General features: G+C 36.7%; 121 protein-coding genes, 21 long non-coding RNA genes and 2 other non-coding genes across 264 annotated transcripts; 80 read left to right on the plus strand and 64 right to left on the minus strand.

Annotated features, from left to right (window-relative positions):
- Positions 1-3,089: 3,089 nt before the first annotated feature.
- On the minus strand, positions 3,090-4,502 carry LOC136782269 (uncharacterized). The gene is made up of 3 exons (XR_010824103.1): positions 4,389-4,502; positions 3,840-3,966; positions 3,090-3,323 (listed from the first exon to the last, which is right to left on the minus strand). It is a non-coding gene; the product is annotated as an uncharacterized lncRNA (long non-coding RNA).
- Positions 4,503-7,430: 2,928 nt separating this feature from the next.
- Rrp5 (Ribosomal RNA Processing 5) lies at positions 7,431-12,493 on the plus strand. 2 transcript variants are annotated; one of them, XM_066741090.1, is made up of 5 exons: positions 7,431-7,568; positions 7,640-8,207; positions 8,723-11,974; positions 12,070-12,235; positions 12,300-12,493. In XM_066741090.1, exons 1-5 carry the CDS (start codon positions 7,506-7,508, stop codon positions 12,460-12,462), a joined length of 4,212 nt encoding a protein of 1,403 aa, XP_066597187.1. In that variant the 5' UTR covers positions 7,431-7,505; the 3' UTR covers positions 12,463-12,493. The 2 variants fall into 2 exon arrangements, with proteins under 2 accessions (XP_066597187.1, XP_066597188.1); XM_066741091.1 differs by lacking the exons at positions 7,431-7,568; positions 7,640-8,207 and adding an exon at positions 8,354-8,506.
- Positions 12,494-13,163: 670 nt separating this feature from the next.
- LOC136781988 (ubiquitin carboxyl-terminal hydrolase Usp2-like) lies at positions 13,164-20,005 on the plus strand. Of its 12 annotated transcripts, XM_066741062.1 has the most exons (10): positions 13,165-13,381; positions 14,605-14,921; positions 15,011-15,088; positions 15,188-15,695; positions 15,957-16,196; positions 16,272-16,625; positions 17,721-17,825; positions 17,930-18,282; positions 18,348-18,673; positions 18,975-20,005. In XM_066741062.1, the coding sequence occupies exons 2-10, from the start codon at positions 14,620-14,622 to the stop codon at positions 19,289-19,291; spliced, it is 2,583 nt and encodes an 860-aa protein (XP_066597159.1). In that variant the 5' UTR covers positions 13,165-13,381; positions 14,605-14,619; the 3' UTR covers positions 19,292-20,005. The 12 variants fall into 12 exon arrangements, with proteins under 12 accessions (XP_066597157.1, XP_066597158.1, XP_066597159.1 ...); XM_066741060.1 differs by having other exon boundaries at positions 13,164-13,381; positions 15,191-16,196; XM_066741061.1 differs by having other exon boundaries at positions 13,164-13,381; positions 15,014-15,088; positions 15,191-16,196.
- Positions 20,006-26,835: 6,830 nt separating this feature from the next.
- Positions 26,836-28,862, minus strand: Ets97D (DNA-binding protein Ets97D). Its single transcript, XM_066741064.1, has 5 exons — positions 28,631-28,862; positions 28,283-28,433; positions 28,111-28,187; positions 27,781-28,015; positions 26,836-27,705 (listed from the first exon to the last, which is right to left on the minus strand). The coding sequence occupies exons 1-5, from the start codon at positions 28,829-28,831 to the stop codon at positions 27,155-27,157; spliced, it is 1,215 nt and encodes a 404-aa protein (XP_066597161.1). The 5' UTR covers positions 28,832-28,862; the 3' UTR covers positions 26,836-27,154.
- A 3,415-nt stretch (positions 28,863-32,277) lies between these two features.
- LOC136782132 (hypodermin-A-like) lies at positions 32,278-33,592 on the plus strand. The gene is made up of 4 exons (XM_066741326.1): positions 32,278-32,385; positions 32,523-32,854; positions 33,055-33,300; positions 33,392-33,592. Exons 1-4 carry the CDS (start codon positions 32,331-32,333, stop codon positions 33,551-33,553), a joined length of 795 nt encoding a protein of 264 aa, XP_066597423.1. The 5' UTR covers positions 32,278-32,330; the 3' UTR covers positions 33,554-33,592.
- A 545-nt stretch (positions 33,593-34,137) lies between these two features.
- Positions 34,138-35,058, plus strand: LOC136782169 (uncharacterized). Its single transcript, XR_010824078.1, has 2 exons — positions 34,138-34,769; positions 34,830-35,058. It is a non-coding gene; the product is annotated as an uncharacterized lncRNA (long non-coding RNA).
- A 73-nt stretch (positions 35,059-35,131) lies between these two features.
- On the minus strand, positions 35,132-35,900 carry LOC136782170 (uncharacterized). Its single transcript, XR_010824079.1, has 3 exons — positions 35,688-35,900; positions 35,331-35,442; positions 35,132-35,264 (listed from the first exon to the last, which is right to left on the minus strand). It is a non-coding gene; the product is annotated as an uncharacterized lncRNA (long non-coding RNA).
- A 240-nt stretch (positions 35,901-36,140) lies between these two features.
- l(1)G0007 (ATP-dependent RNA helicase l(1)G0007) lies at positions 36,141-40,968 on the plus strand. Of its 3 annotated transcripts, none has more exons than XM_066741632.1 (6): positions 36,141-36,267; positions 36,475-36,988; positions 37,089-38,204; positions 38,273-38,416; positions 38,515-40,103; positions 40,314-40,968. In XM_066741632.1, exons 2-6 carry the CDS (start codon positions 36,506-36,508, stop codon positions 40,393-40,395), a joined length of 3,414 nt encoding a protein of 1,137 aa, XP_066597729.1. In that variant the 5' UTR covers positions 36,141-36,267; positions 36,475-36,505; the 3' UTR covers positions 40,396-40,968. The 3 variants fall into 3 exon arrangements, with proteins under 3 accessions (XP_066597729.1, XP_066597730.1, XP_066597731.1); XM_066741633.1 differs by having other exon boundaries at positions 36,503-36,988; XM_066741634.1 differs by having other exon boundaries at positions 36,175-36,267; positions 36,506-36,988.
- A 3,182-nt stretch (positions 40,969-44,150) lies between these two features.
- Pgant5 (polypeptide N-acetylgalactosaminyltransferase 5) lies at positions 44,151-60,090 on the minus strand. Of its 5 annotated transcripts, XM_066741637.1 has the most exons (10): positions 59,882-60,088; positions 59,507-59,771; positions 51,149-51,487; positions 49,997-50,459; positions 49,606-49,924; positions 49,275-49,452; positions 48,712-48,892; positions 46,052-46,290; positions 45,729-45,863; positions 44,151-45,659 (listed from the first exon to the last, which is right to left on the minus strand). In XM_066741637.1, the coding sequence occupies exons 3-10, from the start codon at positions 51,290-51,292 to the stop codon at positions 45,510-45,512; spliced, it is 1,809 nt and encodes a 602-aa protein (XP_066597734.1). In that variant the 5' UTR covers positions 51,293-51,487; positions 59,507-59,771; positions 59,882-60,088; the 3' UTR covers positions 44,151-45,509. The 5 variants fall into 5 exon arrangements, with proteins under 5 accessions (XP_066597734.1, XP_066597738.1, XP_066597733.1 ...); XM_066741641.1 differs by lacking the exons at positions 48,712-48,892; positions 59,507-59,771 and adding an exon at positions 47,126-47,306 and having other exon boundaries at positions 59,882-60,090; XM_066741636.1 differs by lacking the exon at positions 59,507-59,771.
- A 5,228-nt stretch (positions 60,091-65,318) lies between these two features.
- Positions 65,319-124,207, minus strand: LOC136782299 (monocarboxylate transporter 4-like). Its single transcript, XM_066741635.1, has 11 exons — positions 124,076-124,207; positions 101,669-101,928; positions 99,787-99,967; positions 85,961-86,077; positions 85,376-85,549; positions 72,624-72,792; positions 71,761-71,925; positions 70,737-71,034; positions 69,015-69,189; positions 65,918-66,124; positions 65,319-65,826 (listed from the first exon to the last, which is right to left on the minus strand). The coding sequence occupies exons 2-11, from the start codon at positions 101,825-101,827 to the stop codon at positions 65,342-65,344; spliced, it is 2,130 nt and encodes a 709-aa protein (XP_066597732.1). The 5' UTR covers positions 101,828-101,928; positions 124,076-124,207; the 3' UTR covers positions 65,319-65,341.
- Positions 124,208-126,158: 1,951 nt separating this feature from the next.
- LOC136781997 (cytochrome b5 reductase 4) lies at positions 126,159-136,295 on the minus strand. Of its 12 annotated transcripts, XM_066741084.1 has the most exons (12): positions 133,731-134,801; positions 132,251-132,296; positions 131,776-132,040; positions 130,477-130,647; positions 130,293-130,393; positions 129,845-130,007; positions 129,513-129,769; positions 129,186-129,408; positions 128,809-129,103; positions 128,649-128,735; positions 128,423-128,581; positions 126,159-128,352 (listed from the first exon to the last, which is right to left on the minus strand). In XM_066741084.1, the coding sequence occupies exons 3-12, from the start codon at positions 131,858-131,860 to the stop codon at positions 128,298-128,300; spliced, it is 1,596 nt and encodes a 531-aa protein (XP_066597181.1). In that variant the 5' UTR covers positions 131,861-132,040; positions 132,251-132,296; positions 133,731-134,801; the 3' UTR covers positions 126,159-128,297. The 12 variants fall into 12 exon arrangements, with proteins under 12 accessions (XP_066597181.1, XP_066597169.1, XP_066597180.1 ...); XM_066741072.1 differs by lacking the exons at positions 131,776-132,040; positions 132,251-132,296; positions 133,731-134,801 and adding exons at positions 135,116-135,457; positions 136,086-136,295; XM_066741083.1 differs by having other exon boundaries at positions 131,776-132,611.
- An 843-nt stretch (positions 136,296-137,138) lies between these two features.
- On the plus strand, positions 137,139-142,610 carry LOC136781999 (fatty-acid amide hydrolase 2-like). 2 transcript variants are annotated; one of them, XM_066741085.1, is made up of 8 exons: positions 137,139-137,607; positions 138,627-138,835; positions 139,075-139,278; positions 139,342-139,547; positions 139,629-139,950; positions 140,022-140,411; positions 141,237-141,419; positions 141,526-142,610. In XM_066741085.1, exons 2-8 carry the CDS (start codon positions 138,629-138,631, stop codon positions 141,622-141,624), a joined length of 1,611 nt encoding a protein of 536 aa, XP_066597182.1. In that variant the 5' UTR covers positions 137,139-137,607; positions 138,627-138,628; the 3' UTR covers positions 141,625-142,610. The 2 variants fall into 2 exon arrangements, with proteins under 2 accessions (XP_066597182.1, XP_066597183.1); XM_066741086.1 differs by lacking the exon at positions 137,139-137,607 and adding an exon at positions 137,790-138,011.
- Positions 142,611-142,668: 58 nt separating this feature from the next.
- Positions 142,669-157,509, minus strand: LOC136782000 (clavesin-2-like). 2 transcript variants are annotated; one of them, XM_066741087.1, is made up of 6 exons: positions 157,257-157,509; positions 146,679-146,855; positions 145,763-145,967; positions 145,212-145,335; positions 144,819-145,031; positions 142,669-144,599 (listed from the first exon to the last, which is right to left on the minus strand). In XM_066741087.1, the coding sequence occupies exons 2-6, from the start codon at positions 146,836-146,838 to the stop codon at positions 143,892-143,894; spliced, it is 1,410 nt and encodes a 469-aa protein (XP_066597184.1). In that variant the 5' UTR covers positions 146,839-146,855; positions 157,257-157,509; the 3' UTR covers positions 142,669-143,891. The 2 variants fall into 2 exon arrangements, with proteins under 2 accessions (XP_066597184.1, XP_066597186.1); XM_066741089.1 differs by lacking the exon at positions 157,257-157,509 and adding an exon at positions 147,132-147,647.
- On the minus strand, positions 149,185-150,480 carry LOC136782133 (uncharacterized). Its single transcript, XR_010824075.1, has 2 exons — positions 149,966-150,480; positions 149,185-149,393 (listed from the first exon to the last, which is right to left on the minus strand). It is a non-coding gene; the product is annotated as an uncharacterized lncRNA (long non-coding RNA).
- On the plus strand, positions 151,367-153,310 carry LOC136782107 (uncharacterized). Its single transcript, XR_010824071.1, has 3 exons — positions 151,367-151,457; positions 151,530-152,746; positions 153,129-153,310. It is a non-coding gene; the product is annotated as an uncharacterized lncRNA (long non-coding RNA).
- A 4,092-nt stretch (positions 157,510-161,601) lies between the features above and the next one.
- Positions 161,602-180,944, plus strand: LOC136782250 (androgen-induced gene 1 protein-like). 5 transcript variants are annotated; one of them, XM_066741555.1, is made up of 6 exons: positions 161,602-161,712; positions 167,785-167,950; positions 176,778-176,915; positions 177,365-177,582; positions 178,298-178,449; positions 179,290-180,944. In XM_066741555.1, exons 2-6 carry the CDS (start codon positions 167,795-167,797, stop codon positions 179,343-179,345), a joined length of 720 nt encoding a protein of 239 aa, XP_066597652.1. In that variant the 5' UTR covers positions 161,602-161,712; positions 167,785-167,794; the 3' UTR covers positions 179,346-180,944. The 5 variants fall into 5 exon arrangements, with proteins under 5 accessions (XP_066597652.1, XP_066597651.1, XP_066597650.1 ...); XM_066741554.1 differs by lacking the exon at positions 161,602-161,712 and adding an exon at positions 163,557-163,940; XM_066741553.1 differs by lacking the exons at positions 161,602-161,712; positions 167,785-167,950 and adding exons at positions 171,754-172,054; positions 174,212-174,395 and having other exon boundaries at positions 179,290-180,738.
- A 70-nt stretch (positions 180,945-181,014) lies between these two features.
- smo (smoothened) lies at positions 181,015-185,462 on the minus strand. Its single transcript, XM_066741545.1, has 7 exons — positions 184,767-185,462; positions 184,307-184,621; positions 183,571-184,011; positions 183,330-183,499; positions 182,927-183,267; positions 182,546-182,747; positions 181,015-182,453 (listed from the first exon to the last, which is right to left on the minus strand). Exons 1-7 carry the CDS (start codon positions 184,824-184,826, stop codon positions 181,028-181,030), a joined length of 2,955 nt encoding a protein of 984 aa, XP_066597642.1. The 5' UTR covers positions 184,827-185,462; the 3' UTR covers positions 181,015-181,027.
- A 421-nt stretch (positions 185,463-185,883) lies between these two features.
- LOC136782246 (dyslexia-associated protein KIAA0319-like protein) lies at positions 185,884-191,393 on the plus strand. 2 transcript variants are annotated; one of them, XM_066741547.1, is made up of 15 exons: positions 185,884-186,276; positions 186,485-186,914; positions 186,988-187,154; positions 187,231-187,620; positions 187,709-187,934; positions 188,003-188,376; positions 188,466-188,577; positions 188,636-188,784; positions 188,872-189,062; positions 189,131-189,230; positions 189,303-189,623; positions 189,691-189,792; positions 189,884-190,069; positions 190,147-190,296; positions 190,375-190,875. In XM_066741547.1, exons 2-14 carry the CDS (start codon positions 186,490-186,492, stop codon positions 190,293-190,295), a joined length of 2,892 nt encoding a protein of 963 aa, XP_066597644.1. In that variant the 5' UTR covers positions 185,884-186,276; positions 186,485-186,489; the 3' UTR covers position 190,296; positions 190,375-190,875. The 2 variants fall into 2 exon arrangements, with proteins under 2 accessions (XP_066597644.1, XP_066597643.1); XM_066741546.1 differs by lacking the exon at positions 190,375-190,875 and adding an exon at positions 190,910-191,393 and having other exon boundaries at positions 185,886-186,276.
- Positions 191,394-191,445: 52 nt separating this feature from the next.
- On the plus strand, positions 191,446-193,373 carry LOC136782249 (tripartite motif-containing protein 42-like). Its single transcript, XM_066741549.1, has 5 exons — positions 191,446-191,744; positions 191,803-191,976; positions 192,240-192,684; positions 192,744-192,926; positions 192,987-193,373. Exons 2-5 carry the CDS (start codon positions 191,804-191,806, stop codon positions 193,248-193,250), a joined length of 1,065 nt encoding a protein of 354 aa, XP_066597646.1. The 5' UTR covers positions 191,446-191,744; position 191,803; the 3' UTR covers positions 193,251-193,373.
- A 203-nt stretch (positions 193,374-193,576) lies between these two features.
- Positions 193,577-195,751, minus strand: Pef (Peflin). Of its 2 annotated transcripts, none has more exons than XM_066741557.1 (6): positions 195,629-195,751; positions 195,065-195,236; positions 194,724-195,002; positions 194,019-194,655; positions 193,821-193,943; positions 193,577-193,723 (listed from the first exon to the last, which is right to left on the minus strand). In XM_066741557.1, exons 2-4 carry the CDS (start codon positions 195,228-195,230, stop codon positions 194,564-194,566), a joined length of 537 nt encoding a protein of 178 aa, XP_066597654.1. In that variant the 5' UTR covers positions 195,231-195,236; positions 195,629-195,751; the 3' UTR covers positions 193,577-193,723; positions 193,821-193,943; positions 194,019-194,563. The 2 variants fall into 2 exon arrangements, with proteins under 2 accessions (XP_066597654.1, XP_066597653.1); XM_066741556.1 differs by lacking the exon at positions 195,629-195,751 and adding an exon at positions 195,365-195,503 and having other exon boundaries at positions 193,578-193,723.
- Positions 195,599-198,093, plus strand: LOC136782247 (uncharacterized). The gene is made up of 5 exons (XM_066741548.1): positions 195,599-195,735; positions 195,801-196,012; positions 196,079-196,228; positions 197,146-197,310; positions 197,389-198,093. Exons 2-5 carry the CDS (start codon positions 195,878-195,880, stop codon positions 198,091-198,093), a joined length of 1,155 nt encoding a protein of 384 aa, XP_066597645.1. The 5' UTR covers positions 195,599-195,735; positions 195,801-195,877.
- A 1,258-nt stretch (positions 198,094-199,351) lies between these two features.
- LOC136782244 (uncharacterized) lies at positions 199,352-206,592 on the minus strand. Of its 6 annotated transcripts, none has more exons than XM_066741544.1 (12): positions 206,146-206,592; positions 205,202-205,421; positions 205,062-205,120; positions 204,808-204,991; positions 204,573-204,745; positions 204,403-204,492; positions 200,807-204,325; positions 200,421-200,684; positions 200,285-200,337; positions 199,979-200,179; positions 199,652-199,898; positions 199,352-199,581 (listed from the first exon to the last, which is right to left on the minus strand). In XM_066741544.1, exons 2-12 carry the CDS (start codon positions 205,349-205,351, stop codon positions 199,356-199,358), a joined length of 5,166 nt encoding a protein of 1,721 aa, XP_066597641.1. In that variant the 5' UTR covers positions 205,352-205,421; positions 206,146-206,592; the 3' UTR covers positions 199,352-199,355. The 6 variants fall into 6 exon arrangements, with proteins under 6 accessions (XP_066597641.1, XP_066597640.1, XP_066597639.1 ...); XM_066741543.1 differs by having other exon boundaries at positions 199,979-200,337; positions 200,807-203,751; positions 203,830-204,325; positions 206,146-206,587; XM_066741542.1 differs by having other exon boundaries at positions 199,979-200,337; positions 206,368-206,588.
- Positions 206,593-206,794: 202 nt separating this feature from the next.
- Positions 206,795-209,589, minus strand: CcnQ (cyclin-Q). 3 transcript variants are annotated; one of them, XM_066741726.1, is made up of 9 exons: positions 209,475-209,589; positions 208,973-209,230; positions 208,833-208,882; positions 208,570-208,637; positions 208,369-208,502; positions 208,197-208,294; positions 207,903-208,121; positions 207,588-207,818; positions 206,795-207,515 (listed from the first exon to the last, which is right to left on the minus strand). In XM_066741726.1, the coding sequence occupies exons 5-9, from the start codon at positions 208,493-208,495 to the stop codon at positions 207,420-207,422; spliced, it is 771 nt and encodes a 256-aa protein (XP_066597823.1). In that variant the 5' UTR covers positions 208,496-208,502; positions 208,570-208,637; positions 208,833-208,882; positions 208,973-209,230; positions 209,475-209,589; the 3' UTR covers positions 206,795-207,419. The 3 variants fall into 3 exon arrangements, with proteins under 3 accessions (XP_066597823.1, XP_066597822.1, XP_066597824.1); XM_066741725.1 differs by lacking the exon at positions 208,570-208,637; XM_066741727.1 differs by lacking the exons at positions 208,570-208,637; positions 208,833-208,882; positions 208,973-209,230 and having other exon boundaries at positions 209,475-209,585.
- On the plus strand, positions 209,527-212,065 carry Thor (eukaryotic translation initiation factor 4E binding protein thor). Its single transcript, XM_066741728.1, has 4 exons — positions 209,527-209,666; positions 209,943-210,179; positions 211,466-211,612; positions 211,708-212,065. The coding sequence occupies exons 2-4, from the start codon at positions 210,038-210,040 to the stop codon at positions 211,755-211,757; spliced, it is 339 nt and encodes a 112-aa protein (XP_066597825.1). The 5' UTR covers positions 209,527-209,666; positions 209,943-210,037; the 3' UTR covers positions 211,758-212,065.
- Positions 212,066-212,265: 200 nt separating this feature from the next.
- On the minus strand, positions 212,266-213,653 carry Sting (sting). The gene is made up of 2 exons (XM_066741724.1): positions 213,512-213,653; positions 212,266-213,435 (listed from the first exon to the last, which is right to left on the minus strand). Exon 2 carries the CDS (start codon positions 213,328-213,330, stop codon positions 212,329-212,331), a length of 1,002 nt encoding a protein of 333 aa, XP_066597821.1. The 5' UTR covers positions 213,331-213,435; positions 213,512-213,653; the 3' UTR covers positions 212,266-212,328.
- Dcps (Decapping enzyme, scavenger) lies at positions 213,538-215,629 on the plus strand. Of its 2 annotated transcripts, none has more exons than XM_066741722.1 (5): positions 213,538-213,925; positions 214,130-214,509; positions 214,586-214,734; positions 214,799-215,135; positions 215,203-215,629. In XM_066741722.1, exons 1-5 carry the CDS (start codon positions 213,921-213,923, stop codon positions 215,391-215,393), a joined length of 1,062 nt encoding a protein of 353 aa, XP_066597819.1. In that variant the 5' UTR covers positions 213,538-213,920; the 3' UTR covers positions 215,394-215,629. The 2 variants fall into 2 exon arrangements, with proteins under 2 accessions (XP_066597819.1, XP_066597820.1); XM_066741723.1 differs by having other exon boundaries at positions 213,539-213,983.
- A 136-nt stretch (positions 215,630-215,765) lies between these two features.
- Positions 215,766-224,249, minus strand: LOC136782341 (macoilin-1). The gene is made up of 12 exons (XM_066741720.1): positions 223,980-224,249; positions 223,450-223,591; positions 223,235-223,361; positions 223,047-223,176; positions 222,905-222,971; positions 222,623-222,830; positions 222,282-222,543; positions 221,954-222,196; positions 221,637-221,813; positions 221,112-221,393; positions 220,847-221,040; positions 215,766-220,767 (listed from the first exon to the last, which is right to left on the minus strand). The coding sequence occupies exons 1-12, from the start codon at positions 224,057-224,059 to the stop codon at positions 220,505-220,507; spliced, it is 2,175 nt and encodes a 724-aa protein (XP_066597817.1). The 5' UTR covers positions 224,060-224,249; the 3' UTR covers positions 215,766-220,504.
- Positions 224,250-224,791: 542 nt separating this feature from the next.
- LOC136782083 (uncharacterized) lies at positions 224,792-225,695 on the plus strand. The gene is made up of 3 exons (XR_010824064.1): positions 224,792-225,001; positions 225,183-225,296; positions 225,353-225,695. It is a non-coding gene; the product is annotated as an uncharacterized lncRNA (long non-coding RNA).
- On the minus strand, positions 225,683-227,907 carry LOC136782079 (BRISC and BRCA1-A complex member 2-like). The gene is made up of 4 exons (XM_066741237.1): positions 227,659-227,907; positions 227,256-227,557; positions 226,800-227,177; positions 225,683-226,083 (listed from the first exon to the last, which is right to left on the minus strand). Exons 1-4 carry the CDS (start codon positions 227,744-227,746, stop codon positions 225,691-225,693), a joined length of 1,161 nt encoding a protein of 386 aa, XP_066597334.1. The 5' UTR covers positions 227,747-227,907; the 3' UTR covers positions 225,683-225,690.
- Positions 227,908-228,014: 107 nt separating this feature from the next.
- Positions 228,015-231,921, plus strand: LOC136782082 (uncharacterized). Of its 5 annotated transcripts, none has more exons than XM_066741240.1 (6): positions 228,015-228,251; positions 228,703-228,807; positions 228,978-229,496; positions 230,206-230,289; positions 230,754-230,834; positions 231,348-231,921. In XM_066741240.1, exons 2-3 carry the CDS (start codon positions 228,706-228,708, stop codon positions 229,446-229,448), a joined length of 573 nt encoding a protein of 190 aa, XP_066597337.1. In that variant the 5' UTR covers positions 228,015-228,251; positions 228,703-228,705; the 3' UTR covers positions 229,449-229,496; positions 230,206-230,289; positions 230,754-230,834; positions 231,348-231,921. The 5 variants fall into 5 exon arrangements, with proteins under 5 accessions (XP_066597337.1, XP_066597336.1, XP_066597338.1 ...); XM_066741239.1 differs by having other exon boundaries at positions 228,017-228,251; positions 228,978-230,137; XM_066741241.1 differs by lacking the exon at positions 228,978-229,496 and having other exon boundaries at positions 228,112-228,251.
- Positions 231,922-231,996: 75 nt separating this feature from the next.
- Positions 231,997-233,813, minus strand: LOC136782078 (sodium channel protein Nach-like). Its single transcript, XM_066741236.1, has 5 exons — positions 233,639-233,813; positions 233,354-233,549; positions 233,123-233,280; positions 232,875-233,015; positions 231,997-232,760 (listed from the first exon to the last, which is right to left on the minus strand). The coding sequence occupies exons 1-5, from the start codon at positions 233,770-233,772 to the stop codon at positions 232,049-232,051; spliced, it is 1,341 nt and encodes a 446-aa protein (XP_066597333.1). The 5' UTR covers positions 233,773-233,813; the 3' UTR covers positions 231,997-232,048.
- Positions 233,814-238,094: 4,281 nt separating this feature from the next.
- LOC136782077 (tyrosine-protein kinase transmembrane receptor Ror-like) lies at positions 238,095-245,961 on the plus strand. 2 transcript variants are annotated; one of them, XM_066741235.1, is made up of 9 exons: positions 238,095-239,306; positions 239,409-239,478; positions 243,236-243,522; positions 243,594-243,731; positions 243,828-243,969; positions 244,040-244,320; positions 244,418-244,591; positions 244,766-244,924; positions 245,240-245,961. In XM_066741235.1, the coding sequence occupies exons 1-9, from the start codon at positions 239,292-239,294 to the stop codon at positions 245,573-245,575; spliced, it is 1,602 nt and encodes a 533-aa protein (XP_066597332.1). In that variant the 5' UTR covers positions 238,095-239,291; the 3' UTR covers positions 245,576-245,961. The 2 variants fall into 2 exon arrangements, with proteins under 2 accessions (XP_066597332.1, XP_066597331.1); XM_066741234.1 differs by having other exon boundaries at positions 238,096-239,306; positions 243,807-243,969; positions 245,240-245,958.
- A 222-nt stretch (positions 245,962-246,183) lies between these two features.
- LOC136782081 (heat shock transcription factor, X-linked member 4-like) lies at positions 246,184-247,355 on the plus strand. The gene is made up of 2 exons (XM_066741238.1): positions 246,184-247,018; positions 247,163-247,355. Exons 1-2 carry the CDS (start codon positions 246,557-246,559, stop codon positions 247,343-247,345), a joined length of 645 nt encoding a protein of 214 aa, XP_066597335.1. The 5' UTR covers positions 246,184-246,556; the 3' UTR covers positions 247,346-247,355.
- LOC136782084 (uncharacterized) lies at positions 246,878-247,441 on the minus strand. The gene is made up of 3 exons (XR_010824065.1): positions 247,322-247,441; positions 247,123-247,259; positions 246,878-247,003 (listed from the first exon to the last, which is right to left on the minus strand). It is a non-coding gene; the product is annotated as an uncharacterized lncRNA (long non-coding RNA).
- A 251-nt stretch (positions 247,442-247,692) lies between these two features.
- On the minus strand, positions 247,693-251,992 carry psidin (phagocyte signaling impaired). Its single transcript, XM_066741209.1, has 10 exons — positions 251,566-251,992; positions 251,220-251,444; positions 250,897-251,150; positions 250,571-250,794; positions 250,202-250,505; positions 249,833-250,137; positions 249,483-249,741; positions 249,175-249,420; positions 248,511-249,116; positions 247,693-248,425 (listed from the first exon to the last, which is right to left on the minus strand). Exons 1-10 carry the CDS (start codon positions 251,624-251,626, stop codon positions 248,201-248,203), a joined length of 2,709 nt encoding a protein of 902 aa, XP_066597306.1. The 5' UTR covers positions 251,627-251,992; the 3' UTR covers positions 247,693-248,200.
- Positions 251,993-265,418: 13,426 nt separating this feature from the next.
- On the plus strand, positions 265,419-266,441 carry RPA2 (Replication protein A2). The gene is made up of 2 exons (XM_066741277.1): positions 265,419-265,881; positions 265,960-266,441. Exons 1-2 carry the CDS (start codon positions 265,617-265,619, stop codon positions 266,436-266,438), a joined length of 744 nt encoding a protein of 247 aa, XP_066597374.1. The 5' UTR covers positions 265,419-265,616; the 3' UTR covers positions 266,439-266,441.
- Positions 266,442-267,478: 1,037 nt separating this feature from the next.
- On the minus strand, positions 267,479-270,348 carry LOC136782100 (PHD finger protein 12). Of its 3 annotated transcripts, XM_066741276.1 has the most exons (7): positions 270,294-270,348; positions 269,867-270,038; positions 269,647-269,791; positions 269,343-269,542; positions 269,001-269,275; positions 267,962-268,929; positions 267,479-267,864 (listed from the first exon to the last, which is right to left on the minus strand). In XM_066741276.1, the coding sequence occupies exons 3-7, from the start codon at positions 269,692-269,694 to the stop codon at positions 267,487-267,489; spliced, it is 1,869 nt and encodes a 622-aa protein (XP_066597373.1). In that variant the 5' UTR covers positions 269,695-269,791; positions 269,867-270,038; positions 270,294-270,348; the 3' UTR covers positions 267,479-267,486. The 3 variants fall into 3 exon arrangements, with proteins under 3 accessions (XP_066597373.1, XP_066597371.1, XP_066597372.1); XM_066741274.1 differs by having other exon boundaries at positions 269,647-270,038; XM_066741275.1 differs by lacking the exon at positions 270,294-270,348 and adding an exon at positions 270,134-270,240 and having other exon boundaries at positions 269,647-270,038.
- A 55-nt stretch (positions 270,349-270,403) lies between these two features.
- Positions 270,404-271,981, plus strand: mRpL18 (mitochondrial ribosomal protein L18). Its single transcript, XM_066741323.1, has 5 exons — positions 270,404-270,699; positions 270,782-270,895; positions 270,974-271,324; positions 271,387-271,774; positions 271,852-271,981. The coding sequence occupies exons 1-3, from the start codon at positions 270,509-270,511 to the stop codon at positions 271,209-271,211; spliced, it is 543 nt and encodes a 180-aa protein (XP_066597420.1). The 5' UTR covers positions 270,404-270,508; the 3' UTR covers positions 271,212-271,324; positions 271,387-271,774; positions 271,852-271,981.
- On the minus strand, positions 271,768-288,794 carry LOC136782126 (protein Wnt-5b-like). 2 transcript variants are annotated; one of them, XM_066741322.1, is made up of 9 exons: positions 288,604-288,794; positions 287,600-287,981; positions 280,088-280,170; positions 273,617-273,882; positions 273,324-273,504; positions 272,732-272,843; positions 272,545-272,647; positions 272,271-272,438; positions 271,768-272,076 (listed from the first exon to the last, which is right to left on the minus strand). In XM_066741322.1, exons 3-9 carry the CDS (start codon positions 280,162-280,164, stop codon positions 271,889-271,891), a joined length of 1,095 nt encoding a protein of 364 aa, XP_066597419.1. In that variant the 5' UTR covers positions 280,165-280,170; positions 287,600-287,981; positions 288,604-288,794; the 3' UTR covers positions 271,768-271,888. The 2 variants fall into 2 exon arrangements, with proteins under 2 accessions (XP_066597419.1, XP_066597418.1); XM_066741321.1 differs by having other exon boundaries at positions 287,596-287,981.
- A 4,945-nt stretch (positions 288,795-293,739) lies between these two features.
- Positions 293,740-294,923, minus strand: LOC136782006 (transmembrane emp24 domain-containing protein 2-like). Its single transcript, XM_066741102.1, has 3 exons — positions 294,583-294,923; positions 294,045-294,394; positions 293,740-293,975 (listed from the first exon to the last, which is right to left on the minus strand). The coding sequence occupies exons 1-3, from the start codon at positions 294,707-294,709 to the stop codon at positions 293,826-293,828; spliced, it is 627 nt and encodes a 208-aa protein (XP_066597199.1). The 5' UTR covers positions 294,710-294,923; the 3' UTR covers positions 293,740-293,825.
- A 325-nt stretch (positions 294,924-295,248) lies between these two features.
- On the plus strand, positions 295,249-297,020 carry LOC136782068 (sn-1-specific diacylglycerol lipase ABHD11). 2 transcript variants are annotated; one of them, XM_066741222.1, is made up of 6 exons: positions 295,249-295,558; positions 295,620-295,776; positions 295,861-296,226; positions 296,303-296,606; positions 296,672-296,777; positions 296,880-297,020. In XM_066741222.1, the coding sequence occupies exons 1-5, from the start codon at positions 295,455-295,457 to the stop codon at positions 296,704-296,706; spliced, it is 966 nt and encodes a 321-aa protein (XP_066597319.1). In that variant the 5' UTR covers positions 295,249-295,454; the 3' UTR covers positions 296,707-296,777; positions 296,880-297,020. The 2 variants fall into 2 exon arrangements, with proteins under 2 accessions (XP_066597319.1, XP_066597320.1); XM_066741223.1 differs by lacking the exon at positions 296,880-297,020 and having other exon boundaries at positions 295,625-295,776.
- Positions 297,021-297,243: 223 nt separating this feature from the next.
- Positions 297,244-299,325, minus strand: unc-119 (unc-119 lipid binding chaperone). Of its 2 annotated transcripts, none has more exons than XM_066741224.1 (4): positions 298,885-299,321; positions 298,683-298,796; positions 297,473-297,772; positions 297,244-297,383 (listed from the first exon to the last, which is right to left on the minus strand). In XM_066741224.1, the coding sequence occupies exons 1-4, from the start codon at positions 299,027-299,029 to the stop codon at positions 297,256-297,258; spliced, it is 687 nt and encodes a 228-aa protein (XP_066597321.1). In that variant the 5' UTR covers positions 299,030-299,321; the 3' UTR covers positions 297,244-297,255. The 2 variants fall into 2 exon arrangements, with proteins under 2 accessions (XP_066597321.1, XP_066597322.1); XM_066741225.1 differs by having other exon boundaries at positions 297,256-297,383; positions 297,469-297,772; positions 298,885-299,325.
- Positions 299,326-299,500: 175 nt separating this feature from the next.
- Positions 299,501-306,066, plus strand: LOC136782067 (uncharacterized). Its single transcript, XM_066741221.1, has 8 exons — positions 299,501-299,754; positions 299,957-300,256; positions 300,340-300,549; positions 300,620-301,381; positions 301,460-303,008; positions 303,063-303,676; positions 303,757-303,878; positions 305,005-306,066. The coding sequence occupies exons 1-8, from the start codon at positions 299,629-299,631 to the stop codon at positions 305,849-305,851; spliced, it is 4,530 nt and encodes a 1,509-aa protein (XP_066597318.1). The 5' UTR covers positions 299,501-299,628; the 3' UTR covers positions 305,852-306,066.
- A 348-nt stretch (positions 306,067-306,414) lies between these two features.
- Positions 306,415-318,053, plus strand: LOC136782329 (wee1-like protein kinase 1-A). Its single transcript, XM_066741686.1, has 4 exons — positions 306,415-306,709; positions 309,076-309,400; positions 309,935-310,817; positions 312,468-318,053. Exons 1-4 carry the CDS (start codon positions 306,445-306,447, stop codon positions 312,777-312,779), a joined length of 1,785 nt encoding a protein of 594 aa, XP_066597783.1. The 5' UTR covers positions 306,415-306,444; the 3' UTR covers positions 312,780-318,053.
- Positions 318,054-318,197: 144 nt separating this feature from the next.
- Positions 318,198-321,353, minus strand: LOC136782330 (replication protein A 70 kDa DNA-binding subunit-like). 3 transcript variants are annotated; one of them, XM_066741689.1, is made up of 11 exons: positions 321,214-321,353; positions 320,960-321,103; positions 320,782-320,869; positions 320,539-320,701; positions 320,256-320,460; positions 320,041-320,153; positions 319,789-319,955; positions 319,474-319,699; positions 319,294-319,377; positions 319,009-319,203; positions 318,198-318,922 (listed from the first exon to the last, which is right to left on the minus strand). In XM_066741689.1, exons 2-11 carry the CDS (start codon positions 321,048-321,050, stop codon positions 318,809-318,811), a joined length of 1,446 nt encoding a protein of 481 aa, XP_066597786.1. In that variant the 5' UTR covers positions 321,051-321,103; positions 321,214-321,353; the 3' UTR covers positions 318,198-318,808. The 3 variants fall into 3 exon arrangements, with proteins under 3 accessions (XP_066597786.1, XP_066597784.1, XP_066597787.1); XM_066741687.1 differs by having other exon boundaries at positions 320,782-320,872; XM_066741690.1 differs by lacking the exons at positions 320,960-321,103; positions 321,214-321,353 and having other exon boundaries at positions 320,831-320,872.
- Positions 321,354-321,828: 475 nt separating this feature from the next.
- On the plus strand, positions 321,829-323,754 carry Taf7 (TATA-box binding protein associated factor 7). 2 transcript variants are annotated; one of them, XM_066741692.1, is made up of 6 exons: positions 321,829-321,946; positions 322,112-322,240; positions 322,312-322,759; positions 322,840-323,214; positions 323,280-323,449; positions 323,532-323,754. In XM_066741692.1, the coding sequence occupies exons 1-6, from the start codon at positions 321,944-321,946 to the stop codon at positions 323,553-323,555; spliced, it is 1,149 nt and encodes a 382-aa protein (XP_066597789.1). In that variant the 5' UTR covers positions 321,829-321,943; the 3' UTR covers positions 323,556-323,754. The 2 variants fall into 2 exon arrangements, with proteins under 2 accessions (XP_066597789.1, XP_066597788.1); XM_066741691.1 differs by having other exon boundaries at positions 321,912-322,046.
- Positions 323,493-325,666, minus strand: LOC136782333 (serine/threonine-protein phosphatase 2A activator-like). Of its 3 annotated transcripts, none has more exons than XM_066741698.1 (8): positions 325,247-325,666; positions 325,101-325,186; positions 324,831-325,034; positions 324,535-324,752; positions 324,325-324,449; positions 324,158-324,258; positions 323,969-324,076; positions 323,493-323,893 (listed from the first exon to the last, which is right to left on the minus strand). In XM_066741698.1, exons 1-8 carry the CDS (start codon positions 325,281-325,283, stop codon positions 323,768-323,770), a joined length of 1,005 nt encoding a protein of 334 aa, XP_066597795.1. In that variant the 5' UTR covers positions 325,284-325,666; the 3' UTR covers positions 323,493-323,767. The 3 variants fall into 3 exon arrangements, with proteins under 3 accessions (XP_066597795.1, XP_066597793.1, XP_066597792.1); XM_066741696.1 differs by having other exon boundaries at positions 323,493-323,908; XM_066741695.1 differs by having other exon boundaries at positions 324,158-324,449.
- Positions 325,667-325,842: 176 nt separating this feature from the next.
- On the minus strand, positions 325,843-327,566 carry LOC136782334 (GPN-loop GTPase 3). Its single transcript, XM_066741699.1, has 4 exons — positions 327,292-327,566; positions 327,026-327,222; positions 326,365-326,934; positions 325,843-326,286 (listed from the first exon to the last, which is right to left on the minus strand). The coding sequence occupies exons 1-4, from the start codon at positions 327,334-327,336 to the stop codon at positions 326,253-326,255; spliced, it is 846 nt and encodes a 281-aa protein (XP_066597796.1). The 5' UTR covers positions 327,337-327,566; the 3' UTR covers positions 325,843-326,252.
- Positions 327,567-327,589: 23 nt separating this feature from the next.
- Positions 327,590-332,212, plus strand: LOC136782332 (uncharacterized). 2 transcript variants are annotated; one of them, XM_066741693.1, is made up of 7 exons: positions 327,590-327,647; positions 328,000-328,171; positions 328,258-328,495; positions 330,290-330,416; positions 330,844-331,010; positions 331,173-331,755; positions 331,836-332,212. In XM_066741693.1, exons 3-7 carry the CDS (start codon positions 328,491-328,493, stop codon positions 332,112-332,114), a joined length of 1,161 nt encoding a protein of 386 aa, XP_066597790.1. In that variant the 5' UTR covers positions 327,590-327,647; positions 328,000-328,171; positions 328,258-328,490; the 3' UTR covers positions 332,115-332,212. The 2 variants fall into 2 exon arrangements, with proteins under 2 accessions (XP_066597790.1, XP_066597791.1); XM_066741694.1 differs by lacking the exon at positions 327,590-327,647 and having other exon boundaries at positions 328,136-328,495.
- Positions 332,213-332,974: 762 nt separating this feature from the next.
- On the plus strand, positions 332,975-336,912 carry LOC136782217 (uncharacterized). Its single transcript, XR_010824088.1, has 3 exons — positions 332,975-333,542; positions 333,626-333,815; positions 333,886-336,912. It is a non-coding gene; the product is annotated as an uncharacterized lncRNA (long non-coding RNA).
- On the minus strand, positions 336,908-343,456 carry LOC136782216 (F-box only protein 21-like). Of its 5 annotated transcripts, none has more exons than XR_010824087.1 (6): positions 342,969-343,257; positions 342,425-342,566; positions 341,946-342,085; positions 341,037-341,751; positions 339,090-340,963; positions 336,908-338,920 (listed from the first exon to the last, which is right to left on the minus strand). XR_010824087.1 is itself a non-coding variant. In XM_066741483.1 (6 exons), exons 2-6 carry the CDS (start codon positions 343,037-343,039, stop codon positions 340,634-340,636), a joined length of 1,398 nt encoding a protein of 465 aa, XP_066597580.1. In that variant the 5' UTR covers positions 343,040-343,080; positions 343,309-343,456; the 3' UTR covers positions 336,908-340,633. The 5 variants fall into 5 exon arrangements, 3 of the variants coding, with proteins under 3 accessions (XP_066597580.1, XP_066597582.1, XP_066597579.1); XR_010824086.1 differs by having other exon boundaries at positions 336,908-338,638; positions 338,781-340,963; XM_066741483.1 differs by adding an exon at positions 343,309-343,456 and having other exon boundaries at positions 336,908-340,963; positions 342,969-343,080.
- A 642-nt stretch (positions 343,457-344,098) lies between these two features.
- Positions 344,099-346,273, minus strand: LOC136782195 (uncharacterized). Of its 2 annotated transcripts, none has more exons than XM_066741443.1 (4): positions 346,183-346,273; positions 345,705-345,780; positions 344,616-345,334; positions 344,099-344,539 (listed from the first exon to the last, which is right to left on the minus strand). In XM_066741443.1, exons 1-4 carry the CDS (start codon positions 346,267-346,269, stop codon positions 344,216-344,218), a joined length of 1,206 nt encoding a protein of 401 aa, XP_066597540.1. In that variant the 5' UTR covers positions 346,270-346,273; the 3' UTR covers positions 344,099-344,215. The 2 variants fall into 2 exon arrangements, with proteins under 2 accessions (XP_066597540.1, XP_066597539.1); XM_066741442.1 differs by having other exon boundaries at positions 344,616-345,363; positions 345,629-345,780.
- Positions 346,274-346,748: 475 nt separating this feature from the next.
- LOC136782171 (transmembrane protease serine 9-like) lies at positions 346,749-352,195 on the minus strand. 2 transcript variants are annotated; one of them, XM_066741391.1, is made up of 13 exons: positions 351,993-352,195; positions 351,573-351,916; positions 351,239-351,505; positions 351,018-351,164; positions 350,335-350,422; positions 349,909-350,252; positions 349,586-349,846; positions 349,357-349,503; positions 349,102-349,192; positions 348,915-349,024; positions 348,675-348,803; positions 348,313-348,606; positions 346,749-348,230 (listed from the first exon to the last, which is right to left on the minus strand). In XM_066741391.1, exons 1-13 carry the CDS (start codon positions 352,048-352,050, stop codon positions 348,072-348,074), a joined length of 2,439 nt encoding a protein of 812 aa, XP_066597488.1. In that variant the 5' UTR covers positions 352,051-352,195; the 3' UTR covers positions 346,749-348,071. The 2 variants fall into 2 exon arrangements, with proteins under 2 accessions (XP_066597488.1, XP_066597487.1); XM_066741390.1 differs by having other exon boundaries at positions 348,675-349,024.
- Positions 352,196-352,787: 592 nt separating this feature from the next.
- On the minus strand, positions 352,788-356,172 carry LOC136782173 (uncharacterized). Of its 2 annotated transcripts, none has more exons than XM_066741396.1 (4): positions 356,058-356,172; positions 355,119-355,238; positions 354,766-354,858; positions 352,788-354,416 (listed from the first exon to the last, which is right to left on the minus strand). In XM_066741396.1, the coding sequence occupies exons 2-4, from the start codon at positions 355,183-355,185 to the stop codon at positions 353,587-353,589; spliced, it is 990 nt and encodes a 329-aa protein (XP_066597493.1). In that variant the 5' UTR covers positions 355,186-355,238; positions 356,058-356,172; the 3' UTR covers positions 352,788-353,586. The 2 variants fall into 2 exon arrangements, with proteins under 2 accessions (XP_066597493.1, XP_066597492.1); XM_066741395.1 differs by lacking the exon at positions 356,058-356,172 and adding an exon at positions 355,634-355,773 and having other exon boundaries at positions 352,790-354,416.
- A 318-nt stretch (positions 356,173-356,490) lies between these two features.
- Marcal1 (SWI/SNF-related matrix-associated actin-dependent regulator of chromatin subfamily A-like protein 1) lies at positions 356,491-359,245 on the plus strand. 2 transcript variants are annotated; one of them, XM_066741392.1, is made up of 7 exons: positions 356,491-356,631; positions 356,704-357,141; positions 357,212-357,437; positions 357,506-357,640; positions 357,722-357,899; positions 357,959-358,729; positions 358,799-359,245. In XM_066741392.1, exons 1-7 carry the CDS (start codon positions 356,625-356,627, stop codon positions 359,174-359,176), a joined length of 2,133 nt encoding a protein of 710 aa, XP_066597489.1. In that variant the 5' UTR covers positions 356,491-356,624; the 3' UTR covers positions 359,177-359,245. The 2 variants fall into 2 exon arrangements, with proteins under 2 accessions (XP_066597489.1, XP_066597490.1); XM_066741393.1 differs by lacking the exon at positions 356,491-356,631 and having other exon boundaries at positions 356,736-356,819; positions 356,923-357,141.
- Positions 359,246-359,828: 583 nt separating this feature from the next.
- EMC4 (ER membrane protein complex subunit 4) lies at positions 359,829-360,817 on the plus strand. The gene is made up of 3 exons (XM_066741324.1): positions 359,829-360,058; positions 360,138-360,409; positions 360,474-360,817. Exons 1-3 carry the CDS (start codon positions 360,006-360,008, stop codon positions 360,668-360,670), a joined length of 522 nt encoding a protein of 173 aa, XP_066597421.1. The 5' UTR covers positions 359,829-360,005; the 3' UTR covers positions 360,671-360,817.
- Positions 360,817-361,381, minus strand: LOC136782130 (uncharacterized). The gene is made up of 3 exons (XR_010824074.1): positions 361,166-361,381; positions 361,041-361,094; positions 360,817-360,956 (listed from the first exon to the last, which is right to left on the minus strand). It is a non-coding gene; the product is annotated as an uncharacterized lncRNA (long non-coding RNA).
- Positions 361,382-361,727: 346 nt separating this feature from the next.
- On the plus strand, positions 361,728-375,850 carry Evi5 (ecotropic viral integration site 5). 6 transcript variants are annotated; one of them, XM_066741448.1, is made up of 10 exons: positions 364,757-366,224; positions 367,006-367,245; positions 367,484-367,744; positions 368,021-368,285; positions 368,481-368,843; positions 368,936-369,613; positions 369,682-370,164; positions 370,241-370,339; positions 371,507-371,556; positions 372,826-372,973. In XM_066741448.1, the coding sequence occupies exons 1-10, from the start codon at positions 366,160-366,162 to the stop codon at positions 372,836-372,838; spliced, it is 2,517 nt and encodes an 838-aa protein (XP_066597545.1). In that variant the 5' UTR covers positions 364,757-366,159; the 3' UTR covers positions 372,839-372,973. The 6 variants fall into 6 exon arrangements, with proteins under 6 accessions (XP_066597546.1, XP_066597547.1, XP_066597545.1 ...); XM_066741446.1 differs by lacking the exon at positions 371,507-371,556 and having other exon boundaries at positions 364,758-365,924; positions 366,036-366,224; positions 372,826-375,850; XM_066741445.1 differs by lacking the exon at positions 371,507-371,556 and having other exon boundaries at positions 364,758-365,594; positions 365,974-366,224; positions 372,826-375,850.
- Positions 375,851-377,652: 1,802 nt separating this feature from the next.
- On the plus strand, positions 377,653-406,511 carry fax (failed axon connections). 2 transcript variants are annotated; one of them, XM_066741682.1, is made up of 4 exons: positions 377,653-378,107; positions 401,963-402,301; positions 402,729-402,881; positions 403,241-406,511. In XM_066741682.1, exons 1-4 carry the CDS (start codon positions 377,781-377,783, stop codon positions 403,592-403,594), a joined length of 1,173 nt encoding a protein of 390 aa, XP_066597779.1. In that variant the 5' UTR covers positions 377,653-377,780; the 3' UTR covers positions 403,595-406,511. The 2 variants fall into 2 exon arrangements, with proteins under 2 accessions (XP_066597779.1, XP_066597780.1); XM_066741683.1 differs by having other exon boundaries at positions 402,744-402,881.
- Positions 406,512-406,646: 135 nt separating this feature from the next.
- Positions 406,647-410,306, minus strand: LOC136782325 (uncharacterized). The gene is made up of 5 exons (XM_066741684.1): positions 410,112-410,306; positions 409,850-410,011; positions 409,403-409,610; positions 408,679-408,874; positions 406,647-408,570 (listed from the first exon to the last, which is right to left on the minus strand). Exons 1-5 carry the CDS (start codon positions 410,304-410,306, stop codon positions 408,378-408,380), a joined length of 954 nt encoding a protein of 317 aa, XP_066597781.1. The 3' UTR covers positions 406,647-408,377.
- On the plus strand, positions 408,792-410,225 carry LOC136782328 (uncharacterized). Its single transcript, XR_010824113.1, has 4 exons — positions 408,792-409,214; positions 409,304-409,654; positions 409,841-410,005; positions 410,088-410,225. It is a non-coding gene; the product is annotated as an uncharacterized lncRNA (long non-coding RNA).
- Positions 410,307-413,644: 3,338 nt separating the features above from the next.
- On the minus strand, positions 413,645-414,760 carry LOC136782327 (tax1-binding protein 3 homolog). Its single transcript, XM_066741685.1, has 3 exons — positions 414,333-414,760; positions 414,115-414,243; positions 413,645-414,049 (listed from the first exon to the last, which is right to left on the minus strand). The coding sequence occupies exons 1-3, from the start codon at positions 414,387-414,389 to the stop codon at positions 413,861-413,863; spliced, it is 375 nt and encodes a 124-aa protein (XP_066597782.1). The 5' UTR covers positions 414,390-414,760; the 3' UTR covers positions 413,645-413,860.
- Positions 414,761-415,455: 695 nt separating this feature from the next.
- On the plus strand, positions 415,456-417,458 carry Gint3 (GDI interacting protein 3). Its single transcript, XM_066741681.1, has 5 exons — positions 415,456-415,597; positions 415,824-415,992; positions 416,070-416,216; positions 416,283-416,694; positions 416,767-417,458. Exons 2-5 carry the CDS (start codon positions 415,916-415,918, stop codon positions 417,448-417,450), a joined length of 1,320 nt encoding a protein of 439 aa, XP_066597778.1. The 5' UTR covers positions 415,456-415,597; positions 415,824-415,915; the 3' UTR covers positions 417,451-417,458.
- A 455-nt stretch (positions 417,459-417,913) lies between these two features.
- On the minus strand, positions 417,914-420,343 carry LOC136782322 (synaptic vesicle 2-related protein). Of its 2 annotated transcripts, XM_066741680.1 has the most exons (8): positions 419,983-420,343; positions 419,724-419,908; positions 419,466-419,662; positions 419,313-419,376; positions 419,115-419,240; positions 418,841-419,049; positions 418,114-418,531; positions 417,914-418,053 (listed from the first exon to the last, which is right to left on the minus strand). In XM_066741680.1, the coding sequence occupies exons 1-8, from the start codon at positions 420,143-420,145 to the stop codon at positions 417,925-417,927; spliced, it is 1,491 nt and encodes a 496-aa protein (XP_066597777.1). In that variant the 5' UTR covers positions 420,146-420,343; the 3' UTR covers positions 417,914-417,924. The 2 variants fall into 2 exon arrangements, with proteins under 2 accessions (XP_066597777.1, XP_066597776.1); XM_066741679.1 differs by having other exon boundaries at positions 417,925-418,531.
- Positions 420,344-420,565: 222 nt separating this feature from the next.
- LOC136782212 (DNA-directed RNA polymerases I, II, and III subunit RPABC2-like) lies at positions 420,566-421,331 on the minus strand. Its single transcript, XM_066741475.1, has 3 exons — positions 421,174-421,331; positions 420,943-421,095; positions 420,566-420,866 (listed from the first exon to the last, which is right to left on the minus strand). Exons 1-3 carry the CDS (start codon positions 421,200-421,202, stop codon positions 420,656-420,658), a joined length of 393 nt encoding a protein of 130 aa, XP_066597572.1. The 5' UTR covers positions 421,203-421,331; the 3' UTR covers positions 420,566-420,655.
- Positions 421,332-421,430: 99 nt separating this feature from the next.
- Positions 421,431-425,545, plus strand: Lon (Lon protease). 2 transcript variants are annotated; one of them, XM_066741812.1, is made up of 10 exons: positions 421,431-421,767; positions 421,839-422,063; positions 422,147-422,322; positions 422,443-422,768; positions 422,847-423,038; positions 423,121-423,425; positions 423,496-423,635; positions 423,718-424,000; positions 424,072-424,978; positions 425,068-425,545. In XM_066741812.1, the coding sequence occupies exons 1-10, from the start codon at positions 421,508-421,510 to the stop codon at positions 425,305-425,307; spliced, it is 3,054 nt and encodes a 1,017-aa protein (XP_066597909.1). In that variant the 5' UTR covers positions 421,431-421,507; the 3' UTR covers positions 425,308-425,545. The 2 variants fall into 2 exon arrangements, with proteins under 2 accessions (XP_066597909.1, XP_066597910.1); XM_066741813.1 differs by having other exon boundaries at positions 422,494-422,768.
- Positions 425,546-425,824: 279 nt separating this feature from the next.
- gdl (gonadal protein gdl) lies at positions 425,825-426,633 on the minus strand. Its single transcript, XM_066741814.1, has one exon. It carries the CDS (start codon positions 426,529-426,531, stop codon positions 426,007-426,009), a length of 525 nt encoding a protein of 174 aa, XP_066597911.1. The 5' UTR covers positions 426,532-426,633; the 3' UTR covers positions 425,825-426,006.
- Positions 426,634-427,114: 481 nt separating this feature from the next.
- LOC136781983 (odorant receptor 13a-like) lies at positions 427,115-429,574 on the plus strand. Its single transcript, XM_066741043.1, has 9 exons — positions 427,115-427,424; positions 427,503-427,655; positions 428,112-428,292; positions 428,383-428,538; positions 428,699-428,802; positions 428,864-428,963; positions 429,048-429,152; positions 429,217-429,372; positions 429,434-429,574. Exons 1-9 carry the CDS (start codon positions 427,249-427,251, stop codon positions 429,485-429,487), a joined length of 1,185 nt encoding a protein of 394 aa, XP_066597140.1. The 5' UTR covers positions 427,115-427,248; the 3' UTR covers positions 429,488-429,574.
- Positions 429,575-429,754: 180 nt separating this feature from the next.
- Positions 429,755-431,901, plus strand: LOC136781981 (uncharacterized). The gene is made up of 5 exons (XM_066741040.1): positions 429,755-429,920; positions 430,270-430,997; positions 431,073-431,195; positions 431,271-431,435; positions 431,527-431,901. The coding sequence occupies exons 1-5, from the start codon at positions 429,881-429,883 to the stop codon at positions 431,755-431,757; spliced, it is 1,287 nt and encodes a 428-aa protein (XP_066597137.1). The 5' UTR covers positions 429,755-429,880; the 3' UTR covers positions 431,758-431,901.
- A 383-nt stretch (positions 431,902-432,284) lies between these two features.
- On the plus strand, positions 432,285-435,006 carry MFS18 (major facilitator superfamily transporter 18). 2 transcript variants are annotated; one of them, XM_066741042.1, is made up of 10 exons: positions 432,285-432,924; positions 433,000-433,122; positions 433,208-433,554; positions 433,626-433,640; positions 433,725-433,799; positions 433,903-434,035; positions 434,137-434,233; positions 434,313-434,478; positions 434,562-434,720; positions 434,793-435,006. In XM_066741042.1, the coding sequence occupies exons 2-10, from the start codon at positions 433,061-433,063 to the stop codon at positions 434,930-434,932; spliced, it is 1,194 nt and encodes a 397-aa protein (XP_066597139.1). In that variant the 5' UTR covers positions 432,285-432,924; positions 433,000-433,060; the 3' UTR covers positions 434,933-435,006. The 2 variants fall into 2 exon arrangements, with proteins under 2 accessions (XP_066597139.1, XP_066597138.1); XM_066741041.1 differs by having other exon boundaries at positions 433,626-433,799; positions 434,793-435,004.
- A 273-nt stretch (positions 435,007-435,279) lies between these two features.
- LOC136781980 (uncharacterized) lies at positions 435,280-445,530 on the plus strand. Of its 3 annotated transcripts, XM_066741037.1 has the most exons (10): positions 435,280-435,619; positions 436,162-436,278; positions 436,938-437,439; positions 437,520-437,616; positions 437,693-438,402; positions 438,479-438,646; positions 438,757-439,016; positions 439,318-439,795; positions 439,865-440,264; positions 440,331-445,530. In XM_066741037.1, the coding sequence occupies exons 2-10, from the start codon at positions 436,232-436,234 to the stop codon at positions 440,396-440,398; spliced, it is 2,730 nt and encodes a 909-aa protein (XP_066597134.1). In that variant the 5' UTR covers positions 435,280-435,619; positions 436,162-436,231; the 3' UTR covers positions 440,399-445,530. The 3 variants fall into 3 exon arrangements, with proteins under 3 accessions (XP_066597134.1, XP_066597133.1, XP_066597135.1); XM_066741036.1 differs by having other exon boundaries at positions 435,280-436,278; XM_066741038.1 differs by having other exon boundaries at positions 435,280-436,278; positions 439,330-439,795.
- Positions 445,531-448,062: 2,532 nt separating this feature from the next.
- LOC136782015 (sodium/potassium-transporting ATPase subunit beta-2-like) lies at positions 448,063-462,705 on the plus strand. The gene is made up of 5 exons (XM_066741119.1): positions 448,063-448,465; positions 454,142-454,402; positions 454,709-454,890; positions 455,146-455,419; positions 455,496-462,705. The coding sequence occupies exons 1-5, from the start codon at positions 448,339-448,341 to the stop codon at positions 455,597-455,599; spliced, it is 948 nt and encodes a 315-aa protein (XP_066597216.1). The 5' UTR covers positions 448,063-448,338; the 3' UTR covers positions 455,600-462,705.
- LOC136782016 (uncharacterized) lies at positions 454,286-455,135 on the minus strand. Its single transcript, XR_010824052.1, has 3 exons — positions 454,984-455,135; positions 454,714-454,881; positions 454,286-454,424 (listed from the first exon to the last, which is right to left on the minus strand). It is a non-coding gene; the product is annotated as an uncharacterized lncRNA (long non-coding RNA).
- Positions 462,706-463,194: 489 nt separating the features above from the next.
- Positions 463,195-471,686, plus strand: LOC136782391 (sodium/potassium-transporting ATPase subunit beta-2-like). Of its 2 annotated transcripts, XM_066741811.1 has the most exons (7): positions 463,343-463,480; positions 464,800-464,998; positions 467,820-467,960; positions 468,030-468,149; positions 468,589-468,770; positions 468,842-469,121; positions 469,224-471,686. In XM_066741811.1, the coding sequence occupies exons 2-7, from the start codon at positions 464,914-464,916 to the stop codon at positions 469,325-469,327; spliced, it is 912 nt and encodes a 303-aa protein (XP_066597908.1). In that variant the 5' UTR covers positions 463,343-463,480; positions 464,800-464,913; the 3' UTR covers positions 469,328-471,686. The 2 variants fall into 2 exon arrangements, with proteins under 2 accessions (XP_066597907.1, XP_066597908.1); XM_066741810.1 differs by lacking the exon at positions 464,800-464,998 and having other exon boundaries at positions 463,195-463,480.
- A 1,917-nt stretch (positions 471,687-473,603) lies between these two features.
- LOC136782390 (sodium/potassium-transporting ATPase subunit beta-2-like) lies at positions 473,604-482,087 on the minus strand. Its single transcript, XM_066741809.1, has 7 exons — positions 481,524-482,087; positions 475,246-475,386; positions 474,760-474,876; positions 474,465-474,646; positions 474,289-474,390; positions 473,926-474,097; positions 473,604-473,851 (listed from the first exon to the last, which is right to left on the minus strand). The coding sequence occupies exons 1-7, from the start codon at positions 481,675-481,677 to the stop codon at positions 473,739-473,741; spliced, it is 981 nt and encodes a 326-aa protein (XP_066597906.1). The 5' UTR covers positions 481,678-482,087; the 3' UTR covers positions 473,604-473,738.
- Positions 482,088-484,233: 2,146 nt separating this feature from the next.
- Positions 484,234-489,736, plus strand: stc (nuclear transcription factor, X-box binding stc). The gene is made up of 7 exons (XM_066741154.1): positions 484,234-485,991; positions 486,070-486,243; positions 486,304-486,693; positions 486,767-487,048; positions 487,140-488,425; positions 488,505-488,611; positions 488,698-489,736. Exons 1-7 carry the CDS (start codon positions 484,698-484,700, stop codon positions 488,810-488,812), a joined length of 3,648 nt encoding a protein of 1,215 aa, XP_066597251.1. The 5' UTR covers positions 484,234-484,697; the 3' UTR covers positions 488,813-489,736.
- A 139-nt stretch (positions 489,737-489,875) lies between these two features.
- Positions 489,876-497,307, minus strand: LOC136782031 (uncharacterized). The gene is made up of 9 exons (XM_066741155.1): positions 496,429-497,307; positions 495,951-496,164; positions 495,655-495,865; positions 495,315-495,579; positions 495,087-495,239; positions 494,415-495,005; positions 493,616-494,013; positions 492,564-492,765; positions 489,876-492,497 (listed from the first exon to the last, which is right to left on the minus strand). The coding sequence occupies exons 1-9, from the start codon at positions 496,454-496,456 to the stop codon at positions 492,268-492,270; spliced, it is 2,292 nt and encodes a 763-aa protein (XP_066597252.1). The 5' UTR covers positions 496,457-497,307; the 3' UTR covers positions 489,876-492,267.
- Positions 497,308-497,619: 312 nt separating this feature from the next.
- Positions 497,620-498,507, minus strand: Rpp20 (ribonuclease P protein subunit p20). The gene is made up of 3 exons (XM_066741156.1): positions 498,374-498,507; positions 497,972-498,140; positions 497,620-497,885 (listed from the first exon to the last, which is right to left on the minus strand). The coding sequence occupies exons 1-3, from the start codon at positions 498,482-498,484 to the stop codon at positions 497,767-497,769; spliced, it is 399 nt and encodes a 132-aa protein (XP_066597253.1). The 5' UTR covers positions 498,485-498,507; the 3' UTR covers positions 497,620-497,766.
- A 70-nt stretch (positions 498,508-498,577) lies between these two features.
- CstF50 (cleavage stimulation factor subunit 1 Cst50) lies at positions 498,578-501,002 on the plus strand. Of its 3 annotated transcripts, none has more exons than XM_066741284.1 (5): positions 498,578-498,680; positions 498,929-499,041; positions 499,235-500,135; positions 500,215-500,308; positions 500,404-501,002. In XM_066741284.1, the coding sequence occupies exons 1-5, from the start codon at positions 498,654-498,656 to the stop codon at positions 500,646-500,648; spliced, it is 1,380 nt and encodes a 459-aa protein (XP_066597381.1). In that variant the 5' UTR covers positions 498,578-498,653; the 3' UTR covers positions 500,649-501,002. The 3 variants fall into 3 exon arrangements, with proteins under 3 accessions (XP_066597381.1, XP_066597383.1, XP_066597382.1); XM_066741286.1 differs by having other exon boundaries at positions 498,591-498,680; positions 498,939-499,041; XM_066741285.1 differs by having other exon boundaries at positions 498,618-498,684; positions 498,939-499,041.
- A 479-nt stretch (positions 501,003-501,481) lies between these two features.
- Positions 501,482-507,373, plus strand: LOC136782224 (uncharacterized). 2 transcript variants are annotated; one of them, XM_066741499.1, is made up of 4 exons: positions 501,482-501,656; positions 502,496-502,603; positions 503,012-503,628; positions 503,997-507,373. In XM_066741499.1, the coding sequence occupies exons 1-3, from the start codon at positions 501,600-501,602 to the stop codon at positions 503,594-503,596; spliced, it is 750 nt and encodes a 249-aa protein (XP_066597596.1). In that variant the 5' UTR covers positions 501,482-501,599; the 3' UTR covers positions 503,597-503,628; positions 503,997-507,373. The 2 variants fall into 2 exon arrangements, with proteins under 2 accessions (XP_066597596.1, XP_066597595.1); XM_066741498.1 differs by having other exon boundaries at positions 501,485-501,656; positions 503,994-507,373.
- A 3,102-nt stretch (positions 507,374-510,475) lies between these two features.
- Positions 510,476-512,024, plus strand: LOC136782040 (uncharacterized). Its single transcript, XM_066741188.1, has 7 exons — positions 510,476-510,625; positions 510,727-510,846; positions 510,928-511,045; positions 511,135-511,396; positions 511,458-511,580; positions 511,727-511,832; positions 511,908-512,024. Exons 1-7 carry the CDS (start codon positions 510,476-510,478, stop codon positions 512,022-512,024), a joined length of 996 nt encoding a protein of 331 aa, XP_066597285.1.
- A 1,004-nt stretch (positions 512,025-513,028) lies between these two features.
- LOC136782041 (uncharacterized) lies at positions 513,029-513,825 on the plus strand. The gene is made up of 5 exons (XM_066741190.1): positions 513,029-513,205; positions 513,275-513,394; positions 513,466-513,583; positions 513,646-513,758; positions 513,814-513,825. The coding sequence occupies exons 1-5, from the start codon at positions 513,029-513,031 to the stop codon at positions 513,823-513,825; spliced, it is 540 nt and encodes a 179-aa protein (XP_066597287.1).
- Positions 513,826-513,873: 48 nt separating this feature from the next.
- LOC136782268 (odorant receptor 22c-like) lies at positions 513,874-514,870 on the plus strand. Its single transcript, XM_066741583.1, has 6 exons — positions 513,874-513,910; positions 514,029-514,157; positions 514,233-514,338; positions 514,413-514,525; positions 514,586-514,718; positions 514,786-514,870. Exons 1-6 carry the CDS (start codon positions 513,876-513,878, stop codon positions 514,834-514,836), a joined length of 567 nt encoding a protein of 188 aa, XP_066597680.1. The 5' UTR covers positions 513,874-513,875; the 3' UTR covers positions 514,837-514,870.
- A 1,619-nt stretch (positions 514,871-516,489) lies between these two features.
- LOC136782260 (uncharacterized) lies at positions 516,490-517,053 on the plus strand. Its single transcript, XR_010824100.1, has 3 exons — positions 516,490-516,698; positions 516,770-516,889; positions 516,963-517,053. It is a non-coding gene; the product is annotated as an uncharacterized lncRNA (long non-coding RNA).
- Positions 517,054-521,830: 4,777 nt separating this feature from the next.
- On the plus strand, positions 521,831-522,994 carry LOC136782042 (uncharacterized). The gene is made up of 5 exons (XM_066741191.1): positions 521,831-522,007; positions 522,078-522,197; positions 522,330-522,447; positions 522,515-522,779; positions 522,838-522,994. The coding sequence occupies exons 1-5, from the start codon at positions 521,831-521,833 to the stop codon at positions 522,992-522,994; spliced, it is 837 nt and encodes a 278-aa protein (XP_066597288.1).
- Positions 522,995-524,509: 1,515 nt separating this feature from the next.
- On the plus strand, positions 524,510-527,041 carry LOC136782043 (uncharacterized). Its single transcript, XM_066741192.1, has 9 exons — positions 524,510-524,572; positions 524,635-524,754; positions 524,816-524,933; positions 525,153-525,417; positions 525,672-525,791; positions 525,862-525,967; positions 526,057-526,166; positions 526,237-526,369; positions 526,850-527,041. Exons 1-9 carry the CDS (start codon positions 524,531-524,533, stop codon positions 527,039-527,041), a joined length of 1,206 nt encoding a protein of 401 aa, XP_066597289.1. The 5' UTR covers positions 524,510-524,530.
- Positions 527,042-528,134: 1,093 nt separating this feature from the next.
- Positions 528,135-529,552, plus strand: LOC136782259 (odorant receptor coreceptor-like). Its single transcript, XM_066741567.1, has 6 exons — positions 528,135-528,299; positions 528,369-528,494; positions 528,565-528,670; positions 528,986-529,098; positions 529,169-529,301; positions 529,384-529,552. The coding sequence occupies exons 1-6, from the start codon at positions 528,250-528,252 to the stop codon at positions 529,429-529,431; spliced, it is 576 nt and encodes a 191-aa protein (XP_066597664.1). The 5' UTR covers positions 528,135-528,249; the 3' UTR covers positions 529,432-529,552.
- A 3,301-nt stretch (positions 529,553-532,853) lies between these two features.
- Positions 532,854-534,883, plus strand: LOC136782234 (odorant receptor 13a-like). Its single transcript, XM_066741512.1, has 9 exons — positions 532,854-532,940; positions 533,041-533,160; positions 533,222-533,339; positions 533,433-533,703; positions 533,955-534,080; positions 534,148-534,253; positions 534,326-534,438; positions 534,499-534,631; positions 534,726-534,883. Exons 1-9 carry the CDS (start codon positions 532,905-532,907, stop codon positions 534,774-534,776), a joined length of 1,074 nt encoding a protein of 357 aa, XP_066597609.1. The 5' UTR covers positions 532,854-532,904; the 3' UTR covers positions 534,777-534,883.
- A 1,112-nt stretch (positions 534,884-535,995) lies between these two features.
- On the plus strand, positions 535,996-536,812 carry LOC136781995 (uncharacterized). The gene is made up of 4 exons (XR_010824045.1): positions 535,996-536,164; positions 536,260-536,379; positions 536,470-536,587; positions 536,686-536,812. It is a non-coding gene; the product is annotated as an uncharacterized lncRNA (long non-coding RNA).
- On the plus strand, positions 536,811-537,851 carry LOC136781994 (uncharacterized). Its single transcript, XR_010824044.1, has 5 exons — positions 536,811-536,956; positions 537,037-537,162; positions 537,312-537,417; positions 537,493-537,605; positions 537,718-537,851. It is a non-coding gene; the product is annotated as an uncharacterized lncRNA (long non-coding RNA).
- A 980-nt stretch (positions 537,852-538,831) lies between these two features.
- Positions 538,832-541,042, plus strand: LOC136781991 (odorant receptor 4-like). The gene is made up of 9 exons (XM_066741068.1): positions 538,832-538,965; positions 539,052-539,171; positions 539,253-539,370; positions 539,469-539,739; positions 539,811-539,936; positions 540,293-540,398; positions 540,467-540,579; positions 540,697-540,829; positions 540,909-541,042. The coding sequence occupies exons 1-9, from the start codon at positions 538,942-538,944 to the stop codon at positions 540,954-540,956; spliced, it is 1,059 nt and encodes a 352-aa protein (XP_066597165.1). The 5' UTR covers positions 538,832-538,941; the 3' UTR covers positions 540,957-541,042.
- A 3,596-nt stretch (positions 541,043-544,638) lies between these two features.
- LOC136782044 (uncharacterized) lies at positions 544,639-546,186 on the plus strand. The gene is made up of 7 exons (XM_066741193.1): positions 544,639-544,782; positions 544,843-544,962; positions 545,083-545,200; positions 545,269-545,536; positions 545,618-545,743; positions 545,909-546,014; positions 546,079-546,186. The coding sequence occupies exons 1-7, from the start codon at positions 544,639-544,641 to the stop codon at positions 546,184-546,186; spliced, it is 990 nt and encodes a 329-aa protein (XP_066597290.1).
- Positions 546,187-547,169: 983 nt separating this feature from the next.
- LOC136782045 (uncharacterized) lies at positions 547,170-548,836 on the plus strand. Its single transcript, XM_066741194.1, has 6 exons — positions 547,170-547,313; positions 547,388-547,507; positions 547,582-547,699; positions 547,776-548,040; positions 548,509-548,631; positions 548,689-548,836. The coding sequence occupies exons 1-6, from the start codon at positions 547,170-547,172 to the stop codon at positions 548,834-548,836; spliced, it is 918 nt and encodes a 305-aa protein (XP_066597291.1).
- Positions 548,837-549,060: 224 nt separating this feature from the next.
- LOC136781996 (uncharacterized) lies at positions 549,061-549,642 on the plus strand. Its single transcript, XR_010824046.1, has 3 exons — positions 549,061-549,201; positions 549,275-549,407; positions 549,491-549,642. It is a non-coding gene; the product is annotated as an uncharacterized lncRNA (long non-coding RNA).
- Positions 549,643-550,396: 754 nt separating this feature from the next.
- LOC136781993 (uncharacterized) lies at positions 550,397-552,233 on the plus strand. 2 transcript variants are annotated; one of them, XM_066741070.1, is made up of 6 exons: positions 550,397-550,492; positions 550,568-550,685; positions 550,762-551,026; positions 551,120-551,230; positions 551,691-551,823; positions 552,103-552,233. In XM_066741070.1, the coding sequence occupies exons 1-6, from the start codon at positions 550,460-550,462 to the stop codon at positions 552,151-552,153; spliced, it is 711 nt and encodes a 236-aa protein (XP_066597167.1). In that variant the 5' UTR covers positions 550,397-550,459; the 3' UTR covers positions 552,154-552,233. The 2 variants fall into 2 exon arrangements, with proteins under 2 accessions (XP_066597167.1, XP_066597168.1); XM_066741071.1 differs by lacking the exon at positions 551,120-551,230.
- A 770-nt stretch (positions 552,234-553,003) lies between these two features.
- LOC136782046 (uncharacterized) lies at positions 553,004-555,055 on the plus strand. The gene is made up of 7 exons (XM_066741195.1): positions 553,004-553,147; positions 553,481-553,600; positions 553,666-553,797; positions 553,839-554,119; positions 554,199-554,321; positions 554,384-554,489; positions 555,005-555,055. The coding sequence occupies exons 1-7, from the start codon at positions 553,004-553,006 to the stop codon at positions 555,053-555,055; spliced, it is 957 nt and encodes a 318-aa protein (XP_066597292.1).
- LOC136781992 (adhesion G protein-coupled receptor E3-like) lies at positions 554,922-614,498 on the plus strand. The gene is made up of 8 exons (XM_066741069.1): positions 554,922-554,939; positions 556,125-556,318; positions 598,360-598,465; positions 608,452-608,711; positions 610,917-611,018; positions 611,094-611,280; positions 612,841-612,924; positions 612,996-614,498. The coding sequence occupies exons 2-8, from the start codon at positions 556,152-556,154 to the stop codon at positions 613,050-613,052; spliced, it is 963 nt and encodes a 320-aa protein (XP_066597166.1). The 5' UTR covers positions 554,922-554,939; positions 556,125-556,151; the 3' UTR covers positions 613,053-614,498.
- Positions 560,655-562,159, plus strand: LOC136782286 (uncharacterized). The gene is made up of 6 exons (XM_066741608.1): positions 560,655-560,883; positions 560,970-561,089; positions 561,152-561,269; positions 561,350-561,617; positions 561,705-561,833; positions 562,045-562,159. The coding sequence occupies exons 1-6, from the start codon at positions 560,740-560,742 to the stop codon at positions 562,157-562,159; spliced, it is 894 nt and encodes a 297-aa protein (XP_066597705.1). The 5' UTR covers positions 560,655-560,739.
- Positions 564,854-565,852, plus strand: LOC136782287 (odorant receptor coreceptor-like). The gene is made up of 6 exons (XM_066741609.1): positions 564,854-564,870; positions 564,943-565,071; positions 565,140-565,245; positions 565,312-565,424; positions 565,489-565,621; positions 565,684-565,852. The coding sequence occupies exons 1-6, from the start codon at positions 564,854-564,856 to the stop codon at positions 565,732-565,734; spliced, it is 549 nt and encodes a 182-aa protein (XP_066597706.1). The 3' UTR covers positions 565,735-565,852.
- Positions 573,452-573,934, plus strand: LOC136782285 (uncharacterized). The gene is made up of 3 exons (XR_010824107.1): positions 573,452-573,568; positions 573,649-573,768; positions 573,835-573,934. It is a non-coding gene; the product is annotated as an uncharacterized lncRNA (long non-coding RNA).
- LOC136782258 (odorant receptor coreceptor-like) lies at positions 574,390-575,295 on the plus strand. The gene is made up of 5 exons (XM_066741566.1): positions 574,390-574,514; positions 574,596-574,701; positions 574,770-574,885; positions 574,963-575,095; positions 575,159-575,295. Exons 1-5 carry the CDS (start codon positions 574,432-574,434, stop codon positions 575,204-575,206), a joined length of 486 nt encoding a protein of 161 aa, XP_066597663.1. The 5' UTR covers positions 574,390-574,431; the 3' UTR covers positions 575,207-575,295.
- On the plus strand, positions 576,652-578,619 carry LOC136782288 (odorant receptor 4-like). Its single transcript, XM_066741610.1, has 9 exons — positions 576,652-576,795; positions 576,878-576,997; positions 577,066-577,183; positions 577,255-577,522; positions 577,593-577,721; positions 577,802-577,907; positions 577,978-578,090; positions 578,177-578,309; positions 578,372-578,619. Exons 1-9 carry the CDS (start codon positions 576,652-576,654, stop codon positions 578,426-578,428), a joined length of 1,188 nt encoding a protein of 395 aa, XP_066597707.1. The 3' UTR covers positions 578,429-578,619.
- LOC136782289 (odorant receptor 13a-like) lies at positions 579,607-581,575 on the plus strand. Its single transcript, XM_066741611.1, has 9 exons — positions 579,607-579,771; positions 579,923-580,031; positions 580,074-580,241; positions 580,353-580,617; positions 580,690-580,815; positions 580,884-580,989; positions 581,086-581,195; positions 581,284-581,416; positions 581,485-581,575. The coding sequence occupies exons 1-9, from the start codon at positions 579,607-579,609 to the stop codon at positions 581,533-581,535; spliced, it is 1,233 nt and encodes a 410-aa protein (XP_066597708.1). The 3' UTR covers positions 581,536-581,575.
- On the minus strand, positions 589,238-589,697 carry LOC136782296 (uncharacterized). Its single transcript, XR_010824110.1, has 3 exons — positions 589,628-589,697; positions 589,418-589,550; positions 589,238-589,334 (listed from the first exon to the last, which is right to left on the minus strand). It is a non-coding gene; the product is annotated as an uncharacterized lncRNA (long non-coding RNA).
- Positions 614,499-622,625: 8,127 nt separating the features above from the next.
- chb (chromosome bows) lies at positions 622,626-652,333 on the minus strand. Of its 5 annotated transcripts, none has more exons than XM_066741146.1 (27): positions 652,067-652,333; positions 645,854-645,959; positions 645,108-645,279; positions 644,841-645,017; positions 644,556-644,632; positions 631,129-631,160; positions 630,961-631,045; positions 630,379-630,462; positions 629,961-630,118; positions 629,658-629,894; positions 629,319-629,572; positions 629,043-629,227; positions 628,572-628,697; positions 627,771-627,884; positions 627,584-627,679; positions 627,317-627,497; positions 627,010-627,235; positions 626,568-626,633; positions 625,912-626,243; positions 625,531-625,834; positions 625,273-625,445; positions 624,999-625,137; positions 624,791-624,917; positions 624,317-624,464; positions 624,026-624,233; positions 623,744-623,950; positions 622,626-623,652 (listed from the first exon to the last, which is right to left on the minus strand). In XM_066741146.1, the coding sequence occupies exons 1-27, from the start codon at positions 652,253-652,255 to the stop codon at positions 623,470-623,472; spliced, it is 4,386 nt and encodes a 1,461-aa protein (XP_066597243.1). In that variant the 5' UTR covers positions 652,256-652,333; the 3' UTR covers positions 622,626-623,469. The 5 variants fall into 5 exon arrangements, with proteins under 5 accessions (XP_066597243.1, XP_066597242.1, XP_066597244.1 ...); XM_066741145.1 differs by having other exon boundaries at positions 624,317-624,479; XM_066741147.1 differs by having other exon boundaries at positions 624,317-624,473; positions 624,788-624,917.
- A 284-nt stretch (positions 652,334-652,617) lies between these two features.
- On the minus strand, positions 652,618-660,625 carry LOC136782008 (uncharacterized). 3 transcript variants are annotated; one of them, XM_066741107.1, is made up of 11 exons: positions 660,615-660,625; positions 658,062-658,124; positions 657,513-657,641; positions 657,309-657,443; positions 657,094-657,251; positions 656,712-656,777; positions 656,374-656,524; positions 656,101-656,301; positions 655,383-656,025; positions 655,044-655,311; positions 652,618-654,954 (listed from the first exon to the last, which is right to left on the minus strand). In XM_066741107.1, the coding sequence occupies exons 1-11, from the start codon at positions 660,621-660,623 to the stop codon at positions 654,822-654,824; spliced, it is 1,956 nt and encodes a 651-aa protein (XP_066597204.1). In that variant the 5' UTR covers positions 660,624-660,625; the 3' UTR covers positions 652,618-654,821. The 3 variants fall into 3 exon arrangements, with proteins under 3 accessions (XP_066597204.1, XP_066597202.1, XP_066597203.1); XM_066741105.1 differs by lacking the exon at positions 660,615-660,625 and adding an exon at positions 658,465-658,963; XM_066741106.1 differs by lacking the exons at positions 656,712-656,777; positions 660,615-660,625 and adding an exon at positions 658,465-658,963.
- Positions 659,119-677,341, plus strand: LOC136782009 (PTB domain-containing engulfment adapter protein 1-like). 2 transcript variants are annotated; one of them, XM_066741108.1, is made up of 9 exons: positions 659,119-659,240; positions 671,830-671,938; positions 672,046-672,113; positions 673,427-673,609; positions 673,943-674,269; positions 674,345-674,556; positions 674,628-674,839; positions 674,923-675,143; positions 675,568-677,341. In XM_066741108.1, the coding sequence occupies exons 2-9, from the start codon at positions 671,869-671,871 to the stop codon at positions 675,640-675,642; spliced, it is 1,368 nt and encodes a 455-aa protein (XP_066597205.1). In that variant the 5' UTR covers positions 659,119-659,240; positions 671,830-671,868; the 3' UTR covers positions 675,643-677,341. The 2 variants fall into 2 exon arrangements, with proteins under 2 accessions (XP_066597205.1, XP_066597206.1); XM_066741109.1 differs by lacking the exon at positions 659,119-659,240 and adding an exon at positions 665,943-666,111.
- Positions 677,342-677,854: 513 nt separating this feature from the next.
- On the plus strand, positions 677,855-689,091 carry Clic (chloride intracellular channel protein 5). The gene is made up of 4 exons (XM_066741260.1): positions 677,855-678,139; positions 687,011-687,316; positions 687,409-687,735; positions 688,167-689,091. The coding sequence occupies exons 1-4, from the start codon at positions 678,071-678,073 to the stop codon at positions 688,245-688,247; spliced, it is 783 nt and encodes a 260-aa protein (XP_066597357.1). The 5' UTR covers positions 677,855-678,070; the 3' UTR covers positions 688,248-689,091.
- Positions 689,072-689,689, minus strand: LOC136782094 (uncharacterized). Its single transcript, XR_010824066.1, has 3 exons — positions 689,585-689,689; positions 689,313-689,509; positions 689,072-689,172 (listed from the first exon to the last, which is right to left on the minus strand). It is a non-coding gene; the product is annotated as an uncharacterized lncRNA (long non-coding RNA).
- Tab2 (TAK1-associated binding protein 2) lies at positions 689,655-697,618 on the plus strand. Of its 6 annotated transcripts, XM_066741259.1 has the most exons (10): positions 689,656-689,855; positions 692,802-692,940; positions 693,434-693,944; positions 694,098-694,481; positions 694,825-695,049; positions 695,633-695,784; positions 695,876-695,969; positions 696,075-696,326; positions 697,350-697,406; positions 697,477-697,618. In XM_066741259.1, the coding sequence occupies exons 2-10, from the start codon at positions 692,833-692,835 to the stop codon at positions 697,500-697,502; spliced, it is 1,809 nt and encodes a 602-aa protein (XP_066597356.1). In that variant the 5' UTR covers positions 689,656-689,855; positions 692,802-692,832; the 3' UTR covers positions 697,503-697,618. The 6 variants fall into 6 exon arrangements, with proteins under 6 accessions (XP_066597354.1, XP_066597352.1, XP_066597351.1 ...); XM_066741257.1 differs by lacking the exons at positions 697,350-697,406; positions 697,477-697,618 and adding an exon at positions 689,911-690,105 and having other exon boundaries at positions 689,655-689,855; positions 696,075-697,296; XM_066741255.1 differs by lacking the exons at positions 697,350-697,406; positions 697,477-697,618 and adding an exon at positions 689,914-690,105 and having other exon boundaries at positions 689,655-689,855; positions 696,075-697,296.
- On the minus strand, positions 690,112-692,387 carry LOC136782095 (uncharacterized). The gene is made up of 3 exons (XR_010824067.1): positions 692,253-692,387; positions 691,081-692,178; positions 690,112-691,002 (listed from the first exon to the last, which is right to left on the minus strand). It is a non-coding gene; the product is annotated as an uncharacterized lncRNA (long non-coding RNA).
- Positions 697,619-697,671: 53 nt separating the features above from the next.
- On the minus strand, positions 697,672-698,994 carry LOC136782093 (pre-mRNA-splicing factor Syf2). The gene is made up of 4 exons (XM_066741261.1): positions 698,801-698,994; positions 698,505-698,645; positions 698,136-698,428; positions 697,672-698,062 (listed from the first exon to the last, which is right to left on the minus strand). The coding sequence occupies exons 1-4, from the start codon at positions 698,897-698,899 to the stop codon at positions 697,897-697,899; spliced, it is 699 nt and encodes a 232-aa protein (XP_066597358.1). The 5' UTR covers positions 698,900-698,994; the 3' UTR covers positions 697,672-697,896.
- Positions 698,995-699,450: 456 nt separating this feature from the next.
- Positions 699,451-704,204, plus strand: LOC136782007 (homeobox-like protein HDP1). 2 transcript variants are annotated; one of them, XM_066741103.1, is made up of 3 exons: positions 699,451-699,516; positions 699,666-700,179; positions 701,709-704,204. In XM_066741103.1, the coding sequence occupies exons 2-3, from the start codon at positions 700,057-700,059 to the stop codon at positions 703,431-703,433; spliced, it is 1,848 nt and encodes a 615-aa protein (XP_066597200.1). In that variant the 5' UTR covers positions 699,451-699,516; positions 699,666-700,056; the 3' UTR covers positions 703,434-704,204. The 2 variants fall into 2 exon arrangements, with proteins under 2 accessions (XP_066597200.1, XP_066597201.1); XM_066741104.1 differs by having other exon boundaries at positions 699,492-699,516; positions 699,671-700,179.
- Positions 704,205-705,115: 911 nt separating this feature from the next.
- LOC136782181 (centrosomal protein of 162 kDa) lies at positions 705,116-712,232 on the plus strand. Its single transcript, XM_066741414.1, has 6 exons — positions 705,116-705,245; positions 705,388-705,669; positions 705,751-705,847; positions 705,928-709,460; positions 709,532-709,693; positions 709,766-712,232. The coding sequence occupies exons 1-6, from the start codon at positions 705,207-705,209 to the stop codon at positions 709,979-709,981; spliced, it is 4,329 nt and encodes a 1,442-aa protein (XP_066597511.1). The 5' UTR covers positions 705,116-705,206; the 3' UTR covers positions 709,982-712,232.
- A 170-nt stretch (positions 712,233-712,402) lies between these two features.
- LOC136782182 (trichohyalin) lies at positions 712,403-715,101 on the minus strand. The gene is made up of 4 exons (XM_066741415.1): positions 715,032-715,101; positions 714,782-714,946; positions 712,835-714,715; positions 712,403-712,755 (listed from the first exon to the last, which is right to left on the minus strand). Exons 2-4 carry the CDS (start codon positions 714,943-714,945, stop codon positions 712,716-712,718), a joined length of 2,085 nt encoding a protein of 694 aa, XP_066597512.1. The 5' UTR covers position 714,946; positions 715,032-715,101; the 3' UTR covers positions 712,403-712,715.
- A 288-nt stretch (positions 715,102-715,389) lies between these two features.
- LOC136782063 (MOXD1 homolog 1-like) lies at positions 715,390-724,596 on the minus strand. The gene is made up of 10 exons (XM_066741213.1): positions 723,161-724,596; positions 719,074-719,226; positions 718,136-718,309; positions 717,976-718,068; positions 717,658-717,847; positions 717,306-717,571; positions 716,816-717,234; positions 716,531-716,730; positions 716,289-716,419; positions 715,390-716,215 (listed from the first exon to the last, which is right to left on the minus strand). The coding sequence occupies exons 1-10, from the start codon at positions 724,247-724,249 to the stop codon at positions 716,060-716,062; spliced, it is 2,871 nt and encodes a 956-aa protein (XP_066597310.1). The 5' UTR covers positions 724,250-724,596; the 3' UTR covers positions 715,390-716,059.
- A 3,197-nt stretch (positions 724,597-727,793) lies between these two features.
- On the minus strand, positions 727,794-733,020 carry LOC136782319 (uncharacterized). The gene is made up of 5 exons (XM_066741674.1): positions 730,324-733,020; positions 730,060-730,186; positions 729,245-729,411; positions 728,453-729,023; positions 727,794-728,371 (listed from the first exon to the last, which is right to left on the minus strand). The coding sequence occupies exons 1-5, from the start codon at positions 730,500-730,502 to the stop codon at positions 728,069-728,071; spliced, it is 1,347 nt and encodes a 448-aa protein (XP_066597771.1). The 5' UTR covers positions 730,503-733,020; the 3' UTR covers positions 727,794-728,068.
- Positions 733,021-733,325: 305 nt separating this feature from the next.
- LOC136782317 (glycerophosphocholine phosphodiesterase GPCPD1) lies at positions 733,326-744,757 on the minus strand. 4 transcript variants are annotated; one of them, XM_066741673.1, is made up of 15 exons: positions 744,621-744,757; positions 739,955-740,076; positions 739,681-739,874; positions 739,353-739,522; positions 739,101-739,279; positions 738,888-739,022; positions 738,709-738,819; positions 736,847-737,000; positions 736,633-736,786; positions 735,986-736,211; positions 735,482-735,559; positions 734,660-734,815; positions 734,150-734,577; positions 733,927-734,077; positions 733,326-733,859 (listed from the first exon to the last, which is right to left on the minus strand). In XM_066741673.1, exons 2-15 carry the CDS (start codon positions 739,991-739,993, stop codon positions 733,554-733,556), a joined length of 2,481 nt encoding a protein of 826 aa, XP_066597770.1. In that variant the 5' UTR covers positions 739,994-740,076; positions 744,621-744,757; the 3' UTR covers positions 733,326-733,553. The 4 variants fall into 4 exon arrangements, with proteins under 4 accessions (XP_066597770.1, XP_066597767.1, XP_066597769.1 ...); XM_066741670.1 differs by lacking the exon at positions 744,621-744,757 and adding an exon at positions 741,029-741,592 and having other exon boundaries at positions 739,955-740,179; XM_066741672.1 differs by lacking the exon at positions 744,621-744,757 and adding an exon at positions 741,029-741,590.
- Phlpp (PH domain leucine-rich repeat protein phosphatase) lies at positions 743,577-753,882 on the minus strand. Of its 3 annotated transcripts, XM_066741667.1 has the most exons (16): positions 753,864-753,882; positions 752,688-752,890; positions 752,419-752,576; positions 752,156-752,302; positions 750,590-750,737; positions 749,930-750,055; positions 749,617-749,770; positions 749,477-749,537; positions 749,155-749,409; positions 748,735-748,944; positions 748,481-748,643; positions 748,100-748,386; positions 746,943-748,029; positions 744,317-746,861; positions 744,161-744,212; positions 743,577-744,094 (listed from the first exon to the last, which is right to left on the minus strand). In XM_066741667.1, exons 2-14 carry the CDS (start codon positions 752,772-752,774, stop codon positions 746,394-746,396), a joined length of 3,351 nt encoding a protein of 1,116 aa, XP_066597764.1. In that variant the 5' UTR covers positions 752,775-752,890; positions 753,864-753,882; the 3' UTR covers positions 743,577-744,094; positions 744,161-744,212; positions 744,317-746,393. The 3 variants fall into 3 exon arrangements, with proteins under 3 accessions (XP_066597764.1, XP_066597766.1, XP_066597765.1); XM_066741668.1 differs by lacking the exons at positions 743,577-744,094; positions 744,161-744,212 and having other exon boundaries at positions 746,417-746,583; positions 746,696-746,861; XM_066741669.1 differs by lacking the exons at positions 752,156-752,302; positions 752,419-752,576; positions 752,688-752,890; positions 753,864-753,882 and adding an exon at positions 751,157-751,407.
- LOC136782405 (U5 spliceosomal RNA) lies at positions 750,336-750,457 on the plus strand. The gene has a single exon (XR_010824122.1). It is a non-coding gene; the product is annotated as a U5 spliceosomal RNA (small nuclear RNA).
- A 248-nt stretch (positions 753,883-754,130) lies between the features above and the next one.
- Positions 754,131-758,167, minus strand: LOC136782047 (uncharacterized). The gene is made up of 5 exons (XM_066741196.1): positions 755,780-758,167; positions 755,375-755,528; positions 755,178-755,312; positions 754,770-754,910; positions 754,131-754,691 (listed from the first exon to the last, which is right to left on the minus strand). Exons 1-5 carry the CDS (start codon positions 757,382-757,384, stop codon positions 754,594-754,596), a joined length of 2,133 nt encoding a protein of 710 aa, XP_066597293.1. The 5' UTR covers positions 757,385-758,167; the 3' UTR covers positions 754,131-754,593.
- Positions 758,168-758,335: 168 nt separating this feature from the next.
- Positions 758,336-760,381, minus strand: LOC136782176 (cysteine-rich secretory protein 3-like). Its single transcript, XM_066741398.1, has 6 exons — positions 760,018-760,381; positions 759,792-759,937; positions 759,584-759,720; positions 759,366-759,511; positions 759,088-759,294; positions 758,336-759,002 (listed from the first exon to the last, which is right to left on the minus strand). Exons 2-6 carry the CDS (start codon positions 759,871-759,873, stop codon positions 758,759-758,761), a joined length of 816 nt encoding a protein of 271 aa, XP_066597495.1. The 5' UTR covers positions 759,874-759,937; positions 760,018-760,381; the 3' UTR covers positions 758,336-758,758.
- Positions 760,382-761,773: 1,392 nt separating this feature from the next.
- Positions 761,774-761,846, plus strand: TRNAT-UGU (transfer RNA threonine (anticodon UGU)). The gene has a single exon. It is a non-coding gene; the product is annotated as a tRNA-Thr (tRNA).
- Positions 761,847-762,286: 440 nt separating this feature from the next.
- Dnaaf6 (Dynein axonemal assembly factor 6) lies at positions 762,287-763,534 on the minus strand. 3 transcript variants are annotated; one of them, XM_066741474.1, is made up of 5 exons: positions 763,380-763,534; positions 763,141-763,266; positions 762,809-763,011; positions 762,610-762,737; positions 762,287-762,471 (listed from the first exon to the last, which is right to left on the minus strand). In XM_066741474.1, the coding sequence occupies exons 2-5, from the start codon at positions 763,253-763,255 to the stop codon at positions 762,342-762,344; spliced, it is 576 nt and encodes a 191-aa protein (XP_066597571.1). In that variant the 5' UTR covers positions 763,256-763,266; positions 763,380-763,534; the 3' UTR covers positions 762,287-762,341. The 3 variants fall into 3 exon arrangements, with proteins under 3 accessions (XP_066597571.1, XP_066597570.1, XP_066597569.1); XM_066741473.1 differs by having other exon boundaries at positions 763,141-763,311; XM_066741472.1 differs by having other exon boundaries at positions 763,141-763,384.
- Positions 763,535-763,778: 244 nt separating this feature from the next.
- On the plus strand, positions 763,779-766,565 carry LysRS (Lysyl-tRNA synthetase). Of its 3 annotated transcripts, XM_066741140.1 has the most exons (9): positions 763,849-763,863; positions 764,211-764,272; positions 764,350-764,479; positions 764,559-765,008; positions 765,081-765,326; positions 765,412-765,834; positions 765,900-766,093; positions 766,171-766,333; positions 766,406-766,565. In XM_066741140.1, exons 3-9 carry the CDS (start codon positions 764,366-764,368, stop codon positions 766,508-766,510), a joined length of 1,695 nt encoding a protein of 564 aa, XP_066597237.1. In that variant the 5' UTR covers positions 763,849-763,863; positions 764,211-764,272; positions 764,350-764,365; the 3' UTR covers positions 766,511-766,565. The 3 variants fall into 3 exon arrangements, with proteins under 3 accessions (XP_066597235.1, XP_066597237.1, XP_066597234.1); XM_066741138.1 differs by lacking the exon at positions 764,211-764,272 and having other exon boundaries at positions 763,779-763,863; XM_066741137.1 differs by lacking the exon at positions 763,849-763,863 and having other exon boundaries at positions 763,893-764,272.
- Positions 766,566-766,700: 135 nt separating this feature from the next.
- LOC136782025 (deubiquitinase OTUD6B) lies at positions 766,701-768,671 on the minus strand. 2 transcript variants are annotated; one of them, XM_066741143.1, is made up of 4 exons: positions 768,289-768,671; positions 767,749-768,188; positions 767,445-767,664; positions 766,701-767,378 (listed from the first exon to the last, which is right to left on the minus strand). In XM_066741143.1, exons 1-4 carry the CDS (start codon positions 768,382-768,384, stop codon positions 767,193-767,195), a joined length of 942 nt encoding a protein of 313 aa, XP_066597240.1. In that variant the 5' UTR covers positions 768,385-768,671; the 3' UTR covers positions 766,701-767,192. The 2 variants fall into 2 exon arrangements, with proteins under 2 accessions (XP_066597240.1, XP_066597241.1); XM_066741144.1 differs by having other exon boundaries at positions 767,749-768,157; positions 768,315-768,669.
- A 209-nt stretch (positions 768,672-768,880) lies between these two features.
- bor (ATPase family AAA domain containing bor) lies at positions 768,881-771,520 on the plus strand. 2 transcript variants are annotated; one of them, XM_066741136.1, is made up of 5 exons: positions 768,881-769,022; positions 769,152-769,345; positions 769,598-770,072; positions 770,138-771,161; positions 771,227-771,520. In XM_066741136.1, the coding sequence occupies exons 1-5, from the start codon at positions 769,015-769,017 to the stop codon at positions 771,356-771,358; spliced, it is 1,833 nt and encodes a 610-aa protein (XP_066597233.1). In that variant the 5' UTR covers positions 768,881-769,014; the 3' UTR covers positions 771,359-771,520. The 2 variants fall into 2 exon arrangements, with proteins under 2 accessions (XP_066597233.1, XP_066597232.1); XM_066741135.1 differs by lacking the exon at positions 768,881-769,022 and having other exon boundaries at positions 769,029-769,345.
- A 119-nt stretch (positions 771,521-771,639) lies between these two features.
- Skp2 (S-phase kinase-associated protein 2) lies at positions 771,640-776,953 on the minus strand. 2 transcript variants are annotated; one of them, XM_066741142.1, is made up of 7 exons: positions 776,657-776,693; positions 775,842-776,040; positions 775,415-775,729; positions 775,033-775,303; positions 774,061-774,506; positions 773,840-773,967; positions 771,640-773,758 (listed from the first exon to the last, which is right to left on the minus strand). In XM_066741142.1, the coding sequence occupies exons 2-7, from the start codon at positions 775,883-775,885 to the stop codon at positions 773,412-773,414; spliced, it is 1,551 nt and encodes a 516-aa protein (XP_066597239.1). In that variant the 5' UTR covers positions 775,886-776,040; positions 776,657-776,693; the 3' UTR covers positions 771,640-773,411. The 2 variants fall into 2 exon arrangements, with proteins under 2 accessions (XP_066597239.1, XP_066597238.1); XM_066741141.1 differs by lacking the exons at positions 775,842-776,040; positions 776,657-776,693 and adding an exon at positions 776,793-776,953.
- An 833-nt stretch (positions 776,954-777,786) lies between these two features.
- On the minus strand, positions 777,787-778,646 carry LOC136782072 (uncharacterized). The gene is made up of 3 exons (XM_066741227.1): positions 778,414-778,646; positions 778,186-778,330; positions 777,787-778,112 (listed from the first exon to the last, which is right to left on the minus strand). The coding sequence occupies exons 1-3, from the start codon at positions 778,553-778,555 to the stop codon at positions 777,980-777,982; spliced, it is 420 nt and encodes a 139-aa protein (XP_066597324.1). The 5' UTR covers positions 778,556-778,646; the 3' UTR covers positions 777,787-777,979.
- Positions 778,647-778,663: 17 nt separating this feature from the next.
- On the plus strand, positions 778,664-780,921 carry LOC136782073 (uncharacterized). The gene is made up of 2 exons (XR_010824063.1): positions 778,664-778,786; positions 778,900-780,921. It is a non-coding gene; the product is annotated as an uncharacterized lncRNA (long non-coding RNA).
- On the minus strand, positions 779,776-788,162 carry Lk6 (Lk6 kinase). Its single transcript, XM_066741226.1, has 4 exons — positions 787,147-788,162; positions 785,905-786,039; positions 785,152-785,508; positions 779,776-785,081 (listed from the first exon to the last, which is right to left on the minus strand). Exons 1-4 carry the CDS (start codon positions 787,202-787,204, stop codon positions 784,117-784,119), a joined length of 1,515 nt encoding a protein of 504 aa, XP_066597323.1. The 5' UTR covers positions 787,205-788,162; the 3' UTR covers positions 779,776-784,116.
- A 207-nt stretch (positions 788,163-788,369) lies between these two features.
- On the plus strand, positions 788,370-793,002 carry LOC136782033 (uncharacterized). Of its 3 annotated transcripts, none has more exons than XR_010824054.1 (4): positions 788,370-788,601; positions 788,661-789,923; positions 790,039-790,994; positions 791,097-793,002. It is a non-coding gene; the product is annotated as an uncharacterized lncRNA (long non-coding RNA). The 3 variants fall into 3 exon arrangements; XR_010824055.1 differs by having other exon boundaries at positions 790,039-790,983; XR_010824053.1 differs by having other exon boundaries at positions 790,039-793,002.
- A 202-nt stretch (positions 793,003-793,204) lies between these two features.
- On the plus strand, positions 793,205-795,845 carry LOC136781977 (nitric oxide-associated protein 1). The gene is made up of 4 exons (XM_066741034.1): positions 793,205-794,613; positions 794,709-795,291; positions 795,376-795,593; positions 795,661-795,845. Exons 1-4 carry the CDS (start codon positions 793,338-793,340, stop codon positions 795,843-795,845), a joined length of 2,262 nt encoding a protein of 753 aa, XP_066597131.1. The 5' UTR covers positions 793,205-793,337.
- Positions 795,846-795,954: 109 nt separating this feature from the next.
- LOC136781979 (spermatogenesis-associated protein 6) lies at positions 795,955-798,075 on the minus strand. Its single transcript, XM_066741035.1, has 5 exons — positions 797,348-798,075; positions 796,798-797,157; positions 796,609-796,728; positions 796,447-796,541; positions 795,955-796,378 (listed from the first exon to the last, which is right to left on the minus strand). The coding sequence occupies exons 1-5, from the start codon at positions 797,393-797,395 to the stop codon at positions 795,955-795,957; spliced, it is 1,047 nt and encodes a 348-aa protein (XP_066597132.1). The 5' UTR covers positions 797,396-798,075.
- Positions 798,076-798,669: 594 nt separating this feature from the next.
- Nuak1 (Nuak family kinase 1) lies at positions 798,670-810,772 on the plus strand. The gene is given in 10 exon segments (XM_066741033.1): positions 798,670-798,816; positions 799,012-799,373; positions 799,793-800,126; positions 800,192-800,639; positions 800,711-802,119; positions 802,191-803,224; positions 803,294-803,330; positions 803,526-803,703; positions 807,013-810,136; positions 810,210-810,772. Coding segments are annotated over 8 exon segments (6,606 nt in total). The 5' UTR covers positions 798,670-798,816; positions 799,012-799,373; positions 799,793-799,805; the 3' UTR covers positions 810,265-810,772.
- A 60-nt stretch (positions 810,773-810,832) lies between these two features.
- Positions 810,833-811,320, plus strand: LOC136782012 (uncharacterized). Its single transcript, XM_066741113.1, has 2 exons — positions 810,833-811,074; positions 811,139-811,320. Exons 1-2 carry the CDS (start codon positions 810,833-810,835, stop codon positions 811,296-811,298), a joined length of 402 nt encoding a protein of 133 aa, XP_066597210.1. The 3' UTR covers positions 811,299-811,320.
- Positions 811,321-811,324: 4 nt separating this feature from the next.
- On the minus strand, positions 811,325-813,793 carry LOC136782011 (carboxypeptidase N subunit 2-like). The gene is made up of 3 exons (XM_066741112.1): positions 813,305-813,793; positions 812,897-813,229; positions 811,325-812,838 (listed from the first exon to the last, which is right to left on the minus strand). The coding sequence occupies exons 1-3, from the start codon at positions 813,791-813,793 to the stop codon at positions 811,519-811,521; spliced, it is 2,142 nt and encodes a 713-aa protein (XP_066597209.1). The 3' UTR covers positions 811,325-811,518.
- A 96-nt stretch (positions 813,794-813,889) lies between these two features.
- On the plus strand, positions 813,890-816,939 carry LOC136782048 (IQ and AAA domain-containing protein 1-like). The gene is made up of 7 exons (XM_066741198.1): positions 813,890-814,188; positions 814,253-814,509; positions 814,564-814,858; positions 814,911-815,488; positions 815,606-816,024; positions 816,139-816,333; positions 816,407-816,939. Exons 1-7 carry the CDS (start codon positions 813,890-813,892, stop codon positions 816,845-816,847), a joined length of 2,484 nt encoding a protein of 827 aa, XP_066597295.1. The 3' UTR covers positions 816,848-816,939.
- Positions 816,940-818,435: 1,496 nt separating this feature from the next.
- On the minus strand, positions 818,436-825,357 carry LOC136782002 (uncharacterized). Of its 7 annotated transcripts, none has more exons than XM_066741096.1 (11): positions 825,234-825,298; positions 824,983-825,025; positions 824,792-824,919; positions 824,642-824,720; positions 823,271-823,390; positions 823,058-823,204; positions 819,459-822,970; positions 819,234-819,391; positions 818,961-819,159; positions 818,774-818,896; positions 818,436-818,695 (listed from the first exon to the last, which is right to left on the minus strand). In XM_066741096.1, coding segments are annotated over exons 1-11 (4,635 nt in total). In that variant the 5' UTR covers positions 825,236-825,298; the 3' UTR covers positions 818,436-818,571. The 7 variants fall into 7 exon arrangements, with proteins under 7 accessions (XP_066597193.1, XP_066597191.1, XP_066597192.1 ...); XM_066741094.1 differs by having other exon boundaries at positions 819,459-821,566; positions 821,633-823,204; XM_066741095.1 differs by having other exon boundaries at positions 819,459-821,332; positions 821,417-823,204.
- Positions 825,358-825,967: 610 nt separating this feature from the next.
- Positions 825,968-866,431, minus strand: LOC136782111 (homeotic protein spalt-major-like). Of its 2 annotated transcripts, none has more exons than XM_066741294.1 (8): positions 864,981-866,431; positions 833,430-836,876; positions 832,468-832,601; positions 831,990-832,235; positions 831,405-831,702; positions 830,877-831,025; positions 830,363-830,536; positions 825,968-830,169 (listed from the first exon to the last, which is right to left on the minus strand). In XM_066741294.1, the coding sequence occupies exons 1-8, from the start codon at positions 865,084-865,086 to the stop codon at positions 829,765-829,767; spliced, it is 4,959 nt and encodes a 1,652-aa protein (XP_066597391.1). In that variant the 5' UTR covers positions 865,087-866,431; the 3' UTR covers positions 825,968-829,764. The 2 variants fall into 2 exon arrangements, with proteins under 2 accessions (XP_066597391.1, XP_066597392.1); XM_066741295.1 differs by lacking the exon at positions 864,981-866,431 and adding an exon at positions 838,678-839,393.
- A 71,365-nt stretch (positions 866,432-937,796) lies between these two features.
- On the minus strand, positions 937,797-939,268 carry LOC136782049 (trypsin-like). Its single transcript, XM_066741199.1, has 6 exons — positions 939,190-939,268; positions 938,779-939,110; positions 938,452-938,712; positions 938,164-938,366; positions 937,961-938,090; positions 937,797-937,901 (listed from the first exon to the last, which is right to left on the minus strand). The coding sequence occupies exons 1-6, from the start codon at positions 939,254-939,256 to the stop codon at positions 937,797-937,799; spliced, it is 1,098 nt and encodes a 365-aa protein (XP_066597296.1). The 5' UTR covers positions 939,257-939,268.
- A 273-nt stretch (positions 939,269-939,541) lies between these two features.
- LOC136782050 (trypsin-like) lies at positions 939,542-940,679 on the minus strand. Its single transcript, XM_066741200.1, has 5 exons — positions 940,625-940,679; positions 940,232-940,548; positions 939,921-940,169; positions 939,730-939,860; positions 939,542-939,644 (listed from the first exon to the last, which is right to left on the minus strand). Exons 1-5 carry the CDS (start codon positions 940,677-940,679, stop codon positions 939,542-939,544), a joined length of 855 nt encoding a protein of 284 aa, XP_066597297.1.
- Positions 940,680-941,352: 673 nt separating this feature from the next.
- On the minus strand, positions 941,353-942,640 carry LOC136782183 (kallikrein-6-like). Its single transcript, XM_066741416.1, has 4 exons — positions 942,519-942,640; positions 942,116-942,435; positions 941,788-942,051; positions 941,353-941,700 (listed from the first exon to the last, which is right to left on the minus strand). Exons 1-4 carry the CDS (start codon positions 942,580-942,582, stop codon positions 941,506-941,508), a joined length of 843 nt encoding a protein of 280 aa, XP_066597513.1. The 5' UTR covers positions 942,583-942,640; the 3' UTR covers positions 941,353-941,505.
- A 57,677-nt stretch (positions 942,641-1,000,317) lies between these two features.
- On the plus strand, positions 1,000,318-1,001,457 carry LOC136782215 (prothrombin-like). Of its 2 annotated transcripts, XM_066741481.1 has the most exons (5): positions 1,000,318-1,000,345; positions 1,000,423-1,000,760; positions 1,000,831-1,000,977; positions 1,001,046-1,001,082; positions 1,001,147-1,001,284. In XM_066741481.1, the coding sequence occupies exons 1-5, from the start codon at positions 1,000,321-1,000,323 to the stop codon at positions 1,001,149-1,001,151; spliced, it is 552 nt and encodes a 183-aa protein (XP_066597578.1). In that variant the 5' UTR covers positions 1,000,318-1,000,320; the 3' UTR covers positions 1,001,152-1,001,284. The 2 variants fall into 2 exon arrangements, with proteins under 2 accessions (XP_066597578.1, XP_066597577.1); XM_066741480.1 differs by having other exon boundaries at positions 1,000,831-1,001,082; positions 1,001,147-1,001,457.
- The last annotated feature ends 31,635 nt before the right edge of the window (positions 1,001,458-1,033,092 follow it).

Consider the following 1,033,092-nt stretch of genomic DNA (forward strand, 5'->3'; position numbering starts at 1 on the left):
TAGCAACGATGATCGAAGGGGTTGCAAGAAGACTGGGAGTTCGCTGCTCAGTTGTTAAAGCTGGTTATGGTGATTTAAATATTCTTTGGAGGTCCGACTACGACCCAAATGTAGGAATCGAGAGCTTTTGTCTACAGTTCAATTGCAGCAAACGTAAAATTGTTATGCAAGATTTATGGGAAATTTTTTCAATCAATAATAAATATGAATATAATATAGAGGTGGGTTTAGATGATAATTAATTTGTACACACAAGTTTTCGAGCAAATATTCATTTATTTAATTTCTTTTTAGAATTTACCTGAGGTCAGAGCTGATTTATTGAAGGAAATTCAACAAGTTCCGATCTTCAATGCTGACCACGAAACGAAGCAAAAATTGTGCCTTGAACATCTTAACCGCGTAAGAATCCCTGATAATTTAGATGACTTTCTAGTATTATCAGCTTTATACGTAGATTTGAGAACGATTGAATGGTGCGTACAACCTTTCCTGTTGAAAATGAAGTATTTTGGAAACTTTTGTGCTATAACTAAACGAATTGAATCATGGTTGGATACTTGGCATCGGAGTTATGGTTTAGAATAAGTTTTAATTCTTTTGGTTTACAGCTATTAAGACGAAGATCATTACACAGAGAACAATAATTACTTAATTCTAATTAATCGTGCCTTGAGTATAGTCTTATTGAAATTGTTTTCTTTTTATTAATGAACTTTAATTTAAATTGATTAATTTTTAATGAAGTAATTTTATTTTCTATGCGTAAGATTTTATTGAAGATTTAATGTAGATAAGTTGACTTTAATTAAGATACAGTGTTAACCTTTGGTTATAATTGTGAATACAGTGATTACATTTGTGTGAAAGTCGTTTGACATAAAAATGTATTTATTTGAATTAATCAAAATGTGATCAAATGAAATGAGTGGTATTTAAATGAAAAATAATTTAATTTATATTTACAGGAATTATATTTTCTTATCATAATTATTTGACTCAAGTATAAATATTAGTTTTACTCCTAAATATTGAATATTATAATCAAACAAACTGTATATTATAATTGATTGTTGCAGTTTTTATAAATTTTATTTTGATTGTTAAGTAAATTTATTGTTTTTTCGTTAATTTAAAAAAAATTGTATGACATTCAAACAAATATTTATTGAATAAATATACCTTTAAAATAAATAGATATATTCATTTAATCTCTAAACCTTTCCGTTCCTTACAAGAAATAATAAGTAATAACATATACATGATATAAAAGCGAAGTATCTGAAAATTAGTAATACATAATTATACCGATATAGGAATCATTAACTAAATATTTTATATTGATTAATAAACGATATAGATTAGCCGCGGGGGGTAGATGTTATCCCTTCCCTTATACGTATTATATTAGGCTGAATTACCTCGAGCGCGAGTTGCCTTATGCTTTCCGCGGGCCTCATTAATTTATAATACAATTATTCTTATAACAACTATACATTCACGGTACCATGGCACATTGAATAGAATATGTACATTTGATTAAAAAATTCTTAATATAAATATTCGATTTATAGTACAACTATTCTTAACGACTGTACAATTACTCAGCATTTATACGTTTATACTATATGTATATATACAAGATTTAATAAAAATAGCGTAAAATGTCAAAATAATTCATTAGTACTTGCATATACTAAGAACACAATCATCCAAATAGCAAAGAAGGCTCTGTTTGAATTGCATATCAAGACACCAAACACGAGTTGCAGTTAAAATATGAGAAAACCGTAAAAAGTCACAAACTAAAAATAGAGTTTTTCTGAAATGTTAAACATTTGAATCCCAAATCTCTTTAAAAAGATTTTTTCGTGCTTCCTGAGTGGACACAATTAAAGTTTTCAGATGACTGTAACAACAACGACTATTCGATTCCAAATTCGCCACTATAGCTTTCGCGGACCATTCGACCATCGTTAAATCTAAATATAATTTGGAAAACATTAACAAATCTTCCATATCACGATGCTCCTCTATACGTTTAAGATGCTCCAACAAAAATTTCAATTGTATCTGGTCATGATCCTTGAGGCTAGAAATATATCGAATTTCTCCCATCAATGAACTGGTGCACCGTGTCACAGTCTTGAAAATAAACAAAAGAAAACAAAGTAAAAATGAATTTCAAGTAGAGAAAGAGAGGAGAATTTAATTCTTGTCAATAGAAACTCACCTGTATGCGTTTGATCAATGAACCATAAAATGCCCAATCTTCATCAGTATGGAAAAATCTTCTATTGAAGAAATTCAAACACAAAGTATCGGAGCCCCTGGCATTTGCATGGTTCTCCTTCCACTTGATGAATAAATTATTGGAGCATTTAATTTTGGTGCAGCAAATTCCTAATCTTCTCGCGACAGCTTCGAATATTATTGCCAATTCCAAAGGCGTTTTATAAATTTCTTTCGAGTTGCGCGACTCGGGTTCATTCTCGAAGACCCTCTCGAAGAAGGTGTCGCTCAGTGCATTTAAGATTCTTCTGCTGTTGAGAGCATCCCACTGGTTTTCAGTAATATTATTTTTTGTCCAAAATTGGAATTTCTGCTCGGACGTGAAGAATATTGGGTGTGCCGGCCATGCTTCTCTCAACCTGGATTTTGTCTCTTCCGCGAGTACGTCGAAATACTTTGGGAATTTGTAGTACCATGTTAGCTCTTTCCCCCTGATTGCTTGCAGTACCAACATGCCGCATTCCTCCATCACGTGCTGACCTGGTGCTCGCTCGATAAAGTTCCTCCATGCTTTTGTCACGTGGGTCCTCGTGATGTGCGACAGGACTTGGTTGATGCGTCTCGATAAATCCTCGCTTGGGCCACTCTTCGACTTTGATCTGTTAATTGATGGATAAGTTGATCTATTATTGGTACAGGGATCTATATATGTGTAGAGATGCTCTCTATAGTGTTTTACGACAATATATGTAGAGAGAAGTGTAATACACGTGTAGAAAAATTTAGCACGCGCATAACAATGATATAATGCACGTATATATATAATACAGAAATGTAATAGGAATGTGTCGAGATGCCACACATTTTTATGTAGAAAATTGTCGTGGATAATAATTTTTAATACATGACGATTAAAATGTTCAATCAGTGAATTGATCAACTTACTTTTCGGCATAATAGTGATTGTACTTTAACAGAAGCTCTATTTTCGTCAACTGGAATGCCAAAGGCGATGCACCGCTATTGATATCGATCAAATCGTCGAATTTCTTCAACTCCAAGTAGGAAAGTGGCCTTTTTGGGTCGTCACGCTGAAAGAAAAAATAGAAATTCTTATTATTTTGCATTTACTGTTTTTTTTTATAACCCGGCCTTTAAGAACAGGACATTTTTTTCAGTGAAATCGATTTTTTTCCTTTTGCAGAATTTTACTGTTTGTATTGAAAACGTTGCAGTCTGTAGAAGCACTATACTTTTACTATTGAACGATATATCGATCAATCCCGACCGTAAAACCTTTCGTGGATAATTATAGTTTTTAATGTAAAAAAAAATTAAATATATTTACCACGAAGGTTCTAAATTTTTAATTGACTGTTTAAACGAAAAATTTACCCTTGCGTTACTAAAATATGGTTTAAAACATACGATAGGTTAGTGATAAAGATCATACATGACTCTCGCGTGATCTTCAAACGATAATTTAATACGAAACTAATATATATACACCATTATGAAATTTTAATTCCAAAGGATTTTATTTAATTTTCATTCTTTCCTGAGATTTTGTATAATTAAGTGAAATTTATTATTTAATTAAACTATACCTGTAAGATAAGGTCGAGGATCAGGTTATCGAAAGAGACAATGCACTCTGTGAGCTTCTTCCAGAATACATTCAGGTCATTAGCATTCGCGCAATCAAGCTCGTAAATCTCTTTGATCCAGGGCCACCTATATAAAAAATCCAATTTTACTTAATATCGTAATCAAATTAGAGGATTTCAAAATTACGCATAAACCAAAATAAATTTGCATTGTGCCATTGAATGACTAATCAGAAAATTATCATTTTAAATAAATTTTTAGATTTTTGCCTAATTATTTGTGCGTGCATGAGCAATTTTTAAAAAAATCAATAAAACTGATGATATTTTTTCTTTTATATACTAAAACTAGCAAATACACCAAGTAACAAATTCAATGTTTATTCATGAAATGTATATATTGATAAATCATTAGAAAAATATAAATAGAAAATTATGTATTTCATTAATATAGAATAAAATGGTATTTTTAGTTATATCAATTTTAAATTACTATGTTTTATTGTATCAATAAGTACAACGATTCTCTAAATATATCTCAAGACTTACCTCAAAAGACATTTTTTCTTCCATAGATTATTTTCTCCATTGATAATGGTGTTGAGTTTTTTGCACGTCTTTGAGAGATGCAACAAATCGTAAATCGAAATATTTTCATCCTCCATTATATAATAAATAATTTCATTAGGCAAATCAGTTATCGTCCTCCCAGATGCCACTTTATTTTCCACTTTGTTGTTTGCACGAGGTTTCATGCACATCATCGAACTGTTTACCATTGATACAAAATGCTTTACACCGGACACAAATGGTTCCATGACTCTGAGTTAAAACTTTTAATAATTGAAAATAAAAAAAATACTATCGTTTTACACCAATATAGCACACTGGATTCTTAAAGACACTGTTTCACTCGACGGACGTTAATTATAAACACGCACCTACGTGGGGTCACGATATTTGAAGATTCGACTTGGAGATCGGAGATGAAAATGTAAAGTACAGCGAGACGTTTCGGATCAATCAATGTTAATGACCGAAAGCATTAATGAGGAAAGCATCCACAGTAATCGTCTATATATGCATCGGATCGCCTCTATTTAGTAGGTGTTACGGTAGAATAATGCTGTGCTCTCATTAGCCAATGAGACGATTAACAAATTTTTAGCAAACCAATCAGGTAATTTCAAGCTATCCAGGGGTTTCCCGAAGAAAGGGAATACAGAGTTGGGGGTGGATTCAAGGGGCATGCATGCTTTGCCAGGTAAACTGGTAATAGCCTTATTGTCTTTGGCCGCGGCGTCGGACTCAACAACAAGCTTAATATGGTCATAAAAGTTTCCGGCTGCTCCTTTAACCAGTCGTCGATTCCATTGTATTAGTCAAAGAATTTATAGAGGTTTGTGTGCTAATTACTAAATGTGATAATTTTGTAGTACTATACCTATATGTATTCTTGGAAAAATTTCTTCGGAAAGCCCAAGTCAATAAGGTGTGTTTTGAAAGTCCTTATACTTCATTGGTAGAGGCTTCCTTATTATCGTAAAAATAAGACTTAGTTTAGCACGGAGTCTTGAGAAAATAAAAGAGTGACGTTTAAAAGAACGAAATCAAAGATTCATTCAACATGTCGTTTGCGTTAATCTATAAACAATATACTTTTGTTTCCTCGTCTTTAATCACAGTCCTAATTTAAAATTAAATATATGTACCTGGATGACAAGTGTACGTGAACCATTCGACAAATACACTACATGCAGTCAACTATACCACTGCCTGTGCATAGGACTATTGAATTTTTCGCGCGCACAAGTTTTCGCTGGACCAATCTCACGGAAACTGCGTAGAAATAGTCTTGAGATAGGTCAGATTCATGGCTGAACTGGAAACTATTGAGATTCCATCGATTTATTGGGTTTTTGGGCGATTCTTGGTAATATGAAAGATAGGCCTCTCGTGAACCCTCGATAACCAGAGGTCACAGCTTTGTTCCCGATGTTCGTGTTTAATTGTCATGTTATGATCTAAGCCGCATTGGTAGGGGTTCGGAAGATAGAGGGTGCAGACTCTGGTTTTGGTCAATTTTAATGAAAAAGGTCGATTTTGCGGGCTCGGAGGCTGATCGGCCAGTCACATATAGTAGCTGGAATGTATTGTGACAACAATAAATCTATTTGGGACCCAAAGCCAAAGACAATATGGATCTTACCTCACTTTATTTGTCAATACATTCAATTCCTCGAATCCGTTCCTAGTTTCGATAACCCCCCCCCCCCCCTTCCTCGGCCCTATTCTGAAAAATCTTGAAAAGCTAGAGCTAACTTGATTGGGCCTCATAAATATTACTATCGTGTTAATGGCTAATAAGGCTTAAGTATTTTCTTCCTTAATATCTTCTAAAAATGCACAGACTCAAAAGGATCCTACTGTGTACAAAGGACAATACATGGTAAATCCAGACTGATACAGTTTTTTATTGTTTATCACACGTTGCAACGAATCTCAATTATTTGTACCTATTTTACCGTATGTCATATTTTTTCATAAAGGATTGAAATAAAATTTTCAAATATCACATTCAAAAAAAGAGTTATAATCATTAACCCTAAATGGGAGAAAACGTCCTCGAGATGAATCAGGTCTGGTATAATATAAATGCTGTGATACAATATATATTTCTTTTTCGAATAATTATTCAGATTTTCGAAAATTCTAATTCAGAGACATTGAATTTTTATCTAATTAAAAATATTATAGATTTTTCTCTATTATAAATGTAAATGTTTACCGAGTCTTCGTTTATCTTCGAATTTGAAAATAATATGACAATGATTGATTTACCTATAGTAATGTAATTTATTATATTTTTAAGACTGAAAATATTTTAATACATATTGTGTTAAATCACTCACCACAAACATCAAAATCAACGGAGAAAAATTTCTGGAAGTACGAAACCTGCGTGAAATTGTAAAAGGAACTTGTCACTGTCTATAAAGCTGCGGACACACGGTGCGTGAATTCAAATTACGCGCGGCGTAGGTAGACACTTTTGCGCGCCAAAAAATGTTGGCGCGGCATTCAAAGCGGACGCGCAAAGTGGACGTAATGCATGTGAAGCGCGTACGCGTCGCCTGTCCACTCCGTGGTTTCGTATGCCGTGCGTTCTCTCCACCGGTTGTGCATTCGCCCCCATACGCAGCGCGTCCACTCCACGATTCCATAAGCCGCGCGTTCGTTCTTAATCTGCTATTTTAATTGATAATTAATAATCGTGGCTATACTATAGGTCAAACCTAATTATTACAGTACATTCGTTTTCCTTCCTTCCAAAATATTCTACAATAAGCAATTTTTTTTCTCATTTACAATTTATCTTATGTTTCTAAAATTCTATCATTGCAACCCGTGTATTACCAATTACCATATTAAACAAAAGTAACGATCTCAGTGATCTCACCCCAAATCGAGAAAGTTTCTAAATTTATGCGGCTACGTGCGCACTGTACGCATGCGCAATCATCTTTGTTTTCAGCGTGCTGCGTCTGCGTACGAGCAAGTACGAGCACATGGCTGCATCTTGGCCATCTTGCTAATCCTCCTGTATGCTGTATGGTGTTAGCCGAATGCCATTTTTGATGTTTTTTTTTGTCTCATTCAGACACGATGACATTGAATTCATTTCCTCGAGGTGGTAAGAAATATCCCTCTTTGATCACTACAGAATCGGTAAGAATAAGCAAACTTAAGATAATTACTTCTGATGAGGTACTTCATGTATTTTTATTTTCATATATTAGCAACTGTCTATAAGAGAGGTTAGACATGATGGAAAAAAACATAAAATCAAAGGAAAAAGATGGGAAAGTATATCTATCAAGGAGAATTCTCTTGCTTCAAATACAGCTGAACGCTTATCTAAAGCTACGATATGTGAAGGATTAATAGTATTAGCTCGAATATCTGAAATATCGAAATATGAATTAATAGTAACTTTACCTGGTGGAGCAATAGGACGAGTTCAAGTTACTGATATAAGCAAAACCTATACAAGTTTGCTCCAAAGTATAGTGGAGTCAGAAGGCAGAGTAGCAGATGATTTTAAAACACTGCCAGAATTGTACAATACTGGTGATTACGTTGTTTGTATAGTAAAGCCATTGAATGAAAACAAATATGGAAAGGTGGAGCTTTCAATGGAGTTGGAAATGATTAACAAAAATGTAGACATTAATATGTTATCTAAATATGACAGATTAGTGTGTACAGTAAACAGTATAGAGGATCATGGCTACATTGTTGATACTGGCTTAGAAAATGTGAGAGCATTTTTATCCAAAAAATATGTCAGCGATGAGAACCATTATTGTAAGTCATGCATTTTGTTAATACTCACATTTAGTTTAGATGTTCTTTCTGTGCTTTTCTCATTTTTACTTTTATGTAGAACAAAAGTTAAGTAAGATCATGTTCTAGAAGTGCTAGTACTATAAATGCTGAAATTTACATATTTTATATAATACACATTATAAGAATGACAGTAGTGACGTTACTGCTAATTAATTCTGGAGTATGGTTTATTTAGAAAATATAAATAACATAGGATGTACAGCCAAAATAAATGATCTTATTTATAGAATTATGCTGTTCAAGCAATGCAGAGTTTTGTAAGTGATCATTGTGTGATTACTCTTTCCTATTAATCATATCTATTTTACCAAAAAAAATAGAGGTGCTTTACGCATTCCACTTTAATAGAAAATGTTGAGATAGTCTGTTACTTTAAAGTTAATCGTTCTCTTAATAAATGCTGCTTTAGCTGAATGCTGTCAAAGCATTCAGATACTTAACAATTGCTTTTTATTTATGGTATTGTTTAACAGTTCCAGGTAAACAGGTTTTAGGAGTAATAAAGAATATTGAGACAAAGGAGGCTACTTCAATTATTAAAGTATCATGCAAGAAATCAATAATTGATAAGCCATTAATAAATGTCAAATCGATAGATACTTTAATGCCAGGCTCAAAAATCACACTTACAGTAAAAAGTGTCCTTTTTAATGGACTTCAAGTTTCTTTTAGTAACAACAACTTGGGATACATCAATCAAATCTATCTGAAGAAACCTTTGAGTTACTATAGTACGGATATGGAGGTAATTGGTATACTCTTGTATACAATGCCTACTGTGAAGTTTGCATATTTTTCTTTGTTGCACGATCATGAAGAAAAAAGTAAATTGAATATTGGTGATATTATATCAAAAGCAATAGTACTTTATCGAGAATCTTATGGAATTGTACTAAAGTTATCAAAAAATGCTAGAGGATTAGTTTCATCAAAGCATACAGGAGTCGAATTTTCAAAGATACCTTCAAAATTCATGTCCGGATCTACACATAAATGCAGAATATTGTCATATAACCCAATGGATAATATATATATTTGCACTATGGACAGAAAGTTATTAGAAGAGAAATATTTCTCTTGTTATGACTTGAATCCAGGGTCTCTTGTTGATGGAATTATTAAAGGTGTAAATACAAAATCAGGATTTGTAACAATTACTGTAGGACGAATTGTTGGAGTAGTTACACCATGGCATGTGTCTGATTCTGGCTCTAATAACTCACACAAACTCAAGGCCGGTGAAAAAGTAAAGGCACGAGTTTTAAGCATAGATGTTAATCGACGTAAGGTAGATTTTACATTAAAGCCGTCATTAGTGAAAAGCGATTTGGCCGTTTTGAGCAAACTTGATGATGCGAAAATTGGCTCGACTTATCATTGTTTCATCAGTAAAGTAATGACTCAAGGTCTAGCTGTGAAATTCTTTGGAAACGTGAGAGGGTTCGTCCCAAAGATTAATTTAGGTGAAAAAAAGTTTAATGCGAAATTGAACTATGTTGTTGGTCAAGTAATAGCTGTAAAAGTTGTGGAAATTGACAAAGATAAGGAGAAGTTGACACTAAGTATAACAGGAATCAATGAGGACAAACTTGAAGCGTTTTCGGTAGGTGAAGAAGTCGAAGGACGCGTGATGGAAGCTTCGCTGAATGGAGTTTATATACAAATCACAAAAGGAGACGATAAAGTGGCGGTGGGGTTCCTGCCTGCTGGACATATCGCGCCTTGCATGGAAGTAGCTAATTTATTGGCATCGAAATACATTCCTGGGAAGACTATTTCCACCATTATATTTGCAACAACGCCCGACTTATTATTGACCAAAACATTTTGTCCACAAGAAGAATGTACAAATTTTTATCGCTTAAAAGCTGGTGACTGCATTCTCTGTTCCATTAAAGAAATAACCAATAATGGCGTACGAGTGGTTTTACCCATTAATAATTACTCAACATCTGCGTTCATACCATATTGTCGTATTAGCAACTTTGAACAACTGCAAGTTCATCAGATACTCTTTGTTAAGATCAAGTCAATTAGCAAAAAGCACCATGAACTTGAATTGACAATGAGATTGGAGGAGTTGTGGATTGATGAAGATATTGAAACGAATAAGCTTACAACGGCCATTGATGTGACCTGTCTTCATTTTAACAAATTGACAGAGTTAGCAAGCCAGGCGTTTCTCAAAAGTAAACCATTATTAAAGGTTACCTTAGGTCAACGAGTATCTGGTAAAATTATCAACATTACCGAGCATGGTCTTGTTTTGGAGATAAATCATGGAATTAAAGCAACTGTACAGAAAGAACACTACTTAGGAGATCCACGAATGGGTGACAAAGTGTCTGGAACAGTCTTGTGGATAAATTATGTGAACGAACTGGTAGACGTGACTTTACTATCAAAGCTAATAAATGATATTGACCCTAATCAGAAGAACTTGGCTGAGCTTCCTTTAAAGACTCAGTTACGCGGTGAGATTGTTTTAATAACAAGCTGGTTCGTTTTAGTGGTATTGAAGGGTCGAGGAAAAGGTTGCCTGGTCGCATTACCAGCTCGACGTCATGTAAATGACATCTCACCTGATCTGACTCCTTATGCTTATAAATCTCAAATTCGTTGCTATGTTGTACTAAATAAAAGTGAGTCGGATATAGTACCTGTATGTATGTTAAAATCTGCTTTTGAAATAAAGAAGATAACGCCTTTGTTGCAGAGTGATCAATCTAAGGTTCAAGAGCAAAAACGTCTTAAACGAAAAAAAACAAAAGCAGAAAATGCTGAAGAGACGCCATCACCTAAACGTATTAAGAAGCAAATGCTTAGCACATTGGAAGAGAAAAATACTGGACATAAGCTGAATGGCAAAATGAAAAAGAAAAGCAAGAAGGACAATGACTTGGTCGCAGAGGAGGAAATAAAAGATCAAAATGACGATAATGATAACGACTCAGGTGAACAGAGCGAAAATGAAAACGAAAATGAAATTAGAGATGTTGTTGGCGTTAATAAAAATGCTGGTTTGTCAAATATATCCTCGTGTGGATTCTATTGGGACGCTAAGCCTGAGTCATCGTATACCATTGATAATTCGGAATGCTCTAGTGACGAAAGTGAAGAAGATGAAAAGCTTTCTAAAGGAGAGAAGGTTATAAAAAAAAAATTAAATGCGATTGAGCGCAGAGAAGAAGAGCGGCAAAAGGAGCGTGAGATTCGTCAGCGTGAGGAAGCACTTGCAAGTAGCCAAATTCCTAGCAGCGTAGATGACTTTGACCGGTTAGTATTGTCAAGTCCGGATAATTCTTTAATTTGGTTACAATATATGGCGTATCACCTTCAAGCAACAGAAATAGAAAAAGCTCGTGCGGTAGCTCGTAAAGCAATTCGCACAATTAGTTTTAGAGATGAAAATGAAAGATTAAATGTATGGAATGCATGGTTGAACTTAGAATCGAAATTTGGAAGCACCGAATCGCTCAACAATGTTCTCCAAGAAGCTTTGAAAGCAAATGACCCTTTTAAAATATATTTACATATGCTGACAATGCACGTAGAAGCATGCAGGCACGACGAATTGGATAAGCTTATCCGCATCATCATTGCAAAATTTAAACAGCTACCCGAGACATGGACGGAGTGTGGTAAAGCCTATCTGGAAGCAGGGTTGACTAATAAATCTAGGAATTTGATGCAACGAGCATTACAATCTCTTGCACCGACGCATCGTAAGTATTGGTTTTTGTGTTTATACTAAAGCTCCTTTATTCAAAAACATTAATCAAAGTATATATTATATATATGTTGTATGTTTCATTGACAGATATAAATGTTATTGTACGCTATGCTCTAATGGAAAACAAATTTGGAAACAAGGAGAGGTCACAAACCCTGTTCGAGCAAGTACTAAACTCATATGCAAAGAGGGTTGATGTATGGTCTTGTTACATTGATTGCCTGATCAAATCTAAAGATTTTGAACTTGCAAGGTAAAGTAGTTTTCATTGTAATGATATTGATTTAAAATACAATTGTTTTCTTTTTTTTTCACAGAAAAGTGTTGGAGAGGGCCTGTGCTCAATCACTTCCACCAAGAAAAATGAAAACTCTTCTGAAAAAGTTTGTTGCTTTTGAAGAAAAATATGGGTCACCAGAAAATGTTACGCGTGTTCAAAAAATAGCATCAGAATATATAGAAAATCAATGTAAAAAATAATCAAATAGAAAATAAATCTTCATTACTATTATTATGCAAAATTAAAATTAATATCTCAAAGTTAAAATCTATTATACCGTTGAATTCCTATACTATTCGAAAACCGGATATGATTCTAGTCATATCGATTTAAAACTTCTCGTATATGTGGATTATTTGTCGTTTCAAACGAGAGATATGACAACGTCGCATTTAGGGTCGTTCCATACATAACTCGCGTTTTCCGCAAGTTACTGGGCTGGATCTGGAATTCGTTTAGTGGAAGGGAGCTGTTAATTGAAGTGGTTGAAGGGTATAACAGGGTAGAGAATTGAAATAAATAGGGATACAGGTACATACAAGATCTGTTCACGTGTACACATGACAATATTCAAGATAACGATAATAAGAATACATAGAGGTTAGATTTCTATGGAATTGAACATCATACTCGAGACATGCATGTATCAGAATTTTGTTCTAAACGTGTGAAAATTTGGAGTTTAAACATCACTGGCAATCCTGTGTAGGTCAGTGTAATTTGGTATCGCAGGATAAATCCGTTTTTAGGGTAACGGAGCACCGGCTGCCGGCACACAAACCGCTGGGTGCATGCACAGTAGTATAGCCTGGTATAGCCAGTATAGCTACAGCCGATTCAAATCTACCCGAATCCGGGAGAGAAATGAGAGGGATGGAGAGGGAGACAAGAGCGTGCGCGCGCGTCATACGGTGCTACCGTGCCACTGTGGTCGAGCCGGTCGAGGTGAGACGAGACCGTGAGCGTGAGAGTGAGAAAATATAGAAAGGGTGGTGGTGAACGGGTGAATAGGCTAGCCACCACTAGGTCGAGATCTGGGATACACGGGATCGTGGCCAACAGTGTGGAACGGTGTGTGGAGAGAGTGCTGGAGAGGCTCTCTAGGTTCATCCATTCAACGTACGTCTCGAAAAAGTCTAATAATATACACCTGTCTTCTCTATTTTCTTCTGCGCTAGCGCAGAATGTGGTAGATGCGGAAACAATGACTGTCAACGAGGAAATCGGCAACCTTGCAATTTGCAGTAGTCGCCATACTGTTTCTGTTTGCATCCACGTTGTTGGCGACTAAACTCAATTTAATTCGACTTGACTATCTTGGCTTGAAGATTGTCGCGCAATAGTGCTTATATTTATCTTGATTACAATTTGGTGATCTCAAAAGTTTACGTTGTACCAACGGTTGGTCGTATGACGGAGTGTCAGAACATTGTCGTTCAAGGTAATTAGAGAAGCACGGATAGGAATGGTCTGCCTACAAAAGGAACTTACGGAAAAAGAGGAGTGAGTGAGTGAGACAGACCAAGCAAAAGGGAGAGAGAGAAAGAGGTAGAGAGAGCGAGTGCTGTGCGTACAGGAAAGAGAGAGAGGTCCAATAACGTTATATTAAAATAAATAATTGAAGATATTAATTGATCAATAAAAAAATTAAAACTGTAACCAAGAAAAGTAGCGAAAGGTGATGTCGTTGATGGTCTTGTACGAGGGAAAAGCAGGAACTATATCATATCTCTAATTTTTAAAGGAAATATTCTTTACTAAAATTTCTCAATTCGTGACCTTTAAAAGAATCCCTATTAGTGCTAAATACATTATGTATAGTCGAAGAAGTGAAGGAAGTACAACTAAAATGAACAAACTCAATGTATATTCCGTGTATTCTGTCCTTTATTCTCTCTCTCTCTCTCTCTCTCTCTCTCTTTCTCTTTCTCGGTCTTCCCCTCTCTTGACCCATCTGTTCCACTCTGGTCTGCTCTGCTTCTCTTCCTTTTTCACATCCACTTCCACATGTTTATGCTCACATTTGTGTGCGTACATGTCGTTAGTTTGATTTGGTGTAAAGTTGTATAGGTAGAAATTGCCGAATAAGAATAGGACACGAAAGCTTTGGATCTGGTTGGTATTATAGACGCACACGACTCATCATCGATGAAAATATAACAAAATCGTTCGCTGGCTTGGTATTTGGGATGGTATAGAGAGTCAAGATATGTAATAAGATACCGGTATTAAAAATAGTTAAAAAGAAAAAAGTTGACGCGAGACCTAAATATATGTTTGTAAAGACAAGCGACGCATATCGTTGAGAAGAATGGCTAAAATATGGACTGCATTCCTTTTAGATATTGAAACGTGCAATGTCATTCCATCGGGGTAATCAGTCAGGAGGGGCCGTGGCAGTATCGTCGTATAGCAGCGGTAGTTCAATTGTGGCACATACGCCTGGTAGACGTTACTCCAGTGGCACGAGTAACGTAAGCAGCGCTGCTGCCTCTTCTGGAAGTTCTAGCACGTCTTACAACGCTTATCGCTCAGCTGCAGCTTCCTCCATCCTCGACCGGCCAACCAGTTCTTACTATTCTTTTTCAACCTCAAATAATTCCCGCAACAGTATCTCTTCCGAATCGTACAGGAGGTCCTATTGCAGTCCTTCGCTTGGGTATGTAAACTTACCATTCTCTAATAAATCTATTCTAATATGTACTACGCAGTATGTACGTGTATACTATAGTTTATTGATTGATTTAGCAGCTCCTACTCGATACCTTCAGGCGCCAATAACTACCGCTGCAACTTCAGATTGGATTATGGCCGTTCGCCGGCAAGGTTAGTACCAGTGGCATATCTACCTTTCATTCTTTGTACGTACTGTTATTAACATGGTAGAATAATGCTTCGATTCTAATTGAATTCTATTCAACACAGCAGGACTGTTTCGTCAACCACATACAGGGAGTCTGCTAGCAACATAACAAGCAATCCTAACAGTGCCAGTACTAGGTATGGATCCTCCACTTCACCATCCTCATCTTCCTCCTCTTCTTCTCCCTCCTCCACTTCATCGTCAGCATCATTGGCAAGGTACTCACCATCCAGCTATACACCTAACATTCATCAACGAAGAAAAAGTCCAGAGAGATTGAATGACTCGTCAAGCAATGATGAGTACCATCATGCAGATCGTAGGGATAGAACAAACTCTTCCTGCTCGACTCTGTCCACAAGCAATTCGAGCAATTCTTTTTGGCCACGAACCAAGAGGAGAGGTACAACTACTACTGGGATTGATACTGAAGGGGGAGGTGGAAGTGGAAGCATAGATGCTGAAAGAAAAGAAGTATCTTCCACTACAGCAACGACTCCTTCAGCTGCTAGAACCGATGCATTGCGAAATATTGTCAGTCACCGAGTCTCTGCTGCGTCGGATCACGAGGTAACTTCCATTGGCACTTTTATCACGCTCACAGGGAACCAACTCGACTCCCCAAATGATTCAGACCAATTTCACACATCTAATCGTAACAGCAACGATAACAGCAGCAGCAATAATAATAATAATATTAATAGCAGCAACAGCAAAAACAACAATAATAGTAGTAGTAGCAATAGTAGTAGCAATAGTAGTAGTAGTAGCAATAGTAGCGGTAATAGTACTGACAACGGTGCTACTGGGAGATGTACTAATAATCACAAGGACCACGATGACGATAATGACCGTAACGCCGACGTGAATGATACGAGCGACCTTGGTGGCGATGACGACGAGGATGATGATGAGGAGGAGCAGGAGGAAAGTGAGAATTTGAAGGAGGATGAGAACAATGACGACGACAGAGACGAAAACGGTGACGATAACGATAGTGAGAGTCACCGCCACCACCGGCACGATCACCGAGTCAGGACTACAAGTTCACCTGTTGGAATCGGCGCCAGAGTAAGTGGCGGTGGCTTTTTTGCTGTGAGCCTTAATTTGCCAATTAACCTAGCAACTAATACAAATAATCCAAAGGCGAACAACGAAGCGGATTTAATTTTAAAATGGGCCGAATCTAAATGCCGGCTAAACGAAATGATCGATATGGGAGAGGATAGAATTCATAATAAACACTATCAGCAGCATTGGCAACAGCAGACTGATGAGAACAATGAATCCCTTGACAGTACTTATGAAGGAACTTTCACTAATATACTACTAAATGGAATTACCGAGAAATCAGCGTTAATGCACGGGGATGAGAACTCTATTAGCTCGAAATCTAGCAGCAATGATGCTGAAATATCTGAGACCGGCTCATTTGGACATTTGGCCAGTTCTTCAACACGGCACCAGACCCATTATCGACTAAACATCGATGAGCAACTTGTGAGTTTTCAGAGTTTTTCTTAGAGCAAACAAATATCGCGCTCGATACGGTTTTCGTATTTATTATATGATATCATAGTGTACATATACATTGTAACTTTTCTGTCGGTATTATTTCCATTTTGTAAGCCTTTTTTTCTGTATTTATTTATTTATTGTACATTTTAACTATGTCGAACAATTTACACAGTTAATTTCTAGTGATATCTCTCTGTCTGACTTGTAATCAAAGCGCGCGTGCGTTCTTGAGCGTCCGTGTAGAGCCAATAGAAACGAAGGCGCGTAATCTTTATTAATAGACCGAGCTTCCGATGTACATTTTACCCTGGGACACGGGAAGGAGACTCTTTTGAACGTGTGGATTTTTTCTTCAATCAATTGATAGAGCTTAAGTCGATAATTATATTGTAGCATGTGGAATAGTTGGCATAGGTGACACATACATTGTAGAATGGAAGATAAAACTAGGATCGATAAGAATAGGTCGCCAAAATTTTCTTTTTCTTCGTTCCTTAAATGTTAACGTATACGTAGGAAAAAGTTGTATGAAGCTGGCTTGTATCATTCGAATAATCAGCTGCTGGGGCCTTTGGTGTATGTGGAGTGTAATAGCTCTGTTATCGTCGCTTACGCCTTTTCTCTCGGTATTGTAACGCCATTTCTATTTATTAAAAATACTACGCATAAAACTATGCCTCGCTTCTCTATCAAACTAGTATAATTCTATTATTATAAAATTCTAAATTGAGCAAGAAATAACGTAAACATTTTTCTCAGGTAGGTATATGAAATACACATGACACTGCACTGTATAACAATTACAAAACATGTGTACGCGCGTGAAATCTGGTGGAAAAAAAGCAAAGGCAAAAAAGAAAAAAGATAGAAACAAACTAACAAGCGAGAATAGACACGATATAGTATTAACATATGATACTAACCAACAAGAATCTTCTCTCATATCGTTCTTGTTCTTTTTGCATGGCGTGTAAAATTGTTTTCTCTTTTTTCTCGTTTAATAATTGTGTAAAAAATCCAAATATAAAAAATAGATACAAATTAAACCGTGAATATAATAAAAATCATCATTTTTAGGAGGCTGGATCATCCGAGCACGGTAGAGGAGGGCGCAGTCGTTGCTTACAAATACAGCGAAGTGAGCGATGTGGTTTAAATGGCTTGAGAAACATTGGAAATACGGTATGTTGCAGTTGCTTGTTTGTTTGTCCATAATTCTTTTGCAAACGGGGGGGTTTTTTGATTCTTATAAATTTGTAACAATTCCTTTTTCTTTTTCTTTCCAGTGTTTCATGAACAGCGTCATTCAATGTTTGAGTAATACGAGACCTCTATTAGAATATTTATTGAACGATCAATATACGGCTGACATAAATGTCACCACATCAAGCATGAAAGGTGCTCTGATTAAAGCGTTTGGCGAAGTCATTCATGAGCTTTGGGAGGCCGGCAGCGATCATGTAGTGAATACCATTGCTTTAAAGTCACAGATACAACGGTTCACGCCACGCTTTATGGGATACAATCAGCAAGATGCGCAAGAATTTCTTAGGTACCTGTTGGAAGGCCTGCACGAAGACGTAAACAGAGTCACTGTAAAGCCGCAACCAATACTCACCGATATACCGGACACATACACGTAAGAAAAATGCAAAAAGAATAATGTGTAATTTTATTGATAGCTTCTTATTATTTTATTTCTAGGGATAGTCAGAAAGCATCGGAAAGCTGGAAGCGATATTTACGCAACGAAGATAGTATGATAGTGGATGTCTTTGTTGGTCAATTGCGCTCTTCTTTAAGATGCACCTCGTGTGATCACGTCTCTGTGACGCTTGATCCTTTTTGGGACCTGAGCTTACCAATACCTTCTAGAAGCGGTAATGTGAAGCTAAGTCAGTGCCTGGAACACTTTACAAGAGAGGAAGTACTTGATGGCGACGAGAAACCAACTTGTTCAAAATGCCAATTGAGGCGAAAGTGTACTAAAAGCTTTAGTATACAGAAGTTTCCAAAAATTTTAGTAATTCGTATCCTTTTTTAACATTATACTATTGCTGGAAGACCCAACGAGAAGGTAACAGGACATTTTTCTGGAAAGACGAAATTCGTAAGAAAAATTCTGAAACATTTAGTCATTATTTCTAAGAGGGAACACAATTTTATATTACTATCAACTTAATCATATAAATGATAATCTTAAAACAGATCCTGAAAAAGATTTGGTTTCTTTTTCGAAGGGCCATCTCCTATATATGTATGATTAATGACCTTGAGTGTTAAAATTCAACGTAGAATATATAGTCTCCTTAATAAGGTTTCAATGAAAAGATCTCAAACGATTCTCGCCAATGGAACGGTTTCGTGGCAAACTAAACGTATTGGTAGACTTTCCATTGACTGGTTTGGACCTCAGTGCCTTCGCCGCCCCAAGAGTACCAGGCTGTACATATAACCTTTACGGTGTAGCAAATCATTCGGGCACTACATACTCCGGCCATTACACAGCGTACTGCAAACATCCGTTTTCTGGTGACTGGCATGAATACAACGATAGCAGAGTGTCGATAGTACCAGGACGATCAGTCGTTTCCAGCGAAGCCTACGTTTTATTCTATGAGCAGCAGCCACATAGCTCTCATTTGTAGCCCAACTCTGCTATTCGGCCTAAAAGCCTTGCGCATTATTATATACTGATCAGAGTAACGAGTACGCCCGGATATCGAATTTATTTCTTGCAGATCGTTATTGCCAAGTAAATCAGTTGAGTAAACGGCTAAACTGAGCTAATCCCAGCAATGTCAGCGACAAACGTTAATGAGCCTTAGCAGCTTAGCAGTGTGTCCAGACACTTCTCTCAACATTTCCTTTCTTCATTCTTTGACAGTCCTTTACTATTGAAACATTATTCTTGTGTCACCCCTTCCCCCTCTTTCATTCTCTTTCTCTTTATTTATTTTTTCTCAGTATCCCCTTTTATTTCGTACTTGCTGCTTCTACCTTTTATCTCTGCTTCTGCCTTGCCACTATCTTCTTCCACTCAAATATTTCTCTATTAACGCATTAATAATAAAACATAACTAAACGTAAATAGAAAGAAAGGGCAACTGGACAAGAGTAGAAGCGCATTTAGAGCAGATTTCCGTCTTATTAAACATCTTTTACCTTATACGAGCCAATTTGTCGACAAAAAATTTTTATGCGCGTGGAGGAGTATTACTGAGCTCACTGTTAAATATCCCGAAGACTTACCACATATTTACTTTGTAAATTATTTTGTTTCATAATTTCATTTAATATTTATTTATTTAACTTATGTGAAAAGATAAAAATGAAATATTAATATATTCTATAACAGTAAATACATATTATTATTATTGATATATTTATGTATATAAATAGAAACTGCATATGACAATTGCATAAACGTATAAAGAACATTGAAGGGCATGCAAAATGGATGCGGAGTGAGCGATTTAGCATAAATGAAGTATAAAAATGATTGAGCAGATTTTAGGAAAATAAGTGTAAAGGAAATACATTCAATAAGGATAAAGAAAAATTACGCCTGATTGTAAGATTCTCAAAATGTTACTACTTTAAAGAAAATAAAAGATTGCTGTTCAGATATTTTTAAAGACGGTAAACATATTTTTATTTTTTATCGTTTGTCAAATTCGTTAACACGTAATGGCTATAAATCGCAAGCAAGCGCGTTCGATACTTTTTGTTTTGACGATAAAAAGATGAAGCTGGGAAGTATAGGACCGAGAGTAAAATTCTTAACTCCAGTACCAGTGCTCGCCACTAGGGAGTGTGTCGTGCGAGAAACGAGTACTGCTGAGACAACAGCCCGGACTGGAAGCCGCCCGAAGGAGGGCCGACTGCTAACTGCCAAGGGCCTGGAGTCTGGAGAGACAACAGCAGCGGGTGGATATGTGTATACTACATGTGGACTGGTAAATGGTAATTGGGATGAGAAGCAATGGAAAGATGAGAGATTGAAATAGATAGTGTAAACGGGGAGCGGGTCTAAGCTGGTTCAGCTGGCCTCTCGGCTCTCTGGGTGCCGGCCCGGGATGCCGGTCGTCGAAGAAAAGCATTCTTACGTGCACGCGATGTGCAGTTTTCGTTCGGCAGACGCTTTCGCGTACGCTTTTACTCACCACTCTCTGATAAATTCTGCATTCTTAAGTGTGTAATACCCTTTTTTATCTTTTTCATCGCATTTTCGCATTGCTAATGTCATTATAGCATTGATTTTGGTTTCGGCGTTGTTGTCGTCATCATCATTATCATCCTTATCACCGTTGTCATGCATAGTTGTCGTTATTTATTATCTTATTTGAATTTAACAATGCCAAATATTGTTTTCCGAATAATTAACTATTAATTTCATAAATTTTAATTCAATTTTGCATACATCTATTTTATCAAAATTCTTTTTCTTTTAGTGATGTACACGGTTAAATATTTTTTTTCAAAAATTGTTCCAACATACAAATTATATTTGGCCCAGCTAGTTAGAAATCTAGTGAAGGGACAGTGGGTGCTTCATTGAAAACAAGAGTAACGAAAGTATATTTGATAAGGGAGGAAGGAGCACATACGTAAATACAATCCACGCATTTACATAAACGTACATTGTTTACTCCCTCCCTCTCTCTTTCCCTATCTATTTCTCTCTCTCTCTTTCTCTCTCTCTCTCTCTCTCTTTCTCAAATATGTATCTAGCTTTATAGGAGTAGTTGCTTTTGCTTCAAGAAACTAAGGAATGAATCTCTGACAGATTGAATGTTCAGGAGCAGGCTCGAAGACTCGACAATACGTTACTGAGTTGGTCGCGCGCGACGGGCATATCGTCTGGCTGAAAGAATGAGAGGAGGCCTCGCCGAGTATGCGTGAGGGCAGTGATCTCTTGGGGAGCGCCGACCTGGCACACGTACACATATATCTATATATATATATATACATGCGCACAATACATACTATTCTCCTAACACATTAACACCATACCGTCATCACACCTCGCGCAAATTTTTGGTTAAATGGAAATTGTATGCAGCATCAATCACTTTATGACTGTAGCAAGGTTTGAAAAATCGAATAAATGAAACTATTAGTGCAAGTGGCAAGCTAATGAAGATGAGGCTGTGTCAGGATGTGCGCGTCTATCCGTATACGTATAGAGTGTGAGAAATCGCGATGTGAGGACGCAAAGAGTGCAGCGGCCTCAAAGTCGGATCATTATGGTAGTGGTAGTGAATTAGTAGTAGTCGTAGTAGGGACACACAGCAACACATGGCATAGCAGCACACTACCTCTTCTGTGAGCTAGACTAGAATGTCCCAGTCCCACCACTACGTATATAATATATTCTCGAATAACGTACACTCTCTCGTGATCAATATGAGCTCCGAGCTTATCCGGAGATACACGAAGACCCTTCCTTACTTTTCTCGGTAAATACAACCGTGCTTTTTCTACCCATCAAGTGCAATGCACGCTGGATCTCAATAATTGCATTGCTGCATTTTTTTCTTGCCTCTGTCATAATTTAATCCTCGCTTAAACCGAGCTTTACTCCACTAGCCTTATCCATTATAACCTAAAATAAAGAAAGGTTTAAGGGGGAATCGCGATACAGTAACCATAGAAGAAAAGTAATTTTATACAAAGGAAACAAAACGATATTCGAATAGGAAATAATAATAATTAGAGTGAAAATTCATGTGCTGGAGGCCATAGTCCATACATGGCAGATGCAGTTGTAGCCAAATCCCAATCTGGGATCGAAGCCGAGGCCGAAGCTCGAAGCTAAAGCCGAAGCAACAGCCGAAGGTGAAGAGTTATGGTAAAGCTAAAGGAGGCGGGGGAAGGGGCGGGATTCAGGCCATTTCCCGACTTCCTCCTTCAAACTTTTCTTCTTTATCTCCCTTCACCGCCACCGCCTCCATGCCACCATCTACACTTCTCTACAGTCTACCGCCATACCGTCCGTCTGCCATAGCTTATTTACACGCACTGTGCCTCTGTGTGTACGCTTCGTGTTATTCTCTCTCGCTATTGGATCGTAGCGGTTGGTCAGAATATGGCGTAAACATGTATTTGCTGAAAATGAACTATCAAGCTTTACAACAGTTAGCAATGCCTCCCCTAGCCCCTCTCTATTCTTTATACTATACGATTACTTTCCGTGCTACCAACAGCAGACTGTATTCCGAGCTGAGGTTCTTGTTCTTCTTCCCAACCCCCAGCTTCTCTGATTCTCGGCCATTCCTTCCTTCCCGTTTCGTCCCCTCTCTACCTCCTTCTTTTCTTTGCCCTGGCTCGTAGTGCATACATACACACGTACTTCGACCCTGACTTGGACTCTTCAATTCCAAGCTAGCTTCGGTTTGTGCCAATTGCTCTCGCTCAGCTTTCAGTTGGCCCACACCCCCACTTTGACTTTAATTCCATTGCTAAAATGAAGAAGATCGGTATCGGCATTAAGGTCGTCCGTCAGTGCAGTGTGCCTATGTGCGTCGGCGTCGACCGTCGGCGTCGGTCTCAGCGTCGGCGTCGGTAGCGGTAGAGTGGGTAGAGAGCGGTAGCGAAACGTTGCTTGCTCGTTTCTTCGTTCCTTCGTTCCCCCTATTCGTTTCGTTTCATCCTGGTCCTCTATACTCTCTATCTCTCTGTGTGCTGTATACGTCCATTTCAGTCCATTTCGTTCCTGGCAGTTTGCACTTGGCTACGTCGCTCGTTGCTGTCCGCTCACCAGCTCACCGCTGTCCGCTGTTGCCCGGGCGCCTCACGTTTCACGTTTACTCTCTTTAAGGTTTAACGTATATAAATTGCTATAATACATAGTTACCATTTATCAGTCGACATCTATCGTTGTTACAAAGCTATTAATTTTTTTGTTTGTGTCAAATTTCATAAGATCCGTTCGACTATCAACATGGATCATTGCGAGAGCAACGTAATTTTAACGTGTTTCTAAACAGCAGATATAATCATAAACAATAGTGGTCTCATCTTGTGCTTCTCGTCCCTATAACTACTTTTTCATTCACTACCTTTTTCAATCCACCTTTCATCCATCCATCCTTCATTTCCACCTTCTTTCATCTTTCCTACAGTGTATTTTTCATCCAAATATTTCCTTTGAACAAATAGAAAACGAAACAGTAATAACAGTGACAATATTCATGTTGTAATTTCATCCTTTCCTGGCTCTTACCTTTTATTATTAATTCGTTTCTGCGAATCAAGCGGTGTCACCTTCCGCGAGATAACATCTTCTGTTGACAAAACAAAGTTTTAATTATATTTCAAAATCATTGAGAGACGGATACCACCAATCTTTGTACTATATTTGTCTACCGTAGTGTTTTATAACTTATCTTTCTCGAATTTTCGTAATCGTTTAAACTCTTTCATTCTATGTTTGTGTTGAATAAATAATCGTGAAAAACATGTTACAACCATCAATCGGTACACGTGTAAAGGGTGTAACGATTAAAGCCAGTGACCAGCGCCATTAACTTTAGCACAAGTGCAAGTGCAAGTGCAAGTGCAAGTATAAGCATCAGTTCCACTTCCAGTGCCAGTGCCAGTGCCAGTACCAGTCTCAATACAAGTGTTAGACGTATCATAGATATATAATGCGTAGGTGCAACTCTTCTTTACTACAAGCATCCTCCTATAAAATCCAAACTTGATTATCTGCCTCGTATGTTTTTTTTCTATCTTCCAACAGTCTAATGACACCAGTTCATCCTAAAAGCATTTCTCGCATGTACTTCGCGTTTCATCCTATTGTCTCATACTCATAGTTACTTGACATGTTTCTAAGATCAAAACATTATCAAGTCAGCAATAATTATCCCTCTAACTATATCATCAGGTATGAATCAAATTGAAGACAAAGAAACGAAATGAAATTAAAGTGAAAGAATAATTATGAGCAATTTGGTGAAGCGCGAAATTGAAGCTGGATTATGGTTATATCGAATGGATTTTATCCAATGATAATGTTGTAATTTTTAATTGTGAGAACTACCCTTAACCTTATCGTCGAATCCATTCCGAGTCCAGGGGTCAGCAACCTTCCTCGTTGTTTCATTTTCCTCGAGCGCAGGCGCACATTACGACGATACTCCTTCCTTCCCTCCATTGCACACCCACCTTATCCCCTCTCCCTCCACCATCTTTCTTTTTCTCTCTCTAACGCACTCTGTACGTGTACAATGTGTACTATCTCATCCCTGTCCCGGGCATGTAGCCGTATTAACGTATGTAGTTTTGCACATACTACGTAGGTCGTGGTAAAGTACATGATGTATAAACGCATGAGAGAAAGAAGAAAGTCAAAGATTCTCTGGGTTTTCAGTCGATAAAATTAAAATGACGATTAATCATTTTAATAAGGTAAAATAGGGACTGACAAAAATAACAGTACTAGTCAAATCACCAAACCAAACGTAATAATGTGTATAAACAAAGAATAACATATCTGTACTCTTCTAGCTTTATTTTTTTCTATTGTTTCGTAGGTAGCAATTCAAAATGGAAGGTGAAAAATCAACGATGAGCGATCAGTAAGAGGTGGTGGCAGCAGTCATTGGCAAGAAGAGGAATAGGCAAAAGAAAATAGAAGGGAAGGGGAGATGGAGCTAGGGCTAGGCCATGCCTACGTTGGTCTAGGGGAACGCATAGCAGTCATTGGCCAATTCAACAGTTACTTTGTCGGTAATGGGCGGGGATAGATAGAGCTCTTTCCTAGTCCCTTATTAACGCTCTTCGTCATATATCTGCCATGTATCAACAACTATCGTCGTAAATGTCTCTACATTGGTGGTTACCTTCTCTCTCTCTCTCTCTCTCTCTCTCTCTGTCCCTACACTCCCCTACCCTCCTCTTCCCAAAACATGATTAAACGTAAACATGCTTCAGCAACATTTTTAATTTTTTGTTTCATTTCAGCTGCTTATGATACATATGTTTCTTTATAGTCTTTTCTTTTCAGATTGGAGCTGTGTACTTCGGTTGCTTTCTCTCTCGATATTCGCAACAATATCGGCTCTCGACTGTTAGAGGATCGAAGGAAACTGAAGCTAGAAAAGTTTTAACCGAAGAGGCAATTGCATACCCCTCCACGATAATCATAATCCGAGCCATACTTGATGACACTAACCCGTAGATCCGAACTTGTGGGCTTTTTTATATGCATACCGCAAGCTCCTATCTACCGGTACATGTAGTCAGGCCGACGTGAAGTTTTTTCCGCCCGACAACTCCACGATTTCATTTCAGTTCTTGAATGGCCATGTGACAATTATCTCATATTGATATCCGTTAATTTAGTATTGTATAGAGCTATAAGTAATGATCGATGTATAGGAGAGCATATATGTTAATATTTTTGTATATCTATACTTACTTAATACTGTAAGAAGCAAGGAAAATAATTATTGAAGAGAAACGCAAACTATGGATAACTAAGAATAGAGGACCAGAAATTTAAGAAGATAGGAAAGCCATCCTTAATAGGATCCAATTATGATTCTACGCTAAAGAAAGAAGATATTTAATATATTCGAGGAACGATAAGTAGCGGCGATGCCTGGGTGAGGTAGTAGGTTGTATAGTAGGGAATAGAAATTCGCTAATATACGAAGTCCACTGTACAACTTGCTAACTTTCCCGGTTGTCGGCGCCACAACATAATTTTTACACCTGTACACGAGTTAAATCGAGAGACGAACACGCAAGATTGGATTCAGAAAAAGCAACAGACTAATAGATATTATGATAGATAATAAATGGGTGTAGTGACAGATGTATGCTGTATGATTGATCAAGTGCTGGTAACGAAATGGGAAAGAGATATATATTTATTATTATTACTATATTGTTATTATCTATACAGATTTATACGGACTAATAATAGCAAGTAACTGTGATATCTGTAGAGTGAAAAGGGACAAGGGAAGTATGGAAATGGATATGATAATAATAAAAGCATTGGCGGGCGGGCTGATTGTAAAGCCTGCCGCGTCGCCGGTTCCCTGAGACCCTAACTTGTGACGTCGCATCCGATATCTCACAGGCTAGATTCTCTGGTATTGGCGATGAGTGCTGCCTTTTGCCGGTCAAAAGTCAGTCCTAACTACAGAATTCGATCTTGAAATACGTCAGTCTCCTCGAATTCGCGAAGCCTAATATACGCGTTTATCCACTCCTCATTCTCGATTGGACCAGGAACCTTGAAATATTTAAATTTTACCTTCGATCCAGGCACAGATAGCAATGTAGTTTTTGTATTGTTTTTTTCTTTAATTAACTTTCCTCGTTTTCTTTCGTATCTGACTACCATACTACATAACGTAAAATTACAAATAAAATAATTGGTATACAAGGGATTGTTTCTCAAGTGCCTTCTTAAACTTTTTATTTTCCCCATTATTTACATTAGATAAAAAATGATAAATTGGTCATTCTTAAATAAAAATAGAATTTCATCAAAAATATCTTCTTCCTTCCTCCACTAATCGACTTAACTCGCCAGCCGAGTAACCTAATAATTGTTTTAGATCACATACGAATTTATAAACAAATCTCTTCCCGTGAACTTTAGATATCATATCTCCATCATAATAATACCGCAATGCTCTGCTAAGTTTTTCATAGTTCATTGACGGCTTGTTTTTTCGTGCACCCCATAACTGAGCCACTGCTTCGGGCTGATTAAGCTTAAATTCGCCGTCAGTACCTACCCATTGAATGGCATTTCTATGTTCTCGATCCGTTAAAAGCTCTAATAAAAATTGCCATAATTGAATTTGACCGCTATTCACAGAACGGGATGGTGTACCGATACTCGTTATTGGTGATGATTCAATTTTTGTTATTGGTACACCAATCAAATGAGCTTGTTGCTGATTTTGTTGTTGCTGTTGTTGATTATGATGATTGATCGCTCCTCGAGCTTTTGGACTCTTTTGACTTCGTTTTATCGACTTCTCTTTTAAACCCTCGTTTGCTGCAATCGATGTATCTTTCTGCACCACGGCTTAAGAAAAACATTATACTATAATTGCGAATTGCATTAGATTTAAAATTTATTTTAATTTATTTAAATACTTACCAACAAATTTACATTTTCTTAAAAGTTCTAAGTGAGTCCAAAAAACATCGCCTGGATCAAGAGGTACTTTAGTTTGAAACTCTTCTAAGGTTAGATTACAAAGTTGGGCACCAGTTATGTTCCAGTCTGCTAATCTCAGAGATACCAGATTAAATTGTCTAACAGCCCATTGCAACCAATGTTTGACATGTGTTTGTGACCAATCTTTAGGATCTGAAGGTATTTTTAAACGTTCCTGCAATGTTTAAAACTATAATTATTAAATATGTAAAACTGAATACTGAAGAAAAAAATTGGCTGTTCTTAATTCCAATGAATTGTCACGCATACCTGCTCCTTTTTATATTGGGAATCCACCATCCACCTTATAACGTTTTGTTTGCTTTCTTCATTAAAAGCAATATTAGCTGAAATGGATAGACAATGTAAATCAATTCTTTGTACTTTCCTTTCTGTCATACATAATGTGAAGGTTATATCTTGTACACTATTCTCTACATACATGAATTTTCGGCAAGTTCAATATAATCTTCTGCTGGTTTTAAAACATCCACAATATTTATTCTTCTTTGCATAGCTTTTATTTGCACATTGACTTGTACAAGCCCTTCCCCTTGAACACATTGGTCAACTAAGTTTTTGTGACTTTCTAACTGTAAATAACAAAGAAAAAAAGAGGGAAAGAGAGAAAAAAGAAGAATCAATATTTAAAATAATTAATCTAAAATAATTAACATAGCATTTGATTAATTTAAGGTATACAACCATGATCGCTCAGGTAAGTAAAATGATAATTCTTAATAAAATTATATGCAAGATCAAATGAGATGTAAAAAAATTATATATATACCACTTGTGCATCTTGCAGCCAAAAAGTATAATCAGTAAATTCGACTCCAAGTCTTTGTTCCAATAGATTCCTTAAAGTAGATAATGGCTCTCTAATATCCATGTGCTGCATCAATATTCCTTCATTGGAATCTTCACCATTTGCTACATCTTCTAAGGCAAAGCTTGGTTCTACTTCCAACAGTGTTGCAAACTCCGCCATTTTGAATTATGCTACGCTGTATTGCGCTGTATAGTAAGTGACTATCTTCTTCTTCCTGGCGAGCAGCATTCATTATGCCCGTGGGTGGGATGGGACTGGTGGGAGAAAATGGCTGGCCGCCATATTGAATGTATAGGAAGAGGCTGTGTTCCAGAATTCACATGCCAGTAGTGCCAATACTGCGATACAATATCATACAATTCCGGGAAATGATTCGCGGTTACATTTTAGCTAGCTTAGCTCGAGATTTTTAGGTTGGTATACATGTCGGCAAAAAATTGGTTAAATTTGACAGTTGGCATTCAACTATTTTGGAAAAATCTTGTCAAAGCTATTCAAGTATACGATTTAAAAGAACAAAATATTACAAATTAATGGTGGAAATGGTATACTTTTCTAATGTAGGCGATGTAAGCGAATGCCAGGCGCCAGCTGTCAAAATTAACTAATTTGCTATAGTTTGCCGAAATGTAACCAACCTAAAAATTTCTATACATACATAGGATATGTAGTGGGATTCTGTAACTCTTAGCGACAACTTTCGGTATCGTTAAGTCCAGTTACCGACAGAAATCGCTAAGTGCGATTCTGTAACTCAGAGTCAGCGATGATTGTCGCTTGTAATGTCGGTACTGTCGGTAACCTACCGAATCCTACCGAATAAACGTACCTTTCCTTTGTAAGAAAACTCTCAGTTCAATCTTAGTTAAGCGACGGAGTTACGAACAATTGAAGTTAATATAAATTGTACTAAACCGAATCATTTAGCTGAGAATTGATATTTCACTGAGTTTTTTATTGAAAGGAAAACTAATAATATCGTTGTAACTTAACAACGACCGAGATAGATGTCGCTAGAGGTTCAGCGGTACTAATATAAAATTTATCCGACGAATAACTTTAATAAACCTTTGCATTTCCTTGCACGCATTCCACCAAAAACTCACAATGCTTGTAATAAATAATATATACCACATCAACTATTATATTGTGAGTGTTTTTGGCCTCAAGTGGGTCAAACCCCTTAACGACAGCTGTCGGTATCGCTAACTACCGACAGTTATCGCTTGCGCTAACGAATGAGCGATTCTGTAACTTTAGCTTTACGACAATAGTCGGTGCAACTCATATTTGTACGATAACGATAAAATTCGTTAAGGTTCTAGGGAAGCTGGTAATATTGGTGTATTAATACCAACCGAAATAGGAATTTTTGTGTTACTTGACTATATCATTTTTGACTATAGCAATTCTTACTATAGCAAAATTATCATATTTTATTTAAAAGAAGTATTAAAACGTAAGTATATTTTAATTAAAATAAGTATTAAAAATTAATGTTTTAACATTTTTTTGAGTTAGACAATGTACAGTTAGTGCCTGTGTGCTATAGTTAAATAATACAATTAATTCTATATTTTAGAGAAAACCTCCGCATATATATATATATATTTATTTTTAAATATAAAAATTGGAAAAATATTAAATTTTATTTCCTAAGATTTTTACTGTAAGCCTTAATTTATAAAGAAAATTTATTGTAAGTACTTTTTTGTGATTTCTAAATATTAATTTAAGAAATATTTGTGACATTTATTATATTTACTTTCTCGGTAAACATCTACCGACGCCTATCACGGTCGTCGTTAAGTTAACGATAGAATTCGGTAGCGACCGCCATTTTTAACACCAATTATCGAAAACTTTGTGTTACAGAATCGCTCTTAGCGATATCTCTCGGTAACTCGATTCAATTACCGAAAGTTGTCGATAACTAGTTACTGAATCCATATAGACGGAAGTTACAGAATCGCTCTTTTCGTTACTGCAAGCGACAACTATCGGTAGTTAGCGATACCGACAATCATCGCTGGGAAGTTACAGAATCCCAGCAATGGTATACATAGTTATGTAACAATCTGAAGCTAGCTGAAATTTAATCATACATGATTAAACACGTATATCTATTATTTATGATATCTTCAAAATTTGAGTGATGTCTCAGGAATATATTACATTTTATATTTTAATTTTAAGTTTTGCCCTGTTACGATACATAGTCACACATTTGATAATGGTAAGGGGTTCCTTTCGCAAAATTTGGTTTCCTTTTCCAATTATAAGCGAATTTACTACAGAAGCATATTTTCTCTGCATTCATTACAATACCACCCACCAAATATCTATTTTACCTAGTTGGACGAGGAAACATCGAGAACCTAAAATTTTCCACGTGCCGATTTTATTATACAGATAAAAGTATACCGTATAACATGGCAATATTAAAGAAGTAAATATAATGGCATATCGGTCATTTTTTATTGTTAGCTAATTTATGCTAGATATCATACGATGCAAAATTATGTATTATATTGAGTGGTCGATTAACTATCGCCATGATCTTATAAATTCAGATAGATGAATATATATATATATATATAGATAAAATTATATAAAAGTAAAACAAGATTCCTATACCAGTTTTATGACTAGTAGTATTTAGCGATATTTTATGGAAGAAGCTATTGAGAATTAAACATTGCTGAATTCGAAAATTCATATAAGATGATCTAAGGATCATTCTGATTGGCCAAGTCGATGAACTAATATATCGATAAAGGTCGAATCAGTGGAATACTTTACAGGTAATAAAGGCCAAATTAAGCATTATGAATCTCCGGTAATTTCTTCGTATATATATCTTTAGGGCTTTCTAAAACTTTTTACTATATACATACTAATTAATACATAATATATATATATATAGTATATACATTACATTTCGTGTGCAGGGAAACACGAGACAGGGTTGGTTTCTGAAGTAACGTGCACGACCGCTATGCACTCTCACTAGCATATTCACTCACATATGTACATCTAATTACAAATTGAAATATCTCAAAAGTCTTTAGAAAAAGTTAGAAAAAAATGTCACAAAAAAATGGCGACGGCATTATAAAATCAGCGTGATCTTCGGTTAAACTTCAAATGACCTTTCAAGATCGTTTAGATCCATGACAGCAACTTACAATATCCCTTTTCAAATCAAACAACTTTTAAATTAATTAACCATATTAATTTCACAAAATGTTATTTTAAACAAATCTTCCTTCAAGTAGTTATCTAGTAACTATCTAAAACATATCTATAATGAATCTAAAATAGCGAATCTAAAGAACTCTGCAATTTAACAAATTTTAAAACATTGTTTTTCGCGAATGCATATGCGAAAGACTCTTTACTTTTCTAATTACTATAATTACGATACAAGGGAAGTGATCAGCTTGTAGTAAAATTTGGAGAAATCTGATCAAGAAAATAATCGAGAGGTAATAAAGCAATAAGTAGCATTATCGATCTCACGTTTCTCTAACTATATGGCCTACTATTAAAAATATTGATGAATCGTGAGTGGTAAAAAATGATAAATGATATTAGTAATATATAAAAAGTCTAGCAGAGCCAAGTATTTGAAGGAAGCTCAGAAGCAGGAGAGATCATGGCACACAATATTTTTCGATCGATTTTTATCACTCTGACTTTGGCGGTAATTGGTATGAGACTTAAATTAATTTATTCGTACATGTATATATAATTATAATAAATTGCATATACATAATAATATATAGAAATAAGTTAAAATTAAGAATCATCAGAGATTTAGTGATACAAGAGATATGATAATTTTTAGGTACTCTGGCCGCGAGGGATTCGAAATTAATAAAGGGTAACTATGCTATGATGCATGAGTTTCCCTCAGTGGTAGCTATTTACAAAAATGATATATTTCACTGTGGCGGAAGTCTCGTAAGCAAGGACACTGTGATTACCGCGGCGCACTGCATTCATTCAATTCTCGAGGATGAAAATAATTATGCCACGGTTGTCACCGGAGCAAACGACTTTCTGCAGGGTGGGGAAGTCCACACAGTAAGCAGATATTATTACCATTACGAATGGAACAAACAAATCACCGACAACAAGGAGAATCTACCATGGAACTATGACATTGGTGCAATAAAGGTACACTTTGATAATTTATGGAATTATAATTATCATTTGCAAAAGCTATACGTACAGTGAGTGATAAATATGTGTGACACATGAATTTAGTTATATTGGATAACTTAAAACAATAATTAGAATTGATTGAGAAAAAAAAAGTGATTTTATCTTAGTTCATTCTTTGGTAAATATATACTATAACATGCTCTCTTCCACAGCTTGCAGATCCCGTTGAATTCAGTTCTGTGCAAAGACCCATCCTCTTGCCAGACGAGCCACCATCTCCAAACACAAAGGCAACTGTAGTCGGTTGGGGTATCACCGAAGACAAAACGCTCTCGCGATTCCTTAGAAAGTTAGAAATAGATTTGTTACCCCCTGAGAAATGCCAAGGCGAGTTAGAGCAAACCATCCAAGAGCATCATATTTGCGGTTTCAAAGAAGTAGGAGCAGGAACTTGTTTGGTGAGCCCTCCAACACCTGATGCAATTACAATTTATCCTCTTTGTTCTCTTCGATGCGCGATTGCTCATCCCAGTGATTTCTGCATTTCAGGGCGACAGTGGCAGTCCTTTGTTTGCTGGAAACGTTCAGATCGGTACGGTTTCCGGTGGCCTTGGATGTGCAGGTGTTAAACCTGACATCTACGTCAGCACCTACTATACAAGAAAATTCATCGATTTTGTGATACAGGAACCAGTTTATACTTATGTATAAATAATATCAATGTTAATAAACCTTGATTATATCTGCAAACTCACATTAATTTCTTTACAATCTTTTGGGTTTTAAAATTAATTTAAAATATAATTCTATGTACATATATATATATTACAATCGTACGAACGAATTCATATAACTAAAATAGCGCATAAGAATAAAGCTATTTTTTCAATTATATGTTTAAAGAATATATGTTTCTCTTAATAAGAAGAGAATTGACAAAAGATTTATTGAGAAATATACTTTTACCTCATATAGATTTTATATATTTTTTAATTCTCGTAAACGTATAGTTTTAAGTTTAAAAAATCTGCTATATAATATGCCTCATAGAAGCTGCGTAAAGTAATAATTATATATATATATATAAAGTGTATAGTTTGCCAAAATTATTGGCATATATTTATGCAATAAACGCGCGGTCATTTTCACGTGTCGCATTAGTTTATTACATTCGCTTCAACTCAATTGTTTATATTAGCTTAAAAATTTGAAATGCACGAAAAACTGTTAAACCATGCGAAATATCTATGAAACAGCTGAAAACATAAAACTGGAATTAGAAAACCTATAAAGATTGCGTTAACCAATAAATCTTCCAGGAGGATATATATTATATCATACAATAATACGATGACAAGCCTATATAATACCTATACGTGTGGAAAATTGTAAATTCAGCTTTCCAGAGCATCTATATACGTATATAATATAGAAACATACGTCACATCCGAAATAATACAAATAAATGTAAGAAAATCAAATATGCTTTTGAATCAAACATAAAAAATTGTATACAATACTAACGTGAACCTGCAGGTACTTTATACTCTTTGCAAAATTTAACATAGACTCGTATTCAAGAATATACTTATATAAGTGTGTGTTTAACAATAATTATAATATTATTACTTGGGACTCGAAGTATCTGGTTGACATAAAAAATTTATGATTTTATTATCGGCCTCGGAAATACATAAGCTCCGCGTATAAATATGGGCTAACGTGAAAACAGCAGGCCTCTTTAAAACTATCATTTTACAATTATAAACCTATCAGGATGGTGAAAGTAAACTTCGTCATTATTTTTGCACTATGTGTTATATTTTCCATATCTTGCGGTACCGCTGCTCCCACCCCACTTCGTTTTAATCTTCCACCTCAATTTCTTTTAGCGGCAGGAATTGTGGGACCAATACTGATGGATCAGGTAAGATTAAAAAAAAATAATTTTGTATTGTAATATTTATTTCTTATTATTTACATTTAGACCGGTAGAGGTTTATTGCAATATTACCATAGCAGTTTACCAGGAAAATAAATTGTGTTATCCAACGGATCCTCCTGATGACTTATATTGTACTAAGGATTGTTCTTCATTTTTTTAATATTTTTAATGCGTCAATGTTTTAAAAATAACGAAAAGCATTTAATCGCTCGTGACAGTTTGTATTATACATTAAGTGATGCACAAATATAGATATAAATTGTGACAATAATGAAGACATTTTTTATTTGAATTAATAATCTTATAAATGTTATGGCCTTCTCCTGATGGATTTATTGTCTTATTGTATGATGCTTAGTTTTTAAAACTATGGCTAAAGTAAACAACCTTGAAAAATTATTAATTAACTCATATTTTATAACTTATTATTTTATGATGCCAAATTTTATTATATATTATGTTGCAACATTTGCACACCTAAAACCAATAAACGAAATTTAGTTAAAATGGATAAGGGATATAATGGAGAGCCTTCTCATTTACCTTCCAATTAACGCGTGTGAAAGAATGTTAGTATAAAGAGTTTGAAAACAAAGTAAAATTGAGCGAAGAATCTGAAAAGTTTCTGTAAGCTAGAGAGCAATCATTCAAGGCCCTAGAAAAACAGTATATGCAAAAAAGAATAGAATTAGATGATGAGAAGAAAATTTTGTACACAGTGGGAAATTGAATCGTGTGTGGTTCGGCGCATCACTCTGTAATTTAGCATGGAAAACGATATACTACACTATAAACATATAGTTGAAACCACACACGATTCAATTTCCCACTGTGTACATTGTACATAAAAATTTAACTGCGGCAGAGGACCGATTGAAAGAAATTGTCAACGAGACATACGAACTGAAGCATCCACTTGAAAAACAGGTTTATGCTGAAAAGGTTTTGTTATATCAAACAAAAATCCTTTTAAGCGTTGCCCACGATCCGACTTCAGATATTCGCCAGCTACAATATCAAATCGATCGCAATTCTCAAGTTCAAACTTAAGACTGGTAAAATTTTATGTGACACTGAACACTGTTCTTTCTTATGCTACAACAATTGTCTCTTTAAAACATTTTTTATATAACCGTTAAACCAGCGAAACGGTCCGATAAATTTTTGAATTTTAATGCAAACTTTTGCCGATAGGAGTGGGTATCCCGTTCGCCCTTGATGTTGGTACGATTGCTTAAGTATAGTTTGATAAGCGTCGGAGGGAGAGGGAAAGGCGCGCGCACGTTACTACATACATACATATGTATATATGTATATACAATCCTTTACATTACTTTACAATGACAGCAATGACTTTAAGTCAGAACTCAGAAGTCCCAGAAGTCCCTCCATCCTGCTCCATCCAGTGATCCAGCCTGACTCTGATTGTAATGGTTACAGTATGATTTGACAACCCATAATACGTAGTAGTACATGAAAGGTGAGTTGTTTATAAACATTAAGACTATAAAGTGGTAAGTAAATGGATATGATTGCATTCTGAATTTTCAATTGTATTAAGAGACACGGTAATGTCTCGATGGTACGTACATACATACTGTCGAACTCTACTGTGTAACTATAAAATAATTTTGGCTGTTTCGACCTTAAAATAAATTTCAATTTAGTTTATCTTGATGAATTCTAGGTTCCGTGATCTAATATATCTCTTCCAGAAGATGTCGGAGGATGCAGGTTTATATAGGTTAGAAGGATCTGATGATAACCAAACGGGTGGTTTAATCATTAGAAAAAAAACTTCTGATCACACTTTTAAGAAACCTCAAGCATCGCTATTAGGTTTAGATAAATTGGCTGAAAGAAAGCGGCGGGAAAATTCTCAAGAGCTTCCGAAAGGATCAAATTCATCAAACTCGGGAATAAAGGATCGAAAGTACCGTACCTATGAGGAGGAAACTCCAACCCACACTGGAGGTGTTAATAACGAGGCTCAAAGTAGGATCAAGGCACGATTAAAATATCAGAGGCTTAGTGCTCAAGACAAAAATGAGAGGTCATACAAGGATAGAGAGAAAGAAGAGGACAGAAACAGAAGAAGAAAAAGAGATAGTCATAGAAGTGTGCGAAGTCAATGTAGAGACAGTTATAGGAATACACCAAGATTTAAGGATGAACCACAAACACCTAAATTTTATACAAAGGTAAGCATAATTTTGCTTTTTATTCTATTTCATACTACATTATAACTGTCTGTACCAATATCATAATAATTAACAAACTTTATTATTATATCATAATTAGGATCCTTCAAAAAGCAACTGGGATGATGATGAAGACGAAGAGCCAAAAAGATCATCCTGGGATCACCCTACTCCCAATTTATATAGTTCTAGGGATGGTAAAGATAGTGTCCGGAGTGAATTTACACCATCATATAAATATAATGTATGGCATAGGGATGCTAAGCGTTCTGGGGCTACGCCTATGATAGATGGAGATGAGAAAGAAATGTGGGAAGAAGAGCAGAAAAGACTTGATCGTGAATGGTATGAATTAGATGATGGCGAAAATCGTGCATTTGCTGATGTTTCAGAAGAGTATACACATAAAAAAGAAATGGAGCTTGAAGCTAGAAGGCAAAAACGAGTATCTGCACAGCAAAGGCAAATTAACAAGGATAATGAGCTTTGGGAGAGAAACAGAATGTTAACGTCAGGCGTGGTAAGCTCTCTTGACCATGATGATGATCCAGATGATGAAGGAGAAGCTAGAGTGCATTTGCTAGTTCACAATGTAGTACCACCATTTTTAGATGGTAGAATTGTTTTCACAAAGCAACCAGAGCCTGTAGTTCCTGTACGTGATCCTACTTCCGATATGGCGCTAGTAGCAAGAAAAGGTTCAGCATTAGTACGAATATACAGAGAGCAAAAGGAGCGACGTAAAGCTCAGAAAAAGCATTGGGAGCTAGCTGGAACTAATATTGGAAATATTATGGGAGTCCATGATAAGAGGAAAGACGATAAGGAGAAACCAGATGAGGAAACTGATTTTAAAGCTGGCCAAAAATATGCACGTCATATTGGCGCTGGAGAAATAGCAGGCAAATCTAAGCAAAGATCCATACAGCAGCAAAGGAGGAGCCTCCCTGTATTCGCAGTTAAACAGGAGTTGCTCAATGTTATTAGAGAAAACAGTGTAGTAATCATTGTTGGAGAAACTGGTAGTGGAAAAACGACGCAATTAACACAATATCTTCATGAGGATGGCTACAGTAAATATGGTATGATTGGCTGTACCCAGCCAAGACGAATTGCTTGTATGTCTGTTGCAAAAAGAGTGTCTGATGAAATGGGTTTGGCTCTGGGTGACAAAGTAGGCTATGCAATTCGTTTTGAAGATTGTACTTCAAAGGATGTAAGTTTATTTTTCTTCATTTGTTGATTGAATTTATGGTGCTAATATTAAACTATTAATTCATTTAGACTGTTATTAAATATATGACGGATGGTATACTGTTAAGAGAGAGCCTGAGAGAAGGAGATCTGGACAGATACAGTGTTATAATAATGGATGAAGCGCATGAAAGATCCCTTTCTACTGATGTTTTATTTGGTTTACTTAGAGAGGTAATTTATTAATCTTGTTCTACAAACAAAGCTTTGAGCAATTTCAATGCTTCTTTAGAGATTAACATTATTTGATAGTTGCTTTTGCATTATTACAGGTTGTTTCGCGAAGGTACGATTTAAAATTGATCGTCACTTCTGCTACAATGGATTCGAGCAAATTTTCGGCATTTTTTGGAAATGCAGCTACTTTTCAGATTCCAGGGCGCACATTTCCAGTAGAAATATTACATGCAAAAAATGCTGTCGAAGATTACGTTGATGCTGCTGTAAAGCAAGTACTTCAAATACATTTACAACCAAAAAGTGGTGATATTTTGGTTTTTATGCCTGGGCAAGAGGATATTGAAGTTACTTGTGAATCTTTGAAAGACCGCTTAGCAGAAATAGATTCTGCTCCACCGCTTTTGATTTTGCCTATCTATTCTCAGCTGCCTTCTGATTTACAAGCTAAAATTTTTCAACGCTCTGAGGAAGGACTTAGAAAGTGCGTTGTTGCAACAAACATAGCAGAGACATCTCTGACAGTAGATGGAATTGTTTTTGTCGTTGATTCAGGATACTGCAAATTAAAAGTATATAATCCGCGTATTGGTATGGATGCACTTCAAGTTTATCCTGTGTCACGTGCAAACGCTGACCAGCGTTCAGGTCGAGCGGGGCGTGTCGGTCCAGGTCATTGTTATAGATTATACACGCGAAGACAATACATGGATGAGCTTTTACTCACCGGTGTACCTGAAATTCAGCGAACAAATTTGGCTAATACAGTTCTATTATTGAAATCGTTGGGTGTTCAGGATTTGCTAGCCTTTCATTTTATGGACCCGCCACCGCAAGATAATATTCTAAATTCATTGTATCAATTATGGATTTTAGGCGCTCTTGACCATACAGGGCGCTTAACTTCTTTAGGAAGACAAATGGCAGAATTTCCTTTGGATCCTCCCCAGTGCCAAATGCTGATAGTTGCTTCTCAGCTAGGCTGTACAGCAGACATTCTCATCATAGTTTCGATGCTGTCAGTACCCTCGATATTTTATAGGCCAAAGGGCCGTGAGGAAGACTCAGATTCTGCGAGAGAAAAGTTTCAAGTACCAGAGTCAGATCATCTTACGTACCTTAATGTATATAATCAATGGAAAACAAATGGATATTCTAGCTCATGGTGTAACGATCACTTTATTCATGCTAAGGCAATGCGTAAAGTAAGAGAAGTTCGTCAGCAGCTCGAAGAAATACTTAAGCAGCAGAAAATGGAAGTGGTTAGCTGTGGAACTGATTGGGATATAGTTCGAAAGTGTATTTGTTCGGCTTACTTTCATCAAGCAGCTCGCTTGAAGGGTATTGGCGAGTACGTTAATTGCAGAACTGGTATGCCTTGCCACCTTCATCCAACATCGGCGTTATTTGGAATGGGTTTTACACCCGATTATGTTGTTTATCATGAACTGGTAATGACAGGAAAAGAATATATGCAGTGCGTTACCGCTGTCGATGGTCACTGGCTAGCTGAGCTTGGTCCAATGTTCTTCAGTGTTAAAGAAACAGGCCGAAGTGGGCGGGCAAAGAGGCGTCAAGCTATGCAGCATCTTCACGAGATGGAAGTACAAATGAAGGAAGCTGAGGAAGAAATGCGTGCTCGTGCACAACAACAATTAGAACGTGAACAAGCTTCTGTCAGAAAGTAATATATTATTAAAGTACATTGAAACTTGTCGTCAATTCAGTGACCTGCGCTAGTGCACGTTGAGTGTATCTCTATCATATTTTTATCAATGTGAGATCGGAAGATAGAGATACGCTTAGTGCACGCTAGTGCAGGTACCCGAATTCGCGATTAATAATGACGTGAATTATAGTTATATAATTTTATATATCATTTTTTGTTTTCTAGAAAGGAGATTTTAACACCAGGCATCCGGGAGCCAGGAACACCAGCACCATATCGTAAAACTGCAGGAAGACTAGGGCTTTAGTTTATATTCAATCGTTGCTGACAGGGAAATTATTAAAATAATATAAATCTCCATGCAACTAAACTGTATTATAGTTGTAAATATTAAAAAAGGAAAAACAGTTTTAATCATGTAACATTTTTATTTATTGAACTTCAATTTATTAGTATTATTAGTATAATTGGTATATAGTTTTTACAAAAATAAATATTCATTGTTTTTGTCAACATTTATATTTATATTAAATATGTTGCCATTTCATTATTAGGGGTTTTGCCAATTTCTCGTTCTCATATAAAGCTGATCCTTATTCCATGGTATTTATGAATATTCTCTGAACAGAGAGATAAATTCTATTCGACTATATTATAAATATTTCGTTAAAATTAATTTGCAAATTTATTTTCTCCCTATTACATCTTGTATTTAGATGTTTATTTTCGCGCATTACTCTGAGGAATATATATTTGTTGTATCCTGATTTCTGTTATTCTGTATGGGAATCATGCGACGATTCTTCAAGTGTCGTGCCTTCGTGCATTGCGGACTCGTGGGTAACCGGTAACGGTGGGTGACGGTGGGTAGCAGGCTTGTGTGCGTGGAACATGGGGAATACGGAATATTACGGAATCTGATAGGTAAACACAGGTAAACATATTGTACACAGCGGGAAATTGATTCCTTTATAATTTGGCTAATTTTACTGTGTTCTTTTGCATGGAAAATGATATACTACACTATAGCTAAACTACACACGATTCAATATTTCCTACTGCTACTGTGTATGCACATACATATGTATGTACATATGTACGGCCCTGACTCGGGTTCACTCGGGTTACTCTACCCTGGTGCTAGAGGGCCTGAGAATTTACCCATTTCCGTTTTCTCCTGCTTGTAAATCGTCGCTTGATCTACGTTAGCCTTTTTCCGGTTCCTTTGCTGAGTGGATTCTTTATAATTAAAAATGGTATGTTTAGTAATCGAGAATTTTGTAGTGAATCTTATACAAATTGATCACAGCCTTATTGTTTCTGTTTTGTAGAAGTATTTTCTACATTTTCTGATGGATATTTTAAAAATCGTGTTTACTTATACATGTTTTTCGTTTTGTTATGCTTACTGTGAGGTTATGATTCCTGTGACATAAATTAAAAACAGTTTTTTCGTCTTGTTTGGACATTCGTTATGAAAAATCATTTAAAGTGCAGCAATAATTGAGGGAAACCTGTAATTTAACAATTTTTTTCACTTCAATGAGCAATTTTCATTTATTAAATGACATCGGTGTTTCTTTGTACTGTTTTTGTTGTTGAGCTACTAAATATTTTTTACATATTTATACCAAGAAGGATAAGTGAGTGTGTAAAATTAATAATTATCATTTCTTTTAGGCCAAACGTACAAAGAAGGTAGGAATCACAGGGAAATATGGCACCCGTTATGGTGCTTCCCTCAGGAAAATGGTTAAAAAAATGGAAATCACTCAGCACAGTAAATACACATGTACTTTCTGTGGAAAAGTAAGTATAAAATTTTACTTATTTATTTGTCTTTACATAACAGGATATAAAATCTGCAATTCATTTTAAAGGATGCCATGAAGCGTAGTGTTGTTGGTATCTGGTCCTGTAAAAGATGCAAAAGAACTGTAGCAGGAGGTGCCTGGGTTTACTCTACAACAGCTGCAGCTTCAGTAAGGTCAGCAGTTAGAAGGTTACGTGAAGTTAAGGAGCAGTAATTGTAAACAATAAATATCTTCTTAATTAATTAAAAGCATTTGTCTTTTCTTAGCCTAAAACTTTTAAGGTTGGGTAAAATTATCATTTAACAACACAATAACTTTGATCTATTTTACTAGTGATATTTGCTTTTGCTGATATAGTACATTATATATTGTATAATAACTAATAACATTAGAAATCAAAATAAGCATTTTGATTTTAAATAAGACTGAAGTCTGGGAAATGCATTACTCAAGTGCATTAGTATACAGGCACATAGGAAAAGCCAACAATTTTAATTTTAGGATAAAAGTATATTAAATATGATGAGATATTAATACTATTGGTTTCACCTCTTTCAATTTATCTGTTTTTTTATCTTAATAAAAATAATTAAGAGTCGGAAAAATAGAGAAGTGACACATCAGTAAGAGTTATTCATATTTCAAGATTTTGTATACAATGTGCCTGGTTATCTCATGCTAGACTGACAAATTTACATACAACAAATGATTTTAAGGATAAACTTCCAGCATTTTTTTTCAACCAGTCTTATTTTAGAAAGTCATCAAGGGTAAAAGTTTTACATTGACAAATTTTCAGTAGTCCTTGCATTTCTCAAGCAATACATGACCAATGGGAGAAGGGTACCAGGTAGTCATATCAATAAGAAATCTTGAATCGAAGGATTTTTAATCTATAATATCCTTTTAATAGAAAAAAAGTAGTATAGCAGCTTTATATTAAAATCATTCAGGCTTTATGAAATCTCCAGTTTGGCATGGTTAATCATAAACATTGTATATTTAGATTTTAAAAATGATAATATGTGTAAGCATAATATAATTATTTGATAATAACACTTTCACTTTGCTTTTTAATTTGGAGAATATATTATTTTTAGCTATCATAACATTTTGAAATTAGTATGTTTGATTGATAGGCAGAAATGGTTATAAATAAATGTTAATGAAACATTTTAAACAAAATTCACCTGTACTACGTTGTTTGTTGTTGAAGTTAGGATTTGTAGCTTCTCTTATATATGGAACCAACAATATCACTCTTTTATAGACAGAAATTGTTTGTAAAAATTAATTTAAATGATTTTTACGATCGTTTTGACTTAATAGAAGACTCTAAATACTTTGAAAAATTCAGAACTGATTACTTTATTGTCTTTGAGATTGAAATTTCGTCATGATTCTTTATAATCCTGGCCTTTTTGGAACAACTAAAAATATATAGCATTAAAAATGTCTATTGCATAATTTAAATCGTTATAATGCATTATTTTATGCACGTTAGTTTATTTTAGCGCAAATGATTTCTTTAATTAATAGAAAACACTGTGATAAATGTAATTTCAAGAACATGCGCTAAAATAAAATGAATTATATTCATGAATATCAACAATGTAGCTTATATAAATAAATTACAAACTAATTGATATATCCAACTATTTAAAACAAGTCTTTGCTTTGAGTTAACAGCATTAGTGTATGACTTAAAATAAAAAGGCTCGATAGAAAAAATAAATTACATCTTATGTAAAATCTCTAATACTCGTATTATTAAAGTGGACAGAATCATAGCTGAAAACCTCAGTGGCAAAGATTTCATCCTTGCTGAAGTGTTTTACTCAGAAATTAAGCTGCATTTGTTTATACTCTTATAACATAACTAAAGTCCTGTACAAAAATAAATACTGTACTTTTAAAGATAATCATCAAATATAAAGAAGCTAGATACACTGCTACACCATCACCAACACGATTCTTCTCTTTTCATAATATATTAATATGTAAGATCATTAATTAGTCAGCTCTAATATGAAAGTCAGATTGTTTAGAATTGCAACATGGTTTCTAAGGTCTAAAAATATATTGGACTTATAAAATCGTTTAAGAGACTTTAGCGATTATGAATCTAGTTTTACATCGAAAATAATAAGTTTGTCAAAAATGTAACAAACTTTTCCAAAAATCTAAGGGAAGGTCGCCAGAATCTGGAAATTTGAGATCATTTCCTAGAAATCTGTACAAAATGGGGTTTTGTTCAAACTGGTATTTTATAATTATAAAATATTACATTATAAAAAAATGCCAAGCCCACTTATGCACGGAAGACTTAAAAATTTCGAAATATCTTAGAATACAATGAAATATTTCTCTAAGAATTAAAATTTGTGTCGACAAAAATTGCCTTTAAAAAAGCCGAGATATGAATCTTGATCATCTGGAATGGTTTGAAGTAATCTTAATTGAAATTAATTTAATAATGGAACGTTATTATATAAAAAGATTCAGTGCTCTTCTTTAAATCATTTGATTGTACAGCGAAAAACAAGGAAAATTTCATCGCTAATTTCCTTAAATTTATTGAAATTCGTAAATTGGTTTCACTTCCACGGTATCAGTGGTCGTTAATGAAACGAATTTAATTTATTTTATGAGTGTCCTCATTGCTGATCGCTGTACAATTTTAGGTCTATGTTAGAACTATACTTAACAATGTTACATAAACGTTCACTCTTAAAATCCTCTTACACACGAAATCAATATTATCCTTCAGCGCCCTTCAAATTGCACTCACCCGAAATTATCAAATATGTCTCTTTCTTTCTATTTTATCAACAATTATTTATGTATAACAGTGGTCTGATATGCTTTCTCTTCCAATCGCATGAAAACAATGAAAGGAAACGGTAGTTTCTTCGTTTCAGTCAAAAAATTCTGTTTATCATCATAAGCAATCTTCGATATCGCAGAGACTCTCTTCCTGTCTCTTCGTGGATAAGGAATTGATGATACTTGATGATGTTTGATCATTTTTGAGGATAGACTTTTGATACAGTACGCGATTTTGTTTTCTTCAATTGTGCACGAAGGCTTAAATGGCAGTAAAATCTCGTACTGCGGGAACACTAAAGAAACCCTAAGAAATAATAAACTAATACAACTAGTGGAAACTCTGTAGACGAGACGAGAGTCGAGAATTCTTCTCTTACACGTACAATTCCATTGACGTGCGATAAATTAAAAATTTCTGCCAATGCATAGCTCATTACTAATTCTCAATATGCTTCAGGTGGATTGTTGAACTACGAGTATTTGAAACTCGATCCTCCTACCTTAATTAACTTATTACAAATGAGTTGATCCTACATCCAAATGTTTCAACATAATCTCCATATTTTAGTATTCGATTGAACATTGTTGGCTTAAGCTGACTTCAACACTTTTCAAATCATTCTCACATTGCAAAGTTTTTCATCCTTCGAAAGAAACGTTCTTTCACAACACTCAAACTCAAATGAGATTCACCAAATGTTAGTTTGTGAATCTCGAAAAACTAGTTGGCAATATTTTTGCCATCTTGTCTTTTCATGCTTTTATATATGTACGAGTATTAGCTAGCTTGCCACTTGAACTTGCTACGCATTATCCACTTCTGCCCCAAATTGCGTGAATCGCAAATTGACAAGACTGGCTGCATAGGATCGCCATTCCGAGGATTCGATAAACAATGACCAGTGTTTGTATGCCTGATCATTTTTGTCTAAAAATATGAAGAAGATATTTCCATCAAAATTTCGGTAAAAATTAATTCAATTCATCAATAGCTTACCTCCGCATTGTAAACCCAAACTTGATTACCACCCATACCGTGGCATCTAACAATTTTTACAGGACCTTGGGGACCAGCTGCATCAAGGCACATATCATCTGACATTATTTGCTGTCGTTTAGTGTACGCAAATACCTACAAAGTACAATAAAAGTTGTTATTTATCCAGTTCAAGCCATGCAGCATACAGTATCAGGAAACTAGTAGTCTCATGTCAAGTTGTAAAATTTAAATTCATGTGAGCAAGGCACTGAGTGTACTTTGTGCCTCTAAGGTAGCTAACTTCTAAATCCATTTAAACATACATTTTTTTAAATGTTTACCTGATTTCCCCCTAATCCATGACAATAACTGACCCCGACTACCTCTCCAGTTCTTCTACCCATTGTGTCTAGGCAGTTATTAGTCTCAACGTTCTTAACGTCGCCTAAATAATAATAATCCAGTGGCATTGGTGATTCCGGATAAATATTTTCCAGATACCACCTGAAGCTCTTGCATTTTAGTCTTTCCCTCAACCTTTTCCTCTCGCTCACGTCGCCAACCGACACACTCCTTGCACCTATAAAATATATAAGATTTTTAACAAAGAAGTCCAGAGAAACGAAGCTTTAAAAACCATTCTTTCTTCATTTCTTACATATCATTTACGTAAATTATCATATTTTCGGCGTGCACATTGAGAATTGTGACGAGTGTACGTGCCAAAAATAAGAAACCACAATTTGTCCATAGAGCGAATTGGTGTCAAAAACATCGCAAAACACGTAAAATTGATTCCGGAAACGTTGCTGACACCATATACGCGCTATGTGGATAAACGTGAATAAATTTGGTGAATTTTATTGCCTAATTAAGCTTTTTGTGCTTCATCTGCTATATTTATTTTTTGCGAAGTGCTGTGCTTCTCATCAAAGGTAACATTGCTGTAATGTCTATAGGTCATTATATAGTCGTTATCTCACCAAAACTTTTTCTTCGAATCAAGCTTGTACAACTGATAAATAAACATCCCCAGACCGCGTTCCTAATCAACGGGTATCTGATGCATTTTAAACAAAATACGTATCGAGACCCTAATACTCATGCAAACAAAGTATATTACAGAAAGAATTGTTGGTGATTTGTAGCCAATAAAAGTGCGGAATTAGCAGCATTGGCGAATTTAAAAATTCGTGGTATTGCTTATTTAAATAATAATGGTAGAACGGTAATGCAAGACTGATTCGTTTATGAAGAATGACAATTAAGTGTAAGTGGAGACCACTGGCTTGCAAGGACAACAAGAAATTTGAAGAGGCATGCAAAGGTTGAAATAGTGCAAAAAAAAAAGAAGAAATAAGTATTTATAAGTAGATGCAGGTACTTCGATTTGGTGGCTTCGGTGTTAGTGCTACCTGGATTAATGTTGTAATAGAAGTATTTCCATTGGTCCAGCCAGACCTCAGCCAACCTGGCGTTGTTGTGGTTCACGATCTTGCTCGTGCCACCCGGGAACGTATATGGGGTCGATTTACGGAACACGTGCCCCACGTGTGAACACGTTGCAATCTCCAAAGTACCGCCACACATCCATATCTAGCATACTCAAGTCTGTTAGTGTGTTAGACAAAACGACTCTGGTCAGCAACATTCCACTTATCAAGCTGGCCAATATTTCAATCCCATTCCTGCTGCTTATCTAATTCTAAAACTCCATTTTAATGTTCAAAAATTTAAAAAGATTCCAAATGATGATTTGATCTAGAAAATTTATGTCACCCTTGGAGACTCTGACCTTAAAATTACTTTGTCCAATCAGACCATTTAGTATCTTTTATCAAATATTAATTGATTCATTATTTTCTATCGTATTATGACTTGCACATGCTTTGACACTCTAAGGTTGAGGAAATGTTGGCTAACTTGAATTGGCAAAACTCAACAAGAAAATCAGCTTGGCTTTGTAGCTCCTAGAAACTCTTCAGAAATTCAGTTAAATGCAAGCATACTGTTAGTCAGCTGGATGGATGAGTAATTAAGACTTTACTATTGAAATTTCAATAGATATGCAATCAAAAAGTCGCGCCTGAAAAATAAATCTGAGTCACTTAAGACAATATCTGGGTGGACACCTACAAATCATGAGAATTCTTATTAGCCGATGAGAGATTTTTTCTGTGTTAGTGCTAAACCAAAAGAAAAGGAATAAAAATTTGAGTTATATTCTAAAATGCTTCGCTTGCAAAAAATCAGACAATACAAGCTAGCATCGTACACAAAGTTTTTGAAGGTGTTAATAGAGAGATTCAATCCATGTTAGAAAATGATAGACGATGTTAAATAATAGCTTTCATTATTAGAAGGAAAAGATAGGAACCACGGCCCTTGCTGGATTTTAATTCGACTACTTTCAAGGAGGGAAAAGATTTCTAAATATATGATAATAAAAACCAAGTATAAATGATTAGATACAAGGAGGAACAAAACCTGGTTGCTTAACAACATGCTACTTTGTCAATTGTGTGAGGGAAACGGCAAGAATAAAATTATCCCTCCTTATATATAGATGAGTGAAATAAAAGAATTCTTCAAAACTACAAAATAGCCACTAGGCGAGATACAAGAACTAAGGTAGTATAATAGAGAGATAACAAATTTATCAGATACCCGTTTAACGTAACGAATAAAAACCACTTGCAACAGAACAGTAGTCTTTATCAACTTCTGTTGACACTCACGTGTTTTCGGATAATAGACCATACACACGTTTGTAGATAATACATATACGTAAAATATTGAATGAGCTGTTTGTCAGTTTAATGAGATGGAAATGAATGAAAATTCGACGAACTTCAATCTCATTCGTTTCTTGCTTAGTTTCAATGACTTTTTATACTCGTCGAATACGAGCAGGACGAAGTTGATGGATTTGATTGTTATTTGCTGTATTTTGTGAATTTGAACAGTCAGCGTAGCAGAATGCAAACGATTATTATCTAACCTGGGTTCATGGCATAGTAAAAGTCTCGCCACTCATCCATCCAGACTTCCGCCACCCTTGCTGCGTTGTGCAGAACGATCTTGCTGACTCCACCAGGAAATGTATACGGGCTCTTGTCACGGAACACGTGACCCACGTGTGAACACGGGCTGATCTCTAAAATTCCCCCACACTGCCACACCTACAAAACTTGCTATTTTAATCAATTATCCCAAAACTCGATTCTCTCACGACTCCTAGATGAAATGCTGATTAAATTGTATAATGATGACTAGGATAGAGTTATTGAACAGGGAACCAACATCGAAATAAGTAATTCCAAATGATTTAGAATTTTTAAGACGCAGCTTTAAAAATTGGATAATCCACGTGATTCAGTAGTTAGTTTCTTGTGTTTGATGATAACATTATCCTAAATTTAAGACAATGTGCGGTTTTAGGCGTAGGAAATTTTAATTTTATGGACGAGTGAATAAAATTTGTTTTGAAAGAAAGTTGTTGAGCTTTCAATGGAAAGAAAAATATTATACTTGTGGTAAATGAAAATATATTTCCTCGCTTACCCGGAAACTCATTTCCAGATTTTCACCTCCCCAAATATCCATGCCTTCGTCGTAAGCACCAAGCTCATAAAAATATTCCTTATCGATGGAAAATAATCCACCTGCCATTGTTGGTGTTCGAAGAGGAGCAGTTCTGTCACCGTTTCTCCTATCCATTTCTCGTTGAGCTACTCTATACCTAAAATTCGTTAAAAGATATTAACGAACCCCTGTTTAAATAATTCCATAACACAATAATAAAAAAATAAAATTACTACAAAATATTATCTGATTCAAGAAACTGTAATTATATATGAATGCTAAAAAAGAATCGATGGGGTTTTAAAATTACCATCTAAAGTTAAGTTTCCAGTTAAAGCCACCCCACGTAAGGTCGCTTGCAGGAATATATTCAAAACTATCATCGCTGATGACGTCGATGATGGGACAGACTACGGTGGTCCTGTCATCGGCAATCCTGGACAACAAAGGTTCCAGCCAGCCTTTCGTGCATTCACAATGAGCATCCAAGAACGTGATAACTTGTCCCTTTACATGTTTGGCACCCAACAGTCTGGCCCTTATCAATCCTGACCTTTTTTTTGTTCGGTAAACATAAGTCGGGACTGGAAGTGTCTTCACGTAATCTTCCAAATCTCGCTTCAAGTGTTCTTTAAGGAAACAGGTGTAACGTTATTTTAACAAATAATTATTTAAAGAGTTGTTATCGAAACAAATATTACCTCGTTCGCTGGCATCATCTACCAAGATAACTTCTTTCAGTAAGGCTCTGGGCGAACGATTTATAACGGACCAGACGGTCCTTAACAAGGTGCTCCATGCCTCATTGTGAAACACAATAACGATACTAGTATCTGGAAGATACTTGTTGTACTTTTTGTTTTTACAGCCCTCGAGCCTGACGTCTTTCAGGGAACGATTCAAAGATATCATGTCGCTCGCCATCAAGTTAAACTGATTTAGTTTGAAGAGTTCTTGTTGTTTGGCTTCCTGATCAGCCGGAATCTGAACCGGAGACCCCATTTCACCTGGACTTCCCTTGTTTTCCCTCACGGTTCTTGCAGGTCGCCACAAGTGTATTTCCGATTGCTTATATTTTCTCCTCGTAGAATTAACGTCTTCGAATTCTACCATTAATGCCTGGGCGTGCGGAAGACTATGGCTCACTTGCTGATCCTCCGTCACCTGTATAGGAGAACAAAAACTAGTTGTAGCGTAAAAAATTGTTAATTCAGATGACAACGCTACAAGCGCGTTAAGGATGCTGTTTCTCTACAATCGTTAAGCTAGATTTATTTTGACAAACAAAAGTACTTTGATTATTTAACCAACACAGAGAATAAAAGCAGCTTGATTTACGGGAAATTTCTATTTTTTGCAAGAAAAAGTTCTTTTTGCCTGTGCTACAGGGTGCTGCAAAATTTTTTGCCAAAATGAGGAATCGGGCTCCTGAGACCGTTTGAAGAAAATAATCCCTTTATCACACTTTGCACGCAAATGAGTAGTTTTTGTTAATTATTAATGTTTTCAATTTGTGTTAAGTACACAGCGTAAAATGACGCATTTTGCGTCATCCTTCGGCGGATAGCGCGTCGTTCTACGCAACACGCAAGGTGGTGTGTGAAGGGATTATATTTCTCAGGTTCACGAGAAGCGACCCTACACTGTAGAACGAGAATATCGTAACGCCCTGTACATGTTCCTACAGAGCGTTAGTCCAGATTCTACCGAAATAAGTACACATGTTCACCCTATGTGCGTGTATTGTTCCCTGAAAAATTGATGAAAAAATATTAAAAAAAAAAAGTTTAAATATTCTAAATTCAGCTATTACAGTATAATGACGATGAAGTATCAAGTTGATTCAATTATACCATATTTTTCTCTGTGCAGCCCCAGCCAGAACCTCCGATGCAATCCGAGTAGAGCATGAGGACCATCACGTCGACTAGGAACCATACCAGTGACGTAAGCAGGATCACTTGGCACGTGTGAATGCGAATTTTTGAACGGAACATCGTGTACTGTGCTTCGAGCTAGTTAGCCTTGGCCCCGAGCTCATTACCCGGACTTTTCCTAAGGTTTCCTCTGGATTTTCTTCCCTCGTACTCTCTCGCCTTCCACCAACACACACCTTACTAATTCCCCTTTCGTTCTTCAACTATTTTCTGCCCTGACCTTGATTCTCCTCACATGTCTGGGTACCTCTCTCCCTGGAAAAATCAAACATTTTAGCTCCTGTCATTGTCCAAAGGTCTGCCTCAACCACGTTGCATACACATAATATACACGTAACTTTGCGTTCCCTCGATTTTAAACGCTCTTCGAATTTTCCACCCATCCAATCTAATTTTCTTTCGAGATCTTTGATCGAGTGGAAAATCGAACGACAGCGATGTTTCGCCGATTCGATCATTTTTGTTAGCTGGACGTAACGAGATTAGTTACGCCGGTTAGTTATACCGATGAGAAACTGCCGGAATGAAAATGTAAAACGCAAGAGGAAAGAATTTCCTTTAAGATTGCTTCTCTTGTCGAGCGTGACGAGACAAAGATTGCTTCCTGTTGCTGTTTCTCAGAATCTTCTTTAATTGTGAAACATAAATATTTGAGAGTCGAAAAATTCTACCAGTTGTTTACTAGCACACTTGGGCTATCGAAGAAAAAGATTCTCTCTCGTTATGCCGTCGCGAGGCTCGTGTTTGTCCGAACGTAAACAGCGTGTATGTTTATTGTGTTTGCTTTGTTCGTTCGAGGACCGAGAGTTTTTTTTTCTGCAAAATCGTAATTCGATATTTAAGGGTACTCGGAAGTTTACAAACATAAACTGGAGTGGTTCGACGACACGTTGAGTCAAAGTATTCGTGGAATGGGTCATTGTTATACAAACATCCTTTGTTACAACGGAATTTATGGCACTTAACGATGGATTGGACAACGATTATTCTCCATTGGAGCTCGAACACGATTGTTTACGACCGATGACACTCTTCTTTTGAACAATTCTTTCGCTTGGAGATAAAAATGATTGCTGGATCGATATGCGATTGTTTAATTTGTTTCTCGTGGTTCGACTCTCTGCCATTTCTTACAGAATTATATTATTATATCGATGAAAATTGTCATTAACAGTGAAAGTTGTTGAACTTGAGAAATGCAATAATTGTGGAATTAAAAATACTGTAGAATTGGAGAAGACAGGTTTTACACTGTGTTATTATTTACCTTTTGGTTTTAATTGTCGTAGGCACTTGGAAGAAGAGATGTTGAAGTGACGAGAGGGGGTGTCGCGCATAAATCGAGTTGGAAGTAGCAATCTCGATATCGGAAATGCAGAGATTGGGCGGAAAAACTGGAGGAAGAAAAGCAGGAATAATCATTGATATTGGCTCGAAGCGGAAATTGTACGAGCTGCGACGATAGGAATTAATTAGCAACCGCAAAACAAACGTTGCTGCACTTTCATTGCTGTATATAATGATAGGCTTGAAAACGTCAATGGAAGAATGGCCCGCTACCATGGAAATAGTTGGGGAAAACAACAAAAGCATCTGCTCTTCACGGAACACATTCACGCTAACCAGATATCCGTTCCGTTTTCCATTTGCACAATTATATTCTCATAATTTTATCTCTAAAAAGCTTCAATTTATACACGTAACAGGCATATGAACCGAGGAGGAAGTGGGAAACCGAAGAGCATTGCACGGTCTAAATGTGAGATGTAACAACAATATAGAAAATTTCGCAGCAGATATCACGAAAATTGTAGAGAAATAATTGCAAGAACAATATTTTCTTCCACGCAATGTTTAATAATAACGAAACGTGTCGATTTAAACATGCGAGAAACAGGGGCAGGTATATTCGAGTTTACACGCATGAGAAGCTGGGTGTGTTTGTAATTAAGAGTTGCAAGTGTCGAGTGCGATTGATAAAAAAATGATTCTCCAGATTAAATTCTCGGTTGGCATGCCAGACAATTTTCTGTGTAACACGAACTTTGGTAAATGACGGAATTGGAAGGTTATTGTTAAAATTCGGTAAAACTACAACGTCGTACGTGAGAAAAATTTTCGCAACTCGCGACGATGATCGGGCAGATGCGTGCGTGGAAAGGTCAAAGGAAATTTTCGTGATTGATATTGCGAAATTGCGTTTTCGTAGCTCGATTTAAAGATGGGATAACGAGAGTGGTGAATTATGTACAGAGTGGCAGGTTTTTATCGAAATTATTGTCGGGCGATAGGCGCGCGCAAGGTCGATTTTATCGAGCTCGGCGATCCCTCGGGCAATTAGCGTCCACTGATTCACGCAAGATTTATAAGAGCTGGCCATTCTGGGAGAACAATGCAGCAACCTTTTCCGCAACACTTTCGTCTCGAAAATTCCTACATGTTGCATCATTTCGCCGAGCGGATCTTCGAAAGTTGGAATTTATTAGAGGAGATTGAAAGTTACGGCACGATTGTTTTCCGTGAAAACTCTTTCTCCCTCCCCCACTCCTCCTCCTCGACCTTTCTCACCGAAGCAAAAGCAAATTTACCAACGCCGAAGGACTTGGCCGAATTTATTTACAAAACTTTTCATTGCTTCACAATTATCCTTCGCATTTAACATGGACACTATTATATTCGATCATCTTTGACAAATTACTTTTACATAATTATTCGTTCCATCTCTCGACTTTTCTCCGATAAACAATTATCCTACACATATCACCGGTAAAATTGCTATTTTTGCTATCCCCCGATGAAAAATTCGCAGCAAGAGCCGGGTGTAAAAATACACCGGGTCGCCCCTGTGATTCGATGCGACCAAACAAAAACTCACTCGCACGAATAGTTAAAATCGCTTATCGACACCTGCACGTGTCCTCGTACGAGTTATGCCTTTTTTATTCAAGCTACAGTTGGAGTAATTTTTAACAGCAAAGTCTATTGGATCACGCTGAATTTTTCATGAAAATTAACGACCCACGTTATTTTTGTACCAGCTACATATATATATATATATATATATATATAGGCAATAACTCATAGAGGTAGGAATACGAAGCGACGCGCAGTGTCCTTCGAGTTTTGCTGGAAGATTTTTTCTTAATCGATTGGCGTGTCAGTGGACGAAGAAGCGAGGGGCTTGCAATTTTCGGGCTGATTTTCCTTGGACGAGGCAGAGCAACGGGGATTCCGTCGGGTTGTGGTATTCCCAAATGCCGGTCTTCTTCCTTTCGTCTTATCGAGAGAGAATTTCAAGGAGTTATCTATATATACTAGCCAGGCCCGCGACTACCCCTTTTCCCACTGGGACCAGCGTTCCTGAAAAAGCTAGCAGCAAATTTTAGTGAGATTAATATTGCAACGTCCTGCTAGCACGTACATCAAATAAAGCAGTTTTTCCAACAGCGATCGTTTTTAACGATCGACGAACTTTAGCAAATAAACATATATATGTATACTTGAGACGAAGAACGCGTACGAGAGTTTCTTTGCAAATCGTGATCGATGAATTATTTCTAACGCAAACGGGGATGATTTTCCACAAAACGGTAAATAACGAATAAACGGTCATCGAGAGACGAAGAAAGGAGAAGAGAAATTCTGTGTCTGTATACAAATAGAAAATTGTCTCGGGGAAGTTTTTGAAATATCGATCGTTTAACGAGAATCGAAGGAACGGTGTGAATATATCCATATAACGAACGATGATCGATTTGAGGAGGTGTTATTTAAAAAAATGAGCAAGTACCAAGCTGTCCATGGAAGATGAAGAAGAAACAATAGAAAGGTGCGAAGCGATGGTCGCGGAATAAGAAAGAAGCGTTGGGCTATGCAAAGCAAGATAACGATTGATTCGGATCGCTCGTGATCGACATGTGCCCGAAGCGTGAAGAAGATTCCGTCAAATGGTTAACGTATCGGGGTTAATGCACTGAATTCGAGAGGCGAAGTCTGCGTTAAAATGCATTCCACAGCAGTTTTCGAGCGTCGTCAATGCGAGACGAGCGAGCACGGAGCGAGACTAAAAACTATATTTGACAAAGATTCCTCGAGCTGAACAATTATGCCATTGCTCTTTATTAACGAGGATCCATCCTTTTTCCCTATAGCTTCTTCCTCCTCTCCTTTGCCATTTCACTGAAATTATCGTAGCTCGATTGGCACATTTTTGCACAATTTCTATTATGTACAATGATTAAAAGTCTGTTGGCCTTTGCGAGGAAGGATCTTCATGCTCGTCTTACTCTCTCCCCTTTTTACCTTCTCATTGAAATCATTGCGGATTCATTCGTCCGTGTCAACCAGCGGATTGGCACATTTTTGCAACTTTTTATCAGGACCATTGAAAGGAGCATTATTTGTGTTTTTTAGGAGGGATTCGTGCCCGCCTCTCCCGCACCTTTCCTCCTTTGCCTCCTCATCGAAATTGTCACAGCTTCGTCCGCACGTTAATCGCAATTGGCACATTTTTGCAATTTAAATGACGATAACGAAAAGTCAACACTGTTTCTAATTATCCCTTATCGGAAAGTCAAAAGATAATACTCTTTTACGACGAGAAATAATATAGATACGTGTCAGTTGTAAAGAAATTTCCCTGCAAAAAAACTCGCGTGTGCGGCACACGAGAAGATAATTCTCTTCTCTCCACCTGCAATTTTTGCTAATTTGCTCGACTATTTTGTCATTTGTAAAACGGAATTTAATAGTCGTTCAATTCCATTTAATTAGCATATACCGCTCCTTCCATTGATTAGCAGTCAAGTTCAAGAAAAGAGCTTATCAAAGCGAAATGTATAGACTTTGATAAAGTTTCCTTAATTGAATCGTGCGAAAACTGCAGTGCGCGTAGGCGGATTATACTGCATGGAAGAATAACATTTTAAAAAGTATTATACCATTTGTTTTTTCTCACTCGAGAGAAAAGTTGAGTGGCGAGACAAAATGTTGAGCTATAAATTCCAAGAACTTTGTAAAATAAAAATTGTCCACTTTGACGTTTTATTCGAAACGTTTGCAAAATTCACTCCTCGATAATGAGGAAGGATTCCCAATAAGCTTTGCATCGTTATTTTCTGCACATACAAAAATCCTGTCGCGTTCTCCCAGAACTCTCCGATTCAACATTGAAGTTTGTTATTACAGGAATATCGTTGCATCGGCATATAAAATTCTTAGAATTTTGCAAGCAACACAATTACAATCCTCAAGGATCACAAATGAACGCTCTTGGAACATCGCGAAAGATTCTCTCGTTATATAAATTTCGAAAAATGGTGGATTATCGTTGAGGAACGATCCAGTTGTAAAAACGACGATTGTGTTTCGTGGGGATTTGGACGCACAGCACGCGTGTGTGAGAAATGGCGGCACGAACGAGCGAACAGCACGAGGATCGCGATGGACAGGATTATGCTTCCGAAGGATCGTAAAGCAACGTTCCTGCCGTTACGAGTCGTTAATTATCGTCGAGGAGCGATTAATTTCGAAGGATCGCGAGCGATTGGCGCGTATTGGGATGCATACGTTGCGAGAAATCGTGGCACACGTGAACGGGTCAACAATACGGCGCGGCGGCGTCACAGCCGAGGATCTCGGCGTATCACGGAAATCCCGTTAGTAGGTGCCGTTTCATACGGGCAACAAACCGGCATAAAGTTTTCCCGGATAACGTCCGATGGATTAACGCGAAACACTCGATCGCTAAAAAGTTGTTTTCGAAACCCTGCAAATCCCTGGCTGTGCGCTCTTTTGCCATAGAAATCTGCAAGGCCAATGTCCATAAAATATCGACAAAATTCATTTCGCATTTCAGGATCATGAAAATAAACTTTAACACTCTGTAAATATCCTCCACTGTTATTCTCTATTTCTTCTTTTTCTAAACGTTCCATCCATTTTCGAACAAAGATTTTAAGAGAATTCTCATTCGTCGCCTCGAATAATTCTTATTTTTTTCATAGTAATAATAAGGTTGGCGAACAATTTTTATCACGCCCATTTGGAAGAATAACGAATATACCGAGTTTATATTTTTCTTACAATTTCTAATCAATGTTATTCGTGAGAATAACAATGTTTACGAATGATAAAATTTTCATGTGTGTGGGTGTGTGTTGTATCGTGGTGTTTTTAACAACTGCTACCTTTTCTTTCTCGGTCGATTGTTTTATCGAAAGTGACATAACCGTGGAGAAGCCAAGCCAAGTGTTCCAAAGGAGAAGGTTTCTAGTTTACATAAGTGAATTTGCGCCAAGTTTAGCAGCGCATTGTTCAACGTAGAACCGTTTGTCCGAGAAAAAACTGTAAAAAAAATAGCCGAAGAGAGTATTGTGCCGAGCACGTGCTCCGCCCTTTTGCACAACCAACCTCGCGAGAACGACTCTAACGTAACGTTAATGCTATTTTTATTGCTCGCAAAAATGCACTAATTTAATATTTTCCATCCATCGAGAAAATGGCGATATAATTTTGCAAATTGATGGAATATTAATTTGATTGGTAAGAAGAAAAACAGTGGCGTAACAAGTTTCTGAGAAACACACGCGATAGCAAACCTGTCTATATATATATATATATATATATATATATATATATAGTATTTTGATGTTTAATTTAAAAAATAACACGATTGATTTGTCGAGCTCGATACACGATAAGGCGAAGATATTAAAAATAATTGTTTGAATCGATGCGTGAAAATTTGACGAGAAGCTGCAATGTTGAAAAGTGTAGAGCGAAAAGTTGTGCGCGGTAACTGTAGCGAGTTCTTCGTGTGACACGTTGTCTTATTCAGCGATTATATTCAGCACCTTTGGCGAACCGAAACCTTTCACTCGTTTCATGAATCACTATTTCACTATGTTGTGCGCAAGCACCCGATTATTGCGCCTTCTTCGAAAAAGAATCGACCTCTTTTCTCTTACCTCTGCTTGATTTATGGTCTACAAACCATCCGAACGCATCCGGATGTACACCTCAACAACTTGCTCCAGCGTGTTAAGCCGAAACTTTCCACATTTCTAGCCTCGCCGCGATGTTTCCTGTCGCGATTCACACGCGCATCTGCCGAATAATCTCATGCCACTCGCTCCTCGTGAGAGAAGAGAATCCTTTAGAAAACCATTTTTTTTATGTACCCTAATTATTCAACTGGAGCTCGGACACGTCTGAGACTGATTTCACTCTGAACGAAACTCGACAAGATATTTTGGAAATAAAACATTTCCCGCACAACCATGTGGCAAAGTTTTGCAGAGGCCTCTTTTGGGAAAATCTTTGTCGCACTTTTAATGTGTTTTATATATGTTTGATGAAGATTTTGATGTATCACTTGCTTGATAAATTTATACGAGAATGACGTAGGATCGATGTTTCAATTTAGAAAAGAATATTCCGAAGGGAACTGCAAAATGTAGTAATAGCGAGGAAGAAAAATAACAACGTTTACCAAACGAGTAATTGTCGTATTTATAATGGCTTGGAGAGAATTCATCTGCATTGAAAAATGCGGTTCTCAAGATCGATTGTATCATTTATGTTAAGCAGCTGAAGATGCAGGATATCCACGCTTGAAATGTCAGCGAATGTTGTTACTTATGCTCCACCGTAACTTTCAGAAGCAACAAACAGCCTTGAAATACTTAAAACAATTAAAAGAAACGAAACTCGTCTTGTGTCATATAACACAATGATAGTTTTTGAAAGTGTTGGAAGAACGAGCACCAGATGCGTCTGGAATTTGTGTCGGTATTTTGATCCTTTCCCTCCTGGCGCGGCGACGGTACTTTTAACAAATTCCGATACACAAATGTTCGTACTTAAATACCGTTATTCGCCACATGATCGTTGAACGTTAAAAATCATTACCTAGTTTGCAAGTGGTTTCAATTGCGGAGTGCGCCGGCTCAGACAAGTACTGGTCTGAGATTTCGGTTTTCCACTCTAAAAACGCGCTGAAAACCGCACATGACACTCTCAAAGGGATTTCACACGGTTCGAATAACCCAATCTCGTTCGATTGACCAATGACACGAAGACACCAGTGTCCCATTCAAGCCTCGTGAACTTGTTCAGGTATCGTGAACAATTCGTTCGCTTCGCCTCAACGTGAACTCGTTCGAGTAACTTGAACAAGCGCTGGGTTAATTGTCCAAACACGAACTAGCTCAAATTTCCTAAACTCGGACCCGGTAAAACTGTAATGACAAGTGGACCTGAATACGATCGTACTCTATAGTAGATTTTTTTCTTTCCTCGAGTCCTTGAATCCTGAGGTTAATTGCCTCTACTGTCCATATGTCCGTAGTGGGTATATCGATCAGGCCCACCAAGTATCGATCCTTGTCCAAAATTTGCTCCGGGCTTTCAATCGCCAGTCCACTTTACGAAGAGTGCTTGTGCAGTTTTGTCTTTGGAGGTTATCGCATTCACCACTGTTAAGCTAGGTCTGCTTTTTCATTCATGATCACGTTTTTCCGAAATATCCTTCGGCAAGCTAGAGGGGGTAAGGTTGATTTTATGATAGGTTATGGTACATTGCTGGGGATCGGCTTAGCGCGTTTGGACCTTTGACACAATAACCAATGGAATTCCAACTATACGAACCTCTCGTGACCTAGTAGAAGAGGGTACAGCCTACACGTCACACACGTTGCACGTACGTTTGCAGCCCGCACTGGCTCGACACTGCACGATGAACGCAGCAGGCGACAGCCACCGTGGAGGTTAGGACGTCGAAGAAGTGGGGACACCTGTTCGTCATTCGCAGCAACACTTTCCAACTGGAGACTATCCTTATGATCAGTATCAGCGGCACAGATGCCCGAATGCCCGATATGCTTTCTCAAAATCATACGACTTGCGCTGTGCGCCAATATTAACTGCGCATGCGTGCCTCTCCTTGGTGAATTCGACCCGGTTGATGATGATGAGGTGCGGTGGTGGGTCGTTGTTCATCCGTTTCAACTTGCGAGAGAGGTAAACCAGATTCGCCGACTTTATCGGCGAAGGTCGACTGGAGAAGTTGCCAGTTTTACTTACCATTCACTTTTATATCGGTTTTATTATTATTTCTCTGTAGCCTTTCATCTCCCTGCAAAGTGTCAGCTATCCCAAATTCATGTTTCGTTGAATTCAAAATGGCGCCTTACTTTAGGTTCCAACGTTTTCTCTGAGATGGCGCCACGGTGTACCCGCTCTATTCAAATCTCTCTTTTAAAGATTCGTACGATAAACTTTATAGCTTTACATTTAAAATAGTTAATTTGTGTGAAAAATAATTTTTTACACATGGTAAATCGAATAAGTAGTTTATTGGTCCAGGTGTTAAACTACACACACAGAACTATTTATAAAACTTTACAAAACGCTTTAGTGTTCTGTACTGTGGGACCTTGAATATTTACAAGGCGAGAGTGAAGTACGAGTTTTCTAAATCTTAATTCGTATTAGTTTTTCATTTATGGGTTTTTAATAGAAATAGTAATACTCTGAAATAGCTTATATCTTTATAATATTGATAAAACCGATGATTTATAAGATTCTTTTAAATCAAGCAATGACTCATGTTAACATTTGTGAAAAACAATATCCTTTTTTTCTTGAAAGATATCGTTTATTTATTATATACACTCAAAAGTAGTGTAGTAGTATAAAACAAAACTTTCGAAACACAATGAATTTCCTGTGTGAATATTTTGAGTTCAACAAATATGTTAACACCTCTCAAAATAATTTATATTTTATAAACATGAAGTATTTTTGAACATAAACATTCAAATGAGAGACATGACTGGACTCGATTGCTTGAGATGAAATTTAGAAAACTCGTTTACAAATCGAAAGTTGTAATAATTGCAGAAAATTACAGGCAGTAACATAAATGCTTCGGTGAGTTTTCTTAATTAACAAAGCAATACTTTCGTGAAAAAGATTTTGGGTCTCCTACCATATTTGAAGTTCTTATGCTGAAATTCATCGTAAATTCCGTACACAGAGAATCGCTTAAATTTAAATATTTATAGTCCTAAGTGAGACAGAGGGCTTTCGTGTGCGTGAATGTGCTAAAGGGGACAAGAGTTAAAATGCAGATCCGCTTGGAAAGTGTAACGCGAGATTCCAAATTCTTTAGGAGAATCAGAATGGGAAGATTTATCATGAGGGGAGAATGCAATTTGCCTAACCTAATCTACTCTGTCTTTCCTAAAATCGTGTAATAATACTACAAACGGGTCGTTCCTCGTACTCAGTTCCCTACTATCGCTTAGCTTTAATCTTATCATCACCAACCTCCATTTCACATGGTAACATTTTTCACTATTTTATCAACGAGATTCCTACATACCAACGGATTCGTATTATTTCCAGAGACCAGCTCTGCTATTTTTTATTTTTCTCTTGACATTATTTACCGTCCTCTTGTATAATCTTCTTTATTCAAGAGAAAACAAAACGTTGCCTTGTCGTATTCAATTTTCCAATGCTCTTGCAAACAAATACGAACGAAAGTAACCGTCATTGGCTCCACCGGCTGTTTGTCTTGCATGTGCTGCTGCTACGACTGACTGCGGCAACAAAAGGAACTAGCAGATACGTAGTACGACATTCTCCGATGGTAACAATCATAGAAAAATTAAAAATCAACGTTATCATCGTTGCTTTTGCTCCATCGTTGATCGAATGTTCTCCTTGGCAGTATTATCGCACCTAAGAAATTCATAAGGCGAATTAATTACTTATTAATATAGACTTTGCGTATATATAAATTCCATTTACATATATAATACGTCGTTCCTACGGTGCATATAGCGTCTTACAATAAAATTTTTAACACTTTGTTCAATATTTTTCTCGGGAGATTTCTACTAACAGTGTAATAAACGAAACGAAGCAGTCTCTTTGTAGTTTTCATCTCCATTTTAGTTTCTAGTACACTACTAATGGTCTTTGTTTCGGTTACTGTAAATGGATATATTCCTAACCTTCCCCATTTGGACGCTGCTGATCTTGAGTTATCTCTTCAGTATTTATGGCAATAATAGCAATAATATTAATAACAATGAAAAGAACGAACCATGCCATTTTCAAGACTGGTTTCTGTAGAATTTCCTTTTCGACTTTTTATTCAAACAATTATGAAGCGTTGCTGCGTCTAAAGAAGATTAATCTTGAACTATTACAATACTCTTTTCCTTCATTCTTACATCCTGTGTGTCTGGATATTCAATCTGACAAGTTTGTTCACAAAAGCGATAAGAATGTTGCGAACATATTCTATGATAACAAAAATGAAATATCGATGTTGAATAATCTTAAATTACATATCATGTATCATATGATATTTTATTAAAAATTTCAATCGCGTTAGTTGAATCAATAACTCAGTTAAATTACATTTACCAATTACTCTATAAAGTACAAACAGTTGCAACATTAGTCAATAATTTAATTCAATATGTGATTGGCCAAATGGCATTCAAACGCATCGTCATACTCGCGTTTGCCAACATTCAATTTTTGCAACAGAAATAATGGATGGGAATTATTAACTTGCAACATATAACGAACATTTATCTATAGGAATTGATTGATAGTAACATTGTTAATATATTATATATTTACTAGTAATCCCTTTGTTTTTTTTTTTCACTCTTTCATCTCTCGCTGCGCGTATATTTATTCGACTATATCCAATTTTTTGCACGAAAGAATTCTAAAAATCTGCGCCCCTCGTGAAATGATAACGGTGCTGTACGCAAAACACAAATTGATTCTTGTCACACGTGGTTTCATGACCGTGCAAACAGATCGACTCGTCAAGCGTATAATACGTACATACAGTCCCCGGCCCGAAGACACTCGAAAGCCAATTCACGTTGGATTTAAATGATAGAATACTTGTATCTTTTCAATCAAGAGACTTTCTTTCAAAAACTAACCACAACTTAACAGAATTTAAAACTTGAATGAGAATTAACCTTAAAAATAGATTATTCACGAGTACCGGCGACCCCGATATGATGAATTATAGGTTAGGAATTGGACACAGCTGCTACAATATAACCATTTATCGAGATTGCTTGGAAAGCTTTTGAAACTCCGTTGAACTCTTAAACCGGTTTGTAGAAATTTTAATTGAGAAAATCGATGATAGTCGAATCGATGAGAAGAAGGTTGGTTCGCATGGCAATTATTCCGATTCACGTGAGAGCTGAGTCAAATGGAGGAGGGAATCGGGAAAGATGGAGAGGGGTAGAACGAAGCGAAAGCCGTCACTCGAAATTCTAGTCACGCGTTCGAGAACTCAATTGACGATTCTGCGGAACAGTGATTTGTCATTGTAACGAAATAAAGTCAAGCGACCGTGTATCGCGCGTTTCTTCCTGTGCCCACTGCCCGGCTCTCCGTGACAAGTGTGTAAGGTATACATACATACATATACTCAACGCCCAGTCGCGCGCATCAATCCGCCATTCAAACTTTTTCTATCCACTCCGTCAATATTGACTCTCTTTAGAAAATCTCCCACTTAACGTTACGTTCCTCACAGAGCGACCGTTGAAAATACAGATTTTTATTGTTTTGTCACTTGTCGCGACAAACTCGTGCAAAAAGTTTGTCCGCGGTCCAAAGTCTTCCAATGCATTTTACTTATTTGCTTAATCGAACAAAGTCACTCAAAAAGGAAACATAAACTTTTTGATCTATTTTCGCGTGCCATTTAGGAAAAACTGAAAAATTTAACGCCCGGAGGATTCTGTGAAAAACAGATAATAGAAGACTATTGAAGCAACATAAATTTGCAAGAAAAATATTGCTTCTTCCTTATCGCACGAAGAAACTTATACGAATAAGATAAACGCTCTCGTTATATTCTTGACTCGAGTAGTTTTAAACGGTGCAAATACGTTTCAGCGCTGTCAGTCCTGCGTGTAAATTCTCAGATGCAGTTTGAGCCTGTGTTTTCTTAATACGAAATTGCGTGGATCTTCGTCTTTATAAACGGGAAGCTATAGATTTTCTCACACTAAAAACGGACATGGGCAGCGTGGTGTCTTCATTGCTCGTATCTCTGCTTGCTCGATAGCTTGCCAATTCGTGGCGTGATCAGCAGAACTTGGTTCTCCATCAGTCTATCTATATGATTATCAGTCTGGACACTTGGATATATTCTCGAGGGGTTTAACAGTCGACCCTCGTCAACATTAAAAATTCGCAGAATTTTAAGGCCCGAGAAAGGACTCGCGAAAGATTTCCATCGATCCAACTATCGACGGATTCTTTTTAATTACGGAATGGAACCAAAGAGACGATCAGCAGGGTCAAACCAATGGGAAAGATTCGCAGAGAAAATAATATTGGAAAAGCTTCGACATCGGACGTGGTTCTTGGTGAATCGTAATTGGCCAAAGTTTATACGGAACGAACGAATGATGAAGGAAAGTCTATGCTGAAGTTTATCTTTATTCAGGATCTCGTGGATGGCCGTTTCCAGCCAATTACATGTTCCCATACCTCGTCCGAAGGAAAGTTAAGACGCCATTAACGGTGTGGCCAAGTGCTGCTGGCAGTTACAAATAGGCCAGATTCACCAAGATTACCACCACCGCATCACTGGACTTTTCCCGATTGCTTTATCTCTCATCTTCGACAATGGAAGCTAGAGTGCAATGTTTGTCATTTCTCTAATAGATCAATTACTCATCGGTTCGATAACAGCGATGGCTTATTTCGTCCTTTGTCTTTTGCAGCTACCGACAAAAGTGTGTGGAAAGGGTCGTCGCATTCCAGAGCGTCGTAGAGAGTTTTCCAATGAACTGGACACTGGTGTTCGATGACAGTAATGTCCTTGCGTCTTTCTCGTCCGGTCCTGAAGACCCGATGGTGCAGGATCCAAGAGGCGCGTGTCCACGACTGCGGCGAACACGGATGAGAGTATAGACACGTGGCAACGGTGCGATATCGATAACAATAGGACTCGATGCTGGACACTGTGGAATCTCTCGAGGTCTGCGAGAATCGGTGAACCACCGGAAATGAGGAAATTCGCGGAAGAAAGAAGATAAACTAGACGCTGGTAGTCATTTGCTCGATGACGGTGATATCCCGGTGTCTCTTCGGTCTTGTCCTGAAGCTCTCGCGATGACCGAGTCCTTCCGGAACGCTCTTGCTGGGTCTTAGGGGTGTACTGAATTGCGAACACTGGTGAGGGTGTATATGGGCGTGTTGGTGGTAACAGGACTCTGCGGTAGGGATCCTTGGATCCCTCGAAGGCTGCTGGTTGAAATCTAATTCTATATCCACATCACGGTCCAATGGGATGTGCAGAGATTGGGATTTTGGTAGTCGTGGCCTTGGGGGCGGACAGGAGCAGCTGGAGTTTCCTATCGGGGTTCCCAAAAGTCCCATATTGGATAACCTTGAACCGGCGAGCAAAGGGGATCCTGCTGGCTGTCGACCCCACCCCACCAGAAACAACAAAGCAGCACCGCACAAGGAACTCAGAGTGCACGCGTAGTAACCCACGCGAGGACTGCTCGCGTTCATGTAACCTGGACAAATGTTTTTGTGCTTTTAATGTGCAAAATTGTATATGTGGAGATAATGATGAAAAGTGGGCAGTGGGTGGTGGTACACATATACCTGTGAGGGGAACTCCGAGTAATATTGGCAGAGCTTCGGCAGCTTGCACGAGTGCCCAGGACTTGGCGAAGTGTCTCGCCCGGAGCCTCTCGAGCGCGAGCATCTTCAGGGAGTAAAGAGCACCACCTAACGATGCGCCGTATAAACCGGAGGCCAGAACCAAGCCGTGATAATCTTGTACACTACCCAGGGCCACCTGAGCTACCGCTATCAACAGAAATCCGTCCGATCCATCTTGAAAAATCCCTCGGATTGCGTATAGTCAAATTATATAAATATTTCATCAATTTTCTTCAATATTTATATCAATTCTCTTAAGTAGACCAAGGACTCTATTGCTCTACGATTATTTATTTTACATTAAAAATTTACAGCCATCTGCTAAGAGAGAAATACTTTGTATAGCGTAAATATTCAATGTGACAAAGCCAAGTTAAAATTGCACTATATATATAAATGGATTAAAAGTAGAACCATCGTTATACGCGCTTTATTCCGTTTAAAAATTTAAGATCAGTATGACAAAATTTGTCAGACATTTCGTGCTAAATACTAATTTAACATAATTTGCCTTTTTACATTTTAACTCGATTGCGATTCCTATTATAAAGTTGTATGCATTCGTAAATTTAGTATCAGCCATTAAACGAGGGCAGAGCTTTTAAATTCCAAACCTCCCTGGAGTAATAAAACAGTTTACAAGAGGAACCAACTAAAAACGATTGTGCTAAACTATATGATAATGAGGAATAAATAATAATTGCTTGGAAGGAATAAGATTAAGTAAAAAGATTCGAAATTAGGCCAGCGTTAAATCATAAGAGGCCTTTCAAGTTCCTCTATTATTGCGATTGAAAAGGATTTGACAAAGCACCGAAGCACGAGCAGTTCTAATATGAGGTTGGTTGTCTCCTAATAGCTATTGTCTCGTTAATGAGTTCTCGTAACACAATTACGAAACAGTTGCAATCTCTTTTTATATATTTTCCTCGGTACCAAAAATAGCACGTTGCACACGCCAGTAATTCCTCCTCAGAAATCTCTTTGAAACAATAATCTGTTCATTCTTGCAAATCAACGTCTCATCTCCTTATAAATAAATAATTAAATTCAAGAAACATTTTGCTTATTTTATCGTCTTCCTTCCGCAATAAAAACTCTTCTGTTCCTCACCAATGAATTCCTTCTGAGAAATGTTACAACTGTAAGAAAGAGTAATGAGATAAAAAAATTGTAAGCAGTTATTTATTTATTTTTATTCACTCGCTCGGCTCTGTTAACTTCTTTGTACTCCATTGAGAATCAAGGATTAGTATGTGCATTTATACCTGGTTTTTTACGCCTTAATTATCCCAGTCCATTATCCTTGAAAGGATAATGGACATCATTTTTACTGTAGCTGTATCAACTTTTTAAGTGTCTATGCTTGTACAATACATATACAAAAGGTGTACGTTCCTTTTACCTTCCACCCTTACCCCCAGCTTGTTTCTTCCTTTTCAACTCTTCTTTGTTACATACTTTTTTATATCAAGAGGACTCGTCTTTGAAATAAGGACTTTAATGCACCACATGAATCTTGCTCGCTGAGTTTTTGCCAGCTCTCCTACGCTCCAGCTTCCTACTTACTTTTTTTTTTTTATTTTTTCTTGTTGTTTTCGTTTCTTCCCCTACTTTATATGTATACATATATACAGTATTCCCAGAGACACACATTCTTACAGCAAACTGCAGGTTTTGTGCTTGAGAGCGAGCATCGTTTGCCTGGAGTAGTTGGCTCAAAAACTTACTCGCTCAAATTAACGGCCTCCTGGCGTAGATCAGTAGCAAATATCTTCAAAACTAATGCTGGAATTTTGTGAAACAAACCACAATCGTCATACTCGAGCTATATATATATATATATATATTTCTGTTTTTTTTTCCTCACTCAAATATTCCTCTACAGCGAATCTGTCGACGATACTTTTATCACTTACACAGTTTTACATCAGCGATTCTATCATTTTAGTTAAATAATAATTTTACACTAATTTACAAGCATCGATCAATTGAAATGAATAAAAAATTGTTTTGTTTATTAATATAGGGTGTTTTTTTATCCTTACAACTTTTAACGATTGTAATTAAAATTTATCTCGTGTATTCTGTTCATTGAAATTTGGTAAATGGTGATTATTGCTGTTAACGATGATCGTACCGACTGTTTTCGAGGGCAATACAGCACTTTGATCAATGTTTGATGCTCGGTTGCAATATGGTAAACACAGAATATAAGATCACAGGTTTCTTAGTCTTTAAACGATACTCGAAAGCTGGGCTTTTTAGCTCGCAGCAAGTGCATTCTTTCGCACCTTCGTACATTTTGCTTTTATCCCCAGGAATAGTATTTTCCATTTCACACTTTTTTTTTCTTCCCACACATGAGAATATCGCTGTGGCTCCGCTCTCGTTACTCAAGTGCCTTGAGCGAAAAAGCGTTAAAAAAAAAAACAAAAAAAAAAAAAAAACAAAACGACCGATGCATTTTCTACTTAACGATTGTTTCTTCTCTACCAAACGCATCGTGTCTTTATAATTTTTTTGCAAGTCTAAAAGGAAAGCTAAAAATCTATACATTTAAGCGGGTTTTCACTTTCGAGGAAATCCTCCCTCTCGACGAAGCCAGCTTGGTATAAGTAGATTTTTTTATTAATTAGAAAAGGGCAGCTCCTTTTACAGATATTTTTATAGCTGCGGGAGAGGGTTCAAAGGGTAAAAGGAAAATAAAACTCTCTGGAAATAACAGGTGGGCTGGTGTCACGTGGTTGTTGACTAGTCGTTTGAAAACTGACCAGCTCCGATAAGGGTAGCTCGAAATTAGAAACATTTAAGTAGCTATATTGCTCGAAAACAATAAGACACTCCACGTGTTTGATAAAAAAAAACTATCGCAAAAGCACAAAAAGATGAGGAATTTTATGAAAATAATATGAAAAGTTGGAAATATTTAAGCAAATGTATATACTGTTCGAAGAAACGAGTCACCGTGTATACGTTCAATGGAGAAAAGTATAATAATTGCGAAAAGAGGAAATGTGTTTGTTTGAAAACTGACCGACTCCGATGAGGGCAGCCTGGCATAAATATTGCCTGGAGACGAGGCACTGTGCGGAAGGTCTGGCGGTGACCACCCCCCAGGCTGCGCAGCCCAGCGCCGCCGCCAGCCCCAGGCAAGTCTGCAGCAGCACCAGCGCCGATGCCTCCAGCCCCGCCTGCGAGCCCTGCGACGCCTGAAACATATGTTTTCAACCCCTTCTCGCTTCACTTCTTCCTTATTCAACATTCCCACGCAAACGCCTCCATCGAAAAATTACACTCTCATTTTATCTCAGCCTCTTCCTGCCCTCCAATCAAAATCAACTATTAAAATGTAATTTTTTCTTTTTCAACGAATCATGAAAAATTTGCATTTATCGTACATTTCAAAAGAGCGAAACATTTGTTTTTATTTTATTTTCTTCATTTACTTTCACCCGCGCAGTTTTATCGAAAAATCATTTTCGTTGAAAATCTCTCCTTAATTAGTCGACTGTGGATATTTTCTTCATTTTTCACGTCGACTCGACTCAATTATTAACAAACGGATCTTTCGTACACTCAAACCTATACGCGTGTATTTAATCCATCCAAGGTACTATTATATTTTCTCGCGAATGGTCGTTACAACGATTTTATCGTTCACGCTTGTCACTTCTTCTCGCATTCCACTTGGATAACTTTACTATATATATATATATATATATATAGGAAACGTTGAGAATTCTTTATAATCAATTTCATAGTTTTCTCGCATGCTTGCAGTCGACGACGAATTGTTTTTCCCTCGTTTCTCCATCACTGACACTTACACAATTGCTGGAAATATATCGCTTCGCCTCGATTTCACTTTGATTTCAATGCTTGGCACAGTTTTTCACTTGCTCGATCATTCCATCTGAGATTCAACACCTGCCAGCTTCCAGGGGACCCACACTTGTGTCGCCAAATGTCTCTTGCAGTATTATTCAAGCCATCGTGGGACGTGGTACGCGATTAATTATGACCAACAAGACTTTGATATTCGACAAATATTTAAAATGAATTTTCTATCGTAAATTCATAATAATTTTTATCTCGTAAAACGTGTAATATGAATTTTCTTATAACAATGATTTGTATAAATATTGCGATTACAGAGTTTACATGTAAATCTTAAATATTTATTATCAGAAGTAGAAACAAATTAATATATGTTAAATTTCTTATTTCTTAACAAAAGAAAAAAGTTCATTTTGTACCAACATATGAATCTTGTAGAATTTCCTGTAGAATATAGTATTCGAAAGGAATAAATACTGACGTACCGAAATAAATAAGCACATTTGGTTATGGTACGAGAATAATAACGCAGGTACTATTTGGATTGCCGGTAGGAAGAGCGAGACGTAAAAAGAGGAAAATATGATTTAGTGTTTAACGATACGCAAGATAAAATACGTCTTTGCTTCCTACATATTATGATCGATGACCTATACCATATAAAAGGCAAGAGCGTGCAAGTCGGAGCATTCGTATACATATAGCATACGCGCGGATACATGGTGTCAGGAACGTTCCGGACACCACATGGATTATAAAATGCAGAGCTGTTACTTCGGTCTTCGAGACAATTAAGACACGAGAGAGAGAGAGAGAGAGAGAGAGAGAAATAAAATAATGATTTGACGAGTGACAGGATCGAAGCTGTAACGAGTGTGTTTGTTTGTTCGGAAAATGTTGCACGAGCAATATGACTCACGATATAAAACGCAGGAGTGTACAAGCCAAAGCCAGAAGCACCGGCAGCCAGCATGAGCATTCTGACTGGTCTGGATCCCAGAGGGCTGAGATCAACAAGCGGCTGTCGCGGCAACTGCGTACCACCACCGCCACTTCCGCTTTTGTTCTCCTTCAGTTTGCTCCGCTGGTTCTTCAGATGCAGAATTGCTCGGCGTTGCGGGTGGTACAGCGATGCGCTCTTGTAAACCAAACCCAGAAACACGGACAGCGACAGAATCCCTGTAACAGATTGCAATCCCAGTCGCCAACCGAGCTTCCTGAAATTCATTTCAAATCGTTCGTTAAAAAAACCAGCATAAGCTGCCGGACGCAGTGCGCAAGGTGCACTGCTGCAATTTCACCCGGAACACGCAAATTCACCCTATACCTTCGTAATTACGCCGCGGGAAACAACAAATTTCGGCATGGTATCTCTTTGAATCCGAGTGTAGAAAAACCTTTCGAAATGGCCTTTTGTAAAAAGTTATTGTCTCTGGTAGTGTTACGGAGGTAAATCAATCGCTCAAACACGCTCTGGGGCGAATTAAACGAAACACCCTGTATATACAGGGTCCAGCAGTGAGAATGTATATAGGAACGTTGATCCACGTGCGGTACGTGAGATCAATCTTTGCCGAACAATTTTTTTCTTTATATTCGGAAAGTTTAATTAGCGTCGAGTTGTTGGTATGGTATTAAATGTTGTTCGGTGGTTTTGAATATTTACGCCATTAGTTCATTCGCGTTAATGGAACGTTTTAAAATTCCAATTTAGAGCGTGTCTAAATGTATATAATACGAAATGTCTAGCATAAGCCACTTTTATGATTCCTAAATGAAAAAGAAGAAAAAATCAATTTTCTCCGTTGACAGCTTTTCATGAAGTTTCTGGGACGACTTAATAAGATTTCCGGATGGGCATGGCAGGTGCTCGAAGCGGAGGGGTCCAAGGGGAAAGGGTTAATTTGGGATTCCTCGGGATCGCGTGTCGGATCAGAACTCACCCGACGGCCTCCTTGTAGAATACGCTGAAGAGTGCCACTCCGACTCCCGCACCGGCCTGCACGACCATCTCCACGAATTCCCGTCGTTTCCGGAAGTAGTGGCCTAGCATTAATCCTGCTGTCTCTCGCACTAATCCCGCTCCTGCACCCAGCACCAGTCCGTAACTGAAAGTCACGTAAGAACCTTCATCGACACCTACCACTTGACTAAATTATACAGGGTGTAACAAAATTACTCTACCAATTTCAGCCAAGTGCTTCCCGGGGACTCTGATTAAAGCCTTTGAATCTCGCCAAGTCGCTATGGCGTTTGTGTTTCACGTCACGGTCATAAGGCGCCGACTCGGTACAGTGGCTCGAGATATCAAAAACGCAAATGTTCAAACTTCGATAACTTGATAAATACACCACTTTTTTCAGTAGGACTTTCAAGGCTATTATCAGGGAGCCCTGGAGAACGTACTCACTGAAAGTTGCGGGAAATTTAGTTGCACCCTGTATATATACAGGGTCCGAGTTCGATTCGTGCCGGAAAGAAAATCCTGATGGGCAGGGGGATTCCGAAGAGGAAAATTTTCTTTGGAACAATTGTAAATGTTTAGTTTATGGTAAAAAGCTAATCAAACTTTTAAGCACTTTGCTTCAAAGCATCGAGATCGATCTGTATAAATTTTCTACCAATAGGAAGCTTCGAATAATATAATTTCTAATCGTTTCCTAAGATTCTTCGTTAAAAATTCTATTCTTTATCTATATACAAATGTTTAATCGACATAAATAAATTCTCTTAGAAATTTTCTTTTTCAGCCATAATGTCGAATTATTAATAAAAAGCTTGGGAAAGAGGATTCGTATAACTATACCTGAGGAGGACTTGGTGCATCTGAAGGGCGAAGGAGGTGAAGAGAGATGCTAATGCGAGAACGAGTCCACCGATAACAGCTGTGAGCCTTGTGCTGCCCCTTCGACAAGCTCCAACGACCAGTGGGGCAGATCCACGTGAGACTGCAGCACTCAGTGCACCAGCCCACGCTGCAACATTACGATGCACATTAAAATTAAAATTACGCTATAAATTATAATGGCGATTTGCAATTACATAGTGATAAAACAATCGTGCATGTATTCTTCCCGCTGGAAAATTCCTGGCTTGCTTGATATAACACAGTGAGACTGTTTGTCATCATTTTTCTTTAATTAAAACACCCACGCACAGCTAATCGCGACTGTTACATCCGTGACATTGTCGTATAACGCGCGAGTCTCAACGCCAGTAATTCCTTTTTATTGCTCGTTAAGGGTAAACAGTCCCCCCCCCCCCCCCCCTCCCTACTCGATTCATACAAGAATCGATTCATCTCTCCCAGGATAAATCCTATATATTATCCATGATAAGAATGACACTCGATCCGATCTACAGAATCATTCTTATTTTTACAAAGGTACGGATAAATTTGCTCTGTTTTTTATATAAATTTTTTCTATAGTTTTTCATCGCTAGAATTCATTGCTCCAAGCATAATTCATCCATTTGGTGGATTTTTTTATTTCACTTGGTCGACTCAGTTCTCTTTGCTTTTTGCTCCATGGAGTTTTGCGAGAAACGAACCAAAGAACTCACTTTTACGATACATTCGAGGCGTAACCAGTCGGATGCATCTGATTATCAGTGAGCCGATGCGAGGCTGAAAGTGCAATCCGGGATTCCGCAGGTATTCGTATAATAAAAAGAGCACATCGTGCATTGGAAACTGCTTATCGAACTCCCATTAGGACGCGCCGTTAAACACAGCGTGTGTGTCTCTTTTTTGCCTACTCCCCCCCCCCCCCCCCTCCAGTCCCATTTCTCTCCTACACCTCGATCATTTGTGACTAAACTTTTATTAATATTCCACAAGCAAAATAAAAACTTTATTGATTATGATATAAAATTTTCATCGCTCCATATAATAGCAAAGGTAAAATTGATAATTAAACAAATTAATGTTGCGTGACGAATATACAGTTTCTCCTCATTGCTAAATTTTCATATTTTCTCAGAGCAATGTTGCTATTTTTCGCTACTTCTCCTTTTGCCACATTTACCAAATCGAAATGGTAGAAAATATTTGTCTTATTTGAGAAACTTGTATCAATATTATTACAACGAATATATAAAATGTTCATGCATCAATCGTTTTAAATATCGCCATGCAATTGTACGCAGTTTCGTAGTTGAATCGCAAAGTTTTCTTCGGTCTCGCGCGTTCACTGGTACAAATAGTTGCTTCTTTTAGGGAGAGAGATATCTCCATAGTGTAGCAACAAGTGTGCGCATAGAAATTGTAAGTTGCCAGCCAAACTACCTGGACATCGACGAATTTGCAATGCAAATTCATCGAAGCGATCTTAAATGTACAAGTTGCCTGCCTTACCAACATTGTAGTCCAGCCATTTCGAGGCTTATCAATGGCCAAGCCTCGGGCATATTTCATGATACAACCATATCGGTCTTACCAATAATATCGATTTAGCCACATTCACTTTATAACAAGATTAAAATATATAACCACTGTATTCTCTTTTCACAAAAATTAAAATAATCTCTAATTTTATGAAACTAATTCCTCGGATAATTTATTATTTTTATCTCGATACCAAGTCCGAGAGGCTGATTCACGTTTAAACAGTTTCATTCAACGACTAACATTATTTTCTTGAATAAAAAAATTAACACGATTCCAACAATTGTCATTATTATTATTTGACTCTTGTCGAAGGAGCAAATGACGAATAGGAGAGCGACTTTAGGGGCTCGCTCGTCATTACGTATACGATTGTCCGTTAAGTGAATCGAGCATGTAACCATTTGCAGCGAAGCTTCTGGGAGAAATGTTGATCTCGTGGGTTAGGAGTGAGGGAAGAATAGAGTGCACTATATATATATATATATACTCTCTCGTACGTACAGAGGTAGCAAGGCTGGATTCAAAGTTGGAAATGAATATTGGCGGATGTTTGCTATACTGTTGCTACTTGTACTTCCGCTTCTGTTCCGCTCTCCGATACTTTGTATATTGCATCACACGAGTTTCCATCCGAACGTTACTCTGTTGTGACAAAGCAATATTGCATATTCAACGCAGAAACTTCCCAAGCGGCTCTCAAAAATCTTTCCGCCTTCCTGCCTTCCCCACCTCGTTCAGTTACCATTAATAATTTTGCCAACTTACAGAGCGATATATACACCGCAAAACAATTGTCACGAGAGGCACTTGATAAATTACCAACATAATTCTACATTTTTTATATGTATATATATATATATATATTCAACATTTTCCGTAGATTTTTAGATCGATGCGTGGCTCTCGTTTAGATTTGTTACCGATTAAAAATACCAACGTATATAGTGACGAAATTCCAAGAATTCTCCTAATTTCAAACGCACGTGTGAGGCGTTGCTGGAGAATTCGATGGTGAGATAGAAATTTGCACCGAAGGACTAGGGGCTTGCACATATGGTAGCTTTTATGAAAAAAGAATTGCTTGGAAAGAAAAAAAAATTTGTAGACAAGTTATTTTTGTATTAGCTCTTTGCTATGAAAAAGTAGGATTGTGTAGTTGCACCCTGTACATCGATTTAAAGTAGGGGCTGCCACTTATATGGATCTATAATTATGAAAACATAATATTTCTATGATATTATACCGATTATACAGTCTCCTTTCGTTCGAAGGAACAAAACTGTAACTCTATCTTTATAAAGATTTGAATATAACATGAGCTTAATGAATAAGTATACCGCACCCTTCAAATTTTCGAGATGTTTCCTTTATGCATTAATGAATTTCGTATTCACTAACAAGTTTGAAGAGTGACGTTGGTCTTAAGGACGTTTTAACTATGCAGCGAGACCCAAAATACGTAAGACAAAATGGATTTTCAAGGTATTTCCTGTAAAGCGAGGAAAACCTTGCACCTAATTACTACTACTAGCTTCCTAATCCTGCAGCTATCTTCGTTATGCCCAGTATCCAATTTACCAAGTTTCGAGTATGAACATTTTTTGTCAATTATAATTTTCATTGCTGATTGCAATTAAGCAGACGACTATAAAAAAGTGTAATTATATTAAAGTTTTCATAATGTTTAATAAAATAATCTTCTTGATAAATTAATCATTTTCTCATTCCTGATTGTTCATCAATTCAATTTTCAACTTGCTTCATAAAAGAATATAAAGGTAAATGTACCAGAGGTGATGGACTTTACTGAAAAAGTGCAAAGAACAGAATTATCATTTTTATGGTTGGTTATTATTGTATAATGCGCGACCAAAACAATCTTCCTCTTAAAGAAGGACTACTATAATCGATAATCTTTAATTGCAAATAACTTTTTAACCAAGGGTGCTATAGCAAAAAAGTTTTTACAACTTTTTTACTTAGATTTTTCTCCCCTATCCGATGGTACTGGCATGACCGTCTTTCGTGGGACACCCCGTATACAATATATATAGACATATTAATTAAAAAATTTGACATTAATGTATACTTTTTTGCTACCAAAGCAAGCACCGTTGACACCAATGATCAATACAGAGGCTCGAATGTACTCTAACAATTTTTAACGTTCCACGATCCGTGACTGATCAAGATTCTTCGTCAGCCATTACTATGCCACTATCGAATACCTCTTTATTACAAATATTTGCACGTTTTTGTAAAGTCGTGCGGCTGATAATATACAAAATAACAGTATTCGAAGATATTGTTGAATTAATTCGATAGATCAAGAAGACTTTGATAAGAAGAGTGCAAAATAAAAGGCGATCGAACGTCCAAGAAATATTGAAGAATAAAATTAAAATCGAAAGAAATGATTTACACGAGGAGGGAAAGTTTTTAGCACGATGTAATTTTTATTCCTATGCAGGAACATTTTCAAATAAAAAAGAATAGACGTGGAATATTCATTCTTATATTACAAATTTTCACACGTTTTTATGAAGTCGATCGATGAATAATGTAAAATAAAATTATTCCAAGGGTATTATTGGATCAATTTGATAGATAAAAAAAAAAAAGGAGATTAATAAAAAAAGGTCAAAGAAATGTGACGGGGAATAAAATTAGAAGGGAAAGAACTGATTTACACGAATAGGGCAAGTTTTAGCATGATGTAATCTTTATTCTCGTAGAGGAAAAATGTTCAAATAAAAAAGAATAAACTTGGAGTATTCGTTTGTGCATCTCTCAGCTGTCGTTGCTTCGACGTTTCGCCATTTTCCTTTGTGAGAGTCTACGGTAAAACAACCCCCTCCCCCTCCCTCTGGGCTTTGATATCTATATGTTACTTTCTGACATTTTCACTTTGACGTTCCTGAAATTCCAGTCCGAACGAAAAGTGTCGTGATATCTGCCAGATAATTCGTCAAATATCTCTTGGATTAAAACCAGCTTTCCGGCGTCCCAAGATGCATTGTCAAATCTTCTAATTTATCTTCAAAGCTTTGTTTAAAGAATAAAACGAGAATGAATGCTGTACTTTTGCAGCTTTGCAAGTTGTGAGAAGGTAAGAGGGAAGAAAAGGGGTGTTCAGGGCTTGAAAAAAGGACATGGTGGAAACTTTGACCTTCGAATGTCAAGGACAGCTGTTTTTCTCATCTCGAAGCATCGTGAAAGTGCAATGGGTCACGTGTCAACGTGGGAAGCTGGCAGTCATTAAAGTATAATATACACACCTCTCTCTCTCTTTTCCTATACACAAGCCTGTCATTAATATCATCCTGGCTTTAATTAATCCTCCTCTCAGAAATCAATTAACTAATATTGCATTGAAACTCTTCCACATTTATTTTATTCGAGAAATCTTTGATCAAATAATTCTACACTTTTTATCATTTTAAAGAGTTTTCAATAAAAACCATACATCAATGCTTCATCGACAATATTTAATTTGTTAAAAATATCAAACGACTCTATCCTCATAATTTGCACGACACGCGAGCTTATATCTAATAAACCTTCGCGAACGTAAAAATAAAAAACTCCTGATTATCTATAATAATAAGAGAATTATCGAGCAATTTGCTGAGTACACGTATTCCAGTTTCGAGTAATAAAATTGTACAGATTGACCCTCCTCGCACGAATCAATACACCGTGTATATGAAAACTCTTGCACATTTATTTTACCGAAAAATCTTTCGTTAAATAATTCCACATTGATAATTGTTGTATAATTTCAGGAATTTTTCATTAAAACCACATATTAACGCCTGATTTGCAATATTTAATTTTTTAGAACATCAAACCCGGCCCCAACTCCTAATTTACATAACATGCGAGCTTGTCCAATAAATCATTGCATAGAAAAAAAAATCTTGACTATCCCTCTATGACAATAAGCGAATTATCGAGCAATTTACCGGGCACACGTATTCCAGTCTCGAGTAATAAAATTGTACACGACATTCCTGGGAAGTTGAAAAAAGGAAAACGTGTCCCAGGCACCTGGGAAATCTTTCTGTAGTAGTAATCTTTTGGGAAAAGTTGTGGCAAAAATAGAGTAAAAGGTAATAAAAACGTAATGGAAGTTAGTCGAAAGTGTCTGAGGAATTTCATTTTTTTCTCACCCGAACACGATTATTAAACGGGGCTTTCGCGCATATAAGAAACGTACAAGCTCGAGGTGGGAATTTACACGCGAACGTTTTTGCTGGTGCAAGCACAAACGAGTGATCTTCTTTAACCAGAAAAATATATCAAAGTGGATCGATGAGAATACAGGATTTCCTCCCGAGCTACATGTCAAGTTAGATGGGCTTTAAACCTTAAGCCGATGTGTGAGTTTTTTGGTTGAATTCACTAAACTCGACGGCTGGAATGTGCGAGCAGACGTTAGCCTGTATATCAGGTCAGAGAAATCCCTGAAAGCCAGTGAAGCTTCTTCTCCCTCTTCCCCCTTATCGTGGCTCTTTGATCCTCAGCGGTGGTGTGCCAGCGAATATCAGCTGTCGTGTTTTGGTATCTCGAGAACACCCTGTATATCGAGCAACAACAAGCACGGTCGAATTTTATATACGCTGGCAAGGGAATATATAGGGCTGTTGGCCTGTGTAATGGAAAAAAGCTAGAATGCGCCCAGGACTCACCAGATAACGCCCGATTGATTTACAATTCTTTGTATATAGAAATTTATAGCGAAAACTTTTGCTACGATAAATACTTATCTCAGAATTCCTCGGAAATATCGTGCGATGAGATATTTTTTCATAGAGAGTCCCTCTGGTGCACCATGCACGCGCGCAGAGGAGAGAATTTTCGCGAGAGAATGATTTTGATCTCGATAGATCGGTCGGTAAAATCGCATCGGCGTGCTCGGCCGGTAAAACAGAGACGCGGATGGAATATATAATTCTCGTACGATTTCAACAAACGGGTCGTTTCGAGCCTGTTTCTCGATGCATTCGACAACGATTCACAGTTTTCTCAACGAAGATACACACATATATATATATATATAGGTACAGAGCGAAGAGTTCGTTGGAAAGTGATCGACTTAAGAATCAGAGAGCTGCCAAACACGAAAGAGTAAATTTGCGGTTAATGGGACAACAGGACTCGGTTCACAACGGTGTTATCTCTTGTCACGGACCCATCGAACCACTGTGCCGCAACTGAGAAATGAATCGGTCACCGACGCACCCGCGAAACAACGATTCTATTACCTCCCATTAAAGCTGTTAAGAAGCACACTGGAACAATCAAGTACCAGTGCTATCCAAAACCTTATCGGCAAATATTTTTTACACAGATAACTCAAAGGTTCCCAGAATATTTTAAGCATACTCGTGGAATATACAATATGCGATTCATAATTAATTCTACCCCGTTTTACGATCTACAACGTTCAGTCCGATCTGCTTTACCGACCGAATTTCACCGATCACTCCACACCGTTTCAGTCAAGTTTCGTCACTATTTATACGCGATAGTCGAAGAGGCGTGTTTCGCAAGAGAGCTCGAGTGTTTGTTGGGAAAGCTTTAGAGTTATTGTATACGATACGAGTAGCAGTGTGGATAGAATTGGACTCCTCGTTAAGAAGGACGAATGAGAGGAGGAATGGTATACGTATAGGAAGAGCAGGAAAAGAGGCTGCACACGAGTGACTTGGCCTAGGTGGGATTAAGACCAGCTTGTGCTTGACCACTATCCGCTAACGATTCTCTTTCATCCAGGATATATCTCCCTTTGTCCTTTCACCCTGTGATAACGATGATTCTCCGTAGCAAATTTCGTTACCTTGCTCGCAGTAGAAACTTCCATTATAGTCAGACCAAACTCTTTCCACTGCTATATGGCTATACCTCGCAACGAAAACGATTTAATCCACTTTGAAAATAAATGTATGACAATACTTCCTCTGCCAGTCACACGCACTGCACCATTGGTATTTCGAGCTCTCTTTGTTAAACTGCAAATAGAAATGGCAAATGTTCCCTTTCTCCTGTGCACTCTTGGAACAGGCAATTTCTTCGGGAAAAATAGCTTTGCTTAAAATTGCAAAATAAGCAGACCTTCCTGACAGTTGAAATCTCGATGCAGTCGCGAAAAATCCACCTTTGGAACAAGTCTCTTTCTCTCCTCGAGTGCAGCAAGGGGAAAGAGAAAGAAACTAGTAGTTATATCAGAAAATGAGACAACCTTGCTATTTCCTCGGAATAAAGTTGCAAGTCTGCCTCGCCACTGCACCCTACCCTCAACTTTTCCCATTTCAGGGTCAGTGAATTTTTGTCACCCTTTTCAAACACACATGCACGTACACCCTCGAGTTCCCTCTCGATGCAAAATCAGCCAAATCGACGCCCTTAAGTTATTTGCTCTTGGAAAAATGAATTCGGTATTCATAGCTGTGGGGGTGGACAAGTTTTCAGGACGTTTATAAAGTTTTCTCCACGGGAAACACCGGTGCGCTGCTGCGTTCGAGCTATCCAGCCAGGGTACGTCGGGAAGTCGCGAAATTTTCTTACGTTGCCTCCTTCTCGCACTGGATTCCCCACGAGTGTCTGCGCGAACATCGGCTCGATTGACGAACGTCGGGGAAAATTTTTCACAGCTTTCGCAATGTCTCGGCGTGTCATTTTTGTGCAAAGCGGAGCTTATTTTTCAACCGATCATTCGTATTCTCGTATCAAAATTACCCATTTTGATTTCCATCCTTGATTATACAGTTTATTCTCGTTCTTGCTATTTTTCTTTTATCAATGCAACGCACAAGAAGGTTGTAAAAAAATTTTCCTCCCTTCATTTCTAAAACATTCAACCCTTGGTTCCTAAAAATCACTAGTTTCAACCCCCATTCCCCATTCAACACTTTTCTATTTTCTGTCTTTATCACGTACGAATTTTTTATGTCCCTCGTCATGGTAAAAAGAGCGTAAAAAATGTTTGCTCTTGCAATGCTGAGCCCTTATTTCTAAAAATCACTAATTTCAAGCCCCATTGATCAACCCCACTCCATTATTTACAATTGGCTCGACAGATTTTCGGTTTCTATCACGTAAGAATTTTTTTCTTTCCATTCACCATAATAAAAAGAGGGTAAAAATAATGTTTCTTCCACGAGAGATCTGTATGGAAAACATCTATTTTGGGTACCAAGCGATTTTTTTATTATCAACCGCGACCGGGCAGCGCTTTGTTTCACGTAACCTTTTACGAGACCGAGTCGACCGAGGTTCGTCATGAAACGTCTTTAACCTTGTCGACTGAGTTTCTTTACCGGCTGAGCCGTGAAGCTGTGCATAAATAGAAGGTCAAATGGCACGTATAAGGCGCGACCAAGACACGCGTGTGGAGAAAATAAAAAAGTTTCAATCAATTCGCGCGATGCATGTGACAATTTTTCACTCTATTTTCTCTTCTGTTTTCTCTGCTTTTAAGTAGAACAAATTTTATTAAGCTGCGGCAAACTAGTTCATTTTTGCCCTCGACTAAATAAGCGTTAACTCGTGGATGGAATTTTCGATCGAAAACAGATTATTCGAGTGTCTTGTGATAGTATTCCCCTCCCCCATTCTCTCTCTTTACAAAAGAAGCGCTAATGCCTACCTGATATTTAATGTCCGACCCAAAAGCCGCTTTACTACTTTTTAACTCCCCTCTTAATATTTATTAATGACACCCAGCATTAACCCAAATTAAAATTAGGTCCATGAATAAAAAGAAGAATCCACTTAACCCCCCCCCCCCTCCCCCCTCTATCCCTGTTTTTACCCTCCATTCCTTTTTTACTTTACACCTACGCTAGTATATATATATATTTGAAAATATTGACTGCTGTACTTCCCAGAGTGTAAATTCTACATTTATTTTAAAGCTATTCTTATTATAACTATTCAATATCCCCACTCCTCCTTTCCCCATGTTAAACAATACGAATGAAATATATGTAGAATTTAAACTGCTCTGTACAATAAAAAATATAAGGAAAGGAGCAATAAATATAACAATATAATTCGTAATAATAATTATTTCCTACGATATTTTGTTCATTTTTAATACACCATTCCTTATATTTGTTATCATGCAGAGTCCTTAAGGACGAGGCGAGGAATTGCCACATCATTCGAAATGGAAATTCTACCGTGCGAGATTGAGAATTTGTTTCGTGTGCTACTACTTGGTAGGGATGAAGGAGATGTTCGGATGATAAGAGTGGGGTGTGGGTGGGGGGAGGAGGGGTGGAAATTGGATATTGACAAGAGTTGCAAGTTCGAGCCCCGCCACAAAGGAGCGTAACGTGTCGCAAGGAGTGCAACTTTAATGCGCTTGTTAAAGTTTGAAAGCCCGTCAAGAAAGTGTGCCGCCGGCATAAAACTCTCCCTATGTGCCCCCTTTCACATTTCTCCTTTTTTTTTACCCTATCTTCTTCTAGCAAGATAGCACGCATTGCACGCAGACCTCGTGCTTGTAAATTACCTTTTTTCACAAACCAGTGTCTGTCACATGTTTTTCCTTCTGTACCTCCCCCCCCCCCCTTTGTCCACTCATTTTTTAGAAATATATAATTTGTTAATCTAGTAATTACGCATCTCCGATGATTTCACTGAATTGTTTTATCAAATTTTTATTTTATTAATTAACCCGCCAATAGGCGCGTGCTTTTTTTTTACGTAGATAGGCGCGTGGGGTGCCACGGACACCCCATTTGTTTTTCGTTATTAGACGTAAAATATTTACAAATACAGATTTATTTTTCAATAAATATCATCTATGCGAAGTTCCCTTTGGTATACAATAACAATTGCATTTCTTTACATTATTTGTATTAATTAAACGCTAATATTTTTAAGTGACTGCACAAATTTTTCGCTACGTTACCAATAGATTTCTATTCTTGGGGTGTTCTGAACACCCCGCGCGCCCATTGCCGGGTTAAAACAAGTTAATTTGACGATTCAGTGATTATGCAATTCTGATGAATTTATTGATTTCTCTCGTAACACTTTATAGAGAGTTCTTCTTACAATAATATTTGTATCTTATTTCACCCCTCTCCCCCCCTACTTTCTCTTCCTCTATGCTAATTACAAGTTAGTCGCAGTTTAACTTTCAAATTTGAACGAAAGTTGAGATGTTTTAGGGTTGTATGTACAACAGTTGTCTCTCAGAACTCGTTCTTAACTTGTTAGCAACGTAATTCTCAAGACTTTACCTCCAAGTTTTTTGTAGATTCAATTGTTTCATTGTTTATCGTTCGTAGTACTTTCCGAGCTGCAGTGGAGTGTTCTGCGGGAAATTTTATATCTGCTTATTGTACAAATAGGTTATTACTTCGTGTAAGTTTATTGCTAAGGGAGAGAACTATGTCAACACTCAGGTTTCTTTCATTTTCTTTCTGAGATTAAGGAATATTACGTCACATTGCAGTAGAAAAAAATCTGTCCTGCAGTTGTTTTTTTACAAATCCCACCTTTTTCTATCAAGTGTAAATAATGCTTCAATATTAAACGATTGAGCAGCTGGATAAAAATTAAGTCTTGCACGTCTCTCATAAACTATATTATTTTTTTAAAATTCGTGTATTGCATACGAAAGAAATTATACTGATCAGTTTTGTAAATTTAGTACAATGTATTATAATTTTAATGCAAATAGGAAATATTTTGGTGTCAAATTTACTTTCTTGTTAAGTAAATAATTTTATTTAAACTCTTATTTAGTTCTCTATTCCTTTCTCTCTCTTTTCCTCCACATATATTAATCTACATTTCATCTCTCAATTCTAAATTAGCAAATTTTTCATCGCAAACATCCCGAACTGATCAACGTGCTTAACATAAATTATCATCAATCTTTGTGATTAATCGAATTGTGCGATTAAATCCGTTAAACGGATGAGTCACTGTTCATTCTGGTGCTTCCGAACGTATTTTGCACAATTCACATTCTTTATTGACAGATTATTTAAGGCAAATTAATGAACCTTCGATATGAATCTCGAAATTGTTTACATTGTAAAGTTCGTTGATCAGTTATCGCAATCGTTTTAGGTGAATTCGAATCTGTTTGATAAAGTCGAGAAATAAATCAGTTTAGAATCGAGTTGTGCTGTATGAAAAAAAAAGAAAAAAAATGAAACGATAAAATGAAGTACGGAAAGAGACGAATAAACATTTGGAAAATAATTAATAAACGGTAAAAGAAAGAGGGGATACAATTTTGTTATCAGTGATCCACCGGTAAAAAAGTTTATGATAAAAGGGTTGAAAAACAATAATCGTCATAGTATAGCAGTGAGTTACTATGTGAGGACAAGAGGGGGGATTGTGTGCTTGAACTTTTATCGTTAAATGAAAGTCGATGGAAAATCTATTTTTCAGCTGTTCGATCGCGAGAAAGTAAGGAGACTATGGTGGAGCTCTCACTCTTGAATCGAAGAGCCCTTTAACTATGGATTGGCCATCCGCTTGAAATTTTTAACGTCCTGTTGACTTGCTTTCATTCATCAACATCTTCACTCTCCTTCTCTGCAGTGATAAAAGCTTTCTGTGATCGGACTCTCCCTCGACGATTTTGCAAATTTCACTTCTATTTTCCATTTACCCCCTCTACTTTACCCTGTGCTTTATCGATCAGTTTTGATCTGTTATATACCACTGCTTTGGTATATAGAAATATTATACGATAATTTTATAATAATATTAATAGAAAAAAGAAAAATATATACATATATATATATATATAAATTTGCATTTACATAGCTTTAATTAATTTTGCAAGCAGTTTCCTCACATTGTAATATGATAATTTTCTTGTACAACGGAATAAAAAAAAGCTGATAAAATGTTATTCATAATGATTTATCATATATGATCAATTTTTTTTAGCATGCATTTGTATGCTAAAAAATTAATTTAATTCCCAACATTTACAATAAAAGCAATAATGATATAAAAACTCCTTCGTTTGCTGTTCAAGACTTTAAAATGCATAGATTTTAAATAATAATAATAATAATGCAAACAAACGATTGCCCTTTGTTTCGAATCAAACAATTCAACTTGACTCGTGGCTTAAAAATATTGTAAAATTATTACGACGATTTATACACAAAAGGACTAACCAATATCCATAAAATGGCTCTCGCCGAGGTGTCTGGCAGCGTAAAGATGCAGGAGACCAAAAGCCAGTTGCATACCAGCAGTTAGGAGTAGCGCGAGGAAACCTGCCGCGCAGACCAGCCAGCCCCAGCCTCCCTCGGGATAAAAATGCGTGCGCATTCCCGTCACGTCTATCCCTGCGACAAAACAATCCATGTGGAAACTGACCTACGAATTTTTTACGATCCCTCTAAAATTCAGTCGAATCGAATTCGATCGAAGACCCAAGCAAGTAGGGGGTCGATTGAATCGGTCGTTTTAAAAGCGGCATGAGTCACGAACAACAAATTTTACAGGAAACATGAAATCGTTGATTACTTCTGGATTTTATACGCTTTTTACGAACCCATAACTGTTTCTTTACATATATATTAAAATATTATTTTTACATACATTCATGGTTGAAATTTATAATTGGATATAGTGTTTTGTTCAATAGAATATTTATTATATCTTTTTATAACAATTATTTTGTTGCTGCATGAATGGAGGGAATTTCAGGAGGAAAAATGGGGTGTGAAAGAAAGAAGAAATTGTTTTTTCTTTACCTGTACGTCTTGTGGCAGGAACGCACCTGTGGAGACTCCTGAGGTCACCAAGGACCCAATTGGAATTGGTCGCTGTTGGCAGATTTTCCTCCATGTCCGCGTACCGCATGCGGCTATCTGAAAGTAAACAGACAGCTACAACACAACACATTAGTAAGCTCTCCTGGTAACAGTTGCCTTCCGCGCTTTTCAAGCTTTTTCACGGCCCTCCGAAAGCCTGGCTATCTGCCCGTCCACGACTCATCCATCGCCTTAATTAAAAAACTTCCTTTATAACCTTCACCTGTCAAGCTAATGTTTTACTTCGGACTGTTTAGACCGGAATAATTGAATCCGCTAACGAACAATGCCTTGTGGTAAGCTCATTCAGGAAATGACGTATCGTGTTTGCGATCCTTACAATCATCACTTTTTAATTTATAAATACTCGTTTTTCTGATGAATTTTCATTCCTCTATTCCAATCACTGTTTCCAATACTTTTTCTTGATGAAAGTACACAGGGATGACCAATGCTAGATATAACTACTTGCAATGGTTTTCTTGTTATTGATGGTACACAGAAAAATTCAATACACGTGCTCGACAGTTACATAGGAGTTATTAAAAATTCCCTTTACGAGTTTTATCTGTCACCACAATGTTTCATTTCAGTTTGTTCAACATGGAATAACTGAATCTTCTCTTTGAATCACCGACCAACGAATTATATTCTGCCTGCAGTCTCATTCAAAAAGCTACATGTCACTCGTACGATCTTTGGAATCCGTGCTTTTCTCTCAAGTTTTCGTTTTCTTTATTACCTTTAATCCCACTACTTCAATATGCATTTTCTGCATCTTTCCTTGATTAATTGATGACTCGTCTGACTGCTAAGTAGTACAAGCTCAAAATTGTAATTATTCAAGTGAACAAATTTAAAATTCACATATTAATACACAAATATTTCAGGGGTGGATTAACTGCAATTGTTCTTATGAATAAACCATTAAAAATCCAGAGCTACAACAGATAAATAAATTCTTTTCAATATTAATATTTAAATAGTAATATTCTAATGTCAAAAATATTTACTTTTACATGACTGACTAATGCTACTTATCACCACTGGCAATGTCATTCTTATTCTAATGCAGTCGAAAGAAATGGCTCGTAGGAGAGTTTTAAAAGGATAAATAATAAACAGTAAAAATGTTGTAGCTAAAGATAATACTTATAGTTAAATGGAAGTCCTTTTGATTTTTTTTTTTTTTAATAGAGAGGCTCTTCTCTGTATTGTTTATGCTTTACGTTTCAAGAGTTATTCGAAGCCCTGTATAACTGAGGTATTTAAAAGATTTAAGGCTTTAAAATCCAGCATGAGTGTTTTATCGTCTTTGCAGTGCATCCCTGACTGTTAAAAACACAAATATATATTAGTCCGTATTTCAATTATTTCCATTTCAAATATTTCCTGTAGCCTTAGGTTCAATAATACGATAATATTGTTTTTAGCAGCTTTATTCTCAATATCATTCGCCCTATATAAATTTATAAGCTTTGGTCTAAGATCATATACTCTGCATCAAAAGGAACGAATCCTGCAGCAGAAAAAGATATAAAATTTATTGTTCATTTTTTTACCCTCCCTGTAATTATATTGTTAATGGACAGTGTCAAAGCGAGCTTGGTGTAACGTAGGATTTGTCGGTTGAATAAAAGCGAGGCGAAGCAATTCTTCTTTATCTTATCGAGACTCCGTAGAGTTTTAAGAAAATTTATCGTGTGGCTTGAAAATCTTATCCCCCCCCCCCCCCCACCTTCCCCATCTCTATCTCAACCAAGATTCAAGGCCTGATGGGGGTGAAAGCCCATTTTACAAAAGAGGCGCTAATGCCTGCCAGATATTTAATGTCCGACCCAAAAGCAGCTTTACTACTGTTTAACTCTGCTCTTAATATTTATTAATGACACCCAGAGCATTAACCCAAATTAAAATTAGGCCCACGAATAAAAAAAGTAATCCACCCATTTCTCTCCTCTCTCACCCCCTCCCCTCTACCTTAATTTATCTACCTTCCACTCCTCTTCATATTTTACATATATTTGTATTCTCAGGGAAATATCAACTGCTCCATTTCCCACAGTGTACTTTTTACTTTCATATTAAAGCTATTCTTACTTTATTCAATATTCCTTACCAGATAGCTTGTAATCATGCTGTAACGGAGAAGAGAATTTTCTCTTACTTTCTATATTACACTTATACATGAAGTACTAGCTTGAAACGATAAAAGAATCATACACCCTGCTTCCCTACTTGTCTTTTTTACCTTTTATATCAACCAAATATTCTGAATAAATAATATACTTTTTCTCCTCTCGTGTAAATTCTCAAATAGAAAAAGATATATATATATATATATATTTATATACAGCTCTTTCCTTGTAACATTTTATCATGAAAATTCTTCTAGAGAATAATTTCTGCTGAAATCTCAGGTCTTGAGTCTTGCGCATTTATCTCCATTGGCTATTGCTATTGAAAATAGTTGTGGGTAAACTTATCATGCTGTAGTTGGTCCAGTAAATGGACAGATTTCCTTAAGATATTTATCGATCCATGTATCTTTGAAGAGGAATTCTATTGGACAGTGGAAGTATCGAGGTACATGAAATATTATGCAACAGCACGCGATGCAACCTGAGACGTAACGTAACGGTCCAACTTTCAATGAATAATTTCTGGAATATTGAAACATCGGAAGGAAAGCAGATCCAAGTTGAAAGATCCTGAAAGTCCTGAGCCAGGATCTGCGTTATGCAAATTAAGATGTATCCCTCTTTACTCTGCAGAGGCGAGTGACCTTTAAAGGGACCCAATAGCCTTTAAAATTTTATGAAATTTCCCTCCTAAGCATAAACTCTGATTCTGTGCAATTCTGCGAAATAAATAAAATATTTTTATCATATGGAAAAATGTTATTCTTCAAAAAAAAGCTTTGTACCATTGTTAACTCTCTGGCACTCGATTAAAAAGTATTTAAAGATTTAAAAGCCATTTGTTCGAGGCTTTAATCAAGGACGAGAATTTTTGTTCGACAATCTTTGTTATTTGCAATTTTTATGTTAGCAGTAACTGCAGAATGGCCAATGAGCATTTTTATAATATCCAGGATTTATTAGGCAAGAAAGTAAATTTCTCGAATTCATTAAAAGTAGAAACGAAGCTTATTGGACGGGCTGATTTGTTTTATTCATTATTCCTGGGGACGAGAAAGTATTGATTCAATAAATTGGCGTTGGAATGCAAATCAGAGTGGAGGTGGAGCTTGGTGCGCGTGAGCTTTAAAAAGAGCAGATGGAAGGATCACGAAGGAATTGCGAGTCCTGACGAGGCAGACACTCGTGTTTGCTGAGATGGGATGAGACGAGGGCTAAAACTACCCCATGAAAGTCCAACGACTCCTCGAAACCCAGCCTCGAGCCTTCAAATAGAAATTTCTTGCCTCAAAAACAACAAACTAGCTACCTTTTTTCGAAAATCAACGAGTCAACGCCTCTACGCCCATAAATATACCCCTCCTCTCTTCTTTAGGATTTATTATTTTTCCTCTGAGCTCCTTCAATCTTATTTCGAATTTATGAGATTCTTTACAAACATTTACATATTCCAGACAAATTCTTTCGAACTTTATCAAAATATCATTAATTTCTCAAGATTATAGAACAATATCGAATCATCAATTAATTTAACGTGTTAGAAATTTTTTTCTTGAACATTATCAACAGAAAATTAATGTGACAAATAATTTGTATAAAATCTTGCATTACAAATAGATTTTAATTAAAAAGCTCATCAATCTTTGTAATGTTTTTATTTTATTAAAAGCCAAATTGAACAAAAATAATTTGACATTTCTTTCAGTAGTGCTAGTTTTAAATGTAGCTTCCGTGCGCTCTATATATATATATATATATATATATATTTCTCTATAGAAAGAGAATTATAAGAAGGAGCACAGCGAATGACTGTAAATCAGATGTATTGAAATTTAGGGGGGCGTGAAAGGTTTGAGCGTTTACGAGGGGAACGTCTATAAACGCGAGAGAGATACCTCATCTCAAAATCCCGTGAAATTAATGGCATCGTTATACGCGTACCGAACGACAAAATGTTTCTTCCAAGCGATCGTTAGAAGCGAGATTGAAAATCGAACCGAGGCATTGAAAACTTTTCATTTATATCGTAGTATAGCTTATACAGGGTGTAAGAAAATAATCGAAGCTGCTCAAACGCAAACGTTCCTTTAATATTTGTCTCAATAAAACTTTTCAAGTCCCATGAAAATCTCTTTGGTGGTTGTCGAGTTAAAGGCTATTAAAAACTAGCACTATTTTTTACTAAATATATATATACAGTTGCAAGGTCATGTAAGTATCATAACCACAACTCGGTTGAGCTAAAAATCTCCGTACTTTGATTAAATTTAAACATTGTTGAACAGGCAGATCTGAAAGAACAATCTTGTAATAATATATAATTGCAATAATTGTTGAATTAAATAAATTTTTATATCCATGCACACATTGTTGATTTAAAATTTACACCCTGTATATCACTGCTCCCTCCACTATTTCCCATTAATTCCACACCAAAATCCACCTATCCGTGCCACATCGATTCTCCATTCGTCAAATTTACGCTGGTCTCTGGAAAAAATCTGCAGTTTGGCAAAGTAGAATAAAAAAGAGAACATTGGGTCGATTAAGATTTAATAATGAGAGTGCGTTGGGTATGAATGAGAAAATAGCGAGTAGGACGATAAAAATCGGTCGGGAAATCACTCTGGGGAATTCCAACTCGTACAAGGAGAGGTTTCCATTTCGCAATCATTGACCTCTTTTTCCACTGCTAGTCCCAGGGAGCCATCGTCTTGTCTTCCCTATCCCTTCCTTTTCCACTGCTTTTCAATTCTTTCCAATACACTACCTCTACCCCCCATCTCCCTTTCATGAGCCTTCCACCACTACTAACCTAGCTGCATCTGTTTTCAAACGAAAGAAAACTTTCAACGATCGCCAAGTTTTTCTCTCTTAACGTTTTAGCTACGATTAATCCGAAATATTCTAAAATTGAAACGACATTCTTGACCTCACCCATGTCCAAACAATCTCGAGGGATCCTCCTGCAAACAAGTAAGGTACAGCTTGGAATATTCTCGAAAACCAATCAAATCCAAGAACCCTTGAAATAAGGGATAATTTTCTCCCAAAGTATTCCTCTACCTCTTATATTAGCCAATTGGGAAACAGATTTTACTTGGATCATTTCAGTAACGAAATAATGTAGCTCTTGAGCTTATCCTACTGGACGAATGAATGAATTTTTTTTTTTTTTAATGTTTTTATGTTACATACGAATGTAATTATAGAGAGTTTTAGAAGATGTATATAATCTTTTTATATATTAAAATACAAATATAAATGAACTAAATTAATTTCTAGAACTCTTGTTTACTGTGTGTTGAGGGGCTAATTGTGTGGGGGGATACTTAATGCTTGAGTTGTACTACTTGAAGGGGAGAAAGAAACACGTGGTCAGTCACAATCTCCGAGTAACAGCGGGAAATCGAACAAAGGCAGACTTTCTACACACATACACATCACTATCGTGACCAAAGCAACTCTCACTATGAACAAGACAAACAGATGGACTTTAAAGTTGCCAACTCAAAGTGGTATAGTCTCGGAAAAATCCTCCAAAGAAAACTGACCGTGGAGAACTTTTGTTCCTCAGTGCCTCTTATTTCCTACTTGTTTGGCCTGCAGTTTGCATTGAGTATAAAAAAAGATACTTTTCTCATCAACTAATTTAATTATTCCCTTCAGAGTTTCTATTTATCAAGATTTTTACTCAAACATTTACCCTTTTTGAAATTAATTCACTTAATTATTATGTATATTTGACTGAAAAAAATTCTTGTATACAGACTACCATCTCCAAACATGTCGAATAAACAAATTTATAAGTAATAAAAATACAGAATTTTTCTCTAAATTCCTTTGACGTCTTTTTACCAGTTCCACGTGTTTCAGAAGAAGGACTGTTTTTAACGCAATTTTCTCGAGTAGTCAGAAACTTTCTGTCAGCAGTGTAAACATAGCCAAAACCCAAAAACAAACTTCCCCTTTCATTAACCACTTTAATTACTATTTCATTGGCGTGCATAAAAAGTTCGCAAAGCTAATTATGAATCCGTTTATGCAATTATCATGATAATATTTAAATTCATAGTTTTTGTGAAATTTAAAGTGGTTCAATTAAATGGTTGGAAGAAAGTTTTGTAGTTGGAGTTGAGCATTTGTTCGCACCAAGTGGCGAATCACGAATTCAATCATGAATTAAAGGGGAACTCATTGTGATAGCTTGGAGAACTGCAAGGAGGAATGCAGAGTGGTTATTGGCTAAGCGATAGGGCTTGTTTCTGTGTCATTAGGGCTGTTAAGAAAACGAGGAGAGATAAGTAGAGGAGAAATAGAAGAAAAATTAGAATTTGGCTCTTCTCGTCTCATTAGAACCTCGTTCAACGTCATTTAGGGCAACGTTTGTTCAACGAGATAATTAAGAGCATTGTATTTCATCTTAAGTGGCACAGAGACGAAAAGTCCTTTTACCTAGTTTTACCTAAACCTGCATAGATTTTTCAGTGGTTTTCATTAGGAACGATGAATGAATTACTTTCTCATCGATTTATGGCCATTATTATTTTTATTATTATAATAATTTTAGTTATTCGTTTCAACTGAACGAATAAAATTTCTGAACACCAGTTTTGCCTTTCACAATAATTTTAGAGAAATGACAAGTTTTGGTAATGAATTATAATGATATTAAAATGAAATATCGTTAAAATGTTCGTTGTGTCGATCATCAAAGTCTTTATTAAAAAAACCTCACCGTATAATCAATGACCAATTCATTATTCCTCGAATGCACAACGCAAAAGACTTTTGATTAAAAAATAGTTGTTGAAAGACTATAGCATTGATAATTGTCAGTGGAGATTTTTCTTTTATTTCGAGGAATAATGAAATTAGTTAAGGGATTGTGCTTTTATTAACACAGTCGTTGATAAAGGGTTGTGGAGGGTTTCCAGTGAAACTTTCATTCATCGTTGAATTGGATCAAGAGAGGCAAAGAAGATGGGATTAGAGTTGTGTATTGTTTTTTGTGGGTGCATAAAGTCATTGAAACAGGGGTGTAAAAAAAGGGGGCGTGGAGGACTCCCAGTGAGATTTTCATTCATCGTTAAGTTGGGCAGAGAGAGTAAAAAGAGAATGGTATTAGTCGTGCTGTCTTTATTTTGGTAAATAAGGCCATTGAAACTGGGATGTAGAAAAAAGAATGTGTAGCACAGCAAATTAGTCGTACAGCCATTAATTTGGCAAATAAAGTATTCGAAACAGGGGTGTAGAATAAAGGGGGTGTGGGGGGGCTCCCTGTGAGCTTTTCATTCATCGTTAAATTGGGTTAAGAGGAAAAGGGGATGGTATTATAGTCGTACTGTCGTTATGTTGGCGAATAATGTCTTCCAACCAGGGGTGTAAAAAACGGGAGCTTTTAGGGCTATCAGTGAAAATTTCACTCATCCTTAAATTTCCTATAGATTATAGAATAAAAATAAAGTAATATTCGTTTTATACGTGCAAGAGTTGGAATTCTTGTACTCTTTTTATTGTGTTAATTTTTATAAAAACTTATTCAATACTACATACATTGTTGCATGGAAATTAGCCTATGAGCTCGTGCATTCTTTATAAAAAAATCCAACTGCTTGTATCAGAACATTTAAAAAGAAATAAACAATTATCTAGAAGTATTTATATAGCTATATTTATTGATCTTTGGTACTCCATGATGAAGATATTACTACTCATCTCTCGTATATATATATATCATTTGCTTGTATAATAAATTTATTAAATCAGGGGCATATAAAATGGACACCATACGTCGTATTATAATTATGTCGACGAATAAAGTTATTGAAAAAATCGGATTTTTTTTCATGTATATGGGAGATGTCTGAGACGGTGCAATAAACGATAGAAAATCACGAGTGGAGCGTAAACACACTCGACAAAAGAAGCTCTGTGGGTAACAATTAACGAATGGACGAAGCGAAACGAAATGGCCAGGAATGCCTAGGGAATTTTCCAGCCTGGCTAAAAATTTCGCCAACTGTGCAGCATTTGCTCCAAACTAGGCTTCTCACTGTTGTCCAACTTTGTCCTCGGAAAAAATAGGCAAAAGTAAAGGAAAGAACACACAGAGTTATTACACCGAGACACGATGATATTTCGAGGGAAAATTCCTACTTAGAACGAGAAATTTCATCAATTTTTTCCAGTTATGCTCTTCTCTGGAAAACTATTTTTCTTCTTCAATAATTAATGAAAACCACTATAACCATTTAGATTTACCATCCCTATCATATTAATTTTTATTTTATAGCTTCCCTTATTTTATCGTAAACACAATTTTTATAATAATAAAATAAAAGAGCATATTTATAACCACATGAATACTAATTTTAATTGCATTGCAAGTAATTATTAATTTTAAATCATATGCAATTATAAATTTATATACGAGGAAAAAATATCATTTTATTTAAATAATTTTTCCCCATGTACGAAAAAGATTTTCAATTACACAAATATAATATTTATATTTCACCTTCTATTTTTTATTTAACTATATATATATATATATATATTTTCTCTCATTAATTAAAAAAAAAAACTTTTGTCTCCATTAGTTTAAGCTCATTTAAAAGTTCCAGCCTCCCTTCAACATCATCCCTTGTACCATTGAAAGAATTCACTGTTGATTCGTTCCTCGGCCTCACCACTTTTGCACGAGGAAAGAATCGTGTAAATCTCGAGGTTGAAGAGTCGATTGAGCAAATGCTTGCCGCGCCAATCAAATCGTGTACCGGATATGGCTTCATTATTGGAATATCGATCAGGAAAACTCACAACTGAAAACTTTATTTGGCCTCGAGCGTCGAATTTAACGCAACCACAGATTTATTATAAAAAAAAGGAACACATCATCCCCCCTCCCCCCACTAGCTCTTTCCCCTTTCTCTCACCTCATCTTTTTCCACCTCACGATTCTCCAGTAGCCCTTTTTTACACGAATCCCCCCTTTGTACTCTGGCCCTTTACATAATAACGAGACTTTTTGCCGGAAACCACCGGCAGAATGCGTAAAGCACGCAAGAAACATAACCTCAATAATGTACCATGAGAGAAGAAAACACAATATATTCCATCATAGAGCATCAAATATTTGCAGAAATTTCAACAATGTAAACATTCTGTACATTGTACTATTAAAATATTCTTAAATATAATGTGTTTATTATTTTTTCAATCGGTACATGCATATATCCTAATTAAACTACAAGAAATTAAATAGAGTCTTGACCTCTGCAATCAACGTTACAGCGTTACATTACAGTTGTTTCGAAACTGTGTTAATTTTAAACAAACATTGCGGTAATTTTCCAATCAATGTTACCAGTTAAAACTTGTTCATTCCAAAAGGGAATTGTTTGTCCTCCCTTTCGATAATTCGCTTAGAAATTTCACGCGAATTTGTCAGATTGAAACGATTAATTAATTTGGATATTCGATTAATTAACGTGGGTGGGTCCAATCTATTAATTTACTGGATGAAGTTTTTAGAGAGGTGGGGGTCGTGGATATGGTTTGCAGGATAGCTGTACTCTACCCATATATGTATATATTACACATGTATAGGGTGGATAATATAGCCTGGAGACATAAAGTGTGGTGGTGGTGGTGGGGGTAAGGTGAATACTGATGCAAAACTGCTGATGAATTAATGTGCTTGGCCGAGCAGCCATCATTAGTATTATATTCATAGGACAGTTTTTTCTTCGAAACTTGTCGCAACAACAGAGATGCACCTTTCCGCAAGACCTACCGAATACTCGTTCCAAATCTGCAATTAATTTCAGGCAGCCTCCATTATTCTCAATTTTACGTGCACGAAGTTAGCAGAGTATTCATTTTACAACCATCGTCGTCGGATTCGTGGCATTGTCCGCCATTTTAGTGAATTCCTCGACTCCATTTTGAGCATAGTTTACTACAGCACACTGCGGCCAACTTCAGGCGACCGCCATTGTTCTCAGCCTCTTGGAAATTTCATTAATTTCAATGGATCTAATTCTTTTTTCCTCTCGCCTCTCAAACATCTGCTTTATTGCAACGTAGTTTTATTGATTTTATTATCGATCTCATTCTCGTTAACTACTAGAAAGCTAGGTTTTTTTGATTTAGATTAGGTTAGGACAACTGACATATAGCGCCATCTAGTCGTTCCAGTGCCAGCTTGTTGCAACTAAAATTGTTCGACTATTTAAAGAATTTTTCTGGACTCGAATTTGCATATGTATCTGGTTTTTATTTCTATTTAAACTTTTTGCATCACTTATATAATTATAGTTATAATTGTTAGATTAGTTTAGAAGGCATTTTTTCATTTTGTTTTTATATAGTTCAGAAAAATTCCAGTTAAAATCAATTCCTATAGCTTTTAGGAGCAGCGATGGAAAGCTGAAAATTTGCTGTGACACTTTCTCCAAATTAAATTTTTCAATCACACGAACAACTAAATCTGTTGGCTGGGTCGTTCTGGAAGATGTTGAGTGAAGAAACTATCGAATTTCCAGCATCTATCTTTCTGCAGCAACAAGTATATAATGCTATATGTATACATATATACTATTAGCCAATAGAAAGAGATGAATTCAAGAATTTTTAATCGTAATAACTTTTCAACTAAGGATTATACATAAAATTTTCATACAAGTTTAATCCTTGGAATTTCTTTCTCTACCCAAAGTTTCAAGATTGTTAAAATTAATTACACGTCCTGTATATATACACAGGGTGCAACAGAATTATCGTCAAGTCCCAAAATGATGCAAATATGAGGTGTAAAACTGAGTGGAAAAATTTGTATTCAAATGAGGTTCGCATGTATAATAATAAAAAAAGGTTAAAAATGGAAATTTTGAATATCTTATTGTTAGATTAAAAAAATAACAAAAATCACACATAGCTTCACCATTATTTATTTCTAAATTAATATATAGGCAGACCACAAGAAATCTGTCAAGTACCAAAAAACTTTTTTACATTTTTTCCATCGTTTGCTCATGAAATTCTTTTTAAATAAAAAATTCTTCGACTTTAATTTTAATCCATAATACACTTTTTTTTAAACGATAGGAATTACGTTTCATCTTATATAATATAGTATCGAGATCCAGCCACAGTAATGCGATTTCGCAACGGGGTAATACGAGTGTCGATGCAAAGTCGGCTAAAAGTCGTTGTTGCCCAGGTTGAATTCAGCAATTTGCAAGCCAGATGGAAACCGAGCTTCCTTTTTCACCGATACGCATCGATATATAAATACAAATATCCCCCTCACTCCTCCCCCACAGCCAGCCCAGTTTTCTCCAACGTCAAACAATTCCAAACATTCGATCCTGCCTACTCTCCCCTTCCATTTCACACTATATTGCCAATATCCGGATAAATCGACTTGCTAACTTTTATCCCCAAACTTTGCCCCCCCCCCCCTCCCACCTGCCATATTATTATTCAATAAAAATCAATTTTCAAATATGTTTATCGCGAAATAATACTTTTGAAGAAATTAATTTCAATCTGTGGTCCTTCTCGATTGATTATATATATATATATATAAAGTTTTGAAGTAACGTCTCTCATGTTTTTATTAAAGATAAAGAATGATTGTTGGAATAATTAAAAATTGTTTAGTTCGTAAAAGCTAATGAATACTTTGGTTTGAATTAATTGGAATAGTCTGGATTGAAACATTTTATGTTTGTTTGGTTCGATGAGCACTTTTTGCATCGTAGATATTAACGAGAAGTGGATAAGTTTGGTGGATGAATTTTTATATATTTATCACGAGATAAAGTAAAGTTATCCTATAGTATGGCAGTATTATCCGATGAGGCCGGGTAAAGCTAGGTCAGCCTCGTAACAAGGCAAGGCCGAGCTAATATTTGCTTTTATAAATAAGCGTAATTGCTACCACCGCCATTGCAATTATTAACCAACCATCTACCCACCCCTTCTATAATTCCCTATATATTCATATCCCAATTAACAATCGGTCAGAGCTACTCTCGCTTTTTAGCCAAAAATCGGACATTTTACCCTATCCCACTTGTTGCCCCTGACTATCAATCTCGGGAAAAATTTCAAGCTTTAGATCAATTACTTGTAATTCATATTATCGTATAGATATAGTCAAATTACTTTGATTAAAGATATAAGCATCCATTAAAATTTGCAGAATTCTTTTTCAAAGTTTATAGATTTACTTCTGCTAAAGAAACTCTATATTTATATTAAAGTAAGTTTCGAGCACCCCCTTATGAGGCCCCCGCTTGATACGACATTAAACGCTGAAGTAACCTGACGATAGTTTTATCATAAGACGAAAGTTTTGAAAAAAACGACGAATTTTTTGCACAAGATACTTCAAACAAGAATTCGCTTCAAAGTAGAAAAGTAGTAAAATGGGAAGTAAGCTCTATTGATCGTTTCTTCGACACAAAAAATACAAGTAGTTTCTTATACAAGGACGTATATGAAAGGAAGACTGAAGAATTTCAAGTACCAAATTTCTTTAAACACATTTTTCTTAAAATGAATGTTTAAATCCTCAGAACTGTCGAAAAAGTAAATAATGCAATAATACAATAGATTACCAAGCGTACATATATAGAATCAAAAATATAATTTATATTTTTCAATTTCATAAAAATTTATTTAAAAACGATTGTTTACTTAATCACGCGTTTTACCGTTAATTAATTTTAGTTTATATCAAATCATTGAATAAATAGTAACACCTCCACACTATGCCCCCTTTGTAGCACACAGCATACACTCTCCTGGAAGATAGAACTGCTTTATTGTCGAAAATATTACAAGTTTGAGCGACACTTAGCAATGCTCTTAAAATAATTTATGGATCGTCTTAAATTTCCGCCTCTCCAAAGATTTAATTATCGACGACAAAAGGATAACACGTGATCTATTAGAACCGAACTTTTCATTGTGGCCGAACTTTCCTCGATAGCAAAGTTTTCATTAAAGAGAATCGAGAAATATTGATGGCAATATTTTTGACAGCGAGTCCAAGTTCTGGGCGAGCATTTAAGATACCAAACTCTTTGAAAGTCGCATGAATCTCCCTCGAAAGCCATTCGTCCTGGACGAAATTGGATCGTCCCTTCAAAGGACAAATATCGTTAAAAGCTTTAAAACATATCACTAAAATTAAAAAGAAAAAGTCTCCCAACAATACACCCGCAAGACTTTAATTAATATTCGTCTTTATATAATTATAAACAATCCAATTTAGCATGATTCATTAATTCTCCTTATCTCGGAGAGTGCATCGCACATGGTTTTTCTCGTTAGCCCCCCGTAAAGGGTAGGAAGTTGGAATTGTGTGGGTAGAGTGGTGGGGGGGGGGGGGGGTGAAGCAGCAGTGGTTAGGGGTAGAATTTTTTGCGGCGTCATTGATCAATTTTTTGTGTCTCCGAGTGAGATAGGGGGTGGTGGATCGAGGGTGGTAGATATAGGGGTGGGTTATTGGTGTTTTACGAGGGTAGGGGCTGCCATGGGGGTGGGATGTGGGGTTAGGGGTGGTTTGTGATTTATGTTAATTGAAGAAACGCGAATTATACCACTCACCTCCGTGGTAGGAGCTTCGTTGCAGTGGGGGAGGAGGGGGTGGTACGTAGGTACCGTTCTCCATGCAGTGGCCAGTGGTGTAGTAGTGAACCGGGGGTGGTACCACGTAATTACTCGGCGTGCTCGGCACGTGGTGCACCGGGTGGCAGTGCATGCAGCGTCGCGGCGTCTCCAGCGGAGCCTGAAATTCACCAACCCCATGATAAAAACCAACTTGTACAAAAAGCAAAACTCTCCACTTACAAAATCATATAATTTTTTACTAATTTTCCATGAGACAAATGGGTAACGTTCTTCTTCTACGATGAAACTAAGCAAACCTTATTTTCCCCTTTTTATTTGATAATCTTAAATCAAACACATTTTTTTCATACACATAATCTTCTTTAAAAAATTTCCTTTATAAATATTAAAACAGGATATTGTTAATCGTGTAATTCGTTAAACGATTTGAATTTTTCATTCTATTTTTTTAACTCACGAAGGATGAATCCAGCTTTTTATAAAGATTTAACGTTACATGAATTCTGTGGAAGTAAAGTGAACGAGTATAGACTGCATATATTAAAATATATAATTACAAATGTAAATAAAGTTATCAGAATAAGAACGTATATGAAATAAAATTTAAAACGCACTGAAGAATTTGCAATAAAATTAATTTTTCTTTCTGTTTCTCAAGCAATAAAGCCTCTTTCAGATATAAAGATTATAATAATTTTACTTTAAACAGCAAAAAGCTTGTTTCCATTTGTTTGCTGAACTATGATAAATTTCACGAAGAACTGTACAGTGGAAGGAGATAAGAAAAAAGGCATTAGGATTTTTTTTCTCGTTAGTCAGTGTTCACGTGGCTCGAATTAATACTCTGATAATTAATTATGTTCGTTATCTCGTGCAATTTGGTGTATCTGCAGAAACTTTAACAGTGACCATACGAGTCTCATTGCGAAACTTTGTTCAGTTCTTGCGAAGTCGCGAGGATTTTAAAAGCTGCGATAAAAATATTTTAATTGGCTCCACAATTCCACTAAAACACCATTGAAGCTCGATTGCAGAATTCTCTCAATTAAGGCCTATCCTCTTCCGTTTTATCAATGAATAATTTCAAGGAACATCTCGCAGGAAAACACCGTGGAGTAAAATTACCTCCTTTGATAAAACAAAATTGTGCAAATTGCTATATGAATCAAAATTTGTAAGCCAGCTAAAATCAAATTTCCCCCGTTGATGCTTTAACGAGCTTTTTCAAATAGCATCCTGAAGCTATTCGGTTAATTCAGTGAGCGACTGATTAAAGTAATGAATTATTAAGTTTCGATAATGACGCTTTGCAAACGCTACACAACTGAGTGTGGAATCCAGTGAAACTGGAATATCGTGCTCACCAGTTATGATATCCTGTGCTTTACTGTCGAATAATCTCCGAGCACTAATTTCGCCAGATAGGCTTATGTATATCAAATCGAAATGCTTGCTTATTAAAGTTTGCCTGGGTTAAATACTGCAATTTAAGATAATAAGCATGGTTTTGATATTAAGCAGAAAGAATATATTAAACTTTTGGGGTTTACTGTAATATATCATTTTGAAATTTATTCACTGCGGAATGCTCAATTTTGTTTGTAAAACATAGGAAATTTTACGAATTTCATTTGAGTGAATTGAAAAATTATAGTGAGTATAAGGTTGATTTAAACATAGGATATTATATTTATAAAAAAAAGATTATTCAAACAATTTGATAGAGCTTTTGAAAAACATTTCTGTCTGAAGAGGTTCATAATAGCGATAAGAGGGTTGAATAAATTAATTTAATGGTTCGATCAGGGTATGATAATTTAATTTATTAATTATATTGGAAGAAAATTAATATTTTTACCATTGAGTGTTGAGACCTGAGGGATCTGATGGATCCAGCCTGGTGTAGGGATGGAACGCTGCCGCCAAAACCGACGGTTGATCCTCTGCAGGGGGTGGCCCACCCCCCGCGGACGCTCGACGTCGTCCACCCCCCAGCCCTGCACTCGTCCACCAGCATATTTAGTTTTTACCACTTGTCAATCGACTCCTTTCCATCGGGGAACCACCTTCCACCCTCAATTTACCATCGAGCACCCTTGACAACAACTCGCAGATCATCTGAAAACATGAACAACAACAACCCCCATTAGATTAATCTATTATTACTAAGTCTATATTTCGAATCACCTAAAAATATATTGTTAAGATACCAAATTTAAAGATATATTTTTTATTGTTTTTAACTAATTTATGTGTATAAAAAAAGCATTCGCGCGCGGTTGTAATTAGCAAGAGTTTTGATCAAACGGATAAAGGGACTTTGGAATTTTTTTAAGTAGTCGCTCGAGATAGCCGAGAAGGTGAGCTCGATTTTCAGCCGGAATTTTAGCGTTGCAGGAGACAAACGGCAGATTTGTATTCGGCGCTGGCGCGGCGCGTATATTTCAACCCTTAATACCACATGGGCGGAAGGAACACGCTCGTAAATCGTGCAGAAAATACTTTTTAATCGTCGCTCATATTCGTGACCTAATTACCACTGCGCACTATAAATATAGTCTTTATCCTCATAAACAAATCTTACCCTTTTCTTCCACCATTAAATTTCTCATCGATCATGTTAAATATTGTTTTCTTAAAAAGAGTTTCGATTGGACAGAAAAAAAATTCAAATTAAAATGCAAATATGCCACGTGTTCGAATTTAGCGTGGATCCCATGCAGTGTAAAAAATTTCGAATAACAAAAATCCTAGGGGACAAGGAAACTAGAAAGAGAAAGAGAGAAGAGCAAATAAATTCAGGATTAAAGCACGTAGCATTCAGCTATACGTACGAGATTGTGCAGCTGCCATACATGTCCCGTTGCAAGACGTTTAAATTTAATACAGCACCGGACTACTGACAAAAACAGCATTGAAAGTAAAAAGCTGTAGGAGTTTCCAAAGCTCCTAATCCTTCGTTAAAATTCATCGATCGCGTAAATTCTAATTAGCAAAAACATCAAGGGAATGATCGAAATTGAGACATTCGATGGAATTGGTTGTTTGCCTCGCCATACATTGACCATTTCTACTCGCCATTCACGAAATTTACTTATACTACTTGTCTCGATACCCGCTTTGTCGCTTACCCGCTCTGATCAAAGCGGTATACGACCGACTATACGTAGTCCGTTACTACTGCCGTCCGATTTATCATGGAGCTATTCCACTTTAAAATTTTCGCTCGTCCGAGTTATCGCTTAGTTGTACCACTGAATTTCACGAAAATCTTTCCCCAGACGCTACGTCAGACGTTCCAACAGCCCTATTCGGTTTAATCGACTGCGTTCTTAGGGGTGGGATCGGAGGTGGAGTAGCATGCACAATAATATACGCGGCTTAATGCAAAATTTATTTCCGCATTCGCGCTCCGGAGCTCTCTGCAACGTAGCTGGATCTTTTTGCCACTTGCTGAGATATTAAAGGTGCTTCGGGGGACGGTGCAGGGTGTCGGATGGGGCGGGGGTGGCTCGGCGGAGGGTGGCTGGGAGTGCGAAGGGTGTAATCCGGGTAGATTGAACTCGGGTCCCAGACGTCGAAGGGGCAGAGCGAGCGTGATCCCTATCAACACCGGAGAAACTATTGAAAACAAACGGTTTGACTTCCCTCCAATCTTGAAATCCATATATACCACCCTTAAGAATGTACCCTTGAATTTTTCATGGAAATCACACGAGGAACTCCATTCTTTGCTGGATACCACAATGGATCTATCGATCGTTCGTTCGATCGTAGATCTTAGGTAGAGGGGGTGTGTTTTTAGAGGGCGAGGATTTAGGATGAGAGGGGAGGAGATTGATGGAGTAATTACAGACTTGTCAGAGGTGTGACACTGGTGACAAAAAAATGTATTGAGATAAGTTTTCTATTCGGGGTGGGTATATGTTGATATTTGGGACGAGCTTGGGGTCTGTAAGAGGGTGAGACAACGGACGTGAGTGAAGCGTGTATGTTAAAGAGGGAGGGACGGATAGAGGGTGGAAAAAATGAAGATGCTGCATTCTAGAATAGTCGTGAGTGATAGCTTTACGATGAAATACGAGCTTTTTGCGAAAGCAGCCGGCAATGTACTATAGTATATTTGCATATATAGCATACTATATACAGGGTGCGACGCAGAAAACACCCCCGAGCATAGAAGTAAGAAAACGTTTATCTCCGTAACTATAATGGCTATCAATTTTTTCCATAAAACCTCTCCTCATGCAAATAAAAAGGACCTTCGAAGAAGTCTAATACAAAAAATTGATGTCTTTAATAATTGCGAAGATAAACGTTATTTTATATTGTTATTCCAAGTGACGCATTTCTTGTAATATGAGGCCATAAAAAGACAAATGGCAATTTTTCATGCTATCGTTATTGCTTATGAAAATCCCTATTTATTTCATTACGACCTACTGCAACAACAAACTATAGAGGGGAGGGGGAGCTTGTGTATCATATACACACAACCCATCATGCAAATGGAAGGAACTTTCGAAATGCCCTAACATAAAAAATTAATAACCCTAATAATTAGGTCGTTAAATGTTTTCTTATAACCTCATTTCAGGCTTTTCAAACGGCCTACCTTGTATATATTTTATACGTATATTGTGCAAATCGTGGAGGAAGTTCGAGCCTTTCAAAGTTTCTGCCACCGACAGTGAAAAGTTCCGTCAAAAAAAAAAATAAATATGCGCTTTAACGTCGGCGACTGGAAATTTCTTCTCCGGGCAAAATTGGCTCAGGCAATGAATGTCTGGGAAATGTATGGGCCAACATAAAAAAAAAACACCGAGTTTAGAGAAAAGCCCTTTCGGGAACGAGACGCGTTAACTCCTCAAAATTACCGTGTGCAAATTTATCTGTCCGACCCTTGGTATACTATAACCACTAGCACGACCAAAATATCAAATAAACGAGTGTGGTCATAAGACAAATCACGATTTTGCCACAAATTCATTTTTTGTTTGTTTGTTTATTGCTACGATAATCTTATAGTGGTATTTGTGTCGTTAAAAAATGCTTGGGTGATTACAAATTTAGTATCGCAATTTTTTATTATAACAATTAAGAACGAGATTTTAACCCTTTCATTGGGAAAATCTGTTAAAGATAGAAATAGGAAAGTGTATAACGACGATGAAGGATTGAAGTGTGCTACTTTGGAGGAAACAAGCTCATTGCAAAGTTTATATCTGGGAAGTGGACGTGGGAATACACCATAGCAACACGCTATGAACACCGTGGAGACAGCAGAAGAGAGTGAATGGAGGTGTATTATTGATTTCATCTCGCACACATAGCTCTTCCTGCCTACGCATCCACATGAAATACACATGCACGTATGTAAAGCCCGCAGCTTTCGCACACAGCAAGAGCATCAAAAGCTCAAAAACTGCCAGCTAGATTAGCATTTCCAAATAGCCGGCGGCAACTTCATTACTGGCTTGTCGATATTTCAGTGATATTACACTGTAATAACTCCCCCACGTTCCAGACATTCCTCTTCCTATCTCCTATTAATATTATCACTCTTTCGTGCGTTCTCCCTTCGTTTCTGCGATTCTCCTATATGATGCTCATAAAATAAATAAATTTAAGTAAAACACACACACACAAAATAATAATTAAACAATACAATCGTAAATTTTTCTTCTATAATTAGTATTGATTTAACTATTGCTATTTGTAGTAATGAATTATTAAAAAATTATAGGAAGATTTATGTTTAATTAGTATAATTAAATATTAATTAAATGACAAGTCTTTGATAGCAATAATCAATTATTTTCTTATATATCTTTTGAACGATTTTTATTTCGACAGTGACAATGAATTTGCGAGTCTCCGCGTGCTCGATTAAAAATTAATAAAATTTTTTTACTAGCATTTGGGGAGGCTACGGGAGCAATCTAGGGGAAGAATGTGTAAGAGAGAGCCGGTGTTGTCACATTTTTTGTTATCCGCAGTTTTTGCCAACGTCGCCCGAGGAAAACGTAGCTTAATCCCGTTGGTGCAGTATTTCTCCATTTTCCACGAGCATCAACGTGTCGCGTGAATTATCGATTATTTCACTGGCTAAAAACAGTTGCCCCTTTCACAATCGCCACCTGCAATTCTACTTTTTTATTACCTCTTTTTCTCTTTCTCTGTCTATTTCTTAGACAGGTAATTAATAAATAATAGACTTCTCCTTTATCTCAAAGCTCACACACACACACACACACACACACACACACACATACATCCCACTACTTTTCAGTGAAGTTTTAGAAGGTAGATATCCATTTAATAAAATAATATCTGCCTTGTAATAAATAATGATAAAAGCAAACAACGGCAATATTAAATTGAATTAGTGGGCTGCTTTGCTTAATAAAAGGAGACCGTTAATTGAGAATTTTATTGCAATTTTTGATTAACGATTAATACAGGGTGCTGGCAGGAAAATTAATAGCTATTATGCTTCAGGTCTTGCGACTGGTGAAAGATGGCATCTGCCATGTTAAGGAACAATGTGGAGATTGAATTACACGACCCTTTGTCTCAGCAGAGAGCACTAGCCTTTTGCTGAAACATCCATGAATTGTGAAACACTCTGTAGTATATAGAGGATATCTGAAAATTCCAACAAAATTTTTCAAGATTAAGAAGGAACACTCTTTAAATTTTATATAAATACTCCGACAATTGAATTTCATTATACAACCTAATGAGATTGTCAAACCAATTTCCTAAAATCCACATGTAAATTAGTCACTGGCAAAATTTCAAGAGAATCATTTTTTGCCCATACAGATGCTTCTTTCCACTTATTCAATTCAGTGGTTGCAAACGTTCCAGAGAGACGAAGACTGAGCTGGGCAATATTTCATTTATATAATAATAATGATATTCAGCTGGACAGCAAAAATTTGATTAATGTGAGATATCGATCGAGCTGTTTCGTGCCAAATTTCTTAATATTTGGTTTAGTTCCAGCATCGAAATTCCGTTTGAGTAAAATGGCCGATGTCGGTAAGGGGATCAGGGCTTTCCTGAAGGAATATGTATGTATCTATCCCGCCATGAGTTGCTTCCTGTACGCCTGGGATCGTGGCAATTAGGTGACGACCGTCGAACTGGAGCCCGCTTGCCTGGGAATTAATCCTTTGGGATAATAACCCACCCTTTCCCTCTCAACCCTCTCCACTCGGAAGTTAACACTCCCATCTTCGCCACTGTGCATTTCCCACCACGATCTTTCCAGTTAACACGGAGGATAATGGCGAATCGTCCATTAGCGTTATAATATTCGAGGTCACGATGCTCATGCGCTTATCGATAAAACAATTGGATCTGTCAAACCGAATTTCACATCTCCGACACATCTCTGTCGGACATTTAAAAAAACCGGAAGTGTCCGCCAAAAATCGTCAAAACAGTTTAAAGTTCTTCCTACTAGGCTGTCCGATTTATGATTGACGTTCATCACTTAAAATCATCCAAACTCGGAGCAACGCGCTCAATTTTTGGCGCTACGAGAACTGACTGATTTATGATTGGCCCGTGTCACTTGATTTTAGTGCCAGGAACATCCACGAGATGTCGCCTACCATATGTATTCGGCGCTAAGTCACGCAGAGAAATCGAGAAAGGTGCTTGATTATTCGGGACAGATATATCCTCCATCCGCAGAGTTATAATATTCGGGATCACACGCCGAAATGTTTCGATCTGTCAAATGGAATTTCAAATCCCCAATATCTCTGTCGGATATTCGGAAAATCGGAGGGATCCGTTAAAATTTCTCAAAGCACTTTAAAGTTTCTCTAACGAGACTGCCTGATTTATGATTGACTTTTATCACTGAACATCAACCAAACTCCGAGGGGCGCGCGCTCAATTTTTGGCGCTGCGAGAGTTGGCTGATTTATGATTGACCCGCGTGTCACTTGATTTTAGTCCCAGGAACATCCACGGGATGTCGTTCGTTCGCATCCGCGGCGCTAATAATGCAGAAACCGACGAAAGGGCTTCGATCGGGATATACACCGACGCAATTACAGGCTTAATTCGAACTCGTCAATCACGCCGATGGCAATCAATTTCTTCCATTTCCACCGCTGACGGGATGAGAGATGAGTGAGGAAAATTGGAAGTAAAGAGTCGTTGCGCCAAGTGTTAATAAACGTCTACCAAACGGCTTTTCACATGCACGGTTAAACAAAGCGCCCTTTTCCTCAGGAAGGGAACTACCTTAAGGTTTTTTTTTTTATCAAAATATCTCGCGTCGAAAAAAATTCACCGTAATATGAGTAAGGGTCCCTAGCAGCGACAGCTGTAGGTCGATTTCCGACGACTTTGGCATTTTTTGCGAGCAACCTTTGGTGATTTTTGGGGACGTTTGCAAAGCTCGTTTATTAACTCTTATTGATATTGTTACAGAGCAGCTTCAGAATACCATATATATATATTTTAATTTATTTACACACAGAAATGAATATTAAACTCTCTCATTTGATTATTCATCTTTCCTGATGCAAAAAGAATAATGGATTTACGCAAGCTCGTTAAATATTATTTAAAAAAATCGAATACAATGAATTTACCGATGATATTTTAACGATTAAAATAGCACTATAAATTAAATAAAAAAGAACAAATTTCTTATCAAAATTATTAAGGTTAATAATACAAAAGAACAAGATTTGTCTATTTTTTTCTCAACTATCTTTTTGTAAAATTTGAATAATTCTTTATAATCACAAAATCAGATTTTTTGCTTAAAATTTAAAACACAAGTCAGACTAACACAGTATGTAACTACTCAGACAACACTCTTATAAAATTACGACTGATTTTGTTCGTCCCTGTTTTCTTTGAATTCTCGTTTGTTGCTAATTGAAATTGTAGTTGTTGCTCGTTTTCGTTATTAAAATTGGAATTTTGTTGTTTGCAGCCGCGAATCGTAATACAATATTATACTCTCGATAATATAGAGACTCCTCCTGATTGGCTAACTTATTGCGGTGCCTTAATGAGCTCGTTTACTCACCCGAGAGGCTTTTTAATAACGACGAGTGGCCCTGGCAAACGCTTGAATTTACTCATACGCGTTTTACGGGAGGCGGATAATGAAACGCCAATCACAGGCAGGCAGAACTGAAATCTGCCCAGTGCTATTAGTTTCGTTTTGCGAACGCCCCATCTGCATATTCATCCACCCTGGCGGATATTAATTCTTCATGCATATGTAGAATTACGAAGAGAGATGGAATCTTGCGAGGAAGATTGCTTATATTGGCCTACATGCATTATTTATCCTCTGATTATGTTTGTTAGTGGATTTATCCTGCAACTACGCTTACCAGCTTGCTCGACTAAATTAATTACAACGCTGCACGAGTTGAATCATTGGCCCTCCTTGAGGATTCTCCTGGAGATACTAAATCACCCCTAATGATAGCCAAAAAACTTTTCTGCATAATATTAAACCAACATAAATATCTGTTTTAGAGCCAACGCTCGAGGCTCCAAACTGGAGTCTTTGTAATAACAACTTTATTTCAAAATTATACCGAAATTCATGTATTATTCTTAGTAATTGTGTCCTACGAAATTTATGATATGGTTCTAGCAAAAATGTTGAAAATTAATCACCGAAGGAAGGAATATTTTTAGAAATTTCTCGCTAGATCAGCAATTTTCTTGCGAACTGCTTAAAGCTCAAGATTCACTGTAGATCTTCTTTAAATTATGCTTCGCTAAAGCTGCTGAAATTGTAGGAATCTCCCGTATAATGGTAGCTTTATCTTATTGAAAATTGGATTGTCGGATTAATAATAGGATTTTCTACTGTATTTTTTCTTTTTTCTTGCCCCGAGAGTACCGAGGATTTTAAATCACTGCATGTGAGGGACAGGAAAATAAATGTTCTGAGGTAAAGTCGACAGGGGGGGGGGGGGAGGTATCCCAATAGGTTTTAAGGTAATCTAGTTCGTTCATTGTAGCATTGTCGTAGGACTGGAGCTAATAACAGGCGTGTCCTTTGACTTTGATAACACGATTTCACCTCGGTTTCTGTTACCAGCCACCAATGCAATCTATCACCTAGATCAACCTATCCATTCTCTCGCCGATTAGACCAATTACTCGCTGAAAACCAACTCTCGGATAACATTGTCATATTTTCATATCCTGTTCATTGTTTACCCAAAACATCAACCCCATTTGCAAAACGTCAATGCGGTGCGCTTACATCAACCCTGTGGTATTCGATTAAAACGCCACAATAGCACATAGACGAACAAACCTCCTATATTTCTATCAATTAACCCCATTTAAGCTTTGCTTCGTATACAAGTAAAAAATCATTCATATTTATGAAAAACAACGATTTTACATTTAACAATTTTTTACACAGAATTTTCATAGACGTGAAAGTATAAGTTGCGAGAAAAAGTCACTACCGTTACTAATCGTGCAGTGATATGTTATGTAAATAGTGAATTAAGCTGCCGATAAATCGGTAGCCAGAGATCGATGTGATTGGTGCTAAAGAGTAGATCCTGGTATGCAAAATTTGCTCGTTGCACTTAGGTGGAAGCTGCGGCAGGGGCGTGGCTTGTCCTTCCGGTACCGGAAGTGCACGAACGAGATCGCATAAATCATCGCAACGAAGAAACGTCACGCCGGATTTGTCGACGATCGAGATATTGTCAATTTGCATCTCGCGTAAAGAAAGAATTAAAGTTTTTATCCGATCCCCGTCTAGTTGTATGTACCAAACTGTTGATTAAAATTTATCACGGAAACTAATTAGAAAAGTGGCACAAATTTCCGTTATTAAGGCGGGGAAAAACGCCGATACTTGGATAGAGTTTATTGGGAAAAGGTGGTGGAGTCAATTATGAGCTAAGCATGCAAGCTACGGGACTTTTAAGTAATGGCGTAGTTAAGTCAGCCATAAAGTAGACGAGCAAAGCGAAATAAGTGGAACGAGTCGGTCCTAAATCGGCCATGGCGACGCAAACGATAAACCAAAGAAAATATTTTTAAATTAATAATGCTTTTTGCATACAACGCAGAAATTTTTGAAGCGAAAAGGAAATTAACTGTAGAAAATACCGAGTGTTAGAATTTCACGTGTATTTCCAGAAATATTATTATGGAAAATTTAAAATAATAATACAAAATTTATACAAAGTGAAACTCACCAACTACTAAGATTCATTCTCTGTTATATTCTTATAGGAGTCATCGTTTAATAAGTTATATCTACTATAACTCGAGATTAAACAATGTATATATAATACATTATACCAAACTATATAAACATACACATATTTTATATATACACCAAGCATACACTATAGAAATTGATTAGATTTAATACAGTACCCTTAGAACTGATTAATACGAATGAGTGATGGTAATCAGCCATAAAGCAGACGAGCACGGTGCTTCACTCTTAAGTGGAGTGTGTCAACCATAAATCAGTCGCCTCAAGCTCGAGTGGTACAACTCAATTAAAAGTAGAGTATGTGCAAGATCCAACATTGCATTATTAATAAAGAAGCTAAACACCAGCGCTTTTTTGAACATTCGTGTATCGGCTCTGGACAAAATCGGTAGAGCGTAAATATTTCAATTATGCATCTCGGTTGTAACATAAGAGCTAGCTGGTTCACGGTTCTTCGAGCCTGCACAATCGAACGAGGATGATGAAAACTGAATAGTTTTTGGACGAATTTTGGCCTGAAACTACCAAATGCTACTTTGTCATGTTAATAATGGTCGTCTATCTGGTGCAGGTCGCTGAGTCGGCACTTTTATTGACTCGTACCACTGACAGGAAAAACTATTGTAAAAATGTGTATGTATGGCACACATAGGAGGGGGAGTACAAGTGTTATGCACTTTTTATCTTGACGAAAATAGCAGATCGACCGGCCAGCTGTTGGCTTTTCAGACCGGTAAATTCGATTATCGAATTTTCGCTCTAAAGTGGAACGTTCAACCACAAGTTACAGTCCTAATCGGTCAGTTACAATCTGGCAACGTGTTTTATTAACGAGAAACATAACTCTCTACTGATAATTCCTCTCTGCTCTCTATAGCAATACCATCAGAGATATTGGACGATCCTGCAGGATATCCAGATACATATTCAAGATGTCCAGGATGGTGAAACGTTCCAGGAGTAGCCACAATTGAACTTGGAGAGAAGTTGCTTGTATTTTAATTGTTCAGCCAACCAGGTGTGTGAAATTGGTCCGGCTGATGAATTCTGGCTTCCTGCACAACGATTGTTTCGATAAGAGAGTCCTCGATGCTGTGAGCACCACCGTCTCCTGAAGGATCAAAAGGTGCCTAAACTTGAATAGACTAAATCATAACATCAGGAACATTTATGGCCTGTAATAAAACTTACTTGTAATTTCCACCTCAATTTTATGTGAAATTGTCTGAACTCGTAAAACTCGAATTAACTTTTTTCCCCCAGAAAAGTCTAAGTTGTAACAAAATTTTCTGGTTGAAAGTTAATGTGGTGAAACAAGTAGAATTTAGTTTTTTGATGGGAGAGAAGAGAGGGGTATGTTGTGTATTTTAAAGTCGGGGTGTAAATAATGAGTCAGGATTCCTCGTCCACGTCAGAATTTATTGAATAATAATAAACAAAGTCAACTGATTGTGTGTTCCCTTGTGAACATCGAGATGCTTCGAAACGATATATCAATGGCCATAAAGTCTCTCGGCTTTTTCTTTATTTTTACCTTTTTTTTTTTAGTCGCGTCCCTGAGGCACCATCGGCCAAAAAATCCAACGTACGAAATGAATCACTGCCAAAAGTAACGGAAATATATTCGAAACCAAGTAGAACCAATCAGAAGATTTATTCGGTCACTGAACGTTTCAGTTACGTGCAGACCACCACTCAAAAATCGAAATTCGAAAGAGGAAAATTCCTGCTGCTGCTGGAAAACCAAAAAACCATAATATCAACCTTTGTTCATTGATTTTTCAGCAGAGTTGTCGAATCGTTACCACTCGTTGCTCGAGAATTGTCTTTAATAGCGATTTTTACTAATTTTAAGTAGCAAAGCTCAAGCATTTTCGCGACCAGGGAAATAAACGCGTTTTATTCGCATTAACGGGGCTTATTCGCGCAACTAACCGTGCGTGAACAAGAATTAGTCGGTAATAGACGTATATTTCAGTTAGTGGGACCATTAAAGCAGCATAAATGTGTGTTACGAGACGAAGGTTTCTCTTTTCACTGTCGATGCTCTTTAAAACGGTCCAGTTAGCATCGGAGACTATCGAGAGCGATCGAAAAAACTCGATTAAACTTCGCAGTTCTTTCAAGAAAAAACCTGCACCAAAGTGAGTGAATTTCGCCAAGAAAAAAATTGTTCCGAGAAAGAAAATTTTATTGACATGTGAACTATTTTTAAGTAGTACGAGTCAGCGCTCGAGTGTTATAACGGTCGATTCTTGATCCAACCAACCACCCTGTCTCTCTGCTGGGGTTTGGGGTTTAATGTAAATGTGCCTTAGGGCGAATTGGCACGGAGAATTATTATTCTACGAACGTCGGTGGCTTCCAGGGCTCTGACGCTCGTTTACTCTCTCCTCACCAAAAACACATCTAACAGCTAGTGACACCGTGAAGACTGCCTCCAGCGAGCTACGTTCTTGCCTCTCCACAAATTTACGAGCGCGAGAAATGAGAATTCAATTTTGTTTCTCCTTCGTTCCTCTTTTATTCCCCGCTGCTATCTTCCAATTTCCTTCAAATCTTTACTTTTTCTTTTTTCGCGCGACTGCTAATTGCATCCTTCCTCCCCTTCTTTAATTTTCCTACGTATATTCTTATCTCTCTCGCTCATTCATCGATTCCTAACCCGTTCCCCCGTCCCCAAAAATGCTGAATAAAAGACTAGTCGGCCTAAATTTCTGTTTACTCCACTAGCAAATGAAGTCCCATTGGCGTAGAATGGCAAACTTGGCTTTTTTTTCGATTCCCTATAGTCAGTCGTGATATCCGACATTGAGGGTAAGTAAACAATAGCGAGTAATAGGTGCGAGAGTGAAATTCAGGCTATTATCGGGTGGTAGCATGTGTATAGCATAAAGGCTGTGATCCTGATACGTGCAATTTACCACCTTCCGTTTATAGCCAGTGAAACGACATTCAGTTTTAACTCGCTTTTGCCCAAGGACACCTTAATTCTCGCTCGCTTCATCCAGGAGATTCTACGTGCCTACAATCGCGAGTTTCTATGTTTCATCGATTTTCCAAATAGAAAAGGGCAATGGGAACTTTATCACCACAGAAATAATCCTCGCTTTATAATTCAAGACCCTTGACGAACCTGCAATATTTCCATCGAGCTTTAGGGATTGATTCGAATATTTGATGATGCATTTTCTTAACCATCAGACACAGTACAGTATTCGAGGTACGATTTAAAAAAACATTGGTTATCCTAATCCATAATTTTCAATTGTACATCTCTCTCAGTACAATGTATAAATTTTTAAATCTTTTGATTTAACTTGTATACGCAGGATTATAATGAAAATGAAGGGATGAGTTGGAAATCCTTAATTAAACGAGTACCTGAGGTATCTTAAAAATATAACTAAACCAACCCCCAGATTACAAACTTGAAATTCTATATAAATATTCTAGATTACACAATCTAGTAGTATAGCCAAAAGGGTTAATTGTACTTGCAGTGTTTGAAAGTATTCAGCACAAATAGCAATTATGCTTATCGTAAGAAAAGAAAATAATGAGACAATATAATGAGAAAAGAAAGTATGGAATGATGTATAAACCAATTGGAAAAGAATAAAGTACTAAAATTGTAGTTAAAAGTGAGTTCTAAGGAAAAGTATATTTTGTAACGAGTGTGGAGAATTGGATTTCACGCACATGTAGTGATGTATAAGGTAAGAGTACCTTACGTTATATCACACGAGTGCAGATATTCTTCGTGCGAGTAACAAACGGTTCTTTTTGCGATAGTACGAGAAAAGTGGTTGTTTCCCCCGCACACAGTTTTTATTGCGGGAAATTACTCATTTGAGAACAATGCACTGAAATAAAACTGAAAATTATTTCAGGACAATGTACCGGAATATTTGCCGGAGTAAAAACAATGTGGGAAACAGGCAATTTTCGTAAACTATTGCAAAAAGATGTACCAGACGAATCGATCGAATCTATATTGATGGGATGCAAAGCTATCGTTGAATGGCGAGGAGAAGGAGCTAAAAAAAAGAGATAGAGAGGGGGAGTGGTTCGGTAAGAGTGAAAGAGAGAGAGAGAGAGAGAGAGAGAGAGCTATGCAGGTGGTAAGCAGAGATAAAAGCGGACAAGAGGCACGGTGCAATCCATTTATTGGATTAGTCAGCTCGGACCGTTGAAAACTTAGCTAACTCGGAGTCTACCGGGCCCCCGGACACTTTTGTTCATCCCGCGTACTCCGAGGAGCCATTGTTTAATTCATAAAACTCTCTCCTTCCGACCCTTTCCACCCACCATACTCCGTACCACCATCAACTCTTCTCTCCCCTTACGCAATCCTTACCAATGTCCACAGCATAAACTTCACACCGGAAGACCAACCTCGAAATAATTAGCAAAGCAGCTACTCGGAAATGAACTTTATTCATATTTACTGAGTCATTTCAAACCTCTTACCTGTAAACTAGTATTTTTCTCAATACTGCAGAGACTCGACAGCTTTTCGAAAGTTTAATAAAGTAAATATGAAGATTTATGCAAAATCAAAAAGTATACAGTGAATAAATGAATTACCACCATTATGCTTCATGAATTTTTCGCAAAATAAATGCGATATTTCGTGTTTAATATTCAAAAATTAGAAAGTATACTTGCCCCGAATGACGTAAAATAGTTTATTATAAACTATACGAATGTCAGTTGCAATATTAGGTACGAAACATTTTTCAGTTCCCAACGTCGCTGCTTTTTCCTCGTTTCGTCGAATTATTACCCCGCGTCTGACCCAATCGCTTATTCGTATCACTTAATTTAACGGAATGCTGCACTCTCACACAGGCCAGCACTTTTTTAAAGTCTGGAGGTGGGTGAAAGCTCCAACTCTGCCCGAATTACGTAGTTTTGTGAAAAGGTGTGAAAAACTAGCCAGCTTTCCACACCGCTTTGTTATCATCTCGTCGAAATATTGGCTCAAGTCTGACCCAATCGCTTATTCGTATCACTTAATTTAACGGAATGCTGCACTCTCACACAGGCCAGCACTTTTTTCAAGTCCAGAGGTAGGTGAAAGCTCTAACTCCACCGAATTACGTATTTCGTAAAAAGTTGAGAAAAATTAGCCAGCTTTCCACACCGCTTTATTATCATTCCGTCGAAATATTTGCCCATGCCTCATCAAATCGCTTATTCGTATCACTTATTTTAAAGGAATGCTACACCTTCACTCGAGCCAGGGCTTTTTTTAAAACTAGAGGTAAGAGAAAGCTCCAACTCCACCAAATTACAAAGCATTATAAATTTTACCGTGGGAAAAATAAACATTAGTAAAAAAATCTATATATAATGTTCTTTTCTATATACTAAATTCAACCGTTTGTCAAAGATTTTTCTAAAAAAAGAATTCAACTGCATCAAAGTAAGAACTGCTAAAAATTCGTTTGGCGTTCTAACAAAATAAGTACACGTTTTTCCTTTGTCGCGAGGCACTTTTTAAGTCCGGTTCGACCCTTATTCGTATCACTTAGTCAGCGTTTCTTATGGAACCGAAATAAAAAGATATCGAGGCTTCTCACCACGCTTTATTTCTGCTTCATTGAAATATTTATCGAGTCTGACCCTATCACTTACTCGTATCACTTAATTCGACCTAAAACTCGTCTCAACCTCAGTCTCGCGTTGCAAAAATAAGAAAACTCATTCGCGCAATCTCGAAACTGATGCAGAGACTCCTATTTTACGATATCAGTAAATTTACTGCTCAATCACGAGTTTAAATTATCGCGTGATTTTAATTAACGATTCGCCATCATTTATCGTTCGAGTTGCGATAAAATGCACGGTTCGAAGTGGATAGAAAATTAAAAAAGATTTCAGGGAGAGAAGCTGGTGGAAACGGGTCGACCAATCGAAAACATCCGCTTTCGAAACTAAAGCCACCTGTCACGGGTCCGCTTTATCCAGGAATAAAAAAACTGTTCAATATACAAAAGCCTGCAAGAACTGAAAATATTGGTTGAAACTCGCAAGGGATATTATTCTCACCACTCTCCTTTCTCGATTTTGTTATTTAAATTTTCCAAGCATTCATCGAAGCAAATAAATAAATTGAGTCATAAATAAACAATGATTTAGTGTTTCAGTGATATAAAGTTTATAAGAGCAGACATAGAAAATTAAATTTTCAGTCGGCTTTAAACGCTTCTTAATATTTTTTTAAAATTAAAATGTAAATATCTCGCTACAAAATTTAATTGTTTAATTTTTGAATTAGTAAAGAAAAGTGATCAAGATAAAGGGAGGGAGGGTGGAGGGGGGGGGTGAGAATTGGCACGAGTGGACGTTGATGAACCGATCGGGTAAAGCATCTGCAGGGCCAGGCAGATCCATCGATCACCCAAATGTGTTAAGTGTTGGCTGCACGCTCAACTATAAAATGTAATTGACTTTGGCAATCGATCGTGAAAACGCATTCCAGCTGGGGTAATTAGCGTAATGCAGCCTTTGCCATTTCGCAGAATCTGCGCAGGTATTCTCTATTGCACTCTCGAATGCGTAAAATAAGGCGATAATTATACACATGTTCCGAGACCGTTTTTGCTAATGCGTTACAGGTTGAAAAAGCAATCCTCGTTTAATAACTATATTTGGCATAAAAATAGTCACAGCTGGCATTTACTCAAACAGTTTTAATTGGAATAAAAATATACAATAATATTAAAAAGAGATTCCAACTCTTGGTTAAAGGAATTAAAAAATCAGGTGTCTCTGAAGAAAAGTATACTCTGTACCTCATTCACGTGTAACTTAACTTTTACTACTTAGTGTGCAAGACTCTGCAGAGTCTCCTGATTGAATTTGTTCCAGCTTTGGGAAACTGTTTATTGAAATTTCAATCTTAGATTCTTATGAAGAAAATTTGAAATTATTAACTACATTATCGTTACGGTTTGTAAAATATTTTTTACATACCGTTTAATATAGACAAAGGTGTCAAGAATGTCTCTAAAACGTTCCAACGCGTGTCAAATAGGTTCCGGAAACATTTCAATATAACGTTTCTGTCATTATTCGCATAAGGCACATTTTAAACTTATGGAAAAATATCATAAATAACGATTCGAGTTGTAATATAAATATAAAGATTGTTAGAAAAAACAAAAGTGTTTTTATATAATATTACAAAAGAAAATAAGAATTTAATTTTTAATATAACTATATAACGATATTTCAATACTTTGTTCACTAATTTATTTTGCATTTATTTATTTCCAACTTGACAGCAAACATTGCCTGATGTATGGGGATTGCCATCTCTATAGAAATAATTTTTGAGCTTAAATATTATTACGTGCGAAGATAGCAATGACAAATGAGTTGAACTTGTAATACGCTTTTAAAAGTAATACATTATGCATTGGTGATCCATAATTTTAGAACGATAATGACGAATGAGCCATTAGCAAGATGACATAATTCTCGACCGAAATCCAGGCTTCCGATTGGCTGGTTATTATAATGAGATCACGAAAGTTATCGTAAGTAGTCGAGATCAATCTAATACGATACAGTTGCAATGAACTAGTTCATCCGTAGTGGATTGGCCTTCTTTAGCATATTTTTATATCTGTCAGTTAGTTAAATTACGAGAAAGCTGACATAGATCCATTGCCTAAAAATAAGCTTCTGATCTGAATAAACACACACACACACATGATGAATTAATTTATTTGGATTTACTATTATTGTTTATAGTGAAAATAATTGCTTACCATCAGTTCCGATGGAAACGTATTGAAAAAGAAAATTAACCTCTATTGTAATTTTTCAATTATACAATGGTTACACCAAATAAAATCAATTTATTTCGCACAATAATTGGACAGGTAACAATTAATGCAAATTAAAATTAAAAAACACTTTCTTCCACTCTTTCTCTGACTAAAATGCCTGAAAAATATCTTCCTTTCATTTGGAAGGATGAAAAGTCGAGCAGTTGAGAGAACGAAGAAAAAATTAGACTCTTATTGAAAAATAGCAAGCTCCTCTATATTCAAATAATTATAATCCAGTAATTAGAAATATTCCGTGTTCATAAAGTTGCGAGGTTGTGTTACGAGGCAATTAATGATTTAATGAATGGCATGCGGATAAAGTAAATGGTGCCCCATTGCTGGGCATAAATTTATGAGTCAGTTTTATTGTTGGTTTGACAACGGTCGAAAATGGCGTGTATCACTGGAACGGAATATATACAGCATATTGGCTATAAATCGTGATAGTACACGCAGAAACGAATGGCCAAGTAGAAAAGCTTCATTAGTCGTTGTTCCCCTGATTAATCCAAGCTCCATTTCTCTTGGAACGAAGCTCCCCTCGAGCATAGTGCGTTTTATCTAACTTCATCTCGTTAATCGGACTTTTCCCTGCCCGACTGTTTTCTTTGCTCAGATTTCTGCACCAAGTCACTTAAAGCCAGACTTTCGTGAGTAATTTTCCAAGAATTTAAATTCCAATCCCTTGCCTCAAATCGTCTGGATACTTTCTCAAAATTCATTAAACTCCTTATAGGCTGTCCCGAGATTGATCTAAATTGGACAATTATCGTCATTCAACTTGTTTGGTAACCAAATCATTTTAGCTTCATCAATTTCTCCTTTTCGATTCAAATCACATGGTACAAGAATAAGCTGAACGACCAGTGACGTCATTTAGGGTTGCCACCTGTGCTATATAATAAAGTATTTTACATAATTTGGCAGTAGTATATACTTTATGCTTTTTCGAAATATCACTTTGACAGTTCACGATATTCAGGGGACATTTTCGATGTGTCCAGTGAACTTTTGCATGGATATTCTACGGATAATTGTGCCAGCACGTATAAAATTCATTATTTCTGTGTAAAGTAAATCTATAATGGATACTCCCTCTCTCTCTTAATTTACATTCACCATACGCAATACTTCTCGTTTCTCAGTAAATCTTCATAATCGCTTGATTTCATTTCCTATATTTAAAGAGTAGCATCCTTATCAAGCTCTTCTTCGGCCATCTCTATAACGATTTCGTTCAGCGTTTCGATCAATTTTCCAACCATTCGTACACTGTTGAAAAATTAATAATGTATACACGTATACAGTTTCTGCTTCCCTACTATCCTGCAGCAAAAATGCATCTCGCAAAATTGATTCGTGTCCATCTCAAAGAGAAGCAGGGACTGCACATGTATAGATGATTCAATGTCGAGCAGTGTACAGTCTTCGCGTCTTGGACTGCTCGATAGTTCACTCCTCGGTAACTTGGACACTCGCGAGAATATTTCCGTGCGATCACTCACCTTTGTGTGAAATTCATCCGTGTGTATTGAGAACGTATACTATAGTTTTTATTGGTGTGTGAGGCATGCCTGTGTCGAGGCAGAATACGTGAGTTTACGTTTGTGAAATCGTGCGAGCACACCGGCTCTATTCAAGCAAGCCGGTGCTCGTTCGTGTGTGTTCGTGCATGCTCGGCTTTTTGTTCGTGTCTAATCGCGCCATCTCTCACTGTATACATCTCCATTCCATCTTTGACTCGCAGAGTCCGGGAAATTCCAACAAAAAGCATATTGAACTTTATCAAAGTAAACTCTATATAGCTAACAGCCACATGAATAGCGATGAGTCTTAACAAATACACTTGACTAAAAGAAATCCATTATAGAAGGTATGATTTTCGAGAAAATTCAATTATTTATTTCGTTGGTACGATTGCAAGATAAGCAAAGGTCTAATGGTACTGGAATATTCTTTGGATGACACTTGTTTCTCTTTTGTCTTGAATATTCTCTTAGTGGAAATTTTTGCAACAACCAAACTACTCTGTTTAGCAAATTGAATTTTGAGGACTCCATCGTGAAGTGGTGCACGTGCCAGGACTTGAAAGTCTGTGAATTTTTCAGCCACGACTGGGTAATAGCTTTTGTGAAGGTTTTATGTCTAAGGAGCTTTATAAATTAATATATGAAAATGACGATACACGCTTTTGTAGTACAGCTCGTAATTCCCATTTTATTTAAAAATATATGCTACGTACGACGTGAAATTGGTCAACGAGTACACGAATCAATTTTCCGTATTACAATACTTTATTTTTTAACTCCTATTACTCTGTATCATCCCTCTTAATAGTTGTTTACTCTTATCATTGTAATACCCTCTCCTCTCTCCCCTTAACTTTGCTTCGCTAATTTTATAATCATGAACCCCTCCACACAGTTTTTATATTTTTCAGATCCCTTCCATTCTTAGAATGTTTCAAAAATTTTCGTTTATCCTACTTAAGCTTATTTGGTAAACAAATTTTTGCTGAAACAAACGAATCAAGCTTCATCAAGCATTAAACTTTTATTTTCATCCTCTATAATAGCCACAGATTAGCTTTGGAAACATCACCAATCTATTTAATGCTCTTAATAATGGTTCTTATGTTATTTAAACATACATGGTACTCGCTAAATATTCCCCTTTTATTTCCCCTTCCCTTAACTCTCAATTTATACCGATGCAACAGTTATAAATATTTCCCACCATAGACTCTTTCCACTGTAAAAGCTTATAAAAAACTCTCTTATCCTCTCCTGTCGCAGATTTGATCACCAAAATTTTCCCAAAACAAACGAGACAACGTTAATCCAACGTTAAACACGATTTTTATTCCTTCGAAGAATCACAGATTAATTTTACCACCATTACTCTTGCCCACGTTGATTCTAACCTCTGTTTACATCTATACATCCCTCTTCACTCGATGCTTATATCTTTGTTACCCAAACTGTGCAATTACAAATCCTTTCCATTTACCTTTTGTTTGCTCAATATGTTTATTTATTTTGATTTTAGCGTCACGGAGGGTCGACGAAACGCGTTAATTTTCATTGGATATTGAACGTGACCAATTAAAAGGTGGTTGCTGTCTGGAACAATGACCTTCAAAGGAGGAATGATGGAGAAGTGGGGTTAGGGAGAGAAGGGAGTGTATAGGAGGGGGAGGCTATCGTTTGTTATCGGTTCAATTGCAGCGTGACGCGATACGGTTGGATCTGCAGAGCCCGTTGGTACACACACACGTACGTATTATATATCGCACACAGCAGGACATACTCAAACAAAGAGAAAGAACGTACGGAAAGCCAATAGCGGAAACCTGCAAACGAACCGACGAGCGAACGATGTCCCTTTTGATTTCTAGTGACAAACGGAACCTCGCCCCCCGATCGTTCCGTCGTCCCATCCCCTCCACTTTTTTTTCTACCGCTTCGCTCAATGTCATCATCCGAGTCTCACTCAGCCAATTCCAAGAACAAGAAGAAAAGCCTTCCCAAAGCTATTAAACTACCAACGGGGAATTCTGCGAAAACCAAAGCCAGTTGAGCGACGCTTTTGTCAACGTTCCACTTAAGTGTGTTTGCTCGAAAGAAATCTTGGATCGAGTTTCGAATGTAATATACTGATATTAAAATTACTTTTTTTACTTGTTCATTTTTCTTCATTTGTTTTTTTTTTTTTTTTTTGGTGAACTGCAATTAATCTCGAGCATAGTGTAACGAACGTTTAGTGTAAAATGTGGATACTATTCACTCGGTGTAACAAAGAGAACTCAGGATGTATTTAAAGAATGATGATTAAACGTAAGACCTGGTCGTTTTTTATTCTCCCACGCACATGCAAGGTATTATTATTGAAATTTTGTTTTTTACCTCGAACGTCCATAATGTTTTTACAAAGATGAGTGAGTATTTCTTGAAAAAGCTTTTATGCAACTTCCTAAGTGCGATAACATTTGTTTTACAAGAGGAATGCACGTGTATTTAAAGTAAAGTAGCTGTGGGCACAGGTGGTTGGAAAATGATTTGCTCGGTTAAAGAGGTACTATTACTGCGAAAAGCTGGAGTTTTCAATATGAACGCGACGCGTGAAAAATAATAAAGCTCCCTTACGCATTGTGTCGTTGAGGAGAAGCTTCTCTGACACAGTTATATCCATTAAATTTAATATATTTTTTTAATCGTGTTTTTGTCTTTGTTTAAGTTACCAAAGTTGGTAAAAAAAGATTTTCTCGTGCCTCGTTTAGAGTTTGCATAATGCATTTTCAAGGTAAAGTCGTATATTTTGGTATGAAAAACCACAGGTGGTTTGAAAAGCAATCTTTCGCACTAAAATGTATAAGCATAAATAAATATGTGGTATTAATAAAATTGGCTATTTTGGGAATATTGAAAATTGCGCTTCAAATTTAACGCTCATATTGGCCGACACGTTAATTCGAAAACCCCGGCTGATCGCATAAACGTGTTTCTCCTTAAAGAGGCTGTATTACTCTGGGCCTAAAAAAATCGTTATTTGCGGTACTAGCGCCGCTGAAGACGACAAACAGCTTTGAATACATATATCCTGCAGTAATAAGATTTTTTTGCAATATTCACACAAATAAAGCTCATCAAAGCGTATAAAAACTATCATATTGCATCTTTCTCTCGTTCAACAAAAAAATATCTAAAATCACCGTGTGCTACGATACATTTTTCATAAAATCAATTATAAATAATTTAACTCATTGAAAATAAATAATCGGCTCGATAAAATAGTTATATATAAATATGAAACTCCTCCACATTAAAAAAAAAACGTCGGTTGAAAGATAAAATAAATAAATATGAGGTTGCAGATAAATGTAGCATAAGATAAATTAAAATAAAATATAAAAATTAGTAACCCTCTGGCTCGAGAGACGCAACAGTTGATCTCCGGATCTATATTCCAAAAGAATTAAATTTAAACTCACAAAATTCTCTTTTCACTCCTCCAAGTGCCTGCAGTGGCCACGAACCCAAATTGCAATGTTTATTAAAAAATTGTTAGAATGAACAATTCCATAAATTAAGCGACATTTTAAAATAAATAGATTAGGGGAAAGGGGAGGGAGAATTGTGCGAAAAGTGGAACGTAATTAGTGTACCTCGCAATTTTCGATGAGTAGATCGGAGTAACTTCCGGTTGGATCGGATCAGCGGATTTACCGGCTGGCATTTGCGAGAAAAATCGCGTCTTTCTTATCGCTCGATCGACTGGCCGAGACGAGAGCCGTCGCGCTACTGACCGAACCGAAGCGAAGTCTGAACACTCGGAACTGTTTCTCCTCTCTCCGTGCTTTTCCAGTGCCCACGCAGCATCCCCATTGCACGCCAGCCATCTACTCCCACCCCGATCACCTTTATAACCCCCCTCCCCCCTCCATCACCATGAGTCTTCTACCTCAGGCTTGTTCAGTGCTCGTAAGATTGTACAAGGCGCATCCTTAAATGTCAGTATTTTTCCTTTTTACCCTCCCCCTTCCCCTTTCCCCGTACCTGTATCCTTTGCCCACCCACCCACCCCCCCCCCCCCCCCATTCGCATTTAAATAACTAAACGCTTTCATATATCTGACCTATTTATTCCCCGAGTGCTTCTCTCTATTCTTATATAAGATTCCTCCGAGACTCGGTAGAATTAATTTATTTAAAAAAAGAGAGTGTCAAGAGATCCCTGCAGTTCTACCCAATTAAGATTTTTTCCTTTCTATTATTACTCGTCCTTGACTGTGTCGCGCGAGAAAAGTATTCTTGGACCAGAATAATGCGAGTAATGAAATTTCAGTAGTGATTCTTTAAATTCGGTAGACAGCTAATTATTGACCTTTACTACTTTGATTCTCCTAACTCATTTGCATGATCATCTCCTGATTCGATCGAATCGTTTCGTTTGGGGATAACTCGATTACGATTTCCTGGATTTTAGCAAGTACAATGGATTGCATCGAGGGAAACTGGCTGATCTTTCCTTGACCCTCACTACTTGATTTTCATTGGTAACGATTTTTTAAAGATCTCCCTGGTACATTTTCAATTGTGGTCCGATCGTTTCTTTCGCGAATAATTCGATTACAATTTTCTGGATTTCAGCAAGTAGAGTGAATTGATTCGGGGGAAACTGGCTGATCCTTTTCTTATCCTTACTACTTCGATTCTCATAATAATCACTTTTTTATAACATTTGCACGATACTTTGTTCACACTTTCTGATCGTTTCCTTTATGAATGATTCGACCAGGATTTACCAGATTTCAGCAAGTAGAATCAATTGATTTCTGGGGAAACCGGCGGGTCCCTTTGTGACCATTACTACTTGGCGACGAGCATTTAACGAGCTATACTCTGCCGAACACCAAAATTACACTCGCGCAAAGCCGACTCAAGTTTGACCAACTTGCTACTAAACTCTCATTTTACTTAATCACTATTTCTCAGCTTTTAAACAGCTTCCCTAATTATCCCTTCCTTTCTAATTTCATCCCATACTTTTAAAGCTCATCTTTTATTCCATATTTAAAAGCACTGGGTTATTTTCAGACTTTTAGCTCGTCTTGCAGTTCAAAATCAAATGTGATTGCGTTAGGATTTTCAAATGGATGTTTCAAGAAAATTAATAAGAAGGTTCCAGAAGAAATTTAGAATTCTTAGGAGGGTATATATAGCTTGGGAGATTTTGGTAATGCATTATTCTTCAGTGCAATCAAGTCGAAAAATGTACGTCCAAAAGTCCAGAGAATTGTTACGTCACGTTCCAGCAAAGTTAATTCCGCCTACGATCGATAACAGGCTAAGAATGCCGGAAAATTAACTACGTCAAGTTTTTCGGGCAAAAACTTTTCGTACTACGAGGGGATGACATTGTTTCCCCTTCCCGCAAGATTCCAACTTTTCCCATCCCTTTTACTTCAGGCAGAATTCTGTTCTTCCTCTTTATACTTTTATTGAAAATTTTGTACCTCACAACAGCCTTCATCAACCTTCTCACAACATTTTCTTCTAATTAAAAACCTAAACTGAATGTTAATTATACCCTTTATACTTCCTCTCTTCTCTTTGTATGAAAAAATTAATTATTTGGTCCGAGTCTTAAAAACTCCAAGACCAAAAAATTGTTAATTATTATGAGATAGATTACTGAATTGTTAAAATAATTTTTTCATTTCAACAAGTAAGATATTTTATCTAATAACCATAAATTTATTTTTAACAGTTTTATACACAGAAATACACGCATAACATGTATACAATTTGCTCATATAAGCATTTTAAAGTATTTTAGAAGAAAGCTTTGGTCTCTTGCCAAATTAATTAATAAATTAATTAGGCCATTATTTGCGGATGTGGTTTTCCCCTAGTGTACAATATACTTTCTGCCCTAATTATACAATGGATATCTTCACAGATTTTTTACTTTCAGTTATTATATATTTATGTATCAGCACCAATCTCTTGTTAAGATGTTTATATTTCGCATACGCCAAGAATATTCAAATTTTCTATACAATTCTCATTTATTACAATCAAATAAATACAGCAAGGGATGGAAACTTTTTTAGAAGGCCGAAAAATACTACAATCGTAACATTTTTTAAAAGAACTAATCGAAGCTCGTGTATTGATGAATAACTTAGATACGTGTCATTTACATATTTAATTGTATATTTTTTACAAAAAACCAATAAACATAAGTTGTTTATTACTTGAAAATTTACTTTTTATGTAATTTTATAAAAACAAGAATTGTATACAATTAAATTCCACAAACTCACACTATCACTGTATAACAAAAACGTGTTCTGATGTATTCTACATCTCATAGCTTTGATGAACCTTACGCGAGAAATTCTTATTGTTAAAAAGTCATTTTTTTAAGTAGACGGAAATATATTGGAAAATATAATTTTACTGTTGTTATTTATACAAGATCAAATTGTATTCACAAAAAATCGAATTGAAAAGTGCAAATGAATTTTTTTCTGAAGTTTTAAAAAAAATCTGGAATGTGGCATATCCTACAATGGAGCTTTACAATTAATATAAAATAACATGCATATCTAAACTGTTCATAAACAAAGTTTCACAACAGCTTTTAAAAAAAATTAAAAATTTTTACTATTGCTTTTAACTTTTTAAATTGGTTCCCCTTAATATTAGTCTAATAACTAAATTTGCCCAAGTTGTTTTCTATGTAAAAGTGATATAAAAAAAATGTTAATAATAAATAGAAACTATCATTTGTGGTATAAGACAAATAGCCCTACAGAAACATTAAAAATCTTTAAGAGACTTTAACATTGATGGCTTCATCACAGATAGTATCAGGTTTGTTATTTCTTTATTCGTTTTTTTTTTATTGATTTCTTTTAAAAACTTTCTGGACGCTTTTTTTATTTGGAAGAAGTTAATAAGCATGTATGCTGTAATACTTATCGCAAATATTGCGTACCATCACTTGATCCTAATATGACTAGAACACTAAAAATATTTTTTAATTTAAAATAAGACTAATATCCTATAATTTATATACACAATAATATGAGCGATCTTTTACAAATTATTTCTATTTGAATATTTATATTATTTTAAAAATGTATATATATATATATATACATATATAGAATGTAGCTATTTTAAAAAATGGTTTTTTAAAATATACAACACAGTTCTTAATTTTTTATATTTCTTCACCTAAAAGACAAATCGGTTTTACGTGAAAAAATATTGATGGCTGCACGTAAAATAAATCTTTATTTTAATCTTCAAATTAAGAACTGTGGTAGATACGACTTATTCTTGTATAAAACTCTGTGGGGTACTCTGGTATGGAAATGACGGAGAGATTAAATTGTACAATTTTCTGTGCTGCCTTCAAGTATGAAATACTTTCTAACAAATACTATTCTATACTTTGCCCTTATGCCCATATAAGAATGCTTCTTATATTAAATAATGCGCAAAATTCGCGCTATTTTAGGTCCAAACACAGATATGTTATGTTGCAATAAACAATGAAAGTATTTTTATAAAATTATGAAAATAAAATCGAAGTTTAAAAAGATTGATACATTTTTTAACCAATTAAATTATCTTTTATAATTTACGGTAATTGTTAATCATGCTGAATTCTGCATTCTAATTTGTATATACTATTAGCCTCTACCTTCTCCAAAATATGAATAACAATACTAAAACATTTCTATAAGATGAACATATACACATTGCATTCGTATTTTGCTGATATTAAACTATAAGCATAGAAGTTTCTTTCATATTTTCTATTCCCCTTCCCCTTATTTAAGGTAATGATGGTTACTTTCACTGGCGACAGTTACTCATCAAACTCGTACATTTGTTCAGATTTCCAGTTAAGATTTTGAAGACATCTTAAACGTAAAATTCATATATGATAAAACTATTGAAGACAATACAAATAAAAAAAAATAGAATATTTACTTTTTTGCCGTTTCCATAAATCCTTTAGGACCACAGGTAAACACGCAACCATCCGAAGTACTTGTTCCAATCAGATCCTTCAGCAAATCATCGGAAATCTTTCCTGTCTTGCCAGTCCAACTTTCCAGTGGCTGAGACAGAATGTGTGTAACTTTTAATCTACAATATTTAAATGTTAATAACAAAAACCATTATTCTTAAAAATATCAATAAACCAATAGCTTACTTATTCTCAGTGGCAATTTTATCTAATTCCTTAGAGTAGAATATGTTATCTTGATCTTTATTGAAATTGACGAGATTTATCGTTTTTCTGAAAATAAAATGCAGATTTAGGAAAATATTCGAATAAGTAATATTCTGTTGATAGCAGTCAGAGTACTTACATGTTAAATTTGGCTAAAGCTCGTTGGATAATTGCTAGAAACGCAGTTAAACCTGTGCCTGCTGCTAGCAGATGAATAACGGTATAACGATCAAAGGATTCCACAACAAAGGCACCTAATGCATTACTCAATGTGACTGTTTGACCTGGTTGTAGTGCAGTTATGGACGGACTAAGGGCACCATCTGGATATTTTTTGATCATCAAACAAATGCAATCATCAGCATAATTAGGGACCATATCTTCAGGGTGAAGGCACGGTGGGACAGGTGTGTACGACCTCGAAACTTCCATTCCTGCAATGATATTTTAGATATGTAATTAAGTACAAAAATAGAACTGTAATAAATTTTGCTTTTATATCATTAATCAATATACCCATCACATTCATTTTTGCTTCTAGGTGTCTACCAGCAGGAATAATTCCCAAGAAACCTTGTGACCGCAGGACCAGAAAATTGACTAATTTACAAAGATTTAAATTCGTTACTACTTCGTATTCCCTGTACGTTCTACTTTCTGTACTTGATTCTTTGGACAAGGTATGACTTCCATGACACTTCCAAAGATTTTTTTCTTTCTTTGAAAAGGTAAACTCCACCTAGTAACAAATAGATTTGCAAAAATAATGTAAATATTCAGGATATTCAATCAGTAATAATTCAAAACAAGTGCTTTTCTCTTCCTTATATTATAACAACTTACCTCCATTGTAGTGAAATCCCTTTTCAATGTTGGAGGCCACTCAACATCAGCTGCCAGTTCCAAGTCATAAGAAATGATGTCCTTATCAATTGTCAGCTTAAAATTTAATTTCGAGTCGTTTATCCTGATTAAATCGTAGATTACACCAGTGTAACCATTAATGTTTTGGAAAAATATCGTCAAAGAGTTGGTGGTTTGGCGCCAATTCAAACTCACGTTTGGCAAACTATCAGTTTTATTCTCCTGATCATTTTGCTCTGAAAGATAAACATTTTTATTGTTACAGGCTTAAGGTAAGTAATAGCAGTTTGGTTATAAGAAATGGCACAAACTTGTACAACTCGAGATAAGACCCAGGGTGCTTGGTGAACAACTGTTGGCAGTTGCAGTCTCTTTTCCCACAGAGGAAGATGATGAGGAAATGGAAGAGGTACGATTCAATCTTCCCACAACACATTTCTGTAAAATGCTCTGGTAATTCACCCATGCATGGACCTAAAATAAACCACCAATAGCATATCACTATAGTAGCATTCTCTACATCAGTAATCAGTTAAATCTGTTTGGTGAAATCACTAATAAAGTTAAAAATATTCAAATAACTATTACTCAAACATATATACAAATAGAGAGCAACTATATAATGACTATTTACATGATACAAGTATAAAAGTAGAGTAATAATAGTGGTAACTATAATATTACAAATCAGGTATGACTGAGATTTGATGGAATTATGCAATTAAATAATTTATCAAACAAAAATAATTAGAATCTTACATTTTCAAATAATTTTGTAGCATCTTTGCCAACTCCTTTCATCAATTCATCCACCCCTCCTGGGTGGAAATCCATATAACGTGTTACATTAAAAACTATTCCTGCAAACAAATTTTATTTATCAAATTTAAAAAATAAATCAATAAAAGTGAAAGAAGAGTTTGCATTGACATTTGATGAATACCTCTGATAGCTATCCAAGCATCAGTTCTCTTGTTATGTTCAGCCAGTTCAGTCATAGAGACAATACGTGGTACACCACCAACACCTGTTAGATCCACTCCAGAATTTCCCAATCTAATCCAATCCATGAGACTGTGACCAGGTGCTAGGGCAGTTTTATTTCTTGGATTGCCTGTAATGATAACTTTATTAAATTAACAACCAATAATTTCGATGTCAAGGTATTTTCTCCTACTTTTCATCCTGTTATTCCCATACTCCTTTAATTCAGCTGCTTAGTTCAACTTTTGCCTACCCAGACAATCTTTATGAAACATCACCCTTATGATATCTCAGATTTCTTACAAAATTTAATTAATATTTCTAGTAATATCTGAATTCCTCTAGCAATCCTTTTAACACTATTTTACTTTTCATTCATTATTGTCCATTTTTATACTCTGATTATTTATACATTAAAAAGGTACTCTTATCTAGTAATTTTAATCTCATTTATTTATTAATTATAGTTATTAACAAAAATGATTAATTGGTCAATTAGTCTGTGATATGATTTAAATATTTTACTAGAATGGAAAAGTATTGTTGAACTATTAGCTTTTTAATTTTCTATTATACTTTTGACCAGCCACTGTTTTATAGACTCTTCTTCCTATTTTTAATTTGTTCATGGGAGCAAGGAAAGTTTACATAAAAAAATAACATAGACCCTTGGCTAGTGATATTAAAGGCCTTCAGGATACTATCCTAACAAGGTTGTATAAAAGTTTACCTTTGATTATAAAACTTTTATGCAGCCTGTATATTTGTTAGAAACCTTTAGATTTAAGAATGCTAAAAGTATACGCTAAATTTCTAAAAAATTCTAACAAAAGTCCTAAAATTTTTCATTATTTATCGAAAATATAGAAAAATGCACAACAAATAATAACAAAATTGCTATTTCCATTTCTGATTATAAAAGTTTGATTTAGTCCTTTTTCAAAAAAGTTATTCATATTTATTCCAGGATACTAAAACCATACGCCAAGTTTATAATGCGATCACAAAAACTCAATTTAAAAAAGAAAACTAATTGTGAATAATTTTTAGCTCTCAAGCACTTCGTTTTAGTCGTGCATTAAACTACAGATTGTTTCAAAAAGAAGTATTCAAAATGAACAAAAGTTTAAATGTTTTCCATGTAGAAAGCTTAGTAATTGAGGAGCAACGAGATGGATTGTCCAAGTTTAATAGTTACGGACTCTCAAGGACAATGAGTAATTTAGTGATTAATTGATGAATGACTGTAATTACAAACCGTCGTGGATTTGCAAGCCGAGACTTTGCGGAGAACCATCGCCGTCCATGGCGGAGACCAATGAGGCACCGCAGCAACGCGGCATTTTCTCATTCGATCAGAAATCTCTTCCAGTTAGATCCTAAATCACTAGATCGCTCCACCATAGAGTCCATACCGTAAACTTCCCGAGCTGAGCAAAACTTCCATCGCAGGTCAGCTTATAATAGCTTTATAGGTATAACTGATTTGTGAAAACCTAACTCATTCGTAAAACAAATTCACTCTGAGAACCGTTAAAAAATTCTGAGTAATAGAAAACAACTCGTTTATTTATTCCACTGCTCGAATTTCTTTCTTTCCATTTTTATAATAGTGAAAGCAAAAAATGCAATGGTTTTCTATCGAATCAACAAAAATTCTATTCAACGATTTGAACGCATTTCCATTTCATTGTGAGTTTACGATAAAAACCTGACGATAAAATCGTGTGTACTTTAGTCTCGAGTTCAGAAACACTGCTCGATCCAGTCCTATACTCTCTGTAAAATGAATAAGAAAATATTTTTATGAATATTTTTCAAGCTGATTCTTCGGAATGAAAAAAGCGATTGGATTTATTCGTCGTAATTCGCATAAAACGGTGGAAGCGGGCGATTTGTATTTACAGAAGAATTTTTTTTTCTTTTTTACGATGTTTTTATCAGGTTTTCCAGGTCAATAGATTCTCCGACCTTCGTATAGCAACGGCTGTGATGGAAAAATTGCCTGGAGTTGGGAGCTTTTTCGCTATGTGGCTTGTGACCCACTTGGAACTTATTTCCCATCCTCCTCGACTTGTCCTTGCCCATTCAAAACTAGTGACACAAAATATCTTGGTTGATAGCCCGACCAGCCACCACTGCAATTGACTTTAAGCACCGTTTTTCTCGTCCAATTAACGCACCAACACCAATCAAATCGCTCACCATTCCCTTTTCTCCAACCATGACCAATCCATCAAAATAAAAATAGCAAATACACGACGGAAGCTTGAAAAGAATCAAGAGAAACTGCAAGAATATGATCCTACAAGCTGATAAACCCCACTTTTATATAATACTACACAACTAACGATAAAAAAACTTATCGGTATAACATTTCAAAACAGAACGCAGAGAATCATGAGAAGTATATACAGAACTCGATATTGTGTAAATAATACTAAGAAATTCTCGAGCGCAGCCCACGTGATTCCGAGAAAATTTCAATAGAGGAATGCAGAGAAGACAAACAAAAAGTTAACTCGAACAAAACGTGTAAACGACGCGGCTAGAGTGAGAGATCCCACAACAAAAACACTGTACTTCTCGGTTATCATTGCTCGAGGTTTTCAATAGGACGAAAAACGTTAAATATACGAGCAGAAATACTGTGTGTTTTGCTTTCTTGCTTCAGTTTGCTTCTCCGACTCGCTGAAACCACCAGAAAGTTGAGCAATTAAATTTGTAAGGAAGAATAATATGTGATTGAAATTCAAATGGTGTGGTTTGAATGAAAATAAGAGATATAAAATTAAAGAGGATCAACAGGTCGCTTAAGATTAATTTATAGGCAGGAATAAAACTTAGGATTCAGACTGCGGACGGTCGAGTGTGCGAGTAGGACCACTAAAAAATAATAATTCAACGTGAATACAACAGAGAGGATTTGGAGAGGAATATCTTGAAGCAAATTAGCCAACGTGTTGTATCAAAATGGTTGTTCGTCCCATCGCTTATATCTCGACTGGGAAATGGTGATTGTTTGGACTAGATTGAATTAACGACGAGGAATGTGATGGTTAAGCGTGGAAGAGCTCGGGTTTATCGATCATCGACAAGGCATCGACTGGCGTTTAATGGGAATTTCTGCAGGTGCAATATTCAGAGGGGTGTCGTGACAAAGATTTCGAGAGAGGGACAGGATTGAACTCTCTGGTCGAACGCGTAACGCACGATGGACTCTACGATGCAAATGAAGGAGAGAATTCGCGCGCACGATGAACTTGTCGACACGGATTGCTGGATACTGCGCTGAAACACGCGGCCCCTTTAACCCTGAGAGAGAGAGAGGACAGCTTTTAGATCAATATAGTGCGCTTGCCCCATCTGTTTCCTTCCTCTTCCTCTCTCTCTAACTCTATATCTGTCTCTCTTCCACTGTCTTTGTTTAGCTTTCACCTTCCCCCTCTCTGTATCACTCGCTATTTTTCTCTTTCCAAAACACTAAATTCCTCCAGTCTATTTGTTTTGATTTCTCTTATATCCTTTCTTAATCTTTATCCACCCCACATCTCCTTTTCTCACCCTCTAAAATCCTCCATCCCTCATCCTGACCCATCCTAAAGAAACAATTCAGCCTCCTAATATAGGGACCCTTAGACCTCACTTTATTCAGAAGAACACCTTGCTTAAATTAGAATATCTCTCTAGTTGAAGTAGTTGTGTAATTACTTTATCATTTTACATTATTTTTTATGGTGTAGGTGTGTAAGTCTTGTATAGTGTCATAACAATGGAGGTGTGGAATTGTAAAATTTGCTATTTCAGTTTTTATACTGATTTAATGTAGAAAGTAAACAAAGTACTGTGTGTGTGTGGGTTAATTATATTAAGTAAACAAATATGAAAATGTTTAAAATTTTTCGAGTTGTTTACCATAATCTCGGAGCTGATAGTGAAGTTTTATTAAAATGTTATTTTTTATCATGTGATAAATTTTCTGAAATTTTATTTTAAAGTAATTTTTCTGAAAGTAACAAGTCTCGCAAATGGACGCTTAATTTGTAAAAAATTTTCTGAAATGACTGCATATAATACTTATAGCCCGTATGTGGAGCAATTTAACAATTCATCTCGCTCCTCCATTAGTAATCAGGCGGAAGAGCTGAATGAAAGAAGCTCGTCAATTATTAACAATTAGAGTTGTCTTGTTTTATTAAACTAGCTGAACTCGTTTTAAAGGCAATACTTTCTGTGCACTAAATGAGTTTTATTCTCATCCAATGTCTTTTCACTGTAAGCCAATAAATTAGTGCCAGTGATTGGCATACAAGAAATTCGTTTTATTTCTTCTTTCACTTCTTTTGAATTACTGGCTAACATAAAAATGCTACTCAGCTGTTGCAATAACTTTTGATTTCTTATCTTATACACATACCAATTACACAGATAAATTCCTTCTGCTATATATTATGTTTACTTTATTTGAAAGTAGATATTTATTTAATTAAAAGACTTAAAAAATTATTGTCTCTGACTCCAATTCCAATTGTGCTATGAGCTCTGATAACAAAATTGTAACTTTGACGATAGGGATCAGTCTAGAATAGCTCAATTACCTGTAGCAGAGCCGGAAGAAGTTGTACCACCAGGAATCGGTGCATTTGCAGTTTGCTTCACCCTTAAAACTCCGCTCGGTAACAAAATTGTGTTTTTGGCTAAGAGACCAGTCGGGGAAGCACTTTTCACTTCAACATTTTTCATTTTTTCACCCAAATCCATCGTGCTTCTCCTTGACGAAGCCTCCTCCTTGGATTCGTTTTTCCTCATTTTCCAATTCTCAGCTTTTCCAACTATGCACTATTTGAAATTTGGCGCCAGTTTTAATTTTACCGCACGAGGCCAGCACTTTCTCCGAGAGAGCATCAGCTTATCACTCGAGTTGGATTGTAAAACGCCACCTGTTAAAAATTATATTCAATTAGGGCAAAATGTAAATAAACTCGATAATGAAGGTAACAAACACGTAGGATAAACACAAAACTTAACTAATTCATTACTGTGCTCTATATCCTCGTTTTTGAGGTTAATTTCTGCTCTCCATGCATATTTCCATACAGCAACGACATACTGTGACAATAATATTTCCCTCGATGTACAAATTAATGACAGAGTATCATAATTTATATTAACATAATAGTTAACGTTAAATTCCTCAAGTATTTTTTTATTCAACTTGGAAAATTGAGATTTGTGATGGAAACGTGATTCCACTATGATCGAATCATATTTTCTTGATTGAATCTCAATAGAAACTTTTTTAATTTCATCTGACGTAAGTTTTAGAAAGCGAATTGTAAGGAAATGATGGAAATTAAACGTTTAATACTTTCTCTCGGTGAATTTGTATCTATCGTGGCACAGTGGTTGAAACTAACCTCAAAAACGTGTGTACCTTCGTTTTCAATAGTTTTATCAAGCTATCATTTTTCATGAATCATCATTATCAATTATATACGTATAAAGAAGATTATTTCATTACTATATGGAATTTTCTTTTGCTTTACAAAAATGGTATTTCAAACTAACCTCAAAAGCGTGGGTGAGCAAAGTGTTTTGCATTCCGTCGGTACTTATTATGCCGTGGATAGAATTTTCATATCATTCGCGCATGCCTTAACGATAAAATTGCGATGAAAATTAAGTCTTTGTCAAGTTATCAAATGAAGACTACGTAACCGACACCACTGACGTTCACTCGATCTCTCGGTCTAGGTTCCAGTCTACTCCATTTGAGAATTCAATACCTTGTCCGCACATAAAGTTCAGTTGTCCGGAAGAATTTTAAAATTTATGATGAATAAGAAGAAATTTCTTACCAAATTTACACACTCAATTAAAAAATTAACTAAATAAACTGGATGAGAGGTTAATTTGTTCCATTTTAAAAACCAAGTATAGTCAAGAATAAGGATAAAATTATAGAATCATTGAGTTTGTTCCTTATACAAAAAATTAATTATAGATTAAATATTCTTTTATCGATGTCTATGCTGCTGATCGGCTATAGGTAGACTACCACACAATTAGCTCGAAGTATTTTTTTAAAACAGCTTTGGAATTCCATATATTTTATGACAGTTAATAAGAGTTCTAAGAAATTAGGAGTTCCAAAAAGAACTCATTTTTGCTGTTATAAAATAGAACTCAAAAAGAATTCTTTGTGTCAACTAATGAATTTCGTGACCATGAGTAACTTCGACGAAGGATATGACTCGAATGTTCGTTCGAATTAAAGATTTTCTGCTTATTTTTATTATTACAACATAAGAATATCCTTTTTAGAATATATTTCCGAAGCTTCTGCATTGACACGAATAAATCTTACACCCGGTATAATTTATTTTAAGTTTATCAGAGCCGGCACTAATAAAATGGATAAAGTTTTAAGGCGTTTAAAGATAAAATAGAAATAAATGCTCAAAATATAGCGAAAACATTAAAAATTTCATAGAATGAATCGTGTGTTAAAAAAATCATCTACTAATTATTCGTAAACGTAATACGACTGAACTTTGGAATTGGTTTCCGTTTATTTTCGCTCTCACCTCACTCAACCAATGCATTTTTATCTGCAAACTTTATTACGTAAAGTCTAAAAAAAACACGAGTATATTATTAATGTTAACTTTTTTTGCATTTGTCTGGACTAGTCTGAAGGTAAAAGGTCGAGTTATCGAAATTAGTAATTTTTTTCAGCGGAAGATTGGGAAGCGGCTAATTTTGATAACCTCGGAGGTTGATTTAAATTTGTTATCCACACCAATCCACACAGTCTCATGCATTTTACGTGTAATGTGTATCTCTTGCAACGAGCAAAAGGAATGGCCATGCACGGAATGGAAGGTATGGAATATTCAACGATGGCAGGGCAGAAGAGGCAGAGTAGTGGCAGAATCCGAAGCGAAGCGAAGCCAGTCAACTTCGGGCCGTTGATGTGGAAAGTTCCGGTGTATCCAATTTGCAAGAAAAACCGGAAAGACGGGTCAACAAATTTCGGCAAAGTTCACAAGACTCGTCATTGGCGTCCTAGCTGCCAAAGAGCGGTCTCGTAAGCGTCTCTATTATATATATCAAACGCGTAATTAAACATAAGGCATACCATAATTTTAATCGTCGACATTACCTCAGTAATTTTAGACATAATTATGTCACCAAGCATGTATGTAGAGTAGAATCAATCTCTGATCAGATAGCGAAACATCGTAATTATTACCAGATTTAATTGAAGCAACAATTACTGTCGCATAGAAAAATTATTTAAACAATTGCGATTCCTAAGAACATTCTTTTCAAATGTTTCACTATTGTAGGAAAAGTGTGTTATAAACGTTAAGTGAAAGGGAATGGAAAAAGTTTAACGGTGCTTGACGAACGTCAAACTCACATGCTTTTCGCTGGCCTTGAAATTAATTTCATCGCTTGCATTATTATCAGAATCAGCATGAGCGTTCTGTGAGTAGCATTATCGGGTTCTCACTAGTGTAAACACTTTTAGATTTGATACTAAATTATTCAACAACTCGGTGCCATATCCAAGTGTGATGAAATAATTTTTTTTTTCTCTAATTTATACACCGCGCTCGTTGTGTATTTATTAAAGATTATCTCTCGCTGCCGGCATTTCAAATGCCAACAATGTATTATTAATTATTTAACTGATCAAGAATAAAATATAAAGATGACACACAAAAATTGATGATGCATTGTTGGATTTATTTTTGTAGTTTGAATCCTAATGTGTATATATTTAAAACTGATTAAAATTAATGGATGGGTGCATTGATCAAACAGATTTTAAGCACTAAATAGTGAGTAAACTAATAAGACTATTTTTTAAATAGTTTTATTACTTTATTACAAAAGTAAAATCATAAAGAGAAGTAAAAATACTTGAGACACATCTATATGTTTCTACGTAATTTGCTTTTCAATGCAGAACATTTAAGAGCTTTTTGAAACCTGTTTATCATGTAGTCTAGCTGATACTTAAATTTATGCGTAGTTTTTTCTACATGCTTGTATTTTATGCTTTGAATAATAGATGTAGAATCTTTATACAAATTTCAGAAATGTCTGGTAAAGCTAAGAGCCAAAGCAAGATGAAGACAATAGTCCAGATTGTTGGTATCTTCCATAGGCTGGTAGAGTTAATAGCTAGACGTCTTTTTCTACTTGTTGCCTATTTCTCTGGTCCAGCAGAGTCTCAGCCCCCTATCAAGGATTTAACTCTTTTGCACAGTGCCTCTGCCCTTGCCACAAAAATAAGGAATAAACAGGTAATTTCTCAAACTTATTCTTGACAAAAAACATCAAAGTATACTTAAAGTATTTAATGATAGACATCTTAAGAGTTTGAAGTTTTTAATCCATATAAACTGCTAAAGATATGACAATAATCGATATCTATACTGATAGAGTGAACCTTTGCTGATTAACATCTAATGACTGGCATGTTTCTTTGTCAGATAGAAAACCAAATGCTGTTAGTTATTAACAAACCATATATTATTTTTAGCTATCATCTAAAAGCGTGGTACAATCATATATCGATAGGATTAATGAAATCCAGCCAATTCTTAATTGCATGGTAGAGAATCGATTTGAAGAAGCTTTAAAAGATGCAGAAAAAGTTGATGAATTTTTAAAGTCCCCTAACTGCCCTTCAGCTGAAGTTTTAGCTAAGCAAAAACCATTCCTAGGAGTACCTTTTACTACAAAAGTAAGTTAAAGAAGAAAATATTAATATTTTACAATAAAATAATCCACTCTGAATTTATTATAGGACTGCATTGGAATTAAAGGTATGAAACATACAGCAGGTTTAGTTCTTCGAAAGGACATTGTCTGTGAAAAAGATGCAGATACTATAAGGCTAATGCGAGAGGCTGGTGCTATTCCTTTAGCTACAACAAATGTTCCAGAGTTAGCTATGTGGTGGGATTGTTCAAACTGTTTATATGGAACTACTAAAAACCCATACAATACTAGGTGAGAAAATATAGAGCATTATTAAATCTTTGATTTGATTAAGAAAACATTATTGAAGAATATACATGATTATTTTATTAGGCATATAGTAGGGGGCTCATCAGGTGGTGAAGGATGCATTCAAGCTGCAGCTGGCTCACCAATGGGTATTGGATCTGATATTGGAGGCTCTATTAGAATACCAAGTTTTTTTAATGGTATTTTTGGACATAAACCTTCAGAAGGAATGGTTTCCAATGATGGTCAATATCCAAGTACACATAGTAAAATTCAAAATCGATTACTTGGTCTGGGTCCAATGTGTAGGTATGCACAAGATTTGGCACCAATATTAAAAATATTAGCTGATAAGAATGCTGACCGTTTGAAATTGGATAGCAAAGTCGACGTTTCTAAACTCAAGGTACGTTTGCTAGATTATAGAAATAAGTTAAATTATATCAAATTGTTCTAATTCTAAAATAATAATTTTAGTATTACTACATGGAAGACGATGGTGGTCAGCTTTTAGTATCCAAAGTAGATCCAGAAATCAAAGAAGCAATGAGAAAAATTATACATTATTTAGAAAAAGCTTATAAGGTGAAACCTGTGAAATTAAATATAAAAAAAATGAAGAAAAGCGCTGCTCTCTGGCTTGCTAATATGACGTCACACGATGACAAAGATTTCTCCTACGAGTTGACTAATAGAAATGGTCGTGTTAAGATTTGGTGGGAATTCATTAAATGGTTCCTTTTCATGAGCGATCACACTTTTATCGCACTCATTACTGCTGCTTTTGAAAAGCTAGGATTACAATATGGTACTCCAAAGCACACAAAACTTATGGAACAAAGTCGAGAACTGATTCAGGAGATTAGGGTAAGAATTTAAAAACAAAACATTGAACTGTAATTTGTGACTAACTCACTCATTTTTACAATAACATTTTTGAATTTGTAACCAGTGATAAACTAATCAGGATTGGACATGGCACTTTAAACTTCACGCGATGTGATCTAGATTGTCGAAATATTCTAAAAATCATTATGTGTGTTTGGAGGAATCATTGTTAAATGGTGTCGATGTTTTATCACATGTGGTATAAATGTATAATTCATTGTTTTGATACACAGCATATCGTTTTTGCATGAGGCACGTTTCTGCTACTTCATCAATGAAATAAAAATCAATATGTAGAATTTAGTAACAAAACATTTTACTAATAACTGCACAAAAATCAAAATCGATTTCATAATTAACTTATCAAGATTTTATTTCTTTCAAAGATTGATAAAATCACAATAAGAAAAGCATGTACTTCATGAATGTATAAGGTGTTTGGTTAACTCTTGCTAAATTCATATACAGTAAATACTTTTAAGAATAAAATTCTTGTATCAATTTTTAAACTAGTCCTTAATTATAGAAAGCTATTAAGGATCAAATTGCTCTTTATTAAAAGTTTATTGGTTTTTTCGTTGCTCAAATGAGGTCTGATCAATAGAAACTTTCAAATATGAGAATTTCTAGTTTCTAATAGCTTTTAAATTAAGAGCTGAACAATAAAGGTCAGTGCCATACTAAAAGCATTAACTTTGAATGAAATCTTAGAATTTGTACGCGTTATTCAGGCACCTCGTATAAAGAATTTGTCGGTTACGAGTAGTTAGAGTCTGAGATTTAACGACAATTTTCGCATTTCAGGATATTTTGGGAGAAGACGGGGTATTTTTGTATCCCACACATCCAACTGCCGCGCCGCTCCATCACGAGACTCTCGTAAAGCCTTTCAATTTCACCTACACGTCGATTATCAATCTACTGGGATTGCCAGCAACTGCTTGTCCTCTAGGATTAAATAAACAAGGGCTTCCAATAGGCATACAAGTAATGAAATATGGTTTTACTGATAAAAAAAATGTTCACGATCAATTTCATTATCTTGATTATTCTTAATTCAATGAAATTCTATATCTCCTGATAAATATTTCAGGTCGTTGGTGGTCTGTATCAAGATAGGCTAACGTTGGCTGTTGCTGAAGAATTGGAGCGTGGATTTGGTGGCTGGGTGCCTCCTCCGATAGAAGCCTGATTAGCCAAACGAATTCTAATAGACAATAAGAATATGTAACTTGTGTGGTGAGTGGTTTGTCTTTTTGTACTTGAAGATTCGTCCGAGAGAACAGCCATCAATATTCGATCGATAAAAAGTATACATAGTGGAATCCATTAGTTATAATGAATGGTACAGAGAAAGAGAAAGAAAACGAGAGAATCATTAAAATATTGATTATCCACCATTGGAAGGTTTGTGCCACTTCTACTATGCATTGACTTTTAATGAGCTCAAGTTGGACTTAGTATGAGAAAAATATCAGATGGGGTATTGTAATGTTGAAACAATTACTCAGTATTTTTCATCAATTTTAAAGCTGATTGCTAACTCAGTATATCAGCATACAATCAGTGTAACTTTAGAAACATCGCGTTAAATAACAGTCTATAGAGCAAATGCATCAACGGTATTCCAAGCTATTAAATCTATGTCCATTACCTTCATGAATACAAACACATACTCTTTAGATTAAGCATGCGACCTATAATTCTCATGGACTACAAGATATCCTTCGCAAAGCGTGTAATCTCATCAACTTGATTCATGTATGTGACTTCTGTCTGCTTAAAGCAGTTGTTATGTGAACTTTAAATACAAGCAGAAGATTACTTGTTTAGGAAATTAATTTATATTTGAAGAATTTTTGTCTCAATTTTCTATTGAGAAGTGGAGACTAATGGTTGTTTTATATATTTTTGTATATATGTCATATATAGCTTAGCTGGAAACTGATGAATGCAATGTTCATTTTGTGATTTAACGTTTAGCTGCATGGTGGAATGTTATTTATTAGATTGTTCAGAAAGTTATTGCAGTTTTAAATCTTTTTTGGAGTAGCAACAGCTGCAATAACTTTCTGACCAACCTGATACAACGTATACGAAAATATTCATATATTATATACATAATACATATTTTATGTAACAAAATAAATTTTTTGAATATTTTACGAGAGAACTGTTTATCATTTTTCTTCCTGATTATTTTTAGGTGTGAAGAAAGTATGTATACAGCTTAAAAAAAAGCGATTTATTGTTAAAATGTTCTTACAGAGTTCTTTTCTGATTTCAAATACTGTCTCTTCGTACATCTAACATAATAAAGTAAATTTATACCATTTTATCATTTGTTGATTTTAATAAATAATTGAAGGAAGTATATACAACGCGGTAGATTCCCTTACGAACTATGCTTTATAAACTAGAAGTATTTTTTTTTTTGTTGGATCACAAATGTTAAGGCGCTTTCATTTAAGTACGCTTAATTTTAGAATAAATTGAAAAATGTAAGACTAACGTAAATATTTCTCTTATACGCTATACGAATTATAAAGTGTATCTCAAAAGTCTCGAACAAGTTAAATATCTGGAAAGCAATTAAATTAACAAAAAGATTGTAGATTACTTTTTTCTGCTCAAAAAAAATCTAATAACGATATTAATTCGACCTTGAGAATAACATTGAAGGTCTAATTTTTTTAAAAGGAAACTCTTATTTTGTGTTACATATTCTTATAACTACTTCTGTAAGCCTTCAAAGTGACCATATGAATAAATCATTTTATCCAGTCGTTCACTAGACACTTTAATTTAAAATTCTAAATAGGTGAATGATTTTATGCGTTTATATGAATAGAGCAGTCGTGCACACTATTTCAGCCAAACCCACACCCACGTACAATTTCAAATAGAAATATGTAGTAAACGAGTGAATGAAATGAAAAATTCGTATATTGTTTTGAAAAACTCTTGAGATAAACTAAGAAAACTTGGAGTAAAAAATAGATAACTCGATTAAAATGTTAAAGGTCACCTATGTGTGACCTAGAATATTTTGCTCAAGGTCAAATTATTTAACAGTTCCATACGTTTTTTAACCAGGAAAAGAAAGTACTTTACAATTTTTGTAAAAATTAAATTATCTTTTAGATATTTAAGTGACTCATCACTTTTGGGAAGCACCATATAGAATAATTAGGTAGTTAAGTTTACTATTTAAATACCTAAGGACGAGTAAAACCAACTCCTGTCAACTTAAAAATGCTATATTCTATTTGACGTACAATATAGCAAATTAATTTAATGTCGATGGTTTTACTCGCCCTGAGAGTAAAAAATTATAAGGATATACCATTTGACAATCATCACCTATGAGGATTCAAATGTCAAAGGGTATAAAATAAGATCAGTCAACATTTAAAAATACTCAATTTTCTCAAAATGCGAAATATATCCTAGATTAATTCATGCAATTAAGTTGGTTTTTTCCGACAGAATTTCGCTATTGTCTAAATTAATACTTTTTTTCTCAGATGTATTATCATCCACCAAACAACGATCCTTGCTGTCACTATTATCAGGCTTATTGGAGATTACATCAAAATCATTGGAATTTGAATCCTGATAATCAAGGAAGGTCGAATCTTCATCCTGACATTTGGACTCGTCATCTTTTTGGAGTATATTGCCTTCTTTGTCCAGATTGTTATCAGGCTCGTTTGAATTTTCCTCGATGAGCCTTATCTCCGAGCCAGTATCATCTTTATAATCTCCAAAATTTTTCTCTTTGCTGGAGACATTGGAACTACTGGTTTTTGAGATCAAATTCATCTCCACGTCCTTCACAGTTTTCTTAACGTTTCTTCCATTGCCAAAAACGTTAAATCCTTTTTTTCCATTTTCCTGAAGCCTTTCCAATTGATTTTCCTGATTCCTACAGTTCTGATTAAATGTGTGCTGAATCTCACTATTCTGAACGTTATTTATCCTATCCGGATCTTCCTTGTCCTTTTGCGTAGCTGCTATTTCTGCCTCCTTCATTGCAGAGTGGATAACTGGCTCTGCCCACAGGCCAGGATTAAAGGCTGGACCTGTACCTCCAAGCTCAGCTGGAAGAATATCCGTAGGCAGGTGTTGATGCAACGTGCTCAGATTGTTTCCATGTAAATATATCTAAAAAGAAATTTCACCTTTTAATCCATCAGGTATAAATACCACTGAAATATAAATCTTATTTTATTTTACACAAAATTACATTGTATGACCAAAAACTAAATGATATATGGAATAACAGTAATTTTATACAGTAATCCATCTTGAGGTATATAAATAACATTTTATATGAATTTTACTCTATTCTGAATTTATAACAGTTTATTTTTTTCAGCTCACTTTGCCACGAGTCTTTTCATCGAGGAAGGGCTTCACCAGAGCGAGTGTCGCCTGGACGTAAAGTGGCGCAGACAGGAAATGAATGGCTTTGAAACGAGCCGGAAATCGTCCACGTAGTGCAGCTATCAAATTCCTGAGAGCAGCTGCACCCAAAGCTCCTCCCTGTCGAAGTGAAAATCCACTCCAGTCCACAACTGCCACGAATCCTGATTGCTAAAAATCATATAAAATTTAGTAATATTATCAATATTCCATCTTATCAATGTAATCAACCGAATGCTCCGTTAATTTATTTTAAATTATCAGGCAGCAATTTTTAACAATGGTTCAAGAGAAATGGATTATTGAATAAAGTATGCTTTCGGGTAAAATTTGTATACGTGGAAAACATACTTGGTTCCTGGGGTCTTGAATAAGAATTTCCAGGACCAAGAAGATGGCTCTCTGCACTGATAAGGCTGGCACTGCTATGGGGTCCCATTGAGAAGCGAGGATCACTAAAACGCACCGTCCTCTTCTGAAAACCCAAGGTAAACGTGACAACTTGCACATTTGTCTAACAAAACAATTTACAGTATAATGTAAACACAATGATAAGCAGGCAAATAAAACTGGTTTGTCTCTCAGGCAATGATAATAAACCAACAAAGAGGCAGAACTGGATGGGAATATTTCAAGAGTGCAGAGAAACAAAAATTTGGTGGTTTTGCCAAGCAAAGCGAAAGGAGCAACGTAGAAGAATGAGGGACGAGAACTGGTCGAAGTTGAAAATATCTAATAATATGGAAACTAGGAATAAAATGGGAGACCTGTGGAGAGTGGAATGAAGGATGAATGACCAGTGGATTAACAGAATAAGAACAAATGGATGAACAAGGATGGGATAAGAGAGAAAAATTAAACGAGGGAGTGAGAGTGATGGTAAAAGAGAGAAAGAAAAGTACCTGTCTCTTGCTGGAAGGACACCGGGTATTCCTGCTCGTAACGCACGCTGCAGAGCCGGATCGCGCGCCGTTAAATTTCCAAAAATGTCTTGCCGGTGGGCAATCTGTGCCTGATAAGCTGCGATCAAGGCTGCGGTTTGCTCGATTCGGTATTTCCGTGCCAATAAAAATCGCGTTATGTACTCATCGGTACAATCCTTCAGATCTAAATTTAACAAGCGAAAACACTGTTATTATATAAATTTATTCAGTTTTTGTTCAACGATTTAATAATTCCAAGATTGTACAATTACAATATAACTTGAACATGGGGTGTTTTTAATGCAAATAAGGCAGTGGGATTTTTAGTCCAAAGTTTATTGGATGGAATGATATGAACAGAAATATTCTATTGGAATTATTAGATCATTGAATGGGTTGTTAAGTTTTATACAAGATTTCAAAGGGTTTATGAGCTTTGTAGTGGAGCACTTGTTGATTTTCCTGTGTCGAAGACCTTTCGATTTCCGGCAGCGAGCGCAAAACACATTCGGCACGCACGCAATCGTGCTTCCTGTTAAGGGGGATGCACGTGCGGAGCATCACAATGCCATACTTGTTTCATTATCTATGCTAGCTGCTTCCCATTGCTCAGAATTACCTTCGAAAAAGCTTATTTAGCATCTCATGCTCGACTCCCCTCGAATCAACTCTCGTGCTACATTACAGTGGCTCTCACAAAAAATAATCAATTTGAAATTCTACCATAAGATTCTTTATTTTTTGCATAAATTTAAATAGGACCAAAAATTTGTTCGTAAGAGATTGAAACTGAGAGTAGGACAACTTTTAATTTTGTCATTTTGCTATTTTTGTTTCATCAGATCAGTGTGGTGATTTGGGAGAGAATTTGAAAGGGGGACCTTGATATCCTTACCTACATCTGGCATTTCCCGTAGAACGGCCCTCACAGTTTTAATGGCCAGTTTCTTGTCCTGCTTGTTATATTTGACCTCACCCTGGTAAATGCTGCGAGCCAGGGCCGAACTTTCGTGTCCCCTCATGGGATCCCACATGTACTCACAGTACTCCGACATGTCTCACGAATCTCACTCTGCAATACAGAGAAAAAGAACTTTAGGAAAGAAACCCAAATACCACACAAACAATTTAGATATAATCTTTAAGGGTAAAATGACCAATTACAATTTTTAAATACAAAAACATGTATTTCAAAAATTTATCAGTATGTTGATTCTTCAATACTGTACTTAATACTACATTTTAAAAATTATTCATATTAATGAAGAGCTATAGTTAATATACGATTGTAACAATTTTAACTTGTATTGACAAAAATAATTGTTTTTAGGTGTATAAGAGTAAAGACCACTGATCACAGCTGTAACACTGAAGTAAAAACATCGCTGTTGAAAAATTTGAAATGCCTGGCATTTTGAAGGACTGGCAACAGCAACTGGATGAGAGGAATTGGAAACGACGATTTGTCGTGCACGATATATGAGGGACAATGGGAAAAATCATCGGAGCACAACGAACGTCTGCTAAATGCAAGATGCACCTGCAAACACTGACGCATATACCTAAACAAATGCCATGCAAATAGTGATAATGATAATGACTTGCTCTAAACGGCGCTGCTCAATCAGCAGACGGATGGCCAACTCAATTTACTCAACTCCTTGAACGACTAATTATTAATATTACACCTATTCGTTTGCCTTATCTCTCTCGACGTTGGCCATTTTCTTGGAAGAGTCAACATTAATACTGTCATCCAATTATCACTATTGTTCTTCTAGCCACAAATAACATTAATTCTCAAGTAAAGTAGATCTTATAAATTCTCTTATATTTTTTAAATTTATATAAAATACTCAAATTCAATTTGTGTTAATATCAAAATTTGTTACTCGAGACTCAACGTTATTCCTCCTTATAAATGCCATTCTCTAAAACTAGTATACACTTATATTACAAAAGAGTTATTTACTGATTTTATGAAACTTTGATCAAACGTATGAAAGCTATGATTATTGTAAATTATAATACAGCAATTATCTCTAATAATTTTTTAAAAATAAGTTTTGGCTGATATTATTGTTTAACCAATATTTTGTCAAGTTAGGTAAGATCTATTAGGGTCGTGGTTAATTGGTTGAATTAGAATAAATGAGGAGGGCATAAAAGGAGTCGAGAGAGAAAGGCTGGTGTGCGATCGAACAAAGGAAGCGAGTTGTGTCATTATATATTAGCTGCTGGTGAGCTGAGCAATCAGCTGGATTCTGGCGTCCATGAAAAAGAAAGAAACGCGTCGGGACTGCCTCTGAATGACTCACGTAGAAAGGTGAAGCACCGTTTCAGCGTTAGACTCTAGAGAGGTATACGAGCAACAACTCGGCTTAGCCACTTACGACAGTTGTATACATTGTAAACTTTCCTCTCCTCTTCTTTCTCTCTCTTTAATAGCTGTCTGTCTTTCTCTTATTGTTTACTACACTGTTACCACCCCCCCCCCCCTATATTCGCGCGATTCACTCTACATTTACCTCTCTTTCCCTTATTCCATATTAAACTATCATTCGTCCTCTCTCTATTTTAAAATTCTTTATCTGCCCGCATGTGTCCCTATCTCACACACACACTCATTTTCTATACATATAAAAACCTACCTACTTCTATTTTGTTTTTATTTTCTGCATCTCTTTTTCTCATTCTCCATCACACTGCATTCCCTCTCTCTTTGGTCTATTATTTTCCTGTTCGTTCATCTATTAGTCTTTTTCTCCTTTTTTTCTTTTTCTTCTTCAAAACCCCATTTCTACTCCACCGAGCCGTTCGATTCCAAGAAAATTCACACCAGACACGCTCTCCCAGTCCATATCAAAACCGATCCCATTTACGGTGAATTTTACGGTTTGCTACGATCAAGGCTCACGTCGAACCATCGTTCCTTATTAGAACCATTTTTTGTTCACCATTCTTCTACGAACTTCGCCACGATGGAAGATTCAACGAGTTTCCTCGATAAACTACAGACGTTACAGACGTATTGCTAAAATCGAGCTGGTTCTGTACTTGTTCATCGTTCGAGGGAACCGTGCGGCTTAACTTAACGTAATGCGTCAGAATTGCATTTATGTATATACTAAATCGTAGTTTAATGAAATGAAACAAATCATTTTAGAAGCAGAATTTCCTATAAAGGAGTTAGTTAGAATTATATAAAATATTACGAAATTTGTTAAACATATAGTTATAACACTATAAAATTTGAGTCGTCGATAAATCAATTTAAAAATTGAATATCCACCTAACAGTGAAATTTTTTTTAATGGACAAGTATATTTTATTTCACAAAAGTAGCGTAGATGTGCGAGAGTGAAAAAGGAAGGATAAAAATCTTAGAATTTCCTTCATAATTAAAATAATCTGTGATTCAAAAACACATTTATTAGCCCTTTATATTACACACTATTGCCATTTTATTTAAATATACAAATTATCAATTATTTTATTTGAAATTGGATAAAATGTAAGCACACAAAATATACAATAAGTCTTTTTTTACATATGTAAGAAGATCCTCTAGATATTAACCTCATGAAACATGACCCGGTACGTGATTAGGCTGTGGATATCATCAAATATGAGTATAATTTTTACAAACTTGAATACTTCAGATAGATAATGAAATATTAAGAAGAAAACTCTTTTAAACTTGTGAAAGTATACAGGGCTCGTCAGATAAAATGACTCAGACCATGGATATAAAATACTCTTTAACTTTGTAATTATAGAAGAGAAAGCAATTGTTGCTATAAGACCTTTCTTAATGCAAGTTAAAAGACGCTCTTCAAAAAGGTCTTATATTAAAAATTGCCATCTCTTCTAGTTACGAAATTAAACAGCATTTTATGTCCATGGTCTGAGTCATAATCGAAATGTATCTAAAGTTTAAGATTTTATTAATTCTCATTGTATCAAATATTATTACATTTGTTCTTCACGATTCTAATTTTTAAACAACTCTATATAGAATTTAGCATATATATATATATATATATATATATACCAGTTCACCTTAGATTACCTCACTTTATACTAGGCAAATGGTAATCCCACAAATTAAAAGAACGTTTTATAAAAGTTTCTTCTTAAATATTATCATTTCTTATTTGTGTTCGTACTAATTATACTCACGTCAGCATTCTGCATAAAAAAAGTATAAATTATGATTTTGTTTAAAAAAGAGGAAATGAAATAATATTATATTCTTACCGCATTCGGCATTGGATTTGCAGTAGACACGTGTACTGTCATAATGGCTGCGAATACAGTAACGAGTAAAAGAAAGACTGAGTTCTTCATGATTGTATTTGTTTTTTCTGAGGTCTGAATGCTCCAATTGGTTATTTATAGTAAGAAAAACTATTAAAGGTGTTTAAATGTTTAGTAAGGGGAATCAGGGCAAATCGTGACATTTTGAACCTTGGTAATTTTTCTAGATCCAGAGTAATAAAGTCTGTTTACAGTAATTATTAGATATTTTTAGTTGTACATGCATTTGAATTATTCGTGTAAATATTTTTTTATTATGTCACGTATTGTGCTCTGGTTTACTCTAACTTATCAAACACAGGAAAACTTTAAGTGCCTAGTATTTTTTTATAATCATCTTAGGTTATAATTTGAATTATAATACTTTGTATGTTTAATTGCAATGTAATGCACTGAAAATTATAATAATTCTAATGTTTTTTATCGGTTATCAGGAATATCAAATTTTGGCAATTTTTTATAACTATTCGGTAACACTTAATTAGCGATAAATTATTTTATTCTATATGGAATATAATTTATACAATTTTAGCCATATTCTTTATTTTTGCGCGTATAAGCACAATCTCATTATGTATAAAATTTTATAAGCCGACTTGTTAAGATATAATTTTTTGAAACCATTTTTTCAATAATTTTAATCATTACTATATATTTTTAATATATTGTTTGATTCGTAAAAGCTTTAAGTATTTCTTTGAAATTTTGAGATCAGTTTATATTATTATAAAAAATAAAATAAATGCTGGACTATCCTGAAATGTAATAACAATAGCAGTAAAGTTTTAGTTCTCTTATCTTTTATATTATTAGTCTGTTTCGCAGAAAAAGAAAAATATGTTTTTTTTATTAGTCACGTCCAACCCAAGTACTTTTTTTTTTTATCAAAACGTTGAAAACTTTAAAGATACCATAAGAAAAGTTTGAAGATATTCGAAAAATCTCGCTGTGCTACGCTTTTTTTTATTACTACGTTTTAAAATTATAGAATACTCATAAATAATTACATTACAAAATTCCCCTAAATTATGTTATATTGCAATTTTTTAATGTTCAGAAATTGTATACACTTTGTTTGAAAGTCTTTTTACAATAAACGTCAATCTTACCACAATTGCATACGTCAACAATAAAAAAAATTATTTGCTTGTACCCAATAGGTCTAAAAAAGATAAATAGAAATTATAACCAATATGAATAGTCATTTTAATGGGTTTTTCTATTATAAGTAACCAATAGAAATGCTCAAGTCTTAGACAAAATTTCTACTATGAAGCAGTCAGTCGTCCTTTTGTTTTTTGCTGTCACTGCTGCTATAATGACGGTACAGCATTCAGTTACTGCTGCACCAGGAGTAAGAATTTAAGATTATTTCATTTAAATGTTTATATTTTGCCAGAAATCTGACATTTTTTTTATTTCACAGATACGTGACATGGTGAGTTTAATTCGTGTGGACCCAAACCTTACATAGCACGCATAGGGTGAATGTTCATTTAGATCTTGATGTGATATAGCATTGTAGTTAAAAGTCTCAAATTAAATTCAGGAATATTTTTGACACTATGTGTGCTGGAGAAAAAAATTAGAATTTTAATTAATTCTATTAGTCTAAAGTTTGACAAAGGCATCTGGTCAATAAAGCAGAGTCAATGAACTCTTCGACCAATAGAATGTCCTAGATCAAAGAATTTAAGGGTTAAACATTATCCACAGATACAACCTAATAGCAAAGGACAACCACAGATAAGACTGAGGTTTGGATAGACTATCCTGTGTATCTGTCCAGTGAAATTAATAATACTACAAGGAAAACCCCATAGTTTTTATATTTTTATTTATTTCCTAAAGAATTGATTATACTCGTGAATTAAATAAAATTATATCAGAGCATAATAACTCTTTATTGTTAATTAATTTATTAAATCTTAATGTAATTATAAAAGGACGTTCGAGAATTCTTAAATGGAATGGCGATTGCACAGATAAATTTTATTTTTCTTATCTGTAATTTATTAGATTGTATAAAAGAATCAGAAATGTTTTTTTTTATTATTAGGGCCATAAGACTGAAGCAGATTTTTCATAGAAATATTGAAATCTTTAAGTGATTAATCAAAAATTCTCACGTATTTACAAAATCGCTTTTTTTAGATGCTTTTGCTATTATGTTTTAATATTGTAAAAAACTATATGCCAAATATGTAAAGGACTCATAAATGAGTTCATTACAGAGCTCTATTACGTCATGTTACATTAATATCACTTCAAATGGAAAGAAAATTAAGCTGAAGATAAAGTTATAGTTCAAATATATAAGAATATTTAATATTATATTTTCACACGATTTGATAAAATTATTTTTCAAAGTAGATTTATAGGATACACCGATGATGCCTGAGCTTCGCGCTGACAAAAAGAAAAAACAAATTTTATTATTCAGTAGGGTAATAATAAAAGATAAGAGAAGTAAAAATTAACTGCTTGATTATTCCATTTAATGGTTTTTTTGTGTTATAAATAACCGATAGGAATGTTCAGAGCTTACAAAAAAATACAGCCATGAAGAAATTAGTCTTGCTTTTGTTTGTTGCTGTTGTAGCTGCTATTATGACTGCACACGTTTCTGTTGCTGTGCCAGAAGTAAGGATATAAGATTATTTATAATTAATTATTATTATATTTCATTGGAATTATTAAAATTTATTCTCATTCTTTTTTAATTTATATAACTGTGCGACGTAAATTTAATTCGTGTTAATTGGAAAACCAAATAGCAAACTACTTTTCTATTATATTAAATATTTGAGCCAAGTATGCCAGGTCCAAAAAATAAAGTAGATTTAGAAATTTTTATATTCAATCAGCCATTTAATTAATCAACAATTTGCCTAAAGATTAAGAAGAAATTAGTGGTTCAAAAACCTACCTGTGATTGTGGTAATTTTCCAAAAAATATTTACAATGTATATAGGACATTTTCTTGTTTGCACAAAATTATACTTATATTCTATGGTGTCCACAGGAGGAGCACGGAAATAAATCTACGTCAACGACGATAAGATTTGGATAAGCATCCTGCATTCAACCTCTGAACTTGTAATAAAATTACAATGAAACTATTTATAATTCTTATAATTTGGTCAACTTAAAAGAAAAAGCAATGATACTTGAGAATTATAAATAAAATAATATAAATGATAATAATTCCATATGTTCCTGATTTATTTACTGAATTATAAATTAAAGAATCGAACGATACATCTTATTGAAAATCGGACATGGAAAAAAATACTGAAAAATCTGCTCTACTGACACATTTGTAAATTTATTACTGAGTCTGAATAAATCTTGCGACCCATTTCGTGGCACAGGTAAATCAAAGTGGAACAGATAAATTTAAAGGGGTCGATGTTTCAAATGCAAATATTATCAAGAGAAGCATTTGCTTACCTAACAATGTCTCGGATACTTCGAGGCTCGATACCAAATCCCCCCAGCACACTTTGAAACCAGGAAAAATCCATCAATCTCAAACGTTCTACGCTCTATTGCTTGGAAACTTTCAATTTTCAACGCCAGAGTCATTTGCTTAAAACGCCATTTAAATTATTTATAAAATAGCGTATCATTGTTAAAATTAACAATAAACGATCACTCCGAGCGAGAGGAAATAAATATTTTCCTGGAAAAACTTTTCTTTCCCGTGATCGATTCCGTAGATTTCTGTTTTCTTTTCATTGTTGGTTGGCAAGAAAAAAAACAACCGTGAAAATTAGACGTCACGCTAGGGAGGAGAGGGAAAAACTGGAGCGAAGCTAACGGAATCCCGAAGGATCGAGAGACCTGGTGCTTTCTCGACGCCAGGTACACACATACATATATATATCTTTTTTGATAGGAATAAGGTGGTACCATATGGGATGAATGGGCACTCTCTCAAGATGTGCAAAATTTTAATACACAGACTCAATAAGTAGAAAATGAATGTTGAGTCAGCCATGGCTCTCTGTGCGATCTCACCTCATTTCTTCGCTCCTAGTCTTTCTCTTTCCAGTCTACTATTTAACACCTCTACTTATACCTACATATCCTCTCTCTCTCTCTCTCTCTCTCTCTCTCCCACTCTTAAACCACACATTTTTCTCATTCAATTCTCTGTCCCCTCGATTTTTCCAAATAAATGGCAATACTCATACGTCGACTTTTCATCGACACGTACAATTTTATTACAAAACTCGTTACAACTGTTTTGAAAATTATCTAATTAAAACTGTAAGTACATAACCGATTGCATAATATTATTAATTATATAAAACCCGTAAGAGTAAAATGTTAGAAATTATATAACTTTTGTATTTACAATTTAAATGAGGAAATTTAATTTATTATAATTGAAACAGCTATTTATAATGCTTCAATTTCAGTCGATCTTTCTGCATGCAATAATAAATTTAGCAAAGCGAATAGCTGATTTTTGTGATTATATTTTGTTGTTTTATGCGAATTATCCTTTATTTGGCTCCCCTTCACTCCGTAATAATTCTATCCATTACTCTGGACAAACCAGTCCCTTGAAACCTTTCCCTTTACCCACAGACCACCCGGTTTATATTCAGCTCTCGTATTTCTCAATCACTCGCTCGGACACTTTCGAGCGAACCGCAAAACGCTGAGTTTTACAGACGAACCTTCCTCCTCTTCCTTTCCCACTGGATATCTCCTCTCGCGGTTTTAGTTTTGAATTTCTAGACCCCGTATAAGCTTAGTCTCGTATCCCATATGCTGCATTCTCCTAGCTCTATTTGATCATGATTCACCCCACCCCATTCATCAGCATTTCCTAAACTCTTGATTATATAGGTCGCAAACGCTTCAAACCTTTAATTTGCAGTGATCCAATCGAATTGCTTCGCTTTTGGATCAATTTTAAATTCTTTTAAGTAGTTACGTAAGAGCTGAGTCAGACGAGCCAAACAAAGCTCTGATCGAATGATACGCACCAGAGACTTTTATCGTTTCCGTTCAATTTGCACAATTTTTTTTTCTTATTTAGCTTCGTGCACTCCCTTAAGGATTTCGGAGCGACCAGGAACCACTTTTTCCACTTTTCACCAGCGTTTTCCTCATGTACAGAGCGTAAAATTGCTCGATTACACATTTATATGCATTATTCGCAATTTTGGTGTATATTATATATTTGAATGTAGTAGAAAAAGCTGATAATTCGAGGGAATCGAGGAACGCAAGGAGAAAAAGTGTTTTATCGTTATCATTTAATTTTCTAATCCATCTCCATCCGTTCTTTCCTATATATACATATATAAGTTAAGTCTGACCAAGAAACGCAGGTTCCACTTCAAAGTCCGGCCCATACTTACTTTTTCCACTGACAGAAAAATTGCTGAATAACTTATGCATTATTCGCAATGGTACGAGGCACTATATTTAAATGCACAGAGAGTGGAAAAAGGTATAATGATTCGAGTGGGTTAAGGGAAGGAATGCTTTATCGCGTGTAAATTATGACGATATTGGCCAAGAATTTATCGAGTCTGCCCGCACATTTATACACCCCGTTACTTCCTGTTAAAAAAACTTGGACATATTCATTAAGGCGATCCGTTAGAAGGGGAACTGCCTGTGATTCCAGTTCGCCCAGATTTTCCTCGCTAGACCAGCACGTCGCGTTGCGTCACGTCACGTCGCATCGCGTCGCGTCACGTCACGTCTTACGGCTTTCCAGTACAGAAGGTACTTTTTTCCTTCCCTCCGGCACACGATTGTTACTGGTAATTGTTTAGGAACCCAGCAACCAGAACCAGGGCAACGATTAAATATTGAACGCCACGCGCGCCGGTACGTGGACGGCTTTACCTACTGATTCTCCAAGCGGCAGAAAAAGACAAATTTAATCCTTATGCACTTTCGATAAGAAGGCGAGTTTTAAACGCGTTGTTATTTTATTTAGCGTACTTAAGGAAATTGAGGAAAATCGTAATTATGATAAATTCTCTCAGGGTTAATCGACTTGTTGTATATAAATTTCAGAGCAATTATTGTTAATCGATTTCTTGTATTTTTAAACGTATGGAAATAGGGTTGAAGTAAAGTTCATCGAGTTTCATGCTTGACTTTAATGCTATTTTACGCGGTAGTTAAGATGAAAATTCCGAATAAATTTATAATAGTTTGACAGATGCGTCGATAAGGAAATGCAATTGTGCTTAATAATAAAGGGCTGATAAACTTACTTATCAATGTGTGAAATATGTGCTAGCGTTGATTCGGAATGATCTAGTGGCGATAAATCTACTTTTACGGGGCTTGTGTATATATATATATATATATATATATATAGATATGAATCGATTGGAACACATTGAAATTCCACGAAACTTTAAGTGATACCACCGCAGTACCATACAAAGCCTTTGCTAATCAATCGATTTTCCACACTCACACAAAGAGGATCGCCGAATATCAAATTTCAATACTCGACAATTTTTTCCACTGTTCGTTAAATGAGATTTCAATGCTGACGTGTAATTGATCGAAAATTTGCGATATTTTTACGAGCCTCGACACTGAACAACACACAATTAAACTCTAAAAAATTCTTTAACGTTTATTCTTAATCCTACTATATATATATATATATATATATATATATATATATATATGAAACTACTGTGAAAAGTTATTGCAAAGAAGAAATGCGGAAGATATAATCGTAAAATAATTTTTGCGAAATTCTACTGGCGTAAGTGCTGGATATTTTAACGTCAGAACTGTGAAAGTTTTTATTCGCTTTATTTTGCTCTAGTTGCACGTCTAGTGGTACCAGTATTCTTTGTATCGGTGTAGATATAGATAGAAAAATCGCTAATAGTTTAAGTAGCAGCAGCAAGCATTAAAATTCAGAGAGATTTGCGTGTAAAAACGTTTAGATAGTCTAGGGATCGTTGTCGTGCTCGAAGCGTGAAGGAAAGATAAAAATTTTAGTCCCGCGAAGGAAACAAAATTACTGAGAAATCTTATCCTTCCAGACAGGAAGTGATTTCGTAACAAAAAAAATTTTCACATATCGTAGCAGGAAATCGAGCCAGTCATCGCAAGGCCCGATGCGAGACTCGCGAGTCATTAAATTTACCTGAGAAAACAATAATTTCCACATGCAGGTCTGGATCGAACGTTCGATATTGTTTTTCGACGAAGGAACCAAGTTCTGTTACGCCCCTGGTATTCTCCGAAGATACGCTGAATTTTTCGGAAGACTTTTGGGACCTGAACGACCGCACAGGCGATCACCAAAGTGTCCGGCACGGAACTGTCAAGAGTACAAGGCGAACGGCGATTCAGCCTCTATGGATTCCAGGGCCGCTTCAGGGACGTAGCGCCCTCCACCGGGAGCCCGCGCCACGCTTGACCTTGCACGCTATTCACTGGCTAACCTAAAAAAAATTTCATAATAATTTCAATTCGCGTCTTTGCAATGTTATCCACGGTGCTTCGTGTAGGAAAATATAGGAATGAACGTGGAGAGAGTGGAAAATTTTCTCAAACGTTTTCGTGGCTTTCGGATGAAAAGGGGAGGATCTTCCTCGGAATTCGAGCGTAGAATTTGGTGGATCGATCGTTCGAGCGTCGATATCGACCGATCTTGTCGAGGGGCCCCGTTCTCCCGACGACTACCAATTTTGAGCCGTCCCTGCGATCGACGTCGGTAAGGAAGATCGCCCGTTACCGACCGAGCCTCGCGCGACGGCGCCCCCCGCTCGGCCGGTAACGCAGATTCCGCTCTTGCCAACGGAGCACGAGGATCGCTTTAAAAAATATAACCCTCCTGCTCTTTGGCGCCTCCTACGCTCCTCCTGTGAAAGAATCGTTCGAACAACGCGTTGAGATTTCGCGTTGCTTTTCTCCTTTTCGTCAACGATAAGAAAAGATTGTTTTTTATTCGGCAAGAAACTTTGAACGCCGAACGGGGCATCGAAGCGACGACGACCGAATTATAAAAGGAGGATAAAATTAATTAAGGCAGATTAGTTAATCGGCAACGAATAGCTTCTTTTTTTCTTCGCTTCTTTTCGCCACTCTTCGCAATGATTAATCTTTAACGATAACGGCTACAAATGGTGCAAATGAAAGCAGCGATAAGTTTATTTTCATGTACGAGCTGTTTTTATCAATTTAACTTTATCATTTGACAATTTCTCGTGGAATTATCATTACATCCGGGACACTCTGGATCCGGGAGTGGCTCTCGGTCATTTTGCAGCTTCGACTCACCCTCGAGCTCAATTAGCCTAAAAAGCTAATTAAGAGGAAAGAGTCCTATTATCCCATAATTGATTAATTCACGCCTTTTTCGTACCATGCTTGAAATTCCTGCGACAAAGCAAGCTGATTATTGCGTTATCCTCCATGTAAGGATCTGCGAGGAACCTTGGCTCACATTTATCGTATCGTTAAAAAAAAGTGACGTGCGTCGAAAATTAATTTTTATTAATTTTCTTGGAAAATTAATAAAAAATTAATACACCGCGCATGAGAATAATGAAAATTAAATCTACGAAGGTTTTAATGAAAAATTATTGTTCCACCGTTTCATTAACATAATAATAATGACGAGAATGCGTGTACAGGCGTTTGAATACTTAAAGTTCTTTCAAGATTACAAAATGGGCATTCCGGACAACGGCATTCAAGCTATTGGCGATAATACTCGTTGCATAAGAATTCATACAAAAGCCAATGCTCTTTGAGAATAATAGAATTTAAATTTCCTGATGCTCTCAGCATGACAAAAGTTTGTTTTTTTCATTCTTTTCTTTCTCTCCTCCTTTAATTTTTTTCTTTCTACACCCTTATCCCTTTTTGTTTCTCATTTCCACATTCCTTCCTTTCTCATCCGAACGATTATTTATTTTTGTATAAGTTTTTCTTAAAACCAACAATAAAACGTGTAAAAATTATACTATCATTTCTAATCGTCATCTCTCTTATAATTTTAAATTATACTCCTTAGGTAACCAGCGCTGCCAGGTAAACAAGAGAACAAAAAAGGAAGCTAGTAAAAAAAAGAACATTAATATTTGCAAAAACCCTTTCTAAATTCAAATCTATAGTCAAATCTGATAATTAAATAAAGAAAATTAATACCTTCCGCAATTATACGAATAAAAGAATTTTAACATCAATGCTTCGAGCTAAATAAATTGCTACACTCTATATACAAGACATTATCAATTTTTTAATCCATCATTTTCCATGTAATCGAGTATCTTTCTACTTATGACGTCACCATTGCGTATAATCAACTCGTTGAATAAGTTTTTAGATGCAGAGACTTTTTGTGCCAGCGAACGATTGGTGCAATTATATGAACTTTGACCCTTCGTAGACACAACAAAAGATTATCTGTCGAACGATGAGTCAATCTTCTGGATGATTGTCGAAGATTTTGGGCGGTGTAATTTTTCGCAATATTATCACAGCTGAACGAGAGAGTGCATCAATCATAAGGACAGAAAAAAAAATTTAGAAGAAATATATATCTATCTTATCAACAATAGAAACCTTGACCCATCGATCTTACGCAATTCTCCAGTGGATATTGTATTCTGTAAATAATTGCATGAATATGCATAAAATTTGCCTGAAAATCAAGCGACTCGTTTCGAAACTCGCTTTCGACTACGTGCTTCCGTCGATATAGCGAGTGAATTTTAGAATCTCTTCTTGGGTCCCTTTTTTTTTGCTTTCTCTAATCCACAGCAGCGATCGAGGCGACGTCCCTCGATCGTTGTACTGGATCCATTGGAATATGTCAGAAATCGTCACTGAAAAAATATGATGGGGAACGTCGTTATCGTGGAAAAAAATTGATCTTTCGAAATATTTGATTCATCGAAGGTGGAACAAGGTTGAACGAAATCGATTGATCTGTGTGTGTATGGTATAAATTATTATCTCGTTTACCATTCAGATTTTTGCCAAGAGTGGTTCGCTCGTTCGAGAGTTTATTCATTTAAAGGGGAGAAAGAGGGAAGATAAAATTTAAAGGTACTATTGTATAAAAGGGTGGAGAAGCCCATATTGAAAAGGAATTATAGTTTTTTGCAAAAATTATTTTACCTGTAGATATAGACTGAATTTTTAATGCTAATTTATTAACTCAAGTTCTTAATTGCTTCTCTTCAATATTTAATCTGTCTTTCGTATTTGCATCTTCACCAATTATTTTTGCAATAAAGACATAAAATACGATTTAAGTTTATCGACGATGAATGATTAAAATCGCAAGTCATTTTTAAAATTGCTGCACTTGTACAGGATACACGAGCTGTGTTGTTGTTAATTTATTCCCCTTTGAAAAAATGGGTCAATTCGGGGAGAAAGCGACAGTTTTCAAGGGTGGAAAAATAGTCTTAATGAATTGCAGACATCAACGTTGAAGAGCATAATTATTACTGAATGCCACGTTTCAATAAATAAAAATCGATTTCTTTTGAATGAATCGTCTGATTGTTCAAAGCAAAGAGCACGTTTTCTCGAGTTACTGATAAGAATATAATATTATACACGAAGACAGCTAAATATGAAAAGTTTAAATATTGATTTAGAGAAATTTTTATTCCTCTGAATTAATATTCTTATATACATATACAACTGATGAAATGAATTTTTTGTATTTATTTAATTTTATTGATCAATCCTACACGAATTAATATTTTTTCTTATTGGATCGTACGAGAATTAGTGTTGGATTGTCCAAATTAAATAGGATATTTTCTCGTTATATCAATAAACGAATATGATGCAAGTAACTGCTTCGATGAAAAGAGAGCAGTTTTTAGGTCGCATTAGATCTATCGTGGCCCAACCCACAAAATTCTCTATTGCTCTCACCAATAAAAAAATAAACTACCAGTTTCTTCCTGTCAATTCACTAAAAATAACATGCTCCTAATAAAACGGATCATAGCTGAATTAAGATATTTTCTATGAAAACGAAAACAGTGCAAATTGCATCATAAATATTGCTTATGGGTTGGGCTTCTGTAATTTTCAATGCCCTCCAGTGTGTATATATATATATATAAAATTAGTTAGAAATCACAAAGAAATGAAAATAAAAAATATACACCTTATAAGAAAGAGGAGCGGGATGTATGAAAGATTTCAAATTAATAATCACAATTTTGAACAAAAAAACGATAAGAATTTTTATATTGGAAGAGTACAAAATGTACTGTTTATAAAAAAACGGGGAGGAGGTAATGTCGATGGTAAACAAGGGGTGGTCGAGAGGTTTCTCTCTCTCTCTCGAGAGAGAGAGAGAGAGAGAGAGAGAGAGAGAGAGCGAGAGAGAAGGAGAGCACCGATAAGAAAAAGCTGACGCGTTTGATACTTAGTTGACAGTGGCAGGAGGGAGGGGGGCGCACCTCGATAAATCTGTCGAGCATTCACATCCAGTCAAACCCAACTCATCAGTTCTCGCCGGGACTCGCTGACTCCTCGTTCATACAGTGTCATTGTATCTGTGACTTGTCTCGGCGACTTCGGACAATCCAAACGGATATTTACCTTTTTCAATAAAATCGGTGAGTAGAAATATTTTAATAGACGGTTCAATTTTTTTTTGTCTCGATTTATATTTAATAAATTATACTATTAATGACGCGTGCATTTTTAGTGGCAATTTAATTAAATAATACTGTTTTTGCTAGAATATTTTGTCGTGGACTAAATTAGTTGCGTGCTTCTATACAAATATTTCTAAATTTAAATGGTTGTTTTTAATTGTAAACAAATTTGAATATTAAAAAATAAGATTTGTTTAGTATTATATCATAGTTCAATGTTGTTCCTTTAAATGCTTTTATAGATTTGCATGTGGTAATTCGTAATTGGTTCTGTTATTATTAATATAATAAATTATCTACTCTATAAAAAAATAGAATTGTTTGTCTCTTGTATTTTGTTTAAATATATTTATAGTACAAAGCCATTCCATGAAATCTGATTGTTGACTGACTCACGTGCAATAAGTTTTCCGCAAATATTAATTAAGAATAACCAGAATATTCTTAATAACCCCTAGTATCTACCTATAGTAAATTCATTAATGCTCGATCGTACACAAATAAATTGCTAAAATAAAAAGTAACCGCAAGAGTCGAAAGACAAAACTAAATTGATTTTTAATAATTGCTGTATCGTAACAATTCTTTTACTGTCAGGAAAATGCACCCCGCCCCTCGACCACAATTTTCCTATTTCACCCACTATAATTAAACGAGCTATTTAAATACAGCAAAAAAATTGATATCTAGAAAAATGTTGAAATGTTCATACACTATGTGTGTAAAACACTTACTGTGTGCAATCCACTGAACAATAATGAGAAGAAAAAAAGAATAGTCACGAAATTGACCAAAAGGTAACATAAGCATTGTTTGGAAATATTCGCTAAGAATTAATAATCGTCGTACAAGCCAAGAATTATTTATTTTCCAAACGCCAGCGAGTACGAGTTATAAAAACAAACGAGAGACATACTTAGAAAAGAATAAGAAGACATTTAGAAACGATCCAAAGTCGTTCGCAAAATAGAGTTGCTGAATAATGCAGTGTTTTTCTGAATACACATTCTAATAGTGCGTTGCTTTAGAGTTAAGGTCGATGTTTACTATAGAGTATAAGAGCCTGGCACATCACCGACAAACACATTGCTCGAAAGAGTGTAAGAGAGCTGAGTCGATGTTACTTCAACCAATAGCTATTCGGTGGTGTGCCGGGCTGGTGGTGCTGCATCGTATAAATCCGGCTTAAATCGACCCTTATTCATAGCGAAGCCGGTTTTTCGAAGGTAGAATTATATTGCGGCGTTCCAACCTAGTTCCAGGGAGCTAGAACCCTGGTATTAAGAAGCGAGTTAGGTTAGATACACGATACAACTCGAGTAGCCCTGATTGGCTCACCATTGACCATAAAAAACACACATAACAGATATAAGAAAAGCGCGAGAAACATGAATAAAAAGCTTGAGGAACCAATTTGACACGTTGAAACGTTCCAGGAACGTTCCTGACACGTTTCTGCCACATAGATGGCGCCCCGCTCACTGAAAATTACAGCGTTCCTTTGCAGTACGAATTACTAGAGTTATTCACAGCGAATCCGGTTTTACAAAGGTGAAACTATTAGCCAGGTGTTCTCCAACCTAATTCCGGGGCGTTAGCAAGTTCGTTTTGAAGAGCGAGATAGAATTGTGTACGTGTACGAAACAACTCGAGCTACCCTGGCTGCTCGTCTGTGTCAGCTGTACAGCACAGAACGTGGTTTAACTCTGCAGAATATATCACGTTTCCGCTCCCCCCACCAATTGCTGCGTTCGAAACTGAAGCACATCGAGGCGATGGAGGATTCTTCGTGGTTTTCCGTCGGTCATTGTGTTTCTAGCCTCTCGACCGTTCTCGTGCTTCTCTCTTTCTTTCGTTCACATTTTGCACTTGCAGCCATTCCTCGTCCTATCCAAGTCCCCTCCCCCTTTCCCTCGAAGCCCCTCCGAATTCTTCCAGCCTGACAACCCTCCAAGGTCCTTCAAGGTCACCCTCGATGCACCGACTCCCCTGACATCCCAATTTTCAAGGCAAACCTCTACTACCTGCCTTCGATCGCGTTCCTCTCGAAAAATATTGTGCAACAGTGATTCTTCAAGATATTGTGCGCGAATCTATTTCTGGATTAGGATTATCTTCCATCGAGCAATTCCAATACGAATATTATCCAGCCTTCGAAGCTGATTCGCGTAATTGTGCAATTTTTGGTAAATAGTTTGTACATTCATTTTAAGGATAATGTATTAACAATATTTTATAATTACGTAGGGTGTATAATAATATGGGGTATGAAGAGATAAACAATGCTAATGGAAATATCAATGTTTGAAGAAAGTATTTATTCAAAAGATGCATTTGCTTGGAACGTTTTCATTTTATTTGAATTTGGTAAATATTCGTATGAGAAATTTAGCAGTTCGAAAAAGATATTTTTTATTGCCTTTTTTAAATTTCTTTTATGTCAGAATCGTCCAAAATCGTTTAGAATTAACTTTTTAATTGAATAGCCATGCATTTCATTGTAATAGTTTAAACAAATAAACATGTTAGTAGTGGTTCGTTTAATGTGGAAACGAGTTTTCAGGTGACTTTTTGCATTTTTATTAAACAAGATTTATTAAAAACGAGGCTGATGTAAATCGAAACGTTAAAACTGAAATGAAATCTTAATTTTCCCTAAAAGAAAAAACGTTGTGCAATCGTGATTCATCAAATGTTGTGAAGTTATATCTAAATTACTGTAACTCCTCATTTAGTAATTTCCTCACGAAATTTATTGGGAATCTTTAAAATTGATCACTGAAATTTTGTGAGTTTAGGTAAATAATTTTAAAAAACTTTTAATTTTGACAACTAGTAGTGGTTAATAGTAAGAAATTTACGTACACACAACAATTTGTATAAAATACTTACAGTTTTCGAGTTATTCGACCATTCCGAGACTTATCGAACACCTTGTATAGAAATTTCATTCAAGACTTAATTTTACAGCGTATCGACTTCAAGGCGAAGTAAATAATTATCAAGATAGTAATTTCGTGATAATGATCACCACTATTTTTATAAGTGTGCGATTACAGCTGTCTTACGTTATGACTAATCGTATCTTCATTCCAGTTAATTTTCTTATCGATGAACATAGAACTTGTAGTATCGAAACGTTTTATATTAACAAAAAGCTGATGAACTCTTGGAGAAACTAATTAATAATCGATGAAGTTTCTTGAAAGAAATTAACAATTTGTGTATGCATTGAATTTAATATTTTTTAATTGTTAATTAAATTTATTGTGAATATTTGTAAATAAAGATATGTAGGGTTGTGTAAAAACCAAGTAATAAATAGTTTGAGTTTATAAGAGTTTTAGTTTCGGTTGGATTTTCGATGAGCAAAATAATTGGAAATCGTAGGTAAAGTGGAATCGCGTGCATGCAAAGTTGAAGAACAATATTATTTGTACAATGGATGCGAATGAAGGTCGTGGCTAAAAGTCACGCTCGAGATCAAATTATTAGAATGTAGGATTGCAAGTTGTGTTGCTATGAATTCTAATCTGAAGAGCAAAATTTCTTTTTAACATTTAATTGCTCGCAGTAAAAATTAATGAGAGCGAAGATTCGTTTGAGTCTTGAGTTGCGTTATTCTCGCATTATAAAGAAATGAGAATTACAAACGATTTTAATAAGCTTTGTACCTCGCGATAAAAATTCAAGCGAAGGCCAAACTCGAAGTTAAATCATTCCAAGTATAAATCATTGCTAGATTCGCAATTAAAATAATTTTCCAACCAGTGTTGTGCTCATCGTGTAATTTAAAAAATATAAATGATTTTGAAAAATTTAATATCTTAGGAATAAAATTACAGTAAATTGAAGTGGGACATCAAGACCAATTCGTTAGAATTAAAAATCACGACTAGATTAACAATGCAAATAATTTGTAAAAATTGTCGGTAATAACTAAATAATCGAGAAAAAAATACAAATGCTTCTATAAATGTTATTTCCTACGTTAAAAAAGAATGAGTGAATTTTACGTTACTCGCATTGCAATCCAAATGAGAATTACAAACGATTTTAATAAGCTTTGTCTCTCTCACGATGAAAATTAAAGCGAAGGTCGAACTGGAGATCAAATCGTTAGAAATGTAAGTCATGCTAGTCGACTTACAATACAAATGAGAAACGCAGACGATTTTTAAACAGTACTGCTCGAATTAAAGTAAGTGAAGGTCGAGCTGGAGATCAAACCGTTAGAATTGTAAGTCACGCTGCTCGGTTTAGAATCTAAACTGCAGAGACACAAATAATTTTTAAAAACAAAAATAACTCGTGATAAAAATTAAAAACTGGCTACTAAAGATAAAATAATTCATTTGGAATTATGTGTGTGTGTTTGCGTGTGTAAATCCAAAGAAGAGTGCATAAAACTTTCACAAAATTTATCTCACAATAAAAAAATATTCGTTGAACGAAAATAGTTTGTACGTTAATTCAATTGTTTATTCAGAGGAAAGAAAAAGAGATGGAAAGTTTGAGATAACAAAATAAAAAATGCGAAACACGTGACTCTTTGAATACGTAGTACAAATTTATATAAAATTAAGTTGACGATAGGACTGCAAATTTTGTCGAAAGGAAGAATTCACGTGTAATTTTTAATAAAGTGTGACATGGAAAATTTCAGCTACGAAAATTTAAATTTTGCACACGTGGAATTTTTTATTTATTTTCTTTTTTATCTTTTTAAAGAGTTAACAACGTTGATACAAGATTATAGAGTAATAAATTCTAGTGAATAAATGAGTAACCAATATTTCTTGTTTATTATCATAAATAATTGCTCGGTAGCTTTCATTTTTATACGAATGCATCATGATGGATCTGGGTGTATACAGTGACACAACAGATTTTCATTGATAACGTTATTTTCTGTCTGGCTGTGCTATAACGTACGTGCATGCTGGTATTTAAATTGACATTTAAGTAGATTCAAGTGGCTATAATTAAGTGTGCTGATAAATTCGAACAACGGATCATCAGGGTTCGATGATTTTCACGACAAATTGATTTGTCACTAATACATACAAAATATCGTCAATTGAACATCATCATCAATTTCACTGTAATCCCTTGCAATTGAACCACTTAAAACTCCAATAAAAGCATAAAATTCTAACTAACTTAAACAATTATTGTACAGCAGATTATTATTTGTAACGATTGAAAAGTAATAACAAAAAATTAATAATATTGAATATAAATAAATTCCTATCCATGTTCAACTTATTGCAACAATTTTATTAATTTATTCGGAAAATCTCATTCCACGATTCAAAAATTTGAAGAAGAGAGACTAATGGTTTAAAAAATGATGAAATGTGAAAGTGGAAGAATAGAATTTTTAGAGTGAACAGTGATTTTTATTTGTGATGTTTCTGGAGAGGAAAGAAAGGTGTGTATGTATTGCAGGAAAAAGGAATGTATAGAGGAATCCTATAGATAAATCTGAAGTAGTAACGCAACGTTTGCATAATAAATAAAAGTAGGTATTTCAGTCGGTGAAAGAACGAGGTTTAGAGCGTATGGTCAAGGTCGCTGGAAGGCTCTGGCCGGTCTGTTATACAGTTGGTACTATGTATACCATTCGCGTAATCGAAGGTTGCCAGGTTTAGCTAGCTCACGGATACTCTCGCTGGCTTTGACACACACACACACACACACTAAAAGAAATACGCACCCACGCACACTGCAAAAGCCACACGCACCCACCCAATTGTACTGACCACGCAATTCTCTATTGACAATGACTGGATAACGTTGAACAATACCTCTTTACAATTGTGAAATTGCCTATTTAAGATTTCGACTGGTTGGAGCCTCCTAATTGTATCCCCACCCCCTCGCCCCTAAACTATTGTTTGCAAAATTTCCTGAACGCTCCAGGAATAACATTATGATCCAAGGTCATAGCTCGACAGTCATATTTTTTTCTTATATCAAAATTGTTTTAAAAATAAAAATTTTATATAATTTATTTTTCATTTGCAGTTATTGAAACATGGACTCGTTGAACAAAGTAATCCACGTTGCAACATTTGCAACGTATCTGTACACGTGCTACTATGCACACTTTGTTCTATACATTCCAATGCTGACAGATGTTTTTAAAAAGTTCGACCCAGGCCAGCTGAAATACCTGACTATTTGGTGTTTGGTAAGTGAACAAGCATTGCTCAATTTCAATCATACTCGAGCTAAGAATTTCTTCCCCAACGAAATTCATGCCACATTGTCCTTCGAGCACGATTATAGCTTCTATGCATACGTTTAAATTTCACACACTCTCAATATTTAACTTGTCAGATTATTCCTGTTCACGTACGTTTTTTAACGTTCTTTTGCATAATTTATTTAATATTTTATTCCTGCTAATTTACAACAATCTGTGTCCCCTTATCGTGCCAGTGATAATGAGCATGGCAACTTACAGTCTGGGTAGACGATAATTTTTGTCTCGTTTATCGAGTCATGATAGATTTATCGTTAAAAATTGTGACGATGATTCGTTTAATTGAATAATATGTGTGGGAATATACTATCATTTGAATCAGCTGATTCTCTAGTTTTAATTGTCATTTGGAGCAAGTATTCCGTGTAAATGTTAACATTTTGTTTAATCTCTTGGTTATTCCATTAAAATCCTAGTTCAATTTAATTGTAACTTGTTACACTCTTTGCTTGAACTGTGGTTATTTGTAAACGAGAATTTTTAATTTACAACGTTAACATTGTATCCAGAAGAATTAAATCTACAACTACTGATGAGATAAATGTCTAATTGCTATAATAAATTAAATCTGACATTGAACAAAATAAAGTTAATGCACAAATTTAATTATCCATTTAATTAGCATTCATTTAAGATAAGAATTCAATTTATAAAATTCTGCTGCAGTGTCTTTAAAGTTAGTAATTCAAGAACAAGAAACCTATAAACTAGTGCCATTAAATAGTTCTACAGTTCAAGTGTTAATGATCATAAACAAAGTAATTAATTACAAAATTACTGTAAATCGTAAGTTACTCCAGTATTAAAAGAAGAAATTAATTTCTATTGCTTGCAAAATATTTTGAAAGATGCACAATTAATAATTACAAGTCGTTGCCATTAAATTGATCTAAAAGTATTGCTAAATGAGTCTTATGGAGTAGAAACGTTATAATCTTTATAAAAAATAATTAGTGCTGAAATGAACACGAGAAATATTCCTCGAGTTTCTTGATTGCATTTTGGAGGTGTTATCAGGGCTAGAGCAAAGCCTATTGATATCAGCACTTTATCAAGAATTGTCCAGAGCATTAGAGGCGACCCTATTCACTTATTGATTCGCGCTGGTCGATGAGAAGAACAACTCGTCTCGAGTGATTTCTGTGTGCACTAAATGGGTCAGTGGGCCCTTCAAGCAATTCCAATTCGTCTGGTGCTTGAAATTTCAAATTTAACGATGATCCTCTCCCCCAAACGCTCATCTGTCATTTTCCACTCGCGAAGCCATCTAAAATCCTTCTGAAATACTCGTTATCATTCTCCTTTCCTGAAATTAGAATAAAAGCAAACTGTAATAATAACGTTTGTAACTTGTAATGGGAATCGAGTAAAAAAAACTGCTTCTTTCTACCTTTAATATCTCATTCGATCCAAACTCTTTTTTAATTTTAATCTCTGTGTCGGTCTTATTAAAAATGAAGCATCATTCTGTCTCTCTTTCTCCCACATACTTTTTCTACATTATTTGTACAAAGGAGCATTGCTCTTGTATGAAAAATAAAAATTATATTCTCTCTCAGAGGAAAATGAATGAAATTTAATAATTGATAAATAAAATTTCAAAGCAAAAAGAAAATAGGAATTTCCTGCTGGTTATATTGAAATATTGCAATAAAAAAATCAGTGGATCACAATCAGCAATAATTCAGTTGACAAATTGAATACAAGAGTTACTGTTCTTTTATCATTATATATAAATACTGCGGTTTTCAATGATCCCTGCAATTACTCGACAAAAAACAGAGCGAAAGACAGATCCTGACAGTCAATTATCATCGGAAATCACGCAATAGAAATTCATAAACCAGATCTTAGGTATTTGTGATTTGGTAAGAATTAGCAAATACGAGTCTGTGTTAATGTCAGTTTCGTGTCATTTTTTTAAAGACTCTCGGTATAATCTTATTTAAACGAGAAAAGTACAAATTCATTAAGCGACTGTGAACATTTTTATATTTCTTTTCTACGATTAATCTATTCCAGTAAAATTAAAAAAAACATTTAAATTATTTTAAATTTAGAGATTTGAAAATTATTCTGCAATTTTTGTTTTCAATCGCTCTAGCTTATTAAAATTGTAAAGTCGACTTGAAAATTTAATATTATGTGCAAAATTAATCATTGATAATATTAGATTTGCAAGAAAATTTTTTTCAGAGAAACCCAAAACAATAAATAGAGATCGTTAGCTTCCAGGTTGGAAGCTGAGCGTTGCAAAGCTGGAAACTCAATACGTTGTTACAGCTATATCGCGCGATGCAGCAATTTCGATTTGCAGGTCCGCGCCAAAATAAAAACACACCGGAAATCCGGCAACACTGCCGTCCAAAAGCTTCCGAGCAATTTCCGTAGCTAACGTCATTTGCAAAACTGTTTCCAGCTATCCTCATTAAATCGCAATTTGCGCGATGACCAAAAATGAGAAGGAATTATTTTGCAACTCCAATTTTAAAATTTCTTACGACCCTGATCACCTTGCGCAATTTTCTCAAACTTGTCGATAATAATCTTTAACTTGCAGAGGAATTAACTTTTTCGACAGATTTTTTTGGTACTGATATTAAAGCCTTTTGTTTTTGTGAAAGAATTGTATCACATCGCGCTGGTACCTAAAAATAACAAAATTTCTAGTTTAGAATACAAACGTAATAATTTTTCGCTATTCATGTAAGCCAGTGTTGCTTTCCAACTTTTGATACAGACTGTAGCATAATTACCGAAAAATAAAAAGGAATTTAACTTAAAACCGTGATTGCACACTATATTGCGTACTGTCATTAAACTTGACTGCAATAATACCGGTACCACGCCATTTTTCATTGTTTTCATACAGTTTTTCTCTCCGATACGGAGGTTAGACTCGTTCGTCGTGCAGCTTGGCTCTCGGTTAGGTTAGAATGGCCATAGAAGAGGGGGATACCGTGGAGCAGAGGCCTTACCGTCGATTCGCGGTCGTTAAACTTGACTGCGTATCCCCATTTCCACAATTTCCTATTCGTGAATCTTTAATAGTAAGACGTGGTACGGGGACTAGGACGAGGCGTTTGCGCAATTCCCGAACTTCCCAAAACAATGATGATTCGTCGACCGGTAGTTGCAGCAATTCAGCTAGAAAGAGTTTCGAGGAATGCAGAAATTGTGCAAAGAATGGCAAGCAAAATTGCAAAAGTTTAGAAAGACCACTGGTGAGAAATAACATTACACGGAGCTTAGCAACTTTGTTAGTGGATAAACGAGCGATAATTGCGTGGTGAATCAAAAATGAGTGAGGTTAGAAATACAGGAAAAAGTCTTGATAGGCTGCAATTTGACGAAGAGTGATAATAATTGGCCGAGTGATAGAAAGACGAACCGAAGAACGTCGTGGGTAAGAATGGGTGAAATCCCGGTAGCACAAGTTTATTTTATGTGTTTTGCTTTACAAGTAAAAATCATCAAATTCTCCCGGGTATTCCGAGCCCCTTCGCGTTCTTCGTTTCCGCAAAGCAAGCGGGAAATTACTGACGATAATTATTGACAGTTGTGTTGGCTCGAAGCTAGGGTTATTTGTAAAAAGATATAATATATAGGGGGAGTTTGAAACGCGTGGAATAATCCCATCTCTCTCTGGCAGTGTGGCCCCTTTTACCTTTCTCCCCCTTCCAGGAATCCCGTCAACTTTGCATAATGCGCAACTGCTTGTCTGTGTTTACATAAATGGCACACAGCGGCTGGTGGTCACGTGCGTATAGAACAGCAGCGGCGAGTGTATGTTCGTATATGTGGGTTCACCAACACTAGTGCAGAGGTTCTCAGCAAAGAGCGGCTTTTCGCTCATCCGTGATCCGTCAGCAGAGTCAGTTTGCCTTGCCACTGTGCCACCAGTCTTCAGTAGGCTGCAGACCAGCGACACGGCCGGTGCAATCCGAAGAATCGCGTTTCGCCATTGGCGAATAAACCCTCCAACCACGAGGCTCTATCTTTCGCTACCCGAAATCCTCCAGTTTACAAGTAAGGCCACCAGGTGTTCCGATCGCGCGCTAAAACCACCCGAAAACCATGTGCAGCGTTCGATTCATCAATTCAATTCTGTTTTCTACACTCTTCGATTAACGTATATACAGAGAACTAGAGTCTTTGGAGGGAAACTAATCAGAGTACGACCTTCGCCGTCACGCTTCGGTGGCAATAAAACGTGCCGAATGCATAAACATCGAAGTAAAACTGAGAAGATCGGATGTGACCTCTCGCACAGTGTTTACGTACAACTGGAAGTTAAAGTTTTGACAATTAGTATAGCTAGTAGAGAATCTGGTAAATTTGGAAGGACGACTTGTGCGAAATAGGTTATGTTTTGCGTGGTTTCTTGCCAAATATAGGGAGCGGAATGGCTACCGGCTCGGATAAAAATAACAATAACACGTGGTCATTTTCACTGACGATGATAGACGCGATAAAAGTAGTTTACATTCGCCCTGACATTTACTCTGTGAATATACTCGTGATATCTTTCCGAGGTTATGTTTTTCTTACCAGTAAACGACGCTTTTTTCTCAATTTATGACAAATCTATGATCTTATCCGATCAAAATAATCACTATTCTTCGCACTAGAGTTCAATTAGATCTTATCGCTTAGAAAAAGAGGTCTCTAGCTTTATTCAGTTTTTTCAATCTCTATTTTTAAGTGTGGGAGTTTTCCATTGAAAAACTTGGTATATTAGTGTTAAAAATTGACTTTTGATCGGTTTGAATCTAAAACAGTTCTCAAGAGGGTCTTATTGATATGTTTATGTTATTGTTTCATAACAGATCTGATTATTTGTAATGGATGAGAGCAACAGAGAGTATTCTTATAATGTCAATATACCACAATGAGATTCTAATTGCCTTGCTCAAACTAACCGTTACATTAGCCATATACTACAAAACCACAAGATTCCTATCCGAATCCAGTTCGTCAAAACTTCCTCTGCTTTTTTTCACCGAAGAACAACTTTCTTTGTCAAATGAAAGTGAAATTAAGAAAAGATTTATGATTTTCTAAGCGGAAATAGGGAACGGCTAGATTCAATTTTCTATAATACGTATTTAACTGATCGGTGATTTTCGTAATTGGGGGGATGAATAAAAGTACGTGTGGATATGCAGTGAAGAATTGAAAATTTATCTGTAAATTTAGCTCTTTCCTAAAGGTAAAGTTAAAAGTTGTCTAGGAACCTCTTAACGATTTATATATACCCTGTTCGTTAATTAATATGTATTAAGGGCGTTCCATATTTTTTCTTGCGATAATTGCAAATAATGACAGTTCGAGGTTTCGTAAAAGTTGTTGATTCAATAATTGCCGCGACTCCTTGTTCCATCTTCTATTTATTACTGTAAGAATATACGCAAATTTTGTTACACCTTGTATATAGTTAATCCAGGCGGAAGTTAACCCTTGATCTATCTTTTTATGATTTAACCGGTTTCTTAGCTTTAAAGAGAAAGAAAGAGAGAGAATATCTGTCGAAAGTGAAATTATCCGCGAATAGAATGAGAGAAGTATATACACACGTCCAAACAATTTGCATTATATAAGAAGACGAGGCTCTTATATAATTTTCCAATAGTTTTAAGTCGATCTTCAATTCTCCTAGCGTAATTATGATAATAATTAAGAACTCGTACGTATTAAGAAGCCACTGGAACATTTTACTCCCATCGTTCAACGGGATAAAAAATACCGTTAGATAACGCTGCACGTATAATTGGCCTGTTTAATGCCACTGATTGAACTTGTTAGCTTTTCTAGTCTCGCTTCCACTGCCAAACTCTGCATACTTTCTCGTACATCGTACGGCGTGTTTCGAGTATTCACAGAACGAAGTAACAAATATACACATAACGCTGGAAATTTTCCATCGTGAAAATTGTTTTTACGATACCGTCTGGCAATTTTTAGAATCGAGGAGCTCGAATCGAAGGTCAGCTTCCGGCGACTCTCCGGGTGAATAGCGAATCGAGAGATTCCACAGTGCATGCATGTATAGTAGTAGTGGTATAAGAGTAAGTAGGATGGATCTTACGCGATCAGGGAAATTAGCTAATGGTTTTCAGTGAGTTTTGCGCGAGTTTACTGCGTGGGCGAAAGTTTTTCCTGGGTTCTGAGCAATTGAAATTTCAGACGGAAAGGTGAGAGGATTTGCGAAATGCGAGGAGGCCTACTGATCGGATTCCACGTGGTTGCGTGCTTGCAGTTCGCATTTTCGGTTTACTACGATTACTACTTTACCATCGTTCCGCAAAATGTCACCAAGATGCACAGCGGCTTCGGGGGAAAATTCAAGTTCCTCACTTTCTGGGACGCGGTTAGTATAACTTACATCGCCAACGTACTTTCCTTCGAACTATCCAAATTCTTCCCTTTCCGAATTGTGCTCTCATCAAAGAAATTTTGCTTGATATTTTTTACTACAAGTACCACGTTTCTTTCCAAAGCTTCTCGACACTTTTCAATTTTCAAATTACTCAAGAAACTTTTAGACAGGTCAAATATTATCTCGGATGCTCGTAATATTTTATAGATACGTTTCATCAGATCTAGTAAATTTTGTGAAATAAAGAAACACCTTTCAATAATTATATAAGTAGTATATTTTTCTTCTCACCTCCTCGAATCAAATTTTATCAAGTCAAAAAAATTGTATCAGTGAATGAAGTTGCTAGAAACATGCTATAGTTATATAAATGTGCGTGTGCACTATAAATAAAAATATAATAAAAACATTTGCATAAATTAGTTTTCATCAGTCTCGTTTGGTCACGCACATTTGGAATATTTAAATGAAGTTTATTTTCAAGAAACAGCTAATGAAGCTAAAACATTTTTTAGTTTCATTTTAATCAATTTAACGGTTAAATTTATATATCTATGTGGCACGCTAACAAGGGGCTAAGTGCAGTTATGTAAAGTAGAGTTACTAACCAAAACTACAGCAAAATCTTTATATAAAAATGTCAAAAAATGTACTATTAAAGTTTATACATAAGTAGATTAAAATACAGTATATTTTTGTCCTAAATCATATGAAGGTTTTATTTTTTTTTCTGTTTTAATTACTCAACTTCACAAAATTATACTTAGCTCATTATTCAGCGATTCCACGGATAAAAAATTGTTGGTAATTAAAAGTGTTCGTCTTATTAAAGAGAGAGAAAAGCAGAGGGGAAAGAGAGCGTTAAATGTATTTACTCAACCTTTTAAGTCTGCAGTATCTGCCAAAAAGATATTTACATTCCCGACGTAATCAAATTTTCATCGAGCAAAGTTGACACTTGTAAATCACCCTTTTGCACTCCAGCTCACGCACTTGTCGTGTTCGATTTTTAAGTTGCACCTGCATTTGTAACCATACACGCACAAGCAAATACGCAGAGTGACGTAGAGAAGTGGACAAGAGAGGATTGACGAAACTTTTGGCACGCTCGGCATAATAATTTAGCCGTAAGTCGCATTTGAGGAAGTGCATTATAAACTCTGGACAAAAACCTCTTGTAGGGGTCCACAAGTCGTTGCACCATGTTCTTATTACAGTGTTTGCGTAACAGAGAAAACTGCCATAGAGATATATATTATAAGATCAAGAAAATAAGGACAGTTGAAATTACTCTGACATAACCACCTGTCAATTTTCGTACTTCGCAGTTGAAATATTCCATTACAATTTTGATTCTTCGATAATTAACCCCCCTAATCATCCTATTGCTGCTTGACAAAATAAAAGAAAACAATCTTGATCAAAATTTGATTTATTGTTATTTTAGTAGTTCGCTCAACTCTCGCTAATGCACTGTTTACAGATTTATTTATTTCCATGGAATTATTACACCAGAAATTTTCTTTTTTAAATAAATATAAATTTTTCATTCCTTTGTTCTATTTGTGTGGGATAGCAGTTGTTTTTCATCGAAACTTCTCCTTCCTTCCATCAAATTTTGAGGTTAGGTTGGAAAGATTGGACTTACCCCTTTGACAGCTTTGCGTTTCTATTGATAAGTGCTTCGAAGATCTCGGGGATGATTGACTCGACCGATAATGCTTATCTTCATTGTGAATGAAAACTTCTGAAGCGGAAAACGCGATTATATAAAAGCTGTTTCGCTTAGTTCACGGGACACCTGCCACCATTGTTGATGTGCCTCCTCCCACTCCCCCTATAAACCGAATAGCACTTACCAACTTCTCAAAACAGTTCCCACTTTAAAATTGTATCCTCTAGAAACTTCCTAATCCCCTGCTTTTAGTATGAATTAGAAATACAACAAATAAGTATTTGTAATATGAATACCCATGTCTTAGGGACGTGAAAGTGTTTGAGTGATTTTTGGTCATTTTCAGAAAAAAACTAGGTTAACATTATACAGTGAGAGTTTGATCAAATTACCAGTTTAATGCGGTGTTTTTAATAAAATTGTAATGTGAAAATATAATAATTTGAAATACTCTATTAAACTTCGGAAATAAAATTTTATCCTTGATATTTTAGAATTGCTTAAATTGATTCAGTCGTTTTTTGGCTTATTTAACTTTTTAAGGCCTTAACGTTTAGTGATATAAAGTTGACTAACATCTTATTTATAATTACGTGTTATTTGAAGATTTGCAGCACATAGTCTATATATATTATGCTATCGATTATTTAATCAGATCTCTAGATATGTGTATTAAAGAATATTTTTATATTTTTAAGATCGCACAGGCATTATTCTTCCTAATATGCATATTAAACGACTGGGTTGGAACGAATGCAGTGAGTCCAAAGAAAAGGCCCGTGATGCGCAAAGTAAAGGACTATTTTCATGCTGCCATCAGTTATCCAGTGGCCATGGTAAGATACTGCTCTTATGTGAAATAGTGTATGTTAATATAATGTTACTAAGAAATAATAACAATCAATTTTTAGATATATATATCTTCACCACTTGTCCTAATTATCCCATTTAACTAGGTCTGATTTTCTTTCGTTGTGGATGCATGAGATAATTTAAAATGTGGTAGGGGTATTTATTTAAGATGCGCAGACTTGCACCCCACTGTTTATAGGAAAAAGCATTATCTTGTACGAGTTTGAATACTTAAGCCAATTTAAAATCATATTATTTTTATGATTCGTATATATCTTAATTAATTGGTAATATAAATTAATCATGAATAAAAAATATGTATTATCTAAATATTTACGTAAGAAAACTTATTTTACAAAGCAATATAAATTGATAATAAAATGTTAGAATTAAAGATAAAATTGCAAATTACAGTGAAGCGTGAAATTTACAGTTTGTAGGCGTGACTTTCTGGGGGTTAATGTTCGTGGACCGTGAACTGGTTTTACCAAAAGCCTTGGACCCGTACTTCCCGTGGTGGCTGAATCACTTAATGCACACGATGATAATGGTCTCCACTATATTGGAGATGATCGTCGCACCTCGTGAATATCCTAAACGAAAAAATGGCCTCGGTGGTTTAATTACATTTATGCTTATTTACTTAATCTGGTGAGTAAAAAATTCCGTATACTTTACGCTAAACTTGCATCCTGTACTCTGTATGAAACAGTGAACTTTGACATTAACAATAAAAACTTTATAAAAATAGAATTTAAGCAACACAACTTTTGGACCACTGCAACTTGTACTTTTCTCCCAGAAATTCCCAAAAATTTGATACTCTTTTTTGGTTGTGACCTCAGTAAAGGTCAAATAATGTTTCATACAAGATTTTTCAGTGGTCTAAAAATTAAGGAGGGTTCTGTTACATTAATATTTTAAATTTAACTTTTATTTTTAATGACATGGTTAAAAAATTATAAAAATCCAGAAATATTTTGTTCATTAATGATCTCCAGTAATTAACACCTTTTCTTCTACATTATCTATATTAAATCATATTTAAGCTCATTACAATTAAAAGATTTCTAAAAAGTCAGATATTCTACGTTATACAAAATTCTATACATTTGTTCTGAATTTTTATCGACATGTTTACAAAAAAATAATAGAAGAGCTGGATTAGGTGTTAAAAACTTGAAGGCACTCGTTAATTTCCAATGATTCTCCTGAGCACATTGTTGACCAATCACAAGATTGTTTCACTCGTGTCCAAACGTAGAATTGCTGGCAATCAAAAATGTATTAATTGTTGCAAGAAAGGATCAGGATTGGTATATAATTGTATATATGTATATGTACATATACATTTGTTTTTGTGCAGGCTCCACGTGATTTACGTTAAGAGTGGAGTTTGGGTGTACCCAGTGATGGAGGTGCTGTCGTGGCCATTACGCGTGGTCTTCTTCGTGGTGCTGTTGTGCTTCTCAGTGGTTTTGTACATCAGCGGGGAGCAACTGGACAATCTCGTCTGGGGTAACAAACAAACTAAACGCCACAAATCTCATTCCAAGTCCAAGTAGCCTCTGCCAGCCGGCGAACGGGCACCTACGGTGGTGGTGGTGGTGAATGAAAATCAAAAAAACTTTGTTCAATCTTATCCGCTGCACGCAATATCTGAAACAGTGCATGCAAACGCGAGTTCAAAACGCTCAGGATAACGCAGCCAGGTTAACTCGCCAAAATTCCCGGATAAGTAAAGTCACTCCAGCATGTAAATAGCGGCTTGGATTAAACGCAAAAATTCGCTACGATCAAGTATACACAAGTACCATTGTCTAAAAACACTGTCTCACTAGTAGCGTTCCTGTTACACCGAAGTGAGAGAGTGACTCGGTTAAGCCGTCAAATTCTAAGGAATATTACTAGATTCAAATTATCCCCTCTCTAATTTCACCAACTGATTGAGGCGATCAACCGAGATTATCTTTAAACAGAGAACTATTGCGAAATTTAATACACGAACACGATTCTCGCTTCTGAGACTCGTGGATGGCTTGAAAAAACAATAACACGACAAGCTGACACTCTGCTTCTCTTTTCACCCGGTGTAACTTTTTTTGTACTTTCTTAGAATCTTCTTTGACTGTCGTTGACTGTAGCGAATTCATGCTTGGCATTCCAATAAATGTATGTGGAACGTGAGTTCGAATTTATAGAAAAAGATAGCAACAACAAAATCATAAAAAAAGATGTATCAGAGATCTAGTTATTATTAACCCAATGCACGTGATAAAATGGTGCGAAAATAGATGTTAGATAGAGTATTTAAGATTGTTGAGAGCAGCGGACTAAAGGTATTTGTACCGGGTGTAGGAAAAAGATACCTCGCCGAGAGCGCTGACAGATACAGCCCAGAATTGAAAACGTAAAGAAGCACTGGTCAACGCAGGAGGACCGTATCTCTCTGAGACTGATCGACAATGAATTCAAAGAGTTTGCGATGAACTTTTACTAATCCATCCAACACAACTTCGTGGGGATGCCAAAAATCTTGCATCTGCTGGATGAAATTTGTGTCTCGTCGCCGGACTTGTAACGACCTCTGTGTGCAGTGAGTTTGAAAAATTAAAGCGGGAAATACGTTTTAACAGATGAATTCGCGTTTCATCCTGTCGCTGTTGCAAACACAACTCCAACCAGACTTTTGGCAAAATCCGATCAGGGTAAGCTGATTAACAACCGGAGATGTGTTTACACATTTTAACACGAAAATTCTCTCCTGCGTGTTTCATTTTAGGCATATTTTTATTTGACAAAAATTATTAATTGTGAGAAGAAAAGATATTTTGTTGTATATTTTAACGCGTCTCTCAATAATGACGAAAAAAGCATTAAAGAGTGTAAAGATCAAAATTCTGTTAACAATACAACAACAGGTATGTTACAACAAAGTTATCGCGAACGGCTTGCCAAAAATTTACACCTGAATTATTTTATCCAAAGGATTCAAAAATAAATAACACATTAGATTTTTTATACATCAATTTTTTATTATTGCCATAAACAATATTTGCATAAGTGTTCTGTGCAATTTTTTAAGGCACTTTTTTATAGCATTTTCAGTTTGGTGCGATCACAAGTTTTAAGTAGTAAAACCTTCCACGTCTCGTATATTTTACAAATTTTGCACAGAGAAGAAAAATATTTATTAAGCACTGAAAAGTAAATGAATTGATCTGGAAGACGATACCAATCAATTTGTTTATTTTGCCGATTGTTTTTGTGTAAAATCTACGAGTCAGATTGCGTAGTTAGGTACAAAATATATACTATATACAAATTACGAGAGATGTTTATTCTACATCGCTTTAAAAAAGAATCTGTAAAATACGTAGTAAGTACCGAGATAGTCTTATTCTTGTGTAAAAATACTTATTTTCTACTGTATACGTATATAAAAATGGTATAAATGTATAGAATTCCTAATAGAGCATAAATGCATTAAATTATTTTGCTACCAAATTAAGGCTTATCATCGTTGTAGCAATAAATGGTTTAAAAAAATTATCATTACTTCATGAACATGGGATAAAGCAAATATATGTACTATTAAGAAAATTTCTTCACAAAAATATTGTATCGCTGCATAACAACAAACGTCAGTCTTGTAAAATTTCACAGATATTGCATAGAAAATTGGAAGACTTTATTATAAGATAAGATAAATTTTAGATTCAGTTTTTTCCTTTTATAAATATACCGGATGTGATAGTAATCGATACTTATTAAAATGTGAGGCTTAGACCTCAATTAAAAAATTATCAAATATTAAAAGTTCATTAATTTTATGTATCCATCGGCTAGACATCTGTAGATCAGAATTGTAGCCATGTTCTAGTAACTAAATATCGGTAGTTCATTAACTAACAGGTCTTCTTGAATTTAAGAATCTTCCGTTTTTGATCATTTTTCTGGATTGCTCAAAGAAAAACGATATTCAACATAATCAAACGTTCTATAAGATTTCTCCTTAAGACAATCTCCTATCTGCGACATATATGTAGGTACAAATTAACCTCAAATCTGGTACATGAATCACACATTCGTTTTATCAAATAATATTTTTGCTTTTTAACTGAGGAGAAATCTGTGTCCCCTTGGAACTACAATGTCTACTGTTAATAATCTCATCAATGCTCTGCTTGAGCTCTTCCATTTCCAAAATATCAAGTGGTAGGGAAGTTTGCGTGGCCATTTCTCTTGCATTGCTCTGGCAATCTGACTGCATCAACCTTGTGAGTTCGGGACAACAGGAAGTTAAACTTTCAGCTAAATCCCCAACAGCAACCTTCCTGTAATCCTTTGACTCCAATCCTTCGTTCTTTAATTTAATATCGCTCGATTCTTGTAATAGATGTTTTAGAATTGTTTCATCCTGTAGCAAATATTTGCTTTTCCTACTCCCATCATGATTGTAGCTCTTATTACTAGATTTGCTTTTGCTTCTTTCAACAGGCTCTTCCGGTTCCAACATCTTAGTTTCTTCGTCAGGTTGGCTGTCATCACTATCGCTCAATCTGTCGTCATCCTTATCAACATTTCCAGCCTCAACGTCGACGTTATTATCGATCTCCTGTCTTTTTTCCTCACTCGTCAGATTTTCATCACTTACGCTTTGACCAGGAAACAAAAAAGGTAACATCATCCCAGTATTCCTGTCGAAATTCTTCAAATTTAATGTCCTCTCGTCCAGTCCTGCACTTGCCGACCTTCGCTTCATATTTGGAACTTGAATTGGCGGTGCTTTAGGACCCCCAATCGTTAATGCGGATAAAATTTGTGCCCCTAATTGACTTTCCTGGGAAGTCGTGCTTCCTCTTCTAAAGAGTGGTCCAACTTTACCAGACCTTGACTTTCCAAAGTCCCTCCTTCTTTTCGCTCGTCTTGCCCTTGAGCCAGGCATGGTAGACGAAGCGACTTTTCTTGTGGTTTTCAGCTCCGCGATCTGTACGGAAATCTGCGAGTCCAAAGAATTTCTGCGGGATTCCACAGATACTCTGCGAACGCTGAAACTGATCTCAGAATCCACGGAATTTCGTCGATTGCTAGAAACGGAACCTGTCGTGCCAACTAGGGCACCTCGACGGGTTACCAGTTTTGGTAGAGCAGCTGCCCAGGTGGAACTGAAATCCTGAGAAGCTACAGAGTTCAAGTCGAAGTTCAAACCAACCGGGTCCTCATGGGTATTGTGAAAGCTTATCGATAAACGACCTGCGTTATTAAAGGTTTTGCGCTTTGCAAACGCTTGAGCGATCACCTTGTGCTTTTTTAATCTGATAGGCTCCTCGGAATCTCGATTCAAAGTTCGTTTGAAAAATCTGACCCACGTGTCTATCGTAGATCCTGTCCAGACCCATGATGACATCAAAATCCCTGCGAAGAATGGAGACAATAAATGCAGCTGTAATTTCGCTGCACTTGGTCTTGCCTCCATTTTACATTCTGAGGAGTCCGAGTATTTCGTTGTTATTGCACATCTTTAAATGGTTAAACATATATATTAGTTAACAAAAAATACGAATATTGGTTTAATATATTCATTAATATTTTACATTGATTTTCTCCTTACATCATGTAATCTCGAAAACTCTGCTTCCATTCCCAAGAATGTTGAAATTCATAAATATGGCAATAGAACGTGACCACTACCGCAGCAAACGTAAAAATAGAAAAAAGTCCCATTCTCACAATAGTCTCACGTATTTTAGAGCTTGCTCTTTCAGAAATAATCTCTTGACTAGTAATTTTCAATCGAATCAGCGTGATGAGGCCTATTGTGAATATAATAATTTTTATACCTACTCATATATACTATTTATTATGTTAATCCTTATTTTACAATATACTCACTTAATTTGGAAGCATTAACATAATATTTAAATAGCTTTATTTTTTGTGAGCAATGTCAAAAAGGAAAACATTTTAAGTAAATTTTTTACAATTGTCTTACCTCTTGATAAAAAATATCCTCCGACCAGCAATACAACTAGAACAGGACCAAGTAAAAATGAAGTTCTTACTATATGATTGGCATAGCCAACAAAACAAATTCCAGTGACACTATTCCCATCTATTTCTCCAAGGGCCATTATAGTCACTGTCAGAACCAGTGGAAAACACCAGGCTATGAGATGAAAGTAGGCACCTTTCTTGTCAATTCTATCCTGGATTTTCCCAAGTGCTTGAAAACTCATGTGCCAAGCATAAGTCAATATCACAAACCAAACCATAGCTGCCATTAGAGAGTAATATACAAGAACAAATACCACTACACAGGATAAATTTTCTCCACTAAAAAAAATATAAAAAATTAGATTAAATAAAATTAATTTAAACCTTTATAATTAACACACCTTGGTTCACTAAGTCTACGTGTACCATCTTTACGACAAACTATCACCTCCCTATTTCCAATAAATTGTACAAGCCATCCAATACATGATACCATAAAACAACAATTTATATAAAATATAACTAATGCTGGATATTTGTTGGCACTTCTCCAGTCAATTAAAAAAGTGACCTGTCAATCAATAAAGGTATTAACAAGTTTAAATTTTAATTTGATAATTAGAATGAACTATTAAAATTTACCACAGTGAAGAAGTTAAATAAACAACAAATTCCTGCTGCCCATGCAATGAATGAGTGAATCTGCTTGTGTTCATCAGGGGTAAACAATGGATCTTCACATTGAGTACCACAGCCTTCCACTCCTTCAAATATCGAAAGAGCATTGTCCGTAGGCACTAAAGGCTTCAGGCACTTTCCTGCTGTATTAAATTTCAGCTCTCTAATGTCATTCTTGCATAATCTTGGAAATAATTCTGTATTATCACACTTTATAAAACTTGGCCAAATGGTGTGATTAAATAATATTCTGCAGGGCCCAGAGACCAGCTTACATATTTCTTCGGATGGTAAATATACTGTATTGTTTATACATTTTGGCATAAATAGGGAACACAAAAATGGCTGAACCACTGTCCAACACTTTGGTATATGCCTTAGCCCTTGCAATAAATACAATTTTTCCTAAAAATAACAACATAGTTTATTTTAATTAGAAGCAATAAAATTCAACAAATAAAAGCTGATAAATTAGAACTGAAATTTAATTAGTATTGAATTTTTTTTTCTGATCAGGATGTTGCAAGTTCTTAGAATCAACTTTCACTGGAAAAGTACCTGTGTTGAATAATAAAACCCTGTATACCTGCTGCAGGTATAAAGGATCTTTTTAAATAACATGTTTTAAGCTCAGGCTCTTCTTCCAAGTTAGCTTCTTAATTTTTAATATTATATTGTTTAGAAAATATAATTCAGTTACCTCCACACTTTCCTGTGTAGTATATTCAGGAATAAGATCTAAAGTAGTAGTAGAATAAGGTAATTTGGTACCCATGCATGTATTTTTCTGCATCTGAATGCATCTGGCTGGTCTCCTGCAATTCACAGAATCCGTTGGTAATTCTCCCACAGGATACCTGTCCAGCAGGTAACTGGAGTCTTTGATACTGTGCCGCGGAGACAAGTCAATATCTTTCCAAGTTGTATTTTCAACATTGGCATTTGCTGAAAATCCATGCTCTAGCTCTGCTCTTACCTCGCTAAGTAAAAGGAAGCAAAATACTGCAAGGAACATCTGCAAAAACACTTGTTATATTCAAACAAACTCATTCCACTCAAGTAAGGCCAACTTGGTACTCATTTTTTAAATCTGTATTATTTTTTTTGTTTCTAATGTGAATTAATGAAGAGAGTTATTAGTAGAAATTAATATTGCATACCTTGAGAAGTTTATAACTTGATAAAAAGAGTCTGACAATGAAATATTGTTGGAGAAACATCTCCGTTTCGCTTGGACAAGGCGTCCTGCATCTTCTACAATTACGATAGCTTCACGCAGGCAGGAAACGAACGACGGGACTGGTCGAGACGGACCACACACGAAATACACCCCGAAGACCACCCACAACGTCGGAGCGGTCAGAGCTATACTCCAACTCCGTCCATTTCACTTTGTTCTCCTTCTCTCTGTCTCTTCACTGTCGCTTCTAGCCCTACACTCCCTTTTCTTCTCTTCATCTCTTTCTTCTCTTCGTTCACAGACAGATCAGGCAGTCCAGCACCCTCCTTCTGTCCCTCACTACCCCTCACGGCGTGGCGCAGCGTGGCGGGCGAACGCCGTTTGAATTGAATGAAACGAACCACCATTAAAATTTAAAATGTATATTGTAAATATATATCTAAAACTTCCTACATTCTCCACAGGTACCGCCACCGTACAGGAAAACATTTCACCATTTTTTCACCCGCCAAATTCAAATCTAAACAATCAATTTCAATAAAAATCCAAATACTCTGATACTAAATTTTAACGACACGTCAAGCTTATTTATCGTGTTATCTTTGTTCCTCTTTTATCAAATCAATCTAGCAAATTAGATATACCACCATGATTTTTTAATAAATAGAAAACCAAGGTTTGGAGCAGAATTTATTACCTTATTTTAGTGCTTACAATTAAAATTTCTACTTATAAAGTATTGATAAAAATAAAACACATGGCTTGAGTGTGCTTATAGTGGCCAAGAAACAGACTTTTAGCTTAATGAAGCAATTAAAATTCACCGTACTTCTCGGTAAAAACTTACTATTAGCATAATCAATAGGAATCGTATGCTATACATATTAATACTTGGTTAAAAGAATAAAAAGGGCGATTGCAACCGTAATACAAACTCTTCTTCTTAAAATTGAATTTTAAATAAAAAAAACGCGGATTTTCTATCGTTCTTTTTTACTTTCATTTTCCACTTCTCGTTTTTACAACGACATCTGCAAAACGTTATCGGCATTTTGACGTTTCCTGTCACTTTTCCTGTTTTACGTCACAAGATAAGAAAGGTTTTTGGCAACAGGAAGAACACAGAAACATTTACTTCGCATTTCATTTCGATTAAAAAAATTCTTAAAATATCCACAACTACCTGAAGATGTATTGGCGAGTGTGAAACAGCTTATCAGTTATACAGGGCCTCTTGTCACTATAGCAGGAAATACATATGATAATTGCCCCTATGGTTGATTAACTGCTGCTCTGATAATAACATGTCGCTAATATATGATAATTCTGTGCCTGTAGACTATTCTAAAGAGCTATTAGTAAATTCTATTGTCGACAGTTCGACACTTTGTCGCAATCCACGAGTATAAGCAGTTATACATGTGTCACCAGATAACCTAATCTTTTCCTCTTTTACATCTTGGATTTTTCCATTTTGATAAACAAACAAGGTAAGCTTAATACTCAACTCAATTTTGTTACTTCATAGACTTTACGTAAACTCTGAAACTTTAATTGCAAACCATTACAAACATGCTAAATAGCACAATTATTGCTGTTATTTTAATAATGTTATCAAGAATTAGTACAAATAATTCACGATAGCAATGAGAATTCTTTGGACTATCGGTCTTATCTAACATTTTATTTTTGTTTTAGTTACAATGTTTGGACTGTATTACTTTTTTTGTGTATTCTTCATTGGAACTTGTATGTGCGATTATCTTGAATCAAAATGGGACACAAAATCGGACTCTGATTGGCAAATACTTTGTCCATATCTACATCCACATGTATTTATAAGCTATACTCCACTTGGTAATTTATCCATGGGACTTATTACAAGACAACCAGAAATTACGACCATAAAGCATTGTGTAGCTGCCTGCTGTAGTCACCCTGAATGTAACATAGCTTTAATGTACAATGCTTCTTGTTATCATGTTCAATGTACCAGCTCCAAAATCTGTATGCCCTTATACAGACCTGATTTAGTCAATTTAAATCCACCTAGTATGGTACTTATAAAACCTGTTGAAGAGGATGAAACATGGAAGGAATTATTAAATCAAGTAAATAATGACAGTGGGTGAGTATCTTAAGTCAAATGTCTGATATATAAATTTAAATGCAAATATCTAATAAAAACTTTACAATTTCAGAAATCTATTAGGAGATGGCCCAGAACAATCAACATTGTTAGGAATAAATACTATAAGTTGTACGTGGATAACAGATTGTGCTGTGAATGCAATATGTGTAAAAAATGAAAAATCCAGTGATGTAGGCTATTGCAAATGTTTTGATGGATATGAAATGACAGCAACTGGTATAAAATTTGACTTAAGATCTTTTATAATATTCTACCTTAATTTGATCATTTCTAAACACTTGAATCTTTATAGGCACATGTTTCCCTGTTGATGATACAATAGACCACGTAGAGCACAATGTAACACCACGTTTAAAGGAGCAAGGTTTTAAAGATACTACTACATCTAGCAAACCTACGTTGAAGCAATTGACAGTCTCTGCACTATCGAAGGAAGTGAGATTACCTGAAAATGAAGCAACTCTATCTGCCTATCCTGTACCTGCTGAGCAAGAAAACGAGCATTATAATTATGCATGGAGCCTACTAAGTGAGCCAGAAGGCCACACTGGTACCATGATCGATCAAAATCGAATGACAATGAAATTAAGCAATTTATCAGAAGGTTTATATACTTTTAAAGTAACAGTCAGCAGCCCTACAGCTTATGGAGAAGCCTATGCAAACGTCAGTGTATTACCGCGTAAGTTATATCCTTATAATAGTTGTTATTTAGTAATGTTAAAAATAAGAAACTAGTGATTTATTTGATTAAAATTATTGTTCTCCAGCTAAGCGAATAAATCAGGCACCAATAGCAGTTATTTCACCAGTTTCACAAGTTGTAAAACTACCAAATACAGGAGCTGTATTGGATGGTTCTGCCAGCAAAGATGATGATAAAGTGATCTCTTATCATTGGGAACTGCAGCAAGGGCCAATCGGATATCAGCCTAATCTCGTAGATACTCCGACCCTTCAGCTAGATAATTTGATTCCTGGAAATTATACATTCAAGTAATTGTAAACTTTTCTATTATAATAATTAAAGATATAAACAATATTTTGTTTTTTTCTGTTTTTAGATTAACAGTGGAAGATTCGTACCATAAAACAAACTCTACGAGCGCTAATATAACAGTGCTAAAAATTACGGATTATCCGCCGAGCGCAAATGCAGGACAAGATATCATTGTGTATCTGCCACAAAATACTTTAACTTTGAATGGAAATCTAAGCACGGACGATCGAGGAATCGCAACTTGGGAGTGGACTAAGAGCCCATCAGATCAAAATAAGGCAGTTGATATGCAGTACACGAGAACACCGTATTTACAGCTGTCCAATTTGGAAGAAGGAATGTACACGTTTGTACTTAAAGTTACCGATGACTCCGAGCAAACATCTACTTCCGAAGTGCATGTATTCGTTAAGCCCCCTACGAATAAACCTCCCAAGGGTAATTCTAACTATCAAGAATTAATTTCTATGTGTTAAAATAAACATAGTATTTGTAGTTGTAATTGCTTAAATAATATTGGTTTTTAGCTGATGCTGGTGATGATATTAGTATAGCATTGCCCGAAACAAGAACAGTATTAGATGGCAGAAAGAGCAAAGATGATGTAAAAATCGTTTCCTATCATTGGGAACAAGTTAGGTAAATTAAATTATGTCTTTATACTTCATGGAATTTTCATTCAATTATTTGATTTTAGCGGGCCTAATAATGTGATATTTTCTGCTGCCAATGAATCGGTTACTAATATTACCAAATTAACAAAAGGTGACTATGTATTTAAGTTATCTGTAATTGATGATAACGGTAATAAGGATGCAGACACTGTTAAGGTGAAAGTTACACAAAGTGAGTTTTGCATAATTGTTCATTCGAAAAAAGAAATACTATGTGCCTTAAATGAAAGAAGTTTAACTTAATATTCGATAATTGCAGATAAAAATGCACCACCAAAAGCAAACGCTGGTGGAGATCAGGTTATTGTTGCTCCTGTAAGCGTTTTAGTTATTAACGGCTCCCAGTCAACTGATGACTTAGGAATAAAACAGTGGCTCTGGACACGGGATCCTACCAGCTTAGCAATTGGTAACATAATTAAAGATTCGGATAAATCATCAATACTTATGGTAAAATAAACATATAAAATAATTATTATTTGATGTGTACTTTTTCTACCATTAACTTATAATTCTAGCTAACCGACATCGCACAAGGTAGATACGTTTTTACTTTAAAAGTTATAGACGATCAAGGCCTCAGTAGTGAAGATACCGTGTCAGTCATTGTTAAACAAGGTAAAAAAGTTAATAATGAATTGATGACAAATTAAATCCTGATTATAAATGCTAAACTTTTTAATATTATAGATCCCCAATTATTGCACTTAGTAGAATTGACTTTGAATATCGGAGCCAATGTATTGACGGAGTCGCAGAAAAATTCCTTGGCTATTAAATTACAAATGTTACTTAGAGACGAAGCCGAAATTGTTATTCGAGACGTAAAGTCCGAGCCGCATACCGGAAGAGTTATAATTGTTTTTTATGTAGAGAAGAAGGGGGCTAAAACAACAATACCTGGATCGGAAGTAGTGAAGAAGCTCAGGGAAAAATTTCGTCAAGATTCTGGCCTCTTACAATTATCAGTGGTTAATGTTGACACAGTGGTTTGTCAAAATGATTGCTCGGGTAATTTAATTCATTATTTGCTATATTTTTGTTAGATCGCAATGATTAAGAATTATTTTTTATTTAGGACACGGTGTTTGTGATCAAGAAACAAGATTATGTTTATGTGAAGCATTCTGGATGCAGAATTTAATACAAAAATATTTTGGTAATGGAGACTCAAATTGTGGTACGTTTCTAGATAATAAACATTCTAAAGTAACTCTATTATGGTAATCTGATAAAAAATATGGAGAGTTATTACTAACAAATTTATTTAGATTGGAGCATTTTATACGTGATAATAGCATTATTATCATTGATCGTATGCTGGGTTGGTTTTGTGTGGGGCCTTTTTTGTGTGTGCCATAGGATATGCGCAGGAAAAAGGAGATCCCTTCGAAACAAAAAAAAACCAGCGCGTTATTCCCTCTTACAGCCTGACGCTGAAGACGATAGCAGTGCATGTAGGTCTTAGTTTTCATATTATTTTCGGAATGATGTAATTTTTAGTGCATATAATAATTCAATGATTTTCTTTTAGTTTCAACCCAACACAAAATGGTTTTATCAGATTCAGACACGGATTCTGACGATGTTTTATTTGAACATAAAAAAGGAAAAAATTGCTATGAGAGAAATGGGAAATCCAGAAATGGATTTATAAAGAGTGGCTCAAGAATAAAAACATAAGGTAATCGAAATACATATAAGCCATTTACTTCAAGGTCATACAACAAAATAGTTCAGATAAAGGTTTTATGTCTTACAGGAGCACATAAGATGATTCCATTAGCTCAGCCTTTAACAGTGATTTGACAAAAAAGTATTTAGTTTTTGCACAGCTATAATTTATTTTAAGTTTCCTAAAATATTAAATAAAAATATATTATATAATTTGACCAAAGTATTTACAAAATATTTTAATTTTAAATAATATACACATGAACAAATACGTACGGGTATGTGTAGAAATATCGCTCACTACTTCAGAAATGCACACATGTACAATTTTTAAATCATTTAATCTTGAAAATGTTTGATGTTAAATATTAAGATTAATATATTGTTTTAAAAATATCTAAAAAATAACTACAAAAATATTTAATAAAAAATAAATACAAGGTGACATTAATACGAATTAAAGTTACCTTCATGTATAAACATTAGACTTGAATGAAGTATTATGTTGTATGATTTTACTAATTCTTGATAAAGTGGACACTACGTTTTCAGCTTTCTACCCTATATACATATATATACCTTGTGTAATTTTCTAATTTAATTCTAAATTTTCTAAACTATAGATGAATACAGAAAGCTCCGGAGCACGTTACACACACTCGGATCTTTGGCTGAAGATAAAATACTAGTCACTCACTTGGCTGTAATTGTAATCTTTTATGAAAAAACGAGTGGATTCTTAAATAATATTTGTAAAAAAGTATTGACGGAGTAAAATATGACGGGATTTTATCATATTATCCTACAGTTCTATTCCATTACATATTTAATTATTTATTAATTGTATAATATAATTAATGTAAGCAGCAAATTTGATGATGTTTCATTCTACAATCTATGATGCGCATCTCTAAAAATTTACACAAATTTTAAATGATTTTAAGATTGATGGATAATATTTGATTTTATTCAGCAAGTGAAACTGAAAGAAAATCAGAACTGTTCTTTTTAAAGACTTACAAATGATTTTTAAGGATTATAATTTTAATGATAATATGTACAATCTTATTTTTACACTGTATGCTAAATAAAATCGTTATCAATAAAAGTTTAATCTAATTCTAAATTTTCTATTTACATAAAAGCCAAATTTGCTCCTCTTCTTGTAAATAAATAATCTAACTTAAAAATTAGTATACACAGTATTTATATTGTAATTGACTAATATAGACTTGAAATGATGTCTTGAATTCTCTTTAATTTTTCTGCTTTAGAGAGGATAATTTTTATGATTTATTTGTATCACAAATCAAATGTAGACGATGGAATTCTGATTCTCCAATGTAATTCTCTTCAGCGTTATTTTTAACTTACTCTGGCAAACTGTAAACGAACCAGGTATTTTTGCAATCAGGCTCGGACTTTCTGCATTTATCGAACGACAGCCGACGCGAATCGGTGAGTAAAAGCAGCTGCCATTCATTTAGTTTTATTAATCAAACATATTATATTTTAGAATGGAGTTGATTGATATTTTAAAACACTCGAAGTGCCATGGAAAATGCTGTAGCAGGGAGACTATTACGAGTGAAACTTCAAAGAATAACGAAAGTTTTTATTTCGATGGCTGGCAAGTTAACGAACAACCAAATTTTTCGGCTAGAACGTCAAAGATCATCGATAACGTACGGTAATAATTTTTTTAATTTTTCCTTTTTAATATATACTAGTGTACCAAGATAGAATGAAAATAGAGCAGCATTGGAAATATGTGTTATGCTTGGATAAAAACAGAAATGATCTACATAGATCTTTGGATCCTGAATACTTAGAAACTGGGCCAGATAATAATAGTACAGTACTCAAAAGATCTATGAGAGAGAGAGATGTCATAATAATTTGTGCAGTTTATCGATTTATAAATTTAAACATAACTTTCAAATTTTATTTCAGAGATGAAAATTCCACAAAAATCCTTAATCCATTAAACTTGATAAGGAGGGATTGTAAGAAACGAACACTAGCTGCTGATATCACATATTCAAAGTATGAACAAGTCGACGATTATGTACAAGAAGAGGCTGAACCATCGCAAATTTATATAAAACACGCAAAAGATGAATTTAGGTGCCCTAGATGTGGCAGAAGGATGCACGAACCAAAACTTTTACCTTGTCTGCATCCAATTTGCTCCTCCTGCATACACGAATTGACTCATCAGACAGAAGCAGGGCAAGCTCTAAAGGAACGCTGTCCTTTATGCGATTTTCCTCTGCCCAAAGAGAAATTAGATGGTTTACCACCACACTATCCACTTCAGCATAAATTAGTGATGAATGCATTAAAATGCAGGCTGGTGCGACAAATTCTATGTGATACTTGCTATGCTGAAGTATTGGTAAGATCTTTACTTTTATCCTTTTTAACAGATGAGTTGAAAGATTGTATTAATTTCAGGCTTCTGTACAGTGTTCAGTTTGTTTAAAGAACTTTTGTCAAGATTGTGGTATGAAACATCAGGATTTGAGTTTTTCAAAACATATTGTGAAACCACTCTGGAAAGCCACTAGAATTCGTAGAACTGTGCTATGCCCTTTACACAATCATGTTTTAAGATTTTATTGCATTGCCTGCCAACAGGTTTGATATTTTTCTGTCATGCTTCAATTAGTTATATAGTGAAACATATTTATTTTTTAGATTACCTGCAAAGAATGCATATGGAGTTTAAAGCACCGGGGACATGCAACCGAAAGCGCGACCAGCGTAAGTAAACGAGTGTCTCTGTATTTGAAGACAATGCTACAAAGAGCAAAAGAAATTTTAAACTCTCTGTTAATACAATACGACCGTGAAGTATTTGATGAAACACCTGGAAGCCTTAGAAGTGGATTAAATTCTATGGCATTTCGGTATTTCTTTTACTTATTACATATTTTTAAAAAACAAAAAGTTGTCATGTGATTGAAAATCATTCCAATATATGCTTATTGCAATTTAAAAGTTGCAAGTCTCTTTTCATTTGAGGTACAAAATGTCAATTGCATTGTTTTATATCGTTTAGAATTATATATAATTTTTGTAAGATTAAACGTGTATGTATAAAATAAATCATTTTAAAAAATAATAGTTTAAATATGTATAGATCAAAGCATGAATACTAAAAGGTAAGTGAGAATATTAAGATTTATTATTCTTTAGTTATTGTTTAAAGTAAAGAGGAAATGTTAAGCTTCATGAATATAATTTATTTTAGAGGAATGAAAGCTTGTGTACAGATTAAATTATCGGTAGAGTACTTGTTTGCTAAAGTTGGACGCGAATACTGCGTTTCTTTGATTCTTTACAACGGTCATAAAATCTTACAGACCCACAGCAAGACCAATGATAAGTACCTGGGTGACCATGGTGACCATGACCACAGCCTTGATATCCCCCTTTCATCATGTAATGAATTTAATTAATATTACAATACTTTAATTATATAGTTTTTATATAATAACTTATAGTATTTTAGTTTTTACAAAAGCTCACCAGGCATTTTCCCTTCACAGCCACATGTTACATCTTTTTTCCCACCACTAGAGCAAAAGGAGCAACAATGGTAAATACCAGTATGCAATAGCTTCGTTCTTGATAATTTTAACTCATCATAATCTAAAATATTTATTATAGACTATTTGTTGTATTGTATAACATTTAGCCAATATAATTTATTATACTGATTCTTACCAATTTTTCCAGCCACTGGTACTTGCAAAGTTCTTATTCTTTCTAATAAAATTTTTGCTAAACTTAAAATTTCTGTTTCTGAGCCTTCAGCAAGTAATTCATTACCAAAAATTATAGCATCTAACAGATATCTTGCCCTTCGTAATCTAAAGAACTCTTGTATCCTTTCTTTAGCTTGCTGTGTGTGAAATAAAATTGCTACATAATCCAGAATATCAGAGTTACCTAAATCATCTCCCAAATGGCTATGAATAATAAAAACAAAATATTGTGCTATCAAAAATAAAAGATGAACATATAGAGTTTATTTGTAAGTTGTCATGTGATTTAAAAAAATATTTCCACTTTATCTTAAAAATTATGCTTTTCATTTGAGGTAATTTTTTAAGTGTTCGCAAAGCAGTAGCATAATTAATGTCACTTGTTAACAATGACTATATCTATAATACTTTGTGCCATAATTATTATATAAAAAACATGCAAAAATATATTTCTTTAAATATTATCATTCGTTCAATATATAAAAATAACTCATTGAAATTAAGCTAAACACTGCAATTAAGAGCTACAGTTAGAAAATCTTCGAAACAAATAGTAATGGTTCCTGTTCTGCTTGTGTCCTTGTCACGGAATGCCTCTGTAATGAAAAATAAGGAATAATAGAAAAATGTTTTTACATAAAAGAAATTACAATTTTTAACTTACCTGTAAACCTTTGTATCTGTACACATAGAACAATGAACTGATCTATAGTAATTGATTGATGTCCTTGCAGATCACTTTTTTTTATTAAAAATTTAATAAACTCAGGACTTAGTCTAAAGCCCATTTGCATCAATGCTGCATTAAGTTCACTTTCCTGTATAGTACCAGAGTTATCATGATCATATCCTCTAAATACACCAAGCCATGCATTGATGTAATTGAAGAGTGCTTGGAATTCTTCTAAATTTATAGTACCATTCTTTTCTTTATCAAACATGCCTGAATTATCAGAATAAAAGAATTATTTCTTTTGCTTGTGTGAAGTTTCTCATGATTCTTACCAATCATTAAGTTACAAGCTGTATCTGAGAAAGTGCCACCTTGACCATTAGCTAATGCTACTTTTAATTCCGCTGCAGTAATTTTTCCACTCCGATCTTTGTCTACTACTGAGAACCATTGTTGAACTTCTGGACTTATTTGATTATTTGTAGATGCTCCAAACATAGTTCCCTAGGTAGAAGGAAAATATTACGGTAATATATGATGTAATTACGTAAGAAATATTTCATTTGTTCATAGGTAGAGATTCATGTATATTTATTAATCTATATAGTAATATTTTTTTTTAACTATTTTACCGGATATGCCATTGTATTATTCCCTCAATTACTAAATTAAAATGTATTTTTACTGTAAATCACTATAACTCGTTACTGACATGAGATTCTGACAGAAATTAGGTTATCTTACATTTTTTTGTGTCAAATGTAAAAAAAGACTAGTGCGCAAACGCAGTCTTACTTATCTTGACATCTTGCGCGTTCACGCAAATTGAAATAATTTTTATTATCTATTCTGTTTGTAGTTAATTTACAAGAAAATCAATAAGGCACGTATATTACCTGTAAATCTAATTTCAATCCTACGATACTTTTCAATACCAATTACCAAGCGTTGCGATCGTGAAACGTATAGTTGGACCACCTATTTTTAAATCGAGCCAATCGAGGTATCTACAATTTTTTTATATTGCTTCTAACCTAACTTAACCCGACTTATTTATTATTTTGACAGGTATGTCAAACAATGCACCAATCAGTGTAATGTCCAATAACTGTAAATTGTGAGAAGATAAAAAAATAGCTAATAAAATGATGCTTCATAAGATAAACTCAAAAGTTTGTCGTTTATGTGGAAAGGAAAAACAGCAAGGGACAGATGTCTTTAAGGATAAAGTGAAGGGTGCTGTTTTAATTTCAATTATTAATAAATATTTTCCTAAAGAGGTAAGAAAATACGCGCTTTTTTATTGAGCAATATATAAGTTGTACTTATATTCAAATTTTCTGCAGGTTATTAACATATCAAATTCAGATGTATTTTCAAAATATGTCTGTATTGATTGCGAACAAAGAATTTGCATCTTTGATGAATTTTGTCTAATGGTAGCAAATGTGCAAAAACAGCTGACAGCACCTTCTCTTGAAATTGACTTTGCAGAGGTATCTATTTGCTATATATACTCAAGTGAGGCATTTATGATGCTCTTAAGCTAGGTGTAATAATTCATTTACCTGAGTAACTCTAGAAAATTATAACTTTTTATGTAAGACCCCTCTAAATGAAAGTAAAAAGAAGTTTCAAAAAGGTCCGATACAAAAAAGATATCTTTTATAACAGATTGTCTCATTTAATTTTTGTTGTACAGTATGTGAAGAATTAAAAATTCTTTAAATAAAATTTTAAGTTTTTATATTTTGAGTTGGAAATAATATGATATCATTAATTTGACGTTTGAAGGCGTGCTGGAAGAAACGTGACGGTTACTTTGAATTTTTTAAATTGCACCCCCACTTTTTATTACTTTCTGACTAATCTCAAGTTTCTTAAGACCCTCTTTTCATTTTTTTATTTCATCTAGTTTTTTACGCTATATTTCGTTTTGTAAATTTATAAGGAGTCGATGTAGTTCATTCAGTGCTTACGATCACTACTTGTACATTACAAATAGTTGCTTATGTACATACTCTTTCAAATCGAATTATCTCAAAAACACTAGAATAAATGAAAAATTGAAAAGAGGATTTTGGAAAGTTCATAAGTTCAGCGTTAAAAATATGCAATAAAAATGGAGGTGCAATTTAAAAAAATGCAAGGTGACTTTCGTGTTTCCTTCTGTTATGTCTCTCAAGATCAAATCAATTATACCATCTTATATCCCTCTCAAAGGGGAACTACTTTTATTTGAAATATTTTGTTATATATTAATTAATCTTCAAGAAACTTGAAAGAGTAAATTCAAATGTAACACCTTGTGTATAAATAGGTAACATTTTTTTACTGATATGCCTCTAAGTCTTGAGGCGTGTTAAATGACTCACCTGTATACACAGAATTATTTCACTTAATTTTTGTGTAGGACATGCTTTGTCATTTGAAAGAAAATGATTTGATGAGTAGGACTCTGCCTTTCAAAACTCAAAGAAAATGTATGTGTCCAATATGTGCTAAGACATTCAGATGCCAAGCTCATCTTGACAGGCACAAACGTATCCACACAGGGCAACGCCCTTTCGTTTGCAATGTAAGTTCATTATTGTTAAATTGAAAGAAAGAAGAAACTAACTGTTGAGAGTTATATTCAAATACAATATGATTACAGATTTGTAGAATGTCTTTTAACCAACAAGAGATATTAATGAAACATGTGGAAAGTCACGAGGGAAAAAAACCATTCCAGTGTGCAGAATGCCATCAGTCTTTTCGCTATAAAATTTCCCTAAAGTCTCACATGGCTAACTTCCATATGGATACGGATCAGAGCAGCATGAACAATCAAATAGTGTCCTCAGAAAATAATAATTTTATGTGCACAGAGTGTGGAAAACAGTTTGTAACTAAATACAAATTGCAGCGTCATTCAAGATGCCATACAGGAGAGAGACCTTATCATTGCGAATTTTGTTCAAAATCTTTTTCGCAAACAGGAAATTTAAAAGTTCATCAAGCTAAGTGCCATCAAATGCCTAGTTTAACAGAAATTAACACGCAAAACCATAATAATTCAGCGATAGGGCACGACGTGATTACGCCTTTAAATACTTTCGATCCTGTGTATATTTCCGAAAGTGAAATTCAGAAAACTATAGATGAAACGATAAATTCAAGTGGACCAAGCAATCCATATGTGAATAAGATGTATGAGAAGCCCCTTTACATCGACGATGAGATTGAAACTATGTTGGATCATGACCTTAGCGAATTAGAACAAGATAAATTTCCTATGAATTCACAGGATAAAGTCTTATTGTGTATGAAACAGCCGGAAATGCCAGAATTATTACACAGCTTGCTTTACGACGATTAGTTTAATTTTACATGAAAAATAATCATATTTTATAAAAACAATAAACTATATATGTATAACATTACAAATATGAAAGCTGTAAAAAAATTTGACGATTAGAATAAATGTAATTAATATATAAGGTGTGACTGGGTTAGCTCCTGCCAAAATGATAAATTCATATACATTGAATGTTTTTAAAAATACGATTCATATACAAATTTATTTAGTCCTAAGCTAAAACATCATTCAAAAATAAAATTCTTTTCTTTAAAACTTCCTGTTAGTGCTATTAGAAAATAAATTGCCTTAGCGATGTAAAAAAAATGAAATACGCCAGACAACTCTACCGATGGGAAGTTCTGAATCAAATATAATTTTTGATCTATAAGGGATGTATCACATCGAAACAGCAGCATGTATGTGAGGTTTGCGACGACGTTCGGTTCACTGTGCGGTTACAAGGTTTAAATGCACCCTAATAAATTTTTAATTAATGTCTAGACTAAAAAACGGTATGGGAATTTTATTCTTAAAATCATGCACTGTATATGAAATCTTTGGTTTGCAATAAGTTAACCAGACATATCGTATATTAATTCATACCAGCCCGAAAATCGTATATACAAAAGGGTACTCTAAGAAATCTTAAAAAAAAAATAGGTCTCGCCCTAAATTAAAAACTCATTAGCATCTAAAAAGTTTGTATTTAAGTTTTCTCCTTAGAATTCTATTTTTTATTTGAATATTTTGGGCTGACACGAATTAATTTTTCATAGCATTATTTTCATTATATTGAAAGCATATGCCGTAGATACTTAATTTAGCACTTTTAGATTATAATGATCATTAATATTCACAAAGTATTCTATAATTAACAAGGATGATTAGAGTTCGTTAAATATAAATAACGCAAATCGTGTAGGATAGCTTTTTACAGCGCCTATTATCCTTTATAGTATATGCTTCATCTAAATTCTCACACTTTTGTCAATATTATTAGTCAGCTTTTCAAGTATCGAAACTTTAGGAAGCATCTACTATAATAGTTTCGATCCCTGAAGAATTGATTTAGAAAATGGGAACTTAATTATATTTATATATATGTATCTATATATATAAATGTATTTATTTAAATATTATCACACCAGTTTCTATTATTCTTCTTTTTATCAGTATGGCAACTTGATCGTGACGAACAATATTATTATAGTCATTTCGTTATAATGTTTAGAAGATTCGTAATTGATAAAAGAGGGCAGCTTCGTGGAATTTTTGAATGTTTAGTATAAAACTTTGAGTAGACCAGTATCCGTACCATAAACTATTCCCTGGCCAGGTTGAGGGCACCACCTGATGCAATTCAAGCTAACATTACCCATTTCGTCATTATAGCGCTTTACTAGACGAATGTAACTCAAACGGCCTGTATTTTCCTTAAAAGTCCTGTCATTTTTAAGGGTAAGACTGATTGATTCTTGAATTCTTGACCTTTCATCAGGATTATCCCTAAAAAAAATACGAAAAGATTAAAATTTAACGTTAGATTTAAAAGATTCCTTTTTTAAATTACGAATACTTTTTGTTTGATGCAAGATCCGATAGCCTGTAACTCGTATCTCTTTTTGCATTTATAAGCTTGTATATTATACCCAATGGTCTATAAAGCTTACAGAAAACGCGTGTATCATTCCTGTTTCGTTCAGTAGCTAAGCCTACTACAATGTGTTGCTGCGTTGGAGAAAAGGATACTGAGATGACATTGCTTCGCACAATTTCTGTACATATTATTTTTCCAATACTTTCCCAGTTCAGACTATGCACACCTAAAACGGTAATTAATTTTTATATCTCAAAAATTTATTATGATTGTTAGTTAAAAGAAAAAAATAGAATTATTATTTACTTAATCGAGTAGCGGGGAGAATAGAATCTTCGGAGGCGACAGAATCTTCGGGGGAATACGTAACCAGAAGGCTTCCATCAGAAGAAATATCAACACTGGCATCATTGTGAATTGTGCAAGCCTCTACGACAATATTTTTGTGGGAAGCCGAAATATCGGGAATCAAACTATTGGAATAATCCCAAGCTTGTATCCTATAGGCTGGTGGTACATAAGCCCGATTTAAAACATTAATTGAATGACCGGAAGGCCAGAGTTCGTCGGGATGAAATTCATTGCTGTTATAACTGTGATGATAATTATTACCTATGTGAAACATATTTCTCGTACTTGTTCTTTCAGGATTCCTAGCGAAGAATCTGTGTAATTTACAACATAATATTTTAATCGCTCATAAAAATTACAAATAATTAGTAGTGATTTAAAAACAAAAAAGTATAACCTTCTACGGTATAGCGTCCTGTCAAATACATGAGAATCGATTGTTTCAAGAGGCATGAAAACATTGTTTCTATTTTGATCTGGTACGTCATCTGGTCTTATAGTAGGTCGCCTAACACCTCTAATTAAAGCAGGAACAGCTCCTAAATTACCATTTCTTTGCCCTTGATGATTTCCTTCATTTTCCTGTCTCTGCGCTTCCGTTGATTGAGGTGGAAACAGAGGTGGTGAAATACTCCACCTACGTGAGTACTGCGGATAAAACCTGTAAAATTAACATCTATCAATACTAGAATCTAAATGATTTGTTAAATGAAAAATGTTTTTCTTTTTTTTTAATGAAACCACATAAGCAAAGCGTACAAACTATACATTTATTTTAAGTACCATTTGGCATAATTCTGAAGGTAAAATGTCCATGATGCATTATAATCAGCATGAATAAGGCTTCTATTCTGCATATTCTCAAAAATCCTCCGCAATTCTGTAGAGATAGCATCCATTGATAAAACTCTTGGCGTTACATCTGTCACTAAAACGCCAGGGCGTGAATTTACAGCCCCATTATGTCTATTAGCTCTTGCATGATAAAAATGTCCAACTAACTCGCGCTCCAAATTATCAACATTTAGTACTTCGCCCTTACACCCCCACAAGTTCCGCCTTTCAGAAAGTGCATAATCTTCGGGAAAAATATAACGAGTTATGAGATGCCTCGGTTGATACAGACCCATGAAGGTTGTTGAATTTCTTATACGTATCCCTTCAAAAGGATTCATGAATTTTTGTAGAAATAAATCTGTTAGCCCTACAGCTTTACAAAGTAAAATAAAAATCTTGTTTACGTATTCAATGGCATTCTGTCTCATGTGTTTTTTGGCTGATTTTAAAAACATTGTTACATATGTCAAAATGTGATGAACTCTCTTCTGCGACTGCTCCCAATATGGATCGGATCGTATGACGTTAATAATATTCATATCCAAGATGCCACGTTCGTTACTCATAATTTGTCTGAGTTTTTTATATCTACCTTCAGCTAACTTAATCATTATGTTAACCATATCAAAACCACAATTGGAGTTCGTATGATCGATTGCTGGTACTTTGTAGATTTTCTTTGTTTCATCATTAGAAGACAATTTGGGCTGTTTAGGAGTTTTACAATCCATTGTATTGTTTTCCATCGATTGTGTAATACCTACTGACGTCGATGGCTGATTTGGATCAAATTGTATTTCGTCAGTTTTGGTATTAATAATCGTCGATCCGCACGAAGAATTGGTTGTCCCACTCGTCGACATGCTCGGAGGATCGGAAGTTAATGAAACATTAGAATTATCAGTCTTCAACTGGATTTTTGCATAGATATGTAGATATTTCAGTACGCTCTTTAGATATCTCTCAATGTCATCCCATTTTCGGCTACACATACGGAAAAGCTCCATTTGTCCTCTTAAAGGAACTACTCCTGGAGGTAAAATTTCACTATTGCGAGCAGGACCAGTGTTTGAACTAGTTTCCTCATTTCTGATTGTTACGTTATTTCTAGTACTTCCACTTAAAGGTTCCTCGTTATCATCCATATCAAGTATCCTGTTCGACTGCTCCTCTATCAACGAATTTCTTTGCTCCACCTGTTCCATCGAAGAAGAGTTTCCATTAGCCAGGGTAGAACTAATCCGATCCAGAACCCCCCACCTGGAAGTAGGTATGCTATTCCTACCTGGTCTCAGTCGATATCGACGTCTCATTCTGTTATACAATGTTTCAATTTGATCGTTCTCATTCTCAAGTACCGAATTTTGAGCCAAACGTTCGTTAACTCGTTCAGCCGTATCTGTTCTTACAAGTGTATTCCTCAATATTATGGTTGTATCGTTGTTGTTGTAAGAGATAGGTGATAACCTGTTGGAAGTTCTGGCTCCATGGTGTACTTGATCATTTCTAGAAGTTTGCTCGTCTATGTCGCTAGTATCATCAGCGTTACTATTAGTGGGGTCTAAGGAAATCCATCGACTCGTTCGCCTTCGAGCATTTGCTTCGTTGGTTAAATCTTCATTGGAATCTGGATTGCTATTCTCCTCTAATAGCCAGTAACCATGTTCGGATTGCTCATTATCCGATGAATTTACCAGGTGTCCAGAGTTTTGCAAAGGATTCTCATTTTCAGCTCTGGACGAACTGCTTCCTGTGTCCTGAGTTTCCTGACTCTCCGGAGTTCCCTGACTCTCTGGAGTTCTTTGACTCTCCAGAGTTTCTTGACTCTCCGGAGTTTCTTGACTCTCCGGAGTTTCTTGACTTTCCGGAGTTTCTTGACTCTCCGGAGTTCCTTGACTCTCCGGAGTCTCCTGAGTATCGATAGATGTATCCCTCAAAGTATAGTCATTCGTACTTAAAGTATTACTCTGCCCAGGAATTTCTCCAGTAATGTTACTGAGCTCCCCATTGGTTTCAGGAGTTGAGCTAGAAGGGCCTGCACCTTTATCTTGATGCAATCTTGGTACATTAGGCTGAAATGCGGAATAACAAGAAACCGTAAAATTAGATTTAGTGGGTGAGGGTTTTGGAAATCCTTTGTTATAAGATGAATTATTGTATGACGTGATTAAATTTTCCGTCTTGGCACGCCTTTTACATCTACTGCTACTCTCATCTTCGGAATTCGTTTCGTCTATGATTTCCCTACTATCATTCTCCTCTCTCTCTCTCCGTCGGTTAAAGCAATTTTCAGATGTATCACTGATTTCCCCGTTATTCCTCACTATGGCACGTCTTTTCCGTCTATTGCTGGTACTGTCTTCAGGATCACTTTCAACTATTATTCTCCAATTATTACCTCCTTCTCGCTCTTTCCGTCGATTAGAATTATTTTCAGATCTATCACTATTTTCCCCTCTATTTCTATTACCATCGACGCAATTAACATAAAAGCTACGAGCTTCCTTAGCCCAAGGTTTGAAAACACTATTTATTGCAGGTTTGTAAGTTTGTCTATTTGTCTGTCGTAAATCCGAATGTTCATCGTCCAAATGACTCCATGGCTCGGTGGATGTAGTGGAGTTTGTGGACTGAGTTTCGCAAGAGTTAATTTCTGAAGATAATGATGTGCCACAGGAAGGTCGACTAACATTAGATGGTCCAGGCTGACTATCATCCATGAGCTGACTATTACTTTGATCTCCTCTAACATTCGGAACAGATCCATTGGCCCTGATTGTTGAATCTTGCATATTTCCAATAGGCCAGGGGTGAGACAGTCCAGTTCCAAAACTAATACTGGGTGATGGAGTATGTTCAAGTTCACTTTCATCAATAGCGTTTTTTCTATTCTGCATTTTTTGTTTCATTATACAGTTAACTATTGTATCAATTAATCTTGTCTTATTCCAATTATTAGATTTACTTACATCATTGGAACTGGATGGTCTATCGATTAATCTGAAGTTATTAATTGATTCTGATGTATTACGATCACATGAATTCTCTGTATCAGAAACTTGAGGCCTGAATGTTTGGGATGCTCTAGAAGTACTTGGAATCTGTACATCATCAGATACGTTACTTCTATTACCTTGAGGGCTATATCTTTTTCTACATAAATCTTTTAATTCTTCTTTTGGTACTTTATCATAAGATTGAACTACAGAAATTCTTTCCAATGTAGATGACTGATCACTGTTGGAAGGCCCTGGGTGATTCTGATCAGACGATTGTGGAGGCACATGACTCAGTTCTCCTACTGTAGGTCTGCATGGTCGATTAGAAATGCTTGTTGCTAAAAGACTTTGATGATATCTATCAAACCATATGTGTAGTTGTCCAGGTGTAACTACCAGTCTGTCCCGATAGTTCATTAAAGGATGAGTCATGGTTCTATTAAATCCTTGCAAATGTTGTAGATTTCTAAAAATATATACTCTTTAGAGATATCTGATAAAACATTAACAAATAATATACTATTCATTTTGCTGCATTTTTACCTGGTTACATTTCTAGTCAGATCTTGTTTAGTAGGTATATTTTCAATACCAGTTATTAATTTTCTACCTAAATTATCAAAAGCAACATATCTAGAAAAATTAAATCATTATTATATAAACGAGTAGTTGAGTAAATATGCAATTTATTATAAACTTTATAATAAATTTACCTCACTTTTTCTTCTACTGTCTTCGTATGAGCTACAGCATATGGCTCAGAGTTTCTCCAATCCCAAAAGTGAATTTCATTATGTGTTGCTATTACTAAAAGCTTTTGACAGGGATGAAATGCAAGTGATGCTATCACACTTTCATGATTTACAGTCCATATTTCACAATCTCCCTAAATATCAAGTGTTTATTTGATAATTTAAAATTTTTTAATTTTGAGAAGATAATACATACATTTAAGTCCCAAACACGAACTTGTCCACCCAAACAGCCAGAAGCTAAAATTTCAACAAAGGATGGATGAAAGGCAATGCACCAAGGAGTACGAGGATGACCCGAAAGTATTTTTATATTTTTTCCTGTAGCTACATCTGTTATGTATACTTTATGGTTTCCATGAGTTGATGCTATTTTAGTTCTGTAGTTATTCATTTTTGTTTTAATAGAAAAATCATTAATTTAAATAGTGAATTATTAGAGTTACATACCCATCTGGACTAAAAACCATTAAAATTGTTCCTTTTGGAGCACCTGGCAAATTGAATTTCTGGAATAAATTAATTTATATAATTATGTAAAAATTATGGACTAAGAAATAAAATAAAATATCTAGTTATTATATCCTCACAAAATCTTGATGATCCTTTCTGATAAAAATACTTTCTGCTATTAAATCTAGAATACGCTGGGACTTGAGATTTCCTACATGTTTTTCATAGTTTCGTCTAATCAAATTTTGCACTACATTGAAATCTGGCTTCTTCTTTACTTTTCCCATTTTTAATCGATGTCTCTTCTAAGAATACACCTCGACAAATCTTTAGAAGAAATTCAAGAAATTCATATTGCTGCAAAATAAGTTGATAATTAAGTAAAACTAACAAAGCATAATTAAATAAACATAGAAAAAACGAAAAAGAAAGGGGTATAAAGCAGAAGAGATATATACATATATATGTACATAAATTCCTAAGCTGATATGGTGCTAATGAATATAGGTACATTCACAATAAAATAACAACATTAGAAAGATTTAACAGAGAAGTTTCACATAATTTGAGAGAGGAAGTAGAGGAAATGACTCAATTAACAATTCACAATAAAGAAATTAAAATACGATAAGCTTTCTAATAGTTCTTATCGATAAAAGTCGAGACAATGTGAGACATGAGTCATTCTTCGGGCGTTTTTCGCCAATTGGCAAACGTCTTGATAAATTTGTGTTTGGTAAAGCTTGAAATTGAGTAGAATTTATTAGTTTCTAATCTTTACCAAACAGATAAATTTTACTAATAGGTGGAAAAATTGGCCCTTAACGACTTAATTGAAACGCGATTTAAGCGATTGGATAAAAAAAATTGCTTAATCACAGGCTGTGCGCATGTAAACAAATAATTATTAAGTTTGACACAATTTACTAACAATGAACCAGAAACAGCTGTAAACAAAGTGTAATAAGGTTTGACAATAGTACAGTATTATGGTTGATAAAAGGAATAGACAAATTTAATATAGCCAGTAGTTAGGCCTGGAAGTACGAATTTTTTGAAGAATTGACCTAGCTTAACTTGCCTAATGTTGACGTTGAATAACAGAAATTGAAAATATTAAAAAGATAAAAATCTTGTAATAAAACCTTTCACTTTAGATACTTGATTACTTGAATGATAGGTGATTAATAAAACTAGAAGAAGGTAGAAGGCAGAAATGACTTGAAAGCGGATCGATCAGCGCAGCTGCGAAAGCTGACACTTGCCACTTTTGCCAGCTTTGCGCCTTACAGTATTCACTCACACGCTGGCTACTACGGACTATATCCCACACTCAACTCAGCTTTAAGTACTACAGTATATGTTACGTAAACTGTAAAATTAATGCTTCAACTCAAGTCGAGTGACGGTTCTTTTTGAAATACCATCGTTAGACCGCAAGATTTCATTTTTGCCAATCAAAATTCAAGTTACCCTCCTCAGTCCACGTCACAGTACTTTGCACAAGCACTACACTTTTATTTCTAATATAATATCTAAATAAACAGCCAAACGGGCCCAGGCGGCTGCTCAGGCGCACCGTCGATTGACCCCCTCCCCAAATAAAGGCACATGACCGTCATGACTGGTCATGACTGACCATCATCATGAAGGGCTAAGAAAAAGGTACCATGGTGGTAATATGTGTGGTCACTTAGCAATTTCAAATTTTTAGATATTCAAAAAATAATTTTTATTACACTAGATAATAACTGAACATCACCAAATTTGGCAAATGTTCCTACAAAAAATAAGAATTGTTTAGTATTATAGATTAAGGATTTCGGATTCATTACATTAGTTGGGATACATTTTAATTATCATATGCTGATTATTAAAATTTAGTTTCTATTTGAAACAGCGTAAGAATATTATATTTAATTTATACATGGTAGCATTCAAAATGATAAGTCTTGAATACAGTAGGATAAATGGAAGGAAGCAGATTTATACATTTAAACTTTCTATAATATATACGTATATTGTTTCACTTTTAGACACTCGGCGATCAGTCAATATTCGATTAATGTAGATTCCTTGTATAAATTTACATTTAATGAATTTTTTGCAGTTAAGGAAAAAGTAATTAATAACTCTCCTAATTATCGCTTTAATAAACTGCACCTTTCTAAATTAAACAAAAAAATTATGATTGAAAATAAAAATTACAAACTAAATAATTATATAATTCATAATTAAAATTTTCAACTTTCTAAATCATGGTTTATAATAAATATGTTTGGAATTAATAGGTTTATGGGAATACATGCATCTGTAAGGAATGAATGTCTGTTAAGGTAGATATTTTTGTATACATCAATTGTCCCTTGTTTCTGGCTCATCATCATATGTGGCCATTACTTTTTCCATTATTTCCCATAGCTTATCCCTTGTCAAGTCTTTACAAAAAACCTATAAAATAAATTATTTATTAACAAAAAAACGTACATATTTTTGAAAAAAATAATAAAATAAAAAGCTTACATTAAACCATGGCTGTTGATCACATTCATCCATTAGTGGAACCACAACTCCATAAATTTGTAATGACAGATTAATGCAAGCGATGGCGATTAAATTTGGCGGATAATCAAGAATAGCTGGTGAATGATGAAAATCTTGCAAAAGAGCCATACTAGTTGTCGCGACTGGATATTTTGACCATTCTTCTTCTCCAAACCATGCTTGTAAGGATCTCAGATAGTGAAGTAAATACTTAACAGAAATACAAGAAAAATTGGACAATATTTTATCATGTGTAATACATTATACTATACAAAAATACATATAGATGTATACCTTGTGTGGGTGAACAGTTGTAACTTGAAACTTTAACATCCTCATGATTAAAAGTTCTGCTTGCACAATTGCATCCCGCATACTCCAGTATTGGTCTCCTAATTCCAACAACTGCGATCCTCTATGAAGTGTGCTATAAGATACATTCATTATATCTCTTATTTTTATAGCATCATCTTTTGCTTTGCCAGCAAGATAAAGACATGTTGATGCTATTAGCTGCAATATTAAGAAAAAATTAGTAACTACTACATAAATGTTTGAACAAAGAAATTTATTTATAAAGCATCATACATAATTATCATATCCTTGCGGGGTAGCTTCTTTGGTAAATCTGTGATATAGAGTAGCTGAAGTGGCAATTGTTAGCGGATGTACATTCAGCTTTAATCCTGTGTTGAGTAAATATAAATAAGACATACTTTTCAAGGTAGTGAGAAATTCATTTTATAAATATTAAACATACCACATTCAAAAATAAATCTTGATACTGTGAAGTGATCACTGGCCTTTGTATAATCAATTATAATACTTTTCTGAAACGTGTTCCTTTTTTCTCTCTGCAATGCTAATACATCAATGACATCTTTCATTTTGGAGCTAAAAAAAATACTTTTTATAAGATCTTAAAGTAATTTGAAAAATAGAAAGACAATATTCTGAGTACCGTTTGACCAGAAAAGAATGTGATGTGAAATGCGAATAAGACGATGTTAAAGTTGTAACGTCAATGACCTAAAGACATCGATTACAATATATGTACCAATATCAAAAAGCCAATCAAAGAAAATTGCTTATTTTTCTCTCAAATTTGTATTTGCAGAAAAGACAATAATAATTATTTCAAGTAATTATAAGAAGCCGGTAAATTAAGACGTATAACCTTAACATTCCTAACCTCTACAAAACAATTTAATACTGAAATTTTACCTCAGTGTTTCCGTGTTGTTAGGTTCAGTAGGATTCATCACAAGCATTTGCTATCACGATTTCAAAATATATTACTCGAAGCTTTTAAGCCAAGGACTTAATGTCTTGAATAACAAAAATTGTGGGTCTTGAATACGAACCTATGATACAAACTGCATTGAATTAAATTGCGTGTATAAACAAGTGGCCATATTCGTTAGTAGCGTTAGTAGTATAGAAATCCATAGAAAGTTACAGCATGGATCTACTCTACCTCCCCCCACTCTCTTAATCTCTACCAATGAATTCAATTCGAAAGATGTTCGATCACGTGACTCGACGAATCAACGAATGAGAGCATATAAACATTAGCTGTATAGAGATGAAAACGGGCAAATAAGAACAGTTCGCTCCTGAACCTACACAAAAAGAACAAAAAAATAGAGATGAACATGATTGGCGGGTAGGGTCGGTAGGAATACTAAGGATCGATTTTTATTATAGAATTTATAATTGAAATAAAGGAAAATATAATGGTATGGCAGTATTATGAGGAAGTTATTTGGAGGTTATGTTGAAATGATTTTGGCGTATGTAAATGATATAAATTGTTCGATTAAACACGCTTATCGACGGTGAGAAATGCGAGCTACGAGAACTGACCTTATCGCCCGATTCAATTTCCCCTTCTGCTATCAGCAACTTCTCTGCGTCTGTCTGTTTCTGCTCTATTCCGTCGCGATGCCACGCGCTTGAGTGGTTTGTTGCTTTTTTCCTCTCCTTTCCAGTTTTATAACAGATAGCAGTTTAGTCGGGTCGTCTCGTGGGTCTTGTGCTTTTACTAAGGTTACTAAGGTTAGTCATGATGAGAGCCAGCAACTCTTTGTTCGTGAGAGACAGTGTTTGGCCATCAAAATAATAATTAAAAACATTTCTATCGTAAATGAGCAAGCCAATATTTATCTTTATTACGTAAAGAATATTTCATACATTCGCAATCAATAAATAATGATAATTTTAATCATTGGCAAAGGGAGAAATGAAATTCGCTCACACTCATGAGGGCGAATTTCTTTATTATTAGCCTAAAGACTCGTGCTAACAGTGGTTTGTTCTCTTCGATTTTCGCAGGACGACTAGACAAAGGGAAAGCAAAGCTGAATAGTCCATTGTTGTGGATTTCATTTGTTTAAAATCGTGTATATATATTCTGTATATTGGTAAAAATGTCGGCGTCACCAATTGCAAGGCAGGCTACCCAGAGCCAAAGTATACCTTCCAAGAGGGTCGTTATCAGTGACCCTAATCAGATGCCGGTAGATTACTCTTCCACTCCGGGTGGAACTTTGTATTCCACAACACCGGGAGGTTAGTTAGTCCTCCTTCATTATTTATTCATATATTCTCAGTATTAAAATGTAGCTTATACCTTTTATCCTACGCGTCATTGTCCAGAACAATATTATCCCGAAAGCCTATATTAATGTAATCAACGACAAAGAAACCAATAACTGTTTGAAAAAACTTTTTTATGTACCATCGATAGTACAACAAACAATAACAATATTATTAGGATAGTGACGGATGAACAAAAGTATTTTTATTTTTATCTTAAAGGTGGTTTCTTAAAATTAGTAATGTTTGATTGAAAAAAAAGTATGATTTTTCATTTGTTGCGCATAAGCCGAATGACCTTGAAGTTGTACACAAACCTAGTATTATGCTTAACATTTATTCAGATGCACGTGTATATATATATGTCATATATAAACACGCGCGGGCACATGTTTGTTGTTTATCAGAAAGTGTGCAAGCCTATTGCGACGTTGAAAGAAAAATATATACCGGGTGAGAGATTAATTCGTGGCATTCCAAAAATCTTAAACAAAGATGAAGGGGTTAAAAAATGTTATAAGTTTTACTTAGCTATACTTAATCAATGAGAAGGCGGAATAGGAAGAATTTTATTCCATAGTAACATTTTATTTACTGTAAATACTCAAAAATTTTGTAGTTTTTTAATTACTTAAGCTTTTTTTCCTATATATTTCCTGTAAATAGAATTGGCGCAGAACTATGTCACACAAAGAGTTTATAACAGCAATCAAGGAACCTTCGATATCTCAACGCGTGGCTAATGAGTCCTGAGTCTTTCGACTCATACTGATCTGTCATGCCATATAATACTCTAGTAGGGGGTTTTACTTCTACGTATCAGTAGTACATATGTAGTTTTGTATATATAACGTATATAAAAATTTATAATAAAAATATCAGATTACAAGCTAATATCTATGCTCCACTAACCAAAACACATAAGATCATAGATGTATAAATTAGTTTATCGTCGTTTTAAAATTTGTTGCATGGACTTTTTCCGAAGTCCTTTTCCTTCTCATTCAGGGAGGTCTTGTGCAAAAAATTGAGAACTTTTATAGTTACAGAAATAAAATATTTTTATGTTCATGTTTTGGGACGTTTTAAGTGGCAAATCCTATATTTATATTACTTCTAAGGAGTAGAAAACAAAAAACATAGATAATCTTAAAAGAAAATACTTCTTCCTATAAGAGAATATCAACTAATCAATGAATTATTTATAAATTATATAATACAGCCTTCCGTTATTAAATAGTTTGATTTCTGTTGTACAGGAACACGAATTGTATACGAGCGAGCGTTCTTGATGAATCTACGAAATTCTCCAATTTCGCAAACTCCTCCTCGAAATATGCCGTCCATCCCAACGGATCTTCTTAGAGCAACATCAGATATATCAGGAGCCAAAAGTCCTAATAAAGGTTTGTACAAAATGAATCAGTATCTTATGAATAATTTGCGTGCTAAGTGCTTTTACTACATTATTTTATATTTTATTTCCATGATTTTCTTTTAGATGGTTTAATTATTGAGGAGACCCCTGAACAGTTTGAAATGGATATGTGATAAAATACTCAATGGTATTTGTGATTGAAATGTGTTCATTTCTCATTAAATTAAATAAGATTTCTTACTATACGTGTAGTTGGTGCTATACGAGTGAGTCAATTGAATACAGATCATTGTGTCAAATAGGTAGTCTAAATCTTTTTTCATGTAATTTTACGGCTAAAATGCGTGCGAATTAATGTTGTATAAATCTATAAATAACTATTCTAGACTCAGTATCTATAACGAAAATAAAAATCTGTGAAAATAATGTATAATTGTAAACTGAAAAGTATATAAAATATTTTATATATTTTGTAATTTGATACACGAGAATATTAAAACAAAACCATATCTTTTCCTGTTATCATGGTTCTAAGTGCCATTTATATTATTTTTTAATACAGAATAATAAATACTTATTAATATAACAGTATTTTATTTTTTTATTTGTATAAAATTACACAGCAAACTTTATAGTAATATAAGATAAATGGTTAAAAAATATAAACTCTTTAATAAAACATTGTAAAAATGTCACAAATGTCATGAGCTGTTGGAAGATCACAAGTTCTTATGGTACTTTAGACTAGAGCTGTTCATCATCCTTAATGGCTTTAATTCTTTGAAGTATAATCTCTGCCACATTTATTCTTCTTTTATTAGAATTATAATCATCGTAATATATTAATTCACAGATTTCCCTGCATTCAAGATCATTAAACAATAAGTTTTTAAGTGTTTTGTAAAATATATCAACAAATTCTGCTTTATGTTTTTCATAAATAGGTGAATGTGGATTAACATTTCTCATAATTTCATAAAAAGTCATTAGTGGCTGTGCTCCTTCTGCTACAACAAAAACTGGTGCACTGACACTATTATCCAATCCTCCTTCTTGAATTTTATAAACAGTATTATGGTAAACTCTATTTTTAACACCGCTTCTATCCTGTGTTTTTGGTTCTAAAGTAGAAGTAGCTTCCATCCACTCATATGACACCTCTTTCAAATCTGGTGGTATGTAGGATGACTTTGGAATCAATATGAATAGTTTTTTTACAGGTATTTGGATATTGTGAAAGCTTTCATATGCATTTATAGCTTCCACTAGTCCTTTACTTTTAGTTCCAGTAGAGGGCAACATTATTCTTAAGTACCCATAGTAATAGCTATATGCAAGGCCAGTTCCTATGTCTAATCCATTCATATTTTCTAATGTATTAAAAGACATATTTTTAAAAATGTTTACTAATTTTAATATGGTTATAGCTAATATTAAAGATATTATCCATATCATTGGTTTTACTTCCCAAAATTCTTTGTTTAAACACACAGTTCCAGTTACCTTTATGGCTATTGCACTTAAAATAGCAACTGTAATAACTAGAATTTGCGAGGCTCTATTAATATTTAGTAGATCTTCCAAACTTAAGGTAATATCTTGTTGTATAATTTGTGAGTTACAAAAAATAACCCCAAAATATAATAATCTAAACAATACTTCAGTAATAATGATAACTCCAGTAACTGAGAAAAATATTAATACTACCTGTTTCGTACTTAAAAAATTACTACAAGTATCAGGCATTTTAAATGTAACTTCTGCAATTATGATAATTTTATATTGTACAAACTTTTAAGTCACCTATTAATTGTTAGGCACTCTAAAACAATATCATATTTATACAAGAGGCTGAAAAAAAAAATGTTGTAAATATTTTGAATAAATTGTACAAATTAAAATTGTTAGAATTTATATATACTGTTACCTTCTTTGGACATAATAAAATTGAATATTCTTACTATCAACCCTATCAAGAGTCCCGTCAGTCCCGGTAGTGTCTCGACAGCAATTACTTATTGTGTCGATGATATTTCCATTTCAATAAGTACATTGATTATTGACTGTCTAATATAAAAACCCAGACTTTAAAGTATAGAAAGAATTTGTATTTTGGAACCTTTCTTTTAAATTCTTTTGTTAGTTTAATTGTCGATTTTGACAGATATTGTTGTTGTATAATTAAAAACACGGTTAAAGGTTAAACCAGACTGATTAGCGCAACATCAGTCAACATTACATAAATTACATTACTGCGTACTCGGACACCATCGGGATCGGACACTAAAGGGCCAAGCCAAACATAACCAACTAAGCATAACCCAACATAAAACGTAATGGCGTATGTGTGATGCTGATGTACCGAACGCGAGCGACTAAACTAGTTGAACTTTCGTGGTGTCAGTACTTATAAGTGCAATAAAAATAAAATATCTTTTAGAGACATTATATAGCACATACGTTTAAGCGCTGCTCCGACATTAATAATTGAGGACAATCAATAGTAATCGGTAAACAATTAACAATTTAACCCTTTTCTTTGCAGCCTTACAATTTTTCTAGAAGGTATGGCGGAAAAAGTATTAGATATTGAAGAAAAAGTGGAGTGTCCACCGGCGAAAAAAGCAAAATTAGACGAAAGTTCATCGGAAAATAATGATAGCATTCATGAAAAAGAAGTGAATTTATCAACTTTCGAGATGAAACGAATTTTGCAAAACAATACATACAGAAAGCAGATCTGTATTGAAGGGATTTTTAAAGGCCATGAATGTCCAGCAGTTGTTGTGCTGGAAAAAAAGAATTTTCCTATGGAAGAGTTATTTTTAAAAAGAGGCTTTTTTAATGAAAGTACAATTTTAAGAAAATTGTATACAAATGATGTTTATGGAAATTATGAATGCTTTCCAACAAGGGAATATAATGGTAAGTTTAAATCTTCATGATTTCTCCTCCAATCCACTAGAAACTTTATTATAATAGTTTAAATATTTTCCTCCAGGTTTAAACACTATAGTTATACATCCAGCAACTCCAAAACATATTGACAAATTCATAAAAAAGGAGCTGCATATAATCAACGAAACTTATGAACTTTATGAGAAAGTGGTTTCACCATACATTAAATCAATGGATACATTTTCATTAAAGGTACAAGGATTGAAAAACTTTCACATAAACAATATACTTGAAATAAAAAAATTTTTATTTATAGTGGATAGATAATATTTTGGAGGGTAAGGCAGAACAAGAGAATATAATTTATCAGGATAAAGACAAAGATGTTGGATTTGTATTATTAACTGACTTAAAATGGGACAAAACATTAAGCACCTTAAAATTGATAGCTTTGCCCTATCAAAATATTACATGCATAAGAGAATTGAACGAGACTCACTTACCTTTATTAAAAAATATACAAAAAGCAGGCACTGAAGCTATCACAGAAAAATTTGGAATTCCTGCATCACAACTCAGACTTTATCTTCATTACCAGCCATCTTATTATTACTTACATGTTCATTTTAGCTATTTAATGTTTGATACTCCAGGTTAGTATTCATTATAAACCAATTATTTTATAGTATAATATAGTAATAATTTCAAATCTTTTTTCAGGTATATTTGTGGAGAAAGCGCACCTATTAAGCTCAGTTATATCAAATATAGAATTAATACCAGATTATTATAAAAAAGCAGTTCTTTCTTTCGTTGTATTCAAAGGAGATTTGTTATTTAAAAAGTTCCAGGAAATTGGTATTTTAGAAAAAGACAATGAGCAAACAGAAACAACAGAAGCAGAATCGTAAAAAATAGGAATCATTGCATTACTGATATAAACAATATTTTTCTAAATCCAAATTTTATACTTTAACATTAATATTGAGTAAGAAACAGTAGTGAGACTTCGATATTAATTTAAATATACCCTTATTTTGTTCTTTAAGGTAAATTGCAAAAGCTAATCAAGAACATTAAACTTTGTAAATAACTTATTTAGACAAGGAAAAATAAATTCATTTTTTTGCAATGCTCGTAAATGGTATGTCGCTGTTTTTTCTTTACTCCTTTATTATTTTACAGCAATTGTTTAAACTTGACACACACAGGAGCAAAATTCTTGCAAACTACCAAAATTGTTTACTTTTTACAGACCTTTAATGATACTTATGTAAAGCTACATTCATTATAACGCATTCATGAAAATTAATAAGTTTGTGTCTGAATGTATCAATGAGAAAAGTTTAAGCGAAAATGAACGTTATTCTTTAAATTAAAAAAAGAAGGTGCGAAATAAATAATTATAGATTAAATGAAAGGAAACTAACTTATCAAAGAGGGATGATGCATGAAAATACAGAAAAAATTTCAATACAGCTTGTCTCGTATAAAAAATGTGTTTTTAGATTTTAAAAGAAAAGAAAAAATATCTTGCATAATTTTACTCGTAAAAAAATTAATTATGCACGCTGCAACTATCAAGTTAAAGCTTCAGTCTATCAGAAATTGTGTAAAACAAAGAAAAATCCTTAATGTAATAAAGAAAAAATAAATTAATAGTAAAAGGCGGTTATATAGTTCTTGTGATATACAGCTGTTAAGCTTAATGCAATTTGTGTGAAATCGGTAAATGTGTGTTTTACTTTTTTGTGATGTATTTTTCGCTTTATTTCGATTTATTCAAAGTTTTATAAAAACGCTTTGCGAATCTCACATAAAGATGACAAACGAATTCGCAAGAGTTCATATTGCATACTCGAGATGCATGAACCATAAGAGATAGTACAGTTTAGGAATTTTAGTTTTTAATAAATACTTCTATCGCAGATACGGTGGTACATGGTACAAACACAATATTAGCTGTCGTTTATTAGTTTTATCATGTTTAGTGTTTTGCTTAACAAGATCTTGGAAACACATGATAGCTTGAAATTATACCGATTACTATTAGAAAATATACCAATGAAATAGTTGTTTTTTATTTATTAATTTGTAATGAGGTATTATATTGTATTATAAACTCGAGAAACATTTTTGTGCATTTGAATTTTCTATTATCTCATTATCTGCAGGTAATCCAATTACAAAAACTTTCAAATTACATACAAATTTGGCAATAAAATAAAACAATATATCAAGACTAATGTAAGGGAGCTACTCCCTCTTTCTTTCTCTCTCTCTCTCTTTTAAACACACACGCGCACACACATACTCTCTAAAAATGACAAGGAAGATTCTTGGCTAATTCTATACATACGAAATTGAATTAAATATCCCAAAGTATAGAAAATTGTTAGAAAAAGAAAAATATATATGTATTTATATATATATTCATATGTATGTTTATTAGCTATCATTAACGTATAGCTACTCGGATAAAATTGTTCAATGAATTCATTAAAGAAAATAAAAACTAACGAAAGATTCGGTTATTTAACTGTTATCAGAAATATTAGTATTTTTTCAACAAGTAAAATTTAATTTTAAAATGGAGCAGTGATGATTATTTCGCATGTTTATACCAAGATTATTGAATATTTTTTTGAGTAAAAATCTCTTTGCTCCAGAAATTAGAAGGGCATCTGTTCGCATGGTCATTAAAAAATTGTGAGATCAATTGTTTGAACATATACTGTTAATTGTTATATACAGCATGTCTATCCTTCAATAATCGCTAAGCAAGCCAAAATAAATAAGTACATAAATGTTGGAAGCACGTAAGAATAAAATGATGATGGCAAAGAAGAAGAATGATCATTCGGATTATCCGAAGATCTGAATTATAACGCTTACGCGTTAAAAAGATTTATTGTCTCTTTAGGACCAAAATGAACAATAACAATAAATTAGAGTTAGATAAGGGTATCAAAAATATTGTGCTTGACTTAATAAATCTTGTACGCGTTGTGAATTAAGTACGTGCCTCGAAACAAAATTATCTCTCATAAACCTACCTCCTTATAGTGGATTAATCAAACGATTAATAATAAAATACATAGGAATATTACATTATTACTAATTTATACACTTCGTAGGCACCCATTTGCAATAGATTTTAAACTCTTGCAGTTAATGAGAGCATACTCATGTGTATTTATCACAAAAAATCAGTTAATATCATTATGCCATTAAATAGTAAGAGTAATCGCTTATGAATGCAGCCTTTTAATTAACTTCAACATAAATATATAGTTTTTCATATCAGGTACTCCAAATAGTTGACAATGCGTTCATTTATGAATGAGCAATGCCACTTTAGTAAATGTACCTAGTGAAAACCAGCTTATCGTAAAGTATAGTTTTATTCTTAACAAGTTAAAAAAAAGTAATCTGCTTTTTGACCATGCGTGACAAATGCCCAACAACCTTGGAAAACAAAAACCGAAGACTCGTTTTGTGGATCACTAGTTTACTATAATGGAGCAAGAACAATAAAACGTCATAGTAAATTGAACAAATATAAACAAAAGCTACGAATAAATAAAAGTTGATGAATTTTTGGCTCCTTAAATATATTTTGCAATGTCACGTGAACAACTTGTGCAATTTAGCTGTAAAATTTATCAAATTAATTTCCTAAATAATTTCCCTAATTCCAAGATCTTTCGCTCAACGCTAAAAGTTTGTGACAAAGTCACGATGCCAGCACACAGGGAAATCGATAAGAATGAAATATGTATGCTAAAGAAAAAATGTATCTATAAAAAAAAACATCGAATTTGAATCCCTGTGTCCAGAGTATTAATCCTAAATTTTTTAATCGAGGGATTTATATTTTAGCAATTAGCTGGATCTGTGTGTGCGTATGGATCTTGCACTAAATCATGACGTATAATTATTATCACAAACGGATCATTAGATTTCAGACAGTATTCGTACAATTTCCAAACAGAAAAGGAAAGACAGAGAAAATGAAACAAAAATTAGTACTGAAATGACGTAAATCTTAAGTTTGATTAAAGGTATAAATAAATGGATTTTTTAAAATCAGTTGAAGTTTGTAGTAAATTTTAATTCGTATTTAACAGATTCGATCAATTATTAAATTCATTGGTGCATTGGAATTATTGATGAATCAAATATAAATCTGATAAATACAAATTCAAATTTAATTGATCTATTGGCAAAATTGAACGGTTTTTCGCACCAACAATGACCAAGACGTATTCCGTATCACTGTTCCAATATTGAAAACATTAAACGAATATTTTCTTCAATAAATAAATTTATGTTTGCAATTTTGTTTGATTACTTGGTCATGATCCACTAAAGCAACTATTAATAAGTAAATTGTCATGACAGTGCTTAAATTTATATAATATTCATATTATATGAAGAGGTGATGAAATAGAGAGTTTATGTGAAAATGTGTATGTATATATACTACATATATAAATATATATATGTACTATATATTAATGATATGAATCACTGGCTTTCACGCGGATTGAACATATAAAAGTAAAAAGAAACGACACTTAAGATATCAATGTAAACATTTTCTTGCTGGGATATGAATAGTCATTAACCATAAATCAACTCTTAAAACCTATTTTATCATTTCTGTGCAAAAAAGAAAACTCGCATTAAGGATATTTTATACTAATAAAACTTAGAAAAGTTGGTAAATCTAAATTAATTTCACAAAATCGATTAAATTCTCTATACTAAACAAATTTATAAAATCTGATAAGTTAAGTTATTCGTAATTTCACTATTTCCGTTCGAAAACCAGTAGTTGATTTTGTAATAAAAAAAAGAAAGACTCGACAATTGGAAGCAGATATGCAAATCAGAGTATAAATTAGACAATGTCATGTGAATGAAGCTTGGTTGTTTTTGACGATTTCCATAATCCATTAAGGATGTACGTGACTTAGCAGTCGCTTCAATGTCTTTCTAAAAGTGATGACATATAATATAATAACGGCTCACTTTGCCAATGTTAAATACGTTTTGTGGTGGACTAGCTTCGGAATACGACTTGAGCGTAATTTTCTTTTTATCGCTGGTAGCCTGGAGGTTTCGATTAAAGCGCAGATCGATTGTTTTCAGCAGGCATCACGTTACTTTGTCGCACCAATCAAACGATAACAAGAATTTAACTCCAAATCAACAAATGTCCTAAATTTACCAAGGACTTTTAATTTTAATTTAACCAACTAAAAAGTCATTAATAATCTCAATTTAACGTAATAAATAATATTTTTAAACTAATATTTAAGCGTTAATTTGTACGAATAATGCAATGAATCTATGAAAAAGATCTTTCTTCCAATAAAAAATTAAAAGAAGTAGGCAAATATAGTCGTTAGTAATAACTTAATTTTAGGTACTTTTTGGCAAATAAATAACAGTATCATAATACCTGCTTGATTAACGCATTACAGGTGAATGGATCATATTCGCACCCAGTGTATCATTAGTAGTTAACAAAGTCATATTTTTAGATGACAGGCATGATTTAAAACATGTTTCTCAAAGTTCCTTATGGAAGACAATAAAATTAGAAATTTATCGTAATTTTAACATTTCTGTCCCTGACATTTTAACAATAAACTTATACGCTAATTTTCAAAAGGTGAAATTTTTCAACCTTTCTAGGGTTAAAGAACAAAAAATCTTCTATTCGAAGCTATACAAATTGATAAGATACATTTTATCACTGAATGATGAGATAATTTTTTAGAATAAGCTTGGATAGGATTGAACAAAGATTATGTGAAAACGTTCAGGGGAGAATTTAAAGTGCGGAAAGATAAAGGAGGTTAATCATTTTTGAGAGAATGATAAAAGTACAACGACGAGCGAAGGGACATAAATGTAAAAAGTGGATAAATATCAGACTTCCACAAAGAAACACACTTGAAACATGCTAAAATAAGTTTTAGCCTATTTTTCTGAAGGGGTCATGGATGATTTAAGCTTCGGTGGAGGCAACGAGAGAGCCTTTTGGCGTATAAGCTGTTGCATTTGGGTCCAGATTGGACACCGTGCAACCAGGGCAAGGGCTCTCATTTGTCCGAATTTTCGATGTCGCCACTCGCACCTCACTGTTCAGCCGAAGCTTCGATGTCGCGCAAGTTGGTGCTGGACCAAATGTATCCTGGGGCATTACTGCCAGATCTTGTGCGATCTTTGCCTTCAATATCTCGATTTCCTTTTCCTGAGATCTCATTACACCTTAAAGATACGAAACACACTCGACGTTAGCCTTACTTCTAGATTTAATCAATACAAATTTGTTTAAAAGAAAACTTACTCTCTCTAATTTCCAGCTGACGTTTTACTTCGCCAAGTGCCGAAAACAAATCAAGTTTAATTCGCGTTTCCGCACTCAGGCTGTTCTCCAAATGAGAATTCTTATCCTGAAGAGCATTTAACGCAGCAAGTAGAATCTCCGATTCTCTATGATTTTCTTTGCAACGAGCTGCGTCTTTCTCCAATGCGCTGCATCTGGACAGAAATTGTTTTGATTTACTTTGTTGTTAAATGCCTAACTGCTTAATTCTAATGGTTATAAATACCTGTCGTCCTTAGTCTTTAATTCGCGCTGCAGGCTTTTAATATCTTGTTCCAGTTGAGTACGGCGATTCTTGCATTGATCAGTGCATTCTTGCCGAATAAGTGGCTGTGGTGGCTGCTGGGCAATGGCAGAGCGAGCTTCCTCTGCTGCTCTTCGCGCTCGTCTTTCAGACGCCAATGAAGCTTCGCATGCCGTTAGCTGCTTATGCTCCTCAGCAATTCGTTTTTCCAGCATAAATATCGTCTGCTTTTCCAACTGCCGCGCAGTGACCAATCCATGTACTCTGTAATTCATCAATATGTCATTTTTTTATATTAGTTACGCGCTCAGGCACTGATTGTGTTTTTCCAATTCTTTTTCACTACATTATTTTCAGTCACACTAGAAGTACTAGAACTAATAAATCAGTTTAATTGACAGGTTACATATTTAATTACTAATTATCATAACAGTTATACTACAATAATGTATTCTCTCAAGTAGATGCTAATTTAACACGGATTTCATTAATTTCTGAAACACTCACTTGCTCTGCAATTGATCATTGTCGTGCTGGAGCTGTTGAATATCGCCCTTTGCCTGACGCTCACCATTCATTAAAGTATTGACCTGCGATCTTAACTCTTGTTCAACTTGCCTGCTCGACTGTAGATCTGACTTCAAGCGCTTGATGTCCGCCTCGAGCCTGCGACACACCAGTAGCCTATTTCAATGATATTAAAATATGTCTAAGACTCAGGTATATGATTTGAGATGATTTAATTAATTTAAATCTTGTTCAATCCAATTAACTTTCCTTTGATTAAAATTGTATGGGATAACCAACCTCCAAGAATTTTATACCTTTGACAATATTCATCTTGCTGTTTTTGCTGTTCTGTCGTGATTTCTGTTGTGTTTTTTACTTGTCGCGGCTTCCTTTCACGTTGCGTGGTATTCGTGTTCGACGAATCTCGATTTTCTTTTACATTATTCCATTTGGAAACGGTCGAGCCATTCAATTGAGACTTTACTGATGAATGGCAACCACCACCTTTTACTGATTTGTCTTTTTCTATTTCATTAGCGTCAAAATCATTGACAGATCTAAATAATTTGATGCGGAATTTATTATATACATAGAGATCAAAGCATAATCTCATTTTATCAATTTAGATTACATTTCACTTACCCAACTCTTTCGATAAGCTGAACATCACTGTGTTGTACCGATGATCCATTACTATGTATGAATTTCTTTTCACTCTTTTCAGAATGTGAAATATTTACTACATTATGTTTATTATGCTGATCCTCCTGCTTCTCACTTTTTTCTAAAGATTTTCTATGATTGCTTTTGCTGGTGGCATTTTGTGCTTGTACTGTGATTTGAGTACCATTATGCTGTATACTGCCATTTTGTACAGCTGTTTCTATGGAAGGATTACTACCTCCTAAATAAAAAATAAACATTAAATAATTAGTTAAATTTAGTCACAATAGAAAATTTAATCAAATTTCTTTCTAATATACCTCTGCTTTTTTCAAGGCTTGGATTGTACTGCGAGTTAGACTTATTTGACTGTGCTTTTGTGTGTTGTTCTATAGACGATGCAACATGTGCTTGCAATTGAACCTGCTGCATTTGCTGTATTGTGTTAGTCTGTTGCTCCATAGGCAATGCCTGCTGAAGCAGTTGCAGATAAAATTCATTTTCTTTTGCTACATCTTTCTGTTTTCTCTATGAAAATCAATAAAAATTATTCCTCAGCTTTCATTTTTTTACAATTTGGTTCCATTAATTAATAAACCAACCTGTCTTATTCTGTAGCCAACATAACTCTTAAAGCCAAACCCTAATGTTACTACAGGATAACCAATGCTGTAAATGAATAAATATCATAAAGTTGATGTAGAAGCTAATTATCAAGTTATCAATTTCAAATGATTTTATTACCAATGAGCAGCAAATGGTCGACAAAGATCCAAATGGAAAGGCATGTGGCGCAAATCTCGCAACCGAACCCCTGCCTCTATATATAGAAATAATATCCAAAGCATCAGAGTTGGGAGGCATACTCCTTTGTCTATGAATAAAAAACATAATTATTTTTGCTAAACTTTTGATTCATGATTGTAATTTACCTGTATGCCAAACGTATTGCACCCAAACATAAGTGCTGGCCGCAAAAAAAAGCCAATGTACTGGGATAAAAAAGAAACAGATCATATCTGATGTGAGGGCGATACAAATGAAAAATACAGAGAAGGCCTGAAATCATGAATCAATAATTATTAATCCTGTATATATTCAACAGCAGAAAAATAATTAACAGAATAATTAATAATTTGTTACATACCAAGCCTTGATATTTGAATGAATCGTAGACACTTCTTAGAAGCAGCCAAAATGGCCATAAAAATTCAAAACGGAATTCTAAAATGAAATCTGCCAAAATCACCAGGGCCCATAATAGAAGAAACTTCAAATAAAGCAAGGTACTGAAAATAAAAGTTTCACGATAACATAAGTGTTGACAAAGAATCTATCATTGTTATTTGAACATTTATAATTCTTTAGTTTTCTATGATAAAATAGTTTACCAAACTGGTAATAAAGGAAGTCTAAAGCATATAGATATTGCTAGGAGAATAAACTACTGAATAGTTTTGGAAAATGTCAAAACATGTCATCAGATAAGCAAAGTCAACAGGAAGGTAGAAAACAGAAGGCACGAGATGGTGTGGGTGGTTGTGATGGAGTGGGAGTGGAAAACAGTAAAGGAGAACAAATATGTTCATTGTATCCATATAAATGTGAAAATTCGTGCTTTGAATATTTTAATGAATTGCTATTTAACTGCTAACGCATATGGCGGACAAAATTTACCTTCCGTAGATCCCCTCGGTTAGCTTGTTGCGTTTCAAGGGCCTCCGAAGCTTACCGCACTCGACATTTCTTCTCTTCATATTCCCCCGACACTTTCACCCCAATTGATAAAATGTGATTTACGACCCGCAACAGAACGAAGAAAATCTCAATCTCCGCGAATTTCCTTAAAAAATGCACCTCTCTGAATTTCTATAGTCTCTTTTGTTGTCATTCGTCTGTGAACACATATGTATGTCGAGATACCACGGAGCTTTATCGAGCAGCTGATTGGTCCAGGATGGAAATGGCGCTAATCAGCAGGAAAACGAGCGCCTTTATCCAAATCCACCCAAACTAACAAACTGCTTCCACATGTAACGACTGCAAAATCCAAAACTTGTAAATGCCTTCCTAATATTTTCCAAACTGAAACCTCTGAAACAATCAATATATGTTTCTTATTTAATTGATTGTAGGTTATTCGAAAGATTTTTCAGTTTCCTAATATTCTATATCAACCATTATATTACTGAAATATTTGTTTCTCCAATCCATTTCCATATTTATTAAAATTGTAGTACTCTACATATTTTGCATTTTTAATATAATTTTGATTTTCTGCCAGATTAACATATCAAATATAAGTTATGGAGATGCTTTTTTGTAATATCCTGTGTTTATTAGATATTTGTAATATTCAGCAGAGAAAATTGTTGAGGGAAAGGTCTATGTTATTGGCTGTTACCTTTAGATCCCAAAATTTTATCCAATGGTAGAATTGTTTTAAAAAGAATCACTAAACTGTTGAACAGTTGTTGTCTTGTCTTTGCTCAAGCGAGCAGCAATCCAGGTATGTATGTACTTCGTTCGTATGTATGTACATACCGTTTGTACCTTCTGCTGCCTTTTGCTCTGATTTAACATTAAGTTGGAGTAGAAAGAAGGTGTACACTTTGCTACTGCAATACAAATCTCTTATTTTCATTATTTAATTCTACACTGCAACCTTATAATACAGATTCATTGAGTAATTTTAAATCGTAAGTGTTATTTTTTAAAAAGTTGTCTGGATTATTTGAAATATCATTGTCTAATTTATGATCGCTTTCTTCAAATCGTCTTCGAACCTCCATGGACTCCATGTCTCTGCTGAATGATACTATTGTTTTTGAATTTTTACATCGTTGCTTCCTTTGGTGTTAAATATTTATCAATTCTTAGTTTAATATGGCATCCAATACATCTCTTTCTGAAGCGTCTTCGTCCTTTTATGAGCAAAGGTCACCAAAATATAGTGACGAAGATACTAAAATATTATACGAAAACATAAAAATGGTGAGGTTAAGGTGTTTTAAATTTTTTACAGACATTATTATTCTTGTTATTTACAGAATTTGCAAGAAATTAACAAAGCCTTGGGTATTCTCGACAAAAATATGGGATCTATCAAAGAACTTGTTAAAACTACAAATATTTTTATAACTGAAATTGAGCTAAATGATGTAGTTATAGATTCAGATCTCGAAGAATGAGAAAATAAATCAATAGGTTTCTTTTTATACGAGATTTTGTCGTCTTTTGTACACATATACATATTAAAAAATAAGTATTCTCTTAGTGCTTGTGTGATTAATAGTAAAGTGTATTCAAATTTATAACTAAGTTATGTCAATTAAAGAAATGTAAATATAAAGTGAATGTGTAAAAAATTCCATTAAAAAATTGCTAATTATACTTTTTCCATTAAGAATGATTTTCCCACTTTGATAGAATTTGTTTTAAACTCTGGTGCCACATTTTTCATTATACATGTTAATAATTTTGTAACCATTAAAAATGGTTCCCACCTCGGACTATAGGGAAAATCATCACAAGAATAACTATATAATTTACCCTGAGCACACATATGATAGATAGACTGCAGTGTTATTATAGGCTTATCTTTGGGAAATCCTACAGGAAGATGACAATAAACTAGGAAATGGAAATCTCTGTACTCTAATAATACTACAATCTGACTAAATTTTAGAGCGTCATATTCTATAATGCTTCCTCTTTGTAAAGCAATGAAAGCTGCTACAAAGTTTTTCTTCTTCTCATAAGTTGAGACCACATTATTAATCTAAAACAAAAAATGAAAACTATATTAAAGTTTCTACTAAAATTATATATAAAGTGCCTAAAAAAACATAATTATTAAATATCTTGAAAATTATTTCTAGTATGTTTAAAAATCTTATTAGACAGCTATATTGGTTCAACTTTGGGTAGTATGTTAAAGGATGTATGAAGGTTATCTTGTTTTTTAATTGACAGCTTATATATTTTTGTCTATATTCTTGTAGCCTATATCAAAAATTTTCCAAAACACTATGAGAATATTCTACTTTTGATCTAAAGAAGATATTACAATTATTAATCATAAGTGGATGAACAAATACTATGTTTTTGGGTAGCGGTTGGACTCACCACATCAGGTAAATCCAAACCAATGTACGATTACAAATACAAATATCTTGTAAGCATTTGGATTAAATGATACATTAACATTAAGTTTCAAAAGTTTGTTAAAATAAGCTATAAAAAGTGTAATGAAAGATAAATTGTTGTATTTAAGAAATACACAAAATAATGATACACACTAATATTCAACATTGTACCCAAGGTTGAATCAACATCAATATAATCTATTATATGATAGATGTTTAAAATTACTAAAAATACAAGTAAATAAATTTTTGTCTGCAATGTTTAATTTTCTAAATATTCAGGTATTCTGTTTTGTTTGGCTTGCTCTATATGGATTATATTGTTTAATGATTATAGGAGAATTCATACCTTTTCATTTAAGTATTTTTTGATTTCTGGTACATAATTCATTAAATATTTATTTGGAGGGAAAGGTGGAATGTGTAAACTGTTGGATCCACCAAGAACTTCTTCTAAAGTTTTAGATAAATAAAGTTGAGGAACAATACGATCCCATTCTGGGCCATAATATGTAACAATAAGCATTACTGCATTACTATCAGCATTATTATCATAAATAGGTAATTGAGAGAAATCCATAGCTATTCTAATTACAAATTTGACTTCCATTGGTTTTCCGCCAATTGGCAAAATGATCACCTCTACATCCTCCTCACATATTTTAGCCTTGTCTATAAGTGTAGTATATTCAACTGGTAATTCAGCTTTTTGCTCCAATAGCTGAATCTTGTGATAACAGATAAATTGGCATTAAAAAAAATTAATTATATTCAAATAATAATAAAGAAAATAATTAATGTTTACCTGATATCTTTTATAACACAACAGTAATTCTATAAGAACTTTAAAAAGTGAATTTTCATCTGTAGGATTCCAAAAAAATAAACTCTTCACTTCATTCAGTATCATTTCATTAGTAGGGTTAGGTAAAAAGGTTTCATCGTCAAATATAAAATCTGGAGAAGATGTTTGGGATTGAGAATCAAACAAAACTTGCCAAACCAATTTTTGTCCTGCATATGGTATAGAAAGTTTCAATCGATCTCCCTTAAGTTTACCACAGCTAGATGTTACAGAGCGTAACTCTATTGAGTCTCGACTTATACCTAAAATAAAAAAAATTATTAAAAATGGTTCATGCATCCATATTTTATGGATGTTAGCCTTTATTAGTTTATTATTAGTAATTTAAAAATTAAAGAGTCACCTATTCTCTCCTCTTGTAAAACTTGTTTTAATAAAGGCCTTATAAAGTTATCTACTCCTTTTAAAGCAGAATTATGGTGATTTAACATTTTTCCTGAAATTTTGTTATTAATCAAACATTTAGGTTACGGTTTAGATGGATTCGTAAGGATGCGCTTATATGCCTTAGATGTTGACAAGACAGACTAGCAGAATGGCAATTTGAGAGAAATCTGAGAAATTACTTCTACTACTATATTCACAAAACTATAGTTATAAGTAGGCATGGTGGGGAGTGCGATTTCTTTGGAATTACTACACAGGTCACAGCCACACAGGCGCACACAAGCACCTCAAAACGGACGTCGTCTGTGGCACCATTGGGTACTCTGTGGTCACCCCCCGTTTATCATTTGCCAATTCAAACATTTCAAACAGTTCTGTTCTAGTCCTTACTCTACGCTTGCAACTTGCATGAGTTGCATCCTGTTCTATTTCTCACAACTGGAAGTAGTACTGGAACCTATAATTTTTGCAGCTTGTAAATCTTGTAAACTCGTAACATAATAAAAACAAGTGAAGAATTAATCATATTTTCGAAGATTCATAACAAATGTAAGCAAAATATTTATAATTCTTATGATTCCTTTGTTTTTAATATACCTTATAGACAACAATATGTATGTTGTGTGGGGGGGGACTGTGAAATAGTTTTAATGCCATTGTTTTAATATAAATTTGTGTTATACAGTACATATATACATACATATAACTATCGAATCGTTAAAAATACATATATGTATACATTTCTCGGAGATGTTTCTCTTTCATACACATAGTACACGTAAACTGTTGTCAGCTTTTTATACTTTTACTGAAAGCTTTAGCATATTTAAAACAATAGTGATTTATGGTTTATAAGTAATTGTATTTTATTTTTTTTTAATTTCTTTCCTTATAGTATACTGTGCAATATGGCTAGCAACAATAAAAAATAACGAGGTTATATATTTAGATGAATTATCAAATGGAATTTATTTCTCCTATTTTTATGTATGAATTACAGATTATGGAAGTTCTTGAATTAATTGCATTACTTAACCGTCGTGGACTATCTCGACTACCAAAAATGGCTCAGATCGCCGTGGAAGCGCTCTTGAAAATTATGAAGGTAAACAGTGTAAAATTTATATTGTCTTATATGATAAAATTTTATGTCAAATCCATTCGATCTGAAAGTATCACTTTATATTTATATTTTCTAATTTATCGTAAATGCTGAAATATTGAATTATATTTTTCGAAAATTCAATAAATATGAAATAAATTATTTCTCTTCAGATGTCGACAGAATTAAAACGCTTGAAAAATAAGAGACGCCGTCTCAGAAGACAGCAAAAGAAAAAATATGCGTATACACAACCATACACACACGTTGATTCGTTTACACCATCAAACTCCACGAATCAAAACATACCGCCACCACCGCCACAAACGTATGCTGAAGCTCATCCAAATTCAGCACCAAATTCGATAATCAACCCTTCTTACTCTCAGCCTCCTCAAACTTTTACCTCTCATCAGTCACCTCAAACTTTTGCCCCTTCTCAACCTCCTCAACCTCCTCAGACTTATGCTCCTCCTCAGACTTATGCTCCTCCTCAAACTTATGCTCCTCCTCAAACTTATGCTCCTCCTCAAACTTCTCAGCCTCCTCCTGCCACTATACAACCAGGATACACAACAGGGTATACTGGGTATATTTACCCTGGAAACATGTGGCAAGCGCCAAGAACGTCATATTATTATTAACAGGGTGGCTTAGATTAGTCATCTACCTACAATAAGTTTTTTGTCAAGGTTTTTGTTTTTTAAAGTTTATAACATTTGTAAAGTATATCTTTAAGAATTACCATTATAAACCCCTATTTAAGTTTAAAATTTTATATTATATATCTTTCCGCATAATTTAGAGAAGTCTGTTCTGTTATCAAAATGTTATTCATACTTAAAGTTACTGTTGATCAAAGTGCAACCATACAATTGTTTTAGAATGTACCAACTATTTTTTTTTGTAATTCATGTTTCTCATATGCCACGTTTATTTTGTTATAAAATTTAATATTTATATGATTATATATAAAAAAATTACATATTAAATTTTTTGTTATATATTTTATTAAAATGCATATAGTTTATCTGAAAAATTATAAACGCATCAACAATCTTTCGCCTTTACGTAGCACTCTTTGAGGATAGGTGAATATATATCAGATGACATATTTCTTAAAGTTATGAACGTAATTCAAAATACGAGAAAGCGTACGTGTATTAATTCCATAAGTATTACTTACGCATCCGTTTTCATGTGTCTTGAATTACATCAATGTGTACGTTTCCTACATCTCTTTAATTGCCATCATCGTTACAAAAGATAATACAAATTAGTAGCGATAAACAACTGTATTTTGAGTGCAATTATAATATATACAAATAATGTAGTACGTTTCTAGTTTCTTTAAACTGGCCATTATTTTGATTCGCTCACCTTGTATTCTCTGTATTGTAGCAGATGTCAGGATTATAGCAGTAATTTCCAGATAGCGTTTGGCCAATTACGCCATTTATAAGAAAGTCACAGATCATAACAGACGTAAGTAAAATTTATCAATCGACTAAGATATATAGCTTCCATTGTTATTTTATTTTATAGTAACACAATTATATGCAGTTTCCAGCAAACACTGCTTAGTACTATATATTGTTCTAATTTCTCTGATAATTTAATTGACATCAAGTTAAAGAAATGTTAAAACTGTAACAATTTCCTGGTGTAAAATATTTTTCTTTGTAACTTCTATTAAGGGCGAACATTTCTCAGATATTTTTATACCTTTATTAGAAATTCTGTAATACTTTATAAATAATCCAAACTGTATAATGATTTATCATTAAAGTAATTGTAGTTTCCTTTAAACTTTTATTTTTAATTAAACTTACAGCTAAGAATATTGTGGTTAATACTGTGAAAATTCTCTCATAATTATTTAAAGTATTTTGCATTTAATTAAAATTATTTTTCACAATCATTCTAATATGTTTATATATGGATTACAGACTATGGCATGTAATTACCCTGTGGGTCCCCAATGTTGTGCATATCATCAGACAATCCAACTTGCTGTTGATTTTAGCATGGTAAGGAATGTTATGTTTATATATTGAATCTTTGTTTTTACAAAATTCTGCCTAAAGGTATTCAGTCTGAAGTTTCACAATATATTTGTACCCAATGAACACACACAGAGTATATAACCATATTACATTACAGAAATAATATATTAATATATTGATTGTTTTATGTTATTTATGTTATATGGTAGTATATAAATTTTGCATAATTAATGTGTAACTGTACTTTATTATTTATTAATATTTATCAATTCATTATTGCTATTGTCATTAATTGTTATTGAAAATAATCACGGGTGAAACGCGGCAAAGTACTTAAATTTATTTTGAATAAAATGTTTTGCAGTAGGTAGCTTATTTTAATTACTCAATTCAAATATAAAAAAATATTAAAAACTTATTAAAATTTAAGTTAAAAGTTTGTTGGCTACTTTTTCCTTTGCCACACACAAATATATGTAAAGAATATAGAATTATATTTTTGAAAGTTCAATAAATATTAACTCTTCTACTTTTCAGGCGATGTTGGCAAAAAAGGACTTAAAAATTGGGAAGAGTAATAAAAAACGTCGCAATGGGCGATCCGGACAAGGGGGACGAAAGCAACCCCAAAAGAAAGGAATTATGTATACCGCTGAAACAGCTGTAACATCGTATTCTGCAAATCAAGCTGCTCCACTGCCTGTGCAGAATAATCATCAACACAATCGTCATTCGCAGCAACGTTTTGCAGACCAGAAGATTAAACGTGAAGAACTGAAAAGAGAGAAGAATAGGATTCGTCGTCAAAGACGAAAGCAAAGTCAAAACCAACTTCAGACATGTACTCAAACGACTGTAACATCATATTGTGCGAATGTGGCTACGCCACCACCTCCAGCATTAATGTATGGTCAGGTTCAGGCTAATTCAACAGGACACTGGCCAGTACAGTCTTGTTCCACATATCCAAGACCCACAAGTGCTCGTGTCCCTGCACCATTTTTATCGTTATCACCATGTCAAACACAATGATGCATAGATTCTTTGTACAGTTGTTTATGGTACGCATAACAAAAATAGCTAATAAAGTTGATAATTTATTGGTGAATAATTTATTTTCTTTTCTTGGATGCATCATTTTGTTACATAAAAATACAAAGCTTAGCTGAGCTATATTCACTGTAAGTGCATAGACATTTGACTAAAAATAACGATAAATTCTGTAATTAATTTCAACATTAATCCAGATATTCGAAAATCATATTTTTTACATAAGGTTTACTCTCGATATAAGACTTCTGTTTTTTATCTCGAGGGGTAATCACGTGAACTGTGATGATATTAGATTCTTTGTTGGTCGCAGAATTCATCACAGCTCCACAATAGGTCCTTAGAGTAAAATAGTAAAATAGCTCGACTGTAGTGACCAAAGAATATCCCAGAAACAGTCCGGCTATGCCACCAAACGAAGTCAACAAATCTATAGCTCCAAATTTCACATCCCTGTTGAATAAATTTTTTGGCCATTTTGGAATATTCAAACTAGAAATGTCGACAGGAGTTCTATTAGTGTCGTAAATTTTCAATTGTCTCTCTCTGATACTGTAAGCCGTAAAATCGCACGGTAGCAAACACTTGCAATCAGTTAGGTCTACAGGCCGATTAACGCAATTGTAAAAAGAAAAATGGCATTCTTCGTCCTTTTGAGGTGAAAGAAACCAAGGTAAACACTTGCAGCGATTCCATATTTTTTTAGAAAAGCACTTTATCTCGCAATTGTTTATAGACGTGTTATAATTACACTTGCGCTGCGATCTTGACAAACTTCGAACCGCGTCTGTCGAAATTGTTATATCTAAATTAATCGATGTTCTCGTGGAAAACTGCAAATACGAGGAAGCTTCCTCACCCGGAAGAGGGCCAGAATCTATTTTTCCTAGAGTGTAAAGTCTGCAAAGATAATTTTAAACGTTTTTAAAATAATTATTATTACATTTTTCTCAGAAACTCAAAAAACCATTGGAGAACGGTGTTTATATTGGTCTAGAATTCATATAGTATTACTTGATAGGATAAACAGCTGGTTGAAATTTAAAAACTGCAGGAATTGCACTCTTTGTGATTGATACAGACCGGAATCTACAACATGCACCTGCAGGTGTAATTATTGCCTCCAAAAACTCATTGCAAGGTCTGTTTACATTCCTAAGAATCAAAAGCGTCAAATCAAACTTTTATCCAGCTGAATTTTCCTCTAAATATATTCGCTAATCAAATTATCTATTTTGCTACTCTCCCAGATTAATTCTTACAAAAATGAGCAATTGCTGTATAAAGCCCCGCAGTCTGGCGCCAAAGTTTGTACAAGTCGGAGAAGACTGTCATGAAAATTATTATTCCTGTTTCTAAATTTGTCGAAATTATCTGGATGAAAATTATATGTGGCGGATAAAGTTTGTTTGTAAAATTCCTAAAAAACAAAATCATTAGAATTAAGTTTAGCCTGGGTGGCTTCAGAAATGAATTATTCTGTATTAATTAACATCGTCCTTGACTCTGCTGTAATTAAGATTGGGCCAATCGACACAGAGCTGTATTTGTGGAAAATCAATTGTTATATCGTCTATATAGCTGATCAAACCAGTGAAAGTAGGGGCATTTTGAAATTTTCCCCAGATAGTAATGATGGTACCAATGGTTGCACCCAGTGACGTCATAAATAGAATCAACCAAATAATCCTGAAAAGGAAATATGATAAAATTGGAATAGAAATTTGTATTTGTATATAAAATGTGATCAGAAATATTTGCTTGCAATGTGTACTAGCCTTTCCCAAATGGGTCTTGTGCTATCGACGAAGTACGGTACACCATGCAATGGATTCTCTAGCAGATACTCTTTGGATCTGCACTTGAGACTTGTATGTAGGTCCTTGCAGGTCGGACAGTAGTCGTATTTCATGGTGCTTTGAAAACGTCAAAATAAGAAGGTCTCGATTACAAGAGCACTGTGGTCTCTGTTAGCCTCGGGCTGCCTTTGTAACTTGCGCATTTTCAAGTGCCGTTCGTGATTGTTCAGGGAAAAAACGCTCCGTCTCTCTTCCTCTCTCTTGGTTGGAGAAGGGGAATTTCTTCTCCGTCCTTTTTCTACGTATTGGGCTCAGGGGCCCCCCTGTCCTAGCTCATAAATAAACTGTTGTTCTTGCTCTTTTATTCTCTCTCTCTCTCTCTCTCTCTCTCTCTCTAGCTTCCCCTCGCATGTTATGATTTAATCTGTCCTCAAAACAGTCGGTTATCTGCCGTGTCGACTGCCACGCCAGCTTACGTTTCCAGTTCAACATTCAGATACATTTTTGCAATTTTAATAAATTTACCGCTGTATAGCAATTTCGATCGAATATCGTTCAAGTTTAATGAGACGATGGAAAGAAACGTTCAAGTGGAAAGGGGGGGGGGGGATATCTTTTGTCGAGAAGTCGAGAGAGAATAAGCGAGGAAAGACTGTTTGGAAGACGCTGCTCACTCTATTCTTACGTCCAGGTGTGAGACTGTAACGCCAGTGTAAATATACAACACTTACGCCATTTCGTAGCAAGAGCCTCTTCGAAAACTATTAACGTATCCCTCCCCGACACTCTTCTCTTTCGACCCATTTCCCTCGCTTGTTTTAGTTCTCCTCAAGCTAAAAGAAAACGAGGATCGATTTCGTAAAGCCATAAATCTTCTCGTTGAGCAAACGACCAATACACTGGATAAATCTCACACTTTGCATTTGCAACGATACGTGCATTCTCCTATATATTTTAATAAAGTTACTTAATTTTTTTTAATTTGCAAAATTTTGTACTATGCCATTTTTTCCTGTAGGGTAGAATTTTCTAATTAACATTTTCATTGTTATTTGAGTTTTACGATTAACGAGTGTAGTGTATTTCACAGTTGTTTCCATCACTATATTGTTACTAATTCATTAAGATTACATCGTGTTTCGTTATTGTTTATTCTATCATTATTATATTTTCGAAAATCTGAAATGTCAAATAGACCGAGAAGTATTCTTGGTCATAGTTGCTTTTGTATGGGATTATTGACGTTTCATAAAAAGTCGAGTGAACTCGGTGTTCTATTTCCGGAGTGATCGGACGTTTGAGAGGTTGAAGAGGCGGGGTGGAGGGAGGCGAGGGCGCCGGAACCAAAATGAAAAAAATCATTTGGAGGAGGGATTTGTATTTATCATGACCAAATGCTGAAATCGAAGATGAGGAATGGGAAGATGTCGAGGGGGTGCAGGAAAAAAGAATGCAAACAATGTGGAAATTTTGGGTAAAGGGAAGGGTGTAGGGGGGGGGGGGAGGGGTAAAGGGTAGATATAAATTTTAAAGATACAACCAATTAAACTGTTCGCTGCAAAACGAGAAAGCGAGGAATACGAAAGGGTGGCCGAGGAGGATGTGCGGTGAGATAAAGAAAAGAGGAATAGGATAATGATGTCTGTAGTGGGGGGAGGGGGGGGGGGGGGGTGTGTGGAGAAAAGTGGATAAACGAGGGCTGCTCGCACCCGTCGCGGAAGAGTCGAGGATCGCAAAGGCCGAAAAAGTTCGGGTGGGCGCAGATGGTGGTCGTAGGGCTGCTCTAAAATAATAAAGGAACACGATGACTGTTTGTGTTTCCACTAGCTTACAATGATGAGCCACAACTGTCGCGGAAACAAATCGAATCTTCCTCTTAAGGATTGTGCAGGGTGTCTGGCTAGCTCGTGTCAAACCGATACACTCGTTCGTATATATAGCGAGTATGATTTTAAGAATAAAATTGTTTTATCGTATTTTAATGTAATTCTTCGTTGAAGAATTATTAGAAATCTTTAAAACATTATTTTCAATAAATATAACTCGGAGATTTATCTGCATGTATATTTTTAAAACTTGCCAAAAGGAGTAATAATGACCCACTTTAAAAAACATAAATGCGATAATGGTGGTTCGTAACGATCCAAAATTAGTGAAATCTCACGGTTTATCTCTGCGTATCTTTTTATAGCGATAATTAAATGTGAAATATGATGTAGTCAAAGAAAGATAATTAAAGGTCCATGCACACTAAGTGGAATAAGGCTTGCATTATTTTTACAAGGTTTTTCTGGACTTTTTTCATTTTGCATATTTTAATTTTGCTATTAAATTTAAGTATGCGATTAATTAATATTTTTCATCTCGAGTTTCATTGCTTTCTAATTTATTTTGCAAAAGTTGTACCATTCTTTCATTCTTCAAAATTAATTATCACTATAAAAATATTTTCCTAGAGAGTTAAACTATTTGTTTTTGTTTATTTACGATCATAGTACGTTACTGCGTTAGAAAAGTTATTTTTGTTAAAAAATCGTCAATTGTTTTAAAAAATTTGAAAATCTTCCCGCCCATTTATTGTTTATAACGTTCTACGCTGATAACAGTAACGCATCGTAGAGAGAGAGAGAGAGAGAGAGAGAGAGAGAATCTCGTAGAGTTTGCGATTGATAAATGTATAGTGCACGATTTATCAATGATTGGCATTCATCGAAATGAAAAAATTCCTTTACTACGAAAGATAGCTGTTTGCTTAATTATTTTGGTCAATATGCAAACTACGTAGAATGTGCTGAAAGTGGTGCAAAATTATAAGAAAAATCTTGGCCTAACAAAGATTAATCGAACACGAGTACCAATGAAAAGACGATTTTTTTCAAAGGCTGTTATAATTCTCCACTCGATTTAATTTTAAGCTAATTACTTATGCTGATTAAAAAAGTGGAATAAAAACGGAGGCATGATAGTGGAAAAAATGATACAATGAGTCCTTGTAGCAAATATAGCGTCAAAAATGTGTGTTTGTAAATCGTTTCAGGAACCAATTTGACACGTTGGAATGTTCCAGACACGTTCTAGGAACGTTCGAGGAAAGTCCTTTACTATCGAGGCACGTACGATGCGTCAAATATGAAGCAAAATTAATTGGAAAATCTTAGCTGGACTAAAATGAATTGGATGTTATTAGTAAGATGAAATTGATGATTATTGATTGGTTACAGTGGTGTAATTCTCCAAACGATAGCATTTAACGATAATTAGTCTTACTGATTACTGGCAGAGTTTACCAGAGTCGAGGGAAAAGGGTCCCAAGATAGTCAAAACGATTTAACCATAAGTAGGAAGATTTCCTCCTGAGTCAGGAGAGAAACCGAAATTTCATCCCTGATAAGGGGTTCGAAGGTCAGGATAGGCCATAAAGATTTGTAACTATTATCTCGTAAGTTTTTTTTCCCTTCTTTCTCTTACGTCAACAATCTCTAATTTGAATTAACCGTGGAAACTATCGTAAATCGTCTAATCAGTGTATAAACGTTTTCAACAAATTCATCCTGTATTATTTTGTTCTTATTTTTGTCTATAATTTTGTGAGTGCTGTAACAGGTTAACCTTTTAAAGTATATTTTCAATTTTATGATTATTCCACTGAGGGGTAGGGGTCCACATAATTATACAATATAATAAATCAATCATTCTTCATTATTTATTATTAATATTAATTGTTTACAATCACAATTATCGATATAGAGAGAGAGAGAGAGAGAGAGAGAGAGAGAGAGAGAGAGAGAAGGGTGTAATCGAGGCAGCAAGAGGATGCTAGGACACAGAAAATAAACAATTCTGAATATTTTTATCACTAATGTTTCCTTCCATAATTTCAATGTAACAAACCAACGTTGTAAGTTCCAATATTTACAATTTGATGATTATTATAAATAAATAAAATAGGAGAAGCAATGCGCAGGGATCCCTCGCAAGATCCAAGAGTCCGGAGAACAACTCCAGCTTTTCAGCTCTCATCCTCATCGAGATAAACAAGTGTGCTCTGGTTGCAAGTAAAAAAATTGAGATATTACGAATTTTTAATTCGTCTATCTTCCATTTTACTTTCTTACGTAATTCAGCGTAGCTTAATCTCCCCTAGCCCAGTTCATTTACCACTATATATAATTATTTTGATGATACAAAATAAAGCAAAAACAATTTTAACATTCTCCTATGAATGACTTGTAACGAGCCTCGAGAGGATTTGATGATTTTTGACATTTTATCGAGTTACATCTAAACATACACACATACACACACACAAATATAGGATTATTGTAAATTAAAAATTCGAGGTTATCGAAAGCTCGTAGATGCTGCAGAATTACAAGAAAAGATTTGGTACTTTAAACGAGTAGGTCGACCAAATCTCATGTAAATCTTTCATTGTGTGTGCCTATGGCGCGTGGGTGTGTGTGCTACGAGCAACCGGGGAGGCTGCGAGACTCTTGAGCCGATCTTTCAGTCCGGACTGGGCATTCCCGCGGGATACTCGCATCTTCTTCCGGCTTAACTCAACGTCAACAACCTCTACTAATTCTTCCTATTGAAAAACAGTGAAATTCTAGTTTTCATAACATTTTATTTACTTTCTTTATTCAATTGTTTAGTGATCAAAATGTGCACTGATATTCTTCAGTTTATGTTATTATCAATGTAAATATTGTTGAAATGATTCAGACAATTTTTAGTAATTTTTATAAGAAAAGAGTTTTTTGTGTTCTCCACGAGGATCCATCAACATTTTTTAGCAAAGGATTAGTGTGAGTGATTTGTGATGATACAGATAAAAACAAATAAGTGCTTTTTATCAGTGGATGAGTGACTTTTAGAGGGACAATCAGGGGACAAGGTTTCCCTTCCGGCTTAGTCGTAGGGCCTCTCTCACTGTATTCCTCCTGATCCTCAATCCCAATCGACTTCCGTTCTCCAAGCGACAAACTTTGCAGACTTCGAACGTTTCATCACAAATTAATGATTTTTATTTAATACTTGCTCTAGAATGTGATTATTATTATTTAATGGAACTCATTTTGTTCTCCATTAACAAAGTGGAGAATGTAAAGGATTTTTTGTTCAATTTTGAAATTCATATATTAAAAATTTCTTTTGAAGAAAATATTGGTTGTTTCCAAAGAAGTGAGAAAGTGAAATCTGTGGATAATTCAAGATTTAAAGAAAGTTTCACAAGTAGGAGCCTCGTAGAATTAAAAGAGATTACAATTTTCAATGCAATTTGCAAATTTCTACTAATTTACTAAAAAAAATGAACATCAATGAGTTGCCACAAAAACAAATTAACTCAAGAATTTTTTACACAACTAAAAACCTCATACTTTAAACATTCTCTCTGTGATAAAAATTTATTATTCATAGAGTGACGAGGAATAATCGCAAAAAAAAAAAATATTAAATCTGATCCAATTATTAATGAGGTTTTTTAACAAACAAAAAAACTGCAAAATCTAAGGAAACGAATCAACCTTGATAATTGGTTTTAATTCGGAGTCGCCTTAACCTGGCTCCTCCTGGGAAGTTATCGTTAATTATTGGAAGGTCGAAAAATAAAATTGTGGCAAATTTGCACATGGTGGAAGTTGAAGTGAGCGAATGTATTAATTATCACTGAGATGTTAATTATCGAGGAACGAGCGAGAGCAGAGAAGAATCAATTTCGAGGGTAACGATCCCATTTCTTTCACAGCGCAATTTGAAAATGGATCGACCAAGGTTACACAGGAGAAGAGGTGCTTCCTTTGCAGAGACCCAAACAGGTGAGACATTATAAAATAAAATGAAAACTGAGAAGAAAACTTGATTGAAAAACAGAATAATTTCTATTTATAAAACAATAAGAAACTTGCGTCCCATAGAAAATCCTTGTAATTAAACATTTTAAAATTTATAAATATTTCTGAACATTTACAGTAATAGAAAATTATAGAAACGAATAAAAATAAAATCTATCCACAATGATCATTCTTTGTTTTTAACACACAGAGACTCCCTCAATCCTATATACAGTTAACAACAATAATAATTTTGTATACATTACGTACCCCCACCCCTTTTTTATGCTCGTGGTTACAATATCTTCTCTCGTGTAAAAACAATGATTCATGAAATCACTCGTCATCCCGATTGGCAATAATCTTGTATACAGTCATTATCTTTAACGGTAGCGAAATTACATGGAAGAAATAACAGAGGAGTTTGTGTGTTTGTTTGGGACGTTCTTATGAATCTCTGTATAACCACAGGCTTGTTCCCTGGATCATTAGATTAATGGGCAAGATTCAAGGAACGACCATGTCTAATATCATTTATATAACATTTTCCCTCCAATCTTCTCCCTCCCCTACATAAAGCTGTAAAAAGTCACAACGATTTTCAAACTTTGAATCAACCACCACCAAAACATCTTGTCACGATCATGGCCCAATGAATAACTTCTATTGATCATTTCGTTATTATCGCAGCTTTATGCTCGTCCTATCTTAATACTCAGCAGAAACAATTAAATTTCATAAAAACTTCATTCCATTCCTATTTGCCATTTTTTCACTCTCAATAACCACCATTAATAATATTGTCAATGAATAAACACCTTTGTCCCACTTATTACTTTGACTCACTTATTTTCAATGTTGAGCAGAAGCAATAAATTATTTTATCAATATTTATCTCCAATTGCCAATTAGAATTTTTTTTTTTGCCCAAAAGATTTTTATTGATAATTACAATTTTTTGTTGGCAATTTAGAAATTCCATTGTTTCTATCTAGATAATTATTTATCATCCATAGCTCCTTCTCCTCGTATACAGATTAAAATGTCATCGAGGAACAAATTTTACCTTATCTTAGGATTTTCTCGAGGAGCAAAAAAATCTGTCTTTTTAAGACTGGGTCGTCGTATCTTCAATATCAATGAATTTGACCCTCTGATAACGTTGACCCAGAGGAATAGATAACCAAGTTTTACACAGTGGTCTTCGAAGTGCGTAGTTCCAACTTGGAATTGTTAACGAGCAAAAAATGTACAATGTGAATATTTATAAACAAATATTAATTACGAGTTACACACTGGTTTAAAATTAATATAATTACACTAGATTGCCTCGTTATCTCACCTTATCTGCTGAGAGAAAGAGTACACGACTCGTCTGTTAAAAATTGTCATTAATTTAATAAAAATGAGTAAAAAATTATTATTCGTGAAAGTTGGTGGTATGTATCGTTACGCAATGAGAATATCGAGAAATCTGCAGTTTGGCGCGTCATCGAGAACAGAAAATGGGTTGTCCCTACTTATGCTAATAACTAATTGCATTGCAATCCCCTATTGCAGAATGGCATATCATATTCCATTCTTTCGCAACTAGATATTGTTGCTGCTATTACAATGTGCATTATCATTTCTTATATAGTTTAAACGAGACACATTTTGATACATATAATTTTTAAAAGTTAACTAAAATGATTGTTATTCACTAAGATATTGTTTAAAGGATAAATTTTATAATTTAATAATAAATATTAGTATATAAAGAAAGAACAGTGATATATTCAGTCCTGGAGGAATCAGTGAAAAAATTGTCTAATTTTGTACGTAGTCGAGCAAATGAAATAAATATTGCAAAAAAGGCAAGGAAACCTTCGCTCAAGATTTTCTGATTAATACATCAAGGAGGGTTACGAGTCGTGGTGGTATCAGTTAAGGATCTCCCTTTTTTGGTTCCGCTAAAAAGAATCAGCAGTCTTGCTATGTGTTACGAGCCAACCAACTCGTATAATGGTCCTATTGTGGCCTCTGGCCTAAACCTCGTCTCCTGCAAATAAGCTCGTCGCTAAAATTTCAATGGTCACTTTCCAAAATTATCCAGCAAAGAAATCTCGATTGTTTTACGAATTTATTCATCCGTAAAGCTATCGATCAATTTCTACAATGTTGGTTATTTTTGCATCAGTCAACTCTCTAATTAAATGAAATTAATTAAGGTAAATTAATAATAAAAGCATGCATGTTGTCTTTATACCCCTTTTGCAAATTTTATGTATTATTTACAACAAAAGCTGAGAATAATAACAGAGTAATCAGAGGGCATTCAGTCAGGTTCAAAGTACCAGGTCTAATCAATCTTCAGTAAAGCAATGAGCAAAAATTACGAATCGTTATTTGTTAATAAACCACCACCTAAAACATTGATGACCTTTTGCCACAGTTCCGACGTCCTAATGTCAACAAAGTCATTCAGAAATTATTGAATTATTGTTGTTACTCCACTTTGATTTTTACTAACACATCGTAAACCATGATATACAATTAAATACCTTCAAAAATTAGTGTTATAATTAAAATTTCTACGTTACAATAATCTCTATTAAATTAATCACATATTACAAATTATTAAGCTTTATTTAATACAAAATTACACAAAAAAAAAAAATAATTAACATCCTTAAAAACATTTAAAAATTCTTCCTTATCAATAAAATTATTTAGTACCTGACGATGTTATTATTTATTTCAAAATTAAGTATAGTTTTATACATTTTTTTAATTAGTGGGTTAAAAGTGGAGAATCGAGGATTAGGTATGATTTGAAACTTAGGTGGGATTTATGGGGGGTGTTGGGGATTCCGAGGGTTATGCGTTGGTTTCTGGACGAAAGACGTTGGAGATTCTGTGGAGTCGAGGGCGATAATAGGTACATATAGCGAGAGTCGTTGTCGGGGAGCGCTGACCGCTGAGATAACGCTATGACCCGTTACAAGCTGGAAGCATCAAATGAATGCTGCTACTGTCTCTTTTCAAGCTGGCCAGATTCAAATCGACTCTTTTCAGCCCTTCGTTCTCGTCCTACGCGATTTCCGATCTCCTCTTGACCCAATAATTCACTTACAAAACAGAAACTTCACCAAAATCCTTTTGATTTAAAAACGTATATTCACTTATATGGCTAACATTTGAATGAACTCCACCAACTATACTATCTCGACACATTTACATTAATTATTCGATAAATAATACTTTTCTGCAAATTTTATTATCACCATTAGATTCTTTCTTAACCTTTTCAGTGCCCCAAACTATACTTTAATCGTGCAATTTATTCTGTGTTAATTAATTATCTGTAATGCGTAAATGAAGATATTGCTAATTTTAGAGTCCATTCTGAAAACAGAGAAGGTATGTGAGAAAACAATGTTTATCTTTGAAAATATCAGGAATATCAAATTTTTGCACATGACCTTTATGAATGGACATTAAACGATGTTTCCAAAAGGTTCTTTGCAAAATTTTCGTGTCTCTTATAGTTACAGAGATAAATATAGATTTGTGTACATTTGCACGCTGTGGGATATTTCGATTGGAGAACCCTGTACAACTTTACTATATATCGACTTGTACAGCGTAATTACAGTGTCAAGGATTTACATAAATTTTATATATTTAAATCTTAAAGATATAACTCGGTCAATATTCACTTATTGTAATTATTAAACCGAAGCAATAAATTTTTTAACAGCGTCCAATGATCTCGAAGAGAAATCCAATTTGGTAGGATTTGGCGACGTTGCTGATATCAGGGGCTGCAAAGACAATCCTCAGATATGTGGCAAGGAAGCTGCCTGCAAAAGCGTTGACGCACATTTATCCAAATGCGTCTGTCCACACGACTTATCACCGCCCACGATAGACCTGAAGTGTCCCAACAGGTTAACAGTACCATTAACGCCTCGACCAATTCACAACATAATACTTCCTAGTGGCAATATCGTCAATACCACTAGAACCCTATCGGTAGCCGAGCAAGTTAGTCATCTAGATCCTCATCAGCACAAATCCAAGAATAAATTTTAATTCGGTAAAAATTTCTTCTTCAGGCTGGACGCTCCAGGCAGAAAGTACCTGAAATCATTGGAATATCAGTAGCAGTCGTCGCAGCTATAGCTATATTTTTAGGACTCTTATATTGCATAAGAAGACGAAACTATGGGACCAAACAGAAGAATACGTTGGATGTAGGTCAAAGTCATTTTTTTAATTTTTAATAAACCATAAATATCACCTTTTACGGTCTCCCTGCAATATTCCAGCAAATCCCGATAAATCTGAAGAAAGGACTACTGATGGCCAACAAGTACACGCCTAATCGACAATATTTCGCTTGTAACTCGCCGGAAGTACCAATTCTTGCACGCGATAGTCTTTTGTTCTTGAACGATATAGGCGAAGGTTGCTTTGGGAAGGTCTACAAAGGTGAGAACAATATTTTACGTTAATTTTGATAATTGTAGAATGATAGTAATCATTCTACAATTTTTTTTAGGCGAGTGGAATCATGAGAATGGTACCGAAACGGTAGCCATAAAGGTCCTCAAGGACTCAGCGTCCAAAGAGGCTGAAGAGGACTTCATGAGGGAAGTGGAAATAATGTCGACTTTCAGGCATGAGAATATTCTCTCGTTGAAGGGAGTAGTTTTACGGGATTCCAACGATTTTCCTTGGATGGTCTTCGAGTACATGCCTTACGGGGACCTCGCCGAGGTCCTCAGGGCCAACTCTAGGACCCTCAGATCACCGATTCCTGGATTGCAACCCCTTACGAAGGTCTGCCATTTTCTCCAAACAGACGAATTTGCACGACTGCTATTTTATGCTTTTAAATTATTTATTGTTAATGTTCACAACTGTTCACTCTCTTCAGGAATCCTTGCTTTGGATATCCATGCAAGTTACAGCTGGCATGTCCTATTTGTCGGCTCAGAGATTCGTCCATCGAGATTTGGCGTGCAGGAATTGTCTCGTTGGCTCGGGTCTGGTGGTAAAAATCGCTGATTTTGGAATGTCACGCGATATTTACACCTGCGACTATTATAAAGTAAGAAACAATCATTCGGTTTTAATAAGTAATTTATTGAATTTCAATAAAATTATTTTAATCGTATAAAATTTGATCTATTTAATTAAAGGTTTATTTAAATTAAAAGAGTTTTTTCTCTGTGTAGCATTTTGCTTGCATCGAGCAATTCGTTTGAATTTTCTCAAATTCCAGGTTGGCGGATCTCGCTTATTGCCCGTGAGATGGATGTCACCGGAAAGCGTGATGTACGGTAGATTCACGCTGGAAAGCGATATCTGGAGTTTCGGCGTGGTCCTGTGGGAGATTTTCTCCTTCGGGAGACAGCCTTATTATGGCCACAACAATGAGGAGGTGAGCGCGATTCTAAATACAGGCTGTTTCGATTTCTAGGCAAAAAATGTCGTACTACAAAATGTTATATAGTCAACCAAATCGAATGTACATCCCGACATTAGAGAAAAACTCTGTACACTACCAACTGTAAAATCACCGCTATAAATTGAAACACTCTGCCTTTGAGAATATAAAATTAACAAATGGTAGTACTAATATTGCTTGCCTCGTGTTGATAGTGGTTTAAAAAAAAAAAACAAAGTGAAACTTGACATAAAATTTTATTAAAAAAAAAAAAAAAGTATAATACAGTTGAACTTTTTTTTTCTTCAGGTGGTGAAATTGATTCTTCAAGGGATTATGTTGATTCCACCGGATGAGTGTCCTCCGACTGTTTGTCAAATCATGCGAGAGTGTTGGAAAACCGATCCGAGGGATCGGATTAAGTTTCCTGATGTTTTGGAAAGGCTGGAAAAACTGAAAGAGAAGCAGATTTCGCAAGGTTCCTTGCCAAGGCCACCCCAGAGTCTAGTGACCATCAGGAGTTCTGACAATGTAGACGATGATGGATATCTGTTACCAGCCCCTGCAATTCCCCGCAATTATATACAACCTTTACCAACTCCGATAGACTGTCCAACGAAAGCCCACCCAAGTGATCTTGTATAGCCAAACGTGACCCGGATAACTTACAGGAAAACCCGGAAAGGTCAACTTTGACCACCATGTATTGCGCAGACAAATAGTATTAACCTTATTTTAAAACGTTGACCTTATTTATTCGATAATTCCTAGGCACACGTAGTAATATAATATTGTTTAGTTATGTATATTCCCGCCGTATATTTGTTTTATATTTGATATTAATATATAACGCGAATGTATGTGTTAATGTATATTTTTTATTGTACAGATAATTAACTGTATCCGTGCGAGCAAGTATTTTAGTTTGTTAAAACAAAACAACAATAATATTCTTATCATCAAAAATGTTAACATTAAGCTGTTATTTATCAGTCGACGAAGCCTCATTAACAATTATTTTTAAAAATCTCCTATGTTTAATTTCCCTAATGAATATTGTTTGAATGTTGAATAGGGAATAATGCAGGTTTTCCTTTAGAAAAGGAATTTGTTTACACATGTACGTACATCAGCAACTTAAGTGGTAATGAAAAATTAGTAGCTGATTTCATCGAAATAATAATATTTATCCAAGAGAATTAACGATTATAATTCAACGGTACTATTGATTGATTGACAATTAAAAGAACAAAATATACCACAGGTTACATCTCTTATAATAGCTTCTACTTTTATAGGATTAGCGACCAGGAAACTCAGGGACTCTTAACCGAGAAAGAAAAAGAATGTACATTGTGCATGAAAAAATGTCAGCTTGAGACGGGCGAAGCCTATCATGTAGTTGTTTGGTACACACAACTGAAAATGAATGTTAAGTGCGTGTGTGTGCGTGCGTGTGTGTGTGTGTGTGTGTGTGTGGTGCATCGTTAACCGATCGTATTTTGTCTAATAACTCGGTTCTATTTTGTTTCTAAAAAGTGTTTGTTCGAGAGAACTTTTTTGACCTGCCACTCTCGGAACATTTTTCGCAGTGCAACGTACGAGAAGAATAAATAATCGGAAAGCATGCAGGACGTGACTTTATTATCAATGAAATTTCCACGTAAATTATGGAAAATCATAAACGAGTGTGAAACCGGAGCTATCAGATGGAGCAACTCTGGCCTGTCGATTTTACTTCACTATAAAAAATTTCAAGAAGAGTTCCTCGATCCAGGAAATTCCGTTTTTAAGACAAGCAACATAACCAGTTTTATTAGACAGCTGAATCTTTACGGATTTAGAAAAGTAACCTCGCACAATCGTGATCCAATTTGTAATGCTTACAATCCAGACGTTCACGAGTTTTTGCATGAAAATTTTCGTTCTGGTCGATTTGATCTTCTTTACAAGGTATGTCGGAAAACCAATGCGAAAAAGTCGAAGAACCTCGTCAATCGTTTACCCCAGAAGAATTCGACACTCCGACGCTCTCCGAATCAACAAAGGTCCACCACCAGTCCAATTTCTCGTCTGAAAAAGTGTCAGGTATGTGAAATAAAATCAATAACAAAGAACATTCAAATTCGAAACTTCGATTCATAATGGTTTCAACGTTGACCACACGGGCGATAAAAAATCAGCTGAATTACCTCATTAGAATTGTTTTTCTTATGTAAAACCCCCCCACAGTTAGCCCTGACCGAAACTTTGGAGCAGATAATCCAGAAATCTCGTGAAGAAAAACAAGAAAAGTTTGTAGAAACCCCAAAAGAGCACATGAACTTCCCTAGTACAGGTAGATTAGAAAACAACATTATATTTTACATTCGTGATATAAATTATACCTACGTGAATCTTTCAATAATATTTTAGCCGAGTATTTCCGGCCAAATTTATTGTTAAACGATGAATTTGGCAATTGGTTCGATGCACAGGTGATAACAGTTGATGAAAGTAACTCTAAATGCCGCCCCTGGTACGATAATGTTTTAAGAAAATATGTGGAATGTACTTGCTCCCAAAACGTTACCAGATCCGATTTTACCACAATTCCACTGAATCTTCCTTACCGACAAGAATAAAGGATAAGATTATTTTTACTCAATGGTAACAATTATTCACAATTCTTTTGTCATTACCTAAATATAGTTGTAAATAAATAAACTACTTTTAATAGAAATCCTAATTTTTAATTAAATATAGAAGTTGTCAATGTTTGTACAAACATAATTTATTAAGGAATAGCCTCATTTAGAGGAAAATAACACAGGCTAATTTTTATAGTTCGTATATTCATATGTATTAATTTTCTATAATTTTGTGATGATCAGCTGCTAGTGAAGATTTGAGCAATAATAATTTTACCATTACCAGTCAATACTTGGTATTTCTCGCACATAGACGGATGATGCTCGAATTGAACAAATTATAGTAGCTTCTTTTAAATCAATAAAATCGGAGATATATAATTTAAATAAAAGATTTTGAACTTTAAATCTGTAATACGGATAGTAAATATTTATTAGGACAGAGGATAAATTTCAATAAAAAAAAAGAAAAACAGTTGCTTGTGTCACTTCGTTGGACTAACGGTCATTAAGTATATTCATAGGAAAGTGTTCAATTAATTACTCATCACATTTATGTACATAATTAATGAAACGTGCTGAAAAATAAGTTTCTCGATAAAAACGATGCACAATTTTTTACAGTGACTTATGTACACTTTCAGCTTTTCAACAGACTGCTCAAAAGTTTATGAGTAACTTCTGCTCTAAATTTAATTGATCTACAACTGTAAGCAAGACTCTCCTGAGCTTGCGAAATAATCGTTGCTGATACAGGATCTACAGAATCCAATCCAGTTTGTATTTTATGTTTCTTAAATTCCGTTAACACTTCTAACAATTTTTGCAGTCTTTCTTCAAGTACTGTGGCTACACCCACCCAAGCCTAGAAATATATAGAAATCGGATTCAATTTACGTTTATTACTCGATTCGATTTATTTTATAATTAATTATTTATGAATTAATTACTTGTTGGCTGTCGTTTATAGAAATAGATTCTATTTGAGCAGTTAGTTTCTTTTTATTTTTCTTCTTTGTGGATTGCGGTTCAAATTTAGTCGCGAAAGCAGTACACATAGCAGTGATGATAGCAAGAGTCTCGCTACACGTAGCTACCCTCAACAAAAACCTTTTGTAGGACGTAGCATTTTCCTTATCAGGGATATTCGGAGTTTGTAGACACTGAGTCGTTTTCAGCATTTCTACACATTCGGGCTCGGACTGCTGGGACTTGGCTAAAAATTCAGTGAAACGCGCTATGGTAATTAATTGCTGAGAGTAATAAGACTCTTTTAATCTTTCCACAGCATCCAAAGGAACTAAAAGATTGCAAGATTTTAAAGGATTTCCTTCAACCTCAAATGTTTTTAAAACAGGTGGGATTTGTTCGGATTCTACTTGTTTCAACTGATAGGAAAGATCTAAAAGTAAATCAGAGCTTTCCTCTGCAGTAGCTGCTAAAATTCTCAATATGAAACTCTTTGTTAGTAACAATTTCATCATACACTGTCTCGTCTCCTCTTGCATAGTTTGATTTTTTGCATTTTCTGTCAAGGGCTCCCAGCCCATTATTACCTATAAAGAAAGATTCGATGTATTCTAGTAGCTGAAGACACCCATTGTTAATAATTACCTCCAAATCACGATTGTCCCTCAACAAATTCCATCTAACAGAATCTTGACTAGGCTGGATATGCATATTTGATAAAGTCAGAAAAAGACTTGTTGAGCTATTGCATAAAGTTAATTCTAAGATCATCTTATCGACTGTCGTCATTGCAAAATGTAAGGAATTTTCTAGTCGTTCTCTCAGTTCCACGAATTCCTGAATTTTTATGAAACTTCCGTATTTGTATGCAAACGTTAGATGATCGGAGCTCTGGAAATAATTGGAATGATTAGTCATAATTAAATAGAAATGTACCGAATTATTTTACTTACATCTTTATAATTGGATATGAAAAACTGTGTAGTGTCATCTAACATATCAGAGGCCAATGTTAAATGACCTAAAGGTGCAAGGAGTGGAGTATGCAAATGACCCATAGAATCCAATTGGATATATTTAATATCCAGTAGTGAATAGGCATGCTGAGCTGCACCAACTAGTCCAGCTTCTAAATATAATCGAACTAACAATAATTTAATATGAAAATTACATGGACTCGACAATAACGCACGTTCCAATAGTGCCATTCCCCTGTAAAGCATAATTATATGTCTTATTTACATCGATTATTATAGTTTGAAGGAAATAATTTGAAACATAGGTCAGAAACATATTTTTCTACCCATAAAGAAATTTAGCTTCATCCGTTTCAACCCACAGCTGATGTAAAATATGTGCAGCTAAAATCACGTAAGTATCGGCAGGACAAAAATCTGTAGGCAATCTACTTTCTACTGGAAATAGTTCATTTCCTTTTTCATAAAGAGAACACAATCTTTTTATTATTTCCTCCTGCTGCTGTAAATCAGCCATTGGAGGATGATGATATCCTAAAATACGTTTAATTTTTTCTAAATTTATATGCTTTTGCATCTGTTTTGCATCTGCAGGATGATCATCTGGTGTTACGCCCACTTCCTCTTCTAACTAAAATTTTGTAAGGTTAAATTCTACTCTTCAATAATTCACTCAAATACAGTAAATTTTATACCTTTCTAATTAATTCATCTTTACCATTAGTAGACAATAGGTTTAAGTATACTTTTAAATCTCCAACAGCACAGCCTTTATCTCCAAAATTGGAAAAATATTTTACCATTAAGTTAACAGGCTTGAACATGTCATTCTCCTCTATACCAGTTCTTCTCAATAATTCTAATTTTGCAAGATATAAAGCTCTATTTTCCTTTTCGGAAATTTTGGTCATTTCATCAAAGAAATTTAAGCACTCTGCCGGATCTTGGATTTTTAATGCAGCTGAGAGATAATGATTATAGTATTCCCAATTTTTTACACTGTAAAAAAACAATAAGTACTAAGAAAAAACTGAAAACAAACATAAATAGAATCAAATTATTACTTTTCTTTGATTAATTGTTTTAAAGCATCAGCTGCTTCTGTAAAGCGTTCCAGGCTTAAGAACACTGCAGCTTTTCTTTGTACAACAGAAGATAAATGTACCGCTAGGGGACTGGACAAAACTTTCAGAATTTCCTCATTTTTTCCTTGCATTTCAAGGATCATCAGGTAAAGTTGAACTTCTTGCTCAGCTTCTATTTTACCTTCATTAACCAATTTCAAGACCTATTTTTCAATTGATCAATAACCCTTATAAATAATCATTGACTAAGCAAAGAAATTTTTGATTTTAACAAAAATATTTTTGCAATGTAAAGCAACATTTACCATTCTTTCAGCCAGAGGTAAAATAACTCCCTTAGCCAATTTTTCTTCTGCATAAATAGCTTGCATAACTACACTCATCACAGCCCAGAAGTAATATGGATTTTTAGGTTTCAATTTGTACAAAGAAAGTGCAGCTTGTTGCTGCTTTTTGTAATCTCCAAGGCGGACATAGGACATAAATAAGTGAGTGAGAACTTCTTCGTTGTTTGGATCAGCTTTTGCTGCAGCTTCATAAACCTCACTGATTTTATCAGCTAAAATAAATAAGAAGAATCCTGAAGTACCCAAATATGATTAGTCCTAATTTTTAGCAATAGGCTTACGCTGGTGAATTTCCCTATAGCAAATACTCATTGCTTGTAATGTAGAGTCTTCACAGGGCACTTCGGCTTGTACCTTATCCATAATCTCCAGGCACTCATCCTCCTTTCCTAGGCGGAATAAAGCTAAAGCTTTTAATACTCTGGCACATTGGTTGGTCGGCTGTTTCTTCAAAACTTTATTAGCTTCCTGCAGGGCCTTCTTATTTTTCCCAATATCCAACCAATCTAAAATCAGACCGTCACATTACATAACCTCCTAGCCGGCTCCCCCATAACTTCCTTAATCATCAAAGATCTGATTAAATAAAACATTCATAAAAATGGCCAAGTATCTTGTAGTACTTGCCGTATATTGGCCGAAGACGGCGTTCGTTAACTGTGTTATCCACATGGACCTTAGAAGCCATAGTTATTTTTTTAAAGAATTTTAAATCAACAACCGACTGTCCCACACATTCCAATTACACACATCCAAAAACCCACCACCAATAGCAAGTCTAGGCCCTTCAGTTCATTTGTTTGAATTCTTAAGGCAGATTTGCGCAAGTTTAAATTTCAATAAATTATAAAGTATTAGTATAAGAAATATCTTAAAACCCATGTATAGTTTTTCCCCTGATATATGATTAATTTTTTTTAGAGGATGGAAAAGGGGTGAAGGATAATTTTAAAACACGCTGATATTTTATCTAGGCGATGACGGCGACAACACAATTGTGATCGCCGTATCTGCCACAAATTTAAAAAACCCGATTCGCGAATTGCGTCCAATCGGTCCAACAATCATGGTCCGTTGCCCTCTGGTGAGTACTAAACAGATTAAAAACTCGGAATGATTTCTCGGATCGTGCCCGTGGACAGGACAGACCAGCGTTGCCAAGTGTAGTATAATTATACTACCGTAGTATAATTTTCCTATAGCGTACTACGCTACAGTTTCTGCTCCCTGCGGGATCCTACGCTATAGTTTCTGTTCACTGCGGGATCCTACGCTACAGTTTCTGTCCTTGCGGGATACAACCAATGCCAGGTATGGCTTTTTCTAATGTTTCGATGCATTTAGGAACTGCTTTAAAAAGACACCAGCGCTCTTACTATGTAGTACTAATACGCGCGCCTATGTATAACTCATCCTCGCTTATCTCGTATATACACAATGGGAAATTAAATCATATGTAGCTCAGGCATCAGATAGTGTAGTAATGAATTAAATAATATAATTCAACCAGGGAAAGAAAACTATAGTATAATTAACGGGAATCCATATACCGACATTACAGGGCGAAAACTATTTCGCATGCAGCGTCGTCATTTGTTGACGGATTGTAAAGTTATTACAGGTTTTTGGGAATGCCAGAAGCTTATCTACTAAGTTACGTTAGGAAAATTAACAAAAAATGAAAAAAAATTTTTGTTTAAATAAATATATTAACATTATTGAGAAACAACAATTAAATCGCAAAATCCCCCAACGTACTTTACTAGATAATGTTCATACGTTTCCAAAAAGTCCACAAAAATGCAAATCTGTCAAGAAATGACGATGCTGCATGCAAAATAAATAATGGAAGAATTTCGTGTTCGGGAAGTCGCCAACACGAAATTCTTCAATTATTTATTTTGCATGCAGCATCGTCATTTCTTGACAGATTTGCATTTTTGTGGACTTTTTGGAAACGTATGAACATTATCTAGTAAAGTACGTTGGGGGATTTTGCGATTTAATTGTTGTTTCTCAATAATGTTAATATATTTATTTAAACAAAAATTTTTTTTCATTTTTTGTTAATTTTCCTAACGTAACTTAGTAGATAAGCTTCTGGCATTCCCAAAAACCTGTAATAACTTTACAATCCGTCAACAAATGACGACGCTGCATGCGAAATAGTTTTCGCCCTGTAATGTTGGTATATGGATTCCCGTTAAGGTGTGGTGTGCTCTTGGCACTTCTACAAGATTCCCAAAGATCAGAAAATTAATTCGAATCATTTACTAATCGGAAGGGATCTTGTAGAAGTGAGCCCCCCCACCACGACAAGGTGGCACACCGTCGGGGAGGGAGGCGGCGCCGCCTCACCTGAAACAAAAAGAAAACAAAAATATACTTGAAAAAACGAGTATTGAACCCGAAATGTGGAAGGATTTTCAAAGAAAATATTTCCACATTTCAGATTCTAATTAGGAATTTCAAAGACAGACAAAGATATAAATTAATAAAGCATGCTAAAAAAAGTGAATGAATAGAGAAACTAACTAAATTGTTACTTCTTTCCAGCGGTTAGTTGAGAAGCTTCCTCCTCTCGAGCGTGAATGTTAATTCACACAAAGGTCAACCAGATCTTGACTGATACTCTCCTCAGTGACTAATTACCCTTACATTCTTTGTCCCTTGGTGTGGATCCGAGTTGTCACACGAAGAACTACTACGTCGAGGAAACGATTTACACATCAATAAAGATGGACCCCTATTAGGTGAACTTAATGAGCCAACGTCGAGAGTCCACAAGGACAAAGTAAGTAAGGGTTGATAGTCGCTGAAGGAGGATCAGCCCGAGCCAGTTGACACTCGAGAGTCCACTTCTCAATAAACACCTGTACTTGAATTAACAATGAATGAAAATAATAAGATTAAATTTATCTATCCTTGAAATTATTTAAATAAATGTGGACTTAAGTAAACGGACTGGTAATTAAGCCCTACTCGTTGACAGCCTTGTCCTACAAGAGTCCTTCCTAAAACATAAAATAAATTAAACAAGTATGAGAAATAAAAAAATAAATTATTTGCCAGTACGTCCTCTCCCGATGATGTCCCGATTCCAAGTGAGGGTTTGACTTGGTCCAACCCAGGATGGCAATGGCGCATGATTAGTGTTGGATTTATGTCGATATTGGGAAAATGCGGTCACTATCCATGGCTCTCTCCCGCTCCAACTGAAACAGAAAGAAAACAAAAATAAAATTGAAAAAACGAGTATTCAACCCGAAATGTGGAAGGATTTTCAAGGAAAATATTTCCACATTTCAGATTCTAATTGGGAATTTCAAGGACAGACAAAGATATAAATTAATGAAGCATGCTACAAAAAGTGAATGAACAGAGAAGCTAACGAAATTGTTACATCTTTCCAGCGGTTAGTTGAGAAGCTTCCTCCTCTCGAGCGTGAATGTTAATTCACACAAAGGTCGACCAGATCACGGCTGATACTCTCCTCAGTGACTAATAACCCTTACTTTCTTTGTCCCTTGGTGTGGATCCGAGTTGTCACACGAAGAACTACTACGTCGAGGAAACGATTTACACATCAATAAAGATGGACCCCTATTAGGTGAACTTAATGAGCCAACATCGAGAGTCCACAAGGACAAAGTAAGTAAGAGTTGATAGTCACTGAAGGAGGATCAGCCCGAGCCAGTTGACACTCGAGAGTCCACTTCTCAATAAACACCTGTACTTGAATTAACAATGAATGAAAGTAATAAAAGTAAATTTGCCTATCCTTGAAATTATTTAAATAAATGTGGACTTAAGTAAACGGAGAGTGTTTACTTCCTACTCCTTGGTAGCCTTGTCCTATAAGCGTCCTTCCTAAAACATAAAATAAATTAAACAAGTATGAGAAATAAGAAAAGAATGCCTGTACGTCTTCCTCCAACGACGGCTCGATTCCGAATGATGGTTTGACTCACTCCAACCCAGGATGGCAATGGCGCATGATTGGTGTCGATTCGTTATAGGGTTTATATCGTTATTGGATACGGGGTCACTATCCATGGTCCTCTAGCGCTCGACCTGAAACAAACAAAAAAATTAGAATAAATTTGGAAAAAAACGAGAATTCAACCCGAAATGTGGAAGTATTTTCAAGGAAAATATTCCCACATTTCAGATTCTAATTAGGAATTTCAAAGACAGACAAAGATATAAATTAATAAAGCATGCTACAAAAAGTGAATGAAAACAGAAGCTAACGAAATTGTTACTTCTTTCCAGCGGTTAATTGAAAAGCTTCCTCCTCTCGAGCGTGAATGTTAATTCACACAAAGGTCAACCAGATCATGACTGATACTCTCCTCAGTGACTAATTACCCTTACTTTCTTTGTCCCTTGGTGTGGATCCGAGTTGTCACACGAAGAACTACTACGTCGAGGAAACGATTTACACATCAATAAAGATGGACCCCTATTAGGTGAACTTAATGAGCCAACATCGAGAGTCCACAAGGACAAAGTAAGTAAGAGTTGATAGTCACTGAAGGAGGATCAGCCCGAGCCAGTTGACACTCGAGAGTCCACTTCTCAATAAACACCTGTACTTGAATTAACAATGAATGAAAGTAATAAAAGTAAATTTGCCTATCCTTGAAATTATTTAAATAAATGTGGACTTAAGTAAACGGAGAGTGTTTACTTCCTACTCCTTGGTAGCCTTGTCCTATAAGCGTCCTTCCTAAAACATAAAATAAATTAAAGAAGTATGTGAAATAAGAAAAGAATGTATTTGCCTGTACGTCTTCCTCCAACGACGGCTCGATTCCGAATGATGGTTTGACTCACTCCAACCCAGGATGGCAATGGCGCATGATTGGTGTCGATTCGTTATAGGGTTTATATCGTTATTGGATACGGAGTCACTATCCATGGTCCTCTAGCGCTCGACCTGAAACAAACAAAAAAATTAGAATAAATTTGGAAAAAAACAAGAATTCAACCCGAAATGTGGAAGTATTTTCAAGGAAAATATTCCCACATTTCAGATTCTAATTAGGAATTTCAAAGACAGACAAAGATATAAATTAATAAAGCATGCTACAAAAAGTGAATGAACAGAGAAGCTAACGAAATTGTTACATCTTTCCAGCGGTTAGTTGAGAAGCTTCCTCCTCTCGAGCGTGAATGTTAATTCACACAAAGGTCGACCAGATCACGGCTGATACTCTCCTCAGTGACTAATAACCCTTACTTTCTTTGTCCCTTGGTGTGGATCCGAGTTGTCACACGAAGAACTACTACGTCGAGGAAACGATTTACACATCAATAAAGATGGACCCCTATTAGGTGAACTTAATGAGCCAACATCGAGAGTCCACAAGGACAAAGTAAGTAAGAGTTGATAGTCATTGAAGGAGGATCAGCCCGAGCCAGTTGACACTCGAGAGTCCACTTCTCAATAAACACCTGTACTTGAATTAACAATGAATGAAAGTAATAAAAGTAAATTTGCCTATCCTTGAAATTAATTAAATAAATGTGGACTTAAGTAAACGGAGAGTGTTTACTTCCTACTCCTTGGTAGCCTTGTCCTATAAGCGTCCTTCCTAAAACATAAAATAAATTAAACAAGTATGAGAAATAAGAAAAGAATGTATTTGCCTGTACGTCTTCCTCCAACGACGGCTCGATTCCGAATGATGGTTTGACTCACTCCAACCCAGGATGGCAATGGCGCATGATTGGTGTCGATTCGTTATAGGGTTTATATCGTTATTGGATACGGGGTCACTATCCATGGTCCTCTAGTGCTCGACCTGAAACAAACAAAAAAATTAGAATAAATTTGGAAAAAAACGAGAATTCAACCCGAAATGTGGAAGTATTTTCAAGGAAAATATTCCCACATTTCAGATTCTAATTAGGAATTTCAAAGACAGACAAAGATATAAATTAATAAAGCATGCTACAAAAAGTGAATGAACAGAGAAGCTAACGAAATTGTTACATCTTTCCAGCGGTTAGTTGAGAAGCTTCCTCCTCTCGAGCGTGAATGTTAATTCACACAAAGGTCGACCAGATCACGGCTGATACTCTCCTCAGTGACTAATAACCCTTACTTTCTTTGTCCCTTGGTGTGGATCCGAGTTGTCACACGAAGAACTACTACGTCGAGGAAACGATTTACACATCAATAAAGATGGACCCCTATTAGGTGAACTTAATGAGCCAACATCGAGAGTCCACAAGGACAAAGTAAGTAAGAGTTGATAGTCATTGAAGGAGGATCAGCCCGAGCCAGTTGACACTCGAGAGTCCACTTCTCAATAAACACCTGTACTTGAATTAACAATGAATGAAAATAATAAGATTAAATTTATCTATCCTTGAAATTATTTAAATAAATGTGGACTTAAGTAAACGGACAGGTAATTAAGCCTTACTCGTTGACAGCCTTGCCCTATACTTGTCCCTCTTAAAACTTAAAAAAATTAAGCAAGTATGAAAAGTAGAAAAATAATTAGGATATTTGTCAGTACGTCCTCCTCTGATGACGGTTTGACTCCAAATAATGGTTTGTCTTTCTCCAACTGATGGAGAAAAGGGTACAGGGTTGGTATGAATTCCATATCGAATATATATCGATATTAGACTGTTTTGCCACTAGGAATAGTCCGCTTCCACTCCACCTGAAAATAAGAAATGTTAATAAAATTTGAAAAAACGAGTATTTAACCTGAAATATGGAAGGTTTTTCAAACAAAATATTTCCATATTTCATTTTATAATTTGGAATTTCAAGAACTGGCAAAAATGGTATTTAATACGAAGATTCTACCAAAAACATACGATTTTAAAAAAAAAGGGAAAATGGTATTTGATTCTAGTTATTAATTGAGATGCATCTTTCTCTCGAGAGAGTGAACGTTAATTCAATTAAGATGTGCCTTTATTAGTTGAACTGGACGTGTGGGAAGATAGAATCTCCGTGGAAAATGAAGTTGAGGTGATTCCCTTTATTTTAAAAGGAATTAAGAAACCTGAAAATGATACCCTACCTAATACCGAAAACTATAATGACTATCTAATTCACAAAGCTAAAGAGCCTACATATAACGCCAATCTAAACCTAATGAAAAACAGAAAATAAGCGCAAAATAGAAATAGACGATACGGAGGATCTGAAAAACATTAAAAACAAAACAAGAAATGATTTTAACCGAAGAATGGCCAACTGTAACCTACTGATAGGTTTTTGGTCATTCTTTAGTTAATAAAAAAAATTTCCACGGTTTTACCCGTGGGACTCACTCATTCAGCGAATTCCCAGCCATAATTCATACATATTCTGCGATAATACCGAAGATGGGAATGGTGATGTTGATGGCGATGATAATGGCGTTTATGATGACGATGGAGATGAGGACGCTGACGTTATGGACTCGCGAAAAAATGATTTTTAAACGGCACTGCGCGAATTCTTTTTAAGGTACACTTCTCGCGACAACCGCACTACGCGACGAGCAGCTCACGACTGACACTACGAGACTCGGATTATTCAAAAGGCACTACGCGACGCGATTTCTTTTTAACGTACACTACCGGGATAGCCGCACTACGCGACGAGCAGTTCACGACTGTCACTACAAATTCTAATTTATAAAACAGCAGTGCGCTACGTGATTTCTTTTTAACGTACACTACGCAGAAGAACCGCACTACGCGACGAGCACTTCACAACTGACACTACAGACTCGGATTTTTAAATCAGCAGTGCGCTACGCGATTTCTTTTTAACGAACACTACCGGGACAACCGCACTACGCGATGAACAGTTCACGACTGACACTACAGACTCGGATTTTTGAAGTAGCAGTGCGCTACGCGATTTCTTTTTAACGAACACTACGCGGAAGAACCGCACTACGCGACGAGCAGTTCACGACTATCACTACAGATTCTGATTTTTAAATCAGCAGTGCGCGACGCGATTTTTTTTAACGTGTCCTATGCGGGACAACCGCACTCCGCGACAAACACTTATCGACTGACACTACGAAACTCGGATTATTCAAAAGGCACTACGCGACGCGATTTCTTTTTAACGTACACTACCGGGACAACCGCACTACGCGACGAGCAGTTCACGACTGACACTACAGACTCGGATTTTTAAAGTAGCATTGCGCTACGCGATTTGTTTTTAACGAACACAACGCGAGAGAACCGCACTACGCGAGAGAACCGCACTACGCGACGAGCACTACACAACTGACACATCGAGACTTGGATTTTTAAAGTAGCAGTGCGCTACGCGATTTCTTTTTAACGTACACTACCGGGACAACCGCACTACGCGACGAGCAGTTCACGACTGACACTACAGACTCGGATTTTTGAAGCAGCTGTGCGCTACGCGATTTCTTTTTAACGAACACTACGCAGGAGAACCGCACTACGCGACGAGCACTTCACAACTGACACTTCGAGACTCGGATTTTTAAATCAGCAGTGCGCTACGCGATTTCTTTTTAACGAACACTACCGGGACAACCGCACTACGCGATGAACAGTTCACGACTGACACTACAGACTCGGATTTTTAAATCAGCAGTGCGCTACGCGATTTCTTTTTAACGAACACTACGCGGAAGAACCGCACTACGCGACGAGCAGTTCACGACTATCACTACAGATTCGGATTTTTAAATCAGCAGTGCGCGACGCGATTTCTTTTAAACGTACACTACCGGGACAACCGCACTCCGCGACAAACACTTATCGACTGACACTACGAAACTCGGATTATTCAAAAGGCACTACGCGACGCGATTTCTTTTTAACGTACACTACCGGGACAACCGCACTACGCGACGAGCAGTTCACGACTGACACTACAGACTCGGATTTTTAAAGTAGCATTGCGCTACGCGATTTGTTTTTAACGAACACAACGCGAGAGAACCGCACTACGCGAGAGAACCGCACTACGCGACGAGCACTACACAACTGACACATCGAGACTTGGATTTTTAAAGTAGCAGTGCGCTACGCGATTTCTTTTTAACGTACACTACCGGGACAACCGCACTACGCGACGAGCAGTTCACGACTGACACTACAGACTCGGATTTTTGAAGCAGCTGTGCGCTACGCGATTTCTTTTTAACGAACACTACGCAGGAGAACCGCACTACGCGACGAGCACTTCACAACTGACACTTCGAGACTTGGATTTTTAAAGTAGCAGTGCGCTACGCGATTACTTTTTAACGTACACTACCGGGACAACCGCACTACGCGACGGGCAGTTCACGACTGACACTACAGACTCGGATTTTTAAATCAGCAGTGCGCTACGCGATTTCTTTTTAACGTACACTACGCAGGAAAACCGCACTACGCGACGAGCAGTTCACGACTGACACTACAGACTCGGATTTTTAAAGTAGCAGTGCGCTACGCGATTTCTTTTAAACGTACACTACCGGGACAACCGCAATACGCGACGAGCAGTTCACGACTGACACTACAGACTCGGATTTTTGAAGCAGCTGTGCGCTACGCGATTTCTTTTTAACGAACACTACGCAGAAGAACCGCACTACGCGACGAGCACTTCACAACTGACACTACAGACTCGGATTTTTAAATCAGCAGTGCGCTACGCGATTTCTTTTTAACGAACACTACCGGGACAACCGCACTACGCGACGAGCAGTTCACGACTATCACTACAGATTCTGATTTTTAAATCAGCAGTGCGCGACGCGATTTTTTTTAACGTGTCCTATGCGGGACAACCGCACTCCGCGACAAACACTTATCGACTGACACTACGAAACTCGGATTATTCAAAAGGCACTACGCGACGCGATTTCTTTTTAACGTACACTACCGGGACAACCGCACTACACGACGAGCAGTTCACGACTGACACTACAGACTCGGATTTTTAAAGTAACAGTGCGCTACGCGATTTCTTTTTAACGTACACTACCGGGACAACCGCACTACGCGACGAGCAGTTCACGACTGACACTACAGACTCGGATTTTTGAAGCAGCTGTGCGCTACGCGATTTCTTTTTAACGAACACTACGCAGAAGAACCGCACTACGCGACGAGCACTTCACAACTGACACTACAGACTCGGATTTTTAAATCAGCAGTGCGCTACGCGATTTCTTTTTAACGAACACTACCGGGACAACCGCACTACGCGACGAGCAGTTCACGACTATCACTACAGATTCTGATTTTTAAATCAGCAGTGCGCGACGCGATTTTTTTTAACGTGTCCTATGCGGGACAACCGCATTCCGCGACAAACACTTATCTACTGACACTACGAAACTCGGATTATTCAAAAGGCACTACGCGACGCGATTTCTTTTTAACGTACACTACCGGGACAACCGCACTACGCGACGAGCAGTTCACGACTGACACTACAGACTCGGATTTTTAAAGTAGCAGTGCGCTACGCGATTTCTTTTAAACGTACACTACGCGGGAGAACCGCACTACGCGACGAGCAGTTCACGACTGACACTACAGACTCGGATTTTTAAAGTAGCATTGCGCTACGCGATTTCTTTTTAACGAACACTACGCGAGAGAACCGCACTACGCGACGGGCACTACACAACTGACACATCGAGACTTGGATTTTTAAAGTAGCAGTGCGCTACGCGATTTCTTTTTAACGTACACTACCGGGACAACCGCACTACGCGACGAGCAGTTCACGACTGACACTACAGACTCGGATTTTTGAAGCAGCTGTGCGCTACGCGATTTCTTTTTAACGAACACTACGCGAGAGAACCGCACTACGCGACGAGCACTACACAACTGACACATCGAGACTTGGATTTTTAAAGTAGCAGTGCGCTACGCGATTTCTTTTTAACGTACACTACCGGGACAACCGCACTACGCGACGAGCAGTTCACGACTGACACTACAGACTCGGATTTTTGAAGCAGCTGTGCGCTACGCGATTTCTTTTTAACGAACACTACGCAGGAGAACCGCACTACGCGACGAGCAGTTCACGACTGACACTACAGACTCGGATTTTTAAAGTAGCATTGCGCTACGCGATTTCTTTTTAACGAACACTACGCGAGAGAACCGCATCACGCGACGAGCACTACACAACTGACACTTCGAGACTTGGATTTTTAAAGTAGCAGTGCGCTACGCGATTTCTTTTTAACGTACACTACCGGGATAGCCGCACTACGCGACGAGCAGTTCACGACTGTCACTACAAATTCTAATTTATAAAACAGCAGTGCGCTACGTGATTTCTTTTTAACATACACTACGCAGAAGAACCGCACTACGCGACGAGCACTACACAACTGACACTTCGAGACTTGGATTTTTAAAGTAGCATTGCGCTACGCGATTTCTTTTTAACGAACACTACGCGAGAGAACCGCATTACGCGACGAGCACTACACAACTGACACTTCGAGACTTGGATTTTTAAAGTAGCAGTGCGCTACGCGATTTCTTTTTAACGTACACTACCGGGACAACCGCACTACGCGACGAGCAGTTCACGACTGACACTACAGACTCGGATTTTTGAAGCAGCTGTGCGCTACGCGATTTCTTTTTAACGAACACTACGCGAGAGAACCGCACTACGCGACGAGCACTTCACAACTGACACTTCGAGACTTGGATTTTTAAAGTAGCAGTGCGCTACGCGATTACTTTTTAACGTACACTACTGGGACAACCGCACTACGCGACGAGCAGTTCACGACTGACACTACAGACTCGGATTTTTAAATCAGCAGTGGGCTACGCGATTTCTTTTTAACGTACACTACGCAGGAAAACCGCACTACGCGACGAGCAGTTCACGACTGACACTATAGACTCGGATTTTTAAAGTAGCAGTGCGCTACGCGATTACTTTTTAACGTACACTACTGGGACAACCGCACTACGCGACGAGCACTACACAACTGACACATCGAGACTTGGATTTTTAAAGTAGCAGTGCGCTACGCGATTTCTTTTTAACGTACACTACCGGGACAACCGCACTACGCGACGAGCAGTTCACGACTGACACTACAGACTCGGATTTTTGAAGCAGCTGTGCGCTACGCGATTTCTTTTTAACGAACACTACGCAGGAGAACCGCACTACGCGACGAGCAGTTCACGACTGACACTACAGACTCGGATTTTTAAAGTAGCATTGCGCTACGCGATTTCTTTTTAACGAACACTACGCGAGAGAACCGCATCACGCGACGAGCACTACACAACTGACACTTCGAGACTTGGATTTTTAAAGTAGCAGTGCGCTACGCGATTTCTTTTTAACGTACACTACCGGGATAGCCGCACTACGCGACGAGCAGTTCACGACTGTCACTACAAATTCTAATTTATAAAACAGCAGTGCGCTACGTGATTTCTTTTTAACATACACTACGCAGAAGAACCGCACTACGCGACGAGCACTACACAACTGACACTTCGAGACTTGGATTTTTAAAGTAGCATTGCGCTACGCGATTTCTTTTTAACGAACACTACGCGAGAGAACCGCATTACGCGACGAGCACTACACAACTGACACTTCGAGACTTGGATTTTTAAAGTAGCAGTGCGCTACGCGATTTCTTTTTAACGTACACTACCGGGACAACCGCACTACGCGACGAGCAGTTCACGACTGACACTACAGACTCGGATTTTTGAAGCAGCTGTGCGCTACGCGATTTCTTTTTAACGAACACTACGCGAGAGAACCGCACTACGCGACGAGCACTTCACAACTGACACTTCGAGACTTGGATTTTTAAAGTAGCAGTGCGCTACGCGATTACTTTTTAACGTACACTACTGGGACAACCGCACTACGCGACGAGCAGTTCACGACTGACACTACAGACTCGGATTTTTAAATCAGCAGTGGGCTACGCGATTTCTTTTTAACGTACACTACGCAGGAAAACCGCACTACGCGACGAGCAGTTCACGACTGACACTATAGACTCGGATTTTTAAAGTAGCAGTGCGCTACGCGATTACTTTTTAACGTACACTACTGGGACAACCGCACTACGCGACGAGCAGTTCACGACTGACACTAAAAGACTCGGATTTTTCAAACTGCACTACACTAGCGACAGAATATGCAGTTTATCTCTCCTATGTTTTCACTTGTCGCTTGTCGCTCGTCGCTAGCAGCGACATATTCTGAGGCGGGTTCTGAATGTAGGAACGAAGGAAACGGGTAATCGCTAGCAGCAATCGCATAATGGTTTCTTAGGGGTAGTGACTGTGGTGTCGTGTTATGGTGTATGACATTTGAATTTAATTTGCATGTATAAAAAAATTGTGAATATTCAAATAATAATCAAAAGTTATGAGGTATGCACATATATTGAATGAGGAATTAATAAAGGTTTCATATATATTTGAAATGAATGTGTTTTCTTAAATCCTTGTTATGAAAATATTTCCTTCATTTTCCTGTATAGCATGAGAGGATGAAAATTATATAGTTCATATGTCAGAAAATAATAATTTACATTAGTAAAGTTATAATTATCCTTAGTTTGATAATTTTATTAGTAAAATTCATTGTTGCTACATGTTACTCATAATAAAACTTAATTGAATTTATTTTGTAATAAAAATGTTACAATTTAAGATTCTGTTTTTAGTAAGAAATCAGTACAGGGTGAGGAACTTAAACCGCCCCAAAACATTAGTAGAAAAAGATGCATATCTTTTTAACTATAAGAGATATTCAATTTTTTTATATGACCTTTGCGAAAGCAAATAACAAGAGGATTCGAGAATGTCCTATGCACAAATTGAATATCTTTTATAATTAAAGAGATACTCGTCTTTCCGCATCTATATTCTAGGGCGGTATAACAGCTTCACTCTGTATATATGCCGTATTATTTTACAAGCAAAGCCTGTTTTTTGGGTTAATTATATTCAACGTTTTTTATATATTAATTACAATAATTATTCATTATATTATTTTAGCTTCATATGTATCGGCTTGCTATAATTGTGACAAATGTATTTTCAATTTGAATTTCCATCCATTTTTCAAATTTAAAATTCACACGATTCGCCTGTTCCGTTCCGTTGAATACATAGTATACAGAGCAGCGATACAGGCGATACGGGCGATACTAGCGATGTCGCTGAAAAGTTGGATAAATTCAACTTTATTTCAGTGTCGCAGAAAGTGTATACTTTATCCCACGTGACCATTTGTCGCTAGCGACGAGCGACAAGTGAAATCGTACCTTTAATGGCCAAAACACGTCCGAAAGCACTGAGAGCTTATTATACCTAAAACACTATACTTCGTTTCTTCTCTGTGAATCACACTTACTATACATTTTGCGTGGTATATTCAATTCTCGCCAACAAACTATACAGCGTAGTATCTTCCAACATGGCGGACTTGGCAACGCTGGTCCAGACCGACGTAAGACCGCTTGAAAGATTCGATCGATTTGCTGTGCTAGAATTTTTTGTTCAATGCAAATTGCAAAGGAGTACAAACAAGTAGCAGAAAAATTGGCGCGATATTTCTGCAGAAACAACTTAGCTAGTTTGCTACAATAAAATAATTTTATTTTTGGATATAAAAAGGTGTATTTTTTAAACGAATCATGTGGTCTAATGTGAATGAATCTATAAATGTTGAGGAGGGTGGATATATGGATGATATGATTGCCGGCGAAAAATCAGACTCTAATAAAAAGAGCGGTCCAGAGTCAGCACAACATATCGTACCGGTAATGATAGGTCATTTGCAGGATGAAAGTGAATTACAATGGTATAATTCCCCGTTGAAAGTTGTTACGCTGGTTGCACTGGTGACAAAAATCGAAAAAAGTACGACTAAAATTACTTACACCATACAGGATGATACAGGTACAGCAGCATAGATTAATAATGAATTTCAGTTGGTTTTATTTGGTTATTTATAATGATAATGTTTGTAATAATTAGGAACCATGGAAGCTTTAAAATGGCTGGAAGCTGATCCAAAAAATGTTGAATATGAAATACAGGAATGTACATATGTAAGGTTGTTTGGATCAATCAGATCATCCGATAAGAAAAAGAATATTCTTCTTTTGAGAATACGTCCTATTATGGATCTGAACGAGCTAACTACCCATATGTTAGAAATATTGGTTAATAATGTACAAGCAGAAAATGCTTGGAAGCATGATGAGACTTCTGTAACCTCAGCTAACCAAATAGAGATGGTATCATCTTCTCACTATGGAATGACAAAAGAGCAGGCTCAGGTTTATGATATAATCAAAACTAAGAATGAGACAGAATGTGGAATGGAAATATCAGAGTTAAAATCACAATTACCAGGCTATGTATTGACAAAATTAGATAATATACTGGAATTTCTTACTGGTGAAGGTCATGTGTATACAACCACTACAGAGAATTACTTTAAAACTACCTAAATTAAATAGAAACAAAGTTTTTTTAATTACTTTTTTGGTTACAGCCAAGATGACTCTCAAGTATAATAAAGTAGAAAAATTAATTTCTTTTAATCATTTAAATTATATAAGTAAAAATTATTTTTGTATAGTTAAATTTTTTTCCCTTCAAGATAATGAATAAGGTATTTTCTTTTTATTTTGTTTTATGTTTAAATTAATTGAGGGATAACTCAGTTCAGGGTATGTATATAATAACATTAAATTGAACAAATAAAGAATAAGAAATGTACAATTTGTTGTAAAAAAAAACTGCTGATATTAGGAAACCAAGTATTTTTGCACGTTTATATAAATTATCAAATTAAATCTAGCAACTGATCTTTCCAACTATTAGGTCATTAGTTAATAAAAGAGAATTAATTCAATCAAATCACAGAACAGAGTAAATGTGCGAAAATGTCTTACAAGACCAGATGTCAATCTTATATTTTGCATGAAGTAAACAAGTAGAAAAAAATATTTAGAGAGATTTATTGGTAGGTATTCAGGTGTTTTAAGTCTTAGAGAAAAAATTTGTATGGCGACGACGACGATTTTCAATTGATCATGCATGGAAGCGAATAGACAGTTATACATAGCCTAGCTTACACACTTTATTAACTGCAAACAATAGCAAAGATTCTTAGAAAGTGAAGTTTTGCAATTTGTTCGAACTTGTAAGTTACTAAATGGCTACAGCTTTGTTAACTTTCATTCACTAAATACTACAAATACAAGAAAATTACATAGCAGATACTAAATTAATAGAAGCTCATTACACAGTACAGAGAAGATAGGACTCCAAACTGATATAAATGGAGATGATATTAAACTAATAATTATATGGCAATAACAAATAACATGACAAGAGTAATTTTATAAGACATTTGTTTATGATATCGAAATGTGTTGAACCTTTAGATTGTGATTTACATAATGCCAAGCATTAAAAAGATACAAGTTCTACTAAATTTAACAAGCCCAATTTATACAAATCCAACCCTTATTGTATTTACAAAAATTTTTATTACTCTAAGTATGAGTTTATTGTACTAAAAACAAAAACAATACATCCAAAAGTTAGAATTGAACCATGTGCAATTATTGCACTTCCTTCCCATCCCTCTTCGAGGTAATCAATTTCTTTTCTTTTTCCAGATTTCTCCAAGCATTTACAGGCAATTTCGCGTATCGTTTGCTTTTGCTTACAAAAACTCTTTTCTCTATGTACAATATGTTTTATCGCCTGTACAGTCTCCTGTTCCTTGGTTACCGAAATGAGTTTTTCATTGAAATCCTCCCTGCTCTCCTGGCCCAGGGCTTGAGTATAATTACAGGAATAAATTACATTATCTACTATCGTTCCATATTCACTGTAATTTAGCAGTTCATAATGTTTACTTGTCTAGATAATAAATAGAAAGAAAGAACAGTAAATTAGAACAATCTGTCAACAGATAAATATAGGTTTATAAAATGATTAGTTACTGCTTGCATCTCACCTCATCATAGAATATAATAGCGTGCTTAGAAGATGTAAAATTACAACTACCATACTTGGATAAAACTAGATCACAGTTAGGGCCATTCCCAATAGTCAAAGTTTTATGAACCATAAAAATTGGCGATCTGGGCTTTTGGCATAAGGAAAATAAAGCAGCCATTGCCTTATTTTTACGATTAATAATAGTATAATCCTCCCCATCTGGATTTAAAATTTGCTGCAGTCTTTGTTCAGCTAAAGCTTCCAGCACTGGCCTCTCTAATAATTGAATTCCTTCTCTTATGTCGTATCCATAACGTTCCGCATAAATTTCTCTATAATTCTCATATTCTCCTCTTTCTTCCAATTTCTTATTTCTGCTTTCCTCATGATCTTCCTTCACTTCTTTTTCTTCGTATTTTTCAATTTCTATGGGGATACTTTCAAATTTTTTGCTATCCTCATTATCATCTAATTTTTCTACACCCATAGTCGCTTCCTGCGTGGAATTCATAGCTTTATAGGTTCTTAATACAGTGTCGCGATAAAATTGCATTGAATCCAAACTTGGAGGATTCTCATAATGAAACTTCACAGCAGTAGGAACTTTAACCCTGGTGCGACCCTCCAATTTGACTTTAGTACGAAATAATGGATTAACAGTACGGGCTTTTCGTAGAAAATCTAACTTTACAGCATGCTGATCTATCCGTTGATTAGCATACCTGTCCCAAAGCTTTATGCGTTCTGTCACTCTACAAGAAGTTAGGAGATTCTGATCTATAAAGTGGTTGGGATGATTAGGACACATCCATCTTCCAATTGGAAAAGCAGTCAGTGGAGGATCCAAGCAATCCTGATGGAAAAACAGAGGACAATAGTCACATGCTATCAATGGAGCCTTCCTGCAGCTACGTCCACATTCGAAACATAAACGTGCTGGCAATGGAACCATTAAGTTACTGTCTAAACAATGGTTTTTACCCGCTGAAAATGATTAATTCTGTAGTTAAAACTATTAAAAATTGAGCAAACCATACTTTGCATGCATTTGTTACCATTGTTAGAGGAACAATGTTGTTTCCCTCTTCTTCCTGATACATAGTCCATTTTATTACTACCAGGAAACATTATTGGTAGCTGTAATTCTTTGGGTAACTCAAATTCTCTCGGATTGACTAAGGATGCTGCCAATGCAAGTACCTCTAATGCAGATTTTCTTTTCTTCTTATCATTGCCCTTGCTCTCTAAAAGATCTCTTTTGGCTGCACAGCGGCAAGTATAGCACAACCATTCGCCATTAGGAATATCAGTTGGGTCCACAGGGGGATAACTTAAAATAATTAGTTACATTAATCGGTCATTGAAACGTAATGGGTAATGTAATTTTTGATACTCACTGGCATTGTAAGTGATACGATGCTGGACATTTATCGCAGCAAATAAGCTCGCCTCCATCTCTACAGGCATCACAATAATCTCGATTATGACCGCGTCCACGCCTTTTAAAATACGGATGTTTCTTTTCTTCCTTCTCTTTCTTCCCCTTTATAGCTTTAGAGTCTTCAGAAACTGGTGGTGCTATCAGTGCTTGAATTTGCTTAAAAATTAAATACTTTATAGCAGTATTGTTTTGCCAAATTAATTATATATTGCATTCAGTTTTTAAAAATGCTTGTGAAAAACTTTTGAAAATTCACTTACTGGCATTAATCCACCGATCATTGGAAAACCGTATTCTACCGTCCCCATTTTGTAGAAATGAAAACCGTTCTTTGAAAATCAATAATTATAAATTTCCAGAGAAAATATTGTGTTCTTTAGTTCATTATTTGTCAATAGCTTTTTTCTGAGATATTAGAATTATTTTAATGTTAATCTGTGCTGATCATTGATTTCTCTACTTGTTTCTATTCTACCGTACCTATGTATATAACTTGTTCCTGCTGCTTGCTACCACTATTACCATAGAACATTTGGTTAAGTTAAATATGGTTGTATGGTTCAAAGCCATAGTTTAAAGTAAATTTGAATCAATTCGAACTCGATTGAATCATGAGTGTGAAAAACGATAACATTTTTTTAGAAGATCCTAGCTGTAAATGAAATAAATCATTTAAAAAATGTTAATATGACTGTTATTGTTAATTAAAAACAATTAAAATTTAAAGTAAAATATAGCACGTTTTACGATTATTATATAAGAAATCCAAATTTTTATATTCTTCCCATATACTATTCTGTCAAGAATTATGTTCTTATCAACATTTTTAATATGAATATATGTATAAAATGTTCTACACATGGTATTTTTAAAACTTTTTTTAAACAAATACCAAAGAAAATACTACCTTTTATCGGCACTTTCCTTAACCACTTTAACGACATATGATAAATTAACATCTGATTCCTGCCGTTCCTTGGACAGAAGTCTCATCTATATTAATTGTATTGTTAGTGCATATTTAAAGAATTTTAGGTTAAATTGGGTGAGCGCCGAGCGGTTATTGAGTGGATTAGATAAATAGGGTTGTGCTATTATTGCCGTTTAAGAAAACAGAAAAGAATGTTTAGAGCACAACGAAATGTATCTGTTTTCAACTCGGTTTTAAAAAGGCAGATACATGAAAATGCAAAATTATTGGAAAATATCACGCATGTCCAAAACAGGAATCCCAGAAACTTGGAGTTACTGAGAATAGCCAGAAAACCTGCTGGATATTGGTTGGATAAACGAAACCGTGAATACTGGCATAAGTAAGAACAATCTCAAGAAGCTTTGTTAAGTATTACGTAAATAAGAATTAGTATAGTATAAAAATGAATAACTTTTTATTAGGTTGGAGGTAGTCAGAAATAAAATGTTTGTTAATGCTGACATAATACATTTTGAAAATGGTAAAGTGGTATCTGCTTCCAGTAACGAATGGTCAATAAAGAAACATCTCTATAAGTAATTACATATATTTTGATTAAATTATTCAATGTTAAAAAGACATCATAATCATTAGATTGTTTATTGTTTTATCAGGACCTCTGATATAAGTGCGTACATAAATATTGGTCGTATATTGGGACAACGTTGTTTGGAAAGTGGAATATATTGCTTTTCATGTTTTCTTGAGCCAGTAAAAGGAGGGAAATTGGAAGCTCTAATAGAAGAATTAATAAAATGTGGCTTAACACTTGAAGAACCTCCTAGATATTTCCATCCGAATCCATGGGATTCAGAACGTCCAGAAAAACCATGGGAGGTCAATGAATCATAATTAGTGGATAATTGTAAATAATTAATTTCTTGTAAATAAATTTTATGTACAATAATTAAGAAAATGTTCCATAATTCAAATGATAGATGACAGGAGAATTGGAGGGATATGAGGTAATTCTCTTAAAAATGAGATTTATTTATGTAGATGATTGCATACTAATTATTTTTTACAGTCTATGTGATTTAAGAGACAACATTTCATCAAATAAAACAATACAGTACAGTGGACTAATATGGATCCATTTATATAGAGTAATATTAGAAGAAAATAAATAGTCATAATAATTTACACCTTATCCATATAAAAGCTTAAATTAGAGAAGGACTTGTCGTTCATGAACACAGTGCCATGATTATAAATATTATTTTACTCTTACTCTTATGTAAATAAAATTCAGGACGTTCAAAACTTCATAGTTTCATCATAGGCCTGGTAAAGCGAAGATCAAAAATCCAAGATTCATGATTTTGTCTCACTTTAGATTTTCCTTCATAAATATACATGGAAAATAATTATTTATATTTTTGAAAATTGATGGAGATTGCAGATACATTTCGCACGTTTGTATAACGCAGAATTAATTGGTATGTTTATACACAATACACCTATTCTACATTGGTTTCTTTTCCAATTGTAGATAGAAAAATATTCGCTTCCACACGAGTGTCGGAGATTTATTTGCAGGTGTGGATATCGATGCTTTTTACGCAAGTTTTGCATTCAACAAAACAGCACCAATGAAATTTACATTCGCATCTTTCTCTCAGCGTGGACTTTTGCGTGTTGTAGCCCCGACCGCAACACAGCAAATTACAGCCATCCATTCCAGAGGAAGTTCGATTGCAAACTCGGCCTTGAGTACCTGCAAAAATGTGAATTATTCAATAGAAACATATCAGTATTGGAAGATTGTTTCACAAAGAAACAATTTGTTTTTTTTTCTTAATTATCATCGAAGAAACATTCTATCAACTTTATCTACAGAATCGCCTGATAGTTATGCATCTATCAGTCAATATTGAAATTTCAAGTACAAAAAAATCAAGCTCATTGTACCCAGCGATCCTAGAGTTTTATTGGGCAGGCAGTAATTTGGAGAATCATCAAGGTAGATCAAGTCATTCGGGGTAGGTGCAGAAAAAGTTGGATCTTTGATGGACAAACGTCCTCTTCTTGTTATTTTAACTTCAATGGCACCGTCATATTTGTCCAGAAGGAAATCCCCTGTGAATATTGAATTGTCTCGTTAATCTGTTTAAGCTACAAGGATTCGATGGAGGAAACCCTTGAACGGTAAAAAAGCCTTTATGAATGAAAAGCAGGTACAAACCAATTTCTCGAAACGGTGCAAGTTGTTCCCAGCAAGTAATCAAGCTGCAGCTTCCAGAAACTCCATGACACTTGCAGTTTACCTTCGACCTTCTCATGACAGCCTGTCAAAAATATTACAATTATTCATTATTAATGTTGATTGTACTGGCTCACACATTTGTTGTAATTATTGTTAGTATTGTTACCCTTCGTCCAGCCTCGTTGTTTCTAAGGTTCATTAGATTTCTCCCAAGCTCTCTGGTATGTTTTTTGTATTTTTTCTCTCTTTCCTTCGCATCCACGAAGGCCTGCGTAAATCTGGAATAAAGATATGATTCTTTTTCAGTCTTACAGTGAGTCGATTATAAAAGACTATTGCACTTGAGTGCCGGACGAGTATAAATAGAATAACAAAGGAAAGAAAAGATTTATAAGACTGAAGTTGAGTAAAAGACACAGGAGTGGAATGCAAGGTGGAATTTTTATTATCAAATTGCTGGAGCAAATGACTCGATACAAAAGATGTGGTGCTCTCCCTAGGAAACATAAACAATAAAACAGAATATTTTAACATATTTATAAACATATATCGGAACAACGAAAACTAAGATATCATCCAGATTTGATACGCGATACAACAACATCGCACCGTTTAGTTGCATATCAGTAAACAACTTTACAGTATAAACATTGCAATATCGAACAATACAGAATGTAATTAGGAGAAAGAGAGAGAGAGAGAGAGAGAGAGAGAGAGAGAGAGAGAGAAATAATTTAAAAAGCTAGAAGAGAACTGACTTGTATCCATATTCTAAATTATCACCGCAACCACCCCATATCCAGTCTCGATTGAGTTCTTTAGGTCTGCTTCCCCTGGAGCATCCACAGGATGAAAGTTGACCATCTCGACAAGATCTGCTGATAGAGTACATAACTCCAGCAGCAGTGATAGCATGAACGAAAGCAGTTTCTCTACTTGCTGAAACAGATAATAATCCACTATATAATATCTGGCTCTGTACTAAAAATTTATCAACCACATATATTTTACAATTTTTTAGCATTATATACAGCAGAAAAAATGTCCACACCTATTTTGAGCACTGGTCCAAAAACACTCTCATCTTTAACAGTGGAGCAGTTCCATCTTCTGTCATGAAACTGATGTTGGCACTCCATCACACCAATTTTGGCGCCTTTTGCGACACTGGGCATGTGATCCACCGATAATTGACAGAGCTTCCCTTGGCCTTGAGTAAGACCTTTGAGGCCCGTGCAAATCGTCGACGCACCAACCTCGTACGCCTCCATCAGCTGAGCCGTCTCCAATTGTGGAACATGCTGCAAGCCCACATTTCTGCAACAAAACAAGCGCGAATACATCATTATTACAGCCAACGTGAACATTCTCACGAGCAACAAAAATCATCATCCCACTTGGCTACTCGCAGCAGAGCATAATTATTTACCTCGAGGCAGGATAAATCGAGGAGGCAAAAATTGTCAAACTCCATTCTCTTTCTCGATGTACTCGAGGAATCGATTGGAATTATTGGAAGAATGTGGCGAACGGTAATTGAGAAAAATTACGGTGAATCTCATTGAATTTCGAGATGCGTTCAATTGTACACAAGTAGAAGCGAATATGCGATGTACTTTAGTTTTGTATTACGAGATGCAGCGATGTAAATTTCAATAATGTATATACCTGTGTGAAATGTTCTATTCACGCGTAAAATCGACGTTTCCTCTAATCGTTTAGGGGACTTTGATTTGTAATTTTGTGCGAGTTTCGCCCATTCACATCCGAGTGATATCTGTCCTCTTGCACTTATGCTATAGTGTTATTTACGGTTAAAACGAGAATTCCATGATATTCCACTCCGACCAGCCTCGAAACACGCTCGAATCCATGATATTAAACAAATCCCACGATTTACGAAGTAGACTCAAGTTTACAAATGAAATGGAAGTTAATTCCACGAATTTATTGAAAGATTTTGCGAGCGAATAAGCGAAGGGGATTATTTTAGAGAAAATGGGAGGTAGGATTGGTGAAAGGTGTTGCGAATCTATCGGGGATGTGGGGTATGGAGCAGTACGATATTTATGAAAATTGGCCATTAAGAGAGACTCGAGGGTTAATTTGTTGGGCATTGTGCATGGTTTGCTTTGGACGTGCACGCATCTCCCTCCACGCAGAGATCTCAACGACGAACGTGCTGGACGCTGCTCCCCCCCCCCCATCCAACGCGGTCCCCGTTGCTGGAGATTCGCCACGCCGATTACAGAAATTCGCCTCGACGAATCGTGGGCGACTCCCACCCCTCAATTTACTTCTTACGCACGTTCGCTCTCTATATTTCAACCGTTTTTCACACCAATCATCCCCTTCTTCTCATTTCGCTTCGATTACTTTGAATTTCTTTGTATTTTCCACACGAAATAAGCTAATGATTTATTTTTGTCCTGGACTGTGCGCGACGACTAAAGGGCTCCACGTTGATCACCAGTTTTTGCGTTACAACAATTTTCCATTACATTCGACCAGACGATCGGATAACAGTTCGCAGACGCGAGTAGCCGATTCATCAGTGGCCCTCGTGAGGGAAAAGGGCAACTGGCTGCGCCCTGCGAGATTCGTGGATGAAACACGGGCGTCCCAGCAGCAGGAGAGGCTACACCACCGCGGTGGCTGCTCGAGAGTGTCCGAGATTGGTCACGGCGATTTGGTTAAATTTAGCAGGAGCCGTGGCCGAGAATCGAGATCCTTTTAACGACGATCGTTTTGGGGATCAACGGAGTGCGATGATCGAGCACAGAAAATGCCACAACGGCATCAAATTCCACGCGCGGCGATCTCGACTGCCAGCGCGTATTATCCTCGTGCACCTCGTCGCTTCTCAGTCGGACCACCGAAGAAACTCGATACGCCTGAATCCGCCGCGCCGCTGAGCGTTCTAGCTGCGAATCGATGCAAAAATTGCCTCGATTCGAGCAGCTTGGAAAAATGCTGCGCGCGTACGTCGCGATATCAGCGATGAAAAATTTGACCGATGGAGATCGCTCGGAGCGATCGCGAAACGTCGATTGAGAAACGAAAGGAATTCTCGTCTGCCTCGATAAATTTTAAGAGTTTTTACAGGTTTTTTCTTGTCCGCGCTCGGGCAAAATTAGGGAACACCAAAGGAGTGACCAGTTGATGAAAAGTTATAGCCAAAGGCCCCACGGAGCAAGAATGAGGAAAGTATTAATGGGATTCTCTTGGAATGGGGATAGATTGAGATAGGTTGATAGATAAATAGAGAGGGCACACAGTTTGTATATATATATATATATATATATATTTCACCTGTTACATCGAGGCATTTTAAATCTAACGAAAAATTGTATTGTTATAAATTGTTGCACGAATTTAATTCTTCTAATTTTCAAATGTAATTTATAGAACATATTGTTTTAATTCATGACACCTCGTTTAATAGTACTATATATGTATACACGTGGTCACCGAGAATCCCACAATTTTTTCTCATCTCCAACTTTATCTTCATCTTATCGACTTTTTTTTACTCAGCTTTTGCACAAAAGTGGGGATTTTGTTATTTCAGAAAATTTATCGATTTAATTAAAAGCTGAATTTTTCGCAGCGAGATTAGATAGCGGGGAGGCCGAGGGTTTTTACAAGTCGACGGGAAATATCGGGCTGGCAGATTAAAAGGGACTCGGGCAATTTTTTTGCTGCCCACGCGGAAAGAGAGAAAGTGGTGGTTGCTGTGGCGCGTTATTTTCTATACAGGATGTTGTGCCATTATAATCCTCTCCTCGAACCGTCCAAAGATAAGCCAAACACTTTTTTGCCAGGCTGCATTTAATTCTCGAGCATAAAATCAATCTCAAGCTCTTCCTGTATAGAGGAACGTCCCAGTGTGGAAACTCGTATTTTCATCTTCATTTGGCATAAACAAATTAAATTACAATTTACGCGTCAACGATTCATTTTATTCAAAGGAAATTAATGTAACGTGTGTATCGTTTTTTAAAAGTTTGGAGCATAAGAATTTTTTAATTATTCTTCGCGAGAAAATTATTAAAAATAAGAGTGGAAAGGAGCGAAGTTTGGGGGTTTGAAAAAAGAGGGAATTTGTGTGATGGTATTGAGACCCACGAATGTATTAAGAGAGAGGAGGAGAGAGAAGGGAGGTACAGAGATGACAAGGATAAAAGGTTGTTGCGATGAAGATATAGCTTTGCGTTATTACATTATACAGCGCATAATAAATTATAAATTCGCCTTTGGTAAAATTATCAACCTGGCCGAAAAGAGCTAAATTACACGTTGTAATCACGCCAAATATAACGACATCATTCGTTAAGCTAGAACGTATATCTTCCAATAATTGCTTCGATTTTTTGTCCTCGGGTGAATCTCTCGCTTCATCTTCGCGATAAATTCTCAAATCTTCTCATCTTTTCACACAAAATCAGCATTATTGTCTTTATTAAAATTATATCTATATCAAAAACGATTTGTTTATATAACTTTTAATATAAAATCTTGTAAACAAATTTCGTTACAATTGCAATTAACTCGATCATAAAATTTAATAATATTAATTGATCAAAGAAAAGCATCAACGTTAATTCATTTTCAAGATTTTCATCTCCAAAATTCTATAAAATTATCATCAGGATACATTTTCGAGTTCTTTAAAATTCTTATACACGAAATCTCATCCTATCTCTCTCTATCTCTGGCATTTCATGACAAAGACGCTTGATAAGCTCCAGGAGGAAGATTGATGGTCCGGATTGGACTTTGCGTTCCAAAGAAGCAGTTTTTCTAAAGTGTACTCTGTATATATATATACGTATATAGAGTGGAAAACCTGGTTGAGTTCGATATACGAATGCTCGGATAGATTTTGAGTTATCAGAGAAAATTTTCTCGAGTCCGGTTAAAGGGTTGATTGATGGTTTTTGTGGGAGGGGTTGGGAATAAGGTTAGGAGGGGGTTAATCCTCTTTAAATCGGCTTAAGATCGCACGTCACAATGGGCCTTAAAGTCGGATGTGGACGATCCCCCAGGCGGTTATGTTCCGTCGTTCCTATCGCTCGCTAATTGGTCCAGAATTAATTTAGCTCCGCGTGTGGTCCGCCACGAAACGAAAAAATATCTTCACGTGTGTGTCTCGTCGAGCCTTCCTCCGTTTACGGGCCTTCTTCCTCCGTCCAAGCGCCGATCGTTTAGCTCGCTCGTATATTATCGTATTGGTTGGGTCATGTAGGTGAAAAATTATGATGGACGTTGGATCCCTGCCACTCTCTCCCTCTTCTTCAGGGTCTACGCTCGTGCGTACATTTCGTATCTCCTGTCGTTGCACGATTCTCAATTTTGGTGCCAGTTTTCCCGATAAACTACGAGGAGAAAACTGTAGAAACTTATTTTACTGGAGAAATAAAAAAGGTGGACGGGAGAGAGAGAGAGAGAGAGAGAGAGAGAGGGAATTCTTGAAAATAAACCAATATAGTGGCTGGAACGTTGCAGGAACGTTGCAGGAACGTTGCAGGAACGTTCCTGGCACTAAGCGCGCCACGCGAGAGATAAAACAGAACACGAGCGACAGAATCGAGTGTCCGCGTTAAGGATAAACGAAATTGTACGAATAGAAAATTTTCTCTAATACGGAAAATAAAGAATCTTCGAGTCGGAGGGAGTGTCCGCGTTTGTTCGAGTGTTTATAATAGGCCCGAGTCGAAGCGTACGTTCACGGAATGTTCCGGGGATATTTATGGGATATAATACTGTTTAGAGTAGGTGTAAGCTGGGATTTGGTGGTTTTTGTACTCTTCGTTGGGTCTTGGGAGAGAATAATTTTGTCGAAACACGTGTCGAGACACGATTCGAGGGTAGACGAGGAGAAAACCGGTCAAGTCCGAGAAAAGGGTGACACTGCGAGCCTGTAATATTTGCAATACAAACAATTACAAGTTTTCGAGTGGTTCTCGAAGAACGTCGTTGCGCAGCCTACAACCACTCGAGCGCTCCTCCCTTGGCTGCTCATCATCTTCATCGCCCACCTTCTATTTTTATCCCTGGTAAATCCATTCGGTTTATTAAATCATCGATTCGTCTCGTCTCATTAAATCCAACTCTCGCTCCTTTCTCACTCGCCACTGACCAAAAGGTCGCTAACCTCTCCCTCTTGCTATACTTACATATTTTATACTCTCCACCTACTTTCTCACCTTTTTTTCAATTATGTTTATCGCAGGTCGGTCATCGATAAATTTATAAGCAATTTTAGGATAATTATGCAAATATTGATTAAACATCGTGCAATATTATGGTATTTTTTTATATAGCGACTGTTTTTATCGATTCTTCTTCAATTTTATGCCGTTTTATAATTATCGGTGAAATTTTGATGATCGATTGTTAAACGTGCCCCATGGTTGGACTAAATTGTAAGATTTATTATCCTTCTTCAAGGTCGAAAACTTAATACAGTTTCTGCGGAGGGGTGAGATAGCGCGAGGAACGATCTCGCAGCGAAGGTCCGATCGATCAGAGAATTTATGCATGAACGGAAGAGGGGGTCCGAGGCGTACGACAGTTCACGAAACGAAACTCGTTGTTCCGATTCACTTGGCCCTCGCGAATATCGGGGAATCCCCCCCCCCCCCCCCCCGACACACGATTTATGCTTTATAACTACAACGTCGCGAGAAACCTTTTCACGCATCGTTATTCGATCATTAAGTGGATGTGTGGAGGGTGGAGACTTTTATTTGACAAATATCTTCTACGCAATTATAGTATTTGTACGTGCTTCTTTCTCACGCACGCTGTTTCAGTAACGCTGGCAATGTTATTGTTTACCCACGGTGTCAATAATACTATTCAAAGTGCGTCGTATCCTCTTCTCGGGACAAAGAGGTTAAACTTTCAGCATTCTCTTCATTTGTATACACAAAAAAATGTTACCTCCACAAAAAACCCGTCGGATAGAAATCTTCCTCACGAAAGTTAGGATTCTTTGAAAGAAAATTTATATACTTTCTCGTAAAAGAACAGTTGAAAAAGTTCGCCCGAGTGTCAGTGTTTGATTTTTTGAGGTTAGGTTTGCTTTGGAAGTGTTCTCGGGCACCCGGGGATTTTGCGAGGGAATCCAATTGGGGTTGCAGAAGGGGCATTTCGTGCGTTGAGAATCGAGTCCTGAAAGCAAAAATTCAGATCGTCGTGGGATTACAAAGGTTTGGGAGTTGGGCGATTATTCACGGGCTTTCTGTGAACCGTGAAACGGTCGTGAGTCGGGGAAGACTGATTCAAAAATTGGACACACTCTCGCCAACCCACGGATTTGTACGTCCCTGGCCACGTACCACGAAACGGATACAAATGTTATAATTGTCTACGAAAATTTCCAAGGAAATTCCTGCGGGACGCTGCGAAGAATAAAAATGATCATTGACGCTGGATAAACGAGAATAGTTAAAAACGCGGAACAAGAAAATTGAAAACTGTGTGCGTGAGGGAGAAAAAAATAAGAAAAACTTACATCCAAGTTGCAGCGGTTGTTGCGAATGCAATTAACAGCAAGCGGAGCAGCAGGAATAGCGAACTGTTCAGCATCATTTTTTCCTGCAACAAAACATGATAACTGATGATAAGAAAAGGACAAAGAGCGATAATGGGGTGGTTCCGAAGGAGAAAAAGACTCGTAGGGACAAAAAGAACACAATTTACTTTATATAATTACTAGACTTTCCAGATAGGTGGCAATCTTTTAAAATCCACCGGCGAACAGGAATTTATCCTCGCTGGATAAATCGCCAAATGCTACGTGACAGCGGATTCTGATTTTTCTCCATGGAAAACTCGTATCCCAACATGGCGAAACTTACCGGCCTTGCTGCTCGTGTAAGAGCGCGAGAGAGTAATCCCAGATTAAAATTGCTCCCCGCGGAGGAGTTGGCTATAATTAAGGACCATTTCTCTCGGATTAATTAAACGCGTGCTCCTAATCGGCAAATTAATTTCAGGAAATCGACCCCTTTGTGCGATAAAGCAACTCCCTCTTATTTTCCACACTGCAGGACTTCCTCCTAATTAATTTCCTCTTAAATATTGCCGAGTTCAACCTTATATCCATAACATATATGGTATATTACATCAGTTTTAATCGATCTTCCTATTGGACGTTCGTGCACCATAAGGATGATAATTCTTCGATACTTCGTTTCTTCTTTAGTTTTTTTTTTCTGTGCTACCAACTTGCAAAAGACGAATTATTATTTTCTCCTTCCAATTTTCTTGCACCAATTTCTAGCAAGAAATTTATTTGATCTTGATATTGAGATTTAATATTGTCGATAGCAGTGGAAAACTATCTTTCCATTGGGAACGCATTCGGGCGACGAAAAAGAATAAATTCTAGTGTATAAATATAAGCGAAATATCATTAAGAAAGAAAGGGAAGAAACGCGTGGACACCAGAAATTGGAAAAACCACGTTATGGGCACAAAAGAGAAATAATAGCACAGAATTGATTGGCGTCGGCTGAGATATAGATCCTTTGTTCCAGAGGCTCGAAATGATCTCGCAGGATCCTCATAAATGACTCGGAGCTTCCTCGTAGCTCCCCCTCCCGCACCCCGCGCCATCCTCTTTTATGCTCCTGTGGCGGAAGACATTCATCATCTCTGACGAACCATCATCATTTGCCCCTCTACCCACCATCGTTCCTTCTTCAAATACGCCAACTCGTCCTGTAAAATCAACCCTGCACCCTCGTAAACAGCTAATTATATCCATACGATCCGATAAAGATCCTTGGAATACTCGATGCGTCGACGAAACAAAATCTTCTCTTTAAAACAAAATATTCCAAAAGCAAACAAAAAACAAGAATCACCACTTGGACACAAATCTCCGATAATCGCGACAAAAAACTGTCCAACGACGACAGAAATTAGAACATTTATTATTCCAAACTATATACGATCCCTGCTGTAAGATTTTCCAGAAATTCCCTTCAAAAATCTCATTGGTTGATTTTTGTCGTGGCGAGAGATAATTGGGAAAAATTGTTGCTTAATTGGGAATCCTGTGGGACTCCTATATTGCTTTCTGGATAATTTTAGCGATCTCCTGGTTTCGATAAGGTCGCGAGGTGGAGTACGCGGTAGGGGAGGGGGAGGGGGAGGTGAGAAGGGGCGAAGCTAATGGGGGCTACGGGGCCGGCGGCGCTCGCCAGTTTTGCCGCCGAGGATAATGAAAAAAGAGGTGAAAAATGATAAAGCTGCGGCTGTGAACAGTGGAGGAGGGGGTGGTTGGTAAACGTAGCGGTGCTGCTTAAACTACCGCGACCGGCGGCGGCGGTCATGTCTTGTTCAACACGCCAGCAAGATAGTTTATTGCTGATAATTCGAGCCCGCTCCGCGCCATTTACATTCCTACCGCGATCACAGACCCATTTTATACACACCGGCTGATATTCCAGGCGATCGCGTGGGCTAGATAGGACTGCAACACGCATTTACACGTTTTTACCTAGGTCCCCGCAACCCCCACTTACACAATACAACTATACGATAACTCATCTTTAAATTACCCACCATGGATAGACTGGGTGATCGACACACTCAACCTTATTCTTCAATGTCTCAACGTCCAGACCCTTCAACTATGTCCCACACATATGGTACTACGATTCGCTGATTTTAGAATTTTTTCAAGCTGGGATGAAGTTGCATCTTAGGGAGGTGGGAAAAATGTTGTCAGGGCATATTGTTTTGGTACGATTTTAATTATTATACACGAACGATGTGTCTTGGTCTATAATCTTTCTTATTTATATTTAAAATTTCCCTTCGTCACCTTTATTCACCTCAGATTTTCCACTTTAACGTCCTCGTAATCCTTGCAGCACTGCTATGCAATAACTCGTGCTAAAATTACTCACTCTAGACACACTCTGAACATACACAAATATTCTCTCATTTTTCAACTCTTTTCCCAGCCATAATCATAATTTTCATTCGTCGCCTCCACTAATCTCAATTTTTCCACTTTAAAATCTCCATAATCCTTCGGTATAACTATACAATAACTCATTCTTCAATTATCCACCACAGACACACTCTAAAAATAGAAAATTAAATTCTCACTTTTCAACATTTTTCGCAATTTTCTCATTTCGTCAACTCCATTCATCCAAATTTGCTGTCATATTCCATTCGACGATTTACACCACGTTATCTTAATCTGATCCCAAAAGTCATGGATCAGTGTTCTTTCCTATAATCTTCCTTGATTTATATTTCATTGTCCAATAATTGCATGTATATTTATTAAATATTTTATCAAGTTTAATTATTACTTCGGTGAAAAGTTGGACTGATATCCCTTATTAGCACTGTCATTAATTAATTGCTGATCGAGCGTGATTAGGTTGATTAAAATATTATAACGATATAGTCGGGTTTTAAAAGTTTAATTGAAATTAAGTGGATGGGGCCAATATTTATACCGAGTGGTTTGTGTTAAATGTAAATAGGCATAGGGGAGCTAATTAATTAAGGCCATTATCGTGGAGATCCTGGAAGCTCAAGGCCGATAAATATCCACTATTATCGCATTCCCAGGAATACGTGGGTGCATTTTAATACTAGTAGTAAAATTCCAAAACTGGTCCAATGGCAAGACTCGTAAACCACTAAACGAGCCCTCGTAGGTTTTTCTTTCTTGCATTCGTCCTCTTTTTTACCATTCATTCCACTTTCGCCACATTCAGGCCATTCGAAACCCCCCGAAACTTGGATAATCTCTCCTCATTTTTCTGTAGCAATGCAAAGGGATCTACGAAAAATTTCTCTGTGCCCTTTCTCTTTTTTCTAGAAATTTCCTTCAAATTTTCATGAATACAGAAAACTCGTCGGATATTCTCTTATATATTATTTTTTATCTAGGTAAAAAAACTAATAATGCTTTAAAAGTGATGGAGTTTAATTACCATTTTATTGAGAATAAAATTAATCTTATTAATCAAAATCAATGAAAGAGAGTTAATTCTGTATAATTGTAGAAAATTTCGTACTACGAATAATTAAGGCGTCGCGAGGACTGTTGAAATATAATCGGAGCTTAAATTTTCGTTTCGATTCGTGGGTTGTCGAAAAGGTCCTTGGAGTCCTGCGAACCGGACTCGATTAGTCCCTCATTTCGTATCCTTGGACTCGTACCACGTGCTAAAGCACCACGATTAAAACTAATCGTCGTTGTGAATTTTCAAGAAATATTAGCAACGACTGGTATAAAATGTTCTGATTGGCTGAATGTATATATATATATATATATATATATTTCTCTTATATTGTGCTAATTTTTAGCATTCTCCATTTTTCAACAGACTTTTCTTTATTTTGGACTCTTAGCAATAGCGACGCATTTCTTTTGGACACCCTGTATATCTTTCTATTATGCATGTTGGATTAGCATTAATTTTAAGTCGCTGCTAACGAGCTTGGCTAGCTGGAAACTAACACTAGTGTGTCTTGTGAGCTCGGCGCTGTTAAACTTATACTATGATCACTTAGGATTAACTCAATGTGTGAGTTTTGATAAAATAATGTTCTATCTGTTATCGTTATAATTGAATCAGAGTGAAGTCTTAAGATATATAATAATAATAAAGCTTGTGAAAATGTTGAAATTCTTTCATGTGGGAATTACATGATGTCGTGGATGTAGTATATAGACGGAGATTTCAATGCTTGGGTAGAGCAAATAGGGTTGTAGAATGCTTATACTACAGGGAGGAGGTAAAAGAAAAGAGGTTTGTGTCTGTGAGCTGGTCAGTGAGAGCGTGTATAGTAGAGTTGGTTGGTTTCAGTTGGAGTAACTATGGGAAGGAAAGCTCAGGTAAAGTGTGGATGGTCGTTGATTGCAAACAACAAAATTGTCGATGCTATTGTGGGGCATTTGTGAGTCTTTTAATACTCGGAATCAAACGTGTCGTTAAAGATAATAATCCACATTGATATTCCTAAAAGCAGGATTCATCGAATTATCGGTGGAAATCCTTGAACAACGATCTGCAGTTTTTGAGATAACATATAATACTTTCATGTATTATTTTTAGAATAGGAACTATATATAAATATTAACAAAGAATCACTGGCATTTGGCAAAAGTTTGGTCCGAAGAAAATGAAAAAAGGTAAATAACGAATTGAACAATGAATATGAAAGACAAGGTTTTAACTTTGTAATGATCGCTTCTTACATGTAATGCACGTGAGTAGTGGAAGTCCACAGCTAAGCCATAACTCATAACTTTTACGACTCTTTCGTGAAGATACCCTATTAACATTCAGCCGCACTAATTTATCCAGTAACCGCTAATTTTTAATTAAAAAATTCCAGCAACGACCATTAATTTACCAAAAAACTATTTTCAATTTTCTATTTCGCGTTAGAAATATTTTATTTATTTACTTCTAATTATTTCCTACAATTATCATGCTTTAGGATGAGATTCTAATAAATGACTGAAAAATAATTTCTCGTTATACTAAATAAAAAGCTATATCTATACAATCACTGATACGTAAAACATTAAAGTAAGATATGATTGGAATAAAATAGATTTTGCGAGAAGTAAAAGTTTGAAATTTTTTTTCCTCATTAAAGCAATAATCAATACTTCGGGCTACTTTTTTATTTATAGCCTATTTTGAGAAAGGTAATAACGATATTACAATGGAACAGATTTTGGGTCAATTGATATTTTTGATGCTGTGTCGTTTTCTTTATTCCTTTCTTCCCTTTTATTAAGCTGTCGCCTGTTCGCTCTTGGTCGGGCATCGAGGTCTCCGGAGACTGAAAATTCTGGCTCAATTGCCGGTCCCCGAGCATCTCGATTTCTGTTCTCCTCGCTCATCTTGGTGTTTGCCCTGTAGACCCTCCAGATTACCTGACTGCCACCATCCGTGACCAGCCAGTTCAAACTTCGCGAGGGTAAACTTGAATTTCCGGTCAGACTCGACAAAAATATCAAATAAATAAACATTTGAAAGAATTTCTATGATGGATTTTATACCATCCTCCACTTTATTTCCAAATATTTTATAAACTGATATTTGTACACCTCATTTGTAAAGTATTATTGACAAATGCACTCTATCCTCTCGTTATTTTAGAGTATATTAGTAAAAAATAGTTTCTTACTTAAAAATAGCAATGAATCCTTAAAATGATCCACAAAGTGCGGGTGTATTTCCTGGATTAATTCATGAAATAATGATTAATCTTTAATGATTGGATGCAATATCGTAGGTGGAAGAAAAGGGAAGAAAATGGAGCGTGCGTAAATAAGAAAGCAAGCTGGTAGTGTTCATAAATTAAACCAGGTGACATTAAAGTTGAACAGTGCATTAGTTGGCAAATGGAGCAGATACGCGTGTGTTCCTAATAGTAATTATTGCTTGATCAACAAAGTGAAATAATAATCCAAACGATTTGCAATTATGAAATCGTTAATCTTGGAAAGAAAGGTCCAATTAGCCTTGTCGGGAAACTTGCTGAATTTGAGAAGCTTATCTCGGACTGTTTCCTGCATGATAACTGATCCTCTCTCGTATCAGTCGTCATGGTTAACAAATTGCTCTGATAATATTATCAGGCATTTCGCTATATAATTAACGAGCGTGGATTCTTTTTTCTTCTTATTCAAGAATTCCTCAAGGAATATAGCCAGTTTTGCGTTAAAAGGCCGTTATAGAAGGTCTTTTATATTGCAAAGCAGTGCAAGGTGGTATAAACTAAGAAAGACAAAACAAGTGAATTTGATAAAAACTACGCTTTTCTTCCTATGAAATTTATTTGTACGAAATCATTGCGAATAGCAAGTGGAGGATGAAAATCTCTCAAACGGTATACAAACATTACAGTATAATACATTGAGAAAACTGATCGATGATATTCACGAATGTATCAACACTTAATTGGAACAATTACTTACCAAAACGAGCTAAGTACTGTTGGTTAACAGCCAGCAGATTAAATCGCAAAAAACACCAAGCAAAAGTTACATCCCTTATTACATGACTTATAAGGATATCGCAAAAGGATCAGTGTTACTCGCTTCATCTTTTTTCATTGGGCAACCACGAGCAGCTGACATTTTTAATCACCAAAAACACACCTCGCTTCATTGTTCACCACTGCTTTATTAACACTGATTTCATTTTCTTCCTCACTTAAATATTATAACACTTTTAAGCAACTTTCACTACAATATTGTAATTTCACTTTTCTTTTGTTTTCATCCTTGCATGTTTGATCAGTTTTAACTGCATTATCCAACACTACACATTCCATTGCAATGCTATTCTTAAAAAGCAAAGATAAGCATTTGATCTTGGCTCGGCTTTGGCAAAGAAACTAATGGTAGATTTGAACAATGCTGAGCTTCCGGCAAGCCAGACCACAGAATAGCGAAAAGTCAACCGCGAAAATCCAAGGAATGCTCAGAGTCGGTCGCGATTCGTAAAAAAGACCCTTTGAAGCTTGAACGAGGATCTCTGTGTTCTTTCATCCTTCTTTTTCTCATTCCCTTTCGATATCTCTCTCCTGTTCAGGGTATACTGCCACCATGAGAATGCCAATTTGCAGACTCGCTCTCTTGAAATCCGGTCGATCACCGTCGGCTCCTATCTCATCTCATCTCATCAGATATTATGTATATTCGCACCTAGTTAGCTCCATCCCTAAATAAAAATCTCCACTCTTTTAAATCTCTCCAAATCTTTGATTAAACCGATGAGTCGAACAACGTTGTAGAATAATTACAATTATATCAGTTTCTATCTTAATAATTAAATTCCTTCAAAGTCTTAAACTTTGAAATGGATCAAATAATAAGTCTAACTGATGCACATGTATATAATTATAGTTAAAAATCATTTCTCAAATGCTACATTTAAGAAATAATTAAACTAAATTGATATTAACGACATTAATGATAAAAAATATTGATAAATATCTTTGATCAAATTCACTTACTTACTGTTTCGAAGCCATTGATGGATTTTTTGTTTAACACTCGTTACCAGTTTTATTCCTAAGAATGTCACAATTGTTGGGTCACTTTATCACTCACTCATTGAAACTGTAGTTTTTTCACTGGGTAACTTTTTTGAACAATCAGAGATTAGAAGAAATATGGTCGGGTAGTGCTGAGATAATAGATCAGAGAGAATGCGGAGAGGCTCAGCTACAAACTGGCGAAGGTTGCGGGTGCAGGGTAGCTATATAACCTGCGGGACACCTGAACAGGTGCGACACCAAAGAGCCCCCTGGCCCCAAGCTCAGATACTCTTCCACTCATTGCAATCCCTCGCTGGTTTTTCCTCCCCACATCAGACTCGTTCTGTCCCTCCTCCTTCGACCTAAAAAAAAGCAATTATTCGTCATTCCGAGATCCCAAAAATCCAATTATATTGATTATTATTTTATTAGATGTTCTCCCTTTTCTTCAAATTTGTATCAATGACAAGAACATAAACAGAAAATTAATTTAATCAAGAATTATTATAACGTAGCAACGTTTTTAAAACATTCTAAAAACATAGTTAACTCTTATGCAACATAATGGTGATCGCTCAATAAAAAAAATGCAGCCAAACTTTTATGATTGTACATAAAAAATTGTTTGCAAATTTCTCAATAGCTTGGTATTTTTTAAAATAAATTTCTCGGCCAAACCAGCGATGTCGTGACTGAAGCATTCGAAGTTTACGATTTACCAGGGAGGGCAAAATTACACCAAGTGAGAAACCCGCGGTGTTTTTAGTACAGCTTCATCTTTTATTGCTGCTAACCCACCATAAATATTTATCAAAATCGTACCTCTCCATTCTCAATATTTTCTACGTGAAAATTCCCATTTTGAAAATCACAAGGCAATAATTAAAAGTACAATTAAATTTCGTGAAAGGAATCTTGTAAATTTCGTACTGTCAACTGTATTTTGTAAGAAATGCAGAAAAGGGCGAAAGGAGAAATCTTCACCTGTTCAATGCGATTTCCACCAGCGAAATTTTTTTTCGTTACCCAGCTGAAATCGCGATGAAAAACTAACGAGTCGTTCAGTCACAATTTAATAAATAAAACTGAAAGATAGGACGCTTTATACGATATCGGCGGATAAATGTTTATATAATTTGTTAGCTAGCAAAGGTAGCCGAGCGTTATTAAGAAGCATTCGCGCTGAAGAACAGTGAGAGACTGGCGTGGACTGGCGGGACTCGTGTGGTATGGTATCTGGCCGGAGGCTGGGTTCGCAGCAGCAGCAGCACCAATGCTGAAAGGGAGTCGGCGCGCTCTGGTTCCCCGGGGCACCACCGGTTCCCCATTACTCCCTCTCCTGATTCCGTTCCTCCTCATTCTCCAACTCCACCTCCTTACCCTCCCTCGTCTCCCCCGACTCCTCGTGGGAGGACCAAGGGCACGCGAAACCCCACGTTCCTACGCTAGAACAGATTTTTCTATGTCGCATTCCGACTGGACCACATCAATTTTTTGCTTCATTCCCCGCAAGCCCCACCCTACCTCCTGTCTCCTTTGAAGCCTTCCTCCCTTTAATTAGCCCCACGAACGCGAAAGAATCCACTCAAATATCTCTACCTTCCGATCAAATCGATTTTATCGCAGTAATCTCTTTGAAAATATCAATTTTCCGATTTTCATGTGTTATTCAACGGTTCGTATACATTATTAGCCTTTTTGTTTCAATCTTTCTGTTCTGTGGATGTATTTTGTAATTCTTCAGTCGTTGGTTTACCGAGAATCCGTCATGTTTTTGTTCAAGAACAAAGCACTTATTAGTACACAACAATGTAACTTTGAATACATTGTTTGGAACTTTTTTAACCAATTCATTTTAGATTGTTTGTCCGGCAGATTACTGTGTATCGTAATAATGTGCTGTTTCAGTAATCTTGCATTTCTTATCTTAAATAGACGTTAATTAAACGAGTGAACAGTTTTAGGTATTTACATTCAGACTTAGTTCAGTTTCAAAAAATCAGAATTTTATCGTCAATGTTTCTGGCGTTAAAATGGTTCTAATGGATGATTGAAATATTTTACCCATTTTTCTCTTCTCAACGTTAGTATCGACCCTTCGACAGGTTTTTTCTCACACTTTCAGGTACTTATTATTTCTGCAGTTGCGTCTTGTTGGGCTGTTTAAATAGGTAGCTTATATACCTCCAGGACTTATCCCGTAGTATACTTTAAGTAGTTTTATCCTTCAGCAAGATTTCCCTGGTTGGTTGGCTTGGCATGGCCGAGCAGATGCCCAGGTTGCCACTTCCCCTTTAAGACTTCAGCGCTCCAGGTGCCCTCCTCCAGTAATATTTCCCCAGGATGCCCAGTCGGTAGATCCCCCTCCATATTTCCCCCGAGCTCGCCTCGCACCATCTCTCTGAAAACCCCTGCTCGAGGCTCGAGCTCCCTGACCCCCCCCCCCCCCCCTGTACATCTAACCTCTTGGGCTGGAGTGGGTTGAGTTGAACGTTTGGACGGTTCATTGGTTCCTGAACTGCACCGGTGCCGACTGCCAGCTAGCCGACTTCACGTTCACGTATTCTTCTCTCTAATTATACCGTTACGTGCAATCGCTCGTGCGTCAATTAGCAGCTCCTTTCTTTCGGTCCCTACGTACTTTTTCCCGCCTGAGCCCCCTCCCTACTCATCTTTCTTCCCCTCCTTCCTTGCCTCCCATCATTCACCACTCACCAGTAATAAGCCCGATATTTCACGGACACGACTGATAAACCGGTGATTTGACAGATAAAAAGCCTATTATATCAATAGAATGCTATATTGACGTATTCTTTCCAATTCAAATAATAAAAAGTTTTATATACAAGAAATAATTCTCACGTATTCGTGAGATATCAACATTATGATTCGCTAACCTCTAATGATAATCATCGCTATCCCTAAGTATGACGATGAATATTTATTTATGTAAGCAATTCGAGATATACCCCAAGTCATTTATCTCATCGAATGTAAAAGATATCAATTTTTCAGTTCGACCTTTTCGAGACTACTTTTTATCTGCATCAAGAAAGATCCTTTGTGATTTGTTTACATCTCTTATAATTGGGAAGGTAAACGTAGTTTACGTCCATGTTCTAGAACGATTATATATGACGATAATTATTGCTAAGAAATTAAGAATCTCGATGCAAATTTTTTACAGATATTGTTTTCACTCGTGAAGTAACTGTGTTGTAACAACCATAGTAAATAGAAGGTGATAACAGCTATGTTTAAAAATAATAATGTGAACAATTGATATGGCTTCCAGTATAAAACGTATCTTTTATGTTGTGAGAAGAATGTTAGGTGATGACAGAAAAGAATGATGATCGCTTAAAATTTGAATGAGACGAGAACCAGTGCAGGTCTGCACACCGTAATAAAACGCTGCTGGGCTGTTAAGTGAGAAAAGGGAAACAGCTCAAATAGCATCCCCCGCAATTATTCTTCCGCACTGGTAGTACAGGTTTTTCCATGTTGGGGCTTATGTTAGCCTTAAAGAGGATATGGTAATGATTTAGTGTGAGCAACGACACGTAAGACTTTAATTACGTTCAAGAAGGAAAAGAAAGAGTGCTCATCACGCGGAAGAAATCTTTTATGCCTAATCTACCTATTTTGCCTCTTTCTTTACCGTTTCACCTTTATTTCATCCTCATCTCCTAATAATCCTATTCTCCGTTATCGTATCCTATCTCTTCCACCCATCCACTGCTGAAGCTAATGCCTGAAGGAAATGCACGCCCCTCTTTCCTAACCTTTTTTCTCGCGATTTATAACCAACTAATTCACTGAAAAAGCCGATCATTTTAAGAAAAGCAGTTTTCGACCCTTTTCAATTCCGCTTACTAAATTTTCCATTCATTATTTCCTCCAATGCATACATAGTGTCAGAAATCTTCATAAAACTTTTTAGGACTTAATTTAAAAAGTTAGAACGTTTTAGAATCGTTTTGACACATTTATTCTATATGAGGATTATAAATAGTTGAACATCATTACTTATTGTTAAATTGTATTATGTATATATATGTAAAGTTAAACCTAAAATTAATCATTCATAACACAAAAATGAATAAATATTTCTGTAGTTAGTTTTGGTTTGTACAATGCTTACTCCGGTTACAAAATTGGTCGTATTTATGTTATCGGGACAATTATATTATGAGTATATTTGTTGCAATTCTATTTTAAACTTAATTGTAATAAATATATGCTCGTTAAATAAAAAAATCGATTATTGGAATATATATTTATTACAAGAGATTTATTATCGTTACGTCTGACGATAAATTTTCAGAATAACTTTATGTATATTTACATAGAATATATAAGTTGCAAATAGTGTATCATTTTTCAAACAAAGTTTTGTAATTCATTGAATTGGAGACAGAGGGAGGGAGCAGTAGTGTTGAGAAAAATCAGTGATCCAGAATGGGTAGACTGAAAGGATTTTCTGCAGTATCGGTTTCCTGTGCAATTTGTATTATGCCGAGTCGACAATGGCCCTGGTGAGAGTTGTGAGGGACTGAGGGCCATTCAGTGATTCAGCAAAGCTGCCTCCCTCCCCATCCCCATCCATATCATCGTAGAAAAAATGCAGTACAAGCTGAGCTCCTACATGGGACCCTTTCAAGTTGCATTTTTCATTCGTAGTTCACAGTTGGCCTTCTAATAATTAGCACTACCACATGCATAATGTTAGCCCCCTTTTCATCACTTTTTACTACTCGTATAATATAATATCACCATATCTACATCAGCTATAATTCTAATTATCTTTGCTCCCTCTTTACCCTTTTCTTTACCAAAACAATCATTCCTGCACCATAAATATTAGGTAACAAAAGTTTATAAAATATTTTAAGAATATTTGTAGAATATATACAATTATAGTAATTTTAATTATGTGCTCTGTGCCATATATTTTTTAACCTTCTATCATAAATATTAAAAAATAGAATGTTTACAAATAAAAATTTACTATATTTTGATCTGTTTATGTTGTGTTGACACATTTAGATATAGGATTAGTTTATGTTACGCAGTTTAATAGATAAATTTCTAAGAGGTTTAACGAAGATTGTTAGAGCCAATACTAAATATGGGCAGGATCGATACGTCAATTGGCGTTGTTTGAAGTGGACGATGATGAATTTAATTATTGCAACATCAAGTATAGACGTATATAATTGGCTCCTTAGATTAAATAAACAATGACGAGAGGACAACCAGTTGATTCAGCTTTCAATACATGAGACATCTTTTTTTTACAAAACAGATTATGATAAGCAGCTATCTATATAGGCTTCAGATTTCTTATATATATATAGTATCATTTTACCTTTACCACTACATACGAAATTCGATGAAAGCTTTAATATTTAGAGGTTCTTGTTATACCAACAGCAGTTTTCCTTTCTTCACTTAATTATAGAAACATTGTTTTCTCTTTGTTTTTATTTTGCATTTTTTAACACTTAACTCACATTATACAAAAATGTCTGCAACTTAACTTTAAAAGAAAGGAAAAATTAGTAATCATAAAGAGTTGTAACATGGAATTAATGAGAAAAGCACACGGTGAAAACTGTAAATGCATATTTGCCCCTGCTCTTGTTCCATTCAACATTTACAAATTACATGTCGGACACGTTACGAGACCAGAAACAGTTTCAAATGTTGAGGCTCTTTTTCTTACTCTCTTTCTCAATAGTAAATTGTTGATCCATTCCTGCATTAAATTTTATATTGAATAATTAAAAAATATTGCCTTTTCAGTAGAAAAAGAATAGATACTGCAACTAGTATGAGATAAAAAAAGAAACTGGTCTGTGAAAATGTAATTAAAAATATAGATATTTTATTAGAGAAATCGGCCGGGCATACAATGATTAACCATTAATATCCCCATATATAAAGTATAGTACTATAGGGAATGTGTGTATGTGAATGGGGGGACAGTACAAAATATAATTGTAACACAACATATATATATTACACAAGTCTCATGATATGGGAAGTGTACTGATTGTACGAATTAACAAGTTTTGCAATGTCATTAACAACGGCACGTTAAAAAAGAAACAGTCATTCAAAGGATGATGCTTTATAATTCGACATAACTTAGCTACATAGAAAATGTACAATGAGTGACTTTATAATTATAATATCCTACATTATACGACTCGTCGAACCTCAAAAAATCGTTTCAGGTAGAAGATTTGTCCTATTGTCATACAGACTAAAATCATGGCTTCAAAGAAAGACCACATTACAACTCTGGAATTTGTGCTTTCATTGATCGCTCTATGATTTCTATCTCGAACCTAATGAAATATTTTAATTATTGTAACTGTGCTGTTTACATGAACAAGTCTCAATGAAGTTATACATACCTGCATGTATTCTTGCTCATTTTTTACACTTGTTAAACCTAAACTTAATTCTTTAATCATGTCATCTAATTTTTCATGATTAGTTTCTCCTTCTTTACCATCTCCAGTTCCACCAGTTTCATCAGTTTTCGGAGCTTTACCAAGGTCCATAAAATCAAATTTGACTACTTTTGGCGTCATTGAACTCTTTTGATTGCTGAAGCAATACGTGTAAGCTCCAGCAGTATGTGCAGCAAAAATGTATTTGCCACTACTCTCCTGCTCCCCTTGATAAATTGTTTTACCATCCGGACCTACTAACTTTACATCTATGTCCAAGAAGCCTCCCTCTGCTATTTCAAATGTGAGACCTGAAATTTCCCATTGAATTTGTTTAAAAAATGCTTATCTGTCATGACTATGAGAAATAGTCCTTTGAGTGTTAAAATTGTTTGATTTGTGTTAAAAATATACTGATTTTTCTGTAATTATTAGAATGAAATACGTTTCCAAGAATAAGATGAGAGATTTTTGGAGTAATTTTTAAAGCGAAACTAACCCATTTTTGTGCCGAATTCAACTCTTTCGAAAAAGCATTCTTCGGCGTGAGCGTCCACCGTAATAAAATAAGCTTTTATATGTGTACTTGAAATGATTAACATTAAAGAAGGAAAGAGCCACCTCATTTTGACAATTTATACTTTATCATAAGAACAACATATGCCTTATTCTTCTTTTGCTGCAGGGACGGCGATTATCTTCTCTACCTGCTGCTTCTGCTTTTTCTTGATCTGCCACTTTTCGTTCTTAGACGTAGCAGATTTCGTGTTGGATCCACTTGCTGAATTTATTAGAGGACCAATGAGGATGCAGCCTGCGTTGTGCGATAGTTAGCGCCACGTATACATACAATCAAAGCGAAAGAGTAAAAACCGTGAAAACACTACGGTTTTCTTAGTTCTTTTTCCTCCTAAAACTATGCCAGTAGATATAGCCTGAAAAACTTAAAACTTTTCATATAAAATGTACTGTAAATGTATTTTCATTGGTTCTCATAAATCCAGAAAGTCGATCCAGGTGATGCAGCTGTACACTATACATACACGGATCCAGCTCCGTGTGATTTCAGCTTAACTATTTTTAGGAAAATTTTCTTTACGAACAAACTGACATTTCTAGTGCTCCTAATTTTTGAACATACCGACTGGTCTCCTTTCAAGTTGTGTTGCTTCTTTCTCTGTTTTATTTACCTATTTGTTTCGTCTTTCTTCGCAGTCTTTCGTCTGCTACAGTTGCATAAGCATGATAACATATTTATAAAAATTTTCTGTATTAAATACAAAAAAAAAGGTTACACAGAGATGATGTTGAAATCATAGACTTTATGTATCAAAATTATTACTACCTGAGATTCTATAAAATTAAGTAAAAATGATTACAATTTCAAACCTCTTTATTTGTCAAAAAATTCGCTTATCGACAAGGATATTGCCATATTTACGATACTACTCCAAAAATTTAAATGAAACACAGATGTAAGGAAATAATACATCAGTATTAAACTTATTTTTTAATGATGAATCTTTTCTAAATTAGAGCAGGATCTGTAAAACTGTCATATGCATCTTATGAATCCATGCACTGGGCAGATCAGGCTGGGAAGGAACCAATTATAATTATGCATGGACTATTTGGCTCTAAAAATAATTGGAACTCTTTAGCAAAAGCCATTCAACAAAAAACTGATCGTAAGGTAACATTGATTAAAAATAATACTGTATGTTACTATAAAAATTATTTAAAAATTGAAATTATTACATGTGATATACAAATATAGGTAATAACAATTGATGCAAGAAATCATGGAGATTCCCCTCATTCTTCTGAGCATACTTATCAACATATGGCATTAGATATAGTTCAACTTGTGTTAGATCTAAACTTTAAGAAAACTATACTGGTTGGCCATAGCATGGGGGGCTCCACTATGATGTATGTAGCTTTAAATTTTCCAGACATGGTAAAGAAATTAATAGTAGTAGATATGTCCCCAGTAAGGGCTAGCCCCAATTTACATGAAATGAGTAAGATATTTGGAGCAATGAGATCTGTTACCATAAATGGTATAGTACCATTATCAAAAGCAAGAAAAGTGGCTGATGAGCAACTTTCTGCAACTATTCAGCCACTGGCTTTACGCCAGGTAATTAGTATAAATTATAATTATCTTATTGAAAATATGAAATATTTTTCTACTAATCATTAAAATTTTTATCTAGTTTTTAATAACAAACATAGTTGAAGAAGGACCAGGACAATATAAATGGAGAATAAATATACCAGCACTGGAAAAAAGCTTTTCAACTCAAATTGCTGTGTTCCCAAATGTAGGAGAAAAAAAATATTTAGGGCCTACATTGTTTATAGGTGGTTCAAAAAGTGATTTTATAAGGACTACTGATCATGAGGCTATAAAAAATTTATTTCCATCAGCACAGTTTACCTACATTCAAGATGCCCATCACTGGGTTCATGCGGACAAGCCTGCAGAATTTTTAGATACTCTTATAAATTTTACCAATAGTAAGAATTCATGATTTTTGTAAATATATATACATTTATTTCTTATGAAATTTAAAATAATACAGAGAGAAATTTGTTGACACATATTGAGAAAAAGTGAGAGGAATAGAAAACTTTGTTAGCATTGTGCCCATCTGTCTGTTTGAAAATTCAACCTGACATTGACATTGAGTGAGTCATACACATAATAATATTTAATATATAATGCACTTATAAAATCACATAGGCTTTGATACTTTTTATAAACAAAGAATTTTCTAAATACAATTTTAGTGCCAGTAAAGGTCATCTATGACTACTTAAAATCTATTATGGACCAGATGACAATAGAGATTATTGCACTTGATTATTTCTCCAAAAGCAACAAGCTCAACACGAGTACCTGGAGATAACTTTTCACATTGATTACAAAACTGGGTGGAATGCATATATTAATATACAAATCGCTTATAATTATAGGCAAAAAAGTGCTAAATGAAACTTAGTTAATAAATTAAATAGTTGATAAAACTTTGTGAGTATAAAAAAAGCAGAAGAGAAATGAAATTGTTGAAGTGTGTGATTTACTTTGTTACCACAGTTATCTTTTGCAGTGTTTGAAGCTGAACAGTCATTCTACACTTTCCATCGACTCTCGGCGTATCATTTGCTAAAATATATTACGCGTGTTGCCTCCATTGTATGCATAATCCGCTTTGTTATGCATAATCAGCTGATTATCCACAAAGTAAAAAGAATCCGAACGAGTTTCAAATGGATTCGCTATCATCTCTGAAACTGAATGATAGTTCGTTTCTTTTTATTAATCAAAAGAATTTCTACTAAAAATTATATAAGGATTAAACAAATTTAAGATTTTCACTTGCTTAAATCTTGAGGTAGCGTAGGGAACTCGTAGATATGTTCACAAGTATTCTTACTGTTTGGTATGCAAAATCCAAATTGAAAGTCAAAAGTTTTTAATAATTTATCACGAAAAAAATGTCGCTCAATCATTCTAAAATTATTGACTGGTCTGGCACCAACTAGAAACTCTACAGTTGCACCAACAGTTTTTAATTTAAGAAACTGAGGAGTAAATTGATATCGAACAAAGCGGCCTGTATTTGTATCCTCACATTCTGATTCATCATAGTCTGCATCTGCATCTTGTTTATTATCACATTCTAACAAATATCATTTACATGTTAATACATCAAAAAATTTATTTTTGCCATTAATGTTTTACCCATTATTGTTCTCAACATATACTTAAGGAATTAGTTAGGAGTAGCAGGCTGAAAACATATTAAGTTTCAATATTTTTGCTCAGCAGTTTTATTCTATAATTATAAATGATTTTTATAACTATAAATTTTTTGTAATAAAGAATAATTTTTGTTTTGGTTGTTTATTGCAGGAAATGCTAAAGTCAAGTTTTTAAAAAATCTGGTGGATAAATTATCTCAGTCCTTGTAAGTGTAAATTGGGAAAAGCAAGCGGCACCTTAAAGTAAACATTACAATGGGGCAACTCACTACAATTAGTCAGAAATCCTGAAACCCTCCAGAAAAAAATAAAATGGAAAGATAGTTTTATTAGCTTATCTTATGTCATAAATTTTTCTTAAATTATAGATCTACTTTAAAATGCTATTCCACTTTTATGTTTTAGACTTATCAAAACTAACATAACTTAAGCTTACGGTACACTATGCTGAATTTCGTGCTAGAATGCTTGCTAGAATTGTGAAGACCAATGATGATTCAGTTGTGAATTAAATATAATAATCTCATTGGTCTTCACAAATCTAGCAAGCATTCTAGTACGAAATCCAGCATAGTGTGCCATAGGCTTTATTTCAGAATTTTTTGGAAAACTGAACTTAAGTGCTTCCTATAAAGGATGCCTAAAACAAGTTTTTAATTTTCTTGTTGTTAAAGAATTTACCACTATATAAATATATTTTAAAAAACTTTATAATTATATATATATAACAAATCAGCTGAGAACAAATTTATTGAAATTAAATGTTATTTGAGTCTTCTGTTCCTAATTAGTAACTTAAAATAATACATATAATTTATCTCAAACTACCTGGAGCTGGTGGCTTGGTTATTTCAAATAGCACAGACCCAGTTTCAAGATCACGTATTTGAAATCTAGTGAAATCTATGTCGTATACATTAGCATCTGGAGAACACAGATATTCTGAAAAAATATAGGTAGAATAGATATTGTAGTTAAAGATCTTTCTTACTGGAAATAACAAGATGCAAAGTGTATAATTAACACTGACTATCTGTTATAGTAGGTAAGTGTAGCACCATTTCTGGAGTCACAGATATCTCCTTAACATTACCATTACCAGCATTTTCTTGGTCAATATTGGGAGAGAAATTTGTAATGGGCTCATTAGACTTATTTTCACTCTCAATGCTCATTGTTAAAATTTGAATAAATCATCTAAAGGAAATGAATTTTGGATGTACTTTAACGAGTAATCAATATTTTACACTATAGACACAAAGTTAAACCCCGATTTCTGTAAAAGTAAGGTAGCCTTATAACTTTTAAAAACCTATATAAACAGTGTAAACAACTACTGTTCATTCCATGACGCTTCAAGATTCAAGTTTGACATTTCTATATACGTCATCATCTGTCAAACAGTATCGCTGCGATCGCTACTTGATAAAGAAACTAAAGAACTCGTTGGGGGTTTGTTTGGATTGGATGTTTAGAATAGTGATATGTGCGGTGCGAACTGCGACTGCGACGATGGTAATGCCCCCTACCGTACGGCCTCCCCTTCTGTCTTTCTTTTTCCCATTTCAACCAATCCAACCTATTTTCCAACCTTTTCCATCTTTTGTGATTGAGTGAACTTTGTGTGTAAGTAAGTTGTTGTGTAAGTGTGTAACTGTGTGTAACGCTTTTTTAGCTGATTGTAACGTACGCTGGATGATATATGGGTATCACTAGAAACTGTATTTTGTAATAAATTAGCTAAAATCGCTAAAAGCAGCTCTAGCCAGCAGCTATGTCGATAAATGTAACCATAACTGCAAATCCAAATAATTTTTGTCGAAAAAGAATGGTGTTAACAGATTTAGATCAAATTAAGAAAAATGAACGAGATCGTCGTAGAAGGCTACGTTTGGAGCAGGTGGGTGTTGAACCAATCAAAATAATTCATCATGTAGTAAACAAATGTGTATAACCTTTAAAATTTTGTTCAGTCAAACATAATCTTTCTTTAATGTAAACAATTATTTTACTTTCAATATGAATGCCTGCAGAAAATTATTTTTGTACTTTAGTAATATTCTATTTTTATTGCAATATTAATTCAAACTGCTTATCTATAGGTTCGACAACAATCCAAAGAAATATCAAATAGGTTACTAGAGCGTGTAAAAAATGTTGCTAAAGATGAACTCAGCAAATTGGAAAGAGATGCAATCATGGAGCTTAAGAAAACACGCAGGAAGAAAATAATGGAAGCAAGTCAAAAATACCAAGAAGATTTAGAAGAACTTGATGAGGAGGAGGATAGTTTAAAAACTCGGATGGACTTAAATTCATTGTTGGAAGAACAGAATGCAAGGAACAGAATAGTTGCTATAAAACGAGGAAAAGATGCATTAGAAAAATTTAAAGCCAGCAAAGTATCACATTTTATTTTTCAGACTGAAAATATGCTCTTAAGGTTATATATAATGAGAAGAATAATTGTTTAAATTCATTTCAGAATGAAAGTGAACAAGCATCTCGTCAGGAAAAATTACGCCAAGTGAGACATATTGAAAATTTAAGATCTTCTATGATTGCTGAGCTAGCAAAAAAATCTAGCAAGATGCCATCTGGCTCTACTCCTTTAGAAAATCAAAATAATACCAACAAAATTAAGAATAATAAACTTATCGATAGATCCCCTCTGAAATTTCAAAAGACTATTAAAGTATGATAATAAGTTATTTTAATATATAAAAAATTTCTCCTTATTTTGTCATATAAACAATAATTTTTAGGTGGTGAAATTGCCTCAAAAGGAAACATCACCTCTGAGGAAAACAGGTGAGCAGAGGAAACAAAAAGTTGAATCACCACAGCCAGGAGTTTCTGGACTTCAAGAAAAATGGCAAGACTCTGTAACAGTTTCACCTACATCACCACAGCCAGGAGTTTCTGGACTACAAGGAAACTGCCATGACTCTGCAAGAGTTTCACTCACATCACCACAGCCAGGGGTTTCGGGACTACAAGGAAATTGTCAGGACTCTGAAAGAGTTCCACCTATATTACCTAAGGACGTCTTACATGCTATAGCGTCAATGAGCGAAGATGATTCAGAATATGAGCCACGCCAGACAATGCCAGCTTTAGCTCTTTCTCCTGATAAAATAGTAAAAACCATCTTGTACAATCCAGAAGATTATACACATGATACTTCTACCACTATAAGTAAAGATTCTATTAGTGATGACTCTTATTCTTCTGACACTACTGATGAATGCTGTAGGTGCTCAAAAATAGGAGAAAAGTTACATCATATAAATCAATTCCTAAATACAAAACATTATGAGAAAAATATAGGTATTTTAAATTGTAAGGAGGTTGAAAATATAGAGAGTAGATTGAGAAAACAGCGAGATATATGTGCCCAGCGTAGAGGTAAAGATGCTATACTAAGAGAAAGAGTAAGAAAGGATTATAATGAGCTGCTGCAGAATTTAGATCGTTTAGCCAATGATGAAAGGAAATTGAAAGCTAGCCAAATTCATCATTGTATGGTAAATTTATTTATTTTTACTATCGTCTTATGACCTTTTAAGATATATAAAATATGTGTTGTTTTTTTTTTCTGATAGGATAACGTTCATTTACGACCAAACAGAAGACAGGTTCTTCAAGAACAACAGCAAATGAAATTAGATCGTGTTGTAAAATCAGCATTACGTACAAGCTGCGAAAAACCTTGTACTATTCCAGCAAAAACAATTACTTTACCTCTGAGAGAGAAAAAGGAAGATCCCATATCTGATTCCATGTGGGAACAACCTCCTTTTATTAACGGTCAACTGGATTCTGATAATATTAACGAAAACGAGGAGTCTCAAAAGGAGCAAATTTTGAAACTACTGCAAAAAATAGAGAAAAGCAAGAAAACTCTATTAGAGGAATTTGGTGATCAACTGCCTAGTAATATTCGTAATGCTAGTTTAAAGTCACTTTTAGATCCAGAAAAAAAACCATTATCCCCAGAATTAAAAGTTATAGATATGTCAAGTACTGAAAATAAGCCAAAACCTGTGAAGAAAAGAAAATGTCCATCTATAAAGAAAGTTGAAACAGCAGTGCAAACTTTACAACATAAAGGCGTCCAAGTTGAAATACCTCAAGAAAATCGAGAGACCAATCTCCCTATAACAAATGTATCCGAGACGGAGAAAAAACAGCCTATAGAACCAATTGTAACTGTAATTAGACCTGAAGAAGAGAGCAGTAGTTCACAGACTTCAATAATTACAGGAGTCACAATAGATATCAATCAGAATAAACTTAAAGTTACTCCAAAAAAGAAAAGGAGCTCCTTAAACATATCAAAAAAAGTTTCACCAATGTGTCAGAAACAACGTTCTCTCTTAAATAGTAAGATTTCACCACATAAAAAACTATCAAAATCTATGCAAAAAGCAAAAACAACTCATTTTAAAAAGCCCATTGATTCAGTGAGTAACTCTAGTAATAAAATAGACTTTGAATTAAATAAGAGTAAGATGGGCAATAAGATAAATCCAGAGAAACAAATCAAGCAAGTTAGTATTACAGATTCAAAGACACAAACTATTTTAGAAACATCTGTTACAAGTCAAGAAAAAATGACTCAAACTAAAAGGATCACCAGAATACAAGAAACTTCGGATACATCAACTTCCTTTGCCAGTCCTCCATCAGTTAAGCCAGGAGCAATGATAGTTGAATCTGGAATAACTCCGATATTGGAAATGTTAGATTCTTCAATTAATACAGATTTAAGGCTATCCAGGAGGGATATCAGTCCAGTTTCTACCCCAGAAACTCCCTCTCCCAGAACTATGAGGATTCCTTCAAATATTCCCCATCCAGGAAGAATTAGTAAACTTTTGAAATTTGCCAGTAGCGATTCTCAATCCGATGATACTATATTATCTTCGTCCTCTCAATACGATCCGTCTCTCAATACAGATGAATCTCGAGAAATTTGCAGCTGCATCAATCCTGAGTGCAAATTGATTCACAGACAGCTAGAAAGTATCTGTAAATATGCTGAGAATAATCCGGAAATTCAGAGAAAGTATGAGGACCTTAAAAACATGTGCTCAGAGCGAATTGCTTCTTTAACCGAGCTCATTGATCAGCTCCGAAATGAACAAAATGGTAAATTTTTAAAAAGATTAATTTTTTACTCAATTATAATTGTTTTATTTATAGTTTCAGGTCTGGATTTTTCATTAGTAACCGATGAAACGAAGTTTATGGAATTGCCTGCACCAAGACCTGTTAATGAAATGCAAACTGTTCGCAAGCTTCTTGAAAACATGGAGGCTATTCACAGACAGTTGGCTGAAACTTTCATTAAATCTGAGAAAATAATTACTAATAATGCTCGAGAAAATACTGGATTTAGCAGCAGCACGATAATAAATATCGATGCTACAAAAAAATACACTGAAACTATTGAAGAAGACACGGAAAATTATCCTAATGAAGTAATAAAATCCAGAAAACCTCAAATAATTAGTGATGAAAGAGTCAATATAAAATTGGATATACAAAGGCCCCAAGCTATTCCACCCAATAAAAATTCTTGGTCATCATCTAAACGTCCTGGACAAGATCAAAAAGAGATAGAAAAAATTTCCAATGAAATTCTGGAGCAAAGTAAAGGTTTAAACGAGTCTCTAGATTCTTTAATCCTTTCTGAATCTTCGAAAGATTCTAATCATGCTTTCAGAAAATATCAGGGATCATCAGTGAATGGCTTGCTGTACAACAACATATCTGCAACAAGAAAAGTTAATTTACTTGAAGAGAACAATTTAGAAGTAATATCTGTTTTTACCTTTACTACACATCGAAACTAATCAAACCTTCACTTTAACAATCTTGGAATTTTTAATTTCAGAGTAATAAGGAGAATCAGAACACACGCATTCTCGTTGGAATCCCAAAAATTAATAGATCATTAAGAAACTTCGAAATTGGAAGACCTAAACCTCCTGCTACAATTTTAAGTGGGCCTTACAGGTAAATAACTTGCTAATAAAATTAATACAAATACATATTCAATGTTAAACTTTTGCTTAAAAACAATATTATACTTTAAATTGAGTTTTTCAGAAAGTTGGTGCATTTTTTCGAGATATTACAGTAATTTTAATTTTAATCTAATATCCACAATTTTATCATAATAACGACAAAGTTAAAAAACAACATAAATTTAACGTAATTTTCGAATATTAATGAAGTATAACACCGAAATGTAGACATTAACTGCCTATTTTTAAAGTATGGTAGAAAAATAATTTTTCTACAATTTTTTAAAACATTCTAATACTTAATTGTTTAATCGATTGAAGTCGACTTTTTATGTTATTAATATCCTTCTTACTACTTTTAACATTTTTGTAACAAAATTTTTTTCTAGTTTAATACGTTAGTCTACTAGAGTATCATTTTTATATGCAAGATCGTGACAAAGTTCTACGACGTTTGAATTTTTAAAAAACTATACAGTTTAGAAAAAAGTAAATAGTTAACATGACAAAAATACTTCAATAAATTTATCAGATAGTATTTCTGAATTAACTCTGGGTAGAATGTTGAAGATTGTATAATGCTCATTTGTGGAATTATGAAATAGTACTCCTTTTGATCAAACTTATTTATTAAGCATAACTACCAAGATCTAATAATTTTTTTTATTTCTCGGCATCGCTTGAAAATAAGCTTAGCATAGAACTGACAAATTTGTATGCAATTGGCCACCGTTAAATATATACGTAGATATGCTATCATTGCTAACAAGAAACTTTCTCGAGAAAATTAGCGTGGTCTTCGCTTATGTACCATTAAAATTTTTATGGATTATGCATGAAGCTGACGGAATTAAAATGGATGCTTTTTTCCTCTATGAACAACGCTATCATCCTTACGGAAGCATTGCTTAAGAATCCCATTGACGAATCCCTATTAGACTAACTACCTATAAAATTTATTGCATGGACAGAAGCTCTTTGATCAACAATTGCCCGCATGGTGGTGGTGTTCTTGTTGCCGTTCAGTTAGTTTATTACAGTCACTGTTTGTCGTTCCTCATACTATGAATGATTAATACTGGTTCATAAATAAATATATAAATATTTTATTTTAGGCCTGAAGTGATGTCACCTGTTCATGAATTATCAACCATCGTAGAGTTTGATACGCCAGATACTGCGAGTAATGTTCGGCCTTCAAAAAGTACAGAATCCGCCAAGCCTGAATCAATTTACTCTAGGTTACAAAATGCATCGCAGATTCATGACGTTAAAAGTCAACAGGAAGTTAAACCATCTATTCACGTTGCTCCATTACTCTCACAAAACAAGGTAGCAACGACTTCAGATTTACAAAATAGTAAGGAAGATATTTCAAAAATTAAGGAAGATATTATTGAAAAATCGACGAAAGGACCAAGTTTTTCTTCGCTGAATAAAGATAAAATTCCGTCCACCAGCTCGCAAAGCTTTTCTAGTCTATCTGGAATATCCGAAATCACCAGCACAACGTCTTCTGAAATGTTTAGGCCTATATCTTCACCTGAAGAAATAGAAACTGCTTTAATGAAGTTTAATCTTGGCTGGGCACTGGCGACTTTGAAAAAAACCCGAGAAGCGAGTGCTCTGAGCTCTTCATCGAATTCTGATATTACTCCTATGAACACAGCTAGAAGGATGATTTCACCAACAAAGAAGCTTCAGATTGGTTGTTTATCTGATCTCAGTGATGTATCTTTAATTCCTTTCAAAGAAGCAAGCAAATCTACCGAGCAAGCTGTTCTCTTGAGAGCTAGAACTTCAACTCCAAACATTCAGAATTCAAAATCTAACAGTAGAACATCAAATTGCACAATAAATTCATCAGCTACTCTTTATGAAGTCAGTGATAGTTTAATTGCGCATACAGAAGTATGCACAGCATACATGCATAGTAAGGATGTTTCCTTACCGATATTTTAATCATATTGATTTAAGACATGGCAAGAAAAAATGAAATAATTTTTGCTTATAATTTAAAAATAATATTTTTTATACAAAAATAATCTATGTGATCAAGACAATGACGTGTAGGCAGACTTTACTCCAGAAATAACTACAATTATTGTTTAATCATTGTACATATATGTCAATTTATTTGCATGTTTCATCAATTTTTAATCTCCCAGCAAATATATTTTTTTGACATTAACATTGTTACCGTTTTTTTTTGTTGATATTGTTATCGTGTTAATTGTTGTAATTTACAATTAAAGTAATTTTAACGGCACCCCTCTCAGACCCAAGACCCACTACCCAGTACCCCCAGTACCCACCAGTAGTACCAGTACCCACTCGTTCAGACTTCAGATTAGGAATCCAGTGAATCCACTCGCGAAAACAGTTCTTCACTAGATCCGGATTCATCTAGGGTTTTTCCGAAAATTGCATCACTGCGACTGATCCACCCTACTAACCCGAGTGAGATCACTGAACGTATTGAACGTAAGCACCCAATAATGGAACATGACCTCCCAGGACTTTGCCCCGTTACGTTACACCACCGCCCAGTCCTAATGGCGGAACCAATTAGCAAGAGAAACATACATTGGCTACGTTCTCCTTCTACTTACTCTATGCGACACCAAACAACAATGAAGTTTGTAGCCTCCGAATGTGATGTTGACGATATTTTAGATTCTTCTACAGAAGATTTTGGGTGCTCACCATTTCCTCAACCAAGAAAATTATCTTTTAATAACTCTATGGATTGCAGTGACAGTGAAACTAATGAGACTGTTGTAGATAATAATAATCAAACGCCAGCCCATAACATGACAGGTTAGGTTTTTAACTATTTTTCTTTTATAATTTGTACTTTATTATGTGTCTCATTCTGTTTTATCTGCTGTTTTATAAAATCTATGTTCAATTTACAGACTAATCTCTAATTTATGAGTCTACATGTCTATTATTTAATTTTATTTTAAGTAAGCATTATGATTTGTGTTGATTTTCTTTACTCAATAATTTATATATTTTTAATTTAAACTTTCAGTAAATGTGATTATTGTTGTTAAAATTTATATTGTAGCTTTTTTCATGGGATGATTTAATTAAAAGTAACTTATACAAAGTGTTCCGTTTAAGGAATTACCTAACGAAATCTGTTGACAAATACTTTTTGTACAATTTTTAAAATAACAGTGGATGAACATAAAGGAGAACAAAGAGTGCATTCCGGTTAGCATTTACAATGTAAATACCTATACATTGTGTAATTTCTAAAATGAAATATACTATATACTTTTAGATACACTTATAAATCAATTTAAAATCTTTAAGAATTACTAAATTTATGTATCATTCAGCTTGAGTGTTTACAACGTATAAGGTTTTACAGTTATAAAAAAGCATGTCTTTTGTTTGAGTGTAGTGCATGACTTTTGTACAACATATAGAACTGTACATGTACAAGGTGTCAAAATTAAGGGTGCCAAGCTGAAAATCATAGATGAAAAAGATAATTTTGAAAATTAGAGTTTTACAAATTTTTTAATTGAAAGATTGTCAATTTTATTGAAGTTACATAACAATATGTTAAGGTCAAGAGCCTAAATAAATTGCTATGTTGCTTCATAAATATTAATAATATAAAGATTTATGTGAGTTTTTGTAAAAATAATTTTAATTCTGAGAAACCTAATAACCTTTTTTCACATTGTCCAATATTTTTCAAACTCCACATGCAAAAGACAGTATAATTTTGCATATTTTTTTTTTGATATCCTATAAAATTCATTATTAAGCTGTTTGATATAAATGATATAATACAAAATGTAAAATAACTATATATAGATATGGTAGCTGGGGCAGTAAAATGTTCTAATTAATTTTTCTGTTGTTATTAAAATTTATTGAGTTACACAGTAATATGTGTATCCTAAACATATTGTTATGTAACTCTAAAAGTTTATCAATATTAAGAAACTCTCTAAGGATTTTTCTTCTAGGAATCGATCCTTTATATATAGGCTTTATAGTTTGGCATGTGTAAATTAGACACTTATTCCAAAATCAAATATACCAAATGTTAAGATTAAAGAGGCAAAATAATCTATTAAATAGTATTTTTATGTATAGTTGCTTCATATGTGAGATTTAGTATAATTTGACTATGGAATGCAATATTATCAAATTTTATATAATTTAGTATCAAATGTAGTGAGTAATATGAATTTAGAAAAAATGACATTTGTAATGAATGTTGAAAGCTTTTAAACTAAGAGAAATGAGAGAAAATCAGATTTTTTACTGGAATGCATGTATTACAATATTACGAGGCAAATTTTCACATCATTTCCAAGTCTTACTTCTTGACAAGTTTTTAACTCATCATAGTACTTTGGAAATTTCAGTAGATTATCTAGGAATGTACGCGGCACAATTTATGAAAAACAAATCATTTAAAGAAATTTTTTAAACAATCTCGTTTCCGTTTCTTAAGGAATTTTCCAATATATATTTCAAAATATTCTTCTTGCCTTACCAAAACACTACAATGAGTTGAAAATTTGTCGAGAAATAAGGCTGGAAAATGCCGTTGAATTTTGCTCCGTAATATCGATATACCCACGCGCAGATTCCCGTTATGATCTGATTAAAAAATATAATATTATGTTATAATAAAAGTCCTTTTGGAGGAGTAGTATGAAAGAGCAATTTTGAGAAAATATTATGAAAGCAATTATATATTCAGATATTAAAACATTGCCAATTAATATTTTTGTTTCAGTTCATTACGACAAATAATTGAGTATAAATACAAATATTAGTTATATCATTGGTATTTTATTTGATTGTGGAAATGATAAGAATGTATATTGTATAGGGAATGAATGAGCAGGGTATATATAGTGGCAATGAAATAAAAGCTTGTAGTGGTGCATATATATGCACTCTATCAACTATATGTATCATAAGTCAGATAATTCGTATTAAAAACTTTGTGTGATTGATGTTTATATTTGCAGCTTAAAGTCCACTGTGTGTGTAGGTTGAATTGATTTATTTTTATTAAAAATTCAAATAATTTTTTGTGATTGTACATTGATTTATTACTATTAATAAAATTAATTTACAGTACAAGTTTAATTCTATTGTCAAAATTATAATATGTTAAAATAAATTGATAAATTTTTGTTTAGACCCAACTGGGATCAGGATTCCTACTCGCGATAACGGGATTCTGGAAAAGATGACGATGACTTGCAGCCCGCCATATAAACGAGTCAGAGCTCTCCGTTTATTTGACTCCCCTGCAACTCCAAAAACATTAATGGAAAAAAGTACAATGCATACACCTCTTCCTTCTAAATGCACGAGATTATTTGCAATGGACAAGCCCAGAGCAATACCATCTAATTACCCAAATAAGTCTGATAAGCCAGCAGCAAATGTCAATCCATTTACCCCAAATGGAATGTTATTAACCGCACGGAAAAGGTCCAGGTCTAAGCGAAGTCTAATTGGGTAAATATTTTCTAATTTATTCAAAAGGAACAGATTAATTAACACTTTGACTGTTCTGAGCATGTATGTATCAGGAAATCCCTGAATTAAGCCCAAAAAATTTTATAACACAGTAACAGATATCTAAACCAGAAACATGATAAAAATGATGTAGGGAAGCAATGTCCAAAATCTTCCATTCTCCGAGTTATGACTCTTTGAGATATTTCGGAGTTTAACGTGCTTATATAACGCAACACCAACTAGATTGTAAAAATGCAGGCTTTTAGTTAAAAATATTTAAATCTATCTTATTATCCCTGAGGCATAGCGCTGCCTCTATAGAATATATAATCCTTCTAGGTTTTTGTCCTTTTGAAATGATACAACAATGTTCTCATACCGCGAAAAATAATTGAAATATTTCATCCGATAAAAATTACTGCCTACCACCCTTATAGTATTATGCAATATAAAATATTGGCCTCTAACTCCAATTTATTTATATTATTTAATAATTTGGTTCAGTAGTAATTGTTGTTTTACTGTTTCTAGCTCTCCAAATATTCAAATACCAAAGTTCGATCTTGGGGAATCAGAAGAATCTGATAACGAAATAGAACAACCGACCAAACGTGTAGCTTTACAAGAATCCAATATACCTAGATATCATAAAGAATTTCATGAACTAGGATTAATTGGTACAGGTGAGTTCGGATCCGTGTACAAATGCATAAATCGATTGGATGGTTGCGTATATGCTATCAAGAAAAGTATTAAGCCTGTAGCTGGGAGTACCAATGAAAAAAATGCATTGAATGAAGTATATGCACATGCGGTTCTTGGAAAGCATCAGCATGTGGTGAGATATTATTCTGCCTGGTCAGAGGAAAATCATATGATAATTCAAAATGAATATTGCAATGGTGGCAGCTTGGCAGACGTGATAGTCAATTTGCAAAAAGAAAAAAAGCAATTTTCAGAAGCAGAAATGAGGCAGTTGTTGCTGCACGTGGCAGAAGGCTTGAGATACATTCATAGTATGCAATTAGTTCATATGGATATCAAACCAGGAAATATATTCATCTCTAAGGAGAAAAGGCTATTAGCTGTTAATTATGACTCTGCTGATGATGGTTTTGACGAGGAAGAAACAGTCGAAGAAGAGATAACATATAAAATTGGAGATCTAGGGCATGTAACGTCAATTAATAATCCTACAGTTGAAGAGGGTGATTGTAGATATTTACCCACTGAAATACTGCATGAAGATTTTACCCATTTGTCAAAGGCTGATATATTCGCTTTAGGATTGACAGTATATGAAGCAGGTGGCGGTGGCCCGTTACCTAAAAACGGTCCAGAATGGCATGACATTAGGAATGGAAATTTGAAAGTATTAACTCACTACAGCCATGACATTAATGATTTACTTAAGGTATATATGATATTTAATTTTTTTAATTGTAAGATAATTTACAGTTTTTAAAACGTGGACTTGATTCGCTGTTTCGTACTAAAAATATATGTTGACGTATTATTAAAAAATATTTGTGGAATGCAAATTCTTTAAACGTTCCAAATACCAGTTTTCTTAAAAAATACAGTTTTTTCTTAAATGAATACTACATGTAACGTAAAATAGCAATGAAATCGTTGTAAATGCTGAATTTGTTTAAACTCATTTAAAGACTTTCTACAAATTCCCAAATGTATGACGTTACTATATTTGACAACACAGTTTTATTATTTTTCTGAAAAAGTAGCAAAAGGGACAAAGAAAAAGTTTGGAGCTTCTACTCTTTGTATATCACAATAGTTGCCCCTTACATTGACTTAATGCTATTACAGTAATAAAATTGATAAGACATTCTAATAATAAGCTAGATATCTTACAAAAGGATTTTAGCACAACGGTACATATTTTTAAAATAAGTTAAAATAGTTTTTACACTAATATATACTATTACAAATATTATATGTTTAATTAGTAGCGGATTAATGACATTTTTTTCACTATACGGGGTGTCCGGGAATTGATAGTCATACCGCATACCCTAAATACAAGAGTCTATTTTAAGAAAAAAATTGTTATACCATTTTTTAATATTATTAATATTGTCAGAGTTACATTACAATATGTTTAGACTAGGAATACACAAATTGTTATGCAGGTAGGAAAAATTAGTAAAATTAAAAAGTTATATAAAAGACATGTAAATACGAAAATGTAGATAAAAATCACTACAGTAACTTTTTATATCAGTAATGCTTTTCAAGTAATACAAAAAAATTTACTAAAGTATTAATTTATTAGATCGAAAGCACGCGCCTACAAATACCTTATCATGTAACTCGCTACGTATGTGAACATCATTAAAAATATCGTAAAAATACTTTTTACCAACATGATTAACAGCCAATAGAAGAATTTATACATTTTTTTAATGCGGTTTTTTATGAAAACCACTTGGCAAATTAAAAACCTAGATAAGTAAAAAATTACTCATCGGTAGAAAAAGTGTCCGAGGAATGATAGTCTTAAAATAGTTTCAAAAGCCACCCCCTTGGAGTAACGAGATGCGAGTATTTATAGGCCTAGTATTATTAGCAATATTAAAAAAGGCTGTTGTTTTTTTTGTCTTACTACAATGAATTTTTAAAAAAGTTTGTAAGATTATTATTATTTACGAAGCTATATAATGGTTTATGCAAAATCTTGGGCTAAATATATTGTTAAGTTATTATGATAATATTAACACATTTTATAAGAGTTTTCTTCTAAAAATCAGATATCCTATCTAGAGTCTTCGGTTTAACTATCAGTTCCCAAATAGCCTGTACATAGGGTGTGCCACTTAATTCATCTTATAGTATGAATATAAAATTTTATTTATCTTTTTGAATATAAGAGATATTATTTTTTCATGAAACCTTTTTGAAAGTGCTTTCTTTTGAAATCCAAAAAGGTAATATGCCAAAAATTGATATCTCACATAGTTAGGATGATTGATGAAGTTTTATGTCCACCCTGTTAGGTGAATTAAGTGACATACCCTGTATAATTCATGATGGTGCTCTGTTTTAGTTAATGATCCATCCAAACCCTGAAATGAGACCATCGGCAGTATCTTTGATTCAACACAGAGTACTATGCCCATTTGGTAACAAAACTAAGGCTCAGCTAAGAAGGGAATTGAATGCTGAGAAATTGAAAAATGAGATACTATCAAAACAACTTCAAGAAGCTGCAAAGTGTCTTAAAACTATAGCACCAAATGTGGCAGCTATGAATTCACTAACTACTGGAGGTTACAAATTAAGGCCAACTCCAACGAGAACATCCTCCCGCGTTATAGGAAAGAAGGTCAATCGAAGCAATAGTACTACAAATTTTTAGTCTATGCTTATCAGCAGCTTATGTTAAGAAGAAAACAGAGGAATCCGTCAGAGATAAATTAAAGGGAGAGGAGAAGGGCATATTTGGAATATCTAGTTCCTTGCAGTGCCTTGATATTGTGATATCCAAGTAACTTTAGTTTTTAAGTAAAGTAGGAGTATAATAATATAATATGCAGAGTGGAATTGCACATGTCTAGAGCACATATTGTTGCATCAAACATATTCTAGGAAAATAAAGCTGACAAAACAGTTTTGCTTGCATATATCTTCAAAAGAGAAAATCCTCAAAAAAAGAGTACAACCGAGCATTAGGAAAAATCTGGATTTTGCCTTTGCCCTTTTTGCAAAATTTATTTCCTATATTTTGAATTTGCACGAAATGATCTTAATGATTTTAATCAGTCAAATGTTTTGAATTAGTGAATCTTAGACATTTTTTATAATCAAATTGGATATCTCATAAAAATTATTGCGAAATATTTAGATTTATGAACATACTTGGTTTATCTGAAATAACACAAAGAATCAATCTTTTCCAACAATCTATATTTTCTGCATTTTCCTTAGATATTTTTTGCTTTTTTATGAAGAAAAGTAATTAAATCGCATTAACTGAATAATTTAATGTGACTAGGACTTAGAGACTTTTATTACGCTTAATCAATTATAACAATAAATATAAAGACTATGACATAATAATTCTTGAATTATTTCTAAATACCAGAGCTAAATTACGAGATATCAACACAATACTTGCTGTTTATAAAATTTGAAACGACCATGAAAACATTATCATCGTACTTTTCTTTTAACTTAAAAATAAATTTGTTAGTGAAAAAGGAATATAACTTTTATATTACATTAATCGTCAAACTTTTATTGCACGCTATTGATTTATTGTCGTCGTGTAGCAAAGTAAGCTCAGAAAATGTCATTTGGTTTTAATTTTGACAAACCATGGACAGTAGGAGTGAATCATATGGCATTGATTAGCATGGAACTTGTTTAATCAGTTTTATTTAAATTATCATTCAGTACCTTTTTCTTTAGATATGCTTCCAAATGTTTAATTTGCGCGTAATATTTATTTGCTTCTGAAAGGTTAAAATGAGCCTATGCTACAGTGATTAGCGCACATTATATCACTGTATAGTCATTTATGAATAATCAATGCTATAAGATATACATTTATGAAAAACATATGTGTATTTATTATCCATTTATTATCCATTTATTACCTTGTACTACGCTTCGTCTGCCTGTAGTATGTCTTCATTTTTAATAGATTGATTTTATTAAAACTGGGATACATTTAGAAATTATTAGTATTACCGTTTTGTTTTAAATAGCATTATTTTTTCTAACAATAGAACATCAGATTCTACTTGAGGGAAATTTTGAATGGTCATGTGCCTTTGTAGCATTGGATAAGCCCACATCCATCCATTTTCAATATCAGTAAATCAAAATTGCCTGCAATTTGACTCTGCATATTGCACAGTCAGTAAAAAGAAAGCGTTAATATAGAATAAAAAGATACAAATTTTGATAAAAAAAAAAAATAATTTAAATTATTTTTATAATTTTTTTAGCGGTATTATCTCAAGATTTATCGAATTTAATGGACTAAACAATAATTATGATTATTTTTTATGTAATACTTTCATGTGTGTACGGTGTATGGACATGGTGCCTAATTTAAAGGGATAAACATGGAAACTCTAGATATAGAGAAAAAAATCGGTTCTAGGGAAAAATTCTATATAAAGTTTTTCACGTAGCCTTTAATAATTTAAAAATAACAAAGATTCGTGTTACAGAAATGTCCTTGAACAAATGCGAGTAATAATAAATATGAAAATTCGATCAGAGTTGCCAGATCCGCAATGTTTCATTGCGGTCGTTATCCACGTTACTTAGAGTGACAGGGTTGAAATTGCCTACATTCCTGACCATAACACCCAAACTTTGGTACAAGCGGTGATCATACGGCTTTTATAATTGTAAAACTTAAGTAAATCATAATTGTACAGAAAATAGTAAATTATTTTAATTATACTATTATAAAAACGCCATCAACGCCGTGCGATACATAGTTCGTATAAAGGACTGGATGCTGCGCTCAGCAATTGTAGACAATTTCGACTCTTTCACTAGAAGTAGTGCGAATCTGTCAACTGTGAATTCAATAGGGTGATAATTGACGATCATATTGCAGAAAAAGAGATATCATGTTATTATGTGGGTCAATAAGAGAGCTTTCCATCCTAGTGTAAAAGATAGAGAGACCGAATAAATAATCTAAAATAATTTAAGCATATACGGCGTTAATAAGCAGAATCAATAAGCCAAAGAAACGATATGTAAACAATATTGATTTATTAATGATAATGAAAATTTGTTTAATTTAATTTAAACTTATTGAAAATTATTGTTATGATTGAATCGCAAATGACTCAAATATGAAAATGAGTTTAAATATGGCAAAATATGACAATTTCTAGTTAAATTGTATAATTAGCTCTAATTGTCAAAACTAAAAATTGTTGTTTATCTACCGCGTTTAGACTCACTTTCATCGCCTAGGTAATAACGCGCGGGCGATTAGCAAATAATAATTTTAACTTTATTTTACGAATATTATTCAAATTTTCATTAATGCATCAACCAGTTACGTTTCGCTTTTTGCGACCCATTTTACCCATTACTCGACGCTAACCGATTTTAATTATTTAAGATCATTTATTTACCTTTCTCTCTCTCTTTCTCTTTTACGCGCGCGCACACACACACGTTCATACTGATTCTCATTTATAAGCTTACTACGCACTTGACACTCATACGCGTGAAGGAAACCGAGGCAAATTGATCGTATGTGTCCGTTAGTTCCTAAATGTATGTGACGGAGTCGAAATCAACGACTACACACGTTCAATCGCCCCATGCCTTGCCTCATGTGTGTGTGCATTCATGCTCAACAAGTGTGTGCTTCTGGCTTCACTCTCATTGTATTATACCTCTTTTTCTAGAATCTGAATGTCAATCGTCACCCTATTGGATTGGCATATTTATTGTAACTAATACCTAGCCAACAACATATCTGCGACTTAAATTCTTAAGAATTTTTTCAATAAGGACACATGAAGAAACTGCGTAAAAATTTTCTATCTAGAATTAGTCGTTCTGCATAAGGTTTAAGCTCGATTCCTTTGAACCGAAAATCCTATAGACATTAGAACTCGTGAAAATTTCAATTTTCGTTGCCACCTTTTAAATAGCTACAATTTTGTGAAGAATTAGAGCTGACATAATCTAATTCCAAATAAATAAAAGCAGTACGACCACATTGCGTTTAGCGTGAGTTTCTGGAAGAATTTTCAAAGTATTTTGTAGGTAGTTCCTTAAATTTATATATACTTCAGAAAAAATGCATACAACCTTTTCTTTAGAGTATAAAACTTAACATAAATTACGCCTTGTGTATTTATTTTGAATAACACATAATTACAGTAATACTATTAAAGAAGATCAATAATATTTATTTCTCATACATTCAATAAGCTTAAAAAGTAAAATGGTTTTCTAACATTTATCTAAAAATAGTTTGCATGGGTAAGAATTATTGAATTGAACTGTTTTTAAAAATAATTTTTTACATATTTAACTTACCAAATACATTTTAAATAATTGTTTTATCTCTTATATCAATCAATTGGCATTATTCAAAATAAATACACAAAACCTTTTTTATACAGAGTTTGATTATTTGATTCCCTACAAAAAATATACCATGTATTTTTTATCCAAATAACAAATTTCATAAAACATCTCCATAAAACAGTGACATTTTTTCTAAAAGTTTACTTTATATTTAATGAAGCACATGTTCCAATCATTTGTCCATCCTCAAACTGCAACATACTTTTGATGTATCACAAAACAACAGCTTTTTAGAAAGTAGTTATAAAAATTAAATTTTGTACCATCATTCTAATAACATACAAACATACTATATAAATGCAGGTGTAATTTTTAAATTTAAGTGTATTTTTAAATTAAGTATTTCATTCCGTATACTCTTGATGCTTCACCTCATAAGAAAAAATAGAGCAATAATTAACCTGATAATATAATATTCAGCTTTACACAAAAAATAATTTTTCCTATTATATTGCTTCCTATTTTGTAAAATATTATTAATAATATGTTGGAAAAGAGGCTATGTTATAATATCAACCACACATGTCTCTTTATATATAATTTACACTTTTGTATACGTACAAATGATATATTTGGTTTTTTAATGTTAATATTAAGGATAATAATGTATTAGAGCTTAATACTTGCATTATTTTTTAATAATGAAATTTTAAACCATTCATTAAAGTATACACAATTATAATTTACAATTGTTAGAAGGAGTGTAGTCTGTAATATTGAATTTATTATATAAGTATTTTCAGTTTAAAAGCAAACAATACAAGATGACAAATAACTTTAAAATAAAACAGAAGATATGCATATACTTTTTAAAATTTCAGAAAATAAATAATTTGAAACGTGCTATATAGAGGGTAGATCCCAGCATATAGAAATGAAACCACTTGGTTGTGCTGTATTTATTATATGATAAATACTATTATTTCTAATTAATTTAAATCATATTATAAACCCTTCCTAATAAATAATTTTTTACGTTTAGTTAATTATAATTTCAATATACCTTAAAATTCATAAAAAATTGTATAGTATTATTCTAATTTAGGACCTCTCAAATCGGTATTACAGAGCGAAAAGGTGTGCCAAAAATATAACAATATTTGAAGACCAATGTCAGACTTATTAATTACTTTACTGACATCGCTAAGTATCCCTTTTCTAGTGACACAGACAGATTTTCTAAAAAAGAAACAGAACAAATAGGTTTAAATATAATTTTTTTTTTTAATCTGACAATTGTATCAAAATGAGTACATAACTTTAGTAAAATGGTAAAATAAATTTTAAAACGGTCGTCGAGTTGTGCCCTATCGATGGTACATGTTTTACTTTGTTCTGTTGATATACATGATCCCATTAATAGTCCTATAATTCCCGATAGCCAGTGAGTCGACCTAAATCTATTTTAAATGGGATATCTTTATATATTTTATGAAGTAACCGTGATAATTGCACGTAGTTAAAGTGCTATAGTCGCATAACACAATTCCATATGCTGCCGTTATAGGAAAAAAACACGGGCCCGCTCGCTCCTCCTTTTACGCAGACTACGGCCTACGCAGTTACGCTACCGTGCGCTACCGGATACCCCCCCCCCAACCCCTCCTCCTTCCCCTCCTCCATTTAACACTACTGCGCACATACATATAATGACAATTTTCTGTGCTGTGCAGTAGCGCCAGCGCCAGTAGCTTCAATTGCTTCAAAAGTTCAAATAGCGCTAATAGCGTCTGGGGACGCACCTTTTGGTGTAGAGTCCAGCGCGTGGAAAAATAGAAAAATGCTATCAGTTCAATATAGTTTATGTAATTTAATCTGTACATATATAAGTCGACCATACTGATTCATTTAAATGCAAAAGGAAAGCATCTATTGTTACGTAGAACATAGCAAATGCATAATAGATACCAGTAAGAACGGATCTTTAACAACGCGAAATTTTACGGAAAACCTGACTTTTTCTTAAACGTATTGTTTGATGGTATTTACATAAAAAGTATGCCGAGGACTGATCATTTATTGTGTACCTCTATCATAAAGTTTACTGCAACTATAATTTTATTTTTGAATATTAATTTATACAAGGTAATTTTATAAAATTACATAACATTTTTTAATAATAAATTTATCACTGTATATAATCTTTGTTAAATAACTTCACTGTTCTTGTTTAATTTGATAATTCGTTTTTGCAATAATGTGATGAAAATATTATAAATCAAATTTAAAATTTAACATATTTATAACAATTAAGGAAATAATTTTCCTATAAAGATTTGTATTGTAATGAAATATACCTAATAATTTTTATACATTACTGATGTCTAGAGATTTTTTAAGTTTGTTTAACAAGTACCTGTTATATTGAACAAAATTTACTGGGGAAACAGACATAATAGTTGTCTTTAATTGTACCTCATCCTGGAAATAATTGATTAAATTAGAGAAAATTAAAAAAATTAAAAATTTTAAAAATAGATTAAAATATGCCAGCAATGTAAGCATACATTAAATCGTTCCGCTCTCACTCGTAATTTAAAAATATAAGTGTTAAGTACGATTTTCTTCAGGCTTTCAACATAATTGGTGTTATCAGTTTCTTGAAGTTGTCCTAAGACATCTGCCGATAAACCTATTAATTTTTCAGCCACTTCATCAAATGCTATAGCCCACTCATTTCTTGTTGAATCTGCTAAACTCATCTGAATTGTTTTATTTTCAACAAAAAATTTCACTTGTATTAAATGATCATGTAAATTTAAATTAATAGTAAATTGGACAACCATACTCACATTTAACATTAACCTATACTGAAAATTAGGAAACTCTTTGTCACACTTCTCACATCTAAACATATTATTAGGTTGGTCAATCACCTAAAATATAAACATTAATTGAAATATCATAAGCAACTTTTAATAGCTATAGCAAAGGCTACTTTAAAATAAAAAAATATTGTATTATTAACCTACCTTTTTCATGCAATTTTTTACCGGGCATGATTTATATAAAGATTTTTTTGTCTCTACCATTTCAATAGTAGCTTTGACAAAGTAGCAGTCAGACTGGCTATAACCTAATTTTAAGTCTTTTGCCTCTTGAAGTGTGACATATTGCATATATGTATCCATATTTAATACACTGGAGATGTACCTCATCTCCTCTCCACTGCCAATGGTAGTGAACCACTTCCGTAACCTAATAAAAAAAGTGATTCTTAAAGATACTAAAATGATAAAATTATATAAATTGATTTAGTAATTTAAGCTTTACAACACTTAACATACTTATGAGCTTCTGGTATATCAGGATTTATTTTAATTATGGAGGAACCGAAAAGTGTCAAGCATTTTCCTCCATTAAACTCCCTAATAGAAGCTCCTTTAACAGCTACTACAGGAAAATTCGAACCATCAAATTCCCTTGCTTCAGATTTCCATAAGGTCAATGAAACCTATGGTAGATTAGTTAACTTTGAATAGTATAATTCTTTGGAAAGTATTTTATTTTCATTTTTTATATATTTCGTTAAAACTTACCACTGAATGACTTTCATCAACTATCTGGATATCTCTTTTCTCTAAAATTACTGAAGTGGTTTTATGTAATATCTTTTGCATCTTACCAACAAATTTTACAACCCCTAATACATCTATAATTAAAAAAAAAAATAAAACCAACTTTATCAATCACGTTTTCATATACTACTCTGTTTATTCATACCAAATAATGTATTTCCATACTTTAAACATACCAATTGTGGCTTTGTCACTTTTCTCAGACACAGCACTTAAAGGCTCAAAATTGAATTTTATTGTGGGAACATCCCCACTTTCGTCTTGGCATAGTTTAATCTCTGTGTCTTCAGTCAAGGTCATTTCATAATCATTGTTCAGGTTACAATATTGTTTCCTTGCATGTTTTATATTACAGTTAGAAATATAATAAACTTTTCCCACCTAATTTATTGATGCAAGAAATTGTTAATCATCAGAGCATCCTATTAATACTTATTTAGGTATTCATAAAGTTTTTACCTCTATCATATCATAAAATTGGTCACATTGAGATTTAAATCCAGTACATTGTATTTCACCACTCTCATCTAATAAATCCATGCTGAACAATTTACCATCTCCTCTTGGATTTGACCATTTTCTAATATCTGTTTTATTAGTCACCCTTGCTTTAATTAAGCATCTAAAAAGATTTGAATACTCAAGTTATTAAATTTATAAAATACTGCTGTAAATATATACAAGTTATAAAGTATTACTAACTTATTTATATAAGGGTTTAATGCAACGATTGGTAATATATTTATATTACCTAGTATTGGATGATTATAAAAAACCATCTTATCATCATCTGCTATCAGAAAAGGAAGTATTATTTAAGTACATTTAAATGCATATCACAATTAAATTTATTTATAAATAGATTTGTTATATATATTACTTTTGGGTTTCTTAACAGGTGAAGTAGTATTAGAACTTCCTTCTAAAACTCTTTTTTCACCTCTATTTTCTGAAGAAAGATCATTATCCATATTTGCAGGACTAGCTGTGTTGTAAATAACTTGTGACCCTCAGGAATTGGTTACTAACATTTGAAAAATTGGATGTTCAATATATACTATTCATTATTTAGTAAAGATACAATATAATTACTATTTTACAAAAACAAAAGTATTAAGACACTAACAGACTTACATTTATAGTGCTCCTTCTGTCAAACAATATATTTTAAAATTTCACAAAAGTAATCAATATTTTTTTGTAAATTTATTACTTTGACAAACTGTGAAACTCAGCAGTGGTTAAACGTTTCACAATTACATGTCTTGTCGTTGTGGCCGTTGTGGCTTGTGCTTGTAACTTGTAAATTGTTGTAAGTTGTACAATTGTACTGCTTGTATAGAATTGAAACAACGGAAAAATCAAGGATTTTTTTTTCTTTCTATTTATTTGGTTCAGGCAAACACCTATTGACCCACGTTAAATAGTCAGAATTAAAGATTTCGCGCCAAGAACTGCAGAAAAGGGAGAGGGAGCCAGGGGAACAAGGGGTTAGGGGCTGAAAGGAAGACTGCTCCGCCATTGCTACTTGTTCATTGTGTATAGTATGTGTATGGAAATTGGTATATTTAGTTCAATTGGTTTACCGCAAACGAAGATAAAAATTAACATGGAAATATAAAAGCGATATCCCGACATCTAAAACTTCATTAATAAGCTACAAACATTTAAAAAATACATGATTTAAAAGTTTAGGCTATACATTCATGGTGCATAAAAAAGCATAACATATGTATAAACATATGCAGTCACAAATCACAACACAATGAATAGAGTAAAGATGGCTGGCCGCCCGGTCATCCTTTTTATCCCCACCCCTTGGCCTTAATAATACTTATGCTTCCTCCAAGAACTTCGTACCTCCATGGTATGTACAAAAAATTAAAATCATGAAAAGTCAAAGTGTTGACAAAAGTCGATCGGAACCAGTTGAATTAGAAAGTCAATTTGTTTTGCGATTACCACCAGTGAGTTCAAAAACATTTTGTTTATTTCTAATCTAAAAGTTTTATTCGTAATTTCATTTTTTCAGGAACCTTCAAGAATACTTAAAGAAACTTTACGTAGTGGGTTACCACTTAAGGACAGATTAACCATTAAATTAGAAAATGATTTGCGTTATGGCGAAGTTAGATTTGATCATTGGTTGCTGCATGCGAAGGTATAGTTCACTTCTCACTTCAATTTGCTTGCTTTGAGACCCATATTAATGTTATATTGAGATACATTCAGGTAGTTGATTTACCTACTGTGGTGGAATCATTGAAAACAATTGATAATAAAAGCTTTTATAAAACTGCTGACATTTGTCAAATGGTTATTTGTAAAGAAGAAGATGACCATACAACTACAGACGAGGAATCTCCTATAAGATTGAAAAAAAAAGATCCCAATAAGGTGGATAAAAAGTTTTTATGGCCACATGGCATCACTCCCCCGACTAAAAATGTGAGACGCAGGAGATTCAGAAAGACTCTAAAAAAGAAATATGTAGAAGCACCAGAAATAGAGAAAGAAGTTAAGCGGTTGTTAAGAGGAGATAATGATGCTGTTAATGTTAAATGGGAAGTAATCTGTGAGGATGAAGATCAGACTAAACCTAGCAAGGTATCATCATCAGGAATCGTAAAAAATAAGAGAGAAATCATTAATAATAGCGCAACTCTAAATCTTGATGTTGGTAAGTTGAATAAAATAAGTTGTTTTGATTATTTTTATTTTATTTTCTATAAAAATTTTCTTGTATATTCTTATTTTTAGCTGAGCATGATATATTTGGCGAGGCAGTAAGTGATAGCGAGGACGAAGATGAGGATCCAAATATAAACGTCATGGAACTTGATGATAACAGCAGATTATCTGCTGACAGTAGAATTTCAGATTCAAATTCTATGCCAGCTATGTATTCAGAAAGGTCTAATACAAACGCAACTACTAGTGGTGGGTTAGTTACAGAATTTAGCAAAGAGATGTTTGATAATGAAAATACCACTGAATGTGATGGAGAAAAACCTATAGTATCTCCCAAAAAAGAGCCAAAACTGGAGCAGTTTCACTCGGAATACATAATACCTGAAGATAGTTATACAGAGCCATCAAATATTCCTGTTATAAAAGAGAAACATGAATGGAAAGGTAATTAAAGATGATTGAGACATAATATTTAAAAATAAGTATATCATCTTTATTTTCATTATTAGATACAATGCAAACGCGTCTTGCAACATTGCACACCGAACTGGCAGAATTAAGACAACGTAGACAACAGCAAGAAATTGAAATAGCAAATATTGAAAATGTAAAACTTCGTCAAAGATTTCAGGAGATCTTAGACAATTTGGTCACCCAGGAAATGCAAAAGCTTCAAGAGGTATGAACGTTAAATTAACAATGAAAAAGTAAACATGAAGAAATAGAAATTTTACTAATCTGTCTTATATTTTTCATCTTAGATTCAAGAACTGGAGATGGAATAAATTTTTTTAATCATCCTATAATAGCAATATTTTTTATCACATTGAACAATGCACTTAATTATAGATATAAATACTAAGCATTACTATGCAAACAATTTGTTTAATAAATAAAATCTTTTTGAAAGATTTCTAGATTTCTGTATAATTAATGCATGAAATTTACTTTGAATTTTTGTGAAATAAACACAAATCAATTGAAGTATTATTGTTGTTTATTCCACTGATGTGAGTCTCGGCGGATTAGGGCGAGATCCTTTGCTTGGAGGGTTTGATGCAGGTTTCATAGGCAATAACGTTCCAAATAACACATGCTGAATAACAGGAAACTTAGATAACACCTGTAAAAAATAATGCTTCAAAGTATAAATGAATGGATTGAAGTTCTTCTGTAATTAAAAGCAAATAAAATTTACCTCAACTTTGTACATTCTAATCAAACCACTATTTACTTTTGACCATGAGCTTACTGCACTGACATTCCATAATTGATTTGAATGTTCAGCAAATGGTCCGGTTTTCACCTGGAATTTAATTGAATACAGTACATGTGATTAGAGGGAATAATCATTTGCTATATTCAAACATATTTTTGTATATTATACCTGCAAAATAAAATTGATGCTGCCAAGAAACATATATTGCTTTGAGTAATTCTCGACAACTCCATGATCAACAAAATGGCTTGGCTCTAATCTTGGATGACCTATAAAAGATTTAGTGTTACTATGAATATTTCTGCATTTAATCTGGTGATATAAATCCTTTTTACCAATTAGTTGAGAGCTTCCCCAAATGAAAGGTACAAACTGATAATCATCCAAGCTCCAAACTCCATGACTTCCAGCAGGCTCCATACGATATGTTAATTGGAGCCTTCTTACTACTTCTAAATACCTTGAAAAAATTAATAAATAATAAGGTTAACTAAATTCAATGCCCAATTTTATAATTATAGTAACAAAATATGATTATACTATACCTATTAAATACTTTAGTAACAGTAGCAGTTTTATCATCACCTTTATATGCTCCGATTTTAAACATACAACAAAGAAACATTATGAAAGCCATTTCATGGCCTGTTCCATAATCTATACGGGTAGGATTTCCAAATCCTTCATACAAATATTCAATAACCTCAGGAACCGCTTTATGAAGATTCTCTGGTAAAACTTTTTTTAATTCTTGGATTCCTTCCTGAATTAATTTTAGAATAATTTGTTTTCTGTATTATCATCTAAACTTTTATTCTGTTATGATTAATTTATAACTGACCTCCTGCAGTTTAGCATGCCAAACTCTGAATGATTGATTACCAAAGCGTTGAGGCTGTTCTGTAGGAGGGATTTCTGTTATCCATTCATTGAACTTATTTAACATTTCTACTGTATTGTCTATAACCTTTGATGGTGGGCACTCTACAAGTAAACTCTTTCCTTGTACTGCTTCGTTTAAAGCAAATATAAAGCCTAGATATTCCTGTGATATTTTAATAATTAGTTGCTTATCTTATTTTTTTTACTTACTTTAAAAAATAAAACTTACAAAATAAGCTTCAGATTTCTCCCAATTTGCCATATCCATTGGAGTTTTGACAGCCTTCTTTGGAACGATGAACTCATGATCATCAGCTAAAAAACAAACAATTATCAGCTCTAGTTTAATTAACATTTAAAAACTGTTTTACTTGCCTAATACGATTTCTTCAGCTGCTGTGATTGCTGACATTGTAAGTTTTAATATTTACACATCAAAAAAACTTGCTCCCTCCTCTTTTTATTGAATAAATTTGCATATATGTAATGTTATTGATTTTCTCGTTTGAGATTATCCAAAGTTTGCATGTACCCAAGGCGAAATAGATTAATTCTGTTTTAATACTTTTATGTATGGGAGTAACGATAACTGCGTAAATTCGTATGCAGCCACACACTGCAGACAGTGCAGACTGTAAGTCTGTAAATGCTCTCTTTGGTCTGGTTACTGGTAACTCTAGTTCTCTCTTTCATTTACAAACTTCGGCGACTGATTACAAATTTTCGCTGGTTCAACATAAAGGCGTTCATAAGCCTGATAAATCGTACATAAACTAGACACCTTTGTTTATAAATTATTCTGAATCATTCAAACGACTAGGTAGTACTTAATTCAAAAAGATAAAAATTCCCAGAATTATAAATTTATTAGCAATACATGGAGATAACAATAGCACATTATGGGCCTGTATGCCGCGAACTGTTTTACCGATAATTTTGCTGGGCAGTAGCCCGCAGTGGGTAACAGCTGCTGTGCAGTTATATGGGGAGATCTTTATTTCTTATGCATATAGTTAAGAGAAATTTATAATTTTTATCAATCTTCATAATGAATGGCCATTTTAGATACACTTAAAAGGTTTTCTGCTAATACGCATGAAGCTTTATATATTTAGTTTTGCTACAAACAGCGACTCGTACTCGTAGTCGTTCTATTCGTTGTAGTTCCTAAATCTCAAAGTTAACAAATTTTGTTATAAGAATTTCATATTTAACTATATAGCTCAATGCAATTTTAATATATAAAATATATTTCTGTGAGAGATTAATTGGATAAATAAATTGACAATTTTTTTTATGATGCAAGAGATAAGTTTGTGTAAAAATAAATTTGCAGAATTTGTCATGAGAGCTTTTATCAATTTTAAGCTTACTATTTACATCACGTAGCTTCAGTCTCAAAGTTTACATTTTGTCTAAATAATATAAAAAATTATGTAATTAAACTGTTTGCGGTATGTTACACATATTAATTCTATAATTTGTACTATCACTCATTGTCCTCTGGTTCATCAAAGTCTTGTGTTTTCACATCTGCATCTTCTCCATACTGTATGATGTTATCAATTGTAAGCTTAATATCTGCTATGCTTTCTTCATCTTTTATATTCAATGGATAAAAGCGAACTAGGCTGTAATCCTCAATTAGCCTACCAAGAGCTTCTGTCAATTTGCAATATCTTGCATTCCAAGGATCATTGCTCATATCTGCCAGTAGACTATGCGGATCAGGCTCTAAGTAATTATCAATTTGTTTTCTTGCACTCGTTGATAATAAATCTACTTTACTTAAAATATTTACATGAGATATTTCAAGATTTATCATCACACTAAGTGCAGCCATGGTGCCAGATAAAAACTTAGGTCCATCTACCATAAATTGGCTATCTACTAAAAATACACCACATATATGAAAGTTCAGATTTTGAAGCATGTTAATGAGTTGGCGCATGACTGTCATATGTGTGTAGAGTTCAATTTGACCTGGACAATCAAAAATTATGTAGTCATCATCTACATCTCCTAATTTTTCCTCCAACCAAATGGAATTCTCCACCAAATATCTGAAATTAATGCAACAAAATATATCTCTATAAACTTAAATATGTATGTATAAATTTTAATATCTTTGTCTCTCAATTTTATAGATCTTACTCCATGCAAAATATAAGTCCTCCATTTGGACCAAACCTCAATTCGTCATCTTCCATAGCATCGTCTAATTGTATTAGTTCTCTGATATCAACAAATGGTTCATAATCAAAATGTTCAGCTGCTGGATCCAAATTAATAACTTCTATTACTTTTTTTTCATCCGATGCTCGCTGCTGCATGATTGAACAATACGTTGACTGCAATCATTTTATAAAAATATAATGATAATACGAGAGGTTATTAGCAGAAAATGTGATAATATTTACTTTTCCACTGCCAGCAGGTCCCATTACTAATTGAGCGTACCTCATTTTTATTTCATCAGAGCACAATAATAGGTACTTATGTATCACTATGTATGAAATACAAAGTTAATTGCGAATGTGATTCTGTATATGAAAACGGAAAAATATATTAAACACAATACAGCGCTACTGAGAGGCACTTAAAGAAGGAGCAGTGAGCACTGGTGAGCACTCAGAAGTATCAGCAGCACCAGCAGTGAGTGAGCCTCAATGAGCCTGCTGCGGCTGCTGCCAGACCTGAGCCGCTGAGCTGAGGAGCGGGAGGAGCCCGCCGCCGCCGGAGCCCGCCAAGCTGCGCTATAAGCTAGGCTTACTGCGTTAGTCACCTATCGTATCACCCTAGTCAAATTAATAGTCATTATTGTTAATATAAATTCAAATTAACGTAATTATGGTTATCATAAAAATACTTCTCTTTTAATTCCAATAACAGAAACAATCTCACGAAGCACATGTACAAAAAAACGAATATTTTAATATATTTGAAACAGCCCTGACGAAACAAGTTAAATAAAATACTGAAATTTGATGATACATTTGATAAGCGTGCTATTCCTCTTGCTTTCCGAATGTAACATATACAAGAAATATTTCAGATATATTCAAATGTCCGATTTTTCGTAAATGTGCTGTGCAGCAGGAACGAATATTATATTTGGCAATTTTTAGTTTTTTCCGAGGTGTGGATATTGGACTGGAAAAAATATAAACATCCGCAAAAAATCTGTCCATATTACAGTATTAGAGATAAGAAGTGTTCCTTTTACACTAAAATTCCTATTGAAGAAAAGAGAACAATAAAAAGTCTGGTGCCTCTAGATCGCAGTGTAAAAACGAATAGGTATGGTACAAAAAACAAATCCTTATAATAGATTCAAATTAGAGGAAACTTCAGTGGAATTCAGCAATTATTATCAACAACAATAGAGATCCTACGAAACATTTGATTAATTTCGACGTCTTGGAGCCATACTGTTTTCAAAAGCCCATAAAATTGTCGACCTATATAGTGCCTATGTAGTAGGTGGGAAAAATCGTTTATGGATTGGGCCTAGGTAGCCGAGTTGGAGGATAAATAGAGAATGGATGACTTATTGTGAGAACGAGACGAAAAACTGTCACCAAGAAGAAACCTTAACCTTGAATCAAAGTCTAGGAAAATGTGGTAAAAGCCTATTGTAAATATTTACACTGCTTACTTCCTTGAAAATATCACAAAATCTTAATAGTCTATAGGAGGATATTAATAAAAAGAAAAATCTTCACAGATTTTTATTAGTATAGCTTTAACCCTTTAATCAATAATTTTAGAGAAATATGGAATAAAATTATGCTTTCTTTAAAACCTGTTATTTTGATATATATGTATAAGTAAAAATAATATAATCTAATCTAGAAATTTCTAAGTAGTACAGTTAAAACAATAAACAACGAAGTAACTTAAAAATTAAAAAAGTGGTATATTTTTAAGGTAAAAAATATTATTTGATTCTTTTTTCTATTTCTTTTAGAAGCTTATAGCTTTCTAACTTATAAAATACAAGTTTTGTAAAATATTTCAATTTGAATGCTGAAGAAGCTGGCTGTATACCTGCAGTGATCAGTGTCATACCGGAAGATCAATATTTCACCCCAAGTAACGGGATTTTAACACGGTCCCTTATACCGAAAGTACAGAGCAAATCGCGGGTCAATGATATAGCGTTATTTGTAGACCTATTGAAACTTATTAAAGGGTTTCACAACGATTTGGGGAAATAGGTCGTTAAATAATAATGCTATATCGCTGAAACGCGTTTTTGGGTTTTCCTTTGTAGTATCGGAATAAGGGATTGTACAATTAATTAGGGTAAGGAGTATCTGCATATAAAGGCGTTTATAATATCATTTACAAAGGCAATAGTTTTATGGCCTATAGAGTGAAGCTGGGACCTTTTCGACGACAGCAATAAATCAGACTAGGGTCCGAAGACAAAGACAATACGATTCTTACCGATTTGTAGGTGGGCAAACAACAACCATTCTTGGAATTCAACCCCTGTTAGGAGTTCCCCTTCTATCGTAGCATTTTAGGAAGGTAGAATCAACGTGATTGGTTCCCCAATAACTGAATAATTCTATTATTGGCCAATAAGACCAGAAAATCTCCCTCTCCAATACGTCCCAAAATAGGGGCCTACTATATATACAAGATTATAGGGGTGCTCTCGTCATTAGTATTTTCTCTCGTGTAGCTGTGGCAAGTTTCTTTGTCAACGTGCGTTATATCTTCTTGTAAAGTATTAAAGGAAAGTTTCAAGTGTGATATCCGTAGAATCGAGTTAAATTCAACATATATCTAGTGGGACTACTTCATTGAAAATCGAGTGTATTGTAATTGTGTAGAGCGATATACTCAGTTTGTTTGAGTTAAAGCTACAATTTCTAAAATTATTAATACAGAGTCATGGAGTTCTTGTCGTATTTAAAATGTAAAATTCCTTTCTTCAAGTTTTGTTGTTATATCGAACCTCAACCAGAAGCTGTCGAGGCTGTCGAGGCTGTCAAGCCTGTCGAAGCTGAAGTAACGAGTAATGTGAAAATAACAGATTTACCAGTTGAAATTATTCATTATATTTTGGGGAAAAAATGCATTTCGTTGGACACTATGTTGGGGGTTGCACAAACGTGCAAGAGATTGAATAGGATTGTCAACGAAGGGAATTTTCTGTGTCAGATGAAGTGTTTCCAGAGGTAAGCTTTGAGATATAATAGTATAGAATTGTTGCAATGAATAATATAATTGAAGATACTTCAAAATTGAAACAAAAGACACATTGCATTCGATATTAATGAATTTCTAGATTTCTAATTTCAATGATTTCCGAATGATCGAACTGTTCCTTAGAAATTGAATTTTGTTAAATTAGAAAAATTTGTATCTCTTTTTTCGGCTACAACCGAATCTTATTTTTTACAGGTGGCGTACGATGAAAAGGAATTACGAGCTGTATTGTAAGAATGGTGGTGATCCGTTTCTGTGTTGGGGTAAAAATGTGTATCACTATGATAAAGCTCATAATGCTATTCAGCTGTATACGTGGAGTGTAAGTATAATAATCGTTTGACTTATTAATTTTACTGGCGAAGGGCGCTTTAGATTCTGAACAAAAACCTATTATCTTCTATTCCACACTCTGATAACATTGGATGAGAACGAGTAAACGATTTATCTAGCCAGCTCCAGTTTTTGCAATAGTGTTTAAAACAATACAGAAATTTCTACAATATTTATAATTTCAAAATCAACACAAATTTTAATACATAGCTAATTTTCACTCGAGCAACTGGCGAATGGAAAAATGTACTTGTGGGCTCCAGTGTTCTTGAAATATTAAGATAAAACTATTTTCTACTTAGAATTCAAATTACTTTTTTTTACATACTTTGTTGTACTTTCAATAGTACACCATATATACTCCTCTTCGTACATTTACTGAATTTTTAATTACAGAAACTCTTTTTTTTATTTAGTCGAAATTCGTTGTTGGATTTGACATGACGCCCTTAAAAAGAATGTGGTTTGTGGAGGAATTAACGAATTTCGAAGATTTATTGGACGCTAAGAACAATTCACCGCCTCTGACATACGAAATTATGAGGGATGAACTTTCAAGTTACATGGACTTTCGTCAGCCTACGTAAGTTAAATAATTATTAAGTAATATAAACTTAATTTTTATATTTTAGAGAAATATTAGCGTACAATAATTTCTTATAAAGAATTGGAGCTGCATATTTTTTTATGCATTTTGCCCGTCCAAGCACTGTCCACTGACTAATTTTCTGTTTTATTTCTTCAGGAATAAAAGGGAAGCTGAACACTCCGCCGCGTATTGGCCACGTTTGAAAGAAGCTTTGAGACATTTGACGGAAACCTACGTGGCAGCCGAGTGGAAAAAGTTTCTACAACTACCACCAACAGAGCAAACTATGGAAGAATATGGATTACTGGCACTGCAATTGACGCAAGACAGCATAACTGTACCGTTTCATTTATTCCGAACGAATTACAACGTACTTGCAGACAAGGTAAAATTGAAATTGAAAGAGTCGTATCCGGATCATCCAATATTTTCGACACCCGAAGAAAATGTTGAAGTTTGGAAGAAAAATATTATTGTCAGTGATCAGTGGGATGATCGCGATACTGCGAGAGTTGTGGATGCAGTGTGCAGTATTTTGTACGAAGAAGCCGAAGAAAATAAGGATGCTGAACTTTATAGAACCCCTTTAAGATTGGCAATAATGTTAGAAGGTACTACAAAAAGACTGGGAGTACGTTGTCCCGAAGCATTAAATAGCTACGTTACTGAAAGGAGGAGAAGGATCGTCCCAACTGATTACCTGCAGCTTTGGAGTAATAATTTCTCTATTCATGTAGAGGTGAGTTTCAATGATAAAATAAAATAATTACTGAATTTACTCTGATTAAGCTAAACATTAATTTATATATTTTATTTCAGGAATTATCCAGGTGCAAGACTGCTATGTTGGAAGAAATTCAACATGTTTCGATTATAAACGGCTATGAAGATAAATATCAATTTTTACTCGAACATATTAATCGTATAGAAATACCGTGTAACATGCATGATTTCTTAGAATTAGCTAAGCTATATATAGTTTTAAAAATGATTCGTTGGTCTGGAAAACGATATGCACCAGAAATGAAATCCCTTGAGCTTTGCGATAGTATAACTACAGAAGTTCATGATTGGTTATGTTTTTGGGAATGGAAATAATAAATTGTTATTAACATTTACTTTAAAATTATTTACAAGAAATGTTGTATATTTGTATATATAAACTTTTAAAAATTATGCATAAAGTTATTGGGAGTAATTATTAAGAATTTTATGACAAAGTATATCTTGTATATCGTTGTGTAGAAATAGTATGAAAATTGTATAAAATTAAAATATAAATAACAGTTCTAGTCTAGCTCTGACGTGTTTTTTATTACACTACCTTTTGCAAAGCTATTCCTGCATTTTTTACTCAAAAAATACAAAATATAAATTTATGCTGTCAACTTAATTTTTTATTATAATAAATTTTCAATAGCTTTTGAATCATAAGTCGTATCGAAAACAACGTTATTAGGTAAACCAATATAGAGAAAATCAGATAGTTCCACAACTTGAGAATTTTTAAAAATATTTCCTTATTAATTACATATTTTAAAACGTGTCCATGTAAAATACAAAGAGAAAAATTGGAATGTTAGAAAATTATGACAGCATCTACTCTCTTAATATTTCACTGAGTTGATATATATAATTCAAGTATAGTGATATCAGATCAAGCCATCGATACTCCTCGGTGCCTATATAGTTGCGTGACTTTCTTATGCATGACAAAGCTCTTTCTGAAACATATAACTGCAAGTGGGAAATCAATTAAGTGTTTTCTGAATAATTATTAGCTGCAAGAAAACTTAGCTTATTTCCACTTTTTGCCTCTTCCACGTGTATCGTGCACAGTTCCTTGTTGATAAAGCTAGTACACACACACACGAACACACACACACAGCCGCTCCTCCCCCATTCTCCTTTCCTTATTCGCCTCGCTCTACTCAACCACTTCACTCGACTCACTCGATTCATTCACTCTCGTTCAGTCTATTACAGTGGCTCTTGTGTTTCTTCGTGATTTTTAGCTTACAATCTCTTATTTGGTAATCTATAAGAAATTAACAGAGAAAAAAAGGACTCTCTCCTTTTATTCTTGTTGTGTGTAAGTGAAACACAAAAGATCAGTAGTAACAGTGGGAATAAAAGTGTATTAATTGTATAAAACATACGAAGTTTAACATTTTTATTTAATTTTCCAAAATATTCTGCAGCCAGTCTCTTTAATTAGTGACTTTTAGCATTTGAATCTCGATAGACTTGGTTAATAAAATTTATACACTGATTTTTCACGTGACAAATTGTTAATTTTAATAATTTTCAAAAGGGAAAAAGATAGAAGAAATCAACTAATAGTCTAGCGCCTATTTTTTCTACTTTACTGAACCATTTTAAATCTATGATGGAGTGCCCTACAGCATTTTTATTAATTAGAACGTTTAGTAAAATTAATGGCAAAAAATTTATATCTGAGGCAAGACAACATCGACAAAATACTGACTGCAGCATTTCAGTGAAATTTAATTTTTTTCCTGTAAGGTAAGAAAACAAAGATAAATTATTTTAATCGTATTCTAGATTGTTTAAATAAATTATTAACGTAAGGTGTTCAATAAAATTAGGAACTTGAGTATTTTACCAGAAAACGAAGAAATTTTCAGAAATTTCGTTTTTGTCGAGAATAAATTGATTTGATGAAGAATCATCTTCCAAAAAGCTACAAAATGATCAGGAAATTGCTAATTGCTTCACGTGAGAAAATATTTCGTAAATTCTCGAAGCAGCTGTAATCTCGTCCATCATGTGAAAATCGTGAGTATAAAAATGAAATTATTTTAATCTGCCAATGATTAATCTGGTAATTTGTGAATCGACCAATTAGAGACGACCTTTGTATCGAGAGACAACAACTCGTTGAAAATGCTTATTTTCAAAGGGGACTCAAGTTTTTCGCAATCAAATTTCAGTCTTCGTAGAGGCCTAGCTTCGTGAGAAGTTTATTAGATTAAAATGAAAAAAATTGTTTTCTTAAAGTTTGAAAATAAATTTTAAAGTCATATAATGGTCGTATTCAGAAAAGTCACTCGAAGTAAAGTGATCCTTGAGATTTATTAGCTTACGTAAGGTATACTGTAGCATTCGAGACTCTTTTGAGCTTCGAGTGGCGTCTCTGAATATTATTCTTATAGATAAATAATTTAACTCGCGTTATAATTTATAAAATTTCTATACATTCATAAAAATATTATAAATTTAGATATTTATAAGTAAGGGGATATAGTTTCAGCTATTTATTTATACAAAATTGGTTTAGAAATTAGATTACAAAATATTTTCAAAATACTTATTTCTATTTCTTCTATAAAAAAATAGTTGAATTGTCGAATAAGTTTTTCCTGCACTTTTACAACATCTTAAAAATTCAGCTCATAATATTCGCGTATCAGAACTATATGCTTCGTGTAGTAAGGGAGTTTTTATCAATAAAATTAATCTTACACGTATCAAATTGGACTCTTCCTGTGAAGAATGATAATAACTCCCACTGTAACTCAGTAATAAGAATACGAAGGCTCTCTCTCTCTCTCTCTCTCTCTCTCTCTCTCTCTGTCTCTCTCTCATATAGGCAGCAGTGTCAAAAATGCAGACGAGCATTAAAATGTTTATCATTATTAGGAATCCGTGATATTTAATACCTTTTCATTTACAATCGTTTAGCAGAGGCATAAGCAAATTAAATAAAGGGTCTTCTGGTTTCAAGTGTTAAAACTCAGCAGCATTTACTTATCGCCCAAACAAATCGTGTTGGAAAATGATCGATAAGAAACTAACACTGCCAAAGATTTATTATAAATAAGAATTTCTTACTACTACTTTATCGAGACTCGTTATATGATTTCAGTGACGTCACAAGCTGCTCTCTCTAAAAGAAACTCACACGTTATAGAAAAGCAAGAAAACTTTTATTATATTTTTTTTAATTCGATTGACTTTATCATAAATGACCTTTCATGACGTCACTAAGAAATATAACGGGTAGAAAATCAGTTTCGAACAACGTTGTAATCCAAAATTCTAAGAAATCTATATAATTGCCTCACGACCTTGAACCTTCATCAATATACCGTTCATGTTCACTCATAAGACTCGAAAGGATCTCACGACGATTAATAAAAATTAAATTGCACGTGAACGAGACCAAGTTTGCTTTTCTCCAGAACAAGAGTGTTCTATCTCTCTAAGCATACATTTTATCGAGACTATCTTTTCGATAAGAGTTTGCAATATTTTTGGTCCAAACTCTGGACATATTTCTACAAAATCTTTTATAGATTCAAGCCCTTCTATTGTCCAATTCCTGGGCTTATGGTCCATGATACACTGTCTTTATTTGTGTATCTTAAATGCACTGCACGTTATTTATAATAACGTAAATATATAGACTATTTAATCCAGAAATTTACGAGATATTTGGATTTGAAATTATAACACGTTTCCTTCTAAACAAATGCAATTTCCAATCATTCCCGAATGAAAAATTCTCTACATCCCACAAAATTAGTGGATGATCTACTTTTATTCTCAAACGAACCTTGAGGATGAAGATATAGAATTACGAGTATGACATTGGAAGAAGAAGCAATGTTATCATTCTTCTTTGGACAGTGTGAAATCTACAAATTATTTGTGGATCTCCACCTCCCACTAGGAGGTGGGACGATAATCTTGTCTCTCGATTGGTGATGTTCTCCATTGGATGTGCGAATGTCCGCCCTATTCTACAAGTGGGAAAATGGTCTCGCTTCTCTCTATTGACGATGTTCTGAGTTAGGGGCAGAGATATTCACCTCTTCAGCTCTCTGGCTCATCATATCAGATATGTTCACCACTATTCTTCTTGTCCTTTCTTTGATCTCCTTCCTCCCCCACCCCTATATCTCTATGGACCAAGGTCACCTCTAGTGAACTATACCCTTGTATCTCGTGGGTACCCAGACAACCATTTCTCTGTGTATTCAGAAGCCTCGTACATTTTGTACGAGAGTAAAATGTATTTCCAATTGATGACAGAGTTTGTGTGTAAAATTCTGCTGGATATTTTGATAAGAAACCATGCCTTTGTGTTTTTGGGTTGAATTTGATGTGAAATTGTGTGGACAGATTCGCAGCGGATTCTGCTTTAATTTCAATGCATGCTATAAGTCATTCTGCAGTCAATTTGCCATCTATCTGCACGTTATTAGATTGTGCTAAGTTTTCTTCACACATATCTGCTAGCACAAGATTATATTCAGACTCTGTCATTATAAAAGTGCACGAAAATGAATAAATGACTTCTTTTCTGTATTAATATTTCAACAACCAAAATTCGTGTGAAATAACAATGTTACTTTACGATTATCAAAACTGTACCATTCAAGCAACAAAGAATTTAATTAAACAACTTTGTAAGGCTATTTTCTCACTTCCCATACAGTGCACACTTGACAAAAGGACATGAAAAAGATGTCTTTGAGTCACTTAAAGTTGTATGAGCTATTAGGGAATTCTCTTGTATAATTAATTTTGACATTGGAAGTTAGAAAATAAATAGAATGTACACTAAACTGTAATTTTTACTTTGGAAAATAAATTGTAGTAAATAGAACAGTTTTTTAATTGATATGGAGGTAATGTTTGTATGTGTGTTTGTATGATTATAAATTTGTAACCTTAATAAAAACTGACTGTATGATAATAATAAAATTCTATATGAAAACAAAATATTTATATTATTAAGTTTTATGTAATAATTTTTCTGTCAAATAAATACAATCATTTGAAAAATAAATTGAATAGTGTAAATTCAATGATGGACAATCAGCATGTGATTGATTGTTAATAGACAGGGGAAGACGAACAGGTGAATCACTGTGTCCCTCTGCCTTCGTCGCTCCCCACCTCCTCCTCTCCATGAAATTATTTTGTCCATTAAAGAGCTGATCAAGTAGGAGTGAGAAAAGTGCACTGCTTCTCTGTCTCTCACTCTCTCTCTCTCTCATCACCAGTTGTTTAATATATAAATGAATTCGAGGTGTGGGTGTGGTGGTGTGGCAGAGGCAAAGAAACACTGACTTACTTATTCATCTACCTCTGTCTATTTTAAAACCAATCACATGCTGATCACCCATTATCGCATTTTTAGACGCTTTTCGGTCTGATCCATTTTATCTCGTGGTCTCTGTATATGCGTATAGGACAAAATGCATTGGACAAAAACGCAATGCTAATAAAGTACATTGACACTCGATAAATATTCTTTTATTTAAATGACATAGAACATTATAACGCAATATTATACGCCAAGTAAAATATGTGTACGATAGGTGATCTCGGTTCATTGATGAAGCTTCTCGTTAAAAAGTCAGGTGACCAGCACCTGTTATAAATATTTTTATCTCGATACATTTAAATTAATACAATTGTGTATCTAATAAAGATATAAAAAAATATATATACACATTTAATAAATAATGAGTAAAATTTTAAAATTCAAAAATTCCCGAATCTTTAAAATTCACTAAATATCTTTCACAAAATTCCATTTCTAACGCAAACTCCTCACACATTTCACTAAATTTCTCGTTCTCCTTGTTAATCGTAGCTTGTATTATCAAGGTCTCTAAAGACCAATGAATCATCGTAGCGTTCAGATAAAATTTTGCAACTTCTGAAATATTTTCGTCGTCCTGAAGCACTTCTATTCTGAAGAGACTCTTCAGCAACGACTTGACCTCCTTCGCGTTGCAATTTAAACTGGAAAGTTCCTCCTTGCAAAATTTCTCCGTCGACGCAACTCCCTTGAGAAAAAGAAAATAGAAAATTCCATATACATATCAAAACATATTTTCAATTGTAATGAACGAAAACTCACAATGAAGTAACGTTTGACAAAGTCCTGTTTTTTCCTGATTGGATATTCACCTATCCTCGATTCATCCGAAGGGACGTTGATCTTCTTCAAGAAACGTCCGCCTTTGAAAAAATCCACATAAAAAATATCGCAATCTTTGTTACGTTTGTAGCACTCGTTCCACTTGAGAAAAAAGCTGCCAAAGTAGCAAACTCCGCAACAACGAACTCCCAGTCTTCTTCCGACACCCTCGAATATGATGGATAAATAGAGAGGGGACTTGTAACAATATTTCAAATCTCTCTCTGTCAGTGAGAGTTGGTACGTGTACTCCATTCTGCTAATTCCTTTCTTGCAAACTTCCTTAAAAACTGTATGGCACATTGCACTCAATATTCTTCTACTGTCTTCAGCATCCCACTGATTATCACTGATGGTGCACATTCTCCACGTGTCAAATGTTTCCTTAGGGGTGGAGAAAAGTGGGTGACTCGGCCACGATTCCTTCAATTTCTTTTTGGTCTTATCCGTGAGTCTGTCCAAAAACTTGGATACTCTGTAGTCAGGCATGTCCGTGTCTTGTTTCATCATTTGAAACGTCCATATGCTGTACTTTTCCACAATTTGTTTTTCCGCAGGTAACTTGATAAATTTCTTCCATGCTTTGGCCACGTGAATCTTGACGATGTGTTTCAAAATTTGGGAAGCTGGGTTCCGGTAGTATCGATATCGTCCAAACATACTGTTTAGAGGGAATTGTAGAATTAATTAGCAATCCAGTTGAAAATTCATCGAGACTACTTTTGTGTTTTTAACAAATTTTCATTTTGTAAGATAGAATGTTTATAATCTAATTTAAATTGATTGATAATCGTTAAACTAACTAGTGATGAGAATGTTTTTCCATCAGTTCGTGTTTGATCAATTCGAATGCCATGTGTGGTGCACCTTTATCAGTGTCGAAAAGGTCATCAATTTTTTTTAGTTCCAAGTAGTTAAGCTTTCGCCATTCCATGAATAAATCCTATGGGAAAAATAGTGTTTTGTATTAGAATCGTATTTATTTTATTCGGTCTGAGCGTGCATTAGGAATAGTAAAATATTCTTCAAGTTAGTCCTCTTTCGATTGACTATTCACGAGATTCTGTAATTAAAAGTAATTTTATTCGTTCTCTCTGGTTCACGGTATATACCTCTGATGAGTCATTATTCTTGATTAATTTGTTCAATTCTGTGATGATTTTTATACTCTGCCGCCATATTACTCTCCAGCACAAAATTTTGAAATAGCAATGCAAAATTCGTTTGTAACTGTATTTCATCCAGGGCCAACTAGGAGAAATTTAACTTTTTATTTATATCCAGTTAAAAAGCGTCGTTCGAAAATAAAATAACGCCATAAATTAGCTGTGCATCACAGCTTCTTTAACATACATTACAAGGAGTTGTTAGGATTTGCTATTATAAAAATGCATAAACTTTAAAAGAATTTTATTCACGATAAAATATTAAGCAGTTAATTAATTTCTCACGCCTCTTAAAAAACCCTCTTCAAACACTCACCTTTGAAAGAACTTCTTCTTCCAAAGAGTATTTTCTTCGTTTATAATTTTATACAGTTTTTTGCATGTCATCGATAGGTGAATGACATCAGATATCTTGATATTTGAAAACTCTAAAATATAAGCTATGATTTCGCTTGGTAAATCAGTTATTTGACAATTGCTTGACATTTTTGGTGAATAACTAATATCTATTAGAAACAATTTTTTTATCGATAAATAATAATATAATTGATCTAATGATTATCTTAATGAATCAGTATTCAAACTTCCATATCAAATGTTATACTTATTAAGACTTTAAAATACATTAATAGAAAGTTAAGCATAAATTGTAAACTCGATTCGTACTAATTCGTAGGCATAAGTACTCTGAACACAGACAAAAACAGAAGCATAACGTGGCCTGCGTCGAATCAGTCCGAATTACTCAATTCTGCTCCCAAAATATTGACAATCGATAAATTTGAACTGTTCAAAAGTTTGTTAATTTATAATTTCTTTTCTGGGAGCAAAATTTACAATATATAGTATAGTTAACACATAAGTAAGTTTTCTCTTAAGGCACTAAACACTTGTAATTAAAACTGTGATGAGAGAAAAACATCCTTTGCAAATAATTATCTTCTACGAATATTTTGTAAATATTAATATTGTATTGTCAAATAAAAACAATTATTTTAACTAAACCAGATTGGTACTCATTTATATAATTCATATAACTATATATATAATATATCCCTAAATTCCTACTGAAAAATTGATTATTATGTCTATTATTAAGTAGTTTATAAAATTTAAACTTTTATACTATGAAAAATAGTACTTGCAGAATAATAAACAAAAATATAAGGCAAGAATCACTGAACACTTAAAAAAAATTACTTGTTTATAAGATGAATTGCATTATGCGCAAATACTATATATCAATGCATAAGCTGGATTCGACAATACTCGTTTATTGAAACATCATAGAATATTATTACGCAAAAGTACATTAAATAAAATATATTTGTAGGACACTCAGTGTCTGTTTCTTGGTTCGCTTTTCGCAAAATATATATTAAGAAATTGCTACTGTAGATACTCGATTTTTTATATGACTTTAAAGTTAGCAATTACATATTGGATACTTTAAAGAAAATATATATATATATTTTAAGTACAGAAAAAAATTAAAGCAAAAATTTACGAGTGTCCGTAAAATCTACTAAATATCTTTTAAAAATTTCTATCTCCGATGAAAACATTTCCAGTACATCATACATTTCGCTCTGTCTCGTGTTCTGTTTTTCACTCGTGGCTTCTGTTATTAAGGTCATCAACGACCAAAAAACCATTTTATTTTTTAAATACAATTTAGCTATTTCTAAAATATCCTCGTCGTCTCGAGGCAATTCTATTTGTGTGAGCATCTCAAGTAAGGAGGTTAACTTGGCAATGGTGCTATTAAAATTTGAAAAGTCTACTTCATTCACCCAGAAACTCTTGAGCTGAGTTGCTCCCTGAAAGAAACAAAGGTAAACGAATTTAATGTCAAGATTTTTATTACTTTTAACATTTTAAATATAAGCTCACGATTAAATAACGTTCGAAATGGTCTTCTTTACTGTGAATCGAATATTCACCAATTTTCGTTCCTTCCAGAGGACTGTAAGTTTTTCTCAAAAATCGGCCACCCTTGAAGAAATCCACGTAATAAATATTAGAATCCGATTTATCTTTATAAGAGTCCTTCCATTTAATAAAAAAATGCCAGGAGCAGCTAACTCCACTGCAACGAATGCCTAATCTCCTTCCAACACCTTCAAATAAAATAGCTAAGTGTAAAGGAGACTTGTAACAATTTTTTAAATCCTCCTCTATCAGTATGATTTCCTGTGTATAATTTAATTTGTTAACAGATCTTTTGCAGACTTCATTAAAAATTGTACAGCACAATGCATTGAGAATTTGTCTACTGTCCCGTACATCCCATTGGTTATCATCAATTTTATGATACGCCCAATAAGCAAAGTTCTTGCCAGGCGTAGAAAAAATTGGATGACTCGGCCACGATTCTTTCAATTTTTTTTTTGTCTTCCGTGCTAGGATTTTCATCTGATAAGAAAGTGATTCAACCGATATTACTCTATTTCGGTTAACAAATTGAAGGGTCAGTGCACCATATTTATCCATAGTCTGCATCTTTGCTGGTAATTTTTCAATTTTTCTCCAAATTTTGGCCACGTGGGATTTTACAATGAATCTTAAAATTTGTGCCACGTGAATTTCGTAGTCGTGGCCATAAAAACTGCAAAAATCATTGAATAACTGTTTGGTTGATAAATTGACGAAGATAGAGGGATATGGTAGGGTCTGGATGACTAATAAAAAAATGTTATATAGAGACGTGGTCGCGCCGAGGAACAAATTTTTTTTCGAAAATTGTTCTACTTCGTAAAATAATGAAATTATATTTTAATGATTGGAGATTATTGAACTCACTAGTAAATTGCTTGCATTTCCATAAGTTCTCTTCTCACTAAATCGAATGCCATGAATGGTGCTCCTTTTTGTGGGTCCAATAAATCATAAAATTTCTGCAGCTCCATATGGGAAAACGGTCGACCATAAATAAGATCAAGCTGGAAAAAAATGATTACTATAATCACGCGAGCTACATTAAATCTTACAGGGTGTAAATCTAAGCATGCCAATTTAACAAATTTGGACAGGGAGAGGAAAAATGGAACGAAAATTCCACATGAAATTGTTAGTTAGAGTCATTAATCAAAAAGTTACTAAGAATTTAAATTCTTCAATTTAAGGTCTTTTTTTGTTTCACTAATAAAAAAAAAAGACTAAAAATTAAAAGGCATCAATCGATAATCACGATTAAAACCACCACAATATACAAAAATCCTTCAAATTAATCTACAGAATTTTGTAATTATGTAATATTGATTTAATTCGCGAGTATTTACTTGCGACGTTTCCTTATTGTTGATTAATTCCTTCAGTGCCCTGACAGGCTTCATACTCTGTTGCCATATTTTCTTCCAGCCCAAGGTTGATTTTTTGTTAAGTTTACATTTTATCTTAGGACATGTTTTCATCCAGGGCCATCTGTGAAAAATATTCTTCATAGATCATGAGTTTGAAAATATCATTAAACAAATAAAAACAAAATAGAAGGTATCTAGAAATAATTCATTTGCAATCCACATAGATATATAATAAAAAATTGTTGTATCCTATTGTTAATTTATATATATCTAAGAATTTCTAATCATTAATACTTCAATCATACGCCACAATTAATTTTACATTTTTAGATTAAAAAATATTCTAACCTTTAATTATTAATCGATCGTGATTAATTTGTTTTTATAATACCTTAAAGGGATGCTATCGCGCGTCGAGAGGCATGGAAAATACATCAACATTAGTTATTTTTTTGGTTATTCACATTTACCAAACTTAACGCATTTTTTATAACCTAGTCATAACCTTCCCTCATACACTCACCTTTGAAAATACTTCTTCTTCCAGATAATGTAGTCTCGATTTATAATCTTGTACAATGTCCTGCAAGTCATTGACAGATGAGAAACGTCGGAAATCTTAACATCGACGAATCCTAAAATATAGGATATGATTTCACTGGGCAGATCAGTTATTTGCAAATTCCTTAACATTTTTAACGACTGGCTAAGATGCACTGACAAACAAAGTTGCCAGAAACAAGATTTTTGCAACAAACAATTGAACAGGGAGGGCAACGGGCAAGCACGCAAAACCGTAAGCCCCTGTCGCCCCCGTCTGCGCCAGTCAACTGGGGAAGGTAGGGGCGGTAGGGGCTACTCACACTACTGCAGGCCATCCATATCGGTGTGATCGACATCTGTGAGGAGTCTCGTCTCGTCTAGACTACGTCGAGACCCTAGACAGACTCTGCTCTCTAGTTTACGCTTTGGAGTGCAACAACACTGGTAGTATTCAGCAGAGACAACAGTTGCGGAACTGTTGAGTGATTCTTCTTAAACTTCTACTTCTATTGAATAGCAATGTAGGATTCAAGAGTAATACCCAATGACATACATCGCCCCCTCAACTGTTGTCTTTGCTGAATGCTACCACTGTGTGTCATTTCCTCTATAACCTATCTGCGTACACCACTCTGGTTACGCAGTCTACATCCCATCCTTTTTTTCAAACTTTCTAGACTCTCGTTTGGAAGTCATACCGGGTCAAATCTCTCACAGTCACATATTTTACATGATAGACGGTATCAACAAACTGCACTAAACTCGAATTTCAGCTTAGCAATTACTTAAGGCAAAGACCGAACTAAACATTGTATTGAAGGTTAAAGTGAGATAGTTGATCTTAAATAAGACAGTGCTTAGCTTAAATTCGATCAGTTTATATTGACACCGCTCAATGACATTTTTTTTATTCTCCGTTTTTCTGCTAAAAGTGAACTTATATATCAACTATTCAACTCTCTGTAACAGCCAAATTATAATTATGGTGCAAGTTACTTCTTGAAAAGTCATCTTATACAAATATTTTGTTTTTGATGCAATCAAAGTTTTGATAGATATTATCTTCAGTCTTTTAAAATAAATATATGAAATGTTAGGTAACCTGGTAGCAAATATTTTTAATATAATCTGCTGAACATTCTCCACTATACATCTTGAAACATCAAAAATTCCAGAATGTAAATTAAGGCGTATAAACTCTGATATTCTAGTGTACTTTTCATATTCTTAATAATTATACATATCAAAATTAAACAACGGTTCTTCGACCAAATAAACCGATTGTCTGAAATTGTCCAGGGATTCGTACAAATAACCTAATTTCTTATCGTCCGCATCATTCGTTGCTTCTTTGATTAATCTCTCTATCAAACAATAAATTATTCTAGCATTCACGTAAAATTTGGCTAATTCCAAAATGTTTTCTGCTGCTTGAGGCATTTCTAGATAATTGAGATCTTCGAGTATCGGCTTCAGCTGCGCTGCATTACAATTTATTATTGTAAAACATTGAATTTCGTTTGTCAAGTCCATTCTCATTTTAGCTGCTGCCTTAAATGTGAAAGAAGTAAATAAATAATTCGTCTAGAGATTGTGATTCAATGCATGTTTGTTGATTGAAACTCACTCGTAAGCAGCGGGCGATTCGTTCCTGTTCGCTTATGACTGGATATTCTCCTATCGTTATCTCGTTTGTGGAGCTGTTATTTTTTCTCAAGAAGCGACCTCCATTGAAGAAGTCGACATAAAAAATATCGGAGTCTGATTTGCTTTCATAGCACTCCTTCCATTTAAGAAAAAAGCGTTTACCACACATAATACCACAGCACCGAATGCCTACTCTTCTTGAGACACCTTCGAACAATATGGCTAAACATAAAGGATCAGAATATTCGTCTTTCAAATCGTACCCTGTGAAGTCGACACCGACTTTGTAATCCATTTTGCTAACTCCGCTTACGCAAAGACTTTTGAACATAGTGTAGCATAGTGCATTCAACATTTTCCTACTATTATCACTGTCCCATTGATTATTACTAATGATATTCTTCCTCCAAAGCTTCAATTTCTCTTTGGATGTAGCAAAAATTGGATGGTTTGGCCATAACTCTTGCAACCTATTTTTCGTCTCTTCAGCAAGATAGTCGAGATGCTTCCAGTACTCGTACCATAACGCATATTCCAATTCAGTATTCACTTGGAATACCAGTAGGCCATACCTTTCCATGGTCTGCTCTTTCTCTGGTAGCTCCACTAATTTTCTCCATGTGTTTAATACGTTGGTATCTATGGTATACTCAAAAACTTCCCAGGCATGGTGTTCATCGTAACATTTAGGGGTATAATCTGTATTTCGTTCATTATGATTACTTAAACTGTAAAATTATATTTATATATATATACACATATATAGTAATAATGATACATTTTATGTAATAAATAATCAATTAAATCATTTATATAACTTGAAGAAAGTAGTGTAAAGATACATATAGTACCTTTAACTAAATTGTTTTATTTTTAGCGAATATTTATACTTATGTAAAAGAATAATAATGTACCAAAACATAAGTTTGCACATAATAAATTGAAAAAAAAAAAATTATACAAGAACAATATCCTGATAATGTTCAAACTCACATGATATCATGTGAATAATCTGCAAACTTTTGCATAATTTCTTTTCTAAAAATTTCAAATAACGTGGGAGATGCACCTTGATCAGTGTCGATTAAATTGCTATACTTCTGTAATTCCATAAACGATAATGGTACTTCAAAACCAGGAGAATCCTGAAAGAAGTGGTTGATCCTAGTATCTCTTATCAGATAATTTAATTTAAATTAATTCATTTAATGAATAGAGTTAGTTACTTTTGAAAAAATGAGAATACTAATTTATTTTAGAAGTCTGTAGTTGAGAGTTATAGCTTTAAACAATTAAAAATGTAATAAAAATATAGACAATAAAATTGGATTGAATGGCAAACACACAATAACTACTACATATTTCTAAAATAAATTATTTCCCTTTCTTTTATTTTAGACAGATTAAATTTAGATCAACTGAAGAAGAATGGGAAATCTATGAGTAGTCCTTTAAAATAAAAAATTGATGAAACTCGCGCACTTTGGAGGTTTTTTAAATGTAAATCCCCCCTTTTAGTGATATATTTATATTTGCTTGACATATACTTTTGATGGTTTCTTGTAGAACAATTCTTTCAATGCTTTGATAGTTTTTAAGCTTTCCTGCCACATATCCATCCAACACAAATTCATGATATTACTGTTCACATAGAAATCATAAACATCAATCATCCAGGACCACCTGTGTATATTAAAAATATTCAAAAGTTTCAAGCTTCACTTCAAAATTAGTTAATATAATAATAGAAAGGTAGTAGTATTGAAAAATAAATCTTTTTTCTAAATATAAAAGTTGTGATTTGATTAAAAATACTGTAAAAAGTACAGAAAATATTGAAAGTTTAATTAAGAAAAGCAACTATATTTTTAATTCCTTGCACATGATTTCGAATTGTAAAAAAAACAGTAATATTGTACTGCAACAAATATGTAATTCTATTTTAACTCTAAAAAATTTTTTTATCAACCAACAAACTACACAATTTGGCTACCGTATATAGATCGAAAAAATTTGAATAGTTCTGGAATGATTTTTAGACAATACATGTAGTAAATTGAAAGAAATGTAGGTAATTAAAAAAAAATCAAGCAAAACATGAACAATTATAAATTTATTTAAAAATTCTGTATAAATATTTGGAACATGTTAACGCAAATAAATATTGTCAATTAAATAATCTATAATTTAAATAACAATAAAACAGAATTTGTCTGATACCGAATGCATTTCGTTTGTCGTTCCTATTTGGAAATAATCTCGCTGTTTCGTGTGTGACCACTTTCTTAAAATAAAATACCATACAAATACTCGCCTCTGGAAATATTTTTTCCTCCAAAGATTATTTTCATTGCTGATAATGTGGTTTAGCTTCTTGCAGCTCATTGAAAGGTGTAACACGTCGGATATTGAAATAACTTTGTCCTCCAAGATATAAGAAATTATTTCTATAGGTAAGTTTGTAATTGTCTTTGACATGGCTATTAGCGGAAATCCATTGGTAACCAAAAATTATAGTAATAAAACACTACATTTTCGACTGGACCAAAAATCAATGCTTTATGTTCAAAACATTAAAACGTTTTGGTAAAATACGACATTTCTAAGTTAATCTATATGCTCATATTCTCTTAATAAAGGAATATATACGCTTTTCATTTAAACAATGTTAACCAATGTTGGAGGAATTTACAAAATGCTAGCAACAGAAGCAACTCGTTACAAATGATGCAATCCACGTGTAAAGTATGTATACATAAATATATACAAGTATTTGTTTCTCTTTCTTCTAGCTATGTTCACGCTATAGTTGTTGCTAAGCACCAATCGGTAACAGTTTGAACGCAATTTTGGTTTTTGAATTTGACATCCCGGCAGCCCGCTGCTGTGCTCCGCACTTTAAATAATAATTACAGCGGCGCTGTGCGTTGTAAATCACAATTACTTCGATTATATCGATCGTTAGCGCAGTTAATCAATTGCTTATGGTAGCCTATAATTTATACTACACACAGTCTGAGCATGAATAAGATTTTAAAGCATTATAACACTTTTGGAAAGCACTTAAAATGGATATGGAATAAAAAATAGGTGTATAGTTACATTTAAAAAATTGAAAGTAACCTTTACATGACTTTCAAGACTAGTTAAAGTTATAGTTAAATGAATGCATATTATGACCATAAACTGAAATCATGAATTTGCAAAACATGACATCTTGGTTGTACACAAATGCAGAATAATATTCATGCTCAGATTGCATTTATTATATTATGATATCACGAAGTATAAATACATATTGAAAAATAATATGTTTATTAATTTTTAAAAATAATATTGTTTTTTCACTTTGAATTTAATCTAACTTGCTCTTTCTTTATTAATGTATACTAATAACTTGACATGTGCATGCTTCCACTGAAGTAGCGATTCTGCTTTAATTTTTTTGATCTGTTTCGAGATCAATTACTTCATTGATAAAATCATTGAAGTAATAAACTAGAGTAAAGATGTCTGGTCCATTAAAGTTGCATGGAACACCAGTAGCAAAAGCGATAAGAATTTCATTATAAATCAAAGGACTGCCATTGCCACCCTACAATATAGTTAATTAATAATGCATGTTAAAATTAAATGAATCCACATGCGAATAGTATATTTTTTATCAGTGTACTTACTGCACACATTTCTTCTTGTATATAAACTCCATGAATTCGCCTCTTGAAGCAGATATGATAATCTTCGATTATAAACGGTGCTACTTTATTACAATCGTTTATAACATCAGACATACTTAAGTTTAAATAGTGAAGACTATCTGAAAATACAATGTTGTAAGCGTCGTTAAAATTGCGCCAGCCAGAGTATCCCCAGCCTACAACTCTTGCAGATTTCTCTTCTAATGATCTTTGAAGAGTTTGAGGTAAGCCAATAGGTTTTTGCCTTGAATTTATTGAAATAGGAGCTGTGAGCTAAAAAAATCAAGCAACAATTGTTAATTTAAATAAAAATCATATTAATCAATAAAAACGACACATACCTTGAGGATTGCAATGTCATACTTTCGTTCTCGATCATTGGGTTTCCAATTTGCATGGAAATAGTATTTTTCTATTTTGGATATCGTCTTGGGAAAATGGGATGGAAAGTATTTGCCACTGGCATAATTCTGTGTGCCAGTAATTACAGTCATGTTGTGTTCAGGACGATTGGCATATGGAGCAATGCAGTGAGCCGCGGTAAGTACAAGTTGATCGGTAATAAGGACACCGTTACATACCAATTCTAAAGATTTATTTGTGATTGCTGCCATAAAGGGATAGAGGTTTTCACGTGAATGAATCGGCCAGCCATTACTCATCCCTGGAGGACCTCTGTCCTTGTCATTGACTGGAAATTATTTCTTTTTCATGCCATAAATCTACTTTTTAATTACATTAAATTAATAATTAATTTTTGTTCCTTACTAGTAACATTAATTGCAGTCAAAATAGGAACAGCTGAACCAAATTTAAATGAAATAGATTCTTCCAATATTATGTTTTTTTTCTGCTGTATCTAAAAAATTTCAAATAGAGTTATAATCCATTTATAATTAAACTATTTTAATATTATTAGTAGCCTTATTTCAATATATTTAATATATCCAGAATTATAAATAGGATAACCCTATATATATGTTCTCTTAAGGAATGTTGTCTACACTTTCAAAATTACTATACCATAGATTTCAGGTCTAGTACTTCATGGATAAAATTTATAAAATAATTGACTTTAGTAAAGATGTCTATGCCATATTTGTTGCAAGGAACGCCAGTAGCCAAAGCGAGAAGAACTCCATTATAAACGAGAGGACTTCCACTACCACCCTAAAATATATATAATTAATAACAATCCCTATGCTAATTGTATCAATCCATGCATAATGAATTTCTCTATGTCTATACTTACAGCACAGGCTTCTTTTCCATTAATAATAATTCTCTTCATACAAAACTGATAATCTTCAATTTTAAATGGAGCAACTTTACTGCAATCACCAATTAAATTATCAGAGAAACTTAAGACTAAAAACTGGAGACTATATGAAATTTTAAAGTCATTGTCAAAGGTTCCCCAGCCAGAACTTAGTCCGTATAAACCAAAGTCCAGCAGACTCAGAGGTAAACGAATGGGCCTCTGATTCAAATTGACTTTAATAGGATTTAAAAGCTAAAAATAGTTCCAATTATTGATCTGAATGACGATTAATTAAATACTAAATTTAAGGCTACCTTGAGCACAGTAATGTCATATTTTCGTTCTCGGCTATCGGGCCTCCATTTTACATGGAAATAATATTTGCTTATTTTGGACTTTGTAAAGGGCAATTTAGTATTGTTATATTGTTCTGCGTTGTATATTGGTGTGCCAGTAATAACAGACGTTTCGTATTTAGGACGATTAACGTATGGAGCAATGCAGTGTGCCGCGGTAAGCACAAGTTGATTCGTAATGAGAACGCCGTTGCAAACTAACTTAGAATCATATATTGTGATAGCTGCCATATATGGAAATTTAATTGATTTTGCCATTAAATTGTTATGTAGACCCTCAGGACCCTTGTCATCTTCATCACCTGAAAATGATTTACTTTTTAAATTGCAAAACTTCTTTTTAATTAAATTAAATATATAATTATAATTTCTGTTCCTTCATACCTGTAATTTTAAATGCAGTCAACCTGGGAACTGCTAATCTTATTTTAAATGAAATTGACTCTTCCACTAATTTAGCTTCTGGATGTAACTAAAAATTAAGAGTTTATAGTGTAGACCTTTGTTCTAGATTTATTATAATTTTTATGAATGCTAAGATTGTTAAAAAATTAAAACACATACACCACTTAGAAGAGTAATAGAATAATAGGATTAACCACAAAATAGTCTTTACCACTTTTAAATAATAGTAATAGTACAAATTTTTGTTTCCATTTGGATTTAAATACACTATGATGAGATTTAAATATATTTTTAAAAAATTTGACATTTTTGTCATAAATTATTTCAATTTTCTTTACAGAAATTGAAAGTTTAAATTTAAAAATGCTCTTTTATGCTGCAAACCTCTTTAGAATGAAATGAATTAATTTTGTTTCTTACTCCCAGAGCCTATTCTACTTAAACAAAAATTAAATATGTTAAACTTTATTGCTTCTGAAACCCATTTAAGATATAGATTGTAAATATTACTGTTTAAAAAATTCTGATGTGGCAAATTTTATAAGAAACCATCTTCAATATTAAATAGCTTACTCATAATCTCTCCTAAATTATAATTTATTGTACAGTATATTTTCTCTTAATGAGAGAGAAAAGTCACATCCTTTTAAAAATTACCATACCATATTTTCCAGTTTGAGCACTTCTTCTATAAAATTTCTGAAATGGTTGATTTTAGTGTAAACATCTGGTCCCTTAAAGTTGCATGGAATACCAGTAGCCAAAGCGACAAGAGTTCCATCATGAACCAGAGGACTGCCATTTCCACCCTAGAGTATAGTTGGTTATTATAATGACTTATTGAAAAATAATATAAATCCATGTTAACTAATAGTTTCCTTACAATGCATATTTCTTTGCCCTCAAAAGTTTGTCTCTCGAAGCAGATATGGTATTCTTCAATTTTAAACGGGCCTATTTTATCACATTCTTTTATAATACCATGAATCCTTAGTTCCACATAACTGAGGTCAACTGAATCTTTAAAATTCTCACCAAAGGTTCCCCACCCACTAACTATGGCATTTTCATCTGGTAGGCTTTGAGAAAATTGAGATAAACGTAAACCAATAGGTTTCTGTCTAGAATTGATTGAAATAGAAGCTGCTAGCTAAAAAGAAAGGTACTAATTATTAACATTAGAGCAAGAATTAATTATAAAAATAACTAAGAGATACCTTGAGTATAGCAATGTCATTCTTCCTTTCTTGGTCATTGGGTCTCCAATTTGCATGGAAATAATATTTTTCTATCTTGGACTCTGTGAAAGGTAATTTAGTAGTGTTATATTTTTCAGCTGTATATATTGGTGTTCCAGTAATAACACGCGTGCTGTATTCAGGTCGATTAGCGTATGGAGCAACGCAGTGCGCTGCGGTAAGGACAATTTGATTAGTAATAAGGACACCATTACATGCCAGCTTTAAATCATTAATGATAATAGCTGCCATATAGGGGAATTGATTTGATTGGATCGGCCAACCATTATGCAGCCCCTCAGGACCACTATCATCTTTATTGCCTGAAAATAATAATATTTATGAAGCAAAAAACTCCTAAGAATTAAATTAAATTTATAAGTAATTTTTGTATTTTACCAGTAATAAGAAAAGCAGTCAACCTGAGGACTGCTAAACCAATTGTTTTATTAAACATAGTTTTTTATTATCGAATATAACTATAATAGTTCAGTGCATTTACAGGTCTTTATATTTTGCTATTTATCATGCGATAAAGTAAAGTACGTGATTTTTCTGTCGTTATTGTTACATTTTGTCACGAATTCTAATAAAGAACCAGATGTTATTACTTCCAATAAAATCAATTTATGTAAAAGAAATATTAAGTTATAAATTAAACCATAGCTTATTATTTCTGCAGTAGAGACAAAGTGAAGCGCAGTATAAACTGTTACATAACAATAATTAACTAAGTAACTAGAAACAATAATACAAAATTTTTCAGGCTAAAATTGCATGTTCCGATGAGTACTTGACTAATTTTAATTTGTTAGATTTAGTTATATATACTGAAACTGTGTGAAGATTATCTTCATCTTCTTAAATATTATCGTATATTGTTGTAACCGATTGAGAGTAAGTTGTACAACATAATAAGAATTTATTATTTAATTCAAACGATTATAAGATGTGTAAATTTGAAATTTTAGGATTAGAGGTAAGAAAACGATAACGTCTACGAATGTGCGTGTAACAATAGTGCCGCTTCACTAAGTCACTAGAGAGCTTCAACTAAACTCACACCTAAGCATAATTAGCTATTTCCTCCAATCGCTAGCTTGTTTTTAAATGACTAACACATTTTCATTTATAAATAAACTTAATTTTTTCATTTATAAAATGATTATACATGGTAAGAATAATCACACACAAACATATCCTTATAACATTTTTACTATTTATTTCACAATTACAATCATTTATTAGCATGATCTACGGCTAAAATTAGCGACGATTTTATACAAACTGGATATTTTTTTAATATTATAGAATTTAAATAATTCATTAGGGAGGAATATTAGAAATGAATGCTATACCCCTATGGACTATAAGAAAAAAATGTTTACTAAGTATTTAGATCTTAACAGAGTCCAAAAGCTTCAATCTGTTGCTTATAGAGTTGCTATGTTAAGAACTATCTTAAAAGAACAGATGAAATGTTTAATAGTACTTAAATAAAGAACCTATGGAAAATGAAAAAGTAGGTAAAAGTAAATAGGAATATTAGATAGTATCTGTAGACAAGACAGATTCTTGTAAAGCCTATTACAATTTGGGTTTTCCACCTTTCATCTTGAGTTTTCTTAATATTATATACTATGATCTTATTTTCAGTAATATTTTATGTATAACCAAAAAGATTTCTAGCTTTTGTAAAGTGAAAAAATGAATTCAGTTTTGTATAAATGGTTTAATTTTAAGTAAAACCATTCAGCATTTTAAATAGTAATGTAAAACTTTAATGAAGTATATGAAATTGCTTTATGAAACAGAGAACAGTATTCGGTTGAAATTGTTTGCCACTCTTTACTATTTCCATATCTTGAAAAAGCCATCTATACTTTAAGAGCACATTCTCAATCAGCTGCTGATATTTTTGCTTCTTTAGAATAAAAAAGAATTTAAAAAAAAATAAAGCATGCTTGACAACAAAACAATAAAATGTGACATACTATGATTTCTTTTTAAATGTTAAAAACTCAATTAAGATTTCATTTTGTTTACTCAATAAATCATTATTTCTTTTCAAAATTTCATTCCTCTTCTCCATAGCTTTAATTCTTCTATTTTGTAATTCAATAAATTTATTGAAATTTTCTTCAATTTTATTTTGATTTTCTATATATTTAATTTCTATATTTTTGAGAATATCTATTTGTTTTTCTTTCAAATTAATGGCTCTCGCCCTTTGATTATAAAATTTTCTTCTTTTGTAACTTTCGGACCTTGAAAGTGAGGCTTCTTCAAATGAGGCTTCGTCTGAACTTTCTTCTATACCAAGATTTTTTCTTGAAGTTGAAGGACCTTCTGGTATACTTTCTACATCACTGTATGAAAGTTCATCACAAGAACAGGAATCAAGACAATTACAAAAAAATTGTAAATGATTAACATCAATATTATTAGATAATATTGATGAAAACTTGCGCTTCCTATAATTAAGAGGATTTAAAGAATCATCCACAGAAGAAATACTTTCGTCGAAATTGACTGATTTATCTGAAGTAAAAATTTCATCCATAGCACAGTACCACTCCCATTTCATAGGACCTCGTCCATTCCTTTTATTTTTTATTGTTTTATAAGTACATTTCAGATTTCTTAGTTTCCTATCAAGTGCTTTGCCAGTAATGTTAAGATAACCCATTTTTTGAAACTCTATTTCTATTTCCCGCCATAAAGATAAATTTTTTATTTTTGGATTTCTGAACTTTTCTATCCTCTCATGATAATTTTTAAGCAAAAATTTTATTTTATCTGAATCCCAAACAATTTTTGAATCTGAAACAAACACAAAGGTAACATAAAAATTATTAAAGTAAATTATATATTATACTAATTGATGATATATCTCTAAATAAATATTTGAAGGAACTTAAGGCTATAGCACATGTATGTTTTTATAATTAAGTGACAGAGTCACAAACTATGAATAAGTTTATATTAGAATAGTAATACTGTGTCAAGTTTTTAAAGTACATTAATGTATTCAATACCTACAATAATTTGTATACATTCAGAAAGTATATACACATTTGAAAAAGTAAGAAGGTCACTTTACTAAAATTTAACTTTAACCCAAATCAGCTGCAACAGCCCTAAATTAATTTAAAATTACAAATTTAATTACCAATTTTTTTGTGTTCATCAGTATTGTTTATTATGATTTCACTTTCAGATTCCATTTCTTCTTGATTAGAATATTCATTATGGTAAATAACCTCTGAAATAAAAATAGTATTTTTTAATAAAAAGCTCTACTTATCTTTTTATTATTTCAAATTTTTTACTATTCATTATTTTTAACTAGGGATCAACCAATATAGGCAAATATATCAACTTATCATATATTCTAATGTTTAATGAGATAATTTTTATCATATTGGCTTAAATATCAAATATTAGTTGATCACTAATTTTAAATTTGAGTTTGATTGAGGTTTTTTGCCTTAGCCCTAAATTAGACTGAAATAAGAACTGTACCATATACACCATTTTCTTTATTTTCATCCGAGTTATTTGCTGTGTTTTCTGTCTCCAAATCCACCATTTGATCATTAGAATATTCAGTGTGGTTGCCATGTTCAGTGTGGCATATAATATCTGAAATACAAAAATTTTAATTTCATTTACTAAAACCTAATTACTTTTGTTACTAATTCACAAATCATAATTAAGTAAAGTTATATATTTTTAAAATCTATCATGGATTTGTGTGCAAAAGTAATCTAAAATGTATCCCTTTTCTCATTTAAGGTCTGGACAACAAAACTTAGGTAGGGTTAAATGTAATAAATTTTATAATTAAGTGGTACTACCAAACTTCAAAGCTGAATGCTGAATGTATGTACTTCTGTACATACAAAATACAAACGACTGTATATACACATGAAATAGATGCAAGTATTTTTGCAATCATGGACCACTACTTAATTTTGACTTTAACAAAAATTGGTTGGCTTGAAGTTAAGTTAAATTAAAATTAAAGCTTTATTTACCACTTCTTCTGATGTTTTCGTCCATGTTGTTTGTTTTATACTTTCTAATCTCAACTTACTGAAGGCTATTAAAGTTCGTTGTTGAATATTACTTCATTTAAAATAAAATAATTTTTGCACACTTCGATCGACACTAGTTTAGTGTTACTAATAATAAGTAATAAATGAATAATGAATTGACAGTGCAGAGTATGGATTTAGGTTAGTTTGGCCTCTGGTACGATTGGACTAATCAGTCAGCGCTTTTCCAATTTGACCAATCATACAGATATTTTTCGCAACCAAATCACTAACAAGTGATGCCAGAGACTTAACAACTTAACACAAAATCAGAATTCCATGTAATGTGCATTTGTGTTAATAATCTAACCCCCTCTACTCGACTTTCCTATTTTGACGTCTGGCATTTAGTGGCATCACTGACCACTGTTCAGGTTCAGGCTGCCCGCTGCGAAGCTGTAATGTCTGTAATAACAATTCGTATGTATGTATGTAGCCAGTAGTGATGCCAAAATAAGTGTTTTTTTTTTGGAGGCAAAATACAATCACATAACTTAGTGGTATGTACGTGTATGTTCTTCCTCTCCTCTGCAGCGTTTTGTCTGTGTAAGTAGTACTGGTAGTACTATGTAGCAGACTCATAAGAAGCGCTGTTTCATCAGTCAAGTAAGCTAACCAACTGCCAAGTGCCAATTGCCACTTGCCAGTCATTGGCCGCATTGGCGATGAGTGGCATCACTGCTTTTATTTGTGTTATGTTTCGACTCTATCGATATCGAAGTTGATCCGCTCGGAATCTTTGAAAATATAACCTTTAAATAAACTTAAATTGCTTTAATCTATATATGAATTGATGAGTTTAAGAAACTTTATCAAAACATTAATAATTAATTTATGTACAAAATATTAAATGCAATTGACAAATTGGACGCATAAAATCATTACTTAAAATGTGAAAATATTTGAAGAAGTGTAAAAAAATATTTAAAAGATGTCTGGTAATTAATTCAATACTAGTTTGGTATACATATATATATAAAACTGTGAATTAATTAGTTGTATTTTTTTAGAAATCTGTTCTTCAGAGGAAATTGAAAGAAAACGCCAACTAGCTTTACAAAAGAAAAAGGAAGCACTACTTAAATCACAAAATGCAACCAATTCTCAAAGAAAAGTTTTGCCATTGGTACAAAATAATGTTAAAAATACTCATGCATTGCAAAATATACAAAAACCTCAAAATAATATATGTTACAACCAAAAGAATAATTTTAGCAAAATGTCCATAGGACAACCAATACTAAATAAAAATAATTTGAAGATGAAGAGCGATAGTAAAAATCAAAATAGGTTTAGTCCAATCTCTACAGAAAGCTTCTTTAATAACAAAACTACTGGACCAATCTGTTCTTTTCACATGGTTAGCAAAACCATGTTCTCTGTAGATATGTCAAGATTTTGTCAAAAAACTATTGATGTGTTTAAAACCATTCCCAGTAGAAGTTATGGTTGGAAAAGAATTTTCTTGAATTTTATGTATTCAATCATTTCCTGTATTTAGAATTTTTTCCATTACAGATCCCAAAATTAGACAGTGGTCTTTTCATTTGAAAGATTATGACCTTTTGATATCAAGTTTAAGGACTAGTAATCCTGAAAATACTATATTAGGAATACCCACATCTTTTTTAACCATATTTAAAAAGCATATGAATGAGGTTAATGAAAATCTGGACATTGATTTATCATCAATAGATCCACAACTGCTCAAATCTTTAATGCCTTTTCAAAGAGAAGGAGTTTGGTAATTTTTATTAAAATTGTTGGCTTAACAATGACTATATTGTTGTAATCTTAAACAAATTTTTATAGTTATGGTATATCAAAGAAAGGCCGTTGTATAATAGCAGATGATATGGGTTTAGGAAAAACCATACAGGCATTAGGAATAGCACATTACTACAAAAATACTTGGCCCCTTTTAATTGTTTCTCCAGCTTCTGTTAGGTAATAAGAATAAATAGAAAGCAAGAAATTTTAATTTTATAATTATATCCATTTTAATTTGTATTGTTAATTGTTTCACAGGTATCAATGGTCAGATGCAATTTTCAAGTTTCTTCCATCAGTTTCAACTCATTACGTGCTGCAATTTTCAAGCTCTAATGATTACTTTGCAGATGCAAAAATTGTTATAACAACTTATGAAAATTTAATAAGACACTGTGATAAATTTAGAAATCATCTGTTTGGTTTTATTATTTTGGTATGTTTAGACAACTTTAAAATTATATAATAATGACTGTAATAGAACAATATTTTCAGGATGAATCCCATGTACTAAAAAATGAAAAAACTGCTAGATTTAAAGCAACAAAAGATATTGTCTCTGCAGCGAAACACGTTATTTTATTGAGTGGAACACCCGCTTTATCCCGACCGATAGAGCTTTTTCCACAAATCTCCTTGGTAACCAAATTCATTGGACTTCGTGAGTATGGATCCCGTTATTGTGCTGGGTGTAAACGACCGTTCGGATATGATTATTCTGGTCACTCAAATATGGAAGAGTTGCAAATTTTATTGAAAGCCTTGTGCATGATCAGAAGATTAAAAGGGGACACACTGATTGAGCTTTTACCCAAAAAAAGACAGATTGTATTGTTAAATCCTGACCTGATCAAAGCAGGAACCGAAAAAATGAAGGATTGTTTGAAACAGCTTAATAAAACCTCTTTGAAACCTTTAGAAAAACAACGTCAAATTTTAGAATATTATAATGAATCTAGCGGATGCAGATTAAAAGCTGTTTGCGTTCATGTTGCAAATTTATTAGAAGAAGGAAAGAAATTTTTGGTCTTTGCACATCATCAATTGGTGTTGAATGAAATATGCAATTTGGCCACTAAAATGAAAATCAAATTTATTAGAATAGATGGAAAAACTAATTCCGATCAAAGAAAGCAAATGGTTGATAATTTTCAAGAGCAGGAGTCTATTCAATTAGCTGTTTTATCGATTACTGCTGCAAACAGTGGAATTACTTTAACAGCAGCTCAACTTGTAGTTTTTGCTGAGCTTTTTTGGAATCCTGGAGTAAGCATTTTTATTAACTGTAATAATAATATTGTATTTCAATTATTACTATGGTCATTCAATTTTTAGATCTTGTGCCAAGCAGAGGACAGAGTACACAGAATAGGACAAAACAACTTTGTTTTAATCCAGTATTTAGTTGCAAAAGGAACTGCAGATGATTACATTTGGCCATTAATAAAAAAGAAAATGAATGTACTGAATGGGGTTGGACTCGATTCGAATTTTTCTTTTAAAGAAATAAGTACTACAACTCAGTCCATTAAGGAACAATCAAATCTAGATGCTTTTTTGAGCCAGACATTTACAGAAGCAAAAGGCTCTGAATCCCCAATAAAATTAGATGATGAAATGGCTGAAACCAATGATATGGATGAATTAATTTTGAATATATGTGAAGAAGACTTTAATAGTAATGATTGGGATGACTTAATAATTATGGAATAAAGTTTATTGTTATATTAAAGTTACATCATTTTTAGATAAGTATTTAATAAATATATTGTACACACAGCGATGCCCATATTCATGCTTTATATATTTTCAAAAATTTTTGAAGTTCAAAAATTCCCGCTGATATAGAAAGTCCTAGTCCTTATTATAGGTCTGTTTTTGTTGCCTACACTTTCTGCACTTTTCGTTAAACGTGTATACTTCATGTGACGTATAATATACATTTTTAATGAAAAGTGTAAAAAGTACAAGCAACAAAAACAGACCTTATAGGTCTGTTCTTTTTAACTGCACTATCGAACTGGTGCAATTAGTTAAAATAAGACAAACATATTGTTGTCTCACTCTAACTCATTGAACTAGTGCAGCAGTGCAGGGCAAAAAAACAAACCTAAACATATGGATGTACATATGTAACATATGTTTTCTCACTCTAACTCATTACACTAGTGCAGCAGTGCAACAATGCAACGAAAAAAACAGATCTTTATATTTTTTCATGAAAATACGCCTTTATACTACGCTATGGGTTTGTGTACTACATACATATATATGTGCGTATTGTAATAACTTATCTGTGGTAGTAAAGAGAGTAAACTAGTAAATGGAGCATTGGATTTGGAAGTAAGTGTATATACATATGTATGTTTGGTATGGTAGTGAGCTGTGAGTGCCTGTGAGGGTAGTAAACGAATGATGATTCGAAGTTAACCTATGTACTACTACAAACTTCAAGAAAATTTAATAATCATTTGTTACTACTCGTTTATAAATACAATATTATTATTACAAAAATATTAAGTTTCTAATAAGCTTTATAAATATGACATCAAAGCAAGTTAAAAGAAACAAATGGTCATTAGATTTTGCCCATAAGTAAGTATTGAATAAAATAATTGCTTTTTATTATTTACATTTTCTCAGAAATATGTTAATTATTATTTTTTAATTGCAGAAGTAAACAGGATAAAGGAATAGATGTTCCCTCCCCACCTGGTTATGCACCAGCTGTTTCTTTACTTCATACAGTTGAATATCTCAGAGAAACAGATTCTAATCATTTAATTCTGAAAAAATCATGGGATCTGGCTCTAGGACCTCTCAAACAAGTACCAATGAATTTATTTATAATGTATATGGCAGGAAACTCTATATCAATATTTCCTATAATGATGGTTGGAATGTTAATTATACGTCCAGTTAAGGCTTTATTCACACTTCAGCAGAGTATGTATTTTATAATTTTAGTTTATGTCTGAAAGAGAAATTAATCAAAGTTTATACATTTTAGCCTTCAAAGTGGCAGAAGGGACACAGGCGGTTGGTCAAAAATTTGTGTATCTTCTGGGACAATTGGTTAATATAGCTCTAGCTTTATATAAATGTCAGTCTATGGGGCTATTGCCAACGCATGCTTCTGACTGGCTAGCATTTGTAGAACCACAGGCTAGGCTAGAATATTCTGGTGGAGGATTTGTATATATTTAGTTTTAATAGTCAAATTACTATGTACTATATCATTTTATTTATGGCACAATATCATATGCACCCAAATCCAATTTTCAATTATTTTATTCAAATTAAAATAATTGTTCTATGTACACATGTGTTGGAAATTATATAATATGTATAATACAGACTTTAAAAATAATTGGATAAAAAAATTAATTTTAAGAAAATTTAATTTGAACTCTAACTACTATTTTTTTTTATACTCTTCGGCAATTTCTTTTAAACGTTCTATCATTGCCATAGGGTCATCCACTCTTGGTATCTGAAATACGTAAAGTAAAGTTATCAGCATATCATTTGATGAAACCTTAAAATAGTTTGGATTAAATTATAAGTATCATTATACTTTGTAATTTTGATCTATATAAACTCCTAAATATATGCCTATAGCTAAATTTCCCTGAAATAAAGAAACAAAAATTAGAAATTTTTTAATTTACATAAATTTAATGCAAAATGATAGTAACATACGAGAAATCTGAGGACCATTGTGTAACTCTAGCCTGCTAGTGCGCAGTGTTTCTTGGTTAAGAGCTTCAAGTTTCCGCAGTAATGTTACTCGGTGAATAAATTAAAAGAATACAATAATTCTACATATATTAATAATTAAACTTCGAAATAAACATTAACGATCAAAGTATATATTTGACAAGATTAATCCAGGTTTTCTCTAGTTACCTTCAAGCATTTTCCTATATCAAAAACTTACTAGACACTTTCGAATATGCAGTATAATAGTATTTTCATCTTGTGTTCTCGCTATTATTCCATACATTCAATAATTAAAAATAGTGCAGAAAAATCGATTAATCATTAGTTACGTTTATTTTTTAATACAAACAGGAGGAAAAAGTTTAAATTTGTTTAATAAAAAAATTTTTAAATAAATTGTGGTTTAAACTAGTTTAAAGACTGATTGGACGGTAGGCTTTGAGTGTACCAATAGCAGTGTTTTGCCAAGAGCCAATAAGAGAAGATATAAAGTTGGCAATATTGCTCAAGACTGTCCTAAAATCCATTGCGTTGACCGTAATGACAGTTTCAACTTCAAGTAGTGACAGCTGTGCTCCTACTTGCCGTATAAGGCTCTGCTTTATCAATCCTCGATTTACACGGACTAGTTAAAGCCAGATCTCTTCAAATTTTTTAGTTTTAATGAGAAGAAAGCTGAGTAGAAAAACAGCCAGCAAGGGTAAGCTTAGCCAAATTATATTTACTCGAATAGATTTCGTTTGCCAACTGGTCATCTACCTGACAGATTTTTGTAAATATGGGTATGTCAACATCCACGTTTTGTATATAAAAAGTCTGCTACCAACAAATTTTCAACATAATTTTATTGATTAAACCTAATATCACGGGAAAATGCAACTTGAAGCATCCTGTATATTTTTATTTTTCACTGGCTTTTCAATTTTTGGTTATGTTTCTCACTTTATCGTATATACTCTAGTCAACAATTACCTTAACTGCTCCGTAGCCATAAATATGAAACATCATGCATACTGTAGAATAATAAATATTTAAAATTTCAATTTGTGTTGATTCTTTTTGTAGGAACTTATACGAACAAAATTTCTTTTCGCGAGAAAACTATTCAAAATTTAGATTTTTTGCTTTAAAGCAAAATATAAAAGTAGTTACAACCATTAAAGTGTAGGGCATTGTAAGTTTAACAATACTATTCGAAGAACGAAAAAACAAAATTTGTTGTGATTGTTAAAAAAAAGGAACAATCGAAATATAGTGATAAATTTAAAAACTGGTGGGATTGGGTGGCGTTTCGTATGAATCACTGATCAGGTTTGCTAATGAAAGAAGCATGGAGTAAGAAGATTTGAAATGTGTATAGCGAAAGATCAAAGAGTATAATTGTTAAAATAGAGTTCATAGTAATGAAAAAGCAGTAATAATGATTGGGAAATAATGGATAGTCAGATAAGTCAGAAAATAGCAAAAGAATTGTTAAAAGTAAATGAAAACGAATGAACATGGAGTAAAGGCGTTGTTCGAAGTAATAGCTGTAAGGATTTCGATTTGACCAATGGGAACTTTAGGGTGATGGGGATAAGTTGTGAATGGAATTCAGGTGTGGAAAAATCGAAGCTGGAATAGGATCGTTATGTCAGGATTGAGTAAAACAGTGATTGGATCGTTGAATCTCTTTATGAACGAACGAGCGACGAGTTGGCATATGAGGATATATGCATAGTGTGTAGAGCTTGGCGCTAATGATACATTAGTATAAGTGGATGAAATAAAGGAATAACGCGCAAAGCCACCGACCGGAAAGAGGTCAAACGCGTTCTAGCCTAACCATCAAAAAACCGGATCTACGAAATCTGAAAAGTCTTCACAATGGAGTCTCTCTCTCTCTCTCTCTCTCTCTCTCTCTCTCTCTGTTCAATTAAACAAGACAAGAAATAAACAAAAGTTAGAAATAAGATTAATTAAATAGAAATCGTAATGAAAGAAATACATTTATAAAAAGGAGAAAGGTTTGTTGGAATGTTAGTTCGGAGGGGGAAATTTATTGGTCAGATTGCTCAGATTCATTTGTAAATTGAATTATATAGGTTTGTGTCAGCATTGAGATAGGATTTCTTTTTTACTATTAGGTTAAGAAAGATGTACATGCTTCCTAAAAATTGATTGTTGCTTCTTAATTAGCAAGAGAAATTTGCCACGACTGCAAAAATGAAGCTGAATGTAACCGTCACGCGTCAGCTCTTCCAAGCATTTCCTGACAGCGTATGTGAGAACCTACTGAATATGTGTGAGGACGCGTTATTTCACGCTTATGGTAATAGTGGTAACAATGCACTCACACTATTTCTTTCTTCTTGTGGCTATGTCAATAATAATAATCTGTCCAACACAACTGTGTTATCTCATTTCATTATTTCTTATGTTTGATCCTTTCTAATTTGTTTTTCGTTTGTTTTCAGCCGTAGCCAATACACAGTAGAACTAATCTACCTTATATTCTTGATAAGAGTGATATTTGCCAGAGGTTAAAACATGCAAGGTACACAATGCAGGCTTGCGTGTTTGTGAATGAGTCTACGAATCCACGAAACAAGAACATTTTGCACGTGTGCTAGGAGACATTTGCTGTGGAATTGTGTGAGTGTGGTTCGCATGTTTAGTATGTGTAATACAAGCTACTCTTTACACACGTGTGCTACGCGACGAATACAATCTTGCGCTCACACACACAGCATTCAATGTGCTTTAGCACTCGTTCTGGATGCCAATTGTACAATTTGTGGTAATCGCAAGAATTCGTGGAATCTCTTGAACACCGTAGATCGGCAAAAAATTTGTATCTTCGTCGCCCAAAGCATCGTTAGCACGGCTCACTGCACTTGAAAGGAAAACTCCAAGAATCATTGGTTCGAATATTCAACTTTTGCTTTATATACACCCTTTTATATCTTCTTCTATATTGTATTCCAAACAATTCTTATAATCGTCTCTCACTCAATTTCTAGTATTCTTCATTTATTCTACTTGTATAAACATTATTTTTTTTTCAACAATTAATAGTTTTGTTTTAAATTATTAAGTTTTCACGTAGCAAACATGTTTTTGCAGTTTTATACGAGTCCCAGAGTTCTTTTTAGTGAAATATCCAAGGGTTTGAATAAGAAAAAGGGTAAAATTTGGGAGTTCCAGTCACGAATCGAGATCGAGTTTTGGCAAGTTTATGTTTTTGAAGTCGAGAGACCCTGACCAGCGCAAAATTTGCCGAGTCTCCTTATTAAAAATTTAATTATTGTTTAATAAATAAATAGAGACTGTGTGCAGTTCTGACCTGCGCATCTGCACAAGCATCATCCCCTCATCGACCCTCAAAAGCTCCAAGCACATCTCAACTCTTCACCACGAAAATTTTTCAGTTACTTTCCAACTGCCCGTAAAGCTACTTCCGGCTCCTCGCGTCGGTCAAAGTATTTTTCGAATAAACAAATACATCTTTTAAATTAAGAAATTAGAGTAAATATAAACAAAAAATAAATTTAACAGAAAATTAATATATTAGCTCTGTTATTTTTGTGTTTCAATTTTGAGCGTGGTTGACGAGGACAATAATAATTGGTCCAAACGCGTTTATTTTCCTTTTACGGAATTCCAGCAAAGGAGAAACGCGTGATTAAAGAAATTTCCTAGAATTCTAAAACGCACTGAAACTCGTAAACAAAACCAGTAACTTTTTTATTAAGAAATAACCAAGAAATAAGAGTAATAAAAAGCGAATTTACCAGAAATATTATATCAAATATATTATTTTTTTTATAAATTCGTGTGAGATTGATGAGGACCAGATTAATATATCCAAATACATTTCACTTTGTTTTCATAGAGTTCTAGCGAAGGCGGGACGGAATTAAATGTATTTCTTAGGATTTTAAAACGTACCGTAGCTCTTATACAATAAACCTGCAACGACTCGTTACTCGATTTATATTCTAGTCAGCTGTTGCAATAACCGAATATTTCTTGAGCTTCCATCGGATGTTCCATTTTTTCAAATTTATTTATTTATTTTTTCCTCAGTAGTTAGTTTTTTATTATCATTATTTTGTTATTAGTGTCACAGGTAAAATTGTTCATTATAATCTCTTTTATAATCGTTTTATTATTACAATTATTTTAAATTTATAATATTTATAGCAAAGAATACAGTGATTGTTTATAATTGTTTAATAATAATGTTTCGTCAATAGAAAGGTTAGAAGAAGAAGAAGCGATTTTGAGAAAATTCTCGCGCGAGTAAAATTATTGGGGAGATGCGATTTCATGCAGAACGCATCTAGGAAACGGGAACGAAGGAAGAACCAGATTACAATAACAGCATATCATTAGAGTCATTGATAACCCGTTTCTGAATAGAATGGTAACGAAGTCATTACAGCAGATAAATAATATAATTTAAACATAAGCACATGGTTCGCGCGACAGGTAGAAATTATGTAATCCCCTTAGGATCCAGAAAATCTACTATATTTCCCATAACAAAATTACCTATCCCTTAATCGATTCACCTTGAAACATTCCAACTGGATAATTTATAGTGATTTTGTGTTTTTACCATTGAACAATTTGAGAGAAAAATAATTTTCTATTAAAATGTTTAATGTTTAGAGAAATAAAACTATGGACTTTCCATGCACGACGTTGAATGTTTACAAGCGAATAGAAGCTGCACAGAGGGATTCCTAGTAAAGTAGGTCAAAGAAAAATAAACAAGAGTAAATTGAAGGATCGAATTTCAGAAAGCCGATTCGCTTGGAAATAAAGGGGTTTGGAAATTATTTTGTTGGGTTCATACCTACAGTAATGCGTCGAGGGAACAAGGTTTATTTGTGTAGATTATCACAATGAATCGTGGCTGATAAGAAAAACGTGAAGGACAGTGAATATAAAAGATTGAAGAGAAAGAGAGAGAGAATAGAACTTTGATGGTTCTCCATGGATTTTTGGTACCGACTGCTGCTCGGTGGACCAGAAAAAAAACTTGGAAAAGGTATAACAGACAATTTTAAAAATTTGTATAAGACTTAAAGTAAGAATTAAGTCAGAGCTTAAAAAAATGTTTGAAAAATTAGAGAGGAAATGAAATAATTCCATATGCGGAGTCTGAAATAAAATCCAATCTCGATAGTAGCAAATTCAGAGAATTTAAATTTGGATGAGAGGTCGGAGAAAATTGACGTTCCATTTACAGCTTTCTCATTTATAAATGGGATGGCATCTGGAGTCGAATGGGCCACTACTCTACCCAGCTCTATTTTTATCACCCGTACTTTTATCTAATAAACAAACAAACTCATGATCGCCGACTTTCTCTATCAAATAATAAAAATGAATTTTTTTATTACATATATGTGTATAAGAAACTGCGGTAAAAAAGGTATTTTATTACAAAAATAAATGAAATTAAATTTAAAATTATTTTTAAATTAAAAATTGTTTAATATAAGATGCTCAGTTAACTTGTGCCAAAGTGTTAATTTTATATGGACCTTATATGATTAAAAGAATAACATTCATAAACTAACTTTAAAATGATATAGGACTTTTATTCCTATAATTTTACTCTATATATAAAATGTTCAGTTTGGCAAAAAGTTAACCGAGTACCCTGTAGATCCATTTCCCTTATCATATGGTGACAAAAATTTGTCATAATGTATCAAATTTAATTTGTATGTAGAAAGGAGATTATTTTTTATTGGATTACTTTTTGAGAGGGATAGCTGAATGAATTTAATTGAGAATGTATACAAATACTGATAATGTTCCAGGAAGCTCGCGGTTGAAAGAGAAGCACAAGCCGACCAATTAGGACTATCGCGTTATGGGCCCCAGGTGATGAGTGTGCTGTGTCTATGCACTTCCAGTGTACACCAGAAGACCATAGATAGCGTACAGCAGCCAGACAAAATAATTCAAGCCTCGCCCAGCAACGGAAAAGAGAACATCAACCGCCAAGACATTCCCACCGACGAGCTGGCTTTACTAGCTAAACTGGAAGAAGCCAACAGGTATTTTTAAATTTTAATTTTCCGAAATTTACCTACAAATTTTTAATTCTGCAATTTTCAAACATCTTAATCATCTTTACAGATTTTAATATTTAATTCTTTGGTCACAGTTTTATAAATTAAAATTTATATTAATTTAACCAAGTACATGGTTTTAGTTTTAGTTTTTTTCTTTAACTAAAAATATTCAATGTATGGATTAGAGAAAAAAATTGTGTACATTAAGGATAATTTGCAGGCTTATTGAATCGGATGCAAAATCATTAAACTCTCTGCAGAGTAACCATAGTCGAAAGGGGTCTGATACTTCTCAGGTTTCTGTGACGTCGGGGGGCAGCAGTGGGGCTGATGCTGCCCCCCGACGTCAAACTGGAACTGATGGAGAGGAGAACAGATGGATACTATGGGGTCACATTGTAAATGATTGGGAATCACATTGGAAAAAACGAAAAGACTTTGTCAAGGAGCTTGTTCGACAAGGAATTCCACATCATTTTAGGTATAAAATATTTTTATCACTTTCTTACAAAAAGTCTTTAAAAAAGAGTACTCTATTATGCTCCCTAAATATTAACTGGATTTAAACATTCAATAAGTTTCTTTATGTTTGTTCTAAAAATGTATGGTATATGTTTATTTCCATATAATTTCTTCATTTTATTGATTAATGAAATTATTAATCAATAAAGAAGAGTTCTTGTGATGCATTGTCAATCTTTTACAGCAATGATGATGAATTGAATTAGTCTGTAATAAAGTGATTTAATTTTTTTAGAGGTATCGTGTGGCAGTTGTTAAGTGGTGCTCATGATTCACCTGTTAAAAAGCAATTCGCTGAATATATTAAAGCTACATCCGCTTGTGAGAGGATAATCAGGAGGGATATTGCTAGAACTTATCCAGAACATGATTTTTTTAAAGAGAAAGATGGACTTGGCCAAGAAAGTTTATTCAATGTTATGAAAGCATATAGTCTTCATGACAGGGAAGTTGGATATTGCCAGGGTTCTGGTTTTATTGTTGGCCTGCTCCTCATGCAGGTAATAAATCAATTATAAGGTCTTGCTCCCTCAATAAAAACCATGCAAACCCTTTCAATTCAATTATTGAAATAACTTGCTCTTCTCTTTGAATTATAGCAATTAAGTTATCTCATTTGCTTAATTTGATCATGCTCACAATTTATTTAATTAAGATTAATGCTTAGTAATAATAGTTAATGTTAATAATTTCAGCAAATGCCAGAAGAGGAGGCTTTTGCAGTATTAGTGGCGCTAATGCAAGAATACCGTCTACGTGATATGTTTAAGCCAAGCATGGCTGAACTTGGAGTATGCATGTATCAATTGGAGCATTTAGTAGCTGACACTCATCCTGAACTCCATGCTCATTTCACTGCTCAAGGATTTCATACATCAATGTATGCTTCCTCATGGTTTCTCACTCTGTTCACGACAGCTCTGAGCTTACCTCTAGCCTGTAGAATCTTTGACGTGTTTCTTTCTGACGGCATGGAAATCATCTTCAAGGTAGCATTGGCTATGCTTCATTTGGGAAAGGAGGATCTTCTCAGTTTGGACATGGAAGGAATGCTCAAGGTTCTTATTTAATTATTAAAATTCTCTCCTTTATTAATATACCTAGTTATTTTCTACAATTGCATTGCAATTTTGAATAATTTTTCTTTCAGTTCTTTCAAAAAGAACTTCCAGGGAGGGCAGAAAAGGATCCTGGGGGTCTGATGAATCTTGCATACGGTATGAAAATAAATCCGAAGAGAATGAAAAAATTGGAGAAGGATTATACTGTTTTAAAAATGAAGGAACAGGAAGAGATGGTGGAACTTCGAAGGCTGAGAGCAGAAAACAAATTGCTTAGGCAGAGAACTGAATTGCTTGAGGCAGAATCTGCAGAATTGGCTAATAGATTAGTAAAAGGACAGGTCTCAAGAGCTGAAGAAGAAGAAACCACGTTTGTGGTACAGAGGGAGCTTGCTGCTCTGAGACACACACATTTAGAGACCAGTCATCAACTGGAGCAGGCACACGAAGAATTAAGATCTATGGCCTTGCTGCTAGAAGAAAATGTGAACTCACGGCAATCATCTTTGGATGAGATGTTGCTGAAAGAGGAGGCTCTCTCACAGAGAGAAGAGATGGTGCAATGTCTTCAAGAAGAATTGGTCAGAGTGAGACTGCATGAGGCTGAGAATGATGCAACGATCAGAGAGCTCAGAGCTAGGATACAAGAACTAGAACAGGATAAAAAGACCTTGAGGGAGTCCACGCCTGATAACTCGGTTGCTCATCTACAAGAAGAGCTAATTGCAGTGAAACTCAGGGAAGCTGAGGCAAACCTTTCCTTGAAGGTATTTCAAATTTATTTTCTAGTGATATAGGTAAATGAAATTAAAATTAATAGTTTTTTATGTCTTAGGATCTTCGTCAGAGAGTAAGTGAGCTTAGTACGGCCTGGCAGAGACATTTGCAAGAACACAGGTCAGCACACGCAACCCAGCCAGCAGACTCCACGCCAAAGAAACTGCTGTTTTGGGAAAATCGTGGCCACGAAGTACAAAAATTTGAGGAGGATCTGATGACAACGCGAATTAGAGAAATGGAAGCTTTAACGGAGGTCAAGGAGCTCAGGTTAAAAGTTATGGAATTGGAGACTCAAGTACAAGTGGCGACGAATCAGTTGAGGAGGCAAGACGAAAATGGAAAGGTACTTAAGGAGGATCTCGAATCTGCGCTTACACGAGAAAAGGATCTTGCTGCGAAATTGAGAGAACAGCAGCACAAATACACTGATCTTGAGTCCAAAATGAAGGACGAATCATTGATGGCCAGGATCAGGGATGCCGAACATGCACAGCAGGTTGCTGAGCTCACACAAAAAATTTCTAGACTTGAACTTAAGGTATTCTATCAACAGTTTCCACTTATTCTTCTCGTTTGAAAGTCACTTTATTAATAAGAAATTATTAATTTTTCAGAATGAAGAAATGCACGCAGAGGGTGAACTTAGGAATAATTTAGACGATAGTGAGAGAGTCAGAGAACTTCAAGATAAAGTTGCAGAACTAAAGGCAGAGGTGAGTGAAAGTAATTTTGAAAAACTGGGGAATTTATGAGAAGCTTCGTAATATTGCAGTAAGGGGTGAACTTTTAACTGTATTGAGAAATGGAGACTTTGCTACTTAGCGTTGTCTTGTTTGATTTCGATAAATTATTAAAACTTCTATTTAATTATTTTTTAATATTGGTGTAGAAGCCCTTTAATAATTGAACTTCTAAGATTTAATAGTAGAATTTTGCTAAAAGCTTGTAGACTAATATTTGTTGGTAGTATTCCTAAAGTGAGCTTCTTAAACTAAAAATAATAATTTCAATAAAATTTTCTGAATCTTTTTACAAATAAATCACTTATTTTAAGGCTAATTATATGTAAGGGTACATAAAACTGTACATTTGTAATTATATTATGTGTGTTTCTCACTTATACTTATATTTTTATTCAGTGTCCATTTATTTTCACACATTGTTTGTTATTTATCTGTACATACATTTATTGGAAAGACAGCTGTTGACATGAGAAGAAGTTGAAGGATATGTAAGAGAAGCGATCTTTTGTTGAAAAGCAAATGGATAAATTTTGCAAAGGAAGGAAGACTATCATTATACACACCTCTTACTGCAATGCAATGCTATTTATCACGCTTAGTAAAGTTTTCATTGCTTTGTCTTGGAAGAAATCACGAGCTAAGGATTCTCTGCAATTAATATTATTAACAAATTTGCTTTTCATCTTCGCGTGAGACTGGAATTGTCTATAACACACAGCCGACATACGCTTTAAAAAAAACACAGCTATTATTTGATTAAAATATGACAAGGTACCTGTATACATTAAGGATACTAAGATTAATTAAATACATAAATTTACAGTGTTTTTAATTCATTCATCATAAATGAAGCTTATTACTAATTCATGAAAACTAAGCATTACAGAACGAGGATTAAAATAACAGAATGTATTAAATAAATGAAAGAAGAATACAATAGCCATAAGGATTGGAGTGCAAGTTGTAAACTGTGTTAATCGTTGGTTGAATTTACTATGAGAAAGCTGGATTAAAAGAAACGTCTTTATTGTGTTAGGGTACCTACAATCCGTACTGACAAGAGGATTATAAAAAGACTAATGATTTTATTTCTCATAAAACTAACCCTCTTTTGCTGTGTTATATCTGTCTCCCTAGTTCCCTTCACCAATCACCATTCCGGAGACTGACCCTTGGCGCTGGCCCGAGTAAGTCTTATTCATTTGGAATTTTTTCATTCTGCCTGTTTCTTTGTGGCACACTGATATCTATTTTTTCATCTTTAACCATGTAAATAATGCGGCTTTTTAATTTTTGTAATATCAACTGGGCATCAATACTTTCTTTTGTTGCAAAATGAATCATTTTTACGTCATTGGAACCAATTTGGCCACTGGGATTGGGACTGATTTACTCAATACTCATTTTTTTACATTTATATTTTCACTCTAATGGAACAATAATATTACAGTAATTTAATATAAATAAGCTTTAATTGCGAGAAATTAAGTATGAATGTTGTGTACCTGGAGGATCATTTTTTGGATCTGATCATTTTGAAAATTTTGTAAAATATAAAAGCGATGCTTAACTGTTGATTAAACGGTTTGTACAAATGTACATATACTTACATAATTGTATGTTATGTATCTTTAAGTGTGATTTAGAAATCTTTTATTGAACCTAATTATTGCTTACATCAGCATGAGTCAAATTGACCGGAAACTTGTAGTCCGAGGCCATACATAACTGTCGAATGTTATCGACGATTAAGGTGGATAATTACGCATCCTGTAGTCTCTATAATTGTGTTTAATTATGAATACATACTTGCATGTTATTTAGAGAAAACTGTAGATAGCTTTTATTATCTTATGCGTTTATTTAAGTTAAAAGGAATATTTATTATATTTAGTATCTTAAATATTTATACATTTCTAAATTTTGTTCTTCATAAAGCAAAGGTACAAGTTTGTGTTATTAGCATATGCAGAATAGTGTTTCCTGTTTGTAATATTATTATTGTTTCATTTTATAACTTATGAAAATATGAAATTTACTACTGTCTTGCTCAAGATGGAATGGATTTTCGACAAATTTTAATACCTTTATAAAAATAAAATCCTGGCGTACAAAGTACTTTTCCTATATTTCATTAGTTTTATTATTATTCCTTTCAAATATAGAATGAAACCTTTTAATTTGTTTTGGTAAGACAAGTATTTTAAAAATATTTTTAAAATACTCAAAATAAACTAACATTATTGAAGAACATTTTATGTCATTTGGAGGCCAGAATAATTAGATCTTATCCTGTAATATTTATATTCTATGAGAGTGTCGATAAGTACTCTTTTAGTGATGAAATAATAGTAAGGAGAATTTTAAAAATTCTTGAAAATTGATATTGAAGACATTGTTTGATATTAGTTGAAAGGAAATTAATTAATGAAACTAATCAATACGAACTTTCGCAGGTCATCAGACTAGATCATTCGAAGCAACGATGGACGGGCTTATCAGATCAGGCACGAAGTTTTAGCGTTGAAGCTGAAAGTGAGTTGGACGATCGTGATCTACGAATTTGCCTGCAGGATCATATCAATTCGGCCACGTCAAACACACCCGAAGCATAAATTTCATATAGTATTTGTATGTATGTCAGATTAGGCAGCTATTTGAGTAACACTGACCCATTGTCGTTTTGAATGATGGCATTGTAAAAACGGCAGAGCTTTCCCCACTTAAAGCGAGAAGCCTTCGAGAACAGTAACGGTCCCTCTAATGATTTTCACTATTAGGATTAGTATTAATTGCGTAGTAATTAGCTTGTTATTAACACTGCTATGTACAACTAACCAGAATTAGTAATCTGGTTGATTTTGATTGTCATCAGGTTTTGAACTGACTCAGTTTCCTCCAAATATTTATTTCAAGCGCAATTATTACTTTAGTAGTGTAATTTTAGTGGTGCAATACTTATTCCAATAGCAATACTATACATACAAGCATATAAATACATAGATCCTATTTATTTTATCTATTAGAAAAAAAATGAGTCTATCCAGATGTTTATTATATGGAAAAGAGTATTTTTGTTATTTTATAGATATTGCAGCGAGCTTGCAAATTTTAGAATTATTATTTACATCTTGACTTTTATCATATAATATTTTATTTATTGCTACACGTTTAAAATATTTATACATTGATATTTTTAAAATTAATGATATATAGTAATCTTCATTTGCAAAAATGCATTTAATTTTAATCAATATTTTATCAACTTGTTTTCATTTGTAATTTCTATATAAATTTCCAATATTTTACATTCCAATAGGAAATACATTTTATGGTAGATTAGAATTTTTATCTTTACTGAGTCGACTGCCAAAGTAGTAGTTAATAGTTCTTCCTTCAAAGCCTGGTAACAATAAACTCGACAGATTCTAGAAAATTAGTATCTAATACAAACTTAAAAAGGAATTGTTTTTATGCTAAAAGATTTCATGGACTTGTATTGGTACAAGTAAAAGATATAAATCTGTATGTGACTAGATGTTACAGAAATTTAATGTTAGGGACTGTATAAGATAATTTCAAATTAATTGGGTGATTCAACAATTGGATATTAGTAGACTATTATGTTGGACTATCTTCTTGAATATATCATTGTTTCTGTATTTGTAAAATACACAAAGCCTGACGCGAATGGTAATCAATGCGGATCGGACATGTGAGAAAAATTCTTCAAATCGTAAAAACCTATTGGAATGTGATAATTACTTTCAATGTAACTAGATAATTTCCTGCATTGTCTCATGATGAGTTATGTCAAGAATTTTCAGTATCTTTGTAACTTTGGCCTAAAATCTCTAATATTTAAAAACAATAAGAGACAAAGTTCGTTATACAAAACTAATTTTGAAATTGGCAAGGACATGTTAAGATTAACTTAACTAGTAATATAGAATTTGTACAGGAAGAAAATTATATTCTTGGGTATTAACAAGAAAATTTTGTTGAAAAAAAATATCATGTTCGAAGGTGAAAACTATTGTACTTTGCAAATTTTTCGCATATCCGATATTAGGGGCTTAAAGAGATATATTCTAGATCACATTTATAATCGTATACAAAATAGATGATTATAAAATTACAAAAAAAAAGGTAATAAAATAGCTGATTAGAATTTTCGTCAGTGTATTGTTAGAAAAAATGTAGAAGATAGGAAAGAATTATTTATACTCACCTAATATGAGTATTTTTTTCATCTGGACTTTTAAAATTTTAACTTATACTTCAATCACAATCTTAGACAAGCCAATATTAATATGTAAAAAATGTGGAAGTATTGTTCGATACACTGCAGTAATGTTTTTAAATATTCGACAACGATGAATCTGTGCGCTTATTTTTTAGGCTGCGTCCAAACGCATAAACTATACAATGAAAAATAAGAAATTATAATTTAATTAATTTTGTCCAAGCAAAACTTAATGCAATGATATAACAAACCTTGATTAATGAAATTATATGCAAAACGGAATTATTTTGATCATTGTCATCCTTTAAAAGGTGCTTATAAATTTTATTCATATGATGTATGATATTTTGCATTGAATCGCTTTTTGCAATAATCTTGTTCAGTATTATTTAAAAAAAATATATTTAGAACATATACAATCATCACACTATTTAAATGCTTAGCGTTAATATTTTCATTGCATTAATATTTTTATTGGTAAGCTCCAGTGTGATTTTTATTGCAAATGAATGAGAGACAAGAGAAGAAAAAATGTGTCAAATTGTACTTAAGCTCGTATCAATATTAACCATTAATGTCAATTTTACATATTTTTAATGTTGATATAAATAACAGCAAAAGAGAAAATCATTATTTCATTAGTTTTATATGTACTAACTTAACAAAAATAATATCAGCTTTTTTTTTATATTTGAAACTAGAAAATACTCTTATTTTTAATATCCCTTGATAGATAGAATCTTTGGAAGTTTTGATCGTAAAAGCGTTTCAAGTGCATACGTTAATTTCTTGCTTTTTCTGAAAGAATGCGAGAAGCATCTGAGTGGTGTGAATGGTAGCGTTTGTATATTTATAAGAAAAAATTTGATATATTAATATTGTTAGAGGAACGTGAGAAAATGGGAACATGAAACAAGCGTAATCAATGGCGAACCATCAATTGTTAACTCGTTTTTTAATCTCTAAGAGAAGCAATTAATATAATTAATTGTTTTTTTCGAAATCTACGATTTTTTATCAGCTCTCAGTATTTTTAAAGAATCTACGATATATTTATCGTGTATTTTTATTTTATCTTTACCGCCAGATAACATTTAATTATTCCATATATTATAGATATTATAGTATTTGCTCTATGAGAATTGTATTAATTTCATTAATCCAGCAGAAAAGCTAAGTTATGTTTTTATGAAAACAGAAACGTTACTATTTTATAACGTGACATATGCAGAATCAATAAAATGTATTGCACACTTATAGTGTTTTTACATTCCTCAACAATTCATCTAATTATTTCATCGACAGCATCGTTTTAAGAGGATTCAACTTGAAATTATTGGAACTCTTGACCTTCTTAACGAAGGAAGAGGGGAGAGAGTGCAATGAGTAAGAAAGGGGGAGGGGGTCTAATTTAGAAAATTAAGGGATTTTAACAATTGCAAATTATCAATGCGCGATGCTAAAATTTCTCGATTAATTTTCTAAACAAAGGCGATGATTGAAAAACAGTAAATCATGAAAAAAGGGGGTTCTCTTCTCTTATGGTTAGTGCAGCGTTGCCAGTTTTATGCTGTTCGGATTTAGCAGCTGCTGGGATGTCGCGTCCCCCCTTTTTTCCCCTATTCCCTTTCGTCCCCTCTCCCTAAAGCGCCCTTCACACCGTGAGAGAGCTACCACCAAAGCTAACAATTTTTACCATTTATTTGCAATGGTTTTTAATATACTAAAAATGTCTTTATATAAAACACAAACCATACATTATTAAACGTTCTTTTATTTTTGTTTAAGGTACGTTGATAGTTCATCTTTACTTTGAAAAATATAAAACAGAATTTATTAGACGAGAAATAATCATAATTATTAAGATTTGCTGCTTTAATTTTATTTGTAGTAACGTGTAAAAACGTCTTATTATTTTTAAAGGAGATAATTCTCTCTCGAGTTAAAGATAATTCGATGTAATTTGATGCTGAATTTGGCCAGGTCCTATTTATGTAAATCAGCGTATCGAATTATTCCAAAAGTATGTCGGTCAGATAAAAATCAAGACTGAAGGGTGTAATTACACAGATCGGGATAGTGAAATTATATAGGTTTATTGATCTTTGGACGGTTTAATTTATTAATTAAGGGATGAGTAATACTGGATGGGGGCGCCCTTGTGGTTACCGACCGAGGTCAGCAGGGCTTGGGAAAATGGCGGGCCGATGGAATGTATTCAAAAACGTTATAAGATTATTTCTGGCATATTATATTTGATTAAAAGGTTTATTAATAGTCTTTTACCAATTTAGTTTTAACCTAATTTCCTATAGATCGTGATATCATAATGACTATCGAATTGAAATTAAATAAACCTAAATAATAATATACAGTAAAAAAAACTTATAAAATCTTCTAAATTCGACAAAAATTAAATAACATATACAATATTTCCTCTAAGAAAACTCTACGCTAACCATTTACTTTTCTTTTTCAGGAATTAATTGAAGCTCTAGTATCATAGAGAATAAACCGAAAATTTCTATAGTTGAGGTGCATAAGTTGATTCTGAATAATGTTCGAATTTTGTGGGGTCCAGGACAAATAGATTGAGATTGAGACGTATGTTGCGGCTATTTGAGGTCAGGGGTAGTAGGTTTGCGAAATTGTCAAAGATTCTTCAATGGTAAATAAAGGAACGAATCGGCTATGTGAGACGGGATGGACATGGGACTATGGGACCGGTATGTGCGTGACTTTATGGGGGTCCTGGCGCTGTTGCCATTTGTCATATATCGAAGGGGTCTAGCTAGTGTGGCGGCGGTGGAGGTGGTGGTGATTATGGTGGGGTTGTGGAACTCAGTTGTTCATTCGCTCGTATATACGCTTTTGGTGATTGAGGGGGTGAGGGTGAGGGGAATCAGCGATACAGGGGACGCCAGGGGTGGCGGGCCAATTAAAGATGGCGGCTTGGTGGGGTGTGGCGCTGGCGCATGCGCACGAATCCTTTTGGTGGGGGGAAACCGGCCGGCTAGAGAATCCGTGGAACCGCGAACCGTTCGAGTTGCTCGTTGTCAGGCAGTTTTGCGTGTCGTGAGTCCAGGACGCTCCTGCTCTTAGCTCCCCGATATATTAACAAAAAGTTGAAGCAAGTGAGGGAGAGAGAGATAGAGTTCGGTGAAAATGACGATGGCCACGGAGACGGAGAATAACGGGCCCGAGAGCAAGGAGATCAAGGACGTTAAGGAGATGAAGGATGCGTTGAAGGACGAGACGCCGCCGGACAATAAGCAGGAAGAAGCGAAAAAGGATGAAGCGAAGAAGGACGAGCAGCCGGCTGACGCCAATGCCCAACCAGCACCCACCAAGGCCATTACCGTCCACAAAACCAACTACGAGAAGGATGTTGTGTATCTTTTCCAGTTCTCCAGGACCCCGTTGCTACCATCGGCCTCGCCGTATTGCCTCAAGGTGGAAACGTGGCTTCGGCTCAACAACATCAAATACGAGGTTTGTACATATCAGCTTTGCAGCATCCTCCGCGCCATCTTCGACTGCACCCCCACAAAAAGAGCAAAATATCCCTTGAAAAACGCTAGGAAAAGCCACGATTGGCCCAGGGATTCGTAGCGTTCCGATGATCAAAAGGGAATATTAAACTTGTCAACGAAATTATACATCCCCATTTTATCGATTTGAAGGATGGCCAAATGGACCGAGAATTCTATTCTCCACCTAGTTCGAGAGTTTTGTGAGATTTTACTCAAATCAACTAATCGAGGAATAGTGAAAAAAGTAGCCGGTTACTTTTGATCGATTCATGGGCGTCGGATCTTGAGCGACGCTCCAATGAAATTTTTTCCAAGCGTCAAACCGCTCATTCTTGTACGGATTTTCACAATCTTCTGTAGGTAATAAACACTACAGGTTTTTTCTCGTTCGCTGTAAACGTCAAGTTACGACCACCACTAGAATTCGAAGTTTCGAGTTCTCTGAAATCTGTCGATGACTGTACCTGTTTATTTTGACTAGTGAAATCGAATTTCCAATTGACTTTTCTTGAATTTTGGAATGCGAGATCGGATCTCGAAAGCTTTATCGAATTCTGTGATGGGGAAGATGTTTGAATAGGATTTTGAGAGGGAAATATGATGGATGTGCACTTTTAGGTTAACTCGATTCTTCGGAATGTTTGAAAATCGAGATAGGAGGCGGAAAATTGGAACTTTCGTTTTGATTTATGGGCGTCAGACCATAGGCGTCGGTTTTGCGTTCGACGGTCTCTGGATCGATATACTCTTGTGAGAAAGGGCAAAAATGATCAAAAATTATAGAAATTTAATGCCAGAGGTTAACGTATTTTGCCCATAGGCGTAGACTTTTTTTTAACAAGGTTTTAATTTAACAGAGAGTGAATCGCGAATCGTGTTTCAAAATGGCGACCCTCTTCTGTCACTTTAGGAACACGCAAGGCTGTGTTTTCCGATTCATCCGTAATTCTCACAGATAACAATTTTATCTAAATACCAACGTAAATATAATATCCGGTTGATTATTTATACAACAAAAAAAATATTAAATTACAAACCTTGAACGTTGAAGAGAAGTGATTATCTCGTTGGCCATGATATTTTTAAATACACAGAATATTAATGAAAATTTTCGTTTGCAAAAAATTCTATCTGCTTCGATTTTAGTACGTTCGAGTCAAACTTTTGGAAAAAGATGTCGTATTTGTGACTCTTCTCGATCTTTTCAGACTTGCGCAGTGTAGATTTGTTGCTGGGAGAATCCAACATAATCCTTGATCGAGATCTCACCATATTTCATCTTAATGAATTTAATTATGATTTTCCTGGTTAATTAATACAGACTATATTTTTTTCCTCTAGAATTCCCCAATAACGGTCCGTTTCCCGTTACCCCTGCAAACTGGGTGAGGTGCTCCTCTTTACTGTTTCCTATGGAAATGTTTATATAGACACGAGTATGCGTGTGTACGTGTATGTTTACGTCCAGGAACCCTTGAGAGCAAGCCAAGCCTTGATCGAAAAATTCCAAATTGTTCTAAGAATTTCCATAATTAAGGAAGAACTATTGTAAATTTTCCTGAATTGTTTTGAGAAGCTGTACATTTTCAGAAAGCAGAACTGCTTTCTTCGACGAAGAGAGAAATAATGGATAACAGTGAATAATATCATTTTCCAAGATCTTGTGAAAGGGAGTTAATCCTTGATCGTAAAAAAGAAATAATATTGCGATAAAATCTGACCGGATAATTTCATAAGTCGATTTTATCGATTAGTCAGTGTCGGTAAGAAAAAGTGTTTAAAACTGGCTCAGCAACTCTTATCACTTTTACAGATTGCGGTACATTCGGCGACGTATAAAGTGTATCACTGCTACATTTAAAAGTTCCGTGGCTGATTAATATATAAGAACATTCTACCTTGGGTCAAACAAGTGCTTTTACTTGAAACTTCTGGGATCAAAAACTGGTTAATTTTGAATTCTTATTCTTAATTAAATAAACGAATTAAATTTAATAGTGTAATAAATTGCCATCTTTTACACTGTTAACAAGATGCAAAGTATACTTGTTAAAAAAAAATTGAAGCCTGAAAAAAGTGAATATAAACGTAGATTTAATTAAGAGTGAGGGTTTTTGGTTTAGTTACTTGGGATTTTCTCGGTAGTCCAAGTAAACAAAAGGGGTGTATATAATCAAATAAGTGGCGTAAGAAGCAGGGAGAGAAGGCGGATGGGATTTACGGTGTATAGTTACAAATCCGTCTGTTTGAGTGTTCGCGTATCCTTGTGGGTGCTGCAAGATGCCAAACACACATGGGACAGGCAGGATCAAGGCTCATGAGGGCATTCGGCTGTGTTCAAGTTGGAAACCCTCCAATGGACCTTCCCCCACCAATTCACCCGCGCGCGTCTCCGCTACCTTCGCCCTCCCCTCCAAACTCGTTTTAAAAGTCCGCAGGAATGCATGCAGACGGGCCTTTCACCTCTTTCGCGAGAAAATACACTTTCATGCTTTTCAATCCACGCGCCGCCAATCGCGCACCAATCAGCTTTAGCCTCTTTCTTATTCGCGCATCCGACCAATCGTATGCCCCTACATTTCGCGCCAAAACTAAATGCACCAATCGCGTTACTGGACCCCCTCTTAAAGAATTGCCAATATTTTCGAACTACAAACAATTAATAACTCTTAGTTTCTACGCTATAAAACCATCCTAAAACATTGAATCAACGTTCTTTCTCTGTTTTTCGTTATGCATTAAGATTCTTTAACGCGGAAAATATAATAAAAGGTTGCGAGTAGTGCGTGACAGGAAAAATAATTTAATGGCTGCTAATGCCTGATGTAAAACCGCGCAAGATATTGTATTTTATTGTCTTGTAGAGTTCTTCCTCTCGCACAATAAATCCATTATCCATAACGCGTTTGCTGATTGCGAGACAAAGCAATTTTCTATAGCCCGATGACTCGGTCGATGCTTCCAGAGAATTCTAGCTTACTCCTGCGTTGTTGCTCGTGAAATACACAATCTTGGTAAAACATAAACATGGAATTATTTTTCTATATTTTGATTTTTCTTTTTATATTTTAGTTTTCTCCGTATGTCCAATGTGCTCTGCGGTTGTGTATATTTACGTTTGTTTTTCGTTGCTTACAGTTTATCTTGTTTATTTACGCGCCTGCGCAGAAATCCTCGGTTTACTAGGTGCAAGAGGAGGGGAACTCAGCATTTGCTTTAGTTTCTTCCATGTCGTTGTGTCATTCGACATCTGTTGAACATAACGCTTCCTAGAATGAGCTGACTTACCAGAATCTCCACTCGAATGTGAAGATCATAACAAAATATTCTAGTATCTGCCCTGTATACAATGAGTTCGCCGAATTTTTATTAACGACAGGATTAACCGTATCCAAACACAATTTGATACAAACTTTCAGATCTTGCGAGAAGAATGGTTGTTGACGCTGTAAGTTCACAGAAATAAATGGTCAAATTTACGACCTTATACGCTGAGAAGGTACATAGTCTTCGTGAGATGCGGTATTGTCTCGACGGCAAGTACTCATAAAAAACCATACAGCGGTGAGACTCAACTTCTTACATCGCAAGTTCTTATACCATAACCTCAAAACCAATTTCGAATTGAATTATCTTAATAAATTAAACAATGTCTTTGTTTAAATTTAATTATAGGCATAACACGATACTATCTTCTTAAATAATTTTTAAGAAGACCAAAGATGGGAAATTCCTTTTTATTCAGAATCAAAAGAGTCTTTGCAAAAAATTGATATCTCTTATTGTTATGAAATAAATGTTTACGTCCATACTCTGTAGTGAGTTTAAGTATACACCTTGGACATTATAACATTTTTCTGCAGAAACCAATTATAGAAGAGAAAGTAATAATTAAAAAAAACAAAATATCTATTTTTCATTCTGCTTTTGTTTCCCAATAAGATACAAACTACCTCGGTGAAGACAATATTTATTCAGCTTGCTTTTTCTCTTGTTTTTCGAGGCTGGACTAATAAACACATCATCCCCCTTACCCACCTAGCCTTAAAAAAGAAATCACCAGTAATCTGCACGTTTCTCTGTTATTTTTAACCCTTGAACTATAATATCTGATATGAGACATACATAACGCACTGTCAATTTGACTCGATTCACTTTTAATCCACTCTGAATAAACGATGACCCATCGATGCTTCTTGGTAAAATGTTTAATTCAAAGTCAAAACTACGACTTTAACCCGAATTTCTTAAATTATATTAAACAAAAAAAAAACATTTAAAAAGTTTATAATTTTTTGTTTACCAAATTCTATATTTTTACAATTTTCAATATTTTCCTTCAATGATTAACGATTGATATTTTTTGTCTTGCTCTATCACTCCAACCTTTAAATATGTTAATTTATACAATAAAGAATACTTGCGAACAGCATATTTGTCTTTTTTTATATAACTTTTATAAATCTATCATTGTTTTTTTTCGCATTCCCCGGCGTTCCCCACTTGGAGATGGATGCAAATAATATTTAATTGCAAGCCGGGGCTCGCATTCCTGGGCTATTTGTGTCGCGGAAAACGCGCGTTTTGCATGCACAACAACCGATCGCAATGGCGACTCATTGAATTTAGATTGAAGCTACTAACCATGCTGAACTGTCACACATTGACGGCCACTTAACTCATAATAGAAGATGTTCAAGAGAGAGGGCCAATGCAAGCCTGTCTGCCTGCCTGCCTGCTTTCCAGTCTTCCTTTTAATGGAATCGATCCGTTAACAAACGCTTCTCGAATCTTCTTGTATAATTTTGTATGTAAAATTTCTTAATTTCTAGTTAAACATTGAAAAAATGATCAAAAACATTACTAGGACTGAATTTATTTAATTTTTGCATAAAAATAATAATTTATTGAGCAGTTCTGCAAGAAGAAGGCCGATGTAAGATTCAGGAGCGCTTTCCTGTTTTCTTTTTATTTAAATCGATCCACTAACAGAAGCTTTTCGATTCTTTACATGTATTTCTATACGTGAAAATCATTAATCCCTAATTAAATGTTGAAAAATTATTGATTTTCTGTGTAAACTTATATTCGTAGGACAAAATCTATTTCATTTTCGTATAAACTGATTTATTTATCGATCGACAGTTTAATATTAAAATTATTAATTTTTATGTTTTTATCAATAGAATTTTGGTCGTTTTGTCGTGATTGTAACCAATTTTGCTATGATAGTATTAATTTTTATGTATATGGGTCAGCACGGTGAAAAAATAGGTCGCGACTGATGGGGAGGATGTACCCATTGAACTAATCATTATACGAGCAAAGGTATAAATAACGCACGGTGAGACCTGGTTCACACTGGTCAATTTCGTTCAACTATAAATAATCTACACCTTTTCAATAAACTCTCATTATTGCCAAGCTTCGCGTGTGAACTTTGACTCCAATTGTTTCTCTTCAGAGGTATCCTGTATTTTCAATTAATCGCAATCTTAGATTTTTTTATTATTTTACAAAATGTACATCTTTATAAATACTCGGTAGCTTGTGTTTTATTAAAATAGATAAAAATGAAAATTTAGTTCAACTTTATAATTAATTCTTCAATAAATGCTAATTATTACTAATTTTCACGTGTGAACTTTCCTCTGCGTTTCTTTCTCTCCAGAATAATCCATGTAATTTCATTCGATCACTAAGTTTACATTCCCATTTAGTACTGAGTAACTTAAAGACATCTTTTAGATGTATTTTAGTCAATTGGATGACTTAAAGATGTCTATAAGAGAACTTTTAGTCAAGTGTGCTGTATGGGTTGCTTTATTAAACCAGCAATTGCAGATATTTTTAAATACTCGATATTTCACGTTTTATTTAACTTCAACGACTTATTAAATCCGTTGAACGCATCCCAATAGACGCTTTAATCAATTATCGAAAGGATAAATCGCAATTACACCGACGCTCGATGTAGTTAAATTGTCGATTGTTGTTACTTGCTCGCATTCCAGATATGATAATGAGTTTTTTTTCTCGAGAATTGTAATTAGCAGGTGATTTAGTAGAGCGATTAGAAATATTTCTAGGCGCGGCTCGTAAAGTTGACAGAAGGATGCACGTGCCAGGTGCTACCAGTACTTAAAAAAAACATTAATGAGAAAACTGCATACCGAGATTATTACGAAACAGAATCGGCGGCACGTCTCCCCTGAAGCGTGCTTTATGGTGTTGCGGTCGCTCGCAAATCTAGGTTATGAGTTATTCGACGCGCCACTTTACAATTTTTCCCTTTTTTTCCTACTAGCCCTTTGCTGAAAGGTCTTAAATTTATGCATTTTTAATACCGTGCAAAATCTTCCACTTTTCGTTACTGCTAAATTAAACGTTAAAACGATTGCTGGAAAAAATAATAAACATTTTGATGCGAACATGGCTTCTCAATAAATTGCACAAATTCGATCTTCACCCTCTTGTTGGTCTACTGAGAAAGCTGAATCAAGTGACGCGATGAAATCTCGATAGTAATTAATGAGAAAGGTTATAAAACTTATCCATAAACAGATTCTAGTTATTTTGTACTGTAAGCCAATGTGAAGACTCTCCAGAACCTGGTTAACTCAAAAAAGAAGCAAATTATTATTATTTATTCACTTTAAGACATTTGGCACGTTTATTCTATATCCTAGTCATATTTGTCCAACGTTTCTGATAGAACACCTAATATTTAGTATTTCTTTCTCAGAATCTTAGGTTAGAATTTTTATAGGAAAATATCGTAAAGTTCGATGATCCCCCCTCCTATTTCCCTAATGAGATAGTTTTATGGTGTTGCGTTAATGGGCAGATCTGGGTTATGAAAAATCAGCAGCACAGGAGGTTCTTTGTTTGCGTTTACCACCTCACACGCTCTCTTGGTATAACGGGTCCTTCGTTCCAAGACAGTTTGCACTATTTGCAGAAACGAAGCATCAATTAACGGCTCTCTTACAATCGTTTCTTTGCTCCTTGCTCTATGTTTATAATACATCTATATATAGATACTATATAGCTTCTCTTTCACTCGAGCCAGCTGGATTTTCGCGCCTATAAAATTCGAGGGCTAGAAAAAGTGGCGAGTAGAAAGCGGAAAATTGGTAATTTCGTAGAATGAAGTAGTCGGGAACGAGTGTTAATACTGCTGTATTCTTTTCCATCCTTAACGATTTCCCTCGAAAAATTATTTATATGACACGTGGATGGAAAATCTACTCCCAGACGATTATCGTCTTGGTGGAAAACCAATTGTGCATCGTGGTATGGCTGATGCGTGGTGTGACTGCGCGGAATAGCCAGTGCGCAAGCGCGGTGCAAGCGCGAACTCGTCGACCGAGCCATTTGCGTCCAGACAATCGATTGTTTCCGACGTTTCTCCGGCGCGTTAAACTCGTTTCCGGTCCGATTTATTCAAAGCCGGGCGGACGACTCTTTGCACGTTCGTTCGAAGCACGTACGAATCTCAAAAGTCGTGCGATTCTCACTCCCGATTAGCCGTTACTATCTCTTAATGCCACCTTAACGTTCCACGACCATCCCTAACAGCAGAATACCACCCAGAAACGATCCTAACCGAGTAACGTTATCTTCTTTATCACCAGAACCATAAAGCATCTCTCTCTCTCTCTCTCTCTCTCTCTCTCTTCCTCTTTCTGTCTTTCTACGAGACACATTTTCCTCCTCGATGCCTCTTCCACGAAAAACTCTGATAAAATCTTCATTACTAGCCTTGAAAATCCTGCCTCTGGTAGCCATGTTTTGTTTACAGTTAGTAAAATTGCGCGGGAACGTTCGGACAATAACCAGGCTCGAATAAATTTTTAATATTTTCACGGACTTCCCAATTCGATTTTCTCATAAATAATTCAAGTAAATTAGATCGTGTAATGAGAAACATGTTGATTATACTGCATTAAATGTGATTGAAGGATGTTTTCAATGGAATAAAAAATTGTGGATCAAGATAGCCAAATTATTTCATAATTTATAAAATCAATTTTTATCTTATATTCTTACATAAGATTTCTCTAAATTCGATTGCACGTGCGTTTTAGAGGTATTTAATAACTTTCGGGATGGAATTTTAGGTTTGGGTCGAAGTTTAATTGAATGTTAATGATTTACGAAATCCCCTGGTACCCACGCCTGTGAGAAATCTGCGAAGGTCAGAGATGCGTGCAGCTGCACCGGTTGCAATGGCTGCAACTTCACCCCACCTCTTTGCACATACGCTATCTCTCTCACCCCCCCCCCCTTTCACCAGGCATCGACGACAGTCGGAAGCCCCACCACTCCCCATAAAATCCATGGGTGTGCGTGTTTGTCTCTCGTCCCCAAGCATATAAGCTGAAAATCTTTCTCAAACAATACTATCCTCATAATTATATTAAAAGAATATATGTTTTCCTGCAAAGGACCCTCAAAAATTCAGTCCCTTCGCAATGCAAGATTTTCCAGTTTATCTCTGCACATATAATCATTCATGTTTCGCTAATTACATTATTGCACTAATTAACGGAATACCTATGAAAGTTTGCATATACGAGACTAGAGAATGTTATGATGTGTGGTATAATTTAACTAATAGCTGGGTAATTCAACGCGAAAAATTGACTTTGTTAAAAGCATGTTGATTGACAGAGTTTAGCATGGGAATAAGAACGCACGAACGATGATTAATCGTAAATTGAGAATACGACGCGGCTAATTAATGAGAATATTTGCTTGGAGAAGAATTAAGTGACGAGACGTGGAAAATGTGAAGTGAGAAAGACGAGAAAGGGAGTAGAAGTCTGGCAACAGTGGAGAGGCGTGGGACGCCTGGGGCCAGACTAGACAGCCGAGTGGGAAACACATGTGGGGTTCCCGGAGGGATTAAAACGAATACCTGGCCGATGTCAAGCATCGGTTTCGAGGCTTTTCACCCTTCGAACAACCAAACGCACAACGCGGAAATCAGAGTTTCACGCCTTCCTCATTTACATTTGACTGTAGCGGCCCTAAAATGAATTCCTGAAACCTTGAAAAATCTCTTTAAACGTTTATCGTCCTAATTAATTTTTAGAATATTTTAGTTTCAATTTGTATAAAAAAAACAATGTTTTTTTTACGATTTTTATTGTTTAATTTTATAAATGCATTGGACAGATTTTCCATGAATTCGCTCGAATAAATTCATAAATGTCTGTGGTATTATTTATTTAATTGTTATTATTATATTCTTATTAATTTGCTGTACAGCTGATTCCACTCGGACTAAGCATTGTGCTCGTATGATACTTTCATAATTTTATAATGAGAGAAAGCAGATCTCGCTGCAGAAATCTGGCAAAGCCAATCGAGGTCGAGCATCTCGCTTTTCTGCCTTAGGATGGCAGCTTAAACACCTGTGCATTATGCAGGTGCGCGTGGAAATTCCACAGATTCCACACTATGAAAATCTAATCCATCAGCAAGTCTTGACGAGTTCATTTTCCACATTGAGAAATTATTGTTGTCGCGACACAAGTGTATTAATCGTCGCAAACTAATGTTCGTGACAATGCTGCTTCTCACAATTATTCTCAAAAAATGTAACATGATTTGTTACATTCTTAACACTGCAGTACCAACTACAAAAATAAATGTAGAATATTTCTGTTGTTATTTCAAGTGTTTCGAGACAGAAATAATATATTCGTTCAAATTACGGTAGAGCCAAATATTTGGAAGGTTTCCCTAGAAAAAAGTGAAACGTGTATTAATGGTCGGATAGGTTTCTTAAGAATGGTCAAGCTTCCCTCAAAGAATATCCAGAGATTATTTCAAGTGGATAACGAGAGCCGTAGCATCACAAAAGAACGGTACAATTCCGACCTAAATAGTGCCTCGTTTTACGACTTGAAATGCATTTAAATCCTGACTCAGCTAATTCCATGCCTCATTTACTACCAGTCTGGACCCAGCCCACACCATAACTCAAGAGTTTTGGTTATATTTTTCCTGTCCCCCACCACATAAAATACCTTTGACATTTGCCACCACACCGTTTTCCCATGAAGCATCAACCTACCAAACGCATTGCAATAACTCGGCGTTATCGTAAAGCACCGATAATCGAATATTATCACGTGCCGATTGAAATTTTCTTTCGATGCAATCCTATTTTCGCCACTTTCGTGCATTCGTTTATACTTCTGTACGCTTCGGGAATGTTTCCTCGTAAAGGTGCCGGTACACAGCGCGTGAAAACACGCGCGGCGCGTCGACTGCACAGTTCCATATACGACGCACGTTTCTTTCACGTGCGGTGCGTCGATCCACGCGCACCGTTTGCCCGCACTTTAACGATTTATAAGATTCACAAAGGAGTTTCTGCAACCTCTTCACAGCCGAGAGTCATAAAAGTCTCTTGGAAATGCTAGACAAAAGCGCAGGGCGAACTGTGTTGAGAAAAAACCAAAACAAACAATCAGAGGACGAAATTCCAAGATAATCCCTATAACACTGTCCCCAAGTGCTTCGAATACGTGCATAAAAGAATTTTAGTCGGATATAACGAAAATGGTATACGCAGAAAATTATCGCTTGAAATATAAATACTGAGAACGTGTCGTGTTTGATGTTGGTCAGTTAGCAGAGATATGAATTCTTTGTTTTCCTGACATTTAGTGTTTGCTCGAGGGAGATGTTTGGGGGGAATAGGATTAAATAGAAGAAGAAGAAGAAATTGTTTACCAATTCCTTGACCCATTTATGCTCGGCGTTTTCCGATCGTGCAAGAGGTTTTGAAAGGCAGAAATATGCGAACGTAGGTAAATGGAGGGGGGAGGGGGGTACCTACATCTCTACCTGCACATTTCCGGTGATTTAAAGAGCCCGACCTGCCTCAACCGTAAAGTAGGCATCCCCTCTCTCTTTCTTCTCTCCCCCCTCGCCCCTGCAGCACCTACTTCAACCTGTACTACAGCGCGCGAGCGCGATCACATTTTTGGCCCAATGATAAACTTTAAAATTATTTGACGTAACAATCTATTTTATTGTTTATTTAAACTAAATTATTTCTCTCCATTTGTTGCGAATTTATTTTGAGTAGAAATGGTCGATAGAACAATAACAGAGAGTTTGATGGGAATATTAAACAAAAATGAATATTTACGAATTGTTTATGTTAATTCTGAGAGGGGGGGGGGGATGCAAAATTTATCTCGACAATTAATTGACGATCGTACGTGGCTCGGTAATTATAGGTTTATTGCGAGGCACACCAAGTATCCGTGTGTGGGTTCTGCAAAAAGAAAGGTAAAAAGAGAGAGGAAAGAATGAGAGAGAAAGATATATACACACAAACAAATAGAGAGAGATAGAGACCAGCTTCTCCGACTGCATATTTCTGGCCGTTTAAAGACGCGACCTGTCTCAAGCATTAAGCAACCGGCTTTTTGCAATAGCCTAGCTAGAGTTGAATGTTCACATGACGTATTACTTAATTGTTAAGAATTACAAGCGAAGATTGAGTATCTCCTTACCATTATTTAATACAGAATTTCAATAGTATCTGTTTTTCCATTGATTTCTAATTAAATTTCACCAAATTGCACAATTGGTTTGAAGTTTTTTTGGTTGATTTTTTTTAAATTCTCTTAAAAAAACAAAACATTTAATTCATATATATCTTTTTTGCTTATGGAATAATAACAATAAAATAATTACTCGATATTGATAAAGCTTTATTAAATAAATGAAATTCCATTTGATTAAAATATTTTTATTATCAGTCTATAAAATTGCTTTTCGTTGCAAAAAGCGGTTCCGAATAATCGTTTCGCTCGTCGATTAAAAAACGTGAGAGATAAATTAGTGTTGTGTATATATATCTATATATGCAGGTATAAGAAGTTTTTGTTTCAATAGCGGAGAACGTCATGCAAATAGGATTTTTCGCGCGTGCCTATGGAATGCGAAAGTGAAGTGGCTGTTCAGGGATTTTGCATTCAACGAACGTTCAGGCAGCTTCGGACACTTTATATAGAGTCGTGTGTGTGTCAATTGCGACTTCCAATGGCCTCCCCCGGAAACGTCAAGTCGAGAAAGCAACTTCCACTTGGCAAATCCGCACCGCGCGTCCAACACACATTGATCCACCTGTATCGATCGTTACGGTTTTATCTCACCTGCGTTCCACTTTAAGACCTTCCGAGATCCCCATATAACGAATTTTTTTTTTATAAACTATACAGCATTTTTTCTCCACTGTAAAATGTAAATTAACCTTTGCATTATACATCTACATTCCTGAATGATTAATGTATCAAAGAAAATCTTAAGTATCTCCTTGTGCATCGATAAGAAAGTAGAAAAATTTAGGACGAGGAATTTTTGAAACTCTGTCGGTAAGTTAGAGAAACTAAGGAGATAAATGTAACACGACTGTTTTTTTAATATTATTTTCTCATAAATTGTTGGATTCTTTTGTAATTTTCTATATGGTATCGTCGATTATTGTTTAATAAAAATATAAACTCTGCATAAATTTAAAAAACTGTCGTGGGTAAATTTTTTCCAGCGTTGGAATAACATTGTACAGAATTTTACAATTGCCAATTGATCGAAAAAAGTTCTCTAAAAATTTGGGTAAAATCGATCGAGTATATCTCGAATCATATTTTGTTCGTGCTCGAAATTTTGTATTTTGTGAAAAACGCGTTTGAAGTTTCTAGTAGCTTCCCAATTGAATTCACGCTAGAGTTACATGCATAGTCTGTAACTTCAAAAGTGGCCAAATTGCACAAAAAAATTTAAAACGCATTTAAAATGAAAAAGAAAGGAAGTTTTTTTTTCGATTTACATATATTTCCCCTTTAAGCAATCATTAAGAGGTTCTTCTCGAGTTTTAGGGAGATTCACTTCGGGGTGGAACGCTGGATGAGTCATTCTCGTGACCAATTATGGTGTTGGCGATCTCCTAGTCAGATAAGCCACGCCTAGTTTTCCCGCGGCTCCCTCTTGCCCTCGGCTCGCTTACCAAAGGCCCTGCTAACAAACTGGACCCGCTCAATCGCAATTGGCCGTTTGAACTTGACTAATCTTCCTGCCGGATGTTGCTTTCGAAAGCCTACTGCATACTCTAGCCGACCGACGCGGGAATGCTCGCTGGGATTTCAACATTCCTCACTGGGATACGAGCTATATATATATATATACATCGAAATTTACCGTACCATCGAAAAATTTCATTGGTCCAGCCGTTTCCAAAACCAATTCCAAAATTTATCAACCCTTCCAATGATCAAACATCGAAATTCGATGAAAAAACTGATTAAAATAGTAATTTTTCTAAAATTCCCTGTTTTACCGACCGAGTTGAAGTTGAAGATCCCCTTAAGAGTCGCATTTTAGCGATTTTTTCGACTCCAGCACGTGGTTTGTTTATCCAGGAATCGGAAGACTGCTTATCTAGGTAAGAGGGAGTACCGAGAGATCGCCTTAAGACTCGTCAGGTGCAAAATTTCTCTGGCGTCTCGCGAGACAGTGAGTCATCCGGCTTTTACCGTCTCACCACAAGCGACACTGACGTGTAACGGGATCGATAATAAGATATCGTCTTGCACACGTTTTGCACGCGTGCTTTGCTGGATCGGTAGCCTCTCCAACGCATGATTGCACCCTGAATTATTCAATGCTCGAGATTAAACGTATGTTACCGATCTTCGCCATTGCAAGAAAATCTTTTGCAATCTATCCCGACCAACTCTCTCGTTAGTATCGTTGGCGAATGAAAAGTTGACAAGACTCGAGATAAATAACATCGGAATGCGAAAAGTTATCACTGCTCTATTAAGCGTACTTCATCTCTCTAAGAAAATGTTTGCATCGCTTATTTTCGAGCTTATCCAACGCTTTGCATAATAATTTAGCGATAGGGTATTTATGGGCAGGCTGGAATGCGTGCGATATCTGTTCTTGGATGAGATACTTCGAACATTTGAGTCGAGGATCAAATTAATGTTTTTGGTAAGTAACCCGGATCGATATTCGTTAAACTAAACGGAAATTGATAATTGGACATTTTCGTTCATCTTCCTTTGCGATTCAACCAAGATAATCACTTTGTAATTAAATATAGAACAAACAGTTGATCGCAGTCATGATAATTCCACTCTTATATCGATGCTTATTAATTCAATCGAATTTGTGCGTTTTTACCGACCGAAATAGATTGGTCGGTAAAATAGATTTGCTTCGATATCCACTTAATAGTTTTTTTTTAGTTTATATCCATTGATATCGTTTAATAAACTCGTTTGTTGCGTTTAAGTTTGATTATTATTAAGAGGTTTCTCATTTTTATTGTTTTTTATGGTTTTTGCGAAAAAAGTGAGAGTTAAGAGTGGAGTTTTATACTTTTAATTGGTTATCGACTGAGAATGTACTCGAGGCTTTAGTTTTATGGTTAAAATGCAAAGAGAGACTACGTGGAATTGATTGTTTATCTTTATGAAAGCTTGTGGAGAACTCAGTGGTAATATATTCCGGTACCGTGAAACAATCGATACTTATCGAACCTCCAACCGGAAGCCCAATCTACCAGCTTTTGTTACGTCAAGTTTATGGACGATCCTTGTACCATTATTTCACAATTAGTCTGCTTTTACGTCTCGACTAATTATCTCAAACGTTTGGCTTCTTCCATCATCGTCTCGAATGATTATAAATATTTTATACAAATAAGATTTTTTTATTTATCAACTTACATAAGAAAGGTGAAATCTTTTAAAGATCAATTTAAAATAATAAGCTTTACAAATCTATGGATTACGATGAATTTCCTACCTTACAAGAAGTTTATGCATTATTACTCAACCAACAAACCACCTGAAGTGTTTCACCTCCATCGTCTCATTTCTACTGATTCTAAATAATTTATAAAAAATAAATAAATAATTGTACTCGTATACCTAATAGCTATGAGAAAGTTAAACCAAAAGGGCAAATTTTATAAATCAATTTAAAATAATGATTTCTTGGTTATAGCAAGGTTATACATTATTACTCGACTCAATAATCACACCATAAGATTCACCCTTCCAAAATCCTCACGATTAATTCACAATAATTCCTATAAAAACTATTTTTATTTACAAGATAATTACACCACGAGGGTGAATTTTACAGATTCATGGGAAATGATGAATTTTCATGATATATTATTGCATCGAAGGGTCACATTGTTCATGTAAATTAGATCAGGGAACATGAACGGTGTTGAAGTAGCGATATCGCGAATTCGAAAGTAATTTTCTCGCGTGGGCAGAGAGCTGGAAATAAAATGGTGAAGGGTGCAACGAGCTAGGGCGTATGGGGGTGCGAGAGGGCGGCAGAGTACCGAAATAGTCTTGGAACGCTGGAGTTAGCGTGCGTTGTACGAGTACCGACTCTCGAAACAAAGGAAACAGAAGGATTATTTCGATAAATCCAGAAATATCCTGAAACTCGATAAATCTCTCCAAGACTGTGCATCAAGCCAACGAGTGAGTAAGAACGATTTGCCAGAGCCAATAAAACCAGGGAATGCTATCGAGAGACGTTTTTCAGTTTCTGCAACAATAAATTCATTCAGCAAAGATAATTTTATGAGAATTTTTTTTATCACCCATACTTTATAGCTCCAAAGTAATACAGTGGAAAACAGATTACTCAAGCAAGGGAATTCATACTCTTGAATATAGCTGCACTAGTATTTTATATACTTGAATGAACACCATTCACTTCTTCTCTCTTTTACAAAATTTTCATTCAGTGTAAACAGTGTTATACAGGGTGTACAAGTTTTTCTCTCTCAATTTTCTCGCTACATTAGGCTACAAATTCATTAATCTTGCTAAATACGAGAGACACACATTTTTGCATATGACCTTTTGCAAACGCGTATGAATAATATATTCTGTGCAAGGTCTTATGCAAAAAATTCTTTTTTCTTATCTTATTGAGGAGAAATGATAAAATACTGAATTTTGTTGATTATTTCTAACGTCCTTGAGCTGTTATATCCTGTATCGTGTGCCTTCTATATATATTGAGTAAAAAATGTGAAAATTAGTGTTGGAAAATTTAATTAGAATGCAATATATAGAAATAACTCCAAAATGGTTTGGTAAATAATAGTGAGTGCAGGAAGAAAATGAAACTAGGAACTTTTCAAGCTCTTGAGTTTTTGCAGAGTTTAATGGCAGAGTTGAATCTGGTTAAGATGAGGGAAAATAACGGTGAGAGATGATTTCTTGTAGGGAGAGTGATGAAAGGGGAGGAGGGGGCAATTGGCTGTATTGGCTGGAACGCGACAAATCGGCGTGTTTAACTTATCCATTTATCAACGTGGCTTGTGCTGCGAAGGAAAAGAGAACGAGTGGCGAACAGGCTTGGCTCGTTCGTCGAGGAAGGAGAGCAGAAAAATAGGGAGAGAAGGAAGAGTAAAGCGAAGAAGAAGAGGCTGCTCAGTTTTGATTGGCCAAGTTCAGCCTTCTAGTTTCGTATTTAACCCCTCAAACTCCTCGTTTCCCATCTTGCTTCTGTTGGACTTCTCTCTCTCTCTCTCTCTCTCTCTCTATCTTTGTGTGTGTTTACTTTATTTATCCCCACCCAGTTGCTCTTAAAACATCCCTCCCATTTATCCCCTTAACACCCTTGTACATCCAATCTAGCTTCTCTTTATTTCTATTCTTGTATTTAGCAAGAATTTCGCCTTTTAATTTTAATTAAGGAAAAAGAGTCTGGAATACCTTTAATTGGTCAAACAGAATTATTCAGGCTTCTAGTTTCTGTACTTAACCCTTCATTTCCATCCATTTCCCATCGAGCTACTCTTCCAATACTCCCCCCCCCCCCCCTGGTACCACTTTGCTCTATGCTTTATTTACCCCCTCCAGTTCTCCTTTAATCCCTTCTGCCCTTTACCATCTTCATAATCTCTCCCCTCTCCTTCTTTTTATCTCAATAATAATAACACCTGATTAATTTTAATCAGTCGCAAGAAGAATAAAAAAAGACTCGTTCGTTTCTAAAAAAAACTTACTGTGTAATCCCTCACTCTCCTTACTTCCCACCTTTTTTTCTTAGCATTCTCTTACCCCCTATAAATCCCTGTTTCACCCTTTCCCTTTATCTTCCTCGTATCTTTATACTCCCCCCTCCATCTCGCCTTCTATTTTTATCTCAACACGACCATCCTTCAACACACTCAACATTCGAACATAATAATTCCACTCTATTAATGTTAATTAGTCTAGACCTCCGTCCAGAAACACACTTTCAATCGTACAAAATTTCCTGTTTCCTCCTCCACTAAAAAAATATTTTCAAAATCCTCGTCAAATTTGTCCTCGATAAAATTGCTCACCCAACCTGTGCAATTTTTCTCTGAATTATTTCACGCAGAATGAATCATGCTAAAATTCTTGAATTTATTACTATAGCATACACGAGACCTCTATATTTGCTAAAAAATTTATCACGAGGAGAATCTTTGTAGTTTCGATTATTGACTTTTTGGTTCAATGAATCAAACGCGAGAAATTTCAAAATGTTTTTACTCGAGCCAGAGTAAAACGGGACGATGTGATTTATGACCACGCAATATTAACGTTGGCCACTGTGTATAGCAGCTTCGAGATGCATACCGGTGGAATGTGTTCAATTTATCCATGGTCAACGCCGATCTTAATTAATTAATCTAGCAATTGAAGCTCATTACCTCTTATCTTATCGCGACGGGACGCTGATATTTCTCAGACGAGAAATTCGGTGAGCCAGTACCGAGAGTTCGTTGCACTTCGTGGAATCAAAGAATGGGAAAACTTTGCTTCTTGCATTTCTTCAGCCCCCCCCCCCCTCCCCCCACTCTTTCAATCTCGTTCTATGCCCCCCTCCCCCCTTCTACCGTGCTGTTTGTAATCGTCGCACTCGCTGATTTATGGCTAAGTCGATCCAGCAACGTCACTAAAAAGAGAAATGCCAAGTTTCAAATCATTCGCCAGATGTATCTCCGATATATTTTGCACTCTTTGATTTTTTCCTTCATTTAGAAAATTGCCAAGGTCTAGTTGTAAAATTGAAGAAAGTTTCTCTCCCATGCTTTGTTACTGTAAAATTTATTTAGAGGCTTTCTTTTCGACCAGCCACAAATGAGATTTGTATAGGAGAATGTCTAATCTCGAGAATCTGCTATTCACGTTGAATAATTATCTCAGTTGTGTTCACATTCATACTTTAGATTGAATCATCAGGTATTTTGTAAAATATAATTTTGTATATTCGGCACAAATGATTTTTTTCTTTTTATATTTATCTCTAATAATGCTTTGACTATACCAAGAATTTCCGAATAAACGCAACAAGCTCGTGTTTACCGGAGATATTAATACGAGTAAACCCACAGAATTCGTGTGTCCTCGATGACCTTTGGCTCGAGTCTTTCACTCTTCTGTTCTCGACTTCGTTTTCTTCTCTTTTTTTACTCATCCCTGCTCAGTTTTTTCTCTCCCCATTTCGTTTCGCTTCGGTTTCATCGCGACGACGACGCTATAGGCTTTACTTTATTTACGTTTTTTCCAACCAGCGAGCTGTGGACAATAATGTGCCGTTCACCGTACCGAACCAGATAACCCGCTGACCCAAAGTAACAGGCAGAATAAATCACCAGGGATCGCTTTTATTTTCATCCAGATATACTATTGCTTTACTTTATATTTATTTCCAAGATTTTTATTCATAAACGAGAAAACCCTTTTTCTTAAGTTTCTTCCTTAAGAAATAATTGAAAACACTAATGGATGAATTTTTTATCGCAACGTGTTAATTATGTGATATAACATTGATTTATTTATTAAACTATTACAACTGTTACTCGCCCTGAATTTTGTTATCAACAATTATGTTACAAAATAGAATAAAACTAAATTTAATTAACTTATAGCTAAAAAATGATAATAGAGAGCGAAGAAATATCTTTTGAATTTGTTTAAAAATTAATTAGTTTTATTTTCTCGTATTTTAGGTTAATTGCAGAAATTGAGATAACAAAAATATTATTAATGATAATAAAAATTCAAAATTGTTTGAATGGAAGGGTTTTGTGTTCATTCAGGGATTAATTGGGATATCGAAAATGCTAGGAAAGCTTCTGAGAAAAGCCAGCGATAATTTTCGTTAGGCCTCCTGATAAGGGGTGGGGTCTATTTCTCAAGAGCATTCAAAGGGTCATCGAGACTCGAGTGTCTCATGAAATACGATAACCAAGGATGATGGAAAGCAAGAAAACTAAATAAGAAAGTGGCATGGAAATTGTGTAAGAAAAATTCCGCTTAAACGTGAAATTCCTTCGTTAATATAATATTACTTCATAAAGTTTTGTCGTAAAATAAATTGGTTCTTGCGATGAAAATAAATAAAATAAGTTGAAATTGACTCGTGAGAATGGAGTTTTTCAGTAAGTTTTATTTGTTGGATAAAAATTAACTTTAAGTATATATTTTTAAAGGTTCGGTGAGTTTGAGAAATTGATTGGAATTGGTCGCGGTGATTGGCCTACCTCAACGTGAACTTTCACGACGTGTATGGATGCTCGATGATTCACATTGGGTCCTCGCTCGTCGTGCAAGAAGACGCTTGCCTACGGCTCGGCTCTTATGCGAGAATTCTTGGTAGCAACTATAAACACGAGTCTCAAGAGAGGATTTCTTATTTCTGCTTTTTTCATTGTAATTTTAAGGACCTACAGTGATGTTTATATAAACACAATATTATCAATAAGCAAATTCCCATAATCGTTCATAAACATCAAATAGACTCTTTTAAACCTTAGCTTTTTTGTATTCAAACATTGTTCTTTATTTCTTCTTTGTTTGGTGGTATTTACAGAGGTTCGCAACTAAAATAAACAAATCAATTCCCAGTAACCTCAATAAGCTTTGAGAGGATTCCAATGAAACTTACACACTTTCTCTATTCGATAACTTATTATTTTCGAGATTTGTTTTGAATGAACAATTTAATTTTTTTCGTCATTCGATCGATCGTGTTTACAATGATTTTTATTGTGTTTACATTTCGTACAATGATTTCACTGCTAACAGGCTTATAGATGAATCGTCTGTCAGGCAGCAGTCTGTACTGTCTTTGAGTTTGGCGAAAGGCCAAATTTTTATTTGTACGCTTTAACGTGTCGATCCTCGCTAGCCTCTCACCAAAACATAATGGGACCACAGCGAAGTGGCTATTAATCAAAGAAACCCTGTTCTCTTTCTTGTACTCCGGTACGTGGTGCCTCAACTATCAACGAATACAAAATAATTTTCCAATCATTTTTTTCCTATCTTATAACTATTTCTTCAAATAAATCTCCAGTAGCAAAATTTGTCGTGTGACGTCACTGGTACCAGTTTTGCCACTTCAGGATACATTTATTTAAGACTCAGAATTTTACCTTATAAATTCTAATGATAAGAAGCAAGCATAATTTTCAAACACAATAAAAATACCGAAGAAGTTTTTGCAAATTAAAGAAGTCAAGATTAATGATAAGAAAAGCTATTATTACTATTATTATCCTTCTTGGACTCGAGGTGGGGGTATGCAGAGTTAGACGGTGCAAAAACGTGTTAATTGCTTATCTTATTAAGCAGTGTACAGCAAAATACGAGACAAAGGAGTGTCGGATAACGCGTATACAGAATAGACTCAGCGTTTATTTTGCTATCTCGAAAATCCAGCGAGAACAATGGAGCACCTACGTCCTACTGTGTAAAATCAAATTCCTAAAACTCTCGATTATACCTGAAAGATTCCACGTTTCTTCCTCGCCATGCATGTACAGTCCACGCGAAAAAATACGTCTCGTGGGAGCTATATTGTATCGCAAGAAGAAAAAACTATTCAAACAAACGAACAACGACTCACGATTAAACTCACGTATGCATAGTGACATTTTCAATAACTTTGAATACCAGAAATAAAAAATATTTTAAAAAATCAATAAGTAATTACTTAAATGTATCAATGACGTAAGAACTATTAAGAGATTAAGAGGATATAAATGCGAGGTCAAAAATGAGGAATAAGTAAGATTACTCCAGAATCATAGTTGGTATTTAAGGGTAGAGTTGGGGAAATAGAGCATAAGAGTGAATAATAGAGGAAAAAGGGAGAAATAAAGAAAAAGAAGAAGAGACACCAACATTTGGAGCGAGAGAGACAGAGGAGAGTTCATGTGCAAAGTAAGATACAGAAATAGGAGGGGGAGGGGGTCGTAGCTAATAACTAGAGCAAACTAAAGAGTAAGGGAGACCAACGTATAGAGTAAGAAATATATATATATATGTAAAGAGAGAGAGAGAGAGAGAGTAGGGAAGGTCTGCCGTGATTTTGGGGTTGCTGTGGTGGTCGTTGGCTCGTAGGCGACTCGACGGTGCCGGGTATTGATCGCCGGGATGCTGCCGAAGTCGCTGGCTGCTGGCTGCCGGCACACGGCACCTCGTGTAAACCAACTGGCACCGGCCGGCTTTCTTTCTGCCCAAGCGCCAAATCCCCTCCCCGACTCATTTTCTTCCTCACTCTTTTCGCCTCTCTCCCCCTTACAACCATTTCCACCCTTGTTTTACAATTCACCTATACTCCCCTATTTGCAATAGGAAAACCGATTTTTTTCTCTGTGACTTATCAGCATTCTTAAGGATTTTCACAAATTTTCCTGAATTTTACGGTACTTTTCATTGGTTTTTGTTGGCAGAATTTTTTACTCTCTTGTCTTTTATTCTCTGCCACTCTCATCCTCTTTTTGCTAATCGTTGATTTTCATCGGGTTACTAGGGATCTTGTGGTTCTTTTGTTTATTATACTGATTTTGCCCTTTTGAAAAATTGTTAAAATTTGTACAGATATTAAAGGATTTCTTCGTTGTCGGTTTTTATGTTTCAGAGATTTTTTGTAGAATATTTTTCGCTAATTTTACTAACATTTTTCAAATTGGTATTACAGTCCATCCCCTTTAAATAGCGAAAAAAAAGATCACCACTCTGAACCTCGTTATTCATAAAGATATTCAAAGACTTGGCTATTTTTTGTCTCTCTACGAATTTTTACAACTGCAGAGAATACGGTGGCACCGATACCAAGAGCTAAAGTGCTTATGCCTAGCCAGTAGTAGGAAAAAGGGGTGCAGGGGGTTGGGGAGCGGTTGCTACGCGACAAAATCTGCTACACAATCTCGCACAAAATTTTCCCTGTTTGCACATGGTAGAAACATGAATGTGATAGTGTATAAACACAAAAGCTGTAAATTTTAGCGATAATTTGCAAAGATCAATATTTTATCTCGATGTATGTGTGTGTGTGTCTGGAAATTAACACGTTGAAACGAAGAAAATACATTAGGTTGATCCAATGGAATATATTTTATTCGCAATTAATGCGTTGAATTAGCTGGAATATTATTAATTTTCTATTTTACTGTTGTTAATGTAGGTGTCTGTGTGTGCGTACGTGTAGGTGTGGCAGTGTGGGGGAAGAGGGAGGAGGCGGTTGCCAAGCGACGGAAGCTGCCAGAGTTCATCGGCCTCGGTACTTTCCCCTCCCCCATTTCACCCACCCCTCACCAACCCCTCACTCGCCATCCAGCCAGGCCAGTCAACCAACCAAGCCCCCCTCCTCCCCCCCCTCCCCCCCCCCCCGCCTTAAACCAGCTCACCGATACTCCATTACATCAATTGTGTTACATACACTCCTCTATCTATCCTTCCTTCAATAAACTCTTCTTCTTTATATCGCACAAACACTAACATCCATCTGAAATTGTATTCTATACATAAAAACGTTAATACATTTAATTATTCCCTTTTGATGCTGTCCACTTGGGTATTCCAATGATACTTTCACATTTTTCTACAGTCTTTTCACAAGGAAAAGATTTAAATTTAATTCAAATATATTTTCTAAGGGTGCAATGTTATTAGAGGGTCGCTCGTCTGTTAAATGGAAAATTCCATGTTATTTTTATGTCGGAATATGGCTCATTCGTGGGATGGTTCATTAGTTAGTGTGGCACATTGAAACCGTTGGAGAGTGGCCCCTCGGTCATTTACTTGGCTGGAAGGGATGGTGGTGGTAGGGGGAGACCCGGTGTATGTTACGTCATCGGTAATCGGTGATACGATGCACTAGATTTTGCTCGGATAATGTGGGTTTGCAGGATGGGGTATTTAAAGCTTCAACCTTAATTCGACTACTCTGGTAGAAAGGATCACTCCACTTATCAAACTTGCACCGCAAATTATCTACTCGCCGTTCTCTTTATATCAGACTCTTAATTTCACTTTAAATTTCCTGTCCCTCCCTTACGAAAAATTATTCTCGATTCTTGAAAAAAAATATTCAATAACTGCAGGAGGCAATAAACTGTACGCAAGTGTTTCTCCATATTTTTCACGAGCAGTATACAGGAAAGATTAAAAACCTATCAAAGAATGGAATAAACTCTTAATTTCGCATTAAATGCTCTGTTTGTGCCTTGGCAAAAATTATTCTCAGCTCTCGAAGAAGAAAATTAATTATTAGATTGTAACATAAATCTTATAAATAGGACGCTTCGTAGTTTATTGGTCGATAGCCAAGAGCAACTATAAATTATATTCTTCCTGATGCACTTTTCAATATTCTTGGCGAAAAGTACAGGAGGAGTAAGAAAGTGTAAAAAAAATTATGAGAAGCTTGTGGAGAAGCAATTTTAATAAGAGAAAATTGTCTTTGCAGAATGTGGACCACAAGATGAAGTTTCGTTCGAAGAAGGGTCAGCTTCCGTTTGTAGAGCTGAACGGCGAGGAGATTGCTGATAGCACGATCATTCTGCGAGAACTTAGTCAGAAGTTCAACAAAAATCTAGACGCAGGACTTACGCCAGAACAGCGCAGCATTTCTCATGCGATGATATCGATGATCGAGAATCATCTAGTGTGGGTCGTAGCGTGCTGGCGCACGAAAAACCTTGACCTCGTCCTGAAGGGCTACAAGCTCAATCTGCAACACGCACTGGGAACTCGAATCCCCAACGGTATCCTCAACTTCTTCTTCAAGTTTACCTATGGGCGCAAGGTAAGCCTGGGACTTCTATTATTAAACCATCATCTTCTTACATTGGTGTAGCATGCAACATTGATCAATGTTAATTCCATCTCGAAGCTCACTTTGATCGTGTCATTTCTTCCATTTTACTCTGTAAACGTAAGCCAAATATTTGTAAAACTTTAATAAATTCATTGAGAATCACTGAATCAATTTCATTCGTCTCATTGGTTGAGCATTAAGTGCAAGAAATTCATTCGTGTGAAGTAATCATGTTGAGAAAGGGGGGTTTGATTTGACTAATAAATATTAACACGGCTTGAAGCTGCACGTATTGAATTGAATTAATGGCATTAGAGCTTTAAGGGATAAATGTGCATAGCAGAAACACTATTATGGTATAAAAGGAATTAGAATTGTAGAATGAAACGTGGTGGTCATCTGTAGTGAGATCTAGTTGGATTGGTTACAGGGTGCGAGAAAGGTCAAGGCTCAAGGTATGGGAGTCCACACTCCGGAGGAAGTTGCCCAGTTTGGTTACACTGACCTCAAAGTTCTCTCTGATATGCTAGCTGACAAACCATTCTTCTTTGGGGATGAACCAACTCAGGTAAGATTGTTTCAATAATATAAATAAGCTTTGGTAGAAAAGCATTCTTGATATTTTGCAGTTTTGGGTAATAAAAGAGATAACAATTTATTTATTATTGTATATTTTCCTTAATTATATTGAATTAAAAGGTAAATGTAACACAGGGCCTTTGAAACATTCCATTTCCAAATGTGAAGAGTATTTGTATCTTTTTTCTCTGTTGAATCCAAATTGAAATTAAAAAATATATATATTAGTTATGTATTCTTTTAAATACATGATATGTTTCTTTGGTCAAAGGTAAATATTATAGATTGTAAATTTAAGAAGGGAAAAAAGAGCAAGGGTGTAAATTAACAGCGTTATGACATTTACAGTTGGACGTGGTAGCATTTGCTCATCTGGCTCAGATCCTGTACATCGACAAGGAGACTCCTTACAGCCTTAGGGACTACATGCAAGAGAACTGTAAAAACCTGGTTGGACACTGTTCACGAGTGAAGGAACGTTGCTTCCCTGACTGGGATGAAATCTGCTCGACTTTGGACATGAACACGCATCTTCCCAAGCCTGAGAAGCAAGAGGAGAAAGAGGGTAAGGAAGAGAACAAGGAATCAAAGGAGTCGAAGGAGGAGAAGGAAGGCGACAAGGAGAAAGCAGACAAGGAGGAAAAGGAAGTGGAGAAAGACAAGGAAGACGAGAATAAAGAAAAAGAGAAAGAAGGAAAATAAACTGCTCCTTCATAGTAGCTGGAAGTAAAAAGTCGTCATAACAACAAAAACAAAAGGAAAGGATTTAACAGGAATATTAATGGTGTGTTTGATCGAGAGACAAGTTAATGCGTGCGTGCGTGCGTCCGTGTGTGCATGGAGATAGACAAAGAAGAGAGAGAGAGAGAGAGAGAGAGAAATGATCCGTAGAGAGCACTAGATGCTGAAGGCTAAAGGGACGCGAGATAAATAGACAAGATTCTTTCAATATGACCAAGTAACTACAGAAATTTTCAGTCCATGCCAAATTCACTGCCATGACAATTTTTAATCTCCTGTTTGTAACTTTCCTTATTGCCAATGCAATTCGAAGAAACTCCATTTAGAAGAACATCAATTAGAACCCCATTGGTTGCCATTGCAATTTGAGAGGTGGTATGGGCTGAAAATCGACTGTGTCAAAAAGTTACTGAATTTTATTTCCTTGGACTAGAGCTCTCTACTTACGCATATAGATATTAAATAGAATCATGTATAATGTATAATGTTAATACTTCGTTTATATACAATTCAAACACGTTTACGCCATCTCTCATTGACTCACTGGATTGACGAATGAATTGTTTGAAAACTTACGACGAGGTTCTCCCTTCCTCTCTCCTTTCTTTCTCCTTCTCTGCCACGGGAGAAGAGAGAGAGAGAGAGAGAGAGAGAGAGAGAGAGAGGGAGAAAGAGAGAGAAAGGAAATTTTCGTGTCTCAACACAAAGTCATTAGGAACGTAGGTCCGCAATATATCAAATGCAATAGCCTGACCAGCGCAAAAGATGGGAGCTTGTCGTTGGTAGTGGCCCAAATCGATAAATCCTGCTGAAGCAAGTAGCAACCCGCGTCTGCTTTTCAAAAACCGGAAGTACCCAAGAAAGAGAGAGTCGAGAAATGTCTTTTCCTTGACCACCGCAAAGGTACTCAATGATCCTTTGGCAGTCCAGTAATTTCGTTTCCATCCATTTGTAACTTTCACGGAGCGTGAAACTTCATAAAGACCTATCGCTCGGCTTCGCGACGGCACGATAACCTGGCTGCTTTGTTTCCACCAAGATCATTCAAGATCATCCGTATGAGAGAATTTTCTTACCGGTTTGTACCTTCGAGCCACCGGATCTCCATGGAAAGACGTCTTAAATGGAGATTCGTTCAATCATGTTGAGAGATTTGCGTGGAAATTTCATTTGTTCTTTCTTGGGGTGTATCACGGGATAGTTTTAATTGAGAGACAGGTCACTATTGAAACGTCAACATCAGTTCTGCCATGCGGACGATGATTTTTACGTCATACTACACTCATTGAGAAACTCATTCCCATATATACATAGATATATGAATACATAGTTAATGGTAGTTTGCTTTTATAATTTTTTTAACGGAACTTCCCTCCTCCCCCCCCCCCCCTTTTCCAACCCCTCCCTCCCCGTTACCTTTGACGAGCGAATTTCTATATATTTTTTACCATTTAATATCGACGGCACTCTATTATTATTAATATTTTTATTATTATTACAGCATTTTATTTGTATATTGTAGATGTGTTTTATGTTTACGCGCGAAACGGGCCCATGCAGGGGACCTGATGAAAAAGAAGCTGCATTTTTAACCCACGTTAAGCACAGGAATTTTGATCCCCCTTTCTCTTATATTTTTTTTTTTTCGGTAAACTGTGCTTTTATATAGTATAAATAGGCAATTCGATTCGTGTGAAAAGCTCATCGCGTGATTTTCAGAGTTGTGCGACGATCATCGCGAATCCCGGGACAGTGAATGATTCTCGGGGACATTGTCGTGTAAGGAATTAACCACTGTCTTGAGGATGCACGAGAGCAAACGAGCGTATCTCCGGAACAACGAGAATCGGTCATCTTAAAATATGGAAAATTGAACATTTAGCTTGTAAATGGGGAGTCCCCTCACAGTAGTCGGTAGTACAAAAGAAAATCACGCATGAGCTAGAAAATTACGATTAATTCTGTAATACAAAGTGTCTTTCACGCATCGAAACTTAACATTTCATGTAACAATGTTATCGATAATGGGAATTGAACGGTTTTTCTACGAGGCAGCCATGGGAAATGGCCGGCCGATTATTCCATGAAGACACGCACGAGATGCACTATTATATATAAATATATATAAATAAATATATATATATATTTAAGTAGCTTATTATTATTAAACACGAAGATTATTACATGGATTAATTAAATACAATAGAAAAACGAAATGCAAGCAACAGAAAATTTTTAGCGTTTGGAGCTGTTTATACTTAGCATACGTTTACCCCTTTCCCTCCTCCCACCCTCCCACTTCCCATCCAAGATTGCATTATGAATTAAGATAAAAGGTAAACTGACATTGCGAGGGATAAGCGAAAGATAAAAAAACATTAGCGAAAATAAAGAAATATGTGAAACAGTTTGACAAGACCACAATGACGCAAGCACCGTAGGTAGGCACACCCAATACAGTAAGTTTTATTGTAAGAGAAATATTAATAATAATTATATAATATGACTGCTCGTTTTACGCTCGGCGCTATACATTTCATTGTCATTATATCACCATTTATTAACGATATACATACGAACAAATAAAATGTGTTTATAAATATAATCTTGGCTTTGATCAATTCAACCAAGCGTTCTTTTTATGTTCAATCTGAATTTTAAACTGAAAAAAATGTTTTGTTTATAAGTGTATCAGAGGAATGAGAAATGATTAACGAGGCGATAGGATCAATTTTCTGTTGTTTTTTTTTTGGTTTTTATTAATTAAACTTTAATAATTTACAGAACAACGAAGCATCCAATTCAAGATACTCCCTAATTATCCTTGATAGCTTAGTTTTTGGCGTTTGTTATATTGTTTTTCTTATAATTTGTAAAACACTAGAAACAATTAATTTTGATAATGATTTTCCTTCTATTAAGATATGTTTAATATTGCTATAATTAATCATAGACTTGTGTATTGTATTAAACGTGGCGCACTAGTCTCTCTAGTCGCTATGAGCAAGTTACTTTTCATGTTATATTATTTAATAAGGATTCAAAGCTATATTTTAAATCTATATAATCTCCTCCAAATTTTTATCATTAATTCCTTTATACCTGGAGTGAGTTTGCTCATAGCTGGATTAATTTATCAAAGTAATGGTAGTTTTTTGTTTGGCTGCTATTTCTTATATGAACGGAGATATGAGCGAGGCTGTATTGCGTATCTATTTTGTATATTTGCACGTTTTGCTTCAAGCAAAATTTCTTTAAACGAATCAAAATCATTTTTTCAATTCAACGTACAAAACGATAACGTAAACTGATTGCTATACGTTAATGCAATTGTTTAACGTGAATCGATCAAAGCGATTTAACAGTTGTAGAAGTAAATTGATTAAGGGGATTGTTGACAAATATTATTAACAGATGGTCCCCAGCGATTCGCCATCCTTAATTGTTTAAAGCGAAAATTTGTTATACCATTTATCTCATAAGGACATATTTTGCCTGTTTGTGCTAAAAGACGATCAACGCCTTGAAAAGGATAAAAACATGCAGAAGTTTCTATTAAATTTAATTAAGTAAAATGTATAGATAAGGATTATTCGATAAGCTTCGTGTCTCCTATTAGATATTACAATGAAACCTCTATAACCTCGAATCTGGTACAGTATTAATTCTAAAGTAATGCTATTCATCTCTTGTAGCTTAATTGTTGTTTGATTAATTGGAGGTAGCTTAGACTTTTTATGATAAGAACCTATGTGAGCTCTTTAAATGTTTACGCGCTAATAATCAGCGGTGAGTTTAGTTTTTTTTTTCTTTTATAATTTTTGGCAAGCTTGAATTTGTTACAGCGAGCTAGCTTTTGTTAACTGTTTAATTAGTTCTTTTAGATAGTCTTACACCTATTGCTTGCTTAACCAGAGGAAACCCTGGCACTTGGATCACTTGGCCCCGATAGCATCGATCAAGTGCATCATTGAAAGAATCTGACATATTTCATTCATTAGCTGAGCAAGAGCTTGTTATCTTCGTCGTGTTGTTCGAAGAAATTGATTACCGTAAGGCTTGATTGAGTAGCCACTCTCATTGTTCATTTCCGGTACGAGTCGCTCCATAGAGTTGTAACCTGTGTATCCGGTAATTCATGTAAAGTGAGGGCATTGAGAAAAACGTTGTCATATAAGCCGTAGACGTAGCCTCATAGATTTAACCCGTTTACATTACATTTTTTCTATTCGTTGCATTACGTCTCCGTCCACGGCTATTATACCCCATTTCGCTACCAGATATGTAATCAGGTAAGTATGTCGTCCACATAGTATCAGAAATTTTTCTAGAACGTCCACGAACTGTACTTGGCACGTTGGAACGTCTCAAACACGTGTGTACAATGTGGACGGACATAATTATCAATGGCATGAATTTCAGAGAAATTTTGCATATTTCCATTATCAATTATAAGAAAGGTAAAGAAAAGTTCGTCATCTCTGTTTTAGAGATATAAAACTGATCACCGTGAGGCTCGTTTCAGTGGCCACCATGATTGTTAGGTTAGTTTCCGGCAAGACGTTTTCTAAACGGCCGTATCCGGTAATTCCTGAAGGGTGGCGAGGAGACTCGTGGAGATGACGCTGGACGGTGATCAGGTAGGGTCGTATCAGAAAGCCGTTGCACTGGCTGCTGTGACAATAGTCGATTTGGAAGACTGCACGCCGGACTCCGAGCTTGGACGTCCGACGTGAGGCTACAGCTACGTGGACGCAGCGAGGCTAATCGACGTGGATTCAGTTACGGCAGATCTCGGCTTCACGTCCAACGAATCGTATAATGGGAATTCGCAACAAAATATTATTTTCAAGAAACGTGGTACTTCCATATAAATCGCCGGTGGTATCGGTATCAACGGGGACGTTGATTGTTTGTAAAAACGATACTCGGCATTACTGAAACAAATTGAAAAATATCATACTTATAACCTGATACTCTAAGTGTAAATAGTACAACGAGAATTTACAGCTGAACATAATCGCAGTCGGTATTTATATACTTACTCTCGATAACGTTCGTCAGATGCCTTCTCCAACAAGGGCATTCCAGACAAGAACAGAATGATTATAGTGGTGAAAATTGGCGAGGCTATCGCGACCCATTCAGGGCCCTCTATAACGTTTAGGGATATCACAAATATTCCCCACCAGACAACAATTTCTCCGAAATAATTCGGATGCCTTGACAGCCTCCATAATCCTACAAATAGCAACAAAAATATGTTGATTCGATTGTTGTTTGATTTTCAAACTCTAAGCTGCGCATCCAAGTGTAGTCAGATCAAAATGTTCTTAAAAACGTTCTAATGTATCAAGCTGAGTACCGGGAACGTATTAAGAACGTTTCTAAGACATGTATGCTATGTGCTGGCGTTTACCAGTTTATGAATTCTAGATATTTCCCTTGCACTTATACTATTATTATTTCGATCAAAGTCCCACATAGCACACCTGACATCAAGTACGTTCTTAGAGTACTCTAACATGAATATTGAGTTTGCGAAAACGTTGAAACGTTTTAAGAGCGTTTCTGATATTATGTATGTATTTACAAACGCTAATTTATTACGAATTTGTGTGAAATAGATAAAAGAAATATAAAAATATATTTAACTCTTATTTGTTGTAGTCTATGAATCGAACGATTATAGATGCATAGTGGCAAGGATTTAAGTTTGGTTATTGTAAGGTTAAAAAAATTCAAATTAATATATATATGTATATATACCGTCATTGCACCATTTGCCATTATTGACTGGATCTTGCCTGAAGGCAAACTTCTGCAGATCTGCAAAAGTTTCAGCTACTAAACCAGTGACAAACATTCCTAAGCCAGCACTGTCAAGGGTCGTCATAGTTTTTGGTGCCGGTGGAATTTTGTTCCTTGGAGAATTTATTATAATAACTGGCAAGCTTACAACGTACACCCATACAGCCTAAAATCAAGATTTCTTCTCTTCAATTTCTGGATACCTGCCAGGTTCTGCCTCTTGCTCTCACTTAGCCGTAACTCGTAAATTCAATAAAACACCACTCGTACCAAGCACAATATTTTTCTCCTTGATCTATTTATTTTCTAAGCCGTGTATCGTTACTCACACCAATATATTCAAGACTCTCTTTGTTTATCTACTTAAGCTTTAGTCAGAAATGTTTTTATCCACAGATATCTTACCTGGAAAGTCCAGAAAACCGCGAAACGAATTACGTTGCTTCTACGATCCTCGAATCGTTTGTCCCGACCTATTTTGATGATTCTGTACAAGAGATAGCCAGATAATCTGGCCCCCCATAGGCACACAAGTGAAGTCACCAATAATTGACGACTGTCGTAAGTCTGCAATTATTATTTCAATTGATAAATTGTGATAAAATTCGTTTTTATAAATAATATAATTTTTAATAATTTTCAGATATAATTTATACATGTATATTACCTTGCCTGCCTGACCGAGGAAAAAAGTGAGTAGGGCGAGAATAATGAAATTCGTGCCTCCTGCGAAATCGGTCAATTTATCCAATTGGAAAGTGGCAGCAATTGTAAAAAAAATTAACTGCATGCCAACAGTAACGATGGCACTCACTGCCAGATGGTCCTCATCCAAAATATCCACTGCCATTTTTCTCCCCATTGATTTCTCTCTTTTCTCGCACCTTCCTTTTTAACTCAAAATCTGAAAAATTTTCCAGTATCTCAAAATTGATCGAATTTCATTTATCGTTTCTCTAGATTGACTTTTCAGCAACTTATATAATTTTCCTTGAGATTTTCGATCTTTTAACTTGACGCATTGCAGGAGAAACCTCGCTTCTATTATCTATTTATTTTTAGCACTTCAATTTCCACACTACCATACTCAATATACTCTTTTACGTTTCACTCCAATTTGTTATTCTATATTTTCACTCTCTCATTCACCATATATTCTAACACGGTACAAATTTAATTCCCTATTTCTTCGTTTATTCGTTCTCACAACAGTGTATATATACAAACTTCTTTAATTTTAGTTTTTAAATATTCGCACGAGGAAACCATTAATTAATAATTTTATCAAATTTTTCATGTTTTTCCAATTTTTATTTTTCAGATTCAAAAGTTAATATTTTATTTACATCGATGAGGCAAAGTTATTTTTTGTCAGTGGACTGTGAGGTTTTTTTTGAAGATGAATTTAACTGAGAAACAACTAAAGCTTCATTATTTGGGCATTTTGTTTATGGAAAACAGACTGTTTGATTTTTAGGATATGAATATTTGAGACCAACTTGTGATGGGAAATTTGAATTAGAAGTTGATAAGAGGAGAAAAAATCACGTGTTGAGATTTTTTGATAAAACTCGGCGCACATCATTTGCAATGTCAATTCATAGCAACTGGTCATTTCTTATTTTCGAATCTTTTGGTTGATAATTCTTGCGGTAAACATTTACTATCTCCTACTATCGGTCATGCGTTCTTTTTCCATTTTTTTTTTTTTGAGTTGACAAAGGGAGGACTGAGACAGAGCCTACTTTTCTTCCATCCTTCACTACACACACTTTATGCTTTACTCTTGCTCCAAACTTTAACGTTCTTGACTATATTCTTTTGCCTTTTTCCAGCGCCGCACTGCAATCTGCGCCAGCCGCACGAATCAATACATGCGCTGCGCGTCAGCGCCTCTAATAATTCCAGCCAAATTTAAATTCTCCCTCCTCTGAGCTGTTTCAACCTTCTCCACGTTTCAAAATAATAAACATCTTATGCACTTAGCAATTTTATAATTATAAATTTTTTTCTAAAGAGACATCTCTTTTCTCTATTGTTTATATATTAGAAATTATCTGGCTAAAATGTTTACCTTCTCATGTTTTTAAGGAGATCAACCCTTTTACAATTACGCATAATAAATGGAAATTAACAATTTGTAGATTACTTCAATACGACTTTTTGTTTATTTTCTTTAAACAGCAACTGTACTCGAATTTTCTTATTTTAATAGTGATAAGTTTTTCCTGCTGCTCACATGTTTCCTATTTGTTTTATTTCAAAATATAAGATAAGTTTTAGGAGTTATCAGAAATAACAATCTTGAAAGAAATTTTAGTAAACATATGTAGAATTTACTGGAATATTTTATTAAATTAAGAATAACTTATATAAACCTTAATAACATATAATTCAGTAAATCTTACTTATCAATAGATTTCTAAATACTTTAATACAAAATGCATCCCAAGATTCGTATTAAGTTGATAGGGATTAACGTTTTTTCTCTTTTATTATTGACAATATTTAGAATTGTCAACACACTTGAAAAGAGATCTGTGTCTTGCGGGTTGTAAGACACTAATTTTTGTGGCAATTAAAAATTGCTTCATTTGTCCACCGAACACTGCAGTCTTAAGGGCTAAATTACTTCTTCTGATTTTTAAGATCTTGTATATTTGCCCCAGATGTGGAGCATGAAGACTGATGCAATGAATAGGAGAGACATAACAAGCACAGGGACTGGACCTCTGTAATTAAGAAAAAAGTGAGTAAACTTCAATTGTTTAAAAAAAGTGATCAAGTTAAATTACTATTAAAAGTTATTAAGAAATAAATTTTAATAGTTTACAATAAGTATATTAAATAAATTTGTATATCTACTCAATATGTTTGGGTATTTTACTAACACTTTAATTCCAGGAGAGTCATCTGTATAAAATCTCCACATTACACCAGAACCAGTGCCAGTATTTCTACTTCTTGTAGAAGCAGCAGGAGCTGTTTTTCTCTGTCTGATAGTTCCACCAGCGCTAGCTCTAGGGGCAATTGCTTTACTAGGAGAACGACCTCCACTTCCAACTGCAGTACTACTAGGAGCAGCAGGCTGAAAAAATATATGAATTTACGTCCATTAACTTAGGAATAGCTCTTAAACAAGGTTACACATTGTTTAAAGGAAATTCATTTAATTCTGTCAAATAATAGTCATCAACTTACCATTTTGCTGTATGTTTTGTATATAACTAGGAGAAAGCTGCACACTAACCTATTAAACTAAAGATAAAATTGATGAATAAAATCAGAAAATATGTTTAGTTACCTTTTAAATATATTTTTAAATAATTTAACGTATAGAGACAAATTACAGAGGAAGAATTACCGTAACGTAGCACGACGCAGTGACGAGTGTAACTGTTTAGCATTCACGTCTTCATAAATGCTTTTGGATGGACGTTAGCACTCTGTTGGAAATGAGTGAAGTAAGCCGAATAGCTACGTGTCAGACTGTAAATACACGTGGTAACCGTGAACGTCGAACCTGCAAATCGTAGACACGTCATCACCCACCACCAATTACTGCTAGTTTCACTTCAAGCTATCGAAATACTCAACAATATAATTGAAAATGCCGCGAAAATTCAAATGTACTATTCAATTTATTTTATAGCTGCGTCAATTGATAATTATACTTTTAAGCAGTTTAAAAACTAAGAACCCTTAATTTGTTATTGAATAAAGTGAAACTTGAAAATTTTTCTTTGGTATATGTCCACCATGTGTTATATATTTATACTCTCCTTACAATCTCTTTATAGATATTTTTTATATGTATATAAATATACATATAATATAATAGAAGACACATACACAGAAATTCTCGAATCTTTACAGAGCAATGCATATACATCATTATTAATGACTACTATAAACTTCGATGGTTTTATAATATAAAATATTTGTTGAGTATCCTTATCAATTAATAAATGCATGCAAAACTTTTTCGTTTTGAAAATTGAAGTTATCATAGCAATTCTTCATTGTATACTTCTTTTTCAATACCTAGCTTACTGATAATATTAGAAATGGATATGAAAATGTACAAATTCTAATGGATGGCTTTTGGCACCCAGTCATTTCATTATAATCAATATCTTAAAATTAAGTTCATCCTATCAATTTTGTCATATTCATTGATCCTTTGCAGTTTTTAGATGCATGTATTAGCTTTTGCATCGCAATACTGCATTATTCAAGGGTTTTCCTAACAATCAGCTTTTTGCTAACATATTTTATAAAATGGGAACATGTAAAACATAATGAGTTACACTACTGGTTAAACTATAACAAGATATTTGGCAAATGAGTAGCTTGACCTCTGGAGGTTTGAAATAAATATACTTTGAACAAGTGCAGACTCTGTTCTTAATTGCTTTAGGTACTGGTGACTCCTTTACGAGCTACTAATAAATTTAATACTGGATGTTTCCTAATGTAGGATACTGCTTTCTTATGGGTAACCATTGTAAAATCATAGCCATTGCACTGAAGAATTTTATCGTGCATTCTAAGACCACTCTTTGCTGCAGGTGATCCTTCGTGCACCTCTGTCACATATATACCCTAAAATAAGATTAATAAAATCAATTATAACAAATTCTATTTTCTAGCTCATTGGTTTATATTACATTGTCTGTATAACCCTGCGGACTTTTCCTAAAATCTTGATCTATGCCTCCTCCAATTTTGAATCCGCATTTCATTACTTTCTCCCCACTCTCATTCATTTCTGTCTCTTTTTCTAATGTTATAGGTATCTAAAACAAAGTTGTTAAACATCAGTATATTTAATTGCTAATGCTAAAGAACTTCATATTGGTGAAATACTTTGTTCTATAATACTTACACTGAGACACTTCATTGCTGTGCCAGCTTGATGCTGGAAAGCCATTTTAGCACACATTTTGAAGCTTTTGTTTATATACTAACTGCAAAGCTATAAACAAATTATCACACGTGATTATATGGAGGAACAAATAATTTAAGTCTCTGAATTGAATTTTTTCAGAGTGGAAGAATAGGTCTCCTCAGTAATTATATATTTGACACTTGTTAGGAAAACTGGAAGTTTAAGTGTTTTGCTTTGGTCAGAGTTAAGCAAATTGTCAAAAATTGAACTAGCAGTTTTGTATCTCGTGTTCGTCAGGAATTCACATCTCACAACAGAAATTTTCACATAGATAGTGGAGTTGCTATTAAATGTGTGAAATGTACCTTGGGCGAGGTCAGAAAATTGTTCATTGGGGAATTCCTAGTGGCGAATCCTCATCAGATATTTCCCCTGTAACCCTATAAAGCTAAACAGTGATTGGCTAAGCTGATAAACGGTATAAACAATAAACACATGGAAACAAACCTCACAAAAGTAAACAAATCCTCTTGCTTTAACGTTAAATATATCAAAAATCAGCTGGTCTTCCACAGCTGGTTCAGCTGGTTGGTGGGTTCTCTCACTTCTCTCGGTGTTATCAGCCAATAGTAAAGGTTTTTTATGTGATTAAAAACAATACGCAGAAGGTGAATTTAAAGATTAGTACGTACGTTTAATACTGCACACGGCTAAATATCAACGGAAAAAAAGAGATCGAAAAGTAAAGGAGAAAAAGACAGTGGATGAAGATTTAGGTGTGTAGTTGGAAGCCTTGTATAGTAAGTCAGTAGGTGAAAAAAGAGAGTGGGATAGGAACAAGTAAAAAAAAATTTGTTGAGGTTGAGAATATGTTAATGTTGGTTAATTTGATCGAATGGCATATCGGAAGACGTGCGATTAATTATTATTAATTTCATGTGATATGAGCAGCATATGTGAAAATCCTTGTCCTTGGACAGACTTTCTTCTAGAAACGATCGATAAATTCAAAGGAGACGTGATAAATCTATTGTCAACGACATTTGGTCTAACCTATAATTCTACCAATTCATCTGTAGATGATGAATACTTACGAAAGGTCACTACGGTTTTTTACTATCTTCTAGATTGGCTATCATTTGATGATTTTCAGCTTCAGCTATTAAGAATTTTTCTTCTCACTTTCATAAGCATTATTGCTCTTATTTATATTGCCTGGCATATTTATGGACCCAGAATATCTGAGCAATTCATGGAACCAAGTAAGAACATTTATTATTTTCAGTATTATAGTATGACAATACCATCATTATTAGTTTTATTAATTTTTACACTAATAAATTCACACAAATTTTTCATATTCATCTGTGTTTGCTGGAATCTTATCAAAATATATTAGTTTAATACTTTTATTAATCATTTTATTATGTTATAAATTATTGAAAAACCTAATAACATTATTAAAAAATATATCTTACAAATTTTCAGACTCTGTTACCGAGTATTGTGATATAAAGAAAGATAAATAGAAAAGTATACAAAACTCTTCCCCTTTGATATAATAAATAGAATCTAAAACTATGGCAGATAAAATAAAGAGCTTTTTTCAAAAGAAGAAAACCAATGCTAAGTTCATGAATGCAGGAAAAGGATACAAGTATGAATTTTCAATTTGCAGTCTAATTAAATGAATTGGTTGAATTAAAGTTTGACTTTTTTTTCTTTGAACATTAGATTAACAGATAATACAAGTTCCACTTCTAAGGGTAAGCCCAAAGAACCAATAAAAAGAGCAGAGCCAACAGAGGAAGCTAAAGTTGCTGGACAGGCTGCACTAGCAAGATTAGAGGCTAAGCAAAAAGATATCACAAAAATTAATACGTATGAAAATTTAAGAATTTAAATTCTTAAAAATTAAGAAATATCTTAATTCAAATTACATTACAGATCCTATGCTGCTATACAAGCTCGAGTGAAAAAAGAGTTAGAGCAAGAAAGAAAAGCTCGTGAATTACTGGAAAAAGAACATTCAGAGAGCAAGGAAAATATTAAGGAAATTTCCAAAGTTGAAGATAATTCAACTTTGGCTGTAGCTGGTGTTTTCTTTCGTTGTCCAACTATATCTGATGAAGTGCTAACATGGGATGAATGGAAAAAGAAAATCAAAGAATTCCTATATGAGCAATTGACTCAGGAGGAAGCTGGCTTAACTTCTTGTTTGATTATTCATAATTGTAATTCAGGTAAAGAAAAAATTGAGAATTGTGTGGAAACTCTTGGAAAATATTTAGACAACATTTTGAGCAATCCTGATATAGAAAAGTATTGGAAAATTAGAATGTCTAATAAGATATTCCAGGTAGGAGATACCAGATCACTTATATTAACAGTCAGTTGTTATTAGATATTTTTAATATTTTTTTTAAAACAGGAGAAAGTGCTTCCCCTTGAAGGGTCATTGGATTTCCTGCAAGCTGCAGGTTTTGAAAAAACAAAATTAATGCACAATGAGAGTGAAGAAGACTTTTTAGTGTGGAACAAGGAAAAGTGCGATGTTGAGAATTTAACGATGCTAGCGGATGCATTAAGATCGGCGGAGCCAATTCCTATCGATTTAGATCGAGCCCTGCAAATTCTCTTGCCCAGTCAAGCGAATGAAAAGTCTAAATTACCAGCAAGTTTTTTCACAATGACTCCAGAAGAAATAAAAAAGGAGCAGCAATTGAGAACGGAGGCACTAGAGAAAAGCCAAATGCTTCGTACAAAAGCCATGAGGGAAAAGGATGAACAACGTGAAATGAAAAAATACAGGTTTACCTTGATCAGAATAAAATTTCCAGATAGTATCATACTACAAGGAACGTTCTCTGTTCACGAAAAGTTAGAAAATGTTTTAACATTCGTGAAAGAAAATCTAATAGATAGCCAAAGCCCTTTTTATTTATTAACCCCGACGAGACAGAAGCTTACTAAAGATTGCGAGGATAAAACTTTGCTGGATCTTAAATTAGTGCCAGCTGTCCATCTCTCTTTTTTTTGGGATGGGGACACGGTAAAAAATCCTATCCAAGGATATTTAAAGGAAGAAGTGTTATGCTTTATACAAAATTCTTAGTAGCTTTATAACATGTAATATCATTTGAATTATTTTTTTTGATTTCAAGCTTTTTATAGATTTGCAAATCTGATAACAATCAATAAGTACTGTTTATAATCATGTTCTTAAGTCATTCCGACTCTTTTTCTTCAACTACATCTTCTTTTTTTTCAAATATTATTATTGTTAAGTTTTAAAGTTTTACACGTCAAAATCACAAGCTATATGTAAATATATATAAACTGATAGAAGTTCAGTTTTTATTAATACAAATTATTACAATAAGCATTCAGCGTGATTATTCAAAGAATATTATGTATATCTGTATTTAAAGAAAATATATGTACTAGTTCTCCTCGGGTTATTATGTCATATAAATACATAATACTTGCACTATAAACCTATGCGACAAAAAATTTGGCACTTTACTCCATTGAAAAAATTTCAGTCTTGAAAATAAAAAAGAGCTCTATGTCATGGTTGAAATTAAAATTATTTAGCCTCGTGAGTATCTGGTTGATCTCTGTTTTCAACGGGTAAAGCAATGGTAGCTATTGCGGCTGATAAGGCAGCAACGGCATAAATAGACATTGTGGCAGTGATGGACCATTGCAAAAGTACCTGTGCGATGTAAGGAGTGATCATAGCCCCGATTCTTGCCATGGCACTGCAGGTACTTACACCTACGCTGCGCAAATGCGTTGGGTACAATTCTGGCGTATAAACATAAGCAGCCTGGAAAACCCCGGCTATCAGGCCTCTTGCCAGGAAAATGCCAATCGTCAAGGCTGTTCTGCTTAGTAAACAAGATCTGCCCAAATAGGAGATGATTATAGCGAACATCACCAATTGGCAAGCCATTGTCTTTCGCCGGCCGATTTTTTCAATCGCATAAACCGTAGAAAATATACCCGGGAACTCTGCCAAGGTTGTCCACAGAAGGTCTATATAATCACTGCGTTTTAACCCACAGTCCAGCTGGCATCTTTCCTCTTCCTTTACTTCTGCAGTGTCCCATGCGCTGCATTGCTCAGATGATGTATGGAACACCTCAGTAGTCATCAATACTATTCCATAGTAGCAGAATGCAGTTGTCATCCTAAAAGTTTCCCATTATTAAAATTTCTCTCTAAGCATCCATTTATAATTAATTAGGTAAGTTGATGAAGAAGATTCTTGAAATATTATCTAAAATTTATAATTAATGTTATAGCTTAGACTGGCGTTTATAGTATTATATTTCAATTCGTTTTTAAAACACTTATGTTAAATAAAAACATATAATATGAGCAATTGATTGAGAAAAAAGGTGCATACATTTGTACATTTTGTGAGGTGGAATTAGTAGGCTATTCCAGCTGTTATTCAACCACCACCAAGTTGAGAAAGGTGTTCAATTTTATTTTACCATATGAGCCAAAGCAATGTTGAAGTCTTGAACATTTCCTTACTTAATACGTCTCGAAATTTACCGTGATTTATACGATAAAATCTATCCATTACCAATCTACCCATTGGTAATGATTTCTTATTTTCTTGAGCAATTCTTTCTAAGGTGCAGACAGCCTTATCCATCTTTCCTGTAGTTAAATTAAATACTGCTGACTCTGGAAGCCACTGAAAGAACAACCACCTTTTATCTGCAAACCTCCTCAAGGTAAATTTTAGAGAAATTTTCTTACAGGAGTAATAATAGCAAACATAAATAATGGAATGGTAGATAAAATAAGTAGCCATCTCCATCCAAAATTGGGCATCACCACTAATGCTATAGCTACTTCAAAACATGCTCCAAGTGCCCAGAAACACTAAAATAGAATTATTATTTATTAATAAAATAATTGCAATTCAAGCAGTAAAACTTTGTAACAAATTCTTACATCTAGCAAAATAACACATTTTCCTCTTTGCTTTGCTGGAAGAAATTCTGCATAAAGAGTAACTCTGGAAGCAAAATGTACCAATTACTAACTAAGTATGAAGGAGGAGAGTCTTCCTTATATGTAATATTATTAAAATTAGTAGTTACTTACGATTGTGGTACACAACCAATAGCAAAGCCTACTAAACCTCTTAGCAGTAAAATCCAGAGAAAATTTGGAGCAAAAGAACTAAGAAATGCATAATAAAAAAGTAATACTGCGCACAATGTTAATGCTTGCTTTCTCCCATATCTTTCACTTAAATTATTCCAAAATGTAGAGCTTAGCATCATTCCAAGAAAAACTACCTACAAAAAAGGATTTGTTATTCTAGTTTAAATAATTTATTAATTCATGAATCTGTTTTACTGTTGTAGTAAGCGCTTGTTGATATCTTGTAATCCCCCATTCACAATGCAAGGATGGACTTAGAATACTCAAAATTGTGATCTCCATACTATCTACCATCCAACAAAGCCCAGTAAATAATGAAAGCTTCACTTGAAATTTCCCAAAACCTAATGCATTTATAGCTTGCATTACTGTAAAGGTGTCTAAAAGAAAGATGTAAAACTATCATTAGGCTCATTTTCTTTTTATAATTAAGATTTTTAAAATCTTAGTATACCATCTGGAACAACAACAACTGAGGACAGCTCCAAAGATCTGTCAATCGAATTATCAAAGCCAGTGTTGTTTCCTATTGACGTTCGTGTATTTACATTAAGCTCAGAGCCACGAAATTCGTCCAATTCTTGATAAGGCTCACTGGACTCTTCATCTTTAGGCATTTTTAATGACTTTAATTAAACGAATTCACAAAATTTCATGTCTCTTTTTACTTAGTAAGGCAAAACTGAGAAGATACGTTCATCAATATGTAAAGAATAACATATCGTAAAGCCTTGGAACAGCTGGGTATGCGGCAGTTTGCTAGAAACAGTGAAATTGGTCGCGTTCAGAAGATATAGCAGCCTGCACCCTGCAGGTTGCTGCAGCTCCAAAAATAATGGTTCACTGGGTCCAGGATTTCCTATTGGCCCACGTGAATTCCATAAATTATACATTCCATAGATAGAACTTTGAACATGCAATGCGATAACAGCGCTAGAGGAGTGTAATGAAAGTTGAGAACTGCCGTATATAATAGTTGTATCCAACTTATTGTTACAATTTACTCAGTAATTTTTATTTAAACAAATGCTCTATAATATATTTTAATAAAAAATGACTTTATTTAATTTAAATATCTTAAAAACATTTCTCATTTTATACAGTTAAAATTAAATGCACAACTATATTTAGTGATCGATTATAATTAATTCATCTATGCCCCAATCTTCATAGCTGCTATCTGGTAGATATCTCCTGATGACAATTGGAATTTTCCTCTGCTTTAATTCTTTCATAGCAATCTGTAGAGGATCTGTTTCACCTTCAAGCTCTACCATAACTGGAGCACACATTGCTATTTGCAATGCTCTTGTCCCTAAAACCCTCGCCCGTTCATATCTACATCAAAATTGAATTTTAAGTTGCAATTTTTAAGCAGTTTTATTAATAACAATTCTAATTCTTTCATGCTTACTTCGTCATGTATCTTGTAGTAATTCTTTTTGATTTTTCTACACCTCCACCAGCTTCTCCAGATGAAATTAATTTTATATTCTCTCCATCCTCTTCCGGAGGCTCCAATTCAATATTATCATCATCGTCAACGTCGTCATAATCGTCGGCTACCCTGAAATTTTATGGTTATGTTAAAAATCTTTCGGTATTATAAGTGTAACGATTACTTATGTATTAATGATATATTCACTCGTCTCCGTCAAAATCGTCGTCTGCCATTTTATTAGAACTTTATCTGCCGCTTCAAATTATTAAAGCAGATCAGCTGTTGAGTTGATTTCTTTTCCGGTAAGACAACAATAAAAATAAACTTTCTACGCTGTTCTCTGTTTTCTACTACGAAATTCGAATCAGTTCGATGATTGTCCGAGGCGACTCCGAGCGTGGTGTAATCATGCGCATGCGTACAGTACTGTATTGCACCATAAAAAATCGCACTTCCTTTTAAAAAGGCCTATTACTTATAGGTTAGGTGAATCTCACTCTTACAACGGATCCTACAGTATCAAACAATCGAAAGAAAGATGAGTCTATTCATGACAATTATTAATAATAAGCTATTAGCAGCTTCTTGGCATCGAAGTTTAAGTCGGGCAATCTGTAAAAGTCATTATTCAAATGCATATAATGGGTTACCGGCTCATGCTCGTCCAAAACTTTTACGGGTAAAAGTATCTAATAATGGCTCAGGATTGTTTAATATAACTCGTATCCAACGACAAACTTCATCAATTTCTATAAGATCATTTACAACACGAAAGCTAGGGGACAATGAGCCTCCAAAGTAAGTAAATTTTTCGTTATTATTTTATTAATAATTATGTTCATTTTTTCATTTGAAATGTATAACTTTAGTGAAGGAAATGGTGAGCAAGGAGACTATTCAGCTACACTGCCAGCTACTGTTGTGGTACCAGAAGTATGGCCTCATGTCCCAGTCATTGCAATTAATAGGAATCCAGTATTTCCAAGATTTATCAAATTGATTGAACTTAGTAATCCAGTTCTTATGGATTTAATAAGAAGAAAAGTTAAACTAAACCAACCCTATGTTGGTATATTTTTAAAGAAAAGTGAAGAGTGAGTATTTCTTATATATGTATATGATTACTACAAAAGTTGAAGAATAAACAAAGGAATAATTATAATATATATGTCAATAGAAATGAAGATGAGATTGTAAAAAATTTAGATGATATCTACTCTATAGGCACATTTGCACAAATACATGAAATTCAAGATTTAGGTGATAGATTGCGTTTAGTTATAATGGCACACAGGAGAATTAAAATAGTTGGCCAGATTTTAGAAGATGTGTCAGAAAAAGCTACTCCTCAAGGTAAAACTACAAATCATTTTTCATTAAAAACTTTAATATATTTATTTTAAAAAAATTGAATAAATCATTTCTTTTTTCATTAATTCAATTGGTATAAGTATTAATATTCATCTTATACAGAAATGAAGCTGACGTTTCCATTATTTAACACTACTGTTAACGTCCCTTTAGACAATGCGGTAGTTGGTGGCAAAAAAAGTCGTAGAGCTTTTGTCCGTAAAAGAGTTGAAAGTAAGGTTGAAGAGCAAGTAGAACCAGTAGAGACAGTTTATGTTCCAACTGAAGCTGAAACAAAACCAGTAGATAATCAGACTGAAGCACAGGATAACGAAAAAGCTAGTACAAAGCCAGAAACTGCCTCCTCAGTCAACCCTCAGGAACACTTGTTAATGGTAGAAGTTGTTAATATTACACATGAAAAATTTAGACAGACTGAAGAAATTAAGGTAACTATTTATTTTATTTCAAGCTAGGCTATTTTTAAAATAAGGTTTTATAATTTCATAATAATTAATAATATATAGGCTTTGACACAAGAATTGATCAAAACAATTCGCGATATTATTAGTATGAATCCTTTGTATCGTGAATCTTTACAACAAATGTTACATCAAGGACAAAGGGTTGTAGACAATCCAGTTTATCTTAGTGATCTGGGAGCAGCTTTAACAGGTGCAGATGCTCAAGAATTGCAACAAGTTTTAGAAGAAATGGATGTATGTGTGAAACAAAATTGTGTTTTGTTATCTTACTCATATCTATGTTACTAAATGCTTTATGAATCCATTTTTCTTATAGATCCTGAAACGATTAAGACTTTCCTTGGCCCTTTTGAAGAAAGAATATGAATTGAGCAAACTTCAACAGAAAATTGGGCGAGAGGTTGAAGAAAAAGTTAAACAACAGCACAGGAAGTATATACTTCATGAACAGTTAAAAGTAATTAAGAAAGAATTGGGTTTAGAAAAAGATGATAAGGATGCAATAGAAGAAAAGTACAGGGAAAGGATAAGACAAAAAATCGTACCTAAAGCAGTTATGGACGTAATAGATGAAGAATTAAACAAGTTAAGCTTTTTGGAAAGCCATAGTAGTGAATTCAAGTAAGTAAAATCTTTTGACTAAACACAATTTTGTTTTATCTAAAAATATTCTCTCGCAATTGCATTTTAGCGTAACGCGAAATTATTTGGACTGGTTAACCACGCTACCTTGGGGAGTAACTAGTCCGGAAAACTTAAATCTTGAAGAGGCTATTCATATTTTAGACGAGGATCATTATGGAATGGAAGACATAAAAAAACGAATTCTTGGTAAGATAGATATTAAAACAAATTATAGAAGTAAGGTCGTAGAATGATTGTCGAACTGTCATATTACTTCTGTGCTTTACAGAGTTTATTGCTGTAAGTCAATTAAAAGGATCGACGCAAGGAAAGATTCTGTGCTTCCACGGCCCGCCGGGTGTTGGAAAAACTTCTATAGCTAAATCCATATCCAGAGCTCTAAACAGAGAATATTTCAGATTTAGTGTTGGTGGAATGACCGATGTTGCTGAAATTAAAGGTCATAGAAGAACTTATGTCGGTGCTATGCCTGGGAAAGTAATTCAGTGTTTAAAAAAGACGAAGACCGAAAATCCTTTAATCCTGATAGATGAAGTTGATAAAATTGGAAAGTACGTAATAGATTTACTGATTATTATTTTTTTAAATAGCTAATTGACTAAAATAAAACTTTCGGTTTAAGGGGTCATCAAGGAGATCCAGCATCGGCACTTCTTGAAATGTTAGATCCTGAACAAAACGCTAATTTTTTGGATCACTATTTGGATGTTCCCGTTGATTTGTCGAAAGTTTTATTCATCTGCACGGCAAATGTAGTTGATACAATTCCGGAGCCTTTGAGAGATCGTATGGAAATGATAGATATGTCGGGCTATGTTGCTGAAGAAAAATTGGCAATAGCAAAACAATATTTAGTTCCGCAAGCTATGAAGGATTCAGGCTTAACTAATGAACAAGTCATAATCCAGGATAATGCACTTAATACATTGATTAAGTCATACTGTCGTGAATCAGGAGTGAGAAACCTTCAAAAACACATAGAGAAAGTTCATCGAAAAGTTGCATTTAAGGTAGTGAAGAAAGAACTAGATAAAGTCAATATTACACCAGATAATTTACACGAATTTGTGGGTAAACCAATCTTTACACATGATAGAATGTATGAATTCACTCCTCCCGGAGTAGTGATGGGCTTGGCGTGGACGGCTATGGGGGGTTCTACACTTTTCATTGAAACTGCTTTACGTAAGCCGACAAATGATACAAAAAAATTAGAGGGCAGTTTAGAGGTAACTGGTCATTTGGGTGACGTGATGAAAGAGTCTGTACGAATAGCTTTAACCGTAGCAAGAAGTTTTTGTAGTAAAGAAGATCCATCTAATACATTTTTGTATGATTCGCACATACATTTGCATGTACCGGAAGGTGCAACGCCAAAAGATGGACCAAGTGCGGGTGTAACTATTGCTACAGCATTGTTGTCCCTTGCCAAAAATCAGCCTATTAAGCAGAATGTTGCAATGACAGGTGAACTAACCCTAATAGGTAAAATTCTTCCAGTTGGTGGTATCAAAGAAAAAACAATCGCGGTAAGTGTACATATTTTTAAGTGAAAGATTGATATCATTGAAGAAATATTTACTTATTAAATAATTCGTAAAATTATTTTTACTTATAGGCGAAGCGTGTAGGTGTGACTTGTATATTACTGCCAGAAGAGAATAAAAAAGACTTCAATGATCTCCCTCAGTACATCACTAGCGGCCTCGAAGTTCATTTTGTTTCTACCTTTGATGATGTTTGTCAGATTTGCTTCTTGAAAAATGAGGATGAGCCACTTTACTCTTCTACTTCAAACAAAGCAAGCGGTTCTGCGGCAAAACCAATATCACTACACGGTAAAGGAAGCTCGTTATAATTCTTAAACTTAAATAACCACTCTTATGTTATATTTTTGCCTATTGACCGTTTAATAAAAACGTTTTTCCAACAAATTATATATAACAAAACATATTATTATATCATTCAACAAATTCGTTTTTCATATATTGCATTCCTAATTTTTTTTAAGAACAAAAATTTAATTAGTATAAACAATAACTATATTTTATTAAAATAAGAAAGAAAATATTAATTGTTTTCTTCACCAAATAGGATTTATGCATTTGATTGCATGAGATTAAGAAATGTATATTTCATTGTTATTAATAGAAAAATGTGATTTTTCATATTTTTTATATATTTTTATTAAACATAATAATATAAATATTTCTCATATTTGAAAAAATATGAAATTTGTAAAGAAAATAAGTGAACTACCTTACATTAAAAAATTTATTTAATTTAAAGAATTGAATTGTAATATTATAAAATATTTGTTAAGATATGAAAATGATATGAACATTTGTAAATATGTAGAAAATGTTATGAACTCTATATACATATATCCATGTGTTAATAATTATGTTGAAATAAATGTACAATGCTCTATCATGTAAAGATTCAATACTTTTTTAACACATGTATATAGAAAAAGATTGTACTTTAAAAATTAAATTAAATAAATGTATAAAAAAGATTATACATCACTTGAATCTTCAAGTTTATTTTAACTAAATTAAACAGGTATTTCCATTTTGCTTAATCTAATTATAAAATCGCATAATCTCATTTGAACTTGGATATCTACAGGATTATTAGTTATATAAAATCCAGGTACACCAGCTTTTTCCAATATACCTTGTTGATCTGATACTTTCTGATCCAATTGCAAAACTAGTTTCATGTCAGTTTCTTTCAATTCTTCTTTATGCCTTTGATGTAGCATTGCTGTTATCTGTGATTTTTCCATATCAGTAGAAACTGCAGATAATGCCTCTTGCAATACAATTTTTTGTTGATTTTCAAGTTGTAAACGTTGATGAAAGAGCTGCTTCTCCGTAACGTGTTGAATTTCCATTAACCCTTTAACTATCTCAAATATCGTGTCGTTTAACAAAGAATTGGCTAAGCCTGACAGTAATTCGTAGGGTAATCGCATTTGATATTTTGGAGGTAATTCGCTAGCCATATGCTGCAACTGCTCTACCAAAAAATATAATTTTCTTTGAATAGCTTGTGAGTTTGGATCACCAACCTCCATTGTTTATTGTAATATTGAATCAGTATTAATAACAATAAATGTATCTTTCTTAAATAAATATTAAATGCGGCTTCTTAGAGGTTAGAACTTTGTTGATGCATGAGCTAGCCTAACCTAGCAAAGAAGTGATGCTGAGGGGTCGGTGGGGCCTAAGGGGTAATCACCTGATAATCCGGTAATGGCGCGGAACATTATATTCAAAGAACCAACTAATGTCTTCAACACTGCAACTGCTTGCCTTCATTTTGTAACAAACGCACTTAACAAAAAAAAAATTGTTTTACATACACGCTTATATTTCTCCTTTCAATGAATACTTTTGTGGAACTGCTCTCTCACCGTTCTTTCCCCTGTAGACGTTTAAGAATCGTGATAAAAAATAAAGAAGAAAATTATAGGCTACATAATGAGCTCAGGGAAATGAAGAAATGTGTTGAAAGGGAATAGGCGTCATTTTATGAATTTAATGGTTTTTTTATCGATCAGGTAAATGATCCCTTTATAATGATGGGTTACACGCTTTTCAAAGAAGAAAGAAAAGAAAAAGGTAATTTAAAAATACAAAACGACCAAAGAATTTTTCCGGCCTCTTATTAGCTCTTAATATCTATTAATTCTACATCTCTAAATGCTCAATTGGCATAAATAATTGAAATAGAAAATGGATAAAGTCACCCACAAGTCAGTTCATCTCTTGGTTTTGCATATAGTGGCAAAATGAATGTGAATGATTATGTGCTTATCAATAGAAAAATTTTAGGTCTGGTTGGGCTTTATCCATTTAATATGCCAAAATATATCCTATGTGTCGCGTGTATGTTTTTAATAATTATTCCACAAGTTGTACAAATTTATCAAGCATGGCAAAATTTATCCGTCGTTCTGGAGACCAGGTATGTTTATAATCTTGTTTTAAAAAAATCCCACTCTCTCTTTAAAGAAAAAATTAAGAAACAATTATTTGCCAACAGCTCGGTTCTATTAACAATTATACTCGCTGTATTGAAATCATTTATTTGGATGTTAAAACGGAAAACTCTGGGACCATTTATTACTTTCATGCTAGAGGATTATTGGAAAATTGTTCAGACTAATTTCACTAGGAAAACCGAAGCTTATGCTACGTAAATATATACATATATATACGGAGTGTTTGCTCTAAAGGTGCTAACCTGAAAAATATTGTGCGAGGAAAGGGCGGAGGGGGATGGTAGAAAAACTTCCATGGAACTTTTAGTTTCAGGCCTTATTAAAAAAGTTAGTCAGGATTAAATATTCTTTCGATTCAAGACTTTCTACTTATCGAACATTTCGATGATTCTGTTGGAGTGGCCAAGTATAACGCTACGGCATAAATTATTTTTTAATAGAATACTTCGCGAATTAATGAATCTTTAAGGATTAATAACTTTTTCATTTTAAGTTAAATTTAAAAAGGGATTAAATTATTTTTTCTTAAAATTCCCTTCCCTAACTAAAGTTTTCAGATTGTCATTCTTAGATCAGATTGCTTGTAATATTCATATAGAATATAATAGTATAATATAAAGATTATCTTAGCATAAAATTATTTTATACAGAATGGCACGAAAGATTACTAAAGGATATTTATTCTTAATATGCAATGCATTGCTATTTTTTTTCACCCTCCCATTGGGTATAATGGTAACTGATTCCTTAAATGGAAAAGAAACAATCACAAAGCATTTTCCTTTTCTAGCCACGTATCCTTTATCTTGGTACCAAACTCCTATGTACGAGGTATTTCCATGTACAAATTTTTTGTTCAAGAATTAAATACTCAATAAATAGTTTTCTCTTTGTATTATATTACAATGTTTGTTATTGCAGCTTGTTTATTTATCGCAAATTTTTGCAACGTGTACATGTGGTTTAATTATTCTCGGAACTGATACTTTAATTGCTACTGCAATGTTTCATACTTGTGGACATTTTCAAATTTTGCAAAATAAAATTCTTGGTTTAGACGAAATTAACCTTAAAACGGTTTGTACTGTGTACGCAATCGTAAATTTATTAAATTATAGAAATAAACTTATACTGAATGTGTGTGTGTGTGTGTGTATGATTCTTTATTAATTATATTAGTTTATTGTGTGGAACAATATATAATAAGATTTTAATTTTTTTAAATGACGATGTTTAGGAAAGAATTTCAAACAGATATGAAAGCTTTATCAAACAGGACTCTAAGGACAAAATTAAGCAAGAAATTATAAGAATAATAAAACACCATCAAGTAGTGTTATGGTAAAGCATTATTTTAGTGCATACGAGAAAAAGGATTATGACTTACGACCGATAATTATAGGTTTTACGAAAAAATGGAGGAACAATTTAGTCCAATGATGTTTTTGCAAACTTTGGCCAGTAGTCTAATAATTTGTTTAGTTGGTGTCCAAGTGAGCACGGTAAGCAAAAGTGGTCTGCATTAAAGATTTAAGTAAATTTTATATTCTTACATAGAAAATTTAATAATGTCAATTAATTTACAGACTTTGACATATCGATCTAAAATAATGGAATATGCCTCCTACTTGTGCATGGCACTTTTTCAACTATTGCTTTTTTGTTTTCCTGGAGACGAATTGATGAATCAGGTATTATTTATGCTTTTTATTACATATGTAGACAATAATACTTTTATAAATTTTTTATAATCAGAGCTTCTCTCTCAATAAAAGAATTTATTCTATAAAATGGTACGATCATTCGGCGGAAATTAAGTTTATCATTTGTATATTAATGCTTCGTAATCAAAAGCCGTGCAATTTGACCGCAGCAAAATTTTACGTTATGCATCTGAAAAGCTTCGGTTCGGTAAGAAATTGCTTTCATTCGTTTATTTCCAATGAATATATTTCAAATTTAGTAATTTCAGATACTCAGTACTTCGCTTTCATACTTTATGGTTCTGAGAAGTTTCAATTCTTAACAATAAAACAGGAAAGCTGTTATCTTACCACTTAACAATATTTGGAATTCTATAAAGTATAGTATAAATTATTGCGCGTGTAAATTCTATATATACTGTACTATATATTATTTAGTTAAAGAAAAATATATAAAAGTAATTTGTATACCATAATATTCTAGTTTTTCTTTGAATATTGAATAATAGATTAATCAATCTGTTATGTTTACATTGTTTTACGTCCCGGAAAAAGAACTTTAATTTAAGAAAATAAAATAAACATGGCGCAGCTCGATCAGCTGTATACCCCCTTCCTATTTTATTGTATTTTTAGAAGTATTTCATATAACCATTTTATCATGCAAAAAGAATCACTTTTGTGCAGTATCCTTTAAATATTGGATTAAATTCAAAATGAATAATGGCTGCTGGAAATTTGACGAAGAAGATAAAGGTAAGTTAACCAAACATTTATAATAGAGTGTCACTTCAGTGTGACAATTTACGTTTTATTAACGTTTACTGTTTTATTAATAAGTACTCAATACTTAGCACAAATATTTCGGTTATTTTTAGGAAAATGGACAAGTGCACTTTTTCGAAATTTTTATTTTAATGATAAGTCATTTCTATCATTGGAACTCACAAATATGTAGTATCCTAACCGTTTTAATTCCCGGCTTTTTATGAAACGATGATATTAAAGAAAATATGTGCTTATTAATAAATATATACTATATTTAACAATGAATATTTGTTGTACTACAATAATTTGCCTATTTAAAGACTGGTTTTGTTTACAGCTCTATACATAGACATTGAAGAGGATAGCGAAGAGGATAGAAAATCTAAAATATATAGTTGTTGGGATCAAATTCCTGACATTATTTTGGAAGAAATATTTACCTATTTGACTATTAGGGAACGTTATTATGCATCCCTTGTATGCAGATCTTGGTATCGTGCATTTAAGTTACAAAATGTATGGTCAACGTTTACTCTGGAGGACACCACACTTACAAGAGGAAAGTTTAATTACTATAGTGGTTGGCAATACGTTTTGGATCATATGAGAACTTCTGCTTGTTTAAACAAAATTGGAAAAAATATTCGATCCATTATATTTGAACCAATGTTTAATTTTTATAATCTTTACGAGTTCATGAATATGATATCATGGTATACAGAAAAACAAGGATCTGACAATACATCAGTAGCTGGTGTAGGAACATTCATTAGAAGATTGAAATTTACATTTCCTTGTAATATGGCTAATAGAGATGACCCAGATCGTCTTAGATTATTTGGCACAGGTGGAAAATTACTAGAAGCTTTGAAAAGGTTGATGGGAAATTTACCAAATTTGAGATGCTTAGAACTAATTGACTTGCTACTAGACAGTAAAGAAGCACTACATTTAATGGATGATATTTGTGTCAATTGCACAAATACTTTATCAAAGCTTGTCTTAATAAATACCACCAGATTCCATTGTCCACTATTACATGTTGGGGTGTTTATTAATTTACAAGTATGTACTTATAAAATCTGAATGTATTTATTATTAATTGATTAATTTTTTTTAATTGTGCTTTTATTTTAATAGGTTTTGGTAATAAGTCCACAAAATTTGCATGAAGATATACTGGACCTTATTGGCTATACAAGTCTTAAGCACCTTCACATTTTACAAAATCGATATAGTCCTAAAGATACTACAGTGAGAATGGTAATTTTTCATTAATTCTTAGAGAAATATGCAGATTTGTAGTAGTACATTAACTTTTAATCGATATTTTTACAGCCAAAACGGTCTGCATGGATAAAAATGAAAAAAAATAATCCATATGTAAAAGTTCATTTTGAAGTAGAAAATCAAAAACCTACAGATGCCCTTCTACCCATCGAAATCTTAGAGCATGGAGATATTCCGTGTCATAGCATTGTTATCGATAGTCCGAATACACCGGTTAGATAAAATACATTAATTTATATAAATATACAAAATTAATTTTAAATCATTAAATCGACGTGTTAAATGTCTCATTTTTAATTTCTAGATATTTGGATCAACAGTAATTGCTCATGGAACTATCTTCGATTCGACTTTAAGAGTTTATGCATTCAAGGGATTAACAAGATTTTACATGGATAAAAATTTTGTCAATCGCTTGGACGAGGCGTTTGTCCAATTATGTAAAATGTGCCACAATCTTCATACTCTGGTAGAATCTTATTTTTTGGAAGGCTTTTGGCTTTCGCTGTTTTCAACTATGGTGGCTTTCTTATAAATTGTATAATATTGACGCTAACCTTGTGTGACGGCATGCGTTTCAAATTTCCCATATAAAATTCTCTCACTGTGTTTAGAGCTATAACTTTTGTAACTTTATATTTCGGATGTGAGTAATACGCATTCAAGCATAAAAGTTGCTCTGTAAGTAGTATAAAATCTATTAACGCTTTGCTTACCGTGTACATTTTCAATTGATGAAATATTTTTTACAATGAGTTTTTTAATTTGCCTTATTATTACAGATGATACGAGATAAAATTTCAACGTCGACAATCTTAGAAATTGCATCTACAGCTAAATCTCTACGATTTCTGTACGTTAGACGAAATTCGGTTTTGAAAAGATGCGACAGCGGCTGGCTGAAATTAACTAACTGGTCATCTGAACATATTCACTGGATAAAGAGAAACTGTAAAAGTTACGAAGATACTGAAAGAGAAGTAGCAAAACTTCTGGGTTACAGGTGGCATATGCTATCAGAAAAAGAGTTTAAGAACCAAATTATAAATTTGCATCTGTAGGTTTCTCATTTGACAAAGTAAAAAGCTTTAACTTATTTTTTATATACCTTATGTACTGTTAGTTTAATTATAGCTTCAGTGTAATAATTCTTGCCTTTTAAGTATTTTGTTTGCATCTCCTTTAATTTATTATCAAACAGTGTATGATTCAAACGTGAATATTATAATAATGTTATAAACTTATAGAGTTAGACCTGTTTTTGACGATTATTTATTATATAACTGAAAAAAGTTTAATAAAAATAAACAATTTAAGGCCTAGTAATTATTTTAATTACTTTAAGCAATCCTGAAAAATAGGAAAAAGGATTTTTTTTTATACCCAAAAGGCAAGGGCAACAGAAATACTTTACACGTGCCTGAATGCATTCAGACTCCCCCAACAGTAATACACTCGCGCGCACCATTCGTGTTTGTTAGTATTTCTATTACCGTATGCGAAACTATTAAAGAAAAATACATAATATATTCAAAAAATTAATAACATTATGAAACTACGCTATTATCCATTTAGATGTCCTCTCTTATCTCGTTAAGTACGAGATATATTTTCTAATCTATTCATCTTTTCTAACTAGAGAACTAAGAGCAATAGTAATACCAGCTGTTCCTAGCACATACATCAACTCCTAACAATGAATGTGAGTAATTGAAAATCTTTGTATAATCTATCTTAACTTTTTATTATAACTAACACAGCTTTACTTTACATATAGCATTATTTTATTTTGGCAACTTAAATGTATTTGGAAATTATTCTTTCTAAAATATCCAAATATGAAACTAGATATTTCTTTGAGCTATATGTCAGGTGACAAAATGATTTCTTACTGGACAAGGTAATTTTTTATTTTCTTATAGGTAATTAATCAGTTTATATTAGTATAGGTTTTCACCAAAATTAGAAGATTTTTTTTGTTTCAGAAAAGGGAGGCAGAAATGGTTTCTATCTTTATTATGTGGCACTTGTCTAGTATATGCTACAAGAACCTCAATCCCATTACTAATGCCTGTAATAAGTAAAGAGAAGCATTGGTCAAAGACAGATTCTGGCATAATATTGTCTAGCTTTTTCTGGGGTTATACCTTGACTCAAGTCATCAGTGGTTATATTAGTGATAAAATTGGAGGACAGAAAGTGTTATTGTTCTCTGCCCTTGGATGGTCAACCACAGCATTTTTCATGACAAAAATTATAGAATCTTTTTCTAAAGATAGTTCATCAGTATTTTTAATAGGAACAGCAAGAGTAGTTAATGGAGCATTTCAAGGTAATTAATAGGAAAACAATTAAAATGTATGACATCTTTAGAAATATTTAAAAAATAATTTTGGTTCTTAGGAATGCATTTTCCCAGTATGATCAGTTTAATAAGCCAAAGGTTGCATGAGACTGAAAGAGCATCTTTTTTTAGTTTATTAACTACAGGATCTGCTTTAGGAACAATATTGACTGGATCTTTAGGCTCCTATTTATTAGAGAGCTATGGTTGGATAGTGGTACTTCAAACATTAGGTAATCACAGAAAATTAATATTTAATGAAATTTCTAATTTAAATAAGGAGATATTTTGTTATAATATTAATCTATCATGTCTTATTTTCTTGCTTGTTATTAGGGGCTTTAAGTATAGCATGGACAATCCTATTAAGCTACCAGAGTTTGCCATTTGAGGGAAAAACAATTCCTATTCAATCAGCTACTAAATATGCTTTACCTTGGCGCAAGCTCCTTTCAAAATCTCCATTTTGGTAACCTTAATTCGTTAAATTGATTTTAATGTTTATGCTAGATGCATCAAAATTTACTTTGCCAAACAGTTTGCAACTTATGCTGCTACTATATTTTTTAGGGCTTGTGTAATTGGACATGCATGTCAAAATAATTGTTTCTTTGTGCTACTCTCTTGGATGCCAACTTACTTCCATGATACTTTTCCTGATGCTAAGGTTCAACCAAATTATTAATTTTTAATTGCATTGATTGAAAAATGAATTAACTGATTCACAATTGTATATTATTTTTCAGGGATGGATAGTCAACATGGTACCTTGGCTAACCATACTACCTTGTACGTTACTAGGAAAAGCACTTTCAGAAAGGATGATTAAAGCAGGGTATTCAATTACAATTACGCGCAAATTCGTTCAAACGATTTGTTTTGCTGTTGAAATTTTAAGTTTGCTGTTTCTTGGTAATTATCTTAAAGAAATGAATCAGTACTAGAAGGATACTCCATACTTAATTTAATGTAAATTAATTAATCTTTTTTTATAGCTACCGCTGATAGTTTTAAAAGTGCAATATTTTTTCTTGCACTGGTGGCAGGTGGCTCTAGTTTCCATTGTAATGCCATAGCTGTAAATCCATCGGATCTTGCTCCAAAGCACTCTGGTAGTGTATTTGGTTTAATGAATACAGTTGGAGCAATACCTGGTAAGTGTAAACAAAAAACATGGAAAATTATATTTAACTGCATATGCATATAATAAAAAAAAAATTGTTTAGGTTTTGTTGGAGTATACTGTGCTGGACATATTTTACATGTCACACGTAGCTGGCCTATTGTTTTTATTTTCATTGCTATAATTGATGCAGTAGGATGTGCAATATATTTATTATTTGGCTCAGGCCAAGCAATTATATAAAAAAAAGAAACAACCTGATTAAAAACTAATTTTTCTTACTCCCTCTATTTCTTGAAAAGTATTATTAAAAAATATTTCCTTAACCTCAACAGGTAAAAACAGTTCAATTATAAACCACATATTCTATAATTCTTTTCTCACTACACACATCAACTGCATTAAGATCATTTCCATAATTCTAATTTTTACTGTAAAGGAAATAATAAATAAAAGAAAAACAAAAGAGTCCAATTTTGAAGGAATATGGTTGCAAGTGGTTGCATTACAAGAGAAGTTGAAGGATCCAAGAGTATAAACGCAGTTAACCAATCGGCACAAAGAGCATGCCTGTTAAGTTTCCACGAGGGCCAATCGGGTCTCGGAGCAGAAGTGACCTTAGGCGCGATTTAGCGAACGCGAGAAGCGGAAAGTGTTTGGTGCTGCGCGTAGAGGAAGAGGAAGGAACGGAAAGGTATAGAACTTGATGCCTTTTTTAACACGAGCATGTGAACGGATCTCTCTCGGGAGACTTGACTGAACTTTTCGACTCGACTCGGTTTATCAAGGATTGTTGTAAGAAGGAGAGTAGATCGCGCGATTCGGTTTCGGTTAGGTTGTAGAAAGAGAATTGTGCGAAGGCGGTGTGAGATCTGTCGTGAAACGGAGAAGAAAGCGCGAGTAGACGAGATCAGGCTGAGCTTTTCTCTGGTCGGCGGTGTGGAGATAGAGAGAGAGGGAGAAAGAGAGAGGATAGGAAGAGTAGGATTTATTGGGGATACCCAGTGTGATATCTGTTTGACTAGCGCGAATGTGCGTTGGCTTCTTAACAGTGTGTGAAGAATCAGCGATTATTGTTTTCGCTGCTACGTATTCATCTTCACTATTGCTGTTGTCGTGGTCGTTGGTGCTCTCTGTTGCCTTATATTCACCGTAACTACAGGGGGGCGTTCTGCATGTCCGCGACCACCGTCAACATAATTTTCCTAAATCCTCTATAAGGATTTAAAGATTATCGTCAAAGTGTGATTGTCATTCGCAACTCTTCGATTCCCTCTCATCTTCTCTCTTTCCCTCTTGGTTTTTCTCTCTCGTTTTAGCTTTCTCGCTTTCTCTCTCTCTGTCTCTCTTTCTATCGGGTTCTACCTTCCCCTTCTCTCTTTCTCTCTCACTCTCTCGCGCTCTCTCCCTCTTTCTCTTCTTTCTCTCTCTCTCTCTTTCTCAAATACAATCTCTAACTGCTACTCTAAAAGCATCCGAGGCGCCAAAAGCTCTCCGCATCGGTGCTTTCCTTAGCCCAAGTGGTATCAATGTTGTCTGGCAATGCTGTGTAAGGAGAACGTGGTATCATGGTTTGGGAATCTGTCCAGGTAAACGCACTATTTCAATTTACTTAACATCTGCTCCGTTCCATCTTGTCCCTTTGTTGACAACTCTAGATGAATCCCTCCTTCTGTCACGTTTTTCCGATTAAATCATCGTTCTCTTCTTTCTCTCTCTCCCTCTCTCTCTCTCTCCCCTAGACACATTCTCTCTTTGTCTCTCCTTCTCTCAAACATCTAATACTCTCACCCTCTCTTTTCTCCCCCCTCCAGCTTCCCCTCTCACTCTACTCCTTTTTCTTTAATAGCTCCAGTTAACCAACAGCCTCGGTTTTTCCCCTTTTTTTCACTTTTCCTTTTTCCTTTCCTTTTCTCCTTTTTAGATTTCTACCCATTAGAAAGATCACCGCGCGAACATTTTCCATCTCTGACCATTCCATTTTCACTTACCTATCCACCTGCAGTCTATTACCTTATGCCATAATTTTTTCACCATCTTTTTTGGATAATATCAGGTTTCTCAATATTATATAAAATTTTATGAACATTAAACATTGCTAATTGTGCTACTACTTAGTAACTAGTATTTTTTTTTTCCTTTAAATTATTTTTTCTTTTTAATTTAATGCCTAGTTTTTAAAACTTTTTTGCACAGCCTAAACTATAGATTTTTATTAAAATTGAGATGTAATTTTGTTTTTGTGCAGTTATAAACGTATCGATGTCATGTGCACATTGTTAAATATGTGCTTGCCGTTTGAAGTAAGATACCTTGGCACCTGTGTCGAGGACATAGGGAAACGAGATTACAATGACCTGCGTGACACAGAGCATCATGCTAACAATGCCACTGACCTGACAGAGCTGACAACCTTGGGTGTGACAGACAAGCGCACTCGAAGGAAACTTGCTCTATATGTGGCACTGCTGCACTCTTGCAATTATACTTGTGCAGTGATCCTATATAAGAATTTGTCCAACTTTGACTGTCAGGAGATAACAAATCTTCTGAATGGGACCACCTTAGCTTCAGATGATCAGCCATTGGAAGAGCTCTTGCTGCTTTATACGATGGCTCTGAATCATCCAGCCTTTACTTATGAACAGAAAAGCGTATTTGGCAATATCTTTATCAAGCTTCAGGAAGAAGAAGCACGTTTAAATTCTTCCAAAGCAAACTCTTCCTTCAAACCACCACCACCGCCACAGGTAACAAACACCTGAGTAATGTCTCATTTGACTAATTATTCTGTATTTACATAATCTAAGTGTATTCAACACTGTTACAGGGCTGTACACCATGTATGAATACAAATGACAGATTGGTGGATTCAGAAGCGCAAAGTGGCTGCTTAATGCCACCAAACCCAATGCCACCTTACCCTGGTACGTTACAATTAATGAACTTCATAGATTTGCATATTAATTGTACAGTACATAAAATTAATTGACATATATTAAGGTGACATGAGCATGAGGAGTAACTCCATGGTTGGTGGAGTACCGCCTGGTTTAACGATGCCGCCTCCTGGTTTGTGCATACCGGGTCCGGAGCAGATGTCAATGGGCGCCACAGGAACTGCACAGTACGTTCACGTAGGATTTCCATCGATGAATCCTATGCCACCGTGGACGGGACAGATGATAATGGGAAACCAAATGATGTACCATACCGGGGATATGTTGGCCTATCCTCATTCGCCATTGGTCAGTCGGCAGTCCTCACCATCCCAATCGCGGTCGCCAAGTAGAAACAATTCGCCAATGGGTCGTAGGAACAACAATATGCCGCGAACTTCCTCGCAAGTCACGCAATCCACGTCAAATACAATGACAACCTCGACAAGTGGATCCAATAGCCAGACCAGTATGTCCAGCTCGAATACCAGTTCCGGGTCCCTCCTACCTGTGATTAACACCAACAGAAATCTTCCTAGTCAATCCCCGTTGCTCCCTTCACGTTCCGTGCCACCGCCCTCTACTGGTTCTGCCACTTTCTCCAGGCACAACAGTACAGACTCACCGTCCACGATACCTCCTCCCAATCCCTCCCAAACCAAATCCTCTTCTTCGAGAGTTCGAAATTCCGTCTCTAGTGACTCTTTGCGAGAGACCCTCGGCAAAGAGATGCCAAACTTCAAAGGAAATTTACAAAACTATTCTCTTGACGAGGTGAGACTCGAAAGAAGGATTACTCCTTCTGATCTCTGACCATGCGTTTAAATGTTGTCATTCCTTATGACTACAGATTAGAAGAATGAGCGATGAAGACTTAAGGGACATTGGTCTTACGGGTAACGCAGTGGCCCAGCTGAGGAGTATAGTTAAAAGTCAAACTACTAATGGTTTGAATCAAAATGCGAGTGACAAAAAGTTGGAAAATTCCAACTCGTCCGCAGACCCTGTAGAAAATGAGGTATTATTCATGTTTAAGTTGTAAATGGGTGGAAAGGAGGAGAGAAGGAAGCTCTAATTTTGTAATTCTCTTCATTTTTTCTTTGTTTAAAAAATTTTGTCACTTCACAGACTACACAGGGAATGGATATGATGAATGATACGAGTAACAAAACAATGCCGATGCAAGAGCAACAACATCAAACTATGCATCATCAGCAGCATAATCATGCGGCTACTCAAAATCTTCGTCGTTATCCTGGTATTCAGCCGCTGGATCCAGCACAGATACAAATGTATCCTCCACCTCCACCAGTCTACACTCCACAAAACGCACCATGTTACGCGTGCTTAACAGTTCCGGTGGCTGGCATGCAAAATCGTTATCCAAGGTCAGATGTCTCATTTTTTCCTCGAAGAAATGTTTAATTTTACTGAAACTGTAGCCGGGAGATGAAAAAATCATTTCAAGATAAACGCACATTCATCGTGTAACAGGGGGGATATTGCGTAACACATAATATGCTTCTACCGGTGAATAGCACCACTTCTTTTTTTTCGAATCATAATAAAAGCATAGATACAGATATTACGTAAAATAACGTATCGTTGAAACGAGAAAAAGAGTTGAATACGAGTGAATTTTAATATAATAAGGGAGGATTTTTTGAGATGAAATAATGTTTAATTTAGTGAAAATTACAGATGCAATGCTCAGCACGTGTACTGCCTAACCCAGTTGCAAGCCCTGAGGCTGGATCACGAGAGTAGTCGACACTGTTCGCAAAGTAGTAGCTCGGACAGTACAGGCAGCAGATCACCACCGGAGACCCCACCAGCTGCCCCTTGGGTAGGTGGTAACGAGAATAGTGCAGCACAACCGCCAGTTTCGGACCACCTTGGGGCTGCTTCGCTTCATTCCGGTGCACCTTCTCATCCTCCGCCTCAGCAACAGCCGCCACCACCGCAGCAACAACCTCCACCTCCGCAGCAGCAGCAACAGCAGCAGCAACAACAGCCACCGCCCATGCAACCAGTGCCGGATCGACCGCGTAACAGGAAGCATCAGTCGCACAATGTCCTAAGACACAAAAACCAAATGGTAAACGGAGGTGGCCCTCCAAACTTGCCACATTGCGTTTCTTTCCCGGTACCACCGACACCTTCGCAGGCAAGTTTATTTTTGAAATTCAAACTCGTGGAATCTTCTTTAATTGATGAAAATTTGCCTCAATTACAGGCTTATTCCCAGGTTGCGTATATGCCGGCTCATGGTCACTTTACATTGAGACCAAACGCAGGAATTTATTCCAATTTCTCACATGCACCTTTTGCACGACCGGCCTATCCCACGACGTATCAGCCGAACGGCGAGATCATGTATCCGTACCCTTCGCATCCGGGCTCTGGGGGAACGCCACCTCCACCTCCTCCAAACGCTGCCGCAGCTGCTGCTGCCGCCGCCGCTGCTGCAGCTGCTGTAACGCCCGTGCAATCCCCGTACATGCCTCCCACGCCTATCGTTACGTATGCGCCTGTGGTTGGTCCTGCCGCAAAAATATCCTGTTACAATTGCGGCAGTAGTAGTCACCTTGCCGTCGACTGTAAAGATCAGACAATGGAGGATCTTACGAAAAAAGGTATATTTGCGTTTAATGCTCCTCTCTTGTAACTCAGAATAATGGGTACTCATCCTGTTCTTACAGCCCAATATAGGTTAGATTTTTCGATAATGAAGCAACCAGGCAGTGATTGCCCAAGCACCGATAAGTGATCCCCTGCCATGAAGCATTTGGTTGGCGTACAGCGTCGTTGCTGCAACGGTTGTTATCGTCTGAAGAATCGTCGTTGTCCACATCAGTACCAGAGTCAGAATCAATACCAGTGCCAGTACCAGTATCAATACCAGTACCAATACCAATATCAGTACCAGCACCAGTATCAGAATGAAAATCCTGCGGCAGGACCCAAAGGAAGGACGAAATACGACGACTGTTACCGCTCCTCGTGTGAGCTTTCCGTGATTCTTCTAGACATCCCGTACTTTCAGGACGACGATATTTTAATTAAGGACGTTTCGCGGTTTATGGTACCAGGTATACTTTTTACAAGTTCTTATTTATGATAGAGTTTATTATCCACAGTCGCGGCTGTAAGGACGACGTAGCGTCTCATGTACAATAAACAAAGGCAAACGCGGAATAAAGCAAAGCAAAGCATCGAGAAGAATGCAACGTGTCTCTGTCAATGTTTTCTCTTTTTTAGAATACTGTTTTTCTTTACTTTCTTTTATCGAAAGGTTTGCGTTAGCTACTTTTAAGAGTCTCTCCGGTGATATCTATTGTCTACTTACTCCCCTCTGTCCATCCTGACCCTCGAATTCCAGTTCCTCTTACTAGAAATACTAGTGGAAAGAAACAAGTAAGGAAAGAACGGATAAGTAAAGACCACAATAGTGCTCTGATCAAATGGAGATTTTAAACAAAACAAGCTACCACCTTTGGCTATATTTACTATTGATACTTCAACTACTGTGTCTACTCTACCACTATTAATACTATTACTATTAAATACTACTATAATTAATTCTATTACTATCGCTACTACGCCACGACATTTTTTTGTAAATATATATATATATATAATATATATACATATATATTTTTTTTCTCGACTCTAGCGTGTGTAAAGAGTGAGCGAAAATGTATGAAGTATCAGAAGAGATGACCATTGGGTAGGAAAAAGATTAAAAATGTGACAAAACCACAAGTGTTCGATTGTCTGACTGCCGTTGCGCTCCTGTGTGCGTGTATGTGTGGGGATATGCGAGGGGATATGCCGGTGTGTGTGTGTGTGTAGAAACCACTGTAAGAACACGTACTGCTCGACTCTCATTTATTAAACTATCGTCTCTTAGCTAAGCAACGATAATTCTCATCCCATTTATATACAGAGTAGTCAGTAAATCTCGCGTGCAACTTAAACAATTTGGCATGAATTTCATCGACGATCGCAACGCTTAATAATTCAATGTAGGCTAGTCAAAGGTGAAAACGATTATTTACCAATTCATCGTGCCGTAACTAACAATGAGTAGATCGTTTAAATTGTGCACGGATTGTTACCCAATAAGCGTATACCAGAATCTAACTCTTTATTTTTCTTCTTTTCTGCATTATTTATAAAAGAGAATTTCTTTGTTTCGTCTGGCAGCTTAATGGTTTTTATTACACTCTAACTAAATTATTTTAGCATAGTTCCAAGCATCAAGTGGTATTACTTGAGATTATTGAGATTACTGAGATTATTTGGATGTTTTCGAATGTTTTAGAATTAATCGTTAAGCACTAAGATGTAATTATTAAAAAACCAATTATTTAATATTAATAGATATTAATCGCGAGATGGATGGAAATTGACGAGCCGTCGCGTTATTCAGAAATCGTATAACTGATCATTTTGTTGCAAAGTTGGATGATGAAGTAAAGTCGAGTGGTGCTCGGTAATAAATTTATTATTACTTGTATTTACCGAACACAGCAATGAGAATTTCTCTCAGTTTGTCGTACGACGAAATGCTTTTAATTTTCATTGATGAAACAATCAACGTGATATATTTAGTTAACTAAAGTGCCATTCGCGAAACTTCTTTGTACAAGCTTCTCGATAAATCAGTCTCGATACTTGTCGTACCGTTACCATTAGTTAATAAACCTTTCTTTTTCTCGAAATCCGTCTATGGAATTCTTCGGAGCGGCTGTGACAAGATGCGTACAAAGAAAAAGGTTGCATAAGTACATTATTAGGTTTTTTCCGGAAACTTCCTGCTTTGCAAATTTTATATCTCGTCATTTACCAAATCTTTTTTAGCTTCCAAGTTCGTGTATCAATTTACTATTGAGAGGTGTATCGCTTAAATCGCAAATCGATAATGTCAAGTAAACTTGGAAAGCACCAAACAAAGGAGTCTTTTTATCATGAAATTTTCTTTTAGTTTAGCGTGCGTATTTATTGTAGAAAAATTTATTCTTGGCTATATACATAATTACCTTGGAAAGGATTGAATAAATATTTACTTTACGCGCTTAAATTCAATTTTGATACATATAGTTAAATCAAATTTTATTTTTTTATCTTACAGGTAGAAATTTCTTATCCTAGTGTACGTTAATTAATTAATTTAGATTTTACTAATTCTAAATCTATTTGAGAATATCGCGCGTTATTGATGGAAATAGAAATTCTAATAATTATTGTAACAGTAATTGTATGAACAATATTAAGCAAAAATCAACGTAACGATTACCTAACGTTAATTTAGATTGCTGCAAGCACAATCGGACAAATATTAAAGCAACGATGATTAACGTTTAAAACTCATTGTAAATAATATCAAAGCTATATGTAATACAATTGAATCTTATTTAAAGTTGATCTTTTTTTTTCACTTTTTGAGAACAATATTTTTTTAATACTATCAATGACCTAATATATAATATACATATATGTAAATGTAAATCAATTTTATAGTAGTTTTAACAGAGCTTCTAAAAATATTGTGGAAACCTTCTTCGGGTTTTAATTATGCTACTAATTGTTGTGGGTGCTGTCATTATTTCTTTAATTATTTTTTACTTTCTCCTTCATATTTTGCTCTCGATGCTTCAACAAGAATCTTTTTATTCGTACTATGTTTAATGCAATAGACAAATAAACACATGTTGAATGTTAAGGAGACTCCTTTGTTTCTTGCTCATGTTGATCCGTCTTGATGGACGTAAAAAGAGAAATATGAAAAAGTCTCCATAAAATAAACTTATCATTGTAACTGGTAGCAGCTGACCAGTATTGAGAGTTCAAATGCTCTTGATCAAATCAGTATTTCTCACACCGAAAGAATCAAAACACTTGTAAATCATATCATTCGTAGAGGAAGCTACAAAGGGAGGGAAGGACAAGGGAATGTAGAGTGGAAGAGAGATTAACGATAGCTATGTTATAATATTAGTCGAAATATAAGATTAATAATAATATTGGTAATTATTATACGACGTAAATATAAATAAATATATATATGTACACATACTATATATATATGTATATATATTTGATCTTTGAAGAAATCAGAGATGTAAAATTTCAAGAAAGGTCGAGGCGTGCGTTTTGAAAAAAAAGAAAAGTACAAAAAAAGAGAAAAAATCAAGAAAGTAATATAAAAAATATATAAGCAGATAAAAAACTCGTCAATATTTATTGAGAATAATCTGACAAAGATCTTAAAGATTCGCAGCTCTGAGTTCGCGTTACTCTTTATTAGTTACCACCGACAATTAACCGTTCCCTCAATCATAATTAACGTCATCAGGGAGTGATAATCAAGCTAGTAAGATAACAGCTGTAACAGTGCTCCAGTTTTACAGTACAAAGTCTTTTTCTACTCCCGAAAATTCATTATTCCAAGAGCGTAATGAAATGCCAATGATAAACGCGATTTTCCCCACCAAAAGCCAATTCCCGCGCAATTCTTACCAATTCTCTATATTAATTTTTCAATAATAAAAAGAAAAAAAGAAAAAAAAGAATCATAAAATATAAAGATAAAAGTCAAAGCAACTGAAAACTGCCTTTTTCGCAATTAGGAGAAGAGATTTTTTACGCGATTTTCGAATGAAATCGAACTTTCTCGGCGCTTTACATCTCTATGAATTGATAAGGAAAACAAAATTTGATAACAGCGGTTGATCGATCGGGCTTATGTGCGAGCGTTGATCGAGAAGCGCGTTTATCGATTTGCGAGGTGTTTGACACGCAGGAGTGTAATTAGGCAGCGGTGATAACGGCACGCTATACAGACGAACTCACACATACACAGATATGCAAAAATACATTCATACGATTATGCATAAGCGTTTACAAGTTAAAATAAATAAAGAAATGTATAACACTTAGCAACGTGTAGCTATCGCGAGCTTGATGGAAAGTCGAGCTTTCGCGGTAGGTACCGTCGGCTGGCATAGCGACTTAAATTGAGCTCGAGATGCAGGATAAGAATTTAGTTAGAAGGAGAGTAAGGTGCGAGGTGATAAAGACGCAAATGAGAAAAAAACCACTGGCTATCGATAAATACAGCGTTTGGTTTGTGATTGTAAAAGAAACACTACTGAGAGAGATGTGTGCAAAGCGTGCGATGAGTGTTATAGAGCGTGAAAAAGGGGAGACGTGTTGAAGAAAAAAGAAAAAAAATGCGTGCTTAAGGAAAAGTGGCGTAGAATGCGATACGCGGTTTCAGTATGCGAAGAGAAGAGCGAGAAATAGATTGGATAAACGCTCTTCTTTTCCTCGTTAACGAGGTGACGAAGCGCACAACAACGTCGCGATGAGTGTGAGAGGTTGCGTGTGGTCGATATTGCCAATAACGATTAATAAAAAAATTGTAAACCGAATGCGATAGTGTTGAGCCACTGCGAACTTGAAAACTCATTGCGAGGAGTCATTGGTGTTTGAGAAAGTCGTAAAAAATTGAAAATGTAAACGAAAAAAAATCTTTGCGAGGGTCTGTGCCACTCTATGTCATGTACATATAAAATTGATGTGTGTGAGAGATAGAGAGAGAATGAGTGAGACAGAACAGAGTAAATGAGTATGTACGTTATGTATGATTAGTATGGCAGGGTATGCGTGGACGTGTGCTGTGAGCGAAAAGAAAAAGATTTACATACAAATATGTGATGTGTATATACACACTATGTGTACTATATATATATACACACATTATAATAAATGTTTGTATATATATATACGTGTATGAGAATATTGAGATATATTTGTAAATTCTGTTATCTGAATGCATTATAAATATTTTAACCTCCTGTAATGAAATATTTAATAAAAAACGTTACCAGCCAATCAGTTCTTGTCATTTATTTAAATATTAATTCTACATGCACGATTTTGTAAATTCAACTTTGGATGCAAATAAATTATTTCTGGTTCAAACTGGTTGGAGACTCGATTGGCTAACATTTTCATTTATTTAATAAATGTCAGGACTATTGTATCCAGCATTCTTATGTATTTGACATCGAGCGATGCTTATCAGCTAGCATCATTAAGGAAAAAGTCACGTAGGGAGATTTCTTTTTATCATGAATGAAAAATCTGCTAGATGCGTGGTCGATAATCAACCACAATGATCCGTTGCAACTGCGAGATTTAACATGTACCTTCTTGAAGGCTTTGTACGTCATTTATGATAATTGTTTCATGGTCAATTGCTGCGCAAACGTTCAGACTTTTAGACAAAAGTGGCTGTTCCAACGGGAAGCGAGGTCGATTGGAGCCACACTACCCTTGTAGAATATAAAGAGAGTGGACACTGGACAAATAAGAGATGAGTGATAATGGCGATTTCAAGTAGTGCCCTCTATAAGTTTGCACCGGAATATCCTGGCAACTCTCATCGGGAAACAAGCGCTAGATATGATATGACCTCAAAAAAATACTCTTTATCTATTTTTACTGGTTATATAGGGTGTTTTAACTTATCCTAGAACTTGAACGTAAAAATCCACATTCGTGTATATAACTCTTATAGATATTAATTTTTTGCACGAGGCTTTTTGGAAAGTCCTTTTTTAAGATTCAAAAAGGTAAAATATAAAAATTGGTGCCTGTATATAGTTACACAGCTATAAAAATGTTTTTACATTTAAGTTCTGTGGCATGAGTTAAGGCACATATCATTTAAATATACTTCAATATTATACTCCTAATACTTATGAATTAAAAAAATATTAAGTTTTAGTATGATATCATTTCCTCATCTAGTCTGAAGTTCATAACTGCTATGTCCTTCTAACTCTATTTTGATATCTAAAAGATCCCTGAGATTAATAATTACTCTATTTCTAGTATATAGGTTAAGTGATGACTTTGCGCAGCTCAATTTTCCCACAGTGTTATCATGTAACGGATAACCTTTTTCAATCGTATATCTGAAATAGACATTGAATTTTAAAGAAACGGATCACCGATTCAATGCGTGGCTGTTATATCAGATGAAAGAATTGAATCTAGCGGCGTTCCGGAACGCGACGTCATCGGAGTAGATAAATCCTGTTATACATATAAAGCCAGGCAAAGTATCCTTTGGAAGAATTGGAAGAAAAACGATTTACTGAAAAAATTAAAAGCACTTCCGGTACAGAAGTGATAAATTAATACGCTGTGTAACAGGCTCTATGGACAGCGACTTTCGGTTCTGATTGAATAGAACATTTCTTTGGAGAAAGAAGCGTAAGAAGGCTTCGTTGAGCTTCGGTGTTACTGTCGCTAGCTGGCGCTGTTGCTATTGTACCGTTGATAGAGAGACTCGTGTGTTTTTGAACGAAGAACCGTTGGAGGAAGGCGAATAGAAAACAGTAAAGGGAGGAAATAAAAAGGCGAAGGGTGGAAAGTGGTTTATACAGGGAGACTGAGCTAAGCGCATGCGCTGTCATTGCTATACCCTTTAGGAGTTTTGTGCATTTTTGAACGAAGAACCTTTGAAAGATACGTGAGAGAAGGAAGACGAATAACAGGAAAAGAGAAGAAAAAAAGAAGGGTAGCAGATGCGGTTTATACAAGGGGGACATTGTTGGGCGCATGCGCTATTGCTGTTATTGCGTCAAGAAGATTCGTATATTTTCAAACCAAGAATCTGGAAAGGAATACGAATAAAAATTGCAAAAAGAGGAAGGTTGACAAGTATTTTATAAAGAGGAAATCTCATAGGGCGCCAGTACTATAGGTATTGCTCGAGTAATTTGTATGTTTCAGAACGAATAATTACTGCAAGAAACGTGAGTATAGGAAAACGAATAAAAAGCGGAAAAGGGACATGAAAAGTATTTTATAGGGGGAGTACGCTGTGCGCATGCACCGTTCAGGCTACATCGTCCAGAAAACTCGTAGTTTTTCGAACGAAGAAACAAAGGACGAAGAGGAATAAAAATCCAAGAAAGTAAAACGTACAAACAACAATACCATAGAACAATTCAGTAACAAATTTAATTTTTTCCAAAACCAGGGAGCTTTTAATATAATCATAAGAACAAAAGACAAACGTTCGAAAAAATTAAAGAAGGGTACAAAGCACGATAAAAATTAAAAAATTAAATACCAAATAAAGAAAAAAAATTAATTTGTATAATATTTTCAAATTTAACAATTCTATCTACAGCATAAATGTTACCAAAGATGGACAATGTTTGAAAAGACTGTAAGGTGTAGGAGACAAATATAAAAATAAGAAACCAAATTGCAGAAAACTAATTTACATGTACATGTATAGGTACACAGTAGCTAGTTGGATTGCGCAGGCGCGTTATCGAGCCTGGAGCGTGCGCGTAGACAGGAGGGGGCGCAGTTGGCAGCTCGGGCAGGCTGGGTTCGATCGCTCAATATTCATCCCCTGGACGGACGAGAGCGGCGCCGAGAAGCTCAGCTCCCTCCAGTCGGGGGCACCAATCGACCCTTCCTTCCTTTGCGTCCTCGCCCGCGGAGCTGTTCGATCGCGGCGGCGGCGGCGTCTATCTCTGCACGTTTTTTGTCGCGCTAGAAACCTTTTTTCACGAGCCAATCACGGATAAACGAGAGTGCGACGAGGGCAGACGTCAGCAGGGGGCAACGGTGAGACTCGAGAGATAATAAGATTATCGTGCAAACTCCATCGGCATGGAGGGCAAGAAAGTTGAGCAGTATTACAGCCCGCCGCCGAAACTCGGCAAATGGGAGGGCGTCAGGCTCTTTCTTTATAATTCGGAAACTGGACAGGTCCTCGGACGCACCGGCGCCAGTTGGGGTAAGTGGAAAAAGCGTAGCCCTTTTTCTTCCATCAGCCAACGCGCGACTGCTGCCCCTATTCGTATTTTATTATGCAACATGGCTGAACCCTTCGCTACCTTTTCTACTTGAATTTATAGCGAGATATTCCAAGTAGAAAAAGCCTTGCTTTTTTCCTTCCAACTGTGGACGCTATTGTTCTTGAGGCACTTTTTTTTCTTAAACATGGCTGAGCTATTTGGTACCTTTTCTACTTGAGTTTCCGCAGACGGAGTTTCTGTAAATCGGAAGAGCCTCATATTCCTTCTTGGTTTAGCGAGTGCTAACTGCTATTTTGTATATTTTATTTTGAGACGTGGCTGGCCACCTCCTTACACTTTCTACTTGATTCTACGCTGGGTATTTTTTTGTAAGTAGAAACAGCTTTGCCCTTCCTCCTCGACCAGTAAACGCGATTGCTCTTGCCCGTATTTATTATGCAACATGGCTGATCCCTTTCTTACCTTTTCTACTTGAGCTTATCCAGAAAGATCGTACGTATATAAGTAGAAAAAGCTTTGCCCTTTTCTTCGATCACCAAACGCGACTGTTTCTACTGGTATTTCATTATGCAATATGGCTGAATCCTTCGTTACATTTACTACTTGAGTTTATCCGGAAAGATTTGCTTGAGTAGAAAAAGCTTTACCCCGTTTCTTCGATCACCAATCACGACTACCCCTGCACGTATTATATTATGCAACATGGCTGAACCCTTCTATGCCTTTTCTACTTGAACTTACTCAGGAAAATTGTATGTATATGTTTGTATACAAATTTTGCTCTTTACTCTCCAAATTCCTCCATTACTCTATTTTTTTCGCCAATCCACCCTTCGTGGTTCCCTCCCCCCTTCAGCACCGACGTTTCTCGGTTCTCCATGCTATAATTCTATCGATCCCCCACAGACAGCCTTTGCTCCAGTTCTCAACGTCAGAAGTGTGTACGTAGCTTTGTTCTCCACACGATGATTTTTCGCAACCGTCGATATCGATTATTCCTTTATTGACGAGGCTGCTTACGTAACGCGATTTTAGGTTGAATTCTGTACTTCCGGTTAACTATTTCATTCAATAGTTCATCGATGAACGCACAGATGGCTTGCTCAAATTATGCCAAGGATGGATCCAAAGAGGTACCATGGGAAACGCGAGAGAGTGCGAATTGAATGCAAGATGGAAGTAAGATTACCTCCTATGAGTGGGACAAGCTAGTCAGACGGGTGTTGCCTGTGGTGGATCGTTAAACTACCAGCTTTCGTTTTCGAGCTTCTCCAGTGTGTTTGGTAGTATTTTGTGGAAATAATTGTGGGGATTTTAAAGTTTTTCTTTTTTTGGGGGGGGGGGGGGGGGAGAGTGTAATCCTTGACTCGATGCTCCAATGCACCTTGGGTAAAGATCATGCCACGTACGAGGGGCAGAATAATCATTGTTAAATCGATCCCTTTTTGCCTCGTATCTGTGCTATAGCTGCAGTCTTTCGCTTTTAGCTCACCTTACCATTCGAGAAATGCACAGGGCTGACCTTTCTCGTGGCAACTTTCGAGTTTTATCTGCCCTAGAAATTGCCACCGAGATTCTCATCTTTTTCACTGCCCTCTGTCCTCTTCTTCTGCCCCCCCCCCTCCTCTCTTCCTCACCGACACAGAACTCTGTCTCTTTCTCTCTCTGCCCCCTGACGACGAGCCCTCACCGCTCCCTCTACTGGAATTTTTATTCATCCATCTCTCTATTTATAATCTCTGTACTCTCTTCTTCCTTCTTTACCCCCTCCCAAAGTCCTATGATTATTTATAAGGAGAGCATCGGTCGATAATTAAAAATAAGCCATTAAACGTCTCCATAGCGTGAAAAGTACGAGAGAAACGAGGTTTGTTAAGGTACACTGGTATTACGTAAGTGGGAAAATTTACACAGCTACCGACTCACTGGTGAAAAGCGAAAGGGCAAAAATAAAGCTAGCCTTGGCGGTATCAGGAGCGACGGAAGTGACGCGTTTCCATGAAAGATAGGAGATTGCATGATCGAGAATGAATTGCTATAGCGAAATAGTGGTGTTTCGTTCGTTTCGAGGTTCTCCGTGAGCATTTGCCCTTTTGCCCTCGAAAGAGCAACTTTCTTTTCTCGATATTATCTTGTTAGTAGTAGGTGGAATATTATTTGCACGTTTCACAAATACGATGTACGACTCACGGTGAAATTTAACATTGAATTTGAGATTATGATTTTGTCTTTTTGAGATATGGCGAGGACAAAAAGGCCTTTATTTGGTAATGGCTATGAATGACGCATACTTTTTCCGCGGCATCTTCCAAAGGGAGATTGTCACGAAAAGGGTCCAATGGAAAAAGGGCGGCAACTCCAATCAACCCCCTCGTGACCAACCCACCCCCCACTTACAATTTTATGCGAGGGTCAACAATACGTAAACGTTGTCACTTACCTCAATTAACAAAATATGCTAGTTTTACCTTTACCAACTAGCTTCTCTTCATATTTACAGACACCGGTCTCTGCCAAGAAGACCCAATTAAGAATCTCATTCATTAAAGCAATTAATTCCTATTTAAATTATTCACCTCCATCCATTCCCGGATCCAGCGGGCGCCCCTCGCCTGGCAATCGAACTTTTGCAGCAAATTACGCTCCACTCGTTTAATCAGACGCATTACAATTATCAGAGTGGACAGAATTGGTAACACAAATACAATTTATTACTAATTTTAATCAGCTCGATAAATTTCATAGGGCAACCGGAAGTGGCATGATTCGTTCCTGTGAGAGCTTGCGGTCATTGGATTTTTTAAATGGAATTTCTATTGGCCCATAATTAAAAAACCAATGTATCACAAGAATAGCCATTAGATTAAAGTAAATAAAAACGCTGGAGGTTTGCTCGACGCTCAGAGTCAGATTGCTCGAAAAGTAATTGGAATTCAACCCTTTTATCCAACGCCGCGCTAAAGTTTTCGGGGATTAAAATTGCTCTTATCCATTGGGATGTTGTGTTCTATATTTAGTGAGGGGCGTTGCGTTTGCTAATTAACAATCGATATGGGGTAACCCGAATTTTCCTGGCAAGAGGTATTTGGTTATTTCTGTAATAAACAATTATTTCCTAGAAAAATTTTCGCGTGCTAAAAATATTCCAGTTTAATTACACTACAGAATGTTAAGCGGGGAGGGTAGTGGTGTAGCTTCGCAGGGCTACGTTTCGTATACAGTTGAATCAAATTATTGTTAAACACGCAATGCCACGATGCTACAGCAGAGTCACGTAATTCTGATTGAAACGTGCTAATAATCAATGATCGCCAATAGTTTGCGGGTTAATAGGCGCAAGGTCTAAAAATCATACATTGGCATCTACAATCAGTCGCTTTGAAAATCATCGACAATAAATTAAGCGTATTGGTACTGAGCTTAAAATACATATAACTTTTGATTTTGCACTTGTTTTGTAGAAGTCACCCTTCATTAGTTTTGAGCTAGATCAATGGTAATATTGTTATACGATAAAACGCTTAGAATGGTTTCGAGCACTATCTCAAAATCGATTTCCAGACAGATCAATATACCGCGACGGCGTTGAATCCAGTATATACCTTTCTGTCAAGAATATAAGAAACTTTTCCTCCAATATTCCTATTGTCTCGATTTTCTATTCCAGTAACAGTATCTACTCGTTAATTGTTAAAATCTGTTCATTAATGAAATTGTTCAAAAAACAACAATCGATAAAAAATTGTATATAAAAATTTTCCATTATAGTAATTTGCTCACAATTTTCTCTCTTTCTCTCACTCCCTTTTTACAAATATTTCCATTCGCTCGAGTTTCCATTTCAATATTAGTTCTTATTTGTTGATGTTTAAAATCTCTCCATTAACGAAAATTCTGACAAAATCAACAGTTTATAAAACTCTTACGTGATAAATTTCTATTAGTGCATTTTTTCTCTTTCTCTCTCGTCCTCTCCATCCTTGTCTCTCCCCCTTTTTTTCAAATATTGATCAGGGTCGCGCAGAATTCAGTGGCGCCACAAACCCCGAAGGCTTCGGAACTCTTACTCCGTGCTGAAGTAGGTCATTGATATGGTTGCAAACACGTTTCGCACGTAGAGACTTCCGGAAAAGAAATATCGTGATTTCTTAGCACCATCAACGGATCGTTTACACGTTTCGTTTTAACCAAGGCCACTCTGTATTGATTCGCTTCAGCTATTCGAATACTTCTTTATTGATGAAATATTAACTTATTCACCCCCAGTTTTATTTTCCAATCTCTTAGACGACTTCTATAATAAAAAAAAACTCATGAACATTTTGGCTTTGCAAGAAAATTCGATTATAATAAACAATTATTTTATAAAATCTCCCCCCTCCTCATCTCCATGCACATATTTAATATTTCGATTATGAGGGAGGAACGAAAGTCGAGTTTGAACGAGGCTAAGACAGCGGTAGGCTTTGTGCGTGTGCGAGTATACGTGATTCGTAATCTAACAATGCGGATATTTGTGCAGCACGGGGTGCCACACGTAGAGGGATCAATAACCTACTCCGAGCTACTGCCGTTGGGGTCGTAGCTCCGTTACCACTCTCGTTCTTTCCACGAGAATTCTAAACCCCTTTCGAACGTTATTCAAACATTTAATTCCCCACAGTTTTTCCTTCCATAAATATGATATATTTTCATCGTTAAAACCACTAATTAATCTTGATGGAATTTAACGCTGTAACTTGACAATTATAATGGTAAAAATCGGGTAACATAATCGTTTATAATTTATAATTGGAATCACGTGTAGAATCGCGGTAAACTCTGACAGATTTAATGATCAAATTTGATCTGAATTAATTTTCCTAACGAGGATATTTTTAAGCTAGGGTTTTGAAGGTGCGCGCGCATGATGAATGATCGGAAGCTGTCAGAATGATCCGCTTATCAGAGCGCAACAACGTCTGGCATCGCTTAGCCAATAGCAATTCAGGCCAATTAGGCGTCGCGTCATAATTGTTTCTCGCTGCATCCATTCTAGATTCGAACATCACGTGAACAATTAAACGAGCCGAAACTCGTCCAACGAAAGCACCCCTGACAGTTTCCACCTTAACGGCTAATGATCTGTGTTAATTAACCCTTAAACAAGCGGGTTATTATAAATGATAAGAATTAGTAGGGCACTGTCAAAAATGCTTCAAAATATAACTACAATCCTGGGCTAGGTTGTAAAACACAATTGTCATTGTAAATTAAATTGCACTGCAAAAGAACAGTTTAACAGTTATTACCACAGAATTGTTGTAAAATTAAAGATGTAAATTTATAACAATTATGAATTACAAAGCTGCCCATGACTGCCGTCGTAATTTTACAAGAAATGTTGTATATTATATCCATGCGAATGATTTACGTTTATCAGACAGACTTAAATAACGATAGACGTATAAATATCTAGGTTTGACGACATATAGGGTCATACCGGTTGTCTGAGGGTTAATATAATTTAGACATCAATATGAAAGAAAATAAAGAATGGTCAGAAGCTCGTTTTAAAATTTGCACGATACGTTCGTTGAATATTGGAATCAGACAGACTGTCTAGTCTTCTCATTGCGTAATAATTAATGGCAGCGTTGAACCTTTTGTTTCAGCCAAGATCTTGCTGTTCTACATTATTTTTTATGCGGTACTATGCTTTTTCTTCGGTGCGATGCTGGCCGTGTTCTACCAGACGCTGGATCCAAAGCAGCCGAAATGGCAACTGGAAAAATCGCTGATCGGTAGCAATCCAGGTCTCGGTTTCAGGCCGATGCCACCTGAGAGCAACGTCGACAGCACATTAATCTGGTACAAAGCCAGCAACGAGGGTAACTATCTCCACTGGGTTAAGGAGATCGACAAATTCCTCGCAGGTAAATTATCACGAAACTTCACCTGCGAAATTCAATAATCTTATAATAACTTGGCTAGACCAGTGTGTTGGTATATACACTGGTTTGATAATATTGACCTATATGTACTATATAGCTTGAGGAAAGCTTTTAACAAGTTGTGTAACGAGTTTCTTAAAGGTGTTTGTAACAAATAATACTTATCTAAAACTTGAAGATTAATAACAAAAAAAAACGTATAAAGATAATTTTATATATACGAATTTAGAATGGAAAAATAGTTAAGTAAAAATAAAAAATTGAAAAATACAAATCTGATTGTTTCAGAGTACCACAAGCCGAATCCGTCGTACAACAGTGGCGACCAGAGGATGTTTTGCGATTATGGGAGACCACCGCCACCCGGAAGAGTTTGCAATGTGGATATGAGTGGATGGGGCCAGTGCACGAAAGAGAATAAATATGGATACGGGAAATCAGCCCCCTGCATTTTCCTAAAACTGAACAAGGTTTATTATTAAATAAACATATATATCCAGTTGTTTTATATCAAACGAATAAACTCATATAACGCAATTGATTTAAAGAATAAAATTCTTTACCATTGTTTCTTAAGCAACGCTTAATTAAAAAGTTATTAAGAATGAAAAATTCCTTAATTCTAAACTTTCCATCGGCCCTCGAATAGCCTTAGCGATTGCCTTGTATATAGTACAATTTGAATGTTATTGTAGTTCGACTAAGGAACTTTTTTGTTTCATCAGATTTTTGGCTGGGAGCCCCAGTACTACAACAATACAAAAAAACTGCCGGAAGGGATGCCGGCTGATTTGCAAGAGCACATAAAACAGGAGGAGGGTGCCAACAGGCTAAACACCGTTTGGGTTTCCTGTTCCGGGGAGAATCCAGCCGACGTCGAGAATATGGGGGCTATTCAGTACATTCCACGACGTGGCTTCCCTGGCTATTATTTTCCGTTCACAAATACCCCCGGCTACCTCAGTCCGCTCGTCGCCGTCTTTTTCGAGAAGCCTAAGTGTTAGTATTCCACCCCAACGATCTAAAAAAAAAGAAAACATTTTTAAATTAATCTTAAATCTGTGAAAACTTACAGACGGAGTTCTGATCAACATCGAGTGCAAAGCCTGGGCGCATAACATAATTCACGACAGATTCGAGAGACGCGGTTCAGTTCACTTCGAGTTGATGGTGGATTAAACTCGTCCTTGGAGGATCTCTGCAAGACCATCGCCAATCGCGTCCGCAAAGCAAAAGAATACGTAGCAGCGGCTGCAGTCAACCAACCACCGAGAAACAGAGAGAGAATGAGATATAAATAAATAAATAAATCAATATATATTTATTTATTTATATAGTTATAAATATATATAGACAGAGAGAGAGAGAGAGAGAAAGAGAGAGAGACAGAGACAGAGTGCGTGTGAGAGAGTGAAAGAGTGCAAAAGCTAAAGCTAAAGCTCGAGCAGGCGAGAATGGATAAATACATATGGAAAAGAGAACAATCGGTATAAACCTCAAAGAAATACAAAAATATAGATTAACAAAAAACTCTTTTCTATAATTGATCCATAAACGCCTGCCAATAATGACCACACCCCCCGTTCCACCTAGATTACCAGCCTTACTTCTCACCGATCGTCTCACAATCACTCTCAGAGGGCGTCGTCACAATCGACGAAAAAACTTCTTTCAACGGACCAGCTTTTTGAAAACCGGCCAATCGAGTATCGTGTGCGCTCGCACGTCTGCCACAGAAAAAATCTGACGCACTTTGGCCGGTAAAACTGCCTACTGTCAGCCCGTCGAGAAAGTACGACGTCAGGATGGATCAGGTCCTGCACAAAAAATAAAGAAAATTAATGAGGAACGGGGGTGGTCGCGGTGTACAAGGCTCAGTATTTGGCTCAGGAACTAAGTTTCTGGATCGTTCCTTCGTTTCTTTCTTTTATTATTATTACTTCTGGAATGGCCAGTGCGCGCGAGAGTCGATATAGAATTAGGTTATGTTGCGAAACTGCGGAAAAGTGCTTTGAAGAACGGTACAACGCGGCTAATCGATACTCTCTCTTAGTTCGTGCCACGTAGACGTATTATAATTAGTGTGTTTCGCCCGTCGAACGGGAAAACCACACGACGGAGGAGCTTTTGATTTATTAACGTGAAGAGGCTCTCGGGCGGAAATAAATCTGCGCGTTTATCAATCGACAGCTCCGCCATCTGTGGGGACCGGAAGCTACGAAAACGAGCAGCGGGATCGTTCTTCTTTCCCCCCTTCCACGAGATTCATCAACGATCTTCGCAAAATCACCGCTTTATTACGTTTTTTACGGTATACTTTTTATTTACTTTGCCACTGACACACACACACACACACACGCGCGCGCAAATACATAGAAATATACACAAATACACTGAGTCTTTCTCAACGAATCGAATCTTTTCGTAGACTGATACTGCTGAATTCTCCTGCCCGACTGGTCGATTTCGAGTCACCAATAAAAGATTTTCCTACTCGATAACGTCCCGACCCTTCCAATTCTTCGACCATTTCGAAAATCCACTGCATTTGCCGAATTAATACTCGCTTTCATCGTAATTTGAAACTGCACGTGAATTTATTAAATATACAGCTGAATATCCATAAAAGACTGCAATGTTTATTCAAAAACTATACACTCTACTGGTAAAATTGGGTCTTTTAATTTCACGCTCAGCCTGATTGATACCGGTGAGATAAGGGTGTAATTTATTTTCAACAATTGGCTACATAAGGTAATTTTAAACGATATATAAGTGATATAAGATCGAGTGCTGTGTATTTTGTAAATAGATTCGTCAGTTTCGCTCTTCACTTGGTGGCAAATTCAGGCAAATGCTGTGGATAGGGGAGGGGGGAGGGTCACTCGTTGATTGGATGCTATACGATTAAGAAGAGGAAGTAGACGAATCAGCTGCAAAAGCAGCAAAACACAGCGAGCATTTTGCGGAGCGATCGAATCAAGGAAAGTAGAAGTTGAGGGAGAAGAACCTGGCCAAAAAACGATCTCGAATCTGATTGGATATTCCACACTGCGAAAGATTGCACGGGAAAAAATTTAATCAGCGTAGTGATAACCATACGAGTCTGTATGGGATACGTATTTACGATTATATTGTACCGCATAATAATATCTAGAACTAGTCCACGCAATCGTATAGTCGATAGGTTGTATCATGGGGATTGAAGGTTAAAGGAAACATCTCGCAACTCTCCTTTCATTAATTATTATATATAATTATTGAGAGAGTATGAAAAGTGATACAAGAAAAATTGAACTCACCGGCATAGGAAAGGCGATGTGTTCAATTTTCAGCTGAATCTTCGAAAAAATCTGTCGTAATAATTAGAGAATATTGAAATTTTAATTATTAATTGATTAATTATATCGAGTGATCTGTATACTTAACGAGTGATTCTGTGATTTTGTGAGATAATTTTAGCAAGATTTCGGCCCTTTGTCCTGCACTCCCTGTGGCTTGTACTTACATTAGTAAAAAATCTGATCGTCCCGAGAGCTTGTTCGTTTTACTTAAGGTAGTGTTTGCAAACAAGGACCGTCCTCCTCCCGCTGCTTCTTAAATTCTCTGTTTTTGTCTTTTTATTATTCTTTATTGTAGCACTATGCATAGCCAAACTAGTTTGAGAGCGCCATTCCTGTAATGTTTATTCGATAGCTATCGATTCGGTCGAATTTGCGAGTAAAAAATCAAGGAAATATCGAGCGAGAGAAATACCTGTGCAATGATGAATAATTAATTAGGAGAGAACAGTTAAGGCGGGAGGATGTCGGTCGTGAGAAAAGATTACAAATAATACGTCGCCAAAAGAGGTACCGTTGATTTAATTGCTACTTATTGATCGACGTTCGAACGTTAATATAATTATTCTTTTACCCGGGCCCTCGCCCGGGCCTCATGTTGAAATAAGAGAATTCTTAAAATAGATTAATCGTCGACACTAATGAATAAATGAAAAAAAGGGATACTGACAAAAAAAAAATAATACACGCAAAAAAGTTACAAAAAAAAGAGAAGACGAAGATGAGAGGATTACGCAGAAAAGAGAGAGAGGAAAGGAGAGAGGGCGCTAGTAGCACGAGAAGTTAGAAGCGAACACGCGTTGGCGGCATAATGTATTATTAGGAATTATTACACTTGTAACCAGTACACCGATTGAGAGCGACTATATAAAAAATATATATATTCATCGTTGTGGATGAGCTGTTTCTAATAATGAACATCTAATATTGTTGAAGGGTAATGAGGGATGTGGAGCGAATAGATGGCTTCAGAATGATAGGGCCAATGATAGCTGTCCTGCTGGAGAATAATAATTAAACAAATAAGTTGGTTCAATTGTCAGTTGATCATGCTTAAAGTTAAGAAAACCCTATCAGAAACGAGACGAACCTCTGGCACACATCGAGTGTTATTATTATAGCTTTGTCCTAACCACAGCAACAAAAAGAAAATCTTAAAATCTTTTCGGATTGCAATAATGAAGAGCAAAACTCTAGTCCGATAGCTCACACTTTTAGTATTACACTCACGATACATCTAAATATAGCTATGTGTAGGTATACTATTACAGCATTTAAAATCTTTTATTTTAAATGGTACCATCTTTCTTTCGTAAATAAACATATTTATACACATATTGTACCGTATCAGCAATAAGCGATATGTAAATCATTTGATCAATGGCACTTTTAAAGAAAAATGACTGTAGCGTGTGAGAAAAGGCTGGAAGACGATAAGCGTAAATTTATTCAAATATTCTAGCAATAAGTTGAATATCTTCTTTGTTTCCCGTGATAACCAAGCGTCACGAGTATATATATATAGTATATATATAAATATTAATATAAGTTTCTTTTCATATTACTATATATATAAGGCTCATTTTTAATTACATAGGATATAAGCATTACAGAGAAAAGATCCGCGCTATAATTCTAGATACAGTGTTAAGGAAAAAGTTAAAAAGCAAAAAAATAGGTTAAGATACTCAAGTAAGGTCCTTACCGTATAGTCAAATAATGAATTAACTTATTATTAGCTTATTTATTCGATATTTAATCAAGCTATAACCAAAAATAGTTTTAAGGCAGGCATTATAAGTAGCAGCATTGCGATCGTTTCTTACGATGAGAAATGAATTGGAACTATGATCACTCATACAGTCATACCTAACCTAACGAGAGGAAACAGTAACGGGTTGAAGGCGTTGAAGCTCGTTGCTCGATAACGGGTTCAGCAGGCTTCTTCAGTATCGATCGCGCTCAGCGAATCAACGTGGATTGGAGGGAGGAGATTCGAAATTGGAAAAGAAAACGAAACAAACAATTTTTCAAGCTCATCCAATCCTCGTTCTCTCGCGACCAATAGAATTAGCTTGCGACGACGAATGGTCCGCAGTGGGGGAAAAAAGAACCCACTTGCTCAACGACGCGCAAGAAATGTAATCGTGAAATTCATCAATACTCCGCAACTCGCATTCATGAAATAAGATTATCGATCGAACCGATATAAAATTGAAGAAAATAAGATTTTTTGCTTTTCATCCCTTCCGTTTCGCGCACGCGAAATAACACGGCTAAAAAAGAGGGAAAGCCCCGTGCTCCCTGTGCCGATAAGGAAGGATATTGTAAGATATTTTAACTCTTGCTTTTTTTAATTCAATAAGCATAAATACGTCTACTAAAATTCTTGTAAAATAGACTAAATGTATGCTGCCCTAGAGAAGTTAGATATACCTCTTGCTGGGTATTAAGCGTTGCGTACTCGGGGTGAAAATGCTGATTAACGATTAACATATACGTATTAGCGATTCAATATTGATAAACGGGGCGGATGCGATTGATAAATGATACTAATTATGTTGAATAAACGAAAAATGTTAATGCCGTCGAAAGCCTCGCGGTTGAGGATCTCTGAATTGTTTAATCGATTGGAAGATACCGACATTACCAACAGTAGGTAAGCTGCGATCAGACAGAATCACACAAAGATCATCTTGTTGAATTATAATATTATTGAAAAAAAGAAGATGTTTAACAAGAATGCGGAATATTTCGTTGCTATCGGTGTTAAATTTATTACACGGGTAAAGAATTTTAAAGAATCTTGTGTATTGGTATTGCTTGGCTGGATCATTGCCTCTGTTATTATTGCCGAATTGGCAGCGATTATCGGGACACGACGGTATACCTTTAAGCATGACCAATTGACTGCGAACCAAACGATACGGCATGGCTGTTGACACCATTATGCTTGTGATGTGTTACGAAAATAAAGGAAAATGTACAAAAATCCTTCTCGCCTTCATTATTACGTACTACACACAAGCTTCTATATTTAATAGGGAAAATGTTTATAATCAAAAGCATAAACCTAATTAAGGACAGCGATAATTGAAAATTTTATTGTATCAACTTGGTAGCTTTTGTTCCCGTAGCTGGAGCTTTAATCGGAATAAAAAACAACTACTTTCGAAAAATTCAAGAAATACATTTTTTTCATTGCTATATCTGCAATACTATAAGTGACAAAAATCGTATATTATTGAAATGAGAAAAAGGCTTGGATTGGGAAAGCGCGATTTGAGGACGTGGAAAAAATGTCGTGATTGTGACAAAGCAATTAAGGACGTCTGTTTGTACGGTGGATCCTCGTGAGGCGTGCGTGCACACGGCAATGACATTAATGTCACGCGCGGCGTGGACTCTGAACAGGAAGTGGTCAATTCAATTCGGAGCGGTCTGACTCACGAAACGCGCCATTGACGGAGGAGAGCTCTACTGGTGGGAAGCTCGCTAGCTCGCTCTGGACCAATCGTCAGCATCAAAGGCCATGGGGCCTTTAAGGTCGCTCCGAGACGCGACCTTAGCCCCCGCAATTTGCCACTGGACGATCTCTCCTCCTTCGCTATGGCAAATCAGTTTCTCAAACCCTGAGCGCCCTCTGTGTCGCTTACCACGTGACTCAACGACCCACTCTTCCCCCTCTGTTTTAGGTTAGGTTTCATCTCCCTCGTCTCTCGACGATCTTTCATTCGCATCACAAATTGTTAGTTTTTGCACCTGTAACACAGTTATCTCTTTATCCTTCGCAATTCAGAATATCAAACATCTTTTCAAGCAGGAAACTTTAACAGAAACTGCTTGCGACCGGACTCTACGAGATAATCGCCCACGGTGGACTATTATCCTTATAAAATAGCTTGCGTCATGCGATATGCTTCATTCTACCAATGAATCAGTTTTCAACGGAATCAAATCTAATAATCCAATAACTTCCCAGCTAAGAAAAACTCTCGAAATACTTCAAACAAATTTTATGTTTACAAACAAATCGAAGTTTTTCGTTTGTAGCTAATGTAATAATTATATACAAAAAGATTTTACAATTGTTTCATCGATTGTTGATACAGCGCGAATGATCGATACGATGGCGCGCCGATTGTTTTTAAAACAAGCCAGCAGATAGAGCCACCAATTTCTCATGAGATTAATCAAAGGCACGCTGTATGGTAACACAATGTAAGTATAAAATAAGGCTTCTACCACAAACTGTCCGATGTCTCAGTATTAGAAATTAAGATTGAATCAACTGAGTTAACAATCTGATAAATAATTGCAATTTATATTGTGTTGAGAGGGATTCATAAAGCATTGAGTCCAGTCTACCAAACATGTATGTAGCTCCTTCATTACCTGAGTCGAGACGAAACCAGTTTGGTCAAGTGCAGGAGGCATATTCAGGCCATTCAGGCATTCTGAAGCAACGCCAAGCGAGTAAGCTTGTAAGCGAGCGTCGTATTGTAAGGCGTGGTTGTTATATAGGCTGGTAGCACGCACGCTACCAACCACTATTTGATTCGAAGCTTGGAAGCGTGTATTCCAGAAAGCGTTGCGGGCTTGCACAATGATCTCCCCCACTCGTGTATTCAGCGACAATGCCACCTGTTAATACGAGGCGCTCTATTCACGAGCTAAATTGCAAATTCCATGCATACCTCACGATAAGCTTTGGCGTTGGCAGAGGCAACCAACACTAGGTAAGGATATTTATTCACGAACATGGTAGCGCGGCACACAACTGGAAAATAGTGAGGATTTCACTATAGGAAGGACAACTGGACAGTAAGAGAGTTCTTCTACCTGCTCGAAAGACGAAAGCAGTTATTCCAGCCTATCCCTCCTGCACATTTTACGTGTTTGAACTGGATTGTATAATGTAATAAAGTCTAAATAATACAATAACCTTTCTTATCGAGTCATTAAGTTTGTTCTCCAAAAGACAACGCCCTTTTTGTAACGATATTTCCATCAATATGTGATATTTCAATAACTAGAAATTTATATATCAATATCCACTTTATATTATTTGATTCATTACACCAATGGGAACTTGAAAAATCTGAAAAATAAAAATGCTATTAATATTTTGGAAAAATTCTTCAAGTTTGTGTAAAAACTAAAACTTATCAACAGTTTGGTGCTTTTGTTCAATGTATGTGGTTAGTGTCTACACAGGTGCACCGACATTTCAGGCCTAAACATTGCTGGTCGCAGTGGTTGCGGGGAGAGAGGGCAGGAAGAAGCTGCAAAAGAAGAAGAAGAAATATCATAGCATACCGTTTGCACGTGCAGGAGCGACACGTCATGGCTGGGACGATTGGTGGGGGTCGGGTGGGGACTGGGGGCTATTCAGGCTTTCAGAGCCATTAGTGTGAAAGAGAGAGAAAGAGAGGGAGCACGCCAAGAGAGCGAACAGCAGGCAACGCTTAGTCAACCTGGTGGCGCCGTACGTTTAACTTTCACGCGTCCTTATAACTGCCATCGAGTGTTTTTCATAAGATTTCTGTGCAAGTTTGTGTTTGTGGCACAATGGTGGCCAAAGACACAAAAACCATGACGACGGAGCTGATGAATCCTTACGAGAAGCCGCCGAGCATGACCATCGGCCAATCTCTCAAAAGTTTTGTGTACACTCGAGAAACCGGTGCCTTTATGGGCAGGACCGCCAGTAGCTGGGGTACGAAAAAAACATGTTTTCTTTCAAAGATCCCCGCCAATACCGCTCTCTAGAGTCAATCGCAAGAAGATAACTCACCTTAAAAACCTAGTACATCCGACACTCGATATTTCCTCACTTTTTCAAAACAAATTTTCAGTCCCACAAACTTTCGTTTAAGTGACTGATCGTGCAAAGCGCTGCGTTCCGCAAGTACAGTGTCATTGTCGAATGGATTATGGGATGGGCAGGTTCATAGGACTCCACGGTGGAATTATCTAGTGAAAGGTTATTTTCTCCACCACAAACTCGTTCTTTATCTGCGCTTTGCAAACTTCGAGCAAAATATTCGATCGAATGAACGTTGGTATCTATACTGTTTTATAATAATACTTACATACACTCTGCAAGAAATAGGTGAGGCATAGACTCAGCATACTGTAGATCGGTAGAATATGTATGCTATATGCGCCGATTTTGTATCTTTACCGGTTTCTCGCGCACAACACCATACTATTGTAGTGTTCGCGAACGCTTTTGACCATCGAAACTGGTTGTTCGCAAAATTATTTTTACGTGTGTATGACCCTAATGACAGTATTTCAAATATGGAACATAAGTATATAGACGCACTAATCTCTAATTCTTCTCGTGCAGTACTGAATTTCATTGCAAAATGTGTTCTACAAGAAGTATAATGTTTACAATTTGTATCTGGTTGGAAATATTAAGGAAAAACTCTAATAGTAGAGTTAATCGATGCAGAGACACGCTGATCGAATGATTTCAATGGAAAGTCAATGCTTAAACACGAAAAGGATATAAAATGTTTTAATGAGATAATTATGCTGCTAATTTTCTTAGTTAGAACAATGGGAAAATCTGAGCACGTAATAAATATTAATTAGGATATAATGAGAAGAACTGTATTATTGCAACGAGGGCATTTTAAGTCGATTGAGTAAGTGTCAGGGCACGTCTAGAAAACGCATCGAGGGAGGCATCAGAGATCCCGGGACTAATGACCGTTACAATAACCGAATGACTGACGTAAGTCCAGCGATACTCCATAACTCTACATCGACGTCCGTTTTACTACGGTTTGCTCTAAAACATCAAATAACAACCATAACCTACAAATTATTACTTTTTAATCTTTTTATTTGGCCATTTTGAATCGTGTTGACGTTCTCAGGCCAATATTGAAAAAATACGTTTGCCTAGTATGTTTACCTCCAGGGACGGTCTCCGAGTAAACAAACGCGCCTTGGAAATCTCATTAATCTAACCTGTAATACTAGGGGTTTTTTCTGCCTTTGATGCTAAAATTTAATTTTCAGGGGTATAAATCATAATAATCGGAGTATTGGAGGTATTTTGCGTTACGATGAGAGCGAAGGTCAAACGGCCGGATAGTATTTATCCTGGAAGTTATAAAAGACGTTTGCGTTGCTATGACGACACCTGGCCACGCACCCTACAACCAAGGAGGGCTGACTTTTTCGTGCCAACTGCCCTTATCAATGATAATTGAAGACGGTATAAAAAGAGTCTGCCTGTTTACATGTTCACAGCTCGAAATTGCTTTCATTCCGTCCAATCACACTGAACCTGCTCGTCACAGACTCCAGTACGTGGGTGGAATTTTTTCTGGCGCCCAAGTACAATACCCTTAATTCGGTCTTCTACAAATATCAATCTTACAACGTCATTGTTTTTATTCTAAGAAAACCTCGTTAAGGAAGAAAAGTATTTTCTCCCGTGGAATATAATTAATTACTTAATGTATTATTTTCTGTCATCGACACTCTTGGCTCTCCTCCAGATGGTCCTTTTGCTAATTTTAGTCGGTTTTGCTTCAAAATAACAATTTCTCTTAACGACTTTTTTTAGGATAGTAACGAACAGCTCCCTTATATCTATTTTCTTGGTCAAATAGCTAATCGAGTTTTGCAATACTATATGGAACCATAGTGTCCACTCTTGAAATTTTCTGCGATTAGATAAATTCGTATGATTAACTGGAAAGCCTGTTGCTTTTCCGTGCAGGTTTACTAGATTTAACCTAGACACGCGATTCGTCAGTAAAAAGATCCATGATTTCCTATTGAAAACAAGAAAATGATATATTTGATCAACAACATTTTATTCACTATTTGTTTATGACAACAGTAATATGATATTTATTTGTTTATGAATAGAAAAATTGGAGTTTTAAACTGGAGGAGGAAACTGATCGTCCTCGTAATCAGTTTCAGATTCTGCCTCGTCAGCTGTGATCAATGATGAATCATGGATTTCCGATCTATTGAAATACAATATATTTTGCTCGATTTAAAGAGGACTCTATTAACATTAACTGTCATTTTAAGAAAATTCTACTTACTCGTACTCATTTGCTTCTTCGTAGTCGAGTATTTTATTCTCGGGTATATCTCTTTTATTCCTACTTTAATGGTATGTTTATCAAATTTATATCCATTAAAATGCATGAAAATTGTAATAACGCTCTAATTTTTTTAAAGTAAACTATAAGCCATCTGGACTAAACACTGAAGCATAAATAGAGATTTACTTACACAAACAATTTTTTAGGGACGTTTTCTTTCAAATTAATTCTGAAAAGAAATATAATAATGTATACTGAAAAAGGCAGAAGGTTTTTTATAAAAGCATCACGAAGAAATTGCTTACCCATTTATTGGCCAATCTTTCTCGGTCTTTCTCGTAGAGTATCTAAAAATGATTGAGCATGATCAGACAGTAAATTCAGCTATTAAACACATCTCTTACCCATTGATAAAGGAAAGGGCCAGCAAGAGTATCGTTACTGTAATGAATGTGGAACGAGTCATGGTTTGACTGCAATCTTAAACCAGCCAAAAAACCAAAGTCGATCGCACAGAAACTGAAGCATCAGTCACACGATGCTTGACTTTTTATACTGATGCGAACCATTGAAAATTGCTTAATTAGAAACAATTGATACATATTTTAATACTGATTAATCATTTTAAGATAAGCTACAAAGCGTATATCAAATATACTCGACCCAATTAGGTTGTTTCGCGTGCAACAAAGTGGGCAGGATGCAAAAAATCGGTATACAGGGTGTGACAAGTCGATTTGACCTTTTGCATGGAGATTGTTTCTGAAACCTCTCCGAGTACAACAGTCCAAGTCCCACTCAAATCGGTGCAGTAAATACCGAGTTACAGACTTTTTAAAATTATCACTTTTCGGCAACTTTGAACAGCTGAGCCGTCCGACGCGATGACGTCACGCAAGTATTACACGAGGCATATCTCAATCAGCATGTGCAATAACAATTTCCATAAAATCTGAAGATTGCAAATTCTTAAAAAACAGTCTGTTAAAAATATTACAATTATTTTGTGATACCCTGTACATACAAAGAAAATGTTTAGAAAAGTGCAGAAAGAGGGTGGGGGTTGAGAGAGAGAGAGAGAGAGAGAGAGAGTCTGGATGGCCATTTGAGATTTAAATGGCGTTAAGTATAATGCGATAAGTGGATTAGTGGTGAAAAGAATGAGGTGGGGCGAATGAAGGGAGGGGAGAGGTGAAAAAAGACGGAAGCGCGCGCTACGCCACGGCAGATTCGCGGCGCACACAACGCTTGGACCGGCGTGGCAGCTGAATGGCAATTGTTAAACTTCCTTTAGCGCAAACGTGTACAACGAGGTCAATTGGCGCTAAATGGAGGTATTACGGCGTTACGTAACTTAGGGCCAATCCGAAGGGTACACCCACCCACGCACGCGTTCCTTCCATCTAGATCTCTGCCACCTGAAATCCAGACGGATTTATGGGACTTTCCGAAGTTCAGCTTCGTTCTCCTCCAGCCAAAACAATCCCATCAAAAAAATCTAGCTGTTAAAAATGATTAATCAGTGCTCCAACGAGGCTGTTGCCGAATTTTAGGATTATACAGGTCGTACCTTCGAGATTAGTTTTTCTTAGCGGTGGGTCGATAAAACGGTGCGATAAAAACACTGATTGCTTCCTTCCCACAGGGTTTCGTTTCTTGGATGACGTAATCGGCTGGAAGACGACAATCCCCGAGACTACATGCTGGCGACGGCCTTGCGGGACATTGAATCGGTCCCTAATTGAATTGCTCCACTTGACCAGACGCTTTGATCCTCCTTCAAATTGTACGCGCGATTAATGCAATTAGCCTACATCACCCGACGCGACGCGCCGCGACGTCTCCGACTACTCGGTCCACTTCCGCTTTCCCAATAGCTCTAACATTCACCTTCAACTCTATTAAGACTCTTCCATTATAGCTCTGCTTCCTTCTTCCAATATATCTCTAATTCTTCTCTACTGTTTACAGGAAAAATAGGTCTATTCTACCTGATATTCTATGGAGTTTTAGCGGCACTGGTGGCTATCTGCTTCTGGGGATTCTTTCAAACGCTGGACCCAAGAATACCAAGATGGAAATTGGAACGGTCCATAATAGGAACGAATCCTGGTATGATTATTGTTTTTTATCATCAAGGGTGGATCATGATACATTAGCTAATTTCTGTTGCTTTTGCAGGTTTAGGATTTAGGCCACTGCCTCCACCGGAAAATGTGGAGAGCACGCTGATCTGGTACAGGGGTTCCGATGACAAGAACTTCAAGCACTGGGTGGTCTCCCTGCAGACCTTCCTTAAAGGTAAAAACCATCCTCGAGCTGGGAGAGACGATTAATCGAGAAAATAGAATAGCGAGGCGATTGATGGACATGAAAATTAGGCGCGAATGTCAAACGAGTAATAATGACGAGGCTTGACCGGAAGTGTTCCATTTTACCATTACAAACGGAGTTGGTTAATACGCGCAAGGTTGCAACTTGCACTATTCAGTCAAACGACTTTACCAGCAAAACGAGCTGATGATGCCGCTATTTAAAATCAATTCTCACGTATTCGTATGTGTGACGTAATTAAACGTCGAAGCTCCTTTTTTCATCTAAACCGTCTCCTCCCTTTTTGAATTAAAACTTTGAATAACGAGGAAATAAGAGGGAGAGGTATATAGAACAGTGTTGCGGTGGAAATTAGCTCAACGATTGTATTCGCGGAGCATAATCTAAATCTGATTTGACGTTACAGATTATATTACACCCGGTAATGTTCCTGGGCTTGGTGCTAATATCAACAAGTGCGACTACAATCAACCCCCACCACCAGGAAAAGTTTGCGATGTCGACGTTCAGAACTGGCATCCGTGCACCAAAGAGAATAAATTCAATTACCACAAATCTGCTCCATGCGTTTTCCTGAAACTTAATAGGGTAAATTAAAATCCTGGTTTGATTTTTCTATTTAAACTTACTGGATTTAACAATGTGTATGTTTTTTGCAGATTTATGGATGGAGACCAGAATTTTATAATGACACGAACACTTTGCCAAGTGAAATGCCGTTGGATCTCAGACAGCACATTGCGAACTTGAAATCGAACAATTCCTTGCAATTGAACACGATTTGGGTGTCCTGCGAAGGAGAGAATCCTGCAGATCAGGAAAATATTGGGCCGATAGATTATTATCCTCGCAGAGGCTTCCCTGGTTATTTCTATCCCTATTTAAATTCAGAAGGTTATCTTAGCCCTCTCGTCGCCATTCACTTTGTCAGACCAAGACGTAAGTGTTATTTTTAATTTAATTCATAAGTCATTTATCTAAGTAGGATAAGGAACTGGAAAGCGTTTACACCTATTTCACTACGGATATTATTACTTACAGCTGGAATATTGATAAACGTGGAATGCAAAGCCTGGGCCAGAAACATAAAGCACAGTCGTAACGATAAAATAGGAGCAGTTCATTTTGAGCTGATGATAGACTAATGATTATACTTTCACGACAAGCATGGCATCGCCGATCTTGCAACATTTGCATGGTTCAACGAGCCAAATTCGAGTGTTCACTTTGGAGAAATACTGCTACAGAAACACTAATTTTTGGATTTTCGCAATAAGCTAAAATTTCCAATGAAAGTGCCACGTTGTAATGGCTAAACAATTTTTATGCAAACAGCGAATCCGTTCATTATACCAACGTAGCTTGTTATAAGGTTCGCAAAAGCAAAAAAGCGTCACTAATATAGAATACTATGTTTGATCGTCGAACGACCAAACGTCCAATGGTTCAAGAAGAATGGAGAGTCGGGCAATCTTTATTTATACTCCGATTTCTCATGCGATAGAAATTGACATTTTTTGCAAATGGCATGAGAATTATATAAATTTTCAGTAACTCGATATTATTTATGTATTTAAAATTAATACCTAATGTTGTATCTTTTGTTGAAGAATCGAGAGCGAAGCCCCAATAATATTTGCCTACTGGGACGTCGAGTACAAATTAATTGACTGAGCTTTCATTAGCCATTCCATCGCGAACATTCATTATGAACGCGAGAGAAACAGAATATTTCAAGAAATATTTTTATGCTCAGAACGAATCTCAATTATTTTTCTTGTCACAGATTTAGCATTTGTTTGATTCAATACACTCATATATATGTATATGATATATTTGTCTAAGCAGTAGAATCAAGATAATGCTTATCGAGTGCACTGAAATACAATGATCGTTAGATAAGTTTTTTTAATTTTTGCACTTACAAGGCATACTACAAACAAATCACCGAGGCATTCTTGAGATTAATCTATCGTTAAATTCAGAACGGTCTTGCTTGCACTGCCAAGTTGAAATTCTAGAGAAGAAAACAGAAAACATTTTACAATACTCAACAATAGTTTAGGTCTCGATATTGAAATGAGGCTTTGCATACTGAACTAAATAAGCAATTGCATAAACTAATTTTGCAATTTCATAAAAAAAAGCTTTATAATTTTTTCTCAGTGCATCCTCTTTTTTTAAGATAAAGCATCCGTTTTTAATTGGATTAAGTATCGTACTTTTTACACAAGCTAAATACGCTAAAACTTTATTTTATTTCTGGAAATATTATAGTCATTATACTTCTCTTTTATCATCGAAAATCGGCAGCATGCTTGTTAAATTTCTTTATTGGTTTAAACAACTTTTATAAAACTGTAGAAAATTATGTGAACAAATCTATATTCTTTCAATATTGAAAGCTTTGCCTGTTAATACTTTTAAGATCGGCATTATCAATGACAATCTTTTTAACATTTTACAAGAATTATATCAATTATTTGCGGAAGGTATGATCTTCGATTGCAAATGCCACTATGATAGCACTGAAAAGAATCTCGCTGATAATACGTATTGATGAAATATGCAATCACAAACTATGAAAGTATTTATAATGTCTCGTAAAGAAAAAATATCGTCAATTTGTTACACGCTTAAATGTAATATTATTTCCATGGCATTTTAATTATATATGTTAGAATTGTAATATTTTATTTAGAATGTGCTGTATTTTTATGCATTACTTTTATCGAATTTTTTGTATTATAGTTTGTGTGGATTCCTCTTATAAATTAATGTCTACGTCGTAATGTAATAGGCAGGAATAAAATTATCTATCATTTTTATTAATTAATTACCTGAATTAGGAGAAGGCATTTCTCAGAGAGAATCGACCTTATTGATATTGAAAATAGATCTCTAACAATTGACAAAGTTAATATATATTATATCTAAACTTTGTAAGCATATCATGTACAATGCATATATTTTTTTAGATAAGAATTTTCGTGTCCCGTTAGAACGATTATATTATATTTCTAATGGTAGAGTTTTGTAAACACTTTGTTTTTCTCGACTCTTACCGTAAATTCAAGATCAAGATATGGAATAACATATAATATAAATTTTTAATCGCTGGTGTCTTATAATTGCTGATGAGTGGCTGTAAAAAATAATCGGTGTTAAGCTTCGGCGTCTCATTATATTTACTATAATCTGTATAAACCAGGCATTTTTGAAAAAAACTTACAAAGGAGAAAACAAATATTTTGCCAATATTAAAAAAGAACTGAATATGATAAATCTGTTCTTCGCAGGATTACCGATTTTCTACAAATTTTCAATAATTACCGTGGTGCCTTGAAGATGAATTATTAAATTTGTTGAAAGCGTGTATCCTCGTAATTTAGAAATGTTTATACAAACGCATTTGTGCATATTTTTAAAATATCCGACTAAGAATATTGCCTGGAGACTTTTATGTATTCGTAAACAAGTGTCTAAATAAATGTTGAAATGCTACAGATGCTTTACTTATTGTTTATTATAGCTCATAATAATTTTACTAAATTACAAATACTAATAGATTTTATTATCTATAATATTTTATATTTACAGAAAATTAATATACTTACAAATTGAAACACAACGAGAGGTAATTCTAACGGATCACTAAATGATCACAAGCACGGTGAATAACATCCTTACATATTTTTCACAATATCGATTGTTCATTAATGTTATAGCAATTGCAATGAAATAATAGCTCTTGATCTGATTTAATGTCTTATGAGCAGTGATAAAACACATACATATAGCCCAAAAGCCTCATAACTACTCAAGTATAGTTTTCAACTCCTTCCTTGATATCCATACTAGAGTTTCCCAATTAATTTGTCTAACTTACTAATCAAAAAATTTGGACACTATGATTGTATTGACCAATCAATGTCTATAAATTAAAGATAACTAAATTTTCCATGATTTTCTTATTCAAAATTAAAATAGTATTTAAAAATATAAGTATTTTAATAATAAAAAAACTGTGTGCGTTATCAATGTTAAAATAGAATAAACATTTGTCTTAAACAATTATTATTGAACCATTCATCTCTGCTACTTAGAAAAAAAAGGATATATAGCATTTTGCCCTCACATAAGGCAGACTGGCAGAAATAACTATAGTATCATTATCTATAAGTACAATCAATAAGTATTTATATCTAATTAAAACTTACGTCATAATTTATGAATATTGGCTCAGGATTATACCTGGAGATTTCCAAATATATTCCCTATAATGGCGAGTAATCAACTTCAATTTAGGTTCTTGGTACATTTTAAGTTCGAAACATCTGCGTTTGCAAAAAAATGCAATTTTTTTTATTGAAATCTCTTTCGTTCTGCGATTTTTCTTGTTCATTTCATTAGTAAATATACATTATATAAAAGTTAATAACGAATCTACCAAGTATAACCAAAGACGCTAATACACGTATCTACTTAAGAATCACATTTGATGCTGAGAGATATGAGGAAAATAGCACTCATAGCCTGGATAAATAAGGACATTAGCTACTGATAGATGGCATAAAAATATATACTTAACTATTTCTCTACTGTCATTGACCTGATACAAAAATATCAAATAGTTCCATTTTTCTGTTTCTTCTGCCTCTTAAGATATGATATGCAATAAGAAACTTTAATATAGAAATCGATCATAAGAAACTTAGAGCAACGTTCAATAAATGTAATGTGTTGAGATACTTTCGCTGAAACATTCGAGCACACGTTGTGTATATTTGTAAATAATTATCTCGAGTAATCAACTCTCCAGTTTTGCATGGCTAGTGTCAATTAAAAATAATGATGGAATTCGCGAAAATACATCAGTATCGTAACTAAAGTTTATTGCGTGAAACGAGCCGTGTCTGCGCAGCATCGAGTATCGCCAACCACAATAAAAAATGTATTTAATTATTAAGGACGAGGCTTTGATTTACCGATGAGGTTTTTTCGAATCAGAATAATATAATTGACAAGCCTTTTAATTCTATACTGTTGTAGTTTCTCTCCCAATTATTCTTTTATGATTATACAATTACATCCTATTACATGTAATATTAGCCTAATTAGCGATCCTAGTTTATGCTGAACCTTCTTCCACAATTTACATTTTTTAAAAAGAGAAAATACGAGAGAATACAACGATAATAACGGAACATTTTCTTTGAATAATTTAAACTACTCGACACACGAAATTAAAATAATAAAAAGGTCAAGTGACGAACAACAAAATGATTCGTTTATATGAAAATTACTATATATAATTTTACTAATGATCGATATGAACAGCGTTGCTCTTGATAAATTTTCTAAAAATTTAAAGCAACTGTCACGCTTTATGATTATGATAGGGAGTACAGTCGCGTGATCTTTTATAAAAAAAAAAACAAACCAACAAGAAATATAAAGTTTCAACAAATTAATTTTATGTCGTATTCTAATTTGTCGTAACTTTTGGCAGGAAAACTTTCTTGTTTTTTTTTGTCGGCCAACTCTTTTCTATTTTTAATCGTCCACCATAAGCTCGAAATGAGTAGCTCCCTTTTTTTCAGATTTCACCGAGCTGTATTGCACGTTTTTCGCCCAAGCTCGGCATTCCACATTGATGATTCGGTTTCCTGAAATAATAAAACAAATAGAACAGATGGTCTTGAAAAAGATAGAGGGGAAAAATGAGATTTTTTTAATTTACTCGCTGGCCTGAGAAATCGTACGGCGACAACTGGACTAAGGTAGCCTGGAGTATTTCGGTAAGGATAATAATATCCAGGGAATCCATGATATTTCGGATAATATTCTAGCTCACCGATAGCTTCTTTATCGTGTGGATTCTCGCCTTTGCAGGAGACCCAAACTGTGTTCAACTGCAATAGAGCAAATTATTATTCAAATATTTTTACACAAAATCCAGCCTAGATTAGGCTATACTATATTAATATTCATTGCTAGTTATTATTTTTATTACAATTAATGCAATAATTTGGAAAAAATAGAAAAACGAATTGGCTGATTTAATATGACGTTTGCTGATGCAATAACTGACCCATTAACTAACCCATGAACTGTTGGTATTTTTTATATAATTCACCAGCTCCTCTGGCATATCTTTGTGCAAATTTTGAGGATCATTGTAGTAATCCGGAACCCAATCAAATATCTAAAAAAATAAATTACCATAATTAACTTTTTCTATAAAGAATTTTCTTTTGTGATCATGACGATTTTGCTTACCCTATTTAATTTGATGAATATACAAGGTGAGGAATTGTTATAGCCATATCTTTCCTCTGGTGAGCACGGTCCCCAATTATTTACATCGACGGCACAAGCGTTTCCTTCCTTTAACGGCTGAGCTGAACTGCAAATTTGCTGATTTCTACCACCGTTTGGTAATAACGACGAATTCTTATACTCTATAAAGAACGTTAAATTGAATTAATAGTATCACGTTGTTTATGTGGTCGATTCCGTTTTCGTAAATTTCAATTTCAGTTAGATGATTCAATGCTTAAAAACGTGGACTTACGTTCTAAAAATTTATCCAAACGATTGGCCCAAATTTCCACTTGCGTAGCATTCGAGGCGCTGTACCAAATCAATGATCTTTCCGCCGTATTTTCGGAGATCGGCCGGAATCCTAGACCTGTTGGCATATATAATTCAAATCACATATCTATCTTGCTGTTAGATACCAACAATATTCTATACACACTATTCTGGACATCATATGCTAATCGTGTATAATTTATCCATGTGCTAAACTATACAGTTATTAATATTAATGACGTGGGTCAAAGTTTATTTATGCCACGCTCCGTTCTATTCCTCGAAACTAGCATTCCATAATACAAATAAATATGAAAAATCGTGCTTGTCAAAGCGTGACAAATATTATACTGTGTATCACGTATACTTATTACTTACCACAGTTTCTATGAGCAGCATTTAAAAATATATCGAATTTAATGTAGCTGCTTTTGTTTAATATACATAAATAAATAAGAAGCGTCACCTGGTGTCGTTCCAATTAAACTACTATCCAGCGTCCATCTTGGTCTCTCTGTGGGTAATGACGCCATTAGGCCCTTCATGCAAATTGCGAAAAAAACTGCTAATACTGAGAAGAAGATCAGATAAAACAGCCCAGTGACTCCTGTCAAGAAAATAAATTAAATTAATAAAATAAAAGTTACTGGAAAGATATCAATTTAATCATTTTTGTTCTAAATGAATTTTAGGTTATGATCCGGTTTATTCAAGCGTATAAGTCAGCTTTAAAAGTTCAGTGGATCAATGTTAATGATTATATGGGAAACCCACTTCTTTTCGAGGATAGACTGAAAAATATTTACAGTAGTAGGCATCGTGCCAACCATCTTCTAATAATAGATTACTGGTGCAGGAGAACGTTCTAATGGAAAACGTTCCGCCATTCGCTCTAGTAGCATTCTACACCTTTATACACTGTATGTAACTATATTAATTCAAATGTTTAGTAATTGAATATTATTAATCGTCTATCCATTGATTCTCTATCTATTTACTGAATTCATTTAATATTTTCTTACTATTTTCGTGTGGAACAACCTTTATGCAACCGAATCGTTCTCATATGAAGACTATCAATCGCACCATCCATAAAGCTGGCACATTTTTGTAGAGAAAAAAACATTGAAAAACTATGGGCAATGTCGTTAATTCTTTCTGGAAAGAATTTACTCATGCTATGTTTCATGTAATACGATTTATTAGCTCTAATATTTACAAATTCTTGTCAAAAATATTGACGATTCAGAAATTCTAAATTAACTTTCACACGCAATACAGATAAAGTCATACAAGGTCTACATTGAACCAAGTTTAATTCGTTAAATAGAGTTTAAGTTTACCAACGATTGTTGGATAACAATGCAATAACATTGAATATTCTGACGAAGTAGCTGCTTTTTTTGCACATAGCTGATTTGGTTAATAAAACACATGTTGCAGGAATGTTACAGAATCCTCGTGTGAGCCTCGATTCGTTCCCATGATGTCAATGGAGAAACATATATGAGTTCTCATGGAACAAGAGCTTTTTGCACGTTAAGCGTATTTTGTGGCAGGTACAGCAAGGTCAAAACACATATAAACCGTCATTGTTACTTTTTAATAAGAGAATAAAAAATGCAATAAGGACTTTTTTCAAATTTGAAAAATACCTCACTTTTGTTTACCTGTTTAGACAAAGAGGTAAGTTTTTTGTGCGAGGTATTAGAGTATCGTGCTAGATTATAATGAGGTCACAGATAAGGAGTTAAATTTCGATAAATGTGTTCATCTGTACCATACTATATACACTATATAGGGTGAGGCAATTAATACACCTCAAAGGATAAAGGCATTCACATAAGAAATTTTGTTTTTCGTTAACCATAAGTAATGCGAATTTTTTGCATAGAATCTTTTTGAAGTTCTGTTGTCTTTGCATTTTAAGAAGACCTCAGCAAATATTGATATCTCTTATAATTACGGAGATACACGTCCTTTTCAACTGCCTTCTATATAAGACTTTAAGTAACGGACTCTGTATAATATAACGTACGTAACAATCGAACTGCTACAGTTCCGCGCATACTCTTAAGTAAGATTATGATATATATGTATATCTATGCGTTGTTTCTTATCGTAGTTGGTCGGGCTTTGCACGTGTGTGCGCAGCATATGCTTGGAGGCTTTTCTTAAGACCAGGAAACAGGCGACAGACATTTCTGCGCCTATCAGCAAACAACGCCATTCTGATGCAGTAGTAATTATATCATTAATATAACATCAACGCATTGCAGTGCTAGAAAATCATATTTTATAAAGCACCATGGTATTGCAAGCTGTGAATGTAACACACCTAGTGTTAGAAACATTCCTAACACGTTCTAGGAATTAATTTGACACCTTGGAATAATTTTGATACTGTGTGTGCTGTGACATTTCTAATCATACATTTCCATACTTTTCGATAAACATATTTGGTTTCATTCATTCTGGGTCTCGACAAATATTAATTAGTGTACGCTTGTATCAAATTTTTACTGACAAACACCGAGGTACAGAAAGAAATCGACCGTGCTTCTACCTTGGTACGTGCTTAGAATCGGCGAGTAAGAAAGGGGTTGTTGCTAAACACTGGTTGCATACAAAGCACCAGCTTCACGTGTAATTCTGAGTTAAGTTATCGATTGACAAAGAAATATAATTACATTTGAAATTTATTCTTTCGTCTAAAACAAGTTTTTTCATCAAACGAGTCTATGTATAATGAAGCTCGCTTCTAACAAACGAATTGTTTTTTTGGGAAGCTGTCATTTAATAGTAAACGGATGGGGAGGGGGGTCCGTTTTATATTTTGATACATTTCAGTGATATTGAAAGATAATCACTGAACCACATAAGAAGCTGCAAACTGTAAACGTAAGTATTATACGACATGTCATAATGCGCTTGAGGTTATGCGTATACATATATTCATTGTCCATTCATTTCAGACGCTCGCATAAGTAAACACGTGTTGCTTTCATGAACAACCGGTGCTGTGCCTTCTTTCACTGGAAAAATTGTGTCGCTCAAGACTCTCCGGACTCTCCTATAGTAAACTTTAATTACAATATAGTAAATCGGTAATTCTTTATCGAGTTAAAAAATAGATTTAATCTTTAGTGTTAAAGTAAGCAAAGTTTCATCGCAGACAGTAACATAAACAATGTGATTTTTTCGTGAAACGAATTTTCCAGAAAATCGTAGTATACAAATGAACGAACAAGATGGATGATTACATAATGGGAGGGACCGTTTCACATTTCAGTATTTATAAATTTACACGCGTCCCAGAAGAGTTGGTTTTTTCCGGCAACCATAAGGTACACGCGTTGGACTTGCGCAATTTCAACGTGGCTAGAATGGGGACTGGAAAGTTTCCACTTCGGTCAAATCTCCTCCACTTGGTTTTTTCTACCATCGCCCAATGCCATGAAAGAAGAAGAAAGCAAAAACTGCTCTGAAACGAAAACTGAGATCTTTCACGAGAGTGCACTCGTTATTGGATTGAATTCTAACGTGGATTCCAGTGATAAGCCTGCGTTTATTTCTACGTTTTCTCAACTATTTACTCACGTGTTAAATAAAAGCAATTAAGTAGTTTTATCAATACACACAAAGGAATCCGATACTATCTCGAAGCATGAATCATCCTTCACGTCAATTTTGTTTATAAATGCCATACAGATCTATTTTTCTGAAAAAAATTATGTTTCTTATCATTTGTTCTAATTTTTATGCGAGATATTCATGGGAAACTTGCAATTTAATTCGACGAAAAAAGTAAATGAAAGAAATGTTGAAGCTCGTTGCAAGTATATAAATATAAGTAGGTTAGGTTATCGTGAGGATACAAATGTCAGAAACCTGATCGCCTACCATAGCAAGTTTACGGCTTGAAGTAACTTTCAGACGCCCAGAGGTATCTCTTTCTTGAAAACAAATGATTCTTAAAACTTCTGAACTGACTTTTCCAATTGTTATATTTGATTATTGCAAACCGTCATTCTTACAAGGATTTCCAATTTAACAATGAGCTAAGAGTGAGGTTAGGTGCCGATCACGTGACTTTTCAAACATGTTAAAAAGTAAAAATTTATAGCTGAGTGAACTTCAAAACTATTTAACTGCAGATAGAGTAATAATATAAATAGAAATTGGAAAATCTGGAAAGATGTTCGCTAAAATCAAGAAGCTGCCAAATATTAGAAAGAACAAAATTTCGAAAGATGGAAGGCTGTTAGTTGTGATTGAAAGTAATGCTCGTTAGTGTCGCTGCTGTTTGAATGAAAAAAAAATGGAGGGATGTTTCTTTTTCAGAGTTACATTGATAATATCTATGAATAAAAATCGTTTTCTCAAAATTCGCGACGAAATCGTAGAAATTCTTACAGTATAGAACAGAGTTTTAACTCGTGCCGATAAATCTGTCTGTTTATCGCATTATCAACAGCACGTGCATAGCATTATCAATTGATATCATAAGGGAACCGGTGCTGAACCAAGTAATAGTTCCACAAAACCACAGTAACTATCCTATCTTTATTATATTCAACAATTTACTTTCCTTTTTATAAAATTATTATTTTTATTATAATCACAATTTTCTATATTAATTAAGCTTTCTATTTTTTGATAGTGTTATTTTCTTTCGTGAATTATGCAAAGTTTTCTGCATTTGTAGCAAGTAAGTTAATAACCGCTTATCACTTGGCAAAGTTACCAAAGAAAAGGAATCTTGGATGAACTGTACAAATCCGGACAAATCCGGATATGCCGAGGAAAAGTCAATACCCACTGGCTATAGACATAGACTAGTTTTATTTATCCTCAGGTAACTTTCAAAAGCCGAATGTTATTATAAGTTGGTACATCTCAAGATTTTGAGCTCATCTTGATTCAACAATACAACCATCAAACGTTATAATCTTCAAATGCTCTATCTTTAAACACATTAAAACTTCTTTTTTTAGGCGAAAACTAACAAGTCAGAAGGTATAGTGAGCGCTGCAGTTACAATAGAAAAATACCGTTTGTCACAGATTTATTTTGACTCTGTGAAAAATAGATGAAGACACGCTGCACTTAGATGAACATTCAGTAAAGCTTAGTAGATAAAATTAAGCTTTATAGCTTTTTTTTATCAAATTAATCTAAAATACTTTATTCAGCGATTCTTGAAACTAGAACTTCGGTGCAGACGGCGTGCAACAATCACTCACACTATTATCAGTGATCCTGTTTTTCCTCGCGAATGAATCTTGGATTCTTTCCAATACCCTTATGAGTTTCAACACATACACAGAAGGTCCACGGGGCAAGATTGTTTTTCTTTTCTACAGAAAAAAACTGGAATTCCTAAACTACAACTATTTACATAGCGTGTAGCTTTTGTTTCTTTGTTGTTGATTGGTTTACGTAGCTGGACGATTTCCCAGTCAATTTTCAATGTGTTTAAACCATTAATATTCTTTTATTTAGAATTTGTTTTACAATATTATTCAATAAATATTTATTTAACTCATGGTCAGTATAATTAAACCTTAAAATAGCGTAAGTTTAATTAAACACGTTCTATGCGTAATGATAGCTATTTTGCGACAAAATTTAACTTACAAAAGAAAGAGTATAGTAATAAAAAATATATAATTTAATTTAAAAATAAATGTACAATCAAGATTTAAATGAAAATTTTCGAGACTCTATTGGAATAGAGCAGTGGATTATCGCGGAAATTTGTCTAGTGGAAAATATTATTAGGCCTCCTCGATATTTTGGGAAGTTTTCCAAGTTTCTCGCGCGTCATTGCTGGAGGAGTTTTTGGGATACACCACTTTGTCAAACGATTTAAACGCGTAGCACATCAAAAACATTTTTTACAATACCAATTCCGTTTTGGCAATAGCTTATTTCTTGCATAATCTCATTACAGCTTTCTTATCATGATCGATTTCACGCTAATCCTGCACAATTCGACGAGTCACCGTGAAGATAATCAAAAGAATTTGCAAACGACATAATACAAATGATATAAAGTCTAAGCTACATGAAGTCACTTATGTGTGATATTCTATTCCCCAACAATTCAGAGATTATTCCATAATCAATAATATGTCAACAAGCCAAGTTTAAAATAGCATTAATATACACATACACTTTGCAATTTGTTTATATTTCAAGGTACCCATTATTTCTGTGTGTACAAAAGAATGCTATATTAAAATATTGAAAACTACCAAAAGTACAAATTTCATTGAATCTATGCAATCAAGTATTCAATGTTATTTTCAAGCTCATTCTCAAGCTTAAATTGGCCTATTAAATTAAATATACATGAAGAATATAATGCAGTCCTCAGGATTCATTAAGGAGCCCTTTCAAGGCTTAACATCTTCCTTTCAAAATTCATCGCTGTATTCAATTCTTCATTGCTATTCGTAAGAGCTCTATTCTTCCAGATTTTTCTTCTCATTACTCTTAAAAAATCAATTAGCTCACAAAGGTAGTATTGTGCTTTTCTGTGTATTTATAACAGCAGCATTGGAATCATTACCACTGGATCATTTGTCTCAAACCCTTTGAAAGGGACAATTCATGAGTCAAATTGCTGTTATCTATGATCTATCCAATTATCTATGAAAAGATTATACTCTTATAGTTCCTTTGAATCGACATTTATGTGAAAAAGAAAGATTGAGACAAAATGTAGAGACTATTTACCCCACTGCTTTGGTGTTTTGTCCAAATAAGTTCCTTTAGCAGGATTGTAAATACCGTCGCAAATCACCTTCCAGCGAGTCCTGGTATCAGCTACTCTCATATAATCATCGAAGTCATAGGTACCGTTCTGCACTCTTTTTCCTGGCACACTCATCGTATCGTTGGTACGGAAAGCACACAATTACGTAAGGAATGAAAAATTGCAAAATTTATGAAAGATCAGGGGAGTGGAAAATCAACGAGTTTAGGGGATGAGAAATTGAACAAGGGAGAGGAAGAGTGTTTGGGTGTTGGAGAATAAATGAAAGTAAAAACGAGGGTGATAAGGTAAATAAATAAAAAGAGAAAGAAAAAAGAGAGAGAAAGAGTTTAGAGAAAAAGGAAAGACGGAGCGGGCGCACTCTGCCCGAGCTGGGAGAGCGAACTGCCTACTGCCTTCTTGTTGCCACACTGTCACACTGTCAGTCCACTACTGCCACTTCACTTCGGAGTTCGGTTAAGTTTACTTCCTCCGTGTTCCTGCCTGCTGCTTCGCTTCAGTTCGGCCCCCGGCCCGACTCTACCGAGCCTAATATCCCGGAGAGCCCCGAGACAACTTCGTTCGGGCCCACCACCACCTATCACTCCCCCCACCCTCTTCACTCCCTCTTTCTCTCTCTCTCTCTCTCTCTCTCTCTCTCTCTCTCTCTCATTCTTATCATTACCAACATCACTACTTTATTTTCACCCAACTCTCTACAGTGCTGCAGAATATTGCATTTCGATTCGGATTCACTACCACAATTAAATTCATTCTTATCTCTACGGATGCTCGACTTCCTCCTATCTTTCTTATTTTCCGTCCCACGCGGTCTCCTCTACTGCTGTACTTTGCTAGATCTTCCATGTATCTGAAGTTTGTTCTTTTGAAAATTATAATATAATTTTTCTCCTAATGATTGATATAGTACATGAAAGCTCTGGTAATGGTAACTCCCAGGTAATTGTAGAAAAGAATTTCCAATATTTCAGTCCTGCTAAAACCGGATATTGTCAGTTTCGACTGGTCCATGATGAAAATGTAATAGTATCAGGGATTAATATTGCTCGTTTTGTTTTCTGCACCTTTCCAAGGTGGACTTATTAAATTGATGAGTAGGGTATATATATGTACCATCTGATGTATTTCGAATATTGTGATTTGTAATGATAATGAGATAGTTTAAGTGTAATTTTGCAACTTCCATATTATATAATAAAACTCGAGGTCCATTACACTAACACGTGTATAAACTTCAATGATCAGTTGCAATGGTTAGCACCTTCTGGAAGGTCTCTGTAGTCCACCTAGACTTTGGTTTCCGAAGGTGACGACATTGTGCATAAACTTCTCTCCGACTTTAAAAAAAAAATTTGGATCTCGCTAATAAGTCATGCGTAATATTCGTGATAAATAAATAACAACCATTTATTCAAGTCATTTTCGCATAGACTTAAAATCTATTCAACAGAATTGTAATGATATTATTGAAAATAATAATCTGAGAAACATCTTATTTAAACAATGTGAAAGGATTCAGCCGGCAGCTGTCAAGGTTGTATAACATTAGGCGCCAGATGTAATTGAGGTTATTATTATTATACATAGCTCTATGCGTTTTTCTTTTACCCTGTAATAACAAATATTATGAATCTAAATAGAAAAAGGGTTTTGTAAACAAATAAATAAAACATTACCTCTGTAAGATTTCTTCCATGGTACTAATTTACCATTTTACTCAAAATCCTGTACTATTTTCATTCAACTGTGCAAAAGGATCAATGTTTGATAATAACATTTTCGTTTTTACGTCGATACCTTTTTTAAGTCATTCTAATGTATTTTTAATTTAGATGTTATATCATAGGGTTTATAGAGATAAACAGGGTTTTCTATTAGTTAGAGAGAGAGAGAGAGAGAGAGAGAGAGAGAGAGAGAGGTAATTCCTTATCTAACCTGTATTTGTAGGGTAATGAGAAGAGTGAAATTTAGGATTATATTGCTTCGAGACTCTTCTGCTATGAGCATTAGAGTTATAAGGTATCATCGGTTTATCCAAATTTGAAACATAACGAATGCTAAACCACATATGCAAGAAAAATATTGTTCCCAAAACAGAGTAGAAGCAAAAATAAAATATAAACACATCACCTAAATGATAATACATTAAATTAGATAAATTGTATGAATAATACAGGAAATTGATTAATACCCCATTCTTTGCGAGTTTTTCCTAAAAATTGTTTCTTCTCTGAATTCCAGAAAAAACGTAGCAGACTTTTCCATAAGCTCAATTCAGCTTCAGGCTTTCGACTTTCATAAAAATTATCATTGTGAACGATAAACATTTTTATTATACTTTTTGTGTTCAATTTTAAAATCGGAAACATACAATACAGAAATTAAGACGGCACAGCACTATTTTGTTTTTCAATTTCATAAGTGCCTATATTCTTTATATCAAATTGGAACATTTAATAATTGATAGATTTGTAAAATTGGCGGGTAGACTAATTGTACTTAATCGACATTATCTATTGGGTAGAATTACCTTTTGAGTAATTTCACATATTATTATAGTTGTACCCGTTTTCTCCTCCTTGCTTCGCCACCATCGCCATCCCCACACTTCTCTTAACGGATAACTGATTATCGAAGCCGAAGCAGCAGCGCCAGCAGCACCAAGCAACACTGAGCAGCAGTAGCACTAGCATCAGCATCATCAGAGCCATCATCACTATTCATCACGACTCAGACTCAGACCTCAGTCCCCTCAGTCACTCAGTTAGTACATTCACCAACACCGACATATTTTTGTTTGACAAGGAAAGGCTTGGTAAAAATCTTTTGTTCCTCAGACTTTTATAAACAATAATCATTTTAACTTGGTAGTAATTTTCTCCATATTCTGTTAAGAAAATTGCTAAAAATTAGCGAAACATGTAGCTTTTGGACGATTATAAAGCTGAGCACATTTTTTTGGTTAGAAATGAACTAGCTAACCGTAAAATAATCTCGTGCAAGCTGATGTAACATATTGCAATAGAAATAAGATTTTTAAAAGTTAAAGAGAGTTCTCTGGAACGGGGGAGAGCTCCTGTGGTGTCGTAAACGCGAAGAGTGCAAAATTTCAAAGAAAGCTCGTTAACATCATCATGGCTACTTGGAACGGATCTTACCTTGGGTCTGATGATCCTAATTATTTTTTATATGCTGATCAAAATGCATCAACATCCAATGTTCAGGATACCTGGACTTATTTTCCCAGTAGATCAAATACTGAATTTTTACAAAATAGTCATGAATTCTATTCACAAACTAAACCTTTGGCACTTAACCAAAACTTACCTACAAATTTCTATCAACCAAATCAAAAAGCTCCTTCCATAGCCTCAAATTTAGCATCTTTAGAAAATGCATATCAAAATCAACTAGTTCCAGGGGCAGTGAGCAATAAGAATGCCACTAATAATCATTTTTATCATCAAGAAGAGTCTGAAACATTAATGCGAAATTTGCTTCCATATGACTCTAGTAATATTAGTTATCATAATGTACCTGGAACTAATGGAAATGCCTGTGTATTTCCACAGAGCTTACAAAACATTGAGCAGTCAAATTTACATGTAACAGCTCATGAATTTGTGCCAAATATAACAAAAACTAATCAAGAAGATATGCCATTGGCAAAGAATATGCCTGAAGTTAAACCTTTTAATAATGTACAAAATGTACCTTCAGGGAGACACCAAAATTCAATGGCCAGCTTTAAACCTGGCCCATCGGAAGCTTTCTTTCCAGATAATAGAAAAAGATACGAAAATAATAGATATGACAAGAGAAATTCCAGTAAAAATAAAACATATTATAATTACAAAGAAGAACTAGATTCTCAATCACAGTCAAATAACCCATTTAAAAAATTTAATAAAACTCAAGGTTCAAAATATTATGAAAAATATCAAAATGATAAATATTTTGGTAACAGAAGAATGGAGAAATCATATAATTATTCTCAAGAAAACGACACAAGAAGAAAATTCACTGCAGAGGATAATCAATTTAACTTACCTAATCTTGGTGAAAATGGTTCAGCTTTGAAGTCAAAGCATGTAAGTGGACTAAATATTAGTTTTAAGTCTGATTTAAACAAAATCAGAAAACATTCCCAAGAAAATGACCAAACAGTTATGCCTAGTATGCAACACCAAAATAGAAATAGGAAATTTGATGGAAGTGACAAAGGCTTTGAATATGGAGAACATAATAAAAATTTCAAAAAATCTCCAAATAATAAAAATGGCAGATATTCTGAAAGCAAGAAATTTAATAAAAATTTAGATACTAATTTATCTACTCAAGGAAAGGAAATTGGAAATTGGAAACAAAAAAGTGATGTTAATACTAAAGAATTACAAAAGCGGGAATTTAAAAAAAAATATGAGCCAGGTAATTTAAGATTATAAATTTTACCATTAATTAAATTTAGTCAAATTACTGCCAACACCTCAATCTAATATTTCTTAGATGATGATGCTAGCCAAAGGGAGCGTTTAACTGAGCTGCTAAATAGAGGAAAGTTGGAGTGTTTAGTGTGTTGTGAGTATATAAGGCAAATGGACTTTACTTGGTCTTGTTCCAACTGCTATCATGTACTGCACTTAAAGTGTATTAAAAAATGGGCCCAATCTTCTACTGGAGGTAATGCACTTAATTAGTCTATTTTTTTCAATATAAAGATAATTTTTATTTAAATTACAGAGAATGGTTGGAGATGCCCAGCATGTCAAAATGTAAACTTGGCTATCCCACAGGAGTACTTTTGTTTCTGTGGAAAAATGAAAGAGCCTGAATGGGATCGTAGAGATACTGCTCATTCCTGTGGTGAAATATGTGGCCGCTCAAGGGCTAAAAATAATTGCACACACAAATGCACCCTATTGTGTCATCCTGGTTCTTGCCCAGAGTGTATAGCAATGGTCACAAAATATTGTGGTTGCCACAAATCCTCCCAAGCCCTAAAATGCAGTACTGTAACTCTACTTCTTTGTGAAGAAACATGTGGAAAGATTTTAAATTGTGGAAAACATTCGTGTGAAAAAAAATGTCATCATGGGGAATGTGAGCCATGTGATAAAAAATTTGAGCAAGGTAATTGTCATTTGTATCAATTTTTAATTCATTTCTCTTATTATATTATTCTAATTTCATTTTTTTTTTACAGAATGCTATTGTAATCAAAATAAGCGACAAGTAGCTTGCGAGGCTGATGTTACAGTATCATATTCATGTAAAAGTATATGCAATAAGGTATTGGATTGTGGAAATCACAAATGCAAACGGCTTTGCCATTCGGAACCATGCGAGCCTTGCTCTCTGGTACCGGAAAAAATTACTACTTGCTGCTGCGGTCAAACTCTACTAACAGAGAAACGAGAAAGCTGTTTAGATCCCATTTTAACTTGCGACAAAATATGCTCAAAACGTCTAAGATGTGGTCAGCCTAGTAAGTTCATCAGCAAGCTTTTATGCTTCTTCCTTAATAATGATAATAATGAAAAAAAATTGACAAATGAATCTTGTTATTGAAATTAAAGGTAATCTGCACACTTGTCAAGCAAAATGTCACGAAGGAGATTGTCCAGAATGTGACTTAACGACGGATGTAAAATGTCGTTGTGGCAACATGGATAGAGAGATACCGTGTAAAGATTTGACAACTAAAGCCGATGATGCTCGCTGCGAGAAACGATGCACGAAAAAGCGTTCTTGCGGAAAGCACAAGTGCAACCAATTCTGTTGCATAGACATCGAGCATATCTGTCCATTGCCTTGTTCAAAGACATTAAGCTGCGGCAGGCACAAGTGTGAACAAACTTGTCACAAAGGTAGATGCCAGCCGTGTTGGCGAAGCAGTTTCGACGAATTATATTGCGAATGCGGTGCTGCTGTAATATATCCGCCTGTACCTTGCGGCACGAGAAGACCTTTTTGTGAAAGGCCCTGCTCACGGGAACATCCCTGCGGCCATCAAGTTCTGCACAATTGCCATAGCGATCCAACCTGTCCTCCCTGTACAGTTCTCACGCAGAAATGGTGTTACGGCAAGCATGAACTGCGTAAAGCAGTGCCATGTCACGTTAACGAGATCTCTTGCGGACTCTCGTGCAACAAACCGATCTCCTGTGGCCGGCACAAATGTATAAATACCTGCCATCCTGGACCTTGCGAGAAACCTGGTCAACAATGCGTTCAACCTTGCACAAATCCACGAGAGATATGCGGTCACATATGTGGAGCTCCTTGCCACGAGGGACCTTGCCCAGATATTCCTTGTAAAGAAATGGTTAAAGTTACGTGTCAGTGTGGCCATAGAAGTACAACAAGAATGTGTGCTGTTAACGCGAAGGAATATCAGAAGATAGCCAGTAGTATTTTAGCTAGTAAAATGGCAGACATGCAGTTGGGCCATACCATCAATCTTGAAGAAGTTTTTGATCAGGGAGCACGAAAGCAGAATCAACTAAAGACTCTTGAGTGCAATGAGGAATGCAAAACTATCGAACGTAATAGAAAATTGGCTCTAGGATTGCAAATAGCTAACCCTGATTTGAGTGGAAAGTTAATGCCTAGATACAGCGAAAATATGAAGCAATGGGCTAAGAAAGACCCTCATTTCTGCCAAATGGTCCACGAAAAATTAACGGACTTGGTACAATTAGCCAAATGTTCAAAACACAAATCGCGAAGCTATTCGTTTGAAAGTATGAATAGAAATAAACGTCAGTTCGTACACGAGTATTGCGAGCATTTTGGATGCGAGAGTCAAGCCTATGATCAGGAGCCGAAAAGAAACGTTGTTGCCACTGCCGTTAAAGACAAAGTTTGTATTTGCTATTTATGTTATTAAACTATTTTTAATTATAGAACGCGATGATACATCTACTTTTTTTAAATTTTAGTGTTGGATGCCCAGCTACAGTTTAATAGAAATCATGCAGAAAGAAAGCAGACAGAAAAAAGTTCCTGGGCCAATGCTCAATAATATAACCGGTAGCAGTTCTGTGAAGTAAGTCCTTAATATTATTATTTTTTTTGTCTTTACAAATTAAACTCTTCACTATTTAAAAGAAAAATAAACTATTATGTTTTCAGAACTATTCTCTCCTTGCCTGTAAAAAAAGTTCAGAAGCCACCCACACCAATGTCAAAGTCTCCTGAACCAGAAATAGATTATTTTAATTACCCAGGTTTTGATTGTAAATATTGAATATGTTAATGCAGCAGTAATTATGTGATAATTTATTACAATTATCTTGATTATCCGAATATAACTCGCAGCTTTGTTTCTAAAATTAATAATCGGGTAATATCGAAAATTACGAATGAAAGACATACATTTGGACGTCAGTTATGTTTAAGCAATTTGCATGGATAGTTCATTAGAATAAAGTCGGTACTTGCATAAACGGAGCCCTTTTTATTTAGCAGATTGTAGAGCCAGCTGCTTTAAAAGATAACGTTTGCTGATAATAATGATAATTTTTGGGCGTTTGTGATTAATAAATCATTTTCATTTCGGATACTTTTTTCTTTTAGAAAAATTTAGACTTTTGTCGATAAAAAAGATATTGCAGCCGTGCAGCTGCCCGAAAAGCATTAATTTTGCTCTATATTGCTCTATCCTTTTAAGGCTCTTGATGTATGTACTAATTTAAACTTAAGCCACCTTAAAGGTATTAAAGGAAAATAGCATTAGGATTGAATTTTAAATGTAATCGGTTTGATGGAAATATGGGACATAATTAGTTATAAATAATCAATATTTTCATCATTATGAGCTCGATTATATTCATTAGGAATCAACTTAAAATTTTTTTGTCGAAACTATGTTTCGAGTTTTCCTATAGCCTGTAATATATACATTATTGATATATGCTTTAGCATATTAGCGTATTTGTTATAATTGTTGCAAATCAAGTTTCAAGAATGGTACAAAGGATGAACAAGTATGTAAGAAATACTATGAACAATCTAAACAATGAAACACTTATTTCAGCTATACTTCATTGTTTAAGATTCTTTCAAAGTTTTTGACGTTCTATGTATTATACTCAAAATAATCTATCAAAATCATGTATGAAAATTATGATTAAAATATGTGGGCATTACATATGCTTGTATTTAATCTTAATAAAAAATAAACTAATTATTCAGAAGTAAAAAAATTAAAACGTATTCTAGCAGAGTTGAGCTTTAAGAAAATCATAAAATTACTTATTTAATATTAATTACAAATAATAACGACCTTATCAATTATTTCAATTGTTTATTTTCTTATTACTGTTGAAATTCTAACAATTCTTTTACATTTGTCCAGTAAATTATTAATTAATTAGATATACGACCAATTTTGAGAGCACAAAACGTTCTGTCTATGCCGCGTATACAAACTTTAATCAAGAAACTAGTTTAAAATCAGAGCTCCTAAAACATTTAATCAGCCTAACAATAATATAGATAATTTTGATTGACTTAAAAATCTAATAAAGGTTACACAAAGTCAATATATAAATTATCACATTTTATAACGAAATCCCTGATTGCAAAATTCTACTAATACTGATTGTTTCGATAATAATTTTTGTTAAATAAATATCAGATGACCACCAGACCGACATTAAGTACAGAAATTTGATGATGGTATTCTGAACATTGGCCATGATTTTTATGTCAATAAAAATATTTATTTATGTGATATGATCTGGCTTAGTCCTCTTTGGTTGATAGGATATCGCCACATTATTGTACCATCAAATCCTACATAAATAATCATCTACATAGATGATTTTAGAGAAGAATTCTCTTATAATCTTATATATTTTTTTTGTATTTTCATAAACATTTAAATTAGGTAACACGAGCATTTGGCACATTGAACATCAATGATATATTTAAATTACTAAATCCTAATATAAACTCCAAATAGTTTTGACGAGATTTGTTATGCTTGTGTAAGTACTTGTTTTTACCATACCATTGATTGTACATATTAAATATTTTTTACAGGAAAATTAATATTTTCCCACTTATCAACAACCTTATTTAATATAGCGTACTTCAGTATCATTTCAATGTGAGTGGTCTTAATACTAGATAAAAATTATAGTTTAAAAAATATAATTAGTTCTTTTTAAATGCAGCCAACGAAATTGGTACGCCGAGGTTTAGTATAAACTAATCATATTGTATGCATGTTTTATAAAAATTATAGTAGAAGCTGTTGATTCAGATAACGAATCATTGGTCATCATTTTTTATAGTATTATTTAAATATAAAGACAAAAACATGTATTTGATTATCACGGCTCTTACATTAATATTGAAATCTAATTGTAATGTGAAAATAGTTTATCATGTTTGCTATCATAGAATAGTATCAGGTACAATAAGTTTTCAAAGCAATACTCTTTTTCCAGAAAAGCTAATTTGTGCTTATGAAATATATATTATTTCTTTTTCAGATAATATAATATTTCGATTACAAGTAGAAGAATAAGAAAGAAAAGAAACAATTTCATACGATTTCTATATAGATTAATAAATTTTAAGTATTAGAAATATTTAGAACTTTCACAAGCATAAATTCTCATTCTACATAGATAACTGTGTATCACATTTAGGATCACAACACTGTTACAAGTTTTATAGTAATAAGTTAAAACATCAAATCTTAATTTATTGTTTGTAACATTTAGTTATAGGGCACTTTGAACTTGGATTTATAATTTTAAGTCTAATGGTGCAACTGCCATATGGTAAAAATTCAATTCACTTGTTCTTATAGTGGTTTATATACTATACTAACAATCATGACTTATATACAGTCTATACGTTTTGAATCGCTGGGATGATGAAAAAATAATTGAGTGATTTAGTATTATTTAATAGGCTATCGTATCATTAAGGTGTAATAGGATATAAACTGAATTACAAATAATATTTATAAGTATAAGAAATCGAATATAACTTTCTCCAAAAACGTATTTAACAACATTCAATACAGATTTGTGGATAAAGTCTCTGTGAATTTACATTAAAAATGTGGTGCCAAGTATATTTAGTTGAACACACTTTTCTCATATCATGAATATAATGCTAGTGATCTATTGCTCCTTATTTATATACAGTACACCTTCAGTATTTTATATTTGACACTAAAATCTTTTTTAAAGCAATCTGTTACTTTTAAATTTATTTCAATATTATTTCAACATTATTTTGACAAAACTATTGATAAGATGTTAATATCACAAAGAGTTACAGGATTATCTAATTTTGCAGTTTTTCAGGCTCTAATGTAATGACCTAGTAATATTATTAATTCATAAATGTGAAATAATATTTGTATACGAATATTGTTCACTACAGCTGCAGAGCTATGATTTTTCACTTATACGATAATAAATATTTATAAACAATGTTTTTTGATAAAATTACCAAAATTTGCTCTTTGAGAATGTAACAAGTAAAAAATAGTTTCAATACTGTTTGAAAATATTCCAACTGTTTAAACATATTTGATTATAAACATTAGAACCTTATCATCTGTCTTATAAAGATACCCCTTAAAACCGATCTAATTAAACGGTAAAGTTTAAAAAATATCAATTTTGGCATCTCATCCCTTCAGTCTGTTTCCTATCTAAATTGAATAGTATTGCCTCACATGTAAAGATTATTACCTTGTTTAATACGAAAACTATAATTAGGATAACTGTTGAAGTATTGATGTCGAGGACTCACAGACGGTTGTTTTGTTATACTTGCCATAGCATAGCCCATTACAAGTTCCAGGATTCTGCAAACTGTTTGATATAAAAGCCAAGGCCATGGCTTGGGAAATTGTGATACTGTTGGAGTAGTACCGTACCTTACAGTGTCGGCAAGAAGCCCTAAATTAATTTATCGCATTATATAGTGCTACATGAAAAATTGTATCATAAATGTACAAATATTACCATATGGTCCAAAAATACGTGCAATATCAGTAATGCATAATACTATTCCCAAAATAGCAGTAGCGTAGGTGATATTCAGTACTTTACGTATCTGTGACTTCCTAGCAGCAGCCGTACTTGCTTCCGATATATGTAGAGGTGCGTCAGGTTTACCTCTGTTTACGTAAGCGTTAAGTATTGCATGCAGTCTGAAATCACCAATCTGTAAAAATCAATATTCTCTTTATATTTCACTGCAACCTCAATTCACTCTTCTACAATGCGACATAAAAATCAATTGGTATTATGAATTTATTTTTGTCAAATAAATAACTTCTATAATTAGATTAAAAATAAGCAATGCAAATGTTTTTATAGTGCTAATTAATAAAGTATCTCGGCAAGTACTTATACCCATCTAAAATATATATTGTTCTTATTAACAAAAAAGTAAGATATAGGAGAAATTTGTACATCTCGAAAAACCATTTATAGTTCTTAGTCAAATAAAAATCATATTTGAATTCACTGATTTTTAAATTTCAAGGTCATTCATGTTTTGAGAAATGTAATTCTGATTTTTATTGCATATTCTTGTAGTTTTTTCAAGAAGTTTCTGAAACTGTATATAAATATACCTTTTGATCCATGCGTTTACGAGATATTTTTATTAAAATGTGCAAATAGGTGAAGGTTTACCTAAAGTATTGTGTGCGCGACTGATACACATTCTCACGCGTATTCGCTTACAACCTATAATTTCAAGCTAATTATCTCGTAAAAGCTTAAATAAAGGGCAAATCAATATAGTATTTTGGAAAGCTTTCGAGATAAATTACAAAAATATGCAATTGAAAATAAAGAGTTCAATTTAAAAAATATCAATGACCTTGAAATTTAAGGAACGATGACCTTGAGCACATATTTTACGCTTCTATAAACGCCTCTTCGAGTTGAGTATATTTGTCTTGTATCATGTTTCTTCATCATTAATAACACAATAAAGATACTTTAGGCAGTCATACTTGTTGGAACGCCCTGTATATACATATTGAATTGCCTGTTTCATTTACCGTTACTCTTCCTTCAATATCCGCCGTTTCCGGAAGTAAGCTAACTTCCGCCGTAATATCTTCAACGTCGTCCTTATTCTTTTCATTTTTCCATGATAAACTCTTCTTTCTCGTCTTATTTTCATCATCTTTGTCCTTTGGCTTATCGGTCATAAGAGCCGCTTTTTCGCTGCAGTCAGGTTGGTCGGAATCGGATTCCGATTTCTCATGTATTTCTGTCTTCTCAGGAACTATGCTTTGATAGTGAGTAGGACTTTTGTCTAATGTTTTGATACTAATGTCACTACTACGACGATTCATCATTAATGAATTGCGTTGATAGGAAGTATCGGAATTTCTGCGAGAATCTGGCGTTTTAGGTGATATAAAGCCTCCAATATCAGAATTCCGTCTCGAGCCTACGGGTACAAAAGATTATTTATTCATTTTTAATTAAAATATTATCATGAAAATATTACAAAGATTTATAAGAAGCATTTTAAAACTCATTGTTAATATGTAAATAAAGAATAATATAACACTGAGAAAGAAGGTTTGTGCTAACACAGACCCTTGAGACTCAGAGTGTCCTCACTTTGACTAAATTGCTGTATTGATTTTGAAACACTTGGCGCATTATAGCCCCGACATATCTACCAAGTCATATTCGATCAGTAATGCATTGATAAAAGTTCTATTTATACTTTTTTGAATCATTTATCCATTTAGTCCTCGATTCGTGACTTTGCACATTTGTGCTTGTTTGTGAAAAATGTTTTGAGTAACCATACAAACAATGAAATAAATAGACGAAATTTACCAGTCGGGCTGACATCCAAGACTTTTGGTAAACGAGACTGCTCCTGCGTCGGTAACATCCTTCTAGGAGTTCTATTTCCAAAATCACTATTTCTCCTAAGTTTTGTGGCAAATTGGGAGCTCCTGTTTTTCTCATGTGAAAAATCTGAGCACCTTCTTAATTCTTTCGTACTGCCGGATGGTGTAATATTCTCGGAATGTCGTCTAAGACTTCCATCAGGAGACCGTGCACGTTCTACTTCTGGTGAATGTCGCGGGCTGAACTCTGAATTACGTCGATTCTCTAAACTGAAGGATGTACTACTGTCTTGATTAAATCTCACACTGCATTCTGAATTTCTGCGAGAACCCCTGGAAGTATCACTACCACGCCTACTGGCTAATGAGCTTCTACGGCTTGGGCTTGACACTGTTATTAATGGAAGATTCACTGTCGATGGGGTTGGCGTTGGTGGTCTAACATATACTTCCGGTACGGTTGACATTGGCTGTTCAATTTCTTTACGTTCTAAAATTGGTGATGGGAAATTTGGAGACGGCGATGGAGCAACCGGTAATGGTTTCTGCTCTAAATTCTTCTTTAATGATTGCGCTAATAACAAATATATGATTTATGTGAATTTTATCATTTATGGATACGGTTTTTTTTGTTATCAAATATTCCAAATATTACCTCGAGTATTTTTTTCCACTTCTTTGCTAATACTAGCAGGCTCACTTTCCTCAAAGTTTCGAATCTTAGGACTAAGTAAAGTAGGTACAAGAGCAGTAGCAACTGATGTTGCTAAATTACTATAAGGAGCTAGCATTGCAAGTTGCATAATACCTAGAACAAACAGTTATAACATTATTGCTGAAAAAATACTTTATAAATTATTTTCAGAAAAGACTTGTTACAAACCCTTTTGATTTGCAGTTGAATTATCCCTAGTTAGCATAGTACTTGGTATAGTTCTTAGTAAATGCATAACTTTATATCCCGCATGTAGAAATGTCAGGTACAAAAAAATACTCCATATAAGAAATATTGTTTGAACTACATATTTAACTATATAGAGATTATGAAAGGCAAGGGTAATGTCACTTGATATGATAAAGAAAAAATGACCTATGATTACAAGACTTAGACGAGACTCGCTTTGTATTTTTTCTGGTCCAAACTTTAGCTGAAATTTAAAAGGTTTAAATAGTATTTTTCAACTTAATAAAAAGAATAAGAGGTTTGCTTTTATCATTTTTACCTGTGTCAATTGTGAAAATGCCAATTGTATAAGACAAAAGGCTGATGTAATGCAAGGAAATCCTATATCCCATATAATTGATCCTATTACCCGGGGCATTATTTCTTTGAGATTATAAGGATCTATGAAAAGACACGCAGCTCTCGATGCACCCAGTAAGCATAAAAATATATTAATTGTTGACATAAATGGTCTGCTTGAGATAAGGGATCTGTAATTGGTTATTTAATACAAAGTGCAACTATGGATGAAAATATATAGAATGTTGGTTTGTGGTAAATATTCACTAGACACACCTTAAATTTAGAATGGAGAAAAATGTGTAAAAACCAAGCACAAAGAAAAAGCATGCCAGTCCGTATGTATGTAAAAGAAAGGTCCATTTTAAATCTTCGTCTACAGATTTCCATGATGGTGTGGTAATTAATAGTTTAGCATGTAATGTAGATGTTGCAGAATTTGTTACACAGTTTTGTCCTGCTACAGAAACTGGTGTTGTCTCATTTGCTTCTACAAACAAAAAAAAATAATTAGAGAAATTATAATAGCTATATATATACATAGTTCATCATTTTTGTTAAATTATTCCTATAAATAGAATTGTTTTGCTTCATTAATAGTTTATGTAAATACATTACAAAAATCTTTATAAATTTGAATAAACCTTATTATTTGTAATACTTTTAAAACCTAAGATGTGTCATACAATTAGCACAAGTTATATACTTATTTGTATCACCAAAGATAAATATGCATAATAGGAGTTAAACTGACCACTAGTCCAGTTACTGAGCCTATCCATAATCTTTTGAACGTAGACCACAGCACATCACTGGCTTTTATTTATACCTAATTTTGTAGGGTGAATAATTGAGTTATTTGACCCTGATGAAGAACTTGAGGCAAAAGCTAGTTTTATAATGTGGTTGTAGCAACAGGCTTTGCCTATAGAGTGACAAGATTCACATCTCTTTCCCAGTGTGTAAAGGCTCTCTGTCTCCCTTTAGTTAGGAATATTGATCTCCCATGGAGAGAATTGGTGGGGAGGATTTGTGTGTGCTGCTGCCTACCCTTATAGGTCTTTCAATTGTTTATCTTTACAGTTCAATTAGAGCATTATTAATTTTACACACTGATGCTTTTTCTTTAAACATATTCTTATTTATTAACGATTTTTACATTAGTACTGATTTTACAGCCCAAATATTAAAAAAAAGATATAAAATCAAATACTAGCATGATTTAATAGAGTTAACAAATATGTGGGATATTTACATAGGTACAATTTAATCTAGATTTGTCCTTAGTCTGTTTCAATAAAATTTGTTTGTTAAAAAAAATAATAATTGTCTGTTCAAGAAAAATATAAATCTGTTTTAATTATACACATAATCATAGATTGCTATTCAACATATTATCTTAGATATTCTTGTTGTAAGATAATTCAATCTTCTTTAACTTAAATGCTTTAAAAATCTATTGCATAATAAAATCAAAATTATAATTAGAATGTAGATTTTATTATATTGATAATTAGAAAATTAAAATCCTAATGACTATACAAACTATGTATTTAAAATATCTTGAATAATCATGTTGATCCTTTTTCCTGTATATCTGCTCTTTAATGAATTCAGTTTTACTTTTTCTTGGTTAATCAAGCTGACATGCTCTGGCTGCAATTAATTGTAAAAGAATAAATACAGGACTTAATACCTCAGAATATTCTAGAGTACTCTGTCCAGAAAGTTTTTTGCATAATAAATATTTAAATATAAACACTGATAGCAATAATATTAAACTCCATAGTGCTCTTAAAATAGCTACTTTAATCATACCCTCCATATGCATTCTTATAAATATTATTGCACAGAAATATGTATTCAGTCCATCAGCAACAAATAGAGGAGAGAAGACTACCCACCATCCTGATGGCCCAAAAAAATAGGTTTCATCTATTTTTAATGCCAATAAAATTGTAAAAATTGTTAAAGAAACTAAATTTATCCATATTTCAAAAATTGTCAGGCCAAGCCAATGGACTAATTCATTTAATGAGAAAATCATTGTGCATTAATTATAATTAGAAAATTATCTATATTCCATTAGAAATCAATTTGAAAATGTTAATGGTCCAATTGGTACTTTACGGTAAACCCGGATATGAATAGCTGAATTTTGCCTTTGATTTACTTTATACTCTGCTTCATCACTTAATGGTTCAAAATCATCTAAGGGATAAAGCAATATATTAATTTGTTAAATACTTAAATCAAGTTTCTACCTATTGTGATTTATTGTTTTTATGATATTATACCAATAAGATCAACTGTAGATGTTCTAATATCTAATTCAAGTGTTCCAGAATGGGTTTCTTGCAATTGAAGAGCTAACCTACAGGCTGAATTTATAGCTGCGCCAAGGGCATGAATTACTACTTCTTGGGCTCCAATCTCTAAAAGCTTCTCACACTTTTGTAATTGTGGCTAAAACAGAAAAAATATAAATCTGAACAATATTATAATAGCATTTTTAGATATTAGCAAGACTTAATAAAATCAATTACCTACTAAAATATAAACAAAAAATTAATGAATACTCTTAATAATTAGCAAAAGGTATAATTTTGTAAGTAAACTTTTTAGCATTGTTTTCCCAACAAAAATTGTTGTTATTAAATAGTAAAATTATACAGATTTTAAAAACAAAAGAAACATACCTTAAAATTCGATTTATTTGTTATGTAAATATCATTTTGTTTATTTCTTCGTGGTCCAAACGGTAATCGTTTTTTCATAACATAGTTCTGATCAGAACCTGCAAGCTCCATTGTTGCTTGTGGTATAGGGTAGTGCCGGCCCAACTTGGTAGGATGCTGTTCCTAAACTCATCAAAATAAATCTGGTAGCCATGAATTTACTGTTGAGTCTGCTGAACGCAACCAAAAGAAGAGGATTTGGAAATTTGGAATATGGAATCCATTTGGGCCAATAGCACAAATGCTTCCTGAATCAACCAATACATATGTATGTATGTATATAGTTAACATAAAAAAATAAAAATTAAATCCTTTGAATCACAACAATACAAATTATAATATAACCTTAAAATAAGAAGATAAAGAGCTGTATTAAAGGGTGCGTTCCGAGTCATGCATATGCGCGCAGTAAGCACTTAAATTCTATAATAAATGTGACATAAACTGTACATTCTATGCGCTTCATGCGTAATTTGGAATGCACCAAAAATAAACGGATAATCTGACAAAATTCAGTCTCCTACAGTAAATACCGGGACAACAGGATTACGTCCCACGATGAAGGAATCAGAAGTGGATCCGAAGAATTTTATAAAAAGTAGAGAGTTGCTGTATAGACTAATGATCAGGTCAATAATTTATCTAATATAACTTATCTATTTATGTATCTATTTGTTTAATTACTTCACCAAATTTTTTATGATTATAAGTCACATGGTTTATCATATAATATATTTCTTTAATTTAATATGGTTTAGCATTATAAACAATGGATTGTTAGATTTGTATGAGTTAATAAAATAATGTTCAATAAAATTTCAGTCAATTATTTTATGATGGTCATCAAACACTTGCTGTGCAACTGTCTAATCTGGTACAAGCAGAGCCACCATGTCCACCATCGGATCGTTTAATGCACCTGATGTTAATTGGCTTGACACATGAGCCAGATCGTGCTAAAAAGGAAAACAATCATTTGTCTACATTTACCACAACTTTTGAAAATACATTAGGGCCAGGATTAGATTTGGAATTTGAAACTGAAGCCCAAACTCAAGCACCAGAGCCAGCACAATATGAAACAGCATATGTGACATCTCACAAAGGGAATTGTAGAGCTGGTGCATTTTCTGCTGATGGTCAACTTATTGCCACAGGCTCAGTAGATGCTTCCATTAAAATTTTGGATGTAGAAAGAATGCTGGCTAAATCTGCTCCAGATGAGATGACTCCAGGGGATCAAACTGGTGGTCATCCAGTAATTAGAACTTTATACGATCATTTGGAAGAAGTTACATGTTTAGAGTTTCATCCCAGAGAGCCTATTCTTGTATCAGGCAGTCGAGACTTTTCTGTAAAGCTATTTGATTATAGTAAAGCTAGTGTTAAAAAAGCATTCAGAACTATCACTGATGCGGATCAAATACGATGTTTATCTTTTCATCCCACTGGTGACTTTTTAGTGGTTGGAACTAATCATCCAGTTATAAGGTTGTATGATGTAAATACTGCTCAATGTTTTGTATGTAGTATACCAAGTCATCAACATACTGCTGGAGTAACTAGTATTAAATATTCCACTGATGCAAAAACTTATGCTTCGGCTGGTAAAGATGGTAGTATTAAGCTATGGGATGCAGTCTCCAGTAGATGTATAAATACTTTTGTAAAAGCACACGATGGTTACGAGGTTTGCTCTGTAACGTTTACGAGAAATGGAAAGGTAAGACGTAATTATTATATTAATTAAATTAACAAAAAATTGATATTAATTGATACATTTGCATTAATTACACTTTCAGTATTTACTATCATCTGGTAAAGATTCTTTAATAAAACTATGGGAGCTGTCCACAAGTAGGTGTTTGATAGCATATACTGGTGCTGGAACAACAGGTAAACTATAATAAACTCAGATGGAATATTTAAAATATAGTTTTGATTTTATTATTTTATAAGGGAAAAAGGTTTTTAACATATTTTAATTATAGGCAAACAGGAACATAAAGCTCAAGCTATTTTTAATCACACTGAAGATTATGTCATGTTTCCGGATGAAGCTACCACATCTTTATGCGCTTGGAACTCGCGGAATGCATCGAGGAAACAATTATTATCCTTAGGGCACAATGGTCCTGTAAGATTAATAGTCCATTCCCCAACTGCACCAGCATTTCTGACATGCAGCGACGATTTCAGAGCAAGATTTTGGTTTAGAAGAATGCCTACTCATTAAACTAATATTTTTAAAAGCAAGCTTTTGCACAACTGAACGTAACTATTTATATATATTCAAACGTTTCCAAATGTCAGTATAATTAATTTTATTAGTGAAAAGTTAAAGTTATTATTTTGTAATATATTATCCATTTGACTTTGGATAAGCAACAAGCATTAAAATACAGTTAAAAAAAGTGCAGTATTTAAGTGTGTAAATGAATTACGATGGACGGACTTGCATAAGTTGTAACGATGGATTGTAAGTTTTTTTAAATATTAATGATAATTTTAAAGCAATGAAAAAAGTGGAATTGTATAAAACTATACTGTAGCTTTACTATTTTTGCCGTAACGTCATAAATAAAAATTATTAAATAACAGTAAAGTTTAAGTAGGTAAGTAAAGTGTAACGAGCCTCTTCTATATTATTTAAAGATATATACACCGTGAGTAAAAGTTGAAAAAGCGATAAATAAGAAAATAGACCATTTGATTTTCTAGTACTATTTCTCTTTGAGCTAATTAAACAGAATTCGTTAAAAATAAGTTAAATTTTAACGGTGTTTGAAAGAAGAAACAAGATGAAACTATGAACTAGGATACAGAGTGAGATTCTTTTATAAAGCGTAGATGATTTAAGGGATGATTATATCGGCAGATGCAGAATTCGGAATGAATTGAAATGGAAATGGTGCGTAGTCAGCACGATTTTGGGGTAGAAAAGAAAGGTGAGGGCAATAAAAGAGGGAAGAGGGAAGTGGTTGTTGCGTCGGGTCGCTACGCGTGCAGTTCTTCGAAACGGCGTAAGACGGCGCATTGAACTCCCGCTCTGAGTTTGACGACGTCACGTGACCCACGCTAACCGCCATCTTTGCTTATCGTATAAACAGTGCGACCGGGCTAAGCGTGAATTTTCGTGGCGAAACAGTGGTTTTCCAGTGTTTTTGAGTGATTCGAGTGGGAAGACATGTCGGACATAAAGACAGAGACCAAGAACGACAACAGTGTCGATGATGTAGCCAAGGTAAGAAGGCTGGAAAGCCAAGAAAGATCCTCGTCAAGCCGAGTTTTCATGCTGAGGCGGCGTGCGGTTGCTGAAATACGGGCCGACGCTGTGTGCCTCGTTAATTTTACCGCTTGTTGTTCGCATCGTTCACCTTCGACGATTCGTACCCCCTAATTAATGGACACATCACCATCCGATTACGACAGAGGCAATACTTATCGCCCCTATCTGCCCATTCAGTGATTTTTCAAAGCTACGCCGTTTGTCCTTCATTGGCAAAGATGGTGGATGTTTTTTATTTGCGACTCTCGTGACGATGGAGCCGCACGCCGCCGGCACTAGCTCAAAAAGGCGGGAAATCCCTGACCGGTTCGTCTTAATTGTGAAAAATGTCTCGTTTAAAATCACCCTCGACACTTGACTGACTCGTTTAATTCTCAAAATAGTCGTACCTGGCTCAAAATGGCGGGAAACTCAAATAAAAACAGAATTCCCCGAGGTTCAACGGTCCTTCATAATCTTATCGCGCGAGAAATTATCACAATCCGGCTTATATTTTTCCCCAGTCGCATTACGCTATTCTTTTCGCCAATTTCATTCTATATGATGGATCTTTATTCTCCCCTCTACTTGTTCCCCTAATTTTTACATTTTACTTATTTTTACGCGCCAAGCTACGACCTTATGGCGAGTATGGCGTTCGATTGATTGTTGTTGCTACTACTACTACTACTACTACTACTATTATCGCTACTACTACCATACTATCACACCATTACTACACTACCACTATTACAGCTGTTACTACCATACTATTTCCATATCCTCAAGGTATTCATTTTAATGCATTTTTTTAGGACCAATCAGTAGAGGAGAAACCTACACCGACGAAAAACAAACGTGGCGGTACCAAAAGACTTTCTACCTTGGAGAAAACAGCCAAGGAAGGAGAAGCCATAATAAAGGTGATTCTTTAAAAGAAAAATATCCATGTATCATTGTACTGTTCGTATGGTCTGTTTGGGGCACACTCTTATGTTCCAGGAACTCCCTCCCTCCTTTTCTCTCTTACTCTCATATATACGCACACATACTTTTCCCCAATTTCCCTCCGTTTCCCCTTTCCAGCCACTGTTCTTTGGCTTCTCCCCACCACACCTTTCTTCAATGCTTCGGCACAGCGGGGGCGGTAGTGGGGAAATCAGCTACTGGATGAAGTGCAAGAAGAATTAGCTTGGTGGGGGTTATCCCCACCACACTATCCTTTTCCGCGCCAAATTTAAAACTGATTTTTACTAACCACAATTCTTCCACAGCGCACGTAAAAACAGACATAAATTTCAAGTGAATTATAGCTCATTAATGTTCGACAGGGTTTGAACGCTGGTGAGGAGGTTGAAGGAAGAAGACGCACACGCAGTTCAGCCAGAGGTTTGACCTTGTCGACGCCGGTACCCTCACCCCCGAAGAAGGAAAAGAGGGACACCACCGCTGCCAGGCGCACCGGTGGTGGTGGTCGTGGACGAGGACGTCCAAAAAGGCAAGGAAAAGGCAGTGAAAATAATACAGACGAAGAGGTGGCGGCAAACAACAAAAATGAGAAGAACTCTGAGGAGGGTACAACAAAGATGGAGGTTGATGAAAATAAGGACGAGAAGGAGCACAAACCAGCAGAGAATGAGGAGAAAAATGCAGAAGTAACCGATGGTAAGGACACGAGTGAGAAAGCGCCTGAAGCCAATTCCAAAGAGGAAAAATCGACGGAAGAGTCAGAAAATTCTACGGATGAACCCAGTAAGCTGGCTGGTGTAAATGAGGAAAAGAAAGAGGAGGAAATTAAGGATAGTTCGGATTCGAGTCAGGATGCGACAGATGCAAACGAAGAAGCACCTCCGGCGACCTCTTCGGAGTCCCAAAATCCCTCCAACGCTACCACTGCTGAGGAAAATAAGGAATAACCTCCTTCTGCCTGTTTTACCACAACTCTCATGTAAGTGTACCAATAAATCGGTTAGAAAAAGTGGTGAATATTTCTGTATATCTACGGTGAAAGTACAATAAGTCGTGAGTCCAATTTTTTATCTAAATGACAATTGTACGCTTATTTATTGAGATTATTTCACTGCGTATGTGCCTAAAAATCTTAAACGTTAAAATAGCGTCTGAAAATCTTTAAAATACGTGTAACACTTTAGTAATTATTTTTTGTTGAATAGTGAGAAGGTTTTTTTAGTTTCTTAGAAGGAAAAAATTTTTGAGATACAACGTGTTGTACTTACAATGTGGATATATGTAAAATGTAGTATATCTTTCATTGCTATAATAATGAAATACTTGATTTTCTGTTTACTTCAGCAGGTATCAAGGCGGCGCACACATCGGGGTTCACAAATCAAATCCCCTTGTCTATTTTAACTAATTGACACCTACTTTGTACATCATTTGTCTAATCGACGAAATTCGGGTGCTCGGATTAACTTTTGTTCCATACGTGGTAAATAGCACGAGAGCTTACTGTCACCATGAGCTAAACTTTAAATTTCTTTATAAGAGAATATTTCTTTTTTTTATACCGTGCATGTTTTCATTTTGAGTTGTACTTTGTAATCTTTTTTAACTCGTCGCGTTGATTAGCCGATGATCGCAAGGTAAGGTGTAGAGCATACGTTGTTCATGTACAATAATAATATTATTGTAAAATATATTTAATATGGACTTATATAGAGAAAAGTTGTTTTCAAATCAGAACTGAAGCAAAGAGTACGAAAGTATTCGTATCTGATTTCAGATCTGATGTGGAAGTAGCTGAAATTAATTCGTACATAGCAAATTACTGTAATACCTTACTTATATATATAAATAACGACTGAATGAAGTGGAATTTATGAGAATGATGGTGAATTAAATTCTCTTTCCATGGAGTGCAGAAATAAAATTTCTAAATAACGCGTTTCTAGATATTCTATTACACGTCCTTCCTACTAACTTTAATAAAACGCTTTATAATTATTTTTGTTTTTATTCTTTTCTTGCTCAGTTGGTCAAATTGAAATTAAAGCTTAACGTACGATCATTCGTAAAATTAGGTAAATACTTTAAAGTTTGCAAAATACGATGCTTGAGTATCGTCGCGTTTTCTACTCTTATTTTATACGAGTTTATTTCTCTCACTTTTTCAGGCTATTTTTTATGCAATATTTTAAAAAGAAGAGAGTTATAGCGCGTGTGAGAGATAAAGAGGTTGTTTGAGAGAGAAAGAGAAAGAGAGGAGTTTTTTTATTTTACTTTAACTGGTCCAATATTAAATATGTTAATATTATTGTGTATTTGAACGGTTGTGAGTGTACAGATAGATTATATGATTGATGCACTATATTTAGAGTACCCACACTTAATGAGACACCGATCGAACAAGTTCAAGAGAACACAGACATCGCTTTAACATGTATAAGTGTGTGCAATTAAGACAAGATTTCGACAAAGTCGCGAGAGCATGTGATTTAATCATATATATGTGGAAGTCAAGCGAACGAAGTCTGACATTTTCTATTAATATAGACCCGTGAGATTATCTCTGGTCTTTATGCCAAATAAGTTTACCTACGATTGCATCGTGGCATATGTATAATGACTATTAAAGCATTTGATTTAAGTTTTGTATTTTGTAACGAATACCGAGCAGTCGAGCAGAGATTCTACTTCGAAAATCTGCTTCTGCCGACCAAACGACGAATACAACAATTATCGTTCGGAAAGAATATTTTTACACCTCGACAAAATGATGTAATCTGATTCGACTCGATATTATCAGTTCCAAAGCTCCAAAAAAATTGTTATTGGCATTGATTATTTTGCTTATATAGAATTATAGTAATATGCGAGAGAGAAACAGATTTGCCATTTCAAACGTTTTTTTTTTATGTAAGCTTGTCTCGACTTGCACGGATGTGGTTTTTGGCTGTGTGCGAAGCTAACAATAAGCTGAATTGAGGATTCATGTGTAAATAGTTGTGGATGGGGCTTCGTGTATGATATAAAATTCATTGTACCAGCTCCACTCGTTCTATCAGCCAATGGGCGAAAACCGCAGTTGTACATTTGTCGACGATAAAGAACACTTTGTTGTATATTACTAATAATAGAGAATAGCATAATACGAGTTTTACTTAAACAGAGAAATAAAATTTTATAACGATGCTTCGAGGAGGGCGTTATTAAGTTCGCTTCCAAGGACGCATATTGTATAATTTAATCGCTTTTATTTGTCTTGGTGTGGAAATGATTGTAAGGTTCGATATTAGATTTTGTATGAAGTATTTATGGGATTTGTAAGAATACCTGTTCTCGTTATTGTCTCTAGTGGCTAAGTGTTTTTACTTTAAATCGAGTGCTTCGACCGTCTATATGACCATGTTAAAAAACGAAAGAAAGCTAAGGATCGCACGCAACATTTGCGAGAATAACAAAATTATTGATTAATAATGATGATAATGGCGGAAAACTGTCACCGAGACTCCCTCGACTTCTCGTAATTTCCTATGGCCGAACGATCTTCCCAACCATCGATTTGTAGTTTAATCGTATATTTGTCGGTTATCAGATTGGTGTCTTTTCCAAGACTCGACACTCAATCGAGCATCACTTTTAAGCGTTTGGCAAATGATAATTTAAATAGCGTATAATCATGAAATCAGAATATGCAATTTGAACATCAATTCTGACTGCGACGACGAATTATGATTCAGATAGAAATGTAATAACTCATAAGAAATTTATGTTTCGTTTTGCTACCAATTATTTTATCTATACGAATCTTGCGCTTTTATTTCTTGAGATATTGTATATTTGGGTTTCTTTTAAGTATAAATGCAAATATACTGTAGTCATTCATAATTTGTTGTATCGATAGTGTATAATGAGCAGTTTTGAATTATATTAAAGCGAGATGATTTGCACAACTGACGAGTTGCCTTTATTCCTATACATTCTAGCGAGAAATGGAGGAAACACGATAGGAAGAAGGGAAGAAAAAACAAGCATTTTTTCTACCAGTCATTTTCCAAGTATTTTTTAGTCTACACGAATGAAAAACTGCATAAGGCTTGAATGTGACCTACGATGTGTAGATATACAGGAGGAGATTTTAAGACCTATGTAAGAGAGCGTTGGTAGCGTAACGTAGGCATGCAAAAGTGTTTTAGTGTCTCGTTGAGTGCGGCTTAGCTATAGTACGTTAGATTACATATTAGTTAAACGATTATTATGTCACCTACAAGAATTTTACATACTCGTTTTGCAACGGACCACCGAATCCTTGCAGAACGAGTATTTAAAGAGAACGAAACAATTATATTAGCGTTTTATCTTATTATTAACAAAAATATAAAATTATTAAGGAGTGACTTGCGAATGTAAGGCAGCCAATAGTTTTTATACATTCTATACTTTTCTTGGTTCGGGTCAAATTTTCCTTTTCTACTGAATTTATCCCTAGTATTTATGGCAGCGTAAGATCCGCGTCTTATACAAATTAGGTATATGTACTTAGCGATATATACCTACCAATAATCAATGATTCTGTTACACTTAATGACTGCTACATTTATTACAAATAATCGTGAGCAGAATGAGCATGAAAACGAAACTGACGAGTGTCGTCCATGGATAATTCTTAATCGAACTTTTGTAACAAAATTGCTTCGATCAATAAATAAAATCAATAAAATCTGTCTTAATCAAGCCTATTTCACTCAAGACCCGTTCTTCGTTTAAATCCAAATTGCTTCTCGCTGGTCAAACCGATTAAGACACATTTGTTGTTTTTTTTTTATTTTCATTTTGATTATGTAAAACAATTGTAGAAAATTTAAGAGCGTTGTTTTTAAGTTTCTCTGTACACGCAGTATGGTTCGTCGAGTCGTGCGCAGAATCGAGCGAAAAGGGAAGCGCGAACGAGAAATTCTGTTGTAGTTGCGGGCCGAGGCTCAAAGAGAAAGCACGCGTGTGCTCGTTTCTCCAATCGTTAGCTCGATCTGCGAACGCCGATGAAGTTTTTAATTTTAAGCTTCTCATCGAATTTTTATTTTTCATAAAAAATTATGTCATCCGGAGTGTGGACCATCGATCAACGATCTATGGATCCTGATCCAGTAGCGGGGAATTTGTTCACCATCTACCAGCCCCGTTTCGTCGATCCACCAATCGAATCCACGACGTTCCATCTTTATTACGAACGCTGCATCGAAGGAGCTGAAAAAATGCACTGAAAACGTGCCTGATCATCGAGGATATCAGCAGCGAACACGTGGAGCAAGAATCGTGTTTGGAATTAAAAGTGCATCGCTGGATACCGAAAATTCCATCGATGGAGTGCGTCGAGTCGAATTCTTCGGGAAAAAATTATTAACGTTGGGACTTTGAGGAATCTCGCAGGGAATAAAGTCACGTAGTGTTCTGAAATTGATTAGAGAACAGCTTTTATAATTGGATTGTTGTAAAATTATATATAAGGAACTCTGTGGTTTTCTTCAGCCTCTCGTGGCTCCTGGTAGCAATTGTAGTTTAGTGTGCAAACTTTTGTAAAATAGGGAGAGTGATAGGACAGAGTTTGCTGGATGTACCAGGGATGCCCTGAGAAGGTACAAAGGGATGAGACCAGGAAGGACAAAGGGACGATTGTTTGTACGAATGGGTGGATGGTTACAGTGACCTTGAAAGTTGTAGGGAAGAGCGACTAATATGTTGATGTTGGTGGTAGGATCGATTGTGTTTGGCCTAGAGCTTCGGTAGGACTTGGCACGCGAGAAATGCTTAAGCTGCGAACTGCAAAAGAGTCCTTCTAACGAAATTTACTTGGAGAACGAATCAGGGGCAGCACGCGAGGCCTCTGAAAGTCTGCTGCACGTGTCAATCTGCCGCACGTGTTTTTTCAATTTGCAAGTGAGTTATAAATTGTAAGATCGTAATTTAATTTTTAATTAGATTTAATTTGGTGACACTTGTGTTAAATGTTCACTATATATGTTTCTTAAAAATATAGTCGTAGAAGTTAAGAAAAATTTGTGTTACTTCAATAGACGTTTCGAGCATTATCCTAGATTTAACCAGCGTATATAAGTTTTAGCGTGACGTTGGAAAATTTTTCTTAAAAATATGCAATTCTTTATCGTCTTATCATGTATTGATAAATCACTCTTGTTATAATTAACAAACTGCGTACAGGAAGTTTGGTCCTGTGTAATTTTCAGGATCTTCTGTTACTTTTTTATACTTTTTCATAATTATACAATCTGTCATTTATGAAAGCTGTCGTGTGTCACTCCTGAAACATTAAATTAATTTGTTTAATAAGCGAATAATTTTATTATTGTTATATATTTTGTTATAAGCTGTTTATAATACTTACTGATCAGAGCTGTATTACACAGACTGCCTTGTAAAAGTAATTCAGAATGTTTTTGGTATTTTATACTTCATTTATCAAAATATCGTTCATTTGAAGAGTTAAATCAGATTAAGAGTAAATGTACACTATATTATATACAGGGTGGAGTTATAATTCAGTTTACCTTGAAAATCTTCATTTGTAAAGATACGAAGGAATGTTCTCATGGGTAGAGGCATACCAGAAGATTTCAAGGTCATCACTGGCAGAACATTTTTTAAATATTTTTATAAATAGCAGAGATATTAAAGGAACACAAAATTATTACTCCACCCTATGTAACACGAGTATTTGTTAGTTGGTTGCATTTAGTACTGGAGTAGCTTCAAATGAAAGGTAACAAATTGCAAATGCTTACCACTCTGCCAACTTATGGCTTAATTTGAAAGTGATGCATGTAGATAGTACGTCGGTCTGCACTCTCTTGGCTCGAGTGCTCATAAATTTCGATTAGAGGCAGCAGCAATTAACTCGTTTCCTGTAACTTCTTCTATAAACTGCACAAAGAGCCTTCCAATCACTCAATGACGCTCTACGAATTTCTCTCAGATAATCGCATATATACTCCGTTACATACACTCCCCCCCCTTTACACGACACCCTGTATATTTTTAAGTGCAATAACAACTATAAAATCGAACAGGTATGCAAAGAAAATTCTTGAAACTAAAATACTCACAAAGAGAGCATTTAAAAAAAGTTATATCAAGTTTAGAAAATTTTTAATTGCCTCGTCCAGTTGATAGCTTTAAAAAGTACTGCTAAATTACTAAAAAAAAGCTTTCGAGCGTCAAAAAGGGGACTGCTGCAGAAACTTGCACTGTTATACACAAAATGTATATTTGTCAGCTTAACATAGCTCCAGGGAACAATAGAATCTCTATGATTGTTTGGGTCACTCCCTAATAATTACAAAACTCGATGCTAAAACGTCAAATCTGTATTCAGTACGATAAAGAAAACTTGGAGCCATCGAAGAGTGCGAAGCGAGTATAAGAGAAAACTGTTCGTAGACATGCGCAAAAAGCGGTGGATTAAAATTTATATCCAGCGAGGAGAAAACTAGGGGGATAAATCTTTATTTATTAAAAAGTTTTAAAAGGAAGGAGAGAAAATTGGCGAAAAATTATGTTATTGCAGGCCTTCGGTACTTACAGGTGATTTAAAGAGCTATTTTTTCTCCTGAATTTATCATAAAAACTTTTCTCCCCTTTTTATTACGCTCCAAAATAGAAAGGCGAGGGTAATTACACTTGGAGGAAAAATACAATGTCAGAATTGCCAAGTTCAAAGCGATGCATTAATAATTTAATGTTCGGAGGTTTATAGTTGATGGAAGTGTGATAAAATTGCTGAGAAATTGCTGAGAAATTGCTGATATATCAGTACAGCAATGGATTCAGTGCCAATGCAATACTACAATTTAAATAAAATACTCCTACAAATGATTGGACTTTGGCCAGATCAGAGTGGATGTCGATTCACCAAATGGTCACTCAGGATTGGATACAATTGCTTCTTTCTGTTTGGTTTAATTTCAGTGGTATATCTCGTCTCTCTATTATTCATTATCTTATATAATTTGATGAAAAAACAATTCTCCTATAATTTTATTTTAATATGAACGTGAATTGTGTGTTTTAGTTAGAATTTTTTATTCACCATAATTTTAAATTTGAAAGACTGATCGAGATGCTACCAGTCTCCGTGGCACTGTTTGTATTAATCTTCACGAATGTAGTATTTTATATGAAAGAGGATTGTGTAAGTACAGAATATATTTTTAAAATTAAATAATCGATTAAACGATGCACAAGATTAATGATTTATCACTGTTTCGATCAGTTTATGTTGTTGTGGCAACAAATGATGGACGATTGGTCCTTGGAAAGGAGTGAGGAAGAGTTAAAGATTAAAATGTACTTTGCCTCGGTTTCTCACACAGTTATCAAAATAATTTCGTGTAAGGATTTATATATATACATATATTATAGTAATAAATTAAGAAGTTAAAATAATCTTGCTGAGAAATAATAAATTTTTTTATTTCAGCTCTGATGACATTTGGTGTAATTTGCTTTATAGCAATTACAACGAACATGTCGAAAATTCTTGATTTTCTATCACCCCTCAATGAAACTCGTAGTCCATTGCTACCTTTCCCAGTTATGTTCATTTTTGACGAGAATTCTTATTATATCATTCTCTTTCTTCAGCATTTCATTGTAGTTTTAAGCTTTTTTTACGGTGTGATTTTACTCATCACTTTTATTACTTACGTGGTTAATGTTTATGGAATGTTCACTGAGATTGGGTAAGCTATTGATAAGTGATATATAAAAAATTGTTTTTTTTCATTAAAATTAATTTTTTAGCTATAAACTGCGAAGTGCTTTGCCAAATAACATGGAATTTTCGAGGGAGACGATTGGGAGCAACGATGAAATGTACTACAAGTCCATGTGTTTGTGCATCGAGCAACATAATAAAGCTATACAGTTAGTATCGAATATTAACAATTAATTTTGCAATAGAAATCTTGCGTTTTGTCAACAAATTAATTCTAGGATTTTTTTATATCTTTCAAAAGTTTAAATTTTTTACTCTGATTTCTTTAATGAGTAATTCAATATTTTCTGTAAAGATTTGCAAAAATTATAGACGAGTACTATGGAATAGCCTTTGCTACTGTGTTGATATCACTGATTTTCATGGCTAGTCCAACCCTTTTTACTCTGGGGGATGTTGAAGTGAGTTTGTTTTTTTCTTCTAATTACTGCAATTAAAAGAGAACATTTTATTAATTAATTAAATTCCTTGTTCAGCTGGTGGATTACAAATCATCAGCAGAGATAGTCTGCATAGTATGTTTCTTTTTCGTGATCAGTTATATTGGTCAAAAATTGATTGATTTGAGTGTGGAGGTTGGGGACAGAGCGTGAGTGCCATTAAAATTAATTATTATGAAAAAATTGAAAAATATATATCTCAAGCAAATAATAATCTTTTACATTCATTCTTCGATCAGGTACGAGAGTCGATGGTACCTTTGCTCGCCAAAATTACAAATGCTCATTGTAATTGTAATAAGAAGATCAGACATACCTTGCCAAATTTCTGCTTTCAATTTGTACATTCTATCTTTTCCATGTTTTCGTATGGTACGTGTTATACCATTTTTTCTATAATTCTTAATTGCATCCCTCTGTTACTCGATAAATATTACACTAATTACAGGTACTGCAAACTGCTGTCTCCATTGGTATGACCCTCAAACAATTTCGATAAACATTTAACAATTAAGAATAATTAAAAAACTTGAAACAAAAAATTATAATTAATTCATCCTTGATATAATCTTAGGAAGAGAATTTCTTTTTAATCATAAACTGTATTAAACACGTGTATAACTCCTGTAAGTGTCTGAATAAATTTGGTCTGAATATAATAGTACAGAAGGACAAAGTTAGGAGGATGGAAAAGGGAGGTGAGTTCTCGTCGAAGGTCGTAGGAAAAGTGAGAAGACGTAAAGTTATACGCATGTGCACAATTTACATTTAAAATGGGAAATACGATAGAACGATATTCCATCTAAGACTCTTTAATAATTCATTGTGGAATCAGAGAAACGCTGTAAGAAAATAGAATTTATTTCATTGTAACTATAGAGGTAAAAGTTTTTGGATGCGGTATAAATATGATTATGAGAGAATTTTCAATTTCTATTATTATTATTATATCGTGGATTATCGTGGCCAGAGGGGGTCGATTACCTCTCATGGACGAAGAATTAATTAATTATATCGAGCAATGTCAGCTCTGCCAAGTTTAAACAGAGGCACGACGCTCTTTCGGAGTAACCGAGTAATTTTCTCGGTAGTGCAACGTGGAAGGTCTTTGCGACGAGTTCGAAAGGTCTGGGCAATTGAGAAAAAATAGACAGAAGATGATCGTGGATAAAAAACCTACCAATCTCATATTGGATCGCATTCCAATGCAATTTTATAAAGTAAATCAGATTCTTGGTACTTTGGCAGGTCAATGGCCTTTCCAAGGAAGAGTCTTTAAATGGTTTGTTTTTTCTCTTATCACTGGACTTACGGTTTTTTGCTGTTGTATGCAGGTACTTTGGATGTTTGACGAATCTGCTGAGAGTGAGATTGAGGTAATTCATGTGACCTTGAATTTTTAGACGGTCTATGTGTTTGAAATTAATTTCGAATTGCAACTACTTATTCAAATAATACCAATTCTGGCTTGTTTGCTCTTCTTACTGTTGATCAATCTTGTATTGTTTTGGAAACGCAACGAAGTTCGTATTTTGGAAATAATTATAAAAATTTATTTAATGTTGAGGGTTTTGCAATTAAAATTTAATTATAGTGCAAACATTTGTGGGAGATTATAGCTGATGATTGGGCTTCTGAGAGAACAACGGAAGAGACGAGGATCAAGGAGAGTTTAGCCAGATTGAGTCATCTTATATCTAAAGCTTTGACACGTGAGAGGTTTCTTATTAGAGTTTAATTTTTAGCTTTAACAATTATCTGCAATTTCTTACAGTTACAGTGGGAGTAGGAACTGTGCTATTCATAATAGTATCTTCGTGCATGTCACAAATTTACGATATTATCCAACCTATAAATGGGACTCGTCCAATCATGCTACCATTCCCAGTTAGCTCTTATTTCGACCACGAAGAGTTTTATTTAGGGTTTCTTATTTTTCAAGAAATTGTTATAATTTTTTCTGTGATATGTGGTTTGGCGTGTCAGACCAATCTGTGCATGTATATGATGCATAATTATGGAATGATTTACGTGTTAGGGTAAGCTTTGCATAATCCTAGACAAAGGTTGGCAGATTTTATTCTATTTTTTATTAAAGCTATTAGAATCCTTATAACAGGATTATTTGGGAAGAGAATTTTATTTAAAATTTCTTAGATATCGTCTGGAAAATGCCATACCAAAATCAAAACTTCAGGATTTGTCATGGATTCCTTGCGAAGAAGTTGACAAAGATTTTCGTGAGTCCCTCTTCATCTGTATTCAACGACATACTACTATGTACAAGTTGGTATAGTTATATAGATGTACTCCCAATATTCCTCTGGTTCATTATAATTTAGAGGATTTTATTTTTTGGAGGTTCAATGCTACTATGATGGCTTGTTATGGACCTATATTTGCTGCACTTCTTTTGGTGATACTTATTTTTTTAAGCCCAACTCTTGTGCAAATTATGACTGTGGAAGTGAGCATTGAAACTAGAAATTTAATGGCTTATCAAGTGTAAAAAATTAATTCAGATTTTTAACTTTTATTTAGCTGTTGGATTATAAAGCAGTAGTTGCAGTCATTCTGGTAATTTCCTTTTTATTCATTAATTGTTTTATCGGACAAACCTTGATAGATCTGAGCTCGAGTATTTTTGAAAAAGCGTGAGTAAAATAATTGAAATGTTTAAGGGATGACTATATATTGACTTATATCACTTGCAGATACGATAGCTCGTGGTATCACTGCTCGCCGCATTTGCAAAAGCTTTTACTACTTATCATGCGTCGTTCTGATAAGCCTTGTCATATTGGATTCTACGACATATACGTAGTGTCCTTTTTATTTTTTCGATCGGTAAGAGAGTGTTAAATAACAAAATTATTGTTTTAATTAAATTTTAATTATCGTCTACTTTTTTAAGGTTTTGCAGACTAGCATTTCTTACTGCATGGTTCTGAAACAATTTCAATAGCAATATTGTAGAATATGCTTACATATATTTATGATGCATTATACAACCAACTTTCGTTATTATATAATGTAAATTCGATTAACAATTACGAATATTAATAAGGTTACTCGTGTATTGATAGTCACTGCATATTTGACTTCTAATCACCTATATTTTTTCTAATGTTAAATTAGTTCACTAGTTTTGCATTGTTTCAATGTTTTTTAATTTAATTATTGTATATACCACTATGATTTTTCTTATAAAAAATTAATAGTTTCAAATTGTTTAACTAAGGCAACAATATGTACGTAAATTTTGATTTATTTATTAGCTATTAGTTTGATAAATTTGCGAGTATATTCAGTGGCTTATGTTGAACATTCAAATATATGTAATATTATACCTCCACTTTTTTATAACTGTTTTTTATGTTATGACTTTATCCATCATCTTTATCACTTGTTCAACATTTATGGAATTTTTTTGAGATAGGGTAAGTTATCACTCGCTGTAAAAAATTCAATCTTCATTTCATTAAAATTAATTTCTTAATTGTTATTACCCTGTGTCCTTTATGAGTCATCGTGGTACTTTCTAAGGAGACAAAGGGGATTTATTAATAAAATATAATAAATGCCCAGTTTTTTATATGTGTTAAAGAACAAAAAAAGCAATATAAATAGTATAAGTAATAATAATTAATATTTTTCATAAAATTCTATGATTTAGTCATAAACTATATTTTGAATATACTCCACGAATTTTACCATTTCAATATTAATTAAATTTCTAATCAATTAAATTTTTTCTCCAAAATTTTTGTAAATGATTGAGGAGTACTGTAGACTACTCGTGGCTGCTCTGTTAATATCTGCATTGAGTTGCAAACAAGCCCAACGCTTTTTACATTGAAGGACGTAGAAATAAATTTCATTGCTTTTTCTATATTTAAAAATATTATTAGATGATAATATTTTGTTAATTAATAAAAATTCTTTACTCAGCTGATATATTATAAATCAGTAGTAGAGGTATATGTATATGTATAGCTTATTATAAAATTCTTTTATCACTCCACAAATATTTCACTATTTTCAGAAACTGTAAACAGTGGTTTTTTGGCACGACATTTAAACAATTTTGATAAATATTTAACAACAGATAATGCAAAACTAAATATTTATGAACAAATTTATTCTCCATGTAATGGAAGAAAATACGAACTTACCTGTGTATCAAGAAAATAGTAGAGCTCTCGTTGGAGGTAGTAGAAAAAGTGAGAGTATGTAGAGATATACGCATGTGCAAACTTGACGTTTAAATGAAAAATACGACAAAACGATACTCCACCGTAACTCTTTAAAAATTCATTGGAATAAGAGAAGAGCTATATATGAAAATAAAATTTATTTCATTTTAACCATAGACAAAAGTTTCTCCAGTATATAAGATTACATATATGATTTTAAGAGAAGTTAAAAATTGTACAATTATTAAAGTAGATTATTATAGTATGGACGATCGATAATCTCTCATGGACGAAGAATTAATTAATTATATCGAGCAATGCGAGACTTTTCAAGTTTAAATAGAGACTCGATACTCTTTTGGTGTGACCGAGTAATTCTCTCAATAGTACAACGCGGAAGGTCTTTGCGACAGGTTGAAAGGTCTGGGGAATAAAGAAAAAAGAGGCAGAAGAGATGATTGGAGATGAAGAACCTATCCATCTTAAATTGGGTCGAATCCCAATGCGATTTTACAAATTAAATGAGATTCTTTGCACTTTGGCTGGCCAATGGCCTTTTCAAAGAAAAGAGATTAATTTTCTTATTGTGCTTATTATTACAATTTTTGCATTCCTGGCCTGTTGTATGCAGGTATGTTGGATATTTTTCATATATTCACTGCGAGTGAAAGTGATTAAGTTTTTTAACCTTTTTATTTCAAGACCCTCTATCTGATTGAAATTAAATTTGCAATTAAAAAAGTTATTCAATTTCTACCAGTTGCGATTGCTCTTTATGGTATATTTGTCACCAATATATTATTTTTCTGGAAACGTAAAGAAGTTGGTATATTTATAAATAGCACTACTAAAATGTTCTTAATATTTAATTATATCTAATCAAACTTGATTATAGAACAAAAACTTATGGGAAATCATATTGGATGATTGGGCTTCTGAGAGAACAATGGAAGAAACTATGATCAAAGAAAGTTTAGCTAAATTGGGGGATCTTATAACTAAAGCAATAACATGTAAGAGCTGTTTTTTTTTAAACATAATCAATAGATTTAAGAGTTATTTGAAATTTCTTGCAGTTATATTAGGAGTAGGAACTGTGATATTCGCAATCGTAACTTCGTTCTTGTCACAAATTTACGATATTATCGCACCTATAAATGGAACCCACCCACCAATGTTACCCTTTCCAGTTATTGCTATGTTTGACCATGAAGAATATTTTTTAACGTGTCTTCTTTTTCAAGAAATTTGTGTGATATTGGTTATGATATGTGCTATAGCTGGTCAGACATCTATATGCATGTTTTCAATGCATCTTTTTGGAATGATTTATGTGTTAAGGTAAGCTTTGAATAATCCCCTAGCAAAGATCAGTTGATTTTACTTTTTAATAAAGCTCTTAGAATCTTTATACGAGGATTATTTGGGAGGAAGATTTCATTTAAAATTTCTTAGATATCGTCTGGAAAATGCCATACCTAAATCGAAACTTCATAATTTGTCGTGGATTCCTTGTGAAGAAGTTGACAAAGATTTTCGTGAATCCCTTCTCATTTGTATTCAACGACATCGTGAAGTTTTAAAGTTGGTATAATTGTAGAAAAAAATCCCATCACTCATCACTCTACTTTTTCATTATAATTAAGAGGGGTTTTATTTTTTCGAGGTTCACCGATATTGCGCAGGCTTATTATGGGCCTGTGTTTATTGTAATTATTATGGCGGTGCTTTTTGTAGTAAGCCCATCGCTTGCGCAATTTATGACTATCGAAGTGAGTATTGAATGCTGAAATTGAGTGGTTTGGCAAGAGTTAAAAAATAATTTAGTTTATCAACTTTGATTTAGCTGATGGACTATAAAGTGGTACTTCAGGTCATTTTGACAATTGCACTTTTGTTCGTCAATTGTTATCTTGGACAAATCATGATAGATCTGAGTTCTGGTATTTTGGATAAAGCGTGAGTTAAATTATTAAAATCTTCAAGGGATGACTTAATATTGACTTATATCACTTGTAGATACAATAGCTCGTGGTATCACTGCTCGCCGCATTTGCAAAAGCTTTTACTATTTGTCATGCGTCGTTGTGATAAAACTTGTCATATTGGATACTATGATATGTATATAGTGTCCTTTACATTTTTTCGAACAGTAAGACAGTTTTAAATAACAAAATTACTTTTTTATATAATTAAATTTTAATTATTATATAACTACTTTCAAGATGCTGCAGACTGGCATTTCCTACTGCATGGTCCTGAGAGAATTTCAATAGCGACATTGTTGTGTCTGACTACGTATATTCGTAATGCTTTACATAACAATGTTTCTTTATTATTATGTATATTTAATCAACAATTACAATTATTAATAATATTACACGTGCATTGATAGTCAGTATATCTTTGATTCCAATACACCTTTATACTTTCTACTGCTAAATTGGAACAGTTCACTTTTTTGTCATGACGTTTAAACAATTTTAATAAATGTTTAATTAGAGATGATGCAAAAGTTAAAGAAAATACATATGCCATTTTAGCCTTTAATAATCTCAGCAATAAAGTTTCTTTCTAATTAACAATTATATTAGCCATGTGTAACTCTCGCATTTGCCTGGATAAATTAAGTCTTAACGTAATTGAAGAGATACGAACATAGAAAGATGAAGAATATAGCAGAGCTCTCGTTGGAGATCGCAGAAAAAGTGAGAATTTGCAGAGCTATACGCATGTGCAAAATTGACATTTAAATGAAAAATATGACAAAGAATTCCACCGTAACTTTTTAAAAACTCATAGGAATAAGAGAACTGCTATATATAAAAATAGAATTTATTTCATTTTAACCATAGACAAAAGTTTCTCTAGTATAAAAGATTGCATATGATTTTAAGAGAAGTTAAAAATTGTACAATTTTTAAAGTAGATTACTATAGTATGGACGATTGATTATCTCTCATGGACGAAGAATTAATTAATTATTTCGAGCAATGCGAGACTTTTAAAGTTTAAATAGAGATTCGATACCCATTTAGTGTGACCGAGTAATTCTCTCAATAGTACAACGCGGAAGGTCTTTGCGACAGGTTAAAAAGTCTGGGGAATAGAGAAAAAAGAGTCAGAAGATGATTGGAGATGAAGAATCTACCCATCTTAAATTGGGTCGCATCCCAATGCGATTTTACAAATTAAATGAGATTCTTTGCACTTTGGCTGGCCAATGGCCTTTTCAAAGAAAAGAGATTCAATTTCTTATTATGTGTACTATTACTGTTTTTTCATTCCTGGCCTGTTGTATGCAGGTATGTTGGATATTTTTCATATATTCACTGCGAGTGAAAGTGTGATTAAGTTTTTTAACCTTTTTATTTCAAGACCCTCTATCTGATTGAAATTAAATTTGCAATTAAACAAGTTATGCAATATCTACCAATTGTGATTTCTCTTTATGCTATATTGACTGTGAATTTGTTATTATACTGGAAACGTAATGAAGTTGGTATATTGTAGATGGTACTGTTAAAATGTTTATTATTTAATTATTTATAATAATTATTGATTGTAGTGCAAAATTTTGTGGAAACTCGTATTGGACGATTGGGCTTCTGAGAGAACAATGGAAGAAACAATGATCAAAGAAAGTTTAGCTAAATTGGGTGATCTTATAACTAAAGCTTTAACAAGTAAGAGCTTTTTTCTTAATTTAATTCAAAGATTTAAAAGTTAATTGAAATTTTTTACAGTTACATTAGGAGTAGGAACTGTGATATTCGCAATCGTAACTTCGTTCTTGTCACAAATTTACGATATTATCGCACCTATAAATGGAACCCACCCACCAATGTTACCCTTTCCAGTTATTGCTATGTTTGACCATGAAGAATATTTTTTAATGTGTCTTATTTTTCAAGAAGTTTGTCTGATATTCGTTATGATATGTGCTATAGCTGCTCAGACATCTTTATGCATGTTTTCAATGCATCTTTTTGGAATGATTTATGTGTTAAGGTAAGCTTTGAATAATCCCCTAGCAAAGATCAGTTGATTTTACTTTTTAATAAAGCTCTTAGAATCTTTATACGAGGATTATTTGGGAGGAAGATTTCATTTAAAATTTCTTAGATATCGGCTGGAAAATGCCATACCTAAATCAAAACTTCATAATTTGTCGTGGATTCCTTGTGAAGAAGTTGATGAATATTTTCGTGAATCCCTTCTCATTTGTATTCAACGACATCGCGATGTTTTTAAGTTGGTATAGTCATGGAAATAATCCTATCACTCTACTTTTTTATCATAATTTAGAGGGTTTTATTTTTTCGAGGTTCACTGATAATCTGCAGGCATATTTCGGACCTGTGTTTATTGTAATAATTATGGCGGTGCTTTTTGTAGTAAGCCCATCTCTTGCGCAATTTATGACTGTAGAAGTGAGTATTGAACGTTGAAATCGAGTGGTTTGGCATGAATTAAAAATTAATTTAGTTTGTCTACTTTGATGTAGCTGATGGACTATAAAGTGGTACTCCAGGTTGTTTTGACAATTTCGTTTTTGTTCGTCAATTGTTACCTCGGACAAACTTTGATAGATCTGAGTTCTGGTATTTTGGAAAAAGCGTGAGTTAAATTATTAACATATTCAAGGTCTGACTGAATCTTGACTTATATCACTTGTAGGTACAATAGCTCGTGGTATCACTGTTCGCCGCATTTGCAAAAGCTTTTACTACTTATCATGCGTCGTTCTGATAAACCTTGTCACATTGGATACTATGATATATATATAGTGTCCTTTATATTTTTTCGAACGGTAAGACAGTAGTGTTAGATAAAAAAATTACTTTTTTATATAATTAAATTTTAATTATTAACTACTTTCAAGATGCTGCAGACTGGCATTTCGTACTGCATGTTCCTCAGAGAATTTCAATAGCAACATTGTTGAGTTTGCTTGCGTATATGTTTAATGTATTACACATAACAAATTTTCTTTATTATTATGTATATTTAATCAACAATTACAATTATTAATAATAATGCACGTGCATTGATAATCGGTATATATTTGATTTCAACTCACCTTTATATTTTCTACTGCTAAATTAGAACAGTTCACTTTTGTGTCATGATGTTTAAACAATTTTAATAAATATTTTATTAGAGACGATGCAAAAGTTAAAAAAATGTATATACCAATTTAGCCTTTAGTAATCTCACCAATAAAGTTCTTTTTTAATTAACAATTATATTAGCCGTGTGTAACTCTCGTATGTGCCAGGATAAATTTGGTCTTAACGTAATTGAAGAAATACGAACATATAGGAAGACGAAGAATATAGCAGAGCTCTCGTTGGAGGTCGTAGAAAAAGTGAGAATTTGCAGAGATATACGCATGTGTCAAATTGACATTTAAATGAAAAATACGCCAGAACGATATTCTACCGTAACTCTTTAAATATTCATTGGAATAAGAGAAAAGCTACATATGAAAGTATGGTTTATTTCATTTTAAAGAGAGACAAAAGTTTTTTTGCTAGGAAAAATAGGATTTTAAGAGAATTTTACATTTGTACAATTATTATACTGGATTATTATGGTAGAGGCGATCGATTGTTTCTCATGGACAAAGAATTAATTAATTATCCAGCAGGAGTTTGATTCCCAAGTTTAAATGGAGAAGCAAAAGTCTCCTGGTGGAATCGAATGTTTTTCTCAGTAGTACAACTTTGCTGATCCGACACTGAAGATTAGAGCCTAAAAATGGTTTTTGATGAAAAACCTGTGCATCTTAAATTTGGTATCGTCCCAAAACATTTTTACAAATTAAATGAGATCCTCTGTTGTTTGGCTGGTAAATGGCCTTACCAAAGAACATCCACTAGATTCCTTATTAATGCGTTAACTAACATTATGTTATTCCTTGCCTCAATAATGCAGGTATGTTAAATATTTGTAAAATTAGTTCCGAGTGAAAATAAAACAGCTTTTTTATTGACGTAATTTACAGATCATTTATTTGTTTGAAACCAATTTTTCAATCGAAGAACTGTTTCAAGGGATACCAGTTCTGGTTGTTTTAGTTTTACTTTTTTTTATCAACATCTTATTTTTCGTGAATGCAAATGAAGTTAGTATATTGTGAATATTCTAATAAAATATCTTTAATAAGCTTAATAATTATCAAAGTGTTTACTGTCGATTTATAACATTATTTTTTCAAGTTTTTTTTTAAGAGTTTAAGAATTAAACTGATTTATAGGCCAGGGTTTTGTGGGAGATCATAGCAGATGATTGGGCTTCTGAGAGAACAATAGAAGAAACGAGGATCAAGGAAAGTTTAGCCAGATTGAGTCATCTCATAACTAAAGCTTTGACATGTGAGAGAATTTTTTTCTTCTTTCCATTTCATTTCTAGGTTTAACAATAACTTGAAATTAATTGTAGTTTCGTTGGGAATAGGAACTGTGCTATTCTTAATGGCCTCTTCGTTTTTGTCACAAATTTACGACATTATTCAACCTATAAATGGAACCCACCCACTTATGTTACCTTTTCCAGTTATTTCTTTGTTTGACCATGAAGAATATTTTTTAGTCAGTCTTATTTTTCAAGAATCTACTTTAATATTGAGTATGATAAGTGCTATGGCTGGTCAGACATCTCTATGCATACACATATTACATCTTTATGGAATGTTCTATGTCATTGGGTAATTATGCTTTGAATTGTACTAGATTTAACAAAATTTTAATTGTTTATTCATATAGATATCGTTTGGAAAATGCAATACCAAAATCGAAACTTCACAATTTATCATGGATTCCTTGCCAAGAGGTTGATAAAGATTTTCGTGAATCCATTTTTCTCTGTATTCATCGACACCGTGCTGCTTTCAAGTTGGTGCTATTATATAGAAATCTATGATTTACCTCATTCATTCATCAGAATTTAGAGAATTTAATTTTTTTGAGGTTCACCGATGCTTTGCAAGCTTATTATGGACCTGTATTTATTTTAATTATTTTGGGGATTCTTCTTGTATTAAGTCCATTGCTCGTATTGTCTATGAATAAAGAAGTGAGTTATAAAATTGGTAATTTATTGGTTTCTGACAAGAGGAAAATATCAATTAATATTAATATTAATTATTTAGCTTTTAGACTATAAAGTCGTGGTGTCGATCTTTCTGGTATTTTCATTTTTATTCATTAATTGTTACTTGGGACAAATTTTAATAGATCTTAGTTCGAATATTTTGGAAAAAGCGTGAGTTAAATGATTGACATCTTCAAGGGATGACCGAATATTGACTTATATCACTTACAGATACGACAGTTCGTGGTATCACTGCTCGCCGCACTTGCAAAAGCTTTTACTACTTATTATGCGACGTTGTGATAAACCTTGTCACATTGGGTACTACGACATGTATATAGTGTCCTTGTTGTTTTTTAGATCGGTAAGAGAATTTTAATTAAAAATTCTTCTTTAATTGTTTTTAATTTTAATTCTCGTCTATTTTCAAGATACTACAAACTGGCATTTCTTACTGCATGTTCCTCAGAAAATTCCAATAGCAACTTTGCTTAACATGTTCAAAACGCAGACTGCATCATATAAAATAAGTTTTATTATTATTGTATAAATTTAATCAACAATTATGAATACTAACAATACTACACGTGCATCATACCAATCACTTCATTTTCAACTTCGACAAACCCTTATACCTTCTCTCCAATACCAAGTTAGTATTCAACATTTCATTGTTTCATCCCATTTAATTCACTCATCTTTATGCAACACAATTATATTATTCTTATGAAAATTCGAGATAAGTCTAGTTAACCGAGCAGTCGAGCTGGTACTGCTAATATCGAGAAAGTTGAGCTACGCTTGCGCAGTGAAATAATTAAAAATTAATTCACCAAGGTAAAACGATGCACGTGAAATTTCACTTATTCATCAGCTATTAGTCTGATAAATTCGAGAAAATATTGTGTTGCGAGGCCAAACATATACGGATCTACATAATATTTCCTTCTCTCATTCATAGTTTTAAGAATAAAAAAAAAAAAAAAAATAAGAAAAACCATCGTCAAGTATAGCAATTGAATATTCAGTTTATTCTCCTCGAGATCAATTATCTTATGAAAAGTTTTTCCAGCCAATTTTCTATCAACAGGAATTCCTGGAAAACTTTGTAGTGACACTCCCAGAGGCTTTCAGGTTCAAGTTAAATAGGCTTCGAAGGTTCAAATGGATCATTAATAATTGATCCTTCAAAGTTTTAGTGGAGGGGATGATACCTTGGTAAGAATATTCGCGATAGTTGCTGTCCATCAATCGAACGCCATGGATACGTTCCCTATACATTTCTATAAACTGAATATATATCTTTTGGCTTCTGTTGGTCATTGGCCATTCACAGACTGGGTCTACACACAATTTTTTCTCAAAATGATCGTTGCCATTCTGTTTCTCACTTCTATGTTAGTAGAGGTACTTATATCTCGTCGTTTAAAAAATTTTTAACAAAATTTTACTCCAGTAATTTTTTCCAGTTTGGTTTTTATATCGAGAATAAATTTAAAATTAATGTTTTGGTCGAATCACTGCCAGTTTTCATGTCCATGTCGTGTCTTTTCTTCATGGGTATCACCTTTAATATTCAATCTGATTTGGTAAGCAAACACTACAATTTTTTCAACTCACATATATATACAAAATTTCATCTGAATTCAGTTTGAAGATTTGTGGCAAATGATGCAAGATGATTGGGCTGAAGAGAGACGTGAGGAGGAGACGAAAATAAAAAATGATTATGCAGAGACTGGTTTACTAATGGCTAAGAGTTTAGCTGGTGACTATTAATTATCTATAAATAATTAGTTTAATCCTTATTCTCTTCAGGATCAATTTAGTGCAATTAAAAAAATATGTTTTATATCGAAAAGTGAATTTTCTATAAATTTTAATCGAAATCCAAATTGAACATTCGAATAAAAAATTAAGAATTATAGACAAATTCAGTTTATAATATGGAGTTTAATAAATTCTAATAATTAATTATAATTATCAGGGCTCGCCCTATCAGGTGTGGTGATATTTGTAACAGTGACACCATTTTTGGCGGAAATTCTGGACTATTTTAAACCACTCAACGAGTCTCGTTCACCACTACTGCCATTTCCAGCAATCGAGGTTTTCCAAATGGATGGAGTGTTTTATCAAACTTTAATCGTCGAAGAGATAACGACGTTCGTGTGCATAACGTACGGTGTAGCTTTCACTTGTATAGCCAGCACTCATTGCATGCATGCTAATGGAATGTTTGCTGTCATTGGGTAAGAAAAATTAACGTTTGAATTAACACAACGTAGACTGGTCACGAGTAAACTCGTATTTTCATGGTCACACGTTCTAAACTTGCTGGTAGAAGCGAGAAAATTTTTTGACAATTATTTTCCAGACAATAAATAATTTTTCATTGCAAAAATTCTTCGTTTGCTGAAAATAATTGTTGATACAATTTTCCAAAGTGTTAATGAAGATAATAATAAAAATAACAAAGCAAATAAAAAATAAGACAATTTCGTAGGTATAGATTGGAAAATTTGTTACCTGAAAATTTGCGTTACTCAACGGATTATAATTTGGTCAGTGAAAATTGTCGAAAATCATTGGTGGTTTGCATCAAACGTCATCAACTTGCTTTGCAGTTGGTATATCTATACTATGATTTTAAAAAATTCTGCAACTTAAGAGACTCAATTAATTTTCCTTTCAAGATTTATGTCTCTGGTGGATGAATATTACGGACCAGCTGTTGCTATATACGTTATAGGTTCTATTTTTATGGTCAGTCCAACACTCACCATGCTTGCTGATACCAAGGTACCTCGTAGAATCACCTAATTATTTCGACATTAAACTTTATGAATTTAATTAATTAATCCCCACTTCTTTATTTCATTACTGTACAGTTTCATTATATGGCAGTTGTGCAGATTCTAATTATCGTTGGTTTCTTGTACATGATTAGCTATCTCGGGCAGAAGGTCATAGATATGAGCAGCGAGCTCTCACAAAAAGCGTGAGTTACGTGAAATCTGTAAAAAAAATTGTAATTAATAAAAAATACTTTTTAAATGACAAAATTTCAGATATTTGGGTGATTGGAGCCGTGGTGCTCCACACGTGCAAAGATTAATAATGCATATTTTAAGACGAAGCGAGAAATATTCTTCGATTAATGCTTTAAGCTTGTTTACTTTATCTTTTGATTTTTTTCGGATGGTAAGTGAGCGTTTCTGCACGATATCGAAAGAGGAGAACGATGGATGCATTTTTTTCTGCTCAATTTTTTCCTAATTTATCGCTCCAGCGTCCGTATCCGGTAATCCCCTACCCCCTCCCTCCCACCCCTTTTATGCTATAAAAACCTTAAGTTTACAATGGCTCGTTTATGAGTTTTTTTTATTCAAGATTATGCAGACTGGCTTCTCGTATTTTATGGTACTCCGTGAGTTCCGATAAGAGATAAAAGTCGTTCCTGTAACTCGTAGTAAGTACCGAGCCTCGATGGCTTTTTTCTCGCGCACTCTCGTAAATATTAATAATTGTTAGGTATTTTTTATGTGTTCTGATCAATAAACACTGTAGACTTAGCTGTTGATGGATTATTAAAAAAATTGTGCCTCGTACATATTATATGATAATTCTGATTAATTTACATAGTGATTTAAATAATTTGGAAATGAAGAAACTTCTTTTTAGCTTTTGCTCATGCTCGAATACCGACTGATCCACAGTGATTGGAATAATTTGGGTCTGACGAAACACTCGAGCTTACGTTCGTACTGGACATGTACACTGATCAATAAACACTGTATAGACTCAGATATTACTCGAAGATTAAAGGATTCTTGCTTCGTCCATTTTAAGACAATTTTAATATTCAGTGATTGAAATAATTCAGTCATGAAGAGAATCGTTGAATCTTTGCTCATGTTCTGGCTATTAAATATTAATCCCTCGAATAGAGACTAGAAACGTGCGTGTTTTTTAATTTATACAATCACGAGAGGGAAAAAGCTTTATTGTATTCCTCGAACACTGTCAGCCCAATTTTAAGCTTCGCTACTTTATTTTCTATCTACTGCAAGGTGAGAGGAAAATAAAGAAAAATAGTTCATTAATATGCGTCCAATTATTAATGGGGAGGGTGGGGTTGGGGGGGGGGGGTGTAATTTTTCACTCTTAAAAGAATATTGTACAAGGAAAAGCTTCGTGCAAAATGAATGAGAGAAATGCAGAAGGGGTATAAGTCACGAGTGAGAAAACTCACAGTCTTTCTTGGTCATCGAAGCAGGATGGATCAGAATTACTTTCCTATGAAATACTACAGACTAAACATTTTTCTTTTCATACTGGTCGGTCAGTGGCCCTACAGTGGCATCAGTGAAATTAAAATTTTAACCAAATCAGCATATATCGTCAACTTTATACTCGTAGCCCTCTACAACGTGTGTTGAAATATTCCTCGAGATATCATTAAAAATTGCAAAAAATTTTAACTACTCATTCCTGCAGGGGTATCTCGTTATCGAAAAGAAATTTGAAATGAAAGCATTCTGCGAAGGAATGCCAGTATTTGTCATTGGTTTGGCTCTCCTGTTAATGGCCATCTCTTTTCATTCGAAAATTAATCAAGTATGTGATAGTTTGTTGAGAATAAAATTAGATTAATTAATAATTTTAAATTAATTATATGTTATTTACAGTTTGAGGATCTGTGGAATCGAATGGCACAGGATTGGGCTTTGGAAATGTTGAAAGAGGAACATGATATTAGGGAGGACAGTGCAAAAAGTGGTTGTTTTGTAACTAAAGTTATGATAGGTGTGAACATTTTTCTTTAAAGCTCAGAACGAACAGTATTGTAATGGAGAATTTTTGTAGCTGTATTGGGAACTGGAGCAATATTATTCGTAATTGGTACTTCGAATTCGCCATGGATTCTCGATTTAATAATGCCAGGAAACGAAAGTCATTTGCCAATTATCCCTTTTCCTGTTAGTTCTCTCATCGACACAGAACATTATTTTTATCACTTATTGGTCTTTCAAGAAGCCTCTGTATTGGTGTGTGGCCTTTTCTCGTTAGCCAATCATAGTATGTTGTTTGTATTCATGCATCATTCCTATGGAATGTTTAGAGCATTGAGGTAATTAATTTTGTTATTTATGTATTTTTTTGATGTTAAAAATTTTTTAATTGTTACTATTTCTCTTAGCTATCATTTACAGCATTTAATGCCAATCCATTTATTGAATTCTGAGGATGTTTCTTGGAGTACTATGGAGAAAATTTCGTATGACTCGATTGTTATGTGTGTCAAACGTCATAATAGTGCAATCGAGTAAGATGGAAAATTTTTAATTATTAGCATAGTGAGCTTTTTTTTCGTAATTAAAAAATATTTTTTGAAGATTCGCCACTTTGATAGAATCGTATTATCAGCCTGCTTTCACTGTGAGTCTTGTAACAGCGGTTTTGGTTTTGAGTCCTTCGCTATATCAGCTTGTTACTGCGAATGTGAGTAATTATCAGTTGTATTAAATGTGTAATCATTAAATTGGTGAATTAAATTAGGGAGGAAAGCTGCTCCCTTCCATAGTCGTACATTCCTGTAATTACTTTAAGAAGCCCCTATTTTTTGGTTCAACTAGGAAACAAAAATTGTTACAATACTTGACAAAAAACTAACAATACCCTCCAATTCAAATGTAAAATAAATGATTAATTTCAACCCAAAATTCATAAGGTTAGAATTATTTTTCTGTTTCAAAATTATAACGCCCCCTTAATTAAAAATTATAAATTTAACTAATTAAAACCACTGTTATCCAGTTTTCGGATTACATAGCATGTGTGCAGCTTCTGGTAGTAGTGATTTATTTTTTTATAATCAGTTATTACGGCCAAAAACTAATAAATTACAGTGGAGAAATTTTGAAAATAGCGTGAGTCGCATTCTGCAAAGATTTCTCATAAAATTAATATTGCTTATTGAGAAACTATACATATTTTCAGATATTGCACAGATTGGTACTGTTATAGTCCACGTGTAAGAAGGGTACTTATTTTAATAATAAGAAGGTGCGATAAACCGTCTTACATAAGTGCCTACAAATTGTACACTTTATCCTTCGATTGTTTTCGTATGGTGAGTAAGCCACAAAGTAATGAAAAACTGCAAAATTTGGCTATATATTTCTTTAGTAGATAAAACACCATTATTATTTAAGGTAATGCAGGCTGGGTTATCATTTTCCATGCTACTTCGAGAAATTTAATAATTCTACAATACAAAATTTTCCATTATTCTTTTATCACGACTCTTTACAATTCAAATAATTAAACACTCGAGAATTTCAGTCTATCGATATCAGTGATTTTTAACGAAACTTACCTCGATTTTCCAGCAATTCGAGCAACAACTAATTAAGAAATATTATTATAAAATTTCTTCAAGTATATACTGTATATATAGAGTGCACACTTAAATTTGCTTTCATATCTGATCCGAACGAAAGCTGAGAGAGAAATGAGAGTGTCGCATGCGCAAAAAAGCACGAGGAGCTCGAGTGATACTTTAATAATTCAGTGGAAAAACGTAGCATTAAGGAGACTCGGTTGTCAAATAATAAGAAAATAATTGTGAAGAAAAATAAAACATTTAGCAGCCTAGAAATTCTCTATTTTTTTTTGAATTACATTACCATGAATCAGCTGCTTTCCCTCTCAATTTTACACTGTTATTTTTCAGTATCAATATTAGAATTTTTAGAATGGTGGAGAGAATTTGTTAGATAAATAAATGATAAGGGGAAAACTGATAGAAGGGCACGAGCTGAATTTAGTTGGAGAGTGGAGAAGGTCGAGTTTCAATAAGCATCTTCCTCGATACTTCGTGCTAAATGGATTTTCCACAGAACAAATACTATAAATCTACTCAAGTTTTATTTTCTTTCTTGGGTTTATGGCCTTATAACGAACCACGCTCCAATTTAAAACGTAAATATGTCATAATTTTCATGATGATGTATGGACTTCCTATACAGGTATTCTTCTTGTTTATAAATAAAATAATTTTTGTTAAAGTATATACATATATATATATATACAAGTATTTAGCATATTTTTGAAATATCAACAGTCTGATAATCGTAACGACATTGACAACAATACTAGTGTGTTTGAAATCACTGATTAAACAATTTTGGTTTTGGCAAAAATTAAATATTTTTCATTAAAGATTGCAGCAATTATATTATCGAACTTTGACCCGGTTCTTAGTTTTGAAATTTTGCCCGTTTTAATTGGAAGTTGTTCAATGGCAATAGTGGGTGTTAATCTTTATCGTCAGGTGCCTTTGGTAATTTATCATTTATTAATTTGCTGAGAAATTTTGTTATATACATTTTTAAGTGTTCGATATTTAGTTTGATCAGTTGTGGAGATTACTCGTGTCAGACTGGTTGTCGGAGAGAACGAAGGAGGAAACCAAATTAAAAGAAGGATTTGCAAGAATTTTTATGTTAATAGCAAATATTCTTGTTGGTAAATATTGAATATAAAGATTTTAATATTAAAATTTGATCTTACAAAATTTCTTTCCATTTTTTCAGTCTTATTTATAGTGGGATTATTAATTGCCTTTCTCATATTTACATTTCTATCACAAATTTTGGACTTTGTTGATCCTAAAAACGAAACTCGATTGAGTTTTTATCCAACTGCAGAAACGGATTTTTTGGATACCGAAGATCACAAATATTATTATCCACATATGATTCGTCTTTTTGCAACAGTATCAGTTTTTTTTTTTTTTGGTTTAGCCACTTTTCTTGGAGTGTTTCTCATTAGCATCCATGTATTCGGAATGTTTGAAGTTTTGAAGTAAGGTTTATAAGAAGTGAAAGTTTAAAGTTATAAAAATTGATTTAAATTTGAGTCTGAAAAATAAATTATTTTTGCCATTCATAGTTGTGGTTTGGAGAATTCAATACCTAGTGATAAATTGAATTTGGATATTAATAAAATTAAAGAAATGGATGCTATATACAAACGATCTCTTCTTCTAAGTTTTCAACGACATCAAAATGCTATACAGTTAGTTCAATAATTAATTAAAATTAATTATTTAAGAAAACAAAAATCTAATAAATTAAATACTTATTATATTTTTTTAAGGTTTGCTAATCTCTTGCAAGAATATTATTCTTCTACTTTTACAATTTTCTTGACTGGAGTGCTGTTTACTGTAATTTTTACTTTTTATCAGTTAACTGATTCTGCAGTAAGTAAAATAACGTTTTGATATTTTTTTAAGAAAATATCGAATGATTCTACTGAATATATATATATATATACATATTATAGCTTATACAATACAAAACGATCATACAATTTGTTTTTTCGATATCATTGCTACTAGTAGCTAGCCTAATTGGACAGAGGATTACAGATCTGAGCTCTGAAGTGGGACAAAAAGCGTGAGCAAATGAATTATTGTATAAAATGGATAATCTCAAGCTGTTTTAATCACCAGTGAAAATCATTTCCAGTTACAATGGTCATTGGTATTACAGCTCACCAAAAATTCAAAACTTACTGATAATGATGATTCGAAGGTGCGACTCACCATGTAAAATAGCAGCTTATAATTTTTTTTCTGCTTCCTTGGATTGTTTTCGATTAGTAAGTATTAAAAATGGGTGAATTGAAAAATTTGCAGCATACATTTTCTTATAAGAAATATACTACTGCTTCGAGATTTTATAAAATTACTTTTCGAGATACTATACAGAATTTCTCTCTCTCTCTCTCTCTCTCTCTCTCTCTCTCTCTCTCTTGATAATTATCCCTTATCTCACTGTAACAAAATAAAACACACATACACATCACTTTATTTAGGTGTTGCAGACAGGATTTTCTTATTGCATGGCCATGAAAAATATGCATTAATTCTTCGATTGGATTTAGTAAAATATTGTAGAAATTATCACCAGATCGTAAAGTAGGACTCTATAAAAAATCATGATCCAAAAAATATTGTGCAAGTATCACAGATTATTGTACCTTTTTTAAAACACTTTTTATCGCTTGATTAATTTCTAGCACGATATTTCAGAATTAACATTATTGCTTGATTCAAAAAATATTATATATATACACAAATAAATCAATGCACCTGTGTTACATTAAAAGAAGCAAACTCCAAGCAATAAAGTATACAAGCGTGGATTTTCATGATTGACGGTCGAAAGTCCAAAGAGAAATGACTCTGAATGTGAAAAAGCCAGGGGGTGATTTGCGCATGTGCGAACAAAACGTGAGAGAACCTCGTGTTATGGTAATTTAATTAATTATGAAGTCCGTGCAATTTGTAAAAGGTCTTAAATTGTCAAGTATTAAAAATAATAAAGTATCTATTTCTTTGAAACTGCTCTGCTATCTTCTCTTTTCTTAAGAGAAAAAATGTGAAAATTCTCTCTATGAAAATTTTACCAGCATTTTATGTTTCATGTGTGATAAATGAATAATGACCAGGGGTGGTTGGGGATGAATTCAATTAGTGCTATACATATATATGTATATAAAAGTTGTAAAAATATTCTAAAGGAAGTCATAGCTTTTCAAAGGTTCACGAGGAATGGATCTTCTAGAAAATCATTATTTCAAGCCTATGAAAATTTTACTCTCTTATTTTGCATTGTGGCCTCACGATGGACAAAATTACAATTACACACGTAAATATTTCATAATGTTCATGTTAGTGCAAGGATTACCCCTTCAGGTGGTAGTTTTTATTAAATTAATTTTTTTGTGCTAATTATTATATATTCTAGTAAATAATATTTTTTAATTTCTATTTACACTAAACACGTTTTATTGTCAAGCTTATAACTATCGTAAAGGCAGATTTTGAAAGAAATGTGACTTTTGAAACTTTGCCAGTTTTTGTTGCCACTTTAACTACGACTGGTATCAGTTTTATTGCTTATAGCAAAATGCCTTTGGTAAATTTTACTTCGTTGTTGATAAAATGTTGTTAAATGTTTATAATAATTGGAAATATAGTTTAAACAGATATGGAGACATGTACTCTTAGATTGGGCTACTGAGAGAACCGAAGAGGAAAATAAAATCAAAGAGGACTATGCTCGAAAATCATTGGTGTTCGTATATTTTATACTTGGTAATATATTTTGGAAAGTTTTATTTTTTATTTCAATTATTTTACTAAACAAGAGTATTAATCGTGGTTTATATTATTTTAATATTTTTCAAGTGGCAATGATGATTGTCCTGTGTATTGTTTGCATCGTATTAATATTTCTCTCGCAAATATTGGACGTTTTGCATCCTTTAAACGAAACACGATCACATATTTATCCAACTCCAGATATGAAAATGTTGGATAACGAGGATCAGAAATATTTTTATCCAAACATGTTCAGGCTCATTGTAACATGTGTTATTTATATGTTTCTTGGTGAAACCATTTTTATATCATTCATCTGTTTGGTTACTCAAACTTATGGAATGTTTGAAATTTTAAAGTAAGTTCTACTGATAAAATCTTAATCTATAATTATTTGAATATACCTTAGTGTATTCAGTACTTTTTTTATTGATTATTATACGAACACCGCTACTCACAAAACTTTACTATATATTAAACATAAATTAATAAATATATTGGAAAAAAACAAATGTTTAAATTTTTATTTCAAGAATTCTATTGATTTCTGCATTATGTATATCATTTTTGTCAGCAACTTTACATGTATACAAATTATATCATTGATAGCTATCGATTGGAAAATGCAATATCGAGCAACAGATTGACTCTGGATATTTCCAAGACTAAATATATGGATGCAATTTATAAACGATCACTTTCTATTTGTTTACAACGTCATCATAATGTTTTAGAGTTAGTATAAAAAAATTGCATTAATTTGATCGAGTAATAGTACTAATTTCATGAATATTTTCCAAAGGTTTGCAGATTTAATGCATAAATATTATTCCCCTATTTTTACATTAACTTTAACAGGAGTACTCTTCACTTTTGTTCTTACTTTTTATCAGCTGGCTAATCAAAAAGTAAGCATAATACTCGTTTCACTTATGACACAGACAATTCTTGGAAAATAAAAAAAAAATTGTCTTTTTTAGCTCCTACAGTTCAAAACAATAATTCAATTTCTTCTTACGATCTTTCTCTTATTTTTCGCCTGTTTGAGTGGCCAGAAGCTTGTAGATCTGAGCAGCGAAGTGGGAGAAAAAGCGTGAGCATCCAAAATGTAACAATTAAAATATTTCAAGAAATGTAACATAAAAATATTCAGATACAACGGGCAATGGTATTACTGTTCTCCAAAGGTTCGAAAATTGATAATATTAATAATGAGAAGAGGCAATATACCATGCAGAATCGATGGTTACAATTTGTTTGTTGCATCCTTGGATTGTTTTCTCAGAGTGAGTAATTATTTATCAATTCATTTTGTATATATTAAAAATCAAGAAAATCTATAAACAAGCAAGAGGAAAAAATTGTTATTTAATTCTTCAGGTTTTGCAGACAAGCTTTTCGTACTGCATGGCAATGAAAAATATTTCCTAGATAAAATTTTATTTCATTTAAAAATGTAATATTATAAAAATCGTCACGACACTCGAGAGCATTTAGCACTAAGCTGTAGCTCTATTTTTGTTTAAGCATATATAACGTTATTACTATTCGAATAATATAAAAGTAATTTTCGCCTTACGTAAGTACATCATTGAGATCATTCTAAAAACATTTTGCTTTTTAAATAAATTTCAGTGATCCAATTTGTGTTTTCTATGAAATTGGTACGAGTAATGACAAACCTTTAAAATAAAGCTTGATATTTTATTTATCATGCAAAAAAATATTTAATTTATATTAATATGACATTACTTAAAAATAGAAAAAGCTGACTTTTCAAAGTTTTAATTAAGTTTTCTTAATAGAATAAGTACGCTGCTTTTCACTAATTAGTGTGCTCCAAGTATAACAAACGATCGAAAAATAACTTTGCTGCTGTGATTTACACACAGGAAATGAGCCACATTAAAAAACACCCAATACAATTTTTTATTCCAAAAAGTGAATAATTTTTAATAAATTAAAAAACAACTTACCGATTTATTACCATTTTGACTCTTTATCGAGTTTAACGTTACATTCTCCTCGAGATACAATGTAAACACTAATTTAATTAATTTATTAAATTAAATAATGCATCGTGGATATATTAGCTCCATTAATTATAAATTTTTGATTGCATTATTATTGCTCAATGATTATTGATCGATATAGTTTCAGCGCCCACTGATTAATTGAATAATCGTTGATAACAAACTGATAGTTTCTTTGACCATTAAAGTAAAAATGTATAGCTATACATCAGCATGGACTGAAGGTCCAAAGAGAAATGACTGGGAATGAAAAAGTTGGGGTAATTTTCGCATGCGCGAGGAAAAAGAGGGAAAAATTCGTGTTGTAGTGTTTTAATGATTTATAAAGTCTCTAAAATATTAACGCTTTTAAATAGTCAGTAAACGAAGAAAAAATAGTCCTCTATTTTACATACAAAAGAGGTTTGTTTCTCTGAACAATCACTCTGTATTTTTTCCATTTAATCTGTAATGCTTCTCTTGGTGTTTTTACAATTTTTATCAGCCTTGTACATTCCATGCGAAAATGGCATAATGTTTCATATTAGATAAATAATTAATGACGAAGGGGTGGAAAATAAGAAAAAGTTAGAGGAACGAGACTGATTCAGTCAAGGATGTAAAGATTCGATGGACACTAAAGTTTTTCATGATTAGTTCAACATGGATTTTCCACAAAGTAAATATTTCAGGTCTACTAAAACTGTTCTCTCTTTATTTGGATTGTGGCCTTATGATGAAACACGTTCAAAAATTATTCGTAAATATATCGTAATGTTCATTATGATACAAGCATTACCTCTTCAGGTGGTAGTTTTTTATATTTACTACTATATTACACATATATTCATGTAATTCATTTTTTGTGTGTGTCAATAATATTATAGTGTTTTATGATTAAGATTGCAGCTATTGTATTGACAGATTTCGATGCAAATGTAACCTTTGACATTTTGCCAGTTTTTTGCGTTTGTTTCTGGTTGGTGTGTATTGGTTTTTATGTTTATAACAATACAACTATGGTGAGTCATTACCTACTTCATTAATAATTAAAAAAAAGAAGATATTGATCCTAATTATCTTTGGTATTTCACTTATTGAAAAAAAAATAGTTTCAAAAAATTTGGAATCAACTTGTATTAGATTGGCTAACAGAGAGAATGGATGAAGAGACAAAAATCAAGGAGAGGAATGCTCGATTAGCAATGCTATTTATAAATTTTGTACTTGGTAAACAATTATAATACACTGATTTTAATTTATTTTAAAAATCAGTTGTACACTAAAATCATTAACACTCGTTGTAAATCGATGATTTGCATTTTCAGCTGTAATGATAGTGGGGATATTTTTGTATATCGTTTCATCTACATTTCTATCACAAATTCTGGACTTTGTCAATCCTTTAAACGAAACTCGTTTACATATTTATCCACTCGCAGAGGCAGCCTTGCTGGATACCAAGGATCAGAAATATTTTTATTTAAATATATTTCGCTTTCATTTAACGTTGATCGTTACTTTTATGTTTGGACTTACGAATTGTATAAGTCTGATTACCATTGCTTCGCATACCTTTGGTATGTTTCAAGTTTTGAAGTAAGTTTCACATCAAAGTTTATTAAAATAAATGAAGTTTAAGCTATAGTGTAATGGATTATAATTATTTTATCGACAAGTTACCGTTTGGAGAATGCAATACCACGTGAGAAATTGAGCCTTGATATTTCGAAATCGAAAGAAATGGATGCAATATATAAACAGTCACTTTATTTGAGTCTTCTACGTCACAGGAGTGCTATAGAGTTAGTAATTGAATTTAAAAACAATTAGCCCCTATATCAATTATAAATCTACATACAGCATAAGATTTCATATTTTGATTGCACTTAAAATAACGTAGCTTTATTTCTCTTCCAATTATAAATGAATCATTCCAATATTGATTTTGTAGTTTTGCAAATCGTTTTCGAAAGTATTTCTCACCTCTATTTACAATCAGTTTGACTGGAATACTCTTCACCATTATTCTATCTTTTTACCAATTGGCAGATTCTCGAGTAAGTGATATGTTTTCTTTTCTACTCTATAAGAATTAAACAATTTGACAATATTTTTGCATTTTGAATTTTTAGTATCTTAGGGTCAATACAATATTCCAGATTGTAATTTCCATATGTTTTCTATTTATGACCAGTTTGCTTGGGCAAAGACTCATAGATTTGAGCAGTCAAGTGGGGCAAAAAGCGTGAGTTGTAAATATTTCATAATAAAAATAAAAAAGAATTATGAAACAATCATGCTCATACACCACCAGCGATAAATAATACGTATTTGTAAAGAGAAAAAATAAAATTCAGTTACAGTGGTGAATGGTATTATTCTTCGTCAAGAATTCAAAAAATGATCATTTTGATAATGAGAAGATGTGACTCACCGTGTAAAGTTGACGCTTACAATTTATTTGTTGCATCTTTGGAGTGTTTTGTCTCGGTGAATAAATATTCTTTGCTTAATAATTTTCAGATGAAAAGACACAAATAATTAAAACAGTCTACAATTAATTGTTTAGGTGATACAATTGAGCTTTTCATACTGCATGGGTATGAAAAATATTTCTTAGATAAAAATTACAGCATTTTATTTTATTCGGACCAAAGAATATTGAAAAATGGCGTCAGAATACTTGCATATGCAGTGAAAATAGTAATTTTTCCAAGATCACACATTACTCGACTGGTTTTATTATCACAGGTGTTTTTTCAAATTTATTATTAGTGTATACAATTGTTCTCAGATGTAGCGCACACGAATAATTATATTTCTTTCAATTAATTATTTATTCAGGTTATAAAATTGTTATTGCATTCACTGATCAGTAGTATATATAGCAACATTTGAAAATGAAAATATGTATATATATCTATCAATATAAAAAATAATGAATATATCGTACTTTGAAAAAATTATTTGACACCAGTATAAAATTGTAGATCTCGATGAGTGATGATCGAAAGTCTGAAGAGAAATGACTGTAAGTGTAAATATAGAGAAGAGGATTTTCGCATGCGCGAAGAAAAAACAGTAAAATTCGAGTCGTGTCTTTTCACTTAACACAAAACTGTGAAATATTAATGCTTATAAATTATCAGATAAAACGAAAGAGAAAATTCTCAATGTTCTGCAGTAGGATGCTTATATATCTTTGGAACAATAATGTATTTCTCTTTAAATAGTGAAATGATTGATACAGAGTATAAGAGCCCACTGTAATACTTTTCTCTAGATGTTTTAAAATTTGTATGAGTTTTATGTACCTTCGATGAGAGATGGTATAATGTTTGGAATTAAACTAATGATTAATGAGGAAGGGGATGTGGATATCAAAGGGGGAAATAAAGAAGAGTGATTCACTTGAAAAACCAAGTGATTCGATGTAGATAAACGTTTCCTATGATTTGTGCAAGATGGATTTTCCACAAAGTAAATATTTCAGGTCTAATAAAATTTTACTCTCTCTCTTTGGATTGTGGCCTTATGATAAACGTTTCACTGTGATACGTAAATACATCGTAGTTTTTATTATGATACAAGCATTACCTCTTCAGGTAGTAGCCTTTAATATTCACTATTATATACTACACATATTCCTATAATTTGTGTGTCAATAATATCACAGTGTTTTATAATTAAGATTGCAGCTATTGTATTGGCAGATTTCGATGCAAATGTGTGCTTTAACATTTTGCCAGTTTTGTTTTGTTGTCTCACAACGATTTTAGGTTCCTTCTACCTCTACAACAATATAAATTTGGTAAAATATTGCCATGTTTGTTAATTATATTTAGAGAAATTAATATTAATTTTGGTATTCATTTGTAACCCAAAAACACAGTTTCAAGAGATTTGGAGTCGACTTGTGTCAGATTGGCTTACAGAGAGAAACGTAGAAGAGACGAAAATTAAGGAGAAAAATGCTCGATTCGTTATGCGTTTTATAAATTTAATAATTGGTAAATTAATTGTCATATACTGATTGTTTTCATTTGTGTTTCCAAAGAGTTACACTAATCATTCAGGCTCGATGTAAAATATTGATTTTTATTTGCAGCTGTAATGATAGTGGGCATAATTATGTATGTCATTACATTTACCTTTCTATCGCAAATTCTGGACTTTGTCATTCCGTTAAACGAAACTCGTTTACATATTTATCCGCTCGCAGAGGTAGCCTTGTTGGATACCAAGGATCAGAAATATTTTTATCTAAATATATTCCAATTTCATATAACCATGATAGTATATATTTTGTTTGGTCTTACCAACTTTTTAAACAGTTTCACCATTTCTACACAAATTTCTGGAATGTTTGAAGTTTTGAAGTAAGATTCATTAAATTTTATTGAATTGAATTTTAAGCTAGTCTAATGGATTATAATTGTTTTATCGACAGTTATCGTTTGGAGAATACAATACCATGTGAAAAATTGAGCTTTGACATTTCGAGAAGAAAGGAAATGGACGCGTTGTACGAAAAGTCCCTTCGTTTGAGCTTTCGACGTCACCAAAGTGTTATAGAGTTAGTATTGAACTAAGGAGTATATTTTCAAACTTATTTAAATCCAAAATTGTGTGTAGTCTTAGAAATTTATATTTTTTATATCTAAACGTTTGAAAAAAAATGTTTTAGCGAACAGAATTGATGATATTTTGTGTAATGATGTTTTTTTTAGTAGTATCGTACATGGGGGAAATCTTTGAAAATTTTATAAAGAGTGAAATAAAATAAATTATTATGGATATATGAGTGATATGGTATAGATAAGACATTTTGGAAACAAGGTCTTCAATTAAAAAATTTATGTGTACCATATGCAAAATTTCGCATCTGCTTCTTTCAATTAAAAATTACTAATTTAAATATTAATTTTTGAGGTTTGGAAATCTCGCACGACAATATATGATTCCTCTTTTTACAATGAGTTTGACTGCAATACTCTTAACTACTATTCTATCATTGTACCAGCTGACAGATTCTAAAGTAAGTAAAAATTCTTTTCGTTCTGAACGTCGAAATCTTTAAGAAAATTGTTACGTTTAATTTTTTAGTTATCAAAAATAAATCCGATAGTCCAGTTGGTTATCTCAATTTCTTTTATATTCATCATCTGTTCGATTGGCCAAAAAATAATAGACCTCAGCAGCCTAGTAGGACAAAAAGTGTGAGCAATAATGGCATTACATAATTATAACAAAAATAAACAGTTATGAAACTAATAACCAGCAGTATATACGTACGTTAAACTTCTCTAAAAAAAATAAACAATATTAAAATATAGTTACAGCGGTGAGTGGTATTATTGTTCTCCAAGGATTCAGAAAATGATCATCTTAATCATGAGAAGGTGTGACTCACCCTGTAAATTTGATGCTTACAACATATTTGTCGCATCTTTGGAATGTTTTCTCACAGTAAATAACATTTTTTTGCATAATTGATTTCAATTAAAAAAACACAAATAATTAAAACAGTTTTCAATTACCTGTTTAGGTGATGCAGGCGAGCTTCTCATACTGTATGGCCATGAAAAATTTTTGATAGACGAAAATAATAATTAGTAATTGGTAGATTAATTAGAAGTATTGTAGTTTAGCATGGAGCAAATATAGAATTCTCAAAGATCACTTTTCTCAACTGATTTAAAATTCATAATTTGTATGATTCCTCTAATAAATGAAAAGACGAAGTTAATAATAATTTATCGAATGAATGGATTTTCGAAATATTTTTAGCACCTAATAGAATAATTACTGCATTCACTGATTAAGCAAAAAAAGTTTGAAAATAAAGAGGACAATATCAATACAGCCAACTATAATTTCATTGCACTATAACAAGAAAATTTAAATTGAATGATAGTTTAGGTCCCCATCAGTGACAGTCGAAAGTTCAAAGAGAAATGACGGCGAATGAAAATTGTCGGGATGATTTTCGCATGCGCGAATAAAAATAGAGAGAGCCTAGAGATTTCTCATTTTAATAGTTCGTGTCGAGTCATGAAATATTAAAAGGAAAAATAAGCACGTATGACAAAACGTCTTGGTGTCTTTCTTTTTATTAAAAATAAATTCTATGGATTATCTCTGTTTGATTTTTTTTTAATTTTGATGTGAAAGCGTCATATTTCGTGTTAAATAAATTAATTGTATTGAAATGGGGGGAATGACGTAAGTCCTGAAGAAGGCTGATTCGTCTGGAGACATAAGATGATCCTGCGTATAGAAGAAGCTTTCCAATGGTTCGCACGAAATGGGATATATACAAAGTAAATACTTTTGGTCTACTAGAACTTTACTCTCACTTTCTGGATTGTGGCCTGGTAACAAAGGACGTTCCAGTTTAATAATTGAATATATCATAATGTTCGTTATGATGTCTGGATTACCTATAGAGGTATCATTATGTTATTGTTTCAACTACATTCGTGTGTAATTAATTTCTATGACAATCATATTATATTAATTTTAAAATTAAGATTGCAGCTATTGTTTTGTCAGATTTTGATGTGTCTGTGTGCTTTGACGTTACGCCAATGTTGCTAGTATCCCTGGCCTTGACTATCATTGGTTTTATAGTTTATAGCAAGAGGCCCTTGGTAAGCTCTTCATTTGAAGATTATTTTTAAAGAAATATTATAGCTTTATGGAGAGACAATGATTTCTTGAAAATATAGTTTAATGAGATTTGGAGACAAGTAGAAATAGATTGGGCTTTGGAAAGAACCGAAGAAGAGACGAAAATTAAAATTAAACATGCTCGTGTTGCAATGGTAACAACGAATTCTATTTTAGGTAAAAAAATTGGAAATATTAAAGTTAAAAAGGAGTCACTTGAAAATAGTTTTTCAGTGTACAATTACACAGATAATTATAGAAATTTTTGAAGTTTATAAAAAAGTAATTTCACACATTATGAAACACTGTTCTGAAAATAATGTTTTTTTTTCAGGTATGATTATAATTGGAGCAATAATTTATTTTTTAGTATTTACATTTCTATCGGAAATCTTGGACTTTATTGCTCCTTTGAACGAAACTCGAATGCATATTTATCCATTTGTAGAAGCCAAATTGCTGGATACAAAGGATCAGAAATATTTTTACTTAAATATAATTCGACTTAATGTAACGATAACCATTTATGCCTTGTTCAGTCTTTCCAACTCATTTGCAGTCATCTCCATTATTTCACAAATTTATGGAATGTTTGACGTTTTGAAGTAAGTTTTTGAACAATTAAAAATAATTCTTTTTCCTTAAATTTTTAAAATTAAATATTATGTTTCTTTTTTATTAACGATGAGGTCGTTAAATAAATCTAGAAAAATCTATTACATGTATAACTGATTAGAATTTATTTCATCAACAGTCATCGTTTGGAGAATGCGATACCACGTGACAAATTAAAATTGGATATTTCAAAAATTAAAGAAATGGATGCAATATATAAACAATCTCTTTTTCTGAGTTTTCGACGTCACAACAATGCTTTGGAGTTAGTATAATGCATAATTTCAATCAAAAATTTTTATTGAACGAGATTACTAATAACAATATTATTTCCAAGGTTTGCAAATCTTTTTCAACAATATTATTCTACCCTTTTTGCAATATGGTTGTGTGCCACACTGTTCATCATAGCTCTTACTTTTTACCAATTGACAGATTCTAAAGCAAGTAAAAGGTTCTTTTCATTTCGAGCATCGAATTTTTTAATAATATTGTTGCATTTTTAGTTGCAAAAATTTAATCCTATATTTCAATTGGTTTTATCGATCTCATTGTTATATATAATTAGTTGGTTTGGTCAAAGACTTATAGACGTTAGCAGCCAAGTGGGACTGAAAGCGTGAGCATATAATAGGAAGATAATAAGAATAGAATAATTAAAAAAAAATAAATAAATTTCATATGAACTCTGATAAAAAAATTCAGATACAACAGCCACTGGTATTATTGTTCACCAAGTGTTCAGAAATTTGTATTATTAATAATCAGGAGAAGCGAGACCCCCTGTAAAGTTAACGCTTATAACATATACGTTGCATCTCTGGAATGTTTCCTCACAGTGAGTAAGCACTAATTCTAATTAACTAGAATCTACTAAATTAATTAAACAATCCTCGATTATCTATTTAGGTTCTGCAGGCAAGCTTCTCGTACTGCATGGCTTGGAAAAATATTTCATAAAAACTCGAGCACACGATTTAGTCAGAAATATTGTAGAAACAATCACCACATTCTTCAGTTTGCAGCAAACAATTTTACACTTTTTTTAATGCTTTTTATCTCGATAAAACTTTATATATACGATTGCTTAAATTTGCAAATATAATAAGAATCTACCATGTGTTTCTGGCAGAAATTTTAGATGGTTTTAATTTACAGTTTTACACGAGTGAAAGAGTTCATCGATCGTCCCCTATCAGCTGTCCACTTTATTCCACTTCTGCCATTATTGATTTCTCTTAACCAGGTTTAACTCATTAAATTGGCTTTTCTTTGGAATAATTATTGAATTGTGTAAATTATTTTCACAAAACAGTGATTAGCAAAGGGAGAAATTATCACAAGAAAAATTAACTATATTCTAAGAAAATTCTAATAGAAGATTACTTACTTTTATTTGCTCCATTTTGATGAATCATTTGATAGATCATTGATAATTATTCTCATTTATAATCCTGTAATTATTTAACTATAGGTATCTTTTTTTTCATTTGATTTTAAATCGATTTGAAAATAATCGATTTCACTCTCGTTTTATTTTATTTCATAGCCAAATTGTAATAGACGTTCGTTTGTTCGTACCCTTGTAGCTAAAGACATCTGCACGTAAAGAAAGTAAAAGGTAAAATAAGTGTGCACATCTACGATAAAGAAACAAAATTAAAATTTTATTCAACGCATTATTATGGAGCATACCGAAGTGAAATTTTATCGTTACGCTATTAAATTTTATATTGGCAGTCTTACCTGTTGCCTCGTGGTTTTTCTTGATTTTTTAAGAGTCTGCAAAACTCAGCATCGATTATTCCCACGCTGTTTCTATAATAGATAATATTCTGAAAGAATTACCTTCGCGATAGTTCCTGAAAGAGGAAATAAAGAATTATTCGCTATTAATGAAGCTGAAAAATCCAGCAGAAATTCTGCTCGTGGTTTTTAAACGAAGTAGAGAAATCAAGCTATAGTCAGACATCTGTCAATCGTGGAGGAATATGGATTTTCCACAAAGCTCCTATTACAAATACAATAAAACTTTGTTGTGCTTGATTGGCCTGTGGCCTTATCAAGGTAGCTTCAAAAAAGCCATTCGTTATCACACTCTGAATATCATTTTGTTCACATCAATCTTGGTTCAGGTAAAGTATCTAAAACATTTTCAATATTTGACATTCTTAAAATCTCTAATCTTTTATCAGTCAAAAAAGATATTTAGAAGAGATGTTACTGTTCAAATAATATGTAAAGTACTGCCTTTTCTTGTTATTATCATTACACTGCTACTTTTCAAAACTTTAATGAACAATCAGAATGATAAAGTAAGTGGTACATTATTATAATGTTAAGCTTTATACCCGTGAAAAATTCTACTAGTAAACTTTATTTTCTAACAATTTTTGTTATTTATTAAATACATAATTGAATTACCAAATAAATAGTTTGAAGATTTGTGGCTAAGAATAAAAAAAGACTGGGCTATGGAAAGAATGGAGGAAGAAGTTAAAATTAAAAAAGCTTATGCAGAAGAAGGTCAATATTACACAAAAATTTTAATATGTAAGTATATTTCACAAAACTATAGATATATTAAATAAATATAGTTGATTATAATTATTAAAATTTAGACCTTGCTATCGTGGGACAAATATCACTTGCATCTGTCACCCCATTTGCATCGAATATTTTTGATCTACTCAAACCCCTGAATGAAAGTCGTGAGAGAATGCATTTGTTTGATGGTGATTATATCTTTATCGATGAAAAACAACATTTTAAAATTGTCACTTTTTATGGACAATTTGTATGCAGCTGTGGAGTACTTATTGGAATTTCCTTGCAATCAACTTTTATTCTGTTTTTGCAACATATTTATGGCATGTTTGCAGCCCTTGGGTAAAGAATTAGTATCATATTATATTAATTCGTGACCAACAATTTTATTTCAAGAAAATGATTGAAAATATTTTTACACAGATTTCGTTTGAAAAATGCACTATCTGAGGTCGTGACTGATACGTCAAATTCTGGCAAGATGTCTCGTGAGGAAAAACACTATCGTTCTATATTAGGCTGCATTAAATATCATCACTATGCTCTAGAGTTAGTACAGAAAAACACTTAGTTACTTAATTATTTTAATGTTAATTAAGTAATCAATGGACCGTAAACTTTCAAAAGAAAATTATCAAAATTTTTAGAGCTAACAGTAACTACAGAATTATTTATTCTTTTTTCATAACGTTCAATTACATTTCTCTGATCAAGATTCGCAGATATTATCGAGGATTACTACTCGTGGCCTTTCGTTGTAACACTAGGAGTTTCTCTGCTTATAATAATTCCCAATCTTATTCAATTGTCAAATTTTAAAGTAAGCTTAAATAATTAAAAAATATATTTGTAATTATAAGATTAAAATCAAAATTTTTATTTAGATATTGGCATTACTGGCTCTGGTAGTAGTTAGTATATTTTTGTTTCTAGTCAATTGTATGGGACAAAAATTGATAGATATGAGTGTAATAATTGCTGAAGAAACGTGAGTACGTCAAAAATTAATTTCAAGATGAAAATATTAAAATTTTTAATTTATCCAAAGATATTTCTCCGAATGGTACAACGCAACACCACGCATACAAAGATTATTATTGCATATCATTAGACGTTGTGATAAGCCATGCGTCATAAGTGCTTGCAAGCTTTTCATTTTATCCCTCGATTGTTTTCGCATGGTAAGGTAATTTACATAAAAAATTTTATTTTAAAAATATCAACATTTCTCTTTCTCTCTCTCTCTCTCTCTTAATCTCTTGCTTTCTCTGCACTGTAAAAAATCTTGTAAAATTACAACAAAAACCATGGGTAGTTTTACAACCCACGTTGTAGTTTTACAAATTTTTTTACAACTTATTTTTTCTATTCTTTCAAGATAATGCAATCTGGCTTCTCGTATTTCATGGTACTGAAACAAATCTCATAATCACACCATACTTACATAACAAGCTGTATTAATTTCATTAATACCAAAGATACGATTTATGCACCAATAAACTAATAAAAACTCAGACGAATCTCTTAATTAATCATCGTCGTAACGCGTTGAGCGAAGACTGAGCAAAACTTTCTCGAAATGCGCATGTGTTGCGAGACGATGGAGAGTTTTTAAATATTAATTTCCTCCTTGCTTATAGGAAGAAAAATAAAAGAATAGGAAATTTATACATCTAAGATGTTTATTTTTTATTTTAATATTTTCCCATCTATCTTGGCATTTATTCTTGTGAATATCTACCAGCGTCGCGATGGTTTCCACGAATTTCAGAGGAATAAACGTTGTGGAAAGTTTCTTTAATTATGGCCAATGTCAGGTTGAAGGGAGCTCATAAACGATGGAAGATAAATGAAATATGAAGATTGATTCGCGTTGTGTAAGAACAGAGGGGGTGGAGGGGGGAGGGGGGGGGGGGGGTGGACGATCAAGCAGAATCTTCAGGGAGCGTCAGTCGTTCGTGTGCCTTCGTGAAAAATGGATTTTCCTCAGGATCCTTACTACGCCCTTAATTTCAAACTTCTGTCATTGGTTGGTCAAGGCCTGTCTGGGAACGAGTCCCTTAATAAGTTTAGAAGAGCATTCGTAATATTCACCTTACTGTCATCCCTCTGGGCTCAGGTCTGTTTACATGACACAAATGATTTCATTTTAATTGATCTTTTAAAACATCGTAGCCTCTTAATTATTGGTAGTCTAGCGCTGTTATCAGAGAGGGCTTTGCCAAAGAAGCTATAATTGATATCATGCCACCCTTGACGGCTATAGCTGTAGAACTGATCATGGCCATCATCCTCTATCGCAAAGAGGATAAAGTGATTAATTTTTTTTTTTATTTGGTTTGGAAAAAATTATTATTATTTTTTATATTCGATTCTCGATCACACAGATTAATTATCTTTGGAGGAAAATAAAAGAGGACTGGGCTGGCGAGAGGGTTGACGAAGAAACGAGGATCAAGGAATCTTATGCTGAAATAGGAAAATTTTTGACCACTTTTATGACGGGTAATTATTATTTTTTTTTTAATTAGTAGTTTGTTTTTGGGAATAGTTATAAATAGTTTATATTTTTGCTCTTCAGTTGGCTTAGTGGCATTGTTGCCATTATTTATAGTACTGAGTACTTTTCTACCTAGTTTTCTTGATCTGGTGGCTCCGAAGGATCAGCCTCATGCCCGACAAATGCCATTTTTAGTGTATTATATATTGGACAATCAGGAACATTTTTATTACGTCATGCTGATCATTCACAGCTCTCTCATCGTTTGTTTTGTCTTTGGAATTGCAAATCAGGCTATGTTCTGCGTACATTTTATACATTCACTTGGAATGTTCGCTGTGTTGGGGTAAAGTCTCGTTTTTTTAATTATAGTAGGGCAGAAAATATTTTCTAGACTGATTTTACAGTGTTGATTCTGATTTAATTTGGGTCGTATATATAATTCTAATTTGTTGGTTAATATTGGCTATGCATTAATGAACAATTAAAAATTATAACTATATACTTTTGCTGATTTTAAGTAATTTTAATTAACGAAGGTAGGAGTTTGAATATAATTTTTTTACTGTGTTAGTATTTTACAATAGAATGAAAAACTAAATAGCTCCAGATACACTTTAATTTTCAGTGGTTTTTTAATTATTTTAAGTACATGGTCTGGTATATTTATACTTTAGAAGTTCTATAAGTGCTATTTGCAGCTGTGGACCAAATTACGTCAGAAATGAGAATATTCGTGATTCTTGAATTTGTCTATTAGTGTTATTAATTCAACAATTTAGTATTATATCTATTTTTTTAATTCCTCGTGAAGGTATCGCCTGCAGCATGCAATACCCTCGACTTTTGCCAAACCTAGAGACGAATCAAAGTCGATAAATGATATGTGCTACGATTCTATAGCTTCGTGCATCACTTTCCACAGAAAAAGTATAGAGTAAGTGATCCTGCGAATTTTCTGTACAAAAATATAAAAGATCCTTTTTTTTCGCAGATTCGTAGACACTCTGCAGAATGTTTATGCACCCTGCTTCGCGTTATCCTTAGCCTCGTCTATTTTATTATTAAGCCCAACGCTGGTTATGTTCAAGAACCTCAGGGTAATACAATTTAATCAATTGTTTTCCAAGTGCTGCAGCTGATCATGACAATTAAACGTTTATTAATAAAATTCAACCCCAATGAAGCATCAACGTAAAAACTGATTTATCTCGATAACTATAAAAAATATTAAATTCTTACCGAGGACCCATTAAAATGAAAATAAGAAAATGTTTCAAAATGTTTATAAGAAAAAAATTGATATATCTTATAATTATTGAGTTAAACGAGTTTTTACGTCTTATTATATCGCAGTGCAGATTTTAACACAAATCTCTGCTTATATTCATCAGGATCTGGACCTGAAAAGCCTTTATCAAGTGTTTGGACTAATTTTTTATTTATTTATGTTCAATTTTCTGGGCCAACAATTAATAGACATGAGCTCGTCTATAGCAGAAAAAGCGTGAGGAATTTTTTTAGAATTTTCTATTGAATAAAAAAAATAAGAGATTAAAAAAAAATCACGTGGTTTACAGATATTTCGGTGAGTGGTACAGGTGCTCGGCACGTGTGCAGAAGCTTTTTGTGCTAATTTTAAGACGCTGCGACAAGGCGTGCTCGATAAACGCTTTCAATTTCTACGACATGTCCCTTGATTGCTTCCGAATGGTAACTAACACCTTTCAAGCTTCAAAACTAACTTTTCAACTATTTTACGCGAGCTTACACCAAAAAATTCTGCCTCTTACAAGGTCTTACACGCTGGGATATCCTACTTCATGGTACTCAACGAAATCCGATAAAAATAATTTTCTTCTATTTTTATTTTAATTTTGTAGTCCAATCATATTGTATTACGAGAGGTCCTATATATATATATATATATATATTTATACATAATTAATCAAAAAATGCACAAAGAAATTATACTTATATATATAAATACATATATACAAAATATGAAAAACTTGACAGATTGGTGACAGTTTTTTAACTGGAAGAATATGTGCGAGTGCTCGGAGCTGTCTGATCAAACCTGGGTATTTTCCCTTGAACAGAGCATGCGCCAGATATATTACCTCAGGGTTTAATAATGGCAGGAAAATACAGCTGTCTTAATAATTAATTTATTTACACTCGTCTTTTCAGACAAGCAAAAATACTTTATTATAGCTATAGATGAGCTAGTTCAACGACAATTTACTAGGAAATTTATTTATCTCGATTTTTCTGAATTTTCTTCGCACACAGCAAAATATTTTATTTATTCACTTTCTCTGGCTTAATTGAAAACTCAGACATGCAAAATGATATTTTCACCGAGTAAGCGGAATTGTGGATAAATAATACATAAGGAGTCAAAGGGAGCGTGAAAATATTGAGCTTTGGTTAAACACTCGAAGCGTGAACGAGATTCCATCGAGAAAATGGATTTCCCTCAGAGCTCTTATTACAAGTGGAATAAAATTCTTCTATTCTTGGTTGGCCAATGGCCTTATCAGGGCCGAAACACGCGATTACTCGCTAGATTCGTGGTATTGTTTTATCTCACCGTTTCTATTACAACGCAGGTATTTCATATTTTTTTGAAAATTCTCATTCATACTATTTTATATATAATAATATTTGTTTAGACTGCTGGATTGATCAGGGAAAATTTCAACGTTGATATCTTGTTCGAAATTTTGCCAATTTTCTTGACAGTCGTGCTTGCTTTCGTCATGACATTCCTTATTTATAAACAGAACGACAAAGTGAGTGATTTATTTTATTTTTCTTATTAAAATAATTTAAAATTGTTTATAGTAAATTGATCCAACTTTACGTAGTTCGAAGAAATGTTCAGAAGAATTCGCGAGGATTGGGCAAGTGAAAAATATGACGAGGAGATGAAAATTAAAGAGTCTTATGCTCAAACAGGGACCGTGATCACTAAATATATTACACGTGAGATATTTACCATTTTTAAAATATTTTTTTAAATGGAAATTTTTTACTGGTAAAATAGAGATTTTTTTTTTAGTGACTGGCTGTGTATCTGGTTTTTTTTTCGTGTTTACCACGTGTTTTTTAACGAAGATTCTTGATTTGATTATACCACTGAACCAGAGTCGACCCTTAATTCTTCCCTTCAATGACGATTATTTTATAGACCAGGAAAAATATTATTATCTTATTTTGATTCATGCCAATTTGACAGTTTTAGTCATTATTACTTTTTTCGTGGCCAACGAGACAATCTTTTGTGTACACATTCATCACATATATGGAATGCTTGCTGTATTGGGGTAAGTTCCTGGAAGCTTATCTTTTTTTAACTCTTGCAATATAAATTAAAGATTAATTTAAAGCCACTGAGTTGGACCAACTTTAAATAACAGATATCGTCTTGAATTTATCATACCAAATCTAAAGCTAGACTCGAAAAACCAAACTAATCCCTATTACGATTCCATCAGTTGGTGCATTCAGTGTCATCAAGAAACTTTGGAGTTAGTATACGAAAATAAGTCTTAATCATTCTTATCAGATATAACTAACACAAAATTTAAAAGGTTTGGCGTAATGTTGAAAGCTTACTATTCGGCAAGTTTTTTCGTAGTAACTATCATTTTTTTACTTATTGCGAGCCCAACTATGGTACAGATTAGCAATGTGGACGTGAGTAATGAAATTGTAGTAAAAATAATAAAGTATAAAATTTGTATACAACAGGAGAATTTTGTTAAATTTGCAGTTAATACAAAGCAAAGACATTCTGCAATTTATATTGTATTTCACATCTCTGTTTTTGCATTCTTATTTGGGCCAAAAATTGTTGGATATGAGTACTGAGTTGGCTGAAAAAATGTGTGTCAATCGAATGGCATGAATTTTGTTTTATTAATATTTTTAGTAATAATAATAATTATATGCTAAAAATAATAAGTTTAATAATCGTGTTGCTTACAGTTATTTCAGCAATTGGCAAAACTTCTCTCCACGAACTCAAAGACTGTTGCTCCTCTTCATCAAACGTTGTGAAAGACCATGCTCCATTTCAGCGTTCAGTTTATATTTAATGTCTTTAAATAGCTTTCGTACGGTATGATTACAAGTTTCATGAATTTTACACATTTTTACCAAAACTTTAACTCGTGCATAGATGGAAATCTGTAGTTGATGTAGCAATTTATATTAAAGAAAGTACAAGCAAATCTTTATCTCATAACTTTCTGAAAAAAGGATAATAATTTTTTGTCCATTTATAATAATTTTGCTGCAATATAGTTTTATTCTATTTAGTTTTTATAAAATTAATTTTTATACAAATCTACACACATTTAATTATTTATATTCTTGTTTATTAATTTATTTTTTTAAGGTCACCCAAACGGGATTCTCCTACTTTATGGTTCTGAAACAATTGCGATAATATTTAACGTGTATAGTGAAACGTACTAAAGAGTGTACCAGAAGACACATTGCACAAGATTAATGAATTTTGCATTAATTACATGTACGTATGAAAATATCCAAATAAAACAAAATATCTTACAAATTTCATCACACTTTTCTGTAATTTAATTATAAGGATATATATAGGTTGTATTAATAATTTTATTGATTATTGAAGTAATTTTATTTTTTATATTGTTCAAGCGAATCCAAACATGTAAAAGAATAACGTTAACGTTTAATTTCATAGAATATTACATCTGGATTGCACTTCGCGAGCACTCTGTAACACACACACACACATACACGTATAATGAGAAAAAAATTGAAACTCAATTAGCAGCCAGAAAATTTCATTACTCATTCTGTTGCATGTCTGGATCTACCTTGGGATGTAATACCCATCGTTGTTAACACTCGACTTGCAACTGACTTTGCGCATGCCTGATTCAGCACACCACTGGTAAATTTCGTTCCATTAGCATTTCTCCAGCTGTGCATTATTTATCGAGTTACATGGCTGAGTGAGGAAAAATGAGGAGGAAAAATACACTTTTCTCCATCATTATTTTCAATTTCACAGAGAGGGCGTCAAGTCCAATTGTTATTTCACACAATTATTAAGCAGAGCTATATACCTACACCTTCCTATATTTTATAAAAAAAAATACTTGTACATTTAATTTATGACCCAGCGAGAGAAAGCACCAGAGACTTTGATAAAGCTTTGTGAAAATAATAAGAAACCATCGGACCTGATCATTTTTATTTTTCACTTGACAAGCGAAGCAATTATTTCGTTTCATGCCTCGCACATACTCGAGAGGATGGATTTTAAAGAGAGCTCTTATTACAAATTGAATAAAACTTTGCTGTGTTTGATTGGTCAATGGCCCTATCAGAAACGTAAGACCTATTTAACTCGTAGATTCGTCGTGATCCTTTATTGTTCTGTTTCCACTCTGATGCAGGTATAATAATTTTATAACTATGTATTGTTTACTTTAATTCGTTTCAGAGCATGAACGTTAAAATTTTTATTCATTTTAATAAATATATAAAAATATCGATTTATTTAATAGGATTTTTTTAAAAGTACTTGTTTGCTATTAATATTAAAAACTATTTTATGCACGAAATTGATGTATTTTACAGAGAACAATTTTTCTGTGTTTATATAGTTAGGAAGATAAATGAATTTATAAGTCCATGCTCTGGATGGAATCAAGGGAAACCGCCTGTGTATATGCTATTTATCATAGCACAATTTTATTAAAAATGAAATGAAAAATCCTTTTTCACAGTTATACGTATTGATCAAGAAAAATTTCGATTGGTTACTGATCTTTGCCATTTACCCACTTTTTATGATTGTCCTGAATTGTTTGACCTTGGCTATTATATTTTATAGAAGCATCGATAAGGTGAGCAATTAATGTCACTCACACGATTTATTTAGAGAATTTTATTTTATATAATTTGTGTTAAGTTAGAAGAATTATGGTTGTCGATAAAAGAGGACTGGGCACAGAATCGTGTCGAGGAAGAAAATAGGATTAAAGTATCTTATGCTGAATCTGGGGAAGCTGTGACTAGATATATGACTGGTTCGAATTTCTCAGTATTCTAATAATTTTTACTTAATCTAATATATTTTTATAGTTTTTGTTCCTTTCAGTTGCAATAACAATAATAGGGATGACTTTTGTAATACTTACATTTTTTATATCCAATATATTAGACATAGTAATGCCTACAAACGAAACACGAAAACGAGTGCATCCCTTCAGTGAGGAATATTTTTTCATCGATGAGAAATATTTCAATATTATTCTCATTCACAGCTATGCATCTGTGGCTATAATTTTAACTTTCGTTCTAGCCAATATCTCATTATTTTATATTCTCATGCAGCATATTTGTGGAATGTTTGCTGTATTAGGGTGAATTAATTTATTGCAAATTGAAGAATTAACAATTTATCTTAAAATAATTAAAATTTGGTTTATATTATATAAATAGATATCGTTTTCAACGTATGATAACCAGAAAGATTTCTAGGCAGGATTGTGATTTAAAATCGTTAGAAGAGATGTACAGCAGGTCCATCGTATCTTCAATCTTGTATCATCAAAGAGTAATCAAGTTAGTTAAAATACAGAAAGCTTAATTAATCATAATTTTTACTCGTTAAATTTTTATTAAAGGTTTGCTAAATTATTAGAGGCTTATTATTCCCCAGCATCTATGATGAATACAGCTGTATTTTTATTAACGATGAGTCCTTTGTTTGTTCAACTAAGCAATACAGAGGTACATATATATACATATAGTATTACGATGATCGTGTGTGATCTTAAGCTTCAATTATTTTTAACGAGATCGTTTTGAATCTGTCAAGAAATTTTAAAGCAAATTCGAAATGAGCTTTCAAGCGAGCTACTTTCTATTTTGTTCAGAATTTGCGAAGCAAGGATGCCCTCATTGCAGTAACTTTTACAGTCATTTTCTTCATACTGAATTACATGGGCCAAAGATTAATTGACATAAGTTCCAATTTGTGTGAAAAGGTGTAAGTATATTTTTCTTACCACTTAACAGTTACCTCTTACAGTAAAAAAATATTCCAGATATTCCAGTGATTGGTACAAACTATCTCCAACTTCTCGAAGACTCTTGTTACTAATTATCAGACGTTGCAACACGCCAGCAAGGATCTCAATTTTCAACATATATTCTTTCTCGTTCCAGTTTTTTCGAAGGGTAATTAAATATTATTATATAATTATCATAGTCGATTAAAAAATTAATTAAAAATTGTTCCAAAGATGATTCAAGCTGGATTCTCCTATTTTATGGTACTGAAACAAGCGAAATAATGTTAAAATATTTTTGTTGATAGTTTGAACGAAAATAAATAAATAAATCTTTATAATAGTAAGTATAAGAGACAATAAATGTACGATACGACGATGATAAGAATATTGGTTTAGTTTTACATTATTAATAAATCCTCGTCACGAATCGTCCATTAAGAATATTTGCAGAGAGTCAATAATCTGATTCTGGAGTGTATCGATATTTCATAAATTATTAACAGAGCGAATAATAGGATTAAGCATCTGCGCAAGCTGAATAATGAGATAATTTTCTGGGGTGGCTGAATTCCTACTGGAGAATCACTAATCCATTCACAGCAGGTACGCTGCTGCATATAATACATCCAACCATAAATCTCAATGGGTATTTTCATCTAAGCTGTTATGGCACCATGGCAGCAATCGTAAATCAAACTGTCAGAGTTCATTCCAGCCAATCGTTCGTTACTTCGTTTTGGGAAAACATCAGATTTTTGCAAGTAAGAAAATCCCTTACGAGACTCAAAGAAATTGTTTTCTTTTTTTTGCAAAGTGCAGCTATTCAGCGCATTATTATTATTTTGTATAAATAACACGATTGTGTTATTGTGCATTCGTGTAAATGGAAAATACACAATCACCCTGAGGATTAATGTACTTATCACGCATCTCTCGCACGATTTCAAAATTGCCTCGGGATACAATTAAGCAGGGCTCAAAGACCGATGGCACACCAAGTGTGCTTTATGTTGGGGACTTAACTATACGATGAGATATGACGAAGAGTTAATATATTGTATATAGTAGTGTGCAATTGTTCCATACTGTGGTCCAATATCAACGTGTATTGATTTAATTTAAAATGTTTGGGTGTGTTTAATAAAATATATCGATTACTGCGAGTATGGAATATATATTTTTTGGTTCGCTATATGCAAGATATAACGAAGAGTTAATTATTTGTTGTCAGATAACAATTTAATATTAACGTTTAGATCAATCACGTTTATTTGCTTAATTTTTATGATCGTTCTAACAAATTTCAGATTATTTAAACCTGTTCTTGACGAATGTTAATTATTTATTGCAGAAGGTGAAATTTTGCAAGATTGCAACGATGGAAACACTTTACAGTGGAGTGATTCACGGATTCGCACAGTCGAGCAAGGGAATTTCGACAGGATTTTCTGGATCCTTGGATCAGGATGGAGTTTTGAGCCTTATCGTTGTCCTTGGTGGAAGTCTCTCCCTGGTCGCACTGGTATTCGCCTTCATCACCTACAGGTAAACACACTGGTGCAACTTCATTAGCACGCGTCTGTTCGCTCCAATTAACCCTCACCCATACGAACCAAGAATTTGGAAATAGAATTTTCCTTTGTCAATTTTCACCAAAATTCCACTTCAATCTTTCTTCAAATTCTCCTCTACTGATTCGTTATACTCAACTTTCGAAATTTGTTTCTCTTTACTTAGTGTTAACTTGCAAGATGCAAGGCAAGTTTTCATTTGTGACAAACTTGTGTTACTGAAAATATGACAAATGAGTTACACGTGATTCTCACCTATAGTTTACGTTCTGAATTATTGCCTTCAGCTTGAATTGAAATTTGTAGAATTCCAGAAAGTCTGAAATTCTGGAGAACAGATGCTGGTAATTCGTGGTAAGAAAGTCGATGTCTGATATATAGGAAATAACTTTCTGATTTGTGCTTGGAAATTGGATGGAAATGGGAATCTGAGTGTAAAGATAGATTTCTTGAGAGTAATTAGGGATTTTGGTCAAGGATTAGAGAAACCGAGTTTGTAGTGGACTGAAAATTGATATTTAATTGGTTCTGAAGGAGAGAGAGAGAGAGAGAGAGAGAAAGAGTGAAACAGAAGATTTTTTAAGGTGAATAATAAATTCATTGGGTCTTTTTACTGAAGAATATTTATTAGTGTAAATTATTCACAGGAAATTTATGCAATGGAAAATTTCGTTTGGATGTTCTCACAATTATCTTATTCAATAGAGACAATATTTGAGCGAACCATGTTTTTATGCAGCACTTTTATCACTCATTACTCTTAAATATCTCCATTTAAATTAATGACAATAAAATTTTAATAAAAATTAAAATCTTGGTAAACGTCGACTTATTGCAAATAATAATTATAAATTTTTGCTAAAAATAAAAAATTCAATTACATTGAGGTAAAAATAGGGATTTTATCGATTATATAAAAATCTTAAGATTGTATAGAATTTTTCACGAAAGAGTGTGAGTGGAATTGCAGCTATATTAAAGTGAAGTGTAATTTTGGTGAGTCTTTCAGTGACATACGTAGTATAAGCTGTCCACAGGAAATCGATGTGATAGGAAACAACTTTATGATCCAACTGTCAGGAAATTGAATGGAAATGAAAATCCTGATGTGACTATCGATTTCTTGTAAATAATTTGAAAATTTTATCAAGAATAAAAAATAAATTGTTGTATAATAAAAATTAAAGTTTCTTTAAATTTAAATATTTAAGACATTCTGTATGAAAGAGAAAGTAAAATGGCAGGCATATTGGGTGAAGGGTAATTTTTTTGGGTCTTTCAGTGGGATACGTATACAGTGTAAGCAGTTCATAGTAAAATCCAGTCTAGTCACGTTACACGAGAGCTGCTCTGGGAGAGCTTAAAAGCTTGACCTTCGTCTCACGTGTGAACCCATAACCGTCAGTCTCTTTTGGCTCGTAGCGAGGGTCCCATAGGTCTTTCTCCATCCAATAATGAATAACCATCGATAAAGTATAATATGCTGTGCGGTTTGCCATGCAAAGAAGTTACTAAAAAAACTATAAAAATTAAATAAAGACATTACACATTATTTTTATGATACATGAAAAATATCCTCTTTATAAACTTATATACGTAGTTATAAGAAATGACAAATCACAGTAAATTTTTAATACAAAATTATTTTCCATTCACAAACACCCATAGCTTCTCGATTAAACCTTTCAACAAAGTCTATAAGTTATAATTCATAAAATACCTATAGCTACTATAAAGCTACACTTACACGTAAGCTCAGCTTTATACTTATTAGAAATTTATGAGAACAATTTCTGATAAGAGCATATGTATATGGTATATGCAGGAAGGATTTCGTAGGATCGTAAAGGGAATATCATTATTGAATAAATTCTCTCCTCGTTGAATTTTAATAAGAATTTTTGTTCTCGAAGGAGCAATTAGCACGGTTTACAAGTTGAACCAAATTGAACGAGCTCGTTGGGAGAATCCAGAAAATGTGGATGGGTTTCGTTGGTTAAACACAACTTTAAGCATGGGCATTTTCACTGCCAGTGATCAACGTTAACGCAGCGTGCCAATTATGACAATCGATACTGTCGAGCGTGAATAGAAAGCTTTCCAGAGAGGCAAATGACATTGGTTATTCTATGAACAATTTCGTGGCTAATTCCTATCAAAGCCACAACGTTTCCATTTAAATGTCCATCGATGTTTACGTGATCAATGAACACTCGTTAAAAGAAACTAATTAAATTTTTAATATAAACAAAAATAATTGTTTATACGTTAAAAATATTTTTATAATTTTATGATGCATGTTGTTTTATAATTACTGTACAATTGTTGAGGGAAAATTTTGGAAAAATTGGTTGAGACATTGTTTGTTGTTATATATACAAATAAGGATGAGCTTGTTTATAAAGATGCAAGTTTCAGGGTTTACAGGTGTTCAGCTTTGAGTTAGGTAGCCGCAATGCGACCCCTCGTTAACGACTATAGTATACGCAGTTGCCACGTTCAATACATTCGTCGCAAGCATCAGCATCGTAACATGTCGTTATAACGAACATTACGTTGAACTATCCAAGCACTAACGAGCCATTCTGTCACCAATAAAGGTTTCTGCCACTCAATGTTCGATATAACGATCCCCCACGTGACCACAAGTGCAAAAAACCAAAGGTATTGTATCGACAAAAATAAAATGTTCTAAATTATTGATTCGTTCTACTTGCATCTTTCTTATTAAATTCAAAGAAAAAGGGTTTAAATTTTGTAAAAATATTCATTGAGACAATTAATTTTGTTAGTATAATCTCATTCTATTAATCAGTTTATGGAACCAATAAATTTAAATTTATCACTCAATTATTTAATTAATTAATCAATGCACATTGTTTGTGCAGTATATAAACAAGTGTGTTTACAAATTTATACTAGGATAATATTTGTTACTTCTATACTAATGTATGAATAAATTCATTAATATTGATCAATGCAACACGTGTAATTTGCACAAAAATCCTGCTTTATTGAGATTAAACAATTATTAAATAATTATACAAATCATTCATAATATTAGCAAACAAATTTAACGTTACAATTAAATCTTTTCCCATACCAAACCCTATTAATCAATATCATAAAATAAATTTTTTGAGTGTGTTATCATTATAATACAAATGTAAAAAAAAATCCTACTCGAATTAAGAATTTCTTTGGAGTATGATGAGGGTCAATTAAGCTATAATGGTACAGGAGGCCAAAGTTATAACAAGCTATTCTGCCCCAATAGTTAACTTTCGTGACTTTATCAACCTACTTGTATTAAACTTTATAATGCGATAATTATTATAGGACTCTGGATATTATGGTATACTTCTAGCAACTAATTTTCAGATATTGAACATTTTACTTTTCCAGCAAGATTAGATTTGGGAGGGAAGTTATTATCTTCGAAGCTGATGCATGCTTTGGCATATTAATACCTGTTGAGCTATGCATACAATCTATATATATATATATATACATACTACTTCTAAATCTCTTTGGTACTCACGTGAATAATTTATTTTGGATCTGTACTCGTCACAGAGTGCAGCAACATAAGGATGGTAAATCCTGAAGAGATTCATCGAACCTTATGAATCCAGTGGAAGAAACACACCTTTTGCTTCCAGCTGCTGTCACACGAGTACTTTACAGTTTTATCACTGGGACGAAGCAACATATTTGCGCATGCTCGTGGCTGCTTGGAAACCATTAAAAAATACAAATAAATAGCATTCAAAGATTGAATTAAATATTCATGGATACCAAGAAACAATATCCACTTTCGATTATCAATAAAACTAGAGACTCTACGTAATTTCTACAATTTTTTCTCATTCTTGAAAAAACTCTCTCATATTTTCTTTGTTCAATAATTATTTCTACCAGGCAATACCGAGTTATAATTAAAAAATTGAAACTTGTGCGTATATACTGGAGGGCATAAAAAAACCATGTCTAAACTGTAGAATATTCCTGATGATTTCAGACAACTCTGTGCTAAATTAGTGATCGTTCAGTGCTTACTCAGCTCTGCTTTTAATTTTAAATACTTTTGTTTATAATTTTTTCATTGATATTATAGCTGGAAATAAACTTAAACATTTTAGTAAAATAATTTAATTCTGTATTATTAGATAGATTTTATTATTCATACTCTGTCAATGTATTAGAGTAAAAATTAAGTGAAATTAGTCAGTGTTCGGTCAGCCAACAGCATAAGCTTTAATCATTTAACAGTTCCAAAGTTGTTAAGTAGAAGTTTATCGTTAATTTAGCACTGAGTTTTCCGAATCCAAATATTAGGTGATAATAAATGTAAACGTGTGTTAAATAGTCTTATGTTACATTTTGCACGGAGCAATGGATTTTCAGTATATCGTTTTTACAAAAATGGCCAGAAGCTTTCTCAAAATAGCAGGCTACTTTCCATCCCAACCACGTCGATTCCAGAGGTTACTCAGAAATATTACTAAAATCGCTTTGGCTGCTGCCAGTATTGGAATGGTTTCCTTATTGAAAAATTGATTTTTTCATTATTCAATCATCGATCAATTAAAAAATTCTCGTTAATCGACAATTAAATTTTCTAGATTTCAAAGACAATCATTTCTAAGCCAGATTTTATAACTTTATTGGGCAAACTTCCAAATATAGCTATTTTCATGGCTATTGCTATATTAACCTTCGTAATAGACGCTTTATCAGATATAGTGAGTAGTATTTATATTTTAATAAACATACGATAGATTTTATATCAGAAAATATAATTTAGAATATAAAAGTATTTGAACAAATAAACGACGATTGGAGATTCAGTGATATGAACAAAGAGCTTAAAATCAGAGAAAATTATGCTGCTCTGGGAAGACGTCTAATGGATTATTATTTGAGTACATAAAGTTTTATTTTTATTGTGTATGTGAACTAATTTTTGTGTTAATATATTTATTAAATATATTGTTGCTTGCAGCATCCTTTAACTGGTTTGCAATATTATACGTAGCTGGGATTGATTTATCAAATGTTTTTGTCAGTATAACGTCTTCTTTCAACGAATCTCGTCCAATTCAACAATTATTCGAAATGGATTTCGTGTTTATCGATCATGAAAAACATTGGTTTCTAACTATGATTTATGTGCATTTCTGCTTTTGCGCCTTCCATATATTTTCATTGAGCGTTCAATCTATATTCGTGGTAGATGTTTGTCATCTCTTTGGAATGTTCGAAATACTCAGGTAAAAATTTATAAACAATTACAGAAATTCTCTCTTTATACTTGCAATTGTAAAGTTTTCGTAATTTACTGATTATTTTTGTACAAGCTATCGTTTGGAAACAGTGGTACTGACGTACAACATTGATAACCCGATGAGTGACGAGAAAACTCAGCCAAAAAAAGTAAATTGCAATGCAGTTACTCGCTGCATTCAACAGCATCAAAGATTATTGAAGTTAGTATCGAATAAAGTACATTTATCAGAACTTTCTTAATTTAAAGTTAGTAAATTAGATTTTTTGAGGTTTCTCAATAATTTGGAAGACTTAAGCTCACCAGCTTTTCTTCTGGGACTCTTCTTCAGTATTGTATGCTTGAGCTCGTCAATTTACGTGATAAGCAATACTTCGGTAATTTATTTCTAAAATTTTATAATTATTCTTCAGATCAATATATGACAATATTTATTCTGTCACAGAATTCCCACCAAGCAATCATTCAAGCTTTGGTCGTGATAGTACTTCAGCTTTGTCTCAATATTCTAGGTCAAACTATAACTAATTTTGGCGTTGAGCTTTACGATAAAGTGTAGAGAAAATATTAAATATTAAAAAATTGATCACACTTGATATTTAGCATTTCTAAAAATTCTTTATTTTTTTCTAGTTATTTCGTCGAATGGTACAATTTGCATCCCCAGGCGCAAAAATTATTCATTATAATTTTAAGGCAATGTTTAACACCGTGCAAAATCACTGCCTTCAAATTTTTCACCATATCGATGGATCATTATCGTGCGGTGAGAAAAAAAATGATAAAACAAATGAATTTTTCTACTTAAATAATTATTTGCAATTTTTAAGGTGATGCAAACTGCTGTCTCGTATTGCATGTTATTCTATTACGTGAAATAATTTATGGAGAATCAGAGATGAAATAGTGAAGGAAAAGAGAGTTATTCAACACTTTTATTTACTTTTTAAAAATCAAATCAATTTAGTGTAGCTAGTACTAGTTGAAAATAACTCAGCTTTTCCAGTGTTAATGTCAAGCTTCTCAAATGCAGAAGTTGAATTAATATATATATATATATACATATATACGTAAAAAGTAGCGAGCAATAAAGAGAGATATATCATCAAATTGTAGCTTGTTTAATGTAAACCGATACGATAGTTATCAATATTGTGGTATACATTTTTCTGGAAACTTTACACGTTTTTGTTTTACAGTAACAATCGATCCATAGTACTCGCGTAACTCAGCTCGTTACACAGGATAAAATCTGTAGTTTCCCGATAAAACCAGTTGCAACGTTTCCACGTATTTTCTTTTTATGTCTGCTGTTTCTATTGGATTGCAATACTTTACTATTCATGTTACTTGGCTATATATATGTTCAATTTCATCGTTGTGTATAAGAAACACAAATAGCTTTCTCTTCGAATGGCTTCCCACTAAAATTTCCAACCATTTACAATCAGTTGAAATTATACATATCGAGGTAATAACGTGCAAAATTTCTAGTTGAATTTACGAGAGACATATTGTGCCTCCAAAATCTGCACACATGGATGCTGTCGTGTAACAAATCATGCGAAGTTGTCTACCTGTTGAGCTATTCTGAATTAATTACTAAATCTCTCGAGTACTCACACACGTGTGTCCTTAAATGCACCAACACCAGAATTGCATATTTCATAATATACACCATGTAATATATGTGGTACAAGTGATGTAATTTCTTCATACTGGCCACATCGAGCTTGATGCTCAAATTAGTCTATAAAGCAATAAACAACACTTGAAGTTTCCAGCTGCTATTCACGACTGAACGAATACCTCTGACAATTTTATCTCTCGAAACGAAGAACACATTTGCGCATGCTCGATTAAATTAAAGAAACTAAAGAATACGAGAAAAAAGCCTGTGGAAATATTATTAATTATTAATGAATTACCTAGAAAACATAGCTCAGCTGCCAATCAATCTATAGTCCTCTCACGATTTTTATTGTACGTTCTTAAGAAAACTCTCATATTTTTTTTTTTGCCAATTAATATTATTTACCAAGCAGTCCTGAGTACTGATAAAATATTGAAGAAACGTAACCTCGATAGAATCAAAGAATACTGACTGAGTTGTAAAGTTTGCTCGACGTAATGTGAGATGGAAAAATAATAAAGTGTGCTGGAGTTAAATCGAACGTTAGTGTACGATATTTTATATGGAGCAATGGATTTCTGGTATGTCGCATATTCAGGCATCTGTAGAATTTTGATTCGTTCCACTGGATACGCACCTTTTCAAAAAACCTGGCTCAGGAGACTAATTAGATCGGTTACACAGATTACTCTGTTCAGTTGCAGTGTTGGAATGGTATTTCTAAATTCCAATTGTTTAAACAATTCTGTCCATGAAAATGGAGGGATCGACGTTAATGAAGGAATTAAAATTTATAGATTTCAAAATTAATCACTTCTAATACAGAATTTGTAGTTTTGTTGGAACAAATTCCCAGTGTGGCTATTATGACAGCATTGGCCATGTTAAGCTTGATATTTGATATTACATCAGACGTCGTGAGTATTGTATATATACATTTTAATAAAAATAATACTGTGTGAGAGATTTTAATCAAAGGAGCATAATTTAGTATTTCGAATTGTGTGGACAAATCAAGACAGATTGGAACTTCAGTGATACGAAGGATGAAATTAAGATCAGAGAAAAGTATGCTACTTTTGGAAGACGTATCATGGATATTAATTTCTGTAATAACTACACTTAATTTTTGTCATTATAAACCTTTAGAGGGCCGGGATTCGAGGTGATGTATGATCCTTAAAAAATGGGTTGAAACAATACTTAATACCATGGATCGATTGCATAGAAAGGCGGATTAAAAAAGTTGATCCAACATACTATATTGGCTTTCCGACCCTCTACAAGTTAAACAACACTCTTCTAGATTTTTTCCATTATTTTGATTATCGTCCACAGGGTATTTAAGCTGGCTTGCAGTAATGTATATACTTGGGATTGATTTCTCTTCAGTCATTTTCAACAAAACTTCTCCTTTGAACGAATCTCGTCCATTTGCTCAAATAATCGATGTGGATTTCCTATTTTTCGACCAAGAAGAACACTGGATTTTAACCACACTTTATTTACATTTTGGTTTCTTCATCTTTCATATATTTTCCTTGTGTTTTCAATCAATATTTCTCTCTTTTGTATTTCATCTCTTTGGTATGTTTGCAATACTGAGGCAAGTGTTATAAATAGAATTGAAGGAATAATATTTTCTAATAGAGTATGATATAATCATTAATTTTTCTAGTCATCGTTTGGACATAGCAGTGTATCAGTATATGCTTGACAATTCAACGAACCAGGATAAAAATCAGTCAAAACCAATTATTTGCAATGCCATAATTCGTTGCATCGAGCAACACCAAAGATTACTGAAGTTAGTATGGATAGAATAATTTTACCAGAGTATTCGAGATTTAAAGCTAATAAATAAGGTTTTTTGAGGTTCTTGAATGTTTTCGACGACTTGTACTCGCCAGCCTTACTTTTGGGACTATTTTTTAGCATTTTATCATTGAGCACCTCTTTATATATAGCAAGCAACTCTGTGGTAATTTATTGATAAAAATTGCCAGATTATACTCGGTACGTCGATATAGTTTTTATTTTCCAACAGGGATTGCAGTATCGTTCGATAATTCAAACTGCAACTATAATGGCATTGCAGCTTACTCTCAATATTTTAGGACAGGTTATAACGAATTTTGGCTTTGACCTTCCTGATAAAGTGTAAGGAAATGAATTTTAATATACATTGAAAGATTTTGCTAAAAATAGTTGAATTTTTCTACAGTTACTGCACCGATTGGTATATCTTGCATCCCAGAGCACAGAAATTGTTGATTCTGATTTTGAGGCAATGTTTAACCCCATGTAAAATTACTGCTTTCAAGTTTTTTACTATATCGATGGATCTTTATCGTGCGGTAAGAAAATCGTTATAAAATATATTAAAGTTCTTTGGTTATGATTAAATTCATTTTTTAAGATGATACAAACGGCTATCTCATATTGCATGCTATTCTACTACTTGAAATAATGCTTCGTGGAGAATTAAGGATATAATAGCAGTTGATTACAGTAGGGAGTTACTCACCACTTTATTTGTAATCAAATTAATTGTCATAATAACATTGGCATGTTTCTATCTCTTTTATTTAAAAAGCAGTGAATAAAATAAAGTATCTAAGATATAAAGCAGTTTTATTTATTCATATTTGTGTGTCAAGAGGTTTTCTTCTACAGTAATCATCGATTTATTGTACACACCTAATTTGGCAGAATAAAAATTGCAGTTATTTCAATGAAAAAAACCATGCATATCAATAAGCAAGTAGTGATATTACAAATTTTAATATAATTAGTGGACAGGAAATTAATGTAGTTTCCATAGTATAAATATTGTGTAATTAAAAACAAAATTAATTTCTGGTCGACCCAATGGCTATACCATTACTTTTTTTTTTATTTGATCTAATCTATATTTGTACTAGTTCTTCACATTTATATATGTATATTAACGTTTTGAACAGCTATATAAACTAAAGTTAGTAACATACAAGTAGTATGCCAAATTGATGCACATGAATACATTATAAAAATTAATTATTTATAGCTATCATGCATTAATTTATTAAATTCATAAATATACTTACTTGTTAACTTAAAAAATGTTGTACACGATTGTACTGCATGCAATATAAGAGAAACTACTGCATGACTGGTGAGATTTAGCTTGGTGGAAAGTTTAAAAGAGAAAATTCAAATTTGGTTTCCTTCTACCATCACGACTCAACTGAGTAATGCTTCTAATAATTTTATCGATGGAACGGAACAACCTTTTTACGCATGCTCATTGCAATAGAAGGACTTTAGAAAAAATGAAGAAAAGGCATTGGGAGGTATATAATTAGTTATACATGAATGATTTAGAAAACATAGCTGCACTGTCAATCAATCTATAGACTTGGAGCAATTTTTTTTTTATATATTCTTATGGAAAGTCTCGCGTCTTTTCTTTTGTCAATTAATAGTACTTATTTACCAGACAGTCTCGAGTACTGATAAAATATTTAAGAAGCGTAAAACTCGAAGAGGCTTCAAGAAACGTGGATAAATTGTAAAATTTATCAGATGCAGTGTGAGATGGAAATAATATGAACGTGGTGTTATAAGAGTAAATAATATTATCTGATACTGTATTTTACTTGGAGCAATGGATTTATGGTCTATCACGTATTCAAAAATGTGTCGTAAAGTAATTCATATAACTGGTTACTCACCTTTTCTAAAAAGCTGGCAGCAGAGAGTTCTTAGATCTATCACACAGTTTACCATGGTCACTTTCAGTGGTGGAATGGTAGCCTCGTTCCGATTGTTCGAATAATCCTGTAATTGAAAAAAGAAGGATTCACGTTAATTAATATATTAATTTTTTAGATTTCTAAATTATTTACTTCTAAATTCGAATTTATTGATTATTTTGAACATCTTCCAAATATAGCAGTTGTTACAGTAGTAGCCATATTAAGTATTAGATTTGACTTTGCATCACAGGGTGTAAGTACTGTTCATTTTTTTATTTGGATAATTTTGAAATGAATTTTAAATAAGAGGCAAAATTTAGTACGTCAATTTGTGGCGACAAATAAAGGAGGAATGGGCTTTGAGTGATACAGAAGAAGAACTTGAGATCAGAAGAAAATATGCCACTCTAGGAAGACGTATAATGAATTTTAATTTAGGTATATAACGTGTACATTTTTTTCTAGAGACTTTTTTTTGTCAAAATATTTAGTAAATTGAGGAATATTTTTTTCAGTAATGTTTAACTGGGTTCTTATATTTTACGTAGCTGGGATTGACGCGGCATCTGTTTATCTCGATATCACATCACCTTTCAACGAATCTCGTCCAATTTTACAAATATTCAACGTAGATTTTGTGTTCATCGACCATGAAAATCATTGGCTCCTAACTATGATTTATTTGCATTATTGTGTTATAATTTTTCATATATTTATACATAGCGTTGACTCCTTTTTTGTGTCTTATGCTTTTCATCTATTTGGTATGTTCGAAATACTTAGGCAAGTATTTACACAATTTACTCAGTTCTGCTCGTATGATTAATTTAAAGGTCGTACTACTGATTTACTACTCATTTTTGTAGCTATCGTTTGGAAAGCTCAGTATCGAGATTCAGGATTGACAATTCAATGAGAATCGAGGGAATTCGAGGGAAAAAAATTAATTGCGATGCTGTTATTCGCTGCATTCAACAGCACCAAAGATTATTGAAGTTAGTATCGATTAAAGCAGTGAAATATATTTGACTATATTTTCTCAACTTAATGCTAATAAAGAAGGATTTTTTGAGGTTTTTGAATGATTTTGAGGGTTTGTACTCACCAGCTTTGCTTGTGGGACTGTTTTTTTGCATTTTATCATTGAGCTCCTCCTTTTACATAGCAACTAACTCGTCGGTACATAATTTATTGATAAAATTTCTAAATTAATCATTGAATGAATATATGAGAATTTTTATTCTGTCTCAGGGGTCACACTACAGAGCATTCATTCAAACTTTTGTCATATTGGTATTTCAGCTTCTTCTCAATGTTTTGGGACAAATTATTACTGATTTTGGTGTTGACCTTCCCAACAAGGTGTAAGCAAATGATCGAAAGCACCCTGTTTTGGACAAATTGATAAAATTATAATATTTTCTAGCTATTGCATCGATTGGTATTACTTGCATCCTCAGGCACAAAAATTGTTAATTCTCATTTTAAGGCAATGTCTGACACCATGCAAACTAACTGCATTCAAGTTTTTTACATTGTCGATGGATCTTTATCGCGCTGTGAGATAAAACAATTAATGATAAAATTAAAATTTCTTTTTTTATAATTAATTCTTTTTTTCAAGATGACACAAACTGCCATCTCATATTGCATGCTATTCTACTATATGAAATAGTACCTTGTGGATAATCGAAGATATTTGTTTCAATTAACGGAGACGGATATTCAGCACTAGATTTTGCAAGTTAAATTAATTGCCTAATTTTAAGTTGTATCAATTAATATTGATTGATCTTTTTTACATAACAAAAACATAATCAAGGGGAAAAAATAATATCTGATCAAAAGTACGATTGTACAGTCAAATTTTTGCAGATAAAAGCAATTGAATAAATGGTTGTATGAATATATAAGTTATGCAACGTGTGTAAAACAATTTAGTATTTATTTAACTATTGTGTATTAATTTCTCAATATGTCATGATCGCTCACTTGTGTACTTAAATTTTATATATGATATAGTAGAACATGCAAAAAAAGAGATCTATTATAATGCCTGACTAGTCTAGCCAAGTCCAGCTGAGCTAATTTACGAAGAAATAGACACTTGAAGTTTTCAACCACTATTCACGACCAAGTAAACGTTTCGATTGAATTTTTATCGTCCGAACTAAGCAATGTATTTGCGCATGCTCAGTGAAATAAGAGAGCCTGTAAAAATACGAACAAAAGGCGTATTAAAATATAATCAGTTTTTAATAAATTTACTAAGAAAACACAGCTCGACTGTCAATCAATCGATTGCTATCGTATAGTCTGGAGAAAATAGTGTGGTATGTTCTTTTGACATAGTAATAAAGGAACCTGTGTGAGAAATAATAAATTATTTAAGAAACACGAGCTGTAATGTTTTCACTAAAAATTTCCCCTTACACTGTGAGATGGGAAAATAGGAATATACAGTGCTATAGAAGTAACCACTTTAATCAAATAAGATATTTTTCTTGGATTAATGGATTTCTGGTATATAATGTTTTCAAGAAGGTGTAGCAAATTGATCAGTGTAACTGGTTATGCACCTTTCCAAAAAGGCTGGCACCAGAGAATTCTTAGATCTATCACTCAGTTCGTGCTGCTCACTTTCAGTGTTGGAACGGTATACTTGTTTCTATATATTGATCGAATAATTATTTAAATTGAAATAGAAAATTCTAGATTAATTAAAAATTGAATTTTCTAGATTTTAAATTTATTCACTTCTAAACCTGATTTCATAAGTTTGTTCGAACAACTTCCAATTGTGGCAATGGTAACAGCAATGACCACATTAAGCTTCATCTTTGACATGACCTCGTACATCGCAAGTATAATTTCTAGTTTTATTTTAATAAATGTCAAATGGATTTTAATTAAGGGAGTGAAATTTAGTACTTGGACTTGTGGAGGCAAATGAAGGAAGACTGGTGCTTGAGTAATTCAAGACAGGAACTTGAAATCAGAAATAAATATGCTACTTTGGGAAGACGCCTGATGGATTATAATTTTTGTATGTAACCAGTGAAGAGTCAGACTGGGTGTAAATGGATCCCCCACTCCGACCTCCCAGCTCATACAACTGCATGGGCTTGGATGTCAAAGTCGGGGGACTGTTGAGACCTAAATTGGCTTCATTATGTGCAAAATGTTATTATTATCAACCAAGCTTCTTTCTATTGAAAAAATTGATAATTTCGTATTCTTTTCAGTAACCTTTAATTTCATTGTAATAGCTTATATGGCTGGTATTGATGTGGCATCTATATTTCTCGATGTAATATCCCCCTTGAACGAATCTCGTTCAGTTTTACCATTATTCGAAGTGAACTTTCTAATCATGGACTACGAAAATCAATGGTTTCTAACTACGGTTTATCTACATTTTTGTCTTGTCACCTTCCATGTGTTTACGCATTGTATTGTAGTTATATTTCTAGCTTATGCTTTCCACATCTTCGGTATGTTCGAGATACTGGGGCAAGTTTTATACGAATTTACTGAATTTTTTCAGCATGTATATATATTATATATGATTTCCTCATATACTGTTAATTTATGTAGCTACCGCTTACAAATAATAGTATTGCAATTTAGAATTGATAATTTATGGAGCAGCAAGGGATATCAAGTAAAAAGAATTAATTGCAATGCTCTTATTCAGTTCATTCAACAACATCAAAGATTATTGAAGTTAGTAACGATTGAAATTTTGCAATATTATATTAGCCAATCTTTCTCAATTTGATGTTGATAAATTGGATTTTTTAAGGTTTTTAAAGGACTTTGAACATTTTTACTCGACAGCTTTGCTTTTGGGATTGTTTTTTAGTATATTATCATTGAGCTCCTCTCTTTACATAACGAGCAACTCTTCGGTAATTTGTTGCTAAATTTTCTTAATTAATCATCAGATAAATGTATGACAATTTTTTTATTCCATCTCAGGGATCGCACTACCGAGCAATCATTCAAACTATAGTCATAATGACATTTCAGCTTTTTCTCAATATTTTAGGACAGTTTATAACTGATTTGGGTGTTAGCCTTCCCAATAAAGTGTAAGTAAATGATTGAAAGCACAGTTATGAAAAAAATTTATGAAATTATCATTTTCTCCAGCTATTGCATCGATTGGTATTATTTGCATCCCCAGGCACAAAAATTGTTAATTCTGATTTTGAGGCAATGCCTGATACCATGTCAATTGACAGCATTCAAGATTTTCACAATATCGATGGATCTTTATCGTGCGGTGAGATAAAACAATGATAAAACTAAAATTTCTTTGTTTCTATAATCAACTCTATTCTTCAAGATGACACAAACTGCCATCTCATATTGCATGCTATTCTACTACCTGAAGTAGGACTTGATGAGAAATTGAAGACATTCAGGCTAATTAGTGGAGTTAGTTTTTCAACATTTCATTGATAGAGTAAATTAGATGGACAATATTATATAGTATTGATCAGCATTCACTTGTCTCTTTGATGTAAATAGGTAGCTGCTATGGAAAAAATATAGAGTCATTTGGTCTAAATGTGCGCAGTCGTTAAGTGTGCGTGCTCACTGTTTCTTAAGATGAGGCGGGGAAGGGATGCATTGAACAAGTGCGAATCGAAGGTCCTTGACTAAAAAGTTAGTTTAGATGAAAAAAAAAGTAATACTCTGCATGGCGATTTTATTTGTTACAATATAATCGAATTTATACGTTTCCAAAATAGTTTTTTCTATAACGGCAAGTAGTGTCATGCTTAAGCCGAGATCAAAATCAAGATAAGATATTTTTTTCCATGTCAAGAATTTATTTAAGAATAATATCATCTATCAGTTTTGCTGTTATACTTAGTACCGGTGTATAGTTATTAATTTTTATTCCCAATCTGTAATGTGGGGATATGCGTGCGCATGTAAGTGTGCACGTGTATACACGTGTTCATATATTTTAATTTCATTCCCTCTTAGTTTTATTAAAGTTATTCTATGCGATTTGTTAATAAATTGATTTCGAGGATTCGTTGTTTGTGATTGCATATAGATTTAGCTTTAAATATACAATTATTTGACCTTTTCCAAGGAAAGTAAATTATTACGAAGATCTGTGAGTTCTATTGAAATAAATAATATACATATTTTGTAGAAATGAATCGTTAGGGCTAATGTGGTCATCTTCTCAAAGTGCCCTCACTAGCCCTATAGGATTGCGCACACTTACCCGACATACGGGTCAAATGTACAGGTTCCGTCTTCTTCTAAATAAAAATGTTTATTTTTTTAATGAGACGGTTTATTACAAAATTTCTTTTTGCATTCAATAGTCTAATAAATGCACTATTTAACCTATATCTGTTTTTTTTCTAACCCGTATCTGTTAAATCTGACAATCCTCTAACGGGCAAAGTGCTCACACTTGAACCAAATGACTCTATATATTTGATCAAGGAAAATAATTTTTAATAAACGTATGCTCTTTTCTTCAGTATAGTAATTAATAAATCCTTTATTGTACAGATTTATCATTTCTGCGTATAATTTCTAATTTTTCTTTAAAGTTACTTTCAATAGTTATTGTGCTTACACGTATCTCTGTTTATTTTAGCTCACCTCCCTTGTTAATTGTGCTATAATTGATTTATTATTTATGTCTGATGTGGTAAATTTCATAATTTTCCTTCTAATATTTCGAACCATTCAATTAGTTGAAATTATATATGCATAAATATATTGTGCCAAGTCAGTGCACATAAATGCATTAATTGTAACGTATAAAAAATGATCTATTAACTATTTAGCTATCTTACAGTAATTTTTTAATCTCATGAGTACTTACATGTGTTCTTGAATCCTACAATTCATAATAGAACATGTATATATGTAACGTTAAGGATACTACTGCTAAACTGTAGTCGCAGATCGAGCTTAGGCCAAATAAGGTATGAAGAAATGCACACTTTACGTTTACAGCTACTATCACGACTGAGGTGATCTTTGAGACAATTTATCACTAAGTAAACGCAACGTATTGCGCATGAGCACTGTAATAGGAGGGTTTAAAAAATACGAGTAAAAGCCGTATGGAATTATAATGGATTATTAATGAATTACTAGAAAAACTTAACCCAACTGTCTATCAATCCATAGTCTCCTCAAGATTTTATTGTATATTCCCTAGGAAAATCTAGTATTTTTTTCATACCAATTGATGGTATTCAGCAGGGAGCCTTGAGAACTATAATAAAATATTCAAGCAATAAAAACTCGGAGGCAGCATAAAACAAAAGGCTAAATTGTAAAATTTGTCAGATGTAGTGTGAGATGGAAATAATATGAACGTAGAGTGCTATAAGAGAAAATAATATAATTCTATAGAGTATTTTACTTGCAACAATGGATTTCTGGTATATTATACATGCACAGAGATGTAGTAAATTGATTAGTGTAAACGGCTACTCACCTTTTCAAAAAAGTTGGCACCAGAGAATTCTTAGATCCATCGTCCAAATAACAATGCTCACATTCAGTGGAGGATTGGTACACATATTGCTATTGATTTTACAATTTCGTCAATAGAAATAGTAAAATCAATAATAATTAAAAATTTAATTTTCTAGATTTCAAATTTATTCAATTCTAAGAATGATCTCTTAAGTTTGTTTGAACAAATATCGGCTATAATGATTATGCTGGGACTTGGTATATTAACTATCACTTTTGACGTAACATCAAATACAGTAAGTACCATTTGTATGCATTTAAATGAACGTAAAGTGGATTGTAAATAAATTAGTGCAATTTAGTTTATCGATTTGTGACAACAAATGAAGGAAGATTGGGACTTGAGTGATACGAAAGAGGAGCTCGAGATCAGAAATAAATATGCCACTATGGGAAGACGTCTAATGGATTATAATCTTAGTGTGTAAAATATCTTTATAATCGAGCCAGCATTTTTCTCTATAAAAATTTTTGAAAATTCTGTGTTTTATTTTCAGCAATATTTACATGGGTTGCAATATTTTATGCACTTGGAAATGACTTGAAACCTTTTTTCCTAGATATAATGTCTCCCTTGAACGAATCTCGTCCAATTCCACATTTATTCGAAGTGAACTTCGTGTTCATCGACCATGAAAGCCATTGGCTTATAACTATGGTTTATTTACATTTTTGTCTTTTAATATTTCATGTTTATGGACAATTCATGGAAATCATATTTTTTGCTTATACTTTTCATATTTTTGGTATGTTTGAGATACTAAGGTTAGTCTTAGACACAATTGACGACATTCTACTTATTCATATATAGCATAAATTTAATATTTTATAAATTCACTGCTAATTATTATAGTTATCGATTAGAAAAACTAGTTTCGAGATTTAGAATTGACAATTCAATGATAATCGAGAGAAATGAGGTAAAAAATATTAATTGCAATGCCATTATCATCTGCATTCAACAGCATCAAAGATTATTGAAGTTAGTATGGATTAAAGTATTAGAATATATTTGCCAAAATTTTTCCAAAAATTTAATACTAATAAATAAAGATTTTTTTAGGTTTTTAAATGATTATGAGACCTTGTACTCGCCTGCTTTGCTTTTGGGACTGGTTATTTGCATCATATCATTAAGCTGCTCCCTTTACACAACGAGCAACTTCTCGGTAATCAGTTATTAAAATTTCTAAATTGATCTTCGTGTTCATATAAAATCATTTTTATTTTGTTACAGGGGGAATCAAATTTTCAATCATTCTTTCAAATAGGACTTATATTGATATTTCAGCTTCTTTTCAATTCTTTAGGACAGATTATAACTAATTTTGGCATTGATCTTCCCAATAAAGTGTAAGCAGACGATTAGAGTCACAGTTGGACAATCCACAAAGTATCTCATATATTTTTTCAAATAAATATTTTTCTAGCTATTGCATCGATTGGTATTATTTGCATCCCCAGGCACAAAAATTGTTAGTTCTCATTTTAAGGCAATGTCTGATACCATGCAAATTGACAGCATTCAAGTTTTTTACATTATCATTGGATCTTTATCGTGCGGTGAGAAAATAACGATAAAGTTAAAGTTTTGTTGTATTAGTAGTATTAACTGAATTTTTCAAGATGACGCAAACCGCAATCTCATACTGCATGCTATTCTATTACCTGTAACAATACTTCGCGCTGACAACTAAAAAGGTGTAGTAATTAATTAGCGCAGGCAATTATTCACCGTACGACTAAAGGATGTCACATCGATAGAAAATTTTATTCAGACAATTAATGTCAATGTTAAACTCCAACCAATAATCAATTTCTTTAGTTATTAATCAATGTACACTATTTATGCAAGTTGTGAATAAGCTTTTAAAACTACTACAATAATGTTTACTATTCCTACTAATAAACTTGTTGAGCCAAAATGAAAATGTAGATTTTCAGAAATATTTTAAAGGTATATATAAATAATTCGTTAACAGTAAACATAAAATGATCCCATTAATTAATTTCTATTAATTACAGTTAAAATAATAATTTCTTTAAACAAAACTTTTGATCAGAAGGTATGAACATATTTATGTAAAATATCAAATCATTAATAGTATCAATAGTTGTTCATACATTTATCAACGCAACTTGTTCACTTACACGGTATGAACATTGCTTTATTATGTATAATAATTAGGCATATCATTAAATAACCATAAAATTTTCACAATATTGATGACAATGTCTAAAGTCGTTAGAAAATATTCTCAATAAATACTATTGATTAATATATCATGAACTTTATTTTAATTTTGTCGTAATTTTCATCGTTCATTCTTACATCAATTTGCAAAAGTCTATTTATTGTTGCACATATGTATGTATACATGTTAAATTTTATTAATTTCCTTGTAATATTTCAAAGTATTCAATCTATTAAAAATATATACATATATATAAAGATTGTATGCTAATTAGATATATGCATGGATGTGTCTCTTGTAAAGTTGATAAAATTATTTATTACTTAATGAATTATCATACCGTCGTTTCTCAATTTCATAACTGCTCACATTTATATTTTTTAATCCTGCTCTTGATAATACAGCATACACAAAAAAATACTTTTACCAAACTGATGTCTGATTAAGCTTTGTCACACTAGTCTATAAAGAAATACACACTTTGAGTTTCCAGCTGCGATCACGACTGAGTTGATGCTTGGAATAATTTTTTCACTGGAGCAAAACAAACAAATTGCGCATGCTCATTGTACTAGGAGGGCTTTTGAAAAGCAGAAATACAAGACGTATGGAAATATAGTTAATTATTAATGAATTATCTAGAAACCATAGCTCAACTGTCAATCAATCTATAGCTTCAGCACAAATTCTTGTTTTATTCCTACGAAAAGAATAACGTATATAATGGCTTGACATTAAAGAAAAATAAATATTTACCAAGGAATCCTGAGTATTGATGCAATATTTAAGAAGCATGAACTTTGATGCATGAAAGATTTATATCAACGTTATAAAATTTACCTGGTATTATACGAAATGGAAAAATATGAATACAGAGCGATAAAGGTAAATAGAATAATCGTATACGATATTTTGAGAGGAGCAATGGATTTCTGGTGTGTCATGTATTCAAGCATGTGTAGGAAATTGATTAGTTTAAGTGGTTACTCGCCTTATCAAAAAACTTGGCACCAAAGAGTTCTTAGATCTATCACCCAGTTTACCATGGTCATTTTTAGTGTTGGAATGGTAGCCGTGTTTCTATTGGTCGAATAATTCTATCCCTCAATTTTTTGATGGATCAACATCAATTAATATTTGAACTTTTTAGATTATAAAATTATTCACTGCTAAGATGGATTTCATAAGTTTGTTCGAATTTCTTCCCAATGTAGCAGTAATGACAGCACTGGCTATATTAAGTTTCACGTTTGACATTCAATCAAATCTTGTAAGTATCGTTTGCATGAATTTTAATAAATGTAAATATGGGTTTTATATTAGGAAGCTTAATTTTAGTACGTCAACTTGTGGCAACAAATGGAGGAAGATTGGGGCCATAGTGATATGAAAGATGAACTTGAGATCAGAAATAAATATGCCACTCTGGGAAGACGTCTGATGGATCTTAATTTTAGTATATAATTTTTTATTCTTTCCACTTAATTTTGTTCTATTTGTTGAATTTTTTATTTGTTTTACTCGCAGCATCCTTCAACTGGGTTGCAGTATTTTACGTAGCTGGGGTTGATTTAAGGTCTTTTTGTCTTGACATAATATCTCCTTTGAACGAATCTCGCCCAATGTCACAATTATTCGAAGTGGACTATCTTTTTATCGACAATGAGAGATACTGGATTTTAATTATGATTTATTTACATTTTTGTTTTTACACCTTTCACACATTTTCCATGGGTTGCCAATCTATTTTTTTGGCTTATGCTTTTCATCTTTTCGGTATGTTCCAGATACTGAGGCAAGTATTATTAAAAATTTGCTAATTTGCAATATTTAAAGTTTTCATGATTCACTGCTAATTTTTGTAGCTATCGTTTAAAAACAGCAGTGTCCAGATTTATGATTGATAATTCCACGAGCACTAAGACAAATAATCCAAACAAAATTAATTGCAATGCTGTTATTCGCTGCATCAAACAGCACCAAAGATTATTGAAGTTAGTATATCGATTGAAGTTTTAAAATATATCTGCCAAAAATTTCTCAATTTATTGCTAATAAATTAAGCTTTTTTGAGGTTTATCGATCATTTTGAGGGTTTGTACTCGCCAGCTTTGCTTCTGGGACTGTTTTTTAGCATGTTATCATTGAGCTCCTCCCTTTACATAACGAGCAACTCTTCGGTAATTTGTTGCTAAATTTTCTTAATTAATCGTCAGATGAATATATGAAAATTCTTTTATTCCATCTCAGGGATCGCACTACCGAGCAATCATTCAAACTATAGTCATAATGACATTTCAGCTTTTTCTCAATATTTTAGGACAGTTTATAACTGATTTGGGTGTTAGCCTTCCCAATAAAGTGTAAGAAAATATTATTAAAAATATTTAAATAAAATAATCTAGAGATAATATTAAAATTATTTCTAAAAATAAACAATTTTTTCCAGTTATTGTATCGATTGGTATTACTTGCATCCACAGGCTCAAAAATTGTTGATTCTAATTTTAAGACAGTGTCTCACACCATGCAAAATCACTGCCTTCAAATTTTTCACAATATCGATGGACCTTTATCGTGCGGTGAGAAAAAAATGGAAACATCAAAAGTCTTTATTTTTATCTTCTATATCATTTTTCTTTAGATTATACAAACATCTGTCTCGTATTGCATGCTATTCTACTATATAAAATCTGCTTAATAAAAAAGTTCCTTATGAAGAATTAAAGATATTCCATACAGCATAATATATGACGAAAAATTCAAATGAAAAATGTAGCTTAGAGATCTTACTGAAAATAGTTCAGTGCTTTATTTACTGATCAAATGAATAATATACAGTTAACGTTAATTTTATTAGCTGTTATCCTGTTTTAAGGCGTGGAAGGTAAATTACTAGTGATACATAGAGAAAATAGTGAGCAATAAAGAAAAAAATAAACAAGTTGCAGAATTCTTTTATAACATAAATCCAGTTTCCTAGCACTCGTGTAGAGTTAGATCTACCACTAAATTATTTTTTATCGATACGTACCAGTACTGGTTAACCAGAATAACATAAATTTATACCATGTATAATCTACCATTGGTGAACATGAAACGAATCACCTATACAACATATTTGCAACTCGTGTTGCCCTAGTTTACTGTTACACCCTACACTCCAAATTGCAAAATTTCATTTCCACCTAAAGAAAAGGAAATCTTTAGAAACCCATACAAATTTCATATTTTCCAATAAAATCTCCAAAGAAAACTGCAGAAAGACCCAAATATGTACCCCAGTGATAAAAACAGCGAGACAGAACATGACACCTTCGACGTTTTTCCTTGACTGAGAGAAAAGAAACTTGTAGAGTCACTACAGCTATAGTCTTGCTCCAATATAGAGTGATATTGGAGAACAGTGCACTGAGTTATTTACGAAGTAGTAATGAGAATAACTGGAAAACAATTTATGAAGAAAAACATGGAAACTGGGAAATAATTACACGACCTGGACGAATCACGAGAGAAACATTGGATCGAAATAAAAAATTCAGCATTCGATTAAAGAATGAACGAGTGTTTGAGATAGAAAATTAAATTTATTACGAAAGAAGGAATAAAGCTATCGTTTATTTTTTATACTGCATACCTCCAGGGAGTATTTTATTTTTTTTACAACTCGAGAAATAATGAGATAACGTTCAGTGGTGTTAAGGGAGGGAATAAAATAGGTAAAGGTGACTGGTTTGATAAAAATTTCATGGCTTATCAATAAATAGTGTCGAGTGTCAGGGTTGTAAGGGGAAACAGGCTATTATTGCACAGACCAAGTTCAAGATTGGGGATGAGGATAAATTTATTGTTTACTCTATTCCCTTTCATTAATCGAGAATGGATGGAGCAGGGTCGATAACAGAATTCCCCCAGATGTCTTACTATAATCCCAATCGTTTTCTCCTTACTCTGGTTGGACAATGGCCAAATTCAAAGGGTTTTACAAATTTCCTAAAAAGAGCTTACGTCAATTTCATTGTGTCATCTTTTATAGTGCCAGAGGTACACACTTTTATTCACTCCTTCCCTCCGAGTAATTCACCATCGTTCGTACAAAATTTTGCCATTGAAAAAAAAAAATCCATTCAACCCTCCCCTTTCCAAGCTACAATGCTCATAATTTATTGGCTTCGAATTTTACGTCTGCTTTTAGGCAGCTAAGCTCGTTTCGTCCGGATACGACTTGAACGTAACTTTAGATTTATTACCAATGACTTTAATGACGATTCTAGTTCCCATTAATGCTTCTTTCATTTATACGAGTACTAAAAGAGTAAGTAAATAGTGGTATTGTAATTTTATAGTTTATTTGAGTGTAGACAATAAAACATCTTCGCTCACACACGTTGCACAGCTTGAAAGATTGTTGAAGTGCATAAAGGAAGATTGGATGATGGAAAGGACAGAGGAGGAAACGAGGATCAAGGAAAGCTTTGCATCCTTGAGTTACAAATTTACAACAATCGTCATACGTGAGTAATTTATTTCTCTCATTTTCGAGAAAAATCTTGATTATTTTTCAGTTTAAATTCCTATCAACACACACTCCACTGGAAACTTTGACTTTTCCCACGTTTTCAAAGTTTTCAGTAGTGCAGCCATAGCTGCTTATCTTCCAGTGGCATTTTTCCTCTCGCAAATACTGGATTTCTTCATCCCCTTGAACGAAACCCGTCCAAGGATGTTCGCGATAGATCTCGAATTTTTCATCGATAAGCAAGAAAACTTTTATATTATTTCTTGTTATTGCTTTTTGGGATTTACAACTGGTGTTATATTTTTTATTGCAAATCAGACAATGTTTCTGTGCTTTATGCTTCATATTTATGGAATGTTTGCTGTGCTTGGGTAAGAGTTCCATTACTTTTTATAAAGTTTAATTGATACTGGACAATTTTACTTGGATTAATTTATATTCAGATATCGTTTGGAAAATTCCATGTCCAGAGGGATGAATATAACCAGATCGAATGATCCAGATCTTGCTAGTATGGATCATTACAAATCCATCGTGTTGTGTATAAAACGACATCAAAGAGCAATCAAGTTAGATTCAGCTATAATTTTTAATTTTACCCTCTCGTTAACACAATAATTAATTGTTCGATTTAAAGATTCGCCAAGGAAATGGAATATTTTTATGCACCCTTCTCACTCACTTTTCTAATTACATCTGTTTTGATGCTGAGTCCTACGTTGGTATTGATAGCTGATAAAAATGTACATATGCATTTATATCTATATAAAATTTCACCAGTGTGTGTACACATGTACAATAATTTAAAAGTGTTGATTATTATAATTATATTTTTATAGCTACAGTACAGAGTAGTTCTGCAAGCATTTTACATAATAATCTTTTTATTTGGATTTAGTTATATGGGCCAATTGTTGATAAATATGAGCACCAGTGTGCACGACAAAGCGTGAGTATTTCTTGTTTATCTTTCTGTTATTAACAATGCTAGGGAATCCAATGAATAATGAATGTAATTTCGACCATAATTTTGGCAGATATTGCAGTAATTGGGAGTATTGTTCGCCTGCAGTTCGCAAATTATTGCTATTAATGATAAAGCAAAGTGAAAGGCCTTGCACAATTAGTGCTTATAAATTATACGTTGCTTCGTTGGATTGTTTTCGAATGGTACGATACAACTTTCTTGCTATATTTAATAGACACAGTTAAATCCTTTTTCTTCGTATTATCCAAAGGTAATGCAAACTGTTTTGTCGTATTTCATGGTGCTACAGCAATTTCACTGAATTTCGAGTCTGGGAAATTAATTATTCTTATAGAGGAAAATTATTTTTGCAAAAGAAACAAATTTTAACTTTGTGAATATTTACAGGTTCTTAGGTAATATTTATTTTTGTTTTCTTTTTTATTATCTGCTTTTTTCGTATAAATTATTTGCAGTCACGTGGTTTTATTGGTTTATAACTATTCTTTTTTTTACAGCTGTCAAATACATAAAAATTATTCTCTCCACTGTGGGAACGAGATGAATTGTCATCCTCACGTAAAAGTTCGGTTTTATCAACTGTTGTTTGTTATTTGCACTGAGTCAATCCCAAAAGTAATAAAGAACAGGTGACAACGTGTATAATATTGCTTTCTTCTATACGTGATCACTTTATATGTGTGTGTTATAAACGTGAAATATAATATATTTCATCAAAAGCATCGATATTCCACATGAATTATAGTTTCTTTTAAAATCATCAGAAAAGAATCATCAATTTTTCAAAGGCTCTGCAGAGATTGAAGGTTTTATTCTGCAGAAATATAATTCACGAGAAAGACAATTTTTCTGTACGAAAGCTCAAAGGCTCAAGGCTATGCGTAGGATTCTGTATCGAGGAGTAATAAATTTTGAATAAATCTGCAAAATCCCAAGTGTCTTCACACGGATTTCAAGGATAGAAGTTGGTGTCGTCCAAGGGTAAGATTTAAAATTTTAAGATCTTGTACGTTCTAAGAGACAGATTTTTAGGTCTATTCGAAGGCAATCGTGAATATATAGAAAAACGTCTATAATCGATGTTTTCTAAAGGAAAAAAGAACACGTTCATTTTTAACATTCATATTCCCTCTAATAAATATAAAAATTAATGGCCATATTTAATAGGTACTTTATTGCCATTAGCCTCTCTTTTAATTTACTCCATCCCCTTTAACATAAAAAGCCTAATAATCGTACACAAAAATTACAAATGATAAAAATTAATGAAAGAAAAACGAGTAAAAAATTTATAATTGCAACGAGAATTGTTTAAACGAAAGATCAATGAATTTGGAGGATTTTAAGGTGATTAGCCAAGGGGATGTTTGCTTTTAGTCTGGATTAGCCTATTGAAACTGAACGGTCGCTGCTTCAAATTGAGACAAGCGTGATATTCCAGGCGAGTTTCGTTTGATAATGAAGCAGCGTGGCGCTTATTTAATTCGTTATTAAAGGGCACAGTCCCGTTACAATGGTAAATTTAATTAAATTTCGTGATCCACGCGAATAACATTCGAGCATCGAGCTACAAGAAAGAGAGAGAGAGAGAGAGAGAGAAAGAGAGAAACGTGGGTAGCCACAGTTTCCAGCTAATATTTAACGCCTGCGTCCCATCGTGGCTTTGCTGTATTTCACCCACCCTCATACTTCTCTCCCAGTATTCAATCGTTAAAACTTTTAATGCTAAAATGTCTTCGACGAAACTTTCCCATTTTAAAAGATTTTCTCTCTTTCACTACTATAACTCGAGTTCCTACAGCTGGTCCGATTCACTCGGTTGGAAACTTGGCTAATTCCTTTCGTTTTATATTGTTTCAGATTTTCATGGGTAGCTTGAAAATCTGGGAATACTGGTTAACTCTTTAAAATTCTTTTTATAATTAAAAATACTCCAGCAATTTTTTTCTCTATTATATTGAAGGGTTTTCAGTAGTATTTTTGATTACCTGAAATCTACTGTTGTTTCCTAGGATAATTTTGTATTTTATAATTGATTTATAAGGAAATTGAAAAAATTCAGGGAAATTGGCTGAGATCTGAGTTATAAATTAAAGCGTAATTTGCAAGTTTAGCATATTTCTATATCTGTATAGAGCTTTCGTTATCAAATACATCATTGCTGAAATAGTTTGCATAGTCTGCAAAACGTGATATCTAACTGAAATCAATGTCAACAAGAAGTTTGGCAAGTTATCCAGAGAGAATAGATGATCTAAGTTTGAACCATTAGAGAACGTGAATTATAATGGATTGACATTCCAAGCTATAGTGAACGTAATCAGCAATGCCCTAACTAAATGATTAATCGAGAAGCACCGATTTCTAGCACTCTTCTGTCCTGTCCTCCTTGAGACAGTAGTTTCAGACTGTAATAGTCAGACGTGTTTTAAATTTGAACGAAAAAATTGAATAATTAATTTTGGGCTGCTACTATAGTCTATCTTGACATGAAACTTATTTCTATTATTTGTATTTTTTTATTCTAGCAATAACTCAATATTTATAGTTCAATGTTAAATCATATAATAAAGAATTTTAATCGTTGTAGTATATTCGACAAATTTATTATTTTCCATTATTATTTAAATGTGTCGATTACTTCATTATTAATTACATTCGATCGAACAATAGATTCTTTTTATTGTAAAGTTTTAAAGCTCGTCTGGCTGGCACAGTCTGAATCTACTGCGAGGACCTCCTTAAATATCTCAACTTCTTGTCAAGGTCAGCGTGTCCTCATCCGGCGTAGCATCTGCTTCGAATAATTAAATCCCATAATTTAGCATGATTATGAAATATTACCTTCTGTGCATGGGGTCTTGGGATTTTTTTATTTCAAGGAAGGAGAAGAAAGTTTGTTGGAGTATATGTTCAATGTTGATATACAGAAGGAAATAACAAAATTTCAGCTACGATGCAAATGATTTTCAATATCGTAGATTGCAGGAGGCCCATATTGTACATAACAGGAAGTTAATGGTATCGAGCCCGACGATAGCGTGTCACTATGATTTTAACCTCGTTACAGATAACGCGCAAACGAAGTTAGCTGTGTCTCTCTCATGCTACAGCACTACTACTGCTACTACAGGATGCACTTAATTACGTGACTCGCTCCCTCGCAGAGTCGATACTTTCTAACGAAATTCTCCTTTTTTTACCTCCCTACTGAAAATATACACTTATCAGCACTGCTGAGAGAGATAACAGTGGAAAAGCTCCGTGCTTGTTCAGCCAGTAGAACTTTACCGAAGCACCCATTACAAAGTCTGACTTGTCATTAACTCGAACCACTGGCTCGGCTCGTTTAAGCTGAAAATAATCCGTCTCTTCGTTTGTCCAAAAACTAGTATAAAAATATTTTTGTAAGATCGACCGATCGATATCGAGAAAATACTATTCATAATACTTTTATACTCGCCCGAGTATATATATATACATATCAAAAATAATTTATAGTCTCAAAAATTGGTACCAATTTCTCAGCAGAGTATACACGCAGGTATAAGGTATATGGAAACTTATCAAAATTGATTTCCCCATGCAAACGAGAGAGTGGATAAACGTGTTCGTACCACTGAATCTCCGGAGGCTGACTTATCATCGATACTATCACTTATTCACAAAATAAGGAAATATGTTGAGCCAGAGTTTTTGAGTTTTCGTGGCGATAAATCGAATTTCTCCAGTCGGGAGTCCTTATGACCGATGTTTCTACTTGAAATTTTCAGTAGTAGAGATCCATGCGAGTGACAGTAAGATAAATAACGGATTCGTACTACTGCGAAATTGCATTCCTGCTTTTTTCTCGTTTGACGAGGGACGATCGAGAAGTTTCATATGGGCCAAAGGTTTTTCTGTGTGCATGTGGAGAGGGTGAAAAACTTGGACCGTAAAATAAATGAATGGTTGAACGCGATGGCGGATGGTAAAAAGCATCCATATTCTCGTTGAACTGTCAAGGTGCTGCTTGGCCTCTCCATTAAGCAGCTTACCCTTTCAGCGCAAAAATCCTGAAGCCCCAAGGAATCGTGCCCTGTCTCTCGGGATTTTTAAAGCCATTACTCTCCCTTACTCCCGTGGCTCACCCCCCCCCCCCTTCCCCCACCACTACCACTTCCTCTCCCCACCATTTTCCATCCTGATGACGCATTAAACTGCACGCTGACACGCCGAGCGTGAATTAAGGAAAGTTTAAAGCTAGAAAAATGCTGACAGGCTGAAGCTGAAAATTTCAACGTCAACATCAATCTTGTACTTTTTCATAATCTGTAACCACTGATATATATAGCGTGTATGTATATATCTGAGGAAACGATAAATTTGAGATTTATTCTGGAAATTTGACGTTAAACGAAGAACATAATGAATTTTCAGGCTTAGCAAAAGGTTAAATGACGAGGCTCGTATATCATTTTTGTTATCAATTTATAGTGTGATGTATCAGATTATATAGACGCGCGAGAAAGTAATTTCAAAAGTTTTCAAAGGCTTTGTGGCTTCATAATAGGATACACGCCATGATTGAAAATCTACGATCCAATTTCCACGTTGCAAATAATATGTATTCGGTAAAAATGACGAGGTCCCGCTCTCTGTACACTCTTCGTACATCGATGTATATATTTTTATCAGATTTTTCCACTCGAGATAATTATAGGAAAAAATGTAAAATGATCGCAGGGCGAGTGTATTCGAGGTGAATGAAAAATCACATACATTAGCAAATATTTTAAGTATGTCTCTTTGATAGAGACTCTCCCTGAGGATGGTCCTTCCTTGGATTAAAGTTAAGAAAGCATGATAGAACTCTCCACGTCTTATGCAAACTACCCTTAATCTTAGTATCAGGGGAGGACTTGTGGTGAGCGGAGCAGTAATTTCAAGGAGATTTCACTTGATACCCCTGTGTCATTGCAAATGCATAATCCTAAAATGGTAGAAATAAATTATCTCTGATTTGGAGTGGGAGACAAGAAATTCGCTGAAATTCCAAGCAATAAAAATCTACCTGAAAGCTAAAGTAGAGCTTCAGCTGGCGCGATGCAATCATAATTTTCACGTAGCTCTGATGAAATTCTGCAGCTTGCTCTCAAAGTCGTCGTTTTCCTCGAGTATCGACTCAGAAGAGTTAACTCGATCTTGGTAACCAATACCCCGTGAGATGATGTTACTATTTCATTAGGAGCTTGGTGACATAATGAAAAAACTCGATTATTTCGCTCTAGCCAATTTGCTGGGAGGACAAAATTTCATAATATCGAGCCATCGCACCATCTCCCCCCTCCAACAATTATGACGATAAATTGCATTCTCTGCTAAAACTGGCAATCACTCTCTCGATTAAAATATATAAGATTTTTCCATGAATAAATATGTAATTTTTGATATATAGAGCACGGGTTAAAAATCTTTCAATCATCAAAGCACTCGCAGGAATATTATTACCTCTTGTGAAATATATATATTTCCTATCCTCATCGATGCACTCTCAAGAACAGTTCCAGGATTCGCTGTTTAACGAAGGACGATGGGTCCTTGGAGAAAAGTTTCCCCCACGGTGTGGATTTTCGAATCCAAGTTCCATTTCCTTGGAGAGGCCGGATATGCTTGGAATTGGGCCGTCATAAAAAGTTTTATGAACGACTTCCGTCGAGAGACAAGGACCTTAAAGGTGTAGATTAATATTTGAGTGCTGCATCCACAAGGGGAAGCACCGAGTGGCTCGAATCTTCAGATTTAATCAACGAGATTGCACCCCGAAACAAAAATTATAAACATTTATAAAAAATTGTGAAATTGACAAATATCGCAGTTTTTCAGGATTGCTTGTTTGGTGTATAAACAGGTGGAGAGAATAACAGCAGAAGTCTGCGATGGATTAGCGGATCTACGATTAATTGGGTCAGGAGCCATGCAGCTTAACAATTCACTCTGGGGTTGAGAGTTATCGAGTGCTTTCGAGTGCACGTTACTGAAATCTTGGAGCAATCGTTCAAAGACAGTCCACTTATGTGGAGTTATATATTTTAAATTTTCAATATTTTTTGTAAAGTGTAAAAATAAAGGGGAAAAAAAGAATTGTGTACTGTGCAAGTAGAAAAGGGCAGTATTAGTCAGACGAAAACAAACAAGCCCAGCCCTTGTGTAATCCTGTTTGCTTATTCAAAAACACTGCTTCCTGTTTACTCAAGACGGTTGACTCCAGGCTTTCGAACAATTTTACATCATCGTTTGTCCTTTTTTGTTTGTTTATTATTCTGCCCATCCCACCGATGCACATCTTGCGAAACCTGGCAAAGTATTAAATTTATCGTATTTTGCTCCCTTTTTACCCAGTTTAAACTGCCTTCTTCTCTAGTTTAAAAAACAACCGAGTTATCTTTACCCTCTGCCGGCTTAACCTCTCGTAACTCGTTCCAATTTACGGGGGAATAAATCCTTGCTACAGATATAAAATACCCCCTCTGGTTGTCCTGCAAAGTGAACAAACATTAATGTTAATTATACTGAAATTTCAGCTCCGGGGTGTTTGGAAAACAGAAAGTTGGGTAAACAATTATTTTTCCAGGGGAGAATCAAAAAGGAATGGGTACGAGATGGAAAAATATCTCATGTATAAAGTATTGTAATATATACGTACGAGGAGAGCAAGGGTATTTTTAAAATCAGCCAACGAATATGTTAAAACTTCAATTTAAGTGTTTTTAAGCATGGTAGCTCGAGTAAACAATTATTTTCCCAAGAAAAAACTCAAGTAGCACTGAATACAGGGTAAAACGGCCTCGTGTAAATTGCTGTAATGTGTGTAAAGAGGGAAGAAGGTTATATTTAAAATGTGACAGAAAAGAGTGGTTTGGGGGTGGCAGAATGGGGAATTTTGTAACGCTCTGGGTATTCAACGTTGTGGGAAACAAAAGCAGAGCGTATTGTGCGAGATCCTAACGCTTTGTGGCATTGTTGCTAACGAACAAAAAGCATGGACTTTTGTCGTCCAAGCGTTAGAACCACTTGTAGCATGCTCGCTTTTATATTCTAATAGGACCACTCATACATCTTTCCATTCATCATAATACCTATCTATTTTTAGAAGCATATAAAAAATGACATCATTCGATGTTTCCGCGATATAAATCTAACTAAAAAAAAAAAAAATCGAAAACAACAAATAGCTGCAATAAAAAACTATTAATTTTCAGCAAAGAAAGTAAGGCTGATGAAAAAATAGTAGAAATGTGTATTCCATGGAGGAAAGACGAAGGGACACGATGCATTTTACGCGTGCACGTGTGTGTGTTTGCAGAAGCTATAGAAGCTGGATGAAAAATGGTCGATCGTTCTAATTAATGAATTTATCCTGGTAACGCCAGGCGGATCTCCAGAGGATGATAAATCCTTCTTTCACGCCTTAACGCGTATATAGCTGGTGTGAAATTCTCCCAATGGAGAATGCCAAGGCGCTTCTAACGAGTTTCAACAGCGGTCCATTCTGAATTCGAAGCTTTTTCTCACCAGTTTTTCTGAATTATTCATTCAGATGGAAACGCGATGGTTCGCTCGAGTCGATCCATAAGCGGAGCAAGTTTTGCCCCGATAGACTGGCCAAACGTTTCACCCTGTCATCCCCATCTGTGTGTCCCTTTTTATTTTTCTCTATCCATTTTACGAAAGCTGCCCTCCGGCCAACGCCGCAATGCAGATGTGAAAATAAAACAATTGTTACTCGATGTTTTACCTTTTATTCTTCGCTGGTTCTTTCTAAATTTTCTCTAATAAAAAATTCTAAAATTTTACCTGAATTCTTAAATAATCATTTTATCTGCTGGATCATGTATTTTTTTAACCTACACACGTTTAAAAACGTAAGAGTAAATAGTAAAATATTAGTGTAATAGACTTTTTATTATAACAGTAGAAAGATAAAACATTTTCCAGATTTTAGAATTTTTGTTCGTACTACTTAAAAATGTGAAAGATTTTTCTTTATTATTGTAATGATTATTCTCTGTTTTTAAATCGCCTGATCGCCATGCAATAAGAAATTGCTGTTTGCATCACCTGGGATAAAGAAATGAAGAAAGAAAATAATGTAGAAGAAAAAAAATGCTTATTTTTACCTTTTTTTGGATCATTTCTCTTACCATTCGAAAGCAATCTAAGGATGCAACGTATATATTATATACATTAAGTGTACAAGGTGTATCACATCTGCTTAAGATCAACGTCAGTAATTTCTGTTGATTCGGTGATGCCAGATACCAACGATTCATGTAACTGTTAATTTTTAGAATAAAATATTCAAAGATTTTATTTTATTTTTAATTAATTTAACGAATAATTCATTTCCTTACGCGCTTTTTGCCACATCCAAGCTTACGTCGATTTGCCTTTGTCCCAAAATATTGGTGATTAGCAAAAAACCAACAGCTATAATTATTGCGACAACAGGTCGAATATCCTGTAGCTATACAAAATAATTTTTTTACGTAGATGAGTAATATGAACAAATTTCTGAATTTTTTATATTATGCCCACCTCTGATTCTGCAATTTTTACTAGGGCTGGACTCACGAATAGAAGAGAGAACGCAAGGGTAATCGCGAATAAAGGTCCATAATAAGAATTTAATAAATCAGAAAACCTTAAAAAAATAATAAAGAATATTTAAAAAATGATTAATTTATAAACTCATTTAATTTTAGTCATTTTCGACTAACTCCAAAATTTCTTGATGTCTTTCAACTGCAATTTTAAGAGATTGTCGAAAAACTTCTTGCACGACAGTTTCTTTATAGTTAAATTCATTTATCCAATTTGGTATTAAATTTTCTAGGCGATATCTGGAGACAAGATTTTCTATATTTTAAAATAAACAAATTTTTTCAACGAGAACAAATACCAACCCCAGAGCTTTAAACATTCCATAAAGATGCTGAATAAGCATGAGAAATTGTATTTGATTTCCTATCCAAAACATACCGACCGAAATTATCGTTAAATCATATTTAAGCATGTAAAGATAAAAATATTTTTGATCATCCATAAATTGGTATTCTTGAAATGGGTGAATGTGAGGTCGAGTCTCATTGAGGGGTAAAACGACATCCAAAATTTCTGAATAAACCGTGGCGACCAATATAAATGCTACTAATGCAGACAATATGAAATCTAAAATTTGTTAAGTCAAATATTAAATAATTGTACTGCTATCACATTAATTACTTTTAAGTATACTATTTTTATCATTTATTCTTACAGAGCAAAAATATACAAAATTTTCTAGTCCTCTGGGCAATTTTCCTTTTGATTAAAATCTCCTCTTCGAGTTTCTCAGTCAGCCAATCCTGGTTAATCCTCATCCATAATTCTATGGACTGTACAATAGTGCTCATCATAGCATTTTCATAGAATTCAAATGAACGATGCTTCTGTTGGCTAAGTGAAAAAGGAGGGAATTTTCAACTTACTTTATCATTCCCAAGATACATTCTTACAGCTGTCAAAAATGCCAGAATTATAGATAAGAAAGCAGGCCACATTAGAACAATATCATCAAAGTCACATTTTTCCTTGATGATAAATAGTGTCTGAAAATTAACATTACTAATTAAAACCCCACATAATGAAAGAGGACAATTATGATTATACCTGAAGAATAAACGACTGAATAATTAAAATAAACAAGAAAAATCGATAAGTATATTTTCGAAATGTGGATTGAGTAGGCAACTGGCCAGTGATGGACAATAATATTTTAGCCTCTTTATAGTACAAATTATCTAAACATTCCATCCTTGGTCAATTTGAGGAAGTCGCTACTAAAAAGACGTCTACTGATACTGATCAAACACTACTGAGAAACTCGTACTACTAGTTTTCACTCTGCCACGAAATTTAATGGAAAAACCAGAGGGAATAACTTCTTCCTCATCAAAGCTGAGGCAGTAATCATTAAAAAATAAAAAATTTATCTAAAGAACATAAAATGGGATAAAAGCAAAACAGAGGCCTTGGCATTATAATACTACAATAATACGTTCTTATTTCTTGTCCCAAGGAGTCTCTACGCGTGGTCATTAAAATTGTACGAGACTTTGCGATGGTTTCGTGAGGGATTCTTGATGAATTAAAAATGAACAGGGTTTCCTCTTTTTCAGGGGTGAGCTACGAGTGTAATCGATCTCTCTCGAATTGTGGCTGGGGTACATTTCGCAGTGACGTGGGGGCATCACCTTTTTAATACTTATTATTCAACTCGCTTTATCTACCTCCCAGCATTGCGCAAGGAAAACCTAACAAAAAAAAGAAAATTAAATTATTCATAGCCCTTTGTAACGCATGCGCAAAATTTATTCGTCTCGCTCTAACCCATCCCCATTTCCACGAGTTATGAGACTCAAGATCAGTGGAAATTTTATTCGTCGCGTAAAATTAGACTTTTTCATGCGGGCTTTCCAAACTTTTCCAATGTGGAGGATAAAGACTAACGTTGCGATCATATAGACTATTACATATATGTATACTACACGAGCTATTTAAATTAATTCACCCCCCACTGAGAACATCAAAATTCTTTCTTTTTGTAATCACTAGAGATATCAGTTTTTTTTCACAAGAATTTTCTGAAAAACTTTCCATTTGGCTTCAAAAAGCTTTTACAGCTAGTGATATAAGTCAATGTATAGACCGACGTTATGGGTCGAGTTAAATAAAACACCCTGTATAAAAAATAAATCTTATACAGAAAGTTTAATATGTTAAATATGATAAATAATTTTGTGTATTCAATTGTCAGAGGATCCTGACGTCCATCGAGATATGTGACGTGTCACGTGAATCGTTAAACTGGCTGGTTCGGTCAACACGACGACGACAATCCCTGCATTCCTGCACTTCGAATCATTTCCACCTTTCCTCTCCTGTCTGCCTGTCTTCCTGTCTACGTATTCGAATTCCTGTTTATCCTGTAAATCGTGTAACTCTGCAGGATCGCCATCCCCCTGATTCTGACGTTTGCTCAAATCAACCAACATGAAAATTTATTCCTCCCAATCCTGCACTCCTTTCTCTCTCTCTCTCTCTCTCTTTCTCTTTCTACATATATATATATATTAACCTACCAAGCTTGCAAATTTACGTAGAAAAACAATTAGAATTTTGATTCGCAAAAATACGATGCAGCCACTTTAAAACTGCTACATTGGAACTCGTAATACGATAACACATATATTTCATTCTGTGCTGAATAAAAAGCCTATTAAAGGAAGAAATTGCTTCTACGGTTTTAAACGACGCGTCACTCTAATTTAAATGCTAATAAATCCTGCTAAATATAAAAAAGTAGTTTCATCGTAGTTTGTTATTACAAGGTAAATTAAAACTTTAATTTAATAAGAAGGTTATTTGGAGAACTGAATCTAGCTAGGTTGAAGGGGGGGGGGGGGGAGTAATTGAGAAAAGAATCATACGTATACATATATATATATAAACACGTACAGAATCATACGAAATGAAAACTAAATTTACAACGTTCATTTTAACGAGCGTGAAAAATGAAAGTTTGGAAAAGAGCGTGTAATGGCTACTAAATTGGAGAAAAATTAAAGTGAAATTTAATTACGAGAGAAAATGCTGAAAGGTTCGCGCTGGGATAAAGGCGAACGATAAAGCGCAAAAGGCAATCGAAAGGTAAGATTGGAAAATAAAATTGGAAGCTTAGGGGAATAATGGAAGGGAAGCTAAAGGGGGGAATTTGAATTTAGAGGGAAAAAATAATAAAATAGAATAAAAAAAGTGGAGGAGAGAGATGGCAATTAAGATTTTCTTTTGTCTTCCAGTATTGGAGTTGGAGATGTGGTCTAGTTAACTTATATATATATGTATATAATAGATCTCATCGATTTGATTTTGAATGCTGGTAGCGATTTTCAAAGGCCGTATAATCAGGCTATCCCTCCTCGGGCCAATCACCATTTCGAGTCACGTAAGCAGTTCAAATCACTACTATTGGTCCCTCTTGCATTATCCGCTTCCTTTCCTCTTCCTCGTCCACATTTTCAATCGCATTTCAAATTTTTCACTTCTTTATCATCCTCCTTCCACACTGAACACTTTCTAATCTCGAGATCTTATGTATATATATATATATATATCCTCTCTGTATCTTTCTACTTTCTCCCACGAAAAATCTTCGCCTTTCTTCGATTCAATTTATTTTTTTCTCTGCATATATATATATATGTATACAATAACGCTACAAACTTTATCGTCAGCCAAGCTGTTTCAGCAGATTTTCTGTCTTTTCGTCGCTTTAACCTGATTTTATCATTTGCACTGCGAGGCACGTGTTTTCGGCATGGCCGACCATTTGCAATTGAGATGAAGCCCGTATTTTTAATTGCTCGGCTTTAACAGCACGCGTGAATTTCAACAGCTGAAAACTTTCATCGCAATGTAGATACGTCATTACAAAAAAAAATAGAAAAATTTCTTGGGCTAGTTAAATCATAATTTAATTGGAAGAATGTAAATGTTATCTTTATCGATCTTAGTTTGAATCGCAGGAAGGCTGTGCTATGTAAATCAAAGGAATTTTCTTCTTTTTTTATTTTGAGATTTTTTTTAATAGGCCCATTTGGAGTTGGAGAGAATAAATAAGGTAAGGACTCTCCGGTGGTTGCGAGTTTTGGAATTTGTGGGAAAATAAGGGATGACGAGTCTCGAGGGGACGATTTAGATTTGGGGATGTGATATTGTAGTCGAGTGGTAGAAGGATTTTCACTGCAGGAAGGACAAGTGGAGTATTAGCGTCTGACCTGTTAGACTTTTTCTCCTTGTTAACTCAAAATCCCTTCACTCAAGTAGTCCTGGTTAAAAACAAAAAGTGTACTTCCTTCTTTGACCCAACTCACTTTTCTTATATCAACACAAAGGACCTCGTAACCTGGAATCAAAATATTCCAGATTTTCAACCCCTATGGTATTTGAATTTACGTTAAATCTAACTTTATCCAAAGGCTTTTGTCATTTTCGTATTTTAATAAAAATTCTTTTTGCCTGCTTCACTCGTACCAAGGAAGAGCACCCTGGGGAAGGGCTATCTTATCACAAACATATGGAGGGTCCTTTTCATTTTCTGGACCAAGAAAAACAATCCCACACCACGTGTCACCCAGACAACTTTCTTGTCGAAGTGAGAATTAATTGGTAACGATATATCAACATGGAAGGTTTGCAGAATGTGGTAATAAATTCTTAAGAAACAGAAAAAATAACAATAATGTTAGAAACAATATAAAAGAGTCTATAAACTTTCTCTTTGTTAGCTCGAAATTCCCTAACTCAAGTAGACGTGGCTAAAATCAAAAAGTATATTTCTTTCATCGATCCAACTCCCTTTTGTTGCATCAATACGAAAGACCCTGTAATTTACACAAAGTATTCCACATTCTCTTCTTCAACGAAATTTCTCTTTAACTTCATCATACGTAATAAGAAAGAGCACACTAGAAAATGGCTGTCTTATCACAAACATATGGAGGGTCCTTTTCATTTTCTCAACCAAAAAAAAAACAATCCTTTACCACGTGTCACCAAGACAACATCCTTGCAGAAGTTAGATCCAATTGGTGACTGTATATCACCATAGAAGGCTCGCAGGAGATAATAAATTCTTAAGAAAGAATAGAGGGACAGCAAAAATAACAATATAAAGCCAGCAGCAATAAAAGAACAGTTTTCCTGTCTAAAGTAAAAGCAATATAATCGACTTAGGGGTGCAGGTTGCTCGTCTTCTCAGGGAGAAATAAAAATCTTCCCCATTTCTTCTGAATTATTCATTTTGCACAAGTTTCCACCACACCACCTTTTGCATTCCACAAGAATCGATAAAAATTTTTTATTATAATCGAGTAAACGTTTAGTGTGTGTGTGTGTGTGTGTGTGGAATGTATACAGAGTGTGTATCAGCAATGAAGTCTTTAATTTTAACTAAATATTCTTGAGGATAAACTCTAAATGTTACTTATTCGCAAGGATAAAATAAGAAAGTCTAACGAACTTAGGATCAATCCTTTTGTTCAAACTTCTTTTACAATTTATTACAATGAACTTAATTTACAGCGCACGGTCCCGAGAAGGTTACCTATTAACTGCCTCTTCGACCTCACCTTGCCTCTTCGCCAAAAACAAAACGAAACAAACCTGTCTTGCGTACCGAACTACAATAACAAAAGAAAAACGCGCGCCTCTGTCTCGACTGAGTCAGTCGATCAACAAGGTCCACGATGCAAACCTGTGAAGAAACCCCCTTCCCCCCAACGTCCACAACTCCACGCCCGCCGAGCTCCATTTCGCATCCCAACTTCCTCCAAACTACGTAACAGCCACGGATGCATCGCGAGACACCCCCGCGCTGCAAGACTCTCACTTCCGAGCTTTCGCCCGATTCGGAGCCTAAAACAGCCTAGGAATTAATCCTAGCTGCGTTCGTTTTTTGGCCCACAATTACATTGCGACCCGTTCGAGGAAGCTGGGCCTGTCTCGAATTCACCCTCCTCCTTCCACCCACCACTTCGCTCTACCACACCAGACTAGCAACATATTTTGTCTGGAGTGAAGATAAAGGGTGGGGGAAGATACTGATCGTCATCTTCATTATAGATAGAAAAATCAGATAAATATATAACTAGAAAATCTGCTCTAGCAATTCCCTGGTTTTACTGGCGAGTCCATTATTGCTGATATACCCTGTATATAGAAATATTATTTTCAGTGATCGAGGCATGTGTAACGGTTTGGGTGAATCGTTCTGGAGCAAGCCATTTGGTTTGGGTTTGGAGTGAAATGAAAAGGGGCTGGGAGGAGGAACATTGAAAGGGAGGTTGAAAGACGTTTGATCGAATTGTGGTTGAATGAGGGGAAAGAGGGGGGGGGGTATAAGAAGCCAGGAAATGTAAAAGTATAGGAGAGAAAGGAGAGGAAGTGGAAAAAGAGAAGAGCATGGGTGAAACGAGATTCTGAGGAATGCGCGTCTGATCGACTGTCTACTCTTTGATAAATTGTTCCACGTGTTCCAGCTTATCGCCACACTGAAAGCTTAATCCGTTTTCATCCTTTAACGGGATATTTTCTTGCCATCCGACTACCTTGAAAGCATTTAACGACGCACTCTCCCATTTTCTCTCGATCCACTTAAATACCTAAGGTGAATGGAAAACTTTGTCAATCGTTTGTTTATAAATATTTAAGTCGTAGGATTCTACTCGGGAGTAATCTTTGTTTTTTATCAAATTTTATTCTACTTTATTTGGCTTTAGTTTACTTTAAACGAGCAATTTTTAGTTAAATTTTATCGAATTAATTCTCAACAGTTTATTCAGGTTTATATAATAAAATCAATTAAACTTACGAGCTATGAGAGTCTTTGAGACTTATTTGCCTTTGGTTGCTGCTGGAAGCTCGCAAAAATATATCACACGCTGCATGGTGACAATATTTACGAGAGTTTTTCTCAATTATTATATTAATTTATAAGAGAATATTTAATTATTAATCAGAAAAAGTGAGAATTCTGTAAGATTACAGCTGATTGAAAAATAACTTTGAAATTTTCACGATTTTTAAAATATAAACAGAAATATTCAAAAAATACTTTGAGATAAATAAAAAATCAAATTTGTACAATTTTGAGCTGAAATAAATTAGTTTCTGTTTTATATATGATTTTTTGCTGCAAAACTCAGTCTCGTTAGCAAGTAGTCAGCTTCCTTCGAGGTATCAATTTACAAATTGATCAGAAAGACTGAATTTCAGCTGTCGGATAAAGGCTTCGATTACCGAGTGAAATACTAACAAGAAATTTAGAATATTTCAAGAAAAACACGTTAAGACGAGAAGAGAAAAGAAAAGGGGAGCAATTTAAAAAATAACGAAGGAAAAAGTTTTAATGGGAATTAAAAAAAAGTTCTTTTTTACTAATTGATCGGTTAGTCGATCTCAATATTAAAGTACAGCATTACTGTTTGGACTATTGGGAAGTTTACAAAGCTGCTGTGTACCAACCTACGTCGGTAGGTTTTGCCAGGATTGCGAGGGATTTAACAAAGTTGAAGGTTGAAACTGTGTTGGCTGATTTAAGCTTCCAGCTAATAAACTTTCAACCTGAACGAAAAGCTCTGACAAACTTGCACACCACCTTATATATCTCACACACACTGATCTCTCAACGAGAATTATTTCAACAAATTTGTCATTTTTTTTTTAAACTCATCCCTTTTAAACCTGTTACTTGGTCAATGATTCTTTTTTTATCTGGATCATTTTTGGGCCTGACGAGAGCAGGATAATATCTGTCAAAAGGATTATCAAACCTTACCTTTAATTTGTGTAATGCAAAATAAATTACATAGATCTGAATAGAGACCTTTTGCCATCTGTCACACTACCACATGCAAAATTGTCATACTAGTATATTTGTATAAAATTTGTCATCTGGCCAATTGTGGTTTCGTTACTCTTCATCTAGGAAATTATTAGGACTAACCGAAGCAGGACAACATTTGTCATCAGGATTACCAAACCTTAACTGTGTACTTTGTATAACATAAATTAGAAAGCTCAAAACAGAGTTTTGCCATTTGTCACACTACCACATGCAAAATTATCCTACTGCTTTATTCATGTAAGTTCTGTCATCCAATCACAATTGTTATTTTTCCCTAAAAAATAATTAGGTTGATGAAAGCGAACCAACAATTATCTCAAGTATTATCAAACCTGAGCAATACTTTGTACGATATAAGCTGGATTATGAAGCTCGAACAGAATGAGAGCTTTCACCACCTGTCACACTGCTACATGAAAACTGTCCTACCAGTTTACGACTTTGCTGTTTATATGAGAGTAACTTTTGATTAGTGTCTCATAAAAAATGTACTGTCGTGTGCTTATACAAGAAATTTGACTGTTGAACGAGGTGAGAAGTGTATATATACGAAATTGGAGATTTGCATATATTTGGAATTGTTAAAGAGATTGTACATGTAGGATTTGAGTGAAAACGTCACTTTCGTCCTTGTTTCAGTTTGTTCTCGGACTTGAGGAGTCTCGCGGGTACAACCCTCATGAATCTCTTGGCAGCCCTCTTCATGGTGCAGCTTCTCTTCATTATTGGCGTGGGCGGAGTTCAGGTAAGGTTTCAACGTCACCTCCAGCAATTGAAGCTTTCAGCAATTTAAGCTGTTTTCACAATCTCGTGTGAATGCGTTATAAAGCTAATTTAACTGTTAATTTAACAAGTGAGTAAGGATCGAATGGAAAATTGAAAAAAAAAGCTTTGTGTGTTTATTCAATATTTTTCTTCATTAGAGCCAGTGTCACGTAGCAGAAAAAACAGAAATTAGATTCTTGTAAATGGCAAAAGCTCGAATTGCGAGAGCTTGCAATTTTTTGCTGCATCCCAAAAGCTATCCATTTCGTATATTCCCTCCTTTTTACATGCAAATAAAATCTTGAACCAAGAGGAGTTCGTTGGTTTTGTATTTGATTTTCCATGAAGAAAACGACACCTCGAGCAAAAGGAGCTTTGAAAAATTTCAACTATTTTTAAAATATAGTGTCGATGCGTTGTAAAACTAAATTAAGAATTAAATTGTGCTTGAATGGAGACTTTCACGTTTATTCGACATTCTTTTTGATTGTGCTCGACATGAAAAAAAATACATAACAAAAGAGATTAGCTTAATATATTGAAAAAGCTCGAAATACGTGACCTTGCATTTTTTTTGTTACACCCCAAAAGCTTTTCATTTTGTTAATCCCATTCTTTTTCAAGTGCAAATAAAATCTTGATCTGAAACACATAGGTAGTTTTTCTCTTTGGTTTTTTCTAACGAAGAAACCAGAGAGTTCTGTCTCGAATTTTCTAAATAATTAGTCTTGAACGACTGGCTTTATTCGTGTCTCTTCTCGCAAAAGTGTCTGTGGAATAAAATTAGAGGGAAAGAACGGAGTGTTGTTCAACTCTCTCGTGGCCTTTATTATTGAAAACTGTCTATATATATATAATGCTGCCAAATTTGCAGTGGGAAAAGCTACAAGGATATAAAGCTAATAATTAAAAAGAAGAATCGAGAAACTCTGGAACAATTTAAGTTTATTTATATAACACAAAGGAAGAGTTTGCAAAGTGGTGAAGGACTAAAAATAAATCTTTCATTCACACACACACACATGCCTTTGTATAAAGAAGGTAAGAAAATAGAAGAGGAGAGTAAAATAAGTCACGAAGGGAGTAGAAAATTAAAAATATAGATGAAGCAGCTGGGTGGTTTGTGGTGATTTTTTCATTTTTGCAAAAAAAGATAAACATGGGAAAGGGGTTGAAACGTACGTGTCATTGGGCTTGTGTAGTTTACGTGAAAAAAAAGTTTTGTACATTATTACAAGAGTGTACGTTGCATCGTAGTATATCATTAATTACTATCTTATATATACCAGACTAAATATAGTATATCCTGTCTTATTCAAATTTACCATCTCACTCCTCTTCACACTTACACAAACCTACGCCAGTTTAAAATAACAAACTCAGTTTATCGTAAGGCTAAAGAAATAAGAAACTATAAATATAGATATACAGTTCAGTGGTTTATGTTAATTTTCTAATTTAAACAAAAATACAAGAGCAAGTCTGAAATGTGTAATTGAGCTTGTTTTGCTTCTTTGAAAAAAATGATTTTTCCATGATTAGAGAGGGGTCCAAGCTGCACACCCTGGTGTGCCAGTAATTACTAGCTTGTACATACATACTATACATATATATATAGTACATCCCATGTTGTTTGCACTCGTTGTCTCGCTCCTCTTCGCACTTGTACAACCGTGCATCAGTTAAAAGCAACAAAGTCAGCTTATTGTACCGTGTACACTATGTGGCTGCCAGTGACACAACCCAAAAAGCTCCCTCGTTTAATCTACTCAGCAGACTCTGTCAAATAAACGCTTCGCGCTCTTTTCTACGTCGGCAACTAAATGAAAAGTCGTTCGCTGCTTCTGCCTCCTATTTAATATCATCTAGCTTCATACTCAGTTTTAACTCTTCATCATGCTCGTTCCAGTAGAAAAATTCTCTTTTGAAGATCCCTACTCCCACATCATTACTACTTCTCTCTCTCTCTCTCTCTCTCTCTCTCTCTCTCTTGCTAATTAATATTATAGTACATATATAAAACTTGTCGTATTTTTTTTACCATCGAAATAAAACTTTCTCGAGAATTGGAGTGAAAAGTTGGATGAATTCTTTTTGTTTAATTTATATAGCAAAGCCAAATGTTGGTTTGACATTGATGCAAATATAGTGTATAATTCACTGACTGGAAAATACTTTGCTGACACGTTGGATTTCGAAGACGTTATATATACGTCTGGAGCTCATTCAGCAAATCGAATATCTCTCCCACACCAGGTTTCCATCGACGTATAATTTTCCTCCAAAAATAGACTCGTCACTCCTAATGCTCGTATCTCTAAACGTCATTTGATTTAATGCATTTTCCACGAACATTATACGATTTAACGTTGGAGACCCTGTGTTTCAAGTTTGACAGAATTTCATGTTAAATTTCAAAAGGTTCAAAGAGGCTTTCTTTCGAATTACTCGAATTTCTAAAGGACAATGTCCAGCAAAAGGATGTAGTCAGAAGAACGATGCAGGAATATTTGTAGCTCGTTGCAATTTACCCTTTGATATACCTTGTCTCGTACAACAATTCTTTTGTAAATTAATTTCGAGTTGTAAAAACCACTCGAAAGTATACTTGAAATAGTTGATGCAATATGAAAAACAATATTATACAACTTAAGGTTCGACCCTGTGTTTCAAAAGTCGACAGAATTTCATGTGAAATTTCAAGAGTCTCAAAGAAGCTTACTTTCGTGTTATTTGATTTTCTAAAGCAGAATGTCCAGCAAACAGATTTTGTTACATTGGAACAAAGTCTGAAGAAGGATGCAGGAATATTGGTAGCTCGTTTAATAGGATTCCTTTTGCATTTTAGTGCTCAAAGTCACACAATTATCTATAACTATTATAATTTTGCGTCTAATTACTCAAGAATCTTGCCCCTCGCTCAAATCTCCTGGTAATTTTTTTTCAAGTTAATTTCAAGTTGTAAAAACTACTGGAAGAAGTTGATGGAACGAAAATTGCCTAGAGCAGAAAATTTTGGTGGTTGGTGTACCATGCAGCAACGTTCAGGGAGCTTTCGACCGATTTATTTACACGTGGAAAGTTTTCACATGGAAGCCCTTTTGAGGGGTCGCCTTTATACGTGGAAAATTTCATTGTACTCCACTCTTCAGGCGTTTGTACAGCTTTGCTTATGTAACTGACAAAGAACGAGAAAATAGCAGCTTTAAACCTGGCTAATTTATCACTCGATGAAAAAGATTAATTCTGTCAATCGTTTTTCGATTTTCCTTGAAAAAACAATTAACAATAATGTAGTTTTCTAAATTTAACATGTAATTCCTGTAATGGTCGAAGAGGATCGTGCGATATGAAATTTTGGAGCTAGCTGTATGAATCGTTATTTCCACATTGACGATTTTATCCTCGATGTACCTTTTGCTGGATGCACCAGCTCCCCATCGTGTTTCCTGAGCAGCTGGAGCTTTCTAGTCCGGAAATGTCGGTGAAATCAGTGATTCTTATTCGATCCTGGCTACAATGGAGAAGCCTCGTTGATCGTTCTGCTGCAGAAAAGCTTTTGGCTCGGTGAAAGTTTTATTTGAATAAAAACTGTTCAGATGACGTATCCACACTTTTTTGAAAGCAAAGTTTTCTAGGCAGCTGGAGTTTTCCAGTCCAGAAATGTCGATGGAATCAGTAATTCTTCTTCGATCCCGCCTGTAATGGAGAAACCTCGTTATCGTACTGATTTGGATTTGCGAAAGTTTTATTTTCATAAAAACTGTCGAGATGGCGTAACTACATTTTTATTCTTCGATCATCAATTTTACTCCATAATAACTTTTGCAATTCGATTAAATCTTACGCAACTTTTAATCGGTGTATGCTACGAGATAATAGGGAGAGCGTTACGAGTAAAATTGGTGAAATCAAAAGCAGTGGAGCTTTTTTTTGAAAATAAAGCTTTTTGTGCACTTGGAGCTTTCGAGTTCCAAAAAGATATCAAAGAAATTAATACTTTTTTTCGATCCTATTTATAACGGAGAAGCCTCGTTGATCGTTTTTCTGGTGAAAAGCTTTTGGCCTCGTAAAAGCTTTATTTGAATAAAAGCTGTTCAGTCTCTGATGACGTAACTTTTACATTTTTATTTTTTCATCATCAATTCTACTCCCTGATAAGTTTTGCCATTCGATTAAATCGTACGCAACTTTTAATCGGTTTATGATACGAGATAAAAGAGAGAAGGTTACGAGCAAAAGTGTGTGGTGGTATTTTTTGAAAGTAAAGTTTTCGAGTTAATCGATACTTCCAATCTGCAGGGGAAAAGGCAGAGCTTGAATTTCTTCTTCTCGTATAGGAATGTTGGGCAATTAGCCATTGGCAACCATCTGCAAGACCAATTTGCTAAAGTTGCACGATAAAAACTACAGAAATTATCGAAAGCTTTTCACAAAAAGCACTCGTTCGCCATTACAATTAGTTAAATTTCCATTACTAAGCATGGTCACATTGATGCATAAATTAAAATTTCGTGCCTCCAAAGATTTGCATAGATATGTACAATCCCATCGTTCTTCCCAACGAAAACTTAGCAATTTTACAGGCACAAAACTTTTCTTTCGTGCATATAGTGCAATATTAAAACATTTTTTTACAGCCTTTCTTATGGAATAAGTTTTATAATTTTAAGGGACGAGAGTCTGGTAGTGGGATCAAGAATGAATATACAGGGTGGCAATATTTAGCGAAGAATCTCGATGATTTTGCAGGAAAAATTAATATAGAAAACAAGTGTACACATTAGGAATTTTATGGTTTTAGGAAGGGGGTGTAATTGGTTTGACCTTGAGTAGTCGATTGAAGGCCACACGAGGGTGGACTTGAGAATTTTTTAAGTAATTTTATGGTGACCTTCACCTGGACCTTCAATGGCCTTTCAAGGTCAAACCAATAGTCAGGTCTAATTCCAAATTGCACATCCTGAAAATTATAAAACTTTTACTCGGAATATTTTTTTCAAGTCGACTTCTCGCGAAAGATATTCGATCGCATCGTTTCAAATGGAACACCCTGTACATAAAGAAAGTTCGATTGATCAAGGAAGAAGTATAAGTCCTTGCGATCCAATACACTTTGCTGCAACCACCTGGGCAACCAATTTTACCAAAGCAACATTTCTCCATTCTGCGTTTTCCTCCCCATCCCCCACCCCTTTCTTTTGCCTTGACGACACTCGAGCACCTGAAAGGAAAATTGGAAACCGGATGTCTGCTGAGTATTCAAGAAACGTGTCGTATGGTTGTGAAATTTACAAGGCTAAAAAGATTTTTACAAGATTCGTATAACTACTAGGGGCTGTATCAGTTTTTATAATGTTATATAAAATTTTACTGGACCATTACGTTTCACGTTTAATTGCACCCCCTCCCCCCCCCCCCCCCAAATCACACTCGACCACCTAAAGGCAAATTGGAAACCAGATGCCTGCTGAGTATTCAAGAAACGTGACACTTGCTTGCTTCCTTGTGAAGTCTACAAGGCTAACAAGAATTTCAGAAGATTCATACACCTATATACTTATACTGTGAAAAGATTTTTGTAAAATTACAACGGCTATCATCAGTAATTTAGTCATTACTACGAAATTGTACTAATTTATACCAGTATAAATATATGATTGCAACAAATTTATAAATTCGCATCTCAAATGAATGCTGATTAAACGAATAATTATATTTTTATAATGCACTGATTTTGTTAAAAATAAATATAGAGCGTTAGTGAGAAATAAATCTGACATTTATACTGATGACAGTTTTAATGGCTTCAATTACCCTGTGTAATTAAAAATTTACTGAATCATTACGTTTCACGTTTAATTGAAACACCCCCCCCCCCCCATGACGACACTCGAGCACCTGAAAGAGAAGCTGGAAAGCGGATATATCTGCTAAGTATTCGAGAAATGTGTATAGCTTCCTTGTGAAGTTCACAAAGCTGAAAAGAATTTCATCCGATTCCTACAGCCACTAATGGCTTTAAAGCATATCTCTTTATAGCATGCAATATAAAATTTTACTGAATCATTACCTTTCACGTTTAATTGCTACTGCGATTATTATAAACGTTAAATTGAGAAGGGGGTAAAAAGTGTGGAATAAGCGTGGCTTTGGGAGGATTGAATTATAAATAAACGAGTGGATCAGAGTTAAATTGCAAAGCGAATGAAAGGTGTCCCATGGCTGATTAAATCATGGAAATTACAGAGGAAATGTTTTTGGAAGGCTTCTAATCAAGCGAAATTACAGAAATTAATGGGATAAAATGATCAAACGAATGTATATCGATATATACGCTAATGAACTATTGGTTATTTATAAAGATTTAAGGTGGATCAATGTGGAAACAGAGCTTAATTAACCTATAAAACTAGATCTGAATATTTATCGAAAGCCTTCAAAACGCCAATTAATTTTGCTTGCGTCGCACTGAGCGCTAGTTTTATATGTACAGTATATCCTGGAAAAGACGTTTATTTTCTCCTGTTGGTTCCCCAGAACACAAAGATAGATTGCACTCGATGGATTAAAAATTGATTAAACAACAAATCTCTGTTAAAGCTATAATAAATCAAACAAAAAAACTGTTTTTTATTTCACGTTGGATTGGTGGATCGTTGAATTATTAGAAAGAGCCTTTGGCTAAAAAGCTTTTAAGCTCTTTTCAATAAATAGTAATAGAAGTGGCGGTGGTTGCTCGCAGCTGATTAAACCACTGCTTCCTTTTTGACTGGGAGTAGCTTGTGGAAAGCCAAGGCAGGATAAAGATCGAAAATCTTCTTCAATCAAAAGGGATAATCCTTGCAGTATCGATCCTTTTCACTCACTTATGAACTTGCTCAAATATCTCGATCAATGCAAAAGCTTTGTTACGAATTTCTTAAAGAGCCCTCTCAATGCTTGACTCGTACTACTTGATTGATTCTTTTTCAAAGATTCTCGAGATTTTTAACTACGAACGAATAGTGGGGGGGGGGGGGGGGGCACTATTGTAAAATTACATGGAAGAGTCAAGCACACGTAATAGGATTGAATAAACGTTGAAAATGTTCCTTCGATCAAAGATTGGAAAAATATGTGGGATGGTGGAAGAAACGAGGAGATATTTGAAGAGAAGGTTCAATTACGAGAAGAGATGAAATCGTTTGGTAGAAATACGTGGCCGAGGCAATATGTTCCTACTTCCGGTACAATACCATTAGGACGACAACGACGAAACGTTCTTGAAGAGAGGATTTTCCTTTGTACCTCGTGCCGCAAAGGCAACCCTTGTTTTATTCGTCGACCATCCCCTTCAGACTCCTCCCCCTCCACCTTTCATCCTCCTACGGAATACACGTGCATACCTTCGCCAAAGCTTCTCCAACAGCCCCAGATTACCCCTACCACTTTTTTTCTCCCAAAAAACTAACACCCTCCCATTTCACGAGATGTGACAAATTGATGCGGATAAAAGGAGAATGTCAGTTTTCTTTTCAATCTGGCCGAGAGAGAAAATTCTCCCAGCAAGACATATTTCATTGGCAGTGGATGAATATAGGAGGCAAAGTGTATTTCAGCGATTCTTATCGACGCTGCACGAAAGCTGATGAAATAAAATCCGAATGTCGATCACACCCGTTCGTGTCAAGATGATTCGATGGAAATCAGGAGTGACGGGTGGAATAGCTTTTGGCTGCTTTTTAGCAACAACGAAATTGTCTGCTTTTGAGTTGTGCATGTGTGGAAAAGCTCGTTGCACTCTGGAAGATTTTTAACAGCGAAGGAAATTGAGATTTGATAGTAATGCAGCGTTGGCATAATTATTGACTCGTTCCACTGGGAAAACACGTTTTGAAGAAACTACAGCTTTTGGGGGTGTAAAAAGCTTCGGAGGTGAGATCGATTGATATTCTGGATTAGCAGAGCTTGGGGGATGATCGACAAGAGGAAAATAAGATTCCCTCTTCTGAATTATTCAATTTACGAGAGCGTCGCATGAAAGTACGTAAATGCAAGAGCAGCTCGCTATTTTGCTAGGATTTTCATACCCATCGATCTGCTCCTGATCTCAGCATTGTCGAGTGAGATCAAAATAATATAAATCGAATATCAAAATTGAGTTACAGTAGTATACCTTTGTGCAAAAGACATATTGAAAATAATGTTTGTAAAATTGTAACCCTCTTTGTAATCCACGAGTATTCTAAATTTACATCATGAATTACAAAATGACTTAATACTTATTGCTACAGAATTGTTGTGGCTCAATATTATTCTTAATAGCATACAAGGTTACAGCAAAATAAAAAATTTTAATTTACAACGATAGTCGTATGTTACAAAATCGACTATGAATGTATTTATAATTAAAAAAAAAGAATTTAATGGTATATCTTCCAGAGACTATACGCCACGTCTCTTGATACTTTGGGGTTGGTTAGGCCCATTAAATAAATCTTGTTAGAACGATCAAATGAGATATATTTCGGGGCAGATGTAGCCCATTAAATAAACCTTATTAGAATTATCAAGAGAGATATATTTCGGGACAAATCTGGACCATTAAATAAACCTTATCAGGATTATCAAGGGAAATATATTTTGGAGTAGATATGGTGCATGTTACGAACTTGAAGATTAGGAACGAAAATTCCACATCTGGTTTAAATAAGAATATACAACGAATGCAACTATGAGCCTCCAGCACAATAACCATAATGCAAGAGAGTTACGACGACGTTGACTGATGATTGGAGCCTCAACACACGTATTGCTTCCTTTTATGCCGGGCCAAGGAGCCGCGTTAGTGCCATAATTTGTCGTAGCTTTACGATGGAAGACCTCTTTCCACGTCTTGTTAAGTTTCACGTCCCTCGGGAACCGAATAGGCCAGCTGGAAATTCAAGAAACCCCACGTACTACAAGTAAAAAGTCTTGCTGTGAAAGCACACTATATACGACATGTCGCAAATTTTCTCTCGAAAAACGCAACTTTCCATTTTACGTTAAACAATATGAAAAAAAAAGAAAATGAGCTTTTCAACACTATTAATTTCACGTCGAAAAGATTAAATTAGTACAAGTTTTTTCTCAGAGGGACGATGATGGTGTATTTACCAAAATTGCAAAACACGAATTTTTACGACGCGGTTTATGACTGGCCATTGCAAATGCGGCTGAATAAAGTGGAGAGCTGTTTCATATTTCGTAAATACGTCTTTCGTATATAGCGACGGAGATTCGGTGCTCGCTAGCTCAGCAAAAAAATTCCTGCTTTCTCTCTCTCTCCCTCTCTCTCTCTGCCCCTCTTTTTATTCATAAAAGTAACAAAACGAGTAGAAGCTGGCGAAAAAATTAGAAAAAGATTCAACGTCCCTGGTAAAAGCATGGATGAATTTGACATTGATTAAAAATCCAGTCACATATTGCTTTGTATCCACTATTTTTAATTGGAAATATTTCCATTTTATTCGAGAAACAAATTAATTAATTGCAATACAACTTTATTTTCCACATGAAAAATTGTACAACGACCAATCATTGATCGTTTTTTATATTAATTATTACATTTTCCCATATTCAGTCAGAGAACACAACTATAAGCTTTGTTTCGCAATCCTTATTGATCAATAAGTTCGTGATGGATTTCGAAGGCTATTGAGGGTAACAGCAACTCTAGTTACGAAATTTCTATTACAATTTAAGCCCTTTTAATCCCAGACTCCTGTATAATCCTTGCTAGCAATTAAAGGGGAAGTTATATTATACTGTATATATATATATATATATATATATGTATATCAGGATAAAAATTAAACAAAAAAAAGACGAATCAAAAAAGGAGTGAAATTAATTCTGCGATACTTACACTGAATTATTAGGAACTTTCCAGTGATTAATAACAAGACAGAGATTGTTCATAAATTTTGTTTTCTTTTGCAGGATTCAGAGCTGTGCATCTCACTGGGCATGAGTTTGCAGTATTTACGAGTTTCAGTGGTGTGTTGGTTGGCTGCGATGTGTCATCATCTTTACGCGACTGTCGCGTCCATGCCACGAAGGGATGATCCCCCTACGTACGTGAAATACAGCATTTTTGCTTGGGGTGCACCATTCCTAACTTTGGCAGCAGCTATTCTCATTCAGCAACAGGAAACTTCTGATTTATGGAACGTTAGAGATTTGACACCCTATAATTGCTGGTAGGTTTTATTTATTTTTGAAATAAATCTTTTAGCAATGTGTGGAAAAAATATTGCAAAGGAAATTGAAAAAAAAAAAACAAAAGTTTCGAAGCACTTGGTTTTCCATAATGGAAAAGCTTCGACCAATTCAACTATATTTTTGTTATCTCTAATCTGACATAACTGCTTTCCCACCCTTATTAAAAGTCTCTGATTTGTGGAACGTTTCAAATATAGCACCTTTAACTACCAGTAGATTTTATTATTTTTTCTTAAATGAATTCTTAAATAATGAGGAAAATAGTGCAAAAAAATGGAGAAAAAGATAAGTTGCAAGGCACAGGGTTTTCCACGAAGAAGAAACTTCGACCAGTGTACCCTTATGCTTGTTATCAGTAATCTGACATAACTGCTTTCTCACCCTTATTTTCCTTTTATCGCTATACAGAAATGGTTAAGATAGCCGATAAAGCATCGATTCTGTTGCATTACCTTCTTTTATCGTTCGCCACCCCCTCGTACCCCAGCACCCCTTTAAATCGCTTCACGTTTCCATCCCCACGTGCATTCTTTCTCAGTTTATTATTATTATTGCATTTCTCGTGGCATTTTTCCAGTTGATAAAAAAATTGTAGTGGAAGAAATTTGTATTTCTAAATAAAAAATGAAAAGTTGCCCAAGCAGAATTATTTATTTTTGACCTTTGCATGCGAGCAAATCCAATAATACTTTTCTACTTTCGATTCGAGTTATTTAAAGAGTCGAGTCGTTCGATCGAATATTCAACGTGATATTTTCGTGTATTTTCGTTCGTCCCCAAATTACAGCAAGAAGCTCGAGCCAACTTTTTCCACTGGCTTTTGCAGTAAGATATTCGTGAATATTTGTATATATATATATGCTTTTATGACACCACCATCGGAACGACGCAACGAGGCTATGGAATTTCGCTATTTTATCGCAACTCGCGAGTTAAGAAACGCGAAGTCACGATAAGACTTCGAAATAACCGTCGTAGCTTCCTACTTTTTCACACTTTCCAGTTGTACGTCGAGTTATTACCTCCTAACGCGACTAGGAAATCCTAGGAAAAATATGCACCAAGCCAATTAATTGTCTCCTGAAAAAATTTAAAAATCACAAATCATTCAAAATTAAATCAACTATTCCGTTTCAAAAACTGAACATTTTAATTATTATTCATAAAACAATTAAAGAATCTTTCACAATGTTACAAAATTTATCTTCCATAATTTTTAACAAATAAAATTAGAAAATTAATGATTTATCTTTCTCGAATAATTGCTAAAAATCCTCGAACATTGCTGAAATTATCATACAGTGTCTCTTATGTCTATTTCCAATTAAAATAGTGATACAAAAAATGCAGAAGCTCGTAGAAACACGAGATGAAACTATATAAAGAGCATCCGTTTGATAAAAACTATTTTTTATCGGAGAGCAAGTTCCTGGCTATTTTTATGAAGCGATCGAGTGGGTACGGGAGAGGGTCGTTGAATTCCGTTATTTTCTCGGCTCTCGGGAAATAGGAAGTGCGCGGAGGCGATAAGACTCTGGGCGACCTTCCACCGCGAAGTAACCGACGACAACGCGGTTCCTTTTCCACGCTCCAACTCCTCGAAAAATTGGATCCTCCGGACGAAAGAATACTATCTGCACGGTGGGGAAGAAAAACTGCAGGACTGATATATAAAAAAAAATCAGTCCACTCTTTACATACAAAATTACTCCCCGAGACAAAAACCAACATCCCCCTTTGGTATTACAAGCCCTGCGAAAATACATCCAAGAGAACCGCGAAGATCCAATTTTCATTAAGAAACCTAAACTTTCCTTGCAAATATTTTCCCTCGAAAGTAAGTTTTTGTTTGTCTCGGCTAAAGTTTAGCGACGAATACTGGCTAAAGGTGCTGGTTCGATTTCCATTAAGAACTTTCCACTATGTTTTTCGCACTCGAACATTTTCCAGTAAAATATCGCTAAAAGTACGCTGGGAAAACAACGCTAAATCATGATTTCTGAAACTTTCCCTCGTCGCATTAGATTTCTGCTGGAATCAAGTTGGGAATGCTGAAGAGTTTGCGAAAACCTTGCAACCTTTTAATCGACTATAATTTACTTTTATATATATATATATATACAGTTTATGAAAATGGAGTTAAAGTGGAAATAGAGGATTTTTTATCACTGTTAATTTTTCAGGTTTCTTGGAACTGGAGCAACGGTCTATGCTTATGGTATACCGATAGTTCAGCTACTTTTGATCGCTGGATATTATTTGATAAAGGCAGCCATAGTATCGAGGTAAAAGTAAAGAAAAAATGTTGACAATTTTTATTTTTATCACAATTATTTATTTCTTTATTTTTATCCTTTTAGATACACCTGCAGCATGCAGCTGGAGGTTAAACAGCGTGAGAAAATGAAGAGGAGACGCTCGTTGCAGTTGATGCTTTTCCTCAAGGTCAGCCTGATCGTTGGTCTCGTAGCAGGATGCGGGGTAGCCTCGAGAATCTGGAAATTGCCCTTCTTGTGGGCTGTTTTTTGCACTGGCCACTCCCTCCAGGTATACGAGAACTCTGAATGGGAAAAAAGGGTCTCGGTGGGAATCTAACAGCTGAAGTCAATGGCTGAATTATGCGTTAATTTATCGTGATGAAATCCTGGGAGGTTATAGAAAAATAACATTTATTTGAGATTTTTTTTCTTGGATCGTTTATGCTCGTACAAGGTGTTTGCTTAAATTTTTGTTTACTTCGAACGAAATTCTTTTGCGGTTTTCTTACGTTGCTTTTAATTATTAAACAATTAAAAATTTATATATAATTATGTTTGCTTAGAAATTTTTTCTCTTAATTTTTAATACGGATTAATTAATGTTAAAATAATATATAATACAAGGCAGTTAAATTTAATTTTGTTTCTAAAATCATCCCTGCTCTATAAAAATTTATCAGCTTATGGTTCGAGTTAACTGGACACCTTGTATACAAGTTTCTTCGCAATTTTGCAATTTCATGGTGCAAAGCCAGGGCAGAGATATTTCAAGCAGATATACCAGCCATCCTCGGGCGAGATGGAACAAGTTGCCTGTTCCCCCCCCCCCCCCCCCCCCCCCAAGTGATCCTTCGTTCAAGGACACGTTCGATCACCTCCTTTATCGCGAGCCACAATTTTACTACCTTTTCATCCCTCGTCCGTAGCACACAAATACCCTCTTTTCAGTCAAGCAATTTTTACCCCAGTAACATTTCATTTCGCAAATACGACTCTTTCACTTTTACTCAGCAACCGAACGCGAAACTCTCCAAAAGCATCTTACATTTCGAAATAAAACAGTGCATCGTCTCTCCTTCTGTATTCCCTAGCTAGTCCGTAAAATTTTTCATATTTTCAATTTTTTCTGATTTTACTTAAAAATTTGCTAAATCGACCACGAGAGAATCACTGTGTGTTCTCCTCTTAATTATCGGTGGGATTTAATAGGATAAAAAAATTACTCTCTATTTTATTATTATTATTATATTTTGGAAATTTATACAATTGGTGAATGGAGAAACGGAGATGTTGAAATTCAATCCGATGAAATGCATCCTGTTTGGCAGCCATTGTGTTTTTAGCATGAATTCGCGCGTATCCCGTTTGGAATTCAGGGTCCCAGTTGACAATGGAAAGTTCTTTCTGGTCCATGGCGAGACTGCGAGCGGGGAAGAAGTCCGTGAAGATTCTTTGCCGGAGCTTTTGTGGCTCCGAACTTTATAATCCGTGACGCGGCGCGGATCGAACTGCGAATAGCTTCGGGACGTCTACCACTCTCGATCAATGGGCGGAACTTTCGAGTGGTTTTACCACTTTCCAGAAGCAACCGATCCTTCCAATGACTCGATATCTTCATTTCCATTAAAATCGCTTCTCCTTCGGAGACTGTAATTTTTTTATAAACAAAAACAATCGTGTAAAATTTAATTTGTAATCAAATACTGTTATTATTGTAAATTTACATAACAAAAAAATTTAATAATCATGAACACAAAGTTGTTGTAATATAAAATAATAATCGTGAATACGAATTTGACGCGAGGTGAAATATATAAATTTATCTACAATGTACATAACTGATTTTCAGGGTCTAGCAGTGGCTCTCTCAGTTGCGTGTAACTGCAGAGTGCTGAAGGTTTATGCCAGGAAATCCCACAAACCTAAATATCAGGTAATTTTCACTATTTATCTTGGATAAAGAAAAAGTCTGAAACTACTGTTTGTCCACACGTATACACACAGATCGCCAGGTCGAACAGTAGTATGCAGCTGCTTGGACCACCGCCAGACTCCGTGTAAGCCGATCGAAAAGCTTCCAGGAGATATCCAACAACGGCTAATCCCAGCATGGAACGAATCATTTTCCAACAACTCACTATTTTTACAACACCCACTCGACGAAAATTTCTCTATATATAGATATATATATATATATATATACCAAACAACTAGTCCTGATTCCATACAAAAAACTACATCCAAATTTTCCTCTCCACTTTTCATGATACTTCCTATAGAAAAAACTGTACTTGAAAATTTAAGTAAAAAAAAAGAAAATTGTTTATTTAAAAAATGACCGAATTTTGCCACGATCAAAATAAATTTCTACATCGCTTTGTGAGAAAATAATGTAACATATATCTAAATTATGTAAATATTTATTTTCTTTTGGCAAAGTGTGCTATATATATATATATATATATATATATTACATCAACATATCAAAGTTCAAATGAAAACGCAGGAAAGCTGGTAAGAGTCGCTGGAAAATTATACATTTTTATTGTTTAATTTTTCAACAAACATATCGTTATACCGTGTAAAATATTTTGGAAAAAATTGCTGAGCCGCAGTAGAGAACTTGTTACATACATATCTACATATACAGTAAAGCTTGAGTAGTACCACTGAAAATTGGCTTGGGTGACGAAAGTGAGAAACGTTAATATTGCTGCGAGGGTTACGTTGCTAATTTCTGGTAGAAGAGCGGAGTTCGCGAACGATTAATCATTTCCGTTGATGGGAACAGGCTACGGTTGTTTGTTCCATTAATTAATTAATTGCGGTGGGAAATTCCGGCCGAGCGTATTCGGAATTGTTTGCGAATCGAATTACAAATGGAAACTGCACGTAATAGCTTTCAAGGGGTGCAAGTTTCACGTTTTCCATAACAATAATGCGAATAATAGCGAATATGCAGTGCAGATGTCTCGAAACTCCAAGAAGCAATTTTTACTCGTGAAATTTATTGATAAAAAATGATGGAATTAAGGCACGAATCAAAATAATAATAATAATGTAAAAATTGGCGAACATAACGCGAATAATAGCGGATATCAGTGCGAATGTCGCGAAACTCCAAGATGCAATTTTTGCTGGTAAAGTTGAATGACAAAAAAAGATGAGATTAAGGAACGAATAAAAACAATAATAACGAAGTTAAAAATGACGAATACACCAATAATCAACGTGCTCGAATCACGCTCGGTCCTCAACGTAGTATATCGTGCGAATTTTGCGGCTCAGTTGGAATATCGATTGGTCGTTGCGATGTCGAACTTGTGGCCGGCATTCCTGCGTGATGCAATTAACACGTGGTAATGACAGTGCGCGCGATATCACATTATTGCACATTATTATCGGGGTATGCCTCTCTTATCCACACTTGTACACCTACCAACGCAAAACTTGTATTTATCACCAGCGATCTGTAATCGAATATATAATAAATATTTTGAAATCTTGCTCGAGATATTTTTTGTCTATTTTTGTGTTTCCAGTGAAAATCAGGTAAGTTTGGGAAAATCGATGCTGTCATTTTGTGGGAAATGAGTGGGTGATACATTGGCTGGCTCTTGTTACTCTTGTACTACTTATTGAAATCTTGCTGTAGTCGTTTCTTGTCTATTTTTGTATTTTCAGTGGAAAGCAGGTAAACTTGGGAAAAATGATGCTGTAATTTTGTGGGAAATGAGTGGGTGATACACCGGCTGACTCTTTTTACTCTTATACTACTTACTTCCTATATAAAGCATCAACTACAAAGTGGATCAATTTGGCTCGTGCCACTTTTTATACCAGCTACAAAATAGTGACCATTGAATAAAATATATCGAAAACATTTAGCTTTGTATTCTTTAAATAAATTAAGCCAATAAAAATAAGTCTTCAGGTTGAATCCCCAGACATATAACAAATTAGCAAGACCCAGCTGTATTGTGCTTAGTTTCGAATCAAGCTTTTATTATCAGCATGTTACGGAGTGTCTATGGAATATCATCCAATCTTGATAACGTGATGAAATTACGCTGCATCGTTCAGTTACAAATTTGTTGATCAACACTTAAAGAGACATACAAAAAAAATAAAATTATAATTACACAATAAGTAAAACAAGCAGTTTCTAATTAAATTCGCTCCTTAAAAAGAACTATCGAATGAACGATAAAACAAAACATTAATAATTTAAATATTAAAAATTATATATGAGACTACAATTAAAAATTCTCAATAACTATATCCATTCCCATATACATAAATTAAAAAACATATACTGATGAAAAACCTTGCTATAATATTACATAAAAAAAAAAGTGGGGGTGGTGGGGGGTTGTGGTAATAAACTGAGAGACTCGTTTAACGGGCTTTTAAACGAGGCGACTATCCGTGTTATCTCGCTTCATTCTCTGACCATTCTGACGTTTAATTATCGGAAGCAGCCCCGGAACGATAACGGGGTGAATCCAACGAAGCGCGCACATTTCGCTAATCTTCTTTGTTGCACCTGCCGCTCCTACCAACAACAGCTTATATACCATAGTATCGTGTAAAATTCACCTTCCACGATATAACGAATATTTACACAATTTATCTCGTTACTTGGCTTCGTCGTGAACAACAACCAAGGCAAATACCTGCTAATTTCCATTACTCTTGTATAAGTGTATCTATGTGTGTGTAATATCAGGTACAATTCGATTAATACACGAGTGTATTTCAATCAGTACTAATTATTGTTTAATCGACTCGAATGGGAGACGACCCAACGATGTGGTATGAAATTTCAATTTTTGATTAATTATAAATTTATTAGAATCTCAGCAATTGGAGAATGCGCGGATACGCTTTGACTCGTAGCAAAGATTAACGAGTGTAATTAGTGGTACTAATTATCTTTGAGCAGACTGAGAGGAGATGGAAGATAAGGGACACACTGTGTGTGGATAGAAATATGGAACTGGGTAAATGATAGGATATATATATATATATGGGTTGAAAAGGGAGAGGGGGAGGGGGGTGAGGGGAGTGATAAGAGGGTCAAGGGTTTCTTGCGCATAATTTATGTACGCTCGCGCCTTTCTTCATCGTGATTCAGTTCTACGCGCTTAATAAAAGCAAAATGGATCCTTTATTATCATTTCATTCTCAGTAGTATTGCACGAGGCTTGAACTATTTCCGATTACACGTTTCGTTGTTTGCAACTTTTTTTTAGTGATGAGAGGTATGCGGGTTTTTTTTTATAAATTGCTGCAAATGAGTCGGGTAATTAAGAAATATTTCGTTAATCGAGTTAGTAATTGAGGGTGGGGTGTGAATATTTTTTGAACATAACTTTTATGTACTCTTGAGATTTTTTTATCGTCATTTAATTGTACAGTTTTAATAAAAGTAAAATGGAAACTTTGAACTATGTGTTTGATTGGTTTTTTTCTTTTTTTAATTGGTAATTCCTTATTTAAATCGAATGACGAAGATGAGGGCTTTTCACAGCTTGGTGCAAATGACTCGGGTAATTAAGAGATTTTTCGTAAATCGAGCGAGTAATTGGTTGCGCATGAGTTTTCTTGCGATAGGCCATTGAATTAGTGGCCAGATACCAGGGTGGAGAAAGGGGGAGCTTGGGCAGGTTTAATGATCCAGAGAACATTATCAGGATTAGAAGCCATTGTCGTAAATACTTTTTAATGCTGTGTACTTTGTATATACAGGGTGTACATTTTAAAAATTGTAGAAAAAAACTGTGAATATAAAATAATAAATTTTTTTGTAAACAAAAATAATCTCTTTCCTTTTTTTTAATTTAACTACCTATTTTTATTGAATATCCTCATAGTTTATTTCAACAGCTTTGGAAAACATTATATATTAACTGATAATTCCCTCCAGTTGTTTACTATATATCTACATATAAATAAAAACAAATTTTCACGCAATTTTTATTTTCCATCTTAATGGTCAAATAAAAATATCCATTGTTTATACGTAAATCACTATTTATTATTTTTCAAAGATACCCGAGGAATCCCGTTGAATTTTAATCCGAACACCTTGTATGAAATTCACAGACGTTTAACAGTTTATTTTTTATTAAATACCAAAGATAATTTAACAAAGTTAAATTAAAGTAAATTGCATCTGAAAGGAAGCATTTTTATTGCTAGGCTGCAAGAATTAGCATATTGTACAAGGATCTTTTAACTGGACACGTGGATATCGTTTGCATATATTTAGACTAGCATTAACATAGTATTAGCCTTCTAGTGTATATGTATAGCATGACTGTCAAGACTCGCAAGTTTAATAAATCTTCCCAACTTCTAGCAACTCCTTAATGGAGTTCTGTGCTATACACACCGAATTACAAATTGCATAAATAAATTTCCCTCATAGATTCATTAGCAACGATATCATTGGAAACTTAACGAAGCTTAACTCGAAGAATTTTTATGATCAAAGGGAAAACTGGTCGAATCCAGTGGATCAAAATCCATTATGAATTGGTCAATTTATCTCGAATGCTAAATTGATCAATGTTATGTTTTAGTTATTTTTACAACTGCATAAATAAGTTTGCATGAAACACTGATAACAATTTTACAACTCATTAACAGTTATCCCTTATAATATAACAAAAAATAAATTTATTGTAATAAAAAAATATTAAGGAGAATTACATATTTTTCTTGGTACAAATTCATTAACTATCAACCTAAATTCAACGAAGCTTAATTCGAGAAATTTCTATGATTAAAGAGAGAACTGGTGCAATCGAGTGGATCAAAATCCATTATGAATCAGTCGATTTATCTCGAATACTGGATTAATCGGTCGTGTATGTTTTTCTTGGGAACGAAACTGATAGATTTGGGGTTTTAGCGCTATCGATTTCAGAATGCTAAATGATTAATGATCGGTAAAGTGCAATCGAATAGAGAAAAGCGAAGGATGATTGCTAGTGCTCGGCTGATTCGGTTTTGCGGTCAGTGGACAAATTCGTGTTAAAGTTTCACGGTTGGTTTCAGCATTCCGCTTCAAGTCCGCTATCAAGTGCTTTAACTGCCAAGTTTCTTGTATATATATATATAGTAAATTCAGTGTATTAGTAGTATAGCTCAGTTTACGTGCCAGCCATCACCACTTGCTTGCTGTTACATATGTAATGCGAGCACTGTTTTTTAACAAAATACATTTTTCAGTCATGCTGTTTATATATATATATATATATATATATACAAGGTCCAGTAGATAAAATAAAGATACCAATTTTTTACACGACTCTTCTTTTTGAAACGTTTTCCAACTTGCACTAAAAAATGTTTTATGCTACAAAATATCTTCTCGGTTACGAAAGTCAAAAGAATTTTATGCCAGTGGTTTGGGTCGTTTTTTATCTGGCGAACCTTGTACATATAAATTTATCGATATAGATACTTTATAATAATAGGTTCCTAGTAGTATAGGTCAGTATATGTACCCACGAACCAACCATTACTACTTAAAGTCGATTACCTATATATAATATGGATCATTTTTTTATATTTCCCTAACAGACGGTTCATGCACTTGCTTATGTGTATACATAATATGTTCTTCGACGTAGATATACTTCCTATATTCAGTATGCTGGTAAAATAGCTCAGTTTGCAACTGTAGGTCAAGCATCACACTTGCATTATATTTCCTCTGCAATGCGAATATCTTTTTTCACCAAAATAATTTTGCTCACATTTTCCTGCTGGTGTGGTCTATCTACCTGGATCTATATATATATATAACAAGTTCTGCGACATAAGTACTTTACAATATTAAAGTGCTTTAACTACCCCAAGTTTCTCGTATAGTCAGCATGCTCCAGTAGTATAGCCCAGTTTGCAACCGCCAACCACTACCACCATCCACACCCTATTCCTTCTCTAATGCGACTACTTTTTTCAACCAAAATACATTTTTCTCACATTTTACAACCAGACAGTTTATATACTTTGCTTCTGCATACATATATATAGGGTTTTCGACATGGGTACTTTACAATATTAAACTGCTTTACTCCAGTTTAAATTCTGAACGTTGCCTACCCCCCCCCCCCCCTCCCCTAATGCATATGCTTTCGACAAAAATATAAAAGTTTCCCTTCTCCACTTTTTCCACTGCAGCAACTAAATCCAACTCTCGTTTCCTAAGAATTAATTTTATATTTAAAGCATAAAAACTATTTCTATGATTTTGGTCAAAGAACCTTGCTTCAAAGAAACCTACAAAAATTTCCTTATTATCGTTCTTTCGCTTTTTCAAACGATTATCCGTATATAAAAGCACGAGGAAAAGCATTTGGATCGAAAAGTCAATCAATTTACAAAGTTTCACATTTACGCAGCTTCTATATTAGTCAGATCGAGCGTGTGCACGCGTTGAAAATATTTTACTTCGCAGACTATATTTTATTTGTGAATGGTGTTACGCTTGGCTCGATATACGTGTAATTGCATTTTTGTGTATTGGCAGAGAGCTATCGAACAGAAAATGGATTCGCTACGAGCTTTTTCACTTGATTTTAACTGACAAGCCGTAATTCGAGTTTCACATTTCGTTGAAAAGCTTGAATTCCTTACGCTCGAAAGCAAAATCGCCCACATTGAAAGCCACTATTTAACCGGTCCAGCATTTTAATTCACCAACGATTGATTATTCACGAAAATTTAGTTTAATTAACGTTCCACCGAGTAAACAATTAATATTACGCGTCGTACAGGGAATGACGTTGAAATAATAATTTCTCGAGTAAAAACGAGCACGCAGCAGCAGAGTCAGTGATTAGAACGTTGAAGCCTTGGAAACAGTGAAAATTGAAATCGAGGTTAATTTACGAGTCTCATAGTGGAATCGATATAAAATCACGCCGAATTTTCCTTTAAGAGGATGTTGGAGGGTGATAAATGCTTTAAAAGTGGGATATTAAAAGTATGAGGAATCCTATGACAGTGCTGGAAAATTGGTACAGTGTGAAGTCAGCTGATTGATTTATTATTTTGTTAAATTCTTTTGGCTAGTAGTAACAGTCAATAATAATTCGTTCAACAGAAAAGATGAGAATTTTCCTGTCACTGTATAAATAATTTCTGAATTTTCGAGTGGAGTACTGCAAGAATATTTTTGTGGATTAAATTTGGAGAATTTTATAATCGAATATTGACTGGTTGAAATATTTTATAGATGATTTTATAAATAATAAAATTTAATGAATTAATTTAGAAAAAAAATTATGTGAATCTTGATCTAATGCTATATTTTTCACATTCTGCACACGAAGAAATCAAGAAAAGAAGGCTTTTCTTATTTCCTATCACGATTTACAATCCATGTAGTTTTCTAGTGAGAATTGCAAGTCTACTTTATCGAGACGAATCAATTTAAATGTGACGAGCATAATAATAACTTCGTCACGTGTTTTTATGAAATCGTGACAGAAATCTTATTGCTACTTTCGTGCAAAATAAATTAACCTTACTGCAAAAACTTGATATTAAATAAGAATATATATTATATTAAATTTTATCATATATTTACCTTTTCTCTTTTCTTAAGCTTAGCTGAATTCTCCTCATTTCTCAGTGTATACTCCTCTTAGAAATAAACTGTGAAATTATTTTAATAGAAGTTGTTTTTATTATTAATATCACGTTGTCTTTTATTCAATATTTCTTAAGAAAGATACATCATTTTGGAGAGGTTTCCTTATAGCTTTTTGCACAAGTTTTTAGCAATACAAGACTTAGCTTAATTAAAGAAACGAAGAAACGTTTAGAAATACGGTATATGCTCGTCTATAAGAGTAGGAAAACTTTGAATACTATTTTCGTAATACAATTAATAATGTGTTCACTCCTTTCGAATGATAAAAATAATGTCAATTGAATGGCGTATGGATAATTAAAGTGAATTTGAATCAGATATGACAATGGCACGAAGCTTAACCCATCACGTTAGCTTTTTACTATGTTAGATATTAATTAAACAGTTTGCAACGAGACGAGCACAGCTATGATTAGTATTATTATCTCGTACAGAATGCTTTTGCTAAACATAACAGGCACCACTGCCACCAAATCCATTTCGCATTTTAATCATTATTAAATTAAATTCGTATAATGAATTTTATTTTACCTAGCATACACTTTGTCACAAAAAGAAAACGAAATCTTTAACTATTATTTTGTCCATTTATAATAGATTTTTCATCTTAATATGAGATTCATTCCTTTTTGTTTTCTTTCTTTTCAACAATTATACAATAAACCCTCCAAATTCTTGTATATAGGTCTTCAACTTCAACGAAGAATAAAAAAAACACTAATAAATTGTTATATTAGAATTATAGTATATATAACCGAGTTACTTTCAAGTATTTTTACTCGACGTCTCCCTCATTACACGATTCAATTTTTTCTCTCGAGAGAAATGTATGTGGTTTACGAAAAATTGAATGATGCAATTAGAACTGTTTTACAGAATTGGCAACAATGAGTACTATTTCCCACCCGTATTTCTCTCATTCGTTCTCTCATTCTCTCGCTTTTATCAGAAATAAATCTCCACATTTGTGCCTATACGTCATTGTGCCTCTCCCTTGAAATCTCTGACTAGCGCATGGACATCAAACAAATAACTTAACATTGATTATTAAAATTGAAAATTATACAGTTTCAACTTAAGCTAAGATAGATTTACCGATATCCTAAAAATATAATTATTATGCAATGTTCATTTCTAATATTAATATTAAACAAGGTGAATAACAGTTTTGATATTAATATGTAAAATCAACTTTTTTATCAAAAAATTAGTTAAAGCATTATTCAAGCTGTACAACCTTAAAATAGTATAAGACACAGTATTTCCTTAAACTTTGCAAACTGTCATAAATAATTTGATGAACTAGCCAATAAGAAGGGCAACCTTCGTGGCAAATTAATATTCAATACTGTAATTAACAGGCATAACAGAGATAATTGAGAATCAAATGCTTCCTTTTAGAAGTAATTTAATCGACGCAACAAATCCCTCAATTCTAATTCAACAAGCACAAGCAGAGAATTACGACAATTGCTGCATTGATCATTGAAAAGAAAATTCGTTAGGTATTTAGTAGACTTGCCCACTTTCTGTTTCCATTATGTGCGATCAATATTCACTCACACAAACTTCATGAAAACTCGTACAATCAAACCTAGTACGCGGAATATGGTCTAACCATATTACCACGTAATAGCATAATCCTTTAATAAATAGGAATAATTAAAATAACTAAATATAATATCATAAATACTAAATTTTATTTTTACTAACGTAGATTTATAATTCTCGTTATTTTAAAAATATCTTTACTCTTATCTCATTTCAATTGTTTGATTTGCTTTTAAATGAAAATAAGCCTAACATTTCTCTTTTTATTTTGGCATCAACAATCCATGGGATTTTAAGTGTTAAGGATCTTAAAATGTTCATTTTGTAGTGTTTTCACAGTACTCCAGCGTCAGTTTTTCATTTACAAGTTACGTATTTTATTTTTCCAAATTAATTGAACAGAGAATAACTTTATAAGCATTAAAAAATTCCATTTTTATTCAATTTCTCAAGAGTCGGTATATGTACAAGCCTCTAGTTACGATTGTGTAGATCAATACGAAAAACTTACACGAAGATCATTCTTCCATAATTATGATCCATCAATATTAGCATGAATTCACTGATATTCTTAGCCAAAATGACTGGTCTGCTCTCATACATCAGTCTAATCTGTCTTCTAGACGTGGATAAACTTCGAGAATCTCTTATTTACAAGTCAACTGATGTAAGGATGAAAATCGGCTGCCAAAAACTACACGGAGATCTCCTCGTTGTAAATTCGCATAATAGTATTATCGGGCTACAAGCACGCGTGCTCTTAAAACGTCATCCGAGGATGATGGAGAACGATTGAGCGCTAATATTGCGATAGAATTGGCTAATTTTTCAAGTCCTTCCAATGAAAAAGTGGCTTCTATAATTAGTTTTGAACACGAACAAGACTGTCTCGAATACATTTTAATAAAAATCATTCTCATCAGGTTTCTTACATTCCAAGTTCTCGGGTCCTTCCAAAATCGTCATGATTTAGTTATGTACAGAACATTATTCAGTAAACTATGGTATTGAAAATGGCTTCAGCGTTATGAACGCAAGTGATAAAACAACGTACACCTCGACGTATTATATTAATACGATTGCTCGATGAATGGAAATTCATGCAAACGTTTGGGTCTCTTCAAAACAGCGTTAGTTCGATTTGCTAAGCAAACGAACCAACATCTTGTGACGCCTCGCGCGAGCAAGTCGTGCAAATCTCTTCAATATCGCGATCCTCATTGCCGCAGGATTTGCGGTTAGTTAGAACTCATGTTATTGTTGCCCACCTTCTCGGTTATGTTGCTTACGTTGTATGTAAATGTACAGTAACTTCAGTTTGCTCGCATGCAGTGCCTTCAAATGCGGCTTCAGCACCTCTTCACCGACTGCAGAGTGTATCGCGACCATGCAAAATACTGCACTTTTGCGTACTGTGCTTTCATTATCATCATAGCACTAAAAATGAAAAATAGGTAAGTATATTAAATTGAACAAAAGAACAGCTGTTTATCTCATAGATAATAGATATTCTTAAACTTAATTTTACCTTGATAAGGCCTGGCATTAATTTCGATAAATGAGGCTCGACTGCTTCACGACCCCAATGCATCACAACCTTATTCAACATTTTTATAGCAGCCATATTAGCAGGGTATGGTTCAGTAGTTATTATTGTAGAAACTAAATGAATAATTTGATCTGGTTGCAAAACCGTGGCTATAGCTTCTGCGCATTTTTCTGCACCATAAGGATACTATAAAATGAAGCCGATAATTAGTATTTTAGTTTCTAGTTCAGACGGTATAAGTTAATAAATAATTATTCTTACCGCAGATTTGCCACTACCCAATGATTCAGACTTTGGTTCATCGCACTTGTACGCATTAATAACTTTTAAGACTAATAACTCTGGATAAGCAGCAAAATTCTCTGCCAGTTGTGGACATTGAAGTATAGAATATAAAGTTTCCAGTACAGCATCTTTTGGAGTATTTCTGCCTTCTGTCAAGCAGTCTAAAAGAGTTTTGAGCACTTTTCTAAAATACAAGAGAAGAATTGGTTAGTTAATAGAAAAAATATTTTCTTTTTTAGTAATGGCAGAAAAGGCTGGAAGACTTGCTTGAAATTCTTTTTAATGTACTGAGGATCGCCGTCACGTACGTAAAGTTGAAAATCTTTTAACGATATCGCTTTTTCAGACAGACTTGAGCTTGAAGACTGCATAACTTGGATCATATTTTCAAGAGCTTCTGGTCTACCCATTGGATCTGATATTGGTAATTCTGCAACGTGATTGAAACTAATTCTCATCAAAGATTAACCGATTGTACAGTTTATGGACTGAAGTAATATTCGAGAAGGAAAAAGAAATATAAAGTTCATACTAGTAAAATAAAAAAGTTAATAGTAAATATAAATCGCACACATGCTAAAAGGCATATCGATATAAGTCACTCTATACAAATGTATTTTGTAAAAATCTCCACTTTTGGTTTCTTAAACCAGTGAACAGGCGGTAGGCGCGAGGCGTCGATGCACGCGCCATGTAATGTAATTCTCACAAATTCCTTTAGATATGGATATAATACATTACCGAGAGCTTTAAATCCATTATTTTCTTGTGGTAATATAAGATCTCCAGCAATGGTATCACTCGAACCATTCATTGTAATTACTGATCTTCCACGTTGCGTTGGAGAGGAAACGGAAGACGACCTTCCCTGAATGAGCAAAATAAAATCATACTTGAAAATCTCTGACCCAAGAACGCATTTATAAAATAGTATAAAAATTATAATTACCGAGTTTGATAAAGTAACAGCTTCTAATCTTTCTTCGACATCAGCCATATTACTGATTCCACTATCTTTACTCGTGGTTCCTCGCTCAAGTCGTTCAAAACCATAATTTTGTATCTCTGCTGTTGTACGCCGTAAAGATCTATCAAAATATCCCAAAAATTAAAACTCTTAAAAATACCATGAATATTGCCTAGCTATATTTCACGATGAATGTTACTTGTTTTTTATTGACTTGAAACGAGTTATCTTAAAGAAGAAGAGCTAATAAATTTACTTGTAAACATCTTCCAAAGATTCATCTCCTCCATCAATTTCCGATTTTATTTCATTTTTGATTCTAATCCTTGCTGGAGACTGTTGCGATCTTGGAGGTGGTGTTCCAGGAGACGACGGATTACTCCCTGATGATTTTCTTAAATAATTTTGCAATAGAGGTGCTACTCTTTCCTAAATACAGAATTAATTATTTGGTATTAATAAAGAGTATTCGTTGGGGCAGTTTCGATGATAAAGAAACTTTAATTTACTTTACCTGATAAGAAGCAGGTAGTGCTGTTAAGATCATAGTAACTTGCGCTGGATTTAAATTATATAATGCAATAACAGCATTCTGAGCCTGCCTTCTGACGTCTTGGCTCTTTACGTCAGTAGTCCAATCGAGTAGTTTGGTAAATGCATTGCCAGCTGAATTATTGAGTACAGAAGGATCCGCAGTCTCAGCTATTTGAATAATGAAATTAAGTGCTGCTAATTTTACGCGAGTATTTGGTGTCTGACGTGGATCTGTCACGAATTGCATTACAACTGGTAGAAGCTGAGCACCTGAGAAGCTTTCCCTGTAGCAACAAAAGAATTAGTATACAAAATGGAAAAAAAACAATAAAAATGAAAACAAAAAATTAAGATAAAGTACCTGACAATATCCAAAGTTTTGTAAACTTTTGTTTGAATAGAACCAAGTAAATCCGTGCCGAGTTTATTTAACAACTTTGCACACAAAACGTATAACCAATCGCCTAAATCTTCGTTGTGCGTGGTAATGAGCTCGCTCAAAGTATCCAAAAACAAACTGAATACTTTTGTATGAGAGTCCATAAACATTTTTATAAATATATCTGTCACCGTTCGAAGTTCACTCGCTGATAAAGTATTTCCATTGGCGAGGAAATATTGAAGTCCCATAAGACCATCCTTTCGCTCTGCCCAGTGTTTATGAGCACAGTTGTCAATGATTTCCTTAATATCCTACAAAAGAAAGCTCTTATATTATTTTTGACAACGTTTATTCTCAACAATACAATAAACACAAGAAACTTAATTAGATTATTTAATAAAAACAACACGAATATAAAAATCATTAAAGCCCATATGAGTTATATTAGTCAATGAAAAAAACTGCGATATTATTATGGATTAATTATAAATTAAAAAGTGCAAAATATACAGAGCATGATACAAGTGGTGCAAGTTAAATCAAGATTGCCAGTTAAATTAAAAATAACAAATTACGAGTGCGAGCAGAAAAATGGTTATTCCAGAATAAATAAAAACAAGGGGAACGGAACAAACCTTAGGTACTGGCTGATCCCACATTTCTCGATACAGTCTCTGATGGGAGCCACTCCATGAGTATGACTATCGGATGAACAATGAAGAAAATCGCGTTAATACAAAGCGAAAAAACAAGCGCCAACAGTGTCATAGAAAATTTGAATTAATTTAGCTGAATGACTGTACAATGATTCTTTTTATACAAAGCATACCCTAGTGCCAAAGAAACTTCTATAGTCTTAACATTACATTCAAAGGAGCTTTCCTTTCTTACATTAAATAATTTAAGGCTCCAAAAAACAGAATGTTACAATACATTTACCCATAGAAACCGAAACAGACAGTTTAATACTAAATGAACGAATGATGTAGCGTTATAATAATATAATGTGGATAAATTGTTCTCGTATATAAAACAAATTAAGAATACTTGACGAATCGAATGACTGAACGAACGTACATCACTTGAACGTCGATAGCCATCGATACTACGATCAGAGGCGACGCTGCTAGTTTCACTGTCATCGCTGTGGTCTCCTTTTCCTCGAGGCGTTCTTGTATAATTGTCAATACTGTCGTACGGTAAAGCATCTGCTAAAGCGGATTCTGCTTCGCGCGACTGCTGCAATATCTTTTGCGCCATTACAGGCCTAGCTGATGGTCTCTCAGCAGAAGTAATCCTACTTCTGTCAAACAGAATATTAATTAGTTTTACATCGCTTGATCTTCGCAAAATGGAATGGTAAATAACGCATGAGATTATTCACCGTAATTTACTGGAAAATCCTCTATCGATTCCATATCTTTGTGGACTAGGTTCTCGGCTATTGCTCGTGCTTGGTACACCATGTCCCGATAATCTTCTAGGCCTTCCACTGATTAAATCACCTTCACGTTGGTACGTAACGTAATTTAATCTGGACGACGGTGAACCTGATCTGCTGTTTGCTGTAAAAATATATATAATTATTATCATTGTTGCTCTTATAGAAAATAAAACAAAAAATAAGTTTCATTTATATTAAAATACTCACGTTGGGATTGAGAAGTACCAGACACACGCGTCCTTGTTCTCGCAACTCTTTCTGGGCTGGCAAGAGCTGCAGTGTCCGGTGACTTGTTCGGTCGAGCTAAAACAAATGGGAATTTTTAATGTGTGGCTTGATAGACTTTTTTCTATTAAGTTTAGTAATGACTTTTAGTATCAGTTAAGTAACTTACGCAAGGCTGCTGCCTTTTGTCTATTCATGGTAGCGAACATAATTCTCACTTTGGCCCTTTGAGCAGCCTTCAAATCTATAGCGCTGGTTGATCTCACGCTAGGCGTAACGCGATCTGTAGAAAAGTTAAAATTATAATTTTGGTTGCTTGAGTCAATTTTTGTTAAGCTAATCCCACCATTTTAATGTGCAAATGAGTATAAATGTGTTTGTGAGAAGTAAAAATTAATCGTGCTCATCAGGCTAAAATGGTTAATTTTATATATAAGCATGTAAAAGTTTATATTTAAAGAAAAATTAGAGTTAATCAGTTTGTCGCGCTTTGAATATTTTAATTTTGCATTGGTACATGCTAATATATATGTATATATAGATATGTATGGCGTTTCACAGCAAAGGTTGGACCAAAATAAATGCTCCTCCTAGGATACCTTTTACCAAAGATGAAAGTAATATGTTAACTTAATTGAATTGTACAAAGACACCAGGAAGCTAAAAAAGATGAGGATTAATTTAAAATAACCAAGTGCTTCAATTTTATCATTGTACGGGTGCTAGGTAAATTAATACCAGATGTACAATATTTAAACTTCGAATGCCCAATAGATATACATCTATACTTCATAATTAACATATTGTCTGTACGCTAATTATGGATAATTTTTTTATCATTCAATTGAACAAACATTGGAGAAAATAAATATTTAAAATATCTATAGGAGCAATGCATTATGAATTTGAAGATTTTCTCAGGGACATTCGAAAATTGTTATACTTGATAAATTTATAGTGGAAGAATTACAGTGGTTATCAGTTGGTCTTTGCAGAATTGGGATACCAGACTGACGGTATGATCGAGGTAAGGACGGAGTGCGTCTGAGTGGGCCATGCAGCGGGCCCGGGATCTGATGTAAGTTTTCCGTACTGCCTTCACACGTTTAATCAAAAAAGAAGTCGCAAAGCAGCATGAAAAAAGACATGGACAAATAATTTCCTGTCACATGAAAAACCTTTAACATTCTATTTAGATAGTACATGAAGCCATCGTAATTTTAATCAAGCTCAGAGCATTTACCATGATACTTAAAAATATCACTGTATCTGACTATCTGAGCGCGTCTATCAACGAAATTGATAAACTCTAAACCTTGATACAAATGTTTCAAATATATTTTAAACACTGGATACAGATTTTAATATTTAAATTATGCCTCTTGTAACTATATTGTTTTTGTTTTCTTATTTAAAATAAAATCTGAACAAAAGGTCGCACCTGCTGCACTCATAGCTGGCCTGGCTGATCTAGGACTGATACTCGTTGATCTTGCTACTGCATTCAGATTATTCGTACTACCGCTATTGCTGAGCGACATTAAGGAACGTTTGTAATGTGCGTCTAAGCTGTTCAGAACGATTTCTGCCTGTTCTGGAAAATGTTCTTTAAATGCCCAATATGATCTGCAAAAAAAGGATTTGTCAAGTGATGAACAAAAATTGTTCAATTATATATTTCCAATAATATATCTATCATTTATAAAAAATTCCTCACTTTCTAGCAAAGGCTCTTGCTTCAGGATCTGAATCTGCGATTCCCTTCTTCATCGCATCTTGTAAGATCCCTATGTGTTTTTGTAAAACTGGCGTGGACCAAGTCTGTAATATTAACGCTAAAAGTTCACAGCTGGCACGCCTAATATCTTTGCTCTTATGGTTCAACGTCGTCGTTATGATAGGCACGAAACGATGGTTATGTGTGTTTTTAAGGATAAACCGTACAGCTACTGCTCCTGCTGATGCTACCACCTGTGTAATATGATTAAATTATTATTAATAATAATCGAGATCAATTTTATACAAAAATAAATAATACAACAAAATCAAATAAAACCTTTGCACTGTTCTGTATTAAATTTAACAAAGTATTTAATACAGCTTCGCCGAAACCATCAAAACCACGTTTCAGCTGTTGACTTAGATAGGCCAAAGTGATACAAGCTTCTCGAACAACTTGCGATCTGAGATCCTGGCAGGCTGCATCGAAGGGTCGATAAAGTGTTTTTAAGCATTCTGTAAAGTTTGGATGACTGGGTCCTCCTGCGATAATTATAGCCCGCAATTTTTTTATCTGTAAAGTGAAATGAAACGTTTTACTGCTAGGCTCCAAAGCACCAAGAATATTAAAAATACTTACACTATCTGTTTTTTGTTTCCAGTCTTTCGAGGCATCTCCTACTGTATCCTTGATGAGCTTCATCTGGTCTTCCAAATCCTTGGATGAATATATCTGGGCATTGGGAACGTCTTCAAAGGCTGACATAAAGGTTTCTTCATCCACTGCACCAGCTGGCCCTGCCAAAAATTAATATTATTAATTCTATGTACTAAAATTTAAAAAATGTTCAGGCTTTTGTCTTAAAATGTTGGAAAATAATTAAATCTGATTACATTAAAGTTAAATTCAGTAATTCCCAAAGTGAAATATGATAGTTAAATATGAAATTAAGTGCACAAAGATAAACTGGACTGACGTGAATACAGAGATGAATATTAGTGCGTTAAGAGGGATGATAAAATGTGATAAAAAATGAATGATTGTTATGTATAGGTACCTGTTGCTGATTTTACTGACTGAGCTCTTTTAACGGACGTCGACCTTGGGATTGTACTGCTGCCTGTATGACTTGATTGCAGACCTTTCATGCAAGCGAATTGTTAACACCCTCTCTCGTCATCAAAAAATCAACGTAAAATTGATAACATTTTTTTTTTGACGAGCTCTCATTGCAAGAGGACCAATAAACATTAAGCATTAAGCATGATTGCAGTTATATTGATACTATACACATGCGTTATTTGCAATGCGTGAAATTAAAATGATATACAGTACTGTGTAGCATACATCAAAGGCTAAAATATAAATCTTTGAAAAATCTGTACAAAATTATTATACTTTAGCCATTTGCAGTTGAAGTATAATAAATGATCAAGTTACATGAAAATTAAACTAAGATTCGAACGGTAAGTAATTTAATGTTTAATTAAGGAATAATTATACAATTTATAAATCAATAATTCTAATGGTCATATTGAATGATTTCCAAATAATTACACTACTAAAAAATTTGTAAACTGGACATTGAAAAATATGCCATAAAAAATTGTAAAGTCCTATACAAAATTATTATAAATACCTTGTGCACTAGTAGGAGTTTTGGATGGTCCAAATTGTGTTCTCTTTATAGACGGAGTCATTCTCTTCACGGGAGCTGACTTTATCTAAAAAAAAATAAGAGATCATTATAAATTTATACTCTGAGTTGGAAATTAAATTTTCTGATAAAAATGTTTAAAATACTAACAGCTCTATCCGTCTCGTCATTGTCTCTCCCACCTGAAACAAAATAAACAATTTTATATTACTGATTACTTTTTTTTAAGCTAGACATTAAAAAATAAAATATTAAAATTATTTATTTGCATAAAATTTTAATTGCTTCTCATAGTCGATTAAACTGAGCTTATGAGCTACCTAATTGGGATTGTAGCCAAGGTGGTTTATGAATATCACACTGGCAACCTCGTGATCTGGCACCAGGATGTTTAACAATATTATCCCATTGCAAAATCCATTTGCAGCTTTCATCCCACAGTGCTTTATCGATGCTGGGATATTTCTTCAAACCTCGATGTAAGCATCGATGCCCATTTTGGACAACAATGCCCATATCATCAACCATCATTTTTATAGAGTATTAATATTACTCTTTCGGTTCTCAGTCTTTGATTATTTTAACTAAAATATTGAAATGATAAAAAACAAGTTGAATCTCATTGTCCCGTTTCTATCATTGAAGAATCAAGATTGAATTAAAGAGAAGTATGATTGAACCAGTGGTAAATTCAAGTAGAAATTTTTTGGTTACTCCCATTAAAATCAATATAATTCTCAAAAAAAAATCATCAGTTTCCTGTTTCCAACGTTAGAAAATATCCTGTTTGCACCATCGTTACAAAGAATGAATTAAACAGAAGCATGAATGAGCCAAGGACGAATGCAGTAACAACTATCTCAGTGGAGTCACGTTAATCTTAGGAAACCTAGCGTGATAATTGTTGGATTTGCAAATGTTGCACGGAGTAGAAAGTGTAAAAAGTCGAATCGCAGTGAAATCGGAAAATATTGGCGCGAGGAGCAGCAGCTGACGAGCGTGCATGGCGTGGAGTGAAAGTCAACATTGTTTTTCGCAGGGGTTGGCCCATTTACTCGATCAATCGCGATCTCTCAATCCGCGCCTCAAATTGATCCACGAATTTCTCGAGGGACCGAGCTCCTTAATTAAAACGTCGTCGAGTCCTCTTGAAATTCTATCAACGGTCGTTACGAGGCTCCACTGGGAGAAACGCTCGATCATCTTGAATAAAAAGAAAAAAAAGGTCTCTGCCTGCATACACCCCCTTATTTGGCTACGACTCTCCACTTCTCTGACTCTTCTTACCAAAATCGTGTCACGAATAAACTTAAGTTTCTCCGTTTAACGCTCCCACCAAATTTTTTATATATAACAATACATATGCTAAACTGATTGATTTTATTTTTGCAAAAATTGTGAAAAAAGTAATTAGAGGTTTGGTGGAGAATTTCTGGAAGATAAGAGTGAGAGAATATGAGAAGTTCAAAGCATTTTTTTTTTTATTTTATCGAGTGAATAATTTTTGTATGCAAATTTTATTATTTATTTATAAAATTCTATTTTTCAATGAAGTGGAATAAAAAACGAATTTAAAGTATTTTACTCGTGTGCAGTGCAGGCATGATGATTAATAGGAAAATTTATCTGTTTTTTTGCAAAAATTATGAAGCAGTAAATTACAGGTTTGGTGTAGAATTGCTCGAAGGTAAGAATGAGCAGAATGACTATAGCGAGGGGCTTGAAGCATCTTGTTATTAAATTGCCTAGTGGAAGATTTTAGCATAAAATTATTTTTGTTTGCAACTCCCATAGAGGGGGGGGGGGGTAAGAAACATAAATCTCTATCCAAGTTGCATCGTGCTATTTGGGAAATTTTATTCGAAGCAGAATGAAAATGATAAGCAAATCTGAAGCACCGCTGAGTTAATTATAATTTGTTGCAGCAAATGCTGATTATATCTGCAGCTGACGAGTGTATCGTGCTCGATGATCGCGATGCAACGATTGTAATTCGGAGGATACTTTCACCCCACGCTCTTGTACAGAAGCACTGCTCTTAATTGAAGTTAATTAGACGTGTTACATTTTAGTAAAATTAACCGAGCCTTTCAATCCATCGAATATTATTCTTAATTGAAATTAATTACAAATTTGCAGTATAATAAAATTGTTAGATTAAAAAAAAGAGTTGAAATTATTTGGTAAAATTAAATAAAGGATTCGAAAGTTTTACGTTTGACAATAAATTACTAATTAATTAGATGACGTTCCTTTTAATCTGCGATAGTGCGAAACGTATATAAATGCGTGTGTACGTATATGTATACCCACACGAATCAACGAACCCCTCTAAGCCTTCTTTTCTCACGTCATAAAGATAAGATCGTATCTTCCTCATTACACTCGTTCCGCGTTCACTCGACAATTTTCACGAAGAATCAGCAATTTTCACATCCAAATATTCCAAACAATTCTACCTTCCTTTCCCAATTTCAACTTTCACGATCGACAATCTTAAGATTTTTTTCCACGAGTTTCCTTCCTATCCTAAAATTAACACAATGCTTCAATTATTCACTTTTCATAACATCACAATTTCCTCATTAAAATATTTCCACGTTTGCTCAAAAATCAAATTTCACAAAGTAAATATATGATATGGATAATTATTTCTTAATTAAAACTTTCATAATTAAATAATTTTAATATCTGTCGCGAGTTTCCTCCGCACCTTAGAATTAATAAGGTACAGTATTTCTCATCTATCCAGGTGTTTTCATTGCTCAACATTTTGGAAAGGGCTGCACAGCTGCTCCATTGTTTCCAGCGGTTGCATTATATAGTCGTTTTCACGATCTAACATTGAAAAAATACACGACGTGACTTACAAGGATCATTACGTCATACAGCCCTGGAACGGTATTTGCATGAAACCTAACCTAGCCTATTATCGCACGTGTTTTATTCGTTTCCAGAGAATTTATCGTCGATTTATCATAGATCGTGTTCAAAGAGTTTGAGCAAAAACTGATGGGGCTACGCCAATGCATTATAAACAATTTATCGCGCGTCTCGGTTTAACGCTCTGGTACATTAGAAATAATAAGAGAGAAAAATAATTTCAATGAGATTTATCGCAAATCGTGTTGAAAAAGTGTCGGAAGAAATTTATGAGCCTACGCCAATGCACTATTGACGAATTTATTGCAAGCGAAAAATATTTCCAATTAAGTTGATCCTTCGTTGCACTCGACTGGATTTGGAAGAAATTTGACGACTCTACGCCAATGCATTATCGACGAATTTATCACACGTTTAAAACTCAATGCTAATATAGTGGCAATAATGCGAGCAAAAAATAATGTCAATGAAATTTAAAGTGAAAGAAATTTTATCCATGGAGAACACGATGCCACCCGGAAGTTCAAGAGTAATGTCAGGTATTTCATTCGCAAGGAGCATACTCCTGGGAGAAACTATTATACGAATACCATGAATAAAAGATAGAAAGTAAGCGATACTATTGTTATTGTGGTGACTCTACTAAAATAATGTTTCGAGAAATTGTACAAAATGCTTCTTGGCTTGAATCAATTTAGCAATATGCCATGGACTATATATATGCGTTCGTGATAGTCGAGCAAAAACAAACAGAAAGTGGTATGCAATTAAAATTTAACAAGTAGAAAATATTTTTATTTTTTTCTAATATTTATTCATTTATATTTGGCTTCTACCCATTTATAGCAGTAATATATAGCTGACTAATTTCATGCCTCGCTTTATATCGCAATTAATGCTTCTTGCATAAGGAGCTTCCATAGAAAATACAAGAAAAAATGTTCATCGTGCCTGCGATGAGCCAAGTTTTTGATAAGAAAAAATTAATAATCCTCCGAACTAGACAGCATGTATTTCCTAACATCGACTACCTAGCCATTGTTTACTGATAAAGATAAAAAGCGCCGATCGAACTAACACCTTACATCAGATAAACAGAGATGTACTAAAATTTATTGAGTAACAGGCATTACACGTGTACGTATGCACAGTACTATCCGAAAATTTTTTTAGACTTTACAAAAATATTTCTAACGATTATCAGTAAAATAATTGAACGAATAAAGTTTCTCTGCAATTTTCGTGGGAAATAAAAATGTTATTATAATCAAAGTATAAATTTATAACAATAACGAAGGTTAAACAATAAAATATTATTCGCCAAAGAAATTAAGTGCCCATCGTTATATATAACTACGTCCGGAAACTTTTGGTCGTTACTGTATTAAAGATTTATATTTCACGGTTCGATAGCGATAATCGATTGGATCGAATGGCTCATTACAAGATGAATTTTAACTTGGCGCGGCTAATGCTTGTAAAACGTTTGCAACCGAGGGTGAAGTAAAACAGGATTAGCAGTTAATTGAGCAAACAAAGCGAGAACGGTGATTGATACTTTTTGCAATAGTTAAATGCACGAGGAACGAAGAAATCTTTGCAATTAAAAAAGAAGCCAGTAACACGTTGCATTCCTGATCCGTTAGTAACCTGCGTTATTTCCATCAACGGAAATACTTGCCAGCGATCATTAGCTTGAGATTTAACGCGAAAGTGATACTCGAGACGGGCGCAAAAAATTTCAGATATTAATCTTCATTTATCCAAAACATTTACTGGAATACATCGAATGCTACTTTTCCTTCAATCTTAAAACTGCTTAACGAATATCAGAAAATTTCAAATATTCACGCGTACAGATCTTATATATTAAAAAATCTGAAAATATTTCATTTTCACAAAGAAATATGTAATTTTTTTAACACGGTATCAAATTCTACTTCTTTAATATCAAACTTTAAAATTTATAAAACAGAAATTAAATATTCACTTCACAGATCATACTTCTCACATAATTCAAATATTTGAATTTATCCACAAATAATTACAACAAATTTGAGAATAAAATCTCATCACAGAGTCAGAAAATATAATTTCTGTAATTCTAAGAAATTTATTTTCAAAAACTTTCACATTTCACTAAATCCTTATCCATTGTTCTTGAAGAAAGGACCAGCCTTTCTCAAAAGTGAACATTTTTCCAAGGAATGACTGGTGAGGGGGGGGGGGGGGTTGAGATAGAGAGGACGATAAAAAAAAACGTGTTGATAATGTGAACCGTGACACAGAAAGATCTATTTATTAGATCAAGATCACAGAACGCGGCGAGTAAACGTTTAAGCCGCAAAAGACTGGAGACACGCGCGATTATGTTTCTCACGTTATTTATTGGTGAGTCGTTTACTCCACGAGCTCTCGTGAGCGTTTAAGCTTCGACGTGGTTTAGACGGTTGGATGGGGACGAGAGGTGATGGTAGGGGAAAAGGTGCGCGCAAACAGAGAGTCGAGTTGACTGAGAGGGACCTTCCCCTATACTTCACCACTGCTAGACGAGCTTAGGGCTACCCATAATTTTCTCATAATTTTCCAATCTGCACTTTGTTTTTATCTGTTAATAATTCCTTCACTGATGAGAGTTCAACTGCACCAGCATGTGCAATTTTTAAAATTATTTAATGGATTCTAAAGATAGAGAGAGGCATTTATTATTATAGAAAAACCTGATACTCTTTGCGTGTATAAAAGATATACAAAGAGAAAATTTAAGTAAATTCTGTAATAAAAGCTGATGTAATAACTATTTATTCATATAAAGAAAGAGAGGGAGAGAGAGATGCAGTGAAGAGCTGGATTTAACAAAGAAGAGTAATAAGCTTCCCCTTAAAAAGGTACAGCTGGGTCAAAGGTCAACAGAACTCAGATGCAACAGCTGAGAAAATCAATAAGACCATCCTCGACAAAGAGTTAATATGCGATAGATGAATTTGATAAATTTACGAAATTTGAAATATCAACAAAGTTATATTTCCTTCACTACTGACACAAGGACAAGGCAAACACGTGTTTACCTAAGCCCAAGAGGCTACGTCCTAACGGTTTTTTCTGACTCCAGTTGATTTCCCAGCACTGAATAATCATTATTTTCCAAGTATTCTTTGGTGTTCCTTTTGTATAGGAATTTAAACATATATCCTATAAGAAAACGTGTTGACAACTCTGCAAAATTGTCACGTTCTACTTGCTTAGCATTAGTTACAATCTGAATAACTGGCAGTGAAACGTAAAGCTACAGTCAACCATATATCCTTTTGGTAACATATTTAATTTCAAAACATGATTAAAAACAACTGATGCTATATTTACAATTAATTGCATAAGTATACTATATAAACAGTCTCTTCAAATTTTGCCATTTAAATAGATAATCAAGAAAAGCGATGTGATATTACTAGGGAAATTAACTGGTAGTATTAAACCTCTTGATAGGTGCCTCTAACAATAGTCGATTAACCTAGGAAACGATGCATCAAGCTCTAATCAAAGTCTGTGATTTGAAATGGTTCAATCAAATAGCTGGATCCCATTACAATTACAATATTAAACTTTAATAAGAGACGTTCGTCTTCGAAGGTCCCCCCAGCAATAAATAAATACAGCTAGCAAAGGGGGCATAATTTTCTTCCCGCGGGTAAAAAAAGCAGCAAAAAATCCAAGTAACAGGGCCTCGCCAAAGATGGTCCTGAGCAATTTGACCGACATGCTTTTCGCCAGAGTTGCATTCTAAAGTGTCACTTGAAGCTCAAACGTTAGTTAGAAAAGGACGCATTACGCTTCAGTTGTGCACCAACATAATGCCCATTGAATCTTACCAAATAAGAAGCAACGATTACCAAAGAGCATGTGTATTACTCTTTATCAAGATTCATTGAGCATTATTACGCAATCTATAGCTTCATCCTACAGTCCAAATATACAAACGACGTATAATATTCTAAATTACTGCAGCAATACAGTGTACAATAAAATTAACAAATTCGACAAATATTCTTCTAAATTAATCAATCAAGTTTCCAGTAAACTTTATCGACTGTTCCATTCTTGGTACCCTCTTCTGAGATGATAACTTACATACTAAAGTTTTAAATACAGCACTACAATAATGATTCGTTACGTCACATTAAAGTATTTCTTTTGTTCAGAGTTTGAACAGTTTAGCTGAGTTGGAGAATCGTGGGAGGTACATTAGTACGTCGCTTGACTTGAACCTTTTCACGAAGAGATTGCAGCTTCAAGTTGCAATAATCATAAGTAAGAAAGGAAGGCATTGCTAGGAAACGACAATCGTCGGCGACTGCAGCCAAGAATACACACTGAGGCCCTGACCAGCTACCACGGTGGTCACGGATACTACTTTCACGTTGCTCTCTGTACTTGAGGAAACAATTCTGCAGGTAGACAGCGAGTCCCCTCATGGGATTCAAATGGGAAACTGGGCCGATCAGATGCACGATTAAACACACATTTAGACACTTGACCCCATCTTTGATAAACGTCAAGCCAGACTTTAATAAAATGTCTCCGTTCTACCTTGAAAAAAACCACAATTTATAAGCACAATGAGTATAAAAATATATATACAATATAGACCAAAATTGCCCCCCTCCCCTCCACCCTTCTTTTTATTATTTTTGAATGGATAAATTTTTTTTAAATTTATCCATTCAAAAATCACCTTGAATCAAACAAAAAATACTATCATGATTCAGAATTTTTTATATTTCAAGGATATTTTTGGAATTACAAAAATTCATCTGTTTAAAAATTAAAAGAGATATAGAGGAATTTTGATTCTTACTGTATACGTATATAAGAGTAATAAACAAATTGTATTTCTTACGTTTTGATTTTTCTACGTCCAAAAGCAAAGAAGCTGGATAAGTGGATCGACTAGAAAGACACGTATATTTCCATTGAGATTCGAGCCAAAGAGGAATGGCACGAATAATCAAAACGGTATTGCTAATTAAGCCAGCACATAATTAACGAGTAGCGTGGGCTTATCGATTTCTTTCCTTTCGTCGAAATACAGTATAGTAGTGCCTATTGCTTAGTGCCAGGGGCTTTTTAACATATGCAATTTCACAATCTTTTAATACCATACCAGGCAATTATATCGATTTATTTAAAGTGATGAATATTTAGTAGTCGAGACTCTTACAATGATTTGAATAAAGAAGCTGCTTCTGAAGCGATGAAAGGCCAGCGTGGAATGACATTAAGTGAAATAAATCAGTGGACGTAATATACTTTACGTCCAAATTTGTTGAATTCCTTTTTTTTTTAGTAGTTTTTATAAGGTGGAACAAAAAGAGAGAGAGAGAGAATAATGCAAACCACTACTACCTCTAAACATAAAATGGTTAGTCTTCAGCACGACGACCTTCGGTCAGCAAAAGAGCATCGCGATGACAGTCATAGAATGCAAAACCTCGAATGGCTAATAAACATGTCTGACAAAAATAAAAGTTCCTCAGCAATTAAGAAAGTGGAGGAAATAAAAAAAATATTTTTCTACATACATAGATGAAATGACACTTGATTATAAATAAGAAACAAAAAGAGATATTATCGACACTGGACTGAAAACCAGCGAAACTAGAGGCACAAAAACAAACTAAATACAATCTTTATAAATAATTATTGAGTGTGTAAGTGGATGGCAATTATGCAAATCATTAAACTTGTAAATCTTGCATGGTTGAGTATGCAAGTTTTTTTTCATTAGAAGCTAAAAATTGTCTCTCTAATTTAGAAATAAATTTATCATCATTTATTTCTACTATTGGATTATAAATTGAGATAATAAAGTGGAATTATCTTAGAGAGACAATCGATGAGAAAACGTGCGAAGAGCGTGGATAGGTTTCTTGGGTATTTAGCCGGTAGGAATCGCCTACGCTTTTAGCGACAGTCGAGTCTCACGAGGAATTGCATAATTTTAAATTGCGTATAGGTATACACGTACGTGTGAAGGCGCTTGCTTATCGCCAAGCGCCTGCAGCTTAGATAAACAATTAGTTCATTAACGCCTTTCTCCCCCCTCTCCCCTTCAACCATTTACTAGGCACTTATCAACCTTAGACCCAGCCGCTCGCACGTTTTTCTCATTCAATCACCAGACACACCTTTCTTTGTACAGTTTCATCCCATATTTTTAAATATTTCCTGCACCACAAAATTCTCTAACAATGAAGAGCATTTCGCTTGGAATATATTCTGCAGGAACATTAATTCCTGTGAATATGGAACTCTGAAGAAACATTATTCTTATTTAATCACCAGACACGCCATTCATTTTAATTTTTTTTTTTTTGTAAAATTACAACGTCACAGCAGTGACTATTGAAGTTCTTTTGCGGTTACATGTAAATTTACAAATACGGCTGCTGTCTGTTGCAAAGTTCCCAAAGTCAGTCGTTGTAATTTTACATAAAATGTTTAGAGTTCTTCAGAGTTCCATCCTGCATTTTTATATCGCTCGCTAAAAATTCTACAGGAAAATATCTGCATTTGCGGAAGTTAAGCTGTGGCGAATAAGATGAAGAAAATTACAAGTCGTGTTTAAGCCGAGCAAGCGAGCAAGCGAGGCTTGTCTTGTCCACATTCGAGGATTATTATGCTATCTTACCCCGAGGGTAGCGAGGAAGTCAAGCAAATACATATACAGAGAGACGCGAGTATACACTTACATATTACATGCTAGATAGTATTATGGAGGACGGAAAGCAAGCAAAACTAGCGTGCGCGTGCGAAGTGAAAGGTAGGGTGGCACTACAGCAGCAGATTTATCTAAGGAATATGCACTTTGGTTTCACGCTCTACACAGTTCTGCATACGATCAGATACGAGTTGCGGAAAACCTATGTGGGTGCTCTCCCTCTCTTCCTTTTCCCTCCTTTTCTTTCCTTCTACAACGCTCGGTGTCTCAAGCTTCACAATCTTCCAGCTCGAGTGACACCCTGCTATAATCCTCTTGCCGCATACTAATTGGCACAAAATCAATTTGCATAAAGTGCTAAAAAGATTTCATTAGAATTCCTGCATCAATTGGATCAGATTTACGCACGTAATATCGAACTCCTACTCCACAGTAAATAGATATATAGTTAAGATTGTAAATAATTTACATATCTGTTTGGCTACTGCAGCCATTTCGAACATTCGTGGTTTGTACAATTTTAAATTATTGAAACGAAGATTTGTAAACCACAGAGAAGTACTTTAAAGATGAAAAGAGATTGAAGGTTTGAGAAAACGATGACAGGACTCAAGAGTGAATGAGAGAAAGGATAAACCCAAGCTTATGCAAATTTGCTTCGTATTAGCAGGCTCAACCTTTTCTGTAATAAAAAATATATGAAGATGCTGAATATGACGTTTCCCAGCGTCGTATAATTATTAAATCTTATATGTACCAGTGACGTCTCGAATAGTTATTAGTACAAAGTTTTTCTCTGTAGTTTACAATTATTATGCCAAGTTAAAATACATATTTTCATAGCTTTCGAACGAGTTCTTAAATGCTATCACGATATGCTAATACAGTTTAATAGAGGATGTTACAAGATTTGTGTAAAGTTTCAGAATTTCTATAGAACGTCGTTATACCAACTTTTAGTCACTTTAGCTGTTTTGATTACAACGATAAATCTTCGAATGTCTCCGAGTAATAAATCTCAACGTATGACCTTTTAAATTGACTGCTATTCAATAGCTTTCTCTACTCTAGCAAAGAAAAGTCTTGCATAGGTGTAAAGAGAACTAAGAAGAAGTGTACAATAATACAATCAATGCCAAAGACAATGTTATCTTTTAATATGCTAATAAGTTAGCCCATTTAAGATATTTTATAAAGAATTTTAAGGTTGACCTCATTAGTAAACAATATCCGCTAATATATAAGCCTGACCGGAAATGGAATAATTTATCGAAGAATGACGCTTCGAGGAAAATCATTATTAAGACTTTACGTCTGTTTTCAGGTCTAATAATACCTCTGAAATCAAGCGAAACCATTGGGTTTCTTCTGCCAAGCCCATGCATGACCTAATCACTATTGGTTTATATGCAACGGGTGTGCATCGAGAAAGAAGCAGAGTTTGCTTCAAGGATGGCAATAAAAATTTGATAGTTTATTCAAATATGCATGACCTAATCTCGAGTGGTTCGTGTGTGTAACGAGAATTCGTAAAAAAGTTGTCTTGGCACAAGACAAACGGTAGTGAAGTTTCTTGTAGCATTTTCCACGTGTAGAGAAGAACGACCAAGAGTCGATTTATCCAAGAGTGTCCAGAGAGAACGAAGAGCAGTCTTGCTAATGTCTGCATTTGTTGGGGTAAACTGTGCAATATGATATACGTTAGTAGCCAGTGAGTAGGTGGTAGCTGTTTTTCAAATGTCGTTGCTTTCCAGCCTCGAGTCTTTAATGAATATAATAAAGTGCAAAGACCAATCACACTTGAACGTCGTAAACAGATCACTCACTCTGTTTCTCTTCAACTATCAAATTCAACAGCTGGAATATAATTTGCGTCTAAATCGACGTCAATGAAAATCATCCTAGCTCTTGAAAACAATTTTGACTGATAATTATCAATTATCTTCCTTCATAATTTGTATCCTCCTTGCAATTAAGACTGTATAAAAAAAATATAATTAGAATTTAATATTGAACAGAGACAAGACAATGATATAGGTACTCTTATCGAAAACAATGGTAGAGCAATGGGATACTTGATCAAACAGTTGCATAAGATTACGTGCTCTACATTACGTGTAGTAGATAAAAACAATTGTATATCGAAGGTGTATTATTTCAACTGAAGAATGAAATCCCATACCACATACAGGACTTGAGTCGTTATGCTCGAGTCGACCCAGCTCTTTAAAAAACGTATATTTGTATTTTGGTTGCGAATATAAAGTGTCTATATATGTAACAGCCAGTGCTTTTCTACTTATCGTGAAGAAACTCTCTGTCCTTGATATTCTACACCTTCCTGAAACGTCATCAGGATAACCATATTAAATCATTATTAATTTTGATTATTCTTGCACAATTGCTTCTCTTGGAATTTCACATGTAAATATAAAATGTCAGTGGAATTCGACACCACGTGCAATCGTTCCACTCTGTGCAGCTCTAGACAATTAAAAAAAGAGCATCTCGGTTTACTCGACAGAAGCCCACCGATTCATTTTACATCGAAGCAAATCTCAGTTGCAATGTCATTGTGCAATTTATCTTTGTTTCTCATGGAAGGCTCTTCCAAGTAACAGAGGTCCATTATGCAATAATCCTGCAGACAACAAGTATTACCTGGCATTTAAATTTGATCGACAATTCGAGTTATCTTATAATCTTGCTAATTAATATAACAGCTTCGTGCACGATTCAAACAAATGATTTAATAATCGAACTTGTCCCAGGTTGTGTGATTGGAGAAAGAGAGAGCAATTACATATTGAATTGCATGTATGTGTGCCAAAAGGGTATCAGTGCGTTATCTGCACGATGACACTGTAACTCTGTAGTGAAGTCTCATTCACATACAATAGTCGATAAATCTTATTGAGATATACTGGAGGTGGGCGACCAAGAAATGGCCCTGTACAATGTCAGATTATCGAGAAAGATTGGCATAAAAATGGGGCCAACACAAACTGCTCGAGATTTCTTTACGTTTCCCTGGCTTTCTTTCTGTGATTATGAAACTGTAGTCAACTCCAATTTATTCAAACGCTTAATTTGTAGATTTCGTCAAATCCTGTAATATCAAAAAACTATTAAAAACTGTAATTGCATTCAATCATGTGAATTACATCTTCGTGCAATTATTTTCCAATGGAATTTCAATTAACCTACTTACACACCCAACAATTAGTTTTTAAAAGTAAAGTTACAAAATACGTGAGACAGTTCCCTTTAAAAAACTGCACGATCCAAAAACGAGGAGATTAGTCAGCACAAGCATTCTCTTCATTCAAGAACAATGTTTTCCTTCTGGAAATACCATGACACCGATCGGCAATGTTACTAAAAAGACTTAAAGTTAATGTGTCAGGTTTATTAAGGCATTTGAAATGGAGTAGAGGCAAAATGGTCTAAAATAGCTTTTCCTAAAGTCAGATATGCCTCGATATCGAGTGTAAGTCAAGGTAGAACGTGACTTAGCGGTGCAATTAAACTTAATTCTGTTTTGTTATCTGCTTTTCGATACGTTGAATATTCTTATCACGTTTAGGAAGCATCGGTCCTTGTTAAATATTCATGGTGTATGTACATGGCATAAGTATCAAACTTGACTCACGGAAAGAGTGTGCAAATTTCGCTCAGCGAAAAATCGCTTCTTGCCAAGTGAAAGCAATTTTGCCTGTACGATGGCAGCACGTAACAGGCAATCCACTTTATTAGCGCCAATAAAGGCGTGTCAACAAAATATTAAAACCTATAGTGTATATCACATTTGGTACATTTTCTCATTCTTATCGAGTCTATCTTATCTAGACCCTAATTTTTAAATCCATTTACGAGCATATTGTTCAGTCCTTTGGCCTCATAAATATCTTGAGAGATTTAGCTTTTCTGAAACGCTTAACGAAGCGTTTTATTCGCATTTTTTAACATTACTCACCATTAGATGCAGTTGCCATTGGCAATAGCTCCCCATTAGCCTTGATCTCGTCGAATTTTTTCGTCAATAACGCAAATCTGTAAATAAAAATATACATTGATAATTTTATATTTTTATATACGTTTAACGAATATATAATAAAATTGATCAAATACAAAAGTTATTTATGCAAATCGATTACACTTTATTTTAAGAATCGTTTGCTTAGAACAATGATAATCATTATTCCCTCAAAGTGTTTGCCAATGGACGAAAACCAAAATCGATTTCTCTATTCTCACTCACTTGGCTTGTGGCACATTGTGTTTCTTCTGTAAATCCACTCGAAGTCGATCTCCCACGTGTTTATAAATATCGGCCATTGTGTATAAAGCAGTTTCTCGAACTTTTTCCGACGGGTCTGATAATAATTTAACAATACTACCAGTAACTCCTGAGAGAGTCATTTCATCCGAACCAAATCTGAAAAAGATAGAAAATAATTAGAAAAATTCATACAAGCATCCAAGCTTTATACAAAGTTAAATTAAAAATTTTACGATAAAAACTCACTCTTCTAAAATCGACGAGAGCAAAAGTAAAGCTTCCTCCCTTAATTTGGCATTTTTGTGTTCAAAAGCTGGCTTTAACCTATCCAAGAGCTGTTGTGGTGTAAGGCAGTTCTTCTCTGTAAATTTTAACAGTAAAAACTGTGCCTTTTCTCTGGTTGTATCTTTACTGTCACCTGGAATACAACAGTATTAAATTAAAATTAAATATTTACAGAAAAAATAAACAAGCGATTTACAAGAAAAAGAAAATATTCGTAATAGATTTTAATTTTAAAAAAAGGATTTAAACGTCGATTAAACTAATTTGATTCGACTCTCTTAAAGCTGGATGATTCAGTTTCACTGTGAAACGTTTAATTAAAAAATCCTTGACGAATGCTACTATACGAGTATAGTACGTGCTTGGAAAATCAAATTAGTCGTGTGTATGCTGGATTTTCTTGTAAAGAAAGATTTGGACATTCTTTCACGTTGGAAGATGTACTCGATAAGATAAAACATGCTACAGTATTATTTTAGGACTCGTTTCTTTTTTGTACCTTTAAAACTGATTCAGCATGCTTTTTAACAACTTTTTACCTTGACGAAACGTTTCGTGTACAGGTTTTTCGGTCAGGTATAACGAAGCTTTACAAAAATCTTATTTACTTTATATGTAAAACGATTACGTAAAGCACGAGATATGTAGAGAGCAAAAAAATAATAAAATAATAAAATAATAAAATTGATCAAATTTTTAAAATTTACCTAGCCTATCTATCGTTAGCTGAATAATGCTGGAAACATAAAACTTAAAGTCATGGCCCATACGGTCTGTAAGGTAGGACAAAATCTCCAAGCCATTTTGCACAACCTGCAACAGAGGAAAAAATCCAATTTTAATTATTTTTCATTAAAACACGTTATAAACAATCCATAAATTTATATCATAATGATTTATTGTATAGAGTAACTAAGTCATATAAAAAATATAAAATGAAGGAGGAAAGGATACTTTAAATAACAAGACCAACACAAATCTCTTTTAATAACAATTTTCCATTAAAACAAATTACAAAAGATCCATATAAATATATATCATAATCATCGTCTGTAATACAAAGGGGAAATCAGTATTTCCATAATTGTTAAGAAAATGATATAGAACAAGTAAAAAGGGGAGCAAACGACCCTCCTGAATGAGTAATAAGATCAATATCGGTTTCGTGGGTAGTTGTACCATCGCACAGTACAAAATTCAATTTCAATATCCAGAAACCTCTCAGCTAACATCCTCGTAAATAGCTTACAGTGTGAAATTTGTTTTTAAATTTCAACTTTAAATTTCTATCCCATTTGTATTCGCTACTATACAATGCAATAAATATTTGCAATAAAAGTAACAGTGTAAATTAGAGCAGCATGGAATAACCAGTGGTAACTGAATTCAATGTCAGACAGTGGACGCGCGTCTTACAGCTCTAATACAGTTACAGAGTGCTATAGATAGGTGTATATGAGCCTATTTTAAATACACTCGGGGTAAACGTTCTCTCTGTACTGCCCCTCTCCTTCTCGCATCTGTGACATCACTGGCCAGCACCGAGAATTCTGCTGCTTTTTATTGGCCTCATCTTGCAACGAGGAGCAACAAAAATCTTCTCGACGAGCCATCGAGCTACGTTTATAGCATTCGGTGTAGACCGGATATACAATTTTCTTTATAAATAACCAAAGTTGAGCTTAATGGTGCTGTACAACTAATGCTACGTTTATAGCGTGCTCGCTTTTAAGTAATTACGTATTATACAAAACTAAGTTGTGTGCAACTTTAACTTTACAATGTTTTACAAAGCTTTACAACGCTCTACAATATATATTGCACATTGTATTACAAACAAAGAAAATTTCTCATCGAGCTACGTTATAACATTCGGTGTAGACCGGATGTACAATTTTCTTATAACCAAAGTTGAGCTTATTAGTGCTATACAGTTAATATTAAGTATTGTACAAAGCTAAGTTACATAAAGCTTAAATATTGCAACGTTCTACAACATATAATACATTGTTGTATTGCATATAAATAAAAATATCTCTCTATACAAAGTTTTTCCTTAAGCTAAAGTATAAATCCATGCAGCACTTTAAAGTGGAACAAGAAAAGTCGAGATTGGCGATAATCGGGCTGTACTATATTTTTGCATTGATTACAGCTACTTTTATCGACCCGCAAAAGATCTTCTCTACGTTGTTCCATTTTCACGCACGGTTGAGTACTGTTGAGTGTATAAAGAAGCATGAAGTCGTAGGACAAAAGAGGATCGATAAGAAAGCCAAGGGACCGAATCTAATTCGTCGATCCACTAAAACTTGATCTTCCATCTTTGTGAAGTTAGCACCACAAATTTTAAAGCTGTGAAAAAACCAAACAGTTCTAGTATCACCCGGAAAAGTTCTACAGTTCCTTGCTATTTTTCAAAAAAAGTTTTGCAGATTGAACTCGAAAAATTATAAAAAGATGGTTTGGAGTGCCAACTTCACATTTTCTAATATTCAAACGCTTATACCGTTTAAACTAAAAGTCCTATCGATAAAAACTATTAGACATAGTTATAGAACTCTTTGGGGTGCCATCAGAACTCTAGTTAAAAGTCGAAAATCATTAAAAAAAATTTTTTGTAAAATTTAAGAAAAAATTTTTTTATATTTTTTTTAATGATTTTCGATTTTTAACTAGAGTTTTGATGGCACCCCAAAGAGTTCTATTACTATGTCTAATAGTTTTTATCGACAGGACTTTTAGTTAAAGGGTATAAGTGTTTGAATATTAGAAAATGTGAAGTTGGCACTCCAAATCATCTTTATATAGTTTTTCGAGTTCAATTTGCAGAACTTTTTTTGAAAAATACCAAGGAACTGTAGAACTTTTCCGGGTGCTACTAGAACTGTTTGGTTTTTTCCTAGTTTTAAAATTTGGGGTACTAACTTCACACTGGTCGATCTTCCAAATAAATTTAAAGTAACAAGATACTTCTGTTGTTCACAGAAGAAAAATCTTGAATCCTCTAAAAAGCAGTGTCCAATCTTCTTTATTGATTGATCTCGCTTCAGCAAAGATCAACCAAAAATACAGAGTATCGATAACTAAATTCTTTCTCATTATCAAGAGAAAAGCTTAAATCCAGCATTTTCAAAAAATGTTGTCCAATCTTCTCTATCCATACTCTTTGCAAAGGCAAGAAAATCTGTTGATTCTCGTGGGTGAACAGATTAACCTTCCTTCCCAAACCTTGCAGGACATCCATATTTAGATATCAACTATTTGGGCTGATGTGACGTTCAGTTTATTTTTGCATCAGCAATATATTTATTGCATATACATTCCATGTGTCGATAACTCAATGCAGCTCTAATCTGAAACAATTATATAACTTAATACAAGACGAATAAAACAATCAAAGTCAGAGAATAATTTTCTCTAGAAAATAAATATATATTTAAATTTTACCTTTATACAAAGCAGCATCCAGAAAATAATCATTTGCCTGTATCTCCCTGCGTATTGAATTTTTATCCATGTATAATGGCCGTGTAACGTAATCCTCTTAACGTTGTCAGAGCATTGGATGATTATGCGAAAGTTATTCGATGTAGAGAAACTAGGTCAATGTTATCTTAATTAAAAAGACAGCACGGGAAACGAGCGTGTCTCAGGAACGAGTGACGTATTCGAAGAATACCCAAGCTCAAGTAGAGGTGCAGAGGTGATGTCACTCGCTTTCAGTCCGAATAAGGAAACGACTGGGATGCATAAAAAAAAGTCAATAAGGAGATCGTAACGGCGACTACTCGATATGCCCTTGGCATCGATAACTTTGCACTTGCGAACCCTTGAAAACAGTTCTGTTGACGATTCATGGGAAATTTATGGTGTTCTTGTGAAAACGATGTAAACATTCGTGTTCTCAGAAATATTTTCTTATTCTTCTTAAGATGTATTCAATTTAGATATGTCTATTGTCGTTGTTATTGTTGTTACAGAATAAAAAAGTATTTATGTTTCTTTTTTTATAATTTGCGTTGAAATTCGTTAAACTATAAACGTTGTTTATGATTATTATTAAAATTATTACAGCATAAACATGAGACTTTAAAGCTCTAGTTTTTTTGTCATTGGCATTCAAACTCGTTAAACTGAACCAAGTGATTTGTTATTAAAATGATTAATGTGTGTGTGTGTGTATGTGAATTTTTTCTTGAATGAAATGGCAGGTTGCACGATTCCTTGCGCATTTAGTCCGTAGGTCGTAATGAAATACACATTGCTCAATCGTTAATTCGGTAAACATCGTCCGCAATATTAGTGTTCTATTTTGGTTCGAAGAGTATTTCACCGTCTCCGGCTTATTTATTTTTGTAATCGCGATCCACTCGATGTATTCTGTCAATGAAGTGTTTTATTCTTGTACACAGTCAACGACATGCAGGAATAAGCGTGGGTTGGTCAAGAGAATCGCTCGATAAAATTGATAAAAGAGCGTCGTGAAGCTGGCTCGCTGCCAAAAGCGTGATAGAAATTGTAAACCCGCCGAAATTCAGCCTTTTGACCCCCCCATTTCCGAGAAAATGTAAAAATTTTTATTTACTTTATATTTTTTGCATAAACACATATGGAATTGTAATACACAACCCCTTTTCTTGAAAAGATTGTATTTATAATAATAAAAAAAAATTAAAAACAAGGGATGGTCGGGATAAAAAAATGCAACGTGTGATAGCGAATAGCCGTTGTAACTGTCAGTTTTCAGCGTGTGAATTTGCATTGTTAATTAAATGGGTCGTGTTCTCCAGCGCTGATCCTTTACACCTACTGCGTTCAATTATTGAACATAATTAAATTCTAATTTAAATATTTAACGCCTTCTTTCTGAAATCTGCAAAGAATTCTTAACAATTACGCTTTGTCGATACAATAATTTGTGCCTTCTGTTCTCTGCACCAAGTGTGAATGAATCTTTATGTATTTATAAAAGAAAGAAAGAAAGAGAGAGAGAGAGAGAGAGAGAGAGAGAGAGAGAGAGAGCGTGCATAACGAAAAAACAAAAAGAAAAAAAAACGCGATCGCTAAATATAGTAGTGAACGGTCAAGCGCACTCACAGACATGGACGAAATTGTGCATATATCCGTATGTGAACGCATATACACTTGCACGACATTGAACAGGACAAATCTGCCTCATGCATAATGGAAAATCTTCATTTCAACGAAAACTACCTACTTTGCTACCGTCTAAAAAATATTTAACTCGAGAGCTACTCGCTCCTCTTCAACTCTTGGCATACAATCTTAACTTATAAATTTGTAAAATCAAGACACGCGCTCTCCCACAAATGCTTTAAACTATTAAAAGCGACGAGAATCACTTACACACATTACCATTATTATTATTATTCCCAGTTTCCGAATGTAATTAAAGCCCCGAAGTTACCGAGCCGTGAAACGATGAAATTCAGAATTCTTATTTTGCTATTATAACTACTATAAAAGTTACTTTTATGGAAATCCATGTTGACCTTTATTGAGACACAATTCATTAAACTGATCGATTTATGTCTTTTATTCCTTTCTAGCATTACGAATTTATACGGCTAATTGATAGATTTGCCTTCTTTTTTTTTTATTAAAAACATTACAGTCGATAAAACATTCTTAAACTCTCGAGTAAACGAATCTTTTACTTGGACTCTGACGGGTTTGACACACTATTTGTAAGAGAAACAGTGTCAAACATGGCGTGAAAGTTTTATCCTTATTCGAATCTAACACAAGCAGGTTACTTTTCGTTTGAACGAAAAAGATGCAAGGCCTCTGATATTTATTCGTATTGTATGTAAATACAGACGTTTTCGTGATTAAAAATGCATGCGGAGAAAACTTTTCATTATACTTAAATTAACTCGACAAGGGTGGCTAATTATAGCACAGAAGCTTCGATCATTTGCAAGCAATTGCTCGATATACACGTTTGACTAATTATGAATTATTTGGAAGAATATTGAAACATTTAGTATCCTTTGTTTAAGTAGCACTGTACAATTTAAAATTATACTAAATTCACGTATATTTGTTAAATAGAGCAAAGTGTAATAATGCTTTTATTACTACAGGGATGAATTAAAATGTTGAAAGGGCGCCAACCGCCACCAACACGTTAGGAGGCCGTCGGTAACTGGATGCGCGCGCATCGAGATCCTAAATTCTTTTTTTTTCATCATTTTAAACGGAACCCTAAAATGGATTTTGTGCACCGAGGTAAGTTGACGCGGTGATCGATGAGATCTATCAAAGCCATTGAATAGTGTTGGAGAGCACCCCGTATATAGTAAGTTGAGCAAAGCCGTGATCACCCACACATAATCACGGACAAACATCATAACACACGAGCGGTGCTGGCTGGCTCGAGATTTGTCACTCGGCACACCCCAATCCCAATCTATTTCTTCTCAACTGCCTAAATCACTAACTCGTCAATTGCGTTTATATCGAATTTATCATATTCCGATATTATATACTCTTTGGGCCATTTAAATATCCTCCAGCAATAGGTAATCTATCCACGTGTTTTTAGCAATGGAAAATCTATGGATAAATATGCAAGTACACTGTATATACTGGTACAATGCACATCTTATGACACTTTAGGACGTAACGCAAGGTTTGCTCGGCTTTCGTGAAGCTTTAGTTGCTTATGGGGATAGACGATAGACGCATAAAGGCTAGGTGTTTCCAATTTGGGGAAAGTTTGATCAATCACTGGCTGATGTTGTAAAATATCTACGACTTTTTAGGCAAGAAGACTTTGTGACATTAATGGCGCAACGCCATTGAATCGGCGAGACCCGCCGCAGACACGAAGAGATATGATTTTTCTCTAACAGTAGCCATGCATGTTCGATTAATAAAAGTAAGCAGCTCACCTTAGGATTGCCGTTGTTGAGCCACGATGTGACATTATCGATAAACATACCAATGTCCTGGCACTCGATGCTCTTTCTATCGTCCGACAAGTAATTCAGCATTAATTCACCCACATACAACTTCTTTTTTATCTCCGTTGTCGACAACAACGGCATAAAATCGTCCATACTTTGCGGATTCACCGCCATTTTTGCAAAACTTAGATTTTATGTACGAGACCTCAATAATAGCTCCGACAAAATCATCGGCACCGTACACGCGACGCCATTTTGATTTCTCACTGTCTGTCTCTCTTCCACTCCAATGATTATGCAGATTGTAGCGCTATGATGTTGACGGCGACCACCGCTCAAGACTTGATGTCGCTAACATCGCTACCGCCAGCGCAAAAATTTTTATGTACAGTAAAAATAAAAATTTTAATTCTATCATATTACAATTTTTAATTTGTTTTCAAGAGAAACGCTGCGTTTTTAAAAATTCTATTAATAGGTTAAAATAAATAAAAATTAATCTACTCACACACACACATTTTATAGTGCATTATTTATAAGCTTATTATATTGTTTTTTAATAAATATGCTTGTATATACATATAATTACAATCCCATGTACATCTTTATGTATGTTACAAAATTTATGTCCTCACATATGCAATTCGTTCTGTTTTACTTTGTACGCAACATTTTCGCAAAAAATATTCACGCGAGTGATTTAAAGGTAACATCAAGATTAATTTTAATTTTTGTCAAAGGCTTTGTATTTTATACGCGGCTATTTATTTATAATGTACCTTGGAAGATATATGTAATTAAAATGTCTAGGGCAGAAACAAACGCAATTAGTCGAAATCAGCTTTAGCGCTATACCTCATTACTACATTCATTTTTAGCATATTGAAATAAAATATTGTACATTTGAATATATATTATAATAATAAGTTGCTTATACTATAAGACTTTTAAGTTAACAAATATTAAAATTTTAACATTAATTAAATTAAATAATTATGCTTTGGCAAAAACAAAAGAGATATTTATAAATACACATTGTAAATATAAATATTGCTCTTTACACATTCTTGCTTCTCCATCTGTATCACATTATTTATCAATTAAATTAAGATTTCAATACAGGGTCTTTTCCTAACGGCGGGACATAGGATTGTGTTATTTGACTATAGCATTGAAGCACTTACTATACATTAATATAATTAATAAAAGCGTAGATAGTTAAGTTTTAATGGTTACTTTAGTTTAATTGCTTCTATTATTTATTATAAATATCATTTTACTTAATTAATCTTGGTGACTTCGATTAATACTTAAATTAAAGGGAAAATAGTAATTTGACTATAGTAAAAAGTACTATAGTCAAATAACACGAAATCTCCTATGTCCCGCCGTTAGGAAAAGACCCTGTATATAAATAACATTACTAATAAAATTGAAACTAGCGGAAAAATCCGCATTTTGCTATTCCTTATCGCTAGTATTACATTAATCAAATCTTCATCGCATAAGTGATGGCTATAAGGTATTTTAATTAATGTTACTAACTAAATTACTTGAGATACTGTAATTCGCACTGACAATAAATAACGTCGCTAAAGACTGCATTGTAACACTTCTGCTGCAAGTCTTACGTAAACCGTTACAGAACTCTTGCGAAATTTCGAAAAATCTATCTTTTACAATCATAGTTTTGAAGAAACTTCGAAAATTATCTTAATAATTAGTAATTGGCATGCTATAATACTTCAAACAATACTTGATTACCAATAGCCACATTGATAAAACTTATATACAATAAATCGACGAAAGGAATAAAATGTTTACTAGTTATCTACTGAGATTAACATAACACACAGTGCATTAATTTATTTTACAATTTGTATGTCTATCACGGTTTAATTTTAATTCTAGAATACATTATTTTTGCAGCGAATCATAGCTGCCCAAAGGGTCAAGAGAAAAATATAAAACACATCTTAATATGGAGCACTGCTGCTTAAATGTTAATGTAATGTAAATGTACTATATTGCTTCTTTTATAGCGATTGGTCTATTATTTACTGACTTGGAGATAATAATACAAATTTTCTACAATGATTTTACAACGTCTCCTATTCGATACCTACACCGAACGTAAAATATGTTCACATAAATGTTCCTTTAACTTAAACAATCAATGACTGAGAAACATAATGAAAAAGTGAGAATATTTAACGCTCGTTTATTATGCTTTCCTGTAATTTACGAAAAAACATTTGTGTACGTTTTGGCAGGAGCTTCGTATCTTAAAATAGAGCCATCTTAATAACTTCTAAGAAACTTTAAAAAAGGTAGTATGGTAAAAACAATATATTATAACTGTAAATAAAAAACAAAGTGAATGATTAATCTTTAAAAGAGTTAAATTGATTAATAAATATTAAGTATTAATTTGGTAAAAAATATTAAAATCTTTTATGCTAAAACGCGATGTTAACTATATTCCGAAATTAATTGAATTCACTGAAAGTACTGGAATTGCCTTTTGTTGTATGATATATAGAATAGAAATTTTAGTAGTACTGGTAATTTTAGTTAATTTCGGAAGAAAGTCATTCGAATCATTTACTAGATTCGTGAATCAAGAAATCCGAATACCATAAAACATAATAGTATTTCATTGACCCTGGGATAAGGCTGAACACTTTCTCTGTTTGTCTTGTAACCCCTTCACATCGAAGATTTAAGTTTTGGAATATTATTAATGTTGCTGAAGCTGCTGTAACAGTGGGCAAACTTCAACCAATGGAGTACCTAATATTTCTTCACAAACTTGATTAATATCCTGTTCCATCATGAGTGAAGCTATTTGATCCTCCGTCAACATTTCCACGCTTTGTATAAAATAAAAATATGTGTCATATATGATATTGCTATTTTGCTTAAAATTAAATAGTTATATTAAATGATATATTTTATTTACCTGGCCAAACTTTCGCTATCCGAAGTTTCTTCATCAGCATTAAGATAACTCATAGTTTTTTCCAATGGGCTTGGAACCTTTTTTCCTCTGACCTCTAATCGCTCAGACTTATACTTGTCTCTCTCCGTTGTCTTTGGCTCGCTAGACCTTCTCTCAGTCAGACTAGATATGTTCAACATCATCATTCCGTGATTTAACAATTCTTTCACTCTTTCTCCAGTTCCTGCGCTCCATAATGCATCGAGAGATTGTCTTCTGCTTGAAGTTCCTAAAAATATTTTTGTTTTAATGCTTCATCATTCTTGCATACCAAAGCCTTATAATGTATTCGCAATTTACCAGAACTTCCTCCACTGGCTGATTCATTCCCCACAGAGCTTCGCGTAATCCAATTTGCTAAACCAGTATCATGTTTGCCTTTACTTCTAGTTGAAGGACTTCTGGTAACTTCCGTTTTTATTTCTTCACTAAGGGTAACTTCATTTGTCCTAGGCATTACGGGTAAAGATTTTTGCGACACTAATCTTTTTCGAATATTATGCTCTCCGTCGAATCTACCCCCAACAAGGGTGTGTGGTTCATTGCTCGTCTCTGGACTAAGATCCATTGGTAGCGGTTTATAGGGGATTTGCTCCTCCTCTTCATCAGAATACCTCTCATTGTTGTAAAAAATGTCGTCAGGTGAATTTTTTAAACTTATCTCCGTCCATTCCTCTCCATTATTTAACACGACCGAATTTTTATTATTTTCTGTAGCGGGTGATTTGATTTGAACTCTTTTTTCTACTGGCGAAATTACGCGTATAATGTCGTTCAAACGTGATGCTGAGGAACACGTTTGTACTTGCAACGATTCGATATGTCTTGTATCAGCTACTGCGATACTACGCGGACGGTCCTTCTTTATGTATTGTCGTTTCTCAATAGTTAAAACGCTTATATTGCTTAGGCCCTTGTACTCAGTAGATTCGTCTTTCTTACACTAAAAAAAGCAATTAAATATTTACGCTAAAAAAAATATAAAAATAACATAGTCGTACATAGAAACGATACTTACCTCGTTAGGCACAGTGTAGATAGGGTTTGGATTAACTCTGTCAGGTAATCGCATGTACTCATCACTAGTATAGTCTGTACTATCTGGTGATCCTGTTAAACTTGAATCACTTGGTGTTGCTGTATTAGTTTGTGTGGATGACTGATCTGGCCCATCATTTCTATGCTTCTCATAGTTATTTGTACCATCATATTGCCTCGTCTAAAAATTATATAAGCTAAATAAGGTATTTATCCAAAAAATTAGTAAAGATTTATTGGAAAATTGGCTTACCCTATGTATTTCATCACTTATTCTCTCAAGATTTCTTAATGCTTCTGCATAAGTCATTTTGGCTTCACTTACAGACCTTTCTAGTATACTAACTCTAATCTTCTGCTCTTCCATCATTTGATTGAAATGGGCCTTCATTTCATAGTATGGCCTAAATTCAATAATTTAAATCTTATTATACTTTTGTAAATTTTTGGTTAAACTTATACTTTTTATAAGAAAATTTTATCCACAAGTACATAAAAAGGAAGTATGTATAAAACAAAGTATATTGGACATGCGAAGTGTGATGTAAGAAAAAGAAAATTGTGGAAAAAGAGATTATCTATCCTACTTACAACATGAGCAAGTCGTGCCGGTAGGCGATACTGTTTATCAGAAGCAAGCTGCGACGTGCACCCATACTGCCAACATGAATATAACCAAATATAACCAAAATACATAAATACCCTAATTTCTATGCAAATCAAATAAAAGGCACAAGCAATCAGAAGTCAATGGAATAAATATATAGTGAAGATAAAATGTTTACTATAAAAGAACATCAATTAAATAAAAATATTTGTAATGGACCAGTATTTTATTTACTGTTCTGAAATAGAATTACAATAAACAGAAGGAGAATTCTAGACTTTTAAGTTTTGAATACTAGAAAAAAATGCAGTGCTATTCATGCATTACTTATGTAGATAAAAATAAACTAGAGCTCTTAAAACATACCTGGATTTTGCTATAGATCGTTTCAAATCTCTCTGCAATCTTTGAACATCATGTTCTGCTTTGTGATATAAAACAGTTGTGTGCCTATGCTCTGCCTCAGAAATAGCTCTTTCATGTTCAGATTCATTAACCCTTGATGTAGCATGATTAAGCATTTCCTACAAAGTATGTAATTTGTAGTCTGTACAAGCATATATGGTCCAATATACAACTACCTGCCAAGCATGATCAAAACATCTCCCTTCTGTTCTTAATCCTTCCTCTGCTAAGTAGACCATTTCTTTTGCTGCTGCATGTTGACCATTTGCTCTTTCAAAGCGTATTGCTGCTTTTTGAGTTTCTTGTAATGCCTAAGAATAATTGTAATATGAATAATTTTTCATTCAAATACTTTCATATCAATTTAGGATAAAACTTACTTCCTTTGCCTTAAATCTAGCTTCATAATAAGGTCTAGATTTTTCTATACAAGCACCCAGTTTCTTTGCCAATGCATCAATTTTTAATGTAGATTCGCATAAAAGCTCTTGGAAGGTAGCTCTTGCATCCTGCAAAGTTTCACTTAATTTTAATAGAAATAATAAAGCATACAGTTATTTTATTCTTCATTTATGTATATTTAATTTATTATTATAGATGGCATTCCATAAGTTAATAATTCCAATATTTTGTTACACTTTAAACAAATGAATAGGTTTTTATAGACTTGTATAACAAATTGTTGTTTCAACTGAGATTACATTTAATGCCTATGAAGATATAATCTTCAGTGACCATTATCCATTTGTGTGCTTATACCATACACCAATCATACCAATAAAATTTAATCTCATCCACTTTCAAAATTGGCTTTCAGTGTTTAAAAAAATGTCTATTTAAAGAAACATTTAAAAAACTAATATTATACCAAACAATGTAAAGGAATTTATCATTGCGTTAAGTTTAAAGTACTTGAAACTTTTACTCACATCAAGGTCCACCTCTAATTTATTGATATCATCGGTAGCTGTATTCAATCGTTCTAATTCAATCTGAAATGAAAGATAATGTATTAAACAAAATCAAGTTACTTATTATAGGTCTTCAAAAATTATTTAACACTTTAGACTAACTTTACTCTAAACCAGTTTTATGACATTATAAAATAACTTTTTCTTCTTAATAATTAATATGAATAAACTACTGTTGAAGTAATAACACAATGACATACCAAAAGGAGGATGCTGTCAATAATTAAATATAAACAAAAAAGCGCATGTTTAAAAGGGTCATAGTTCTATTTGCATTGCTTGCCAAGAAAATGTCAATACCATGTGTCACTGCCTACTATGAGAAAGTGAATTTAAATGGTGTCAGTAGTCGCATCATTACCTGCACTCTAGGATCCAATGCATCGTCAATGCGATCTGAACCATCGACGCTTTCTGTTTCTTCTCGTTCACTCATAATTAAAGCTATAAATAGGTATTATTTACAATTTTTCATGGCACCTGTATCGTCTGCTACACATTAGGTAGCCATGTTGATTGTTATAAAACCCATACTAGAGCGCACACAGGCCACACAGCTCGTGCCTGTGCCATAAAATTGTAGTGCGGTCAAGGCCAGTAATAAATTATTAGCTCGATGTTACATCCTCATTACTCTACATTTTACAATTAAATAATAAATATCATTAAATAATGTTCAAATTCTTGGAATTTTTTAAGTGGGTATTTTTATTTAGAGATATATTTTACAATTCAACTTCAAATTGTTGCAAAATGTCAGTGATAATAAATATTTTTAATAATAGGGAAAGCAGTATAAATTGAGACCACGTATGTCGAACAAATTAATAACGCATTTATTTTTGTCAAATTTCGCGCAAACAGATGCAGCATCCTCCAGTCTCCACCGCTGTGACCGCTGTCGTCAGCACAGCACACATAATGGAAAACAAGATGGCGGGCATACAGACTGATAGATGTCGCCACGGACGTCACGGCCCGCCATCAGGACACGGCCATCAAACCAATCAAACGAACTTTTCCTCATTCGCATCGGTGAGTTCTGTGTTGTCGGAACGGAACAGGTGGATTGTTCTTAGGGAAAGCGCACGAAGAAGAAACGTCAATTGTTGGGATAATAACAATCAGTCTTCGTTGGTGAGTGAAAATTAAAGATCAAAGCACAATGAAATTTTTAAGATGATAATATACTTGTCAGCGATGATCCTTTGGATCTTTGGCGCATCGATATTCGTTTAAGTAGAAACAAAAGAGAAAAGGGGAAAGAAGCTTTTAAACCAGGACTCCTTCGGGGACTTTCTATTTCGGTATTTTTATGAACTGCCTTCGAGTGTTTGCATGTGAGTGAATGGCAAAGCGCAAATATATAGATATAGAATAAGTTGGAGCAAGTTAGGGAGAAAGGACATGCACTCGCACAATAGTAGGAAAATACAAAGGTCTACCCTCGATCTCGCCAGCATCCGAATATTTGTCTTTCTGCATTATCGTTACAGTTTTACCTGGAAGATTTTTTTCTATTAAAACTCAACTCCATCAAGATCCAACCTTTATTTCAAAAAGAAGCAAACACAAGCATTATTCTTTCTCCGGATGATTTTACTTTATTATTTACCTTTGTGCACACACATTCCCAATAAATATTTATGAACGCGCAATGGTAAAACAAGCAACCCACGGTCGACCGGTTTCAAACCGAAAGGCTGCCTGAATCGGACAACGTGAAAATGTGACGGTGTATCTTATAATTGCCGCCATATTGCCAAAAATCTCCAAATATAATCAAATTAATTTAGACTTTTGCTGTACAGTGTCAAGACCACAGAGAAAAATATTTATTTTACGCTACTACAGTTGTAAAAGTCAGAATATTTATTGGCACAAAGATTAATGTAAACAGACCTTAACAGCATTTAAACTTTATAGTTTCACAGTCAGAGAGGCGCTTTCTACTAGAAATATTAAATCTCTCCTCTCTATAGGCGCAAAGTGTAAAATCACTTGGAAACTTGAATGTTACGTACATAGCAGCATCACACCATAAACATCTAGAATTGTATATTCAAGTGACACCTGAGGATATACCAACTGAATTGATTTGATGAAAAAATTACTGGTTTTCACCGGTAAAGTGAATAAACCAAGATTAATGAATTGGAAATATTTTATAAGGCAATGATTTTTATATTGAAGATAATGGAACAAAGGGGCTCGGTTACTCGTGAAAGAGATCATCCGCTATTCTTGTCATTTAATAAATGGAGCCACAGAGGCAAACGCAGATAACTTTTCATATCGCTCGGCCGCCCACTTACGCAGTTTAAATTACCAAGCTGGTTCTAACTGTCCAACCACTCTTGAAACGCAGCTTGCCTTTCTCAATGACGAATTATTTCATCAATAAATTATTATAACAAAGCTCTTCTATTTATCATCAGTTGAAAATATTTTTCACGTCCCCTCAATAACTTTGTATCCTAATATTGTAGAAAGTTGAAGAAAAGGAGTCACCCGTTGCATGAAGAGCAGATACCGAAGAATCAAGTTTATTTGGGTTTGTGGCCACAAAGAACACAACAGTGAGAGGGAATTAGACGTCAAATCACTCGAGAGCAACGTCGATAGAATTATTATACGTTTCTTCACACTTTCACGTTGATGTACGTGCCTTATCTAGTTGAAGAAGTGCTTATAACAATTTTTGAAATTTTTACGAAGCCATTCAGTGTGCATAGTTATATATATATGTATATAAACGCTGACCTTCCGTGGCACGGTGAGCACAGTGCCGCTACACGAAAATACAGTTGAAGTGGGGGAGTCTCCACTGGATTGAACTGGCGGTCAAGAGCAGGGCCAGAACAGGAGGGACCATCTGACTTCTGACTGGTGGAAGGGAACCTGCTGCACGTTACCGTGTTTAACCTTCCTTCCTCTTAATTATTCAATCGTCAGCTCGGTCTCTGTAATGTAGCTGTTCTATCGAATTATTCTCAAAATACTATAATCGTGTTGATGAGATATTGCTTTGCAGATATGCTTGCAAAATATTATTTAATCATCGAGCTACATTTATGTTGTTTCAATTTTATTAAAGAATTCTCTTTATAATTTTGTAGCAATTATGTATTTAGCTCGGTGTAAAAATAATAAAAAAGATAGTACACTTTCGTCAGCTGTTTAAAATTACTTACTGTCGAGATAATACAGTTTCTTGTAAAACTAAAATACAAAGGCTCCACTGGATTGAACTGGTGGTTAAGAACAAGGCCAAAAGAACAGGAGAGACCATCTGATTTTTCGATTAGTGGAAGAGAATCTGTGCTGCATGTTCCAGCTTGCAGCCTTCCTTCCTCTTAATTATTCTATCGTCAGCCCGTTACGGTCACGTGACACGGATCGTACTACCGAATTATTCTCAGAATGACATTATTGTGTTGATGAAATACCATATTACAGATATGCTTGCAAAAAAAAATTAATCTTCCATTGAGCGACGTGCACGTAATTGCAATTCTATTGCAGAATTTTCTTTACAATCTTACTGCAATTTTCTACTTACCTCGATGTAAAAACAATACTAAAATTTATCCATGGATAATATATTCGTGCAATTATTCATTGTGAATTTTTTGCTTGCATATCTCTGCTAGATAAGTGATCTTTGAGTTTTTTCATTATGCTATCTATCGTAGCATCTGGCAAGGCAACTGGTTATTTAAATACTGCGTGCCATTAACTCTTGGGAATGTCCAGTATAAGATTTTCCTCTTAATTGCGAGTATAAATTCGCTATTTTGCAACAATGCGACTGCTCCAAGGATGATTTATCGTGCGTCAGCCACAGTTTTCGAACGGAGAAGAAAAAGTCATCTGAAATTTAGAAAAAGTATCAGTAAATTTTGTTTAAACGAGGATTTTCATTGGCCTTTGAACTCGCCGACTGTACAAGAGAAAAGAATGCAAGTAAAGCGCATCTCGCCGATTGAAAATGGGAATAAACACGCGTGTTCCCTTGGAACAGGTTTTGGATATGATTCAGCATTGGCAGAAACCGGTTGTTTTTTCGCTTCTGCCGGGTCTTATTCATTATACAATCAAATACCGGATGAGAGGCTACTTGCGCAATTTTTGTTTTCATCGAGAAGCAAAAATTCCAAATTCAAGCTAATTTCTTAAACTCTTCTGAACGAAACAGTCTTGCTTTTGTTATGATACATTCTCTGTGTTACTATTTCAAGATTCCTAGAAAATGAGCGCAGAAATATTGGACGAGTATTTTTACGCAATATTTGTTTTGATTGAGAAGCGAAAATGATAGGTTACCATAACTCTTATATCCAATGTTCAAACTAATTCGAATTGAAGATCTTAAAATAGCTATCAAATTCCAGTTTCATCAATAATCCTTAATGGAATTGCTTCATCGCGCAGTAAATCTTGAAAAGAAGTTAACAAAAATAGAATATAACTGGAGTAATTATCACTCGATTACTTGCTTTCTGGTTTGAAACTTACGACTCCCTCTTTCTTTTCAAATTTCTTTCCGTTACTATTTATCCCCTCTACCCTGCATCTTGCGAACCACTGTCTATGATTTAACTGAAGTAATAGAAGAGAAACTCTGTCCATTGGCCTGCGTCGATGTGTTTCAACCAATAGGATGACTTTATTTTTAATCTCCCGATTGAAAGGAAAATCAAGATAAATCACTTTACTCTCCCAAATGTTGGATTTCAGCGTTACCTGATTAATCCAGATACCTTCAATCTGCTTCAGCCATTCTCTCCTGTGTGATCCTGTCTTCTAGCATAGGATGACTCATTTCCAAGCACACAGGAGCAACAAAACTAAGTGGGATGCATTAACCGCACCTGAGAAAAGAAGATACCGAAATTCGTATAATCGTTACATTCGTTGACTTTGCATCAAAGGAATATACTTCTAACTGATTTAATTCGTTGACACACTCACGCAAATCCTTAATATCCTCAATCCTTACCGCAATTTTGGCTGCTTGAAAGATTCAGTACATCCCGATTCCCGGGCTCCCGCCAATCCTGGCATCAATCAGCGCTTCTTGCGGCGATTAGCATAATTGATCCGCGATCCATGCACGTGCTGCCGCGATTGACCCAATTACCAAATTAGGCTAGGGTCACGCGTCGGTAAGGTCCTTACCGACTGTACGGCCGCCATTACAATTCTTAAATTCTTCTAAAAACGAACTTATATTCGTTTACATTATGCTATCTTTGTTAATATTATAATCCTTCTGGAAAGCATAAGTAATAGGCAATACTAGGTGAGGTTATTTGCAAAGTTTTTATTTAATTGAAAAACAAAAATCACAAACTCTCATTAATTCTTATTCTTCTAAAAACAAACTTAAATTACCGTGATACGCCCTCTAGGTTATAATTAAAATCATTCTGGAAAATGTACAAATACACGCCCATTTGCTGATAGCTTATCAGGATTCATAATCGATGAGAGTGACGAGAAAATTGTTATAAAAGTGTTGCGCATATCGGTCACGCACCTTGTGCAGAAAACGTCACGGAAATTCTCGGTTTCCTCACTCTCGCTGATTTCACAATTCAATGCGATTTTCGCACGCACATGCTTGAATTCCAAGCCAGACGTCGAAGAAGATTCCTCTATGGGATCGTATAAATGTAGTAGCAAAATTGGCGTGACGAAAAGAAATTTTTCTCAAAGTTAAGTACTCGTGAGAAAATATCTGCGAACTGCACGTGTTACATGTTGTCGCTAGCCTCGCCCTCAATTTCACTCGGTATTCTCTTATACTACAAATCTCCAAATGCTATACCATATTTTCATTCGACCATTGTGGTTTCACTCGCTGGGAGAGAATTGAGAGCATTTAATAATCATGCGAAGCGGAAGGTAAAAGTGTGAAGCAAGAAAGATTTATGGCATGTGATAAAATAGTAAAAGTTTATATATATATATATGCACTTAGAAAAAATCCTTTTATTCAAATAATTATTTATTCTAATATCGTTAATTGAATATGTACTCTGGTTTATATAACAATTGGTGCATTAAATTAAATATTATTTGAATCAAATGATTTTTCTCATTTTTACTGTTGTCTGTGATTTATAATATAAATAATTTTTCAGGATGAAGTTTTGTCAGTTAGCGAGTCTGTTAATTAATTAATAAAGTAAGCTCGCTGAGTGTTCTTAAAAGAAATGCTGGTTTTAAAGGCTGCACCTTCCTCCCGTGTTCCGTGTTACGTTCGCCAACTGGTGGCCGTTTGATGGAAGAGGACAGATAGCGTCCGCGTGTCTCAGCCGTGGCTGGTAGTACCACGTACCAGTACCACCATTCTTCCATCCCTACCCCATCCCCTCTCCATTCATCTTTATTATTATCTTTCTCTCACTAGCTATCCTATCCCTCGACAATTCATCAAAAACCTTATTTTCATTTTACAGTGATTTTCTGCCTACTTTCCTCGATAGTAAACACGTTCACTGTGTCAATTTCTAATTAGAAACTGATTTATTGTCGAAAATCTGTCTAGAACTATTATAACTCAAATTACAGAATCTTGCTCACTATTCTGTTACTAGACAATTCATCAAAAATCTTATTTTTATTTAAAATTGATTTTCTGCTTACTTTTCTTATCGTCAATCTCTAATTAGAAGTTGATTTATTGATGAAAATATCTGCAACAATGATTACAATTTGAATTACAAGATTTAACTCGTAATTCTATTGCTAGATAATTCATCAAAAGCCTGATTTTCATCCAGAAGAGACTTTCTGTTTACTTTCCTGAATAGCAAACACGTTCACCACCAAGCTAATGTAACTAGAACTCGATTATTGACAAACAAATTCAACAGCAATCACAATTCAAATAAGAAGATCTCACTTGAAATCGTATGTTTCTAGAAAGTCATAAAAACCTTATTTTCATTCAAGAGATTTTCTGTTTACTTTTCTCAATAGTAAACACGTTCACCATGTCAATCTCTAATTAGAGGCCAATTAATTGACAAAAATCTGTGCAACAGCGATTACAATTCAAATCACAAGAAAACTTTCGCTCTTCTAAACCTCATTGAAATTCCAGAACGAATCAGGTTTGCTTTATATTGTGCTAATTTCGCCAATGCTCCAAAGGAAGAAAGCTATTAAACAATATTTCTACATTAATAATACACTGCAATTTCAGATTTAAAGTAATTAAACGAAAATTTGAGAGAAAAGTTTTACTCCAGTGTTTCACTTTACGGCGTGGCAGTTCCGAAAGTAACATGATGTGGGAGAAAAAACAAGGCAGCGTTTCAAGGAAGGCGTAATAACACCGATTGTGCTCGGTTCTACGAATAGAGATGAAAGAATAAGAGAAGGATAGAAAAGCTAGAGAGACCGTGTATACCGCCGCCTGGTACTACCAGCATCCTTCGTTTTCCACCGAATAATAAGCCTCCCACAATCGGCTGCTTTCGACTTTGTTCGGCTCCTCTCTCTGTTTTACTTTACCAATCGAGTTAAAACCATCAAAAATCTAAACTTATTATTTTCATCTTTTCAAAACAGAACATTGGCCCACTTTGCTTCATTAATTGAATCGTTATAAATCTGAAAATTGGAAGTATTATGAACTGTGAGAAATGATCCTGTAATAATCTAAAATCTGTTTTACCGACGACGATTTGTGATGATTATGGTGGTGGACACTTGTTGAAGTATGCCGTTTCACGAAGCCAATGCCCAATAGTGCTCGAGTAGTCTGCCACGAGCCGTCGTGTGGCTCGTTTCATACGCAATCTTCGTGTGGATCGGTCAATGCTTTCCTTTCTCTTCACACTCGTTCGACTCTCCATTCCTCCTTGTCGTCTGCTTTTGGAAAAAAAAACTGGGATAAACTAGAACCAGACTGGCAATCATCGTGGGAATGTGTGTCGCGCTATTTACTTAAGTTCCCTAGTGCACATTTATATACCTGCAAAGACACTCGTAGGTGAGTTTCATATTTTGAGAATTCCTATACCATCAACATTTTGTACGATGAGACACAATAACAGTGTCGCGATCTATCTTGATATTTTGGAGAGAGAAAATCAGTTACAATCCAGCACGACTGTTCTCGACAATCATGCTTATGTTTACATGGCTGAAACGCACGATGTTTCTGCTGCTTTGTTGACAAAGTCTACAATATGAGGAACTTAACTTCTTTTGTTTGGAATCATGGATAATTTGGAAATGAAATTAGTCAAGGTGAAACAATCGTTAAGTAAAACAATAATAAGTGTGTGTTACATATATATGGAACAATGAGAACTAAAAATATACACCAATTTCCATTCAAATATAATTACTTTCTTGGTCTTTCTGCAGATGTACAAATTACAAGCGAGAACGAACACAGAGTAAATTCTTTCTTGGAAGAGACAATGGGTGAGAACGAGTAATGAGTCGATTTCTGCAGGATTGTCTGAAACGAGCATTGTCTGCTTGCTCGCGTCTCATTCAGATTCTTTCGAAGCACAGTTAAGACGTTTCTTCTACTCATTTTCACGTCACCCCAGCAATCGTTTCTGAAGATTGGATGATACGAATCCAATTGTTGGCGCAAGGAACGAGTCAGAATTGTTGAATTTGCCCTTCGAGATACCAGCGAATTATTTCATAACATTGATAGATCGTTCATTATGAATTTAAAAGGCTTTACGACGACTAATTATAGTTAATTAGTCGTTGAGTTTGATAAAACCGATAAACAGTGGCGTATGAATTGTTGCATCTCAAATGCGTGAAACCTTTATTATCTTTAATTACGAGTGAAACTTTGATTGCGTACAGCCAGTCCAGAGTCATAATTCATAAATTTACGAAGGCTTCGAAACGAGAGATGTTATCCGGATGCAGAACGAATTCTTATATCAATGAGTAGTTAAGAATTGAAAAGTGTAATCTTTCTTACTTTCATTATTTTCACTTTTAGTATAGCAGTTAACATAGCCAGTTTTTATCTAAATTCTTCTTTGTAAAGTTTCATCCAAATGATTATTTGGCTTGACTGTAAACCAGCGAAATCATATTTGGTATATGTTTAGGTCTCTCAAGTTTCCAACCGTGAATCACCGTATTTGTACGATTGTCCTTCCCACCTCTCTATCTCTATCTCTCTTTCTCTCTCCGACTAGGCAAGAAAAATTTCCGACACCTTTACTTCCGTGACACTTTGAACTCGCTTGTATCAATTCGTGCCGCGTCCAATTTCTCAGGGACAAAAAGGACGACAAAAAAGAGTTTTGTAGGTCGTGATATAAGTCTACGACCTAGATTACTTTCAGCATAGTCGTACTATAAAAACTTGAAAGTAAAAAAGGAATTGTATTATTGCTTGGTAGACGACGACAACGTTCCAGTTGACAAGAACCATTCTTGTTTCGCAATCCTGACTTTTCTCCACGGCGACAACTTCTTGGATAATGAAAGGAATGCAATTAATAGGAAAATCAATTATACTCCTAATTGTTCTGTGTAATGGATCAAGGAGAATCGTCTCTAGTTCAAATTGTTAACCATGTTACCGTAGAGTTTTGAGAAAAGAATTACGATTAATGAGAAAAAGCTGATTTTTTCTCTCAAAAGCTTGTAAAAGCTTACTGTATACAAAATTTATCTCTCCTCTCTTTCCGTTTCTTCTGAAAAAATTTGTGCTGAGCCAGTTTAGAGGTCGCTGAGATTGGTCGATAAGCGAAGTTTGAAAAATGCGTTTTAATCGAGGCTTATCGATGGCGCCTCCAGAACAAAACTCAAAGGCGACAAAAAAGGTCATCGATCAAGCAGTGGAAAAGTCGATTCACGAGGTTTAATCGCGTCTTCCAACGGCTTTAATGAATTTTTCTTATCCAACGCACGCTGAAAGATCCTTCGTTTATTTTTCAATCTCGTACAATGTTGGCGTTTTGACATGCGTGCCTTCAGTATAAAATACAGTGTATTCTTTTCGCTAGAAAACGATAATATGCGTCTCTTCGTAAAGAAAAACAAGTACTGGTATATCAAAATATTTCAGCAATGTTATTGATGACCTAGCATAAACAACATCGCTCGATATACGCTTTGTTTACTGAACTCTCAAAAGCGGTCATCTTGCTTTATTCGTATTGACGATTTTAAGACGACTTCGTGGCGACACTGAATTTTTTATTCACCACTTTTTTGTCTTTGAAGATCACAAATTTCTATTTTCCAGGGGATGTTTATAATCTATAATGGACTAAAAATAACAAGTAAAATCGTTTGATGCGTGTTTGAAGCTCCTCGAGGATGGTCGACTAATGAATTAGATGAATGCGCATGAAAAGTACCAATATGATTAACGGGAAAGCGTTAACTGCGCAAGATAATGTCGCTCCTTACTGTACGTCTGTACGTAAGCACAAGTGCGTATTATAAAAGCGATCGAACCGTGGGAATGAAGCATTTCGCGTTCAAGCGCCCCCTAACAGTCGACACTTCCTTTTAAAAGTCGCCACGCATAACGGAATTGTTTGATAATGCACCTCTTTAATTCCTCCACCGATCCGCCAAAGCCACTCATGTTAATTCGTTCGAAAGGTAACTGGGTCAGACAACCGTTTTAATTTAACTGCTACTGATTTTTTCAATGATAACACCTATTACCTCCAAACAATGGCGTTATTTGAAAATAAACGGTCGGGCTCTAATTTTATTCCTAGTATATCGCGTCACACTCAGTACTGTGTCTATATTTGTTTATTCATCAGAATGCTGAGACGCATTAAGATTGATCAATAGGTAAGTGTTGGTTCGTGCAAGGTCCTGACTTGTGCGATAGAAAGGGCAAAGTGAGGTTATGCAGAATCTTAGCGTGGTCAAACAGCACCATCAAGCGAATCGCTGTATCCAGAACGGGAGCTAAGTTCAGACGAATTAAGAGCGATACTAATAGCGATGATGATTAAAGCGTGGTGTGGCCAGTAGTAAACTGCGCGAGTAAAGCCAGTTTAGAATTCACCTTGAAAGCCTGAAAGCCTTATGTAACTTTTAACACGTACTGCACACGTTTTTAATTCTCTCCAGGGTTAGTGCAGTTTCCAGCCAAACTACTGTATCACATTCACTCGTCTTCCCCTACCACAGAAATAAACAGTCATCCGTTCTTTCAACTCGAGCCCGTACTTTTGACCGTGTGTAGAGTGAAATGCGAACTTTTCCTCTTTGCATAAAAACACGGTCGATTAGGACCGAGTGAAAGTGGGAGTACAGCTGCACGGAATGCCTGGAGGAGGATAAATTCGCCATGAAATTGTCTGCCGATACGTCCATGTGCTATGTGGGTCGATAAATTTTTTTTCCTTTTCCCAATTCTCTATCGGTATTCGCGCGCCATAACGGTCGCAACTGCAAGCGTCGTCAAACTCTGCCCGGAGAAAGTACGAGCGGCCATTTTCTAATTGACCGCATCCGCTGGCACAAAATAATACGAACTATCCTCCCTCCACCTTGTGGCCCCTAGGTGCAACGTTCGTAAACTTCTTTCGTCAGATCGGATTTTTAAACTTCTCGCAACATTCACTTTTCGTCCTGGCGTTAATTACTTTTAGTTTTCTATCACATTTGAGTTTGGAGAACTTGTCGAAAATGTAATTTGGATTGAGAAAAGTGTGTTGCTCTAAATAGTCGGCGAAAGTTGTTAACATCTTGTCGTATCCAAATAAAAAGAACGGACGTGTCTACACACAATCGAGTGTTTATTAATTATTCATGTCGCGATTTTTCTTGACTGGTCTCCATTGGACATGTATGAAACGTTTGCAAATAGGTCGACGATTAAAATAATGCCAAAGTTGCGCATCAATGATTATCGGTTTGCAGCTTCTAATTCTTTTGTTTTCGCTTGTTATTACTTTCTTTTCCCTCGCTGCTTACACTGTAAACATCGTTCACTCTTTCTGTATCCTCGATCGTTTGGGACGCTTGTGTACGTGAAATTTCATAAATCGTCTGTGAAAGCACATCGTACCAGTGGTTCATACCTAAACAAATTCTTTAACCGTACACATTATAATAAAAGAAGTCAATGCAATGCTAAAAATGTTCCTTAAACATACCTGAATTCAATATGATACGCTGGAGCGTTTTAGAAACGTTATAGCCGTTTTATAGGCTTACAATCAGAGTCCAAGGTAATACATACATAAATATGTTTTTTCGAACACTAAGGCCCGGTGCCGTATCTCCGATCAAGTGCAGGTTTAAAGTTGTATGTACAGTTCATGTAACGGGCACTACCAATTTGAGTTGAACCTGCACTTGAAACAGGGATGAGACACTGGGCCTAATAACGGCCCAGTTGGTCGCTGCGGGCGAGCTGAAACTGCCACTATTATTTTACCAAAGTTTGTGTAGTAATTCGAACATTGTGTAAAGATGTAGAGGTTACGTTTCTTCTGAGAATATCAAGTGGGTACAGATAAATACGAGGAATCACTGTAACGGTCATTGTTCGAAGGCAAAAGGTGCACATTCGAAAAATTTCAATGCATAAGAGATAGTTTGGTTATGTTGGCCATGAATATTAATGTAACTTTTGGGGAGAATCACCATAGGGTCACTATCCTTTGGTACACTAGAGGGGGGATAAAGGAGTGAAAATCTATCTTGTAGATGGCCGGAGCTGTGCCGCCACGTGGGAGGAATAGGAAGTCGTCCATTAAATCCGAATCTCCATCTTTCAACGCTTAAACACTGTACAAATGGAACGTGCACGCAACGCAAAGCCAAGCTCAGCGTTGCTAGTTCCAATCTCACTGCCTGCCTACATCACAATTCGTCTCGCTTTTCTTTTCCACAATTGCGTAACACTCGGCGATCAAATCTTCCGCCATTGATGCACCTGCTTGAAAATTACTCAAATTTGACTAGGAAAATATCTAGAGTTTTTTTTTGTCTAGTAATTTTGACGATCGAATCACAGGCAAGCTCTAATTTAAACGATGTGCGATACACTGCAAAGTGATGAAACTCGAAAGGATTCTGGCCTTCGTGGCGAAGGCTAACCTGCATGAACGAGAACCGAACAATCGACCATGTTCTTACCTCTCCATGGACGCTATGCAGAACCACTAGAAAAATAATTACAGTCAATTGCAAATTTACTATTGCCTGCCGTTTAACGATAATCAGATTAGCACTGTATGTGTGCCAGTTGACAGGTCCACCATAACCTCGTATGTTTATTAACGCATCTTCCCAATAGGACCAACTTCACTCCTCAAGCGAAATAAGTTCTTCATTCGAATTACTTCGAATGTTTTGCAATTAAAATGGATGAAATCTGAATGGACGATAAAGAGCGTATAAAAACTATGATTAAAGAAAATAATGGATCGTTGGGGATTTGTCAAAAGCAAATTGTTTTCTTTGGGTGACTTTGCGGAACGGCTCAGGTCATTGTGTTCTCCAATAGAAAAGCTATGCATTGGCGTATCCGTGAGAAATAAAGCAATGGAAGGGTAATAGAGGGCGGAGTAGAGAGGCGTAGAAAGTGATTTCCAGTCGCACGGATAACGCTATGTTGTCGGTTAGAATTTAATAACGAGATGTACAGTGGAAATTGATATCAACGATGTTAATTATGTATTATATTTGTGTACGTAACTAATATATAGTATTAATGAAATAAAATAATGTCTTACAGAAATTCTACTGAAGTCGGGGAGAAGCTCAGACCGACAATATGAGAAACTCGACCTTACTGAAATGGGCTCAGAACTCGACCAACAATAAGAATCAACCCAGCAAAAATGGTATTCTATAAAGTTTACTATTTTCTCTTTTTTAACCTAATCGAGTTTTACTATTGTTTTGCGGGCAAGGAAATATGTGAACTTTTTCTAACTGAATTTTCTTGCAGGAACAACGAGAAACTGGATACACCCACCGGATACGCTTCAAAAAGGCCACATCGCCTACCTAGTCAAGGTACGCTGGGATTTTTACATGGAACGACCATCCTGAAAACTCGTTTCCATTTTATGCGGGAAACGAGTTTCAAGTCTACTCCACGAGCTATCCGCTACGTTTTACAAGACTCTGTAACTCCACGTTTCACAATTTTTCCAACGATAAACTTACTGCGCTTTTTTCATTCATTAATGAAAGAACCTCGTGCCACTTGCTTACTCAGATCACTTTCATGGAATCATTGTGAGCATTTTTATGGAACATCAAAAGCGCATATTTCACCGGCTCTTTCCCAATTTTGTGCCCTTACTGCAGCTTCACATGGAAAAAAATTAACGTTGAATAGTTAGCATAATCCGTAATTCGCAAGAACTGCAGTGGTTTACAAGATAAAACTGTGGAGGATTACGTAAAATAAGAAATTCGATGAAGCTTGAGCTGCGAGGAAAAATTAATAACGTATTTATGAATTGGCAAATGATAATAAAGAGTGAGTCGACGTTTTACACGTGCATGCTTGATGCTCGTCGAACGCCACGTGTAAAGTATTTTTACGATGAGAAATTGCGAGACGAGCAAAAACAAACGAATGGAGAACACTCTGTATGTATATAAATTTCCTGGAACTTTTAACCAGACGTAGAATGTACAAATGGTATAAAGGCCAAGGCCATTTTGTCAGCTGCAGGAGACTTCATTTATTGTAATTTTATTCAAATTCAGTGATGTTCTATAGAGATGATTCAAAGCATTGAATTTCTCCTGTTCAAAGGATTACAAATTTTGGTTGCTGTAAACTTGAGTCTCCTTTTGAGTCGTTCGTTTACCTCTCGTCACGCGGGGTCATTGCACAATGCCTGTGCATGCTGGCAGGTTTATCTGCCTTTCATTTTTCTGTGTGACATATTGTTATAAGTACACACGAACACTCTTGCTAGTAGAAACTCAATCAATATACGCATTTTCTTAAAATTGTTGTAAATTTTAGTTATTGTAAATTTGATTCTTCTTTTAAGGCGTCTGTTTGCCTCTCGTCACTCGGGGTCATTGCACAATGCCTGTGCACGCTCGCAGGTTTATCTGCCTTTCATTTTCCTGTACGACATATTGTTAGAAGCACACACGAACTCTCTTCCACATAGAAACTCGATCGACATACGTACATACAAACATACGCATAATCTCATGCGAAATACTTAAACCTCAAACACAATACAGGGTTCATTGAACCTTAAAATCATGTTAGCAATCATAAAGAGTTGCACTGTTTAGATTATGGAATCATATTCGTTTTTGATTTTCACTAACTGAGAATTTTTGCGTTTCAACAGTATTTGGGAAGCACTGAAGTTGACCAGCCAAAAGGAATCGAAGTTGTAAAAGAGGCAATTTGCAAATTAAAATTCAACCAACAATTGAGAAAGAGCGAAGGAACGAAAACGCCGAAAGTCGAATTGACTATCAGCATCGATGGAGTGGCTATTCAGGAACCGAAAACCAAAACTACACCGAAGGTAATATTGTTGACTGAGTTGGAACAGTTAAACGAGTGGCTGAGTACAATTAATATATTTATTTTAAGATATTTATGTACTAGTTAACTACTGTAATTAAAATTGTTTATACTCTTATCAATTTGGAATAATTCCAAAATATGCTAAATTTAATAAATATTCAATCGTTGTGAAGATATTATTTAGCAGTTTTAAAATATGTTAATTAATGCTTGATCAGAAATTGTATTACTTGTTTCGTTTTCGAAAAGTCGATGAAATTTGTTAAAGTAAATATTATTCATTGAACGTTAATTATTGTATTTGTAATAATGTAAATTTGTTTGATTACAGCGAATCATGCACCAATACCCCTTGCACAGAATTTCGTATTGCGCGGATGATAAAGGGGAGAAAAAGTATTTTACCTTTATTGCAAAAGAAGAAGATGCTGAGAGGCACACATGTTTTGTTTTTGTTAGCGATAAGCTGGCACGAGAAATAACGCTGACGATCGGACAAGCCTTTGATTTGGCTTATAGGAGGTTCTTGGAAACTTCTGGAAAAGATTTGGAGGCTCAGAAACGTGCTATGGTGCTGCAGCAAAAAATCAAACGGTTAGAACATGAGAATAATGTTTATCGACAACGACTTCAAGATATAGCAGCGATTAAAGGCTCCGTTAGTATGGTTTTACCATTAATTATGTTGATTGCAATGATAATAGTGTATTAATAATTATTCCATTGAATTCAGACGGATGTATCAGCATATTTAGCTCAGCATAATCTTCCTGATATTTTGCACGTTCCTGGAGCAGTAAATGATACTCCACAGATGAATGGTACAAACAGCAGTTCATCATTAAATTCCAGCAGCGACACCAATGGGAATAGCAATGGTTCTCAACAACCACCTCCTGTTCCACCAAGAAGCTTTGAAAAATCTTTCGACGACGATTTTATAGGGTACGTAAATGTTTATTAGTTTAATGTGAAAATTTGATGATGACAAAAGTTTACGTTTTATTGATTCGTAGAAACCAGCCTGCACTGACACCATCCGTCGGTACGAAATTGGAGGGTCTCTTAATGGACGAATTTGAGGAAGACTTCAATCCTCGTGCTTATGAATCTGCAACAAATGGTCTTACACATCAAACTAATAATAATTTCACGTTGAATGGTCAAATGTCTTCTGGAACCAACTTCTTCTCGCAAACTAATGGTTCCACGAGTCCTCCTCCACTTCGTAAGTTTGCTAATTTACAAGTATCGAGAGAATGTGTTAAAATCTCTATAAAATCGCTAAAGCTTTATTATTGTCTACTTTAGTTGCTCCCCCACCAAAAGCTAAAGATTCCAGGCGTCAAAATGGTATGAAGGAAGATCTTTTCGGCAGTGTTCCATTCAATCCAACGCCTTCACCAAATGCCAGAAGTGACATTGATGATCCCTTCGAAATGGGCGAATTTGGCTCATCAACGTTAAATCCTAGCCAGCAAGAATTGGAGAATGCTATTGGTCTTTTAGATAAACGGTTGCTGGAGATGAAGGTAATATTAAACTTTTGAATAGAAATCTCGAACTGATTGCAGTACTTGTTAATTTTTAAATGAAAACTTAATGCCACAAGTAGAAATTTTATAGTTACGTGAAATTTAGTAGTGTGTAATCTTGATTAAAAAAAATCAGTGATCAATGAGTTGGCTTTCTCTTGGTAATTGAGACAAGCTTTCTCTATTATATCTGTGATAAAATAGTAAGCAAAAAAACAAATGGCTGACGTAATTTACACTTTACTCAGATTAAAGCTTCATTTTAACAATTACTGTAGCCTTGGCAATTGGTAAGCCACAGTTTCTTTCAGTACATCAACAATGTACTATTGTAATCCAATTACTTGAAAAAAAAAAGGATGATGAGTAGTGCCAGAGTAATATTTGTTATTGCAATAAATCAATTGTCATTTTCTTACAGGATGGCTTTAGTAGAGGACTTTCTATTGGAACCGATGATTTATCTTTGGAAAGTTTGGATCCTTTGAGGAACTAAAAAGTCAATTAAACTCTACGAGAATCTAGATATATCTATCAGAGGAATCATGCAATACGGATCAATGAAGGAACCGGATTCGTTCTACACCAAAATTAGTCAATTATTGCTACATTATTCGTAGATTTACAATCTTCGATATTTAATTAAACTTATATTGATATGGCGTGTATAAACGCATTTCCTCCTTAATCTATTGCTTTTATATCTGTTTCACCTTTCCAATTCGTTATATATATGTATATTATATATATTGAACTTAAAATGCATGTAACGCATGATAATTAATTTTAAAACAGGTTATTCTTTATCATGTATGTAATTGAACTTGTATTTCTTATCTGAATTTGATATTAACGAAATAACGGATTGGAAAGACTTATCAAGCTAACGTGCTGTTATTAACATTTTAGTGAGGCTGGATCTCAAAAGAAACACAGAACAGCACGATATACCAAAAAACTTCTAACTGGATCCATTTTCAATTAAATTCAATAGGGTCAGGTTTAATGGTGGATAAACTCTAACTTAATTGAATAGAGTGAAGAGATGGTATAATTTAATTCAACGTGTATCAATGTCGGTAAAATTAACAATCTTTGTGATTAAATTATACCTGTGCTCAGTTTTTTAAAATTATTTATCGAAATTTGTTTGATACTGTTAATTGAAGTCTGTTAATTTAATAAGTGAATTCCATTTTAATTCCACTAATAGTCGGCTGTTTTTTAATTGATTATAAAATCTTTTTTTTTTACTAAAGAAACATTTCAGATTAAATAACCGAGAAATTTAAATAAATAACTGCTCCTGGTACGTTTGTATGAGGAAAATAATATAGAAATTGAAGCATATTGCCTCCAAAATCATGTAATTATGTAAATAGTATATTAATCCCTTGTAACATTTGCATGTAAGTCCTGTTTTATTCAAAAATTTCTCATTCTAAAAGGCTGCTTATTAAACGTTAAAATCTTAAATTTCACTACACAGTAAAGAGTCATTATCAGTGAGCTAAAATGTATCTGAATAATTATGTAAATTAAGACATTCGAGCTTATTGCTTGAACAATAATTGATTCATTGATTATAATAATTATTGTGCGAAAATTACACAAGTGTAATAGCGAATGCATTTAGTGGCATAAATATACTAATAAGATTGAGCCTTGTGTGATTAAAATAATGTCCTATTCTACTATTATAAGGAAAAATATAAAAATAAAAGAAGAGAGAAATTGATAATATATTTGTACAATGATTTAATATAAGGTCATATAGATGTTCTTTCATAAGTATTCATTCATTTAACTACGTGAAAAATCCTTACAATTTGTATAAATCTGAATACAGTTTTCTATAAAAATAGTGTCCAAAAACCCAAATATTTTGTACGGTCATTTAAGATAACTAATAACAATTGAAACAAACCAAGTAAATTCTCTCTTTCACCCGTTTATATTTTTTCGAATATTGCTTCTCCAATTTGTTGATAAGCCAAAATCAGAAGAAGCAAAAAATTTATTTAATTATATATTAATAAACTGATAAAACCGTGATTTACGAAGCTACAAAGTTTAATGTTTGCTATGTTGAGTAAATACTGATACATTATGTATATATAATATTTGTCTTATTACTGTTACTGTATTTTTTAAGTATTATCGTTAAGAATATATTATACGATTATTAAAATTTCCATGTTTTACTTTATTTGTTTACCTTCATTAAATACTTCAGTCAACTGTAATTGATACAGAAAATATATGTTTTATCAACATTTTTAAAAACTATCAATGTTTGAGAAATGTTGAGTAAGCGTAAGCGTCTGTCAAAGCTATTTTAAAACGGCTACGTTAATGTACTGCGTTTCTAGAGCATAACATTTATGTAATACACTTACGCCTAGGTTCTAAAAAGATTCATGTACGTATCCCGATAATATGATGTAATGCATTAAATTGCAATTATAGCATCAGGAATTGTTTTATAAATTGTACAAGTATTATTTCATCAATTACAAGGAAAATTACAAGCAAGAAATGTAAAAGAATATATTAATATACAATTATTTTGACGGAATGACCTTTGAAGGTTTTATAGTGAATTTAAAATATTGGCGGGCAAAATATTGTAGTAAGTATTTGTTTGATTGGCCGGCAGGCGGCGTTAGTGAAATTAACGTGTGACGCGGATTGGTCGTGGCGCGGTCCCACACGCAACGTAACAAGCAAGAAAAGAAGTTAGTGCTTAGTGCCGTGGTGCTTACTGCTTAGTGCATCATCAGTGTTTCACGAGCTTCCAGTGCGTTCCGTTCGTCTTTGTAACGTGTCTCAAAAGGAAGGCTTTCAACCTTCACCGTGAGAACGCCAAAAAGTGCCTTGATTCACAGTTGCTTACAGTGTATACGCAAAAGGACAATCCCAGAATGGCAGACGATAATCACGAGAACGGTACCACCAATGGAGATGTGCCTGAAATCGAGCTGATAATAAAGGTGAGTGTTATCCGTGTTAATTCATGCTACTTGTATTTCTTATGTCTTTTCGCGTATCGTTTGCGCAACAGTGCATTCGCGTGCGAGCAAGCAAATGCCGTGATAGAAGAAATGACGAGAATAAAAAGGAAGTGGGTTGAAGCAAGAATACGTGCAAAAGAGAGGGAAAGAGTTTAAGAATACGAGAGGGAGAGGGAGAGATATGGCAAAGACGATCGTCGTGTCCCGTGCACGATATGGGCGTGGAATGGCTCTGCTTCACCACTCCATACGCTCTTTTTACAGAGTTGTTCCTTCCATTTTTCTTACCTTCCTCTTCCTAACCCTAACCTTACCTCACTTCTCCATCTAATCTACAAATGCCACTAAAGGTAAAACGCAAGCCAGTGCTGCTCAACCGATGACAATTTCGCGCGGCGTACACCCAACTAAGCTGCTGTTTGTTGTTATCTATATAATAATCTACTTCTACTCTTATCACCATATTTCCCTTTGCCCCTCCCCGTTTCAAAATACATTCGCAGCGCTACCTCAAAGCGTCTTAATAATTCTTCTACCACTTATGAATACCTCAAAGTGCACGGCGCTCTCTATCTCTTCTTTCTTTGCTAAATCGTGATTGGACAATCCTCAAATTCGTTTCCACACTTTTTGTTTGAATTATTCAATCGAGAAAAAACTGTCGTTTCTCATGCAAACTGGTAACTTGTAATTTTTTGTCGGAAAAGGCTTTCTACTTGGTGCTGGAAATTTATAATTGTGAACTCGATGAAAAGCGTCTGTCTCATTATACGATCAGATTCGTTGATGACTAATAATTGTAAAAACAAGGGATTCTCGAGTCATGTAAAATTGATGGCTCGACTTCCAATTGGACTGCAACAGCACTGTAGTGAAATAAACAGCAGCGATCAGCTAATTGTAAGTGGAACTAGAGATTTTTGCTCTCAAGCCGTCATTAATTTGTGCGACTTGTTGCGCAACTCATTCATTCGCATCTTTTTTCTTTTAAGGTCTGTTTTTTCTGCAAGTTGAGAGAGGTGGCTTTATGTTGGCACATTATTTGCCTTTTTCCTCTCTTTCAAACTTTTACCGCTGGTTCTTCCTTCGACAAGAAGGCTTTATTTAATTGACGGCGCTTCAAATTGGTACCAAAAGTGTTTAATATTCTTCGATGACTAATGACAAGCATACAAGGGATTTTGCGGCGCACTTAAACTCTTTTCTCATGTGACACTCTTCAGATGTACACATCACTCTGAGTGTGTTCTGGTAGACCAGCAACATACGGTGCGTCATTATTAGCCTCGAGAGTCGTGAGAGGGAGAGAGAGAGACCCTTGACTTTTATTTCTTTGGCTTTATAAGCCGTACGAGGGCTTCTTCCTTTTTCGTTTTTCAATACTCATGGATTTATAAGTGAAAAACGTCTGCATATCTCTCTCGCTATTTTAAATAAAAAATCAGCGCACCTCGTGATCTCCACATTACACGCTGTGCAGATAATGGTTCAGCGTGAACTTTGTGACTGCTAGCGCGGTAATTTGCTGTTTGGTAACAATTGTAACCATTCTACAACGTAAACATTTTTATACTACGCCCCGTCATTGTTTATTCAACTTGGAAGTGTAACATTTATGTCACACTTAAGGAATATTATTATTTCAACAGTAAACCTATATTAAATCATATGCTCATCCATTGTTATTATTTTCCCTTTCAATAAGACGATTCCACATGAAATAAAAACGTATACAGGGCGATTTATTCTATACGTTATCCATTAGAAATTTGATCGAAGCAGTATTCGAACTACAAATCAACGCAGTGACTGTAAAGTAAGAATGTATAATAAAATATACAAAATAGCTCGCCAAAATGAAAAGATTTACCGTTTGTTGATATTTTGCATATTTTTAACTATACTACTGATTTAGTATCCTGAAGGCGATTATACAAAACATCTAAGCTTACTTATTTATCAACAAACATACAATAGAGTGAAAGTCAGTGTCATAATCAAACAGTGTAAATTCCAAAAGGTCTAATTGTGACTTTCCTGAAAACTAAAATCTTGTGTTAGATACTATTGTTTTGTATATCAAAGAGATTTTTTTACTTCTTTACTTACCGTTTACCTATAAAAATTTTATTGTAGTTTCTCAAGAAAGTAGCAAACTTCAGATTAAACGTTTCGAATTTCAACCCTCTAATTTTGTCAATCACCAATCTTCATGGATATATAAAGAATAAAAAGCGAGCGTATTTTACCCGCCAGTGGAGAATTTTTCCTGGATTGCTAAATGTCACGTTTATTTATAGCGTTAAAAGGAAGATCACTAGCTTCCATAAAAAAATATGCCATATTTTTCTTTATTCAGTTATGGAGGCGGTCGCGTAATGGAGGGAAACTAACCGATGCTGTTATTTTTTCTCTGTTACACTCGAAAGTAAAGCTGCGTAAGGAGTTTCACCAAAGACAACCGGGTGTTAATTCAGTTTCAACCCTAGATGAACGTTGTGTGGTTACTGCAAGAAGTTGCTTCGTGCAAGCTTTCCTCGCACGTGCCTTCCCGCGAAAACTAGCTAACCTCTTTTTGCGATACAGAAAATGAAAGCTAACTAGTTTTTCGTGCAGCCGGCAGCGCTTCGGTAGACAGTGGTAGAAAATATAACTAAATGCATCAAAAAATACAATTTTCTTTCGACCATTGAAAAGAATTTCTCGTGCAACAAGTATCGCCAAAAATACGAAAATCAATGACGCACGAAAACATTGTTAATATTAACCTACAAGATTAAACTTAGTTATTACAATTCTCTTTCATCTCCATCTTCAAAATTGAAACTCGAGTTACCGATTTAGCACAAGGAGATAATTTCATTATTAAACATTACAGTCGCATTTCAAATTTAACAAATATCTTTCTTCACTCAATCACTAAGAATTTACAGTCAGCGTTCAAAAATAAATCATATAACTCTGTAATTTCATTGCACTAAAAATAAATATGATAAAGGAACATTGCACAGTCGTCCATCCAGCTGCTGATGTCTCGTGCGCAGAAAAACTTGAAATTGTATGAGTAATCATTATTCGTTTATCAGACGTTTCTTGGTGACGTAATAACTTCTCGTGACTGGATTATGTGGTAAGTTTGGTCGCAGAGTCAAATATAACGAGACAGGATGGATTTTGGGTGAGCGTAAACAAATAAAACCTAACCTCTTTAGGATCCATTGAAGTCAATCAAAATTCATCATGGAGGAACACCTTGACGATATGTGAAAAGATATTTCGAGAAGAATACGAATGATTTATATTTCACATTGAGAAAAAGAGAGACCGTCTATAACGACTGGTACAAAAATAAGTTATTGCTTGTAAATAAATTTGAGAATAGTTTTGGTTTTCAATAAAGGATTCTGTCTAAAGCGAGGTCTCAATTGAATCAAAAGTGAACTCGATCCAGTCTCTTAGAACTTTCTTTCAGCGAGTTTTTCCAAGGAAATCGGTACCTTAAACGGAAGCAGTAGTTTTAAGGTAAAAGGCTGCACGTAAGGACCGTTGAGAAGATATTGCAATTGAACTTTCGCCAGAGTGATCAGTCCGGTTCTCTCAAGAGAGACTCGGCTCGTTCCTCTTTCTTATCTTTCCAACTGCTAGTGACCAATTCATCCATGGACAATCTGTATTATCTCTGATGTGACTTTCATAAAAAATGGTTCTTTAAACAGAATCAATAGTCCTAAGATGAAAGACTGTATACGAAGACTTTTCAGAAGGTATTAAAGTGAACTTTCGCAAAAGCGATCAGCCCAGTTTGGCAAAGAATCTCTACTCGGTCCTCTTTCTTATCCTTCCAATTGTTAGTAACCAATTCATTAAAATTAGCGACTCAAAAAACTATGATTTTGCAAAAGAGAAATCATTTTCAATGAATAGTTTTCTGTTCTTAAAGGATTAAAAAGCGAAACAAGAGTCTTAAGGTAAAAGATTCTACATAGGAATCTTAAAGAAGATATTACAATTGAACTTTCTTCGAGAGTGATCAGTTCAATTCTCTGAAGAGACTCGACTCAGTCCTTCTTATCTTTCCAATTGTCGGTGACCAATTCCTCCCCGAACAATCTACATTATCTTTGATATGACCCGTGCCAGCCAGTTCCACTGGACTCCACTGTGCTCCCATTTATACCAACAACTACACAGTCTTTGCCAGGACAATGAACCAGGACGTGCTTTCTGTTTATATATGCTTTCATTCTGTCAACCGACAAGGATACAACCTTACCTGCAACAAAAAATGAATATTTCATTTCCATACAACGCCACCACTAAAGTAGATCAAATGCTAATTTCTGAACATCATTTTCTTCCTCTGCGATACGCCTATTATACCATACATTATCGTTCCAAATGATACCAACGACGAATGTGCACGCCCAGCTAAATTTCAGCATTTTCGCCTTAAGATCTCCAACACCTCTAGTATATCTAGCACCCTGATTACTTTCCACAGTGCTCTAGTTTCACACAAGAATTTTTTTCCACGCTTATCTCTGGTCACGTGGACGCTAATCCACTTAATTCAGCTCAAAGCTTTCTTGAGTAACCATTGCTCGTCTCCTTTGATACATAAAGTCATAAAAATGAGATCTTAATTAAGGAATACCTGTAACAGATATTATTTTCTGTATTATCTCTGATCACGTATAGACGTTAATCCACTTAATTTAGCTCAAAGCTTACCTGAGTAACCACGACTCGTTTCCTTTGATCCATAAACCAATAAAAATGGGGTTTCAATTAAGGGATACCTGTATAGCAACCATTATTTTCTACACTTATATTTGATCACATGGACGTTAATCCACTTAATTCGGCTGAAAGCTCTCCTGAGTAATCATGGCTCGTCTCCTTTGAACCATAAACCAATAAAAATAGGATCTCAGCTAACGAATACCTGCAACAGACGTTATATACCATTTTACAATCTAAAAATAGCTCTGACGGTAAGTTTAAGCCAATAAAGTTTTACAACCTCTTTTCTTGCTGAAATTCAGCTGTAAATGGAAGTAAAAACACTTTTCTTCAAGTTCAACTTTCTGCAAGTTTACGTAACTGATGTTAAAATTCTTTTCGGAATTTTCTTATTTTTAATAAAAAATAATAATTATTTTATCAGTAAAATTTGGAAGAATTCGTCCATGAACAGATTAGATAATTTAATTATCCGTCGATAAGGTCTATGTTTCTGGTGCTTCTATTCTATGGAATCCTTGGTTACATCGAGATCTTGGAGAATTCATAGGAGAAACGCATTGCTTTGCCTAAAAAGGACCTGAAAAAAATGACTTAGTTATTCGACGTAGTGTGATTCTTCCGGAAGTGGGCGATGCCCCTGCGAGTAATGGTGTTACTGCAATTAAATCCAAGAATGATCCACGAGCAAGCAGAAGAGTACAAACAGAGCCTGGAATTAGTCGACTCAAATACGTCGACTGCAACCGGTCCCCAAGTGTGTCAACCGCTGCTAGGAAACATCTTTAAGCTTCAACGAATACTTCGCTTATCATTTCGAATTGCGCAAACAGATAAACAAACGCGTATCAAATATACACCTGCTCTCACACGCTATCCCCCCTTTTTTGTAGCTGTACAGTGTATGTATACTTTGTAAAGTAGCACGTATAACGAGATAGCGGTATATATCGAAGAAGCACGCATAAACTTGAAATAATTCACAATTCCTCCCTGAAATATCTCTGCGATAAAGTCTAGTGATGATCGCTTAAAGACCGAAGCGTCTCCAGTGATCGAAATAGCAACTATTTCGTGTCTGATTTTTATAGAATTTTAATATCCCTTTATATACGTGTATATACATTAAACGCCTAAAATTTAATCCTTTCTCAAGGATACGAGTTTATGAAATAATGTATTTCGAGGCAAATTATTATATTGGGCTTTTAAGATCGAAGCAAGAGCGCAGTAATGTGAATGTACTGCTTCCACGTGAGGAAAGCGGAAGAAGTTGAACGTTTAACGGTAGAATCTCGAGGACCCCGTCATCGCTTCGTCCCGTTTGACACACTTTGCAAGACCTCGCATGATCGGCGGTGAGTGCAAGGTCGGCCGGTTACTACCCAGTAAACGCTCCTACAGCTCCTAGTTTACTCGTTAAGGAACTTTGTTTAGAGGAACTCTTTTCTCCGGCGAAACGCTGCGAGGAAATTTAATTGCACTTTAACAGAATTTATTGCGCTCGCATTTCCCACTGCAATGCTCGTTGCAATGTGATTTCTTGGTGGGACGTTAAAATTACGACATAGCTTGAATTTTTGTTTGCTCGAAACATGCGCTGAACGAATCGAGCTAATTCGGGGTCACAGATTTGAAATAGTTGGGAAATATATCGTTAAATGGTTATTGTTTAAAATTTACAAATGGATATTGTATAATAAACAGAAAATTGTAATTTACATTTGGTTTACTTGCTTCGGAGATATTGTAAAATTCCAGGAACTGGTTATTAGCGAAGTTTAAAAAATGTTTTATCGTTTTTTATTCTATGGCCCCAAATACCTTAACCGAGTTCTTTTCCATGCATTTATCAGTTAAAGTGGATAAAACGCAATCCTTGTATTCAATTCTTGTACCATTGCCACGTGGGTGATAAAAGATCAATTGGATAAATGGTTGAAGGTAGGGAAAGTAAAAATAAACACGTGCTTCTTGCGCAATTTAATTTATCTTTATGATTTCCCTTCAACGTGTAATTCGTGGAATTCCATGCGATTCAGGGAAATGCATTGATTTTGATGCACTATACAAGTATATTGCCTGGCTGTGGGAAAAGGAGAGAAACCGCGATCAGCCACGTGGCTCTCGGCTATTCGATTTACGATCAATCATTTTTTTTTCTTCCTTTAATGCCAGGACACGTGACACCCACTGGCCGACCGAAGCAAATTCCTAAGTACCGCCTGTTGCGCCCAACTATTTCAATCAGCACTTTTCTCTCGAGATTCAAGCTTGCTCAAGGTAAACGCAATATGGCTGAACAATAAAAACTACTTTTGCATACAAGATTTATGAGGCCTTTATATCGTTCGAGCTACTCGATTCCACTTGATTTCTAAATTTAATCGCAATTTCACTCATTTCAAACACGCTGCTGCATTGATTCACGATTCAATTGTCTCATCTGCCATGAATTCGTCTATTGCGCGGAAACTAACATTTTTCCAATTCTACAAATTGTTCGTGACGAGTCATTAATTATCTACAATAATTTTCACCAGAAGAATCTTTTTCCTCCGTTTCTCTAGGATCCTGAGTTACACAATGCTTTTACATCTAAAAAAAAACTACTCTAAGACTCTGTGACTCGACGTACACATTATTTCTTAGAAACCTAACCACCGAACGCTTAACAGTTAACAGTACAATGCCATTGAACAATAAATCCATTTTTTCTTATCAATTAAAACGCATTTACAAATTGATGCAGCGAATAATATTTGTTATATCTGTGTCATTAATAAAAACGCTTTAGCGTGTGATCGCTTTGACCACGAAAGATTCAGCGATTGCTATTGAACAAAAGCTTATTTACTGATAGAGAAACGTGTGTGGGGGGAGGGGGGATAATAGCACGTGCATTTTCATGTAACAACCAGAGGCAAAGAGCAACACGTTTGTTTCGACGCGTTAAATTTCAGTCGTACTTTCGTAAGAGAGAAAGGACTCCAGTCGAATATAACAACGAAGGAGTTGGACGACAACGATTCGAAATGGAAGAAGACGCTCCTCGGTTCTTGGTCTCTCGTGACATTTGATCCATGAATTCGCAAGACCTACGAGGAGACGACAACGAGCACTCCTAAATCTCTCTGGAGAACAGCAACCACCGCCGGCGTTTCTTCACGGTTCTTCGCTTTGCTTCTCAGTTTTTAACTCGAGGTCACGATCGCTTCGTTTCCCTCAAATCCAATAGTAGTGCTGCTATTGGGAAATCGATCGACCTCAAAAACACTTTGCTAGATCCATCCATCTTCGGTTCAATCGATCCTTCACATTTGAATTTTCCTTTCGTGTTCTCCTCTATAAGGATATTGCTTCAATACGTAGAAACATGCTTATTGACGTTACAGTTTGTCCTGAAACTATTAAGACAGGGTGCGTCATTGAATAACTAAATAAACTATAACAGAGGTCAAACAAAAATATTCTTCAAACCTGGTCATAATATTACCAGTGATATCAAAATTAAGCCTTTATGCAACAAAAAGACTAATAGAGGGGGATAAATATATACACATATCACATAAGAACGTAATTGTGTTTTTGCAGCAAGAAAGCTGAATTCTGGTATCACTGAGTACTGTTATTAGGGAATTGATCGACCTAAAAAACGCTTTGCTAGATCCATCCATCTTCGTTTCAATCGATCAATCACATTTGAATTTTCCTTTCATGTTCTCCCCTTCGAGGATGCTGCGTTAACACGTAGAATCGTGCTTGTTGACATTACAGCTTATTCTGAAACGATTAGAACGGGGTGCGTCATTGAACGACTAAATAAACCGTAACGGAGGTGAAACGAGAACATCCGATACTCTCGATTCGCCTGATCGATGCTAGCAGCACTTAATTCATGATAAAAATTCCTCGGAATAATTTAAACAACGTATCCTAAACTCAAAACTTATACAATATTAATGTACAATACGTCGTTGAGACGCGAACAAGCAATTCCTATTTGAGTTTGTAAATGTACAAAAGAATATTATCGAAAGTAGAGTATATAAATGGAGATTTCATGATGTTAGATACAGTGTATAAAGTTTTATAATTGTGTTTCAGGCGTCGACGATCGATGGTCGTAGGAAAGGAGCTTGCTTGTTCTGTCAAGAGTATTTCATGGATCTGTACCTTCTCGCTGAACTGAAAACGATTTCACTGAAAGTAACGACGGTAGACATGCAGAAACCACCGCCAGACTTCCGTACCAATTTCCAGGCGACACCACCGCCAATTCTGATCGACAATGGCGACGCCATCTTGGAAAATGAAAAAATCGAGAGACACATTATGAAAAATATCCCAGGTGGTCACAATCTCTTTGTACAGGATAAGGAAGTAGCTACTCTCATTGAAAACCTTTTCAGTGTAAGAATTATTATTATTATTATTGTATACTCGGTTTGATCATTGAGTGAGTAAAGTTGAAATAATATGTGGTTTATCGTTTTGTTTGGTAGAAATTGAAGCTGTTGCTGCTTAATGCGAAGGACAAAGACAAGGATCCCAAGTCGTCATCGCTTATGGCTCATCTACGCAAGATCGATGAGCATCTTGGTCGTAAAGGCACACGCTTTTTAACTGGCGATACTATGTGCTGCTTCGACTGTGAATTAATGCCAAGACTGCAGCATATCAGGGTTGCTGGCAAATACTTTGCAGACTTTGAGATTCCTGAGACTCTCGTTCACCTCTGGCGATACATGCACCATATGTACAGGCTTGATGCTTTTCTTCAGAGCTGTCCAGCAGATCAAGATATCATCAATCACTATAAGCTGCAACAGGTGATCATCCAGTATAGCAATATTTTTTCCACGAACCATCTTGTCCTTCCAAATACACCTCAATATTCCTTGCTTCGTTAAAATCTTCTCAAATAGTGGTGCTTCTTTTGCTCGTGAAAAACTCCCTGTAACAATATTCTCTTTTTAATGGAGTATTTTTGTTTCGCTTGTAACTCGTTAATTAACATGGAACAGCAGTTTAGATGGGACAGAATTAAATTCTATCAACACTGACCTTGTTGTGAGACACTACGCATTTTTCTGTACTAATTCCATTAGTTGATTAACGATTACAAAGATCTACCAGTCGATAATTAAAGCTTAGAATTTGATTTTAAAATAATTTTACTTGTAATAGTATATTGTGTTATATTGAAATTTGAACTGTATTGCACGTTTAATGACTAATTGTTAATTTAAATTTTTTACAGAGCATGAAAATGAAGAAGCATGAGGAATTAGAGACTCCAACGTTTACCACCAGCATCCCAATCGAGGTCAACGACGACTAGGCTGAACCTTCGACGTCGAGTCTAAGATCTCAGATTCGACAACATCGTTATGAAAATAAGTGGCAAATAGGATGCAATTCTCCTGCTACATGTCGTAGTCAATCGAAAAAGCAAATCGTCATTTTTAACGCTTAAAGTCAGGATATATTTTTTTTATTTTTTGTATGTATTCAAGCATAAGACTTTGTTGAACCTGGACGAATTAGCAGGAGATTGCTTCGTTTGTGCCAATGAAGCTATTTCGACCTAAGTTGTTCTTAATACATGCTATAAATTATGATTAAAACCCAACCAATCGCCCGAGGAGTCGAAATGTAAAAGAATTAGCTTTTTTACCCCAAGAGACACGGAGTTTTGTATAAACATGCGCTTGAATGAATAAGCTCCGCAGGCAGAGATAATAATCTCTGATTTATATTTTTCTACTACGTACCATTTGTATGTAGCTTTGACCCGTGTAAAATTCGTGGACTCGCAATATTTCGTTCGGTAAACGCTTAATTATATAATATAGCAAAGGTAATAGTGTACCTTTAAAAAGCAAAAATAAGCTGACTGAATGTACGAATTCTGTCAGGTGAAGGGAATATTCGAGTTCTGGCAAAATATTCTAACACTATCGTATATTTTTGACGAATTTCGTATGGAGTTCTCAAAGTAGCATTTAAAGTGATAAATGTGCGCTATGAGTGCTATAAAGAACATACCGCATTTGGTAACAATTAGATATTTTGGCATTTGTACGAACGTCCCACTTTTTAGGGATGGCAGTATTTTATCGTGCTCTTGTATATGCTAATCGAAAAATCGATAATAAAATACATATTAAACGTGACTCTCAGTTTATCATGGCATCTTCTTTTTTCCTCATCCTTCGTGAGTCTATCCTTGCATTGATTCCTCCTTAATGGTAGTTTATTTATATCTGTAAATTTCAAGTTATTTTATTTTGAAAGAATCTTTCCTTAGAGGAAAAATTCCAAACAAATAGAGGATAAAAACTGAAGCTCCACGGAAAATATTCGCTAAAGAAAATTATAAAGGCTAAATATGCAGTATATTTACATGGAAAATGTTGATAGCCGCTTGGTTTGTGAAGGTTTTTAAAATAGCACGCGGCATTCCCCTTCTTTTTGACCTACGACATCGCGCTTCCATTCATAAATAGTGAAAACCTGCTCTTCAGCGGCCATCTTGACTACGTTGGTCACAAAAGCAAAATATATATTCAGTTTTCGAAATTGGCAGAAAGCTTTTGGTGGCTATTAGGTAAAAAATTAATTAAACCTTATAAAAATTGAATTAGAGGAAGACTAATTTTTAAAGGATGTACAGACTTTGAAAGAATAGTTGTTCATTTGATTTTTCAGTCTCCTAGTACGCAGTGCACAGCTGATCAGTGGACTCGACGGACGGTCGGCGCATTGCTCGTAACTGGAAAAACTGTGAAAATTTGAGAAATAAATTGGCATCGATTGGAAACGTGTGCGATACGACGAATGAAATTAGCTAATTGGAAGGGTCGAACAATATACAAGTGGAGAATTTGAAAAGTGCGCCAAGTGTCGTTGCAAGTTCGCGCTACAATTATCCAATGGTTGCCGTACGGTAAGTTGAACGCCTACTTACTTGTTTTTCAAGACGATCAAATCATTTCTAAAAGCAGCTGCGACGGGCTGGAAAAATCAGCGGCTCTTCATGGCTTTGCCTCTTGGCAATTTTTACTCTGGGAGGGGGAAGGGCACATAAAACTACAGTACTACAAGCAATCTCCTGACTTTTACCCGTAAGCTCCACTCCACGCGACACCAAAATACACCTGCCTCGGAATGCACGGGATATACAATCTAGTAACAATGTATTATCTCACTATTATTCCCAATAAAGATATATTCCATCTGTTCCTAAACAAAAATATCAAACCAATAAATGACCATCGTTCTCGGCCAATACCTCCATTACTTTCCAATATTATAACCTTTATGCCAAATTATTGCTGCAATTTTACATTTCCGCTTCTTGCCTGTTCGATATATTACCTTATCTCCGACTTGCCAAAAATGAAAAGCCGCTCCTCTCTGTTTACAAGAAAACTAGTTTTACCGAATGTTAAAAGAAATAAAAACAAAATGACTATTTATTTATGCTATCAAGTCTGTTCACAATAACTTCTTTTAAATATACATATGTGCAAAACGTAATTCTAAAAGTGTTTCGTGGAACGGAAGCACGAAAATAATTAGTTAATCGATATATCTGTCTACGCTTTTAAGTGGGCTACCTGAAATGAAAATTCTGAGACGACGGATGTTATAAATTCTGAAGTTCATTGATGGATTTAACTGCACGCTGCTCACGTGCGACTCTACATCTATGATCACGAGACTAGTTCAATTCGTTTAACAGCGTTCACTCACTCTATTTTATGGTCTGGCTTACGCGACGTTTATTTAAAATTTATTCAATAATAATTTCGTTTCCTTTCAAGCACGTAGAAGATTCCGTTCTATCGGTAGGACGGCTAAAACGCGATGCTTTATAATTTTGGGTAAAGCTCGTTATTTTAAAATTTATTACAGAACGTTATTGTCTTAACATTTAACAAGCGTGCTTTAATAATTTCATGCGAGTCGGAGATGTAGGGCTCTGTATATCGAATTTGTCACCAAGCGTGAAGCAACAGGTGCCGGAACGATGACTTATGAACACCCTTTTCATTTTTGATCCAGTTTCACAGTATACACCTCGGCCTCTCCTGAATAACATTATGTAAATAGTATACTAATATCAAGTATCTCTCCTTAATAGTCTATGTGTATAAAAAGTAACATACCTCGAAAAAAATATTCATTATCAAAGAGAGTGTATAATCACACATTAGTGAGAAAAGTTTATGGAATGTGAAGGAAATCGGAAGCCATGACGTCAGAAACCTTTGCATCTTTACTTTTTAAAATAAATTGTCGCTTCGCCGTATAATCAAATCAACGGTGATATTTTGCCACGATGTTTTTATTCGACGTACAAATATCTTTTTCTACCTGCTGGAATTCATTCTCTTCCCTTAATATCCGTCCAGGTCTACCGATTCTTCCTTATCCTAATTAAAAAATATCACTATTTAAAATTTATCATCAATATCTTATTCTAAACCAACAACAACAGGAGTTTTTGTTCTCGGTCCTCTTCGTGGATTGTAAAAATGTTGACTTTGCCGAATAGCCGGGATAGCGAAATCGGTATTCGTGTGTTCTATATCGGCTTGTACGTCAGTGAAAAAAGAGCTTTGGCACAAGCGAGCCGGCTGGCAAACGCAGCGACAGAATTCGAACCACCTCGCATTACAACTTCAATCGCTGCCTGCCGCCTCTTATGCTCTGCGGCCCACTCGCCGTCTCGCCTGCCAAGTTCATGCAGCTTTATTTGACTTTTTTCTCTTCCCTCGTCTCTTCCGAAACTTGGGAGCTACGCAGAATGTCGAGCTCGATTAAACGAAATGACCACGAAGTTTAACTCATCTTTTCTTCAAACGAATGCGCAAAATATACTTATTTTGTAAGAAGATCAGAGTCGATTATCTTATACCGCTAAGGAGAAATATTTATGCGGATTTTATCTGTATGTATACGTCTGCGCGTGGGCGTGTCACGCACACAGCGTCATCTAATAATGTGGCACGCAGCACAGGTGTCCGCTAACTCTCCACTGGCGGGCGGAGGCTGCCAATTTCATCACGTACCGGATGTCCCGCAGTTTTCAACCTGTACACCTCCTTGCTCTTCAGATTATATCCAATTCCAAGCAGTTCCCGAATTTCGCAAAGCGATCCAGATCAATGCCAATTTTCCTTTCACTGAACATCAACTGCAAACTCGTAGACTGGTACATAGAACATTCAGCCATTTCTTCAGCAATCCTTCGTTTTCCATCTCTTTATTAATACATAAAAGGATAATGTTGAAACATAATTAAATCACCAGTCATTAAACTTCAACAAACTCTTACCGGCTTTTTTCCAAGCACCCTGTACATACGTAGCGGAAGGCTCTCTCATACGTCGCGTGCGCTTTTCTTGAAAAATGGGTCAGCCAGCAGGGTTTATAAATACGAGAGGATATGCCGTCGAGAGAGAGTGCAAGCAGGAAGAAAAAGCCAGCAAAGAACCCGGTACTCGTGGCATATACGGTATTATAATAGGAATTTTTGGCAAAGCACTCATTGCTGCCTTGCAAATCCTCTCAATTCTTTTTTTCTCTCACTATTTTTAACAGTGTTCTCTGGCGAATTCCACGCTCCGCAAGTTTGTTACTTAGCCTCCATCGTCATTTGTCGGGAGAGATCCGTCATAAATTCACCCATGACACGCGTTCCCTGTTTTCGTCATTGAGACTGTAGAAATTGTCGCTCTCCCAAAATATATTTCACAGTGCTTTTACTCGTCAGATAATAATCCAACACTGTAATAACATTTGGCGTCTAATATTATTTGTTACTTGCTGCGACGTGTTCCGAGCTCTGAAAAAAAAGAAGAAAAACTTACAAAATGGTATGCAGGTAGGCCCTAGCAGGAGGATGGGGGCCCACGATGGGGGAGTGCCACTGCTCTAACATCGCTATCATGCAGCTGTTCCACGAGCTGAAGCAGCAGTTCCCTGCGCTCCCTGATCACGTCGTTTCCCAGTGCATCGCCCAGGTATAGGTGCCAAACTTCCGGTTGCCTGGAGACTTGATCCGGGATAACCTGCAAAAGCTCGAGCCGATCCTTTCTTTGGCTTTCCTAGATCAAGGCTCCAAGGTGCGAGATTTCAAACGCTGAATGATTCTAATCAATCCTATAGAACGTTCTAGTAAAGCTTACCTGGTTTCTCCGCTACTAAATTCACTAATCCAATGACCGTTGCAATGGAAAATGACGTCATTAATCAAACTTGTATCACTTGTATGTAATGACTGCGACCGTTAACAATCGATCGTCGAGGACTCTTCCTAAAGGCTTGCACGAGCGTGGAGCTTGAATAATTTTCTTCGTAATACGCCTAACAGTGTTGGACTACTAATGTTTTATAATATTATATATTGTTTATACATACATTTGAATGGAGACGAGGTTAGAAAGGTTACTGTTAGAGAAGAAAAAAAGAGGGGGAAGGCATAGTTAACGCTGATGGAGGTCGCGTGCGTTGCAGAACAGCCACGATCGGGAGACTTGCGCCAGAACCCTCCGAGCAACCCAGGAATCCCGTCCATCACCAGGAGCTTTCCCGCCACCAGCACCATCCACCAACTTGCAGCAGCATCAACGCCATCATCTTCAGGAACCACGGTCGAAATGCGTTCAGCAACGTTGCTGCGCTCTGAACCAATCACAGCAACGCTCGAGTGTCCAGGGCCAATCAGAACCAGTCTGCTCGAGTAATAGCAGCCGTAACCATCGGCCGGCCTTATTGGATATCGGAGATTTCGCGCCAAAATCTCCCATTGGTTACTGCAATCGTGAAAGCATCTTAAACAGCCCAACGACGCCGTTACTAGTAACGACAGCTACCCCATCATCAGCACCCCCCATCTCCACCAGCCGAGGCTGCTTCTTCGACGACGAGCTTTCCAGGCCTTTGAACGGTCTTAGCACAGCTTCTAATGGGACACCGGGCTTTGAGCTTAATGTTAACGTTGCGTGCAGCCCCGCAGCTGACCGCGGTACGATATTTCATGCAAATTCATCTCTCGACGGATAAAAGACCACCAATGATCATGCCTCCCTTAAGCTTCTTCGTAGAGAGACTCTTTGCGAGGAACATAACCTAGAAAGGTAGGGAATACGTTGTTTATCATGTTTTCATTTGTACGCAGATTTTCGCACAGTGCCTGCACTCTGTAAGAGGACCGACCTTGCTGTGGAGCCTCGGCCTCACTACGTTGATCCGCAGATCTCCATTGGGAATGGGAATAGCACCGCTCGAACGGATCAAACCAGAAGTTATACTTCGGTCAGTCTTACTCTGAGACCACCATCGTCGGAGCCACAAGCGCCGATCGATATTAGATCACAGGGATCCAGTTTGACCTATTCCACCTCGTCGCTAGATCCCCGTGGCTTTCAAAGTCGTTTACAAATCAGCATAGGGCCTGGTAGCGTTGGAAGTGTAGCGGCTGCAAGAATCCGGCCACCGATGGGTCCCACGAGACCTACCAGTCTGGTGCCTCCCGTGCAAATGGCACCGCAAAGGCCTCCAGGTAACGTATAAAGGCTGATTAAGGGTCGATTTATATTATTCAGCGTTAACCAAAATAATCGTTGAAGGAGCATGGGAGATATGTTTATGCTTCTTCAATTAATGTCTTTCGGGGTTGTGTCAGTCCAATACAGTATAGTATAAATCGCTCTTTGTACTATACTGCACTGGCAAGTGGCACGTTGATTGAGGACGTATAGAAGATGCGTCTACGCTCCTATACAACCAATTTGTCAGTCGGTGCTGTGCCAGTCCCTTATCGTATAGCATAAATCACCTCTAATTCGCCTTCATAACTCAAAGGATGAGTGAGCAAAAAATCGATATGGATTTTCCATTTCTAGGGCTTCCATCCGGTCCACCGAGTCAATTACCCAGACCAACGACAACTATGAGCGCGCCAACGACTCCATCCGTGCCGTTAGTAACAAATAGTATAGCAGCAACAAGCAGTAGTCTACCGACGACGCCATCTGGGCCCAAAACCATCACTCCACCATCCACGCCCCCTTTCGAGCTAACGCAAAACAACAATCCGCCAGAAGATGATGACTCGCCGTTCAACCAAGGTACCGCACCACGTTATTGATGAGAATGCGATACATCTTCGAAATTCGTTCTTATGGATAAAGAAACAATCATAACAATTCTTCGATATGCCAATTTGAGAAACGATCGACGCTTTATATCTCTGAGCTATGTCACCTTGCGTCGAGCGCACGTGGATACAAACATTTTCACTTTGCTAAAGTGTTTGTCCGTAGAGCAGAGTCATATTTTCGTATGGATCGTACAGTCGCACATTTAACGCCCACGCAAAGCAGCAAGAACGATATTTACGCATTCCTGGCCCCACGCTCCATTTATACATAGCTAGAAATACGACGGCTATGTATGCGGACCACCTGATTCGTTCCTGTTCGTGAGCTCTCCACTGTCGCGCCTCCTCGCTCGCTATTTGTCACAATTTAAAGGTTCTCGCCGTTCGGATCGATTTAACTTCCACTTCACCGAACAATAAGAAATGTTCCCATTGATACGTCACGCTGCCTAAGACATTTTCGATTGTGACGTCAATTCTTGCAAAAAATAAAAACACTTTGCTCATAAGTTTTCTTAATTTCCCTTAGTAAAATTTTTCTTTGATTTCAGTGGCAGATCATCAGAAGAAATTGGTTGCGGAACAACTAGCAAGGAAGGAGAAGCTTGCCAAGGAACTGAATGCTGAGAAAGGTAGACTGGAAGCGATGAAAAAGGAACTACAGATTCTTATAAAACCATTTGATGCTTCGTCATCGCCTTTAGTAAGATCCGATAAATAAAGTAAACTAAAGTTTAGTTCCGCGTGATCTTTATTTTTTCAGTAATATTTTCTGTTATCTGTTTATGTTTTAGAAATTGAAAAAGAAATTGCAGAGCGAAATCTACCAGTTACAACTGGAATGTGACAAATTAGCTGAACAGGTCGACCAGTGGTCCGATCTTCAAGGTAAGCTCACTGTGATAAATAAATAAGTTTATTAATATTATTATTGCAACTAAAAATAGCAAAGCAAGCGATTGAAAATGATATATTTGTAATCGTTTGTCAAAGTGCCTTTGGGTGAGACGAATGAAGAATTTTATCAAGATATTTACACAAGTCAACCTGTTTTACCATCCAACTTGCCGCCACCGTTGCCGGATCGACCACCGGTCTGGAGACCGGAGCCTACGAGAAACGAACTGGTAGAAGAACGGGAGGAACCTTCCTGGGTCTGTAGGATGTGCACATTTGACAATCATCCCTTATTGAACAAATGTGAACAGTGCGATATGCCTAGATTTTACGACCATGGCAACGCAGGTACGCCACGTGATAGGACTGTTAATAAGCCTAGTACTTCTATGGCTGTTGGAACTGACGACGTTAAACGTCCCGATTCTAATTAGCACGTATTGCAACAGCAACCCGAGTGAAATTAACCGCATGCTTTATTATCTCGTTTCCCCGTAATTTTTATTTCCAAATTTAATACTGCATCTAATTACAACAAAATAAGTACTATTTTTCCAATATTCAGATTTTTTGTCCATGTGAACTTATAAAAAAAAATAAAATTCTGCATAGTTGTATGAAATCTGTTAAAATTAGACTGGTATAATTTTAGTTTGTTTTTTAATATTGTGTACGTGTGATATTCTGTATATGCTCTAACAAAGATGAAAGAAAATATTATACCGGTGTGTATAATACAATGGAATTCTTAACGGATTACTACAATAAAAACGTGGCCTTCTCTCTTTAGGGGTATTTTCATGTTTAATGTACGTCTGATACATTTTGCCGAATCATGGTTGTAAAATGTATATTAATTTTTTATATTATTACAGTTTTATAGTTCATTTACACATTTTCACAATAATGTATAAAACATTCCATTTTGAGTACTATTGTACTATATTTCTAAATAAGGGTATGGCTTAAATGTACCTGCTGAAAAAAGCTCAAGAGATTTTTTTCAATGGATTAAATAAATTTTACCAAAACAAGGCAATAAAACACTAATAATCTGTATTATTTTAATATAAAATATTAAAAACAATAATTTATGAATTTTATTAATGTATTGCAATATTGCAAAGAATGTACTACAAGATAATAAAGTTGAAAAAACAATGTTCTTTGTAAAATCATTTTTCTAAAGAGAGATAGAAGCTGTTTACTTGTATTCCACAAAATTTTACTAGTAACTCGTTATGAGTTTTTATTTCATTGAAATTTTGTAAGCCTGATTGAGTGATGTAATTAATAACTTTAGCGCTTATACAATAACGTTTAGAAAATAAACCGTTAGTTTAAATAATTTAAAATTACTCCGAATTACAGGTGAAACTCAAGATATTCATATAAGAGTAACGCATCATCATAATTTCTCACCAAGGCGTAAGTTTCAGTAGTCTAATATCCCACATGTTTACTGTAATTATAACTTTAATTGATTTCTTTTTTGTAGGTACTGTTCATAGTTGGGTTGTATAACCTGAATTAAAATAGAAAGATTTATAAAATTGTACATATACCTATTTAATTTAAAAATAATATACTGTAGAAATTTAAGCGATCAATGCGTAAATACATTATTATAATTTAATTTTTTATTTGTGATTGTCATATAGATATACTACATACAAATGAAAAATTTATGGAATATTTATTGTAAGGACTTTATTTTTATGTTAATATAAAATAATTGGATGATTACAATTTTGTACGAATTGTAGATACACGTTTTACATTGTATAGATTTTAAATTGAAACAAAATAATAGTATATGCTGTAAGTAAGTTGATAGAATAAAATATACTAGATTAATTATTCCAGGTTAAAAGTATTCTCTTCTCTTATTTAAATGTAAATAAATAAATTGTTCCAATTAAATGGCGGTTCCTCGCTCCAGATTAAGTTTTGTTTCACGCGTATGTTCTCCATAAAACCTTTCCAATTTCTGGTTAAATCTTGCATTACGCTCATTAATATAATCTATATCTGCATCATCGTTGTGCGTTCGTCTTCTGCTGTATTTTTCACGTTTAGCAACTCTGCAAATGGGAAAATAATCAGTTTCTCTAGCTCAGATTTAAGATAATTAAATATACTAAAGTCTGAACTTACTGTTTTTCTAAATCATCAACCATTTTATCAATAGCTTCCTTCTTATCTTCATGTAACCCATGTAGGATTGTATTTCTGTCTCCATAAAATGCTGGTCCAAGTTTTTCTTTAGATTCCTCATATACTTCCATGTTTGGTTTAATATTCCTTACTAGTCTGTTGTACTGCCGTATTGTGGCTTGTTCGTAATCTGAAAAACCTGGATCAGGATTCTTTTTATTTTGCTTTCTGGCTAAGCGAGCTGCTTCAACTGCATCAATATTCAGTAATTTAGATCTATCATAGTCTTCTCCCTATGAAAAATTAAAAACAATTCAATATACCAAAGTTAAATTTATATAAATTCTGAGAAGAAACTAAACTATTTACCTTTTCTTGTGCAGCTTTCCTTGCAGCTTCATCTTGCAATATCCACTCAGCCTGTCGTTTCCTTGCTTCCCAATTAGAGGGTAATTTTTTTCTTTTGTCTTCCTCTACAACCTCTTTATGATTTTGTGATCTCGCTTCATTCTAAAATTTTTTGAATAACACAAATCAAACTGAAGTACATGAAAGTTAAAAAAACTATTTTAAATAATCCTAATTTTCAAGAAAATGATACTTCTGGCATCTGTTTTGCGAGATAACCAAAATATAACCTAAAAATATTGAAAAAACAAACTTACCCTTTTTCTATGCAGCTCTCTTAAACGTTTCATACGTTCTGTATGTTTATTGATTGTGGAAATAGGTAAAGATGCTGATGAAGACGCACCTTTCTCCATTTTTTTCGATTTCAGATGATTTAGTTTAGAATCTTTAACAATATAATATATAGTACCTGTGGGCTGTGACTATTAACACATTTGACACTATTCTCGAAATAAAGTTAGGGATATAATGGCGTTGAGACTGGTAGTAGTGGTAGTACAATGCTAGTAACTGGAATTCCACGCACTCGAGTATTGGTCTGGTATTGGTGCATTGACTGAAAAGTACTGAAAAGTGAAGAAAAAAAATTACTAATGCAAAATTAAATCAATGTGAAAAGTTAAAATAAATATAATATAAAAAAATATTACATTTTTAGTTACGTAGTTAGCATGTATGAAATATATATATATAAAGGAATTCAAAAGTAATCTGATAAACCTGCAAGCTTGGTTTAGAGATTTTTCATAATATTATAATATCGCAATGAAAATGTGTAATTGTCGTGTATATGTATGTGAGAAAAAAGTGGGAGCACTGGAGCTCTAATCACATTTGCCGATAGATATCATTGCAGAAAGTTAGTGTAAATTAGAGGGAGCTAGTAGTATGAGTTTGTCATCTTCCCAAACAATCTCAATCAGTCTTAATTCTCATAGGTCTCATTGAAAAGCAGGCGACAAACATTTCGGTGAGCTGTAGTTGTAATTTTTTCTTTTGTATAATGTCAATTAAGCAGAGTTCTGAAATCAATATTGGTCAGAAGGGGGGAGAAGGATAGACAAATTGTGTTTTTCGAGAGCTGGGTGACAGTAGTAAGTGTATAATAAGTAGATATAGTACAGGTTCGTGGTGGGAAAGAAAGGAGTCTCACACTCGACAGGGTAAAGATCAAAGGCAAGTTACTACACTGATGAAGGTAGATTTTTCGTCTGCTGGTATGTGATTTTCTGCGTTACCAGCCCTTGGCTACCTGATGCGGATTAAAGTACAAGCAAGCAAGACTGAGCACTACAGACTTTTGTACTTTGAGTGTTTTGAGCGCAAACTCGTACAAGCTACGGTTTATCGTGTCACGGAGCGGGCGGGAATCACATATACGACACGCATACACTACTAGTGTGTACATAATTCGGAAGAGAAACTGGAGTTTCGTATTGGACAGCGTTCGACACACTCGCTTCTCTCTATTCCATTGAATCTTCTATTTCGCTTCTAGTAAGCAAAGATCATGGAGACGCTTGAAACCAGCCGCGTGTGTCGACTCTGCGGCAAACAGTCGGGCATTTCCATCAATATATTCGACAAGAACGAAAATCATGTCAAGAAGATCAACGTTATGCTGCCTATCGTGGTATGTGAATTTTCGCAATCTACACACCTACTTTCTTTCACATCATGTTTGCCTCCTCTTTTTTCTTCTTGTCCCCTCTCTATCTTTCTTCCATCTCCTTCCATACACACCCTTCGTTTCTCCTCACTCTCTCTCTCTCGATCTGCTCTATCCTTTATCTACCACTATATATGTATTGTGACCTCTCACTTCTCCTCTTTCCCACCTTTTCTCCTTTCATCTGTTGTGTCATCATATTTTTTTCGCATGCTATTTCTCTAATAAAATAACATATCAATATCCATATTTTGGGTATACATTGATTCAAATGTTTTCCTGTGTAATATTGATTTACTTAAATATTTTATTAATGTACACACATAATATATATATTTATTTTTTCATTTTAGTGCACTCTCTTTAGGAATCAGTGAAATTTCAAATTGGGTCAAAGTTTTTTCTTCAATGTAATATACTACTTTTAAAAGCACTCTGCTTTACTCTCTCCGGGTCGAATGGCTACTATAAGGATAATTAATGTATTTATAACACACGGGAATACGCCAGCCGTAAAACTGGCGGGAAAACCTCAAGCAACCGATAACAATTGACCATTGATTTTCCAAGTATAGAATCTATTTTCTTCCTGCTGAAAATGGTCGTCTCTTTTTAGGCGTCTTCATTCGTTTACTAATTTAGATTTTGTTTTTTGGCAGACAAAAAATAAATGACTAGAGTAAATATAATTTTTAACAAATCGTGCTTTTCCAGCTTGCCTTTGAAGAGAGTCCTGAAACATTTAAAAGTGACCCAAGTGGCAGAGACAGACATTAGTCTGACGAATAACTGTCACACACACTAACGGTTGTTACTATACATCCTGTTTAATCCGTGTCTCTCTTTTATACGTTTTAACGTTTGATTTATTAAATCTAGACTATTAATTTAATTCAATCGATTCTAATAACTTTTAGAAGTTAATTAAAATACGCAAATTCCAAGAAAAAATAATCTGCATTGAATAAAAATATCCTTTCGTTCTATTTAAAGCAAATCACAGAAAACTTTTACTTTCTCAATTATATACATTATCGAGAGTAAAACCGAAGAAAACATCTAAAGATTGCCGAGAATGTGGTTCTCGCCTGACACAATGCACACTTGCATCACTTAGTTCTTCTCTCTCATACTTTTTACCGTAGCCAAGCTTGCATCTTACTAAATCTCCTTATCGCAAATATGCAATTTAATTATATTCGCGACTGTTACATATCATTTAAAAAAAAAAGCGATTCAACGTTAAAATTACTTGAAAACAATACTTTCAGTATCTTTAAATAATATATTTTTAAGCTTATCAACTTTTCCATTACCACGATTTCCGGTTAAGCTATTACATCTTAACGTGTTTATGTAAAAATTTTTCGCTGAATAACAAAAAATACATATTTTTCTAAGATAAAAATTTACTTAAATAAAATTTAATTTCTTCATAAATTTCTTCAAAAGACTGTTACAATAAAATACTAATTTTTCTATAACTTCTACAGGTACACGAGATGGACCTACTGCCGAAGCACATGTGTCATCGGTGCAGTTACAAACTGGAGGAATTTTACAAGTTCTACGTGGAATGTTTAAAAACGGACACCGACCTAAAGAACCAACTATCCTGGATGCGAAAAGAGGGTGGCCAAAAATCAACAGGAGTACCAATGGTTCAAATTGAAAATTTCAAACTCAAATTTGAGCCTCCGGATTACGATATATACGAGTTGGATCCTATCGAGGAAAATGTGAATTATATAAATTCTATGAGCTCGGTTTCTTCTCCTATAAAAAGGATAAAAAGAGAGCTTGGCGAGGGTATTGGGTATAACGCGTATGCCCATTGCCAATGCTACTGCAATAAAAAGGGTGAACGTGGGCTTTTGACCTCTGATAAGTACAACCAATCACCTGAGGTGCTGGAGGACACAGAAGAAATAAGCCTGGTCATTGTTAATAATAATAATAGCGTTAATAGTAATAATAATAGCAATAATAAGAGAAGTAGAAATCGAAGTGCGAATAGAAACCTCGAAAAGTCATCCATTTGCACGAGGTTGCGTACCAGAGAAATGACGAATCCTGCGGACAAAACAGGGACAAGTGTAAATAGCGAGGAGAGCGCGAGCTCTGTACAAATCCTTAAAATAAATCTTGATGAGCCCAAATTATCGAACGATGAACGAACTGAAGTATTATCTGTGATTTGCGAGTCACTGGCTGACGAGAATAAAGAACTGGCCGAAGTTGGTGATAATTCGACTGAAAACGATATTATCTGTTTGACCAATAAGATGCATGAATCTTCCCAGGTTCCCATAATTAGGAATCTCAGACCTAGGAAAGGTTCTATTGATTATATTGGTACAAAACGAAAAATCACAGTAGCCAAATCCGATGCTGAGAAAAGGTCAACGAACGTTGAGGATAAATTGGAGCGGCAAGAATCAATCGTTAGTATAGAAAATATTAAGACAGAAATGATAGATAAGGCGGAAGTACGCGTACTTAGGTCTAGGAGGTGTATCGTAAATCCTGTAGTAAAAAGGAGAAATGAATCCTTGGTTATGGTAAACGATAAATCCGTTCCACTTGAGGATTACAATGCAAAGAGAAGAAAAAGTGATGAATTTAGGTTATCCACGGTAAACGAAGAGTCCTTAGCTGATAAGAATAGAGTAGAAGTTACGCTTAAGAAGACTACGTTAGATCTCTTAAAAAATAGTGCCAGTGAGGATAAACAGATGGATTTTTTTGTTGTAAATAATGCTATACCGAAAGAAATTCTCACTGCTGTAAATAATAATTTATTGAATTTGAGCAAATCTAACCTTTCCAAGCATACCGAAAGCGTTGTTTTACTAGATCCATTGCAATCTTTAAATTCTTTAGCGGAGGAGAAGCTTAATTCTACTAGCGTAAAGCAGCCTTTAAATTCTGTGATTAAGAAGAAGTTAAAAACTAATGTAAAAAAAAATCCGCTGCAATGTACTATTGATTTTACGTCTACATATTTGAGGAATAATAAAGTTAAATCAATGAAACCCGTTGATGAGTCTATAAAAAGTGATGTGAATAATTGGCAAGTGGTTGTAGAAAGAACAGATTCGTCAAAAAAATTTCCTGGTAAGACGAAACTAATAGAATCCAGATACTTCTGTGAAAAGTGCAATTCGAATTTTAGGAACAATGAGTTGTATAGACTTCATGCATGCGAATTTGAATGATCTCAAACATTGCATTAAGCTTCTATCCTTGTAATGCGACCTACATTATTTGTCTTTCAGCGGACGTTTAGGATGGAAAATTCTGGGGCTCTTCTTCGCATTAACGGAAAATTAGAGGAGATACTTAATACAATGTCGAATAACTTGATTATTTTATTCGAAAAAGTTGTAAATTATGGTTTATTATTTATAATATGTGGATTTCAATTTCATATATTTATTTTCTTATTATATGAAATTCTCATGTTTTTGGAATTATAGCAATATACGCTTTAGATTTTAAGAAATCTAGTTATACGAGTTGTCTTCTAATAGATATACGGAAGTTTTAGCATTCGTATGAGCGATATTGTGATAAATACATATAAATTATTGTTAAATATTGATAACTTTGTATACACGCCACACACTTGGCAATCGATAGATATGGTGTACAGTGCTCCTTCAAATCAATATTACGGAAAACGGTGCCCTAGTTATTTACATTCATATCGGTATTTTTTATTTTACTGTTAAAATAACATATCTAAGCTTTATTAAACTCTACTTATTGTAACAAATCATAACAAGCAAATATGTAAATTGATATTATTTGTAATTCTATAAAAATAAGTTTGGCCATTTAGCTCAAGAATGAAAAAAGGCCTAGCTCCCTTTAGCTTACAAAAACATGGGCATCCCTGTTTGAGAATACAAAATATGTATTCTAATTAATTATTATACTGTTTATAATTTCATAATTAAACTAATATATTATTTTAACACAAAATATTTCGGTCTTAACAACTAAAAATTCTTTTATGCAATTCTATAGTTTTATCGATGCATTATTATTAAGTATATACAAGCATATAAATGTTTTATAAATGCTGAATTTTATTAGTTAAACTAAATACACACAGTTTTATTTGAAGAAAAAATAATGATGTTATAAAATTGAAAAGAAAACTTAGTTTTTATTATTATATTAAATATTTTTAAAAGAGGTATACGCTGAGCGACTATGTATAGATACACAAAAACCGGACTTTTACGCCTGCTAAATAATGAATTGTAGAGTCACATAGCTGTAAACTTCTCGAGCTAAGATTGTAAAAACCGTAACCCGATGGTTAATTTAGTTGGATTATTACTAATTATAAAAATATTCAAATTTTTGTATGGGATTGTGATTTCTTGGGGCCATTGTCAGATAAGTATATTGTTAAAAAATAAATTTGAAACCATTAGGATGTGAATACAATTACAGCCTTTGTAAATGTCAAATTTTCTCACGGTTAAATTACCTACAAAAATAAATTTGTTTCCATACGTAATTTTACAGTTTTATTTAAAACTCAACTTAATCTATGTAATCTATTCTTATCGTATATTTACCAGCTTCACATTTGTACGATACAAAAATAAAGTCTGATGTAATATAACAATCTGTTTGTATAAGAAATAAAGACATATTTCGCTCTACTATTGTATTATAATTTTTATATAGTTTTATACGCGCGCGCGCAGGTTTCTTCAGAAGGCGCACTAGGAAAATTTAAAATTGTTTCTACCGGACAAGGTAGGCCGGAATGGGGCCGGATAGTGGCGAATGGTGGCGAGGCGAATAGCCCAGGTGGCGCTGTAATGTTTAGCTACTTAGGCCTTAGCTACAGCGATCAAATGAATTCCAAATAACAAACAAACTGAAGATAAATGTCAAGATTTCTAAAATAAAATAATGTCTACTTTAAACTATAGTGATAAATAATTTATTAGTAATATTGTAATAAAATGTCTTTAATCGAGAGCAAATCTCCACTCATCGAGGACGTAAGTTTAATGATATTTACAATTAATGTTAAGCTTTGGATCAATTAAAATTCGTTCTTTACTCCTTGTACTTTATTTTATCTTATATATAAAATATTATTGAACAGTGATTTAAATATTTTGTTTGGTTAATCCTTCATAGATAATGTCTACTGAAGATGACACTTTAGGATCATCGATAAGCTTGTGCATAAGTGAGAATTCTATACAGATTAAAGAGAAACTTAAACCTAAGATGATTAAAGAAGTTGATGCAGCCTCTACTGAACGTAATTTAGAAGAAAAATGGTGGTTAAAAAAGCCAGAGGTATCTTTAGCAGTTTCAACGGGTAAACTTGCAGAAACTGTCAAACATTTAACAGCTCCTTCACCTGATGTAAGCTCTTCGATGAAAGAATTTCTTGAAAAAGAAAATTTGTGCAAGGTATTTTGAATACATTGATTAGTTTCAAACAATAATTTTTATTGAGTACCTTTATATCTTTTTGCCTGTTATCAATTATAGCATAATAAAAGCGAAGGAGAGATAAAAGATAAGGATGATACTTTATGTGATGTACTTGCTTCAGCAGCTTTTGATAAATTTCCATCAGACTTTGAAAGTAACTAATACAATTAGGAAGCTAAATTATGTATTACTCTCTGTCAAAGTTAAATGAATCAATTATACATTTTTTTATAGATGCCACTGATGAGGATATTGGAAGTATTTTTGAAGAAATGAACAAAATTGCTGGAGCATTAAGTTCTAACTCTGCCTATGATCAAATAAAATCAGCAGACTCTTCCAAACACCCAATGGAAGAAGAAAAATCTGTGGAAGAGCTGTTGGAAGAAGCTGAGAGACTTGTAAAGAAAAACTGCAATAGCTTATCTAAAAGTGGATCAAAATCTGATACTCTGGCTGCTGATGATAATCAACAATATTCAGGAAGTATAGATAGAGCTAAACAGCTCGAAGCTGATATATTTCAGTTGATAGAAAATGAAGTCCATAAAGAAACAGAAAAGATTCGAAGAAGTCCAAGAAATGAGAAGCGAAGAGACTCTAGTCCCAATGTAGAGATAGTATTTGAAAACATTAACAGTGGATTAATGCCTCCTAAATCACTTAAGTTACAAAGAAAAAAGTTTGAGGACCAAAAAGTGGAGATTTCTAGCAGTTCAGATTTAGATGATCCAATTGAAAAACATTCTAAATCGGAAGATTTGAAAACTTCCAATAAATCAGATTCTGATAAGGAGAGCATACAAAAAGAGATTATTGACGTGGATAAAGACTTTTTTGAAAATTTATTGAAAAATTCCAAGGAAAAAGCAGAGTGTGGAATGTCTGGTAGTTCCAGTTTTGATCAAGAAGATTTTTCGCATTTCCTGAAATTATTACAAGGCCAAAGTGATAAGAAAGAATATGAATCGAAAGAATCCAATTCAGTTATGGACTTTCTTCTAAAACCAATAGAATCCACTGTAGAGAAGATGCTGAATGAAGGTAAAACACCTGAATTTCCAGAAAAAGAAATATCAGAAATACTTAGTAGAGAATTAGAGACTTCTAAAACACCCAAACATGAACATAAATTGGCTAATACTGATTCAAATAAAAGCAATGATGATTCCAAGAAAGTAGAAGGCTTTGCAGAAAGTTCGCATAAAATGCCCGGGAAAGATGCCTCAAAAAAGTCTGATAGAAATAATTCTGGCTCATCAAGAAGTGGAACCAATTTCAATGTTACTAGAGTCAATTCAAAGATCGAACTGTATACGGTTGATCTTACTCCACGCTTGGAATTATTTGCAGATGAAATACCAAAACTTTTAGCCGAGAAATCCATTGAGAATTCTGAGAAAAACACAAATGCATTGGAGGGAATATCTAATTTATCACAGATGACTAGTGATAATAAAAAATTAGCAAAAACAAAAAATATTGACAAGAAATGCGCTGATCCTCGAAAGACAAGAACCATTACACCTAAAGTACAACGTCTTGATATGATTGATAAGAAGGCAAAATTAAAAGATATCCAAATTGGAAAATCCAAGAGCTCTGATCAAATTTGTAAAGCTCCTGCTAGTTTAAAGAATTCTTTGGAGAGTATTAAATCAGCAAGATCAGCAGAAATTCCTAAAAGATTACCGAAGGTGCCACCTAAGCCTAAAGTACAGTCAAAATTATTTAATAAATATGCACCAAAAACAAAGATCCCTTTGAAGCCACAAGGGGATACTCGCAAAACAGGGTCGACTTCAAGTTTACCATTGACTTGCAATGGTGTTCATGCAAAGTCTCCAGACAACATCACTAGAAATATTATGGCAAGTGGTGATAGTAAATATAGCATGACAAAAATTAATTGGGAGATACTTTGTCAAGAGGAAAGGCACAGAAATTCTTTACTGAAGCAACAATTAGAATCTGAAGTGAAAATATACAAGAGTCAAATAGAGAATATGAGAGTTTCCTTTGAAGAGGAGCTATTTGCTCTAAAAAAACAAAATATTATATTAAAGGCGAAAATGGATGAAATCTCTTTGAATGATAAGCGAATCGAATTGGAACCTAGGAAGAATGATACAAAAATAATATTACTGGAAAAAGAGCTAGAAAAACAGGAAAGCATGATTTCTGCCTATAAAACTGAAAATATAAAATTAATGCAGGAGACCAAACGTATGCAAGAAGATATAAAAAATATGCAAAGTAAGCATCGAAGCGTCATATCGAATACCGATGAGAATCAACGATGGACCGAACGTATAAAAGACTTAGAAGAGGAAAATTTAAAGCTTAATCTAGAGATATCCAAACTGAAGCAAAAAAATACTGATTATACTCTGAAAAATGATGATCTCTCCCAGCAAAATGATTTACTGGCCGACGAATTGGCAATATTTAAAGATCAGCTTATAACGAAAAATAATTTTATTACAGAACGTCTACAAGCCATGACGACCACTGAAATGGAATTAAAGAAACAAATAGAAGAATTGACTGTTAAACTCAGTTCTAAAACTGAGCAATTAAGAATAACTAAATTGGAACTTGAAAAGATACAACAAACTAATTTACCATTGGAAAAGGAGTTGCTAGAATCTAGGGTAAAGGAAAGTAATCTACAAGAGAAGCTCCAGTTAGCCAAAAGTCACGTAGAGAGAGAAAAGCAGCTGTCTCAAAAGTTAAAGGATCAAGTTATCGTTGATAATAAAAGAATAATGGACCTCAATAGGCAAGTACGTGAGATGGAACGAATTTTAAAGAGGAAGAATCCAGATTCTGTCTCAGCACTAATCCTTACTGCAAATTCTGAACAGGAAAGGGTTGGAGTTGAGAAAGTGAAACTACTCGAGGAAAGAATTGTATACCTAGAGAATGAAATAAAATCAAATGAAGAAATAGCACAGCAGAAGCTTCTTGATTTCCAAAATAAATTCTCAGAAGTGAAAGAAAAATATACAGATCAAATTGCAGATTTAGAATCAAAACTTTTACTAACTAGTAAAAAAGAACGGAAAGTTTGCAACAATGTGTTCACCCAAACAGCTCTTGGAAGGTTTGAAAGCAAGAGTGTACAAACTAATAAAATCGAGGAGAAGCCTATGGAGTATAAAGATGAAAGGAAAGATCAGAAGAAAGCTTTTAAGCAGAGTATCAAAGAAGATGCTCATTTGATTGCTACAATACGTGGCTTGAAACTAGAACTTGCCAATAAGGAAAAAACTATTTTAAAAGTTAGTAAAGAATTCCAGGATTTGCAAAAGACAACTAAAAAATTGCAAAAAGAGAGAGAAAAGTTTCTGAATGAAAAGAAAATGTATAAAAATGGAGATTTGGAAAGAACTAAATCTTTAACTAATTCAGAAACTAGATTGTTAGGCTCGAAAGGAACAGAAGGCAATGATCCAAATTCCAATGTTTATCAAAATGGTCACATGTCAGATCCTACTATTCATAAGCTGTCAAACTCGAATCATAAGATATATGACCCATTGCAATACACGGATGATCGTGATTCTACCTTGAATAAAAGATTGACAGAAGAAAACGGGATACTGAAAGAGGAATTAAATAAAATGAATAAGGATTTTATGGCTTTGAAAAATAAAAGATTGCATGACTTGAATCTTCTTCAAGAAGAGCACGAAAGAGAAATGGCAAATTTAGTAAAGGAGTATAGTATTAACTACGGTGATTCGAAAACAGTGAAATTGCAGGTTTGTAATATTTCACGAGAAGTTTATGTTTAAATAATTGAGGGGGGATTGTAATTCTTTAATTTTTTCAGGGACAGCTGAATACACAGGTAGCGATAATATCACATTTAAAACAGCAGATAGAAAACTTGAGAGATTACAAAGAAAAGGCAGTGGTGTTTAAAGCAGAACGGGATCATTTAGAAAATAAAGTTAAAGCACTAAATGAGAAAGTGAAATATTTATCAGCGCCGGTTTGTAATGAAATTTTAATACTACTAAATGAATAAGCATTGTTATGTGAACATGAAAACTTTATTGTGCAGGGATCTGAACAGTTGCAGTTACTGCAGGATAAGATTACGATACTCCAGCAGCGTCACGAAAGTCGTGAAATGACTTTGCAGAACTTGGTACGTGATTTGTTGAGGAGTAGGACCCAATGTAAAGACTGCAAAGGTGAAAAGCGTCAGCTTTGCTACTTCCGTCAAGAATTGGATCATATTTTGCAAATGCTGCAAGAATTTGCAAATATTCACTAATATTGATAATGCGCTTTCAGACTTTTAATACGTATAATATTTGACCAGTAATATAAACGCTTTAGAATAATGTGGTCATTCAAAAGATCTTTCGGAATTAAATACGAAAAGAAAATATAATTAGCATTATATATACGAATGTGAAAGAAGCACTTGTTTCTGGTCAATATCCTATAGAATAATTCGTAAGTCGGACTTACTGTGAATTTACTGATTTACATTTACAAATAAATTACACCGAACATACGCTTGAAATATCATCTAAATTGCCAATAGAGATCAACGCCAAACAATCAATAATATAACTATAACTGATCTAATCTCATTTACTACTTGCAAAAATGTATCTTTTTTAAATATTTCCGAACAGGATGCCAAATCCATTTTCATAAACAGTTTGATAGTATGTATAGCGTAACACTAAAACGAAAAATGGAGATAAAAGGCGGGTATTTAGGAATATTGAAAGATTGACTTTTAGGCGTTTCTTGAATAATGTGATAACTATATTCTAGTATAAATGGTCCATGATTTAATAATACTAATTTAAGACGGATATCGCTAAGCATAAGTGCAAATCCTGTACATACTTTTATCAACTCAGAACATTTGCGACATAATCACATAGTTATTAATTTTTAGACATAATCTTGAATTTAATAACTAAGAATTCAGCTTTTATTACTTAGTGCAAATTAGAAGAGGCATTGTGAAAAAAATTGATATTACTGTACTGCCAAAAGATATTAATGAAATGGTAACGAGTGCAGACGAATCTAATCGTTGCACGAAAAGCGGAAAGATCAAGTTTACTTAGTAGTAGCCTATTTAAATGTAAAATAACTACTAATCGATTAAATTATTACCTATATTTATCTAGACAACAGTACAATTTGTTTATGAAAATAATTAAATTATTTGACTTTTCTATTTTCATGACTGATTACTTGTTAATTAAATACCACAATAAGAGCATCCATAGTTTTAAGGTAATATTTTAATAGATGCATTACAAACTATTTCATTGATACATAACACAAATCAATTTAAACAAAATAAGCTAATGTTTCTTCTAATAAGACAGGAAGCAAATAGTATTAGACTAAAGTCTTTCTAAGTTATAGACATCATTCACTGAAGTAGCTGAATTAGAGAATTCGCCTGTAATTAAAAGTGTTACTTTATGCATTTTGGCAATTTTATACGATAGAAATTTATGTAATGCTTTGTCTTCGTAATCAACGAATCTCTCTTTAACTCTATCATGTGTATAACACTCTTAAGTACAAAATAATTTACTTACTCATATTAATAAGACTATGCACGAATCGTTTATGAAGATAGAACAGATCTTTGTAACTTTGATATGTAACGCACAAATGGACATTTATATCCTAAATAGTTAAGCATTATTTATTTTTTACATTTTCCATTTCAACCATTTTTGATGATTGATACGTTTTATGAAAAATGATCTGTTCTACGAATATTAGTTTCTACATTAAGTGTTCTTCCCTATTTAATTTTGTATAATTATTTATTTAGCTTTATAGCTAATATAGATTGTATTCTTCCATTCTTCTATAATATGTTTGTCTATTAACTTATTCCAAGCATTTAAGTATTATTTAATTTCGAACTGTTAATATAAGCCTGCAACCCCTCAAGTACAAATAATTTAAACAAATTAATATTAGCATTTGTATATACTATATCATTATTTATAATTAAGTTAATCACTCTTAAGTGGTTCGGTCAATAATTTGTTTCGAGTGAGACCTTGCGAGAAAACTGTCTTATGAGCTATGAAAAGATCGCATTATCTTCAAATCATTGCGTTTAATTGTTGAATAGAGAATTATCCAGCTCAAAGTAGGATTTGTAAGAAGTTTTTGAGATTTTGACTTTCCTATCGAAACCGATCTTATTGCCGGTCCGTGTAATTCTGCAATATGCATTTATCAAAAACTTTAGTTGCAGCACTGCGTAGTACGCCTGAGGCTAGTATCAAAATCTCAACGTCCAAGATTCACAAATGTGTGGGCTACTCTTGCCAAATGCATTTACTGCAATATCGAAATATAGTATCTTTATAATGTTAAAAAGGTTTCTCAGAGTTATTCATAAATTATTTTTGTATGATACGAGCATAATTTAAGCGTGCCTCCAAACCAAAGTATCGAGGAAACATTTCCATATAATACAATTAAGATATGCCAGCAAATGGCAAGTTATTCAATATTTGTAGAAAACCACCGTGTGAAATAAATAATTATTTGTAAAAATAAAGAAATAAAGCAACTTTCAAGAAAGAATTAAGTTACAACTTTTATTTTAAAACCAGATAATAAATATGCATAGCTATTTTGTATTTGAATCTTTATTTGATTTTATAATATCAATTGAAACATCAATCTACACATCATAAATTTAAATTATAATTTTCTTTTAACACACAATATCTAGCTCATCTAAAATATGTTTACCACTTTAAAATAGAGAACGGCTTTGAGAATTATAATGCCTGTACATTTATATACTACATTTGCCATTGTTGACTGATCTATCCGTTATATATATATATATATATATATATATATATTAGCAAGAGATACGAATAACGTTTATATATATTTTATAAGTGTTGTTAATAGCAACAAAGCGCAGGTCCTTTGATGTAGCCATTTGTAGTCTTATGTGTGTACATTTTTATACATTTAATACTTTTCTCAATTTATCCAGAAATTATTCGGCGAACTCGGTACATCGCACCACTAAAAATAAAGAGAGAGTAAAAATAGTAAAATACAAGCCTTTAGTATAATTTCAAAAAATAGTAAAATATATTCTTACCTAGAAAAGAATCCTTTGCTTTTAAAAATAGAAGTTGCATAGACAGCACAGAGCGAAAGTACCAAACCTTGCTTTGCCAAATTAAATAATAACGTATCTTTCATCGACATTTCCTTCAAGGGAAGGAAACCATGATTTGTTTTTAGCATTTTAAAACTATCCCTCGATTGTCCTGTGCGAGAATCCTTATCAACAGAGGTTTCTTTCATTATAGATCTATTCGCAAGTTTTTGTTCAACTCGGTGTTTTTGATTTTCAATCTCTCCACGTTGCTCCAATCTGTGTTGTGAAATATGAGGTAGATAATTTTCTCGTTCACGTTGGACCTGAATGCTTCTTCTTCCTGAAGATCGCAGGTTACTTGTGACACGATCTTTGTGATGACGGTTCTCTGTAGAACGACTTAATCGAATTTCTCTCAAGCCCTCGTCCAGACGATGATTCATGGATCTAATTATCTTAGCACGATCCTCACTCTCCTCGGAGGATTTAACAACCTTTCTTCCAGAGTTTTTCTTACCTTCCAAGGAACGAACTTGTCGACGTTCCATTCTAATAAGATTTTCTCGTCGATCATAAGGTTTTCTTTCTGTGGCTCGATTATCCTGACGATTTTCTCGTAAGTCATTTGTACTAAAGCGATTTTCTCGGTTTTCTAATGACTTCAGCTCCCTAACTCGATTAGCTTGACGATTTTCTCGGTCCTCCGTGGATCGGAGAAAATTAAATCGGTTATCCTGACGATTATCTTGCAAACGATTCATTTTAACGCGATTTTCACGTTCTTGCGAAGATCGACTCATTATCAGGCGATTTTCACGACGTTTGGAAGATCGGAGATCCTTAAATCGATTATCCTGACGATTTTCCTGTGAACGCATCATTCTAACACGATTTTCCCGCTCCTCCGAAGATCGGAGATCTCTAACTCGGTTATTCTCAAGAACTTCTCGTGAACGATTCATTCTAATGCGGTTTTCTCGTTCTTCCGTAGATCGTAAATTCCTAACTCGATTATCCCGACGATTTTCCTGAGATCGAGTAACTCTAAGACGATTTTCAAGCCTCTCATTCGAAGATAGAAGGCTTCTGGATCGATCCTCCTGACGATTTTCTCGCGAACGATTTATTCTAACGCGGTTTTCTCGTTCCTCCATAGATCGCAGATCCCTAACTCGATTATCCTGACGATTTTCCTGAGATCGAATCATTCTAACTCGATTCTCCCGCTCTTCTGTAGATCGTAGATCCCTAATTCGATTATCCTGACGATTTTCCTGAGATCGAATCATTCTAACTCGATTTTCCCGCTCTTCTGTAGATCGCAGGCCCCTAACTCGATTATCGTGACGATTTTCCTGAGATCGAATCATTCTAACACGATTTTCTCGTATACGATTTATTCTAACACGGTTTTCCTGCTCCTCCATAGATCGTAGATCTCTAACTCGATTTTCCTGACCATTTTCCTTTGAGCGAATCATTTTTACACTTTCATCCCTCCTCTCAACAGATCTGAGTTGTCTCGTTCTATCATTCTCCCTTCGCTCCATTGTTCGAACACTGTCAATGCGTCTATTGTCTTGCCGATTTTCTACAAAACGACTCAGCCTTCTACGACTATCTTGAATTCCTCTCACACGTTCATTCAGACGTCGTGACATGGATCGAATAGAGCTATCTCGATCTACGGATCTATCGATCATTGCTCTATTATTTTCCCTTCGTTCCAAAATTCCAGCATTTCGACCATCCGAAGATAAGGCTCCTATTGGTCGATTTTTCACATTAGAGAAGCGTCGATCATTAGTTCGGATCATTTCTAGATCCGAGGCAAAAGACGCTTTTTCAAAGCTTTGTAAATTAGGACAAGCATCCATTCTGCAAAAATAAATCAGGAGAAAATTACGTTGAATTTATAAGAATAAATATTATATAAAAATTTACTCGTGAGGGGCTCGATGCTCCAGTTCCGGTCCAGCCAAGCTTCCGGCGTGTCCTTCTCGATCCCGAGACACCAAACCAAGAGTCAAACATGCCAGAGATACTATTAACAAACCTATATACTGCCAAGATCGTACAGGCAGTACTACATGCCTAGTACGTCTCATTCTGAAACAAATTATATTCAATAATTAGTTAGAGTTACAAATACAAAAATCGTTGATTTTAAAAAATAAGGTTTTATCTTAGTTACCTTATGAAACGAGTGGTTTGTACAAAGAGAGATCTTTACTGGAAGAGTTCCAAAGAGATGCTGCTACCGGACGAACCAAAGGATCCAGTTTTATACCCTGAGGAGGGAGCCATAATTCGATACAAGTGCAATTTGTCCCTTATCAGTCGCAGCCATATGGGGCCCCGTGCGATGGTGCGCAAACTTGCCCATAAAACCGCGGAGGCGACTAATATCTCCAATGGAAAGATTAGAAAATCCTCCAGTGACTGACTAACCAACCGGAAAATAACGAAACGTTTTCGCTAGATTCTATTATATATAACCCTATCTCACTTTTTCCTATCTTAATAAATTCTTCTTTTTTGTGTATAAATCATCAATCATTTATTTCATCTACTATACAAAACACTCGTTACACACATCCTATAAGGATTACGACTTCTAAAAATGCCTTACTTGTGTAGAGTATATTTACATTTTTTTATATTATTTTATATTAATAATCTAGAGATTCGTTTCGTGTGTTGCTGCAGAAATTTTTTTGAAAATTTCGCATCGTATCGCTTTTTTGCCACGTTGAAAGTGTGTCACAACCAACTTGGGAGCTTAAATATCTATGGAACACCTTACGGGTGAACGAGGATATCAGATCTCGACCTATTTCGCATGGTCGATCTGAGTAAATTACAATAGAGTGCGAGGTTCTTTCCTAATAAATTAATCTTCGCCGATTTACATTTTACACTTTTGGGGAATGTACAGACAGCGAAATTGTCACTCGTGCAAGCTACATTCTTCAAACGCTTGCTTTTAAATCAAACGATATTCGATCAGCCGCTCAATCGTGATATTGTGCAATAGAGATAAAAAGCAAAAATGAGCAAATGCATTGCATGCATGAGCGCTTTTTTCGAACAATATTATCTTCTTCGACATTTACATATATTACAAAATTCTTAAGAATGATTTTGCAGCAATTTTTGTGTAAAATAATTCAGAAGAATGCAGCTGTACTTAATTCGCAATTTAAAGACTAGTCACCATTCTTAAAGGATGACAATCGACACTACAATAAGGATGATTAATTTTACAGTGCGAGGGACATTATCCTTGGAACCGGAAGTCAGTCTTTCAATGCTACAGTCCACTTCCTCGACCTCTGGTAGAGCAGTGTAGTTTGGAAAAGTTTGAATATCTGCTGGCTAAAGTTTAATTTAAATAATTATTGCATGTATAAATTGGTTAATATTCAATCTGAATGGATTTCTAACTCACCAGTGCAAGTTTGTCGTCCCTTTTTCTGCAAAATGTCATGTGTCTTCCATGATACAGACTTCTCTCTATCGACCTAGCCAAAAGCTCCTCCGTCCAGGGTAACAAAGACATATGCTCGGCCAAGGTCCGTCCTAAAAAGTTTTATTATTATTATACACAGTATACAACTTGGTTCTAAATTTATATTATTCTACGAAACAATAATTTGATAGTTGTAAAATAAAAATATAAGGGACTCTAACCACGAAACTCTTCAGGGTCCTCGATGATCAATCTCGTAAAGACATTATCATTTTCGCGTTCCTCAGTGTAATCTCGCATTGCTCTCAATGCTGATTCTGCCTCTCTGATAAGATCCTCATCGATTTCATCGTTGGGTCTCGTTGCTGGGTAAGCGGAAGATTGTTGTTGAGCCAACGATGGTGGTGCTATCGTATCGGTTCTACAAGTTTCACATAGTATAATATTTAATAGAAATAGAATTATATCGAGGAAAAAGAAAAATAAATGTAGAAAGTATCTTATACCCAGTAGACAAGAAGAGTTTTTCCAAATGTTCAACGGTAACACCCTTGAAGCTATAAACTCCAAGAGTCTTGAAGAGGTCTTTGACAGGTGTCATGCTGTAACAGGCTGCAAGTGGGGTCCTTGGATAATGAAGGACAAAGGCCAAACACATTTCCTGAGAAGCTGCGTAGCCTCCAAGAGTAGGCCTCGACCTATCCAAAGTACCATAAACACACTCAGCCACCAACTCGTCCCCTGGCAAAACTTTCACTTCATTCTCCAAAGTGTGCGACTGCTGATAATCAAAATCAAAGTGATTATCCTCCACAATTCGTGGTAGTTCTCTGCCCTGACGAATATGCTTGAGACTCAGACGACGTCCTGCTAAGTGTGAGTGAAGAACTACCGAAACGATGTTGATTCCATCATCTGGGAACATCTGGAACCAATCTGCATTTAATTGAAAATTCTTCCATTAATGAAAGAAGAATTTGAAAGTAGAAATTTTACAGTTTTAGTGCAATGTGGTGTACAGTATCCAGCAGTGGCATATTCTCTCTGTTTTGGTGGTACCATATGAAGAGGAGTTACAGCTACACCAGCAACTAAAATTCCAGCTTCTTGTTCACGCAAATTTGATGTCAGGTGCAATCTTACACCACTACTGTCGATCACTTGTTTCATATCTGGATTGTTGTAATGGACTTCCAGCATGTAATAAGATCCCTCTCGGTGCTCAGCAATGGGCATACCAACGTGTTCAGGTAACCACTCACCTTAAGAATTTAAATAATCAATTAATATATTTTTCTGATTAAATCATCAAAAATTAATATATACTATAGCAGTAAATAAAAAATACCTTTACTACCACGTGCCCAAGCAAGTACAGGCTGCAAACAAGAGTCCCACTCTCTAGGCATCGTGGGACTGTAGCAGAGGGCTCCCACAATCCTCGCGTGTTGTCCAAGAATCGGTGAGGTTGATGCACACTCGTAAAGAATCACGTGGTGTACCAGAGCCTCGTTTGCCTTTTCCACGAGTGGTGTATACTGAAAAAAAAGCCCTTTACTTTTAGCTCCTCTTTCTATGACGTCATTCACCCTTCATATATATTCCAATAACGTTCATCTACGTTCGTGAGGTACATACGAATACTTCTCTTTAAGAATGCACTCACCCCTATCATGTGATGTCTCTTGTTCAACAATTCCGTAGGTGCTTTGAATATTTTGCACCAATAAACCGTTTCCATATTCTCAAGCACTGTAAACTAAAAGAAAGAAAAAGAAGTATGAATTTTACAAATTAATAGCAATAGGTCCAGTGAATTCTCTTACCTGATTGAGTTTGATGTCCCAGTGTCTGGTCTGATGAATCTGTGTGGGTGGTGGATGTGGAGCAGGTGCCTTTAAACGCAAAGCCCTTCCGCCTCGTTTCTCACCGTGCCAGGCTGCTGTATTTAATTCAGGATCGGTGCCGTGCATCGCCCACAACACTCTAATGGTATCACCCTGCAATTGTATATATATTATGAGTATATATTACATATATAAAGAAATTTATCGTTGTAATTGGAGAATTATTTAGCAGCGGGGAAAAATCATGTTTAATGGATGATGGAATCGCAATGGATGGTTGTTTTTTTTTTTGTGAGAATGGAATGCCAAGGGGGGTAATTTCACGGGGGATTTTAAAAGGAAGCGCGAGGTAGTCGGCAGCGGGAGCTGAATCTATTCGAGCGAGTCCATAATTAAAACGCGGAGAAAATGGGTGTTGGGGCGTAGGTTATTGCGGTTTCGGATGAGCATGGGGGCCCAACGGGTTCCTTCGAATAGCATGCGAAGATTTACTGTACAGTCGGTGCTGTGTGTATGTACGACTGGGGGACGTGCGGAATTCAAGAGCGAGGAGAAGGAACCCCTGCGTGTCGATTTATGTCCGGTCCAAAAGGAGAAGAGCCTTTTTGCATTCAATTCTCTTATTTTTATTCTGATTCTTCTGCATATTTTCTTATTATTAAACGCAGCAGCCTAGCGAAGAATAGAAGGAATTCGCAATTTATTCACGAATGGTGATCCTGGTGGATTTAGAGTATGCTGGCTTTGAGAAAAGGTGACACTAAGTGTTATTGTCCTTTTGAAGTCCCAGGATTCTCGTGTTTTATGTTTAAGTTGAAAAAAGAAGGACCTTTATGTAATTAATTTTTTTACTCTTAATTTTTAAATTATAAACAAAAAGAAATCATGAAAAAAAAGAGAATTAATTTGCGTCTTACCGATAATTGATGATCCTGAGGATCGCAAGTGTGCCATTTTCGAGAAAAGGTCACACTCGTGTGAGTGTCGTTTTGAGATCCTCCTAAGATTTTAACGTCCTGCGATGCATCGGTTACAGGTGCCCCGTTCGATTCCTCGCTACCGTGGGAGTCCTGCAAAAAAATACACAATGTAGCAGATTGTATATATATATATACTACACATATATATTCTTATCTCCCGCGTCACGGCTGAATAATGATTTCTCGTCAGTTGTAACTGTCGGTGTTTCCTTTTTGCACGTGCTTGGAAAGCGCCACGCTTGCGAGGCATGACGGCAATGCTAATTATTTGGATTCATTACTCTACTGTGTGGCAGGAAGACGACTTCCTTTTTCACTCGTACTATATCGTGAGTCCAACGGACCCAAACCAAAGCGCCTTCGCGTGCCTTCTTCTCATCATGATTCATTGTCAGTGTCCAGCTTCATCTCAGTTTGCCAATTTTTATTCTACATTTTTTCACATCATTCCAGAGATGCTCTATCGTCAGAATCATCGTGTTTCAAAGTCTTTGGGAGTTTTGATTGGATCGAAACTATTCTCGATTTTGTGGGAAAATTCACGTGGTACTCATGTGAACCTTCTTGAACTTGCCTCGAGTTGTGTGAGCAGTATGAATCATGTATTATTTCTTTTTAGTAAACTTGTGGTATTTACAGTGATTTTTGTATGTTTTTGTCTGGAATAACTAGTGTAATTTGAATATATATAAAGATTTTTCAAAAATTGATATTATAAGATGCGTATATCTTAAAGACTTGATTAGATAGAGGTTATATATACTTAATTTTGTGTGGGAAACTTCACGTGAAACTCATGTGAACCTCCTTGAACTTGTGTTAGGTTATGAGTACGTTGTATGAATCCTAATTTTCTATATTAAACTTTTGTTATGCAGTGATTTCCAGATATTTTTTCTTTAATAAATAGTATAATTTGACTATATTCAGAGATTCCTTGAAAATTATCATTATAAGATACTTATATCCTGAGGACTTGATTAGATAGAGGTTACTCTGCATTTTGCGTGGGAAAATTTACGGGAAACTCCCGTGAAATTCCTAAAGCATTGGTAACATCTTAGAAAAAGCGAAACCTCTAAGAAAGAATTTCCCCTGTATCATAAACACAATAAAATAAAATCAAAAGTGTCTAAAAACTAAATTTTACTAACGGTGTAACCTTCAAAAATTACCCAAACTAACCTCACGGGAAAGTTCACACACGACTCCCGTGATCTCTCTTGAACTTTTGTAACGCGTTACGACTAGAAAATCCTTCCCGCTAATTGAGCAATCAAGCGTAGAACGCGCTTCGCTAAGAAAAAGCGAAGCTCGAAAGAAGACGGTTGAAAATTAATTCAGCGGATGTGACGTCACGGATCGGTAAGTACGCTTCCTCTGGGAGTTTTCACTCGTCCACCGCGGCGACGCTAAGCAACAACGCATCAGTACTCATCCGCTTCCCTCCTCAGCAATTATAGCTTCATACGCGGGAATTTAGCGGAGATATTTTGAAAATGGAGGAATTTTCAGTGGATACCTCGTGGCTGAGACTAATTGGCAGCTCTGCGTAGATGGTAGGAGGGGCTGCGTGAAGAAACCAGAGCTCCCGCTGCCGCTCTCTCAGTTTCAAACAACTTGATCCTTGGCGATCTGCTTTTTACAGTATTCTCCGCCTGGAGCGCTGTACCCTACTTTCCGAATAGTCTCAACAACCGCAGTTATCGTTCAAAAAACAAGAAAATTCCCTCTCTCACTCGAATCCACTTTAAAAGCCACATGCTCCACAAATTTTTCTCCTATCTTAATCACTCACCGATAATTCCCCTTGATTCTTCCAAATTTTACGGCACTTGCAGCTGTAACTTGCTTTCAAAAAGGTGTATACACACACATATATATATAAACGTTTGATTTGCTTTTGCAATGTACTTTATTCGGACCGGTTCCTTCTTCCCATACGAGAATCGTAAATCATACCTTGGATTATGTCGGTTTTGTAAACCTTCCCAAGTATTTTAATATACATATATATATTATAATGCATATACACATACACAAGCTACATCTAAAAGTTCCGGGGTCCTATCGAAAAAATTCTCATCGAAGATATTATGCGAGACTGACTTTGATTCGATTAATTGGCAATAATTAGCATCTGGGAGTAAATTGGAGGGGGTGGGACAAGGAGACGGGGGAGAGGGAGGGTTGTTAAGAACCAGTTTTTCGACCAAGTTTATTGGTGAATGAGCCGGCAGCGATATTGTTGCGAGAGCCTTGGGCAAGAAAACACGTGAGGGCCCCCCAGTGGGAAGGTGGAGTGGGGGAAGGGGGAAACGAAAAGGAAAGAAAAAAGCTTCCAAGTGGCGTGCAACGAAAAAGCCATGTTCGGGATAATGAGAAAAAAGTCCAGGCAAAATCGGCCTCTCAAAGAGACAAGGAGGAAGAACGTGGCCCAATCCTATCAATTCTGCTTTTCTACTCAACTGGATTCGCGCCCGATCAACGATATTATATACTGTATATATATATAGTATGTACTATGTATGTATACATATAGTTTTGCAGCTTCTCGCGTATAAATTGTCCTGGGCGTATATAAGAGGAGGAAAAAAACTCGTTAACGATATTCGAGGCGGCATGGCAGTCGTAATGGACATAAATTTAATTAAGACTAGGAATTCGGAGAAGCCGGGTCCTACCCTTTATTTCTCCCCTTGTCCTGTAAGCGGTCCTCACCTTCGCGACTCTTTCTCCCTTTTTTCACTTTTCTCTCGGTCCTGAAATTCCAATTAAAAAGCCTCGGCCCCTCTATCCTTCTCAGTGTCCCCCCACCTTTCTATCTCTCTCTCTCTCTCTCTCTCTCTCATTCTCTCCTTCCGCTCGTCTCATAGTTTCGCCGACTCACGAACGACCATTCCGCCGAATCGACGATACGATCGAACTGCCAGATAAAACAGTCTGACCTTATATAAACGATAGAAATGGAGATGTACCGGTCTCCCTCTTTCTTTCTCTCTGTCTTTCTCTTTGATTCCAGATAAGTATCGATCGCACCAACGAAAACACTGAATTTTAATGCTCCCAATATTCCAAAGGGATGGACGAAACATTGGCAGGAATTTTTGCCAGACTCAAAAACCCAGAAATACTCGACGAGAGAGAGAGAGAGAGGAAGTAAGATACTCGGTCGTTAGCAGAGATAATTAGCGGCTCTCGTTAATTCCAACCGATTGAGACCAACTCCAACTTGCTTGAAAAAAAAACACACGAATTCCTCTTGCGAATGATCTTCACCATTATCATCCTTCTCCTTGAATTTTGCAATGTTTATTTCTAGCTTTGCCAAAAGTTCGTACTAAAGAAACTTCAAATGAATCTGTACACGCTCCATCAATTTCATATATAACCTCAAAGCTGGGTCTGACAGGTTTCTATTGTACATATACTTTATTATGGAGATGCTGAAAAGATATAAATTCCTGTAGATTATCCCTAATTTGCATACTTATATATATACATACAGTAGATACGCTAAATAAACAGAGTTTATATTAATCATTGTACTTTTGTTCTCATTTCTTTCAACAATTTTCCCTTCTTTCTCTGCCAAAACAAACCTTCGAACCATCCTCGATAATTGTCTTCCCCGCGTCGGTTTGGAATTTCGAGGATTTTTCAGATTCCAATCGCAGCAGCTATAAACGTCTTTGAATGGCGTAAAAGAGTCGAGTTGCAGGTGTATTCGAAACCGAGCTGCGAAATCTGTAAGTTAATCTACACGAGAGCTGCTTAAACGGTTAGAGTTTCTATGTGCTCTGATTGGTGAATGCGAGGATACTGTATATATAAGATTCTTGTGTGAAACTGCGTTTAAGGAAAGATATTCTTCTTCGTTCTTTAAGGAAAATACTATAATTTCTCGCACTCCATTGTAGATGCAGATCAACTGATCTACTTGTTCGAATTATTTTTAAAGGTTATAAACATGTGTCGCAAACTTTTTGGCTACAATTGAAAAAAGAAACATTTTCAAACTTGCCAGTAAATTAACAGCGCCAGTGTGGTCGTCTATCCAAGCTAGCAGGATATCGGCACCCTTCATGTGACTCTTCTCGTTAAACCCTATGCCTACGTAACCTAGTGTCCTTGCAGTGACCTTGAACGTGACAATCTCTTCATCATTAGGATCCCACTCGAGAGCGACGGCTTCTGCATCGTCGAGCCATTCGAATCTGCTGAATTCAACATTTGCATCCCTCTTCGATCTCCCATCCTTTGTAAATTGTTCCTCGGAGATTTTCGTCCTGCGAAAATCCTTCGATGCTTTGTCCAAAGACGCTGAGTATTTTTTTGGTACACGAGCAATTTCCTTCGGTGTTTTTTTTAGGTTAGAAAATTCGGGACTCTCCAGCTTCATTCCCTCAATTACTTCCAAATTAGGATTTAATTCCTGTTTTTTATCCTGAACATTTATTGTTTTATTCGAGAAAGCGTTCGTTCTTTCGATCAATTCCAAATTAGAATTTAATTCCTGATTTTCATCCTGCAAATCCTCTCTTTTACCAGACGTAAGAACAAAAATACGTGAATTCTCAAGTAACTCCTTCGATTCGTCGTATTCGGTATGCAAAACTCGTTCGTCAACCGGAATCAATTGTTCTTTCCTCATTTCCGGTTCCAATTCCAGTTCCTCTGCTTTCTCGTTTTGATTTGAGTTCAAAGCGCCGATTGGAAAGTCTTCCTCGAGAAGCTCCCTCACCAACGTGGATTCCTCGATGTCAGGAATGATAGTGGTGTTGTTTTTGAGGACCTCGTAATGATCAGGGTTCAAGTTTTCCTCCCTGTCATTGGGAAAATCGAGGCCATCCTCTTTGTAAGGTACGTTGACTTTAGATTTTTGCCAGTCCTCATCAACCTCTAATTTTTGTCTTCTAAAAATACCAACTTTTAGCAGCGGTTCCACTAGACTTCTTCTATGCCTTGACGCCGGTTCCCTGGGATGATGATGTCTCGACCTGTAGGCATAAGTCTTCATGGCTTCATCCATGTGCTGGACGTAGAGATCCATGAGGTCGCATCGCGCCATCCAACAGAGGCCCAAAATCACCAATAATTTAATCGACTGCATTTTCCACTACTTCCCGATGGATCAGAAAACCATCTGTTTGCACTTCCTCTCTGATCTACTCGGGTTTCTTTGACGCCATTCAGATGGCTTACCGAGAATCCTCTCTATATTCTCATCTTTCCCCAACGATTTCCTTTCAACATCAATAGAACCACCCTTAAAATAAGAAAGAAAAAAACACACACACAGAGTTTTACTTATCACTTTTATTAACCGTCCATCACTTTTCCTGAGAAAAAAAATAAATCTTTAATTTAACATAGTTGTTTATTAAGATTTCTAAGAATGAAGCACACGACAGTGGAGTGTTGTATTAAAGACGTTGCGCGGACGACAGTTGCGCCGGGACTAATTTAAACACGACACGCGGCCTCTGGCTGAGTTGGTGTGTTCTGCTCGCCCCTGTCTTCTCTGCCCTGCCCTCTTCGGGCCCAGCAGATGCTTGCAGCTGCTTACCTGCTTCTTTAACTCCCCTCTCCATTCCCTTCTTCTTTCCTGCTTCAGGGCCCGCTCCAGGGCCGACCACACTTTTTTCACGGTCTCCCCCCAAAATCGATAGCTACGTTCATCGTCTTTCCATATTTGATATATTTTTTAATTTGCTAAAAGTATGTTCAAATGATGTGAAGTTGCAGTCCAGAACTGCTGGATCGATGCGATTATCGTAACTAGATGGCGTGAGCTGTGGACTGTGGTCAATGAAGTCATAAAAAAGCAAAGGTAGCAGTTTTGTGGGATTTGATGAGGGAGGTAGCAGCAAGGTCGAGGACCACAAATGCCACGAAGCATCGTTTTATGTAGTAGATGTGGCTGCACGAAAATTCAGCCCTGGGCCTCGTGGAAGGCCCAAGGTGACCAGCCGTTACAGAACTCACCCCACTCTTCTTCCCAGCAAATAAAAGCCCCTACCCCCTCTCCCTGGTTTCCCTTCATTTTTATTTTCTTTTTCGTTCTTTCTCTCTCTCTCCCTTCTTTCCCTATATTACCCTCACTTCGCCTCCGATGTATTAAATAAGCTTGTCAATATTACAAATGTTTCAGATTTTTTATTACTCTTGTAACTCTTGATACTTTTCACAATACGTTATAACGCAGAACGCTCCGTCGTAATAATGTATAGATAAGCGTGCGTCTCACTGTCGCAGATCTCTAGATGCAACAAAATTTTCAGTCATTTAACGTCGTTCAACAGAGGGTACTGTATTGGATTTTAGATGCACGTTCGAGATAAACCAAAAGTAGCAGTTTTCACGCGCTCGTCAGTGATAAATGCCTACGCACGATAATAAACGATTGCGATCACGCTCCTCGCATCTTTGCTAGTAGTGTAATTTATTATACGTTGCCTCTCACTGCGCCGATCAAATTAATTTCAATCCTAATCTCTATTGCTTTGTACACGCTCTCCGATGCGCGATAAATGTTAATATTTCTCCTTCTAGTAGTAACGATTTGTAAGATTTTTGAAACAATCTTGAGTTTATGAAAGGATCTAGAACTACTTCCTGAGGAAGGGGTTCTCTCCCCCATTATAATCCTTGGTGACGCGACAGGGTGGTACTTTTCGACGGAACGAGGGGCTGTAAAAACCGAGCACAGCAGATGCGAGCTCTCGGCACGCGCCCTTCTGTTCTCTATTCCTGATGGTGCTCAATCGTAAGCGTTCGATAATATTATTTCCAATAGAGCCACAGTGTCATATTCAATGCTATAAGAAAAAGCATTAAACTATTACCAACAAAAATTGTCTTTCTATTCAAGTTTATGCTCTATTATTGTATTAAAAGAAAGCATTACAGTGGTTCTCAAGCTCGACGTTAAACTTTTAGATTGGAAGAGGCTTAATCGAGTGAATCTTGCGGTTGCCCAACAGTCTGCACGTGTTCGGAAGCCAACTGTATCGAGTTACTTCCTGCCACTGACACGGGAACATTAGACTCCGCGTTGGTAAAAGGGTTATGTTATCGATCTTTCTTGTTACGTTCCTGAGGCTCATCTTCTCTCAGATCGATAACCCGTTCAAGATTTGCGGAAGTATTGTAATTCTATATGCGCGACACTATTTTGTAAGTTTAACCATGCTTTTTCATTCTGCAAATGATAAAGGAGTTTGTTCCGTTCGGAAAATTGAAAATTCCAGAAGGCCCGGGTTAGTCAAGTTCATCGAAGCGAAACAGCAAATCGACGCTACGGATTTTCGAAGAATCCCTTTTACTTCAGGTTGCTCGCATTGTCGCCGGTCGCGGAGCCTCCTTTGTTGCAGATGGTGTGCTGTTCAATTGAGACAGTCCTTTGTCGGAAAAAGAGAAAATTCCTAACCTCAAAATCGCAAGTATAAAATTAAGGAATCGCTCGATCGCAAAGCATTCTAGAAAGCTGGTATATACTTGGTATTCACTGGATGAATTTATTCGGTGGTCAGCTCGCATACCTATTATATTTTCCTTGTGAGCACTCGTGAGATATCTGCTAAAAATATTTTGTCTGGGAAAGCCGAGGAGTGGCGATGTATACGTGACATAAAACTGACGGTAGTGCGAAGAATCTTTTTGATTATTTTGTAATAAAAAATGGCAAATTTTTAATATTAATGCCTTCGAGTATCTTATCACGTTATTTCAATTATGCAATAGGCTTGGCACCTGTTCTTTCTTTAGAAAACACCTGCTTTTTCGAACAGTTGATATGCAGGGTGGTCACCACGAGCACAGATGCAACAGCTTTACAATGCTCAACTATGAGGCTATTATATATTTTTCTCTCATTGGAAATTTATTATAGTAAAATGTTAGTTTTCACGATTCGATATAATCGCTCGATCTGAGATACGGGGGATAGAAAATTTCTCGTATTATTCCAGTCTTGTACAAAATACGTTTTAAGCTGCTGGCACACGTATACGCAAAAGCGTGAACGTGCTGGAACGCGAAGCCCGCAATGACTTGTCTTGGGGATTTCCGTGAATAGACCGTGAATAAAAGATGCGCGAGCTCTCTTTATCAGAAATTTGTCAGTTCGTAGTACATTGTAGCCGCGTACAAAGCGTATTGAAAAAAGTACACCATACGGATCTTCGTTGTCCTTCTTGAAATCACCTCAAACAAAAAATCTTAATCTTTATCATCGTTATTCCAAGTGAGATTTTGATGAACGTTTTTTGAATTATAAAATAAACTGTGCCAATTTTCAAATCATAAAACAATTGAGAGCGTACTGCTATATATTTGTTATCTATTAGTATGCTTTTAAATAAACTAACGTTTTCCATACTTCATACATTATAATTAATTTTAACTGCTGTTTGCATTTTCTTTTTAAACAAGGTGTTTGCTCTGCTTCGGTATATTACCGATAGAGAAAAAATTGCCATCGGTGCATCAGAAATTCTTGGAGTCAATAGTGGGTAAAGAAAATTCTAGCATCTCTTATCAAAAGTGTTTGTAAATATTGCGACAACAGTTGAATTTAATAATTTGTATTTTATTCAACAATTATTACTATAAATTTTTAGATTTTGATACACCTATTATTAGTATCTATCTGTACATTACACTGTACTCTACTTACTTTATAAATCTAAAGTATTTACACTTAAAAATTTTTTAAACAAGATAATATATACAACAAATAACTTTTAAAGTTAAAATATTTTACATTACAAGTTCTATGAGAAGTCTTTTGAATACTTTAATATTATTTACAAAAATCTAAGACAATTATAGATTTACAAACAAGTAACAAAACTTTTTAAAGGAGTCAATTAAAATTGTACAATTGAAACAAATTATTCATAAGTACTAACTTATATTTTCTAGGTCTCTAATGTCGTTTCTGAGTGTTAAGTAACAAGGCTAAACAAAAATATAACCGATCCTGAATCCTTAAACATATATTTTGGCTGAGTGCAAGAGACTCCATTTCATTTTGAAATGGTTTTGCAGACCATTCAATCATTTTCAAAATTATATATACCTTGGCTAATTCTAACATGTCATTTGTATCATGAGGCATTTCTATAAGGTTAATTTGTTCTAACAAAAATTTTTTTTTTGTTTCATATTCTGGAAGACTCGTAGTCTGATCGATTTCTTTTCTTAAAGCACTCTTACAGTTAGGTAAATCCTAAATTAAAAAGAAAAAACAATTAAATAAATTTTGGTTTGAGTCAACTATTTCTTTTCATTTTTGATAATTGAAGCTTACCTTTATATTAAAAGCACGACTATTATTGACACAATTAATACAAGATTCTCTGCATCTTTCCATCTTTTTCAAAAGATAATTATGTATAATATTCTTGCAGCGAATCCCCAGTCTTCTTGCTGCCCCTTCCAGATATATGGCTAATTTTAAAGGATTGTTGTAAATATCTTTTTGGCTTTGATTTTCAACTTTTTCAAAGAAAATCTTGCACAATAAATCCAAGATTATTTGACTATCACGATCACTCCATTGATTATCAACAATAGTGTTCTTCCAAATTTCAAAAGTTTCCTCTGCAGTTGAAAATATCGGGTGATCCGGCCTTAATTCGTTTAATCTCGATTTTGTTTCTTCTGCAATTATATCGAATTTCTCTCTAAATTTATACAATGGTACACATACACGTGCTTCTATTAACTGTAGTGCCAAAAATCCACACTCTTCTGGAAGCTGCTTTGCTGGAGGTAGTTCCACAAAATTTCTCCATAATTTTGATATGTGGGGTGTTATAATATGTTCTGTAACTTGGCAGATGCGGCCCAGTGTAGAATTATCTTGTTTTCCCCAGAGACTGTAAGGAATAAATTTAATACAAAATTAGAAATTAGTTTGAATTTGATGATGAGTAAAATGTATAGAGAAAATGAATCAAATACTATAACTATGAGTAAAACATACAGAAACACATAAACCAGCAGTATTTTTTATAGTAAGTTATTGAATTTCATTATTTCTAATAAAAAATAAATAAATGAATTAAGATTTATATGAGCTAATCATTATTGAACTTACTTAGGTTTACAATGCTGATAACTTAGGGAAAGCTTGCGACTAATGAGGTAAACTGCCATAGGTGATGCATCCTGAATTGTATAGATTAAGTCTTCAAACTTATATAACACCTCCAAATCTAGTTTTCCTGGTAAGGGCGACTTACTGTGCGCGATAGTGTATTCCTCCTGAAAATAATATATTATTTAAGTATAAATTTAATAAATGAATAAACAGCGTATACATTGGAGTATATTCAAAGTGTGCACTAGAGTATGAACTTAAAAAGTTACAAACGCATGGTTTAGCCACCAATATATAAATAATATCAATTTTTTTTAATAACATCTTGTTTAATTTTTTTTTACATTCTGAAAATCTTTGTGTAAATATATCGACGCATCTATATACTATCGGTTTCTTCATAGATAAGCGCGGATTTAACGATAAGCATTAAAGATTAAATTGAAGAAAGATAGAAATACACTGATAAGCCTAAAGGAATCCCTATATGATAATAATAAAATATGTTGTATTATATCCTATATTTCAAGGTCACTGGGATCCTATTTTTTTCGAATTTAAAATTTTTAGAATATAAATTATAGCTGACAGATCCAAAACCCCATCAATTTTATAATTATAGAAATTGTCAAATTTTTCATTCTTTTTGTTTTTAACTCTAATAGTATAAATCTAAAAATTTTAACTTTTAGATTAAAAGACACAATAATTAGTTCAATCTTAATCAGAAAGTATTGAAGAAAAATAATATTCTTATTAAGAACCGAAAATATACAGCTTTCACGTAAAAATTCAATTTAATTTAAACATACCGGTGGTACATACTCCTTAAAGAGATTGTAAAAATTCTTGTAGTACTCTATACATTTATTCCAGTCTTTAATCGATTCACTATTATTTTTACAGTAAAGCTCGCAGCACTTTTTCATCCAGGGCCATCTATAAAAAATAATTTTCGGCCGTAGCCGAAAAAAAACTTTTTTAATATCGAATAAAATTTATTTCCGGTTTCAATTTTTGAGATATGTCTAATTACATGCATGCATTATAAAAATTCTATTTATCTTTAAACTTACGCTTTAAAGCATTTTTTCTTGCATAGACTATTTCCTTCGCGGATGATTTCATTCATTTTCTTACAGGTTCTTTTAAGCTTCACCACATCGGTCATTGAAATGTTGTCACATTCTAATATATAATAAATAATTTCACTAGGTAAATCCATTATAGTTGCACTACCTTCAATTTCAGTCATTATTGGAGATTAAAATGAAATCGAAATTAAAAAAAACAATATTGTATAATAAATACAAAATCAAAGTCTTTCAATTACAACCTTCGAAAATTTAAATATTTGCTCCGAAAAACAGTCTATCGTCTTACAAACTTATAACACAAAAGTTCCGAAGGAAGTAATCTCCCACAAAGCACTTCAAGACTAATAGTCGTTTATGTTGTGATTAATGAAATATTTGAAAATATAAATTCAACGTCTTATGCGAAAAACGTAACGTACGGTAGCAGCGATCTTGTCAAAGAAAAACGTGAGAAAGCACTAAGGGCGAGAGTGCCAGTACAATCAGTTATATATAGCAGGGCCCTTATTTTTAGAGGTGTTAGAGGGGGATATATTTTGGTCTTATGAACCAATAACGCAAAGGTAAAATTTTGAGCGACCCAATCACATTGTTTGTGACATATTAAGATTCTTCGAAGGGAAAACCCAGAACTGGGGGAATTCCAAGAAGGGATAGTTTGTCACGTAAATTGCTAAGGCCTAATTTAATTTTACCCCTTTGGGTCTTACAGAGATTTATGGCTATCATAAAATGTTTGAGCTACATAGTCATAACATGGTTTGCGTTTTTCGTATTTGCAAAGGGAGACTAGACCCTTTTGTATGCAGGTGCTTTTTACCTGGAAAAAGTACCGTAACTCGGGATAGAATTTGCCTTTAAGTTTACAAGTAGTTGCTTGAACAGTCAAGTTGAAATATCATAATGTTAATACATATTTAAGCAAGTGTTTAATCTTAGATACTAATGATCAATTTCAACCTGAATAATGATATATAGAAGCTATAATTTATTTATGCATTTAGAATAATTAAAAAATAACATTTCTGGAAAGTTGATAGCAGATTGACTACAAAGATCCCCATAATTGATCTATTAATTTTAGTGGTATTTTGCTATAGAATACACACATTTTAAGGTATTTAATTTTTAATATATTTAATCTTATTGAATTAAATGAAATTATGATTGATACATGGTTTATGATTTTTAAGGAATTTAAATTTTCAAGAATAAACACTTTTAGATTTCGATAAATTATTGCTGTTGCGTGGAAGGATAATTACTTCCTGTATATCTGTTTAGCTTTTGAGTCAAACAAAACAAGTAATTTCTTTAATTTAATATTAAGATTTAACAAATTAATAACTAAATACCCCAAATATATTCTTTTGCAGATATATTTTATTCAAATTTACAGATAGATTCTGCGCAATTTTTAGGCAACTAGCTAGTAAGTACGTGGAAAATGTTTTTGTTTTTAATTTATAGAAATGTGTAAATTAACAGGCCTCCATACTGTTATTCTTAGAACAAATAAAAAGTATCTACATATAAATTCTTTGAAAAATCCGAAACACTATTTTCTTCCAGTCCAAAGTGCACAACGAAACCTAATATAACAACCATAAATTTCTTTAGGACACAAAGAAAAAGTAAAAGTAAGCCTTAAAAATTTACGTGGCGAAGTATCCATTTCGTAATTTCATTGTAGTTCTAAATTTCTCTTTTACAGAATTTTAGAAAGCCTGTACTAACGTGATTAAACCTCAAAAAATCTTACAATTATATTATTGGTTATTAAACAAAACAAAATTTTCTCTGGTTATCTTATAAACATAGATCTTACAGACCTGCTATTACATACTCGACTTTACAAATGCTTCCGCCGCTAATATTTCCCATTTAATTCTGTCAATACAAGATAAAGGAAACCTTAAGAAAATCATTTTAAAGATATATTATCAATAAGATATATGAATTTTGTCATCTTTTGACTAACAGAAACTGAAGCTCAGTCTTTTAATCACCTTTTAGACAATTGTGCTCTATGAGAAATTTTAACTTACACTTTACATACACATTATAAGTATAAAAGAATTTTATGTGTAAAAATGTGCAGAAAGTTTATTAAATAACTTTTACCCATGAAGAATTGAAATTATAATGGTAGTTTGTAGCTTTTAAAGAGACAGAGAAGAAAATAACAATCTATTCGTTTAAATCATATTTTAATAGCTGAGATTTTACTAAAACCATCAGCAATTACTCTGTACATAGCCAAAATCTCAACGATTGATACAATCGATCTAATCCCTCAACACTTACTATCAATACAATACAATACTCTAAATTATCTTCTCTATTTAAAATTTTGAAAAAACCGATACTCTTACAACAATGCTTTATAAAGCCAATTATTAGGCATTATTTACCATACACCACAATGGCATGCTTTGACAATGTATTTAAGCAAACTTAGATATTTTAAGAAATTGTTATATCAATAGAGCAAGTGTTATTATAATAACATTATTTAAAGAATTCTTCGTGGACTAAATTTATTAAAAGTATCTTGTAATCTTTCTTCAAAAATAGAATCTCCTTACATTTCACACGCTCCTGAAAGCATTGTCAAAACTTCCAGTATTTCTAATGTAGCAGAAAACCTTAGTACGTATAATGGAAATATGTAAATGTTATCTACTTGATAGAGCTGACATTTCTTCCAAATATTCTACAAATATTCTTTTCAAGTTTTTCCATTCTTTAGATATAGTAATTAACATTAATATAAAAGCTAGTCAAAGAAGGAATAGGTAAGACGAATACTCTTTGTAGAATAAATAATGCTATACTTGAATATATTTGTACTAAAAACAAGTTTCACAAGATACCAAAATTTCGACTCTATTAAAACTACTAATTAATTATTGATTAAAGTCGTGTACTCTTTCTAATAAATATGTACAATGTCAGAAATTCAATAAGAACAATTCATAATCTTGCAAAATAATTTCTTTAGTATCCAAATAAAACATAAAATTATAAATCCTTGATAAAAGAAATGATATTTTACAAAGGCATGGTTTATTATTCCTTCCTAGAACACTTACTAACAGCAGTATATAAAAAACCTGAATTATCCTATTCATCTTAACTCTTTTTCCTGCTTGTTATAATATTTTTTAAAGCTCTCCAGGTCAAAATAATGAGAGAACACAAAAACATCAAAGGCAATCTTTCGCGGAGTCATCGTCTACGCATACATCAGACAAATTTTTCGATTCACGTGCGAGATTGGGAATGCTTTTGCTTTTAATCGGATGGCCAAAGGATTTAGCACAAACACTAAAATCTTTTGTCATCTCGGTTATTTCTCTACTTTCTTCTATATCACAGGAATTTGGGAGTTTTATTGACGACACTGGATACTCGCTGTCACCTTCAACATTATCTGTTAATTTTCCTAGAAGTGAAGCTGTTGATGCTGTGGAAACCTTATTGCAAGGTTTCCCTAAATTTGAGTAATAATCCTGAAATAATAAAATTTATAATTACATCCGTCAGCCTGAACCAAGACATACGTAAGTACTTTTTTACCTGTTCAACGGTTAGAGTTTCAGGAACCAGAGGAATCGACTGATTGCAGGCTTGATTACACTGTGCTAGGGCTATCAAAGCCTTCTGACTTTCTCTAGCATCGACTAAGAAAATACTTTCTTTCACTCCTTTCTGATTGTATTCATCGATTCTACAAATATGAATATAATTACAGTGCATGCGTACAAAATGAGTAAAACGGGAAAATAGAAATAAAGCATACTTGTCATATATAACAGCATGTAATCCTAGTTTTTTCAAGTATTGTATCGTTTCTTTATCATTATTATCATCACCCCAACAGAAAATAATGAGACCTGCGTCCCTGATGAGTTTTACTTGGGACGGATCTCTTAATATATCTTCAGTATGAACATTGATCCCTAAAATATCTGCGGTAAGCGCATGCCTCATGGCCATTGGCAAGGATTGACATCGCGGGTCATGATATGTAGGATATTTGGAGGTAACCCCTTGAGTTAGAAATACAACTGGATACTTATTTTGTTTTAAGCGTATCATGGCGCAGATATCCGGATTGAAGCAGGAGAAAACGATTTTTCGATTCCCACCATTTTCTAGCACAACTTTAACTATAATATCCAGATAAAGATTTAGATCAAAAGGATGATTAAGCTCGAAGGTTCCATCCTAAGCAAAATAAAAATAAAAATATAGTATTAGTTATCTCTTTCAAATAAAAATATTAACTTTTTAATTATAATCAATAAACCTTCAATTGCATCGTCCATTTAACTTCAATGTTGCATCCAACATGTTGCTCCAATTCTTGCAATACTGTTTGAAGCGTGGGAAAAGGTTGATGATCCTCGAGATCTTCATCAAAAAATCTTGGATTCTTCTCCCTACCTTCCGCGACATGATAAACCTATAATGATATTTCAAATACTTTTATAGAAATCGATTAACAGTATCGATTTTATTCTTGTAATTAGCTTATTGAATACAGCATAGAAAACTTTCACAGACAAAATTTGCAATGTCATACTATGTCGAAGCAGAAAAGATACAAGTTTCCTTGAGGCAGTAAAAACGTCACTACATGTCCTTCATAAGATGAAATGAATATTAGATTTAACAATAGTGCATAACAATGTCGATGATCAGTACTCAATTTAATTATAATAGATGAGTCTTGTATATTAATTTTCAATCCTCAAAAATTCTTTAGACAAATCGGCCTGATGGATTTTATTTTTGCCTATTCAATCAGGTGAAAATTCTATCACAAAACTGGAAACAAATGTTAAAATATGTATGATAAATGCTGCAATATGTTACAAAATGACATATTTTGATAATCACTTTAGATAATATTAATATTAGATTTTGAACACGTATAACCCAAATACGTTATGAAATAGTTGTGACTCGGATTATTTACGTGAGATATTAGATTTTATCGAATAAATGCATTTATAATCTGAATTTATTTTTAACAAACATGCAAGCAAATTGCTTAAATAACTTAAGTGATATAAAAATGTAAAAACTTCAGTGGCAAGTAGGCGGTGCAAGCGTTATGAAGGCTCACCGGTTGATTAACCCCCTGTTCAGCTCTATCAACGAAATGCAGCACCTTACCCAAAGAGTCTCCCGGATAATAATAATCCTGTAGAATATTTAAAAACACAAATACGAATAGGCATGTCATTTAAATAGAATAATGTAACTTCGTTCGATTCTTATCGACACATGACGCAGTCTATTGTTAATATCAATATCATGTCCGTTTTATTAAAATCCACATAAAAAGCAAAACTTGTTATTTCGCAAAGCATTATTTTATAAGCTGTTTCGTACCAATAGCTATCAGTATATTAATGTATGGCTGAAAAATTATGTAATTTGGAGATATTCGCCTTAAATTTACCTGCAAGTTCAATCATAGTTGTATTCCTTTATGTATTATATTATTAGAATTAAATAAAGAAAAATGATAAAATAATTATATGAATAAAAAATAAAAAACAATCTTATATCTACATGCTTATTGAAGGAGTGAAAAGAGTATATGTGTTGTACTTAAATTATGTACCTTGAGTAAATGTAGTTGCTCTAAAGTGAGATCCTTAACGGGAATTTCCAACATATCCATTGCTTCTATTTGCTTTTTACGTTTTAAGGAAATAGATACGTAAAAGTCATGGTAAATAACCGGAACGAGATCTTTAGACAGCTGTACATCAAATTCAACCATGTCAGCACCATGGTGAGAGGCTGTTTTCAACGAGGCGATTGTATTCTCACGAACGTTGGCGCAACTGTTTCATAAAGTTTAGATTATAATAAAATTTTGACAATACCTGTTCCTCAATTTACGCGGAGCATCCGTTTTATGTGGACTTGTTTTAGGCAAATTAAAATCTCATTACTAATCTATTAGTAAAAAAAAGTAAATCGTAAATTGAGGAACATAAGTATAATAACTAAACAAAATGTCTAATTGCAAAACTGGCTAAATTTAAAATGATCAAAAAGCATTTTTTTCCCTTATTTGAAAATTAAAACTAATCTAAACATTTTATTTTTTTAATCTATTAAGCTTTCTCAAAAATAGCCCGTGAATATTAAATTTTACATAAATTCGTTAAATTTTAAGTAAAAGTTATAATGCTCTGAAAATTAAAATTAAATGAACCTTGCAACTTTATGCCTAAAATTTAGTAAGGAACATTTTCTTACTTTTTAGTTTCAAATTTGAATGACGTGCCTAATCCTCTATGCCCAACATCTAGACCCGACCATCTTTGCTCCCAATGCTTGGTGTAAGAGATACTCATGTCCCATATCTGATCCGGAATAGGTTTTATTGCTACATATTCAACTGTTAATTGCCCTGCAATAGATAACAAGTTAATCTATGATTGTTGAAACATTCGTTGAAGTCGATGCTTACCTATAGGCCTATGTTTAGTACTAGTAATGGGTACTGTTAGAAGCCCAACACTAGCTTGTAAGGTACTGGGTAAAATATAACTGAAACCTATGTGACTTGGCGGTTCACCAGGAAAACATCTTGAACTGTACACGTAGTAGTCCACTAAATAAGCCTGAAAATGAAGTTTTATTAGGATTTTTACATAAGCAGTAGTAATCAACAACACCAAAAATCTTGCTTCAGAAAGCTTGGTAAATCATCCACTATGATGCTTGCTTAAAAAGTACAAAGATATAATGATCAAGGATATTTGGACTCTGGGATGTACTTATATACTTTACTTAATTGATCCAATTTGAAATTTGGTTACAGAGAAAACATTATAGCATTAGGCCAATATAGTTAATTTGGAATATTTAATCACAAAAAATCCTTGATCATAAACGGTTGTAGGAATTAAACTACAATTTTCCCACACCTTGGCGGTTATAGAGTTTAAATGCAATTTTATCAGCTCGAAAAAGAGAAATATTAAAGAAGTGAAATGTGTCGGTAGATAAGAGCAATAAATTTAATAAGACAAAAATAACAGAAAAAGAGTGAGACAATCTCCAATTTACATATGTATGTACATACACACATATACGTGTATATAATTTATTTCCTACATTATCTAGCAATGAACCAGGCCAATAATTGCCAAAGGCTGTACACTGCCTGCTGACGCGTAGCCCGCAACACCTGCCGATCATTAATTATTAAATTTCGATATTGAATGTTCTGCAATGCTCTTAAAATCGGATTCGGACAGCTTATTCTGGCATTAGCCGCGCAGCGATACCACGGTACAGTAGAGTTGGTCAGAGCTAGAAAATTTTTGTCGTACGTGTCTTAAAAAGGAAATAGGATTAATGGGAGCCTCACCATTTTTGACGCACACAGATGGATGAGATGTGATAGCGTTGATATCGCAAAGTTTTAGGAGAGCTCAGGAATGGCTACAACTCCCGTAAATCAGTCTCGTGCAAATAGTTCTATTTCATTATGGCATAAAATCTCAATAGTACGGACTTATAACAGGAATCAAAAATGGTTAATGGTTTAGCTATGAATTTTAAAATATTTACCATAAAGGCAATCACTAAAATTGAGTATTTGTGAAGAACAATAACAGATAGACTTACGAGAGATTAAGCCAAGGATGGGAGTGATAGGACAAACGACAATCAAAACCATCATATCTCTGTGCGACGTCATGTGACACAGACGTAAAGTAGTAGGCGATGCTTAACATCGTCACATCAGATTGCATGTTAGCATCATCAATTGCACCAGAGTTCTTGCTTAGTACAAGAGGGTGGCTGTCTTCGAGGTATTCGGCCCATTGTATTTCATTGGACATCGTTGCTGGTTTCCAAGGAGGGCAATAGCTGCTGAACAAGTTTAATTATCTTTTACCAAATAATTCGACAAAGTCGTGTGAGAAGAAGTGGCCAGCCTACTCGTGGTCTACTGAAAACGCACATGGTATGGTCAATACTTGTACTGCCTAATTGTGAATTACCATCAACTCATTACTTATTGCTCTGCCAAACCGACAATTTCACTCTCCATTTCGTCTTTATCGATTTTTTCAGGCCGATTAATCTAAATTGGTGCCGATGAAATATGAATTAGACAATTTTTGCATTTTCCCTTTGTTGAGTAGATTTTGGAAATACAAAAACAAGATTTTGACAGATAAAAGCTTAAGAAAGCACATAAAAAAAGCAAGCAATAAATATTAAGTCATGGTTTTTTCACAAAGATATGTATCTATGGACTTTTCACTTTTTATCAATTATTGCAATATTTTCCAGTTAAATTATGTAACAGCTTACAATAGTCTCTGGGTATTGGACAGCAACATTGAAGATCATAAATTCGTCTTCGTTATAGGCCCGGCCAAACTGTTCCTGCAGCTTGAAACGATCCTCCTCATCATTCATTACCTAGAAAAAATACATTGATTAGTTAAATGGTTTATGCATTTGTGGTTAACAAGTAATTCTTGGCTTACAGCTATTTCTGTAATGCTGAAGGCAGGTTGGTCCACCAGATCTTGAGTGTCCATTGAAAGACTATCATCAACACATTCGCTGCCAAATTGTGGAAGCTCCAGTGAATTGTGCCTAACTAAATTTACTGGTGTCATCTATAATAAAATATATTTATTATATATAATCATGTAATTTTTTATTATATCTGCAATATATTATATAATTTCTGGTACCTTAATATAAACTTTCTTATTTTGTAGACGGTTTTTCCATAGCTTAATCGGATTGTTAAATAATTTAAATTGTATCACAGTTTCATCAGTAAGCCATCCGAGCTCAATTTTGCAATAACCATTATAATATCCAAATTTTTCAGGATCCGGTAAAGAATCATTGCTAAAATTACTAGGAGCTGCCAAATTTATGTTATATTAGAAAATCAGTGATAGGTAAGATTAATACAGATAGTTTTTTAAAATACTCACTACTTCTCTTAATTATACGTGGTGTCAGATGTGTTTCCCATCTTCTGATAATTAAAGTTTTTGCAGTAGCTTTTGTACCATTTGGTTGACAAATGACAGCTACAAAGTAGCGATATTCAATATCAATATCAGTAGGTAGCTCTACTTTTTCAGAGAAAAGTTGTCCACTTCTAAAAATTGTTGTGATTAAATGTTACAAAAAAGTAAGTAATACATTATGAAGTATTTAAAGCAATTATATTATACTTTGAGTGCTCGTATCTTTCCATGCATTGAAGTATGAAATAAACAAAAACTTAAATATAAGCGAAAATCAATATAAACTTACTCCTTTGAATTATAAAGTAAATTATCAGATTCGTCCTCCAAATATTCTTTACTGCTGTTACTGTCATAAAGCACAGGGGAATCCGAGCTGCTATGTTCTTGAGTAAGTTGTATTGCTTGGCTGTGATTCCAGGAACCCAATTCAGGTAAATTTCCTACCACATAGAGTACCTCATTTTTTTCTACTTTTGGAGCCTATAAAAGAAAAACTTGTGCTGTAGAACTAAATATTATTAGAAATAATATATAAACATAATAATAATTTTGTAAATTACCTCAACTCTAAAAATCCAATCTCTCTTAGAGCCCCTCATGTTGGATGTACACTGACTTGCTATGCTTTTGAAATTGTCGGTAGATGTTGTTGCTAACTCCTGGCTTTTCTCCTCACTTGTCTCTACAAACCACATCCGCTGCATATTACTAAATTTCTTTTCTTTCTCTATATTTCGCTTTGATTTTGTTTTTCAACTTGTGTTCAATACACATCAGCTAATATTCTGTAATAAGGTACTAATCTTGATTTGTGTCTACCATTAATTACACAACAAATGATCTATACACAATTATTATATACAAAACTTAAACGAATACAGTTTCCTTACAGTTGAAAAATAACAACAGGTTTGTCTAAAACTTGATGGCTTGAAACTTTCCAAATTTAATTTTCAGTCAATAGATAATTAAACTTTGTATTCGAAATAACTCTATGAAAGCAATATGAATATAAACCTAGAAAAACACTTGCAAGGTAAATGCATCCATTATGCATTAATCTCATTTTCAAGAAAGCATTTTTGATTTATATTAAATAATGTGCCATAGATATAAAAAATAAAGTAGATTCTGCTTATATTAATTAATATTTCATGTAAAAAAACCCTGTTCCTACAGTATATCACTCTTATTAACCTATGACTCTTAAAATCAATAAAAGTTCTGTGCAGAGTTGATGTTTTTACATAGAGCAGTTTAAAAATTATAGCAGCAATTTTTGTCATTGTGAATAAAGAAATCACGAAGTAAAAGAAAAAATACCATAGGCATGGAAAAACTCCGGAAATTCCTATTTACTATGACGTTATATCAATCGATAAAACTTTCAGTGATTTAATATTACCTCTTCAAAATTGTTTTAAAGTCGTCGTTGTATTGATAAAAATGGTAAAAAAATGTGGTTATATACAGTTATGATTCAGTGAAGAAGAAAATAATCGTATTGACCGATTTAAAAGAGTACTTATTTTGATGGAAGTTAAATTAACAAGTTTAAAAGTTTCTTGAATATGAGTAATAACAATGAAACGAGGAATTTTCGAGCTACTAAGAAAATTTTGTGGCAAGTATACCTATATTATAATGGCCAAGTATACTATATGTTGGTGATGTCTTCAGAGAATCTCTGTTAAATATTTGGCAGCTTGGATCACCTCTTACAAAAGTCTGTGCTATTTAACAAATGCCCAAAGCACATGTTCTACGTTTTTTTTGTAGCTAGGCATAATTGGTGACTAGGGTTTTACGACAGCAGCACAAAAGACACAACTTTTCTAGCTGGCGTGTAACGGTACACTGATCATACTGATTTGAACGGATACTGAACTGACTACTGACTGTCTGAGTGTCGCAGTCGTCGCAGTGAAGAAGAGCAGACAATGCAGTCAGCATTTAATAATCAACTAGTGTTTGTTTGTGAAGGTACCATGGATATGGTCCTTCTATTACCACTACCTTCTCGAATACTACTACTTGCTACTACGCTGTACACTTGCGCACTTGGGACTTGGGAGCGCTGCATTAGAATTTAATACACGTTTACTAGTTTACTATATACATGTATAAAACATGATCAACCAAAATTAATAACCGTATACTGCAAGCGTAATAATTATTTCCTTCCCTCTATCCCCCCACTTCATTACTCTAATTCTACTTGCATTGCAAGTTACAGTACCAACAACAACAATGAAGTTGTATCAATCTGCACTGTACATACCTTCGTGAAAGCACGAAAATTATGTCACCAATTTATCGGAATGGAGAAAATCGAATCGATGTAGACTAAACAATTCGATTCGAATATTAATTTAAAATGTATGAACGCGTCATTGTGTGTAAATATAAAAGATTTTTATAACAGGTTTCTTAGTAATAAGACTAAAAGAAAGAAGCGATTCTTTTTGCGAAGTTATTTATAATTTATAAGAAACATTCAGTGAACTGAAGTTAACAATATATATAATCGAATTAATATGATCGAAGATTATTGCTAAAAGAACATGAACCGAAGTTGGCTGCCAAACCTAACTAAGAAACTTTTGAATGGGAGTGTATACGCTATATTTGAAAAAGAAATGTATATCTTCCTAGAATGTACTTGTTTCGACAGTACATATCCTAAAATTTGAACGATTTTTTTAGAACGGTATTTATAATGATTTATAGGAACGTTTATAATCATCTGTAAATGTGATTAGTGAAGCAAAAATGCAAGATAATAAACTATTTGTTTGAATAAATATTTTATAAAAATCTTTGTAAAATACATAATGTTAAATGCAAATGGATTGCGGGGTGAAATTGTACACAAATCTTCCTAATAAAGACCCCATGAAATTTATTGAAGCTTTCTTGTCTAAACAATTTATGGAGCATTACTTCGCGCACTTTTACTTTAATGTTCTAATAATTCATTGTTATAAGCCTCTGTGGTAAATTTCATCTTAGAATTCTTTTCCATTTATAGGTTATACATTTGATAAGACTTTTAACAAATATTTATGTAAACATAGAACAGACCACTGTAAACTTTTCTAGAAATTGTTAAACCTTTATCAATAATATTTTCGGCCATATACATTTTTTTAAAATTTAGCGTCTACAGTCCTATTAAAAAATTTCGTAGTTCACTTTAGATTGGCCGCCAGTTTTAGCCTCATGAAAAGGGCACCAGCTCGATCGTATGATCGTCGTATGACCGGAAGTACTTGTTAAAAAATATTCACCTTTAATATGGTTAAAAGGAAGATAGGAAGGGGAGCAACAAACATTTAAAGAATTAATAGTAATCATAACTTGTTTAAATCCATAAGTTGACAGGTTTAATGGATACTTTACACTAAATTGATTAAGTGGACTAGTTCTAAGCTTTATGCTGAAATGACTTATTGGTCATTTGATGATTCTAGTTAACTTCATTGTGGTATCTATTCAATTATGCGCACTAGTCAAATGTCCCTATATTATTTCCGGGAAATATCTCTTTGATAATGATAAGTATTAGATAAACCATAACTACTTGGATATCGCTTAAATTATTGTTCTATTTTTTCCTTTTGCAGGCAAACTAATTTTGAAAAATTTTCCTGGAGCTCCCCTCAAAAGTTCGATATGTATATAAGTGGTATATCAAAAATAGCATCTTTGTGTTTAAAGTACTGTTAGCTGTGTTTTGTTTGGATGACAGTCAATAGTTTGTTGTCCGACTTTGCTTTTTAAGACTTAACTTGTTTTCATTGGACAAAATTGGCCCCAATGCTGTTATGCAAAGAACTCAAATAGTCCTTCCTGGTTTATTACATATATTTGATACATATATTTTTTTAGGATAGTAGCTTTCCTTTTTATAACCATTAGCATTTTGCACAAATCATTTCAATCACGAAAAAAATCAAAAACATGCTACATAGTTGTTGAAAATGGTTTGGAAAAATTACATTGTTTCTAACGTGCATAGTAAAGCGTGTATCCTTAAGATTGCTCCTTCAAATTTTTTCCTGTAATCGCCTTAACAGTTTACTTATTATTTTTCTATTTTTACAGAGTGCATTCTATGAAAACCTTGAGAAGTTTTACCTTAAAAAACACTAGGTTTCTCATAAGGCTAAAACATAAAACTAAGAAGTATATAGTTTTATTGAATTAGTGTGATGTTAGTATTACAAATAAACATTTTTCTGTTTCTGCAAAGGAAATTTCGAGTCTGTAACTATATTTGCGTTTGAAAGCGTAACAGAAATACGTACAAAGTCCACTGCTGACGAGACATTTTATATCTGCAGTTTCTCTCACACGAAGAAAAAATGAGGAACAGAATATTAAACCCAAGAATATTATTGGTCGAATTTGTAGAAGGAATTATCTTCGACCAATAGCATTCTTTATATTTATCATTGTACTAAGTCCTTTACTACCTAAAAATTTGAGATTTTTCATCAAAATGGATTCAACAAACTAGATTAATTCCTTCGATTACTTCATAGATCGAACAATCAGATGTCAATCTTGAAATTAATACACTCGCCAACGATTTACTGTGTAGTGTGTGTCCCCCTTTTTCCTCTCATATTTACTTACATAACCTTGCAATATAGAGAGAGTGCATAAGTTTGCATCCAGTAGTCACCATCGCTCAACTGTTAGAAATTCAAATTAACGAAACTTTCCAATCCAATGAACGTTCATATTTTACTCACTCTTACCGATATGCAGTTTTGTCTGCTATTAAATTATATGGTAACCATTGTCGTTGCACTAAGTTGAAAAACAAAAGCAAAAGCATAAAAGCCGACTTGCAATATTTTTAAAATAAGTGATTGAAGTATGTTCGTAAGGCACAAAAAGTGTTAAATGCTTACGGAGAAAACGGGCGTATAAAATGATGTAGACGAATAATTATCCTGTACTGCTTGGCGATTTTTAAAAATGCTGCACTCTGTCCGGCATTGACGTTCACGTTGTTATCTAGCAAAGCGCGAAACAATTCTAAGGCAGGATTTATCGTGAAGCGTGCAAGACGGCATTTTTGATTTCACTGTGATTAACTTTTTAAAAGCAGTTTGCGATGGAGTAACTAAAAGAATAAGAGGAGGAACAACTTATGCGCGTAGTAACGGACGCAAAACTTATTGCTACTGTTTTCTAATCGGAGAAAATTGAAACCTGGATTGAGCACGTAGCACGAATTAGTTGTCGATGGTGACTGAGGTCTGTGTGAGCACTGAGTTGGAACACTTGGAACTGGTTTATGCCTGTCTCTCGCACCCCGAGAAGGAGTGACGTGTTGTCACGTTCTAAACAAACCTTTGAACCTCACACCACTTTGCTATACACATCATCAGTGATCAGTATAAATATTCCCACCCACACCTCTCTCATTCTCCGTCATTTTACGCGTTCTCTCCCACTTACCTCCCTCCTCTTCAAATTCCAATTTACACTGTTATAAAAGCATACTTATGCGCGCTTGCTTATGCCAATTTTCTCAACTAACCTCTTTAGCTCGCGGTAGTTTCAATTGCATTTTCTATTAATCCGCGTATACAATTTCATTTCATTGTACAGAATTGGTCATTTATGACGTAATATTTATTCCGTCAAGATCATATTCATGTATAAATCATTTGTATTTCTTCTTAAAAAACATTTTGTTTCTGAGATTCAAACAATGGCGATCGATCATAATAGCTTACAACTTAATCGTACTGTTTATTTGCTTCACTTGTTGCGTCATAGTTCAACGAAACAACTTTGTTGCTCGTTGAATGAATCGTCAATTAATATAATTATACATTTGCTGTGTTTGCGTGGGAAATTCGACTACCTCGAGAAGACTGCTCAATCACATGTGTTTGTTGCACGTGCTACCACTGTATCGTGAGTCGTGACACGTTTACGCAACTTTAAGCACATAATAACATAGAGGATAAGCATTATTGAATTAAGCGCCATCACGATTATAGAAATAAAAATGAAATAATCTGATATTAATATTTTAAAAATTTCTTATGTGTTTTAAATTTTCGAAATTGAAATTTTTTTTCATTTTATTCCGTTGTTGTTTATATCAAGTGAACCATGCAAATAAGTTTCTTTAAAATTATACTCTTGTAATTTTTCGAAAATTGAGCTAATCTGATCTTTATGTAGAAAATGACAAGCAGCTGTTTAAGAAATGTAAACTGTGACTTCAATTACACATAAGAAACTGTACTGGTGTAGTGTTGGCTGACAAATAAGATAAGACACTTATCGAATTCGACTGGCTAAGGAAACCGAGAAAACATAGATAATACACTTCAGCATCTCTTGCACAAAGTACTATTATATCCTTAATCGAACAACTATTTACTGTTAACTAAGAAACATCGTACGATTTATTTATCAAGCAATAAAAGATACTTGTGAAAAAATATATATTTTACTTAAAGTCTAAAAAGATTTCAAGAATTATTTTAACCTATTTACAGTTCACAGTTTTCATATACTATATATACAAATATTTATACTACTCTTACAAAGTATTGAAAATACATTATCGTATTTTAATCCACAGAAATCATTCTATTTTCCTATCAGTGTGATGAATATTGTACATGATTGTATCGCGTGGCCTTGAACTTGAGTGAGCGACAGATGTGCATTGGACTGAGTAGCGTGCGTTGATTTATCAATGCTGAATACTAACACAATTACACTGCTCGTTCCGCAGAATTGCGCAGTCGCAAAGTAATCACGTGTCCTACGCAAGTAGGATATAAAAGATAACAAAAACTGTAAACAGAATCTATTACAAAGAGCATAGCCATCAATTAGTTATGAAGTGTCAAGAATAAAAAAAGAGAAATTAAATGTCCATGGAAGAAAAGAATTTTGAACTTTGTTTACCTAATTATTTAAATCTAATGGAGATTTTAGGGGATGGAGAATCTGTTGTCAAAGTTCAGTCGTAGCAACTCCCCAGTATTGCTGCATCCTGCTGGCATCCTGTTCCAGAGAGTCAAGGCCAGATCGTTCTTGAATCACAGCAAAATCGTACTCAAGGTTGTAAGGCATCAGTCTTTGAAGGCTCCCAAAATATGCAGCGTTCGGTCCACCGTTTAGCAATCTCCTGCCACTGCCGAACCTAACGACAGGAGCTCGTGGAAGTGCAGGATTGAAGGATCTGGCACTGCCGAACCTCTTAGAGGAGAGGAATGGCAGGTTGGCTGCCAGTTGGGGCGTCGACCTTGACTGACCTCTGCGCAAAGGTGCCCTCGTAAGGGTGTCCAATTCTTTGTCAAACAGTAATTGAGTGTTCTGCTCCAGCATGTACTCCCAACAACGGAACTGTTCCTCGCTGAGACCCTGAGAACGCTCCGAGACTGCGTCTTCCGCTTCAGCGTACGATCCTGATCCTTGATCCTGCAATAGTTTTATTATTATTGATGTATCCATAATTTTAAACTCTTATTAATAAAATTATACAACAGTTATATCATTTACTTTCTTCGTCCCATTTTCTTTGCTGTTTGTGGCTCTGGAGGCTGCACTTCCTGTCCAGAGCCTACCGGAAGGATGTCTAGATTTAAATGTACTGTCGCTGGCTTGATCTGATTGACCACTCGGAGAGCTACGATCGTCCCTGTACGGTGGACTTTCGCTCTCTTGAACTGGGTTCTTTGACATTTTTAGAAACCTCCTTCCTGCCCCATTAGTGTGATTCATTCTCTTTGACCTATTCACTATATTCTTTAGAACACCGTTCAAGTAGTAACCGTCGTTGGCGTGGCAGCAGCAAGGACCTGGTGGCTTGTGAACTGACGGTGGAATGCAACAAGGACAGGAGCAAATTGTGCCCTTCAGATTACCTTGAGTTTTTCCAACTGCACTTCTCAGTTCCTTGATGAGTTGATCTAGGTTACCACTGGAAGTACCAGTAGAGGGTCCTGCAAGTCTAATAACCATTACACTGATATTGTCCTCTGCTCCATAAGCCTGTGCCAGATCTTGAAGCCTTTTAGCAGCCAAAACAGGACTCGCCTCAGCCCTCGCCTCTCGTACAGCCTCCTGCACACTCAGCACCTCCCACAATCTCCTATTTGCTATTATAACAAATTCATCGTCATCCTCTAAGATCACCTCCTCAGCAATGGGATCTGGGACCACGAGTGGAAACATGGCAGCATTGCCTAATTGATTCTTCATGCTGACCTTCTTGGCTGGTGCCAATATCAAGGGACCAGCAGCCCTACAGAGCACTGCTTTAGCATCACCGGAAGTGGCAACTTTCAAGCTGTACCTAGCCGTGGATCTTGGATAATTCTGTGCTCCAGCGAGCTTTGCAATGTGGACCAAAGTTGCATCTATTCCATATTTCTGGCCTTTGTCCTTGAGCTCTCTGTGGGCAGAGAGCAATGTATACTTCAGATATTCCTTAGATGTCTCCCTGATAGTTCTTTCCTCTAACAAAATTCGTGGGATCATTTCTTGCAGAGCCCCAGGGGCTTCCTGGTTAGAACCACCATCAAAAATACCAAAGAGTCCTTCCACGTTGCAAAAGGTTGGCATTCGAACTTGAGAAATGTACAATCTACAACCAGAGTTATCATATTAATTTCTGCAATTTTTTGTCTATAATTTTTAGATTCCTTCACTCTTACTTTTCCCTGCTACCCGCAGTTTCTGAAAATCCTAGTCTCCAAGGCTGTTCTCCACTCCTCTCAGGACTCACAGCCTCCTCCTGCTGATGAGGATGAGATGGCAGACTGGGTCTGTTTTGACCAGATACATCTACCAAGGATATTTGTCTATGAGACCTATAAACTTGAAATTGTCTTGGGTCCACGTGAAGCCTGCTGTTACAGGAGATATCTAGGAATTGGAGCTGAGCTGGTACCAGACTAGCCAAATTTATCCTGTCCAATTGATTATGCGCCAAATCCAGAACCTTTTTAAAGAGATAGATAGTAAATGAAAATTATAATTCAGTAAACAATATCTATACAAAAGAAATGAAAAATAGCTTAAAGAATATAAATTACCTTTAATGACGTCATTTTATTAAACATAGGACAGGTCAAGAGTCTATTGGAGTGCACTCGTAGAACACGCAAATGGTTCAAATTGGCCACGTTATCAGGTAAATACTGCAATCTGTTACCAGATAGCACCAGCTCCTCAAGATCTGCCCAAGATGCGATGCAGCTGTGAATATAATGGAAGATTGAGATAAGTTGATAATGATAATGTCTATGTGGTAAAATGTACAAACAAGGAGATTTAGAAGATAATTTACCTTTCGGGAAGAGTATCGAGTACATTGTAAGCGATATGAAGTACCCTTAGGGAGGTAAATTTAGCCAACGCGTCCAAAGCAGTATTGGTCAAACAATTGGCAGTCAAGTAAAGTTTTTCCAGTGAATGAACGCTTTGGCGATTCTTGTTGATCTCGCTGCAGTAGGGCAGTTCGGACAATCGATTGTTGGAAAGATTTAAAACTTTCATCCTAATGTAAAAGTGAAAGGGACGCATTAACGATTCCGCTCCAAGGTGAAAGCGACATAAGAGATCTGGAACAATTACTTTTTCTAGGCTTTTAGATAAGCTATTGTGATCTTTATCGTTAAATCTATCGCAATAAGTGATTGAATTGTCGTTGCTTTGTTTTTCTTTGTATTTATAGATTATACTGATTAGTGCTTATTGTCAATCTCACTTTTCTGTGTTGACGAAGAAACTACCAGGCAGAGCTGTTAATGCATTGCCTTGAAGAGTTAAATGGACGATGTTTAACGGCCTTCTCGGTGGTGGTAGTGCTTGAAGCCTGTTGTGAGGCAAATGTAAAACCTCCAGTCTTGAGGGCTGAGTGAGCAACCGGTCAGGAAGGGCCGTTAATGCATTATGAGATGCAAATAGAGCTCGTAATACTGGTAAATCTGGTGTCCATTCTGGTAGAGTGTCCAAATTGTTACTGAAATCACGTTATTTTTTTTTTAACTATATAATTTACTGTAATTCATTAATTGATATTTACTTACTATGAGATGTCAAGATGCTCCAGATTGATTGGTATTGGCTCGATAGTTAACTTTTTTAGTTCTACAAAAATGTAAAATTATTTTATGTGACGATAATTTCAATCGTGTAATAATTAAATGAATAATAATTTAATTCTTACTATTGTTTCCAGCTATTAGGGAAACAAGGTTTCTTCCACATAATGTAAGCTCAGTCAATAAGTTTCTTGCACAGCGAACACTTTTTAATTCGTGCAAAGCTCCAATATCCAACTTCTCGATACTATTCTCGCTCACGTCCAAATGAGTCAGGTTCTGTTTATGCGCAAAATTGTAAATTTATTAATTATTCTACTCTTTTTTAAATAAACTTTTTTAATGCTGGTATTCATAAATGAAACTTGAACTTAATTCAAGCTGAAGCATCGTAAAATCAAGTTCTTTTATAAATACCACTGTACATTTTTCACTAACCCCATAATTTCCAAGAATTATATTTCCTTTCAATTGATTATTTCTCAAATTAATTTTGTGCAAATTGTTCTGATTACTCTTTTCATCCTTGTACGATTTTCCATGATCCCCTTTAGATAGAACTTCCTGTAAATTATAATAATAATATTTTAAGTGGATTAATTTGTTTCAATTTTTGTTATTATAACTCATTAATTAAAAATTTAATACTAAATAATGTAGCTAAAGAGAGCGGTATTGTAAAGTGCGCGGCAAAGGTAAAATTAGAAGGATCTGAAGTATAAGGAAGTGGCTTCGCTATTTGTAGCTCATCGATTCAACCGCTAGGCGGCGTTTGGCGATAGCGTTTCTCGCAAGTAAAATTTATACTAGGATTCTACTAAAGGTGGCTGAGTTCTGTGTCTCGTCACTCTGGTTTCCCTTCAATACACGTATAAATCTTTCGCCTTTTACTAAAGATTTCCGTGGAGGGGAACAATTGATGAGTCTATGAACTAATTTTTTGTAGTTCCCGGCGCAAGCTGGGACATCAGAATTCCAATAATAATTTCTTTTTAGCAATTAACAATTCGATTATTGCAGTGAAAAGGCAATAATTAGAAAATATTACTTATCTTTTCTAAAGAGAAGATAAAGAGGTAATATCGTTGGGTAACTTACCGTAAGAGCAAGTGCTCTCATATTGAGAGTTGATGGTAAGTTGCTCAGGTGATTCCCTGCAGCGGAAATATTCCTTAATTTCCTTAATCTATATATCTCATTTGGTAGTTCCTTGATCCCATTACGATCCAGTATTAATTCTGTCAGACTAGAAAAACCATAAATAAGATTATTAATATATTATTTTACTTATACTTGGAGCATTTTACAACATTTATTTAATTAAATATTAACTGAATATCAGATTAAGTTGTCTCAAGGAATAAATGCAAAAAGGGAAATCTAGAAGTGTATTGCCAAACGTGAATGGCATAATTGCACACATGTCGATGGAAAATATATCGTAACATGCGCTTTATAGTAGAAAATAGGATTCACTGAACCTGGTCAGATGCACCGCCCACAGGATGTTCAGTTAAGTAGAAAGTTGTGAATTACAGAGAAAACTATTTGCAACGCCCAGTTCTGACTTACTGACCAAGCCTTTTGAATTTTTGAGAGAACAAAAAAAAGGATTGTATTCCAATACTATATGACTATTGAACCCTATAAATAATTATTACTCACTACATCCATTATTCCAAGTTTAAAAATCAAAACAATCCATAAATTCACTGTTAAAAACCAATACACTGAGACTATATAGCACATATCTACAATAAATAAATGTTGGCTTATAGTTATTATAAATCTTTTCTCATATTTAAATAATATTCGTAGCCAACGATAAGTGCAGTGAAGAATAAACGAGAGGATAGGGGCTTCTGTTAAATCATGTTACATCGAGAAGGTAAGATATAAAAGATGCACGCACGAGGAAGTGCTTTGGTGAACTAAGTAAGAATAAGAAGAGAGCTGGACTGTTGGAGTTGGGTTTTGCGGTGATGTGCCGGCTTTTCCTCGTGTTGGTGGAGAAGAAAGAAAGGGGAAGGCAAGCAAGGATGGCTTGGCTGACCACTCTGATGTAACAGAATAGAAATTACCTGCCGCTCACGGCGTATGTTTCTTTGTATTATATGCATGTAGACAAAGTGAAACCATAGTAGTACTAATGCCTCGACCGTTCTATGTGATAGTCTCGGCCCGGTTCTTATGCATCGACAATTTACCGCAGCCCACTTAAACTCTACCGAGCCAATAAAATATCTTCCTAAATTATTCTCTCATTCATCCGCATTTATATAGCAAACGCAGGAATTTCTGGGTCGATTTATCGAACTTTTCGTTCAGCATTAATTACCAGCGATACTATAGTTGAAGGGATCATTGTTTCATTGTATAGGTGTTGCTGAAGTATGTGGATGTGTGCGAGTGTGTTTATACGCGTTTGTGCGCTAGCCTGTAGCAAGTATTGTGCTCAGAGCGTAGTTCCTCTCCTTCCACGGGGCTTTGGCATCCTCATTTCCGGCCAGGGGAAAGCAGTTTTCGAGAACTTTGCGCAATCTCCGTCTTCCTTAATTGTTCTTAAAACTGCACCTTTTAAAAAACCTTCCACCTCTAAATAGAACATGAGACAGAGAGGAGGGGGCAGAAAAAATAAACAAAACATTCCAAAAGCATACATACTTAACGAGAAGACAGATCTCGGCTGGTATAACCTCAATTTTGTTGTCAGAGAAATTGAGATAAGTTAATCCTGCTAAATCCAGTAATTCCAGTGGGACTACCCTCAGACAATTGCTCTCTAAGTGTATCGAGCTTAGTCGTGGAAACCTTTTAACAAACAACCACTTTTGATTATTTATCCATCGTATTACAGTCTCACAATTGTTTTTATTCAAGTGCAATGAGTATTTCAACTTATCAGTAATAAATAATTACCGACTTACCTCTGCAAAATTTCAAAATTGTTGTCCGAGGAGGTTATGTGGTTTTGCGAGAGCGCCAACTCTTCGATCGCCTTGAATGCTAACGCGCTTTCTGGAATCCTGGTAAGTCCGGATTTGCTGAGGTCCAGTTTTTTTGGACATGATGATAATTGGGTGGCCTGAAACGTAAAATGGATCGAATTTTTCTAGAGAGTCGAAGTGAAAATAAAGATTCTTGCATAGTATACATTCAGTTATCTGTGACACGCTTGGTACAGTCTAGAGGTTACCTCGAACTCGAGCGAATCAGTTTCAATGGCATCATTGTCAAAATCGTGCTCTTCCATAATTGCCATCAGGGTACCTAAATGTACCATTCTTCGAACATTTGTTGATTTTCGTACAATGGATCATCGGGTAAATCATTAATCACTATAATTTGTGGAATGTTGACGGCCAGTAAGGTTATAAATTTTTTCGTCGAATTTGATTTCTCTTATGTATAAAAGAATGAAAAGTTACATAAAAGACTGACTTATGGCAGTAGTTGTAAAAGAAGTTATTTTCTATATGCACAAGGTATGTATGTACACTATAGCTAATTGGAAAAGGTACTTTAGACAGTGAAAAAAATTTAACGAACCGATATACGAGAAGCTTATCGCTACATCAGGCGTTCCGAATATATTTCAATGTATTTGCAGTGAAAGTTACAAAATTGATGCATTTGCAGAAATGAAACATTGACGATATATTGAGAAGAAAATAATTTTTCCGAAGAATGCAATCAAATAACCAGCAATGTCTTGATTGTTTTGGACGAGGAGACTGTTTATATACTGTGAGCAGCTGCAACTGCTGCAAGCAACATGACTCTCCGTGTTTTTCTACCGATGGGGAATAAATTCAGGGAACAGAGCGGTTCAGAGAAATGTCTCAAATTAATCTATAAACTGAATGGCCATAAACATCAAAGCTAATTGGGTGGCAAAAGCAGATTTTTCTTTCTGTTCGAATGTAAGGTAAATACTCTGTAATACGTTCCAAGTGTTTATTGCAATTAGATGTACTGTTTGTGGGCGTGACGCTTCTTGCAATTATACTAAATTAGATTAAGTGATTCTTATAATCAGCTGCTACGTACTAATGACGATAATAGGATTACAAGTTGCTCATAATTTATAAATAAGCGTCTGCATCTCGATGTAAATTAAACATTCTTCAAGTTATTTTTTCTATTCTTCACAGATCTGTTTCCACGATACTATGTGCAGTTTATAGCAAGTTGCGATCGAATCTGTGGAAAGGATTGAGAGTTTTGCAAGCGATTGGCCAACGCAGATGCGTGCGAAATGGGTGTTATTGTTTCCTGCATGGGTTGTGAAAGTTTTGAGAAAAATCAAGCGAATCAAGGGCAGCAAATTTTTAGATGAATACGCAGTGTTGTGATCTAGTTTGAAGAATACCACGAGAAGTGGATGGAGGATTTGACGGCAACGAGGCAAAACGTATAGTAACGAGCTAACGGGTCTCGCGTCACAGGAAAAAATAACAAAAGAGCAGTATTCGTCTTTTCGTTTCACTTTTCGTCAACCTAACCTAAATACTGCACATGCACTGCTACAATTAACCGAGTATGATCAAAACGTCTTGTCTCCTCCATCCCCAGATATCACTGTAACCAAAATTTTAATATTCTCGATAGCTATAGCACATTAAGCAGTCTCCCCACGGTCAAAATGTGCTTTCACAGTCGAACTTTTACACTAGTGCTCTTCAATTCAACGGGAGTGGAGGATCTAGCGGTCGTTGAGCGATTGATTGATGGGGAAGAATTAACAGTTGTGGCAGCAGTGTCTTAACAGTGGCGATTCGTGACTGGCGCCGGTACATCACTGACGAGGCTGCTGCTGCTGAAGGACTTTGTCGCGTGTCTCGTGGCACGTTAACCGGAAGTGTGTACGCTCCGTGCTTACCATTGCGCAACATCTTACGTTACAGTCAGGTTAAGCACGAAATTTTTGCAGCAGCAAGACGAATGTAAGGCGAGTCACGATTATTCACATGCAAATTCAATTGAGTTTTGGTTAATTTGTGAATCAATTCAGCGCGACGTACCGTTGGAACGCGAATGTACTCTTGCATTTACCTAACGGTTGATGAATATTTACGTTTTAGGAAAATTGTGGAAAACGGTTATATTGACAATTTGAGAGAAATTACTCGTTTTATCCAACTCTTCCATAAGTCACGGTCCCAGGGATGATGGAATCCAAGGTATAGGTGTCTAGTTTCTTTGTGATGGGTTTCTTCAGTCTCCCCTTCTTCTTCTACTTCTTCCTCGTTCTCCCCATCGAGTTGAACGTTGTCGCGTCTTCTGCTTAATTTTCGCCGTTGCTGCGTCACTTTCGGGTAACCGGTGACCCTTAGGACCAATTTTCCCAGTCGTGAAGGAGCGTAGCAAACGGCTCCACCTCCTCCATAGCCCAACTCTATCCACTCAGCCTGGCAATCTGCAAAGTCCGATTATAAGAAAATCACCCTGTAGATCAACATGTACAAGTGTAAAATCTTGGCGAATGCCAGGCACGTCCTCGATAAAACTTTACATCAAAAGTAACTTCACGTTTCATACCCCCCACCACAACCCTACCCTCTCAAGAAACTACGAACCTGGCATCTTTTATTCTTACAACGCGTGACGGAAACCACTGACACTTTAAATTCGTTTTTTTTTTATATATATTTTTTTTATTTTAGTACATGAATCTGCCTTTCACCTGAAAATAAGAAGAGTCTTGAACCAATGACGGCCAGTGGTCTACGTTTCCATTGGGGAAAAACCAAACCTTTCAACACAAAGGCGTAGCCACATCTGCTGTAGCCATCCAATTCAGGCGAGGGAGATGCAGGACCTACGAAGATGGTTTTTTATTATTGCATCTCTACTGGTTCGAGTGTAGAGAAAGAAACGAACCAACGTGGAAGGCTATAAGATGCCTTAGTTCGGGATCAACTCCCAGGCGGGCCCTCCTGGAGACATCCTGATAACCGAGGAGTTGTAAAAAGTAATCCTGCAGTTCCAACGGTTTCTCACGTGGACAGAGTCTTCGGCCTGGTTCGCCACCGTACTGAAAATTAACGAGCTGTAATTAAACTCTCGTTTGTAATTGCTTGGAATTCTGTATAACATCATAAGACTTGGCATAGAACCTCACGTCAAGTAGTAAAAGTAAATAAGAGTGATACAGTATATAGAGTCAACCACTTAAATGTTTGAAAGTGGTATAAATAAAAATACAGTAGGAGAGGATTAATATGTTATTAGTTAATTGCCAGAAAGTTTGTGTATAATATAATATTTCATAGTAATTTCAACCACCTGTACAAACAAGGATAAATCATCCCCCAAGAGCATATCCCGGCAGACGTCCTTGGCCGTAGTGTCGAGAGTTAAGTAAACAAGACTACTCTCGATTCCAGTATGTATTCTGATCCACCCACTTCCGGTACCCAGCTCGACTCCCACTCCGGAGTCCCAGGAACAATTGAAAGTCTCCACGAGGCTCTTCTTCGCATTTGTTGAATCCTGCAGAGGACTCGACGTCTGTATGGAGTCCGTGCTGAAACTCTCACTCCCATTGCAAGAGTCGCTGTTCTTGCGTTCTCCATCTGTGACGTCATCGAGGTCAAATTTGTCGATGGTGCGATTAAGACTATCCAAGATCTCCTTTTCCAAAGCCTTTTGATCTGCCTCTTCCTGATCATGGTCCATGTTTGAATCATGTCTCGAATGCACCGAATTTCTTTCTGGATAAAGTTTCGAGTTCTCCAGGTAGCTCTTATCATTAACCGGAAGCTGAGGATTCCTCTGTAGTTCCTTCGACGATTTGTCTGTCTTGAACACTTTATTTGAAAGTTTCGAGTTTCGAAAATTGCATTCCTCTTTGGAAAAGCTAAAATTCTCACAAACTGTATCTTTCTTACGAACCGGAAGTCCGCCAGTGTCTTTGGATAATACAAGACGGTCGCAATAGTCCTTCGAAAACGTGAATTTATTGCTTTCTGGGAGATCGATGCTCGGTTGGAGGACCACTTTGTTCCTATGTTTTATTTCCGTGTAAGATTGATCCTCCTCCATCGTTGACCCCTTGACTTTATGCCCTTTGGACAGAATAAAATTTTCATGATCCGCATCTTTCTCGTGAACTGATAATCCATCGTTCTCCTTGGAGAATACAAGACGATCGCAATAGTCCTTGGAAAATGTGAACTTGTTGCTCTCTGGTAGCTCGATGGAGGGGACTGATTTGTTCCTCCGCTTCACCTCGCTATACACGTGGTCTTCCTCCACTTTTGACCCTTTGACCTTGGTCTTACCAAGTTTCCCATCAGCCTTCACATTGGACCTCATCCTGAACCTCTCACACTTAGACATTATCTTCTGATTCAATTCATGAATCAACTCCAGCCTTCTACCAATAGAATCGTCCGACTTGTCCATTTTACCTTTGACCTTGGAAGACTCCTCGTATTTCGAGTCACTCCTGATAACGTTATCGTTCGGTCCTTTTATCACATCTATCGCTATCGACCAGGAACCCTTTCGTTTCTGAGCACCTTCTTCCGGAAAACCCGACACGTTCATTCTATCCAATTTGTAATCGTTTAAATTTCTATTTTCAGGTCCTCTTCTCATATCCGGTCGGATCTCCAAACCAGTACTGGATCCACTACTCAAACTGATTCTCTCGTTCAAATCCCAGTTAATGAGGAACCTCTTCTTGGTCTCACCAGCATCTTCCACATTCTTACTTACTATTGGACAAAGACCCAGTTTCTGATTGAGATCCTGCCGTGGCTCGTCAGCGGAAGTCCTGTCTGGTCTTCTCCGGGGCTGCAGACCCCTCGTTGACGACAGTCTACGGGATCGTCTTAATCTCGACGATTCCACCAAATTAGCCTCGCTTCCGTTTCGGACCACCATTGTTCGATTTGTACACCACCAAATGCAAGGAAAATGTTGCTGGATCAGCTAGTGCCTCTTCCACGAGTACTCACTGATTCGTGCTGGAGAATTGAAGGAGGCGTAGGGCATGACGTACAGCGGGAGCAGTGGGACTGAAACTGGCAGAAGGGAGTATTGCCAGTCGGAGTATCGCAGCCGACATCATGAATATTACCGGCCACCTGTCTCTCTTTCTACCTGTTGCCCGGAGAGACCTTGCCCATGCTGTTAATGCCAACCCAACCGAGCCATGCCGAGCCCAACCGAATCGAATACACACACGCGAGTCCCACCCACTTTCTCAATCCATGCAAAATTAATGGATTACTGTGTAAGGAGAAGTACCCAAACACTAGGAATATCCAATGTTGAATAAGTTAATCTACATGGAGATAGCGAGGGATTTGTTAAATAGGAACAAAAATTCTTTCGTTCTTTGTTTATCCCAACTCGTCGTTTCACGAGGCTTTTAATGTGGAGGGGAGGGAAACGCCAACTGTCGTCTCATTATATGCTGAAGAGAGAAAGAGAGATAGGAGTGAAAAGAGGGTTTGACGAGAGGATGAAGCTCTTCCGGCCTTGCTACTCTTTCCGTTTGGACGCTTCCAGAATACATCTCGATTCGATTATACAAGTAACATTTTCAAATGCCTTGAGAATTTCTGGATATGATAGATGTATCATTATTGTCTATAGAAATTGTATTATTTTCTTTAAAATGTAATTGTTAAACTGTATATAAGAGGGGAAATTTGTGCAGATTTTTTCAAAGGCTCAAATACACTAATGTAAAATATCACAATACTATGTTCAGTTTATTTCTAGTGGATTTACGTATATTGATTCGATCGTTGGATTCGTAAGAGGCTGTTACAGTTTATAATTCAATTGGGAAATAATTGTGTTCTGTTGGGGGTGGATGCAATTTCCCACGGTGGTATTTGTAACCGCTAGTTTTCTTGATCAAACAAGCATGTCCGACCACCCTTTGACCAGGAAACAAGAGCATCGAGCGTGAAATTCACTGTCCGAAAACCTTACCTTGCTTTAACTTGTTGCATCAAACCCCCTTCGGTTACGAAAAAGCTTTATTCTTGGTCGAGACAACCACGCCCGTTTTCCCTATACGAAAGGAGAGAAATAAGACAGGAGGAAACGCACTGTGATTCACCACCGGAAGTCGTCGTGCATGCAAAAACGGTTAGCCTGGATTCTCCAGGACCCTATCGAGTTTCCTCCACTTGAATTTATTATTATTTTACATGAGATAAAAATTTCCACGTTTTAAAGCTATTCTTTATACAATTGTACGTTAAATCTCTGGAACATGATACATATATATATACAGGAAGATTAATAGATTTTGCCAGAACAACTGCAAGTGGCTGCGCAAAATTCTCGACGTTCTCGTCCCTCTTCTGTTTCAGTGTCGCACAGCCATTCTCGAAAAGTTGAAACGAGCTCTGCACAGTTGGACCAGAGATCTGCGTACTCGCACCAGTTTGTGCAGAGTTTCCCATTGGAACAGTTACCTTTGCACTTGCTGCACCACTCACCCTTCTCGTAAGGGATGCCTAATTGACTCTCGTAATTTCCACTGGAACATAGCAGTAGATATATATATATATATATACACATATATATAGAATCGTCTTAATAATTTTTCACGAGCCTTCAGAGACCTTGGAGCATAGTTGCATACATAGAGATAGTGATCAAGGCCAATGGGTCCTTGGTTACTGGTGCAGTGGCTCAAACCACATCCAACCAGGTGCGTCGTAGCCCACACCATCTGCGTGTAATGACCGACCTTTAGCAATTCGTTTGTCGCATTTATTCCATAAGTGAAATCCTTGTACTCCGCGTACCAAACTCTTATTGGAAAATTCCTACAAAAGTTAACATTGTTTATATTATCATTGCTTTTGGAGGCATTCGTAGGAACGGGCTCATTTCTCACCAGAGGGTTCTTGCAGTTGTAAAAAAAATATTCTGACCTGCCCTCCCATAATTATCAAGATGCAGATCAGTCGTGTTATCGTGAAAAAGCCCAAGGCAACGATTGGCCCATTTCTGAGCAGATTTTGCCAAACCAGGACTCCATCTCTGAAGGTCGAGTTATAAATTTTGTTTAGTGAAAAGAAATGAGACTTTCTTCTGTAACATTTCTCGACTCACCATCATTAACATATTCGAGGCTGCTGGATTTACTTTCGAACGATAATAATTGTGCACTTCCACTATTTTTCGTTGCACACTTGCAAAACCAGGTCTGATGGAACTCATTGGAATGTCGTCCCCGTATACACGTGGTGCTGGAAAAAGGAGTGTTTATTTAGTTGTAGATTTTAGTTTTTAATAAAAGAATTAAAAAGGTTGTACTTACAAGGCTTAGATTGATTTGCTTCCCATGGAATTGCCCCAGGCAATGCCAAAGTCATCACAGTAATTATTCCCAGCCACTTCATAATGATTGTGCGATGTTTAAATAATCATCAATGGTTGTAAGAAATTAATTATATTATCGTGATCCTATATACGTAACGTAGAAAGAAAATATAATTGAATTTAAAACACTCGTTATTCTTTTAATTCTCCAAAATCATTTTTACCTGATTCTTCTCCTCTTTTCTTTCATTTGACACTTTTGAAAAACACACAGACTTTTGTTTTATAAAACCTCGTAATAATTTCAAGCAATTCAACAATTTCTGTAGTTCTATAAAAATTAATTCTTAGACTATTTATAAATAATTTGTATTATACGATAATTTTTTTAAATTACAATTTATCTAAGTTTAAAAAAATATGTTATTTCAATAGCTAAGATCAGTGTTGACAGAAACTAAGTTTATAATAATTTTACAATTTTAAATACTATAAATTTATAATCAGAATTTTATTATTTTCAGAATGATCCAAAAGGTAAGAAGAGATGAATCGAGACGTATCGAACGCGATACACGGATGCACTGACAGTCCTTCGCTATCAGTGAGCGTCGCGACGCTTCAGAACTTGCAACCACTCATCCCCGGACCACACCAACCCCGCCAGAGATTCCAAGCAAATCTCAACAGCGCAAACTCACCTTCTACAAGATCAGATATTTCTCTCTTCTTTTAATGACTCAATGATGGAAAAAAATTATATATGCATTAATTTTCTACGCTACCTATCCTTTTCTTTGCAATCTGAAAATAGTACGTTTTCTTAGCACGTAAACAATTACAGGATTGAAAGATAGTTTTTAATTAAATCACCTATCATAATGCAGAAGAGAAAGGAAATATTGTTCGATAAGGTAGTCGCGTTTTGTTTTCCGGGATCGAACCGTTAATTGCGGAAAGCTTTGTGTGCACTGATATTTATCTGTATAGTATTGTACACCTACATTGTGCGTTTGTATTTCTAATACTTTTTATTCCTACTGTAATAATAACGGTGATCGTCGTAAAATCGCAATTCGCCTGTGATGCAATTTCAATTATTGCGCGCGTCTCCTCCTTATTTTCATGGCTGGCGAATGACAGAAAAAAATTATATAATTGTTTTGACGAGGCATCCTCATGGTTATTATAAATAATTCCATCGATGGCAAGTTCCGCGAACGGATCAACGGTTATTAATCATCGCTCCGAGCCATGTAAAATAGCTCGTTAAATCGGTGTGCAATCGCTTCAACGATGCATTGAATGTCCTTACGAATTAAGAATTTCGAACGGAAATGCGAAAATAGTTGCCGAGTACAAATGTAAAATATTATCGAATTTGCGCGCGCTTATTGCGAAACGCAGACGACGAAAGGCGCTGCGTTTATACATTTTATTCGCTGCTGTTTTTGTGCTGGATTTTTTGAAGAATTGCGCGTTCACTCTCAGCTTCCACAAATATCCTTGACCAGTGCGTCAACTTTTATCCACGACTCTCGGAGTCACATTGTGTACCCACATTGGAATTAAAGTCCGCAAATTGATTTCCGTGTTTGCCATGCTGAAAGTGTTTACTCGATCTCTTCGCTACATTGCCATTTCTCGTTTCTCTGCTGCACCTGTATCAAACAATTCCAATATATTTATAAATACTTGGATTAATAGCAAATAAAAGTTTATTGAAAATTTTATTGTTTTTTTTTTCTTACTGTATATATGAGTATACGCTATATACAGCTTGTATTTTATACCTTATTTCCGGTTGATGAACAGTGAATTGCATAATTTCTTATTCACAGTTGTAGTATTTTGTTTAACAATGAATTTCTTCATTCAATTTTATTCGTAGAAATTATTTGTTTATTGTAATTGCGTGGAAATCTTGGTTCGATAAAGCACAGGAGTTTTGTGAGTTCATAAAATACTAGTGAAACGTGAGCCTCCATAGCTCAGGGGTTAGAGCACTGGTCTTGTAAACCAGGGGTCGAGAGTTCAAATCTCTCTGGGGGCAAACTTCATTTTTCTCATTTTTCTTCCTAAATTATTGATCTATTCGTCACTAATTAATTATTACTGAATAAAAAAAGTTAAAATAATTGTATTAATTATAGATTAAAAATAAATGATAGTAAGAATTATGTATGGCTTGTATTACTTTAGTTTGCAAAAAAAATCCTTTCTAACGAGTTTTAAGGCGTCAATAAAATTAGCTCTTGGAAAATCAAGAGGATTAATTCTTCCAGCTCTATTCATTGGTAATTGTAGAAAACCAATTAAATCTCGCAAACGTCTTTTCATTCGTTCTTTTCATACAGCCGCTGCACAGCGCCATCCTAAGCAACGTTCTTCCAGCTTAATTAAACGATTATTGAAACTCTGCTCTCCTGCAATGTGTACTACACTATTCAACAAACTTCTTCAATTGATTGGTCACTATAATTAAATCCGGTTAATAATTTATTTAGAACCCATTATCCACTGTTACGCGTACTACATTCGGAGTTGCTTAAAAATTAAGAGGATCTAGTTCTCGAATTAATCTAAGATTGATCTCCAAAGTGGAAGTTTCATTATGCCATTTGGCCGAAGATGCATTTGGCTCGACTGGATGTGGCGTAGGTAAATGTAGCCGATATCTGGAAAATTGCATTTATAATATATTATTCATATCATTTAAATTAGAATCGATTTGTGTATATTTTTATTTATTTGGTGTAGCTCTCTGCTTAATTTTTAGTCTTGCAATGATATTTTGGTCGATGCTTAAATCTCACCTAGTGCTACGTATATCAATTGCATCAGAATTCACAGAGAGCTCCACTTTTTCCCGTACTTCTTGTGGCAACTTTACCGACACCGACAGCCACTCGCATGATGCCGTTCCTGGTGTTTTGAACCCAACCTGTAAATTTCATTTACTAATTTTACAAGAAAATCTCGAAATTAGACTACTGAACTCAAATTTTTATTTACGCCTAAATATAAGTCTTCCGGCGTAACCGATTGTTTGAATTTCATTTCGTATTCCGGAACTTTTCTCGGATCTTTAATATCCGGATTCTCAGCATTATTTACTTCTGACGGATGCCAAATATTGCCTTCCGTGCTTTCAATTTTTTTCAAATGGGATGCTAAGCAATCTTTGTTTTCTTTCTGTCCTCCTATATGACGGGGACCTGTTTCAGTGTTTTTTTAGTACGATATACATATGTATATATGTACACAGGTACATGCAATCTTCTTTCAAAAACATTTTTTAGAATTCTCTTGTATATAGTTTCTTATTAAAATGAATCGATTTTTACCTAATTTCCTTGCTCCTCCTTGTTCCAAATCATCATCGGAATCCGAATCACCTTTCGGAGGAGCGAATAAATTTTGCAAAGCTTTTACCTCGTTAATGCTGAATGAACCCTCCATTTGTCAGACTTCTTAAATCAAAGCTCAAATGATGCTTTATTATTCATTAAAGAAATCTAATATAGAAATTCTTTATTGTAACAAAATAAAGGGAAAAGAGAGAACTACAAATATCCTTACAAACCTATAACCTCGATCAACTGTACAATAATTCTTCTACTAGTTCGATGAAAAATCACTGCGTTATCTGAGTAAAATTAGTGCAAAGCAATAAAATGAGGACGATATTAGAAGAAAAATAGTAACTAAGCAAGTTAGATAATTGTGTAAATCCTTGCATGTGAAAATAATTCAGATCACCATGGTAACGAAATGAAAGTGCCAAACTGACGCAGATCATTTTTACATCCTTATGCAGTCAGCCCAAAATTTTTCTTAACGTATAATATGCGATTGAAATAATCGCACTTCAAAATATTTAAATCAGTCGAACATATCACGGGACGAATAAAGAAAGGATGAGCGGGAAAAAAATAAAACACAAAATTCTTCAATTTCATGCCAGTTGTACCAAGCTGAAGGTTAGGAAGAAAGATGATCGTTTCTTAAGGAAGGATTGCCAACGTTGCCAACATGGCTGAGGCAACGGGTGAAAAATTGTCTAAAAAGTGAGTATAAATTAATAATATAAATGAAGAAAAATTATTTTGGTTAATTTTTCTTGTTACGGCTGAGATATTATTTATTTTGACTTGATCGCGTAATACAAATACATAACCTTAAAAAATAGTTTTTGGCTCAATTTCACTTTCCACCCACGTTGTTTTAATGCCGTATGTCGGTATTGACATAACTTTTGATCAAGTTTAATTTTTGTTAAAAGTTAAAAATGAGCTATCTTATGGTCTACTTTCATGTTTATGTAAAAAATAATAAGTAAATTTAAAGCAGTATTGTTGATTTAAAAATGTTGAAAAACCTAACCAAGTTCATTGCCATTACATCAATTACACAGCCGGCTTGTTCTAAAAAATATATCTTTAATGTTGGAACTAAATTTCGTCAAATAACTGCACAGTGGGTAGTTTTTTTGAGTCTCTTTGTTAGTAATGTTATAATTCTTACAAAATTAATTTTACATATTTTTATCATAGTGAATTAAAGAGGCGGATGAAAGCAGAGCAAAAGCTCAAAGAAAAATCTGAAAAGGCCAAAGAAGCAGAAGGGAAACCTCAAAATAAGGAGAAGAAAGATGCTATCAAGGAAGATGAAATTAGTCCTGTGGTATTTACTTCATTAATATTATCATTATTTGTCATTCCTTTTTTTCTGAGCAATAATTATCAATAATATATTTTTGCAGGAATATTTTAAGCTTAGAACGCAAGCTGTCAATCATTTAAAAGCTATCAATGAGCATCCATATCCACACAAGTTTAATGTGTCAATCTCATTGGAGGAGTTTTTAGAAAAGTTTAGCAATATTGTTAAAGATGGTGAAGTACTTGAAAATGAGGTGCACAGTATTTCTGGAAGGGTTCATTCAATTCGCGAATCTGGCTCTAAACTTATTTTTTATGATCTACGAGCAGAATCTGTTAAAATTCAAGTATTGGCTAATGCAAGACTTTACCATCCTGAAGAACAATTTGCCCATGATACTGCTAAAATCAAAAGAGGTGATATTATTGGAGTTGTTGGCAATCCAGGAAAAAGTAAGAAGGGAGAGTTTTCAATAATACCACATACTATAACTCTTCTAACTCCTTGTATGCACATGTTGCCTCATCTTCACTTTGGTCTGAAAGATAAGGTACTTTTATAAACTAATTACTGGTCATTTGGAAAAAGTCATTAATAAATTTATTACTTTTTTTTATCACAGGAATCAAGATTTAGGCAGCGATATTTAGATTTGATTCTAAACGAAAATGTCCATCGTATATTTCATATTCGGGCGAAAATCGTCTCCTATATACGGAAGTTTTTAGACGAATTGGGATTTTTGGAAGTCGAAACCCCTATGATGAATATGATCGCTGGAGGAGCAACGGCCAAGCCGTTTATCACCCACCACAATGAGCTCAACATGGATTTGTACATGCGTATTGCGCCAGAGCTTTATCTAAAGGTATTAATGAAACATTATTAATGAAAACTATTCGTCATGTATAACAATTTTTTTATAATTATACATGATATTTTTATTTATTTAGATGTTGGTCGTTGGCGGTATTAACCGTGTTTATGAAATAGGCCGACAATTTAGAAACGAAGGCATTGATTTAACTCATAATCCTGAGTTTACTACTTGCGAATTTTATATGGCATACGCCGATTACAATGATCTTATGTCGATAACAGAGGATATGGTATCCGGCATGGTTAAAAGTATTCATGGAACTTATAAAATCAAATATCATCCGGATGGATTAGAAGGCGAAGCGGTCGAAATAGATTTTACGCCACCTTTCAAGCGTATCTCTATGATGGAAACATTAGAAGAAGTGTTAAAGGTCAAATTACCTGATCCATCTGAACTTTATACAACGGAAGCTAATAAAATGCTTGACGATATATGTCTTAAAAATGGTGTTGAATGCCCGGCACCAAGAACTACAGCTAGACTGTTAGACAAGGTAAAACAAAATATTATAATATTGATTTGAATCTTTTTTTTCTGATTTTGAATTACCGTTTGCAGCTTGTAGGAGAATTTATAGAAGAAACTTGTATTAATCCTACATATATAATTGATCATCCGCAAATCATGTCCCCATTAGCTAAATGGCATCGCTCACAAAGTGGCCTAACAGAAAGATTTGAATTATTTGTGATGAAAAAAGAAATTTGTAATGCTTATACTGAATTGAACGATCCTGCCGTACAAAGAGAAAGGTAAATATAAGGAATACTTGTATTTATCTTACAGTTAATGCTAGTTCTGCATTAATAGTATTTTCAAACAATTGTAGATTTGAGCAACAAGCCAAAGACAAAGCTGCTGGAGACGACGAAGCACAATTGGTTGATGAAAACTTCTGTAATGCTTTGGAATATGGTCTTCCACCAACTGCTGGTTGGGGAATGGGAATTGATCGATTAACAATGTTTTTAACTGACTCCAATAATATTAAGGTAAAAACTTGAAAAACCTGAAATCTTTTATTTTCTGATGATTAAGCAGTAACAAATTATTAAAATTTTTAGGAAGTTTTACTGTTCCCGGCAATGAAACCAGATGATCAAAACAAAACAGAAGTTTTGAAAGATGATGGAACCCAAAATCATATTGGTGTAAATGTAGAAAAATAAAATTATACAACTTTTATGAACCTGCATTTCATAAAATTGTAAACCATGAAAATTATTCATCATTTTGTTTAATTAAATATTTGAAAGTAATATTTTACCTTCTGCCTAATTTATCATAAACTATTAATACTTGAAAAATTCTAATTGTCAATTAAAAACTGAGGAGATTTAAATGGAACTGTAATACTCAAAGTTTATAATACATACATTAGAATTATTTATCATAAATTGAACGTGAAATGGATTTGGAGCATATTTATTCATTAAATTATATTATCTACATTACCAAGTCTGATGGCAGTACGTCAATATTGTCAATTGTTTCATTTTACTAAAGTTAATTATGAATAAAAAAAGAAATAAATAAGAAAAGATAATTCATTTTAATGTACATTTGAGTTCCTGTTATGGGAAACACTATAGTATTTTTTTTTCAAATGTTTATTATATAAGCACAGAATATCATTGATAAAATATTAAATTTTATAATATTTTTACTTGATATGAGCTTTGTATTACAATATAATTAATATAATTGATCTCAGTTTTTAATATTTAAAAACTTATTACAGTGGCAGCTTATTTCAGGGGTTTTGATATTGACACTTTCAATACTCAAAAATTCGTTAGTTTCAATAATTCATTGGAATGTTGAAAAAAATTTTAGCTTGGCTAAAAATTTTTAACATTCATCTTCCTTGGCAATTTTGGCAACAGAATTATAATGAGCACCCAATTCATACATATGTCGATGATAAGTAACAGTTACTTTTCTTCCATTATTATATTGATCACCAACAATGTATGGCCCTCCTGCAGCTTGAATCACTTCGATTGGACACTTGAGAATATGCGACAGAACTTGCAACTATTTAAACAGAATTTAATTATTTTTTGTCTTAGATTATTAATACTAAGGAGTACGCTAAGTTACCTCTACAGCACCACCCCATGCACTTGTTTCAGCTACATCATCACAATATTTTGCATACTGTTCTGGTGAAAGTAAGTCATCTGAATTTGGATTGATTATAAATGGCAGAAAATCATTCATATTTTCTCTAAGATAGAGGGCAGTTTTTGCACGTAATTCTTTTGGCCCAAGGGGCATATCACCAAGTAATTTTAATTGATGGGCAACAGCATTATACAAACTAAAACAAATTCATGTTTACATAAGATATGTAGAAAAAAAAAGTTATGTAGCTAATCACTATAATCTTAAATCAATCTCTTACCAATGACCATCACTAGGAATATCATATATCATTAAATTGCGATCATGTAAAATCTTCCTTATGGCCTGTGTTTCTACATTTCTTTTCCCAAATACATTCAAAGCTTCTTGCTCTATTATTCTTTGGTTACGTTCTTTCTCAGCAATTGCTTTCTTCTCTCTTCTTTTTTGTGCTTTGGATATCCTTTGAGAAGGATCTGCAAATCGATCTTGAAAAATTTCATCTGTCAATATTCCTTCACATTTTTCCTCATTTTCATTGATCCTTGCTTGTGAAAGTTTCCATCTTACTAGTTCTTCACTTTGCTGCTTATCTAAAGCTGCTTCAAGATGCACTATTTCTTCTGTAACTTCCTTTTTCTTTTTCTTGTCACCCTTGCAAATAGACTTCTTCAAAGTTTGAATTTGGGCTGTAATAAAAAAGCAAAGGTCGGCAAGAACCTGCCGTATTTTTGAACAATTTTTGTGGTAAATAAAACTGATTTTATATTATAAACTATTAAACTATAAATATTGTGAATAATTTACGAAATATTACAACCTTGTATATTTTGGAACATATTATACCTTGCAAATCTTTTTTCTCCTTTTTATGCTTTTGTATCAAGTCTTCTTCTGTTGATGATGCTTCTTCCATTTTTTATTTAAAGAAATGTAATTAAGTGCAGTCAACTCAAATATGTAAAGCGTTTAGATTTGAAGAATACACAAATTACAAATTACTTTAATGACTGACAGTAAATATTAGTTAAGACAAAACTATAAAGTTATAATATTGTATAATAATAAAACCTAAACTGCTGCAGTTTTGATTTGTGTTGAACCACGATTATAATGTCATTCATTGCAATTTTTTATCTTTAAAAATTTGTAAAACTATAACCTAAACCATCCATACTTGAATCATCCAGAATCCAGAATGTCCAGAATAGTGATCTCCAACATGAATATGCTGAGGTTGAGTTGAAACTCATGACTCATGAGTGAAGTGAAGTCGGTTAACTTTAACCGAACTTTACCGAACGGCGAACAGTAATCTTCGATAGTTCGATAGCTTCCTAGTTCCAGCAGCCAGCCTCCAGGGGGCTAACCGACGGCGGCAATGGCAGCATTGGCAGCGCCCGGCAGCGGACGTATCTCACGTAGCGGACAGATACAGTACTACATACTACTATACATACTACCACTGGTCTACCAGTACTACCACAGTCTCATACTACGATTTCAACGAAGCGAGCACATGGGCATGGGGCGCACATGAGACTGCATGAGACGGTACAGTACACGCAGCACGTGAGCGCATGAGAGCTGACTGGCTGTGCTTTGAAATAGTCGTGCGACAAATTGTGTTTTACTACTGAATTGTGGATATTGTTGAGAAATGTCTTGGCTTTTGGGATACAGGAATGCTCAGCCACCACAGGATTTTTCCCAATATGTACAACAACCTCCACCAGCATCGGGAGGTGCAGCCGGTGCAGGTGGTGGTGGAGATGATCCTCCAAAAAATAAGGGAAAGAGCGGAATGGAAGCTTACAGGTTTGATTCCAGTGCCTTGGAAAGGGCTGCTGCGGCAGCCAAGGAGCTGGAAAGATCATGTAAGATAAATTTTATCATAATCTATCATACTTTCCTTACAACCTCAACTTTTTCATTATATAAGATTACGTAAGCTAAACCGTGATTTTTAGGTTAGATTCACCCTACTTTTCTATCAGCTCATCTTTGAAAGGATGATGCAATTTTATCTTCATTATTAGCTATAATACTCTTACAAAAATGAGCTTCTTTCTTCTTCGCTTAATATGCATATTTTAAGTTATAAAATTTATGATTTATAAATCTTATAGCACATGCAAGAGAAGCGTTGGAGCTTTCCAAAATGCAAGAAACATCCAAGCACTTAGAGATGGAAGTGGAGCGAAAAAAATATGAGGCTTCTATGGAACAATTAAGACTTGAACAGAAACGTATAGATGGAGAAGAGAAAAGAAAGTCTTTGGCTGAGGAAACAAAACAGCATCAGATGAGAGCTCAGTATCAGGATCAATTGGCTAGAAAACGTTATGATGAGCAATTGGTTCAACAACAAAGAATGAACGAAGAGATTTTAAGAAGACAGAAGGAAACTGTAGCTGAACAAGAAGCAATGAAAAAGGCAACAATCGAATATGAAATGGATTTAAGACACAAAAATGAAATGAGAAGAGTAGAAGCTGAGCTTAAAGCCAAAGCTAAAATAGATAGAGAGAATCAAGATCTGAATTTGGAACAAATTAGATTAAAAGCTTCAGAAAATAGAAAAACCACTTTAGAATCAATAAAGTAAGTTGAAAAAGGATTTAATTAATTATTTGATGTGGTAAAATTAATAAAAATTATTATTCTAGTACTGTGGGCTCAATACTGGGCTCAGGAGTAAATGCTCTTTTGGCCGATTGGGATAAAATTCTTACGGCCGCAGGAGGGCTATCTCTAGTTGCATTCGGAATCTATACTGCCAAAGGCTCAACGGGAATCGCCAAAAGGTACATAGAATCTCGTCTGGGAAGACCTTCGTTAGTTCGTGAAACCTCAAGATTTACTGCATTGGATACAGTTCGACACCCGATTCAAGCAATTAAAAAGCTGAAAGAGAAACCGTCGGACGCTCTTTCGGGTGTTATTCTAGCACCAAAAATGGAAGAAAAATTAAGAGATATAGCAATAGCTACAAAAAATACAAAGCGTAATCAAGGAATGTACAGAAATATTTTTATGTATGGTCCACCTGGTACTGGTAAAACACTGTTTGCTAAAAAGCTTGCCCAACATTCTGGAATGGACTATGCGATAATAACAGGAGGAGATCTAGCACCAATGGGCAGAGACGGAGTAACCGCTATTCATAAGTTGTTTGATTGGGCCCAGACCTCCCGAAAAGGCTTACTCTTGTTCATTGATGAGGCTGATGCATTCCTAAAAAAAAGGTCTAGCGAGCACATGTCCGAAGATCTTAGGGCTATGTTAAATGCTTTTCTATACAGAACTGGAGAGCAAAGTAGCAAATTTATGCTAGTACTTGCTTCTAATACTCCAGAACAGTTTGATTGGGCTATAAACGATAGACTAGATAGAATGCTGCAGTTTTATCTTCCAGGAAGAGAGGAACGTGAACGTTTGGTGCGCCTCTATTTCGATAAATTCGTTCTTCAGCCTGCTATGGAAGGCAAGAAGAGACTAAAAGTTGCACAGTTCGATTATGGCGCATTGTGTTCCAAAGTGGCTAAAATTACTGAAGGAATGTCTGGACGTGAACTTTCCAAACTGGGAGTCGCGTGGCAAGATGCAGCTTATACTTCAGAAGACGGCGTGCTCACAGAGGAAATGGTAATGCGTACTTGTCGTGAGGCTATTGAGGAACATAAACAAAGGGTAATTAATATTACTAATTATATAAATTAACTAAATGAATTTTTTCAAAAAACTTATTTTCTTAGGTGAACTGGCAAAACGAGCAAGAGAAGCGAAAATCCAAGTCAATATTTGAATCTGAGCAGCATGTCAAGCATCCAGAGAAACTTAATGTTCCGGCAATAGAAGCGGCACAAAGTAATTTAAGTCCATCTTAATATTGCTGTATTAATGGAGCAAAATTTTGAACTATAAAAGTTTCTTTTTTATATAAATTTGTATAAATTTCATTTTATGTTACATTAACTTGTAGAATTTATATTCATTTTTGTATATAAAGCCTTAAAGCTGTTAATAAAAAATTGTTTCACTGTAGACAAGCTTTGCACTTTTTAAAATTATTCCAATTTTAAAATGTGTTCATGGAAATTACATTTGATAATATTTTTAAAACACTTTACTCAGAAATATAAACTAATTATCATACATAGATTTATTGATTTTAAGATTTAGTCCATTGGAAGTAATATGATCGGTAGTGGTAAAAATGACCGCGTTACGTTATTATTGCTATATTATGCATTTTTTCTAACGGCGAAACATGCAGTTCGATCAATTTAAGTTTTTTGACTACAGCACTTTCCATTATCACGTTTAATAATATTTTAAAAGTACGGAGTTTCTCTATTAATGTAGTTCAAAAACCTTCACTCTTAATTATAAGTACCATTTTCCCTTAATCGCGTCATTTCCTTTATTACTAAATTAAACGAAATATAAAACACTGAAGTGCTATAATCAAGTAACATTAAGTCAACTACTATTTTCCGTTTTAGAAAAAAAATCTTGAATTTTTAATTTGGTAACGTAAACAGTTTAAAATATAGTCGAAAGCACTTTCATGCTTTCAGTAATAACATGAATAACGTTCCGCATAAAATTAATGTAAAATTACGAAATTTGTATTACAAACATTAAATTGACAATTCATATTATTATTTTTGTAAAACTTACACTCATTAATAAAACACCAAATATATATCGTTACTAATAATCTTTTCCAAAATAATACAAACTGCAATTTTCATTAATATAATGCTACAATTTTTATACGAGGAATTAAAATATCCTTAGTAAGGAATAATTATAAATTCCATTAAAATTTGCCCAACTCAGAATATAAAAATAACTAATGGCCTAATGTTGAAGAATGTTAACATGTTTTTAAAATACTTATTCATTGTTGATATGAAGTAATATTTGCATTCACAAGATTAACATGTGGACTGTAAAATTACAATTATATTACATGCAGCTTGATCTCGTGTTTACACAGCCCAGTAAAAATATTACAAAATTTTTGTAATAAAGACTATGTAAAATCTAATCTCCTATTAAAATTCTATTAACTATTTTATACAATCTCCCCAAATAACAAATGTGTATAATTAAAGGACCTATAATTTATTCACAAAATCATGAATTGATATAAGGTGAAACTCTGCTTGTATATCCATACGATTGTAAATAACAAACCCTAAACAGGTTGCATCTTTTCGGAGCGTAAGGGTAAATCCTGATTTGAAATAGGACAGTGTAATGTAACCTTATTATGTATCAAGTGTGGACGGCATTCCATAGACATTCCGTAATATAATGACAATGAAAAGCTTGATATGAAACTAAGTGCAATAGAATTACGTTACACTGATTTTTTGTGCCTAGATCCATCCTAACCCCGCCAATGCTTGAAAATTCCAACTATAAGATGATGAAGTCATAAATTTTTGTTCATCTTCATTTTCTTCTTAGTCAAAATAAAATTTTACCTAGATAGCTAGTTGTGAAGTAAAAGTGCTATTACGTACTTCATGAATCTAATACGATACAAATAAAGATAATAAAACATTCTATTAACAAAGTTTTATAATTTAAAATAGAAATTATTCATAGAAACGCAATAAGGGAACATATGCGAGGTGAATGAAAAGATGCAAGTCTCCTGTATAGAGTATTTAAGAGGTGTGAGACAAGAGCAATGTATATATAGACTATTGTTGTACCCCTGAATGATAATTAATAAAAACCACACACTACCAAAAAAAAACATAGGTAGCCTTTGGGTGAAATTTACTTTTATAATATTTCAGTCTCGTTTATGCATTCAGTTTCAGATATAAACTATTACAAAGGCACGAGTAACAAAACAACACCCCTTTGGTAAATCTTAATCTGATTGAGCATTTTTCTTTTTTTAGTCTAGGCAATAAATCAATCCCTAACTCTCAAGCCCCAAATACTTGTTCTTCTCACGCCTACAGTTGGCCTGGCTATAGAGCTATATAGGAACTTGTTTATTTCAGTTTCTCCACTACTGGCACGGAAGGTTTTTAAAAACGGCTCATTCATTATACCAAAAATGTCTAGATACCGTAAAGAAGGCATATGACATAAGCGCAGAAACGTCGCTGGTGGAATACTGTAGCAGCGACTCAGGGACAAATGCTCCAGCTTGATTAAATTCGCGAGAACGTGTGGTTTCTTCAGTGTGAGCATAGTACAATCGCTCAAATCTAATTCCTCGATGTCTGGACATCGCTTTACTACATATTCTAAATCTGTAAAAAAATTATTACTCAAATTATAGAACAATTAACGACAATCTACTGCAAACTTTTATTAACATGAGATGAACTTACTTTCATCAGTCATCGTTTTTCGGCCCCCTGCTAAATTGAGTTGTGTAATTGTAGTTGGTAAAGATTTGCACAAAATTTTAACTGAAGCTGCATCCAATGAACACCAAGCGGCATTAAGTGCACTTAATCTGCAGACAAGAAAATAAGTAATTTCGATTTATTATAAAAAAAACACATTATAATTGTTTCATTATACTAATTTAGTGATACAAAGTTCTTACTTTTTTAGCTGAATCAAGTCCTTCACGCAATTTATATTTATGCCTTCGCACATGCTTAAATTTAAAACTTCCAGATCCTGATTTTCACTGATTGCTTTACAGCTATACTGGTTGAGTGTGCATTTTTCAAGAGACAATTTCTTTAGAAGCCTACACTTGGATAACAATGTAGCTAGACCTTCTGAAGAAATCACTGCCATTGATAGGTCTAAATACTGTAATTTACTAATATAATTATCGCTAAAAACATCGATGCCTAGCTGAGGTCTCAGGAACACAGGATCAGCTATTTCCGCCTGAGCAAGACGAAGTATCTGAACACCACGAGGCAAAATATGACCTAAAGTACCTTCATTCAGTACTCTTCCACCTAAATCTAGGCGACTCCATAAAGCTTCATCTCTTGCAATTTGACACCACCTTTTACAAACCAGCATAGATCGTACCTGTTAATTAGAAAAGAAACAACTAGAAAAAATATACTTAGCTTTAGTCTAATTACAAAACTTGTCCACAAAATAAATTCCATTAGTAAATAAAAACTTTTGCACTAATTACAATAAGAGTCTTTTGATTATTATCTTTTTAACTCCAATTTTACTCTATGTAATTTTTATCTTTTTCTCAAATGAAATAAATTTTTAGCACTAGTTGCCATGTGAATGATTTAATTGGATGTAACCCCTGTAGCAAAATTAGTCATTTAATTCATTAAAATTAGAAATTCAGTCATTTTCACTTTATTGGAAACAATTTTGCTACTTAGGAAATTCTACAGATATTTTTAAATAATAGCTAGTGCCATATAGGGATAAATGTTTAAATTTATGGAGTGATTATGTGAAAAGGAAAAATAGGAAATGTTTAAATAAATATCAAAACAATAGTTGAAATAAATACATCTTAACATCACTTACAAGCAATTGGAATTTATGTGGGCTTCATATATTCAAAATTATTGGAATATCTTACCAGACATCTTTTAGGAAGCCATTTCAAAATCATAAGTATCATTTCATCTGACAATTTGCTAAATTTGTCTTCTCCCTCCACAGAAGGCTTCTTTTTTCTCCTAAATATACAAAATTTGTCTGCAGAATCTTTGTTAAGAGGATTGTTTGATGAGTCTTCATTAGAACTCTCTAAATCTTCTGGAAGCGATTCAGGCTCTACTCTTGAAGTATAACCAGACTCATTTCCATAATTCACTGAACTTTCTAAATCATACAAATCTTGCTCCAATCTAAGTAATAAAAGCAAAACTACATAATATATAAATCTATATATAGCACTTTTTCTTTGCTTAACTGATAATAAAAAGGCATAAGATGTGTAATTGCTTCCCAAAACCTACCTGTCTATACTAGTTGTTTCAAAGCTGGATCTATACACACTATCCTGTTTATTGATATCATTGTTCTCATCTGGTTGGTTTTGTCTGTTTTCCAAACTTATAGGAGAAAATTTAACTTCTTCACATGGAGATGGTTTCAAACTTTCACAACTAGCTTCAACATCAACTAGTATGCTAACACCCATGTCTTCTAGTATCTCAGGCTCCACAAGGCTTGTATCACCCGCACAAGTCCATTTTGTATTATTCTTTGATGCACTATTTAAAGTGCTATTTAAATTATTGTTGCAGCCATCTTCTAAGCGTATTCGTTTACTATAAATTGAAAAATCAAAACAAACATATTATGAAAGACAACTTCCAGATATATGTAGCTCTAAAAACATTAACAGAAGCTAAAGAAAGTAAACAAAACTAATTCAGTAACCTGTTGCAGTTCCACCATGGCGATTGAGGAGAATTATTGCTCATAATTTGGAAGTAATATGAATTGCAAACAAAAGGAAATAGTTTCTATATTATACACAAATTCTGCTTAAAATCAGGCAATTGTGAGACATGGACCTGTACTAAGTACAATTATGATCTGTTGGTCCTATGTTTACCTAGCAGAGGTCACTGAAAAACTTATCAATAAATACACTTGAGGATATATTAATACTACAACACAGACCTGATAAAAATTTATTCTAAGTAAAATATAGAAGATAAAACAGCTAAATAAAATTTACAAACAAAAAAATTGTAAATACTTTTTTGACTAATCTACAAGTTTAAATTTTATGAACGCAAAGACTTTCAATTTCACACAGATTAAATAAAGAGAGAAATTTTACCAATTTATAATAAACTAAGTAATAAAAATAAAATTGTTTAATCCCTTTGCCAAAAAAGATGTTTGGTTGCATTAGCACTTAAATAAATTAAACAAGAATATGTAGAAAAAATAGTGCATCAGGATAAAAAGATAAATAAAAAATGCTATATATTTTAAAAGCTCAGGTGACATAAATGCAGGCACAGCTGTTAAGACAAAATTCGATTAAAACAAAAGAGTACCATGCACAAATCGGTTTTTTAATTTCAAAAGTATGTAGAAAAAAATGGGATCTTTTATGAGGCGAAAAAATATCTCATGTCCAAAATGTTGTATGTCACAAGAATCAAGAAAGAAAGGAGAAAAATTGTAACTAATGATAGGAATTATGAGAGGAAATAGTAAGATAAATAATGAATCTTAACCTTATTGGCGTGGGTGCGCAGTGCACACCTGCCAGAGACAGGTAACAATTCATTGGCAACCGTGGTAACAATGGATTTCGGATGGGTGACAATTGAATGTGTATAAATCGTACTATTGTTGAATTAAGCTAGTTACCTTTCAGGGGGAGAGAGCTCTTCAGAATCGTCGAAATATTCCTCATTGAGCCTGGTGTCCCCGAACATGCCGGGATTCATTTTTGGCGGAATATATCGTTGCGCGCTGACTTTTTTCAATCGCTGCTCCTCGTTCCTGGCCCAAAACAATCGCAGTCGGTAGTGGCGGGCTGCAATTGCTTGGCGGGCCAAAACACTTCGAGATTAATGCTATTCCGACACTCCGATTGGCTAGCGCCTCATCGTTTCCGCAACCATATGTCGAGTTTCCTTTCGATATATCGAATTACTTTACAATTTTTTAAAATTAATTGTTTGTTTCTTTATACAGTTATTTACTTTACTAAGTCGAGTTGTAAATTATGTTTATTTACTGAATTAATTTCTAGTCAAGTAATTAAGAAATCAGCTAGGCTTTTCCTCCTTTTTTTATGGTTTGGAGTTTGTAGCAGAAGTGAATCAAAATAAAACTATTTATTTTCGAGATATCGAAATACCGTCGTAGGCGCTACAGTGTTGCAAGAAAGCGGGAATACGGGACCCCCACCATAACTCCTAATCCCTATGTTCATAGTGAAAAAGAATCAAAATAGGTGCTCTCTAAATTCCCGCTTTCTTGCAGCAATGTCGGCGCACCTAACCACACGCATCGATGCTAATTCATTTCATTGATTCAGTTGCTTTTATAGCAGAACTCAGACAGAAGGCTTCAGTGCATTTCAGATACATCGCATTCAAAGTTTTGGCGGCAGTTTCGCTTTTAGGAAGATTTAAAAGAAACTTTTGTTTGACTAAATCAAATATAATATGGTAAACTCAGCATATTTTTTTTAAATGAAATTTTGTTCTACACAAAAGACAATTAACTTTTATTCTAGTCATTATAATCAAGTCAGCATTAATAATGATATACAAAGTTTTTATTTAATTTCGCTCTAGATCGTAAACGTAAAAATTCTTTTATTACTATAACTGTATAAGATATGAATGTTTTGCATAAAATCTTTAATCTTTCTTCTATTTAGATCGAAAAATGTGTTATGCAAAAATTGATATATAGTTACGGAAAAACAATGATTGTTTACATTTACGTTCTTAGATAATTTAAAGAAAACATTTGTGTACGTGAATAAAACTTAAAATTAAACACAAGGAATCTCTTGAATTGATTATTACAGACTTATAACATTAGCTGTCATCTCTAGTTTTACGGTCTTCTGCATAAATTTTAATTTGGAAGCTAACTAAGTCAGAAGTTTTTTTATGAAAATTGAATCTTGGATCTTTTGGAAAATTTCCTTTATCATGCCACCATCCGTAACTATACAGTGAAAATGATCGATTAGTCATCATAGTAACCAAATAAAAGCATAAAATCACTTTAACATCCTTACGTATGACTAGTCAGCAAAGGCCAACGATATTTGTCTTTAGGCATTTTATTCTCTTCTTTCGCAATTTTAATTGCAGTTTCGCGAACGTCTAGATTTTTTACTGGTTCGGTTTGCCTCGAATAAAATTTCCACGCCACAGAATCGGCTGAAAAACTTTTATGTTGTATATAATGTACAATATAATTTGCATGAAAAATTGAAAGTAATTTTTTGGTATTAAAAAATGACCTTTAACTTGACTAATTCCAGCGTCGGATTTGCCAATTTGTTGATGCCGAGAGAAACACAGTCTAAATGGTGGCCTTTTTTCAACTTTTCTTCTCGATGATGCTGCACGAAAATCTGGAGAATCCGATTCGATCACTGACATCCTGCAGAATTCAAGCTTGCCCTCCCGCAGTACAGCTTTTAATAAATAAATAAACTTATAACATTGGATATCAGCCAGTGCAGTGTTTCTCGTAAAAGGTTTGGTCGATATTGACATGGAATTCCCCCATAAGTAAACACGCAGACCTGGTGTTCTTAGAAGTCCCAGTAAACAAGCCAGTAGACCTTTATGTCTTAGCAAAATGTTTAAGGGATGGGAAAAAAAAGACACGTAATAATATTCATTTGAATTTTCTTTATTTATCTTGAGCTCCCCATTATTAATAATATCTAATGTCGAGCAAAAACGTTTAATAATGGTATGTTTTGTTTTTTCTCCCCAAGGTTCTCTTTTCCTCATTTTATATAGCGTAACACAACTCGATCGTCCCAATTATAATTCACACTCCAGATCTTATTCCTAAAAAGATGTTCGATAACTTTTGATAAACACAGAGTTGTAAACTGTGAAAAACACTTAACGTATCTTCGCTTAAGCAGATAAACTCGCAAGTAGAATACCATCAGTACCATGTAACAACAGTTATAAAATTGTCTCAGAGTAAGAATATTATAATCTAAAAAGTTATTTTCTGTTCCAGCTGTTTTATTATATTCGTTATTTTTAGGAGTAAAAATTCTCGTTTTGTAAGTTCATTAAATTGAAGTTGTTATTTACGCGTAACTTGTAACAATATTTATATAAAAAAGCACTTTCTCAGAACGTAAATATGCAGTAATATTGAATTACTTTTTTTTCTACAGGCAAGGATATTTGTTACACTGAAAGCGCCATGTCATTTGACCATTGATAGGAAGCTTGGAAATAAAATGAATCCTGTGCAGTCTTTAGGAGACAAGGCTTTTATTGCAAGGAAAACTGTAACATGGTTCCTTGTTTGTACAATTTTTGATCGCCACTGCATCGACCACGACCGTCAAGCAGGATCAGTTGATTTTTCGCCCGTTCTTCAATCGTTATTCACTTTGAACACGTAAATACATATTATTATAATTTTTGTTTGTACGTTCAATTATCCAGTCTCAACATTGAATTAATTTGCTAATGTAAGTTAAACACCCGCATTTTGCGAAATAAAAATTATTGTTTTCTTTCTCTCGCACTCACTGTCAGAATTCGTTTTCCGACGAGCAGAGCACCACCCCTCCTTGTTTATCTCGTCGATCAGTCTGCTTCAGGGTTCAAAAAACAAGCTTGGGGAAAATAAATTGGCATTTTTTATTGAAAAATATAAGGAATTACATTCTCAAAATACTGATTATGACTTTGCGTAAATATTTTGTTTCAAATACATCGTGTAACAAATGGGTTTTGTCAGATTGACTCTCAAACGAAGAAAGAAACATTTTCTTGTCTTTTTCCGTTTTCTTTCCTTTCTACTATCGTATCAAGATAATTTGAAACAGATTGAGCTTTGGTTCTGCTCCTCGAAGAAGGATTTTTTGTCTCTCTTTCACTCTTTTGTACCCTTACAAAATAGAAGGAAAACTTTTCGCTATCTCTAATATTCTCATGAAACGCAAACGAACGGGGAAGACGCGAGAGTACAATTCTGATTTACAACTGTCCCCGGAAGTTCTATCCCCAGCAACTCTTCGAGATGCATTCCATCATGTGTCGCGTCGTTCCCGTTCGGACAAAGTTTTTCTTCCTTTTAATTGCGTCAAAAAAATATATCGTAGTATATGCTACATACGAGTGGATATGAAAATTAAAAAATATTTTTGGCCTTTTTTTTTCTCATATTTTATAATAATTTTTCTTGTTTCTGTAGTGGTGGTGATGTGGGATCGGATATATAGGAAGATTTCAGATGGGAGTTTTTGTATCTTTTGCAAGGTATTAGAGGCAGGGGAAAAAGAAGCAGGGAACAATGATAGGAGTAGGATTCAATATGTGGAGATAAATGTCATTTTTACCCTTGGGATATAGGCACTAGAACTACTAGGTAAGTCTTCCATATTTACACACTCATCTGCATCTTTGCCAATGCGACACTATTTTACAAGATAAGAGATTTTCACGAATCGTCCCGTGCATTGTTGTCAAAATGATGTTTTAATTAGCTGAACTAGAGCTCGATAGTTGATCGGTCGCGCGTGGCCAACGAAAAAGGTCGCAAAACTAAGAGCAAGTCATCTTTCCTCTTTTCGTATCACAAAAAAGATGAGCTCACGCATATTTCAAAACAGGAAAGTGGAGAACGTCGGAATATCACGCGCTGACCGCACGGAAAAACAACACAAAATGACGTCGTGCGACAATTGAAAGGCTTATATGCTTCGTGATTTTTTTTTTCATACCGTTTTCTATATTTTCTATTCTCTGACAAAAAAAAAAGACAACCTAACGAAATTGTGAATTTTCCCCCAACGTCAACACCTCGGCAGATGGATTACAGCCGGCAAATGACAATTTTCAATTGTGCAATTTGATTCGCGGCTCTAGCGAGTTACCACCGAGCTGTCACTGCTTAGAGAAAATTTATAATGCGTTCTATTATCTTACACTTAGTTCCCTACTGCGCTATGCCAATCTATTTACATATACACATTTAACACAGAGATTTCTTCTAATCTCCCATTGGATTCCAACTAAAAATGCGACGAAATTTCAGCCAGCTGTAAAATTTACCAGTACAGCGATATTCTCATAACAAAAACGTAATCATGTCTTATTCTATTAGATTTGCAGAAGAAAAAGTGGACGGAGTGAAGAGAAAAAATGAATGTAGCCTCTTGATTGAATTCTGTCGCGGGCGAATGATTGATTCTGTAAGATTTCAAGCATGATACGTATCTTGTGCATAAGCAGCTGTAGTAAATAAATGTTCTGTTCAATTATCAAGCTACTCACACCATTTGTCCTAAATTATGCAGACAATCTAATCATTTTCATTACGATCACGCTGTTTTCGCAGACATTAGTTATTACAAATTGATTTTGGCATAGCGCAATGATATCTTAAAAATTAGATTTGCGATATACAAGAGCTTTTTCTTCGCTTACAAACTATTAGTTAGTTTTCATATCTCACTTTCACACATGCGCATATCTCTCAATCGCACACAAATTCACACAGATCTGTATTATGGCCCGTTTTCTTTCTCTTCCAATCATTAGCACAAAGAACGCTTATATGTAATACAGAAATAAAAAAAATATACAAAAATAGTAAACTTGCCCAATGCACAATTTAATTTTTTCTTCTCGTTTTTTGCTTTTTTTTGGTGATTTTTGTACTACCGATTAAGAACGAAAGGTTTCTGCACGATCGGATAGATGTACTAAATTCCGTTTTGGTGGGAACGTCGCTCTTAAAACTTAATGATGAGTGACCAGACGAAAACGAGAACGATCCGTGCTCCGTCTTCCGTAGGCCATACAACTGTATATTGCTTCTCTCTTTTTATCTCTTTCATACTTTTATCTTATTCATATATTTACAAACCGTTTACAAAGCAGATTTTGTCAAATACGTTCGGTCAATCCGGCATTACTGGAAGATGAGATGTGAATTTAGATAAATGACCGAACAATTGTTTGATAAATCTTGATGGAACGAGGCAAAGGCCTATTATTGCTGATTAAAAGAGCTCGTCAAAAATTAATTTGAGCTATGGTCTTATCTAAAAATTAAAAGTGTATTACATCTTGTTTTTTGTTCATCTAAGAGTTTGGCTAAAGAAAAGTTGAGCTTTTTCAAGCCAACAATCGTGAGCTTTGCCTCTCAACGACTTAAAACCGACAGATGATTGTTGTACAGACTCATCGCGATTGGAAGGAAGAACTACTTTGAATGTACATAAATACAGCACACGCTTATGGTGCAGAAAGCACGGCGAGTATGGTGAACAACAAGCATCTGTCATTAAACGTCAGTGATTAATGTCAATTGTTGGCCCTAATCATTATGACACCGCCTTTTTTGCCTCAACAAATATATGACAAGTATAGTATGTACATACTATATATGTAGCTCATCTGGGCTGCCCTGAGTAAAAGTCTCCCACCATGTCTGCACGATAATCGATGTAAATGAAGAAAGTTTCAACGAAAGTATTAAAACGAAAAAAAAATAATGACCAGCAGCATCTCGGTACACATTCAGAAAAATCACGATTATTGTCACTCGTATGAAAGAGACGTTCATACCGACGCTGAGGCAACGAAAAACTTGTAAAAATGAAACACATCGTGCAGTACGGATCGCGAGACTGGGCGGGAAAGCTGTACTCAATCATAAAACTCTAGAAAAATACATAACAATAATTAACAGACGATCCTGTTGAATATAACCGCCGAGAGATCTCTCGATATGAAGTTATCTCCCATTTTCATTCTCCATCATAGCATTTCTCATCTGACTTGCTTACGTAGGTAAAATTTTTGTATTTTTTTTTTCTTTTTCACTATCGAGCTGTTTCTCTCTTAGGTGCTAAATCCTATGTGATACTTAAAACATCTAAAAAAGATGGCCTTCATTCGTCCTAGCGAATCCCACCCTCATCAGGTCCATTCGAGTTTTTTCATCGGAACCGCAAAACTTACTTCTACAGTACGCTAAACTCTATGTGAGCAAACTATGACGTGCACCGCAATGTGCCACACGAGGCACATTTACTCCTATCGAGGATAATGCTTTTGGCTCAAGTACGGACAATTTCCGAAGAACTTCATTTCTTCCATCTCACTCTTCATGCCTTACTCCCTCTACTCAACAGCAATACTCAAAGTAATTCAGGACGAATGAACTTATTGATGTACGTAGAAACAGTGGTGTTAATTTAGCAACCAATCGACTCAATGCTCCACGGATATTTTTCATAATGTACAAAACGATAAAACGTTAAAATAAGTTGTAAGAGAAAAATAAAAGAGGAAAATATATAAATATAGATACTGAATTTGTGCAAATGAGATTTTTCAGGTTGCAATTTGCTAAATTTATCAGCACTAATCTCTACGCTGACTCGTTGCTTTCGCGAGCTTTTATCACGGACTCGCGAAACTTTAAAAATTTTCTTCGTATCTCTGCCAGTTTATTAGCTGGCCTAACAATACGAACTCGAATTAACGTGCGCGCGCTGCACGTTCTCGCAAAACGACAGAAAAGAGCTTAAGCTTAAACACTATGGATCTAGGTCGTCAGTCAAATCTTCCAAAGATTCTTTAGGTGAAATTCGCTGTCAATCGAATTTCTGGCAATTTTTCGATAATTGTACAGCAACGAGTCTAAAAATCTCCCTAATCGAGTTGTGAAAGTATATGAATTGGTTTCATAATTGAAACTAGGGAGATTGTCGAGACTAGTCGACGGTACAGACCTAATTGCCTATAATGTACAGATATGGTTATGAAAGAAAAGCACACTAATGTTATAAGCGATAGACGAAGAAGGAGTGTCTCTCAGGCAAAGTAGATTTGTAGAAAAGGAAAAAGAGAAAAGAGAAAAAAGAGAAAAGGGAAAAAAGAAAAAGGAAAAAGGAAAAAGGAAAAGGAGAAGGTGGAGAGATGGATGTTTTGGAGACGACGAATACTCAGTTGCTGCTCTCGCTGAGTTGACGCTCGTATTGGTTGGAACGAGCCTTTATGCGGCGCTGCATCAATTTGCTCTCGCTAGGCGGTGAAAGGCCAAAGAGATGGTGCAGCGAGTCTTTCCCTACGAGGCGTTTCTTGCCAATGATCTTTCCATCGCTGAGGTCAATGCTCGAGACGGAGCAAGACTTTCTCGGGCCGCTCTCGAACTCGCTGGATGAGTCCGACATGTGTCCATAAGGATGATTATCGTCATCAGTGGATGACGTGGACAGCCGAGGTTCCCGGCTATCGGCGAGCTCCTCCAGATTCACCGAAAAGTGTTGGAACACTACTCGGTTTACCGCCATTGCAGATTCGGCGAATGCAGAAAGCTCACGGGCCGAGTTGTTCCTCCTGATGATGTTGGGGGTCACGAGAGACCTTTCAGCCATCTTGTCGGATATCGGTCCAGGGTTGATCCAAGGATGATTGAGCACGCACTCAGCGCTCAGTCGCTGGTTAGCCTGCTTCACCAGTAGTCCACGGATCAGATCTTTGGCGTCCTCGGAGATGTGTCTCCACTCTCTCTCGGGGAATTCGTATCTTCCCTCCTGAATGCTACTAAACAGCATCTCCTGGCAAGCGTGGCAGTTCTCCCCACGTTCCCAGCCGCAGTCCGAGCCACAATTGCCATAAAATGGCGGATATCCGCATAAGAGGATGTACATGATAACGCCAAGGCTCCACAAGTCGCAACGCTTGTCATAGTAGTTGGTCTCGCCTATGAAAGCTTCGACGACTTCCGGCGCCATAAATTCAGCGCTGCCGACTGGTGTCAAGAGCTGCGGAGTCGCCACTGGGCTGGAGAACGAGTTGTTGAACTTTATACCCGAGCCCAGGTCAAAATCACACACCTTGATAGGTGTCAGTTTGTCAGGGTGAACGCACAGGATGTTTTCCGGCTTCAGATCCCTGTGGGCTATACCTACGGTAGATATATAGGGTTATTAATTCGTTCTACCGCCTGGGGAATGATAAAATTTACGAGTATTAACCTTTCCTGTGCAGGAAGTTCAATGCACTGGCGATCTCGCGAATTATCTGGCTAGCCTCTCGTTCGCTAAAGTGAATGCTCTTCTGGATTCTGCTGAGTAGTTGCCCACCGTTGATCTTCTCGAATACGAGATAAAATTTCTCATCGTCCTCGAAGAACTCGATCAGTTGGATGATGTTCGGATGACCTTGGCAATGATAAAACGTCTCGACCTCCTTGAAGACCCGGCCGCGTGCATGACTGGGAATCTTGTCGATGATCTTCACAGCATATTCCAGGTCCGTGTACAGTGATTGGCAAGTTTGCACCGACGCATAAGCACCCTCACCCAACACCTCTCCCGTCAGCTTATAAAGATCTGCGAAAAATGGTATTATTTATTATAAAAAGTATTATAGTAGTCCGATTCGGTGGTCACGCTCCTTTCTCTACCCCACCATTTCTCCTGGTTCTACCCTCACCACATGCCACCCCCCCCCCCCCCATCTACTCGTTTTTGCCTTAACTTTGTTTTCACGCTTAACCGTTCTGCAGCGCCGTGTTCGCGCATGCGCCTGCCAAATTTGCAAATGGCCGAACAGCAGCCGCACCAACTAGCAATTCGGAGATCAGGAACAAGAACCAATCAGAACGATCGGAACCATTCAAGTGTCTCCAGAAGTGGTCCGTTCACCGATCAATAGTAGAATGACGCAACGTGCAGTAACCGTTTGCTCATTATTTATTTTGAGTTTTTTTGTAAATCGACAATTACCTTGGAAGCAAGATGACACTACCGAAGAACCGGATCGTTTCTTCTTGCGTCTTTTGCGCCTTGCTTCCTCCTGACGGGCCTGCACATCGCTCAAAGACTCGCCAGTCGAGGCCACCTCTCTGCATTCCCCGTCTCCTGCAACGAGAAACACCGCATATTCGTACACAGCGTATACATATCTGAGGAGCTCGCAACAAGAATGAATATCAAGGCAAATGTATTTTAGCGTTGGCGAGTCAGCAACCGAGTTCAATGACTGGCACAGAAAAGGAACGTCGCCATCTTTTTCATGCTATTCCCAACGGAATCAATTCACGAATCACAAATGGCAGATTTTCAAGCATAGCGGCTGGTATTTCAGACAAAGGGCTATAAATGGGAAAACGCGGAAGCAAAACGCGTAACTTCTTTGTCCTTGAAAAGGGACGGTTCCCTTTAAGAGTAGGGTAAGGGAGAATTCGGAGGGAGAGGTGGGGATAACATCGAAGTAACAGCAACCGACATGCGCGTTCCTTTCGCTCTTTGTTTAGATTTGCCCTACCGACGCGCCCTTAGTGATTTGCGTCCAACTCGATACGACTAACCCACTTCGACCCTCGAGCATCATTGCTCTTACGCGATCACTATCAACACGCTCAAACTAATAATGGAATTATGTATTTTTAATTTTATTCCAATATTAACACTACCCTGTAAATAAACGTACTTGGCAAAAATAATCAACGTCAAACTATCTGTTAAATGGAAATAAAAACAACTGATTTTGCCTTCATTGCGCGGTTATCTCATTTATTATATGTGTTTATAGTATATTTATTATACGATATGCTTCGCGCTCTTTCATTAATTCACACTGACTCACGTATTATTTCATTGCAGTAATAAAGCTAGGTCGGTCAGTGTTAAGGAATACATACTACCGAGTGCTTCACCGGCATCGAGAAAGTTCTCCGATGCACTTGTCTCTGTTATCGTCACCGGCAAATATACTCCTACTACAAGATTCTTTAAATGCAATGATTAAATTTGCTTTCATATTCGGAATAGTTGAATACCTTCCAGCACTTTCGCTTGGCTATGATCGATATTATTTAGTTCGTTAGTTCTGTAATTGTCAAAGGAAAAATCTTGGAAAAAAATACCGGTAGGCGGATGAATATGGCGTCATCTCATTCAAATATTGCATCTAATTGTAACAATATTGGAAAATTTTTTCATTAAAGATTGTTATAATTTTCTTACCTCGACCTGCATCCTGCTTACTTCCCTCCTCCCTCTCTTCTTGCAGTTTTTCCACCATTTTTCTTATATACGGAGCTTCCTCTTTATGGACAAAAGCAAAGAATTATGCTTATTTCTGAAAAACTACTGCTTTCTCTCCTGAATTTTTCTTATATGTCTCCCCTCTCTTCTCCTTGTCTCTCTCGCGCGCGCACACACACACACACACACACACACACCCTTTCAAATCTTCCAAATCTCTTCTCGCAATTCTCACCGGTATCAATAATCGTACAAAAGAGTCAGTCGTATTTACAAAAACGCCTATTCACTATGATACTGATACAATCCTGATTTTTCGCGACGTCGTTGTGTCTAGATGCGACGTCCTTTTTTTCCTTCCCAATTGATCTTAACAGAGAGATATTTCGATGTCGCGAATCAGACGTATGTATATCAGCGTCGGTATCACAGATATAAATAAATATATAAAGCTTATCTAGCTTCTCTTCAGCATACACGGCTCTCAGATGTTGATCCGTCGATAACGTAGTTAAATCTTTTGAATAAATACTATCACAGACTTTAACGCTAGACTCCTCTCCTTTCTATCTCTCTGCCTCTGTCTCTTCTCTCTCGCTTCTTTCTCCTCTCACTCTCTCCGCAAATTGCAAATTGCAATTTCCAATCTGCAAAATTTTCCTACTACTGCCAGCTCTCTGTCCACGGCCAAATGTCTTCCCTGAGAAGCTAACTAGTAATAATAAGCTTCTCGACTGATCTTCCTTCCACTTTCTTCCACCACTGAAGGTTTTTAACCGGATACACCGGGCTTTTCGACAAGCGAAAATCCCTTGATGGTAATTTTTGCTCCGTTTTCGCTATCGCACAGCCACTTCTCGCACTAAGCGGTCGTTGGGCTCGGAAGCGCATTAAAAATCCTTCGGCTAACACATCTGGTCTTCTTCGTTCACCGTCCCTCACTGCTCGGCAGTTGGTTTCCGACTGAGCTCACCAAGATGGCCGTCGCCCTTTTCCAATACTAATACCACCTCCATCAGCAGCATGATCAGCGCGGCGCACAAACCCAACCCAACTCCTCCCTGTTTTCCCACTCTCCACTCCGCGAACCCCTTACCATAGAGCCAGAAATGCGCTGCCAAACAAGCCCCCGCCACGGTACTATCGGAGGATCAGGAGATATTTTCTCATCTCCCTTTCCCCCTTTGCCTATGCCTTTATTTTACCTATATCTATACTACGTTCCTTACGTCACGTATGCACGTACCTAGTATATACATATACGTTAACTCCAAGCCGAGTTGCTCCGAGTTTTGCCGACTAGATTCGAACCTCATCGACTAATCTCCCGTACTGTCGCTCTGTTCACCGTTCTCATTTTTTCTCATTAAACATTAACAGCATCAACAACAAAGTATCAAAATTACTTTTTCGAATTTCTTATGTTCATATACGGTAAGTAGCTACACAGACCTCTTTTCTCAACTGTCTCAATAATGTAATAATTGTTACAGGAACATTCGAGAACAAGAATCGTTCCGGAGAGACGTTTGCTTTTGTTTTTATTCTAAGTATACAGATTTGTCTGCTTTCGCATGACGAATGACAACAAATATTCTTGCTCATGAGGAAACATGCATTGGAGAGAGAAAGTACAAGATTTGAGTTGTTTCGGAGCTCCTCGGATAGCAGAGCGCAATTCAAACAGCAAAATGAGAGAACAGCTTGCTCAGGCTCCTTGCTACGTTGCCATGGTTCCTTGGGCCTCGGCTCTGACACGTGCATGACCTCAAGAAATTCACGCTCTTCTTAATACACAGCCCTCCGACTGTTTTTCACATGCGAAAAATATTCCCACAAATCTTTCGAAGGTTGCGGGTTGCTACCGGTGAGCTAGCTGGTGAGTAGAGCGGGAACGAATAGAGCAGAAGCAAGCAGAAGGAGAGAGAGAGCAGCCGCACACGGTCAACATCGGCGTTGTTTCGTGATTTAGCTGCGCGCGCATCTTTAGCTGGTGGCCACGTATAACGTGTAGCAAGCATAATATCGCGCGACGCAAAAGCGTAAAAGAGCTGACTCTAACTGCAACGCAAGTCGAAAGAAGAGGGAAAGCAAACCAGTAAAGCCAAGAATGCTTGAAAGCGCGTGAGACGTGAGGAGGGAAGAAGGACCACAAATACAAGCCAGAAACTCTTCGTTTCACATCCCTCTCCTCATACATACGAGGCTCGAATGTTTTGTGAGCTGTTCGGTCTCGGTTCGGGGACCGTCGGGGAGTCGCGTGACTGCTAGAACGCCAAAAGTGCCAGCAAACTCAGAACTACGCTTTTTGTCATCGGATATTGTAACTTGAATGTAACTGCCGTAAGCCTTTGCGTCATACACCGAATAACAATCAATTTTAGCTGATTTTTGCTACCGCTCTATAACCTATATATAATACTCTTCTTGGAAAGTGAAAGAAAATTTGATGGAATGATGCCCTCTGAAGCAAAACCAAAAGGACCTGACAAGAATCTTACAGCTTACAGTTTCTAGCCTTATACAGGCTACAGTATTACTCATATATATATATTATTCTTACTGTATAAATTATTTACTTTAAAATATAGTATAGATTGCTTTTACTACTTGAAGCGAGACACGACCGAGTCTCCTGATACACCATAAATTAGTGAGAGAATATACTGGTAGCTCCTACACAAATATCCAGATACTATGACGCCTGGAAAGCATCGTATGATAAATATATAAATAGACTGTATGTTAAAAAATAGGTAATATCCCCGTCTTCCTTTTATCGTATAAAAACTCGATTACAGATAATAATATAATTTTAATCGGAACTCTACGATAGTTTGTCCACAAAGATGTGTTTATGTTTATTTCCAGAGACAGCTACGCTAATTTTTATCTTATATGTCATATGACACAACAGTGTTGGTGCGATAACGGGTTGAGAGGAAGATATCCCACGGAGATAGAGCTGTTAATCCGTTGATTCTAACTTCAGCTATGAACTACGCAGCTCTTTATAGGAATCCAATTGAAAAATAAGAAAGTCTGATAAACACGTAAATAATACATATGGATTAGACTGTCGTCTGAGATCCGTAATTAGAAAATTGTCAGATGTCCAGAAAGTAGGTCCTCCCCAAGTTACGTATGTACCAAGTACTAGACTATGGACACTGCTAAGTATTCTATAAATATGCACAGACTCACATGTGTGTGTGTGTGTGGTATAGTTTAGGAAAAAAGGCTACTGGAAAACAAGTTATTAATGTCTGCATAGTGACTAATAATAATAAGAATACTGCAAGAGGAAGGATAATTCTGTTATCTAATAATGTATAACATCAATAGAAAATGACCAAATGTATACATTTACAGGAAATCAAAGAAAATAAGCGATTGATTAATGTTCAGCAAGTGTTGATTTGATGCGTAGAATACTGAAGGGGTGAGGTACGATTGGACACGGGTACGGGACACGTGGGTCTTTCGGCGAACTGCGAAGGTCGGTCCCGGGTCCGGTTGCCCCTATAAACCTCCTCCTCCTCCTCCTTCTATTCGACAGAGATCAAGTTATTTAGAAATACTAGATTCATGACAGATTGTGGGACATTTTAACCCTCACTTTGAGTCCACCGCGCTTACTACAATAGAGAATAATGAGCATAGTGGGAGCCACGAAATCCCACAATCCATCATCATGGAACACAACAGTTTCTCGCTCTTTCCCAGCGGAAGATAATTTTCAAGGACCGTGTAAAACACTGTCGAATAGAGGAAGATTTTTGAAAATAAATATCTTGATTATGCATATGTATACAGGTTTGTGTTAGGTATCGTATATGTATATGTTATTATTTTTATGATTATTGTTTATATTTTCTTTAATATAATTATTATATTACATTGTTCTCTGCTCTCCAAACATCTAATAGAAGGACCAAAGGTTTATTCGTTTGTCGTTTTTGAAGAAGCCCAATGAAAATCAGTCAAGATTTCTATTCATCTAGGATTTCTCCAGCCGGCAGTTTTCAACAATCAAAATTTGCCAGGATCGGATTTCTAGCTTCCAATGACGCACGAACTCTGTGAAACTGGCGAAAATGGGTCATGGATATTTCTGTCAAAATATAGTACATACTACACTGTACGTTTCGTCGATAAGAAATGGCAGCTTTTTCACGACAATTTCTACTTGATATTTTTAATGTAACTCTATGAAAAAAAGGATCAACTATTTCCTTAAAAAAAGAATACTACGCGCTATGTTATCGACGAATAGTATTATCATAGTGTCCTCGTGATAAGCGCGAATACTCGAGACAAGCGATTTCGCGTGTTTTTGTCATAAAACGCAAGTAGCGCCTTTCTATCTCTCGAGAATATCGCATATTATAGTTAATCAAGTGGCTATGCTACGCTTTTCATTTATTGCGACAAGATTTCTAATGCAGAAGTACCGGCGGCGACAATCGTATCACCTTATCTGACTAGGATCGTGCGAAAGTTAACCTCTCGGCTCAGATTCCCTTGACTTTGCAACAATAATAACGATAACAATTGATTGTTACGCGAGAAATAAATTATTTGATGTAAACCAGCTATTGAGCGTAGCTGCATAGCACACAGACCAGCATCAATATTTTTCCACTTGATGCATTGTCATTTCTGTTTTCTGCGAAACCAGGCGAGAAAAAGCTTCACTATGCTATAATGGTAAACATACGCAGCACAATGTAATTCAGCAAGCTTAGTTGTACGTACATATAGTATAATGTGGGGTTATGTGTAATACAATAATACACTACTCCGATGACTCATTTTAACTTTTAACTACTGCCTCGTGGACTTACTAATACAACAAAACAAACTAGTTTTCCGATAGATAAATTACCGTACAGGAAATCAATAGGATTTTGTAAGAAAAGTAATTAGAGGTCATTGTACTTTGCACGGTTACGCATTCTCACACGTCTGAATGTAATATACTTTGACGGTAAGGAATGCTTTTACTAGTGGAGAGATAGGGACGAGAACTGTGTGTGCTGGATGACGGTAAAGGTGGAAACGGTTGATTGCTGGAATAGCAGTTAGCAGGAGGGAGAGACGAGATACTTTCTGACAACATAACTTGCGTAACCAAAAGTCAGATAATATTTGCTAAAAGAAGCATAGGAAGCAAGGCGAGACGATCTCTGTTTACGAATTGACTCGCTACTCGCAAAACACATTCTTGGTAATTATTCATGTTGCCAACCGGTTCATCAAAATACCTGCGGTCTTTGCTGATTGCTACTGTAAATTGATGTATATACCTATTTATTGTTTTCGCATTGTATTATTTTTATCATTTTGATGCAAGGAAAAGAAATCTATAATTATAATCTATATAACTGATTTATAGACTATATGTATATATTTGAAGAAGAAAAAACAAGATTTTCAATATGTATGTGTGTGTGTGTGTGTGATTATAAATTTTAGTTTCATTGAAGAGGACTGAACTACTTTAATTACATAGGTTTATCAGGTGCCTCAATTTCAGTAAGTACAGGAAAATTTAACCAGAAAAATTCGCTATGGACTATACGCGTGTGGCTAACTGACTACGTGACTTGTTGCACATAGCGTAGCGCGTATGTACGTAGCAGCAGGAGTTGTCATGCCCCTACCCTTTCGCTCTTAAAAAGCGTCTGCTTCTAGTAAAAAAAAGCGCGTGATGTCAAATCGTAAAACATGTTTGTCCTTAGGAATCGCAACAAGAATACTGCAGAACCACGACGCGACTAAGAATTGAATTAGTCTCTTTCCTTAGATACACACACGAGCCCCTCTCTTATCGCATACTTATCACTATAATAACAATAAACTATAAATGGCGCTTCTTTTCTCCTCTATTTACTCTATTCCTGCGACTTTTACTTTATCCTCTAGATGCCGCCAGCTACCAATTCTGTCTCTTGAAGACTTTTAAATCTCAAAGCTGATTGGTTGCTTGATCCACGTGGTAGTGATATATATAAACGTATTAAGTATTAGATATATGAATGATAATGAGTATGGAACTATGGAAGAGATGGAGGTTAATAGTATTTAATTTATAATCTCTTTTAAGGCGAACAATATGTAACAAAAACAAAAGATTCTTTTAAATTTTTGCATATAACCAGTGAAACATGTACAATTCTTCTCATTTATTTGTAAATATTGGAGTTATGTCTTTTACTATGCTTGAAACATCAATTAAATGTCCGTGTTTGAGGTTATATCGTAGTAAATACCTCATGCAAAAATTGACATATTCAAATAATACTAAAAAAGCGTTTGTTAAACCAATAGATCCTAAAATACAGGCCCTTAAAAAAAAAATTATATATTCTGAATATTTAGAAAGTAAGAGATTAAGGCTTGGCTATATAAGAAATATTATGATTAAAAATACTATAAAATTTAAAGAACGAGTAAAGTTAATTAATGAATTGAACAAACCTGTTAGAAGTATTTTTGTTGACCAATTTTGCAATGACCTTAAATCTAAACCACCTGATGAAGAAAACACAAATTTGGAGGAAAATCTTATGATAGATCTACCTTATTCAATAGTAGACAAGTTTAATACAGTAGATCTGTCTGATAAAATTGAGGAAAAAGTTGCCGAAGAAGCAGTTTTATTAAATACAGATTACAAAGATTTATATGAAAAATATTTAGAAGCAAAAGATTCTGGTATTGCTAAAAATATTACTTTTTCTAAGTTTACAGATAGTCATGAATCCTGTTTACAGTTCAGGGATGATAAGATTTGTAACAGAAATTCTAGTACAGATATAAGTGGCATACCTTACAATTGGATGGTAGATTATGAACAATTTAATGATGAAGTTTTATACGAAATAAAAGATATATTTGGAAGTGCAGTATCAGACTCTAAAATTAGTTCAGTACCTTGTGGAGGCTGTGGAGCAAAACTACATTGTAAAGATAAAGCTTTGCCTGGATTCTTAGCATCTGAAATATTTGTTGATAAAACAAATACACAATTAAGGTCCATGCTCTGTCAAAGATGTCATTTCATAAAGTTTTATAACACAGCCCTGGATGTTAAGGTTTCTATAGATGATTATCCTGAAGTTCTCAAAGTGATAAAAACTGAAAAGGCTGCCATTGTTTTGATGGTTGATTTAACAGACTTTCCTGCAAGCATTTGGCCAGATATTGCATCAGTTTTACATCCTTTTACAAAAATCTTTGTAGTTGGAAACAAAATTGACTTGTTACCATGTGATTCTAAACAATTTTTTAACAATCTAAAAATGTCTCTAAAGCAAGCAGTATTGGATTATACAGAAATTAAAGAGAAAAATATTGCAGACATAAATCTTATATCTTGTAAAACTAAATATGGAATTGAACAATTAATAACATCATTGCAAAATAAATGGATTAATAAAGGTAAGTGTATTACAAAATAGCTGTTTTTTGTTTTATCTTTTGTCATATCTGTGAAAACTTCTTTTATAAGGCAAATTGAATCTATTACATTTTAGGAAACGTTTATCTAGTAGGTTGTACCAATGTAGGAAAATCATCTTTATTTAATTCCCTTTTGCAATCTGATTATTGCAAAACTCAAGCTGCAGATATTATTCAGCAAGCAACATCCTCTCCATGGCCTGGAACGACATTACATTTATTGAAATTTCCAATCCTTAATCCTCTCAGATGGAGAAAATTTGAAAGAACAAGAAGACTTAAGGCAGAACAGCAAGCAGTTCATGCTGAGAAAGCGTACAGAGATCAGCAATATAGAATGACTAAAAACCCGGAATATGGAACATTGCAGGGTCATCTTGGAAAAACATTTGAGGAAAATGAAAAATATAAATATCATGTAAGGGAAATAGGACTTCGCGACGATCATCCAGAATACAATTTAGGACGCTGGTGCTATGATACTCCTGGCACTGTTCAGCGAGAACAAATACTAGATTTATTAACCACTGAGGAGCTATTCTTAACATTGCCTGACCAAGTAATATTACCAAGATCATTTGTAGTCTGTCCAAATGAAACTCTATTCATAGCAGGCTTGGGAAGATTGGATTATGTTGAAGGCAATAGATTCATTAGGTATTTATTGTGTTAATTACATTACCTTTATATCACGTATAACTATAAACTATAGCCCTATATAATTATGTTCCAATTTTATAGAGTTACAGTATTTGCGAGTAAGAAGTTACCAGTTTTGATGTGCCATATGCAAGATGCTGATCATATTTATGATACCTTATTGGAAAGTGAGGCATTGGTGGTACCAGTTAATGATAATAAACGTTTACAGGTCTGGCCAGGTTTAAAATCAAAAGATCTATCTATCGAAGGTATCCATGAAAAGACGTCCGCCGCAGACATTGTTTTCTCTAATGCAGGTAAAGTAAATCACATTTTATTACAAATATGAATATTGTTAAGTTTTTTCCTTGTTGATATCTCTAGGTTGGATATCTATCACGCCAATGCAGGAAGAGAAAATTCGTTTGAGAGCGTTTACTCCAGAAGGCAGGGGTATCTATGTAAGAGTTCCAGCACTGTTGAAAAACTCTATAAATCTGAGAGGGAGTAGGATACGATATAGTCCAGCATATCGAAAGGGCAAATCAATCTATGTGACAAGTAAATAGGAAATGCAATCTTTTTCTCTGAACAACCAAATATTCTTATTTAATATACATACTGAAAATTATTCTGTAATTGTAATTTCCACTGATTTTAATCCTTGCTTTCTTTGTTTTATATACAATGACCTTTCGCGCGACATTTGGCTTGTTTATACATTCGTTTGTAAAATTTCTGCAGATTTTCGTAGAAATCAGTTTTTTCATTCATCGTGGGCGATATTCGCGAATTGCACGTTCTACATGGACTGCACGAGTGTCTTTCTCTATTGCAGAAATGAGCATTTCTTTCAATCGTGTCACCCTGCTCAAAAAAGTAACATTTGTACTTTTGACATACTGGACAAGTATTTCGGAAATGTGAACTGCACGAATGGCAATTCTTTGTAGAATTTTGCAAAAGATATTCGTCAATATTCGTCTCCTTTTTCGTGCTTTGGCAGCAATCAGCGGAAGTCGTAGTTCGATTTTGGGATGAGCATGATGAGCACGGATTGTTTGCAGAAGAGCTCTGTACAGAGCTTGACTGTTTGCAGCATCTGAATAAAAAAAATTATTAACATGTCTTTACTGAATTACAGTTGCATATGTATTTTTATGTACCGACATTCTTGAATTATCTTGCAGTTTCCCTTGGCTATGGCAAACTTTTTTTTGTCTTATAATACTCGTTTCCGGTTTTCTATGAATGCAGGTTAAGTTCTGACCAAAGGACAAGCATCTTAATTACATTGAAGAATCCAAAATAAATATATCTATATATATTTACCTTTGAGTTAATCACTTTTGGATTGACAACATACGAGGAAGACTTCCTGGTATCCCAAAGCCCCAAAACTTCTTCAACAGCAGTTTTTGTGGAGAGCTCAATTTTAGGGGACAGGATTCCCTTGAATCAAATTAGTAAACTTTAAGATCAAGAAACATGGTTGCAAGGATAATAAAAAGGGAACCTTACAGGAAAGCATTTAGAAGGTTCCATTAACAAATCTATATCCACACCAGCTACCAGACTCTTAAAAGATGGTGCTGGATAAAGTAAATCCACTAAATTTGTTTGAAATGTAGCTAAAACTATTGGTTGATTGGTTGGTTCTGACCATTGTATCAAATCAGCATACACAAATTCAGAGGCCAAACTTTGCTCCAATTCAGTCAAAGAGGCTACATTGGAGAAGAGCTGCATAAATGTAAATTTATCATGAAACAATAAAGGAAATGCTGGAGTGATTTTGCTGGACTCTTTGATGGATTTGAAAATATTAATTTTTAACGCAATTTTCCCATTTGGACATAACCAAACTCCAGGACAAGTCACCTGAAAATGAAGGAAAACAAATAAAGTACACAAAAAAAATATATTGCTTTATAACATAATAAATTAAACTATGTATATAACTGTCGTTTAAAATAATTATAGAATTGCGGAAAGAAATAGATTCAGATTAACGAACGTTTGAACGTATGACAATTTTGAATAATCATGTGTAATATTTATTTATACATACTGCATGTAAATCCAACTGTACAGTGACACGGAAACCTTTTCCTGCCATCTCTACAAAAATTAATTTCTAATGTAACACGAAACGCGCACTCATAATTAATGATTTCTATTACGGTACTGATCGAAGGGAAGGCAGGATCGTTTTCTTTATTTATAGAAATGTAAAGATTATTTGGAAAATAGTATTCGTCGGTGAAATTTCATGTTTCAAGTGATTCGAAGGAAGGAAAAGTCGTCCTGATAGTTGCCTGGATACAAATAGCAAAACAGAACCGTAGCGTGTATAGAGGTATAGATAGAGTTTGTGTAGTGTAGTTATTGAAACGTTGAAAGGGTAAGTAAAAAATAGGAAGGGGGCATTATTGCTGCTTGTGGCTTTCAAATAGATGGTCAGATGGCGCCGAAATAATTTTGGTTCAAGTTCGGGCGTTTCTTATTCATCATTCCCCGGGTTCTTGTTCTTCGTTCCTCAAGTTTGAAAGTCCAAAATTAGTAAATAAAGATGGTGGCAACGTTCGAGACGTGTGCCATATCGTTGTTCTTGGAAGATGTCTGATAAAATGAGGTGGAAAAGACGTGTGGACACGATTTTTGAGAAAAGTTCGAAAGGTATAGAGACTTAGCAAGATAGTATATTAGAAAAACAATTTAGTCGAAGGTGTAAATAGTCAATTGATAGAAAAACTTGCACCCGGGTCTACGAAGAAGAGGACCGACTGACGAAAAGAGGATATCCTCTCTCCAGAGTTCACGGTAAGGTATTAAACTATTTTTAGATTCTCTTTCTCTATCTCTCTCTTTCTCTCCCCCCCCCCCTCTCTCTCTCTCTCTCTCTCTCTCATCACACTGTAGTCGCTGTAGACTCTCATTCAGAGCTTCTGTCGTTTCTTCGTGCCATCTCCCACCAGTCCGAGAAGAATCGAACATAAAAATTGCTGCCAATCTTGCTTTATACTGCATCGATCAAAACAAACGTCAATGCATTTTTTAAAATTAGCTACTGATTTTATTTATCTTCAAGAACTTACTATAAATCTCGATCAACGGAGAAAAGGGGAGAGACTAGTATTTCTTAAAAATTAATTGTTCTTTATTTTTTTAAAAGAAAAACTGAACCGAGATCTGCTTAAGATTTTTCTCTACAGACAAATAAACGAGCGAAGATTTGTACATCAGCGCTGTAAAGCTTTGGATAGAAAAAAATTGAAATTACAGCCATTAAATATTTTTCCAAGAAAAATTCGATTTGAAAAGTATACATTATTTCGGAGAAGTACAGTTGGGTGTTATTTTTACGATGAATTTGACCGAAGCAATTTATATCTGTGGAAATACTGGCGTGTCTGGTTCTGCAAGTTCAGGGCTGTAAGTTTTATGATTGAGGAAATATGTCCGAATTTGCATTTTCTTTGCAATTGGATAGATGAAGAAGAAGGATAGCCTGTAAATATCAGAATGCTATTTTTATCGGTAAGCCTACATACCAAAGCTTGGCGCCGTTGTATCGGTCGCATATGTACAAACATACATTTACATCGTGCTTTGTTACTTGTTGTTCTTCTACTTAGATTCAGGGACCAATAATTTCTCAGTAGTAAATCATAATGCTTTTTATGTAAACGAACGACAAATTAAAATTACACCTCATATTATTCTTGTTTATAGGGGAATTCATTTGAAGGCGAATTTCGATGATAATCTAAGTAAAAGAGACAAATGGGAGTTATTAGAACGGCAGGGGGCAAAGTTGAGGGTGCTAGCCCCGCTACGTCACGTCTCCGTGTTTGCTAAAAATAACGAAAACGCATGTATTGGGATTGGGCTAAGCGCTACGCTCTCTACAAAAATTGCCTAGAAAGTAATATCCACCGGTCCACCCACGAACCGACCTCTTTCACTTTAGTAGTAAAGCTTCAGTTTACACTAGCCGAGGACAAGATGAAAGTTGAAATTAGCACTGAATTATTCAAAACACCTTTGCACATCCGACACTGAAAGCTAAACCAAGCCGGTCGATTTGTTAATTGGTATTTCAAGCTATTATTAACATTCTTTTTGGAATTTTCTTTTGCAAAATGTTTCCAGGTTTGCCGGATGCTTAAGCAAGGGATTTATGAAGTGCGACGGCATAATAGTGGCCTCGTGTATTCCTCAGACGAAACGTCGTCACCGGCGGCGTCTTCGTCGGCCACCAAAAATAAACTCTCATTCGCGCTCCTTCTCTCTCTCTCTCTCTTCCCTCCCTCTATCTCTTTCCCACCTGTTTTTTTCTTTTTCTTTCCCTCAAATTTGAATTAATCCACCCTCTCTCTTTCAAATCTCAGTTTCCTTTTCCTCCTTTCACTCCCTTTTTCTCTATTTCACTACTACTGCTATAATTCTGAAGAGAAAAGAAACGCAAAACAAGTAGAGCTTTTTAAATTAAACAATACTGTTATTTTTGCAGATAAAACGGCAACATGGTGGTCGGGGAAGCGAGTATCCACAATATAATGGGGGGCATGGAGAGCACGGGGGGTGTGCGACTACACAATCACAAGAGGAAATTAAAACAACGCTTCGACATAATCAAGAAACTTGGACAAGGCACGTATGGCAAGGTTCAGCTTGGCATTAATAAGGAAACTGGCCAGGAGGTGGCGATAAAGACCATTAAAAAATGCAAAATTGAAACGGAAGCGGATCTTATTAGGATACGCAGAGAAATTCAAATAATGTCGAGCGTTCAGCATCCCAATATCATTCACATTTATGAAGTTTTTGAAAATCGAGAGAAAATGGTTAGTAAAATATTTGCATCACGTTTTTCTGTATATTCTGTACTTTTTACTCTCTGTTCTATCAGGTACTAGTCATGGAATACGCAGCAGGTGGCGAACTGTACGATTATTTGAGCGAGAGGAAAGTTTTGTCTGAGCAGGAAGCTCGTCGGATATTTAGGCAAATTGCAACGGCAGTTTTTTACTGCCACAAACATAAGATCTGCCACAGAGATTTGAAGCTGGAAAATATCTTACTTGACCAAATTGGCAATGCGAAAATAGCAGACTTTGGTTTGTCCAATGTATTTGATGGACAGAGATTGCTAAACACTTTCTGTGGTAGTCCACTTTATGCTAGTCCAGAGATCGTCAAGGGCACGCCCTATCATGGACCAGAAGTTGATTGTTGGAGCCTGGGTGTCCTTCTTTACACTCTTGTTTATGGTGCCATGCCCTTTGATGGATCCAACTTTAAACGTTTGGTTAAGCAGATATCCCAGTCTGATTACTTTGAACCTAAAAAACCCTCTCGTATGTCACTAATTATTATAAAACTGTAATAACAGTACAAATATGGTATTAATGGCTGTTTCTATTTTCAGCTGCTTCACCATTGATCAAAGATATGCTGACAGTTCATCCAAGGCAAAGGGCTGATATAGAGAAGATCTGTACTCACTGGTGGGTCAATGAAGGCTATGAACAGAATTGTTTAGATATAGCAGAGGATTTAGCGGCTCAAACGCCAGTCAGACTAGATTTGTTACTCTCTATTGTGCCACAATCTGCGAGTGCTGAGAAACTCGTGGTTGGTGATCAGCAAACTAGTGGAGAAGCTACTAATAATATGTCTTCCGAGACTATAGTGCCTACCAGGTGCCATTCCGTAGGTAGCTTTATGGAGCTGGACCCGTCTGGTTCAGAAATCAGGAGAAGTCTGTTTGAGGATGAATTAAGGGACAGAACACCAGATGCGAAGAGAAAACTCGAGACCACACCGTCTATGGATGAGACTGCAGCTGCTGGTGCCAAAAGAAAAGAAAGTTCCTGCAGGCAGGAAGCTGCTGCCACTGTCAATGAAGAAAGAGAGGCTAGAGCCTACAAATCTACCTCTAGACACCATACTGCTCCAATTCCAAGCTCCATCATTGAGGAAGCTATGGATATTGGTCCATTAACAACAGTGCCAAGTATTTCTATTCGTGAGACTGCTGAATTGAATAAGACAGAAGCTGCAGAGAGTTCCTTGGAATCTCCAAAGGATAACCAAAGTCAAGTAGATAAGCTCCAGGAAAATGAAAAGTCAGTGGATAAAGGTAAAAAGACAGTCTCCAAGTGTATAAATATTGCTGCTGATGTTAAAGAGGACATCGATATTAATACCTCAGCGGCTGATAATAATAATATTTCACTAAACAATCTTAGTAATATAGATATACCTACCAACGAAATAAAGAAGGTGAAGGAGAAATCTGTGTCGATGGACGTTGAGCCTCCCACCAAGCCAATGGAGAGAAGGAGATCGAAAATTTTTGAGACAGCAGAGAAGTTTAATCAAATTGCATCGAGTTCAGAGCCTGAGAAACCCAAAAAGATCTTCATTCCAGGAGTGAACGTTGGTGGTGCAAAACGTGCCTTTGAACGCAAGGCTAGTCTCTCTTCGATCACTCCTCTTCCAACTGTTAAAGCAAATACCTCGAAAGTTATCATTGATGTACCTCAAGATAAAAAACAGGAGAAGAACGAAGGTCAAGAAGGTCATGATGAGAGTAAGAAGGAGGACGCGAAAAAAAGAGCGGTTGATATTATTTCTGGTGCTATTGGCAAGCCACCTGTGCAGAAGAAAATCAATGGATCACCTCCTGTTACTCCACAGACTCAGGACACGAAAAAATTGGGACTCAAGATACAAATAGCTCCCAACGACATTAGAAATGCCACTATTTCTGTATCGACACCTGTTACTACGAAATTTCAGTTTGAGGAAAAAACAGCTGCTCCGGAAGCTACGGTAGGTCATCTAAGAAAATTTTTTATGCTTCCTAAATAATTAAAAACTAATCTTTTTACGATTCCTTGCAGATATCGAGTACAATTGAGAATGAAAATAACAATGTGCCAGAGGACGAGCCAAAGATGTCGAGTAAAATGGAGATAACCTTGAAGAGCGCCACTTTGCCAAGGCAAAGAAAGACAAGTAAAGCGGAGATAACATTATCAGGAGTGAAGCCATTTGAGAGCCCAGCATTCAAATCAGAGGTAGAGGCGAAGATAGACGCTTTTCAGCCACAAAAACTGAGAACTCAGAGGTCCGAGATCGCTTTCCCAGTGGCTGCAGCTGTACCACAGGCTCATAGGAGTTCGAGCTTGGAACCAGAAGGACGAATGAGGGCAGCAGTGCCAAAGGAGAGGATCATTCCTATCCATGTGGAGCCTGGTCACGAACCTCAGCAACCAGCTCACACGACCACCCCACCACCGAAGCCACCGATGACACAAAGATCTATGTCCCAAAGATCTAGCTCGTTATCGAGACAATCTACAGCTGAATCCGACACTGATACCACACTAGGGTCAACGTCAGCTGGGCCTGAACCAATTAGGAAAAGCCCTAGGGAGTATATAATCCCTATTGCTGTCGAGGGGGGTGGCTATGTCACTCCAAGGTCAGGTAGCGTAGAACCAGAAAGCAATGCCAGCACTCCTACCAGCAGCACTACAGCAACCTCGAGGCCCAGATTTCCCAGACCAAGAAGAATGAGTTCCTTGCTGTCTGATGCCAGTGAGGACGAATCTCCATTCTCCACACTGCACAGAGACAGCGAGGATCTTTTGCAGCGACACATGCATCGTCTCCGAAGTTCCCGCCCTTTGAGACAACCAGCTGAACATGCAGATAGTCTTTCCTCCGGTGAAGAGGACGATGACGACGACGGCTTCGAGCTTTTGACTGCTGAAAACCTTTTCTCCACCTTGCTCTCAAGAGTTAGAAGCTTGACCCAAAGGCTAAACGTTGATGAGAACCGAACTGCTGGTTTTCCCACTAGTAGATTACTTGGCAGGCTTGGCTCCAATTCACCACAGACTTTTTGGGGAATGAACAAACCCCTCTCTAGGTAATCTCGTCAAACCACCCTCTTTTATTTCAATCTGCTTTATTGTCAATAATTATAATATTGTGCAAGCTACGAGAGCTACGTCGAAACAAGGACGACAACGTGAGTCCAATCTCGAAACAAAGCAGCCACTTTAATTTCACTTGATTATTATCAACACAAATTTACTGTACAATCCTCGCTTGCTCGCTTTTGCTATTTAACCATTCGCAATTCATGCTTACCGTAAAAACAAACTCAACTTATTACAGTAGTTTAGATCAATGAAATGGTTGAATATTAATGACATAAAATTAACGAGTTTTCTATTGTTCCAAAAAGGCTGTCGGAGTCGCCGTTCAAACACAGCTTCAGTCGGGACTCTGATATTTTCTCCAGGAAGGACTCTGCTAATTCTACCAATCCTGCCAGTCCCAACAGCCCCGGCACCGCCTCCAGAAGTAGCGTTTTTGATATTGGAAGCAACACTCTGCCAAGAGGTGAGAGTCGTAACTGGAAGCATTTCTGTGGAACCAAAAAATTAGCTGAAATCAATGGATCAATCCACTGTGAAATGTTCGCAAAACAATTCATGTTGTATGGACATTTATCACGGTTTCGTGGAAGTTCGTGTTGAGATGCAGATTAACAGTGAATTTCTGCCGAATCGTGATGCTGTCACTGATCAAGAATTTTTCAGTGTTAGATAATGCTGAATGGTTTCAGTACATGCATCTCCTAGTACCACTTAGCTGTTGTCGAGTCGCTGATAGACAGAGCACATCTTTCTTTTTACCTCTATTTATCTATTACTGTTGATCTTTTTTCCAACATAGTATTTCTTTTGACTGCCTGACAATGTTTTGCAATTGTTGGTATACTAACACACTTTAGAATAATTGTATGGTTCTAGTTTTGGCAAAGGTGGGTAGATTTTGACTTTCCTCTCTCTTACTTAACCAAATGAAAGTAGAAAATAATAATAATAATCGCACTCTCAGATTTACACCTACGGTGTCAGTTCTATTGTTGCTAATACTGTGCACCTCCGTTTAATAGATTTTCATTAATTAGCAGCTTATTATTGTTATTTATTAGAACGCGCAGCTACGCTAATTGCTATTAGATTCGCACGTTACACGACGAGAAGGGAGAATTGAAAATTCAAGTCAAGCCGGACATGGAGAACTTTCAAACTTTCCTTAACTTTAACATGTTTTATTTTGCTCGATGAATGCGTGCAGCTCTGCACACGATTCATCGTACAAAATAAAAAATATTATTTAAAAAGAATACTTACGTTACACAATTCAGCAATATTCGAGGTAGAAGCTCGAGTCGATTCGATCAGTTGTAAAGCCGCCTCTCGTGTTAAATTATAAACCAAAAAGTTGAATTAATCCTACTTCCAATAATCAGATTGAACCGTTATAAATCAGTGTCAAATACATGAAAAGCTCACTATGCCTGACATAGAACCTTATAATCTAGCTTAATATTTGTCATGGTTTTTGAATTATATCATCCTGTAACACCATTGTCAATTTTACATACGAGTATATATAGTATACATATTTTTGTTCATTCTTTTATCTTACATGATTTTACCTAGCGTCTACTAAAGTTTAGAGCATGACTGCACAAATCCAAGTACAAAAAGTATGAAAAAATTAAGTTATCCATTCTCCACTAGAAAAAGATTGATTCATCACACAAATTCATTAAGCATTATTTTTCACGTCTATCGTCGACTCTTCAATCAGTGATTCAGTTGCTGGGATATGCTAGAATACTATATTTTCGGTAAACACAAATCGTTAAGCCTTTTTGCATCAACTATTGCCTATTTTGACAATTTGCTTGGTTTCGTGTAGTTTTTTTGCTGTTTGTCATGAATCGAAGTTGGTTGAGAGAGAGAGAGAGAGAGAGAGAGAGAGAGAGAGAGAGAACCACTTGTGTAGTAAAATGAACAACCGAAAATATAGTATGTAAAATATCAGTAGCTGTGAAATGTTTAAGCACTTGATTGACGGTCTTTTATAACGGTTGTTGCAGCGACCGTACGAGTGACTCTACGTAGGCGGGCTGACGGTAATCCCCAGTAAACAAAAAGTTAGATACTACGACGCCAAAAGAAAATCAGAAAATCTCTCATCGGATCACACACACTCTCAATCCCAGCTAGTTCGCTTAGACAATTTGATTCTATGGCGACATCGTTTAGGCTTTTCATAGCTCGAGGAAACCTTGGAGAAAGGAGAGGCTAGAGACAATTTTTATATTCCTCAGAAAAATATTTGCCTAAAATTGTAAAAGTCCAAACGACGAGGCTCGCACCAATATCTTGTAAGGTGCGAGCCTGCCACTTTTGTTCGCAAGCCTTTCGGACTATGATTTATTCCTAACTGTGTAGAATGTTTTCGTTATAAGTATTTCAATGTGGTAAGTACATCTCCATCGGTGTGATAAATGGAATAAGTCATACCGAATCTGCTCAAAAGTACACGACGATCACTGGTTGTTGCCATGCTGTCCATGAGACGGATTAACTTTGTTGTTGTACATGACGAGAATTTTTTATATATATTATATATATACTATATATGACACTGTTAGGTGCGGCAGGGAAGAATATTTTGCCAATTATTAGTAAATCACTGAACCAAGTTTTTCCATTTCTATTCTTCCCCGCTGTACGAACTTTGCAATTGTATTCTGCAAGCGGAAGCTAACCCTTGTCTGAAGTGGCTGATCTTTGTTGTGTTTTAAGAGTTTAAATAACAGCCTTTTATTATTTTATATTGTCACAGCATGCTTTGATATGCTAATACGTACTGCGTACTTATTTAATATTTAAGTAAAATAATGCACCAATATTTAATGAGTTTTTACGATCGACTCATTTAACAAATTGTGATCTTTGTTCGTTATTCGTTGAGACAGCCGTAGTAGTCGACACTCGACTCTTTTCTTCGATCTTCCCTGTAAAATAAAATAAGATTTATGTGGAATATTATAAGTCGAGATTAGTCGTCTAATATCTGCTGTCTTCGTGATAGATACGAAATTACGTGCATGTGATTGTTAAATGAGTATAAGCTGCTCCTTATTAGAAATTTAACATTGATATGTTTTGCTACCGGTGCATATTTTCAGAGACACTTTACTGACGTGTCGATTATAAAATCTTCCAGTATTTTAAGTCATATAGCCTCGATGATGCTCGAGTGTATGCCGAGTCAGATCAAAATGATTATAAATCATGCGACTATCCGTAAAGCGCAATTGAGCTCGGACATCCATGGAATATTATAAGATTTTGTCAAAAAAGCTGTGTGACACAAATAGAAACAATTTTGCATGGATCGTTCGGCTTGATTAATCGATGACTTTACCAAAGGATCAGCGAATTAGCATCGAACAATTTGAAAGTAATTACTATGCGTGCACTATAGTATAAAACACATGCATCGAAAACGATCGATCGATTATTGTAAGTATATGCATTATAATTAACGAATCTTCAGTGATAACCCAATAATACTCAGAGAAACTGTATTGATTCGATCGATTTAGACGAATATGTTTCCATCGTAGGGACAGTCGACTAAATTTGATGCGCGAGTAAAGTTTATTTATTGATCTTTCGATAGAATTTTATAAGGAAGTTTAATGTATTTAACGGAGGAATAAAGGAGTGTAAATACCGAATAAGAACGGTTAATTTGTTTAGTACGTAATTTCGAGAGAAAGCGAGAGTCGGAGATGTTAATTACGTGCAGTGACTGAAATACGTTAAATGTTTTCAGATAAAATAGAGGACGAGGACGTAGAAGCTGAAAAGGCGCAAATGAGGAGGGAAGCAGAAGAAACGTTGCAGCAGAGCTTCACACCCAGCCTGGCGAGAAGACTAAGCAGGCAGTTTATCGAGCAGACCAGGCAATCCTTGCCTAGATCACCATCCATGCCTAGGGAAAAACTTTACTCAGCCAGCAGCAGCAGCAGGGACTCCTCTCTGAGTTTGGACCATCAGAACAGTAGTTCTACGATTATGGAGCAACAGCCTGTATTTCGTTCAAGGTCAATTGAACGAAGAATCAGGAGAGCCAACAGCCTGCTGGAACCAAGCACTAGATCCAGCAGCTGCGAATATCGATCACCCAAGAGATCCATCAGTCTCTTCGACGACGACGACTATCATCATCATCATCTGTTACCCTATACACCCAGACAAGTAATGACCTTGGGGAGAAAGTATAAGGATCCTGAGCAGAGAAGCTTTCACTCTTATCGCACCGAGAAGATTCAGGAAGAACCTGCGGACGATAATCTGGGTAAAGATCGAAACGACAATGACAATCAAGAGAATTCAATCTCAGAATACACCTCAGTCTCTGTTTGCAATTCCACAACCAATTTGGGCGATACATCGAGCATTTCCAAATCGTACGAGACCTCGCCCACTGATTCTTGCTCGAACATGACCGATGGGAAGTATTATAAGAAGGACTGCACGAGGAATTTTGAGAACAGACTCCTGGCAGCCGAGAATCTTATTAAAGAGTCCAAGCTAAAAAATCTTGGAACTCAGAAATTCAATCCTAATCTGAATTGTAATTATCAAGATAACGAAAAGTGCGACAAGGAGTCATTAGACGTTATCTCTGAGAGTAGCGCGATTGGAAAGAGGCGCGGCAGTTGCATTCCAAGCTTGAGACTAAGATCTGGATCTTTGGGCAGGGAGGCGTCGTCCAGTCTTGGCAGTGCTGACCGTAGGAAATCTTACGCTGCGTCGCAGGATGCTCTGTCGATGAGAATCTCGCCAGAGAGGTCCATTTTGAGCAAATTTTTCAGACCGAGCGGTAGCAAGGACTCGGAGCCCAGGGAGAGAGCTTCGAAGGATAAACCGAAGCAACGTAGAATCTCCAGATTTCTCAGGCCAGACTTCTTTGACACACCGAGGGAAGAGAGCAAGTATGTGAAGGAGAAAGAGGCTCAAAAAGCTGCAGAGAACGAAAGAAGGAAGTCTAGATTTATGAAGAAAAAGACTGATGATAATAAGATCAACAGTGAAGTTTCTGTATGCGCGGAGAGGCCTGAGAAGGAATTGAAGAACGTTGCGAATAATCGTTTGAGGAAGGATAAATCTGACACATCGTCGTCGGAGGACAAGTCCAAGAGAGACGTGGGTCAAGTTATAGAGACGCAGAGTTCGAAGAGTAGTTTTCTGCATTCGTTGGAGAAGAAGCTGGAAAAATTCAGATCCAACGAAGAGCAAGCAAAACAACAATCAATTGCGAATGGCTGTGGGGCATCTGTAGAGCCAAACATTCGGTTCTCATTGCGAGAGAGCTCTGCACCACCAGTAAACAATCCTGGAACTGAGTCTAAAGAAAATATAAAACGTGCCACTAGTGTCGAGGACATCTCTGCGAAAGCACCTCCCAATTCGCCAAAAAGCAGAGTATCGACGGTTCTTGGTCTATTCAAAAACGAATCCAAACAGAATGCAACCAATGGAAAATCACCAAGTGCCATTTTAAGCAGATTGAAAAAGTCACCTACTAAATCAGTCAAGACTGAGGAAGAAGCTCCGTCGAGTAGTAAAATACCAACGAAATTAAGCAAAACTGATAGTAAAGTTATTAAAAGGAGGATGGATGCTAAAAATTCAACAGATAAACCTGTGGTGATTGACAAAAAGTCACCAACTGCCAAAGAGAAGCCACAGAAAGTATCGTTGGATAAGAAACAAGTGGAGAAAACTGTGAAAAAGAAAAATATATCAGCGTCAGAGGAACCTGAGAAAAAAACAAAGAAAGTGCCAAGAACAAAAGGAAGCACAGAGAAGGAAGAAGATGCTGATGGTACAAAAAAGAAGAGGATAGTAAGAGCAGTGAAAAGGGTGGTGAAAAAATCGTCGGATACTTCATCCGATAGTAAATCAGAGGAAGCATCAGGGTCAAAGGAAGCAGGAACGTCAAAGGATCAGGATAAAGAAAAAGAGAAACCAGCCAAATCAAACGAGCGTAAGCAAAGTAACGGTCAAAATCTGAAATTGGATTTGTCAAAAATTCCACAGAAAACCTCGAGGAACGTTACTCCGAAGCGAGAGATAAGACCGAGGAGTTCAGAATCACCTAAGAAACCTATTGAACGAAATAACGATGAATCAATCGAGTCTTCGTCAAAGGTAGCAATGAAACAGCCTCAAAACTCAAATGTACATCCGCCTAAGAGTCCTACTCCAGTGGAGGAAACGGAGAGTTTTGACTCGTGGTCCATTTGCTCGGCTGATTACGGTCAGCACAGGAGTGAGCAAACCTCACCAACGCAGGGACAATTCACTAACCCTGCTGGTACTAGTCTAGAATCCGTAATAGATAGAATTAGGCGTAAAAGCTTCTATTCGAGGTTCAACGACAGGAAACGAGCTTCCTTGACGGCTCCACCTCCTGGTGTCAGTTTGCCTTCCAGTTCATTCTCCCGAAAGTACAGTCTCAACTCTCCAAGGGAATCTAATTATAAGAGGTCGAATGGCGATAGAGGCAGATATTCGGACAACGTGACAACTCCTTATAGCAGCACAGAAACATCGTCTTATGATCCGACTTTCAGGTATCTCAGATCTCCAACCTTTGATTCGAATACTCGTAGGAGATACCAGCAGCATGGCAATGAGGTTTATTCGGATGACCTTGGAAGCTTTTGCTATAGGAGTAGCCTTCTAAACGGTACTGATCCGTACTCGTGCAGGACTCTTGCTGCTACTCTGCCGAGAAAGTTTACCTCTACTGTAAGCAGCAGTGGTAGTGATCCAAAAAGCGTACAATATTTCCAGGAGTTACTAGCTCCATTGTCGAATGAGAGACGCGAAAATGGATATCACAGTGAGAGCTTAGCTGGCGATTTTCAGGGGGATCAACTAATCAGGTATTCATTTGAGTATGTAATATTCTTCACGATTATGAGTAAGATACTAATTTTGGTTTTTCTTTTCTTTTAGGAGCGTACGCCGTTTCACAGATACCCAAGATACGGACCCGTCGACTGCAGATTAATTATGCGATAGGAGATATCTATAGATAGTTCTTCCAGGTGTTTATCTATAGTCGTCGTTTTGTTCCTTTTTCTTTTATATTTGATTTTTATTTATGTGTCTATTACTAGTCTCTTGACGGTGCCATGGTGCCTTTGCGCCCTTCGTGTCTAGTCCTTATTTACCGAGATACCTCGCTGTAGCGCGTGCTTCAAGCAACGTATTTAATCATTTTAGTGAGTGCTCGATTCTTTTCTGCTTCTGTTCGTCCAAAGATTTTAGAATGTTTATTTATTATAATAATGCATATAGCAATGTTTCGAAGCGCGCGTGTTTTATGGTGCCTTAACGACGGATAAACAACGCTTGTTTCTTCCTTCATCTATGCTCTTGTGACGATATTGCCTAAGTGAGATTTTTATCAATCGCATCACCACGCACACACGAGAACTTCTGACTGATTTACCGTTGTGTCTTCCGCTTGTTATGTATGTGTTTTCTATCGATATACATATTTTAAAATAAATACAACAACAAAGTGCATTATTTATAATGAAACCTGATAAAATCTTGTCACATACTTGGTGAACATGGATCCTCGTATGATCCGTACTCTTACTGAGAGATACGAGAAGGAAAAGAGATTTATCAGACTACAGGAAGAATTTGTACTCGCGTCATTAACGAAACCCTTAACTGGGAAATTCTATGCCAGACACGATGCTGCCGATTCCTCAAACGTACATCAACGTTATCTAGATTTTATTTTACGACGAGATTATCAAACTCCAAAAGATTTATACAGTTTCAGACCACCATGTTTAAATATGGAGTAAGTCTGATTATCGCCATTTCATCGTGTACAGGCATACGGACTTGAAAACATTGATTTTTAGATACGGCTGGTATCCAACCACCCTACTTCCCAAAACGAGTGACGTAAGATTCCATTTTCCCAGAAGGCAGTCGGACTTTATTTCCAAGGAAATCCAAATAAAGAAGTACGAGCAAAAATTAGGCACAGAGAAATTCCATGGTGTGCCATTCGTAGCGTGACATACGCTATCGCATAGATATAGTATACTCTTTATTCGTTGACAAATTGCATAAAATTAAAGTATTGTATAAACAGAGCAACAAAATTAAGCTTATATATATTACATTAGTACTACTATACATAGATTAGGCATTCAGGTTAAAGCTCCCATGTGCAAAAAGAAACTAGGGAAAAATTGGAGTTGACTAGCAGTTTTGGCTGATTGAAAAAAAGATCAGATCAGACTTTAGTGGTAGCCAGCAATTTGATGTAACGAGCCTTGTGAGTGATCTCGAATTCCTGAGCTGGTAAGAAGCACTGTGGGGGAGCGGCTATCGCGTTTGCCGGTGGGTGTCTCCGTTTTTTCATGGTACTACGAGTCAACAGACCAACGGTGAGCAGAACGGCGCCGGAAGCACCGACAACAGCCAAAATTATCAGGTTAAATTTCTGTTTAAACCCTTGCACCTCGACGCATTTAGAATTTCCATTTTCATCGTTAGTAAGACTGGCACAGACTTTGTACCTGCCAGGTAGAGAAACCGGCAGAGTGACAGAGGCAAGGCTACAGTTAAGTTTGCGAGTATGAAGGAGTATGGGCACGACAGACTCCGTGTTGAAGAGTAAAATGGACAAGGTACAAGAGGACGATGGAACTGAGAGTGTGACATCTACACTCAACAATCCTTGATCCGACACGTTAACGCGTACCTCGTTGATAACGTTAGAATCGGTAGCATTTTCATGCACAATGACGTCGCTGCAACCGAGACCAAGGTCACCGGTCGTCGTCGACGACGAGGGGAGGATCACAACGCAGTAGCGATACTGGTGTCCAAGTTGTAGTCTCGGCACAAAAGAATTCGGTACGAGTACAGGAAGGGAACAAGGATCCCTCATAAGGGTAGAATCGCAGTGCAAAGGACTGGATCCAGTTTGTATCTCGTTGTCGCCGATCGTCTCGTAGACGATCAAGGTGTCGCAAGTGTAGCGTTCCTCCGTGCAAGGTTCAACTTGCCACAGTAGCCTCATCCCTGTTGACTTTTCATACTGGTATTGCTTTAAGGTGAGCTGCGTCGCGGCTATAGCAGCTGTATTTCTACTATTACTACTTGGCTCTCCGCAGAGAAGGCTTCCAGTTGACACCTGGCTTAGGATACCGTTCTCAAGGGCTGGAGGGGTAGCGCAAACTGCAGAAGCCTTGTCCTCTTCACTAAGGCTAGAATTGCTCAACCAATTAGCAAACTCCAATAGGGTGCAATCGCAATTCAACGGATTGTCTGCCAGCGACAATCCTTTCAGGTCCAGCCTCTCGCTAGGTAGGTCGCTCGAGATCATCGTTATGTCGTTGTCGTCAAGTCTCAGTATCTCGAGACTCATCAAAGGCACTATCAAATCGCTAGTCAATGACCATAAGAAATTGTGGCTCAGGTTCAAACTAATAAGATTGTCGAGGTGAGCCAAAGACGCGCTGGACACTGCCACTATATGATTATTAGCCAAATCAAGACTCGTTAATGTAGACAGGTTTTTAAAAGAGTGGTCCTCTAACACGTCGATCTGTAAGAAAGAAAATGTGTTTAGAATAAAGTCGACTGTTCAGATAAAAACAAATTACCTGATTGTGACTAAGATCAAGGTAGGTAAGACTTTTGAGACCCACCAAGGCTCCCTGACTAACGTTTACTATTTTATTATCAGAGACACTGAGCGAGTGCAGCTTTGGCATTCGAGCAAGAAAATTTGGTCCCAGGGGACCCAATAAAAGGTTGCTTGATAAATCCAATTCCTCGAGATTGCGAAGACCTCTCAATGCGGACAATGCAGAGATGCTCAGTCTGTTCCCTCTCATTCCAAGAACCCTTAAAGCTGTTAGAGAGGCGAACGCCTGGGGTGACATTTGCGTTAAGAGATTTTCGCTCAGATCGAGGTTCGTTAGGTTCGACAAGCCCTTAACAAAGATTGATTTAAATTACAAAGCTTCTTTCCATATGATTACAATTATCTAAAATACCACTTTGCTTACTTTGAAAGAATTAGCTTGAAGAGTGCGTAACTTATTGCGAGATAAATCCAGTTGTTCAAGCTCCAGTAGGTTTCCAAAGGCAGCCGTTGGAACGACTTCCAGAAGATTGTTTGGAAGCCCAAGAGCTTGTAGAGGTCTTGCCAGCGAATCGAAGGCGCTACCATCCACTCGTTTCAGTTCACCCGACGAAAAAACCAGGCCCAACAGACTGACTTTCTCCAGAAAACCTCCAGGTAGATACGAGATTCCCGTAACGGTCAGATCCAAAACCGAGATCGTTCCTTTACGACTGTTTCGTAAATGCTCGCCAATTGCTTCAATAGCTGTAGCATCACCGGTACATCTCAGGGTATGCGGAAAATCGCACGAGCATTCCATGCCGGTTCTTGTGATCTTCGGACACTCCCACGCAGCAGCAACCTGCTTCCTCATTATTATTGCGAGGACGAGCGGGACTAGCGCGCTTTGCCATTTTCTTCTTGGCGGCATTCTGCTATCGAACAATCGAACCACAAACAAATGACTCCAACTCCAACCTAAGTCTTGCTGTCCGCCTCTAGCAGCCACTAAATTATCCGTTCTTCAATGTCATTCGCATACTACGACAAATTATGGCTCCGGACGAGAAACGACCTAGAGAAGATTCTGGCACTGGAGCGTAGTCACCAGGAAGCACCACCTATAAAAGAAAAACGAGCTGTATTAAATTTTCTCTTACCAACCTATCTCAAATACAAACACATCGTTCAGAATCTGGTGATGTGCCACGATGCCACTGTGCATAGTCAGTACAGAGAATGTATGAAAAATTTTCTGGAACGTTGTATAGCAAGGATGCTTGAATTCAAGAGAGAAATTCTCAACAAAGAATTTTCTGATTACCTGTCAGTCTTCGAATCAATGAATCAAAGGAACAAACACTCATTGAAATGTTTCCTCTTTCAACAGTTGGCCAGACCATCATATGGTGAGATTGAAATTCACTCCTGATGACCTGAACATTCCTCCTCCAAGATTCGTCAAAGGTCCTGCAGAACAACGACGGAAATTTCTCGAGGAGCTGATTGATGATGCATTGGCAGATGAGGAGGAAACCATGACTGTATCGACGTTGGAAATCCCAGAGGTGATAGACAAGAAGAAGGCTTCTCTCATGTTGCAGAGCCATGAAAGAGCCAGAGTGGCACGAATCATTGCCACTGATGGTTCGTGAGAGACGAAGCTTTTTATCGCTCCCCTCTCTTTACTGGAACTTATAGATACAATTGCTTCCTTAGCCAAGAAAATATACGACTATCGACGGAAGAAAGCAATGGAAGCCTCGTACACGATGCCAGTTGGAAAAAAAATGACAAGATCAATGCAGGAGAAGGCTGCGTTGAAGATTCAATGTGCCTGGAGGGGATATCTGGGGCGAAAAGCGGCCAAGCAAATCCTAAACAATCTGGAAAGTCTCTTGGGGATGAATCTGCGTGAAAGAGACGAAAGTATCTTCGAAGTGGATCGTCAAATCTTGGACAATAGATTGAAAGCTTGTTTGGATCGCGACGAACAGTATCGTCAGATCATCCTCAGGGAAAGAGAGAGGGTAAACAATCGAGTAAAGTCTCTATCCTTCTCTTTTAACTCCCACTTTCCTCAACCAGCTCCTGGAAGTGAGAGCTCCAATCATGCTGGAGGAGATTTGCGAGGAAATCCGTGAGTGGTTCAATGTCTGGTACAAAAAAGTTGGATTTTTCGGTCCTTTTCCACCGGAAAAGCAAGGTGGGACTATCCTGATAGTGACTGAAGAGGAACCAACTCCTGAAGAATTCCTGAAAAAATCACAAGATAAACAGGAAGTTCCGGAAGAAACAAATAAGAAGGACGAGAAGAGTAAGAAGGGCGAGGAGGGTTGGAAAATGAGCAAAAGCAAAAATCTCGAAAACCTGATACAGACGAACCGTGAATTTTTACTCAATTATGGGACTTCGCCTGGTCTCTCTTCTTGTCTTCTGGATAAAAGGAAAATTAAAAACTTTTATATGGAGCTGATAATCGGTGATATTTGTCATGATATGCATCTGGAGATGAGAAGACTGGCCGATGATAAAATGAGAATCGAGTGGGACCTTTTAAACGTCCGTTTAAATAAACTGCACAAGAAAGACGTGCCAACCTGGAAAAATCCCACTTGGAAAAAGGGTTAGCAAGGCGTTTCCTTTTACGGCTCGACCGGTGGTGGGCGAGCTTGCGCCTCCATCGTTCGTTATGCATCGCGTTTCAATTCGAAGGCAAATGCCTGTCGTTTTACATTTGCAGGTAAGAGGAGAAACGCTGCTGGCCAGAGCAAGAAGGGTAAGAAGCAAGATAAGTTTGCCAATGTTCCACCGAAGGACCTTTTTGACGAACTGGCCAGATTCAGGATCATTAGAAAGTATCCAGCTACGTATCTGAAGGATTGGCTGGGCGATTACGCCTATGCAAATTACGAGGCACGCTTGGAGTTTCGACCTCACGAACATCGAATCGGTGAAGTTTGCCAGCCCCTCGTGGACAACTGTATTCTTCCTCTTGCTTCCACAGAGGCTCATGCAAACGCTGTGTTGACAAAGGCTGTGGCGATTTGTGGTGCTCCTCGTACGGGAAAGACATTTCTCGTAAATGCTATAGCTACAGAAGTTGGAGCCCTCTTGATAGATTTGTCACCACAAAATCTAGTCAAAAAATATATCCAGCCCGCTGAACCACAAAATCTAGTCAACAAATATATCCAGCCCGCTGAACCACAAAATCTAGTCAACAAATATATCCAGCCCGGTGAACCACAAAATCTAGTCAATAAATATATCCAGCCCGGTGAACCACAAAAATTAATGGATGCGATCAATAAAGTGGCTCGATATTATTCACCAACGATCGTTCTCGTCGATCCAGGTGAAAAGCCTTGGTTGAAGAAGATCACTCCTGAGGAAAAGGCTACTCTTCAGCCAAATAAATTCACCAAACAAATTGAGAAATTTGTCAAGGGTATCAAGGCTGGTGACCAGGTAACTCTATCTGAACGTGTACTTCCCAACGATCTTCTATGTATATACACAATGCCTTTACTTCTCTTTTCAGATACTTTTCTTGACGACGTCATCCGAGCCCTATAAAGCAAAAAAACCGTACATAAAACTCCACAATAAATTCATCATTATCCCTGACTCAGATTACAACAGTTTATACATATTGTACAAGTATCTGTTTTTAAAATATCCTGGCCTGGATAAGAATATCGACGTCTCCAGCTTGGCCAAGGAGTCTATAGGGTATCCATTGAATGTCGTCAAGGAAGCAGTGGAAAAAGTTCTCTGCCTACGTCGCAGAATCACTTTCAGGTCAAAGCCGTTCTCCCAGTTGGAGATATTAGATGAGCTACTGAAGAATAAACCTGATCCAAAAGCTGCCAAGCTGTTTGATAAATTTAAGAATAAACTTCCCATTAATAAAAAGAGGCTGAAATTGTTCAGGAATGAAGAAACAGCTTACAAGGTAGCCCTTGCTGCCAGGAAGAAATAGCGGTAGAAGAATCGATTTCATTGATCAATCAAATGTATAAAAAATTTATAATAACTACACATACAAATGTTGAACTGGAAATTTTGAAATTGTTGAATATTGAAAAAAAAGTTCTGGGCGAAATCTTTACTGCCTTCAAGAAGCACAGCGGCTGATCAATTAATATAATTGACCAATCCACTATATGTAACATGTATAATATTGTACACGTATAATTGTTTCATTGGCATACCTGCCTGTGGATTTTTCCAGCGAAGGAAAGTACGGTACGGAACGGATCGGCCCACACGTTGGCCGCATTCGTGCCCGTGTCCTGAACGCACGTGCGAGTTGCGACACACGCGCACTGCGGAGGGTTTAAGCGGGACCAGCGGGGCCAGCCACCCACGCTGGAGAGCCGCAAGCCGCGTCGTGAGAACACTTCGCCAACGTAAAATTAACGTTTCTCTTGCTAAAAATTATTCCCATCCATTCATAAAGAAACACTGTATTATTCTTTTGCTTTGGAGTCCGTAACAATGCACTTTTCCATACAGTCGACGTTATCACGTATAGTAAAATCCTCCATGCTTCCTGTTAATGATAAGAGACGATTAGAAGAGAGCACTGACAATATGAGAAGTGAGTACCGGGCGGTGCGAACGGTGGATACCGATTACTTGTGTCTGGGGACAGAGCTCACACAGAACGGTCCCCCGCCCCTTGACTGTCTCTCCTCGGTTTCCACATAGCATAGCCATGTATGGCACACACGCCGCCAGTCCAGCACGACGTTTTCTCTCTCTCTCTTTCTTTCTCTTTCTCCTTCCTCCCTCTTACCTCACGCCCACTTGCCAGTTACGGTTGCCCGTTGCGGACTGCGGTGAGGCGGTTTTCCCCCATCCAGAGACAACGAGTGGGCCCAAAACACCACCGTACTGCTGAAAATAAACCGACAAAATTCAGTAATACACATTTTCATTATTTCTTGCAAAATGCTTCACTTACCTTCTTATTCATGAGTATCCATAGAGGTCGGCAAAAAATGGACAGCTTTCTGGTTGATAAATAAAAATTGCTGCGGGCTATGGGATTAACCATGGAGGAGCGAGAGCTCGGCCGGTTCAAGCGGTGTACAACTTTTTGCGCCCATCCGCTACTACTGCAATCCTTTTCAACAGAGGATATACCGTGTGAACAGTCCGTCTTCCATCGTTCTCCTCTCGATGCTAGAAGAAAAATTCTTTATAAATTCCATGTAGTATATATTACAAGGCAATTAAATTATTTATGAAAGAAACGAGAAATTCTTTCTGCCACGCCACTTTGCCCACTTTGCCTAAGCGTGGGCGTAGGGCCCGGTTCTTCCACTTGGTTTCGTAACGGCACAGACTGATTTCCAATATTAAATAGCAGCGTCTCTCCTTGCGTGTTCCATGCCTCGGAAGGACTCCGAATCTTTACGATCTCGTTCAACGAACGAGAACCGGTAGTAAAAGCTCTTGGGATGCATATATTAATTTCTTCATTGGAGAATTATGAATGAGAGAAAGAGACAGCTAAAACACATCGTATAGCCGTACGAATTTCAAGGCTTCTCGATTCACAAATTAAAATACTAGTGCTTTATTCGAGATAGATTACAACTGGAGATCTGTTAATTGTATTGCTTATCCCTTACGCATTACAGATAAATTATAATTAAGATTAGAGTAAAAATTATATTACGCAATAATTATTTTTCATTATCTATCCAATTTTTTTGGGACCTCTGTCAAGTCGATATAATCATGGACATCGTTCATATATCCCCTCAGGAATCTATGGTTTTTTTTTACATTCATTATCAGCTCTCTAATATCCTTCTCTCTGTTAAGAGGTTGTAATGATGTTATTAATTATAGAATAAATTCGTTCGTAACTTCTACCATCAGTTATATTACTTACTTTACTGTGCCATTTAAGCAAGAGACCTCAATATCGTCTTTGGTAATGCGATCGAACGGCTTAATTGACATTGTAATTTTTAAAATCGTTTCTAATGTATTACTCATAATAACGAATGATATTCTAAAAATAATTTATAATTAATATTCACACGCAGGTAATTGTAGTAATTCGACTAAAGCTTTACCTTTCTAAGGATATCTCTATTAAATTCACATCATTCAAACGGTCCAGGTCAAACATGAAATTCATCGCTAGTTTCACTTCTTGCGTAAAATAGTTTAACAAAGATGAAATTGAATTCTTACACTTGTAGAGGATCTCATCTACGTCGATTTTTTCCAATAAGAGCCGATGAACGATTTTAGCCATTATTGTACTACTGTCTAAAAATAATTTGTATACTTATAAAATTTATCGTTTTCTCTTTTTGTCTATCACATTTTACTACCTTACTTACCTGCTAGTCTAGAAAGCACTTTGATATTTTTAACATAGTTTATTACATTCCCATCCTCCTCTAAATATAGTCCAACCAATAACGAAGAATTTATAAAACCAATTACCAACAATTTCTTCTCCATGTTTTCATGAAACAGCTCCCAAATAACGTCATCGCTGAAAATGGAAAAATAAATTATTTCTCATTATCTATCTTCTCTTATTAAACTAACAGATTAAGTACCTTAACGATTCCAATTTTAATTTCTTGACTAAAGAAAAAAATGGGTCTTCAGGAGTAATTGCAGCTTCCTCTGTATTTGATTCTTTGACATCAGGATAGTTTATTGTGGAGTATTCACTCGTATGTCGTTCAATTTGATTCTTCGATAAAATTAATTGTGAACAAATTAAATTATCGGGATCTTCACATAAAACTGAAGGCTCCTCGGTGCATTCAGGTACCCATTCTTCCTCCTTTTTCCTTTGTACTGCCTCCTCGTTAGTATTTAAACCGACCTCATTCATTTTTTCTGCAGTAAAAGTTTTAGAATACGTTTCCTTATTTTCTGCAAAATCGACTCTCTCTTGCTTCTCCTCAGCGTCAGAATAAATTTTGAAAGTATGTTTCGATTTTTTGCAAATGGGTTCTTCACTTATATTCGATGACGTGGAAATACTGTCGGAATACAGGAAAGAGGGTGCTTGCTCATCCTCCAGAGGAACAGCTAGATCTACATCGTCGAGGAATAAAGAACGATGAAAATTGGAACGTCGAGGAAGCTCGCTTGGACTGAAAATACGATTTTCCTTGTTCTCACTGCTAAAACTGTCGTTAATAAACGTTTCTGTTGATTCTGGGTCAGTCGGAGAATCCCCGTAAGAAGCCTCCTCTTTACAAGAATCATTAAATACATTACTAGATCCTATAGAATAATCTGTAAATAAATGAGAACTCTCTGAAACTTGAAATGTATTTTGAACAGATGGCAGATCATCTGCCTTCCTATTTGATCTGCTTATTTCGACAGTTTTAGAATTTCTGATATCTGAAGTTAAGGGAGTTTTAGATTTAATTTTCGGTTGCAACATCCTATAAATACAACTTTCGTTTAAATGTAGAGAAGTATTGCTGCGAACCTGTACATTGGGAATTCCATTTATACTTTTCTGCGCAGATTTATTCTGGATTATACCAGCAGTAGGTGTTATACATAAATGAGAATTACTCGATTCTTTAGTATATATATAGTTTGAAGATGAGTTTCTTTTCTTCAAGAAACGTGATTCTGAAGGCATTAAATCTCTGCATACTTTTATTTGTTCCACTGATGTATTCTGAGAGACAGTATTCTTTTTAGTAGACGAAGTCCGGCTTCGATTGCTAAACATTTCTTCATTATTCCTTACAGGTTCAATATTTGATACTTGTGTACTTTCTGTTAAAGTTTTCTGTTCTGTATAATATTTTTTGGATACTTCTTTAGAGCTATCATTAAGGACTATAGTTGTTTGAGAAAATCCAGTTTTTCTTTGATCAGAGATAAATCCTGTCTCCTCCATTCGCACATTATGAAATATTTTGGTTCTATCAGTAACGAAATTTTGTCTCTCATTACTTATTACTCCTGTTTCTTCCATATGCATATCCTGAGATACTTCAGTTTTATCGGTACGAAAATTTCTGCTTGCATCATTCATTACTCCCATATCCACCAAAGTTGAGTCATCTATCACTTGGGTGTTTTGGAGAGCTACACTTTTTCTTTGAATAGGAATTAATCCTGTCTCTTCCATTGGCATATTGTGAAATACCTCTGTTCTCTCAGTAATGAAGTTTTGTCTCTCATTATTAATTACTCCTGTTTCTTCCACACGCATATCCTGAAATACTTCAGTTTTATCAGTAACAAAATTTCTGGCTGGATTATTCATTACTCTCATATCCACCAAAGATGAGTTATCACCCACTTGGGTCTTTTGGAGAGCTACACTTTTTCTTTGAATAGAAATTAATCCTGTCTCTTCCATTGGCATATTGTGAAATACCTCTGTCTTCTCAATAATTAAGTTTTGTCTCTCATTATTAATTACTCCTGTTTCTTCCACATGCATATCCTGAAATACTTCAGTCTTATCAGTACCAAAATTTCTGCTTGGGTTAATCTTTACTCCTTTGCTCACCAAAGATGTGTTACCTACAACTTGGGTTCTTTGGGAATCTGCAAATTTTCTTTGAATAGGGATTATTCCTGTCTCTTCCATTGGCATATTATGAAATACTTCTGTTCTCTCAGTAATGAAGTTTTGTTTCTCAATATTAATTACTCCTGTTTCTTCCACATGCATATCCTGAAATACTTCAGTTTTATCAGTACCAAAATTTCTGCTTGGGTTAATCTTTACTCCTTTGCTCACCAAAGATGTGTTACCTATGACTTGGGTTCTTTGGGAATCTGCAAATTTTCTTTGAATAGGGATTATTCCTGTCTCTTCCATTGGCATATTATGAAATACTTCTGTTCTCTCAGTAATGAAGTTTTGTCTCTCATTATTTATTACTAATGTTTCTTCCATATCCGTATCCAGAAATACTTCCGTTTTATCGGTACCAAAATTTCTGCTTGAATTATTCATTACTCTCGTATCCTCCAAAGATGAGTTATCTATCACTTGGGTCTTTTGGAAAGCTGCATTTTTTCTTTGAATTGGTATAAATCCTGTCTCTTCCATTGGCAAATTGTGAAATACCTCTGTTCTCTCAGTAATTAAGTTTTGTCTCTCATTATTTATTACTAATGTTTCTTCCATATCCATATTCTGAAATACTTCAGTTTTATCGGATCCAAAATTTCTGGCTGGATTATTCATTACTCTCATATCCACCAAAGATGAGTCATCTGTCACTTGGGTCTTTTGGAATGCTGCACTTTTTCGTTGAATAGGAATTAATCCTGTCTCTTCCATTGGCATATTGTGAAATACCTCTGTTCTCTCCATAATGAAGTTTTGTCTCTCATTATTAATTACTCCTGTTTCTTCCACATGTATATCCTGAAATACTTCAGTTTTATCAGTACGAAAATTTCTGCTTGCATCATTCATTACTCCCATATTCACCAAAGATGAGTCATCTATCACTTGGGTCTTTTGGAATGCTACACTTTTTCTTTGAATAGGAATTAATCCTGTTTCTTCCATTGGCATATTGTGAAATATCTCTGTTCTCTCCATAATGAAGTTTTGTCTCTCATTATTAATTACTCCTGTTCCTTCTACATGCATATCCTGAAATACTTCAGTTTTATCAGTACCAAAACTTCTGGCTGGATTATTCATTACTCTCATATCCACCAAAGATGAGTTATCTCCCACTTGGGTCTTTTGGATTGCTACACTTTTTCTTTGAATAGGAATTAATCCTGTCTCTTCCATTGGAATATTGTGAAATACCTCTGTTCTTTCAGTAATGAAGTTTTGTCTCTCATTATTAATTACTCTTGTTTCTTCCACACGCATATTCTGAAATACTTCAGTTTTATCAGTACCAACATTTCTGGCTGGATTATTCATTACTCTCATATCCACCAAAGATGGGTCATCTATTACTTGGGTCTTTTGGAGAGCTACACTTTTTCTTTGAATAGGAATTAATCCTGTCTCTTCCATTGGCATATTGTGAAATACCTCTGTTCTCTCAGTAATGAAGTTTTGTCTCTCATTATTAATTACTCCTGTTTCTTCCACACGCATATCCTGAAATACTTCAGTTTTATCAGTACCAAAATTTCTGGCTGAATTATTCATTACTCTTATATCCACCAAAGATGAGTTATCACCCACTTGGGTCTTTTGGAGAGCTACAGTTTTTCTTTGAATAGGAATTAATCCTGTCTCTTCCATTGGCATATTGTGAAATACCTCTGTTTTCTCAATAATGAAGTTTTGTCTCTCATTATTAATTACTCCTGTTTCTTCCACATGCATATCCTGAAATACTTCAGTTTTATCAGTACCAAAATTTCTGCTTGGATTAATCTTTACTCCTTTACTCACCAAAGATGTGTTACCTACGACTTGGGTCCTTTGGGAGTCTGCACTTTCTCTTTGAATAGGGATTAATCCTGTCTCTTCCATTGGCATATTGTGAAATACCTTTGACCCCATATTCTGTAACTTTAACGAAAATTTTCGTTATCAGTACACTGTTCAAAATTGAATCATGTACATGTACAATTTCTGCCTCCCTTTGGGAAGGACCAATTTGGTGAGAAGTATTTTTGCTATAGGATAGTATAGGGATGCAGAAGCTATACATGTAGTACATGATTCAATTTTGAACAGTGTACGGACCGAAAATGATATATATATATAGATATACATTTATCATTTCACATATCGATATTTATCGTAAATTTCTGCTTAAGGATACCAAAATTTGTTGATAAGAGTTAAGCCGAAATCAGACGATGCTTTTTTTCGTGCTAGATTGCTTGGTGAATTGAAATATTTTTTGCTGATTGGTTATAATAATGCAAATATCCAATCAGCAGTCATCATTCTAAATTCAGCTAGCAATCCAGCACGAGAAAAAGCATCGTCTGATTTCGGCTTTACAGAATTGCCCTTCTGATCTCTCAGTAATGAAATTATTATGTCTCCCATTATTTAATTCTTCTATCTCTTTTAGAGGCATACCCTTAAAGATTGTGGCTTCTTGAGAAGATACTGACTTTATTAAATTAGAGATCATTCCTGTCTCTTCCATAGGCATATTAGCAAACACTTCAGTTTATCACTAACAAAGTTTTGTTTTTGGTTGAATATTATTCCTATTTCTTCTATTAACATATTTTAAAATATTTTAGTTCTATCAGTAATTGTGTTTTGTCTTTCATTTGATTTCAATCATATCTTTCGTGTAATATCTGTTCTCTAAGTAAATGCATTTTCACTAAACCTAGTTTTTATACTTGTTGGTTCTTCTGATATTTTATGGAAAATTTCATGTTTACCAATAACAGTATTATCAATTGGGATTGACACAAGAAAATGTTTCCATTTCATCATGATTTATATCAATTTTAGCTTCTAAATCATTGATACCTCTAAATGCTCATTATTCATACTCTCTTTATCATCATCAATCAATTTTAGCTCTTTTGCTGAACTTGTCATTAAGCTCACATCAGAATCAAGAATTTTATGCTTAAGCATCATTGGAGTACTTTTAGGAAAGTCTTGAGTATTTGCACTTACTAAATTACTATGCATATCTGATAATGTACAAATCTGATCACTGATGTTAATCATATCAAGTGTATTGCCATCTTTACTTATTATGTTACAATCATTTCTACTACTAGATCTATTAATGTTTTGTCTTTCACTTAATTGAGGATCATTTACTTGATTTAATAAACAAACCATTCTATTTTCACTCGTATCATTTTCTTCATATGTATTATCCCAAACAGTTCCTTGCTCAATAGAATCGCAAAACTCTCTGAAAGTATTTAAGATTCATTTATATCAACTATTTAAATCAGTCTACATATCAAGCTAAACTATACCCACTTAACATGTTTCTTTTCTGCAAAGCTAACCCGTCTCTTAAATTTAGACGTTGTAGGTGATGATTCAGGCGATGAACCTTTAAGATCCACTTCTTGTAAAGGTTGACGTGCTTTTGGCAACTTCAAAATCTGCGATTTTAAGATATATGCATGACATTAAGTGTAATTCCATCATATCTTAGAATTACCTACCGAAGAGCGTCTAGACAAGTTTTGTGGTTGTTTAGAAGGTAACCTAGAATTAGAAATACTTGAAAACAATTCAATCCATGATTAAATTAACATCTTTATTGAAATAGAACTTGGCACTGCTGTATAAAGAAATTTAGTAGAATCCTTATAAGGGATCTTATTTCTTTACTTCCTACATAAAATATTATTTAAATGCAGTTTATGTAATATTGTTTAACATATTATTATAAATATATGATACTTATACGTACATTTCACATTTAAAGAAAAAAATTCAGTGTGAATAAAACGTAATAAATAATAAAAACGTTATTTTGAAATTATAAACTGACTACGCGCAGTGATCATAAAATAGAAAACTTTTAGATGATAAAGTCATGATGGAACTCTTGGGCTTAAGCTTGCCGTGAAGCCTATAAGATGTGTAACATAAAATATTGTAGATTTTATCGGTCATGTATATGTAGTATAAGGCGTGTTAATGCTTTCATTGGTCAAGTCTGTTAGTGCTGATTGATATCTAGTAAAGTTCCAAATTGACCCTAGTGAATTTTCACTTCTCACTATTGTCGGCTTGAACACTGCGATCCAATCCGAAACCAATTCACAAATCGTAAACCGCATAAATGTACATAAACAAGCATGTATGTATAAAAAATACTTGGTACGTTTAGTGTTAAAGAAGGCTGAAGGGGCCTAAAAATATAAGAAATTTGGTGTGTTCACAATAATGTGTCGGTAAAATCGGCAATTTATCATCGTGTTGCCATGTCATATCGGCAGATGGCACTGATCTTCAATTTTTTATCTCGAGTTTAAAAAATTGTATTAAGGTCGGTCGGTTAGTCAGCTGAAAATGACTTTTCCGATCGAGTTGGTTCAATAGACATGGACAAAATAGACTAGTTTAGACAACAATAAAATATTGTCAATGCCGAGGGAATTAGAGAATACTTTTCATTGTTCATTCATGTTCATAATAATGGTTTATTGTTGAAGTGATATAGATATATAATGATTCGTAACGTATTTGACTACAATGATAAGTTTTACAATTATTTGAGTCATGTTTATACACGGATTATACAATATGTACAGAAACCTAAAATCGAAATCAATACTCTTTTGGACATTTCTCGTGTGCCAGGAATTGTTCTCTCCTCACCTAGTGAGTAGGGTACACGAGAGTATACACCTTAAATATACTCCATTCGCTTAAATTATGAAAAAATTTGGTAGTTACTCTTAGACGTACAACGATCGATAATTCGACCACTCGAACGAGCCACTCGACTCTCTCAACGTCCGCTCGTCACTCGGACTATATACATTAATAGAGCTTTCAGCTGTATCTGGTCGAGCAATTGATTTTTCAATCGGTCGAGGAACACGAAATTTGGCATCGTCCAATAGGAAGAAGGCCCAGCATTGGCCACTTTGAAAATCGGATCCCGATGTTCACCAGCAGCTCAGCCGAAACCACGAGATCCGATTTGGTAAATGACTTTTGCGTTTTTGCATCGATTTATCCTAACCGCATCGGAGCTACACTTTATTTAACCTGCGCTGATATAGCCAATTTCACTCGCTCTCACCCAACGCACAAGTAGACGCTAGTTAAATAAATAGACAAAAAAGAAATGAAAAACGTAACATAAGAAGAAAGAAGAATTGCGATATGTTCAGTTGCGAAGATTTCACAGCTCCGGAATCCACGAGAGAAACTTAAAGCCTGGCTCTCTCCATCCGTTTATCACTCGTCGTTAGCCCTTGAAAACATGGATTCCCTTATCGATAGAAACTAGCTTTGACCAGCACCGAAAAATAAATGCCCGCGAAAAAGATTGTGATTTTCTGGTGCTCTAGGATCACTCTGCCTCTATAGATGTGTGTGTATGTACGAATTTATCTTTTGATTATCGGGGCGTGGTTGGCACTTTTGATTTTCGTTTAGGCTTACGACACGAACAGATTTCCAGTTTTACGATTTAAATTATTCCAGTCTCGTTGCTGGGCGCAGCAACGCAATTAGAAATTACAATGGAACGAGAGAGTCAAAGGTGTCGTAAGATATTATCGCTAGATACGGTTGAATTATGCTAAGCAATGGCTATGCGAGATAAGGATCACTGGTTTTTTTTTAACACCGATCTCTTTTGGTTCCAACCAAAATCCGTACAATCAATCGACTCGCGCGGAACGATTTAACCCTTTCTGACCCGGTGCCCATCCCAGTAGACATGTATATTTTAAAAAATCATATAAAATGTTTCGTACGTCGAATGGATTTCAATTCTTACCGGTAAGTATGCGAATTAAAAATTATTCTCAATATTTCACGTTGCGTAGAGATAAATAGCACTGAGGAAAAATATTATTCACGCCTAATTTAGTCCGAGTCTGAAAGGGGTAAGTGCAAGTTTTTCTCCGTGACACACACAATTAAATGACTTCTTGGTTTGTCGCGTTACTTTGGTACCACGCGTTCGATCAGCATTATAAATAATTTTTCTCGTTTACGCCAGTGGACTTGATTGCATTTTCTTCAGTCAACGCTTTTTACAACAAAGGGAGCGGCCATGTTTAAAAGAAGAGCGTGCTAAAAAAAACTTGTGCAGCTCTTGGATCACACACGACTCGCGTAAGGTAGGTAGAAATTAAGATCGATTCACACGAGGATGCCAGACATTTTTTTCGTACCGTCCAGTGTGAATCGAGCTTTATACATACACAAACTCGCTTTCGCTCTTCTCACACTCGCAATCACACAGCGTACGCACACACACTTAAATCTCTCGATATCAGTCCCGCCGATCACGAATGTCAATGTTTACATACATATACACGCACGCTCCGTATTAGGGATACGTATACATATACAGTGAAAATGCTAGTGTGCGCTTTTGGCAATGTTCACGAATAATCGGGCTCGGAGATCGATGGATCGGTATTCCTCAAATGCTTTCTGTTTCTCTGTTTTCTTTTGCTTTTTTTTGTACTTTTTTTTGTTATTTTCCATCCGCGCTCTTTTCATCCCTGATCAATTATAACATCCCCAACGATGGCTATCGTCGATCGAAATTACGATACATTAAATGCAACAAGAACCAAAGACCATCAAAATTAATTTTATTGTTTTCAATAAAAAATATAAAATTCATTGTTTAGAAAAGTGCAAAGACGGGCGCTCACCAAGGGCGCACATGCAGGATAATAAATAAATATGGAGCTCGTACCACGCGTGTGTGTATATTACAAAATATTACCGATCCATTGGGAAACATTGCACGGGCTCGAGAAATAATTAGAATATTGATGAAGCATCGGCTGGAAGTCGAGTATTCGACGAAAATCGAATTGATTTTCACTGGAAGGAGGAATGCACTTATACTTTAGCTGAGTATTACAACCATATCGGGTGAGGGATGCATCGGCCTCACTCGCAAACTGATATAACGATGCTTGTCTTTTAAATGAGGATTAAATAGTAATGATTACTAGTACCTACTCATCTTACTTGAATTGAATATTATCAAATTTTCACCGGCAAGTCATGTTTCGCGGGTTCACGAATGTGACGGAACCGGATCTTTGATGAAGAGTTGGATGCGGAGTGAGGTTATAATTAGGAGGAGGTTAGGGGGAGGGGTTGTGGATTCTGACAAACAAAGCTTACACGTAATAGCTGGAACAATGGAGAATCCTATGTGTGGAAAGCGTCGTGCGAAATATGGTCTCCCGTAAACATTTAAATGTACTAAATCAAATGGAACAACACGATTCTTTGCTTCGGGGGAATCACATGACCGCCATATTGGATATCGGGTTTTTGGGTGAGATACGAAGGTAACTTTTGAAGCTACCGGTGCTCTCGTACGGACGACAATAACGGCGGTGCACGAATAATATTTCGTTATAATCGTACATAATACTATTATACAAGATATAAGTACATTGGTTTAGTGATTGCAGGCTGCTCCTCTCATATCACAGCGAGGGGCGCTGCCGGGCCCGCCAACTAACTTAGACTTAACAATAATTAGCATAATTTCTCGCTCTCTCTCTCTCTCTCTCTCTCTCTCTCTCTTTCTCTCTCTCACTCTCTCACTCGTTCATTATGTATATATATATATACGAATACGTATAATTGTGTGCTCGAAATTGTTATCCAACGATTAAAATGATACTAGTGTACACAATTGATTCATTCGCGCCCTTTCTTACCCTCCTATACGGTATATTCGTATGTATATATGTATAGAATTAATATGTAAATAGCTTTATGTATAATATTTATAGTCTATGGTATTCCTGGTTTTTGACCATCGTGTGTAACTGGACGGTCCGAATTACGGTGGAGCCAGCGACGCGACGCCACGTGTCTTGCGGCTCGCCATCTTGTTATCGACCGAGCTCAGTCTAGGCGTCCGTCACACTGGACCACCGCTCGAAAGAACCATCGGAAGACCCCAGAATCACCCGATTCGAGGCCAGGGATCCCCCGGGATGAATCAGGGAGACGTTCTAGCCTAACTCGGAAGCTGATGGATCCTCAACGGACCTTTTACGCATTAAGACTAGTGTGATAATAGGAACATGCTGTCTTCGTCTGCTGCTGGCAACAACACGGGGATATGTGATCAGAGTCTGAGGGAGGAAAACTTTCTTCAGCGGGACACAACGTTAGATCCGAGGTTTCGGGACGGATAGCTTCGTTCCGGAATGGGCGCCATTTTTCTCTCCGTGCTCTCAAAGCGTCGATCTTACGTAAACTGGATATGTTCACGCAGCCAGACCCTCTCCCCGCGGAGCAGGCGGTGGAGGAAGTCTGGCCGATGGTGGCGTTGCGTTACTTTCCGTCCTCGACGGTGTCTCCCTCTCGAAGTGGTGTTGCAAAGCGTCACCAGTCCAGGACGGCACGCTCGCGGAATTTTGGCTGCCGCTGTTGGAAGATGGCGTCCCCGGCGAGTGGGACGGGGACGGAGTCTGGAACAGCATCGAGCCCGAGGGGATCGCCGATTTTCCATCTCCCAGTGGACCATTGCTAGGAGCCATCGGCTGTTTTTCCAACGCGAATCCACCGGCTCCACCGCCGTAAACCGAACCAAATAGACCCGCGTACTTTCCCGCGCTCACTCCGTGAGAAGGCAGACCGTTGTTGCTTTGGATCACCGAAATCTCGTTCAGCTGTAAGTAACGCCTGGTTAGCTTTATTCGGGGGCTATAACCTACAAAACCAAAGAGAGTTGTAAACAAGAAGCTGAACAAGAAATTTTGAGGTTAAAGTGAACCTTGTGGACCGTCAAGGGAAAATGTGCGTTGAAGATGAGCGAAGAAGAGACATTATGGCGAAAGAATGTAATAATTTTCGTGGACTCACTTTCTGCTGGACCCCGTTAAGGAATGGCGCGGGTAGGTATGGATAAAAGAGATCCGGTCGACGCTGTAGAAACTCCGAGTCCTTGGGTGTGATGGGCAGTGGTGGCAGGTCTAAGGACATTCGACGTCCTCGACGAGACGCCCCGTTCGTCCACATGTGAGTACCCATGTGTACCTGTAAGTGTGAGATCGTCGTGTGAGACAAAATGATGAGAAAAATGGAAGGATCGGATTTGGATTAAGATACATAGATACATAGATAGATAGATAGATAGATAGATAGAGAGAGAGAGAGAGAGAGAGAGAGAGAGAGAGAGAGAGAGAGAGAGAGAGAGAGAGAGAGAGAGACTCCTTATAGAAGCGCTTATGTAAAGCAGCAATATTTTCATCGAGCTTACAGTTTGTACGTTACGCGCTAGCGTTAGTACAAGCATTAGCGACTAGCCGGTGTTAGTATAAGAACTCGGAGAACTCTCGAGAAGGAAGTGCGAAGGGAGAAGAAGACTTTTGGATACCTTGAGATTGCCCTTGGTGGTGAAGGCCTTCTGGCATACGGTGCATCGGAACGGTTTGTCGCCCGTGTGCGTTCTCATATGGATCTGGAGCGCCGAGGACGATGAGAAATTCTTATTGCAAATCTGGCACAAGTGCTTGCTCGGCACGCCTGCAAACACACACACACGCACACATTTTTTTTTGGAATTTCGCTGAGCCGTTGTGTATTGTGACTAGCGATAAGCAAAAGCCTCCTCCGTAAAAATTGCAATGTGGTGCATCATCTGCGGAGGTTCGAGAAGTTCAGGCCCAATGGCCGGGAATAAGCTAGCAGCTATCTATGACGAGTAGAGAGAGATTTTCAAGCTTGTGGCTAATTTAGAATAGCGCTATGGAATGAGCATGCGAGAAAGAGGGAAGCTTATAAAGCAACAGCCAATGAACTATGAAGCTTTTCATGATTGATCGAAAGATATCTATAGATTGCTAAGGTAGCTATATAAGCGTTGCTCGATGAAGATTCGACAATCCGTTGAAGAAATACTCACTGGCTGGTCTCTTTGGTGCTGGCAAATCTCCCTCTGTCGGCGATCTCTTGAGTGGAACGATTGGCTCGATCGAAGCTGGTTGGGTAGGCGGAGGTGGAGGCGGAGGTGGTGGAGGCGGTGGTAAATTTGAGTCGTCATTGCACATTGGACTCCTAGAGCCCTCGAGGTCCTGATTCTGTTGCTGGTGCTGCGGCAAATGCTGCTGCTGTTGCTGCTGGGCCTGTTGCTTTGGATCGCCAAACAAATGCGGCGGCATATCACGAATCTTGTGTGTCAGCATGTGCTGCTTCATGTTGCCCTACGGATTAAAACGTTTTCTATTGATTGCGTCCGCAACTGCTATGCGGACCACGACTAGCTCTCTTGTGGACTCTTAAGTGCTTTTTATTCGGAGCAAGTGCGAATACTTTGAATTGAAAAATTATAAGAACCACGGCAATTGCAATAACAAACGCACGTTCGCTCCAAGAAGTTTATCAAGAGATGTATAGAGTATTGAGAAAGTACGAAAGAGACGATAAACGTTTTGGAGAGCGAGCATATGCTAGTTATTGGTCGGATGGCCAGTGGTGCGAAGGTCCTTACCAGGAAGACGTGGTCCGAGGGTAGAAGTCCGAGGGCGGGTGGCATCAGTGGGGGCAGGCGGACGGCAGGATAGACAGACGTCAGCCCCCGCCCCCCTCCATTTCCTGTCCGCCCCCGGCTCTTCCGATCCTCGGGCCGGCGTCGCCTGCGCTTCGGTTTCTCGCCTGACCCCTTCGCCAGGCTCTGCCCCGGAAACGTGCTACGCTGTTCCGCGCAACAGCACACTTCCGGTCCGGATCCGTCGCTCTGAAATTAGCGCAAAGCTCCGTGAAGCTCACTGTCCGAAGGACCTCTTCTAAGAACCGCCAGCTACCAGCACGAGTGTCGATATATACATATATATATATATTTGCCCCTCTGGTGCCCCTTTTTATCATTGCACACGGGGTATTTTAATCGCTGCAGATAAAACTGCATAAGCTCGTGGAAGGGCTGCGATTGGGCGTTTCTGATAACCGAGTTAAGTCAAATGAATTACCTTTGTCGAAAAGCCTCTGTCGCATATGCTGCATTTAAAAGGTCGCTCCTTCGTGTGACTCCGGTAATGAATCTCCAGTGCGGAGTTGCACGCGAATGTCTTGTAGCAGATATTACACGTAGTATTTCCACGTACTGCAACAGATCGTACCTCTTTACAATTACTTCTCAGCGATTTCCTTGTTGGAAGGTCGCTCTTATCTCACACCGATTCCTCAAACAACGAAATGAGAGCGAGAAATATCGTTCGAGGAATCCTTAGCGGAAAGGACTTTAGCAAAAAAAAAAAAACAAAACAAAATAAATAAAAAAATAGAAGAAAAACAAAGTAATATCTCAAAGAAGCGCTACTCTACCAATATCAACAACTGTCGACACCAATTCAATATCAATTTGACTCTATGGAAGGCTCCTTAACGATTAATTTTCAAGGAATGGGGGTGAATTGTGAATGCACGTGTATATTGTAGAAAATGATTTATTTATTGCCATACATATGCAAATTCTGTGTCGCTAAACTAATGTACTCCAGAAGTGATAAATAGACCTCTAAACGCTAAGTAGTACAGTGGATCTTCTCGAGTCGACTAATACAAATTTAATGTTAACGTTCGTCCAATGAGAAGCATTGGGAGAAGAAACGTATTACACGAGAAAGTGCTTATAAAGAATCCGGAACTAAAAAACAATAGGCGGAAGATAGAGACAGGATAGATAGAAAGAGAGAAAGAGAGAGAGAGAGCGCTAAATAGATAGATAGATAGAGAGAGAGAGAGAGAGAGAGAGAGAAAAGAAAGTGTTATAGCGGGAAAGGGGAGTGCTAGGTCCAGCTACACCACAGAGGATCAGTGTGAAAGTGTGTGGGAGGGTAGTGAAGGACGTAAGGGGTTGAGAGACTAACGAATAGTGGTCAGGGAAGGTGTAGCAGGAACTGCAGCTCGCCCTGATGCTAGCAGCGCCTACCTGCTGGCCCTCCGACGGCCAGACCCAACGGGTTGTAGGTAGAGGTGGCTGCGAGGACCGCGGACGTCGTTAAAGAGGCCAAAGCGCCTCCACCAGTGTTCATGGACGTCACGCTGTTAACGCTCGGGGATGAGCCCATGGTGGTACTGCTGGACGGTGACGAGGACACCGCCTGCAACAGTCCTGCGAACATGCCGAAAGGGTGCGACTGGTGGTGCGGTTGTTGACTCGGTGGTGGAGTCGACGCGGAAACCATCGAAGCCGGGGTCGATGATGCCCGAGGCGTCAGATCTAACGGGGCACCAGGATTTGGAGGACTGTTGCTCTTTTCGCCACCGTTGTAGCGGTGGAACGGCGGTGACCTCGCATTGTTCGGTATTATGGTAGTTGCGGTGGTGGTGATGGTCCGAACTTGATTCTCCAGAGCGGCGAGCGATGTCGAAAAGGACGGAACGAGGGTGTCTTTGTGGTCCTGTACCTCCTCGTGTTCCGGATCTTCGTCGTCGTCGTTGCTACGCCTGTCCCTGGCATCGCACCTCTCGTCGTCCTCTCGCCTGTCCTCCTCGTCGTCATCCTGCTCGTCATCCTCGTTCTGCTCATCCATGTACCTATGCTGCTGCTGCTGACTGTCGTCTTTCGAGTCCCCGTCGTTCTCCTGTATCGGTCTGTCCAACGTCGGGGGCCTTGCCGGTGGAAAGCCCAGCGAGAATCCTGGTCCGGCTGGATGAATCGGCGGGAATCCCTGTGGCAGAAACGAGGCTAGAGGATGGTGCGGGTATCCCGGTGGGAACTCGTTGACCTCGGCGGCTTGAATCTGCTCGGGGCTCAAGTCTGTTGGCTCTCCAGTGTGCAGTCTTATGTGTTGTTGCAACACCAGCGCATTGGTGAACTTCTTGTGGCATACCGGGCACTGGTGCAACACTCTCAATGGCGGCTTCGCTCTGTGCACTCCCATGTGAGTCTTCAGATTCCCTTTCGTAGTAAATGCCCTGCCGCATATCTTGCACTTGAACGGACGCTCTCCTGTATGAGTCCGGTAGTGCATTTGCAGCGCACTTTTGCACGAAAGTACTCTGTGACAGATGACACATTGGTTCGGATCCGTAAGCTTGTGCTCTATGTTATCCACCAATTGCTGAAGCTTCGAGGTCTCCGAAGTCTTGGTGATCTCGATCAGACTTTCCCAGGAGTTGTCGTTACTGCCGGGCCTCGGAAGAAGACTGGAGTAGATCGCTGGATCCTTGGCAGGATCCAGAATGACCTCGCCGGCCGTGGTCGGGGTGGTGGCAGCTCCCGGCGTTGGAAGATGAGAGATCTGATGCGGGTGATTGGGAGGACCTGGGAACAAGATTCCCGCGAAGGAAGTTTGGAGGCTTCCACTACTGGCGCTACTACTGGCCGGGGAAGCACCGGGATAAGCCAACACCTGCTGAGGCAAACGGCCAGCCGGTCCCCGCCCGGACAAGTTCTCTGGCTGTTCCTCGATATCCTCGTCTACCTCCATATCCACGTCGGCCTCCAATCGTCCGCTCATCTTGCTGTCCATGCTGCAGTCTTCGTAAGCCTGCGGATGAGACATCGGATTGGCTGTACTGTGCGGGGATCCTACGAATCTTCTATTGGGATCCTCAAAGTCCTCGCTCTCTTCCTCTTGCACCTCCTCAGCATCCTCTGGTTCCCTCTTCGGCGTGATCCTCTCCTCCTCGTGGCTCATTGGCCTCGGTTGATAGTGCTCCTGCACCGGCGACCTCTGCCGCTCGACCTTGATATCCTCCCTTTGCTGATGTTGTTGTTGTTGTAAATGCTGTTGCTGCTGCTGCTGCTCGAGCATAGCTTTCGTTTGTTGATTGTCGTGGTAGGAATGGCGAGAGTTGGACAAAACTGTTAGTGGTGGCGGTGGTGGTGGTGGTGGTGGTGGTGGTGGTGGTGGTGGCGGTGGAGGTGGCGGGGAAGTCGATGGAACAGAGGTCACAGGCTTGCTGAGGTTCTCCGGCATGTCGTGGTCGTCCGTTCGGTGATTCACAAGGGGCGTGCGGTAGAGGGGCATACCGGGCAGGTTCAAACCGAGGGGGACCGGCGGCTGAGGTGGAAGGAAACCATGGGCCGCCGCAGGGTGGAACGGGGGATGATGCGTAGGCGGTGGTGGGGACGGCATCGGCCTCTGACCCGAGGCTATCTGCTGCAGGAGCGGCGGGTGATACTTGTCCAGGTGCTCGGGGACTGGGTTCGGATTCATTTTCACATGGGGAAACTTGGCCGTATGCCTCTGGAAGTGGACCTTGAGGTTCCCTTTGGTGGTGAATCGGCTGCCGCAGACGTTGCATTTAAAAGGGCGCTCACCTGTGTGTGATCTAATGTGGATCTGGAGGGCCGAGTCGCTGCCGAAGACCTTGCCGCAGTAGCGGCAACGGTGCTTGAAGAAGGTCTCGCCACGACCACCGCCAGACTTGGAATCGTAGGGTGACAGCCTGGATCCCTTGCTAGCTCCTCCCCGAAAAGCAAGCTCGTCGGCCAGATTGTTCGCCAGGAGGCCCTGACTGGCGTTGTCCAGTACCTCCTGAGCCCGTTTCTGCAGCATCTCCAGAGTATTAGGCTCGTGAAGTGGCAGAGGGTCGGTGTTGGTAATTATGGACGAGGCTAGAGACGAGCTTATCGAGCACGGAGGTAGCATCTGATGGGACAGAGGGATCTGGCTGGTATCGCTCGTGGTGGCGGGCGTGGACGGTCCCGCTGATGCACCAGCGGGCAAGTTCGACGGGGACGAGCTAGCCGGGGCATCTTGGGACGCGGTACTGGCCACCGGTACCGGCGACGAGGCTTGTCTATGGTGGCTGGGCGGTCTCGAGTTCGGCGGTGAGGTCAAACTTGACAGAGCCTTGGGATGGATAACCGGTGACGGCGAGGTTTCCTTGCTGTCCGTGGACTCGGGGGCGTTCGGGCCACCGGATGGTCCGGTGGTCTGACTTATCGACAAGCGTTGCTGCAGCTGGCTTATCAGCTGCAATTGGAAGACCTGCTGGTGCTGCAGGGTGTAAAGGGTACTTTGCAGCAGCGCCAAATTCTGCAGCGCTTCCTCGCTGTCGGCACCACCAGCCAGGGCGGTCGCCGCGAACTGTGCCACAGCCACTTTTGTGTTCTGCAAGGCTTCGAGCGTGACGTGGCTGGTACCGGCTGGTGGAAAGATGCCTGCAGCTGGGGCTCCATCCACGAAGCTGTTGTTATTCTCCGCGTCCTGCCTGTGTCGCATTTGCTTCCGGGAGCCCTCTTCGTCGTCTTCCTGCTCCTCTTCCACTCCCTCGTCCTCCTCCTCGTCCTCCTCCTCCGCCTCAAGATTCTCATCCTCGTCCCCGTGATGAGATCTTGAAGCCGTGAGATCCACCGCCTCCTCTCCGCCCCCTCCTCCCACTCCACTTTCCTCTCCATCGGATCCAAAGTCGTTCTCCTCCCCTGCGACAAAAACATTCGATATTTCTTTTAGACATCCTTCTTCTCTCTCTTTCCCATTCGTTCCTCGCACACACACACACACACACACAACTCGCACACACTCTTAATATACACACGCGCGAGGGCGCGTATTCTCTCTTTTTCGTCTTCCTTTGTCCCCTCCCCTCCCTTCCCTACCCCATCTATCCCTTCCTATATCCCAGCGTCAATAAAACTGAAATTAGAGCAAGAACGTGGAACATTTAGACTCTGTTTGATTAGCTGTTATTATTATTATGTAGGACGCGACGGAATGGGCATTTACGTCATAGTTTTAATGTTCTTTTTTACGATGATATTAAAAGCAGCTAAAGGCCGATCATTGTAAGGCTTCGAGAGCCAACCAAGGTCGTAGACGTAGTATAATTCACAATTACATATTGTACCAAGGGAAACTGCGAATTGTGATTCGCCAAGAATCTTTAATAAGCCTCTGCCATGCTTCCGTCTCTCCCCTCCCTTTCTCATTTGGTTCTTCATTCTTAAAGTTGCATTTTATGGCAAGCGACTTTTGTACTTCTTTCCCGACAGCTGATAAAATAAAATTGATGAGATAGCAAGTTTTCCTCTCGATGGTGCAATTTATTATTGTAATCTCTTTGTTCATTTCTGTTCTTCGATACGTATTCTCGTACTAATATTAACGTTGGAACGACGCTCGATGATTTCAACGATCGATTAAAGCAGTAGTCCGCGCGTATTAGATTCGATCAAATTTATACGCGGGTATTAAAAAGTTGATTGAGGTAATCCGGGATTTCCGAAACGCTAAGATTTGTAATTATAAGCGTAAAACGTTAAAATTCAGAATTGGAATTATATCACGCGGAATATAAATCGATCGGCAATATTTTTCGCCAACGCATCTTTATCGTTCCCCCAATTTTCGTGGTTCAAGGTCAGGTTCAGAGCCAGGTCAAATTTTGGTTCCCTCTTCGACGCTTAAGGCGCCGCATCGTTCGAATCGATTAGAATGATTTGAGACAATCGGGTATAGAAATATCCTATTTATCGTCGGATGGTGCTTAATGAACTTGTTCCATTGCAAATTCGAGGAAATTTTAAGCCACGCGCCGTTGGTGAGATGTCGGGCCATTCGGGCAAGGCCTGGCCAATTTGTGTCAATGGTAAAAAGAAAAAGAAAAAGAAAAAAAAAGGAAAGATAGAAGGAAGAATCTCAAGCAAAGAAATTAGTATTCGTCACGGGCAGTGTGAAACCATACGGCAAACAATATATAAATCCAATCGTGGACACACTTGGCGTATGTGATGAAAAATGTAGTTTTCAAATTGATTGCTATTCGTCAAGCGAAGTCGTTGTGGAATCGCCCAGGCGTTTTGCCATCCCGTAACGGGCGATTTTCTTTTTTTTTTCTCCCTCCTCCGCATACGCTTTATCCTCTGCCAGCTCTGTGATCCACTTGAGGTCACGTGTCGCCAAGAAAACGAAATCCTGTAGCCAAACGCGATTCGTTAGACTCGATCGAAGGATCGGAATTTTTCGCCTACGTACACACACACACACACACATATATATATATATATATAAAAAATACACATCGGTAGAAAATTGTCTCGCCCAAAGCGACCCTCTCGAGTGCTCCGACCAATTACGATTAGTCATCAGTTTATCGAGAGAGTCGCTTTCACTATTGTTTACTCGACAATTAACGCGATAAAGGATAAAGGGCAGCGATCGTAGGAGTAAAGAGGTGGAACAGCATTTTTAATCAAAGCCACAAATCACGCTTTCACGTCGTACCGGAAGATTCGCGGTAAGTTATCTGCTGCCAGGACTTGTCCACTTTGCGAAAATTCCTGTTGTCCAGTTTTCTGGTGATGCTCCATCGCATCAGCTGCATCCTTGTTAACCCTCGTTAACGAGAATCCTCTAAAACCTTCCAGAGTGTCCGGATCAGTGCAAGTGCATCGGGAATCGATCGCCCGGACCACTCGTCGTCCATAAAGCCTAACTTCGGGTCTACCACTTTCTCAAATGATTGTCAGAAAAAACCTTCTCGCTGCCTCTAGCGCAGACGCACGATAGCCATAACCATAAACACTCATCGAAGCTCGCAGAGGTAAACACACTGGAGAATAATGAAGCTTTGCACAGTAGTCACCAAAAACTTTGTAGTTGCTGCGATGGTCGAGAGGAGATTTCAGGTTCTCGACTGGCTGTTTATATACCGTCGCGAGTGATCGATCTCTCTCGTCGTGGTACGAGTTGGCTCGAGTGCGAGAAGGACCGAGCGGTTTTGGCAGGTGTTGACGAGAAGAATGGATGTTGTCGTATAATTCTCAGTGGATCGGATCGATCGTGGAGAGAGGGAGAGAGAGAGAGATAGAGAGAGATAGAGAGAGAGAGAGAGAGAGGAAGTTGGCGAACCGGGACGACGTTGAGCGAGCGTCGAGCACGATAATAAGTTGGCTGGGTGATAAAAATTTCAGTAGGCATGCCAAAGGAAACGAAACGGCTTGCATCCGTAAAGGACGACGAGAACCGACTGATCGGCGCGCCGCGGTCCGCGCGGCACGAAGCTTCGAGCAGTTCGAGAAGCAGTCGCTTGGCGGGCCTGGGCGTAGGTTGGCTTCCCCCCACCTCTCCCCGTGCTCTTCCCCTACCCGCTAACCGTCGCCACCCCCGCCGAGAGGGGAGTCCACACGGTTATGACAGGAGGGGAGAGACTGGTGCTTGACTCATAAATCAAGGGGGAGAGGGGGCGGAGCCAATTCCAGCCACTCACCGATCGCTTATTAATTATTATCCAGCCTGCCACCCACGCTTCCCCCTACCACCGTCCCCATGCCCCATCGCTGTAGCAATAATTTCCCCTCTCGCGATTGTCCACCTGCCGCCTGATTTCATTTCCCTCCCTCCCCCTTCCATCCCTCCACAACGAGTATTCCTATAATCCTAGTAGCGTTCGATATCGAATTATGTTTATACCTATGTACGTATACAGGTATGGTAGTGTGGGTGTTTTAATAATCCGGATGTACGGTGGGTTTATGAGATTTTTTTTTGCAATCGTTGTCTTTGAGAAGGAACACGTAGATGGGATATGGCAGTAGATCAGGCAAGAGAAACCGTGCGTCGTCCGTGGCTGATTTACGCGTTGACTTAATTAATGCAGTAGGAAGAACGGGAGGAGGATCTTTGAGACTGGCTTTGCTTTGCTTTTGCGGGCCTGGCACACAAAGGAGTTGCCAGTCCACATTATCTCACGAGTCCTCGTGAAAGTCAGCGGAGCGTCTATCAGCCGGCGTGTCTCTGGCAAATTCGTAGTTTCTTCCGAGTGAAATGTTTATGTACCTCCGAACAGGAAGCACGAGTCCCCGTCGGACGTAAATTATGACTTCCGACCCATTTTCGCATTGTCGTCAGTCCTCCTACCTCCCATATTCCTTCATCCTTCTAAAAGACTCCTCGAGTGTTCTGCCAAGTCCTCCCCTCCCTCCCTTGGACTCCATGATTCCAAGCCGGTCCTCCTCTTATGATTTACGACGACGGTCAAATCATATACACGTGTATCCCAAAAGTCCTGCGGGACCAGCGTTGGGACAATGAACGAAGGTATTCCTGGTCTTGCGTACCGCAGGAGTTGCGTAAGAAAAAATTATCTTCCTTGACCTGGCTGCTTTCCCGCTGACTCCTAAGCGTGTGCCTCTTTCTTTGCGTCCCTCCCTCTATCTATATATATATATATATATATATATATCTATCATTTGACTCCTGGGAGTTGTAAAATTCTGGTACCTTCAATAATGCACGGTGGCAACCTTTCAATGGAAATTATATTTACGAAGCGTTAGAAAGTTTGTAACTCGGAGTCTCTGCAGAATTTTCACGCACTTCTCTCTGCTTCGAAAGGGTGGGAATTGAACGTTGAAAGGTGTTTTTGTGAGAGCGGCCAGTACTGAAATTGATCGTAAGAATAGAAGCCATAGGAGATGCCGGTGTTCGCACCCAATAACGCGTAATCGAATTAGACCCATTTTATACCTTGGAGATAATCCGTTGAAGTCGTCTATTTATTGGACTCGGTTCGAGGCGAAAGGCTACGGGACACACCCAACCAGACAGACCGTTTTAGCATCATTCTTTTGTCCTGATAAAGACTGGACTATCGCCACGCGTCGTGCATTTTACGATATCCACAACTCCCAATCAAATTATAAAAGATGTGCGATGTTACGGTCGGATTTATTTTTTCACATTTTATTCATGACTTTGCTCTCAAGGACCTTCTCGACGCTTCGTGTGCTTTCACCCGAAAGAGAAAATTCAAGGATCCTGTGGATCATCAACATTTATCTCGAACATTCTATTTTTGGTGATTTCTAAAATTAGCTTCGTCCGTTTTATTCCAAGATTTATTTTGGGAAAGGAGCAAAGACCTCTGGAAAGAGTGTTGTCCGAAGGGGGGAGGGTTAGTGTGTAGCCTTGGTCGACCTTGGCAGTTGGAATTGGGTAATTCCGGTGCAAGCGAGCCAAGAAAGTCCCGTAACTCGGTGGTTTTCGCTCGCATCGAATCAGTCGTCCAGTGACGTCACTTCCAGCATCCAATATTAACAAACTATTTCCATCTTGTTTTTTTTTTTGTCAAACTTTTTCTATTCAAAAACAAATCTTTGGAGAAAACTCGTGCAAAGATACTCGCGAGTCGTGATAGCGTTTGAAAATATTTTACATTCAGCCACGTTGTATCAAAGAGGAGGAGGAGGAGGAGGATAGGGTCTCCGAGAAGGATAGTGCATATAGTTGTTCGCGTATAGCATAGATAGATGTACGTTGGTCTCTGCTTATAGCATTAGCTTAAAGGTCTACCGTGTAAAGAGTAAGAAGGGAGGAGAGGGAGAATGATGAGGAGGGAGCTGAGGTGGGCTGGGGGCGTTTCGATGAAGGCAGGTGCGGGCCAATCGCGACGCGCCACGTGCAATTTCCCTCCGCGACTCTTCCCATTTATCTGGTCCCCTCGTCGAGACTTATTTCAACGATGTCCCCCTACCCGCAGAGAGGAAAGAACCTCCGAGAAACTACGAATTACGATGCCGATACGCTCGAGTAACCGAACGACCAGACGCCGCCGCTGCCACGGCCAAACTGAAAAAACTTTATGGGAAGCCCTGTACATTAAGCCCCTCCCCCTACAGGTCCATTAATCTCAAACTATTAATTTTCCCTCCTTTTAAATCAATCGATCAACCTCGCAGAAGCATTATTTCATTAGGATTCTTAATTGGAAAAGAATGTGCCTCGTCCGGAGCTCCGGCATCCCCTTAATAATCGGATTTTATTAAAAGTACCTACGGCCTGTATATACAGTGCGCACAATTAGCGTGAAATAAAAAAAATAACAGTTCCGTCGGCATGAGCCAATAATAAGAAGGCTATACACACGAGACTCGGAGGAATTAATCCGGCAATTAAAACCGCAGGCAGCTTTATTGTTGCGCATAGCTCGCGTGCAGGCACCGATGGGATAATAAAAATGAGAGGATGAGGAGGTGTGGATGCCGCGGGCGTTCGGTGCGTGAATATCGTGCGTGCCTTCGTCTTATGGCCTGTACCGGAGTTATTATTCAAGTGCCTCCGGGCCACTTCCGGTCGGCCCATGCGCGCGCTCTGCTCTCGACCAGCTCTCGTCGCGCCAAAAACTCTCACCAGTGACCTTGACCATCCATCCCTGTGCCACCAGCTCATTTCTCATCTCTCCCATCCCCCCCCCCCCTCCCCTCCTACCACCTTTGGCCACATTCAAAAAAAGACGGAGCAAATACGTCGCGTGACTCTTAAGGTTAAACCTGGCACCAGGTTACGACTCTTTTTCTTCGTTGCATCGGGAAACTTTCTTTCCATTCGAATTTCTGCTCGTATTTGGGCGATATTACGATTTGTGTGGCAGATAGATTAAAAGAGTGGGGTGGGGGTGGTTCTTCTCCATTCCGCGTGCCTGAGTTAATAAGGTTTTTCGTTGCGCAACGGCCTTGAAGGAAAAAACCGTTTATCGAGGTCGAGAGGTTAAAGAGATTCGATTGGTCACAGGAATGACCGATCGAGATCGATCTTTCCACGTTGTGTCTCTCGGTGGTTCTGCTTCAGTCCTGCAATCGTCCTGGGCCAGGCCCATTCTTCCCGGGGCGAAAACTTGATTAACGGGTCAATCTGCCGGCACTAATGCAGCTGCACCTCATGACTACGTAATGCAGCCTGGAGTCTTGGTATCCTGGACCTGCACCACGGGACCATTTACGATCGGCGCTCCTGGAGCGCGACTTCTCTCAGTTGGCTGAACACGAGAAGAAATACTTGGAAAATTCCAGATTTTCCATTCTATCTCTTTTTCATTATTTTTTTTTTTCACAGGCAATAACCCCCACGAAGCAGAATCGGTGAAAGAGGAGGAGGAGGAAGAAAAAGAAGGTAAAGGCGAGCATACAAGCTGGTACAAGGGCCTAAAATCGTCTCGAGTTTTATCTGTTTAGGGTAGCAATAAAGAAGGGCGAGGTGGGGCGAGGTGGGGCGAGAGCAGGACCAGGGAGAGTATGCAGGTAAGGCGGTGCACGAGAGAAAACTTGGAGGGGATCGAACAGATTTACAGGGTATCTTATCTACCGAGTGAAGTGAAGGGATGTGAAGGAAGGATGGGGAGGGGGAGGGGGGGGGGGTGAGAACAGGGCATGCGCAGTTTATTCGTTTGCAAATGAATAAAGAAGGTCGATCGATGCTTAACATCGCATCGGGGCCTGAGAGTACCGGTGGTGGTGGATACGGTGGTTATGGTGGTGAAGGTGACGGTGGGATTCGGGAGGGAGCAGTACTTATGGGGGGCCCCGGGCGTGTCATACGCGGGCCCCTTATCTGTGCCCCGACTCAGAATCATGATCGTTCCTCCTCGCGAGACAACCTCCACCGGCAACACGCCTTGGGTGAAAGGCTTTTAATGTTACCCGATCCTCTAGTCGCGGAAATTTATTGTTATTCCGACCCTCGAACTTCTCTCCTTGCCCCTCCTCCTGCGCCTATATGCTATACAGGCTCTCGCTCGATTTCTCGCAAATCCTTCTGCCACCTCTCCCAAACATCGCTACGAGCTATACCCTGAAGACGCAAGATCGATACTCGCGAATTATCGCGAAAAACCGCGACTTTTCCGAATTTTCAGTCGCGCCCTGTACATTCGACGATCGATCGTTCCGTGCGTGCGGCCAGTCTCCCACTATTATAATCCCGGCCTTGCGTCGGACGAAAACAAAGGTCGATAGCCTTCGCGCGGAGAATCGGCTTAATTTTAGAGCTCCGAAGCGTTTTAATCGTCGTCTCGCTCCGGTCATCATCGATTTTCGATTATCGACCCGCAATGACGCTCCCACTCGATAATAATAGCCGGGCTGCGGAAGATATCGGCGATAATACGAACGAGAATGGCATTTGGCACTACGTCAGAATCGTGTGGAAAATGGTGAATCGAAGGCTAGGTCTGGCCCCGAGCAGAGTTTTTGACCTTGAGGATGCAACGAGTGGCACGTGCGTGGGCGTACATCGGGTTTTGCAGTGGTCCAAGGAAAAGGGGCCAATAAATCTCGCAGCGACTGGAAAATGGGAGAAGCCGGGACAATGGTCTCTTTCCGGATGGACAATGGTCGCGGGACGCGTGAGTGTGCTGGGCGCATTATCCCATTTGAGGTTAGAAAAGGGAAGGGGGTGGGGTAATAAAATATTTCGCGCGTGCAGGTAGCTCGGAGAACGTGGCCGAATAATGGAGCGTAATGTTGAAAGGCAGAACGAGGACTCTATCAATGGCCGCCGGCTAATGGCCAATGCCACAATGAGACTGGCCGATGGTCAGCTGCAGCTGCCACCCCCGCAGCTGTTCATCGCCAATCACCGACAACCAACTTTCCAAAAACTATATCCACTGCGCATAATCCTTTTCCAATTTCCGCGATTACTTTCTCCTCTGCTGGTCCCAAACTCGATCCAGGTCCACCTAATACCACTCTCTGGAATTTTTAAAAATCATCCCGAGCAACGATCGGGCGAATAATTTGATGGGAAAACTGGAAGTGGCAGTGTTTGACCGAAGAATCACTTTGGAGGAACGAGTGGCCCTGAGGGATCGGGTTGATACTCGTGTCCCATTGACGCGTTCTCGAGTCCCGTGGCCAAAGGGACAATGTCGGCGTGTCATCGTTCGAAGCTGTTACAAATCGGCCTCCCTCGATCTTTCCCTCCCAAAGGTCTTCATTACGTTTCTCTACCAGAAGAGACCCTGATTCGGTACTCGCCCACGCATCTGTCTGGGAAATACTGAAAAATTCTCGGTAATTTATCTCCATGGCGAATTTAACTTTAAGCAAGGATACTGAGAAACATATATATATATATATATATATATACAATTAATTATTACACAGGAACTACATCTCTCTCATGAAGAAATAAATAAAAGACGCAAGCTGACGAGAGTATCGGTACCAATAAAAATAATGAAAAAAACTCATAAATTGAAAGCGGAAGACAGGGAGTGGGAATAAAATTGGGGGTGGTAATCGCAAGTAAAGATCATTCAGCCCAGATTAACTTTCGTTTATTTCCCTGGTTGTTTCTTTATAGCAGGAAAGCTGGGTCTGGCAGGACGGCAAATTTCCGAAATTCCATCTATATTTGTGAGTATACTCGTGCCACCGAGTGAGCTAGGATGAGAGGGGGTGGCGCGTGCCCGACACCCTACTTCAGTTTCAGGGGTGTAACAGCCATAAATAAATAGGGCTTCCGTTTTCGGTTGCTGGCCCCAGCCCTCGCGGCGACTGACGATATTAATGCGAGTCCTCCTCCCACCAACCTATATCCACCAACACACACACACACACACACACACACACACACACGATGGTCCCACCAAGACCCATAGGGACACACGCGAAAGTATTTTTAGGCTCGCCTTGCGTGCCGCTTTTACATATTTCAGGAAAAAGCAGCTTTTCCCAGACACTTCTGTTGTCTATGGGATTCTATCAATAGATGACCCAGCTATTCCTTATGGTGTCCCCAGCCTCGCCCCTCTCCCCTTCCGGTTCCTATTAACCCACTGTTTCCCTCGTATTCTAATCTGAATTTCTTTCCTCCCGAAACTCGCTTCTTATGTTAAAAGCCTCTTTCTTACAGTTTTCTGGAAATTTCAATGAAGACGAGGAGTCCCATTTCTCCCTTCTCGCTGGAAAACTCGCCTCTCGTATATACCGTTCTACGCAGACTATATATATACATCCACTATACTCCATAATGTATATTATTTCCAACGAGCATTAAGGGACGCTCTCCGTGTTTTCGGGTCTCGTCTCGACTCGCGTCTTGTGTACAGGAGCGTCCGGGAATAGCGTTGATAGGTCTCAGGGTTTTTCATCGCGCGTGCAGTAAGTTTTTCTGCGGTTTCGCCGGGTCTTCAAATATTTACACGACTCGCGGAGGTCCTTCCCGTGGTGGAACGACGTTTGTTTTGTCGCACGTGCGCCGGCCCCTGCGCGGAGACGTCATCTGGCCCCAGGGTGCGACTGTCTCGCAGCCACTTCGAGCCGTCCGATGAGTAAACCGAAAGATTTGCGAGTAAACTAAACTCTCGCGAAACGATTTTTTAAAGGTGACGACACCCCATCTGTGCGTGGCCATTCGCTCGATATGACCGAACGAGGATTTTCAAAGGCTTTCGCGAGGCCACCCTCGGTATTTACATCGGTATATTTAGTCTGCTCGAGTTCATAACGGTTTACGTCTACTTTTGTCACTCGACGACGACGCAAAAACACTCGCTTCGACAGCCCCGAATCCATAGACACTCTCGTATTTCTCCTCTTTCGGGATATTATCCCGATATACGGCCGGAATAGCGCGCAATATCCGTGGGACATCTCGAGTATATCAATAGGACGTTCCGAAGATGTTTTTGGGATTTTCGAGCTATTAACGACACGACGAACCGTAACGTTGACGGAAACTACGAGTCGAAGCGTTCCAACAGCGACTATTCTTTGAAGCATTTACCCCTCGTCCCCCTCCCCCCCCCCCCCCCTTCTAGGGCAAATTTACTCATCTCGCAGTTTCGTTTAAACGCGAGACAAGACAATAATCCGAGCAAACGCGAGGCCGGAATTTTTCCATCGGTCTCACAGATCTTTACACCATCTGGCCATTCAATGGAAATCTGTAGGCTGAAAAATCACGCAGTGCGCGCTCCCATTGAAAATGCCCAGCTGGAAATTGTCCCGATGGAGACGTCTCTGGTGCGTGGTATAGGTGACGCGTTTGTATTTCCGTCATTCACGATCGCGCCTCGAACACCAAAATCACATTGGAAGTCGCGTAAGTAGAAAAATTACTTTTCCAAGTTTCAATAGCTAATGACGAATACTAAAGATTATTAAAAAAATCGTTGAATAAAATTTTACCGTGATTTTATCAAAAACAAACGATGCCATTTGCGTAAAAATCTTGAAACTTTAAAATTCTACCTTACAGGTTTAATTTTAGTTATTAATTTCCTTTGGATCTTTTTAAATTTACCAAGGAGAAAGAATGGATTATATAGAATTGTACGAGAAACATATTTGTACAGAGTGGTGAAGCAGATAATAATCGACTGGGCGGTGTGTCCGAGGGTTTCCCTGGCGCGTGTAATATTCGCTAGGATCGGGTAAGTTATGACCGATCGGTGAAATAAGGTCCCGATACCCCGGGGGATGATGTTGAGGTATCGGGTGCGCGGTTCCTACGGCTTCCCGGAATCTCGCGGGTATTATGTTATATGGTTATAAATAACCGAACGGGAGCAATAATACGTAATAATATATCAGTCGGGATTTTAGTGCTGTATCCAGCGAGGTCGGCCCAATGGTCGTAATTCATCGTGCACCCTATCCTCCCTCACCTCTTCCTCCCCTGCTACCGAGTCGCGCCACGTCCGGACGCGCATTGGTATGTGTGTGTGTGTGTGTAGAAAAAGTGTAAAAGGCAATTTTCCAGAGCGTAATAATTATTAAAACTGTAGGAATGATCAGGAGACTCTATAACATGGATGTGGTTGAACGTTGTGAAGGAGGGGAGGGTGGGACAAATTTTCCGTGTGGTGACTAATGCGAAGTATAGCATATATGGATAGAGATATATACGACAGAAGGCTATTGATTCAATAGAGCACCAAATGACTTGAAGACATTTTTCTTAGGTGTCTTTTAGTCAATTGGATGCCTGAAAGACGTCTATAGGATAACTTTTAGTCAAGTGTGCTGTATGGGATATTACTCGGAGTGTAATAATTGGTCCCTTCTTCACCCTGCTACTGAGTCTTGCCGTACACGCAACACGTCTGGACGCACCTTGGTATGTGCGTGTGTGTAGAAAAAGTGTAAAAGGTAATTTTCCAAAGCGTAATGATGATTAAAACTGTAGAAATGATCAGGAGACTCTAACACATGGATGTGGTTGAACGTTATGAAGGAGAGGAGGGTGGACAAATTTTCCCTAGTGACTAATGCGAAGTATACAATATATGGATAGAGATATATATGACATAAGGCTAGCGATATTACTCGGAGTGTAATAACTGGAGGGGAGTGATGTAGCCCCAAGGTGAAAAAGAGAACGAAGGAAGGAAAAAGATTGAAAGAGCTTTGGCCGAAGGAACGACTGTTTGCGGAGTAACGCGAAACCTCAACGACTGCTATCCGTTTGAAGCACCCCTGATTTTTCAAGGCCTTTTATTGATATAATGTAATATTAATGCCAGCAACGCCAGTCCCGGCACGCTTGCCGTTGGTAAATATTGAACGAATCCCCCATAACGGGTGACTCCACTCCCCCCTCCCCTCTTATATCACGCGTATCATCCCAATAACCCCGTCAAAATGTTTTCTTCATCCTCGTCTCAGTCGCCCTATGCACTCTTCGTAGTATTCGAGGTGAAAAAAAAAATTTAAGTGGTGCGAGAGCAGCTTTGTTCGGCCTCTACGCCAATGAAACTTTAATGCAGTGACATATATATATATATATATATATATGTGTGTGTGTGTGTGTGTGTGTGTGGAAGCTTATTCGCCAAGGGTTAAACATCTTAAAACGTTTGGCTTTGAGCGTCGAGTTTCATCTACGCTGGCATCTCAACTTCCCCCAGGCTGATTCTTAAGTTGCTTATGCAAAAGTGTGTAGGAGTCGAGCAGTGAGAGGCCTAATGGGGTGGAAAATTATTATGATGAAATCCAGGCCGAGTACCCTCCTGTAACCGAGCCAAGGGGTTCTTCTCGATAGCTTTAGTGCTATATACACCACCACCCGATTCTTCCCAAATTCCAGAACAGTCCTCTGTTACCCCCCCCCCCCTCCCTCCTTCCTCCTCCTCGCATTAATATTCAAAGGACATCCCGAATTACTGCCTACCAGCATCGAATATTCAAATGGAAAATTAAACTTGCTACTGTATCGATAAATCCCTTTCTTAGACGTTCCATTAAACCTACCAAGACGATTCTACGGTACTACTACTACTACTACTACTACTATATATAAATATATATATATATATATATTTATTTATTTATGAATGAATTAAATCCAATTGCTCCAAACGTGTCTACGTATATTTGCCAGTGTACGTGCATATACGTATAAAACTGGTCGTGGGTGATCGATTCGATGTTTGTCGAAAATATCATGAAAATTAATAGCCGTGCTCTGAAATGTGGACCGATCCGCAGATTGGAGAATTCAGCGATAAATTACGTCGATTTCATTTTAGAGATACCAGTGCTGGGAAAGTAGTTGCGATGCGCGAATATGTTACTTCGAAAGGGGAATTTCAGGATGGGCGTGTTCTAGTATTCCGCGCAGCCAATAAAAAGGCCGGAGATCCGATCTAAAAGCTGCTAGATAAATCGGTCGATAAGGGAGGCGCGAGTTTAATTGACGTTACAGCCAAAGCGTGCGAAAACAAGCTGTTTCGCGCTGAATCCGATTTGCTTCTTGACTCCCGAGCTAAATGGCTCCTAATAGGGCGAAAAAAGTTTTGGCGGGAAAAAATTTTCCTCCGCCACAGTAGATCGACGTGGCTACAGCGAGTTGTAAATAAATGCGGTCTACGTATCGAGCGCGGCGTTCGAAAAAAAGGTAAACATCCACGAATTGGACGCATTGTTGCTTTCGCTGGAATTCCGAGAGATTGGAGGGAGGGGATGATGTTTTTGTATATTTAGTAGTTTCGGCGTAGGTCCCCCCCCCCCCCCTAATCTATACGCGCCGCATCATTCGTGCCCTCTATACGAGACGGTGCACGTGTGCTCGCGGACGTTTGCTGGCGCTCGGATCGGCCCGAGCAATATTTCTGGCTCGCGCAGCCGTGAAATGCTGCTGCTGGCCCCCGTCTCCTACATTTTTTCTCGGCTTACCTACGAAGCTGCTCTCTCGGAACGATAAAAAGAACGCGAGCGCGAGCCTGTACAGACGCTGCATGCAAACACGAATAATACGCTGGATCTCTTGGCCAAAAAAGATATTTACGGAAGCCTCCACTCCCCCTCTACCGAGCCAGGCCAGCCGGCCGATATTTATCGCCCCGAGCTCCCTCGCGCATTATTCCCAACGACCCCCCCCCCCCCACCCCACCCCAGCCACCGCGCGAGCTTTATTAGAGACCAGTTCGACTGTTTTACCATCGGCAAACAGATGTTCGTGGGGGCCCGATAGGCGCGTTATTCCACGCGCGCGGCAAAAACTCATCGTGTACCGTGAGATTGACTCGCGGCGTTGTTGATTCGTTGGGGGGGGGGGGGGCATTCCGTCGACGCGGTCCGAAGTAAGCGACAGTCGCGCGTTTCTCGGTCGGTAAAGCGGACGCTCGGGAGGATGAAAATGGCGGGATCTTTGAAATCACGAGTTTTTCGAGCGGACAATCGGCCAATTACTGACGACCGATCGCTTGTAAAACAATGTGAATTACGACTATGATGCTCCCGCTTAGCGCGTCGATTTAATTAAGCGAAATGACGCGTATATAAATAATGTTGCTGCGCGGGAAGCATTATAAATTCAAGCGGCACGAGCCCCTTAACGATCCCAATGGCCGCGATCGGACATTCATTCTCCCATTATCCGATCGAAGATGAATTAATGCCGGCCTTCTAATCGCTTCGCTTAATAAGGCATGCCGCCATTTTCCAACAATTGATAGACAGTGAGAAAATACCGTGGTGAGTCTTGCAACATTTATCGTCCCCTCTGTGTCAAAGACGAGCCACCGTCGAGCCCTCGCAATCTCCTTTAACGATCTTTTATACCGATCGACACATTTCTCTCCCGAAGCAATTTTATTTACTTAATTATGGTCAAAGCTGGAACGCTTTTTTTCCAGCTTTTTTCTCCTATATTCCATCACACAATACATTGGTAAAACGGTAAAGATCGAAATGGAAGAAACTACAACCGCACAAACCAAGATAAGAAGAATCGTAGTTCTGTTCTCCTTTGTCAAGGATGCTGAAGAATCCCTTGAAGGCACCGCTGGGGCAGGATGTACAAAACTCGATACGCCGTGCGCTATGACAGGCAGAAACGGATCGGGGATGACAATTTTTACTCACTCCCCCCTCCAAAGTCTGTGTAAAACCGAGGTCATTCGAAGAGAGAGACGGAGCTAGAGCGTTAGGGAGAGAGAGAGAGAGAGAGAGAGTCCTTGGCTCATTGTACCGTGCGTTGTTTGCTCTGTAATCCTGTACGCGCAAAAGAGGACACGGACCTGCGGCGATCCCGCCCCCCTTTCATGCCAGTCGAGGGGTTTGGGACAGAGAGGAGAAGCAGGAGGGGGGAGGGGACTGAGACGACGGAAGAAGGAGAGGGACCAGACGACATCGGGACAAATTTTCCGCCTGCGGGGCCTCGAATGCACGGGCCCCCGGGGCCGGGAACGTATTACTTTTTAAAATGACAAAAAGCGCTCGGCTAATAATGGGGGGTCGACCATGGGATAATATAGGCCACCGAGCTGAGTGCTTCCAATATCGGGTTTTAGCCATTCTATCTTGTGCACTCTGCCGAAAAACCGTGTGTAAACAACGCCGTGACGACGAACTGTCATACGACTTATAAAGGGGACCTCTGCTCCCCCCTCTTACCGCCCCCTTTTCGCTTCGAGTCGCGCAAGATCCAGACTACCGTCTTTTCAGAGGATTCGTATATATATATATATATATACATATAGCTAAAATTCTAAAAATCTTGGAGCGTCCTTTGGCCGAATCTAGCTTTGGTTATTCCTTTATTATTATTATATGCTTCGGGATTTTCTTGATGCTGGAAGAGAAGGGGGGAGGTAGCGATTTCCGTAAGCAGAGGATCAATATGGCGGAAGGGTAAAAATGGCGACGGATTGCTTTGAGCTGTCCGGCAGACTGTTGGATGGACGAATAAACGGCTGTAGCGGCCAGCCAGTGGAATCCCTTGGAGCTTTGATTTTAAATTCGAGAGAAACGATACGAGTTATGCGATGAATCGTGGATTGCTCGATCCTATCGATCATTGATCCTCCGTATGCTTTTGAGTGAAAAACGTTTTGTAAGCTTGTATCGTACGTGTGTACTTTAATTGGGAGCCGTATAAGGGAGTCGAGTGATTTTTGTACAATTTAAGAAAATATCGAGTTCCGAAGGATTCCTGGAGAAAGGTGTTGGAGAAATTTCTTATCCTATCGAGTTAACAAGATTTCTGATAAATTGCATATCAGCAGGAAGCTCGATCTTATCGATTATCCTTCGAAAGGGCCATTGGCTCTCGTATATATACACATGTATATGTAAACACGTGTGTATTTAATTGGGAGATAATTTGGAAGAGTGAAAATTGGCTCGAAAAGTGTATATAGATGCAAAAGAGGGCCTTGAGCCACTTGGAGTCGAATGCTACTTTCACAGTACTTTGTAAAGATAGAAGGTCGCAAAGGACGAGTGGAGAAAGGTGTGGGGGTGGTTTCGACTTGGGTACCTGAGGGCGTTGGGCGACAATAAGCCCACGGGCACCCTACCTCTGGTTATTAAGTAAATACACCCCCACTGTCGCATTTTAACCCCAAACGCTCGTGACACAACCCTTTCGAATAATGCGAGCTACCCTTAAACGACGCTTTTGATGTGTCGACGCTTCACAGCACATTTTACTACCGTCGCCTGTCAAATTTCCACCCTACCCACCCCTACCTCTAATCCACACTCACAGGCACACGCGTCATAATCATTTCATCCCTCGGTCTGATCTTTCGTGTCCTGTAATCTGCCAAATCGAATTTTCACTCTCTGTCTCACCCTCCGCCACCCCCTCTCTCCTGCGCTCCCACTCTCTCTTTCTATTCGACCAATTTTCAATTTAAACGATCCAATGTTTCACGAGAGGAATATTTGTTTGTACAAAGAGTATAGAAATTTTATGTACTTTTGAATAGAAGATTAATTGGTTGTAAAATTTTTATGAATTCTTTCTAACAAGGTAGAAGCGATAGGATAGAAATTTTTTACGATTTAAACTTATAGAGTCGTAAATTTTTGCTCAATGCTCAACTTCGTGTTCAGTTAGCTATATAGAAAAAATGTATTCTTTCGTATGCGATAATGAGAAAATTACATAGTAAATTCGTGTTTCTTAATTTAGATATGGTGTAAATAATTGTCAAATGTATGAAATATCCTATAAGAACAAGCGAGCAAGAAAATCTTGCTTCTGCATTGACAAATAAATAACGAAATAGCAAAATTTGCAAAGGACGAAGCAAGTTTTTGCATGGAGAAAATGAATGGGAAAAAATCTCTCATTTTCAGGGCTTACAAATGTATATCCCCCCTTAATAAGCTACCGAAAGCAGCTGGCCGCGGGCTTATTGCCAGCCGACGCTTCCTCTCGTCACTTTCCCCGCGTGTATACAAGCGTTAAGTATGAGAGTGTGTTACGTACTGTCTCTTAATAGTGACAAGTGGCACGCGCCCACGCTTACGTCACGCACAAAACACTTCATAAAGACTTTTCGCTCCGCGATTATCTTTTTTCACGCGATTTTATTTTCCCATTCCATTCGACGTTTCCCAACGAGCTTCGAAATTTCTGATCGTTAAATATTTGTTGAAAAAAAAAAACTCTGCTAATTCCCCACCTGATTTCCCAGTACCATCATCCACCGCGCGATAAGACGATTTCACGTGGAAAGCGGAGAATGGAACAAAACGTGATAGAATGAAAAAACTATCGCAACGATTGTCCATAACGAGAGATCCACAATGGTCACGTGGGATTAAAAAAGGGACGGTGAAAAAAAGAAAGGCAAAAAAAAAAAAAAAAAAAAAAAAAAGACAGGAAGGACACAATGCGTATTTCAATAAGTCCAAACGTTCACGGTTGGTCGCACAGGGATCCTAGGAATGGCGAAATAATGAACACACACACAAACACGCGCGCGCGCGCGTGCACGATTTATATAAAACTCGTTTCGCGCGTATTGGTGCGATGCAGCGTCATCGAAACGTGATTTACCGATTGCTAAATGGTGATTTGAGGATTTGCCAGTATTATTCCTATGGTCGAATATACTTGGCTCTTCGTGCGTTCTATATAAAATCAAACATTTTTCATCGCGTAAATTATACACGCATATATACACTCGTCCTCGACTCGTTTCGAGAAATCGACGAAATGCACTCGACGTTCCTCATGGCCCATTGTTTTTCTGCCTCCTATTTTCAGGGGCAACGCGTTGAATTATCGCAGCCTGCTTTTTAACGGGCCCTGATGAATGTTCTTGTTTACCTCCCCCTCCCCCTGCAAATATATATTTTCCGACAAAAGCATCGTTAAAGATATTGCAAAATTTGTTCCTTTCCTCGTCCCTTCGCCTCTCTACTTCAAGGTCATCGTGCTCGACAATTTCGTCGCAGACGTGTCCATAAATACAGCTACATAGATGTACACTGGCCAAGGATGATAACGATCCCGACACATGGTCGTTATATACGATGCTGAGGACCACTGGAGAACACAACTGGTGCATTCGAGCCGTACCTCGAAGAGTGGCAGTGGGACAACCCTGAAGGCTTTTTTCGCAGGTTTTGTCATCGCGATTCCGTTGTACGTTACGATCGCTCGCGCTAATTTCCCCCACCATCTGCGAGTACAAAAAGATTGTTTGCACTCTTTTCCTCGAAGGGGATGCTGGCAGAAAAGCAGCAGGGCGGGTGTCCCGTTTTCCGGCTGACTTGGCTAAACGGGATCGCATTAGCACATAGTTCTCCCCTTCCCTTGCCAAAAAGATTAGCATCTCGATTCTCCCCCCCCCCCCTCCTCCTCCTCCTCAGTACCCTAAACCGAATAACTCGCGGCCCTGGAGATCCAGCTTTTTTCCCACTCCCCTCCAGTCGCATCTCACACACACACACACACACACACATGTAGAAAATATTTCTCTCTGGAAGCAGCCTCGACTCTCGATTACATTAATCGTTTCTGCTATCGAAACTCGAATTTCCGGGTTAAGTTCGGTTTCATCCTAAACGGTAAATTTCTCTTTGCTTGATTTCAGTGTCGGGTAACAGTGGCGGAATAACGCTGTATAGCGTTGAATCGTTGAATTTGAATCGAAGGCACATAAGGATCTATATACATGTATATAACAATCTGTACAAAATCTCGTCTCGTTTCTTCTTCAAAATTTTATTTCGGTTAACGATAAAAGAATTTTTTTTGCAAAAGCACCGCAGCCTGGAATATTTATCTCAGAAAATTTAAGGGAGGGGGGGGGGGGGGTTGGAGATCGCGAGAAGAAAAGGAAAGAAATCAATGATTCGCCCAGTGTAATGGAATATTTATGAGAGAGAAATGGCTGAGGACGGTTCTTGGCGGGGCTTCCATTAGCGCGCGCGCGCGAAGGGATTGGATTTTGGGTGCTGGCAGCGTGGCAAGAGACGGGGTGGGTTGAAACAGGGGGTGTAGCAACCCCGGAGGGTCACCAACCCTCGGTGCGTGCACGGTGATGCGCTCGTTAGCATATCATACGCACTCCCCTTTTACGCGAGGGTTGAATTCACCACCAATAACATTTCGCATCCCTCTCCCCCTCCCCCCTTCCCTCCTACCCTACCACAAGCCTTACCTGACTTTCCCCCATTGGCAAACACAAGCACGCAAAATTTTTCTTCTCCATCAAGATCGTCCCGTAATCCTTCGAGAAGCACCGCGAGACTCTTCCCGATGGCCGTTCGAACGTTTCGCTTGGCTATCGGCCAATTGGGCTCCGTGCCCTTCGACCCACGCTCTTATATCAATCCACTATATATATATATATATATATATATTTATATGCAAATGCAAAATGGTCTCTAAAAATGGCCAAAATTGCGGCTCTACAGAAATGTAATTTTTCTACGTTATTATTCCTCACTCTGACGATCGTTGGAATTTCACCGTGGGGACGTGATAACTCGATCATTCGAGATTCGGACGTTGACCCCGTCTCGATGATTCATTCTTTATAGGTAGATTCGTCGGAGCGTGAATTAATATAGGAAAAAGTTTGGGGAGAAGAGAGAGAGAGAGAGAGAGAGAGAGAGGGAATCAGAGTTTCGTCGATGGAAATTTTTATCGGTGGCTTCGGAGGAAAGTGGACCATGATTGGTTAGGATGAGGATTTGTCGAGTGTTGCATCGATAGGAGGGTAATAGTTGGCGAGATGCTGGTCGAGTTGGATAATTGATGGCGAGGGTCTTCGGAGGACGAGAGAGAGAGAGAGAGAGAGAGAGAGGAGTCTAGGGAGTTTTTGTCACAAGTGGAAGCCGGTGTGCTGCTACAACGGCGCTAATTGGCCGATGCAGTGTGCACCGGTACCAACGCCGGCAATTTGCTGCCAATTTCACGTGGATGCTCGCGAGCCAACTACCGCTGCCACCCTATCGACACTTGGTCATCGTCCCCGACGCAAAAACCTCCTCGAGTGTTTATTTAAAATATTGCGCAAAATTCCTATCGTATATATAGCCAACCCGCATTCCTTTGTAATGGGCGAGATGGAATCAATTGTCTCATTTCCTTTTAATTCTTCCCCACCGAATGTGGCATTCCGTATTGTTGTCGCGTCTGTCGTAGGGCATTTTATTCGCACGAATTTTCATGCTGAAAATACCATTGCACCACCCAAGGGTGAAATCTTCCCTTAAGCTCCTTCCTCTCCAGTTTCAAAGTAAACTCGTGGAAATTAATTTCGATTAATGTGTCGCTGTGTGCGGATCGGATTGATCAAAGTACCTGATGGGTGTACGTTGGGAGAACAAAAATAGCTTCATTTATTAAAGTCACTGATTATATATATATATATATATATATATATATATATATATATATTATTGAATTTCTGAAATTAATATACATATATATTAATTCGTAGCTTGGGAAGAAATTCATCGAGGTACCCAAAATGTTTAAAAATAACTCGATTCGTTAGAACGACGAACGACATACCTTGCCGAGTTTTCGAAATTAATATCTATATTAATATACGCGTATAGCTGTAGAACAAATTCATTAAAGCGTGTATAATCTTTAAAAATAACTTCATTTATTAAAGCCACTGCGAGGATGTGTAACGCGAGTCGACTTCTCGAATATTCCCGCGTCCTTCGGTTTATATTCGGGGATAATTTATATTTCGCTATACGTACACGTAGCGTGTCGATCATGATAATTCCAGCCGCGCGATATTATAAAATTTATTTTAACGAGTATGATTATTTATTATAGTTTTTATGACCGGTGTATTCTTAGCAGCCAGTTTTATCAGACGCACAGAGTGTTTTCGCTGGATCTCGCTTACCGACGTATTTCAGCAACGTAGCTCGTCTATACAGGATGTTTGCATTTTTGTTCTTCTTCGCCACCCCCTCCCCCCAAGCCCCACCTATTTTTAAGGATCGCGTAAATCTCGTATTGTATTTGTTTTCGCGAAATTGTCCCTTTCTTTTTTTCTTCCTCTCTCTCTCTCTCTCTCTGCTACTTAAGTGCACCTGCCAGCTGTTTATTCTCGATATTGTTCTTTCATTCGCGTCTGTATTCGCGCGAATACGTTTATTATATTATATGTACAAACATAGCTTATATACTCTTATTAACAAACCATATATACACGTGCATTATCCTCGAAACCACGTCCATTACCATTAGTCCAGCATTAAAGTCACTTAGCAATATCGATCGGACAAAAAGATCCTGAGGACGAAAAAGCGTTGGAATAAAGTTGAATTTTTCACGGATTAATATTTTCCATCGAATTTTTTGCAAAACCCGTCACTTTGGTTTTATCTCAATTATATATATTTAGCGATACGCGAGAGTCGCGCAGGCGAGATAAATGGAGCAAATTTTTCAAAAGCATTTGTTTCTTAAAGACAAGTGCAGCATTCTCGCTATATCGAGAAGTGGACCGAATCGTTTTAGAGCGTACAATTTTTTCTCCTTTTCCAACCATATTTTCCAGCCAAGCGACGTCGTTTCTTGGCTCTGGCGAGGAACGCAAAAGGTGGATGGGGGAAGAAGAGAAAAAATGATAAAGCGAGAAGAGAGAGAGAAAGAGAGAGAGAGAGAGAGAGAGAGAGAGAGAGAGAGGCGGGGAGAAATTGGCATGCAGGAAGAGGAGCATTAGAGGCGCGTCAATACTATGTATAAATAATATCAGCGTGAGCTGGTTCCGTCGGTAACATGCAAGGTGCCGCCGGAATTCCAATTGTTTGCCCTTCTTCCCGCGCGGAGCAACCAAACTGCCTACCGGCATTTATAAACTGCGAAATCACCGTGCGACTGCGGCCAAGGAACGAGAGGAATTGAAACTTTCCCACCGGGATCCCTGCATTAATAATTGCGAATAAAAATTCGTCAAATTTACCAAATTCTCCCTCACTTTGCTTTTTCCACTACACCAACATAAATTTCTTTGATATTCTTGCGAAAATGTTGCACAAGGATCGGTCGTTAAAATTATGTTATAGTTATACTTTATGAATTTTCGATGAATCATTTATACGTCGTACGAATGTTTAAAATAATCTCGTTTGTATAAATAATAATATATGTGAGAGAGAATACACAATCAAGCGATTATACACAAATTGACATTAATTTTTTTAAAAAACTATTTAAAATTTTCTTTCGGAAAAATTCTATCAAAGAAATATTCGCGCAAAGCTATACAAACGTTTGCAATTCGAGATACATAAAAGAAAATCCAGCAGGTAATTTAACGATGAATAAAAAATAAGGGCTGGCCAGTCCGCGCGTATACTACTGCGTTAAATATTAGAGAAGAAAATGGAAGAAGTCGGTGGGTAATTAAGATGGAGAATGGGCCATGGAGGTGGTGAATCACACAGCGCCTGCTGGACGACAGTCCGGCAGCATAAATCTGGCCGCAGGTTCATCCTAGCTATTTATTCACGAGGCTTGCGAGCTGTTATCAAGTCGGATTGGCCAAAGCAAGAGGTGCATGGCTATGCCTACCTGCTACCCGCTATCCTATCACCTGCTCGACCAAGAAAACCGCCCCGATACAACGCTAACTTCACCACCGTCTTGTTTGTACCACCGGATAAATCACTCTCTCTCTCTCTCTCTTCGCTGTATACACAATTCACTCCTCTCTTCATCCATAAATCACTCCTGGCCACAACTTCATTCACGCTATATGATCGACCGTTTCCTCGCTCAAAAATCTGTCACGACACCCCCCCCCCCCCTTCGCTCCCTGTACAAAGTTCTCGCGTTAAAACACTTCAAGGTGTCCTTTGCAACGACGACGAATCAGTACCTTGGTTCTCGAGAGAAAATGTTTTTTTTTTTCAAACAGCCTCGCTTAAGAATAATCGATGATTTGGAAGAAGCTTGTGCGAGCGTCGTGTATATATATATAGAGAAACGGGAGCGAAGTGGGCCAAAACTGCGAAAAGTAGTCTGAAACAATAAAGGTCACGCGAGACGGAAAGGGTAAAAAGTTTGAAACGCGTGTTTCGTGGCGAGACGTTGAAGAGGTTTCCTACTTATTTTCCTCAAGTGTAATTGCGTGCTGCGCTATTTTGTTGCGTGCGTTTGGATAGTTTTCTGGATAAGAGGGAGAGGGATCGAAACATCCCACATTGTTGCTTATAAGTGGAAATTATTAGTATCGAGGCTAAACGAGTTGGAAAATTCTAGTTTAGAATTGTTTTTTAATTTGGCACGGATAAAGTAGTTTTATATGTGAATGTGTGGTGGTTGAAAAGACACTGGTGGAGGCAGGAAGGGGGAGACAATAACGTGTAAAATGAAATAAGAATAAAAATATGACACGATGTTGCGTGCACCGTACACGTAAATGGAAAAGAGATAATTTTTGTTGATTATTTATGGCGAATGGACAATAAGATAAAACGGAAATACGTCGTGACAATTTTAAGCGTGTAAAATCTGGGACGCGATAAGGATAAGTCGCGATCAAAGGTATTCGTCGACGTAAATGAGGAAGAAAGAAAGAAACCAGAGGGAAATGATTCACGGGAGAAAAGTTGTCATCGGCTACAAAGTGGAGAACCAAAGTGAGTTTTATAATTTAAACCGTAAAAACTTTTTGTAAAATTACAACGACGATCGTGGTGGTGAACTTTGCGATTCACGACTATCGTTTTAAATTTACATTTTCAATTCCACTATATCCTAGTAATAATTATTCACTTTGTACTTTCGCAGTCCAATGTAAATATACAACGACAGCTCTGAGTTACAAAGTTGCCTACGATTGTCATAGTGAATTTACAGAAAAAAAAAAAAAAAAAAAAAAAAAGAAAACAAGAAAAATTTCAGTATACGCTATATAGATTGGCATTGTATGGGCGAGTGGAAATTAAGAGCCACGTTTGAAAAAGGAACAAAGCTATGATGAATTATCTATTTAACTTCTCATTGGTACGAGGAGAGAGAGAGAGGGGGGGGGGGGGCTCCTCCACGTGGGAGAGAGAGAGAGAGAGACAGGATGAAAAAGAGAGCGGAGAGTCGATGATTAAACTAAAAAAGGTTCTTGCCACGTCTGGGAGAACTCGCCATTCGCGTTTAGGAGACGAAAGCTCTGACATAATTCGCGCGAGCACCAGCCGGCGAATTACGGTCTATTAATACGCGAGTGGCTCTCTTTAGCCACTTGTCATGCATAAGAGGCCTCCTCTCTCTGTCTCTCTCCCCCTCTCTTTCAAGAATCTCGAGAGAGAGGGGTACCTCGCCTGACATACATCATCCCACGATAATTCGCTCTGCTTCCATGAACGAGACAAACTTGCCATTTTGCTATTTCTGATCCATTTGTGAATTCTCAATTACACTTGACAACCCAAAAATTCCCAACTTTGTCAACGCGCACGACTCGTGTAGAATTTTCAGGAACTTTAATCATCGACGTTTAAAAATTATTCAATTCCACGTTTTAAAATATTTTTACAAACAAGACTCGTGAAAATATATGCACTGAAACTAAATATATCAAGCACATATATATGGTATGGTATGGTGAAAGTTTGCGTAAAAGAGGGTGGTGTCTGGCCTTTTAAATTACTCGCAGTCGAGACACCGTCGTGTCTCTTGATAATAACCTTTGTGCCTCTGTCGATAAGCAGAGGATATTCTTGCTCGTTTGCACTGGGCTCGTTCGTATACCGAGGACACGGAGTATCTTTTCGAGATACGAGAGAGTATCGGTCAAATATTTGGGCAGTCTTTGTCCAGATACACTTTTGTCTATGAATTATCAACGATTATCCATCGCCTCAAACGCAGCGTCCGTTCGATCATTCAGGAATTCGTTTCACGCGTTAATCCTGCATTTTTTCGTGCTCGATAATCAACGCAGAATTCTCATCTGCATCGTTGGACGAAACGCAATCGTGTATATATATATATATATATGTGGAGTGGCATAATTTATCGTAGTCAACTACGCGTTATTGATAATATGTCGCCCCTTCCCTTATCCTTCGCGTTTCATACATTTTTCAAAAGGCCCCTATCAGTGGTTTCTCGATTGCGTCCTTCCGCTTGGAACGTATAGGCCAAGCTAGGCTGTGCGAACAAAAATAACAGCCATATTTTTGTTTCTCCGACTAGAGTCAACCCCCCTTTCCCGCGTCACACATCTGATAGAAATACTATCACAACTGCATCTCGCGCGACAGAGGAGGCTCGCTGTATAAATTGGTGGAACGAAAAAGTGAGCAAATTGTGCAGAAATTCGTAAAAACGAAGAGGGACGAAGGGAGGCTTGATTAATTCGCAAGAGTGAGAATTTCGAGCCTCTATAGCTCTCTGTAAACACGTCTTTTCAGATGTTTTACGATCGAGTTTTAATGGTTGCATGGTAGAATACACGGAGATTCCTCTGCAGTCGTCGGATAATAAACGTATTTTTGGCTTTTTATAGCCAATTGATATGGAACCAATATCAATGGTATATCGCCCGCATTCCTACGACTAGTAAAACTGGAAAAAGACTTTTTTTTCCATCGCAAATTCGATATTTTTTATAACGCACATTGCGGAGAATATTATAAAAAAGTTTTATTTCGGTCGCTGTCCACGGTTATCGGCAATAATAATTGTCACGCGAATTTTAAGGAGTGCAACGCTTTGTTATGCCGACGAATTAATAGTACCATTAATTATTATGAGATAAGAATGGTTCAAGGAGGAAATGGAAATGCTACGTTGTAGCGAGTTGATTAATTTACAGGGTCAGCGTAATAGATTTTCTCCATATATAAACACATATAACATACACCGAGAGACATCCGTGCGCGTTGAGGACGAGAAGACTCTCGTCGACTTCCTCGAGAGTTTAAAAAGCAGGATTGCTCGCGGTCGAGGCTCCGAATTATTCCTCAGGGTGAGATCCGTTCGGCGCATGGAGAAATTAAAAGCGTTTGGCTTGGAAAATGTTCAACTCCGAGATTTCTATGTATATATATATTCAGCATTGGATTCACATCGGTAAAACCGAGTAGTTTATAGTAACAAGTTCTTATCGGTGCGGTCAGGCGAGCCGTGGTTATGTTTAATGGCAAATATAAACGTTCCGTATAAGGTTCATTCCAAGCAGATCGAAATCATCGCGATATACACTCGGCTTCCCCTAGCACTCCATTCTATCTTTTTGTTCTATCTAATTCAGGATAGCAGCACTGCAATTGCACAAGTTTTCGTCTACGCCTCCCGCAAGGAAAAACTTTTAGCGGCACGCACACCGCATCCCCTGGTCAATCGAAAACTCGCATTTTTAACGATTCTCGCCAAAGGTTTTGCGTCCGTTCGCACGTATGTGCATTCGTCTCACGAAGGATCGGGACAGTGTGGATTCTCGCGCCTGCGGTTAATCGTGTTTTTCCGTTAAAGGAATTTTGTCGGGTCCTATATATATATATATATATATATATGTATATAAAGGGAAGCGTTCTAAGCGTTTCAATCGACGCGGATCGTCGAGGGAGCCTCGCGGTGCTCGCATCGTGCTGCTTCCAGAGGAAACAAAGAGAGAGAGAGAGAGAGAGAGAGAGGGAGGGAGGGTGGGGTCTCTCGGAGAGAAAGAGAAATTTCTCACAATCGACCGATTAACCGATCAAGTCGAGCCCCGGAGAGACAACAAATGAGCTGCGTCGGAACAACTCTTGTCGCGGAGCGTAAATTATAATTTGCAGTCGGGGTGATAAACGCGCGTCCTACGCGGCTCCCACGCAATTTCCCCCACGAAATTGCAGGTTCCAGCCGCGATCACGGGACGCGATCGACTTTTATTAATCGACCAGCGATTCGTCTCGTCCGGACTGACTAACCGGAATCTCCTCGAGTCCGACGGACAAACTCCGTTGAACACTCGAGTTCCCAAACACCGTCCAATCCCAACATCCGTTCTCTCCGAAAATTTCCATTTTCCACGGAGAGTACAAGAGCTGAAACGCTCTTTTTTTGGCGTGGGATTGAACGGTGCGAGAGAGAGAGAGAGAGAGAGAGAGAGAGAGGAGAAAATCCATTCGCAAGGCTCGAGGAAAGATTTGCCTCGCAATTAGTCCTATCGTTTTTAACTAATTTTCTGTATTTATTATCAGCAATAAGCTCTAAACAAAACCATATTCCACTACTTACGGTTCGAGCCGTTAGCATGACATTAAAGATAACCGGCTGTCATTACGACGAGTTTCCGAGCGCAGTTTGCGTAACAGTTGGCAACCACCAGCACATAATTTCTAATTTTTAATGTCCCCTCGAGCATCATTCCACGATGCTCCTTAGACCTAGCGTGAATTTCATTGATCGTGGAATTATCTCTAATGAGCAAAATTTCGATTCGGAAGGCTCCAATGTCAACGATTTCGTCAGATCGGGACAGGCCGATCGAGGAAACCCACACTGATGCGCGTGAAATATTCGACTTTTCACGTTGCGATATCTGTGTGGATATCAGGAATTATACAGCAAGTTTGGCCGCCCCTCGAACCTCGTGATATAATATATAATGTACAAGTACACGTAGTAAATAAGACGTGTAACACTAGTAAACAGAAAACTCTGTGCAATTGCGTAAGGCGTATTAAGGAAAATTAAAAGAAAAACGTTTTATGATCGTGAGCGGACTATAGCCAACAATCAAAGTTACATTCTTCCTCGAGATCTCTCGTGTAACGTTTTAATTGTAATCTTTCTTAATAATTCTCCATTTGGAAAAATTACACTCGAGTTTCTGTTCACTGTTTCGTCACATAACATTGTTTATCGGTTATCTAATACAGAGAGCTATCGAGTCCATCGTTACAAAATCCAAAGAGCATTCGCAACGAGTTTCGGGGCTCGGGCGGAGAGTAGAGGGGGGACTGGGCAGAGAGACGTCTTATTTATCGGTTAATCGGAAGAGAGGATGGATGGTAGAGATTTTTCGCGCGATCACATTGCATGGGATGGTGTGTATAAAACGCACTTTGGGATCCTTCGATGGAACTTACGAGTGTCGTTATCGAGGTTTGCGATGGGATTGACCAGTAGAGGTCCGTGCACAAGTTCCTCCTCAAGGTGGGCACGGCTCGGTCGGGCCTGCTTTCTCCTCGACATCCCTCCTGCTAGCTCTCCTCTCTTCTCTCTCCTGCGGTCCACGCAAGGCCCGAAAAGCCACCCCGCACTCTCGGCAAAGCACCCAATAAAATATCACTTCCTGCGGTCCTCTTTTACACCTTGGCCACAGTAACTTTTGGCATCCTCGCGACAGCTTTCGACCCACCGTCTCCGGATGCCGACGGTCGCGAAAACTCCACCGTGAGGGCCCTTCGATCGCACCCTCGATTATTCCTCACTGAGACCACAACAGCCACTCTCTCTCTCTCTCTCTCTCTCTCTCTCTTCCGGTTTCCTCCTCTCCTCTCCTCTCCTCCGTCGCACTGGAATCCTTTGTTACATAAAATCACTGCCGCAGCTATGGTCTGCTCTCGGCTATATGTTTCGACGGAAGTAATAAAAGCTGTTACATAAACGGAAAAACAAACAAAACACTGTAGCCTCTTCTCTCGCCGGTGCTACTTCCGTTCTCCGTGGACGATGGGGAAGACTCCTCCTCGCAAAGATCTCTTCCAGTGCTGTACAGAACGTGGACTGTTGCGTTTGGCTGGTCCATGGGAGTGATATGGACAGAGCGTGGGCCACCGGAATTCCTTAGAGGGCACCGAGTCACTTAAGCGGACAGCACCGGTCCCCGTTGTAAACTCGCTCGCGTACCGGTAAACTCGAAGAATTCATAAAGCTTCGCTCTCGAGCATTAGTTTAATCGTCTTGGTAGAAAACGAGATTCATAATTCATGAGCTCCTCCTTAGGATTCCGTATAGCCGGGGCCCGATGGTGATCGTGGCGTGAATCCACAGCAGCCTCGGACGTTTCTCGGGGTGAGGTAAGGTGCGAGTGTCGATCGAGGGAGACGATCGTTCCTGGACGAAACGGGTGACGCGCTTTTGGCTGGATCGTCCTTTTTCCGGGGTCCGCGTGTTAGGGGATGCCGACGGGGTCCGCAGAATTGGGGCCCAGTGCGAACAGGCCCCTGGGTCCCATGAAAGCGAGACTGGCAGGCCACCTGCGGCCCGGCAGGGTCAAGTCTGGCGCCACATGGAGCTTCCGTGCAAGGCCCTGGGCCCGTTCCCCCACCACTATCCGGAACCAATGGCACGGGGAGCACTCGTCGGTCCTCCTCGTCGAGAGAAAGAGAGTAACACCAAAAGGTTCACAGGAAAAAAAGAACACTGATCGTCGCCCGATGCGCGAGTCCACTGCGAAAAAGTAGGCCCGCGAGAATTCACGCTGCTTGGGCCAGTCCTGGACGGTCCCAGGCGGTCAGGCCGGTGTGCACGTGCGTGTTTTCCTACGTGTGCGTGCGTGCTCGCGCGGCGTGTCTCGCGAAATCCGCGGCTCGAGTCGGCCGGTCGGCGGACGGAGCAGCTCTGGCCGCTCGCCCGGCGCCCCTCTCCCACCACCAAACGCGCGCATGCTACCAACCGACAGGAGTGGGGATAGCCCCCACCACACAGGCCTACCCTCCGTTCAATCCCCCACCACTCAGCCCCACCAGCGCTACACGCCCCCTCCACTCCCACGCCAAATGCCTCCGTATCCTTCGCGAGCTTCTTAATCTCCTTTTTCATACGTGTTCTCATCGCTTTCCTCGCTTTTTACCTTCTTCCTTTCTCTCCTCCCTCTTCCTGCTTCCTCTCTTGCACTTCTTCCTTCCTCGACGTTCCATAATTCCTATGTTTCTTCGATCCAATTTTTACGATACTCTCAAGATACAAATAATGCTGTATGAGTTGGATAAAAAATTGTTTTATCCGTACATCAAATATTACTTTCTCTCTCTCTCTCTCTCTCTCTCTCTCTCTCCCCGCTCCGCCCCCTCCCCCCTCCTTCTTTACTACAATGGTTTTTTATAATACTATAATACAAGATTTAAGGATAATCGATACTTACCTCCGGGCAAATTTTATTTATTGCCTACACTTTTTGGATCGATTACGATCAAAGTTTTAATATTTAGTAGCGAATATGAAATTGGAAAATTATCAAAGTTTTCGCTGAGTAAGAATAAAGTTTGTGTTAGTTTGACGAATTTCGATTGTTTGTTGTTTCGAGAAAGAGTTAACAAGAGAAAAATGGTACTTTTGAGGTTTCACGTGAAGGATGAGTGTAGGTTTCTTGGTCGGTCGGGTATGATTCTCCCCCTCCGTTTTTCTGTGTCTTATCCCCACTACGCACGAGTTAGCTGCCACCGCCCCTTGGAGGGAGGAGCCAAGCGTCGAGCTGGTTACGCCCCCTTATGCATTATTATAGCGAGCTACTGTAGTCTCTATGATCTTATACTATATTCGCGCAGCTTTGATAATCCACCCCCACCACGATCGCTTCAGCATCTACGGGGCTCCACAGCTACCAATTATATCCAATACAGTGACTGTACGACGTTTCTTCCTCCTGCACGATCAAAAAGATTTCCAATTATTCCTGTCAAGGATGACGAGTTATCGTACATGGAACCTAAGACGCACTTGCATCAGTGTAAATATTTTCCACTTTTGTCAGCCTTTTATCCTCATAGTTTCATCGTTTTGACGTTTACAGGCATGGCACTCTTGGCTGATTCAGACGGGTCCTCATAACCGTCGTTGCAGAAATTTCATTTTCAGAAGCCTCGTTAGATTCTCAGAAATTTGATTCGCGTACCAGCTGTATACTTCATTGGGCAATAGAAACAGGTGTGTCCAGTCTTTTCTCCGGATTTCTCGGAAGATTATTTTTATCCAATTTCAACTATAAACGTAGCTCGGAATTACTCACTCAAGTGTATGAATGAACTGACTGTGTACGATTTTATCTCTATTTTTTCCTTCTTTTTTCTTTTAACGCGAAATGCATAATTTGCATCGACGTTCTTGGAATTATTTTTGGCACGATCAATGCTCGGTTCTCGAGGATGTTGGTCAGTTGATTGTGTATACGCGGGTTAAAAGGGTTGGTAGAGCAGGTGGGCCATGGGGTTGATTTGGGTGAAGGGGAGTGGAGGGAGGTGGGGGGGGGGGGGGGGGGGGGATGGTTTTGCGCCCGTGAAGGTGGGAGCAGATTCACGTGTAAGGCGAGAAGGCCGCAGGACCCAAGTATGAATGAGAACCCAACTAAGGCTCCACTCGTCGTCTCATCCAAAGGTGCTTTTACCTGCTGGATCTGGCCTAAAAGATTCTACTATCACTTTCCTGGAAGATCGTGTTGCCTCATTGAAACCCGACGAATCCTCATTCATAAAAAGAAATCTTCGAATTAATTCAGTCGTGTTTTGGCATAAGAATCTCACCGATGCTGCTTCCCGTGAGAAAACCGCGATGCGATAAACGTTTAATAACCTTGAAATTATTTAAACATTTTTTCGACAACATCAATGCATTTTCCAAAAATAAAAAAATTATGGAATGAATATTTCGAGGCGAGCAAAGTCCAGATAGGGATCGCGCACAGGCTACGTGAAAGTCCTGACTTTTTCAAGATGGGACTTGTTTTTTGTTGTTTACCTTTTTGGCTTGGCTTTTTTATGACGAGCCAAGCAAAAGGCAGGGTCAAGAGTGAAATATACGAGCGGCTGTGCGGGTTTCCCGGACTGCGTAAAATTAGGAATGCGGGTTTCACTTCCGCTCGTTCGTTTATTCTTTCGCGGCTGCTCGTAATTTTTGCGCGACGATGTTGCACTCTGTGATCGTCTACGTTCAGGTAGGTCCTCGGAGGGGCGCCGGCGCCACTTGACACCTGCGAGACACTCTTCACTGGCACTACTACTGCACACAGCTACCTGACCCCTGGATGGCTTCTCTCGCTTTCAATGCAATGTACCACTATGACGTAACTTTTACCACTAGTCAGCAGTTTTCTCTCACCACAATCGAATTTTAAATTTTATACCCTGACTAATTTTTCTCTTTATTACACTCTTGTCCAATTTCACAGGTTATAAAACCACTTTGTCACGCGAGAGAAAGAGAAGCACCAATCTGCATAGAAACTCTGAAAACCACTGAATTGTTACACTTGTACGAAAATTGTAATTCGCGTATTCGATGGGTTTGTATCACTTCGCTACGGAAAAGAAAATAGGTGAGGTCAGTCTTGTCTTGAGCACGTCCAGCATGAAAACTGATAAAGTTAGGTTGGAATGACTCTTACCTGAGTAGCTATATTGTTTCTTCGTATCTTTGTGGCTGGAGTATATAATCACTGAAACGTACCTCGATTTGTATCCCACTCGATATTCTCTTCTAATTTCAGCAGTTCCAGCGAGATAGAGTTTCGAAGAATATGCTTTGGATTTTGGGGTTAGGTTGTAGCAAAGCCTGGAAGAAAGTAAAGATCAATTAAAAGAATGAAGGCTCGCTAATGGGTATGAGGAGAGGAAAAGACGTTCGAAAAAACTCGCGTAAACACACGTGAAATCGGATTTTATTGGCGGTAGGTGATAGAAAACAGGTTAAGTCTCGCCTTCGCGTGTACTCCCGTGTTTTTCTACGGCCGAAATGCGGCGAGCCGCTATCGTCGCGCCATCTGCCGTCGAAAGCCGTTCTCATGAATACGTCATATCTATGTATTCTTTTGCCTGCCGAGAGCCATAAAGCCGCGGTGCTCGGTCCCCGAACGAGAAATATCGTCATTCCTCCTCTCTCGTTCACGAAACAAAAGTATTTTTCTCGACCACTCGCTCTCCCAACCTCATCCTCTCTCTCTCTCTCTCTCTCTCTCTCTCTATCCCCGATCAATAATTCATCGCCACCTGCTTTTATTTTCTTGTCCGAGAATTACCAACCTAACCTAAAAATCATCTTATCCGCGCCTTGTAAAATTACCCTTGCTTCTATACCAACAATAAACACGCAACTCCGTAGATTGAATAATTACGTGTTTACGTTTAGTACGATGACGTCATAAAACGTTCCTAAACCTATTGCGACGCGGCAAATTGAGTTGGCGAACGCAAAGGAACGTTCCAGGAGCGTTCTTGACGCCATGTGTGCTGCGTGCGCGGTTATATCGACCCCAGTGAATTTCATAAATGTCCACAATCTCGCGCTGGCATTTTTTCCCTCGATATTCCCCGGTCGTGCAAGGGTGGACAAAAAACCAATCCGAAAGAGCAGATACTAGCCGGATCTAAGTCTCTCGGCGTATAAGGCCGCGAATCTGGTTCCGCCGGGCACTCATTTAGCGCCGGTTTCGCCAAAAATGGTCACAAAGCGCGATCTCCAGCGGAGCGTTAATAACCAGGAATCAATACAGTAGTCTAGTTTCTTTGTTGGTCTTCGTGGTACTTCGTCTTTCATCGAAATGGAGAGATACGTGACCGTGAAGTAGGGGTATATCTGCGAGGACGCTGATGGGTGAACACCGGAGCGAAGCCAGAATGGTAGCAGAGTGGCGAGGGGCAGAGATGGGGCGAGGGAGGAGGAACGGTAGTGGGAGACGGGAGAGCTCTGGCCAAGAACGAGGGGAGAGTAAGAGAGAGAGAGAGAGAGAGAGAGAGAGAGTAAAGGAGGGGTGGGGTTGGGAGGAAGGAACGACCTTCGAGTGTAAAAAGTCCCCCCGTGTCCGAAGAAGGGCCCAAAGAAGAAACGGGCCGAAGCAAGAAGAGGAGTCCAACTTGGAGACGTCACCTGGAATTCTTATGAAAGTTTTACCACTCAGGACCTCTTTTGTCACTTTTTCACGAATATCGAAGAGTCGTGTAATCTCGCGTGCGCGCGCGCTTGTGTGTGTGTGCCCCGTTTGACGAAGCGCCCTTTCATCCGACCCATAATTGTTATAATTTTTTCTACCGTTTTGATCCTCCCGATCTCAGCTCTGTGTCCGTGTTTTCTTGCGTCTCTTCGACCCCTCCTCCCCCTCCTCCCCCACTCCAACCCTTCCTCCTCCGGACCCGCGAGGGTCAGTTCGCAATCGTCTCTTCTCGGCTCTGTGTTTTGCTCGATATGACGTTCTCGGCCTGCTTCCACCAGTCTCCCCTTATACGTATAGGTGGCAAGTTCCTTATACACGAATACAGGTGTAAAAGCTATATAGGTTGGCAGCGACATCACGCATTCTGACGAGATCAAAAGCCTCTGGGGTCAGTCGGTATATACGAGCTGGGACCAGTGGCTGATGCTCCTGTTCGGGGCTTCCGTATGCACCTCCGAAATCTTCCCTGCATTCGCGTTAAAAGCTGCGGTAGAAACGGACTTTTTAAAGTCAAAGAGCTATAAATAAATGACTCTATGGAAGCAGCAGAGACGGATACGAATCACGAAGTGGAAGACGAAGACGAGGAAGAAGAAGAAGAAATAGTTTGAAAGGTCTGGTTAGAAATTGGTCCCGGGTTAAATTTTGCATGTTATCGCGGGAGCTGTTGAAAGGGCCTCTGGAGATTTAATTAAAATTTCGAACCGGATTCCCGGGGCTTCGTGCCAGCCGTCAATAATACCGGAGCCATTCGGCATCGATAATAACAATAATAATGCAGCCGAGTAACGCCGAAGGTAGGTATGAACGAACGGACGACCAAGGTTGCCAAAGGAGTCCGGGTCGTCCGATCGCGAATCTCGGTCGCATAAATTTGTTTTAATTGCCAGCGACGTTACATTTTGCTTTAATTATGCCGCATTATCTGGGAGGTAAATTAGGTAGGCCCAAGCTCTCGGTCCATCTTTCCAGGGCCCACAGCCCCCGCCTTGGCGAGTTGAAAAAAGAGCGAGTGCCACGCTCGTAGCAGTCCGTAAGGCCCAATGCACAGGCCCCGTATCGTCCAACTTGGGATAGGATCTTTCTCCACCCGCTGCCACGGGCCCCTTCGTCACCTCTTTCTCGCAAGCCCCCCCCCCCCTCCCTCCCTCCCCACCACCGGAGGACCGCCCCCACCATCCATCTCCGCCACCCCAATTCCTTGTTCGCTCAGAACTGAGAGAGCGTGTGACAATTTACTCGGCCGATCGCCGAACCGAGCCTCCCTTCCCCCCCCCCTCTCTCTCTCTCTACATCCTCTTTTCTCCCTCCTGTTCTCCCCTCCCCTCCCCTCCCCCCCCCCCCTCGCTCTATCCACTTCTTATGCCTTATAGCCGCGTTATTTATGCCCGGTCCAGCTAATAAACATATGAACGCCCGTGCCTTCTTCTCACACCGTATCCCGATCTTCCAGCTTCGTGTGTTCACCCATACTGCCTGCCGTATCCCCCGGGCATTGTCTCGTCTTATTAACAACCGTCGCGGCGATATATCTCGGATCCTCGTCCTCTCTCCCTACCACCGACTCGCTCTTTTTCGGAACTCCGAGCAGCGAGCATCTCTCGACACCTCCTATCCGCCACAGAAGTTCCGCTCGACGCGCCATTTTACGCTGCACCTTTTTATTTCTTCCGGCCGTTCTTTTTACCACCCACAAATTTTTTTTAACATAATTTGTTGCGGTCCTCGGTAAGATATCCCGCGTACCGCTCCCACGATAATTACTCGGGCCTTCGAACTCGACGAGAATTTGAATCGTACGCCGTTCGCTCGAGGAATATCAATTTGGGACCGTTGGCCGCCGTGACGAGTCCGATTGACATGCGGGCCCATCAGAAAGTGAGAATGACGATTCCTTATCACGCGTGTCCTATCCAAGCAGGTGGTATTCTAAAAATGTGCAGTCTGTAACGGAAGGATAATTAGCCGCTTATCCGGCGATGATGCGAAAAACTCGTAGCGCGAGCGACGAGAGGAACGGTCGGGAGTGATTGTAGTGGGGGAAGATGGGCCCGATCGACGAGGAGGCCATCGGGGGGCCCAGTTTGTAGAAGCGACGCGGCTGCGACGTCAGCGAATATTTATTTAATTGGCTGGAGGTGGACGCGAGACCAGTGAACACGGCTTCTCTGTTATGCGGGGGCGAGCCAGGATTCAAAATTTTCTTTCGGAAAAGGGCATCGACGAGCCCCCAATACAATCCACCGGTCTTGTCGGCCTGGATCGAGCTCATCCGTGTACGATCAATGCATGTTGCCTGTGTGCCATACATTTTTCGCTAGCTTTTAACCGTATCTCACATTTATTGCAAAAAGTCGTTTGACATAAGGCCCTCGAATAGGGCCGGAGAAAAATAACCTTGACGTCCGCAAAGGGGAAAGAATTAGCGGTTAATTCTGCTCGAATCTGGTTGATATTTTAAATAACGCGCTCGAACATGCGACATCCAATGGCGAGCGTGTAAGGCCCAGTACGTATACAGAGTGTAAGAGGGGAAGGGGGGAGTCGAGTACGTCGATCGGTACTATCGTAGTATGCTCGACGAGGCGGACTACAATATATAAGTAATATAGATTCATGTCGCAAGCGGGCAGCTTTGCTAGTGCGCGGGTCCCAACGCACGGGGCCCGTTTATACAGGAGGAGACTCGCGGACACAGGAACGAATTCACCGTTTCGACCTCCCCCCTCCGCTCCTCTCAGTCGTCACGCGAAAAACTCGAGTAATTACGCAGCTTTGCTCGCATTTCCACCCCAACGTGGACTTCCTGCACTCCGGTACTAAATCTCTCTCTCTCTCTCTCTCTCTCTCTCTCTCGAGGATTCCCTCCTCCCCTCCTCCATCGTAAAACTTATTTCCATTCGCAAAATTCTATACACACGTTGCTCTCCGCAAAATGGCGGCTCAGCTTTCTTAGACCCGAAGGAATCACAACGGTAGTTTCGTGGGCCAAAAATCGGCAATTGGGCCCATGAAAAAGGGGTGGGGTTTGAGGAGGCTCTTTGAAGTGTCGCAGATAAGCGTAACGAGGCTGCGGGGCGTAAGTTATGGGCAAGTTGGGCATCGCGGAGTGACGTGTCCGCCCCTGGGAAGGGAGAAGGGCAAGACGGGGCCTGAACATCGAGTGTGGCGGGAGAGGTGGGGGTGGGTGGGAAGGAGGGGGTTGGGTATTGGAGTGGCGAGAGAGGGCCCAGGCAACTCCGAGTGATTTGTGAAGACGCTCCCGCGGCTGTAATCACGTGGGATCTCCGCGCTGTCGCTCCCGTGGGAGCGAGAGGCCGATACCCGTCAGGCCCCGCGGAGGAAGGATGGATTCTTATTGTTATTATGGCTACTGACGTCCACGATCTTGGCATGTTTATGCGTTCAGATTCGAGGCGGCCTTGGATGCATTGCAGTCAAGTCGAATCAAAGCACCGACCCCTGCAAGCCTCTCCTTTTTTTATGCCTCTTCCCCCCTACCCCCTCTCACCCCCCCCTCCCCCCCCCCCCTTCCACGGTCGAACTCGTGGTGGAGCGAGAGAAAAACGGGCCCATCCTGGTGGTAGTACGTGCCCGATCACCCGTACACATTCGACAATCGTTTCGCTGCCGCGCGCGATTTATCACAAAATTATATATTTCACCTTACTCTCGCTCGTTTATTCCAAAACAAATCTTTCTCTTAATATCCCCTCCCCCCTCTCCCTTCCTCACCTGTTTTTCAGCCATCGAGCGATGCTGTCGCGCGCTGCGTTCACGAGAATTTTTCGCGTTCTTTTTGACGAAATTCTGTGTGCCGGTAAGCGCCGTCTCCCGCGTGAATCAACAATTCCAAGCCCTCTCCTTCATTTAATCGAGCCGACGTGGGGTATATATATCAGGCCGGCGGCTTCTTTATAATGTAGCATTCGCAAACAAGCGCGTCATAAACACACCCCGAACGACAAATACGCGCGTTTATTTTCGCGTCGAGCGTCACGGATGGAAATTCCGGAAAAAAGCTGCGAAAGAGCGAAATGGCGATAGATTTGCGCGGTTAGCGAGGGGATCGGGGGAGGGGGAAGCTGATGGCTCCGTGTTTATTGGTACCTGAAACAACCAGCCGGGGATAGCCGGCAGCGACGAACGTGTTTGCCGCGCCTCGCGCTCCAATGATGTTTGGTCAAATGATTTTTCGCGACAACATTCGCCACTGATACCAACGCGAAATTTATAAAACAATCCTCGCAACGTTCGCTCCCATATTCGTAAATCTCGGCTAACCTCTATCGCGCTTTATTTTCCACGCACCGACTTTTTTTATTCTTCCGCGGAAACTCATCGTCGTGTAGCCTCGGCCTCGCATAATATTCGCCGTAACGAGCCAACGTTAATTATTTTAATCAGCTTTCCCAAATACCACCACCGTGCACACAATAAAATCTAATAAATATTCCAAGAATCCACGCACGTGTATACTAGCTCGCGCGGTGATGAATTATCGCGGCGAGATAATCGAATCTGTGTTTTTCTCCTCTCACCCCGGGCCTCGATAAGGGTGCTAGGCAAAAGAAATGTATCGCCGCTGGAGGGGTGTGTTTATGACGTGCTCCTTCGCTGACGGCACATTATATATATATATATATATATATGCATATAAAAGAGATGGAAGAAACTGGGAGGAAGGAAGGCGAAGGGCACGAGCCCAGAAGCCGGCAGGGCGTGGTCGTGCCGCGGGGCGCCTCTTTCGGAATAAATTATCTCCACTCACCCTCTCACCCCTCGACCATTCCTCGCCCTTGCCCTCGATTCGCCCTTTCGAAACGCACGGCGCGCCTCGGTTATTATTACCTAATAGCCAAACAAACCGTTCACGCCCACCCCGCAGGTTACCCTTGATTAAATCCTCATTCTCGAGACAAGGTAGCCACGAAATTAATTAATGAGCATTTTTATTGAGATTTACGAGCCCGTCTCGCCTGCCTCGCGCGCGGGATTAATCAAATTCACACCGCGATCTTCCGTAATATTCCATTTTTTACCGCAATTTATTCTCTCGTGTTACTATAGATTTCAAGGTCAAGCGTGGACTCTATCGATAATTCCTTTCGGGAATCGAACAAATTAGATTCGCGAACGTGAGAACCTTGATATTTCGTATTGAGATTTCTCGGTAATAGGGTGGGGGGGGGGGGGGGGGGGCGAGAGAGAGAGAGAGAGAGAGAGAAGAGAGCGAAGCTTCGCCAAGGAGGCATTTGTATATCGAGCAGATAGGAAGAATTAATTAGAGGTATCGCGCCGCTATCTCCGAGCGTCATTAGCGGGCGTCGCCGTTGTTGCTCGACGCGAATACACGTACGTAACCTCGCATGACCGAGGCCCCTTAGCGAATCTCGACTATGATTCATTTTTTTCTGCCAGGCCTGCGTGTCTCTCCCCTCGTATCGATTCGTTCGATCCGCACGCTCGATAAAGAAAACGATAATTAAATGCCCCACTCCAGCTTTTAATTCATACTCCCACCGCGAGCAGCAATTCGTTCATCGGCCTTCTTCCATAGCTAGATCTCTCTTTCTCTCTCTCTCTCTCTATATATATATATATATATATATATATACTGTTACTCTCCTCTACTGTGTTGTACCTCCCCTCCATATATATATACATATATCGTAAACACTCGTCTCTTTTTTCTCTCCAATGCGAAGGATGAAAAAAAAAAAAAAAAAAAAAAAAAGAAAAAGACTGAAGAGTGGAGGAGAGAATATAGTCGACGAAAACGCGACGTCCTTCTGTTGAATTACCTACGAGGCCGGGCATCCGAGTTTCGGGGCTTTCAGGAAAAGAACCGACCGGATAAGGATCTTTATGCGGAGCGCGCTGCTGAAATACTACGCTCGTTAGAAACCAAATTGGGCCTCTTTTAAGGGACCCCTCCAGGCACCGGCCGCTATTTATAATTTCAACCTGGTTTTGATGAACTGAATTTACATAGCTCCCTCGGTAAAATCATAAATACGAAGCTTTATCGCGCACCGCTCTTATTCGACTCTCAACTTTTGGAATTCCATTGGTACATCGGTATAGGAGATCTTCGCTCCTTTCGGCTAGAACGCGTCCATCGATTTATCGATCGAGCTCATCGCGGTTGCACGCGTGCTACGCGGGGACCACCGGTGCTGATTGCCCCATGCTCGATATCCAAAGCTTGTTTTTAATTATGTTTATAATCAACGCCCTTGTCTATGCTAATCGGGGCCCGCCTAGTCCCATCGATCCAATCCTCGATTTATTGCCCGCCAGACTTTCCAACCAGCTTTATATCCACGATCCCTGTGAAAATCCTGGAAAATTTCTATTCTTTCGTCGATCGTCCAACCACCGGAGAAATTCTTTATTTGATTCGTTGTTTATTTCATTGGATGATCGATGATTTAATTCGATTAATTTTCATTACATTTTTCTTACACACGCTATATATATATACATATATAATTTTGCGCGACCGAAAGACAAAGGGACAAAGCAAGATCGATGTTGGATCAACGTGGTCGAGGTCGATTCCAACAAATTTGCACCTCTAATCGCAGTGGGCGATAGGAGTATAATGAGAGCATGATGCACCAGGACGAGGTCCTCGGGTCAGGACTCTGATTGGATCTGGTCCGGGCGAGAGGCCAGGAGTCACCTTTGACTCGGCTACTTTCTTCTTACTCTTATTCCTCTCTCTCTCTCTCTCTCTCTCTCACTGCTCGATCCTCGCCAACTCTCATCGCTACCTTTACCCTGTCCATCGTTAATTATTCCAAATCACTTGTTTCTTTTCGTCAATTTTTCCCATCCTCCGCCTTAAAGTCAATTCTTTTGCGTTCGATTGAAAATTGATCCAGCATCAGTGTTGTGCGAGGCTATATGGATTATTTTCAATAAGAGAGAGAGAGAGAGAGAGAGAGAGAGTTCTCTTCTCTCCAGATCTGGTTGAGAAAACATACTCGCGAAACCGCAGATTGTCCATTAAGGGCGGCAGTGAACTACGCGGTTCCGCGAAGGAAAACAAACAATTGGCGAGCGAGCGAGCAGGCAGGCGCCGATCCGGAAACCAGTGGCCACGTCCGATATTACGGGACTTTAGCGTCTGTTGCGTTCGGCACGTCATAATATTTGGGGAATCAACGCCCTTCGCCCGCCACCGGCCACAATCGAGCGTTGTTGCTGGCTTGATTGACGCTGACGCCAGGCCGCGCGACGCGTATAGCTACGTCCTACATGCAGGATTATTCGTTAAAAGCAACATTTTCCGCTCGATCGTTCTTCGCTTCGCGACGCTCAACATTCTGTGCCCCTTTACTCTCCCCCTCCCCCCCCCCCCCCCCCAATCCTCTTCTTTAACCGCACCAACTTTCTCGGTTACGTCGATTCTTCCAATAATTCATCCACAAAGTTGAGATATTCTACAAAGTTTGGAATAATTTTATTTCGGGTTTCTTCTTCTTCTTCTTCTTCGGGAGGAGAAACAGGTACACAACATAGAGTGAATTTGTAGTGTCCATGTTGGAGGTGAGGGTACCTTTATAGATTTGTAGAAAGTTGTAAATCAAACGTTAATGGGAGTCCGCTGTCAAGCATAAAGAGCTTGAAACAACGACGCATAACGATAAAGATAAAGGGTGTCCTGGCACACCAGTGGGACCTGCTATGGTGAGCATTGGCTTTTATGGGAGACACCCAGTACCCCTGGACCAGTTCTCCGGGTCGCATGAAAATTAACCAGGTACCGGAAGTCCAGGCTTTTTTCATCAACCTCCCATGAGCATCGGGACATTTATCAAATTTTTAATCGCGGGTATAAATAAATTAGATTTTATGGAAGTGTAAAAACAATTCGAGTATAACGTGTTATTTATGCTCGCCCCTTCGCGGACTCTTCGACCAAGGCGTCTCAATTATAATTTCCTCTACCGCAATCTTCCAATCATATTCCACTGCAGTCTATACACGCGAATATTCTATTTTTTTTATAACTGCGAAATAATTGTTTTATGGAACCGACGAAGAATTTCGCAGTCAAATTATACAATTTAAAAATGGATAGTTCAATGTTTCATGCTTATACAGATATAATACAGTCTTCTGCTCTGGAGGAATAAGAAATCATTTTTCGTGAATGAGAGAGAGAGAGAGAGAGAGCGCAAGCGTGAAAGCCCGTTGATCCTCTCGTAGAATTTTTGGGGTACAATATTGGAGAGGATGGCCGGCCCGCACACAGAGATTGGGATGGCAGATAAAATTATCCAGTAAGGCCCATAAAGGGCCCAAAATTCTGTCGTTAAAATTAAAATCACAAAAGGAATGCGTTTCCCACGAGAGCCACCCCCTTCCACCCCCTGCACCATCGGATGAAAAGAGACAAAAGTTCCCCCGAGTGTTTTCCGGTGAGTTTTAAGTGCCGAGTCCTGCGATAAATTCCGCTCCTCTCCTATCCTCTCCCCCGACCGACGATTGTCCTGGCGAATTAACGATAGGCCAAGGGGATGGGCCGTAAATAAATTTTTAATACGCGAGATATCCGCTTACTAATATATATAAAACTCGATAAGCGCAAAAAGGTAATTTACGAGCCGGCCGGGAATTCAATTTAGCCCGGTTTATCGTGCTATAAAACTCGTTGACGGGACGCACAATGTTGTGTGTATTTGTCTGTGTGTGTGTGTGTGAACGAGAGGGGGGAGGGGGAGACACTGTCCTCGGAGCGATACCTCGTCCAGATGGATAGATAAGCGAGGACGTGTCTCTTTGAATGAGGAAACAAGTTCGAGAAAATCAAACCCAGTGGAAAACTCACCGAAAGAACTTAATAAACCGTAAAGAGATTACGAATCATTTATATATATATATATATATATATATATATATATATGTACGAGAGCGAGATTGGTACCGGTAAAATTCGAGAGTTGGAGATTGCAAAAAAATGGTCATAATTTTCGTGGTTGGCCAGGATCAGCTGATCGTTTTTAATCGATGGAGCGTGGCGCGAACGGAAGACGTTGAACAAAGGCGGACTAAAGATGGAAAAGACGAATCACTCGTAGCACGCAGGAATGAAACTGCCTTAATACGGCCGTAAAGACGGCTCTTGCAATAATAAAGCGATAATAAAAGGAAAAGTAATACCCAATGATCTGGCAGACACGCTACAGGGAGTTTATAACGCGTCACTATATTATGTATATGCAGGGCTGTATCCGCTGCTGATTTTACGATGACCCAAAATTCTTTCTCTCTCTCTCTCTAGATCGGTGTTTCTACGCAGAAATCCAAATCGGCCATCTTGGACGCGTTTTCCTCTTTATCGTCGATAAAAGACACGATTTGAAAATAAGATAACTCCAGCTTTATCGTGATCTGCCTCCTGTAATCGAGTCTTTATTACAATCGTTCCTACAATGTTTCTCATTTCGAGATTATTCGCACTTTCTTAAAATGACCTGTATCGCCATATTCACTCCTCGTTTCAGTAACGTTGCAAATTTTCAAGGTATATAGTTTTCTCTCTTATTCTGGAATTATTTATTTTGTGGGATTTCTCACTGTTTTTTTTTTCTCACAGTTTTTTATATTTGGTGGAATAATTTTTTGGGAATTACGAGGTGAGAGCCTGGACAGTTTTGTGTTATTTGTACAGTGGGGCGAGATACTTGTGTGGTTATATATATATATATATATATATGGTGATCGAGGTGCGTTATTGTAAGCATTCATGGTGACTGGTGATCGAGCGCAATGAGCAAGCGCGAAACGTAAAGTCTGGCCGCGTCATAAGGGCTTATCTCAATTGCGAGAACACATGTAGAAATTTTACGATCGTCAGTACTTATCTGGCTGAGATAAAAGTTTATAAGGATTCCTCGGTCGCGCTAATTCCCCTCTCTACGACGCCTTCGATTTGCTATCGGGCTCAATTAACACCTGACACCTAACCACTGCACACGCCTCTTTCTTCAAATTTACTCGCCCATATCGTTAATATACAGGTCGCTGCAGAATTTCAACGCTGATAGGAGTGAGGGGCCTATACAGTCTCCTCTTCAAATAAATTTCTCGTTACGAGTGAAGGTAATTGTTTGGTTAAAAAAAGCAAAAAAAAGTTCTCCTTTAATTTACTCACGACGATATACAGGTCGTTGCAAAATTTTAGGATCGTAATAAGGGGGCGTGGCCTATACACTGTGCCGTTTAACGGGAGAAAGTTATATCAGCAGTAAACTCTTAATAGAAAAAATTCAAATTTATTACAATGTTAGTAACACTTGCCTTCTATGAGCAAGATGTCAAGGATTCTGTGTGTGTGCGGATACCTGTTGGTGGAAATTTAATAACTATTAATTAATTATCCAGAAAATTCTCTCGTTCAATTTTGCTCCTATACGAGTTTTATATGTATACACTGCATCGAGATTGATCGTTATACTCGGGGACAGTTGTGCAAAGTCTATATATATAAACGTATATATATATACTATATATACCTCCGTAGATAGTTTTAATTCAGCTCTCATGTTACAGGAAGTATCCATAAGCGGAAAAGACGAGTCTCTCGTGGATTTTTCGCGTCTGCGATATTCCTGATCGACACGTGCGGGCTCGAATCTTCGGGGAAAAATCATTCCACGAAACACATCGAGATGCTTTGGTCTTCATTAGGTCTGATGGTCAACAAAGTCGCTTGGCAATCTTCATTCCCGTTTAGTTTCCTTATTCATTCATCGTCCCATAGGACTCGAGTTATAGCTTGGCACAATATTACAACGTCCACTATATATATATATATATATATATATATATCGATCCAATTAATTTGCAACAAAATTCAGATTTTTTTTTATTTATCATCGCGCTCGTCGCGTCGATGCACGAAGAATTCGACGAAGAATTCATCGGCTGGAACATCTGTCGATGCTTTATGAAAGATGGGGGCTGGAGCCTCCAAGGGACTAATATTCCATTAAAGCTAACCTCGTTACACGCTGATCCTGAAAAAGGATCCTTTCACCGAGCAAATCCAGGACTCGCATTAGTCGTCTCGAGTGGCTATGCGACAAACGCGACAAATATTTTGAGCCGACCACCGTCGATCCGTGAGTAAATGGTTTAAAGTGGCCTGTATGTTTCTGCCACCTGAGGTCCTGTCGGTACCCACGTGGCCCTGGGTACACTTACTCCCGGTAATCTTTCAGGATCGCTGGGGGACCAGCCAAGACTTTGTCATGGTCGGATTTTTGACGGTCCGTGGATTGGAGTGGACTGTACCTTAGAACCGAGAGTCGGGAGCTGAGAGAGAGAGAGAGAGAGAGAGAGAGAGAGAGAGAGAATCAGGAGCGACAACTACAGGTCGGCGGGGGTGGCAACTTGTTGCACGACAAAAATTCATGCTTCGCGTGGCTCGTCGAATGTCATCGAGGATCATGGTACCAGCTGGGGCATCAGGAATAATACGTCCACTCCTCCGCAGATATTATCCTTCGTGACCTTCCTCAACACCGCGGAACATTGTCGAATGCTGATCCCCGAAACCATCCTGATCAAAGTCCTCTATTCATCGATGATACACGGTATTTAATCGGGTATTTTTTTAAAGGACCAAAAAGAGAGATTGCTCAAGACCCCGAAGAACTTTATAATTATATAGAAAACTTTAGAGCGATAAATTAACAATTTGGAGAACCGGTGGAAATTTGAGCCTCGTTGGACAATTAGGACAGTGGAAGGTGTCGATGTTGAGGATGAGGGAGTTGTGCTACGGGATGGCGCAGGGCTTCCTGTGATGAAGGGACGAAGGAAGGAAAAGGGGAAGAGAGAGAGAGAGAGAGAGAGAGAGAGAGAGAGAGAGAGAGAGAGAGAGAGAGAGAGAGAGAGAGAGAGAGAGGGGGGGGGGAGTGAGCCGAAGGACGTCAAAGATGGGTATTTGTATACTTTGGCCGGGATCGGTGTGTACTTGCCATGGACAGCGAATACGTTTCTATAGAGGCTGTTGGACGCTCTCGGGGGTGGTGGTTCGCCTGGGATGGAAAGGGCTGGGGTTGAAAGGGGTTGGACGGACAGTTGGGTCAACTTTGTTTGCATTGGCTGTGCATGTTCTGTCCTGTGCCGCTTCTTCATGCAAACTGCCCATTTGCAACTACAATCATCTCCACGTTGCGTCTCGTCGCGTCGCATCGCATCGCGCAACGTCCATTCGGCCTGGGACTCCTCTGACTGTGTCACACACTGAATTCTCTGAATAAACCGACCAATCAGCCGAGCCACCGACCAACGCACCATATTCCCAAACTCCCTTTTGGCACGTACATATATATATTATATATAAATGTGTGTGTGTGTGCAGCATTGGCATACACTATCTCCTGCTTATGTACATGCACCTATATGTATATACACAGTCTTATACTCTCTGTACGGATGATGCAAAAACGTTAGGAAGAACGATTATTCGTCAAACTCACAAAGTATTCGGTTAAATTTGCAGCAATAATTCTTTGGGTGGTTCTGGTTAGCGATATATCAGGCACGAATAAATATTGACCGCTGGCCGTTGTCGCTGTGTGTACACGGTGTATATACACGTATATCCGTGGGTGCGTTTCTGTGTGTGGCTGCCACCGTGTATACGCGGCGTATGCGTGCGTCAGTTCATACCAATTGCAGCGACATGCCGCATCATTACGCTCCGCTAATTAATTGTGATTTATCGACTTCAAAACATTCGTTCTCCGTTCCGGAGTGGCCGGAGAAAATACAATACCGATACCCTTCGGGCTACCGCGCGAGTGTACGTGTATCCTTTCACGTGCCGCCGCCGCCGCCGCCGCCGCCGCCGCCCCCACCCCCACCCCCTCCTTCTCCCCTCGACATCCCGCCCCGACAACTTTCAGCTCCAGCTCGCCTTATGCTGGGAATTATTCCGATAAAAATCCCACGACTCGAGATACTCGGGAAAAATTGTCCTCGAGTAAATCAATCCGATATATCGAGCGGGACGAATAAATTCATCGAATTATCAATTCCGCCATCCGCACCGTTTATGTAATACGTTCACCGCCTGCCTCTACGGGACCACGAGGGAGCTCGAACCTAAATTATAAATCGCCCGCGTATCGATCCCCCGCATCTATACTCTCGCCAACGCTCCTAATTACCGCGAGAAATGACGTCATAGGCACGAAAAACGGTTATACAGGTCGCGACAAAAAAATCGCAACTTTGTGGATTTTAATAAATTGGACGACGGCCCGATCGCAACGGTTCCACCCGCGTCGAAAAAGACCCACCGGTCGCCGAGATATCGCCGCCCGAAGACGAGCGCTTCGTCATTTTTCGGCCGCAGCGTCGCGCCGCCGCGGCGTAGCAACGTCGCGCACCGCGTTGGGGTATTTCGATTATTCGCGGATAGCGATCGGTCGGACCGCGAAAACAAGCTGCCTTAAATTGATTCGTGCGGTCATTTTGTCACACCCTGTACACCGCGCGCCACGGGAGACAGAGGGGAGGTTGTATACCGTGGGTTGTGCGTGTAGAGGGTGGTGTGAAGGAGTAGGAGTGCGGAGGCCGGGAAGGGGGGGGAGGGAGACTGGACGCTGCAGGGAGGTGTTAATACAGAGGTCGATCTCCGGCCGGTGTTACCAGGAGTTTCATGCAATATGCGCATGTTTAACTGACCAGAGCTCTGTATCAGGGGGCGTTCCCTCGGCGTCCCGCACCCCCGCAGCGTGGAATACGGGAGGATAAACGCGCGGCGCGCGCTCGTCGTTGAGGAAGCTGCGGTGTCCCGAGTCGAACTCGAAGCTGCCGTGCGAGAGAATCGAATCGAACGTGCATGCTCCGTCCGATGCGAGTGCGGGCTCCGGGGCTACCAGGGTGGCGAGGCCTCGAGGAGGTGGAACGGCTAGGAAGGAGGGAGGGGGGAGGAGATGGTGCTCGCTTTATTTATACGCCGACTGCGACTACCGTGACACCGGCTACCGATCTGCCGCCTGTAAATACCCGCTCGCCGGACTCCTTTGTCGGAATTGCCTCTCAAAGATGCCCAGATTTTGCCTTTATTTATGATTTAACCCTTTTCCTACTCCACCCTCCCCCTTCGCTTCTACATCCACACTTTCAACCATGCGCGCAGGACGCTGCGAGGAGCAGCCCTTCGCGCGGCAACCTCTCGCGCAAGGACGCTTTTTCTTCGAGTAAATCCACAACTCGATTACTCCCCCCTCTCTTATGAGATTTCCTGTACGACCACGTGGTCCTTCGTCGATATAAACTTCTTCTTCTTTCTTTCTATATATATATATATATATATATATGTGTGTGTGTGTGTGTGTGCGCGTGTGTGTGTAAGAGCAGAGAAATTTCAAGAAAAATACTGCAGAATGATTCACGAGCCGTTCAAAGATGGCGGTGTAGAAATCGCAATGGAATAAGATAAGCAGATTAGCGTGACGTCACTCGATTGTATAACACGACGCAGCGATGGCAGCAGCCAGAAACGGATAAGCATCGAATTTCCGCTTTCGCGAATCCCCCGCTGAATCTGCAGCAATGCGTTTTCTCATTTGCATGCAATGCCTGGCATTTTTACCTCGCGCCAGATCACTATTTTCCGAAGCGAGGCGTGATGCAACCGCGAGTAAAAGTTATCCGCGGGGCCCCGTTAATTATAAGTTTCTTGGACGTGAAACTCTGGAAAATTCATTGACCACGTGACCAGATTCCCTAACCTAGCGGCTCGCTGGTGACACACTTTGTTGCTGTGGAGGATGAGAGGAGCGACTGTCGAGATTGAAATTTTGTAGCGACGAGCGACAAAGATGGAAATATATATGTTTCGGAGAAATTACAGGAAGAATATTAAAAAATCATAAACGGAGGATATCGAATGTCAGAGAGGCGTGCGTGCGTGCGCGCGTGCGTGCGTGAGAAATTTGAAAGAATCGTGTATATAATTGGGTTCGGTAGCGAGTGTTCCAGCAGTATCTCCCTGGCATAACTGTCATATGTTTAATGAGGCCGTGGCGCGCGAGGTCCACGCAGAAGCGCGTTATACCTGACCCGGTAGCATGGAATGGGACGCCCTGGGTGCCTCTCCAGGGAGATTCCCTATATAATTTACTAATGTATACATATATTGCCACAAAGTAGCCTATATATCGAGAGATTTATGTTGCGCCAAACCGAACATCCTCCTGAGGAAGAAGATGGAACAACGAGCCACGCGAGCTAATAAATCCAACACAATTGTTTATAACAAGCCGCAGAGTTTCATATGGAGCGAAGCAGTCGAGAGGAGACAAAACGTAGGTTGGGCTAGGTTGTATGGTTTGAATCGATAAAATTCAATGATCCGTAGCACACACACACACACATATATATAGCATACCGTATATGAGAGGTTGGGGAATTTATTAAATCCATTAGAAAGCTTCTCCTCATTAGGGATATGATAGATGTTCGGGTTGATATCTGGGAGCCGCTACCGCAGGACCTGCGAGACTTTTCTTTTTGGGTCTCGACTCCGTCGAAGACGCGTCGACATTTCCATAATATTCAAATGTATAAGAGATTCGAGCCGGGAGATGGTGGAGGAAGAGAGAGATGCAATAAGGGGGGAGGGGTTAGGGAATGAAAGGGAGGAGAGACGTGCTGAGAGAGAGAGAACCGCGTGAGAATAAAGCGGAACGAAAAGGAATGCACGAGTGGTGCGGGTGGGGGGGAATTGACCGGTTCGGCCCCTGAGAACCTTTCCTTCTGCCAAAAAGCGCGATTTAGTACGAGGACGAAACATAATTCTCCTCGTTTCCACATTATAATTGAACGTTTTCTCAGAATCGTCGACTTTTCCACAAATGTTATATATATTTTTATTGCTCAGAGTTTTCTCGATATTCCAAGAGTCCTTTCAGACGAAGCAGCTACATTTGTAAAGACGCTCTTGAAATATTAAGAGACTTGCTTAAATATTGTACATTTGTTCATTCGTTGCACTGGTGTGTGTGTGTGTGTGTATAGTAAAGCATATCGATTTTAAAGTATTTACCAGGATTTTCACAATGTGGATGAGCATGTTTTCCATATGACGGTATTAATTGGAATTACGTGATTGGCACAAAATAATGATAATTTATCAATTATACATATACTTACTTTGTTTAATATAATAAACAAATTGAATTGGATATTTCTGCTGAGCGAATCAATGTATATATAAATAATATTATAGAAGTAACAATAAACGAGACATCCTCTCTCACCAACACTCCTTCCGTCTTCGCCGATAAAATGCTAACCCTCCTCCAATATGTGCTTCGGCTTCTCGGGCGTTTTCAGTGTTGCACCCTGTATATGTAAGTATATACAATACATACATACATGTACGTATTAATGGAGGACAGCTGTGAAAAAAGTATCGGTGGAGGGATTCGCGCACGCGGGGGGTGAAGGGGTGGATAGGACAGTGGCGTGGCGTGGCGGCGGCGGCGGCGGTGGTGGTGAGCGTTGGTGGAAGGCGGGGGTGAGAAGTGGTTGACTGAGTGGATGGGAGGGGGAGGGGGGCAAAACGCGGGATGCCTGGCGGTGTTGCTGGCTGACATATTTATCGGTGGCCCCGCCACCTGCAACCGGCCCCGCGGCATCCGTACAGAGCCCTGTTTTGCCCATTTGTATCCCCATCTTCCTCCCCCTCCCCCCCCCCCCACCCCTCTCCCCGCTCTCGCCTCTCGCCACCTTACCTTACCAACGTACCGCCACGAAGAATTCTTCGAGAATTCATCCTTTCCACCTTCTCCTCGCCGATTCTCCCTGCTCGATATTCCCGATCTTCTCCCATTTTTACATCAAATCTTCTTTGAGATTTTTTTTTTAATGTAGAAATACTGTACATATATGTATATACCATAATACGTAACGTGGCTGGTTTCTCGAGGATATCAATTAATATAGGTGCACACAGTGATAAGGGTCTGCAGGTTATAATTATCAGCTATAGCATATATATATATATATATATATATATAGATATGTGTATACACTGCACACACACATATATACCTATACCGATAGCCGTCCGACCGAGAAGGAGAGATAGCAACGCGAGGGAATACCAGCAGGCACATATCGCAAGTAGCAGGAGAGTAGGAATGGCAACATTGGCAACCGGTCGTGTGCCGTGAAAGATCCGGTAGCCGTGGCTATTCGAGCGTATACCGGGCCATTAGCTTTTTTCACGATTGCGCTGCATCTGCGATAAAACGCGCCACTTGCGTCTTTACAATCGTGTAGATGTGTATATATATATATATATATATATATATAGCTAATACTATTCGAGCCATAAAGTATGAACCTTTCATGCACGCCATTCCCTTTAATGAGACAACAATTATCCCACCACCTCGTCTCTATTACTTTTCATCATAGCCACTCTGTACACTTTGGACAATTTTTCATCAACCTCCATGCAGACACACTGGACGGTGTTATTTAAATTATGAACTGGACATTTGTCTTCGGCTTAATTATATATTTGTTTTTCATTTGCAAAATGATTTGCAACATTGTTACATAGCAATTTCCGAGCCTACGAGATTATTTGAGACAGTTTCAAAATTCTCGCAAGACTCTCTCGCACGCACGTACGTGTATATAGATTTCACATAAATTTATACCAGCACACGTCGAAGGCTGGCAATTTCTCAGCGAGACACAGTGGATTTATTCAGCTGGCATATTTTTCATGATTCAGCGTCTTTCGACAATAACGCCATAGATATCTCGTCGTCATTATAAACATATACAAATTCGTCAGCAGTACCGCGAACAATGGGCCGTTTAGCACTCGAGATATATATCATCGGTGTTTCGCGAAACGCGCTGAATCCGAGAATAAGCAGATCGTATCTGCCTTACGGAGAACCGAAGGATTTTCGAGAATAAAACGGATTTCGCGATCATCCGCGATCTCGTAATTCGATTAATTAGGGCTGGGAGCGAGTTTTAAAAATTATGTCCAACGAAGCGTTGACTCTTCAAGGTCGCGGGGAGCTCGAGTCGATCTCGTGGCTGGAGGATGGATCGAATCGCTGGTTCTTTGACTCGTTGGAGAAAGAGGAGGAGGGGGGGGGGGGGCTGGGGGTAAGGCCGAAACCGTCTATTATTTTTAATGCTGCTTGAATTGTGTGTTGGCTGACTGAAGAAGTTCGAGGGGGAGGGTGGGGGGGGGGGGGGGGTAAAGGGTATGTAAAACGCAGAGAGAATGTCGGGTGTCGAACCTGGCGCGGATTTACGGGTCGCTTTGTAAAACCCCGCCTTCCTCAATTCTGCCATACAGCAGGGTAGCCCAACCTGACCTGGCGACTCCCACGAGAAGCGAGCAGTGGCACGAGCTTCCTCGTTAAACCCACGTACCCCCCCCCCCCCCCCCTCCCCCCACGCTCTTTGCAATTTTTCATATACTCGATAATATCTTCGCACCCTTCTTCGCCCCTCTGATTACTCACACCCTTTCGCCAAAGGACGCACTATACTACATACACAACAGTGTTGAAACGCACGTGTTCGAACCTTCATTCGTGTTCCATTTTTCGTCGAACAACGCGCGAATATCGCGAGTAACGTCGAAAAGAGTCGCGACTCGACGAAGCTATACGAATCTAATACCTATAAATTTTATCTCTTTCTCGTTCCACTCGTGTATTATATTACCACGATCATCAATGATCTGTATACGAATATCTGCATACGAGAAATCATTCGCATCGTTCGACCAGTGTCTCGAGTCTCGCGTATACGTCGCTGTGAATATTGGTTTGGGTCAAGATTCGCGAGGATAGTATAGGAAAATCGCGGAAATTCTCATGCATTTTTAAACGATGCGTATAATAGCTTTGGTGCAAAGTACAGGCACGTGTAAAATTTCGACCAATCGCGCAGAGTCTTCGTTCTCGTTGATAGACACGCGGGTTGGCGAGGTGGACGTGCGGTTCGAGGAGGGAAAAAAATAGTCGAGTGTCCGACGCGCGTGAATTAATTTGACGAAAAAGCGGGGGTAGAGGTGAATAGAGTTAAAAGGAGGGGGAGAGGGGGGGGGGGGGGAGAAAAAAGTTGCACGGTTCAGTGGCTTGTCTTTGGAATCCAGAAGTGTAATGACATGAGTAATTGGGCCTTAGAAACGGAATCCCCGTGCTCGCGAGCTGGCTTTTTGCTCGCGCGAGTACGGCGGCCCTTTGTTAGCAACAAATGCGCATTCTTCGCTAGTTGCAAGGATACTTTGCGGCTCGCCGACAGTAAAATCATAAAGCGCATTCCTGCCCTGAGTTTTCCTGCTTATGTCCACCAGCGGCCGCTGCTTTTTTTTTACCACCCACCAGAGAAATCAGGAAATTCAATACAGTTGCTCGCGTTCGAACTGTCGTGCTCTTTGCTCTTATATATATATATATATATATAGTATATTATTGGTGATAGTGGTAATGGTATGGATTAGCAGTTTAGTAGAATAAAATAAAGAAAATAAAATATATAAATGAATATTACGATTGTTTTGTTGAGATCATTATACAATTATTACCACTCTTGATATAACCTCAAAATCAATATTGCTATATATATATATATATATACAGAGTGTGGCGATGAAGAAAAGTGTCGTTTTGTAAATTGGATCAGTGTGCGGTGGATAAAAATGAGTTCCGAGAAACCATTGGCAGGTTCTTTGGCGTTTCAGGTCGCAATTACTCATTCGATTAGAGTTTGCGATGTGGCTCGGAGCCAGCGAGCGAGCGAGTGGAGTTTTTCACTTTTTTTTTGCTCATTTCTTTTTGCAAATCCGGCAAAGCCGGGCTCTTCCAATCGGGTAGAGGCTCGCGCGAGATTTCGTAATCCATAAGCAGCACGGCGCGTGCTCCAGTTCCATTTACGGCGGCAAAAGCCGCGTATGGCCGCCCTTGCACGGCTCAGAATGCAGAATGCGCGAGCTGAGCCTTGGTTTCTCATTTTAGAGCGAAATCTTGCGCCACCCGACTTCTTACCGCTAATCGCAGCACGAATCTCGCAGCTCTCTGTTGGAGCCTTCCCCCCCCCCCCCCCCCCCCACTCACCCCCCCTCCTCAACCGTTTCGCGTATATAAATTACATAAATGCTCCGAGTTGTAAATTTTCTATCACAACGCGAGAGAGAAGATTGCAGAAATTCTCCATTATTTACAAATAACATATATATATATATATATATATATATATATAAGAATAACATATTTAAACGACGAAGAGTTCGAGACTGCTGACAGGAAGTAATTTGGCCTGCAGCGTGACACAAACGCTTAAAAATGCACTCAAGCCGAAAGGAGGGAAGTCGTAAGAGGGAAGTTAGCCCTTAATGCAATTATTATTAGCTTATTATTCTATAATTGGGTGGCTCACGGTTAATGAGGCCTCTCGAGACGCACTGGAGAATCAATTCCATTCGGCCAGAGACTTTAATTGACCGGCTTATTCCGCAGGATGCTCGCAGTGCGTTCGATCCACTCAGGATCATTCCTTCGTTTATTATTCGACTTATGTGAGCTATATATATAGCACATGCGAATTACAAATCCTCGTCGAATCTCACGCCTCGTCTCGATCGAGTCGTTCAAGATGGAAAGCAAAATTTTGCATGCACGGTGCAGTCCGCGACGCGTTAGAAATTCACGTGGGAATATTTTAATAGACTCGTGTGTGTGTGTGTGTGTGTCGTAATGCATTATGCGTGTATTACAGAAACATTGGAGAATTCGATCAATTAATTTTTCGACTCTCCGGACGACGTTCGAATCTCGCTGCTGGCGTGGCACGAGGATCGATACGTCGAGAGGTCTTTGAAAGTACACACGTGCTTATCTGTGCGCGAGAGAGGTAGTGGAGGTGAAAGTCATGAACGTAATTCATATGGCTGGCGATCATAAATAGCGGATATTAACGTTGATAGGTGGAAATTAGCATAACCGTTGGCGAGCTACCAATACCACGAGAGGAGAGACTCTCCTATCGCCACCTTTGCATCATTTTCTTCCATCGATCCCTCCGACTCTTCATTCCTCCACTCGAATGTTTCTTATTTTATTATTACAGCTTTTTTTCTACCGACAAATCTTTCTCCCTCCACTTTCATCCATTTCCGATGCGCAGTTGTTCCGCTCTTCAGAATTATTTATTTATAAATACACATTATATATAAGAGATTTTGCGATTAGCGACAAATTCTTTTCACGTTTATCCTTCTTTTAAATTCATAACTTTTGTCTAACAAGTATTATATATATATATATATATATATATATACGATGGTTTAAATTTGAAACGATGGCTGCTTCGGTATTCGCCGTGCATAAATATCCACCGCGTATATTCGCAGAATGTACTCTGCACATCCACGACGTATCGCTATACAAGTATGTGTGTGTGTGTGTGTGTGTGCTATATAGAGTAGACTTTTGATTCCCTCTCAACGTTGCTGCCTTATATCTATCGGTGTATCTCTTCGTGTATTACCGCTTGATTCGGTCTTGCATGCGTGCAAGGCTGACTTCATGATTCTATACGGGTTCGCAAATCAATCGCTCCTCCACTGCGATACCTATATACCGGCTGAAGCCGGACGCAAGAACTCGGATAATATCGATTTATTTATCTGCCCAACCTCTCCTTCAACCGTTTCATGTCCTCCGCTCCTCTATTGTCCTTCTCCTCCTCCATTGCACAATCTTCCTTTTCTTCTTCATCTTCCTCCTCGCCACTCGATATCCCCTCGCTATTCGTCGTAACGTCCAATCATGGCAATCCAATAGAAATTTGTTTGACGATTAAAATTCACTCTCTCATGCTGAAAAAAATGAAGCAAAAGCACGTTAAACCGAGTAGCAGTAATTTGTGCGAGGCTGGACAAGTTTTGCGGAGAAAGCAGTGAAAGATGTGCGAGAGTTGCACGTATGGAAAATGGAAAGAGAGGTGGATGATGAATCTTGATTGCATTGTAAATTTCTATAGGAAGCAACGAGGATCCTCGTGTTGTACAAAGAGGCATAAATCGAGAGGAAGCCATAAGGGCACGGCGTGTACGATGGCAGCCAGTGGCCATAAGTACCATCACGACTATCGGTAAAGTACATCAGCCACCCTCGGCCAACTTCTCTCCGCTCTTTACCATAATAACGATCCGGCAATATCCCAGATTAGAATAATCGCGCGTTTTCGTTTTACTTTACGACGCACATTAGTTTCAATGACAACGATAACACCACGAGACCTCCTACCAAAGTATCGAATTCATTCCCATTTTCTATCTCGACCTGCGATCGCTTTTTACCCCCTCCCCTCAACTTCCGGTCCGTTTCTGCATACACGAGGACCACCTTCCGTTGCGAGAAAGGATCGACGATCGATGGATCATCCCGCTCTGATTTTCTCGCAAAATCGAGCCTTTCCGATTGATTGGCTACAGAATTTCGCGCGACGAGTTTTGCGAAGGAAATAGGAAAACGTGTATATATAGATGTAAAGCACGGTACCAACACACGCAACGGATATTATACACGGTCGAAGCGACGGTATTTTCTATACGGGATAATTGAGCGATCGCGCGATTAAAGCGTTATTATGAAACGAACGATCCTATGATAAATGTGTTTTCAGTACGCCGGATCGGAGAGTTTATGAAGGTGATAAACGTCCACTGGCGGTGTACATGAATTGCAAATAGACAACGCCGTTGACAAACGCGGCTGCATAAATCACCCCCCCCCCCCCCCCCTCCTCACCGTTTCTCGCAGGACTGGCTGGAATTTGCCATCCGATGCTGAGGAGAGCCGGAGAGAGGCCAAATGAAAATAAAATCGCGAAAGTAAAAAGTAAAAAGCTGAAATACTAAAAGAGTAAAAACAAAAAGAGAAAGAGTTCTCGTACAATGACTCGACGTCGACCCTCAGGAACCCATCGATTTAAGGGAGAATTAACTGCCCCGGCACCCGGATTCATTCCGAATGTTTTGAATTGCCGGGAAAATAGCTCGTTATATCTACCTCGTTACCTATCTTCTCTTTCTCTCTTATTTTTTGTCCTCCACCACCACCACCCCCCTCCTCAACCCTTCCACCACACCTTTTTCTTTATTACCACCAATTTTATCGGTCCATTTTTAAAGCTGGACAAAAGCTCGCTGTATATTCCACTTTGAAAAATAAATTATTCCCTCTTTTGGGACAATCACAGAGGCACGTACGCTGTACACAAAACTCGAGAAAAAAGAATTGCAATTTTTTACCATTTTTAAGAGGTTTTTGCCTAAAGAAAATTTTCATCATCGTCGTCCAATTTACCTGCTCTTCGTTGTTGTTAAAAGTATTCTTAACCTCTCTTCGTGATATTTCGGAGCAATGGTCCATCGTCGGATTTCCATGCATTGTTACCTTGGACAAGTGTATATACGTTTATTGCTCGTGTGTGTGTGTGTGTGTGTGTGTGTGTGTTCACGTATATAGGCTACGCGTCGAAAGGCGAAGATTGGCCAAACAACATTGTTCCAGGATAGTTCGTTCTCCTGGCAACGGCGGCTCGGCGAGATGCGTCTATATTTGTGCCAAGCAATCTCGGCCATCGAAATCCATAAATCCATCGCGCTTGGCGATTTTCACATAAATTATGGAAATTCCGCTGTATCATAGCGCGAGACGGTAAATCAAAGCTGCTGTACGCATTAAAAAGCACAATGCACACTGGCTGCGCGGCTTCTCTCGTCGTGCACCACACGTCGGTAAATCAAAGCGTTAGATTTATAGTACATACTATAATACGATATATGTGTATATGTATAAGTATATGAGTTATTTATGCACAATCGATTGGCCTGTGTGTTTCGTTCTAAGAGATCACCGAGGTTATTAACGACGAGTGTGAAAATCCCCACTGCTCTTTGGGACTCTTCAACATTGCTCTGCAATTTTTTTAGTGGAACCTGAAGAGCATCGAGTCTTCAGGATCGAATAAATTTGCTGGATTTTTGAACGATTGAGAATTTTCGGTAAATATTAAAATTAAACAAAGACTGCGTTATCCTGGCGAACGACGTCACTCTGCTTTATGAGGTGTGTAATGACGACGCGCGTTACACGGTTTGGGACGAGGAAAGCCCGGAGGAGACCTAAAAAGCGAAAACGTATGCAGTTTCGCGAATGGATCGAGCCTGGGAGGGAAACTCTGGCAAAGTGTACAGGTGACGAACCAATACTCCTGTGTTATTTCGCGTGTACCAGGACAATCGTAAAATTTCCACCAAACACCACCAATTTCCCACCCTTTTCCAAACGCCAAATTTCCACCTCTGTCGACCAGATACGAAGCTGCATTTTTTTTTCAACCTATACATGTCAAATTCAAATATTATAGCACACTGTCAGGCTGGAGAATCACTTTTACCAGCCGATTCACCGGAATCTCGAGTCATCCCCAATTTTAATCCGTCAATTCTACTTATTTCCCGAATCCTTCGATATCACTCTTGTCTCTCTCCTCTTTTACACCTTTAAACCTTCTTCGTCGCTCCGCTGTTTCTCTCTCGTTGAAATTGATTTTTTTATACCCCCCTAATTTTTACCTGTCATTTTCTCTATGCTACTCCACGAGCATCGGTCGAATTTCACCTTTCGTACGAGGCTGAGATACGACGTTGACACTTTTCGCTTTTCCATAACCATAAATGGATCTTTCGTTACTTATGCATATATATATATATATATATATATATATATAGGGGAGAGCGACAGGTTGGCGAGAAATATTCATCCCCTTGGGCGAACGCGCGATAAAATTTGCTGGTCCCCTTTGGCACGTGGTACATCCTGCAGAGATAAGACCTTGACAAATTATTTGTTGAATTTCAATTTGAGATATCCGTCGGATTGCAGAGTTCTGTTGGTAATTTTGCGCCGGGTGAATTCCAGCCTCGGTCGCGGTTTTAACGGTCGCACAGAAAACGTGACATTTGCTATCTGGCCATGGAAGATCGCAGGCAGATACATACCTAATGTTTATGCAATGTCCCTGAGAAGCACCGCGCATCGCTACTTGGGCTTTTGCCATGATTATGCGATGCCCAATCGCCAGCTCGAAACCTCGCGTGTCGACTGCGTTCGATGGTACAGGTTATGACGTATTCAACGAGATGGGAGTCGTGCATGTGATTTAATTTCTTACTCATTGCATCTATGTGTGTATATATATATATATATATATATGTACAGTGTGTTGGGTTGACTCGTGACAAACCAAGAAATTCGTGTGGAAGGAAAGATTTTCTTGTGAAAAAATTCTTTCATTTTTTACATCCTCGTCAACTTTTTTTAATTAAAAATTAAATCAAATAGGTTCAAGAATTTTATTAGCAAAATTATATTCATTCTGTATAAATTTGTGGATTTGGCACGAGTTAACCGAACGGGCTTTGCATGCGAACGAAATTTACGCGAAATAAATAATTTAACAGTTTGCGTACAATTTGCCTGAAATTATTTCCATCTGTATTGGTTACCTTTGATCATTAAAGAGACTCAAAAATTTGTCATTGGTTCCCGATCATGCGTACTCGACGATTGATCCAACTTATAAAGTTTATCGAAGGTGTTATGGTAGGTTATTGAGTTACTTCCGGGAAAACGTAACGAGCTCAGGAAGCCTTGAAAGTGAATACTCTCTCAGACATTTTGTGTAGATGGGGCTGATGATTATAACGTTTCACTCGGCTCGAGTCGCACTCGATGCACTCCATTGTTCAGCGGTTCTCAAATTTGATTAAGTCCCTCCCATGAAACAAATACACGTCCCAACGTGCGAGTGTTCCTAAACACTACGAAGCAGCAAAAAAGAAAGAAAAACAATGAAAAAAATGAGAATGAGTTAAATAAATTGTAAAAAAATCATTAAAATACAATAATAATCATTTGTATCGAATATTATTAAAAAATAATTAATATTAATTCGTAAATGCAGTGTAACAAATAATTCGAGGAAAGATAAATGAGAACCAATGAGCAGGCATTGTAACGAGGTGTATCCAGATGGTAGCCACGCTCGTTAGGGAATGATAGTATGAGTGGGGGAGGGGCCGGTGGGGGGGGGGGGGGGGGGTGAAGTGAGTTAGCGGATTAATAACGCCTGGCACGAGCCTAATCAGCCGGTGTAGGGTTCAGGGAGCAAGGTACCTGGTACCTTGGCCATTCTCAGCCCTCTCTCTCTCTCTCTCTCTCCGATCCTCCGCGTTCTGTCTTTGTTCGATCCACGTGCGCACGAGCCACCCCAGAAACGGCATAACAATATCATATTCGCTACCAGGCCCGAGTTATTAACCTCTAAAGTTACCACAGCCACCCTTCGCTCAGTCAACGTAAGCCTCGCTTAATTACCCACGAAAGCTCAATTTCCCCTCTTCGCCTGTTCCCTCTCTTGGAAATGCACTTATCCAGTCGGATAATCTCTGCATGGTACAATTATTAATTGTTTTCCTCTTTTTTCTCTTTTAAATTTTCTTTATTCAATACAGAGATTTATGGCGAGATGGAAATGAATTTGAGGATAATCGTGCGAGGTATGTTTACAATAGGCGAGGTTGTGGGGGTGGGGGTGATGAAGAGGGGGTGGTTGTCAGTGGTTGGAGGATGGAGGGGGGGGGGCGGTGGTCGGGGTGCAATAAAGATAGCTGCAGCGTGAAAGTCAGGGCCGCGGGAAAACTTTAAATTGGAAAACTTTTCTGGCCGTCTCCGCTCTCGGATAAAAGCGCGGAATGTTAAAAAATAAGCGGGCTTCCTTCAATTTTCCTAAGCGCGAAAACTCTGGCTGCTTCTTCCATCCTGCCCCACGTCTTCCAATCATTAAATTCCGTTGGAAATAAGTGCTTCGATTACCGGTCGGATTTCAACGTATAAATTTCCCAACGTCATATTCCTCTACCATTGACAAATTTCTCATAAAAATCCCAAAAACAATGAATACGGTAACAAAAGAAAATCAGAAAAAAGAACCTATCGACAAGAACAAAACATATTTTTCCTACAAAATTTAATCCATTCTAAAAACCTTGAATAACCAGCAAAATTACCAACCCCAACACGATAAATTAATTAATTGGACAAAAGATTAAAGACTCTTCGAGCGAGAGAAAAAAATAGGGTGAGTCTAACGAGCGAAGAGAGAGAGAGAGAGCACGAGACGTTAGTTGGAGGACGCGTAAGAAACAAATCAACGAAATGGCATGTAAAGATCAAGCGGGGTCAGAGGGGTTAAAAGGCACAGAAGGGGGAGAGAGACAGGCAGGCAGAGAGCACCACGCTGGTTCGACTGGCAAGCTACGCTCTTCCCCCAATATTTCTCCTCTTTTGTGGGTAGAAGGCTGGAGATTGCGAGTGATCTAAGCCGAGCCCTTCGGAGATTGACAGTTTAAAATATGTATAATGGACGAATGGGGCGTGCTGCTGGAGATGGATTAAATTGGACGCCGTGAATTAATCGGCTTCTGTTTGAGTGAAATTGGGCGAGTGTTGTTAGGAAACGCGAGCATCGGCTCATTGTTCGAATCGGATCTCTCTCGAAATCGGTCGCAAGATCATTCTCGTGTGCTATGATTTCAATCACCAACAGCCATGCAGACTTCTCTCGCAACCCCCCCCCCCCCTTCCCCCTTACAAAACGAGGAGGAACGTATTCATGCAGATTATCGAACGTCCCGGATAAATCGGGACTAATTCCCCAACGTCGAAGCTCTGCCCCCCCCCCCCCCTCCAATCGATGCCCTTTTGTTCGACTCCTCTTCGTGTACTTTTACCAACGTCCAAATTGCACAGCAATACACTCTTCGTCCCTCCCAATAATTTCCCTTATGAAACGATTAACCTCCATCGTTCGAAACCTCCTGAATGACAAATATATATATATATATATATATATACGTGTTCACCGTGGACTCGGCCAATTAGCTTACTGGAATTCAGCAAAAGGAAAATGCTCGTCTCGCGTGCTCAGCCTTCGATGATAATATGAACGTAAATCATCGGTATTAAACACATAAATCTCTGAGAAGGTCGCGACAAAGATTTTTCCGCGCTCATCGTTTCTGTGTTGCTGCTCGATTGATATTTATGATGACGTAATCGATTGTGCGCTGGTACCGCTTGACATGGATTCTCTCCGATGGCCACAGTGAGGATTTTACTCGACTTGGAAGGATCAACGAGTGGATGGTCTTGCATTTTTTCAGTCGAATGCTACCGTTAAATATTTTTCATGAGGATCTTTTGTTCTTTTTTCCTCAGCCCAGGATGGTCTTCGAGGTTTGGTGCTGGAGAACGTTGGGTGAGAGACGAGTGTTTGGTTCGTCATCGTCATCGTCATCGTCAAATTCGAAGGGTAACAGTAGTAGTGATCGTATTCGTATCTTCCGATCGATCCCTAAACTCCCTCGGAGCTAACACAGCCTCACCTCCTTCTCTCCTTCAATCTTTGTCTCTTTCTTTTCTTCTTCTTCTTCTTCTTCTTCCTCCTCTTTCGTCTTCTCCCAGTGGCCATTCGATTCTAATTTGCATATAAAGGCATTCCACTGCCTAGCAGCCACTGACTGCTGCAACTCGCATAACTGTAAGTCCTCGTTGACAGGATCTGCCAGTAATCTGCACGCATGATTTGCTACACCCCCTCCCCCCCCCTCCCCTCCCTCCCCCCCCCCTTTCTTCAGATACAAACCCTGCAGATCGCAGAGTTTAGAGCTCGGGAAAGCTGCGTTAAAAGTGTTTTATTTTCGCAACGAGTCAATTTAAGCTTGCATCGACTCAGTTTTTTTCTAGAAAAATGTGATATATATATGTATAGATACAGTTTTTGACCTTGGACCAAAGCTCAGTCTCCTCATCCAAGGTGGAAGCTACCGTTCGGACGTGGAAACTCAAAGGCCGAGGAGATCCGGAGGCAGGCGATCATCTCGTTCGACTTCGCTCGGCTTTTCCGCCAGTTTCCCTCGAACAAACGCAATTCTGTCTTTTCTTTTTGTCGTTGGCCGCGTGAGAATTTCCGAAAGTCACATTGTATGCAGGACGAGTGGCGAGTTACAATTTACGACGGCCCTAAATGGTATTCTCCGACGATCGGTGTCGTCAAGGTGGTAGACCGTGACATCCGGTTTTACGATCTAGAATTGAATGTAATTTACAACGTCCGCACGCTTGTTTTCACGTACACCTTAAGGATCCTCATATTTTTTCTCTCTCTATTCCTCTCATTCATTTTTCATATTTTTTTCACCCCTCGCCCATTAACTCCTTTTCTCCCCCACTTTCCTCCGGCTTTTCTTTATTTTCATACCTCGTCCTCGACGCTTTTCACTTTCCCTCCAGTTGTTTTCACTTTTCTCCCTCATTTTCCCCCCACCCCGTGTCTCTTTTACAACGTGTACCGCTCCTGCCCCCTGAAGAGAGCTGCAATATCGAGTTTTCAGCTCTTCTCGACCCCTTCGTCGTTTTTTCTGCTTCTTGCCTCGAGTCGATGGCCCGCTTTCCCGGAAGCCGGAAACTCGGAATTCTCCATGTGCACCGCGAGTGGTACAACTTCGACAAATTTCCAGATTCGCTTTCGTATTTCTACCGTGCGTCTGCAGGTGACCGAGAATTCATCAGTTTCCTCAGACTCGTTAACTTTACTTTACGTTCCAATGAAACTGATTGAATTTCTGTAATTATGAATTACCCTCGTTAAAATTCATTATTCAAGAATAAGTTTTGGTCATTTGCATACTTTAAAAATGTAACTTGCTGTTAAATTATTCAATCATATACAGTGTAGAGAAAATTTTCACTGGAAATGAGAAAAATATTCTTTTCGCGTGTAGACTTGACTCGAATGAAAATTGTCCGTGTGCAAGGTTAGATTTTAGGGAGTAGTCCCATAGCTTTAAAATCGCATATTGTCTAATTAGGGTAAAAAAAAAGGTATAAAGTTGCTAATTTGCATATATCGACTAAACGAGACAGACGGTACTGGAATAGAGTGAGTATACGTTTGAGTCGAAAAGTAAATAAAGGATAGGAAGGAGAATGGTTGTGGCAAAGGGAGCATAGGGCCCACTGGGTCCCTGAGGAAAGTCCCTTCTCGAGGTGGGGAGGAGGGGGCAGGGAGATTCATCTTGAAATTGTATCGGCATCCGTATGGCCATTAGCATACTGGAACTGACGTATCTCCAAATGTTCTCATTAGCCGAAATTCATGGTCGGCTTCTCTGGCCCGCGGCAGACAGTCTCCATCCCCTCCCCTCCCCTCCCCTTTCCCTTTCTCTCCTGACCCAAACGCCCCCACCTCTTTCCACCGCTTGGGCCCGCTACAGGCTCTCTCTCTCTCTCTCTCTCCGAAGTGTATAGCAAACAAATTTAATTCAATAAACGATCATATCGTTGCAAACACACACGTACACACTTTGCTCTTAATTTATAAATTCAATTTTTTAATATAAATTTAACCTTCCCCCTCCACAAAGACCCAAGAATAAAATTGATCATCGATATAACAATTGATGAAGTATTCAGAGTAGAAAAGTGTTGGATCGATCGAAAAGCAAGGGAGGCAGATTTTAATTATTCCAATAATGAGATTCGCGTTGGCAAGTACAGGCGTTCGATTTAAATTTCATCAAGTTTATCCGTGGTGGTGGGGAGAGGAGCGCGGGGCCCTGGGATCAGGGCTCGTGGTTTTACTTACTATAATTAATTTTTCAATCGCGGAACGAAGTGGGCTTTTACGAGCTTCACGGATTAGCGCGTCTCGTCCTTGTTACAACGGTTCGCCCTGCCAACCAATCGCAACCACCCAGGATTCTCGTCAGTTTTACGAGCCGTGCGCTCTCTCCTCTCTCATTGGCTGATTTTCACCGGCGATTCACTCTCATCTCGCTTCACCCAATTTTAATCTGTCAATTTCACTTATTTCACCAAGTAAATCCTTCGTCTCTGCTTCGCTTCTCTCTTACCCTTTTATCTTTCTCATCTAAAATTTTATGAACTTCGTTTATCTCCCCTCTTTTCTCTCTCTCTCTCTCTCTTTTTTCCTGTGGTCCCATTTTATTCATACCCCCCCCCCCCCCCCTCTCTTTAACATCACCATCCCTCAAGTTTATCTCAAAGCGCGTGGAAATTTCTTTACGATTCAACGAGAGTAAATCGGACACGAGTTGGTCGCGTATCGAGAGATTAGGAGGGATTAGGGGAGGTACTCGAGCCATCGAGGGTGTCACGCATGAAATATTTGTCATCCAAGACGGTGCAGTGCGGCCGCGCATGGCAACAGAAATAAACGCGGCGCGTCGCGGCGCGCGCTGCTTATTAGCCGGACACTGAAAAAGGGTTATGACGTACGAGCAGCTATCACTTACAGGGGGAATTAGTCGTGTCAGCACGCGGTAGCCTAATTGATTATCGTGACGTGCCAGAGCCTAAGCGTCCCTCCATCAATCATCTCTCTAGCAGAAAAATCATGATAACTCGTCCTCCTGCCCCCCCCCCCCCTTCCAGCTGTCGTACGAAACAACTTCCGTTTCCGATGCACCTAAACAAGACAAATCGTCTTTTTCACGTATCATCTTCATATTCTCGATGGACCATTAAACGATCATCGATCACTCGCACCGGTGTACGTGGACGAATCACTGATTTATTCCTAAGAATCAGCTTTAATTCAGATAAATCTGTCCTGTTTATTATTATTGTTTCAAGAGTACAAAAAGTTGAAAATTTTTATTTTTTGGACGAATAAAGGGAAGGGTGTAGAGGGGAGGAAATGTGGTTTGTGGGGTACGTCGCGCAGTGGGATTGATGGGATAAGAGTGTTTTTATCGTTGGTTAATAAAAGTTTGGTCATCTCAGTGATGGCGAGAGGATAATTGGTGACTCGGAGGCAGTATAGTAGGTTCGTTTATGGACGAGTAGCAAGCACAAGTATACACGTAGGAGTAGGAGAGCCCCTTTTCTCGAGCCGCAATTTATTTATGTCGATAGTTTCTTGATTTGTCGACTTTCCGCTGCTCATTTATATCCCCCTGGCTAACTCGTATAGATATACTATATAGTATATGTAATATATATATGCTGTACCATCTCGATCACGAGTTTCCCGACTCCAGATTCGCCACGGAAATTCTAACGCGTTGAAGCGATCGGGGAAGAATGGAGGAGAATTATTGTTCCACCCCCTCCCCCCTCAATTACACAAGAGGAAAATTTTGCAAAGAGGGATCTACGTGAAAAAAGTGGATTATCGTACACGGAAGAATCGACGGAGAATCAAAGGGTTGATTCGAGAGCCGAATGGAAAAATTCACCAAGATACATGCAATTTTTAACAAAATAATAATTTAAACAAAAGATCCTATGGAAGACAAGGATTAGCCGAAGACGACCTTGAAGACGAGGCACCGAAACAAAATCGAGAATAATTTTATTTGCTGGTAGGTGAGAGATATGGGGATGATGCAGGGGCAGGAGGTTGCAGCTGGAAAATGGAAGTTGAGGGAGAGGGGTGGAGAGGGCATGCAGAGGTGTGTGGTGGGGAGGCTACAGAAGCATTACGGACATTAGATTGGGACACGGGCGCAATAAACCTATCTGTATAATCTGCCCTGCAGGAATTAACAGCCCTCTGAAGGTAGCCACTAACGAAGTAATTCACTGGATGAACGTGGGGGTGGCTCGCCAGGGGTTCTCCTACCTATGTATATATGTGCACATACACCTATATGAGACTCCCCAGTTATATATATATATACTACGTGTACATATATATACGTATGTCGGTCTCCCAAAATTGAGATTTAGATCGAATCACAGTAAAGCACCGAGCACCCCAGCCCAAACCAGCGCCAGGCTCAGCCAGGACTCCTAATGGATGGTAAATAATTGCTGAAAAAGAAACCGAGATTATTCTTCCTGTATATATATATATTATACACTATACCCATATATGTATTAAAATATCAGTCTCAATAGTTTTCAAGAATTCGTCATTTTGCAGCATCGAACCCCTTCCAAATTCATCTCATCGTTCGTGTAATACCAGTTTATTACACATTTGCAAATTTATACAGCGCGACCGTTCCATTAATCGTTGGGAGCAGAGGGGATTAATTAAAGCGGTCTGTTGGAGATTTTAGAAATTCCCTGACGCACCATTAATTTCATAGAAATTTGCAACGTGGACGTTTCTCATCTAATGACCAGCTGTCCAGGACACTGGACACTTAACGATCTACCCTCTGCAGAGAGCGGCAGCACCAATACCAACCATCGTCAGCATCGCCGTTGCCGCGTCACGTTGTCCTTTCAAGGACCTCTTGCTTACGCTCAGCTGAACTCGCTGGATCCCAAAATTTTGGTAACGAGTCCGACATTAGGGTGCCTGATTTTAATGGCCCTGTCCACTCCATTTGATTACACTGGGTAACTTGGAAATATTTTCCTCCTGCAACTAGCTAATTCCCGAATTAAACTCCATTCTCCTCCTGTTATCCATAATCCCCTTAACGCTACACTCTCCTCTTCCTCCAATTCTGCATTCTTCGTCATCCTCCCATGCTTCGCCAAAATCTCTCGAGGTAAATTTTCAGAGGAATTATACCTCCTGAGGATTTCTCATATTAATCGTGTATATCTGTGCGAATTTTTTTCGAGAGACCTACATGGGTGTTGGTAAATTTGATTCTGTTACGTGGATTAATTAAGATCTTGCGGGATTCCCAGGACAAAGACGTTGCTTTTCCATCGTGGAAACACCAATCTCCAAGGGAACTCTGTGGAGACTCCTCCGCTCATCCACAGAAACAAATGTTTAAATTCGAGAGAGGTTAATTAAAACTAAGCGTAATTATAGCAGCCTTGCTATGTAAACGAGAAAGGAACGGGGACGATGCGGTGGGGGTACTGGAGTATAAGATGGTGAAGGGATCGGAGGAGCAGGGACTGTGCGTGGGACAACTGAATATTCTTCGGGTGAGAAGGAAGTTCCGCTATATTATTTTTGCATAAACTGCACAAAGTTATAAAAAATATATAAATTAAGGAAGAAGTATTTTAACATTTTCACTTCAAGGTTTGGGGAAGGAATTTCAATGACGAATAACAAGTGTCTCGAAGAAATTTAGTCGTGGCTTTCGTGAGTGTCGGGAAAAGAAGCTATATATATATATATACATAGTTCTTTCTCGTGAATTCTGAATGAAAATTACGCGAAGGTTGTAGCGTTAAGCAGGATTGTTGGAGGAGGGTGGAGGAGGAGGAGGAGGAGGGGGGGGGGGGGGTGTATTTGGCCTTCCCTCGCCATCCTCATCCCTTTCTTCGTTAAGCATAATCTCCGTTTGATGCAGATATCTCGATTTTCCGTGTGGCGCGAAGAAAAGCAATAAGTCGCTGATTTATTAAACGCTTAATTAACATGCTAATCTGCTTTTTAAATGAGGAACTCTCTCCACGGGATCCCGTCTAAGTGTCCTCTCTCTCTCCCTTTTCTCTCGCATGGCCGATGCAAAAAGCGAGAAATTGTCGAACGTTTAATAAGAAAACGCCCGAGACTTTTGTCGCTCTTCTTTTTACAACCAGCCGAGCACGATAAGGCTTTTCTCGCACGGAAGAAACAGTTGGCTGGAAAATTCGCGCTCCCTCTTTGAGATTGCGTCTCGGAGGATTTAAAAAAATCGCACGTAACGAGATAACGTTTCGAAAAAGCACCAGGAATTTATTATATTTCAATCACATGCATGAGGTCCCCCCCCCCCCCCCCCACAAAAAAAACAGTGTATTTAATTGTTGAATGGGCGCAAATTGAAAAATCCGGTTTAGCGACATATATACATATATATATATAAGACTGGTGGTTCGAAAGAGAGCAAGCGGTTTGGGTAAATTGATTTTTGATAAAGGCTATGGGAAGAAAGAAAAAAGATGAGAGGACGATGCAGAGAGAGAGAGAGAGAGAGAGAGAGAGAGAGAGAGGACAAAATTGTAGGTGCCATTAACGGATCGCTACAGCAGCGCGAGTTTATTTATGCGTGCCATGGTGGGATAAGAGTTTACCAAGCCCGCTGACATTATTTATTCGTCGTTGGTGTTTGCGTTTTTTCAAAGTTCCTGTGAAAATGATACGTCCGCGATGAATATAAAACGCACGCCCACGCAGTGGACATGCCAACATCGGTTCTCTCTCTCTCTCTCTCTCTCTCTCTCGCTCCCTCACCCTACCTTTATCTATCTATCTATCTATCTCTGTCCCGCTTCATCCTCGCACAACCCGGGCCCCAACACCTCGGGATATTATACGATGCCCCGTTTACACGCACGAGAAGGGAATAACGCCTGTGGTAGTGGCGGGGCCACACAGGTGTAACATGCCCGTCCAAATAAGTTTTGGGACTAATAAAAATTATTAATCTCTCTCTTTCTCTCTCTTAAGATGCCTATAACATCCTGCTTTAAAAAAAATACTTTTTATGTACATGAACAATGGGGAGAGGACAATTATTCTTTTTTTAATTACTTTTCTAAGCAAGTGTTGGTAGATAATTAAAAAATAAGAAAGAAATTGTGTTTTTTCTGTAGGTGAATAGATTCGAAGCGGTGCGTCAGTATCTGAATGCAATGATCCTTGTGTAAGAGTGGAGGATTTTTAGGTGTTGGGCTTTCAGGGTGTTAGGAGCCACCGAGGAGAAGTTTGGGTCTTGTGTGAGTCCGCGCCGGCGGGATTGCCAGATTTATGATGGGCTGCCCCCTCGGCAAGTCGCCTTTATTTTTAACCTTTCGCCCACTAACGAACCTTATCTCTCCCAACTGCATTTCTTCCTCTGCTGGCACCTCTCTCTCTCTCTCTGCCTCTCTCTGCCTCTCTCTGCCTCTCTCCGTGCGCCGATAGACAAAAGGAAAAACCGCTCTGTGCCTTGCAGTCCTGTCTTACTCGCTGCTGTACATTATTTATATATATTTATATAATAAACAAATCAATTAATTATACATTGATTTAAATTACAATTTTTACGAATCGTGAATTCGAGAGAGATTTTGGTACACGAATGCTCGTGTATTCATTTTCTTCAAGGAAAGAAACGTTGATGAAGGACGAAAGGCAGAAATAAATCTCTTTTAAGCTGTTGAAGAACAAGGGCTCGAGTCTGGGGGAGCGAAGGAGCCCCAGGCATATAATAGTATTGATTACTAATTACGATTATTGGCTAATGAGGGCCAGAACCCCCCGGAATTCAAACATCCAGTCTTGCTGGCTCCGGGCAACCTCCTTCTCCTCCTCTAATTGCATTAAACGTGTCAATATCCTGCCCCAAGACTGCTGTTGTTATATTTATATATATTTAGTGTGCCCCACTATGTGTATATAAATAACAATAAATTATTTTAATCTTTCGAGAAACTTCTGGATCGAGTTTTTTGTGTGTGTAAAAAAAGCAGTCTATATACTCTCGATGGATGGATAAATAAATAGATAGATAGATAGGTATATATATATATATAGATACACATAGAGAGAGAGAGAGAGAGAGAGAGGGATTAAAAAACATCGGTCTGAAGTATTTCTCCGAGGCCAATCAAAGCTATGGAAACTTCGCCGTAATAAAACTTGGAGCTCCGCGAAATTCAATCTGCGTTCGCCTTCTACGAGAGTTGAACCTTGTATTTTTTTTTCTTTCCTTTCCACCCCGAACTCCCGCCTCCCCCACCTCTCTATTCAGGTCGCAAGGAACATCGGGAAAATATAGCTGATTCGTCGATTTAATTAATTTAATTAAATCACGGGATCCAGAGGCGAGACTGTAAAAAGCAACTTGAAAAACGAGCCTCCCCCCCCCCCCTTCGCGATACTATTAAGAATTTTAGCGTTTTTCAACGTGGAGCTCGCGCGCGCGAGCGAGTCCTTGAGAAAAAATCATTTTGATCGCTTAAAAAAAAAAAAAAAAAAAAAAAAAAAAAACAGATCAGAGATCGAGCTTCTATTCCGTGGAAATATCTGGTTTTGGGCGTTAATTTAAAGTTGTGTGTGTGCGAGAGCGCGTAATTGGGGCTGCTCGGGATAGAAAAAGGCGATGACGTGGCGAAAGTTTGTACACGCGCGTGTGTGTGTGTGTCGAGCAGGTGCCATCTTAGGCTGACGCGGATTTAGCGTTCATTAAATAAACCAGCCCGCCCACCCCAATACGCTCATCCAAAAACTACCCCCTCCCCCCATCTCAAGGCACGTCACTCACACGGTACAAAGTTTAATTGATCAATGATAAAGTTTATCGATCATTTCGAATTCATTTAACTTTCCTGCAGTTTATAACACACAAGCGTGGCAGGCTTAGCGCGCGCATACACGCGCGTGCGTGGGCGTGCACGCGTTTATATGACCCAGCCAAGACTCAACTACCTCCCCCCCCCCCTTACCGAGTCCCAGTCCACGTCTCTCTCCCTGATGGAATTTTAGCCATTTGGATCTTAGCCGTACCTACAACGTCCCGAAGTTTTCAAGTATAAATCGACTAATCTACCCCGATAAATAAGCTCGCTGCCTCCATCAACTCGAACAAATTCATTGGAGGCAAAATTCAAGGGATTCCCTAGCTTCGTTTAATTTTACTCCCCCCTCCCCCCCCCCCCCCCCGACTCTCCTCTACACGTATATATATTTTTAGCCAGAATTTTTCTCTTTTTTACGAAAAAAGAATTTCTATATACCATATATCAGTTTGAATCGATTCGCTGTATGGGAATTTTTTGATTTCGGGAGGCTCATCGGTATCGTTTTACTCGTCGAGTTTATTTTTCCCCTCTTCCACCTCTCTATTTTTTTTTTATTTTCTTTTCGACTAGCGGTGCGAGAGCATTCGAAAGAGGATTTTCAGCGAGAAGGTGTATCCTTTATTCACAAGTTCTTTCAGCGAGCCACCGGCGGATGCGGCCCAGTCTTTTTCAATGAATACGAAAACTTGGTCTGAATACGCGGCGCAGCCGCGCCCCACTGATATTAGTTATACTTTATTCAAGACGGCCAGGCTGAATCCTCGAGGGTCCTGGAAATTGCGGAATATCCTTCGGCCTAAAATATTCCTGCAAATTTCAGCCTAGCCGAGCTTGCAGTCGGTTTATCCTCGGTAATGGTTTGTCCTTACTGTATATATATATATATAGTATCTCTACATATTTCTCGTACTTTGCTGGTACAAACATTCTTGCGCACGATTGTGTGTGTGTGTGTGTGTGTGTGCGTGCACGCGTCGTGCAAGCGTTTTTACGTTTGCAGAATTTGCGATAGTGGGGATGAGGAGAAGGCCAGCTGCATCTGGGGATGTGAAAAAGCAGCCAGAGCGTTAAAGGGGAAAATATATCAAGATAAAAGGCCACAGGTGAAAAATTTTTAGAAACCTGAATACTCGATGAATCGCAAGCATTATCATAATTTCTCACCCCACTTGTACTCGTGATTATCACCATTCCTCATCTTCTTTCTCTTTTCACCTTTCTTGCTGATAATGGATTTTGTAATTTGAGAAATAATTGAAATTAAATGTTTATAATTAAAACAATTTAAAAATCTCGTAATTTTCCTAAACCCTTTTTTTCATCAGCCCTCAAGACTTTTTAAGAAATTTTATTTTTGCTCGGGGTATATGAATGATGTAGCATATATATATATATATATATATACAGGAGGATGCAATTTGTCATGACTGTATTAGAAGCGCGCGAAGCACGCTTATTATCCTTTCGTGACCCGGGGGTGTACGTGCGAGGGGGCTGGGGCTGGGGATCGTGTTAAGTGCGGTTTCGCCGCAAGTTTGGATAGGGCGCGGAATATCGTCGGGTCGCACGCGACTAGCTTGGCCCTAATTCAAGTTTACATCTCTATCCAGTCGGCTATATATTGCTGCTTGCTTTGGCTTTCCTCACGTGCCACCAAATATTATTCCCCTGTTATCTCTCTCTTCGACCATGTACCAAGGCCATGTTCGTTTATGCACTGCGAGAATGCCGACACACACGCAGCTAGTACGAAAATATATATTAAAGCTATAAAAACTGTCTTAAGAATACACAGTTATGAAAATAGCCACGAGAATCCAAGACCAACAAAAATGACCCATTTTAATATGACGTCACAATGTTTTCGAATCCAAACAAACGACTGGAGAAAAATGAAGTTATAAACCGAGTGGTATTTATCCATTGATCGATCAATTATCCATATAAATATATATATATATATATATATATGTGTGTGTAAGTACAGTCGGATGCATTTGTTGGAACAAGTGGAGAGAAAAAATGCAGTCGAGGAGAGAGGGATTTGTGAAATAGTCGATGAGAGATAAATTTGATTTGATCGATGCTCGGACATGTTTCTTCGAGTTTTTTTTTCTTGGCAATAGTGTAGCAGAGCTCGTGTCGACGTGTCAAAGCTGAGCTTGGCACGGGGAAACCGGCAACGACATTAGTCACTCGGAGCAAAGGAGCGAATGCGAGGAAGAACAGGTTTGCCCGCGGTGGTAATGGTGTCCTCGCCCCGTTAATTGCTATTTATTATAATTGCCGCTCATACTCGGAAGATAAGCTACGGATAGTTCAGGTTCTTTCCTGATAATTCCATAACGAGGCTTCGCTCGAAAGCCATTAAAGCCGAAAACCGAAAACCGAGCCGCACAACAACCTCTCGTGGGAACATCCAAATCAATTTCGACAAATTTCATTGCTTTCCCTTAATTCCAATGGAAAATCCACTTAATTATGCATTCTCCTTTATAAATGTGAAACTTTTCCTCGTGAGGAAAAATTATTGGGATTATGGAAAATGATCGTTACACGAGAGAATCTTTTGTGCGATTTTGTAGAAATTACGAGCAATGCGGAATTTGCTGGAGAAAGTCTATGTGAAAATTTTGGGAATTATTTTTCTCGCGTGATGCTCGTGAAATGAATGTCTTCGGCTTCTGCGGAGGAAATTTTTTGGTTGCAAGGGGAGAAGAGTTTGAGTGCAGCGACGATTGTTCCGGGACGCAGGTATGAGAAAAGACGGTTTGGCAGTTCTCTCTCTCTCTCTCTCTCTCTCTCTCGAGGGTTAAACTATTGCTGGTTGCCTGAAATTTGACGTGCAGGACGATCCTGCCATAACTCAGGACGCGTCTGAAAACTGGCCGGATGCCGGGACGCATTAACTTCCCGATCTGGATCCATTAAGGATTCCGGGACTACACAGCTTTTCGAATCCCGAGATCCCGAGATATCATCGACGCCTGCCTAATTCCACTTTCACCATACATCCAGCACCGGTGATTCTCCGCCTCTTCTATTTATATTTTATCAACTCATATTTTTGCTCGAAAATGCTCAAAGTGTGAGAAAGAAAATTGAGAAACTCCTTCGTTAACTCGAGAATATCAATTGATCGAGTTGTATCGTGTTTTTACGATGGAACGAGTGGAAATTAAAAGGCTGTTATGCAATATATTATATATGAATATTTCCAGAGAACTGTTTTACGGTATTTAAGCCGAGGTATGGAAGAAAAAGAAGGCTCGTCGTGTAGTGGATGGGTAACGGGAGGCAAACTAGCAGGAATTAGCTCCCATTCTTGTCTTACCTCGCCTATTATGGCGTTATATGAACATTTACTTGCGAACTTGGGATTACGAACACCTTCCGCTTTGATACCGTTGCGCGTTTCTTCTCTATGATACCGCTAGAAATGGCTGCTATGGCATGGAACGCCACTCCACTCGCTTTTTCATCATATAACTGTGCATCCTTCGATTATGTCCAGCTCGTTCCCTCGATACTCATAACTTTTCAACCGGAAATCAAACCGAGTCTTCGTTCGTGTGTCATACATTTTCTATTTTCTCAAAATTTCACGAAACTCCAACTTTCATTCGCACTCGTGGTTATCGAGATGGAGAATTTTTACACGATTCTATGTGACAATGGACTTTGGAAACTCGTCTATATATATATATCGATACAAAAAATAGATTCATATAAATCAATCCTTTGACATTTCCAATCGAATAATTATTATACTCGATGTTAAAAAACTATAATATAAAAGTGGATTATAAATTTAATTCGATAATTCTTCTCAATCGCGATAAAAGTTATTCGTTCTAACCAATGAAAATCAAGTAAATCAAGTAGAAGATTCGAGTAATGATTTGTGTAAATAAAATACTCCATCTCAAACAACCAATTACTTACCAAAACCAAACTGAAAGCAATAAACCAACTAAATTAGTCGATAGTCGCAATATCCGAGTCATGATTGACTCGAATCAAATAATGTTTTTTCTCGGTATAAGAATAAGGCAGCGAAGGAAAGGCGATCGAGGCACAGGGACCATGGAGCATAGCGGAAGAAGCTTGCGAGTACGGAACAAATCGAGTTTCTCTCTCATTCTTTAATATTCCATCTCTCTCCATCTGTTTCTTCTTTCGCTTTCGTATATCGTTTCCTTCTCTCTCTCTCTCTCTCTCTCTCTCTCTCTCTCTCCCACCCCCCATGGAAGATTCGAACCGAAACACGCGCCACATAAATTGTCTCGCTGTCTGCCAGCGGGTGAAAGCTGGATTTGTTACACTTTGCACTCGACGTCCATGTCTTAGGAATCCATCGGCTTCCACCCCCCCACCCCCACCCTCCCCCTCTCACGATCTCACCACTCCGTTGCACTCCTCGCCTCCTCATTATCCATCAAATCCCTTCTCTTCTTCCTTTGATGCTTCCACCCCCCCCCCCCCCTCCCTTCTTAGTCCCGTTCCAGATATCCTGCCGCGTGTCCTGGCATACGTCCATTATCGAATATCGATTGACGATTCTCGAACACGAGTCGAATTTAATTGCGCGCGAGTCACGATCCTTCCTCGCGCTCCATACGGTATATATTACGTATGCGTATATATAGTATATGCGATATAATTAGTATAGCTAGTTTAATTTCTCTTGTGTCTCTCGTAGATGGATATAGTTAGGTGTAAAATTGTATAGAGTTAAATTTAATCTACTGGAAATTTATGAAATAATTGCAAAGATATCAATGTTTTTAGAGGAAGGTAAATTTATCGAGGTACCTTCCTACCTCTAGATCCATTGCATTTTGCTGAAACAGGAGCACCTCGCGAAGGATATTACAATGGTCTTGAACGGAGCAAAGGCTATGTTTCTTCCTTTTTCCTTTATTCTTTTTAAATATACTAATTATTTGTATATTTAAAGAGAAAAAAACAAAAAGGAAGAAAAGTCGTTGCGCCTAACTCCGTTCCTGAGCATCTTTGCTCTTAGCCCCGGGAAGGGTAACAAGATTTGGGAAAAAGGAACCTGAAAAAGAGAAAGCCTACCTATCAACGAAAAGTTAAACCTGAAAAGAAAAACACACGCACGCAAAATATAATATAACGCAAGAACCTGAAAAGAAAGCCTGCCTAACACCGAAAGCTATAATGCCTACCTAAATCGGAAATCTAAACCTGAAAACACAAGAATAAATGAAGAAATGGTTTTAACCATAGAAGGACCGATTGGAATCTACCGGTAGATTCTCTCGGTCATTCTTTGGTTAATAAAAAAAAATCCACAGTTTTACCCGTGGGACTCGCTCATTCGGCGAAAATCCATCGTTGATCCATCTGCACAGCCTGCTGGATATGATGATGATGACAATGATGACGACGACGGCATTCGCGATTATTCAATTTTAAATTTTTACGACGAGGCGCGACGCGAATTTTTTAAACGAAACTACACGCGACTCGCGGATATTTAAATCAATTTAATTTCGCGACGCCAAAGTTGAAAGACTGCACTTCGAAAAACGGGTTTAAAAATTCACTCCGCGACGCGGATGACCGATCGCGCACTCGCACCCCAAAGCGAGGTCGTCGCCCACTGCAACAAAAAACAAATTTCATGTTATTAAATTCTATCCATTCGATTGTAGTTTGAAGTTTATTTCTAACTTGAAAAGAAAAAAACAATAATACTCACAGGCTATGAGAGTCCTTGAGGCTGTTGCCCTTGGCCGCTGCATCCACCAAAACACTGCACTGTCACGACACTCGCGCCGCGCATTGTCCTTATTTACGAATTATTTCGTACGTACTTTTATTTTAATCGTCGCACTATACATATTTCACTGTTGGAATAATTGAATCAACACCGCACTGAAAAAAAAAACTTCGATCAATTAACAATTATTTGTTACAACAATGGATAAATTTCGTTGATACAACAAATAAATTCACTGATATAATAACGAATAGTTCATTACGTATACTAAACTATTCGTTCAACAAATGAATCTTTCTGTTGCATCAACTACTTATTTGTTCATTGGTGTAACAAAATCTTATTCACTGATCGAAGAATCCTCTCTGTGGGGTATAATTAAAAAATCGCAATAATAAAACTACACTTGTGCGATTAAAATAAAGTATATTAAAGTTATTATTAATCGCGAATAATTATAATTGTGATTGTCGGCGATTACGACGAAACAAAACCGGCGCGCGCGATTAGCCGACAACCACCCCGTGCAGATTCGGAAACGGAACTGTCACTTTTGACGCGAGCAACGTGCTCATCCAGAAGTGACGTAATCGAATCTCATTGGTTAGAGATTTGGACTACGCTAATCAGCTGCCATTGCTGAGTATGCTGCTTAATGAACGTTTCCGGTTTGTATGATTTTAAAACTGCAGCCATTTTGGATTCAAAATGGCGATTGCTGATTAATTATTTGCATTTTTATAATTAATCAGCGATCAGCATTCCAAATTCAACAAACAATTCCGCATTAAGTATGTTTAATTAGCTTAGCACTACACGATAGTGCTGCTTAAAATTAAGACACGTCATGATTTATCGAGAATCAACAGAATCGACCATTTATAACATAGCGTTGAGGTATACGTGTTTGCTTTGCTAAAATAAAAATCTTTTTCTAATGGCCACATTCGCCAAACGTGTTTAATTTAATTTAAATTGCACCTATAGTTCACGTTACAAATATTACATACGCAACAGAATATTATCTCCCTCTCTCTCTCTCTCTCTCTCTCTCTCTCATAAATCAATATAGAATTGAAGGCAAAATTTTGCAAACACCAGTGACCCACCGTCTTCGATGACAGAGTCCAAGAAATTTTCCAGCGACCACTTTTTCGGTCGGCTGAAAACTCGTGCCTGTGGCACAAAAAAAGCGAAAGAACCGAGGTAGATAATCGAGCGGAGAGAAAAAACCGTCTGATCTTTCAGAGAGGGGGAGTTGGAATTCGCGGCAAGTAGAAAGTGGAGGGAGGGTTCGGTCGTAAATAATAATGCGTTAGCGTCAGCGGATGTCATCGGTGAACGGTGCTGATTTACATCCACCGGAGGAATCCCCGAGTGGTCGTCGCGGCATAAACACATAAAATATACGCCTGTCATATCGTTATGCGACATAAGCGAGCACCGACAAAGGCCCCCGAACCGCGATCCACTTTCCAATCTCGCCAAAACGCAAAAACGAGCAACAACACGAGCTTACGAGGAGCCTCGACCAAAATTGATATCCTTGGTATTTAGTTTCTGTCGTTCCGTGCCTATTGCGAATAAGTGCATTCCCTCTCCAGCCACACTCATAATTTTTTCAAAAGCCCAAATGTATACAAGTGCAATGAAATAACGTTGACGTGTAACACGGCAAAAGGATTGTAGCGAGAGACCAAGACGAAACTACAGGAAGCTCCCAATAAAATTTTTATTGAATTTCTGTCGTTCCATGCCTGTTGTGCGATTAAGTGCATCCCACCCCCCCCTCCCCCCTTTCCCCCTCCACTCTAAATTTTTTCAGAAACACAAATATACAATGGAACAATAAGTCTGGGCACGATACAAAAGATAGATCGGAAGATTGTCGAGTCGGTGGTGGTAGGAGCTGCTGAAAGGCTAAAAGGTGAGGTGGATCGGAGGTGGGGATTGGCACGAGAGAAGCAGCAACATGCCATATCGGAGACACCTGTTAGTGGCAGCCGGCTATAAACGTATCTTAGTCGTATGAATTGAAAAGGGAGGCATGCCGGGAATTAAAGGCGCGTTGTCATATTATAATCGTATTATGGCGAGCTTGCTCAGCCGGCCCCCCGAGCTAAGCAAAAACCTCCACGTCCATGTTTGCCCACCGAGCGCAGATCCTCATCGGATAAGACCACGTCCAATATCTATCTATCTATTTATCTATCTACCTCCTACGTCGCTGGCTTCTTCATCGCCACATTATTGTCACTCTTGCGTTCCCTCAACCTTCCTCTCTTCAGCTTCCGAACTAATTACCGTAATCTCTTCAGCCTTTCTCTCTCTCTCTCTCTCTCTCTCTCTATATATATATATATAGACAGCTTTCAGGATGAGAATATAGTTTCTAAGCAGCCGTCAATCCCGAAGAAATTTTCTTAATTTAGAGGTCCAGCTGCCAAGAAGAGTTTCCCTAGGAATAGCAAAGCGATGCTGTTAGCTCCTCGGTGTAGTGTCTCTGCGCTCATTGGTCCCTTTTAGTCGCGTATATACTCGGTGGGGTCCCTCCACTCCGCTGCGCGCACGAAGCTTCCAAAGTTTTTTCTCTCGCCCCTTTCCCACTGCAACGAGATGCAGTATAATTCCGATGCAGCCGTCAAATGCGCTGAAATTTATTGCACGCGGATATAACGTACATCGGATTGGCCGGTTCTTGCCGTGGAGCGACGCGTCGGACCCAGAAAAAGGATATTTAAATAATTTCAGTTATCCAAGTCACGATTCCGCCTCTTCTTGCGACTATTTGTCATTTTGATGCTGGCCTGAAAAGCGAAGCCTGCCAACTTCTTCAACGCGGAACACGTTGCGCGCCGCGACGGCCTGCATTCGATGTCCGACCTCGAGACGCGCGCTGTCAATAACGATGATACGGTGACAGTGTGGCGATAATACGTACGGGAGTGATGAATATATGAGCGATGGGTAAAAACGTAGGGAGGGAATCTGGCGAGGGGAGTAGAGGGACGAGCGAATGGAAATATCGAGGGATAATGAGTTGGCGAGGCCCGTAACGTTTAACAGAAATGCGTTTGAGCAAACTCGTTAGGAAGAATCTCGTTGGTAAGCGATAAAGGATGACAAAAATGGCAGAGAGCCACGGCTGAATTTATCGAGCTCGTCCGGCTCGTACGGGGCCGCTCGCTAACGACTCCCCCTTATGGGAGCATCCCGTCCTCCTTAGTAATGCAAACTGACTCCTGGTAATTTTCAATTGTTACCGAGAGCAAAAACTTTCAACAGCCTCGCGCCATTCTTGCCGGATTCCTTCAAAAACCCATTCCTCCCTCCCCCACCCGCCCTCTTGGCTGGCGAAGAGAAGAGGAAAGTAAAAAGTAGTTGTTATACGGAGGAGAAGAAGAGGAGCCGGACGGAGAGATGGTGGATGAGTTTCGTCGTAATATCGAGAGCGTCAGCTGGGATAATCGGAACGAGGCAGTTTTATCACGGTGAAAGTGAGTTGTACAGTTGTGCTGTAAAGATAACGGAACGATTAAGAAGAACAAGATGCCAGCTGGATATAGCCACTTTTCTCGCTGCTTACGACCCGATAGCAACGCTAATAATCGAACGTTAAGCTCGATTAAGCGAAAAGGTATATATATATACATATACTTGGTCGTTTAACATTAACATGGGAGAGCTCGTCGCTTGTGCCGGTGATTTCAACGCAGACATCCCGAACGTATATATATATATATTCCACGTCCTTTCTCCAAACTCTTTTCTGCGTGAACACTTTGGTTATTGTTGCATACGCGCGGCACTCGATTAGAGGCACGATCGAGGATTGACTCAACTTATTCTGTAGAAATAATGTTTCGGGGAGGAGGTGGAGAACGAAGGAAGAGTTTAATTGGTGGGTTTTCGTTCGGTGTGACAGGAAAATGAGGTTTTTTTTTTTGTTGGAATTTGCAGGTGAAAGTGAGAGGTGAGGTTGATAAAAGTGGCTGTGGTATTTTTTAGAATTGGATGTAGGGTGGTCATTTACAGAGGTATATACACTTTGCTTAATTGTTATTTTTAATTAGATTCTAAAAAGGAGAATAATCAAGTTCCTTTAAAATTCGGCGGTGGAAGAAGGGTTGAGAAAAGAGTTATTCGTATAAAACTGATGTTTCAGTGAATAAAAAATTAAATAATCATCATGGTTGGTCCAAATGCTTAATAAATACCGCAGTGAACCCTCGAAAAGGATACATTTCCGCAGGAGGGTGTAGACTTGCGGAGGACTGCAATATCAGACGGAGGTCCGATTCTCGCGGGAGAAAAATGACGTTTGGTTGAATTTTGGTGGCAGAGCGAGAGGTGAAATTGTTGGGTGGGGATTGGCGTTTTTTGGCAGGAAAAGCGCAATAGTGGACTGCGGTGGTCGACGTTGCTCGTAATTATTATTCCGCCCCTATATTGCTAGGAGATGCACGGCCGGAGCAAACGTAACGCAACGTACCGAAACGGCAAAACGAAACGAAACGGAACGAAACGAGGCAGTCCTGGTGCGAGCCCCCTCCCCCTGTCACGATGTTGAAAATAACCCCCCGCGTGTCCCTGGCCAATGCTAAAATGCTTCGCCTCCGGATGGCAATCAATAACTTTGAAACGGCAGCGACGTTTCGGGGAAAAAACAAATTCAGCAGGTTGCTTGATTGGAAAAATCCACCCCCTCCTGCAGCCCCATCTCCGCGAACGGCACACGTCAATCGGCGAAACCCTCTTTTGAGCTTGGACACTTCCATGAACCTCCCGCGATTTACCCTTCGCCCCTCACCCCCTCTTGCAAACCACCCCTTTTCTCCCCGTCCTATATCCACACGTATATATATATATATATATATATATATATATATCACTAGCCTTTTACAGCAGCCTCCCTCTCGCTGAAAATCAAAAGAAAACACGCGTTTCCTCGGTGGAGACCAGAAATACGGAGAACGGAAATTTCCCTGTAAATTAATTTCTAAATAATACCGATATAAATTCTGGACGAGCCAACGTGATAAATTAAACGCTCCTTTCACCTGTTATATTGATGGCAGAGTTTTTTTTCCTTCTTTTTTTCAGCTACCTCGTTGAAGGACGACTGGATACTTTTTTTAATTGAAAAATAGCAGTGGAATTCGCGAGTACTTTTGCCCCTGTCACCCCTTTTTGAGGGATGAGAGCGGGTTGAGGCTGCGGGGCTCGTGATGGAAAATCGTGCTTCTATGTATATGTATATTCGGCTCGCGGCGATCGTGTACGTGTACGGAAAGCCCTATTGGCGCAACGCTGCACCGTTTTATTTCCAATTCCTGGGGTTTCGAAAGGGGCTGGGGAGGGGGGAGAGGGAGACGGAGGACAATCGCGAGCTATCTCGGGCGCGCCGATGACGCATTGTTTAAGAATTAATCGGGCTGCAGCGGCCAATCCGGTCCAATCGCGAACGCTCCAATTGAATTTTCCTATCCAGCACTCCCTATCCATCTACTACCCTCCACCAACCCCTCTCTCTCTCTCTCTCTCTCTCTCTCTCCCCATCTCTCACCACCTTTACACCCATTCGTTAAAAGACTCGTTTTCCACCCTTTATATGAAATTCATTTCGACAAGCTCGTGTATTCTCGATCCGGACTGAAACACTTGGTAAATAATCAAAATAATGTTCTTTTTTTCCACCCTTATAAGTCCCTTCTCTAGAAAATAAAGTTTAATCAAAAGAGCAACGTTAAACAACGCGACAGGAATGACGAGAAGAGTTTTTTCCAACAGAGATTATTTTGCGAGTAAATGGTGGAAAGTTGGAGAGGAGTGGGGGAAGTCCCACGGTGCTGGTCACGGGCCCAGAGTGACGGGAGGAGTGGGGGAAGCGTGTTCGCGTACACGCACGAGAGAGAGAGAGAGATTTTTAAGTGGCGAACGTAAAGTTAGTGGAACGTCCATCGCGAGTCCCTATGGAGGTTATAACGTTCCCATAACCGTATACATTGGGCGACAATAATCGTTTTATGGCGGCCGCCAATATCGCACGCCCTACCCCTTCCACTCCCCCGCAGCTCCCACCTTTATCCCAAGGAACGGCAATTGATATCCCACGCCCACTCTCGCGCTCTTTCGCAGGACTTACAACCTGCCCTCCAAGATCTTCGCGCAATTTACGACCAGACAAATTCATTTCCATAAACCTAACTCGACGATTAAACAAATTATAGGACCCACACTGCACGCTTCCCCCACGGATGACGAATTTTCTCCTGGAAATTCTCGCCGAAGAACGTCGCTTTAATTCTCGCTTTACTCCGGAGGATCCTCTCTCCCCCCACCCCCCCCCCCCTCTATCCATCTTTCATGTTTTTTCGCGATTCAACGGGAAGGAGAGCCTCTAGTGGGAAACGTGGGGGGGAGGGGGGGGGGGAAGAGGTGGAGGGGGAATTTGGCTGATGCTAATCCTACGAGATTTAATACGAGCGACAAATTTTCCCGTAGAATTAATCGAGCAGCCTGATTGGCCCTACAGATTATTGTTTGCCAGTTTAACAACCGGGATTTGACGTTACGTCCTGGATCTTTCCGGCTGTTGCTCATACTGATCCCGGTAGATACAGCCTGAAATTCCATTAATTACCCCAACTATACATATATACACTACCCACCCTCGTCGAATTCTGATAACACTGTGATATCCTCGGAGCCCACAGTTTATTTACATATGGACAAAAATTTGACGAGTCTCGTTTGCGGGGTTTCCTAGGGAATAATGACGTATAGTTGAGGAAAAGGGTGTGTGTGTGTGTGTGTGTGTGTGTGTAGGAAATCAAGGTCCCGGATTGAATCCATTTGGCGTAAATTAGCTGACACATGACAGTGTTACGGATCCTGAGGATCGTGCGTGTTTAACGAGGCAATAACGAAATATATCCTATATACATATATTTTGATATCGATATTCCAAGGACGATCCTGATCGGTCGTTCACGTGTCGCAACGATAAATCTCTTCGGAAGGAAAAGCTTCGGCGATATCGAAGGACGGAAGCTGCGTGTCGTCGTACTGTCAAAACACGAGGGGCCCCGGCACGTGCCAGCCCCCTTCGACCCCCGAGAGAGCACGTGCCTCGCGCGCGACACTTATACATTACAGCCTTCCTTCGCCTCCGAGATCCACCGGAAATCCTACCAGACTCCAAATTCGCCCGAGTCTCCCCTAAAAGCGTTAATGACTTTTATTCGCTCGACGATGAAAAATTAGGCGACTGAAATTGTGGCTAATATTTCTTTTAGGCTTCTGCAAGAAGAGGACTCGACTTTAATCTTTGGCTCCCTGCAGTTTCATTGTACGTGTGTGTATATATATTTATATGTACAGCTGTTATTTGGAATTAATTTACGTAGACTGAATTTTTTTTTACAGTTTCCCAAAAAATTGGAGCTTTCTGCTAAGCCCTCGAATATATATATATATATATATATACGTGTGCATGCGTGAATATTTTTCCTACGGGACTATTTGGAAAGCAAAGGTATTGAAAATTCATCGCATCGAACGCGGGAAGAAAGTATTCTGAATTGGAATCGGCCTGGTAGGTATGCGGGGAATCAGCATCCGGAAGTGCATAATTTATAGGGATCGCGAAGATTTCCATCACGCGTTGCTACTGCGATTGCGAAACACGCTTGCAGGTGATCCGAATAGAATTTCACGAGCGATGCAAAACTGGTATAATCCTGCAGCCAATTAGATCGGAGGCTGCTTCTTTAAGTACCGTGAAATGGATATCGCAGTTTCTCATTCATCCGATAAGCTTATCTTTGCTACTCTTTCTATCTCTATAGTATCGAGCATTAGTAGTATGTGTATATATATATATATATATATAAATTTAGATTAATGTCGCAGGCCTCGTTAACAGTAATTAATATATATTTATATGGAGAGACTTATGTCGAGGAAGAACATAAGAGAAAGAATGGGAAAAATAGGTGAGAATATATAAACATTAATTTGATCAAGAAATAACAATTAACGAACAAGTATTTTATTACAGTACAGGTAACGTGATCGTTAAATTTGTCAAATTTAAATTAGAAGGGATAAAGTGACGCAACGTGCATGGGGCTTCTTGTAAAACTAGCCAGGGGCCTGGGGACCAAGACTGTCTGCCAGCTAGCCAAGGTCACGACCCAAGGTTAACAGGGATCATACGAGGGTGAGACTCCGACGTTAAAGGTCGCTCTCCCTCGACGCACGAGAAGGACTCGAAGAGTTTTTGGCCAGAGACTCGTAAAATTCAGCAGAAGCCATTTCTAAATTTAAGATAATTGTGTTATAAATCTCTTTGGCTCCGTTCATCCGATTCATCGAAAGAATTCCTCATCCTGAGGACTTTCTTCCACCTAGAGGGAACGAATGTGGTCGCAATGGTATTGGTGCAAGATGGAGCATCGTACATAAATCAAAGGAAAATTTCTTGGATGACAAATGATGTCTGTTGGTCATGGGGTCAGTCAAGCCAGAGAGGAAAGTTAAATATGGCTGCTGGTGGCAAGAGTCACAATGGACAGGTTCAGGTAGGTCAGGCAAACAGGAGCTGCAGGTGTCAGGAAAGACGAGAGAAAACACTCTTTTCAGCCTTTTAAATCGATCGGTGAAAGTTCACAATTCGGGCCAAGGTCTCCAAACCGAATGCTGCATATGCATGAAACCATTGAAAATTTTCCCTCAGTTTTTCACTCTTTAAACAAACTCAGCCTCGTTATAATCAAAATTCATCACTCGGTCAAAAGTTTTGCCACCCGAACCTCTCTCTTTTTTATATTTCTTCTTTTACAACTATATATATAAACACATGCACAAACACGTGTGATGGTAATTATAAACGATTAGTTTTCATGGAGAGAAAAATGAAAGAGACCAAAGCAAAGGTCAGTTGGTCGATGAAGATTTGATGGACGCGTGGATCGCCCATCGAATAATTATCACGGATATCATAATTGGCCTTTAATAACGTGGATTATCTGAAATCTTGCTGGATTTTGGGCTTTGCTTCGGCGAGTCACGTGACTTTGGGAGTATCCCGACGAGGAGGTCCGATAATTAAGGCCTGTAACACAATGCTTTAATAATCGTTAGGAGCTGTAATTTTGTATCTGCTAAAACTAATAACAGCCTGTGCAGCAGAGTTGCCTGTGGCTATATATATATATATATATATAGATCAATACTCTGGCTGCTGGATAAGAAATCTTGGAATAAATGCTGAACGTGTCTGCTTGGAAAAAGTCTGCAGGACCAATTTCTTTGTAATTCTTTATTACGAGTTAAGTGTTTTCAGGGTGATGGGGGGAGAGAGAGAGAGAGAGAGAAATGGGAGAAAGGCAGGTGAATAAAAAATTTGCAATTAAAACGTAATAAAAGAGACAATGAAGGAGAGAGGTGGTTAATAGGGTGGTGGTGCGTTTGTAGGGCTGGGTTTCGCGTAAATTTTCAAGCCGGTGACATCTGTGTCAATAAGGCGAATCCTTCGGGGGCCGAGGGAGGAGAATGGATATCGGAGGGACGCTCAACGCGATTATCCTCATTCAATCATCGATTTTATTTGGTTAATAAAACGATTATAGCCGAGCACACCCTCGCTCTCCCGGGGCCATTCGACCAAAAATGTCATTTACATCCTTTTATGTCGCGAGATTGAAATATTTGCGAATTAATCCGCGCGACAGGATTATCGTCCTTTCAATTTTTAACACCTTTTTGAGTAAATGAAACTCCCTCCCTCTCTCAGTCTTTACCCATCAACGCCCCCTAACAATTTAAAGCCACCCTTCGATGCCACCTTTTACCCTTAATCACTTCCTTCTTCAAACGGGACTTGTACAGGATTAATTGTAAATTACTCGCAATTATATCGTGACGATCAATAAAATCTCCAGCACGTTTGGTTCCCTCTCTCTCTCTCTCTCTCTTCAAGCTCATTTTATTAATTTAGGATATTTTAGAATTTTTATTCAGTCAGCTGTATTGATTTTTTAAATAATAATTTTCATTTTTTAGACAGAATATCACAAATGGCATATATACACTCTTTGTTACATCATCACTCGAAACGCAAATTACAAGTGCGATACCAACACACGTACCACGCGCCAGTGTGCAATTTTAATTCCAAATTATTTCTGCAGGGGAACTCGAGTGGAAACGAGAACGCGACTTAATCCAAGTAAGACGCGGCGTGGTGGATTTTAATCCAGCGATTAGGAAATGAAATTCAGGGATGACGAGGGATGACGAGAGTGGGTCCAGAGGGATAACGATAAATGTAACTAGACTCTTGGGGGAAGCTGCAGAATACCCCCTCCCTTAACAGCATCTCTCTATGCAAAGGTCATAATTAATTCCAAGCAATTAACAAAATAATAAGCAAAAAAATCAACCAAGATTTCAAATTGATCATCGAAACAATTCCAAACTAAAGACAGGAGTCTTGTAAAATCATCGAAATCTTTTTGTTGCATTTCCTAATCGATTATTACAGAACCTGAGATTATTTTCTTTTTTACCATCGTAATGGCTAATTCATGGTACCGAGTAGAGTCTACTTGTTATATAGCTAAGCGTGGATAATCGACCGTATTTTTCCGTGGTAAAAAATATCGTCGAGACAGCTGGAGAGTACTGGTATTACATAAAACTTGTAGTTACATCAGGTCGAGGCTAGGTAAGGAGGGACCAGGAAAGACACGAGAGAGAGAGAGAGACGAGACGAGAAGAGATGGGGACAATTAAAACGAGACATAGAGGGTTGAGAGAAAAAGAAAGGCTGAGACAGATAAATAGAGAGAGAGAGAGAGAGAGAGAGAGAGAGAGAGAGAGAGAGAGGGAAGACAGGCGAGGTGCGTGAAAGAATGTGGAATGACTTCTAATGCCTTCTAATACTTGGCGAGCAGATGTGAATCGTGAGTGGAAGTGCAACAGCTGCCGAGGCTCGCCATTGGCTGCTCGTACCGATGTTTTATGGTTGACACGAATTAGGAAACGAAACGGCGAACCATCAATTACTATTAGCATTACTTATTTCTGGAAAGTCACATATGGCAGCCTGAACACTCGCTGACGTTTTATTCTATTTTTTGCCACGACACTCTCGAGCTCCTTCTCTCTGCCCAGTGCCTCTCCTCCACCCTCTACAAATTCATCTCTCTCTCTCTCTCTCTCTCTCTCTTACTGCTCCCTCTCCTTTCACTCTCCGTACGTCCGTGTGTCCGCCACGTGACAATTGTCCACTTTTTCATGGGACATGTGTATAATTGGCGATGCACGTACCACTCAAAGGACAACTGGAATCCTCGTTCCTATATAGGAATCAGCGATGATCACCACGAATCTCGATGGACCCTCGATTATAAAAATCAATTTCTCAATTCTCTTGCATCGTCGATGCTTCGTTAACGAGATTAAAAAGATATTAGGTTTTTTTCTTCAAATTAAATTAAGTAATATTGATTCGTGAAATTAAACCTTTTTTATTAATCCAGCAATGTCGAGTAACGTTGAAATTGCCAGTGGTTGCCAATTCGAGTGGTAGGAAATTTGGAAATGCATAAATATTTTTTAGGAAAGGGGGGGGGGGGGTTGGACGTTCACGCATTACGATATTATCGATTCAATGCGATGCATATGCTTATGCCACTAGCCCGCATCTTCTCGCTCTCTCACATCATTCGGTATAATATCCGTTCTGAATACATGCATACATGAATAACTTACGGTCTACTCACACTACCACACGTCCAACTGTTTTATAGGGGCAGCTACACTGTGCATTTCTCTTCATATATATATATATATCGCATTATCTTTTCTCATTTATCCAATGCACGTTCAACGTTTGAGCAAATAAAAGAAAGAATTTATGAATTAAACAAACACGATACTCTCCGCAAAATTGGAAGCTTTGTTCTTTATCGCGAAATTAATGTTATGCTCGTATTTATTTTCACGCGAAGCTCTCAAAGGAAATGGAACATTATACGCGTGTGTACATATACATATATCGATGATATATGTACGTGTAGTACACGTTGAGGAGATTGATACAGCGTATACAAGGTGGGGAAGTTGTAAGTGGATGCTCATTGTGCGCCAGCCCGGATTCTAACGCGAGTGCAATTAAATACAATATTTCCTGCCTTCAACCTACGAACGATCCCACGATTATTTTGTTGGTCTTCCTTCCTCTATCCCGCGGGAACTCCGATTCCAGCCACGAGCTTTCACCTGGTCTCGTTCGAATCATTCGATATATGGGATGGAGGGAAAATCGAATGATTCGACAATTTGACAGATTTTCAATTAATTACAATATTTTCTCACTCTTAACTCCTTGGAATTAAAATCATAAGAAAGTTTTCACACGTAAGCCTAGAGTTTCCAAAAATTCCTGTAAATTGATTTTTTTCATTATTTGGAAATTTTCTTGCCACGCGAGACAAAGTGGAGAAACGCAGTAATTAAAGGATTAAAGAATTTTCGTTAACTGGACGATGATGATAGGCAGCGGGGAAGAGGCCAGAGGTGTGATGGGGGGAAAAGAAGGAAAAACGGAAATTGATCGATGCATACGGTATATATATATATATACATATACATATGTACACGTGCATGAAAAGAACCGCTGGTGAAAAGCGCCGATAGCTCTTTTCATCGCAGCGATAAAATCCACGCACGTAGCGGGGAAATCAGCGATATTTCCCTCGGCTCGATAAAAAAGAAGAAGGAAACAAAAAATTGACGAGGGAGGCCAGGTTGTATCGGTGGCGTAAAAGGAAGTTGATCGGTTGGTCACTCATGCTTATGGCTCATACCATCAAATCCCTATCACTTTGACCTGCCTTTTTATTCTTACCCACACAAGTGCGTTCTATATCCTAAAAATTCACTTTTCTCTCGCTAGAAATATAACGCTGTGTCTCCTTATTGCAGTGCATTCGTATCCTGCAGGATTTCACTGGTTGTATTATATTTTTTTATAGTGATTATGAAAAAATTAATTGGGTCTTTTGAAATTACAAGGAAATTTTATTCCTCGACCTGTCGTATATTCCTTTTCTTTCGACCGAACAATCTGTTCTTTTCTTCCATTTTAATGAGGATGCATGCGGAGAATTATAAACAGGAAATATATATACATGAAATGAGTTCTTCATGGGGGTCAACCGAGGTGATTTTCATATTGTATTTCGTCGCATAATCAAAACTGGACCCTATGATCGGACCATCTATTATTTATAAGATTCATATCGCAGGATGTCGAGGCCAGTTCGACCCTTTGACACACACGAAATTATAATACGTCCGGTGAAAAATTTGGATTTTTGCGTCCATTTCGAATCCCATTGAAAATTACGATAAAAAGGGCAAATGATAAAGCGATAGTAAAATTTGAAGATTTTATAGGAGATTAATCTGCCATTGATTAAAATTTTAATTATAGAATAAATTAAAGAATATTTGTAGCATGTTAAATCATAACAATTGAAAAAAGATTGACGATCATTTTTCTCTGCAAAAATTTAATTGAAATCCAAGAAAGGATAATGAATTTTTGCAAGGACTCGTTATACACATAACGAGTCCTTAATATTGATCGAATGATAATTCTCTCCAGCCTGATATATTCAATATTAGAAAGCCTATTCGAGTTGCAAGGATTATTACAAAATTTGGTCACTATATATATATAGGAGAATTCGATTCGCCTGGCGATCGGTCGATCCTGCATTTCTGTTCATGTAAACGGTTAATCTAAATCCCGAGCAAGCAGCGATGTAATGTTATGCGGCGCGCAAGACTCATTATACTTGTAAACCAGCCGATGCCTCGACCACAGCTACACACGTGTGTACGTATGTGTTCGAGAGAGGGCAGTCGGTATGGCCATACCCTCTCTCCCACACACACACACACACACACAAAACATTGAAATAAATACTATCATCGAAAACATCGTCTCACGGCAAAAACTAATTGCTACGAAATCCGTTAATTTGTTTAACCAAATGGAAATAATTTTCTTACTTCGGTTTATTCGCTCGAGTTTCGCAAATACATTAAAATCGCACGTGCGTGTTATCGAGACGATAAGAAGAATTTTCAAGAAAATTCTTCAGTTTGTGTCACAGAATAACGAGCGTAATTGATTATAGAAATTAATTGGAGAATGTGATTTCATTTCTATTAAATATAGAAAGCAACGACGCGTAGGGCTGGGACGTATGTATATAGTATTATAGGTTCGTGCATAGCACGTAGGAGAAAGAAACGGAATTAGCTTTGCTAATCCTGATGTAACACATAACTCCCATCCATGGCTTCGCGCCTCGGGGGTCGTTGCTGCCGGAAAGTATACTGGTGCACGGTGTGTGCCATGACATAGCTGCTAGAATGTGGGGGGGGGGGGGGGGGGAGGTGTTGGCTACAGGTAGGGATGAAAGTTATGTCGTGTAAAAATCGATTTATCAGCGTCGGATCTGGTGCATTGTTCTCGGCTAGGTGGGAAGGCGAAAAAAAATCGACCCGGTTAAAAATGCACTCCCCGTGCGTGGCGTGTTGGTTTTGTGTGCGTAACGCGTTAATTCTCACTCCGAAACGGAAGCTTCCACAGTCGCTCTCTCATTGGTGCTCGAGCTGCGTGCAGAGCTGGAGCCCTGCAATGAAATTTCATAAATTAACACCTGGCTTGGTCAATGGATCAGCGATAAGGAGACCGTAAAACTACCATATACGCAAGATTTATTCAGATTTTCATAATACACTGTAATTAAGCCTCGTGGTAAGAACTCGACTCGATTTGCAATTTTGCAGCACGTGGAATAATCCAGTCCAAAGACGAGTCTGTGCAAAGCGTCAATTTTTAAACATCGAATTATATCTACGAAACAGAATAAGAAAAAAATTAATATGCTGTATAATTTTACAAATAATTAAGTAACTAAAAATTTAAGAATAATTATACAAACCAAAAGATTTCAAATTCCACTTAAAAACAAAGAACTTTTCATTTTTCTCTCAAGAATTTTTCCATATACACTGTGCAGAATCGTGAATTTGGAGTTTGGTGATGGGATCGAGTAGACCGGCTAGTCGAGGCAATAAAAGTGCGTGTCGAATGCAGACTAGCAATAATGGCACCTTGCAGAGGTCCTGATGGAAGGATTGGAGGAGGACAGTGGTCTTGAATAAACCGAGAGAGAGAGAGAGAGAGAGAGAGAATGGGTGAAAGGGGGTCCTCGGCACCCTCGAGCGCACGTGCTGCGCGCGTGCCATTTCTACCCCCGAGTTCCACGGGTGGTATATGGAAGAATGGTGTGCGAGGGGTTGGGGGGGGGGGGGGGGGGGAGTGGACGAGTGCAGCTCGGTCGGGGATAGTCCAAAATGGACTTGTCGGGGCTTTTCGGGCGAAGGACGTGGCGCGCAAAGGGAGAGCCATAGTACGGAGCTGTGAAAGGGGGCTGCCAAAAGGGCTCCGCGTATAGTCCATCCGTGTTGCCGCTGCTGCACCATTGCGGAGAAATCCGCGGACCTTCGCACGTGGACGTTCTCAGCTTACCGAGACAAATCCGCGATCCTGCATGCATAAGGTATTAAACCGTCTGTGATATTTATGAAACTGCACGTCATCTTCCAAGTCGAACCGATTTAATTCTACTCCCCTATTTTTGTATCTACTCTATCGTGCTCTGTCTTCTTCTTCTCTACTTTTTCTCTCTGTTTACCCCCCCCCCCCCTTATTCTCCTCTTTAGAACGATGCAGAGCGTCCCGTGCGCAATCTGATAAATCGTCCATTTATCTTCCGCCAGTCAAAACGTAAGTAGCGTTTATTCGAATTTTCAGGTCATTTGTTTCCTGACGCAGGACTCTGATATTAAAATAGCTTGGGAACAGGAAGCTTGTGTACATTTGTCCCCTTTGGAGGAACTGCTCTGTCGAATCTCTCTCGTTGGATCGATGAAGAATTTTGTTTTATCGGTTTATTATATATGTGTGTGTGTGTGTCGTGTACAATTAACATACGGATTTCATGGCTGCGTCCCTAATAAAAGCGCGCGAGACTAATATATTTACGACGAATTGTTATGAGCGTTATTTTGATAAGCGTTGGAGAATCGTTACACAGCTCCCCTTTGAAAAGGGCTGGAAACGAGAGGCAAAGGTCCCCATGGGAAAACGTCTATAACTCGAAGAGTTCCAATTTTGACTCTTTCGTCTCTCGACTCCTCGTTCTCCTCCGAGCCACATTATTTTGAAGTTGAAAAAGGAATTCCAACTAAAACAATTTAATTATATTACTCGACGCTGCGAAAAATGATCGTTCGCGGTCCTGCCAACAGGTTTGTCGAATTTCAACGCGAGTCCTTTTCTTTCCTTCTCTCATTTTATTTGCCTTCTTGCATCGAGGCTTAAGTAGTGGTTATGAAAGCGGAGGATTTGGCAAATTATCGAGGGAATCCGATGAAATTGTACTTTGGGGTAATGGCGAGTTGTCCGTAAACTACCTGATGCCTCTTTCGCCCCTGGCTTCATTCTCGGATTCCTATAATGTTCGCGTCAAACTATCCACGACGAGGCATAATTTCACGCTGTCACTGATCGTTTCCGTTTGAAGCGACAGCCTCTCTATTAATCACACGCATGCACGCTCATCGAGCTATGTATATCCCTACATTTTATCGAGGCGAGATAGCGTTTCACGGCGAATTTCATTTGCCTCGTATGTATATATATATATATATGCGCGTAAACGAGTACCGCCTTGATCAACGTTCATTAATGTCATTTGCCAAAAGTCGCGTTGTGGCGATTGCAGCGAGAGAGACGATGACTTTCGTGTGGCGTATTTTGGATGAGAGAAAAATAAAGGGGGGGGGGGGGTAGAAAAGAGAGAGAGAGGAGTATCTCTGCCAGTATACAGCTAGAGGGTGTATAAATATTTGAAATTAGTATTCAGACGCGCAGCTGTTGACTGTTCGGTCGTTCGAGGGCTTCCGAGGCTTCGTTTAATTGTGAATAGCCAGATGCCCCCCCCTCTCCACCACCACCCCCCGAGTCGCGCGTTTTCACCCACACACTCGCACACGATACACGAAAGACACCCTCGAGGTTCCCCACGTATGGTTTCTTCTTGCGATGTATCTGTGAAACTGAATATAGCGAGTAACCCTCGACACCGTCTCTTTTCCACGCAAATTTCCAAACTTTCTACCTGCTCCAACCCCCCCCCCCCCTCCTTCCTCCCAAAACAAGAGCCGAGCGATCATTCACGCGTGCATCTGCTCTCGTTACACGCGGAAACTCGACTCACCGCGCGTGTTTATCGCTTCGCACGATTGTATCGCTGTCCTCTTTTTCCCATTGGAAAGAGAGAGAGGGAGAGAGAGGCGAGGAAATTTTAGTTACGACCTGTAGAATTTTTCTGCGATATTCGAGATTCCTGAGGTGATTGGCGAGTATGATTGAAAGCTATGAGTCATCGAACGGGCTGCGAACGATCGAGATAAAACGAGATTGACCGACGGTGGATCCAGGAACGAGGATTTAACGGCTGGGAATGCTTTCTTTAGCGGGTAATAGAGTAAACCGAAAGGAAAGTTAAGAGAATGATGGAGCCATCGGAGCAGCACGAATATAGAACAAGCGTGGTTGCCGGGAACAGTGTCGAATGAACTTGGATATTTGCTGTTCCTGGCAAGTTTATTAAGTTAATAACGACGGTTTATTTAAGGACCGAGCGCGAGCGTGATTCGTCGGGGGGCCCCGCCTGCATTGTTTACCTCACGTCATAACACGCCGTTCCCCTCGGATTTACGACCTTAACCAACTTTTCCTACGCGAGCCTAACGTCTCTATTCTATATTTACTATTACGGATATCTGCTAAGCGTCAATTCTCAGACTTTTTCACGTTCCTTTTCCTCTTCCTTCTTTTCACTCATTTTTTTTCTTATTAGAACCATTTGCCAAACGTCAACACTCGCTGCTTTTTCTTTCTACCCGTGTATGTGTGTGTGCTTGTTTATTACATTTTCAATCATTATCGATTACTCTGTAATTGTTTACGCTTGAACGCTCCGTTGGGAATGAGTGAATTTTCAAGTTTTCTTTTGTAGGATTCTTTTAAATTGGAAATATTTTGCTATTGTAATTTTTGTTTCATTCACTCGTTTGCACTTGTTACAATATTTGGACCTCGTTTCGTTATATTCCAATCTTTTCAGTGATCAAGCTTGGACAGATCGAGTCCTGGGAGAATAAATTTGTAAATTCTCGTTTTTATGGGGTTCCGAATGGGAAGAGAAGCTACGGGGTGGCTGGAAAAGTCGATGTAAAATTTTACCACGGTCTTTATAGGACCGTGTCGTACGTATCGAGAGAGAAAGAGGGAGAAGGACTAGCCGCTAAGTTTATTTGGAATACCTTATCGAGTCTGGGGCATATTTCAAGCAAATCCACCCTTCGCCGTACGTTTGATATTGAAACAGGAGTAGGATCTTAGCTGGGCTCCCGGGGGAGCTACGTGGACGCGTTTATATTCGCACTTCTATATATCCACATCCCCCCTCCTCTTCGGCACAGCCTCAAACTCGCACCCTCTTCTTACGCGCGTTCCCCTTTCAACATTCGCCAATTGGATGTATATGACAAACTCTCTCTCTCTCTCTCTCTCTCTCTCTCTCTCTCTCTCTCTCTGACGAAACAATACCTTCTGATACTGTCCGATTTAAATTAAACGGGAGAGCACAACTTTACAAAGATGCGTCCTTGCTGACTCCACATTTTCAATCGACTTGGCCAATTGACCTTTGGACATGATAATTACTAGATTTAAACTCGCGCCCTTTTGCTTTTTTAATTAACATTTGCAAATTCGTGTTGCTGCAACACACCGATTACCATATCTAAAATGTTGATCCACAAAGTAGATAAAATATCATTTCGATGATCGCACGTACAGCTTTATCAGATCCTTCCTCGTGTTCAATCGAAACCTCATAATATTAAAAGGAATTAAATGACGAATGTTTAAAGGAAAAACAAGAGAGTGTCAAACTTTCGAACAAAGTGTCTCTGTAGGAAAGATTGTTCAACCAAAAGCCAAATGAAAATGTAGATCCTGCACAAAGACACGGTTTGATAATTTTTAATTGCTATGGAATAAAGGATGACTTAATTGATTCACGCAGGTTTAAAAGGAGGAAAGGGGGGATTCGAGTAGGCACAGTGATTCGTTTTTCGAGAATAGAAACGATTTAATGTGGCAGAGTTCTCGTGCAAGATTAGCCGAGATGCGTCCGCATAATAGTGGCATTAATAACAGCAGCGTATCTGGCAAGTGGGCTTGAATGAGGGATAGAGAGAAGGAGAGTGAGAAGGAGCGGAGGAGGGGGGGGGGGGCTCTTATCGTGTGCTGCGAATGTATAATAAGCGAGCGCGCGTCAACCGGCTGCGTTTCACGTGTGTTTGATCTATGATCTTCCGGCGATTTTATCTGTGCGCGCGCGCTCACCTCAAGATGGAAGCGACGGATAAGAACGAGAAAAGCGAGAACCGGCGATTTCGACGCCGCCCCCGCACACATTTCAACCGGCACCTGACTTCCTCCCCCCTTCCCCCTCCCCAACGGTCAAGTTTGCCACAACGATATTTGCAATCTGCCCGAGGCTACCAATCCCACTCCAACGGTTGGTCAATCGTCTCAACGGTCTAGGGAGCGCGCGAAAAATCAACGTTCGAACGGTACAGTGTATATAGTCGTTGTACAGGGTCCAAGTACAGATTTGTACTTTATCGTGTATTATCGTCGAGGACAGCTTCCTGATGACAGCCCTCGAGTCCCGCTCGAATCCGAGCATCGGTCATCGAGTTACGGACGCTCGAAAATTATGACTCTTCGACCCTGTAGCGAGTTCCGCGATATCGAAAGATCAATGATCGAGCGACTATCGATAACTATGATTTCTTGCTTCGCTCCGAGCAATATCTAGAAAGTATATATACATTTCGCTACACGATTATGATAGGACACAGACCGGTATTCCACGCGTTTCCCGTTTTTCTTTTTAAATTCAAACCCCGGCCCTTTTTATATGCGGGTACTAATTTCAATCGTCGACAATATACAGAAGATGGCATTTTATTCCATTTTAATGCGCTTTCCATTTTCATCCTCGCACGACGACACAAAAATTCTGATTCGTCGTATTTGCATTATGCGGGCAAGAAATTGTTTCCACGTCGATTCGTATTCTTCGATGGAATTTATTAACTATATCGTTGTAACAGTAATTTTCTTATTAGATTCCTATATGCAACTGAGAGTGTATCGAGCAAATTACTTTGGTGTGTGGCACGTAAATACGAGGGTGGAAGAGTTTGAAGGAGTAAATTAATGGAGGGGGGAGTGTCAGCTTTGGAACGAGTCATCGGGATAAGAAAAGTTTTGGATCGGGTGAAAAAGTGATTCGGCGTAAATATTGCAGGGTTTTGGTGCACGGGTAGGGACGACGCGACGGTGGCGGATCAGTTTCGATGCTATCTGCGCTGGCTACCACCCGTGGCTTTACCGTTTCCGCTCGAATTCGAGGAAGCGTGGCGCGTTTTGCAGGTTTTGCACCATCCGCGAGGGGGGGGGGGGGGTTCCCCGATGAAAAATCGTTAGAAAGCACCGCTTCCGATGACACTTTATTGCGCAGATCTCGACGCGATATACCGCGTATACTCGCGCCTTGCCTCGTTTCGCTCCGAGTAATGCCCAGTTTATCAAGAATTCAATTAATTCCACCACACACCTATCCAGGTTCTTTTTTTTACCATCCTCCTTCTCTATTCGCGAAACCAGCGATTTCTTAATAATTCACCAATTCGATGAAAACGAGGCATGATTATAATTAAAACTCTACGCAAAAATCTGTCAAACCCGACAAGAATTTTTACAACAAACCAACGATACATCGATTGATCCATTTTCAATATACAGAATGAATCGATAATACTTTTCAATATAAAATTCCATAAGAAAAATCCTCTTTGAATTTTCCTGGGAAAATTGGAGTTTATGCGAGCTTATCACCAGAGCTTTTGCAAAATTGCGAGCAAAGGGGAAGCAGGACAAAACACATAGGCGTAGTCCACAGAGGAATAGAGGGGAGAGGAGAGAAAGCCTGAGAGGTAGTAGGCACCTGTTAATAATATGCTTAAGGTGCGCGCGGCGCAGGAAGTCACTTATCTCGACGTGGCCCGATGCTGGCCGAAGCACCGGTGATATATTATTTAAGAAGCCTATGCTAATACGCACGAGCATTACTTTCTGCGGCCAGTGCCACTTTTAGAAACAGTTGGCCCGGCGATTATTTTAGGCGGACCGTGTCTGTGCACCGAGATAAAGCTGTAACCAAACCCGAGCCACGCTGTATATGTAATAAAAAATTATCGGCTCCTTGAGAAAACAGCAAAACAACGATAAAAGAAAATAATAAGAATTTTCACGAGAGACGCAAATCCATTATCGAAAGTGATTACCAATTACAGGTTTACTGGCGAGTGACGTAACGCGCTGTAATTTGTCGCGTCGTCGATTATAGGCAAGGCAGCAATGCACGAGGGAACTATAGAAACTCGTGTATATACATATAGCGTAATATCGAACCGATGACAATGCCATACATCGGAGTTGCGCCCTTTGTCCCCGGTATTTTTGTTCTTAATCGAGGCGTGGCCGTTTCATAAACGAGCTGCCCCGCCTCATCCGCTGACCCGTCCACGTCGAAACACGACGGAAGTGGACGATTTCGTTGGACAAAAACGCGACCTCGCCATATAATATGCAGCATTAAGCGCAATTATCGCTGCTGCGACGATTTTCATGCGTGAGAATCTGCCGGGACCACTCGTAAGTGTCCAACGATAATCGATTTTATTCGTCCATCGAACGTCTTCCTGCACCCGCTACCACCTACGCTCCGGAGGACATGGCGCGACCTTGAAGAGTTTCACGCGTTTCCTCGTGATTCTCCAGCGACGTTTTCGCTTCTCATGGTCCCCTCGATCGACCTTTGACCCTAATAAACGTGAATTTTTCTTTATTTACAGGATTCTCCGGTTGGTTTCGTCGTTAGGACAAGGTATATACGCACCGGTGGCAGGTGGGTGTCGTTGCGCGGTAAAATTGAAGAAGCTCGCGCACGTGTGCGATGATTCCCATCTAATTCATATTCCTGCACCTGACTGACCTCTTATTCGGATCTCATTTAACACCCCCGCGGGCGACTCGTGGTTCACCTGCAACCTCCCCCCTCCTCTCATGTTCTTCCTCAGCCTCGTCGACGATACGACCAGCGTGTGCACTCGGCAAGAGTAAGGGCCACGTGCTTTTGCCAAGGGCAGCCTTTTATAACCTCGACGCTAATTTTTTCGGACCTCTTGGCAATATCTCTCCGGCACATCCCCTGCACGTTTGCCCAGGTGCCACGAACGCTTCGTTCTTTGGTCCCTCCCAGCACCGAAATTGAATACACTTTTCATTGTGGTGATAGAACCTGAGGAACGAGCGTAGGTGATTTTTCGATTTTTCTTTTTTTTGTAAAATTTACAATACGGAACGAGTGTAATGAAGAAACATTGATTTTTCCTTGGAAAAGGAAGATTTTGCTTTATCAATGATCTAGGCGATGTGTAATTGGACGATGTTACGTAACGAGCAATTAACCTATCAGATCGCGGTGCGCATTCGAGCTTGCGTGCAGGAATTCCCCACCCCCATCCCTCTTTGCCTCCCTTATCGCGTGCTATTTTTTCTTTCCCTACTCTCACAACTCCCCCCCCCCCCCCCTCTTTATACAGGAAACGTGTCCGTCGCACTTTAAAAATTTGTTGCACTGGAATTAAAAAGTGATTATCGCGTTAGTAAAAATTATCTCGATTTCAGGTATACCGGCACGCGAACGAGCCACTCGTGATTCTATCTTCTCGTCTTAATGCAAAATATTGTAGATCTCTATCTTACGATTGGTTTCCTTTCCTTGGAAAACTCTCTCTTCCAACCCCCTCATTGTGACACTCGATAGAAACGTCAATATCTACGACAAATCCACTTACACAAATCAATTACCAATCCAATCCACCAATGACTTGGAGTATATAGCGATCGGTTCGATGATTTTATAACGGAATAAATTTCTTGTAACTTTTTCGGGACGTTTCTGTAAAATCTGGATGAATCGTTGATTCAAAGATTCACACATGGAGCTAGGGGAATATGAATAGGAATGATTTTAATGGATAAACGAGAGCAATTAGAAGATGAACTGATATTCCAGGTTAGAAATTCTCAAGTGCACAGGTGGGCACCTGTTTCCCAGGTTTCCCCTGCGGTGAACCTTACGGAGTGTCGTTGTGGACAGCGAACACCGACAGGAAGAGGAAGGCGAAAAAAGTAAGCAGCCAGTCAGTATATATATATATATATATATATAGTAGGGAGCAACGTGCGAGCGAGTATAAGTAAATAACGATGTTCTGCTTATTCCGCATGATTATTAATTAGTCGGGCTTCTTCAACGTATTTCGTGGCCCATCACCGTGAAATGCGTCATTTCCGGAAAAAATCCTGCATGCAACACGAGCCACTGTGAAATTAAACCTCTCCTTATTAATTTATTCTCGACGCGTATTTTTCGCTTCTTCCATCGAGTGGGTCAAATCTTCTTAGGGGGGGGGGGGGTGTATCGATATTACGTGTTTTGGAAAGTCTGGTAGAAAATTCGTGCCATCGAACCCGGAAATTAATAATTATAAAGCGACAATGAGTCATTACACGAATGTGGAATGGGCAGAAAACAGTGTTGTTTACTCACCGAACGTATCTACCAGGTTTTATATCGCCTGCCGTTTCCTGGTGGTGCGCTGCACTACCTCTTCTTCTGTGCCATTCAGAAAGGTTTAATGGGAAACACACCTAAGTGCAACACCAGTAAATATCACTCGAAACGACGGAATTTCTTACCACGCGCTGACCTCTCGTACATGACTTGTTTCTTCTTCTCTAATTATAAGATTGTTAAAACGGTTTAGAAATTGTGCGAATGTGATGCACTCTGAGTTAGGAAAATTATTGTACGCAATGAGAAGCTGCTTAGAAAATTTTCTATGTGTATGTATTTGAATGATTGAATTTTTATTGGACTAAACGAATGATACAACGTATTATAATGATTTACTTCTGTTGCAAAAGTGGACATTTTCTACCGAATATTTTAAATTCGGGTAAACAGATGGTTTCCACATATATACGGTCGATGGCTTTCAGATTATGATAGACACTAGTGAAGACACCTAGATTTCTATTACTGGTGCATGGAACACTTTTGGTACTCACACCTATAACAGTGTTATTGTAAATCAGAAAACTGCCATTGTCACCCTAAAAAATTTATAATATCTATTTTAATAATCTGTGTGAAGTTTATACTCATCTTTGAAAAATATAATCTGTTTGTGGTGCTTACGACACATGATAATTTGTGTACAGGATCCTCGGTAGGACTTTCTGTAAGAATGTGATAATCCTGAACTTCGAAAGGTAACTCGTGTTTCATATCTTCCTTGTTATTTATTTTTACAGTCAATTTCTGCAGGTAATGCTGCCTCAAATATCGAGCTCCTGTGGTTCCCCAGCCAATAACTGTAGCCAATCCTTCCTTGGGTGGTGGGTATTCAGGTACAGCAATGGAATCTGCTATTCCATCCACGGTGTAAGGTCTATCCATCTAAAGAAAGAAATATATTAATTTGTATGAATTGGAAAAAATGATTTAATAACCAACTTTACTTACCAACACCACAGCTAAATCATGGTTCTGAATATCTTTTGTGTCATTCCACTTAACGGCGATAAAAACCTCTTTTATGTGAAAAAGTAGGGTTCTGGGATTTCTTACTGCGAGAACATAATAATTTGTTCCCATCGAGATATCAGTTTTATTAGATGATTCTTCGCTGTATGGATAAATGCAGTGTGAGGCAGTAAGTATATGTACATCAGATATGAGAACACCATTGCAAAGAAGATTGCCTTTTTTGTCTAGGATAGCTGCTGCATACGGATGATCTTTTATCAGTGTATCTATACCATTATGAATCCCTGTAGGACCCTTGATTAAATTTCCTAAAAATTATTTCTCCCTGAAAGATCTTTCCACTTGTAAATTAAATTCACGATTAATTTATATATTTCGTATACGTACCAGGTGAATCTGCGAAGGTTGGAGGAGCCAACAAGACAAGGAGAAATGCAAGATTTTTGCAGAACATAGTTTCAAACTGTCAATAGATTTCTTTTTAAGTAAATTTAACTAAAAAATTCAAGATTTATATTGGCCTTTAATCTTGCATTATTTTAATCGACCAACACTCTCGTGACAGTGATAATTGTTAAGTGGTGAAAATATACCTCTGACTAAGGCTATTAATAAAATAATATGATTAATTAAAATAATCTTTTTAATATTTATTATTGTACCTTCTTTTACCATTTGTGTCACACCAGTTAATATCACTAAAAACGACGCGAGATTACTTACCACGTGCTACCTTTATCTATAATTTGTTATTATAAAATGGTAAGATATCGTACAGTACTAAAGAATTTTTCACCATAAATCCATACATTGAAAAGTAAAAATCTTTTATTCGTCTAAATCTTTAAAAAATTTAAAAAAAAAGCATATACACCAAAGTAAGAGACAGTTTTTAAATTAAACCCTTTATTTTAGGGTTCATCGAGCACTTCATTGATGAAATCTTTCACATGATAGGTACTAGTGAAGAGTCCTGGTGCACCTACCTCGCATTCAACACCACCAGTAGCCAAGCCAAGAAGAGTGTCATTGTAAACCAATGGACTGCCATTGGCTCCCTAAAATATAAACAATTTAATAGCCTCTCTAAAAAATTATATTTTCTGTTTAAAACATACGACACAAGTTTTCCATCCATCGTCTCTTCTGGTGCAGATATGGTAAAATTGAACCTTGAACATTTTAAGTTTTTGACAGTAGCCAATATCGATCAAGCACACGTCTAGTTCTCTGAGATTATCCGAAATTTCACGATTGTCTCCATAGGTTCCCCAGCCAGAAACTTTAGCGTACACATCATTGGGTGGTGGCCTGTCAGGTAATCCGATAGGTCTCTGCCAGATAGAGATCTTAATAGGAGCTGCTAGCTGAGAAAGAAACGGTCGATCGTTGATTACGCGAAGCGAATAAAAAATTAAGCAAAGCTTACTCTGATCGCTGCAATGTCGTAGTAACGATCCTGGTCATTTACGTTCCATTGTTTATGATAATACAGAGCTTTCACGTTGGAAAATTGCTCAACACCTGTTAATCCTTCTATGGCGTATCTCGTTATTCCAGTGACGACTCTAACGTTGGGAATCGAATGAAGACAGTGAGCAGCGGTAAGAACAATATCAACTCTGATAAGAACACCATTGCAAATAATATCAAAGTAATTATTGGTAATAGCTGCTGAATAAGGTGAGTTTGTAATACTTGTCAATTTACCATTATATAGACCCTGAAAAGCTTCGGTTTTAGAAGCTACAAATTTTTTTTGATATAGAAAAGAATTAATTAAATTATATCGTGTGTGGTATAATTAGATTTTTCCTATTACCAGTTGAAATCACAGTGAGAATGACACAAAGTAGTCCAAAATGTGAATGACACATAATTTCTTCTAACAAGTCAGAGTAGGGAATAACCGAGGAAAGCAAAGCTTACAGGTCTTTACCCTAAATTTTTGTTTAAACAAAATCAATTTTCGTGACAGTTTGAATTGATAACAGGTTCACACGAATTCTAAAAATACGTCGATGCGATAAAAGTGGAGTAATCGGTTCTATATCCATCCTGAAGAAAATTAAAAAATACATAAATCATCGTGAAAAATAGCATTATTAAATGATTTATCGATTACATAAATATAATATGTAGTACACGGTTTATAGAAAATTTTTGCTGGTTATGATATTCAATTGAAGAAAATTATGCTATTTGAAAAGCGAAGTTTTTCAAAATGATCATGACTCGAATACTTGAGTAAAGCCATATTTTTAAAAAGCGATACTTTAATAGGAAAAATTAAGTCTTCGTTTTAAAAAGATTAATCTTACGTTTTTTTTTTACTAATATCACTTCATGGCACCGACTGGTATAATCGATAAATCATTAACATAATCATTTTAATATTTATATCCTTATAACCTCTTTTATCATCAATGCTACATCGATTAGTATCACTCTATACAACGAGATTTTTTATTTGTAATGCAAAGATATAGATAGAATTTTGTTCTTTAAAATTTGTTTAAATCATGGACCTTTTCTCAGATTAAATAATAATTGCACAATATTCTATAATTCTTTATTTTTCTATTAGTTTTTCGAAGAATGAAGATAACCTATATTACCACCTCTAATTATACAATTTTTTTATTATTTATTTTATAAAAGTTTATAAATAAAAACCCTTGAAAAAATATATGCCTTGCACTATTAAAGAGTACATTCCACATTCTTCATATCATATATAGGCAAACAGAAAGTGTCTTGGTATATACGACTGATGGAGTTTAAATTATGGTAGACACTGGTAAAGACACCCAAGTTCTCATTATTGGTACATGGAACACTTATAGTACTCACACCAATAACAGCATTCTTGTAAACCAGAAAACCTCCATTGTCACCCTAAAAAAATTATAATAAATATATTTTAACAAAGCATGAAAAGATTATTGAGATTTCTGAAAAATAAAATTTGCTCGCAGTTCTTACAACACACGACACTTTGTCCTTAGCATCATTCGTAGGACTTTCGGTAAGAATGTGATAACCCTGGACCTCGAAGGGCAACTTGTAGCTCCTACTCCCCTTTTTATAAATTTTTACAGACATTTCCTTGAGGGAAGGATCTTTTAAAAATCTTGCACTGCTGGTTCCCCAACCGACAACTTTTACAAGACCTTCTTCGGGGGGTGGGTCTTTGGGTAGTGGAATACCAATTATCCACCCTTTGTCGTAATAAGCACGTTTATTAAGCTGAAAAGGGTAGCAGTTGTGAATGATGAAAATTAATTATTAAATAAATATAATTCTGCTTTACCAACAAAACAGCCAAGTCATAATTCTGGGGATTTTTTGTGTCATTCCACGTGGCAGCAATATAAACTTCTTTTATCTTGAATTTGTCTTGTTCTGCATGATAATTAGTAAATCCTATTACGAGGTTAGTCTTCTCGGATGGATTCTCGCTGTATGGATAAATACAGTGTGACGCAGTAAGCAAGTGTAAGTTAGTTATGAGAACAGCATTGCAAAGAAGATTGCCTTTTTTGTCTAAAACAGCTGCTGCAAATCGATAATCTTTCCAATTTTTCACCTTTGCACCATGATGAAGCCCTGTAGGGCCATTATATAATTTTCCTAAAAATTATTTGTATATTTTTTAAATGTCTTTTTAATTTTAAATTAATTATAGAATTTTTATTTCTATTTTATATACGTACTACGTGATTCTGCGAAGATTGGAATCAACAAAACAAGAAGTACAGCAAGGCTTTTATACAGCATATTTTCTGCCAATAATTGTGTTTCTCACCAAATGTAAAGAAGAACTAGAGAATTTTTGTTGGTCTTTAATCTAATATTATTTTAACCAATATCGGATTCGTGACAACGATTCACAAGTTACTGAAATAAATGTTCTGACCAAGGTTAACAATAAAATATAATCATTTTGATATTTATTGTTATATTAATATCGATAATTATAATAAATGACCTTGTACCATTAGTTTTCCAAGGGAAAAACATTCACGTGTAATAAAACACTGCAAAAGAGTGTAAAATTGTTTTATCAACCTTCGCAAAGAGAATATTATTAAATAATCTATTACAAAAATATAATAATTCTACGCTTTACAAAAAATGTTTGGTTATCAATTTGTAAAAATAATAATTTGTAATGGACAGGCGTGAATAATTACACTGATAAAAGGTACTGTACAAGAATAATAGTATATTTTGAAATTTTATTACCACGATAAGAGTATTTGTAAAAAATACATATTGATAAAAATTCTATAGGAATTTATTTTTAATACTATAGACTTACGCATTGATTGTATAACCAAGTACTTTCTTTATTATTTAACGTCAATACAAAAGGGTCAGCTGATTGAATACATTAGTATTGCAATAAATAATTTTGAACGAATTAAACTGACTCAGATTATAAAACTAATAAAAGTAATTTATTAATAAAAATAATTTATATATAGAATTATATCAGTATCGCATACCCTTAAGCAATGAAATGATACAATTTAAGTGATAAACGCATTAAAATTCTGACGAAAAGACAAAAGAGACGAAGAAAAACTGGAAGGATGAGGTTTAAGGATGGCCAGTGAATTGGAAGGAAGGAACGAAGCAACGGAAAGCAGAGTATTAACGGGGTCAAGTGGAACAAGCACAACCACCAATGACTGCGACATGCTTTCTGCATTAGATCGACGTGTTCTTCGTTAACAACAATAAAGAGGTGTCCAGGAAGCGTTGCTTCCTGCGAGAATCGTCAAAATCCTCCGCAAACTGCCGATGACTACCTCAAAATTCACGAGAACCAAATCATTTGCATAAAACTTAAAAAAAAAAAAAAAAAGAACAAACTAATAAAAATTAAAAACACCCAACGTAACATAAACAACACTACACAATCTGCTTAATCATCCCAAATCCAATACACCAAAAAATTATTATTACAAAAACGCGTCTCAATAAATAAAATAACTACTCTACAATATAAATAATTTTCAAGAAAGATCGAGAGTACCAGTTTGATAGATACAAATCGATTGGACATGAAGAAATATGGAAGTTGATTTTTCGTGGGAGGAAAAGGGCACGTGGGCATTAGAAAATCAGAAAACGAGAAGGAAAGCACACATATATACGCGTATAAGTCTCACGAAGTAAGTCGAGAGTGACATATGGTGTGCTGGTAGGTGGGTCAGGGGTTGGAGGGGGGATGAGACGGAGTCAAAGTTGATTCCCTCCAACCCCTCGCAGTATTCCAGTAGCCCCACGCAAGGGCCAAGGAGCACACCGAGCAGGAGAGGCACTTTTGGCCGAGGACTCGGACGGAGAAGCCTCGCAGTCTCAGGCTGTAAAAATGCCTCCGGCCACTGGGGCCATTCGGCAGCCCCAAGCCCCGGCTCCTCGTGCTCGCCGGCCCTTAAATAACGCGGCTTTCTCGACGTGGCACTTCTTATCGACTGGATATCATTTTATTTCATTTATGACCATATCCCGTGTGACCGTCCGCGTCGCGTCTATGTCATATATCGGGGGCTTCGGGTATCTGACCCACGCTCACTCTACTGTCACATCCATTCCACGTAAAATCCGGCAGGAAGCTCGAACAATCTTTCGGAAATATTTTATACAGCGATCCGAGGGACCCTTGGCAAATATCGGCGATAAATCCACGTGTCCGAGGAGTCTCGATCGACGGAGGCTCGACCAATTAAATCGTTCGACGCGACCTTGCAAAAATTCGCGACACTTTGCAATTTTATGCGATCTTTATACGCGCGTTGATGCATCCGGCCAATGCTTTGTTCTCCGGAAGAATTGAGATGGTCGAGAGAGAGAGAGAGAGCAGTGTAAAGCCAGGGGGGGGGGGGGGTAGAAATTTAATGCCGATGTAGCACGACCTTATTATAATTCTTGCGTGGCTAAAAGGGTCGGAATTTATAGACTTTGGTGGGGCAGGGGTATGTTCGGCGTTTATCAAAAAAGAAAATCGTGCCTCGTTAAATAAGCGAGGAACGTCGGGTGTCACACACAGGTGTTGGTCGCTTTTGCGTTTTGCATTTCGTTCCTAGCGACAGCTCTCCACCGAGATCGCCAAAGATTGGATCGCTTTAGTATTTTTTAAAGGTACGATTATCGTATTAAAAACATCTCTCGCCCACGGCAGATGCTCGCAGAGTCCACTCTCTCTCTCTCTCTCTCTCTCTCTCTTCGATATAATAGATTCTCTCTCCACGCCAGTCTCTATATATATTTTTCACTGTTTATATATTCCACGCAAATGGACCCTTGACTCATACTTATTATTATTGCTCCTATACCATCCTTATCATTATTATTATTACGCATGATCCTCGGATTTCCGACAAAGTGGAAAGTATCATATCTTCCACGTGACCAACCCCATCCATTATTCTTTATCTGGCCGAGATATAAAAGAAATGCATTACTTATATCAAGATTGCTGGCCATTCTTTCTGCGCGACTCTTCCTAACATCCCCCCCCCCCCCGACACACTCCCCTCTCACCGACCTACCACTACTGCTCCTCTCTCCCCTCACCCCCTCCCCTCTCCGTTTCGCGTGACCAATATTGGCCCATACGTCGGAATCGCTTTATCACTCTCCGCCAGGTTCACCGGAATATGGATTTTTTTTCGTTCACCGGGTATGAACCATTTGCCGGATTGCCAATCGTATACCGCCTGCTCGATTGAAAATAAAAATTATGGCCTCCCAATCCCGATAACTCCATTCCCTAAAATTTAATCATACCGTGTGTACTAGTCTTGTATTACTATATATATATATATTTATATATTCGTTGCACGATTTTAGATCTAGTATATAAAGTGTTTCAAGGTTATGGAAATATTTGTGCATTATTTCATTAATTTTCACTGAATTCGTCTTCCTCGCGAATATATTCCTGAACGTTTCGTACGTTTTCGTGGAGGAAAGTGCAAAGAAGCGTAGGCAGGAGAGATCTCGTAATAAATCGAATATGAGGGAGCGAAAACTGACGTTAATTGGCGAAAAGGCGAGGGGGGAGGGGATGTGCGAGAAGAGCAGAGGGGAAAAAAGGGAGAAAAGCCATTTATAGGTTAAAAACGAATGATATTGTTTATCCTGGCTGACACTGATTGGTAAAAGGATTCAGGATCCTTTTATAAGTGGCAGGATGCAGTGGCGGAAGAAGAGTGGTTAACGAATGCACGTCTCCGCCACCTGACACACCCCTACGATAGCCATAGACAGCCTCTCCTTTCCTCTCGCTCTCCCCTCCCCCCCCTCCTTTCTCCTTCCAGAAGACTCAAGTTGGCTGTGATGCATGACGGCTCGTCGAGGATTTATGCCCGCGTCTCCGTCTCAGCAACGATCCATTTATTCGATATCGGAATATGGAAATATTACCCCCCCCCCCCCCCTACAGCCCTTCTCCATACTCACCTTGAATCTGTAATTCTCCTCTTCACCCCCCTCCCCCCCTCTCAAATCTCACAGAAAAAAATACGAGAAAATCGAACGAGTTGCACGAGGAAAAATTCTTCCAGCTGCTTATCGGACCGACAATATTACGTTGGAGGATTTTTCGTGTTATTATGCTGAATTGTGGTATCGACTCTTCAGGGTTAGTTGTTGTCGGAATATTTTCGTTTTAAGAAAATCGAGCGAGTTGTATGAAGAAAAATTCTTCCAGTTGCTTATCGAACCAGTATAATATTACGTTGGAGGATTTTTCGTGTTATTATGCTGAATTATGGTATCGGCTCTTCAGGGTTAGTGGCTGCTGGAATATTTTCGTTCTACTCACCTGAATCCGTAATATTCCCAGGGGTCGCCTCACCGTGGATATTCACTCTGCGAACTGCGAACAAGCTTATATTTGCAAGTGGGAAACTGTCACTTTATGGCCGCGAGTGGAAACACACGCCAAAGCCAGCCCCAAAACGCATCAATAAGCCTGACACCCCGGCTTGGATTTGCCTTTTTGCTCACCCTTCGCTCACCCTGGATTTATAATATACTATATGTATACAGTGCGTGTGTTTAGTGTACATATACTATATATATATATATATATATATATATATATATGTTTCCCTCTATCGCCAGCCATATCCGTCTCTCTGCGAGTCTATTCGAAAATAAAAGATTTCACCGTGCCATATATCCCAGTGAATTCAGCGACGTCGAAAATGTCTAAAAGACGCTTCGAGAGTCGAAGAGGAATTGTCTTGGGACATTTTTTAAGTCTCTTATTTTCATTGTAAAAAATATTCGTTTTAATCAACTGTGCAGTGTGTCAGTGTTACGTATATATACACTTGCACATGAGAAAGTGTACAATAATATTAAATTGATATTTTATCGACCATGTACGTTATTACCAAAATTCCACAAATATATCGAATTTCATTTTTCGATCGAACAGTTTTATCCATGAGAATCGAGAATCGAGGAAAGCAATTTTTCAAGAGAGAGTTTTTAATAGAAAACTGGAAGAGAATTTCTCTCGTATAAGAGAGCGACGTGTGCAAATATTGCAAATTACAAGTGGGTCGAGCATAAACCAATAAGAGCAAAAGTGGTATACAGAGGGCTGGGGAGGGGAGGGGGGGGGGGGGGGATGGAGGATAGTGGGAAGAATCGAAGGAGGATGCGAGGAGGTCCGGAGAGTGTTTGGTAGAGGTGGGAGTAGGAGGAAGAGGGGGGAGGATTCAAGGATATTTCGCAGTCCAGGATCAAGGAGCCCAAATCCCGCTCCTCGACCCTTATTGATGCCTGCATGGGAAAAGTTGGAGAGCCGCTCACCCGGACTTGGCCATAAAGCGACGCTTCTCTGACAGCGTCGAGATTTGTGTTGCCCTGGGAGTCATGCAAAATGGATGAAGCATTCTCGGCGTACAAGCATTTTCTTGCTGTACCAAAACCTGTCAGATCCCCGTTCTGCGGCTAACCTTCAAAAATCCACATCCAACCCTTTTTCAAACACGCGTGTGCGGAGTTGTATAAATATACGAGAAAAATCTCATGCACTGCACCTGGGGAAAATCCGAGGTGGAATCACATTAATTTAAATAATATATGCAATGAGAAAAGAAAATTTTGAATAACTTTGATATTAAACGAAAGACAGTGTTCCTTCTGCAAAAAACATATTCGAACGTAAACAAATGTAGATATAATAAAATGGAGAATTCTTAGACGAGGAATAAAAATGAATTTTCGAATATTCGAGACGGTATATAGGAGGATTTTGCTAAATGCAGAAGAAAATCTAGCAGAGTTCCTTACTGGAACAGTGTCGTAAATTGTGGAAATTTACGAGTGGTTAAAATTAATGAAATAATAAACTGGTTTACGCGAGTACGTTAATTATATTTATATACTATCCAGCCAATTAATTGCAGCATAATAAATACTTACGTTGTATGGTTATAGAAGCTCGTTAATGCAGCACGGTCTTAGAATTTACATTTACCGGGAGAATTTTAAAGAACCGGTCCACCAATCCGGGGCCCTCGCCATATTAAAAATATAAATTCAATCGAGGCGAGCCTTTTGCGGAGAATCCGGCGATTTTCCATAATGGATTAATTGCGAGAGCGCGCGGCGTGTATATACAAGATCGTTGAATAAACTAATTGGAGGAAGCGCCGCGCGGTAATGAATTTAGAGTTTTAATAAAATAGATGAATTTTATGGTGCAATTTGCGGGGTTAATTTATGGAGGCTGTGCCGTGGGGGGGGGGGGGGGGGTGGGGTGTTTTAATAGAAGAGTCGGTAGGGATCGATCGAGCAGCTTATAGGTTTTCTCGGAGAATCTCGTTTGGTCGTGAGTTTTCCTACGTTCAACAGTGTGTTTGTGTGTGTGTGGGAGGGAGAGAGGAGTGGGGGGAGGTCCGAGCGATTAAAAGTGCGTCACGAAGCTAGTCAGGGGTCAACGAATCGGGAGATAAACATTGAAAACAGCCAATCAGCATGCTAGTCCGCGTTTCTCGCGGTGAGGCCACCGCGTCACGCGTTCCTACAATGCGTAAAGTCACGATCTGTCATTACGCGAAGACTCTTCGACTCGCATTTGTACCTCCCTCCCCCTCCCCCCCCCCCATTTCCCCCCTACCATTTATTCGCCTCTTCTGCCATTCTCTCTCCCCGTTTCTCTCTTTTGCACATACACAAGTGCAATCTCATCCTCCCTTACTCCTACCACCTCATCCAGTAGCCAGCACCCGCACAGTCTCGACCGTCCAATAAATTCCATTAGCATGACAATCGATCCATCCTACGTCATTATAAATATTGCCCTACTCGTTCGTACGTTGCGATGTATTTTATTAACGCAGCGGCACTCGTATCACTGATTTTTTATTTATCGACATTACTACTGTGACAGTAGTAATTTTTTAAATTATAATTACGTAATTCTTGTTTCTTTTTTTAATCGTTAGAAATTGTTTTTTTTTCTCCTCCCAAGGATTCATAGACACTTTAGTCTATGACGAGCGAGTGTTATGAGTTAACAAACGAACGATTAATCAGTGAAATAATTAGCTTTCTCAATTAGCCTCCTAATGGAATTTCCAGATTTCCAGATAGGAGCGCTCGAAGTCTGCATAACAACCAGTCATTGTTTTCTCGTTGCCTCCCCTTTTTTCATGACTTCCCATGGGCTTTCGCTGTCTTGCTCCAGCTCGGTCTCTCTTCGTTTTAAAATCGTGCGAGCATTCAGCTACGAACTTGGAATACTTACACCTCGCTCGGCTCCCCTTGCCAGGTCCCACGAATGTAGCAACAACAACAACAAAAAGCGGGAATAATGAAGAGGCTTAGAAATTAAGTATATACATATATATATATATATAGGGTCAGTCACATGAAACGTTTTAAAGCTTGTACAGGTGTAAGAGAACGTTCTGTTTATTTTCTCGACTGTTAAAAATCTCATGAACAAAATACCCCTGTAAACCTCCATTATTTTCTAACGAATAACAAAAAAATCTATTTATATCCAATAACACTGTTCATCCACAAAGTGCAGAGTATCGACTGGAAAAAGAAAAAAATTAAATTGAAAAAAATCTAATCAATTGGATAAAATTTAGTTAAAAAAGTGGCAAAATAATTACGTGTTCTCCAAAGCCTTTAATTAGTATTAGGAAAAGGGGAGAGAGAATCGAGTGGACGAAAAAATTGAAGGTGACGGGGGTTGGGACGGGGGAGAAGGGGATTTACGGGGATAAACGTAAGACGCGGTCGAATTGTGGAAATGAACTTAAGAGAGAGGCTGGGATATAGGTGATGACAGGAGGAACGTGTCGCGGGAACCTGCGGGAGAGGAGAAAACGCGGAGTGTCGTAAAGTTGGACGTCGGAGGCCACTTGTAAATTCACTCCTGGCGTTTTAATGGCACGACCGAAGTCGCGTGTATTAGTTTCAGGGGCATTAATAACGCTCCCTGCGAAAACCTATCGCCGATTAATTAGTCACTTAGCACTGGACCTCGCGCGAGAGAGTTGCCTTTTAACCCTGGCCTATCTCTCTGTACGCACACGTAGGCACGATTCTTTCAACCAATAGAATGCATCGAACGACGAACCTTCATAATTAATTTTTCCACCAAATATATACATATATATAACAGTATTTACATACGTACATCTTTTCGCGATAATGGGCAAAAACTTTCGAATGGCAAATTTCACACGAAGTAAATAAAATTTTGCAAGATACAATGATACGAGAGTTGATTAATTCCAGTTTGATTATATCCTGAAATTAATTATGAAATTTGACGAGGGGTGGGGGTAGTAGAGGGTCGTTCGAAGGGGATAGAAGAATTTCGTTGATTTTTGGAGGGGGTAAATTGTAATTTTCGGGGTGTCATTAACATGGTAATATGTTAAGGGAGAGGGCGTAATGACGAAAGGGCGAAAGAGGGAAGTATAAGGGGGAGGGGGGGGGGGGATCACAGTGTTTCCTACAGAGGTTAGGAATGGAATAAGAAGCACTCGGAAAAGGAAGAGTGGGTGGGCAAGATTTAAGAGGCAAGTCTGAGAGTAGTAATTCTTATAACAGCATTAAAACAGAGCACTTTAATTTACCGCACTGTAGATTTCGTTCCTGCTGCTCGCTGATATAAACCCCCCCCCCCCCCCCCCCCCCTCCTCCTCTACCACCACTGCTCTTCGTCTTAGTTTACGTTATGCGCCCGAGCATCGCGACTCGCTTGATTTTCCCAAACGCTTTTGCCACCTTCTTAACTTCGAACCACGGTATAATCCTCGAATACCCTCGGTGCAAAACGACAATTGGATTTATTCTCCGGGAAATTTCATTCCTCGAGTTGTTATATCGCCTCGAAAATTGTCATCGTCTCGCGCGTCGTTAAAATCCAACCTACGATTCCCCATATATCACTGATGAAATTAATTTCCCAAATATTAATTAGAATGAAAAAATTCTTCGCTCGATACAATTTCTATTCCAATTACACATACACACACACACACTTTATATTTGCTTTATGATCTAATTAATCCGTTGGTTGCAGCCCGGAGTAATTAGATTTTAGGAGGGGGAAAGGGTGGAGTTCCTTAAGGTCGCGACAGAGCTCGGCGAGCATAAATAAAGCGAAATTTAAGGGCAAAGCAACCTGGATGGAGTGTATAATTACCGGTGTGCAACTTCTCAACGTTAGTTTTCTCTCTCCGTCCTTCTCAAACTCCCCCCCCCCCCTCCCTAATTCACAGACGCAAACATCGTAGAACCCTTCGGTTCTGGTCTACGAGCTTGAATTATAAGTTACGAAGGAAGACGCGAATTAGGCTCGACTGGCACCTGTGGCTGCACCCCACCCCCCCCCCCCCCTCCGAATCATTTCACGCTCGTTTTTCACGCGATCCACGAGTAAATTCAGCCCCGGCGTCCTCGAGGCTCGCGCCGCAATCCGGTTCAAAGGTCGACTGACTGATAGAGCCCAGAAATTTGTCCAAAGTTTCTCCCCGGAAATTTATCATCCCCCCCCCCCCCCACTCCTCCCCCGACTCGCTTGCACTAAATTTGACTTTAAGGATAGGACGCTCATAATTCGCAACGCCCGGTTCGGAAATAAACGCGTCGAGTGTGCGACGTCGTGCCATTTTCAGCCTGACAATGCCGCGGAACTATATTTACAGCGATGAAGACGTTCCGCTTTCCATTCCAGGCCAGACTCGAATTAAAACGCGATTGCCGAGCGCGGGACGTGTTCGCCGTGCGACGATTCATTCCTGAATGTAAAACGACCAGATGGACAGACTCCTGCTGCGCGCTCCGCGTCCACCAAACTTTACGGGACGACCGCAAAACTGTTTCTCTTTATTTTTCTATTAATAATCCTGACCTTTTGGCTATTGTCTTTTGAAAGTGGAATATGAGTACAGTGTTAATTTTATAGTACAGAAAATGACCATATTTCTCGTTTGAAAATCGTGAGAAAAGTGAGAGGAAAATGATGGAAATTGAAAAGTTAAAAACAATTGAAAAAAGAGAAAAAAAACAATGATTTTGTTCCTCGTTTCTTATTTTCTGCTGGAATTTCCTGAAAATTCTTATGGCGAGAAAAAAGCCCTGAAGAGGCAGAGCAAACTCGACAGGAGAAAACTTTCGACGCTTTTCCAGAAGAGTGCATGTGTGTGTGTGTGTGCTAAGAAAGGAGGGGGATAACAAGAGTGGCTATGAGGAGAAAAGAGGGGATTGGTGGAAGGAGATATCTCTCTCTATATATACATATATAAAGGAAAGAAGTATGAAATCCGTAGAACGCCGCGACAGCTATTTGGATGCATAAATAGAGTCTCCGGATGATGATGATAAAAGAAGAAAAGAATCGTGGAAAGTTGCATCTGCATGTGCACCCACGTGCGTCTGTCAGACGAGAAGAGAAAGAGAGAGAGAGAGAGAGAGAGAGAGAGAGAGCAACCATGAGTATGGTTTATTAACGCGAGTATAGAAATAAGAGAGAGAGAAAACCACAACGATCAATATTCATGCGTGTTTCTAATGAAGCTGAGAAACGGTGCTGAAGATTTCAATCTAACGATAGGCCAGTCGTGAGAATTTCAGATGAATAACCTTGCATTGTGGCGGGGCGACGACGGATTACCGTTAGCCGCCTCGCTGCTGGCATAGCAATTGGCCAAAGGTACCTTTTTATTATTGGCTGCTCGCGCGACAACATCCTTTAATGATCGACAACATCTACATGACTACTGTTCCCCAGGAATTAGCATACGAGATGCTCAATTATTTTCTTTCTTCCCTTACCAGGGAATCCTCCCCTCTTCCCCTCGCACACACACACACTGAGGAGCTACAATACACACGATCGATCTCACATTTCATTACATTTGATATAAACTTCCTCCCAACGATACACCGATACAAGCACATATATTGTGTATCCAGGTCCACCGATCGATAGCAGCCCAATCTATTTTCATCCGATACGTCCTGCCATTAGTTTAATTAGTTAATTGCCTCGTTAATTTCTAGTCGTTCATGTTTGCAGTTTCGTTAATTGCCCGAAAATCCTATATAGGATTTTCCTTTCGAGGTCAATGAGCGAATTTATTTTGGTACTTTGTTAATCTCGAGGAGCCGTTGGCGAGCAACGCGCGAGATGTTCTTCGGTGTTTCTTAGCTTGGGAAGAGGAGGTGGGGGGGGGGGGGGGGTGGATCTCGTAGCGGAGTGGTCGAGGAGGAGGAAAAGCGTCCAGAGTCCAGCTAGCCCTTGCTTAGGGGCTCGCTGCTATAATATAACTCGGGCCGGACGTTCTTCCAGGATCTACGTGCGAGCTTTGTGCAAGGGTCGCTCTCGCGTGGAATACACCCTTGCTGCTAACTCAGCTGACCGGTCATTAATAAACCCCAGCCATTACCGGGCCTCCCCCCAATGTCTTCTTGCCAACTGTACACACACACACACTCGTAGAAACTCACGTATATCCAGTCTGCGATTCTACAGTAGTGCTTGTACTCGTAAAAATTCACCACACTATACCTACCTTTGGTCTGCTTGTGTCTGTGTTTCTTCGAGCGAAGAATAAAATATATTTTTTTCTTCATTTCTAACGTGTTTCTTCTGGTTAGGTTAGGTTGGCTTTCGTTAATTCGCGATGGTTTTACACGAGTGCTCGTCCTTCCGATGATTTTACCCTCGTTACGTTTGGCATTGTAAAAAATATGTTTTTTATTCTTCGCAGCTCTGCTATGTTTCGGATAGGTTAGGTTTGGCTAGGTCGTAATGGTAAACACAGGCAGGTATAATGACAACGAGGAACGATCGGGCAATATATTTCTACGTTGGCTATCAAGACATTGCTGGGTAATTTGTGGTGGTAGGGGCGGATACTGCGTAAGAGCTCGCGTAATATACCTCGCTCATAATCATTAATCATTCGGGAAAGTGGGAGAGGGGGGAGTGCGTGGCAGTGAGAGAAAGAAAATTATCCGAATATAACCTGCCAGTCGGTTTATCCTCGTTTCTTTCGTGCCATTTCTAGCAAAATCTGCCAAAAAACTTCTAAATGGTCTTTTATTCTTTTTTTTTTCATCAGTTTCTTTTATATTTGCGTTATATGGTTTTAAATAACGAGGTTGAAAAGGCGATTCCACTTTCACCGAGGGTCGATCCTCCCTGTGTATCACTCACGGTTAATCACCCTTGAACGCAGTGGTTCTCAAACTCCACGACTCAACTTGCGTCTTGCAAAATTCTTCCAGGATTTGCACGAAGGTTTGGCAAGAAAAAAAACACGAATTTTGCTATTTGTTCAGGAGGTTATTTATCATTGACCTTTGACCCCAGGAATAATTATTTCGTCGGTAAACAATCCACGGCAAAATTATTATCATATTTTAATGAATTACACGATTGATTAACATTCTCGAGAACCAATTATAATTGAAATATTTAGCTTTGCTTAATGATCGGCCTGATATCCACGTTGCAATCACTGGAAATAATCGGGAACACGTTTACTCAGAACTGTAACTAGCATCGATTTAAATCTGATTTGCGTGCGTGCTGCGACACAGGATAACATGGCTGCATGCACGATTCCGGTTACGAGGAGCAGCACGCGAGCCATTTAATATATATCTCTCGTCAGGATAGCGATCCTTCGGGTTAAAAGGGAATTTCCTCCTTCCAGAGTTTCTTCGTATTTATACGTACATGTATACGTGTGTGTGTGTGTGTGTGTGTGTGTGTGAATAGCTATATAGAAAAGTGTATATAAAAAAATGAGAATTTTTAATAAATCTAACGAGTGGAAAATTTGGCTGACCCTGTCCGATCCTTATCAATCAAAGCCTTATCACTTTTTCCTATTCTATGTAGCATCCATTGTTATCGTCATTGCAGCGTCAAAGCGATATATTTCTCCACCATAGAAGAATTCTTGGCTCTGTTTGAAGTGAAAAAGAATCGCGATATTCGTCATCCATTCCCCTCTTATCCTAGCGGAATGCGAGCTTTGTTCACGTCAGCTGAGATTTGAGGGAAAATAATAGCCATTGTGGAAAGAAAACGATGAGTGGCGTGACTATTGTGGCTAAACGTCACTATACTGTTCGCCATTCTTTTATTGCTTCTTGTAAAATTATTTCACCGATGAATTCCATAGACTAGTGTATAAAAAAATAACAAAAGAAAGTAACAGAAAAAAATCCTCGCGATTCAATCGCGTAGTGGAAAATCCTAAACGTGCTCGAATCTCGACAATAATTTTCCAAAGATTTCACAAAATTTTTCTAGAAATTCTAATATATCGATGGAAGTAGCCAGGGGGGGGGGTGAGATTAAAGGGCGAGCGTGAATAAAAAATGTGGTGGATGATGTTGCGAGGATTACTTAGGATTCCTTAATACGGCGTCGGTGCTGGTTCCACGGTTCATAAAGCTATGTGGCCTGGCAAGGGTGAGTTTTGGAATGGGCTAGGGGGTGGCTTTTCAATCGGCGTCCAGGGCGCCGATCGACATGAATTTTCAAGTGTATGTGATAGCGAGTCTCTAAATATTTAATGAAACATCTCTCGGCCGCAATATACCCCCCCCCCCCCCCAGTCCATTCCCAAATTCCAACCACTCGCCATTACCTTGATACATAACCTAACTTCTGGCCCCATATATTGATAGCTGCGATAGTGCATTATTGATGCATCGCTTATAGCACAGAGATGTATCGCTCTCTGGCTCGCCAATCATTTTCAATTGAACCCCCACCCATCCCTTTATACATATATATATATATATATATTTTAAAAACGACACACAGCGATCAATCTTTTACCGCGTGGAAGAAAAATTAGCTAGTGTTGCATATATATATATATATATATATATATATTTCGAGTTGTTTCGCACCCAATACATGGAAAGATTTCTGTTGCGTTGCAAAAGGATATTCTGGGAAGCCAGAGGCACACCGTGTGATTTCTGGGAATCGCTTTTCCCCAAAGCAGAGACGCCTCCTTCCCTCCTAGTCCTTTCTCCCCTCATACGTGACAAAGCAGCTCGCGATACAGCGACATAAAAATCAGCTTTATCCCTTACGCAGGATTCGCGGAGGGTGAAGGAGGGTGAGGGGTGAGGGGTGAATATAAGGCGTAACGCTCGCCACGCGATACGTCGTGCACGCATTATTTTCAACGTGCCGCAGCCATGTTGATTCTATTCCAGCCTCCCGTGAATACCAAACGTCGGCCGCAGCCGCGAGGAGAGACGCCTCGCTCGCGGTACGAATAAAAGGAGCTCGCGCTACGCTTGGAATTCCAAGAGGAGAATGCTGCAAAAATCAAGCAGCAATTAAAAAACGCCACGCGCGAGCCTCCCGTAGTCTCGCGCGCAACCTAACCTCTACTGACCCGACCTCGGCTAACCCAGACTCAGTCGGTATACAGGGTGCTGCGAAATAATAACTCGGATTTCAGATTAGCTTTTCTTTCCTAACTCTCTCTTTCTTTCTTTGCGCAAACTGTAGACTCTTGTTAGAATCTGGGTGGAAATTCTCTTGGTTAACCTAGAAATCTCTTCAAGATAATAACGTTGTACGACTGTAGATAATAATGCATGCTTTAAAATGGTGGTAAACGTAGCTGCGGCCTGTATAACGTAATTACAGCGTCGGTGACAATAGGAATTATACAAATATCCAACTGTGGCGCTTTAAATCGAGATACGGGTTGGAATTTGGCGGGAAGGATCAATTTGCAGTCTATGTGGATGAGTGTATCAGTACAGTGGTACATAGTATATATATATATATATAAAGCGTAGTGATTCATCGCTCGATGTATACGACGTTGCAGAGGGATGACCTTGAAACGACGCATATGACAGTTTCTTCAGCGACGTAGGATGATCGATATCGCGAAACTCGAGCGGATCAGAAAAATGGCTGAGAGTAGAAAAACTTGTTCGCGTGTCGTCGTGCGACACCTGTTAGACTCGCGAAAGTTTGATCGATCGACGTCCCGGCGTCCATATAAGTTTTTCCATGAGCTTGCGAGGAGCCAGAGACAAGAGGACGAATAAGCGGCAAAAGAAGGAGTAGTGCATATCGGACAAACAGTTATGCTTAGGCACCGCGTAGGGGGAATACGCGGTGGAAACGTAACGCGACTCGCGACATCCGCCAACTTACACACTTTCCCTCTCAGAGCTTAGCACCGGCAGCAGCGTCGAGTGCAGTGGCGTAGACGCTGAAAATTTTTCCGATGGAAAAAAAACAACTACGTCCTATATAAAACGAAAATGTTCTCCATTTAGAAAAAAATACTATAAGAGGATACAGGAAAAAATAACATTTTCTTATGAGCAGAGAGACGTTTGGACGGACAGACATTCGTTTGAAAAGCAATTTAGCGAATAGAAAAAATGTGGATGCCACGTCACGTCCGGTGAGGTCGGAATCGTTCTCACGATAATAATGGCGTCGATATACGCTGACGAATCACGATGCAAATGGCGATCGAGCGCGAATTGGCTACCCAGGGCACGCGTGCCAGGGGACCGGCCGGCCGATATTGAATTCCAAATTCCTCGATTATCGGTGGCAGTGCTCTATTTGTTATACTATCTGGGGAGCGAGGCACGTAGGCTGGATGAGCTTAGCGTACTCTCTTTCACTGAAATATGTCGTTTACACTGACGTGAAGGTACGCGACGAGTGCGTCGCATATGTAATTCCTACTTAGAGTCACCATTACGTTAAATTATGGCGCATTAACCAAGTTTTCTGCTGCTCTTCGAGTATATATATATATATATAAGAGGCTGAAATCTTGTAAAGTGTATACGAGTGCAAACGCAAACATATATATGACTAGCTCGACTCCCCCTCCCCCCTCCTTCAGACCCAAAGTCATCCACCTATCACGTGGCCGAGCCACAGTCAGGTGTTTTTCAGACCCACCGGATGCTCCGGTGTAAAGTGGAAAAAGGGTATTCCTGTCTTCGATATCTGAAAATTCCGCTTCCTGCCTCTTACGAGCAATTTAACCACTACTCGCGCCCGTTATTTCGTACACTCGGACTCGTCGAGTCGTCGCGGAAATGTTAGCCAGAGCGTTTTGTCCAGGAGAGTGCATTTTCGATCTCTCTTACCTTCCCCCACTCCCCTTCACCCCCCTCCACCACCCCTTTTACGCTCCGTCATACGTCACTCACCCATGACTCGGCTCGAGGATATCACGCGAGGGAACGAAGGAGAGCCGGGATAATGAATTCTTTGCAAAAATTCAAAATTTCTCTTCGCAAACTCCCAGCGAAGCGACGGCGAGTATATACCAACTCGCGCGTTTGTGTGTGTGTGTAGCTGATAGTAACTGGCGCGTTTTGTTGTTTAATCCCGTCTTGGGAAACGGTCGGTGGTAATCCCGAGGGATAGCGCGAGATCACTGGACACTCGGTGAGTCAGAGGGAACAGGAGGGGGGTGGGGGTGGAAGCCAGTTGGCCAGGAATCGAAACGTAGTTTCCGGCGGGACGAGCGTACCTTTAGCGTTTCCGTTCGAGCCATTCAACCAGTGTGTGTGTGAGCATGTACACTGTGTATACATATATATATATATATATATATATATATATATATATATATATATACATATATATAGTTAATGCTCAGGGCCTAAGGAGTTGAGAGATATGGCTGCAGAGAAACGGCGTCTCTTACTACCCATTTGCCCAATGGGAATCCTTACCTCACCCCCCCCCATCCCCCCTCCCCCTCCTACCAAACCTTCTCCCCTTCGAAACGTCTTGGATTTGTGTACAGCCAGCAATTAAGACTAATCCCCATCCAAGGAACAGAGATGTTAATACAGTAAGACGTTACACGCGTTCTCCACACAGAAATTTCTATAATCCCTGAAGAGATCCAGCAAAATTCTAATTAATCATCGGAATAATTATCGAGAGCTTTTTACCAGCATTTTTGTACAAAATCGCCGAAGAATATCGAGTTGGAATTGCGTTTCTCGAGATGGACAACGAGCAATTAGGCAGAATCGATACCGAGGAGCCGGGCTAAAGGATAATGGGGCCCGAGTGAGATTTAGCCCCAAAAAGGCAAGCTGGCCATTCGGGGAGTGATCACGAACTATCCGCCAGGATTACCAACTATCCTCGAAGACGTAGTCGTCCAGGATTAGAGTCCTGCGCGCGGGGGTGGGCAAGGGAGCTCCGAGTCAGCCTCTGGTAACCAGTGGGTGGATAGGGAGGGGGGGGGGGGGGGAGAGTAAGAGAAGAAGACAGCCGTACTGACCAGATCCTCCTTTGACCCTGCAGTAGCCAATATCAATTATAAGAGAAGACAAGAGCCTTGCAATCACGCTCCGGCAGACCTCCAGGATCAAAGCTTCTCGCTTCGTGCCACCGACGCTTTTTAGATAAGGAATACTTCAATTAACCGATCCTGCCGAGCCCCTATAGACCCACGGAATGCAACGGATTACTCCGACATCACCCTATCCACTTAATCCGTCAACTTCCTGCTAAAAACATTTTTCCCCACCGCGAAATCCCTTTGGACATTCTCTCGTATATAGTTTATTGCTGCTGGAAAAACAATCTATTATTTATCCACTCTCATCGCCATTTTCCAATTTTGCAGCATCAACCTTCCACTCTCGCTCTGCTCCCACCCCTGACACTCTCTCTATATATATGCGTCATGAATTTTCTTTTCAACGCGATTTCCATCGAGTGTTTATTTTTCTCCGGATAATCGGATTTTATTCGTTGGTCCCTGGACGCGAGGCAGGCAGGCCGTGTCGGGGATGCTGGCTCCTTTGCCTCTCGCCTCGCCCGGTCAAGTTTCGCCACCCTCTTCTGCGGGGGTGAGAAAAAAAAGCAAGCGGCAAAGTAATAGATGTCCCAGGACCCTTCGTGGCCGGCAGTGTCCACTTCGTCAATAAAAAATCACGGCATAATAGAAAAAGAAGTGTGCGCGCCCTTTTGCCATCGGGCCCCCACGGGATCACGTAAAAACTGCGCGCGAGACTCAAATATTTATAGCCCAACCCCCTCTCGCCCGGCCGGAAACCTTTCCAGCTCCAGATGCGTTCCCTCTGGTCCTTCGCTGCAGCCAAATAAGATTGCTGCCCGTGTAAAAGCAACTTCTCTCTCTCTCTCTCTCTCTTCTTCTATTTTTACACTTTTTCCTTCTCTTACACACACACACACACACACACACATATATATCGAAGGAAAAACGAGGAGAATCGTAAATAATAAATATCAACAATTTTCGAAATTTTAATGATAGCTGATTTTGCTATATATATATAGTTATTTTTGTATAGTGCTGCGTATGCGTAAATTGTATATAATATGCTATATTCAGAGTCCAGCTTTCGTCCTGGAGGAAGATGGTTGCGAAATTGTAGGAGCAAGACTGGATGGAAGGACGAAGGAGCGTAATTTTCCTGCAGGAAGGACCACCGTTCCATGGGGAGCCACAGACAACGATTCCTATGATATTACGTACGACGGGTCAGCAATGAAAACTAAGTGCATATGAGAATCCATGGCGCCCCATGGAAGTGGCTGCTGGCAAATCGAAAAAGTGCCAACCACCTATTTCACCATTCGATCGCGCGAATAACGCTAGAGTGGGCCCTATCTATCTATATATATATATATATATATATGTATACAATACAAGAAATCGAGTGGGAGACTCTGGCTGACCGTCGCTTATCGGAGGAAAAAACGCGAAAACTGTCATAAGCCACGCGGCGAGGATCAAGGATAATTCCTTGGTCCTCGATGGGAGAAGATAAGAGGAACGAGGATTACGTTGAAATCGCTCGATAATGGAAAGCGAAAATCCTGTATGTGTGTCTTGTAGAAATATAAATAAAATATAAGTAATCACAAAGGACTGTAGTAATTAATTTTCAAGGACGAAGCAAGGATGACTCGTTGAGAAAAATAAAGATACGACCGAGAGGAAGAAAGGAGCGAGGAAAGTTTTAAAAGTTTTTCTCACAGAGAAATAAAGCAGGAGAATAAAAAGGACTGGAGAATTGGGGATAAGGAGTGGGAGGGGGGAGTATCGTGGGGGAGTTCTCTCGGACGGGTCAGTTTTGTCCCAAGCGTGCAATGCTGGAGGCCATAGATCACGCAATATCAGTTGTCAGGCCAGGAACGAACGGATCGAACGAACGCTGGACACGGAATGTCCCCCAAGTGCGAGTGATCACCCCCCCGGGATCCTCGAACCATGCAAAATCCCCCTCCCCCCACCCCGAGCCCCGCATCCCTCTCCTCGCCACTTTCCCCAACAGCACCTTTCCTGTTTATGGCGCAGGGCACACAAAAAGGAATATGTAACGAGCCGCGATAATTCACCAATCCCCCCCCCCTCCCACTCCTATATGTGCCCGGCCTTTTCCCCCTTTTTCCCCTGCGCAAGATCTCCTACACGCTCTTCCTCCTCCCTCGCCTCCTTTTCTATCCGAATTTCCGTCAGGGACCAATTTTTTATCCGCTCAAGCACGTCCCACACCGATGCACGCGCACCACGACACTCGCCTATTCAATCAGAATTTATGTCAATTTCCAATTGGAAAATTGTCGTAGGAGAGTATCATAGGCTGCGGCCATTTTATTTTTTAGCAATTAAATTTTGGTTTCTGTCGCTCTCGTAGCGAATAGAGAACGGTGGAATAGACGAATATCTCGAAGGTTTATTAATAGCACGCTCGTTTGTTTAGTCTCTCGAATTTTTTTCCCTGCCCTTTTCTCAGCGAGGCACGAAAAATTTGGCCGGGGGGATCGGGGGGGGGGGGGCAAATCCGTCTATAGAGACGTTGGACAAAGAGACGTTGCTAAAATTAACCTGGAACAATGCACGCGGACCGATTTAGACGGAGTTAAGTGCCTTTCCCAACCCACCCCCCCCCCCCTCCTTCTTCTACCCCTCTACACCCTCGATCTCATTTCCTTCACCCATCACCGCTTTCTCCGTTCCATCAAATCCAACGCATTCGCGCATTCTTTCGAACGTTCAAACTCGTACCAACATTTTTTCTATCGAACATTTTCGCACGTGTGATACGACAGTGTCGTAACTTGCAATTTTTTAACAGAATTAGAGGGTTGGGTGTGGAATTTGTAGAGAATATTAAATTTTCATTGTGAAGAGTTATCGCGGTGAATCGATAATGCTTTGATTCGATCTTTTTTTATTATTTTGTTTTCCTAAATATTTCTCGTCGTAGGATGGAAATAGAGAGAAATTTCGCTGCAATCTAAATTCCACGAGATTCCGAAACGCAGGGTTGCGAATTTTCGCGTAGCCCTAATGGGGCCGGCGATTTTTTGTGGTCTATCGCATCTCGACGTTGCTTTTTCTCCCCTGACGCATGCCTGCCTGCATACGTCGCTATCTATAGACAACGTGCCAACTTCTTCATTCTCCCTGTCCATTTTATTTTTAAGTCGCTACTACTCGCGAAGATGAATAAAATTAGCCGATAAGATTTAAGATTTATGGAAATCTAAAGGTACGCAAGCTTCCTTTAAAAAAAAAAAAAAAAAGAAAAAATTAGATTTTCTCAAAGAACAATCGTAACATTAAAACTTCCCTCTCTCTACGATCATTCTAATTCATTTTATATTTGAATTTGAAACAAAGAATTCGTCGCAGAGTCGAAAAGAGTTTTTGCAAACAATTTTTCGTACAATAAAACTTTCCACACTCTACAATAATTATTTCTTTGAACTAAAAAAATAATTTCTCTTCACCTTTAAGAAAAAAACCTCGAACAATCCCTGTTATTAAGAATACAAATCCACTTCCGAACCATCAAGAATTCACAATTAAGAGTTTCGATTTGGGGGGAGATTTTAGCAGGAAATGAAAGGAATGCGTGTGTACGGTGGATCATTAATATAATTGAGTATAGATTATCTATAAGAGAAGTTTTGCACGGGGAAAAGTCACAATGCCGAACGGGGGAAGAGCAAGAAACGAGGAGTGAGCGTGGTGAGGGAGAACGAAAGGGAAGGTTGAGGTAGATGAATCGGAAGTTTTTGCGCGAGGATCGCTAAGGGGGAGTCACGCCGGGATGTTTGGAGTGAAATTTGCCGTAAAATTATTGACGGAAGTCCCGGCACAAATCATAACGCTCCGTGAATCCGTGAATACCCATCGCCCCACACCATCAACGAGACCCTCAATTTCAATCTCCAACGTCTTCCCGAATCTTCCCTTAAATTACCCGCGAAATATTTGCTCCGACGATCGTCGCTCCGTGTCGAGCCTCGTGCAAAAATCCACGAGTATCTCTGATGATTCCTTCAATTTCCTTATCCTTATCACTCGAATCTCCTTATCGGATAAATAGACAAAAAATTCGCCAAATTTTCGCCAATTATTTCTCGCACGCACGGCCACCGATAGCTCGCACATGGCGTTAATAGAGACGAGAGGTGAAATCGGTGCTGGTTTTTGCCAGCGATCACGTGACGCGATCGCGAAGATAGCGTTTCGCGGAAAATGCGAGGCAAATCAGACAATTTCACGGCGGATAATCAGCCATGGAATGCGCCATGCCTCGCACACGTTCCATGTGTTTATATATATATGTGTGTGTGTGTGTGTTTCTATGCTGCGCGGAGTGTAACCTATGCACACGCGCGTGTTTGGTACATGCGAACAAACACACCGTCGAGACGATTTTATCTACATACATGAATAGAGGTTTATTGACAAATCTCCCCCCCCCCCCCTCTCTCTCTCTCTCTCTCTCTACAGTCAGCAAATATTTATTAAGGATATAATTAAATCTGATTAATCGAATTTGATCCGTAGTAACAGGAGGCTTTGAAAAATTCCATCGACGACTCTATATACATCGGTGTCTATATTTGTCCAATCTCGATGGAAGAGTCGAGCGTTTGCAGTATCGATGCGAGAAAAATTAATAAAAGAGGAGATGGAACTCTTGCGCGAGAGGAAGAGAGAGAGAGAGAGAGAGAGAGAGAGTTGATCAGTGAATTACACGAAAATATATACAAAGTAGAAAAATTGAGAGATAAGCTTTTGAGCTAGGAATATTAGAGTCAGGAGGAAATTCAAGATCAAGCAGAACCAAGTCTTCTGTCCAGTTTTTCTTGAATTACGAAGAGGCAAATGGAGAACGAACTAAATTTGTTCCAATCTCGAAGAAAGAGTCGAACATTGCAAAATATCGATGCTAAAAAAATTAATAAAAATTGCACACATACTCGATACGCAAAGGAAATTAGAGAGAGAGAGAGAGAGAGAGAGAGAGAGAGAGAGAGAGAGAGAAAACGAGTTGGTCGGTGGACAACGAAAAGAAAGGAATTGATGGTGGCAAATATAAGGGTGCGTTTTGGAGCCATAAAATAAAGTAGGAGAGTAAGAAATGAGCTCGAGGCGGGAATAATGAAGTCAGGAGGAGGAAATTCAAGATCCACTCGGACTAGCGATGCAAGGCTAGGCTTGTGTCCGGTTTTATGTTGGATTTATGAGGAGGCAAATGGAAGACAAACATGACTGGCGCGTGTTTATAGTCGACGTGCGCCGCGTGTCCTCTGGCCGCGCTACTTCTCACATTACGTAGACACGCCACAGGTATACCTATATATAGTACACTATACAATCCTACGTTTATTCCCAATGTCCGAATATATCCTTTATGTACTGTGTACATGGGTACCTGCACCACGTATAATCCACTCTACTCTGGCGAATACCACTGCCAGCCAAATACGTGACCTCCTCCATTTCCAAAATATTACTACTTCGTATATATATATATATATATATGTAGCATCCCTCTCCTATTTTGCAAAGGAGAAAATTTCCTCTCGCTCTTTCATGAATTTCCACGACATAAGCCTGTATATGTACAGGAGAGGAATACATTTATACGTTTCGATCATGCAAAGCAAGAGTTTAGCGTCGATTGGTCGAATTTGCTATTCCAGTGCCCACACACCTGTCTCCTCCTTCCCTCCTCCTGGCAACACGTGAAATCTGCTGAACTCCAAGAACGTGTTGGGGAAGGTATGTCGGAGCTAGGAATTGCTGGTATTTGTATCTGTGAGGGTGCCCCTCTCTCCCTCCCCTTTTCCGTCTTCCTCCATTTAATTCCCTACACCTCGCTTCTCTCCACATTTTCCCCTTTCTCTTTTCTAATACTCCCAGTCCTTCCTTTACCTTCTTCTCGTTTCTCTCTCTCTCTCTCTCCCCTCTCTCCACTCTCCTCTCTCCACTCTCTTCATCCTCCCCCTCAGTTTCGCTCCTGCACCTAATCGCTCCGTCTTCGTCTCTCCTTTTCGCATGGATCCACGGTCCCCCCCCCCCCCCCCTTCCTCTCCACGGTCACCATCTCGGTGAATCCGTGCGGGGAACCCGGATCCAGGACTCTCGCAGCACGCCGAGCATCTCAAACACGATCTTGTATTCCAGGCTGAGCGAGAGAATAGTCATTAACTAAATAACGGCCTGATCCCTGCTGCCTTCGTATTGGGAAGGGCATGGGAGATGTGACTTGGTTGGTGAGGAGGGGGGAGGGGGATGGTGAAGGAAGAGAGGAGGTGGGTAAATGGCAATGGCAGAAGTAAAAGGAAGATAAACCGGTGGACGACGAGACGAGGGCTGGAGGGATAAACGCGACTCGTCTCTCTCTCTCTCTCTCTCTCTCTCTCTATGTGTGTGGGTGACACGAGCAAATGTGTAGCGAAGATAAAAGTTGAGGGAACCTAACGAAATCATAAAATACACTGGCTGGGTCCCGATGCTTAACCTCACTTAATATCATGTTTTGCACTGGCGAGTCTCAAAGTGCGATCTTCCAACTCGTTGACAGCACTCGTCCTTCGATCTCATATCTGCTTAATTAATTCCTGACGAATGCTTAATTTCAAGGAACGAGTTGAAGACACTGGAGCATTTTTGCGCAATGAAACTGTGGTTGAAGAGAAATTTAAGAAATTATTGTATAATTAATTTCAGTGTAAATCGTTCATTGTTTAAAAAATGATTTTCAGGTTAATTGCTTTGATTGTAATTGCACGAGAGGCTAATTAATTTATGCAATGTTTTAGCTGCTGCACCCATTAGGGTGAGTCTGCGATGCTATAGGTGAGAGACATGGGACATGACATTGTTAATATCTCTGTCAAATTGTGTGTTACTGGGTCGATAATTTTTTGCAAGCTTGTATTATTATAGCGTATGCTCCACTGCGTGATAAAAGAATATTCCACGTGATCCATTTGGTTGGACTGGCCTTTCCCGGGCAGTAAAGAAACGACAAATGCTGTGAAAGAAATGTAAAATTGTGCGTCGTCGAAAAAGTGTACGTGGAAAGAATTATTATAAAAATAATATTAATTTCTTCATACGCTTTTGCAATATAATATTTAATTCATCTTTTTGAAACTACAATAATTAATACAAGCAGCATTTTAAATTTCCCCATTAAATTCAAATGGTCGATAAATGATTCGCAAAGAAATCAAATGTTTCGCAAAAGTTAATCCACCTTTGCGAAATTCCCCTAACGCCAACAATAAGAATAAAAGTATATCGTCACTCGTCGAATCATTGGATCGACTATATTTCGTTCTCTCAGTGTGAATATTATCAGTCGACGAGAGTTTTACGGTCGATTCGATGCATTCGCAGCTGGAGAATGAGTATTTTATTGAACCGGAATCGATATACGCCAGTGAGAATCCAAAAGTCAACGGGCAGCAACTACCAGCGATTTCATGGCTCCTCCAATGATCCAGATGCTACCTGCGAAGGCCAGAGATTCTTCCCCCCCCCCCCCCCCCCCCCCACTCTTACCTCACGCTTATACAATTAAAATGATCGCCACTTGCAACAATTATCCGTGATAAATTATGGAGTAGTTGGAGGGGTTCTCGGACGTTTTACACCATATGAACAAAGGAGGCTAAAAGCTGAAGAGGAAGAAGAAGAAGAAGATGGCGATAGCAATAGGATGGAGTGTTGTAGCTATATATGTAGAATACACACAGTATATACTATAAGATGCATCGAATGTTTGGAGGCCATCGGGTCTTGGCAAAAAGACTGCGAGGAGCGTTTGCAGAGTGGGGGAGGGTGGGGGTGGGGGTAGGATCGGTGGTAGGGGGCAATACACGTTTGAGTATTTTTTCTTGTAATCAATTTATAAGGGGCAGGGGCGTGCTGGAAGGCAGAATTGCAAGAGGAAGACGAAGAGGAGGTTGGGAGCGGAGGGGAGAATTGCGGAGGTGGCGACGTTGCGGGGGCGTGGAGGGGTGGGGGTGGGTTAATATCGGAACATCGACGAGAGTCGAGTTGGGATTCGAGCGAGTTGGATGTTTAATTAGGAGCCAACGAAGCTCTTCTGTACCGTCCACGTGGGGGAGGAATGAATTTTGCCAATGGGGTGGGGACCAGTCCACCTATAAGGACTCTTTCGTCCCACATGTACACACACGCACACGATACACACACGCATTCCCACATATACCCCTCCCAATCACTTCCACACTCACTTTTGGTCACGAGAAATTTATCTGCTGGTATCTACCATTTTTAGTCTCCAAATTTCTTCCTTTTGCTCTTTTCTCTCTCTCTCTCTCTCTCTCTCTCTCTCTCTCTCTCACTCTGTGCAAGCATGTGTGCGTACGTCTCCTTATCGAATTAAATCCCCGCATCGAAAACTAAATTATTCCCCACGACCTGAAACGAATTTGTGCACGAGTATAAGGGACAGCGTTTGTGTTTTTGTTTATGTTTATTTTTCAGCGAGGTTCCGGTTGATATTAAATAAAGAGGAGTATAGTTATTTCTTTTATCTGCATTCGCAAGGATTAATTAGCTTCGGGGGTGGAGCTATAAATCGAACGAGAAATTCCCACGCGGAGTGGATAAAAACTAAATGTGGATAAGAATACGTGGAGCAGGAGGAACTAAAGTCTTATGAGGAGGGGAAGGGGTGAGCCTCCGTTTCCACCTACAGCTTATCAACCTTCATCGCCTCCCAGAAAGAGGGGCAACACGCCAAGGAATTGTCTGCGATTTTGTTTTACCTTTCGCGAAACCCTTCTCGATCGTCCACATCGATTTCTCACACACGAGTCAAAACGTCAGACTATATTTGCTTGCTGGAGAACCACAGAGTCGAGTAACGGAGCAAATACGTCTCTCTCTCTTTCTCTTTTTTTTTTCATTGTCTCTGAATTTCACCAAGAAAATATGAATTAATCTGGCGAGGAGATTCAGAGGGAAAATGAAAAACAATAAAATTGGAAAAGGGATGAAAGTCCTCGATATACCTACTATATATATATATATATAGATAGACAGCTGCTGGTAGCATCGAGATAATTGGTCGAAGCAGTGGAGATAAAGTTTATGAACAAATTGATTTCAATTAAGAGGGAAACTGGAAGGACTCAATTATGCCGGGTGCGTATGCCAGGATCGCAAAGAGGATTTCAGCAGGACGCGAAAAAATCCAAAGTACCTTAAGCTAGAAAAGCGTCCCGAGCTAAATTCACCCCTTTTCCCTCAGCTTTTTCTGTATACTTTCTCTCTCTCCTTCTATTTTTCCCCATTCCTCCCTTTCCATTTCCTGCTCTTTATTCAACGAGAGAATACCGTAGAAAAATTCCCATATTTATTCCAGGAATAGCAGAAACGAGGATGTTAACGAAGAATAAAAGAATGGAGTTTTTTAAAGGGTGAAATAGGTGAGGAGGTGAAATTTAGTGGAGAGCGAAATATTTTTTAAGAGTGGCGAGTGAGGGATGGAGATGGAGGAGATAAAATGTTTTATATATATCTATATAGGTGTGTATATGGTGTGTCTCGTGGACTCGGAGTGGACCAACGGAGACGACCCTAAAGCATCTCCTGTTTTTTCATGGAAAGGAAAATGTATGAATCGTGTTACAGAGGCTTTGCTCCGGTGCAGGGCTAATGGCCGTGGAGAACTGGTCCTCGACCCTAAATCAACCCTCTTTGGGCCTTTCCTCCCCCCCCCCCCCCCCCCCACCGACGTCTTTCTCACTCTCGCACAAATAACGCACGTGTCCGTGTTATTCGCGTTTCTTCGCCGAAAAAATAAGCTCGACTCTCTGCAAAACTCTGAATTTTCACACGCTAAGAACCGCGTAAACAAAAGATTCTCTCGAAACTACGACAAAATTGATGGAATTTTCGAGCACCGATTGCATCGTTCGAAAAATACAGGAATTATTTATTTGAAAATCTGTGTTATCGAGCATATCGATAGGGGCACGATATTCGGACTCGAAAAGGGATCGAGCGGAATATTCGGGGGCGTTTGCGCGAGAGTGGCGATCGAGAGAGGTCGCGCGGTGGGTGAAGAAGGACGTTGAAAAAAAGGATTTGGAGAGTCGGGGGAGGAATGCGATTGGACGGAAGCGAGAGGGCAGAAAAATTGGAGTCTGCGTGAAAAAGGGGAGATTTTTGGAGAGAGAGAGAGAGAGAGAGAGAGAGGGATAAATAAGGGTGGGAAAGAGGCTTTAGGAACTGGCATATTCTCGTTAATAAAGCTGCTCGCAAGCCGGAAAGTTGGCGAGTTGGCCGTTTTCAGGACTGCTTGGCCGTGGGTAATCGCTTTAATAGGCGGTCCATCCAGAAAGTTAAAAGCGCCTCGCTCGCGCAAAATGGACCCTGTTAATCCCTTTTCGGGATTCCGGCATGAAATGAGATTTCCCTTAGCGAGGAAACGTATGTGCCTCGTACTTCTTTCACCCCAGCCCCTGCATCTACCTCGTGTGACAAAAAGCTATACCTCTTCCCTCTTTACATTTAACCTCGTGCACTTTTTTCAACGATGCAACTCGTTTCTCCATCAATTTCTTCGCGTTATAGAAAATTAATCGTGTCGTCGTAATTAGAGATTTTATGCTAATTGTAATTTTTCGCGAATATTTTGTCTCGTGCTCGTCGTCCCTCTTCATCGTCATGCTGAGGAATTCGAAAAATTCCAGCCAGAGTTTTTGGCTGAAATAATGAATGGATTATACATGGGAGTTCCGAGAGTTCCCACAAGTGCTCCGTCCTGTGTATCAACGCGAAGTTGTGTGTGTTGGTGGGAGGAGGAGGGGGGAGAGAGATGATCAATTATTAAAAACACGTGGTCACTGAACGACCCTCTCATCTCATCCTGCCGCCTTCCACGAATATCATCGCGCGCCTTTGCCAACTCCCACGAAAGCAATCTGAGAACACTGTCTCGTTTACTGTGTAACGACGTTACTGACACTCCACTGATAACGTCCTGCGAAACTCTTCCGCTTCCAACAATCGAACGCATATTTTGTAATAAATTACTAATTTAGCATGGGAGAAATATTTTTTCTTTGCTCGATTAATTTTTTTATACCTATTTGAAATAATATAATAATTTAGAAAAATTATTTAAAATTTATTTTATACACACTTTAAAATTTAAATAATTGCTTTTTGTGTTTCGTAGAGTAAAAGATAAGGTTTTTCAATAAAGTAATTTTTCTGCTGAAAATTTAGTAAGTTAGAAATGGAAAATATGGGCACACAGACTAAATATTATTTGTTAATTTATATGAATTTTGTACAAAAAATTATAACAATCGTTAAAAGCATAATTTACGAGAATAATTTTAAAACTGACCAACGATACATGAATGATACAAGAGCGATACGGAAGAAGGCTATCGAGCAAAGTTCTGCTTTTCCCGTAAGTGGCAAGTAGAAATGGAAAGTGCGAGGGAGGCAGACGAGAGATCCCTAAAGGAACAGCAGGACCAACATCTGGCCATTTCCCACTGGCGTCTAATGACGTATAACGCGCTGACCGTTCGCTATCGCTCGTCCAGCTACCATGCAACTCGTACACGAGTCCCACCCATCCTCTAATAACGCAATTACCATCACTACCATCAACTTTACAAACTCGAGCATCGTACGTGTGTCGATCCACGAAAAATCCCAAGGGATCCCACAGGAGCAATTCCATAAAAAAATACATTTCTTCGTCCCTCAATTATCATCTACGTCGATCAACTTTATCGAATTGAAAAAAGATCCTCTGAAAATCAGCACATTGTCCAAGAGACATATATACTGTAGGATTGACCGTAGATCGACGCGGATAACCATGCAAGTGGGTTAAAATGGTCGTCACGCGTTGAGCAAAATCAATACATATATCGCGATAATTCTATAAAGCAGGTAGAGACGCGTTTGTTTTATTCGACTCACGCGGCTGGCCGTGATAACTATCGCAAATGCTTCAGAGCTCTTATGTTTACGTGTCGAAACTACAAATCGGTTAACGGTGGCCCGTACTTTTCCCTGCAACAGCAACTTGCAACCAAACGACCTTGATTTTCACCACCGAAACATTCCTATTCCTCCTCCTCGTTTCTCTTTCTCCTTACATTGCAAATTCCACTAATTTTTCTCCCCCGATCGCTCATTTTCTCAACATTGATACTTCGCATTAGAATTTATGTAAATTCAGGATATTTCTCGAAATTCACAATCGTTCTATGCAATTTTCAACAGAAAAGAGAGAGAGAGAGAGAGATATAAGAGTTAAAATCCCACTCTTATATATATATTTAGGAGAGAGAGAGCTGTTTCAATAGAGGGTGCAAGCGTGTGTTTCGAACATGTGGCAGAGCAATCATCATCAACTCTCCGATATTCCAGAACTCCCCCCCCCCCCTCTTATTTGCCATCGACGTTCTTTTTGCCACCATCAGTTTCCTTCGGGAATGACCGTCAGGCTCTCCTCTCCGACTCGAAAGCCTTGTTCTAATCACGACCACTGCGAGACTGACAGGAGGGGGTACAAAACACCCCTTCCTGACCAAGCTTTTCATGCTATTTACCCCTAATGACCCGCTGCTTCCAGGTCATTTCCATTTTTCTCCTAGATTACTCATCCGTCATTCGATCCGTGCCATACTGCGGGTCGTCATCGATCCGACCAGCCGGAGTATCGGATTAATTTGAAATGCAGAACCCCCCCCCCCCTCCTACCGAAGAGAATCTTGAAAAATGTCCAGATATAGCGTGTGCGAAGCAATTGAATTATTTATTTCCATTCTCCCCGGGCGAATGACGATGATCGCGCCACTTTTCTTCACGTTCTCTCCGCGCCTTTTATTTTTCTTCCTCGTCTCTCGTCGATTCACGAATGTCTCCGATCGGGAATCCTGTTACGGGGCATCGACTCTTGCATCATTTATGCCAGTGGCCTACCGTTTCACCAACAATTTTTCTTCGCTGAAAATCACAAGACCAATAGCGCGAGGAGATTGAATGAAATTTTTAAATTCCTCCAAAATTGTTTATTTTTTTTTTTGTTTAGTCAACAATTTATCGGTATTTAAATTATTTTTAAAACGATCGTTCTTCGCTTTGAGAAAAAAAATAGTTACGGTAATCGTTTGTAGCGTGTGCGAAATGAGAGGAACGAAGGGGGGTGGGGGGTGGGAGTGGAATGTCGAGGGTTAATTTTGATATTGAAGAGTTCAGAGGGGAATGCATTAGAAAATCGCGATCTTATCTGGATAGAATCGCAGCTTTTCGATACCGGTTTTTGATATTCCTGATGGCACTCGCGAATTGAGACACTCGAGGAGCACTCGGACTTCAAGTGGGAATAATTGAAAATGCCATCCGAGCATCCCCAGTGCTGCATAGTCGTTGAAAAGCGAATTCTTATCAGGAAATCTGGCACTTGAATATCGCTACCCTCCGTTTAATCACCAAGTGTCCACCGGTCCCTTTTTGCTCAGTTCTCATCGCTTCAAACTTTCCCACTCGATCGCGTTCGAGGGAAAAATGCTAAACATTTAAAATAGAAAATAAAAAAAATCTAAATCATTATCGAATCTCGATGATACACCTTGAAGAACTCTTCGACGAAGAAAAATCCTTTAATTTTGCAGAACCAAGCACGAAGCTGACGAAGTTTGACGAGCGAATTTCCAAATGCAGTTCTGTAATTGCGAATGTTATATATATATATATAGCTATATATACATATATACAAGGTGTAATTTGGAGCGCGACATAGGCGTGGGCGTATGACGTCACGAGAGCGTTGTGGTTTCAGCGTACGATTCCATTGACTACATATATATGTACATACATAGCATCGAGATAGAGAGACGAGGCTTTCCAGAGAGGGTGAAAGAGGGTCGAGTATAGCAACGGTAATCGAAAGGGTGCGGGGGTGGGGATAGGGAATGGTTGGAGTGTAAAGGGATAGCAGACGTGGACTATGGCCTTCCGGAGTGGCTACAGAAGCCAGGATTAGCGCTGATTGGTTCAGGTCCAGCCTCGCTGTGATTAGAGATGTTATCAGTTCACGTTACGTTATCTCTATTTCCTTCCAATCCCATCCCGTTCCACCCAAATCATCAAGATTCATTCCTTAATGATCAACCATCGCCGCACGAACGTTCGTCAATTTTACCAAATTCCTTCTCCATTAATTTTGTCAATTTTTCAAGGGTCGATTAAATTTATTTATTGAAAATTCATGTTTTTTAGTGTAATTTAAAAAAGGGGGGGGTGGATTAATTTTGAAACGAGGGAGATTATCCGTCTGCAGTGCTGGTACAAGCCGCGACAAATTTTTCATAGGTACTCACCCGTAAGTTATATTTATGACTCGTTTCCCCCCCCCCCCCCTCTTCCCTTAAGGCGAGCGCGTGCCTTGCGTCAGACGCTAATGAGCGTCCCGACGCCCGCACCCTGCCATCCACGATGACGAATGCCTACAAAAACCGTCGACAAACTTCACCAATTTACCATCGCGATTCATCCAATCCCACTGCTTAATTTATTAACCATCAATTCCCACGCGTCTACCAGAAACTCCATTTATTTACAATGTTCAACAATTTCATAATGATTTTTATCATTTAAATAAATTTATTGGTAATTATCCGTGTCGTGACATATTTTATTATACAGTGCAAAGTGGAGTATAATTGTTAAAGAATAATCTTTGATTTTAAGAATGACTAGGATCATTATTGTTGTATTTTCTTGATACGATCTAAACATTATTTTGCAACGCTCGAATAATTTTGGTCACACACACATACGTAAGATATCAGTATATTTGGCCGACGGGACGCCTCGTAATATTCGCCAGTCGAAGAAAACTTTGCCTCGGCAAAGAGTTATTTTTGCGTCTCATTTTTAAGGCTGCATCGTGTCGCCAGTGATTATAAACAGGGCGAGGCGAGCTGCTGGCATTATTTCTGGAAGCAGCAGTGAATCATTTGGACTACGAGGATAGCGAGACGAACGGCAAAATCTGAACAGATTTAATAGAACCGAATTGCAGAAATTAAGATGGAAACACTGGAGGAATTTATTTGTGAAAAGAAAAAAGGAAAAAGAAACGACCTGTAGGTGAAAATGGGAGGAGATAAGCGAGAGGTGGTAAGGTTTGCGTGGCTCGCTCGGGCACGTGTTTCTCTTTATTTCTCATTCCCTCCTCGTCTTCTTTTTTCCAATCGCCCTTTATCCTCCCTCCATTTTTCCCAGAATCAAAAAAATTATTACCAATAGTTCGCAGTAGTTTGAAAATCGATATAGGAACCATCGGGTCACTCGACCCAATCTCGATTGCCAATTAGCAGCTTATCGCTTATTGGTTTTCGATATTTCTTTCCCTCTGCACAGTTTCATCATCGGAAAATCATTATCAACGTTGAATCTTTTTTTTTTCTTTTATTTTAAGAACGCACAAACCTACCATAACAATTAACCCATACATATAACAATAGTATTTTTAATTATTCCTCCAGTTCTCGATGCAACGATGATGAAGACTCCAGAAGGTAGCAAGTTTGAAAAGAACAATAAAAAATTATCAGAAAAGAAAGTTTAAAATATGAATTAAAATTTTTTAAATTTTCAGTACATTATAACACGTTAAAAAATTAATATTGAAAGGGATGAGATCTAAGAGAACACGAAGGGTTCTCCAGGAATTTTTTTTCAATATCAGAAGATGGCTAATAAATATATAGTAGAGAATAAAACAAAAGCTCTCGGACAAACAACGAGTGCTGATGCCTCACCCTTAAGAACCGTTGGTAATGAGGGGTGGTTGAGAGGGGAGGGGAGGCTTTTGGTCTTTGGAAAGCGAGAGGGTTGCAGGACTAAGATATATATATATATATATATATGGGGGAGGCTTTTAGTTTCGTTAATGGGTATCTAGCAGACCGATAAGTGCCGAGATCTGTCTACCTTGGCTTGCTTTACACCTTTCTCGACCCATCCTATCCTTGAAGTAACTCTGTCCTTTTCTCTCCAAAGATATATACATATATATATATAGTCCAACGATCGAAATATCCACAATAAAAATCAAAGCATCTCGCTGCACCAATGGCAAAAAATTTGCCAATGGAAATTCAACGTTGGACCATTTAATTCATCCACGATAATAATATCCTTTATCCCGAAATTCGCGTCCATCACTTATGGGAATGACGGGCCCTGAAGGAAACATCGCGGATTCATCACTGTCTCCCTAACTGATCGCTAATCGGTCCTGTCAATCATCTCACCCATTCCTCCAACGATAAAGCACTATTAGTCTGCCCTTGACACGTACCTTACTCGCTTTATTCGGAAGCTTAATTGTGATTGGCCGATGGCGATGGAAAAATAAAACTCTCTCACCCTTTTTTATCACCATTCTTATGCAATATCTCGAGTATAGCTGAAATCTGATAAAAAAACAAGAAAGGAAAAAAATGTGAAAATCTTTTTTCCAATTCCAACGTGTCCTTGAGTGCTGTTGGAATTAGACGAATCCTGGCTCGAATCGTCCGTGGTTCAACAGGTGCAAAGTACCATTTAAATTTCTAGTCTCTCGTGCCAATGGTGATAGGATCCAACTTTTCGATCAAACTGGAGTATCCATCAGGATTAGATTATTTAAAATCCACTATAGATTTCGTATATATCTATTTAAATATACACCTGTATATATATATATATAGTTTTTTTAGAATCTAGTGCATTCGAGGAGTCTCGAAAGATTTTGGGTATATTGCATAGAAATGTTTGGTTTAAAAATGGATGGACGTAGTGGTAGTGTGGTTGGTAAAGGACACTGCAGCAAGAGTATCAAAGTGGATAGAGACGAACGAGGTGCAAATCGCTCACAAAGCTAGATTGAGCTCGGTGGGTGCATAGGGTGGGGGGGGGGGGGGGGGGGGGGGTGGGAGGGGTGGAGGGGGAGGAAGGGGAACGTATGTAGAGACACAGGCATCCGAGCGAATGGGTGGGTGGAAGGGCGTTAAGGGGAATGTATGAGCGCGGTGGGAAGCTTTGTAAATGATAGCCAGTGGATCAATCGGTACCGTCAAATTGTAGTAGTCGATTCTGATTAGATTTCCAATTGTTGACGTTATTCGATATACCGGGCTTACTTGGCTGATTGCGTCTGATTATTCCAACGCATTGCTGATCATTTTCCACGTATAATCAGAACCCAACTATCTAACGCCTCTCACAGGCCCACCCCCCCCCCCACCCTCACCACCCCTCCAAATTCAATGGAGGAGCCTCTTCACTTTGCCCCTTTGCCCCATTGTTCCTGGAATTCCCGCTGGATCCTATATATATATATATATATATATACCAGCAATTAATTCGTTCCACTGTACCTTTTTCCACCCCCCCCCCCCCCCACTCCTTCCCAAGAAATGCTACATTTTTCTCATAATTTTTCCTATTCGGTTCTGCAAACGATATTTCTCGTTCTTGAATAATTTTTGTGTTTATATCGAATTATTCATTAATTATTGGAAATTTCTGATCATTTTTTATATCAGTTATTTGTTTATATTTCTGTGATAAATATTTAGCACGATCGAACGTAAGATTTTTCTTCTGGCATATAAAAGAGGCTAAGTTTTGAGAGATTTTGACGAGAGCAGGAAAGGTTGGTGGATTTCCAAGGAGGTTAGCAGCAGCAGGTTCGAAAGTTTGCTCCGACAAACGGATTTTCTGCCCCGTGGCAGCACGAACGTTTGCATGTTCCGCGCGCTAACAATTCGCTCGTGGTTACGATGCTATTTAACTGCATCCCTGTGCCACAACGACGCTGCCCAGATTTATCCCCCACACCCCGCAGCGCCGCTGCACAATCACCATTCCAAACCACCGACTATCCACCTGGATATTATCGCGTCTCCCAGAGAAATTCTATTTTTAATAAACTCTGAGAAAATTGTTCAATTTGACCGGTTAAAGTCGTAGCTCGATTGCTCCCACTGTCTTTATATTTATTATAAAATGTAACATTCTAAAAATGATAATTTACTATATACTTTTGTCAACGTTAATAGCTTTAATTGTTATTATTATATATTGAAAAATATATTCATCATCGTTCCAATCGAGACCTCTCTTATTCTCGACATCATCGCGTCCTCCCGAGACTCTCCTCGACAATGAATATGAAGAAGCGAAATTTCAATTGGACTCGCTGGGATATTAAATTGCTTTATTATTATTATTACAAGGAGCATCGAGAAAAATGGATGAGGCAAGCGAAAATTTTAACACTGATACGTTTTGCTTAATGGAAACGGATCGATAGTTCGGTTCTTTGGGCTCCGGGACATAGTTAATGATCTTTTTGCAACGCGGTGCAGCAGTTGAACGATTTCCTCGGAAGTGGCTGATTGCGGTTTGGCGTCACGCTGCGCGAAATCAAACGAAACGAGACACGTCACGCCGCAATCAGCAAATCTCACCAGCCACGCTCATTATACCGTTATTAATTATTTCACTCGACTTTATTAATAATAAATTACTCATACTGTATCTGTATTCCTCTTTAAATAAATTAATCACTGTTATTCTATTATATTCTATCCCCCCTCCTTGCATATCATCAATCTCAATTTTGTAGAATTATTACCTCCCATATAACGCCCTCGATCAATCTCAAATATATCGTTGATATAAGCTCCTGTGTGTATATATATATATATATATATAGAAATATTATTCTCCAATGAAGAGACACACACAAAGAAGTGTATTCGTCTGAAAATTATACACCATTTTTGTTAAAAGTCAAATTATTTTGATGAATATAACTATATATATATACTGGTATATTAAATTCGATTTTTAGAGATAGATGCAAGGAGAAGGTATCGATGATAGGACCCGACGAGGCAGCAGCAAGAAATACAAAAATTATTGGAATAAGGTTAAACGTACCGTGACTTATAGAAAGGGGAGCGAGTGGAAAATGAGATTTGGACATTGTGACCGAGAGAGGTGATCTCGTTTCTCGCGGTATAATGCTGCCCCCTCCCACGAACACCATTCCCTCTTACACCTGTTCCCTTTCATCGTTGGATTTCGAGGCCGACCCATTCGACTCGTGAATCATAACGATTTTAATGAGTTTCATTCAGAAAAATATCAACCGTCGAAAAAGGCAGCAGGTGAAAAAAAAAGAGTAGCTTCGAAATCTCGCGTACAATCGTAAACCATATTGAACGAGGGAAGGCGTCGGGACGTAATATGATTCGACGATTGAAAGAATCCTCTGAGAGAGAGAGAGAGAGAGAGAGAGAGAGAGGGCTGAGACGATGAGAAAGTACGCGAGGATGACGCGTGAGTAATTCACGCTCGACTTTGAATACCCCGAAGCATGAAATATCGCGAGTTATGAACTGTGAAAGAAAAGGCGGATGGCTATATTTTTTTCTTTCCCCTTTTTTTAGCATCGAGGATGACTCAGTGATATCGGGAGCAATTCGATAAAAGTCCCAGCCGGGCAAAAACATTCGAGACGTATCGATTACACCGCAGAGGCTGACTTTCGGCTTCGTACTACCCCACCCCCCCCCCCCTTCCGCCCCTTCTCTTTTCACCTCCCACCATCTCTCTCTCTCTCTCTCTCTCTCGCTCGCTCGGAACCTCCCCCCTCCGAAAACTCCTCTCCGGTGGGGGGTCCGCGGTTATTAACGTCCACCAACAAGCAAATCACGTCACGCGCGTTTAATGGTACCGGAAGTGACGTCAGCGATACACGCGTATACGCTTCTCATTCAAAGGATTTCACTTCCCGAGCCGCGTCCATTATTCCCGTGTGACGGAAACCTTTCGTTTTCACCAACGATTGAATCTCGTTTGACATCGTTTTGTCACTTTTCATACTCGTCGCGCTCTCCGGAGGGTTTTAGACACGGATGGATCGTTTTTAGAAGATATTAAGAAGAGTTTCCTCGGGAGCGCGAGGAAAAATCACGAGTGTGGCAATCGTTGGCGAGAAAACAGTCGGGATTCTCGCACCCCTGGAGAGGAATATTTTAACGGACTTGGAGAGGTGGAGGGGGTTAACCCTCGGGATCGGAGTGGCGAAAGTGAATGTCAAACTGGGTTTGCCAAGGATGGAGGAAATATTCTAGGCGGAGGAGTAAAGAACGGGACTCGGGACTCCCCATTCGATTCTCTAGCCTGTCTACCTGAAACGATCTCCGTGGACCAGCTCCTGTAGAAAACCCACCAGGTCCTCTTTCAACCCTCACAGTCCTCTGATGGAGCTGTACTCTATACGCATATACATAGAATCGTCAACAATTGGGAGCTTAAAAATTTTTTTAACGCAGTTACATCAAGTTTATCAATTACACAATAAATATTTAGAATAATTAGGTGATTCAGAATGTATATATATAGCACAGTTAAGCCATGTTAAATATTTTACATAAATTCACCACCTTTTCTACCTGTTTTATCGTTGTCCAGTGGACTAAACAAAATTTCCACTAAATTCAGAGAGAGAGAGAGAGAGAGAGAGGGAGTTTCCTCGTGCAAAGAGAGGGGTATTTCGGGAAGACTGTCTGGTCCGGTGGAAGAGCAAAGAGAGGTACAGGGGGTGAAGATGAGTTGGACTGGAGGGGGTAGTAGGGGCAAAAGGCAGATGGAGGTGGAGCCGAGTGAAGTGAAGAGCCTAAACAAACATACTCGCCTTTATTGCTGCACCTCTTTGCTTTGCAGACCTCCTTCATCCCTCTTTTCACCCCTTTTCACCCCGTTCTCACCCCTTTCGCTCGTAGCACTCTCCAACCTTCTCCATCTCGCACCACGCCAAATTCACTTTCCTCCTCCACCACTGCAAAAACTTCATCTCGCATCGCCCGCACGTATACATATACATATGTGTATATATATATATATATATATAGCTTTCCATTGGAAATTTCCAACCGTTTGTATAATTCTCGGAAAAGCCTCGTTTTATTCCTCGAATAAGAATCGAAACCACGTACAGTGTCAAAGGGGAGGGGGTGGTTTATTTTCCTCCGGAAGATCGAAGGAAATCAATCGCGAAGGGGAGGGGGTGAATCAGGGGTGCGCGAGATGATTAATATTCGCGCGAAGAATGGCGAGAGACCGGATACGAGTTTGGGTGGCAGAACGAAGCGAAGTTAGCAGCGTGTCGGTGATGCTTGGCTATTTTGACACGAAAATTTCTTTGGTGATTTCGCTTCGCTCGTTACGCGTTACTCGAATAGGTAGGATTAGCCGTGACCAACACCTGGAGGAATGCGTCCACTTCAAGGACACCGAACAACGATGCCTCCACGCAACAAGGAGCAAAGTCATCCTCCGTTTCGTCTCCCGGTACCTCGCGCTCTCATCCTCCACTCTCTCCATTCAACACATTCAGCCTTATTCGCTCGATTATCAACCGGAGCATGCCATCGGATATTTTATCATTCTCGCTGTATCAATTGTGCTACTGCACTTTTTTTAAATCGTTGCTAATGTACGTGTACACACACACACACACACACACACACGGATGCAAAAATAATATCGTTCGGCAATCTTCCTGTTATATCGAAGATAAATTTCGAGCAATTTTTTGTCTACTCAATAATATGTCTTGTTTTTGTGGATGTGCAAGTTTGAACATGGCGAAACGATAAATATTTGTTATAAATATTAATATCGATGTAACAATGATGCGATAATGAATACATGTTTATAAGTAATTATAAAAATATTTTTTAAAGCTGCGGGTTATTCGTCTCGATCGAAAGGTGTATCGAAGGCGTACCGGAAGTAGAGGACAGGCTTCGGCGCACTTGTTCAATGCTACGCGCGATTCAATAGTACGCACTGGTCACAAACACTACACATTTATGTGTGTGTATATATATATATATATATATATATATATATATATATACATATATATAACTGCGTGGTAACTCTATATATGCACGCATTGTGCTCCGGCACCAACATTCACGAGGCTTCCCAACTTCCCACACTTTTCACACTCTGGCAAATACACACTCGTCTGTGTACGTGTGTATGATTCAACACGAACGAGAGAAAAAAATGTTGTCCTCGCTATAATTTATATCCTGCAAATAAAAGCAAAGCTGGAAAATCAGCATCAATCGTGCGCGACCAGCAGTGGAGCTGGCATTCTCGAATTACGATTTGAATTATTGGATCGTGCTGATTGGCGCGCTCGTGAATGAGCAATGAGCACCCTCCGAGGACACGTGCATCCTTCAACACTAGCCAGTCCTTACTCCTTGACACCACTCGTGGTTTCCGCCATTCAATTCCACTGGTCGGCTCTGACAAGCCGACCGTTCTCGGTCTATCAAGAAGCTTTTAATTTCGCATTCTACTGGAACTACCACGAATTTCCCTCAATGATTCAAAACTGCAAGAAAAATCATTTCTCTTAATCGGAAGTGCGCGTGCCTTCTTTGTGCAAAATTAATTTGGATGATTCGGGAAGTTTACGAATGTTTTATGAAACAAATGAAGGAATCGATTAAAAAAAAAAAGACTTTCCCTACATTTCTCTGTAAATAAAAACCTAAAATATTGAAGATCGAGAATTTGAGTGACGTCACAGTGTAATTAGTTTCTTTGGTTGAGAAAAGTAAAGAAACCATGACAACTGCACTGATTTTACCGGGACTCGAAGGGTCGAGTTCCACAATTCCTTAACAATGTTACATGCAGGACACAGCAGAATATTATCGCAAAAAATTCCTCAACATCATAACTAAAGCTTTCCCATGAATGTCCAACGTTTCCTGTGAAAACTGCACACCTACATACACGTACAAGGTGAATTATTAAAAGGATCACAAGGTTGCGGGGAGGTGACGGAGGGGTTAAACCGACGGATCGTTGCGGATGCAGGGTGGTACTCGGTGACGATCCTGAAGAAGAGTCCTCGAGGGATTAGGGCATAGAGGAGTAAATGCATGATTGGTAGTCGAAGGAGAGCGGTCTGGCCTCGAGATACTTGTGGTCCGGCTCGCTGGATTCGAGAAGTTCCGCTTGATCGGATTCCCGATTACCCAAGCCGAGCCTTCCATAGTCGCTGCGTGGAGCGTCGAGTGAAGTGCTGTAGTGGAAGGGTATGGGTGTAGAGGACTCGGAAGGGGGGGGGGGGGGGGGGAACTTCCGCTCCGCGAAGCGCAATGCAACACTCGGTCCTCGCATCTGCATCGCTCTCCCTCTCTTCGTGTTCCTAATAAACAATACGTCACACTTGTCCAAATCCTCTTCATCATTCCCATCGACTCTTATTTCTCATCAGAGTTGTCCACAAAAAATTCTACGTTCCAAATTGTCGATCGAGTTCACCACCCCTCCTCGAATATCAATAATAATTGGTCGAAATTAAGAACCAAAATGGCCGAAATGCTCGAATCCATCGGTTATTTATAGGCACGAATCGATAATCGAACGAGTACCGAATTCGACCCATCAATTCCATCGCTCGTTATGGAGTTTCAAGGATGGGAATGTGGATGCTGTTGGTGCAGACATTTGTGGGAAGCGCGTGTACGGTTATTAGCCATTCGTTTTACGAATGCGCGAAAGAACAAAGGAAAAGTTGAGGATGAGAAAGCGAGGAGGAAGAAGAGAAGTGTACTATATAAAGTCGTTCACCCCGATTCAGACAATCTAGTGTCTGCACGCGGCTGCCGGGCTAACCCAGGAGTGATCCGTGATTGTATTAATATCACAACACGCCCCGATACGTATTTATACGTCTTTGCCTCTCTCGATTCCCTAGCCCCCCCCCCTTCCCTCTTTTACTCTCATTCTTTTTCTTTCTTGCTTTATAACTTAGGGGGGGGGGGGGGAGATTATCCTTCTTCTTTCAATCCCACTCGTTCTCTCAATCAAAAGATGGAAGAATGTATGTGCCATCACACACACATCGTTCCAACGAAAATAAACAATCCATCTTTTCCCCTTTTCCTTATTATCTTTACGAAATATTTAATTTTATAGTTTTAATTGATTTTTTTAATCACCCTCGATAAGCTTCCCCTTTGAAAATATATCTAAGATTTTTTTAAATTGTTTTTCATTTATTGTGAAATAAATGGAGTTTAAGTGGGTATACAAGTGTGTGTAATGATTTTTCTAAAATTCAATCGAGTCTTCCATGCACTTTCCGTTGGCAGAAGCGATAATTCTCGCGAATGCCACGCGGGCGTCCACTAATTTCAGCTTCTCTCTTTGCGTAATAGAGAGTGCATTGATTTGAATCATCCGGCGCTGTTGGATTCGGCGGCACCGCGACGGCCTTGGCAGGTAGCCCAAACTATCTCTCTCTCTCTCTCTCTCTACCCCCACCAACCCCTGCCAACCCTCTCGCAAACTACCAAAACTGCTCTCACTCAGCCACCGAGAAAAAAAAGACGTCTCATCCAAATGTTGCATCTCTCACTTGTGCATGCATTCCCCTGGTCCTCTTCAGCATCGCTTTTTATTTTTAACGACTGTTATCGTTTCACTAATGAATTAATTTTATGTACGATAACGATGAATCTCGAAAATATAAATTTTTAATGATGAAAGCATTGTGAAATATTTTTTTTAACACATAGATTCGTCCACTAATTTTCTAAATTATTTATATTACAAGATTAATAATACAAATTCATAAAAAGTGACGAATTAATATTCCAGAAAGAGCAAAGATAGTTCCCTCGACTATCGACAAGCAACATCCACGATCGATCCAAACCAGATCCCTGGACGAACATACGAGAGACAAGCAGCAACAATTATTACGACTTATGAAGCTAGCGCGAGGTGAGAATAGATTTTTTCTCCCGAATTCAGGCCATTAAAGGTTTCGGAAGTCTCGGGTCGGGCGTTGATTGGCTAATTGGGAAACCCAATAGTTCTAAATTAATCGCTATCGTTAATAGCCCGAGCGAGCGAGATGTACACGCGCGAGGGATGAAAGAAGACGGAAAAAAGAAGAAGAGGAGGTTGAAAGAGCGAGAATCGAAGAAGAAGCAGCGGCAGCGAAGGAGGAGAAAGATGCAGAAGCAGAAGAAGAAGAAGAAACATTTAAGAAGTCGACCCAGCATTCCGCTTCTGCCTGCTGCGGGCTCTGCTCTCTGTCTACCAGTGGCTAAATTTATCCGAAACGATGGATGAACAATGGTTACATAAATAGAACAATATTCCTGCAGGCGTAAAAGAAATACAGAGAAGCCTCTCCTCTATACGAGTGTTTGTGTACAGCTTCGCTCTTCGTCGTCCAACCACTCATTTCCAGCAAGTAAATAATTACCACACGCACACTGTGTCAAACTCTCGACTGCGAGCCTCAAAAATCCTCGTTCACGCTCTTCAGCTTCTGCACCGATGATGAAGAACCGTGCGACTAATGGTGCATAACTTTCAAAACTCTCTCTCTCTCTCTCTATATATATATATATATATATATATACATCGTATGTCCCACGCGCATCCCATATTTCGACAAGTGTACACTGTGCACAATAAGCGCAGCAGGCATCATTATCAACCCAGCTGGCCCCAGTGGTACCACACGACTTGACCCGGGAAGCCACGCACCGCTGAACTATTATTGGACCTGATTTATGGATTTATTTAGTCAGACAATTTCATAGTTTCGCAGGACTGCTGGCTATAAAGTCCTGCTACGCATATATACCACATCTTCACTCTCCCCCATCAATCTGTTCCTCCCTTGCGTTCTCCAGTCGATATTCTCGCTGCACCATTCACCTAAGAGTAATTACGCCTATAGATCAATGCTGCGGAATTATTTGGGACAAAGATTAATAATAATAATATACATATATATATATATATCGTGTCTCTGCGATACTCGTACGTGGAATGTTCGAGAAGGAGACACACGGGGGGAATAGTTTGGTACACACACTGCTTAATTGAATGGGGCTGAGCACATACGTGTGTATATATGTGTGCGTGTACGATCGGACGTTATAGATTTATAACTGCGTTCGTGTCGGGGTCTTCGTCCGGGGCACATAACGAATCTCGCGAGAGACAAACGTCTGTGAGCGTAATTAATAATGGCCGTCCGGCGTTTCTATATATACATATATGCACGAATACTCTATATACGTATATATGTATATATAGAAAAGGAGCATCGGCCAGACAAATTAGCCCCAGCTTCGGCGAACGTAGACGCTGGTCCCGGAGCAGATTAGAACAAAGGAATTTCATCTTCGCGGTATGCGAGCTGCTTCATAATCACCGCGAGCGGCCCGGTCGCGCGTCTCCCTCCCTCCCCCCCCCCCCCTCCCCCCTCTCTACTCCCAACTCGAGTTTCGGTCCTTCTCCCTCTAGCGAGGATGCACGAACGAGCGCGCGCACACCACTACGACAACCTTTCGACAACTGGGAAGATCGGAGAAAGAGGCGTCCACCTTATAAATCAGCGCGAGAGATGCACAGACGACGCGTACTAATAATTATAGCTTTGTCCTCTAACTAAGATCCAAGTTGACCGTCTTGCAAATTAACACGCTCTTATACCTCGTCTCTTTCTCTCCATCTCGTACGAAGAGTGCAAAGATTCGAATTTTTGATAAATTAATTTTTTGTTTACCTGTACTACTTGTTTTTATTTTCGTTTTTGAGATTTTATATTTTTCTTTTTTAAATGCGCGTTTTATATTTTTCGAGAAATTTAGATTGGTTTTTGTGTTTTTGTCTGGAGGGTTTTTATTGGAATTTATGTTTACTCGTTTTTATGGTATTTTTATTTTTAGCCTTGATCGATCATTGGTTCTTGCATCGCACGATTAGAATGATGTTCAGAGCCAAATGAAGGAAAGTTGCGAGTGGAAGGAAATGACTGCGCTGTGCCATCTGTTGGTGGACGGACGGACCTCCTTGGCATTTTTACGCGTTTTGCAGGAAAAACTGAGCCACCGCTCGATAGAGAGACTTCAATGCACTCTGCGTGTGTGTGTGTGTGTGTGTAGCACCGCTGGAATCTGCACGATATCCAATCAAATCTGGCGATACTATTGACCTTTGGTGAAAAGGTCGAGTCACTTGAAATATATTTTCACCGATATAACTATACATATATATATATATGTATATTTCGCAACTGTGGATCCAAAATGAGTGCAAAAAAAATAAAAATTTGAAAATTGACCAAGTTTGCTTGTATAATAATATTGGTGGGTGAGACTGAAAGTTTTTCAGGTCAAGAAGTAATAGGCGAGTCGAATCTAATTGGCGAAGGACTGTACTTGACACTGACGTCCCGAACGATCTTCTAAAGAGAAGAGTTTCTCCGAGTCCTTTTCCGTGCTGTCCTGGATCGACTCCCAGGAGGTATCCGTTCCCGCAGGAAGGCCAGATTTATGTGCAAAACTCCCGTGCCGTCCCCTCTCGACCGAGTTGACGGAGATGCAGGAAACGATCCCTCAGGACTCCAGGATAAACTTACTCCTAACGATCGCACGATCTGCATTTTCTCTCCCCTCCTGGATTTGTCTCGACATTTTTCCACCTATTTTCACTACTCTCTCTCTCTCTCTCTCTCTCTCTCTCTCTCTATTTCGTTTATGAATTTATTTTAAGCACCTATAGTTTATTTATAATCGTAAGAAAATTTCAATACATAAATTTTTGATTATTTCTTCCATGTTAACCAAATTATTTTTGTTTTTCATTGCAAATTGTTAATTGTAAAAATTGGAATATTAAATTGAGTGTAAAAGCGGTGCAAGGATATTTGCACACGTGTGTTTATTAGTGAATGGAAATGCAGGGAGGAAGAAAGGAATATTGGTGAGATTTGTGAAAAATTTCTTAGTCATAAGCAAGAAGCTGTCGTTTTTTCTTCACGACTAAAATACCAGGAAGGGCAGTTTGAGGAATACGAGATGGAGAGGTAGGAGGGGCATCCTGAGGAGCAATATTTTTGTCCACAAATTTGAAATAGTTGGCTAGGCAGAGGTACCTTTCAGGATTTTATTCGTGTTGTATAATTCTGTGATTAACTAATTACCTTCGAACGGAAGACAGCTGGAATGCGTGGAATCTTAGCAGGAACGTTCTTGCCTGCTCGTCTTACTCAGCATCCAGCTGCTGCTACTGCTCGCTTTCCAGCAGCTTCGGCTCAAACCAAAGCTTTCCACCTTATCTTTCCTCCACTCGAGTGTGCATGGCTTTCATCTTTCTTGTCATTCGAGAAAAAATTCTCGACCTACATATATATAAACGTGAACCAAGTGCAGTGGTACTTCATCTAATAAAGAAAAACTGCAAGACCCTGAAGAATCGTTTAAAAAATTTTAATTCCCACCATAATTTCTGAAATTTTCAAATTGGCAAAGTGGAAAATGGCATGAAAAAACCTTGAAGAGGGCGAAGCAAAGCTGAAGAAGCGAAGATACTTATAAAGCAAGAACGAAGCAGTGGAAGGACAGGATCTATTCGGTCGTGGGTCCTGAATGATTGAGGATCCTAAGACAGAAACCGTGTTGATCGCCGGAGATTCGTGCAGGAGCGCCTACATCAAATTATATTCACGTATTCCTCGTGAGCCGGTGTAATTCCTCGATTCCATATTGATGCGACCGCACAAATCTCTCCTCCTTCAATCCTCTTTCTTTCCATTCAAATTTCACACACAGGAAGGTCCTACACATACAAAAAACATATATATATATACAGCTCTCAGAAAAAACACACGTACGAAATATGAGAATTTCGCTTGTCCACTGCAGACTTCCGGTTGGCATATTGATTTTTCCACTCGATTCGTACGTGGAGGAGTCTGGTAGTCCATATATGTTTTTATTTATACACATGCATCATATATATATATATATATATATATATATATAATGCACAGTACGAGTAGTGATTTTAAATTTAAGAGACGCCATGTGTGTGGAATCGTGGAATTGGAGTGATAAATAAACAGTCGGGGGATAGAGATCGAGGTAGTAGCTTCCGGGATCGCGGTTGGTGCATTGGAACATGATCACGTAGGTGAAACGTCAGGTTCGGCGGTGCGGTGGCCAGCGAGCCGCCGCGCCGCCGCTGTTCCGCGTCGTCGTGCGTGGGAACCGTCCAGGTCACGCGTCTAGGAATTCACGCTTTGAATCCCTAAGCGACTCTCGAGGAGCCAGCAACGTGTTAGAGACCTTGCCAAATCGAGTCCTTTCGATTCATAAATCTCGGAATCATCCAACCCCTTTTTGTTTTTTTTTTTTTTTTAATAAAATTAAGAAACTTTGTTAGAGAATTATTAGAAATTTCTTCACAAAAGAAATCATTCCTCGTATCGATTCATCGTGGTACGTGGATATTTTCTTAAAAAAAAAATGGGAGATTTGTTTCATCAGGGGTTTTAAGGGGGGGGGGGGGGGGAAATCATTAAAATTCTCCGTAGAAGCTGGCAGTGATGATAAATTATGAATGTCTTTTGAAATAGGTGGGTGTCACAGAGGTGGATTCCTAACGGGCTCCCCATTTCTATATTTACGATTATAATGGTCGGCATAACATTATTTCGATCTGGGAAACGCGAGCATGACGGAATGCCAGCTATCATGTCAGCATAACAATACTCCGATGAATATTCTCTCTATCTCTCTCTCTCTAATTCAATCTCTCTGCTTTTTTCTCTCTCTCTCTCTCTCTCTGTCACCTTACCCCCCCCCCCCCCCCCTCCTCCTACTAAACAATCGCGACAAGGTGCATTGATATTCGAAGCAGATATGAATATTACTATGCCGAGCAAAATCCCAAGCGAGCCGCCACTCGAGGAAATCGAACGAACGGTCCTCGACATGGTCGTAGTTGAAAAATAAACGTGAGAAAAATGTCCTTGAAAATTTCTACTCGATAACGAAGAGTTTTCTTAATTTTTATTTAATTATTTCATCGTAGAGGATTTTATATCGAGGAAGAGTGCGAAAATGATGAATTTTGATTGGGATACAACATGGAGCTGAGAGAGGAAATTCTGGATGAATTTTTCGAACGATTTCGGGACAGCTGGTCGATAAATCGGACATTGTCTGGTTTCGTTGGACGAATACAAATGGGAAACCGCGAATGCGACATTGAAAGGAATGTAAATGCGTTATGAGCGGCCCAGTTTCGCTCGCTCGAGGATGGTGAAAAAGAAGGAATTTTGCCGAGTTTCGTCCATTCGTTTCGACATTCTGGATTTAAATTTTGCCATAGCTTAAAAAATACTGCATTGATCAAGTTTTAGTATTTGCATCGCTTTGACACGTATGCATGACGCGAATTTACTCGTGCATATATAATTTTCCTGTCCCAAGCTCTTCAAAAAAGTAGTATTTTCTCTGTTTGGATTAAAAATGTAATAATAAAATTTTCATAAATTTTTATATACACGAATTTTAATGTTATTTTTTAAGTCTAGCTTCGATCAATTAATTTTTAATTGATATATAAACACTTTACTCAATTTAATTGTAAAATATATATATCATAGCTCTGATGACACGAGTGAAACAAGGACGAAAAATGGAGATTTAGCTAAATTATCGATGAGTCGACACTGTGCTTTGTCTTCGCTTTGCTTTAATTTGGTCCAGTCGATTCCAGCTAAGGCTCGCGTGAGAATCGAACGACGTGGGGTCGCGGTATTGAGCTTCGCGGAAAGGGCTTTCACTGCAGGCCAGAGCTATAGAAGAAGTGGCGAATAGAAAAGGGACAGCTTCATCTCGGCGGTGGTCCATTTGATCCAACAAAAAGCTGAATACCACCTTCGTCTACTCCTAAATCTCCTGCTCTACTATAGTCTAGCAACTGAATTATCTTTAACAAATAACACTGCGAACATTGAATTTCTTATTCAACGCGATCAAAAGTGCATGGAAGAAAAACCTCGACTAATTTTAAAAGGAGAAACATATGGTAAAGAGAGTATAGGAATAAAACGATTAAACTGTCAAAGACAAAATTCTTCTACTCCAAAATCTCCCCCTCTGCTATATTTAGTAGTTTTATCATTTTTAAATAAACAATTCTGCAAATATCGTGAATTATTTAAAAAAAACCAAAAGCATTAATATAAACCAAAAAATAGCTTTGAAAACCCAACGAACGGTAGAAAAGTGAAGTGGGTGTAGGAATAAAATGAATATCAAGTGGAAATGAGAGAAGAGACGAGTAAGAAGGAATGAGTTTGTTGTTAGGTTTATGTGCATATTAAGAATTGATCATGGAAGTGGCCTACTGGGAAGGAGGACTGGTACGGTTGAGTGGCAGCAAAACCTTCGGTAGTGGCTTGAAGTTTTTTCTTTTGCCTCAGACTGGACTTCCACGTATACGACGACTGCTGGCCTCCCCTCATTAATTGACACTCCTCGATGCTCCTCTGATGACTCCGCCGAGCCTGGTGGTCCACTTGCCTCTAATGACAACCCTTCCTACCACCAACGCCGCGTGCTTTCTTCATTCCCGACCTGCCCCTCCACACCCCCACCCCTCGTTCTATTTTTATAAACCCCACAATTTTACCAAAAACAATAATCCAACACTACCCCACACTTACACGAATGGCAAAAGAGAATAAAATTTTAAAAATGTATCACTGTGCATGTGTGTTTCTTCATTCCCTACCTGCCCCTCCACCCCCACCCCTTGTTCTACTTATACAGACCACAATTTTACCAAGAATAATAATCCAACACTACCACACGTACACGAATGGCAAAAGAGGACAAAACTCAAAAAATTTATCACTGTGCATGTGCGTGCTCGTAACGGGGGTTTGCTTCGAAATTCTACTCGTTGATTCATTGTCCATCCCAGAGAAAAAGAGAGAGAGAGAGAGAGAAAGAGAGAGAGAGAGAGAGAAAGAGAGAGAGAGAGAGAGAGAGAGAGAGAGATAAAGAGAGAAAGCTGTCGTTGCTCGTGAGTGTTTTACGGATGAGCTTGCATATAGACTTATTAAATAATTTATATTATGCAGTTGCTCGCATAAATCGACGCTGACCGGTAAAGAAAGCCATGATGTATGGGCTAATTTGACGTATCGCGAGGCCACGTTGTCCCATGTATGGCTGAATGACCGACTGTAAATTACTGGCACGTCCTGCAAAAAACCTATCCTCCCCTTCCCCCCTCCCATATCCTCCTCTCGCACTTTGCAGCCTCCTAACAGCGCACAGGACATGCCTCACTGACAACCTTCTCATCGACACTGTATACAGGGACCATCCGAACAGGATCCTTCGACCTTGATGCAACGATGCATCCACCAACCCCTCGCAACAGTCCTTCATTATTTACACCGTAATTTCCATGAGAATTTTATATTTACTTAATATAATGGAATATCGACGAGAATACGATGGAATAAATTAAAACAAATTGTAAATTAAATATTTTGCTATCTGGCACACACATGTATCGATTCTATCCAGCTCCCTTTGTCTTTTCGTATATATATAGAATAGTCTCCGGGTCGACCCACCCCTTAGCAAGCTCTATCTCTGATAATTCACGTCAATAGCAACGACACAGCTCGGCGAAGGTGCTCCTGAAGATTTAGCGTTTGACAGTTTTATTGGACCCCGTCGCGATTGGATTTCCAAATCATCCTGCAGCTGCTAACCGAAAAGCTCCGAATGAAAATTTTCTCTGCAAATATTTAAATCCGCGTTTATCCATTGATCCTCTTTTTAGGCGGCGCAGTTAAAAATTTATTAATCTTTCGCTTTTAAACCTGGAATGAGAATCAACGAGATTGTACCACTCGTCTTCTTATATATATATATACAGTTTTTTTTCTAAAGGGATTCGTCCAATCGACTGAAATTTTAGCACCAGTGACGTCACTTTATTCTCACTGATTTTCTTATTATCTATGAAATTATTACGTCGACCAGCACTGCAATAACGCTAATCAAGATCGGCCAGGATAATAATCGTTAAGGCTGCTATATACAGCTCTGGCATGATTTTGAGATTATATGAAATTTAATTGAAATCCTGGATCCATCCTTTCCGAGCTCGCATAATTTTCCCATTATCCTCAGCAACGAGACTTAATAAATTCAATTAAATTCGACGAATATATAAGCAGTGTAAATTGCGCGTGCTCGATTTCCACTCTCCGTTTCCTCCAGCCTCTTAAATTTACGCAGTCGCGAGAAACCTTATCAATTTCTTTCTCGTTAATTGATCGAGTCCTCGAGTATTCTGCAAAATTCCATTCTTCGATCATCGTGCACAACTCGTATACCGGTTTTGTATGATCGAATGTATATAGAAACTTGGTGGGGGGGGGGGGGGGGGGGTGGATTATACACGTGTAGAATTTTCCATGGAAATTCGAGAAGCAAAATGGTTAAAATAACGACATTGATGAAACGATAGCGATTCGCAATGGACGTTTTTAAATTATTACATTCCTGTATACAGTAGCTGAGACTCGACAATTTGTAAGCAGCTTCGGGTGTAGGATGCAAGGTGTCGATGGGGGGCCTGAATCAGCAGGGTTCCCACTGGTCTGCGACCCCCTGCGACTTTTATTCCTTCCCCCACTCCATAAACACACGACCTCCCCCCTCCCCCTATTATTTAAAATTCCCTAAAATTCCAATAATCCACTGCAAGTTTAATAAAACGATTCGTGAAAGAATATCAAATGTCCTGGATCCTATCGTCGAGACGAGGTATAAATCAGAAGATAAGTAATTAATAAAATATCGATGGTGTATTTATGATGCTGAAGAGACAAAAATAAACGGGTCCGCATCGGGGTTTGGGTCCTCGAGTCCGGGAGCACGAACCGAGCCTGTTGAATTCTCAATGGCCGATCATATTAATTCACTTTTTCACCGGCCGAGAGCTTCGATCAATATTCATAAGCCAGTTGGGACATATGTAGCTGACCATCCACCATGGCGAGTGGTATTATTATTTTAATCAACTCGAATAACGTGTCTCCGCTAAATTATCTTATTATCTATCCTCCCTTCTTAATTACCGGAAGCTAACCGAATAAACCGGAAGTATATCTCCCGACAAACGAGCAAACTCTCCTATGATCTCGCATTTCCAATTTCTGTCGAGTTTCCTCGACTTTTTCTGCAAAATTTACAAAAATTCGAGAATGTCAACGAGGGCCCTGGAAAAATGCCAAATTTTCTTGGAATAAAAGGAGCTGTCGAATGTACGCCAAAAAATCTATATGGAGATTCCCAGGACGTTCCCTGGAAACAGAGAGGCTTAAACTATGATAACTCGAATCTAATGACGGTGGACCCAAATAGGACAAATCGAGATTCCCCTGGAATTTCACGAGGAAATAATTGAAGCAAATTAAAGTATGAAGCTACGTGTTGGGATAAGGCAAGGATACACGAGGACCTGCTAGGATATTCCTGGCGAGTCTCGGGACTCTCGCAAGTCGGTGTCAATAAAGTCGCCAGTCATTTTTCACAATTTAACAGCGAGAGTGGCTCACCTTCACCTTGGGGGGACTTTTAATTACTGACATATCACGTCAGGTTGGACAGCCAATGGGGGGTGGGAATGGGAATCGAAATGGCTCGAGTCAAGGGGTGGGGGTGGGGGTGTCTTCGTCGTCGCAGCAGCCACTGCTGCTTGTTATTGATTGTCCCCTTGTTTATTGTATATTTTAGATTTAATTCCCAAGGCCGGATTGTTCGGGGGTTGCAATAGCTGTCAAACGCCTCCACGTTTTTAAATCCCTCTTGTAAAGTAAAATGAGACAAGCCTCCCAACCGTTGCTTCTCCCTCTTCCTCTTTTCTCATCAAAATACAACTTACTCTCTCTCTCTCTCTCTCTCTTTACTGTACACTCAATGCACAGTTTTCCCTGAGTCAACCATAATTTTTTTTCCATTAAGGGGGTCGCAGAGCTCAAATTAAAACGTGCATCTCGACGAATTTGTGTTTTTCTCGTATAAGAATAAGGACGATGAGGATTGTTCAGAGGGATAATTCGTTGACATCGAGCAAACGAGAGATTTGTTCAATTGGAGGAGGAAGTTTGTGAATTTTTGTATGGGTTCCTCGAGGTGGAGGAGGAGAGAGAGAGAGAGAGAGAGGATCCGGTGGGTTTAGTCGGACCACACATCTCGTTAGAAGGTTCTCGCTCGCTTGTAAATTCCCAGTACAACATTCTATGACGGATCGTCGCTAAAAAGTGCCGATCTCTCGCTTCCACGAAGGTCCTTCGCCTTCCTTTTTCGAATCAGGCCGAATGGCTAGTTATGAAGAATCTTAGTCCCTCTCACGATTCCCGCGCGATCCTTTTCAAGGACCAGCACAAAACCCACTGCTCTCCTGAGAAAGATATTCTCGCGCGACTCACGAATATTTCAATTACGCAACCCTTTTCTTCTCCGCTTTGGATTCCTCGAGTTAGAAAAGTCTCGTTATTGTGCATCAATGATTATATCTTTACCTCTGAAACTGGCTGTAATAACAATATTAGCGAGTCTCTTGAAACTTTTACACTCGATTTTCAAACAATTATTTGTATTTTAATTTTTTAATATTTGCAATTTTGTTCAAGAATATTTTTTAAACGATCAATCGACACTCGTTGCTCACTGATAAAATTTTACTTATCTATAAAAACCTATAGCTATGAAGTATAGGGGTGGGGGTAAAACGAGGAGGCACAAGAAATAATTGTAAAAGCATGGTTATCGAAGAGTGGATCATCGATAAGAAGAGGATTAGCAGTTAAGTGAATCGTCAAATCGCAGTGAGACAGGATGGTTGAAAAGGGGTGGAAAAAGAGGGCTAGAAAAGGGGGTAGTTGATGCGATGCTTGGACACATGTATCGCATGCTGTGCAAACAGAAACACCCTCCATCTTTTTGTCATAAGGGACTCTCCTCTTTCTCTCGGGGGACCCCCCCCCCTCCCCTTCCTTCTCTTCCACCACCTCGAGCAGCGCCTATTTATCCAGCTGGCGTATTTAAATGCCTAACGCGCCGTAAAATTATATGCAAAAATCCCCATAAAATATGTAAGTCCCTTTAATGCACCGAGAAATTGTCGCGTTAGGTCCTTCGCGCCTCTGGGATTATTATGTCAAGAGAGAGAGAGAGAGAGGCTACGCCACCCTCGCTCACGAAAAGGGGTGCAGAGGGAGAAATTTTATACCGATCCTTCTCACCCCTGCACACCTTATATATCCCTATGCTTTTAACTGATTTATAATACCTCCCTGTACTATAAACGTGATTTCTCGCTTCATTTCCCATTCTCCTCCCATTCGCTCTATATACATATATATATATATATATATATATATATCCTAGTAGAACATCGTAACAAACATTGTCGAAAGAAAAAAATTATCCTATTGGCTCTTCAACAAATTATGAGTGATTATCTTCCTGACGAATATCGATCGTTCCAAGAGAAACTAGTCCGTGTATGTTTATGCATGTGTGTGTTGGAGAAAGAGAATTCGATTAAAAGGAATGTATAATGATGAATTAGGAGGGAGGGAGTTAATCAGGGCAAAGAAATGGAACGATGAGGTTTGGTCGAATGCATGGGTAAACGATGAAAGCAAATGTTAGGATTGTTTTGCCAACGATTGGAGAATAGAGAGGGCTATGGGTGAAGAGAGGGAGCGAGAGAAGAACCTGGCAATTTATAGGTAAGCGCTGACGTGGGATCGATGAGAGGCGAGAGAAGCTGCGAATGTGGCGCACTGAAGTTTACCCTGCGACTGGTGCGTATTGGTTAAACTCCAAACGCCTGCGAAGCTTCGACTCTGCTCTGCTGATGACGTATCTCGTCAACTCTGCCCAACTCTGCCTCTGCCTCGTTGGACTTTCGGACCAACACTACCCCTTTCCCCTACCCACCCCTCGCACACGCAAACACCATTTTACCACCCCCACCCCTCTTCCTCTGAATTTTTAACCAAACCTATTTATTCGCGTCCTCGCAAATCGGTCTCTTTTCGAGCTACAAATGTCTAAAGGAGTACAACGGTATTTTATCAAAATTCTTCGTACTTTAACGAATTAACAAAATTCTAGAAGAAATATTTTCGATGATCCAATGATGCTGAAAATAAATATTACAGTATTTATCGATGTAGAAAAGTCTGTAGCAAGAGTTTGTTGCAAGGGTGTAAACGGTAATAGGGTGGGAGGGAGGGAGGGGTGCTGGTAAAGGCAGGGAATTTAGCGGAAATTCGCTAAGAGAGGGGGGGAGGGGTCATGGACAAAAACAACAACTGAGAACACGATAGCTGTCCGTTCCGATCGGTTGGCACGAGTCACTATTGCTGCACATGCGATACGCACCGTTCACTCCCCAGCAAATATCCGTCGCTCTCGGTTACACGAGTACTCTTCATACTCTATGCTATATATATATATATATAATACTGTATCCTCAGCTATCCAGAGTCCAGCCGTCCGTTCCGAATCGGTCTATAACGACCAGTCACTGCTGTGATGCGTCCGTTCTTACAGTTGGTACCCCAGGGAGTCAGCCTATTATGATACACCGCTGTCCATACACTTCCTCATCCGGATCCCGATTCCCTATATATATATATATGCTATATCCTCCGCTGCAGCCTTCTGTGCAGCCGGAAATAGTACAACCCCCCTTACGCTTTTCTTCCGCAACCATTGAACCTCGCGTGTAAATCTCCTGGGCGGAATTTGCCACCCCCAACATCCAACTCGATTCCAACAATTCTCGATCCATCCGGACAACTTTATGGCTTCATCTGCTCTTCCCAAATTTTATCGTTTCATATATATATATATATACAGGACCATCAAATTTTATGGTTTTATTACCCAAAGAATTCAACTTTTCTATTCCGCAACGCTTTCCAGGTAAGTTTTATGCCTCGCATAACCTCAAAATTTAGTTTCTTTCGTTTCTCGTTCCTTCAGGGTTTTTTTTCAGGTTCTGTTGAATTGGTTATATTTTAATTTTGATAGTATCGGTGCTCAAGTTGACGAGTTATTGATCCTGCGTTGTTGGAGTCTCCATTTAATTCGAGTATTTGAACTTAACCTCTGTGTTTAACCCGTGATGGAGGAGCGCCCTCTATACCCCCCCCCCCCCCCCCACCTCTCTCTCTTCAACTTGCAGTCTCGAACACCCTTCGGGTCCCCCGGGACGTCGCGTATCCGGGACGATCATCCTTCGCTTTGATTTATGTCCTTGTAAGTGACGTCACTCGACGCTCGCGACGACCGAGCCCGGCACCCCTCGTGTGTGCACAAAGGATCCGCCGTCATATTATACCGGGCGTAGCGTATATAAATGACCGAAATTGGGACTTATTGTGTTTGTCATCAACCGGGAAAACTCGCGTGCTGATTTATAACCCAAATATAGCGACTCTCCTGCTACTCCATTATCAATAAACCTACTAAAAAAACCTCCTTTCCCCACCGGAAACTCCATTTGCCCTTGAGCGAAAGGATCGCGCGGTGATCGTTGGGTCCTCGGGATTTTTACAGCGAAATTAATCGAGTTTGCAGAGAACAGGCTTTGATCGAATTATTAAACAGGATTGAAAGTTGGGAGGAATAAAGGTGTCGCGTGTACATAGGAGGAAATTATAAAATTGGACAATTTTATTGTTTAGCTTGATCCGCTGTGCTCGCTCTAGCGGAATAATTAGTAAAGTGCTTCGGGAAGGAGAGTGAAAGCCAGAGTCGTAATTGGCGATAAAACATTTCACTGAGCCTTCTTCCAGAAGCAGCGCGCGGGGTGATTATTTTATGATAATTTGAAGAGCGCGCGCTCCAAATTAATCGAGTAACTACAATTTCATAATGGCGTCCGGAATCTCGATAAGACGACGCGGTGGGGCGCCACTGCGCTTGCTCGAAATCACGCTGTTGCCGAATCGCGTGAACGGTGCATGGAAGGAACGAGCCGGAGAGAAAGCCTCTTTGGCTCTTTGTCGACGGTGCGTATAAGTGGAATGACATAATTGAATAATATAATACACTTGCGCGGGCCAACACCCTTCCAGTTACGACGTAACGACGCTCGAGGACCCGCGGGACCTCTCGTCAAGCATATTTCATTACGCAGGATAACCCTATCCCCGCAAACCTAACCTATGCGAGGTCCAATCTGATCGGTCAGCTCGATCGAGTCAACATTTTCTTCGTGGACCGACAAAATTACTCATTCTTCGTTGTAGATACTAATAATGTGTCTTGGGATTGTTTTCAGCTGTGGTATATGGAATCGTGTTATTTGACTATAGCACTTTGCACTTACTGTACAATGTTGGATAGCAGAAATATCCTCGGGATATTTTAGCTTAATTATTTTAATTACTCGTTGTAATTATCACTTTTTTCTCCATTAGTCTTGCTGATTGCGTTAGTGTTTGAACGAAATATAGGAATTCTCTACGTCGTCGTTGGAGAAATACTCTATTGCTTGATTATTGGCAATCGGAGATATTGCAAAACTTAAAATTATGTTTACCACAAGCACGCACTGCTCCATAAGAGTTTTGTCACGTCGATTTTTGTACAGCTATTAAAATATGAATAAATGTTTAAAAAATGTATATTATTTTCAGTGTTAAAAACTGACCAAAATTGATTTCGTTTGATTAGACTGGTCCTTGAAGAAAGGAAGAAAGTGAACGAAGAATTTAAGTTTCTGGTGAAATAAATTTAAACTTGTTTTGAATCGCAGTAATTTTTTTGTATTCAGGGACGGGAAATAAATTCCATTGAGATTTCTAAAGTGGAGAACCTCGAGTGAAAATGGATTTAGCAGACAACTCAATTCTGAATAGCTATCGATATCGCATATACACAATGGACTCGGCTCCGCTATATGGAGAGAGAGTGAGAAATACTTATTTACTACCGGCTGGGAATATGCTATATTTGCATTATAATGTAAACTCGGGAGCCAGCACAATGCACCGGGATATCACAAATTACACTATTTTCGCTTCCTGTTTCAAACAAACCATGCTAATGCGCGAAACCTTATTTAATATTAATGCCAAATTTTTCAAATACCTCTTTTCGCATCGTTGCCTCGCGTGCTCAAATATATGAATACTTGATTGCTCTCGTTCATTTTCTTTTCCAACAATCAATTAAAAACTGTGAAATGTATATAGTTTTCAATATTAAAATGTTTTTGATGAATCATTTTGCCGAATGAAGTGAATTACCCATGAAAATCTGTATAAAAGATTTGTAGTTTACATATGCTCGTCATGTAATAATTTTTAATATTTACTTTTATTCCTTTTTTTAATGTATATAGTTCTTAAAACATAAGTTTTATCAATTTTTTGCAAATGTTAGTTTTATAAGTGTTCTCTTTATGCTTCAATATTTTTTAATGTTATCTGTATTAATGTTGCAATAAACATCAAAATGGTTATTCGAATTTGTCGTCATATATTCTGCCTTTAGCCCTGGTGATTTGTGCATTTCAAACTCTTTCCAGTTTTACTACAAGTGCTAATATAACAGGTAATAAGATTTCAGTTATATCTAATACTAATTTATCATTATATAAAGCAATGCAGTTCTTTCAGTGGCTAATGCTCTATCTGTTGAGAATGATAGGTATATGAAACAACAATTTATTTTGTAGATACAATTTATTTAAGAATATATTTTGCTAATTGAAAACAAGATTTCAGATCCAATAGAAGAGACTTCTGAGGGCCTGCATAATGCTTTTTCAACAAGTGGCAAACATCTCTCTTATATGGCAGCTATTATAAACAATGATGCAAATTTTATTTGCAATGGTGTACTTGTTAGTGATCGCTTTGTGCTTACAGCAGCAAAATGCATTTATCCCCACATGTTAAATCCTTATTCCCATTTAACAGTTATCACTGGCACACATTTATATGATATTGAACAAAATAATGTTAACAATCAAACGTTTACCAAATCAGAAATACTTAAGGTTTATTTAACTGCAAAGTGGTCAAAGAATCTCGATAAACGAAACCATATTGTCCTGATTAAGGTAAGCTTAGATTACACATTTGCTATTAATTCTCAACGTTAAAGCATTGATATATATTTTTATTTTTCAGCTCGCAGCTCCAATTCCAATCACTGAGAAGCAAAAGCCCATCAGTTTGCCTGAAAAACCACCACCAGATAACGTATACGGATTGGTTACTGGCTGGGGAACTTTTGGAGAAAATTATACAACTTCGTCGAGCCTCAATTATTTACACGTAAAATTTTCTCACAAATTCTGTAAAGATACCTCTTCCTTCAAAACTCAGACTTATCACCTTTGCAGCAACAGAATGTGGTCGGACTCGGAATATCATTGTGCTGTAAGAAAAATCAATTAAGAACAAATATATATAAATATAATCTTATAAAAATTATTTTTTGCAGGGTAGCAATGGCAGTCCTTTAGTTTATAATAAAACTCTTATAGCTTTGGCAATTAGTGATACTCCGTGCATAAAAGGTGGACGAGACATCTTCACCAGTGTATATCATTTCAAATACATACTGTACGAGGAATTGGAAGTAACTAATACAGAAGGCTAATGTTCTGACAGTCAGCACATTAATGAAGAAACATATAATTAATATAATTACTTAATATATTTAAATACACGTCATAAACATAACACTGATACAAATTTAAAACGTGATTTTTAGAATGTATACAGAATATTGTAAAAAATAATATAAACATATTTCACATTGTACAGTATAACACATCAATATTTCTAATAATATTAAAAAATATACTTTGCACCTAAATAATTTATACCAATCTCATCACCCAATGGATTAATAATAAAAACTCTCAAAAAGGTTGCAAGAATATGCAATAAAAAATATAAGCCTCCATTTAATAAAAACCTCATCATGATTTAATTACATAAAAAGAGAGAAAGAGAGAGAGGGTCAAGAAAGAACGAGCAGATTGTAGCATAAAATGATGAATCGTTTTCGACAAACGAGCCGTGAAAGCGATTCTGTCCGAAAACACACTCGAGAATCGATCTGCAGGAGAAAACAGCTGTCCATGCGCGACGAAATAATCGTAATAGAATCATCAAATCGCGTATGCTACGTGCCGAATGTAAGCGTTGGTTGGAAGGAGAGGGTAGGGGAGGGATGTTGAAGAAGAGAGACGGAGAACGAGGAGAGTTCTTTAGCGGACCGGGATCCGTGGAGAATGGTTTCCCGGGGGAATTACCGGGAGTATTATATCGGGGACCAGTCAGTGTTTCTTTGCACGTGTGTGTGTACCAGAACGAGCGAGAGAGAGTAAGGGTCCTGGCGAATCCAGTGCCCGCCCGGAATATGCCATCGTCACGAGGACGCTTACTAATACCCAAGGATTATACAGATATCTCCACGGTATATCTTATTCGCGCGATCTGCCTGCATCTTTTCGCCCCTGAGGATTACCATACGCCGATAAAAGTCACCAGCCGCCCTACCCCTTCCCTTCCAGCCCCTCGTCTACCTTCCAGAAAAAGCACAGGTGTCTGCAGGCCGCGATATTTACGCCTAGTCGCTTCTATCTCCTCCCCACTACCAACCTCTTCTTCGTATTTTCTTCCCTCCCCAAATCCCCACAATCCTTCCCTTCCCATTAATACCGCTATAAACCATAGGTTCTCAAATTCTTTCTCTTTCGTCTACTGGAACCACTACGATTCTCAAGAAATCCACAAATTTTCTGTATTCATGTATCTGCTAACCTATATATAACTATTATTATATATATATTAATTTATAACAAATTGTAAGGTTTAATAAAAACGTAATATTTTACAAAAATAAACGTGAATTTATTTTGTAGTTTCGTAGCGAAGCACTACTGACAGTGTTAAGAGTGCAGTAATGAGTATAAGGACTATACAAAAGGCAGGGGGGGGGGGGGGAGACAAAGACAAAGAAGAAGAAGAAGAAGGAGCAGCAGTCGGAGAACACGTGTAACGTTTCCATATACGGCGGTTGCATTGTGAACGCAATCGCGTGCCACTATACTACCATGCACGAGGCTACATATTGCCTTTCCTACGAGTTGCTCCATTTAGGGACTCGAGTGGATCGCTAGTTTATCACTTAACTGCCCGTCACTCGTCGATTCCAGAAAAACCTGACCCAGCTACAGGGTCCGAGCGCTCTTCTGCCTCGATAATCAACGGTGTACAACTCGCTCCTACTTTTTTCCATACCACCTCCCCCCCCCCCCTTGCTCGTCTCCGTAGATTCGCAGCAGCCTCGCGATAATGGCGCGCAGGGCGGATCGTGGTGAACGAAAAAAATAAATAAACACGTGGGAATGAAGAAGCGCGGTGTGTTCGGAGTGTAATCGTAGGTGGTGGGGGTGGACCGGAAGTTCCAAGTGAGAGAGAGAGAAGTCTCTTTGTAGCGGGGATCCGCGCTCGTTTTGATTAGTCGATAGCGGATGGAGGAACCGAGCGACGGACGGACGATGCAACGGTCGATCCGAATCGGCCGATCGTAACCGTCGGTGGTTGTCCGAGCGACGCGGTGATCCGATAAACGGATAGATATCCGTCCATCCACCTACCAGCACTATAATTAACGCTGACCTCCCGCCGACCTGGCAATTTTAGTCAGCGAGCTCCACCGACAATCATAATAATCGCAGCTAAATCTTTCTGCTTGTCAATCAGCCCACTGACACGCGACTCGGTTCACGCTCCTCTTCTTGCGATCCACTCTCTCTCTCTCTCTCTCTCTCGCTCGCTCTCGGGTTCCTCCGGTTAGCCAAGTTACGTCGCATTACGTTGCGTGCTGCCAATTGCACGCCAGGGTCCATTCGATCCTCGATGCTCGACCATTACCAGCCAAACCCAACCATATACTCTCTGCTCTCTCTCTCTCTCTCTCTCTCTCTCTCTCTCTCTCGGACTCGCAGAATCCCTCCGTAGCACGAATTATGCGCCTATGAATTTTTTTCACCCTCCTCCACCCCCTCCATGCGCTACATTCTCTTGGACTCGATTACCACGTGTCTGGATTAAATACTGTATCTTTCTTCTAGATATATATTTATATGTATATGTACATAGATGGTTGTATTTTGTATAGGGAAATGTGTTTTGTGTTTCTGGATTTTTTAGAGATTTTAGTAATTTTGTGGTACATTTGGGAAATTACTACAAAGTATAGACTCCGTGTAAAATGGGGATTTTCAATGTACTATGGCGTGAAAATCTTTCATCCTGAATTTTCGATTGTTTCGCGAGGGGCTGCGGACGCGTTTGGTACTCGCACTGGGAAGAATTTCTAGGAATTGCTAGGTGTGCCAAAGGGAGACGAAGCAGGGAGCCAGCGTGGGTGAAATCCCAATTATCGGAGCTTCTACGACGCGGCTTATATATATGTATACACACATATATATATCGACGACAATGGCAACAATGCGCGCGAGCTTTATTGTCCCCTTGAAAGCGGTCAGTTGGGTCCATCTGCTGAGCCAGCAGGCCAGTTGTCCCACACGTTCAACATTTTTCCCCGACGTACCACGACCGATTCATCGCCACTCCCACCTATATACACTTGTCCATCTTCTCTACTGCTCCACTCGTCTCTCTCTCTCTCTCTCTCTCTCTCTCTCTCTCTCTAGTTCCATCGTAGATTTTCCTACAATTTTCATCGAGGGATAAAGTATTCCTGCCAAGTTGGAAGAATTTTTTAATTTTACTTGAAAATCCACTTCGTCTTAGCTATGATTATACTTAATTATTTAACTTTGCTCGTTGATCAAAGATAAGACTATATTTTTTGTCCGGAAAGACTGCGCGATAAAATGAGAAAATTAAAATCTGGCGAATCAGCCGAGCAGCTGTCTCATAAGTCGAGCTTTTATCCTGATGGTAGAGGACGAATTGATCGCCACTCCCACCTACACTTGGCCATCTTCTCTTCTGCTCATCTCATTTCTTTCCTTCTAATTTTTCCCTTCCCAGTTCTTCCTCCACGAGCCCAACACGCCTCGCCGCCCAGGATAATGCTAATTGACCAATTACCAACCCCCTCCCCCTCTCCTCCTCATAGTCCTCATCCACCACCACCACAATCATCGTTTCAACCAAACAGTTTGATGTCACGTCGATCAATCTGTACCATCATTTGCAACTCAAACGTCTTCCATCCAGTATAACACACACACACACACACACACGCACAGCTACAAAAAGTATATTCACCCCGAAGAACGCATCCATCGACGCGTAGAAGATCCTACGGGACACAGTCCCGTACGAGGGACGCGGATTTCGCAAGGTTAAAAATAGGCCACTGATCGGAAAAGTCAATCAGTCCCAAGGGTGAGTGCAGGATCATTAAATTGGAAATGTAAATGAAGCAGAGGGTTGGGGCCAAGTGGGCGCTAATACGCGCAAGATCCATTAATCATAACCCCCGGGAGCCCGAGAGGCAGCAACCCTGAAGAGAAAACGATTCGTGAAGTATAGTCCGTGTTGGAAGCGAAACAGGTTAACGTTGGACACTCCCCAACTAGTTAGGGGACGTTGGAGCATTGTTCGCGGCGATGGCCTACCCTAAATATTAACAACGAGAGAACAGGGGTCACTATCAACCCTCCGAACTTTCCTGCACCGTCCCAACCCCATAACGGCAATGGCCAACGTACAACTGCGATTGACCATATACAGAGACTCCCCATAAGACACTAACTCTATGAAACTTGCACGACTACCCTGAAAAGATTCACGATATCCTAGCTCCCTGCAAAACTATTTTTAACGTTCGACGAATCCCATGCAGCAGTCGGTAGATTTTCCTAAATTCAGGGTCTTCTTGGTACCGGAGTACACGGAGGAGTTGGGATACCTTCTGGCATAATTTTCTGATTACTTTCTATGCTTAATTATCTCGGTGCCCTCCGAGTCAATTCTCGAACACTTTCCCATTGGATCCAAGTATTTATACACTCGTGTTCGAGTTAATTATCGGGGACCATTGCGTGATCATGCGAACCACTCTTTTCCGGAAGATCGACCGAGCATGAAGAGCTAGAAAGAGTGTATATATATATATATAGCGACTTCCGTCCCACGATTCCTTCGATTAGATAATATCGCGAGACTTGTCTGGTCCGAAAATCGCACTTTCACGCCAGTTTCCGTTTCTTATACCCAATTTAACTCGTTTCCTCGGGAATACTTCGAGAAGCAATTATCATTCAATTATTCCCAGTTGGTTCCCCCTTTCAATTCCCAGTGTTGTTTCTCTCGGGACACGAAGACACTCGCGCGTGGAAATAAAAAATAATCCCTGTACGAGGATATGCGTCTGGCTCGGCAGATTTTATTTGGAGAACGAGGCAAACGTCATAATTTCTGGAAAGCAATCTCTGCGAGACCTTGGTGAGCTTAGCGAGCATCGTAAAGTACAGGAGCGATAACGGTTGGGGCTTAATCCTGCCTAAGTCTCGTGTGCCTGTGTGTAAGCTCGATCAGATTTTTGACATTGACTAATAAACCCGAAATCCTTTGAGCCTTGGGATCAAATCTCTGACAAACTGTACACACACTGACTCCTTGTACTGTATACACACACATATACATAGTTTCTTGGCAACCTTGTTTCAATGAAAAATATAAATTCTGCCAAAGAGAAACAAACGAGTAAAATTCAACAGCTTCGATCGCTATATTATACTATATATATATATATATATATATAGTTAACGTTCAGCGAGTTTAATTAATTTTGACACACCGTAACGTTATTTAGTCCAGCACGATGAAATCTTGTCCGTTTTAAGTAGGTGTGTACCGTGTAAGACTTGGGAATGGTAATGAGGAAAAGAAAAATTGGAACGTCCATCGCAGCAAATATGGGATTTAATTCGGTCGTTAGATTTCAGAAAGCGTCTCGATCCGGAGGCCCAGTGGAAACCGGTTATAATTGCGTTAATAAGCGAGGGATATTGCAGCACCAGTCTCTTTGGTCAGCTGACAGTGTTTGACATTTCGTGGCAGAAATTCGAGGGTGGCCCACGTGGTTGCACGCTTTGTTTTTTATTACATTGTTTGGAGAACCGATTGGACTTGTATTCTTCCGCTTGGTCCCTGTGCATCGCCATCACCGTCACCTTCGATACTGGTGTATTTTCAACACTGTATATGTACAGGGATATCACCCCCTACGTACACCATTGGCTGAGATCCCGGGGAGGAGATAACGCCAACGCGCCATCTTGGAGAATCCTCGCGCGTCTGCATTTGCCCCACAGATTATTATAACGAGCCTTCCTTCCGCATTTGCATACGTATCCCGCGGGAAAATTCCAGGGAGAGCTCTAAAACGGATACACCAAGCCTACTCCTCCCTTTCGTTACTTATTTCACCTGCAGCACGATAATACTCTTTTTCATTTATACCCCTTGAGCGAATGAACGTTTTAGATTTTTTTTTAATTTTTTTATTCAAATTGCAACTATTTTTTTATTGTTATAAACAGCGAGGTTGGATTGTAGGAATGTAGTGGTTTTTGTAGATAAGTGTGGTTTTAAGAATATAATATTGGTAGATGGGTCTTAATAGAGGTGGTTTGATTGTGATTGGGTTGCTGAAGATTAGAAATTCTGTATTTTATTTGTTCCGAGATAGGTAATAGGTATTTTAGCTTTGCGTACTAGGTAGGCGTTATAGCTTTCGGTGATATAGGCAGGTTTTCTTTTTCAGGTTCCTTATTCCCAAATTTTGTTACCCTTCCCATCCCTTCTCGGGGGTAAGAGCAAAGATGCTCAGGAACGGAGTTAGGCGCAACGACTTTTCTTCCTTTTTGTTTTTTTCTTTTTAAATATACAAATAATTAGTATATTTAAAAAGAATAAAGGAAAAAGGAAGAAACATAGCCTTTGCTCCGTTCAAGACCATTGCAATATCCTTCGCGAGGTGCTCCTGTTTCAGCAAAATGCAATGGATCTAGAGGTAGGAAGGCACCTCGAAAAATTTACCTTCCTCTAAAAACATTGATATCTTTGCAATTATTTCTTAAATTTCCAGTAGAATAGATTTAACTCTATATAGTTTTGCTTCTAACTATATCCATGTACGAGAGATACTAGACCATCCATAACCGAGAAACCAAGAAAAGAAAAATTACCAGAAAGTAGCAATATACTAATTATACCGTATTTATACTATATTATATCGTAGGAGAATTGTATGGCTGGGGAAACCGGAAATTCCGGTTGGTTGGTTGGTTGGTTGGCTGTTCGGTGGGCAATTAATTTCGTAGTAAATCGACTGTCTGCCGAAGAAGACGATGGCAAAACGAGCGAGCAAACTGAGACGATTAATAACCGTGGTGAAATTTTTGTTGCCGGCCCATTTAACGCTGAAAGACACCAGCGAGACAAATGAGCGTCGAGTGACGAGTAGAATTTCTCGCGCTGGCAAAACTGCCAAAAACGACCGAGCACCCCTTTCATCCCCCGATACATACATCAGATATAAAAATAATCTTACGATCACCCTTCCAAGCATTTTCAGCTTGGGAAAAGCCTCTGTGCCATCCAGGGATTATTTTTCGGATAAGCGGATTTCAAATATGAATCCAATCCAGCTGTATTGCTATATACATCGGCTCCTGAAGATCCTTCTGTACAATTTTTTACAATAATTTTTCTACAAATTAATCCTCGTATAAAAACTTTGAGAATTTTTTCATATTACGAAATAATGCATTTGTTTTATTTTTTAGTTAATGTTAAAATAATTTGAAAAAACATAAACAGCACAAGATCGACATGCCAAAGGTTGACTATGTTACATTCTTAATTTTTATTTTCGACGAATAAATAGTTGGAGATGAGTTTGTTGAGAAATTTGAAGGACTTATTGGGTGAGTTTGGCATCTCTGTGAAATGTATCTACCGTCGTGTATCAAGAGGACTACACGAATAAGGTATACATTGAAGTAATGGCAGAGGAGGGGGATTGGGGCTTATAGCCCTCGAGCGTCTTGCATACCGACACGACTCAAAATGACACGCGGCGTAGGGAAGCAGCAACACAGCCCTTCCAAGTGGAAGCTTCGAAAACGTAGCACAATATTAGAATGGGCCGGTAAAACGCGATAAATCTGGAGTGACGTGGTTAGATAAGTGTCACCGTTGATGTATGGGCGAGGAAAAACGAGACACGAAAAAAAAAATTACTCTCCATCATTACACGGATACACACATTCGTGGAGGTCCTTAGGAGAGTACGTTGCTCCAAGGACGTTTAAATTCGTGCACTCTCCTCCGGGGAAAATGATGAAAATGGTATCGCGTGTAATTCTGGATTAGAGGATTAGTCCTGTCTTTCCGGCCTTCTCTTATATACATATATATATGATACTGGAATTTGCATGCTTGTATTGATGTGGACTAGTGCGAGTGTGTGTGTGTGTGTGTGTGTGTGTGTGTGCGAGAAGGGAGAGCGCGGATTTCAAAGGAAAGTCGATGCATCACCGAGCAGGAGGAAGTAGTCATCAGTTCCTTCGACAGGACTGTTATCTGAAACAGACGAGCCATCATGGCCGATCCCCTCCAAATCCTCCGACAACCAGCTTATTCCACACTGCATAACTTTTCTCACCCATACACGGGATTTATGACGGAACGTTTGTAAAGGTGAAACACAAGGTGTGCATGAAATTTTTCAGCTTTTTTTAATGGCTGACTTGAGGAAGATGAGGAAAATTGTTCTGTAGAAATTCCAAGTGTTAAAATTTAGTAGAATGTATTTTTTGTATAACGTTAATCGTTCAGAGTCTTCATGTTCCATGTCTTGCTGAATGTGTAAGAATAGTAAAAATGTTATCGAGTACTCCTGGCGTGGACCATCGGTTGGAATGGAGGAGCAGAGGAATAAATTTATGCATAAAGGAGGGTTTGTCCAAAGGTTTAATGTCGAGTCTCGATGATAATCGAATTTCATGTTGAGGCATTGCGGAGTCAGCATCGAGTTAAGCATTGGGAATATTCTAAGGGGTCCGCCATCTTGGCCGGAGTATCTTGGGGGAGAAGACGATGAATTTTATTTTATAGCCAGCGAGGGGAGCGGCCTTGGGTTCTTAAGGGTGGAATATGTTTCGTATCATCATAGGGGGTAGCCCGCCATCTCCTTCCTATCCATAACAGCTGGCAGCCATTTTGAATTCATTCTCACCCAAGGAGAGTTATCTCCCAAACGTTTCGATTTCCCATTTAAAGGATCTTATATATACACGTGCTTGGGAAGGGGGTGGGAAGGTCTGAAAATATTAGCTTCCTCTCCTCTCTTTCCTACTCCACACAGCCCTGCCCTATTCTAGCCAACCCAACCAACCCCACCCCATCCCACCTTTCGCCTTCAGCTCCGACCTAACCTTTCTTGCAGCTCCGCTCTTCCGTAAGCTCCTTGAAGGAAACAGCAGCCTTTTTTGCCCCGATACAACTTATCCAGCGTAGGTCAAACTTGATATAATGAAAAAACTTTGAAAATTAAGTCTCGTCCGGGCTGGCAAACATGCACGTGTCTTCTTTTTTCCGGGTGCTTTGAGGTTAGGTGGAGAGTAGTAGCCGCGTACGCAGCGCCACTATCGGGAGGCTCTCGTACTTTTCTCTCGAAGCATCTTCCACTCTGTGCACATATACTGAATGGACGAAGAGAGAGGCCTCTTCGATTGCTGATTAACGGAACAAAAAAAAAACCCGACAAACCAGCACGGATTTGTTTCTTTGTGTTTCGACCATTTTTTCCCCTTGTTTTTAAGTTTTAAGGTTAGAGGACGGTAAAAAGAAGACGACCAATCAGATAAAGGTGGATCGCTGAATACTTTACGTTTCCATTTCTCTTGGAACGAGTCGCGACATCATAAAAAAAGCCAAGTCTCTTTAGGAGAGGAGGGAGGGAGGGGGAGGGCGAGGAGGGGTGGTGTGGGTATGGAAGAAGGGGATGATTTCGCATTCAGAGCTGGCAGCGAGCAATATAGGGTATCTTTTTTTTCTCGATCTGTAAGGAAGAGGGTGTCGATGCGGGGGTGTATTGGCGTGCCAGTGGCGTATGCTTATTTTAATTGAAACAGCCCCTTCCCCCCCCCCCCCCCCCCCCCCTCCCCTCCTCCTCCTGTCCCAGGCAACTACTCTCACCACCATTCGGGAGGTAGCACGCGTTAAAACGACTCAGCTCGAGGATATTGTTTCAAACGAATATGCAAATCATGAACCGGGCCTGGAACGTGGTCGCTGTAATTTCCATCTAACCTAACCTACCACCTATAAACCCCCCACCACTCGCAAAACCGATGCGCCACTGGGGGTATCTCCAACGTACCAAGGTTCTCCGACTGAAAGCTAAAAACGTGAATCGAATATTTCCAGACAAACTTGTCAATAATTTTTTGCACGAATTAATTAACTCGACAATTTCGTTCTTAATTGCCAAAAAAATGTATAGAGTCTCTCTAGATCATTTAATTTTTCCAGAGGAAAGTATAGATATGAACGAGCAATCGTTTGCTGAATTATCAGTGATTAGAGTAGTGGGAGGGGAATAATTATAGAATTTAACGCAAATAAATGGTTTATCCCGAAGCTTTGACAATCTCCCTTGCGAATGATTCGAGTGAGCGTGGAGAATGAGTAGATCGGTTAAACAACAATCGTCTATTTTCGCCAAAAAAGCCTTCAAAGGGTGACAGGGGGTAGAACTAGACGTAGTGTGCAAAGAGAGAGAGAGAGAGAGAGAGGACGCGTCTGGCAACTCGTTTGCCCTAGACCAAATTCACGTTGGATTATCTTGCTGTGTATCGCGTTGGCCTGCTCGCTCTGCGCGTGTTGCCAAACTGTATACATGTATTTGCCCACGAGTCTTACCCTTTGCCCTACCATACCACCTTGTAAATATGTAAGCGTGTAACCTCCGCGTATTTGTTCGTACACTGGCCAACCTTTGCCAATCTCGCATTTCGCATAAGCTAATACCGTTTGACTATATATATATATTTATATATAATTTTGCTATTCGTCAAATAAAATTGCAAAAATCTCTTCATCTTCGTTAATACAGTCAATTTTCCAACAGAAAAATTCTCGAGAAAAATCGAGAGTGAAATTGAGAGTCGTCGAGATCCATGGAGGCTCTTCAGGAGAGAGAGAGAGAGAGAGAGAGAGAGAGAGAGAGAGAATTTAAGGTGGAGCAAAAAAGAGGAATTGAGCGATAGCGAGTTTTTCCGAAGGCATGGCCGATCTAAGCCGATCTCTTCGGTAAACAGCAGATATTTGTTTACGTGCCTTACTCTTTCCAGTGGGTTCTAGCAAGCGGACGACTCACTCACGGAATAACGAGTCTCATTAATCCAATTAACCAGTAAATAATGGGATAGCATTTTCGCATTTACGAGAGAATACCGTGCCTGCCCTAATGGAGTTTTGAGCTGACTATCAATATATTCTTGTGCCCGCGGAGAACAAAGTACGGGTCACTCTCTCGCTTAGTTTCCCGGCGCCCAGCCACATCAATTTCGTCTCCTTCGCCCTCCCCACTCCTCCCCCTCCCCTGTCTCCGATCCCCTCCTGCCCGGCTCAGAACTGTCGAATTTTCCAAGCCACCCTCTTTTGCCCAGTATTCCGGGTACCACTGATGCGCTCGCTGGCTGCTCTTCAGCAACCCTCCCACGCTTAAAAATCGTTCGTTCGTTCGTCTTGCCCGAATTTACGAACGCTGCCTCGGCCCGAGGCCTCCCATTCGCAACCCTGAAGAATCCGACTAACGCTGTTCCATGCTTCCCCGAGGCCTTCCACCCCTTAGCCACCCCTTTCACACGCTCAAAAATCGCTCATCGACTCTGGAACATAATCTACAAAGACTCTGTTCCGATGAATGTCAATGGAAAACGCTCGATTTAGGCTCGGTGGACTATCGCAACGTATACGAGTACCACAGATGCGATAGCTATAGGTGCTCTTCGGCAACCCTCTTAGCTTAAAAATCGTTGGTTCATCTTGGCAAAATTTGCGAACGCTGCTCTGGGCTTCCCTAGGCCTCCCACCCCTTAGCCACCCCCTAAACACGCTCAAAAATCGCTCGTCAATTCTGGAAAAATCCACGAAGACTCTGGTCGGATGAATTTCAATGGGAAACTTGCTCGATTTAGGCCCGTTGGACTATTAATCCAACGTATCCATCGAAAGTAGCAGATGTATTTGCGTACGTCGGAGCTTGATCGGTGGTGCGTACAGGAGTGTGACGCGTTTCGTTTTAAGGCTTTGGAGAGGGTATATATATATGCACGTTGAGTGAGATATAGAGAGACGGGAAAGTGTGTGCGTGTAGTGGAGGGGAGGAATCGCCGACTCCCCCTTTCGATCCGTTCGGAAACTGAAACTGCTCGCCGGAAGTCGAGTGTATTTCTGTGTATCTCATTAATTTCATTTCGTATAATACGCAAGGCTTGGGGGTGTCGCCACTGATTAATGACCAGTAGATTCAAAAGTTGCTCGCATTTCCTCAGGATCCCAACGATCTTTGATTCATAGCGACGATAATGCGCGAATTAATTAATCAACTCCCTTGAAAACTTCTCCAATTAATCATATGTAAAATATACACCGAACAAAATTAGTCTCTAATGTAAATCGAAGCTTTCGCTCGACGAATTTCCAGAATTAATTTCATAGTAAACGTGATGGATGATATTCTTCAGTGGTAGTCGTTGAACAATATTGTTGCAAAGAGGATATTTCGTTGAGAAACTTTGAGAAATTTTTATTTTGTTGCATTATTGCTAGGAGTGAGATTTATTAAATTTTATGCGGAATACTAAATTGTATGGGGGTGGTATGACGAGTAGATTAATAGGATGCTCGATATAAAACAGGAATTATATGATACAAGGTTTATAATATTTATTCTATAATTTATATAAGAAACTATATATATATGTATATATATATTGACAATGTACTGCAGACAACACTGTAGGATTTATGAAGGAAGAGAGTAAGAAATTCTGTGGAATGATCTGGAAGCGAGGCAAGTGGGGATGAGGAAAATTCTTGAAGGGAGAAAAAAGGAGCAATAAGCGTGGCCGCACGTGACCACACAGGTACAATTTAGTAATCGAGAGATAAAACGCACACGCTTCTTGCAAAAGGGGTGAAGAAGAGAGAGAGAGAAAGAGAGAGAGAGAAGGGGAGGAGAGGGAGTCGATGAGATAGACAAACTTGGTGGCAGTTGGAGTGAGCTAGGGGTTGAAAGGGGATAGGGAGGGAGGGAGGGAGGGAAGGGCTTGCGCCAGGGAGGAAGAGAGACAGAGAGGGTGGAGGGGGGTGTCAGGGAGGCAGAGCCGTACTCTCGAGGGGGTGTAAAGATGGCGTCGGTGAAGCAGGGGGTGGCCGCGTCGGTTATGATAAGGCGATGCTTTAATGACAGCGGGTTGCCATGGGAACGGGCGTATAGGGGCTGGCCGCCGCGACGCCCGGCGTCGGTCAGCCTCGGAGGGGCAGTCGGGGGTGGCAAGAGGCAGCTGCGAGGGCTGCTGGGGATCGCGCGAGGGACGGCGATTGCAAAGGGAGGAGGAGGAGGAGGAGGTAGAGGAGAGAGAGAGAGGGTACATCGAGCGGCCAGCCGCCATAGTGGACACGACTTTCAGGGATGAATTTCTCTGTGCGCGTGTGCTCATCCCGTAGACTGGACCTCCGCTCTGCCATCCTCTTGCCTCCTCCCCACCCCTCGCTACACCACCCTGCTCCTATCCCTCCTCCCAGCCTTATACCAACCCTCTCTTCACCACCCTCTCTCTCTCTCTCTCTCTCTCTCTCTCTCTCTCTCTCTTCAACAACCCCCGTCGACTCTAACCCATTTGTCCTTCCCAGCCGGGACACCAGCTACGCTCCGCAACAATGCTGCGTTATCAGCGAAACGACCAACTTTGCGATTCACGCCGCTCTTAATCCTCCTCTCCTAGCCTAACCTCGAAATCCTACAACCCTCTCCTCCTCCACACGCTCCTACATTTATTTATCTCCACACCCAACCCCCCCCCCCCCCACCACTCGTTCGTCGCACCTGAACTAATCCTCCCGAACCCTCCACCCCCTGCGTATACATATATACACACTCATCTCCTCGGTCATATCCCGGAAATGCTCCGGTACCAATTTTCTTTCTCCTGGTAGCACTCGAGGAAACAAACACCGTTGGAGGTTCTTTGCAGCGAACTTTGACCTTCCCCACCCCTCCCCTTAATTTATTAATCCCACCAGGCTGCCAAGGGCAATCTCGGTGAAATTTGTGGATTATGTAATTTGACTCGGCGGCTTTGGCTGAGCCGCGCGAGTGCCGGAGGGGAGCGTTTAAGGATTCTTTGATGTTCCGGCGAATGTTCACGATGAAAGGCTAACGTGTCCCGAGCAATTCCTGCAGGTGAGCCGCTCTCGCACGCAGGGGGGTCGCACGCCTCATTTAATTGCGGGAATCCCAGCCGAAACTTCTCGACTCGCTTAATAACTTGGGGGAGATCCTCCTGTACACCTTGAGACGCGGTACGCTCCACCCCCTGGCTGCTCCTCGCCCGCTATACAAATTGAAATCGGTAAGCCACGAGCCTCCGAGGCATCGGGGGCCTCGCTCGCTTTATTATCGACGCTTTATTTGTTAAATTGATCCTTTCCCTCCACCCCTCCCTTCCCATTTTGCATCCCCTTCCACTCTTAATATTTCCTCAGGCATATATATATATATATATATATATACATATAGAACCTGGACTCATATTCACCTCGCGTCCTTTTCTCGAGTGATTCGTGCACCACGAAGAGAGGCCCTCTGGAAAATTTGGAAATCTGGTCGAATGGAGAGAAGGATGGAAAAAGTTGAAGGAAGAAAGCGGACGAGGAAAGATTCAAAATCGTACAGGGTGAGTGCACGAACGACCTAGCGAGCTTTGTAGCATCTAGTATCGCTACTGGAGGGACTTAGGGGAAGAGAGGGGGGGGGGAGTAGCAGAGGAGTGGGATGTTACGGGTAACGCAAACACAGCGTGTCTCTGCATTATGGATGCAACCGAGTGGACCATCCTTTCCCCACCCCCCTCTCTCTCTCTCTCTCTCTCTCTCTCTCTCTCTCTCTCTCTCTCTCTCTCTCCCTCGTCCGTTATCTGCCCTCCCCTCAATCCACTCCCCTCCGTTTGCCCTCTCGTGCGAGGGAAGGGGCCCCCTCGCATTTATTTATAATCAAATTCCGTGTATACCGGCAGCCGGTGCTGGACCGAATCTCTATCCGAATGTTCAGTCGCGCGTGGAGAGGGGATGCACACGTACACTCTCCGTATATGTATATATATATATACACGCTATAGTATATAGTACACGTATGATATAGGGATAGAAAGCCGAGCGAGCGAATAAATAAAGCATCGAGCTAGGAATAAGACGAAAATGGAGAAAAATAAGTAAAGTTGAAGTGGAAGCAGCACAGGGATGACTTTTATGAGAGGGGGAGGTTGGGGGTGAGGGATGTTGATAAGGAGAGGAGTGTAGAGGAAGAGACGAGGGAAAGGAGGATAGGAGACAAAGGGGATAGAGCGAGGGAGAGGGATGAAAGGAAACGCGAGAATCGTGGAGGGGTGGGGGCTGAAGAAGTATTGGGGTTTCGCTCGGCGGTCAATTTAAAAATCAATATTGACCGAGGAGCAGCCAATCCTTTATTTATCGACGCGGATTGTTGGCTGCAAAGAGATTGCTCCCAGCCTTCCATGTTGCTCCAAACGCGTCCTGAATAATGCGGTCATCCTCGTTACACCTCGCCCCCTCCCCCCAACCCCTCTTTTACCACCCCCTGGCCCCCGCCAAAGCCATCTTCCGACTCCGAACCACGCTTCCGCACACCACCCCACCTTGGAAGCACCGCGCAAAACGGGAAAACCTCCTCTTCCCTCTTGCCCTCACCTCCCTCCCCCTTCAACCCTCCTTCAGCGATTGCGAACGGTCGACTTTTATCGTCAATAAGTTCAGGCCGACCAATGGAATTTTCGTAAAAACACCACCAGGATCAAACGACGCTGGACGTAAAAGCGTTTAAGTGTACAGAGTGGGGACACCCCCCCCCCCTCCCCCACCTCCTTCTCCTCCTTATTCTCCAAACTACCCCCTACAGCCGAATCGATCGTAACGCCGTCAAATTTAGGAAAAATTTAGTCGAAACTACAGCAATCTCGCTAACTGGTACCAGAACCTTCGATATCTCCTCTATATATACTTATATAAAAGTCAAAGTTGCGGCGTTAGGATCTGTACATGATTTAGCATGCCGGATCAGTTTCGAGAATCTTCGCTCTCTCGACTCTCGCGTTGAAAGCCTTGGAAATTTTCATCCTGTCGAAAAGTATATATATAATACTTGGTTCTTGGACGATCACGTGCTTATCGAGTGGTATTTTTTCTCGCACGAGGCACATACACAGGGAGAAAGAGGGGAGGGGATGGGGTTTCTTTTTTGAAGAAATTGGAGAAAGGGGAGGAGGTTGTGTTTGCTCGGAGAAAGGTGAAGGAGAACGAGCGTCGCGTTGGGTACAAACGGAGGTCACTCGCCCTTTCAATGGTACCTTGGAGGAAAATAGGGGAGGGGAGTGAGTGGTCCGGTAGCCGATGGGTGGACAGAATCCATTTTTTGAATTGATCGTCCATAATAGCGGATGTTTGGAGTTGTGGGCTGATCAAAGGCGGAGCCGAGGCCGAGGAGATTGCGAGGTTTTGTCGGAGGGGTCCAACCCTCCGAACGATGCCTCCCCGAGAAGCGACCCTTACACAAGACACGATCAAGAAAAATGATATCGCCTGCTCAAAAGGAGATGACTTTTGCACAATGGCCGACCCCAAACCTACCATTTATCACTAGAAAATATCACCCGAGCCAAACCACTTTCCTCCTTCGACGATCCTTCAATATTTAGTTCATTTGAGAAATCCTACAAATTTTATCACTTTTCTCCTTCGTTCCTATCGACATCCTCCTCTTTTTCTATGTTCTTTTCTCGTTTACTTTCATCAATCGCGCTATAATAATTGCTACAATGATTCTCCCTCCAAAATAAATACACTCTCGTTCGAGGATGTGAAAGATTGCCAGACACGTGGAGTCGATCCTAATAATGACAAGAAAAATATTGCCTCTGTTGATAAAAGGGCCAGAGCGACGAGAGAGGAAGGATTATTAATATTTGTCCTGACCACCCACAAGAACCCTTTCACGTATCCCCGATCCAAACTCTCATAATTCTATAAACGAGAATTTTATTGCTATCGAAGACAAATATTATCTCCACCGTGGATAATGAACGTTTACACACTTTCCACTCTGATACAAACCTTTGTAATATCTGCACAACTCGAGAGAAACCATTGGAAAAAATCTTGGAAACGTATACTATATTTATTACTCTTATCAAATATATAATTCAACAGCAATTTCTCACAATCCCACAAAAAATGACTATTACAATTATTAGAAAATAAATTTGACAGGACGAAAGTACGAGAAATTTGCGAGTGCAATAATTCAAGTTGTTAGAGTAGGGGTGAAAGTTTAGTTGGATGAAAGAGACGAGTGTGGAGAATGCGGTATGAAGGGATGTGATGGGGGTGTGGGACGGGTTGAAGGGAGTCGGTAACAGTGTATAGGACTCGGACACGTGGAAACAAGCTGGGAGCGTAGTACCCAATATGTCCATCTTGCAGCAGAGGCAGGCAGGCAGGCAGGCAGGCGTGCAAACAGATCAATGCTCCGCGTTCCAATATAAACAGTATTATTGAAACAAAGCGGGTGGAGGGTGTAGGCGGAGGTTACGGAATCGGGGATGGAGGGGTGGAAGGCTTTCCAATGTTACAGGAGGGATGGAACGAGGGGCGAAGAGTTATGTTGCCGCGATATTGTGCTGCGCGAGCTCTCCTACGAGGAAAACCACCCCCAAACCACCTTCGGCATCTCGTCTTCATCCCCCCTCCCGAGTGACTGTCGATTCTCTATTACGTGTCAGAAGCTACCCTCCTCCTCTTTTCCTCTTCTTCTTCTTGCTTCTCCTCCTCATCTTTCTCCTCCCCCTATATCGTTCCCCTGATGCAACTTATAGCACAGCTCGATTCCATTTCCAATAACGGGGATTCTGACGTTTCTACTATATCCATTTCTCTTCTCTCGAATGGTTCTTCGCTCTGTCGGACAAAGCGCCATCTTGATTTTTGTCTTCGACGTACGATATAGTCTCTCTCTCTCTCTCTCTCTCTATATATATATATATATATACGTGGATGATAGGATCGTTGGCAGGATTAATTGGGTCAACGGGCGCTTGATACCAGCAAGATAAAATCCAGGTTTCCCCTTGCCTATCCACTCTGCTGGAAAATGAACAGAGAAGCTGCACGCCATGAGTCGTCACCGCGACATCTGCGCTAATTTCACACCGAGCTGACTGCGTCCGTGTCCTCCTGCCTGGTTCTGCCTGGTTCTGCCTGGCCCTGCCTGCTTCGTTGCTTCGATTCCAGATGGACTCTCGATATCCTTCCACCCCCACCTCATCCGCACCTCCCAACACCGACTACGCCCCAAGTAATGTCGGCTTTAATTAAAAACTGTTAGCTTTTCATTAACGTCCATCCCAACGAGCTATCCGGATTTACGTTCGACCAATTTTATTGTATATATGCTGTACATATATATATATATATATATATACATATACATAAAATGGCGTAAGATCTTCGTAAAAGACACGTTGCTTCTTCAACTTGCACCAAGCTTGGGGCAATATTGCCAGAAACGTTGCTGCAATATTTTTATTAAACATTGCAAGAATAAGATTTCCAACTCGATGACGAATCTTCCGATTCCTCGTGGAATATTTCGTCGAGGGAATGCCATGATGTACCGGATAGCGAAGAAAGCTGAAAGTTCATTGACCTTAAAAATAAAATTATTCCCAGTAAGAATTCGAGACTTCCTACATACAATATTATTCGTTAAATATTCCAAGAACCAATTTACTCGATGATAAATCTTTTATCTCCTGCTGAAACATTCCAATAAAAAAAATCCAAACACGATCTAATATTTCATTGTCCTTTATAACTCGATGCAACATTCCTAAAAATATTGCAAAAATAAAATTATCCTACTCACACAGCCACATAAATCTTTGGTCTCTCGCCGAAATATTCTCTTGGAGAACCACAAAGATATAGCAGCTGAACTGGACGAAAGGTAAAATTTCATTGATCGGGACGTAAAAGTTTTCCAAGCAAGATGTTTCGTATTCTCGGCTCTCGCGGAGGGTAAGGCTTGAATCGAGATAGATGGATGGATGGATGGATGGATGGATGGCGGAGGCTCGATCGTCACGGGAAAAGGGATTTTTCATTAGGACTAGCTTAAGGCTTCGATGCGAAAGGATTAATAGAAGTTATAAAGTAGAGACTCGGTAGGTGGAGGCGCGTTACGTGACTGGACTCGGATCGTAGTCCTTTTCCTCGCGCAATATCGGACCAGCAAGCACACGCTTCAAGAAGGAAACGTTATCCTTTTTTCTCTTTCTTTTTCTCTCTCTCTCTCTCTCTCTCCATCCCCAACACACACTCGCACAAAAATTCTTCCTCACCGTGTAAAAGTCGCCGCTCTCCTCAGAGTCTACATCTACGTCTACTTCTACGTCTACTTGTACGTCTACGTTGGCGTCGTTCCTCATTCAGGGCACACGGCTCATGCGCCCCGCAATTGACCAATGAAATCGCCCGGTCCATCTCGCTCGCTGACCAAACCCCTTCGACCCCAAAGATACATCCACCGGTCGAGCAAGAAAAAAGGAACCCCCGCCTCCGGCTTTGCTCTCTCTACCTACACTACTCTCTGTGTGTTGTATATAGATATATGTATATATATATGAATCCTTGTGTGTATACGTTTATACACTCACACAGGGATTTTCTAAAGAAAACCTCATCCAGGCCCAGCCTCGCGGGATTGAAAAGATGAACGGATTCGTTGAATTCCGCAAACAGGTAATAAAGCACGAGTGGCGCAGTCTCCGCGAGGGATTGTTGATTTACAGCTATGCCTGATTGGTTTTTCACGTCATCCTATCGTCAGTGTTGCTTCATTATTGCTTCTTCGTCCCTCAGCCAGAAATATCACGAGCCTCTCTCACGCGGACCTTCGTCCGTGCGTGTGCGTATCGCGCCGTGGCGATGGTGAAAAAGGGGATGAAGGTTGAGGACCTATAGAATATTCCTCGCGAGTTGATGAAAGAACGATGTTAATTCGAGACTCGAAGCTGAAGACCGGAAGTGGAAGTGGGTCCTGAAAAAATCGAAATAACTCGCGTGAAAAGGACGATGGACGAGGGGCGGGGGTGGTTCGTGGTTTTTATGAAAGGATCCTAGTGGAAAACTGGCTAACGACTCTCTGGAAAAACTCTACACCCCCTCCCCCTTCAACCCCCGATCTTAGACTGCAGTTGCTCAGTCGAGCGACCCTGCCATGACTCGAGTGCGACATGAATAACCGAGTGGCTCCTTCTGGCCCTCCACCCCCGCTACCACCGAGCTACCGATTCCACCCCTCCTCCTCTTCTTCCCTACACTTCACCCTCAACCCTTATTAAACCCCCGCGAAGCCACTCCGCTCGCGCTATAATATTATCAGAGCATTGTGCCCGCCTAATTAGTCGCACTAATGCAATCTTTGCCTGATTACACATTCTGCTCGCTGGTCCCAACCCCCCCCCCCCCACCCCCTTTGCCATTCGCAACCAAAGCTACCCGAGTCGCGTCGCGAAAAGACAATCGCACGGAGAATCGTGGAAATTGTCATTTTTCTTTTCGCCTTGACGAGAGACTCGAACCATTCGATTCGTAATTAAATTACGGGACGCAAGAGTGTCGTTTCGAAGGTGTTGCGACTGTTTTGGCGGGAAAATACCGCACCGCGATTGGTCCATTCCAAAGCTTCGTGATTCGAAATTTGTCTTTTTTTTCGCACAGCGATAAATAATGTTTTTCGCAGCGGTCGATGGATGCTTCGAACAAAGCGGAGAGTTTGGTCTCGGTCGAATGGAATAACGAGGGGGGGGGGGGGGGGCGGGGGTAGCGAGTATTAAAATTCCGAGGGCGAGAAAGGATATGGGATTGGCGAACGACGGACAGAAGAGAGGAGGGGTCGAATGAATCGATGACGCCATAGTGGCCGGTTCCATTCCGTTTGACAAATATTTGACCAAAACTGACGTCAAAGCGAAAATCACTGTCAACTCGTGTCACCCACATTGTCTCGCGCTGAAAATTTGAAAAGATCTCTAGTGCAATCACCCTTCTCCTTTCCCTCTTTTTGCCGCTCTCGCGTGTCCGGATGGCCAACGAACCATCCCCTGAAAAACAAAAAAATCATATTCTTTCGAGACTAAAATTAAGAGGATGAAGAACGAGGCTGTGCAAATTTGCACAGCAGGAAAGATATTTAAAATAAATTTACGAAATTGCAATTAAGGTCCTGGGGCCCCGGAAACGATAAGGAAAGCGTCGTCGAGGATCGAGTTTGTCGAGTGGCCCGATAGGATCGATGGGGAAGGGAGTGTGTGGTGGGGGCGAAGAGAGATCTGGTCACGCGTAAGGTAAACGCGTATTATGTAGATTAAGGGTGTCGAGGATCAGATATACAGGGCATTTAATAATGCTGTTCCTGTCAAAACACACAGAGGGCGGCCGACTGCGGCCATAACGTGGATAAATTGCTGCAACCCCCTCCCCCCTCCCCTCTGAATAGTACAGCTCGAAACCAGAGGCAAGGGGAGTGTTTTAATATGAAACCCGGAGAGACCAAAGAAACTGCTGCCACGATCCGCAAACACCGGACCTCCCTGAGTTCGCAAGGCGTGAAACTGCTCCGATAATATCGCTGCTCTGACACTTTCACGACCGACAGCCACTGCCAATCGATTATCAACGCTCCTGTCTCTCTCGCCCTAGTCCAATCATCGCCCCTTTCCCGCGTCTCTCGCATAGAAATATTTCCACTATATATATATATATATATATATAATATAAATCTTGATAGAGAAGGCTAAAATAAAATCAACGTGATATTCTATACAAAATTGAAGTAATCGACACTTTGTTGCAAGAAACACTACTTTTTTTACAATTATAGTAAAAAGTTAAATTATTAATCGAATGTTTTTCTTAAAATTTATAACAACTGCAAGACTACATATATATAGATAAGGAAAGCAGCTGTCCAAGGTAGTGGTAGTAAGGTTGAAGCCTATATCGTGATAAGGAGTTGGGGGTGGTTCGCGTGACGAGCAGGATGGTTAGAAGCGGAATAATGAAAACGGGGTAGTAGCTAGGATTGACGTGACGGTGGCCATTATGACGAAAGCACTTAATTATAATATCAGGCCGAATTAAACCCAACTCGGCGCGAGCACGTACTTGTACCGCAATTATTGGCTCTTTCGCGTTATTACGCAATCTCAATTTTCCACCCTCGCCACTCTTCCATCCACCAGCGGGGCCTGCCTCCTCGCGATTGGAGACATCACGTGATCCACGAGTTCAATGGGTAAATACTTTTCGTGTAATTGGAAATCGATGCTTGGCTGGAATTAAATACGTTCTATCCTATCCACTATATATCCTAGCCGGCTACTTTCGTCTATTGCAAAATTTACATGCCTCGCGAACTTTTCAATTTATCCATTCCTATATATATATATATATATATATATATACCTATTTATTTGCACTTTTTATCCTCGTCTTATTACCATCTTGGATACACCGCCATCCCATCGATCTTACTCCCACACACCCTCTCCAATATATTTTCAAATAAAATTTCATCCCTGCGAGTTAATCGAGAACACCACCCCACACCCTCTCGATACCATCAGCTCGATTCTCAAAAATCAGCAACCCTGCACGATTTTCGACCAAAGGACAAATGTATACACGTTTTATAGGACGTGGGATTTGCATAAGCGAGGCAGCCAGGCAAACGAGATAGTAATTCGGCTGCGAGGAAACGGTGTGTAAAAACGTATCAATGGAGTGGGAGGGGGCGAAGACGTTATAGGTCCGGGAGGATTTACCGAGGGGTAGGTGCATCCACAGGATAGTTGTCATAATACAGGGAGTGACACAACTTAATGATCTATTGGCTAGACGCAGTCAGGGATGAAGAATAATTCTCAACACGCTTCCTGTCACGTGCACCAACCCCCGATTCGTCCTACGACAACGACCCACCGGATTACACAGCTAATTTTTCCCATGGCCTCGATTCACCTATCCTACATATGTATAAACACACGTGCGCATCTCTTCAGCACCATCCTATACATTATCCTACGGTGATCCCGAAAGAACAACGAGCAACCACCATCAGCGAGATAAGGACACCCCTGCGCGCCACTGTTAAACGCGTGATTTCCATCCCTTCTCAGCCACACCTCTCTCTCTCTCTCTCTCTCTCTCTCTCTCTCCACTAATCCTCAAAATCAACGACGATCTCAACACACGAGATATACGTGGAATTCCATACTGATCCAGGATTTTGGATCCACGGATCACTACAGGGTGGTAAAAAATGTTGTTGGATGTGGAATAAGGGAGAATTTTGTCGAGTGGAGGGGGAGGAAATTGTTGATAGGAACTGGATAAAAGTTTCATAACTCGATAAGGGAGACCTGGCGAGTAAACTGGTAGGCAGCGAGTTGGGAAACGAGCAAATGTATCGCATTAGCATCGTTGGGTTCTCGCGATTGTTCATCCGACTCATCTCGGCTCGAGGGGGAGGTGCTGGATGGAGGAGACAGGGATGGAGGTGGCGGGAACTGTGGTCGGATGTCGTCGCGAGCTGAATAATAAATTACGCTGTTAGTTGAAACAATTAATTAATAATTCATGATAGGCAAGGAGAATTTGCCAGGTGGGTGGAGCTCCGCGGTACCGGAAGGCTGTAATTTGCGTCGCGAGATGGGTAGGTGGAGAAATTCGTCGGTTGGATCGAGCGATGTGGATGGAGGGGGAGGGGGTGGAAAATGACGAAAAGGGGGAGAATCGAGAGACAGAGAGAGAGAGAGAGAGAGCAAGTCTGATCCACCATCCTGAATATAATTTACTTGAACAAACTAAAATCCCTTCGCTGCTCGCGCCTCCCAGCCTCCCCCTCCTCCACCCTCAACCCCTGCATCCTGCATCACTCCACCCCGCGACTCACCCTCTTCTCTCCCGTGGCTTCCCACTCAACCCCATCGCACCCGACTTCACCGACTCGCTACGCTCCTTTACGAATACTTTATAAGCCCAAAGACGCGGCTCAACTTTATTCTCTATTTATGTTTACTCGTGGCCAATCACGAGCTTCCAAGGATCAGCTCCTCCCTCCCCCCTTTCTAAACGGGATTATGAAATCTGATACCATCCCCTATCTTCGTCCCCGCCTAAAATACTTGGATACGACGAGCAAAACCCTTCCGAATGTTCCATCGAACTTTTGTGATCCTAAATTCAGGCTCAACCCTTTCTCCCTTGGATAACTGGATCAGATTTTATCGAGCAGCTTCAAATACCTCGTGATTCGTCTCTCATTCTGCTTTCTCTTCATCTTATTCGAGTTTTTTTTTAATGATTCAAGAGTTGGAATAGAAACATTAAGGTTTTTCTAAATTAGCATTTCCATAATATTTTCCTCGTTCGTACGAGGAAAATATTTCAGTTTCCATAACTCGAGTGGAGGGAGGGGGTAAAAGTTTCAAGAGTCAACGTGCAGCATGGAAATAACAAGCTCGTGACGCTTTGGCAAATTAATATTTACTTTCACCCCAGAGCGACGGGTCTCCAATTGAACGTCAGCGAACTCTCGCTCGCTTATTAATGAATATCCACCTTTCATCGACCTCCACCCTTCCCCCTTCCCGTACCAGACACGCAAACCGCAAACTTTGATAACCGAGCAGCCAATTTCCGTTTGCGGTTCCACGCTTCGCAAAACGTGCCTGTAACCGATGCCGATCCGACCAGCCGCACTGTCAAACATAATATCCAGGTCGATGAAAGTCCTTCCTCGTCTAAACCCTCCACCCCCCCCCCCCCTCCTCCCCTTTTAAAAATAATCCAAGAAATATCGATGAGCTATCAAACTTGCGTATATCAAATAATATAATTGATATAAGCGACTCGTACCAGAAAAGAGAGAAAATGGATCGAGATTGCGAATTCGACATGCTAGATAATTTGTAGGCACTGCTAGACGTGGTGTATTTTTGATGGTAATGGATCTGGATGGTAGGTGGACTTTTGTCCGAGAAAAGCAGTAAAGTAATTTGAGGAATCGATGGTAGGTAAGGGGTTGTTAATAAAAGATAGGTAGGAGAACGTCGAAGCGTGTAGGTGAATGGAAGGAGAGAAGAGACGTTTCGCGCATTTCTTGGCTCGATGGATAAGGGAGACGCGCGGTGTCTGCTGATATAGGCAGGCCTAGATGATGAGACTTTGCCTACTTCCTACCCCAATTTCTCCCTTTCTCTCTCTCTCTCTCTCTCTCTCTCTCTCTCACTCTCTTCGCCATTTCCCTCTCTCGCTCTTTTTCCCTCCGCACTCCAACCCCTCTTTCTCTCGCTTCCTCCCCCTCCCCCACCCCCGTTCATTCCTCGTCCCGCCCCAGCTCAGTTCAGCTCAGGTATTAGATTATGAATATTCATGGCGGTGTGTCTGCACGGTGCTTCATTACACCTTCCAACCTTCTACCCTTACGCCCTAAACCCTCCACGACCACCCACTCCCACCCTCCTCCTCCTCCTCCTCTTATTCCACTACACCCTCTTCGTCGCGTCAATCAATATGCAACGCCAGCTTTGCTTATCTTCACCGGATATTTCACTTTCTAGCAAACACCTCGTCTCGCCTATGACCCTTCTAAAATTCCTCCCAAATCACAAATCTTACCAACCCTTAAATGCACGATAAAGTATCTATATGTCACGTGGAAAATCCAATTCCCTGTGCACATATTCCGAAGAACTTGCGTTTAGGAACGGATTGATGGATGTAAATTAAGTAGAAAAAGAGTTTGACCTTGAAATATAATTTAAATACCAAAATCCTAACTGGATCAACCTTGAAGATTGGAGAACAAGATTCTCTGGAGAACCGAATCGTGAAAGATGCTTCGATTCCAGCGAGGATAATTTGGAAAAATTTGCCACGAGTTTTGAGAGTCGATTATTCGAGAAAAAAAGAATGGAGAGAATCAGGGGTTGTTTAAGAAGGGTGAGAGTTTGCTACAGGGATTGACTCCTCGACGAGACGCGGTTCAATTTTGTCACGCGAGTGATAAAAATCCTCGAGGAGCATCGAGAGAGAAGCTGTAGGTTAGTTTCGTTGCAAGGCTTGATTCGGTTGGGAGGGGGGGGGGAGGAGGATGGGAGAGAAGCAACGGTTGGTGGGAGGTTAGGAGGATAGGGGAGGAATGGTACAATCAGTGGGAAGTGCGGGAGGAGCAGCAAGGGATGAAGCGACGTTCATAAATCTCGGCAGATTACTAAATCCCGGGTTTGATGAAACTGGCCCTGTGTATACGTGTGTGTCGCTGCTCTCCACGCGTGTGTTGGTATCGCGCTAGCTCATCGGGAGAGCCTGGCGCTGATAACATTATCATAAAACGGCAATATCGCGTGGATATTGGCCTCATCGAGCCAACCAACACACCGGAGTTAAGCAGTGATCTACTGTAACCCTCCACCCTAGCTCCCTCCCCTCCCACCACACCACCCTCCGCAACCCCAAACCGTGCCCCACTCCAAACTTTTTCATATGCTAATCTCCCTCCTCCTCTCGAACATTTTTCCAAAGCCATAAACTACGATTTTCGCCTGATTGGCCAAGGTGGTCGAAAATTTTCAGGAAATTCCAGAAAATTCTTGCAGTTTAAGGTTCTTCTGGCTCTTTTTTTATTTTATTTGAGAGAGGGTAAGGGGGAGAAGGTGTTGTGCAGAGAGAGAGAGAGAGAGAGAGAGAGAGAGGAGATAGGAGGTGGGAGAGTCGTAAAAAGGACGAGCGTGAGTGATCAGACCCCACAGAATTTAAGTCTTCCTACTGGGGTCAATCTGAGGCTAATCAAATCATGCAGGTCCTCGCGACGGGGCGCCCAATGTGTCCAGGACCATATCCTATCCTAACGCCATGCAGGAGCATTCCGCTTCACAGCAGATTGCACTACCGAGCTTTATTAATTCCATCCACCGATGGATCATGCTCAATGACCCCTTCCATCAAGGTCAACCTCGAACAAATGTCTCGATACGCCAAACGCGCACCCTTTCTTCACCCCATAGGTCCCCTCTTCATCATCGTTCGTTTCATCAAATTATATACCCACCCCGCATAATTGCTTCGGTAGTAATTTGATATTTTTTTTTTTTTTAGAAACTTACCTCTTATCTCGCAGGGTTGATTAATTATATTTTTTTTAAATTTGAAAAATATTGCTGAAGAGAGGGAGGAAGAGGGGAGCTTAATCGACAGGTTATATCGGAGAGGAGAGAAAATGATTTGGAGCGAGAGGAGAGGAGGGGGGAAGGGAGAACGTTCTTCGGGTTATATCCTGGGGAGGACACGCGTGTGCAGGATATACAGGGAAGAGACAGAAGGTCCTCTCGCGTCACTGGCTAATGTATTCAAATGCTATGCCCCCTGCACGAGCCTCGATATATTAAATGGAAAGATTGCAAATTTCCCGACATAAAGTGCCCGCCGTAAGACTAATGGCGCAGAGGCTCCGAGGGTGCTCTCTCTCTCACTCTCTCTCTCCCTCTCCCCACCAAGCACAAACACATACACAACCTCTCTCCCAGCCTCGGTTTCACCCTCAGCTCGTAATCTTCCTCTTCAACTTCCTCATATTTAGCCGCGTGCCTCTTCGACCAGACAAATTCGCAAAATTAGCTTCCCTCACCCAAACAACCCTCCATATCCCTCAAATTTATTCCACGCTCATTTTCACATTGCTCATCCTAATCCAGCTGATTACTGTGCCATCATCGGAATTCTTGGAATTTTTTCTCTTGAATTTAATAATGCAGAGTACATATATATATACAGCTAGGTCTGGTCACGGTGAGCATAATTCGTGACAGATGCGAAGGATGACAAGAGGGTGCGGCCGGTGACAAGAACGGTACGGAAGAAAAAGAAGCCTGGGCCATTTCACCCCCGACTACCCTCAGCTTCCCACCCCTACGAGAGGCAATATTAACTACATTTATACGCGTTGTCTCGAATTAACCCCTGACTCTAACGTTCCGCCATGACTCTGCTGATATTCCTGCAGTGGAGCTTAGCCAATAACCAGTAATATAGACGCCCTACCATTACCATTATAATACCGAGACGCAAAACACTGGGGATTTCCAAAAGGGGTGGGGAGGGAGGGGGGGGGGGGGAAGGGTGGAATAAATAAGTGGCAGTGATTTCCATCCAGCAAGTGCATACACACGAGGGCAAGTGCACACGTGCTTAATGTACTGAAAAATTTGACGGGGCTTCCTACGGATCCATCTCCTGCAGTTAATTAATTCCTGAAGAAAAAAACTCTGGCATCGTGTCATCAGTCAAATTCCTAACGGCTGGCAAATCGGCTGGTAGTTGAGTGAAACTGTGCACAGTTACTTTATGACCCGAAACAATTTCCTCCATTCCATCATTTTCATCCATCGAGGACTATATAGAATACAGTCATACCCATTCAAGGTCCCTCACAGACTGGTACCAGGACGAAGAAGCAGTGAATCATTGATTATGGAATTCTCTTATGGGTTTGACGATTGTTAATCGGTCGATTCTTGCAGGAATTTTTGATCATTGTTATCAACAAACGAATTTACTATCTTGAAAGTATATATAATATTGTTATAAGAATTATTCCATCTAGGAAACAACGTGGAGGGGGTGTGAAGGACGATTCGAAGTACATAACTCGATTAGAGATTAGTCGTGCAAGTGTGGGAAAAGAGCAATGGAGTGAATGTCACGAGAGTGAGGAGGATGGAGTGAAGGGAGAAAGGGGGGAGGTAAGGAAGGAAGGAAGGAAGGAAGTAAGTAAGGAAGTAAGTCCATGAACCTTCATTATGTTACCTTGGCCACTCGGTCTCTGGGCATTAGTGTTGGTCGTAACGGTTTCCTCTGCTAAATTAAAGGAGTTAAATGGACGTAAGATGACCAGAGGGGCAAAATCCAACCGAATCCTACGAACCTCCCCCACAGCCCCTCGCCCCATGCTCCTGATTATATCACAACTTGTGATTCGCTTCCGTAGCCGCTGATGACGCTCTTCCTGCTGACCCAACCTGCGAAACTTTCCTTCCATTTCCAACTAACGGCTCCCAGGATTCACCGACACCTTTCCTTCCCTATACCTATATCTTAAATACCCTACCAATGTTGTTTCATTCACTCCTTTCCTCCCATCTATTCTTGCTTCTTTTATCCCTTTCATCCATTCCTCCTCTTTTCCCTCGAAACAACAAAATTAATAGCCCATAAATTCCACCTCATTACAATTAGTTGCCAGACTTTTTTTCTTCAGGACCAAATCGAATCATTACGCCTCCAAAGTCTGGCTGATATTTTATTAAGGTGTTCCGCCGAAGAGGAAGGTCCCTCTCTTCTGGTATTGTTTACTGAGACAAAGGAGAGAGAGAGAGAGAGAGGGGGGGGGGGGAGAACCGTTGGAGGATCGGTCGGATGGCAAGATGGCAAGATGTCGACGAAGCAAGATTTGTTGCCATAAAGAAGATTGCTCGTAGCTAATGAAGAAACATTACGCTCACGATATTGCCTGGCTTGCGGTGCTTGCATTTATGGATGAAAGCGCCTCGTCCACGCACCCACGATACCAACTTTATCAAGATATTTATTTTCCATCGACGAGTGTTCCAAAATCGTCCAAGCAAAAGTTTCTAATCGAATTTTATATTTGATCGATCTATATATCGCTCTTCCTCTATACTGCGCTACAAAAATTAGCACGACTGAGATGATTATACCATAAAAAATCTGCAATTACCAAAAACCTACCTCCTCTCACCAGGTACCAAGGTCAATGACCTCGAAGAGGCTAAAAACTAAAAAACCACCCACTTGTTGATTGACGTACCAGAAGGTGTCATTTCGTAAAAAATTGTCGATAAAATCATTTCTCACGAGTCTTTTTTCCAAACAGGCTCTACACTTGATCAGACAAAACCTACGATTCCACCTTACAATGGACGAATAAACAACAGAGTCTCCGCTTCGAGAATATCGAATAATAATACTACAGGGGGGCTTCCAGTGGGAATTTGCGAGGATTGAAAAATTATTAGGGAGTCGAAGGATCTTGCGAGGATGTTGGCAGAGGGGTGGGTTGGTAGGGTGAGAGAGGGTGAGGGGTGGGGGGGGGGGGAGGGTATGTATAGCCATGAAAAAGTGATTAAGAGCATTGCGGGTGAGTTGGAAAGAGGCAGAGGGGGGAGGAGGAGGGGAGTTGGGGGGAGAGGAGGGCAATGGATCGATCGGCTGCGGGAGGGGAGGGGAGGGGGGTGTCCGGAGACGCGGTAGCGTATGATTTGTGAAATTGTCCAGTGGCTGAAGCTGCGGAGCACGCGGGGAGAGCGCGTGTGTACGCTTGTAGCGCACGCGCACCCCTTTTTCCCCGACGACGGCTCCGTTTATTGACGCGCGCCGCTTCTATGCTCTTCCGTGTGCCGACGGTGTGCTCCCCGTGCTGTGCCGGTCATCGCGCCACCGCCACGCCAGAATTTCCCCCATCATCCCCTCTTTCTCTTCCGTTCTATTTCTCTTTGTCTCTGCACGCTCTCTCTCTCTCTCTCTCTCTCTCTCTCTCTCTCTCTCTCTCTAGAGCGCGTTCACTACAACCACCCGACTCGCGCTCGGCTCGGCTGACCACCCTTCATTCGCGCAACCACCCCTCCTCCGACACCCCGGAGCAGCTACGCTCTCTGATCCCTCAGGAGGAGCTTCTCTGTCTTACGGAATGTCCATCATTCCCGCACCCTCCGTCTAACCATAAACTTCTTCCTATCCCCTCCCCGCACACCTATACACGAACCCTCATTTTTATCTCCTTATATTTTTCATCCCCCACCCCCTCCTCGCTTCTAATTACAGCTATTTCTGATCTTGGGGTGGATTTGTTATTTCAGCCCCGGATAAGCTTCCGGTGTGATCAATTTTTATGATAAAAGTAGAAACTGGAATGTACCATTGCACGCCTCTTCATTTTATCGAGTGTTTTATGTCCCTCTGCGAGTTTCACCCTTAAGAGGACACCCCCTCTCCATCTCTATTTTAACACGCTTGACGTCCTAGCCCAGCTGCACCGACCTGGACCATTCCTACCCCTTCCATAGGAATCGAGAAGGGTCTCATTTGAGAGTACACGTTACTTAATAATAATATCTGAAGAGTTTAGTGCAGGGAGTAATAGACTATCGTGTCATCGACCATCGTCCTTGAATTTTTCTGGGACTCTCAGGAATCAGCCAATCTATCATTTTTAACAATTTCCCGTGTCAATTCACTCGTCGTATTTTTCTATTTCACTCTATACAATTGTGCAAAACTGTTTTTTTGAGCCAAAATAATTTCTTCCTTCCCCCCAATAATATTTCAATAAATATTTTAGAATCACAGGACGTAGCAAAGTACTTGTTGGTACCGAGTGACGTTAATCGTCGAGCAAGACGTGGCTTATTAAGCTTCTATTTAAGAGAACCAGCACCACTGTAACGCGAAGTAAGCTCGAGTGGTGAGACTCGCAAACGATCCGGCCGATCGTTTCGCGATTACTTTGGCCTCGCACGTAGTCCGTTCGTCAGCGATTCCTTCTTCTTAATCTTTGCCCATTCGTGCTTACAACCGCTGTTCCAAAGGTCTCACTCGGTAAACTTCGAAGCTAATCTAATTTACTACCGGCTAAAATGTGTTTGAAGCGCTGTTAAAGCCACCGGTGCATCGCCTTTCTTGCGAAAAATCACGCTGCACCCATCGATCCTCCCAACGATCGCTCAACAAAGGTCAATGACCCTCGGACCAAGAGGAAATATGATGGTCCGGAGAGTCAAGGTACTTTCCACGTTGTCAATATTATTTGAGAAAGAGGCAGAAACCACAAAGTCACTGTACAACGTGCAGCAACAAAATATACTGCAGCGATAATTCATAATCTCTGCGGGAAGACTCTGAAACGATCGGTAGGAAGATCGAGGAGCAGTGTGGAAAATTTGA

This window comes from Prorops nasuta, unplaced genomic scaffold (assembly GCF_024137725.1).
Source record: "Prorops nasuta isolate Cenicafe-Biocafe unplaced genomic scaffold, Cenicafe_Pnas_1.2 PNAS00025, whole genome shotgun sequence".
Taxonomy (NCBI): Eukaryota; Metazoa; Arthropoda; class Insecta; order Hymenoptera; family Bethylidae; genus Prorops; species Prorops nasuta.

Coding starts and splice junctions, on each gene's coding strand:
- Rrp5 (XM_066741090.1), top strand. CDS start 7,506: ATGACATTGAATTCATTTCCTCGAGGTGGTAAGAAATATCCCTCTTTG. Junction 7,569..7,639: donor CTTTGATCACTACAGAATCG/GTAAGAATAAGC, acceptor TTCATATATTAG/CAACTGTCTATAAGAGAGGT. Junction 12,236..12,299: donor AAAGATTTTGAACTTGCAAG/GTAAAGTAGTTT, acceptor TTTTTTTCACAG/AAAAGTGTTGGAGAGGGCCT.
- LOC136781988 (XM_066741051.1), top strand. CDS start 14,620: ATGTCATTCCATCGGGGTAATCAGTCAGGAGGGGCCGTGGCAGTATCG. Junction 16,197..16,271: donor CTGTTGGAATCGGCGCCAGA/GTAAGTGGCGGT, acceptor AATAATCCAAAG/GCGAACAACGAAGCGGATTT. Junction 16,626..17,720: donor TAAACATCGATGAGCAACTT/GTGAGTTTTCAG, acceptor CATCATTTTTAG/GAGGCTGGATCATCCGAGCA.
- Ets97D (XM_066741064.1), bottom strand. CDS start 28,831: ATGGCGGAGTTTGCAACACTGTTGGAAGTAGAACCAAGCTTTGCCTTA. Junction 28,434..28,630: donor GGCTGCAAGATGCACAAGTG/GTATATATATAA, acceptor TGTTATTTACAG/TTAGAAAGTCACAAAAACTT. Junction 28,016..28,110: donor CCCAATATAAAAAGGAGCAG/GTATGCGTGACA, acceptor TAAACATTGCAG/GAACGTTTAAAAATACCTTC.
- LOC136782132 (XM_066741326.1), top strand. CDS start 32,331: ATGGCACACAATATTTTTCGATCGATTTTTATCACTCTGACTTTGGCG. Junction 32,386..32,522: donor TCTGACTTTGGCGGTAATTG/GTATGAGACTTA, acceptor GATAATTTTTAG/GTACTCTGGCCGCGAGGGAT. Junction 32,855..33,054: donor ATGACATTGGTGCAATAAAG/GTACACTTTGAT, acceptor TCTCTTCCACAG/CTTGCAGATCCCGTTGAATT.
- Pgant5 (XM_066741641.1), bottom strand. CDS start 51,292: ATGTTCCGTTCAAAAATTCGCATTCACACGTGCCAAGTGATCCTGCTT. Junction 47,307..49,274: donor ATCTGGAAATGAGTTTCCGG/GTAAGCGAGGAA, acceptor TGAGTATGCTAG/ATATGGATGTGTGGCGGTAC. Junction 46,291..47,125: donor CTATTACAACATTAATCCAG/GTAGCACTAACA, acceptor TATATTTTATAG/GTGCAAGGAGTGTGTCGGTT.
- LOC136782299 (XM_066741635.1), bottom strand. CDS start 101,827: ATGCTGGTGGACGAGTGCAGGGCTGGGGGGTGGACGACGTCGAGCGTC. Junction 69,190..70,736: donor ACACTCCTGCGTTTTATATC/GTGAGTCATATT, acceptor CATATGTTTCAG/GCGTCGCAGGGCTCGCAGGC. Junction 66,125..69,014: donor GGCTGCCCTCATCGGAGTCG/GTCAGTTTTCAA, acceptor TTCTGTTGATAG/CGGTAGCTCAGGTGGCCCTG.
- LOC136781997 (XM_066741072.1), bottom strand. CDS start 135,326: ATGAGGAAAAACGAATCCAAGGAGGAGGCTTCGTCAAGGAGAAGCACG. Junction 130,394..130,476: donor TGCTTGGATAGCTATCAGAG/GTATTCATCAAA, acceptor ATTTGTTTGCAG/GAATAGTTTTTAATGTAACA. Junction 129,104..129,185: donor AGCAAAAATGAATGTGATGG/GTATATTGATTA, acceptor ATATCATTGCAG/GAATGGAAGTTTCGAGGTCG.
- LOC136781999 (XM_066741085.1), top strand. CDS start 138,629: ATGTCTGGTAAAGCTAAGAGCCAAAGCAAGATGAAGACAATAGTCCAG. Junction 139,279..139,341: donor GAGTACCTTTTACTACAAAA/GTAAGTTAAAGA, acceptor AATTTATTATAG/GACTGCATTGGAATTAAAGG. Junction 139,548..139,628: donor AAAAACCCATACAATACTAG/GTGAGAAAATAT, acceptor TTATTTTATTAG/GCATATAGTAGGGGGCTCAT.
- LOC136782000 (XM_066741087.1), bottom strand. CDS start 146,838: ATGTCGGAGTACTGTGAGTACATGTGGGATCCCATGAGGGGACACGAA. Junction 145,032..145,211: donor TTCAAGACCCCAGGAACCAA/GTATGTTTTCCA, acceptor TATGATTTTTAG/CAATCAGGATTCGTGGCAGT. Junction 144,600..144,818: donor ATGAAAAGACTCGTGGCAAA/GTGAGCTGAAAA, acceptor ATTTCTTTTTAG/ATATATTTACATGGAAACAA.
- LOC136782250 (XM_066741550.1), top strand. CDS start 174,070: ATGTATAGTAGTAGTGGTATAAGAGTAAGTAGGATGGATCTTACGCGA. Junction 176,916..177,364: donor TCAGTTATCCAGTGGCCATG/GTAAGATACTGC, acceptor TGAAATTTACAG/TTTGTAGGCGTGACTTTCTG. Junction 177,583..178,297: donor ATGCTTATTTACTTAATCTG/GTGAGTAAAAAA, acceptor GTTTTTGTGCAG/GCTCCACGTGATTTACGTTA.
- smo (XM_066741545.1), bottom strand. CDS start 184,826: ATGTTTCTCCAACAATATTTCATTGTCAGACTCTTTTTATCAAGTTAT. Junction 184,012..184,306: donor CTACACAGGAAAGTGTGGAG/GTAACTGAATTA, acceptor TGTTATTTTTAG/GAAAAATTGTATTTATTGCA. Junction 183,268..183,329: donor CGTAGACTTAGTGAACCAAG/GTGTGTTAATTA, acceptor TATTTTTTTTAG/TGGAGAAAATTTATCCTGTG.
- LOC136782246 (XM_066741547.1), top strand. CDS start 186,490: ATGTTTGGACTGTATTACTTTTTTTGTGTATTCTTCATTGGAACTTGT. Junction 187,621..187,708: donor AAACGTCAGTGTATTACCGC/GTAAGTTATATC, acceptor ATTGTTCTCCAG/CTAAGCGAATAAATCAGGCA. Junction 188,785..188,871: donor TAAGGTGAAAGTTACACAAA/GTGAGTTTTGCA, acceptor CGATAATTGCAG/ATAAAAATGCACCACCAAAA.
- LOC136782249 (XM_066741549.1), top strand. CDS start 191,804: ATGGAGTTGATTGATATTTTAAAACACTCGAAGTGCCATGGAAAATGC. Junction 192,685..192,743: donor CTTGCTATGCTGAAGTATTG/GTAAGATCTTTA, acceptor TATTAATTTCAG/GCTTCTGTACAGTGTTCAGT. Junction 192,927..192,986: donor ATTGCATTGCCTGCCAACAG/GTTTGATATTTT, acceptor TTTATTTTTTAG/ATTACCTGCAAAGAATGCAT.
- Pef (XM_066741556.1), bottom strand. Junction 195,003..195,064: donor AGCTTGTAACTTAATGATTG/GTAAGAATCATG, acceptor CTGATAATTCAG/GCATGTTTGATAAAGAAAAG. Junction 194,656..194,723: donor ACAGATACAAAGGTTTACAG/GTAAGTTAAAAA, acceptor TTTTCATTACAG/AGGCATTCCGTGACAAGGAC.
- LOC136782247 (XM_066741548.1), top strand. CDS start 195,878: ATGATGCTTCATAAGATAAACTCAAAAGTTTGTCGTTTATGTGGAAAG. Junction 196,229..197,145: donor TTGAAATTGACTTTGCAGAG/GTATCTATTTGC, acceptor ATTTTTGTGTAG/GACATGCTTTGTCATTTGAA. Junction 197,311..197,388: donor AACGCCCTTTCGTTTGCAAT/GTAAGTTCATTA, acceptor ATATGATTACAG/ATTTGTAGAATGTCTTTTAA.
- LOC136782244 (XM_066741542.1), bottom strand. CDS start 205,351: ATGGGAAAAGTAAAGAAGAAGCCAGATTTCAATGTAGTGCAAAATTTG. Junction 204,746..204,807: donor TTCGTGTTTGGGACTTAAAT/GTATGTATTATC, acceptor CTTGATATTTAG/GGAGATTGTGAAATATGGAC. Junction 200,338..200,420: donor AGGACGCTATACCGTAGAAG/GTTATACTTTTT, acceptor TAAATTACACAG/ATTCTTCGCTAGGAATCCTG.
- CcnQ (XM_066741725.1), bottom strand. CDS start 208,879: ATGCTTGTGATGAATCCTACTGAACCTAACAACACGGAAACACTGAG. Junction 208,503..208,832: donor AACAACACGGAAACACTGAG/GTAAAATTTCAG, acceptor TATTTTTTTTAG/CTCCAAAATGAAAGATGTCA. Junction 208,295..208,368: donor AAGATTTATTTTTGAATGTG/GTATGTTTAATA, acceptor TACTCAACACAG/GATTAAAGCTGAATGTACAT.
- Thor (XM_066741728.1), top strand. CDS start 210,038: ATGTCGGCGTCACCAATTGCAAGGCAGGCTACCCAGAGCCAAAGTATA. Junction 210,180..211,465: donor GTATTCCACAACACCGGGAG/GTTAGTTAGTCC, acceptor TCTGTTGTACAG/GAACACGAATTGTATACGAG. Junction 211,613..211,707: donor AGCCAAAAGTCCTAATAAAG/GTTTGTACAAAA, acceptor ATTTTCTTTTAG/ATGGTTTAATTATTGAGGAG.
- Sting (XM_066741724.1), bottom strand. CDS start 213,330: ATGCCTGATACTTGTAGTAATTTTTTAAGTACGAAACAGGTAGTATTA.
- Dcps (XM_066741722.1), top strand. Junction 214,735..214,798: donor TGGATACATTTTCATTAAAG/GTACAAGGATTG, acceptor TTTTATTTATAG/TGGATAGATAATATTTTGGA. Junction 215,136..215,202: donor TTTAATGTTTGATACTCCAG/GTTAGTATTCAT, acceptor ATCTTTTTTCAG/GTATATTTGTGGAGAAAGCG.
- LOC136782341 (XM_066741720.1), bottom strand. CDS start 224,059: ATGAAGAGAAGAAATGTCGAGTGCGGTAAGCTTCGGAGGCCCTTGAAA. Junction 221,814..221,953: donor CAAGATGAATATTGTCAAAG/GTATAAAATTCT, acceptor TCATTGAAATAG/GCTACTGGTGTGTCGCAGGC. Junction 220,768..220,846: donor TCAGCTGGAAATTAGAGAGA/GTAAGTTTTCTT, acceptor CGTATCTTTAAG/GTGTAATGAGATCTCAGGAA.
- LOC136782079 (XM_066741237.1), bottom strand. CDS start 227,746: ATGTTAAATCACCATAATTCTGCTTTAAAAGGAGTAGATAACTTTATA. Junction 227,558..227,658: donor TTTACAAGAGGAGAGAATAG/GTGACTCTTTAA, acceptor TTTTTATTTTAG/GTATAAGTCGAGACTCAATA. Junction 227,178..227,255: donor TGTGTTATAAAAGATATCAG/GTAAACATTAAT, acceptor TGTTATCACAAG/ATTCAGCTATTGGAGCAAAA.
- LOC136782082 (XM_066741240.1), top strand. CDS start 228,706: ATGGAAGTTCTTGAATTAATTGCATTACTTAACCGTCGTGGACTATCT. Junction 228,808..228,977: donor CGCTCTTGAAAATTATGAAG/GTAAACAGTGTA, acceptor ATTTCTCTTCAG/ATGTCGACAGAATTAAAACG.
- LOC136782078 (XM_066741236.1), bottom strand. CDS start 233,772: ATGAAATACGACTACTGTCCGACCTGCAAGGACCTACATACAAGTCTC. Junction 233,281..233,353: donor ACAGCAGAGTCAAGGACGAT/GTTAATTAATAC, acceptor TTTGTTTTTTAG/GAATTTTACAAACAAACTTT. Junction 233,016..233,122: donor TACAGCAATTGCTCATTTTT/GTAAGAATTAAT, acceptor TTTGATTCTTAG/GAATGTAAACAGACCTTGCA.
- LOC136782077 (XM_066741234.1), top strand. Junction 244,592..244,765: donor ACACCTGCGACTATTATAAA/GTAAGAAACAAT, acceptor CTCAAATTCCAG/GTTGGCGGATCTCGCTTATT. Junction 244,925..245,239: donor ATGGCCACAACAATGAGGAG/GTGAGCGCGATT, acceptor TTTTTTCTTCAG/GTGGTGAAATTGATTCTTCA.
- LOC136782081 (XM_066741238.1), top strand. CDS start 246,557: ATGCAGGACGTGACTTTATTATCAATGAAATTTCCACGTAAATTATGG. Junction 247,019..247,162: donor CTCGTCTGAAAAAGTGTCAG/GTATGTGAAATA, acceptor ACCCCCCCACAG/TTAGCCCTGACCGAAACTTT.
- psidin (XM_066741209.1), bottom strand. CDS start 251,626: ATGGCTTCTAAGGTCCATGTGGATAACACAGTTAACGAACGCCGTCTT. Junction 251,445..251,565: donor CCGTCTTCGGCCAATATACG/GCAAGTACTACA, acceptor GTCTGATTTTAG/ATTGGTTGGATATTGGGAAA. Junction 250,138..250,201: donor AAGATGAATTAATTAGAAAG/GTATAAAATTTA, acceptor ACAAAATTTTAG/TTAGAAGAGGAAGTGGGCGT.
- RPA2 (XM_066741277.1), top strand. CDS start 265,617: ATGTGGTCTAATGTGAATGAATCTATAAATGTTGAGGAGGGTGGATAT. Junction 265,882..265,959: donor CACCATACAGGATGATACAG/GTACAGCAGCAT, acceptor TGTAATAATTAG/GAACCATGGAAGCTTTAAAA.
- LOC136782100 (XM_066741276.1), bottom strand. CDS start 269,694: ATGGGGACGGTAGAATACGGTTTTCCAATGATCGGTGGATTAATGCCA. Junction 269,276..269,342: donor TCGTATCACTTACAATGCCA/GTGAGTATCAAA, acceptor AATTATTTTAAG/TTATCCCCCTGTGGACCCAA. Junction 267,865..267,961: donor CTATTATATTCTATGATGAG/GTGAGATGCAAG, acceptor TTTATTATCTAG/ACAAGTAAACATTATGAACT.
- mRpL18 (XM_066741323.1), top strand. CDS start 270,509: ATGTTTAGAGCACAACGAAATGTATCTGTTTTCAACTCGGTTTTAAAA. Junction 270,700..270,781: donor AACCGTGAATACTGGCATAA/GTAAGAACAATC, acceptor ACTTTTTATTAG/GTTGGAGGTAGTCAGAAATA. Junction 270,896..270,973: donor ATAAAGAAACATCTCTATAA/GTAATTACATAT, acceptor TTGTTTTATCAG/GACCTCTGATATAAGTGCGT.
- LOC136782126 (XM_066741322.1), bottom strand. CDS start 280,164: ATGATGCTGAACAGTTCGCTATTCCTGCTGCTCCGCTTGCTGTTAATT. Junction 273,883..280,087: donor ACAACCGCTGCAACTTGGAT/GTAAGTTTTTCT, acceptor GTTTTGTTGCAG/AAATGTGGGCTTGCAGCATG. Junction 273,505..273,616: donor TGGACCAGTGCTCAAAATAG/GTGTGGACATTT, acceptor TATCTGTTTCAG/CAAGTAGAGAAACTGCTTTC.
- LOC136782006 (XM_066741102.1), bottom strand. CDS start 294,709: ATGAGGTGGCTCTTTCCTTCTTTAATGTTAATCATTTCAAGTACACAT. Junction 294,395..294,582: donor TGAATTCGGCACAAAAATGG/GTTAGTTTCGCT, acceptor GGGAAATTTCAG/GTCTCACATTTGAAATAGCA. Junction 293,976..294,044: donor ATGAGCAAGAATACATGCAG/GTATGTATAACT, acceptor ATATTTCATTAG/GTTCGAGATAGAAATCATAG.
- LOC136782068 (XM_066741222.1), top strand. CDS start 295,455: ATGATTACAATTTCAAACCTCTTTATTTGTCAAAAAATTCGCTTATCG. Junction 296,227..296,302: donor AGCCACTGGCTTTACGCCAG/GTAATTAGTATA, acceptor ATTTTTATCTAG/TTTTTAATAACAAACATAGT. Junction 296,607..296,671: donor TCTTATAAATTTTACCAATA/GTAAGAATTCAT, acceptor AAAATAATACAG/AGAGAAATTTGTTGACACAT.
- unc-119 (XM_066741224.1), bottom strand. CDS start 299,029: ATGAGCATTGAGAGTGAAAATAAGTCTAATGAGCCCATTACAAATTTC. Junction 298,797..298,884: donor CTTACCTACTATAACAGATA/GTCAGTGTTAAT, acceptor ATATTTTTTCAG/AATATCTGTGTTCTCCAGAT. Junction 297,773..298,682: donor AACCAAGCCACCAGCTCCAG/GTAGTTTGAGAT, acceptor GATATTTGTTAG/AATGTGATAATAAACAAGAT.
- LOC136782067 (XM_066741221.1), top strand. CDS start 299,629: ATGTCGATAAATGTAACCATAACTGCAAATCCAAATAATTTTTGTCGA. Junction 301,382..301,459: donor GCCAAATTCATCATTGTATG/GTAAATTTATTT, acceptor TTTTTCTGATAG/GATAACGTTCATTTACGACC. Junction 303,009..303,062: donor GCTCCGAAATGAACAAAATG/GTAAATTTTTAA, acceptor TTTTATTTATAG/TTTCAGGTCTGGATTTTTCA.
- LOC136782329 (XM_066741686.1), top strand. CDS start 306,445: ATGGCGGAACCAATTAGCAAGAGAAACATACATTGGCTACGTTCTCCT. Junction 309,401..309,934: donor TCTAAGCGAAGTCTAATTGG/GTAAATATTTTC, acceptor TACTGTTTCTAG/CTCTCCAAATATTCAAATAC. Junction 310,818..312,467: donor ACATTAATGATTTACTTAAG/GTATATATGATA, acceptor GCTCTGTTTTAG/TTAATGATCCATCCAAACCC.
- LOC136782330 (XM_066741687.1), bottom strand. CDS start 321,050: ATGGATAATGATCTTTCTTCAGAAAATAGAGGTGAAAAAAGAGTTTTA. Junction 320,461..320,538: donor AATTTTATGATATGATAGAG/GTAAAAACTTTA, acceptor TCAATAAATTAG/GTGGGAAAAGTTTATTATAT. Junction 319,378..319,473: donor TAAAAAATTGCATGAAAAAG/GTAGGTTAATAA, acceptor TTTATATTTTAG/GTGATTGACCAACCTAATAA.
- Taf7 (XM_066741691.1), top strand. CDS start 321,969: ATGAAAAGTCAAAGTGTTGACAAAAGTCGATCGGAACCAGTTGAATTA. Junction 322,241..322,311: donor ATTGGTTGCTGCATGCGAAG/GTATAGTTCACT, acceptor AGATACATTCAG/GTAGTTGATTTACCTACTGT. Junction 323,215..323,279: donor AGAGAAACATGAATGGAAAG/GTAATTAAAGAT, acceptor TTTCATTATTAG/ATACAATGCAAACGCGTCTT.
- LOC136782333 (XM_066741695.1), bottom strand. CDS start 325,283: ATGTCAGCAATCACAGCAGCTGAAGAAATCGTATTAG. Junction 324,077..324,157: donor GCATCAATTTTATTTTGCAG/GTATAATATACA, acceptor ATTAAATTCCAG/GTGAAAACCGGACCATTTGC. Junction 323,894..323,968: donor TTAGAATGTACAAAGTTGAG/GTAAATTTTATT, acceptor TATTTTTTACAG/GTGTTATCTAAGTTTCCTGT.
- LOC136782334 (XM_066741699.1), bottom strand. CDS start 327,336: ATGAGGTACGCTCAATTAGTAATGGGACCTGCTGGCAGTGGAAAA. Junction 326,935..327,025: donor GGACTTATATTTTGCATGGA/GTAAGATCTATA, acceptor CATTAATTTCAG/ATATTTGGTGGAGAATTCCA. Junction 326,287..326,364: donor GATGAACCAGAGGACAATGA/GTGATAGTACAA, acceptor TATATTATTTAG/ACAAAATGTAAACTTTGAGA.
- LOC136782332 (XM_066741693.1), top strand. Junction 331,011..331,172: donor ATGGACTTTCGTCAGCCTAC/GTAAGTTAAATA, acceptor TTATTTCTTCAG/GAATAAAAGGGAAGCTGAAC. Junction 331,756..331,835: donor ATTTCTCTATTCATGTAGAG/GTGAGTTTCAAT, acceptor ATTTTATTTCAG/GAATTATCCAGGTGCAAGAC.
- LOC136782216 (XM_066741482.1), bottom strand. CDS start 343,138: ATGTTAAGGAATTTGCAAATAACTGATCTGCCCAGTGAAATCATATCC. Junction 342,086..342,424: donor ACAATAAGGAAACGTCGCAA/GTAAATACTCGC, acceptor ATTTTTTTCCAG/CTTGATCTTATTTATGGTCG. Junction 340,964..341,036: donor ATTTCGAACGTTATTTAATC/GTGAGCTTATAT, acceptor TGTTTCTTTCAG/GGAGCAACTCAGCTCAAGAG.
- LOC136782195 (XM_066741442.1), bottom strand. CDS start 346,269: ATGAATTTGTGTTGGATGGATATGTGGCAGGAAAGCTTAAAAACTATC. Junction 345,781..346,182: donor TCTACAAGAAACCATCAAAA/GTATATGTCAAG, acceptor CACTTCTTTCAG/GATTCTCCTGGTTTTGAAGT. Junction 345,364..345,628: donor GATTATTCACATGATATCAT/GTGAGTTTGAAC, acceptor ATAATTTTACAG/TTTAAGTAATCATAATGAAC.
- LOC136782171 (XM_066741390.1), bottom strand. CDS start 352,050: ATGTTTAATAAAACAATTGGTTTAGCAGTCCTCAGGTTGACTGCTTTT. Junction 351,506..351,572: donor ATGACATTGCTATACTCAAG/GTATCTCTTAGT, acceptor CTTTCTTTTTAG/CTAGCAGCTTCTATTTCAAT. Junction 349,025..349,101: donor GACTGCAATTAATGTTACTA/GTAAGGAACAAA, acceptor AATAATTTCCAG/TCAATGACAAGGACAGAGGT.
- LOC136782173 (XM_066741395.1), bottom strand. CDS start 355,658: ATGGACGAAAACATCAGAAGAAGTG. Junction 355,239..355,633: donor CGAAAACATCAGAAGAAGTG/GTAAATAAAGCT, acceptor TTTGTATTTCAG/ATATTATATGCCACACTGAA. Junction 354,417..354,765: donor TGATGAACACAAAAAAATTG/GTAATTAAATTT, acceptor TGTTTGTTTCAG/ATTCAAAAATTGTTTGGGAT.
- Marcal1 (XM_066741392.1), top strand. Junction 357,641..357,721: donor GTTTCTCCAGCTTCTGTTAG/GTAATAAGAATA, acceptor ATTGTTTCACAG/GTATCAATGGTCAGATGCAA. Junction 358,730..358,798: donor AGCTTTTTTGGAATCCTGGA/GTAAGCATTTTT, acceptor TTCAATTTTTAG/ATCTTGTGCCAAGCAGAGGA.
- EMC4 (XM_066741324.1), top strand. CDS start 360,006: ATGACATCAAAGCAAGTTAAAAGAAACAAATGGTCATTAGATTTTGCC. Junction 360,059..360,137: donor TCATTAGATTTTGCCCATAA/GTAAGTATTGAA, acceptor TTTTAATTGCAG/AAGTAAACAGGATAAAGGAA. Junction 360,410..360,473: donor TTTATTCACACTTCAGCAGA/GTATGTATTTTA, acceptor TATACATTTTAG/CCTTCAAAGTGGCAGAAGGG.
- Evi5 (XM_066741446.1), top strand. CDS start 366,160: ATGGTTCTCCATGGATTTTTGGTACCGACTGCTGCTCGGTGGACCAGA. Junction 370,165..370,240: donor TTTCTAGACTTGAACTTAAG/GTATTCTATCAA, acceptor TTAATTTTTCAG/AATGAAGAAATGCACGCAGA. Junction 370,340..372,825: donor TTGCAGAACTAAAGGCAGAG/GTGAGTGAAAGT, acceptor GAACTTTCGCAG/GTCATCAGACTAGATCATTC.
- fax (XM_066741682.1), top strand. CDS start 377,781: ATGACGATGGCCACGGAGACGGAGAATAACGGGCCCGAGAGCAAGGAG. Junction 402,302..402,728: donor AGTTTACCTATGGGCGCAAG/GTAAGCCTGGGA, acceptor AGTGAGATCTAG/TTGGATTGGTTACAGGGTGC. Junction 402,882..403,240: donor TTGGGGATGAACCAACTCAG/GTAAGATTGTTT, acceptor TGACATTTACAG/TTGGACGTGGTAGCATTTGC.
- LOC136782325 (XM_066741684.1), bottom strand. CDS start 410,306: ATGGGGAGAAAAATGGCAGTGGATATTTTGGATGAGGACCATCTGGCA. Junction 410,012..410,111: donor TCCTCGGTCAGGCAGGCAAG/GTAATATACATG, acceptor TAATAATTGCAG/ACTTACGACAGTCGTCAATT. Junction 409,611..409,849: donor CGGTTTTCTGGACTTTCCAG/GTAAGATATCTG, acceptor TCTTGATTTTAG/GCTGTATGGGTGTACGTTGT.
- LOC136782327 (XM_066741685.1), bottom strand. CDS start 414,389: ATGTGTGCTAAAATGGCTTTCCAGCATCAAGCTGGCACAGCAATGAAG. Junction 414,244..414,332: donor CAGCAATGAAGTGTCTCAGT/GTAAGTATTATA, acceptor ACTTTGTTTTAG/ATACCTATAACATTAGAAAA. Junction 414,050..414,114: donor CGCAGGGTTATACAGACAAT/GTAATATAAACC, acceptor ATCTTATTTTAG/GGTATATATGTGACAGAGGT.
- Gint3 (XM_066741681.1), top strand. CDS start 415,916: ATGGCAGATAAAATAAAGAGCTTTTTTCAAAAGAAGAAAACCAATGCT. Junction 415,993..416,069: donor AATGCAGGAAAAGGATACAA/GTATGAATTTTC, acceptor TTTGAACATTAG/ATTAACAGATAATACAAGTT. Junction 416,695..416,766: donor TGTCTAATAAGATATTCCAG/GTAGGAGATACC, acceptor TTTTTAAAACAG/GAGAAAGTGCTTCCCCTTGA.
- LOC136782322 (XM_066741679.1), bottom strand. CDS start 420,145: ATGCCTAAAGATGAAGAGTCCAGTGAGCCTTATCAAGAATTGGACGAA. Junction 419,909..419,982: donor AGTTGTTGTTGTTCCAGATG/GTATACTAAGAT, acceptor TCTTTCTTTTAG/ACACCTTTACAGTAATGCAA. Junction 419,050..419,114: donor TGTTTGCTATTATTACTCCT/GTAAGAAAATTT, acceptor TTGTTCTTTCAG/TGGCTTCCAGAGTCAGCAGT.
- LOC136782212 (XM_066741475.1), bottom strand. CDS start 421,202: ATGGCAGACGACGATTTTGACGGAGACGA. Junction 421,096..421,173: donor GACGATTTTGACGGAGACGA/GTGAATATATCA, acceptor ATAAAATTTCAG/GGTAGCCGACGATTATGACG. Junction 420,867..420,942: donor ACTACAAGATACATGACGAA/GTAAGCATGAAA, acceptor ATTTTGATGTAG/ATATGAACGGGCGAGGGTTT.
- Lon (XM_066741812.1), top strand. CDS start 421,508: ATGAGTCTATTCATGACAATTATTAATAATAAGCTATTAGCAGCTTCT. Junction 422,064..422,146: donor TTTTTAAAGAAAAGTGAAGA/GTGAGTATTTCT, acceptor ATATGTCAATAG/AAATGAAGATGAGATTGTAA. Junction 423,426..423,495: donor AGCCATAGTAGTGAATTCAA/GTAAGTAAAATC, acceptor ATTGCATTTTAG/CGTAACGCGAAATTATTTGG.
- gdl (XM_066741814.1), bottom strand. CDS start 426,531: ATGGAGGTTGGTGATCCAAACTCACAAGCTATTCAAAGAAAATTATAT.
- LOC136781983 (XM_066741043.1), top strand. CDS start 427,249: ATGAATGTGAATGATTATGTGCTTATCAATAGAAAAATTTTAGGTCTG. Junction 428,293..428,382: donor ACCAAACTCCTATGTACGAG/GTATTTCCATGT, acceptor TTGTTATTGCAG/CTTGTTTATTTATCGCAAAT. Junction 428,803..428,863: donor CACCATCAAGTAGTGTTATG/GTAAAGCATTAT, acceptor CGATAATTATAG/GTTTTACGAAAAAATGGAGG.
- LOC136781981 (XM_066741040.1), top strand. CDS start 429,881: ATGAATAATGGCTGCTGGAAATTTGACGAAGAAGATAAAG. Junction 429,921..430,269: donor ATTTGACGAAGAAGATAAAG/GTAAGTTAACCA, acceptor TTTTGTTTACAG/CTCTATACATAGACATTGAA. Junction 431,196..431,270: donor AAGATACTACAGTGAGAATG/GTAATTTTTCAT, acceptor ATATTTTTACAG/CCAAAACGGTCTGCATGGAT.
- MFS18 (XM_066741041.1), top strand. CDS start 433,061: ATGAAACTAGATATTTCTTTGAGCTATATGTCAGGTGACAAAATGATT. Junction 433,123..433,207: donor ATGATTTCTTACTGGACAAG/GTAATTTTTTAT, acceptor TTTTTGTTTCAG/AAAAGGGAGGCAGAAATGGT. Junction 433,800..433,902: donor AGTGGTACTTCAAACATTAG/GTAATCACAGAA, acceptor GCTTGTTATTAG/GGGCTTTAAGTATAGCATGG.
- LOC136781980 (XM_066741036.1), top strand. CDS start 436,232: ATGCTGTGTAAGGAGAACGTGGTATCATGGTTTGGGAATCTGTCCAG. Junction 436,279..436,937: donor TGGTTTGGGAATCTGTCCAG/GTAAACGCACTA, acceptor GTTTTTGTGCAG/TTATAAACGTATCGATGTCA. Junction 437,440..437,519: donor AACCACCACCACCGCCACAG/GTAACAAACACC, acceptor ACACTGTTACAG/GGCTGTACACCATGTATGAA.
- LOC136782015 (XM_066741119.1), top strand. CDS start 448,339: ATGGAGGGCAAGAAAGTTGAGCAGTATTACAGCCCGCCGCCGAAACTC. Junction 454,891..455,145: donor TTTTCCTAAAACTGAACAAG/GTTTATTATTAA, acceptor TTGTTTCATCAG/ATTTTTGGCTGGGAGCCCCA. Junction 455,420..455,495: donor CTTTTTCGAGAAGCCTAAGT/GTTAGTATTCCA, acceptor GAAAACTTACAG/ACGGAGTTCTGATCAACATC.
- LOC136782391 (XM_066741810.1), top strand. CDS start 463,333: ATGGTGGCCAAAGACACAAAAACCATGACGACGGAGCTGATGAATCCT. Junction 468,150..468,588: donor CCTGCAGACCTTCCTTAAAG/GTAAAAACCATC, acceptor TTGACGTTACAG/ATTATATTACACCCGGTAAT. Junction 469,122..469,223: donor TCACTTTGTCAGACCAAGAC/GTAAGTGTTATT, acceptor TATTACTTACAG/CTGGAATATTGATAAACGTG.
- LOC136782390 (XM_066741809.1), bottom strand. CDS start 481,677: ATGAGTGTGCCAGGAAAAAGAGTGCAGAACGGTACCTATGACTTCGAT. Junction 475,387..481,523: donor CAAAACACCAAAGCAGTGGG/GTAAATAGTCTC, acceptor TTTTCTTGACAG/GAGTCACTGGGCTGTTTTAT. Junction 474,098..474,288: donor AAAATACCAACAGTTCATGG/GTTAGTTAATGG, acceptor GCTCTATTGCAG/TTGAACACAGTTTGGGTCTC.
- stc (XM_066741154.1), top strand. CDS start 484,698: ATGGCTACTTGGAACGGATCTTACCTTGGGTCTGATGATCCTAATTAT. Junction 486,244..486,303: donor GGCCCAATCTTCTACTGGAG/GTAATGCACTTA, acceptor TTTAAATTACAG/AGAATGGTTGGAGATGCCCA. Junction 486,694..486,766: donor TGATAAAAAATTTGAGCAAG/GTAATTGTCATT, acceptor TTTTTTTTACAG/AATGCTATTGTAATCAAAAT.
- LOC136782031 (XM_066741155.1), bottom strand. CDS start 496,456: ATGGATAGGCTCAGTAACTGGACTAGTG. Junction 495,240..495,314: donor TTCAACTGCAAATCAAAAGG/GTTTGTAACAAG, acceptor TGTTTGTTCTAG/GTATTATGCAACTTGCAATG. Junction 492,766..493,615: donor ATATTGAAGGAAGAGTAACG/GTAAATGAAACA, acceptor TGATTTTTACAG/ATTGGTGATTTCAGACTGCA.
- Rpp20 (XM_066741156.1), bottom strand. CDS start 498,484: ATGGAGCTTGCAGGTTCTGATCAGAACTATGTTATGAAAAAACGATTA. Junction 498,141..498,373: donor CAAATAAATCGAATTTTAAG/GTATGTTTCTTT, acceptor TTTCTGTTTTAG/CCACAATTACAAAAGTGTGA. Junction 497,886..497,971: donor ATCTACAGTTGATCTTATTG/GTATAATATCAT, acceptor TTTATCCCTTAG/ATGATTTTGAACCATTAAGT.
- CstF50 (XM_066741284.1), top strand. CDS start 498,654: ATGCTTCCTGAATCAACCAATACATAT. Junction 500,136..500,214: donor CGTTTACGAGAAATGGAAAG/GTAAGACGTAAT, acceptor TTACACTTTCAG/TATTTACTATCATCTGGTAA. Junction 500,309..500,403: donor TACTGGTGCTGGAACAACAG/GTAAACTATAAT, acceptor TTTTAATTATAG/GCAAACAGGAACATAAAGCT.
- LOC136782224 (XM_066741499.1), top strand. CDS start 501,600: ATGTCGGACATAAAGACAGAGACCAAGAACGACAACAGTGTCGATGAT. Junction 501,657..502,495: donor GTGTCGATGATGTAGCCAAG/GTAAGAAGGCTG, acceptor GCATTTTTTTAG/GACCAATCAGTAGAGGAGAA. Junction 502,604..503,011: donor AAGGAGAAGCCATAATAAAG/GTGATTCTTTAA, acceptor AATGTTCGACAG/GGTTTGAACGCTGGTGAGGA.
- LOC136782040 (XM_066741188.1), top strand. CDS start 510,476: ATGGATTCAGTGCCAATGCAATACTACAATTTAAATAAAATACTCCTA. Junction 510,847..510,927: donor TTTATATGAAAGAGGATTGT/GTAAGTACAGAA, acceptor TGTTTCGATCAG/TTTATGTTGTTGTGGCAACA. Junction 511,046..511,134: donor AGTTATCAAAATAATTTCGT/GTAAGGATTTAT, acceptor TTTTTATTTCAG/CTCTGATGACATTTGGTGTA.
- LOC136782041 (XM_066741190.1), top strand. CDS start 513,029: ATGATCGTGGATAAAAAACCTACCAATCTCATATTGGATCGCATTCCA. Junction 513,206..513,274: donor TTTTTTGCTGTTGTATGCAG/GTACTTTGGATG, acceptor TTGAATTTTTAG/ACGGTCTATGTGTTTGAAAT. Junction 513,395..513,465: donor TGTTTTGGAAACGCAACGAA/GTTCGTATTTTG, acceptor ATTTAATTATAG/TGCAAACATTTGTGGGAGAT.
- LOC136782268 (XM_066741583.1), top strand. CDS start 513,876: ATGATGCATAATTATGGAATGATTTACGTGTTAGG. Junction 514,526..514,585: donor TCGAGTATTTTTGAAAAAGC/GTGAGTAAAATA, acceptor TATCACTTGCAG/ATACGATAGCTCGTGGTATC. Junction 514,719..514,785: donor CCTTTTTATTTTTTCGATCG/GTAAGAGAGTGT, acceptor TACTTTTTTAAG/GTTTTGCAGACTAGCATTTC.
- LOC136782042 (XM_066741191.1), top strand. CDS start 521,831: ATGGTTTTTGATGAAAAACCTGTGCATCTTAAATTTGGTATCGTCCCA. Junction 522,008..522,077: donor TCCTTGCCTCAATAATGCAG/GTATGTTAAATA, acceptor CGTAATTTACAG/ATCATTTATTTGTTTGAAAC. Junction 522,780..522,837: donor GGAATGTTCTATGTCATTGG/GTAATTATGCTT, acceptor TTATTCATATAG/ATATCGTTTGGAAAATGCAA.
- LOC136782043 (XM_066741192.1), top strand. CDS start 524,531: ATGATCGTTGCCATTCTGTTTCTCACTTCTATGTTAGTAGAG. Junction 524,934..525,152: donor AATGGCTAAGAGTTTAGCTG/GTGACTATTAAT, acceptor TATAATTATCAG/GGCTCGCCCTATCAGGTGTG. Junction 525,792..525,861: donor CGTCATCAACTTGCTTTGCA/GTTGGTATATCT, acceptor TTTCCTTTCAAG/ATTTATGTCTCTGGTGGATG.
- LOC136782259 (XM_066741567.1), top strand. CDS start 528,250: ATGTTGTTTGTATTCATGCATCATTCCTATGGAATGTTTAGAGCATTG. Junction 528,495..528,564: donor CGTCATAATAGTGCAATCGA/GTAAGATGGAAA, acceptor TATTTTTTGAAG/ATTCGCCACTTTGATAGAAT. Junction 529,302..529,383: donor CCTTCGATTGTTTTCGTATG/GTGAGTAAGCCA, acceptor TTATTATTTAAG/GTAATGCAGGCTGGGTTATC.
- LOC136782234 (XM_066741512.1), top strand. CDS start 532,905: ATGTTCATGTTAGTGCAAGGATTACCCCTTCAGGTG. Junction 533,340..533,432: donor GTTCGTATATTTTATACTTG/GTAATATATTTT, acceptor ATATTTTTCAAG/TGGCAATGATGATTGTCCTG. Junction 534,254..534,325: donor ATCAGCTGGCTAATCAAAAA/GTAAGCATAATA, acceptor TGTCTTTTTTAG/CTCCTACAGTTCAAAACAAT.
- LOC136781991 (XM_066741068.1), top strand. CDS start 538,942: ATGATACAAGCATTACCTCTTCAG. Junction 539,371..539,468: donor TTTTATAAATTTAATAATTG/GTAAATTAATTG, acceptor TTTTATTTGCAG/CTGTAATGATAGTGGGCATA. Junction 540,399..540,466: donor ACCAGCTGACAGATTCTAAA/GTAAGTAAAAAT, acceptor TTAATTTTTTAG/TTATCAAAAATAAATCCGAT.
- LOC136782044 (XM_066741193.1), top strand. CDS start 544,639: ATGGATTTTCCACAAAGCTCCTATTACAAATACAATAAAACTTTGTTG. Junction 544,783..544,842: donor TCACATCAATCTTGGTTCAG/GTAAAGTATCTA, acceptor ATCTTTTATCAG/TCAAAAAAGATATTTAGAAG. Junction 545,744..545,908: donor TATCATCACTATGCTCTAGA/GTTAGTACAGAA, acceptor TCTCTGATCAAG/ATTCGCAGATATTATCGAGG.
- LOC136782045 (XM_066741194.1), top strand. CDS start 547,170: ATGGATTTTCCTCAGGATCCTTACTACGCCCTTAATTTCAAACTTCTG. Junction 547,508..547,581: donor TCTATCGCAAAGAGGATAAA/GTGATTAATTTT, acceptor TCGATCACACAG/ATTAATTATCTTTGGAGGAA. Junction 548,632..548,688: donor TTCCACAGAAAAAGTATAGA/GTAAGTGATCCT, acceptor TTTTTTTCGCAG/ATTCGTAGACACTCTGCAGA.
- LOC136781993 (XM_066741070.1), top strand. CDS start 550,460: ATGACATTCCTTATTTATAAACAGAACGACAAA. Junction 551,231..551,690: donor TGTCATCAAGAAACTTTGGA/GTTAGTATACGA, acceptor TGTTGCTTACAG/TTATTTCAGCAATTGGCAAA. Junction 551,824..552,102: donor CTTTAAATAGCTTTCGTACG/GTATGATTACAA, acceptor TATTTTTTTAAG/GTCACCCAAACGGGATTCTC.
- LOC136782046 (XM_066741195.1), top strand. CDS start 553,004: ATGGATTTTAAAGAGAGCTCTTATTACAAATTGAATAAAACTTTGCTG. Junction 553,601..553,665: donor TTTATAGAAGCATCGATAAG/GTGAGCAATTAA, acceptor ATTTGTGTTAAG/TTAGAAGAATTATGGTTGTC. Junction 554,322..554,383: donor TATCATCAAAGAGTAATCAA/GTTAGTTAAAAT, acceptor TTTTTATTAAAG/GTTTGCTAAATTATTAGAGG.
- LOC136781992 (XM_066741069.1), top strand. CDS start 556,152: ATGGAAACACTTTACAGTGGAGTGATTCACGGATTCGCACAGTCGAGC. Junction 598,466..608,451: donor TTGGCGTGGGCGGAGTTCAG/GTAAGGTTTCAA, acceptor TTTCTTTTGCAG/GATTCAGAGCTGTGCATCTC. Junction 611,281..612,840: donor GCACTGGCCACTCCCTCCAG/GTATACGAGAAC, acceptor ACTGATTTTCAG/GGTCTAGCAGTGGCTCTCTC.
- LOC136782286 (XM_066741608.1), top strand. CDS start 560,740: ATGGATTTTCAGTATATCGTTTTTACAAAAATGGCCAGAAGCTTTCTC. Junction 561,270..561,349: donor TCTAATGGATTATTATTTGA/GTACATAAAGTT, acceptor TGTTGCTTGCAG/CATCCTTTAACTGGTTTGCA. Junction 561,834..562,044: donor CAGCATCAAAGATTATTGAA/GTTAGTATCGAA, acceptor ATTATTCTTCAG/ATCAATATATGACAATATTT.
- LOC136782287 (XM_066741609.1), top strand. Junction 565,072..565,139: donor CAACACCAAAGATTACTGAA/GTTAGTATGGAT, acceptor AGGTTTTTTGAG/GTTCTTGAATGTTTTCGACG. Junction 565,622..565,683: donor CGATGGATCTTTATCGTGCG/GTAAGAAAATCG, acceptor TCATTTTTTAAG/ATGATACAAACGGCTATCTC.
- LOC136782258 (XM_066741566.1), top strand. CDS start 574,432: ATGATAATCGAGAGAAATGAGGTAAAAAATATTAATTGCAATGCCATT. Junction 574,515..574,595: donor CAGCATCAAAGATTATTGAA/GTTAGTATGGAT, acceptor AGATTTTTTTAG/GTTTTTAAATGATTATGAGA. Junction 574,886..574,962: donor ATTGATCTTCCCAATAAAGT/GTAAGCAGACGA, acceptor ATATTTTTCTAG/CTATTGCATCGATTGGTATT.
- LOC136782288 (XM_066741610.1), top strand. CDS start 576,652: ATGGATTTCTGGTGTGTCATGTATTCAAGCATGTGTAGGAAATTGATT. Junction 576,998..577,065: donor TTGACATTCAATCAAATCTT/GTAAGTATCGTT, acceptor GCTTAATTTTAG/TACGTCAACTTGTGGCAACA. Junction 577,523..577,592: donor GGTATGTTCCAGATACTGAG/GCAAGTATTATT, acceptor TAATTTTTGTAG/CTATCGTTTAAAAACAGCAG.
- LOC136782289 (XM_066741611.1), top strand. CDS start 579,607: ATGGATGGAGCAGGGTCGATAACAGAATTCCCCCAGATGTCTTACTAT. Junction 580,990..581,085: donor TATTGATAGCTGATAAAAAT/GTACATATGCAT, acceptor ATATTTTTATAG/CTACAGTACAGAGTAGTTCT. Junction 581,196..581,283: donor ACCAGTGTGCACGACAAAGC/GTGAGTATTTCT, acceptor TAATTTTGGCAG/ATATTGCAGTAATTGGGAGT.
- chb (XM_066741145.1), bottom strand. CDS start 652,255: ATGGCGGTGAATCCGCAAAGTATGGACGATTTTATGCCGTTGTTGTCG. Junction 631,046..631,128: donor ATGACGAGACGGATAGAGCT/GTTAGTATTTTA, acceptor ATTTTTTTTTAG/ATAAAGTCAGCTCCCGTGAA. Junction 627,885..628,571: donor AAGACCAACTGATAACCACT/GTAATTCTTCCA, acceptor ACTTTTCTACAG/ATCGCGTTACGCCTAGCGTG.
- LOC136782008 (XM_066741105.1), bottom strand. CDS start 658,539: ATGAGTGAACGAGAAGAAACAGAAAGCGTCGATGGTTCAGATCGCATT. Junction 656,026..656,100: donor TCTACACTGTGCCTAACGAG/GTAAGTATCGTT, acceptor TGCTTTTTTTAG/TGTAAGAAAGACGAATCTAC. Junction 655,312..655,382: donor AGCCAGTGGAGGAAGTTCTG/GTAAATTGCGAA, acceptor AAATATTTTTAG/GAACTTCAAGCAGAAGACAA.
- LOC136782009 (XM_066741108.1), top strand. CDS start 671,869: ATGAGAAACTCGACCTTACTGAAATGGGCTCAGAACTCGACCAACAAT. Junction 674,840..674,922: donor CACGAGTCCTCCTCCACTTC/GTAAGTTTGCTA, acceptor TGTCTACTTTAG/TTGCTCCCCCACCAAAAGCT. Junction 675,144..675,567: donor AACGGTTGCTGGAGATGAAG/GTAATATTAAAC, acceptor ATTTTCTTACAG/GATGGCTTTAGTAGAGGACT.
- Clic (XM_066741260.1), top strand. CDS start 678,071: ATGGCAGACGATAATCACGAGAACGGTACCACCAATGGAGATGTGCCT. Junction 678,140..687,010: donor AAATCGAGCTGATAATAAAG/GTGAGTGTTATC, acceptor ATTGTGTTTCAG/GCGTCGACGATCGATGGTCG. Junction 687,736..688,166: donor ATCACTATAAGCTGCAACAG/GTGATCATCCAG, acceptor AATTTTTTACAG/AGCATGAAAATGAAGAAGCA.
- Tab2 (XM_066741257.1), top strand. CDS start 692,833: ATGGGGGAGTGCCACTGCTCTAACATCGCTATCATGCAGCTGTTCCAC. Junction 695,050..695,632: donor TGACTCGCCGTTCAACCAAG/GTACCGCACCAC, acceptor CTTTGATTTCAG/TGGCAGATCATCAGAAGAAA. Junction 695,970..696,074: donor CCAGTGGTCCGATCTTCAAG/GTAAGCTCACTG, acceptor CGTTTGTCAAAG/TGCCTTTGGGTGAGACGAAT.
- LOC136782093 (XM_066741261.1), bottom strand. CDS start 698,899: ATGGAGAAAGGTGCGTCTTCATCAGCATCTTTACCTATTTCCACAATC. Junction 698,646..698,800: donor GAGAGCTGCATAGAAAAAGG/GTAAGTTTGTTT, acceptor AAAAAATTTTAG/AATGAAGCGAGATCACAAAA. Junction 698,063..698,135: donor GTTGATGATTTAGAAAAACA/GTAAGTTCAGAC, acceptor TCCCATTTGCAG/AGTTGCTAAACGTGAAAAAT.
- LOC136782007 (XM_066741103.1), top strand. CDS start 700,057: ATGGAGACGCTTGAAACCAGCCGCGTGTGTCGACTCTGCGGCAAACAG. Junction 700,180..701,708: donor ACGTTATGCTGCCTATCGTG/GTATGTGAATTT, acceptor TAACTTCTACAG/GTACACGAGATGGACCTACT.
- LOC136782181 (XM_066741414.1), top strand. CDS start 705,207: ATGTCTTTAATCGAGAGCAAATCTCCACTCATCGAGGAC. Junction 705,246..705,387: donor AATCTCCACTCATCGAGGAC/GTAAGTTTAATG, acceptor AATCCTTCATAG/ATAATGTCTACTGAAGATGA. Junction 705,670..705,750: donor AAAAAGAAAATTTGTGCAAG/GTATTTTGAATA, acceptor TATCAATTATAG/CATAATAAAAGCGAAGGAGA.
- LOC136782182 (XM_066741415.1), bottom strand. CDS start 714,945: ATGAGACGTACTAGGCATGTAGTACTGCCTGTACGATCTTGGCAGTAT. Junction 714,716..714,781: donor GAGCATCGAGCCCCTCACGA/GTAAATTTTTAT, acceptor TTATTTTTGCAG/AATGGATGCTTGTCCTAATT. Junction 712,756..712,834: donor AGCAAAGGATTCTTTTCTAG/GTAAGAATATAT, acceptor CTTTATTTTTAG/TGGTGCGATGTACCGAGTTC.
- LOC136782063 (XM_066741213.1), bottom strand. CDS start 724,249: ATGCAGTCGATTAAATTATTGGTGATTTTGGGCCTCTGTTGGATGGCG. Junction 719,227..723,160: donor CTGGCGCTGTTAATTTACTG/GCAAGTTTGAAA, acceptor ATTTTTTTGCAG/GACTCCCACGGTAGCGAGGA. Junction 718,069..718,135: donor GGGACATCAAACTCAATCAG/GTAAGAGAATTC, acceptor TCTTTCTTTTAG/TTTACAGTGCTTGAGAATAT.
- LOC136782319 (XM_066741674.1), bottom strand. CDS start 730,502: ATGACTGAAATTGAAGGTAGTGCAACTATAATGGATTTACCTAGTGAA. Junction 729,412..730,059: donor TTAAGGAGTATGTACCACCG/GTATGTTTAAAT, acceptor TATTATTTTCAG/GAGGAATACACTATCGCGCA. Junction 728,372..728,452: donor GTCGTGCTTTTAATATAAAG/GTAAGCTTCAAT, acceptor TTTTTAATTTAG/GATTTACCTAACTGTAAGAG.
- LOC136782317 (XM_066741670.1), bottom strand. CDS start 740,098: ATGCAGCGGATGTGGTTTGTAGAGACAAGTGAGGAGAAAAGCCAGGAG. Junction 739,023..739,100: donor ATAAGAAAGTTTATATTAAG/GTACCAGAAATT, acceptor ATTTTATTATAG/ATGACACCAGTAAATTTAGT. Junction 736,212..736,632: donor TTCAAATTTGAAACTAAAAA/GTAAGAAAATGT, acceptor TTTATGAAACAG/TTGCGCCAACGTTCGTGAGA.
- Phlpp (XM_066741667.1), bottom strand. CDS start 752,774: ATGGTACATTTAGGTACCCTGATGGCAATTATGGAAGAGCACGATTTT. Junction 750,738..752,155: donor GAGATCTGTCTTCTCGTTAA/GTATGTATGCTT, acceptor TGGTTTTTCTAG/TCTGACAGAATTAATACTGG. Junction 750,056..750,589: donor TGAGAGCACTTGCTCTTACG/GTAAGTTACCCA, acceptor TATAATTTACAG/GAAGTTCTATCTAAAGGGGA.
- LOC136782047 (XM_066741196.1), bottom strand. CDS start 757,384: ATGGTGGTCCGAAACGGAAGCGAGGCTAATTTGGTGGAATCGTCGAGA. Junction 754,911..755,177: donor AAGACTCTTCTTATTTTCAG/GTGAAAGGCAGA, acceptor CGGACTTTGCAG/ATTGCCAGGCTGAGTGGATA. Junction 754,692..754,769: donor GCGAAAATTAAGCAGAAGAC/GCGACAACGTTC, acceptor CCCATCACAAAG/AAACTAGACACCTATACCTT.
- LOC136782176 (XM_066741398.1), bottom strand. CDS start 759,873: ATGAAGTGGCTGGGAATAATTACTGTGATGACTTTGGCATTGCCTGGG. Junction 759,721..759,791: donor AGCAAATCAATCTAAGCCTT/GTAAGTACAACC, acceptor TCCTTTTTCCAG/CACCACGTGTATACGGGGAC. Junction 759,003..759,087: donor GTATGCAACTATGCTCCAAG/GTCTCTGAAGGC, acceptor GCTATGTTCCAG/TGGAAATTACGAGAGTCAAT.
- Dnaaf6 (XM_066741474.1), bottom strand. CDS start 763,255: ATGGAGGGTTCATTCAGCATTAACGAGGTAAAAGCTTTGCAAAATTTA. Junction 762,738..762,808: donor CGGAAGACTTATATTTAGGC/GTAAATAAAAAT, acceptor TGAAATTTACAG/GTTGGGTTCAAAACACCAGG. Junction 762,472..762,609: donor ATTGATATACGTAGCACTAG/GTGAGATTTAAG, acceptor GCAATTTTCCAG/ATATCGGCTACATTTACCTA.
- LysRS (XM_066741137.1), top strand. CDS start 764,163: ATGTTGAAAAACCTAACCAAGTTCATTGCCATTACATCAATTACACAG. Junction 764,480..764,558: donor AAGATGAAATTAGTCCTGTG/GTATTTACTTCA, acceptor ATATTTTTGCAG/GAATATTTTAAGCTTAGAAC. Junction 766,334..766,405: donor CTGACTCCAATAATATTAAG/GTAAAAACTTGA, acceptor TAAAATTTTTAG/GAAGTTTTACTGTTCCCGGC.
- LOC136782025 (XM_066741143.1), bottom strand. CDS start 768,384: ATGGAAGAAGCATCATCAACAGAAGAAGACTTGATACAAAAGCATAAA. Junction 767,665..767,748: donor ATTCCTAGTGATGGTCATTG/GTAAGAGATTGA, acceptor AATTTGTTTTAG/TTTGTATAATGCTGTTGCCC. Junction 767,379..767,444: donor CATGGGGTGGTGCTGTAGAG/GTAACTTAGCGT, acceptor CTGTTTAAATAG/TTGCAAGTTCTGTCGCATAT.
- bor (XM_066741135.1), top strand. CDS start 769,129: ATGTCTTGGCTTTTGGGATACAGGAATGCTCAGCCACCACAGGATTTT. Junction 769,346..769,597: donor CAAGGAGCTGGAAAGATCAT/GTAAGATAAATT, acceptor TAAATCTTATAG/CACATGCAAGAGAAGCGTTG. Junction 770,073..770,137: donor ACCACTTTAGAATCAATAAA/GTAAGTTGAAAA, acceptor TTATTATTCTAG/TACTGTGGGCTCAATACTGG.
- Skp2 (XM_066741141.1), bottom strand. CDS start 776,872: ATGAATCCCGGCATGTTCGGGGACACCAGGCTCAATGAGGAATATTTC. Junction 775,730..776,792: donor GAGCTCTCTCCCCCTGAAAG/GTAACTAGCTTA, acceptor TTCAATTTATAG/TAAACGAATACGCTTAGAAG. Junction 775,304..775,414: donor GAAACAACTAGTATAGACAG/GTAGGTTTTGGG, acceptor TTTATTACTTAG/ATTGGAGCAAGATTTGTATG.
- LOC136782072 (XM_066741227.1), bottom strand. CDS start 778,555: ATGTCAGTGATCGAATCGGATTCTCCAGATTTTCGTGCAGCATCATCG. Junction 778,331..778,413: donor TGGAATTAGTCAAGTTAAAG/GTCATTTTTTAA, acceptor AAAGTTTTTCAG/CCGATTCTGTGGCGTGGAAA. Junction 778,113..778,185: donor CCTTTGCTGACTAGTCATAC/GTAAGGATGTTA, acceptor TTCACTGTATAG/TTACGGATGGTGGCATGATA.
- Lk6 (XM_066741226.1), bottom strand. CDS start 787,204: ATGGTGGAAAAACTGCAAGAAGAGAGGGAGGAGGGAAGTAAGCAGGAT. Junction 785,509..785,904: donor AGTGTCATCTTGCTTCCAAG/GTAATTGTCGAT, acceptor CATTTTTCGCAG/ATCTTTATAAGCTGACGGGA. Junction 785,082..785,151: donor GAACTTCCTGCACAGGAAAG/GTTAATACTCGT, acceptor TATCTACCGTAG/GTATAGCCCACAGGGATCTG.
- LOC136781977 (XM_066741034.1), top strand. CDS start 793,338: ATGTACAATTCTTCTCATTTATTTGTAAATATTGGAGTTATGTCTTTT. Junction 794,614..794,708: donor AAATAAATGGATTAATAAAG/GTAAGTGTATTA, acceptor ATTACATTTTAG/GAAACGTTTATCTAGTAGGT. Junction 795,594..795,660: donor CATTGTTTTCTCTAATGCAG/GTAAAGTAAATC, acceptor TGATATCTCTAG/GTTGGATATCTATCACGCCA.
- LOC136781979 (XM_066741035.1), bottom strand. CDS start 797,395: ATGGCAGGAAAAGGTTTCCGTGTCACTGTACAGTTGGATTTACATGCA. Junction 796,542..796,608: donor CAAAAGTGATTAACTCAAAG/GTAAATATATAT, acceptor TCCTTTGGTCAG/AACTTAACCTGCATTCATAG. Junction 796,379..796,446: donor CTGCAAGATAATTCAAGAAT/GTCGGTACATAA, acceptor TTTTTTATTCAG/ATGCTGCAAACAGTCAAGCT.
- LOC136782012 (XM_066741113.1), top strand. CDS start 810,833: ATGGATCCTCGTATGATCCGTACTCTTACTGAGAGATACGAGAAGGAA. Junction 811,075..811,138: donor CCACCATGTTTAAATATGGA/GTAAGTCTGATT, acceptor ATTGATTTTTAG/ATACGGCTGGTATCCAACCA.
- LOC136782011 (XM_066741112.1), bottom strand. CDS start 813,793: ATGCCGCCAAGAAGAAAATGGCAAAGCGCGCTAGTCCCGCTCGTCCTC. Junction 813,230..813,304: donor TTCAAGCTAATTCTTTCAAA/GTAAGCAAAGTG, acceptor ATCTTTGTTAAG/GGCTTGTCGAACCTAACGAA. Junction 812,839..812,896: donor TTGATCTTAGTCACAATCAG/GTAATTTGTTTT, acceptor TCTTTCTTACAG/ATCGACGTGTTAGAGGACCA.
- LOC136782048 (XM_066741198.1), top strand. CDS start 813,890: ATGTCATTCGCATACTACGACAAATTATGGCTCCGGACGAGAAACGAC. Junction 814,189..814,252: donor AAAGAATTTTCTGATTACCT/GTCAGTCTTCGA, acceptor CTCTTTCAACAG/TTGGCCAGACCATCATATGG. Junction 814,510..814,563: donor ACGAATCATTGCCACTGATG/GTTCGTGAGAGA, acceptor TGGAACTTATAG/ATACAATTGCTTCCTTAGCC.
- LOC136782002 (XM_066741092.1), bottom strand. Junction 823,391..824,641: donor ATACGAGTGAAAATAGAATG/GTTTGTTTATTA, acceptor TTTTCGTTAAAG/TTACAGAATATGGGGTCAAA. Junction 818,696..818,773: donor TGCTTAAATGGCACAGTAAA/GTAAGTAATATA, acceptor ACCTCTTAACAG/AGAGAAGGATATTAGAGAGC.
- LOC136782111 (XM_066741294.1), bottom strand. CDS start 865,086: ATGTCGAGGAGAAAGCAGGCCCGACCGAGCCGTGCCCACCTTGAGGAG. Junction 832,602..833,429: donor GGCCGTCGGAGGGCCAGCAG/GTAGGCGCTGCT, acceptor GATCTGTTGCAG/TACGTGGAAATACTACGTGT. Junction 831,026..831,404: donor AGCACCAAAGAGACCAGCCA/GTGAGTATTTCT, acceptor GTGTGTTTGCAG/GCGTGCCGAGCAAGCACTTG.
- LOC136782049 (XM_066741199.1), bottom strand. CDS start 939,256: ATGTTCTGCAAAAATCTTGCATTTCTCCTTGTCTTGTTGGCTCCTCCA. Junction 939,111..939,189: donor AACCTTCGCAGATTCACCTG/GTACGTATACGA, acceptor AATAATTTTTAG/GAAATTTAATCAAGGGTCCT. Junction 938,713..938,778: donor ATGATTTAGCTGTGGTGTTG/GTAAGTAAAGTT, acceptor TTCTTTCTTTAG/ATGGATAGACCTTACACCGT.
- LOC136782050 (XM_066741200.1), bottom strand. CDS start 940,679: ATGTGTCATTCACATTTTGGACTACTTTGTGTCATTCTCACTGTGATT. Junction 940,549..940,624: donor TCTCACTGTGATTTCAACTG/GTAATAGGAAAA, acceptor AAAAATTTGTAG/CTTCTAAAACCGAAGCTTTT. Junction 940,170..940,231: donor ACGACATTGCAGCGATCAGA/GTAAGCTTTGCT, acceptor TTTCTTTCTCAG/CTAGCAGCTCCTATTAAGAT.
- LOC136782183 (XM_066741416.1), bottom strand. CDS start 942,582: ATGCTGTATAAAAGCCTTGCTGTACTTCTTGTTTTGTTGATTCCAATC. Junction 942,436..942,518: donor AATCTTCGCAGAATCACGTA/GTACGTATATAA, acceptor AATAATTTTTAG/GAAAATTATATAATGGCCCT. Junction 942,052..942,115: donor ATGACTTGGCTGTTTTGTTG/GTAAAGCAGAAT, acceptor TACCCTTTTCAG/CTTAATAAACGTGCTTATTA.
- LOC136782215 (XM_066741480.1), top strand. CDS start 1,000,321: ATGCTCTATCTGTTGAGAATGATAG. Junction 1,000,346..1,000,422: donor CTATCTGTTGAGAATGATAG/GTATATGAAACA, acceptor ACAAGATTTCAG/ATCCAATAGAAGAGACTTCT. Junction 1,000,761..1,000,830: donor ACCATATTGTCCTGATTAAG/GTAAGCTTAGAT, acceptor TTTATTTTTCAG/CTCGCAGCTCCAATTCCAAT.